General features: G+C 42.4%; 82 protein-coding genes, 6 long non-coding RNA genes, 1 other non-coding gene and 1 pseudogene across 180 annotated transcripts; 45 read left to right on the top strand and 45 right to left on the bottom strand.

Moving 5' to 3' along the window:
- Positions 1-50,896: 50,896 nt before the first annotated feature.
- Positions 50,897-52,644, bottom strand: LOC105283838 (seipin). The gene is made up of 5 exons (XM_011346920.2): positions 52,421-52,644; positions 51,967-52,112; positions 51,701-51,903; positions 51,307-51,595; positions 50,897-51,218 (listed from the first exon to the last, which is right to left on the bottom strand). The coding sequence occupies exons 1-5, from the start codon at positions 52,642-52,644 to the stop codon at positions 51,046-51,048; spliced, it is 1,035 nt and encodes a 344-aa protein (XP_011345222.1). The 3' UTR covers positions 50,897-51,045.
- A 758-nt stretch (positions 52,645-53,402) lies between these two features.
- On the top strand, positions 53,403-60,010 carry LOC105283837. The gene is made up of 2 exons (XR_894754.3): positions 53,403-53,490; positions 58,301-60,010. It is a non-coding gene; the product is annotated as an uncharacterized LOC105283837 (long non-coding RNA).
- LOC105283835 (alpha-tocopherol transfer protein-like) lies at positions 53,499-64,952 on the bottom strand. Of its 4 annotated transcripts, none has more exons than XM_011346919.3 (5): positions 61,481-64,952; positions 56,591-56,863; positions 55,471-55,834; positions 54,990-55,095; positions 53,499-53,752 (listed from the first exon to the last, which is right to left on the bottom strand). In XM_011346919.3, exons 2-5 carry the CDS (start codon positions 56,860-56,862, stop codon positions 53,607-53,609), a joined length of 888 nt encoding a protein of 295 aa, XP_011345221.1. In that variant the 5' UTR covers position 56,863; positions 61,481-64,952; the 3' UTR covers positions 53,499-53,606. The 4 variants fall into 4 exon arrangements, with proteins under 4 accessions (XP_011345221.1, XP_026824623.1, XP_011345219.1 ...); XM_026968822.1 differs by lacking the exon at positions 61,481-64,952 and adding an exon at positions 60,087-60,332; XM_011346917.3 differs by lacking the exon at positions 61,481-64,952 and adding an exon at positions 59,564-59,696.
- LOC105283834 (RIMS-binding protein 2) lies at positions 60,784-83,439 on the top strand. 11 transcript variants are annotated; one of them, XM_011346911.3, is made up of 17 exons: positions 60,784-60,931; positions 65,317-65,451; positions 67,247-67,575; positions 67,695-67,872; positions 68,002-68,460; positions 68,727-69,039; positions 69,199-69,782; positions 69,984-70,104; positions 70,751-70,959; positions 71,062-71,466; positions 71,590-72,127; positions 72,270-72,482; positions 72,588-72,793; positions 72,975-73,211; positions 73,360-73,618; positions 75,667-75,932; positions 77,286-83,428. In XM_011346911.3, the coding sequence occupies exons 2-17, from the start codon at positions 65,419-65,421 to the stop codon at positions 77,781-77,783; spliced, it is 4,848 nt and encodes a 1,615-aa protein (XP_011345213.1). In that variant the 5' UTR covers positions 60,784-60,931; positions 65,317-65,418; the 3' UTR covers positions 77,784-83,428. The 11 variants fall into 11 exon arrangements, with proteins under 11 accessions (XP_011345213.1, XP_011345209.1, XP_011345205.1 ...); XM_011346907.3 differs by having other exon boundaries at positions 65,299-65,451; XM_011346903.3 differs by having other exon boundaries at positions 65,243-65,451.
- A 496-nt stretch (positions 83,440-83,935) lies between these two features.
- On the bottom strand, positions 83,936-86,773 carry LOC105283840. Of its 3 annotated transcripts, none has more exons than XM_011346923.3 (5): positions 86,489-86,769; positions 85,852-86,155; positions 85,604-85,765; positions 84,971-85,376; positions 83,936-84,205 (listed from the first exon to the last, which is right to left on the bottom strand). In XM_011346923.3, exons 1-5 carry the CDS (start codon positions 86,602-86,604, stop codon positions 84,105-84,107), a joined length of 1,089 nt encoding a protein of 362 aa, XP_011345225.1. In that variant the 5' UTR covers positions 86,605-86,769; the 3' UTR covers positions 83,936-84,104. The 3 variants fall into 3 exon arrangements, with proteins under 3 accessions (XP_011345225.1, XP_011345226.1, XP_011345227.1); XM_011346924.3 differs by lacking the exon at positions 83,936-84,205 and adding an exon at positions 85,437-85,499 and having other exon boundaries at positions 84,977-85,376; positions 85,600-85,765; positions 86,489-86,773; XM_011346925.3 differs by lacking the exon at positions 83,936-84,205 and adding an exon at positions 85,437-85,496 and having other exon boundaries at positions 84,977-85,376; positions 85,600-85,765; positions 86,489-86,773.
- A 314-nt stretch (positions 86,774-87,087) lies between these two features.
- On the top strand, positions 87,088-89,779 carry LOC105283842 (short-chain specific acyl-CoA dehydrogenase, mitochondrial). Its single transcript, XM_011346926.3, has 5 exons — positions 87,088-87,560; positions 87,653-87,755; positions 87,882-88,549; positions 88,615-88,838; positions 89,381-89,779. Exons 1-5 carry the CDS (start codon positions 87,539-87,541, stop codon positions 89,591-89,593), a joined length of 1,230 nt encoding a protein of 409 aa, XP_011345228.1. The 5' UTR covers positions 87,088-87,538; the 3' UTR covers positions 89,594-89,779.
- A 719-nt stretch (positions 89,780-90,498) lies between these two features.
- Positions 90,499-95,233, bottom strand: LOC105283843 (phosphatidylinositol transfer protein alpha isoform). The gene is made up of 6 exons (XM_011346927.3): positions 94,924-95,233; positions 94,157-94,187; positions 92,943-93,206; positions 92,796-92,873; positions 92,340-92,720; positions 90,499-92,193 (listed from the first exon to the last, which is right to left on the bottom strand). The coding sequence occupies exons 1-6, from the start codon at positions 94,938-94,940 to the stop codon at positions 92,149-92,151; spliced, it is 816 nt and encodes a 271-aa protein (XP_011345229.1). The 5' UTR covers positions 94,941-95,233; the 3' UTR covers positions 90,499-92,148.
- A 355-nt stretch (positions 95,234-95,588) lies between these two features.
- Positions 95,589-98,442, top strand: LOC105283845 (7-methylguanosine phosphate-specific 5'-nucleotidase). The gene is made up of 5 exons (XM_011346935.3): positions 95,589-96,409; positions 96,485-96,583; positions 96,672-96,741; positions 97,045-97,628; positions 97,711-98,442. Exons 1-5 carry the CDS (start codon positions 96,296-96,298, stop codon positions 97,810-97,812), a joined length of 969 nt encoding a protein of 322 aa, XP_011345237.1. The 5' UTR covers positions 95,589-96,295; the 3' UTR covers positions 97,813-98,442.
- Positions 98,443-98,587: 145 nt separating this feature from the next.
- Positions 98,588-113,724, top strand: LOC105283844. Of its 7 annotated transcripts, XM_011346930.3 has the most exons (24): positions 98,588-99,327; positions 99,405-99,564; positions 99,870-100,005; positions 100,494-100,655; positions 102,299-102,481; positions 102,575-102,740; positions 102,967-103,161; positions 103,235-103,309; positions 103,400-103,510; positions 103,690-103,796; positions 103,881-104,010; positions 104,321-104,448; positions 106,518-106,739; positions 106,951-107,843; positions 108,161-108,495; positions 110,924-111,126; positions 111,197-111,224; positions 111,292-111,432; positions 111,590-111,819; positions 112,104-112,221; positions 112,461-112,526; positions 112,745-112,851; positions 112,945-113,169; positions 113,248-113,724. In XM_011346930.3, the coding sequence occupies exons 2-24, from the start codon at positions 99,516-99,518 to the stop codon at positions 113,438-113,440; spliced, it is 4,203 nt and encodes a 1,400-aa protein (XP_011345232.2). In that variant the 5' UTR covers positions 98,588-99,327; positions 99,405-99,515; the 3' UTR covers positions 113,441-113,724. The 7 variants fall into 7 exon arrangements, 6 of the variants coding, with proteins under 6 accessions (XP_011345232.2, XP_011345233.2, XP_011345235.2 ...); XM_011346931.3 differs by lacking the exon at positions 112,461-112,526 and having other exon boundaries at positions 98,588-99,564; XM_026968819.1 differs by lacking the exons at positions 98,588-99,327; positions 99,405-99,564 and having other exon boundaries at positions 99,993-100,132.
- On the bottom strand, positions 99,696-100,519 carry LOC113561734. Its single transcript, XR_003406409.1, has 2 exons — positions 100,428-100,519; positions 99,696-100,117 (listed from the first exon to the last, which is right to left on the bottom strand). It is a non-coding gene; the product is annotated as an uncharacterized LOC113561734 (long non-coding RNA).
- Positions 113,725-113,902: 178 nt separating the features above from the next.
- Positions 113,903-116,732, top strand: LOC105283846 (guanine deaminase). The gene is made up of 9 exons (XM_011346936.3): positions 113,903-114,200; positions 114,530-114,661; positions 114,774-115,052; positions 115,188-115,406; positions 115,473-115,580; positions 115,673-115,786; positions 115,918-116,083; positions 116,191-116,337; positions 116,432-116,732. The coding sequence occupies exons 1-9, from the start codon at positions 114,168-114,170 to the stop codon at positions 116,647-116,649; spliced, it is 1,416 nt and encodes a 471-aa protein (XP_011345238.1). The 5' UTR covers positions 113,903-114,167; the 3' UTR covers positions 116,650-116,732.
- Positions 116,733-116,877: 145 nt separating this feature from the next.
- Positions 116,878-118,467, top strand: LOC105283847 (40S ribosomal protein S2). Its single transcript, XM_011346937.2, has 3 exons — positions 116,878-116,977; positions 117,405-117,753; positions 117,941-118,467. Exons 2-3 carry the CDS (start codon positions 117,406-117,408, stop codon positions 118,427-118,429), a joined length of 837 nt encoding a protein of 278 aa, XP_011345239.1. The 5' UTR covers positions 116,878-116,977; position 117,405; the 3' UTR covers positions 118,430-118,467.
- A 144-nt stretch (positions 118,468-118,611) lies between these two features.
- Positions 118,612-119,360, bottom strand: LOC105283849 (probable DNA-directed RNA polymerases I and III subunit RPAC2). Its single transcript, XM_011346938.3, has 3 exons — positions 119,197-119,360; positions 119,033-119,127; positions 118,612-118,942 (listed from the first exon to the last, which is right to left on the bottom strand). The coding sequence occupies exons 1-3, from the start codon at positions 119,212-119,214 to the stop codon at positions 118,735-118,737; spliced, it is 321 nt and encodes a 106-aa protein (XP_011345240.1). The 5' UTR covers positions 119,215-119,360; the 3' UTR covers positions 118,612-118,734.
- Positions 119,361-119,936: 576 nt separating this feature from the next.
- LOC105283850 (host cell factor) lies at positions 119,937-130,918 on the bottom strand. Of its 6 annotated transcripts, none has more exons than XM_011346939.3 (9): positions 129,061-130,918; positions 127,352-128,059; positions 126,890-127,041; positions 125,305-126,816; positions 124,966-125,146; positions 123,562-124,883; positions 123,250-123,480; positions 122,698-123,076; positions 119,937-122,589 (listed from the first exon to the last, which is right to left on the bottom strand). In XM_011346939.3, the coding sequence occupies exons 1-9, from the start codon at positions 129,218-129,220 to the stop codon at positions 122,465-122,467; spliced, it is 4,770 nt and encodes a 1,589-aa protein (XP_011345241.1). In that variant the 5' UTR covers positions 129,221-130,918; the 3' UTR covers positions 119,937-122,464. The 6 variants fall into 6 exon arrangements, with proteins under 6 accessions (XP_011345241.1, XP_011345244.1, XP_011345242.1 ...); XM_011346942.3 differs by having other exon boundaries at positions 119,937-122,586; XM_011346940.3 differs by having other exon boundaries at positions 123,250-123,477.
- Positions 130,919-131,149: 231 nt separating this feature from the next.
- Positions 131,150-139,106, bottom strand: LOC105283852 (coatomer subunit alpha). Its single transcript, XM_026968820.1, has 6 exons — positions 138,913-139,106; positions 135,253-135,668; positions 134,351-135,159; positions 133,185-134,132; positions 131,931-133,085; positions 131,150-131,825 (listed from the first exon to the last, which is right to left on the bottom strand). The coding sequence occupies exons 1-6, from the start codon at positions 138,990-138,992 to the stop codon at positions 131,622-131,624; spliced, it is 3,612 nt and encodes a 1,203-aa protein (XP_026824621.1). The 5' UTR covers positions 138,993-139,106; the 3' UTR covers positions 131,150-131,621.
- Positions 136,783-138,668, top strand: LOC105283851. Its single transcript, XM_011346948.2, has 2 exons — positions 136,783-137,268; positions 137,474-138,668. Exons 1-2 carry the CDS (start codon positions 137,137-137,139, stop codon positions 138,488-138,490), a joined length of 1,149 nt encoding a protein of 382 aa, XP_011345250.2. The 5' UTR covers positions 136,783-137,136; the 3' UTR covers positions 138,491-138,668.
- Positions 139,107-139,314: 208 nt separating the features above from the next.
- On the top strand, positions 139,315-141,738 carry LOC113561733 (cysteine-rich with EGF-like domain protein 2). The gene is made up of 4 exons (XM_026968821.1): positions 139,315-139,720; positions 139,906-140,563; positions 140,657-140,752; positions 140,850-141,738. The coding sequence occupies exons 1-4, from the start codon at positions 139,556-139,558 to the stop codon at positions 141,068-141,070; spliced, it is 1,140 nt and encodes a 379-aa protein (XP_026824622.1). The 5' UTR covers positions 139,315-139,555; the 3' UTR covers positions 141,071-141,738.
- Positions 141,739-175,711: 33,973 nt separating this feature from the next.
- LOC105285608 lies at positions 175,712-181,599 on the bottom strand. Its single transcript, XR_895094.3, has 2 exons — positions 181,246-181,599; positions 175,712-178,188 (listed from the first exon to the last, which is right to left on the bottom strand). It is a non-coding gene; the product is annotated as an uncharacterized LOC105285608 (long non-coding RNA).
- Positions 181,600-190,697: 9,098 nt separating this feature from the next.
- Positions 190,698-193,062, top strand: LOC105285605 (THUMP domain-containing protein 3). The gene is made up of 7 exons (XM_011349894.3): positions 190,698-190,981; positions 191,054-191,166; positions 191,268-191,799; positions 191,950-192,128; positions 192,204-192,377; positions 192,471-192,608; positions 192,735-193,062. Exons 1-7 carry the CDS (start codon positions 190,882-190,884, stop codon positions 192,891-192,893), a joined length of 1,395 nt encoding a protein of 464 aa, XP_011348196.2. The 5' UTR covers positions 190,698-190,881; the 3' UTR covers positions 192,894-193,062.
- Positions 192,992-194,471, bottom strand: LOC105285607 (probable ribosome production factor 1). The gene is made up of 3 exons (XM_011349895.3): positions 193,710-194,471; positions 193,371-193,635; positions 192,992-193,298 (listed from the first exon to the last, which is right to left on the bottom strand). Exons 1-3 carry the CDS (start codon positions 194,287-194,289, stop codon positions 193,121-193,123), a joined length of 1,023 nt encoding a protein of 340 aa, XP_011348197.1. The 5' UTR covers positions 194,290-194,471; the 3' UTR covers positions 192,992-193,120.
- A 104-nt stretch (positions 194,472-194,575) lies between these two features.
- On the bottom strand, positions 194,576-195,951 carry LOC105285604 (BET1 homolog). Its single transcript, XM_011349893.3, has 4 exons — positions 195,531-195,951; positions 195,335-195,450; positions 195,068-195,234; positions 194,576-194,981 (listed from the first exon to the last, which is right to left on the bottom strand). The coding sequence occupies exons 2-4, from the start codon at positions 195,351-195,353 to the stop codon at positions 194,826-194,828; spliced, it is 342 nt and encodes a 113-aa protein (XP_011348195.1). The 5' UTR covers positions 195,354-195,450; positions 195,531-195,951; the 3' UTR covers positions 194,576-194,825.
- A 93-nt stretch (positions 195,952-196,044) lies between these two features.
- LOC105285603 (KN motif and ankyrin repeat domain-containing protein 2) lies at positions 196,045-231,610 on the bottom strand. Of its 3 annotated transcripts, none has more exons than XM_011349890.3 (10): positions 231,381-231,610; positions 214,925-215,019; positions 213,544-213,743; positions 212,734-212,983; positions 203,442-203,560; positions 202,899-202,979; positions 202,169-202,399; positions 200,075-201,315; positions 198,269-198,875; positions 196,045-198,109 (listed from the first exon to the last, which is right to left on the bottom strand). In XM_011349890.3, exons 2-10 carry the CDS (start codon positions 214,968-214,970, stop codon positions 197,663-197,665), a joined length of 3,222 nt encoding a protein of 1,073 aa, XP_011348192.1. In that variant the 5' UTR covers positions 214,971-215,019; positions 231,381-231,610; the 3' UTR covers positions 196,045-197,662. The 3 variants fall into 3 exon arrangements, with proteins under 3 accessions (XP_011348192.1, XP_011348193.1, XP_011348194.1); XM_011349891.3 differs by lacking the exon at positions 231,381-231,610 and adding an exon at positions 216,788-216,806; XM_011349892.3 differs by lacking the exons at positions 212,734-212,983; positions 213,544-213,743; positions 214,925-215,019; positions 231,381-231,610 and adding an exon at positions 205,787-206,986.
- A 2,912-nt stretch (positions 231,611-234,522) lies between these two features.
- LOC105285602 (ataxin-7) lies at positions 234,523-247,434 on the bottom strand. 2 transcript variants are annotated; one of them, XM_011349888.3, is made up of 6 exons: positions 246,868-247,434; positions 245,747-245,803; positions 245,490-245,594; positions 244,079-244,950; positions 243,045-243,095; positions 234,523-242,953 (listed from the first exon to the last, which is right to left on the bottom strand). In XM_011349888.3, the coding sequence occupies exons 1-6, from the start codon at positions 246,950-246,952 to the stop codon at positions 242,114-242,116; spliced, it is 2,010 nt and encodes a 669-aa protein (XP_011348190.1). In that variant the 5' UTR covers positions 246,953-247,434; the 3' UTR covers positions 234,523-242,113. The 2 variants fall into 2 exon arrangements, with proteins under 2 accessions (XP_011348190.1, XP_011348191.1); XM_011349889.3 differs by lacking the exon at positions 243,045-243,095 and having other exon boundaries at positions 246,868-247,433.
- Positions 247,435-247,982: 548 nt separating this feature from the next.
- On the bottom strand, positions 247,983-249,617 carry LOC105285601 (paraneoplastic antigen Ma6E). Its single transcript, XM_011349887.3, has 2 exons — positions 249,478-249,617; positions 247,983-249,046 (listed from the first exon to the last, which is right to left on the bottom strand). The coding sequence occupies exons 1-2, from the start codon at positions 249,478-249,480 to the stop codon at positions 248,387-248,389; spliced, it is 663 nt and encodes a 220-aa protein (XP_011348189.2). The 5' UTR covers positions 249,481-249,617; the 3' UTR covers positions 247,983-248,386.
- A 6,661-nt stretch (positions 249,618-256,278) lies between these two features.
- On the top strand, positions 256,279-259,383 carry LOC105285600. 3 transcript variants are annotated; one of them, XR_895093.3, is made up of 4 exons: positions 256,279-257,005; positions 257,404-258,083; positions 258,460-258,848; positions 259,188-259,383. XR_895093.3 is itself a non-coding variant. In XM_011349884.3 (4 exons), exons 2-4 carry the CDS (start codon positions 256,975-256,977, stop codon positions 258,715-258,717), a joined length of 969 nt encoding a protein of 322 aa, XP_011348186.1. In that variant the 5' UTR covers positions 256,279-256,638; positions 256,760-256,974; the 3' UTR covers positions 258,718-259,059. The 3 variants fall into 3 exon arrangements, 2 of the variants coding, with proteins under 2 accessions (XP_011348186.1, XP_011348187.1); XM_011349884.3 differs by lacking the exon at positions 259,188-259,383 and having other exon boundaries at positions 256,279-256,638; positions 256,760-257,005; positions 258,460-259,059; XM_011349885.3 differs by lacking the exon at positions 259,188-259,383 and having other exon boundaries at positions 256,286-257,005; positions 257,460-258,083; positions 258,460-259,059.
- A 237-nt stretch (positions 259,384-259,620) lies between these two features.
- On the top strand, positions 259,621-261,740 carry LOC105285599. Its single transcript, XM_011349882.3, has 3 exons — positions 259,621-259,772; positions 260,100-260,806; positions 260,962-261,740. The coding sequence occupies exons 1-3, from the start codon at positions 259,742-259,744 to the stop codon at positions 261,196-261,198; spliced, it is 975 nt and encodes a 324-aa protein (XP_011348184.1). The 5' UTR covers positions 259,621-259,741; the 3' UTR covers positions 261,199-261,740.
- Positions 261,741-261,917: 177 nt separating this feature from the next.
- On the top strand, positions 261,918-263,442 carry LOC105285598. The gene is made up of 3 exons (XM_011349880.3): positions 261,918-262,067; positions 262,191-262,822; positions 263,088-263,442. Exons 1-3 carry the CDS (start codon positions 262,037-262,039, stop codon positions 263,313-263,315), a joined length of 891 nt encoding a protein of 296 aa, XP_011348182.1. The 5' UTR covers positions 261,918-262,036; the 3' UTR covers positions 263,316-263,442.
- On the bottom strand, positions 263,383-264,145 carry LOC105285596. The gene is made up of 2 exons (XR_895092.2): positions 264,011-264,145; positions 263,383-263,905 (listed from the first exon to the last, which is right to left on the bottom strand). It is a non-coding gene; the product is annotated as an uncharacterized LOC105285596 (long non-coding RNA).
- On the top strand, positions 263,632-265,300 carry LOC105285597. Of its 3 annotated transcripts, none has more exons than XM_011349876.3 (3): positions 263,632-263,836; positions 264,039-264,661; positions 264,840-265,300. In XM_011349876.3, exons 1-3 carry the CDS (start codon positions 263,806-263,808, stop codon positions 265,086-265,088), a joined length of 903 nt encoding a protein of 300 aa, XP_011348178.1. In that variant the 5' UTR covers positions 263,632-263,805; the 3' UTR covers positions 265,089-265,300. The 3 variants fall into 3 exon arrangements, with proteins under 3 accessions (XP_011348178.1, XP_011348179.1, XP_011348181.1); XM_011349877.3 differs by having other exon boundaries at positions 263,632-263,840; positions 264,840-265,264; XM_011349879.3 differs by having other exon boundaries at positions 263,632-263,854; positions 264,840-265,264.
- Positions 265,301-265,432: 132 nt separating this feature from the next.
- Positions 265,433-267,431, top strand: LOC105285593. The gene is made up of 3 exons (XM_011349873.3): positions 265,433-265,662; positions 265,928-266,598; positions 267,018-267,431. The coding sequence occupies exons 1-3, from the start codon at positions 265,629-265,631 to the stop codon at positions 267,252-267,254; spliced, it is 942 nt and encodes a 313-aa protein (XP_011348175.1). The 5' UTR covers positions 265,433-265,628; the 3' UTR covers positions 267,255-267,431.
- On the bottom strand, positions 267,427-294,729 carry LOC105285594 (plastin-2). Of its 2 annotated transcripts, none has more exons than XM_011349875.3 (4): positions 294,234-294,729; positions 272,210-272,640; positions 270,732-271,950; positions 267,427-270,209 (listed from the first exon to the last, which is right to left on the bottom strand). In XM_011349875.3, the coding sequence occupies exons 1-4, from the start codon at positions 294,282-294,284 to the stop codon at positions 269,985-269,987; spliced, it is 1,926 nt and encodes a 641-aa protein (XP_011348177.1). In that variant the 5' UTR covers positions 294,285-294,729; the 3' UTR covers positions 267,427-269,984. The 2 variants fall into 2 exon arrangements, with proteins under 2 accessions (XP_011348177.1, XP_011348176.1); XM_011349874.3 differs by lacking the exon at positions 294,234-294,729 and adding an exon at positions 274,445-274,855.
- A 2,039-nt stretch (positions 294,730-296,768) lies between these two features.
- Positions 296,769-314,970, bottom strand: LOC105285592 (lysine-specific demethylase lid). Of its 2 annotated transcripts, none has more exons than XM_011349872.3 (18): positions 314,324-314,970; positions 308,837-309,053; positions 308,585-308,745; positions 308,132-308,500; positions 307,727-308,005; positions 307,142-307,634; positions 306,559-306,686; positions 306,207-306,401; positions 304,458-304,912; positions 304,103-304,364; positions 303,194-304,022; positions 302,803-303,011; positions 302,504-302,728; positions 302,306-302,387; positions 301,799-302,211; positions 301,468-301,591; positions 300,995-301,140; positions 296,769-300,632 (listed from the first exon to the last, which is right to left on the bottom strand). In XM_011349872.3, exons 1-18 carry the CDS (start codon positions 314,540-314,542, stop codon positions 300,624-300,626), a joined length of 4,815 nt encoding a protein of 1,604 aa, XP_011348174.1. In that variant the 5' UTR covers positions 314,543-314,970; the 3' UTR covers positions 296,769-300,623. The 2 variants fall into 2 exon arrangements, with proteins under 2 accessions (XP_011348174.1, XP_011348173.1); XM_011349871.3 differs by having other exon boundaries at positions 296,769-300,586.
- Positions 314,971-315,626: 656 nt separating this feature from the next.
- Positions 315,627-316,434, top strand: LOC105285587 (cytochrome b-c1 complex subunit 8). The gene is made up of 3 exons (XM_011349861.2): positions 315,627-315,737; positions 315,949-316,114; positions 316,239-316,434. The coding sequence occupies exons 2-3, from the start codon at positions 315,961-315,963 to the stop codon at positions 316,331-316,333; spliced, it is 249 nt and encodes an 82-aa protein (XP_011348163.1). The 5' UTR covers positions 315,627-315,737; positions 315,949-315,960; the 3' UTR covers positions 316,334-316,434.
- A 108-nt stretch (positions 316,435-316,542) lies between these two features.
- Positions 316,543-337,476, top strand: LOC105285589 (epidermal growth factor receptor kinase substrate 8). Of its 6 annotated transcripts, none has more exons than XM_026969097.1 (10): positions 316,543-316,956; positions 329,436-329,511; positions 329,805-330,040; positions 330,366-330,705; positions 330,856-332,072; positions 332,424-332,541; positions 335,538-336,107; positions 336,216-336,390; positions 336,480-336,615; positions 336,683-337,476. In XM_026969097.1, the coding sequence occupies exons 2-10, from the start codon at positions 329,469-329,471 to the stop codon at positions 336,776-336,778; spliced, it is 2,931 nt and encodes a 976-aa protein (XP_026824898.1). In that variant the 5' UTR covers positions 316,543-316,956; positions 329,436-329,468; the 3' UTR covers positions 336,779-337,476. The 6 variants fall into 6 exon arrangements, with proteins under 6 accessions (XP_026824898.1, XP_011348167.1, XP_011348166.1 ...); XM_011349865.3 differs by adding an exon at positions 324,586-324,719 and having other exon boundaries at positions 336,480-337,476; XM_011349864.3 differs by adding an exon at positions 324,586-324,724 and having other exon boundaries at positions 336,480-337,476.
- LOC105285588 lies at positions 325,846-329,428 on the bottom strand. Its single transcript, XR_895090.2, has 2 exons — positions 326,237-329,428; positions 325,846-326,133 (listed from the first exon to the last, which is right to left on the bottom strand). It is a non-coding gene; the product is annotated as an uncharacterized LOC105285588 (long non-coding RNA).
- Positions 337,477-337,656: 180 nt separating the features above from the next.
- On the bottom strand, positions 337,657-356,781 carry LOC105285591 (dihydropyrimidinase). Of its 2 annotated transcripts, none has more exons than XM_011349868.3 (10): positions 356,516-356,781; positions 348,449-348,543; positions 347,650-347,962; positions 346,051-346,230; positions 345,456-345,569; positions 344,628-344,860; positions 342,006-342,342; positions 341,691-341,846; positions 341,238-341,511; positions 337,657-341,061 (listed from the first exon to the last, which is right to left on the bottom strand). In XM_011349868.3, the coding sequence occupies exons 1-10, from the start codon at positions 356,552-356,554 to the stop codon at positions 340,982-340,984; spliced, it is 1,821 nt and encodes a 606-aa protein (XP_011348170.1). In that variant the 5' UTR covers positions 356,555-356,781; the 3' UTR covers positions 337,657-340,981. The 2 variants fall into 2 exon arrangements, with proteins under 2 accessions (XP_011348170.1, XP_011348169.1); XM_011349867.3 differs by lacking the exon at positions 344,628-344,860 and adding an exon at positions 343,012-343,244.
- Positions 356,782-356,976: 195 nt separating this feature from the next.
- LOC105285585 (ribonuclease H2 subunit C) lies at positions 356,977-358,119 on the top strand. Of its 2 annotated transcripts, XM_020033686.2 has the most exons (4): positions 356,979-357,225; positions 357,298-357,408; positions 357,668-357,900; positions 357,976-358,119. In XM_020033686.2, exons 2-4 carry the CDS (start codon positions 357,327-357,329, stop codon positions 357,994-357,996), a joined length of 336 nt encoding a protein of 111 aa, XP_019889245.1. In that variant the 5' UTR covers positions 356,979-357,225; positions 357,298-357,326; the 3' UTR covers positions 357,997-358,119. The 2 variants fall into 2 exon arrangements, with proteins under 2 accessions (XP_011348158.1, XP_019889245.1); XM_011349856.3 differs by having other exon boundaries at positions 356,977-357,408.
- Positions 358,119-363,255, bottom strand: LOC105285586 (transmembrane channel-like protein 7). Of its 3 annotated transcripts, none has more exons than XM_011349858.3 (4): positions 362,846-363,255; positions 362,348-362,767; positions 362,024-362,265; positions 358,119-361,897 (listed from the first exon to the last, which is right to left on the bottom strand). In XM_011349858.3, exons 2-4 carry the CDS (start codon positions 362,523-362,525, stop codon positions 359,990-359,992), a joined length of 2,328 nt encoding a protein of 775 aa, XP_011348160.1. In that variant the 5' UTR covers positions 362,526-362,767; positions 362,846-363,255; the 3' UTR covers positions 358,119-359,989. The 3 variants fall into 3 exon arrangements, with proteins under 3 accessions (XP_011348160.1, XP_011348162.1, XP_011348161.1); XM_011349860.3 differs by having other exon boundaries at positions 362,348-362,782; positions 362,868-363,255; XM_011349859.3 differs by having other exon boundaries at positions 362,868-363,255.
- A 305-nt stretch (positions 363,256-363,560) lies between these two features.
- Positions 363,561-366,758, bottom strand: LOC105285584 (protein FAM98A). Its single transcript, XM_011349855.2, has 5 exons — positions 366,426-366,758; positions 365,880-366,246; positions 365,206-365,496; positions 364,824-365,122; positions 363,561-364,719 (listed from the first exon to the last, which is right to left on the bottom strand). The coding sequence occupies exons 1-5, from the start codon at positions 366,461-366,463 to the stop codon at positions 364,173-364,175; spliced, it is 1,542 nt and encodes a 513-aa protein (XP_011348157.1). The 5' UTR covers positions 366,464-366,758; the 3' UTR covers positions 363,561-364,172.
- Positions 366,759-367,028: 270 nt separating this feature from the next.
- Positions 367,029-368,444, top strand: LOC105285610 (telomerase Cajal body protein 1-like). Of its 2 annotated transcripts, none has more exons than XM_026969098.1 (3): positions 367,029-367,132; positions 367,276-367,513; positions 367,595-368,443. In XM_026969098.1, the coding sequence occupies exons 2-3, from the start codon at positions 367,504-367,506 to the stop codon at positions 367,807-367,809; spliced, it is 225 nt and encodes a 74-aa protein (XP_026824899.1). In that variant the 5' UTR covers positions 367,029-367,132; positions 367,276-367,503; the 3' UTR covers positions 367,810-368,443. The 2 variants fall into 2 exon arrangements, 1 of the variants encoding a protein (XP_026824899.1); XR_003406464.1 differs by lacking the exon at positions 367,029-367,132 and adding an exon at positions 367,177-367,193 and having other exon boundaries at positions 367,595-368,444.
- LOC113561818 lies at positions 368,121-371,041 on the bottom strand (annotated as a pseudogene).
- Positions 371,042-371,818: 777 nt separating this feature from the next.
- LOC105285582 (leucine-rich repeats and immunoglobulin-like domains protein 3) lies at positions 371,819-379,882 on the top strand. Of its 2 annotated transcripts, none has more exons than XM_011349854.3 (14): positions 371,819-372,347; positions 373,672-373,743; positions 373,844-373,987; positions 374,112-374,249; positions 374,331-374,471; positions 374,586-374,873; positions 374,986-375,129; positions 375,217-375,455; positions 375,571-375,717; positions 375,844-376,158; positions 376,431-376,712; positions 376,801-377,076; positions 377,157-377,444; positions 377,577-379,882. In XM_011349854.3, exons 1-14 carry the CDS (start codon positions 372,085-372,087, stop codon positions 377,696-377,698), a joined length of 2,859 nt encoding a protein of 952 aa, XP_011348156.1. In that variant the 5' UTR covers positions 371,819-372,084; the 3' UTR covers positions 377,699-379,882. The 2 variants fall into 2 exon arrangements, with proteins under 2 accessions (XP_011348156.1, XP_011348155.1); XM_011349853.3 differs by having other exon boundaries at positions 371,820-372,347; positions 377,574-379,882.
- Positions 379,883-380,135: 253 nt separating this feature from the next.
- Positions 380,136-421,218, bottom strand: LOC105285581 (trehalase). 9 transcript variants are annotated; one of them, XM_011349845.3, is made up of 8 exons: positions 420,776-421,217; positions 418,495-418,639; positions 397,661-398,485; positions 390,735-391,517; positions 390,288-390,421; positions 388,966-389,519; positions 388,541-388,788; positions 380,136-384,195 (listed from the first exon to the last, which is right to left on the bottom strand). In XM_011349845.3, exons 3-8 carry the CDS (start codon positions 397,798-397,800, stop codon positions 384,054-384,056), a joined length of 2,001 nt encoding a protein of 666 aa, XP_011348147.2. In that variant the 5' UTR covers positions 397,801-398,485; positions 418,495-418,639; positions 420,776-421,217; the 3' UTR covers positions 380,136-384,053. The 9 variants fall into 9 exon arrangements, with proteins under 9 accessions (XP_011348147.2, XP_019889244.2, XP_011348150.2 ...); XM_020033685.2 differs by lacking the exon at positions 420,776-421,217 and adding an exon at positions 420,503-420,760; XM_011349851.3 differs by lacking the exon at positions 380,136-384,195 and adding an exon at positions 386,130-388,341 and having other exon boundaries at positions 388,536-388,788; positions 420,776-421,218.
- A 473-nt stretch (positions 421,219-421,691) lies between these two features.
- Positions 421,692-429,698, bottom strand: LOC105285579 (histone lysine demethylase PHF8). Of its 4 annotated transcripts, XR_895088.3 has the most exons (14): positions 429,517-429,698; positions 428,939-429,024; positions 428,575-428,853; positions 428,347-428,488; positions 427,811-428,260; positions 427,525-427,726; positions 426,673-427,433; positions 426,546-426,596; positions 425,974-426,167; positions 425,658-425,860; positions 425,292-425,339; positions 424,703-424,889; positions 424,254-424,551; positions 421,692-424,150 (listed from the first exon to the last, which is right to left on the bottom strand). XR_895088.3 is itself a non-coding variant. In XM_011349842.3 (13 exons), exons 1-13 carry the CDS (start codon positions 429,612-429,614, stop codon positions 424,472-424,474), a joined length of 2,781 nt encoding a protein of 926 aa, XP_011348144.2. In that variant the 5' UTR covers positions 429,615-429,698; the 3' UTR covers positions 421,692-424,471. The 4 variants fall into 4 exon arrangements, 3 of the variants coding, with proteins under 3 accessions (XP_011348144.2, XP_011348145.2, XP_011348146.2); XM_011349842.3 differs by having other exon boundaries at positions 421,692-424,551; XM_011349843.3 differs by having other exon boundaries at positions 421,692-424,551; positions 425,974-426,158; positions 429,517-429,697.
- Positions 429,699-429,900: 202 nt separating this feature from the next.
- Positions 429,901-433,796, top strand: LOC105285576 (polynucleotide 5'-hydroxyl-kinase NOL9). 2 transcript variants are annotated; one of them, XM_011349839.3, is made up of 7 exons: positions 429,901-430,280; positions 430,442-430,557; positions 430,809-432,451; positions 432,525-432,718; positions 432,791-432,841; positions 432,918-433,117; positions 433,273-433,796. In XM_011349839.3, exons 1-7 carry the CDS (start codon positions 430,213-430,215, stop codon positions 433,524-433,526), a joined length of 2,526 nt encoding a protein of 841 aa, XP_011348141.1. In that variant the 5' UTR covers positions 429,901-430,212; the 3' UTR covers positions 433,527-433,796. The 2 variants fall into 2 exon arrangements, with proteins under 2 accessions (XP_011348141.1, XP_011348140.1); XM_011349838.3 differs by having other exon boundaries at positions 429,906-430,280; positions 430,442-430,668.
- Positions 433,797-433,969: 173 nt separating this feature from the next.
- LOC105285577 lies at positions 433,970-551,327 on the bottom strand. Its single transcript, XM_011349840.3, is given in 20 exon segments — positions 433,970-434,208; positions 434,295-434,509; positions 434,591-434,732; positions 434,814-435,050; positions 435,191-435,459; positions 435,541-435,605; positions 435,689-435,736; positions 435,862-435,989; positions 436,080-436,305; positions 436,474-436,584; positions 436,687-436,778; positions 436,853-437,026; positions 437,114-437,221; positions 437,302-437,383; positions 437,478-437,582; positions 437,658-437,746; positions 437,993-438,209; positions 438,421-440,550; positions 514,596-514,639; positions 550,055-551,327. Coding segments are annotated over 20 exon segments (4,965 nt in total). The 5' UTR covers positions 550,299-551,327.
- Positions 435,752-559,393, top strand: LOC105285578 (atrophin-1). The gene is made up of 11 exons (XM_026969003.1): positions 435,752-435,762; positions 444,450-444,452; positions 452,473-454,859; positions 514,789-514,856; positions 517,953-518,170; positions 522,681-522,997; positions 524,361-524,502; positions 529,987-530,056; positions 547,957-548,106; positions 551,354-551,496; positions 551,932-559,393. Exons 3-11 carry the CDS (start codon positions 454,660-454,662, stop codon positions 553,939-553,941), a joined length of 3,318 nt encoding a protein of 1,105 aa, XP_026824804.1. The 5' UTR covers positions 435,752-435,762; positions 444,450-444,452; positions 452,473-454,659; the 3' UTR covers positions 553,942-559,393.
- Positions 559,394-565,832: 6,439 nt separating this feature from the next.
- LOC105285574 lies at positions 565,833-567,352 on the bottom strand. The gene is made up of 3 exons (XR_895087.3): positions 567,227-567,352; positions 566,810-567,082; positions 565,833-566,075 (listed from the first exon to the last, which is right to left on the bottom strand). It is a non-coding gene; the product is annotated as an uncharacterized LOC105285574 (transcript).
- Positions 567,353-568,545: 1,193 nt separating this feature from the next.
- Positions 568,546-569,614, top strand: LOC113561819 (forkhead box protein P2-like). The gene is made up of 2 exons (XM_026969099.1): positions 568,546-568,686; positions 568,793-569,614. Exons 1-2 carry the CDS (start codon positions 568,560-568,562, stop codon positions 568,885-568,887), a joined length of 222 nt encoding a protein of 73 aa, XP_026824900.1. The 5' UTR covers positions 568,546-568,559; the 3' UTR covers positions 568,888-569,614.
- Positions 569,615-576,299: 6,685 nt separating this feature from the next.
- Positions 576,300-578,217, top strand: LOC105283649 (26S proteasome non-ATPase regulatory subunit 6). Its single transcript, XM_011346581.3, has 5 exons — positions 576,300-576,444; positions 576,704-577,055; positions 577,150-577,478; positions 577,544-577,712; positions 577,807-578,217. Exons 1-5 carry the CDS (start codon positions 576,300-576,302, stop codon positions 577,979-577,981), a joined length of 1,170 nt encoding a protein of 389 aa, XP_011344883.1. The 3' UTR covers positions 577,982-578,217.
- Positions 578,218-578,722: 505 nt separating this feature from the next.
- On the top strand, positions 578,723-582,070 carry LOC105283646 (PRA1 family protein 3). Its single transcript, XM_011346577.3, has 4 exons — positions 578,723-579,283; positions 579,619-579,836; positions 579,955-580,068; positions 581,187-582,070. Exons 1-4 carry the CDS (start codon positions 579,084-579,086, stop codon positions 581,243-581,245), a joined length of 591 nt encoding a protein of 196 aa, XP_011344879.1. The 5' UTR covers positions 578,723-579,083; the 3' UTR covers positions 581,246-582,070.
- Positions 582,071-582,171: 101 nt separating this feature from the next.
- LOC105283647 (UBX domain-containing protein 7) lies at positions 582,172-585,803 on the bottom strand. The gene is made up of 8 exons (XM_011346578.3): positions 585,625-585,803; positions 585,008-585,250; positions 584,664-584,938; positions 584,307-584,576; positions 584,172-584,229; positions 583,924-584,079; positions 583,760-583,845; positions 582,172-583,687 (listed from the first exon to the last, which is right to left on the bottom strand). The coding sequence occupies exons 1-8, from the start codon at positions 585,662-585,664 to the stop codon at positions 583,529-583,531; spliced, it is 1,287 nt and encodes a 428-aa protein (XP_011344880.1). The 5' UTR covers positions 585,665-585,803; the 3' UTR covers positions 582,172-583,528.
- Positions 585,804-585,948: 145 nt separating this feature from the next.
- LOC105283648 (augmin complex subunit dgt3) lies at positions 585,949-589,225 on the top strand. The gene is made up of 9 exons (XM_011346579.2): positions 585,949-586,757; positions 586,829-587,044; positions 587,119-587,305; positions 587,397-587,614; positions 587,698-587,826; positions 587,952-588,288; positions 588,396-588,625; positions 588,692-588,860; positions 588,933-589,225. Exons 1-9 carry the CDS (start codon positions 586,576-586,578, stop codon positions 589,083-589,085), a joined length of 1,821 nt encoding a protein of 606 aa, XP_011344881.1. The 5' UTR covers positions 585,949-586,575; the 3' UTR covers positions 589,086-589,225.
- Positions 589,226-590,060: 835 nt separating this feature from the next.
- Positions 590,061-596,407, top strand: LOC105283645 (GSK-3-binding protein). Its single transcript, XM_011346576.3, has one exon. The coding sequence runs from the start codon at positions 591,913-591,915 to the stop codon at positions 592,513-592,515; it is 603 nt and encodes a 200-aa protein (XP_011344878.2). The 5' UTR covers positions 590,061-591,912; the 3' UTR covers positions 592,516-596,407.
- A 4,250-nt stretch (positions 596,408-600,657) lies between these two features.
- Positions 600,658-620,283, top strand: LOC105283644 (xaa-Pro dipeptidase). Of its 2 annotated transcripts, none has more exons than XM_026969424.1 (9): positions 600,658-600,950; positions 604,612-604,807; positions 609,175-609,414; positions 615,523-615,584; positions 615,688-615,732; positions 618,775-619,044; positions 619,192-619,636; positions 619,777-619,928; positions 620,021-620,283. In XM_026969424.1, exons 1-9 carry the CDS (start codon positions 600,919-600,921, stop codon positions 620,073-620,075), a joined length of 1,497 nt encoding a protein of 498 aa, XP_026825225.1. In that variant the 5' UTR covers positions 600,658-600,918; the 3' UTR covers positions 620,076-620,283. The 2 variants fall into 2 exon arrangements, with proteins under 2 accessions (XP_026825225.1, XP_011344876.1); XM_011346574.3 differs by lacking the exon at positions 600,658-600,950 and adding an exon at positions 603,681-604,068.
- Positions 616,152-618,707, top strand: LOC105283643. The gene has a single exon (XM_026969423.1). The coding sequence runs from the start codon at positions 616,350-616,352 to the stop codon at positions 618,471-618,473; it is 2,124 nt and encodes a 707-aa protein (XP_026825224.1). The 5' UTR covers positions 616,152-616,349; the 3' UTR covers positions 618,474-618,707.
- Positions 620,284-623,503: 3,220 nt separating the features above from the next.
- Positions 623,504-656,194, top strand: LOC105283642 (C-Maf-inducing protein). Its single transcript, XM_020033046.2, has 9 exons — positions 623,504-627,495; positions 647,835-648,020; positions 649,000-649,428; positions 649,678-649,826; positions 649,915-650,001; positions 650,459-650,711; positions 651,745-652,002; positions 652,285-652,585; positions 652,756-656,194. The coding sequence occupies exons 1-9, from the start codon at positions 626,182-626,184 to the stop codon at positions 652,878-652,880; spliced, it is 3,102 nt and encodes a 1,033-aa protein (XP_019888605.1). The 5' UTR covers positions 623,504-626,181; the 3' UTR covers positions 652,881-656,194.
- A 942-nt stretch (positions 656,195-657,136) lies between these two features.
- LOC105283641 (cartilage oligomeric matrix protein) lies at positions 657,137-665,807 on the bottom strand. Its single transcript, XM_011346570.3, has 15 exons — positions 665,334-665,807; positions 664,639-664,812; positions 664,324-664,547; positions 663,021-663,513; positions 662,856-662,941; positions 662,522-662,585; positions 661,476-661,686; positions 661,163-661,282; positions 660,573-660,849; positions 660,303-660,455; positions 659,813-660,185; positions 659,214-659,567; positions 658,698-658,925; positions 658,022-658,531; positions 657,137-657,745 (listed from the first exon to the last, which is right to left on the bottom strand). Exons 1-15 carry the CDS (start codon positions 665,428-665,430, stop codon positions 657,645-657,647), a joined length of 3,465 nt encoding a protein of 1,154 aa, XP_011344872.2. The 5' UTR covers positions 665,431-665,807; the 3' UTR covers positions 657,137-657,644.
- Positions 665,808-667,407: 1,600 nt separating this feature from the next.
- LOC105283635 (gonadotropin-releasing hormone II receptor) lies at positions 667,408-675,596 on the bottom strand. Of its 7 annotated transcripts, none has more exons than XM_011346558.3 (9): positions 674,047-675,596; positions 671,207-671,515; positions 670,885-671,033; positions 670,450-670,555; positions 670,146-670,353; positions 669,861-669,984; positions 669,401-669,536; positions 668,618-668,780; positions 668,254-668,369 (listed from the first exon to the last, which is right to left on the bottom strand). In XM_011346558.3, the coding sequence occupies exons 2-9, from the start codon at positions 671,477-671,479 to the stop codon at positions 668,254-668,256; spliced, it is 1,275 nt and encodes a 424-aa protein (XP_011344860.2). In that variant the 5' UTR covers positions 671,480-671,515; positions 674,047-675,596. The 7 variants fall into 7 exon arrangements, with proteins under 7 accessions (XP_019888608.1, XP_026825228.1, XP_011344860.2 ...); XM_011346563.3 differs by having other exon boundaries at positions 671,207-671,511; XM_011346559.3 differs by lacking the exon at positions 674,047-675,596 and adding an exon at positions 672,239-672,831.
- Positions 675,597-675,721: 125 nt separating this feature from the next.
- LOC105283636 (protein AATF) lies at positions 675,722-677,861 on the bottom strand. The gene is made up of 2 exons (XM_011346564.3): positions 677,496-677,861; positions 675,722-677,385 (listed from the first exon to the last, which is right to left on the bottom strand). Exons 1-2 carry the CDS (start codon positions 677,690-677,692, stop codon positions 676,038-676,040), a joined length of 1,545 nt encoding a protein of 514 aa, XP_011344866.1. The 5' UTR covers positions 677,693-677,861; the 3' UTR covers positions 675,722-676,037.
- A 227-nt stretch (positions 677,862-678,088) lies between these two features.
- LOC105283637 (WD repeat-containing protein 61) lies at positions 678,089-680,020 on the top strand. The gene is made up of 8 exons (XM_011346566.3): positions 678,089-678,454; positions 678,535-678,644; positions 678,719-678,888; positions 678,964-679,202; positions 679,272-679,365; positions 679,435-679,528; positions 679,622-679,793; positions 679,901-680,020. The coding sequence occupies exons 1-8, from the start codon at positions 678,452-678,454 to the stop codon at positions 680,000-680,002; spliced, it is 984 nt and encodes a 327-aa protein (XP_011344868.1). The 5' UTR covers positions 678,089-678,451; the 3' UTR covers positions 680,003-680,020.
- Positions 680,021-680,035: 15 nt separating this feature from the next.
- Positions 680,036-713,221, bottom strand: LOC105283639. Of its 2 annotated transcripts, XM_026969421.1 has the most exons (12): positions 713,024-713,221; positions 705,052-705,287; positions 702,947-703,031; positions 701,973-702,099; positions 691,709-692,125; positions 690,052-690,246; positions 686,977-689,747; positions 686,780-686,871; positions 686,599-686,700; positions 686,453-686,528; positions 686,110-686,362; positions 680,036-686,030 (listed from the first exon to the last, which is right to left on the bottom strand). In XM_026969421.1, the coding sequence occupies exons 2-12, from the start codon at positions 705,215-705,217 to the stop codon at positions 681,831-681,833; spliced, it is 8,484 nt and encodes a 2,827-aa protein (XP_026825222.1). In that variant the 5' UTR covers positions 705,218-705,287; positions 713,024-713,221; the 3' UTR covers positions 680,036-681,830. The 2 variants fall into 2 exon arrangements, with proteins under 2 accessions (XP_026825222.1, XP_011344869.1); XM_011346567.3 differs by lacking the exons at positions 701,973-702,099; positions 702,947-703,031; positions 705,052-705,287; positions 713,024-713,221 and adding an exon at positions 695,487-696,346.
- Positions 713,222-713,894: 673 nt separating this feature from the next.
- Positions 713,895-731,369, bottom strand: LOC105283655. The gene is made up of 29 exons (XM_026968860.1): positions 730,156-731,369; positions 729,540-729,992; positions 729,150-729,321; positions 728,899-729,067; positions 728,541-728,622; positions 727,922-728,295; positions 727,211-727,485; positions 726,738-726,928; positions 726,155-726,445; positions 725,964-726,045; positions 725,601-725,759; positions 724,906-725,315; positions 724,367-724,762; positions 723,931-724,114; positions 722,643-723,063; positions 722,172-722,446; positions 721,854-722,044; positions 721,272-721,359; positions 718,547-719,049; positions 717,948-718,394; positions 717,356-717,527; positions 717,039-717,174; positions 716,667-716,748; positions 716,204-716,571; positions 715,530-715,804; positions 715,180-715,367; positions 714,705-714,992; positions 714,525-714,612; positions 713,895-714,378 (listed from the first exon to the last, which is right to left on the bottom strand). The coding sequence occupies exons 1-29, from the start codon at positions 730,623-730,625 to the stop codon at positions 714,250-714,252; spliced, it is 7,359 nt and encodes a 2,452-aa protein (XP_026824661.1). The 5' UTR covers positions 730,626-731,369; the 3' UTR covers positions 713,895-714,249.
- LOC105283656 (aminopeptidase N-like) lies at positions 720,458-724,359 on the bottom strand. 2 transcript variants are annotated; one of them, XM_026969425.1, is made up of 9 exons: positions 723,931-724,359; positions 723,552-723,708; positions 723,231-723,318; positions 722,643-723,022; positions 722,172-722,446; positions 721,854-722,044; positions 721,451-721,741; positions 721,272-721,359; positions 720,458-721,067 (listed from the first exon to the last, which is right to left on the bottom strand). In XM_026969425.1, exons 2-9 carry the CDS (start codon positions 723,688-723,690, stop codon positions 720,933-720,935), a joined length of 1,587 nt encoding a protein of 528 aa, XP_026825226.1. In that variant the 5' UTR covers positions 723,691-723,708; positions 723,931-724,359; the 3' UTR covers positions 720,458-720,932. The 2 variants fall into 2 exon arrangements, with proteins under 2 accessions (XP_026825226.1, XP_026825227.1); XM_026969426.1 differs by lacking the exon at positions 723,552-723,708.
- Positions 731,370-731,512: 143 nt separating the features above from the next.
- Positions 731,513-733,530, top strand: LOC105283634 (transmembrane emp24 domain-containing protein 7). Its single transcript, XM_011346556.3, has 3 exons — positions 731,513-731,813; positions 732,295-732,540; positions 732,630-733,530. The coding sequence occupies exons 1-3, from the start codon at positions 731,658-731,660 to the stop codon at positions 732,855-732,857; spliced, it is 630 nt and encodes a 209-aa protein (XP_011344858.1). The 5' UTR covers positions 731,513-731,657; the 3' UTR covers positions 732,858-733,530.
- A 307-nt stretch (positions 733,531-733,837) lies between these two features.
- On the top strand, positions 733,838-737,048 carry LOC105283633 (CDK5RAP3-like protein). 2 transcript variants are annotated; one of them, XM_011346553.2, is made up of 9 exons: positions 733,838-734,601; positions 734,793-734,967; positions 735,050-735,288; positions 735,380-735,653; positions 735,761-735,882; positions 735,957-736,226; positions 736,310-736,521; positions 736,598-736,769; positions 736,845-737,048. In XM_011346553.2, exons 1-9 carry the CDS (start codon positions 734,596-734,598, stop codon positions 736,914-736,916), a joined length of 1,542 nt encoding a protein of 513 aa, XP_011344855.1. In that variant the 5' UTR covers positions 733,838-734,595; the 3' UTR covers positions 736,917-737,048. The 2 variants fall into 2 exon arrangements, with proteins under 2 accessions (XP_011344855.1, XP_011344856.1); XM_011346554.3 differs by lacking the exon at positions 733,838-734,601 and having other exon boundaries at positions 734,799-734,967; positions 735,076-735,288.
- Positions 737,028-747,991, bottom strand: LOC105283629. The gene is made up of 6 exons (XM_011346546.3): positions 747,847-747,991; positions 743,267-743,650; positions 738,736-738,976; positions 738,230-738,385; positions 738,042-738,151; positions 737,028-737,821 (listed from the first exon to the last, which is right to left on the bottom strand). Exons 1-6 carry the CDS (start codon positions 747,989-747,991, stop codon positions 737,655-737,657), a joined length of 1,203 nt encoding a protein of 400 aa, XP_011344848.2. The 3' UTR covers positions 737,028-737,654.
- Positions 747,992-754,202: 6,211 nt separating this feature from the next.
- LOC105283630 (death-associated inhibitor of apoptosis 1) lies at positions 754,203-756,540 on the top strand. The gene is made up of 5 exons (XM_026968859.1): positions 754,203-754,682; positions 754,743-755,063; positions 755,177-755,311; positions 755,404-755,532; positions 755,623-756,540. Exons 1-5 carry the CDS (start codon positions 754,395-754,397, stop codon positions 755,986-755,988), a joined length of 1,239 nt encoding a protein of 412 aa, XP_026824660.1. The 5' UTR covers positions 754,203-754,394; the 3' UTR covers positions 755,989-756,540.
- A 692-nt stretch (positions 756,541-757,232) lies between these two features.
- Positions 757,233-765,892, top strand: LOC105283631 (neuropeptide CCHamide-2). Of its 2 annotated transcripts, XM_011346551.3 has the most exons (4): positions 757,233-757,502; positions 764,229-764,291; positions 764,720-764,979; positions 765,093-765,892. In XM_011346551.3, exons 1-4 carry the CDS (start codon positions 757,409-757,411, stop codon positions 765,144-765,146), a joined length of 471 nt encoding a protein of 156 aa, XP_011344853.1. In that variant the 5' UTR covers positions 757,233-757,408; the 3' UTR covers positions 765,147-765,892. The 2 variants fall into 2 exon arrangements, with proteins under 2 accessions (XP_011344853.1, XP_011344854.1); XM_011346552.3 differs by lacking the exon at positions 764,229-764,291 and having other exon boundaries at positions 757,237-757,502.
- Positions 765,893-766,345: 453 nt separating this feature from the next.
- LOC105283628 lies at positions 766,346-772,458 on the bottom strand. Of its 5 annotated transcripts, XM_011346545.3 has the most exons (6): positions 772,292-772,456; positions 771,529-771,696; positions 768,120-768,155; positions 767,604-767,877; positions 766,884-767,052; positions 766,346-766,774 (listed from the first exon to the last, which is right to left on the bottom strand). In XM_011346545.3, exons 2-6 carry the CDS (start codon positions 771,617-771,619, stop codon positions 766,748-766,750), a joined length of 597 nt encoding a protein of 198 aa, XP_011344847.1. In that variant the 5' UTR covers positions 771,620-771,696; positions 772,292-772,456; the 3' UTR covers positions 766,346-766,747. The 5 variants fall into 5 exon arrangements, with proteins under 5 accessions (XP_011344847.1, XP_011344844.1, XP_011344846.1 ...); XM_011346542.3 differs by having other exon boundaries at positions 766,346-767,052; positions 772,275-772,458; XM_011346544.3 differs by having other exon boundaries at positions 766,346-767,052; positions 771,529-771,643; positions 772,275-772,458.
- Positions 772,459-780,943: 8,485 nt separating this feature from the next.
- On the top strand, positions 780,944-812,075 carry LOC105283627 (calexcitin-2). 2 transcript variants are annotated; one of them, XM_011346540.3, is made up of 8 exons: positions 780,944-781,215; positions 789,739-789,812; positions 804,397-804,463; positions 807,603-807,655; positions 807,857-807,976; positions 808,342-808,456; positions 809,033-809,130; positions 809,249-812,075. In XM_011346540.3, exons 3-8 carry the CDS (start codon positions 804,406-804,408, stop codon positions 809,354-809,356), a joined length of 552 nt encoding a protein of 183 aa, XP_011344842.1. In that variant the 5' UTR covers positions 780,944-781,215; positions 789,739-789,812; positions 804,397-804,405; the 3' UTR covers positions 809,357-812,075. The 2 variants fall into 2 exon arrangements, with proteins under 2 accessions (XP_011344842.1, XP_011344841.1); XM_011346539.3 differs by lacking the exon at positions 789,739-789,812.
- Positions 812,076-812,871: 796 nt separating this feature from the next.
- Positions 812,872-816,125, top strand: LOC105283626. Of its 4 annotated transcripts, none has more exons than XM_011346537.3 (4): positions 812,872-813,264; positions 814,649-814,900; positions 814,985-815,245; positions 815,418-816,125. In XM_011346537.3, the coding sequence occupies exons 2-4, from the start codon at positions 814,710-814,712 to the stop codon at positions 815,638-815,640; spliced, it is 675 nt and encodes a 224-aa protein (XP_011344839.1). In that variant the 5' UTR covers positions 812,872-813,264; positions 814,649-814,709; the 3' UTR covers positions 815,641-816,125. The 4 variants fall into 4 exon arrangements, with proteins under 4 accessions (XP_011344839.1, XP_011344836.1, XP_011344837.1 ...); XM_011346535.3 differs by lacking the exon at positions 812,872-813,264 and adding an exon at positions 813,301-814,025; XM_011346536.3 differs by lacking the exon at positions 812,872-813,264 and adding an exon at positions 813,302-814,404.
- A 1,172-nt stretch (positions 816,126-817,297) lies between these two features.
- Positions 817,298-824,769, bottom strand: LOC105283624 (peroxidase-like). Its single transcript, XM_026968858.1, has 13 exons — positions 824,664-824,769; positions 822,728-822,881; positions 822,415-822,602; positions 820,999-821,175; positions 820,690-820,886; positions 820,038-820,233; positions 819,685-819,882; positions 819,361-819,508; positions 818,846-819,008; positions 818,473-818,643; positions 818,204-818,402; positions 817,830-817,935; positions 817,298-817,739 (listed from the first exon to the last, which is right to left on the bottom strand). The coding sequence occupies exons 1-13, from the start codon at positions 824,767-824,769 to the stop codon at positions 817,619-817,621; spliced, it is 2,124 nt and encodes a 707-aa protein (XP_026824659.1). The 3' UTR covers positions 817,298-817,618.
- A 6,034-nt stretch (positions 824,770-830,803) lies between these two features.
- Positions 830,804-833,869, top strand: LOC105283622 (E3 ubiquitin-protein ligase XIAP). 2 transcript variants are annotated; one of them, XM_011346526.3, is made up of 3 exons: positions 830,804-831,714; positions 831,929-832,786; positions 832,899-833,869. In XM_011346526.3, exons 2-3 carry the CDS (start codon positions 831,971-831,973, stop codon positions 833,271-833,273), a joined length of 1,191 nt encoding a protein of 396 aa, XP_011344828.1. In that variant the 5' UTR covers positions 830,804-831,714; positions 831,929-831,970; the 3' UTR covers positions 833,274-833,869. The 2 variants fall into 2 exon arrangements, with proteins under 2 accessions (XP_011344828.1, XP_011344827.1); XM_011346525.3 differs by having other exon boundaries at positions 830,804-832,786.
- Positions 833,373-850,010, bottom strand: LOC105283623 (peroxidase-like). Of its 7 annotated transcripts, XM_026968793.1 has the most exons (14): positions 847,417-847,781; positions 844,785-845,063; positions 842,114-842,257; positions 841,233-841,548; positions 840,899-841,116; positions 837,030-837,206; positions 836,633-836,829; positions 836,268-836,451; positions 835,839-836,184; positions 835,607-835,763; positions 835,337-835,510; positions 835,021-835,219; positions 834,823-834,928; positions 833,373-834,710 (listed from the first exon to the last, which is right to left on the bottom strand). In XM_026968793.1, the coding sequence occupies exons 2-14, from the start codon at positions 844,864-844,866 to the stop codon at positions 834,623-834,625; spliced, it is 2,388 nt and encodes a 795-aa protein (XP_026824594.1). In that variant the 5' UTR covers positions 844,867-845,063; positions 847,417-847,781; the 3' UTR covers positions 833,373-834,622. The 7 variants fall into 7 exon arrangements, with proteins under 7 accessions (XP_026824594.1, XP_011344834.1, XP_011344832.1 ...); XM_011346532.3 differs by lacking the exons at positions 844,785-845,063; positions 847,417-847,781 and adding an exon at positions 849,813-850,010; XM_011346530.3 differs by lacking the exon at positions 844,785-845,063.
- A 5,065-nt stretch (positions 850,011-855,075) lies between these two features.
- Positions 855,076-862,281, top strand: LOC105283621 (synaptic vesicle glycoprotein 2C). Of its 3 annotated transcripts, none has more exons than XM_026968830.1 (12): positions 855,076-855,508; positions 857,253-857,315; positions 857,717-857,878; positions 858,991-859,153; positions 859,353-859,474; positions 859,758-860,002; positions 860,361-860,518; positions 860,626-860,821; positions 860,933-861,047; positions 861,189-861,348; positions 861,455-861,582; positions 861,730-862,281. In XM_026968830.1, the coding sequence occupies exons 1-12, from the start codon at positions 855,484-855,486 to the stop codon at positions 861,798-861,800; spliced, it is 1,608 nt and encodes a 535-aa protein (XP_026824631.1). In that variant the 5' UTR covers positions 855,076-855,483; the 3' UTR covers positions 861,801-862,281. The 3 variants fall into 3 exon arrangements, with proteins under 3 accessions (XP_026824631.1, XP_026824630.1, XP_026824632.1); XM_026968829.1 differs by lacking the exon at positions 855,076-855,508 and adding an exon at positions 856,274-857,168; XM_026968831.1 differs by lacking the exons at positions 855,076-855,508; positions 857,253-857,315; positions 857,717-857,878 and adding an exon at positions 857,959-858,063.
- A 605-nt stretch (positions 862,282-862,886) lies between these two features.
- On the top strand, positions 862,887-866,297 carry LOC105283620 (sorting nexin-4). 2 transcript variants are annotated; one of them, XM_026968832.1, is made up of 10 exons: positions 862,889-863,106; positions 863,620-863,726; positions 863,830-864,046; positions 864,125-864,230; positions 864,472-864,581; positions 864,734-864,871; positions 865,061-865,271; positions 865,382-865,514; positions 865,596-865,710; positions 865,800-866,297. In XM_026968832.1, the coding sequence occupies exons 1-10, from the start codon at positions 863,029-863,031 to the stop codon at positions 865,848-865,850; spliced, it is 1,266 nt and encodes a 421-aa protein (XP_026824633.1). In that variant the 5' UTR covers positions 862,889-863,028; the 3' UTR covers positions 865,851-866,297. The 2 variants fall into 2 exon arrangements, with proteins under 2 accessions (XP_026824635.1, XP_026824633.1); XM_026968834.1 differs by lacking the exon at positions 864,734-864,871 and having other exon boundaries at positions 862,887-863,106; positions 865,800-865,889.
- A 1,151-nt stretch (positions 866,298-867,448) lies between these two features.
- Positions 867,449-880,393, bottom strand: LOC105283619 (pyrokinin-1 receptor). Its single transcript, XM_011346520.3, has 3 exons — positions 878,754-880,393; positions 869,692-869,918; positions 867,449-869,538 (listed from the first exon to the last, which is right to left on the bottom strand). Exons 1-3 carry the CDS (start codon positions 879,613-879,615, stop codon positions 868,963-868,965), a joined length of 1,665 nt encoding a protein of 554 aa, XP_011344822.1. The 5' UTR covers positions 879,616-880,393; the 3' UTR covers positions 867,449-868,962.
- Positions 880,394-883,876: 3,483 nt separating this feature from the next.
- Positions 883,877-927,170, bottom strand: LOC105283617 (neutral ceramidase). 3 transcript variants are annotated; one of them, XM_011346517.3, is made up of 15 exons: positions 927,016-927,170; positions 922,140-922,316; positions 920,497-920,640; positions 919,845-920,021; positions 919,607-919,734; positions 918,762-918,960; positions 917,612-917,818; positions 893,696-893,818; positions 893,411-893,605; positions 892,792-893,022; positions 892,391-892,486; positions 891,897-892,067; positions 885,026-885,141; positions 884,692-884,860; positions 883,877-884,439 (listed from the first exon to the last, which is right to left on the bottom strand). In XM_011346517.3, exons 2-15 carry the CDS (start codon positions 922,284-922,286, stop codon positions 884,401-884,403), a joined length of 2,142 nt encoding a protein of 713 aa, XP_011344819.1. In that variant the 5' UTR covers positions 922,287-922,316; positions 927,016-927,170; the 3' UTR covers positions 883,877-884,400. The 3 variants fall into 3 exon arrangements, with proteins under 3 accessions (XP_011344819.1, XP_011344820.1, XP_011344821.1); XM_011346518.3 differs by lacking the exon at positions 927,016-927,170 and adding an exon at positions 926,437-926,984; XM_011346519.3 differs by lacking the exon at positions 927,016-927,170 and adding an exon at positions 923,016-923,110.
- Positions 912,543-915,795, top strand: LOC105283616. The gene is made up of 3 exons (XM_011346516.2): positions 912,543-912,640; positions 913,918-914,178; positions 915,164-915,795. Exons 1-3 carry the CDS (start codon positions 912,632-912,634, stop codon positions 915,449-915,451), a joined length of 558 nt encoding a protein of 185 aa, XP_011344818.1. The 5' UTR covers positions 912,543-912,631; the 3' UTR covers positions 915,452-915,795.
- A 6,790-nt stretch (positions 927,171-933,960) lies between the features above and the next one.
- On the top strand, positions 933,961-944,813 carry LOC105283615 (serine protease nudel). The gene is made up of 22 exons (XM_026968725.1): positions 933,961-934,478; positions 934,623-935,792; positions 936,269-936,967; positions 937,169-937,378; positions 938,064-938,218; positions 938,392-938,519; positions 938,693-939,157; positions 939,277-939,575; positions 939,749-939,893; positions 939,953-940,089; positions 940,205-940,465; positions 940,572-940,988; positions 941,059-941,169; positions 941,233-941,419; positions 941,636-941,971; positions 942,175-942,363; positions 942,447-942,594; positions 942,698-942,860; positions 942,985-943,161; positions 943,387-943,624; positions 943,743-943,859; positions 943,967-944,813. The coding sequence occupies exons 1-22, from the start codon at positions 934,289-934,291 to the stop codon at positions 944,262-944,264; spliced, it is 6,240 nt and encodes a 2,079-aa protein (XP_026824526.1). The 5' UTR covers positions 933,961-934,288; the 3' UTR covers positions 944,265-944,813.
- Positions 944,814-964,427: 19,614 nt separating this feature from the next.
- LOC105283614 (sushi, von Willebrand factor type A, EGF and pentraxin domain-containing protein 1) lies at positions 964,428-988,549 on the top strand. The gene is made up of 36 exons (XM_026968724.1): positions 964,428-964,503; positions 966,266-966,299; positions 970,556-970,637; positions 970,840-971,006; positions 971,978-972,118; positions 972,234-972,463; positions 972,574-972,927; positions 973,177-973,554; positions 973,648-973,816; positions 973,987-974,349; positions 974,473-974,655; positions 974,743-974,919; positions 974,995-975,197; positions 975,330-975,953; positions 976,093-976,216; positions 976,350-977,672; positions 977,783-978,235; positions 978,362-978,579; positions 978,735-978,987; positions 979,067-979,908; positions 980,002-980,885; positions 980,957-981,204; positions 981,314-981,445; positions 981,521-981,686; positions 981,806-982,057; positions 982,168-982,709; positions 982,791-983,003; positions 983,104-983,259; positions 983,349-983,472; positions 983,789-983,851; positions 984,762-984,952; positions 985,208-985,845; positions 986,036-986,385; positions 986,575-986,777; positions 986,860-986,976; positions 987,311-988,549. The coding sequence occupies exons 1-36, from the start codon at positions 964,432-964,434 to the stop codon at positions 987,340-987,342; spliced, it is 10,701 nt and encodes a 3,566-aa protein (XP_026824525.1). The 5' UTR covers positions 964,428-964,431; the 3' UTR covers positions 987,343-988,549.
- A 2,942-nt stretch (positions 988,550-991,491) lies between these two features.
- LOC105283612 (transcription factor VBP) lies at positions 991,492-995,428 on the top strand. The gene is made up of 5 exons (XM_020033072.2): positions 991,492-992,060; positions 992,820-992,894; positions 993,001-993,304; positions 993,400-993,866; positions 993,957-995,428. Exons 3-5 carry the CDS (start codon positions 993,127-993,129, stop codon positions 994,533-994,535), a joined length of 1,224 nt encoding a protein of 407 aa, XP_019888631.1. The 5' UTR covers positions 991,492-992,060; positions 992,820-992,894; positions 993,001-993,126; the 3' UTR covers positions 994,536-995,428.
- LOC109611262 lies at positions 995,400-997,267 on the bottom strand. Its single transcript, XR_002193599.1, has 2 exons — positions 997,054-997,267; positions 995,400-995,995 (listed from the first exon to the last, which is right to left on the bottom strand). It is a non-coding gene; the product is annotated as an uncharacterized LOC109611262 (long non-coding RNA).
- A 108-nt stretch (positions 997,268-997,375) lies between these two features.
- LOC105283613 (cyclic AMP response element-binding protein A) lies at positions 997,376-1,023,642 on the top strand. Of its 2 annotated transcripts, none has more exons than XM_011346513.3 (7): positions 997,376-997,884; positions 1,000,992-1,001,214; positions 1,017,592-1,017,910; positions 1,018,424-1,018,740; positions 1,019,152-1,019,424; positions 1,020,103-1,020,246; positions 1,020,382-1,023,642. In XM_011346513.3, the coding sequence occupies exons 2-7, from the start codon at positions 1,001,149-1,001,151 to the stop codon at positions 1,020,565-1,020,567; spliced, it is 1,305 nt and encodes a 434-aa protein (XP_011344815.2). In that variant the 5' UTR covers positions 997,376-997,884; positions 1,000,992-1,001,148; the 3' UTR covers positions 1,020,568-1,023,642. The 2 variants fall into 2 exon arrangements, with proteins under 2 accessions (XP_011344815.2, XP_026824527.1); XM_026968726.1 differs by having other exon boundaries at positions 1,018,409-1,018,740.
- Positions 1,023,073-1,029,173, bottom strand: LOC105283610. Its single transcript, XM_011346509.2, has 6 exons — positions 1,028,123-1,029,173; positions 1,027,404-1,027,705; positions 1,027,193-1,027,316; positions 1,026,845-1,027,082; positions 1,026,520-1,026,673; positions 1,023,073-1,024,369 (listed from the first exon to the last, which is right to left on the bottom strand). The coding sequence occupies exons 1-6, from the start codon at positions 1,028,399-1,028,401 to the stop codon at positions 1,024,039-1,024,041; spliced, it is 1,428 nt and encodes a 475-aa protein (XP_011344811.1). The 5' UTR covers positions 1,028,402-1,029,173; the 3' UTR covers positions 1,023,073-1,024,038.
- A 129-nt stretch (positions 1,029,174-1,029,302) lies between these two features.
- On the bottom strand, positions 1,029,303-1,043,421 carry LOC105283611 (allatostatin A). The gene is made up of 3 exons (XM_011346510.3): positions 1,043,165-1,043,421; positions 1,031,361-1,031,639; positions 1,029,303-1,031,095 (listed from the first exon to the last, which is right to left on the bottom strand). Exons 2-3 carry the CDS (start codon positions 1,031,622-1,031,624, stop codon positions 1,030,763-1,030,765), a joined length of 597 nt encoding a protein of 198 aa, XP_011344812.1. The 5' UTR covers positions 1,031,625-1,031,639; positions 1,043,165-1,043,421; the 3' UTR covers positions 1,029,303-1,030,762.
- Positions 1,043,422-1,047,221: 3,800 nt separating this feature from the next.
- Positions 1,047,222-1,052,090, bottom strand: LOC105283609. The gene is made up of 5 exons (XM_011346507.3): positions 1,051,849-1,052,090; positions 1,050,861-1,051,260; positions 1,048,115-1,050,753; positions 1,047,798-1,048,031; positions 1,047,222-1,047,667 (listed from the first exon to the last, which is right to left on the bottom strand). The coding sequence occupies exons 1-5, from the start codon at positions 1,051,903-1,051,905 to the stop codon at positions 1,047,317-1,047,319; spliced, it is 3,681 nt and encodes a 1,226-aa protein (XP_011344809.2). The 5' UTR covers positions 1,051,906-1,052,090; the 3' UTR covers positions 1,047,222-1,047,316.
- Positions 1,052,091-1,054,126: 2,036 nt separating this feature from the next.
- Positions 1,054,127-1,058,179, bottom strand: LOC105283608 (histidine-rich glycoprotein). The gene is made up of 5 exons (XM_011346506.3): positions 1,057,954-1,058,179; positions 1,056,738-1,056,820; positions 1,055,936-1,056,169; positions 1,055,520-1,055,663; positions 1,054,127-1,055,402 (listed from the first exon to the last, which is right to left on the bottom strand). Exons 1-5 carry the CDS (start codon positions 1,058,105-1,058,107, stop codon positions 1,055,235-1,055,237), a joined length of 783 nt encoding a protein of 260 aa, XP_011344808.2. The 5' UTR covers positions 1,058,108-1,058,179; the 3' UTR covers positions 1,054,127-1,055,234.
- A 3,726-nt stretch (positions 1,058,180-1,061,905) lies between these two features.
- Positions 1,061,906-1,066,333, bottom strand: LOC105283607 (coatomer subunit beta). 2 transcript variants are annotated; one of them, XM_011346504.3, is made up of 9 exons: positions 1,066,202-1,066,333; positions 1,065,507-1,065,933; positions 1,065,083-1,065,416; positions 1,064,712-1,065,000; positions 1,064,297-1,064,637; positions 1,063,954-1,064,215; positions 1,063,047-1,063,859; positions 1,062,724-1,062,959; positions 1,061,906-1,062,629 (listed from the first exon to the last, which is right to left on the bottom strand). In XM_011346504.3, the coding sequence occupies exons 2-9, from the start codon at positions 1,065,878-1,065,880 to the stop codon at positions 1,062,399-1,062,401; spliced, it is 2,880 nt and encodes a 959-aa protein (XP_011344806.1). In that variant the 5' UTR covers positions 1,065,881-1,065,933; positions 1,066,202-1,066,333; the 3' UTR covers positions 1,061,906-1,062,398. The 2 variants fall into 2 exon arrangements, with proteins under 2 accessions (XP_011344806.1, XP_011344807.1); XM_011346505.3 differs by having other exon boundaries at positions 1,065,507-1,065,906; positions 1,066,202-1,066,317.
- Between the last annotated feature and the right edge of the window lie 3,741 nt (positions 1,066,334-1,070,074).

Below are 1,070,074 nucleotides of genomic sequence, written 5' to 3'. Positions count from 1 at the left end.
CTGCATCGCTTCGCTCTGCTCCGTCGTGCCACCGCGACGAGATGAGGATGCTGGACTAAACGTAGCTACGTGACTTCTGTCGGAACGGCCAGCCGGAGGCAGCGGAACATTAAGGGGGCGAATTACACGGCGCATCGGAAAAGAATTCGCGCGACTCTCCGCCGAGTTTTACTGCAAGAAAGATTATGAGTTATCGTACGGTATAAAGTGTAATAATACCGTCGTCCCGGAATGCCATCGCGCGATACCATGAAACTGCGTGAATAAGGCGTCGTTCGCAGTTTCCTGCATGCGCTTTAGCAGCCCCACCGAGAATCCATATATCATTATCTTTTATACCTCGACCGGATAAATGTCATGGACACTTAAACCAACAACAAATCATTCTTTTTAACGTTCGAGTAACGTTCGGCTCGGAATAACGTTCGCTACAAATCTGTATATTTTTTGTTTTGATGCAATAACAATTATAAATTAGGTACGTGTGGTATTCAAATGTTTATTGATGTTGTTACATTGTTGTATAATTATTCGGAATATTATGATATCAAACTCTCGCTTAAATGTTTAACATTAGAAGTACAGTTAACTTGAATGGAATTTAACTCAATCCAGCTCCGTGCTAAAATGTTGTAAAAACATCGAATTGCCGGGATTTTGTAAACTCGTCGAAAAGAAAAACAAGATGAGAAACGCATCTATTTACGGAACGTCTGCTTATTTATCGCGCAGGAAATGTACGCTAGGGATAGCGGAAGCTGCGAAGAAGCAAATCCAGACAGAAGATATGGCGATACGAGCCTACGTGCTCTTCGAACGAGGCTCTTCTGCGGTTCTTTTTCTCAATTTTGATCTCAAAATTATGAAATTATATCCAACTGCGTACTTAGTGTTGCATAATTAACGTTTACATTTTGAGAAACATTTTTTAGCGGGTTTTGCAGCAAGCATTTAAACCAAAATTATTGCGCAGCTTTGCAATTAGATTCATATACGTTTACGTGGTATGACATTTGCGATTATGCTCATGCTAAAAAACAAAAATGTAGCCATGTTCCTTCTCCACGTTTTCCCACGTTTTAAAATACTCTTAATATCACTATGCATATAATGAGTCAGAAAAATTAAAATGTGCAGAACCGAAAAAAATGGCAAATTATGCAAATCTGTAATCAATCCTAAAATTCTTGCGTTGTTGTAAATTTAATTATTATATAACTCACCTGAAGATTCATGTTAAAAATGAACGTTAAGTTAATTTAATGGAATGACTGAAATAATTCAGAGTAAATCTTTTAAGCGTTCCAATATAAAATTTGAAGCACGAGAGGTAATATATAGAGCAAGAAGGTGGCGTGTCTTATGCTTAACGCCGCCGACAATAATAACGAAACAAGACAACGTCGTGCTATTACGTGCCTCCTTGGGAAAATATCGCATCGCGATCACGAAATCCTTCCACTGAAATTTTAATTCTGTCTATCATGCTTATAATGTATGTGCATTTTTCACGTCGCGGATATCTTGTCGAAAATTTTTTTCCATAAATATTCTCCTGCTCTACATACCTCAATTACTCATTAGGAAACACTCGGTCCTCGCAGATGATGAAGATTTTATTACGTTACCGCAGTTTCTTGCTTTTCGACGAAAATGAGCTACACGACAATCGCTCAAAATGTATTTTCAACCACCCGGTTGAATCACGAGGCGAAGGGGTGCACCGGCACCAGTTTCATAAGACCATCCCGTCGAAACGCGAGTGGTGGCGCGCAAATAATTAAATTACTCGGATGTGCCCTGCGAGAATAAATTACGAGCAATTCTCGCTTCTGACGTCACCGTCGTCGCGGGTCGCGGACCTTAGAGAAAGAATTATGAAAGGAAAGCGCGTATCTCCGACACGCGACGAACGCGCACCGCGTTCACCGGGAAGAACTTCACTAGAGAATTTGGAATATGGGCTGTAGCCTCGCGCGCGAGAGGCATCTCATTCGACGCCACAGACGGTAATAACGAGAGCCCGGCGGCGCGCGGGGTTACGTGCTTCCTCTAGAGAATATTAATCCGTAATGCTGAACTCGGTCTGCTGAATCTTCCAGCTTCCTATATCAGACACGGAGCCTCGGAAACGGCAGCCGAGCTCGAAACAGAAACTTTCACGGCTGCGCCGTAAATATCATTGGCTCTGTGTTCGAGTAACACGATCAATTTGATTCACTTTATTTACGATTTTAATCTTCTCCTTTCTGGTACCGCTATATTTTCCTTGCGTAGAAAAAAAAAAGAGAGAAAGAAATCGCGTAGGAATAAATTCATAGCGGAGGTCTCAGCCATCTCTGGCATTAATTATACGGTGTACTTGACTGCATCGACCGAACCGTTTGTTTGTTTGCTCGTTCATTCGTGCGGATTGCGCGGATGCGCCTTTTCATGTACCGACTTCAGTAAGCAGGTGCAGGACCGAACAGAAGGGCGAACGACCGAACGGATCCGGTTCGGGATACGCACTAGGCGCACCCCCTTCTTGCCTCGCTTGTTCGCTTGTTCGCATAATACGGAACTAGCTGAAGCTGGTCGTGGCGAAATAAGACGAGAATTCGCTCTTCGCCGTGTTGCCGATACGGCGAACACTTTTACTCTTGATTTGTTGAAGCAGCAGCTGCTTGAAGAAATGAAATCGTCAGTCGTTCTCAATCGGGCAAGCATCAGGTTGGCTGAGCAGATTGCGTAACGACAATAATTTAATTGTCTTGTTACCGACGCCGGAAGAGGAGACGAAAGAAAGGAAAGGTACAATCTATCGGAGGAATGCAACATAAGCGTGACAGGAGCCATTAAAAGCGCCACGAGCATCGAAAAAAAGTGATTTCTATTCTTAAAAATGATGAAACCGCGATTATTTGAAATAGCGAACCAATGAACCGTGTGAAATTCCAGGTAATTATCCGGAAGTAATGCCGTCGAGGAGCGTAACGCCTCTGCAGTCACTGTTACTTTAATCGAGGCAGCTTCCTTTTTTTAATCCCGCGTAATGTCTGCCTCTCGAGAACCACTCCTTCCCGAAGTCACAACCGGGAAACTCGCGTTACCAGAACGATAGGATGTAGACACGGTGTACGGTGCATCTTTTTGCAGAACAATTTGCTCTTGTAAAATACTAAAAAAGCAAAATTTACCGCGATTTTTCTTTCTGCAAACCGAACGCGAGTAATGAAGCGAAAGTGTACCTCAGTTCCAGCTAAACAATTTTAATAGAGATTAAAATTATTTTATATTTCGCTTTCACATAAAAAGGTACATATTTTACTCTTTTTTAATAAAAATAGTGATCTTCAAACAATTTTATCGTATCTCCTATGTATCTAGCGGCGAGATAAATAAACGTATCCAATAAAGCGCTTGTTTACGTAGCCTACTAATAGATTCAACTTCGTGATCATGATTCTGCACCATTTATTGGCATTACTTTTTTAAAATATAATTTCGTGTCAACTGCAGCGCTCGTGCACGCGCAACGTTCAATCGAGAAAGAAAGAAGTCTTGGACTTTCATTGGGAAACTTTAATCAGAATTCCTTGTCCTCCCCGTGCGCACTCGAGTTTTCTTTGAAAGCGTAATAAGCTCTATTGCTCTCAGGAAATTGATCTCCGCGAAAATTTGTCCGCGTAACCGATCGTTGAATCGAAACACAAATATCACGGTTGGATTAACCGCGCTATATTTTGAGCATTGATTGCCTGAATATTTTTCGACTAGTATTTATATTGTTTTGTAAATATTATTTGATTAATGGAAGGGACCACTCGTTCTTGTTGTTTTCTTTGCAAATAAAACATTTACAAAATCATAAACACACCGCGATATTCGCTGCTGCATCTCGCTGATATTCGTTCATTTGGAAGCTTTCGCAAACAGCCATTTCGCGAAATCAACCTGATATAACCTGACGTATTAGCGTAAAAATGTCACTGCGACATTACGTCTCTTTTGCGATCCTACATGCAAAAGCGTGAAGATAGAAATACGATTTCTCGTTTCCCCCATCGGCTCTATCCGATTTTAAAGCAGCTTTTTATAGAAGTTATCTAGTATCGGAAAGACATTGGCATGTCGTACAGCTTTCGTGGATATATGTGCTTTTGATGATGTATCTATAACTACACGGAGACGTTGTAGCTTGCTTGAAAACACGTGCAATTGAAAATGAAAAGATCTATCTCGATACGTCACGAGAAAGATTAGATTCCGCTAACCGGTCGGAAATGTCTTCGCGCGATGTTCTTACACGGTAATCCTCGTTCACTCGAGAGATTCATAATATAACAGCCATTAATTGATTATTTCCCTTTTATGATTCCAACGAAGGATCGTTTTCCGTAGAAATTGCTGCATAGAGAACATCTCGCATCAACCAAGATCGAATCAGCGAGGCGGGGAATCTTTCCAGAGATACTCGGTGCAATGAAAGTAAATTCGTCGCTTAAGATTTTGACAAATTTCTCCGGGTTACACCTCGGCGTGACTTTATCTGAAAGGAGGACGGAACACACAAACGGCGAGCGTGGACGGCTAGAAAGGGTGGATTTTTGCCGGCCGTGCGTCGAGATAGCATCGCGACATATTTGCCTAGCAAAAAAGCACCGGACGAAAGAGGGTAGGAGAGTCAAAAACAGAGTGGACATATGGCCACGGTGGCATTGCGCCAGCTCGGGTTCCTACAAGGTATCTGGGAGCGCAAATTGAATCGCGTGTACTGCCGGACGATAAATCTGGTGGGTGCGCGTGCGCCGTACCTCTTTCCGGGTGTATCGAGTCTGTCCTACGTTTTTCTTTAATTGCATCCCCCGCCGCGAAACAACGCGTCGCGGGATTATTTATTTGGCGGCGTTACGCTCACGCGCGCATTATCGACCGGATAGAAACGGAATGACAGCGACGGCTACTCTCGGCGACATAGATTGAACGCACAATAGCGGAGGAAGGAGAGGGAGATGTATCGCCCGATGCAGATCCAAATGCAGTGACCCAATCACACATCCAACATGGAACATTCATGAAATAATTTCCGTCTCTTTGACCGGGATATTAGTAGGCGGATATTCAATGGCGTATACTCATAACTCTATTTAGCGCGTTTCATTCACAATGCGTGTATCGGGAATAATAAAATCCACATGTAAAACTGGGTCGTGGCTTGATCAAGCTTGGCACAAACTTAACCGGACGAAACGCACCCTGTCGAACGTACCAAATACAGTTTCCGGAGGATCGATCGTATTATGCAAGGCGTGTTTAATTTTCCATTTGTCGGCAAGACCGAGATAAACGAGTTTTAGCGCGCGACCGATACAATTTATAACAGCTTTTACATGCTACTCGTTTCAGTACGGACTTTAATCACTCGCCTGGTCGATCCTCGTTTTGCTCCGTTATCAATCCACAAGATGAGACCGGTAATTTGATATGCTGATCATTGGAAAGACCAACCGGTCAGTATCGATGTCAGTTGCGAAGATGGATTTTACTGGAAACTTCGCTACGAACGTCGGTTTTATTTTTCGCGCGGGTGCAACGGTAGGGGGTAAGGCACTGCGAAAACAGAAATTATTCCCCAAAAAGAAGTGGAAATTTCTTCCTCTTGCTACGTGCGGATGATCTCTAAGATTCTGAATGTGGCTGTGCGGAGTGGCGCTATGGACGCATTAAGCTTTTCCGTATTCCCTTGATTCCACTCTGCTCCTCTTTCATTTTTCTTTGTTCCTTTATCCCCTTTCAACTAGATCTTTTTTCACCTCTTTCCTTTTCGTGCTGGCAATGTGCTCTCAAAGAAATATCAATTTGTTGAATTATTACGCTCAAAAGCGACGGCTTTGCCGCTTCTTGGATTTTATGCACGTACGATCGTCAGATGTATCTCTGTATAATCTATCTCGGCCACGATAGACTATACATATAAACTTCGTCGATTGTTCAGAAATACTTGAAATAATTAAAAGCTAATACATACAAAGCATTCGTATTGAAACGCGCAGCGAGTAAAATGCATGTTTTATTTTTCGCTTTATGCAATATGAACTTGTAACGACGAATGTGGCTTGATGAATATAAAGGTGGACGTCAACCGGTAGATCGGGTTATAATTGATAGAGGCGTATAAAAGAATTTGCCGTTTTACTCGATCACTCTATTAGTTCTGACGTTATCATAACGCGATCGATCTTGCCGGTGAGTTTCCCCGCGGCGTTTTTTAACCCGTGAATTAACAGCGGAGCGCCGATTATACGATCCATTTACGTCCCGTTTCAGCGCCGACAAAGGTGGCGGGGTGTTTCCGGGGCGCGACCCATTTCCACTCTTCCTTCTGCGAAACGCGCAACGTTGGCCCCCGGAATATTATCATTCGAGTATAGCAGCGTCGCTGCCATTATCTACCATGCTACGACCACTCGAAGCCGACCGTACCATTAAACTGCAGAGGTCAATTTGTCCCCGCGCGCCACTCGACCTTGCATTACGTTCGGCTTACAGTCGGAGAATTACGCCGTCCGAAATCTAATCTCTTCGTTCGTGCATGTGATTACGCTAGATCGTCGTTAATCTTGCGGTGTGTTACGCGATCGTTTCCAAACGTTTACTTAAAGCGTTTACGAGGATTATCCAATAGCTCGCGCAGTAATGAAGTCATAATGGAAACCGATCGAATATCGACTTTGCGTATCGCGTCAATTATCTCGTGACAAAAATTTAATTATCTATATGTATACCGGTATATAAAGTTTTACAATGAACGATCTTATCTATAATAATCGATGTGTTAATATAGAAATATTTCAAATATCAAGATTGAAGCTATATGAAATGTGAAGATGGAAGATATGAGAAGCAGAAGAGCGATCCACTTTTTCCTTTTACAAATAGATGGAATTCGACCTCTATTAATTTCATACAATAATGTGCATTTGCGCGAACGTGCAGTGAACTTGAGGGGAGGAAGAAGAGAGTAGTAAAGGCTGGCGGAAAAGCCGAAGGCGGAAAGGAGGTGGAAAACGACCCAACTCGTTCCTCTCTGTGGTCCGTTTTAATTTTCCGCGCTTTGCCTCTGAACCGTTCAACGCTTTACAACCTGCCCCACTGCCTATCCACTTTCTTGCCCCCCTTCCTCACTTCCGCAACGATCAAAGGGTCATGATGCCGTTCTCATATCTGCGAAGAGATCGAGCGCGCATCGATACGTTCGATATCTCAACTGACGATGATGTTGCGCGGGAGTTACCGAAAGCAAATGTCAGAAACACGCGTTGTTGCACAAAGCTGTACTAATTTAGCTAACGCGTACGGCTGTCTGGAAGAACGAAGGACGAACGCTAAACTACGTTATCGTCTCTTCCCATCCGCGGAGTTATAGCCGCGGAATGATTCATAATATGCGAAATAGCGATAATGGCTCTGCAATTTAACGTGTTCGCGGGAGCCTCGTAATCGTGCCGCGGCGCACTTGCGCGGTTTTATTAAACGATTATCATATCGTTATCAATCCCGAATTAAACTGCATTGATGCGTGCAATTGATGCACTTGAATTTGATTTATGCCATACCAAAACTGTTTAATGAGTTAATCCACTTATACACCGTAACCACCCGACTCGCACAAATAATTATCGTCCGCCTAAATATCACGTATACAAATATGATAAATAGAATGGAGCTAAGGCTGACACGTCAACGATTTCGACAGTACTTTTTGGTACTATACAATCGTACACTCTGATGCCACTCCATGCCAGTTGGCCGCGGAACCACTTCCCAGGCCGTAAAGTAAAGAAAAAGCCGAAAGCGTATCGAGGACTCGTTAGGAGAATCACCGCGGTGTCGTCGAGTACTCGTACGACTTACGACGACGATCAATCACAATTTTCCGCGTCCCCCTCCGCCCCGTGCCGCGCCGGGTGCATACGTACATCCCAAAGCTCGGGGAAACTAAAGGGGGTCGTTGAACCGTTTCCTCGGCGTCGCATCCAAAAATACATGAGAATTGGGGAGAAGCGGCCCGTGCGGTTTGTGCGCTTAGTAAAACGGACGGCGAGGAGAGATAAAGGGACAGCAGCAAGATCACAGACGGATGCAGCGAGGACTCCGAATAGGAGGAGGAGAGGCTAGAGGGAGCGAATAGAGAGAAACGCCAAGGGACACGCGCCTGGGGAGAAACGGAGATGGGACGGAGAACAGGGAAGCGCGACGGACGAGGTGGAGAAGCGCATTCCGATGTTGACAATGACGGGACCGAGGGGCAGGGGAGGGACCCGGCAAAATTTAGAAGTCGAAGAGCGAGGGAGGCAGGGGAGGTAGGAAGAGAAAGGTACGGGCGAGAGGAGACACGGAAGAGAAAGCACAATGCAGAAGCGAGAGGAGGCCCCCAGTGACAAACAGTGGACCATAGTCAGCCAGCAGCAGCAGCACGGAGCGACGCTGCGGATGAATATATATCGCGGTGCGACTCGCGCCGGAGCCAGGAATTACTCCTCTCTCGTCCATTCTTTCCACGCGGTTATTACGATAGCGCGCTGCTACTCTGGGGTGTAGAAAAAAAACTCTCCCGGAGTGGCACAAAGAGGGGTGGCTTAAAAGTTACGAACAAAAAGGCAGGACTGATCAAAAAACACGTGAATACTTCGCGCTCGGGCTTACTCCACTTTCGTTTACATTGAATCCCGCCACGGTTATCCTGAATAAGGCGGCAAGTTGGGTCGAAGTTGGGAACTTTGCCGCCCGAGAGCGAAATCTTTCTCGCTAATTGAGATCTGAATCGCGCGCAATGATTCAATGAAATATTTTTGGGGTTTTCCGTGCTTTATTTTCATCCACCATACTTCACCTCGCAAGAATGATTCCCAACTTGTATACCTGGAAGTTTTTTTTACCTCCTTATTCACGCGAGTGTAGCCTTTTTTGGAACGTCTATTTTATTGCACTAACATTGTATCGAATACAGTAAGAACGATATGATTGATATTATTAATTTCGTATTAACCAGAATTACATGCAGATTCGAGATTTTCTCAAAAGTAATATAAAATCTGTTTGCCATTCTCTTTCGCAATCGTATTACAGACTTGTAAAAATGCTGCGTAATGTCATTGTCGGGAAGCAATCTCGGGAGTGGTTCTTTAAACCTTTCCACAAAAGTAGAACAAGTTCTTCGAACCTATTGTCAAGAAAGTTGCTGAAGAACCAACGAAAACCCAGATGCTTTGCGAGTAAAGAAATTTAATGGGCAATTCCGTCGATTAGTTATCGTTTTAACTACCGCTATTACACTTTTACATATCGGGAATTAGAAACCAAATACCGACGAACGTCGAGAATGGGAAATACAGCATCCGTAATATACTGCGAACTAAATACGTTTGGATCTCGAGGATGTAACGCATCTCGAGACGCGTCTTGGGACACGTCGAATACGGCGATGGAGGGGGCGAAATTACACCCCAGTATGCCGCAGCGCGTAGCAATAACAATATTACGTGTGAAAATGGAGTGACAAGGTGGTGCGGGGAGGGCGGACACAGATCGTTATGCGCTTCATCGAAATGAACTTAAGGTTGACGCAAGTCTGACGCGAAACTCACGACGCAGATACGGTAGAACGGGATCGTTTGCATCTCAATCGAAACGATTCAATGCGTTCTTCCGAAGACCTAACAAATTAAATTTCGCAGTAAATTCTTCGAAATTTCTGGGAGAGAAAATAGCTTCCTTCTCGACTCGAGAAACCATTGATCTTGATTAATTAGATTCATATCATCTTCCTTTCCGGTTCCTCTTCATTCTGGTAGAGTAGAGTAGATCCTGAACAACTTCAGAAGCTTGCAATATGTATTGCGTGAATAAATTCAAACGCAGCGGCGCGAAACCATAGCGCGATACTCAAAGTAGATGGAACCATCGATGTCAGCACAAGTTTGGTCCACGGGAGTCGGGACGTTTGAAAATTTGCGTTTACACATCTTCGCCGAGTAGTCGCCGGGTAATTCTGCAGCTCAAAGGGGAAAGAGACTCCGGTAGACTAAGTCGAAACTTTGGTTCCTGTCGTTTCAACTTGGCCTCGGTGTCTCGAATGCATTTCGTCTCTCGATCTTCCTATCTCTCCCGCGGTAACGTTTGATACAGTGATCGTCAACTTTTTCGATTATCGTACTCTCGAATTCACTTTGAGCTTGCAGCTCCAAGTCCTCGAAGGTTCAAAGCTGCAGCTGCAAAATTCCAAGACTCCCACGACGTCTTTTTACATGCCGGTCATTTATCGCGAAGTGCGCATTTACTCGCACATGCACAATGTAAACGTTGACCTACCTGATGCGTGCACCGAACAAATACGAACGATGAATCAACTAAATTCATGTTTGCCGCTAAATTTCGCTGATGGCGTAGAGATTGTGTGCGTCTACCAATTTATTTATACGTTCCACGCTCGCGAGTTTATTGCGAAAACCGTCGCGTAGGGTAAATACTGACTGTTATTTCTTCTACGGAGATGGGAATTCCACGATCGGCTAACGATCGCTCGACGACTAATGCGGTTGGGCTATAATGTCGCCGTGAAATTAGATCGCTCGCAATAAATTAAATCGTAGCGCGGGCGTCGGAAGGTGCAAAATGGAGACGGAGGGCGGAAAGCGACGGAGAACGCGACTCCGCTAAAGTTCTTAACTGCGGCTCCGTAACTAAGTTGCCACCAGGCTCGTTTGGAACTTAACCGATGAATAACTGCAAAATAATCAGCTTAAATATTCATGCTGCGCGCTATAGTTCGGTCCCTTGATGCCAACAACCGATTGCGTCCCTTTTTCCAGCGGGCCCTTTTCGAGATATCACGGAGACATAGAAATACCCTATCTCGGTTTCCATATATTCCCTAATATTCCCAAATGGAATAACACTCATATTAATCTATAAATGAATACATTTCACAAGAGACATTGAGACATTTGAAAAACATATTAAGTTCAAACGAGGTCGCGAGAAATATTAAGCGATTACTACAGCGATTTCACGACAGATAATTACGGACTACTTTTTATAGATCGCCACAAGAATACAAGAAAAGTAGCAATAATGATGATTACCCCCGCTCCAAAAAAACCTAAAAGAGAATAAATATTTTTAAATAAAATTCACAGTATCTATCAGGAAGAAACCAAATCCAGCTATTTCCTGCAAAACGTCGCTGCAAAATGAAAAATCGCCAGGCGCGTCATGATTTTCACGTGGTGGTCTCTCACGTTGCGTAAACTGCACGGCGTTCCGTGATTTGACATCTCTTGCACGCCTTTCAATGTTAAGTGCCCCGTTCTGCCCCGTCTTTCCCGGTTGCTTCGCCGCGATGCGCTCGATTTGCCGCAGGATGTAATACTACCGGCGCCGCGGCCGAACCCCGGCGCACAACGTGCACTTCGAGGGAAGATTGCGGAGTTGGAAGCCTCGGTTCTCTCCAGTGGGATGCAACAAAGGATCCCGCCTGAATGTAGATACGCCCCCGCCATCGTTGATAATTACGATATCTCCTGACGTGTACAAATCATTTCGGTCCCGTTAAACTGTCACTTTAACGCCGCGCAATTCATCAAAGGGATATATTGTATATTACGTAATTACGTGTGCCCGCAAGAGCACGGGGAGCGCGAGAGAGCGAGAAAACGGGATGCAGCGGAAAATGTAATACTCTGTATACGGAATGGGGAAATAATTTACGTTTTGTCGGCAGATTGGAGATAGAGAGAGAGCCGAGACCTCCTCCAACTTTTCTGGAGTTAGCGTTTTACGGTTTACGATAAAACGAATCGAACTTAACGACACCGAGCACCGAGTTCGCCGTGTGCTTCGATTCCTCCAGGTTTTTGCGCCTCTCAGCTTCCTAGGAGGAGTCATTGACTGTGCCTCCGCCATTTAATATTGCCGCGGGAGCGTACAGACGGCCCGATGCATCAGTGGCTCTCACGTTTCTTCGATATATCGCTCGTGTCTTTCGACCAGCTATATATTCACAATTGTGAGCTTAAACCAATTGAAAATTTCCTTAACAATGCTCCTGGCGAGATTGGGTCAAATTATATTTTTATGTATTTTTTTCTTCTCTGAAAAATTTGACTGTCATGTTTGAGTCTTTTTCTATTTTTATTTTTTATTTATTTTAAACTTGGAGTTGCACTTGAGCAAAATTTTCGTCAGTTTTTAGTTTGAGAATTTATACGTTTGCGATGAAGGATGCAAGATACAAGGATATAGGAAAATGATACAATATGATTTGCAGTAGCAATGATTTGAAATTAATTATAAATTAACATTAATAAAAGATATCACCTCCTACGGAATATATATATAAGTGTGAATTGACGACGTCTTATCTGCGTTTGAAATTATTGCGACATATGTTACGTTTGAAAATTACTTCGGGATTAGAGTGATTAAATGATAATCGTAGTTGGCCGTCGTTATCGTTAGTAGCGATACCGCTGCCCTCACTTCAACATGCACGGTAAAACATCTATCCGCGTCCGAGTAAAGCCGCTCATATTGTTCTGTTTGGTTTACACGCTCATTAAACAGTCGCTATCGATCGCATTTGCGAAAAATCCGGACGGAGATAAAATCTGCAAAGTAAGTAGGGCGGAGCCACGATTTATCGTACATCAAAACCGATTAGCGATCGTAATCCGCTCCGTTTCTCCGTTTGAGATCACGGCGGTATCGCTGATGCAGCTGGATCGTTTATCACACGAGGAGCGGTCGAGCAGATCAGTGGTTCTCATCTATGGGGCCGCATGATCTCCCGGTTCATACGGAAAACAGAGGGGGACCGCGTCCGGTCGAGGTTGATCGTTTATCAAAGGACGATCTGGCGATCTAGTGGTGGTAGATTGCGGGACTTCACTCGAGAGAGAAATAGAGGAGAAAAAGAGAGAAGAGAGAGAGAGAAAGAAACGGAGCGATCTATCACCGAGTCAGCTCCGCGGTTGCAAAGAAGGAAAGCCGGACGCGTTGCGTATCGTAAATAATCGCGATTCTCTCCGCAATAATGGTCATGAGTCATTTTCGTTAATGAGGATCGCCTCCTTTATTTGGAAACCAACAACTCGCCGAACGAAGCTAAGTTCGGCGTGAGCGGCGTAGATTTATCCGCGTACGTGAGGTTTAATCAGCAAATGGATGTTACTCATGTCGTGTGACACGCTATTGGATGGTTCGAGGGATTGAATTTTTGCACGACCAAGTCGTGTAGTCACGGGACTCACGCGCTACGTGAGATCAATGTGAAAGTTTCGTGCATTCTATCGAGTCTTATTTAACTGATTAAAGCCTGCCAGCGACACTATCGTTTAAGACTAATGACATTTTTATTTATTTCCGCCACGTGCGAGATATTCTATTGTGTTATCTCATTTTGGCAAGCCCACTGTTCTACCCCTTTGTACTATTCTCTCGTAGGATTTAAAATGAGGAATAGAGCGACGCGCGCTCTCGACTGTGTAACTATTTCAACCAGAAAACGCTTCAAGAATCGTCGACAAGTGTCTGCAAACTTTAAATTGCGGGTCTATTTAAGAGCACTTTTGCGCCATTGGCTCGAGCGAACCATCCCTCTTGCCGCAACTGAAACTGCAGATCTAGATCTTATTCATTTCTTGTTACGTAACTCGATGCACTGCTGCACCCGCCCGAAACTTGCACATTTGTGTTGCATTATAATTTATACAGGACGTAAACGAATCGTTCCCTTTTGACAAAGGAGAATAAAAATGTTTTACATCGTTTAATTATCCAGTTTTTATCTTCTTATGATGGGCACTTTTCTCAACGTGCTGTAGTTTGTAAATAATGTAAGTGCAAAACTCGACTTTCATTGTAATATTTAAATTCTTTTATCGCAAAATGCAATCTCCAAGTTTCGCCGCACCGTTTGCTTTCTCTCTCTCTGTTTCGAAATTCTTTTTCGAATAATTTGTTGGAGACATTGGAGATATGTCACAATCGTGGAGATACGAATCGCAATGCGAAAAAGACATCTAAAGTGTACTTATCGATTTATTACACGTGGTGAGGCAATAATTATGCTCGTTTCCGCATCCCGTCGAGATATCGAGATAATGATCTCAAGCCACATCTTTTCCGGTATTACGACTGTATCTCCTGCCGCCGCTATTACACGCGTAATCATCGAATTCGTGCGGCAGAACCGGAACGCGGGAATTCCAAGAGACGAGTTAGATCGCCTGACGACGATCGGCGCGCGGAACCAACCCTGCTTGCTTTCCCCATCTCGTAAATATCCAGGTGGTGCGAACCCCTCGTTGCATGCCGGCGTTTGGTTGCGTGCCCTTCTTCTTTTACAGCTCCTCCTTGCCTTTTAGGGAGTTCATCACCGGCTGTTGGAATTTGTCTTTTGTCGCCGCGCCGGCACGTCCTCTCGATAACTAAGAATAGCTTCGTCGTCACCCGCTCGTAGGGCTCGCGGATGGAAGCCGTGTGAAATAAAAGCTCGGCGCGAAGGTTTCTCTCGAAGAAGTCTACCACACACGTACATACTTCCGCGTACGTGCACGCGCGTGTGCACGCACGTATCCGGATTTGCGCCGGATGTGGGGATTGGAAAAAGGAGTCTCAGACACACGGGGGCGCGTCGAAAGGAAGGGTGGCCTAAAATTACTTAGAGGCGACGATTCGGTGTACGCGCCGCGCCGGATTCCTCCGGCTAACGACATCTTCGTCGGCCGGCCGCGCCGACTAAGTGACTGTCGTTTTCCAAGCGATAAAATTCATCCTCCTCCTACTCTGCCTCTCTGTCGTTCCTGTAGACACCTAGCTGTCTCTCTGTAAAGACACTTTTACGAATGGATACACGGAATTTTATTCCTTCGACGGATTAGACTCCCTACTGATATCTTTTAACTGTTTGTCGAAAAGATTTTTCTTGGTGGAACCGGGGGACAGAGGGAGAGGGAGGGGAAATTTAACGGGTGACTGTTTCATCGAGTTACTCGAATTTAAAAGCTCGTGTCTGTCGCTTGGGAATTCCTCACGAGCGCGAGATTTATTTTAGCACGAATATCGGCGGACGTGCGTTCCCTTAGGAAGGAAGTAGACTTCTAATTAATTCAGGCGCGCTCTCTATAATTAGTACTGTGTCAAGTTCTCGCCTCAGATTCAACTTTAAATTCTGAATCACGTACTGGATATAGTTGCACAGAGAGAGAGAGACAGAAAGAGAGAGGGAGAAAGAGAGAGAGAGAGAGAGAGACGGTAATTACTAAATAATAATACATCTTCTTTCAAAGGTATCCAAGATTTAACAATATTATCTCTCGCAAACAGATACTGACAACATTTTGAACATTTTTTTCAAGTTTTTCTTTCCAACAAAGGATAAAATCGTATTCAATCGGAAAATATTCAATAATACGTGCAAAATTATTATTCGCACCTATTTTATTTATTCGCTCGTTTAAAAGCAGACGTATTCCATATACCGTTTTGCTTCGTTTAATGAAGAAAAGGAAAGCAGCTGTTATTTTATGCAGCTAACCATTTGCATCGTCTTATATGAAACATTAAGGTGACGGGGAATGGCGAAGACGTTATAAAGTAAATCCATGCGCGGAACAATAAATAAACCGGATAGGAGATGTCGAGAGGGGCGATGTGTGCGTATGCACGTGCACGTATACGTGTACGTTTACGTATGTGCGCGTGTGATGCGCGAGGTTGCGAGGCAGATCGAAGAGGCCGCAGAGTACGTCGTCGTTGAGGAGAGAATGGGGCCGACGAAAGTCATAGTCATAAAGAAATCGCAATTCATACCGCGTCGATACGACGCGCTGTCGCGCACGTACGCGCCCCGGAAAACGTACCGCGTGAATTTGAAAATGTGTCCAAAGTATCTACCCGCGTAATAGCGCCCATAAATAACGACCATAAATGTAGATCTGTGAGTTAATAAATTTGTGCGGCTGCAGCGAGGCCGCGACCTCTTCCTGTATGGGGTAGAGTAACCGAACGAGAGGACGAAAGGCTCCGAATCAGAAGGGAGAAGATTCAGTTCTCCGTCGCGGAAAGTTCCGGAACCGCCTCTGGAGAGTTATTGCCGGGGAACGAAGTTTTGCCGACCATATTTCTTGAATGCGCGTGTTGCGTTATTCCACCCGTAAAAACTTAGATGGGTATACCTGTCGGACCCGCCGGGATTGTCCAAGAGATCAAAAGTACGATCGCATTATGCGATTTCTGATCAAACTCATCTGAATATGCGGCGCGGCGAGGCGAGGCGAGCACAGGAAGCTCGAGTGTATCACTTTACATCATCGTCAATATCGCGGTCGATCTCGACGGTATCATTCGATGAAATCGCGGATCATTTTCGGCCGCGAGCCGCGAGAAGCTCGTTAATTATCGGCGACGAATTATCGGAATTATTTCTCCGACACTTTAGCGGTCGCAACAAATTTGCCGCGTTACGTGCTACGCAAATCGCCCGTTGCTGCTGATCGATGCACCGGCGATTAATAGTCATCGACGCCGGCCTACGGTGGTAGCCATTTAGATCGCGAGGCACTTGCTAATAGAATCGAAAGTGAGTCGTTCTGTCAATTCCATTATTAAGCCGCCATCGGCGGTGCTCGACGGCGCGACGCGGCGCAATTTCGATCCGAGCGTCCAGCAGATTGAACGTGAACTAATTGCACCGACGTGACAAGCAGTCGATCTTGCGAGGGCATTCGCCCTTGCTCGCTCGCTCGCTCGCTCATTCGTCTCATCTCTCGCACTCCGAACAGAAAATCGTGGACAACGGCATCGCGTGCTGCGCACACCTCGAAATTCCATGGTGCAGCCCGCCGTCACCATGGACTGAGAAAAATGCGCGGACTTCTCGTCCTCCTCGAGGCCAATTACGACTCACGTTCCACGTGTGCACGCACCGCGAACGAGAACGACCGTTATTGCTCTTGTCGATTGATCGGTTGCAAATGTGTCCGCAAAATGTACACGTAAAATGTATTAGGCGTGTGTAAAGGTTTTTTTAATTTTTTGATATCAGCGTTCAATCGTATTATTGTTATATATAATGATATTATTTAAACTTTAAATACATTCTCGCTTTTTTTATTTTGGAAGAGTTGGCAGCAAAATTTGTAAAACGTCATATGTCATGATTTAACGATAACTTCGGAAAACAATAGTGAACACGATGAATGAAAAGCTACATATGCTTTTCGTGTTCAGCAAATCATTTTCGATTTGGACTGGAGAGTTTTTCCGCACACGGTGTATTCATCCAACTTGGTGCCTTCGGATTACCACTTGTTCTAATCGATGCAGTACTTTTTAACTGACTAGTACTGCGAGATGCGAAAAAACTTTTTTCGCAAAGGAATTTGAAATTTACTCAAGGATGTCAGAAAATAAAAAAAATAAGGGAAAATATTTTAATAATTGAATTGTATTGCATATATTTTTATATTATTAGGTGCGTTATGCACCTAAAAACCAAAAACGTGCAAAAAATGACTAAAATTTACACATATACATAACTTGCGAAAGGTGAAACGTCTAGTTAGAAGGTTGATTACGTTGTACTCGAACTATGCTGAAGATTGCGGTGATACGCGATTGTAAAGTGGATGCTGCATGGAGCTCGAGCTCTTGCTTGATTTCCGTCTTCTCCGTAGACAGGCACGACTGAACTCCGACGAGTGACGAGGACGACTCGGTCGATTTGGGGTGGTGATCCCGCAAACAGCCACGTACGACTGAAAGGGTGCCCGCCCCTCCCGAGGTCGAGTTATCCAATTGTTTTTGCGGCCATTGTTCCGCCATTAGCATCGAATGGTTCCGCCGGAAAGTTTCGTTTTCAGGAATTGCCGGAGTTTCGAAATGGATGGCTCGCCGCTCGACTGCAGCATTCACCATTCAGCACTCATCGGTGTCCTGTGTCGAGTTGCGTGGTATACCACACACAGCTAGAGCTGGTCCCTTCAATTGATGTTTTTTATATATTTGATACGTCTCTTGCGCGCGGATGAAACAAGAATTTAGCACGATTGCCTAAATCGTTTGATTGCCCGCCAACGCTCGATTTTTGATGTTTGCCAGTGATGTATATGCTGCTTTATTAATTTAATGTGTCTTCCGGCTGTGTTCTTACTAGATGAAATTTGTTGGTTGATTTTTATCACGTCTGGTGGCTGCTGTTTGCCATCATTATTGCTCCCAATGACATGATAGTATGAATAAAATCGTTGAATATCTAGACGGACACTTTTGATCTTGTGATTTATGCTCAGTAAGTAGTCGTTCTGAACTTAATTTATTTTTTATCGCCGCCTGATGTATTAGTAACGAGATCAATACTTAAGTTTACGTGTTACAATGGATGATAATGCTGTCGGGACACCCTGTACCTTTCGGCAAACGTATACATTCCCTGTTCTATTTTCATGACACTATCACGGGGGCGTTACGTCGATATAAGACTGCGATTTTGTCGAAGCAGTCGACTTTCTCGGGATTGTATCAAGGTGCTGTAGCAGCTGGCGCCGAGAATGATTTGCGCCTTTGCGCGTAGCGAAGGAGAATAAAAATGAAAAAAAGGAAGAAAGGGAAAAGAAAGAAGCGAAGAAAGAGAAGGGAAAAGATTTGTACCGTTTGTACGTTGGAAAGTTTTGCGAATATTTCGCCGCCTTCCTTTCAGTATTTCTGCTACATGTCAAACCGCGGCCTGACGTATTTTCATTTTTCTCAAGCGCTCGTATAAGCGTGAGAGGAAATTTTTTTTGTTCCTCGCACTCAGAGACTTCGCTCAATCGGCGGTTAAGAATCGACATCCTCTCGCCTCGCCAGAGAATATACATAAAAGTGCGCCCTCGAAAAGAATAGCGTTGCTCGTCTCCTAAACGAAATTTTACATTGCGATTAATATCAGACAGACACTTCCTTCGAGGAAAATCCTAATTTGACAGCTTCTTCTCAGAATACACAACGTCGGAAATTGAAAAATAACATGTCACATTTTTCCACGGTTTTCCAGGGTGGTTTTCCGCAACATTTAATCATGGAAGGTGGTCTCAACTGTTAGAGTCAATAATAATAACTCGTTTATTTAATTCACGTTTATTAATAACGTGGATAAACGTATCAGTCAATTGAATATATTTAATACATACACCGAGCATACGTTGCAATCGGCGAAATGCGAATAGAGAGGGAGACGGAGAATGTACGATATATACGGCTATTATTGAATAGGTCCATATTCATGGTGCTAAATGTGGCTATTTGGATTTCAGTCCGCGATAATGTCAACGATAACGTTGCGGGCATACGATCTTCATAATAGATAAATAAAATTTCAGTGGATGGGGAACAGAGAGCTACGTCCCCCATTAAGCATGAAATGTGAGTACAGACTATTGAATCCATGCTCGTATTGCTTACCGATACGTGCAATAATGCATGCACGCCGGGCAGGTTGGGTAATAGCGGACGGCGGAAAACATCGAACAGTGTCAGTTCTTGACATGGAGCACCATGGTTCAGCGCCTTTCGGTCATCTGTTACCGGGCTCGCGGGAACGAAGCGAGAGCATGCCTATTTTGAAATTGCGTGCTACGCCGTTTCCAGGTGCTCCGAAATTACGCGTCGCTTTGATGCTGAGATTTATTGCGCGCGGATTCAAGATTCTGTCGATCGGTCTGTTGCGCGAGAATCAGCAACGTGTAATTTGAAACGCGCTTCAGCATCCGTTGATGTGAACGTAGTGAGTGAGCGGGGATAGCATGACGTTTCTCCATTCTTCTCACGCGATTATTAAAGTTTTCGCAGGAAACAACTGATCTCCAAGATTGCCCCAACAGATTTGCAGATGACGAGATCGTTGTGATCGTTGTGTACGTGTCATGCATGTATGTGAAGGCATCAGTGCACGTACCAATACAGTAGTTAAACTTACTGTTAGCTATATTTTCGTGGTGGTTAGATAACCAATCACCAAAACCGAATCCAATTCGCTACATCCGCACTTGGAATGGTTTCTGATTTACTGCCGGAACCTCTTCGATTAGCATGCATTCTGAATATTGATTATAACACATCGCATCGACAACCGGAATCGGAGGAATTCCACGCGCGCGAAGATGCTGCATTGTGCTGCGCTTGTCCGCGCAACTGCACGTGTAACAGCCGCGCAACGAATTGATAAATGATTTCCCCTGATGGAAAAAAGCCCGGTATTACGTACACAATTAAAAAATATCGGAACGACGTACGAAACAGGGCGCTGCGTGCGTGGAGAATTTTATTCCGGCAGTTTTCAATGTTTCCATACAAATTGACTATTACGGCTTTAATAAACATGAAACGTAATAGGAATAAATCGTTCCGATAACCGAAACGCACGCCGCGCGCAACGCGGTATTAACCGTGTGTGGAAAATAAGTACGATCCTCTGCATTACTCACGGTTGAATAACAAAAAATGCTAATGCCGAATAATCGATTCGACGCATCGTCGCGTCGCCGCGCGGTGGCGGATTATTAAACCGTCCGACGATGGCTAATGTATGAATGATATGGTGTTCGCTAATTACATTAGTCATGCGTGTCTCGACGAAACACACTCGCGTCGTTATCTCGCAGACGTCAAGAATAAAGAATGCAATTACTCGAGGACTCGTTACGTGAGATACGCGAGAGACTCTGCCTGAGAAACTTTCTCTCCTACTCGAGAAAATCTTGAGCAACGTTGAGCATAAAAGGCGCGCGATGACAAATGAACCTCCGACGAACATTTCAATGTTCAATATTAACGTGCGACAGCGTGAAAAGAGTATTCTCGCTCGGGGACAAAATTCCCATTTTCGAACAAGAAGCGATTATCCGGCGGCGACGTGGTCTTTTTGCGATGCCTCGGAGGAGAACCGAAGACGGATATATTATCCGGCTGAGCCGAAAACATCCGATCCGACCACAACGGCGCTCCGGAGGCAGGCCATTAACTTTCTCTCAAAAGACGCGATCCAGGTGCAATGAAACGATGAAACTCGTTATCGGCGAACTACTCCGTCGCTGCAGAAATCCGAAGGAAAATACTACCTAACGGTCGTTATTCATCCAGCGCAACGATCAAATATCGATTAAGCGGATCTCCCTTATTTTAGTCGAGATCTGCTCTCGTGTGGTGCACGTAATTGGCTGTGCGTGAGCCCGATCTAACGATGCGCAAAATGGGGTGTAACGAGAATTAAACAAGCTCACACCCATGTGTATCCTGTTACTATTTTAACATCTAGTAATTAATAGCAAACTCCGCACGTAACTTGCTGTTTACCGAACTGACTTTTCGCACTTGCAACAACAAATCAGTTACGGCGGAACAATCGTCATCGTATTGCGGAATATCACACGATGAGAGTATTTATTACTTTGACAAAATTATTTATTAATTTAACTCGTCTCATCGCTGTTATAAAAAAATTTCCCGAGTCTTCGTATTATATATTGGTGAAATATCGAAAATGTTGTTGACTCTCTTCCCTCTCGCTCTGTTCTCTTCTCGCCAATCTCGTTACGAATGCGATGAGCGATTCCGGTTCTTTGAAGCAAACGGAGAACCGTTATTATTTGTTAATTTACTAATGCCGGTTCTTCGTAACTGTATCGTGAATAATATTGATCCTTTCAGAGTGAGAGGAACGGCATTATTTGTTAATTTGCTGATTGTGCTATTCTCCACGCGCTACGCGTTATGAATAATATCGGTTTTTGGGGGATGTAACGACGCACACAGTCATCGAGAGCTACATTTCGGTCGCTCAACTCCGCTGCAATCTACATGAGCGATAACCCGGGCACGCGAAAACACGTTGCTCCACCGTGTATGACTTTAGGATGCATAGGTTTCGCTATGATAATTATGCGACAACATCGGCCGGCATGACAGTGCGAGCGACTGCCCTGAGTCACACCAACCATCCCCGCGCGCTACTTCACTTGTCGCGCTGCGCCACGCTCGGACAACCCTCCGCTTCATCGGACACGATACAGCCGCGGGCGATTACGTCTAGCCAACGTTGACTACCCAACACTACCCGCTCGGGCCGGGGCTCCTTCTGCCCTCGGATTAATGCACATACGTGACAGGGTAATGAGTCACAACGTGAGACTGGACGACGTTGCCCGTGCCGTCCACCCCGGAGGGGTGGAACTTCGTCAGACACGAATATCGAGGCTTTTCAGCAGGAAATGGTGATATCAGCCGAACCGACTGAGTCTCTCTCCTTTCCACTTCCGGCGCCGGTCTCGCGGACACACGACGATTTTTTTGGATTCAGCGAGCGGCTCAAACGGATAATTATGGTAATTAAGCGAATTAAAGTCATCTCATCTCGCGCCTCCCGTCCGTATCGCGAAAAGTCGAGGGTGAGAATAGCCCGTCTCGTCTGCGTTTCCTTCTTCCGTTTTATCTCTCCTCTCCCCTCTTTTTTTCTGTCTTTCTTTCTCTTTCTCTGGTTTCTTCCTGATGACTTTCCTCTTTTTACGTCTACCGGGCTTTTTACATTCAACGATTCGCGATATTATCTGGCTGTATTTTTTTCTAGACGCGACCATTCGGCTTTAAGAACTCGCGCTAAGATGCGAGATTGCATAATACACGCTATTTTACGTCTCGCACATCAACGATTTTACCGTTCACTTCTACATGTATCAAGATATATTTTATAATACATTTTGCGAATACGATGACGATAACGAAATGCGATAACGATGTAATCGAGACAATGGCGACAATAACGGCAAAATGTTTCACTGCCAAGGGCAAGGGAGTAATGGGTCTGGGTTTTTCCATCGTCGGGTGATTCATTCGTGAATGACAACAGCGTACCGCTCTATTGTTGCTGATCAATCGCGATGAATTATTTCGCATTGGTACCGAAGGTGAACGCGCGCACGTAGGTGCATCGAGTCGCACTCGTGGCTCGATTTAGTTACGAGGGACCTTATCAGATAGTCAAGTTTGCTGGAACTGACCAGTCGCAACGTGCTCTCAGTGGAAACCGAGTTATCGTTAGGACGTTATACCCGAGACGTAAGTTAGCTCGTAGCCTGGCGCACCGAGAGAGAATTAAGTAAATTATATTGCGGCGAGCAATGTCTCCCTTCCCTCTCTCTCTCCTCTTTCTACCGCCTCTCCCTGTCCCTTCCCGCGCTCCAAATCTCTTTCTCTCCTGTGTCTGCCTCATTCTCTTCATTTCCAGCCCCCTTTTTCCGCACTCCATCGCTGACGCGAATAATGAAGCGATGATTAAAGGCCAGACAATTGCATTCTTTTCTACAATTTCGTTCAAGAATACAAGAGTACGTGCACGCAGTCCTTGCGGTTAAACAAATAACGTGAAGCCGCAGCTCGTTGAAGAAAAATTTCGAGTATCCGTTTTGAGGATTGCGTTTCGCAGTAAAGGAACATGATTTTGAACAAATATACTCGTTGTCTTATTTAATTGGCTCTTCGTTGGCGGTACGTGTAATTTCGCAGTATTCGCAGTTGCCGGTAATTTACATCGAGATACGTCAATATCGTTTACGCTGGTTATCGGGGAATCATCATGATGGCCAGCGTGTCATTATCGTTATTCGGCTGAAACGAAAGGACGCGTCTTACCGTCCGCCCGACGACAACCGTCCAGCCAACCTCGCTCCAGAAACGGTCCGAAGGTCGAGACTAGTTAGCCTTCTCTCCCTTCTTCTCGTTCCCCGTTTTCGCTCAATCATTTCTTTTTAACTCTCCAATAACCTACCGTTCCCTCGTTCTTTGTTCCGGCCAATCTTCTCGTCGAAGAGTCCTTTGGAGAGTTGCGCGACGCCGTCAGACAGAATACGCGAAATCAAATTGCGAGCAAAAGGCACAACCGCCCTCTCAAAATTCGTCATCCTCGTCGTCGTCGGTCGTGCCGAGTCAAAGCGCCTTTCTTGCCCGCAACGCGATTCTGCATCGCGCGCTTCCATGCCTCTTTTGAGAAAACTCAATTAACGTAACAACTCTTTCCTATCACAAAGGGAAGTGTGTTTTTCCAGACGTCCTTTGTGTGCGCTTAGGGGGAGAAAGCTAACGTGAATTTGGAGGGCGGAAGAACACAATGTTTTTCGCAAATGTACTTAATCAGATGTATTACTACATTTCGACGATTTTTCCACGGACGGAGAAGAGAAACTGTTATTTCACAATTTTGATCAGTGCGATCCAGCTGTTACTGGACAATGTTCGCGGAGAGCAAAGAGGCGCCGCGTCGGGTGCTTCTACGAAATTTCCGAACACGAGAATTCGCTTCCTGCGGTTGTCGTTCGACGTTTCACAGAAACGACCGTAGATCCCTCCACCACAAAGAAAGGCCAACTCGGTTATTTTCGTGCTAAAGTGCAGCCTCCGAGCCGGCGAGCGAGAAAGAAACACGAGGAAGAGACCCGCCGCCGAGCCGAGCCAGGCAGATGGAAATAATTAGCTTTGCGAGCAAACTTTTGTGCGAGATTGTCGCTGGAAAATCCGGGATAATGACTTTATGCCGCGGTGTAAATAAAAATCGCTCGAAACGAGAAGGGTGTATATTTCCTCGTGCCTTGGGACCACACGCTCTTCGCGAGTACGTTCGGCGCTCGATTTGACACTCGCTTTAACATTCGAGTTCTCGAATTCAAAGAGAGAGGGTTGAAAAATCGAAAGAAGACGTCGACGGACCCATTTAACGGTCGACGAAACAGTTACCGCACGTGACAATAGCGAATAGCGTGATAGCGGACCGCTCGTACGTTCTCCGCTACGTACTACAAAGTAGCACGCATTCAGAGTTCGCAATAGCGGATTCTACTTGTAATTTAATAAAGGCACAAAGACAAACCGGGGGAAACGTAGTTGCGGCACACGCGAGTACAACGTGGTTGCACCACCGCCACGACAATTCGATAATAATCTCGGTCCTGCAGCGGCGTCACATCGGGTCTTGAACGAGAGGATGTCGCGCGGTGCACGTAAAAAGCGGGAGACTCCACGCTCTCCCGGTCGCCCGATCTCTTTACAGCGTGATGAGAATATCGAGATAATTGTGTACCTAACGAGAGAACGTGTACCGTACAACAACGCGTACTCGTCCAGATCTCGCTTGAAATGATAGTCACTTCATCCCACATTACTCTTATCACGGTATTGTTTTTTCTTTTTTAATTTGCAGCGTGTCTGTAGACTCCCTATTTAGCAGTTCGAGGTCTTTCGAGACGCGACTGTCATGAGATTCTGGCTGGCCTGTACGACGATGCGGTTTAAGATAGCGCAGCTGGGGTCGTAGAACGGGAGAAGGGCGTCATGTGGCGGCGAGCGGGCAGAGCAGAGATAGGGAGAGGCGCGGTGTCAAAGGGGAAGGGCTACGAAAAAAGCGAACGGTGATGCACAGATGCGACGGATGTGACGATGTCCTCGACGGCCCCCGGGATAGACTCGATGTATGTGGATGTCCATCCATGTGCGCGTTCACGCGCATATACCGGATACACGCGAGCGTACGTATGCACACGGGAAACCGCCTCCGGGAGTAGAGACGTAGAAGTTAAAAACGAGCTGATTGGCTGGGTAGGGGGAAAGTTTCCGTAGCTCTCTCCGGACAACCCGGTCGCATAGAGATAGGTCTGGGCTAGGTAGTGGCTTCGACCGTGAACTTATCGCGCCGCTATTTCAGCATACAAATGTGGAACTTCTCGGTCGAAGTGCATAGCCAGCGGGGCAACCGGCGCTGTATTTCAAGTAAATCTGTTTCCGTGGGAGAGTGTGGCTCAAAGAGCAGAGACACGGTTTCAGGTATATATCTATTCCTCGCCGCTCGACGAATCTTCGTCTTGATCGAGGGATGTGCACGCGTGTACCGCACGAAGTACACTTTGCTCTCGACGACTTTGGTTTCCTCGTGTCTCGTGGCTCTGCGTAGTGGCACAGCTTGATCGTATTTCGGTGGTCGAGGATCTGTTCTCGTCCTAAGTAATAATTTATTACAACACGCAGGGGTCATCGTTGGTCGCGCTACCAGCAACTGGGTTACACGTTCGTTGCACGAGCGAGCCACGTCGTGTTGAATATTTCAGCTGGCGATGCTCAATTATGATGTCATATTAATACAGTAATTAAACCATGCACACGCGTGCGACAGTTCGTGGAAAAAGTGGAGTATTAATTAACGTGCATAGCTGGCGCGCAGCATCTGCTGATGAAGTCAGGTCCATCTGTAATATTTCGTGCGACATTTAATTAATAATCATGCGGATTGTAGAAAGGGTTCATTAGAGATTGGGACAGGAAAAATCAGGTTCCAGGGAAATACATAAAAAGTGTCGTCACACGATACGGTGATTAATTGTCGGCTATCTTGAGGTCACACATGAAAGATACCCTTTATTTCGGACCCGTTATCAGGAATGTTAAGCTTAGTTACGTGAATGATAACGTCATCAAGTTGTTACAAACGCACATGTACCAAACGACCATACATAACGATGATATTATCAGGGGAAACTCCTATTTTGAATTTTAACTTGAATTTATTTGTAACAACTTTTATAATAATGTTTACAATGTTTTTATGTTTTAAATGACCATATGTAATGAAAATTATGAACTATAATATAAAAGCCATGAAATATACTGCAACACATGCAATAAGTCACCACAATCGCTAAAAACGATAATTTCTTTTGCTTCGTATGAGACACACAAAGTAAAATATAAACAAGGATTATGATAATTGAGGAAGATATTCGAAGGCAAAAAGATTTAAGAAATCTTATCAGAGCGGTTTTGAAGAAATCGGATTCTATTCCCATGCGTTTGCCAGATGTCTGGTCGTAATTTTATTCTTCGTGGAAAACCGTGGCGAAAGGTCCACAGTAATTAGCATTTAGAAAAGAACATCAAATGAACTGTGATAATCGTGGTAATACGTTTGTCATTGTATGTTATCCGCGCTGCAGCTCATTATTTCTCCCTTTTTTACCCGCTTAACTGAGATCTTGGCCCTTTGGAGGATCATTTCTTCAGTTCTCGAACTATAGCGTCGGTCTTACAGTTCCTGCTACCTATTTTGTAACGTTAACGGACTCTCACCGACAGGCAAGCAGGCAGACAGACAGCATGAGACCCTAAGATTTCGGTAATCCAACACCGTAACAGCTGTATCCTAACTTGAACGTTAGGAACAAAGCCTCTCGGCATACAACGGTGCGTCTCGTAAAATATTCATAAAGAACAATGGAGAACACATAGAAGCTCTGATATCAGAAGCATTAATTAAACTTTAAATAATAAAAGAGAGTCTAAAGATTTTCGATACCTAATTGACGGCGTCTGATTTCTTGAAAATCAATTTCACAGAATTTTCTCGATTTTAATCTTCGTCTTTCTCTACCTCCTCCTTTTCTGCTCTTTTTCATCTTACATGAAGAATATTTTGATCTTCTCCTTTCTGCACACAATAGATCTCATATTTACGAGAATTCATAGAATCGCGAGATGAAAGTATCTACTTTTACTTAATGAAAATTCATTATCTCCAAACTTGTCAAGAAATTTTTCCATCACATTTTCCTTTCAATTTAATATCCCGATATATTTACTCCCGATCAAAAGATATTAGAAAAGTGGTTCAAATTCTTCTTTAAATACAAAATCAAAATTAATAGAAGATCAGTGCTGAGCGCTAATTCAATCACTTGAGGAGAAAATAATACGTACAAGATACGTGACTCATTAAAAATTAGAGGCACGCTGTGACTACCATAAGGGATTAAAGCTGGAAAGCGAGCTGGAACCGCGTGCGTCGCTATTACCCGCCGCATTATCGTTATCACGCGTTGTTCTGTCGCGTAGGACAAGGTGTAAGAGCATGTCGAATGTTGCGCCCGAAATTAACACTCCACGTAGGAGAACACGCACTCACGGACATTTGCCATAGACACCGATTAGCACTACTCGGGTGCATTCCACGTGTAGAGTACACGTGTCCAGCTTTGAACGTCATTTCCATTCAATCGGGATCCCATTTCCCATCGGCCTAGCCGCCGTCCGATCGGCTTGTCGCTTGAGTCGATCGAGATTTCGAACAAATCTCCACATGTGCGCACAATGTGACGAAACTATCGTGGATTCGTGTCGCGAAGATGTCACGCCGCGCAGTTTTCATGCTAACGACTACGCCGGATATGATGTATCGTTTTGAATCATGCACACTGAGCGGGACGTTTACGTAGAGCTTGAGCACGCACCTCAAAATGATTCACAGACAGTCCTTCTTCATTGAGCATTCATGATATGTATATAATATGTGTGATTATATTGAGTTGACCGGAAGTCCATCCCCAAAATTCAAACGCAAAACTCTGCGTTAAAGATTAATAGTGTTGTTAAAGTATTGCATTGTTCATGCTGATTTTTCTGACAGTGTGCAAAACTTTGTATTAAGTTTTAATGCAGAGTTTTGCGTTTGAATTTTGCCAAAGGTCGACATTTTCCGGTCAATAAGCCTGTCTTAGGTGTTTTGGGCAGAGCGATAACGACTGCCCTAGTTATGCAATCATTTAATGAGACCCGTTGAGACTGAGGTGTTAATGAACATTTGCGCAATATCGCGCGGGGTAATTTGTAAAAGCACGTCTGGGTGGTCGCACGGAGCGTGCGAGCCGCGCTAGGTAAATGGGACAGTTTGGTCTCGTCAAAAACAATTCCATTCCAACTCGGCGCGAAAGTTTCCCCTTCCGGTTCGCATGTGCGTGACGCGTCCGAAATTCTCGCGCAAGTTCGATGTTTTATGTTAGTCGGACGAAAATCCCATTTTCAGCGCGGCGCGATCAATACCGCAGGTTGGTGCGGGTGTCTAGACAGGGTGCAAGGATCGAGTTCTCGCGGTGACTATGCACCCCCCACGCTTGACACCGTGAGTCAAAGGTCTTTCTCAGCGAATTTATTAGAGGCCCTCACACCCTCCTTTCGTGGTGGTAAAAACAGAGAAAAAAAGGGGAGCCTCGCGAAGCGGGAGCCGCTGCGACGGACGTGATTTCCGATATATCAGTGGTCGCCCTACGTCGGACGGTTCTCCGGAGTCGAACCGGCTGTACATGCACACCGGGATCGTCCGTTTTATTTCGGGATTGAGCAAACAAAATTAAATCTCTCGAAATTTGATAAAATTTCGAGCGCCGGCTTGAAATCACAGGCAAAACGAGAGAATGGTGTATGTGCGTTGGAAACGAAATAAAATGTGGGAGAAAAATTTTCCGCCGTCGAGGACGGCTCGAAACGGCCCGGTTTTATGTATGTGTGTATATATATATATATATATATATATGTATGTATATATAGATATATAATATATATACATGTATCCGTGTCCTAATGCAGGTTACGAGATTGGAACAGTCCCTTCTCGGCATGATACGTCCGGCGGATGTCGTATGTACGTTTATCATGTCCTACCGAAATCCGCCGGACTTGTGTTGGACGTCTGGTACGCCGTGTGCCTCGAAGCTAACTCGACGTATTTGATCCTGTGACTGAATATCGCTCGAGGGCGCACGGTGTATATCAAACACTGGGCCGTATGAATAAAATGAAGCGGATGCTTTTTGCTATTTATCAAAGCGGATGCTTTAGAAGATACAAACGGAGATATTAAAGCAGTTGCCTCTACGTGGAGCTACGAAGAATGAGAAATGAATGAGATTGCGAGGGAAATACATGGATAATGAAAAGCGCGATGCGGATATTACGATTATACTTCTGCGATTTGATCTTCGCAGAGATATCTATCGCGATGGACGATGCATAGAGCCGTTACCGCATCTATCATTGCTTCTGAACTGGAACGAAGTCATAACTTTCCATAACATTCCGGAGTGTATCTGCCGCTAACATTTTAATTAAACAGAGGGAGACGTAATTTTTTAAGTGGGCCTCGGGGCACCGAGACCATCGCAATCGCAAATCCGCGCTTTATTAAAATGTTTGATTTCAGTCTCGACGACGCAGACGAAATGAGGTCACCGTGTGATTTAGGATGTTGAGGCATTCTGAGTTTACGCGTTGCGGAAATTCACGTCACGAGTCCCCGATAGTTTCGCGTCTGACCAGGACGCAGCAATCGTGGCAACTAGTTACTTCAGAAAATGCAGTAATTCAGTTGAAGAAGTAACGCGGGGGAGAAACAAAAGGTTGCAATTTAAATGCAAATTACGGTTTCATCGATAGCTCTATTCCGCCGCTGGATTGCATAGACTCAGACACGGCAAGTGCGGTTGGCCCCGAAAATTTTTCCACCGTGCGATACCACTCCGATGTTGTTAAACCGGCTGCGCCACCCAGCAAAGTGTCGCAGAATGCAACAAAAATGTTGGAAAATGTAGAGTGGTCGGGGAAAGAGGAGAGATAGAAAGGAGAATGGGAGGAATGGTGAGAGAAGTTTATCCACCGCGCAATTTACCAACAAAGCGGAGTGAATGCAAGGAAAATTAGCACATTACCTGCGTACTTCGTGCATGTTTGAGTAATAATTTATACGTGCGCGTTGCTGATATCGCGCGGCTGACACTTGAACTGATTACATGTTAGATATCCGCTCTTTTTGAATTTTATATAAAATCAGGTTTCGCGTCTCTCGCTACAGCAATCGCGAGCGATCTTAACATTGCGTGAATAGTACGTAATACTCACAAACGAAAACAGGAAGCAAGGAAAATCTTACCCGACGAGAAAAAGCGGGGGAAGCCTGTCATTCATATCGCGTAAGGCCGACTTCGCCTTTCGCAAATTTCGCAACGACGTGGAAATGCATCGAGAAAAAGTAAATTACGCGAAGATTAATTTTATTTCTATCCTTTGCGTCCTAAACACGTTTTCCCCAAAGCCTCTCCTCTATTTCCAGCATATTCTAGCATGGCATAATGGATCGAAGAAAATGTCGGAATGACCGATTAATCGATCTTCAACGTGGATATCCGCTCAAGTAAATTCCCTGATTATCTTGGTGGCGTGCACGTTCACCTCGCGGCGTGTTCGTGTCTTCGCAATTTGGCGAACGTCGACGTGAAACGACGCGATGCAACGTTTTCAGACGCACGTCGATCTTGTTCGACGGCGAGCGGTCGTCCCTGAAATGACTAGTGGTGACTAGCACCGTGGGGGTGCGGGTAATGTCGGAGGTGAAGGGCCTCAAAGGTTGCTAGAGGGTGCTGAAGGACTCCAAAGAGTGGCGCGCGAGGGTGTCGAGTGCCGCGGCAGCGTTTCTGCTTGAGTATCGAGCGACGAGCGTAAGAAAGAGAAGGAAAAGAAGAGAAAAAAGATGTAGGAAAGAGAGAGAGCGCGAGAGAAAAAAGAGAGAGACAAAGAAAGAGGGGAGAAAAAAGGGAGTGCAAACTTCTGATGATTCCTTCGGAAAGCACGGGTTCCCGAGAAGATTAATGAAAAAAAGAACAATAACTTCGTGACGCGTTATGCGGTAATGGAATCGCGAGCTGATGTAATAAGAAATCTCGCCGATTCGATTGCCTTCATTTTTAATTGTGACCCCAGAGATTGCTGTGCGCCGCACGTCGATTGATATAAATTGATCGGAATATTGAATTTATTTGTGAATATATCTATTTTAGGACTTAAGTCTCATGCGCTTATTAAGTTTTCAGTTCAGGATGTATTACATTTTCAAACAAATAAAGCCGGTCCATACCTTTGCAATTTCGAGCTCTTCTACTATGACAAGCACGAAACAGCTGCAAACAAAAATTGGGAAAATGATGTTTATTAATGCACACACGCGCCAGACTTGCCTGCAGTATTCTGTGATGTAAAAATTCAGACTCGGAAAGTATACTGTATGTTGCGCTGTATCGTAAAGTTTGTTCTTCACCTTTCTCTTAAGCTTGTATCGAGTGATGTACGCAACTTGTGAACAAGATCTCTTCCGTTTATGTGGTTGCCTTTTTTTGCATATTTGTTGGAAACTCGTGATTTATTACCGTACCTGTTATTGTGATTCAGCGTTTATAGCCAGAATTGTCGCATCAGGCTTTCCCCATTCAATTGCGACATTATTTGACACGCATCAAATCTCACAGTTGCGAGATTTAGTTGCGTCGCGCTACTGCGAGATGAAAGAGAGCAACGCTATTATAATCCGTGTATTTTCCAACAGATTGTCAGTCTGATACGCGTTTAAGGTGACACTAGGCTAAATCAAAACCTTCGTGCCGCTCGCCACCAAAATATTGGTTTTGCGGTTGCAGCTTATCAACCGCGAAACCACATGTCACAACCGGAAGCCATCCGTGACTTCGCGAATTGTGGTCGACGTCGGTATGCATCGGACCTTGACGTATGTAAAGCCGCATTCGCATCGACCCATTTTCCATTTAAACGATGAATCTCATTTATTATGGCGTTTAAACCTCCGTCTACTGTGCCGGCGTCCAGCTCCATTAAACGCGCCTGTGTTCCCGAAAATGCGCGTTAAAGCAGCAGCTCAATACGAACTGATGAAATTCCGACCTGATCGAGCGATCGTCGCACTTGCACTCAGCCGTATCCGTTTCTCTAAGATAAAAAAAAAGAGAGAGAGAAAATTTGTCAAAAGGGATCGCAGCGTGGATCGACAACCATTGTCGCTCTTCAACGTCATTGTTCCCACAAGTGAACTAGGCAAATTAGAGGACTCCCCCCGCGTTGTAACGAGGATCATCCAGGAGGGCTGCGCGGAATGGGGATTATTTGTTATACATTTACATCCGTGTCACGTGGGATCCGCGGCGTAATCCCCGGAAATCTACGACCATTAATAACTCAAAAGCTACGGATAAGAGCAATATTTTAATCGCGGATTGTTTCCGCGTGCGCTCGCGCGTGTCGGCCGACACGTTGCGCGCGCGCGGGCGCGCGGTGTGTGTTTTAGATGAACATTTATGTCGCTCCTCTTGCCAACTGTCGTCGGCGTGATTTACTTGTGTTACGCATACCGTTACACCCCGGAACGGCAAACACGTCACGAACCAATTTTGCGCGTCGACGCCTGACGGCTGCTGCAACCCCCGCGCGCGCGCTTACGAGAGATCCGCCTATGTAAACACGTACGCTCCGATACTTTACGGGTGTAACCGCGTGATTGTTCAACCGAACAAGCGGCGTTACCTAGAGTACACTGATGTTCCCCGATGGTGTTATCGACGGTGAATGCAGAGAGCCATCATCGATTCGTGACGGAAGTCTCGCAGCATACTTGTGTATATGACGGTCATTGGCGAGCTCATCATCCCCTAACTTGCCGCGCAAGAATGCTCATATCCGGCACACTAGCTGAAGCTGCAGCTAATCATCTTCTTTATGTCCTTAAGGGCTCATTTGACGGTTCCGCTGTTTGCCCGCGCCCGCTTTGAGCGCGGCTATTTCCTGGACGCGCGACAGGAATCCCGAAGGTAAAAGGCGCTAACGTCTTTCGGAATCGGCCGCTTCCGCAAATCGCGACGCTTACGGCCTGCACGAGTGGCCTGAACAGTCACGAGTAGACGGCAGCTTCGTCCAATTAAGTCGACGTACATTTTACAAGGAAGGGAAAGTACTAAGACGTGCCTGCAGGGAGAAACAATGAGAAAAGAGAAGAGTTGAGAGAACGCTGAGAGTCCGTCGAGTTTTCCTCGGGACTGGAGAGGATAAGGTGACCGAGACGCGACGAGGAATCGTTACCTAACGAGACATTTAGCAACTGATCTTCACGCTCGTTACAGCTCGCAATTAACAAGTAACGTGATGTCATATTTATCTCATCAATTTCACGGAAAGCTCTCTTCTGCGGATAATGGCTGGAGTTTTTAGTGAAAATGCCGTTATCTTGTCGCAGTGAGAGCTGATATAAATTTTTCTAATTAAAGATGAATATCAAAGTACTCTGTTTTATTTTCAATGTAAACGGACTAGCTTGATTTTAATCTCAGTACGAGAAATGTGTCCGAGAGAAGCACGGATGAGGAAAATAAATATAACGTATAAACAATTTGTTCTTTAAACGGATCTACAAAGAATGCTTGTAATGAAGGTTCGAACGTATTTTAAGCAAACTACATGAATCGGACGGAAAGGCAAAGAGATAGAAATTGTCAGATGTAGATGTAAAAAAAGGAAAAAAAAAGATAGATGAGCGAAATTACCAAGGCGAGATGAAAAGTCGACGGCGAAGTATTACTTAATCAGGAGACACGATGTCGATGTGACGGGTCCCGCGTAATTTGCTTGTACGAGACATTGTAAAATCTTCGCTGAATCCAGGAAGCCGTGAGATGAATTATGAGGACGAGTACCCCATCTGCGAGCGCAGGAATATTATAGCATTCTAGAGAAACTAGAGCACAGGGCGCATAAGACGGCTCAAATTTTGGAGATAAATTAATCCGCCTTTGCATATTCCTGCGCGACGGCTAAAAGTAAGAAAAAAGTTCCTGCATTTCATAAGAGAAATGCGTTTGGCAGAAATTGAATTTCCGGAATTCGGTCGCTTTGTTAAGATAATATTCTGTACCGTCTCGAGAATCCTAGCAATTGTTAACTCTCTGTAAAATAATTTCCAGTGAATTTTTCTCTTTAATTTAATTGAACTTGAACTTTTGCATTATTGATAAAGCTAATTCAGCGTGTGCAATCGTTAAATAATGCGTAATCCGTAACAACATAATGAATAACTGCAAAAAACAGAATGTAGATATGAGAATAATAGAATGTAATAAGGTTCAGCACTGTTGTATTAATTAATACTACATTACGTTCGCGCGTACTGCAGAGGTGTCGTAGATAAAAATGACGTGGTAAAATTAAGTCGTACACGTCGCGATGCAGGAACCGCATTTAATTTTAACGCCACGGCATCGCGTTTCTAAATGAATAGCAGATCCGCGAATAGCGTTACGTCGAAACGTAACCGTAACGTTATTCCGGACATAAAATCATATATTCCGACTGAAAACAATTCCACTCTGAAAATCGAAACGTCTGGCTGGCAGTTTTAAAATCACCGCCATTTCATCATCGGATTGCTGGGAGGCTATTAATTCCCCGCGCTTGTTATTCACACTTGATTAGGCCGTTTGTCCAGAAATATCTGTCAATCGATACGCCATGAATTGACTATCCGCGAGTCTCATAAATCTCCCGCCGCGTATATCGATGCAGCTTAAATTATTTATCAAATATATACACATATGCAACATGCGGGATAATGCATATTGTGAGACATGAATTATGCAGTGCTCCATGAATAAACAGCTTATCTTAACGATAAAGAATTACCAAGAACGAGCTGAAATATATGCTCTTTTAAACAAAATTTTTTTATGAGAAAATGATATAATTTTAGGCATTTATATTTAGTCAGAGTATTTTGAATGTTGAGCTATCAATTTATATCGTGCGAGGATAAATTTGATTTAAAAAGAAATTCAGTTCAAATTTGCGTGTTGTTTGTAAGAAAAAATCGGAGAATTACAAAAGTTTATTTACTTCAGAAGAGAAGTAGGCGATTTCAAGTCGAGAATTTGTACCTTTCTTCCTGTATTTCCCGTGATTTAATCCTTTTCTCTAAACCGATTGTATTTGAAGGATTAACAAGTAACTCGGAGAATTCCGTGTTCGTTGATTTTTTAAATTTTCTATTGTGCGTTGCTTACAGTGTTTAAATTTGATTACTACCAGATTTTTCAACTGGAATTACGTGTAATAGAAATGAATTGTTCGTGACGTTTTCAATCAAGCGTCACACGTCTTCTCAAGCGCTAAACATTCCTCTTAATCACTTTCCGGTGAAACAGCACAAATTTCAGATGATGAACCGTCCGAGCCATTTGTCATTGCAAAGTATCCCCTTACCCGCGTTAAATAAAAGCGACTTAATTAGCAAGTAAGATTCTTTAATTAAACCTTTACATTAGCTCATTGCTCTCTTGGACGAAAAAGATCTACCCAGCCGCAAAATCGAGGCATGGAGTAAAATTGTTCAGCATTATATAAGATCCCCTTCCTCTCTCTCTCTCTTTCTCTTTAGGTACATAATTTAGCAGACGTTTCATATACTATTCATGATTTAATCTACATGAAGCAGTGCATCAAATTTTAGAACGTTTCTTCTAAGCGGAAGCAATAATACACCGCGGGAAGATGATGTTCGTCGAGTAATAGAGTAACAAACAATATTCGACAACGAGCTGTGCGAATATTAGTCGGTTTCAAAAGGGGCACGGTTATTGCGTTCTTCTTGCAGAACGTAAAAAGGAATTTCGTAAGAAGTAATCTGCGCTGCGCTACGCAGAGCGACGAGCTTTGAGAAACAAGCACAGTGTACTTTGTAACGAAGCGTATCGCGTGGCACACCATGGGCCACGGGACCAGAAAGGTACGTAAAACGTGTTACTGCAAAGTGCATTGTTTGTTTCACGGAGCTTGTCGTGCCTTGTGGACCGTACAGAACAGCGTAGGAAAGCTTTACACGCTGCAGAAAACACAATCGGATGAGATAACGAAGAATACTTCAAATTGTTCGCCCCTAAGCGCTTTGTCGAACGTTATTTTTCAGAAATCTCAGACAATCGCCGTGACACAACTCAACTCGTGTGTTTCTCTCTCTTTGTTAATATACAAATTTATATTTGATTTGATTTTTCGTCTCCACGTGTAAGTGAGCTCTTATTTCTGCGGCGGGAAATGCAAGAAACAAAAAGATTTTTAGATCTGCATCGCGTACATAAAATTCTTTTGCGATAAATATACATAATTGACCGCGATATTACATACGATGGCATCTAGCGACTTCCTCGTGTACTATTTGGGCAAAATGGCTTCGCTGTATAAGGGATGCAGGGGTTGTAATTTCCTTTGGAAAGGTACAGCCACCTCGACTAGAAAATGTGAGAAACAAGATCTACATAAAGACGAATAAATCAATGCGATTACAACGAATTCTACGCGTCAATCATTTCTCGTACTCACTGAAAGCTCGCAAACTCTAAACGTTAAACGTTTCATCTATAACACCGGAGAACAAAAAAAAACTTTTTTATGTTGCCAAAGGTTTAAGATCGGTTTATATAGTATTTGAGAGTCCTGATTTCGTAGTATATATCACTTTGGCTGAATTGACTCTAAGTTTTAAAATAATCGAAATCAGTCATTGACCTATTCTTAAATTGTAATTACTTCCCGAATGAATCAAACCTGCTTTACTTGACAAAACGACGTACATACATTCAATTCGTTATCAACTACCCTCCTCTAAAAAAATAACAAGAACTTGTTTTATTAGTGTTAGTTTAACTAGTGACCTCATTTGAGTACATATACGAGCATTTTACGGTTTTCGTAGCTTATTACACTGAATGTTGTAGGTGTATAGTATATTCTGTGTTTTGTACTAACATATTGTAAATGTATATCAATAAATAATGAATAAAAATTATATGGTTGTTTTCTTTATATTGACTTTATTTCTATTATGAATATTTAGGGCATAAGCATTGCTCGAAAACTAGAGTCAATCTAGAAAAAATAACTGCATATTCGAAATCAGGAGCCCCTAATTATTCAAAATCGACTCATAAATCTTTGGCAACAGATTGACTGTTCCCCGGTGTAATTTATCTAATTACATTAAATTTTATTATAAAGATAAAACTGTGTGTGTGTGTGTGTGTGTGTGTGTGTGTGTGTGTGTGTGTGTAAAAACATTTCTTACAATTAGTATATTTCATCAACCCATCTTCAACATTTCGCGTCGTTAACGTTCTCCGTGAAGAAGAAGCAACATCGTTAGTGGTAACTGGTGACGTAAAATCAACATCCGTGCAAAAATCATACTGCGGGGGCGGAAGGGGGAGGGGCGGGGGAGGGAAGCAGAGTGTTATTCCATACATCAAAAAGAAGTACAGAGAAAAATGGTGAGCCGCGCCACCGGATCAAGTTTGCCTCGGGAATGCATTACGGTCATTCTTATAGGGACGGTCACCATCAATTCGCCGGTGGGAGCTGGTCACGGCTGGGCACGGCACGGGAGAACGGATAGGATTTAAGTACGGAAAGATGAAGGGGTTGAAAATCTCGCCACCACGCGGCGTGGCACGGATAGATCATACATCATTCCTTTGCGCGAAACGAAGCTTCCGTATCCTTCTGCCTATCCTCCTGCCCTCCGCTCTCTCTTCTCTCTCTCTCTCTCTCTCTCTCTCTCTCTCTCTCTCACTCTCGCTCTCCCTCGCTTTCTCTCTCTTCACTGCCCTCCTTCGTTCTACCCGGCCACCCCTCACTGAGCTCACCTCCGTCGTCCATTTACCCTTTCCAGCATCTCCGGGCCGGTTCGCGCAACATGCCATTCTTCAAGCAACCCATCCGCCGCGCGCGGTGGTACGTGCGTGCCACCCCCGTCGGTTTGCGGGGCGGCCTGGAAACGTGGCGTTTACGAGATTCCCGTGAAAACTCTGTTAAGCGGCTTTAGCGGCGGACTCCGGCGTGTTCCGGGCGTGTTCCGGGCATGTTCCGGGCGTGCTCGCGAACGTGCAAACGTTTCCGTCCCGTTCGAGGGATGATGCCTATAGAGAGTGGCGGCTTTGCCCGAGGCGGGGAAAAATCGCTCGGCGGATCGCGCGAAAATCGCCGGAAATAAAAAAGGCGGATTCGTTGTTACCCCGTTATCTTCCCGGTGACGATTTTCCTTCATCGTTATGCGGTGAACTGATGAATCGCGTGACGATTCATGCCGCTGCCACCGATAGTCCCATCGAAAGAGAAGGCAGAATTGCCTTTCGAGGCTTTCACGCGGCTCATTTCACGCGTGACACGCATGGAAATTTCTTCCCCGTGTACCGGGGTGACACATCCCTCCGGTGACACGTGGTCACGTGTAATCGTTTGATCTCGCTACAGAGACGCGCTACACGACGCAACGCGATTAACGACGCAACGTACCGCATAAAGGAAGTGTCAAGACGGCCGATTACTGTTCCTACATAATTGTTGGTATTGCGCTTATGTACGTTCATCGCATAGCCGCCTCAAACAATGGAATTAATTATAAAGCCTGCTTCATATAACCGCATCGCAGCCGCTACTTGGAGTTCCCCCGTGGCTTTGGCCACGCTCTTTAAGCGGAAAGCTTTGAACGCCGGGAAGCTTGGCTCAGAAGGAAACCGGCGCGACATGAGAGAAAGTTGTACCATCGGTACCAAAGCAACCAGCTAATTACAGCGGCGCCAGGCAGTGGTTACATGTGTAATACGTGGGATACAATAGACACATGTTTATGTGAAAACTTGATTGAGAGTATGCCCCGTCATGTCATTTTTGTAGATTTTTTAAACACTTGTGACGCGCCACGATCTTTTCAAATTATAATTGCAATTGCTCGAAACGTCTCGAATATTTGATGATATTCTTGCTAACGGAACATGCAAAATGCATCTGTGTGTGATGAATATGCAGCGAATTAATTATAAAAATTAAAAACGGTATGATAGTTTGTGCGAAGTAGTCGCATAGACGGAACTGTGTTTTATTCATAAAAACATTATCTGCATCGTAGCCGAGTTCGCGAAATCTAATGTTAAAAGTACGCCAGCGTGGCGTCGCTTCACCGTACCGATATTATTTGCGAATGCTGCTTAATAACGATTATTCGATATTGTGATATTGTGATTAAAATTACGACGTGTCACTGGGAACCAGCCAAACGGATTTAATGATCTGCAATATCTATAATAATTGTGCTCGTATTATGTTTTGACGTTCAAATATTCAAAATAACGAACGATTGCGTCATATGATATTAGCCGCTTCGAGCGTTCACCAAATGCGAAACAATCGATGCGTTTTATACATATATACAATAGATATATAATAGCGTAGATATATATCTCGCCTGTGAAGATAATATCGGTTTGAATTTTACTTGAAATTTTAAAACTCCTGAACGTTTTAAAGATCGCTATAATCGCCGCTCCATTTAGCGTTCTCCATTTAATAATCGGGCGCTTTTTAAAAGTTTGAGGCTCTTTATCGTTTTAAGCATCACTATCGATATTGCGATAGAGGAAAGTAAGGACGAAGTATTTGCGAACGTAGTCATGACGCTAAATATGTGTGAGTAGCTGTTTGATCAAGAGAGCCACTAAAATATTTGATTTTGCTGATACTCTTGCGCCAGTAATTACATAATTAGTAAACTAGTTTTCCGTGCGCAAACACACTCGCGACAACTCGCTTTGCATCTCGTCCCATGCAGCTATCTTTCAACCCCCTGCAAGATTACTTGATAAGACTAACACAGACGCAAACATAAACAAAGAATTATTAATTTTAACGAGGGGCAAGTCTAAACTGCGCTCAAATTTTACGTGTAACAACCTCGGAAAAATACAGTTTCACATTATGAACGTACCATACAGCCGTGCAGAGCTGCACTCGCGCATTTGTTTACGCAATATGTTGCGCAACCTAATTCTTCCCGAATAATTTCCCCGGCTTCAAAGAGCGTACCGCACTACCGATCTCCCATGTATCTCCCGGCAGAAAGAGTGAGAGGGAGGGCAGGAGGTAGATCCTGCGTCTCTTCTCTGTGCTTGCGTAGATACAAAGGACAAAACTCGGCGGAGATCGAAACGCGCCGAAGTTAAATCGCCGGGGCTGGGGGCAGGAACGATAAATCCTCCAGCGAGTGAGTGCCGCGTGTGCGAGCGAAACTTTTGGAAAAGGGTGGCAAGGAAAAGGTACGCGATACCAATGGCGGTAAATTCCGTTATGGCGAACGTCGGCGACGTCGCCATCTCAAATCGACTGGTAATCCGTAGAAGTACGTGAGCCATCCCTCTTATAAGAGGGATCAAAATCGGGCGCGCGCACGATCCGGCTTGCCGCGATTACGGATCTTCAGAGGACAAAAATGCCTCAAAGATGGTCGGGCGTGCTGTGCGGGCTTCGGGAAAGTTATAATGTGAGGTCGCGAACAAGATTGGGCGAGCGTTGCACGAGCTGGGAGCCAAGGATTGGATACATCCCTCAGGGATCGCTCTCGCCCTAATCGCTCGCGTCTGCAACCACGATCCCGGTAACGCCTCGCCATCATTACCGCGCAGAGCGTTCTGCTTTAACTGCGCCGCGAACTTTTTGGTTCGCACGATGTTCCATAATGATCGATATTATTATGAAAGTAGCCGTGAAGCATGGCCAGAGCAGTGATGCCATTAAAAGCGAAAATCATATTAATTTATCCGTCCAAAGAACCGCCGACGAAAGATACCGGGTTCATGCGCTGCAATAAAGTAGACGCAGATGTTATTGCACGTTTTCCAATTAATATTATGGATTGGCGTAAAATACACGCGCTTTTTTATTCACGATCGAATAATCGGCGAGAATGATTGCTGTTAATTTCTGCTGAAAAATAAAAGTGGAACAGGGCTGGAAAAAAGTAGTCGGCCGAGTGGTACCGTGTTTGAGAAGAAGCCTGATCGGATAGTGGCGGCTGGCATAAGGAGCTAGAGGGCCATGAGTTACGAGGCTCAGCAGAGAGAAAGACCAGAGTGGAGGGATGAGGGGTGGCGTTGTTTACCCTTTATTTATGACAAAAGTTTGGCCAGATTTCACGAAAGCACAACCCCGAGGTCGGTTAAAGCAGCTTCGGTCACGAGGGTCGCGTGGGGGAGACCGGCGGAGAAATTGCAGGGTCGAGAGGATGGGACGGGAATAGCGCTGCGGCGAGAGAGACAGATTACCGTGAGGCCTCTCATGCGCGGTTATTCGTTAATGTCATTCCGCTTCGTGCCTTCCGTGTGCACGTGATAACAGGCCGTCTAATTCGAGGACACTAATTTCCACCGAAGACACACTCGGAAACGCGATTCCGTCGTCTTTTTTTCGTAATTTTCCGCATTTCGAGATGATCTTTTATTTCCCACGTTCTCGTTTCATTTTCATCTCGCGTGTTTAGCATCGTCTGCTGAACTATGTTCGTCACTCTGAAATAATAATGCACGTTAAGTATTCTCTCCATTACGAGAATTTCGATCCGAAAATTGTTCAAATTATTTCCCGCAAAAATGCTCAACTGTTATCACGTGGTGCGACAGTTTTTCGCTAAAACAGAGGGCAAAATCGAGTGAACGATGACGAATAGGTAGAGACCACGATACTCGAGGGTTAAATACGGGTGGGAGTTAACAGATCATTTGCCGAGTTGATCTACGTTTGAATTTATAGGGGTGAGAAATGTGTCGCGCTGACGTTCTTCATGGCGGTTACCGAACGCAGTATACCTTCGCATCTGCGTCTCTCTCTCTCTTTCTGCGGGTACCATGTTTTTTCACATGCAAAACCCCATTGCTACGCGTTACACAACGCATACGCAAACGTACGTCCAATTATCGAGAGAAAAACGTCCGGAGTATAACGTCGCCGTCGCCAATCGCGAGAATGATCCCTTAGCACCCGTATGTTTCGTAGGGCGGACGTTAATTGGTCGCGTGTTTCGTGTGGAATCCAATCGAAGGTGAAGTGGTCCTTGATCGAGCGCGTGTACTAATTGGGAGTGCAATTAAAACCGTCGGTACGTGTCGTCGCGGGGGTTGGCGGGATAACACGCGCTCCCCGTCGAAATGAAACCCAAAGCTTGCACACGTGCAATAGCGAAAAGAGGGAGAGAAAGAGTGAAAAAGGAGGAAGGAGGAAGAAAGACGGACGGATCGGTGCGTGCGACTGGAAAAGAAAGAGAACGAAAGGCATGGGACAAGGAGTGGTATCACTGCCGCAGCGTTGGTTAATTGAGTCGGCTGACACGAGAATCGAAAACAAAACGTGTCAGCGGGTCGGCAAGGGTGACGGAAGCTGTGTGACACCCCCGGTGTCTGTTGCACTCGAGTGCATCGCATGGAGAACGCAGATGCTAGTCAGTCGTCGTCCCCCTCTCTGCTCTCAATTATCCGTCTGTCTCGTGTCGAAGTGCGCTTTGATCTGTCTCTCATTTCTCATTCATCCGCTCATTCCCATAAAGATTTTAATTAATGAGACATTGACCGATCATTGTCCGATGTTCTTTGCGTTGCTTTGCTCGCTGAGTAAGAGGAAAGCCTGTTGCATTAGCGAAGAGAGATCCGATCTTGAGTAACGTCTGGAATAGGTCTTGTGTTGTTATTATTGCATTTAATATTATAATGAGTATATGTATATGTAGATTGATCGAGAAGAAATAAATAGCTGTATTATCGTTTAATGTTAAACGTCATCTCGACATTGAGTATGACACACAAATGTATCTCATATCATTTCTAGAATGATATTTCTGGAAGCTACAAGGATTTTCTTTGTGCTTATATCGAGAGACATACCGTCACCTCCCAAGCGACTCTTCCGTTAAAACTACTTCCGTAGAAATACTCCTGGCCAGAGGGAAAGGATAGGAAAGTTCACGGTGGAAATTGCGTTGTATTCTCGCTTCGGCACCGGGGCGGTTTCCGTGAACGAGGAAATTGCGGCGCATAGCGTGCATCCTAAATATTTACTTGCCTCTCGCCGTTACACCGCGCAAATATTCCATTTGCGACCGTGAAAACACGCGCGTCGGGTTTCTACGAGCCCGCCGTTGTGATACTCGAGACGGATTCAATGACGCCGTTGATGTTAAAATGTCATAAGCGGAAACCGCTTGCGCTACCGCGGCCTCGACGATGGACGAAAACGTTATTTGCCGTTCGTGCAAATTACTTTTATCCTTTCGCAAGTGCGGCAACCGCGGCACAAATAACACGGAAGGCGGATGTGCTCTACTGATGTATTGTGCTGTCTGACTTGTATCGTGATTACCGTTACTTGGTTCAGTTCGATCAAGTTCTCTATTAGAGCGTATACGAGCGAGCAAGTCGCGTGTGGTAAAACGCTTCAGGCGAAACTGCCGAGATGATGGTCTGCCTTTGGAAGAGAGTCGTCGAGTCATAGAAAAATGACTCCATGTTCGTATACGTCTCGCCGATTCCGCTGGTTTCGCTTACACCATGATGCAAAGCGCCCTGAGTCCCTAATGAAAGCCTCTCGGTCACAATAGTGCGACGCCAGCAAGTTTCCAAGCGGGATATTCGTACGGTTACTTTGAAGAATACCTCAAGTCGGGCAAAGTTTGGAGAGGCCCGGGCCAACGGTCAAATTAATGTGCAAACTTCCGCGTAATAGTTGTTTCTGCGAGGTCTTAACTATCGAGTGGATCGCCAAACTCCACCCGGGCAAGTTCATTAACCGGTATATGTTATGGCCTTCTTTGTACCGTGATCTCGCGATAGCGAATTCTAAGCAGGCGGATTTTGTCGAACGGCACATTTTGAGCGACTGAGGACGCGCTAATTTGCGCGCTAATTTCCCGGGCCGAAACTTTGGCCCACGTACGGGGTGACAGACGTGTGTGGAAAGGATAATGGCAGGGGATGGAGACAACAGCGAGGGAATCTCTCTCCGGTCCCGGATATATATGGAAATGCACAATACACCAGTGTAATCTGGGGAGTAGGTGTGCGCAACGTTGTTTCGATGTGAATAAACGAGCGGGCTGTAATTTACATCTTCCATAACGCACACATCTGGTGTACAATTTGCATTTGTATACTTATTAATTATTATCAGTGTAACTCTAGTACAGAGGAGTTACGCGAAAAAGCATGTTTCGAATATCTGGTGAAGTTAACGCACTGATGATTGCAATTGTACTGTAATTATATCTACTAGGATATCAAAAAATTGAAACTTGTTAACTTACTTATCGTAAATCATTTGTGCCTAACCGTTTGTCATCGACAAACGTTATTTGTCACGATTTGAAACGATGGAGGTATGAAACGCATGATTGTGTACAGGTGATGTTGTCCACAATACCTCCACACTTTGCACAGTTTGAGGTAACATTAATTAGTCACTATAATTAAATTTAATAAAGCCTTTATGTACCTATAATGCCGCGACAAGCTTGGTAAAGTAAAGTATCGCTCTTGCTACTGGGCTACATAATGTCCAGCGTAACCGGATCACGACGCAGGAGAGTGTGTGCTGTGTTCGTGATTGCCCGAGACAGAGATTCCCAACTGATACTTCGCAAGCAACATTTATAGGTTTATGATCGTATTTTGTTTGAAGGGATTTCAAAGTAACATTTGAGGCATCTTTAACAGTCAAATGACATGTATACAGGATACTTTGAATTTTGTTGAAATGTGTAACCAGATTGCTCGTAAACATTTCCACAGATGGAATAAAAAATATACAATTACTGAATATCTTTAGATTAATGGATAATCAAATCAAAGAGTGCAGTTTATGAGCATCGGAAATGAATATAAAATTTTTTAATACTCTTTTTTACTATGTTTAGAATTTTATTTTTACAATTTATATTCTTGCATCAAGATTGAGTCACATGTCGTACTTTTTAAGAAAAAATTTAATTACAGATCATATCTATAATTATTTCATATTTTCAAAATTATAGTAGGGAGAGAGAAACAGAGAGAGAAGAGGGAGATATAATTTAAATATTACATTAAAATATTTTGGTCCATACTGCTTTAAAAATGTTTCGCGTTATTCTATTTCCCTTTCTTGGAAATAAAACTGGTTTTAAAGCCTCTAACAGGGCGCGCAATAAAAATATCGTATTAAAGGTTGGAAACCGCTGATCTAAAGCAAGAGGAATAGATCAGAAAGAGGTGGGTATAGACAAGAAGCGAGCATTATGTTGCCTGGAGGCAAGCAGGTGCGCAGCATCCTATCGCTTCTCTTCAGCGACAGTGCTCGCTCAACTAGCGAATCTGTCCGCTTCGTGTGTGCACGCCGTCTTTGTAAGAAGATGTGTGCCCACAGCCGAGAGAAACATATTATAGAATGGAGCCTTTATAAGCAAAGACGTCCAAGTTTAGGGAAATCAAATTGCACTGAACGTAAAGAGCTATTTGCGCTGCGATAACTTCATCTCTTCATTATTTCACGAAGGCTAATTTATCTGAATAATAAATCGTAAATGATGAATCATATGAGTGTTTGAATTGTATATTAACACGGAAAACGCTCTAGTGGTTGAAATAATAAATAATATTTATTATTAATCTATACTCTATAGGAATCAATAAATTATGAGAATATATCTCCGAGGATTTAGTGGAGTGAAGATTGTTTCATGAAAGAGAAACCATCGATTATACAGAACGTAATTTTCGTGATAATAAAACTACATATGATATAAATGATCGTTTAGCTCGAATTTTAATGGCATCGTGAAGGCATTCGCGTAAACGAAATAACGTAATGTGTGAACTTACTGTGGTCAATCCAAACCTGTAAAACCGGCTAAGACGGCTTAGCGGGAGCAGTAATGGTGGCTCGTTGCCGAGAAACTCGTTCGTCCTGCGTCGAAAGGTTTCAATGGTAATATTGTACGATCATAGTCGTAAAAAGAAGACCGATCGTTCTCGCGAAATATAATTCGCGCCATAGATGCACCGTAGATGCACCATAAATGCGCCATAGATCGCGATTTATACCTGAAATTAAATAAGATAATTCCTCTCTCTTTCTCTCTTTCTCTTGATTTACGAAACATCTTTTGCTCATGATTAAGGAAAATATCGAAGGCTTTTTTCGCTGAAAGAGAATCGGAGCACTCAGCTCGAAGAAACCCGTCATTAAAACTAAAAACGCGAGTTGTTCGCCCTTGCACTCCATACAGGTGCTCACAGCATCAGTACAAAAGATATGAGACGATGACAAATATTTCGACGTGCGATTTTTCGTTTTGGCTCGCGGAGAGAAATGAATTCTCCTTCTCGTCCTCCTTTCCTCTGCCTACTGTCGTGAAGGAATCCGAGCGCACAACCGACAAACGGGCGATCGTCGATTGTACCTCAGAGAAGTCGGTGCAAGTCGGTCCAGGTGCATTCTCTTGCTGCTGCGGGAAACCGCAAACACCGATGCAGCAGCGGCTTTACCGCGCGCGCGAAAGAAAGAAAGAAAGAACGAAAGAGTGCAAGGGTGCGCAAGAAGCGACGAGAAACAACCAATGGGGAGTAGGGAGGACGAGGAAGAAAAGGGAGTCGACCTGCAGCGCAGAAACAAAAGCGTAATCGCGCCGTGCTCGGAGAGCTCCCGGATAAAAAAAAACCGTTGGGATAAATATCTAAAACGCATTATGCGCAAAGTTTTAATGAATCAGGGAGACAAGCTAATCCATAGCAGTCGCAGGCGGCTGTACGGTGCATTAAGAAAACGCTTGCTCAGCGCCACTGAAATCCCTAATACAGCAGAGCGTAACGATGTAGCGGCAGCGACCTTATTCTTTTCTTCTCGCCTATGTCCGCCCCCTTTGGACGATATCGATCGTAATAAACCAAACTGTGAACGCCCATATTAAATCCGTAGTCTCGCGGTGCCTTGATATCTTCATCGAGGCCAAATGGGACGCGAGCATCAACTGCGAGTACACATGCTAACAGAGCTCTCGGTAATTGCTGGTGAAAGCTGCAGAGAGCGTCGGGTACATGCTGAGTCGACGGATTAATAAATCCGAAAACGGCGGAGACTTGGAATACAATCCCAATTTATTAATCGGCCATGTATTTAGCGTCCATTATGCCAGACGGATTGTTTGCCTTAAAACCGCCTCTCGGACCTCGGCCGTATCTGCGCACTGATTTCGCTGCGCTAACAGGTTCCACGGTCAGTCGGAGATCGGAGACGGCAAATTAACCGCCTGGACAGAGCGGGGCTGAGAAGAGAGAACAGGCAGATGCGGGATTCTTGGCAGGGTCAAACCTCCCGGCTATCTTCTAGTGCCGCTCATACCTCGCTCTGGCCTCCTCTCCGCTTCTGTTGCCTGCTGCTCCTTACGGCTCTTATTGCTGTCCCTCACTTTCTACCTCCTATCTCTCTCTCCCCATGGCAAAAAACCACCGTATATGTGCACACAAAGAGACCTGAGGAGAATAAGAGGGCGAGGTAGATTGAGGAGGTTGAGATGGTGAGGTTTATACGCAGGTCGGCAGGTAGGGAAGAGAGATATGTGGCAACCGGTTCTCCCCTTGCGCCTGGCAGGCTGCGTACAGGTTCCCAAACCGGTCCAGGCGATCGCAACTCGACGATCGCGTGTTGTTCGCGTGGCCGGACGCAGCCGAGGATCGGCGGAAGCGCCCGAGTTCCGAACATTACACAAATTGCGCCATTACGTGTAATGGGCTAGAAAAAATGGCGGATAGATCGTGCCGGATGATGAGCAGGCGATCTGCGGTACACCGTGACAGAATGAGTGAACAAAATCACGCGCGGATAATTAGATCATGAACATTCTTCAGAATATCCAGACGTCAGTTTGAATTTACTATGTGAAAAGTACAGTGGAAGTTTGAGACAATTTTCTGCGTCATTTCAGATGCGTACTATTGCGCGCAGGAAGATATTGCAATATATCCTTCGATGAATAGCGGAATGCGCAGAAATTGTAAGATCGTCTCTGCCGGAGCGAAGAGCGTCGCAAACTCTCTGTTTACGACAGCACGAGATGTACTCTTACATTTCTCGTTTCCCATCAATTTTTCGAAATTGCTCAGATATTCAGTGCGATAATTCTTTAATACGTGCGATTTGATTTGTCGCAACACATTGAAGGTGCTTATTGATTTAGCCGCTTGCACAACTCCGCGCACACCTTACGTGCGCGGAATTCAAATGGATATTATTAGATAATCGAATTTTTTTCCAAGTATATATAACACGAGAAGCGCGCGGCAGCATCTTGCCAGCATCTTCCGCAGCGCTTCACCATAATTTTCTGCAATATAGCGCTATATCCTTACACTGATGTATTGTAACCGGTATCTTATCGAATCGAGCAGGTGGCTCGGCGGGCTCCCTTATATTTTGACGATTAGTTCTGGACCGAGCTTCTTCTCGAAGGACAGATCCCCGCTCTGCCACAACACCTTTCTCTTAGCCACAGGGCCGCAGCAGCCGGCTCTGTGAATATATTGCGCCCAGCTCTCGAGATAAACTGCATCACTACTTCGCATCAACATCCGCAAGGAATATACTTTACGACAGGAGCCATAAAGGAACGTTATGCTTGTTCCTCTTCGTTATATGCCAGATGAAGTTTCCACAATATCGGTTCCGTTAACGCCTTCTGTAGCTGGCACCGCTTCTATCTTCCTTACTGATCTCTTGCCTGTTCCACCTCGTTTCCACTGATAATGAAATACATTACTTATAGTATAGGAAATCACAGTATTGAATAGTTGTATGGCTTGATCAAACACGAAAGAATAAACCAGCTAGGATACTGCAGTTATATGCACCTGCAGTATATATAGCGTATCATAGGTACTCAACTCTATACTCTTCTCCAACACTATTTCATTAACTCCTTGCTTCTCTCCTTACATTAATCATACCCCAAACCTAGCGATTTGCAAAATTGCTGTTGACAGCATCAGCAATGCGAAATGTTCAATATCCCTAAGAACAGATTGAAACAGATGCAATTTGAACCAATACATTAAGATCAAATCTTTCAATAATTTCATCATAATTATTCCAAGACAATGGAGGTCCTTGAAGATCCTTAGAGTTGGAACAAGCTGAAGTAATTAATACAGATTCCTAGTGTTCTCGCAAATGACTCCAGAAACTCGAAGTTTCTTCATGGAGTCCTCCCATCAGCGACTGCGTCCCTGGAAATGGAAACAGCCGGTCATCCCGGTTGCAGCGTTGGCCGGCGGGTCGACCGGATCCTGGCGTCGACGTCGGTGTAGCCTGTGCGTGCACTTGCCGCGAGGGAAAGGTGGATGGCCGCGACCTTGATGCGCGTGGTTCTCGCGTGCCCGAACATTCACGAGGCACCACGGGAACGGCCGAAGCGGCCAGGACTGAGCACGACCAACGCCTGTACACGGTTGTTAAATTATCCCTCGCGCTCTCCCTCGCGTTCTCTCTCCTCCTTCGGACCTTTCCTTTAGCGTCCTCCTGTCTATCCTCTTCTTTACGCGTCGCGCGCCTCATCTTTTTCTTCGGCTCACCGCGGGCACGCACTCACACGCGCGCTGCTCGTGGATGAAATCTCACGGAAGCTGGAATGACTATCGCTACACTCCACTCTCGAGCTAGTTCTACGATGGGACCGGTATTTCGACTTAGCCAACCAGTCATCCGAGGCAACCAGTGCCTCTCAACTCGTTACCGATGCGCTGCAGATAATGTTGCTCGAGCGTTCCCTAACTCCGCACTTTATGAACGTTGCCATTACGAAAATTGTAATCGTCGGGAAAAATCTGGTGTTTTTTTGAGGTACCTTAATCGCCACATTAATGCAAATTCATTCTGAATGCTGTATAAATGTTTCCGACTAACTTCTGCATCTTTAATAAGGATAATGCGAAAATATTCTGTATATTAGATACAAAATATCAATGCGTTTGCATTATCAGATGATTTTACGAAAGGAAACATCCCGTTCGCGTGTCTAAAATCAAGGACATTTGTTTTAAAAAGCAAGATCAAGATCAAGTTTGCCGACATGCCGACGTTGCAAAGCACGGCGAGATCTGAAATTCGGGAATATTAAAGATACGATAAGATTCGATATTTTAGGTGCTCGTATTCATGCAATATCTTCGGATTCTATCAAGAAACGCATCCTCCGATTATTTTTACTCGATTTCGATACAGAATCGGATATCCATGAATATTATAACAGCTTATTAATATTAATGATTTCGAAGAATGTAATAAAAACCATACACAATTATATTGCACAAAAAAATAAAAAAATATATTTAATTCTTTCTCTGTTCCTCCGTACCGATAACAAATCTATTTGTAATATTTACTTTTATATCGTATAAAATAATGTACATGTTATATTGCACAAAACATGTCTCTAAGTATAATAACTTATTTAACCAGCTCGCCACTTGACGCTTCAGCAATCAATGTGGAAATTTCCTGAATGTAGCTCGGTTGTCCCTTAACGGGATCAGACTTTTCTTCCATACTTTTTTCCTCGCTTTGTAGATCCCCCATGATGGAGCTAGCTTCCACGAGAGACGAGGACGATGTATCTGACACTTTAAAAAATAATTCTCCTCTTTTTTATAATCCCAATGCAAAATCGTACAAAATACTTGAAATACTTCAATGTTACAAATAACGTACGTTCGCTAAGAGTCTTAAGATCTTTCTCATCCTCCTCCATCTCGCCCTTCTCGTAACTGAAATTTTCGTCCGTGTTTTCCTCCTCAGTTCCAAAGTGTAGATAGGACAGTGTACATAAGAGCGTTATGAAAAACAAATTTGTACCAATACCAACAATGGCTGATAGAATTGGCCAATGAAACATCAAGTAACGTAATCCTGATAAGTGAGCGTTTATCATTAGACTAGCGGAATAGAACTCGATGTGCCTTGACTGGATCTCGATAAAAATAATTGTCACTGGATGACTCTGGAATGTATCAACGTTAAATATAAAGCAAGACAATTAAGATGTCAAACAAACTTTTTATATTATAAATTTTTATGAAATTTTTATCTAATAGAATTGCAATACCTGATCCTCTTCAAAATTGCCAAACAATTCAAGAACTACTTCTTGCTTCTCTTCCACATTTCCAAAAATCATCATGGGCGAAAATGTAAGAGTTGTAAGCGTGTGTAACAATGTGCTGCGATAATGTAACATTGCCGATCGACATGCGTGGTCCACGAGGAACCCATCACGACTCCTCAAATGGGCACAGACCATAAACATACCTGGAAAAGAATTAGTAATTTGTAGAGTGTAACATAGTGAACCAGTACAATGAAAGCCCTTACCAAGCTCTTTGTTGGCTGGTGATTCTGGCATTTCTAAGTGCAAGTTTACTTTGTACGGTTGGCCCACCATCAAAAGCTGTTGCTTCTTGGTCAACTGTACATAAGCTTGTGGAAAGCTACAGATACCTTTCTCCTGCTCGCATGATCTGAAGGGCAGTGACAAGATTAAATCAGCCACGTGAATTTTATTCAGTCCAATTAAATGCATGGCGTCACACAAGCATTATATTTTAATGCATGCAATCCTTGTCAATATTCTATTATTATCCCGTTGAACATTACAAACAACCTTCGCTCTCCTCTCGAACTTTGATGTATTAAAAATAACATGATAATAATATAATATTAAATAATATTTCCATATATTCCAATAAATAATACAAGATTAATAATATCCCCATGGCTACTGTTATTTTTTAATTAACGCGTAAAGCAGGTCAGAAATTCAGCTTACTTGAACTGTAAATGTACTGGCCGCACGTACGACATGCTAGGCATGTAGGCATAATAAAAAGCCGTGTAAAGAAAAATGGACAACCAAATGATCAGAACGACGCTGGCAACAACGACACCGCCGCGGAAGAATGCGTCTCTCGCGGACTGCACGCTCTGCGTAGTCGTCTTCCGCACGTTGAACCACTTTTTATTCGCCTCGCGAAATAATTTCGAGATCAACATCCTGCGCAACTGGAGTACTTGCCGGACTACACCGGAGACAAATGAAAAGACGCCGTGTACAGATACGTATCGGTAACTGACGATTACATAACGAATTGAACACTTATCAACCCGCTAGATTTTCCTTTTCTATAATATCACTTTTATTTTAATTCCGCCGGTGTTATCTCGATGGTTGAGCGAATCGTTTCCAGGTAATGACGACGAGAGACTAACCAAGATCGTGCGACAAGAATGAGCAACGATTTATGTGTTTGGCATGCCGGCAAGGTTAACGAACAGTTACTCGTCCACTTGGGCATCAGCAAAATATTTTTGTGCCCTTATGCTCCTGCAACATCTGAAAATTCTGTTGTTACGAAGAAATGTAATCATAGTGTAAACACGAGTGCTGCCATATACGCCGCAGAGTCGTGAGATGTACAGTGACGTAACTGAATGTGTAACTCGAGTGGAGCGCGCATGCGTGAAATGGGGAAGCTGTCCAGCGCTCACAGTTCACAGTTGAGTAATGTAGCGATAAATATAAAGATGTTTCGAGTCAAGATTAAGAAACATATTATTTGGAAAGGAAAACTTTAATTGATATCCTGATAAAATTCTCGAAAAATAAACTGTAATTCGCCATTGAGTCGTACTACTACTTCACTCTTCAGGCGGAAACGGTGGAGGCTCGTAGCGGACTTTCTCGGGACTAATTGAGGTAGTCGCTTTCGCAAACCGAGCCGTGGCACCACCCAGTGAAGTTTCTTAGAACTGAAAGCGTAGACTTCCAGTTTGTGAATAATATCGGTACCTATAAAGAATGTAATTACCTGCAAGAACTTACGCGAAAATTAGGGAACAGTAAGTGAAACGTCACGATTGCATTTTTATTCACTTGTATATTATGCATTGAATAGCTTGTAGTATTCAACTATTATAACTATATAACTATATTAATTAGTATAGTATTCGTTATGTCAACTATTATTGCCATTCTGTTCCATCAGATTCTGGTTGTACACACTTCTTTGATCACTCGTTTTATTAGGCGAATAATTATGAAACCGAGCTTCTTCTTCTAGGAAATAATCCCGTAATTGATCCAACTTCTCACAGTGTGCTTCTGCAAGTTGAGGCAATGAATATGAGTTCTTTAGCTACTAACATAAGTTGATACCTTATTTTAGTTTTACATAATGTATTCTGCAAAGACATTTACAGCATTAATTTCTCGCAAGGAGATACACAATGCATTAGAAACATAATATTATCTGCACGCTAAAAGTTATATACAGGGTGTCCCGGGTTTTAACCGACAAACTGCGGGAGCATATTCTACTAGTGGAAATAAGAAAAAATTCTTATATCGAGTTTGCTTAGAAATGCTTTATTACAAAGTTATAAACCAATATTGAAAAGAAATATCAGATAAGTAACAACGGATTTTTTCACAAAAATAAAAATTATGTACGCAATGATTTAGTGACGCATTTCAAAATGTTGTTCTTGCACATCGATACAAGCTAGACATCGACGTAGTACAGAATTTGTTACAGTACGACATTCCTGAAAATTTTGTTGCATCTCAGTAACTGAATTAGTAATTCGTTGCTTTAAATCTTCAAGCGAGATTACTTCTGTACTGTAAACTTTATTTTTAAAGTTATAAAAAAATAAGAGCGTTAAATCGGCGATCTGAGCTAAAAACGTCCTCTGACAATCACTATGAGCATAATGTTCATCTAACAGTTTCTAACTTGTTAGCATAGTGCATGACAACGTCTAACTGTATCAGCTGTTTTGCGAGATTTAGATTTTTCGAGCGTCTTGTGTCTTAGAGCTAACGAAATCATCATATTCATTCATAGTGAAATGAACCAAATTACGTAATTGCAAATGGGTATTACTAAACACAGAACTATCTGGTACTCTCCTGTTAGGAAATCTACGTTGATACTCTCGTACGGCAGCTCGTGCATTTCCGTCACAAAATCCGTACACGAAATGAATATCAGTGTATTCCTCATTTGAAAACACTTTTGGCATTCTGATAGTAATTGCTAGTTCACACGACGATTGAAATCTAACAGCCACTGTTGTGAAAGTAACAATCATACTGAATCGTTTCAACATAGTGAACATGAATACATGTGAATACACATACATAAACATCTTCGACCTTCCAAATTCTACACTATGTTCCGTTGTTATTTATCTCATATTTCTTTTCAATATTGGTTTATAACTTTGTAATAAAGCATTTCTAAGCAAACTCGATATAAGAATTTTTTCTTATTTCCACTAGTAGAATATGCTCCCGCAGTTTGTCGGTTAAAACCCGGGACACCCTGTATACTTACCATGAAGACTCGCGACGCAATCTAGTTCTCCACCAAAGTCCTTCGGCAGGCACTCGGGCGGGATATAGGAATAGACGTCAGAAACGTCGCCGGTGTGAAGATGCAGCTGCAAAATGGCAAAAAATACCAAAATCAACTTGCAGATCACTGTGACGCGACACGCGATTCTGGCCATGCATATTATTAACGTTGCCCCAAGGCCAGAAATGTCAGTGCATCTTCCTATTGATATTGATGAACACATATTCATAAATACATATTCATTAAATGCACGCATGAATGAAAATGCAAATCCAACAGCATTTTCGATCCGCATAAACATAAGTGACCTGAATGTAATTACTTCAGGCTTACGCGCGATTCGTGCATTTGCATTTTAAGTAAGTCAAGGTGTTCGATGATCGTACATCATTCGATACATTTCTGATTAAAGATCGTTTATTGAGATTTATTCCAAGGAATTGAGGAAGGAACAGTTTACCAATTCGTAGAACTCTCGCTTCATGAAGGGTCTGAGGAGCGCGAGGATCTTGTCCATGAACCAGACGACGTTCAATATGTGTATGGCCTTCAGTCTGACCGGCAGACCGTCCTGAAGATACTCCAAGAATTTTCGAATACTACTTATCGACAATCTGGTTAAATGCCCGAGTCCCACGCCCTGCATGTCGAAAAGAAAGATGTACCCTGGCGAGCAACCATTCGTATTGAGGCTCCCATCGACGGACATCAGCAGCAGCTTGATACCATCGTTCAACATGTACTGGGACGGCCGTGTATCCGCAAGTCGATGAAAAATTATTTGGTTGCCGTTTCGATCTGGCTTCGGAAGCGCCACGAACTCCCTGCGATGTAACACGAAATTTTTAGAACAATTACAAGGGAGTTAGCGCATTATTTAAAAAAAATTGGCCTATAATATCTATGAAGTCTACATAAAATCACAAAGGAAGTTAAAGAAAGTGAAATATTTCTCTAAGAAAATATAGAATTTTAGGCAATAATTAAATAGAATAACTAGTTTTGCAAGGCACCATAAAATTCCGTAAAATTTCTTTGATTTTTACATGGAGTCAGGAAAAAATACAGGAATAAAAGGATCAGTGATCTGTCAGCGTACTGATCACGATACCGGGTGGAATGGCCAACGTGAGGAAATTGCAGCGATAAAGATATCTAACGCGGTCGTATGAGGTGCTATTGGCAGGCGCACAATTCATGCACACGACATGGGTTAAGGGGCAAGTTAGATTGAAGGAGAGAGATCGATCGGAGCAAAAGGTGCGTGATCGCATGCAATCGCGAATGCGCCGTTGCAAGTTTCCTCGAACAATGCAACGTCTTTCCATTTTAAGCGAGTCGCACGAATATATAAAAAAAGTATAAAAACATTAAGTATTTTTCTAAATTGTAATATCACTCTGACGACTTCTTTTATCGACAACACACATGGACCTGTACAACTCGCGCACATATGCATATATGCAAATGAAACATAAAGTGGAAAACATTGTCCCTGATTATACTTGCAACGAAATTTCGTGTTAACTTAAAAATCGTTAAATAAGCTAATAAAAAAATTAATTATGATAAAAACACACAGAGCTCTTAAGGAGTGCTGCATATATTGGAGCCTGGAATCCCTGTCGCGAAAGAATTCTGGTGTCGTGGCCCGCATCCTATAATAAACATCCATACATCGCTTGGTGGCTTCCAAGTCGAAGTAACAACTGTGCGCGAATAACGCCAACTGTTCCTCAGGGATTTTCGAGAGACTGTGATCTTTCGCCCACTCTTGCAGACTCTCCAAGAGCTCATCTGTGATTTCTGGATATCTTTTCCGCGAATCATCGATCGTGTAGCTGAACCTCATCCTGCGTGAAAAATTTTAATGTATTGTTCAATAATTCTGTCAACTATTTTTCTGTGTTAAATGAGAAGAGAATGTCGAATCCGATGTAAACACGTAAAGTAACAAAGCAAATAAAAGATGCGGGAACTGAGTACCACAGGTGGAATATGGCCCGTAAGTTCTCCGCGTAATGAAACTTTCACCGCAAACGTAAGAACTGTCGTTTACGAATAGCTGCTGCAATTTCACTTGAGAGAGTAATAATTATTTATACGTGTATGCGCGCGCGTGTGCTGCGCATTCGCAATATCCGGGTTATAATTAAAATTGCTCTTCTCTATATCTTACTGCTTTAATTGCAAAACCAGTGTCGTAATATATTAAATTTTACGTATTATTTGTTTATTTGCTTGCACGTTTGTGCTTATATTTATTACATTTTTCATATGAAACATCGTTTTATTATAATTACAGAAATGGAAATTCTATGACGGAAAATATAATTTAGATTAACATAAAATGTTTTTATAATAGCTTTAAATAGGATAATATTAATCTCCAACGTTCTAATGCGATAAATGTTGCAAATTACATAAAACAATTTTCAACTCCAAAAAATACCTGAGGAAAATCGAAGAAACACCGATACTTTCGTCAATTGCTTTTAAAACTACTTTTCTTTTCGAAATTGATTAATTGCGGTGTTCACGGAATCAGTTCACTGTTACACTTTTACACTTTTCAGTTAAAAAGAAAAAGATAAATTATTCATTTACACGCACTTCAACACAATCAGCTTTTTTATATTATGTAGGACTATTTTACAAATTGTATATAAAAATTATATTTTGTTTTTAAATAATGTGTTTCTTATCCGCAAAAATATTAAATGACTGATTGCACTAATTATATCAACACTTAACACTTCGCATCGCAGACTACAATCTCAAACGATTAAATGCACCGCATGCGACTGCCGTTCGCGAGGACTGCAAAATACGTTCTGTGACTCGCACCGATAGTCATCGGATATTGCAGCGGCTCGTGTAGTAAAAAAAATACTGACGTTTACATGTACCAAAACCGGTTGCCTCTTATGTAATGGAGAGGCAAATGGTGGGTGAGAGCAACGAGGTATGACGATCAAAGAAAGAGTTGGGTCAGACTCGTTTCATCATATTTTGAAATGCACAGATTGATTACTTGATTATGAAATTCTTTCAAGATACTAGAAACGGATCTGTTCATTCACATGTTTATCAAACACTTACAAAAGAAAGCTAGTAAAATTACTTTGGGCTTGGTGCGAATTAAAATTTTATGAATTTCTTCTTTATGCCTTTGTCTTTCAGGAACAATTTTACTTTTGCTAATGTGGTTTTTCCATAGCAGACAATTTCTTCACAGAAGATAGATATGTTGGAAATAAATAAATTTGGTCTTTCTTCTTATTTTCCAGATTGCGGTTCGAGAAAATTGATCGACTACAGCATGCCGAAAGTGCTCACATGCCGGCGTCTGCGGTTCTAACAAAACATGTCAACACGATCGTTTCCTTCAGGAGAAAAAAAAATGTGAAAGGGAAAGCGTGTGCGGACTGGCGGGTATCCTTGATCGGGCGAACTTTTTCTCCGCTGAAGTTGCACAGTCAACGCGATCGTCGAATATGATAAGTGTTTTTCTCATTCAGTAATTTGCATAAACAAACGTCATCATATTTGCAAAACTATTTAATATATTTATTAATTTTGTATAAAAAAAATAGTCTAGACAATAAAATATGTATGAAATAGGAGGAAAATAATTTCATATGTACATTAATTTTAAACTGATTAGAAATCTTACTATCCCACAAGGTTAGGGGGAAGCTTTAATTTACAACAATGATCAGATTTCATAATCAATTTTTATGAAAAAAATTGTATAAGAAAATTGAGCCAGACAGTCTTCTCCGCATTTACATTGGCTGGATTCCACGTTTGCGGAGGAGATGCGCAATGCTGTAGATGAACTTTTATTTTTCCGCTTGCACACCTGGCCGATGAACGGCGATCAGGTAGCGTGGCGAGAGAATGAGCACGTAGGGCACGCGGCTACAAGGGCGAAGTAAGGGAGGCTCGGTCGGGAGGGTGTGTTCGCCGGCGGGCTGGAGAACAGATACTCGCCGTAGGCGTCGTACGTTCATTGATAAGCGTATAACGCCCCTTAGACCCGATGACGTCACCAAACGCCTGCGCAGGGTCGCATCGAGTCCTGAATCGCAGTGACGTCCATTGGCGTCGCGACGCGACCGGTTTCTGCGTTTTGTGAGGGAGAAATATCCTTTCTCATATAAATTCCATGTATTTACTTGTAGGCTTGTATTTTATCGATATCTCCGATGATTAAAAGCAGAAGCTGATGAATTGGAGCTATTGTTTATTTAAATATATGATTTACTTAATGATATAACGATTTTGTAAGAACTAAAAAGTAAATTTCGTAGACTGTATGGCAATGCGATGAAACTCTCAGTTTATCATTAGCTTTATTAAAATTATCGTCATATATTCAATAGTGTATTTTTTAAATATATTTTTCGTGAATCTGATCAATTAAGCTGTTTCAGGCCATCAATTCATTACAGATTATTAAAGTGGATGGAGAATGATGCTTACATATTATTGAACAATGATCAGAATAATTATTCTGCACATTATCCATAAATAATCAGAAGACGCACCGTTTTAGGTAAAATTTCTGACTGACAGGAAGAATATTCAGAATCTTCGAGAAACGAAGTTGGCACGTTCCTGCTGATTCCACGACGTCGTTTTCGACCGCGAGAGAGACATTGCCACCCTCACTCGCGGGAGTTTTGGACAGACGTACGTGCGTGCGTGCGTGCGTACAATGTCGTGTTAAAATTAGACTACTTCCCCGAAACTTCGCGGATCCCCACCTCTTCCTGCCTTCGTGACTTTTCGCGATGGCCGATGGCTCGTTCGCGCGGAAAAGTTGCACGAGAGGAGAAAGCACGACGGGTCAGAATGAAACGAATGGGAGGGAGTCAAGGAACAGAGCTAGATAAATGAAATAAATGTGGGCGGTGGAAATGAGGAGGCGGAGGAGGAAGAGGCGAGAAGCAGTGGAGGGCTGATGGCGGGAGAAAACGGCGACAGGTAAAAAAGACCGGGAGGACCGGAGAAAGGAAAGATGAAGAAGGACAAAAGGGGAGAAGGAGAGTGGAGATATCGTAGGATCACCTCCTGCGTATTGATTGGCCTTTTGTGAAAGCTACACCCCCGTGTAGCCGCGCGAAGAACCATTTCGCCAAGTCACTAGACTTCCAGGGTATCGGCCGCCGGGGTGGTGGTGCCGCCATGTTTGGCGCGGTCGATCGCACACCCTTTAACGCCGCGCGCGCGGTTCCTCGCGGCCGACCGCCCCCGCACCCCCGAGATAATGTCACGAGCGGAGCGAACGGTGCGAGCAAACGTGCGATCGAACGATTGAACCGAGCGTGAAGCACGCATTCTCTTGAGAGCTGAGGACCACCACCACCACCGCCACCGCCACCCGTTCCTCTTGGTCAACGAGAGAACGAGCGAGCGAGTGAGCGAGCGCGCGAGAAGTGACGTAAGAGAGATCGTGCGCGACGCCGGCGATACAGCGACTCTATATCGGCATCGATCGCCAAGTGACCCATATCTGGTGGTGACGGGAGCTTCCTCTCCCCTCCCGCTGGGCGTCTCGCCAAGCAACCACCCCTTCGACGCTTCTCGCATCCTGGCGCGCGCGCCTGCCCTCTGCCTTCGACTACCCCCGTGCTCTCTTGCTCGTCATCCCCCGTACCCCGTACGGGGGTACACCTCCGTCCCACACGAGCCGCTTTACCCCTACCAACATCACTCGCCGACGGCGGCAGGCGACCACCACCATCGCCCCCTACCCCCGACTTTAGCAGCCCTGCCTGCCTTCCACGGCCGAGCCAGATCTTGGGGGTTGTACGGGATGATAGCCGAGTGAAAAAGCTTGGCGAGTCCCGAGGAGAGTTCGCTCATCAGCAGCAGCAGCCCTGGCCTGCCACAATCCCTTCGATTCGGTCATCGTAAGTGTCGCCCCAACTACGGAAAGAGCGAGAGGAGGTAGAGTGGAGAAACTGGTGCGAGTCGAGTGCGAGAATGAGGGTGAGCGCGAAAAAAGAGGGAAGGAAAGAGAGAAGAATGAGTGAGTGAGTGAGTCAGTGGGTGAGAGCGAAGAAACGAGTGATGGATGAGTGACCAGTGAACGAATCAAACGTTGTGTGGGAGAAATGAAGAGAGAAGCCTCATCGATCGTGACACCGGTGCGACGTTCGATGATCGAGGCACCGAACGCGAAATGAGCGAACGCTCATTCCTGCCACGAACGCGAGCGGAACGTCGCGAGAGGTACGTCCATCCGCGCGCGCGCGCTGGGGTGATGCTCTTCCTGTACCGCCACCGCGGCCGCTGTCGCCACCACCTCCGCCGCCTCCACCGCCGCCGCCGCCGCTACTGCCACCCCCGTCGTCGTCGTCGTGCCGTCATCATCGCCGCTGCTCGTGACAGTGGTTGCATTACGTGCCTGCCGTGCAGTAGTGTCCGGTGCGCACTAGGTGCACATGTACGCTACGTACCTTTCGCCCTTTAGTGAGATCAATAAGCAGTGCCGTGGCCACACGAGTCGTGCCCCCGCTGGGAAAATCGCAGAGTCTGGTGCTCCTCGTTCCCTATTCTGATCATCCTCGGCCGCGAGCTGCCCCTCTTCGACACCATCGCAACTTCCGGTTCGATTGTGCGAAGGATCCGATCTTAAGCTGAACGTCAAACAGCGGCGTCCGATTGTTCACGAGTTCGCAAAAGCGGCCGCTGAGGTCTTCCGTGTTATCCACCGAAGACTGACAATCCGGATGACCGGAAGTGCGGCGTCGACGGGATCTCCCTCTCGCACGAACGGCGATCGAACGTGACTTCCTCGAGCGCCTTCCCGTTTCGGACTCGACCAGAGTATCTTTCCGCCCGCTTATCTTCGCGTATCAGTCGCTATCTCGTCCGCCATCGTGGTATCTCTCGATATCGCCTCGATATCGTTCAACTCGTCCGTTCACGTTTATACTTCTCGTCCGCACTTTGAACGTAGTCCAGCTAGCCAGCCAGCACTCGGTAGGATTTCTTGCCGTCGTCTTACTTCTGTTTCCGTCTATGTCTCTGTCTCTCTCCTTCTCTCTCCCCTCGCTGTCTGTATTTTTGCCTTATCTTGTACTTGGTCCGTCCACCTTCGACTTTTTTCACTGACCGCAACTTCGCACATCTTTGCCCGCCTATATCGTGACTCCAACTACTCCCTCAGTTGCTTCGTTACGACGAAATCGGCTGTATTTGCTTCCGCACGCAATTTCGCACGACTTGTGTCGTTATCAGGCCCATGAAATTTGCGGTATTGATCCCCGCGACGACTTACTCTAAGCTCGTGTCTAAGCATCTGGAAGTATCAAGCCTCGTCTCGTCGAAGAAACTTTTAACGGGGAACATTCCAAAGTTGTTACTACGTACCTTATTTATAAACAGATATATCTCGTAAGCGCAAAAGAAGCAAACGTGCTTATTAGCGCAAGGGGTAGATATCTTGGAATATTAGAGCTCGTAAATGTGAGAGTCAATCGTAAGTTACGCATTCTTCTCGAATTCCAATGCTGAGAGATCTATCATAATTCTTCCTCCGAGAATGGATCTCTTTCTCTTTCACAATAATCCGTCATTTATCAACTTTTGCTGGTCGGGTTTTATCAAGCCTGCGACGCTGTTCAATCGAACGTGAATTTTAATCAATCGTCCACCTCCGACGAGTGGTCCGAGTATATATTGGTGGTCAAAGGGTTAATAAACTGAGCAGGCGGAGTGTGCCAGGCCGCGAAGAACAAAGTAACCACGAAGTAACGGCGCGATAAGATGTATTTACCTAAGCCGCAGGAGAGAGAACTGAACCGCGTGCGGTGGAATAAGATCGATAATTCGGCACTAACACAGGAATCCGGCATTAAGTCGCGACGCGTGAATGGAAGGGCGGGAACAGTTCTGTCAGGGGTTCGGCAATTTTTCTCACAGGACTGAGCACGCGATCGGTGATGAAATGTCGTAATAATGTGGCATAATGTCTACGAGCTTTCTCTTTCGTTCCATTTCGAATGTTAGCGTAGTTGGATTTCTCGCAATATCCCGTTATCACGGGTAACAGGCCTTCTGATTTATTAATTGATTCTTTAATTCATCGTTTGAGTCATCGCATTTTAATGGAGTCCTTTGTACGCGCGTAGTTATATACGTACATGTCAGCAGCGCTGATTGTTCACCGACGCAATGAATTTGCGTGTTAGAAAAGCGGATAATTTCCTGATCATCGGATTCGCTGTGTTTGTTAGTGTCAGAGGATGGATGAACAAAGAGTGAGGATGCGCAGCTATTAAATGTATCAGGGGATGAAAACGTGCCTGAGAGAGAAATAGAGAGAGAGAGTCATTATTATATCATGTTAATAGGAAAATGATATGAGAGGAGCGAAAAAATGAGAGGATGAAATAGCGAGGTTGCATCTGGTGAAATATTTTCCTTTCGCACTTCATTGTTTACTGTATCACGCGTGTAAAAGAGTGGTCTCTTACAAGCGCATTACCCGCTATTATGCCTGTTTCGTTTAATTCCGTCGAAAGTAACGATAGTGTCCGCGTTTAATCTCTTTTTCACTGTTTTCTCATAAATTAAATTATTCCACCGTCGGTCTCTCAAATATAAAAAATATGCCGCTTCACCATTTCAATCACGCGTAATATTAATTGGAAATATTTATACAATTTCTCTCTCTTCGACGAATTTTTCATTGAATGAATCATACGCGGATTACGCGTTTTTTTTTGTAGTGCTCACGCGAAGTGGAAGTGGAAGGACTGATAAATGCGATATCGCAGAGTTAAGTAACATTCAATCCCCGGCGATCGGAAATAAAAAGGTTCAATGTCGAAATAATCCGCGTGCGATTTTATTGAGGGGACCAGATTGACTGCGCTTTAATTTCATTACACGGGCGCAACATAATGAAATGAAGGAATGGGGGCGCGAAATCACGGTGCGCGTAAAATCGCTAACTGCAGCCTCGGATGAGACACATGTCACTCTCGTTAATGTGCGCGTTTAACAAGATTCTCTCTGCCGAGTGCGGCGTATACACTTGTCTACGTGTATTGCGTATGTATGGTGCATGTGCGTGTGTATGTGTATGTGTGTGTGTGTGTGTGTGTGTGGGTCTCAATCGCGGCAACTTTTCGCGTGAAAACCGCGATCGAGCACTTGGCCGCACGCGACGCGTTAACACGAAGCATACCATATATCGTACAGCTGATAATAACTCGCTGTAGTTAACAATTAGTCTCTGCGTCATCCATTGGTATAAAGTACGTATTCGCGGTCGGTCGGGCTCATTGCGGCGCCAGGGATGAGCGATCATCAGCCATAAAGTTACGGACCAAACTGAGGATTTCCGCAAACTGATTACAAGCTCGATCGGGTCTCACGCCCGAGTACCTGTTGCCGATGACCGTGTTGATGAAATTTTCGTAATAAATTTAAGAGTTTCCGATGAGTTGATAGTGGCTCGATATCTGCATCGTGAAGCGCTGCTTAATTTTTTGAAATTTTCTTCTAGATTGCTAAGCCACAACTAGTGTGGCGGCATTAGCGAGATAGTTTTTATTTTATAATAGTTTCCAATTGTCACCCAATTGTGCTATTTATTTCATCTAGTCGAGTTCTTTGTCAGATTTGTCACTTTCTTCTCAAAGAAAAGTTTCAGAAGTTTTAAAGGACTTGAAGAGCCTCCTATAAAAGATCTGACACAGACTTCACCATACCATTTAAAACAATAAAAAAAAAAACGAAGTTGCCAATTACGCGTAAACTAAATGTTTCACAACTTGTTGAAATTGTTGTGTCGTTGATGAGCACATAGTCGTTAACCACGTACTCGTTACATTCTCGGTGCCTTGAAGATGAGAAAACAGTGGCGAATTGGCCACTCGTTGACAGACAAATTAAGAACCCTTCTGCCATACGTTCGTTTTCTCCTAGGATGACCCCATACCTAACTGTGAATCAGCCGATTCGACGCGAAAGAGCGCTGGTACCCCTTAAGCGCGAGGGCTCCCCCTCGTTTCTGAGGGCTGCGAGAGCACGCAACTTCCGGCACGTTCGTGACGCGGGGGCTCGCACGCGCCGAGAGAAATAAGAATCCCCTTTCCCGCACTGCACTAGGGTCACACTGTTAGGCGTGTGCGGGATTGTCATGTGGTGCGCGACGCGGCTCGGCAAAGCCGCGCAAGGGCCACCCAATTAATTAAGATAGCTCCTAGACACACACACTAGATCGATAGGGACCGGCCGCGATAAAGACTGGCGAGGGTCTCAGACTTCAGGGATGTTGCAGTGCTGTGGTGTTGGAGGTGGCGCTTCCACGGCACCTCACGCTCCGCAGCTGCAGGGTACCGGATCCGCTCTCGGAGCTACCACCTCCACGAGAACCACCATCATGCAGGACGCAGTTCTCGAGTCCATCCTGGAGGTGAGTTCTCGTTTTATTTCAAAGTATCGTAATACAGTCACGGTTCATTACTCTGCAATGTAATGCAATATAAAATGAATAGATTGGAAATAATACAGAGTATATGTAGGTCATCTAAGAATAAAAGAAAGATGAAATGCACGATGGATATAAATTTGTAAAATACCACAGATTTCTTATATATTTTATTATAAATTACAGACATCATCTCTGTCCATTTAATTCTGTCAAATTTTTATAATTTACAATATTATGTTTGATCCTTACATCTATTTTAGAAATTATTGCTATTGATTGCTCGTTAATTTTATAACTCTTCTTCGCGTGCTATTTTTTGAATTAAGAAGAAAGATTTTAAATTAAAAATTCAGAACAGAACCGATGGAATCTTTAATCCTGAATTCTTGAAATGGAGATTGAGCAGCAAGATGATATTTCATGATTACCAAAAATTGAAGATCTTATGTCGCGGTATTAACAAATTTGCGATTGTAAAACGTGTGCGTGCGCTCGTCGCAAACCGAAAGTCCTTGAAATTAAAGCAGATTACGTGGAGAGGTAATATGCATGTAATCAATACACACACGTACATACACATAAAACACCCACGTACACGTGTGAAAGTTATGTGTAAACCATCGACAATGAACTACGGTCAGTGAAAAGCTCTCTTTCATTCTCGGCGCGGTACTCGCGGATACTCGATAAAGCTCGCATAATATGAAAAACAAAAGTTTTTATTAATGCGTTCCGGTCGTGATTGCTCACTCTCGTGGGAACTTTCATTCGCGGCCTCGCCGCGCGTAAAATACGCCACTTAAACTTTGTTAGAGGCTGAAATTTATGTCTCCTGTACGTACATCGCTTGAAAGTAGACCGCAGAAATCTGTGCGTTAAGAAATTAATACCGACCTGGGCGACAACAGTTTACCCTCGCAATTTATATAATTAGGCAATTAATCTCGTGAAGATGAGCGAAATTTTGCGGATTACGGAACGATCGGTGTCGCACCATAATTGCCAGCTAATTAAAAGCTATTAATGAGAGGAGACTATGTGTGTGTGTGACCTATTGGTATTTCATCCGCTTATTTTCTGATTCCGTTTTTTCGCAAAAGATTTTTGCTAGATTACATACGACCGGGAGATCGGTTCTGCACACCTTCGGGCAATCGGAGCACAAAAGCCCCCTCATTACAAACGTAACATTCTTGTCGCGACTCGCATATCCAACCAGGCGTAGCTCCGGGTTATTAAGAGCGGAGACTCGCGATTGCAAAAATCAAACCGATCAGATCAGATTTTTTTCATTCTCGTTAGTTCCGTCCTGGAACGTTTTGTTAGATGACAGCACAAAATTAATTTTAGAAACGTTGCATATTAAGCTTCAAAGTATTAAATAGCACTTTATTGGCTTACCATGTGGCTTTAAATCCATTGATGTTGAAATGCAATTAAAATGTTGTCGCGATACATTTAATTTTATTTAATTAATTTTATTTAATTTATGAAATTTTTAAAACGTAATTTAAATTATTCGTACATAAAAGTATATCTACGTGTAGGATTCACCATTAGGCATCTATCATTTAAGATTTATTATTACATGATCCGAGATAACGGATCGTCTGTACAAATAGTCTTCATTAATTGAGATACTGCCAATAAACCACTAACGTGTCTACGTACCCAGTTATTATCGTGAAACGTCAATTACGCGCTAAAGAGGATGCATCGATGGCACATTGAGAAATCCCTTTGCGCACCATGCCAATTATACGATCGATGTGTTTAGCAAATGCGGGAGACGGAAGCTCGGCGAGCGGAACTGGAGAGGCAGCATGCGGACGCACAGAACCAACTGCGGGAGAAGATAGCAGGACGCTATCAAGGCCCAGAGTCGATCGAAGCCTTGCAATCGAAGATCAGGGAGCTCGACAAAAAGACCGAGCTGCAGATGGTGAAGCATGAGGAACTGGCGCTGGAGCTGACCACTCTGAGACGTGCGCGCAGCAGAGGACCAGTCGCAGGGCACGTCACATCCGCCAATATCCCGACGTCCACTTGGCCACCGGCAGGCTCCGAAATCGATATAATCATCGCCAAGATCGAGCAAGACAATAGGTACGTGCTAATTGAGAGAACAAATTTTTTTTTAATAAAGAACATCGAAACAAAAGTGATGTTCGAGCAAAGTGTAAACTTCGCATTAACGATGATTAACAACGACGAAACAAATTCAGTGCCAGCAGAATGTTACACGACTTGGATCACACGCGGGACGCGATAACCACGCAACAACCGTCGGCTACTCAAGGCATCCTTCGGTCCAGCTCGGAAAATCTTCCCAACCTAGGCCAGCATCAACATCCACCTCATCCGCACGCTCTCAACCTCGGGATACCTACTCAAATGAGTCACGTATGTGATCTGCTTCTAATCACTCAGTGATTGCGTTTCATTAATAAAAGAGAATCGAAGAAATGTTAATTTCTTGAAATATAACAAATGACTCACTGAAGATTAATGAATTTAATCTACTTGATGCAGTATGCAGGCTCGCCGATGCCGTTAACGCCAATGATGCCTGGTTGCCCTCCGCTGACACCGAATGGACCACCCTATCATTACAGTGAACCGATACCGCCGGCGCCGTCACTCTCCACCAGCCAATCGCAGCCCGCTTTCCAACAGAAGATCCAGCAGTATCAATCGCAACCGCACGAGATGTCGAGTTCCCACCCCCAAAGTGCTCTGTCGTCCCAAAAGCAGCAGCAACAAACGCACACACACTTCACGAGCAATCAGTATCAGGAAAGTTATCCACATACGCAGACGTATCAGCAGCCGCTTCAGCAACCACAGCCGTCGCAGCAGCAACAGCAGCCTCAACAACCACCACATCCGGCCTCAACTACGTACCTGACATCGGCCAGCCAGAGCGTAATACCTCATTACACACAGCCTGCTCAGACCGCCCAGAATTATCAGTTGAACGGCAGTCAACAGGTACGTCCTCACTTATTTAAGCGTGATGATTTTTTTACGAGCGAAATAATTAAGTTTTAGAGAATTGGAGATATAAAATGGATTATACTTAGAAAACACTTGTCTATATAGTCTAACAATCATGGTTTAATGCTAATTATTGCACTTTGAAACTGCAACATTGAAAGACATTGAATTTTAATAGTGTCATAAAATTGCTGTTATCAAAAATTACGAAGAAGATTAAAAGACTCGTAATAATTGAGATTGATTTTCATCGCGTGCAGGCAACGACATATCCTAGTTTGTCCTTGGCGTCGCATCCGAACGGGACTTACAGCACGGGCGCGACCAGCTACAACACCCAATTGCCGCCTCACAATTACACCGTACCGCAAACGAACATCACACAGACCACACTGTCCTCGCTACCGTTGTATTCTACCACACCTTCCTTTCATTCTACCCTCGGGGGCCTTACGAGCGTACCCCAATCTGTTCTTCCTTTCTCCACTGGTCAAAGCACATTCGCCACGAGTGGATCGACCTACTCCACTACCGTCGGGACCAACGCTTTCGGGACGTCGGGCGTAAGCTCAGGTCAGAATCACAAAATCAGTTGAATCATTGCTGAACTGTTTAATTTACGATATTATTAATAAAACATTTTTAACATAAAAGAATACACACGTACTTCAAACAGAATAATTTGTAATTAGTTAATTAATTGTTCTCACATAATGTTTATCGTATCATCAGGTACCAGTTCGGGAAGTTTGTTACAAGCAATAGGCGATCCTCTGCACGCGATGCAGCAACTTTCCGCCCAGTCGCAGGCCAATCAGCTTCAGCAGCAGGCAATCATCCAGCAGATCCAGCAGAGCTTGCGCGCCAGCTCGCCGACCGCGCCCGGTACCGCGACCGGCCACCATTACATGGGTCCTAGACAAATGCCGAAAATACCCACGAGTATACTGACGAACCCGCTGGACCGACTGACCAACACGGAGGACATCATGTCTGAGGGGCAAGTGGACATGCTAGATGTGCCCGGCAAGGGCAGATGTTACGTTTACATAGCCCGCTTCAGCTACGAGCCGTTCCAACATTCCCCAAACGCGAATCCGGAAGCGGAGTTGCCTGTCCAGGGTGGTGATTACCTTCTGGTCTGGGGTCAACCCGATGAGGAAGGCTTTCTGGACGCGGAGACACTGGACGGTAGACGCGGCCTGGTGCCGGCCAATTTCGTGCAGAAATTGATCGGTGATGATTTGTTGGAGTTCCATCAAGCTGTCCTCGGCCTCCGGGATGTGGACGACTCCGTCTCAACGAATATTCCTCAAGTGAGCAATCTGAGAGCTAACGAGGTACCTAACGAGAAGACTTGTTTCTGCGTTCTATTTTTATACTTTCTCAACAACGTGATTAGTGTGATACCAGAATATACACAGAGATAATAAAAATTATTAGAGTTTAATAAAAGAATATTAAAATCAATTATATAAGAGGCAATAATAATTACTCTAATTCTTTACCTATTTTAGTGCTACCTACAGGATATCGATTTAGAATTAGCCGCGTTGGAAGAGGGTAACCGAAACCGCCAAGCGGAATTGTACGTGGAACTTGACAATATCGCAGAGGAGGATGAGCAAGAACCACCAGGTTAGTAAGCTTCACCATTTCGCTACGATACTTTGCAAGATACTGCATGACGCATGCTCCTAATGTTGAATTAAACGTATAATTATAATATAATAAATCCATGACAATCCAGTAAATAACCCGACATACTTGGTACTTGGATCGATTGATGATTTTAGAAAAAGTGGCGATCAGGTCTGCTTGTAGCTGTGTCTTGAATAAATTTGTTCAATGTAATGAGTGATCGTGATGCAGAAGCTGTATTACATTTAAAAAGAAACTTGTAGTTTGTCGATCCCGTTTAATGTGTATTTGCAATGTTGTGTCTTCTGTTTTTTAATACAACATTTAATATCCCTTAAATAATATGAAATTATTCTTCAAAATGTGCAGTGTTCCTCCGCTTCTTCTAGTCCCCTATTTGTTGCACGATGTTAATTCAGAACAGGAAAACTTGCATGTGTTACACGAGTATAAACATCCACGCCACAATCTCACGGAGTGAGTATTGTAGTCAGAGGGTAAGCGAGGGGAAAACGCGCAGAGAACCAAATCGAATTGCACTGTGTTAAGTGTTGACTGGACTTAGGCTGGCTTAGAGAGATAGACAATAGTTGAGATATCCTTAGCTACAGCTAGGCTTTGTCTTTGTCTTTTCCTCCTGAAGAAGTCTACATGTTTTCGGACCTAGTTCCGGCGCCGCAGCATCTCACCCTCGAGCGGCAACTTAACAAGAGCGTGCTGATCGGATGGACTGCGCCCGAGAACACGCACCAGCTGGAGTCCTATCACGTTTACGTGGACGGCGTGCTGAAGGTCACCGTGAAAGCCACCGAGAGGACCAGAGCTTTAGTGGAGGGAGTCGATTCCACTCGGGTTCGTATGAAAATGTTACTAGGATTATACCGAAGTAATCGAGCATATATCCATATCTTAATTTATCTTCACTATTAAACCTGTCTTTTCGTGTCGATACAGTCGCATAGAATAAGTGTGCGTTCAGTCACGCATTCGAGAAGAACGTCACGTGATGCCGCCTGCACGATGGTGATCGGTAAGGACGTCGCATTGGGCCCGACCGCCGTCAAGGCATCGAACGTCTCGGCGACTAGCGCTGTGATATCCTGGCTACCCAGCAACAGTAACCATCAGCACGTCGTATGTGTGAACAACGTGGAAGTGAGAACTGTAAAACCGGGTGTCTACAGGCACACTATCACCGGCCTAGCTCCGTCGACAATATATAGGGTGACCGTCAAGGCGAAGAACCTGCGTGCGACACACTTTGAGGACCAAAACGCCCAGGCGGCAAACAATCTGGCCTGCCACGTCCACTTTAAAACGTTATCTAAGGGATTGCCGGATCCTCCGGTCGATATCCAGGTCAATAACGTTATCTCTTCACATCCATATTTTTAAACCTGAAACTTTTGAAATTTTTGTTTTAATATGAATATGATTTTTAATGAGTATTATCAGTAATACACGATGTTATGTAATTTTCAGGTGGAGGCTGGACCGCAGGACGGCACTTTGCTAGTGACCTGGCAGCCTGTTGCCCTAAACGGTTCGGCCGTCACCGGTTACGCGGTATACGCCGATGGTAAGAAGGTCACCGACGTCGACAGCCCCACCGGCGACCACGCGCTTGTCGACATACATAAGCTTATGGGCCTCAATCCGAAACACATCACGGTCAGAACTAAGAGCAGGGAGAGTCAGTCGGGTGATAGTTGTGCCACGGCAATACCCTGCAGTGTGCTGCGCGGAGGTCCTACCGGCCATGTGCCGCCGCATGTTGGACCTCCACATATGATGGACCAACGGCAACAGCAACAGCCCCCTGGCATGGCACCCCAGGATGATCCGAATCGTCATCGCATGCCCGGCGGCGTGGGTCAGCGATATCCAAATGCACCCATGCCTTCGCACATGCGACGACATGTCGGCAACAGAGTGGATGCCCATGGTCAGGTCATCATCGAGACGGACGAGAATCTCTCCGACAAGGAGATCTATCCCGGACAGAGCCTTCCTCAGATGGGCAAGTATACAGAAGCGTACGATGGGATATACGGAGGAAACCTGGGTTTCTTCCGATCATAGATGTTTTCCTTTGCAAAACCCAAATTCCTCTGTTAGGATCATGTAGTTGTTGCCACTTAACTCCGTGATTATGACGATAGGTATTCCAGAAGTCATCAAGGATTCCGCAAGTGAGGCAAATTACAGCGAGGAGGATGATCCTACTCGAAGACGGGGGCTGCCACCGCAACATCAAGCCCCGCATCATCGATATGCTCCCCAAATGGATCCTCACGGCCCACCTGGAACACACAGGTCACTCGGTATGGGCGGACCCAGCGGAAGACCTCAAGATCCTTATTATGACCAAACGGGTATTGTCACATATACGATCATTGCTTTATAATAGGAAACTGTCTTCCTTGAAAAAAATCTGACAATTTTATTCTCCCGGAAATTTTTCTTTTGACGTTACTCAGGGTCTCAAAGGGGCAGGGGACCGATTTATCGCGCTGGACGAGCGCAAGCTCAAGGTGGCGCGGGCCACCCACCGGGCGGAGCTCAACAGATGAGCAAGAGACAACGATGGTTCGTGGCGCTATTCAACTACGATCCCACAACCATGTCGCCAAATCCAGATGCCTGCGAAGAGGAATTACCATTTTCGGAAGGCGATACCATCAAGGTACCGATTATCATTTCTCTTGTAGCATTTCTTTCTTCTCCTCTCTCTCTCTCTCTCTCTCTCTCTCTCTCTCTCTCTCTCTCTCTCTCTCTCTCTCTCTCTGTCTATTTATTATTAATTAAATTTTATTTTGATAATTTTCTCTTGTATGAAGGAAATCTTATAATGTCTCATTTTATAGGTGTTCGGCGAGAAAGATGCCGATGGTTTCTACTGGGGCGAGTGTCGCGGTAGACGAGGATATGTTCCTTACAACATGGTGGAGGAACTTAAAGATCCGCCAGGTCAAGCCCAGCCCGGTAGAAGAGGACCCACGCAGAGCGAAAGATGGGGGGATATTTATGCGAGCATGCCCGTGAAGAAGATGATAGCCCTCTACGATTACGATCCTCATGAATTGTCTCCTAATGTTGATGCTGTAAGATTTTCATCGTAATATTTCGAATCTTGAAACTTTAAGAACTATTAATTGTCATTGAGTACTTATACAATATAATTCATATATTATTAATTTTACTTATTAGTATAATTTAATCTACTATAAATCTTTTTTTCCAATTTTACAGCAAGTCGAATTAACGTTCCAAACTGGAAACGAGATTTACGTCTATGGCGACATGGACGATGATGGCTTTTATATGGGCGAGTTGAATGGTGTGCGAGGTTTGGTGCCAAGTAACTTCCTCACCGAAGCACCCGGGCAAAATCAAGGGCAACCGCCGCAAGGTAGCAGACGACCAGGCGGTCAGAGCCAGGGACCGGGTGCAAGAGGGCCGCCCCCGCCTCCACGGGAACCACCCCCAGCCGGTCATCGTCGTGGCAAAGGTAAATAAAATCAGTCATCGTGTACATCGAATCTCCCTTACAATGCTGATTGTCGGGGGACAGATAGCTCCTCAAGCCAAGACGACAATGTGTTCTGCACGGAGAAGAAAGTTTGCTGGCACAGCTCACCTCACGTCGCCTTAACAAATTTTGTTACGTTGAAACAATTGTTCAGAATACCTATTTCATTCTATGGGAAATAATTTTGCCGAATTTGCAAATAATTTCGCTTATTGATTTTTAAATAATTTTTAAATAATTTTCACTTACTGATTTAAATTAATTTGCCATCGATAGCAGTAATGATTTCGCTGCAACATATTGATTTTTCTACAAATTAATTTATTCGGCAAGATTTTTTTATTTTACTGACAAAAACAAAACCGATTCTCTTATAATGACGAACAATTGGTTTTGATAACAAAATTTGATTGTGTGCTTTCACGTCAAATATGTAGCAATGGTTACAAGACTATTACGACAGCAAAGTTCTTTTCCTCTGTGTGAATATCGATATCGTTCGACGTTCCCGAAATTTAAGAAGATTTGGCGAAATTTTTATTTCGTTTTTCATGTAGTTTTCAAGCGTATTACCAGATTACTAAAAGCTAGAAGCGATTGGTTGCCCGCTGTAAGATTACTGTGATACCATCGCATATCGATTTGTTCTTCTCACGTGATCCGAGGCGGAACACGGGACGTTGAAACTGGCTCGAGGGGTTGTTGACGTGCGCCTTTACACCGACGCGACGCGATTCCGTCGAAATGGTCAAATCGATCAAGCTAAAAGTGTATACTATCTAGTACATATAGTACAGCCGTATCTCGTTTAAATTCGCGAAATTTAAGCTCGAAGGACGGTAACGTTGCGTCGGTGTGGAGAACGGAAATGCAAACGGCAAGCAACACAAGACACGAAACCAGATGTGCCAGACGACAGGCAGAAGGGTCACACCAGAGATTTATTATCAGCGTTACGCAATCTGGCGAATCCGAATCGATATGCAATTCGAGCCGAGTGAGCATGCGGCGTATTAATTAGGCGAAAATCAAAATGCGTGTTCAACGATCGATACTTGCGCCTTGACAAAGGGCTCGTTGTGTCGCTTCAGATACGCACATGGTGTGGACACAGTTTTCCAATAAGACACAGTATACACGTCACTGTAGGCATTTAACAACGTTCAAAATTGCTGCCAAAACCGTCACGTTGCAAGTGTACACCAATAAAAGGTTTTCGTATCACATGTACATATAAGAGAATTGATGAATTGATGTCCAAGGGAACACGTGCTGTCATACACACGACGATATATAGATTATATATATATATATATATATATATATATATATATATTTATATATGCAATGAAACACCAAGCTGCTTTCAGTGTCTTCTATTAAGTATATCTAATATACATATACGTATATTTGTATATTTTTTTTCTCTCCGGGCACTATCTGCCTCTGTTACTATTACTCTACGTATCTGTCCTATTCTCTCTGTCTATATATTATACATACGTATTATATTTACACTATATATATTTTATCGACTGATTATATACACACGATCATGTTGCTGTGGTATATAACAGTTTACTTTATACCGACATGATCTGTTTCTGTGTGCCTGAACTGATCGATGGTCGTCGTGTCACATGATTGTCGTTCGTGTCGTGTTGTCATGCTGGCCATTTACGATTACATTGACTCTCTCTGTTTGCCCGCGATCGATCTGACGCAGAGATCGGCGACGCTCGCAACTTTCATCCAAAAACGATCTGGGGAAACGAATGGCAATGTCGTGCCCGATGAAATTTGCGTGACTTACGGGACCTCGCGAAATAGTAACGAAACTACTACGCGCGATTCGAATGACCTAACTGATTGATATCGGTGCGAGTGAAAAAAAAAGTACAACGCGGAATCATAAAGTATATACTCGGCATGCTTGATCGACTCGAAAAAGAAAAAGAAAAGAAAAAAAGTAAAAGATAAATGCGCCATAAATGACAACACGGTTCTGTTCTCTTCTCTGTTGCTAGATGCCTGCATTGTGCCTGTGTCTGTCCCTGTCTGTCACTTAGACTCTAGACAACTACAACAACAACCATCACCACTAATGAACAACCAACAACATCAACTACAACATCAAAACAATCCACCGCATCTAGCCTACCAACAAGCGAATCACCACAGCTACACGACCGTAACCACGTCCAATCAGCATGGGCCCAGTCACTTGCCATCCGGCGGCGGTGTCATGGGTGCCCATCAGCAAGGTCCCGTACCGCCCCACCTTCAACAACAGGTGAGCTCGCTCCTCTTCCAAGGATTTCTTCGTGCGCTTTCTGTCTGTTTCTATTTCTCTCTTTCTTTCTCTCTCATGTCTTCTTCAAATGCGCGTGCTTTTGTCTTCACACATCCACTTTATTCAGGTACATCGAGGTTTTCACAACTGACAAGTCGTGAATTTACGACCAGTTTTCTCTTTTGTAGAAAATTAAGAGAACGAAGTACTTTATTCAATTCAAAGTCTGGGATTTCAAGTCAAAAATAATGTTCTTTTATTGTTTCTTTTTTGAAATATATGATTGAATTGGACACATTTTTAAAAAATTTTTAACGTAACGTGTAAAAGGAGATATCAATTAATAGAGATTACATAAAATACATAAAATTTTGCAAGAAACTATGTAACCATGCATTCTTGCATGCGTACATCTCTCTTTGTGCTTTACCATCAGCTTGGACTCGCGACTCTAATTATTCTTGCTACAAATATTGAATTATCTTTGATTTTTGCATGAGTATAAAATATAGTTTAAAGCAAAAAAGAAATTAATGATTTAAAGCGATCTCTTAAACTTTCAAGTTTTTGAATATTACTGCGAGCTGAAAAGAATATGTAAAAGGCTATTTTGACTAGAAATATCTGACAACCGTCGACCTAGCGTTTTTGCATCGTGCTTATTATAGTTATGTGCTTAGTCCGTTTGCGATTTTGCAAGCGTGAATCGCGCTTTGTTGCAAAACACATGTGCCGGACGTGGCATATGAGTTTATGTGTGTTCGTGTTAATGTGCCGTGCAAGCGCTTTAAATAGTCTGGCATGCCGTGGCATCGTCTTACCTGGCTTTTCTTGTCGCATCGATAAAAATCGTCGCAGTTGAAAACATATATTTCTTGCTTCAACGGACTGTCTTTGCGTGAATGTCTCACACTGACACATATTCTACAAGATTGATGTCGCTACGTTTAAGACACTGAAAATCTTCATGAAGTTCCGTCTTATCTTTATTTCATCTTTTTCGGACCATCCATACGCATCATATATTGACGATTCTCATCATTTATTTTCCCTGCCAAGTTATTTTACGCCACGTAGACTGGTATAGAATAAAGATGACGCTCTCCTACGAGTTATCGACAATTTATTACTGTTAGCGAATCGTAGAATCTTTCGAATAATAGAATATAGTCTCGTCTCTCGCAGAAGCGACCCTAACAAAAGTAATAATATAGAACGTGATAGCGAGTTAGGCGAAAAGTAGGCACGGAGTTTATGGAGTTTATTAATTTTTTCGACAGCAGCGAGAAACGAAACAATTTTCACGATGCGAGAAGAAATCGCGTTTGACTCACCACATCTCTTTGTTCTTAGGGGAAGGGGAGGGGCGGCGTGGTCAATCGGGTCGCTGGTAGTAACATGCCAGGTATGCAGGGCCCCGGGCAGCATCTCCAGCAACAGCAGCAGGACTATCTGGGCCAGCAGCAGCTGAATCAGCCGTATCAGCAGCAACAGCCAAATCAGCCGTACCAGCAGCAACCGCAGGTTCCAGGTTATCAACAACAACCGCAGCAGCAGTTCCAGCAGCAACAGCAACCGGGCCTATTTTCGCAGCAGAATCCACAAGGTCCTGGGATGCAGCTTGGTGGTCCTCAGAGCACTAGCAAACCGATGAGGGGAATTCCGACGGTATTGCCGACGGCGCAGTCCAAGCCTAACACGGCGCAGGGACAGCAGCAGCAGCCGCAGCAACAGAGCACCGGCCCGAACCTGATGCAGAAGTTCACCGAGATGGCGGGCGCGAGCGCTGGTGGTGACATACTGTCCAAGGGCAAGGAGTTGATCTTCATGAAGTTCGGATTGGGCAAGTGAGAAGGACCGATCGTCGACAGCGTGACGACGATGACGACGATGCTGCTGCTGATGATGACGATAATAATGACGATAATGACGACGTTGAAGACAATGGTCATGATGATGATGGTAATGACGCGTTGTCGTTCCCGTTTCTTCCTTCTCGCGCTCGACGTTCGCGTTTGACGCGCGAGATAAATCTCAATGACGAATCGTGTAAATCAGTATTATGACTGAGCGTTGTTCCCCGCGGTGGAAGACACTGATATGATAAGAAGCACGATTTCGCCAGGATATTGCCGCTGGGCAGACGAAGCGAAGAACGAATGCCGGCATTGCTGCTGCTGCTGCTGTTTGCTATTATATATCGTTAATAATTGCTGCAAGAGAAGAGATAAATATGATCGCTGGATAAGTATCGATCGAAGGCAAGCTTCGCGACCGAGGACGGGAAGAAGGATGTTTAGTGGAGACTGTTCGAAGTCGGAAACGGGAGTTGAGAGATTCACGCTAAGAATCAAGACAATGACGACGATCCCATCGATTGAGAAGAGACAAGAGACGCGTACGAGATTTATCAGAACTTCTTGTTAATCTTCTTTTCCAAACTTTTCTTGTTCTTGTTCTTGTTCTTCTTCTTCTTCAACTTCGCCTATGTCTTCTACTTCGCGCGACGGTAGGATCCCCAATCGGATGATCCGCTAAAAAGATAGTCGGACGTTCGCCCACCGATACTGTTGCAGAATCTCCCGATGTGTATACACGAGATAATCAATATATGCCAGAATGGAACCACTGATTGCTAATCTACGAAACGTACTCGCGGACATCGCGTCTCACGAATCGCGTAACCGCGCGACTTGTTTCTTCCAGTCTCTCTTCGTCCTCTTCGAATCTCGCGGATTATTCGGAGCGCCGTTCGGTTTTTAGAGTAAACCTCTATCGCGACGCAGAATCGAGTCTCATAAGAGCAGTATCCAGCATTAATAACTAAGGTAACCCCAGAAAGGAAAGAGAGAGAGAGAGAGAGAGAGATAGAGAGATTGGGTGGAAGCCGACATTTAGGAAGAGGGAACTTTTAATCATATCGCCATGTAGGAGTGAGAACGCGACAACGGCATGGGTGTGCCTTGGAGAACCGTCTCACCCAGCAGCACACAAATGCAATGATCATATCTCTAATCGATAATTCTATAGCTGTTCTTTTTTTCCTCGTGAAAATGAAAGCGCGCGCGCGCACGCTATATCGAGAGAAAGAGAGCCGAGGCGGCGCATACACGAATAAACGATGACGATCTCTCGTCTTGACAATTTTCTCTTGTTCCCGTGTGTGTGTATGACTGGAAGCCTCCTTTTTCCTTCTTCGCGTATCCCCGATCCATCCCTCCCCCCCCCAGTATTCCTGCTTCTGCCCCCAGCATCTCTTTGGGTGGACCCGCGCGGGCGCGCGGGATTGTCGCGTCCGCGACCACGAGAGAGATCTTGATCCTCGCATCCTCGGCCGAGCTCGGACGAGCGCAATCAGAATCGGAACCGTTTTCCGGGGTCGATCGAAAGGATCGAGCAGATCGGTTCGAAGACGACGTCCGGGGGATGAACGACGGACGAGGCCGTTTATCGTCGGGCTGTTCCGAACGGTGCGACAAACGAATCGAAGGCGACACGGGACACCGTGTGATGGCAGACACCAATGAAACGCAGAAATGCGAAACACTACTCGATCTTTCGATCGGGGCGAGCAAGTCGGTCGCGTTGAACGACAACTATATATCATAATTGTGCGCAAGAGAGAGTGCGTGTTTCATGTGTGTGGGTGCGTGCGTACGAGAGAGAGAGAGAGAGAGAGAGAGAGAGAGAGAGAAAGGGAGAGAAAGAGAGACAGGCAAGATGGAGCGGGAGATCCGTAGCGTGTACGCGTATTAAAGGATAAACGGGATATACATATATACATATGCATATACAGATATACATATATATATATACATACATATATACATATATATATTTAACTATTGCAAAGTGTTGTTACATCGCTACTTGTATCGTATTTTGTACAAAATATCTTTACCTTCGATTGTTTTCTTTCGCCAAGGTATCTTTAGCGAGAACAAAAAAAAACAAAGACACGGCGGAGGAAGAGCGACAAATCCTTTCCGGATCCACCGGTCGAGTCGTTCGGCGTCATTTACACCGGGATCACCGTCATATCATTCTCTCTCAGAGCGCGATCTTGCATCTAATTGTTATCACTTGCGGCCTGTCCTTGCGCGTGTACTCGCTCCCCGTGTACCTCCCGGCGACACGGCGAGGATACACGGCGAGACGAGATCTCCTGAGAAGAGAAGAGCACCGCGCGGGGGGATGATCGTTTCTCCCTCTCGATGGCAAAGCGAGTCTTCAGCAAATTCGGGATCGCGGCTCAACTCTGTCACCTCCATCGCGCGTACGGCCTTTAATAATTATCAGAGAGAATATATCGCGCATAAAAACGTTGCAATTGCACGTGGGTAAAATTTGGGACGTCGACACTGTCCACAGATGGAAGTGACAGAGCCAACGTGGCGATGTCCAGAAGAGCAACGCGACGCAAACCTGACACTTCGACTCTTCGGCATCGAAGGAAGCGATGCTGCGACGCGTGACGGAAACTTTATGTATACGTCATCATGGACCAAAGTGAAATATCCTTAGCGCTAAAGTCGGGAAACATATTATTCAAGTAAAAATAGCTCACTTTTCGTTTTATCGCGCAATTATGCCTGCGTGCAGATCGCAGTAGCTGTTTTACGACTCGCACTCGGCTTGTCGCCTCATCGAAGCTTTTCATACGTAACTCTACTAAGACTGGAAAGCAAAGGCTACCGAGAAGCAATATTCTAATTAAATCGTAAGAAAAGTGATCGCAAACGCTGTAAATTAAGATACACATAGAGATTAATTATCGAGACAACGGACGTGTGCTCTCCCTGACGCGGTGCTCTCCTCGCCGAGCAAGCTTGTGCACGATCGACTACACCCGCATCGAATGAATCTGTCCGAATCAAAAGTATCACGACAGAATAGCGGCATTCGAGCGTTGAAATTTTTTTTTCATTTCTTTTCCCTCGTCGCTTTTTATTGGCCGCGAATGCCGTGTGATAAAACGAAGCAATAGAACTTGATTACGAATTTTATATGTGTCCCACGAATTCGATCGACTGATCGTATTTACTGACGTGACACCGAATGATCGATGAGTTGAGGGTTGATCGCGTCTTTTTTGCAATACGCGAAACGAGCCCCTCGACCTACCATACGTAATCACGTGCAACGAAGATTCCATTCGCCTCTCGCGAAATTAATTTCGCCGAGAATTCGTAATCAAGTTGATAGGATCAAACAGAGACCGAAGTGATCGTTCCTCTGAAGCACGTTTTCTACACGCATCGGTTTCGTTTATGCTTTTTCGGTCCCTTACACCCTCGCTCTCCTTTTCAACTTAGCACTGTATCTACGATTATATCCACGAATCCATATCCCCGATTTGCAATCTCGATTCAGGCAATGTGAAGAAAAAAGACTGATACCCAAAGTTACCCATGTTGCCACGGACGTTGATAACGGGCACCAAAACGTCGTAGCGAGTGTGTGTCTCTCGTGTGTCGCGATCGTTATGTGTTTCCTCGGTTGTCCCATGCGTTACGATCTCGATAATCTCTATAATATAGCCGTGTATAGTTCTTTCGCGCGAGCGAGAAAGTATACATATTTGTTACGGACTTATAATTGATTATAGGCATAAAAGAGAGAGAGAGAGAGAGAGAGAGAGAGAGAATTTATGGAAGCACCGATATAGAATGTCTTGCGGGTTCAAGAAAGCAAAGAGAGAAAATGAGAAAGAAAGAAAGAAGAAGAAAAAAAGATCCTCGAAGAAGAAAGATAAGTTATAAGAAGAAAAGTAGAAAGGAGGAAGAGAAGCTTGTCGACTTATAATTACGGTACAAAGTCAAAGAAAGAAAGAGAAAGAGAGGGAGAGAGAAGAAAAGGCAGAGAAGGAGGAGTAAGCATTTTTACTTATCATCGTTAGACGTTTAGATACAATCACTTAAAACGCATCTGTACTGACTTTCACGCGAACGGAAAAACTCATTGTGTATCTCGCGTTAGAACGTTCGAACGAGCCATCTGCGATCCTCGTCCCTTTCGCGCACGGTCCAGACCAAGAAGCGCTAGCGATCCAATCGATCGATTAATAGACACAATAAAATAGCGACGCGTCGATCGAACGCGGGCAGGATAGGATCACGCGATGCGGTATGCTCGTTTTTGAAGCTTCGGATTCGTCATTGCGATCAGTATTATTGAATCGAAGGCAATCTTGTCCAGTCTTATAGTGGTGCATTTTATTCGATCAAACGTAAAACTATACTAAACTATGTCTATAAAACTCTACACACAGTTTATTTATTTCATTTTGAAGAGAAATATTACGCGTGATCCTTCTTTGCTGGCATTGTGATGCAATTTACGATCGCGACGACGGATCACTGGCCTCTACCCAGCGATACCAATCGCGACAAGACTAGACGAGGAGCCGTGCTCCTCGTTCAAGACCCGCGCCTCTGTATATCTCACTGTACATTCTCATCGTCATCGATTTAGAATCCTCTGAGTGGACGATCTGTGTAGCTCTTTTGATATCACGGTTGGCGAGCGAGTGCGGTGTGCGAGCAAGCTCTCGAAATGCTGAAGAGAACGCAGGTACGCGCCCTGAACGAATTCTCCCTTTTCTGGGACGTTACTTTTTCGGTTGTCGTAGGTAACTTTTAGGATATAAGACGCTGAAATTGATTTCACCTACCTACCTACCTAGATATCAAGTAAAATAAATATAATGCCCCCTTTCACACACGAAAATACACACACAACAGAGAAACACTTCCAGGCCAATATGCGTTAGCAGCAATCTCGAGCTGGAGCGTCCGTTTGAGAATCTTCGACCGTTGCACAATTTGCGTAACAGCGTCATCATGTCACGCTCATGTCAACGTACTCGTCTCAAGCTGTCTCCTCCATATACATTTAATATATATGACAGTCCACTTCTGCGGCAGTCAGTGTACGTTGCTCCTTCTAAAACCAATATAAGAATATGTAGCGTTACGTTGACATAACAGTGACAAGACGACGACAACGTGATTTCTACTCTCGAGAATGGCTTTCTACGATAAACCGTTCTACAATTGACGATGATCTTTCGTTCTTGCGAATATTTGAAAGTTTATTATTGATGGTTCCATTGGAAAAATAATTCATTCTAGATTAAAAATGATACGTTAACCGAAACTAGAGAGATCGAAATTGATGACTGAATCTCCGAGAGTTTTTCAATAATCTTAAACGGACACCAGCTTCCTGAAACGTTTTGTCCTGGGATCCACGGAGTTTTATTTCACATGGAAGCTCCACTGAAAGAAAAGAGAAGAAGTAGAAGGGGAAAACACTATATAACAAATCAAAGTGATTGACAGAGGGTTAGTGTACAGGAGGCTGCAAAAAACTATCCAGACGGTGTCAGTTAATCGCCAATTATTGTCATTCCTTCTCTCGTATCAACATTAAGGATGTACGGAGAGGAGCAGGAGGGGTAGCGCACTTGACTATATACGTACGACGTTTTGACGGAAACAAAAAAGAAGAAATGAATATATCGCATCGGTCTCTTAAGAGAGACAGAGAGAGAATAATGAGGGAAAAACGCCAGCTACGTTCGTCATTCAGTAATCTTGCGCTTTGTTTTTTCTATGAATCGGTGCGTAATGATCTTACTCCTTGTTAGGCCGAGATGAAATAAGAAACGGCAAGAAAAAAAACTGCTATATATATATATATATATATATATATATATATATATACATAAAGAAAAAAGGGAAATTTAAAGAAACCCGCAAAAATACACACACAATGTTATTATAAACAATTAATTAATAAAAAACGAATCTTGTTTGTTGTTACTTCTGGTATACCTCGTTGCGAACTGCGCTCACCGATAATAATATTATCGCGGCGATTTTCCGCAGTATTAGTTGCTCCGCCTTTCAAAAAAACCTCCCTGAAATTACGTTTATTATTTTTCCGTCCGAGGAACAACAAGAATGTCAAGAAAAGCGAAGAATATGGAGACTGACTGATCAGGCCGAAAACCACAGAATGCTCAATCTTTATTTCGTGCATATCATAGTAGAAGGGATGAATATACAATATCAGTGGATAGCTGTCGCATCAGAGAGTATTGCAGACTAATAGAATCCCGGTGGCGCACCAACCGGAAGACGATAAGATCCATCGGGACGATGCGATCTATGTGTCTTCCTCCCAAACGGTTTCCGTGAGTATGGCGATGTTGTCCAGGCCGCGCATCGGCGCGTACTCCAGTGTCCACATCAAGTTCGTGAAAACGACTGCAGCAACGATCACGTAATAAATTAGCAACAAGAAAATTATCGCATCGGGAAGAGTGTCACCAGCATTCGCGTGAGCATGAACTTTTGTGGAACGTGACGAATGTGAGATCAAATTTTAAGACGAGATTCGCGAGGTTGTTCGCTAATCTAATTTTATTCTGAGTTCTAGATAATATTCTTAAATGAATATTTATCCGAGTTTTCAGGAAATATGTGCAATTAATGGTAATCTGCTTGCTGTAATTCAAACTGAATTTTTATCGAGAAGCAAGAATGGAATTATGTGGAGCGCACACCATCGATGAACAATATTACATTATTACGCAGACAATATTGCGAGGTTTTATGGGGATGCCTTAGACTAAGATCGAGACATATATCAATTCTCACTTTGGAAAATTAATTATCCAGCAATGGGATAATTAATATAACAGATGCGTTTAAAATCGAGATTTCGAATTCATTATGGCCCAATTTCCCAATTTCACTCATACCGTACAACTTTAATAAAAAAATAGGCAACATCTTTTAGTCAGCAACCAAAATCAAAAAAGGTATGTAACAATTCTTAATTATTCCATTACTACAAATTACATTCCAAAACGTTTATGTAATTTGCTAAAAGAATTCCAACGTGCCTTTCTGAGAACGTTCCAAATATCAAACATCACCTAAACATATTCCGCACTTCAAAATTCAACTTTATAGCGAAACACAACATATAATAAATAAAGAATAATATTTAATACATATTCCACTTACGCATCTCTCCTTGATGCAAGTCGGCGACCAACTCGGGACACGAACTGTTACAAGGATTGATGGGGGTGAGTCGCAGCTGGGTCGCACCCCGAAGCTGCGCGAGCGCGATCAGGCCGGAGTCGAGTTCGACCTTCTTGTAGCTCGGGCTGTTATAATCCGAGGACATGAGCACCCAGTTGAAGTGCGCCGGTGACACCGTGCTGGAGAGGAAGTACGGCCGCTGATAGTACTTCCTGAGCACTTTGACGGCGTTGATCTCGCAGTTTTGCCAGTGGACGAACCACTTGGCCACCTCGGGCGCGTGAACGCGTCGCAGGAACGCCGCAAGGTCGGAAGAGCCAGTTCGCAGGTTGGAGGTCAGGGCGCATGGTACCGTCTCCATCAAACGCTCGTTCTCCAAGTAGAGCTGTGGAAAAATAAAATAATAAAAATAATAAAGTAGTAAAAACAAAAAAATAATTCTTACTTTTCTCGCACGGTCGTTCATTCTCTCGATTGTCGATCACATCGGTAAGATAAATCCACCCTTCTTGACAGCGTTTTTCATAAAAATAATTTCTGTCGCTTAACAACTGCATTTTGTGCGAGAGTCGAGAAAGTTTTAGGTGACAAAGTTCTACGTCTGTTACCTACGTGGGTGATATTATCGAACCAGAAGTAGTCGGTGTTCATGACCGCCCAGGAATCCATCGCATCAGTGATGATGGCCGGTGCATCGCGGCTCAGATAATTCTCGACCAGAGTGCGATACCGCACGTCTGACAGACGATCGATCGTCTCCAGCGCCTCGCAAGTCTGTGGAAAAATTGTACACTGATTGTCTGAATAACTGTCAGATATGATCATCTTTTAAAAAATTCTAGAAATTCTACCCAACTTACCATGCAATCTTCCTCGGTGATAGTGTAATCGTTGTAGAAGGGGTTGTTGATCATGCAGTTCTCATAGTAGAGCGGCTGCCAGTTCCAAATCGGTAGCACTCTGATCAACAACAGCCGGCTAAGGGCGGTGAAGTGGGTGCCGACGAAATCGAGCTGCGCTGCGAGGCAAGCCAAAGTGCCAAGCGCGATTAGCACAAAAGTGCCACGAAAGACGAGCTGCAACCATGAGCGGCGCATCGCCGCTACAAGCGGCTGACAGATGATGTCCATTTCTTCTTCAGTGAAACCAGCCTGCTGGCAATACCTGAAAGAAAATTTTTAATATTACAATGAAGCTATTTATTTAAAAACAAAAGCAATAATAATTGTAAAAGTAATTATTATTCTTTATGAAAGAGAAATCCGCTTTCTAAAAGAACATCAGAAACCTATGTTGATCTAAAAGAGTGTCTTAAAATTATTATTGCCCTGACAAACTTGGAATTAAGATTTTTCCAACGCGAATAATTTTTTATTTTCTTATTAACGAAATAACGCAACAAAAGCACCACGATGATGTATACAGTACGAGAACACATTAACGACACGAATAAATAGCCCCATAAATAGCTTCGTATATCGGAAATGGCTCGTTTACTTGTAAAAGGAGTTCAACTCGTCGTCGATCAGTCTCAGCTTCTCGGAGTGCGTCATCTCGTGCTGCTCCTTGGGATACGCCTTGCGCGGCTGTTTCACCGACTTGCTGCTCGACATCGTGAACGAGTTTACGCAATTTTCTGCCGACAGTTCGAAGTAAAGCGACTGTCTCGATCCAACCGATTCGCCTTGCAGGACAAAGATTCAGGACCAGCTACAGGACCCGACGAGATAGCGGCCAACCCGTTGCTATTGAACGAGGACTGTGCATGCGCGTGCTTGTGCTACCTGACGCGATATATTGATCGGCGGCACCGGCGGCACACGCACGCGGCAAAAGCTAGATTGTTTTTGTAAATTTTTAATTGAATCTCCGGTCCACTTTTCCCTTTGAACAATTTTGCAGAAAATCTTTCTTTTCAGCCGGACGTTTGTCCGTGAAAAATCGGCATTTATTTTAAAAGAACTCTACATGGTATGTTAAAATACAATAAAAATTATTAATGTACCTTTGGTAATTATTTTTGTTTCATTTTTCTATATTGATATCACAAATTATATTATTATATAATAAAACAAAAGCTCAAACTCATCATCAATGAGAGAGGATTAATGTGACAGAATAAATAATATAGATAAGATATTTCTTATCTCGCACGATTTTTTCCTTATAATGATAGTGCAGTAGTTATCACAATGATAAAATTGTAGGAAAAATATCTAGAAAAGATAAACGTGTAAGAATTGTAGAAATAAAGTATCGCGGTACCAAGGCAACTTTCACGCCTGGAGACGGCTCCACATCCAATTCTCAATATCGATTTTACCGACCGACGATATAGACGTTTTCATAATAATCGATTTGCAACCAGTTGCAACCAGGAAGCAGACGGAAACACTGTGCTATCGGGTTTTGACGTCGGTTTGTACTTTAAATAGATACATGTGCACGTAGCCAAAGGCATCACGTCCCGAGCAAAGTTCAAATGTGATTATTCCGTTTATTTTGTAAGCCCCGCAAGTCGAACGTCAATTACAGATAACAATTACGATGCAGTGCTTGAGATTATTCGGTGAGTGCGCCATAAAAGTCACGGAGCTTTGAATATGTATTGTCACTATGTATTTTTGACGTAAAATATACTTGTTGCTCAATCGCCCGCAGCAAATGTCCACAATGCGTCCAGAGGGGCAGGCATTGTCAGCCGACACATCGCCTCGCTCTCTGTCTTGCCGGAGACCCACCAAATGCTGTACAAAACATGCAGGTATTTCCACTGCGTGCCAAATTATCCACCTTTATCTTTCACATAAATTATATAAATTATATTAATTCTATATATTAAGAGTGCAATAAAGCTTATTCGACCTCTTGAACCGTTTCATGACCTCAGAGACTTCGCCGAGCAGGAATTAAAGCCCGTCGCAGCGGAGATAGACAAGAAGCACCTCTTCCCCAAGGAACAAATCAAGAAGATGGGCGACCTGGGCCTCATGGGTCTGTACATGCCCGAGGCATTGGGTGGCACAGGACTGGATTACCTGGCTTACGCTATCGCCATGGAGGAGATCTCTAGAGGCTGCGCAAGTGCCGGAGTCGTGATGAGCGCTCACAATTCGCTGTTTCTGGGACCTGTCGAGAAATTTGGAAACAACAAGCAGAAAGAGAAGTACATCAAGCCGTTCATGAATGGCGAGAACATCGGTTGCTTCGCACTCAGTGAACCAGGCAACGGATCTGACGCTGGTGCCGCGTCCACGACGGCCAAGTTGGACGGCAGCGCCTACACAATCAACGGCACCAAGTCGTGGATAACGAACGGGTTCGAGGCGAAGGCGATAGTCCTGTTCGCGACGACGGACAAGTCCAAGAAGCACAAGGGTATCAGCGCCTTCATAGTGGACAGTCCAACGGCGGGTCTGAGTCTGGGCAAGAAGGAGGACAAGTTGGGTATACGAGGCAGCAGCACCTGCTCCCTCATCTTCGAGGACGCTAAAGTAACGAGCGAGAACCTCCTGGGCGAGCCCGGAATGGGTTTCAAGATCGCGATGATGGCCCTAGGTACGCGTAATACGATGATCGTAGGCACAGACTTGTCCTCGACGTAATATCCATCTTCTCCGTAGACGCCGGCAGGATCGGGATCGCTGGACAGGCGTTGGGCATCGCTCAAGCGTCCCTCGACTGCGCGATAGAGTACGCTGCGAAACGCCAGGCGTTCGGCAAGTCGATCCTTAAACTGCAGGCGATCCAGCAGAAGATCGCTGACATGGCACTGAAACTGGAGGCCTCGAGGCTGCTGACGTGGCGAGCGGCTCAGCTCAAGGATACCGGTAAACCGTTCACGAAGGTGCGTTACGAGCGATACTTGGAGCGATACGAATCTTAATTAATCCTGCAACAGTCGAGTATTATTTGCTTATCTCGTATGGAGGCCATATTTATTAATCTCACTGCATATAATCTCTGTTCTTTCCATTGGATACATCTGTTTAACTTATCGAGTATCGTAAGTCGTCGCCACTCTTGCGAGTCCGCGAAAGGCGTGCAGGTAACCACAACAATTTGAACAAATCGTAATTAAATTTCGACGTCGGTCTGAAACTACTGCAAGTATAATCGAGTGAGGAAAGTAGATAGATAGTCTTTGCAGAAAATGAAAAGGTTCCTCGATCTTAAATCTCAATGACAGAAGAAAGTCCAATAAGAGCCAGGTATCGACGCGATATTAATTTATGCTAGAAACATCGCTCCGTTCTGAATTTTCTTTAACGATAAGCCGGAGAGAATCCGAAGCGTGTGCGCGAATGACGTAAGTCTCAACGAGATTTGGCTCTTATTCGTGCGGTTTTTCTTCCACTTCGTCAGGATAATCTATATCTTTTGTCACAGGAAGCTGCTATGGCTAAGCTGTCCGCGTCCGAGACCGCGACGTTCTGCGCTCACCAGTGTATACAGATTCTGGGTGGGATGGGATACGTGTCGGACATGCCGGCAGAACGTTACTACAGGGACGCGCGTATTACAGAGATCTACGAAGGCACGTCGGAAATTCAAAGGCTCGTGATCGCCGGAAATCTCATCAAAGAATACGGTCTCAATTAGAGATCGCGCGACTCGTACACGTAAGATAATAATAATATCTCGATAACTCTTCCTTTATACCTAAAGCAAAATATATTTTATACGTAATACTGCATCTATGTAGACTGTATATATATATATATATATATCGATATATATATTTTTCTATGAAGAGAGAAGAATCGAAATAAATCTCATATACTATGCCTTCTGGTTTTATTATACTCTTCGATTGAATACTTGACTGAATCGAGAGACATACACACGTGCACACACACACATGCACATACACGCGTATGTATATACGTATGTATGCGAAACGAAAGGGAACGCATATACACGTGCATATATACATATATACACATACATATCTGATACTTTTTTGTTTTACTGCTTAGCCCTTTGGCAGCGATACGGAATTTTCTTTCTGTATCCACGACTGACTCCTCTGACTTACGTTATCAGGAATCTGCTATCTTGTCAGCTATCCGAGTCTATTTAAGTAATTATTATCGTAGGACAACGGGCGTAATGTGTAAATCCGCGCACAAGTGAAACGACACAGTCGTGAGACAAAGGCGAATTCGTTAGAGTTATGAAGCTCGCTTGAACGACACACAGCTTGATCTGCCCCATTTCAGTCGGTTTTTCCCTCGAGTCGAGGAAATAAATGCGCGCGCGCCTGATTTTCTCTTTCTCTTCTGCATCCCTCTCGCGTGTACATCTTCATACATTGAATACAAATACTATGTGCACTGTCGTGGTTACCATTGTTTCCGTACGTGAATAGGAAGATAAAGCTATATCTTAGACTATGCCTAACGTGTTCCAGCAGTAATACAGACAGTACGTTTACTTTGTGCAAATGACAGTCATATCATATGCTTTGTCTCTGTCTTCACAGTTTTTCTTTTTAATTCGTTACATTTAATTAGAGATTTCCTATCCCTAGATGAGAGAACGCTGCTGCTGCTGCGACCACACGTTGCTGAACCCATTAAAAGACATCGATTTCCACTTGTCTCGGAATTCGCGTTCACTCAAGCGCGGCGATAAATACAATATAAATAATCATTCTCTTAAAACAGGTTCCCGAAGATTGCATACAGCCATTCCGTATTCGTTCAGCCCGTTACACACATTTATCCTTCGTCGCGATATTCTTTTTCAATATATAGATAAAACGCATCTCTAGAAGAGAGAAAACTATAAATCGAGGAATAATCGTACGGTCCATAATGGGTTACGAGCAGCATCCCCCAGAATACTTCATTGGTTATGCTTAGAGATCTCCAGTGGAATGCAAAGAAACATCACAGTGTCGTATAATCTGAATTTAAATTTCATTGTGTATGTATATATATGCCTCATTTTTCCTTTTTTTTTTATATACAATAACGCACCCCTCCGCCGTTTACCCACTGTCACCAATATTGAAATAGCCTAAAGAGCTCTCTTTGCTTCTACAGTCGTGTTACGTGTTATGTATATCGGTGTGAGCACTTTACATAGAATACATCGCCTCTCCTATTCTCCACGAAACAATTTAGGGTATTTTATAATATATTAATTGCGTTACCGTTAGCGTCGCAGTATAATAAAAAAAAGATATCCAACAGCTTGGTCCTAATTTTGTTTCTACGGGATAAATACATGTCTCTTGTGTCTAGTGCTCGTCGAACGGAAAGAACAGAAGATCATTTCAAGCTGGGACCTTTTAACGTAGTACCTTGCTTCGTGATCGTAGGACGCCGGAGTAACTATATAGATTATACATTTGTAAGACTCTTGGAACATTTTTTCGGGTCGAGTTCCCCCTGATCGCACACATACACTTTCGCAGGAATTGAGAAAATACTCTCATTACTCTCTCGTTCGAAAACACGCGAACAATTACAGCGCGCACACCTGCGGCTGAAGTAATGGCTTGATAGTTTCGGACCGAAACACGGATCGTTAATATGGAACATTTAGAGATCTTCAATTGTACATTAATATATATTAAACTGTGGATTTTTCCTCTTCAACTACTTTCAACTACGATCAAACACTTGCAATGTTAAATCACATTATTTCCCTCGCGTATCGTTTTTTTTGTTTTTCTTTTAATATATACTTTGCAGCAAGCATTTTGTCGCCCGTTTAATGAACTCCAATACTATTATTATCGAACTACGAACTGCCCTTAAGTAATCATAACTCATCTATAATGGTTTTCTCGCGCGAAACCAGATTCTCTTTCTTCGTAATTATGCACCGGCGGAGAATCAGAGATCACTCTGATTCCCTCCGTTTCTCTCTTCTTTTTTTTTCTGTTTAATAATAGCTACATTATATAATCTTTGACTGTAGATACATTTATCTAAAACGCTTGTAAATGTAAAATAAATTAAAATCGTAAGTAATTTGTAATAGACACTGAATCTAGACACGTAAACTCCAAGAATCGTCCGAATCCAGTGGAATCGTCTATGACAGAGCTTAACAGGGTGTACATCTTTAGGTATGCGTATGTATTTGTATTGACATGTATAAGGAAATTGATTTAACCGTTCGTAATAGAAGCTATTGAAGCCTCAATCGTCAGCGCGCATACCCCGTACTTCTCCTTGATGTCTTTGCTGCAATTAAACATACAAACAACGTTTCAGAATAGTTGCAGTGCTGAGCTGCTCCGAACTCAATGAACTCGCGGAGAGCGAGGGACAAAGAAACACCTCGACTTCGAGAACGAAACCATCGATTGTGAGAAAGAAAATCTGCTCACCCTGTCTAGTTCCTCTTTCGTATTGTCTTCAATTGCTCTAATATCCTCCATGGTTAGACCATGCCAGCGATCTATCCAGCAGAACACTTGTCTATGAAAATTCGTGAACAGGCGCCGCTCCGCCTTCTGTATGAATCCCTCGACGCGGGTCTGCAGACCGAACCATTTGAATTCACAAGTGACTAGCTTGTAGCACGTCATCACAGGCTGAACGTGGTGCTTCCAGTCCTTCCCCACGAGCGGGCCCCGTCCCGTCTTCTGGGACTTGAATTTAGTCGGGTCCTCGTCCTCCTTGTAGTCGGCACTGGCAATCGAATCGTTCGCGATGTCTATGTGCACCACCTCCCTGATCTTGAGCTTGTCGGGCGGCAATTCGTGGACCTGCGTACGTGATAAGGTAATAATGCCAAGCGAGCGACTTGAGACACGCGCTTACCGAGCTTGTCGTGCACTTACGTTATGCTGATTGCCTTCGTCGCCGATATGAAAGGATTCTATCATGATCATAAAGTTATCCTTCATGTAGCCCGGATTCTGCGCAGATAACGAGAAATCATGTAACATTTAATACACTTTTTAAGCGTCATACGTGTCAACACTCACAGTTATAACTGTTTTGCAGTAAGGATAAGCGTTCCAAGCTTCCTCGTGGATCTCCAGCGAGTTCTTTGGCAGTAAAATGCGGATGAAAGCAGGCACTTTACTAGCTAAGTGATAAATCTTATATGTGTATTGGCCTGACGAATACTTTCCACCGAGCAGTGGGTAATCCGTGAACGGTTCATTCTTCAGTACTTCGATACCTTCGCCGCCACCTGTGTTATTCTTACTGGCCTCTGCTACCGAATACAGTTGAGCTACTTGATACTGCCGATAAAAATGAAAACAAGGTAGATAAAACGGTGGCGATTACATAATTCGTTCGTAGACACGTGAACTTTGAGCCGTTTTAGAAGAAATGTGCCCTACTTTTTGTTTCTTCCCTGCATGCTAATTTGTTGCTGCAATTATTTATTAATCTAAGGTAAAAACGGAAGAAATCGAGTTATGTAATCACGATATCAATCAACGATAATTATATTGAGACACATCTTGACATTATTTCATTATCTGAGAAGTGAACAGCGCGACGAACAAAAACAGATGCAAAAAGAGATGCATACTTCGCTGCATGCGATAATAGAACAAGTCGTTTAAATATTAATATCACAGATACATAAATTATACAATGAAATATTCTTTTCCGTACTTTCCTCGTAGTTGGCGTTATTTTCAAATATCATGATTTTAGGCCGGTATTCATAGTCGAATCTTATATTTAAGACCATCTTAAGTGTATCTTCAGATGCTCCATAGCCAATGAAATAATCCATACAGCATCTTCAGATAAACTTAAGACTGTCTTAAATATAAGATTCGACTATGAATACTGGCCTTAGAGATTTTTTGTACACACAGATAACAAAATAAAATATTATATTCTTTATCTACAAAACCGCCTAATTGACGCCTTTTTTAAAAAAAACAAAAGACAGTTTTTAGGGATATTAATATCAGAGAAAAAGAGTTAATCACGAAAGCAATGTCATGCTCATTTGCACGAGATAACTTTACGTATGAATTCGACTGAACAGATACTGTCATGCAAATGGTGATTAGATGATTGGCAATTTTCTTGATTGTATGCTGCCGTTCGGAAAGTAATTCCAGTCGTTTGTTCCTTTTTATTTTTCTTGCAATCTAATCATCCTGCGACCTGTCTTAAAACAGGTCATTAGGAGGGACGACAGGACCCGTGTGACAGATCAGGTACGTACCTCTTCCACTGTGAGGGGCAGAGTGACACGGCTGCAACAAACAAACGACAAATTATGTCAGCATTATGTCAAACTCAAGGTAAAGAAAGAAAAAGGAAGAAGAAGGCGAAGGGGAACGTGCATACGTCGGTGGCGGCGGCAACGAAATCACGGCCTTGAGTCACGTTACCCGCATCACAGGCCGGGGGGCACGCGTCGCTGCCGCAAAGTGCAGATATCGCTCAGCCGATCTTAATTAAATCAGAAATCGAAGGCGATCGATAAAATTGGAAATTCGTGACCGACCACGGCGGTCGGTCTGCACGCTCGACGGCCGATTACGACGAGAAAAGCCGAAAAAGCTGCATATCTACCGTGGCTGCACTTTTTTGCACTCCGAGAAAAAAAACCCGGGATTGCAGACGTTCGAGCTCCGAGAAAAAATGCAGGGATATAGAACGAGGTGCAGAGAGTGCAGCTGAAACGGACAAGCGGAATCTAGAATCAGGCGGTAAGGGATGAGAGAGCCATCGCATCATCCCTTCTGCGTCTCCCTCGCGATCATGCCGTCCCTCTTCCTCCGCTCCCCCCCCCTCCGGAGACCCCGAGGCGACCACCAGGCGCCGTTAAAGATTAGTAATCGCTGCGCCCCGAAGTCGGCTTTTGAATTTCGTCTGTGCATCGGCCAAGCACGACGACGGGCCAAACGAAATCGAAACGTTCACGCCGTGGCACGCACCTGACAGCCCCCGCACATTCCCCGCCCCCGGCCCCGCGTCATCACTTACAATTCCTTGATGAGCATTTTAGTCAGCAGAGCACATGGACCAGCAGTGCGCGATCAGGCTCGACCACCGCCGACGATGACGACGACGACGAGAAGCAGCAACAGCACACCACCACTGCCGCCACCACCACCACCACCACTCTACCGCACCCTCGTCGGCTACAGCGAATGCACTACGCGCGTTATCGTCGTCCGCTATCGGCCCACCGTCGTGAAGTCATGCACGCGCAACGCGACGGAGCAATGCCGCGAGACTTGCCAACCGACTGACACACTCTGGGCCGCCACTGGCCGCACCGCGGGTCCGCTCCACCAGTCACACACCAGCAACCGCACCGCCGCCGCCGCCGCCGCGCCGAACAGGCCACATACACTTGCGCGCGCGCCCGCGCACACGTGTACGTTTCCGCGAGTACGTCCCCCCGCCGCCGCCGTCCCCCCTACCCACGATGCGGCCACCAACGGCCGCCCGGCCCGCTGTCCGTCCCTTCCCTCCGTCACTCCGGCCGCCCGACGTGGTCGAAGTTTATCGAGGAATGACGTCATTCTATCGAGAGATTAGACGCGCATGCGCAGTGAGCCGCTGTGTCATTTCGTAGCGCGTGAGAACCGCGCTGCGAGAAAACGCAAGGTTTCAAATTGCACGTGAAATTGCCGTTGCGTGTGCTTGTCGAAGGGGAGGCACGGGCGGGAGCGATTTATTGTTGTCGCTGTTTGTTGATAACTAATTGCTGGAGTGCAGAAACTTTTGAATAATCGTGCAGGTTTTTTGGACGTGTTTCACGTCTTTCGAGAGTACGCTGGTGAATCGTACGTTGGGTGCACTGATGCGCATTAAGGGCGAATTCTCAGATCTGCTTTGACCGTGGATGCGTATGCATGACGAGTGACGCACATGATGTTATTATAATAATATAGGCCACTTTATCGATAATAACGCTCGTCAATTGTTATCGCCTGTCGTTTCTGCGTATTAACATTAAAGTTCCTTTCCGTTTATTTATACTGAACAAAAAAAATGTTTCTATCGCTTCTATTCTCGGACGCCATGGGAATAATGCTTTCGACCATCGCGAAAGTCAATATTGCGAGACAAATCAATCGCAGTAAAACGATGACATTGAACAACTTTAAAACTTCCAGTTTAATAAGATAAAATAAAAACTTTGCAAAATTATGTCAAATCCTCGCGAATATTTGCAAAATGATTATCGGTTGCTACGTTTTTGACTGTTCAATTTGGCTGTTCAACTGTCAGCGGAGAGTGAACTTGTGAGCATGCGTCCACCGTCGGCGTCGGCTCGCAGCAATTTGACGGTTGGCAAACGTGCAGATCGTGCAGTACTCGACACGCGCAGCAACGCGTTGGTCGGATGGTAGGAGAGTTCGGGAAGCTGGTTTTTCATCGTTCTGTCATCGGTACTTTCGCACTTTCCCGTGACTTTACATTGTCAGTTCCAATGAAGAACGAATACACGTTCGATAACGTGAGTAATTTGCACCGCTCTCGCCAGTGACGTAACGTTTCCCGGGCAACATTGCGAAATTCATTCTGCTTGCAGTTTCCCGCTTTGAAGCTAAAGCATGTGCATATGAAGGACGAGGTCGCAGTGCTGAAAACGATAAATGCTATTCTCCAAGGTGGCAGGAATAATTTGCAGGTACGTAATTTAATTTAGCTTTCGTTTTCTTTTTTATGAGAAACATACCACGCTTTCGATGCTTAGTTAACTTATGATTACCTTGTAGATAGTCACAGACTTTGACTTGACCCTTACGAAGCAACACATCGATGGTAAACATGTTCTTAGCAGTTTTGGTAAGCACGTTGTTGTTCTATTTACGTATAAAGAGTGAAATGTATTATGACATGTTCTCTTTATGATACAGTTAATTAACTTATATAATATACTTTATAACATAGTTAATTAACTGTTTTGAGCTACTAAAGATTGAGATTCAGTCATTTAAACATACCTAGAGTTTGGATAAACACAAATGAATGTTTCTATTTCATTATTTATTTTTTATTATGTTTTTTAATTTTATTAAGTTTTATAATGTTCTTTTAATTCCAACTCCAACTTCCAATATCCAAAATGACAGCAAGATTTAATTCTAGGTATGTTTAAGAAATCTAAGCAGTTACCGCCACGCTACACGGACGAATCCATACGCTTGTATCACAAGTACAGACCTATAGAAATCGATCCACACCTGTCACTGAATGAAAAATCAAACGCCATGTTCGACTGGATGATCGCTGCACACAATTTACTAAAGGGCATTGAGTTCAATTCTCTCGAACTAGAGGAGATAGCCCAAACGTTCGACAATATACTGCGTGATGGTACGGTAGACGTTTTTACGAAGCTTCACACTGTGGACGTACCGATTGTAGTGTTTAGTGCTGGTTTGGGAGACATGGTAGAGGCTATATTGAAATTTCACAATGTCCTCTTTGACAACGTGAAAGTAATCTCCAACTTTCTCAAGTATAACGGAAACAAACTGGAAGGATTTAAGAACGACGTGTTTATACACACGTTCAACAAGAATGAGTACGCACTGACGAAGGATTATCAAGAGATATCCGAAGAAAGGCACAACGTGTTGCTAATGGGCGACACGATCGGCGACGCCGACATGACACAGCGAATAGAGAACATCAAGACGATCCTAAAAATAGGATTTCTTTACGAGCGCGTAAGTATTCTCGTTGCTGCGTTACCGAACATGTTAATATTATACATGACGATTAATTTTTTTCTGATTAATTTCTCTCCAGGTGGAGGAAAGCTTAGACTCGTTTATGGAGAAGTTCGACATCGTCCTTGTTGACGACCAGACGATGCAAGTACCGATGGAGATACTGAAAAATATTTTATAATGACACATATCTGAGAGAACCGATTAATACTCCCTCTAATAATTGTGTGTACATATTTTAATATACAATTGACATAACTGCTCTATAACATGGAGTACAAGATAATATATTTTACAATTAACTGGTCTGAAAGGGGAATGTAATGCATTTCCTAATAGATTTTTAACAACGAGTATATAGGAAGCAATTAAGTTATGCTCATTCCGATGAAAAATATATTAATATGTGAGATTTTAAATAAATTAATGTTCGTTAGCTAAAAATGACAAAGATAATTAAATATACTTTCGGATTTTATAATTTATATATAAAAGAGTATCTCATCACACTATTATATATTCATTAAAGCATGTCAGATACAGGAAAACCAAATAATTTTGTAATATATATGAAATTTTATAATTGTTACATACACATACACACACGATCGATTATATACACGCACACGTATGGACTGTGATATATATTCTGCGATAGAGCTTGCAGCTAACAATAAGCACAGAATCAAATATCTATTTTGATACAAAATGTATACGTCTATCTATTAAGATATTTAGACCAAGGTTGCTCCATCGTAAATTTTATTTTTGTTTCAAGGGAAAGCCTAAGTAAATAGGAATAATAAAAGAATAAAAAATTGATATCTTTATGCAATTGATTTTAGCATATTTAATTTATATTTAATTTTAAATAGCCAGAAACAAAATAAGTCAAGTTCTTCCTAACTTATTGAAATCATGTTAATTGCAAATTAAAATTATTCATTGTCCATCATCAAGTACTACTTTTAAAAATTTATCTATTATTTTAAAAATAAAGAAAAAGCTGCACAGTAGTTTAATTATTTCACTTTTCACTCTAAAGCAGTAAGTGGAGGCTTCTAGCAGAATTTTCTGGAACTAATTGAGCATTCAATAAACTCTACGCCTGCAGCTATAGTGCTATCGTAATCTCTCGATGGACGGGTTGCCGTTCCACACATTTCAGCATTTGTAAAACGCGTTGCGGGGATCAGGCGAAAGGATATCTTCTCAATTAGTTCCACGAAATTCCGCTAGGAGCCTCCACTTACTCGGCCGAAGAATTTAAAGATTTCAGTACACTCCTACGGCGGGATAGGTGTAGTTTCATTTCAAATCGTGCGATTCGAAGGCGGGCGAAACGAAGTTTTCGTTTCGATAATACTCCCTGCAAATCGGAGGGACGGTTTCTTCGTAAATAAAACTCTCGAACGGTGAAGTAAACGAACCCTTATCTTCCACGGTGAATCGATGTTCGTATCTTCCGAAAGATCGATCTGCACGACCCGAGTGGAAAGTGCAGGCGGAAGTGTAGTCGGACGAACAAATGAATTCGCGGTGTTCGCCGCTGGATTGTTTGCACGTGCAAACCCTCCTCGCTGCCTCCTCGCGTTGCGGAGATAAATTCGCGTTCCGCGACACAATTCCACCGCCGCCGCCGACAGATACGAATCGCTGCGGTGAATGTAAACGGACGACTTCAAGAGCTGCGCGTGTATGTACTCGCTCGTGTCTGCCTCTCCCCCGTCGCGAGGTAATTTTTCCTTATCCCGGCTGATCCTGACTTTTTAGTGTCGATCGCGTTGGGATCTTTGCATCGCAACGTGGACAACCATCGGCGTGACAAGATCCAAGTCGCATCGCGTGTACTTCCAAGCGGCTTGAAATCAGCAGCCTCCAATCATGTCCGCGACTCGCGTCATGGGAGTGAACGAGGCTGAACTGGAGAACGGTGAGTTTCGTATCGCTAATCAATTCTCGAGTCGTAATTTATTCGCATTTAAAATCCCCAAGTCACGATTTCCCCCGAACGCCCCGCAATAAGTGACATCGTGGTGCAAGAGAGAAGTCAATGTTATCAAATTTCTGTTCACACTTTTTTTTCTCACTTGTGACAGGAAGTTTTTCTTCTGTTTACTATCTAAGAAACGATTAAACTGATGATACATTTTCTTAAATGAGGACTCAAATTCTCGTTTATCGAGATTGATTAATAGTGATCGCGAAGTGAACAATAATACGGTCTGCGATTTTCAGTCTTACAGCAGATATTTGTGGAGTGCGAGGCCTCTATGTCGGTGTCAACATCGCCGGACTCGACGGTATCGATAGGCGAGGATGTACCGGTCTCCAGAATCGTCGAGTATATCAAGAACCAATTGCGGAGCTGGTCGTAAGTAGGGTCTCGTCGGATGATCCTATTTCTCATACATTGCGGCTGTGCGAGAGAGACGCGTCGTTCGCCAATGTTGACATGCGATCGAACGTAACGCGACCGCAACCAACTAGAAACAAATTATGTGTGTATGTCCATCGATCGATACAAGGACGGGCGCGATCCACGGCTTAGCGCACAGCTTTAAGCTCTAACCGATAGCGCGGCGATATACACGAGAGTTGCACAGAGTGTAAAGAAAGCACACGTCGCGTTCTCAGACAGCGTGTTTTTTTTATGCGCGCCTGTGTGCGTGTGTATAATTGTGTACGTGTACAATTTAATACACGAATGTAGTAGTAAAAACCCGAAATCGTTGTGATATCGCGTGTGATCGTGCGGATTTCCGAGCAGTGTGTGCCTGCGCGAGTATCGCGTACCGTACGTATCGATCCTTGCAGAAAGATCACGACGAGTCCTAATGTTGCGCCAATCCTGATTAACAGAATCGATAATCTGGTGGAGCTGTGGAAGTGCCTGGTCGCAGCGTCGACGAATGGACGCGTGAGTCTGCAGCAGTTCAAGCAGGCGACGAAATGTTGGATCACGAAGGCGCAGCAAGTTCCGTCCTTGCAAGACGGCAATAATAATGCACAGGAAAGAGTCTAGTACGTAGAGTAGACGAAGCTTTCTTTATTACTATAAATCTGCAGAAAGCAACACGGCCGTGCGCATATATTATAACGCGTTTCAAGAAAAAAAAAAGAAATTGGCCACCTCGTAGTGGCACTTCGGGCGATTTTGCGAGGTTGCGCGAGCGTAAAGCAAATTGCAAACGGGGAAATTATTATCGTTATTATATCTCACGATTGACTCGAAGAAATTAAAAAAAAAAGAGACAAACTTCCGCATTTCGATGGCGGCAGATTAATTCTCGTCGAGCTTGAGATGCATGTTGTTTGCGTCACGCATCGAAGACCACCGCGCGATCGAGCACGATATAAATTGACTTCATTTTTTACTCCGGTTCCGTCGAATTTTTGCAGTCTGCTGGGACACACGCACACACGTCAGGTCGTCGCATTTACGGGTTTACCACGTACGCGATCGTTAACATTTACCTGTCCGCGTGTGTACGTACACGCCGGCGATCGGCTTACATGTCATTACTCGCTCGCGTGTTATCCGCCGCAGGTCGCGATAAGCGGTTGGACGGCGAGGCCCAATTGTCGCCGCAATTGTCGGTTGGAGAAATACATACATACGCGTGCCGAAATCTCGTTCTCTTCCTGGAGGATCGTCCGGCCTCTCGAACGTAGTCATGCAAGCGCGGGATGGACAACGATATCCTGTTGACAAGTTAATGAAAAGAGTGTTTCTCGCGCGTTCCTACCTTCTCTTTGCAGCGGACAGTCCGGTTGTCGGTCGCCGTAGAAGCCGATCTCTCGGTTGCGACGGAGATCGTGAGCACAGGTGTTACTCGCGCGACGCAACGCGCGCGTATGTGGCAGCTGGAAATCGCGATATCTCTTGTGCAATTCGCGTGCGGTGGGTTTGGAGCCGCGGTTTACCGTGGTGATCGTATCTGGTGCTCCTGTTAACGTACGCTGGGTTTTCGCGACTGTAAATAGACGAGAGGAGTCTCGGCCGATCTGCTTTTGAAATTCCTTCTGTTGCGTTCTGATCTGCTTGTGCGACTCTCACGCGTGCACGTTTGTTAATAAACACGGCGATTTAATTAATCGCGAGCAAACAAACGTAAATCCCCAGATATTAATGCGAACTCCGAAGTTCCGAGTTTATCGCGATGCTGGCACGTTTACGACGGTAATAGTGCATTCAATTCTACGCCGTGACGTTGACTTGACCGATTATGATTTGTGATCGTCACAAGAAGTAAGTGGGGAAACTTTGTGGCCTGTATTGCGTTGCGAGATTATTGCAATACGAATTTAAGATGTATTTGAATATTTTGATATTTATTTTTGAATATTTTTTTACTGAATATAATAAAAGTTATTTAATTTATCGAGCTTGGAGAGCCGAGTTGTTCGATTTATCGAGCTATTAATTACGTGAAGATGTATTTGCTCGTTTCGTGGCGGTTGAGTTAATCGGATTATAAACCCTTGAAAAAATATGTTGATCTTTAACATATGTATATTAAGTACGTATATAAAAACAAATTGTACGTGCGCGAGAATCGAGATGTCGTATGTCGCGTCATTTATAGTAATAACTGTTTTTTCTGCACGCACACAATGGCCGGCAATGACCACACGGATAACGTGACGTATGCAAATTGTCGTAGCATCATAGACGACGCAGACTCGTCGATGACAATGGACATGGACAAAGATGTCATCGAAGTGGAGCTTCGTATGAGGCTCCGAGAAGTCAACGATGAGAACATGCTCCTCCGCGACGAGCTCGAGCGGCACGAGGCGACGATAGAGACTCTCAAACTGCAGTGTAACATTAATGAGAAACAGTTGTACGTATGCCCCACTCGGCGCCGAAAGATTGTTTGCGAGTAAGAATCTTGTGGTATTTCTGTTTATGCTAATTGTGCGCTTTATCAATCCAGAGATCGTTACATTCAGAAGTGCCAGCAACTGGAAAAGGAGAACGACGAGCAGAGGGACAAACTGAATGAAGCGATGAGGAACGAGAAGACTTTAGCTTCGGCTCTCCGAAGGTCCACAAAGGAATATAAGGATTTGTTGAAACAATTGGAAGCCGCGGAAATTGAGGTATAATTGATAATTGCGATATTTTTTTATTTATTTATTACTTTATGAAATTTAGTTGTCAGATTTATTTAACATTTTTACTTTGAATTTATATATTTATATCTACCGAATGTATTTTTATGTATTTTTGCGTGTAATAATATCTGAATAACTTTACGATACTCAGTTGTGAGGAATTGTTTATGTTGAATTTTTTAACTTTTCGTTTGGTCTACAAATAAATAAGGTGCAAGCTATACCGTCTTTAAAAGATAAAGTGGAAAAGATCAGCAAGGAGAAGGTAATTTGCCTAAGACAAATCACTAAACTGCAAGAAGAGTTCAACGAGAGGGAAGACGAGTGTAAGCAGCTGAAAGTCACAGTGACCGAACTGAAGGATGCGAGTAGCAATATGAAGGACACCTACGAATTTACGATTCGTGTAAGTTTAAAAATTAAAATTCATTTTGCACGATCTTAAATCGCAATATTGTAAAAAAAAACGTGCATTGCAGAATTTACGCGAGAAAAATCGTCAGCTTGTGGACGAAAACGTGGAGCTACAATCGTCGCTTCTTAATGGAGAAGGGGTAAAGTATCAGTTATATATATACATGATGATAAAAATATAAATTACAAATGATCTTTCGTTTGATAATTATAATTGGATCTATTTACAGAATTCGACATCGCCAATCCCGGACACGGATGGATGCTGTACGCATAGCACACCTTATAAACCGGAGAAAGTGGAGCGGCAAGATTCATTGTATGCAGAATTGATAGCTTCGGTAAGCGGAAACGTTTATCTCGTTAGGCGTTTCCTTAACACGCGATACAATTAATTACAACTAATAGTATGATAAAATCAGTCGACTTATCGCTCGATCGGCTTAATGGAATGGATTTTTTAACGAATGATTGATTATAAATTTTTATATTATCATACAATTACATTTATACATTCCAGGGTTTTGCAGTCGAATGCAGCAAAAACGAATCGTGCAAACTGGAGCTCGAAGAGGAACTGGAACAGTATGACACTGCGATTTCTGCGATATCGGAGCAGCTAGAGAAGTCATTAATCTTTGCTAATGAATCTCTCCTCGTACGATTAGAAAATCAAATCTCGTTTACGCATTATCTGTGATTTACTTTTAGAGTTGTACAAGCGTTCGTTACCATGCGGGGCTCTTCTAACGCTGTACCTCGGTCGGACTCTCAGGATGCGGATGCTAAGACGCGTAGTATTGAAGCATTGGAGCACAAAATAGCTTTCCTGCTGCATATGGTTAGTTGCTGGGCGAAATAGCGCCTCTGTATTGAGATTCTTTCACCGCGCGCGAACGAATCGCCGACTTGAAAAAGGCGTACTCGGGTGATCACCTGACGCGATGACACGCATGTCATTTTACTTGCCGAATTTTATCATTTTATCAAATGACCACATTGTACGCGGTAAACGTCGATTTTCATGACAAAGCGCTGCACATGCTCGCCGATTCTACGTTCACGGTCTTTCTTTTCTTTTCTCCTCGGTTCTTTCATACGCCTCGCCGATCTTATCTGGACTTGAGCAAGTCGCAATCTTGTTTTCGCAGGCGACCGAAGAGATCACGAAGCGGAGCACCGAGGATGCGAGCACGCTGCTTCGAGCCGATGCGGCAAACCCAACCGAGAATCTGCACCAATTCGGTGTCTCTAATTTCCACGACGCACTGGCACGCGCGTAAGTGATACTTTTATCAGGCGGAACGTAATGACACGAACACTTGCGTGTCTGTGCGTGGAGTTACTCATTGGCGTATTGTGTAAACGGAGTTGAAGATATGATTATTACCCGGAAGATATATTAATACCCGGAAGAAAAATATTGCGAGTTTGTTACAACAAATTTCCTTTTTTTACATGTAAGCAAAAAACCTTGCGTGTAAGTCGTGCTGCTGGGTCTTTTGTGAAAGTCATTCAGCGATAATCGACGTAATAATCCCGGGCGTGATGCACACACATCGCATAAACGAAGAAATATCACCTCGATTTCCGCAGTTAATGACTGACTCGGATATCTGGATCAGGGTCTTAACGTAGCAGGCGGATTCTCAGGGTTTCCCATAAAAATAGCAGGATTCCGTCCCGTGTTTCTCGCGCGTGAATATATGACAACGCTCCCGAATGACACTCCATGCAAAAATAACCGGGCTGCCCCGGATCTCGCCTTACCGTCAATCATGATTTCCGATCTCCAGCTGCATCGCACAGCAATGAATTTCTCGTCAGCCGACTTAATTCGCTGAAAGAATTTTTCACTTTTTCAGTTTTATTTTTTCGTGATTTGCAAATTTGAGCATATTTAAAACTTGAATTTTTTTCCCGAATTTTTGGATAAAAAAATCAATTTAAAAAAACACAAAGTTTAGGAAAATTGAGCGTAAAACTCATAAATGCACTTAAGCAATGGCAACAGTTATCGTAAATAATGATTTATAGTTTAGAAAAATATGCGCGAGATATGGAGGACTGCTACCACGAGTGGACATATCGGCAGAATAACGTTCTTGAATATTTATCTCTCGGACTTTTTCAATCTTTCAGTCGAGCAAACACCAAGAATAACACAGTCTTTCAAATATATTGTTATGTCTTTTTTTATGGGCGATTATCGTTGATCGCCATCGAGATTTCTTAAGAAATGCATCCTGCAGATCACCTAGTGTGACTTACGTGCCGTGCGGAGAGACGACGGCACCGCCAGGGGCACCTTGATTCACCGGACGGGTGCAATCAGTTCACTCCGGACCTTCTCGCGGCGCGTGTCGATACCTTGGAAGCTAGTGCAGCGTTCCAAACGTCCTAAAAATAATATCTCACGTATCGCAATGGTTCGTTCCCTTAAACAAAAATTGAGAAATAATTTCCGTTAAATTGGTCGCGCGTGTAAAATTATTAACGTTATACCGCGGTCTTCAATCGGTCTACTAAAATTTCAGCGAGGTTGATTCAGTTTGTCGTTCTCTAAAGTAAATTCGCGAGGAGTCGAATTACGAAACGAAAATAATTGAGGAAAATAATTGGGAACGTAATGCGAGCTTAACGATAAGACGCAGACAGTAAGTAACATTGATGTAACGTTGACTTCAATCGCGCGTAGCAAGGACAGTTTGATCTGTCGCTTTAATGGCACGATCACCGCGTTCAATCAATGCGCACATGCGGCGGTTTTAATTAGCCATCCCCCGTAATCTGCACGAATTGTTTATGTCATCGAAATTGACCTCATTTGCAGGCATATATGTGGAGGAATCGTCGTAGTCCGCGGAACACGAGAAGGCGAATAAGAGACTATTTCACATTCAGTTTCTGCGCTCAGTCTTAATTATGTAGAAACTTTCTGACTATTGCCCGTTGATCATTACATCGATGACATTTTTTCCCAATTACATAAGCAGACTAAAAAACATTCTTATGATTCTACATGTTCTTCTCGCCTTCGAATTTGCTCGGCACGATTCGCTTCTACGAACCTCAAGGTTATTAAAATTTTAACAGACTCGCATTACGCAAGAATCTGCGTTTTCGACGTCGGCTTTTATTGAAATTGCTTGGCACCAGATTCTCGCCCGTTATCGCGTGGAAATGGATTGTCGCTAATGTGTACAAATTAAAGACGCAACTCCGTAAAAACTATACAATTAATTTAATATTGAGTGAGTTATTCAAGACATTAATAACGTGAAATGCAATTAGCTGTTACATTCTTATATTTTTTTTTCTAAGTTTTGTTATTAACCGTTATTCTAGCCAGCCGTCTGCAAAAGCAAAGACGGATCTGTGGCCGATAACTCCTCAATGCGTGGAAAGCAATAAGGACAACGACAGTGACCCATTTTTGAGAGTTATAAAAACATTCAGGAATAGTCGCATCATCGATCCGATTGTTGAAGAACTAAACGAGATCATCGAGGACACCCTTAACTCGCTTACGACTCGCAAGGATCAGTCGTCGGCGTACGGAAACTCAAGGTCGAGTTGTGTAAAATTGTTTCTGATGAAGTGTATAACGTTTCAACAGCTTTTGTTGAATTTGCTCTTATCACATATGACTTTATTTACTTACCACAAAATATGGAAAAGAATAAAACGAGATATAACAAGAGAGTATTAAAGTTTTCTTTTTTAAGTTTTTTATTAATAGCCAGATTGTCATCATTTGAACTGACTATTTTGTTAACAGGCATCGATCAGTACATACATTGCCGTCGCATTCTCAAGCCTTGCAGCCATCTTCGTTGAGCACGGAAGACTACTCCAGCTGTCAAAGTTCAGAAACAAACACTTCCGACGCTTTGTTCGCGCAAGGTGATGGCTTAAAACAGGAAGACAAAAAATTCGTTACGGAGCCAGGGGACGTTCCCGACCAAGAAAAATTGATTGATCTTGAAGAGAATCCACGCGAAATGCCGCGAATTTCGAGTATCTTGCAAGTGAATGCGGAGGCGTTCAAGATCGCATCGAGCGAGATGAACAGCAAGAGCTCCCAGATACCGGAAGTGAGCAGCGCGAGCAAGTCGACGAGTCCCCGCAGGAAGATCTCGGTCTATTGTCGATCGTTCGACGTGGTGGCGGTGCAGGACTCGCGCGAAAATCAGGGATCCGATTTCGCGGTGAGGCAATCCACGAGCAACTCTGCCGCGCAAACCAACGAGATCGACGAGAAGGATGAAAATAACTTGTTTAATTATCAGTTCAATCATGGTTACCGCAACGCGAAGAACGAGAGCGATTCCTCGAATGACTCCACGCCGCAGAAACAATTCCGGAATAGCCAGTTGGAGGATGAACCGCTGGCCGAACAAGCAGTACCCAGAAAAATTCACTTAGCCCCCACGCGCTTGATTCTTCCGCAAGAAGGTAAAAACGATGTAAATGGAACCATCGACTGCGCTTCTTCCGCTGGTGGACGCGAGGAAAACGACAATGCCTCTTCCGTGTGCTCGTCTTCGACATTCTTTGAAGTGGACAATTGCGATACGTTGGACAGCGTACCACTCGAGATCGAATCGCGTTCAGCGACTCTGACGCAGGAACAGTTAACACCGTCTTGCCTAATCCCGCATGATCGGTCAGGTAAATATCAATCTGACGGTAATGAGCTCTTTTTATCCGGCAGTAAAATGATCTCAATTAGATCAAGATACGCAGATTGTATAGCACGTCACGCTTATTAATTAATAACGAACATAATAACATAGATATCCAAGAATTGCGAGGATCAAGGTGCAATATTGATAACGTCTTTATTATCCTTACGTATACACGACTTTTTCGTCGCACATGTCTGAGTCAAGAGTCTTACGTTTATCTCGGGAGGAAACATCGCGAGAAAGATTCCTCTCTCGAGCCGCTCCTTTTTATTAATTCGACGATTTTACTTTCTTTTGCAGATTCAGCGAAATTCGCGGATTCAGAGGGTCCCCACTCTCAAGTGAGCGTGCTGAGAGCCAGCAGCGAGAGTCGGCCGCGAGTCGAGCGATCAGTCGACAACCAAATGTCGAGTCGCGAAGACAGTTCACTCGGTTCGGACAGCGAGTGCGAGGCGGCGGCGTCGGCAGCCGGTGATCGATTTATCGACGAGAAATCCGCAGATGAGGTCGATAAAGCTGCCAGTGCCGTGTCGTCCACGTTGTCGAGGGATTCGACCTTTACGAGGGTGGCACCGTACACGAACGCTCAGAAGGATGAAAAAACGCACGACAAGGACGTGAAGAAGAGACGGCAGGTTGGTAGAGAGCGTGTGGAATGACCAATTAGCGCACGTGCTGCGCGGAATCGTACTTTCAATCACAATTAAACACCGAACCGCTGTATTTTCTGGGAAAGCTTGTACGTAGGAACGCTGGGAAGGCTGAGGAGCGATTTAATTCGTGGCGCCATCGGATTGGATTGAATTGGATGGAATAGCGCGTTTGGCTGCGTGCAGCACGAGCGCCGACAAGTGTTCAATCGCAGTTGCATGGAAGCAATTGAGTTGATGCATTGAGCTCTGTAGGGACGTCTTAACACGCGGATGTCTGGAGCAATCGTGGCTAATCTAGCCGTGCAATTAAGATCCTCGATATCGATAATTATTGCTGCGCAGGCGAACAATCGGCGATCGATGATAAATCCGCGATGATAGATTGACGTTAATTAATCGTACAAATTGTCGTAATCATCTCCCTCTTGCTGACATGCGATCTATTAGCTTGCTAGGTCCGCTATCATTAGTCCAATATCCATAAACTGCAGCGAGCAGTTGACGAGTAAGCAGCCGCGATTTTTATGCGCTTAGTCGTAAACTCGCGCGGAAGAAAGAAGCTGTGGAACTCGTATATTTTATGATAATTTATTCATATGAAAAAAAATAGTACCTTTCTGTTTTCTTTGTGCTGCTCGTCAGTTCAGACGCTGAACGCGAATAGAAAATAAGTGGAAATAAGCAAGCAACGAATGTCGAATGTCTAAGCCAGGAAAAATTTATACTATCTTTATATATATGAATATATCTTTAAGTATTCAGTTGCTTTCAGCTTGCGTTAAACGACGCAATAATTAATTTGTCGTCGACTGGCCGCGGCTTTGCTTCTGCATTTATTGGGATTTATTAAAGCTTTGCCAATAAATTCTCCCGTCATAGACACATGATGGAACGCTCATATTTACTGTGAAAATATCTGGGAACGCTTCTTAGCGATCATTTGCATTTAATCGCATGTAACTCCACGTTTACCTGTCAATTGCTTCCATAAATATTTTACGGCGTCGATACGTTCTGTCGTTTTTTTTTTGCATGAGCAGCCACGTACGTGTGATCAGCGCTTTTTTTTGTTTACAGACTCGCTTATATTAACTTTTATCGGCATAGTTACGCCGTACAATCATATACATTTGTGACGAAAATATCCCAGCGGCAAGGTTGCTGACGAGTTTCTACCTTATACGTTCGTCTGCGACGATTTTCACGCCCTGATCACGCGGCTGACTAAAGCTTCGACTACCTTTCCATCGTTAACGCGCTAATTTAGTCGATCACCTTTCTGCGCACTTCACGTGTTTACGCGTTTTCGCACAAGCCAGTGCAGCAGAATCACATACGTTACGCATTTTTCCCCGATCATTTTTAACTTAATTAATTGCATTATGCAAATTGTATTGCACATTAAGTAACTATTGTTTTCCTTTATTCGCTCCGTTATTATTCATTATACGAAGAAATTTAATAATAAAACAAGAAATATAGACTGATTTGCATTTATGTCAATAAATTACATGTAATAATTTAAATGCTCAAACAGGCGTCATATATACACGTACATACACATACACACACAAAGTGCATCGTCAGCGCGATGAGGTCTCCGCGCACTTTTTACAGCCTACAGATCACTATACTCTAACGCGCGGGAGAGATTCCATCCGAATACCACGGAGTTATAAATATTATATCGAAGTGCGGCAACGTCAAACGCACGTGCCCCTTTTACATCCGGCGGTCTATCTCGTTTGATATGAGAAATAATATTTGCCTTAGGTGCCGCGTAAACGCCCGACAGATATTAGAGAAGCGAAGCGAGGAGAGAAGGCTGCCGAAATTCTCTCGCTGCGTTCGCCATTCTCCTCGCACGCCTGTTGATGTATTCACAGATGATAATTAATCATTTGCCAAGCAGACGTACGATAATAATCCTTCTTAATTGAGTCAGGTGGAAGAACCTCGCGAACTTGTCCGAGCCTGTAATTATTTATCCTGATCTTCCCAGTATTACAATTACGCCGCAGTGTGTGTTGCAGCACGTGCAGTTTTTACACGTTCGCGCTATTCCCTGATAGTATTTATCCAAACGTGATAACGCCTGTGCAAGAACGAAGGTCACATTACTACTGGAAGTGCGATCTGTGCCAAGTTAACTACTTTTATCGTTACGAACTCCCCTATTCGTGCATATGCAGTGATTGTTAATCGGCGGTGGTCAACAACTAAGGCAAATGAGCTCATACCTATTTTCTTCCATCGCACTTAAAAGTCATTAGATCCTGACGAGTTATTTATATGATGGACTTTCACCAATTTTGGTAAACGGTATCGTCAAACACAGATCGTGATTTCTTCACGCGTATCACTCTTGTACATTAGTATTGTAAAAAGAACGTTGTTCTTGTCGTTACAGCGGCTGCTAATTGCCAGGAGGTCGTTGTCGGAAGGTGAGCTCAAGTGCCCGCAAGAGTGCCATTGCGAACGGAATAATAGTGCTCAAGGTATAGCCCCGATTCAGCGAGAGAATAATCAACCAAGAGTCTTCCCAAGTCTCACGGATATTCGTCTGCAGGAATTCGGAATAGCCAACTTGTCAGACACGGAGTTAAGCAACAAGTGGGTAGAAATTGATTCAGCATTTACATGATTTTAAATTATTGTTGAATAATTCATGTGCTTTTTTCAGGGAGAATCTGAACGAGCTCGAACTGCAGGTAATTAAACGCGCTATAAAAATTTAAGACATTATTAGACGATTACTCCATGCTACTCTTATTGTAGAAGAGGTACATAGCGTTCTCGCTGTGCCTCTGCACAGATAGGGTGACCCTACCACGAAGGGTAGCGATGTCGCTTCGGCAACGCGACCAATCTGAAAAAAATCTCTCCAACGAGGTGCAAAAGATGCAGCAAGACATTCAGGCAAGCGAAATGAAAATATTTCGTCGCTTATCGACACTTGCTTCCGAGAGAGTCGTATAAAATCGAGAGATCGCGAAGTTTCCGTGTCAGATTTCGTAGTTGGTAGTCTAGTTCTCTCCAGGGTTCGTTGAAGGGATTGAATTTTGCGTAACATCAGGATCTTGCGCCACTATGCACGGACAGGGAATCCGTGGAGCGGGTGGAGCGGGTCAGGCATCAGTTGGACATGATCGCGCGCTGCGCGCACAGGGTATCTTGCGTGGCCGAGACTCTGGGTGCCGTACACCAGGAGCTTAGGGTCTCCCGGGCTGTTCTCCTAGCCGACAGGTACCTCCAGGTGTTGCAGTCCCGCTGCGAGAAGCTGGCTTCGAATATCGCTGAGACTAAGTGAGGGTCAGGTTTATCACTTCCCCTATTCGCAATGCGATTAATTCGTTTTGTAAATTCGATGTTGCGAGGAAAATTGTGCTTCTTTTCCACTATTCAACGATTAGCGATTAATTTATTTGAATACTTGAAAAGCGACTTTTTACTTTCCAACGGCAGTTAGTGATACTTTCAGATAGACGTTTCTTGCGGGAATACTTTAGTCGAGTCAGATTAAGCCTCCTTCCCCCGTTTTCTGGTCAACAATGTGATAATGTTTAGTGACAGTGCACGCTCATTTCTAGACGGATCCTGATAGAAAACAACATAGTGATAGAGGAGAACTCGGCCGAGTTGGGCGACGATCTGCCTCGGATTAAATACAGGAGCAGTACACCCGTCAATAATCGCTCGTCAATGATGGTTCGAAAACATTGAAAGATTCTTATGTCCACCGCTTATCCGCTGCTGTTTTTCCATTGCACATTTAAACTTTGTTACACTCCATCTCGTTATGTCGTTTCGTCGATGCACATTCGCACGTTTGTTCAGTTGCGCAGAAATTCGTTTGGCATTCACATTCACGGCTTGCACCCTCATTTCCATGAGTTTTTGCCACCCGACTAATCGGTATGTTTCTCCGTCAACTTCTCTTTTTCTAGATGGCTAGGAGACGAGCTAGCATAGCTACAATGTCTCGACCGATGGGCGCACAGGATGTGATAAAGGCAATCAATTTTGTTGTTTTATTGTTTTAACTTTGAATTCTTGTTTCCGTGGCTTGGTATCAACAGGGTATTTTATTATATTTTTGTGCTATTAACACAAGTGTGATGCACAGCTTTATCAATACCACTATTGGCTATTACATTGGCTACTATCGCGGCTGTTTCCACTTTTCTCTTCGCGTTATTTATATTTTTTATCGATGATGTGTTCGATGTAGGATACTGTGAGGCAACGAAACTCCGTTTCTGGACGTATGACTCTCAGAAGACCGTCCTTCACCTCCGAGTCTCCGAAGTGGGAAGTCGAAAAGTTGAATCGTACCGAGTTTGTATCATTATTCAAAAACAAAATTTAAATTAAAAAAAAACGTGACAAACATTTGTATATTCAATATTTTTCTGCATTAAATGAAAGCAGCAGTTCCAATAGCATCGGTGAACTTCGAGGTATCTTCGAGCAGGCGGAAGTTCGGCGCAGCTCGACGGAGGAGAATAACAATATGCTACGACTGAGCCACTGCAACAGCAAAAGTGTGATAAACTGTACTGTGGTCGACGAGATCTGGTCAAATGAGAAAGAGGAAACTTCTGCCGAGCATCTCGCACTCAACAAGAACGCCGATCCAGATTGTAGCAGACCACTGTAACGATCTTCGATTTCCTGTTTTTCTTACCATATTTGTCTCAACATCGCATCTCAGTTTCCCTTTCCCTTTTTCAGCGTTCGATCGTCACAAGTCTTCCGTTTGAGAAACATATCGTGGCGCATGATGCTGTGCGGTATCTTGATCTTCTTCCTCGGCTTCTTCGTGAACCAAACGATATCGAGCAACGTGTGCTCGTTGAATGGATGGTCGATCGAAGATATTCTCGGCGGATACATCCGGAGGACTGCAGCGCCTCATCCGATGTGAAGTCATTCACGCGCGGCCCATATGATTCGGTTAGCTGTATCGGTATAAAATAAGTAACCAAGCTAGATGTACACTTTGTAACACGTATGTCGGTGATGAAAAGGCTGAGTAAACTACTACTACTACTAGTGATCGCAGAGTGCGTTCACTTTCGAACGGGTCCGCACTATGATGCTGTGATTGCGTTTATAAATCTACTTAAGGCAATAAGTTGTAATAAATAATGCAACGAATTAGTACATGTATTTGTCGAAAAGTTTTAATGAAGCGTTTAAATTATGAAACTTGTTTTATTCGTGAAAGTATTATTATTCTGTTCGAGAAAATCTTTATTAATAAAGAAAATGTGTGAAGAGATCAAACATGTGACCGCATGCAAATCTTTCTGACGTTTTTCCTCTGCTCTTTTTGCGCGTGTTTGCTTCAATGATTCCAATGATAGTATTACAACCACCGATGGTCAAAGACCGGTCAAACGTACGGTCAAAGACCTACTGTAGATTGCGTGGATGCCTTCACCGGCTAAACGTTACTTGTTATACGATTCTAGGACGGCAGAAGGCGCCACATTGTATGCAGATAAAGTTACACGTTGAAGTTCCCGTTAATCATCACTTTTGCACGTTTGTATCGATTATAGCGATAAATGTCAATAATGATAAAATAAGTAGAAGAAATATACTGATTGCGGCTTGTGATAAAAGCACTGTCAAGTGATGTTACATTCATGAAAGTTGCAAAAATCTTTGCTAGTGTAAAGGTGAAAATAAAATTGTTTCTGAAGTTATATATCCTATCTATATTTGTATGTGTATATATATATATATATATTATATATATATATATATACATATATCGTATAACATAGACTTTTAAAACTTGTTTAATGATATTTAGTCAACTGTACATCAATCATGACATATAACACCAACTAACTTACGATAATGATATTATAATGAAAAGTTAATTCGACACCAATTGTAAATTATATAAAAATTATAGTAGAAAAGATTTTTATATTTAAAAAATTAATATAGCTTTTCCAACTCAAATAGTGACATGCATGAAATCTCTCTGTTGCTGTTTCAGAGTCAGTTGCACGTGTCCAAAAAATATCACACAATGTTTCGACAAGTTTTCGTTGGTCCCTTGATTCACACGGATGAAAATGAGAAATTGATTGCCAAAGAACGTATCGCTGTGTTTGTCGAGGATGGCAAGGTATTTAATATACTCTATACACGTTCTTCTACAATTTTGGCTTTACTAATAATTCTAAAATAATTTTGCTAAATTTAGGAATAAATAATATTTTGTTTCACGCAATTTCCAGATCGTCGACATCACCGAGAACTTACCAAAGAATCATATTTCCGAGTCTGAGTTGAAACATGTTTTCAAGCATTTTCAACCAAACGATGTTACCATTTTGAATGATGGAAGATTTATGATACCTGGACTCATCGATTGCCACACTCATGCGGTCCAGTTTCCGAATCTCGGAGTGGGTTACGATAAATACCTTTTGGATTGGCTGGAGAGCTATACATTCCCATTGGAGACGAAATATGCCGATGCGAAATTTGCAGAACAAGCATACGACTCGGTGGTGGTATGAAAAATAATTCTATCGGAAATAATTCCATCGGGAAATAATTCCATTTGCAAATATAATAATTATAATTACGTAGGATAATATTTTTATTATCACATTTATTTTTCATTATCACATTAAATGCTGTTGCAGAAACGTACTATCGGAATTGGCACAACAACAGCATGCTACTTTGCATCTTTGTACGGTGAGACGACTACGATTCTTGCGGAGAAAGCCGCGAAGCTGGGACAACGCGCTTTCGTTGGAAAAGTCAACATGAACATTCCACGTGACGATGGTTATTGGGAGAGCACTGAGAAATCCATTGAGGACACTATGGCTTTTATAGAATCCGTCGAACGAATAGGGGTAAATGCAAACTCATAATTCGTTTGCACATTACAATACAAACAAAAAATTTTGTATTTTTGATAGAGTCCACTTGTAAAACCAATTATTACACCAAGATTTGCACTGAGCTGCAACATGGAGCTAATGCAAAAGTTGGCAAAAATTGCTAAAGCAAAAGATTTGCATATACAGGTATCTTATGAATTATTTATGTAATGAATATCAAATACATCGTCCACGTTTCAATGCATTCGTCCGCGTTTCATACTTTACACTTTCTGTAGAGTCATGTCTCTGAGAATAAGGCCGAGATAACAGCAACAAAAGAGTATTTCCAAGAGTATTTCCAACCCTCGTATACAGCCATTTACAAAGCTGCTGGTCTTCTCACGAACAAGGTATATTTTCTTTAATTAATTAAGTAATAAATTGAAATAATCGACAGCCTTTTTGTATATGAAGATATATAATTACCTCAAATTATCTTATTCAAAGATATCTAACTTATTACAAATATATATTTTTCTAGACAATATTGGCACATGGCGTCCACCTCGAAGATAGCGAACTCGCTATTCTTAAAGAACATGGGACAGCTATAATTCACTGTCCATCCTCAAATATATATCTAAAAAGTGGTCTTTGCGATGTGCAGAGGCTGAGAGCTAACCATGTCAAAGTCGGTCTTGGAACAGGTGCTACAACTGTCTTTTTACCAAAATTTAGCGTTATTAATTATATATCGATGCAACACTCAATAGCTAATTGATAAAATATGCTAACGATAAATGTATTTCTCTAGATGTTTCAGGTGGAGCAAGCTATAGCATGCTGGATGCGATGAGATCGGCCTTACTAGTATCAAATTGTCTATCCATGATGAAGGATGATTATACACCACTCAGCTACGAGGATGTCTTCCATATGGCGACGTTAGGAAGTGCCAAAGGTAAACAATACCGCATATCAGATACATTTTATGTATCACTGCAGTACAGTTTCCTTTATAATTATATTTATTGATATATCTATTTTTTATTCAGCACTCTCAATTGACGATAAAGTCGGCAACCTGGTGCCAGGCAAAGAATTTGATGCCCTCGTCGTAGATTTGAACGCGTCAGGCACGTTTGTGGACAATTCCAAAGAGTACAAGGGTATTCAGGGAACGCTTCAGGAAAAACTTCAAAGATTTATATATTCTGGCGATGACCGTAATATAATATCAGTATATGTACAAGGTAGGAATGTTAAATGTTAATGAATGATAAATTGTTTAATAAGTTAAATAAAAGAATTCCTAATTTTGTGCAATAGCAAATAAATTACAATCTATAGATAACAAAGAAGCTGCCTAGAATTAAATTACACAGACCTTAATTCCTCATTTTCCTCTAAATACAAGTGAACAACTCAACTTTGACGAATTTACTTTAGTAGAACGTGTTAATCGAGGAAATACAGCGCGCCACTTTTTGAAATGCCGGACATGACGTCACAAGATGGTACGCATAGCAAGTGCCATCTCGAAATAATCGAGAGCTCATTCGTTCTTTCTTCCGTGAATTTACACGCAGGAAAGAAGTAGCGTGAGTATTTTCTCGATAATTTTCCAATTTTTTCTCATATCTATTGCAATAATAAAACAATTACTGAAGTCCCTCGTTCAGTTATATGAAATATCAAAAAATGTGCAATAATATATAACGTTTTCTTGAGTTTCAATATGTTTCGTCAAGTATCACGTGTTGGTGTCGCTTGTTAGGTTAGCTTCTACGTGTCAGCGTCGCAGATATACATACTCAAGATTTTTACTATTAAATATCTATTAACTATCAAACAAATCACTGCTTTTATCGTTTGAAGTTCTTAAAATAATTTCTACACCTACGTAATTAGTAGTAATTATAAAATTAATTTTACATATCCGGCAAGCTAAATTCTTGTTAAGATAAAGGATGTGTATATATTTTTAACAATTAAATGTATATATAACGTATTTACAAAATCATCCAGAATGGCGGACGCTGCTCCAGCCGCGCGTGGAGGTTTTCGTGGAGGTTTCGGCTCTCGCGGAGCTGGTGATCGTGGAGGCCTAAGGGGTCGAGGCCGCGGTGGCAGAGGCAGAGGACGTGGTCGCGGACGTGGCAAGGAAGACAGCAAGGAATGGGTGCCCGTCACCAAGCTCGGTCGCTTGGTCAGGGATGGCAAAATCCAGTCTCTCGAACACATCTATCTGTTTTCCTTGCCAATCAAGGAGTACGAGATCATCGACAAGTTCCTCGGGCCGGATCTAAAAGATGAGGTTCTGAAGATCATGCCTGTGCAGAAGCAGACCAGAGCCGGTCAGCGTACGCGTTTCAAGGTAAACTTAAAGTCTTATAATTAGTTAGAGATGTAAGATTGGAAGCATTTAATTGCAAAAAATGTAAGATTTTTAATATTTAATGTTCTATTATAATAGAAAATAATGCTACGAAAGAACTATATGTATTAAATATCAGGCTTTAATTAAAATTAAACATTTAGATTAAAAATGTAACATTTCGCAGGCTTTTGTCGCCATTGGAGATAGCAACGGCCACATTGGACTAGGAGTGAAGTGCTCCAAGGAAGTAGCTACCGCGATCCGCGGTGCCATCATCTTGGCCAAGCTGTCCGTTGTGCCGGTTCGACGTGGCTACTGGGGTAACAAGATCGGCAAGCCGCACACTGTGCCGTGCAAGGTGACCGGCAAGTGCGGCTCCGTGCAGGTGCGTCTGATACCGGCGCCGAGGGGTACCGGCATCGTGTCCGCTCCTGTACCTAAGAAGCTGCTGCAGATGGCCGGTATCGAGGATTGCTACACGTCGGCCAGAGGTTCCACCTGTACTCTCGGCAATTTCGCCAAAGCGACCTACGCTGCGATCGCGAAGACGTACGCCTACTTGACACCCGACTTGTGGAAGGAACAGGCTCTGGCCAAGGCGCCGTATCAGGAATTCGCTGACTATCTGTCAAAGACCCACAAGGGAGGCGTGAGAGCTGCTGAAGTGGTTTAAATAAATGACGAACTCCTGAAGGAGTTTTTGGAAAACTATTATGTGTTTCGTTGCTCTCCCGTCATTATCCTATTCCTTGGAAGCTGATGCGTACCACGTATCTCGATACGCACTACTCATTAATTTATTCACATGAGACGTTTAAGCCTCTCGGGTTAATTTTATGAAAAAGTCGGTTCGTCTATTTTCCTGCATACTATTATTAATGGTATTATATTGTAATTGTTATTTAAATACAAACAGTTTATTTACACACCTTGCAAGTCAACATATAATTTTAAACAGATATATCGTGCGCGAGAATATTATGTAGTATCCATAGAGGTATCTTTCACTTTAAAGTTCTCGTACGCTTTCTCGAATCTCTCAATCGTGATGTCGCATATCTTCTCCAGATCCTCCAGGCCCCGTCTCAACACTTCAGTCGCATTCTCGCCGGTTGTCTGAATGCGGAAGTTTATCTTGTTCTCTGCCGGATGCGGCACTGTGTAACCGCACAATTGCACGCTAGGACTGCAAGGAGAACAAAATATTTTGTATTAAGACTTCTTCCTTCATCGATTACTTTTAAATTATTACTCGCAATAATCAAACGATGCGTACTAGTCACGTATGACGGCGCTCAGTGCATTTCCCAGGGTATGCCCCTCCTCGAGGAAGACGAAAGTCTCGGTGGTTTCGGCATGCTTCTCCGGCAACTGCAATTACATTCGCACGTTCATAACCAATCTTCCGCATTTGATATTCTTGGCATTAATTAATCTTACCTTTAATAGACGACCCATTGCAATATATATTCTGTGCAAGTAAATACGCACAATCACACACGCTTGCCGGTTCTAACCTAACACAAAGAATGTGTTCAACTTGGCGAATTTCTCTCCTTCGCCGTTCCTCACGGATCTCCAGAGGTCACGTGATCTCTGTATCAGGTTCGTGTCTAGATTAGATACAAAAGCATCCATCCTTGGGATTCACACAAATTTTTCTGTTTTTTGTTATTATTTATAATTTGTGAAATGCATATTGTTCTGCTTTCTTTTAACTGTGATCGACTGAAAACAGGAAAATCAAACAATTATATAAATACGTACGCTTTTATTACTGCCGAGCGAATTTTATCTGTGGAAAAGGCAACACGAAATAATATTTCGAAACAAATGATAGCGTCAGTAAATTTCTGCTGTGGTTGTGGTCTCGTATTCTCTTTTATTATTTTGTTTTTTAATAAAATCACAATAATCGCACAGATTATATTTCAATCTGCAAAATAAAACAAAGTTTTGAGAGGAGAAAGAAATTAGAATCAGTCATTGCATAATCGCTCAATTTCAAAATACATGATAGATTCTGAGACGCTTCCGAGATAACATAATAAATAATAAACTGAAATATATAAGTTTCTCTAAAACATATATCTACGCGTTGATACCGCGACATCGTGTACACATATGCTCCAAGTGCGCCGACAGAAAGTACACACAATGAAGGTAAAGATCATCATATCGTATAAGAAATTTATCTATATTTATTTGCACGACATACTTCGGTATTGTTGCATGAGAAGAGTATAAATGCAGTGGTAGTAGGCGATTTACAAACGAAGGGATACCGGTGAGATATCGCGCAGCATGACAATTCCAAGACGATTACTCTTATGCACAAGGCTTGTACAGATACAGATTAGTCTCATTTCCTGTCAACAAAATATACAAACGAGAAATTAGACAGCTGATAACTCCCTTATTAATTAGCAGCGTATATAGAGACACACACTCGTGCTGTTTTTCTTCTCCTTTTTTTTCTTTAAATATAGAGGATCAGCCAAGAGAAACGAGATTAAAACAATACACTTGAAAGTATATACCATTTAGTTATCCCATTTACATTATACATCGTATATATCCATTCGTATTCCCAGGAAATGCTTCTAAGATCTCGGGCACGAACCCATTTAAACGGTAAACAATTGCGATTGTACATGTACTTAATGCAACGTCCATCAAGTACTCTCTCGAGAGTACACGTTGGTGATAGTCCTTTTCTATAACATATAGGCTTCCTATATATAGTGAAGTAAACTTTGTTAAACGCAAAACTCTTTCAATGTAACAGATTAAGCGTTCGGGAACGCTACGTTAGTAGATGGTGTTCTACTTCGCTTAAGCTACAAACTGATAACGGAGAGAAAGCATATGCATATACTATATATGTATATATAATATATATACATATATATATATGTATATATATATATGAAATATAATAAAATATACGCTTAAATTATTGCAGCTTCAACATAGCCCTAAAATCGACCGAGAGAAACGAGACCGCCGAGCAGAGCAGAGCAGAGCAGCAGCAGCAATGCGCAATTAACATCTCGGTGTTTTCTCAAAAGCTTACCCAGTATTTTGATTAAAATATAAGATTATGCTCTCAAAAAAAAGTTTAGAGGGATGTTACATTTTCCCCCTAATGCGATAACATACGTTTCTCTCTTTCTTTCTCTCTCTCTCTCTCTTCCTTACCTTTCTTTCGCGTATCAATCTTCCTGTTATTCGCTAGTTATTTGTCTTAGCACTATAAAAGATTAGAATTTATGTTAAGACATACAGTCTACCGTTATTCAGATACATCAGTATTCAAAACAATTGTTTCGTTGCCGTCTAAAAATATCCTTAACTTTCCTTGGAGTTTTCTTTATTCACTAAAATATCAATAACCATCTTAGAACCCGATTCTTAAAGACATTCATTATATAATTACATGTAGTAATTCATTTAATCTATATTTTATACAAAATATCTCTGCATCCTTGCAATTGTTTGACAAAAGCATGTGAGTAACTTAGTATTACACAATTTTAATTTTAATGGTCAATTTTAATCAATTTAATTTTTACTTGTGTTGCCTTTATCTTGTATCCTTCCGCATTTTTTTTTAGCAGTAACAAAAGTGTAATAATAATGTGCAGCACCGATTGTCGCTGTGTGTTGTGATACTGGATCGATGACACGGTAAAGAGCGTTGCCTGCGTGACAAACTAAGTCATGAACAACGAGCAGATTGACACAGGAGACTAATTAAGGTCAGACAACACACGTATCGCCCAATTATTTTCTACCTTATCAAAAGATTTATTTTTCACTGCTGCGGAATATGATAAAACATATTTTCAGTCAGTGCAAGAGATTTTATGTACACTAAATACCTACATCGCAAAAATCGAGCTTCCTTTGCATAGTTGGATAAATGTAAAAAGAATTGCAAATTTGCATTGGTACAATCGTCAATGATAAATATATTATAACGAATTTGGATGTTTAAAATATATCTTTATCGAGAATATATATATATCTTTTTTAAATGAATACGCGAAGGTATACAAGTCCTTTCAGACCATCCGTTCCCATAGCGTCTACATTGAAATAATCATATGAATATCAAATTAACGGAAAAATCATGAAATTGGATCTTACCATACGCAAGTACGAGTACGTGTATGTATGTGCGTGTGCGTGTGTGTATGTATGTGTTGTGTGCGTGTGTGTATGGTGTAAGCATTAACATCCGATATGTTGTACCGTTAGAAAACACTATAAACATGGAAAAACTTATTTAACTCCAAAAGAAAAGTAATCATCTCGCCAGTTTAACGACGGTACCTTATGCCATTCGCTGATGATATTCACGTTCACGCGAAACGAAAGAAGGATGAAACGCGATACAGAAAGATAGGTACGTTCATACAGAACACTAAAAATACTTTTCTTTTTCGATCCTTACGTTTAAAATCTACCTATGGACATTCCTCTCCTTTTTTTCCTTTCTGTTCTTTCTTTCTTTCTCTCTCTCTCTCTCTCTCTTTACTTCTTTCTCCGTTCTTTACGTGTTCATTTATTTCTTATCACGTCATTTAGTCGATAACACACTGTCTCATTATCGTTGTTAGGCGTATGGACCGACGGAAAATTAAATAATGAGTAACGTCGCCTGCGGGAGTCTCGGCTGAACGAGGCCAGGGATGGAACAGGCTCACGAGAAATTGTCACCAGCCGTGTCCAGTTTTACCTTCTTCTGCGGGGAAGCTTGCGAGCGTGGATCCGTGCCTCCGGGTCGCTTCACTTGCGGATTACTCTTCACGGCGGTGGTTGGATCTGCTAATAATAAAGCATTTGTTCAAGCGTGCGCTCCCCCTCTCGCAATGTAAAATAAAAAAGGAGAGAAACGCGAGGCCGCGAATCCCGTGCGGAAATCGAGTGACTAACCTTGCAACCACCTGACCTGAGTGGCCGGTCCGTATCCCTTGTCGTTTCGTGCTGCTATTCTAAAGATTATGGCCGGTTTCGTAGTGGTGTCCACGTGAGCGGCATTAAGGGCACTATTGTTCACCGAACAGGAATTACTCGAACCGCAATAAACTCTAATAAAGGCTAACTGATTCGGATTCGACACGACTGTTTTTGGTTCCCCGTCATTGTTCAACGCGGTGCTACGCACTGCAAGATAAACGGAATATTCGAGGATGGGCCCGACATTGCTGGGCGGCGGTTCCCATGAGATTTGTGCGCCGTCCGCGGACTTTGATATCTTTATAGCGCTCGGTGCACCCGGGAATCCCGGAAGACACGTCTTGAATGCCGATACCTGTAATGAGAACGGAAACGTTCGTCAAGTTACGTTAAGCAATCAAGATCTTGGACTTTAAGTTAATTTTAATTTAATATAATTTTAATTTAATATATTATAATTATAATTTTAATATTTGTCAAGAAAACATTCTCTCGTTAAATAACTTCGTACGAAATTGGACTTGTTACCTCGCTCCAGGCACTTCGTCCACAACTATTCACAGCAGCGACTCTGAACTTGTAGGCAGTTCCGGGTTCTAATGTCACTTTAGTTCTTCCTTTAAAGACATCCATCGTCAAAGATTGCGTAATATCTAACGGTTCGTCACCGGGAAGGTAATAATGCTGAACAGTAAAGCTGGTTCCCTTTATGACTCCCACATCGTACCACTCTGCTTCTTTCTTCTCTTCTTCGCTCTGCTGACATATCGAACAATGATAAAGTTTTCATTCATCTGGAGCAGCAATAAAAAGCACAAACTAGTGAAACTCGTTCCTTACCTGGTCGTTTTTAGCTTTTACTGGCTCTGCCGAGCCCAAAGCGGCGGTAGCTAACGTGGTTAAAGCCGTCGAGTCGTCTCCGGTCTCCGATCTGGCGTCGTTAACTTTCTCTTGCTTCAAGCTCTTTGGACTAACGAGTTCGTCCTTTATCTCTATTTTTACTGGCGTGAGACCCTTTTGCGGACTCTCAGTTTCCTTCTCGAGCGCAGTCGTGACTCCGTTGACTGACGAAACCGGTAAGTCGGATACCTTATCCTGTCCTACAGGTTCCTCGATCGGTTCCGATTTCAACGGCGTGGCAACGGGAGTCGTTACTGGCGTCGCATTCATCGAATCTACCGCAGATGACGTGCTATCATCGACGATCAGCGGTTCACCGATACTTTCCGATTTTACGAGAGAGGAGCTCTCGGTCGAGAGATCGGACTTGGATTCTGCGATTTCATTCTTGCTCTTTTCAGCTTCCGAAATTTCATCTCGGGCGAGATGCGATATACTGCTCGCACTGTCAGTAGGTAGCTCCTCTGGCACGGGCGATTTCTCGAGATGCGATTCGACCTTTATGTTTTTCGTTTGGTTGCTCTCGTTCTGGGCCTCGTCAGTCTCCACCGCTGAATCCGCGACGTCCGCCGCAAGCGGCTGCTCGGGTTGGGCCTCTGCTGATGATTGTACAAAAGGCAACTCCGAGGCCGCTTTCGCTTCCTCCGCGAGTGGATTGCCAAGATCCTCCATTTTTTCAGATTTCAACTCCGTGCTGTCAGCACTGACGTCCATAGGTGTTGGATCATCAGCCGACGGATTGCCAGCAGCGCCTTCCGTTTCCTCGGAAGTTCCGTCTGCACTTGCGACCGATCCGGCAAGATCAGCCGTTGCCGTTTCAGGCGCAGCAATTTCCTCCTTCACCGCCGATTCTTCCGCGTGAACGTTCTCCGCCGCGTTAACGTCCTGTTCTGCGGCCGTGACTCCGTCCGCAGTTGACTCGGTGTTCTCCGTAGCGGGCTCCTCGTCTACGTCCATCTTCTCCTCGTCTTCCGATAAGAGAAAGTCTATTGGCCCGTCGACTTGCGGTAGGACGAAGTTCCCATCGCCGTCGACTTGCATCGTCTCCGCCGCGCCCATCTGAGAGACCAAAGCGGCCGCCGTAGTTGCTTCGTTCCCGTTACAGCTGTCCTCTATCTTGTCGTCTCCACCGCCGCCATCATCCGTAGCTACCATGAAGGATAGACCACCTGATGGTTCCTGGACAGGATCTATCAGTCCCGCTTCAGCTGCTAATGCAGCCAATGCTGCGTCAGTAGTTGCTGGTCCATCAGACGTGGATGCTGAAATCGTGATCATTTTACATGTAACTTTATGTTATACTTTTTATCATTTTTATTTGTTGTACATTAAAATTCTACATACCTAAAGAAGCTGAAGGCTGTTTCTGTGATGGAACAAAGAGCATTTTACTAGTGTCTATTGAATCTGACGCGCTCGAAGTGGTTACTATGGAACTACTTGTCGGCATCAGCGTCACCGTCTTCGCGCCTATGCCTCCGGACATCTGCAGTGTTACCGGCTTACCAGACACCGTGACCGCTTCCTGCAAATTCAAATTTTCAATAAATTTATTTTTAATACTTATTAAATTTTTTCAGTTATTATAAATTCACATTTTAAAATAAAAAATTTGTTATTCTTGTAAATATACAAATTACTTATATTCTTAATTAATTAACAGAATATTTTTTTAATACTTACAGGAGTCTTTTGTATCTGCGGCATAGTAACAATCTGACTCTTGCCGGGGTTGAAGATAGCCTGCGGGCTGCCCTTGGTAGCGATAGTTACTGTCTTTGGTACACCGCCTTGGCCCGGTACCGTGATGGTTATGGGCTTGCCGGCAGTTCCACCGCCCATTGCGCCCGAGGAGACGACGATCATCTTGACGCCTTGTTGGTTCGTGACGTGATTAGTAGCCGACAAGGGTAAAACGTTAACGGGAGTGGTGATGTTACCGCCTTGTCCCGCACCAGCTTGCGAGGTCGTCACAGCCTGCACAGCTCGCAGACCCGAGCCAGTAGTGACGACGATGATCTGGTTGGTCCTACCAACCAAGCCACCATTACCTCCGGGCTTAGTAATCATTATGGTTTGCTTGCCTGTGATGTTCTGTCCCTTGCTCATCGCCACTATGCTGGACGTCTTCATGGTCGTGAGGATCTTCGAGCCGGCCACGGTGTTGGGATTCACCAGTCGCAATATTGTCGGTCCCTGATTGAGAGGTTTTGCGCCGGTCGCTTGGACAGTCTTGCCGGGAATGAGGCTCACTTTCGGCACGGTAGCTACCATGCCCTGCCCGGTCTTCAGGAGGTGCACGATCTGAGGCTGGCCGGATATGTTCTGGCCCGGTTTCTGCAATATGATTTGCTTGCTCTGCTGTGGCGAAGCTGTGCGCAACACCGTGGCGCCTGGCGCGGCGAAACGTATCTGCTGACCCGGCTGAACGTTCTTCATCCTGATGGTGTTGGTCGCGGTGGCGGTCGCGGCTTGTGGCAGAATAGGAACGTTGTTCATGGTGATTTTCGGAGTGGCAGCTGCCGCCGCGGCCAGGGCGGCAATTCCGGACATGGCAGCGGGTGTTTGACCGGACGCCACGGTTGTAGTCGTGGTCGCTACTGCGGTTTGCTGTTGCTCAGTAGTGACGGCCACTGCGGCAGTCACCGCCGCAGTTGCCGCCGTCGAGGTGACCAGAGGCGAACGAATCCGTATAACATTGCCGGTGGCGACTCTCGGAGTCATCGGGCTCGCCGGTTTCTGCACCGCTTGCGTCGGCAGGGTCTTTTGCACGGGACTTTGCACGGCCGACTGGACTCTTAACGGAGTCGCCGCTGCCGCCGGTGACGCTACTGTCGGTACGGATGATCTGGCGGCCGCAGCAGGCGGAGTACTCGAAGGAAGAGCAGCGACCGTAGTCACCGGCGGGGACGTGACCGGTATGGTTGCAGGAGTCGTCGCCATCACTGGACTCGTTACTGCAGCAGGCGTAGCGCTGACGGGCACGTTCGACGTCGGCGCGCTAACTGGTGGGAAAGTGCCGCTCGCTGCTGCCGGTGGCATATCGTATTTCTGTATTTGAAGGATGTAGTATTGCGCGGACGGGCTCGCTGTCCAGCTCACTTCCAACGTTTGCGTGGAAGCCCTAACTAGCTGAACTCTGGAAGGCGCCGCCGGTTTGCTGACCTCGAGATACCAGAGATCTTTGCAGCATACCTAAAGGACGCGACACCGTATCGTTAATGCAATGGCGTGGCGTCAAGTGGACAAACATATAATCAAAACTAACCCTAACCTGGTTGTTCCAAGCTTTACGATAACCGTCTCTACCGGACCATACATAGAGTCTGCTATGTACACCGACTGCACAATGACCAGCACGAGCACGAGGGACATTTTCCTCCAGCGAATCAACAGTCAATTGCTCCCAAGTAAGAGTTTCTAAAACAATAATTAATTTAAATAATGCAGATGTATCAAGCAAGGAAAATTCTCTTTTTCCCCAATTCCTAATAGAGTTCTGAATTGTTTTTTATTCATGATTATTAAATCGATTATTATTAGATGCCAACATTTATATGAAAATATTTCAATATACAAATTATTCCAGCTCAACAATTTTAGACTTGTATACTTTTCGACATTCAATACATTAATATTTCTGTTCTCGGTTAATGTTAACAATAAAATTCTTTTATCATAAATTATGATGTATAATTTCTAACTTTATGCAATATCAAACACAACTTACCCAGATTCAAACATGCTAGCGTGCTTGTGCACTTCCACTCTTTCTCGTGTGTCGCGACTTTCACGTCGTCGACGACCAATGGCACCCACCCCCCAAAGACGTACATTCGATGACCGATTAAAGTGGCAGTGTGGAGTGATCGTGGCAGAGGAGTAGGACCGTGAACTATTGGCTTGTTCCATGTCATGGTATCGACATCGAGAAACCACAAGTCGCCCAGACGACAGCCACTCATGCCGCCATAAATCACCAGACAGGATTTGCCGGTGGCACGATCGGTGTATGCCACCCCGGTATGGGATTCTCGCGGGGGTGGTGCGTGTCCATGCGTTTGCGGCACGTCCCAGGCTGTTTGGCCGTTAGGAAGAAGCTCGAGCGTGTACAGATCATTGAGATATCTCGGTATATTATTCTTCGGATCGTCGCTATCGTTTGCCAGACCCCCAAAAAGGAAGACCTTATTGCCGATCAGCGTGAAACTGTGGCCCAATCGCGGGCATGGCGGGGGCTCGTGTTTCGGAGGCTTCGGCTTCAAACGTTTCCACTCCCATCGACTTGCTTGAAGCTCGTACAATTCATTGGAATATTTACCATACTCGACCATGCCGCCGAAAACCAAAATACGTGTGCCATCAACAACGAAACCATATGCTGCACATCCCGGTGGTATATCTCCTTTAGTGGATGGTACAAACCATTGATTTGTTGCTGCAAAAGCATACCTTGTATAAATATTGCGATACAAGATTACACGTGCGCGTATTATCTCGAATACATTTATTTATTATAAATGATATACTTCAAACACGAAGTTTGTATTATTCATTTATAAATTAATTTTATTATTCATTTATAAATAACTTTATAAATTTTGGAAACAGATACATAAATTTCGCAGTTATAAATAAAGTATTTTCAATGAGGTATAATACCTCTTTCCTTTTTACATCAAATTCTATAATACGGACTGAACATGACAACGATGAAACTCAGCTACAGTAGAACAAAAGAAAGAAAGAAAAGGAAGAAACTGAGCGAAAATCGAAACACAAACAGGAAAAGGAACAGATCCATACGCACTCCCCGTTGTTACCATGGCGAACTCGCGCGCGAGGACAAACATTTCGAAATCAAGCTCGAAATGCGCGCAGCGGCGCACGCACGCGCACAATGGATAGCGACGTAAAGTTTGAGAGAGACGGCATGTGTGTGCATCCGTGTGACGCGGCAAAGGATATGCAGACGCTTTGCGGGAGGAACAAAGAGAGAGAGGGGGAGGAACGGGCATGAAAAGAAAAAAGGAGAAAGAAAGCCGAGAAGCGCGAACGTGGAACGACGGGAAACGCGGCGCGCCGCAACACTATACGCTCGGAAGCGCGGGAGGGGGCGTTGGAGACAGCAATGGCCGCTCCCGCGCATACAAACATGTAGACTGACAGATCGCGGCGATTTCGCGGATCCACCGGGGCCGAACGGCCGCCACGAACCCCCCGGAACGTTCGGGCGATCGCGCCCGACGGCGAACACGCGGGCCGACCGGCGTCCGTAACGTTCCGGACGCGGAATCGGCGTGTTCGACCGTGGATCCGGCCGGTGACCGTCTTGTCAACGTATGCCGCCATATTGGTTAGCGGGAATCGTCAGGAACGGCGCGCACCGAAAGGGACGCACGGCAGCTGAGCTGCTGAGCGCAGGCGAGCGCGACTCACCTGTGTTGTACACATGCAGTTCGTCGACGATGCCCTCGTTACCGCCGCCGAAAACGACCATAAGGTCCTTAATGGAGACCGCCCGGTGGCCATGCCTGGGTCTCGGCTGGGGTCCGGTCGGATTCGCGATCCGCTTCCACTTTAGCATGGGTGCCGCCATGATGACCGTCGATCACATCATTTTTTCATACTGCGCGATCGTACACCACCGCCACCGCCACCGCCACCGCACGAGTTACCTCCGCGGCGATAATGCGTCCGCGATATTCGGCCGATTATCCGGCGAGCGTCCTTACTCACGATCCTCTCACTTATCACAGAAACCGCGATTCGCGATCGTTCGAGTTGTTGCAACGGTCGTCGATACAGTCCGCAACGACCACGGTAAAATATAAATTCGAATTACGTCAAAACTGGCCGCTCGCTCGGGCGTTCCTCGGACGCTCCCGCTGCACTCGAGATCTCACGGCACGATTCTAACCTCTCTACGGTGCGCGAACCGAGCACCTCCCGCAAACATTCGAATTCACGAGAATATCGGCGTGTAACGTTCCACGGGTGCCGATCGACACGCTCGGACACAAGTTCCGCACGTACGTGTCACACCTTGCGATAAAAGCGGCGGACGAACGGAATTCGTCAGGCACCGAGAGTCGCCGCTGTGGGAATAGTGTATGTTCCCGCAGCGCGCAACACGTACACACAGAGGGAGAGACGCGCACTATGTGTGCTGCGCGCCTGCGCGTATGTATGCGTGTCTCCTGTATTTACGTGCGCACTGTTTACGGCACTGGCAACGCGGAGTGTAGAGCGGGCACTCAACCGCACGCCGGAGCCCGGGCGGATACGCGCTCGCTGCCGCGACGCGAATCGCTCATCTCGCGTTCATGCCCGTATCATCCTCCGCTATTTCGAGTCCCTCGAAGTCGACGGCGTCGAGATTAACGAGGCGCGCCGAGCAGCGCGCCAGCACTCTTTCTCTCTCGCTCGCTCGCTCTCTCCCCCCTCTTCCACCTCCTACCCTTCCGCTCCCGCCGACCGCTGTCCCGCGGTGAAACCTGTGTCAAAACGGACGAAAAACGGCGGGGCTACGAGATATCACTATGGCACTGCCGAGCGACGCCGGGCGAGACGAACGAATTCGCGGCACCGTGCTTGCCGTGGGCGAGACGCGACGACGAGCCACCGACGGCGAGCGATTCCGTCGTACTTATCGGAGAAACGGCCGGAACAGTCAGTAGCTTGACGGCGCGCACAAGCGGCCTCCGCGATCCTCGTCCACCATTGCACACAACTAGCGTCGGTAACAAGTGCGCTGCCAACCGACGCGCTCCTAGGGACAAGCGGTGTTCGATCGATTAATCGATTCGATCTACGTTTCTCCTTTTCGAGTTCGAGGAAAGATTCTTCTCCGGTTTTTCTTTAAATTTGATTCAGTTTTGTTTTTAAGCTTTTTTGTCCGATGTTTTTTATGTTCGAATTGATCTATTCGGGGAGAGTTTTTAATACTGATAGCTACTTGTCCACGAGAGGACCAATCAAATGTTCTCTTACTTTTATTATCATTTTCTTTCGAACGATGAGCGCGCTCGGGAGACGCGAACCGTTGTGCAACTGTTGAGTGAGCGCTCACTGAGCGAAAAGTGATTGTTAAGTATAGTTACGATATAAACTGCTCATAAATATAGCGTCGACTCACTGAACATGTTGCAAACGTACTTGATGAGCGGAAGGAAATACAATTTATATAACTCTTGTACAACGTTGTTTTGAGGTTGTGTTTCCTGTACGCAACCCGTTATTAAGTAAACATGGACATGACGTTAAGTAAATAAGAACAGCGGTATCGGAGATATTTAAATAAACAATCAATGAACGATTTTTGTATCTTTAATGTGATTGAAAACGAATATTTTGCAGATTTATATTAAACGAAAAAATGATTTTACGTGTTGTGCCTATGATGTATATATATGTGTGAAATTTTCATTATATATAAATCAATAAGATTTTATTTATAAACAGAATTACATAAATATTGTTTATATTTTCTTACAACTTATAGCTAGGATAGAAACCTTCTCATGTATTTGATGGACATCGAATTTTATATTACTTTGATTTTAACAATATGCAAAACTTATATTCAGATGTGATGAGCTCAATTAGACACCCAATAAAAGTATAAAATAAAATAAGCTTACATTGTAATAATGTCTTAGTTAACGGACAATATTTAATTCCGGGTTTGTTAAGTCATTTCTATTCACTTCTGGGAATGATCGAGTGTAAATAACTCTATCAGAGTTGAAAATAAATTCTATCGTTTTTAATTTTTAGCATTATATTATTCTCGACATGTTAATTTTATCTTTGATGTTCCAAGATCGAGTACAGCTCTAAATCGTTTGAAGCAAATCTTGTTTTATCATATCTTACTGGAGCAAGTTAAAATTCACAAGATAATCTATCTACTAATGTACATATGATCTTAATCAATTTGCACGTGAATAAATCTGTTACTTATAACACTAACAGAATACGATAACAATAAAAGACGTTTAATGTTCTTTGCCTATCATGGCAACTTCACATATCTTGCACACCGTATCTTTGAACTGCGGATTATAGCTCGCACCGCATAAGGGACACTTTACTTCCGGCTTGCCTTTGTAGATGGGCATGAACGTGCTTGCGCATAATGAGAACGGATTGTGCTCGTCGTACGCTAATTTATGCTCGTCGACGGGGTTCTTGTCGCAAGACTGAAACAAGAATCGCATTTTTTTATTAACATATAAATGCCAGCTATGCAAATGTTAAGTTAGAATAAAAATTGAGAATAAAAAAAAGAATAAAAATTAAGGTACCTGTAAGAGGACCCGAATCTTCTGTGCAAGCTCAGGATTTGGTCCGAGCTCGAGTAATCTTCTCGCGAACGAACCGGCGGTTTTGTAATTCTTCAACTTGTAGAACAAGTTCACAGCGACTTGAAGAGTGAGAATCTGATGTACGGGTTGCAGATTACAGTGCGTGAAGTACGCTGCCATCTCGCAGATCCTCTTCTGCTCGGCTAGCGTGCCTCTCGGCAGGCTCTTGCGTTCAGTCTCCATCTTCAGACCCAGGATGTACTCGCGACAGATCTGAATCAGCTGCTGCGCTTCCGCGATGTCTTGTCTGGTGTCCACAACGAGCAACGGTATGCTCAGCAGGATTTCCTGCAGCTTCTCTATCGCCTTGGTGAACTTGCCGTTGGTCGTCAACTGGTAGCACACTTGAAGACGCTGAACCAGATCGGAGAGGTGCAGTCCTATCGCGGGCACGCTGGTTTTCGGTGTGGCATCTTTCCAGTTTCTTTGAGGGTACCCGTACAACGATGGCACGTTGGGCAGACAGGCGTAAGACGTTCTCGAACGAGCGAACGTGTTCAAGAACAGGGACTGATAAGGTTCGAACTCGACCACGCCGACCTGGTTGTGCAACAATCTGAAGGCAGACTCGAACGAGCCGGCCAGTATGTGATCGACCACTAGCTTGGAATTGTTCATCCAATGCTGCGTCGGTGAAGTTCCCTTGGTAGGCGGGGAGTAGTAGCCCTCCTCATTGGTGGTCGTTGCAGCCTCGAGTTCTGGTGGCAGATCGACGTCCTCGACGTCCCATCCGGGATTCTCCTCGCCGTCCGGCGCGATCTCTGCGTCTACGCCTTCCTCGTCGTCGATGCCGAGTTCTTCGTCGTTGCCCCATCCCTCGGGTGTTGCTGTGCCATCATCTTCCAGAGCTAGAGCAGCGGCTACCTGAGTCCTGCTGCGGGACATCATCGCGCCCTCGAAGAAGCCCTTGGAGACGGTCAGCAGCGGCCAGTTGTTCTCGGCTTGCTGAATAGGCACGGGTGGACGGAGGTATATCGCGCCCTTCTCCAACGCGGAAAGTTCCTCGCTCATTGACTCATACTGAGCGTCGTCCTCTTCGTTCGATATCCCGTGGATCTTCTCGGTAACGTACGCCAATGATGCTTGCCCGCAGCTCTACACGATAAAAAAATTCAAGTAGAAAAATTATTATACAATATTGTCATAAAATATAAATTTGTTTATTATATAATTTTAATTGATAGCAATATTTACCCGCAAAATCTTGGCTCGCTCGTAAATGTCGCCAAGCAGTAAACTTCCTTGATACTGTCCAGACACATCCTTTCGAATTTCCGCAATCTTGATCATCTTACGCAGCTTCTCCAAGTTGCCGGTGATGAGATAGAGGAAGGACAGCTTCTCAAAGTTCTTGGTTCTTTGATAGCACATCTCCACCACTTGGTGATTGCCTTGCAGCAAGGCAGTTTGCGCTAAACTTTCCCAGCAAGATTTTTGGTCCAGCGACCTTGCGGCTTCTAGCGCGACCTCGATGTTACCGCATTCGAGCGCGAGACCGAACCTGGTTTTCTCATCTTTTACGAAGTGGAGCGCCACCTCCGGGTATCCCTTTTGCTGCAGGTATGCTATGATCGATTGCCCGACGAGATTCGCATTGCGAACCATGTGCAAAACTTCTTCGTACTTTCTGTTAATCAACGCAAGCTTGAATTTGTATTCGGTCGGGTCTATTCGGAGAATCCGCGGTCTGCATTCTCGGTCCAAGCAGTAAACCTGATTGCCTTTCACTCTCGTAACGTAGATCGGTAGATCGAGCGTGCGGATGATACCATGATCGCCATTGCTAATCGCGTACTTGATGTGATTGCTGGTCGTATAAATGAACACGCCAGAGTCGTCCCAAGCTCCAGACTTGACTCTGGTGTTCTCGTGCACGGAACAGAGAGACTCCAAACGCCGGTTACAGATGTTGACGGTATGCTTGGCCAGCAGAGCAACATGCGACATGTCGCTGGACCAGACGACGTATCTGCATTTAGAGATTTTCACTTCCGCCAAGGTTCTCTTCTGCTGCACGTCGAACAGCGTTACCTGTTCCGCGTCGCGGAGAAGCAGCATGCCTGTGCCAGCATAAAATATTTCGTCGCAGTTGGGAATCTGGACCTTCTTTGTGACCTCGTTCTTCAAGTTCTTGATAACTAACTGGAAAGAGAAATATCCATTAGTTATATTAACAAATAGTAAGAGAAATTTACGAAAATAATACAAGAATAAAATGCATGTAATTTTAAATTAATTTAAATTAACTAGTTTAGACAATTAAATTATTAAATATTAATAATTTAAATAAAAATATTAATTATTAAATATTTTTGAATATTTTTAAATTTATAAAATTATTATAAAATATATCGATTTACCGAATACGCTCTGTCCAATACAGCAAATCGATTTCTGGCGACCCAGGTGGCAGTATAGCCGGACGCTCGCTTGGCTTCAGCATCCGTGTTCGAATCCCCCTCACGAGGTATCATGTACAGATCATAAGTGCTGTTCTCGATATTCGAAGGCGACCTCGTGCAAATCAAAACGCTGTTTTCAGCCTGATTGTACGACATACTGTAAGGTCCCGTCTTCCCTGCACTTCGAATCTGCATCACCGACGTATCCTTGGACGTGGTAAAGTCCAGCTTACGAAGGAACCGGTCCTTTACGTAATACAAAAGATTACCGTAAACCGCGTACGCAGGACGCTCTCGTTCAAGTTTAAAAATAATCATGCCAGAGTCGTGACCGGCAGCGAAGAGATTGAGAGTCGGATGAGCGGCGAGCACCCAGAACCTTTCGTGCTCCCTGCGGAACGTGTGCAAACATGTGCGCTTCGTCATGTCCCACACTCTGATACTCTTATCCTCCGAGTTGGACAGGATAAGATCCTGCCTAGGGTGGAACAGCACACAGGATACGTTGTTGTAGTGACCGCGACAAGTGTCCACTTCCCAGGCCTTGGCATCATTCATTCGCCACATTTTGATCTGCCGGTCATCGGCTCCGGAGACGATTAGCGGCAACGTTCCGTGGAAGCACGCCCAATTAACGCCTCTGTCGTGACCTTCCAAGACGTACTTGACCACCGCGTCGGCCTGGCCAAACAAGTCGGTCGCCCCTGGGTTCTTCAGGTGGTCCTCAAGGCCGCCCGGGCCTGGCGCCACGTTCTTCTTGCGCAATCCTGCAATCACCATTTGTTTCAATTATTAATGTTGTGATTGTTGTACAAATGTGTAACAATGTGAATAATTTTGGCACGTAATTTTGCACGAACCAGAGATATCCCACACGCGGACTGTTTGATCCAGCGAAGCTGACACGATAATATCTTCCGTGGGATGGAATTGGGCGCACATTACATAATGATTATGCCCAGTTAACACGCAGATGCAGGTGCGACTCTGCCAGTTCCAGATCCGGATAGTCTGATCGTCCGAGGCGCTAAGTATCCAGGGATACTCCTGATGGAACATGGTAGTCCTGATGTAATCCAGGTGACCCAGCAGGGTGAAGATACATCTCCGTTGCTTGTAGTTCCAGACTTTAATCTTGTAATCGTCACCGCCGGACACGAACAGAGGTTGCTGATTGTGGAAGCATATACCTCGCACCGGCCCGTCGTGCTCGTCGAATTTGTCGAGCAGGGTACACATGCGGTAGTCCCATAATTGGATAACGCCATTGTGCAAACTGCAATTTTGTTAATAAATTATTAAGATTTAGAATAACATGTTTAGGAAAAATCGATTATATTAAAAGATTTTTGATATTTGTATAAAACACAACGCGAATGTGTGAAATATAAATCTGCTTTAAATGAATTTAGATTTATTTTTTATTCTTAATTATTTAATATGAGATTTAATTCTGCGTTTATATAATTTTCTGTTCCTTTATTGATATTTAACTTCTGTATAATTTTCTGTAAGTGAAAACTGAAAGTGTACTTTATTCCACGTACGGCGCCAATCATGAAATTACTTCACTTGTTTGCGTACCATAAGTATTATTTTCCCAACTGTCATAAACTGAATAAGGAACTTTACGAGTGCCCCAAATTGCGAAAGCCGGTGGTTTATACGATTATTTTTTGTATGGATTGCACTGGATTATAAAGTGAGGCATAAGTATAGAGGTCACACTGGATTGGAAAGGTCGGAAACTGGATTTCGAGCCTACGCCTTCATATAGGGTGTCTCACTACAAGGAAATCGAAACAATGCGAATTTACAGATAAAAATAATCCTGCACCTAAAGATTAATTTTATTATCTTTAGGAAAATATTCAATATCTTTAAATAAATTTCGTAATAGATTATCTGTTTAACTATGCGTATTTTTGATAAAAATTGATGAATCTTCGCAAACCATATGGACACCTCTTGTTTGCTTGTTTTCATTATCTGAGAAGACAGGGCGTGGTACACCCATTACTCGATTTGAATACTAAAATAACACACAATCGGTTTTGGTTCCTTCAATTCGGCCTCCTATTGGCAATCCTTTAATATATGCATGAATATTAAGTAACTGCTTGACAAACTTACCCATGCATACCGAACAAAAAAATCAGACTTGCTAAGTTCTTCATTAAATTGATTTTAAATCTTTTTTTAGAATGCATATTAAATTCCGATTAGAATATATTTCATGCTAATAGTAAATCTATGTATCGTATCAAGTGTTAAAAGTATAATAATTAAAGTGAAATATCAATTTTTTATTTTTTTAATTTTAATAATATAATTTCAATAAAATACAACATACAATTAAGTATTATATATTTAGCTTTTAATTATTCAGTTTAAAATAAATGTTTAGAGAAGAGATATAAGTCTAAAATAATATATATAGTTACATATATTTATATGTAACTTTACAACATACATACTGCTCACTCTTTTCAAGATTGCATTAATATTTATGAGGAAAGCAGTTAAATTATTCTTGGAAACTAGACGACGTTTTTGCTCACGATGCAGATCCATCAAGATGTATGATAAGACTATCCGAAATTCGATCTTATATGCGCCGCATAATTTCAACGCACACGATGACAATCAACAGAACAGAGATACCCCCTCGGGACATTATTCTACGGAATCAGGTCATCTGAAGCAGAGGTGTACGCGCGAGAAGTGGTGGGAGTGCTAAATACATGTTGAACGCTGTGTATATAGATCACACATCATTACAGCATCCTGGCAGTCCGCTCCTTAATTTCATTAAGTTCACATCCCTTTCTCCACACTCGAGAATGGTGCTCCTTCAGCTTTTTGCTATTATTATCGTAAGTATATATTTGCGTTTCAATAAAAAAAGTAAATTAAATGTCTCAAAATTATCAATAATTATTTTAATGACCAATTATTTTAATAAACTCGACTTTGGCATGTAATTTATCATAAAATGCAAATAAATTAGTCACTGCATTGGCAAAAGATTAATGATTTATGTGCTCAAGTTAATTATATATATATTTCTTATTTTTTCAGTTTTTGCTAGATGCATCAGTGAGAACGTACTCTGTTCCATATGAAAGCACCCTGGCTTTTTCTACAACCTCAAGATTGATATATACAGCATCTGAGTCTAATCCTACTTTTAGTGGATACTCCTATGCAACTCAAGATCTTAATGGCGATGGAAGTAATGTTGTTTTTACAACCGGCGTCGACTCCGTGAGCAGATTGAAAAATGAAATGAATCTGATTTATAAAGCCAGTGGCAAGACTATGCCTGACAGATATTTACAAAGAGATACGTTGAATAAAATCCCAGAGACATCAACGTCTTCAGAAATTACACTCAAAAAAGTTGAAACAAACATGACTAAACATGAAAATCTTGAATCAAGTGTTGAAATTCTCAGTGAAGAAAAAGAGCTGTCCAAAACTTCTGAAGTAAATGATAATTTTGTTGATTATCAAGTAGCTCCTCAGCATGTTTCCTTTGTACGTGTACCTTATTCAGCATTTAGACCAAATTTATTGAACCTGCTTCCAACAGTACATGCACAATATCCCATATCATCAAACAGAATAGAGGACCAATATTATTCTCACAATCCTTATGCTCGTCTAGAGCTGCCTCTTCACAATTTTGATTTCTACAATCCTGCAGTGCCACTATTTTATCAACCAGCAATCACAATTTCTGATAGTAGCTTCGGGCTTGCACCGACAACTTCTGAAGATATAAAAACATTTACGGATTCATTGGTTGCTAAAGATTCGCAAGCTAATGCTACTGAATCTAGTGCGTCAGAGTCCAACATAGTAGAATCAAGATCCAACTTGGAAACAACGACAGGTATAGCTGAAGAAATATTGTCAAATGAATCTCCTTCCACAAACAAACTTGAATCCACCACTACATCTGAAAGAGCTAAGGAAAAAATTGTGACTGAGTCTATAAGCTCAACAGAAGTATCTGAGACCTCTGTTGAACAAATTACAGAAAACAAAGCAAGTACTGAACCTGCAAGTACAGAAGCAAGCTCTTCAATGTAGAAATCATCTGAAAAATGTGATATATGCAAAGATTTGTAACTTGAATGTATAAATTCATTGCATTCTACGTATTGACAATTATGTTAATAATGATAGAATTTTGATATGTAAAATGTGCCTTACTGCAATTGTAAATACTATTGGAATTATACAAAAATAAATTTGGTATCATTTATTATATGTATCGTTCTCTTTTTAACATCGTCTACATTTAAATTGCTGAAAACACTGCGTTAAATCGTAGGTTATTTTATACCTCTCAACGTGTAATCATATAAAGTTCCTTATCAAATAATTTTCTAATATAATAAATAATTCAAGGAATTTTGATTTTGCAAATAGTTGAGCACTTTATAAGCACAAATGTTTAAAATCTTATCAAATTGTCAAGAAGCTAGGTTAAAATGATGTCTGTCACTCACCTTGCGAGCACCCAGGGACGTTTCGGATGAAAGGACAATCCCTTCACTCGAGCAGATTTCGTCTCGAACTTCGTCAACATCTTTTTCTCAAGTAATTAACATGAAACGATTAATTAAACATCACCCTCTCGAAAATCTTCAAACTTGACACGATGGGAGACACGTCACTATATCACGAACGATACGAAACATAGACGGTTCACACTTCACTCATCTGACATTTCCTATAGTGAATTTCTAGTTATAAAATTCTATTTTATAAAAATTACTAATGCAATATTCGTGTACATTTGATTGGTTGTTCATTCCGTGACTTGACCATTGACCAAGCAATACGAGACACGTTGCATGACTTGCACGCGGTACATTCTGACTGGCTGACAGCTCACACATGCGCAATGATTGAACAAACATTTGTCGTCTGGTACGTCTAACCTTGGTCGCCAATGTGGCTAAAGACATTTCAAATGAGATTATTTGTGAGGCAATCATGATATAAGATAGAATAATCGTTTGAGGGACTTTTGAGAGACATTTGTGTTCCTCGCACTTTGAGAGTAACGAAGTCATTCTGTTATCTACACTTTTAACAGTCATTTATTTATCCAGTTGTCTCGTCGATACGAATAGCCGGCGCGATATAATGCGAGTGCCGACTAGTATTGTTATTTTTACCTTTTCAATAATATTATCAATTTGCATGAACAGCATTCAGTGTAAGAAAGGGAAAGAAGACAAGGAAGAAGTGAAATCTCAAACGTTTCCACCTTGCGCAGCATGTAGGGTACTTACCAACAGTTTCAAAAAGGTAAATATTTTTTATATTATAATTTTAGAAGTATTTAATAATATTTATATGTTAAAGTCTTTCTACATTAAAGTTCCTAAAATAAAAATAAGTATTTTTTATTATTATAAATAATTACGTTTTACATTATATAATTTTAAATCACATGTGTTACAAAAATTTCATAGGTCATAATTCTTTTACAGGGTTTAGAAAAAACGAGTCGTGGAAAGTTCGAAGGTGGCGATAGCGCTTGGGAAGAAGATAAACTGGGTTCATACTCCAAAAGCGAGATACGCTTGATCGAGATACAGGAGAACTTGTGCAAAGAAGTTGAGCACGGTGAAACGCAATGTCATTCCTTAGCTGAAGAATTGGAGGCGCCAATAGAAGAATGGTGGTTTAAATATCAAGACATTTATCCAGATATATACGATTATATCTGCATAGAAAGAACGAAACACTGCTGTCCGAAGGAGCATTATGGCTCAGATTGCATGCCATGTCCAGGGTATCCGGATAATGTCTGCAGCAACAACGGCAAATGCAAAGGAGCTGGCACGAGAAAGGGCAACGGCAGTTGCCTCTGCGACAAAGGATACGTCGGCGATATCTGCTCGCAGTGTGCTCCGGGATACTATGAGTCTTACAAGAACGAGAATACCCTGCTGTGTTCTGCATGCCACATGGCCTGTGAGGGACCTTGCAAAGACGCCGGGCCAAGCAATTGCGAGAAGTGTGCGACTGGATGGTACATGGTTGAAGGCCAAGGTTGCTTCGACATCGATGAGTGTTTGAAGAGCGACAATGTCTGTGCTAGCAATCAGTTTTGTGTTAATAAAGAGGGAAGCTACACTTGTTTAGGTACATATATATTATATATTTTTAATAATTTAGGTAATTTTTGTAATAATAAATTTTAAGTGTACTGAAATAAAAAATTGGTGATTTTTTCAGCTTGTGATAAGGCTTGCGATGGTTGTAATGGTGATGGGCCGGACATGTGTACTAAATGTATTGAGGGATATACTGAAAAGGATAACTTATGCATAAGTTAGTGACATAAATAAAATAATATTAATAATATTAATAAATATTGGATATTATATAATTTAATTTAATTTATACACATAATTTATGTTTCTTGCAGATACAGATCTTTTTGGTCGCAAGAAACAGGAAAATTTGGCACGATATATGACGTACGTGGGACTCTGCGTGGCGACCTGTATCATTTTACAGCGCAATATTTACGCAGCAAGTGTTATTGGCTTATTAGTCGCGTTATATATATCCATTTCGGAGTATATGATCGCGAATAGCAACGTCCAGGATACTACAGCAAATATGGACATTTTAAAAGCAGTTTAAGTAAAAATCTACAACAATTTAGATAATTCGCCTCGAATTCATTACAGTTTTGTGTTGTGTTTATGAGGCATTAGTGCCAATTGTATAAAATAGGTCATATTGAAATTAATATGAAATTAATATCATGATATCATGAAATTCAAGAAAATGCAGAAATTTTATTTATTTTCGTGTTGATAATGTCGTTTATCAACATATAAGTAAAATTTATATAAATAAAAATTTTATTAATATATTAATATATTTATGTCTTCATATGTTTACGTGCAGTTTTTTTTATTTTTATGCTTGATATATTTGCACAATTATTTGATATTTATGTACTGAAATATTTAAAAAATGTAGGCAGTTTTTTCTAATATTTCTTATTTGCCGAATGTACTACAAAGTCAGTTTCACATATATTCCTATTATTTCTGTATGATACATGACAGTAAATATTAATCTAAAACATATGAATGAAATGATAAGAAAAATATATTATAAATTTGAAATAAGTGCATTTATTGAAATACATATAACATATATTACCTAAACATTTTTATATTTTTAGAAGCAACTTTCTAACAAGTATGTGTATAATGTTTTTATAAAAACACTATAATATGAGATTAGTTTCAACAAAAAATATGGAAATGTATGAATAATAAATATTCAACACAAATTTATATTTAATGTATTTTATATTATTTATATTATTCGATTATTAATAGAATATCATAGAATTTATATATGATTATGTTAAATAGAGAATTGTAGTATATAAATAATAGAAAATAAATAAGTATAGAGGAAATAAAAAGGAAATATAGTATTTAAAACAAATTAAAACAATTTAAAACTTATAAAACAAATTTAGAAGTTTTTTAAAAAAATTTAATGTGTACATATAAATATATACATATAATATACATGTAATGTATGCGCGTATCTCATTACATATATAATTATAATATACATTCCAATCTATGTAAAATAAAAATATTTGATAGTATTGCCAAATATATAAATATAAATAAAATTTATTTTTATTATACGTTAATATACGTTATTTTTATAATATATACTTTTTATTATTATTCAATAAAACTAAGTCAAAATAAATTAAGAAAATATATGTTACCAATTTGTGAAATAAACCTCTAAAAGTCTTATATGTATATATGATATGTAAGAAATACTGCATTTTTATTTTGATGTTTGCCAATACGTAAATGGTTGCAACAAAATCCTAATTGGAACATGAAAGCTATATAGACATAGAATCCTAGTAAAAGCCACTTTCTGACGCTAGATGGAGTATACTAGAAGTATTCTCTCGTAAGTAATTGTAGCATGTTGCTGCTATATCTTTGGTAAAATTTTCCTTAAGTTTTAGGTGTCACTTTTTTTTTAAGTTTCAGCGTTTAATTTTTTGAGCGTTTTAAAACGCAGGACCCCGGGAGGGAGGGGTAATTCTTGTAAAACACAAATTTGATTAAAATATAGGTTTAATCAGTGATGCCAGAAAATTGAATTCTTGAAAATTATATTCTTTAAATTGCACATTCTTGATGTTTACGTATAGTTATCCGTATATTCGTTAAAAACCTTTCAAAAACTGTTGCAAAAGCGATGTCAAGCACACACACTTGTTGTTGGTTTTATGGATAAAACATATATGTATAGTGTATGTTAATAACAAATTCCTGAGATTATGTGTAGTGAAAAATTATAATACTGCCTCCCTTCGTCAGAAAATTGAGAAAAATAATAACTTTTATAAGAAAAACGTTTGAAATTAATTAATTAGATATTCGTTTCACAATATATGAATATGTGAAAAATTTCTGTTCTCACCACTAGATGGCTAAACTTAAAAGTAGGCTCTTGTAGTTAAAATTGTATACAGTTTCTTTATATATGAGTGTCATTTTAAGTATTTATATCAAACATTTTATATCCATATTACTGTTTTTTGCAGTTGTAATTAATTGCCATAAAGTTAATGCCAAAAGTAAAATATTTTCTTTAGGAAAGTGGAAAAAGTTACGTTTTCTAATATCCTGTTTTTCTAAATTTTAATTATATTAAATATTATATTTTTTATTTAATATCTTAATTTGTTTAATGTTTTTATACGTATATATATAATCTTTATAGATATACACAAACCTTTGCTAATGCTTTGTTATATGATTCAATACACGAATATTAAAAAGCTTAGCACGAAGCTTAAAAATTTACACTTTTTATTTGTAATGTAATGTGTTAAATAAACTATGTATGTATTTCATACACGAAACTATTAAATACCAATAATATTAAAAGTTAATAGAAATAATTCATAATTTTAATCGTAATTTCCTCAGTAGAGGAAATAGACAAAATGAAAATTCTTCTTCATGTCAAATGGAGATGTACTCCACTATTTTCTCGTATACATTTATTTTTTGTTCAAAAGTTGACATCATAAAACACGTATAATTTTAATTTTCGTATAAGTATTAGAAGCGGTAAAAATATATTACATTAAATATTGCATACTTATTTTTATCCATCGCGATACAACAAATTTTGATATATCAAATTTTATAAGGTTGCATAATATCCTCATTTTAATTTAAAACATCTATTTATAAATATAAATTAATACATAAATATTTACAACAAAAACACTAATTGAAATATTAAAAACATCTATAACATATATAAGATATAAAATCCTACTAAAATTTATAATTACAATTTCTGACGCTAGATGGAAATATACTATAGCACTCTCTCGTAAGTAATTTTAGTATATCTTGCTATTTCTTCGGTGAAATTTCAACTTTTCAAGTATCAAACAGTTTTATATCCAACCAATTTTTGTAGGTTGAACGATTTTCTTTTGTTACTAATAAAAATCTAAAATAAAATCTCTCTATTATCATATATATACATACATGTATAATGTACTTAAAATAATTAATTGAGTACTAACATGTAACTATTCAATTGTTGTGTATCATTTTATCTAACCTCTGATATACATTAACATACATTGTTATATTGTGCTCCATTCTTGAACGACTTCACAAGTAAAACTCCAACAGACTTTTCGAGCAAACAATCAAGCCGGCTAACAGCACCTCCACACACTATCCACCCATCAGAAAAAAACCCGTCGTTCAAAATTCGTCTCGCTTTCGTCTAAAACACGGCAAACAGCCTGTACAAAACCACACGCCGCGCACGACGTCCGACGAAACTTCCTCCAACAGCGGATTCAACCACGTGCTTAGGAAACTCACACGAGCTTCTCCCGCCAACTCCCAGCGGGAAAATACACCCGATCAAATCGCCGCGCATTATTCCGCCACGTAAATCAGATAACAATTATTCCATCGTATTTATACGCACACGGCAATCGAGAGTCGTCGGCCAAGACTTTACAAGTAACGCGAGACCTCGCGTCATCGTCCATTCGTCAAATCGTTCACGCCGCGTGACGAACAAGCAGCAGCACCTCCTCGAGCCATCCGCTCACCATGAAGATCCCTCGCGCAGGAATCGCCTCGCCCTCGTGCGAAGCGGCGGGCAGCGTCGGGCGAAGGCCACGTGCGGCCACGACGTCCAACGAAACTTGCTCCAAGAGCGTTCAACCGCGTGCCCAGGAAGTTCAGGTAGGACTCTCCCGCCAATCCGCCAGCGAAAAATACCCCCGATCGAATCACGCGCACTATTCCCGCCGCACCTTCGCGCTGCAAGACCGTCGCCGGGTCTCGATTGAACACCCGCACGCGGGTGTCGTCAGCCCGATGATGATGATGATGCCGTGCGAGCTCATGACCGTCCCCGGCAGCTCCGGCTTCGTCGGTAGACCGTACGCAGGATGGAAGCTCCTGGGTCTCGGCTGCATCCGCAGAGACCGACTGCGAGGCGTACTCCGGGACAGGCGGCTTCAGCGAGTCCTGGTGCTCGCTGGTCGTACGAGCGATACCTGCGCTCGTGAAATTCTTCATGCAGGTATGCGAGGGTTCTCGGTGTCGTTGATCTTCAGGTGTCTTCTTGGTCTTCGGTTGCTCCGGTGCGGTTGCGGAGCTGCTTCTTGATGTAGACGGGGCTTCCGTTAGGTGCGGCGGTAGCTGAGATTCTTTGCCGGGTGAAGCAGCGTCTCGTGGATGTTTATCTAGCCTCTGAGGTGTCTGTTGCTTGGCGGATGTCTACTGGCAGCGGCTCTGCGTACAGATGCCTTGCGGCGATTGCATTGCAGGAGCAGGAGTGTATATTAGGTGCATGTTTGATTTTTTGATTGGAGTAAGTTTTTAGTGGCACTTTGAGTACGATGTATTCTGGAGATTTGATATCTAATGCTAGTGGCGAGGGAATGAGTTGAAATGACTTGTAGAATGTTTCAAGGTAGCAGTGCGGGTGGAAGATATTGAGCAGTACTTGTAGATGGACGGATGGAATTAATGAGGGAATTAAGAGAAGTGTTTTCTTTTGATTTTGATGAGCTTTAAGCGTGTTAAAATGTGGCTGCGAGTGAGGGATACGTATCGCTTTGTGCGTGCTCAATTTTATGTTAAGGGTTTGACGCAGATCTTTGTAAAAAAGTGGTTTATAAGTTAGGTTATAGAAGCTTGCAAGAATTTCATTATATTTAATGATATGCGTTTTTGGCTTAAATTTACAATTTCCTGCAAAATTTGCTATTCCAATAATAACAATGATTTACAATGATTATATTATGTATGTAATTGTTTAAGGTGCTATTGTATTATTTGGCAGCTATTTGAAATTATTTTCTAATTTTTAATTGTTTTGTTTAATTTAATTGTTACAATAGATTTTTATATTATATACAATATATTATATTAGATTAGATATTACGTATTCAAGCGATACTGAAGTGTTACACAGCCAGCTGAATAGATTCCTGTGATTCATCGCTAGATGGCCAAACATGAGGATAGTTTCTCATAGTTAAAATCTTATATACCTTTTTATATATTACATCTTTATATACAAATATTCATATAAGCAATACTCTGGTAAAAATATCCATTTTTACTACTATTTTTTGATGTAATGGATAATGTGGAAAGTATAATCTATTTCAAAAATTAATTTATATATTTAGTAAGTAACATTAGAATGCGAAAAAGGATGACACGCATAGACACGCCTTGCAATAATAGATTATAGACGAGCGGGGGAATTTGAATATCTCCAGTCTATATGATTATTTTATAAATATATACACAGTTTGCACACAATATTTCTCCACAGTGTTCATAATAGTTGACGACATATGAATAAACAATTTCCACTGTGTTAAAAATTTGCTTTGCTATTTATAATGCAATTTTGTTTATACATGTTATTTGCTGAATTAGTGTAGTTATTATAATAAAATCTTAGCACCAAATATAAAAAATTTAATAAACTTACATATACATTAATTTGTTAAATTGGTATCTGAATGTTATTTTTAAATGTATACATGTATTAATAAGAAATTAATGTTATATTTATGAAATTAATGCACAAATTAATGTACAACATTATTGCAATATACAGATAAGAAAAATAGATATCTTGGTTACGAGAGAAAAGTGTAAAAATTGTAACAAATCTGAGCTACAAAATATTCTGGTAATACTAAACTATCATACGGTTAACTGAATTGATTTCTTTGATTCATCGCTAGATGGCCAAACGTGGAAATGGTTTCTCTTAGTTAAAATCTTATATTCTTTTTATATATTTCATCTTTATACACACACATATATATATATATATATATATATATATTGTATATTGTATATTGTATATATAAGTAATACTCCCTATTTTTGGAGCTAATTTTTAGTTCGACGAATGTAATTTGTTTCAAAAGTTAATTTATTTATTATTTAAAAGTAACAGAATGACTCATTTTTAAAACTGATCGACATTATTTAGCCATAAAAATTAGAAATTTTTATTAAAAGCATGAAAGAAAATTCGGAAAAAGTATGTTTAATAATGTTTTTAGATTATTGATAATAGATGATTTCACAATTCCAGATTCCTATATATTAATATCTTCTTGCGATATTTTAGTGTAGCTTTCACCGAAAATGTTCAGGTGCATTAGATTTGCACAGTAGATTAATTTAATTCATAATATGTTAACAAGTACGATATGAATGAGTAACGAACTAGTTGTATATCCATTTAATTATATTTTGCCAATACTTTTCTAAAATCAATTGCACATCAATACAAACGTACATATTACTAATCAGAATGATACTAATAGCTTTGAAAAAGTTGCGACCTAATGCTCTAATACTAAATATTCCATGTTCATAAATACGCGTAAAGAATGCCGAAAATTTGTACTTAATGTGAGTCAGTATAATAGTCAACATGTCAATAAATAGTACATGTCAATAAATTTCTACGATAAGAAAAATCTGGCTGTTCAGCGAAAGTAAACTTTGAATGATCCTAAATGATTTTATATGTATGATCTTAGAAGATCCATATTTATAGATCAAAAATCAATCTCGGAATAAACATATCTAGCTAAAAAAGATAGATAGATTTTATTTAAGAAAATGAAAATTACTTTGAAATCTCAATGAATGCCTACATCTAGAAGAAAACTGTTCATTTTTACATATTATGACGAATTCTACATGTTTTTCTAACAGTTTCTATGAAATACAAAATATGTAAACTTATAAGAAAAGATAGACAAATTGTAAATTCTTGTTCACATCACTAGATGGAGATATCCTATACTATTTTCTCGTATTAGATTTGATGTCTGTTAACTATATCTTCGCGATATGTCCACTATAATCTCATCAAACAGGTTTATGTCCAATACACATTTTTTGAATATTTTTCACTTTGCTGGTTATGTATTGCAAATCTAAATACAAAAGTTTTCCTTTTTTCAGAAAAAACGATAGCGATGTAGTATCACATGTACTATCAAGCAAACAAAAGCTGTGATATTAAATAATTTGGATTAAATACAAACAAATAAAATGTGCGATGTAACTGTATTTTAGTATTGTGTGTGTGTGTGTGCGTGCACGCGCGCGTGTGTATATATATGTATATAACAAGTTTAGGTATAATTCTTTTAATTATCCGCACAAAAAGTATGTAAGAAACATGCATATAAAATATGTGAGAAATATTTTAAGTAATGTTTTACATTTTTTTTTGTATATTTTGACAAATTTTACATGTCTTTTCTGATGTTTTCTGAAGTAATATACGTAAGAGCTCATAAAAGAAGACAGACAAGATGATTGTTGTTCACGTCACTAGATGGAGATGTCCTATACTATTTTCTCGTACTAAATATAACGTATTTTTTCTATATCTTTGTGATATGTCCATTATAATTTTATCAAACAGGTTTATATCCGATATACAATTTTTAGAAGTTTTTCTGAAAATTAAATTGCTTATTGTAAAATCCAAAAATAACCAATTTTTTCACATAGGAAAAGTGACAATATAGTAGATATTTGCAAAAGTTTTAGTATTTTCTTCAGTGCACTGATATTATTATTTAAACTTCAAATAAATTCTTGCTTTTTTACATTGTCATGACAAAGTTTGCACAATGTTTCTCCACAGTGTTTCATACTAGTCGATGAATGTTCATAATTTCCTCTTTGTTAAAAAATTTTTTTGCTATTTAAAATGTAATTTTATATATGTAATTTTTTTATTATTATTTTAAATTAGTACAGTTATTATGATAAAATCTTTACCAAATAAAAAATTTAATAAACGTATAAAAATACACTACATTAATTTGTTAAATTGATATCTATTACATTTAAATATCATATTTATGAAATTAATGCACAAACATTATTGCAATATAGAAATAAAAAAATAGATATCTCGATTACAAGAGAAAAATGTAAATTGTAACAAATTCGAGTTACAACATATTCTGGCAACATTAAACTATACTGATTGAATAGATTTCTTTGATTCATCACTAGATGGCCAAATGTGGGACTGAATTCTCCTAGTTAAAATCTTATACTCTTTTCTATATATTGCATGATTATATGTATATATATTTATATAACATATAAGCATTACTCTGTATTTTTTGTAAGCAACTTTGTTTTAAAAAAACTAGAATCTATTTCAAAAATTAATTCATTTATTATTTGTGAGTAACGGAATAACTAATCTCTAAAGATGATCATTTTTTATTAATACAATAAAATTAAGAAATTTTTATTAAAATCATGAAAGGAAACTCGGAAAAAGTAAGTTTAATGATATTTTCGAATTATTATAATTATAGATAATTTCACAACTGCCGGTTCCTATACTTTGTCATATTAGGTAGTATCTTTTTGTTATTTTAATGTAGAACTTCGTCGGAAACGTTCAGCTCCTTCATAAGCAGTAGATTTACACCGTAGTGTAATTTAATTCATAATATGTTAACATGTACAAGATATAAAAATGTGAATGGCATGAATTACGAACTAGTTGTATATGTATTTCATTATATTTTCTTAATACTCTTCCAAAATTATAAGCGTATCAACAATTTCGCTACACACATATCTGTTATTACAAATTCGCTACAAGAATAAAACGCGAATAATATACTAATTAGGATGATATCAATAGCCTCGAACAAATTGTGATCTACTGCCTCAACAAATATTCCATCTTCTTAAATTTGTAACGGGTGTCAGAAATTCGCATTTATGTGAGTTTGCATTATGATCGTGCTGATAAATTTCTACGATAAGAAAAATCTGGCTTTAACGAAGATAAACTCTGAATGATCTTAAATGATTTTATATGATGTTGGGAGATTCACATTCATAAGTTAATGAAATTGTCTCGGAGTGCATTACTTACCTAGCGAAAACAATAGTTAAGTTTTACTTAAAAAAACGAAAATCACTTTGAAATCTTAGAGACCTATGTGTAGAAGAAAATTCCTCATTGTAAAATATCTTCAAACCAAAATAAGTTTCATCTAAAATATTTTTTCACATAGAGAATATACGTATATACTCAATTTAACAATTCAACATTTATATCCATTAAATATTTTAGAAGTAATTAGTCTTTCAAAATGTTAGTTAATTTTATAAATATGACTTATACATTTAAATATAACACATAAATATCGATTTAACAAATTAATATATTATATTATTTATAAAATTAATGCACAAACATTATTGCAATGTAGAGATAAGAAAAATAGATATCGTATTACAAGAGAAAAATAAAACTTGTAACAAATCTGAACTACAACATATTCTACCAACACTAAACTATTATACGGTTAACTGAATAGATTTCTTTGATTCATCGCTAGATGGCCAAACGTGGAAATGGTTTCTCTTAGTTAAAATCTTATATTCTTTTCTATATATTATATAATTATATGTATATATGTTTATGTACTATATAAGCAATACTATGTAAGCAATTTTTTGAATGCAATTTTTGTTTTAAAAGACATAATCTATTTCAAAAACTAATTGATTTATTACTTATAAATAACGGAATAACTAATATTTATAACATGTAGCGTAACGTAAATAACGTAACTCAATAACGTAAAATATGTATAAAAAATAATTGTTATAAGAAATGTTATTAAAAGTTTTATTACAAATGTTGTTTCATATGTAATATTTGATATTTGAGACAAATAAAAAATAATGAATTTAATAAGCGCACTTGTACAATTCGTATAATTTTTCGCATAAAAATTATATAAAAATGCGGTATTTTAAGAAATATTTTATATATTATATATATTATATACATTGTTTTCATATTTTAACAAATTTGATGTATTTCTCCTGGGATATTTTCTGATTTATAATATACGCAAGAGCTCATAAAGGAACAGGTAAAATGAAAATTCTTGTTCACGTCACTAGATGGAGATGTCCTGTACTATTTTCTCGTATTAAATATGACGTATTTTTATTATATCTTCCCAACATGTTGGTTACAATTTTATCAAACAGAGTTATATTCAATCTGCATTTTTTAAATGTTTTTTAAGTTCAAAACTTACTTATCGCAATATCCAAAAATAAAAATATCTTTTTTTTAAGGAAAAATAGTGATATATATATATATATATAGTATATATTATCAAACGAACAAAAGTTGTTATATTAGAAAATAAAATGTATCAAATATAGATGAGATGCACAATGTAATTTACTGAGCTATTTATAAAAAATATTTAAAAAAATATGAAAAGTACTAAAATTAATTTTAGTATGTATTTTACAACACAAAAATAGCACGTTTAAAAAGTGATGTCCCTGCGGCACAGCTCATTTCACCTCGTAGACTTATCTAAAACAAAAAATTCAACAAGATTCTTAATTAGTATGAGTGTTGCTATCACAGGAACTAGAAAAAATAATGTATGTTAAAAATTAACAAAACGGCGCGTATTGAAAGTATAAGTATTAAAATTTTACTCTTTTTTCGACAATTTTGCAACGCAAGAAGTATGACAAACTTAATATAAAAACATAATTCTAGTTCCCGCCAGAGTCACTGGCATATAAAATAACCTGTCAAAATTCCAGAGCGATCGGTTAGCTACATTTGTAGATTTTACCTGCGCCACGTGAAAAAATAACGTTTCGAAAAAAACGCGTTTAAAGTTTTACATATACAATTTTTTTAAAAAACACATACAATTAATCGACGATCCCAGCTGCATACCGGACACCTTCAGCTTCCTCGTATTCTTCATCTGCCACCGGTCTCTTGCATTCCTACTAGCTATCCTGGCTTCTTTGGAAGCATCGGAACTGCAGCGGTTGGCGGTGCGCATCCGCGCGTTATTCTTCGTCTCCGCGAATCTCATGGCTTCCGGACCAATTTTAACGCGCATAACGTCCATTATTTGTAAGACGGCCTCGAATCCTTCATTAAAGATGCATGCTGAATAAACGGCAATTACCAATACTCTTCTGTCGCAAAAGATACGTTTCGAGGGAAGATGCCACTCACGAGGTAAAGCTTTCGTTATTGTTTTGAGTATTAGAGCCGAAACATCTTTCCAACAAATATATCGATGTTAACTCATTATAAATAAGTTTAAGAATTATTTGGACTTCGTTCTCGAGAGGTGGTAGATGCTGCACTGATATTTGTTTAATAATCCTGCAGACTTATTCTTACGCCGTTCGCACCAAGATTCCGCCCCTGACGGGCTGTATAAATGTTGAGCTCCTCGTCGGTCGAGATTTTATGGCATATGTAGCCCATATTGTCTTTCTCATATCCTCGATCGAATCAGGGTGTTGGTGTACAGCTGAGCCGTAGAAATTTGAGGGATTCTTCATTAATTTATTAGTTAACTGTGTTTTCTGTGGAGTAATCGGTATTGTACTCTTTTTACTTCTTGTCTCCTTTCCTTTCTTGTCTTCAGCTTGCTTTCCTGCCTTCTTAATTGTGAAAGTACAAGGATTTCGAAAAGGGATACTACGAACAATTGAAACAGGTATAGAGGCGAGTCAGGTAATGTCGGGGACTCGGAACTGCTGGCTCGTAGTCCGCACTTCCGCGAAGCACGCTTTGTACTTTCTAAAAAGGATAGCTGTAAAAGCCGAATTACTTGGAATTTCTTTACCAAAATGTAAGAGTACATTCTTGAATATATATATACTTTCGATAAATGCAAAACAAATGGAAAAAATTGATGTTTTAAAAGTGGAATAACCTCTTAACTCACTGGAATAACCTCTTAAATTATCATTAGTTATAGATTATTTTAATTAGAAATTCTTATACTTTGTTACTTTAACACATCATTAATCAATAAATATATTTGAATGAATGTCTGAATTTGAATGAATAATAGTAAGCAATTACGTTGTACTATGCTATCTTGTGCGTGTAGTTGGGGCATATACATATAGTGGCGTTTTAAACTTATTGTTAAAAACTGATTTTTCGCGAAATAAGTTCGTATTATAATATATGATTAAATTCGTAATTAAATACTTTTTAAAATTTGTTTACTAAAATTTTAAAATTAGGAGGTTGTGTAAGGTATCTCAGAAAACATTAAATTTTTTACGAACCTGATTATATTATTATAAAGTACATTAAAACCAATAAAACCATTTTGTTTGAAAGGTTATTAGATATTAGAATTCCAAACAACATCGAAACTTATTTTTCAAATTTTTATGTTTATTTTAACTTATTTTTAGTTTTCATATTTTATTAAAATATACATATACACAATGAAATAAACTATAATTATGTTTCATTTTATCTGTAATTAACTTACGTTTTTGTCACCGCAACTTTTGTCTTTCCAACAAGCGTCTACACTTGGCATTTTTTATTTCTTTAAAAAAATAATTTTTCTTACTGCTAACTATATAAGCAAAGTTCCTTATTTCATCGCTAGATGGCTAAATGCGAAAAGACTTTCTTATAGTTAAATTTCTACAAATCTTCTTTATATATCTCATTAGAGGTTTACATTTTATAAGCAACACTCAATTTCTAATTATCTTATTTTTGGCGTAAAAGTTTCGGCTGATTGCCTTAATGTATTTAAAAAATAACTTATTTACAGTATTCCTGTTAATAATAACGAGTTGAATAGATATTACGAATATATTATAAATATTTTAGCTTTTAATAGTAAAGTTTCAGATTTGAAGTAAAAACCTACTACTAAACAAAAAATTTAGAGGATTATTTAATATTTTCAAATTATGTCATTAATTATATTATATAGCTAGATATTTAGATTACAATTTAGATATGTTAACAAAAAGATCCTATTAATGTATTAATTAATACAAAAATTGCGTGGCAAAAATTAAAAAATTGTATTTTAACTATTTACTTCCTTAATCTATATGGTTAGTTATATTAGAGCTAGAGTATAAGCACACACAAAAAAATCGTGGAAAAGAGATCAAACAAAAATTTTATTTTTCTCCGCTAGATGGATAAACACTACGACGTTTTCTCGTATTCAATATTATGTATTTTCAATATATCTTTGTTAGATATGTTAGGTTTACTTATCAAACAATTATTATATCCATAATATACCCATTTTTGATGTGCTAATAAAGAAACGTTTGCTTAATAAAATCTAAAATAAAATTTTCTCTTTTTAGGAAAAAAATAGATAATGATTCAATAAGACATACTCATTACTTTTTTCTTTAAAACCTAAATTCTAAATAATTGAAACAATGTTCTTATTATTTAACGTCTTGATTTGTAATTGTTTGCATTTATAATTTCAATACATTTTGACACAAAATGAATATATTTATTAATTTGCTCTTTGTTACAAATAATTAATGAATTATTTACTTATATATACTATGTGTATCATATGTGTATCATATATGAGTTTTTTACAAATATATATTTATAAAGTTTGAAATGCGCAGCTTCACTATCTAATGCTTAAAGAAATCTTTCGCTTTATAAAATCAATATTTTTTTACAATTATAATTATTAAACTAATTGATAAATATATATAAATCTATAAACGTTGATCGATTATATATATGCTTTCTATAAGCTTGATTAGAAAGTCTGTGTGGATTTTGTTAGCAAAATTTAAATGCAAAACTTAGTATTAAGAATTAATTTTGTTAAAAACTCCGTATGGGACTTTCCGGTCAACTCAATATTTAAAAACTATTATATCTTCATATTTTGGTATTAAAATTTTTGTCTCCACAAATATGTACGTATGTGTGTGTGCGTAACAATATTATGATTTAAAAGTTATGTTTGTAGATGCAACTTGATATACCGATATTTGAGCGTTTTATAGGAATGGTAATGCCAAAAATTTAATTTAAACATTTCATTGAAATAATAGTTTATGTAAAAGTTTAATAGTGTATGTAAAATATAGAAAATCCAGAAATCCCATAAAGAAATACCATTTTTGGACGCTAGGTGGACAAGTACTACAACACATTCTCGCAGTAGACATCGAATACTTCTGTTATATATTTCGTCTAGTGTAATCAATTGTATATCATAAACAACATTATATCCATAATAACTTTTTGATGCTTATAGTCTAGTATGTACTAAGGGCAACATCCAAAATAAAATGTTTTCTTAATTTAGGTAAACGTCACTTATATTGAAATCTAAATAGTAAATCGATTGTAAGTGGCAAACAGAAGTAAAAATATTTGAAAAATATTAAAAAATTATTTTATTTATACATGTATATATATATATATGCATACACACGCTGTTGGATACACGCATGTGAACATGTTTGTATGTGCACACACATATACAATTATATACATAATTATAAAATTGTGGGTGTTAAGTTCGACATATCAAAATTTATACTTTTTTAACAAGAAGCATAACTATAAAACAAATAAATATTATGTTAAATTTATATACACGAATAATATATTTGTAATTTTTTCATTATATTTGTGTATAATATTAGAATTTTTAATTTTCAAAGAGTTTATTCGCGTTTTTTAAATGAATTCCCTAAATTTCACGTGTCTTCACATCCCCGTAGATTTCCTTTTATCGTAGGGTAGAAGAATTAAAAAAATAGAGAGAAAGAAGGAGAAAAGAGGCCCCTTTCGCGTACCCCCTTTTTAACCCCCAATGACTGCTGCACCTGGACCCAAAACGTTCACCCTTCCAACTTTTTAGAGTTCCCCCTTTCTCCGATCTACACAACCCCTGATTCAAGTCTTCTACTCCCTGCACGATCGCTCGAAGGGTTGTTTTAAATAATAATAACTCAACCCCGATCACACATAGGATGACGAACTCGATGCTCGTCAGGCTCCAGTATGTTACTGGTGAAGCTACGTGCTCTTTCGCATCGCGTGATTTTATATTTGATCTCGTACAATGTGACTCAAATATTGCAAGTTATTTTAATAATTGTGTGTAAAGTGCATTTTGATCATAACTATGATATTGTGCAACATTTATTTCTATAACTTTATTGAAATATTCCAAAATTCTACCTTATGATAAAACATTCATAACTTCTCGCGAGTGTCAATTTTAAAGAATTTAAAATTTTATAATGATTTTTCATGTGTACAGTGATGAATAAATATGAAACATTTTTACTCCTTCAAAATTTGAATAAAGTATACATGTTGTGATGATATATATGCGCTTCTCAGTAATTTTTAATTTTTTTAAAATATTGTATGATCTCAGGTATATTCATATTCCTAATATTGTTACCAAAACTTAAAAGTTGATTGTGTAAGACGTTCATAAAGGTGTCCGATAAGACGTAGCCGAAGTGTGAAAGTGATGAAACCATAGTTTGTTTCGCATATCCTCCTGGTTTTTCTGGAATTCCTAACGATAGTTGATAGTGTTATCGATGTCATCATTATCATTATTACTATAACAAGGAACAAATGCAAGAACAGTCCAAGCAGAAGGGTAATTCTTTAATATATTCAATAACATCAATTATTTCATAATATTATAATTATACTGATTGGTATAAGATTTTATATGTATTGCAATCTAAATATGATCTTTATGCATATATGTAAGTCACTATCTTATTTTTTACATTCGTACGCATTTCTAAACAAATATATAAAATAATTAAAACGTGTGCAATAAAGAGATAAATAGATACACATATGTAACAGTAATGTCAATAGACAATTTTTAGCACTGTAAAATAAAATCGATTATTGATATGCACGTATAAATATATGGGAAGTTTTTTTGTTAAAAAAAGAAAAAATGGAAAAGGTACAGATTCCTGCATGAGAAACCTAATTCATGAATCGTGCAAGTCATACCCGTTTTGTAGTGGCAATTTCTGCTCGACTAATTACCTCGATCGGCGAAGTCGAGCGAGAGTCGCACATATGTCAGCAACGCGTTACAGAGAAACGGTATGTTAGGTTCAGAAGCGAGAAAAAAAGCGAGAAATAAAATGACGGGCATCCCGCGCACGCGGTTGCAAGGCAGAGGGTTAGTTGGATTTTTAGGGGTAGCCTACTATACCCCTAACTGTGTTATCCCCTTTCAGACGCGGTCCCTCGAAATTGCGCGAGCGTGAGTTTACGAAAAGACGGAAATAATGCCGATGCTGTAACGGCAAATCCGTTACTCGCTCGCTCATCACTTCTCGGTATCCTTATGTCGCACCCGGATGATTATCTTGTTCAATAAGTAATTAGACAGACGAGCGTAAATAAATAACAATCTTTTTATAGAAATAATCATCTTACATTTATCTTTCCTTTTAAAAAAATGCAGAAATAATTAATAAATACTGCATTAGATTTTTTATTTATTTTAAATATTGATGCTGTGAGTAAAATAGAATAAATATTTTTTAAGTTTGATATATACTCACGTGAGCACGACAAAATTTTTCGATTTTTCACGGAGAATTTTAATTGAGCCAATCGCTCATGGAGAGGTAGAGGATGTCAACATGGTCTATAGAAAACTCCATTGGCTATTAAGTCAATCTCCGTGCATCAGTATCAGCTTGCGAGGTATTGTGTTTCATTTTCCACGAGTATATTAGCTTCCTTTTTTCTTTTCCGTGTCGGACCGTATGGGTAACGTTAAAGCATAGATTTTTAGTGGGTCTCCGTCACTCGTATGCTGCCTCCACGTGTTGCGAAGAACGAGGAAAAAATGTGGATCAAATCCGCCTACTTGTACAATAGGACACAATGCTTGCGTCCCACAAAAGGTCGCTCATTGTGACAAGAAATTATTACGTTTGGAAAATGTTCGCTTTGATAACTCACGCTTTGAACGAAATACAAAAAATCATATAATTTATTTAAAACAACGTTATCTTTTAATTAAATATTATTTCTCATTAACAAACATGTTTTCATTCTTTTGTGAAATTGGTAATCATAATTAAAAAATCTTTTGCAATAATTTAATTTAGCTTGCGATTATTAACATTTTACGTAACATTTAACAAACGAAAAGAGATGATAAAATTAATTCGTGCGGTTTTTGTTTTCTTCAGACATGTTACTTCTTCTAAGTTAGTTTTCTGTTTCGCGATATTTGCACTTTATGTTTATGCAAAGAACCAAAGCAAACAAAGTTGTAACGTAGAAATCATCTGCGAAGAGTTATAAACTTTTTCATTCTTCTGTTAATTATTTTCTTTTAATTTCGCTATTTGGTAAGTGAAAATGTTTGTTCTTGGTGCCTCGCGAGTATAAAATTACGACTTGAGGAAAAGAAAAAAATTGGGTCCATTGTAAAATTGTAATCATCGAAAGCGTAGCCAGATGAAGATGAGAAGAAAGAGAAGTACAACAGTACAGCACATAGAACAGCAGAAGATGACAAGGAGGCGAAAAACGTCAATGGTTCATGCGCCTATAATAGCTCTTCTAAACTAGTCGAGCGTATAGAAAATAATTACGAATAACTGCGAGCGACCGGCGCTTTCGTTTTCTTTTTGTCCGGGCTGTGAATCTCGTAAAATCTTTTTCTCGCGGTTGCGAAATGGTTTCTGGAAAATCGGCCGATGCGATCGGATGCCTTCGAACAGTAGAGCAGGTTCAGCTTAGTTTCTCTGTTACGCGTGAAATCGTTTTGCTCCAATTATATTTTTCATGCCAGAAAAAGTACGCCAGAGTTACTAAAATCAAAGAAACAATTATTATTGAGCGAAATAGATAAATTTCAGTCTACAGTTTTGATATAAAGTATTTAAGTATATCAGAATTATTTATAAAAAAAATATTTTCATAGAAGTTTTAGAATTTAATCAGAAAACATTTCAACTTAAACTATTCTGCTTTAAATAAACTTAATGGTTGATTTAATTAACTTAATAATTATATTAATATAATATTCACGTTGATCATATTGTACAGAAATAATTTTTTAAATAATTATATGAATGATATAAGAATATCTCCGCACGCCATTTTACTAAGCGAACAGTCATTGGGCATCCTAACAATGGACCGAAAGTAATTCCGATCGAAGTAGCGTGTGCTCTGAAACTAGCGTGTGGACAACATACTGCTCCATTCTGACGAGGGATTCGATGGGGGTGTCATGCAAGGGATCGTCCTTTACCCTCCGATGGGCGAGCCCATTGGTCAGATCAGTGTGTGTCCCTGGACGGAACTCTATCGATTATTTGTTACCGATTTCCAGGCGCTACTTGCAACAGGACGGTTCCTACGTCCATCCAAGCGGGGGGTGTGGTCCGCCCTTCACCGCGGTACTTACGGGGTTCTTTAAAACCAGCTATGCAAATCGACCTACCTTCACAACTTCCCAGATGATCTCCATGCGCATCTCAGCTGATCGTAAACGGCAACGCATTTATTTTATCTTTTATTTCGTCGTTGTCGCCTTCCAGGCGACCGCGTCTTTTCATTAAATCAGTATTCCATGTCATCTTATTGCAATTAGCGTATCATTGCAATTAGCATATCGAAGGAACTCTAATACGCGAGAATTACTATTTTCTCGTAAGAATCAAATTGGGATAGGAATAGGTAGAAGTCTAACTTCAAAAATAGGAAAGATCAATATTAATATTTTATGTGAGAGCAATATTCGCGAACTCAAGCGAAAACGGTTATCCATCTGATGGATATATATATAATTTAAATACTTGTCACGATTCCTATTCGGTATTCACGATGTGCGTGACTTTTCTCACTCAACTCACTTTTCCTTTTTCGCTTTTACTTTTTTCTTTATTAATGCAAACATCATGAGTGGAATCTGAGCGGAGTGTGGTGTTAACGTGTTGCGATTAAAAATTGCGTGGTCCAGAGAAACGTGGCAGGCGGGTGACCAGTATTATCAGCTGGAAAGATGATAGCTCCCTTTGTCCTGTATACCTTTGGTTCTTCACCTTTACGCATCTTTTTATCTTGTTTCACCAATTAGTCCTAGAAAACTTTCTGATAAATTGCAAAGAGAGATTATTTTCATAGACATAGTTTCCATGAACACGCAAAATTGTAGTAAAAAATTTATCACTTAGAATTTGTAAGAAAAAAGGTATATCTTACTTATATTTCTCGTTATCACGCGCGATTTCCATTATTTTACTTTTTTCTTATATTCTTGCATTGTCGTATTAATTAACACTGAACAATAATTTTTTATTATGCAAATATAGAAATTTTACTTCTTACTTTTTACGATATTCATTATTTTTTCATTTTAGTGTTGAAAATTTTATTTCAGCCGTATGAAATATTTTTGTGGTTTAAATTAATATAGTCTATTTATATGTAGAATTGAAGAATTAAATAGTATTCGAGACATAGCCATCTAAAATTGAAACAGTTCTAAAATCGCGTTGTCAATACGCTAACGTCTCATTTGAATGAATCAAATTAATTCCGGAAATAACTAACGGTTTTCTATTTCTTGTTTTTAAGTTGCTGTGTATCAATAGTGCAGATTCAAAGATTAAAATAGATAAATGAAAAGGTTAATTTTGTAGTACTATAATATCATAAAACGATTTCTTTTCTTCCCGTTCCCATCTTAAAATAAACGTGATATTTAAGCATGGAATGACAAATCGTTAAATGTTGAAGCCATCTTGGAATCTAGATTTAACGATAGCGTGAAAATAAACCCAAAACTTTATGTTATAATGTAAAATATTTAATAAAATATTTAATAAGGTGTGATAATACAAATATGTGATGAAAAATTGAATCGTCTCATATTTTTAATATAAAATTCTTATAATGTGCTGTGTTTATGCAAAGAATTATGAGAAATCTGTTTCATTTCTGTCTACGAAAGAATAACTGTAAAAACAAATACAGAGATTCAACGTGCAAACATTGAAAATTCACGAATACATTACAAACGTGAAAAGTGACCAGTCTAGACAGCGGAAAATGAAGATGCAATTTGTACAGCACCGCCGCGGTGTTTGGCGTTAAAAATCAATCGCGCTCCACCGCGCGGTAATGGAAGCGCGCATATAATTTGTCGCGCGAATGACATTAATTTTCAGACGAGCTGACACCTCGCCGGCATCTCGCGCCGCGCCCGAAATAATCGCGCGAACACGAACGAACCTGGGGCATCCATATTCCGCAAGACGAGCAAGACGACCAGCCAGTTCTCGCCGCCGTCAGTGGTCATTGCTCCGCGTCGCGTCGCCATTTTGTGGCCCGCTCGCGCTCGCGCCACCGCGTCAGTGGACGTCCGTGGCACCGCGCGAGTGTGCGTGCATGTGACGAGTCGCGCGTTGCGTGCGGGGGCGAGGGGCAGCCACGTGACCCACGGAACCGCGCTTCCGGATTGGCCCGCCGGGGTGACGTAACAAAGCGACGACGCGCCGACTGCTTAGGCTAGCGATCGACGACAGCCGAACGAATGTATCCACCCACTAATCGTGCATGAGTGTGCGGCCACAGCATGCACGCGCGCATGTGCGTGCGCTCGCGCGCGGGAAAGAGAGCAGTTGAACGGACGCGCGGAGTGCGCGTCGCGAATTCGCGAATTTCGGCGGATCGCAATTTATTCAGTATCGCGAATCGAACGATGTACTCTCTCCGCCTCGCATTATCCACGTCTCGCTAGAAGGTATCGTATGATTCTCTGTTCGCTTTTGTTTAATTTACATGGCTTTCTGTTAGCGAAGTAGCGCTGAAGCTTTATAAAAGTTGGCTGAGAGGTTATTTCGCAAAATGCTTCGAGCAACGACGCGAAGTTGCGAAGTGAGATAATAATTCTGAAAAAATTCTGAGAGAATAAAGAAATTATTTCATGATTAATTACAACATAATTACAGCAATGTAATAATTATCCCAAACAGAACAAAAATCCAAAAACATGTCTTTTTTTATTCTGTGTTCTAATTTTTATTTCTGTTATTCTGTATGGGATAATGTGTAACACAGTTGATTGGTTGACTTTTAAAAGAAAAAATCGATATGCATACTGGAACATGTAATTTAATAATTATGTGCATACAATTACCGAGGTCGTGTATAAGTGTGCTTAATTATAATTATTTGTATCTATCCAAGATACTGATTGCGTGGTAAATTGATAAATACTTTTCCCTGCTACGGTATAACCGCGCTTACTGAGGCGATTATTCAGGATAATAACACGCACGGGGAAATTAAATGTAGAAATTACTTTACGCCACGCAACTGCACGAATCTGTTTGCGCAATTAATGATTTCTCAATGTATTCCCGAGAAAAGCATGGCAATAATCGCGGGTCATTATCGGTGAATCATCGCTTTCTTAGGTACGAAATATTTGCACGTCGATTTAACACCGTCTATCATTATCTGCCATCTACTTTCTACACTATTTTACATCCGCTCGATAGAAATTCCATAGAGGATCTAGATCACGCGAGACTTTCGATGAAAGATACCGATTGAAAAATAAAAACAGATGAAGACATGTTGTGCAACGTAAATTGAAGTTTAACATCATCGATTGGCTCTCTCTCATAAAACGTCTCGAACATCTCGAAATCGCGCACAACTGCAAAAAATCACGCCTTCATGCTTTCAATCGCAGTTGCCAGCGATTGTTTTTCGTTCATTGTATTAAATTATGATTTTGTTTACAATTTACACATTACACACTATCGCGAAACAATTAAACAAAATTACTGCACACTTAATTGTTTGCAACTGAGCCGACGCTCCTCGCTCGATTTCGATGAAATATTCATTATTCGGTAATGAATATTTGTTATCCACATTCGCCGATAAACTCAATCTCAATTAGCGCACACTGCAATTTCGGAGGAGATGATATTCGATTCCAAGTCTATTAAATTTTCGAATTTTCACGTGCCGCATCTTCTCTTCGCATTATCACATGGCCAAATTAAAAAAATGACTAAATTTACTCAACTGTATACCTCGATTGTCTCGGCGATCGATCGAGGCGTTTCGAGTACCCGCGACATCCGGATCTGCCCGGGGAGATCCATCTCGGTTTCGATCTCGCCGCAGACGTGCGTGACACACGTTCTACAACGGACGCTCCGATCTCGATTTACAGGTTAACCGGGCACGGAAAATCGATGATCGAGATGAAGAAGTACCATCGCGGGATTTGAAAAAGCATAAGGGTAACTCCGCACGTAGTGGGGGTAACGAACATAGGAGAGAGAGATCGAGCACGAGTACTCCACCAGCATTCCGTCACGGGCGCTCGTGACCGGCGGTTGTGTTGCGTCGCCGTTAGGCGTGTATTTCGCGGAGAAAATCGCGCTGCGTTTTTCGCGAGGACGTGTCCGCCAGCCAGTGACGTGGAAAACTCGAGGAAAATCGTTTCCGAGGATCTGCGACGTCTACGGGGAGCTGTGGACTGTGTCTGGCATCAGGTTGTTAACGTCCGCTTTGCCATCGACCGGATTTCCAGGTAAGAAATTATGTTATTGTTATTATGGCGAAACAGGGGGCCTTAATTATATTAATTATTCTGGGTAAAAAATGAGTAAGGGTAAAAACTTAATGTGAAAGATATGGATCTCATGACAGCTGATCGAAGGTTTGGTGCGATTTCATCGCAAAACGAGTAAAATTGAAGAAATATTTTATTTTAAAATGTAATTAATATTAAGTATACATTTAATTTGTTAACTGAAATTTTTGATTATAATTGTAACGAGTGGATTTTCACGTTGAATATTGATAATAATTAATTAAGTAGCTAAATTTGCAATGCGCATGGTTATTAATTAATAATTCACTTTGTGCAACCAGTCTCATTTCAAAATTTGAAATTATCAAAACGTGGAAATCTCGGCAACGTCATTAAAAAGGTTTCCCGCGTTTCTATTGTGCTTCCGCGAATTGTAAATATTTCCAATGACGAGTGCAGTAAAATACACGCGCGATGCGCGCAAGTAAAGTACCGATGTATATTTACGCAATCTTAGTGACGCAACGACTTAAACGACTTACGGATAAAACTAAAGGCGGAATTGTCCATAATTAATGTACTTAGTATCTACTTTTTTTTCGCGATTAGAAATTAAATTCTCTTTGAGATAATCTCCAGTTTGAATAAGTCTGAAGATAAGAGAGTTTCAAAATTCGCGAGTGAACTTAGAAAAATTAATTCCATTATACTTGATACTATAATTTTATGAAAACTTAGAGAGAGAATCATCAATGTTACAGGAAGAATCTCTTCTAAGTGTTCTAGACTGATATATTATTAGCATTTATAGAATTTCCATATTTTACTCGTCTGGTTTTTCGGCGCGACATGATGTCGACAATTTTTCGCATCAACAAAGGAAGTTTTTACTGTTGACGTTACTTTTTCGCACCGCGATGCGATTTTCGGGCCCCGTGCTCGTTTCGCGAAACTGTAACGGCGAGGCACACGTGGATCTCAAGAAGAAGACAAGTTTGTCACAAAAATTTATGGGGTTCAGTAAAAAGTTGGGGTGTGCACGGGTCATGCGCGCTGCGACCGTAATTTAAGCGTACTTCTAATTGACGTTAATGCGATTTTCTTTCTCCCCGGAGTTTCTCGGCGGCCTCGGCGAGAGTTTCGCGAATCGCACGACGATCAAACAATCTCGCCTTTTTAAATCGGCGCAGCGCAGGATGACGTCGCTCGTCGGCGGAGTTGAATGACCCCGTCACGGCCCATGTATTATCATGTTATTATAATCGAGCCGTGCTTTCGGGCCACTAATTGAGAACGCGATTAATTAGGGACGGGCTGGGCGCCGATTCGGGCGCTGGCTTCGTCGTTTTATTTTAGCGGGGCGGCGGGAGGAGCTGGAGATGAGCGAGAGGAAGCGCGTGCAAATCTCATCTGATAAAATCCGCGCGCGCGAGTACGTCGCTCTCTATTTGCCGAGATGCAATTAATTGAGATAGAAAAATCATGAGCGTTGATCTGAGGAAGTGACCAATAACGGCTACGATCTCGATCCTCTGAGCGATTCGCAAGTGCGAATGATAATTTTCGAGAGAATTACTGCAAATTGACGATAAGATTCTTAGAAAAAGCGTCACCATTAAAATGTTATTAAAGTTTTGATGTTCTGTATTTCAGGTCACTTGTAACTGTAAGAATAAACATTTACTTCTCAAAAAGAATTATTTTGTTGAATCTGTAGTGAACCAACAGCCTCAGGCTTTATCAGTTACTACACAGATCCGCCTCTGGTAATCTACGAGCGTTCGTTTAGCGTTCCTCTTGAAGATGTTTGTCGAGTATGAGAGACAGATAAATTTGCACAGCGCAAATTCGTGCGCAAGTACACGCGCTCCGCTTCCACTCTGAATTTCGCACAGCGCGATACGTGACGTTCGCAGCCCAGATTCGATGCCGAAGGGCGAGATACTTACTGAACGACTTACGTGCAACGAGCTCTTTGCAAAAAAAGCCAAGGCAAGGCTACTCAGACTGGCATTATTTGAGCGATTTTTTTTATTTCTGCTCTCGTTACGTGATTTTCATCTCTCGACATCGTTCGTTACGCTTCACCGTTCATTGTCTCGCTCGCGACGCAAATCCGTGGATTTCTTTATCGAAGTATCGAAAGGCCAGGCAAATATGTTTTGCGAAACAACTCGTTGAAACGGCTCGATGTTCCATTGAAAAGTTTTGCATTGAAAATATTTGCAGTTTGACGAATACAGTAAACACTGAATTGGAGAGATAAAGTTTAGAATACCAAAATAAACGTGCATACGAATAAATGTGTCAGCGAACGCAAATCCCCGGTATCAAATTGGCAGTTCTTTTCACATGTGGTTTACAATATTTCGGTACAGTACGCAATATAAAATTTCACTGTAAAACAATATTTCAGACATACATATTTTCATTTCAAACCTGCAACAATCCCGATATTTAGATTACAATATTCGTGTAAAAGATAATACGTAATTGATTAAAACTGAAAATATGTAACAAAAATATACGAGCACAAAAACTGAAAATTTTACATAAAATTACATACTGTTAGTCCACTTTAGCACTCGGAATTGATTGCCGAGGATTTTAATTTGATTTCATCAGAAATGCGATTCTCGTTTATTTAAAATGTATCTCCCCTTGTTTCACGCATTTTTGTTGACTGAAAAACAACGTAAAGTTTCCCTAAGACGTTCTCTCCGATTCCCGGGGGAAGGGTAAAAAGTGAGTAACTTTCTTATCGACCACCACCTCGAAAGAAAAAGAGCGAGAGCAGGGCGGAGCGAGCGAGAAGGAGCTAAGCCTTCAGTTAAGCCGATACTCGACTTCTTTGCGAACCTCCGGAGATTATGGCGGCCGATAGAATGCATTCCGGGTTTTCGCGATCTTCATGCACCGCCGTTAATTCCTGCTCGTTCGTCCCCCGTTTCGCTCGATCACCAATTTGTCGTGCCGGGTTTGCGCAGGCAGGCAATTCTATGGCGAGTCGCTGTATACTTTGGCCTCCCCCCTTTTTAAATTCGCTCGTCATATCGGATTTCCGCGTTTCCGATTTAATACGCCGAAAAAACGGCCTCGGCAGTTATCGACACCTGGATCGGCCTGCGTGTGGACCTTCCGGGGTGCGCTGCTCGGAGCGCGCGGCAAATTGCCTTCCGTCCATCCATCGTCTCTCGAACGAACATGCGTTGCGTGTACTGCGTGATAATTGACGCAAAAAAGTAGACGCCGTCTACTTGAACCCGCGGCTCGTGTTAACGGCGAGCCGATTGACGGCTAAAACGACGGTCTGGATAAATTGTTGCTAGTGATGGTTGCTGGTGTCATCGCGCGTTCGCTCCCGGCAAAGATGGTTCCTCTTCACGGGGAAAAAAAGGCGCATTACTATTGCTTATCCCTGTCCTGACCTACGGTTACCATGACGACGGTGGGACGCGCAGCCAATCCCACCCTTTACGTTAGGGGTGGACTCCGCGCTCCTCCAGGGCTGCTCCAGAAAATTTCCTTTTCGTTTGACTTACAGAAAATACGGTCAACCGCGTTTTCCCCTGCTATCGATCATCCCACGGGCGGTTTTCGGTTTATCAAAATTCTCTCTTTAATGTAAAATAAAAATTGCTACTCAATACTCAATCAAGTATCGCTTGATATTTTACAATCATTTTGTATCTGTTTAATATACTACTCACACTGATTGCTTTGAGTTATAATCTTTTTCTTCTTCTGTTGAACACATCTGAACACATCCTACATCATTCATCAGAATCTGCGATTATGACGCAATTTCTACGCTCGTAACTCTGCCGATCAATCGTGGTAGCGACACCCTAGCCGAAAATTCGATGTGCGGGAGCTGTCGCGCATCCGCACGCTGTTCGGGGCGTATAAACGCAACTTGTAGCGGTCTGTAGAGTTTCTAATTAAGGCGGCAAACATTATAACGTACCGTGCACGCTGGCACAAGTCACTCGAAACTTATTAACCTTCCTTCTGCACTCGTGGCGCGCGCTTGTAGTTGGTGTGCCACTTTACGGCTCGGCTGCCCGACCGGTCCGCGTTGACATTGACGTGCACGCACGTGCATACACGCGAGAGCACGTGTACTCCGATATTGGAGTATCGGAGTTCCGGGACTCGCCGCAGAATTGGCCTTCGCGCGTCAACCACGTCGAAATTTCCTGTCGAACCGATACCTCGCGGCGCCCGAATCGATACAGGAGGAATAGATTGCCATTTCGCCCGTTTTGTCCGACGACCCGGAATTTATCTCGGATAAATTTCATGGACTACCTCTCTCTCCTCCCTTTCTCGTCTCGTCTCGGTTTTAATCGTGGTTATTCTTCATTAACGTCCGGAATGTAACATGATACATCACTGCGTAATAATGTTTCGCGTCGGGTATTTTATTTACTATCAGCTGTAAGGATTTAATTATTAATATTGATCAATGTTTCTTGATTATGACATTTTCAAATTTGCTGATACAATTTTGATGCAATCACGAAACAGGTTTCATGACTGACGTAAATTAGATCTCTCGTTTGCCTTCGTTCTGTGTCAAAGTCGAGATATTGTTTGATTAATTAAACCAGTTTGTCAATGTAATTAATTACGTGAGCTTAGCGATATTTTGTATATACACGGCTGCCGAATATATTTCGGAATGAGGTAGATATTCAAACATCGTTCAGCACGAAGGGCGAAACAATGTGTCGGATATTTGGTGGCTGAGGGCGTAGGATTAATGTATAGGAATACATAGGACCGACGGATTGTTTTCTATCCACGGGATATAATTGAATTTTAAACTCTCCCAATCTCTCTCTCTCTCTCTCCTCTCTTCATTACATATGTGTATCCCTTCGTAGCCTCGTGTCGCAATTTCACCGCCTACACAACTAAGGGATCGATATCATCACATTTTTATCATTTCCCTATTAAATTAATTCGTTCTTGAGAATCGAGATATTATCGCGCCACGATTCTCCGGTGTTGCCATCGTGGATAATAACAATCGACATTTATCTCCATTTATCCCGATCACTTATCTGATCTGCATTAATATTCTTAAAAATGACGACGCCGACGTTACCGTTGCTACTAATTACAAATAGTGACGTATTGTATACGTTATAATCCATTTTATGCGTATGGAATTATGCGTGCGATCTGATCACGCGAGATGAGAATGCAAATTTATATTGCAGCATAGTACGTACACACTTACGTACAACTCTTGTTACGGCTCTGCACTGTTCTCCTCTCTTTCTTACGCTTCATGTCTCTCATCCTTATTCCCTCTCGGCGATGTTGAAAGAAGAGCAAGTAAACCATCCACCGGTATACAGGGTGGACCGAATGACATCGCTTTCGCTTGATCTTGAGATGACACCTTATCTGCGGAGATAAAGTATATGCAGCGCGTAGGAGTCGCCGATTGGGGAATCGCACGTGCTCTTTTTTCGATTAGCGCTTGCATCCGGCGAGCGCGGCTGGTTTTCCTTAAAAGCCCCGATGGGATCGTGAGATAGTAATTTTCCTCGGTCTATGTGTACATGCGTTTATTTTAAATGGCTCTAGTGATCTAAGACCGCAGCGGTTGCCAACCAGAAACGATGGGTACGACGTTTGACGACGGGCACCATCGATCGTCCTAATTTCTATTATAAATTCCAAACTTGCTCGGAAGATAGACGTCAGTTTGCGGCGAGCTGCACATTCCACTTGTATCTGCTCAAACGTTAAAGCCGTAGTCGTGTCTCGTGAAACTATCGAGCTGAAGCACGAAGAGAATGCGATTATTAAAACGAAATAATCTTGTTACATAATTTAGAGCCAAGTAGTAACAACGATTGTAATAATCACGATTGTAATTACACTCGTTTGAGATAATTATAGCGTTGCCTCAAACCGTCTAAGAAAACACACATTACTTCTCTCTCAGAAAACGTCATGATATAACATTGCAAATTTGTTCTCTCGACTGGATCTTCGATGAAAAATTCAGACTGGTCCGATCACAGAGGATCCTCGGGATCCTCCGCAAGGATGCGACTGGAGAACCTCTGCGAAGAATGCGCCCTTCGAGCATGACTCGTATTTACCCGGCGCGGTTTCTCTGCCACTGCCATAGATTCTTAACTCACTATGCCGGTCCTACGGGAGAGCCGTGAAGCCGCGTACGTACGTACAATGTTCTCTACGCTGGCGGCATAAAATTTCTATATTAACGCGACCCACCGCATCGCGAGTGGATCGCGCAGCGATGCGCGCCTGGTGCCTTCGACGTTCCCTGTGAACCGAGTTAATAATTACAAATTGGATTGCAATTAAAGCAGACCCCGTGCCGGCGTAATCGATGTGTGTATGCGCAACCGAGCACACTGGACACGGTTCGCTACGCCGTGGGCTAAATAAACTTCCCGTTTAACAACCGCACCACCACGACGTCAACGACGACGACGATGGCGCAGTCACGGGAACGTTGAATTTTACCCAAGAATGCAGCTTCCAGCTGCAAATTTACATAGCAAGTACGAGGGGAGGTTTCGAAAAAGCGCGGCGGAAAGTAGCACGCACTTGTGGCGGACTTATCTTCATGGTGGTTCTCGCCCTGAGGTTCTCCTTTCAAACAAAGGATCGTGCGACTTTGGTCATCATCTCGTGGATCTCTCTCGTTCTTTTTTAATTCCATTCGTATCGCGGGATTTAGACTTTGTTCAACTTTGAAGATGCCAATGAAAAAGGAAGAAAGAGCACTGCTATATGATTGTACAACGCGATCATATAAATTTCATACAGCCAACCAGTTATGGCTGAACATTATAACTTGTAAATGCAATGCTCCGCTCGCTGGAATTCGCACCTTACCGCGCTTCGCTCGTGAAACTTGTTCCTCTCCTAGAGCGATGAACTTTGTTGTATCGCTATAGGCCGCGATCGGCCGTCCCGTGTAACTATCTCTATTACTTAGTCATCACGATTCATCGTGATACGCTGTTATCCGCTGAAATCTCACCGATAAACCGCTGTCGCTTAATGAAATGCCTGTGCCTCGTCGAATTATCGCCGCGCTCGGAGCCGACATGCACCGATTTATGCGCGAATCAAGAATATTTGCGAGCAAACGCGATCTAAATCACGCGACTAAACGGTATGCAAATGCGACTACTGGTCTGCGGAGGAGTCGAGAGTGCTCTCAAATGCATATTAGCTTGAAATGAAGCTGATCAGCTGTTTCCCCTATCAAAGAATCTCATGAGATTCTTAATTACTGATATTCGATAAACTGATTCGCTCATAGATAACGATCGATTCCCACGCCTCATTATCCACGATGCAAATTTCTCTCGAGACTCGCCGAGCAGAAAGACTCGATCTCTTCGATGGATCTTCTTTATCCGTTCCTTCCGTCATCGGAGCACCGACAGCCGTCGCGGAAGAACGTCTGCGAAACAGGCTGAGCAGAAACTTCCCGTTTTCTTCTGGCCGGGAATTCTCGCGAGTGCCCCAGGAGGAAGCCAAACGTTCCTGCATCGCATCGCATCGCATCGCATCGCATCGCATCGCATCGCATCGCTGGATGATCCTTGCATTACGTTTATTGCTCGGCTGTCGGAGGCCGAGTTCCCGGTACCTGGCGTCGTTTGGCGCATTTGCAACCGGGCTCCACCGCGTTCCACCACGCACTCTTCGTCTCAACTTGAAACTCTCAAGGCTGACCAACAAACAGTGTGGCACCCGCGTGTTCCCTCGCTGAGAGATCAGGTAAAACCCTGCGTGTTCCTCTCGCTTTCTCTCTTTCTTTTTCTCTCTCTCTCTCTCTCTCTCTCTGATGGAGCGCTTTTTCGCAAATATCGCGCGCGGCGACGTAAAGTCAGCGCGTGACGGAAACTGGAGCACGCTTCTTGGAAAAGTTGCACTGGAGGCATTAACTCTGAGAGATGACGATCCGCCGCGGAGATTAACCCGTGTAATACGCCGTTTACGTTTTAACGAGAAACGGAGGCGGCGCGGAAAGAGAAGAAAAAGAGAGCGCAGTTTTCATTGCGATTCTCGTGAAGCGTGCAGCGAATTGTGTGCTGCGGATTCCGCCTCTCTGCTGATCTCTCTCTCATGGTCCACTGGCTCTCTGGAAAGAGTTGAACTTTAGAAAACATCAGTTTCATGAAACATCAACGGTATTATATAGATTCTTACAAAGATAATAATACAAAGATAATTTGCACTAATATATTCTCTTGATATCTATTAAAACGCTAAAATTCATGAAGGCTCATCAGGATTACATACTACATTCTTCTCGACGCTTTAAATCGCTGTTTTGCGGCGTTTTTTCTTTGGATCCTGATACACACATAATAAGGTGTGGACATGATTTATCCTTCCCTCATTTGCAATAAATTACGTTAACTAGCGTGCTCGCTCGATGATGATAGCCGTCGCGATTTCAGGCATGCAAATGCCAGCGCGCGACAGGTATCCCGCGCGACGGTTAATTGGCTGAAATACCTATTTCCCTGCGGGAAAATAAACATCGGGCCGCGTATCAAGCGTGCTACATCCGATGCATCATTCCCGAGGATTCTCACGAGACGGCTATCATGACACCGTATTATCTTTACAGTCGCCGACGATGACACGTGCTACGTGTTGCGGGATGGTTTCCGCGGAAAAACCATTACTCACCCCGGCTGGGCGGGATCATCAACATTGTATTGTGCACACCGGCAAATGACAGAAAATTATCCGCGAAAGGAAATCCTTTCCGGTAAGGACCGGCCATTCGGCCACGGCTACGTCGGAGTCGCCGTTCACCAGTTCAGCATTGAAAGGCGTCGTTAAATCTGCCTATTCATACCCGATGAGTTTAAATTCCCTTATCTAATCGCAAACGCCGACATCTGCCGTCGCTGTAAACTGATACCACGGTATAGCTACGTAATTCGCCACATAAAATTGCAAGATGTCCGAAATACATATTTTCGCATTCGACTGTCAAGCGTGGAAAAGGGTAATTGTTCATCTGAGAGAATATTGAATTACTTCCCCCTCGCAGAAATTGCCCTGGAATAATTAAACTGTTGATCAATGCCAGAATTAAAGCGGCTTCTCTCCTCGGCTCGCCATAAAGGCCGCAGGCCCTTGATCGAAAGTATTTCCTGGTACGTAGAAAAAGATGTTCGACAGGTTTCCCCCGGTGGTCTTCTGTATTTTTGTACGATTGAGAGCATTATAGCGTATCACGGGAACGGTATGAGGTCTATCAGCTATCGTGACTCGCCACACCACCGCGTCCGAGACTTTCCACCTGCACGCCACAATTACCTTGACTAACCAATTTTTCGTTCCCGTCTAGTACACAATCGCCTTCGATGTAATCTCGGGATATCGACTTTGTCATCAATGTGCTATTTTTGAAGACGCATCGAACGTATCGATATCTGTAATACAAAACTTTAAGTAAGTGGAAATATTCTTCAATTAACGTGATAAGAAAAGTAAAAGCAAAGGATTAACATGCAATTATTATAGCTTGGTATTCAGTTTAGATATATCCAAGCCTATCGCAGTGTTAACAGAATACAAAAAGCTTGCTCAACGAGAAAGTGCGACGGAATATTTTCTTTTTAATAAAAGTGACAGAATCGAATATCGAGAGTAAATACGATCAACGTCATGCCATTCAAGTTTAAATTCAATACACTTGTGCTAACAGAAATGTGATCATTTTTTTAAGGTCGCCCGCACAATCGCGTATTGACACGGACAAAATTCTCCCGTTAACATAGTTAGAGAGACGATCGCTGTTTGCACAATAAAAGTGAAATCTGGGCGCGTCAGGTCGCGGGGACCTTATTTTTCTCACGAGCTAGCGCGGCGCGCAATTATATTTCTCGTTTTTCGCTTATTGACGGAGAACGGCATTGCCAGTTAATTGTTTCATCACGGATCGCTGGAAACGCGTATAATCATCGAGGCGCGAATTTCTCAAGGCGCGCAGCGAAACAGGAACAAACGAGGCGATGAACTTCCGACGAACCAGACCTTGCTACAGTTATTGTTGCTACACGCGGATTTCAAGATCGTACGGTATTCCTGCATTGAGCAATGAAGCATTGAAGTCACGAAGATTCTTCTGTGTACTGAAGATAAAATTGGAGCATGCAGACTTGCGTAATTCCTTAATTAATCCCACGTAAATACTATAACAGAACTTTAATTTGGCTTAATTATCAGGGAATCATCTAGTGCCGAAAATTAAAGAGCGTTGGAAATAATTATAATCACGTGACACTCGTTATATAAAATCCATTCCCATATTTAGGCGAGTAGGCTTGGCTTACAAAGGAGAAACTCCGTTGTCAGTTAATGAATATCGCATGAAACCCGTGCAAGTACCTAATTACCCAATATCGGCGCAGTTTGTATTGTAGTATACATTTTATACTCGTAGGAGCGCGTAATTGTTTGGCAGGCTCCGCGATATCGACGAAATTGTTTCACTTCGCTTCCTGCGCCGCGAGTCCCACGATCGTGCCGTTCGATTTCTTGTGACGCTGCTCTTGCGGATCTTCTCTCCTCGAATCCAATTCACAACCATCTTCCTAGAGAGTGAGAGAGAGAGACAGAAAAACAGAGAAGAGGAGTATCCGCGCGTCGACGAAGATTTTTTCTCAAGGATAATAGAACCCGTCCTCTCTCGTTTTCTGCCGCATCACCGTGTATAAGCGTACCGCGTCTCTCTCTCTCTCTCTCTGCCTCTCCGTCTCGCGCTACCTCGTAATAGCGCACTAATGCTTCACGGTTCTGGCGGGCCCTATGGGGCCCCGTTTTTATTTCACCCTCGGTTTTCCTGCCTCCCATTAATGACGCAACTTTTCTCTCGGCCGAGCCGCGGAAGTGTGATCAAACCGGAAAGTTTTCAACTACTATGGGAAAATTACGCCGCGTGCCCAGCACCAATTTTCACATCCGAGCTTCCAATGTGAAGTCATCATCCATGTGGTTACCTCTCAATACGCCGAAAGTGGCTTTCAGAAAAAAAAACCAGACGAATATACTATTAATCTAAAATATTTTCAAAATCGTGTAAACACAAAGATAGAAAATGTTCCACTTATTATATCTGCATTTCTCTTAAAACGTTCGGAACATTAGTGATAATGCAACATCTCTCGCAAAATATATGGGGATTCGTGAATATCTCGACAGATACAAGCTTTCATCCATTTACATTATCGCGAACATTCTCGCCTCCGTTAACCATTTAGCTTCCTTTTTGCGAGTGCTGCTGCGCGATGCAAAATTAAATCAAAATGTCCAGTGTAAATTACCCAATTTGCTATAATCTCGCGATTGATATCGCGCAACGCAGTGCAACTAATTATCGGTTGGCGTTTACCATGGATTATGCAGCGAAGCTTTTCTTTTCTTCTCTCTTCTTCTCGAATTACGGATGTGCACACGAAATCCTTTTTACCGTACCGGTTACCTCTCCTACCTGCGTTAATGATCCAACTTCTCGCTGGCTCGAAGAAGTACGATGATGGCCAATTAAGAAAGTTAAATGAAGTTGTGCGAGGTATACCCAAGCTATATATAAATTTCACTACGAATATTTATTATAATAAAACATTAAAAAACGCACTGACGCACGAGTTACAACTTCTGTGTACCGCAAAACGTACGCTGAAAATATTCTCCTTATTTAATAACGTAATTGCGATAATTTTACGTCGCAGCACGTCATTGCATCAGTAGTAATTTTCTAAAATTTTTTAAGTTTATACTCAGAAACACGACGACGAAGCGTCAATTTATCGATTACGCAAATTGATGTCTACAATGCGTTGCACACGTCTATATCCGGTGCGTTTGATGTACGAGAATGGAAGAGAGAAAGAAAGAAAGAGAGAGAGAGAGAGAGAGAAAGAGAGAGAGAGAGTTACCGCGGCGCTTTTATTAATAGAAGGTCGGAGCTGTTTGAAGAGTTTCAAACGATGAAAGGTACTCGAAATGTTACAGCTGCACAAACAGCATCAGGTGAAGCAGCTCAGGGCGTACGTAGTTCTTTTTCCAGTTACGCATGTTCGTGCAGTTTTCTCGTCACGAGTGCATGTATTTTCAATGATTCGAAAACCTATTTTTCTTGTCGGACAAATCGCAGCGTTTTCCACACAAAACAGAACGACCTGTAGCTTGTATAGATGACTTTTATTTTTTTGTTTTGCATGATGGACGCAAATATTTGCTAGCTCACATTTTGGCTTCCGATTACAATCGATGGCATCGCTGAAATCGATAACATCGAAATTATCGAACTTCTTGAAAAATAACAGTCTATTTTCTTGATTTACTCTCGCGAATTTTGTAACAAGATACACATTCTCTATTTTGTTGTTTTTTTACGTCATTTTACAATTCATTTGCAATTATTTTTATTTTCATACCTGTTACTTCGTTCGATCGCGGTGAAACGATGTGGATGCAATCGCGCTATAGAACCACGACGTAACAGCTGCTTCGAGGCTCTTTCGAGCTGCCGAGCGTGATTTGCGTCTCAGGGCTGTACAATTTCAAGTTCATACGCGCTCATGCCACGCTACCGGCATGGGAACACCGGTGTTGGCAATTAAGGGTATTCGATAATGATGGAACTGTACGGAACCGGGAACCTGGTAAGCAGCTTAGAGAGCCGAGAGCGAATCTGTCACTGTCAGTCGTCGCCTATTCACCAACGAGGCCGTACTTATCGGTGGAATAAAACATTTAGCTGTAGTGCGATTAAAGTCACATTTCTCTCGGACGACGTTCATGATGAGAAAGACACGTCTCTCTGAATAATTCGAATATACCGGGAGAAGCTAGATAATGCCGACCCTGCTAATGATACGGTAACGAATTTGTTAACATGCAACGCGTTAAGCGTACGTTTATAAGGATATTCTGTGACTTGAATCGCTCTCGCAAAGATGTAAATGCCATAAAATATGATAACTAGTTAGATAGATCTTTGATTTCTGCAAATACTTAAATTTCTCATTAAAAATCTCATTGCGTTCTGCGAGTAATCTGTCAATATAAAGTGTGATATATAATAAAACACGTTCGAGAGATCAGATGATAAAATTTATTTTCAGTATGTAGAGTAGATTGTGTAGAATATTAAACGCTATCTTTTTTCGTGAGCTTTCGATGGATATTAAATTAATGTATCCAAGGAATGATACGAGAGAATTGCATGATTAAACTCATTTGTGTGACAAATTTGTCGGGAATTTCGGTGCTTCCCGCTTACGGAAAACGATTCGATCAGGTTCCCCAATCGGAGTCCTCGACAGAACAAATTCGCCCGCGGCACGTCGCAGAATCTTACCGTCTCGCTCTTTTTTCCCTTTTTTTCCCTCGCGCTTTCTCTCGTTCATCTCTCTCGAGGACTCTTCTCTTCGAGCGTGGAGAAGCACGTGCGAGATTCTCAGCAACCGTTGCCAGTCGATACGCCGGATTTTCGAGGGTAAAAAAACTCGTGTCTCATCGCGGGGACAGATCTGAAAGCAACTATATACACGGGATCGAGCGTCTAAAAAAAAACAGGGTAGTTTTTTTTCATTACATTCTCGGCTTTATCTCTCGCAGTGCAAATATTTCTTTTTCAGTGATTTGTATTTGCTTGCTTCTCGCTTACTCTTTCTAAATTTTTTCGGCCGATATAAAGTATATGCTGCGTAAAAGAGAGAACAATCTCTAAGTGCTTTAAATATATATCAAAATTTATCCCTTAAAAATAATACAAAAGAATTATGAATAAAACATTATTAAATTACATTATTAGATATCGAAGAGATAAACAATTCTGATAAGTCAGTACTTCAAGACTGTCTACCTCGCGTGTGCTAGTTGATAGCACTACGCATCTCCGGACAGCATCAAGAGCCTAGCGTTTTCGTGTAATGTTTCATGTTCCGCGGGGGCGAGCAGCATCCTTACGAGAAACAAGGAGTAGGACGAATCCGTCGAGCGGGCGGTTCGACATCGTGCGCACGTCATTACGGCCGCGGTTGCATAACGTGTCGTTGACCACCAATGCTAGCTGAGATTACTCACGGCTCCTTCTCATGTGACCTTGGATCATAATCGAGCCGTGAGCCGTGCGCCCTTTGTAGAACAGCCGACTGGTCGGCTGACGTTCCTGGACCCCGAGCTGTTGGGCAATCATCGACGACGATGAGGACGATGAGGCAGCCAGGGCAATGCACCTGGTTGCGGCGAGCGAGGCACGCCAGTTGCAAGCTGGCTTGCACTATTTGGAGAACAATGGCGCGCTAATGGTATCTCCTGCGACCTGGCAGGACTTTTACGTCTTCGCGGAAAGTGTACACGGGGATATGACGGCGCTTCGTCGAAGCCGAGAGATGAATCCTCGGGATTGTGGGTCCAATCGCGATGCGTCGCGGATGGCGACGTGTGGAATTCGACGCAGAACAATGCCGCTACGGCGAGCTGCTGGTATCCCATACGTCTCTGCGTTTCCTCCAATATTTTACCTCCACGCGAGATCCCTCGTCGAGCTGGTCAGTTTAGATTTATAATCCTCGGCGAAGATGCATACCGGCGCTGACGCAGGTGACTGCTGCTGCTCGGCGAGATGATTGCTCGGCTCGGTAGTCGCACACTGCAGCTGCAACGATAATATCTTATAGATTATCACACTGTGTTGGATAATGACTCATGCTCGATTTCAAGTTTCATCAATAAAACCCTATGGAATCGGGGAATAATAAGAAAGCTTCGATCAGGACGGGAAGTGCGAGGACGAAGAATTCGTACGGCGCAATTGTTTTCCGATTGTTGCGTTGGAGTCGGCAAACGTGTCTTGCAAGAGAGGCCGGTTACAGTAATGGTACCTTGTACTTCGGTATCTAATCTTGCGCGGTGGATAATAGGAATCCAAGGGAGAAAGAGAGAGAGAGAGAGAGAGAGATCGTTGAACTTTAGCCGCACATCACACGGGAGATTCTAAGCAACTGAATGCTTGCGCGGCGAGCGAACAAGAATGCAGTCTCGTGCGTGACATTTAATGCAGACGTAATATCTCGCGAGACAGGAAACCTAGGATAGAAGTCCTTATTAACGCCACATTCGAAACCTGTCGCGCTTGCGAGTCGCGAGTAATAACATGCTGGATTTTACACTTGTACGTATATTCGCGGCGCGTCCGTGTCCACGTGCGGATTCTCGACGAGCAAAAGAAATAATAAAATACTGTGCGATTAAATCTCGCGGCTATAAAATCGACGCAAAATATCGCGCGAAATTACAAGGTTGCGCCGATTTTTGTCGCCCGAGGATGTTTCTTCCAGACGAGGAGCCGAGGCGAGGCAATAAGGGTACATCATTCTCCGCGCAAAGTGGAACACGCTAAGCGGGAACGTTCTCTAATTAAATTCGCGGGATCGCGCGCGGCATTATATGCAGCGAGATATTCTTTCCTATTTATAATCTCACCGGGCTCCGCTCCGCCGTGCAGAGATCGATCAGGCAGACGTTGAATGTTTAACGCGCGTTTCGCGTAACTCGCTTAATCCGATTCGCGACACGATCGCGGATCCGAAGATGCTGCATAATGTAGCCACGTCTTCCGTTTTCGAGCGAGCGCTAATTAACGAAAGCGAATTAATATCCGGCGCCGTGGCGGTGGGAAGGATATCGCGCGAGAGGATGGATATCTTCCACCACACGTTTCCATCGTGTCGCTGAGCGACTGAGCAGTTTTTCCGACGTCGGGCTGCCGTGAAAATTTCATCCGATCGAGCGATGTTGCCTTCGGTCTATCTGAGCGCGAGTGCGCGACTTGAAAAATACATGGCATGATGTATGCGCGCTGCAAACGACGTCTCGGGGGCTAATTGAGAGCAGAGCAGAGCGAGCGATAAGATTCGATTGCTCATGTGGCATTTTGTCGTTGCTTAGGAGAGATATTCTCGTATCGTTACTGGCTGACAGTTACGCTTGTTTCAATTAGCACGCTCGACACTAATCGGATCATTTATACCTGCTTGAGTCGTTGTTGCTCGACAAGTTTCGATTTTCCGATACAACGTTCGCGTCATGCTGCCGTCATGCAACGAAAGCATTTCCAAAAAATTACTAATGGACATTTTCTGTTTCTCGATTTTCACTAAACGCTTATTCCATCTTTGAAATTGACAGAATTATGCTTGATCTCATCAGGAATTTTCGTCGTTATTAAACAAGGTAAAACTACCTTGTTAACAAGGTACGCTGAATTTGTGCAAATTTTTTTGTTTCAATCAGAATGTAAATGTAATTGCAACTCGTTTTATTTGCACGGGAAACTTGCTAGTCCTTGCGGTAATATTTGTCTCAGATGGTAGATATACTTGTGTGTACGTCTTATATTTGTATAGCGTAATTAGCAGCATTTCACGAACGCATAATGCTGTTAATACAGTGCAATTTAATAACATAAGTTGCAACAGGAAAGTAGATGCAGGCTTTATCGCGGCAAGAATCTGTTTTTACTCTTTCGTCGGAGTGAATGGCGGGAGAGAATAGCGTGTACACCGAGCTGTGTGATAAACGATGATACGCGCACGTATCGCATGAAGTACGAAATATACAGTTCCAAAATGCGGTGCGGCCGCGGTGCGCGTACATAAAGAAAATGCAAACGCAGAAGGACAGAAGGAAAAGTACCAAAGAGAGAGCACCATGAAAAAAATATTCTCGGCATCCGCATCGACAACTTGATCTCACCTTTCCAATCTACGATGCGTCTGTCGACGCGATCAATCTTCATCTGCGAGCAGCTGCGCTATTTGGTGCTCGCGGCGGGTTCAAGGAAGAGAAGAAAAAAAAGAATGGAAAATCATCGCGGTGTTTCATTAATATCGCCGCCGCTACCGTCGCGCACACCATACCGCGACATTTACGGAACAGGATGCGGAAAACCAGTCTGACAAAGTTAGCTCTCCCACAAACTCGTTCCGCGATCGTCCGCGATCTGCTCGCGTCGCGGCGAAATTAAATATCCTCGGAGATCGGGCTTATCGAGCATCAACATCGCATTAACGTCACACCATCCTCGATACAGTGCTCGCGGGCGAGCAACTATCATTCGTCAAAGTCAATTTCGCCTCAGAGCCAATGGCAGGAATTAAACTTCTGCGCGCGCGGCACTTCCGCAATAAACATCGCTCACGCAACTTGCTCACGCGCGCGCGATGTTGCAGATTTAGAAGCCACCGTGTGTATCTAAACGAGTTTCCTTTCAGGACGTCTCTCGAACGATTAACTGCGTCCGCTGGAAACTATAGATGTTAAGATATTATGTTTCCGATGTATCCAAATTATCAAGTTATCTTAGTTTTTCAATTGTAAACTAAAAATAAAATTTACAAATTTGCGATATGCTTCATAGTACTAATTTATAATCCGATAAAATGTCAGACGAGTTCCATATTCCACAAGCTATCAATTATTTAGCAGCTTTTCTGAATTTTTTTACCTCAATACTATATGAAGTAAAAAAACAAAATCTCTGTCTTTAGTTCTAAATCAAGATATGTCAAAATCTCACTCTTTTATACTGTATAAATCCAATTACCCTCGTCTCTGTCAATCCCCTCGCCGGACAATACAGAAAAATAGCTGCGGATGGAGTATTATTTTTGTAGCTATTACTGAAAAACCCGACGAAACGTCACTTACTTACATATCACAGCTTCCGGTGCCTCACGTCGCGGAATTGTCGCGCGATGGAAAGGAGAAAAAAGAAACCTGGAGCGAGAGAGAGGAAGAGAGCGAACGTACGCTCCGGCATCTGCCGTCTAATGAAATTAGTATCCTTCTCGCAGGATACGCGACGAGATCCTCCTGCCGGATCGCTACCACCGGCGTCGCCGTCGCGGTCGGTGTCGCCTAATTAATAAAATAAATCAGCCGAGAGCGCGCTCGCCCCGTATGCGTCGGCCTCTCTCTTTCTCTCTCTCGCCGATCTATCTCTCGCTCGGAGTGCGACGACCCCAGGCAAGTCAGAGCGCGCGCGAGCGGCACTGCTGACTAACTGGCTGACTGACGTGGCACCCGACGTCGGCCGATTGTCAAATTACAGGAGATCGGGAATACCTGCGAGACGCGAGCATGGGGTATACACGGACGGGACGTCGGGACGCCGGCGGGGAGGAAGGGGAGAGAGAGAACGCGGGAGAACCGAGAACGCTCGCGGCGTCGCGACGCCGGCGTCCAGGATCGCGCAGAATCCGGCGTCGCCCCCACCGCGCGACGGAGCGCCGTCGCGCGATCCCTACCCCTTTTCCTGCACCTGCAACCCTTCCGCGGCGGTCCGACGTTACGTCATTCGAGTCCCGGACTCCGGCGGCGATCGTGGTTCCACACTTCCGCTTCCGGCTCCCGCGGTCACGAGGCACTGCTGCTCTCCGCGCGGGAGAGATCCAGTTGTTCCGCTTCTGTCCAGGTAATGCGCAGCGGGGGCCGACGTCCCCTACGTCGCTCCTACCTACGTTGACCGCGCGTTCTCTTCCCTCGAGGAGCTCGGAGAACATCTTCGCTTCCGCTCCCGTCAAGCCGCGCGCGCTCACGCTTCAACCTTCGGGTTCGTATAGCCAACTGGCGTTCATCTGCGATTCCTGATTGTCTTTCCGGATTGCAGTCCTATCTGCGAACTTTGCTTCTCGTAGAGAGAATCATGATCCATTCGGATGATAGTCCAGTATATAACATTCCTCGTAGATGATAGTTTTAGCTACCTGTGTAATACAGAGATAAAGTTATTTCATCGTAGGTCCGTGTGTTCCTGGTACAATCGGGCTTTAGACTTGTTGCGGAATTCCAGTTTCCTCTTTGAACATTTTCTTATTTATTTTAATCGCATGCTTGCACGTTGCGCTGTTCCCCGCACTCCCTCCTCGGAAATGTATTTAAATCGTACAGTACTTTAGATACTGAACGACGCAACGTTGCTTTGGCGGAAATGTTAATACGTTGCGAATGCGCTTAAACGGAATGCTTATGTGTTAGCGATAAGGAATTGAACCCGAGACCGTTTTTCGGAGCGCTTTACGAGACGAGAGTAGAGACGTTGACAGTGGTAGATTGCAGAAAGCCGTAAGATACCTGTTGCATGTTGCGCATTGCCGCAGGGCAAACATGACCGGCACGCTCGCCCCACGGCAAGACGGCATTTCTCCTCGAATGACGGTCCCATTCAAATATAATGGCGTTCCTCGCTATCGCGTGAAATAGTATTCAGTCTATTAATGATTACATTATCAGCCGCGATGCCGGTAATTAAAGGACGAACATTTTTCGAGTTTCTAAATTCACCGAGCGTTACATAGTCGCACAAGGGGGATAAGGTAATGATATCGGGATACTCGATAACGGGAAGCCGCAAGTGAACTAACGTTGCGGTTTTCGCAGATTGCGCAGGCGTCCACGCAGTATCCGAAAGCTATAATTGAGATAGAGTTTCGTATTAGCGGGATACACCGTACTAGTGGGCATCCGATATATATCGCTTTTGTGGCAGCGTGCGGCAGTAACCCGCATAACGGTTCTCGCATCGCATAACGTTCGAATAATTCATTCTGCGATACACGAGAACGTACGCTCGCTCGCCCAGAAATGATGGAAATTCGATGATTGGATTACATGTGTATCGCGTGTACTGGCATTTGTACTTAAAATATTTGTTCTCTTACTCTCTAATTTCGCGGCGATAGTGCATATGCGGTAAGCTCTCGATAAGATAAACACAAAGAGATAAGATAAAGATCAAATCTCTCTGCTGTGTATATTCTACGCTTTTCCTCGCTTACGCTTGTATCTTTTACAGGATCACGGAACGGGTGTTTTTAGCTTTGAGAGGAAATCCGCGGAGTCCTCCTGACAAAGAAGAATCACAGGTAAATGGAAATCCGCGAGGAGGAAGCACAAAGTGGAAAAAGATTCGCTTTTCACTTGAAGCATCGATTTAAAATTGGACGTGAAACGCAGTTACTGATATTGCCTCCCGATCGGCTGAGAGATTGCGATAGCGAGAGTGAAGGAAGAGAGAAAAAAGGAGAGGAAATGAAAGGGGAAAAAATCACCGCCGGAGTTCCTCCTCATCGACGTCCGATACGTGCGATGTAATAAAATTATGATCGGCCAGCTCTCTTTTCCTCCCGTCCATTCGTCTCAATCATTTCCTCACGAAGATTGACGAGCGCGGTATTCCCGCCACTTCCGATTCTCTCCTCTTTATTCGAGCCTCGGTCTCGTCATCTGCTCTCTCTCTCTCTTCTCGTCGCTGAAACTTTTATTGCGATTGATTTTAAAGCCGCATTATAACCGATTCGCTCACCCGAACTCTGAAATTAATTTCGGTTTTGTCCGAGAATCGTATCACGTCTTGCCTCACCTGGCTGGCAACAAAGGCATGACGGAGTAAGTGCGATAAATAAAATGCGATCGGTGTAATCGTGATTGTTAATCAAGATGCATTTTTATTGCAGGGATGTGCGAGATTTTCATCAAATGACTTGCGAACGTCCCACTCGTCCCGAGCGTTCTAGAGCCACGACCACGAGGAAGCTCTTTATGCTTTTGATTGTTGCTCAGAAAGCCTTGTTTCGATACTGGCTTTCGGGCAATAATCATAATCACGGAAGAGCTCATTACCATCGCTACTTGCTGATTGTCATCGTGCTACCTGTGGAAATATGTTATATTATAAATTATATTATAAATTTATTGCAAGACTTCTCATGTATTTATATAGAAATGTGTTTGTACGATATATTTCTTCGCATTTAGCATTTATAAATAATATTAATTATAGATTTCTGTTATATCAACACTCACTTCCATTTGCAAAATAAAATAAAGAAACATTAGTACATTTATACAGTATTGCTATAAATATAAGCGTTGTTAAAATACATACAAAAATAAAATAGTATATATAAAAATAAAATATATATGTACTTACTTTCCTTTTTTGATCTTATTCACTTAACGAAAGTTCTTCGTGGCTCTTATATTATATTCATTTCTGCGCACAGTATATCATAGACTGGTATCTCCCGATCCTTCAAGCTCAGTCACGTGTATCAATCTCGTCGTATCAGGAGTCCCAGCGTGGGAATCCCTCCGCGAGCGTTGCATCGCGAGGAAGTACACCATTCTGAGCGATTACCATGCCTTTAATTACAATTATTATGGCGCGTTATAGAATATGACGTATGACTAATATTTCCATAAAGACATTGAAATTACAACTCGTGCTTACGACCGTCGAGCGAAACATGTAGCACGCTAAGCGGTGGAAAATGGATGGTGGAAATGCTGCCGATAATAAATGGCATCGGTGACAAGTAATCATACGCTATTAATTAATGCACGGGGATTTATCGCCACGGCGAGAACTGCTGCAAGCGAACGGATGTCTTTATAATACATGCATGCATTTTTTACTTTCATGTGCATTTAAGCACAGGATGTTTGATAAATCATGTTATAAAGCCGAAAAGAAAGCGTCATTTCCTGGAAGAATAAATCGAAAATGTAGAAGAATAATGTAGAAAATTTAAGTTTTTAGAAAATTATTTTTTAAGAATATTATCATGAAATAAAAACAATTTTAACTTGAATATTAATATAGAATATTATTATCAGGAATAAAACTTATAAAAGAAACTTGCTTTAGGAAAAACATAAAATATATTATTAATATGTGGTTATTTTGTGTTCTGTAAAATTGTTATTTCTTTCATAAAACGAGTTAAATATTTTGTATAGCAGAAATGGCATGATTTTTTATGCGAAAAATTAAATTATCAATTTATAATAAAATCCATACATAGTATTTTAAATATTGGTCTACTAGATGGAAAATATTGGCAATCAAAATGTCAAACTTATTTCAAAATTAAATCCAAGAAAGCATGAAATGGTTTGTTTTTGCATATTTAAATGGATTGAAACCTACGCGAATGTTTCGGTATATTTTAGGTCTTAAAATTAGATTCGTTATTTCAAAGATAAATATTTCAGTGGATTTGTTTTGTTTTTCTTGATTAATATGTAATATGAATAAAAATATTATAAAATGCATATGATATAGCAATGTGCTAGGTATTATTTGCATTAATATAAGATATAATATATTTTTTCTTATATTATTTTATAAGTTTTTCAAATTTGGTAAGTTGTTTTATTAAGGTTTTGACACAATTTGTAATATTGCGATACATTTACTTACAATATCTATATCATTAAACAGCTTACAATATAAATATGAGAATGTGCTTATTAAATCCAGGTTTTATCGCATATGTATACAGTTACGAATGGTATCAATAATTCTCTTTCCACATCCATTCAAAAATCCTTCAATAAATTCCTCCTAAAATTACGGACATATATAACATGAATTGCAAAATGTCTCTTTGCATCGGAATATTTGTTTTGGCTTCAACTCTTCCTCGATATACTCGATGTATTGTCATATGGAACGAAGATATGCAATACAAAAAAAGTATTTATAAAACACGAGAAAATGATCTTCAAATTGGCGTTACAGAGGTACAAAAATATATAGAGCAAATCTTTTATCACGCAATAAGTGTTTGAGAGAAAATTACATCTCAAATCTATATAAATTAATGCTCAGGATAGAAACACCGCGGCCACTATATCCAATTTATCTCGATGTCGGAGATCGCGGAGGATTAATTCCGAAGGATGCATCAGCTGCCAGTCAGGGCGGTCCGCCGCAAAGTTTCTTCTTCGTTTGTTTCGCATTTCCTCCGTGAAAATTACACGATTCCTGATGCGCGTCGATGTCGGTAGCGACGTTGCTTCGCCGGGAACTGCCAAAAAGTCGGCGCAACGAGGGTCGACAGCCAGCAACACGGTACGAGCATCGTCCGAGACGGAGTAACCGGCAGCGGGAGGAGGCGAACGGGGTCCGGCAACGATGCATTATTTAAATTTTAAAAGCCCCTCAAAGCATCGGCTTAATTCGCCGGTCTTTCACCCTATCTCCACCTGCGCGGCCGAAAACGCGGGAATCCTGCGAGCGGGATCTTCACACGTGCGTCGACACGTGCACGGATACGTGCGTAACGCATTCGCGATCGTGCGGCTCTGCACAGAGATTGAATTATCGTATATCAATATGTCGAGAGGTATAGCATATCCTTTTTCTGCATTTTAAAATTACTCGGATAATAATTGAAAGTGTTATTTTATAACATATATTATATTTTATACTATTTTTATTACCATTAAATAATAAGATTGAATAACGAAGTAATTTATGATGCATTTATAATGACATTTGACACAAGAGATGAGTAATTTTATCAGCTAGACTTGCATAATATCGCCATTTCCAAACCTTTGCTATAATATTCACGATATCCTCTTTACTTATTTTCCCAGCTAAAACTCAGTCGACATATTGAATCGTGAAGTGCATTTTATCGAGTTTTTCACAGGAGATTTTTCACAGGAGACAAATCATTCAAAAACTTCAAAAACTGTCGTATGCATTTTTAGCTAAAACAAATTTCCGATAATTTTGAATGAGAACTGACAAAAATTACGACCGCAAAATGTTTCTTTACGAAATAATAAATGGACTTTCATGAAAAGTAACATTTCAGATACGATATGTGTGACGTGAATGCAAATACATCAAGAGATTTTTGTTCCTATATAGATTTTCAATTTCGCACATTCGATATTCGCAAGTACCTACTATAATAAGTAAAATGTAATAATCCACGTGTCGTTACCTCGCGAATCGCGCTCAATGAAACTCAACGAAAACGTAAAAATATACATCTGGCTGCGCTGTCAAATACGCTCGCGAACGTGAGATCTGCATTCGTCGCTTCGAATCGATCTCATCTTTCCATATAATTGCCAATATAACCAGTGGCGAAGAGGCGCATGCCTGCATGTGTGTGTATACGTGTGTATATATACGGACTCGTGTGTATGCGTGTGTCAGTGTATGTGTCGCGAATGATCGAATATACACACGCATTCTCATACACATGCACACACATATATAGACGCACGGTTGCAGGATTCGCGGATACATACGCGGATACATAGCGAGCTGGAAGCAGGTTGACAGATTGACGTTTGGTCGCGCCTCGTTCAGCCCAGCGCCCGATGAATATTTCAGGTGCTGGCTTCACCTGTCAGCCCGCGGGATGCCACGCGGCGTGGGAGAAAGAGAGAGCGAGAACGAGCGAGAGAGAGAGAGAGAGAGAGAGATCGAAAGAGAAAGAGCAGCGGCAGCTCGGTCGCTTCTATGTATAGGAGGGCCGTGCCCTGGCGAACTTTCGACCCGAAATGACCCGAGAGAGGCGAAGAAGATGCAGACTCCGCCGTGGATTTCTACCGTTTCTATCCCTCGCTCTTTTTTCTTTCCTCCCGATGATGATTCTAATTCCAGGATACGGATCGATCGTCTATGAATATCTGAGAATTACGTATTTATTTGCACGTGTCCCAGTTCGCTCGCCCACCGACCGCCCGAGGGATGCTGTGGATGTAAGGGGCGAAGACGACGCAGTTAGAAGGACTCGTCGTCGATTCCTCGTCGTTATTCCGATGAAATCTTTAGCAGCTCTCCTTGTAACAATTAGCGCGGCCGATCTCATGCAGGTATAGTCACGCGCGTGTGCGTGTGCGTGTGTGTGTGATACGTAGTTGGATCTACATTCTTATCACTGATTGTCGGAAAATTATGTTATCAAGATGTGCAAGACGTCGTATCAAGCTCGGAAAACCTCATAATTGATTTTTCATCAAAATTTATATTTTCCAGGAGAGCTCTCGCGCCGCTTTTAGAACGAGCGAGGTTCATATTAAATTCAAGATCTACGTCGCGCTGAATATTAATCTCCCATCGATCGATGCAAAATATTCTATTATTAAAGTCCGCCGGAGAGATTCGCACGTGGATTCGCGGTCTTAACCGGGTCCACCGATTATTCTTACTTGAGCGTACAATCGCATTAGATACGACCGAAGAGGCGACGTATGTCGGATTGATGTAAATCGGCATGCAAAATGAATGATACGCCGCGAGGATGCCTCGTATACGTCTGACGGCGAGATATGATTCCACGTTGAATCCGTCGTGCTCCTCGCAGACGCGTGTCTTATTAACGATGTTAATCAGTGCGACAGCCGGTTCTAACGTATTAATCCTCACTAAAACGTTACCCGCTAAAACCATAAAACATTCATGCTAAAATCATATCGAACGAGATAGTGCATTAATTGTTTGATTCATTGTTTCGGATGATAAGTGAGATTAGATCGAGCGCATGAAGAAACCAAAGACGACCGAAGAAGAGGAGAGACTCCGATGAGAATCGAGCAGCGCTGATTTATCGTTTCGCCGTGTGCGATGTGTTTCGCGGATCTCCCCGTTGCGATCTGTCTGCGTTTGACATTTCGCGTCTTACGACGACCGACTGAAATATGAGCCTTCACGTCGCGTACGTCCAGCCGGTCTGGTCCGGTCTCTGCCCGAGCCGAGCTGGAGGAACTGGATTTCACTCATAGACGATACGCGCGCGTACAAAGTTGAAATTGGCACTTACGATGGACGCCCATTGCGCTTTCGCTGAATATTCATCTGCCATGGTAAAAGGGTTATTGAACCGCTCGTTGAACCGTCGCTTGAACCTTGAACGGGCCTGCATCGCTGCACAAAGATCACCAACGGTTGACTAACAGATGACTGAAAAACCTGTGATTCCCGTTCCAGATGTAATTGTTCGGTTGTAAACGTAAAAACGGCTCGTACACGAGCAACGCGACGCAGTCGTTGAAATTATTTTTACAAACGGTACAGTGTGTGTATGTAATTAACGAGAAATTATTCTTAACGGTTGATGGCATTCGGATATTATATATTGGCGATGTCAGAGAGAGAGAGAAAGAGAGAGAGAGAGAGGTTTAACTGAAGTTCTAATCTGTAAAATGTTCTGCGTTAATTGATTTCTTATTTTTTAATTTAAACAAAAAATTTTCCCCACTTTTATCATATGACCTATGCCTTTGGTCAACATTTTAGCGACAAACGACAGCCCCACCATCGGTTTTGGAGGCATCATAAAATAGCATTGATTTCGTTGTCTGTCGTCGTCGCAGAGGTGGAATATGTACCGGTCGCGAGTGTTTGCGTGATTTTCGTTAATTAATGAAATAGATTAAAACACGGGAAAGCGCTTTCGACGCTGCCCGGCGCGGTCACGTTAGTTGACAGCGCGAAAAGGTATAACGTCGTCTGCATATCCGATGCAGGTCCATTTATAACGTCTGTTGCATCGTGCGAGTTCGTGCAATTGGATTGTACATACACGCTCAAGATACCTATTGATGCAATATCGCGATCGTCGGAAAATGTCGGGAAAAAATGCGATCTATTTTTTATCACTCTATCATTACTCGCTACGTATCAGATTGTATCATTAACCTTATGATATTTAGGATAATGCAATATTGCAGAAATTACATAAAAGATCGAAATGCACTAATTGCATTTGTACTTCGTAATAGTTACGCTAATTGCGTTGAAATGTTATAAAAATTCTGGAAATGTAGCGTTCATAATTTTTAATTCGTTCGTCAATCGTATTACGTACATAAATATATCGTGCGTGCGTAAATATCGTGAATAAGATGATAATTGATAATTGATGCTTGCTAACATAAAATTATGCGTGAACTTATATTCATCGTGCCGCAAATGTGAATCCGAACAGATGCAGCCACGTGAAAAACTAAGATTCACTAGACTACTTCATCTGATTTAAAAATACTGAAAACTATGTTGAGTAATTAGAAACTTGATATTATGAATGCTTGAAATATGCATCTGAAAAACTGGAAAAATTATAGCCAATTAGACTTGAATGTACAGAATCTTCAAAAATTGCGCGAATCACTAGACGATAATAACGAAAATATACGAATACCTTGAATTTAAGTTGCGAAACTCATTTCTTTTCTTCGGCTTTCTTTTCTTAGCTTCGTTACATTTTTGACTAACAATAACAAGGAACAAATTAACACTTAATTTTTATATTGTCACTTTACAGATTTATTAACAGAAAACTGGCAGTAATCAACATTATTACTAAAAAACTGCGCGAATTAAAATCGCGAATAAAAATGCGAATCACGAGAATCGCACTTTGAATCCTTATCGCCGGTCGCAGAATCACGTGTGTATTGTATTATTGTATATGGCGGTAGCAGTAGCGTAGAACAGTTCTCAAGCATCGGTTGTGTCACAAAATAATCGTTCACCATGAGTGTTAGCGACTTGAACGAGTCAAGCATATCTGATCTCTTTGAAGAGCATATGAAGAATCCCAATATCCTCATGATCGGCACCACCGTGGCCACAGGTATGAGATAATTGGGCGAGACTTTGCCGTGTCCGGGCAACATAACCTACAATAAATGATTGATGCATGCAGGTTTCGAATGGGAGGCGATCGACGAGTGCAGGGAGAAACTGCAGAAGCATTTGCGGGTGGTCAAGGGGCGTGGAAAGGTTTACTTCAACATAGACTGGGACCAGTTCGCAAAAGTACACCCTTAACGCTCAGATATTTTTTTTAATGTTCAGCATGTCGAGGATCATGGTGCATTATTATTTCTTTTTTCTTTCGCGCTTTTGCGGCATTGTAGGTCCAAGAGATGCGATCTATAGACAACATATACATAGTAGCTGACACAGCACGGTACAGTTTTGGCCAAAGCAAAGAGAGCAAAAAAGCTGACTTGGAACTGTTCGTAGACTCGGTGAACAAAAGTACGAACTTGTCCAAGGGTCTTGACGCGTGGAAGCGTGCAACGAATTTCAAGGGGAAGCTCTACCCTACAATCGAAGAGTACAACGTAGCTAAGGAACAGGCTCTTGCTGCGAAAACAGAGGTGTCAGAGATAGACAATGAGAAGAAAGAGGAAGAAGAACCGAAATCCGAGTCTAAGGAAAAAGATGCACCAGACGCACGTAAGAAGAAAAAAAGGGGACAAGACCCTTCTGAATCTAAGGAAGATGACATACTTAAGTACAGAGTAACCTGCGAGAGGACTGGCGAGCATTCGTTCGAGTCAAACGACGTCGCCAAGGTTGTCGGAGGAGAATTGCAAGAGAAGTATCACTGGATCGTTGATTTGTGCACGTATCATCTGGAGATCGTCTGCAAATTGATGCAAAGTGAGGGGAACACACACGTTAAATTCTTTGACAATGATATCTTAACAATCATTGATTAAAATTAAATTAAATTAAAATTAAATAAAATAATAATAGATTACTAATTTAATTTCTCTTTTAATTTAAAAAACATTAAAAACTTTTGTTTAGATTTCATGCTAACGCACTTACGTGTCACGCACGAATCCAAGCATCGCAGGAACATTGAAAACTTTGGACCAACCACTCTCAGGTCAACTATATGTTATAACCTGCTAAGACTAGCGCATCCTAAGCCAGGAGATTTAATAGTCGATCCTATGTGCGGCGGAGGCTCGATTCCCATAGAGGTATTGTGCATATTCATCATGACCGATTCATTGATTTATTATTTCCAGATATTCGTAAATAGATGTAAATTTTAGGCGGCGCTAGCCTATCCGCAATCACACGTCTTGTGCGGAGACAATCATCCCAAAGCTGTGAACAGGGCACAATCCAATGCCTCGGTGGTTGGATGCGAAGTAGGTCTCGTGCAATGGAACGCTTCGAAACTGCCATTTAAAGACTCCTTCGTCGACATCATCGTTACCGATATGGTACAGGAATCAATATCAAACTACATCGTTGCGTTTCTATAGTTAAATAATTTTTTTGTGGTTAAAAAATAATATTCAACTTTCAATCTTCAGCCTTTCGGTAAGAGAAGCGGCACTAAATCGGACAACAGAGTGCTTTACAAGCAGTTCCTGCTGGAGCTCGGGCGAGTGGTGAAGTTATCGTCTGGACGAATAGTTCTCCTGACTTACGACAGAAATAGTTTCAAGCAAGTACGTTTTCGCACGTTACCATTATAGAAGCATTAATAAAAATAAAGTCGGAAAATTATTAATTTATTTGTGTAATAAAAATAAAGTCAGAAAATTATTAATTTATTTGTGTCTAAATTATTTCAGGCACTGCAGACAGCCGGTGACCTGTTCTGGGTGAAGAAAACGGTTGGCGCGAACATCGGAGGTCTGCAAGCGGTAGTTTACGTTCTCAGCCGCACTCACGTATCTCACCACGGCTTCAAACCGCGCGTCGTTAAGCAGTACAATCGTCCGAAAGCCTAGAAACGAGCTCAACGACCAATCGATTGAATCGATTAAAAGACTTGCTTGACCAATGAAACAACAGAATCCATAACGGAAGTTATTTTCATAAGTGTTGTGTTCATAATATTTATATTTTTCTACGAAAGAGTTAATATAAAGTTTCTTTATACAAGTTTATTATAACAGACAATTGCGTTCGATTTTTTTCAAGCATTTTCCTCTAGAATAATTTTAATATACAGGATTTATAGGAAGAATTTCCTTCGGCTCGTCTCCATCTCGTGCCTGCGGCCTTGTATGATCCACTCGTAGTCGCCGTATTTACTGTCGAACGTTCCGTGCTGCAGCGATTTTAATTTCAGGGTGAATCGTGGTCCCAGTTCCCGCAATCTCGGTTTTCCCGTCTTCGCATTAAATTCGTACCTGCAAGTATACGCGTTTTAGTTTTCAAGATTTGCATTGAAGTATTTTTACGAGTAATTCCCGCAAAGTTACCTGTGATGTCTGAAAAATATGTAATCTCTCTGGTTGTGAAACGTCACCGCTCTCCTGCCTTTAAATTCTGGCTGGTAGTGAAACAGTGCGCCCAGCATTCTACCGACGGTAAGACCTAATCGCGTGCTAAAGTTGTTCAGAATGACTTCCGGCCTGTGCTCCGTGATCTCTTTGTGACTACGTTTCAGTTCTGTAGTTATCTTGACGTTACTAAGCTTGAAGTGCGCGGTAGGACCGTCTGGCAGATGAATGACGAGCATTCCGTCTGAAAATTTAAAAAGGTAAACAATAAGAGGAAAATTCTCTAAATGAAGACAAATCTTAACATCTATAGCATACTTGGCTTGCACTGGTTTTCATTAACAATTATTATATCCGTGAAGTTCCTGGCGGTGGCGCTCTTTACCATCTTCTTGACGCCGGAACGATTTCTGTACAGCGAGAGAGAATTTGGTATTATCCTGGTGAGCTCCCTGCCGAAGATCCTTGTTTTCCTGTTCGGATTGTCTGCGTACGTGATCAGGACCTTGGGTTCATATTCCTGTCGATAGTACGCGGCGAATTCGTCGTTGTCGCACTCAAGTTTGATCTCCTGGTTCGCCTCGTCCTCCAAGTCGCCCACTATCATGGTCTCATCCTTCTCCCGTAGACTCTCTATGGTGTGTGGCGTCTGCTTCGGAGCGCCTTCCTGTATCCTCGCTTTCTTCGCCTGTTTCTTCGCTTTCGCTCGCTCCTTCATCAGCTGTTGACATTTTTCGTACCGCAGAGCCTTGCACTTGATGTGGTTAAAGTTGCTGTCCGAAGGCAGCAGGACCTGAGACGAAGTGCTCGGTTGATCCTCGACAATTGTGTCGTTCGCCTCATCGCCACTCTCCTTCGGTCGGCTGAAAGGATTTCTCCGCAAGGTTTTGACCTTCATCGTGCAGCACTGATGACTTTCTGATGATTTTCCTTCGATTAATCTATTTTTATTACTGATTTCTCAATTATAAATGAATTATCCTTACACTTCTAACCTATACGGAGCGTTTTAAAGGTACCACGTGTTTACATTACGCGAGGCGGCAGCGCGTACGCACGCAGTGTCGCCAACATTATCTTGGAGTCTCATCTGAAACAGGAAGTTGGATGATGCGTCACCTAGTGCCTCCTAGTGATATTACGTCACCAGCAGGATTCAATCGTTTCTTTATGAAGAAAATGTATTTATAAAAAAATACTTTTATTTCCAATACACCATCTTTACCTTACAACTAGAATAATTAATATGTCCTATAAATACATGTCACAAGCATATATGAAGATATCTTAACAATACGAGAGCGCGAGACCTCCTATTATGAAATAATACAAAAATTTACGCTAGCTAATTATACATAGTACCTTACTTAAAATGCCGGTTCATTGCAGTTTTATACACATTTCGTTTGAGCTATAAACCTTATGTACATACAATCATTTAAATTTCAACACTATCCAGAGTACAAAGAATACCGCTATCGAGAACAGGAACAAGTACAGGATGTAGTAATTGTGGCCTCCTTTCCCCAGCCGCAACACGCGCGCCACTGAGCCGGACAGAGTTCCACTCGTCCTCTCGAAATCGTCATCCTAGAATAAATTTGTTACCTCTCACGTCATCGCTACCATTCGGTGCTTTGTAAAAGGCATCGTAGAAACATTATTGACAGACTCACCATGTTTCTGAGCACCTTGTCCTGATATTTCACTTCGGTACCAATGTCGATGGACAGCGACTTCAGGGCATGAATCTTGTCCTTTAATTCCTCAGTCATTCTCTCGTTTTCATCCTCCAAGGCATTGTGAGTGGACGTGCTCGGTAATGGCTCGTAGCCATAACCTCCTAGAGGGAAAACATTTATCGGATGGTCAGATGGAATGAGTAATCATAATCCAATTTTCATTAATGAAAATTAATGAATAAAATATAGCTCGAAACCTACCTGAATGAGAGCGTCGCATTTTGTTAGCAATCTTGATGGCTTAGTCAGCAAGCGCAGGAAACAATTATTGTTCCGCCAAACAATACGACAATTGCAAGTTTCTCAATTTCCTCAATCTAGAAAAACATTATGCAATGATCTTGATTATTTACATCTTTCATAACGCGGATTCTCGTACGGTACAATGCCAACTTACTGTATTGAAGTAGCGATAACGTGTGCACAATGTGTAACAATTATTTCAATAAAAGTCTAATGTTCACACAAGCAGATTGTCGGATCAGGATCACCGAGACACTTATTTTTGCACAAACATAACCTTAATCGAGCGAAACTGCTGCACGATTCGGCCAGAAATTTGGAAATTTTATCACTTGACGCGCGTCTGTTATTTGGCAATAAAGTGTGCAGACGATTAAGAAATGGATAACAATGAGTAATGAGCGTGGGTATACGTCAACGTCACGCTCGTAATGACGTGTAATGAGCAGCAACTTGAAAGACAATCACGTTGTCAAGATAGGTTAGGTTAGGTGAATGTCAGGTATGTACGTGGTGAGATGACCTGGAGCTGGCCAGATAATCAGGTATCTAGATAACCAAGAGTGAACTATAAAATTGTATAGTTCGATTATTATTCATGCGATTTGGAAATTGGTATGCGTTAAAAATAAAAGGATGTATATAATATTATTGCACAACGGCAAATATCAATTTACCAACTCGAATATGTTTATTTCAAGATATATTTTCAACTTTCTTTAGTAACACGGATTATTAGTTAGATCGTGGATGCGAAGAGTGTTTAGAATCGTGTTCTCTCTCTCCAGTTTATTATCGATAGTATCGTACGTTAAATATAAAGGCACAAACAATAAAAAGTACTTTGCTACTTGTTCTCTAAATCCCTACAGTATGTTCACACGTACATACAACGTTGCCTACGTTACACAGATAATTGTCTCATGCCGACAATCATCGGGGACAATCTCCCGGAGACACTTTACATTAAGAGACAACGTTAATGTAGATCTTTGATCGCTCTGAAACTTAAATAATTTAATTATAGCTATATCTATATTCACAACCTTACAGGAAAAGAAAAAAGAAGGAAGAAAGAAACGCTTAATACACCTGTTTTTCTGTCTCTCACATAAACCGGACGCAATTCCTGATGTCGCGTCGACGACACGAGATTCGACCGAGTAAACCTATACATTAACATCGTGTTAACTATCACGTGTATACAATAAAATTCTCGATATGAAAACCGTTAACAAGTTCAAAAACATAATTTTCTCGATCATTTAAACCCTCTCGACACACGTGTCGCGTACACGCGTGTCTCGCACGAGTATTCGCCTCGCTATAATGTATATGACTCTATCTAACATCTCTATCTCTCAACACAGAACAATGATAAGTACGTTTGATGTTGCTCGCGCGCGGGGAACGCTAAGAACCGTCGTATCTCGCGCTGCTACGACATTATACACATTTATTACACGTGTCGCTACGTAAATGTCTCTCTACGCACATCGGTGTACGATACACATTGATCCCAAGGAGTAATTCGCGTGATTAGGCCTGAAGTCTACTACGTGTGCTACACCGTGTAAGTTTTACTTACTACATTTGTAAGTATTCGTAAAAAATAATCGGATCGTCGATCGCTTGAATTGTATTGGAATGTAGAAACGCCACGGAATTAAAAAAAAAGAAAAAAATCACAAAAAGTTCGACCGATTGTGGGTTCCATCTCGTGGGTTTTTTTTACGGGTAGTTTGAACGCTTTTTGTACTCTCACATCCTGCCTGAAAGGGAAAATCTTTCCCGAAGGGTGTGTGCTAAGCAATCAACGTTGTATATAAAAGTTACAAAGGTGTGATTCGTATGTCTGACAACGACGGACTGTTAGTAAGAACTGTTACTAAGAGGTACTACGAACTAAACTACCGAGATTTTCCGACGTTACCCTGAAGAAGTAGATATATACAACTTTGAGCATATCTCGTTCTTGTCTTCCTAAGTTGCGAACAGTCCCGTCGTGGCGAATCGGTTGTTAGGCAAGAGGACTACAACGTACGATCGCCGCGTGCGCTCGATGACGGACACGAGGAATACATTAACCATAATTTATAGAAGAGTATAAAAAGGAAAGATGGTAAAAAAGAACAAAAAGTCGCAGGTTTTAAATGCAGGTTTCCGGTTGCGCTGCTGCTCGCTTCACGATCTCGCGCTGTTACGTTCGAAACAGTGCGTGAAGAGAAAGCATCGCGATGAGAGGAGAAGGAGGAGGAGGAGGAGACCGTAAATCGGATTTGCGGATTATTTGGAGGAATATTTCGATGTGTTCAGAGATACGCTGGACGTGTGAACGCGTCGCGTCGGCGCCGGGCTGACCGGAGCCGATGGAGACGGCCCCGTAGGCGTCGTCGGCTTCGATCCTCTTCGGCTTCGCCTCAGGGTCGAGTACGGGCTGGTGCCGCGATTCACGTGCTCGTGTGCGTAGAGTAAGACGCCGATGTCGCGGTTACCCGCTTCCAGGGCGATCTTCAGGGCCGAACTGCCGTCCACGTCGACGATGGACGAGTCGCAGTCCGGATGCGCGAGCAGCAGCCTCACGATGTCGGTGTGACCGTGCTCCGCGGCGCACATGAGCGCGGTGCTACCGTCCTCGTCTTGGATATTCACCGCTGCTCCAGCATCCAGGAGCAGCTGCGTCATATCCTTGCGCCCGTGCGAGACCGCCAACATCAGCGCGGTTTGTCCGTGCTGCCGAGAAAAATGAAAGAGTTACAAATATATTCAATTGAAGCAAATATATTCAAAAGATTTTCATTCTAATAATAATATTCTAATTAATAATAAATTAATAAATTAATAAATCTAATAATAATTTTTGTCCTTTGTATTGAAGAAAAAAAATTTTACCAATTTCGCCCGGATGTTGACGTCGGCAAGCTGGAACAGTCTGTTGGCCACGGAGGCGTGAGTGGAATTCCTGATCTCCGCCAGAGCGGCTAACATCACAGCCGTGTAACCAGCCACATTCGCTTTGTTAATGTCGCAGACTTTCGAATCCAGCAGTATCGACACCACGTCGAAGTTGCCGTGAGACACCGCGTAGTGCATCGCCGTGTTACCGCTGGTGTCCGTCATATTGACAATGTATTCCAGCAGCGTGCCGGAGCACTCCTCGAAGCAGTCCAAGTAATCCTCGACATCTAATGGATTCGCACTAGACGTACTCGATATTTTGAACCACTCTTGCTGGATGATGTTAGCCGCGTTCTTCAGCTGATGCGAGATGTTCCTGCTGGGTGACTTCTTCAGGCTGTCATTCAGCACCTTCATCGCGGCTTGCATCTCCTTCGAGGGCTCGACCTTCTTCCTGGGCTTATCCTGAATCGGCTGGAACAGAGCTGACTCCGGTAGCTCGGACTTCTCCTCGTTGTTCTCCGCTCCCTTTTCCACGTTGCACATCTCTTCTGACACGGTCTTCTCATCCTTGCTCTTCTCGAACTGCAGTTGCTGAATGCTGGAACAGTCCGAGGAAATTATTGCTTTTCTCGCAGCCATTTTTTAAAAATAGATATAACGGACACATGTATTATATATACAATCTCTCTCTCTCTCTCTCAGCTAATCATAATTTTTTACAGAGAAAATTAATAGTCTGCGCAGGACTAACGGCTACTCGAGAAAGTTAATTTTGTAATGTATATATTTATCCCGTCAATATTGAATGATAACTCTCGCAGTGGTATTTTATCCCGACTTTCTACGTTGAGTCTCAGTAGATTGAGGAATTATGAAAGCACCGTTAACTGGTCAAGTTAATTGTATAAGCTAATTGTACAAGCTATTAATATCAGCGTCGAGGTGCCAGCGACTGGACGCAATACTGACGGGATTAACGGCGAGATCATTAAGCGCAGGACCGTGAATGGATACAGTGATTAGATTATGGCGGGGAAACATTATACCCTTCCGCGGCTGAGCAAGGCGAGACATCATCGGCTTCGAGATCGCTGAGTAAACGAGGAGCGGCGCGCTGTGGCTGCTGCTGTTGTTGCTGCTGCAGCATCGATCTGTCGTGAGATCGAAGACGCGCTCACTCGTTCACCATAGCAAAACTGCCAATACGATGCGAAACGCGCGCCGACATCCAACTTCCGTCGCGGGTATTATTTACGTTCGCCTCGTCGTGCCGAAGAGAGAGCCTCGATGATGCACTTGGCACGCGCGCAACCATGGACTCGAAAAAAGACAACAAACTGCCTGGCGTGCTCAGCCGGCACGAAACAGCCCGCACGTTTCTCTACAATTCGCTCGACACGCAACTCCCGGATTCTCACCCCCTTTATCGAGAAACATCCCCTACAGCGACCTTCGACCGCGGAAATAACAGATGGCGTAGAATGTAGTCGAGCGGGAAGGGTGAATTACGTGAATTTTCAGATAGCTTGAATATGTGTGTATATGTGTGTGTGTGTGATTGTGATATTTGAAAACTAAATTTAGTTAGCTTTTAAATTAATTTTAGAAAACTGTTTTAAGAATTTAAATTCCTTTAAGAATTAAAATTGATAAAGTGTTTGAAAAAATTATTTGAAATATTAATTCACAATTTTTCAAAATAGAAATTAACAATTATAATTATAATATACTATTTTTACTCATTTAAATATAGTTAACGATAAGCAGAAATAGCATGCGAAGCAACAAGTCACTCACCGATTACTGCTGTCGTACTGTTCCTTGTTGTCCGTGTCGTATCTTATCACCCCGGCGGCAGGTATCTTCGTGTACGTGTCCTGACGCTTGAATTGTCGCCTATGCTCGTTCAGAGGAATATGGGACGGCCTCGGAATCCTCGACACCATGTTAGTGTTCTGATGATTTAAGCTGTTTTCCGCATTGTTCGCGATTTGCTTCGCCAGGCTCTTGATCGTTTCCTTACAGTTATCGCAATAGTTCGCCGCGCAGGAAATTGATATGTGTGGCCTCACGGAATCGCCAACCGACACGTCGACGTACTTCTTCTTCATCGTCGAGGTGCCGAACTCTCGATACTTGGGCGCGAGACCGGAAGTGTCGGTGCCACGAGCAGCAGTCCTCACCAGGTCGTCCACCATCACTGCTACCGATTTGCTGGCTGGCGTCTTCAGCCTCGTGTCGCCGTAGTTGAACGAGCGACTCCTCGAGTTCATCAGGTTCAGAGATACCGGCGGTTGCATCGCCACCGGATCCGGTCCTACGCACATGTTCTTGGTGCTTGGTCCGAGTCTGACCTCGGTCCCGACGTCCGCCACGATCGGTTTGACAGTCACGCCTACGTGCGAGCGCATTCGAAACAGTTCGTTCACCTGCACCGTCTGATCTCGCTTCTCGACGATCCGCGGGGGTTCCGGGGTGCATTGGCTGCCCGTGGAAGTCGTGTCCTTCACCAGGGAGGATTTATAGCTCCTCAGAGCATTTGCAACGAGTGCCGAGGCGTCGTCCTTCGTCAGGATGGTCTCCATCGTCACACTCGTTGCAGTACCGCAGGAACGTTTTCTGACTTCCCTCTTCGCCTCCGGCGCGATGTCCTCGATCAGGAAGTGACTGTACTGAAGAATCTTGGATTTGTTTTTCGTATTTGTGCCAAAGTCCCGCATTTTTTTCATCGTTTTGCAAGTGCAATTTAAATTACTCTCGTCGGGCGCTATCGATTTCACTTGGATCGGAGCTCTCGTCAGGTGCCTCTTTTGCGCTCCCGGCGAGATCTCCTCCAGCATTAGCCCGCTACGGGTCAGGCTTGACTTCCAACGACGCTCGGAGTCGCAGAGTTTCGAGAGGCTCGACGGGGTTCCGTCCTCCAGCACGGTGCTCTGATCCTGGATCTCCGGCACAATCTCCTCGATTCGCAACCGGCTTTTCTGCAGCAACGGCTTGATCGGCGTGCTCGTTATCATGCCGACGTCCCTCGTTCGAACCTGTCCGATACCGTATAAGAAAATAATTATCATATTCTGCGAGATTATCAATAAAGATTTAACAACATTAATAAAACGTAATTAAAAAATTAATAAAAACTCATTTCTATCCGAGGTTAATTTACTTTGCGCAAATCTTTGATGTCGATTAATATCACCTGTCACACATCGTTACATAAAATAGTGAATATTAATTTGAAATTGCATATAAGAGAAATAACTAGCAATCATCTTGTTAAGTATTACGAACCGTTGCATACCGAACAGATTATATTGTCGATGATGTATCCGGGAAGTTTCAGGATGAAACGCAACATGCTACCCAGCATTACAAACATGTTGGGTGAGGCTCTTTAATCTTCACAATTTCCAATTTTCTATGTATGGCTACTAACGCGAATTAATATGTGTATGCGCGCGAAAGTCACTCGGCTTCGGCAGAAAGCCGACACGCGAAATAACGAGAGCACACAGCAGAGCTGCGTGTCGCCATTTGAGTACCGATTTTCACTTCTAATTGAACGTGATCGCCGCTCACTTCTGAACGTATGCAAATACGATGGACGATAGATGCAGGTCGAGGAGTTTCTTTGCAGCTGACTTTAGAAAAGACTACGTCGTAGTCGAGAAACCACGTCTGTGCCTCGCAACACAATGACACAGAAATCCAACACAAAGAAGCGTCAAAGGAACGTCGCAGAGCCAGTTTATCGATATTGATAGACGTAATCATAGTTAAACTCTAATTACTTATCGTTTTTTAAGTAAATGTAGTAATTTAGTATCCTTAAGGTAGATAATGCACGGGATTATCTGTTTGAACACAGGATGATTCATGGGAGTGTATTCAGACCTGTTGATGCGACACTCCGACGTCTCTCGTCATCACGCCGCACATAGTTCCCATGTCCCTGGTATTCGTGACATTGGGACACTTGGAGTTCTGTAGGGTGCCAACCCATGGTTCCGAGAACGACTGGCTGCGATGCCTGTGTAGGGTGTCGTTATGGGAATTCGTTTTGTTCAGCTCGTCCACTTGCCGCAGGAGATTGCGCTTCTCCTCTTTCAGCACCGAGACCTGCACCTGTGATAAAAAAAAGAGAAAAAAATTAGAGCGCGGTGCGCAAGATAAGTCGGCAATAAGAGCGAGCTCTTATCGAAGCTGATAAAATCAGCAGACGTGGGAAAAAAATAATGTTGTTTGTCATAGAACGGCTAGAAACGCTACGTCGTCTTTCGAGAAATTGCAGAAATGTAATTTCCCACGTTATTCATTAGCACGTGCTATCATATCGGGATCGATAAGAAACAATGTTGGAACTACGTCTACGATGTAGATGTAACTTCACGAATTATCGCGTTTTCTCGCGAACGTTAAATAAAGATCGCTTCACCGTTACGCACATTAACACGTTAAAGCGTCAAATTTCCTTGCAACGAGAATAACGAGATCGCAGATAAAGCACAACGAGAACACCCGAACCGTTTCGCTGGAACGGAAGTGCACGGCTAGGTGCAAATTACGTGGCGGACGATGCATGTTGCAAAAGTGTTGGTAGGATATGAAATTAGTGGGAGCTCACCTGCAGCATGGGAATCGCCTTGACCTGTTCCTCCAGCTCTTTCATCCTTTCCAGAGACGCTGCCATTTGTTCTCTAACATTCTGCAATGCATATCACCGATGATACATCCGCATATTTCAACAAATCATCTTACAAAAATAAAATCTAAATATAAAATATGAAAGTTACTGCTAAAATTAGGAATCCTTAGAAATAGAAAAGTTAATTGGAATAAAAAATAAAAATATCATGCAAAGATTTTCAACGAGACGATGGTAAAGATAATAAGATTATTATTTCCACTTTGCGCAGATTTTGTAGAGTTTCTTTTTATCAATCGATATATAATAAATAATACAAGTTTTATATTGGATCAGTCAAAAAATTCAGTTCAACTTTTGCTCAAATTTTACTTTATTGCATTCAGTAGAAAGAAATTATTCGTCAACCAATCATCACTATCATTGTTGTTGATTATACATTATCAACATTGTTGCCTGTATTACATGTGGAATCAACTATTGAAAATCAAACCGAGCTAAACAACAACACAAATTTTGTACCTGAAGTGCACCAGTGCTGAGATTCGAATTGCCACTTCCGACGCTGGCGTTGTCGGAATCTGCTGGGTGGTCCGTCTGGGCCGCATTTTGTACTGGCGCCGTCGTCCCGTTTGTGCCATCTAGCGAAAAGAAATCAGTCATGCTCAATTAGCTACCACATGCTCGCCAAACATGTTGAAAAATATAATTTATTAATCACGAGAACGTTACGTTGAGCTACGCTCAACATCAAAGCATCCGCTTTAATCGGCTTCCATCAACTTTGATCAACTTTGTCCCGCAGCTTCGTTAACTCCTTAATTAGGGGAGGTAATTTAAACTGATTCCATCCGAGGCAGAAATTTCAAAAAATATGAATTTAGAAAATAAATTGTGACTTGTTTTCGGAAATAAACGATGGAATATTAATATATTGCACTTTTGCAATATCAATTAAAATGTTATCGTACGTGTTCTTCTTTAGAACATTATTTAGCTACTGATAACGCCGTTACTTTTCGCAGTACAAATACGACCGCTTTTCCATGTTACATCACTCTTCTGGCTAATGGAATAATAGACACGGAAAAATAATTCAAGTGTTTTATTCACGTTGCTGCACGCGTCCCCTTATGCAACGTTCATGACGGACTACATTCACCTGTTTTTAATCGGCACTTGCGCAATCCGGTTACAAAGCGAAGCGTTATCTCGAGTAGCACGGGAAAATGAAGAAATGCGAACGACGACCGTCGCGGCAAATTCCTCTAACAATGTCGTGATATGCCTCGTGGAGCTCGACCGCCGCGACTGCAGGATCTTCAGCACGCGATTCGTGAGCGAATGTACGCGGTACATGCTTGCAATCTTAATTCCAACAATACATTCCCTGATCAAAATCTCGAAGGAATTTTCCTTTTGCGAAGATCGCGAGGCATCCGATTTCTTTCGGAGCCGCAAGCAAGATTGAGAGAGCTTTTTTCGGACTAAGAGGAGACAAGATTTCTCGCATAATTTCACGTGGATTTTATCGGAAGAGGATCTTTCTATTTCAATATTGAAGGATTCGAAAATTGCGATGAACAATGATCTCGCACGCGGAAGCAGGAGGATCAGCGCCAAATTGATCGTAGAAATCCGTCATTAAAATCGAGGTCGCGTGACATCTCGCATACATCTGCATTGTTATTAGCGTTAAAACGTGGGCTCGCGCCACGCGCGCTGCACATGTGGATTAGGCGAAATAAAAAATGCTAAACGCCGATCTCCAGCACCGTGAAAGTCCCGCGGCAGAAACGAACGTACTGCCGCGTGCCGATCACAAGATCGCGATAAATTCGTTGCGGAGGAAGAGCGAGAGAAATTAATAAGGCGACCGTCTGTACGTCCGTCTGTCTGTTGCGTGCCGGGAATTACGACGTGCTCGATTCGCTGTCGGACGAGGTTTCCGTCGTCGTGCTGATTTGCTTATATGAATTCTGGAAAAATTAGAAACGCTCTCCGATCATCTCTTGGCTGTGAAAATTTTATTTTGCCTCAAAATATTGTCCCATCAAATTCAATCTCGTGAACATGAATAAATGCGTGCACGAAGAATCGCTGGATAACACATGAGAAAAATAGAATACGTATAAGATGCACGCGCGCAGTGTGCGATCGCCAGTTACGATGCAATTCTTCTTTTGTGAAGGCTTCCAAGCTTTGACAAGCCTGGAACTATTCTGACGATAACGCGGCGGCGATGATGGCGATGCGCGAGAACGAGCGCTTCCGCGGAAACCGCTTTTCTCCGAATACTGACACTCCGAGTCCGCCGCGTCGTCGTTCCTGGCACCACTTCGGCTTTTCGTCCGTCCACGACCCAGGCAGATGCACTTGTCGAATACGGAAAACGGTGGCATCGCGCGACCTCGTTCCGCCGGATAAGCGACGAAAGTGATCGAACGCGGAGGCACAAAGAAAAAAAGTCTCCAGGGTCGCCCGAGATTTCTCGAGCGACCGGCGCGGATATCTGACTCGCTCGCTCGCTCGCACACTTGATAATGAATTCAACTTGTTTGGACTTAGATAAAGTATCTGTTAATTACTTACGTCGCCACCGGCGTCACGCTAATCGTAACGATAAACAACAATAGCAACGGGATCGCGCGATTCGATACGAGATCGAATCGCGCGAGAAGCATCGCGCGCCTGGTTTGAAAGGAAAATCTCGCCATTTTTGCCTCCTCTGCTCATTTGACTCGCGAATTCACGCGGAAATCCACGAGTGAAATGTCACGAGGCGAGGACGAATCTCGCAAGGTTCGCCAGGGGTATTTTCGTCTTCACGGACATTGGTAAGGACACACTCGAAGTGCAGAACTCACGATATTTCCGCTTCTTCATCTTGCAGAAGGGAATCCTTTTCATGATGAAATTCTTCACCCCCATCTTCGCTGTTTATCGATCTTTCCCTGTGACGAATCTTGGATTGCTCGTCCGCGACGCGAGATTTTTCCAGGAGAAAACGCGCTCTTTTCACTCACGCCGATGCACTTGTTTACTTCCGCGATCGAGTCGATGGATTGGTACTGCGCTGGTCGTTTGCCGTCGCGGATTCGTTTCGAATGAGAGATTCACTCTCTACATCAAATCAAAAGACGAGACAATTTTGCGTGTGAATTAATTAAAATTCATTACAATTAGCAATAAATATTCTATTTTATCATTTAGTGCCTTTATAACATCGCAGTTTTCACGTACAATCGCCTACTTCACTTCAGCTACTCGATTCGATTCGACTACTTGAAATCAGAAGATTCACTCCTCGGCGCATTCAACCAACGATTATCGATTATTTTTCGTACTTTCTCGTTCGCGAATTTTACATCCAGCAAATCTCAGATGTAAACATTCAAACATTCGTGATTTTTCGGAAAATGCAGCGCGATCCTTGCGCGGAGGCGCGCGCTCGTCCAGCGCACCGAATTCTAACCGTATCGGCGCGAGGCATCGCACTCACACTCGCCGCCAACTTCAAGGCGCGATAACTTCGCGGATCTAACGTTCGAAAACTGGAGCGCGATGTTATCGATTCGCGCGCGCGTCGCCGACGACACTCCGCGTACCGGATCGAAGATGATCGATCACTCGCCGCACTACCGGTCGCGAAACCACTCTCTCGCGACGATCGTCGTCGCAATTTCCCCTGATTTCCCGCGATGACGAGGCCGCCGAGGCGCCGGGATCTGTCCGTCACTGTTGTCGAAGCGTCATCATCGTCATCACCGTTACTCGCGGTAAGTGTTATACTCTCTTCTTCTTCCCCTCTTCTTCGTCTCGCGCGTATTCCCCGTCTCCGTGCGTTCTATAAATTTTAAAAGAGCTCGCCCGGAGAGCAACGGTCTTACAGATCGCTTTCTATCGGGACCGCCGATATAATTGGCACGCGAGACGAAACGACTACGCGAAGGCAAAGGCTGATCACGATGTGTCGCGCGAGTGACGGCCGGGCGAATTCGTTCGTTCGTTCGTTCGTTCGTTTATTCGTTTGTTCGTTTTTCGCGGCTCACGAGCGTCGTGAGCCACCGCGAGGTTTAAGCGCCGGTCGCCGCTCTGCTCGCTTCGCACCACGGCAGTTTGCGTTTGACTACTGTGTTGCCGTTCGGCGAGCGAGCGAGCGAGCGCGCTTAAGGTGAACGGCGGTGGGGAAAGAGAGCCCCGGCTCTTCCATCGCCTCGTCTTCATCCACCGGTGCCTCCGACGATTTGCTAATCGCGGGGAGGAAAAAGTGCCGGCATCTCGCGGTATCCGGTCCCCTCCCCCGCCCTCTCCCCCGCGTGCTCGCTCGCTCGATCGTGACGATAAAAAAACGTTTCACGCCGGGAGAGATCTTGGAGATCTTCATCGGGGAGTCCCCGGGGGAGCCGATTTCGAGTGAAATAATTGATTAACCGACGTCGACACTGATTCGTCGGGACACGATTGCTCGGTAGACCGTGAATGCGGACGAATTCGAAATGTCGCGGTCTTCGCCGCTTGCGAGAAGAAAGCGGCCATCCAAAAAAGAGAGGTTTTTGGCGGGGAATTTTTTCAGCCAACTTCAGGTCGGAAGGGAGGCCGGATGCAAATTTTTGTTCCTGTAATACAGTCGTGCCGCGATTGGATATTGCTACAGTCGCCGGTTTTATTCTCCATTGCATTATTCCGAGCAGGAATTTCGCGCTTTTTTATTTCAAGAGAACGAGAAACATCGGCGATTAATTATGCGCACTCGTGTTGCGCGCGAAAGAAAGTTTCAGTACGGGGGAAACGCGCGGGCGGAGCAATAGTTAATGATCTATAGAAAATTAATGATGCACCTCCTGCGGGATTCACATCCTGCGAAACCCTTATACTTTTCGCACACGCCATTAATTAATACCGCCGACGTGCGATTACGTAATAATAGATAATATCCAGCCCAGTGCTGCAGCAAATTAATTAATATTACCGTAGCTTTTTAACGGAGATAAATGCTCGTGTTAGGAAGAGGTATTTATATATCGAGCGGATAAATTTTTATATCTTTAGTACACATGATTATGCCACACTCAATACAATAATATTACTCTGCTGATATCCGCAAAATATTAAATAATTAACATGCTGACATGGTCGATTCTAAAAATTAAACACACCTGTGCCGGTTTTGATTAAGTGGCGATCGTATAATAATACAATACCGAGTCACCGGGACAGAGGCGAGTTAATCGGCACTAATAAATCGCCGCTCGCGGCCAATTAATTGGGCCGTTTGTCGCGATTATCGTAACTCGCGCGCGCAAGCACACACGCGAGCGCAAATCTTGAGCGTGATAAACGTTAATTACAAAATAAACGCAACTCGCGATTACGCGATATTTGTATGATACACACGCCGTGAAAACACACACCGGCGGAACCTGCTGCTTACATTATTTATACCACGGTAGGCGTCCTCGCTGGATTACGTCGTCGTCGGATTTATGTACGTTGCTCCTTTCGCGGATTCGCGGTCTTATTTTCGTTCGTTCCCGATACGCGCGCGCTTCGGAAATAGTTGAACCAGTTGCGCGCGTGTTTAGGCCGACAGGTGCACGAGGCGACCATATGTGACCACCTTGCCCGGGCAAGGTTGCACCGAAATGGCCGGGAACGGAATGAAGTCACGCTCTACGATCGATCACGCTGATCCAAACGAACCGTTCCACGTGATACTCGCGGAATTCCCGCAAGTTTAATCGTCGCCGGGTTTCAGTTTCAGGCACGGGCACCGGCTATTTTCAGAACGGCGAGGTAAAACTTTGGCGGTGTCCCGTAACTGTTTACGACACACCGGCTAACACCTCGTTATTATCGTAACTCGCCGTTCAACGTACTTTCTTAATCAGACGTGACGGCTGTTGGGAAATTTCGCGACGCGGAAAATCATTAATATCAAACGCGCTAATATGCACGCGATAGGTGTCTTAGCTTACGAGTGAAAAGTATAATCATACAATTTTTATACGTCAAACCTTTTATGTAGAAAAATATTCTATCTATTCTGTCCATTCTAGATGCTTGCAAAAGTAAAGTCATAAATGAATGAATTGCCTCGAAAGTCATTTTATCGAACTTTTTGCCCGAAAGATGACAAAAGGTTGTCAATAGTAACGGCCAATACTTTGATTAAAATATTATGTGTCATCTCGTTGTCATTACTAAATAAAAAACAGCTTTTATCATACGAACTTTTGCAAGCACCTATTTATATCCCCCTCGCGCTTAAATATAATACAGGCAAACTAGACATTCGTTCTCGAAATTAAAAATTGTACATTCGAGAAATTCCAAACTCTCTACATTTCCAAGAATGAATTCTGCAAACCGTTCCTACCATCCTTTCTCCTCGCGATCCGGTACCACATATTATCATCTAATAAATCTGCGAACAACCGATGTTCTTCACGCAGTTGCATGCACCTTACCCATGCACCGATATATCACCATAAATTCTCTAACTCGCAAATTCAAAGGACAGCGAGGGGAAAGGATGTTAGAAACGGTTTATGTGGAATCCGGAATTTCTCAAATGTGTAATTTTTAATTTCGAGAATGACTACATAGTTTGCATCGTCCGCACCGGCTGTCGGGCCGTATCCTCCCTCGATGCAACCGTGGGGTAACACGGTTGCGCGCCGTGGAAACGATGCAACCGCCGTCGGTACAACGACCGGAAGCAGGTGGTTCCAGCCACGCATCGGCGGCTTCCCCGTAGCGTTCCGCAGCGCGAGTCCCGCGTACGCGCACGTACGCCTCTCTTTGCGTGCTCGCGAGGAGAAACGATCGGCTGGATCGTCGGGCCGCGATTTAACGGCGAAGGGATATAAAAGAGAGAGAGACGTGGATATATAAGAAACCGCCGCGACGATTAAAGGTACATCGCCGCGTTTTTCACGCGGCTATCTAATCGGCGAACGGTATCGCGGAAGCTCGTTACGGTCCGATCTCCCGCGAGATCGATCGACGTGCTACTATGCTTTAAGAACTGTTAATTGGCGGTTCAGAATTTGCGTTTTCTTCTGCGAGTGTTAATCCTAAAGTTAGTGATGTATTTATCTTGTGAGAAGCATCTCTCTTCTCTTGTATCGCCCGGGCCTGTAATTCTTCTCGTTCGATCTTTGCTGATCTGTACAGCGGACGTTGATTGTCTTACTGCCGGGTTTTATATCGATTTCTCATTTATCGCTGCTGAGTGACTTGGGTTGATGTTTGGTTTATTGACTGCAACTGTTTTTTCTCTATGCTAATAATATTTGATTATTTAATAGTGAATCATAGAACTCGTTTCTCTCGTGTATATACATGTGTAAATCATTTTATCTGACGTGTAGTATCATGGAAAGAAAATAATAACGAAAGTAAAAGTGAAACTCTTAATATTAAAGACATTATCACATTAAGGAACTTTGATATCATTTCTCAGAAAAAGATGTAACAACGTAACGATAAAAAAGATTAACAACACACTATGCTTTTATAAACTTCTTATAAACCTCAGCAGAACGGAGATCTTATACATAAAAGATCAAATGACCCGTCTCTGTGTTCGCATTTCTCACATTTTCTGGGACACCTTCTTGCACTTGTGCGAGGATTGTGCAATGTTAATTAAGAACATAAAAGTTGATTGGCGAAAGAAGATACTGAGCTGTTTTCTCCTTTGCAACACGTTTCCGTTCTCGGTGATGTGCCGCCGGTCACACGATAAGTCGTGAAACGAGAGTAAGAATGAGTCCCGTCTCGTCGAGAGACGAGAGACGCGCTCTCTTTCTCGCGAACGACGGAGCTCTCTCGTAGCCGTGAGAAACTGACGTGATTGTCGCGAGCGAGACGCGAGCGCGGCGCGGAACACAATCGGCAATGCCGAGTAGCAAGCCGAGATTGCTTCCATTTTAATCGGTGAAAGAGTGAAATACGTGCGAAGCAGTCCACCGTTCTTGAGATATGGTACGAGAGTGTTGCCGAATAAAAAGTCGTGGCGATATCAGCTGCTGTCTCATTTCTTAATCATTCCCAAACGCAGCCGACTCAACTGTCGATAAACGATACTTCCGTTGAGTCAGTGGTTTCCAAATTGCATTTCCAAAGAAAAGACTTCTTTTGACTGCGACTGGAGACATGCAACGTTTGAGAAAAATAAAGTAAAGTATTGTTATAATCTGTATAATTGCTGCTATTTATAATTAGTAGATGAAATTTTATTATAATTCTAAATTAATATAGATATTCCCCGGGAATCTCTAATAATATCATTTGCGTCATATTAAACCGAGTTCATGTAAGTATAACCGAATCGCTTCGTAAATGCAAAATTTGGAGACCACTGGCGCGAGTCGCAACGGGACGGACGAGCGAGATAAGCCGTCTTTTTAAGGCATTTAACAGAAATAACGGTGATTGTAGCAGCACTTTTAAGAAGACGTCTGATAAAATGAAGAGCCTGCGAAATAAAACGTTCAATGGTGACAGCACGACTTGTGCCTAATTAAAGGCAGTGCGGTACATTCGCCGAGACGACTCGAAAAAGTTATAAAGTCCCAGATTTATCAGATTTGCGATGGGTGTTCTTCGTCACATGCCGACGCTAAAAGTCACTACTTAATCGCAAGCGCATTTTTACAGACGCAATAAAAAACAGGGGGAAAATGCGCGATGTGAGTTCGCGCGCATTTCTCGCTACGCCAATTTCCCTCGTTTTCAACCAGTTAATTGCCACCCAGGGGATTAATGAAATCTTAATTGTTTCGCGAATTCCGAGAATTTCACGAAGCAAATGAGAGAAACCGTCGGAATTAATCCTGGCGAAGTTTACGCAAGCCGCGATTTACGCACATAATGCGAGAAAACGACGCGCGGGAGTGATCCGTAATTTCCATAAAACGATATTACGTCGAAGAGAGAAAATATCAGACAGCGGGCACGTCGTTCGCATCGCGAAGGCTGACGGAAGAACAGCCGTAACCATCGCGGGGAAACGCGCACGTTTGCACGTTCATTAACCTTGCTTCCTCGCAACTAATTATAGCCGCGGGACCCGCACTTTCGATCGGCGAGGTGTCGCTCAATCATCACTTCAACCAGAGACAGAAGCATTTCTTTCGCCGTTAATTAACCAGTCCGGCAGACCCGGATCCATCCAAGTCTCCGTCGACGATTTCGACGAGAAGCACCGCGATCTCCATTTCGGCGACTCGCTTGCGAAATTACGCCACGCCGGTCTCGCTGTGGTAACGAGCCGACCGCGTAATGAAATAATTAATGCGTTCCGGTGCCGTGGCGACTTCGGTGCGGTCTCGCGAGGACGCGGAAGAGTTCCTCGCCCGCATTGCAGGTCATTGGGCCATGGAGAAGCCCAAGATGGCCACGAGCGGATTCAGCGCGAGGAAATCCAATGTGCGTGAAATTGTCGTGGCTCCTTTGCTTATTCCTTGTTCATTGCGGCCGCTAATTCGTCGCGCGACTGATCGCGCGAGCACTTTTTTACCCTTCCTTCTTGCCGGAGCAACGATCCGGTTTTTTTTCGTGAGAAAAAACCACAGACTCTGGATGAAAGTCTCACGTCTCACGACTCTCGATGATCTCGTGAGATTAAACGTCAAAACTCAGTCAAAAGTAGATTATTAGATAGACTGGAAAATAGTTTCAGTCAGGTGTAACAAGTTTCTCACGCCGTTCTTTATTTCTGTCAGAAAGAATACGATACTGCCGTGACGAGATTAACGTTCACAATGTTTTTCATTTTAATTGGCAACGAGAAAGGATGCCTTACCAGTTTCTATGACAGGACAACGTTCGGAGGTCTTCGATGGCCGGGTGGATCGCTTGAGGGTTGCCTCGAAATCACCCACCACGTCGCTGAGGTCCACGACCGGCGAGGGTTGCAAATTCGCCTGTCGGTGTCTCGGCGGTGGCGGCGGTGGATGACTCAATCTCGGCAGAGTAGTCACGCCGTTTGTGCTCGGGCATTCTGGTGGTATTTTCGACAATTCAGCTTCTATGCCCGCCAGTGCCGGACTCACCTAGGACCATCAAGAAATCAAGAAGATCATCTAGCGGAGTAACACGGGGACGCTTGGTCTCGCCGCGTCCGCGATGTGAATCGTACCGGCGCATCGCGTCGTGCTCCGTCGAGTGATTTATCTCGCATCTTCACGGCTCCGTCGCCCTACGGCGAGCACAGTTATCGTTGAAGTCAGTAAACTCTAACGGAAACCACCGTGCAAACTAGACGCGCGAGCACAATGTTCTTTTACAAAATCATCGCGTTGTTGTCAAAATCATTAGTGCTTGCGGGATTGAAATAGAATGCACACGGGCACGCCAGATGAATTCTAATTCGACTTCCTCGGTGCACGGTCGCATCAATTTTCTCTATCACGCTGAAGCGCTGAATTTTCTATTGCGTATTAATAGTACATCCAACGATGCACGTGGCTCCAAGTGTTATTTTCGCGCTTCGCTTGCAGGAAACGCTCGGTAAATTGCACGCGCCGCTTAACGCGTAACCGGTCTCGCTATTCGTTAATTCGCGCACAATGGCGCTCTGTATGCGTAATTAGAGGCACCGCTAATTAATTACCAGGCCCAGAAGAACCTCCATCGATTGGCATTGTCTGCGGCGTTCCCGCTTTTTGCGTCTCTCCGCGCTGGATCTGTCACCGGCGCTTCCGGCCGCGACGGCCTCGCAGTAGCGCACGAAATCCAAATCGATGTGATATCCGTAGGGGCAGCAGAGACATTTTGAGCCCCTCGAGCCGGAAACATACGCCTGCGTGCCCACTGTAAAAAAAATACCACGTTAGGAAAACTTCTCATTCTTAAATATCTATTTCCGACAACAGTGATAATGACAATGACAATGACAACGAATATTTAGTGGTCGAGGTTAATATCGAGATTGTACCGTTAAGATAACGCGAATATAGCTTCTACAAGGTCTGTTTCGTGCGCAAATATCTTCTTCGAGTTTGAGGAAATCCCTCCTCAGGGTCATTAACAATTTATCTTGACTGATTCATCGTGCACGCTCCAAAGATGTATTAACGACGCTACTTGGTTTAAATTAATTGGTAAAAATTAATTTTTGTACATTCGGGAGGCATTTATATCGGATTGATAGCTCTGAATAATGTTACCCGAAATTTTAACTGAGAGATAATGGCTGAACCAATTGACCGCTCGAATAATCGACAAGTTGGAACGATGCATCAGCCCGCGCGCTTCAATCAACGACGAGAGAGAAATTTTCGGCGGGCGGGATCTATTGTTGGAAGCGAATCAATCGGGCGTTGTTCATCCACGTTCATCGAACAGGCGTTTGTTCGAGGTTAATGGCCGCGGCGCAACGTAAACCGAAATATGTTGTAACCATTGGCGACCATCCAGAGAGACACGGTAATAATAATCCCGCAAAGTTCGTTAGCCGAGTTCGTGAGCACGGGGATTCCATTTATGTGTCGCACCGCCCGCACAATAGCATCGCAATGTACGTGGCAATGACTTAATGAACTCCGCTTCGCGCACGCCTCGGTGCATCACAGTGCATTCCGGATCGGATTCTGAATTATGTTGCTACGTGTCAGGTGCCTGTCGCCCTACTTGCATACAACCGGAAATAATTTCGTACGAGGGAATACTGAGAGCGCCAACGCTAACATTGTAGGATATAAAAGAATTATGATGTAACAAGTGGAAAAACGTAAAGTAAAGAATAATCAAATAACAATTATTTAATTAAATAATGATTATTTAATTTATAATGAAAGAATAATGTTAAGATTATTCTTTACAAATTTAGCTCTTATATTTCTGTTTTTTTCTTGTTTACTTCAACATCATGTCGCTTCAGCTTGAAGAAAGCGGCAATAAATCGCCGCATTTGCGCGTTTATGGCTGCCGACTCGAGCGCGGCCAACGATCTCCTATTATAGTCGCATGCACTTTTATTAAAAGTGACTCACCGTTTCCATTGAAAACGCGGGTCGAGGGAACGACAGTCAGGGCCATGATCTCGGTTGATCGTCAGACTCGCTCGCAGATCCGCATTTCCATAATCCTGCAAGCACAAATAAAATCGTCAATTAGTCGCGTAAACGTCACGCACGCAAAGAGACTCACGTGTCGCAACATCGCGAGGCAAGGCGCGCTCGCTCGCAGAAACGCCAACGAAAAGGAAAACGAAAAGGAAAATTCGCGCGAGGGCGAACAGATTTTTCGAGTGAAAGTTGGAACGAGCGTCTGCACGCCCTGATTGCAATAATTGCACAACCGCGCGGCCGCCGCGGTTTCTCGGAAACAATTGCGTAATCGCATTAAGGATCACAATGTGGCCTAATCTGGCCAGTCAGCCAGCCTCGTCTCCGTCTCTCGAACCGTTCATATCAGGCGAAAGCTCCTCCACGATCCTCCTCCAAGATCCCCCGCTAATATAATTAGCCGCGAGAGATGCGTGGCAATTAGCATTGAATTACAGGACGCGTAACGCGAACCTTTCCCTTTGCAAAACACACACATAACACACGCTCTGCTGTAACGGCGATTTATGAAGAAATTAATTAGGATCCCGCGTTTCGCGTCTCTCTCTCTCTCTCTCTTTCGATACTTTCTATGGCTCCACGAGTATATGATTTTCATAATTAATCCAATTATACCGCAGTTCATCTCGGCCGATCTCTCGCTGAATTATTCAGAGGCCCGACGCGCGGTCCCATTGTGTGTGCGGGGCCAACACGGATTGAACTCGGCGATACGCATTTCACCGCTAATTGGCACTTTTATTCGCGCCGCTCGAAAATTTGCGACGACGCGACGTCGCCATGTATCATCCGCGCGTTTGTACGCCGAAAGAATTATCGTACGCGGATGGTGCGGCGAGGGCACTTTTAAACGCCGCGCATTCGTCACACTTTAGACCGCAGAAAGGTATAAACCCTCCTTCGGAACACCCTCACGTCTTCGCAACCGCTGCGCACGCGAGCTAATTCCGTACCCCGGATTTCTGGTCTGACGACAGTGCGTCCTCCCGCGGTTTCTCGTCCAACTCCTTCTCGTCTCGTTTTCCGCGCACTTTTAATTGTTCGCCGCGATGCAAGGTGCTCCTCGCTGAAACCCGGATATTTTTACGAACGTTTCCGGCGAACCGGCGCCCGGGGGGTTGCGATTTTTCTCCCGGCTTCTCGGTAACGCGGGGGGAACGTCGGAACGCGCGAAACGCGGCACCACGGGCGATTAAAAATAATCGAGATGTTGCTTCTGCTAATGTTTCCCTTTTAGCTTGGACAAACAGTTGGACAAACAATATGCGTTTATCGTCGTTCTCGGCGCTCTATAATTGGAAACGTTATCTTTCGGGCGACGCGAGAAATACAGGATGACATACAGTATACACGTACACACTTGTTTATCGATAAAATAAGCGCATACTGGTTAGCTCTTATCGTGCATTTCGTAGCTAAACAGAATTCAAAACGGAGTTTTCGCTCAGCAGTTTCCTTTGATATCAAACAGCGGTATGCCGATTTGTTTCCCCGAATGGAAAGCATTGTCTTGTATCACACGAAATACCGATTACTCGCTGATAAAGGAAATTACTCGAAAATCTTTGTTGAGAGTCAGACCGTAGACCGTCTGTCGGGCAGTTTTCTTCGCCGGACCGGCTCCGGGGAGAAGAGTGAGCGACAAAGAAAGAGACAGAGAGAGCTAATAAACTCTCGAGCAAGCGGGAGATTCCTCAAGTCGGAGTCCGTGATGGGAACACGTTCTTCCTCGCGACAGAAAACCGCCTCGACGGGAACGAAGGGATCACTTGAAGGCGACTCACGTACCGCTGCAGGGAGACTCGACGTCGTCGTTGTGTCGTCGCTGAATGGAAAGTAAAGTCGGCGACTACACGCGCTCGGAAACCCTGGCCTAATTCCAGAAAAACGATGCACGCCGTTTGCAATTCCGCGCGCCGAAAACACCAAAGCGGAAGAAAGAAGCGCGAGACAAGATCGAGAGGATCACGAGAGCTCGACTCGCAATCCGGTGCACGTCTGGCCGACGATGTTAAGCCGGATCGATATCCAGTGTTTCTGTCGCACTGATAAGCCCCGACAAACGGCCTGATAACGATTCCATGTACGCCCATGTAATGCGCGTATCGCGAGAATTGGGACGCTGCAAAACGCGCGACGCGAAAATAAATTCCTTACTTCGAGCTCTGAACTTCGAACTCCAAGCTTCCACAGTTTTCCCCCCAGCAAGGACTCTGAATAATCTTTTGTTTCTCCCTTATAATAAAATTAAGCGGAATAATAAAATTAAATAGAAGAAATCTTAAATTACTCATACTTTCTTAGTCGCATCAAATTATGCGGTTCGAAAATGTTACATTGATAGATAGTTTAACATGATTACGCTCTCGCGTTATGGATTATTCAGGAGATAAAGTAATAAAGTATGAGGAGTCATGAAGCAGTCAACGAGTAGCAACGAGAGCATGGCAGTGAATAACGATCGCGTTCGTCCTTGCAAGGCTAATGCCCCTGCACGACCACTTTCATCCTCGATTATCTATTAATGTCGCCAGAAAATTATCTTACGACATCGCCATATAACACTGCGGATGTGGTAATGGGATACTCAATAATACCATGCACGTCATAATCGCAGGGAAAACATGTGTGTGTGCATTAGATGAAGTGACTTTCAATTTCGCGGCTGTAAGAAGGATATTATGTGGAACATCGTGAAACGGCAGCCGATTCGATCTCGATCGAGCCAAGAATTTCAGTCATAAAACGATTAGCTCGTGATACCATCTCGTTAACGTTTGGATGACGTAATTACGCACGCGATATACTCGATCGCATTTTAATATCGGCTAATTACGCGTTCCACGAATACTGAAGCAATACGAGTACCTACGAGCTTCTTGGGAAACCGATCTAATCTCAGTTTCCTTTTTAATTACAAAGAAATTATCAAGGCGGGCAGATAAAGACTCCGCGAACGGGATTTAAACCTGATCATCCAGATACGCCTCATCGCATCGCCATTGCATTCTCCGGCGAAAGCGAGCGCCACGCGACACTTCTATGTACAGTAAAACACCATAAGGAGATCCTCGTCACTTGTCACCCACGAGAAAGACCAGAAAGGACCGATCGGGCGAGCAAGGCACCGACTTTCGGTTCTCTGATCGAAAGGCACTCTGAAACGGAGGCAAGATCATTTCGTTCCACCTGGCGATTCCATTAGCGGAACACGTAATATACGTGCGGCGCGATAAAATGCTCGCCGCGATTTTCCGCGGGAAAATTCGCGTCGCGTTATCTCGCCGACAAAGGCGGAGGAGTTTGCTCGGCGACGAAACATTTCTTCCGGTGTCGGATCAGATAAGGTTTCCTCTTCCCGTGTGCATCGTGTGCATACACGGTGCAAACGCGGAAAGAAACGCGCGGCATGTCGCATCGCCTTCTCTCCTTGGCCTTTGGCCCGCGATTACGTGCACAATAGCTCGTAAACAATAGGGAAATCGCGCGCGTGAGGTCCTCCAGCCGCCTCCTCCACTGTGTTCCGCGAGAATACCATGATGCAGCCACGTTCTATGAATTATCATCCCGCGTGCTACCGCGCCCGCGACGGATGCAATCGTTTGCATGTGTCCAACGATGCAATGCGCTCGTCTTCCCTCTGATCTTCATAGGCAATATTGAACTTGCCGCCGGATATAATTAGATCTCTCGGAAGGAGCCGAGCAAAATATTTTCAGTGTAATCAACATCAAATTTTAAGCTTGAATTTCTCGAATTTTCATGAAACGTTGAACCAGAGATATTCTGAGAGAGAGACATATGTTACAAATATATATTGCAGAGTATATGTTACAAGAAATATTTAGCAATCATCTAATTCATTTGTTCATTAAGCTCCTTTGTAAAAATTTGATAATATGATGAAAAGATATGATGGAAGGAGATTTAAATTAAAAATCTCGGATTGTCAAATGCAATCTTCGAATATTCTTCCTCATTGAAAGAATGCATTCCTACGAGCTTCTGGAAGTGTGTAACTTCAGGAATCCTGGACGTGCGTTGAATAACCAATCCGGCTATTCTTCAGCCACCCTTCTTCCAAGTCAAGTGTCAGGTTCACGTCGGTTAATTGATCGCTACCGTCACCCTTGCATTACCAGTACGAGGATGTAACGCGATACGTCGCGGGATGCATAACAATCATTAGTAACGACCACGCGAGGTTGAGAGAGTCGCATTAATATCAATTTCCTGTTCCACCCTCGTGAGCCCGGACGCGCGTCATTTTTTCTCAAAGCGTGATATTAACCATGGTACTCGGAGATAGCAGGACAACTCTTCAGCGCATATAAATAGGAGGAAACCCTAAGAGAGGGTGCAAGATAAAAAGTCACGTGCGGCCAAGTGCAGGCGTCTGCGGCGGAAAAAGAGAACCGGAAGATAGGGTCTCACACGACGAACCTGCAGGATCGTTCCCCTCGCTCCCCTCGGGAATTATTCGGGAATCATCCCTCCGCGGCTCGTAATTCGTTTGCATCCACGAGAACTCGTGAGCTCGTAAAACCCCCTTTGCTATGCCATGCAAATTGTATCGTGAAACAACAAGCTGATGGCGGTCTCGTTGCACTCGCGTTGTGCTTTTACACCCTGCTATTTCACCCAACGTGGTTTTACGCGCCGATAAAGCACGCGTATAAGGCTCAATATATCACGCGCGCTTCTCAAACGACCCTAAACGCGCGTTTGTCGGCCCTTCTGAGAAACGGCACTCTCCTCGTGTTTTCGGTCATTTGTCACTCTCAGCGTGCGGAAACGGCAACGACAGCCGCGCGACGAATTTTTACAAATTTTTGCGCCGGCGTTTTGTCCCTCGTGGTAATCCATATTCGTCATTCATCGTAAGTTCACATTCATCATTTTCCTGGCTCGAGATAAGTGCATTAAAATGTCGCGTGCGTATAAGAATCTTTTCTGGAGAAAGGATTAAAGTCAAACATTCTAAATTAAGCTGCTCACACATATTCTACAAGATATTTTTAATAATCGAAGACACGTCATGTGTATTCAGGATAATTTTATTTCAATTCAAGATCCGAAGAATCTTAACGACATCAATGCATGATCAATCATCGGTTTCCGCTTTCTAGACAAATGGGAATGATCGATTAGAGATTAAAGTCAAGCATTCTAAATTAAGCTGCTCACACATACATGCTATAAAATATTTTTAATAATCTAGAGACACGTTCAAAATGAATTTTATTTCAATCCAAGATCCGGAGATATCTTAATGTAATGCATGATCAATCATCAGTTTCCGCTTTCTAGCCAGATGAGAATGACCGACTCGAGTCGGTCACGTTACAAAAAGACATCTTTCATCTTTTGCGGTAAAGAGACAAAAGTACACACGCGAAAGATCGACGGATTTGTGTGCCCTGGACACACACGAGTGCGCCCACACGCGGCTCGCCCATTACGGCTTTTCTCAATGAACGTGTGCACGCCGAAAATACCGCGGCACCGGATGACGGTCGAAGCTTGTAACGTATTTTTGTCATCTTCTTGCGACGAGGATGCGGTCGCTCCTTCGCGACACCACGCGATGCAGCAGCAGGAAGTAACGATACCGCCATGACGACAACGAGATCGCGTGAGAATTTCGCGCGTTGCCAATCGCGAATATTTTCTGAATAAACAAGCAGCTTCGGCAGTTTCGAGGAAACCAGAAAAATAGGAAACAGTATCATCGATGTAATAAATTTTCGCAAGTATTACTAACTACGAGAGCGCACGATCGGAGAGAGAAAAAAAAAGAGATAAACGACCTAACAGGAAGCAAACAAATTTATACCTCTGCTGCGCGCATTTGTTTAATCGTAAAAGGCGGCGCTTTGATATCGTTTTCGCCGGCAATTAGCGATTAAAGAGATGAAAGAGCCGCATCGCTGCAGGCGCGAAAGCGGCGCTTTTGTGCTCCGCGGCTCTAAATCCCGACTTGCGTTAATTAAGTTCGTACGGTTCATTGTGCGGCCGCATGCAATCGTTTTATTTGCCGTCGTTGTTGCCGGCGTCGTCGTCGTCGGGACAATGAACGGGACACTCTCACACGCCTCAAGGATTTCCCGATACATCGCGCCGATACAGCGCGATTTAGTTGAGCGTGAAATTGATCCCCGTTTCGCGTCCGCCCCCGACAATGGGACGCATAAATAGAAATTAGAGCCGCCTGTAGATCGCTATCGCCGGCGGAATTAGATCGAGACACACGGAACACCTACGAGACGTGCCTCTCTTTATCCGCGCGTGCTTTTCCGATCGATTAGACAACCAATCTGCACCCGAATAGTGCGCGATGTCTCCGACTTATCGATGCCAAATTCCCAATCAATCGCTTTGTAATTTAGAGTTCGCCAATATTTCTTTTTTCGGCACATAATTTTTTAATTTAGTATATTTTTTGAATTTCGTTTCCGCTGTTTTTTCTGCGTTTTGTCCTGGAAGAAGACAAATTTTTTTTATTGGGTGACGTTATTAGCGTCGTTTCTTGCTAGCTCTAAATGTAGATAATCGATCGTAGATTTAACTCTCACGTTCGGAAATTCGATGGTTTCCATAGCGGAAGAACAAGCAGGTGGGCGACGTCAATTTTGATCGAGGTGGAGGTAGATAAAAATTACCGGTTGTCTATTTGCCGTGGATCTAAAGATAGTGCGAGTCACTCGAAGGACAATCATGCTTCTCTTCACTCGTCGTATTTAATTTGCGATTATCGCCGCCCATTACGTCGCTAGGTGTGAATAGTTGCTGTTAAAGCGAGCGAAGGTCGCAAAAGTTTCGCGAAAACATTGCAGACATTTTCCATCGAACATTGATTGCATTTTTCTTTAGCTACACGTGGAACGTGCGTTACATATGCAAAGCTAATACATTTTAATCTAGAAACAACATGGAATTCGATACTCCATTATTTCTTCTACGTTTATGTAAAATACTATTTTCTATTAGCTTGCGTAATTGCTAAACTAGCAATATTATAAGTTAGCGATTAACGAGCGGCAAAACCATGCAGATAACGCCGCAGGAATTTCAGAGATCCGGAAGCACAGTAGGAACGTGCGAAACCGCTCGTAAAAATCGCTTTATCGCGCTTTATCTTTCTTTTACGGTGTCGATTTCTAGCGGACGTGGAAAACGCATAAACGCATAATTAGCGTAGGTAATGCAACATTATCGCCGTGCCATGTCAGGGAAAGGCACAATAAATCGACTTAGTTCATCGAGTTTTGCATTGCTAATATTGCAACGTTATTAAATTACCGTTATTGGAAGATCCGCTATCCGATATCCGGTAACTTCGGTGCCTACCGTTGTCCAGCCGACCGTCACGTTAATTCTCCATACGAGGAAACCACTTCCGGAGTATCCTTTTCAAACGCGCGAGTTCGCTCGTCAGAGTCAAGACTCTCTCGTCGCGCTTCTGCATTGTTAAAAATATTCATCGACGCTATACTAAAAAAGAGGCCATGCGCGTTAACGGGCCACGCATTATGTGTAAGCCAACGAAAGCGCGTTTATACGCGGCTATTGGTGATAAATTAGATACGCCCATTTGGTTCTAGGTATAAAAGGTAAAGGCACTTCAAGCAAGCTAGCACGGCCATAATCTCAGCTATTAGATCAATGCTAATAAAGCCGCATCCACGCAATTTCAATTTTTACACATTTTTAAGCTGAAAACTCTATACTATAATTAAAAAACATATCAAAACTGCAATATCGTTCAAAAATATCAAAAATATCGAAAATGTTTTAAAATTCTAGTTTAGATTCAATCGCACAAGATTACTTTGAAAAAAAATTCTGTACAATGTTGAGGGCGGAATGGGGAATTGTGCGTGGAGAGAGGAATGTAGAATGCGTGTGGAATGATCGAAGGCTACAAAGTGGAACTGCTTCTGACAGGCAACTGGTTGTCAAAGATTATTTAGATTAATTCAGCCGCATCCCACTTTTGTTTTCTCTGCCACAATATCTCGCGTCTCTCCGTCTCTCTCTCGTTTTCCGGAACGGTGTGAGTGCTCCTTTATTGGGCCTGATGCAACGGGGCCTCGCGCGGAGGCGTGCGATGCGTGGGCGTGCACGTAAGATTCTCTCGCGCGTATTTCTCCGCGTGTCGGCGTCGTAAACGAACATGTGCGTACGTACGGACAAATGTAAAGGGTGCTTGGAACATTCCGTCACCTGCGCCATTACTGGAAGGACCCTATTCATCGATTCGTCGTGTCGCATTAAAGGGAACCACAGCCGATGTATATCTGCATGAATTATGCAGCAAGCGTCGCATCGCCTCTCCTCGACGCCAGAAATCACGTCGGTCTTGTTGATGTTTCGTTCCCACCGTCGAAACGAGCTCCTGCCGGTCTCTCTTGTATCTCAGAAAACAAAATTAGTTTTTCAAAAGATATTATGAGCGTTAAACATATTTTTCTGTTGTTCAAGTGGATCCGTAAAGTAGCGCGACTACGAATTTAAAGTCTTTCAAGTTTTTCTTCAAGTCTTCTGTGCAAATAAATTCCTAATTTCTTCTACAAATATCAATCGTCCTTTGATACATGTTAGACTGAAAGTCCAGTCGGAAAATATCCGTGCATATTTTTTTAGCAAAATTTAACTGCAGAACTTTATATTAAGAATAGAGTTTTGTTTGGATTTTGCTAAAAAATTCGCACGGACTTTCTGGTCAATATTTAGATGTTTGGCCCAACTCGTTTCTCATAGAAATATAATTTTTCCAAAATAGGAAGTCTTGCGTGAGGATTACGTGATGTGCACACATGAAACAGTCGAGAGTTCGTGCTACCTGAATTCTCACGGGTATTACTTCGCCTCACCCGGTACATGGTGGTAACATAAACGTACACACAGGGCCCACTTATCGTTCGCCCATGCACATTACGCACACGCGTGTACATACAGCGCGGCTTGAATAATACAGCTCGAGCGGCGTGAGCATATAGGCCTCACTCCTTTAAGAGCGCTTAAAGCTGCGAGAGAGAAGCCGAGAACGCCAATAACCGTCGTCGCACTCGCGGAAAGCGTCGTTTATTCGTAAATTCTATCTAATATCCTGCGATTCCTGGCGAATATTATAATAGTTTAATGTCACATCCCGCGCATCGCTCCTCGCAGATTTTGCTTCAGAATTTCAGTTATTCGATGTGATCCACGAGAGAAAACCGCATTTCCACGAAAACTGGAATTTCGCGGAAAACGACGCCGATGATCGATATTAAATTCCAACTCGGCGACGCTCAAATATTTACAAAGCAATTTTTGCATTTGCGGCGCTACCACACGCGAGAGCCATTGAATCTCGCAGTTTCGCTTCGACGAACGAGTACTCCGGTTTGCAAGTTAAATTAATATTGCGCAATTAACTTTGACGAGCAAACTCCTTCTTTCTCTCTCGCTACCAGCCATAGTGCCACGATATTATTCGCTTCTTTGTTCAGTCAAGTTTATAATAACGTGCGGTTCATTAAAGTCCCGCAGCCAGCTGTATATTTTTCCCTGTGAAACGGCGAGGTTTAGTAAAATGAGATTCGCGCGGAGTTGCCCCTCAGATTTGGCTGCGATGAATGTGCAGTTCGCGTCAAAAATACTGATGATCACAAAGGTCATATGTCCACCTTGGTAGTCAGCTTGGGCGACATGAATTTGCGAAATTTGCAAGATTGTCCTACTCGAGTTTCACATTTGCAAGTGAAACAATGATTATCCTTGCGTTCAAGGATAACTTTTGGTATTTTCTGTAAAGAGATATCGGCAAAAAATTAAATTGCATTGGATTATTCATTAACACACGCTTTCACACGGTTAAAATAAAGAGCTCGAGGGGATACACCCTATATGTCGATCCGTAGTCACGCGGCACGTTTAGCAGCAAACGAAACTCTTTCTCTCTGATTGAGGCCTTTGATTATCGCTACGGTCGTATTCATCAATTAGCACTCCTTCTCATCAAAGCCGGATCGTTTCAATCAGAGGTAAACTGACACATTTACCATGTTTGGCCATTTACTAAACTGATCGAGAATTCGCTAATATCTCTGTATAATTGACCGTGACCATATAATCATGATGTCAACGAAAGCGTTGTCGTTATAATATTATGCAGTCAAAAATACTCAAAAGCAAACATCAATTTCACGCGTATATTATTTCCATCGCTTTTGTTGATAACAGACACAGGAAGGTCTTTTGTAATGACATAGATAATACAAAATATGACGAGTGCAATTGAAAACGTTTTACGACTACATCGCGATATACTTATATCGCAGTTACGAGTCGTAACTTTTGACTGGTCTTTTCTAACAAAACTCTCTATTAAACAAAATGACATATTACTAAATTAATCATTTTCGTGTCTCCACGAATAATTAACAATTAAATAAACGAGAGTAGGAGAATTAAATGTTTTATTTTCGCGAGTTTAACACATTTTCAAAAACTGCAATAAATTCTTTTCTCACTTTCAAGACAATGTTAAAAGAAGAGTCATTTATTCACGATACAAAGATGCGGCAAAAACTGCTCGGACATAATGAAATCGTCCGGCGATAGGAAAGGGGTTAATGGGTGCTTGCACGAGGTCACGCCGATAGTCACGCGAGTTTAATTCAGATGCACGTACGTACGTGAGTTCACGATACGCCGATTGAGAGTGCGATTGAGTAAGAGGCGAGTTCCCGGCGATCACGTATTATTTGCATCTAACGTCCGGCAACTGTCAGTTGCACGCGCACGCGTTTCGTTGCAAATGAACGTTTATGTTAATGAGCGTGGCTCATCATCGCAAAAAGTCGGCGTCATTCACCGTCTCTAAATAAACGTGCGCGCGTGATTCTAAATAAACCGCGTCGGCGATTCTCAAGCGAGGAAGGCGTCTTGTGCGGGAGGAAGATTTATCGATCGGATCGTGGACCTAGCGATAAGATAAATCGAGCTTGTGGATCACGTATGCATTGATTGCGGTGCATAAATATTTGCAACACGTCGCGAAGAGTTTGCAAAGTCAAAATCATTGTTGTTTCTTGACGCTCGATATCGTTTCTCTGAAATCTCCGTGATTGATCCGTCATTCAATAGTACCCGCTCGCGTATAAAAAATAAAATAGCTGTCATCAGTCTTAATAAAAATAATATTTTACTTATCCTTGCTTATCTTAATTATAATAATTGATTGTCATTACTGCAGAATCTCTCTCTCCGTGTAACAAATAAAATATCACTATTTTAATCTAAAAAAGAAGAAGACACAAACTCAAAGGACTTATTAACTCGATGACCTAGACGTCGTCAGCGTCTCATCGATCCATAATTATCGTCATACGTGTAATTATCGCGGGGGAGCAGGGGAAGGAGAGGCACGTGCAACACACCAGAACAAAAAGCCGGCCAAGAAAAGCTGGCTAAACGAGGAGCAATTTATTTCGCGTTCACCGGATTCGTCGGGGATACATTCCACCTCATTATTGCACGACCGGCACTTCACTCGGAATTTTTCGCAAAGTGGAACAATCGCGCGTCCGTGGTATTTGTTTATAGCCGGGTGCAACACAGCGAAGGAAAGTGGATCGCATAAGGCGAATTACGAGTGCACACCGCATTTCACCGGCGTGTCAAGAATATATCGACTCGCTTTGTTGAACGAGCGTTGCATTGCGCGAAGAAAGCCGAGCAGCAACAGCACAAACGAGATTTTGGAATCGTATCATCGCGCGGCACACTCCGAAAAATTCAAATATTCCGGCAGATACGCATACGAATACGCGAATACGTTGAGAATAACTCATCAACTCGCTAGGCACGCACACGCGCTGTTTTGTAATTGAATTTATAATAATGAAACGAGAAATATCGTTTTGCTCTCGAGCCGACAGAAGCGCGGCTCGATCACGCTGAAATCAAATTGCCAGCGACCCTTCCGCATTGCAATGTATTAATTGACTTTATTAATTGCATTTGTCTAGCTCGCGTTGCAGGAGAACGCAACGGCCTCCCGCGTCGATCCGAAAACATCCGCCTGGTGATTAATGGGGAACGAAACCTTGTCGATAAAACCGCGCAACCAAAGAGACGATTACGCATTCGAGGAGAGCGCGTGCGATTACGCTTTGCGCGATGACGTCGCTCGGACGTCGTGTAAGGAGAATAATTTCCACAGCTGTCAAAAGTGCATCCCGCGATTATTTACGCGGCTCAATCGCGCCGCGGAATAATGCCAAGGTCCTGGCATTGCTGCGAATAAAGTTGTTCGTTCTTACGCGCGTTCTACATTCATAAACGTGCTCGTCACGTACGTTAAAGGTAAGCCGGAGCGAAACGTGCGGCCCATGAATACGCCCGGACAGCCCGGGCAAAAGTCTGAGCCTCGCGATCTCAGAAACTCGATTTCCTTTTTTTTCTTTTTTCAAGACGAAACACGCCGACGAGTATCGCGATACCACGCGCACGGCGCGCGCATACATAACGCTGAAATAACGAATACGCGAGTGGAAAGCGGGAAATCGTGTTGCATTCTCTATTTTCACGAATTTCTTGGACACGCCTCGAGGACCACACTGCGTTCTCCAGCCAGATGGGAAAAATAGCCACTTAATGCTTCGATGAGGAATCTGTTACTCATGTTAAAACGCCGGCAGCTGCGTGCAACACGTGAACAGTCGATGCAGTCGTGGGAATGGCAGTCGCGCGTTCCTCTATCTTGCGCGGCCTTCTGTCAAAGAGAAGTAAAGTGTGCCGATCTTTCAAACAAAGCGACACGGTAAATATTTAACGAACGCGAATCCCGCCTCTGCCGATTGTGGGGGAAGTTTACAGTCTTGTGCATCGATCTCGCGAGCGTCTTCATTAATCTTCGCGAATCGGTTTCATTAACGTCGCGCATTAATAGCGCGAACATCACGAACAGCGCGTGAGTGTGCGCACGTTGTGTGCTAAATACTCGCTTTTGTCGCAAACTGAATAGACTTCGGATGTCGCAAGCCGATTATGTAACAGTGCACATGTGCATCGACGCACGTGTGACGTAGATATCTCTCTCTCTCTCTCTCTCTCTCTCTCTCTGTTTCTCTTTCTCAACATCATCCGGCGAAGAGCAGCCGGAGACGAAGATGAGATTCTGTTTGCACCTGCTACTGCATTCTCGAAGCGCACGCCGACGTTATATGGTAATGCCTCGTTACGCAGAGATAGAAAACGAGGGCCCGGATGACGGTCGCCGATAGCGAGAGCCAAGCCCACGCGAATTAGGATGATTGCGACTCGCCGGAATTGCCGGTTCAACGTAGACCCGCTCGCAGGCCCGGCGATTTTATTATACGCTCTCCGCGCGCGTTTTATCGATTTAAGTATAATTATATGTATATTTCCACATTTTTCTTTTTTGCTTGCTTGCTTGCTTTATTGGTATAATGGCGCGCTGCCCGTGTTATTATTAAATTATAATAATTCACGTTCACTTTCGATATTTACCACCACGTAATTAAACAGAATTATACGGTGTTGTTTGATCATCGATTTTCACTTTTCCACCGCAGTCGTCGTGTTTACGAATGCGGCATTACGTAAACCCTGACGATCCGTGCAAACGGATTCTCCGAGTGCAACAGCCCGTCACGTGCGCCGGGTGTTAATCGCCGATGTAAATGACGATGTGACAGGCAAACTATCTCCCCCTGTTTCGCGTTAATTTCACTATCATTTTCGGGATGTAGCGGACGGGAGGGATGCATGATCAGCCGGCATGCCAGCTTAAGCGAGCGCGGTTAAATCACGCGCTTTTATGCGCTTCGCGGAAATAGCGTTTACGCTGTCTTCGCTTAATGGTGCGAGCTAATCCCATACCGTAATTACACACCGCCCGTGCAGCCCAGCCCGCAAGAGGCACTAATTACGCGGCACGGAAAGAACGCGCGCGCGTGCTGGAGGCTGTGCTCCTGAAAAAGATATGAGCGCAACGCGGGGGCGGAGGAGCGGCGGGGGGAATGCGCAGCATCCGCGTGCTACTCCGCCGCGGTGCGTTTACAAAGCTGTCGACGTTTGTTAATTATATACGTAAATCCCTTGGACTCGTCGACGCTGCTCGCCACGATAATTTCTGTCATTCGTAGCTGAAATGAATATTAGATATATGCAAAAGTTTAAGTCACTTTTTGCACGTTTTCGCTTTTTAGATGCATAATATATGCAATATAATTTAGTCATGAAAATATTGTTTTTTACGATTTTTGCCACGTCTCGGGTAAATTTTGAATTTCTTTGCAGAAAAAGTGTTTTTGCATCTCAACTATATCTCGAAAGCATTAGCCAGTTTAAAAGTATTGCCTCAATTGGAACAAGTTGTAATCCGAAGGCACCATGTTGGGTGAATATTTATTCCGACCGGAAAAAATTTTCCAAATCCAAAATGGTTTGCTGAACACGAGAAGCATGTACAGCTTTTCATTGTTTATCGCGTTCACTATTATTTTCCGAAGTTACATGAAATCATGATACATGACGTTTTACAAATTTTAAAAACGTAAAAAAGTGAGAATTTATTTGAAATTTAAATAATAATAAATATTAGAACATTGAAAGAAAGACTAAATCTTTTGCATACACGTAATATACCATTCCAATGGAGTTGCAGCGAGATCGATGGAAATGATTTCCACGGCGCTGAATTCCTTGCGGATTGTAGAAGGCACGAGGATCAGAGGTCGATCGCGTCGACTTTTTGACATTTTGGTGTTACCTCGTCACCTCTCGCCTTCGTTCTCACACTGCGCCGTTTATCAGAAAGAGGGAAGGCATTCGATAAATACCAGTCACTCGCTGCCGTGCCGCGCCAACCGTTAATAATATTACCTACGTTACGCTCGCGGACACGAGCAAATCGCCGTCAATCGTAATGATCGCTGCTCGATGCTTAGCATACGCACGCTCTCAAATGAAACGGTACGCACGCGTTCGTGCACCGGAGATTTGTATGCACGTAGGATTAGCGTAGTTAACCGGCAACGTGCTCGAGGCACGAGTACTAATAGACTGCGTCGTTCTCAATTCTCGTGTCCGTTTGCTCCGAAAAGTTGTCTTCCCGCTGGACAAAAAATTCTCGGTGCGCAATCGAGTTGCATAATCGAGTCGGACAGTAAGAAACAAGCGCGCGCTTTCCGCGCGCGTATCAAAGTCTCCATCTAGAAGTAGAAGTAAAGTTGATCGATCACAGCGTGCCGATAAGATGGAAAGGATATCTTGCGCCTATCGCGGCGGATAACGTCCCCGATAACGCGACTGTTACATGTAAAGAGATAAGTCGCGATCGTGCGTATATACCTGGAACACAAGCAGCGAGATGCAATCGGTCACACACATAAATAGACGTTCCGTAACGTTCCGCGCCGCAATATGCAAATCGATAACTACCGTGGGTGTCCCTGTGCCTACGATTGAAATACGATGATCGTATCCTGTCCAACTGATTACGGCGGTATCGGTTCCCTTAGGCGAAAATAGTGCGATCAGCAGATGGTGAATTGATGATTAATGTGTTACTGAGAAAGGCGGAATACGATATTGCGAGTCGGTACGTAATTTTCTCGAGTAATAGAAGGACACGCTTAATGAAACATTGGTATTTTTTTAATCACCCAGAGATTGTATTGAACGTGACGGCGAGATGTCGGAAATTGTCTTGTTAATACGAATACGCGATAATGCGACGTAAATATGTCATTTATAATGCGACTAGCGCGATATCGTCGCCTATAACGGTGCGGCATTAGCGCGCCGTTCCTAATGAGGTTTTATCGTAAAACAATAACGCAATCGACCTCATCTAGCGCGGGTTATTGACTCTCGCTGGACTCGACGTCCAGCGAATCGGCCGATGTGCAACAAAGCACACACACAAGCACACACATACACTTAGAATGCGCGCGAAATAATTACTCAATTAAATCAATAAGTGCATTAACGAGACCCGCGGTCGCACGCAACCTTGCCTGCAAAACGGTACATAAGTGCAGCAGGCTATTAAAATCACCATTGTCGACCCGGATGCTCATTAACATACCGCAACAGATCTACCTTCGAACCGCATTGTATCGCCAGGTGATCAGTCCGCTGTGCGGAAATCGCGCGCGACGCGCGCGCTCAGGATCGGCTTTCGCGGCTAACGGCGTTCGCTGGCGGCCGAGGGACCAAAGATCCTCGGTCCATGCAGCATCCGTCGATCGCTGAGCCGTCCTTTCCCACGCTGAGGCGTCTTCCTTCATCCCGCTCGCTCCGTTCGAGCACGAGCGGACGAACCCACCTGTCTACGCAAATATAAAAATACTCCACCAACCTGTCAGTCCTCTCCATCGTCGTTCGGCTCCACCTGCGTCATCGCTGATCCGTAGATCGGCGCGATCTAGCGCGCACGGCTGCGACACGAGGACGACGACGACTACAATCACCAGCACGCGAGCACGTTACTCCGATCGAGCGATCGATCGATCCTTGCACCGGCGTAGATCTCGCGCGCGCGCGACAATTTCCACGCACACTGTGGTCCCCGCACAGACTCGTGGAGGTAACTGGGAGATTCTGAGGACCGAGACGGTTCTGGTTCACGACTGGTTCTTCTCCTTCTCCTTCGGCCTCTGGCCCCTTCCATCGTGCAACACCGTCCGCAGCAAGAGCACGGAAAAAGAGACGCGGGTAATGCGCGGCTACACGCTGCGGAGGACCGTGGAGAGAGAAAGAGAGAGACGGAAGAGGCGCGGCGCACCGGGCGGATGAGGATGCTGAGATTCTCGACAGGTTGCCTCGTGTACCAAGAGGAAAAGGGACTAGTTGGGGTGGAAACCCTCGGACCCTCGCTCGCCGCAGGGAAGTTGATCGTAGGATCAGGGACGGATATACGGATTTTCTTTCTGCTTCCGTTAGGATCTTGTTGCTGTCAGCACACTGTATGTGTATTTATTTCACTTCGGGGACATCTGGAATTGTCAAAAATATTATATTTGGTGTTAAAATATTTCCAATTTCTATTGTACTTTTTAATGTGAATTTGGTTTCCTGCTTCTTTGTTTGCTCGCAGCAGAATATTCTATAAATATTATTTATTTAATTTGAGAGTCATTCACTTTTATAAGACGTGAAGAGGAAGTCATTATTTTTCATGGGTTCTGCAAACTGTATATTTAATAAAATCGTCATATATTTGTTTTGTTAAACGTATCAAATATTCCACACGTGAGAATATAATTCTGCTTATTTAATCTTGTGCTCTGCTGTGTGAAAATATTTTATTAAAAATGGCAGAGCGTTGAAAAAATAAGACTAGATAACGTAAAAATACAAGACAAATGAAATGGGATTGAAAAAGATTTTTGCTAGCTCATAACAGCGAAGTTTTTACCGGGGAATTTTCATATTTCAACGAGGAAAACAGAGTTCCTGCTTTAAAAAAATAACTGACGCGGCGAACTGTAAACGTTGCATTTAAAATTCGCTGCGAGGATTAGCCGTATCAGTTGGCGCCGACACACGTGTGATTCGTTTAACGAGTAGCTTCCACAGCGTGATCCGAAGACGAAGGAACATGCCAAAGAAGGTACCGACGTCGTCGTGGTTCCGGCAGAAAAAAAGAACCATTCGAGCGGCAAATCTTCGGCCCTGAATAGGGCCCTTCAGGACTTTACACCCCACTACCCGGCACCGACGTGACCCGACGAGGTCTGTGAAGGTCCGCACCTTTGTTCCAGGTAGAATACCGATAATCTCGGAGAGGTAAAAGGCTGTGTTTTAGAGTAAAAAGATCTTGTATGGAAATTTGTCGTTGAAGCTCTTCCCAGGAATTATTCCTGAAATATTTTTACAAACGCTTCTGTCGATTATTAGCGAATTACTTTACTCATGAAATTGTTTTGCCTCGTTTCGTGAAACATCTTGCGCTTGCCGAGCGTTAATGATTATCGATATTAATTACACTTGCGATATTTTTCGATAATAAGACATTACGAGTACCGCTATTATTAAATCGCTATTAGATATGGATAGCGTAGCGATGTGTGGTACGATGACATAAAACTAGGTTCACCGCATGGTGGCTTGATGATGATTCGCTTGCCGGCAAGTGCCAAAGTCAACAAAGTTCAATAAAGCAACTGGACAACTACAGTGGCAATGACCTGGCCGTTGCGAGTGCGCGAATTCAACAAGTCGATCGCCTCCAGCTGGTGCACTTACATAGGCAACAAATAGATTTCGCCCTTATATCTCCCGAGTTACTACTTAAACGCTATCTTTATCCGCTCACAACGCATCCGAGCGAAACTTGTGTTACATTATATCACGCGTTGCAGGCACGTTAAATCTTAATTATTATTTCATCTGTCAATTAATCATGAGACACTGAAATTAATTTTAACAAATTTACATCAGTAATAAATAGATAGTTTTCCGGTAAGATATAATAATATTAATCCATGATAAAGCTTAGCACACATAATTATTGACAATGTGTGATCGATTTGAAGAAATCGCCATAAATCGGCATTCTTATGCAGTTTAGCACATAATTTATGTTTGTAATTAGTCACACATTGCTTATGATATTTAATGTTTGCAATTAAATATCTCAAGTATATGCAAAATTATACATTTTTTCCATTTTCTGTCGGTTGGGATGCGGCAAGTCGATTAGGTCCAGCTGGGCCACTCTATTCGCAGCCGTACAAATAGATCTTGCGCTCGTACCTCACGACGATGCTATCTTTGTGCGTTGAATCGTTGTTCCGTATTTAAAGAGCGCGGGTCAAGTACCCGGGCTCTGAGCATACAGACATCATATCCGCGTACGATGACATCGAGTAATCACGCATACGTAATTTAAGCTTCCGTAATCTCCTAGCACAATTTCTACGAATCAAACAGAAATTATGAATAACGCATATAATGGCATTTTTATGTATTAACGTATCTATTTGCGTATTATATAGTATTGGTTAATATCTTAATTTATTGTTCCATTAAGCAGCTGGTGCTGACCGACTTATTGAGTCGCTATTGAACGGTGATCGCGCTTTCGGCCGCGAAACTGTGCTTCACTCGATAGATGCTGAATGAAAAAGTCTGGAATTCCCAGTGGGTGGACCAGTTCTGCGTCCCCGAAGATCTGTGCATGACCGTCGTGTCCTTTCACGATGGACGCGCGACGTACGTATCGCTCTTTCTTGCGGCGAGTTTTACGAAGAACCGCCGCGCACAGATTCGATCATTCCTTTTATATCGAACTTTCGTTCTCGCCCATTACCTTCACTTTTCACGCTATATGCTGGGCTGCACTCTGAGTATGCCCACCATTTCTTAAAAATTGTCATGTACTTTTACTCTGTTTAATTCGTTTTAATAGGTTTCTTGAGGGAAAATAATGTATAAATTAATATAGATCATGCATGAATGAAAAAGAAAAAAGATCGTTGAGGGGATCAATGACAGAATTGTGATTCAGGTTGTTTTATTTCCAAAGCTTTTATGCACATGTAACGATCAACTGTGTAACAATACTGTTCCTGGTGATCGTAAAGGAGGTTCCCTCTCTCTCTTTTTCTCTCTCTCTCAATGCACACTGTCGCACGAGACACTCGATTCTCCGCTTCCACAGTCATAGTTTCTCTCGCTCTCCCTCTCTTACTTGTCGCGATATAAAGTAGTCAAGAATTAAATGGCTATCTGTCGTATATATATTATATAGAGAATATACCCTATGGTTTCGTTACATGTGGCTTTTTCTGTGTAATCGAACGGCGAGCCTCGCGAAAATCGCTCGTACAATAAATCGTCGCGTAATACTGCTCCAACTGTCTCGAGTAAACGTACCGGAAACGCGCATCTATGTTAACATCCACAGACATTCTCGACAAAAGTGAGGAAAAGGAAGTTTAAGTGACGTTCATACAAGATTAGTCCGACTCGGATCAGAGTGCATCCGACAAAATTCACACCACGACGTTCGGCTTATATTATTATAATATAATCGATTATCTCTTGGCGATATAGGATTAACTCATCGAGCATGATCGAGGTCAGGCGGTAGGAGTTTGCTTACCGACACTCTTCGGCATCCGCCTCGCGCCTCTTAACATTAAAATTTTACAGTAATACTTTTTTGAGTAGTGAATCGCGCGGAAAGCGTTATGGGATACGTGAATCTCCTTACGCGAATAGGAATTTCCACTCTTAGGAATATACGTAATGTCTGAAAAATTCGCTCGTTCCTCTCGCACTGGAATACTTTCAGATTCTGTCTGTCCTATCAACGCGAACGACACGTCAACCCTCGCGGTGAACGGAAAAACGCATGTCCATTCTGTTTTACTCTACGAAAATCGCAAGTACGCACTCGTCCCGCGATTCGCGTGTACCAGGGATCCCCCCGCGGGATAAAAATATTGCTCGTCGAAATAAATATACAGAATATATATATATTATAGAGATTCTTTGGAGAATTGACTTCGGTAATTTTCTGCACCCCCAGAAAATTCGGTTCTGTGAAGGATCCTCCGCGCGGAAACGCGAGACCCGTGCAGACTCCGGAGAGACGTATTGCTTGTTGAGACGTGAAGTAATAAAAAAGCGATCGTCTAGAAAACTTACAAAAGTGTATCGTGCAATAAACACGGACGTTCGAAGTACGTGTACTCGTCGACGTTTGTATCGCGGACATCTCGACTCGTGCTCGTGGGAGGAATCGATCATTTGGGGAGAAAAGGTGTTTATTGTACAAGCCCTTTCAATGGCGATCGGCTAGCAATAACAGCGATTATGGGAAGGAATTACGTGATTCACAAACACGCTAAATACCTGAGAAGAACGTGATCACGAGCGCTAGCGAGCCGAGTCGTGCTCCGCCCATTCGTATCATTCCAGTTTTCCTTACAGTGACATTACAGTGTGCTGCTTAATGATGGAAACGTCGATATTATCTACGTAAAAGTCGAAGACCTTCGCATGGGCCTACGGCGAAGACCTTACGGGACGAGAACACCGCACACGCGTTAAAAAAGTAAAAGTGTAAGCGGTCACATCGAACGCTTTCTCTCGCTACGAGCGTATTGCGCAATTTTCAAATTGATATTCGGTGTAATCGCTTAGCGTTTCAGAAACATCGCCTAAATGTGCATATGAAGAGGTGTCAAAGGTCGTGTATGACTGAGAAATCGCTTCGCTTTCCGTATACGAACCGTAGTAAACATTCAGTTGACTGTATGTCGTTTATCAGCCAAAGCTTAAAAAAGGTTGGATAAGCATGAGATTTAAGAGACTTTTATTAATTTTTACGCTTATTAATTTTTTTTCGCACGATAAATTAATAAGTAAAGTAGAAGACAGTTTCAATTTTGACGAAAGCTATCAGTAAATTAGCAACAATAGCATAAAATATTTTAAATGTGAACAGTTAAATTTAGGTTTCATGAATAATATATATTTTTCTTTTTACAAAAGATTCTTTTGATTCGATAATATGATGCTAATGATAGGATTAATTTTAATATCATATCAATCTTTAAAAGATACTGCACCACCAAGTATCTCATATATATTTCCGCGTCTAATTTGAATAATTTTTAATAATTATTTTCTACGCACACGCACGATTAAATCAGTTTATAAATACTGAAAAGATATTCTATAAACAAATTTTTGCGTAAAATGCACGCTGATCGATTCTCATACCACCAACGAATGCAGTACATATGTTATACACTGAAAAATCATCATTGAATAAGGATGATCCTTCGGGTATTACGTTCCCTTGGTCAATCTATGGTCTCTCTACGTATTTACGTAACTTCGACCACGAGGATAAAGGGAGCAATAAAAGTATGCATATATTTTAGTTGGTGGCAACGACCTAGACAGACTATCCCGAAAATAATGTATGTCAGCAGCAGCACTCTATTCTCGTAAGGATTTAGGATTAATCTTCAGTTAGGCGAGAAATATAATGTTGCTACTGAGTTTCTCTTCTCGTCTTTTAAATCGATTAAAAGATATGTATAAAACGCAACTTTTTTTTAAAGAATTTATATGATTAATTTCTTCAGAAACACGTAGAGAGAACATCCTCACAGATTAGATGAATCCCACTAATATCTTGAATCCGTTGCGCGAGTGACGTTTTAATAAAGTTTGTACATTAATAATAGATAGCGGGATTACGAAATCACATGGTACAATCTCAAATACTCGGTAATTATACACGTCGCACTAATCGAATAATCATTACAACACATCGATAATACGACATAATCGAAATATCGCACAATATTTACAGTGATTGATATGTGGTAACAAGCAACAGTATGCATGATGCCATGCAAACCTGTACCAGCCTCACGTCTCTAATCTCATCGCACGAAAGTTCATTTAGCTACACGCACGCGTGGAAGAAACAAGAAATAAATCTACGAATGGGTATGAGGTAAGCGGACAAATGAAAAGAGATCGGGATTTACAAATAAATATAAAACATATATTTAAATTAAATGCCACAAAATATCTTGCTTTGCGATAAATTCGGAGTAATTTTTCTCTTTCGTTTTTTCTTAAATTCACCACGTAAAATTACAGTGTCAAAGAAACAAACAGATCAATCATTCATCATTCTGACGGTAACGTGCACATGTTTTCAGCAACATGATAAAGCAATACACCACCGGTTGGAAATTAAGTGAACATTATACCTCGCTACTTTGAGAAGAAATCTGTACAAAAAGAATTCGCTAGAAATCATCGACATTCTAAATTCGACGGATGAGTCCCTTCCCCCTCATCAATATATCAGTCTTAATCAATTTGCCGTGTATCATCCGCCGCACCACAGTTTCACGCGCGGATTCGTTAGAATAATTAAAACATTATTCGCTTTCTGCAGTACGCACGCACACGCTAACGAAGTAAGCGGAAGTCGAGTCGAAGAAAAGATACAATTGTCAAGTCGCTTCTCTCTTTCTTTTCTCTCTTTCTTCGTTCTCTTTGTCTTAGAATAAAATGGAACTTTCTTAGGTAATGTCGAAGTGATTCGATCTGTGTTTCACTTTCACACAGAAAGCAAGTGAATTAAGAAAACTTTACGCACTTTTTTTTCGAATTTAGAAATGATTTAGAATTTTACTTTCTTCTAGTCCTTTCTCCAGTCAGTAATAATTAAAGAAAGAACATTTTTATTTATTGTATTTTAATTCTGACTAGGAAATTAATGTGCTTTGACGACAGAAATTTAAAAAATTCTTAAGAATCATGAAAACTGTTTACGATTTCGTAAATGCGAAAATTTCATAATTCTCAATTCTTCGCGTAAAATGTTTCTTCCGAACTACTTCCACGATTCATAATTCACTAATTTTTTAAAAGGACTGATTCAAAGTGATGCAGCCAGCACCGGTCGACGCTCTCTGATCTTCATTTCGACAACTATGAGAAACGCGAAAGCTCCCAGAACACGAATGCTCCTTCACACACATGTAGCTTACAATTAATAAAATTATTATTGTTAACTCGCTCAGTCGTGGAACATACTGTATTATTGCTCTGCGGGATAGTGAATGATGGAAAATCCGATCGTCGAGTCACTCTCGACTGGGAAGCAAGTTCTCTTTAACTTATCATATCTCGGAACCCCTCGGAACGCACTGGTATGATCCCGTCTCGTGCCGAGCAATGAACACAAATTCAGATGGTGGTACACATGCACAGAAATGGTTTTTAAGGAAAACTGCGAAACTGTAGCTGCCCGATTCTCATCATTTTTAATAGGCGAAGCTCGGCATCGATAGTGTCGCATTTAGCGTTAAATGTGGCTGCGCGATTATCATTTCGGATGACCACAGAGGACCACGATTAATGCTAAATACGCCAGCACAGAGCTTCATGCCTACGAGTTCCAGCGGGATCCTTTCCTTCCTTCCTTTATCGTTCGCACAGTTACATGTATGTTACATGTTATTACACACCCTTACACAACTAACTGCGGCTAATTGATGTCCGTAGGTACACGGGTAATTAATTAATTAATTAATTGCTCTTACACGATTTATGTACAAGTTATCACGGTATTCAGGTAGCCAAAAGAGGATCAGCGGCGACGGTGTGAAGCATCGCTTTGTGTGTACTGCGCAATAATCGAGGAAAATTCAAGGGCCTTCTGTTATCTGATATTAAACGTGACGCGTACGTGACGTATCCCACCCCTCTGCCTCCTCGTCCAAACAATGATTATCGCAAGCTGGCCTAATTTCTTTTTCTTCTCCTAATTTTCTCACTACGCTCGTTAATAAAGGAATTCGTTCGTCAACACGAGCACAATTAAGCGGAATAACGCAGATTAGATCTCCATTATTAGTGTTTCCTTTCTTCCTCTAATAAAGGATAAGGCGAAATCGACGAGAGACGGCACGAAAACGCTCTTACGCACAGACGCTTACACACACACACATACACATACGCACACGTACACGAGCGCATCTCTTGTCAGGAAAAGAAAGAAATCGCAACGCGTTACGCAGTTTTCTGCCGCCGAACACATAGAGACACATGTACAATTATTCTACTAGTCGTTAACAGTTAAATATCACAATCTATGATAAGAAGTTCGCGTATATGCGTCCTGCCGCAATCGCTACTAGCTTAGTCGCGCGCCCTTCTCCGCCCTCTTCTCCAAGGGAGGAAACTGTAGTGCGCGGAGATGCAAAAATCAACGAGTACGTATAAAAATAAATAATTGTCTTGGATTAAACATAGCGGGATCGCGTAGCTCAATAATCTGTTGGTTCGGAGCTGTGCGAAAACCCACGTGGTTACGCTTACGACCTGCTCGATTAACGATCGATCATCTGTATCAGAATGATAAAGAGGAACAAATTTACATCACAATTTTAGCAAAAAATCGAAATTTGAACAATTCTGTCAATTCACATATCACTCATTAGAATGCCATGTACTGATAGATACATTATGTTGAAATAATGTATAATTACATTGTTCATAATCAGCGTCAGGTTTAATTAGTATAATAATGATTGATCGCACCGTGCAGTCGCTCGCGCCGCGTAGATTCACGCGTATACAATTCTGTTAATAAATTCGCATCCGTGAGTGGAGACGAGTTCTGAATTGGCTATTATTGAGAGGACCAGTGGACAGGAGCAGATTTGTCACAATTTTGCGAAACGCTCAAAGACCATCCACTTTTGCTAGATTAAGATCGATAGAATTCAGCTTGTGTCCACTGGCTCTTTCAATTTATACACCGAGACGCAATTCACGCGAAAGAAACGATTCTTCTTGTCATCTGTATTTACGTCGCAAACCGGTCTCATCCCGTCACGAAATCCAGCGACGCAGGATGAAGCCACGTTCGAAAATAAATCACACGGAGCTATGTATGATTTCTGTTAGAACCTGCTGCGAAAACGGTAAAAAAAAAAGAAGAAAGAAGCGGATATAACGTTAAATAAATGGCGCTTCATGTCCGGAGTACACACACACACATACGTAAAAGGTTTAAGAGATCGTGATCGATAAAAAATATATATATATGTATATGTATATACACACCGTATGTACAATCGAGGCTCGCTGCACGCCGTTCACGTTACGGGGGAGAGAAGTCCTTTTTTTTTCTTCTTTTTTCCTATGCAAATACCGTGTATGTAGCCAACGTTAAATACTTTTCTATGTACAATATGAAACAAGTAGTGTGATAATCTGTGATCTATGTACAAAATTCAATGAATAAAAAGAAGATGCGGAATGCACGGCAGCATTCTGCACTTAGAACAATCACGTGCTCATCATAATTTTATCGCTCAAGAGGATTCCATGGGCAAACTCTTCATTCGATAAAGCTTTTGGAGTCTGGTAACGTGCAGCAATTTATAAAGAATATACTCAATCTGGATTCCAAAAGTATAAAAATTACAAGAGGGTATCCCCTCGAATCATGATGCAGCTTGTTGAAAGAGGATCTTAACTCCTCGAAACGTCTACACGGCAATACGAGTAACAAAAATAACTCACGATGCCGTGTCTAATAATTTCAAAAAATTTCGATAACCGAATAAAAATTATGAATGAATCTACTAGAACGTAGGCGTGCTGCAATCAAAAGGGAATTACATTCATCCGACAAGAACGTTCAATTTTTTCGAATTGCAACATAGCATGGATATAATACCCCCCTATGCCAAACGCAAAATTTCTATTTGAAAGAGCACCTTCCAGGAATTACTTAATAATGAGCTCCCAAGCCTTGTAATCACAAGCGAGGAAGCTGTGTGACGCGCGTCGCTAAAAAGAGAGAATAGGAATGTTCTGCAGCGTCACAAGCAGTACAATATAAGTCACACAAACGGCACACAATATACTGCGAAAATCCTGTGCAGAAATGTTAGAAACGGTACCGCGGTTACATTCATTCGTTCATGATTAAAATTGCACACTCATTCGCGCTCTCTTTTTCTCCTACGTTATAAATCCCGCGAGCAAACCAAAGTGGGATACACATCGACCCTTTCTTTCCTTTTCTTTGTCAAGTTCCTTGAGTTCAGGTACACGTCCAGACACGCGATCGTCATGGACCACCGGTCGGCTGGTCTGCCACGGCGATCGACATGCTCGTGAACTGAGGCTGAAAAAACTTTGGCGCTACGCTAGAGCGAATAGTCGCATTACGCTTAAACGCGATGTAAACGAACATCTTCCAAGATGCTGTTCAGGGCGTCCAGGTGGACAAACGTATGCCATTTACTCCATTTGCGCCGGCTTGGTCGCGCACGAGGATACTCGTCACTCGTACGCGCAGTACTCACATCGTGGCAATAGCAGAAAGAACAAGAACACCTTCCCTCCTCGACGGGCTGCGGACGCGACATCAGCGGCGACGGAGCCGACAACGACGACGATGATGACGACGACTAGGATGACGACGATGTGGGCGGCGATGACGAAGAAGATCTCGCGAGAGGAAGGAGGTAGACAAGTGACGCCCGCGGCGCACGGTCCTCAGCCCGGGGTGGGTGGGGTCTTGTGTCAGTGAATATTGAAGTTGTACTGCTTGCGGCTGGACGAGATACGAAGCCACCGGGTGACCGCCAGTGGCTCTGGGTGACAGTTCGACCAGGATATGTCGCCGAAATGCGGATACGGCGACGACGTAGTCGTCGCCTCCACTTGAATCGACGCTGACGTAGAGAAGTCCTGGGACGGCTGGCACGAGGACAGATCCATGTGCTGCGATTTGTACCTCTTATGCTGCCGTGACGACACCGGACTCGCGTGGTTCAGCCTCTTGCCGTTGATCTGACTGGCATGTTGCTGCTCCAACTGTTCCATCGGTTCGAACAGGCTCAGATTCGGCATGGAGGCTTGTATCTGCTGGTAATTCCTGGACGCAACGGACGATTGCGAGTGGCTGTTCGATCGTGGCTGCATCTGCATCACTAGCTGCGACTTGGCGTCCTTCGCAGCAGAATAGACGGGCGAGTACATGGACATGGCTTCGGCATCGATGTCCACGGGGGTCTCACCCTCAAGTACCGTAGCAACAACCGTAGGCGGTTGTACGCAAGCAGCTGGCAGTGGTGCCGGCACAACTGGCATCGCGGACGTCGTGGTGGTGTTCGGTATCAAGGTGGCCACCGGTGATTCCTCGCTGTTGACGCCGGGTAGCGGAGACAACGACGGTAACATCACAGATATCGGTGTCATCATCGAGCCCGACTGCTGCTGGTGTGGGTGCTGCTGCTGCTGCTGATGTTGCTGTGGTTGTTGCTGCGACACGCTGCCCCCGGCAATGGTAGAGTTGACCACCAGTGTGGACTCTAGATTCCGCAACTCCTCTGCGTTGGCGAAGTCCTCTTCGAGTTTTGTCTAAAAAAGAGAAGTGTTGGTGATTAGTAGACTAAGAACCATAGAGTATGAAGAGGTGGCGCTTAAGTGCCCAAAAGAAACCATGCCTTACAGGTTGGGTGGAGCCATGCGGGGCCAGACACCGATAAAGCATATCAACAGCCTGCAATAACAAAAACAAAAAACAAGTATCAACCGACACCCTCTGCCTTTGCTTTTGCGCGCGCTAGCTCATCGTCGCGTCAACGCTGACTTGACTGGGTCGATCGATCCATGTTTGTCAGCAGAATCGCACAATTCTTTAGCTTTAACTCTTTTAATCTCTACTTTGGCCTTTTTTTGTATATAAAATTAATCTAGAGAAAGTTTATTTTCATGTAACAAAAGTACTGAAAAATTGTGCTTTTTAGCAACAGAAAGTATTCAGAACTGTTTAGCTATTTAACTCTGTGACAGATATAATTCTATGGTGCACATCTACAAATTTTTTTCCTCTTAATTCTGATTTCCTAGAACTCACTAGAAGTTTTTGGATTCTTAAAACGCTAGTATGCAATAATATTACAATAATTTTTAAGTTCTTTGGCTCGACCAAGACAAAAATCTCTTTTAACGAATGATACTTTAACTTCATCTTCTTCAACTTAATTTCTCAATGTCTAACATTATAACGGTACACAGAAATGAAAGTTCTTCTCAAAGCGCAATGCAAAATAAGAAAGAGGATCATCATGCACACTGTCTCAAAACTCATCGTAAGGTAACACAATAATTTTGAACGGAAGTGAGGCAGTCATAAATCTCTCACACACATCTTCGTCGAATGCGGGAAAAATATAATAAATTAGCAAATTATGCACAGCTGTATCTTTTGATTCGAGTACTACTCGAACGAGATTCTCCGCCTCAACCACGATCAAACCGAAACTTTCATTTCGTCATTGCGCCAGCAACCTCGTCCTCCTGTCGGAGGTTGCTTGTGCAGTGGAGACTAATCGTAACATTAACACAATGTAATGGCAAATGGAGGAATCACACTGGTGGAATCACTACAGAGAGAGAGGACCATCAAGGAGAGGAACGTGTATGAAAAGATCCAAGATACAATATCGTGAGAACAAAAAAAAAGAACAATCGTTTGCTTACCTTTGGCAGTGGATACTCGTCTGGCAACGATAATACGGGTGGTGAACTTGGCGCTTCCGGCTCGACAATGGATACTGGGGTGTTGGGGGCGTGGGGATTGTTTAGGCTGGACGCGACCGAGGAGGACACGGTGACGGCGCCAGCAACCGTCACCTTCGTTGTCTGCCGGCTGCTGCTGCCGCTGTTCGGTTGCTCCTTCGCGGCGCGGTGTTCCGCGAGGAGCTTGTCGAAGGTTTTACTGCGGCCGCCAACTATTCGGCGCATCGAAACGGTGTGCGCCTTGCACGTGAGCGACCTGGTGCAGGGTTTGCCGGTCTCGTCGATCTGGACACCACAGTGCCGATCGGGATCGTACTCGCGGTCCTTGAGTAGCGAGCGATCCGTTTTAAGTCTCTTACGGCGCGGTTGGCCACTACTTCCGTTACCACTGATGACGGGACTTTTCCCCGCACTGCCGCCGCTCGTCGACGCGACGGTGATATTCGAGGGGCCGGCCACATTACAGGAGGTAGTACTGGTCTGCACCGGGATCGATTCGAGGGGCGATCGGGGTGACGAAGAGATCGACAAGGTGTTACCTACAGACAGGCTTGTCTGATCTGTAGTACGTTTCACACTTGCGTGATTCAATTTCGTGCCGATGACGGATATCGAAGAAGATGCAGTGGAAGTAGAAGTAGTGGTAGAAGAAGATGATGATGAAGACGATAACGATAATAATGATGATGCTGATGACGCTGTTGAAGGAGATGGGGACGATTGGGTAGTTTTCTTCAGCTTGGACACCTTACAGTAGGGAATTTTCACGGATGGTTTCGTGGTCGGGGTAGGAGGTGGCGGAAAATTCGCCGTGCCGGAAGAATGGCGACTCTCTGTGACAAAATAGAAGTTGTGTGTTCATAAATTACGTTTGCAAGTATGTATACATAATGTAAATAGCTATTAAATGAGTTGAGAATCTTTAGATAAATTTAATGCGTCTACCAGCATCAAATTACAAATGAAATTATGTTTTGTGTATTGTTTATAATAGCATTAAAACTGTTTTCTCACAAAAAAATGATAATCTAAATCTTAACTTTTAAATTGAGTTAATTAATATTAAATTGAGTTAATTACAATCTTGACGCATGCATAAATCAATAGATGTCTGTGGATACATTAATAGATTAAAATTCTCTGTCATTTTGCAGTTAAATTTTATCATAATTTTGGATGCTACCAACATAATAAAAGTATAATCAAGCTGATTCATATTTATATATCTGCATAGAATAATAATTGATATATTTTGGAATAATATTGTGCACAGTTAGTGGATCTATATTTTTGGTTTCCTCAAATATGAAACAGCTTAATTAAATTTTATTTAGAGCGACATAAATTAATGCATAAATGCATGAATACGTACCCATATGTTGAATAAGAGCTTGTGGTTTCACTATGGCATCGCATATTTCACATACCACTCCGTAAAAAGTGTCTCTCTCGGGACAGAAGCCATATAGGTCGATATCTGAAAAATATTTTATTACATTAATATAACAAATACATATAAATAATAATAAATACAGAGAAGAGACAAAAGATACTACAGGATTATCCATTATTGTTATTATTTTAGACTGATGCATATATATTGAGATAAATTAACACACAGACAATTACCTTCTACAGCAAGACGTGTGACTGAGCTTGATGGTTGAGTTTCTGTTTCCTCATCACCTGAAAGACACATTATAGTTTTAGCTTTACACCACATATACCATTATTTAATATGAAATAATTTATTTTAAAAGAATAAATGCTTTTGATTGATTTATATACTATTTATATACTAATATAAGGTTTCACATTCCACATAGATAGATATATACACACAGTACATTTATATAAAATACATTTATAATAAAGTTTTGTGTCATTTACTTATATTTTAATACTGTATGCTAATGCAAAGCATTATATGCATATACCACTAGTAGAGCATTATTTACATATAAAACATTTTTTTATTTAAAAAATGGACATATTTGACAAAACTGTTTTAATTATTCAAAATGAGTTCTGTTTGAGACAAGTAATCCAACCCCTAAACAGAAATGTGAAATAAAGAACACAACTTTATAGACAAGTGAGTTTTATTATTTTATTTACATCTTGTACAGGAAATGCAGCTAATTGCAGCTGCTACACAGAACTCCTGCGATAATGAAATTCGAGAGAAGGAAGCGCGCGCGCGCGTCTGAATTGTATATGTTACATGTATATATGTGTTTCTTTTCTTTTTCTCCCTCTCTCGTTTCTTTCAACATTTGCTGTGTCGGACTTATCAGATCAAAGAAAGATGCGACAAGAAAAGGGCGTTCTCTCTCTCTCTCTCTCTCTTTCTCGCGAAAAGTCAATCTGCCGATTGTTTTCTACTCCGTTCAAAGAGCGTGCGCGCTCGTTCGAATTACATAATTCTCAGTCCTGAAAATCATGTGGCGATGATCCACGCCAACGATACAACGGGGGCGCGGAGGGGGGGCACGCGGCGCGATTAATCACGGCACGTCTGTCGCTCCCCCGTGCCGCAGATGCACCGTACACAACAACACCCCCTTCGACGTTGCCCCCCGCGCGCCGCGCGCCGCGTATCGCGTGTCGCGCTGCCTGCCGACCGTCAGCCGGACAAAGGAGCGTCGAAGTGAGGTTAGGTACGCGCACCCCCGACGCCCGTGGCCCATCGTGGCCGCGGGCGTGCGGTGTTCGGTGGCGTCGCGATGGACAGATTAAAGCGCACTTACTCAGCGGCTTGTCACGTCCGATTCTTTCGATCCAGCTGGACCAGGGCTGGCCGTGAAAGAATGTTGGGCTGTCACTTCCCGACATTGCCAGTGGCGCTCGCGTTCCGAGTGAAACACGGCGCGGTCCTCGCGTGTGTATAGCGTGGCGAGAGTGTTTTTCGGGGACGGGACCGCGTGGACTGTCAGGCGCGGCGCGGCGGCACTACACCTCCCGGTATATCCACCACCACCACCACCACCAACCCCTCTCGTTCCCTCCCCCGCGATCTCCGTCGTACGAGTCGTGTCGTCCGTGTGTGCGTGCCGCGCCACAGCCAGACGCATTTGCTTCTCCTCCGCCTTGCTCCTCCTTGTTCGCGGTCTCCTCCCGTCTGTCCGTCCGTCCGTTCACAGGGTCCGTCGTGAATGCGGTCGCGAGCGCACGTTGCGTGAAACGCGTTCCTCAAACGCGAATCTCGGCTGCTGTTTCGCGACTTCTACGACGCGTCGTCGTCGCGCGCCCGAAATGCCGCTCCGTCGAGTTTCCGCGTGGCTCTCCCTCGGCCACAGAGTACACACATACACACTTCCGTGCATCGCGTGCGCGCATGTCAAGCGCTGCGGATCCGTGCGTCGGCATTGGCCGGCCGCGGCCGTGACGTCACGCGCGCCATCGTGCGTACGCCAACGTGCGCACGGCTAATTGCCGGCGAACGAATCGTGCACGGCGCTGCTGCGCGCGGCTCATTGGTGTGCCGACCGTCCCGCATGATGGGTGGTTTACTTTTTGCGTTACCAGCGCTACTCTTGGACGATGTCATTCACACGCATGACTTCATTGATAAAATTGCGTTGCTCACATGTCACGAAGGTTGCGGTCCGATTCGGACGTTTCAGCTTCGGAATAATTTCTCTTTTTTTTTTTCTTTCAAATAAAAAGAAGAATTGATAGTGTCTCGAAGCATTTGGAGCATCAACTGGACCGGAGCTAAAATATTATCATTTGACTCAATTTTTTTGTGGAGTAATTAAATATATTTATTTTCGAATTATTTTAAAAGAGAAGGTTTCAATATTAAATTTAATTTTAACTCTTTTGTTACGAAGAATATTACGATAGTAAAAAGATAATGCAGTTTTCTCAAAATAAATGTTTATATTTTTGCAAATGCTGAAATTAATTTTTCTAATCGAAATTATGTAATTCTAGCTGTTTTTCTGTTTTCACATATAACATTTTGACGACTAATTCTATTATACAAAGACACATTTTCGTCATAGAATAGCTCGTACAATCATATAATATTCACTTCTGAATGCGACCGAATTTCACATATAATCGAGTAATCGGATCGATATAATAATAATCTTGAGTGACAACTCTTTGTGGATTAATATAACTTTCTCAACGAGTCAAACTCTGACTAGGAATAACCGCTGTCGTCAGCGGTCGTGAATATCTTACGTTCTATCGTTAAAAAAATGCTTAAATTTACAGTCTTGTCGATTGCGTCAATTTTCAATCTGTTCATTTTTTATTTTAACCAGCGAAGAACGCTCTCGTGTTTGGTTGCGTCTCAGGAGGCTGGGCGGGGTTGCTCTGGTCACCGCGATGCGCCTGGATCGCCTGCCAGTTCAGGTACCAGAAGGGTTGCTTGTCCCTTGGCCAGGTCTTGATCCTGTTTATCAGGTTGATGTCGCCCTGAGCATCGATTGGTAGATCGAGTGGGTTTATCGTAGTCGTGGTGGTTGAAGCAGCTGCAAATGCGTCAGCATCGACTCGGCTGTTCAACGGAACTCCAGCAGCAACTGGCTGGATTCCTTGGCCTGCTTGGTCTACTTGGCCTGCTTGGCCTGCTTGTCCTGCTTGTCCCGCTTGGTTTGCTTGGTCTATTTGGCCTGCTTGGCCTGCTTGTCCCGCTTGGTTTGCTTGGTCTATTTGGCCTGCTTGGCCTGCTTGGTTTGCTTGGCCTGCTTGATCTATTTGGCCTGCTTGACCTGCTTGGTCTATTTGGCCTGCTTGGCCTGCTTCATTTGCTTGGCCTGTTTGGTTTGCTTGGGCTGCCTGCTCCGCCGCTGCTCGTTCATCGAGATATTGAGGTAGAACCATGGGCAATCGGTTACTAGTACCAGCATGCCACGGTCGTTGTTGCGACTGCACCAAGCAGAACACAGTGACGAAGAGTACAATGTATTTGAGCTGTAATGTAATATAATGTAATTTAAAATGATTATATTAGAATGTTAGGATTTTTCTATATATATATATTTTTATCTAACACGAATTAATTAGAGCACACAATTTAAAGTAATAATTAAAAATGTTCAAATATAGTTGTAGGAAGAGATTCATACTAGAATACTAGATTCATACTAGAATTACTTATCATGAAATTGTAAGATTAATATGGATCACTGAACGTAAATATTGGATTACATAAATGGTAAATACACGCTATCAAATATAGTGATAATTTCTCAATGTAACGTTGATAACTCACGCTAATAATATTTCAACCACCGGCAAAAAGTGCAAGTTTTTATTCACAAAAATACTTTAATAAAAAAATGCAATTGTTCTTTTAGTAAGAATATGTAATATAGTGAAGAAAGATTTTCCTGATTACTTACCATAATTGCCAAGTATCTTGAAATGTCTAGCGATTTTAATAAACACACGATAATGTCACCAACTGTATCCAACGGTTCAAGTTCAACGATCGTACAATTTCACGTCCGGATCTGAAGTGCTGGTGTGGCAACCGTTGCTCCTGCTATATAAATCGGCCGGCTGTACCAAGATCCCCACTACGAAGACGAAGACGAGTCACGCGTGGATGGGAAACTTGACTGCAACTTCCCCCGGTTGCGGATTCGCGATATCTCATAGGATACAAAAGTTCTCCCGCGACGACGTGTACAAACTATCGTCTAGATAAGAAAGTGTTCCCTGTAAAAAAAAGCTGTGACGAATTTCCGAGCCGAGTTCCTCTGGGAAAACGACCTCACAGTTTATCGTGGCGATAAAGTTGTGTCGTCAATCGTCCTTTCGATCTTTGTTCATCCGTGGCGTGAGTTCCGCGATCAATAATCGATTTGCTAATTTTAAATTTGCATTAAATAATGAATGCTTTCTGTTCTTAGTTCGTCATTTAAAGAGCATGGAAAACAAAATTACTTTTATTATAATAATTTATTCTGCATGAGAGACTAAATATGAATAACTCAAATTTAGATCGTAGTGTACTAAAGTTATACTTTGTAATCAAGAAGCAAAACACATGTGACATGTGGACACGTGTTTGGCATTCAATAGATGCGTGATTATTTCATTTCAACCCATCATATCCGCAGTCACATAATTCGGCGATTCTTCAAATATACACAGATGTACATATATAAATTAATTAAAATTTACAAGAATGGTGCAAACAAATGCAAAATGTGGTCAGTGTGTCATAAATTCTCAATTATACTGTTATGAGACGTACCAACACGCGTTCCAATAAAAACTTGGTACGAAAAAGAAGACGGTCATGTTACAATCATCATTTTTGCATTAAGGAAAAGTAATGTGGCTATCACGCGATATTAATCTTGGCGATCATGACTCGTACATGCCGGTAACTCTTAATTTGTCTATAATCGCCAAGCGCGAATAATGAGTGAATCATCCCTGAGAAATGTATCCGAAAGATCACGATGTCAATTTCCTAAATTTACGATGTGCAACTGCAAAATTGGTGTTACCATTGAATTTCATGTTTATCCAATTTATCACTACATTTCGCGCCTATATTTATCGTGATATTTCCTTGTGGTTTGTAAACGAATATTTCGTCTCCGAGACCTTCAATAAAATTGATAAACTCACATTCTTAAGCGTCATTATGAAACCGCGGGCATTGTTCGAGGCCAAAGAGAGAGACACGCAAATTGTTTATTTGATGTGATAGTTATATGTTTGTCACGAAATAAAAATGCTCAATAAAAGTTGACAATTTCAAATGAATTTCAATCGTTAATTAAAATGTAATAACTCGATATGATATCGTGACCCTATGGAGACCCTTAAAAATCAACGATTTTCCATGCTCATGCATTTCCACTATTACATCCATGTCATAATCTGGAAGATAAGCAATATACTCGCTACTGCGAGGAGCAGACAAAAATTGGATGCGTGCATAGCAAGGTCGTGGCATAACAATCTTTATCATAGCACAAGAAAGAAATCTTCTTGGAAAATTATCTCAATATTTACAATTTCCAATCAATTTTTACAGATAAAGCTAAAGAGTCTCGCTCACTTTATGACAAAATGAAGGCAACCGTAAATAAAATCTCAAGCATTCGATTTATGCGGTATCTCTCGTATTTGCACGTTATACATACATCTGTCCAGGATATCCAATAAACCAGCGATTTGGTTTATTGGAATATATCTATATCGGAAATTCAATAAACGAGATGATTTCTCGTGAAGACAAATAAATATGGAATACATTTTTTTCGGTTGACTGAATCACAGGATTTTTTGCAGACGCCGAAATCTTGTCAGAGGACAAATATCGTTCTATAGATATTATATTATTTTTTCCCCAAGTTCAAGCAAGGTATGCGTTTATATAAAAGAAATAATTTCGCTATTTTATTACGATGTGTGTACTCATGGTTCCTATCGAGCATTCGCATGATAGGCACTAATTACGGCTATAATTACGCTATAATTACGTTATAATAGCGCAGACAATTAACAACGCAGTGGACGGAACGATGTAAAATTAGTACATCTTCCTCCTGAGATTTTCTCGGAATTGATTTTTCCCGACTTATATCCGACTCGAAGAAGAGAGACTCGCATCTCTATCGTCTCCGAGCGAATTCCAAGTTAACCGGCGAGGGAAAAAGAAATTTCGCTTCTTTTTACGGCAGTGGAACGTACGCCGGTACTCCCGGTGAAAGGCTCATCGCTTACGCTAATTATTAGTTTGGCCGGAATTCCTGTTCTGCTGCTGACGTATCAACGGGAATATCGAAGATATCAGCAGGCCTTAAGCTGCCGTTACGTGCTGCGATATTTTGGCAAGAACTTGAACGACGTGATACTGTATCAGATCTTTAATTGTCACGATAAATTATTTTATAGTAATATATAATTATGCCTGTGAAATAATCTAATGAAATAAATAAGTTTTACGGGACAATTTGTTGAGATATGATCGTGATACGATGCGCAGCTCTGATTACAATATAATGACGTCGTGACTGAACCCGAAGGAAGCAAGCAATTATCTTCCAATTTAATTTAAAATGGTTGAAGAAATGCGAGGTTTCCTCGGAAGCGATTGAATGAGGTCCACAAGAAGTTTCCTGAAGCCCGTGCTTGTGCATATAATTACGAGTGCTTTTACGATTTTCTGTTCTCTCGAATCGCAGTTTTGCAAAACAGGGAACGTGCAGTTGAAATGAAATATTTGCGCGCTGCCTCTTCCGCACGTCTGGTCATGACTAGATCAGATTCTGCCGAGCTAGGTGGGGATTAAAGGCCTGGACTGTGTTGCTGGTGTATACTGCTGATGCAGGCTTATGGAGACGACGGCGAACTGGGTTTTTCCCAACTCGCTTTGGACCATCAGACGTGATCAATTTTTCCGCGGGTTGCCAGCCGTAATTCCCGTTAACGTGATGAAGCAAAATCTCGCCTGCAGCAGTATTCGCGGTCTGAAGTACGCGATTCATCGGTTTGTTGTCATCGAAATCATAAATGGCAAAATCACTCAATTACGACTTAACGATTAACGCGAGCTTTCCGGAAGAGCCTTTCTTGCGAAATACGTAAGTTGTAAAAGAATGCCTCGAGATTTCATTCATAGATTGCAGTCTACGTGGTTCTGAGAATCGCATGTGGGTCATTTAAGTTTTCTGAAGCTCGTGCTTGTGCATAATTACGAGTGCTTTTACGATTTTCTGTTTTCTCGTATATTCTCATACATGTTTGTGCGATTCTTTTATATTTAATAATTTCACGCATAATATATAAAAACAACACATCTAAAATTATTAGTTGCAATAAGATGAAGAATGGATTCATTAATTGCATATGTGTGTGATTGAGTTACATTAAGCCAGGATAAGACAAATGCGCTTCCGTAAATGATAGATATACGTCGAGCAAATAAATCATTTTTTTGTCTGCAATACACCTGCCGCGTTATTCTACGGTAATACACGAGTGAATCAACTTTTCGACACGCCTGCTTATAATAGCGTACCACGTGCGTTTATAATGCATGGTAGTAAACAGTCAGCACGAATCGCTTACGTCATGGGAATAAGTCCGCGTCAGATATTGAACTGACCGTTTATTTCAGCGAAAATCGATGATCTTTGATATGTAGATCAATGTGCAATAAATAACGGCGTGTTTCTTCTTGAGGATTCCCAGAGAATTCGAACGCTTCCACGACGAGAACATGAACTATAAATGATATAAATACAGCAATCTATTATTACATAATTTCTTACTTGTGTATCTATTATTGACACTGCACTTATGTAACTTGACGACAAATTAAGTTTAATTGTAAGGAACGAATGTCAGTGCTATATGTTGAAATTACGCATAAAAATAAGTAACATTGCTAAATCTTATGTAATTGTTTCGAAATCAGTTAGCAATATATTTATATACATATATAATTCATCGCGTTATCTCGTGACATGAACCGATTGAGGTATACGGGTATGTTGTAAAAATGTGCTGTACTTTACCACAATGCGCGTTTTTCTCCGGTCGTTGAATAAAAATTGCGGCGCAGTAATCGTCGATAAGGAAATATCTTGGAAACCAGTTTAGTCGCGGTGCGTTCAGCGTAGTTAAATATGATAATCTCTCTGTCGCCTCCAGTGATGCATTCATCGACTTTTTTTGGGATAGAATTAATATTCCATGCATGCGTCTATGTGTGCGTCCAATTATTCATAACAGAGAACGCCGAATATGAAGAAAAATCGTAGCGCACGATATTGTTCCCTTTCGATTGGACGATTTAAAAAGGTCTTTTAAGTCGCTGTCAGTTAGCTCGATCTCAGGATTTCTGACGCGCAAATTTATTCTGATTACATAAAGCTGATCGCTGATCGTTTATTGATAAAAACAATTTATCATGCAATTACAGCAGAGAGATGTGTGCTCCGTTCCTAAGTATTCTGACAGGACAGATAAGTTATTCTCGATCTGACAAATATACCCAGATAACATTTTTTGCTAAAGCAAAGTAGTGCAATCTATTTGCTGGCAATTATTGCTGTCATGTTGCTATAATAATGACAGAAATTAACTTTTGCCACATTTTTGTTAACATAATGCCATAATTATATATTTTTCACCGCAACTGTTGCCCCAAAGGTGCTGTAAAGTTACTGTTTCGTGTTTCTTTGCTACCAATATTGAAACAAATGAGGACTCACCTTGTTGCCATTTTGTTTGCAACATTTCTGAGCAAATTCTTAGCAAAATACTTGCAAAATGTTATGTGAGTATAAATCAGAAAGACGTATAGTAGACGTTCGATGATCTCCTGTGTCAGGATGGTACAAAACCAGCCACGACGACGTTACGCAAGAGTTGCAGATTCATTAATTCGTCACAATCTCGCATATTAAATATGCATTTACTGGATGAAAAATTTTAGATGTAATATTTTTAAGTGATGAGAGAGAGAAATAAAGGGAGTATCTGTTAAATATGTAAAAGTCGCCGGTTATACCCCTTGCATGGAATTATTTTTAGAATATAATCTATATTTCAATGATCCATTTCTGCATATCATGTTTATGTTATGTAAATAATTACAAAAATACATATTGCATTCCACGTTCACGAAAAATTTATTTATTTCATTTATTTCGTCTGCGTTTATAGATAATTCAAGCAATTAAATGTGCAGTTATTGTTGAAAGCATCAGGGAAAATAACGTTATTTATTTAGATTATGATTTCTTTTTCTTATACAATTTATATTATTTGATTAATTGTAATTATGATTTGTATTATATAGTATACTATATTATTATTATAATATGTAATTTTATATTCTTCCGTCTTTCTCTTTATCACGTGAGGATAAAGAGAACGTGAGAAGATAACGTGAGGAGCGGATTGAGCAAACCTGCATTTCAGTTTTAAAGTTATACCAGAAGATGGCTATAGGTACCTGAAAAATCGCGTGCAACTGGTGTATAACGGGATGCATATTAATAGGTGCATCGAAAAAGTTTTGTAATCACTAGCTGCAATATTTATTATTGTGAATAATACAAAATGAACATTGTTTTTAAAACTAACTATAGTGCGTTTTAAAATATACAAGATTCATATAGCGAGAAATGTCAGATACATTTTAAAAGATTTTTATTAATTTTATCAATAATTTGTATATTTTTAAAACAACAATAATAAAGAATCATAAATCGAAAGTAAAATAAATAGATTTATTTTAGCAGGCTTCAAGCTCCCTGAAGAAAGGCAACGTACGTCGCACACTCTTCTAATTACCTACTTCATCTAATTTAATGTCACCAACACGATCATTATATCTTATTCGTCGCGTTAATGGCAAAATTGCGTTACTCATGATAGGCTTCAGGAACGTTTTCTTGAAATTCTGTAGAAACATAAATTTTTTCTAAACTTCTTGAGATAATAATACCACAATTGGCCCGATTCATCGTTTCTCCTGCAGAATACACGATCTAGATCTAGATGCGTCTGTAACTCAAACCTCTGCGTGCAGAAGTACACGTTATATCCAGAGTCACGTACTAGTAGACGGGAATTGTCATATGAACGTTTCCCTTTGCGGACTCGTGGTCGTAGACCGCGTCATGATTGAGGCGTAAAATACCTGAACAGCCGATACGGAGTGCGTTTATTGACCCAAGGTCATTGTAATGATTTCATAAGCGGCGAAGTGCGCTTGACGATGCACGCGTAATCCGTTCTGCCGACGAGAGTTCATGATCCCGATTCCGAGGCCGTATTCACACATTGCGCACACATACGCGCATAGATTCTTGGAGACTCCTATTTTTTTATAAACATTATTATAAACATTATTCATCCTTTATTTATCTCGTCATGCATAGCGAATACGCGATATTGATACTGTAACAAAAACGACTTGAGGAAGAAGGCAGAGTCTCACCGCGCCGGTGATCGACGCGACAAATTTTCTAGCCGTTTCTCCTAGGTCAGTTAAGTCCATTCGATTACTCAATTAAGTTATCGCCGCTTATTGTCAGTGTCAGCAATCAGTCGCGAAGGACAGATTAAATCTAACGCGTGAAAATCTTTATATGAACAGTCTTTCCTACTTGCGTGCTCTCCCGTGCTCGCGTGACATCTCTCGAATCGCTTCATCAATCGCGCGCGAGATTACGTATGCATCGTACAAATTTTAATCGTGCTTGTATGTGTGTGGTAACATGAATCATTACAATGGAGTGTAAAACAGATATTAAAATATATTCGAGAAATCTTCAGTACAATACGCAACATTGCCCGATTAAGCATTGCCGTGACAAGCTCTTGATAAGATGCTGCTCGTATATTTCAAAAAGTCCGTTGCAAAATTGTTGCAAAATTGTTGCCTTTAGAAGAGACAGAGGAAATAAATTTTCTATCTTCTAGTTATCAAATTTTCAAGACCAAGTAAAAGATAATTGGATCTATGATCTCGAGTACACGTTTGACGTAGAAGTAGATGGGACATTCTACTCGCAGCGCAAGTGAGTGGCTTCATTCAAAAACCCACGGGACGAGCGGACGAGTACGCTGCTCGTACAGCTGCTTCAAGTATATCGTTTAAATAACGCAAGACAATTTAATTACTTTCGATCCGCTATTTAGATCATTGGTCTATCGATGCACTGCAAGTGCTCGATCCTTTTAGGGCGTTATCCTAAAATGCGACGCCCCGTGACAAAGAACGGAGAACGGGTCCGGTAAATTGGAACTCGCTAATCGTAAGAAGAGGTCAGTAGTGCAGTATAGCCGCTCGTATAAGAGCGCAGCTCGAACATCAGTAACTCCATTAAAGTAGATCAACGTTGCACGCTGTCACCATGAACGTGATAGTGATACCGTTCTTCATCGGTAAGAGATCCAGATTATCGTTACATCCGTAAAGAGCCATCGATCAGTGACTCGATGATCGAACCCGTATCGTTCATTCACCGTGCTCCCCATAATCCCATACATCTCGCAATCGATTCTCATTTTGCCGAAGGCCGTCTCTCTCGTAAGTACCGTTTCCGATGCACGAGAGCCATCATCAGATCAATCGCGCGTAATCATCCACCGGAAGCCCGAAAAAGTCATCCCGCATGGTACTGAAAGCAAAGCACTTTGAACATCGAGGTGATCGGCAGTACTTGGCCCCGTGTGTCGAACCTTTGCTTGCCTTTCTGATGACCTCGTTCGCGTGCTCGATCCCCCAAAAACGTCTGGACACTCATTGTCAGTACAATGACGCTTTTTCCCCCCCCCCCCAGCCGCGCACATCACCATGGACAAGCCATGGGAACACGGACCGGAGTATACGTTCCAGGTCCAGGTGAACTCGACGGCGGTCCCGGGGGAGGACGTCTACGGCAGCATGCGGTTGAACCTCGAGTCGAAGCTGATCTGCCAACCGAAGGGTCCGTACGCGCTGAGCTGTCACTTTGAGGACTCGCAGGCGAGTAGCTTCATCGCGGACAGTCTCGATCCATCAGAGCCCGCGGTCCCGACCGGCCAGGTCAGCCGGCAGGCGGCCTACGAGATCAACGAGGACCAGTTCGAGATCAGCTTCAACGAGCGCGGCGTGGACGGTTTGGTGGTGAATGAGAATATCCAGCCACGCGAGCTCGACATGATCAGAATGATCGTGGGCCAGATGAGCGTGGGCGCCGCCCTCGACGACGACATCGGCAACGACGGCATGACCTTCGGCGCGATGGAGAACTTCACGCAAGGTGAGTGCTACACGACCTTCAAGATCGACAAGAAACTCGTGGGCCGGTCGTTGTACGCGAAACGCGGCTTCGCGCTCAAGCCGATCTTCGGGCTGAAGGACGGCAAGCTGGTGCAGATACGGAAGACTAGGAACCTGGTCATGTGCACGCACAAGGTGCCGTACTTCTTCGGCAGCGTCGAGAGCTTCAGGGAGGAAAGTGACATCATGTCTGACATGGTGAGTCTGCGATGTGTTTTTCTTGATTCTACGCTGACCGCTCTAGATAATTCGTAGATCGATTAAACGTTTCTCCTTACTATGCGCGCATTAATCTACATGAAAATACAACTAACGTAGACAATTTCCAATCATTGTTAACATAACTGTACATCTGATCTGTTTACGCTCTAAAATCATTGAGATATATAAAGTGACTTTTAGCGAAATATTTCTCAAATAATCAAATCGGTTTTAATCGACAGTACAATTAGATTTGATCTTGGTCTAATTGAAATCATGAATAATAAGAGAGGATTGATTGCGCATCAATCATGGTGCACAACATGTTTGGCTGCCCCTACGACGATCTACGCTTGTTTCTTTTCTATTACAGAGCATGTCGGATGGTCACATCATCATAACGTCGACTGAATTCATATCCGGTACGTCGAACGTGATAACGACGAGCAAAATAAGCGAGGCGGTGGTGACGACTCTCTATGAGAACGTGCGGCTGAGACTCGAGTCGATTCGACCTGCGGAGAGCGAACCGCCGGCTGTGAAGGAAGCCGAGCCCGCGACTATCTTCATAGGCAGGTGGTTAATCGACGACTCGACATCCGAGGAGGATGATGACGACATGATAAGATGATTAGCCTATCAAAAACGATCGCGTTATCGGTGCTACGTTGTGCTCGAACGAGTGCGGTGTGAGGCACGAGATCGACAAATGGAGCGGTAACAAATTTGCAACGAGGAAAATTGCATTCTCGCTCCTCGCAAGTATGGAAATTCTCTTGTCCTTGAATACATCCGAAGTAATTATAAATTAAATTTCAATTAGTAATAATGTTAATATTTATTGACAAGAGAAAGGTCGATACGAAAGTGCTGTATTTCAGTGAGAGAGACAGCGAGGATAAAGAAATTTTATGATTTGTATATTATTGTAAAAACGATAGATTTTATGAGAAATAAAAAGTTATACATCATATTTCTATTGCTTGCCTTTGTACAGTTCGACAAAAATTACTTTTTAATGGGTTGTAATTGACAACTTTAACAAATAATCAGTCATAATGTCGTATAATCAAATCATGATTGTTTCATTTATTATTGTAGCCGCAATGAGCTGTTATTAATATCAATATCAAAGAAAGTTTTGTTCTTAAGAACGTGAAGAGATTACTGAAATACAAATTGAAGAATTGCACTGCGATTGTACATAATTACAATATTTTTAAAGGTATGTGTGCGCATAGTGTGTTGATTTTTATTGAAAATATATATGAATAAAAAGAAAGCTCTTACAGCAGAAGCGTAATGCAGTTTATTTTCAGAAAAAATATAAATATAAATGTACTTTGATAAAATTAATTACATTTTGCTTACTGCGTGCGAGAAATATTTGAGCGATGCTCACAACTGTGGATGAGGATATGGCGAATTTATCAATTACGTCTAAGTGCCTTGCTGACACTTACGAAGCTATTATTAAAGTAATTTTAAGTATAAACGCTACTGCAATGAATACGGAAGATATCTACATCTAGGTGGATGGCGGAAATGGTACTTCATGACATGATTTTCAAACCTCTATGAATCACATATGATCTGTCATATAAGAAGGCATCGGATGGCGGACAGTAATATCAGTCAAACAGAAGACGTCAGTCATGTTGGTGACACTCTTGCCCTTTTTTTTAGGTACGTTTAATACTTAAAATTAGTCTCATTGGCAAATCATTAACTAAAACGCTAAATGGCAATTTAGATTTGTAACTTATTACTTATTACAAGCTCAAATATTGTAAATATACAATTTATTTTTACTTTTGATATTTAACATGTTGCAATAAATAAATTATTATATTTTCTTACTTTCCTTTGAAAATTCTTGTTCTTTTTTAAATTTACGGATTTACATTCCCAGAGAACGTCAAAGCTGCAATTTTCATTTGGCACTAGATCGCCATCATCTTATATCAACCGTGATCTTGCATTTCCGCTAGTTACCGCTTTATTATTTTGCAGTCGCGAATGTCGTCGTCGATGACTCTCGCCGACAATCTGAATGGACGACGTACGGTGCGGAATGCACATACGACGTTTTCGTGAACATGTCCCTGGCCAATGTTGTCCATGAGGGTGACAATTACTGCTCCATGATCGTCTCTGAGCTCAAGTGCCGACCCAAAGGAGACGACAGCCTCAGCTGCTACTTCGGCAGTTTCAACATCAGGCGTCCTGATCCTAAAAAAAGCAGATGCACGAACACGTTAGATCTCTCGACACAACAGAAGTTCCTAGACGAGAAACCGTTCGAGATCAGGTTTAATCCGCACGGCATCGAGAACCTGGTGGTGCACAGAACGATTCCCAGATGGAGGCTGGCCCTGATCAAGAACATTGTCAGCCAGCTGAACATCGGCTTTAAGGTGCAGGAAAATCGCGATAGATTCAGCATGCAGGACAACTCGGCGATCGGTCAGTGCGAGGCCGATGTCCAGATCATTCGCGGAGATCCAGAATCCGCGGAGGACGATGACGACGATGACTCTTCTGCGGTGGGTGCGAACTTCATGATTGGATTCGCGTCATCGAATAACAACTTCACGCAACCCATCGAGAAGACATTCCGGGTGAAGAAGGTGCGAGACGCGAAGAGGTGCACGCGAACTACGAACATCGGGAACCAGCAGACTCTTAGTCGCAACAATCCATTTGTCCTCACGAACATGGTGTGTACTGAAAATGAAAACCTATAGAATATTTTTGTTAGCAGCGTAAATTATGAGGCATAACTGCTGGCAATTGTACAGCATTAATTATCGAAATGTTTCGCAATGATTAATTAGCGCAATTAATTATTGCTATTATCTTCTTTGCTTTCTAGACTGAATCCATCAGCCACATCGAGATCTCAAAAGACAGATTCATGACCTACACAATATCGGAGGGTATGAGAAAGGGGAACATGACGCAGATTATGCGATCTCGTGAGAATCTACGTTTGAAGTTGAAGCGGATAGATTTTGCTCGATCCCCGTTGCCGGAGATTCAAGATCCAAGCGCAACTGGCATACTCGCTTTCTCGGATATAGAATATGTCCGTGAATATCCCTCTCAATAGATGAGGAAGATCCAATTAATTCATCATAATGAATAAAACCGAAGAGAATATATATTATATAAACATATGTATTATATATGCATTATAAAAATTAGTGGCAACTAAACTTCTTTAATTCAACTACTAATGAATTGTATTTTGTAGAACTCTAATTATATAATAATAATAATTATAATAAAAAACTGTTTAACATGAGAATATGATGCACGATTAATACGACTTTTTTTATATCATTACAGTACTTGTTCTTAACTGAAGCTACTGCTTCAACAATTGTTTCTCTTACAATCCATGCAACAAAATAACTGTAAAGAAAACTCTAATAATTTAAAATTATCTTAAGTGGCACTTAACAAATCTCCGAGAAGTGTTCGTCATCGTACAATTTATTAAACATGTGCGTGCGCCCAAGTTTACCGGAAATAGATGCTTTACGCTTTGAAAAGTTTTCTCTTGCGACATTATAAGATATCATAATTATCCTATAACTATAATGTAGAGATAATTGTATAATTACACTTGAAGAAATATATAATACTATTAAAAAAGCATGAAAAATTATATTTCTCTCGTACAATTTCGAACAAAATTTTGTATTTATATACCAGCGTTAATATACAAGTTGTACACAAAAAAATATGAAATTTAAACCATTGTTGAGCTATTAAAATCTTTATTGTTCCTGTCATATATACAGGCATCAAATGTAGACAGTGATGTCATACAAACACACAATCTTCAAGATTACCGTTAAATTATCAGGCACATTATATAAAAGAGCTTGCAAGTCCGAGCGACGCTGCATTAAAGTACGTGTAGTGAGATCCATTACAGCAAGATGAACGTCGTCGTGGTCCCGTTCTTCCTAGGTTGGTAAGCCAATAAAACCTGTCGGAATCATCGTGTATCTTGCAATATCATTTTTATCAAAATATAATTTCTTAACAAACGAGAGTATTCTAAATAAATAAATTTCTTCTCTGTTTCTTCAGCGGCCAACCTGGCCGTCAATGATATGTCAAACTGGCAATTTGGACCAGAATACTCATACAACATGAGCATAATTTATGACATCAGACAGACTGTATCCACCGCCGAAACCATCATAGGTGCGAGTTTTAACTCTACAGTGCACTGTCGTCCTAAAGAGCCGGAAATGCTGGTTTGTCATTTGAGCAATATCTCGGGTATGGCGAACATTATGGGTTACAAGACGACGGAAGATATTGACTCGGAGAAGGTGTTTGGGATCAAGTTCAACGAGCGCGGCGTGGAGAGCCTGCTGATCGAACCATGCGATACAAGGATCCTGAATATCATCAGGCAGGTTGCCAATCAGTTCAGCATGAACGTCAATCTGATGCGCAAGAACAATGTTCAGCCGATACCGCAGTTCATGGACAAAGAGAACACATCGATGGGCAACTGCTTAACTACATACGCAATCACGCACGCAGAACATCAGCCAAGCACAAACCAAAAGAAAGATATCAATTTTGAACTCAAGGTGCTGCCGATATCCACCATGAGACCTGGAATCAATCTTTCGATCAGTAAGAATAGAAAGGCCTGCGTTAATGGACCAGAACGCGTCGATATCTTCGCAGAGGGAATCTTCAGAGCGGTATGTATGCGCATATAATTGAATTTCATTCTTCTAAAGGCGAATATATTTGTGCAAACCAGTCAACAATTTTAAAATGTGCAAATGTTTTATAGTAGTCTAATGACACTTGAATTTCATTACTAGAGAAATTAGAACATGTTTAGATTTGGTCGACGGTTTTAATCTTTTCGATTTCACTATGTTGTATATACATTATCTATATATACATATATATATATTTATGTTTATATAATTTATATTACATGTTTGGCATTTTTTGTAGGAGAGATTCAGCAGCACAATCTGGATCGATAACACATACAAAACATTTACCGAAATAAATGGGAATCTAATACCTGTGAAAAATCCTTCTTCAAACAAATTTTTCTTGTTTACGGAAACAATAGAACTGAATCTGGACACCATTGAACCCGCACGAGACAAACTGCCCTCTTTGAATAGTGAGTCGTTCGATGTGATCGATCTGAATACGAAAGTTGTACCAAAGTAGAACTTCATAATTAATACGATAAAAAACTTGCATACTATATGTCGCTTGAAGTTTATAACTGTAAAGCTTTCAAGTAATAAATGTATTTTATTAGACAAGTTAAATAAAGATAAACTTAATAAATGAATTCAAACTAAAATCCCACCTATTCACGTGTATTCTATTCGTGTTTGTGTAATAAAAGATGTAATACAAGACAAATTTAGCCTAATATATGTAATATATATACCTAATAATCTCATTAAATTGTTAGCATGAAGCGTTAAAATAATAAAATGAAATCTTTATCAATCATATTGTACATGTATCATATTATATATATGTATATGCACATGTATCAAATGCGTCCGTGAAAACGTCCTCTAAGATTGGTACGTAAGCGATATCAAACACTATGTCATTAAGCACGTTCTGATATAAAGGAGCTTGCGGGTGTTAGACGATTGGTATTAGTGTACGCGTAGCGTGTAGCGAAACACCTTGCTGTGGGATGAATGTCGTCCTGATTCCATTCTTCTTAGGTCGGTAAGAGTCACCAAGTACGACTGAATTTACGAATGTATACATGCACCATGTAATGTCGCATTCATCTATTTGAAATCAATTTTTATTGTTAATATTTTTATAATATTTTTAATTATATTTTTATATGTTAATATTTTTTACTAATAAACAAGAAGTTTTTAATTTTATACCTGTGCAAATCTTTTTCCCTTTGCTCAGCGGCCAATGTCGTCATTAACAACACTTCGGAATGGAGATTCGGGCCAGAATACACGTACGATTTAAACATGACCTACGACGTGAAACGTGAAGATGACGCGCCTACCAATATCGCACGAGTAAACTCTACGCTCAAGTGTCGCCCCAACGAGTCGAACAGTCTCTTTTGCCGTTTGCTAAACTTTACCGTCGTGGAGCTCATTGCGGATCGCTACAAGACGAAGCAGGTTCGCTGGGAACAAAGATTCGAGATCAGGTTTAATGAGATCGGCGTGGAGGGTCTGCTGGTGGAATCACCAATTCGTATGGAGATCGTGAACATTCTCAGGAGCCTTGCCAATCAGTTTAGCATGGGTGCCGATCTACGGAACAGGATCGATGTGTCACAATTCATGGTTCGGGAGACCACGCCGATGGGCAATTGCGCGACCATGTTGAAGATCACGCGTGAAGAACCAGAATCGGATTCTATCGAGGAAGAGAACGCCAGCTCTGCCTTCCGGTTCATGGTATTGCCGATGGCGAACGTGGAACCTGGAACGACTCTCTCGATTGTCAAGGCAAGGACGGGATGTCTTAGTTCACCGCGATATCTCAACGTCTTCTTCGGAATCATAAAGATGGCACGTACACTTTTCTATCCTAAATTCGTTCCTAAATTCGTCCTAAATTCGTAGGAAGCAAAGGAACACGAATCGTACATGTATTCTCGCAGGATAATTTTATTCACTGAAATTTACTAAAATCGTTATCATTCAATGGTTTCTATTTCTTCACTTGACTTTACGATAATTTTTGCAGGGGAGATACATCACCAAGATACGAATCGATGACAAGTTCGAGACCATCACCCAGTTAGATGGAAAACTATGGACATCTGTGCATGATGGTACCGAATTTCCACCGAATATAAGAATCTTCTTCAAGGAGGTGATACAGCTCAATCTAAACAGCATCGAACCCGCGCAAGACGAAATTCCGGTCATCTCCTACAGCAATTTGATCGGACTGAATATCAATACTGATATGAACAACGACTTTATTGATTAAAGAGAAAAGAAATATGCGCTCTTTTTCTCAAGTCGCGAGTTTTGCACTCAAAGTTTTAAACCGCACAATATTTGCATTAGATATTCAATCAAATTAAATGAAAGTGCATAGGAGGAGATTAATAAATGGCATTTAATAAAATACAAGTTTTCTAATGTTCGATTTCAGGCAATGTAGAAGATTCTTAAATTAATTAAATCAATCAATCCTTATCAAATAATGAAATTTTTTCCTACAAAGCAAGTGATGCATGCTTAAATTTCAGTCTTACAATTAGTCATTGCAGCGCAAACACAACATGTGTAATGCATATAATCTAGGAAATATGTAATTATGGCAATTCTGCTGAAAGTCAAAAACAAGAGTGTTACGTTTCTGTGAAGTAGTTTAGTAATCAGTAGTGCTGTACGCCGCGCCGAGTGAAATTAAGTAAATTACATAATACGTCCTAATTTAATGGTATAAAAGGCTGGTATAAGAGCAATTTCAAATTTAGAAGCAACGTTGAACCGCAGTTTGGATACAAGGTAGCTGTGCGACATGTTCGTCCAAGGATTAATACCGTTTTTCCTAAGTAAGAAGTTTCTCTCAGTTCAACATTGCTGCAATTTCATAAATCACATGTTATAATATTTTTTTACTTGTCACTCACAGAATTCGCTCATATTTTTCACAAAAAAATATATTTCCTAATATATATCTTTCTATAAAATGAAAAAGATTTAAAAATAAAATTTAAAAATTAAATAATTATGATATTAATTTAAAAAATACTTCCTTATACTAATGCTTTTATGATTTGCTTCGTACAAAGCTTGATGCCTTCTTTATGTTCTTAGTCGCCCATATTAACTTGGAGCACGGCCCAAAACTCAAAAATGCAAATAAGTACATATTTACCGTTAACATGAACATTATGTGGACGCGGGAGAGCATCAATCCGTTCGGCTTCCGTGTCCTCTCCCAGCTGCATTGCATTCCGAAGAGGAACCATTCCGAAGCGGAATCAAATATCTTGAGCTGCAGCCTCAAGCACAACGAGAGTATCAACTATGGAAAAAACGAATTAGACGATAACTTAATTAATTGGCGGAAGGACGTCACCAACGAGCCCATCGAATTAGTCTTCAAACAGGAGGAAGGCATCGAGAAGATGATCGTGAGGCAGCAAATAAAGACATATGATCTCAACGTATTGAGACTCATAGCTGAACAGTTGCATACTGGCAACGATTTCAGCGATGTAGGTAACGGTACGTTTGAAGATGTGGCGCGGTCCATCATAGGTAAATGCAGGGTGGTTTTCAAGATCACACGTCGTCCTGAGAACACAAAGAGAAACCGCCGTAATTTCAACCTATACTTGCTGCCGCCAAGTCTTAATTTGAAAGACAACGAGACCATTGTCATCGATAAGACGACAGATCTCAATCACTGTACTTGCTATGCCGAGAAATATTATTGCAAATATGGTAACACGGTGGTCTGCGAAAATCAGCAAGCGGACTTGGTAAGCGATTCCTGCTCAGACGTATACAATAATATCACGGATAATTTATTAAATATTTATTACGACATCTTAACAATCTAATTTCTATGTTCAATCTAACTTCAATATTTTACTCTTTTTGTTAAGCTTTCGATAATACAAGCTTAATATTTTTTTAATAAATCTATCTAGACATGAGATCTAGACATTATCTTTCAACATAGCAATCTTTGTGCAAACAATAATTATTATATAAAGTTTGATTTGATTGAATAAATTTTCGAAATTGCTTTTCGAATTTAAGGAAAATCTTACAAGTATTTAGATATGCAAATTTCACGTTTCTGGCAGATATAAATCAGTGCGAAAACTGTTCGTGGCACTCGTATAGAAGAAACGTGACTTTTTGACTCATTCATTCATACACATTTCTCTTTTAGGAGAGTATGACCAGCCGCATGGAAATCAGTAAGACGAGTTTTGTTTCGTCTACGACAAGGAAGGGTACGATAAAGCAGAATTCTCAGACGTATAATGTTGTGGAGACTATCACGTTAACTTTGGAAGATGTTCAAATAGCTACGAATGATCCACCCGCGATCGTGAATCCAGGCAAGACCAAGATACTCGCTAATTATGACGTGAAAAATATCTTGATCGATGATGAACAATTATAAAATACAATACGATATTTTGAATATGTTACAACATTACAGCAAATTATTAATAACAAGATGTAACATAAATAAAAATAGAAAATAATGTAATTCAACGCTCCTAAAATTATTTCCATGATAATCCAGTTGGCATGCTGTGTTTTGTAATTGATAATAAAGCGATGGCGTTGTACATAGTAAATTCTTGTATTTAAATTACGTATACATTAAATTATAACTAGAACGACGGACACATGTCCACATACACACACAATATGGGATGCACGAGTATGTGTATGTGTGTACGCGCGCGTGCGCTTGTGTCTGTATATGAAATACGTATACAATGATTATTCGGTGTTATTCAATGATCGCGACACTTATAATTAGCTTTAATTAATCGAATTGCAGATGGCCCTCGAGAATTTCTGAATCGCAAGTGTATACTCGATCGAAAATGCAGGATCAACATTCGGAATCTGCATTCGGATGCAAAATTTTATTGTTCAGTTTTTCGCTCTCGCTCATCTCGAACGCAGATTTCAGTCTGTATGTATTACACGAATGCGTTGCAATCACACGTCCACGCGCATACTACTTCGTTTCCTATTGAAATAATGATACGATACCTTAATCAATTAAGACAATGAACTCAATGATATCGACAAAGCGAATAAATTTGGAGATGTAATAGAAACATTTATACAAATCGATAACACGCATTGCACTTCATTACATTCATTGTAAATAATTCCATCGCGTCTTCTGATACGATCAGTCAGCGTCCGCTATATATATATCTATATATATACACAATTAATCAATGATCCAACTTAGTTCAAGTCAACGACAATTGCATGATTGCAGTTTCTTTAGGAGAGGCATGACTAATTTTTTTAATAATTCTTTTAATTTGCCATCTTCGTAACGATCTCTAAAATTCGACACACAAAAGTTTTAAATCATATGTAACAAGATTTACTCTAAAATATTCCTAAAAGAGTTTCGGACACTTTCTCGAGCTTGACCGAGCCTTTTTGTTCGGTCATATGGAACATTCGTTTTCTTAAAACAATCCAACATCTGCACACCTGATGCGCATGAAACAAATTGCGAGACGCATAAATCAAGAGGAATCCACGTTTCTTCGTAATCCCCTTGCTTTCAGAGAGCAATTTCGCAGATTTCGCTTTAGCATTTATTCGCCTCGATCCGAATTCAAATTATAAATATCGCGTAAATATCGAATCACGTTTTACAGTTCAATACTTATTAATGGCACGATTACAATGATTTTTGTGCGTCAACGTGGGGTTACTACATATCATCATTATCCATTGCCGTCCGTTTGTAGCGCACATAATCAATCCGTCATTGACACTTTTCTTTTTCGAATACACAGTATCTCGAGTACATTAACATGACATAGAAGCTATCGCCACGTGGAATGATGTGGGCAGACTCTTCAAGCGTGAAATATCAAAGGCCTTCTCTTCCCATTTCAGAAACGGATTTCTCTTTTTAGAGCCCGACAGGATATAGAAAAAGAGTTCTCTCATCGATATATATTCTCGAGTAAATATACGTAAAGAAATATAAAGGTATATGATCTGCATGTAGCCGTAAATTTACGCTCAATGTAACGTCCCTTCGTGCGACACTGATGCGCAAGAAACGAAGCCGACGAAGCCTTAGACCGTTATGACAAACCTGATGGACATTGTGAATCGCGCTGAGAGCACGCAAAACAACAGAGCTGAAATAGATCACAAGTCCTCTTACGTCTACGCTATCGGATACGTATATGTATCTCGTGTTAAGTTTGTCTCTTACTGTACTGCACGTAATTCGGGTGTCGAACTGTCGTTTTGACTCTACACGCCAGAAGACAGAATGGTCTGCTTGAAAAAGAACCTGCTTAATTGTACAGAACGTTCCAGGATCCTCTGATTCTTCGGCCTCGAACTTTTCTGCGGAAATATTTCGAGAGAGATCATCATTCACTACAATTTTTATCGATTCGATACTTAACGTCTTTAGACTCGACTGAAAACCGAAGTTTTTCTCAAAGTTTTTCTCTTCGTTAAATTAAGGTCATGGATTTTGAGGATACCGTGCGTGTGTTCTGAATGTTGCAATATGCGTTTTCAATGTTCCTAGCGATGATTCCTAATGTGCTCTCTTCATCTACTGCTTCAAGTTACATTTACGGTATAAAATCGATTTATACAAATCTGACGTGGTACAACAAGTAGTAAATGTGTGGAAACGAGTGTGATATGATTGCGAAAACAACGGAGAAGAGGAGTCCCGCATCGCGCACGCAACGACACACGGTGATCACGCTGCTACACGTAGCAGAAGAGTGTTTGGTGCTTAAACAGCGCCAATCCAAGTGCTACGATGATGATAGCCTGCGAATAGATACACTTTACGTCCCGTAAATCTCGAGTACTTGCATCAAGTCCGGAACATTGCGGTCGAATGGCGTTGTTGCGGTTTAACGAGGGATGCTCGAGGACTTCCCCTTCTCGTCTCGTGGATTCTTCCTAAGTAGTAGTATTCGCTCTCTCTCTCTCTCTCTTTTTCTCTCTTCAAGAAAACAAGCTATCCTAGCCTACGTATATACAGGTATTACGCTCGTGGAAGAGGCGCGTGGCGGCGCGGCCCGATATCGAAGGTTCTTGTGTATAAAAGACAGACGGCACGTAGGTGGGACGACGACACGGCGCGGCGGCGGTTGGCGCGACATTATTGGCCGTTGTTCACGCTGTTTACGTTGTTCACGTTATTCACGTTGTTCTGCTGATTCTTCACGGAATCCATGTTCGGGATGTAATCCATCGCCATCAGGCAGGCGAACACAGTCATCACCATCTTCGGCTTCACCTCGGTGATGTCCTCCGGCAAAGCGTAGACGCGCGCGCCGCACTTCCGCGCCAAGGATATCGCGTACTTGGCATTGTCCAGATTCTCCTGCAAGAACAAACGAAAACAATAGTAGTAGTAATAGTAGCGGTAGTCGCCCATTAGTCATGCCACCGACCAGGCGCCAAGCGGGATCGATTCGGCCTATGCCCGAGCGTTTCAATTTTCGCGGAACCGACTGGCTTCTGCGAATGATAGACGAAAATAATCTCGGATAGAAAATCGCTAAACGTTAATTATTAATTTGGACTGATACCTGCTGGTGCAGAGTATTGATAGCTGATAACTGAAAGAAGCAATTTGCGACTGCGAGCAATTTGAAAAAACATGCTAGGTCAAATTGCTTGAAGTAATTTTTCTATTTGTATTTTCACAAACTTCTATTGAGATAGCATGCAATGACTGAGATCCACGGAACTCGACGTCAGTGACATAAACGCAACGCGTGGCGTAATGCGATCGGTCATCTATGGAAATAGCCACAATCACAATAGAGCGAATTAATCTTGGTACGCAAACTCTACGAATATCGAGAGACTTGGTCGACAAAGCGACAAAGAGATTCCTCACCTGCTCAGTTCCACCCTCCTTGACGAGATCGTAGTTCACCGAACCGGGCTTGATGGCATCAATGAGGTCGATGACGACCTTGCCGTCTGATATCGCGTAATCCTGGAATCCCTTGATACTGCTGGTCTTACCGGCGGCCTGAAGTTTCGAGTTGACCCACTGGACGATCTCTTTTTCCACCAAGGTGCTTCCTTGTGTACCGGCCAAAGATGTCAGAATCGATAATGTGTATGACCTCATCAACTGCCATATCAGAGCCAATGTCAGGGTTGCGTTTCCATCGTTGAGGTCCTGCCCGGCGATGCCCACTAGCGAGAAATTCATCTGCTTGCCCAGCTCTACAGCGTAATTGCAGTTCTCCAGCTTCTCCATGAACTTTCGCAGCTTCGAGAATTTCTTGTGCACCTTATTCCAGTTTACGGTGCCCGGCTTGATGATGTCGTACAACTGGAAAATCACCAGACCGTCTGCCAGGTCCGAGTAGAGCCAGTTGACATGCGGTGTCACGCCCATCGAGTTCATCCAGTTCCTGTAAGTCTTCTCCTCGCGCGTCTCCTCCAGGGATTCGAGGCCTTCGATATTACTCTCAGGCTTGTCCAGCCCGGGATAATTGTTGAACATGTTCGCGACGAAGGCCAGATTCAGTTTGTAAATGCCGTTTACGACATCACTGGGCGTCACGAAGGTGCGGCAGCCGAGTTTCGCCGCCTGCTGAAGCATGATCTCCGCACGGGACATGTGGTTCGGCTCCATCAGGGCCTCCAAAGTGACGCCAGCGGAATTCGGTGCAATTTGCTTGATGAGATAGGTGTAGATCTCAGAGTCCGTTATGTCGGACTGGAAGTTGTTGCACCGTCTGGCGATACCGGCGTTCTCTAGGTGATGATTCACCCATCTGAGCAGAATAGACTCCGGTGAGAGCTTCAAAAGATCCTCAATTCGTTCACCGTCCTGCAGCAATGTAGCCAAACCGGGACAATTCTCGAGGGTGATTTGGTTGAACAAACCGATTCGGATAATTTGCCAGAGCAAGCCGAGTACTAGGTGAGGCGAACCCTTGGTTAAGTCGTGAGCGTCGATGTTTACGATATTGCAACCTATAGCTTGAGCCGAAGACAAAGCCAGCGTTAAATTCTCGTGCTTTTTGTACAGCGTCATATTCTTCTTATTGATTGTGCGTTCGTCAATGGTGTCCGGGCAGGAATGATTAATTATTTTACTGAAATGTAAGTGTGATATAATTAATTTTTATACAAATCAATCTATTTTATAATTATTTATCAAACAAATGAAACGATTCTTTCGTTAATTTAAATTTTAGAATAAAGTTATTCGATATAAAACATAAATCTAAAGATTTTAATAAATATATTAGATTTCCTCTATATTTAATTTTTTATTTTAAAAGATTAATAAATTACTGTGTGCACTGTATAAAAATCACGACGAGAAGGAATATTCCACTGTGTTATACTTACCAGAGCAATATTCCGTCTTTGACTTTATCGTAAAGTGTTTTCCCTTCGGGATCGATAGGCAACAGATGCTTCAAGTCGGGATCATGTGACAGATTAGTGTTGATCCAGTCGCTGAACGCTAGCTGCTCCTCGAGTCTGACGGAGTGCGTGGTGCCCTCGCTGGACGCCTCGGATATTCCACCCAGAGTCTCGAGGTTCTCCTTCTTCGAGACGACCTGCTTAAATGTGGAGCCCAGTTCGTTGGCCTTCAGCTCCTTGCAGAGCTTCTCGAATTCCTCAAACGAGAGACGACCCTTGTGCTCCAACCGCTGCTTATCGTCGTACTCCTCGATCATCTGACGTACCTTGTAACCAGGCATCTTGAAGCCGCAAACATCCAATGCACTCCGCAGCTCGGTGACATTGATGAAGCCATCTCCGTTTGCGTCGATCTGTCGGAGAAAGCAAATTTCATCAGTCGTTTCGTCAAAAGCTTGATATGTCGTTAGGATCTTAAGAATCACGAAAATTCTTCCGCTTTATTTATTGTATATTTAATTCATAAAGTTTTTCTCTGAAATTGAGAATAATTTACGTAAAACATGAGACATGAAGATTTCCTTCCGTTTTTGTACGGCCAATTTTGCGTGATAATTTATACATCTGAACATCAGTTAAAATTGAACTTGCGATATTATTCCTGATACTATTATATGATACGACACGGCAATAGCTTTTCCGCAGTCATTTCCGTCGTCTGAAAGAGGATACATCTATTAAGGAAGGGTGAGATACCACATACACACACAAGCGCGATAATAAAATACAATTAATTTAGTAATCAGATCCGCATAAAAAATATTATATTAATAAGTTTCGCGAGGCACCGTGATAATGACAAGATAATATTCCGTTTGGTGAGACCAAACGGATGTGAAAATCTGTAATTTAGAGATATTATTTTATGCGACATTATTTTTATATTTATATTATATTTATATTATACAACACATATATATGTTAAGAGATTAATTGATATAGCAGACATAACAATTTTTTTTTAATTTTCATTTTACAAAAATGAAACATTTTAAAATCGAATTTCGATTGTACGACACAAAATAACCGAGAGTCGAGAATATCATTTCAACTGACATTTCCGCGATCGGACATTTACCGTGGCGGAGACTTTTTTCCCCGCGGGAGAAATGCGTTGCACAAGGAATGCGCCTACGCATGATTCTCGCGTAAGAAGAGGCTCGCGAAAGAAATCCGGGTCGTGAAAAATTCCGCTAGCAGATCCGCGAGCGCATCTAGACATCGCTCGTAGACATCGCAATTTTCGCGCGGGAACAATGGGCATACGGTAACGACGGGAACGGTCATGTGTGCGGTTTCTCGGTAGGCTTGCATCGGGGTTAATCGGCAGTTCCTCATGCCCATTCTTGAGAAATGCTCCCGAGAGCGGTCCCGTGTGCACACCGGCTAATTAACATTTCATTCTCGCCGGTGAACCGTTCCGTCGAGGGAATCGCGCATGTAAAATCCGTCCTCGACGTGGAGAACGCGCGACGATCACGCTAGAGAGGCACGGCCTACTCGCGCGATTCACCGGGAAGATCAGTAAGCATGAATCAGTCGTTTATTCATGCGAGACTACGCAAATCCGCCATTTAGATTCCGCTTAATTAATAAATAACCGACCAGTCGCTGCGTATATTCACGTTCACAGAAAACAGCACTCGATTTGTTACCAGACATTTTCCTCGCTGCCATACGATCGTTCTAATCTCGATATGTGCAGTATCTAACAAATCAATAAGGCGACGTACATCAGTAGCTGATATTGAGCGATATTACAATTTTTTTATAGATTGTGTGGCACTCTATTATGGAGTTAAGTTGATAGTGGAACAATGTAACTGCATTTTGTATGGAATTTTGCATGAAATCGATTAATAACGCTTAATAAGTAAAGATCGCTAAATATTATAAAACAAGATTAGCCAGTGCAATTCTTCTTCAATGTAATTAACAAAGCGAATTTATATAACTTATATTTGCTTAGTTCCGTGATCGCGGAATAACAATAATCGTTGCACTTGAAAAATTCCGTAAGCATCTTCTTCGTTCTCTTTCGTTTTTCCTCATAATTTTCCCGACGAGGTAACGCCCACAGCAACGAGAACTTGAGGCAATATAATGAAGTGAAGAAACATCGGCAATAATGAAGTGAAGAAAACTGAGTGCACTCACTAACTTAAATAGCTGTCGGAAATCCCTAAAGTACTCGTCCATGACGTCCCATCTTCTCATCTTGAGAATTTCCATGTCGGAAGAAGGTAATAAGCTTCGCTCGGAAAAAGGGGTCAAACTGTCGCGGCGCACCGTAACATACTGAACCTGTCATTGATGGCTTATCATCCTTATCAAGCTGCACGATAAGATGGAAAGAGTGAAAAATCGAAGGCACATCTGCAGGAGCATCAGAAACAAGTGCAATTAGGTAACACTCCGTAACAAAAAACTTATCTCGCGGTTAATCAGCAACGCGAAAAATTATTTATATCTAAACAAACAAAAAATCTATTCTGGCAATATCTAGAAAACCATCGATAAGCCTCAGCAGTGAGTATCATGTTAACAATTTATTAATAAAAAATTTATTAATAAAATAATGTTGCAAAATTTTCAAAAAAATATAAAAAAAGATAAAATTTATCAGGTCATTAATTAAGTAATCCGTGTCGCGTCTAGATGAATCAAATTTGTCGTATATTAATTTTACAGCAGACTAAGCAATCTTAAAAAAAATATCGCTATAATACTTGTATTGCCATTCAGACGCGACTCAGATTACTTAGTTTATGATCTAATATCAAGGCACACGACAATATGTCTTTAACAAGTTTTCTCGTTACGTAGCAAGTCAAAGAAGATTCATAAAAGCACGTTTGCAGTAGAGTGACGTTATAAGAGGCGGATATCATGCGACATAATGTTCATCGTTCTTGGTATAATCAGATTAAACGTCATCGCTGTGCAAAGATGGTAAGTCTCTTCACTCACGACTCACGGTCTTCATCAAGGCAGGCGCGTATGGTAAACTCATCACCGCGTCATGTAAACGATAATTATAATTAAATAACCAAGCGTCTCCGTATCGCATCCCGATGTCTAGTCGCAGATACAATGACACGAGTTCGGGTAAATTCACGCGGTCGCATCCTTCAAGCAACTTGCGTAATAATCTCCTTTAATAGCAGCTATCTGATAACCCGCGAGTGGGATGCGAAATTCTGTCAATGGTGAAAAGATAGCGAAGAACACGAAAAGCACGAAAATCTAGCCGCGTGAAAAAATGTTTTTATTGCACGGCAGTAACTATTCCCGGCGATACTTTAAAACGACAGAATGCAAATATTAGATACGTTATCTGGTTTCACGGGTACTTATCGGGGTGAAGCTTCACGTTACACGCGTGACAACTATCTAATGCAACGATACGTACTATTTTATCTACTTGTGTTCCTATTATTAATTACGTAATTTCCATCTCGTGTGACACAGCAAAAATGTTATATGCAAATGAAATATACGACAAACGTGACGTACTGCGTTTTGCATCAATGCAATAACTTTACCGCCGACATATAATGATACCTCGCTTCTCATTTTCCTACAAAATCGTCTTTCACTTCGCCTGGCGAACACGCAAAATGTGAAATGCTCGAGGTAAGTTGTTCGAGGTCCTTCCGTATGCATAACGGGCGTGCCGCAGCTTCCCGGGCGAGTGACTTCACGACGACGGAAAAGGGCGTACGAGTCCAATAGCCGCAGGTTTACTCTGTCGACGAGACCGTAACGTTTTCCCTCCCGTGAAAACCATACGATTCCTGTCGTCGCGCATTTCCCCACCAGCGGAACCACGTTGAGTCCCGACGCAACGAAATCGGTCGTGCAATTTACGGGCGCATCGACGGGGAACGGAGAGCCGTCTTCCGCGCGCGTATCACGAGCGCGATGGAATCCGGAAAGCGAATAAAATAACGAACAAGGATCAATTGAGCGCGAATGCGCGCCGTTTCGCATCGGGTGATCTTTCCTTTTTTATGTATTCGCGACTGCATATCATTACGTTAGCAAATCAACGTAACATACTCGACTTTTTCCAGTTAATTGTACCTCTCCTTCGCTCGGCCGTACTTGAACGCCTCGCTTTTTCCCGAAAAGTAAAAAAGTGATAAGGAGGAAACGATTAGAGATGTTTTGCCGTCTGTATTCTATACAAATATGAGACAAGGAAGCTTATCACGTTATAAAAATAAAAGCGTTATAAACGTACGTTTTATGTTTGCGGGTTGACTCATCCGAGGGATTTAAATAATATATTTTGGCGCACGTGATCTTAGTCACCAACACATTATTATGCATCAGTGATATTACGTGATAACACGTCTTTCCTTGGCTTTTCCCGGTAATCTATACATACTGGCGGCCTTCGGGGCACGCGCGGCCACAGTTCCAAGCAGCTGCATGCCGCATTAAAGCGTACACCTGCCGTCGACGGAGCATCAAGGTGAAGAAGCTCTAGCTACATTTGTACAATGAGCATTTCGTAATGCACGGGATGATAGCTCTTCTAATTGTTTCTCAGCAAAGCAATACGCGCGACGCAAAAGTAAATATATCGCCGGCTGAAGAATTCTCTCGGGAAACATTTCGCAGCGGTACAGCTGAGTTAAAACAACAGAACGAAATTGCTGAATAATTCGAGAAAACTTCAGGCGCACGTCGAGACCGCTTCCGAAGTCGAGTCGATAAACAGACAGCAGCTCTTTTAGGAAGGGCGTTTATCTCGTATCCTGTCTCTGGAACATAAAAATAACCGCAGATACCGCGCGCACGAGGAAATTCTTCCTCCGGCATGAAAATTTCCTCTGGCGCATGAAAATCAATGCAGAATTTATTACATAAAATTCTGCTCGCTCGCGTTTCCCACGCAGAAATATTAATTGATCAAATGTCGTTTCGCGTGTAACATGTTTATCTGGATTTCTCTCTCAGCGTGTTCCCATTTAATTAATTAATCAATTAACTCTCGATTCGCAAAACGCGAGTATCGCCAACTGATTTACATTCGAAAGTATATCAACGCGACTCTTTTCTTCCTTGCACGACGGCCTGCTGAGCCGTTCATCGCGTAACCGATCTCACATTTCGCTCATTCTTAATTCGATCGAGTGTTCGGATAACATAAATATCTCGGACTAATCAGTATTCAAGACGTGATCTTCTTTCCTGCAATTTTCCTGACGAACGAAGAGGAAAATCGCGCGGGCATTTTTCTTCGCTCCAACTCGGCTGGCGGACTGCATCGGGACACCCTGTAGAACCGAGAGCGTATTCCCGGGGTCAGACTTCTCTCTCCCTCGCCTTTATCCTGAGAACTGGTTTCGCCCAGCATCGCGTTGCATGCCGTGTCCCCGTCCCGCATCCTTCCGCGGAAATCACGATTGGATTACCCGCCGGGGAGACAACGGTGAACCGGCCCCGATGATTGTTGGTGGCCGCGCAGCGTGTTAATAGACAGCCCCAAGATTGGGCCGAGTGCCCACGCTCATTACGCGAAATCCCACGGGTAAAACGGGTTACTACGCTGGCCCTAATGTGTCGTAATAACGGCGACGAACTCCTCCAGCGCGTTATCCGCTCGGTGACGACTTCATCAGCACGCGTGATTGCTGATAAAGACGAAGCTTGCCGAGGCATAATGGAAAACGCGAGACACCGATGAAAAGTACTTTGCCAAACGTGGGCTTTAACCGGCTGACGCAATTTTCGTCTCTTATTGCTCTTTGTGAACGTTACGGTATTTAAAATGCCAGCTGCGACTGCATATTTGATAGAATAATCAATGTGAATGTCTTTCCTCATGTCATTCTTGTGAAATCTACTTAAACATGAGAATTTCTCTTTATTATCTGCTTTATATTTTAATCTCGCTAATCATTGATGAAATTTATGTCAATGAAATATTGTCAGTTTGGTTCATCGAGGATTCCGCGCGCTATTAAGTGACTGTTTTGAGTGTTATTCATCTTTCTGTAAAAAGCAGGCAGCGTCTTGTCTCGTTAAAGACGGCGTCGCCGTCCATAAAGCGATAATTAGATACAGCAAAATGGATAAATTTACTTGCGTCTCTTAGGCTTCTAAAAATGAATCGAACGACCATGGGGAGTAAATGCAATTCTGCGAACGCCTCACAATCGTCTACTATTCGATTTCCTCGGTTCCAAGGCAATCTTATTGCTACGTCATCTCAAGATTCCTCCTACGTGTGCACATTGAATTCGAGGGGAACATTACTGCACCATACGGGACAAATCGATAGATGGAAAGATTGAAATCTCCCAAGGATTCCATTTGCAAATCAAATCAGATTCCATACAGAATCATGTTACAAAAGGTGTAAACCCGAAATTATTTTCATACTGTTATTATGATTGTAAAAGTAAACATAAATTGTATTCTGTGTAATATGAAACTGCTAAAATATAAAAAGTCATTTTTATTAAGCAGGAAAAGAAAATATTTGAGATCTTTTGTCCTGGACACACCTCGTGGAATTTACATGACAATTCGTTGATGGAATTCCAAATCGTTTCGGTTAGTCATAGAAATGCTATGTTGGCTAAACGAACGTCTATTGAGCAATAGTGGCAAATTCGTTTTTTAAATGGAATACTGTATTGCCATGGTCACTGAAGTCGCTATCATTACGCACGACATTCCGGCATTGCGGCACTATGCGCCGTACTATGCGTTATCTCGCACATGCAAAGATAACACATGATTAGATGTCATTAGAATACACGCTCGAAGGTGAACAATTAAATTTTGTTTTTTGCGTTAAATGATAAGCCGCAAGTTAAAATCAACGGGCAACATAAATTTTAGAGCATTATTAAATTATCAAAATGTTATTATTAAAGTCAATATCCTTCACAATTTCATGTAGAAATCGCGAAATGGAGAGTGTAAATTAAATTGTAATTAAATAAGACAGCGATGATTGTTTTGGCAAGAAATGAATAATTTCATTATCTTAAAATTCAGTACGAGTTCCTAATTACACTCTCCTCGACATCTGGCATTGAGGGAGAAGAGACTGTCCTGCTACGCAAGTTCGTGACATTGGCCTTGATCGCAATACTTTTTCGATAGCATCATCGTTGCTACGATTTCCACCATGCTACCCACGCTTGCCGTTTTCGCAACAAATTTACGAATACTATCTGTCCCTGCATGTACACGCCGGAGCATACGCTAATGTCGTCAATAAACTGCCAATATGTCGCATGTACGATGACACACAAGACAATTGTATGCAAATGATCAAGATATCAAAGAGAAAAGGTATCGAGATAAGGAGACTGGAACAATGTATAAAACAGCTACTGCAAAGATGCCAGCTTGCTCTTGACATGAAAAAATTAAAAGAAAACAACGAGATGAATGTATATCATTCATTAAAGCTACCAAATAATTCCTCTCTGATATACAAAATTTTCTAAAGGGATTACTGAAGAATATAATATGCCCTCATATGTCATAAAAAAGTTTTACATGATTCTCAGTAAGAAAAATTAATCCAAACACGAATTTTATTAAGATAAATTTATAATAATACTAATACAATCGATGATATAAAGTGCAGAGGACCAGGTGGACAAAAAATTATATATGGACAAATGTGGACAATCAAATGCCATATCAATTTTTTTAAATTCTCATTTCGGGGTAACTAACTTCACAGAACTCAGAGAACTGGAAACCAGACATCCTCCAAGTTTCGTAGTATAGAACAGTCTGAACGACAATCGTTATCAACAGCCTCGCGACAATGGTCGCGACATGTTTCTGGGTCAGGCCATTCCCTCTTAAGGATTTCGCAACTTTAAATCCGTGCTCGTCATTAAGATGTGTCGTCGGCTGGCGATGCGTCCTCGTCGGCACAGTTCGCCGAGTGAATAAATTACCGGGGTCGCTCCTACACAGGCGTTAAAAGCTTCATGGCGTTTGAGCGGTAAAAAGTTTCGCGCAAGTCGCTTCGGTGTTAGTTCAAGTGGCGATAATTGCGCCGGTCTCGCGCAGGGGAAACCGGCTCGAAGGATACGTTCTCGCAGAGGTTTTGACAGTCTGCCCGCGTTAGGTTTACATGATACACGGTTTTACACGCGATCGCTCCCACGCGACTTGAGCAACCCGTATACATTTACGTGCGAAACTTTTTAAGAGCGGTCGCTCTCTCTCTTTTTCTTCTTGCGGGATTCTTGCGATGAAGGTATCGTGTAACCGGATTTACGCGCGATGCGTAGGACTGTCTTAATTCTTTTTCCTTCTCTCTCTCCCTTATTGCCGCACGCGAACATGCCGATTAAGATACACCGAATCGCAATCGCGAGGAAAACTGTATCGTTCACTAACAAGCGTACAAAGACGCGTGTAGGCAATGTTTGACGCCGATGCGGAAAATCTTGCGAAACCGGATGCAGCGCAATAAAACGCATACAACTGCAAATTACATCGTTACAAGGGAAAAGACTGGGTACTGGGACGAGCGCTCCGTGATGTCCAGTAGCGGTTGTATTCCTAATTATTTAATGAGTCGAGAATGAGAAGCCAGAAGTGCGAAAGGAAAAGAACGTAAATAAATTTACGGCCGAGCTAAGTGTTCCGCTATCCCGAGCTCGTAAAAGCTACGCGTGCATTGTTAAACGGAAAGCGGTTCGTCTAAATCTAAATAGTATGAATGACTAGGCAGATTCTTATGGGGTCTAATTGCAAGTCTAAGTTAATTACCGGTAATACGGAAAAAAATAAAGGATGCAACATATTTTATAGCGCGCTGCCGGAATTCTCATAGAATGCCTCTTGTGTTCTTTCATTCTTTCTCAAGATCTCTCGACTTCCGTACAATTATACTTTATCACCAGGCAAATATCGAATTAGAGTGTGAATCTTTCGCATAATCATATCCAATATTCGACTGAACCTTGCAGATCAGTCTAATAACAAATTGATATCAAGAACAGCAATATTGAACCTATCGAGAATAATATGATGCAATTCTGTATTGCAATTTTATACTGCAGGCAAATCTAGCGAGCAGAATATTGCCTTGAATAGAGCAATGCATCAACAATAAATTACAGTCGCGATGCTCGTGAAAGCGAATCCGCAATATCGAATCTTACAGACTCTTTATACGCTTCTCCGGGTTTTCAAATCCCTGGCAAATTAATCCGACGAGTCGCTTTCGTCCATCCGTTCTTTCGCTTCTTTCGTAACGAAATCTCTTGTTATGAAACGGAATCCGCGGATAGTGTAGGCTCCATCGATAACGCGAGCTGGCCGCAAAATGCAACCGCAACGAACACGCTCCAGGAGCCGAGTAATCTACGCTGGCTATCGTTGGCATTGCGGTCAGGTCGGCTGTGTCGCACTGATGTTAATGTAGACTACTTGGTGTTCGCCGATGCACCTGTCGTCGTCCTTGTCGTTGTCCTCGTCGTCGTTGCGCTTCTCTCGTATAGATCGATGACCATCGTCGTTCTCTGTTACGACGACGCATCGTTCTCGCCTCTCCGCGCGTGATTTGATTAGCAACTCGCATGATCAAACGCGAAAGTGAGACCTAACGTGATATCAGGCTAATGACAGACGTAAATCACGTCGATGACCGATTTGTTCGTGCCGCCGATTAGATTGATTGACATGTGCCGTTGCGTTTATGGTTCCGCACTTACAGATCGTTTCTCGTTCTTTCTCTTTTTCTCCTTCTCTCTCTTGACGAGCAATTACATGAGTAAGTTGATACATGTTGCATGCTGCGTGCTGCAGAGATACATGACGTTGTTCTGCAGTCAGAAAAATATAATTACTTCTCAGGGTTAATGATTGATAGTTGCTTTGATAGGCGTTCAGATTGGAATGGAAAAAATATAACAAGCTTTATGAAAAATTCTTTCAGCGAGTATAATATTTTATGTATAAAATAAATCACTGTGTCAATTATAAAAAAGTTTTCCATTTTTAAATAATCGTGCAAGAGAGAGAGAGATCCGTGTCACGCGACTCATCGTATGATTGCAGCAAATATTCTGTTGCCCACGTAAGTTCACTCTCTGAAATCCGCGAATGATGACTTACGATGACCAGCTGATGACTCAGGATCACGTACGTGCCAATGCCATTGATTTTCCGTGGCAGATCATTATGAATACTCATATCAATAGTAGTATAACAATTTACAAATCGTGACTCACAAATCTCGGGCAAAAGCCCTGACAAAGCGCTTTTGTTCTTCGTGTGTTATTCATCCGTGATTTAAAAGCGAATAATTACTTCTCTGATACCGAAGGGGAGTTCTGTATTTAATTTGCTCGATGGCGTTTAATCACGCAGCCACGACGACGACGACAACGATGGCGACGAGAAGGACGATGGTCGGGTGAAAGGGGCAAGATGTAATTGTTTCGTCGAAACAAAACGATATTTCACGCCATTGCGAGCACCCGTTGCCAAGAGCAATTTAACACCCACTGAGTCGGCACCTTTGAGGCGTCCATTATAGAAGCGCTCCGTTATAGGAGGAGTGACAATCTTCAGTATCTCGCGAGGAAAAAGTCAAAGGAAGAAAGCACAGAGAGAACAGGAAACAGACGTAGCTTTTTCACGGCGTTCTTCGCTATGAAAATGAAAAGCGCACATTAATCAAGACACCTCGATTAAAGTCATTGCATGAGTACATTATGCATTGCATAACGGAGAAAACGACCGGCAGAGATCGGAGGAGTAACGGAACTTTAAAAACCTAGGCGGAGCGCTCGGTTGCGAAAGTCGCGGAAGTGAAATCGGTGCGATCGCTTAATGAATCATCGATTCCGAATGTAACGACCGGTGATGTCAAACCAAACATTCGTGAGTGAGTGAGTCACGTCGTTCAACGTACGTGCGGATCAGTAGCCGCGAGTGTTTTTTCCATAATTGTAAACTGCTTCCAACGCTATCAAAGTCCGACTTCCCGAATAGTCATCGCGTGGTCATCATCGACTCGGCGCTGCGATAATCACGAGGAACATTCACGAGTGCATAAAACATCTCGTTAACATTGGCGAGCCATGCGCGTGTTCCACGAGATGTTCCACGCGTACCATATAAGGTACCGTTTTGCCGTTCGTGCGTTAAGATAACGAGTTATCGCTTCCGAGCGATCAGAAGATGGACGCGATTAGGAAACTGCAAAGCGGATGCCGACATGATATATTGCGGCGATGTACTGAAATATATGACAAGATTAGATACAGCCTTTCCTTATGAAAAAAATTCATAAGACTTTTTTGAAACATGTGGATTATATGTTATTACACATATACCTAATAAATATGTCTGATATATTTTCTTTCACATTTTATATCTTTTTACCAAGTTTGATTAATTTACCAATTAAATGTCTCGTATATATAATTAACTAATAATAACATCACATGAAGATAAATCAAGCTTCATCATAATTATTAATATTGCACATGTAAAGAAATTGTACAACGTTACTCTACTTATCTTCATTAAATAAAATGTGCTACATAAGTATCGAAGCGAGCGTCAGTTGCACATATGTTACGCTTTATTTGCGAATGATGTTACTCGATGTTATCACTCGATAGTTTAGCCGGTTATCAATCCGCAGCATCCGAGCTGTCATCCCGTAACGACGTGTAATTTAATATACCGTGCTCCATCGTGTTGCTTTTTGTAAGTCGGCTTTGCGCAAAAGGGAAGATCGACAGTAGCTGCACTGTATTCCTGGTGGCATTTAAAGAATTTGTACCATGGTTAGATCGTCAACTTTCAGTTCTGGCATTGCTGGTATACTGATAATTACTCGTGAGGAAATGGCAATGTGACGATGACGATGACGGCTACGACAACGACGACGATGGACAAGGAACGAGTAAATTCTCGTATCCTGGAATTGCCCATATGAATCACACGAGTCAAATTGGATTCGCCAACGACCGGGAATTACGCGAATTACGGGAATTTCATCGTTGATGGTCTTTGTGCCACGGCATTAATTAAAAATCAAGCCGCACAGTGAACAATTAGCATACAGGTGCGTATGATCGCACGTATGATCAAATTAACGGTATCGCACGGGATAGCAAGTGGCGCAGTTAGAAAAGTGACGTGGGAAATTTTTTTATTTTCCGCCTGCTCTGTTTTTCCATCACGAGGAACGTTCCGCATTTACAGACATATGTATATTTATAATTCGCAATATTGTTTCACGGTGAAAAATAGACTGAGAATACCGTTTTATATTTTTAATAAAGTGTGTCGTGTATAACATGACTATTTCCATCACGCAAACAACGTAACGCAGTTTTCGCTCGAGCACGCGCGCCGTTTACCCCTTTCGCTGACGTGAACAATGATTGAGTTTCAATGACGTTGTATAAAGGCGGTGAACGGGCAAGACGCGATGCCCCCGCGATTGGTAGATTGAAATACGACGATACTTGACACTGTTACGCAGCCAGATCAGTAACTCGAGCGAGCTTATTAGTCGCTGGCGACCTAAGTCCCGTAAGAAGATATATCCGCTGCCTGACTCATCAATTCGACGTACGACACATTCACCCATAAGGGATAATCGCGCTGAAGCGCAGCCTCCATTAAAGAGTTACGCGGATGGACCCCGATTGCGATTACCTGATTATGTGTTATTTAAATTTCCTCTATGAAGACATTTAGAAACATTGTTATCGTCGACAGCATATATTGTTGCACCTATTACAACTTATTCCGTTTAAAATAATTTCGAGTTCACGATATCAAGTGTACGACTATTATTAACTAATTATAATATCAGCGCAATAATTTATACGATATCTTAAAAAATATTAAATATTTTTATGGCAAATATTCAAGGAGCACATTGAGATTTTTAGACAACCAACGCTCTTTTGATCAGGTTTATCAACAGTAACAAATAAAATGATCATTCTGCAGGTGCAGCTTACATTCAGCAAGACTCGAACCCGAGGACTTCTACACAGAATCCCGCGTGCAGCTAAAAATGGCTGGTTTCATCGCACTTCGTCTTATCTTAACCGCGGAACCTCGCCGTGCGCCGCGAAAGGATTAATTATAACTACACAGCGTAATTAAGGAGCTAAGCGTGGGAATCGAACCGACAAAGGACGCGGATATGCACGTGTGTACGTACGTGCCGCGGTCTACACACACACGTGCACGTACCGGGTGTGTTCTTACACGTGAGAATTAGCTCCGACGCGTGCATTGTCCGCAGCTGAGAAGGGAATCGGTCACGTTTTCGACATTTTCATGCCTTCTTCGGAGAAGCGATTTTCTAGATTCCTAGTTACGTCGGGGATAAACTGGTGCTTCACATTGCCGCGCGGTACCTTGAAACGCGCGAACGACATCAAGCAGCAACCGCTACTTAGCGCGATTAATGCTACGTTAAGGTGAAACAATGGCAGCAGCGTTTGCCGTGCAAATGTAATTGTCGCTTAAACCGTATTTGCCTGGTTAATTATAACAATAGGAACGATGAAGGTATAATGTTGCGCAGTTGTGTAGCCGTGCCCATAACGAAATCAGATAATTCCTGTGCTAGTACTGTGCATCTTGCGTAACTTTGTCATTGTCCTGCGTAAATTTATCTGACATCGTGACGTTTACGATCTGAAAAATAGCATCAGTATCAGAAATACTTTCCAGAAATACTTGCAAATACTCGTTCTGCTTAAGAATATTATAATTACCCTTCTTAACAAGTAGGAACATTCATTAATATTAAATTATTTAAATCGATCATGATTCACCGTAACTTGCGTCAGTATTCGTGACAGAAAAACGGCGACGTTGGAGGCACTTCTCAACTATCTCTCCAGATATCTAAACGTAAGACTTCCAATTAGGACAAGCACTTAAATCTCAAGTCTGAAGTGACACTCGTGCACTCCGCACGCTCACTTCATTGAAGGACTTTACGTTTGAACTCGCAGCAGCTTGCAGTAAATGACGGCGCATATAGCGGTGAGCGCCGCGCCGCTCGGGACACCGACAGAATTCAGAGATTAATTTTCTCTGGCAAGCAGAGCTCTGGCAAGAAGAGGTCCGAATGATAAGTTTTCCCATCATAAGGACTGCATTCATGGCACAGTGCTCTCGTTAGTAAAATTATTCCTCTCGTGGGTTGCATTTCCAATACGCGCGCGGAGCATCATCCGAACAAGGCAAACATTATGTGTTTTCCAGCATGAGCTGGAAAAGCGTGGCTGACTGTGCGAAAAATATTATGCGCCGATGAAAAATAGTGTGACAGACTCGATTGATCGAATCTCGCAGTGAAAGACAAACAGTCAACAAAATTCTGTCTTCTTCTTTCATTTTTGTCTCTTTTCTGAATAAATCGGTGTTTTCGGACAACTGTACCGTTTGGGATAGCAGAACATTTTATAGAGATTCTGTGATTACATTCTTCTATAATTGCGGCGATTATTGTAATTACGACCGCGATATTCACGATTGTTGCAGCCGGCAAGCTTGATACGTTATTTCTCTCAGAGATTTCGAGTTTCATGATAAAAGTAAGAAACGTTCGCCACGTAAGTGTGTCGCATGACAATAATCCAGTCACTACAGTGACTGCTCCTTGCATATGTTAACTTCAAGGTGACAACAAAATTACCATTTCTCTTCTAGAGATGTTTAACATTGGGAATGATTCACTACTAAACTTATCATACATTACTGCGCCGTTAAATCACTATGCTTTCGTGCTGCCAGAGTCTACAACGTATTGATTCTTCTATCAGTCATGCACTTGTGCCTTGTTCATAACATCTCATTAAATTTTATCTCTCCTTCGATAATTGCAATAAAAATGAATTTATATAAACGATGAATACGCAAAAGTGCATCGGTGTCACATTTAAAATGATCGATCACACATTATTGCGAGGCACTGATCGGGAAAATGCACGTTATACGAACATTATACGATCTAAGCGTGTAGTTGCGCAACGATCTTATACTTTTTAAGCGGTCGATCGCGGCCCATTTACTGTTCCAGCGGCGTGCAATTGCATAACAATCGTAGCGCAGTACCACGTTGCGGTAACGTAGTTGAGCAACAATTGGACTAGAAAACATTGTTAGACATAAATGATAAGGGCGGCTTTTACAGCAGCCGCGCCTATTTGCGTTCCTCGGGATCTTCCTGTACAAAACTTCTTGAGGTATGCTCTCAAAACATGCAAGTATGTAAATATTGCGAGATAACGTGTATTATTCTTTCGTAAACGAATTAATGCTTATATCTCTCTCTCTCTCTCTCTCTCTCTCTCTCTCTCTCTTTCTCTCTCTCTCTTTCTCCCGTCTCGTGTTATCACACAAACACACGATGCAATAACGTTCCGATACCGAATCGCTGGTGCGAAATTTGCATCGCGAAGGCTTCGAAGTTCTGTTCGTAGATAATTCGCAGGCACTGTAACGATCTTTCAATAATTTCTTAAATTTATAGATAATGTAATATGCGAAACTGGACTCTTAATCATTTTGAGAATTTGTGAATACAAAGTGGATACTAAAATATTTTAGTATCCACTTAGTAGCTATAATTGATATTTGGAAAAAGAGAGAGCATGAAATGACGAAACTTTAATGATGCTACATTCCAAGGTAAAAAAGGCGCATGTGACTGATGATTTATTTTAAAATTAATCGTCACGACGTGCGAAACGTGGTGAACCGTTAAGAATACGCGTGTACCGTTCTTGGTATACTTATATTCCCGTTGCCGCCTTGCCATCATTTTAATTTAATCGACAGCACGCAGAATATTTTCTCGCGCAGACGCGCGCGATTCTGCATTAATTTCATGCTTGCAAAGCTATGAAATAGTTTTGGCCTGACTATAACACAGCTCTCACGGTCTCAAGAATCTCCGGCGCATGAAATGTACCTGCTAACAGTCTGAAGCCGCTTCTGCACACTTACATAATTGCCGGCGAGCACGCTTTTATTTAATCGCTGCTTTAATTATCCCGGAGAAAGGGCGAGGCGTTATCGGAAAAGCGAGAAGTTGATCGACAAATTAAATTCCACGTCTCATCGTACCGCGTAATTTGCATTCAACGTTATCGCAACAAGATGATTCAAAACTAAAAGAACCGTGAGATTTCAACTAGAGGGACGATTAACCATTATACTATAAGTGGGCGAACGATTGACAGAAAAGCCGAAAGTCGGTGGCGATTGAAAGATCCGATTTGGCGCGCTCAGAAATGTGGATTTGGCCAGGTAAAATCCTGTCTAGTCGACATTTTCGTTTCCATCGCGCACACTTACAGTGAACCAGACAGACGTGAGCCCACAGCGGTTGGTCTCCCACCGTTTTTGTGGAGGACCAACATGACGTGGTTTCTGGATAAGAAAAGAACGGCACGTGCCAACGCGACGACGCGCTTCGGGTGGCCGCTCCGGGTGCACGTGCTCCAGTATTTATTCTGGAGTAATGTTTCGTGTGTACACACAATCCACTATAGATCCGTGGCAAGTGACACATCAGCGGAGGCATCGCGATATAACTGTCTGGTTGCTGAGAATTAAATTTACCTCGCGCAGGTGTTCATTTTCATAATAAGCTAATTAACGGTAACTAAATTCTGATGTTGGCATGATAGTGATGATCAGACGCCTCTCGTACTGCTTCCCGCACAAACATTCGGAATCCCACTTGACTGACTAGATTTCTCATTTCTTCTTCGCTTCCAGGCTCCCATAAGCCAATTCTATAATAATTTGTTGTGGAGCCGCAGGTCTAAGGCTAATACTTCGCGTATTTTATCGTGCTAATTGAATGCCGCGACGCGAAAAAATTCGTCGCGTCGACACGGTGAACTGCCTTCGCTGGCAAGTAAAGCAGGTAAAACACGAAATTCCTGAATCGAATGTCGGAGAGGAAATACGAGCGAAATACGAGTCCTGAGAGCTCGAATTCGCACGCATATTCTTGCTTATTCTGCATCTGACTCTTTCGCTGCGTGCAAAATATTTTTATTACATTACTTGATTTCCGTCAATCTTAAGAGAGAACAAAAATTCAAAAGTATTACAGAATACCTACTACAATTTTATTGTGTCACATGTTGATGATCATTTGATATTAATTTCAACAAGAAATTGTTGTCATCAATTTCACGTATATTATACTTTGCTAACAATTCTGTTTAATAAATTTGTCTCACAAGTTTGAGTAATGATTAATTATTATAATAAAATTGTCTTTTACATGTCACCGAGATAATCTGATATTAATACGAACATCAGTGCATCACGCCTGTCTGATTTCGAATCGTCAATTGAGCGCCACAAGCGTGCTCCCCTGTCCATTTGCAAAAATAACTTTTTAAATGCATGTACATCAATCCTCCCGTCCCGTTGCATGAATATGCATGTCTTGATAGCGCTTACGCCGATATAAATTATGCACGCTCGAATGCGTAAAGGGTTGAGAGTCATCCCGCATCAGGAGCGACGTTGCGGAAGGGTAGTAATCCCTTAGAAAAGCACTGATGCACGTCGCGCATAGAAATGTCGTTCTCTCACACTTTTGTCTTTGCAACTAGCCGAGCTTCCGGACAAAAAACGAAATCTAGGGAAGAATGAAGGGACTCGCTCTAATTAGCATATCACTCTAATTGCGCCCGCTCTTACGCTTCATCCCACCGCCATATTTTAATTATGGCCATTACCCTTTAATTCGCAAGATTACAGTGGACAGTTACTTTATCATTCGGAGAACTTAATATCGAGAATCAAATATTTACAATAGACACAATTTTTGCAGAGACGAGAAATGGTAAAATCGTTGAATCGATATAAAGGAAAACATTCATACCGAATGCGAAAGATATAATCACGTGTCGCGAATACAATGAACAATAATTTATTTAGACACTGTATTCGAATATAAATAAGACAGATATCGAATAAATCAGCTTGACAGACAGTGACGCGCAAGAGGCAGAAATAATGTTAATAGTTGTGAGAGCGATTTTGTGGGGCTCTTATCGAAGTGCTTCCCGCCGCAAAAAGAAGCGAATCGTATCTCGTCACCCCGCATGTGGCGCGTTTTATCGGGCCTTTAAAGTGCGGCGTGTCCGATGATTCAGCACGAACGCAGGGGTGGCCCTTCGAGAGCGGCCCTTACGCATCGTTCGCATGCAGTTTTGTCGTGCGGGAGAGGAAGGGGTTGCGCTTCTCTTGCGCACCGGTGTAACGCGATCAATAAGATAATTGAAGACTTTCTCGGCGGAACGCGCCGCCGGAAGGGAGCAATTTCGCTATCCCGTTGGTATTAGTGCAAGGTCGCCGTTTTCCGGGCAAACCTCGCGTCCACTTATTTCCGATACATTCGCATTGCCACGACTAAATAATCGGTATTTTATTATGCGAAAGTTACACGAACCGGAAAACGGACGATGTACGCGACATTGCGAAAGTGTCGTTAAACCAGTCTTGCGCTGATAAAGTTTCATTATCGCGCCAAATTGCGCAACGTGACAAATAAACCGCGAAAACTGATCAATGAGTCGTAAAAAATGATGACTCGGTGTTCGTCAATGGTGTTCGTCTTGCCTGATGATCCTTTGGATCGTAAACTGTCCGTCCGAAATTAAAAGCTCATCAAGCTGTTGATTCGCGCGTTAAATCGTGGTCTTGCTAGGAATTAAACTTTATATCTTGTATATATTACTCGATTTTTCTGATACGCGAAAAACTAGTATTTGGCGTTTCTCGTTTGCAAGTAAAAAAACACTACAGGAAAGGCTTCACAAAAATGTTCCCGATATGTCGGAAAACCGTCTCGTTTTCGGGCAAAAATAGCTTTATCGCCACGCAAGAGTGATGTCTAAAAACGGACGTGACTGTCGCAAATCGAATATCTATAATGGAGATCCGATAGAGAAGGATCAAAACACGCAAGAGAGCCACTTAATGTATTACTCATGAACTCATTTATCAATCCAAACTTTACTTTAGTGAAAATCAAAGGTAAAACGTATTGACACAACACAGAGAGATTCAAAGCAAACTTGCGTCAAAATAAAGTCAACTCATACAGCAAACAAAAGACACGATTTGAACGCGTGTAATCTGTTTGCGATCGTAAAACTTGATCTGCGCAAAAGTTGCTTGAAAAAACTGATATAGTTTCATCGTTGATTCGGCTACGTTCTGAATAAACGTGGGAGTGTGCACCGATATTCCGACCCTCGTTAAATGTTTCCGTGCCTGCAGCGAACCTGCTTGCCCGAGGTCACGCGGAATCCGATACAGCGGTACCGGGATATCGGTGGACGGCATGCTACCTTAAAAAGGGTCATCTAAAAATTCGCGTAAAATCCGCGGCACCGTTGCGCGGCGATCTAAACGCGCCGCCGCCGACTTCGAACGAACATTTTCTAGAACGGATAAAAATACTGTAACGATTAAATAAATTTACGCAGCTTGCTATTCTTCTGCGCCTGACACATTGCGTTTAATTATATAAAATCCAAAAACCAACGTTACAGAATTTTAATAAAATTTTAGCCATGAGAATAAAACGTAAAATCGATCGAGACTGCAAAGAGCAGCAATCGTTTATCACATCGCGCGAAAGTAATATCAAGGTAAAAAAAAGCACACCGTATTTAATATCGGCCTATTTCTCCCGATATCGCGTTGAACCGCAGAGGATTAACTGGTTTTATCGAGAGTCAGGTCGCCTTTCGAACGCTCGGAGCCGCGGAGGTGAGGGTGAAAAAAAAACGCTCTCGGAAACGAGCCGCAGTCGATCAACCATGAAAAGTCTGTCGTAGAGAGAACAGAGTGCAATCGCGCGATAACGGGCTGATTGCACTCGCAAAAGCCGAGGCAAACAGACCTGCGGTTTGTCTAATTTGTCGCCGCGCGAGATCAAGCGTAATTGGGGCAATCGCAAGATTCCCGCGGAAGATCAACGAAGAGGACGAGCGTGGATCGAAAAGATCGCAATCAACGTTTTCATAATACTCGTTTTCTATAATCCATCATTTTATCGTTGAATACAAATTTCAACTCATAAATGATGAGGTACCATACAATACAAGCTATTATTATTATTATTATATTGTATTATATTATATTAATTGTGATATAAATTCGATTCATGAATATTTCGCTACCTGAAATTGCAAACTAAATTACACCACTCGCGCTTCTCTTGAATCAAAAATTACTGCTCTCTAACGGATTTGGAGTTTAGCTATATCTAAATGTTTGTCGTGGAATTGTTAATCATTATGCAATTTTATTATCTCGACGTCGATAAGCAGTGCTGTTCCTTTTGCCGGTGCCGCTTTCTGAGTTTACAATTGCTAACTGCGCTTGAGGATAATATCATCGACAAATGTAGTGGCTGTATCTCGCAGGTCGTTATCAACGTTTGAAAACATCATCATCCGCACGGTATATTTAGTTTAAACGCATCGCCGAGAGATACGTCGGCGGGACGAGGGACGCATCGATCAAACTTCCTTCATGAATCGCACCGAGTGTAAACGGACGCGCAATGTGTTCATTCTGCGATTCCGTTGATTAAATTTCGATGATTAAATTTCATTTCAATCACATATGTGAAACCATTTCGATAGCGTGATTCTCCGAGATTGAAACGTCAAAGTGGTCATTTAAATGGCCAGGCTTTAATCCTCATTGAAGCGAATAAGGGGCAAGTTTCTCTTCTCAACAATAACGATTTTTGCGCGGCACAGGTGTCCGCAATAACAAGCGCCAGCGTCAAGTCCAGGTTCCGGACTAACGATCGTGGCAAGCAGCAGTCGGCAGCAGACGAATGCCGGGATACAGTATAAACACAAGGCGCGACGTATAACGAGTACCGTGGTGTGTAACGAGCGTGCTTAAACGCACCGTTGCTTACGTGTGTACACGTGCGCGAGCGTGCGGCGTGCTCCGGGACCAAAAGTGACCAGGTCACACCGGCCGTTCATGGCGATTGCGATTAAGAACCCACCCCCCTCGGGTTGGTCGGTCGGTCAGTTGGTTGACCGACCGGTTCGAAATGCTTAACATTAAACTTCCCATTGAACGGTTCTCACATACCACAATAACCGGGAGAATGAAAGGCGCGCTCGCGTGTTACTCGTTTTCCTGCTGACCGACAAACTTGTAAAAATCAGGAAGCTGAGAATGATCTAGATATGTTCGGAAATTGCGACGTGGAATTACATCATGATCTGAATAACGCTTCGTGGCTATATAATGTTTAATCTCGCGATCGATCAGTGCAATGAGTTCATAAATGTAATATGTTATACATATTATGCATATAATTATAAATAATTATAAAAAGTTTTAATCATTTGTGATTGAGTATTCAGGTATTTCATTTTGTAACATGATATAATTATGCAGAATATATAGATCAATTTTGTAGCCATTTCGTATCATTATTCTTGATACATTTTACTGTAAAAAATTTCAAATGCCACATTATTAGAAAAGAATATATGACAAATTGCTTTCGAAGTTTTGGGGTTGGCGAAGATGTTGAGCGATCGACGAGACGATGTACCCCTGAGGGATCCCCGAGCACGCAGGAATTGCGCAGGAGGCGCCGACTGACAGCCAAGCAGTCGGCAAGGCGGCAACACCCGGCGGCGTCGGGGTCGGACTCGCGCGACGCGGCTCCGGCGTACACGAGGGTGGGTTTTCGTGCTGATAAAACCGGCGATCGATAAGAAACCGCGCGGGTTTAGTCGGCGCCACGGCGGCCGGGGAGCAACGCCGGAAAAACGTGGAAAACCCGCCGCCAGCACCGTCTCCCCCCTCCATGTTTCCCTCGACGGGAAAAACGCAACGATTTCAACATGACGTTAAAGGGCAAAGGACTCACCGCTTGGAACTGCTCCAACAGCTCCTGCCGGTCGTCGATCGCAGTGGCCATGTTGCCCGAATAATGTAATCCTTCCGCTTTGCCTTTCTCCGCGGCGGCACCCGGTCGGTCGCTGCCTCTCCGTCACTCCTGCACGCCCTCCGGCCTCTTCCTCTCGCTTCCTCCTACGACTAACCGGCGTCTGTCCTTCTCGGTGCCGACGATGACGACGACGACGACCAACGCGTGTTGTACACGGTTACGCCGTGACACAATGCGGCGCGCAACGTGCGGCACTTTCAACGATCTCTCGATCGTCGTCGAGGACGAGTAAGGACGCGCGATAGTCGGGCACTCTGCAACTCGGGATGGGCGATTGCCTCGGAATTTCGGTGCGGTCTCGGCTTCGCGGAAAAAAGGTGCCGTTTCGGGGGCTCTACCGTCAGCCAGCTGGAGCCGATGTTTCGCACGTACCGCCCGCTCAGAGTCGCAGCTAACACTACGAGTACCGCGGGACACGACGGTGTGCCAAACACATCGCGCGCCAGTGGGCCGAACGTCCCCGGAAACCTCCGAGCCCGCACGAAGCGCCCGGCGGCGGTTTGACACACGCCGGGCCTCGGCTCCCTCGCTCGCCGAATTCCGCTTGATAAATGCAACGAAAAACAAGATTAATGTGTGTATTGTTGAACTGTCGAATCGATGCTTTAATAATTATTCAGTCATTATAATGCCAAGTAGGAGAAAGGTTCTAGAAAATTGTGATTTTGCGAATAAATACAATTATGTACTTGGCGTCGCGACGCTACCGCGTCACTTGATCAGACGATCAATTTGAATTTTTAACATTTAAAATCTATTCAAATAAGGATTCAGTGTGAACGTAGCTCCGAGTGCGCTTAATGCGCCTGACTTCTCTCTTTATCGCGTATTTACCGCATAAATATAAAAAAAAGTTAAAAATGATTCCGCAAAAGATTTTATCAATAATGCTTGAAGAATATTATTAGTTTTATGTCGCGTTCGTACAACATGCTTGATGTTATTCCCAATTCAAGATCCCGATGGAAATGGGCTAATGGAACGATATATGATGATACATGCGACGAGTATGACGAATGAAATCCTCCAAGCTAATCCTACCCTTTTTTCGGTGCGTTGCACTTTCATGGGACTCAGGAGCGGATATACATATATATGTATACATATACCGTCAAAATCATCTGCGCGATCGGTTCGAGGGCATCTCCTCGTAACGGACGCTCGCATTCAGGTCGTCGCGAGGCGCCTCGTTATCTCTGCCTTTCAGCCATCCTCAGGATCCAGCGACGATTTTATCAGCGACACTTCGATTTCCGCCGAACGGCGCAAAAGCTCGCTCTTTAAAACTTTACGCCAATAAAAAATCTTTCTACACGGATAAAACGTTATCCCGACGATAAAAGCGCCGTTCTCGGAGAACTTCTTGAAGAGTCCATTCCGCAGAATACGCGTTAATGAACGCGAAAATCCTCGAGTCGGATTTCACGAGTTGAAAATCACGGACGACAAGTCCCTCGAGTTCTTCTCGGCGTGTCGTGGTGTGGCCCGCGCGGACGCAGAACGTGATCGCGCGCGGCGATGATTCATTTTTCACACACCAAGTAGCTATAGCGGAGGCCGCCTGCTAGGTCGAAAAAATTTCTGGTTGAGTCACCCGGGTCGTCATTGAAGCCGGTCTGTCTACGCCACGATATTGAAACGCATCGCGATGTTTATGCGAACGGCAATTGGCGCACTGTTCGACGCAAGTGCTATTATTGACGGCACTTGCGCCGTGCCTCTTTGTCCCACAATTTGTGACAATAGAACGTTTATTTTCGCATTTATTAAGATCAAATAGAAAAGTATAAACAAGAGATCAATTTTTCGTTGCACTTTTGTATTCAATAAATAAGCAGACCGTCTGTGGTGAATGATTTTTGCGTGAAAAAAAAGAAAAGCATTTGATAACGTGCGAGCGTCTTTTGTAAACGCCGTCGTTACGTTAAACCAGAAATTCACGTCTCCCTTGACTTTCTTCATGCTCCTCGTCTCTTTATTGACATTCTATCTCTCCCACCCGTTACATGAATACGCTTCCACGGACGTCGACCCCTTTTAAATAATGTTACCTCACGGGACGCGGGGAGATAAACCGTCCCAAAATCCCCGCAAAGATTTCATCTCCTCCGAGATCATCAGTTCCCAAGAGTGTTTTCCAAGAACAGTTATAAACGTTAGTACGACAGTAATAATCTAGAGACATAAACAAAGAGAAAGTTTGCTAAAAGTACAAATCTGCGTTATGCAAAACCGATTTTGTTAAGATTTTGTTTCGAACTCAGATCACGATTGAAAATAATTCGACGAATGATAAATCTGAATTTTATGATGCTTAAATATAGAAAAGAGATAATAATCAGATAAAAGATAATAGGCAATATTGAGAACACGAATTACGAAATAACATCAAGAATCCGATCGGATAATAGTATCAGAAGTATGTAATAATCTTGAAAATTAGATAACGGCTTCTTTGACGTCAAATGGTTTTATTGGTAGATACATCTATGATAATATATGCAACAAGAAGTAAATCGCTTTCTTATCGAATGGAGCGGAGCCTCCAAATAAAGACCTATTGCGAAAAGTGACACATCCTTATCACTACGTCTATCACGTTAGCCGCTAGTCAGAAATTACAGAGACGTCTTTCTGTCTCGGTTGTCCTCGATAGCGAATACTGAGCCACGCATTTTCATCACGTCTCAAGTGAATTATACAATGCAGCGAGTTGCATACAGCAGAATTCTGTAAAGACGTACAAAACGCGTGTTCACATATTAAAATCGCAATGTACCGTAATGTTCGCCCAGCAGAGAGAAGATTACGATCCTGATGATGATAATCTGTATTTTAAAAAATGCATATACATCAAGTAAATAAGTAAGAAATGTTCCAATGATACAAATTAATTTGCAAAAATATTTTCTCCACTCTTCATGCAAAAGTTGTGCACTCGAGTCGTTCCCCGAAATATACAATGTCTACTGTTCGTTGTGCGTGTATGTAACATGCGTGTCAAAGTCGCAAAAGCATATGTACAAAATTAGCTGCATAAAAAATGTAACGATGCTCACGAATCGGTCGCGACTAATAATCTCGAGCGATTCACGTTGATTTAACACGTACATGTGCATGACTATCGTGTGTTACACTGAGAATGTGATGCTACCGAGAAGTTTCGACGCACGACGAAGAAATCGAGGCACGTGATAGTGTTTCGGAAACGTAGGCACTTGCCCTAGGTAACTCTAAACTGTAAGTGATTATAATAATCCGTCGACAGTCGAAGAGTCGATTAATGCTCGACGCGTTTTACGATAACATAGAAGAACTTTCCAGTGACTGGGACGAAGCTGGAATGTATCAGGCAATATCGATTTTTCATTTCGCAATTGTGCGATATAATATATCGTTAATGACAGTATCCTCAGCCAAAATGAGTAACTCTCCAACAGTAAACCATTTTGCCTTAAGCGTCGAAAAGAAATGCATTGAAAAAGCAACTGAAATAAAAATAGAGGAATTATTACATATATATAAGATATAATAGAAATAGAAAATATATTCGTATGTAATGCGATTTATGTTTTAGAAAATACCATCATTAAGAATACATTGCGTTACCTGCGTCGCGACCGACACGATGATCGAACGATGGTCGATCATCGGACCTCGCCGATCTGTAGAAAAATATATATGTCTCGTCGATTCTTTCTCTCACAGCCCGTTTTAAATGCAGATTTAGCATATACAGATCGCCCAGACGATTACAGATACAGATGCGAGCACGTGAGTTGACTCGCGTTTCTCAGAGTTGCATTCGCGCTGCAGTAAATCCTGTTAATCGTGTTTTCTTCCATGCTTTGTTTGTGTTACAATTAACAGCAAAGTGTAATCCTCCGCTTTCGTTAAGCCCGTTCATTGAGCGTCAAGACTCGTCCAGAAATGCTCGACAATGCTGTACAAACATTTAAAACAAACTGTGCACTCGCCGATTTACTTTTCCTGATATAAATCTACGCAGGAAAGTTGAGATTTTCTCGGGTTTGTTTAGCTGTACAAAATTCATCTCCTTAGACGCCGCTCGCGACTTAGCTTAGATAAAAGTTTCGTTCTGCTTTTGTATACAAAGCACTCTGCTTTCCACACATTCACAATCGGATGAATATAACTGCACGCGACACTTTTACGTAAACATCGATTGTTGCAATTTTTAAATTATATACTGTAAATATTTAGCGATACAATGATAAATTTCCAGATCAACGATTGTCTTTCTTTATCAATTAATAACGTGAAGTTTCTCTATAGAACATAAAAAAATTATAATTCTTAACAACGTAAATGTCTTGTCCATATCTTCTAATTGTATACTTCTCGATTAACAAACTAATAATCTTATCATAATGATAGTTTATATCGTAAGATATCAATCCACAAACTTGTCGTGCTTAATAGTGATCCGATATCTTAATTCTGACCCTCCAGATAGCACTGGAAGTGCTCAAGGAACGAATAAAACCCAGATTCGTATCTTTCACTTAATTTTTTTATTTAATGAACGATATGAGATAGGAAAAACAAAATGGGGGGAAACTAATTGCTACTTATGACGTGTCCGTTACTTATAATACGCATAGGTGTTCTGTGGACGATATTTACACAAAAAGATATTTACCATTCTTTGCCGCGGCTCGTAATAAAATAAAAGCTACTGTAAATTAATAAATGGATGATTACGCTATTAGGAAATCGGAAACTACAATTTTCTTTTCCAGAGTGAACGAAAGTGACGAGAAAGAAATGGAAGAAAAAGTGATATCGACGAACATGTAAAGATGTAACACAAACGCAAGACGCAGTACAATTGTATAGCCTCTGGTGCAAAATCGACAGCAAGAATACTGGTACATCGTCTACATTTTCGGGAAGGCAGAGTATAGATATGCTATTTTTTTTGTGTCTGTTCGTACGTTAATCGTTTCCTTTTATTTTATACAAACTATAGAGCTCGCTTAGTCTCTATGTATTTTCTGATATATATATATCTAATATAATTCTAACATATGTATAATCTATAATCATCATAATACATACACGCATGTCTCAGTCTAGTCTGTACATACCGCTCGGCGCAAAGGTGATGCACTCGCTCGTCGCCTTGTGCGCCTCAAGAGACACTTAAAAGCCGATACAAAAAGAAAAAGAAAAGGAAACTCGACAGCGCCTTTTCCCCGCCGTGACGTGACGGTATTTCGAAACAGCTCTGTGTTTCGGCCGTCGCTACGCTGAGAACGTCCTCGCGGCGTTCATCCGTATCGTCGTCCGGGTTACCTTGGCTCGCTCGATTCAATGTCAACGGTCAAGATAGACATACAGTTACGCACAAATCGTGCTGTTAACGTAGCTGCGAATAATTCGTGTTGATCGTTATACTCGCACAAGTCGGTCGATCTTCTACGATAAAGAGGCGCGGACATGCACGAGAAACTGCAAAACGGAAACGTAGCATCCTCCTATCCAGACAATCGCGAAATCATGAACATGGGCGTGTGGGTATCACGGTTCATCCGCGATTCGTCCGCCGTTCGGTGAGATGTAGAAATGAAAAATCTTGCTTGATTACTTTATGATTTCTGGTAAAAAGAAAAAGGAAGAACATTCCAAAGTAGATGAAATAAAAGAATGCTTTCGCAGATTCGTGCAGATTCAAATAAAAAAAAAAACGTTTTTCGTGCCTAATCGAATTTCGAAGATGCGCGCGTAAACGCATTCGTGGAAGCACAGAAATGATACTCGAACGCTACCAAGCATCGTGCAGCTACGTAAACGAAAATTTCGATATAAATGCAGATCGATTGACTAGCGGTGCTAATTAACATCTACGAGTAATGTAATTTCTCGCGAATCCTCACAGACGAAAGAAAGAACCATAGTTGGTATAGGAAACGCTGATTCACGTCACCAGTGCCGTGCGTCGTAACTCGTCTACGCTATAATACTTTGCACCTCTTAAGTTCGTCCGCCCAGAAACTGCAGTTGGACTGTTTCACGATGACAATCGTAGACAGTGTTTTGTAGACAACAATGAGAGAGAGACATAGTCGTAAAGTTTAACTTCTCGTGATCGCGTGTTCGTAGAGTCATGATTATCGCAAAAGCCCCGGAGTCCCGTGCGGAGCCTAACGGACGACACAAAGTGGGCTAAGCGGGTCCTAGGGACGAGGTACGTCGCTCTCCTAGACGCTTTCTTCTGTGTCGGTAGCACTGTCGTGGTACTCCTGGGGCTGAGAAAGGGAAAGAAGTGCATCCAGGCCTGATGATTCAGAGAATCTGGCGCGGATTTCGAATGCAATGTTTGACAAGAAAAAAAAAACAGAAAAAAACGATTCGCTCTAAAACTATTGTCTGACGTAATAATAATCGATAATACAAATAAATATAATCGGCGTAAGATATCGAAAACGATAATAAAACGAAATTTGATCGCGTGAGATACGATAAGGAACGAGCCGGCGCGCGCATGCGTTTACGTAATGGAATTCGTATTTATAAAGTAAGATGTAAAATAATATACATGGTCGATGACGGTATACACAACATAATGCACACAATGGCGGATATTACAAGAATCAAAATGATAAAAACCCGGTGAACAAGCGAAGTGTGACGCATTAAACTTTTCCGAGCCTTACCGATGCGTTCTGATCATTGGCCTCTTTACAGTTGCTACAAATATAATCGTCTTCCTCCGCGATTTCTGTACGATCCAATCCGACACAATGCATATGGAACCAACCCTCGCAGCCACCGTCACACTGAACCCAATCAACTTCCTTACCTAAATAACAAATAAAAAAACACGAATATGAAACAACACTGGCAGAAAAGAAAGAAATCGTAATTCAACAAGAAACAAATGCGTGGGTGTGGTAAGAAAAATATCGTCAAATCAAAATGCGTATGCAAAAATAACTCGTACGGTATACGCACTACGTGATCAAAAAATTTACGTACACGATCATGGGCAATACAATGTTTATTGCAGCAGACAACAATGTTATATGTTACGGTATATTATAATATTATTATGCATCGGAAACATTAGTAACGCCGAGAGAAGGTATCTCGTTAAAGTCACGTTGCGAATACGCAACGTCATCCTTACCACTAGGCCGCAGGCAGTTAACCGCCGCACAATCGTCTTCCTCGTCGGAGCTTTCTTGCTTCGTCTTCTTCATACGATTGCCACCTCGCTTCTTGGGTCCCTCCTCGCCCTCCTTACGCTTCATCTGCAATTCGTGCGTGATTGAAATCGCGTGCTTTTAACATTTAATCATAATAATATATTTGATAGACATATATTATCTCTCGAATTATTTTATGAAAATTTATTATTTTTTTATTTTATTAATTTTTAAAATTTTTATTATTATATTTGATAAACTCATCACGAAAGATTCAACTTGAAACACGATCGTCCCCAAGAACTCAAATACCTTTCGAGGCCCACGCTTCACGGGGACTGGCGAGCTGCTCTGTCTCTTCTCCTTGATGGCGGGAACGCCAACCTTGCGTTTAACCACGTTCTTCTCGTCGACTTTCGGCCGTACGATCTTCTTCAGCGTCTCGGACTCGTCCGATTTCCTTTTCCTTCCTCGTTTCTTCACATCCTTCATCTCCTGACTGATGTTTGCCTGAACTTCCTCGAGCGACTTGTACTTGCGCATGGTGTTGTGACTATTCATGTGACTCAGGATACGCCAGATGTGCTGCGTCTCGTCCAGTGCGACCTCCAGCAGGTCGCCTTCCATCATCAGTTCCTCCAAGCGCGATCTCGCGCTCGCTGATAACAGGCCAAGCGAGTCGTTGCCGTTGTCAGTCAACTGCGCTTTCCGCCGAATCTTTGAAACTGGAATAATAACGTGAAATGTAATTATTTTTTGATCGAATAACTCAGAATATTACAATTGTAAAAACAAAACGTTGTAACTTCGGAAACTTACTGTAAGAATACGCGTGCTCGTTGCTGTTGAATGTACTGCACGTCGGTTCATCGTCCATGGGTATGACATCGTCATCGTCATCCTGAAATGTATGAAATAAATTTATGTTTATATTTTAGAATTAAAAACTGTGATCATTCGTGATCATTTACTTACTATTTACTTTATTGATTTAAAATTCCAATGATTGATACTCACTGCAGTACTAGGAGTACTATCGTCCGAATGTACTCCGCTGAGAGGCGCGATAGCCTGCACTCTTTGATGTAATTCCGGATTGTTCGCTGCCTTCTTCAACTCACTGCTGATGATTTTTTCCGTCTTCTCCCTCGCCGCCGCCTCCACCAACTTTTGAGACATCACAGAAAGTTTCGTAAGTATCGAAGAGATCTCTTCAGTGGCCAGTGCTTGCCTCGCTCGATCCTGATTAACATATGCATTAGCTAAAAGTTTGCTCAGATAACATGAAAACATGATTGACGTTATACGACGCTTACCTGCCAATTCATCGCACGTTCCGTGAGGCACTGCAGGGCTTCACCTTCCGGCAAACGGATCGAAATTTTTTGGAGGCTCACTAGGAGGGCTAGTATCGTTTCTAGTCGAGGACGTCGAGATCGCAAGCAACACGGGCACAGGAACTTCATGTCCCTCGAGCCTGGTGGTTTACCCTTGTACGATGTCTTGGGTAAAGGCACGCAGTTTGCTGCGACAGATGAAATCGATAAATTATTAGACATAGAAACTTAGGTGACAAAATTAAAAAATTGAGATTATAAAAATTAAATTATTAGAAAAATGCTGGAATAACTTAAATATAATATTAAAATGAGACAACACGGAATTAGATACTGCCGACTATTATTTCTCTTATATTGTCGTACTTACAGTGAAACCAATCTTTGCAGAGCTCGCACTGAAACATGACGCCGAATTTTGGCCGCCGGCAGACGCAGTACTTGGAGTCTTCGACGTCCGCTTTCATCTTCATTAGATTACGTTCCCTCAGACTCCTCATCGCCTCCATCTCGCGCTGTTCCGCCAGCTTGAAGGCGGCCACCACGTTCGCGGAATCGCTCGAATCGTCCAGTTTCGTATCACAGACATACACGGCCCCCATAGACTCGTCGCCTTTATTCTTCTTGGTCTTCATCGCCTGCACGCCAACGCCGATCCGCGGCGAGAGTGCCTCCATTAGCGTATAGTGCGAGTTCTTTCTCAGGAATGTCCTTGCGGTCCTCTCTTTCCAAGCTTTCGCCTGCGAGAGGGTAGACTCTAGTATCGGGAGAGCGTCGAGATGCAGCGGGATGTTCCTTCCCTTCCTGATCAGGTCGTCCAGAGTGTCGTAATACGGGAAATTGTCCCTCGCCTGTATCTCGTCCACCAGTTTCGTCCAATTCTTCGCCTTGTTCAATATGTCTTGGAGCGTGTCCAAGCTCGGCAGGTACGCCTCGACCTCGTCCGCCTCGCGAATGAATTCCTCCACGGCCGCGATAGTCCGCCTATTTTTCGTGTTAAGGAACACCTTCGCCTTCTCCTCCCACTTGTCGATTGCCTTCGTCAACGCGTGAAGCTCCGACAACGTGTTCTCAATGCTGAAGTGGGGCGGTGTCGTCATACCTTTCTCGATCAGCTTCGCCACCTCATCACGGCTAACCGATTTTGGATCGTCCTGGAGAGACTTTACTTCCTCCAACCATTGTATCTGTGCCAATCTCTGCGAGGTGAAACGCTCGATTAATAATGTATCGAATTTAGAGGACGGATGTACGACTACGTCTTGTCACGATTACATACCTGTTTCAGTCGTACGAGTTGAGGCAGCTCGATGCAGATGGAGTCTCCGAAGTCGATGCACTTCTCCAACTTCTCGACGTCGCAGTCCTCCTCTTTGGACTCCAAGTCCTCTGCATCCTTCTGGAACTGTAACACTTGATCCAGTATGAACTTCACGCCATCCGATTCCTTTAGTTCACAGCACAAAGTGGTTATTTCCTTGTAGAAGAGGGTCAACTCCTCCACGGTAAGTTTATACTTGGTATCGACCGATTGTCTGGTTCTATGTGACAAAAAAATCACGCAAAAGTCAGCAAACACGTACCATTATCGTATGAGAGTAAATTTGAAACAAAATCTTATACAATTTACCAACCTCGTACGCTGCTTATTGTTCAATAGCTGTTGCGCGACACTCGCACACTTCTCAGCATCCTGCACTGCAGTGGTTAGTGCTGTCAGCAATTCACAGTCGGGGAATTTCTTGTTGACGGCTTCGTTCAGGAGTTCCCGCAGCTCGCTCAGCTCGATCTTGTCGCTTTTTGGGTCCATCGCCTCCTTCACCTTGGCCACCCACGAGTCAAAGGACTCGGCCTTGAGTTTTAATTTCTGCAGCATGATTGGCAGCTCGTCCAACGTGTAACGATAACGCAGCGTGTGCTTCTCTGGCAGGCAGTCGCACAGGTCGGTGAAGTGTCTCAAACAGACTAACTGCGAGCTGTGGCACGAGCACGTAACCGCGCTGAGGAAGCAGGTAGTCTTGCACGCCTCGCACTGCCTCTCATCGTCCGGTAGAAGCTCGAACGCCTCACGTTCCGCCTCCGTCACACCCTAGGAGGAAACGCAGTTCATCAAAATTTTTCGTCACGACAATCGCAATTTCTCCGCCGATGGCGTTCTCAACGTGAAACTTCTCTCTCGAATAACGAAAGAGGTTAGGTTAGATCGGATCCCTTTCTCAAAACGATATCGACTTGAGAAACGCGTGAATCACTGACGCACATGTATCCATCTGCGGCGGGCCGCAGCGAAACGCGTACGCACGAACACGCGAACACACACTTCGCGCGCTCAAGCAATTCCGCCCGGCGCAATTCCGCGTCAACGGTCCGCTCGGGATCGCGCGTTCCTCGGAGGATCCTGCTGCGCGGCCGCGATCGCGAGAAAATGGATCTGCGTGTTTAGCATCATGGACTTCGAAAACATAACCTCTCTCTCTTGTTCCTCATACTCACCTATGTGCAAAGCAAGTTACATAATCCGTGGAAACGCGACGAATAACCGACAAATCAGTCAAGACCCAACGCGCGCGGCGCGAACGCTATTTCGACGACGGATACGCGACAACACCGACAACAGGCACGACCGGATCGGAAACGGCGAAAATACGTGGCGGCATTAATTGGGTTTATAACGTGGACGGACAGTCCTGCCACAGTCCAACACCAACACGCACAACACGTTACGGCGGTATCGGCGACCGACGCACACGTACACGATTTTTTTTCCCGCGCGCGTCGTATAGCGCCACATATGCGTGCGCGCGCGCGTACGGTACGTGAGCGGGTGAGCGCGCGCTGTTGGCACGTCGTGTACTACTTGACCTGAATATGTTGATCCCTCGGCGCGTAGATGTACTGTCGGTGCACATGTCGGGCTCGTCTCTCTCTCTCTCTCGCGTTGGAAATAAGACCGTATTCCTATGACGCGTATCATCGATTCACGGCGCGTAATCGAGTTATGTGCAAATGCAGCTTGTGCGTCTACTTCACGAGATGGAAACACGAGAATGAACAATTATGACAAATTATGACAAATTATGACGAGCCGATTATGTAGCGTGTACACACATACACATTATACTTATCGCAATTGCGAGATTTCAAAATTGTATACGATTTCCCTTGAAATCTTGAAATTACACGATGAAATCAACCGTTTCATTATTTACCATTTATCATTATGAAATTGTCGATACGGTGTAATAATTATGAGGAAATAAATAATCACGATGCAGCAGCAATTGAAAATAAAATGGAAAAATGGGAAGACTAACGGAAAAGGTACCTCCTTGCTGTAACGAACGCGCGTGACACTTGAGAAAAACTTGAATCCATAAACTCACCCATTCCAGCAAGTTTTTTCGCAGTTTTTTCTCAGCCTCCACCATTTGCAGCATATCGTGATACGTCGCGGTCGCGACTCCGATATCCAGCGAGTCCGGGTCCAGGGACATCTTGCAAACCAACTCGTCGTGGGAAAACACGCAGAACCTCCTCAGGTTCGAGTAATGCGTGATGCAATCCCGTCCGATCCTCAGCTGTTTGAAAAAAAGAACAGTATTAAATTAATATTTTTGAATTTCAATTTTATTGAATTTGAACTATTGAATATTCCAACACTGTTATCGTGTTTATCGCGTTCACGCGAAGCTTGAATAAAATATTAAATTTGATTATTTGACCGGATGTACGTACCCAATCTGCGGGTGCGAAATTGACGGCCTCTGCGAAATTGTATCCCTGGTTAAAGCCGGCGTGATACGCTCTCGGGAACGTCACGACGAACTCACCTGCGTGTTGATCCGTTCTGAATACCGGTACACCTGTAAAACGACGATATTTCAAAATAGGCGTCTATTGAAATTCCAATTACCGAGCCAACTAATTTGCTCTTTGCAGACGCGTCTTCAGACGTTCTTGACAATGTGTCTTTTCATGCCCCGAATGCGCAAGAATTTCACAAGACAATCGTCTTTTGTTTACTGCAGACACTGAAGCACGATTGTTTATGCCGTGTATTATGATTGAAGTGTATGTTTGAAATTGCTATCTTTTCCGTTGTCTCTCGAGCGGTAAATAATGATAATTCTGCTCGGAAACAAAGAATTATAAAACTTGATATTTTACATTTGTAAACTACATTTAGAAAAAATTAATATTCTACAGCTACGAAAGTTAAACAAATAACTTCGATTGTAGTAACAAATTTTAGGGAATTTGTTAGTTTTCTTGTTCGTTTCGCTTGCTTGCCAAAACGAAATAATTATGCACGACGTACCCTCACTCGTCAATATATTCGGATTCATAATGGTGACAAGCTGATGCAACAAATCGGGCTGACTGTGAAAGAGTTCCGGCGCTGCGGACTTCATCGAATGCTCGAAGCGTTCCGCCTGCGAGCCGGGTACGCCGTACCAGGTTTTCGGTTCCCCCCAATGCAGGTAATTGATCGAGTAGCTCCAGTGATCCTCGTTGTGCCAGCAGAACGTGGCGAAGCACATACCGACGTACATCCACGGCACTTTCATGCCGCTAATGTCGGCGTTGATGTGGCCGAGCACACTGCCGCGCAAAACCGGCAGATTATTCAAATTCCACGAGGATTCGGCGTATTCCTGGTCGCACGTGAACAAGTTCACGCTGGTCTTCGTCGGGAATCCGGATCCGTGATCCATGGTGTGCAGGTCGGCGCCGTATTCCACCGTCACGTCCTCGTCGATGGACGAGACTATTCGCCAGAATTCTTTCTCCACCAGCGACGTTGGGACCATCTACAAATATTTTTATTTTTATTTTTTAATTTAATTTAATAAAATAATTTATTGAATATATCTTGCGATGACGGCTAATGACGCGGACTCACGTGCACGGGCATGTTGAAGTAGTCGCTCTTAAATTGATCGGCCATCTCGCCGAACTGCTGTAGCGTGTACTCCCTCTGCGCCTGTTCGAAGCCGAACGCCTCCATCGGCTTCGAGACCTCCTCGGCGACGCATTTAGGACACCGCCAGTCACCCTTCGGTATCTCGGTCAGCGGCGGCATGAGGCAAAAGGTGTGATAGCTATCGTCGCAGCCATCGCACAGCAACATGCTCTCTTCATTGTCACCCCTTCCACAGTTGTGACAAATGTATTTCGCCAGCTGAATAAGCAATCATTTAATTAATAATTAGTAAATTTATTACTCAACTTAGAACCTTAAATAGTGTCAATTATCAATAGGTACTATTAATAATTTATATTTATTGGCAATACATGTTGCACTTACAGGATCGAAATCATAAACGAGCTTCAAGCCCCGAGTCTTGTTAGATTTTTTTCCCTCTTTGGTATTAAAACCGGCCATTTTCGGGCCTGGTCCGTAAAATTGTAACTTCTTGAGCTCCTTGCTCTTGTCCGTGTCGGAGATGAAGTACCTGCTCTTAACCTTCTCCTTGCACTCGTTATCCGAGTCGCACTCCTCCTTGCAATCCTCCTGTTTAATCGATACATCTTGTTTCTCTTCTTGCCCGGAATATCGTTTCGACCGCCGCGAGAACTTCTCATTCGGCGGTTTAATTTGCTGTCGAGATATTATGCCGTGAGGTTTGTAGTCGCGGTCCCTCTTCTCGTTCACGTCCGAGTCTGGCTCGATTTTCTGCGTGCGAAATAAGCCGAACAATGAATTACGGATTGATCGAATTGCCTCACGAGTGTTTTCACGCAGATTGAAGTGACTTACAAGGTCTGACAACGTTTTTCCTTGCTTGAAGACGTCAAAGGGATATAAAATTCTCTCGTAGTGATTCTTCAGTATACTGCCTACGCTTCGTCCAGACGGGTAACCCAACTTGTTGGCAATTTTAGCCCACCTCCTCTCCTTTGTCACCGTTTCTATACCGCCTGTAAACAACGTGCGAAAATCAGAACTACAAATATCACTGTTACAGAGACACAGCTGACACGCCACGCAGGTAAAGATAAATAAACTGACCTTCATCCGTGACTATTTTGTGTAACGAATACAAGTCCAGTGCCTTACGTTCTACAAGCGGGATTTTCAGGGAGGAACCTTGGAGCTCCCAGAACTTCGCGATTTGATCTAAGAAGTTAAGCTTTATCCTTGTCTTGGCCTCCAGTTCATTTAACCTCTGTATTCTCGGAACAAATTTGAACTTGTCCACGTCCACGGCGAAGGGCGGCTGCCAATTCTGCAAGGCAAACAATATTTTTTGTAAATAGTTCCTCCGCATGGAAAGTGAAATTTTGCAAAATGTTGCTATTTTAAGATCGATTGGCGGTCGTGCATGATATCGACAATGGTTATTACTTATTCACGGGGGGCTGAACATCCGGTATTACTTCGGGTCGTAACTAGAGACGCGGCTCTGTGTACGTGGACCTTACCAACGCAACATGCAATGGTCTATAGCAGAAATAGAGGGATAATTTAGTTTTCAACGAAGTTCGCTTTCTTCGAAAGCATTTAACTTTAAAACAAAAATATTAGGATTTTATATCAGTATTCTGGCACTGTCAGAACCTATCAAACCCCATCCAAATATTTTGAATTAAATATATAATAACATAGCAAACATATACATTTTCTATTGCTAAAAAATCATCTGAAATAATTACTGTCTGCGCGTAATGCCTACAATAAAACAATGATACACATGATAGTGTATCCAATCCTCAATAATGTTTCAACAAATTTTTATAATTATGATGCGTTTAACTTGTTTTATTGCTACAAAATCGTAGAATCATCTGAAATAATTATTATCTGCGCGTAATGCCTACGATAAAACAATAATACACATAATAATGTGTATCCGATCTCAATTGTGCTTCTAAATATATACATCACGGCACATCGTAAGAATTATGCGATAAAACGATCAAACGAGAATCGATAAAGGTTTCGAAAGTACTTTATGTGATACTGCAGTATACACGAAGATTAATTGCATTTTCTAAAGAATAAAATTTCTCTGATTGTTATCAGTTAATTATACTAAATAAAATAACTCATCATCAATTTCGATTTTGATATTTTATTTCTATTATATTTAACAAAAAAATGAATGAAGCCAACGAATTGAAAGAAATTTAGCCTTCTTGTAAGATGAAACAGCATAAGAAAAGCAAAACGATCGTTTCTTGAAAGTTACTAAATTATTATAACAAACATATTTAAAGCGCTGAGGATACACGATCGTGAACACGCGACATTTTTGTAAGAAAAGTTCGACCCAGATTCACAAGATAGACCGATAATATATATCATCTACCGTCGTGCGATAGTTTCCTCGTACCTAGAATTTTAACAAGCTGCCGAAGAAGCATCGTCGGAACTCGAATTTTTATCTCGCTCTGCTCGCAATCGTAAAACGCGTTGATCAAAGTCGTCGCTTTACGAGCGTTGCAACGCTCGCGTGCGTAACGTTCTATGACGACTTCGTAATGGCGGCGTGCTCTTGGAAATATCAACTCCCGAGAAAGCGTTGGAGGAGGACAGCTCCTCGCCGAGCTATCCCGTTGTGCACGTATACCTGTGTAGTGCAGACTGCAGTGCAGTGCAGTGCAGTAGTGCACGGCGCGCAACAACGCTCGGCACGCTCGGCGAAATATGAGTAACGCAATGGCGTACCGCTCGTCCGCCAAACGAGAACGAGGGAAGAGCACCCGATTGCGTGCTCGGGAAATTTCCGCCGAGGTTCACGAAGCCCGTCGTGACGACTCATTTCGCATTCATCGATCCGAAACGTTCCGAAATTGGGCGGATTAACACGCCAGAAGAGAGCGAAGCGCACGACTCGACTCGACGAGCGATTCGGTGAAATTCGGGGAATGCCTCGCGTTAAGTAAAGCGATCGAGATAAACGAGCGCACGGTACGCGAAAGAATACGCGATAAATAAAACGAAGTGTGCACTTCGTCGCGGAGCAACTCGGGATTCAGCCGGGTCGGATTTTTTTTCTTCTCGACGCGCCGCACTGCACCGCGTCGTTTGTACTTTCACCTCTGAAATCGGTCACTTCCGCATCGGACGCGTCTAGGTACGAGTCGCATTATGACTCAGAGCGTATCTGGTAATTTAATGTTCAAGCATTAAACGCGCGCGCGCGCGAAAATTTAAACGTCACGTTGAGAAACGCGAATTAAAGAGTCGCGCGACACTGATCGAAAAACCTGCGGAGAGGCTCCTTGCACTATTTACACTTCTCGTATTTAAAATGAAATGAGAGTTACAGAGAGAAAAAGAGAAGATAGAACGAGCCAGCACGAAAAGTTTATGCGACACGACAAATCTAGGGTTTTTGATTTTTACAATATCGATAGCCAAGGTGCACAGACATATCGAGACAGAGTTCGATACGACTAATGTGCCTAACTTCACACGTGTGAAGCGGCACAAAGCGACGCAGTCTTATCACCTATTTGGGAGCGACACAAATGATAAAGCAGCCTCGATAACTCCAGTGATAACCATCGCCATGGTCCTCCCGCATTTCTAGCAATCGCACTTGAACGGTTTCGAGGTGCGGGCGTTTCGCCTCGTCGCTTCCGGATAGACTGTTCTCACGGGACACAGGACGTCCATCGATTCTTCGTGCATGCGCCGCCATTCTTTTTGCATTTTGTTCTCTCTCTCTCTTTCTCGTGTGAAACAATATTTCACCAGACTTTGTTTCGAGGTTAAATATTTATCTTAATTTGAATATTAGAGATGGTAACACAAGTATTCACTCAAAGAATTATTAAATTATTAAATATTTTATACGCAAAATGCACAAACGGAATTTCCTCATGCGCGAGTTTACTTCTTCTTCATGGAATATTGATTCCATGAAATTCTATATTGATGTCAGAAATGTTCCAACACTGCATTAAACATTAAATGTTTTCAAAAAAACTCGTATCACGTTACATTCGTCGACGCACATATATCACGATCAACAAAACCAGAACTTCAAGCGGTTCTTCAATATCATGCACGTCAGATGTTTAGATGAAGAAACAGTGCACTTGTGATCGTGTATTCCAGTGGCTCTCGCGAATTTATCCTGTCAAAATGAAATAAAGCCAGAAAAAAGATACATCAGTGACAAAACAATCAAGGCGCACGTTGAACAGAGAGCGAATCAAAACCTGCTGCGGCAGAAGAACCGCGAACGATCAGCCAAGATAATTATTAAGTATTGATTGGCCGGCGTAGCTAAAATCAATAATTACTTGAGAGGTCGCGGCGCTTTGACGCTTTTGATACACCTGTCGAAGAAACCGACGCGGACACAATCGCGTGCGGCGCGGACACGTTATCGTCATCGTCCTCTTCAAGTCCCACTTTCTGGTCTCACGAAAACACTATTATGTATAATCTTTACGGTGAATTATTAAGACTTATTATTATCATTATCTCTCGCCGAGATACGTCACGGTCGCGTAAAAATTGCCTCGACTCGAGTGCCGAATGCGAGGCTGGCAAGGCCAGTTTTGTAATAGAACGAAAACGTATAGTCATATTGGATAATCAAAATTCGAGCAAACAAACTTTCGGATTTTATAAGTTATTTCCTGACGAATTTTTGCTGCGCTCATAACAGTCAGATTAATAACTCGTCAGTGAATTATGAAATAATGTATTTACGTAACACCCACGTATTTTTCTAGAAGACCATTTCGAGCCATAAATACACGGCGCCATCGAAACGCGCAGTTTCCTCGACGAGGGATTAATTTCTCGAAAATATCGATATAAATCTCGCATTGGGTAATATATAGCTAGCAACAATATTTTCTCTTCGATCCGCGCAGATAGCCACCTGAGAACGAAAACCATGCGATTTCCGGCCGGAGGAGGTTTTTTTCCTCTTTGCGAGCGAAAACAAAATGGCGCAAATCGTTTCTAATGGTGGCGTAAATCAACGACGACGTGCGAGCGGTCGCGAGACCGACGGTCTCGTAAAGGACGAAGTCGCTTCCGCTGTCGAGAGGCAGGAGGAATCGCGCGAGACTTCGTTCGTTTGGCGAAAACCGCATGAAATATCGAACACGACCGAGAGACGTGCGACTCGACAGATCGAGAGAGCTCTCGGAGTGAAAGGTGACGACAGGCGCGGAAAGAATTATGTCACGCGGCGGACTGCAACGCGCTCGGGAATCATCGCGTCCCTCGCGATGCGATCCGGGATGCACCGATCTCCCAGGGAGATCGAGACGCTATTCCGGAGGGTCTCCCTGCGCGCGAGGGAGGACGAGGAAATGCCTCCTCGTCGCTTCAAGAAGCGCACACACGTTTGGTTTCCAGGCAGACAGCGCGCCGATAACGGGATCACGTTTGCCGTTTCGCGATCGATTTCCCCGGTGTCGTCGACGATAAATCCCCGAGCACGAGCGCTTCCCAAATTTTCCTCAGTTTCATAGACCCATTTCATGACGTATCCTCGCGGTGACATCGCATCACGCATTGTCTCGGCCATTTTACATGGCGGTTCGCGTGCTCTCTTTCTCCGTGGCGTGGTACCTCGTTATCAATCGTGAATCGACGCGAGAATCCTCGGGCTCGGCGATTTTTCTACGATTCGCATTGATGATGATGATTATTGTTATTATTGCTGCGGCGTTATTATTTCTATTGCTGCCATTGTCGTCGACGTCACCGACGTCGGTGCATCATCATCGGCTCGAAGGAGCCACCTCGGCGCATCCATTAATATCGTCGTAGCGTAACGCTGCTAAGAGAGAAAGAGCCTGTCGTTTCCTCGCGTCCCGTCTCGCATTCGTTGGTCGCACGACGAATCGTGCCTTTTTCTTTCTTCCCAGTTCTCCGTCCGTCCCTTCCCTTCCTGCCTTTCTGTTTTGGCAGACGTCCTCGGTAAACGACGCAGCGCGCTACGACGACGACGCCGACGACGACGACGCCGACGACGACGCCGACGACGACGACGACACGGCATGGCATGGCACGGTCGTTATGCCGCGGATGGAGAAACATGGAGACGCCGTTGAAAGAGCACAGAGCGCGTGCACGCGTATGCGTACGTGCGCGTGTACATTCGCATAAGCGTGCGTCGCATCGAACGCACGACGTAGGGAACCCACGCGGGATCCTTTCCTTGTCCGCCTCCCTTCCCCCAGTCTTTATCGTTGTTATCGTCGCTGTCTCGTAATCGTCGACGATTCTGTACTCAACTACCGCGGAACGAATCGTCGCTCGTAAAAATGAGGTCGCATGCTCGAAAATGTACGACTCTCTCGCCCAGGAATTCCCCCGCCTCTTGAACCTCCTACGAACCACGAGGCGATCAATTCAACGCAAACTCGTTTCAACGATGATAACAACGACGACGATGACGACGATGCTGTCGATGATAACTGGAGCATCGTCCGTAAAAAACGGACCGCAACGACGCGCCTTACGGAATACAGGGCTCCGATCATCTATCCCATATTCGACATTGCGCAGGCTACTCACGGGCGGCGGTTTGATCTTGCAGATGCCGGACTTCTCGGCGATCGGCCGTATCTTCGCGATGTACGCGAGCGGGTCGTGGAACTCGTCGTTGGTGGGCTCGAATACCGGCGCCTCTGGCGGCACCGCGAACTCGAAGTCGCTCTCGGTACGGTCGCAGGCCATGTCTTGGGCGCAACGGTGATTACAACTGTTACGGCTCTCGTTGTGCCTCGATCCCATGACAAGGACGGCAGGCACGCGTCCTCCGTCCCTACCTCCGACGCTGGCTTCGCTGGTTGGTTAGCTCCTGCTGCTGCTGCTGCTGGCTCGGCTGGTCAGCACGTACGCCACGCACTTTAAACTCGAACAAGGACTTCGGGGCGCCAGGCACCACCACCGCCACACCACCACCACCACCACCGGGCGACGTTACTGGACGACCCGGGGTGACCGCGTAACCATGTAACCGCGAGTTCCCGTGCCGATCATCTTTCTTGCCGTGTGTGCTGCTGGAACGCTGCCTGACAATGAACGACGCGCAACGGGTCACGTATCACACCGACGATGGCATCGACGATGCACGGATCCTCTCTCTCGCTGGCTCTCACCAACCGCACGTACACCACGACTGATCGTTCCACTCTGCGTTTCGGTAGCCCCTCCCCACCCCTCGCCAGGCTTCGAACGTCCGGAACACTGATTCGCCGCGAATAACGGTGCGACAGTAGCGTCATCGAATGCGGTGATGCACGGAGAGGCGGCTGCTCGCTTCCTTCACGACCCGGATCACGTGATGACGGACCAATACGAACGTAGTATTAGGGCTGCAGTCCTAAAAGAAGGATAGAAAGTGTTTTGTAGCATTCGTAGTGCTAACTGGTACGCAAAAATAAAAATTTGTAATGCGTTTTTCGCATTGCGTTAAGCCCGTATCAGACTACGTATTGGAGATTGGAGATTGCGAATTGGAGATTGCAATTTGACGAATCAAAACAAAGAAGACCCAGATTGCTTTGTTCTGATTGGTCAAATTTCAATCTCCAATTTGCAATCTTCAATCTCCAATACGTAGTCTGATACGGGCTTAATACGTAGTCTGATACGGGCTTTAGCCATTTGGCGTTGCATGGGGGGTGTGTATTGTTGGAGAATATTGAGGAGATCGAGAATATTGAGAAATATACTTTAATTCATTTAGAACAAATAACAACATTACGCATGCGTAATATGGACTTGCAGTGAAACGAAAAAGTTTTTGCTCGATATTATTAGCTAGAGTCTCTAGAAAACAAAGATTTTGATTGGACACAAACTACTACGTACAGCTCTAGTTACTTGTATCCTGTTAGCTGTCGGATGGTACATCTCGAAACAGTCGATGGAGAATTGACGGCAAAGATATCACGATACTTCGCACGTAGCTGAGTATGAAGAGGTTACATAATTATTTAATGCCTAAAATTACTGTTTCGTTTGAAATCTTTTAAGAGCAAATTTAAAATCGTAAACTTGAACATTACAGATGCATAAACAAATAAGAATTCCAATAGTCCATTTTTATTTCAATAGTTCATTTTGTCATGACTGTCATTTGAGACTGGTTATGTTTCTTTAGACATCATCAATTGTAAGACTGAATTTTTTAGGCTCGAGCCAACATGGGAAAGGAGTTTGGAAATTTAGCGAAAATCAATGGCATTGCCTACTTCCGGCTCAGTCCATACGAGCAGAAAGCCTTCAAGGGTATGATCACTGAAAGTATACCAAATCTGATACGCCGTTTCCAGGGTAGCGTATTTCGTGTCGCTCCTTGTAAGTAGTAATCCATATATTTAGTAATTACACATTTGATTATAAGATAATTACGTATTCGGTTATCTCTTAATGTTACAAGATGTACATTGATGCTCATGAACCGATTCTTTTTGTCTTGCAGTCTTCATGTTCTCCTACTTGCTGATAAACTGGTCGAAAGAACAAAATGAAGCAATTTCCCGGAAGAACCCCAAGGATTATGAAAATGACGTATAAAATATAGGTGAATAAATCTCTAGTTTGGCACTTAGTTTATCAATAAATTAATCTTACTTTCTTTTATGCGAAAGTAAAAATAATATAACTGATAAACATGACTAGAAATATGTTCGACCCTTGTATAAACCCACATTGCTTTCCCCTTATGAAGTATGCAAGTAACAAATGTAATTTCCAAATCATTCTGTCTGTCGCGCATGACATCCCTCGATCATCGCGCACCTTGCGAAAATCGAAGTAAAAACATCCTTGTCGAGCAGGACTACCCCCACGACCATCGTTGCTGGACCGGTACGTAAGACCGTGGCCGACTCGGGCGCCATCTTGGTCTCGCGGACGCCCGACCAATGGCGTGCCGCGTTACCTGCGTGTCGCGCACCTGAGGCAGGTACGACAAGCGGCGTAGATCGACGGCGGCGATCGGTGGATCACGGGTCTCGGATTAGTCGCCGGGGTATTCGCGGTCGAGCATGTTCGGCATGTAAGAGTGGTCGCCGCCGCCCGTCACTCTGTCGCCTCGAGACCGAGCGCCTCTCTCCCGCGCACGCCTTTACCCACGTCTCACGAGTGCGTGCGTGCGTGCAAAACGAGCGCGTCGTGGAAAAGAAATTTGTAAATAGGTAAGTAACCGTTTTTCGCCCGCTTGCTCGCGCGTGCGCGCGCATATTGTACGTGCCCGCGCGTATGTGTGCGAAACTGTTGTTTCTCGTGCAGTCCTCTACGAGCGAACGATCGATCGATCGATGCGACGCAACTCGGAGGGGTGTATCGCCTCGAGAGACGTCAAGGTACAGTCTAGATCGTCTAGATCCATCGGCGGAGGTATGTTATTTGGCGTAAGGAGAGAGAGAGAGAGGGCGAATATCGCCGTCGCGATGTCGGCGGCACCGAGGCGAATCGTTCTGTCGTGCGCGCACCTGTTGCCGTCGCCGTTCGTGCCGTCGCGTGCATGGCCGCGCTGCGCGTACCTGGCCCGCGACGACGCGGGGAGCCTCTCGTCGGCAGATAAAAATCCTGCTGACGAGAGGCGAGCGCGCGCGCGCATGTACCGTCGCTTGATCGACTTCGATCCAGCATCGCATTCCGATGCTGAATCACGTTGAATCGGCGTGAGATTCAACGTGCTGCACCGACATCGCGAAATCGCGTAAACGAGGCAGGGAGAACGGGAGATGGGAGTTCTAGCATTGCATATTGCTCGCGGAATCGCGGAGTCGTCAAGAAACTTGCAACGTAGAAACGAAACATAATTATATTAAACCAGTGGCAAATTGTCGAGACGTACATAAGTGTGAGTCACACAGCTTATTTATATACGGTATAATTTGTTTACGTCATTGGAAAATGTGTGTGCATATGCGTGTTTTTGTAAAGTTTTCGAGAATAATTTAATGCTTCGGAGAATAATTTATAATTTCAAGATATCGGAAATCACTGGGTTTTCTCCTGCAGAGCAAGCTTACATGCATTTAAGTCAAATATAAAGCTGCGCAACAATCAGGTGCGTTTTCGTTCAGGTGTGTGACATCGGAACGAGGTTGAGAACGATCGCCTGCGCGGAGCGCACTTAATTAATTAATTAATAATTAAGGATCGAAGTGCCAGGTTGAGATCGAGGGAAGCTCCGTAATTGGATGATACAGCGTTTTAATTGTCGGATAATTTATTGTATCTGGCTCACACACTGGTGGTACGTCTCGATTTCTCTCAAGTCTCTCTATCGCGTATTTTCTAAAGTATCAAAAAGAGAAGAACGTGCACTCGATAACTCGACTCGAAAGCCGTTATATCTTTTCTCAATAATTTTATTATCAACGGAAGGCTCGGAGATAAAATGGAAAATTAAAACGCGATAGCGCGTCGCATAATTTAAATTAATTATCGCCGAGTCCGAGGAAATTGCGTGACGTGCGAAGCGACTGCGCTTTCCAGATGAGTTCTGTTTCTTTTAGCAAATTCTTTTATTAGAAGATACTCTCCAATCACACACACACACACACACACACACACGACGTTGAAAGTGTGAGCCGTAAAAAACAATTACCTCCGCGTGGAATTACGTGGCAGGAGAGTTTGACAGGAGCAATAATAACTTACCGCTATCTATATCGGGCAAAACATCGATATTACCATAGCTGTTGCGATGACGATTCGTCAGTTCTTATCGGTCTATCATTATCGTGATCACTGATGAATCACTGATTGCCGACCTTTGATCATCCCCCGTACTGTCTATCTCACTATTGTACTACGCGCAATTTCTATTCCCTTATCCGCGCAATTTACCGCGAGATTCACTCCGATTTATTTTACGACAAGCACGCGTATCTGTTGAGCATCTGTAAATAGCAATCAACTGCGAAGAATGTCGCTCGATTATCCATATAGTGTAATCGCATTATCGAACTCGATCGTGATGATAAATAATATGCAAAATAATTAGATGTTTGCATACCCACCAGCTTGTTTTTACAAGCGAGTCCTCATTTTTTTGTCACGGTATTTCTCCGTTCGTTTTTATTTGCAGTGTCTGTTTTGTCGCGCGCGTCCTTCGGTAAAAGGCGGTCGGTCATCGCATTCGTCAAGGCTTAGAGGAGCAACGATTAGAGAGGGCAGCGTTTTAACGTCGGTGTGAAGGCGTCGGCAGCTTCGCTTTGTTGTAGTAGTGTAGGTACGTGAGCCGAGCCACGCGAGAATCGTAATCGTAACATCGTAACGCCTTTTCATTGAACAGGTACATAAATCCACAACGTACGTGCGGCGTCGTAAGGCGAGAAGAGTAGTAAATATTTCCAGGTCCCCCCCATTACGTCGCGTTCCCCTCGCTCGTGACATTTGCCAGCCGCATTCCTGCGTTCGCCGCCGCAGTCGGTGACTGCATTGTTCATTATTAATCGGTAATGGCCGGTCGCATAATCGCGACAAATGTCTACTCTCTCTCTCTCTCTCTCTCTCTCTCTCTCTCTCTCTCTCTCTCTCTAGCGCAAGATTCCTGTCTCGAGAATGTCATCATGCACGTTATCGTCGCGCGGATCGCGTTTCCGCGCGCTCCTATACACCGTGTTTACATCCGATCGAATATGCGCGACGTCGAAAAATTGGCCGAACGAACGGATGATAAATCTCATTCTTACACCTTGCCGGTGCGAGAAAACACCGATCGGCGCAATCTGCCTGACTTCAGCCTGAGCGACAGCCGCGTTTTCTGCCGCGTCCCGGTCCGGCGAATGACACCTGTAATGCACGCCCACGAAAATACCTACGCGATCACCCACGTGGGATCGCATCGTTGTGACACAGATTTGCGAACGTTTGTTATTGACCGCGTAGATGATTTTACACCGCCGAGGAGGATTCATCGGGTTCTTGCGACAGTCGCGACGCGCGTGAAATCGAAAAGAAATTTTACAATTCAGCGCACGTTTGCAGAAATCGCTAATTTTTCCAGGAAACAACTCGCATTGCGCAGGTATCAATATAATACTAAATGTCCTCTTGCTACACCCTCAGAAAGGATTTCTGATAACAAGACGAAAAATATTCTTGACTAATTTAATCGTATTACAAGTATAAAAAATATGAAAATAAAACAATTTTTAATTTAAATCAGTAATTTCTATTCTTCTCTCTCGAATTAAATAAGATTGTCTTACTGTCTTCAGACAAGAGTAACATATACAAATTTATGCTTACATATTCTTGTATGTAGACTAATTTGATATTAGCGCCACTTTATAGTAGGCTTTGTCGATGTCGACGCATCATTTTCTCACGGTCGCTCGTCAACTCGACGCTCCTGCGTCCTTTATTCGGATAAAACGGCCAATATTTATGTGTTGCAATCGAAAATCGGGAAAGTGTTTCTGTGTTTCTGTTATTTACAATGAATAAGTGCAATACTCTACAAGAAATATTAAAAGATATGGAAATGTCTTATCTCGAATCTTATTTCTCAAGTAAGTATATACAGGGTGTCCGGTAATGATCGCCCCAGCTTCCGTACACGAGTAGAGCGGATCGAGACGAAGAGAAAAGTCCTATACTGTTTTGCGATATTCGCAATAATAATCGAAATATTGAATATTAAAGTCAAGCGAATCCAGAGCGCGGAGGCGAGTGCCGAGCCGCTCGAGGTATAGGATTATTATTGCGAATATCGCAAAACAGTATAGGACTTTTCTCATCGTCTCGATCCGCTCTACTCGTGTACGGAAGCTGGGGCGATCATTACCAGACACCCTGTATATACTTACTTGAGAAATAAGATTCGAGATAAGACATTTCCATATCTTTTAATATTTCTTGTAGAGTATTGCACTTATTCATTGTAAATAACAGAAACACAGAAATACACAGAAACACTTTCCCGATTTTCGATTGCAACACATAAATATTGGCCGTTTTGTGCAGATTCTACAAATTCTCTTACAAGAATAGAATAAGATGTCTTTTAGATCTCACAATATTCTTAAATCAAGAATATTTTGAACTTGCTACAAATTTTTATCTAAATCCTTCTGAGAAAATTAATGAGATAGCACCAAGATTATTTTAATCTAGATTTTAGAATTTTCTATTCAAGATTAAAATATGCTTCTTTTCAATAATAAATATGATTGTCGATATAGCGATCTTATTTTATGATAGATTAAAGAGTAATAGCATTAAGTCCAGAAATCTTTTCTGTGGGTGTAAGGAAAAAAAATTGGCAATTTTATTGTGCAAGATGATTTCTTTTCTGTTATGCAAAATGATTTCGATATTTTGTAGAAAGAAAATAGAATGAGTAAATTTTCGAAGTTTGTAGGTTTCGAGCGCGGATTTTAATGAACTATCCCATATCGTGGAAATAATCCCGGAACGGTTGTTGTCTTCACTTCACATTCATTTGCCTTTAATAAACGTCCTGGTTTCTCACAATCCAACGTACATATGGAAAACGCTGCATAGCAGTACTTTGTTGACCTCCTAATACATCTGCGATTTCACGGCACACATCACGAATATTTATCGACTTTATCAGCGTAATCTTTCATGCACCTGACCAGGTATCGTCGGTTCTTAGTATCGTTTTTCGATTTTTCCGTCTAAGCACATTTTTATTTGCGATTACTCACAATCTGTCCGCAAGTTGATAGTTTCAATTCGCTTGTATTACATAATTCACTTAGCGCATTGCGCAAATCACTTATGTAGCTAATACGTTTGCTCGCCGGACGGCCTTGGAGAATCATTCCATCGCGAAAATTATCGACCCATATCCATTGTTTACATTTTATTATAATCGTTAGAGCGGCATCAAAGTGACATATGGTTTTTATTCTTATTTCTCTGGTAATCATCCATGTTTAGTGAAATAACGTGAACTTTCAGTCATGTTGCAGTTGATATTTTGCGATGCTGAAACTTCAAAGTACTTATTCGATGCCATCACGTGCATTCCTCGCCAAATTGTTCGCGAAATCGTAAACCGTGGAGTTTTTACTGTCGTTACATCGAGAAACAGAGAGAAAGAAGGACACGGGGAAAATACCGCAAGGGAAGCTATTGTGAAAATCGACTCTTCGCTAGTGATACTATTGTCGCTTTGTTCCCGCGTCTACTTTTCGCCTGCGGGCCAGTTATCTCGAAAATGTCGTTATATGCGCTCGGCATACGGGCATTGCATTCCACGTGTGCATATTTTTTCTGAAAGATTGTTTACTCGCTCGTAAGCGAGTCCTCTCGACGCTGACACGCGATGACCCTCCTCCTGCACATACGTACGTCTCTTAAATGTTCTCGCAAATAGCCACGCTGCATCGTAATAGTGAAACGTGAAAGGCAGGTTTTCTATTGTCTGCGAATTCCAATGACTTGGAAAATCGCTGCGTAATTTTAAAACGTATATCCGCATGATTATAGAATGCATATGCAAAAATCCATATTATATTATCAGAGTTGTGCGTAGTATATATTATTTAATATATATATATATTATTTTTGTATTATTGTTACTATCTGTTTATCAGGAATTCTAAGGCATCGAGTTTGTATTAGATGCCAGCTCGTGCAGCTCCGCGCGTTTAAGCACCGTGGAAATTAACACGGAGCGGGCGGCTAATGTTCCCTTGATCCACGGGGTGTAATGGGATGATGGGATTAAACGTACCGTGCCGTACAAATTGGATTCGTTCGGCAAACGGATGATCGATCGCGCGGACGGCGGATTAATCCTTAATGATTAATCAGCGAGTCGAGAGCGGATCGGAGTGAAAAGTTCATTCGCGCCGGCGTTCGGTCCATTCACTGCGGAACTCGTTCGCGGCTCGACGAACGGATCGCAAGCGGGTACGCGAGGTGCATTGGCACAACTTTCTTTCCACTTTTTCAGCGTTCATATAGGCCCACGTCCACTTTACGTGTATTTACTTTCAAACGTGCCTCGCCGGCGTTCCGATCTTACGGACGTATGAGAGTGGAACGGCCGGAGTTTCATTTAGTTCCGTGTGAAAATATCCTCTGCGCAAGGTTACTCCTCCCGTCCCGTCAATTCACGTGACTCTATTGAAACATTTTTTCGCGAGAGAAGAGAATTTCGCGTGTCCCCAAGCCTCAAGTAGCCCGCTGAAACGCGTACGAGTCGACATTGTCCATAATCAACCGCGTCTGAATGAATATTGGTGCAATGGCTCGAAGCGACTTTTGCAATTAATCGTATGCGGACTATTCTCATTGAGAATCTTCCACGCTTTCCGCGGCATTTGCATGTGGCGTCCCACGTGCATCCCGTATCTATAACGTTAACGTATTTGAACATCATTAAGTAAGAATTACGACACGTTCAAGGAGAATGGTGTAATATTCACACGCGATTAACCCGTATTTATACCGTAATAGTCGCGACATTAATACGAGAAAAATACACCTTCGTAACCGATAATAATGTTAATTGTACGCGAGAGCTATTGGTATCACGGCGTGTAACGGAATGTATGCATCTCGGCGAGTTATGCAATACAAAAATTTTGATAAATATTCATATCAGCGTCGCTGTCCGAGAAATGTCGCGGCTACATACGGTATTCGTCGTGCGAACAGTTACAATTGTAGCAACTAGATAACTGTGCCTGTCCATCGATATACCTTTTTCATGTTTTCTGCGATTTGCATACACGTCTACCGGTCTGTGAAATCGTTGCACGCGCGCGGGGCTGTGTCCTATACGTAACGTGTTCGGGAAAATTGCTGGTGCGATAATAATATTGCCCGATCGCGCGAAGCACGCAAGCTCGAAGCGTCCAAACGAATGAATAAACGAACAAACATGGGAAAAAGGTGAAAAAATACAGCAGATTTGTGCTCCGGTTATTTCGGCGAGTTTAATTTCCCATGCTGTTTGCCCGGAAAATATAGACGGATCGTTTCGCGATTCTATTATTACTAAACATAGAAATCTCGGTCGGCTTTGTTTACGAGCCCGACTCGATAAAATTGAAAATTGTCGGTCGATTGAATTGTTTTTAACTGTAAAAAAAAAACAGAGATTTGATTAGATACTAACGGCGCTCGATATTGATGGAATCGCATACTTCTGTGCAGCACACGGAAATCCAGGCACTTTCTAAAATTGTTTCAGGCTTCACTTTGCGCGCGATTAGACGCGACGGACGGACGGACGGACGGACTTGACGGACCACGTGGAGAGAAATAGAAAGAGTGCTCGAGAGATGAGATAGCCCGAGACATTCTCCCGGATTACGTTCTCGCGCGATGCAACGCGCGCACTCGCGGCACACATGCATGCTCATCCGGACTCGTAATTGCGTGCTCGTGCTGCATTCCCGGGACCGATTCTTCTCTTAAGGTGCGCCTTAAATTGCCTCGATAAAGCCCCGATTCCATAAAAGACACGCGAAACGCGAGGCAACGGCACCATCGATTTACCCACATCTGAAAAAACGGAAGCGTGTAAGTCCAAATTTCTTATCTCTCTCTTTCTCTCATTCTCGAGAGAACCACCAAATATGATGATAATGTAAAGATAACGCAGCTGCGCAAGAACTCACTTGATTTTACAACTTGCAGAACTCGTTTCTCTGTGACCACCGTGGGATAAGTGTCTCGAGAAACCGATAAATTCGGGTTTGCTCTCACGGATACAGTTATTTGTTACTGCGTGTCGTTAAATAAAGGCGGTCGGCGCGGCGGCGCGGCGAACGGAAACAGCGACACTTCACCGATTAATCGCCCTATCGTTTAATTTACAGACGACTGGGACGTCTTTGACGCGCGTCGCGACGCGCCGTCTCCCGTCTGTCGGGTTTTGCATCCAGGATCGTCCTGTCGCTCGACGCCACGCGGGAAAACACGGAATTTATACCTTCGTTAACGGAACGTCCATGTAAGGCGGGTATAAAGTGCATCGTAAAATGTGCATCTTCTCCATTTATCATCGCGCGCGCCTACATGAGCAACAAAATACTTGCTCGCATTCCCTTCCGTCGCCGGTGCGTGGAACATCTCGAGCATGTCCAAGGTTGTTAACCCTTTGGCACGCGCGAAAATTACGGTTCAGAGTTTTCCTCGCGTCCTACACGCGAGAAAAACTCGCGCGGTGTAAGGATGAACGAGGACACGAGATTGGAGAAAAGTTTCTAGCCGTTAGCCGAAACGTGTTGATCTTTAATTTTTTAATACTTGATTTTTAATATATTACGACTGAAAATTGTAGTAGATTGAAGGGAGACAAATTTGTTGAGAAAATGTCAAAAATTTAGAAAATTCTAATCAGGAAATTATTCATAAGAGAATATCAAGTAGGACTGTACTCCCAACCGGAAAGTTTAAGAAAAAATAAAGCTCTCCGGTGAATGTCTAGACGGATATCGTAAATCATCTCGATAGAATCTAAATATAAAATTTAATCTAGATGCTTGGAAGCGGCTTTACGCGACTGATAGTACAGTTAGCCGAGGAGAATTATCGGGTTCAAGGCTGAACGGATTCGTAGGTGTCAAGTACATTCAAGGCCACGAATGCACAGAGGCACCACGCATTCCGCGATTGAATTTTTCTTCACGCGAGGTGTGTCCGCATCCATAAGTAATTATGTTGAGACTTGTCGCGCGAAGACACGTTCACGCATACGTGTGCAGTCATAATGCGTGTCCCGCGTTCTCTCGACGTTTCCACGCTTCAGGCGCCTAGGCGCATCCCGTCGACGACTGTAAAATTCTGATTCCCGACGGGAATTTCGTTGCGCAGCGTACTTTTCGTATGTTGTTATCCCGCGCCGACGGAAAATTTGCATAATCCAGTCTTTACAAGCTGACGATATCTCGGAGATACGCAAAATTTCTATCACCATACATGTTCATTCCTGGACATTACGACATTTGCATACGTCGACTTACACACCTCCGTCTAGATTGGAGAAAGAATTATCAAATCTAACTTTCCTTGACGCGCGGAAATATCCCGCTTTTTACGGACCATCTCATAAGTTAAATCAAAAGTCGTGATATTGATAATAGCACTGGTTTTATAATTTCCTCATTTGTATTTGTATTACTGGATTATTTCTTATCGGCATTTGTTTTAAAATGTTTCAAAATAATTAACATATATGTTTTTAATTGTTCTCAGATGGGAAAGTACGCATAATTATTTTTTTTAGTTACTGTATAAATGAGAGGTTCGAGACTGGGAAGTTATTTTAGATAGCAGTTTCTAGTGATTCTCATTCCGTAGCTCCGATGTTATCTCATTCAGGAAATATTAATCCTCTAACTGAGGCCTCGTCTAGAGGTGGAAATCTGGAATTCAGAGCGTCAATGAGGAATTCCCGGCACGCAGGATCGAAACGCATTGGTAACTTCAGTCTCGAGGAGCGGTATACACACGCTGGAGCCCACTCACCTTCCTTCCTTTTCCCTTCCCTTTTTGCCGTGAGTGCTGCGCGTTTAGGTCGCTGTCGGGATCCTTAGGCCAGCGTTAGAACCGTCGTGAGCAGAAATTCTTTCACGTCGAGCCTTAGCTACCTGCGGTGCGTGAGAACTCGCCGGGTCGAAATAGTTACATTTAATATCGTATAATTCACGTACAATTTTGTTATGCGTTTTCTCACTTTCATAATCGGCGTACCACCAGATCGACGTTATCATTGCTTTAATCAGAAACTTGACAACGTTAAGAAAGTAAATCCAAAAGAGATTGCATTATAATAAACTTGTTTATAAATATCTATAAATGTACATGCAAGTAAAACAAAATTAATATGTAAACGAGATGTGATAGCGTAATGATTTCTCAAGAAAATTTCATTTTGGATTTCCACGTGTATATCTAATGTTGGAAAATTTAAGAATAACGCGACGTTCCATTAAACTTTCATTAAAATATAGTTGATTAGAATTGTGATTAATACAGAGAATCAATAAACAAGGAAGCACGAAGCCACCCAGTTTACAGATTTTACTCACGAGTTCTATCGGTCGACCGTGCTCGCCAATTCTTTTCTTTTTCTTCTCGTTAGTCGCAATCGCAGCCAACGTAGCGCCGTAATTTAAGAAAACTATAATGAGCCTTTCTGTTACGTGGAAACGTAAGTCGCATTCCCACCGGCGGCGATCACAAACGCCTTTATCGGTTCGCGTATCGTTAATTGCGCAATACTATCAACTTGTTGTTTGGTGCGCGCGCGCGATATAGTTCTCTACGACCCAAATTCGCTGGCACGTAAAATCGTACGTACTTGTAAATGAAATGACAGAGTAGGCCGGCCACTCAACTACTGAAAGCGGCACCCATTTCTCTCTATCTTGTGTGTCTCTCTCCTCATTAGAACGTGTACTATAAAAACACGTCACCGTAATAATGTATCTCCATTCATCGATAAATTGAGCGATATATAGAATAATCGTGAATCATTTCGAAATACAAGACACTTGCAATTAATCTGCGTTCCAAGAAATCATTCATAGGTTTTATTCGAATTGACTTAGAAACGCGTACCGTGCGTACCGTGAATTATTTATGTAATATGTTTACTGGCCATACATTAGAAACTTATTGAATTATAACCAGAGAGATTCTCATGTCACATTGAAAATTTATACCCAATGCTTACTGTAATTGAACGTTTCTCAATAATTGCAGATCTGAAATTTAGAGCTTGACAGCACTCGCAACGTCACTTGTCATCACGCGGAATGATCACTGACCATCATACCTGTCACATAACAATGTCTCCTTGGTGTTCCCACGACCGATCCTGTCGTAAATTGCAAAATTGCCTCCGAACAGCTTGTCGTCGTCGGTGAAAGCGAATTGGAAATACTTATCGTCTAACGAGTATCCCCTTACTACTAATTTCTATGTGCTGGACTGATTTACGTTCAGCGACCGATTTAGCCGCTCGTCGCTGCCGAATCATTACAAGAATCATTAGAAGATCGCGAGTGAGAACTTTGAGGCGAAACGCCCGACTGCCCGCGTGATTGGAAGCGTTGTTTGCACTTTCGAAACCATAAACGAGGTGCAGCCGACTGAATAATTAAGCCATAACTTAATGGGACTCGAGGAATACTTGGTACCATGTCTTAATAAGAACGGACGTTACAGAATAGCGGAGAAACTTGACAAAGAACTTTGAATCTCGTTAGCCTTCACTCATTATGCTTTAATAGCAAAAGGAAAACGACAGTGGAATTCGATAATTGTGTAATGCCGAATTTGTTTTCTTGACTGCAGTTTTTCTGATTGATTGATGTGTCGAAATCGGGATTTAAACTTTTTTTCTCCGATTTTTCAGATACGGAATAGTCGCGCGTTTGCTCGTGATTAACACGAGAGACGGCTATTCAAAGTGAGGAATTTCTCTTGGAACAAATTCAGAATTTCACATTCCTCGTGCATAGTTATGCAAAAGCGTCATCTCAGTTTCTCCTGCGTCTATCAGCAGCGATCATCGGGCGAGTAGATTTTACGACGGCATTAATTTGCATGCTACGCGATAAATCTTTCTCGGTACCAAGTGAGAAAAAGGAATTGCCGCTGTATGACAAGCGCTTCGCGGTTTTAAGATTGCTCGTAAGACCGCACGTAAGACTTCAATTAAGTATTCGTCCTCAATATCTTGAAGATCTATGGAAATCTCTTTATGGTTGCGGTATGAAAGTTGGGCTATTGTCATCTTATATAATCGTGAATTTAAACCGACTATAAGTAAGCTATAAACTTCATACATACGACGTAAAATCAGGAAGCTGTATACGACATTCTAATCTATTTTCTCACCTTTTTTTACGTTTGCAGGAATATTTCATGGGTAATTTAATTCTCAGGGAACGACTTAGAATATATATAGATTATTTTCGATAAACATTGATAAAAGTCGGACATTGCGCAAAAAGCTACGTTAAAAAAAAAAGAGATTTGAGATACTTAAAGGAACTTACGACACGTTAACTATGCATAAAACCTACGTTTAACGTAACTACGAAACAGGTATGGAAGGAAGTGAAAAGTGAACGAGACTGCGTGCGTGCGTGTAGAGCGAGCTGAGCGCGTAGAGCACCGAACAGAGCGTTCGGTGAGAACGATTAGTTCTATCGAGCATAAAGTTTCACCTTCGAAAATGAAGTTCAGTAAACCGGGCAGGCAGCCCGAGCGAGAGGCGCGGAAGAGGAATTCCAGACATGTCTGGCGAACAAATTAAGGTTCATTGGAATTTCACTTTGACTTTGTGGGGGAGCGGGAGAAGTGCAAGCCGAGAACTGGCTTTCTTGAGAGACCAAGTATGGCACTGCTGACCCGGTAGCCGGATACGCGTCGCGCGACGTGCAAGCATCGCCGTTGCTCGTTACCGCCGTCATTAAGCTGTTAAAGCCGTGCCTGGCAACAATATCTTTACGAGTGTGCGGACTGCGCGCGATCCGAAATGAAAAGGCCACGAAACCGGGCGCACATAAATTAAACGGGACCGGGGCGTGCGCGAACCCGAGAGCCAATTAGGATTTTCGTGCACCCTTAACTCGCCCGTGACGAATTATTACACGACGCATAAATCTCTTCAGCGATACAGTACGTGATGGAAATTATGGCTCTTCTGTTTCAGTTATAATCAGCTCGGCACATCATCCTGGTTACCATGCCGTACTACAACAGTGGTCACAGTCCGGCTTATAATAAAGGTAAGCAAGCGCCATTTACCATTTGGATTGTATCTCAGGTTTTAATTAGAATTGATTATAGTTTGAAGCAAATTATCGGTTGATCATGTTTCGTTTGTCTGAATAATTTCATCTGATTTATAATCGCAAATTGCAGGAGACGAGACTACTTCACGTAAAGTTCATGAAATCGAACAGAGTAACAAAGAAGAGCTTTAAATAACATTTTGCAGTATTTTAAGAGAGATGAGGACTATTAAGGGAGGCAAGCTTGAGATCGTCCGAGTTAATTAAAGGTGTGTTTCGTATTTTAGATGGCGGTTCCAGCGGACCGTCCAGCACTTCTGGCGGCCGCGCCAGCAGCTCCGAGTCGACGTACATGATGGAGCACCTTGCCACGTTCACCGTCACGAAAGAAACCGGTATTGTTTATCCAGCGGACGGCATGCGTCGACTCCTGCAGCTGGAGAAAAGCAATGGCATCTGGAGTCAGAAAATGCAGCTCCGTCTGGAGCGAAACTGGGTCCTTATCATGGACAACGAGACGGGGGTAATTTTTCTGCTTCACAGTATAGCTGTGTAGCCTTCACACCATAAATACGCGAGCACGAGACGTGTTTACGAGGCTTAACGTCGGCTTTAATTAAATCCTTACGTTTTATCGGGTTGCCCGATCCTCAGTGTAACTGTATTAAGAATCATCATGATCTTCGAGGTCATAACGATAAAACGATGAACGAAATTGATCGTGATTGCAGACTGTACGTATAATTTGTGTAATTTGTGTTTCGATTCGCTGTGTCACGCAAGAAAGTGAACCATCTACGAGATTGCTGCGTATCGACGACACCTAACGATGTAACTGAAAATTTCAGGCTGTTATGGAGCGATTCCCGGCTTCGTTAATACAAGAACCAACGGCGTTCACGTCAAGGGATCCCATGGAAATGTACAACAACATCCTGGTCTTCACTGTCGCTGACGACAGCGGTTCTGGTCAGCGAGCGGAGATGCATATATTCCAGTGTCAGAGCATATCGGCGCAGGACCTCGTTGAAGACCTGAAAATGCTGCAAATGGGGAAACTGGTCACGGGCGGCTCGCCCAGGGGTCCTAGAGGGCACATTCCACCTCCTCCCGCTCTACCGCCGCCAGAACCACCCCTGAACGGCGTCAATGTCAGGGAACAAGTGTCCGCGTTCAATGCAGCAAATGGTAAGCACGCGATTGTCTAAAATTGACAATTTTTGACAGAAAATAGCATATGAGGTACAACACTTTAATCGAAAAGTAATTGAAAAGCTGATATCCGAAAATTATACAATGGCATAATTGTTAGCACTAACTTCTGAATGTAAATTGCAGATGGTCAGAACGACATGTCCCGAGAGGAGAACAATGATGAGGTGTCGTCGACATCGTCAGAGAAGTACGAGCGCGACGTGACAATACTGAATCACTGCTTCGACGACATCGAAAAGTTCATCGCTCGTCTGCAGCACGCGGCCGCCGCGTCCCGGGAGCTCGAGCGCCGGCGACGTAATCGAAAATCGAAGAAGAGAAACCTGGGCGACGGTATGCTAACGATGAGGGCGAAGCCGCCACCCGAGATGGAATTTGTTGACATTTTCCAGAAGTTCAAGCTATCGTTCAACTTGCTGGCGAAGCTCAAGGCGCACATCCACGATCCGAACGCGCCGGAGCTCGTGCACTTCCTCTTTACGCCGCTGGCCCTCATCGTGGACGCCTCCCACGACACCAATTACGACCCGAACTTGCCTAGCAAGGTGGTGTCACCGCTCCTCACGCGGGAAGCGGTAAATCTGCTGATAAACTGCGTCACCAGCAAGGAAACCGAGCTCTGGCACTCGCTGGGTGATACATGGCTAATACCGCGCGATCAGTGGAAGGGTCACGTGCCGCCGTATCACCCTATCTTCATGGACGGCTGGTCGCCGGATTACCCCATCCCCGAGGACAGAGACCACGATCATCTGGCGTCTCTGTTGAACGCAGACAAGCAGAAGCGTGACGAGCTGCCAGAACAGCAGAATGATCCTTACTACAATCACCGCGACGTCGATGAGTCTCACTACAGCAGCGATTACTTGGAGTACGAGAGCCGAGAGGAGCGCGGCGGGAACGAGTACTTCGACAGGAACTACGGACCCAGCTCGGAATTGTACGGTCGGGAGGAGCGAGCGGACCAGACTAGGGCGCACAGCGACATTTCCGTGGACTCGATTGAGAGAGCACCCAGGGTCGCGGCCGGTATGGAGAGAGCGCAGGAAGCGTGGCTGGACGACCTGGTGTCGCGCCACGCCAAGATCGTACAAGTCACCTATCCGCGCACGGCGAACAACGACAAGGAGCTGACCGTGGTCAGGGGCGAGTACCTGGAGATCTTGGACGACAGCAGGAAGTGGTGGAAGGCGAGGAACTCGCGAGGACAGGTCGCTCACGTGCCGCACACCATCGTCGCGCAGCACAATCCCGCCGCTCACTCCGCCGACAATGATGTCTTCAATAATCCTCTGTACACCAGCAGATACCCGAGGCAGGGGCACGGCTATAATTACGAGGTGAGAGTCAATGGGGAGAGGCGAGCGAGCGAGCGCGCCTTTGAAATAACTCGTCGATGAATAATTACGGACTGCGGACGAAGGACGTGAATAAAGTTACGATAGTCGCGTACGTCAGACGTGCAACGTTGGCAAAGTTGGGATGCAATTACTACGTACGTTATTGTATAATGCGATTTATGCAATTGCAATTCAACGCGCGACTTGCAGTGATGGGTCGAAGACCTAAATGCATATCTAACTCGGAATTGTATTTCACTAGCGCTCTTACGTGATCGCCGGCTAATGATTTATTAAATTCGTTGTGCATGTTGGACTCTCTGTATTAAGACCGGATGCGTGTGATCGCAGGATTCGGAGATCGAGCGAACCAGCACTAGTCCAGGCCCGGAAGCTACTCATCGGACGCACGCGATTCCGCCACCAGCGCCTGCAGATTGGGTGAGAAAGGAAAGACTCGGGAAAAAAGGTGAATTTCGATACTTCTAAAGCCATTTGTCCAGCTCGCGATTGTAAGCGTCCTGCCTTTACTCGAGTTGCCGGCAATCTCTGAGAGAATCATCGCAACTGCTGATAAGTTGTGCCCAGGTGTAAAATGCAGAAATTCAGCTTTCATCATTACGTAAATGAGTTCTCGAGTCTAAGATAACAAACGTCTTCCAAAAACGAAAAAAAAACGCTCTCTTAACATGACGTAATTACGACAATAACGTCGATATCACCGATCTGATAAGGCCGATACCTACGAGATAAGAAAGAACGCGCATCACGTTAGCTTGTAAACGAACTGTAGCATAATTAACCGTTAGATCACCGTCCACGTAACGTTTCAATTAGCGCACTCATTAAAGAATGTTGTAATACCTGTCGTTTTTCCTCTCGAATGTGTACATATACATATATAGAGGTGTGAGCGAAATAATATGTAGACTGAGCCATTCATACGATCGTAACGGGGGCGTGGTTACTTAAGTTCTCCGCATTGCAATTATTCTGATGCTATCGTTCGGAGTGTGACGCGGATAAAAGTTCGCTTCTTTCTACTATAACGTATCCCTTTCTTTACGCATTCTTTATGCTGTTACGAGATCGCCGCATCCAGCTCTGTCGCACGCGATCCGCGCAAACACCTGTCGCGGTAAATTGCGCTAGATCGCTGTAGACGGTGTTAATAAGTACGAGGAAAATGTTTTTTAAAGCAGTTAAGCATGTTAAGAGTATCCATGATAATAATTTTTATTCTTGAAGACACAGATCGATTATGTCGTTGAATTCCCTTTATCACGTTATCACGAACGTATCGTTATCGCAGATAGAGGAATTGTGATTGGTGGCAATCAGAGAATATAAGCGCAATGGCGATATAACAAAGATACCGGAGGGGAATCACTTCCTGTCGCGACAATACAACATATTATCCTTGTACGAAAGTTGAGACATGGAATTCGGGACCACGTTTAGCGTGAGATTAATTAATTAATTATGTAAACCGTCCAAATAATGAAATCTGTTAGTCAAGTAGTGACTGTCAACCACAGATGTTTAACGCACTCAGCGAGTCATCAGTCTCACGCTTTAATAAAACTGAAGAAATGACAATCGTTAATCTGGCATTTAACGTGGTTGAGAGTTACCCTGGAACTCTACCCCGGAGTTCTAATACTGTACTATCGATTGTACCATCATACATGATATCCTCTGTATTTATCGACTAACCAAATTTAGTTATGTAGTTCACAACGGAAGAAAGAAGAGAAACGTTATATAGATATAAATATATATATATATACATGTTACGTACGTACTTTATGCAGAAATGTTACGATATGGAGCGATATACGATATTAACCCAATGAGACCGGGTATATTCTTCCGTTAGAAAGTACTTATTATATATATAAATAAAGCAATGCAACTTATACCGAGTGTGAAGTGATATATCACATCATGCCTGAATGGTGGAATCAGTCGGAATCGCAATGTCTGCATTGTATCTCCGTTAAAGCTACGGCAAAGTTACTGTGTTCTGTCTCTTGTCCTTACTGGGAGCTTCACTGCGAGAAAGAGTTCCAGGAACTCGATAAAGGCTTTTGATAAGCATCTTATGGGAGAATACGCGACAAAGGAATTGCTTCTGATATTACAACGATGTACACTTCCACATCTATCGTATGCTCTCTGTTTTATCAATAGCTTTTATTGACACAGCAAATCTTTTTCCTCTATCCCGCTTGTACGTGTCGTCGCATGCAGTTTATACGTATCAGTGTAAATAGACTTGAACAAACAACCAAGAAAATATTAGAGAAGAAAGAAATAAAATCTAAGTGTGTGTATCTCACACACATAATGTTTGAATATAAAAATTTTTATAACACTACAAATCTTTTGTAATCTCTAATAGCTGTAAAATTTATCTTAATATTTTTCCAACTACAAATCTTTTTTATTAGAAAAAAACTAGAGGAAAATTACAAACACGAAATATCAAGTTGATATCAGATCGGTACTATCATAATTTCTTGCGACTTGCATTACTTATCACGTATTTAAATTTTATCGCTTATTTAAGTTTTCTTGGAATCAGTCTTTGAAGCTCCGACTGTATCAAAGAGTTGGCTTAAACGAAGGAATAGTAACTAGTCGTTGAAGAAGTCAATAAGCAATATAATAACGTGGACAACCAGTACAAGGCTTTTGTTAATCCTTCTATCGCAAATCTTCTTTTCCTTCTTTATTTATTATTCAATTATATAAGTAACCTTGATAAACATTATTTGGGATACAGCAATATAGAGTACATCTTATTTTTCCACGAGAACGTGCAATGTATAGATATAAACGTTATCTTTTTTCCCTTTTTCTTCATGATCGACGTCTTAGTTCGATATTTGTGTGTGTGTCCACGGGCCGGGGATACGATCCGTTCAGTATTTCATTACACTGTAATTTATGTACATCATTTATGATTAATAAATATACGCAGTTACAGATTGTACTTGTGCGAGGAACCGTCGTCGTCTCCTTCACTCTTCCTGCCTCCTGCGAATTGTAATCGACTGTTAGACATATAATGTAGCATTTCGTCACGCAGACACCTTTTTTCAGCGCAGTGAATAAGAACGTGCATCACGAGCAGAGACATGGATATGTTAATTATTATTTGACTAGTAGAATCTGTGTGGAACATAATCTTTTTCAAAGCCATAGAATTTCTAGGTGTTACCGCGTGGCGCTTAAACTATGCTTAGTGTGTGTCCGTCCAATATATCTAAGACTGTTATGCGTGTTCTATTACGAAAGCTTTTGGGTAAGTTACACAATCTTTCTACGTTTTTTGATAGCTTTTCTCTATGCATTGGTATGCATTGGTGATTCGTTGACACGGACGGATCACATACTCGTGCAATTTCCAATCACTTGAAGCTTGACGCTAAGAATTAACGTCGCATAATCCCTTTGCAGATGACATCGGCACGCACAACGGAGTCGCAAATAACGGTAACGGGTCTAGTGATTCTTCCGTCGAGAGCAGTCCGTCCTCGCAGCCAAGCAAGAAGATCAACATGCAGCAAAGCATCGTGGAGGTACACTCGCCACCTCGGAATATAACAGCGGACGAAATAGAAAAGCCGGTTCCGCCGCCGTCACCTCCGTCAGCACTACCCGCACCCATATTACCGCCAGCATCACCCGCACCGGCATTACCACCAGCGTTACCTGCCTCGAAGCCAATACCAGCAGCACTTTCATCGAAATCGACACCAGCGTTGTCTACGCAGAAATCGGTACCACCACCATCCGTGCTGAAATCATCAGTATCGTCTGTACCGAAATCAGCACCGACAACGCCCGCACCAATGTCAGTACCAATACCACCACCTTTGCCAGCTTCCTTTACAATTCCGCCACCGCCACTGCCTTCATCGACACCCTCAACACCTGCACCGCCGCTTCAAACGCAAAAACCTCCACCGCTGACGACTTTCACGCCCAATAAAGTGGAAACTAGCAAAAATAGTAAATTCTCGAACGGTAAGTCGCGATAATCGTAGCTTTTTGATTTACTTGCGTATCAAAATTTTTTATATTAAATTTCAAGTCACTTTCATGATATCGATCTCGTCTGTTAAAATTTGAAAGATGCCGGCACGCTGGAGGAGATTCACAAGGAGCTCAAGTTCGTCCTGACAATGTTTCGAGAGAAGAAAACGCATGCTCCACCTCTCAGCAATAATGCAGACGAGATTTGGTTGAACGCACGCTCGACGCCTCGCGAAGTCCAGACCTGGTTGGCGGCCAAAGGTTTTTCAGAAAAGTATGTTAAATCTCTCGTGAGTAACGAGAGATTCAACAGGTTCTTAACTAATGATCGGACTGATTGCACGGTATATTTTTTATTCACAGAATTTGCAAGCAACTGGAAGGCATGACTGGCACGGAAGTATTCAACTTGTCGCGCCGACGATTGGAGCAACTGTGCGGACTGTCCGAAGGTAGCAGACTAAACGGCCAATTGACCTTAGCGAGAAACGATTGCGAGGTAAATGAGACGAGATATTTTACGAGAGAGAAAACTGCAACTTCTTGTACCTGGATTTTATTTTCAGTACAAAACGGCTCGATCGTCGGAGCTGAAGCAGATTTTAGAGAAAGCGCGTAGAAGAACGGAGTTAAACGACAACAAGGATGAAGCCAAACAATGAATTGTTCCTTCACATTCGGAATGGCAATGTATCGCATGTATGATAAAGATATCGAACAATATGTGCAAGCGTTTTGTGTCACTGTGAATTTAGTAAAGCGAAAGGTAAAATAAAATAATATGCTTCATCATGTAATTTTGTATAAAAGGATGCCAGGCGAGAAATACCATCGGAAGAAAAAAACATCGAATCATTTTATTTTACCTTAAATATTGTTATAATTCTCTATTACAAGTCGAAGCAATATTGCATGCCAAAGAGTTTTAGTGAGCCAGTACGAGCATGCACTGTATAAAAAGTTACCTGTGATGTTTTTCTTTGTTTTTTGGAAAATGTGCTAGCTAATATTATTCATCTATTGTATTTTAACGAACTTACTCATAGAGATAAGTTTCCCAGTGCGTTGTTTAGAACTCGATTAAAGCACTTAATTTGATACGAATTTATTGTACATATATAAAAATGGGATCACTTTAGTAGACGACAGCAACATGAAATACAAAGGAAGGACTCTAAGTACGCGTACTTCGAGCTAAATTCCAATGATGTGAAGAGAGTATGCTACAAGAAACTGATATTAGAAGGCAGTAATTAGAAAAATGTATAATCTACGTGTGTATAACATATAGCATCCTCGATTTCCTCGTAAGATAAATTGTTAATTAAATTGTTAATTATAATTAAAAGGATTGAAACGACCTGCTGGATGTTTTACTTTAATATATCTGCGGTTTATCTTACATTTGATAAGTCACATAATATAATAAAGCCACAGATGAAGGTGTACAAAATTGTAGATTTCAGAGAGAATTAATTTATAATATATATAATTAATTATTCCATAGAGATACATTCGTCAAGAAAAATCACGAATTGTGTTACTGACGTCACGTTATATTTATTTAAAGCGATCACATACACATTGTAACAGACATAAATAGAATATTCTCTAGCTGGATCATTTATATCGATAAACTATACATCCGTTTTTCCGAATATACTCGACACCAGGTCACATAACGTGAACACATTGATAATCATGGTACGCTATCTCAAGCCATATCGTACATATGCCGTTCGGATTGCAGACGTCCAACAATGATAACGTAAGAAATCTTTTATACTTGTCATAAAGTATTTAACGGCGTCACATGCAAACTATAATAACTCTCAGTGAGGTTCTATCGATAACAATACGTTAAAGTATCTGTGATGCACAAGATAATATATACTTTGTCAATCAATATTCACGTTTGTCTTGTAATTCGCTACTTTCGGCTGCTCGTAATACCTCAAGCAAAAATCTGGTTTTAACAATGCAATTTTCTAAAACTGTTTCCCCTCTCGAGTAAAACGATTTCGAATAAAGATCATAATGAAAATCGTATAAAAATCGCAATGAAAACGAGCAATTTGTGTTAAGTGTTATAACGTTTACAGAAATGAATCCATACAGATATACAAAAGATACAATCTCATGTCACGTTTCACACGTTCCGATTATTATAATATTAGTACAGAAATAACTAGAAAGTTTGCGTGATTTTAATAAAAAGTCTATTAAGAAACTTTTGATTTCCGACGTTGCGTTGGATAAATTCTCTCTCTCGAAAATCGATCGAACGGAAAGCTTTGGTCTTTCGCAGACTGTTCGTGTAAACCTCTATTCGTACGACTTGCGATTCTTACACATTAATGATTACACAATTAATACTCGTTATGTGTGATGATTATGCGATTACAATTTATTATCTTTGCTATTCCTTAATGTTATTGTGCTGTCAGATAAATGTCGGTAATATACGGTACTTTCAGTTACGAATATAAGTGTTAACGTCGTAAATAAAGTATGTTATCAGACAGGGATAAGACTGGTAAAGAGAAATATTCGATACACCCCCAATCAGGTCGTATCAAGAGGTCTGTTTTTTTATTCCTGCACTGCTGAACTGGGGCAATAAGTTAAGAGTGAGAAAAAAATATACTTATCTCACTTTAACGTATTGCACCAGTTCAGCAATAAAAAACAGACCTAAAGAAACAGATGTTGGAATGTTGGGAAAATTTGGATCGAGTAAAGTGTTCAACAACGATACATGAACCGTGAGAATACATGACTCGTCTGAATGTGCCCCTTAATTTGAAAGTTTTTTTATACAATTAGTGAATGTGCGATCCTTATAAAACGCGATCTTCTACTTTCACCGCGATGGTTTCTCTACGGCGAATATTATCAAAAATTTGTGCGTCGTTTTATGTCGTGCGCTCGTTCGCCGTGAATCGCGATAATAGCGTCACCGTGAACTTCTACCGATAAGACTTACAGTACATCTATTTATACGTTAAACGGAAATCCTTAAGTTCACTGGTAATCTCGCGGTCCTTCTGTTATTAGTTATCAAAGTATAAATCATCGTTCGACTTAGAACCATCTTGTCTCCTTGATATATTGCTCCTAAGATTCTACAGCAAGTACAAATTTCTGTCGAGAACGTGATCGTAAAATGGTAATCATCTCAGATATCAGGATTGCAGCTTTACACGATGCTTAATGCCGATGACATGTACGAATTCATCACAATCGATGTAAAAAAGCAACGTTCAATTTTAATCAACACCGTCAGCAAAACTATAAGACGCATGTAAACTTCTGCGACAATAACTAGTTACGTAACAGCGATTATATAAATTAAACGTAAACTAGGACCACTTCTCCGTATGTACACTTAACTGCACCTAACGAAACATTTTCCTATCAAACACCATAAGATAACGCAACATTAACATTTATGCTTCGTTGGAGAAATAAATGAGACAAGTGAGAGTTAAATCGACGAATAAATTAATTATATATATATATTTCTTTGTGTATAACTACGTGCAAAATATTTTTACGCTCAACCTGTAACATTTAATAATAATTATGCTGATGAAAAGCTTGTAACCCTTATTTAACAATGAAAATTTTGTATGTGCATAACAGACGATGATGTCGATCGCAAATGAAGAATTTAGAATAGAATTCCAATGGATCTTTGATTTACACAAGCGTACATATAATTGCCAGAGTGCAACTAGTCCATATACATATATATACGTAACGTTACGTCATAAATAAACATAACTTTTTATCGATGGCTCAATGCAGAGTTAACTTAACATATGTTAAGTTTTTTTACTGCCTCCTTTTGAGCCGCAACTCTTTTCCAATGCGAGTTCTCCTATCGTCGATAATATAAACAAGCAACTATCTTATTAATAATGATGATAATTGTGACATATCACAATTGCTTTTGCCTCGCGCGCGCGTATCGTAATAACATATTTATATCTGGTCATTATATATCTCTTTGAATTTCTCTTTTTTGAATTGAAGCAGTCGCGATGTAAGAGAAACGAGTTCTATTTGTGAAAATCCATGACAAATACAATCATCCATACAACAAATAAAACATCGGAAAAATAAACGAATCGTTCTTAAGCTTGAATTTTCAAGCTTGGAAGAACTTTCGTTCTAAAATTCATTCGGAATAATCAATAACCAATCACAGGAGAATCAATTTTATCGAATGCAATACATAAATGTATAGTTAACTTTTTAAAAAATTATCAACGTACGAATATTAAATGTACATCTTTTAAATCTGATGTGACACAAATCATATATATCTTTACGCGTGCACGACGATATAAATAAATCTTTGAACAAAATACATAACAAAAGTCATTGTGAAGAGAATCCGTCTGATGTAAACGTCGTCGAAGACCCGGGAGAACACGATTGCCCACGAATGTTGAAATCACGGAGGAACGGATTAAGATCAATGATTCAAGCACGCCAGTGAGATACGGTGCAGCGATGAAGCGATAATGAAGCGAAAGTGGAACGATTACATGAGTGTATGAACGTACAAAGCTCTCTACTGACCAGCGGCTCCCGCATCCTCCTTTGATGGGACAGACCTTGATCGATGAGAACACACAGTGTGAAAACGACTGAACTTAGCGTAATTATTTAATGAGTTAGCGAACCTGAAAGCGAGGCTGATGCTCTTCGAAACGAATGAAATGTGTGTGCACGTGCGTTGATGAACGGGAGGAATATGACGATGGGGAGAGGAAAGGAGGATTGAATTCCATTAATTTCTCGCGTTAATCCTCGTACGCAAAGCGAATCCTGATGCTCTCTTTTTTTTGTGCAAATTACCAAAAGCCTCCCGCGCTGCGACCGCCCGGTGGATTATTCACGCGAATGCATGCCCTTCGAGCTTCTTCGACGTCCTCTGCAAGAAGAACGAGCTTGTAACAACTCACATATGAAAAGGAACGAGCATGTAAGATCCGGTAAACGTGCTGCTCGCGATTGGGACATCAAGCATTGATCTATATGATTCCTTTATTAGTTTGAGACCACCAGAAAATATGTAAATTCAAAGTGGATCTATCGGATAACACTCACCGCTGATGGAGAAAGTGGTATCCTGCAAGTTCCTCTGCCCTTCGAGTCTTGGACCCTTCGTAGATGGTGTTACTACGGCGGACTCCGGCAAGGTGGGCGTACAGGTACCACTTTGCAATTTCATCTTCGGACCTTGATGAAACGTGCCGTTTTGATTGGCAAGTTGACGTGCCACGGCGGCTGCTTTCGCTTCATCTTTAGCCCTTGCGATTGCGGCGTCTTCCTCGGCGTATCTCTTCGCTTCCGCCTCGGTCCGTGCTACTCCACGTGGTCTCTGTGCGATTGAAGGTAACATTTTAGTGACAAAATTTAAATATTTCAAATTGATCTAGGTTTAATATTTTTTTACTAGTTGCTTTACTGTTATCTTTCTTGAAAATATGTAAGGTTTCTATAATAATTTGTGTCCTAGAAAGAAAAATAAAGAGAAATGAAAACCTGATTGCGTTATACCTTTTCCTTGTCAGTTATCATGTCATACACATAGGTGCCGAATGGTTCCGTGTTCACGTACTTGCCAAATCCGTGAACAGCTTTGACTTCGCAATCGTCCACGCACACGCGTCCATTGACAATCACATATTCAGGTACACCAGTTATTTCCATACCCTTTAATATTAATCATTGAATGTTAATTAAATAATCTATAATGCAAGTCTAAGCCGAGCTGTATAAATATATTTTCTATATTTTTATTTTATGCCACGTTATAATTTCACAGCTATCGTTTCCCGGTCTTCTGAAAGCGAATGACTTAATCAAATTCACCTCGAAGATGTTAAAGTCAACGGCCTGGACATGAGTCTGGGCGGAAATGGTGCGCTTCCTGTTGGGGTCCCAGACGACAATGTCGGCATCCGAGCCGATGGCTATGACTCCCTTTTGCGGGTATATATTGAAGATTCTGGCGGCGTTTGCACTAGTGACCGCGACGAAACGCGTGGGGTCCATTATGCCGGCATGCACACCCTTCTCCCAGAGCACCGACATCCTGTCCTCGACGCCGTTCACGCCGTTGGGAATCTTCGTGAAATCATCCTTACCCAAGGACTTCTGCTCGGTGCTGAACGTGCAATTGTCACTGCCGATAACTTGAAGATTGTCTCTTCAAGAAAAACGGATATATCAGTACGTGTATTTCGAATCCAGGATCTTGGAAAAAAATTGAACCTTTGACGTTACTCTGACATCGAGAAGGCTGAAGTAAATCGAAATTAATAAACGCAAAATTAAATCATCGCTAACAGAATGATCGAGTGTTGGGAGACAGTTGTTTAATAGCGATTGCTAAGAGAGTGTTTTTTTTATCATTCGTTTAATTAACATCAATGTGTTGTGCTGCATCTCTAATAGCGACTTCCCACGTCGCTATTAATATCAAGACCGAGAATTACGCTTATGTCACTCACGGGAATATATTATTATAATTTATCGTCGTGGAATGGATGTTTGTATGTGGAGAAACAGCGCGACGCAATTATCGAATCAGAGAGGAAGAGTCTGATAATCCGAACGACAAAAATGTACGATTTAGTAGAAGAATGTGCGAAAAAGCTACATAAGATATTCCCAACGGGTATCTTTCTTATTTTCGATTTTTCTCGATTGAAATCACACAATTATGTTACATGTATAACTATTAACATAAGAAGAACATAATATCCATACAGGACTGATCAGAAAACTGATCAGAAAATGATGAAACGATTTACCTCCGTAAACGTCAAGAAACTGATATGCAAATCTAAGTTCTATTATCAGATGATCTACTTACTGGGCCAGATGTTCAGTTAGATAGGCAGGTGTCGTTGGGTCGGGCCGCAAGGGCGGGTTAGTAATAAAACGCCTTGCTCTCTCCATGTTTCTCCCATATTGTTCGCTACCGTCGATACCGACACTGCAACCTAGAGTTTCCCCGAAAACGACGGCACCCTCCGACCGTTTCGCCGACACGACGTCGGCGGCGGACTTGCTCGAGATCGCCGTTACGTACAGCGGACTATTCACCTAAACGCGATATTTTTATCCTCTCACTGAAATAACTGCTTTGCTCTCTCTCTATCAGTCTGTTTACTTAGACAAAGCGAATCGTAGTTACGGCTGGAAGAAGTTTGTATCGAAAATCCATCAAAATTCCATCAAAATTCAATATTTCATGATTTAGGAATGTCTGATAATTCTTATATTAATATTCTTTAAACTGTACGTATTAATATCAGTAGCTAGAAAAAGATATCCAATTTACGTTGAAACAATTAATTAAAGTACGCAATGTGCGTATATCCCTGAACTTATTTACTATATTTACGTATGCTTAAAATTCTAAGCTTCAAATTGACAAATTATTGAATATTGCATTGATAATCATAGATCGGATTCAAATCAAAGTAATCAATTAAATCTTTCCCAGCCGTATTTGACAACTACTACTTCACAGATGCTTCTAAGGCAGTGCCTTTTACGTCTACACTAACGTCTATCACAACGCTACTTACGTATTTAAAAAGCTAAAAATAATGAAAATATAATCGTGGAAGGAAAATTGTGCTGATCACGCAGGCATAATTATCAAATAAAAATTAAAGAGAGCAAGGATAACATGGCAAGTACGTCTAGCATGCATGCGAGTGAGATCTCAACGGAACTGCTAAATATAAATTTCAGTGCGCGCAATAGCGGACAACGGGATAATTGCGTTTTATGCAGTTCGCGCGTACGTCACGCATCGCGGGAGCGATGTCTAGCTACGGATAATGCAGAAACTTAAATTGCTATTGCCGCAATTGCAACCTATTTTCTCTAATCAGCTACGTAGAAAGTGCGAGGGGAGCGCAAAACGATACGCAAAACGATACGGAACAACTCGGTACAATCGATGCTTCGCGCAACCGAACTATCGCGTGCAACGTTATTTGGGTAACGTCGTTCGATCAGTACAATAGGTATAATTTACAGTAAAATGGGATACGGTAAAATCTCTCTATGTCCGCGTTTTTTCAGCCCGCTTTCTGCGGAACGCGGTATTTTCCCTTGCTGCATGCCTAGTCGTTTAGGAAAAGACGGGTCGATCGGTCGAAGTTATTCTCCTTTCAAGGAGAAAGCACGGCCCTGCTGATATGTCGCGTCGATTTCGAATGAAAGTGTCTTCCGACAACATTCCTGCGGGTAAGATACTTACCGCAATTGGCAAGTAGTTGAAATGTCTAAAGATGGACTTGAACCACTGCAACAGCTCATATCGACTCTAATTGTTTGCTTATGTAAAAGTACTTGTAATGACTGTATCATTCTCTAAAATGCCTTGACCGTGGATAGCTTTATGTATGTTCGCGTTTTAGCCCGCTCCGATGTCAAAGTCATCTTGAATTCATCACTGCGGCATCAACTCACTTGACCAGCATGTTCACGAGCACTTGCGGCGTTTCTGGATCTAATCTTAGAGGTGGGCTTACAACGTGGCCGGCGGCGTGTCTCCAACATTTGTGGTAGCAGTTGGTACCGTCCGTGCCGACCGCGGCCGCCAAAGTCTCGCCGAAGACGCAGACACCGCGTTTACGCGCGGCTGTCACTTCCTCGCCGGCGCTACGACTCATCACATGCACTACGTACAGCGGACAATTGACCTAAGCATGCAGAATATTAAATAGTAAAGCGACAAATGCAACGGCGATGTCTGATGAATGCTTCATCGTTTTCAGTTGATCAAAGGCAAACTTAATCGCTAGAGAAAGATTCATGAAAATAAGATTTCGAAAGATAAAGAATTTTAAATAGAAAAATAGAAAAAATAGGTTGAATGATTTGGAATAATTGATAACTGGATAATTTAAAAAGACTTGGAAAGGACAAGTAAGACGATGATGCGATCATCCATAGGCATCGTTGTCGTGTTTTATCGCGTGATACATATATTCCTCGATTTATTCGGCGAGGTGATGAGAATTTTGGACGTTGGGCACATGCCACGAAAAGCGGCGTTCTGCACCGTCCTGGATTCTAATCTACGCGGTGATTTACGATCGTTCGTGAACTGAATACCGCTGCGGTAGCGTGCCAAGTGCACCTCGTAACCAAAACTTCGAAAACGTATAAATGTAAAAGGCTTGCGTGCTCGGGACGAGACATGAGAACGAAGATAACGAAAGCAAAGGAAGGAACTGCCTAAGAGATGTCGATGTTCCAACAACGACAGTGCGCATTGACATGCGTTCCGCTTACCTGACTCGCGATAACGCACGCTCTATTCACAGCCTCTGCTTCGACTTCTTCCGGCCGTGACATCTCGTGGCCTTCCGGGCCGGTTACCCCCGCGGCCAGCAGTTTCTTCGCATTCTAGAACAAGTTTACAACGTTAGAGAGAGCTCGTATATATTTTGCATTAAAATCCTTCTCAACAAACAACGCGGATGTCGCAGGCTTTCGCTGCCAAATGTAATTTTCAAGTCACGTACTCAATTTTATCGCTTACTACTTTCTCTTCATTTGTCGATTATTCGACCGTTGAGGATGCTACAACGGAGAAACTCATTTGTGGTACTACGTGAATACCACATAAGAAGGATAATTATCTCGTACTTTCAAATTCTTACTCATAGCTTCTCACAGTGACCATAAAACTAAGTTCCCTCGCTTATAGTCGATTACATTACGCTTGTTTAACAATCCAACGAAATCCGATGATGACGAAACCAAGTCTTGCGGCCTTTAGAAGATGCTAATAGTAAGAAAATATGAAACTACAGGCCTTAAACGCCGTGAAACCGATCTCTAAGAGTAAGCGTACATGTTGATATTATTACAGCATCGACTTTACCTCGGCGATAATGTCGCCGTTCTCCGCGTGCACCATGGCGACGGCACCGATCTCTTTACACGTCTTGAAAGATTCAATCAGCTCCGGATCTCTGAGCATAAACATATCGGCGTACGCCATGAACATCTTGAAACTACCGACACCGTGTTCTTTCGCCAACGTCGCCATGTCCTCTTTGACCTGTAACGAGAATAATGAATAATGAATCGGATGCGGCTTCCTTTCAATACGGACGCAACGATGGACAGAACAAATAAGGAGGCACGACGAAGGATCGCTAAGTTTTCCATCGCGCCCTCAGGCAGCACGTGCGGTTTCCTCATCCGTCGTCGCGCGGTATTCCAGCTGCGTGATCGACGATCAACCAGTTACAAGCCGGTTACGAGATCTGCACGACAGTCGCCAATTTGCGGAACGTGCCTAACGGTTTTCCACGATTGGTATCGCGATAGCACGATCGGAGATATCACACAGCTGAGTTATATTTAATAAAAAAGATGAATTGGAGTTAAATTTAGCTAGAGTAATTTTTTCTTGTTTGTAACATAAATAAGACTAGATTTATTTACAAAAAGGATATTGCTAATATTTGATTACTTGATTAGCTTGATTATTTGAAATTATAAGTGCAATTCGACTTTAATATCAAGAACTGTTAACAAAGCACGTTCATTGACTACTTCAGAGATTTTTAAATCGAAATGTACTACTATGCAATAATGACCGGAAATTGTAAAAGTCAGTGGAATCGGATTAACTTCATGCACTCCGTACATTTGCGCAATTTACATTGCGCCGGAATTACGTAAATTGTCATTATGCCAATTGACACCTAATCAACGTAACTAACGTAATTCTGACGTACTAAACGCGCCGCAGAGTGTAACGTGCCAACTTCGAGCGCGATCAGTGGAGGAAGAAAGGGGTCACGCTTAGACACGAAGCTTTCTTTCCTAAGAAAGTTTCGTGTTACCACAATTATCTCGTTCGGGATGGCTAAATAGATGGAATAGAGAGTACGTGCGAACCGCATCGCACATGGCACGATGACCTGGCACAAACGTTACGGCGCGGTCTAAGCGTTTAATTGACGCATCGTGCTGTAAAAGTGGGATACTGCGACGTCAAGTAGCGTTAGAATTATCTCGCGACAATCGGAGACAAGTCATCCCGGAATAATTAGAAAGCAAGGAACTGGTAGTTGAGAAAACCATCTATGCACACTGATAAGATTAGAGATAAGTGTCTTGTGTATTCTCTATCCATCTTGTTTGAATCGCAATTGTGATGCAAGAGAGAGAAGTAATCAACCAGATCGATATCATTTTGCAGCTCATTAATAATAAAAGTCTAGTATAATAATGACTGTTGTAAATTACGCAATGATCAAAGTTTGATGTCTGAAACGTGATTAGAGAATCTTATAAATATTACAGGAATTGCGACCGTCCATCGAAGCATTGTTTTTCATTTGTTACGAGAAGTTTTCTACGCCAGAATAAATTTCAATAAAACACCGCGAGTGTGACTGAAAAATGTCTTCAAATTTCATAATATTGCAATTAATACACATTGAGAATTGTAATATTGTAAATTTACCTTCGGACTCCAAGACGTGACGGCGACATGTAATGCATAATCGCAGCAAACTTTTTGATCCGCCGATTCCCGATACCTCTCGTATGCCTCCACAAGGCTCTCTTCTTTTCTTGGTATCACAAAGTCGATGATCATCGTGGTACCACCAGCGACAGCGGCCTTCGTGCCCTGATAAAAGTCGTCAACCGACTTGGCACCCATAAACTCGAACTCAAAATGGGTGTGCGGATCTATGCCACCGGGCATTACGTATTTTCCTCGCGCATCGATGACCCTCGTACCACCTGGTATAATGAGATTGCGTCCCATTTGCCTGCGAACAAAGGCGACAATTTTTCATTTAATTTCCTGACCTTCGTGCTTGACACGATCGATTTTTCCCGATCAAATGACCGCAGCTCAATTGACCAAAATCGAGAGTAGTCAACTTGAGTCAGTTAATAGTTAGTCACGCTTGTTTGATAAATCTCGGTGAGCGTAGACATGTTATCTGTCGCCGCCTCATTCAGTTCTAAGTGATAGACCTACCGCTGCGTGTGTATCGCTTGCGTAAAGTGGCGGTTAGACACGTGAGTTGAATAATAGCGTGACCGTCACACTACCAGACAAAACACAAGCCTCATTATTATCCGCGGTAAACGAACGTGCAAATCTACATTTGGTTACAGTTTACTCCTGTAAGAGCTAACAATCCTCGTGACGAATGTCCCGTGTTAGTTCGAGCAGATAACGCAATGTAACGCTATAAATTATCCAATCACTTTGCGGTTGTAAATTTCTTCTACTACGCTGCAGATACCTGATGATGCCATCCTCGATGTAGACGTCACTGTCGATCATTCCATCATCATTAACAACCTTGCCATTCTTGATCAGTAATCTGTTCTGCGCGCTCTGAAAACAGACAATATTTGAGTTAATTCAAAGTGCGAGATGCGGTGTGAAAAATAACGAGCTTCTACAATCGTTGAACAGTTTAACGATTTGCGACTCATTTCAATCGCCGACCGTGACTCGCCCAAGTACTGTCCTTGATGCGACATACGCAACGTGAGTGGACTTCAACATCCGGCATACGCAATTAATGTGCGCGCATTGCCGTGTTGTACGGTATTATCAATCAGCGCTGTAGCGAGTGACGGTTCACGCACTTCCGCTAATGCTGGATTTAGAGCATGAGCGCGCGCTTTAGAACATGAGTGTGCGTGATCCGATAATAAGCGTGAACAGTACCTTGCGTACCGTTAAAAATATAATAATATTTTTCCACCTTGTAAATGAGAAAACATCGAGAAAACGTCGAAAAAACATAAAACAGTAATCTTTCAATGTTTATTTATAAATTGTATAACGCAGATTGTATAACGCATAGATCATAAACATACACGTATATGTGTATATTTATATTTGATAGATAACATAAACTTAACGTATTCAGTTTACATTTGATGTCAACGCTCTCGGTGACTTGCGACCGCCGAGATCACAAAGTACAATGCAACGCAACTTCCATTTGCACCCTTCGTTTCATCACCGACGTGACGCATGCCACGTACGATCTTACCTCTCCAAACGAACAAATTGCAAAGAAGAGAGCCAAGCATTGCGTATGCACCACTGATTACCACATAGGCGAGCGACGCGGCGGCGCATCCTTTTAAAGGGGCTCTCGGCGTCCACGCTTTTCACCCTCGTGCGTGCGAGCAAAGCATAAAAGCTCACCCTCGGGGAAGCGAATGACGACCGGTGGCGTAAAAGAAAAAAAGAACAATTTCTGGCCGCCGTCACCCACGTTACGGAGACTCACCAGCGACAGTTCAGACCATTTCGCGCCCCACAAGACCAACCCCCTTGCGTTAGCAACAAGCCCTTCCGGACGAGCTCCACCCCTTGAGAGACCCCTCGGTCTTGCGTGAATTTAGTTGCCCTTCGCCCTTGAGTCTTCGCGTCATCGATCCTAATCCGTTTTTAAATTTCGTCGGAAAGTAATTCGGCGCAGACAAACTGATGAAATTCCTCGAAGAATCCAACGTTCTAAAGAATCTGATGACAAGAAAAAGAGGAATCCACGTTCCTTGAAAAACTCTAAAAATATCGATCGAAGGCGTTTAATAGAATCGGCGCGGTAGCGAGTGCATCTCGATCGAGGTTGATATTATAAAACTTGAATGTGGAACGTACATAATAGCGTGGGCGCGTGTAGGCGTTTTCATGGGAAAACGAGAAACGCGGATACTGGACCTTCGATCTTTCCTCTTTTTGTGTGTCGAGAGATCATCAAAACACCCGCAAGAACATAATTCACGTAGGCGGAGATCTTGTGTCATCCTCGGAGTGTAGTTATTTGCAATGGTCGACAACATGTGTGTCTCATGTGTTAGAGATCAGCACTCGGATATTTTTGGTGCGCGCGCTGTCTCGAAATACGCCACGTGTACAGCACACCGTGTGTGTGATTTTTAAGTGAAATCATCGCGAGAAGTGCCTCGAGAGCGATAGAATTCCATTAACCCTTCAACCTAAATACTGCTCTGTGGTACTCGACACTTGAAAGTCCATAAATTACATAATAAACACATTTCTCTTCAGCTTCTCTTATCTGTCTTCGAAAGCCAATTAATAAATTGATAAAATTATTTTTATATCGTTATCTTATATAGATTCCGATATCAATAGATGGAATAAAAACTCCTCGCAATTTTCCTTTTATAACGAATGTAAGCTATAATTGTTGTCAGTCCTACAAAATTAATAAATTATAGATTAACACGTTTATCGAATTAAATACGCGATATAAACGATATCTAATCGTTATAAAGCGCATTTATTTTTTGAATGCAGGGCCAAAATATGGCGCAAAATGCAGACTGCGTCGAGCCAGACGGACAGTCCGTATACGCTCCTGGTTAAAATCAATAGCCCCCCCCCGACACTTCCTGTCTATATGCCTCGAATTCGCCGACACGTACCAACGAAACGGTTTAAGCGAAAGTCATTTATCGCGAGTATCTCAGATTAGATCGCGGGTTGCAATTTGGCGTGTCAGAACGTACCACTCTCCTGCGAAGGTCTCTCGCAAAGTATGAAAATCAGATTCCACTTTTAGACTTGGACTTTTGGTACGAAGATCCGGACGAATCGGTCTCCCAGTGGGACTACGTTGCGTTCTCCGTTATTTCCGTTACTGCTGCAACATGCATGAGGCAGATCGCTTTTTTCTGATCGTTGAACAAAGACAACGGTTTTTAGTTAGCGATTTTCAGAAAATGCAATTCACAATTAATTGATGCTGCAATTAAAGCGTTAATTCTTTCATATATGCACGCGGTGTGATCATCTGGGTCACGATAAATCATAATTAAAGGCCCCGGCGCGGAAAGAGGAAAACGGGGCTCTTTACCTTTGCCTTCAAGCAGCAGGTTGTTTCTCGGCAAACATTAGCATGAGTTTGCTTCGCGTAGCGCGAGAGGCACGCGGCTAAACGACTTCAGGCGTTGCGTAACAGTCCGGTGCATTCGTTGTCTCGTATCTTGATCAAAGAAAAACATTATGAAACGAAGACGCGCCCAAGTAACAATTTTCCCTTAAATCATAGTGTTTATCTTTTTCCAGATGCATAAATTACGGATACGAACATGTTTGCACGTAGACTAATCTGCGTCTGGACGGTCAAGTTACGTAAGATAAAAACCTGACGATTATTGCACGATCGGCAGGTGTCAAGGAATTGCGTGTCGTTTCCTAATAAGACGCCATATGTAGGAATGTATGCGTACGTCTAACGATACGTGAAACATGAAGAGATATCTTTGAGAACAGATTATTGTCGCGCATTCGAGGCCTTGGACCATATCCCACGATCGCGTTTACGCGTCTACGCGAATGAGGATGCACACGAGTATGCAGAACTATCTTCGGATAGTGCTTGAGCCTCACGCGAAGCATCGTCCGAGATTTCTCACGTTCCACTTTAATAGAGAGATGAACAGTCAAATTCATTTGCATGTTATATATATAAATCTTCAAATTAAACAGTTAAGAAGAACACAAAGAAGAATAAAAAGAATAAAAACCGTCTTTTAAATCTGTTTCTGATTTACGTTTCAATATTACTTTTGCCTATCTTTACACTCTTTTTTCTCGTATATTACTTTTTTTTCTATTTTTAACCCGCATAGGCTTCGAATACTTATCTTACTTGTCCCTACAGTCCCTACGAACGGGATCGGGGCCGATTGGCGTGTCTAGACTATCACTTTGCATTCGTAAATGTAGTACGCTCCGGAAACGACGGACATAAGTCACACCTGGCTTCCCCTATCGCGGCCGTTTACGTTTCAAAGAAGTGACGCCGACAGCATGCGTTTCGATCGACCGACTTAGTAGTCGGGCCAAATTTAACGCTGCATCACCGTGAAAACGCGGCGGCAACGCGGAGAGTGCAGAATTACTATTATGTACCAACAATAAGTAAATAGAGGTCCAAGAATAGACTCTGTGCGGGAAGCAGAGCGAAGTAAATAGCTGAAAATTGTCGCAGATAACGATATTCGTGGCGAACACGCTTCAAAGACTATTCGTGCCGAATTTTCGATCCTCACACAGTCGGTTACACTAAGATGCGATGTCGTGATAAAAATAATAACAGCTATTTTACGGAACAAGCTACGCTTGATAATTAAGACAATGAGGATACATCGTCATATTGTGCAGCGATAAAGCCGCAATAAAAAGTAATGCATTCACAAAGTGAATTAATCACGTCGTGAAGCATGGCATGGCATGAGAAGCAAAACCGGGTCAATTCCCATTAATTACACAACTCTTCCGTGTGATTATGTGTCTTTCGCGGATACGCCATGTCGTCTCATGCATCGTCTGCAACTACACCTTTATTTATCCGCCGTACTCTTGCTGTCCGCTCGCGAAATCATAAAGATAAAGAAGTACGTCGGATGGTCCGGACAGTAACAACGTATTGCGTATGTGCCAACGACACTTATTTCGTCGCCAGGATTCTTCACGACTCTTCCTCGTTGCTGAAGATCCCAGGCGCGTGACGATCTCTGGTCTATCTTTGCTCTTGTGGAAAGCCACCGTCTGAGACGAATTAGCAGACTGAATGAGCGGATTGAGTACTCGACGTACAGCCGTCCATTTTTGTGATGTCGCAAATGTATGCTAAAGAGAATGCCGTCTATTTTCCCGGCATTAGGTCGACAGAGTCGAGTCGACGAACTATTGATTCGCGGAGCGTCGGCCCCGAGTTCTCGCTCGCTCATTCTCCTGGCCACGTCCCAGTGCCGTACGACTTTCCCTGCAGAGAATCACTGCTCCATTTTTAATTAACAATTCCATTCTGTTAATTTTATTTATTTTAATCCAGGAAAACATGAGGGACATTTGTGAGATTTTTTCAATATTCACATTTTTTCATGATGTTTCTAGTACCTTCGACCAAATTTTCTTCTTCTGATCAGTCTTCAGAAAGATTTCAGAAGGCTTTACTTTTCGCCAGTAACGTATCGAAGTCGTTTTTCTGCCCAACATTCGAGTTTTTAGAAACTTTAGACAGTCGAGAAAGTCACTGAGGCATATCCTATACTGATTTTCGATAAATAGTTTATCTTCAATCCGCTGGTAATCGCAAAAGTCTGAGAAAACCAATACTGTAAAAGCGTGATAGGCGCGAGAGGTGTTATGAACCTATAAATGAAATGAATACTCTCAATTTAAAAAAAGGGTACATATTTTATCTGGCAAACCACGTCACGATTGCTTAGATATAGATACAGTTAGTGCTTGAGGGATAAAACGCTTGGATCTAACGGTATGACGTTCGTTCCGTTTGCAGAATTGCTAAGAAAGAGGATGGGAGTGTTTCCATTTTCTGCTTTCAATCGGTGCTAACTAGAATGCATTAATTAAGAATTAACAAACTAAAATACTCGGGCCCAAGTCTCCTCGAGATAGTTTCATAGAAAAATCTAAACGACAAATTCTTTCAACAATACGCGTTCAAATTTTATAAAGTTTCAATCATTTCCGTCAGTATCACTATAATTCGAGTAAATCTTAGCTGTCTGCAAACGTTTAATTTTGAGTAACTCTGAGCGATCAAAAAGAATTAGGATGCTACTCAATTCTCAATATAAAGCTCAGTTTCGTCTAAGAAATGGGGCTACTATCGGCGCCAAAACATTCGGATCAATAAAACACCAACCTTGCCATGGTGCGAGATTACTTTCATTTTTTTTTCATGCTGAAAAACTGAAACGTTGCAGCAACCGCATTACCTCTCCACGAGTCACGTTTTGCGCCCATTTTGTGCCATGCCAATGTTGCACAACTGTTATTCAGAATCGGAATACAAAACTTCGCGTATTAATAGCACGTCAATAGAAATGTTACTTAATGATGAAGCTTTTTCGTTTTATTTATTCCTATTGACGTTCGTGCCAACACTGGAGACGCATACACACAGTGTATAGCTTCCGCAAAATGTTGTCCTACATTTTCCAGATCGCGGTGCCTTTGATGGTCAGCAAACTACCGCGCGTAAGCATTATTACTTATTGCTATACGCTCTTTATTTCTCTGATCGACATGCGCGTTTCTTATAACCGCGGAGTATATATTCTTCACAATCTGTAATTCCACAAGCAATATTAGTAGCTATCAAAAATTCAACGGCGTATCATCGATACCATGACGAGCTGGAAATACAAAAGAAAATACACAAAGATGTCTACACAATTTTTTATGGTTTCATGATTACAATTATTAGACATGGTTAATATTATTAAACTTTCGCACGTTTAATTTGAGTCGCCAAGTTGAATAACTATATATATATATATATATATATATATATACATGTAAACAACATGGAAAAATGTCGAATCGGCTTAGCAAACCGGTTACGCGAATTAGCTGCAGCTCTTCGTTCGCCTTGATTGAATGAGCGTGACTGATAATTTCACGCCTCATAGGATATTTATGCATTGGTACCAACTGAGATAACGATGTACGATGTAAAAGAAGACATCGGAGACTACCCAAACTTATAATTAATCTGTTTGCTCGAAAAACTGTGCATACAGATAAAAAGGAGATAATACAGTTTTTTCTGATCGACTGACTAAAGTTGAAGGTTGAAGGTGACAGTCTTGTCAATTCTCAACGCTCGCTAAGACAACAACTTGTTTTCGTGCGAACGCGTGATATTGTATCTGAAATTCGTTTTATCATTAGTTTATTGCACATCGAGGCTAAAATTATCTTTTTATAAATTAAATTTGACGCTAATTAAGCCACGAATTGGGAATAATTATACCGATATCGAGAGTCCACGTCAACGTCTCGTCAATTATCTGGAATGCATTAGAGCTCGAAAAATACGCAAGTAAATAAAACAATTTAATTCGAAATAGTCGTGATTTTCGATTATAGACATGCTATTACGATTGAATGCACCTCATATCGCATGAACGATAACGATGAGATAAGCGGCATCGCGAAGCTTCTCATGCAATCAGGATCGCAACCCTACGTCGATTAAATAGTTTGATTGATCGATTATCAAACGGTATCACGGAGAAAAGTGCACGAGTCACGAGGGTGGTGGCGAGCTTGTATCAATTTTATCAGCACAGATCTATTCCGCAGTGATAATTTTGTATTTCGTACTTCGTATTTGTATTTCGAATCCCAGCGTATGTGAATTTATCGATCAGCAGTTGCAACAAGTCCTCACTGTAGAGAGCAAAGAACGTGATAGTGCTCCTTATCACACAACGTACGTGCGCATGGGTCGATTTTACTCTAGCAATCACAACGACAGATGAATATAAAGCGTAAGTTTCCTGTTTGTTTTTTTTTTTAATTAACTGTATTGTTGACTAATCGAAACTTTATGCGTAACAAACGAAAATTACATTAAATTTTGTAAACATTTTATTTTTTAAGATTTTTATTAATATATTGAATTTTTGAAGGGATTTGCAATTAACTTAAATGTTTTACTCTCGAAAATATAATTTTTCGAGATGAATTTTAATAATTATTTTTAATATACTTATCACGAATCTGCGAGGAATAATTTTCTTGCATCGTTTTTGAAATAACAAATAACTGATTAATGATTTTATCAGGAATTGAATATAATTGATGATTTTTACGTGATGATCACTAAAGCGGAGAAGCGAAAGTCTTATTCAAAGGCAGTAAACTCTCGGGAGTGGCGAGGGCGGAACGTGAATTTCACGATCTTATCGAAGCACCCCCTTGCTTGTGAAAAGGGAAATTCTCACCAGACGCCATGTAATTCCGTATACGTTAAATTAGCGCGATACATACACGTTACGTATTCGTATGAAAAACACATTACATGTATAAACATGTACAAAATCTTGCTTTAAAATATTCAAACACACTTTTACAAGACAGTTATAAAAATATGTCACCAGTAAAAATAAAGTGTTTCCTAATCTCTGAAAAACAAGTAGCTGCATAGAAGCTTGAAAAAGCGTGTGCAAGAGGCAACAAGATTTCCCACGCGTAGTTTGACGCCTGTGTGTGTGCCTTAAATGAAACTGACTCACATCGACTTGGCGGCGTTAATAACGATCGGCGTGGCTATCAAATGTAACGTTCCCGCGACGCAAACGAGCCTGGTAACTCGTATTTATGACAGCACGAGAAGCCGCCTTTCAATTAATTCACCGCAGCTGATCACAACTTGTTTCTCGCTCGTCCGCTACTTCGTCGTCGCCGTGCAACGCGGATAAAAATAATCTCACGGTTACTCGCGGGAACCGGCGTGTCGCGCCGCAAAAACGCTAGAACGTGCTGATGCTGAACCCACCTGCAGATGAATGGGCACCTTCTTCACCGGAGTGCTCATCTCGCGGGCTCACGTTTCACAACACGCTCACCGTGATTATCTTCAAGAGGAGAAACACTTATCAGCGGAGAAACGCCGTGTTCGCTTTGCGCGCGCGATTCCTCCTCGCGATTTGTCCTCGCCTCTCGCTTCCAGGAAAGCAAAACCAACAAGCGACAACTGACACAACCGTTACCGCGCAATCGACTAATTGCGACTGATTGCGACCAACGCCGCAACGCTGCGAGCGCGCGCGACGGAATCGTTTCACCACTCGCGAGGGTGGGTACCCACTCACCGGCCTCCCCTGCTTCGCCCAATCGCAGCCGGTCATCGACAAGCGCGGGAAAATTGAAGCGCCAAACTAAAGAGGTCGAGAATAAGTAATAAAAATCAGTAATAAATAAGAAAATAAATAATAAATAATCAATAAAAATAAATAATAAGTAATAAAAATCAGTAATGATTAGAGTGAGCCGAGCTGACTGACGTGAGGCATATTTGACTTTTAATAATCGACGTTTAATTTTAATAAATTTAAATTCAGACTGGCAGGAATTGAAACAAATGTTTGTATTTTCAAGTCTGCCTTTTATGACAAAGAATAAAATGAGGTAACCTGCTATTGGTTAATTCAAATGAGGAGGTTATATCTGACATATGATGGCTCGTTAAATACTTTCCCGCTCGAAGTCAGTTCTTTTTGTATATGTATTATTAAATTAACATGGCTATACGTTTGCATATTAATCATAAAAATTTAGATAATCAAAAGGAATCTGAGTTGCACCTTATGCCATGTAAAATTCACGGGGATGAATGCGCGAAAGTTTCCTCTTTCTTCAAACCTTATATTCGCGAGATAAACGACGAATGTGAGTACAATGTAATACAAAAATTATGTTTCTAATATAGCTAAAAATGCAAGTGTCTGAAAACTAATTATAATTAAGTATATTCTTAAATATCATCAAATAAATCCGCTTATTTTATTTTTCTTTTTACTCTATTATTCTTAACGCAATAACATGAATCTTATTTGATAGGTTAAGTAGATTTAATAATGAAAATAAAACATTAAAACTAAAAAATCGGAAGAATAAAGAAAATATAATATAATTTTATTTTGTACAGATTATTATGGTTCGTTCCGTGGTTACCTGCTTCAAGGAAAGAAAGTAATTATACCTGCTGAATACAAAGGCATAACGTTTATAGAAAACAAGAAGGCAGATACTGAGAATAAGGACCGGCATTTGTACAATACGGGTACATTCTCACAATTCACGTACTGGAACTACGACAGGATACCATCTAAGAACGATGCCCTCGCAGCAGCATTAGATTGGATCGATATAGCTGAAGCAGTAAGCTATTATTTTATCAGCAATTACTACTTATTAGCTGTTAACATCCTAATAACTCTTCTGAATAATTTTCAGTTACATTCTCCAGAGATATAAGTGATATTTCGAAAAGGACAATTGTTTTAATGAAAACATTTTTCCGATAAAACATTTGATTGTATTTGTATACTTTGATAGAAAAGGAAGACCGATAGATATAATAAAAGATATATTTTTCATACAACAGATTTATTTTTACATTCTTCATAATTCGATGATTATGCCACAAATAATGAGCATACAATATATGCTGCGCGTGAGAATCTATAACTGTAAGATGTGTAAAGAGACATAGTGGTGATGTTGGTACGATCTAGTTAGCAGTAATATTCCAAGAAATAAAGACAGTGTTTTATTTAGACAGTACCTGTGTGTATGGGCTTCATTGTCTCGTTTAATGTAACGGTATAGAGCTACAAATATATCATGTGGCGCAGATTCTTCCAGAGACACAAATCTGTTCCTTTATGTAAGATTACCATGTTTTATTCAATCTCGCATTCGATTGTATATTAAATGCATTTAGTGCCATTGATAGCTTACGATATTTATTATAAATTAATAAGAGATTATGGTAGGAGTGCTTAGCGTCTGTGAGCATTCGTACATGCTATCTTAATTATGCTGATGCAAATGTGAGAATTTTACAAAATACACTTTTTCAGAATACAGAATGTATATTGAGCTGTTTAGGCCAGAGAAATAATCAATTTTTGCAACAGCATGTATTATAAAAGTGTGCACAATGTCTGCTACAAGTTTTTCGTCTCCGTGATACGTAGGATCATTGGCATTGAGAGGAGATGAGCGCACCTTAAACAAAATACGACTGTTACGTTAATTTCGCCTTATTATTACAATACAACAGAAACGGAAAACGGAATTAAATTAAATTATCGCAGTCTTAGAATTTCCTTCGGCGCTATTATTAAAAATACTGAGGTATTACACACTTTTGTAGAACTAATCAAGAAAAGACCCTGAATATCGCGCATCGAATCACGTAAGTTTTTACGTTCGTCCTTACTTCCTAAATTATTAAGTCTCGATATAACAGAATAATAAATATAATAAAATACTTTTGTTCGTGGTACTCTTTCTTGAATGCTTAACGATAGATATTGCTAATAAAATAACTTCTTGTTCTAAGGGACCTATTTACAGTAATGTTATAGATTTCTAAAAAGCTACCCTAAAAATAGGTCCGCTGCACTTATATCACTTTATCTCACACATGCAGAAGCTCACTAACGTTTACTCGTTGCGTAGAGTTTCGGAAGTAAATGCTTGTCGTATGGAGCCATTAGAATTTCGTTACCATTATTCATATGCTAAGCTAAACATATATAATGATCACATTAGCTTATAATATATTATTTTCACGAGGATTACGTTCTAGATCAGATTATCGCGATTTTGGCAATATATGGCGTTCTATAAAATTTATAAATATCTTTGAAATTATACCGAGAAATAATGGATAAATAATTCACGACTTTCTCTACTACTGCGTGATACCTGTAACATTTTCTTTCTTTTTTTGTACCCTGATTTCAGATGTGTACATGAGACGATTGAATTTCTTAGAACGTGAGATATGTCACCGTTTAAGTGTGAATTCGAAACTCATTTCTATAAGATACTCGCGAAAAACTAACACTTTTGGCAGTGGTTGTGATATATGTATACATAGATTCATAATCATCTCAAAAGGTCGGTTCGTATAAAGTACGAGACTTATGGCAACAGGCAGCATATAAGTAGAATATGAAATCTTTGGTATTGTCCACCCAGCTTCGCCTGGGTAGTTTTCATTCACAAATTCAATAGAATATCAAAAAACTATTGTATAAATGCCACTCGTGTGCGTAATGCTGAAGAAATAGAATCGACACAACCGTATGTTTCGTAACTAAAATCTACAAAATTTCGAGCCAGATTGGCAAATAATACGCTCGATCCCGGTAGAACGGACGTTACATTACTGATCCGTGTTACCGTAATTCTATCAAATTTGTACATTCAATAATTCAATATCAAATCAAGCTATTTATACGTGCTGAAAAGTGCCCAACTCATTGGTTTGCTCCTGATGAAACTTGTTCTGATCCTGCTGCTGCTTGATGAAAGCGCTAAGCCGATTCAGCAGAAATTGTTTGTCGTGGCCTTCCAACACCAGCTGATTCTTCAGTACCGTCACCATGTGCTTATTCGCTATCGATACCGCGTAGTAGTAGTAGAGCAGTAGAGCGAGAACGACGAATGCTGGTATACCGAAGCCAGCCGTGCCCAGGAAAAACAGGCTTGACTGCAGCCAATCGGGGAACTGCGAGAACGTCATGATCAGCAACGTCCACACGGATTCCAGTCCGCGGAACGGGCCGCACGACTTCGAAGGCATGATCTCGGCGATGGAGTAGCCGACTGGTATCATCGCCAGAATGAAGGAGACCAGCAGGATGAACATGAAGAAGGAGTTCGATCTGCTCGCGCGGTAAATCTTGCTTGACGGCGTGCTGTTCACCAGACAGGTGAATCTCTTTACGTAAAACAGCAGAAGCGTGCCAGCGACCGCGACAATCGGCAGCAGCGGAACGAAGAAGCAGCCGAGCCAGCAGATCGTCTGCGAGTAGACGATGTCCAGCACGTGCTTGGGCAGATCGAACTCCTGCTCGCCGATGAAGCGCAGCACCTTGTTCTCGGTGTGCCGCGCGATTAACGAGCGCGGCAGGTTGACGAAGAACGTCATGAAGAACTGGATGAAGAGATCGGTGGTGTACAATTTAAAGAACTGCTGGCCAATGAACGTCTCCCAGCACAGCGGCTGCTTCTTTTCGTTGTTAGCGCACTCGTTCTCCGGGATCTTATCCGCGACCAGCCTGTACAAGGATGTCAAGAGGACGACGAGGGAAGCCAGTCGGAGAAACACGGTTCTGAACAGCGTCATTCGCACAACGTATGGCGGACTGTACTTCTCTAGGGCGACCAAGTAGCGAAACAGAAACGGTACTGCCAAGTTAAGTCCGACGATGCAAATATACGGCAAGAATTCGAAGAACAGATGAGTGATCTCGGATATCTTGTGGTCTTGCGCGACGTACGCCTCGCCCAGCTGCTCGAACGAGAACTCGATTATGTGATAAATGAACGCGCCGCAACTGCCCAGCACCGTCAGGACCAAGAGATTGACGAACAGCCGTATGAAGAACAGCTTTGTCTTCTCCTCCCTCGTGCGGTTCTGTCGCTCCTCCTCCATCCGCTCCGCTTCCAAGAATGCTTTCATCTCGTTGTACAGCGCCTTGTGCTTCACCCCTGCGGACTTCTCATTGTGAATGCAGTAATCCCACCCGCCGAATATTAGATTGCAGTATTGATAAAACTGGCCCTCGCCCTCCACGACCCTCTCCTTGAAACCTTTCGCGGCGGATCGCACGATCGCTACCAGACTGACGATGAAGACGCTGATGATGGCGCACATGTAGGACAACGGCGAGTTGTAGAAGAAACCTGCGTCTGCGCTCTCATAGATCCTGTGCGTGTACGAGCCATAGAACAGCAGGGTGTATTCCAGGATACCACCGCCTTGCACGATGTCAGTTATGCTGTTACTCTTGCCGGTTGTCATGTTCCTGTACAGTTCGGAGCAGCAGGCCACGCTGGCGGTGTTGTTGTTAGACGAGCACGTCTCGTCATTCGGTGTCTCCAGTAAAATCGCCGGCAGCATTATCAGCAAAAATATGATCGCGAACAGGAATAGATTCAGATACACCAGCCACTTGATGAACAAAAAGTACGCCACTATGCCCATCCCGAAGTTTCCGCCGATCTTCTTAAGGCTGTTGCTCCATGGCTCCATCTTGGAGTAGGCTTCCTTCATCCTGATGCGGAATTGCTGCCAGGCTTTCCTGCGTTGCCACTTCAGCTGCTCGAAGCCTTGAAGTCTCAATTTTGTCGCGCTCTGAAGTGGACGAGTGAATCATTTTTAGCAAGCTACATTGATTAATTATAAATACATGTAATTTTAGCAAGCTACATTGATTTATCTGTGCCGAAATTAGAAAGAGATAAGAGTCTGCTGAAATACCTGTAATTGATTCTTCAACTGTATTTTCTGGGACATGCACACGGGCATAGCCTTGATCTGCATGATCTCCTCCCAAGTGCGCTCCTCGTTTGACAGGTTCTCCGACAAGTCTGGTAGCATAGACACCGCCGTGTCGTGTATAGTGGTCGACATGCGCCGTGACGTGGTTGTGCCACGGGATCTGGTGCTCGTGCGCCTCCTCAGCGTCGTCTTCGGATCATTTCGGATACGTTTTGCCGTGGCTGTGTCCAAACAGAAAAGTGTATGTGCAGCAAAATGTCACGAGCCACTGTTTCTTTCGAGTGGTTCTCGGATTGAACTTACCGACACGAGATTTCTTGCTGGGCAGCAACGTCGCTATGTGTGAAGGATCCCTCTGCAAAGCCTGCTGGAGATCCGCCTCTATAGCCGCTGGATAGCTCTCCTGATAGAATTCAGCACCAGCCTCCTCCCATCCTTGTCCCCTGTCGCAGCCCCTCTTCTTTCTCTCTCCGCCCGACATTTTCGGTATCTAGGATGCACAATAACTATCCAATCTCGCTTTGACAATACGGGTGCACGTGAAACGATCGCGATCCCCAAACGTTGATTTTGTACAAACGATCCGTGTGGCTCGTCACATCGTTTCAATCATTCCAGCTGTTTCTCCAATCCTAGATCTCACGTTGAATTCCTACATGTAGCTCGAGGCAGCCGCAGATAAATAGATATTGCTCGACGACGACGACGATGAGAGCGCATTAACTGCAAAAAGATGAACTATTGTTATGACTAATTGTCTTGGAACTACAATGAGATAAAGCAATATCAAAGTATATGTACACATGTACACATGAGCAGTCACCGCGAGATCTTCCGTAATCGTCCAGGCGGAATGTCAACATATAGATACTGATGATCCTGAATAAAAATTTATCTCCAGCTGTAGCGGATATTATGATCACCAGCTCGTTAATACTGGATGCACCGCTTCGATAGCGTGTGCATTGTCACGCGTGAAAGCTTCATGGAACTCGTACTGTCTAGAAATCAGATCAACGTAATTCACAACACCGAGTCCGGCACTTCGGTTTCTCCGAGATCACGACGAACGAGAGCTCCGCGACAGCTCATCGGAGTAGCTTCGCGCGGCGGCATCTTGTTTGTCTCAAACGTCAAACTCGCAGCAGACGGCTAAATATTAAAAAGCTGCCGAACGCGAACCGCGAGAGCCTAGATGGCGTCTGGCATACTCGGTCGTTGGAAACAGAAGGAAAAATATGTGTCCTGAAATATTTTTATCTAAATTCAGTTCTATCGTACAAAAGTCTGATTTATTATAATACATGATTTGTTGTTTCTAAAAATAAATTTTTAAAAATATTGAATTATGGAAATAGAAAGAAATATGCTCTATATTCTTTAAATTGCTCACGTCTCTGAAGCGTATTGCAAAAATACATTCATGACCTCTGCGTGTTCTAAAACTCATCAGAAGAATGTTGTAGCTTTTTGTTTCTATAAAGAAAATTAGTAGATGTTGACGTCAATAGAATGATAACTTATATTTTTTATTTCCTTTTTTTAATCACAATATTAATATATGACAAATCTTATTCTGACATACACAATAAAGTGTGATTGTTAAAATAAAAATCTTCGAAGCTATTATGATTTATTTTCATATATTATAAATCAATTTCGGGCATTCTTCGAATGTTCAAATAATAAAGAACATGTTTACACAATAACTGCACTTTTATTCATTTTCAGTTTATATAGATTTATATAACGTAATTAAATGTTTCAATTCACTAGTAGCGAAATTAAAATTATCAAACTAATTGCAGATAATAACACTTTTCAGTTTATTGTTTCAATGCAATAGTACAATAAAAGATAACTATAGATTGTTAAATAAATACGATTTAGAAATAATTTAGGAAAAATACGTATTTCAAGATCATCATTTCACTAGACGTATTCAAAACTGAGTTTCGAGCAAGACCAAACTCATATTCGTCTTACACACGAATAATAATGTAAGCGTAAGTAATAGTGATTACTAATTAAGATATCACTGAGATTATTATGCATTAATCTTACATATTAATATCATGACAATTTCCCGCGTGATAAATCTTACACCCATCATTGAAAACAAACAGCTTCAGTATTGTCCTCGTCCTCTACCTCTGTTATAGCCGCCGCGCTGGTAGCTGTTCATGCCGCTATTATTGCTACCTTGGTTCCATCCACCCTGAACTCTGCCACCTCTTCCTCCGCCGCTCTCTCTCCTGTCCTGATAATAGTTACCCCCGCTGCGATTATCACCCCCGTAAGAGTCTCTTTGGCCAGAGTGCTGCGACTGCTGATAATCGTAATTCTGGCCGTAACTTTGACCGTAATTTTGACCATAATTCTGACTATAATTTCCGCCAGAGTCTCCCCTGTATCCTCCGTCTCCTCTACTCCCACCGCCAGTGCTCCTTTGATAACCTCCTGCGTCCCTATGATCCGGATAACACTCTCTATGTCCATGTCCGGAATATTGCGATTGCTGATAATCCGTATTTTGGCCGAAATTGCTGCTGGCGTCTTTATGGTCACGATAACCGCCGCCGCCGCCACCTCCTCTTCCTCCTCCTCTGCCTCCTCTATCTCCACTGCTTCCTCCTCGTCCACCTCCTCCTCTTCCACCCCCTCCTCTTCCACCCCTACATGATATAATTGCATGATTTTAATGTAATGTACATTAATATAATATTTTACCTCTTTAATGTAGTTATCGTTACTTTATATAATTATTTTATCGACTTACCGGAACGATGGCGGTCCCTGGACTCTGTCTTTTTGCCACGGAGGCATTTCTGGTGGAGGTGGTTCCTGCTCGTACGGTCTTCCACCTCTGTCCGGTACCGCTCCGATGATCACACTGTTAATCTTACTCCGCGTATTCTTGCGAACGCTGGCGTTGCTCGTTTTCTCGATTACTGCCAGATCATCCCTTGCTGCAAGCAGATCGGCCATGCTCACCTTCGGTTCGCTTTTCATTGTCTTCCTCTTCTCCTCGTATTTACTATTCACTTTAGCTTCCTGCGACTTTATTCTGTCGGACCACTAGCAAATAAAATTGAGTAATTATATTTTAAGAACATGATCCTAATTTGCAAAAAAGCATTCTTTATGGTATAGATTCTTACCAGGAATGATTGAACTGTGACATCGAGGCGTTTCAGCAACATTTCACGACGAATTGTATATTCTTCGTGCATTTCCTTCTGCAAGTCAGCCAATTGCTCCCATTGTTTAGCGGAGAGCTCAACATCTATGAGCGGCTTACCCAGGTGATCTGGTGGTACAGTCTTCAGCTCCTCTGACAATTTAGTTTGTAGTCGGGAGAACAGTAACGCGGGCGTGATGTTGTCTGGTGGCTTTTGGAATTTCAATGTTACCAGCATATTTTTCAAGTTCCTTGCCGTATCACTTTCATCCTGCAAGTTGCATTTTGTGATAATCTATGATACGCTACTATAAAAATAGTTGACTATTATAATAATTAATAATTTATTAAAAGAAATATATTTAACACGTTTTGTGTGATATGCTAGTTTTAACTTTTATAACTTTTTATTCAAGCTAAATTTATTAGTCATCCATATTGTCATATTTTTCATACATATGTTAATGACCTATGTTTTATAATATTCACAAGATTATAAAAATTATCACATTAAGAAGAAACTTTAAATAAACAAGAACAAAAATGATTGTCTAGAGTTAAACAATTTATGATTGGAGAGACATATAACGTTTTTTTGTGTCAAAACACATTAAAAATAGGTGAGTTTTGTCAATTATAATATTAAATACTCACTATTGTAACTTCCATCTGTTTTTCCTCTTTAGGACATTTTACCTCTAACAATTTAGCAGCCATAAGTTCAGTCACTAAAAATTCTATAAGAATAGCTCTTTCAGACTCATTAGCCAGTCTTTGATTTACATGTCCAGTCATCAATTTTTCATTTACACATCCTATCTCCTTGAGAAAGAAACTTAATTCTAAGAGAAAAGAACTGGCATCATCCCCGCTTGTTGTGGCATGAACAGTCTCATCTATATCAATAAACGTTGCTAGTTGTTCGGTGAACCAAGCTACAAGACCAGTGAAGTCAGGTGACTTGGCACCACCTTGTAATGCCTGCGATAGCTTGTCAGAGTCGAGCACTGGCCCTGTATACCTGTAAAATTATGAAACATGTAAATTTTCATGAATCTTCAAGAAAATTTTATAAAGAACAAGTCTGACATTCTAATGAAAGATGGATTGCCAATTGGTTGCTCCAAGAATCTAAATTCGCAATCTTTCTGCAGAATTTAAATGTCCCAACTGCGAATTTTGCGATTCAAGCCAACTTACCCGACATCCTGCAACATGTGCAACAGTTTTTCCTCCATATCGACCGCGTCAGTCCGGCAATTGTTGTTTATTGAACAAGTACGTAGAATCAAGTGAATGAATATTACTTCTTCGAATATTATTTAAAGGTTAATCGCGCTGCAACAGCAAAATATTTGATCACCGCGATTAATTGGAATCTTCAAAATTGCTCCAATATGTTGACAACGTCGGACGATTGCACAAAACCGGCACCGGTTGCTTAATATATATTTATATATATTCTGACACGGATCAAATTGTACTCGTAAGGAAGAACCCCATAGACATAGTAAGATCAGAGAGGAACCTGAGAGCGGCCATGCCCCTGTATTTTGTGTAAGGGTGAATTCACACCTTGGCAGAATAGCAGAAAACAGAAAAGCAGAAGCCAATCAGAACTCGCGCTGGTAGTCGACAGTACATTCTGCTTTTCTGCTTCTATCTTTCCGCCAACTGTCGACTATCCGCGCGAGTTCTGATTGGCTTCTGCTTTTCTGCTTTCTGCTATTCTGCCAAGGTGTGAATTCACCCTAACGCTGTTCGGCCGTAGAGATCCTCTATATGGAGGGTCTCTATTCGGCCGCTGATTCGAGCGCCATCGCATCCACTTTTTGTGGTATTCCTGAAAATCCAATCATGCCAGGCCTGGACCCTGGTTGCCGTGGGCACGTATTCCAAGTGTATCGGTATGTGTCTCCGTTCATTATATTTATTGTCCGTTAAAATTTAACGGTCCACGGACATCACGTACACTTTTAATTATAAAATAATAATAGGTGTATTTTGATTACAACTGCTAGTGAAATAACGTTTCCTCGTTTGTCCATAGATTTGTACAAGGACGCACCATCGTGCACTTTCAAGACCGTGAGCGGCGTCACGCAAGTCGAATTTAGCTCCTGCGAGACCAAACTGTTTTCCGCGTGTCAAAAGAGCCGCGAATTGCTGTGCTGGGACCTCCGTAATCCTGGTGACGTACGTTCTTCATTCGTTCGAGGGGAGACAATCGGATACTAATCAAAGGATACAGTTTGACGTTACGTGCAACGGCAAACAGATGATCTCTGGTTAGTTAATTGGTAACTATGTAACCGAACAAGCGCATTCTACGATGCTTCATTAATCTATCGACGTTATATGTTCCATAGGTGGTACTGATGGAAATATTACTGTATGGGAACTGCCAGACGTCACGGAATATGGTGAAAATTTGAACCCAAAGTACAAGATAAAATTATCTGAGGATTGTATAAATGGAACGAGCTTGCACAAAACTTTACCGATAGCAGCAACCAGTTCCGGACAACGTGGTATTGAGACCGAGCACAGAGACGACAGCGTAAAATTATGGGGGGCCCTTTGACAAGACATCACACGACTGTAAACAGACCTGTAAATACTTGATTTTATGGCTCCGTTATCATTGACAGTACTCGTGCTGACTTTATCCAAGAATTTGTGGATAAAAAGGACAGGACAATTTTGCCAACACTGACAATAAGCAACAGAACAGTCTGTATGTATCATATGTATTTATATAGAGTTATTGTTGTTAGTATTCATACATCTGTAAATATATATTAGGATATTAGTAATTTATATTTTTATATTCCATAGTTTTATTTCTTTTTACAATGGAGAAATGGTATAATTATTAATAATAAACTTCTTTTAACGACCCTTCTCACTGGCACATTTATTCCATTAAAAAATTATATAATTATTATTTCTAAATCCATCAATTGCTAAAATGTTACATTAATAGTAAAAATTTCGTTCGCATATATAAAATTGGAAAACACTTATGAAAGTTTTATGTCGAGAATTTTCAATTACGTTAAAAAAGTGCGTCGATATGTTATTAACTATGTCCTGATTTCTCGTGCTCTCCCGCACATGCGTATCACTATACAAAGGCTCAATATAACGTACGGTCTCTTATAAATACACTATGTAACAAATATCTATGTGAACAATAAAGGTGTTAGTTATTTTTCATATGAGATCTCATGATCCTTGGCATTGAAAGAAAAAGTGTTTAATTAATACGATATATATCTCTCCTCTTTGATTGTTATGCCTCTTTGTACATTTGTATTTTTATATTCCATAGTTTTATTTCTTTTTACAACGGAGAAATGGTATAATTATTAATAATAAATAACTTCTCACTGGCACATTTATAGAACTTACGAGGTTCTAGTGTATCCAATGAGATAAGATCGCCATCAAATGTACGTTTGCCTCGACTTAGTCTTGAAGGACTCTTGCTTCGACGTTTGGCATGCGGAGTCATAGGTAGCACGGGTTTGTTTTCGGAACACACTAAGCATGTTTCAGCTGTAAGAAACTAAATAAACGTACAAGATGGTAAATCAATACAAGTTTAATTATGTAAAACAATAAGTTCCGCCGACATTTTACCATTAAATTGAGTTAAATGTGACGCTTTCGAGATGATCTTCTCCTTGAAGCAAGAGTCCTTCAAGAGGCAAACGTACATTTGATGACTCGGAGACAATCTCAAATGAACTGGAACGAGATGACGAGGAAATAATAAGAGTACTTAGATGTTGACATCAACTGACTCCGAACAAAATGAGGAAATAATAAGAGTACTTAGAGATAGAATCATCACGACAAAGGGTAGCGTGAAGATTAAAAGGACGAACAAATTGGTAAAGCTGTAATATTTTGTTATTATTAGCAATAATAACAAAATAACACAGCTTTACTAATTTGTTCGTCCTTTTAATCTTCACGCTACCCTTTGTCGTGATGATTCTATCTCTAAGTACTCTTATTATTTCCTCATCTCGTTCTGAGTCAGTTGATGTCAACAAAGGCAACAATACTTTTCTTTGTAAAAAGCAAACGAGCTGACTTAAATTTATTTGACACAAATAACAAGAGTGAGTGGAAAGTCGAACCGTCAGAAGAATTAAATACAAGTATCTCTGGTAATAGGGAACAACCAGCGTTAATACTCTCTTCCACGCTTAATTCGTTCAACTCAAATAAATTGAAGTCAGTTCGTTTGCCTTTTACAAAGAAAAGAGTATTGTTGCCTTTGTTGACATCAACTGACTCGGAACAAAATGATGAACAAATAATAATACTTCGAGATAGAATCATCACGACAAAGGGTAGCATGAAGATTAAAAGGACGAACAAATTGGTAAAGCTGCTTTATAACCATGTTTTAATCAGTCTAAGAAAGTTTTATTTCAAAATCGATCAACACTATCACGATGTTCCCTTGTTAGGTCCTCCGATTTCTTTAATATACTTTTACCCGGCGTTTGGCCGGAATTAACGTACGTTATCGTATCATCCAATTGGACCTCGGATGTCTTACACATTTGACTTATCTTCATAGCTGCAAATGGACTCCTTAGCTTTTTGGTCGGAATGTCGTCGGACGGTGAACGGCTGATGCCAAGTCGCTGCTGTTGCTCCTTCCTAGCGTTTTTCTTGCTACGACTCAGCGTGAAGTATAGGAAGCAGGAAGAGAGATTCTCTGTATCGTTGCCTTTGTTGACATCAACTGACTCAGCTGAATCAGCCTCGCGCAGTGGCGTCTTCGTGTTATTATCGTCCAATGAAGGTTGTCCCTCTTGCTGGGCATCTCTCTCTACATTCACATGTTTACTTGACGCTGTTATTGTTTCTTTGATTACAAACGTGCCATTTAGATCGGAAACTGGTTGTTCCCTATTACCAGAGATGCTTGTATTTAATTCTTCTGACGGTTTGACTTTCCGCTCACTCTTGTTATTTGTGTCAAATAAATTGAAGTCAGTTCGTTTGCCTTTTACAAAGAAATCTCCTTTCTCCTGCGGGGTTTCTTCAACTGGTACACGACCAAGGAGAGGCAGTTGTTGCAGTCCAGATGGAGGTCTGAACTCATGATTAGCGGGAGCAAACGATTTTGCTTTCTTCTTATTGGATCTTCTTATCTCTGTTGAAAAAATAATTTCTTTTTCAATACAACATTGCTAAGAGAAATAGCTTTCTTAAGATAAATAATCATAAAAACAAGAGCGAGTAATAAGAAAACTGTATGTATTTTATTATATGAACACATTATGTAGTTCTTTTTTTATTTATTGATAAAAAGAATTTCTTTTATAAAAAAAAATGTATAGTTCATAAAATAGCGGCAAATGAAGAAGAATGAGAAGATTCTAAAGCGCTCAAATAACAAAAATATGGAATAATTTTGAACGGGATTGATGAGTAAGATTATCTCGAGAAAAATTGGCAGAATCGGTTATCTCAAATTTTATCGCGATAATACGTGCCGTGCCATTAAATAATTGAATATTTTGCTGAAGGCTCACCGGATTCCAAACTCGGAGGCACCGAGACGTCCTGCAGCTCACGAGTTTGATCAAAGGCGTGCGTTCGGCTCTCCCTGCGCGTTTATCTTGCTTGTAGGCGCGTACATTTCTATTGTGATCAACGTCGCCGAAACTTAGTCGCAGATTCCTGTATTGTTGTTTAAAATTCGACATCTCGCGATCGCCAGCCCGATAAACTATCACGTACATGTAACCACGTGTAACGGCACAACTGGAAATGACTTCAAATTTTGTTATGGCGCTGAACGTTATAGGCGGACGTGCGCCATGCCTCTCATTGGCCAGTTCAAACTAGGGAAAAAAGTTCCACCAATCCAAATTAAGGCAGAAGCGCAGACTTTGGGTGCGTTCCACTTAACGCTCGCAACGACCGCGAACATCATTCTATCTTTATTCAATGTTCAGTGAGCAATAAAGACAGAATGATGTTCGCGGTCGTTGGGAGTGTTAAGTGGAACGCACCCTTTGGGCTCCCGCACGGGCGTATCCCGTTTTCGACACATAACGATTGGACACCAGATGACGGGCGAAGCCCGTCTCCTCTAGAGTCCCTATAATAAGAGTCTTGCCATAAGGCGATCTAGGCAAAATCCTGCGAGAGAGAGGGATACATTTTTCCAATTGCTTACACATCTTAACATAAAAGCATTTTATTGGCTATATATTATCTTGTAAGGTTTTTTAAATAATATATAGCTAATAAAATGCTTTTGTGTTAAGATGTGTAAGCAATTGGAAAGCACCCATTGTCGTAGCGTCTTATCATCGGTTGTAAATTGGGCTGTGCAGACTGCTAGGCCGGCTTTTAGAACTAACCAATCAACATCGAGTGCCAGCGGAAAATCTAGTAATGTTGTCCAACTGTTGAGTCTGCTGAATGCGGCCAATGGTAGGCAACAGGCAACAGGAACAGGAAATAACCAATCGCGTTGCTCGATTTGGTCATCCGTACTCAAATCGTGTAACGCGATTGGTTATTTCCTGTTCCTGTTGCCTGTTGCCTACCAATCTACCATTGTGTCTCCGGCCTTATAGGCGTCATCACGATGCGTGTACTGTAGCGTTTTTTTTTCCGAACGAGAGAAGCGAGAGTTTGTTTTGAGTCGATAACGACGTCGGGCATCGCTTTTCGTTATTATGGCAATGCGCTCGGTTTGCGAGAGCGGCGTCGTTCCGCGTCGCCACGGTGATGGAATCGCGCAGCGGCGGTGAGCGTCGTGCGACGGGATTTAATTGAGCGGGACTCTGTGCGTGGCGTTTGTGCGTGTGCGACGATGTCGCGATGCACCGAGAGGCCTCGTCGCCTCGCAGAGCAACTCTGCTGTCGAGGAAGAGGCGCGTCTCTGTTCACCGTTTGCTTCCTCGCGTTGTGTACGCTGCCGTCGTTGTTTGGTCTCGCGAATACCGCCGCCTTGGAGGTGAACGACAGGATGGATCATTGTCCGGTCGAGTGTGCCTGCCTCGGCAATTTGGTCGCCTGTACCGATCTGCAATTGATCGAGGCACCCAGTGGTCTGCCACCGTGGACGGAGATTCTGTGAGTAAACATTGTCGATGTCAATCGTTGTTGCATCATCGTCTGCTGAAGAAATTGATGTTGTTTATGTATCACAATTTTTATTTTTTTATTACAAAAGGAAAGCATTAGATTGAGAGTATTTTGGTATATTTGTACGTCATCTCGGGGAAGAGGAATACTTTGTTGCGCTTCTAAAAGTCTAAGGATGATTTATGATGGGTTAGGGATAGGATTCTAAGAGTTGAGCTGTATACTTTCTGTGTAATGTGAGCCAACACAAGATAAGATAGGGGAGGAATTTATAATGGGAATAAAAATAATTGAAGATAGAAATACATTTAGTTTGCAACGGGCAATTTTTATCATTTATTTACCATTCACATAGATTCCAAGTAATTAATGATAAAAAGGCAATATCAGATTAAATATGGTAGGCTGTATTTGTTGTAACAAATAGGTGATTGCTAGTTTAATAATAATAATTAAGCGATATTTCAACAAATATTATGGAGCTATAAATAATATTAAAGTTATATTAAGTATAGTTAAACATGTGCAAATTTTATTTTTATTTTACAATAATAATTTATAACAATTTTTTTAAATATCTTTTTTGACAATGAAACATTGTAGAGCAGGATATTGAAAATGCAAATTGTAAATTTGCATTTAATTTTGAATGAAAGCTGATAAGCAGTCATTATGCAGTAATTTATTATTTATTGGATGATTACTGTTATTACTCAATATTGTTCGGAACCGCCGAATCAAAAGGAAGTAATATTGCTTGTTATGGCTGCATGTGGGTCACTTGTTTCTCCACTGCACTAAATGGTCAGATTGATGAAACTGTCTCCACAGATACATGGTCAGGTTTCTATAGCCATATAGGGTGCTGTGTGTGATGATGGCTGATCATTGTATGTCTCCCAGAGTCAAGGATAGCAAGATCTAAGTAGGGAAGATTTATGTCTATGCTCTTTAAGGCATTAAAGAGTATAGTTAGTTGAGAGAAATGGATGTTTGTCTTGTACATGTATCCAAGTAAAAAAAAACAAAAATATGTCCTCAAAATAATTTACAAACTACAAAATATAATTAATTTCTAATGTGTTTGTATTTTTGTCATACTATCTGTTATTCATTAGTGGAGCGTTTAAAGTCGATTTGTTAATGTATGCACTAATGTTCATCAATTAACATCATTTTATTATAAGATAAAAACCTAAGATAGATTTTATTTTTAATTATTTATTTGTACAAAAATATTAAGAGAGGACAAATGGATTCATTATATAATTAATTATAGAATAAACGAAATATATAATTTATTATTTTTCAGAGAATTAAAGGGCAACAATATTGCTAACTTGGAGTTCGATTCACTACTTCACTTAACAAAACTCAGAAAATTGTAAGCACATCTGTTCCTTAACGTTGACACATAAAAATAATCAGTTCAATAACTCCTATATAACTTAGATAATATTATGTGTGATCATTGATAATTTCAGAGATCTAAGTGCTAACAAACTCGGAGATAATTTTACCATTGCCTTGTCAGATATTGCACAATTACGCGAACTTAAAGTGAATAAAAATCACTTGACGCAAGTGCCAGATCTTGTATTCGTTAAGAATATTACTCACCTTACGCTGTAAGTATTTAGCATATGGACAATAAACATAGTTTTGACGTGATCTGATGCAAAACAATTAATACTATTTATGTAGTGAATCGATGGAGACGCAATTGTTCATTGTCGTAATTGTCTTTTATAGATCTCATAACTTAATTACTAGTATAAATGGAAATGCATTGCTCAGTTTGCAACAGCTTCAGTATCTGGATCTCAGTGGGAATAAAATAAGTGTCCTTCAAGAAGGATCTTTCCTTGCTCCTAATCGCCTTACGCATCTGTACGTATCTCAATCTTTTTAGAAGTCTATTATCTACAGTAAATACTAAAATTCTTATCTGACCAATTTTAAAATTTATAGAAACCTAAATGCGAATCACATAACGGCCATTGAAAATGGGACTTTCGATAATTTGACTTCACTGGAAGAACTTCGTTTGAACAAGAATAATCTGACGCAGTTGAAGGATCTGTTTACAAACTTGGGAAAACTACGGATACTGTGAGTATATATCTTATTATATTTTTCTATAACATTTTTATGCATAAAATTGTACATTAGATTTATTATTTGGTGTGTAGGATCGTTTGTAATATGCATGCACTAAAATTACAGGGAAGTAAATAGGAACAATCTTCAACGAATCCATACATTGAGCTTCAAGAGTTTGACGAGCCTGCAGGAATTACAACTGAAAAGAAACAAGATTGACACGCTGGAGGATGGCGCTTTCTGGCCACTTAAAAATTTGATTCTACTACAGCTGGACTTCAATATGCTGACTACCATAAAGCACGGGGGCTTGTTCGGATTAAATAATCTGCAGAAACTCACTTTGTCGCACAATCGGATCGCAGAGATTGAATCTCAGGCGTGGAATATATGCAGAGAATTAATAGAGATGTTAGTATCGTTTTTACACTTGCAACGAATAATTTATTATTCGACTAATGAGACGTTATAACGACTCGTGCGCCTGCAAATTAGTAATTTTGAATATTTATCGTTATTTCAGAGACTTGTCGCATAACGAATTAGTTTCTATAAACCGGACGTCGTTTGAATTTCTCATGAAACTGGAGAAGCTGAAGCTGAATCACAATCAAATTACATACATCTCAGAAGGCGCGTTCAATTTTACGAGCAGCCTTCGTATTCTGTACGTATCTTTTATACATTTTGTAAATATGTGCTTCACGTATCACCACCGTTATGTACATATTACAATTACTACTTTCGCTTGAAGGGAACTTCATTTCAACAAAATATCCTACATAGTAGAGGATATCGGTGGCGCATTTTCGTCACTCGGTCAGCTATTCAAGCTGAATTTGGCGCACAATGGAATAAAATCTATAAATCAAAACGCTTTTACCGGGCTCACGCGCGTCACCGACCTCGACCTAATGGGAAATAACGTCACGTCCATCCAAGAGAACGCGTTTCTCCCAATGTCTAGTCTGAACAAACTCAAGATGAATACCCGTAAGTTCCAGTTTTATATCATAAATAAGAGACATAAAATCAAATGTAATATATTTATTCTTTATTATTCTATTATTATTTTTTTTTATCGATTATTTCTTTCATCTCCACACAGGAGCACTGGTTTGTAACTGTGGACTTCAGTGGCTGAGCATATGGTTACAAGAGCATCGTAACAACGAGGCAGAACTGCACTGTGGTTATCCACACTGGCTGCAGGGCATGTCGTTAACTCAGTTACACCAAGGGAATTTCACTTGTGGTTAGTAATCTATTGCATTAACATCTATTTTTACATGCTTATAATATCCGAATTATCTGTTAAACACTTTTGCTTTTTTTCATTTTTATCTTTACGTTTTATTAAAATTTTTTCTAAAACTCGCAGACGAGTATCCAAAGCCACGGATCATCGAGGAGCCCGGGAATCAAATGAGCATTAAAGGGGATAACGTGACGCTGGTTTGTCGCGCCACCAGTACCGCCGACGCGCCGCTTCAGTTCACGTGGAAGCACGACAACGTGCAATTGGACAGCTCGTATCTGCAGACCAACATCGGTTCTTCCGAGAGCGGGGTGACCGAGGCATCATCCATTTTACATCTTATCAACGTTACTCATGCTAACGCGGGGCGATATCAGTGCATGGTGACGAACAATTATGGAACTACGTACTCCGCCAAGGCCAAGCTAAGTGTATTAGGTAATTATTTCACATAATTGTTAACTATTAATCATATACAGTATTTAACCAAGATTTTAGTTTTAATTTTCATTGAAGTTGTAGAAACATTTTTATTTTACACTTTATCACATTATTTATACGTATTTATGCTACATTAATAATATATATTATTATAAAAAAATATCGCTGAGGCTCTTTAAAAAGAGCCTATTTTAATTGTGATTTGTCTCATATTCTTTGCAATGATTCCCTCTTAATTTTCCAAATAACATTACACATTTTCCGCGCAGTTTTCCCGACGTTCTCTAAAATTCCGCACGACATACGAGTGACGGCCGGAAGCACAGCTCGCCTGGAGTGCTCCGCCGAGGGACAGCCACCGCCGCAGATTGCCTGGCAGAAGGATGGAGGGAACGATTTTCCAGCTGCGCGGGAGAGACGGATGCACATGATGCCAACGGACGACGTGCTCTTCATCGTGGATGTGAAGATGGCTGACACTGGGATCTACTCCTGCACCGCACAGAATACGGCTGGCCTTATCGTCGCAAACGCTAGTCTTACCATATTAGGTAAAGCTTCACTTTCCTCTATCCGCGCACCGCCAATACCTGAAAATATAAAATATACTCTGTATTTAAATGATCTCTTGACTCCTAGAAACGCCGTCCTTCGTGAAGCCAATGGAGAACAAGGAAATAATGGTCGGCGATTCGATCGTGCTGGAGTGCATGGCCAGCGGCTCGCCGCGTCCGAAATTGTCGTGGCGGAAAGACGGCTGCGCGCTGCAAGCGACGGAACGTCATTTCTTCACTGCCGAGGATCAGTTGTTGATCATCGTCAACACGATAGCCAGCGACGCCGGCAAGTACGAGTGCCAGATGAACAATTCGCTGGGTAGTGTCGTCGGTGCGTCGTACCTCACGGTCAAACCAGGTAATTGAATTGTAATTAACAGGGGATTGTGCCGCATCTGTCTGCCTGATATCGTATTTATTTATTCTTACGATTTACAGCGCCGACTTCCATTGAATTAGACGAGGGTGACATCCTCGGGCTGATAATAATCACCGTCGTATGTTGCGCGGTCGCTACGTCCGTGATCTGGGTGGTCGTGATCTACAAGACCAGACTACGGCTGAATTCCGCACAAGACGCTGACGCACAGCAACCGGCGAACGCACTCGCCGCACCGGACGCGCAAACGCAATTGTATCTGGACACGAGCTCGCAGCATAGCAAGGACAGCGGGACCGGAGACAGCACTAACCCCAGCAACGATCAACTGCAGTTGTGTCTACCCGGTAAGCGAGCCTCAATCGACAGAATCTGTAGGAGTATCTTAGTATTATCAAAATCTGAGATAGAATTTTTTAATAATGATTAAATGTGTCTATAAAATGTTATAACGTGTATCCTTATCTTTGTTCCAGAAGAAACCGCAACTAGCGCGGCCAATAACGAAGAAGAGATGGGAACCATAAACGTCGACGATCCGCTTTTACATTACACGAATCACGAACGACATGCAAACGAAATCGCCGATAGCGTGGTGTAAAGCAGGGAAACACAAGCTGGGACACGCTGGTAGATGAGGTAATGCGCGTGACGTTTCCGCAGCCGGGACGGCAGCGAGATTTCCCGCGCAGAGAAAGTAAAAGTATTCGGGAACGCGACTTGTTCGATCGGAGATAAATGTTCTGCGAGTCGTTCGAATTGTAGCGAGCTGTAGTATTATAAGAAGCGAGGATGCAACGCGCCAGTTCCACTGGATCAGCGAATCACGGCATAAGTACAAGAGAAACGATAGCGGTACACTCATAACGTCATCGTCATCGTATTTATTTCTGACTCTCGCGACGCAGTGAATCGGACGATACGAATTGTAAATAGCTAAAGTAAGACTCTATTGTAACTAGTATTACCGTAGTGCCGGGCGTAGTGTGTGGCACAAAACGCAACGCTCGTACAATCGTCGAGCGACGACGTCCCAGGGAAAGCTGGCGAATCGTACAAGAAGAAGAGCTTGAGAAAGAAAACTCGTACGTTCAAGAGACCTTGATTATTGTACGACCGTTGCACGTTTTCACGTGGTCGTTACGATGCGAGGACATTACTATAAATGCCACATACATTAAACCTGCCTTTTGTGATAGATATTTATTCTAGAATTATTATTACGTAAAATTAGGCGGCTATTTATGCGAATATACAGGAAGTCATTTTCATCGCGCGGTTACAAGCGGGTGGACGCACATCTGTACACCAAAGCGTTGACTTTATATACCTTGCCTCCTTTCATTTCTTACTCATCCGATCGGGCGTGACAGGCATCAAGCGGATATTCTGGATTAATTTAATTCATCTATTGATCAAAATGTTGCTCACTAATAGATATATTGTGTTTCTAATGGTCTTAAGCTTCCGTAGGCATTTTCGTTAGTATTAATATTTAATAAGTTGAATTGCATATGAGACTTTACGAATAATCTTCCATGTACTATTATGTACAGTTGCTTTCAGTGTTTGAGTAGTGTTTATCGGCATATCCCAGTCTCTTGTTATTAGGAAAGATGTAAAAATTTATTTGTTTTCCCTTGTGATTTTATGTTTGCATTACCTTTTATCGCGGTTTATATAACTGATAGAAAAGAATTAGACTGATACCTCCATTCTATGATGACGATGTGTAGCGAATTTTGTAAAACAAATATTTCGCAATCACACGTCTTCTTCCGCCTAAAGAGAAATAATTTTTTTAAATTTATTCGACGTAACTTAAATTTGTAAGTGCATTTTATTTCATTGTTCGATTCAGGTATCGTATACACTGGGAGATCGATGAAATAAAATTAGGAAGTGACATTTTTAGAGATTAGACTCTAATAGGCTTTTTCGTAGTATATTTATAGCATATTTGTAGCAGAGTTTTTACTTATACAAATTTATATGAATCTTCGATTAATTCGATATACATGTTCTGACTTTATAAAGAGACAAATTTTAATGGCGCTCTTCTTCAAAGAAAGGAGAGAAAAAATGTTGTTTACTATGAAAGTTCGAACAATAATGTGCAAGTGATTATTATGAGAATATAAATTTGAATGAAAGTCTTTACTGCACCAAGCGGATATTATCGGGAATATAAACTTTGCGATATATAATCTATATATTTTTCTATGACTTATATTGCAAAAATTGAATCGCATAAAATTCGCACAAGACGAAGAGCCAGTACTACTACTTAATTAACCGCAGTTGCGGAATTCCTTCCACGAGTTATGATTATATATATATACATATATATGCATGTATATATATAATGATGATTCTAATCTATACAAGTGTCTGATATGCGCAGATTATAAAGTGCTCATTATGAGTAAAAATCAAGTATTGTAAAATAAAAATAGTCCATAATATTCCACTTATTTGTGTAACTCATACGTACTCATAATGATATGTATTTAATGGACGCGAGAGAGAACAATTATATGTGAATGGGCCGTGAAAATCGAGAATACGTTTCGTTTCAATAAAGTCTGTGTAGAATTTTCTCCTTGCTAACGAGTAACGAGTATTACATTGTATAGTCAACGAATAGATGCTCTATTGCGACATGGTTTCTTGGCTTGCGCCCGTGTGATACACCAAATAAGGCATCTGTTTTTCATTCAGTATTTTCCTTGTTGTTAATATAGTATTGTGTACAAATACAAATAATAACCTATAACATACTTTTGATGCGTCGTTATTTATTTTCCCACCAGCGGAGCATCACTTACCTATGATAAATTATTCCTCAATATGTTTGTAAGGATATAGAAGAATACACCTGTAAAACACTAAAAATTGATCTCACAGAAATGGAAACGGGTTTTATAATTTACCGAAAAAACTGAAGCATTGATAAAGGCACGAGAGAACGCGGATGTGTATAATATACATAAATATATTATGTATTTTATATACATGACTGTTATGTATATGTACAGTTTTTCTTTCTCTATTAGAATGAGCGCAAAACATCGCGCATAGAAGATGATCTTTGTACAGAATGCTCAGTAAATTATTTTTTAACTATCGCTGATTTCTAGCTACATCTGGATCAAGAGATTCATCCTTATAATATGGTACTGAACTGAGGAAAACTGAATATAACATAGACAATAGTGACAAGGTATCTACTTATTTTCAAGTATCACAATTATTTAAATGTACATGTATATGTATTCTACAATCTGCATTCAATTTCAGGATCGTTTATTTGCGGCTGAAATTCGCATTCTCTTTACGCAACGTACATACATGCGTAATAATTAAGATTCTCCATTTATAGAAAATGTGAGCGAACCGATTACTTGATGATGGAAAATTTGAAAAGAATTTAAAAGAAAAAGTATGTTTCATATCGCATCTGGAAAGTTGATTTCTCACATTGCGGGAACACAAGAAGTTAATGCAATATCTTCAAATAAGTTTCCTGAAAGCTAATATTTATTATAATGCTTTCGTTAATAAATATAAAATTAGTTGCTAACTAAAATAGATAATTTTGTTTAATTTCAAGCATAAATAAGGATATATCTTTAAAACAGTTTCCACATCATTACAATTAAAAGAGAATCGCTTGCTTCGACCGCACGATGCAAATTCCGCCGCACACTTATGCACATAAAATATAGGAACGCTTCCTTTGAGGTAGCGTATCTCTAAGATACCAGAGATAACGTTCGATCTAGTTATACGAACGCCGATTAACGCGCATCACAATTACCGTTGTATAAAATTTAACAAGTTCATCTCATTCCACACATGTCTGATCGAAATTTGTATAACATTATTATATATAACTGTAACCTTTGTTTTTAGCTTTTATATATAAATGATCGCAAAGACAATAGTTTCATAAAGTGTCCCCTTTAATATTTTTAACTATATGCTTTGTTGAAGCTGACGAATAAAACTTCAAGAGAGTCGCTCGCTTCAAGAAAAAGCAAAAGTGTATCTCAAATCTCAAATTATCAATATAGAATAATATGATAAATATAAATCGCGCTTTTTAGGTAACAATAAATTTTTCGTTATATATAATTGATTATAATCTATTAACCTAATTACATTAATATAATTTTTTAAAATAATCATCTACATAGAGATACAAATAATTTGATCAAAATCAAGTTGTAAAATAATTTAATGCAAAAAAGTTGCATAACTAGGGTATACTTTAAGGAAGCCTAATTATAATAATTGAAAAGATATCGACTAAAACTATTTACAGGGTACAACATTTCCTTGTGACCAAAAGCAATACTAATTACTTCTTGATGTATTTCATTCTTTTCCATTTCTCGTTTCTTAGTTTAAACGAAGATTCAATCGAGATATTCGAGCTACTTAGCAATTTAATAAACTATCTGGCGAAAGATATACTAATGAAACTAAATTAATTTAAATTTTTCTATACTCGGCATTAGCAATCGAACAATCTAAAACGGTTTTTAATCAACTGGGCAATTATTGCGTAAGGTTTAATCATCCCAGGTTCGCGTACTCATCATATCTCTTGGCACTAGTACGTACTACGATCTGCGTACATGAAATCGCAATAGTCTAAAAATAAGCAGACAGCAGCAAGAGCAAGCATGGCGCCAGATACTCTATTTATAGTAAATTCAACGATTGTATAAAATGTTCGAGAGATTGCCGCTCTAGTAGTATCGATTAAGTCGACTGCACCTTCGTTTAATTTGCCTGTTCTCTTTCTTTCCCCGGGCGTCCAATTGAATGCGTCGTGTACGGCAATTTGTAATACGTATCTAACACAGACTTTACATCGATATTTATATTAGTTCAGATATTTATTGGCGTTTTATATACAACGTAAAGAGAGAAAGGATACACACAATAAAAATGGTAGGAAAGAGAGGTTCGTTGTATTACTTTCATCACACGTGACACTCCCATGTATAACTCTTTATAAATAATTCTTCTAATAATTGCTGTCACAATTAATTTCGCAATCTGTTCACAATGACAATTAAGAAGTTGCCATATAATTTCTTGAGTACGTCGCTGATTAAATACCAGGTACTTTTGTATCACACTGGCCAGAAATAAGATTTGTATACGAAAGTTTTTAACATTCATTTATATATTCGACCGATATATGACGTTATCGAGAAACGCATTCTTATCGTACAAAAATTACTTCCCTTATTTTCCAATTTGTCGCGTGTTTATTCAAAGTACATAACAAGAGAGCAAAAATTCGTACAGATACAACTGAATATATATATATATATATTCAGTTGTTCTTTATCGTCATTCTAGCTCTAGAATAATACTACAAAGCCTTACTTTTTATGCTAAATAAGATATAAATATCATGAAATCATAGTGAATGAGTAAAACTAATTGAGCACGCGAGGGCTCTTACGAGAGACTGGCAAAGGAACTTGTAACCTTTCTTGTCCACAAAGTCGCGTTTAACGCGGACGATTAAAAAGATATGAAAATTGTCGTACACGGCATATATCGTTTTTTTTTTAGCCTACGGACGCTCGCGGCTCGGGTGTTTCGGTAATGCGGGATGAACGTGCGCTCGCTCGCTTATAAAAATATCAGCAAAAATACAACATTCTCATCAATAATTTATCTGTAGCATCGCGTCAATTATTCACTATCTACAATTACCTAAATTACATTACATTATATATTTATAATTACAATTCTGCGCTGAGATATCCTGCCACACGCGCGATAGATATATCCTTTTATAAATCGCACGCACATAACACGCGTGCTTCCACGCATTTTCGCACGTACATATACACACACACATTTAGACATTCGCATCCGTAAATAGCAGAGTCCATCGGTCTCTTTTTTACCGGTTTTTTTTTATTAGTCGTTCCGTGTCTCTCATTATAAAATCACGTCTCAGGAACAACCACAGCGTTCATGTTCTCACATCGCGAAAAGCAGTCGCTAAACATACACGTAACATTATGCAAAATTGATTTTCACACACACATTTGGATGGCACCATGGAGCTTACTTTTAATGGTCGTTCGATATATGTTTTGATCATCTTTCCGTCGTAAAAGAGTTATCTAAAAATTAGCAATGTATGAAAGCTGATCGCGTATTTACGAGTTTATTTTCTTTATAAGTTTTCTTTTCTTTCTTGAACAACGTTTAAATAAAATCTGCTTAGAAGCCCCTACACAATTGCATCCTCGTCAGGAAACGCAATAAATAACTCACTCGGGAACTCTATTATTATTTCTATTACAATATCTCACTAGATTAAAACTAAATCCTGCTACGTCGCCGGGAGAAATCATCTCATACGTACGTGCACCGATGCAGCACGTGCGTGCATATGCACGCATATACGCGTGCTCTCTTTTATACATATATAGCTACTCCTGCTTCTTCCTTATCTTGCTTCCTCTCACTTCTCTTCGTTTTTGCTCTGTTTTCGACCAGATAAAAACGGCAATCAGAATCAGGCAGACTTTGAACTTCAGTCGTGCCTCCAGAATCCTGCAGGGTCGTCGACTCCCTCGACGAATCACCTTGTGACGCGATGTGGTAGGATAGAAGACTTTGCAAAAGCGCGTCGCGATTTCATGGTCGCGAACTTACATTCCTCCTGTATTCTCCCACGTCGATTTGCATCAACCAGTCTCGTCCTCCTCCACCTTCTCCAAACTCCTCCTGCTGTGTCCGATTTCTGTACCGGCATTTTCATCGGTATTTCCACTTCATCCTGGCTCCATTCTGGCGCTTCTGCGTCCGTATCGGCCGTTCTTCTTCTTCTTTTTCCTTTTTCTATACGTGTGCGCGTATTTCCCTTCACTAGTCATGTAAGAAATCCACTCGGTCTAGATGATGAGCGGTCATCAATCGTTGTTCATATCCTTGAGTTCGGTATATGCAATTCGCTTTCGATACAAGTTGCTACCGCTCGACAGTACTCTTCTCTTATTTGGCATCGTCGATGGTCCAGGCATGTGATACTGCCGCCTTTTGTACACGACCATCCTGCGAGAAAAGAATCCAATTAGCTACACGACACGATAATTACATTCCTAAATAGAAAAAAATTAATTAAAAATAAAATCGATGGGAATACAGCTAAAATTTATAATTTTCGAAATAGATATTAATTTACGGAATTATTATAAAATCGTCATCTGCGTGCACTGTTACGATAATTCTACAATTAGATTACAACTATAATTTTCTTTCAAAGTAAATATATATTCGAAGAACATATATTTAAATATTTAACGCAAGAAAATATATTTAACTTACAAGATTCTACTTTGTTTTCAAAATACAAAAATATTATCTTATACTCAAAATCTTGTATACCTAATTATCGCTAAATTTCTATAAAGATAATTCAATGTTTATTGCAATTAGTAAGAATTGTACTAAAAACTTTATCTTTTTAAAGTCTAAGATAATATTTTGCATTATTGTATTTTCTCCTTAATATTAATTAGTTTCGGACAATTACATTTTTCATTCAAGAAATATTTCTTTCTTTTTTCACTCGGTTTCTCGCGAGCCGTTTATTTTGTGTCTTTATCACTGTTATAATTAACTCGGCATATACAGAATTGCCACGTTATATCAATACACACGATCACAGGCCGGGCCTTGAGCACGATCTAATGTCGGTAGGAATTTGCGTAAAAAGCCTGAATGGCAAATGCAGTCACGCCTACATCACGTGTATGTTCACCGTGGCGGCCATTCGTTTCCTCCTCTTTCTCTGCACCACCACGTGTGCTGGTAATTGTATCGGTACCTTCACGAGAATACTGATGGATAGCTAGTAGCTTCATCACATCTATCGCGATAAAGACGTAATATAGTGCAGCAGTGATGGTATACTTCAAGTGTCTAAAACGTGCGTTACTAAAGGCAAAAAAATATTCTGTGAGTTCATCCAATGTTCTTGTTCTCCATGAAAAAGTGAAATATAAAAATACATTTTATTTTACCTAACATCCATCTAGCTCTGGACAAGTGTTTGAATTGAATCTTGCATATATTTTCTCTCTCTGTAATTATTTACAGATAGTAGACAAAGACGTCGACAACTTGGATACATATATTTAAGTCTTTAGATTATCACATTTTAGAGTATTTACATTTGCAAATTGTTGGACAAGATTTCCTTTTATCTTTATTGACCTCCATTTCACGACTCTCGTTGCGCGTCTTGTTAAAACTGTTTTGTTTTAATGTTAATTTTCTGCTTTGAGTGAGATATCTTTAAGATCTCACAGAATAATCCTCTGCCTACTGGTAAGCATCTTTTGAGTCACCCTGTATAATCATCACGAGCTTGACTGTTATTTGCGTAATTACTATTGACGGTAGACTAAGCACCATCGAAGACGGTATTCGTTATATACGAAAACTTCCATTTGCAAAGTGTTGGAATGATAATTATTACAACACGATTTAGATGCCACGTGTTGAAAGACACATCCGTGCACATTAATAATACATTTTGATGTAAATATTTAAAAATATAGCTATTGCGGATGCGTTATTACCAGCTGCTTTTAGTTATTTATCATCACGCCTCATTCCTGCTATATTTTAACCATTTTCTAAAGCCATTTTTGTAATTAGAGTCAAACGCATTGAAAAGAAATTGTTTCGTTTCGAAGATCTGTATAAATTATCGTTAATTTTTAATGTCGCATCAACTGAAAAATACATGTCTAACAAACGGATCTTGCAGATTGCATTCTCTTACAATTGATCCGCGATCGTCTATCAGACTTGGACTTACTTACCAAACCTTCCACAGGGAAGATGTGTCTATTCGATCTATCCAACGAATGATCTGAAATGTCTTTCTCTGCTTTAAATATATAAATGTTACAGCTATATCACAAAAAGTAATCTACATACATGCAACGCTGGAGCAGCGGGGTTTGTTGTAGGATGGGTTACATAGACATTTGATTTATTTATTTCATTGATTAATTTCTGATCGTATAAGGAGGTAGACTTGGATGCAGGGAGCATGCATAACACACTCGCTCTCGCACAAACTGATTTTAATGAAAAAAGATAATACTTGTTAATCAAAATAATCACCTTCAAATACTATTAAATAGCTAAAGCTAAATAAAAAAAATCGTGCAATACTTCATATGGCAAGACAAACGCCATGTGTACCTACGCATGCCTAATCATCCTGACTGACTTGACGAAAAAGAGTGATACATCTGTCTGAGATATGAAAGGGCGGGCTCGGTAATACTGCTACGTACAAGATTCGGTAATTTTACACACGAGTAAGTTGTAAAATCCTTTTAACGTTTAAGCATATATAAATATATATAAATACAAGCGGGTAAATATAAATTATAGAGGAGCTTAAAATGTAATTATGTATAATATTTATCTTAAATCCTCATATATTCGAAAATAAACCGTTTTTTAAATAAATATATAATAACGAGTCCTCTTCCTTAAAAATGCATCCTTTTAGTGTTTTATATTTTTATTAACAACCTCTAGTCAATAAGTTCATAAATATGGACATGAAAGATTCGCGAGATTATAGCTCGTCTCGCTCCGAGTATATTATGTCGAACTCATTGATTTATCGGACAAGAGAGGATCATAAAATGTAAAAAGCGATGGTTCGCGAATTGAAAGCAAACTATCTATCATTATTACGGACTATCAATTGTGTTGCAAATGGACTGTGTCTGCCCGCTGCTACCTCGTGTTTTCTCCTCTAACTCGTTTAACGCTCCGCGTTATTCGCCCGCTCTAGATCCAAGTTATATTTTAAGGCACCTTTCAAGTAATGACGAGGATTGAAGGAATAATTCTTGGGCGAGTTGCCCAACCCTCAATGTCGTCAATTCGTAAAAATAAGGTAGCTAGGCGCCGTCGTACGCATAACTGACTAGATGAGAGTCCACTCTTCCTCTGAGAAGAGAGAGAGCGGAATCTTTCTCGTTATATTTTTTATTCATAACTGTCCTGCTGAAACCGTTCCTTCAATTTCCTTATCTATTCTTCTTGTACCATCCTCTTCCCCTTCGAGGAACCTTGATCCGACTATCTCCGGAATATCTTGGAGACGTCGACTGTTTCTTTTGTTACATGTATACGTGTGGCATAATAAAATAATTTATCTAATATCTAATAATACTAGTATAGTAGTTAATGGTTAATCTCAAGAGAAAGTAATACGCATCGGCTTATCATAAAGGCTAAAAGTTCGAAAAATCGCTCGCGATATTTCTAAGTTTCAGATCTGTCCTTTTTATTCAGTAAGAATAAAAAGGACAGATTCCTGCAAAGGAAGGATACTCGAACATAATTCGACCAGCGAAATAGTTCGTTAAATGATCACAGAATATCCCCCTCGTAACAATGCACGTCTGATGGAACGATTAAGTAATAGACAATTGTTTAGCGATAGATCCTGCCTATGTTATCCGCCATCGAGAAGGGCCACGATATTCCTATAAATATAATATAATTCTCTATAATTGGAAAGGCACGTTGCAAATATAGTTCGGGCGCATACTGGCGATATATAGTCCTGGACATGTAATAATCTCAGAAAGAATCGATATCATTAGTGTGATGTTCTCCGATAAAGATCGCATATCACGGAAAATGTTAAGTGCGATTGAGAGATATTTATCGTGTAACCATTTTAAACAAAATCAATAAGTACGATATCGACAATATATCGCGAGTAAGCACGCGATAGACTCGTGTCTCTTCTGAATTGAATACTTATATGCGAAGTAATACCGTTAAAAAAATACATGTATCCTGCGGCTTATAGAATACTCTTTGGAAGCACGTGTAGCAAGAGAATAAAAATTACGTTCCGCCTACGTGCAAGGCCCCCTCACATATTCGGAGTGTCTTACATTAATATACATAAGAAGACCAGTGCCCGCACTTGCTTCTATTTGGTCCCTTTACCCGTTAATGATCTTCCTTCATCGATCGTTAGGTTATGAAGTCATACAAACCGAATGAGCGAGGAAGAAGGGCAAGAATATTACTTGAAGTTAATTTAATTTTCTTCGCAACTGAAAGTGTCTGCTACCACTTATGCATATCGATCTGTTTAACTGTCTTTTCGCGAATTTTATCCTAGGTGACTTAGAGCACGGATATCTGAAACAAAAAGCAGAGAGACATTTTTCAATGTATATACGTATTATTAGTTAATCGATGGATGTGATCATATGTGCATTCATAATTTTATTAAAAAATAAAAGAATTGCGAAGTTAATAAACTTAATTATAACAAGAAATTCCTAAGTCTTTTCAATTTTCCTAAATGTCTTGTTCCTCAATCTGATACTCACCTCACCCTATAAATCCTGCTGCTACCGATATGACGAGAGCTAGAAGCCCGGTCAGCATCTGACCAGCAGTCGAGACCGTTTGCGGTGGAGCTGCGTTCTCAACCACGCTGCCGGGCAAGAAATAATCCTCTGCAGTCAACTTGTCACCATACTTATCCAGCAAATCCATAACGATCCCATTCGACCAGCCGAAACCAAGCTGTACTTCGTATTCACCTCCACCACCGTGACCCCCCGAGACGGTCGCGTCGTACTGTAAACAGAAAATTTAATTTCCCTCCATCTTAGAAATTACCTGCCTGAAAAAATTATAAAAATAATATGGATTAATTAAAAAAAAGAAATAACTTTTATGAATACATCCTTAATATGATTATTCCATATTTTTCAACTTGGCAAAAATTTCTTTTTCATTCTTCGGGAAAATTACCTTTTCGTACATGCTGTGTGTCTCATTGAAAGCTTTGTAATTACTACGGACCCATCTCTCGCCGACTTCGTAGGCCAGTCGTTGCGCCCACGCGTCGCCCGTGTTGTTCAACGACATGATGAAGAAGTACTGGAGAGGCGGCCATGCATTGGGGTAGTCCCATTGCTCACCGGAGTGTTCCAGTGTGGTGGGTATGCCACCCTGGTTCAGCATGATCTGATTCTTCTCGAGGTACTTGAGCACCTTCGACACGTAATCCGTCTTCTTTGACGTGTCGTAGCAGTTCGTCCAAAGTGGAAGGATATTAGTTGGATAAAAGTAATCCCTCTTGATATCGTTTGAGATGTCGTAGTCCAACCAGGCGCCCACCTCCTCATGCCACAATACCATCTCGACCCCTACTTTCCACTTCTCGGCTATGCCGTCGTAATACGCGCTTTTCGTCTGATTACCCATCTGGCGATTGTACTTGGCCAGCAGCACGGCGTTTCGGTATATTATGGTATTTAAATCGACCGGAATGATCGATCTGGTCTTGAGATTCGTCAGATTACCTAGAATTTGTCTCATCGTCAACCAAGTTCCTTTCCTTCAATAAATGGTATTAATGAGTTGAATCGCGAGTTCTTAATTTAAGGTGGAGTTGAGCAAGGTAGGGCAGCTTGAATGTTGTACGGCACGATCTACAATTCCGGCTGCAATACTCGGTTGTGCAAAAAATGGATTTTAAAGTACCGATGCCTCGAGCAGCAAGGCTTTCACTTAGGAAACGAGACGGAGGGCCTTGAGGCGCGCGCAGATCTCATTGAAGATACGATGTTTATTGTGGAATACGTAAGCACAATAATTGTGGGTATACCACATGTAAGAATGTGAGTATGTGCGTTGTCAGAGTGTATCATTATGCCTGCGGATTGATCCATAAAAAAATTGTGACGAGCAAACTAAATAGCATTTTAATATCCCTCGGTGTTGTTAAACGTCGATTTTAGGTAATCATTTTGAAGAATCAAGGAAACCGCGTCTAAAAATTGGTCAGCTTAATGTGGGAGACAAATTACGTGTTGAAAAATTCATTTTACACACAATATTATTCTTTTTTTTTCTTTTCGAATAAAAGATAATTCTTATAAGTGGCTACCATTATGTGATACGTCATTTTCTGTCACCTCTGTTGACAATACGCTTTACACAGCCGTTTATCAAAGCCGTTTTAGTTAGGTATATACACGCGTACATAATGTATTGTGCCCAACGTCGCTCACCCAGAAAGACTTCTATTTTTAGAAACGCGCGGGAAACAATTAAAGAATGATAATTACCCTTGTTGGTACCCTCGTGTACAAACCATCGACTGGAAAAATCCCATCCGGACTCGGCCGCCGTTTTTAATTCCGAATAATAATTGTCCTTCTCTTCGGCGGTTCGAAAACTTTGACTCGTCAAATAGTCCTCCCTGGATTATCAAGTCGCGAGATTACAAAATTGCAAAGCGAAATTGAAGCTAATCGTAAAAGATTGAGGATACTGATCCACTTCCAGAGTTTTTAAAAGTATTAGCAATTTTGCGCCTCTTACAAAATCAGATTGCATACTTAGAAAAATTAGTTTTCCACGAACAATAGAAATATGGCATAACATGTAAAAATCTATTGTTGCGAACCAACATAAAGATAACTTCCAATTTGCTTCAATTCGTGGATCATCAACTTCTCCCGAAATCTACCTCATCATTCTTATCATCATCGAGTATAGTAGTCGATACTTACTTGTAGGATTCTGGTCGAGGACCCGACGACTCTTCATAGTACCTGGCAAGCGTGTAGTTGATCCCATCTTTCTCGATTTCCACCGTTCTGTTCGTCATCCAAAAGTCGAACTCCTTCTCCAGCAGCCAGAGGTTATTCTTCAACCAGGTGTCATCGTGAGTGATCTTCAGGTACTCCTCCACCATCGGTATCAAAAGTGGCGGATGCGAGCGCATCGTGTAGTAAATTCTGCCACCGTTTGGGATGAAGCCGAGCTTGTCGACGATCGACACAAAATTGTCCAGCATACCCTTGACGGTAGAATGCATCTCGGACAGCAGCAGGCCCTTGATGATCCAGTACGAGTCCCAGTAGTAGAACTCGCGGAACCGTCCGCCGGGTACGATCACCGGATTCGGCACGTAGATGATGGAGTAGAGTTCCTCGTTGATTCTCACATCGTCCTTCATCTTTCTGCCCAGCAACTTCCAGATCTGGTTGAGGTCGGAGCCGAACTTCCGCAGCTCGTCGTCCTCGATCTTCTCCAGGAACTTGGGGCTGGCCGTCCAATCAGCCGGATCCCAGTCCTCAAATTCGTAGCCAGCCGGCTCGAAGGTGTCGTTGACGAACTTCTCCACTTGGTGCTTGCTCGGCGAGTTGTTGACGCTCTTCATAAACGTCCTGAATGTGTCCAGCGTCTCGTTCGATGGCCGCTTCATCTTCATATCGACGAAGTACTTGGAGTCCTTGTATATGCCGGCCATCTGTATCGTGTGCAGCAGCTCGCCGTGGCAGTATATCTCACTGGAAAGGCACGGTATATGGACTATTGGCACGGATCGACGAGATCGGGCTCTCAAGAGTTGCGCGCGACTGGTCGCAACGATGTCTCGTCTCGTTGGCTGAACCGGTCGCGGGATGGTAATGCGAATGAGAGAAACGGGGTAATATCACGTTAGTCCGATCAAACGAACCTTGCACATGAGAATAAAAGAAGGTCTCTTACGCAAAAGGAAGGAGGGGGGGGGTAGAGTCTTAATAAATTAATTACCAGGATCATTAATTAATGAGAATGATGATAATAAGAAGGATTCTCGCGACTCATGGAATTCCCATGATTTATTGCTTTCCTAAGTGTAATACCGACTGACCTTTAAGAATTTTTTTCACTGTGACGTAAAGTTAATCCTGAAGAAACTCTTGAAGAGTTATATTGAGTTAATGTTGTGACGTTGTATTGTTGAAGTTTATGAGGTACTTTTCAATTATTCGCAGTTGACTCGACATCTAGATCAATGTCGACCTCAAACAAAGTTGATGGTATTTTACAATGTGTGTGATCGAACAATTTTCTCAATAGACATAGAGGATCTGTAATTATAGAACTATAGAATATCACAAAGAAGAAAAAAGATGCAAATTTTAAATTGTAAAGTGAAACTATCAATTAATCGATTGTTTAGCCTCATAAATAATGATGATACATTAAAACTGGTTACGCGTATCCTTAACGGTAGCAGAATTACGATCTTGCAATTACGCCGTTTTATACTTTTCTATGAATCGTAAGGAATTATAAGTATCCTGATTCATTTCAGGATGTGCCTTCAGCCAAGCTAAAGACGGAAAGTTTAAAACTCATGAAAAATCCCAGGCAATCTAAACTTCTATGATACTTCACAACAAAAACTTAACTTCCTTCTTTGGACTTTCTTCAACGCGAGCAGTACACTAACGCAACGTACGTAATTTCAACACGCGAGTTTCTTTTCGAAATTTCCCGTGAAAATTGTTTTTCGCAAATCCCGCACACGACGGCTCAAGAAATAGCGATTTCGCGCGCGAATCGGCGCACGTGCTCGATTCCGGTACGTGCAAAATTCTGAGACGCTTTGCGACCTTGACACAGGAAATTACTGTGTGTCTCGCGTTCCGAGACTAGTGAAATTGAGATCGAGTAGCGACTCTGCAAGATAGAAGATTCTGCCTTCGCGTGCTGGAATGTGCGAAGCGATGATGAGCTATGCGAAATGTGCCGTCTCATTATCATTACTAATACGCACGCTAGTCATCTCATTCGCCGCACACGAGCGATAATGATTTTCCTGCCCGCTGGAAACCGATTCGATCTCTCTCGCGTCTCTTCCGTCACACGTGAACAAGATTGCACGAATCCACGGCAAAAATATGTAAAGCGTGTATCTCCGTGGAAACCTCCGACAATACCCAATCGCTGATCCACAATTACGTGCGTATAATGATATTTTTAATGTAAACTCGTGACTGCACGCGTGAGATAGCCGCACCTTGCCAACACCGCCGGCTAATTAAAGCGTGTAATCAAGAAGACATTTAGATGAGAAGATATCTATGTTATCATCAACGCTTGAAAACTGCCATGAGTTATTATTTCCACAATGAGTTGCTATTTCCGGAAATTGAACGCTCAAGTATATCTTCCGCTTTTACTTGTCGTTAATACTCAAACGCACGTTCAAATGATAATGCCTCAAATGATAATGCCGTTTCAGCGTTTGCGTCATTTGCCGAGTGGTATCATTCCGTTATTGTATAGATATGAGACTGCGTGGATCCTCGATAAGAATGCGCGAAGTTCTCGCAAAAAATATTTTTGATTATCCGTGACACTTCTCATTATCGATCGTGCCATATTTTTGGCATCGCACGGTAGCTGTGATAATTCGATTTAATCACACTGTGCTAAATCGTGCCGATTCCGCTGTGTTTGTCAGCGAGCTCGTTATCAGCGAACGCGATTATAATGAAAAATGCGAAACCTCATTATCCCGTTCTCCAGCGCGATTCATCTTACGCGATTACGTTTAATACGCTACTAATTATCGTTGTTTAATTTCACGTGATAATCTACTTCAAATACATTGGCCAAAAACATCGACTTCAAGGTTTGCTTATCAGGCGCACGAGTAATATAATCCTCTCATCTCGATACAGAATGATATATTTTTAGTGTTATGTTAAACATACGTATGGAAAAGTATCGTGGAAAATAACTGCGATTCCGACAGGAAAGTAATCGCAAACAGGTTCAGGGAGTGCTGTCAAATGCAACAGACTGCGCGATGCCGGTATGCGGACCGTTTCAATCACGTGTTGACTTAATTAATCGGCTAAACGTGATTTCTGGTATTGCATCACACATCAGCGGAATTGTACCTCGATTTATTCAGCAATGCACGTCGTTGTTTCTCGTGGTACGAAATTTGCAATTAATATCACGTTCACTTAGCATTCACGCATGTGCCGCGCGAAATTAGAGATTATCCGATATTATCACAGATTGGTGTGCATTTGAGAATGGAAGCGTCACTGCGATCTTAATCGAGCAGCTTAATAGCGCTACTTTATTAAAACGTCATTCGGAACATCTCCGGAAGATTCAATTCACCTTGCGAAATATCTTAAGCGTCTGCTTGCTATGTAAAGTTACGTTTGCATTCCTTTATATTCTTGTACGTCTTTTTCATTTTAAATATTTCAATTATTGCATAATCGGAAAACTTCGATCTTCACCGGATAATCATTACTGTCTGCATAAAATGCACTTATTACTGGATATATCCAGAGTATTACGTTATCTCGCAATGCAATTCGAATCTTCTGGATCAGCCTATGTCGCGACACGTTTAAATTCGATAAACATGTTTGCATCATGCGTTCGTGAGACGAGAGGAATCTTTCTTTCTTGGAAGGCGTCATCAAATCTTACAAGATTGGGAATTTTTAGGCGACGCTTTCGGATAATCTCGGGGAATTATTATTCACAGGATTGCGACACAGCGTGAATTTTGGGCAATTTAGGAAGAGAGTTATTATGCTTTTTTAGCGGTATCATGATTTATCACGAAATAAATACCGGATGTATTTCTTCATTCAGTGACCGTTCTCTGTACCGAGGAAACTTCCGTCAAAATCGAGTGGCGCAACGCCAAAAATCGCAAGGTATAACATACATATGTATATCAAAACATTCCTTCTCTCTAAAGATTCTGGTATGAGAAAAATACATTTTGCCTTAATTAAGTTTTTGGCTCAAGACACTGCTTTTTCATCGCGTCATTCGTGACACGAATGCTATGCAAATTTTGATTTAATATTTTTACCAATACTAATGTTTGCTATTTGTATTGACTATAAAAATCAGAAGAATAAATTCGATTCAATGAATCTTTGAGGAACTGCGCAAAATTATATACATCACGGTATGATATCTGCTCGAGTCCGCTTTATCTCGATTATTACATATCGTTAATCTCTGCTTTTATTGCACTCCTTGAGCGAGGATTATATGTTCAACACAAAATTTGCAATACGCTAACTCAGTTCTACGCCGAGAGACCGGTAATTTAGATAAGGATACACGTTAAGTACATTATACGAGATATTATTAGATCGACATATTATATTTTCCTTATTACTGCATTCCTCTTTTCTAAATAAAAAAAACGATTAAGCAAAAAACGCGAGCTTGTGAAACATAATTCATAAATGTCTGCCGCGCAATCATTACGTCTCTAGAAATAAAAAAAAGCTTCATCTTGACATGTTAAAAAAAAACGCAAATGCCAAATTTTAAATAGCAATACCGAGGCGCGAGTCTTCGGAGACACGTGGGTAAAAAAATTTCTGCCACACACGCATTCACCATTAGCATGCATGTGCAGGAGCAACCGCACATGCATGTGCAGACGCGTAAAGGTCACGTTCATTGGACTTGCGGAACACGCTAATTTAGAGCCCAACTTGCCACGTGCCTGATATCAAGACAAAGTTCATTGTTAAGGCCATTTCCCTAAACCGCTGACGCTCGAGTCACGCACATTCCTCTTTTCTCTGCAAATGCAATACGATATGATAATTATACGATATGATAATGATGCGCACGCAATGTTGTTTATTTAGGCTGTTAGGTATTCCTTACGTCAAAGACATGATTATTGTAAGATTATTTTACGAGGAACAAAATGCTGATTCTAGAGGCGGCCTTCAAGTGTACCTAAACTCGAAGGAAAAGATATCCCTTTCCTTGCTTGCTGCGAAATTTCTTAATTTCTTGTCAACTTCTCTGAAATGAATTTCTTACAGCAATGTTTATTCTGGAAAGTGCAAACGACGTGAACGACGAATATACGTGGGAGAAACGGCACATTAGTGATCTATTTTCGCGAATGGACTATTTGTTGACTTGTATTTCAGCAGCACGTCGCCTACGTCAGATTGAAATAAAAACCACGTAGGTGTTATTTGAACCAAATCCCAAAACTGAAATGATGTTGACGAAAAACAATATAATGTGTCTATTGTAAAACATACTACTTGGAAAAGCACGTGTTTCTAGTAAATTAATGACATTGTGTGCAGAAGTACATTTTAAATAAAAAGATGTAAAATTAGAATAAATATTTCGTAAAGATTTAAATGTAAATTTAATTTGACATAGATTCTGGAGAGGGAAAAAACGAGGACACGGTTTTATCGCAAATGCAAATTGTTTTCCCGAGAAAATTTGCGCACGACTTATGTTACGTATGTGGCGTAACTATTTTCGCTGTCATATAGCGAACGACATGTCTCTTTGTCGACCAAACATTTGAAGTCTCGTGACACTTCCTCTCGAAGCGTATAATACCAAAAACCAGTAAACTGTCGAAATTTATATCCGTCTAATATCATAAATATGCGATTTTTTCGATTTATGGCTAATAATATCTTTAAATATTTAAATTAATTGAGTCCGAAATTTTATGTCCCATATTTGATATAGAAGAAAATCTTACCATTAAAAAAATATATAAATTATATATACTGCACAGTTTTATGTAGTATTAAGAAAATTTATTTTCGAGTTTTCTTTGATGAAATGAACATACATGAGCGGTGGCAATCATACTCACGTCAAAATGTTAATAATTTGCCACGCAGGATTAATTTTTGACAACTACGAGAATTTTCATTATATCATCTAGTTTTACTAAAAATGAGGATAATCTTAAACGAAATACCTTAGCACCTTATCGTTTTCTTGCGCAACAAATTGTAGTTTCATGCGATAATGCAGAGTCAAGTTCTAAATGAGTAACTCTATGTAATTTTGCAATCTACTTCCGGATACAATGGGTAGTGAGACACGTAGGATAATCAAGATATGGCATTTTAGACAATTATGTGTTTAACGTAATCGCTTACGTATAAATTAATGACGTGAAACTTGATTCGCTAATTGTGATAAGATCTACATAAATTATGATATATATAAACTTCGCTTCGGAAAATTCTTAATCGTTTTGTTCAAATTTTCAGGTACTTCAAAATTAACTATCTAGTTATTTGTATTTAATAAATTTTAAATAATTAAATAAATTAAAATAATATATTTATGAAGACGAAAACGATTGATCATAATTAATCATTGACAAAATTATCACTCGCCTTTAAACTACAAGAATCAATGTTGGAAATTTCCAACCGTCAATGTTCGTATCGCACACGATTTTACGACATAGATAGCCGTATATAATACATTACTTACATAGTACGTCACATATTTTCGCTGATAAACATGAATAATTTTGTATCGATTTGAACGTCCAGAAAATTGTTTTGGGAAATAGAACTACATGCGTATTGTAAATTGCAATTAGTTCGTTGTACCACCCTAAAAATACAATTACGTTTCTCGGTACAATAAAGGAAATTGTGAATTGCCAATTCAAAACATCCGCGGTTAAATGTAACCAACAGACATCGGTTTCTGAACTTCAACTTTAAATTATCTGTTAATAAAGATTTGTATCATTTATCGATAAAGAAAACGACCGAAGGATAACGCAAACAAGAGAGGGTGATTTAATGCATCGAGAGGAGCAGATAGAGTGATAGCTGAGTTTGGCTGGTTCTCTGACACTTACCTTGAGCACGGGTCCGGTTTCGTCGTGCCCGGGTTATCCGCGTTAGCAGAGCTTTGAAGAACGTGGACGAGGAACGTGAGGAGCGCAGCGTTCAGCAGAAGACGATACATCAAAGTGGAGCATGTCGAGACCATGGCCATTTTTTTCGTTCTCGCTAACGATCTCGGTGTCTCTTTCTGTCTCTCTCTCGTTTCGTACTACTATATATGCGTGCGTATAGGATTTATTCGTCCCTTTTATCTTTTTTTCGTATTTTCGATCAAATACCGCGGTCGGATTTACTTTACACGAACACGAGCGAAAAGGCGCGCATCACTTTCGTTCTTGAACTTTTTACTCGCTGCGGAATAAAACGGAAAAAGAAAAATTCCAATAACTACGCGTACGCACGACGGAAGTTTCTTTATCGAGAAAAGTCAGACTTTGAACGGCGTCTTACGATTCTCTTTCGAACGGAAGAACTCTGGTCTTTCTATGACATTACGTTTATGAACGCGTACGTGTGCGTGTTTTTGTTAAATATTTCGTTTTCGCTTTTCTTCTCTCTCTTTCTCTCTCCTCCTCTTTCACTCTTGATCTAGCAATCTCTGCTTCCTTCGTTTCTCACGATCTTTTTTCTCTCTGTCTTTCGATTTTGCTTTAGGCCCGGCTCGGACAGTTTCTCTTGTTTCGCTTTTTTTTAGCGAGGGATACGAGGATGATGACGCGTGGGATGATCCTTACGCGAGTGATCCTTACTTTTTCGTGATCAATTTCGGATGCGGGCCCACGGACTTTCGCAGCCGGCGTGGCGGTCTCAGCTCCAGCAACGAGGCCGCATCTCCCCTGCAACGCAAAATGCAGAAGAACGACATTAGGCATGACGACATTATAAACTTATAAATTTCATATCACATAAATCATCAATGTGTTGTCATTTTTCTTTGAATAATCGACAGAAAATGAAATTATTGCTTGAAAACTGCGAGCATATCGATAGATATTTATTCAGATAAAGAAAGCATCTGTTATATATCGACATCTGCGGTTTTCCTTTTCATTGAAAAACCGAAAATCGATAAGAGCTTTTAGCAGTCAGTTTCGATGAGTTTCGGGAAAACAGCAGTCGTATCTATTTCTCACGATAAATATGCCTGCGTCATAGAAACAAGTTGCTGAATGTTATCACTTTTAAGAGCATTACTATATCAGTAAATGGAAATGCGTATATGTTAAAAACACTATTACGTCTTCAATGCGCATGGAGACATTCGATCCTTCCTGCTTCAAGGAAACGATACAATCATACAATATCCGCATCGAATAAATCAATCGTCAGTGCTCTCATTAGCTAATTACGTTCAATACGTTTGAGTTATACGACGAGTAGCGTTTGTAATTTGTGAGTCACATTAAAATTGGGTACGTTACCCACGGTTTTCGCATCGATTGTTAAGGCAATAAACATGTCGCGCGTGCTGTGACGAACGACCCTCGCGGATCTATCGCGACGCATTATTCGCAGGGAATGATAATTCGACAAGTCCATGATAAAGACAATGACGAAAATGAACAAAATATATAAATATGTAAAATATGTGAGGAATTTAACGTCTCTCCGTAACTGTTCCGCAAATTTCGACGTAAAGTTACATTAAGGCTTTGTGTCTTTTTTTCGCAAGCAAACAACGACCTCGACAAGCGGTGTTATGTAATTTCGAAACATTTCGTGGTACAACAGAGTATCAATTGAAAATATTTGGACGAATTAATATCCGTCACGTGTCAAAATTAATTAATTTTGACGCCGAGACTTGTACATGAGTAAACGTAGCGTTGAATAGCGAGTTCCATAGAACAAATCGAATTTTATCGCGATCGATTCATTAATGCAAACATGTCAAAAAGGAAAGAATATAAGTGTCAATATATTACAACGAATTGTCTGAGGAAATAAGAAGATTAAAAACTTTGTAATTTGAAAAAGAAATATTAGATTATTTAACTATATTAAAAATACTTTATGATTATGTAAGTTCCTCGAGATATTAAAAACTGTTCCCTGTTACACGTCTTCAGCAAAAAATTCACGGAGCACATATCTGTAACAGAATATTGTATGCTTTAATGACTGCAACTGAGATCACAAGATATTTTGGATCACAAGCGCGAAATTCCGATTAGACAGAGATAAATTTATAGATTTTATGACGTGTTTTCTCACATGACCACTCGCCATTGAAACGTGTTCGTATCAGCGACACGCTCGTTAAGTTTGTCAATACCAGTCACTAAATTGATATCACTCGCGCCTATTTCCGTCCCTAATGACACCTACATTTAGCCACGAGTGTGATACATACCACCTGCTGCATCTCCGCGCATCGCAGATTGAAAAAGCGGACCAAGAAATTCAATGACCATCAGATATCATCAGAAGATTTAATTTTGCATTGTTGCTGTTAGTAAGACTCCATTTTTTACTTGACTTTTTAATATTTAATTTTGTTAGGACATTAATGTTTAATATGTTTAGAAAAATAATATATGCGAGCCAGAGCCATTATTCTTTTATAAAAATTTAGCTTCTAATACGTGTAATTTACAGTATATTTATTACGAAAGAGCAGTCGTACCTGTATATCTTCCCATAATGTGTGTGTACTTAATGATAAAAAAGAAGGCCAATTACGAATACGAAGTGTGAAACGACGCGGCGCCCATGACCGTTTCGATCGTTTATTTAATGCTGCGGTTTGGTGAAACGGAAAGACGATTGAACAAGGATAAATTGAATAAGGATTTTACGAAAATCTTCCGATATTATACGTGATTCATAATCAGGAAATTGAAAGTTTTGCAAGATTAGATTAAATGGCAGCACGATATTTACAAGTGGAATAACCGTGCATCCACTCCAAGACTAATCTTATCTATTGTCAAGGATCTTAGAGGAGCGATAGCTTAGAAGTACAGCGAGTCGAGATTTACGCAATTACGGACAATTGCACATACATGTAAAATATCTCCCGGTTTCTCGACGCGCGATGCACTCAACTACTTACGAGAAATACACTCGAGCCAACCTTCGTGTTTCTTTCCGATGCTCCGGTAAGAAAACTCGCAGGTGCACCGCGCGTTGGAGAATCTCCTTCGAATCGCGTGCACCGTGACGTTCCTCTCCCGATCGCCGCACGTAAATCCCTCAAGAGCGTAATGAATCAGCAACGAGTGTCTTGCGCTCTCAACGCTCGATGTCCAATTGCGATCTGATGCGGATGGTTCTAGGATATATTTGACGGAATCGCAGAATGAGAAGGGACAATCGAAAAGAGAAAAAAGATGAGAGAGGAGGAACGAAAGACTAGGAGGAAGAGCGAAAGAGGAAGGGAGGGAAAGGATTTACCAGCGCGCACACTAAATTCTTGTCAGGAAGATCCAACTACTCCTCTACTGCAACAATGCACGCTGTAACGCGCGTTGTGCGACTGATCGCGCGTTCCACGCGACTCGCCTTTTAAACGTCGTTGCGTCACGCCGCGGCCGAGCCTCCGACGATGTGCTCGTCCATTGGACGAGCGCGACGCGTCAAGTGAGTCTATTGGTCGACCTGCGGTACACACCCCTGGATGCATTTAAACACGTCATTATGCATTGACGCGGCACGAGAGAGATCCGGATCCAGGAGAGACTCCGCTGCGGCTACTGCCGATCTCGCGAGTGCGTTTGACCTCGTGTATGGCACGTTTAGGGGAACGAATGTGGATCTGTTGCATGTCGGATGGTCAGACGACAACAACCGAAGGGTTGAAATGCGTCGCGCGATATTCTCGGCGGCCGCGAAAGATGACAATTCGAGAAAACACACTGATGAGATAAACGCATCCGTTGATTGAATGAATGTAAGAATGTCAAATAATACTTTTGATGTAAACATGTTTTGCGATGAAATAAACTCTCCAAGCCCTATACTACCTAAATTTAAAGAGATAATCAGTTGACAATAACTTTGATAAACAAATTTCTGCGATGTATCTACAAATGTATTATAAATAAGTAATCCCCATTTTTTTAAATAATCAAAATTATGCTAACGATATTGTTAGAATTTCCTTACAGATAGGAAAATGTCAAGATACAAAAAAAACATAAAGCGTGAAGCGGACTTTGACGTCGCTGATTGACGTGCTTAACTCGCAATTTCTCTAGACCTATGGTGTCTATGACGTCGATTGCTGGCGCAAACGGTGAAAGTATCGTGAGAGAGGGTACGAAATTGTCGGGAACCTTGTACAATTGGCAAATGCCGGGTAACCGACGTACCTGTAAAATTGTTCTAACTTTCCTGCTGCACGAGTATCAGATCATTTGCTCGCGGAGCAGAGCGGTGTATTGCTAAATTCATGAGAAGCCGTAATCAAAAAAACGTTTCGTGCGAAAAGTAAAAAGTAGGTCGTTTGCCATGGTTCATTGACAGCAAGCGAAAATATGCCTCAAGGTTACATGAACTAGGCACTGAAGAGGAAGCTTAATTGCCCAGCAGAACAGAACATCTGGTGTAAAATGAGCAAGTGTACTATTACGATCATCATCAAATTTCATTTCTTTGGTCATATTCGATAACATCACCCAACGGATCTTCTTTGCCTTGTTATATTATTTCTCTACGTGAGAGAATAAGATTTCTTGGCAGTAGGAATCATGGCAATCTCTAATGGAAGAAATATATAACTTTGCTCCTGTGCTCTTTATGTAATCGATGTTACATAATCCTTCTTATGATACTCGAATCATCACGTGACTCACGTTCTTAACAAATGAATAGTTATCATAGGTTGTATTGTTATAATAGTTATAATAGGTTGTATTGTTCCGAATGGTGCACATGTACATATGCTCGTATCGTTTGTTTAATTGCTCGCTGTTCAGCAGAAATTGTTCGGAGACAAAGGATAAGCGTATGCACAGTTTTCACTTGAGGAATATAAAATACATCCTTGAAAAAAGAACATAATTAGTCTCAATAGTTTCAATGATTAGATCATATTTCACTCATTTCGCACTCGCCTGCGCGTATATGATTTTATTTCGATAATCACACATGTTATATGTAGCAGATATTAGATTAGAATGATCTTATCGTCCGTATCTCACACGTAAGTAATCACTTCAGAATTGGCACATCACAATCGCTTCTCTGTTACCAAGTATCGCGAGTCCGAGATGTCGAAACGGTTTTGGACCAAGAAACACCAGTTTGCGTAATCGCGTTCTTTCTTCTTCGACAACCGCGAGATGACCGAAAATACGCGACGTGCAAAATCGAAAGCAACTTTGTGTTCGTGCTTCATTGTGGTCATTTGTGATTAAATATATGTAGATTATTACGCACCGCAATAACTTGATTTCAACGATATTGCAACATGTAATATTACTGTTTGTTGCATCATGCGTTCGAACCCACGAGCTAATATAATAGTAAACCCGAGCGCAGTCATTTACCCCCAACGTATAGCAATTAATTACTTAACGTACCCAATTAATTACTTAATCGTACGTAATCGGCACTATCTTTGCATGCATCGTCACTGCGATTCAATTGTCAGTATTTGCATTTTCCACAATTTTCCGCAGTGACTCGCTAAATCGCGTATGATGAAAAATCCGCTCGGACATAAATGTAAACGAAGATAATGCGATTAACACGATACAATTATTTTATCAAGTTACTGGATGCACTTCTTACGCGGGATCACGATAACACCAGCAATTAATTCGTACGTTGTACGTATAATTTTCCTTATCGTTAAGAGACATGCTTTTATCTACGATGATTTTACAAATTCGGTCATCTTGGCGAGTTTAGATGGAGACAGATAATTGTTGTGCTTGTATTCCGCAAAGAATTCGCGCTCGTCAAAAAACCTCATTTTAAAAGCTTAAACTCATTCAGTCAGCGATCAGAATCTGCTTTTCGCGGAAAAATCGACACATGATGTTTTTAACTAATGTTTTAATTTAAACAACTTAAGTTCAGCTATTCCTTCGTCAAAGTCTGGAAGAAATTAATTATCGTGGATAGTCTTTCCTTTTGATACCTTTCCTTGACGTTTTGCTATACTAACAAGATACTATATTTTAATCAATTTGCGCGACTATCGAGATAATTACGGAAATATTAAAGAATTTTTCATTTACCTAAATAAACAAATATTTAGATCCATCTTTATAATATAATAATGATTATCATCGATTATCAACATTATGACGTGAAGACACATAGATATTATGATTGTTTGACGTATATAAGAGTGTCAAAATCATTCTGTACTTGTATTGTAGATTAGTATTGTAAAATCGTTATATAATCTTGATTAATTTAAATATGAATGCTTATAATTGTCCTTGAACCAATCATTAAATCGGTTTTCTTTTATTTAAGGAGAATTTACGCAGATGAGAAGCAAGATTCAAGAGCGAGAAGGTGGCCGAAGGAGGTACGAAAGATTGCGTTACGGCGCCCTCGCACTTACAATTAATCGCAACACGCCGCGGTCGAGTGGACATCGTTTTAGCGACAATCATTCTATTGGCTATTTTTAGCCGGAAATAGGTCGGTGTGCAGAGGGTTGGTGGCAATAAGAGGCCATGCTGAATAGTTTCTGCCGGCGGGTGTCGAGCCACGAGGCTAGGATCAATTATCCTCGTCTTTTCATCGTCTCGTCGTTGAATCCCGCGATTAGAATTCAAATTGTCAAGACGATGCATCGCGCTGCTCTGACGACACATTTGTATCTCGCTTTATTCAGGAACATTATTTGGAGTAAATGTGATGACAGATTAATCGGACGCTACCAATTACTACGAAACGTACAAAATCGTCATCAATCTGCTGTCGCAATTACTGCCGGACGGTGTTTTTTAGTGATTTAAGATAAACCGACAAAAAGCACCTCACGTCGGCAAGGAAGAATTCAGGGAGAATAATTTCTTATCAGATCTCTTATACACGATAAGATTCATTAATACACAATAGAGTTCTTCACATCTAGGGTTATTATAGACAGATTAAGGCTCGTACGATTGATCGTATACGGTCGATTACGATAATTTCAATTTCAATTTCGTTCGACAAAACATTTAAACGTATTGCAAGCATGACATTTCAGAGAACACAATATGGATCCTACCTATTACCTGAATACGCCTATTAGAACGCGGACTGATTAGCAGCGAGGGACAATAATTTCTGATAATGAATGCTCTCGTACATGAATATTGGAGCACGATGAGCCAGAATCACCGATGTTTAAGCCTGCGATAACAACCATGCATCCCGTATTTATCTCTTTCCGGGAAGTCCTCTCTCCTTTCATCTAAACTGTTGTTCATTCACTGGTTTCTGAATCTTTCGGTAATAAATTTCTTTTTTAAACTTAATGATTTAGATATAGAAAAAATTTTCGCCTCGTGATTAAAAATTTTAAATTTATAAATTGCAAAACTTCATTAAATTCATTGGGAAAATTATAGTAATAATTAATTCAATACGTTATATACGCTGTACTCAATCTTCATCGACTCTCAAATATACCTGATATTAATGGTTTAAATTACACATATTCCTATTTTGCAAAACCGAGAGAAAATTGCAGATGCGCGATGTCATATGTCAGTCCCATGTCATCATGTGGATGAATAGCATCTATCACGCTCATCAATCTACACATATACGTACACACATGAGCTTATCCTGTTTTTTTTTCTCAAATCACACTTTTAAAGGATGTTTTTGCGCGAAGGTACACGAAGTAACTAGCAGAATATATTAGCGTTTTTTTTTATTAAGGAAGCGAGTTTGGATCTCCCCAAGAGCAATTACTGACAGCATTGCTTCGGATTATTATAAGATGATACAAGAACAAAACATTCCAAACATGTGACATGTGTTCGAGATTCGTGCCTGTTCTATGAGTTTAGCTTATAAATACCTGGAAACATGAAAGATAAGAAGAATTATTTCTGAATATGATATATTAATAAGAATATAAGATAAAACTTTGATACACCTTTAATTAATATGACTTTATAAAAATCATATACTATGTTGTCGAAAATTTGACATAAACTCCTTCCGATCGAAAAGACTAATAGATGAATTTAATTTACAGTGAGGTAGGTTGGGTTAATTGGATGCGGCAACGAACGAATCATTATTATCAAAAGCAGCAGGCGGCAACTAAGAGGCGTCAAATTAATTACTACGACGTAATGACACTGTCATTAGGCAGTTCAAGAATGTGCTATATATATTATTCAATACTAGTACGCACTTGCGCAACTTGTATAGACGTGTCTGCGTGCACGAAGAATACGTCTAGTTTTACGTGATGTCACACATTTTACACCCTTTTAGAAAATCGAAATAAGGAAATTATGCGGCTAGGAACTAACCGGAAAATCTATTTTGACATCTCAGATAAAAATGTAGCGCGCGCGTACCTTACATAAGTTTCTATGCAGCAACACGCGATAAGATACATACAGATTATAAATTTCTGAAAACCAACACGTCGATTTATAAAACTATTAATCGCAATATTCTACATGTAGAAAACGTCATTACGAGCAAATATGTGCATTATCGATACAAATCTATGTGCATTTTCACACACATGTATATTCACGAGCGATCCAGCGTGCAGGATTAAGGATGCATAATTAAGGATCGTTAATCCACATAAATCACACAGAAATGCAAAGGTGTATGATTATTCATCGGTTTCGATTCCATGGAAAATACGGCGGGAGTTACAAACATCCGCCTTCGATGAAGGGGGGAGGCTCGAAAGATCTCGTCAGCAGTAGCGATTTTAATCGCCGTCAAGAACACGGGAATCCATTCGTACGACGCGACGTGTCATCGAGTCGTCGGACTGTCATCCGACAAAATGTTGGGGAAGAGCGGGGAACATGAGAGCAAGCGCAACTGCGTCCGATTATGCAATACGCGCAACGCGCGTTCAATTATGCGAATCGTTTTACCGAGACTGACGAAATGCGTGCCAAAGCAAATGAGATGAATGCCTGGAAAAACGAATGCGAGTCCGGTTCAAAATTGATCCCTTAAGGCGATCCTGGAGTCGTCTGTATTATCGGCGGAATCGGTGATTTTCCTGCATTTTTCAAGAAATGGATCTTTTTATTGAATTCACAGAATGAAAAATCCTTTTCCACGATGAAAGTACACACAATAATGTAGTGTGGAAAACAGGACTTAACTTTCCAAATGGAAAAAAATCACAATTTTTGATTTTTTTTTCCGTTTGGAAAGTTAAGTCCTGTTTCCCACACTACATTATTGTGTGTACTTTCATCGTGGAAAAGGATTTTTCATTCTGTGAATTCAATAAAAAGATCCATTTCTTGAAAAATGCAGGAAAATCACCGATTCCGCCGGTAACACAGACGCCGCGACGGAGTTCACTAGCCACTCCAGGATCCCCTTAATGGGTATGCCTGTATGAATCACCGACGATTTTATGTCCATCGATGTAGCGATTGTCTTTGAAACGATTGATTGCAGAATTGGTTTCGCATTGTTCTTATCTCGCAACCTGTGACGAATCTGTCATGTTCGGGTTGTACCGAGATGTCTTATTATGTAATATGTGGTGTATTGTTTTTATGAGTCCTGGTAACAGCACCGGTCTGACATCATTTCGAGACGAATAATGACATTGCGTCTCAATATCGAGAACAACGAAAATATACTGTCGAAGGTATTAAATGAAGATATATTGCATTTAGTTTTTCTACAAAATTAGTGATAAATAAAATTATTAAAATATTATAAGTATAAATATATGTTACAAAATATAATACAAATTCGAAAATAAAATTAGTGCAATATTATTCATGAACAATTTACGAATATGTATCTGTATTAAAAAGAAGATTAAAAAATTTATGTCATATTAAATATGTTGAAAAATTTCTTACATTTTGACTTACATTTATGGTTCAATGGAATAAAAATCATGAAAGCAGGCAGTACTGCCATCTTCTGATACGAATGTGTAACAAAAGAGTCTGTACATCGATGGATAAGAAACTGTTATATAATATTGTCGATAAAGTAGACAGTTTGTCAGTCGATAAAAAAAATTAATTATTGCAATCATCATTATTTCTAGTCTCATTTAATTATGCAAATGAAGAAAAAAACATTTTAAAAGATTTATATTATACAAACTTATATCATCTAAAAGAAAATCATCAAAAAAAGTAAGAAAAGAAAGCATTAAAGAAGTATAGTTTTATTATAAGTTTTTAATATCCGTTTAGTTTATAAAATCCAAAAGTAAACCGTGGCCTATGTACGTGTGGGATCATGTGTAGACTCTGTCCCTGTCATCCGTCACAGTTTCGATGATCTCAAACTAGAGCGAAGACGAAAATATATCCTCGTTCTATTAAAACAGGTGAATCCGCGCGATGAATAACGCACGACCATAATGTGTGTTTCTGCACTTCAAGACGGCAATGAAAGTGCAAACCATTGAACAAAACAATTGTGTAAACTTTCATCTTATCGTGTAATTGTTTAACGTCATCAAGACCGAAAGCGTACATAACGCAAAACATGACGTGAAGCAGAAGTAACGTGCAAGTTAAACAAAAAAAGAAGAAGAACATGCGGGATCATATATGCAAATTAACAATTCAGTTATTTTAATATTTCAATTATATTTATGTTATAATGTCATTTTATATCATATAACAGTGAGATTTATATACGTGACTAATTGCACGACGATTTCTTTCAGATTACGAGCAAAGTGCTCAACGTGCAGCAATGAAATAAGGTTCAAGATTTCGCCATGGAAAATTTTGATCGCCATCCGCAAGCGCGACAATCCGATCAATCCCGACCGATTCGTAGGGGAGAGACATAATAATAAGGAGCAATAGAGAACGCGAGTCTGCAATTATTTCATTGTTACTATATGACGTCAACGGAACGCGCTCGCCAATCGTGAGATACAAATTGAACCCCACGGCGAAATCGGCGTCCACCAGTCAGCAAATGTTAGTTCAAGCTCAATTAAAATTGATTTTGCGATTAGTGGGAGAAGACGAAGAGATCGAAGAGATCTTTAACCTGCAGCAATGACGATTAATTTCGATCATTAATGTTCTGCGATGTCAGCGATCAATTCTGATCGCAATGCTTGATGACGCTTTAAAGGCTCTAAGAGTGTAAATCATTATTTTATATGACTGACATATCGACGATATTTGTTGATTCCAAGTTTTTATTAGCACGTGATTTAAACGGTATCAAGAAGCTCAATGATCTTCCGGATTTCCGGAAGAATGCCGACAATGATGAAGCAGTGACGGGTGCACGTGTCCGCCGTATGTACAATGTCATGAAATCGTCAATGATACTAATCGCGAATGCCTTAATTCATGATACCGCGGAGTCTCCTCGTGTCCCCGGGTTGGCGGAACACGTAATAGCTCTGCAACGATAGGTTGTCAAAGCGACGTGTTGATATATAGTCTGCTAACAAAGGTAAAAGAATAGAACTACTTTCTGCCCGATCATCTTTGATCGATTGTTCCTCGTGCAAGCCGCAACTCCGCAGAGCGATTTTCAAGTCCCAGTACTGTTTCATCGTTTTCTGTAATGTTTATGTTGCACATGATAAGACTTTTTATACATTTGTGCTTGTAATTAATTCAGATCATTACGAATTAGTCAATTTAATCAATTAATTCTTGATTGGTATGAGATGAGATTGTAATTTTTCAAGACAGATTAACACTTGTTGCAGGAAACCTTGAACTTATTAATTCACCATCGGCAGCTTATCTACTTATTAAATTTCAATTCCAATTGCCTAACGCGTGAAAGTTCGCGCACAATTGCGAGAACGTTCTTTTTTGACGTTGATACAATCCGTTTCGTTAACGGTACATGATTTCGTGGAAAGTAAGCTGGCAAAGACTAAAGTAAAATAAATTTGCACAGGTAGGTGATAAAGAATAATGCGACGTATAAGCTTCACGCTTATCTCACGTCAATACGAGGAGCAAAGTCCAAGCAAACGGAATATTACATCATCGATGTCGAACGTAGTGCAAAGTATGCAACAGACGAACGATGACGCGGCATCAAATCGATCACTCGATCGAGATAGTATCATGATTATTTTTAGCCATATCAAGTTTCGAAGAAAGAGAACAGACATCGTCCGAATCTGTTACGTTTATTTGTCGTACATGAGTTGATAACCAACTTCTAGTGACGACTAAGTTGAGAACCGTGCTTGGTCGAGCCCCTCGGCTGATACTCAATCTAGCCAATCAGCGATTTTTTTGTTGTGACGTCGTGGCTCATCAAATCATCAAGTACAAGCGGATTGATTCGGTTCGCGTGTTACTCATTACGGAGCACTTTATTGGCAAATCGGTCAGTCACGTGTACTGCTCCAATTGTTGCGCTAATCGAGCTCATCGGCTCTGCTAAACAATGTCAGACAAAATAAGCATCAAAATAAGACAATGTGAGCGTTAAATTAACTGTCAATCCCTTTCTACAATTGCTTCATCTTAATCGAGCGTCAAGTTGTTGTCGAGAAAATAATTGGCATGAGGAAATACGAAATTACAAAGTGACCTGCACTAAACGGAACCGCGTATTTTCCGCACACGAATCCGTAAACAATTGGATAATCATATATTGCAATCGCGGTTGTAATGGGAATCCTCTTTCCACGTGATGATCGCAGTGGGAGAATATCATTGTCTCTAATGACACAGGATGATTGAACGATTTGACGCCAGCAGCGCGATTTCTGATAGAATTAAATTGAACGCACCAGTGCCATCCACACGCAAGTTTAATACGCAAGCGTGACGCACAAACCTTATCATCCTTAATGACTATTCTCAATGCATTAACAATTGCGTTGCATTCCTATCTTTCTACACACTGTTTCTACTTCTTTAACTCTATCTAGTTTAGAATTTTAGTATAAAAATTTATTATACTTCTGTAATATATACATGTAATATGTAACATGTATATGTAACAAGTATTTAAACATAAATTCGTGTTTCACAACCCTTTTAGTACACAGCAGTCTAATCGAAATCGCCAAAGACTCTCCCGAATGAGCACCACTTCAGCCGAGCCTCTTGTTCGACCGGTTGCGTAGCCAATCACCGATCGCTACGCTAACAACGCCTACTCGCGCCGACCAACCGCGTACCAGCCAGGCGAGGGCTCGTCTTGCACCATGCACCTCTTCTGCTTTCTCTCCGCTGTTGTTGTATAGCGCAGAGGGAGATACGACGCTAAATGTTAAACAATTACGCCATCCGTTCGTAGATTTCAAGCAGGACGTCATATCAGAGATGTATTATACGAGAGCGACGAGATTCTCATTCGTCACGGCTCGCAACTGTGACGACGCGCGAATGCGTACATCGATAAGCAAATACATCTCATTTCTGTTGATGGAAACGCTCAAGATCGAAGATTGGGGAATAATAAAATCTTTTTCGGAAATTACGTCGCTCACGTCTTGGGATTCTCGTCGATTCATAGGCGGAGTTTTGTTTCCCTATCATCGTAAATACACATCTGCATAAATGTTGCTTGGTCATTCCATCATGATCGTTCTGAGAATGTGTGGGTGGTAGGAGACTGCAGAGCCGATTTGCAAAGACTAAATTTCGATGAAATATGATTTACGGGAAATTCGAAAGAAGACAAATCGATGTCGCGTACAATTGATATTCCGAGAATTCATTTACTTTCCACTCGCCGAGAGAAAACCGCGTTTCACGGGGAATACAAGAATACTCTTGCAGAGCGAGATCTGTTTGTAGTTAACACCAAGAGTGGTGGTTCTCTGTTCAGGAATCGTCTAACTGAGATTTTGCGAACGCGCTCTTGCGCTTAGCTCCGCTGATGCAGCGCTACTTCGTGACCTGAACACTATCTAAAAATAAAAATCGCGCGTTGACAGTCACGTGGCGCTGAGGAAAGCTCGTAACACGTCGTACTCGTGTGGGTATTTAAAACTCTTTTAGGACTTTCACGACGAGCTCAACGAGAGGAACAAACTCAAAATTTCCGACGAAATGAGAGATCAGTTACGCGGTTCAGCATGCAATGATATATTAGGAAACATGTCGGCGCACTAACCGTCTAATAATATCGCCCGTTCGGCCCTGTAACTTACTTAAGTCGACATCAATTCTGGCACCGTATCAATTGTGACACACGAAAAGTATACTTCGCGAGGGACCGTTAATTTCGGCTGCATATCGGTTTCTCATTCACGCCGCGTGATCCATGATCCAATCACATCGTCTGTTCGCAGCACCGATGTGTTTTTCATTTAAGAAAACGATTATTTCCCAATGGAAAGATGAAGTAACGAAAATAAATGAAGAAAGTAACATGTACGAAATACATCCAAGTGGTACATTTGAGGTACTTGAAATATTATTAAAAATAATTATCAAAGTGATACTGCTACATTCTTATTTTGTTACACATGGAGTAGATTCACGAAGGATAAATTTGAATTGAAAACAGAAAGTTGATGGAAACATGCAAAATAATGCACGAAAATAATGTTCGAGAACCATTTATTTGATTTGATTTATTTGATACTACGCAACTATTCATTCGCGTTGCATTTCGCATTTATCCAGCGGTATTATTAACATCATTTGCACGTATTGAATTGGTTCACACCTAACTCGGATTAGTTCCGCTGAATTTACGCCGCAAAGCGTGGTAATATTCCACTCATGCTATAATCAAACGACTTAATTGTATACTTCTTAATATATTCAGATTAACTAGTTATAGAAAATTCCAATGGAAGTTAGTCTCCCGAAGAAAAGATCGGATCTCGCGACACTAAATAGAAAATTCAGTTTTATTAAAATAATTCACATTTTTCTAGTCGTGGCGAATGCAAATCAAAGCCTTCGCACATCACTTCCTTGCTAATGGCATTCGAATGTTAAAGAACACGAGGTGACGATGTCAAATTGTCCTTCGACATGGACGCTGACGCAGAATGCATATTATCAAATTGGACTTGTACTTAACCGTGATATTTGAAAATACGAATCCTATTTTTGGCATATTTCGCTTTGTGCTCCTCATTCTAACAACAGAATGCACTAAATAGTAAACTGAAGAACGGACATTGCAGCTAAAAATATACGCGTCCATTGCTATTCTTGCAGCGATGCAACCTCATTGTCATCTTTGAAAAAGCTCAAATAGTCTCTATAAAATATTCCTTTACTTTTATACCAGTGATCTCTGTAAAAACATATAAATCCTGGTGTGCTGTATTCAGAACCATGACTTAGACCTTAATTTCACAATTAGATCACCCAATATATATTCGCAAGAGACTAATTGTAAGTATTATTTTTAAAATATAAGAATTAAAACTTTTTTTACAAGAGAATTTTTTATTCCTAGTTTGCCATTTAGTGATTATTACTTCCATTATTTTATGGATCTATTTTAGCAATTCGATTACTACCTATTATACATTCTGCTGTTCGATTATTCAATACAACTCCAATATAAAGTCCAGTACACTGCAGCATAAAAAAATCCCTATTCTTATTGTAATTCAAATTGTTATAATTCAAAACGTTCCTTATCTTATTATGACTTTTTACTCCTAATTACCACACACTTCATTTAGCACGATATTATATAATGCGCAGAGGAATAAACCTCAGCTGGCATACGTATATGCACATCTATACATCTATGAAGCGGGCATGTCGAGAAGTGCTCCGGAAGACTTTGCAACGCGGGCAAAATCCTCTCGGCCACGTGCTGAGAGACACGCCGGGATGAAAACGCAGCTTCTCTATCAAGTATGAGAAGTATCAATCAACGTACCTTTCGCACCCTTTCGCTGTACGCTGTAAGCCGTATAGAATAAGAATGAGAAATTTGCACTGATGCGGTCGCACTATCGGTACACTATTTATAGCTTTATCACGAAGAGACTCGCGCGCAAATCGCGCGGCAAGATTGAAGACTGACCAATCACTGATTGATCGTGAAACGCGGCGCGCGGCGTGAAGGCGCGTATCAGGTATCGGCTGCTGACGAAACCGAGTCGTCCCGTTGCAGAGAAAATGTCAAACCCTACTTCACGATAGTGGTGCTCGACACCGCGTTACGTACGTGACTGCCCGCGAGTATCCGAGAGAGCCTCCGCGCGAGTCGAGCCGAGTCTGTCTCCCTCTCTCGCTGACCGAATCAGGGTCGGTTTGCGCGCGAGTTTCAGCGAGTTTCAGTTAGTTGCAGCTCGAGAGCTTCGCTACTGAAGATCCTCGTGTGCTCAATCTCAACAAAAAAAATAATTACACATGAATTAGATCCAATTACAGTATGTGATTTGTCGTTAATTGCATGAAGAGAGAGAGAAGCCTCACTCCTCCGCCTCTTGGATCCGAAACGAGTTTAACTTCAACACTGCACCTGATTCCGCTCACCGTCCACCTCGTCCTATCTCTCTCATCCTCGACCGACATGGTTCACCCTCTCTTTCTCTCTCTTTCTAGACTAGATATATACCCTGTGTAGCTCTGTGACGCTCTGCATGAAAGCGCGCCAACTGCATTCGAGTTTGAGACTGGACGAGAGCTTGAGTGAAGGAGAGGCGGCACTCTTTCAAGATCGAATGGTGAATGCGAGGTCGAGCTCTTTTGTGTCTCGGATTTTAGTCAATTTATCGTCAGTTTCGTGAGAATGGATGAATTCTTGACCTACAATATGGATTTGCGTCGAATACTATTCATAAATGCTTATCTCTAACTTAAGTATCACCGTTCATGTTGGTGATATCATGACTATAAAATGTAGAAATATATTAAATATAGAATATATATTAAAAGATAACGAAAAGAGGAGAAAAAAAGAGAAAAATGTGTCTTTTTACAATGAAAATGTGTTATATAAAGGAGGAAATTAGTACTCATCATAAGCTAGGCGTAATTATAATAATTTAATGTCAAACTTTTAAGCAAACTAGAAAGAATTTCTTGCATTATTAATAATCAAATTTGCTAATAACAATAATATTTCCTCGAAATAGTCATAAAATAATGAACTAATCTATCAAGATAGAAAGAGCTTTCCAATTAATCGAAAGTCATCTATGAGCAGTAAAGAAGAACAGAATTAAGCGAGTTTTTCGCAGAATTCTGACGGCGAGCAAGAGAACAAAGGAAATTTCTCAACTCTAATTCGGTCTTTGAGCAAACCTCGCGGTGCTCGCGCTCATGATCTATACTCAACGGCGACCCGGAATGAACTGGTTTGTTCTTCAAGGTGTATGTGTGCATCACGGCCGACTGCTGTCCGAGCGAAGTCGAACGAAGTACGACGAAGAAACGCGAGGACCGTAAGCACGTGTTCCTGGATCATTCACACTCGACGTGCGTCGAGGAAACGCGGAGGTTTTCAACCTTTGCTCGCAGATATCTTTCACGATTGATTCGCATTATTCGAATAACGGATGTAGCGAGTGGCTCCCGCGCACGTTTATATTGCCTTATCAAATAAAACGAGATCATGAGGATTATTTCAAAAGGATGCACCGTAGACACGCTGACCGGAATCGAAGTCTCTATCGAAATCGCCAATTTGCATCGGAAAACAAATATCACTAAAAATAATACTTAATGATTCAGTAAATTAGCTTCGCAAGAAAAACTTGTCATATCGTGCGGTTAACCGCGGAGATACGCTACACTTCCTGCAATCTGCGCCTTGGCGTTTTGCAAAAGAGCGTGATTGTAAATATGAATTAATTAAAATAAAATAAATTAAATTCTTCTAAGTGCAAGCTACTTTAAATCAGATTTACAGATTTGAGTAAACGGATTGTCTATGTGTCTTGATGACGTTACATGGTAATTCCAAACTGATCATTGCATCATACTTTTTTGACAGAAATCACAGTTGCTTATCAAAGCAACAGCGAACTCACATTTCCGGTTAAACAAAACGAAGGTCAGGATGGAACAACATGAGTACCATGCTATCCATTCTTTTACTACCTATAAAGCTGTGTCATGAGTGAATGTGCCAACCACATTCCTATGGTAAATGTTTTAAAAATAGCGCTCGCTGCGAGAATAGTAGTGGATTATGTCCTTATATAGATCCAAATCGTTTTATGCAAAGTGCAAATTTAAAAGCGTTAAACGCAATAATATTTTATGCCTAAACAATCGATCAAATCCTCGCGTAGGAAGTATCGGGTAAAGGACAAGAATAACTAAATCGCTAAAGGCACTTCCGGAGATAGATAAAATGCGATATTCGCTACCTAGCAGTCAATCGAGAACATTGTACGTACCGTGCGAGAAACCTTCGATTTCTTCCGTTGCGTCCTTAGCCTTGACTCGATACACACATACACACACGCCCGCACGCAATTAGGATGCGTGAGTGCAATGGAAATGAACTCTCTTCTCGTAGCACAGTTCGATTAAATTCTAATTGAATTAAGTGGAAATAAAGTCCACGCTTCTGATCACGATCATTTACGCACAACTCGTTGCGGTTCCGGAATTATTTGTTATCTTGCATCGAACACAAGAAGCTCCCAAAACTTCACTTGCAGCCTCTGCGACTCGAGGTTAAATGCACTTTGTTGCAAAAAGTCTTTTAGCCACGAAATCCGACACACAATATTATTTTAACAAGAGATTTTATGATTTAGCGAAAATTTGTTGCAGTTTCGGATATTCGTGCACGATAACGGCGGTGTCAGCGAGAGCACGATGAAACGCGTATGAAATTCAACTCGATGATACCGCGCTATATTGCAACGACGCGGACGTACACGTATTGCGAGGGGGATGTCGACAATTCGACGTTCGGTTGCAGACTGACGCTCTGGAACGTCAATCGACTGCCTTATAATCGTCGGCGACACTCATCGTCAACGGCAATTACCATGCGATCGCGAATGATTCTCGCCGTTTCGATTACCGCCTACCGCCGACGAAGCCGATCTTTGACGCGCAGCTTCACCACGAAACCTGTCTGTTAATACGTTAATTATGTGTAGTATATACCTGGTTTGCCTAATGAGAGAAGAAATAGATTAGCCACGAGGCTCTATTGGCGATCGAACTGTAATCGCGCTGCTATAATTAACGCGTGAGTTCAGACGACTTTATGTCGCAGCAATTGTCGACCTTCATATTCAATCGAGCTGCTATCGCGACTAGGAAAACCCTATATCGCGAAGTTAGACGAGATATCTAATCGTTTATACGCGATAAGGAGCTACTGTTTAAGAGAGAGAGAGAGAGTAACTTATAAAAGTAGATTAGTTTATTCCCATTGTAATTAATCGCTCATTTTGTTTTTCATTTATAATTTCACTCACAGAATGAGCCTGCCATGGACTATGGTGTCATTCGTTATCCATTAAATGATGTTCGTACAATGACAAAGAAAGGTTGAGAGCATACGCGTGGCTGTCGAACGTTAAATGAACGAATCTGATATTTATATCTATAATTATACAATACACATATTTAAGAAAAAAATGCATATAATCAAGAAGAAATCTGTTCATCGACAGATTTCTACGATATGCATGTCGCACAACACGTGACCGCGTCATGAATGCCTTGTATACACGCACGTGATATAACTATACATATCACGGATTCATTATATGTTCGTCGATTGTAAAAACAAAAACAGCTGTAATAGATTAAAATCGATCTGATAATAAGCGTAAGCTTTTTCATGAATACAAAAAAGTAACATTTAAAGTAGTAATTTTAATAAATTAAGAGTAACCGTGCAGTTGTGTGTAACAACTTTTAATATTTTATATCTGTAAGAAATTACTTGAAAAGTTTTTGATAACGATGAAAACGAGTAATCAATTTCCAATAATTAACATCAGATTCCTAGATAACCAACTTTTATAAATGTTGTACTTCCCAGATATTAATAAAATTATCAATAGTTCACTTTTATAAATATTGTACTTCCCAGATATTAATAAAATTGTCAATAATTCATCGTTTGCGATTATTCATTTCAATGTGCTTTCCCGCCGATTATCTGCTTCGACGTATTTTTTTTAACGTATTCTTGATGACTCAAAAAGTTTACCGGTGGAAACAACATCATCTAACGAGTTCCGAGAAACGTGCAATGTATTAGATATAAAATATCATGGGTGTGTTTCGAATTGCCATTCGGATTGCCATCGGAAACTTTTCCTCTCGCAAATGCCTCGCGATTAAACGGTCGGGTCAACAAGAATGGAGAATTACTCGCCTCTCCTTCGAGTGCGTTGACATAAGACGCTCTATCAGCGCTCGACGAGTGCACGCGTGTACACGCGTGTGTTCCCCCTCGTACATGAACTCGCTAATTGTGATTAGCTCGAGACGATCAATTACACGTCTCAATCGCAGACTATAAGAGAGCCGATATCTCAATTTTTTCACGTATAATCTCTTGAACGACTGTTTGAAAACATACACATGTATAATTTCATGTTAATAATAATCTTTTAATCTTTTAATCTATCTTAATTATGTTTTATGTAACAGTTTTTCATAGAACGAGTTATGTGTTCAATTTACCTAATGAAATTTTCTATCGACTATTCGAAATCTTATCACGTGCCTTTATGTCATCGAGAAAAAAAAACTTGCGAGAATGGCTAATGCATAACTACGCAGAAACGACGACAAATGATGCAGCAAAAATAGCGCTTGATAAAAATCGATCCATTTACCTGGATCTAACGAGGTGATACCGATCGAGCTTCTCGCTGATGAGCTCGCGACGATGACGTTTCTGGTGGAACTGATGACCCTGATTGGTGCGCTGCCCGCTGCAACTCAGGCAACGGCGAGCTCCTTGCCAAACAACCAGCATCACTGCAAAAAAACAGGTGTCGATTAATTAATTGGTGCCAAATTTGCGGGAAGCAGGCTCTGAGCCTTAAATCAAGCATGAGCACTGCATGTCGCGTGACTCACATCTGACGATCTGACAATGCGCAACTGTATACCGCTGATAAGAAACGTTTCGCTCGAAGATACACGTGCGAGTACGAATACGAGACGAGAGAAGAAAAACAACTGCGCTCTGTTTCGACACGTTCTATTTTTTCCCTCGTTATTGCTGACAGTTTACGTTACCTGCGAGAAAACTCGAAGCCAACGGTAATGTGTCCACTCGATCTTACAGCGTCGATCGGGTGGATTATGCAGTGGTCAGTATATTCCGAACGCGACGGATTGACGTTACGGCACGCACGTATACGAACTTGACCTTTGGCCCAAGTATTTACGCCACGCACGCGATTTGCAAATCCGCATCGAGAAGTGATCTCCGATACACGTGAGTCAACGTCTCGTCACGAGACGTCTTATCTGCGAAACTTGGCGTTATAGGATCAACAGTCATTATCAATCGAGTGTCAACGAACGTAATCTTGCTGAATATGTATGTGTAATTTGCACGCGCGCGATCTCAAAGAAAATACAAAATTATAAAACGAGAAAAATATAGGATGCTTAGATATAGAAATAAAACAAACTGCAATTATGTTTTATTTTCCCATTTTCTTCTAATTTTACTTCAAAAATTAATTAAAATCTCGCTCTCATTTTCTCATTATTTGTATCAAATATCATTATTTTTAGTTAATAGAATAAACAATATACATAATTAATAAAGAGGAGCACTTAATATCTAACCTCTAAAATATTCCTAGACGTATTATATCGAATTTGTTAGCTCTGAGATTGATTTGACCATGACGATTATTATGAGAAGTTTGGTTCTACCTCCGGCCGTACTCGAGGGTCGTTAAAAAAGCCTTGTGTTGGTCTGCTTCTATCAAGATTGACATTGAGATTTGCTGTCAAGTCACAAGAATCAATTTTGTATTGTCCCTCGCGAGTTAGCTACTCCGCGAGAAGTGAGCCGCGAGAGTGTCTTCCGCGACAAATTTCACACCGTTATAATTGCCTCTTTAACCTATTCTTTCAAATTCGCACCACTTTTTAAAATTACAAATACAATATAAAATACATTTTATGTTAAACATTATATTTATAATAATAGACTCACTCAAATATGTCACGCACGTGCGGTATTTTTTCCTTTGTTGGGAAATCATAGAACTGAATATTTGCATCTTCCGAATATGACATTTATTTATTTCGGACATGATATCGATTTATTTCGATGTTTAAAAAATGCAACGTTAACCTAGAAGCGCGTGCGCGAATCGCGGTTTCTTGGCGATCTTACGTCCCGCGAAAATTCAGGAACGCGACAGGATTCTTTCATGTTAATGTGACATCGTTGACACGAATATATATACATGTATATCATAATGCGGCTGCCGCTGCGCTCTATCGATCACCCAGTGAAGATTGGTCAGTGCAAGCTAGATTAGCGACGTTTCACGTTTCGTATTACCGGCTCGTGTTCTCATAACAGCATCAAAAGCCGTTTCAATCTCTATATATCATGATCTCTTTTCCCTTTTTCTCGCGTTTTACATGGAAGCAAGTGCAAGAGAGCGCGATTAAAACTCGAGGAACTTGCTCTAGAGGCTCGACATGAAACTCTAATGGACGCCATTTATAATCACTTTCTTCTCGAACAACATTCATCTTGAAAATTTCGTGTGTCGATCTCATGTCACAAAGAAGCCTCCAATTATTGATAGAGCGCAGAATCGGCTTTGTCACTTAAAACTTATATGAAATAGAACCTACACTTACGTTTATCGCAATTATTATAAAAAGACTTGAGAAAGTGCGGAAAATGTGCAGAGTGAGCTCTGCGGTACTTGCAAAGGATCCGCTGCAACTTCAGACCGACGATCTCGAGCGTACGATAATTCAAACCTGTACACGTGCCCGCGCGCTTCGATTAGTCAGGCGATCGCGCACGTGCATGCATCAATCTCGCATCGTCGCTCACTCTCTTTCTCCCTCTTTGGCTCTCCTTTTTACTTAAAACCGCGCTGTTCTTACGTGTTCACGAATACGTACCTCGAAAACGTCGAGCTCACGCTATGGCGTCCCGAATGTGCCTCACGTATCGTTCCCTCTTTGCAGAGGGATCGCGATCGAAGAGACGAGCACACAGATTCCGCGGAACGCTATCGTACTCGCGTTATCGATTCGCCGTAGCGACCCGTTTCGTGCGAACGACAGGCACGCGCGAGCAACCAAGACGACGCGACCCGACGGCCGAAAGACTGATGATCGGAGACAAATCGACGAACGCGGGCACGGGCAAAGTTGCGTATCTCTTGTGCGCTTCTACCGGATACGCGGGTATCGCGAAAATGGACGCGGCGGCGGAATGCACGATGACGGGTGCCACGCACTCGGGTCGCACGCTCGGAGCGAGATGCAGCGGCGAACAATCTACCTCACACAGTAGACGGTTGCACACTGCCGGCGCCGCGGCGCCGCGATGCCGCGCAAATACGAAGTCGCGTCCGCTGCGGTGAGAAGCCACTCGCAGCGAAGCCTCCGCGGTGCAGGGAACGTCGGAGTATTCTTCGATTCCCGGAGTCGAATTTTCGATTTTGTAAAAAATACTTACTTATTCTTGTATTGTGCAGCGAGGAATGATACTGAGTCTTTGTCACACAACTTGATCGATCCTTGTTTTCTTGATTCTATACTGAGAATGCATTGTGCGCATGTAAATGCGTGGCTCTCGTTGGATGATTTGAAAGCATGCTTCAAAACGATTTCAAACGTAATTGGCTAGTCGCGAATATGGAATTTACCTCCTCAGAAGATTCGTCGCGGTGTGAACAATGATGTTTTGAAGAAAATGTTGGAGAGCGTAATAATCGATAAATAAAATCATTACAAGATATTATTATGATTTTTCACCTATGTATTATCTATTACATAAGAGAGAAGGAATAAAAATGCAAGAACACACATGAATGAATCCAACATTTTATTCAGTGATAATGCGAATACGATGAAAAATTGTTCGGCTGTTTTACGATGTAACGTACATTATGAGAGAGGAAGAGAAAGAGAGGGAGAGAGAGAGATTGGTTTAATGCACCTCAAATATCTCTTTAAATGCTTTTTTCAACAATATTCTTTGCGTAAATTACTAAGGACACGAGTTTGCATAATTCTAAGAGGCTGTATGTATATATATATATATATTGTGAGAAATTCTGCATTGAATAATAAGTGCTGGTCTTGTGCGGACTGCAGTTGCATTCTCGTTGACAAAAATTCCTTCAAAAAAATATATTTATTTTACTATTCACAAACGTAAGTATATTCTCGTCAACATGAAAATAGATCAATGATGAAAAAGTTGGGCGTGCATTAAAAAAACCATTCAAAAATCTCTCGTAGAACTACTTACACTTCGTTAAATCGAGGAGCTATCTTACAGTACGTGTGTTTGTACACGGACATACTATTGTACATGTAAAAATTCTTATACATCCCCGAGCGATGAGTAAGGAGCGTGTATCATGAAAATAAACGTCATCTTCATCCCTGATATTCAATCTTGTCAGTTTAGAGTTTAATAATCGTATTCGCGGCATCGAACATTAAAAAGTCTACGATCGTTTATCGTCTCTAATTTTAATGAACACATTCGAAATATACTGATTATTCGCGACAGGAGTCTTATTAATTTATCACGCACGCAAATTACGCACTAATTTCGTCGTATTGGAAATTCCGTTTTTTACAATCCAGCGTACAATGTATCGTGGAAGTCTACAATGCCATCGTATCGCGCCAAATGTCGTCGTTAGGTCTGATGAAGGCGTACAATGGGGAAAGAAATGAAATAAATATGCGGACGAATAGTGACGCACGATTCGAATCAACAAGATGAATGCTCTGTAAAAAAATATATATATATGTATATATGATGTAACTATATATATGTATACGTGTATGTCACTTTGTATAATCTTGCAAGACATGTGTACTGTACATACAATACAATCATTAACTTGACTAAGAAATTGCACTAATGTATATAAGTATATAAATTTCTTACAAAACTTTATATAAGACGAAGTAATGTTACTTTTAAAATAACAAAAATAAATGGTACTTAAACAGCGGGTAGTCAAAGCACGTAACTTGTGAATAATATTTAGAAATACTTATGGGCAAGCATTTCTAAGCATTTTGTAAGTTCTTACATCGAAAAGTAGAGAAATATAGCATATGTACTATTTATCAGTGCTGTCATTAAAATGTAAATTGTTGCGTCAAAATTTAAACGATGCATTAACATTGAATGCTGCAAGCTTCTTGACATAATGGTTTGTCTTATCTCAGTAACTTATAAATTGTACAGTGCCATTAACAATAAATATACTATATTCATAATACATTATGTGTGTGTGTGTGTGTGTCTGTGTGCAACTTATACTAATAATAAACTGCGCAACTAAAAATTCTAATAATTAAGATTATTGGAATTTGAAGTGAATTTTTATCTTCCGACATAAATTAGACACCAAGACGCTCGCAATTTCAACTCATAAACTTATATACTAAAGAATTATCTGTAAAACGAAACCTTGTAAAATCGACTTTAACAAAGACATACATGATTATCTTCACAAAATTTTTGGTAAGCGTAAGCAATTTAATTTCAGGGTCTAATCTTAACGTACACGTACAAGTTATTAAGTAGAAAACACCTTCTCCCACAAGATCTTCTATTTCTTTGTACAAAGTTGTCCTTCCCTCGAAAAAGTCAACAACTTTGAAAGTCTAAGTTACGAAATCGAAGCAATTTGTAACCGCAAATTCTCTTTAACTACCGGGCTACAATCTTCCAAATGTCTCATGCTTTTATGTATCTCGCACTTTGTATCATTTAGGAAACAGGTACAATGTATTAGGTAACTGAATTTCCTGTGCGATACAACAATCGATAAGAGATTTTTTTACACTATCACGCTTGTTACCTCCGCAATAACGATCAGAAAGTACGCCTCATCGTATTTATAAATTACATACAAAATGTTTCTCGGCTGGCAGATATATTTATTATTATTATTATTATTTTAACTCTCTTATAACAGTTATATAGAAAACTAAATCAGTAGCCTACAGCCTCTCTGTGATGTGTAAACTAAGCGAGTTGCTACAAGAAAGTTATAAGAATAAATGAAGTGCTACACGTGACATCGAACAAACGCACAGAGAATGGACGGTGGAGTATTTCTTTCTATTCATCCGAAGGAATATCTACTTCCTTCTCAGTAAATTATCTAAATTTGTTCAATCAACTACTAGTGATAAGTTAAATCGCAATCTTATATTGAGATATAAGAAAGAGTTGTGTATCTCTATATAAACTGTAGGTTGATATAGTTTTCCCTTCGCCCAGATCGTTGTTAACTGAAATATTACATCGAGTCGTCACATAAAGCATCGGTAAGCCATTATTACAATATAAATATCACCTTAAATATCGAGATATCAAAAGTCGTTAAATATTCACCTAAAATTAGACGATGTAGTAATAAATATAAGTATCTCTTAGAAAACGATCGCCGATCTTTACAAATAGCTTCTCCTCTTGAGATAAATACGTCACCTTAGTGAAGAATTTGTTGTATTTACATAGCAATGTACAACTATTACACGTGTTTTTTTTTACACACGAGTCAAAAATGACACGGTGTTTTCTCTCCTTTTCTATCTCCTATCAATCGTTATCTAGTGCATCATCTTATGAAGTTTCAGAATTTTTCCTAATCGTTGCTTTGCCGTTTTCATCCCCTTCTTCGGTTTGCGTTCTGCAAATGTATGAATGTTCGGACTTTCATTTTCTCCATAAATGTCAATTTACAGATTATATCATTTCTATTCATCACTGTATTATAAATGTAAAAAAGAAAATATGTATACAAATGTATACAAATGTAGACAAAAAGACTGATACTCTACCAACGGGAACTGGTGCTGCAAGTTTCGCTTTGACATCCCTAAGTCTGTTAGGGCTTGTCAGTATCGATCCAAATCCAGGGGATGATTTTATGACATTTTCAGCAACTGCAGTGGACGATGCAGTACCAGCTGCAGTGACTGCAGATTCCTTCTGCTTCTTTTTGTTATACGTCCGTTTATTGGTACCCTATTGCACGTATGAGACGTAATCATTAGCTTTCCTGATTTTTAATAACTTCATAAAAGTGGAAGTGATCGATAAGTACGGGAAGAAAGACATACAAAATGAGTCGCTAAGGACAGAACAGAACAGAAACACATTTCGGTGTTCTGCTTCTGATAATCTATCTCACAGATTAATAGTGACAACAAGCTGCAACTGATGGTCGCTACATGTGTGCAATAAAAAGAAGTAAAAAAGATCCATATTACAGTAGTAACAATAGTAAAGGAAAAGAGAACACATTCACAAGTTACACATTGCGAACTACGGCCAAGGACACAACTCGTTACAAGATATGTACAGAAGCTGCAGAATAATAATACAGCACTACAGAACTTTATGCTGTAAGGATCGAAATATGCCTACCAATTTCTTCTTGGTAATCTTGTCCATGTCGTTATCCAGGTATTCATCCTGTATAAAATGTATGCAAGAAACACGGAATTTAAGGAAAGCTATGAATGACGAGTTCATTTATTAAATAAGAAAAACAAAATGATGGAAAAGACAAATGATAGAGAACCTGTATCTGAGATCTATAACTTTGCATAGATAACTCTGGGAATACGCTAATTATTTATACATCGATTAGTTTCGATATATTTAGCGATTCCACAGCCTAACATATCGTTTATACGTACATATACAAGATATACATATGTGACTATATGCACAAGAAACCAGAACAATAACAAACAATAAAACTGAATAATAAAATAATATTCTACTTACCGATTGTTTCGCTCGTTTCGCCGCAGCCGCTTCCAGACCCTTTTCCACGGACGTTTTCTTCACGCCTTCCCGCGCCGGTCGATTTGTCTTTGGTAAAAGAGGGCCTACTCTGGCTTTCGGGTTCCACGCTTCGTCGATCTGACTCTTTGCTTTAGGTTTGAAGATATAATCTTCGTCGTCAGAGGCGTCCAAGGCAGGGTAAACTGCACACGGGAATAGCGTATAAAGTTCAAGAAAATGCAAATGTGTAAAACTTTTAATAAATCAGTATCGCAATGAAAGCTATTGATATTGAATATCTTTTTATTATACGTACTAAAGTCATCATCTTGATGAACCTTGTCGATATTTTCTATCAACTGATCATCGTCATCATCATTGTTGTTACCCTGCTGACTCTTAGTAGACTTTGACGATTTCGAAGGATTACTCGTTGTCGAGTAACATTGCTCGCTGAACGAGAGCATCCCGGCGATCGCCTCCCGCGTGGACGGTGACGCCCTGTCAGAACTGATCGTTTTCAATTTATAAATACTAAGACACCAAGAAATTAAATTCATTCCTTCGTACGACTAAAAGCTAGGGAGCTTTTAATGGACATTCCATTATGAATGAATCGAGATCTTCCGCATGCTCGAAAGAAGAAGACACATGTTAGATCTACGTTCACAATATATAAACTCTCTAGGCATTAAACTTAATTATACAAAATAATAATAAGTTTACTCAAGTTGTATTCAGACATTTACCAAAGTTGTTTAATAATCTGTGCTAGAACTAATTAATTCTAGCACAGATTAAGAATGCTTCTTTGAAATGTGACAACGTTACAGAATCTTAAGAAACATGTACAGCAACCACAATTTTACTGAGTATCTATCAACTTACCCAGTGGGAGGCGGCATGGGTTGACTGTACTGCGGAATCGTAGTCGACGACCTGGAATCAACGTTTATGCTGCAATCTGTGCGGTGCAATAATGACAAATAATTTTCTATATAAATTTATTACATACGTGACGTCTATCCTTTGCGTGCCGTTGCCGAGCGTGTACGCCGATGCCTTCAACAATTCCTCGATGCCGTTTTTAGGTGCATTGTTTGACACATTGACGTTACCGTCGTAATCCCGCTTGAAACGCTTCTGCGCGTTCGATCTCGGTGTCCGTTTCCGCTTCTGCGACTCGTCTATCACGAGACCGTACTCGCTCTCGTTACTGCCGTCGTGAAAATCGTACACGGACGACGTCTGATTCCACGACAGTGATTCCTTCGTCGTCCCGTGGGTATGACCGGTCGTGACGTTACTACCGTAGACGCTTATATTATCGTTTGTACTTCTGACAACTTCGTTGTTACCAAGCTTAAATCTAATCACAGTCGGGCTCTGTTTCCCCGGTTTGGATAATTGTCGTTTATTGCTATTGGCGGGTTTCTCCGTCGCGGTCGTCTTAACGTCGGGATACGTGACAGGTTTCGGCAACGTGAGCTTCAACGGCGGTCTCGGCAACGGCTTCTCGATCGCAGAGGGTTCCACTTTATTCGTTTCCTTCAAAGTCGCTTTGAAGGCGTTATCAGCTAGTTTATCGGCGTAATCGAAATCGACAAAGTCCTTGTTCAGCGGCTTCTTTCGCTTTCGTTTACTCTCGCGTTCCGGTTTCGGTGGGTTTAGGGATATTAAGTACCGTTCCGCGTGTCGTATTTCTTTACTCACATCCTTTAATAATTTTTGGCTGTTTATCGTGTTCGGTATCTGGCCACGGCTAACCATGCTATACTGAAATTATGTATCGGTTTTTAGTCAGTCTCTTGTGAGACTTTGTCTTCTAATAAAAATTGAATATACGAAATGATGATTTTTAACTTACGTCCTTGTCTGTATTCCATTGCTTGAGAATTCCGAGCAATGCCTTTACGCCTTGTAAAAAATACGGCGGGCACTTTTTCCCTTCATTGTTCAGTTCTTTCAGTTCCTTGAGCAGTTTCTTCGCGGCGAACCAATTAATTGTCTCGAATCCAGGATATTGAAACTTTGCTGGTGTCTTCATCTTCCTCTCCAATTCGTATATTCTGCAAAACAACGCGATTTCCGTGCAAAACGAATAATCAATATTTTAAATCGATCGGCGTCTAAATAAAATTCCCTCTACTCACTGTATCTGCATCGGAATGTTAAGACTGTGCACAAAGTTTCCACCAAAAACTAAGGAATCCGTCGGCGTGAGCACAGCGTGTATCCATCCCGTGGGGATCATCATTGTCTGGCCTTGCTTGAGCACGCACTTGTAACACGCGTCAGCTTGATCCCCGAAGAACGTTTCGCTCTGCGTCGAGCTGCACATCCAATGCTGGTACAGCTGCAGATTCGCCGGCGTTGGCTTGATGAGATAGAACACTTTTTCGCCGCGCAACACGTGGTACCACACCGACGTGCCGCCGAAGTCGATGTGAAAATCCGTGAAACTGTCCTTGACCCCAATCAGGCAATACTTTTGCACTTCGGGTCGCTTTATATCACTGTCCTCGGGCCAGTCGCGTGGCCACACCGAATTAACCCAATCAAGTTTGCGCGCAATATGCGGTGCCTCGACCATTGGTGAAAGACTGCAATTGTTTCATTCATCAATTTAAACGCTTTAGGGAAAATATCTAGAGAGCCATATAAGGCAACGCAAGGAATATCGGTATACCCAGTGTTAGTAAATTCGAGACTTATGACATTAAGTACCCTTGTTCGGGAGGGACAGTTGTAATATTCTATAAAGTCTCTTAATTTCATACGTATGTTACTCTGTCTGGTAACATCGATTACATCCATGTCCCGATCACCACCTGAAGGTAGCAATAATCAATTATGTGAATTTGAAACGACATGACATTATCCATTCAGTCGCAAGACCTTTACGCTGTTCATTTACCTATATGAGTCTCAACATCATAGACGCTAAAGCTTGACGGTGGCACGGTCATGTCAAGTCCTTCTTTCCCATCAATAATGATGGGGTTTTCAAAACCATTTGTCTGTAAATACTGAAGAGTTAACTGTTGCCCCCTTACATGCTTCACAATTTCGTCGGCTTTGGGAAAGTGTCTAGACTTTAGCTCTCTTATAAATACTGGGGTTCCAGTTTGAACAGGCTTTGTGTCGGCATCACGCTCGGTATAATCATGCCTGTGCCAATTCATCCTAACTTTCACTATAAAAAAACAAATATTATTAATTATTGATAATCTTATTCATCAAAACTGTATCTAAAATGTTTTACGACATAATAAGCTTACTGAGTGAAGGGCCACACATGGCTTCACATTGTGGACAGTGATACTTGTCAAGATCCACAGTCATGTATTCTTTCAAATTTACACATCTAAAAAGACAGGTTAATGACATAAAACATTGTTACGTTTACAACACAGCTGTCATGATTGTAACACGATTGTAATACACAGAATCCACAATACGTAAGTTTACAATAAAAATTATAGTATATATGTATATAAACATAAGCACTCTAAACACAGTAATTCAACAATTGCTTCAAATACTCTCGTTAGAGCATACACTTGCACTAAATAACGTGAAAAAACCGCGACGAATGGACGACGAGTAACGCTTGATGCAGGTTAGGTCACTATCAACAAAACATTGTTTGCGACATGATATCGGCGAATTCATGCCACACTTTGCGTTCATATGGAACACAAATGCGCGAACGTCCTTTCGAATATAATTTGATGAGAAAAATCGTCAAAATTCCGACAAAATCGCGAAAAATCAGTGTCGCAATCGTCGAAGCTTGTTGCGTCGCCAACACCGAGTTTCACGTGCCTCGCGTTTTAATGAATTCGCAAACGCTTACCCGCCATGGTACCACTCCTTGCACACGTCACATTGTATCATAAATTGTTCGGGATCGTATGAGCGACCACACAAGCAGTACGTAACTGGCAACTCCATTTTTAGTGGTTATTAATATTGAATATACAACTCCCGTAGCACGGTTCGTCAACAATGAATGGGTGGTATCATGACGGAAGCAAAGTGTTACCACAATATAACTGCAGTGCAGCCAACAGACTCAAAACTTCGAAAAATGTCCCACACTAGATTGGTCTGCGCAGGTCATTTTGTTAGACGCCGCAATCAGATTCGATAATTCAATATTGTTTATTTATGCAGCTAATTTTTGATATTTTTTAATAATTTCAGATTTAATTTTTGGTGTGTATTTAAATTATTTTAAAAACACTGGGCCTGCATTTATTATTAAAAATGGGTCCCTAAAGGAACTTGTAAAGTCCCAGAATGCAACCTTGAAGATGATTTCCTGTCTTCACACCGTGTGACGGTAAAGCGCATATTATAAAGTTTACTATCTAATGAAAAATCACTAATGCCAAATATACTGTACGAAATTTTCCATTGAAATCACAACGAAAGCATATATTCCGCACTTCTGCTGAGCACGAGGTTAAATTATTAACACATGTTACAAATCTGTAGACAATAACAAGTAAATAAAAGTAGATAAAAACTTTTATTCTTGTATTAATCAATGAAAACTAAACACACGGAACGATTAAAGGAAAAGAGGACTAAATTAAAATCAGGGAAAATTAAAAAGTAAGTGAAAGAATTTATCGAATTAATAAATAGTATTTTATTTAAAATTATTTTAAAATAATTATTGAAAGCTCACGCATAGTTCTTGATGTACAAATTGCCGTGTGCAGTGCAACCTGTTAAAATTTACTGTTGGATATTGTTCTTTATTTAAATTTCAGAAAATTAAAAATGGAGCAACATTCGATCTCCAAGGATAAAAATAAATTCACTTATGGAAATAGTACTATTAAGTCAGTTGATAATATGGATATTGAGGATGCAGGGAGTATTCCAAGTGAGTCATTGTGTTTTCCCAAGGAAAAGCCAGTTACAGGATCTAATTCTAAATGCAAAAAGAAACAGTTAGGCAATGAGAAAGGTGTTCATGACTCATCTGATCATCATCGTAAGGAATACCAAGTTTTTATTCATTTCACTTATCACATTAATTTATTTATATGCAGATAAATTACTTGCTTGTGTTATCAGATCTAAGCAATGTCTTCCCTATACGTGCAATTAAAGTTACGATTATTTGTCTTTTAGATATTACGAATAATTCCATGGAATGCAATTCTAAGCAATGTACAGATAGAATCGTAGATGACGATTGGAAGTTGATCAACTCTGAGAAACTCGGAGAAACGGAAATTGACACAGATGATTGGCTTCAGCTGGGCCCAAAGGAAAAGACAAATGTAGGTGCACCAGTGGTCATTGATGTGATCTCAGACGGTGTCACTTCTCTAAACCTCCCGGAAACGTTTGAACAAACACAAAGCACGAGATCGAGTAAGAATACTTTTTATACTAATGACACTTTTGCATTAAATGCATTATCCAAAGAGAGCAGTGCGTGCATTACTGTTGCCAAGTCGATAAAACCCAACCAAAGCACTTCGCAAATCAGACATCGAAAGCAAGCATTATCCGTGTCAGCGAGTACTGCCAAGTCGATAGAACCTGAACAAAGCAGGCAAATCAGGCATCAAAAGCAGCCGTCACATGTGTCACGGAGTGCTGAAATGTCACCAAATAGATCAGTAAATCGTAGTCACGTGACAAAACTGCGCAACAGTCCTCAGTGGGAAAACGTTGATCAGGCCAATGCACAGCAGCACATAGCTACTCGCAAACCGCAGGTCTATTGCATAAGAAACATAGTCATCGTTATAATGGAGAGCAAGAGCAGGCTCTGCTTCACCGGCAAGCTATTGGTGAAGGTATTATTCGGCGCTGTGGAGATTTATGGGACCATGCTGGACAGATCGACGGGCGCGAGAGAAGTGTACTCTCCGAGAGGATACAGCAATGTCAGCATCGAGACCGGCCAGACGTCTGCAGAGGATAGCATTGAAGCCGTGTGGGCGGCGCTCGCTCCGAAAGGCATCACTCGGGATTCCGAGAGCAAACTGCAGATGGATATCGACAACGTCCAACCAGGCACGGCTGTCCTGGTGCTGCAGAATTTCGAGAACGGTTTGACGCGCTTCTTGAATGCGTACGTCCCGAGCTTCCGACTGTTCCCGAACGTAAATAATCCTTGCTATTACTCCTGGATGGATCCCAAGCGAGCGGAAATAGTGTTACAGGCCAACCTGCACCTCGGGCAACATGACGATCCTAACTATAGGAGACTGATCGCCGATCCGTGCATCACTGTGGATATTGCGGAGAAAATGATAAGTGACTGGCGTGCGAACAAGTGGTCCTGCACGCTGATCGCCGGCGGCAAGGGCGTCGGCAAGTCGACCAGTGTGCGGTATTTAGTCAATAGCCTGTTACGCACATCCGGGAAGGTAGTGCTGGTAGACGTGGACCCAGGTCAGGCGGAGTGCACGCCGGCAGGCTGCCTCTCGTGCAGCTTGATCGAGGAGCCGTTGTTGGGACCAAATTTCACGCACCTGAGGACGCCGGCTTACCAGCTGTTCCTCGACGACGTTAATGTCGCCCGATGCGTCACGCGATACCTGGAGGGCGTGAAGATGCTGGTTGAGAGGTTGCAGAACTGTCCCAGCCTGTCTTGTTTCCCTGTCGTGGTGAACACGATGGGCTTCACAGCGAACCTCGGTTGGGACATCGCAATGTTCACGATCAAGCTAATCAGGCCGACGATCATCCTGCAGATTATGTCGAGTAGATCGAAAAATTATCAAGACTACCTTAGCGCGGAAGTTGTAAATAAGCAGGTAACGTGCAACTTCTTTCTTTCATAGTAGATGTCCTTGTTTAATCATCATTACTAAAAGGATAATTTAATAGAAGTGCACTTGGATGTGCTGCGACGAGACTTTCATCGACTGGGACAAGCCATGCGAGCACGAATTGTGCATATTTAGGTCTCATGTGAGATCGCACAAGGACGAATGGAACATGGAACCGTATCAGCAGCGAGAACTCGTCATGATCTCGTATCTCAGCGGCATAGTATGCAATAATGATAACGATGATTCCCTGTAAGTTTCTGTCACTTTTCGCAATTTTGCTAGCTTTTATGGTAGTTGATCTTTAACGTTCGTTGTTTTTAGACAATACAACGCGCAGCTGCCGTTCAATATTAACAAGGCGGTCCCGTACACGTTAGTATTTCATATATTAGTACACAAGTGTGAAGTAATGATGGACATCTGAATATTTATCCTGGTATATCCGTAGGGCGCCTTTTTCTTCTCTCTGCATTATTCCTCAACGATTATTTGGAGTGCCGGCGTCACACGTTCTGAACGTCGTAAACGGCAATATTGTCGCGCTGTGCGGTGTAGATTTAACGGAAGAGTCTTCGCAGGAGTCTGAGAATACCTGCGGTCTCCGAGTGCTGACGCAGAGATCGCCCTTGTGTACGTGCTACGGATTTGGTAAGAATATTGTTTTACAAATATTTTTAACAGGCGTGGTTATTTTTATTAGACGTGTCTACTAAATATTTCTTCTTCTTCAATGAATCTAACTGGATAAAATTTTTTAGCGAGCATTTCACGTGCATTTTATACCATTTATGTAATTTGTGCAGGAATTATTCGGGGCATCGATACAGAACGGCAGGAAGTGTTCATAAATACCCCGTTGCCGATATCGATCATGCAGCATATTAACTGCTTAGCGGGCTGCATTCCCATCCCTTCAGTCCTGTTACAACTAAACCAAGGTGCGCCTTACGTCGGTGAAAACGCAAGCTTACCAACGAGCCGCGAGGTCCGCAGAGGAGGTTTCCGAATGAAATATCACAGGAAACCGAATAATAATCCCAATAAAACTACCATGTAAATATACTTTGCAAACTGCGCACTTGTACATGTCTTATAAACTTTGTCAACTTTCTCTTACACGGAACGAAAACATGTATGAATATGTACCATACTCGCAAATATATTTTGTATCTGAATCATGTGTAAAATAAATAAGCCAACATCGATGTATCGAGTAACGGATTACACCATTTAATGTAAAAATATACAAGTATGTTATTATGTATAATGAGGCAGGAACATCGAACAGGGATGTACATATAAAGAATAAATTTCTTTAATAGATATATATAAATGCCAAAATATGTAAATCTTTGTCAGAGGTAAATAGGGAACAAAACTTATTTCTACTTATATTTATAAGTAACGTTTCACAAAGTTTATTTCTTTAGAATCGGAATTTCGCTAGAAAGATAAAATGTCGCTAAAACTGTTTACCACGAGATTTACGGGGATAGTGTGTCAATCGGATCAGCTCGTCTCGTTCTCATTGCACTTAAAATAGGAGCATAAAGGTTGCAATATGGCAGTAAGTGTCTGTACACTCCAAGACCTGCCGATCAACTTTTGTCGGTTTGTGGCCGACAAATTTCTCACATCCGTGTAATGTCGCGGAAAACCAAAGACCTCCTCAAGCTCTGTGATCCATAACGTGTCGCATTCACCCCTCATCATAATTGGCTTCAGTTCTGCTCTGCTTCCTGGAATAAAACCCAAACAAAATTCTTGCGAGCTTTTTCCACGAGATAAAAAAAATAACTAATAAAGGAATTTTTGTGAAACGTACCTTGTCTTAGGGAATTCGTTCTGGTTGTGACCGTGCGTATTTTCTTCACTAAAGCGTAACGATTACAGTGCGGCGTCAGTATATCCTGAACGTCTTGTTGCTTTTGGAATAATGGCATGTATGGATTGAGAGGAAGATTGTGCCAGTAGAGCCTCAGTCTGTGCTGCGGTGAGAAGTCTGCCGAGTCTATAACATCAGGTTCTTGCCCCAGATGCCTGCAATTATAACGCAACAAGTTGATTTCGCGTGATCGTGAACACCACTGCCGCGAATTGCGAAGATAAGATTCCGCTTACTTGTTTATTTCTAATCGGTACTCGGTGGGCATGGAAGCGACGTTCTCGAACAGCCAGAACAAATGACGACCTTTGTTCGCCTTGTTCAACAGTTTCTTGATTCGACAATAATCGAAGAACAAAATACCCGTTCCTTTAGGATCTATGAGCGCAAATGTAAAAATTACAATCATTCGGTATCAAGTTTTGGACAAAAAAACATACATTGATCATCGATACGTACTGTGGAGACCCATTCGTGCCGGATTGACCAAACTCAGATCATTGCAGGGTGACCCACCGATTAGCAAGTCGATCGGTGCAATTTCTTGGATCTTTTCCTTCGTTATGCCTCTTACGTCTCCCAGATACGTGATACGATCGCCAAAATGAGCGGAGCTGACCATTAGAGCATCATCGTCGATCTCGCTCGCGTAATAAACTTCCACGTCGAGTCCTAATTTCAGAAGCACCAGCAAACCTGAAACCAGTATAATATGTAAACTGAGAAGCGCGTTGAAGCTTACAAAATTGATTATAGCGTTAGATGAAAAAAAGTATAATATAGTTAAAGCATGTAGAGAAAAGGATTGCAAAATCTCGTCTAAATTTTCATCTTACCGGTACTCAAACCATCGAAAAGCGACAGCACGCGTATGGGTCGCTTTTTCTTTTGGTAACTTTTGAGATCCACATTATCCGATGTGGAGTTACAGGTGCGAAACATGATGGTGACTTTGCTCTTCCAATCCGGTCGTGGCTGCAACAACATGTTCGCAGGTTGCCTAGACTCATCTCTACAGAGAAAGCATTCCCACGGGTCTTCCAATAACATGTCGTCATACGTTTTGGGACATATCAAATATTTCAAACAAGCTGTGCAGTAAACACTGGAACGAACAACACATTAGACAAATACTACATCCTGATGCAATCCAAATTGTATTTTTATTAAGCGCAAATGGACCAACCGAGGGCAATCTTCCCTGTCGCAAATAATGACCGTTCCCATGCTAGCACAAATGGTACAATAAAACTGAAAATTAAATGTGAAAAAAGCATCATCAATATGTAGACTTTTAGGTACGGTTGGATTTATCGCACTTACTAAATACTTACGCACTTGCCATCGTTCCCAAACACGAACATGCATGGCTTAAACTCGTTCTGAAATAACACAAGCAAGAGTACATGTTATAGTAGTAATGCGTAATATACGTGGCTGTGTAATACACTTGACCGCTGCTAGAAATTATATGAAATTGCGTGCGTTCTCTTATATAACGTCATACCGAGCATTCTTTACACAAAGATCCAACAAAGAACGGATGTTGCTCCATTTTACTTTTAGAAAACTTCAAACATTTCAAACATAATTTCTCCATGGTGGATTCTCCTGATATTACACTCCGCAGTGCATCTGAAATCAACATCATGCCAGGAAAAAATCGTTAAAAGGTTTTATTACGAGTTATTCATTCATAATTTACACTTGTACAATTTGACTCACCACTCTCTTTTATGTCACTCTTTCGTTCATCATCTACAGTTGGCTTCGATCTAAATTCGTTGATCTTTTTTATTATCTCGTCGGAATACTTATCATATATCTTGTTAGACTCTGAAACTTGCAATTGGTTATATGGTACGTGAATATTATTCATATTCGAAAAATATTCAATGACATTAGTTAAAGTCCAGTTATCCGTCTTGCATCCTAAACGCGAACAATAATCCTAAAAAGTCAGATTCAAATGTCGTGGAAGTTATTTGGAAATGTTTGGAAGAGAACATTCATCATACACATATACATACACATATGTATTAATAAATAAATTAATTATTTGTCAAATTACTTATTATTTTCGATTAAATAGTTTCACAATAAAAGCAATATTTTTTACCTTTGATGCTTGGAGCACACCCTCAAGGAACGATTGTTTCGATGTATTTTGTATATAGTCCTTCATTTTGTCTATTCCTTTGTGAAATTTTAAAAATTCTAGGTGACGTACCTACACAAAATATGAAAAATATTAATATATAAATATTGTACATAAACAAGGAAGTAAGAATTTCTCTTCAATTCGCGAGTGTTTAATATCAAAATGCATTACCTCTGAAACTTTATAATCCCCATACCACATGATCCATTGACAACCAAAACTTGGTTCCTTCAAGCAGCAATCGCGGTAATCAATAATCATTGCTGCAAAAATAGAAAAAAAATTCTTCATACTTGTGGGAAAGAGATTAATTTTTGCAAACAAAGAGTGCGTTTACCAGGCCACCAAGAATGTCCAGCAATTTTCGCCCACGCAATTACGCCAGGTTTTTGATGTTGCAACGGTAAACGCTCATCCTCGATCTGTTTCCAACTCGTATTTATATTTTTTAATTTATCAGCAATCTGCTTCTTCGCTGCGCTTTGCCTTGGCGGTGTTGTTTCCGGTGAACCTGGAAATTACACCACATTAACATTTCAAATACTCCGCATAAAGGTAAATGGAGACAAATATATTAAAGAATAGAAAAGAAACGTACTTCTCTGGCTTGATATAAATTTTTCCGTAACTTTGGCGTTCTTTTCCTTTAAGACATCTAGTCTTTCTTGTATATTTTTCGGATATGGGTAAAACGTCAGGTCGTCCACTGTTCTCGATTATTTCATTATTATTAAATATTCAATAACAATAATAAATGATAATTTTTTAACTTTCGTGTTGACTTACGTGTCTCCATATCAGAAATATTCCGTTGTATCCAAAAATAATAAGGCTTTGTCAGAGTACAGTCGAAATATTGGCGAAGTATCTAAAATAATTGTAACGACACATCGCACACTTTTTCGAAATAAATTTTTACGTAATTCTCATTTTCTTTAAAATTCTCGAAAATAGCAAAGAACCTGTATAGTCGCGTCAATGGCGCGTGATTGAATATTTTTACGAGGTTGGGCCAACCGATGTTCCAGGTTCCTCGAGAATGGTTGTATTTGTGTCTTTTCGTTGAGCTGAAAAAATGTCGATTACGTTTCACTGCCTTTCCAAGAAGAGGTTTCTGTTCTTGAAATGTTCTGCTAATTTACCAATGATATTTGCGATTCTCCGATCCAGTATACCCATAACTTGCCGGAAGTCGGAACCATTCCTACATGCGCTGCATCGACAATGAGAGCTACAACATCACATTTTCAATTTTGAAAATGCTTCTTAAAAAGACTTATTCGGAAGGTTACATTATTTAATACTTAAAAGAATAAATAACAAAATCGACGTTTTTATTCAAACAAAAATGTGGATTGTACAATCATATTTTTAATCGATAATTTATTAATTAACAGTACATAGAAAGACTGATAGTCACGATGTGCGAATTGTATCATTCCACATGTAAGACAACAATTATTTTTAATATACTTACCTGGCCACCATCCAGAGCAGTATCCCCACACTAACTTGCCAACATGATTCCCCTTATCCTTTTTCTGCTTTATCAAAGCCCTTGTTATTCTTTGTGGAACATATTCTTTTTTATCACTGTCATCTTCCAAGTTGTTATCTTTGCCACTTGCGTTTCTGTGGACTAGATGTGTTCTGCTACGAATTTCTGTTTTTCTCATACCTTTTTCCGTTCGGACCTAAGTTATTTCATATTATTTATTTAAATTTATTTATTTATTTATTCTGACCATGTCTGTTACTTATTTTTTATTATTATTGATTACATCAAGAAAAATATTTATAGAGTACTTTATACTTAAAATACTTGATATTATATAATATAAACAATCACGATCAATAACTTAATTTATTTAAATATTGGACAAATTCGATAAGAATATCGCTTACCTTGGTATCATCCCTTTCATCCTTGACGAGATTCTGATCGACCGATGATCTTCGGGTAACTTTATTCTTATTTCTATACGTAACTATGTCTTTCATTAAATGATTGTCATATTGATTTTCAAATTCCGTATCCTCCTTCGTGTCTTCATCTTCCGAAGACGAATTGTAAATAAAATTATCCCTGCTACGTCCCTGTTCCGTCTGCTGACTATTCAATGTTTCGTCACATTTATCCTCATATTTGTAACATGAGCTTCCCATCGTCTTGTTTTCATCGTCGGTCTTTTCGTCCTTCGACAAATCGTCGCTAATAATCTTTCGAGCCAATAACAACGCGCTATCATGCTCGTCGCTGCATCCTTCGGATAAGGAAGACCGGAATGACGAATGGATCATTCCGGCGTTGTCACCGTCTTCCGGTTTCCAGTTCTCCGTCATATTTATCTTCAGCGACGACGTTGTTGAAGACTCGAGATCGCACTCGTGGAAAGTGCTGTGGTAAGTTGTCTGCGTTCTGTCGACTAAATCACAATTGATAGATGACATCCATCTATTTAATCTCTTTTTCCTACGTTTACCGCTGTTCACTGTGAAATTTGGCGATTGAATCTTTGGCTCGACGTTTTTAGAGGATGGTCTCGACTCTTGGAATAACAGGTCCTCCACGTTATCCCGTCGATTATCGTTGTCTTCCTCATCACCGCGCATCACGGAAACATCGTCTCGATCGAGCTTCTCTTTTGAATGTTCCTGGCTTGGATCATCGACGGAGATGTCAGGAATCGCGTTGCCAGCATTTTCGGCATCCCGCGTGACTTCCGTGTCACGTATCTGCTCCTGAATGTCCCGCATGATCGCGCTGGCTGTGTTCCGCAGATTCCTCTTGCACGTGCAGGCGTTATTCGTAAGATTGCCGGAGTGTCGTCGCGTGTTACACAAGTCGCAAGGTTTACGTCCGTTTCTCGCGGTTCCGCGCGCATCCCCTTTCCTGCCGTCGGATCTGCATGCCGAGGAGTCATCCTGCGAATTTGAGTTGTAATTACTATCCGTCGCGGAGTCTTCCTTCTTCCATTCGTTGGCCCGTCTTCTTCTTCTTCTTCTTCTTCTAATGCTCCTATTCTGCAAGTTCCTGGCAGGTTTCTTGTCCATTGAAGAATGACGATTCCTCCTCTTCGATAGCACCCTATTGTCCACGGCCAAAGTTCTTTCGTTCCTACGCACATTAATCGCGCGCGGAGCGCGTTCCGAGAGTTTCGCGGACCTTCTGCCACGAGCATCGTCCACGGAAGTATCACAATCTGGCTTCGTGTCCTTCGAAGTGTCGGAATCATCCTCCCCGGTATTGTTATCTATACGCAGGACGTTCATAAAGTATTCGGGGTATTCCGACAACTCCCTCGACTCCTCTTTCTGCCGACTCGACGTGTAGGATCTGGAATATTCGGACTCGGAGTAATCGGGCTGCGTGATCTCTCTCGTCGCGTTTCTCGTCGACGTCGCGCGACGAACTTTCTCTCTGCCGGCCAATCCGTAATCCTTGGACAGCTCGCGATCCTCGTCGTCATCCTCATCATGATCGCGTGACCGAGCGTGAAGTTGCGTCGACGAAAAGTTGTCGTCTGATAATCTCTCCCAAGCATCAGTCGACACGCCGAGATTCCCCCGTTTCGGCTTACGTCGAAGCGGCGACGACGCGGATCTCTTGATCGTCGAGTCCGCCGTCGCGTCGTTGAGTTCCTCATCTACGCTGTTCCTCGGTTTCCTACGTCGTGTTATCGTCCATCTCTTTTTCCGCCTGCTTCGCTTGCGAATCGGCCTCGACGAGGGATCGGACACCGGGATGATCAAGGGCCACGTGGCATTCAACCTGTTCGTGAACTTGGACAGTCTCGTCTCGAGCACGGTCTCGTGATCGCTCGTCTCGAGATCGACAAAGCTCTCTGCGCTCCTGTCGTTACGCATAGAATCGAAGTCCAAGGTATTCACGATGGTGATGTTTTTCAGGGATGATTCTGGGAGCAGACCCAATTGCATGGCACATTCTACGGACCACACGCTCGCTATCTTTTTTGGATCTTTTGTGGATTTTTTCCTGGGCCCGCTTTTGTGTCGGTCCAAATTTTGATGTTTCTGGAACATACAAGAATGTAATGTGAAAGGAGACGCGATATTCATATGTTATGTATCAATTTATAATTGTAAAATAAAGTGATTTTAAAAATCCTCTAATTCACTTTGGCAGTTACTATACAATTGTAAAGTTATGATACTATAGTAATAATAAATATTACAGATATAATAACATATAAACGAAATTCAATAATGTTTAAATAATATTTTTATATATGCGCGTATACGCATGTGTGTGCTTACATAACACCTATTTATTATTCAAAACCATTTAATATTCGTAATTTTAATTCGTAACGATCGCGCATCGCCATTAAAATAACTTATTTGTCGAAGAGATGAATCTCATTATTAAAATTACAAATTGCGGCTCGTGATATAAATAAGAATAATTGAACGCGTGTCACGTACGAAATTCGCAAATTCATCGGCGAGCAAGGGAGGCACGGACCGTCCTCCATGTAATCCGGGGAGAGTGTTTGCTTATTTCGTAATTACGAGAGTAAAGTGTGTAAAGAAACCGTATTGGATCGCGTCGCATCTGTGAGGAGATTTCCCACGGGTAAACGTAACTCGCAACATTGACAGAGTCGTCGTCGTCGACGTCGACGTCGGCCGCGGGGATGAGCACCTCGCGGAACTTTCGCAGCTCTCGCGTCGTGTACATGAATATGTCTACGTGTATGTGTATGCAAAAATCTTGCCTCAAAGAGAAACAAATTGGGATCGTCGGGCGCTTGATTAAAATTAAACCTAAATTAATATCTCCGCCTCTTCCTCCTCCTGCCGCTACTGCCATGGACTGCGCGTTGTCGCCGCGGTAAACACGCACTTTTCATATTACCGTACCGCGTCGAAGAGTAGTCTCTCGAAAAGAGTAGCACTCCCGCTCGACGAGTACGCTCTTGATCGCAGAGTAATATCGCGCGCGGTACAAGCGTCGCGTTTACATCCCCTGCGCCCGTCCTCTTGCACGCACTCCTCGTAGCCGGAGAGTGCGTGCGCTCTCCTCTCCGTGTCTCGTAATACCCGCCGGAAGTCTACAGGGATTTGAATTAAGTATGAACTCGTAAGAAATGTAGAAGCGTCGCGAAATGAATGTCTGTCGCGAAGTCGCCGCGCTCCTTATTTGTCGACAATGCATTTTAGCGCATTAATCGCGACGACACGATAGCACGGAATAGCGCACGAGCAATTCCGTATAATCCCTCGCTGCCCTTTATTACACGGTGTTTTTATCCTTACGCGAAAACTCAAGCAACTAATTACTTGATCGTATCTTCCAATCGTAAAACAATTCTCACCTTTAAGTATTTCTTTGAAATGACGAATTGGACACGAAATTGCGAGGAAAAATTGTAAAGAGGGACGTTAATTCTGCAAGAAATCTGGGATAAAAGTTTGACGTGGAAGGTATCGAAGGTGGAAGGTAAATGCACGTGACGCATGTAATACCACGGGTATATGTCATCGAAGTCAAAATAAAAGAAGTCTTTCACGTCTTTTACGTCGATACGGACAGGAAAAGAAAAACCGAACGCTCTGCGTAAGGTATACATATAAATATTTCACTATCGGCGATGATGTGGCGTTCCCCTTGAAACCGCCTTTTACTCCACCCTACCATTCTACGGTAATTGCAGCGTGTCCGCGCGCGCTCCAACATCTTATTTCAAACAACAAATCGATAAAATAAAATATAAACGTGCCTGAGAAAAATGCTGCTGGCGTGCAGGTGCTGCTGAATCACACGATAATCGTCCCGCTACCGATAAAAGCTGTAATTTCGCATACGCTATAAATAAAACTCGCAGGTCGACGATACGCGAATGGCACTATTTTCGGCGAACGCGTCGTTCGATCAAGACATCGAACGATATGCAAGTTTTGTGAGCCATGACCGGCGTTTGAATCGCCTTTTAAGCAGTGATCCATTCGCTCGGAGAGACGGCAGGAAGAAAGAATGAAAGAGAAGAAAGAAAAAGAGAGAGGAGGGAAAGGACACGTGCCACACACGTGGTGCCTCTAAAACGTGCTTTTAGAGGCCGGCTCGTGCCGCGACATGGACGACCTGTTGAATGGAAGCCTCGTCTCATTAGTCGCTTTGCGCAAACAAAATTAGTAGCCGCGTTCGTTGTTCGGATTACGCTTTATTTAACGGTAACATCAATTTCGCGCGTCCTGTCGCGCTTTTGCGTGCTCGGATATCACATCGCGCGTGATTTATTCTTTAACGGATTCGGTGTGGAGACCGTGAGAAACAGCACGCACGAGATGCGCTACGTATGTACGCACGGAACAGAAGTTCCCCGGTCACGCTTATTTTTTATTCGCAATTATTTCGCAGCGTGTTACTCGCGATCGTTTTTCAAACACGCGCGTAACTAAAAAAAAAAAATAAAAATGAAAAATAAAATAAAACTCGCTCTCAACACACGCAGCATCATTTTACAGAAGCGGTCGAGAGTTAATCTCATCATTCTCTGCATTCGCGCCGCGTTTCCCTATTATTTGGTATATTTACGGAAAACACGACACGCTCGCAGTGTAAACCTCATATCCGGATGTTATCGCATTATTCCCTTTCGCGGGATCTTTTATTGTTTGGTGATCAAACGTTTTTGCGCGGAAGTAAAATTAGCGCGGGCGACCTTTTTGTTACGCGTTTACCAGCACGTCTCCATACATACGTACGCTCCTTCGCGTTAATTGGCAAATTGCTTACGACGTCTCAGAGAAACGAAAAGAGATTTCAAGAACCGGCCGACTCAATCTGGACTTCCGGATGCGGAAACAGCCACGGGGACGATAAATGAATCGAGGCTGGCCAGCGGCGGCGCGGCCGAGATTCGAATCGCCCTTTAAATAGCCTCGCGGAGGGTTGGCGAGCGGGCGCGGAAAAAAAGAGATAATAGGGTTGGGAGGGCGATGCGCGCACACACATATGTCGGCGCACAGTCCGCATGGCGCCTCCAAAGGCATTTCTCGAGGTCGCTCCGCTCCGCCGGGGTCGACCTGATGAATGGAAACGTCGGTATTATTGTGTTTACACGCGGGACACACGGGTGCCTCTCTCGCCACACTTGGCGTGGAAACATTCCATTCATAAAGCGTTCCGCGCGTTCCTCTTACCGCCACATGCACACACATATACACACACACGTATACCATGCAGTCGGAGAAGGGTACACGACCTTCTGCCTACCGCGCGGGGGTTGACACCAGTAACGTATTCAGAATTTCGTTGCCGCGCCGAGGGGTGGTCTCGGCCCGCGCCCGAGATAACGCGCCACGACGGAGATTTTCCCCGGCTCGTAATAACACCCCATCCCCCGTGAAAATAACTCCTCGCTCCATTGCGCGAGGAAACGGGGATTCCCCCGCGCATACCAGAAATCCATCTCGCCCGCGTCATCCGCGTTAAGCGACGAGGGCGGGTTGGATCGTCGAGAGTGAACTCGCAAGTTTCGGTTGCAACTTCCGTCTGTTTGCGTGAATTTTTCATTGTACACGCGATAAGGCCCTTGCGGATTAGGTGGAATTATTTCTTAACGAGGAGTAACAGGGGAACGCGCGGCGCGCGGAGAGGCGTGAAATTCTCGCGAGGGATGAGAAAAACGGGCGCGACGCCCCCATGTTACTCGTAACACATCGCGGTAATTTATAACGACAGGTGTTCCCTGCCTGCCTGCCTGCTTACTTCTCTCTGCCCTCCTCATTTACTTCTACCGAGAAAGGGCGTCAACCGTAACGCCGCCAGCCCTCGCGCTGTCGGTAGCAGCAAAGGAATGCTCTTTTTGCCCCTCTCAAGGTCTTTAAACTGAACGGTCACGTGCGAGCCCGTCAGCTTTTTCACTTTTTTGCACCGTGTCAGCGTGTGTCGATGTGCGATGTCAAAGGGGGTCACGATGCGATTCGCGTTTCCAACCAATCGGTCGTCCCTTGGGTGCGCCTGGAACAAGGACCAGAGTTGGTCCTCCGAATTTTCATAGATTTGAATATTTGTAGAGTATATCTGATATCTAGTGAACATCCATGATACAGATGTTGGAAGGCTCCAAAATATCCCTCGGTATTCATGGATCACAATTTGAACATTTGGAGAACCCAATATTTTCCATTCACCGAATGCAATTTGGATCTGCATAATCTGAAAAGTTGTCGGATAACGAAACGGAAACTTTCCACCTGAGAGACTCGAAGACATGTTGCAAAATATCTGAGAACCCTTATCCGAGTGTCAATTAAAATCTGCGACGAGGACACGCGTCGTTACGATTTGTCAGCTCGAGATAATTTACAATGGATAGCCGGATGTCGGATAGTACCACCGATTCTCTCGTGTTTACATCGCACCAGCTGATATGAATGGACTAGCAAAGCGCGGTGCCGTATACGTATTTGTGCATTCGGTCATGACGACTTTCCGTATAAATTGAAACTTCTCGAGGGTGTCTCGCCGTCGACTGGGGAGAACGTCGGGAAGGGGAAAACGAGACGGGGATCGCGACGCGGGACGAAGCGGAGTGAGCGAACGAGAGAAGGACAAAGCACGAGAGACGAAAGAGGAGAGACAGGACGACGCGGATCGGAGGAGGGTAGAGAGCCGCGAAGCTGGGTCAGTTCCACTTAGTAGGAGCCAAGCTCCAATTCCGCTTGGATCCATCCTCGTGCCCCTCGCATCCTCTTCGGAATTGTTTGAAGGGACACTCGAGAAAAAGAATGGCCGAAACGGAACCCAAATGAGCGGCCATCATGCGAGAAGGGGTGGTTGAATGTACATTCTGACGAGACGAACGCGGATCTTGATTTTCTGGAGTAAAGCAGAGGAGATTCTTGCGGAATATCAAAATCAAGCAATACACGCGCGCCCTAGAATGACGTTTTATCATCATAAGTTTAATTATTTCGTGACACTTCTTCATTAAGGGGCGACTCTAATGAAAGCACACAAGCCCGCGGTAGAACGCATTTGTTTCAATTAATGATGCATTTCGGCGGCAGCTACGCACACGAATACTTTTTCCACCCACGAGTGTCAAATATATCATCCTGATACTCTTTGTATTATATAATTAAGAGAATATCATGCCGTAATTATTACGCGCGTCTGGAAACTCTACTCTTATTCAAACATGTGGCATCTTTTATGTAGAAACATCCGCACATACCGTATTCAGTAAATTAACGTTAAGGCATCTTAGCTTTCCACATTGTATTTAATTCATCCGCATAATCCAATTCCACACGCTTCTTTATTAAAATCCCATTTCACGTGTATCATACGTTGACTTTATTTATTTAAAAATGTATGAAAAGTTATGAGCCTCATTGCTCTCATAGTTCGGCAATGATTGAATTCGGAAATCTCTGTTGTCTCAGAGTCTTTCTTCTACGCACACCGTTTGGTTCCTATTCGTAACGGAAAATTGCATATCGCTGGTGTTTGCCTTTAAATCGAATCATCGCGCGGACCACGAATGAGCCACACGAACCGGAAGGAACGAATCACGGACGATCCGGTGCAGGTTTTTTCCTCTCTTTCGCTATCGAGGAAAATCCTACGGCCAAGAGAAAAATGCGGGCGAAGAGGAACGTGGCCGGGAACGTGGCGTGTAGGTGACTGGCAGGCGATGCACACGAGAGCAATCTGCACTACCACGATCGCGAGGGCCTGACCGCGTCGTCTCCGTTCTCGTTTCCACCGGGGGAGAAAACGCACGTTCGCGGTCCGCGCTCTTGGTCAGTGGTGTGCTGCTCGGAAGAGACGGCTCGCATTCCGCCTCCTTTCTCGCCGCTGAATTAAGGTGGCCGGGTTTTTAAGTTGGAAAAACGCCGGGCCGCCGACGTTACCGGGGAGATGCGGCGAAAAGCGGAAAAGGTCCTTTCCGTAAGTCGTGGAAAGACGGCGAGTTTCAAATAGCCTGGACGAGGATAAATAGACAATCTCTTTCAGCTACGTAGGAATAATCGTTAGGGGAAATTATTAAATTAAAAATTTGATTCGCTAAATTAAACTATGAATATATAAATATATCAGCTCTCGGCGTCTTCTCGTGTGTTACAAGACGGTGCTGATGGATATCGGCGAAACAAACGTTGCACTGAGACTTTAAAGATTTAGCAAACGTTATCCGTTTTAACGAAACCTCATTACGATTCTTCGGCGCGTATTTTTGTTCCTGACCCGTTCAACTTTTCATTTCGCAGTTTCTTTCATTTCCGTGCTCGGGCCGTTACTCCTCACTTGTCACACGTACGAAACTACGTCAGGAGCGATCAGGATAAAAATAGACATATCTTTTTAACGTCAGAAATCTTCTTCGTTCATTTCAATCCATCAGACACGATATGCAGCCCTTGAGCGACTATTCTGAAAAGATACGTATCGAAAAAAAGCATGTACCGATGCAGCAGTGCTTTAAATAGAAGATAATCCACACTATACGTTGAAAGATTTCGACGATGTAAATACGTTCACGGCAACGTGCAAAATAATACGCGATTATTGCGAATCGCCGATACGGTGATTAATTTTTAATTAACTCGCAACCTGCAAATTTTCGCCGAACGCGACCCTTTTTACCCACTCGCATAATCCATCGCTAAAAGGAGCTGCGATTGGTCAGAAACATACCCTCGTACATAACGGCAGAGTATCCATATACACACACACACACACACACACACACACACACACACACATACATATATATATATATGTACATATGCGCGCGCGCGCGCGCGCGCGCGTGTGTGTGTATACGCGCGCACACACGGAGACGCGTATCCTGTTCCGCGAGTTCTATGTACACGTGCGATTTACCCCAGGAGATTCATACATAGTTTTGCACGTATACATAAGCGAGAGGCGTTTGTTGAACCGTGCAAATCTTCTGCTCGGTGCACCAATACGGGCGCAAGGAGCACGTTCGCGCGCACAGCATCCCTCTCTTCTCGCCCGTATCGCACCGTCCCTTTCCCTCTTCCCGTGCATCTCGCCTGCATGCAGCTCTCCGTCCCTCCTGCCCATTAGCGAACGCTCCTACGTAGCCTCTCGCGAGCTATTCGCGCTAGCTTGGGCGAGCGCCGTGTATTTTCTTGTCTTTCTCGCGCACACCCACATACGGACAAACCGCCCTGTCTCTCTTCCACCCTCTCTTTCTTCCTCCTAACGGTGGGACTTTTACGCGTCTTAGGTACGCATGGAGTCGCACATGCTTGCGAGTGGTCTCTCTCTTTCTCTTTCGGCTTTTCCCTCTCCGACCAACTTGTCTATTAGCGAGAGCGTACACGGATACGCTTTTCACCCTCTTCGTTTCTCCGATGTTCGCCATCCTCGTTCAATCGAAACGCATCCACGGCGCATTTCGCGCTTTCCATCTCGCTTTTTCAACCTCTCTTTTCTTTCTCTCTCTCTCTTTTTCTCCCTCTCCTTCTCATCTTTCCATCTCGCTCTTTATTGTTCGCTCGTCTCGCTCGCGCACTGTCGGATATGCTCGGAGTCCCTCGCACACATAGTTCTGCACCTCCCATCCGTCCCTCTCCTCCCTCCACCCGCGTACTTATCTCCGTCCTTGGCCGTCGTGCGTGCACGCATACCTCCTATCTCCGTCGATCGCCAGTGTACACACGCGAGAGCTCTCCCTCTTTGTCGCGCGAGCAAACACGGATACAGCGCGCGCACAAGCGTACGTAGAGGCACGGAGGGTGGTGGACGAGAGGGAGGCACACAAGGAGGGACAGAGAGAACGAGAGAGGCAGAAAGATGCGGGAGAAGGATAAGAGAGGGCTTCGACTCGCCTGGCGCACCATGGGGCTTTTCTTGTATTCTATTGATTTTTCCAAAAGTTCGTGGTGGGAGTCTGGTGGTCTGTGGTGGTGCGCGGCTCGATGTGTGCGCACGTTGTGCGTGTACGTGTGTGTATGTTAGAGCGATGAGGACGGCGATATCGTCGAACCTCGACGATATCACCGTCCTCATCGCTCCAACAAAAACCCTCTCCCTCTCGCGCTAGTCTTATCCCCCCTTCGGGCATTTTTCTTCTCTCTTTCTCGCTCTCGCACACGCGAGAGGGACGATCCTCTCGACGTTCGTCTTGCGTTATCCCTCTCTGACGCGTGCGCTCACGCTCCCCGACCGATGATTCCCTCTCTCTCCTTCTCGATCCCTTTCTCTTCCTCCCACGCGCGAACATCTCTCCTCCTCCTCCGTAACCGTTACATCCCTCTCGCTCGTTGTTCCCCTTTCTTCCCTCCTCGTTGCTTCTCTCCACACGTTACCCTCCCCGTCCCCTCTTGACGCGCGCGGCAACCTGGCTGCGTGCACACGACACGCACACACGGCCGCGTCGCTCCCGGCAGGAGCGTGTCAAGAGGTTTTGGCTTTGACACCTTTGAGAGAGAGAGGAGCGCAGTGCGATTTGCCGGAATCTCGCCGTAGCTTCCTGAAGACCGTTTCCCCGGAAATCTGTCGACGAAATTCAGCGCGAAACACCGTAGGATCTGTCATGCGAACTCTCACGTCGTGCGTTGCAGTCCGGCGTTTGTACGTTTAAGATAACGTAACGCGAAGGTTGGAGAAGGTTGAGTAGCATAGGTGCTCGTGAAACACTCAGCATCCAACAATTTAAGTAAAAAAAAGAAAGAAAGAAAGGTAATCTTTTGGCAAATAAGATAATGTGAATGTTACAGCGTGAAAATGTACTGTATATCGAAAAAAATCAACTTTAAAGGTGAATACGATGGATGGTATCCATTAACTTGACGAAATCGGGTAAAGTTCGAGAGAATCAACAACAAAGCGCAGCATTTTGTTCCGTTTCGTTTAGCCGCGCGCTTTTCGTACTCTCCGTGCCCCGAACAAAATGGCAATACGCGCGCGCACGCGGAAGAAGCACCGGTGGAAAGCGAGAACGAGCACGAAAAGCTTTGCGGCCGCAAAGAACAGACTTGTGCAATGTTTGTTTTCACGAGGAGCACGAATCCGCGGGCATCGCATCGGATACCGTGTAACGAAAATACCGCGTCAAACATCGAAAGAGATGCGAGCGCTCGGAGCACGCGTATTCCGCGTCTCTCGATACGCTCCTGATTTTCCACCCACCCAACCCACAACGGCAGGGTCACCGCATGCACCCACACTCTCCCTCGCACACTCACACGAACGCGCGGAAACCGACACACACACACAACGCGTTCTCACTCCTCTCTTTCCCGCGCTTGCTCCATCGCAATACATCCTCGCGCGAATTGCACACGCACGCAGCGTACGTGCAGCACCAACACGCAGACAGACATTGACGCACACACATACACATACATATTCACATGCACGCTCGCGCGCACGTGCGCGCAACGGTGGGCACGCTATGGCCGCGGCGGTGGCGGCGGTGGCGGCGGTCGTGCATCCAGGCGGAGCGGAATATAGGCGTGCAGCGGTGTCGGGCCACAGGGCGAAGAGCAGCGGCATCGACGGTGCGATGACGGCGATCGATAATTCGAATCGATTAATAATAAGACCGCCGGCGGACGCGCGAAACGGCGGCCGCTGTACACGTGAGCTCGCTCGCTCGCTCGCGCGAGATCGATCGCGACCGCGAGCCGGACCGCCCGATATTTTCGTGGTCGCTCATTTTTTTTCCTTCTTTCTCTTTTTTTTCTCTCGTCCGCTAACCGCGCGCACACCGGGCACACGGGGTTTATTTTGGTTACACGAGGTACCGCGGCAGCGCGTCGTGTGTCCCGCGGAACGGAATCGGGAATCAACCTTCAGGGGAGAGAGAGGAATAATAATTCGGGCGTTCCGTGCGAGATCGATCGTGCACGCCGCCGATCCACGGCGAGGTTGTGTCGCGACGCGGTCGAAATGGCCCTCCTGGCTTCATCCCTCCGTTCCTCCCTGCCTCCCTCTCCGTTCGTCGATTAATACCACGGCTATTAATTGTTTATCGGCGTCGCCGGGATTACGTCGCGCGCGGAGAGAGGAGGGTGCAGCGGAGAAACGCGTAATTTTATCAAGGACGCATCCGGTAACCTACTGATAGGACTAGGTCCCGCCCGTTTCGGTCGCAGTTTCCGTCTCGGTTTTCCTTCTCCCTCTCGTCTCCCTCGAAGGAGCTTAAATATACACGCTCATCTGATTCCCGAGTAAGCCTCGCGTTCCTGAGAATCGCTTCCGCATAAATTGGCCCTGCGAAAGGTATCGTGCCGGCTTCCACGTTCCTGCTGCTACACGCTGCTGAGACGCGACATTGCCGATCACGTAATTTCGGGGACCTTGGAATACGTTGACCTCGCAGTATTTTCAATGCTAGTCCAAGCTCTGCGAACGCATCACCCGAGCTCGAACTCGTTCAACTACCTGACAACATTTGCGACCTTCTTTTACAGTAAATACCGCTGCGAGACGCGTACAACTCCTCCCGCGAACTTTCCAAGCGTTTTCAACTTGTCTGCGTTACGCGAATAGCCGAAGCTGAGCTGCGTCGAGCCGAATCGAATCAACCGGGTCCAGACCAAGTGTCGCTTTGTTATACAGCGCAGACAGTGGTAATGTATTTCGGAAGGCGATCAACAGCCGTATTTACGGCTGCGCTACTGTCAGCGCCGTCAGTAGATCACGGAGCATGACGCAAGACGTATCGGCGGCGTTACTGGACAACCAAGACGACGACGACCAAGACGAAGCTGATGATGAGGACAACGGGATTGCTCGAAGAGCTTCACTCGTTCGCGCGCACGTACGGCTCACACGCGGCTCTAGTCGAATCTAAAAAAAGATCATCTACGCAAATACGCGAGCGCGAAGTCCGTCCCCTTGTCACGTCTTCAAGAATCCGTTGCGCCGTTGCGAAATCCTCCCGCAAATACGATCTCCGCCGCTCGTGCTCATTTGCATAATGTCCTCGGCCCATAGGTGGAAAGGACACACGACCCGCTGTAAATTCGGCCGGCGGTCGGTCGTGTCCTGCGAGAGAGAGGGAGAGCGCGGAGGTGAGTGCGACCGTTATACCGCGTCTCTCGCGCGGTGGTGTGCCTGCCTTATCGCCGATGCGGCCGACGTAGCCGCACGTCGGCGGCCGCGGCGCGGGTAACGATCGCGCGCGTGAGCCGCGCGGCTACGATCGATCCGTCTCAATCGATCGTCGGGGGCGCGTGCCTCGATTTACCATCGATTGCCGACGCGATCGATTAATTCCGCCGAGCTCCTCGTCGAGGCTATCCTTGGACGCAGGCGGGACAAGGACAGCCGCAGGGGAGGACGCCGACGGACGGAGAGAACGAGAACGGAGCGAGGCGGACGGAGAAAGAAGAGGAAAGAGGTGGCGGGTGTGGGAGGAGGGCGAGCGTGACGGGCGAAGGGCGAGCGCCGGCGGGAGAAGCGAGGGAGCGGGAGGAACACGAGCGGGACGGGACGATCGTGGTGGAAAAGGAGGGAGGACGAGACGCGAGAAGAGTGGAGAGCGCGTGTGTGCGGCAGAGCGAGAGGGAGAGGCAGAGGAGCACGTTTACTTGCGGAGCAAAGGAGAAAGATAGCGAGCAGAAGAGGAAAAGAGACGAATATCGTAAGAACATGCTCTCTCTTTTTCTTCGCGATGGAGCGAGATGATCGAACGCTGGTGGCTGCTAACAGAGCGAGAAAGACGAGCGAGGCAGCGGAATAAGAGGGACTGAGATAAAAGAGGCGAGAACGCGCAATAGTAAAGGACGGATACAGCCGGACCAGCCACAGCCGCTGCCGCCACCGTCATCGTCGTCGTCGTCCTCGTCGCCGTCGTCGTCGTCGTCGCCGCCGCCGCCTCCACCGCCGGCTGCCGCCGCCGTGAGGCTTCAAAGCCGAGCAAGACCGAGAGCGGGCGAGCAACGGCGGAAACGTACGAGCGGTGCGGTTCGAGCGGCCGAGCGAACGACACGGCCGAGCAGTGCGGTGCCGACTCTTGCTGCCGCGGTTACAGATTCCGCGCTGTGTGTGTGTGCGCGCGTGTTTACACGACGAGAAAGAGAGAGAGAGGAGAAAGAGAAGGAGAGTTTGCGCCGCGGAGGCGAGGGCAGGAGAGATTTCCGAAAGAAAGAGAGAGGACAGAATTCGGAACAACGGAAAGGACGAGAAAGAGAAACGCAAAAAGCAGCGAGCAGGTTGTGCGAGTCATCCGCGAAACACGGTACGTGTCACGCGTGGTCGTGCCGAGTACGTCTCCTCCTCGACGAGAGGTTCGTGCGCGCAGCACCGCAAATACATGCTCTCTATTCGACTCGCTCGTGACTCTCGAGGAATACCGCGAGTCATCCGGAACGCGGTAGCGGCTGTCAGAGCGACGGAGAAGGCGTGCGAGCGAACGTCGCGCGTCGACGCGACCGGCACGCACACACCGCGAGGGAAGCGCGAGCGATAACGCGCGCCTGCCACCCTCGCGCGGCTGCCTTTAACGGGGCGTGGGTGCATCATACCGCGTCGCAACACACCACACCGCACCGTACCGCATCGTATCGCATCATATCGTATTGGCAGTGGTGCGGCGAGACGGCGGGCAGTGCGCGTAATTCAAAAGGTGCGCGCGGCGGCTGTGGCGAGAACATGACAGACGACACGGAGTGCGCGAATTCGAGGCGGCACCGCGTCGTGGTCGAAGGGACGATAATATAAACAGTGGCGATACAAGAACAGCAAAAAGGGAAGGAGAACGAGAGGAGGCGTGCGGGGGCGAAGAGATCGTAGATAGAAAAGAAGGAGGACCGTTTCGAAAAAAAAGAAAGTTCCCAAACAGAGGTATATCCGCGCGGCCAGTGATCCCGTGAGTGCGGCTCGGCTCGCGTGTTGCGCGCGCGAGAGTGCGTCCGCGCCTCCAGTAGTGAGTGTGTGTGAGTGCGAGGGCCAGGCCGCGCGCGAGTGGACCCCGAAGAGGAGAGGAGAGGAAAGGAGAGAAGAAGAGAGGAGAGGAGAGAGAGAGAGAGAGAGAGAGAGAACAGAGCAGACTTTCGCGGCTTCCGGCCTGTCGGCGCGGAGGCGGCTCGGCTTGGCGGACGCGATTCAACGAAGAGAGAATGCTGGTAACGTCGCCGACGGTCGTTACGACGAGAGCAACGATGACGACCTCGCGGGGCCTCGACTAAATCGAGTCCTCGGTAAACCGAGAAAGTGAGAGAGAGACTTCTCCTCGCGTGGCGCGCCGCATCTTCGGCGACGTCGATTCCATCGCCGCGACGGCGGCAACGACGATCGTCGTCGTGCTGCTGGCCGCGGCGTGCAACGCACACGGCGGTGGCGCGGATTGTTAATCAGGTGTTGCACCAGTCGGGTTGTTGGCGAAACGCGCGACTTCGGCGGATCCGTGCGTTCGAGTGCCGACGGCACGTTTCCAGTTCGTCGCCGTCGGTGAGCTGCGAGAGCGCACTGCCCGGAAGGCACGCAATTTCTCGGTGAAAAAGGGTTTGATCCGAGTACTCGAGCGAAGGGTCTCGCCAGATTGGAGCTCCCAGGGTTCGACAACAACGACAACGACGACGACGGTGCCTTGTCAGTTCGGACGCGAATGACGGCGTATCTGGACAACTGATGACTGTACTCTAGCGACCGTCGTCACTAAAGACTGGATATCGCGTCCCGTGACTGTATTCGCTATCCCAGCAATTGTCTACGCGAGGCAGAGGAAGGATATCATTTGCGTCCGCTCTCGCAGTCGCTAATCGGGAGGAGGCACGCGGGGAGGAAGTCGCCGTGGAGTCGCCAGTCGCGCCGGTTCGTGACTATTCGCGATCGTCGTAATCACGCGTCCGGGCGACTTCGCTCGGGTGCCAGGCCCGTGATCCTGATAATCGTCCACGAAGGATCTCGAAGCCGTGGGTGTATCGATCCTGGGGTTGTAACGTGGGACGCGCCGAAGGCTCCTTCGCCATCTCGTATTCCACAGGAGGATTATTACCCGGACCCGTCTCTATCCCTCGTGAACGACCAGCCGACGGGCGAGAAGGAGCGAGCGTCCTGGGTGATCGCCGGTGGACCCGAGCGAGAGTAGAGGAACGACGTCGAGCGTGCGACGTCGCGACGGCCGACGGCCGACGGCGGGTGCAATTCTCTAGTCTGACAACACGGACGACAACAGCCCCGGAATGCAGGTGGCAACGCTGTTCAGGGAGAGCGCTACCCTGCTGGGCGCCTCCAGCCTGGACCCCCCGCAGACTCACCATCACCAGGGTATGCATCAGCCCCAGCCACAACAGCAACAACAGCAGCAGCACCAGCAGATGCAGCAACAGCACGCCACCGACATGCACCTCGTCGGTCACCATATGCAGCACCACTACAAGATGTGAGTATCCTCTTGCCTGCCGTTCTTTTCGAGCACTGATCGCCGCCGCCGGGGCCGGGTCCCCCCCCCGCGCTCGACGCTCGAAAGTGTTCGACCTTCGAGCTCGGGCGAGCGCGGTTACGCGCGCGCGACGACCGGTCGTTTAGGCACGGTACAATCGCGTCGGAGTCGCCGGCTTGGCGAAGACCGAGAGACCGTTGGGACGATCTTGGAGCATAAAGAGCGAAGGAGAAGCCAGAGGAGGAGAAGATGCGTTGTTGCTATGTAAAATGCAGCTCGGTCGCCGCTGCGCGAAGCTGCGCTCTTGAGGCTTTCGGTTCCACCGCTGCGATTGTCGATTCTAGGAATCGTTTGGGATTCCAGGTGACTGTAGATTCTGCCTCGCGGACATTGAGGAAAACGCCATTGCTCAGAATTTTAAATCCCACGAATTTATGGAGGAACTTTTGGGAGAGAGATTACGAACGTGAATTACACGTGACTCGTAGGACGTCCCGTCGATTAGGAATGCCCTGGCGCGCTTAATTAATCTTGATTGATGGTCGTATCGACGTTACGCCGCTTGGACGTAACTCGAGTTGAAAAAAAAATTGTCGAGCTCGCGCGCGTTTACCTTGGCGACGATGATCGTGAATTTGGAGATCGGGAAGATCAAAGTCGCCGAAGAGACATCCAATATTATGCTTTCGACTTGGGGAATTGTATAATGAAGACGATTTTGCAGTCGGTTGCTTCAATTGTTGTACAAGCCAGGTGGGTTTCGCGGTCGAAATAGCGCATGAACCGGTGAATCCATTTCGCTTTTTCCACCGTATAGGTGCTATCTAAACACACCTCTTTCCTCTCTCTCTCTCTCTCTCTCTCTCTCTGTCTTTCTGGCTTTGCATCAATACTGCCGACCACTAAACGGCAAACCGTATTCATACACTGTACCAAAGCGGCAAATGTTATTTGCCGAACACTAAAATCCATTCGTAATCCCGTACCGTTCGAAGAAGCGGCCTTCGCGGGCTCTTACGCGCAAAACCTTCGAGCTAAATCCACCTGACAGTGCGCGTTAAATCGCGCACATCTTGCACATTGCATTCCCCGATGAAGACCCTTGTCCGCGAAACGATTAAACGAGAAGATAATGAGGTCACGAAGGGCGATGTTATCTCGCGGCACGAATGTCGTTCCTTGCGTCGCCATCGAACTCTGCTGGGATACCGCTCGGCGGAACCAGAGTGCTCTTTTAATTAAACAGTGATTTTAATTAAATATTGCAAGCAAAACGAGAGAGAGGGAGAGTGCGTTTGCGAGTTAAGCGGGAAGGCGGAAAAGTGGCACAAGAATGCGTGAGTGATGACGCGATCACGGTCCCGGTACCGGCGCCTTTTTCTCTCATAGCCCCTTATTTCCCCCTTTGATTCGCTCCGGATGATCGGCCGTCGGAGTGTCGTCGCACACCGTTGAGAGCGTTTATTTATGATCGTTCGGTATCGACATTAACCTTTTAAACGGCGCGGTCGAGCGGCATTATATCGCGCTACCGCGCCAGTATCGCTGCCATTCATATTTGTTTTTATCCGTGCACGCGAGCACGGAAATATCTTCGAATGGAAAACGGCTGGGCGCGATGCAATTTTATGAGCCACATGTTCTCGCAATATACGCGAGCGATACAAATGGCGACTTAGATCAGCAGGTGAATTCGCCCGCCGGGAGAATCTCTCGTTCCCGCGCGCCCCGCACGATGGCGAAATTGTTCTTGCCATTTCTTTTTCAATATCTCCCTGTTTTATGAATGAGATAAGGAGGGCAGAGGAGAAGGAGGAGGACGAGGAGGAGGAGGAGAAGGAGAGCACGCGCGGTGGATTCTCGCGATGCACCGCGGCAGGAATTCGCCAGACTCTCATATAAATGGCTGATCGGTCCACGAGTGCCATCGCGAAAGCGGAAATCACGCGAGCGGTTTACGACGAAGAAAAGCGGGAGGATCGCCGGGATCGAATGTCATCCGCGCCGGTTGCAGTTTCTCGTCGGTTTCATCGCGCGTTATTGTCCTCATTGCGACGCGGAGCGTCGACTCTTCTCCGGTAACCGATCGAGAGAAATCCCGCCGTGATTCCCGATCGGGCTTATCCATATTGCTTTAAATTGCCGGATCGACTATCCCGGCGTATCTCTCAACGTCTTATGCGATTTTTGTTCTCTTTTCTGGGACACCTCGACACGCAGTCGTCCAATTCGAAAGCGGCCAGGCCGCCTAAATCCTCGCCGAGAGCATCGTGTCTCCCGCGTGCGCGCAAACTATGCAAATTCGATAAGTTTCCAAATCTGACTTACGACACGCTCGGGAAACGTACGGCTCGCACACGAGCGAGACCGCGAGCGTCCGGAACGTTCCTTTCGATGGCGTCGTACGCCGCTGTGTGCCATGCGAACGGATTGATAAGCATGCAAAGCCGTCGCGGTATCGCGAGCAAGGTTCGTTTCTTTCCGAGACACGGATGAGTCAGTTGCAAAGACAGAAATAACGCTCGACGTAGATCGGAAAGAGAGAGAAAGAGAGAGAAGAGAGAGAGCAAGAGAACGCGATAACCGAACGAGCCGAGAGCGGTACACGTTCGTTCGGTTCCAATTTTGAAATACGTGCGACGATCTATCATTCTTGAAAATTGGAGTAAAAGCTCCGCCTTTTTTTTAGTCCGTCGGTATTTGCAGCGTTTCTGTCGGTGTGATGCATTAAAACAAGCCATCGAACGCATGATAAATCGGACGTTTTACATCGCCGTCGCTGCTGGTGTCTACGGTACAGAAAAAAAGGCGAATTTCGGTAATGTGCGGGCCGACAGCGAGGATATGCTACCGCGAGGACACTTTCTGAATGAATAAAGCTTCGATCGAACGATAAAAATCACTGCTCCGTCGCGGGGGTTTGCATCTTCGAGCGAAGATAAATTTACGACGATGAAATTACGCTGATGGCAATTGGCGCATCGCGCGACTGGTCACCGTTAACAAATTCGTCTGCAAACAGCGCTTGAGAGCTTTTCATGTTTTAATCCCTCCTCGGGGGACAGCTCTTGGCTGGCTGAAAGTTAAAGCCGGTTATCGCTCCTGTTTCAACTCTTTTGAATACGTAAACGCGTCGTGCCCACCTCTTACTTGTCCTTATCCCGAAGATTGTCGTCCGAAAGAGATATCACCATCGATTACGTCAGGCATCTTATGTCACGTCGCTGAAAATTTGATTGAATCTGCTTGTCCTCATCCGAATCTACCTACGTTCACCGCCGCGTACTCGAGAGCCAGTACAGGAGAAGCACCGTGTATGCGGATCCTGCCGAGATTCTCCTCGTTCTGTACGCGAGTGTCGGAAGATCGACTCGATCGAGAGATCGCTGGCGCGTCGCGATGCGTCGTGCGTCGCGGCGGGTCCAATGAAATTTTACGTAACATGTAAATGCGCTCGTCGTGAATGCGGTCGCGTTGCGTGCCTCTCCCTGTCTGTCTGTCTGTCTGTCTTTCTCTCTCTCTCTCTCTCTCTCTCTCTCTCTTTTCTCTCTCTTTTCATCTCCTGCCGAGGCCTCCTCGGCTCTCCCTTTATTGCCGAAGCGGCGCTTACGAAACCAGTTTCGGCGTAGGCCGGCGGCTCTCGGTCTGCCTCGATTCGGTCGACGAAACTTCTCCGCGAGGAGAGTGCGGAGAAGTTCCTCCCCCTGAAATTCAGAAATATTGCCGTTGCCGCCGTGCGTTGTCGCCAAAACTCTCGTTGTTGCTCTCTTGCGTCTGCAAAATTTCCCCGCGAGTTCCACGCGAGCACCATCTTTATTCGTCTCCTCCTCGGGGAGGACATCTTCGAGGGAGAAAGAGAGAGGAAAAAGAGAGAGAGAGAGAGAGAGAGAGAGAGGTTTCTTCTTCGCGAATTTCGTCACGCGCGTCGAAGGGACGCGCCGCCGCCGGCTTCGTGCATTTGTATTCGTTGCGCAAGGTCCGGTCGCGCCCTCGTTCCTTAAACAGTATAATTTGCGGAATCTCGTCGGCGCGACGAACACTCTTTTCCCTCTACTCTAGTGGTATCTCTCTCTTTTTCTCTCTTTTCTTCTCTCCTCTGCCACCCGTCGCGACGTAATCGTCCCGGCGTGGCGGATTAATCCGCCGTGATCGGCGAGTTCGACGAGTCGTCGTCGCCGTTGCGGAAACTACGCTCCGCGCTTCGATCCTTTCCACGGAAATGCAATCTCGGCCCGTTCGTTGTAGGTATTTAATTTTCCACGTCGAGTTTCAACGCGCGGGGCAAAATCAAGTCGAGATTAACGGTCAACGAGCGCGACTTCCGACGCGCCACTGCGTAAGACTCGCGCGGTTGATTGATGCGCCAATTCGCGCGGATTAATCGCGCCCGCGGTTTTTCAATTACCGCGGAACAGTATCGCGACGCGGCATGAAGACGTATTATAACTCGATTAACGGCATTATACCGTCTCGATAAAATAGCCTTAATATGGTTCCCGTGTAGGACACGCCGAGTAGATCTGACAGTACGATAATTAAAGCGCAACACGCGCGCTGCTTTATATCGCGCTATCGGAAAATGCTCTCTCCCTTAACTCCCGGTCTCGGCTACTGAAAACTAGTCTCTGGCTAAACTCGATTATCGCTCGATCGGAAATATCGATAGATTTGTTAAACGGTCGCTCCGGTGAAAAGCATAATTTGATCGGTGCACACGTACACGAGCAAGTGTGTAGTAAGGATGAACAGACATGATCGATAAAGAGCGATCTCTCGAGAGCGTATTATGGCTTTCTGCGAAAAATGAGCCACTTTAGTACGATATCTGAAATCAGTGTACATATGGTCCACTATTGTAGGATAACGGAAAGAGAAGTATAAATATTATTGGTATTTGATTTTTTTCACGTATGCGAACTTGATCCTGATTATTTGAGGGAGCGCAAGATTGACGGATCGACCTTTGATATGAATGAAAGCTGACAGAGTAGTTATATCGATGTATTTAGCATGGCAGCTTGGAAGCTCACGCTATCGGATGATGATGAAACGGCTATTGCGTATCTCTTTTCGATCTTTCCGCGCCGCGAAATTAGTCCTGTGCCGCGCTGATTAGTATTTAATTGCAAAGTTCTGGTGTGAGCGACGCTTGCAAATTTTATCACGTTTCGCCGAGGAACGCGGGACTGCATTTGCATTCGTCGCGCCACCCCGTCGGTCCCGCGCGCTCGCGCTCGCAATCCTTAAATTGCGGAATGTAATCAATGGATAGAATCTGGTGTAGACCCCTGACGTTTCAACCGACATTTACTCGACAAGTATTTCCACGAGTGCGCGTTCCGCAAGTATCACGATAACGAAACAATAGCGAGACACAAGTGCTGGCTCTTTGTGGATTCTGGATGCTACAGATTTCATTCTCTGTCGATCTTAATCGTAGCTTAATTCGCGCGCTCGAGAGTGCGATGTGTTTTCTTCTCACCACTTTTCGCGTTATCACGAAAACGTCGTATTATGCTTTTTCGTGTAGCATAAGATTTAGCTATCTCTTTCTCGTTTTCTTTCTTTTTCTCTTTCTCTCCCTTTCTCCGTTTCACTCTGCCCGGCAATTAAATTATGTGGACCTCGCTAAAAATAGCCGGGGGCCGCGTCGCGAGTCGCCGATAAATCGTCCGCGTTAACGCAATTCTCCACGCCGCTTCATCTTCCGATGGTGCTTTCTCGGTCGCTTCGTGAAAGCGCGGCTTGTGCATATCATTCCATAGGCGATCATTTCACGCGTCATTATGCAACGTTTCGGGATCTAAGGGGGTTATCGTCGCGCGGACGCTCCATTTCTCACAGGCGCGGCAAAATCGACGCGAATTCGACACGCCGCGCGCCGTGACAGCGCGAATGGTGCAACGGGGTGACACGATTCCTCATCTTCCACCTTTCTTTTTTGTTTCTTTTTCTTCCTCTCTCTTCTCTCTCGTTGAAATACCGATCGCGAACAGTCTACAAAAGTTCCCGTCCGGCTGCGTCCCGAAAACCACCGTGCGGGAAGGTCGTGATCCTGGGGAATCAAGTTTCAGTCGACCTCGCGGCGGACTCTTCCTCTCGCGTACTTTCCTCCTCGTTGAAAGTCGACGTGCTTTCTCGGGGAACGAGTTCGCCACGTGTCGTTACAATGTGGCGCACATTTTTCATCGGGACGTCGTCGTCCGGTTACTCCAGTTTCCCGAGACGACGGAGTCTTGGCACGGGATATGTGTAGGATTCTACTTACAATCTACCCGCACGAGAATGACGACAATTGAAACACAAAACAAGGCAAGTGGCGAAGAGACGGCGCCGAATAAAGCGGGAAACAGGATCCCGCGTGCTCGCGAGAATATATCGCAATTATCAAAGGAAAGAACAAAAGCACCGCGCTTATCAGCGCTGGATATAAATGGGATAAAGCTTGTTTCTACGCGGAGACGGGCCAAAGTATGAAAGATGTTCTTTGCACCTTGCAATCCATATTTCTCGCGATATATAGTGCCAATAACAGCACTTATAAATCACTATACGTGATCATTAACGCGAAAAAAAATCTGGTAGTAATTTTTTTCTCCCGATGACGGAGAGCTGAATTTTATTCTCTGATTATGTAGATTAACAACGCCACACTCGAAAGGGAAGAATGCAAACGTATCCTCCTGTAACTTATAAATTTTAAAATAGACAACTAAAGTCGGGAATCTAAAGTGCTGTTTTATTTTCATGCTTAAGACCATTCAAGTCTCGAGTTCGAAATCTTATCTAAAGTGATGAAAACCGTTTCTCTTCTCTACGTTTGCGCAGTGAAGAAACGTAATAATTATACAGACGCTTCTTTTTCAATGTTTAAATTGTAACGTGGCACGCATACAGAAGTCAATTGGAAAAAATAAAAACATTTTTGTTGGTCCGGTGAAAACGATTCGATATGTTTTTGACTCCGTTGGTATCAATTTCTATCAATGCCAACGTAATAGCGCTCTGCAGTCGAGACGCGGAGGCGACGGGTGGGAACTGTTTGATGTATAGAAGAGTCTCCAGAGAATTGAAGCCAAACCCGCAAGAAGTTTGGACCAGACTCGGAGGCGCCAATAGGTCAAGGCTATCTGACGCTCCGACGTGTATATACACGCGCACACACCTACACCGGCGGTCTACCCGTTTTCCAGCAAATTCATTACGGCAGTTCCTTGGGAATACTTGAAGATTAACGATGAAGATAGTTTGCAGCTCAATGGAACGCGCGACCGCCGTGCATTCGTCACCGTTCTTTCGGGCTCTCTCGTCGCTTGTTCGCTCGCGCTTCTTCTCTGAAGAGAAGACTGGCGCACGCGAAAAGTTTCATTTTTTGGAGTTACCGAGAGGAAAAAAGAAAAAGACAGATGATAAAGAAGAAGAAGAAGAAGAAGAAGAAATAATACGTGTGCATAGTGAGCTAGCACCATCCTCGTCGTCGTCGTCGTCGTCATCGTCACCACATCGTCGTCCTCGTCGTCGTCGTCGACATCGTCGTCGATGCGGTTACGAGGTTGAAAGTAGGCGGGGAGAGCGAGTGCGGCAAGGACGAATCCTTTACCGCGATGACAGGCTTCGCTCTCCGCCTCCTTTCGATCCCACTACCACCACGTTGGTTGGCAGGATCATGCTCTCCTCTCGCGTAGCGCTGCTCCCCGTTGCCAACCCAGGCCGGGTCCCTCCACCGGGTTTCGCAAAATTCTAGAACCCGTAACGCGGCAACGCGAAATAAAATTCGCCGGTGGTAATTACCTGACGCGTTTAACGCGATTTCACGCCTTCTCATACGTAGCTGATCAAACGCGCGAGGCCCGTGAAGCCTGTAATTTACGCAAGGCAGAGGCTCCACGGACTTTTTCTCCGGTCCACCGCCTTATGTAATTTGACGTGTACAACCTATCATCATTGTTAATCATTGCTACGTCGAATATGACCGGCGTCTTCGCAGTTAAATAACAAGACATGCTTATGGCACAGACTAATTATCGCTTTTTTCCTTGATAAGTCGGCGGCGTGCAACGTTGATACCACGCTACACTCTGCTCCGAAGGATGTTGCAGTTGCTTGACGCACCGACTCGCTGATAAATGATTAGCAACAGTGGTAGCGAAAGCATTATCACGCTGTGCACAGCGCGTAATTATTATTGCATGATTTTTCGAGAAATGCCATTCGACTGACGTTCGCCAATGTTTGGGACAACAATTCGATGTATGCTGAAATATTGCGTGATCGACGTTTTAATATTTAAATCCATTAACGAGGACCCGATTACGCTGTGACTTTGAAAGCGCAAATTTCTTCGTGATACATCGGTCAATAACGTAACGATAAATTTGCCGGTGATGCGACAACGGTGTTATTGCAAATCTAGCTGCGAAAACAGAGGGTAGCGCCGAGTAGCTTGACTGTCAACGGTTTTACGTACGGTCTGACATATTTGAGTTGCCGTAATGTAGGTAGCGGAACGAAATTGTCGTTTCTGGGGAATTCGATCGATATGTAATTGGCGATGTGCGCGGCGATCGCGTGGTATTTCCTTGGCAAGACAAAAGCAAACGCGCAACAATAGCACAAGGCTGACGGCGACAACACCGAGTATCGACCGGTGATTGCTTCGTAAAGAATGCTCGAGGAATATAAAGCTTCGCGGGGGAAAACTCGGGAGACGTTAAACTCGTCGTAAGAAAAACGTGCGTGCAATTCAAAACGGTGCAGTCGGAGGTAAAACGACGCAAGTGAGTAGAAATAAGCGAAACGAGTCGAGATAAACAATTTCGCGTGATAATTGACCACAATGAAATCTAATTTCCCATTATATGCCAACACGCACGGAAAATTGTAATTTAAACAATCACATATGACATTGTCGTGGAGTTTCATCCGAATCACTCGAACGCTTCACGATTTAACGTGTTAGCGTTCAAAGATGACCACTCCAAAAATTATTTGAGTTTCTTTATTAATATATTAGCGTCATAGTGATCAATAAGAAAACGATTATGCACAAATAACGCAAAAAACCTCAACGAATCTATATTCCATCTGCGGTACCCCAATCACGTCGTACAGGAAGAAAGGCAAAATCGCTCGAAGAAAAGGTAACGCGAGGACGAGCGAGGTGGTGAAATATGTAAACGAAAGCACGTGGTGCACGCGACGGACGTTTCGTCGCGGATAATGTCGCAGCTCGTGCAGGAAACGAATGGTCCCGGGGCACGAGGACCGCGGCTGGAGGACACGGACGGAAAAACGAGCGAGGTGAACGTAAACGCGGCCACGTGTCGCGGATAAATCGTGGCGGGCCAATAAATCGACCTTATCAATAAGATCGAGTCCTCTGCGCGCACTTTCTCTCTCTGTCTCTCTTTCTCTTTCTTCTTCTGCCCCTTTTACTCTCTTTTATTCCCGTGCCGTGCCTCCTGTTCCTCGTCACCTCGCCGCCGTTTGGCACCGGCGTACTTATTCATGTATTCCGTAAGTTTGGAATACATGAATAACCTACGAGTTCCAGGTACTCGTGCGAATCGTCTTCGATGAAGCTCCAGGTAAGAGCGGCCGCCGTCGTCGCGGCGACGGCAACGGCGTTTAGCGCATCTTGAAGAAAGCGACAGGTGACATGCATCCCATTACATATCTGCCCCCTTTTCTCCTTCTCCACCTCCTTCACCTCCTCCTGTGAGTTATCCCGGATGTTTCAACGTAGATGGAAAATCATTTCCTCTTGACGCGCGCGAATTTTTCCGGATGTTAACGCACGGAGTGTTAAGAGGCTTGATGGTTGACGGCTCTTCGATCGTGAGAAAACGTACGCCGAGATTATTAAATTGTTCTTTTATCTTTTGTAAAGCAAGTTGGTAGGGTTAGTATTGATTGTGGTGAGTCTTTAGTTTCTCTGGATGTCACTTTTTTATAAAGAAAAATTTAAGATCGATTAATCTAAAGTGTATGGACGTATTGTCGCCTTTGTTCACCTTCACTCGGTCATGTTCTGGTAGTAAGTTTAATTTTTATTATCTTTTGTTTAATTAAAACTTATGTTGCGTTTTGTTTGCAGAAAAGACTTGTTAATTTTGTAATACACTTGAAGAGGGCCTGAAGTTAGGCCGAAACGTTGCCACAGTGGGGTATTTGTCCGATTTAGCTGGCCAAAAGTCTTTTGTTTTTCAACAAATTCCAATTTCTCATTAATACTTGATTTTTCGCATTGTTGTATGATGTTAAATATTTTTGTTCGAGTTAATATTTTGACCCCGGATGGTCCTGCAATTTAATTGGAAAATGTCATCTGTAGTGTTTTATTCTATAATATATAAAACACAATCAATTATAATATCGTATAATGATCTTATGTTTATAACAATAAAAAGAATAACCGCGAGATTCCGCGACTATTCTTTCTATTATTATAAACATAAGACCTTTCTCTTTATATTAATATAAATATAAATGCCAGGACGTACCCTGAAGTATAATAAATTCCTTCTAGTTATATTAAAATTGACTTTATAATTAACCTAAACATGATATTTTTCAATCTGTTTTAAGATTATCCATAATTAATCACTTTCAACTGTAAAGATACAACTTTTGAAAATTGGTTATCTCAAGACGCCGAAGAAACATACGTTTTACTGTTACAGATGCTCCAATTCTGATTGATAGAATCGTTGCATAGCAACGTTGCAAGAAGCAAAAATGTCATATTATTAACTCTCTAACTATTTATCTTTACCAGATAGCAATTTGTTTATGTCTAGAACAGATTTAACGAAAGTGACTTTTGGCCAGCTAAATCGGACAAATACCCCACTGCGCGGATCTGCTGTTAAATATATTATATTGAGCCAGTGTTGGAAAAAGAAAATTATTATTAAATTGTTCATGAATGTCATGATGGAATGCCGCGATAAGACTCGAACTCGCATGATCGTTCAGTTGTTCCACGCGAATGTTTCTTTCGTTTTTCGTTTCGGCATCGATTCTGTCTTTCTTTTCGTGTACAATAATCACATTTCAATATGACTGAATTATCGGCTCAATTATATACTATTTTTACAATACGTCCGTCGTAAATTATTCATTGCGAAAAGAAGATACGCGATATGTCACGGAAAAGATTTTTCTTAATTTTTTAATGTCGCATGTCATACGTGCGTTATTTGACAGGCGCAAACTTTAGCGTTACAGTTCGGTAATTTGATAAGTACGATCGTATTATGTGTGGTGGTGATATTCGTTTCCATAGAACCGAAAGAGAAAGAGACCGAGATTTATAATACGAGAAAATGAAATAAGATTATGACGTTCCATCTTCATTATCTAAACTCACCGTGACATAAGTTTGATCGCGAAAATAGAACGAAAATTCGTTATCCGTTATTCTGCTGTTATTCGTCGAAATAATGTCCCCGCAATCTTCCATATCCCGTCGCCTCGCCAAAATGGGTCACAGATGCATAATTTCGCGCTCTTCACTTTTTCGCGGTATTACAATATCGCCGGACCAATCCGGACGGATCTCCGTCGAGAACACGTAAAATCAACGAATCGACGTGCTCTTGCTCGCTCGCTCGCTCGTTAGCGATTCGCATACATTGACGTAAAATCGTTTTTATCGGCTCCGTAAATGACGTGTCGCAGCGACTAGGATCACATTATCGTTAATTGTTCCACGGGCAAAAAAACTAAATCGATTCGATAATTGCCAGGTGATACAACGCAGTTCGTTTTTAAATGCAAGTTTGCCTAATTATATCATCTTCGCAAATGAAATCTGAAACTCGCACGGTAGATTCCTCTCTCCTTTTTTGGATTTATCGCGCTGACTTCATCGTGCGGACGAATGAACGATTATCATATCGGTTAATGTTATCGAACGTTGCGGAACGTCAGAAGCGAGACTAAGGATCACCAGGGCTCCGATATGCGCAGCGCATCCGACGCATTTTTCCAACGAATGACCGAAATTACCGATGTTCCACATTTCCACCCATTTTCCCAACCATCTTGCACGTGGCGCATTACGCGAAGCTCCCAGCATATCGCAAGTACTAAGCAGCTTTCGATGTTGAAAGGCGCTTTCCGCACGGCGTACAAAACGCACAAACGCAATCTGCATCGCACGGAACTCCGCGGGACGATCAAAGCGATGCTGCCGATCCCTATTGATTCCGGACAGTAGGAAGTGGAGGGCCGCGGGTTGTTATGAGTCTGTCGATGTGTGCCCGGTTAATTTGTCCCATCTGTGAGGGAGATAATTTCACGTTCTGCCGCGAAGCAACGCGTTACCACGATGCATCGCGCGGGGGCGGGTATTAAACCGTTATATTAAGGTCCCGGCAAATCACGGCAATTATTCTTCCGCGTAGTGCTCGTGGTTTTAATTGTCCTGGACGCGCGAACGGACCCGCGAGGGGGGACCGAAGTATTTATCTCGACGCATTATTATTCCCCGCCGAACGTGACCGTAACCCGCAATTGTTGCGTCAACTTAACACACACGCCGCCAACCAGGCGCTCGGACGCGTACGCGTACGCATCATATCGTACGATCCTATTTTACGATCCTCGCGCCGACCGCGAATTCGACCGATGCGCAATTACTGAATTGCCCTCGTGTATCATCGACCAGTCCGTTTCCGTGTGAGAGAATCCGCCTCTCCTCCACCGTGCTCGTCGTTTAACGCCACGCGCGAACGGGCAAGTTTTTCCAGCACCCGCCGAAACACGGTGATTCGACGTGTTCGCGCGGGTAGCATCCCTCACCAGATTCAATTTTGTGAAGTAGCTCGCTGTGCAGTTGTCTGCACGCACACGCCTCGGAAGCCCTGGAAAAGTTGCGTGAACGAAAATAAAATAATTTCGAGCGATATTATAATATCAATGCTATAATTGCGATAATACGAGGATATTAGCTTCATCAAACTTTCACTATTTAATTAGTTGAAAAATAAGTCAAATACGTTTCGCCTCTTTAGACTCGGAGAGAAACTTCGGTCACAAATTTGTATGAAATTTCAGCCAGTGAGTTATTAACGGCCTCTTGACTGAATGACGGAAAATGATCTCTGTAATACATATGGCTTGCCGAATAACGCCGTAATTATCGCGAAAAGCTGTGACGCGATCCTGAGCGCAAGTTGCGCCCACGTGATCTCTTCTCTCTCTGGTACCTGCAACACGCACAACTGCAGCACAGATCCTAAAAATATCTCCGCGCTAGCTCCGCGCACCCACGCCGGGGTTCGTTCAAGCTACACGTCGTTATTTATAACTTGGTGTCGAAAAAAAAGTGACAGTGCGACGAGCATTTCGGCGCACGACGACGACGCCGTCGTCTCTGTCGCACGGGCGTCACGGAAAAGAAAAAAGAACGCATGTGTGCGTGCGTTATGAAAGTCAGTCTTAAATCTCCGCGTAAATCGCAACTCGAAATTCGGAATTCGCATTCGCATTGTCCCGCCTTCTCTTTGTCTCTCTCTTTCCTTCTTTCTCTCTCTCTCTTCGCTTCTTTCTTTATCATCTTGTTTCTTGCCCTGCTGTTCTCTCCGTTACCATTCCTTCATGTTCCCTGACCCCTCTTTTCTTCTGCGTCGATGCCCTTTTTCCTCCCGCAGTCCCGCCCCGTCCCTCCAATTTTTCTCGTTCGTACCCTTTATCCCTTTTTCTCCCTTCGCGTTCTTTGCCTCTTTCCTCTTCTTTATTATTCTCTCCCTTCCGTCGCTCTCTTCTCTTTATTTTAGCCCGAGGCGAGCGCCGAGATGATAACGGAAAGTCGAAGGGGTTCGAGGGAAAGGGCAGAAGAGAGGAAAGGCGAAAAGACCAGGGAAGAGAGAGAGAAGAGTCAGGGAGAAGCGGTGAAATATGCGAGAAAGAAAGAGAGAGAGAGAGGATGAGAAGAATGGAAAGAGACAGAGAAAGACAGAGCGAGAAAGAAAGGCGGAGATGGTGAACAGGGGGTGGGAGGAAGCGAGATAGAAAATGAACGCCCGCTCGCACAGAGAGCTCGTCCAACGGGCTATCCTCTCTTCTCCTCTCCTCTGCTCTCTTCTCCGGTCTCTCACGAGCCGTGGTTTCGTAACACGCGTCTCTCCCTCGTCCAGCATCTCTCTTCCTCTCTCTCTTTCTCTCTCTCTTTCGTTCCATCTCGCTCGAAGAGCACGATACATCGCACGCTACGTATAGATCGCTTCAGAAATTCCGTATCTTGGCAAAGACATGCGATGGAAACGTAGAATAAAACCTGACGTTAATAGAGATAATAGAGTTTTCTCGTTCTCGTCCTCGTCCTCGTGCCGGCGACGGGAGGATGCCTTAAATAAAAGTAATCCTCGAGCGCGTGAACGTGCATTCTATAAGCGGCGACTGGTAATTGTACACTCGGTGCATAGCTTACCGTAGAAAAACAAATAGCTTTTACATAAATACGCGCGATGCAACGAATAAGCGTATCAGCGACGTTACGTTATCGCTGTGGATGATTGCAGATCGTAATTACCGATCGCTATTATGCTCACCCTCTGTTTTACGAATTCTCGAAACAGGGACGCGTGAATTTTAATCTTAAGACATTTGGACGACACGACGAATAATTTATGTTTCAGTCGGAGCTGAAGCAGCAGCAGTGAATGTGGAATATGATATGAATGTGAGGGGATCTGGACGTCTGAAAATTCCAGTCTTTATAAATCGAATTTAACATCCGCTTGCACATATGTATCTCGATTTCAAGCGTAATGAAATCTTTCGTCGAGAATAGGGAAGGCGAAGCTTCATATTGCCGAAATATTTCAATTCGGGATTGATTAATAACGTGACGTCGCATCGGTTGACACAGTGCGTTTACCAGTCAAACGATATTCTTTTGTTTCTTTTTCTCCTTGTGTCGAGTATTACGCGATGTTATATTACCGGTGATTTATAAAGCTATAAAGCAACATCGGATTTCTGAGGCTTCCCCAAACATGGAATTCATATCGCGGGAAATCGGAGATACGAGCTCGAAAAATGGAAAGAAGCCCCGGATGCAATCGCGCGAGCGCGCACGAATTAATATTTCCACTGTTTATTAAATAGATATAAAATTCGCGAGACACACGACCGCGCGATCGGCTCCGGAGCGACAACCCTTTGGACGCAAAAATTCCGCCGCTTATTTACCCCATGTTGCATCTTTCAAATGTCAACATTGCCCGGCAATCGAGATTAAAATTAATGAAACAAAGCAGCACGCTGGCAATTTACAAATCCTCTGAATCGCAGCGTAAATATCTGATTTAAACAGCTCGCGACGCGAGGATATCAAGGAGCGAATTTTTGATTAAAAAGGGAAACGTGACCGTTAATGTCACAGTTGCGCCGATGCAGATTTTGCCGGAGCAGAAACCGAGCGATCTGTATTTTTCCATGGCAAGACTCATTAAAAGTTCCTTGCGGACTCAATCCTAGGTCGCTCGGCGCGACGCAAAGTTTGGAAACCACTGATGTAGTTACGCGCGCTCGCTTTCTGTGTCTGTTACCCGATATAGATTATAACGCGATTAAATTGATGAACATATCATTTGGTCTAGAATTATAACGTAATTAGTTATCCGTAAAACGGATCACACACAATATACGTTTCGATGAGCACATAAATTGTGCGCGTCGCATTTCGTGGATATCTATTTGTTACGGATTACCTTCTCTGGCTCGGTACGTGATTACTTTACTTGATCAATTAACGCCCGGATGCCAACAAAAACGCAATCGTGCATTATACATACAGACAGACACACACACACACATTCGCACGCGCGTGCGAAGCTACGCGACTAAAGACGGATTTAATCGCGTATTGTCGAACGGCGACAGATCGATGAAGCAAAGTTTAATAACCGAGGGGAATCGTGCATTCTTTACCCTCGATAAACAATCTAATAACTGCCGCGCTAACTTGTTGATGCGCGATTTATGGCAACTTTATTCGCGATTCGTGTAACGTGGCGCAATAAATATGTTCGTGATGCGAATACTGAAGGCAGCCTCGCCGTTTGGGGCTTCGAACGATCAAGAGAATTCAACGAGAATTTTCAAACGTTTTCACGCGTTTAACATATTTCAGCATATTCAGAAAGAAGTACGTAAGGTACCGCGAAAAGCTGCAGTTGCAACGAGCAAAGTTTTGTCGGACGAGCTCGCGGTAAAACCAAGCGTGATTACGTCGCCTAATAATATCGTGATTATCGATTCAATTTCGTTCGAAGCATGACTTGCGTGACGTCGCGAGAGCCCGATAATCATCGCATTTAAAGATCGATAACGGTGCGGCCGGTAATGATTGCCATTAGCCATGATGATGACCGACGACGACGACGACAACGACGAATGTGCCGACTCTCGATTCTCAAGCCCATTTGGATCGATAGCACGGAACCGGTTCCGAGTTTCCGATGGCTAATTGATCTTGTAAAGCGCAAGCGATGTTCGACAAATATTAGCATCGGAAGTAATTATCGACGAACGGGCGCACGCATATCCCGCATCGTGTGGCACGCAACAAAGGATTAAAAAATAATATTTGTCTTCCATGAGCGATCGTGAAATTTGAAAATTCTTTATTAGGTATACCCTCTTCACACCGAGCTCTCTTGCAGTTCGATAATGATTTATTTCCGTTCTGCGCCAAGCATTTTTGCGGTGTACCTAATTTAGATTCCAAAACGCGGAATCAATCTTAAAAGGACTTTGACCTTTACAACCGTGTAAAACTTATCACGTCCTATTGAACAGCGCTCGTGAGAACTTAGCAACATCGCGCCTAAACACTGTCGGCCGTCCATGCCGAATCTCTAGGGAGCTCTGCGATTATTCCGGGCGCAAATTTATTTTTATCAGTCAGTAGCAGCTTGTTGCCGCCGCGCGGAGCGCCGGCGTTGCCGGATTAGAAGTTTTTCGCGTCGATATTCACGAGAGACGTCCTCTTTCCTCCCGAAAGCCGGGACGAGTCGCTCGGCTGATTGATTCAGGTAGTATCGCGATCGATGCCCATCGCGAAAAATGTCGACCTCGATAGAAATCGAAAATTGAAGGTACTATTCTGTGAAGTTAAGACTTCGATATACGTATATAGCTAGATCGTTCAACTACCATTAAAGTGTAGTTAACCGAAGCCTCGGTCGATTTTCCATCTCTCTTTACAGGTCAGTTAAAGTACAGTTAACTTTGATTAATATTTGCGGGGAGATCGTAATTTCGGACGTCATCGGATCATTCCCACAATTGGCGGTTAGAGTTTAACTGCTTCAAGTTTAAACCGACTTTCCAGCTCATCTTTGTAGCTACAGTTGATTTTAATTAATGCTCACGATGGACACGCGGGACCGAGTGTGAGCTACACGTTTAATCGCGGTGACACGCGGTGTTCTTCACCGGTATCGAAAATTGAACCCGCCAGGATCGCAGCTCTCGGTCGGTTTCAATTCCCGCCCGCGCGCGCGGAGGAACGTTGTCGTCGTCCCGACGGAAACTGCCGTCTCCTCGGCACCTCCGCGGTAATATCCGTAAGGAGAATTTACGCCGCACATGGGAGAAGCTCCGCGCGGCACGAAAAAAGAAGAGGACAGAAAAGGAAAAAAGGAAAGAGAAGGAGTGAAGAGAAGCTCGCTCGCTTGCTCGCTCGGTGTGCGCGCTCCGAAATAGCGTTTCGTTGCGCCGTGCCGCTCGTAAAATCGGGACAACGGGGAAAACCGTGGAGAATCTAGCAGCCGTGCTGGTGCTCGGTAGCGTCACGTGCGCTCCACGTCTCGTCCAGGTTTCTCCAGAGCGCGTATATGCGGAAGGCCGGGCCGGCCGCACACCGTCGGCCGGCCCGGGGCAAACGAGCAAACCAGCTGCCTGCATTCGGGTCTGCGTACGATCGGACGGGATCGACGATGACGACGGATAAATATTTCGGCGCAGCATGCGAACTCGGTTGCGGGTGTTGCCGGTGATGTGGGTCATGTGCGTTGCGAAATCGGCATACCCGCGGCCAACATTGTTGCGCGTGCTTTTTATTTCGGCGACCTGACGGAGAAGAGAAGTCGCCCTGTTTCTCTCGGATTCGCACAGATCGCGCGCGGAAAGAGGTGCGAGTGACGCGCAACCACCGCCATCATCGCGACGACGACGACGACAACAACGACGATGACGACGACGACGACGACATTGCTATTAATCTCGCGCGGCTAATTTTGGAATACTGCCTTATTACGCTTTAAGTGTGTCGCGAAGTTGGTGATTTCTGGCGTGTCCCGAGTATAATTAAGTTTAATGCGAACGCGGGCCTTTCCCGGCGGCGACGCGACAGTCGGCGGTTAAATCGGATTAAGATCCCTACGGAGAGACCGCGCGGAAGCGCGCGGGCGCTCGTGATTGAATTAGTAGTTAATAATACGTACGATGATGCGACGACGATTCGATCCGGGAGTTTTGTTGGTGTCGTGATGTGTCACATCATGCCGATTGAACGTCCGAAAATCCGACGGCAATCGTCGCCCGCGCAGCCACGTGGATGACACCGCGAAAGTCGTAACCGCGCTCGTGACTAGGTGCGACGAATAAATACGCCGTAAAAGCGCGGAATCGTAAAAAAAAAAGAGAGGAAAAACGCTGGAGTAATTACACCTCGATCGCTTCACGAGAGAAGGTCGGGATAACGAAACAGGTTTCCAGTCTCTTGATTACTTAATGCAGCGCGGAGCGTCTCTCTCTCTCTCTCTCTCTCCCTCTCCCTCTCCCTCTCTCGTGCGTTTACGTAATTCCATTAACGCCGTTCATTAGCGCGGTCGGGCGATCTACAATCGCAGAAGAAATTACTCGAATCTCCCCCCGAATCACGATCGACGGCTGCAACAACAATCACCAACGAGACGGGACCGATCTCTGCGCGAACTCCGCGATCGCAAACTTATCTCGGCGCGATCGGCACCTCGCGAATTGCGACACCGCCTTCAGAAGTTGCGTCAACGTCAAAACGCGTATCCACATTCGTGGAACTAGTTGTCGATTATCTAAAACTTACGCAACGCATCGAACAATCGTTCCACAGCTTTGATCGCTGTTCGCCTCGCGCGGATCAAACGCGAGGCGAACTTTCACGAGATTCTCGCTGATTACTGAAAAATTTCGGTTAATTAATTCCCACGAGGCTCGCCGTAAATATCATCATCCCAATTATGCCAGTATGATTTCATAACAAACGTAACGAAATCATTCACGGGCGGCCAGTCGAGCAATCCTTATTGCACTCGGCCTCGTTTGCTCATAATTACAATCAGCTGAACAATGAAGAGTACGGGAAAAATCCCTCCCCCCTGCCCGCCGAAATGTTGAAAATGTCAGTTGTTCAGATATTTTCGCGTTGTTCGGAAAGGAAGTTACATCGCCTCTTTTGAATCCTTCGTTCGCGATTAGCAACAATGCAGTTGCCAGCCAGCGTCGGAATCCTGTGCCCGCTAGTTAACCGTATCCCCCCTTCCTCCCTCACCGCCACTGCGATCCGGCTCCGTGAACCGGAAACCCCGGGATCGCCCCGGCGCGAAAAAGGGAGGAAATTCTTCTCGGGGTGAAATTTTCGGATCGCTCCTCCGCGCTCCACCTCCGGGCCTCCATCGCCGAATCCTCCTTTCCTTTCCGTTCTTCCATCTCACTAGCAACACCGCTCATAAATAGTCGCACCGGAGGCGGTCGTAAGGGTTTCCCTTATCTGCGTCAGCGTTTCTGCTCGCACGATTACCTACGGGTTTCCTTCACGTATGTACGTACACCGCTTCTCTCTTCTTCTCCCCCCCCCCCCATCCTTTTTTCTCCTCTTTTTCTCTTTCGATAACTGTGAGCGCATACACTCTGACGAACCCCGCACGCGCGCGCGCGTGTTTAAGCCCGATTTACACGGCTCGCTCCCGAGGTGGAGTGACCAGATGTCAGGATTTATGAGAACACTCCTCTCTTTGTTATTCATAAACATCAAATATATCCCGCTCAAAAATACATGCCCATTTGTTTCCCGGTTGCATCGTGCCGTGCATCTTCTTCGCTAGCAAGAGATTACAAATACCCCCTCTTAAAAAATTTCGTAGCTCGTGCAGCATTTATTCCCCGGTACTCTCCGGTCGCATCAAAAAATACATTTACATTAAAACGAGCAATTTTTCATCACCTCCCTCTTTTTTTCGCTACTCCAACAGGACTCGCTCGTGTAAACTCGCCTTTACCCCTGCGCAGCCCTGCAATCGTGTGCGCCAGGAGCGCCGCGGATGTGTCCTGCACACGACACTGAGTGTCCCGGCATTCGGCGAGTTTCGGCGGCTGTCGACTCGCCTCGTCGGCAGTACTCGCTCTTTCGACCTTCTCACCCGAACAAGAGATGTAAAAGTAACGTGCGCCGCAACGTCTACGGCGTCGATGGAATGTACGCAAACACTGAGCTCGCTTGCTCGTTCCTGAAGTGTTCCCCGATGCTGAAAAATTTCCTCCGTCGTGGAGAACGACGCGTCCGATCCGGCCGTTACCAAGGATGCACGCGTTCTACAAGGACGCTGAACTTATCGATCCTCGGAGGAGAAGGAGCCGGAGGAGCCTCGTCGCCGAAATCGTCGAATATAACGAGATCGTTTCCCCTTGCGAATCGCGACTGACTTGGGTGTAATCAGCAAAACTATCGATATTGATATGGGATGCTATAGGGAGACGCGAGATAACGAGCGGGATGCATGCGTCGGGACAGAAGTATCAGCAGTAGCATGGACGGGAGGAAACCATGAGAATTATTTTTCGCTCTCTTGTTCTGTACAGAAGATACAGAAAGCCTGCGGCGTGTAATGAAACTTTCACTGTGCCTGGATGATCTTTTTTTATCTTGACGCGGATACCGTTTCGGTACTTTGTGGTTTTAATAAAGCAACAAAGCACACAGCCAGCGCACGTTGTCATGTATGTTTTACATGAATTTTTCTCGTCTTTTTATAAATTGGACTGCTATCATTTGTGAGCATCTCGAAGGCGAGCTCGTACGCAAGTGTAATTAAAAATACATTTGTGCAATTTTTGAATTGTTTTTCTTTTTGCGCAATTATTCCATTACTACAGGACGAAGGTCGTGCTAATTGTACTTCCTTGAATAATTCAGCTGAATTACGGATTTTCTTTTGAAATATATATTACTATCAATTTTACAATGAGGAATTATCACTGAATTATTACAGTGATTATTCTGATAAACATTGTAATTAAGTCCAAAGTAGGTTTGAAACTGGAAAAGTGCATTTAACGTCAAGCAAGATGCGCGAAACAAGCTTCTTTTCATAAAGACGTCAAATCTTAAATACTTCATATTGTTTATGTGTAAACTCCCTTTCTTTTTCTCTTTATCGTAAATATTTCCTGTTGGAAAATGTATTTCACCTTTATAATCGTACAACCATTTGCTGCCGTGTACAAAAAAAAAGAATGCGCCCGCAATCTAAATGGGCCATTGAGAACAGTTAGTTCAGCTCTCCAACATTCACGGATTTTTCCCTGGAGTATCCTTCTTTCAAAAGCACGTATAAACGGAACGTGAAAACATTTCCGTCGCATTCTTTTCGCCTTCAATTCGCGAGAGGACGTTTAATTGCGATAAAATATCCACTCTGCGATCCACAACTCTCGAGGAGCGCCGTTGACATCTCCGAAAGAACATCTTCGAGTATTCTCTTCTACAATTACTCATGTAATAAGATCCATTTGTAGCGTTACTTCAATCTTATAAATCTAATCGTGACTCTTATCTCATCGCGTTTGTGGACCAGAACTTAACGCGATTTTTTCACAGGCTGTAATTGCTTATTTTCACTTTGGCTGAAGTACTCTTCGCGAACGCCAGGATTAATAATAATTAAACTATTTGACCCGTGTATAACGCGCCGTCCGTTGCGAATAACGGTGCGAGAACGCGTTTCCGCTGGGAAACCGGGGAAATCAAGACGTTTTCTCGTCGGAGATGAAGACGACCGGAGAATAGCCGGCATTGTACATCCACAAGAAAACAACAGGCTTGTCGTCGAGGAGCGAAGACTTCGACGGATCAAGATATTCCGTTTGCTTTTCGGCCGCTGCTACGCTCGGTAATTAAAATGACTTCGACGTTGATGCGCCCACTTGCTCGAGACAACGACGACGGGGGTGCAGCAACGCGGAAAAGCGACCGCGTGTCCAAGATGAGAGGCGCAACGATTTCGCCAGCCGTAATGCCGCCACGATTCTCACCGTCCTAATTGGCTGCTGCCGTCGCCGTTCTTGAATCTCGCTCCTCCGGCATGACTTTCGTTAATTGGTACGCGCGCGAAAGGCAATTCGAGGTAAATCATCAGGACGGATAATTTCTCGACAGCGTCCGCGCCGCGAGCGATGCCGCGATCCGAATCGCTTCGATACCGTCGCCACCCTGTGTCCCTTGTTTGATGCTCGCCGACTGACTGCACATAGGCAGCAACGAGGCGACGCGAATCGAGCACAGACTCGATTGCGAGAAAACGCGACGCGAAATGTCAATTTCGCGCTAAGGATCTCCGAGAGAACGGAGTGACGAGAAAATCACGAGCGGGATAATATTGTACAAATAGAATGACATTTATTATCATGCATACCATTCCGCGATTAGTGTGAGGGGGTGCGAGGGGAGGGGGAGAAAGGGGTACGGGCAGTTGGAAACCAATTTGCGTAATGATATCAGTGTACGAGCTGGTCAATGAAATGGTACGAGTAACGTTTCGCGTCACAAACGACTGAATTAATCATTAGGTGGAGTTCGATTACAGTTATTAGTTAATCGAATTGTGTCCAATAAAAGACATTACACCATCGCTAATGAATGAACTCCATAATCGTCCACTTGTCGTCTACGTTTGTGATCCGTCGTGCCGCGGATTAAAACAAGAAACCGATCGGCAAAGCGACAAGTTCTAATTATCGTCGGCGTCATCGACGAGCGCCGGATGAGTTTGCGGATACAGAATGGCGGTCCGGCTTTTTCGCGTCCGGCATGCGTGGATCTCATCGTATCGGTTTACAATCGGATCGCGCGATCATGCATTAGCGATCGCACGTCCTTTTTTTTCATGCGAGCGAGAGAAATCGGCGGAAAACGCCGCGCGCGGCCGGCTCGCAGCGCGGCGGTGGAGGCGTACGCGGCCTTATTAGCGTTGCAATTATATCGCGCACGTATCACCGTATTACACAATGGGAGTAACGAGCGCGCGTGCAGTAATAAATTACGACGGCTCCCGTAATCATTACCGCGGAGTTTCGTGTAACAGCGGCGTCCTATCAGTTTACATTCGACTTTAATTGCAGCGCGCGGCGGCGGCGGCGGCGGCGAATTGCAGCTTTTTGGAACGAACGAGCGCGAATTTGCCTCTCTTTCCCCCCCGTTTCCTCCCTGTCCCCTTCCCGCCCCCGCGGTCAGGTACAGCTAGAACGGGCACGGAATAATTAAAAGCACTTTTAATAAATTAATATAATATTACCACTCATTTTCCGGGCATTATCCGCGCGAAACATTTAATAATGCTCCGAAGTAGACGGGGATCTTTCTCCCTCATTTTTTTTGCTCCCCCGATCGACGGGTTCATTAATTCATCGCGCTGCGCAAAATTATTCCGCCCTCTCCACCCCCTCTGCCGCCCTTCGCCGTGGTATGTACGTGCAATGCGAAACGCGCGTTATATATCGGCCATCGAACATTTTTTTCCTCCCTCTTTTTTCCTTTTTGCGTCGACATGATAATTATACCGAAATTAAAAACATATGTATAGTTAACAATTACTCGTCGCGCGTCGCGTCGTCAGTATCGACGATAACATCTGTACAAGCGACGAAGGGTTAATTAAGCATGTGCAAGAATTAAAAATGCCGTCGCTGTGATTATTGCAGAAGGAAAGTATGCTAATTTAAAAGGTTGCACCTTTTCTCACTATAGGATATCGCATCGCCGCGATCTCTGGCTGTTAAATATATTATATTTATAAATTAAATGTTTAATATGAAGTTATATATAGAGCGAGATCTCGGCGTATCTGCTCGTTAACTTGGAAAGATCAATGAAACCTGATACGGTAATTCTTATGTCGCAAAGGCGGGGCGCAGTGCGTGCTGCGGAGACTTTATTTACATGCTAATTGAAATTTTCGATAAATGGTGCCTACGAGCCGCGATACGCGAGATTTAATTCTTCGATTTCCCTCGCGTTTCTGCGCCTCATATTTTTCTGATATTGCAACCTCCCGCGCTATCGGCCGCGCTATCTGCGCCTGAATAACTAAATTCGACGACCGCGTTTTCCATGCGTCACGTGAAAAACGAGCAGACACGTGTCTTATCTTACCGACTTACGCGAGTGCGCACAGAATCGATAAACTTTCCCCTGCACTAAATCACTCGTTCGGAAAGAAAAGATCAACTTTCTCAAGTTAAACAGTTTTTTTTTCTATCGGATTTGAACGCACACTCTCGGACGCTTTGTACCGTCGAAACGGTTTATAAAAGCGGTTTAAACGAAAGATCTGAACTTTGGTGTAATAGAGAGAACGAAAAAGAGCAACGAAACAGCGAGGGATACTAAAGAGGCAAGATAAAAAGAAGCGTCGGCGTTCATTGTCCGTATGACACTTTAATGTATCGTATGTACACTCCATACGCGATATTATGCAACGCAAAACAGTTCGCAAAGCGCCGCGCAAGAACCCGCTGAGATTTTCGCGTCATTTTAAAGGGAAGTGCATTTTTTCCCCGGGCGACGGACGGGGGAAGTTTTACAAATGTTGGGACACGTTTAATGGGCGACGCAAAAAAAAAGCGGGAAAACAACAAACAGTGTAACGAAAAATTCGCGAGTCGACGCAGCATCCGAGACACTCGCTGCTTCAGGATCGCAGGATTATTGCGCGATGCACGACAGATGCAGCTGAAAGACCCCTGCACACATACACACACGTGAAATGTGCACCGACGTGCATCATCGGAGACATCTAGATACACGCGAAGAGGGTGTATTCAGATACACTTGCGGAGACGCGCGTGCATAGAGCGTCTTATCAATTGATGGGCACATTTCACGCATCATGCACAACACACACCTGCCCGCTCACACGCGCGCACGAGACGGTTTCCCGATTGCAAGCGTGCGATTTGAGCGGGGGCCAAGTCGGCGGATTTTTGCTATTTTTGTAAGAACGCGGATCAACAAAGCCAAGTTACACGAATATCTAAGTCGGCGCGTGTGTTTTTTCCCGTAGAACGTGAAACGCGGCGCCATGTTATTTTTCGCCAGCGTTATTTTTCCATCATTTTTCTCTTATTTCGCATTTCCGCGCAAAAACATCGTGACCAACGTCCGCGCCCAGATGCATGCGTGCTAATTCGTCCTAATTCAAATCAGTCGCGCTGTCGGTTCGAGCGATTCTCCCTTGGTCTAAAAAACAATCCAGTAAGAACGAAAGCGAGCTGACTTCTCAATAGTCCATCTTGGTGCGCCATTTATCAATTATCACGCGGCGATGAAATTCCGCATCAACGATCCGCGCTCGCCTCGATAGTTAAGTATCGCGGTAAAGCCGGCCGTGGCTCTCGTCGCGCGTAAAAAAATCGTTGCGAAGTACCGGCGCGGCGGGTGGTGGCGAAAGCGCACTCGACGGATCGGTAGCCTCGAATTATCGGGAGTGGAGCGAGCGAGCGGGCCTCTAAAAACGCAATTTGGCGCGCCGAATTTTCGCAATGCGTCCAACGGAGCGGTGCTATTGTCGCGCGATACTGACGGATATCGCATCCTATCGTATCGCGTGGCATCGTCGGGAGAGCGACGGTACGGCAAATAAAAGCTCGAAAATCGCGAATGGGACGGCACCCTTCCTGCTGATGCTGATTTTTCCATTCCGATGGTGAAATCGCTGGAGGCGGTGCGCGACTGATTGCGGATCGCGCACGATTCAATTAACTCGACGAAGGAGACGAGCATGGTCGTCATCGTCGTTGCCGTCGTCGTCGTCATCGTGCGCCCCAAGTTATACACGGAACCGTCATGGAACGACGTCGCCATCGGCGGCGGTCACGTATCGCTTGGTATCTCTCAATCGACGTCGGCATGCCCGGTGCAATTTACCGCACCGTCGACAGTAAAGTGCGTACAGTCGATAAGACGTAATAGCTGGTATTTACTGTTTGCGCCCGTACCATTTTACGGTTGCGTCGATCCGTCGTTCTGTCGTTTACGTGCAGCAGCAGTAGTGCCATAGCCTGAATCCCATAGAGTCCGGATCCAGGAAGACGACGGCGACGAGGACGAGCAAAGACAGCGAGATCGATCCAGCGAGTCGGCATCAAGCGTGTCGCAAGCGCATGGATCGTTGGCGTTCCGGCAACTCGTAATAAGAGTGTTTTTACGATTTATGGCGTTTTCACGGATAGTAATCGTAAAAAGCGAAGGTCCCTGAATTACGAGCGGGAACTCAAAGCTGAGTCGTGATTTTCGCTCATGTTGCGAAACGTCACAGGATATCGAAATTTCGCTAGATTGTGTCATAATAATTGCAATGCGATAAGCAGACACCACGCTAGGTACATTATACTGATATTTAACATTATTCAGATTGTCAACAAAGTATCATGTACATTTCCTTCCAAAATATGAAAAAGCAAATGTCGTTTGTCCGCATCGACGGTGTATAAAGCTTCTAATGTCGTGTAAAAGCTTATTATCACGCAAATCTCTTAATCCTTTAATACGTTCGCAGCGCAGAACGTTTCATTCAATAGACATCGAACGTGGGTGATAATTGGCGCGCACGTGCTAAGCAGGATTTCAAAGTATAGCGCACGCGGATGATGCTTCGGATGGCGAGTTATGTATCCGATTGTCTGTATTATCCGAATTAGCCGACAGCACGCAGTGTCCTGCTGTAAGGGAGAATGCTATTAAACTATCACTCGTTCTTTCTCTCACTGATCATTGCTTCCTCGCATAATAATGCGCATAATAAGTAATCGCGAGAGCAACGAGTCATTGATTCCACTTTACTCCAGATAAATTCCACTTATACTCCAGATTAATTATTTACTTGTTCCAAATGTCAGGATTTCTTCCCCAATATTAGTGCTAAATTCGAATGGTAAACATTTTATTTTCAGCAAAGTATTATACGGATCCAGAAAAAAAATACTATAGTGATGTATCTCTTCTTCAAAAGTGATAATATTCTCATTAGATGAAATTTGAAACTCATATTTCCTCCGAATATTATTCCTGCGTTCGAGAGAGCTATATCTAAAGCTGTTAATTTATCATTAATTTATCATTACTTCGACAAGCCCTAACTTCAAATAGCCAGGTTACAGATATGTCGCGACATCTATTATTCAGTTCACAAATTTACGTGTCATATTTCCGATCAAGTATCCGATTCGCGATTCCATCGATGACATAATAAAGAGAGAGAGAGAGAAACAGTGATATCTTCGTATATTATCCAACAAGATAACTCTCAAAATTACAAAGTTTCGTCACGATGTATTCGCGTAAAGCGAGCCTCGATCATTCTCGGCGCAAGGTACGTCTGCTCGCGGTCGTATAACGAAATTAAAGTGAGATAAACGACGTAGTTTAATTTACTGCCGAATCGGCGGCAGGAACCTCTCCACCGGGCCTAATAATAGGTGATGCCCCGACAACCGTCTAGCTACGGGCCTGCTTGGGCGTTACGAGCTTTCGCTGTAAATCTAACGGGTGTTCTGCAGCCGAGACCGGAATCCCGGAGCTTCGCGCACCGGCGTATGTAATTTTGATGTTAGCCACGAGTTACTGTCGCGGTAACCGCGCGCGTCCGCCGTTATGGCGACGTTTTTACTGGCGCGATTTCTCTCTTTACACCCCCTTGAATCTCGAGGAACGCGCCTGCCGCGCTGCGGTACGCGCGGGGATGGCTCAAATCGCGCGAGTAAAATGAGGAAACAATCCTACATGCTGATGGACGTGGTGCTCAGTGAGTATAACTCGTGATTCACACGAGTTGCCAAGTGCAGCAAATTATATCGGATATTATTGTTCTTCCGCGATGAATCGCGCGAAGCTTCAATATTTTATGTGTGCTCAATTGCCTACCACTCGCAGGTTTTCGTATTAAAAAAAATTTCGTAATATTAACTCATTACTATTTTACAAAAGGATCGCGTTTATTACTATTCCATACAAGAGTTCATGTAGTTTTTTTAATATGAATATTCGATGGAAATCCATAATACCCACTTTCGTCGATAATTTCCAATTGCAGCGATTTCGCGCACGATTACCGATTGCATTTGATAGTGATTGAGCCGTATCGAGGTCGCCGCAAAGTTCGGTCAAAGTTGGCGCACTCACGTCTTTCAATGATGCATATCTCAAGTTCACGCGGATTTGCGGTGATTTCTCGGCTACTCGTATTCGAGATGGTTGAAATTTGACGAGGGTTCCAAGATACCGGCGCGACACACAACCTGCATACACAGCACCCTGCGATGAACGCGGCAGTTTCGTTTCTTCCGGTAAAACGAGACCGTTCGCGGGATGACAGTAATTTTCACGGGCGAATTTAAAAGACAAAAGCATCCGCTCTCGCGTCTCGAAAGGGAAACACCGCCGCACCGTCATCACCAGTAAGAGAGATAGAGAGAGAGAGACACTTAAACTGCGGGTTTAATTTTCAAGATAAGATCTCTCCCTTTGTCGCCAAAGCACCGCGTCACGTAAGTTCGCGGCCGGCGCCCGAAAGGTTCAAACGTCCGCTTTGAGACGTCCGCTCTGGACGTCCCCGGACTGTCACGGATTTTGCGCTCATCTTGTTAGAACGAATTAGCGCCCGCGACTTCAAAAACCGAAGAGATGGACAGGGAACGGTACTTTGTACCTCAAAGAAGCGCTTCCACTTCGTTGGCGCGGTGGCGCATTTTTTATGGGTTTCCCGGTTTTTTGCATCCTCCGTTATCTTCTCTGACACACATACACACACGTACAGACCGAGATTTTTCGATATACGGCACGAGACATGTGCAAATAAGTACAGTAGGTTGCCAGTACTCAGTTACTCTCCTCATCTACAGATTCTTTGACTAATTAAAGATACATTTTTTCTTCGACGAAACAATTATCGATGGAATGCTGCTGTAACGAGAATTCCACTCTCTGGCGCATGTAGCTGCGAGAAACGCAGCATCTATAATCCGAGGACGATGCGGTGAAAGAAGCACCAATCGGAGATGAATTATCGCACGCACAACGTCGAGCCCTATTAAACGCGCGGTTGCAGCGTGCTATAACATTATCCTGTATTGCGGTTGCAATAATCGTAGAATTAATTGTGTAATTAACCCACGGAGAATTGGTTGAATCGTGTGCATCGCGACTCAAGTGAATAAACGGATCACCTTGAGCTCGCGTGTTGTTCCATATTCGAGCATTTGAAAAGCGCGCGGTCGTCGAATTCTCGAACTCGGAGTAAAGGGTTTTCCTGCGATTTTCATGCAATAAGTAAGATCCCGCGGTGCAATAATGCGACGTGGATCAAAAGGATGAAGGATGATGATAACCGTTGTCTCTCGCCGAGGCGAGCTTTTCGCGCGCGCACGCGCGCGCGAACCAAATTGAGTCTGCCTTTTTTTTCCCCACTGCCATCGAGTTGCGTAACTTTCGCCGCCATCTAATTTTCATGGTGACGTTAAGCGCGCTTACGCTTTTAGCGACTTATCGTTTCGCTCGCCGGCTAACTTTTGCTTTCGGCTATCCTTCGTTCGGCGCCGCGTCGGAGAACGGGAAAACTTTTTCGCGCACACGCATCAAGATAAGTAGATACATCCTTCTATTTTATCTCCAGCCCGCGTTATTTTTGTATCTCGTTACACTGCGTGTCAGCTCTAATTTCGCTTCTTCCGTTATACCGAAAGCGAGTTTCGCTATTGATCGGCTACCGAATTTCCTCAGAGAGTTGGAGACGAAACTTCGTGGAGCGTCGCGTCGAGAGAGCGCGAACTTTGTTTCTCCAAAAATGATCGATTCACTTGATATAAACAAGAGGAAAACAAGTCGCAGTCGAGTTATTTCCGATTAACGAGCCCGTTAAACCTCATCAAATCACAGGCGCCGGGAATGAGGTAATAACATAAAACGCAGAACGTGGTGGAACCTTTGGGATGCGTCCTCGACGACGAGACGCATGAACGGCAAGAACGGCGGTGATCAACGATATACAAAAGGAAAATCGCGCCATTCAGCAAAATGCAAGCAATTAGCGCGACGTTTACTCTGCGGCAGCCGAGTATTTGCAAGAGAAAGAGTTGCCTTGGGAGCTGCTCAAAGGTGTCCTTAATTGCGTTTGTACATGTGGCATCGGGATGCTTATTAACCGCCGTGGAATTTTTACAGAGCCGGGCGAGATAGCGGTTCTTACTTTGCGACGTTTTCATAGATCCCGTGTGAAAAACAGCGAGACAATTGTCGAAATTATGCGCCTACTTTTAATGCTTTTAGCAGTTGTACGAACCTACTTTTAGGAAAATAGAACCTAGAACTCTTATATTGAAATTCAAACTCCTACAAACAGATGTTAAGATGCTATTTTGACCCTGCAACATTCGGCTATAATCTTGATCGTAACCTGCTTTGACGCTCTAGCGATAAAAAAGGAAATTTCGGACATATTTTAGTGTTAAAGTAGTAGCTAAATAGACGCTGAATAACGCCTCGGATGAAGAATTCGAGGTTCAATGTAGAACTAAAATTTCGACTCGGGACGCCTCGGATGAAGAATTCGAGGTTCAATGTAGAACTAAAATTTCGACTCGGGAACGCATCTCACTCCTCGTTATCGCAACTCTGCGTCACGAACACTTTATCAATATTGATGTCTGCTTCCTCTCTTTGACACTGATTTCTTTCAATACTAATTGGAAAAATAATTTGACGAATATGCGGTTTATAGTTGCTTTCGATTCAAGTGTCCGCTTTGCTCCTCCCTCTCTTTCCCCGGATACCGATAAAATATCGAACGTGACATCCCTGTCGGCGTCAGATCGCGGATGTGGACGGAACGAAGCGTTCGTTCCGCGTGTAACAACTTTTCTTCTCGCCAATGAGAGCGACAAGAGTGCAGGACAGGTCTCGAGCAAATGTTCCAAACTCTCCAGCTATCTCTTTGTAAGTTTGTAAATGGGCGAAGATTCGCCCGAGTCGGTGGGCTCGATTGCAGGACCGCGTGCGAGCAGCGCGAGACGCGAAACTTTGCGGAATTCGGCGCGAAACGCCTAGCCGCGCGGCAAGAGAGAGTTGCAGAGAGAGAGAGGAAGAGGGAAGAGGGAAAGAAGAGGAGTTTGGAACACGTGGCGTCGCGTAACCGAAGGTGTAGCACACGCACCTGCCTGTGTGAACATTAGCCGGAACAGGAAACATTTTTCTACATTTCTATTCCGACTTCTATTTAAAGTAAAATGAATTAATGATATAACCGCTCATACCTTCAGCATGTTAAATTTAATATCGTGAGCGCGGTATTTAATTATAAATGTTTTACGATAAATACGTTCCAAACACGTGAAATGTATGATTTCATCATGCGTACGTATATATTAATATGGCACAAAATAAATTGTATCTCGTTTCATTCAAGTAAAAGGGATTCAGACGAATGCCTGGGAAGGCTGCGATAGATTAATAATGATTAATAATTCATCGAGTGCGTGGCTGCGGGCTGGATCGAGGCGCAAATGCATTGTATTGCTCCCGGGGAGGACGGCCATGTACCTCGTTACGCCTCTGCGCGTAAACCGCCTGAAGAATTTCGCGAACGGGACGGAGCGCGAGGGGTAGTGTGCGGCTCCTGACAAGTTTGCGAAAGTCGCCCATGAATATCCGTTCGCGAGAGAGTAGACAATACTCTCTTCCCCTCTCTTTCTCTCTTTCTCCAATCTCTCTCGTGCTGCATGCCGATCTCGTGTGCGGATATTCACGCGCGGGAACTCCAAGTTTGATGGGTTGATGCTCTCAAGTGTGCTATTCTCTCCTCTCTCCTCCCGCTCCGCCTCTCTCTATGCATCCGCGCTGAATCTAATTACTCGCCGATCCACTTCGCCCTCGGTTACTTAATTTGTCCCCGTTTGCACGAGCGCGTCGCGCAAACGGGAACGTTTATTTTCTCGTCGAACGTCTTTTGCACGTCTTCACACGAAATTCTTCTCCGTGCCGGATCCTCCTTCAGGAACGAAGACGCAGATCTTTCGATCTACGGAGGTCGAACCTACCCGCCCGAAAAAATTCAATTTCCCTTAACGAAGCAGCGGCAGCATTCTTCGGGGTTCCGGGATAACTGTTTGGCCGAAGGGTAAATTCGCGATTCGCTGGGTGGATCTTGGTGGAACGGTGGAGAACGTGAAATCCTGGTATCGGCGATACCGATCGCATTCATGTCTGGGCAAAACCTCATAGCGGAGACACAGCGATACCATACGAACGAGTGGCTGCGAACGGGAGAGGAGAGGCAGGTCGCGAAGTTTGATAGGTGGCTGCGTCTCGTGGCATTCCCGGCGTGCATTCATCTGGGATTTCAAATGTTGGAATTTCCCGTCATTTACGCGACCGATATATTTCTCTTAATTCCACGATCCGGCTGCGCGTTATGTACTGCGGATTAAAGCCACGGTCGGGATTAAAGGCATTAATTTGATGTATCTAACGTTACGTTATCGCGAGATATGTAAAATCTAATTTTAAACAGCAGAGATAACGGAGCGAGCTGACGCCTACCAGTAAGCTCTCAAAGGAAGATTTCATTGACTCGAGTTTACGTGGGTTGGCAATTGATTAAACGTCGAATTAATGCTACGTCCCGTGCGATTTTCTATTCGCACCCTTGAAATTTCGCGCATACATCCGTACACCGATTGTCGTTCTCAGTATCCATTCTCCGCGCTGGCTTCCTTAGCAGCATCCTTGGGAAAATCATAGACGGAGATTACCGTTATTGTTATGTCGCGATGCTGGCATTATCCCGGCGCGCCCAATTTTCCTCACCGCAAATATGCGCAAATGAGTCTTACGTGTAGTCGCACGTGACTTCTGACGTAAGTCTTACGTAAAGCCTCGCTTCTGCGTATCCACGCCGCCTGTAAATTGCCCCCGCGAATTATGCCGTTATCATATCCAGGATATGACGTGATTCGCGATGATGCAAAATAGATCCATTCGTAAATTATTTTTTTCGAAAAATTAAATATTACTCACAGATAATTAGGTTATTCCGAGATTTTCATATTTGGCGCAGTCCCCCTCGTGTCGAATCACACGAGTCGAAGAAAAAGGCTGAAAATACGCGCGATCAAATCGATATCCCAAGACTGTTCGTATTCCTCGGGTCTCTGGAAATTTCTCTCCGAACGTCGCGAGTGAAAGTGCACTCTCGCGACGTTCTTATCGCGAATTGAGAAATAATCGTCTCCGCCTTACCGCAGCCTTGTCCTTCGACCCCCGCGTGCCATTTTCAGCGAGCGGCCGCGGCCCTTTCGCAAGCGCGCGACCTGTTAATTCACTCCTGGCGTTCTCGCCGTCGCAACCGCGAGACGCGTGAAATAAATCTCTCCGTCGTTCAAACGACATTAAACGTACGTGGCGACGTTGCGATAAACGATCACGCGTACTCGCTGCACGGCGTTTCCATTAACGAGGCGGATTTTGCAAGATTTCATTCAGATTCCGACGCGCCTTCCTCGGGAGTCGTGATTAATCTTGTATAAGATCTTCAAAAAAATGAATAAAATTATTTCGATTATTACTCAATGTTTTTCTCTGGGTTAGACGGCTGATTTTTTCAACAAGAATCTACAGCTAAATTAATTAAAAATATATGTCACCTAAATCACGCATCCAATTTGTTGTTTTTCGGCAACGTGTGAATTATGACGCTTCGGGAATAAACGGTTGAGATAAAGATTGAATTCTAGTTTCAATTTGATTCACGTATCGCATTCTTACGGTCACCGGAAGAGTTATACGCATCCGTTAGCCGGTTAATAAAATCGAAACTCGTTTGGAAATGATCGGGTGTGAATGGGCCGATATTAAAGGCGCGCTTCGTTACGCAGCGTCTCAATTAACGTGACGCGGGTTTCCGAAGCAGCGATATATTCGTATTAAAATTCCTCGTATTCCTCGCGTCACGCCTTGTCGCGTGCGTGAATAATCTGGCATTAATTACCTTAGCGACTGGACTCGCTGTGAAAACGGCGTTAAGTGCGGTGACACCGGAGATGCTGCGCTCTCACCTAATTCCGCTAAGGATATGTTTATTATGTTTATGCTTCAAGCGACCGATGTGATCTCATTACCTGTAATTAAGTCGCGATCGTACGAGATCTCGCGGATTTCCTGATTCAGCTTGGCGCCTCGTACAACTTCACACGACTGCATTAAATACGTATCCGGGTATGCACATACGTATAATAAATAATTTGTAGAGCAAGAGACAAGCGTATTTTGCTAAAGTTATGAACTTCGGAATTATTTTCCGGGAATATCCGTCGCGACGAGACATCAAAAGCAAGTTTAACGATGTCAGGAAATATTTCGTGTATCACGAATATATATAAAAGATTATTATATATACGAAAATCTTGTTATTTACGTACACTCTCATATGCGCGATTATTAACTGCACGAGGTGACGAAACGTTGAAATCTCAGCAAGGATCAACACGTCGAGATAAACGCGACTCCGAGTACGTCTTTCGGCCACGGTCTTCGCGTATCCGAGCTAAAAATCTCACGCGCTCCCTCTCGAATGGCTCGGCATTAGCGCACCAAGCCTTTCAATTATACGTTACATGTGTAAACTTTTAATCAAGCCTTTTTCATATCCGCGAGATTTTCAAGGGACTTCAGATTACGTGACACGTGCGTATACGCGAGGCGTCTCAAAAGGCGCGACTCGCTCGCACGCGCTGCTCGTTTTTCCCCTTCGGATACGCCACGTCGGCCGTGTGAATAACTCGACATTAATTTCTACGCCGGTCGGTTCGGCTATGCGGGCAACGTGCGTTACATTATACACGATCGCGCGCGCATCCTTAATTCAGTTCCTCATAAATAAGTAGACTTTTTGTGACTTTGTCGTATAAATAAGGCCGGCAGCGCGTCCCTGGCACTAGACCGCTCCGGCTAAACTGTACTTCCTGCCAAGTCGGGATTTATGGATTACGCGGCGTTTCGGCTTAAGTTATCACGCGCTGTAAAGTCGGAGAAATATTAGTCGTTGACGGCGGATATATAGCGCGCGCGTTCGCGACACTCAGCTCGAGACACTTCGCGAACGGTATCAAAGTTCTCGCCTTATGACTCGTTAAACCGATATCTCTGATACGGTGGTCAGCCCGCGGTCGGTTTCGATTTCGCGAGTGCGACTTTACGCGCGAACGTTGACGCGCGAGTCGGACTGCTCAACAGTTTCGTCTCAGTTTTACGTTTCCAACGATTTTCTCCGGGATTCAACTCGCGAGTCTAGAGATCTAGCCATCTTTCAGCGGCCGAATCAGCCGCGCTCAAAGAGCCGGAACGCAGCGAGTTGCGGTACGCGGCCACCATAATAACGCGATCGATTGTCTTCCCCGTGGCCTCTCTGTACCCTCTCAAGACCCTCTTCGTCATTCTTTTTCCGCTCGTGACCGTGTAACGCGAGCCGAAGCGCGCGCGAGTCGCGCATCGACGAGCGTGACTGTCGGACTTTTGGCACGGGGCATCGTAAATGGTTTACAGTCGGCGATGCGAGTCGAGGCGAGGCGGAACGAGGCGATACGAAGAGCGGCGAGGTCGTCTGTGCTGCGGGGGTGGTGTGCGCTCGATTCCCTCCAGCTTCGTTCCCTCCCTCGCTCTCTTGCTCTAGAGCTCTTCCCTCCCGCGACCCATCTATCCTTCTCTGTCTTTCTCTCTCTCCCTCTCTCTTTCTCTCTCTCTCCCTCTCTCTTTCTCTGTCTCTCTCTCTCTCTCTTTCTCTGTTTCTCTGTTTCTCTCTCTCTCAGTTTCTCTCCGCGCCGCAGGAGTCGCTTGAAAACTCGGTCAAAGTCTCGTCGTCGCGTCGCGTCGTCTCGCTTTGGGGATTCGAAGGAAGGGTCGTTTCTCTTTCCATCCCCTGCCGTTGCCTGCCTCCCCTTGCTCACGATTTGCGCGCTCCAACTCTATTTCGCGTCCCTCCCTTCTCTTCTCACCCCTCAGCTCCTTATTCCCCCTCGTGAAGACGTTGTCGGAGCCACCGCTCGCCGTAATCAGACGCGAAACGCCCGGTCCGATTTCGAGAACGCGCTCATGCTCTTCTCTCCTTTCGGAGGAGACTTTTTGGGTCGCGCGCGCATCCGCGTCGCCTTTTCTTGGCGCCTGGTTTATCTCGTTTCTTTCTTTTTCTCTCTTTCCCTTTCTTTCTCTCGCTCGTTCGACCGATCGCGATGGCGATCGCCCGCTTCGCTCGCGTATTCTCGCCGCTTGTGGCTCACAAAGGGCTAAAAGCGGGTTTCCCAATTCGTTCGTCCTTCCCCTGCATTCATTCGGTTTTCCCTCGAATCATACGAAAGAATCGTATCGCTGCGTTTGACTTTTGGGAACTCGAAGTTTCCGCGCGCTCCACAATGAGAATTGCTGGCAGTGATAATAATAATTTCGGTTTCTGCTGACGCCACGCGGAAATATCTTTCAAAAGAATTGAAATGTGCCCGGGATTTACGTTTTGTCGAAAGAAGACGGTTTTCTCAACGATGAAATTACACGTTAATCATCAACCGACTGGAAACGCGTGTGTCTGTATAAATCCTAACAGTAACTGATAATATTATAAAATATATATGTCAGTTAACGATAATGCCGCAGGGTTGGCAGCGAGAGCCGCACTTGGTGTAAATCGAAGGGCGCGTCGAGCTCGCGTGTCGACTTTTGTGTCGGTGACGATCAATGTGGAGTAAACGTCGGGACAATGAGGGAATTAAAAACACTTGGCACGCTCGAATACTGGTTATTGACTTTCGAAGTCACTCTCCCTTTTTTCGATAAAGCTGGCGCACCGGCAAAAGCGGAGGGGTGGGCTGGTAAAAAAAGCGAAAAAAAAAACAGCGGAAAGAGCACTATCACTGGAACGACTAGCGGTAGGTCAGGAGCGCGAGATGCGAGATGGATACAAATCATAAAATTTGATTGGACCGACCTAGGCCGGGGCTGGGGAGGAGGGGAAAGAGGGTACACCGGGCTGTGTATATCCGATATATCGACTCCAACTCGCGTATCCTCCGCGTATTTCCTGCCGAACGACGAAGAGGGTGGGCGCGAGTGTACGTGTGCCTGTGTGTGCGCGCGCGCGCATGTGTATGTGTGTGAAACATGCCGGATTCATTCATCCGTTTTCTCTCCTCTATTAAAAGTCACCGTGAATCGCTCTTAATATACAGCGGACAACATTGTATCGCAGTTCAGCCTCATCCCTCCGACGTAATCGACGCGATTCAGCGTAACCCGACGAGGGTGGCGAAATTCGTGAGGCTTTTTTCGCGTTTACAAGTGTTGCGTACCAGGCATTAACATATTATCAACAATCGAGTAGATGCAATTTCCTCGGAACAATAATGTCGATCCCGACGCGCATCGCGTCGCCACGAAACAACACCAGCGAAAATTGTCGTCGACACACGCATGTACATCGTTGTGTGCACACATCGGCATTGAGAATACCGCTCACGGCGAACGCGCTGTAGTATCGCACTTCCAGCCGACGGGCACCACTTTTCAACGCCGGGAATCGTTCGCCCGGAGAAATCCGGATTCGGTTTCAGTCCGAGACGGACACGACGGCTCGGCGCACGCTTCATTTGAATTACATGAAAATCGAGTGGGCTCCTTGAGGGCCGGTACGAGAGAGAGTCGTTGGCTGCTCTTGATCGGCCGATCGATCGACGTCACGGATCCGAGGTGAGATTATCGGCGCCTCGACCGCGAGTTGTCGGTGTTCGAGCGATTAAGGGAATGGTGCTAAGAGAAAGAAAGACAGACAGAGAAAGAGAAAGGGGAGAGAAAAAGGAACAAAGATAGAAGACAAGTTGAGATAGGGTGTTCTTTGTCCGCTTTAAAACGACAAGGCGAAGCCGAGGGTGGAAGCTCGCGAAGATTCACCAGAGAGAAAGAGAGAGAAAGAGAAGAATCTGAAGAGCTAAACGACGGAGATTATTCTCGACTTCTCGACAGTCGCGATGCGACAGTGGATTAGCTACCTGCTCGGCTTAACAAGGCTGAAGCGAAAATCGATTTCATCGATAAGATCCCGGTCGCTTTAGCAGTCCCTCTTTTTGTCGCGGGAGAAACACCGATAAATAGACGAAGGTGTTCCCGGTGCTTAACTAATGACGTGACGTCGCTGGATAGTGTAATGGGCCACTTCCGTGTCCGACCGGAGGAACTCGCGATGATTGCGGCAGCTTCCGCAACCTTTTTTCTTTCGTTCTGAACGTCATGCTCGATATTTCGGTGTCGCGGAGACGAGATCCGTGTCAACGATCACCGTGGAGATCAATCGGCTTTGCACTTCAGCGGAATTCGTGCAGCAATATTAAAGAGCACGATCGGTGGGCGGTTCATTTCGTTAAGCCGCGACACGAGAAGGACGCGAGATTCGTTATTGCGAATTTATGACTCGCCCAACGAAGGGGCCCTTATGTGGAACGTCAGGAGACGTTGCGTAACGGCCTTGCAGCTATTACGAATTAATTCGAATATGAGCTATCCTAGGTAGGCGTCCTGGGTTGACTGTGGGGAAGCAGGGGGAGAGGGAAGGTGGGGCGACGTTAGGCAGATATGGGTTAAAGGTTTAATTAAACTCCCGTGATGTAGCGGAGATCTTCAAAGTGCAATTACACAAAGTGGAATTACCGTATACGTAATTATCCGCGGATCTCGCGGTATTATCACACACATAGCGGGTTATAAATTATCGATCGGATAAACCGCCGTGCCGCGAAAATAATTGATTACGCCGAGATAGAGCGCACTCGGCTCGAGCCATTTATTTATGGCGTCGTCGATACGTCGTTGTGCACGTCGCCACTAAATCGGAGTGAAAGTATCGCCGCTTCTGGAAATCCGGCGCCCCGAAGTTCGGATGCCGGAACTTTTTTCAAGAGAGCCCCGTAATTAACGACGTATTGACTCGAGCATTACGTCAGATATCGCGTCGTCCCGATAAAAGTATATAAAGTTGCATGCACGATGTGTAATGATACGCGGTATTACGTAACATCGCGCGAGTAACCCGCATTTTCTGTAAAACTATAGAGATATGTCGGGATCCAGGACTACAATATCTCCCATAATCGCGCGGCGGTTTCTTGCGCAACGAGATCTATTCCGACGTCAGATGAAGGAAGATCCGGCGCGCGCGATACCGGATGCTGGCGCGGATGCTGGGTGTGCATCTGCATAGGACGTCTTTCGGCCATTAGCCAATTCGCAGCTCTCGCCGTGCACCAGTTCGCCGGCGAGCGTCGGGAACCACGTCGTCATCGCGCGGCCGAATTACAAAGTGACGAACAGATAATGCAATGCCGCCGCGCGCGTAGTTGCGCGCGAGCGCGCGGGCGGTGAGCGGACGAGCGCGTCTTGGGCGTCGCATGCAACGCAAGGACCGGGCGCGCGCGGGATCAAGCCTGTTACTATGCTAACAAAGCAATGTACATATCGATGAGGTTATCGATGTGTTCCCTCCTCGAGAGAAATTGCCGGGGCCGCCGCCGACTGCGTTTGCCGGTGTGCACTATGCCACGAATAGAGCCGCGCGCATAGCACGCCCATCAATATGATTAGGCCGGAGATTCTGATTGCCTTCTAGCTGTCGCCGGCGCGTCTCGGAATCGCCCAACGCCGCTCAAAGCAGCTCCGGGTTCACCCCGGAGAGATGCGTGAGCGTGCGAGCGTGAGCGATGCCACGCTAGAGTTGAAGCCGAGCTGCTGCTACGCTGTCAGGGTCTCTCGAATTGCCTTCTCGCGAAAATGACGTCATCTCATTTCACGTAATCACGAGGAGGCCGGGTCGGGGCCGCCGTCACGACGTTTCGTCCGACACGAACTGTCTTTTAGATTATATTATGCTTGATACGGTCAAATGGGTTTTATTTGAGAGCGATTCCACGGTAATTTCGACGCGAAAGGAATTTGTAGAAACAGGATTCTTAATTTTCAGTCTTTCAGTTTCGTTCGCAAGGAACGGGACGCCAAGGGCGCCTGCATTCCTGCTCGTTCTTCGCTCGCATTCCTGTATCATCCCCCGTGCCGTGCATACCCGTGCCAGGAATAGATAAATTTAATCTGGCACGTGCACGCTTTTCCTTAAAGTACTTGGGTGCACGTGCGGTGGGCCTACAGAATCGTAAGTGAGAATTGCGCAACGCTCAGCTTTTGAGGGATGCTCTTGCTTTTATTGTGCTTTATCTTACAACGTATGTTCGCGTAGTTCTTCAAATTATTATCGAATGTTGGTTTTCATGGTGTTTTATTTAATTTCGTACAATGTTGAAAAATTTTATAGGAACGGGCACATGACAATTACACGAACGCAAGATAAATACGATAAATATTATTATACAAGCTTTCCAAGCGTAAGAAAAACTTTACAATTGGAGTGACACAGTGGATTCCCTTCATTCGAATCCATTTATATGCACAATTTCGTCGTTGATGAAATTTAACGTATATATAACGCCTCGAATATATTTCGATAAAAAAGTGACACGCGAATAAATAATATTCACTAATAACGTAGTTTACGAATGCAATCACGAATGAATACGTAAAATAGTATTTTGCGTTTCGCGAGATGTCAATGTTTTTTTTCATTTTCTTAAAATTTTATGAGCCCATCGTCTTCACGTTGAATTAATATTTTTCTTAGTATTGAAATCGCGAATAAAATCGTATAGATTCAAACGACAGATTCTGCAGACTCTCCTGTATCACTGATTATACGTATACAAAACCATGCACGAGAAGCTTTCAGTGTTATAGTACAAGTAATTTGTATATTCTGCGTCTTAGTGGTTTTCGACCTTATTTACACGCACGCACAGCCTCTTATTCATTTTTATTCGGCACGGTTCTGCATTTTCATTTTAATTAATGTACCGCAAGAGAAAAAAGAAAAAGTCATAAGCGGTAACGTAAATGTATAATTGCGCTTGTAGCATGCATTTAATAGGGTAATTAAAATCACTGCTGGCATTTATTCAACGACTTAATTAAAGCTACCGCAACTTACTTCGTCGCTGTGCGTTATCACTTGTGCGTAATCAGCAGAGTTCAAAATTACGGTTAAGCATTTATTTGCGCAAACAGATTCGTATCGGAGCATTTTTACATCACTCCTCTCTTGTAGTGCAAATCTTATTTAATACATAATTTTCAACTTAATTCCACTGACGAATTAAGACAGCTTAAACATGACAAAACGCCATGGTTCCGCCATCGAAAATCATAATTTTCATTTTGATTAATTTTGTCCGGATCAAATAATTTTATTAGAAAGAAAAATAGTTTCGGCTCCAAAGAATATCTCATTCTTTTACCTCAAAATAGAAAATTAAGAAATTTGAACATGAATCAAGAAAGGTAAGGGGTGCGGAAAAAATGTGTGCACGTTCTCCATCTGAAAGGTTGAAAAAATGGAGTTTTCCCCTATTTTACACGATCGCGCGCCTCGTTTGAGCGTCAGCAGCGCTCCTTTAAATCGGATTCCAGTTTAGGGTCAGAGCTCGAAATCGGCCGGTGAAATAGTCGGGGCGACGCGTGCCCGCTCGTTCCGCGCGAGGGTTCCGAGGCGGGCGCGGGCGGTGCACGTGTCGGGGATCGACAGTTTTATGAATGGGGACCACACGTGGTTCGAACGCTGCCCCGATACGCAGTATACCGCTTCCGCGAGGCAGTTAGGTTGAATAAAGAAAAAAGAACGGGAAAGAAGCGGAGAGAGTCCCATGCGCGCAGGCGGGAGGAGAGAAAGGAGAGGAGCCGCGGCTTTGATGGGGAAAGAGTAGGCGGACGGGACGAACCGGGACGAAGAAGGAGGTGGAGGAGGCGAATAAGACGAAAAAGATGAACGGAAGAGGAGGTGGAGGAGAAAGAAGAAAAAGCGATGGAACTCGGTCGTCTACCCCGTAATTTATAACTGGAAACTCGGAACTGCGGCGCGACCTAAGGCGATATGTCGATTTCACCCAGGGGAATCTCCCCCGCGCCTCCTGGCTCGCGCAGTTTGCCGAAGGTCATTCGACCTTCGACCGGAATCGATGCTCGCTTTGGCGATTCGTTTCTCCGTCTCCGCGTCCTCTTTCTTCTCGCGCCGCCTTACTCTCGCGCACCAACAGCTTCCGGCTTTCTCGGCCAGCTTTTTCCTCTCTTTTTGCCTCCCGCGAAATTTATAGATTCCAAAAATCGGTCTCTCCGATGTCTTTTGTCTCTGGCCTGACTGGGCGTTTCAAGTTCGGCGTTACGGCGATCACAAGAGCGACCACCTTTTATTTCAGTTCGAAAGCTCTATTCATTAAACTGAAATGTCTGAATTTTTCATGAGACGGTACCGGGACCGTAGTCACTTGCGGAATTTCCGGCAAATTTTTTGATGGGCCGCGATCAATTTCGTGTCCCTCGACGCACGTGTGTTTTATTTCGAAACGGCAGGCGTACACACGTCAGTTATCGTTTTAATTCGGTTGCGGCACGAACTAGGGCGATATGCTGATTCTGCCTCGATTGTGGAAGGTCATCTGACATTTTGTTACTTGTACATGTCAAACAGCCCGATTCTTCTCTCTCTCTCTCTCTTTCTGTTTTCGGTTTTCTTAATTTTTCAATGAACCTTGTCGGACAATGGTAAAGTAATGTTATCTCACACATCAGACGCGAGTTATATACGTCGCAAGATCTCAATTGTATGATATCAAGATAATTAGTTCTTATATTCGCTAAATGAGACGCCGTTCGAATTACGGGGAATTCTGGATACGTTTTTAATTCGCGGAATCGATTTAAATAATATCGCCAGTAATCATGCGACTTGTATAGTGCGGTGCCGTCCTTCCCCGACTATAGAATATTTTCCACATTAAGTTACATGGCGCTTTTACTTTCTCGCATATGCGTCGACGGTAACTTCCGCGATACTCCGGTGTAACTACATAATGACGCATAATTTTGAAAGTTTAACGGCGCAACGTATATTCCTATTTTGCCCCGTGAATTTCCTTGGAACGTCGGTGTAGCATTAATCTTACTTGAAAATAGTTCTGCATTCCAGGTTTCGCACTACAATGCGTAACTCGAAACTCGTGCGGCACGTGCATTAATGTTTCGGTGGAATACGGCGAAATTAAGTGCTTGTCTAATGTCATCGATCTCTTTAATGCACTTATTACGTTACGCTTCGGTGACATTATCTGGAACGTTTAACGTTCAGGCGCGATCGATTGGTACAAAATAACTAAATAAAGACGTTTTCGTAGCACCCATCAATCAAATCTGAAATATTCACAAACAGATCTCGCAAAAATCATAAAATCAAATTAATGGAATCTGCATTAACCAAATCTGAAATGCATAATTTTGCGAGAAGTATCGTATATTTTTCCTACCTGAATAAGCGTCCCAGCGTGCAATCTATAGCAACCCCTTAACGAAATAAAATTTCACGTTGACATCACTAGCGTAGAATTGCAGTGGAATGACGTAAAGAAGATCGAAAATGTCGGCAGCCGCGCGGCGCTAACGCGATCATCAAGCGTTTGCCCTTGCATTTCGGTTTGCCCCGTTGTCATGTTAATGGAACGTCGGGAGATTAATGCGCCGTCCTCGTCATCATCGATCAACTCGCGGACTTTCGTGCGCGCGAATAAACGTTCATAAACGAATTATTCGATTGCCCGAGAGAAAAAGGGAAAAGCCCGAGCGTGGACCCCGTAAATTAACGTAATGCAGTCGACGGCGGACACTACCGAGAACGGGCGCGCGCGGGGGGATGGACGGGGGACGGATGCACATTGTGAGCGCGAAAGGCATTACTTCGGTACATACCGCGCGCTATTAGTTCGGGTATACTTTGGTACATACCTCCCGGAAACACGGCGAAAGAATTCTTCGGTATGCCGCGGTACGTGCCGAAGCATACCGGTCTAATAGTTTGTGTTACATATACCGGGACGGGGCGGACCGACGGCGGCCGCCGTGTGCTCCATACTTGAAGCACGCGCCCCCCAAGAAACTCGTTTCGTCGAATAACACAAAATTCTGCCGGGGCGAGCGAGAATTAATATTGACATAAATTAAATTCTCCCGGCGCCTGATCGCGGGAGCCATGCTCCTCCTCCGCCGGTGCAGCCCGCATTCCCGAATCCATTTTTCAAATTCACGTGCCGCGCCGGGGCCACGGCGATTTAAAACCGAGACCACCCTGCGCCCACCCTTCCTCCTTCCCGCCCGTGGCTTACGGCCAATTGATCCGTCATTTCGAAGGTAAATTTTGCCTTCATTCTCCGTTCGGCACGACGTAATGTGATTCGAGTAATTTCACGTTCACGAGAAGCGCGACAACTACATGGATTCGGGTCAAAGATTAGTTACCGGTTCCTGATGCAAGAATTTCGGTACACGCGAAAGCCGGATCACTTGTGTGTGACAGCGACTCTCAGAAGCACTGATGGCTTCTTATTCGAATCCATCTTCGTACGTTTAATCGTGTAATTTTCGGATCACGCTATTGATCAAATCTCTATCAAAGGTAACCAATTTCATCCCTATGATCTTTTCTGGTGGCCGACTGCTCGCGCACGAATGTGTTATGCAAATTACGTAATCGTGGCCGCGGAAGAACCGTGTCACATTAATGTTACAGGAAAATTGTTCAGTCGTCGACGTCGTTGTCGCCGACGCAGAGGAGCTTTCCCGACTTCCGAAACGCCGAATGGTCGATCCTACGCGGCGCGGACTTTCGCGGGGTTATTATTTGGCTCGTAAATTTTTATTGCGCACGCAGGGCTCGTTTTTTACGAGCGCCATTACGTCGTTGCCACGTAAGGCCGTGCCAGCCACTCCTCAGAGCGACCCTTGCTTCTCCTTTTTCCTCCTTTCTCGGTCACTCTCTCGCCTCCCCCCTCTCTCTCTCTCTGTTCGTTCTCCTGGCCTTTCTTTCTCTTTCTGTGGCACAGATTTACGTACAGAGACGAAGACCCACCGGGCACACTCTTCGCGAGAGACGCGGGGCTCGAGTTTCTGGTGCCCTTTCCCTGCTGCCTTTGTCAAAGGCCAGCCTTTTGTGCACGGTTTTCCACGGAAAATCGAGTTAAACGCTAGCCAAAGCAATATATCCCGATATCATTCCTCCGCGGGATTATGATGCCTGTAGAACATCCGTTTACGAGTTTTTCCGACGACGCGTAGGGAATTACGGTGGAAGCCCAAGCGTTTCCCCTTACAGAGCTCTTGTTAAATAACACCACAAAAAATTATGCTTCGTTAATCTGTGAGAAACCCTCTCGCGATACGCCTATTGCATAATGAGACCTTACTCTAGACATTTATTCGACGATATTTTCGTGTTACTAACGCACGCAATGAATCTGCAATAAAATGCAGATCTGCGAGCTTTCTTTTAGGCATGGTTTCGTCTCCGATCAATTTGAATTCTCGAAGATTCCCTCGGCAAGAGTCGCGACGCTACAGCTTAAGGTCAGAGCTTCCTACTGTGATATAGTACTAATTGCGAGAAGAACCCTTATACATCACACACAATCCACTCTTATGAGACAGGGACACGCGATACCGTGCACTTTTCTGTCGTATCCCCCGTCTCGAATGAATGAACGAACGAACATCGAGACGTCCACTCTCTCGTCCATTAACGGGCACGCGGCTCGTTTCTCTTGAAACCTCGCGACTCGATCCTCCTTGTTGGAGGATGCCATCGCGGTTTTCCCAGCGACCGGATTGTCCTCGAAAGAGCCGTCTTTACCGCCAGGATTGTCCGCAACGTACACCCCCGCGTGATCGACGATTGCGGGAAGAAGGGGGAGGAATCTCTCGCGTAGGCGGAGAACGAAATCGTCCGTGAAACGAGCCTTCTCGTAGTCGGGCGGACAGGATGAGCGGGCGAGCGGGAGAAGAGAGTACGCCAACCGGGCGAGAAAGGATTTTCGATAATCCCAGGACTGGAGGCGACGGACGAGCCAGAAGGGCGCGGATCGCGCGCGGATAGGGGCGGAATCGGTGGACGGTCGCCGCGGTCTGCCTGACCTAAGCTAACCTAATGCCAGGATCTCTAAGGTCCCTCCGTCGAGGCTTCTCTCTTCTCTCTTCCTTCTCCTTTTTTTTATCCGCCGAAAATAGTCGAGACTTTTGGTGCAACAATGAAATATCTTGGCCGGGTGCTGGCCGCAATGGAGAGGCGGAGGAGTGACGAGGAGGTGCGCGTACATAGGGGCGAACGGGGGGGAAAATCGGTGGAGAGACAGAGGGATGGGAGGACAGGAGGTAATAGAGAGAGAGAAAGAGAGAAAGGAGAGAAGGTGAGCGAGAGAGAGATAGGAAGAGAGAGCAAGAGAGAGAGAGACCGGCGGTGGTTTTTCGTTATCGACATTTTCCACGGCGCGCCAGGGTGTGCGTGAGAGTACGTGCGTGAGCTTCTCTCGTTGCCCCTTTCGCTTGTGTACGTGCATGCGAGTGTACATATGTATGAGTACACTGTGCTGTGCATGTGCGCGGCCGCGCGCGCGTGCTCGCGTAGGTGTCCGCGGCACGGTGTGGGTGGGAATTTTGTGTGTGCGTGTACACGTCGATGGATGTACGGGTCGACCGGCTCGCCTGCACGCGCGTACGTACGTGTACAGCGTGCGTGCGCGCGCGTATGTATGTATGTGTGTGTGTAGAGTTTTCTGGAGGTTTCCCCTAGCAACGAGCAGCAGCACCAGCACCAGCCACAGCCCGGCTTAGGGGTAGCTACGAACCCCACGCGAAACGCGCACACTGCCGCCATCGGATCGGTTGGTTCCCCGACATTCTGATCGAGGATCGGGGACAACATCTGCGTGTCTCATGGCCCGGTCGCTCGTTGGTTTCCCGTTCCTTCCGTTTCCGTTCCGCGGAAAAGTTTCCGGACAAACGTTAGCCGCGATGAAATATTCACACGACTAAGAATGCGATCGACTCCGAAAGTCGGCATTGCATATCGTCTCTTTTATTAGACGCCGTCAATCACGTTGATGTGTGAAGAATCGATCTAGAGATTTCCGAGGAGATATACCTAATTTAATTAGAAGAGGGAAAGAAACGAGTCATTAAACTAAAATGAAACGAGGAAATGACATTTGAAACAGAAATAGCGATTGACACGATAAGTACGATCCTGATAATGACGCGCAATGACACGAATCGAAAAGAGAGTCATGTAATAAAGGGATCATGCAAGAAAATTGAGAAACGTAAGGTCGTCTTCGCGTCACGGAAGAGACAGCTTGAAAATCGATATCTGCACTAAAAGACCGAGTGCGCTGATTATTTCATTCAGCGCCGTTTCCCGAAACGTAGATATCCGTCGACACTCGTAAAGAAAGCTGCACGGAGGGAAGCCTCCTAATACGATTGGAAATTCTAAATAAGCTGAGGTTCCGTTAGATAAGCAAGAGAGAAGCGAGGAGAATGGGATTTGTGAGCTTTCTTTTTTAACCCCCTTTCATCAAGTCGCGGGTTTAATCTTTTCACGCGCGCGCGAGCGCAAGCGCACGCTCCTCTAGCAAGGATTAAGATCGACGTGAATTAGATTGCACACTGTCCTTCGTCGTTCTCGCGGACAATGCCGCTCCCGCGTAATGTACTTATGGCAGCAGGGCAGGGCGCGAGAGCGTGTAACGGCATTTTGTAGTAATATCGTTGTTACGATTGACGTGCCCGGCAAGTACTTCATTGAAATCGCGCGGTCGTTAACGAGTCGGACTATCGCGGGGCCGTTGACGTTGATTCAAGAGAATCGCGCATTGACGCGCGGGATTTATATTTGCGCCGCGATTTTAATCGTTCGCGTCAACGCGACGATATTGTCCGCGGAAGAATCCCGGATAACGATTGACGATGACAGCGGAGGTAGGCTCCCCCTCGCGCGCATTGAAAAACACGCGACTGTCTCTTTCGACGACTAATGTTGCGATAAATAAACGCGCGCGCGGTGAATTCCAACGCCGGCCGCGCGGGAATGCGGCTGTCGAGTCTGAAAAAGTTGCAAAACGCACCACCAGGAAATGTCGGCCGTCCCTGATTTTTATTACAGCGATCTGTCCGAACGGCGTTATACGGCGAGTAAAAGACGTTTTCGCTAGCGGTGTCCATTACCCTCATTTAACCCTATATCGCCCTCATCGCTTTTAACAGCGGTGCTTCGCTTGATTGTAACGCGGACTCGTGTATGTACCTATGTATAAAATATAAAAAAGAAGGAAATCCTATAAAGTTTCAGTCCGGTAAAACTTTGCTTCCAACGGGAGACGCAAAGTTATTATCCTAAACGTCTCCTTTCGCGGATTACATGACACCGTACACAGAAACGTGAGTCGACGTGCGCGTGCCTAAGCTAACCGAAAGCGAGCTGTGCGTCAACCGTTTCCCCACGCGAAAATGCAAGCGCGCGTTTCAGCAGTCGCGAGAAAGAAAAAAAAAGGGGCAAAGAGAATCGCGAAAGTAGAATTTCGTCGGCCGAAAGCCTGGCAGAAATCAAGTTTCCCGTAGGCGGGACTTTGTTTTCAAACATATTCCGTTCCTGTGCCGGGGTAAAAAGCACTGGGGGCTCCGATTTCACGAGGAAACCCCGCCGTTGAATCCGATGGCGCGCGCGCGAGCGCGCGCCGAGTGGCCGCGCGCGCACACGGCCAGAGCGCATCGCGCCCGGGCTGGTAACTCAATCCGAGGAGTTTCGGCGAAAAGTGTTGTATTACTGGTGTGCTATTTCTCTGATCCCAGATCATCTTCATTCGCGCGGAATTTCGAAACGGCGCAAAATTCGCAGGCACCTGGCCCCCGGCACCATCGATCCACCCTGCCGCGCGCGCGGCTCGGACGCTCGATAGTTCGCGCGAGGAACGCGAGTGGCTCCTCTTTAACCCTCTGCTCCCTCGAATTCCTCGTCGACGAGGAAAGATGAGTTTCTTTTTTTCAACCTATCGCATTTGCCTGGGTCCATCTCTCGCCTTAGTATATCTCACATTTTATGCCTTTTATAGAACCGGAAGGGTACATTTCAGGGGATGAAAAGATTTTCTCTCGTATTTAGCATTTGGCGCGACTTCTCGAAGTTTGATGTCCAAGATTGCAAAATAACTGTGACTTTTCTGTCATACGATTTAATTTCTAATATTACACTTATATTTTAAAATATATGAAATATCCAGCTCGGAATTTTTAGCGTGAATCATCACGCTGTATCGATCGGTCGTAAGGATTCTCCTTAAGCTGCGATTCGGGCGAGCGATTCACGGTGCGGATGCATGGAAACGTCTCGAAACGTGGCTCGAAGCCTTCGCTACGTGCGAGCGTTGGAAAGAGCAAGATGGAACGAGAAAGAGACAGCTTCGCAGAGGGAGGAGAGAGAAAGAGAGAGAGAACGTACTCTCTCTCCATTCCTCCTCTTGCCCTTCTCTCCCCGCGCTCCACCCCCGCCAATATAGCCCTAGTCGTTTCCAGCAAGTACTTCTATGTACCAACCATCTCCTACACGCTACCCTTATATACGTTGTATATTTACCTCCGTGGCATGTACGTGCGCGCGCGCTCACCGTTGCCCATGTGCATGTACGTGTATGTACGCGTATGTACCATCCGGGCCCCGCGCGCGCTCGGTACATAGGTCCGTGCGGCACATAAAAAGTACATGGGGCAGGTATAGCTCCGGCTGAAAATTATTCCGAGTATTTTCGAATTAGCGCGTCGGAAGCGGAGAGGAAACGCGTCGGGCGGACGAACGAGCGAGCGAGCGAGCGAGCGAACGCGCGGATGCACGCGCACGAAATGCAGTTTTCCGCGTTGCGATGAGGCGCCGCGACGCGCCCGCACGCTTTCTTGATCTCGCTCGCTTCGTTTCTCCTCGTCTCTCTCTCATCGAGCATCGAAATTCCGCAGCGACGCGTTGTTGGCGACTGTACCCGGCTTTCTCGCTCTATCTCTCTCGCTCACTCGCTCGGTACATGTCTCTCTCCTTCTCTTTCTCTCTCACGCTTTCGTGGCACCTCACATACACTCGCACACGTACAGCATTTTCGAGCAGCTCGGAGAATTTTCGGAGTCGCCATTGTTGCCGGGAGTGGTGGGTGGACCGCGAGGCGGAATTATTCGCGGCGAGCGCGTTCGAGCGAGTTCACGAGCGAGCGGATAACTAAGGTGACGCGATTTTTAAATTGCAAAAGCGCCCCGCTGACGTGTTTTTAGGTGCCGCTCGCGGGAAAGAGAAGACGATTTGCGAATGTACCGATTTAAAAAGTGCTTTGTAACAATGCAGCACGTGGGATGCGATATTTAAATTATTATACATGATTTGATTAAAAAAACGAAAGAAAGAAGCGAGAAGAATGACTCCCGCCTCTCGCGTGGCAACATCGCCGCGAACGAAATCAGATCTGATCGGTTTTTTAATTAAATTATAAGAGTCGTAAGTACGTGTACACAGATGGCATGGAACCGTTCGCGTAACGACTTTTGCGTTAATCCCGATATTCATCGCTGCCATCAGTTTCCTGCGTCATTGAGTTATTCGATTTGACCGCGAATATTGAATCTCCGACCTATCGATCGTAATCGAATGATGAATAATGCCGATGACGCGCCTGATGGATTTAATTTCGCAGTCCGATTTATCAAACACCTCTAATATTCCTAATAGTCTTAAAAGAAATATACATACGACACGTAATTATGCGACGTGAAATCGAAATAAAAACCGTTATTAAAATAATTTGAGTAAACCGAATTTTTCACGTTCACTGTTCACCATAGATTCGTGCATTACTCGATTAACGTTGCGCGAACCCTCGATGCGGTTTTACGTTGCGTCTTGCATCAGGTGGGGACCGACCTGCAGCCATAAAATTCCACAGCTACAGCTTCGTGGTAGTTGCCGGCGACTGTACGTCGAGAGGTCGGCGATATCTTTTATCTCCTTTCAGCCTGCGCGACCTTAGGAACCGCCGCCATGGTTGCAGGAACAGTCCGAGAAGCAAACTTGACAAATTACGATTATCGGAACGAGCGTCCCTCGAGGCGCATCGCAGCTAGATTTTTTCACCAATGGCGATCGACACGATCGAGCATTCCCAATTCGCGCAACCGTTCAACTCGGATCTCTCCGCATTCCGCGCGTTTCACCGAAAAAAAAACGAAAAAGAAAAGAAAAATTTTTGCACAGAGCGCATCATTTCTCGCGCGTTACGTCGTCACTTCTCGAACACATTTGGGCGAACACGTCGCTCTCCTCCGAGGATTTTTGAGTGACGTGTGGTACGCACGCCATTCTGGCGATGACGCACGCCAGGATGCAAGTCGCGCAAAGTTCCGCGGAAATCTCTCGTCGTAACCACCGTCTTCGTTTCGCTCTGGAACGTTCCGTGCAGAAGAAGAAGAAGAAACCCGTTGAAGAAGAAACGCGCTGCGAGGCTGCACGGTGATATCACGCGACGCCAGGTATTCCGGAACGGGCAAAATTTCGCGGATATTACGTATATAGAAAGTATTCCCGGCGCGCAGTTGCGCGAAAGGACTCAAAAGTGCTCCCGTCAAATTCGCATATCTGTTAACGCACTTACATACGCGCGCAAGATTCGCAGGTGGTACGTAACGTTAAACGCACTCCGATATCTCGGAGCTGCCGTAAAGCGGCAAAACCGGCTAGAAGACGCAAACGCGGCCCGGCGATAAGTATCTAAAAAAATGTTTCATTGCGCGTGGCGATTCACGGATACCGCTTCCCGCAAGCGAAAATTACACGGGATACACCTACCGGCGTGCGTGAAAGCGCGCGGGATTGCAGGATGATGCAAAAATGCGCCGGGCCCAGGCTTCCTCGAGCGATAATGTCCGCTAAAACGTGCCGTTTGACGCGTTGTCGCGCCAGGAACTCCGTTCGCGAAAGTGCGCACTTACTGAGGCTTAACACTGGTGCCCTTGCGAACGTTTCCGCGAATGTACCGTTTTCTTACTTTTTTCCGATCGGTTGTGTGTGTGCCATTTTTTCGCGGGAGGCGCGAGAAACGCGCGCGCCACAATTATGTGTGTGAGAATTAGCGGTATGCTTTAAGGGCGTAATTTTCTCGCGCGATACAAGATCTCGCGGAAATATAGCTTACTGTGGAGGAAACTGGTGATCTGTCTAACGTCGATCCCTTCGCGGGGTAAGCGTACCGGAAAGACTTGGGTATGCTTCCACGAATTTTCATCAATCGTTGCTGATCCGAATTTTTGAGAGTGTTTTTCCCGGGAACGTGTCTGAAATTGAAATTCCGATTCCACTGGATGCGAGGTATACCTACCTATTGCCACGCGGACTAACTCGTGTTTCTTCCTCTGTTTTTTTCTTCTTCATATGGGAAATCTTTTTTGATAGCGATATGATTCCGTGGTGTTTGCGGAACGTCTGCAGATGTTGCAAAAGAGAATGCAGAGCAGAAAGTAAACCGCGATGACGTCTGTAACGTTGTATCGCGAATGCAATACTGGTCGAACCAGAAGAGAAAGAAACGGAAATTTATATTAGGTCTGATTGCATTACACATATGGAACTGTAATATGTTGAAACACTGTGCAATAATATTGACTGCGTAATACACTTTTCTAGGTTCTCGGTTTTTTCTCAAGAAATTCATTTGCGACCGGTACGGAATAGTACAATATGTATGGAACATAAATTGTAGAATATTGCTACATGCAGCATTACTGCAACGCCGAGATATTCTTTTTTCATAAGATGCACACGACAACACAGTAGCTTAATACAATTTATAAATCGAAAGCCTGATTCTTATAATACCTGGCAGAAAAAAGAAAGTAGGAGCTTCTGCCCCGTCTTTTCTTCTTTTTTACCATCGACGAGTAAATGTTCGTTGTGGAAGTGGATGCAGCGAATGATTCTGACTCGCGAAAGGAAATAAATCTAACTTAGTCCACTTCGGTCGTTTTATCGAATCGTAAGCATCGCCGGACTGCAACATTTTACGTAACTGTTTCGTCGTCGCTTGCCTCGTTTTTTTCTCTGCCACGTCGCCCTGTCTTTTGCAGTTGTGAGACACGTTTGTCTGCTTGTTGATCACGGGAATACCTGGCAAAAAATTGTATCGCGTGTCGGGGCTTACATGTAGTTAGAGCCCCCCTCGGGTGTCGTCGCGAAATATAATGAATCCAGTTTGTGTATAAAACAAGGACGATTCGTACAGTACGCTAAACGCGGGACATGTGCGCACATTACGTTATAACTTTCAAATGCATAAACGCAAATGTAAGACACGCATGATTCCTTCGACAAAAACTCAAACGCAATGATTTTATTATGCAACGCAAGCATTGTCACACGATTATAAAAATCTTTCTTTCTCTCACTCTTTCGCGCGTAGCTCATTTGAGATTTATATACAATTGATGCAATCATTACGTTGATTTTTAATCAAGGTATCATTAACAAAAAGATAATCCCGGGAACAAATCGTTATTGATCATCGCGTCTCACCTAAAAATTACAATTTCGAAATCATGTCCGATTCGACCCGCATGCGATTTCGTGTTCTCCAGTTCGGACTCGTTAATTTCTACTTTAGTTACCTTGTGCGAAGACACGCGTATCAACATGTACACTCCGCACGCGTCGCGCGAAGGTCCCTTTGACACAGATAGATAACGCGGTTGATAAACCAGTTAATTTACAGATATGCCTTTCAGACGAGAGAAACTGTACGCATGAATCACTACATGAAACAGATCTTACCACGCAGTCTGGCGCGGCCGCGCGTGCTCCACTCTGCATGCAAAAGAGAAATGACAATGACTGAACGGTCCGCATCATCAACGTTCATTTTGAAATCCGTCATTATTTCCGTTTCGCGTGTGTCCCGCAAATTGCTTTAATGCACTCCACGCGACGATACTCCATACGTCGTGCTATAGTCGTCCGATCGTGCTCGCAAAAAGAAAATAAAAAGATCGCTCGGGCGGCCTTGAGTCGCGTAACCTTGACGTAAAACTCTTTAAAAATACATACGGCGAGAGGGAGAGAGAAAGAGAAAGAGAGACAGAGTTACAGACAGAAAGAGAGAGAAGAGAGAGCAGAGAGAGAAAGAAAGAGAGCAAGAATTCTTGCGCGTCATCGACAGCCGGGCGACTTGTGCGCTCCGCGCGGTTTTCAGCAATGTTATACGCGAGACCACGATTCGCCGTTAAAGATGGGTAAAATGCGAGGCGAGGAAGGCATGCGGGAAACTTTTCTTTTTTTCTCCTCATCCAGACGCGGTCGTGCAATATTGATAGACTCGTCTCTAGATAATGATGGACTATTGCGCCGACTGTAATTGCACGGTGGAACGGTTTAGAAGCCTCCCCTCTCACCCCTCGCAACCCCCGCTGCACAGCGAGTAAACCCACGTAAAGAAATACAGCGATGGATTGTCTCTCTCTTTCTCCCCCTCTTTCTCTCTCTTTCTCCCGATCTACGATAATTATGATATTTAGGGCCCCGACTCTCTTGGTGTTATTACGCAAGTCGACGGCGGCCGCTGGTTGGTTTCTGTCTTCCTTCCTTCTTCCCTTTCTTCTTCTTTCTTCCTTTCCTTCCTTCCTTCCTGCGAACGGTCGTGGTCGCGCAATTTCGCAGTCGTGGATGCGTGTCGTTGTCGCAGTGCGTCACGCATCGCGATTCGAGACGAGGCAGTCGTATGATTAAACGGGTTGAAATCGTTTGTGCTACCCAGTGTTTTACCAATTACGTCGCGCGGCCCGGCCGGCTATTACCCACGAGTGTGATATTAATTCCGTCTGTCGGAATAAGGAACGGATAACAAGATTATGAATTACGCATTGATGAATGACGTGCACGCGCGCGCGCGCGCGCGTTTCGAGAATGACGAGGATTAATAGATACAAATTTATTCTGCTCTGATTTTGCAGAGTGACGGTTTAGTTTATACTTTGCGATGGATACGTATATCTGCATGCTGTTGATATTGATATTAATATTCTTCTTGTTATCTTTCGTCACGAAAATAGAAATGTAATGTAATTATACCAAGCCGTCGTTCGAAAATACGATCGCGCAATGGATACCGCGCGTACCTTCGTCGGCATTCGAGGGAGAGGCAAAAAAACAGCCGAAAGGACGAATATTCCCGAGTGACGGCGTTTTAAAACTAATATCACCGATAAACGCCACGCGTTCCCGTATTAATGCACCGACAACAAAAACATTTTTTCGCCTATTAGCTCCGGTTTGGCGGCTCGCGGCGTTAAAATGATATTGAATGCGCGGCTATGAAATTAAAATGGCTCGCGCGCGCGATACGTGCACGGCCGACGGCACGCTATTCGGGCCCCCGTTTTTGTGTCCGCGATTTCGAAAATGCACATCTGGATTTTAATATATATCCTTTATGTATATACACACACGCATGTACATACATATATATATATATATATCTAAAGAGAGAGAAAGATGGGAATAATGGAAAAGAGCTGACGCGCGAGCGCAATATTAAATATCGTGGCGCGTGCCGCAATATTTGCGTTTAGTCTCGCGCAAAATATTTGTGCCGCCGTTGTATCCGCACGGCAGTATTACACGTATCGCGTGTATTTCTACCGAAAACGGCAGCAACAACTCTACGTGCAGCGAGAGAGGAGAGAGAGACAGAGAGAGAGAGAGACAGAGAGAGACAGAGAGAGGACAGCACTACCGTGTTGTTGGAGCCTACACCGACGTCAATGGTTCATCGAATGACTTTCCCCAGTGTCGGGTGACAGAGCTTTTAGACTCCATCCATGAGTAAACCAATCCGATGACTGCGAACGTATTAGTATTATATCCGCGTCCTTGTCCCCTCGCACGCGTTGCCTTCAGTTCGTCGTTTTGGTCTCGGAGGGGTAACGGAAATGATTTACTCCATTTTACTGTGATATATACATATATTCATACATATATATATATATATATATATATCATACATCATCAGATTCATTGTTACTTGACACAATATGTTTATACACGATTCAACATTAAACATAGACATAAATAGACATGGATTCCGTTCATCGTTTCGTTACGCGATAAAATGGACATTTCGCTTGTCATTAAGGGAAGAGATAGATTTCGGAGGTTTCTCCCTGCTTCCACAGTTAGAATATTTCAACGCCCTCTCGAGCGATAAGAATATCACGAAAGAAGAAAAACAGGAGACGCGAGCAGGGACGACAAGTCTTGGTCCAAGAGAGTAATCGTTTGTTACGTTTCTGAGCGCAACCCTCGCGACGCGCCACGTGCCCTCTCGCAGACATGACGCCCGATCGTGTCTGATTGTATTCGGAGACGAATTAAGCCGTTAATTGCGACTTCCCGCGAGGAGATAATCTCGCCTCATTAGATAATCCCGACGTCGCTGCGCGCTTCGGTTCCGCGAGGCTTAGCAACGTCAAAGATCGTAATTGGCCGATTCCGCAACCGACTGAAATGGAGTTTGCGTCGTCCCGTGCAAGCGCGAACGGGAAACGCCAGATATCGAACGTTCCTCCGATAATCTTCCCCGTGTTCCGTGCCAGACTTTCATCCCCCGACCGCCGTCGATCCTCGACGATCTCGAGCTAACCGCGAGCAAACTCCGTGCAATTATTTTACGCGCTGGAAATTAGGAATCCTCCGCACCGTGATGACGAGTCGCATGACGACTAGCATCGCGAGGAAGAAATTTTTCTGGCGGCCTGTTGTTCTAGATGATGAATCTCGGCAAAGTACCTCCTGTTCTTCTTTGCGACATGGAAAACAGAGTGATTAGTTACTTTCATGGTATAATTATGCCGCGTGCGTTACGTCGACACCGCCGATCCTCGCTATTTATAACTTCAATGGCGTCGCTTCGCGAACACACCGCGACCACAAATGATCTTTTGCTACCGGGTTCTTTTTTCGCGAGTGGCATAATTGTCATCATTAAACCATTCAAGCGACATTTTTTTCGCCTTCTAACCGGCAATGCCAGACGGTGACGGCACTACACGATAGTGGATGACGACAGTGGACTGCAAAAACCGCGCGTTAACTACCTTGCACATCAAGCGGACGTGAAGTAAAACGCGCGTAAAAAGGTACTTTGCATAATTCGCAGCTGGACGTACAGATAACGCTCGCTTCATAATCCTTACGGTAAAAATGCGCGTACGTTCGCGTTTCACTATACAGATAATGTGCGCCTCGCGCCGAGGGGAAACTTTTAAGGAACGATCAATCAAAGCGTCGTTATTTCACGCCTGATCCACGTGGAGATGATAAACGCGGCCGATTCGCCCGTAAATCGCGGCGGCACATTTCTGCCTTGTTTGCCGACGATTTAACGGACAGTTTAGCGGCGGAAAGGTCGATAGCAGTTAAAGTTCAACTTGGCGGCTCCTGACGAGTTCTTCGGCATGTCTCATTCACTCTTGTTCTCCCGACACTTTGCAGCATCGTATGTGCGGCCGTCCGCTCGGCCAGGCGCGATAATTAAGCGTCGTTCGACGACGTTGGCCTGTAATAGTGCGCGCGCGTGCGAGCGCGGTAAATCTGTAATCCGTGCGAAACGATTTCGACGCATGCGATGGCAACAGGCGCATCGAGAGCGCGCACCGTGCTTCATAATTAGTCAGAAGACAGAGGGACCTCGCGAAATGGAGAGAGGACGCGATTATAATTGCCGTCCGCGTCCACACGGCCGACACAATCAATTAAATGGCCGCATCTCGCATCGCGAGGGACATCGCGGTCTCCTCCTCCTCCTGCTTCTCGTTGTACTCCCCTCCCCCCTATTATGAGAAAACTGACGTTATTTTTTTCTTTGCGAGTAATCCCTAATTGAGCGAATCACGGCGGCACCGTTTAGCCAGGAATGCGTAGTCACACGAAATTGCGTCATGCCTCCGTTTTCGTGCGTCGTGACTGTTGATTATTCGAGGAAGTGGCAAGCGAACTTCGCCGGGCCTTTCCTGACCTCGCCTGAACTTGCTGGACTTTGTCGAATCTCGCTAGACTTCGCTTGACCTCGTCTGAACTTATCGGACCGCTTCGGATCAAGTGTTTTTATATTTGGTCGTATAATGTAACATTGTAGGAACGCTATCATGTATTTTGTTGAGTTTTAAGCGTAATACAACCGATGGCGTAAAATCATGTCTTTTTATAAATTTCTCATTGATGTCGAAAATACTGGTCGTTGAAAAATCGTGCGCGAAATTTGGGAAACGAACATGAAAAGCGATATCGTGCAGCCGATTAACAAAGGCGCGCGGCGGCTCGCGTTATCGTTGCATCGGCATCATATTTAAATTTTTAATGCATATCTTTATAACCTGTTCGTGACGTAATCGGGATCGGTACGTCGTGCACTTGAACGTAAATTAGACGCTATTACGCCGTACGTCTTATCGCGCTTCCTGCGGGTTTTTTAGCGTACACGACAATAATTACTCTTCGATAACTACCGTCGTGGCAACGCATCTTAACCAACTTGCGCGGGCGCGTCTCTCGCCAAGTTTTAATGAAATGAAAGGAAAAACTTGGGGCAAAGTTGGGGCGTCGTGTTACGTCACACGAACTGAAACTTATAAAACTCACGGGGTCTTCATTCACTTGTCTCGTCTGTGCAGTAACTTTGAGAAACCAGGAGAATATGGCAACGGAATATTTGCGTGATAACCGTAAAAAAAGTTTAACGTATAAGGAATATAACGTGGCGTAATCCGAGATATCCTGGTGCAGAAATAAAAGCGAATTAAGACAGTACAGATTTAAAAAAAAGGGAAGCGAATTTCCCTCCTTCCCCCGTTTCGCTTTGAGCGCAAATGAAAACACACGCAAGAAACTATCCCGATAAAAGACAATGACATTACGGAAATTATAATTAGAGAAAAACCGTTTTCCCCGGTCCTCCCTTTTAAACGTGACAGGGAAGAGCTAACTAAAAGAACATTACAGCCAATTTGAAAATTAATTAAATTAAGTGCCGCGCTTTCGTAACAGGTTTGTCAAATGTAATATTCGATATTTTCGATATCAAAGGAAAATTCGATAAAACGTTAAATTATGTTGGAAAAACGCTGACAAAAGGATATTGAAATAATGCATAATTAGCTCCTAGATTATTGATCGGTCGCTTTAATGCAAAGCTAAATTCACAAAATTATATATGCACATTCCTACATTTAAGAATGATTAAATAAATATATTGTGCGTTCGCGCGCGCGGAGATTACGCTGATCGTGTTACCGTGTGCCCGTACCGAGTTCAATTGTTCGCCATGATACACACCCACATTCAATCAAATTGCATTAAATCTTAACAGATAACTTATTATTAAATAGACAATTGGATAGAGTATTACCTGTTGCTGCGCTGTAGCCGGCCGCTGTTCCGGAAAGTTCGCTTCTGAAAATCAAAGAGAGTTCACAGTCAGTGAAACGGCGAAGCTTGACAGGTCTGATTCTAATTAATAGATAATGGCGACGATTAATTATGTTTCAGACAGCTAACGTTGAGCCACTGCGTAACGAATGTTCCGTCGTTTCTGCTTTCAGGTATCCGTCACCGGTGCAGAATGGAGGACCAAACGGCACGACGACGATGAGCTGCGCAAGTTCTCAAGGTGAGGACGAACTTACGTCTCGCGGACTTCTCTTCCGTATCACAGCCCTTGCGCGGGACACTTCGACAAACAATCCTGCTAATTCAACGCTAAGTCGCAACGCACGTTGCATTTAATTACCGGGACCACTGGGCGAAATAAAACTGCCGCAACTCGCAATAAAAGTTCGCGCGCGCAACGTGAGGGGCGCAGCATGCTGGCACTCATTAATTAGGGCCCGAAAAAAAATTACCTAGCGAAATTTTCTTCCGATTAAATTAGCGTTGCATTAAATTTATTGGCCGAACTCCCTTTTATAAACTAGCGCGCGCGCGCGCGCGATTGCACGTAACCCGCGCTTCAGCTGCGAGAGCGCGCGCGAACGGCCATTCTTGTACGTATATAATTTGCAAATATCAAACGTCCGATATTTGAAAATATTGACTCTGGTATTTTAGCGTACCGCGCGTGGCAGCGGCAGCCTCTCGGCGAAACGGGCACGGGAAAAAAATTACCCGCCTCATGACGATTCAATATCGCGCGATTATCACGGCAAAAGGCACCCCAGAGGTAGATGGGTGCCCCGCGGACCAGATACAATATTAATTTTATATTTTTCGCTGCTGCGCGACAAACGTGCGGCGAGAGCGAGAAGCACGCGCGTGCGACGAACATGCGGTCGCCATGACCCACACATACGTATGTATGTGCGTGCGTGCATGCGTGCGTACCTGCATGCATGCATGCGTGCACTACCGCTCTGCAAAAAGCCCGTGCCTGCGTTTATTCGCGATTGCGAGCGAGCCATTAAACAGATTCGCGTGGAATTTTACAACGAAAAGGAGCGCGCGCGCGGGCGCGCTCTTCCTCGCCCTCTCGCAAATTGCGCGTCGCGCGCAATCGATGAAAAAGCTTCATTTCAAACGTGAGCTTATTGCGAAATTAATTTTCGTTATAATGCGACTCCAGCTTGGAGCGTCATTGCCTTCACGGCGATAAATTGCCGACTCCCTTGCGACGCGCGTGTTCGCCGTGCCTGTCGTCGCGAGAAACGAAGGCCAGGAAAATCGCGAGGCTCTTCGAGGCACGGCTCACATCGCCAGCTGTTGCCGATGTTGTATCGCTGCACTTTTCGTCGCGAACTCCGTCGTAAAACGGCAAAAAGTCGCGCCGCAATAATCGTTCCACGCGCGCGATTCTGCGATCGTCTGTTTTTCGAAAAGAAATTCGGCAGATCCGGGCGAGAGAGGAACGCAAAATGCGAGAGGATGCGAGAAAACGTGAGAAAAGGCGCGACATACGGCACGCTACGACGTTCGCTGGATCGATATTGCGACGATCCATGTGCGAAATTGTAAAAAAATATCGTGCGTGAACGGGACCGCCACGGTGGCATCGACGCGATGCGTGGTCGGCGCGCGACAATCGTGCCGAAATATACGCGCCGGGCAAAATCCGGGGCCAATTACAAACACCCGTCGTCTCACCGAGCCGTCAGTCATCAATCCCGCGGAATATTTTTCTCTGGGTCAATTGAACAATATTCTACGCGTCGCCGGACCGCGAGCGGGGACGGGTTGGACGGGCGGGCCGGTTTCAACGTATTTGCCCGTAACCCGGTGCTTTCAACAGTTAACCGGTAAATCTTCTGACGAGCGATTAACTCGTTTCTCTCGGTACTCCTCAGCTATTAAATTACCATCGACGATACCGCCGGCAATAAAACTTGTGTTCGGGGTGATACCGAACCGAACGAAAGGTTGCAGTCCGGCCCGTGGATCATACAATAATCTCTTAAATCACTTAAATGCCTCGTTTATTTATTCTCCATCAAATTATCGGCACTACTTTGAGCTTTACGGCCGCGGTGTATTATTGAATCGGTTGACGATGGCTTTGAAACATGGCGCGTTGTGTTCTTTCGTGCTGACCGCTCGATATTCGATGGGAAAACAAAACGCGGATGATTTCATATTGCTTTTTATGCGTAATAACCATTAGCATATTTTTGCATCGGCAAAAAATAAGCGAAAGCTTTCGTTAACGAGTGGTGAAATCAGATTAGATGCAGTGGCGAAAGTTTCGACGACCGATAAAAATTATTCCCGTTGCTTCCCGAACTTTATTTGGACGAAAGTTTAAGCGATCGTTTATTTTATATACTGCGCACGAGAATTATTTTGTTATCGGCGAGAAATAACGGTAAATTTCACCTCTCGCGAGCCTCCGGGGAAAGTTATAACTTAGCGAGCTCTTTCTCTTTTTCCTCTATCTGATCTGAAAGCCGTGGAAAAGATAAATTCAATCACCTAAAAAACTTCGGCGAACAAATATCAAAAGTTCAGCGCGCAGTTTGATTGCTGACGAATCGCGCTCGGCAACCACGTCTAAACCGGTCGGAAAATTCAACTGGTGCCCGTTTACCTGTAGCTGCCGGGATTAGAGTTAGACGGCACTCGATGAGCCACTCGGCCGCTCTCCCAGTTACGCACCGGAAGTATTTCGCGATACAACGAGACGAGATGAGTGACAGGAGTTCCTGCGCGAATTAATAGCGCGATAACTCGTGCTAGCTTAATTCTAGTTAGCGTGTACGTACACGGCAGCAAAATAGAAGAAACTTGGGAAATGATTAACGAGCCGTTACACGAGGGCTTGACGTCCTGCCGTTGTCCCGAGGAGCTGAAATAAAACGGGACGAGTCACGAGTCTTATCGATCTAGCTGTCTCGCTCACGACGCAAATGTAACATTCATATAAATATTACGTCACTTTATTCGTTATTATTATTGTTGCATCGTTTCTATTTTTACAAACGTTAGGTTTCGTGCAAATTTTAACCCTCGTTTCACCTTTCTTTCTCACTCTAGACCCTTCGCGAGGCAGAACTGGAACGTGGACGGGCATGTTATTATCGCGCGCAACTATAAAGGGTTAATTCCTGCGATAACGCGACTATGTCGCGCGGGAGAATTTTTCCGCTTTACGACGCCCGGGGAAGCTCCGTCTCTCGAGAAGCTTCGCCACGGGTGGACGGACGAGCGAGCGTGCGAGCGACGAGGAATGAGCGTACCGAAAATCTAAAGGGCGTCGCCCTGTCCTTGTCTCTGTGCGCAGGGGTGATGGTGAAGCAGGAGGCGAGGGACGACGGTTACGAGACGAGTCCGGACCTCGAGATGAGGAGCACCGGCGGTGACAGCAGTCAGCAGTATCACACGCCGCTGACACCACACACGCCGCACACACCGCACACGCCGCACACGCCCCTGACGCCGATATCGGCGACAGCGCATCAACCCCAGCAACCGGGCTCGACCGCCTCCGCCCTCGGACAGGTGAGTTTTTCATATTCGCCTGCATCCCCGCCCGCCCCCCGTCGACCATCCCCTTGTCACCCCCGAGACTCCGCTCAGCCCGGCTTCTCTCCCTCGAGCGATTTGACGTCGCCGCAGCGACGTTCGAAGCTCAGGTGATTCGACCGACTCGCGCGATTGCATTATCCCGCGTTTGATCGCCTCTATCTTGAAAATAAATCGCGATCACGGGGAAGTTACGGGGCAAAACAAGGCGGCAAGAATGCGCCTTCTCTCCTTTTTGCGTCGAGGCATAACGTGCGGGGAAGAATATAATTGAGATGCTGCGGCTGGTTCACGAGGTTTAAATGTCGGGATTAATGCTACGCCTGCGGAATTGTCGGTGATACATGCGCGTGATAGCTACAATTATGCCGCGAGGTTGCGCGTAACGGCCGTACGGTTGTATACTCGATCGATCTTACGTCAGAATTTTGGGTTGAACGCGGAGTTTCGTCTAATTTGCGCAACCTAATATGATAATCCGGAATTCCGTGTTCCGACATCTCGTTTCCTAGATGCACTTTAAAAGCGAATCTGCGAAATAATCAAATACGCTGTTTTATGACAAGATGACGTTTGCTTAATACGGTAGTGATAAGAATTCATTGTCCGCGCGATACGATCTTTATCGTGGGATTATCGTGATTTTAGATCCGCGAATCGCAGAGTTTATGAGTGGCAATGAAATTATGAATAATTGCTGATCGCGGCTGTAACACGTCGGAGAAAATGCACTTTTGTTATGCACATCAAAAGGAACGTGGAAAATCGCGCACATAAAAGCACTGAAATTATTGGCCAATAAAGGACACAGACGGTTCTCATTAGGATCCGCCGTATCGGCATGTCTAGCACCTCGAAATCAAAATTACGAGCAATAAATTGCACTAAAGACGCGCGCAATCGCCACTCCAGAGAGTTTTCGCAATCGCCGCGTGCGACGATTTGCATTTTCATGTTACTTTTACGATCTATTTACGCAACGTTGCTTCTATCACGCGGTAGAATGAAAGCCGCGGATGTGCGGTGTTGTTTATTTTTCACTTTCTTCATGGACGGAAGATATCTCTAAATGCCGTTTCATTTATGTCTTGCATAATTCCTTCAGCCAGATCGAGAAATTTGATGTCAAATATGGAGCAACGGACCTATGTGATGCAAATTGAAATAACTGTGTAATATTTCACTGTTTGGAATTTTTTCAACGAAAAATGTTTTATTGGTTTAATTATCACATCGATAACCGGAGAGAAAAATTGATCAACTTGTATCAAACAGATCTATAGACGGGAAATAATGTATAAATTAATCAATGCGACTTTGTGATAAATCGAATTTTATAATATCGACTTTGTGATTTATACGCAAGAAGCAGAATGAGCGAGATATGATGAAAACAAAATAACATGAAAGAGAAACAAAAAAAACCTGTTACATCTTTCAAATGACGTTTGCTTTTTTTTCACTTTGTCAGTCGGCCAAATGAAACGCGAGCGCGATGCCGATGAATATTTTGACGGCGCTAATTTTCAGCGACTTCAATCAGTACGCGCATTTTCCGCTCATGAATTAATTGCAGGTTGCGCAGCTCACCAATCTGGCTATCGGCGCTATCGCGTGCGAATTACAGAAATTTCATCCGATATTAAATTGCCATTATCCGCAAAGTTGTTAGCCGCTGTCAGGATCAATAGTCTTTTTCTCGAAAAATTATCTCGTGACGTGACGACCGGTCGATCTCGATTTTGCCAGGTGCTCATTTCAACGAATGAACGACCGACGAGCGGAGCGAATTTCCGTTGATCGAATTGTTAACCGTGAACACGTTCCAGATTTATCGGGACGTACGCGTATCCCGTCTCCCCGTCCACATTATCGCGCTCCTCCTTTCTGGATCCCGCATCACATTATTTTGCTTAACCCTTTTCCAGATCCCGACGTCCGATTGCTTCTGCGTAAACGAGCCGGCCATTTAAGTTTACGGACGATTTTTTTTTTCTCGGGATAATTGAAAGGATGCGAACTTGAAGGAGAGGTATGCCACTCTCTCGCACGATGGGAAATTGTGTTATCTTCATGCAGATCAATTATATTAAATTAAATAATTATATATTCTGCATGAGAGAGAGAGAGAGAGGGAGAGAGAGAATATCTCTCGGGAATCAAATTGTAATTGACTTTTCTCTTCGCAGCATGATTCGATTCTTATTTTTACATATTATGCAGCGGAATCGTACGGAAAAAACATACTTTATTATCATAACGACAGATATCTTCCCGAAAAACATGACGCACTAATGGCTTTTCGCATCAATGGAGAAACGAGTTGCGCGCAACAAACGGTTCGCAAAACAAGATTTCTCTATTTGTCTTCCAATGCAAACATTATACTGCAATATCGTCGGATAAAACAAACACGTCGGGCTGCATTTCCGACACTCGCGGACGATCTTCTTGTTTGCAAATAATAATACGATACGGTGTGCGGGCGGGCGCACGTTCTTATCGCTCGCGCAATATTGTCGGCGACCTTCGTGTGAGCCCCGTGAAAAAGGACAAGAGCGAGTAGGGATAACGCGTTATCGGTAACTACCAGTCAGTGCGGCCCTTATCTCCGCGGGATTTCGACCTCGATTTCACGGGGTTATCACGGGGTCAAGAGCGCGGGAGTACCGGCTGGGCTGGGAGAGACCATAGTCCGGGGGACCAGGTCTCGAAAACTGCAAACGAGGGGATGTTTATGTCGCGATAAAAAATCCTCGGCAACCTCATCCCCCTTCCCGCGCCACGTTATCTCTCATACTTCCATTTTCGGGCGAGCGCCGAAAAAGGGCGACGAGGGCTCTTCCGCGATTGTACGTTAATCTGTTGTCGCGAAAATCGCTGTTCCCCTTACGCAGATTTCTCTAGGCGGAGAAATGAAACGTTGCGCAAGGCAAAACGGATGTTGCTCCTCCTCGCGAGATATTTCACATCTGCATTGCTGAAATAGACGGTAACGCGCGCGCGAGAGCGTATTAAAATTACAGGTGCTGAATATGCGAATATCGGTATGCTAAATTATCGTATTATTGACAGCCTTCAGAATACAATAACGGCTTGTTGAATAATTTCTGATTTCATCGGGACAGTGTGGCGCTCCAAGCATTTATTTTAGTCCGCGGTATCGGATTTTTGCGATAACGTTGAGAAGAATCAGCGAGCGAAACGTCACTCAGATATCTGTCTCGATAATCATCTCATACTATCTCATTAATATCGTCACAACGGTACTCAATCGGGAAAAGGATAATTTGGGTCTCCTTCACGTTGAAACCGATGATGTAACCTGTAATTAAATATCTAAGTCCTTTCGAGCTTGTCATTTATGAAAATTAACCTACAGATCTTGTACATCAATTTCTGTAGCTTTCCAAAACATTAATCAGAATTTTAATTAATTTCTCATCGTTTTCCGCCACGATACTCGAAAACTGACAAAGACGACCGTTCAAACTTGGTTCAGTTTGGTTTTAATTAATGTAAAAGGCAGATATGGGAAGTGCGATGAGAGATGAACAGCGGCCGCGTCTACCGTTCGTGTAATTTGTCAAAAAAAGAAAAAAAAACAGAAAAAGAGAGAGAAAGAGGAAAAAAGACACAGCTGCGCAGTTTTACCACCGCGAACTGCTGATACGTTGTACGCGGCCCGCGTATTTTCGGTCCACGAGGCAATTGCGCGCTATTACTATTTCCCCCAAGGCATCGAGACACATACATACCGTGCCGGCTGGGATACATACGTTTTATGATCGCCGCGGTACGTGTCCGCGATCGTCGGTACATGTTTTACGCCGGTGCGCTACGTGCTGCAGAAAAATTTCATTTTTCCGGAAGCCGGTCGCCGTCACCGTCGTCGAAGCTTGCGGACGCGACGAAAAATTCTGCGGCGTAATTCCGCGCGGTGGAATTAAATTGGGCCGGGATCGCGCATCAGCCGTCAGAATCGCGCGCGGTCCGGAATATGCGCGGGGTTGATATCGCGCGACAGCCCGCCGACGTTTTCCTTCCCTCCGCCCGTATGTATTATTCAGGGGAAACGCGCGGGAAACTCGGTCAGTAAATTCGGCGATGCGTCTGTCTGCCCTTAATACTGTAACGAGGGAGCGACGCGTCGGAATTCATCGTGGAACGGTCGCAGGGCGCGTCAGCGCATACGACACGCTCTCACCGCGGATCGCATCTTGCGGATTTTTCATTTTCGGTCGACCATAGAATGTGTCTCGTTTTGAATAACATTAATGTACCAGGATCCACACAAGTTCTCCATTCTCTTCCTCTCCCTCCCAGCAGTTCGTCGCTTCTAAAACGGCACTGTCCAAGCGCGAGAAAGCATTTCCTATGCAAAACGATGTTCCAAGCTCCTGCATTATTTCGGCATTGCGACAGCGCACCAAAAATGATGGCTACTCGACAGGTATCTCTCAAATGTCTGCGTGTTCTTTTCCAGGTCGCGATAAAATGCGAGACACCGGTGGACCCATACTCGTTCGTGGAAGAGGAGATGTCGATGAGCGGCATGAGGACGGCGAGCAGTCCAGGCGGTGGCGGCGGCGGTGGCAATCCCGAGAACATGACGTGTCCGGGCGGTGCCCAACCTGGGCTGGGTACACCCACGTCGACGCCGCCCGGGGCGCTGCCCGGGCCGCAACATCATCAGATGAATCTCGTGATGAATGGCGCCGCCAGCGTCAATCCCCAGCTGGCGCATCAGCCGAAGAAGCGCGGCCGCAAAAAAAAGTCAGAGATGATACTCACCCCTGAGGAGTAAGAGTCGCATTTGTAATCAATTATGTGACGCGGTGCACGCGATGCGACGGAATCGTGAAACCAAAGCTCGTGATTCGTCCGATATGTCTCACGTCTTTTTATGTAATTTATGAATGCGTTACAGAAATTTTGTCTCACGGTACAACATATATTTCTCGCGAAATATAATCACGGCAAGTTTCAGATACAATAAACATTTTATGGAGTGTAATTTTTCTCGTCATTTCGCTCACAGACTCGCTATTTTTGAAGGTTTAAGTTTACTCAGACTTTAGAGCCTATTACCGAGAGATATCGCTCACGAATGCAGAGCTAATGCATTAATCTGTTTATAAGTTTGGAAATCAATTTTGTATTTAGAATAACGTTGCATCCTGTCAAGATTGCCGATAATTTACAACGACGGGTATCGTTACACCGTTATTTAGCGTTAATGATTCCGGCGAGAAACGAAGCTGAAAGAGATTATGAGCCGGCCACACGAAGCCGCGACTCGATATAACCGGAGTTAGTTATATATTTGCATGCAGCTATGGTTAAAAATATCCGCTCTGCTAACAATGTCCGTCTGACCGGGTACCGTGCTGTTGATCCGATAGGATCTTCAGTTACGCTTATTTTTGTGAAACCGGCCGAAAACTTAAAAATAGTCTCGCGCTTATTAGGAATATAATCAGATTCGCGCCGCTGTAACCAGATACGTAACGAGATTAAGCGCTCATTAAGATGTTAATTGAAGATTTTAAGAAACATTATCCGTGCTTTCGTTCTATGTTATAGGTCAGTGTGTCTATTTAACAAAGTTTCGTTATGCTAACATGCACGGATTCGATTCCTATCAGCATTTTTTTACGAAACTGCGCATGGCTATTGCGTAACACTTGAGAAAAGAGCAGCGCGCGCACACGCGCGTGAGTTAATTAACGTTAAATGGCCATTCGCGCCACGTGGATCGTTTTAATTCGCATTAAAATGTGCACTCGTTAATATTTATATCCAGCGTGTTGAAAAATTCGCCTTGTGCCGTTTCAATCGAATTCACTTCTTATTTAGAATGGTAGAAACCATGAGTTGCGCTCGCAACTCCTTTCTTCTCGCGCGATCCGAGCGCATTCATCCGTGCGTTATTCGCGCGTATTCGCGACGGCTTACAACTTCCCTACACGATACAAAACGCAACATTGTGTCGCAGTGTCAGCGCGTGGAAGACGTCTTGGCCGAACTCGACAAAAAGCGAACACGGAAGGTCTCCTGCCAATCAGGGAGATACAGTCGTGCGCGCCTTTCGCTGAATTGTATGACGCGGCATGAAGACGCGGAATCCAGCCCTTTATTATCCCGCGTGTCCCTTCTTTTCCAGAGCGGAGCTCGCGGAGGCCAAGAAGCGCGCGAAGACGTACAAAGAGAGGAAGAAGCACGACAGGTTCGACGGCATGCCGGAAGAGGAAGTCAGCAAGCGCGTCCTACCGGATCATCTCACCAACAACCTTGACATTATCATAGTAAGTCCTCGTGATACACCCATAATTATTCCTCGCTCGTGTTAGCGCCTGGCAAATACCAACTCAGCTGATCGCAGCTGCGTTTCCTCGGTTTTATTTATTGCATACCAATATTGCGTCATGGCGACGAGTCGCGCAAACTTCCGGGATACGCTCGGCGTGTGCCACGCGTGCACAACTGGGCGCCTTGAAGTTGCTTTGGATGAGCCAGCAACGTGAAAGATCACATACGAAAGTCAGTTAAGCTGAAGCGCCCGTGAGACCGATTGTCTCTGATATCGATAGATTTGTATTACCCAAAGTCGTTAACCAGGGCGCGACGCCGTAATAATAAACTCGGGATTTACTCGCGCGCTGATCGACTGCGCGCGTAGGCGACATTTCAATTCCCGGTCGAACGGGGCACGCGATAATTCATTAATCGCTGGCGTAACGCTAACAATAAAAACATCAATTTCGCCGGCAAACGCTCGCGCACGTTCCGTCGCCGGGCGGCGGAGTGTGCAGACGCGACGCGTATATATGCGCGCTGCGTAATTTATAGCGGCGGTGTATCGTGGCGTTGTGCGTGTCATTTGTAATGCCGCATTACCAATGCGTCGCGATGTCGTTCTTGATCGAATGACGGCAATTAATCGGACACGCGTGCGACGCGATGCCGCGCGGCCCGGCTCCGCTCGGCTCGGCGTGGCGTCGGTTTTAGCTCGTCGAGCGAGAATCCGATGTATCTTGGGGCCAGCGCTGCGCGAAAACGCCAGGATTCTCTGCACGCGGCAACGACAAATGGCAATCGCCGCCTCCGCAACAGCCGGCCTAATCGCTTTAATGATCCGTGCGCGATCCGGTTATCACGCGGAATGCCGATTGTTGCGTGGCTCTGCGAACAGACCGAGAGAGGGAAAGCGAGAGGGACAGAGAGAGGGAGGAATTAGCTGACCACACGTGGACCAGCTTCACCAATATGTCGGTTAGCTTGGACCTTAATTGACTCCTCGTCTTTTTGCCGTGGAAATAGAACTGAAAGAAACACTGAAATTCAACGGAACGGCAGTGCTCTGTTAAATTGCGGTTCAATCTCGAAAAACAAAAGGACAGTTTCACTTTCATCAAATTTCTTTTCGGTAAATAAATAATCGGGAATTGTTCTATGCAACGACACGAACAAACTGTGACTCAATCATCTAACACAGTAATTTCAGGATGCGTTGTCAAGGATAAAACTGTCAACGGTCACGAAACGAAAGATATTAGCAAAACGATGAGTCAAGTTGGGCGATGGTCAACTGGAGTATGAAAAAGAAGAAAGTCGACATTGCAAGCGAAATCGATTGGAATCCGAAAACAATTTCGGGCGATTCTGTCGTACGTACGTGTCATTTTCGTCACCGCGCGTTAGCATGATCTTTATTGAATGCAAGCGAGAGAATGGGAATTACGTTCCCGTTACAAACGCGTTGGGCCGCCCGCGCGTTGATCGATCACCCGATACCGGGTGTAAACGGGTATAAACAGTTTAACGGGTGAGCATCACACGGTCATTACGAGTGATTGTTATAATCCGATATGCGGCCGTCGTTATCAAAATTGGGGTGACTTAAATGACGGTGCCGAGAGGCTGCGCGACGATTTCGGTGTTTTAATCTCGTCTCCCCGTTTGCCGCAACTTGATTTACATTCCGCCTCCGTTCCCTTTGAAGCAATGACATTATCTTTATCTCGGTGACGCGCACCATTTTACGTCGACTAAAAGCGCATTATTAAGACAATTTGTCGAATGATTTAAAGCGCACAAACGAATTAAAAATCCCGCGTGGTACAACAGCTCGAACAGGGAGCGAACAAATTTCAAACTCCATTGCGAGTCTCTCTAATTAATCCGCCTTTCACGCCGAATCACGATTTAGGCTCGTTCTCCAGTTAACCCTTCTATAAACATCACCCCGACGAGTGAGACGAGAAAGAGCAACACGCAGGGATCATTATCGCGATTTCTTGTCGAGGAAATGCGCGTGGGGGTCGCGCGCCGTATATCGTTTATCGCAAAATAAGACACGAATGCCGTCGGCCATTTTCGTCGGGGGAGTCTGTTAACGCGCGCCACGGTCCATATTCATATATTACCCGAAACGAGTTGTCACCGTGGTCGATCATCCGTCAAGCGGTGTAAACGCTTTAACGGGCCGTGGGCAATTCGGTTATTACGCCCGACGTTGTAATCGAACGCAGCGGGACACTGTTCGCTGCGTTCCCCATAGAATGCACCCCCTGGTGCACCCCCAGCGCGACCAACCCCCCGCGGCCTCTCCTGCTTTACGTCGCCCTGCCGTTCGTTCGTCCGTCCGTCCGCCCGCCCTCCCCGCAATTCTATCCGATCCGCTCCCGCGCCCACCCTGGCTGGTTCCTACGTGAGCGACGCGCGTTGTTTTCAATCGGTGACAATTCCACACCCTTCCTCACGTCCGACCACCACCTCGTGGCGGCCGCCACCCCCGCCGCCCGTCATTTTATCCTCGTTTATCCCGGCCGCCATTCGGCGCCGGCCGAGCGGCTAACGCATTGGCGTTAACGCGCTAATGCGATACGTACTTTATGTCGACGGCGGGTTGCGAGGGGATGGAAAACGCACGCGCGGGGGGTGAGGGCATCGAGCGGAGGTTTCGCTCGTACGCGACTAACAATATAACACGATTGTCGGTGCAACACACACACGCCATCCTGGAGTTGCCTTTCCTTCCTTTTTCACCCTCTCATTGGCCGATTGCCGGAGGTGCGGTCGAGAAACCGTTATCAAAATCGTTTATCAGATCAGACGTAAGATTTTTTCGTGTATTTAACACCCTGTCTTTCCATGAAGCTTCAGCTTCACGCAAAAGAGTTACGGGAGCAGTTTATGAATATATCTTTATGCATAAAATTTGTACGAATCATCGCTCTCCTTCATCTTTCTGCATTTTCTTATATTTTTCCCGATTTCGTTTTTGTAGACAAATTTCTATCAAGAGAATTCCAATTTTCAAATTACTAACATAGCGCTCCGGTATCCGTTCAACTATCTCAACAAGTGTTACTTTGCAAGGCACGATTCATAGCGACATGTCCGGAGGGAGCCGCGCACTTGTGAGCACCGCTGAACAGAAGCGCTGAACAGCGCGACGAGGTAAAGAATTCAAACTGATCAGTCGGCGATCGTTTCTCTTCCTCTTTGTCCCTCTCGTTGCTCGCGGACGCGTCGCGGTTCTTAATGGTACGCATACACGCGCCACGCTCGCGCACTCATACGCGCCTTCCACAGACGTGCACTTTGTCATGTAATTATCGCGAGGAGTGTACGGCTGTTCCGTCACACGCGGTGAATGTTAATCTCTATCTACCGGCGACGGCGACGACGACGACGTCGACGTCGACGACGATGCGGACGTCGCGTCGCCACGGCCAGACGCGAGATAAACGTCGATAAGTTACGACACGATGCACCTCCACTCTCTCCTCCTCCCACGGTGGCGGCGCATCCTCCTCTGCGCGCACCTTGCACTTGCGAAAAGGTCAGTTGCAAGTCGAGAGTGCGCGGGAGTGCACGAGGCAGGGGGAAAGGGGTGACGCGGGTGGATGAGGGAGAAGGAGGAGGTAACGGATTTAATAGCGCGCGAGATGCGCGCCTAATGGCGCTCGCGCCGCGCGCACATCACGTATCCTTGGACTTTGTCGTTATTAATTATCTAACCGGCGGAGCGAGGAGCGAAGATAATGCGGTTGTGCAACAGGTACCAACGCCGCACCTGCGCCTCCTCCTCCTCCTCCTTCTCCTGCTGCTTCTCTCTCTCTCTCTCTCTCTCTCTCGCCGCCGTTGCATAATCGCGAGTAAGAAGCGCGCACGTGAAATCATACGCGAAACGGAGAAAGAAATCGATCCTCTCTCTCTCTCTCTCTGTTTCTCTTTCCTTTCTCTCTCTGTATCTCGATATAGCAGATACCATGCGATACGCACGGAAGGGCAGCGATGATATCGTCGAATAAGCGATACGACGCTATAATATTTTAATGGCAACGTTACGGTGCCTGTAAAATCATTTAAGATGTCATGAGTATTCATTTAGTATTCAGGATACCGTTGAAACCGCCAAACGATATTAATTGCGGAATTTATACTCTGTCTAGTCACGGTCCATAGGTTTCAATTGGTCTATTTTTGGTTCGGGATAAAAAAAATTTATTGTCCTCGGGAAGTCACGTGAAGTCGGGGAAAACATTGAAAATAAGTGACGCGCGGTGGACGAGTTCTTAAAACAAGAGTGGCGCGAAATGCGAAAATATTTGTGTGCTAAATTCCCATTACCATTTATCGATGAATAAAGCGCGTATTGGGAATATTAGTTCGATTACGTTTAATTACGTGTAATCAATATTTTTGCATAACTCAACGAGGAAACCGCCGGCAGTGCATTAGACAGTCGACAGTGAACGGTGGACGTGGAGATTTTCCGCAGGAATCGGAGTCGGACAGTTTGGAATTTTACATTTTGCGGATTAAAAATACTTCATTGAAATATATATAGTCTTTATAATAACGGAATTAATTCCATACATAATATAGATATATATTATATATGTATATGATTCCTGTTCCAGCGTATCTTTTCCGCAAGTTTTAACAACTAAATTATATATCATGCACATGGCGAATATTTAAGTACTTCCATAATGTGTACGCTTTATTTTATATTTTTTGTTTTATTTTTATTTACATTCGAGCGCATGTTTGCCAAGTTGGCGATATTTCTTTCTGAGAGAGACGCGATTATTCCACAATAAACTTTTCTTGCAATCAAACTTCCTACATCAGATTCACGTGATTAGCATGATTTTGCCAATAGCGTCAACATCTACAGTCGATCGCGATACGGTAGCATTTTAATTAACGGCATACGGGTTTAAAATAGATTCAAATTTCCCGTCCCTGTGTGCCCTTTTTATCGCGTGTCAGACAAGAAGAACATCAATAAAAGCGAACGTTTTTCTTCCAGGTCTCAACTTAGCTTTGACAATCGGTAGAAAGCGAAACTAATTACGTCGACAACGACGCGTGACGCAAACGGTTCACCTCTCCGAGACGTTCCTCTTTAGAAAAACTCGATGGAAGCTCGAAGATGCGGAGAGACAATAATTTCGCCGTTCCGAAGCGCGGAAATAAGTTGGAAATAAACCTGAGTAATAATTTCTAAGAGATTAACATGGGCCCCGCGGAGCTTAAAAGGGGACAAATGCAGCGACGCCGACGAAAGTGACTTGAGAACATCCGTTCGTTTTTCTATTGCCGTCGCGGCTAATTAAAATAACGGTGAAATAGTCCGCGTCCGCAATTTACGTAAATGCACTTCACGATTTACCGTGACGTGTTTATCGCGTAAATGTTGTAAGCTAAAACAGCAAGTTAAGGATGTGTTCTTTCAAGATGTTAATTAATCATGTGTTTCACTCTCTTTGCAGATTGGTATCAATCCCGGATTGTTTGCGGCTTATAAGGGGCATCACTACGCTGGACCCGGGAATCATTTCTGTGAGTTATATATATCCACACTTTGCTGTTTGTATTAAAAGCTATTTTACGATAAAAGATCGATCGTTTATACGATTTGTATGATTCACTTTTTCCAATCTCTCATACTCATGTCTTACAATCGAACAATAAAACCACGATGGTACGTGGAAAAAGTGTTTCGTGATGACAGCGATAAGCTATGAGATCGTAATAACAAGTGCGAGGAGCGAGCAAAGGAAGAGTCTCGTAGCCACTGGCGGTACTGCCTCTCGGACGTGAATTCGTAATTCGAATTCCGAACATCCGTATAAACGAGCCGCCGATGTGTCCGACAATCGGGACGCTAACGAACCCACACCACCATCGTCATAGTCTCGCGAGCGAACCTCCTCCGCCTTTGCGTCTCGAAGTTTCCGCATAAAATTGCATAACGTTATACCTGCCCCGGGAAAATCGAGTGCGCTTTACGCGCGCCTCGTCTTAGGCGCGCTTGGAGGAGGAGTAATTATCAAGTCAAAGAGAAAATCTCAGAGTCGGCGAGAAAAAAAAGCGGGACAGCCGGTGGATGCCGGGAGCGATTATCGTTTAGGGCCTGAACTTATAAGGACCCGAACTCCGAGAAAACCCGACGATTCATCCTTCCCGTCCGCAAAGAAACGAACGCGAAATACGGACGCTCTCTTCTTGGCTGAGTTGACTCTCGCGTTGATTAATGTGTAATCAGGATTAACCCGCTAAGCGTGTAACGTGGGATTAGCGAGTAGACTGGCGCGTCCGCGATGAGCACGGCAAAATTCGCAAATCTGGAAAAAGCCGATCGCGAGTCCCGCGACCCCCATGACCCGAACGAGCCCTCATCTCGCGCTTTTTTCCGCACCGGGGAACCCGGGATCTCTGAAATCGCGAAGCCTGCATCGATGAGCACACAGCGAGGGCCGCTGCAAACGTGCGCATAAATCACCCGCGACGCGCACGTAAAACCTACAGCATTATACAGTTACAACGCGCGATACCCGGTTTTACACATGACATACGCCGTGTGCCTATTTTTGCGTCGCTCGTAACATCGATTAATATATTTTAATGTGATTTATATGCAGCGCAACGGATACTACATAAAAATCTTTGTCCATGTCGCACAAAAGCTCGTTCTCGCGGGGAGCGGGGAAAACATGCCGAAATAATTGGATCCTTTGTACCGTGTCCCCGCGTGGCACAGCAATTTGTCTATTAAAAAAAGAGACGGGGGAGCGTTAATCAGCGGAAGAGTGATCTAAACGGCATAAAAAATTGAATACGTATAATCTTGGTATAAATGATGCACTTTGATGGAGAACCGTGTCGGCGCCACCGCTGGAAGATGAACCCCCGATGGAAAATGTCCGGACGGTTGACTCGTTAATCAAACGGCGAGTAATGAGAACGATGACTAATTACCCTGGCGCAGGGTATCGTTTTCCTTGGATTCGCGCGCGCGGTACGACGGATAACGTTTATCCCCGGCTATCTTCGATGCAACAACTGCCGAAGCGCACGCACCGCAAGCACGTGCGTATTAATGCGACCCCATGCACCACGACGTATAGCTACCGGGGAGCTCTCCGATTTACGTGTACCTGCACGAGCCCGCGCGCTTATCAGCAGTAGGCGCGTTGTACGCGTATACAACATGCCTAATGTAACGTAGCGTAATATATAATATAAACGCCGGGGCTACCTGCAGGTTTACGCGCCCGATTATTGCACTGCCATAATAGCCGGAGGCGTTTGCCTTCGTCCGAGTGTACCGCGATCAAATATTTGTCCATGCCGACGTAATGACAATATAAGATATTGGAGGAGGAGGAGGAGGAGGAGGACGGGGGTGTGCTGGCGCCGCTGCTGGTGAATGCAGGCGCTGCGCACTGCGAGCGCACTGTTGATAACGAGCGTAATAAGAATAATCGTTAATAATTCTATTTGTGCGAGCGATCCCGGAAGAACGCTGTTCAAATAGAGGCAATGCTACATTATGTAATTATAGCCAGGCAACGCGCAACACCCCCCCCGTAATCCGGATGTTCGGAAAACCGAATGGTATCCCGATTACAGGCACTTTGTCGACTTTGTCGCTTTTTGCCGCTTGATAATATTAAACGATCTAAAAATTGATATGTGTTGAGTAAGCGTCGCGTCGCATTTCCGTTCATCGCGGCAGGAAACTCGAGAGAGATTTCCGGTGACTTAGTCGACTTTTCTTCAATTATTCCGACTTTCCTGGTCTTTCGTCGGATTTTTTTCACATATTTCTCGGCTTTTCTCTCGGACTTTTAACAACCCCCGATAATCTCAGCGACGCGGTGAAGCTGCACGCGACCGAGCTTCGATTACGCGCGGAGACGCACGGTGCACTCGTGCGCGTTCACGTTCGCCGTTCTTGTGCACGCAACTCCCGGTGCGTGCATCGACGCGACTATCCCTGGTGCGCGCGTGCATCCGCTCGTGCTTTAAATAAACAATTTTCGCGCTAACGGCCTGGCCGATGCCTATTACCTACGCATGCCTCCCGCGGTGCCTGTGTACGCGCCCGTACGCAATATCGTATATAGGGTGTCCTAAGACTAATTCTTTTATCTAAGAAGCCTTGAAAGATCAATTAAAAGGATAGATTATTCCATAAAGACTCTAGATAATTTCTTCGTGAATCTGAAACTTTTCGCATTCGCATGCGAAAAATAATCTCCGTTTGAAATTAAATAGATAGGTTTTGTGACTTTTGCGCGATTGCAAGAGAAAGAACGTGAATGGCACATTCGTGAATACATTAAAAGAAAATCAAATTCCGCATTAATCAGGAATCCCTTAAATGAACAGAGCTGCGGCGGTTCCGGGACACCCGGTATCTCCACGCAACCCCGCTTGCGTGTGCCACGGACACACGCGCGGACGGCGTACATGCATACATACATATATACGCGTACATACATACGCCACGGTGAAGTTAGGTGCACGCCGCTGGATTTTCCAGGGTTTTCCCAGGGTTGCGGTAGAGCGTTGAACCGGGTGGAGGGTGGGCGACGGATGGGTAAGGGTGGAAGGGAGAGCAGCAGCAGCGAGCGAGTGGATGGTGGTGGCTGAGGCGGGAGACGGCGAGGAGGACGAAGAGGAGGATGAGGAGGTGGTGGCAGCATGGGGTAGGGGGACAGAGAGAGGGACAGATGGATCGAGGGAGAGAGAGAGGGCGCGCGCACAGCGAGGGAGGGAGAAACTATAATGAGTGGTGCGCGTGAGGGAGAGCGGGATAAAAAGGAGGATAGGGAGGGCGACGTAGTGGCAATGGCGAGGAGGGCGGCTGGGCGGAACGGGGGAAAAAGCAGGGTTGGTACAGGGGTAAAAAGGTTGGAAGCTGTGGCAACTGCCACGGCGGTGGCGGCGGTAGAGGCGGCGGCGGCGGCGGTGGTGGCAGAGGGGGAGGAGGGAACTCTGCTCGCTGCGGACGGTGGCGGCGGCGGCGTTGGTGGCGGAAGAGGGGTAGGCGGAGGTGGATCGAGCACGACGGGTCAATTTGAGTATCCGGGGGAGCATGGGGATGAAAGGGAGGAAGGGTGTGTGTCGGCGGAGGGCGAACGGCCAACGCGGACGCATGGTCCAGGGGCCTAAAGGCAGTAAACGTCGAAAAATCCGACCGCGTTCGGGCCGTTCGATGGCACGGAAGAGGGTCGAAGCCGCGATCGACCATTACAACGCGCGAGTCGAGTATCGCGCGTCGTGCACCGGTGATGCGCGCGGTGTAACGGCGAGAGACCGCACCGGGGGATAGGGGCAAAACGCACGCGGCGAAAGAGAGAGAGAGAGAGAGGAAGCGAGAAGAGAGAAAGAGAAAGGGCGAGAGAGAAAGAGAGAGACGCACACAGAGGGCGAGGGAGAAAGAGAGAGATAGACGCGGCTCTTTTCCGTAATTTCGGGGTGAGCCGGTAGGGTCGATTAACGGGGCCGTGATTCACCCGCTAGATCGGTAAGGAGGAGGTACGCTCGCTCGCTCACTCGCTCGTTCGTCCGGTCGCTCGCGCGCCGCAGATCTGCGCGGCTCCACTTCGATCTGCTTTTCTTAATCCTCGCGGCCGACAGTGAGAGTTCGCGGAAGAAGTGTTTCATCCTGTTGATCTTAGTGGTGATTTATCATCGTAAACTGGGACTGCCTCATTCCAGTGATAACGTCGCATCGCGATCATCTTTGTGACACTCTGTTCGACAAATCGCGCGCACGCACGACGCGCAGTGCATAATGCAACGATTCGTCACGGATGTGTAGCACCCGCAAGAAGTTCTCTTGAGAAGTTACGATCATGTAAGAGAGAAGTATATTTATATATCTGTCATGTTCGCGATCCCTTTAAAATCCCGTATTTGACGTAAATCCATTTAACGATACAGAAATTGAGTTCCATATCTGAGCAGCTTGAACGGCGCGGCGGTGCGCGATAGTTGAATTATAATTAGGGCTTAAAGTTCAAGCCAAGTTCGCGGATTGTAATTGCGCTTGTTCGTTAATTCATTCCACGCTTGACCAGCTCATTCATGTTTCCATTCCCATGTGTCTGTGAGTTTTATCGCGTTCTTAGCACGTTATTGTGATACGTTAAGCGTAAACTAGTTCCGCGGCTATTCAAATTCAAATGCACTCGGCTCGTTCCATGTTAGCGAATCTACACGCATTCGTCCGGTTCAGCAACAATGTGCTTTGTATTTTACAACGTGTTATAATCATATTATCGTAATGTTACTGCAGATAACGTACACATCGTGAAACGCCCATCCACAGATTTATAATATTATCTACTTGTGATACACGGCACGTCTCAAAAATACATCACATTTCCGTTGAATTATATTTCGCCCAACGAAACCGGAGCAGCTTTGACACTTTGACCAGTCAGAGCAAACGCACGGTTCCTCATTGGCATGTTGAATTACATGTCTATTAATTAAAAGAGCTCGCGCTCGCAGAGTTAAATAAAAAAAAATAAATGCGTCAAACTTTCTAAATTTTCGCCGAGGAAATATTTATTCCTGATTCTAACACTTGAGCGAACCGCAGCTGAAGTCGCGATCCGCGCACACAAAATACGCTCCGTCTGAATTTTACGCAGGAGAACTTCTCTCTCCGGCGATCTGCGATATCTTGTGATCCGCGTAAAGCTTCTAATTAGATTAAGAATCCCGATGTACTTGGGACGCGCAATCGTGAATCCTGAAATTTTTGTCCCCGCGCGGAATCGTGCATATTTGATTGAATGTGACCCGCGAAAGGCGTCCCGGCAAAGTTTCGAACTTTCCTCCCGCGAACTCGAGAACATCTGAAAACGGGTTAAGGCTCGGAAGTTTCGCGCCGCCGCCTCACCGCGCGCGCAGTTTATATCTCCCGGAATGTTGAGGGAAAAAGTTTCTCCGTTACGGACGCAACTGGTTCGCAGAAGATTTCACCGTCGGCGACTCGACCTCGCGGAATTGCCGAACGCGTCGCGACGCCAAAGCTTGGAGCGATTATCATCTCGAGGAGCTTTCCGCTGATTGCGACACCGTAATTCCGAAAGAGTCTCGCCCAAATTGCCTAAATGGCGAGACGTTAAATTAAAAGGACTCGTGCACGATCCTCCCGTGACTGCGAATAAATAGTCGAAGCAATTTTGGTTTCTGAAAATAAATTTCTATTTAAATGTGAAAAATTATTGAATATAATCACCGAACAATCTAATAAAATATAATCTCGATAAAAATAATTTATCATCGTGTGAAATGATTTGATTCGTTTCTTCTGGAAAAGCTCGCAACGTCTTGTTACACGCGCGTTACTTTGATTGTAATATCAAGATACAAGCGTATTCTAAGATGCATATTCCAAACACCGTGCTCTCCTAGTCCAGCTCGCAGTGCTGAATCATGACACGACACTTCCGGGATAGCATCTAAGATTGTGCCCGAAGGCGCGTCGAGGGAGGAAACACTTTTCCCCTCGCAATCGATTCCGCAGACAGAGATTTTTTCGCAACAATGCAAAATGCGCGCGACTGGTAGTTTCATGGATATTTCATCTTTGCGAATATTCCCGCTGCATCGTTGATTTTTCTGCGGGCTATGTTTCATTATTCCCGCACAATTGACGGAGAAAAAAAGAAGAGAGAGAGAGAGAACATGCCCAGATGGGAAACCGAACGCAGACGTGGTCGCGGGAAGATTTCGTTTTTATCGCGCGCAAATATTTCTTCGCCGGTGACGGACGTCGAACGCACACGCGACGTACTCTCGTAGGGCGGTATATATTCGGTCGATGACCCACTTTGCGCGCGAAGTTACTCGGACGGTGCCAAAATTGAACTTGATTGATCGACTTTATTATTTAGCCCTGTCAACCGCATTCTGCAGCTCGAATTTAAATCAGAGATCGCACTCATCATCCGTGCTGTTATTATAAATATCTTAATTTATAATCCAGAGTTCAAACGAGTAAAAGGATTAGTTATTAAAAATCTGTTTAATGATCTCTCGAGGGTGCTGATCTCGTCATAAAAATAACGTTATTCGAGAGTCTCGATAATAAAGTAACTTGTCAATTTGGATTATATATATTGCGTTAACGTCAGTTCCAATTAAATAAGCAAAAGTTTAGCATATCTAGATCTAGGATGATTCATATCTCGAAAGACGAGATATAAATAATCTTCCTCCAAATTAACAATTTCCTTCGAGTGTCATGTGTGCGAATCTCTCTGAAAACCTACATTTACCCCTATGGTGGCATTTCACGCTTAAATCCCTCTTTCATTTACTTAACGTCTCGCGACTCCGTCATCATCCTCCCACTGTTCTCACGAAACACGAAAGGCGTCGTAATAAAGCTCCGTTATACGATTGTTCGACTCTAACTTTGCAAATTCCCATCGAACTCTTCGAGAAGTCGCTGCCGAGCAGTTTGGAAAAGCGAACGGCACGATACACTGCGAAGCGGTTTCGACGCCTCTTGAAAAGTCCGCGCTGCGAAAACTTTTTCTCGGGCAAAGGCGCTCGTCGTCGATCAGAGGCGCCTGCTCGCGACACGACACGATACTCGGGGCCACTCGGTCGTCGACCTAATTCACCGTCGGTGGTCGAACGAGAGAGACAGGGACGCGAGAAAGAGAAAAGGTGCTTTTTCGAACGGCGTGCGAAAGTTGAACGTGACCGGCGAAACTTTTCGTGGCCGTGCCAGGCCGAGAGTCTCCGCGGCGTGATACGGCGTACACAAACGCGCCCGCCAACCCAGCCGGCTCTCGGGACCGACGACCACCCTCACCCTCGACGGCGACCTCGACCCCCGCAGGTCCAACTTGTTGTAAGAGACCCTCGCAGAGTTGGCCGTGCGCCGCGCCGCGACCGATCTAGCGAGGGTGACTGGCCGGCGTTGTCGAGGGTAGTATCGGCCGGATGGCGTGAATCGTTCGCGACAGCTGCGCGAAATCGCGGGACCACTTCAGATGCAGGGTTCGAGCCGTGTTTTATTGCCGCAGAAGGCCCAAGTTGACGAGATTACACCGGCCCGGCGTACTTAACTACGTTAACCGGAAAGTTGCAGACGAATGAAATAAAACTAGTTTCTCCGGCGAATATCCAACGCGTTTCACGTGATACGGATTTGAAAATGTTGAACAAGTGATCCCGGCGATACCGCTCAGTCTTATTACGGATTACTTAATTTTACAGTGAAATCGCGTTCCTCAACTTTTTTCGAGACGCGATGCGACGAGTTCATTATTGTGAGGAACGGCTCGCACGATGCATCGCGATTGATTAAATCGAATACGTATTCAATAAAACGCTGGAGCGAATGTAATAAATAATGGCTGATTGTAATTCGCGAGTTTTAACATGGTATTAAATGCAGTGTAATCTGTACATCACGAACGTAATAATTTATGGAGATCTCGCTGGCAGGGAAAGGGGACGAATTTACTTGTGCGGCACGTATGCACCATAAATTTAAGGAAAATTGTGCGCGTTTAAACGCAAGATACGCAGAGTTACGTCCACCCCTTTCCCCGGACAACGTTATCAATGTTTTCGCGAGGTCATACGCATCATAGCGTAGAGCAGCGCGGTGCATGTACACCCTCTCAAATCGTGTTTTTATTTCCTTTTTTTTCCACCGCGATGTTTCGAAATAAAAGTTTCCGAATCGAATTCGCTCCCCGTGCCGATTCGCGGGGCGGAGAGCCAGTCGCCAGGAGAGAGAGGAGAGTGTTTTCACACAAATATAAAACATTTTACTTTTTTATTGCTCTCGACCGATCCAGATTGTCGTGTGGTTATTTTATAACCGCCGTGTACGTATCGCCGCGGCAATCCTTTACCCGCGCCAGCCGGCGTGCGCCCTCCGCGTGCTGGCTCGATAGTTCACGGCACTCGGTCGAAGTTTTCTATCGGAGAAACTTTTTTCCCCCTCCCCACCGGTGAGAAGAGAGCGTTCTTAAGGGGTCATGACATCGCTCGGAGCTTTCGCACCGAGATTATCTCCCCACCGTTCATCGATAATCGATTATGCGAGCCGATGGTCGCACGTGAGAACCTCAAGGCTGATGTTACATGCGAAGTACAACGGGAAACACAAACTGCCCTTCCCCACGCTCTGTTACCGTTGTTGTTGCTGCTGTTTCGGCGCGACGTTACACAATAACGGATTGCACGTAACGGACGAATAGCGTCTGCGATTTTTTATTCGAGTTGTCCCGCTTTCGGAATTTGTCGCGTCTTATTTCATTAATGAAGATGACGAAGACATACAGAGCACCGGGAAAGTCGATTCGATCGAGTCTCGTGCTTCTTTATGAGATGGCTGGACGCCATGCAAGATTTCAGGATTGGAGAATGGGGTTCGAAGAAACTCCTCGCGGCGCGCTCCAATTGCGGCGCGATTCTCGAATCTTTGAATATTTCACACGTATCGCGGCATCTGCAAGATTATTACGCGAATGATCCCACCGCGCGGATAATTCCTTCGTGCCTTATCGCAGTCCTAACGAAATCTTGCGCGCAATCTGATTCCGTATCACGCGAAGCGTTTGTGCGGCGGTTTGATCGGGTTAAGCCACATAATGCCTAACTTCGTGGAAGATAAATATAACTTTCGAGCGCGCGGATCGATTTTTATTAATTTCGTCGCACGAGCGACAGGGATTTGCGTAACGCCACGTCGCTTGCTAGCCTAGCTTGCTTGCTTGCTTGCGAGATTCTGCGCGAATTAATTAAACGAATTCGTCAGGGAGAGCAAGGAAAGGCGTGCCTTAATCGCGGCGGGCAACGTATCGATAAGCCGTAGTTTCTAATCGATAAGTCACGTTCCACTTGCACGAGCGTGTCGAGCTGCTTCAGGTGGGTAATTTCAATTCTCTCAGGCGCGATGATGAATCCCGGCCGCGAGCTACGCGACACGCGCGATTTGCCGGCCGGCATAAAACGATACGCCGCCGGTAAATTAAATCGTAAGTGGAAAGTAGTTAAGCTCGGCCATTCGTCGCGCGCGCGCGCGCGCGTGCGACTCAGACGGTGGATGAAGTGATTATTGCCGGAATGCGGTCAGGCGGGTACGGAGAACGAGCACTCGAACGAGTACACTTCGTTCTTACTCCTCCACGCAAGTCCCATGTTTTCTTTCTCTGTGATTCGGGTAATTTATCGTCGTAAAGAATGTGCGAAGAAGAGCGAAGCGTGAACCATGTCGCACGCGCGCACATCGTTTGCATACGCGCGTAATCGCGTCAAACGAAAGGGAACGTAAGCAGACCGTCGTGCAACGATCCATCGAGAATTTATAGGCGGATTTATTGCTCATTATCGCGAGACCACCCGAACCGGTCGGACACGACTATCGGCACAGATATGCGAGAGATAATAATTAACCGAGACACTGAAATTAATAGCGATGGAGTTAAACGCCGCTTAGAAGAACGATTGACGCATAATCATGTCAGTGTGTTATCATACTTTTTCTTATTTCTTTACTAGAATATAGTATGTGTCTAATCAGTAATTTATGATTTTGTCATTGTCGTGTCAGACAAGGAATTTCATGACACATCAAATACGAAAATCGTTTATATTACACGAAGTGTATAATACAGAATGAGCTAGAACACCACAAGTCTGTCAACTTAATAAAACTTATACGAAAAATAGAGAAAGAGAGAGAGAGAGAGAGAGAGAGAGAAAGAGAGAGAGAGAGAGAGAGAGAGAGAAAGAGAGAGAGAGAGAGAGAGAGAGAGAGAGAGATTATTCCATATTTTCGGTGCAAGATAATTTTCATAGCGCGACGGGCATAATAGTGATTGCATGAAAATCGATCAACCAAACATGCGAAGAAAGGCGCAAATAATAATGGCATTGACATCCTCGCGTGAAGTACCAAGTACTCGTGACGCAGACGAGATGATTTTTCACGTGTCACGGCTAACATCGTGAATAATTTGAGATAATAGATCCATTCATCTCCGGTCTTTGGCAACTACCGCAATCAACGATTCTCGTCGAAAGTTCCGAGAAACGAGCGGTATTCTCAACGGACCACGTTTAAAACCTCCCCTGTATTGGGGCCCAGATACGTCCGAGGGGTTAATACGATGCCTGAAGCGCGACGTCGCGACGTTCCACCCAAGGCACTCGCACTTCGCTCGAGGAGTGCGAGTGGATATCGCTTCGAGGGCCATCGCTAGACGCAAGACCGTCCTTTGGCGGTCGGTTGCCGTAGGTGGCAACGAAGGAGGTAGCGAAGAAGGAAGGTGGTGTAGGTTGAAGCTACGTGGCTGTGTGGTATAATGAGTGGCGGCTGTGTGAGTGAAGCGAGGGATGAAAGAGGGAGAGAGAAAGGAAGAGAAAGAGGGAACGAGAATGCAAGAGAGAGAGAAAGAGAGATAGAACTAGAGAGAGGGTGAGGGACGAAGGCGAGGGGTTACGAGAACGAGGGGTTGGGTCGAGCAAGGGCGAGATGGGCGAAGGGTGCCGTGCTGGGCGGCGTGGAAGAGGGTCGGCGGGTGCGGGAAGGGCGAGTGTGGGAAAACGTGTAGCCTCAGCCTCCACCCTTTTCCACCCGCCGACCACCCTGCCGCTGCTGCTCGGTCCAAGAGGGGCGGAGGAGGAGGAAGAGGAGGTGGATGAGGAGGAAGAGGAGAAGGGCGGACGGGGAGGACAGGGGGTGGATAGGGGGTGGCGAGCAGGAGGAAAAAGGGAACTGGCGGGACGGACGAGGGAAGAGGGGTTGTCGCACGCCTATCCGCTCGATAGCAGCTTACAGTCCGTGCACGTTCGCTACCTCCCTAGAATTTCGTTGCCCCTCCGTCTCTCTCCCTCTTTCTCTTTTCCCCTCTCTCCTTTCAAAATTTCGCTCCGAAAAAGGGCAACCTCGTGACTACGCGAATGCATACAACGCCAGGATTTCGCCCGGTCGTCGCCCGAACCTCATTTCCCGACTCGCGTAGCGTCTTCCTCTCTCGAGCATGATTGAAGACGATCCAGTCAGGATGTCGGTTAAAGATAGGAGACTGTTTTCACCCTCATCGCAGAACTCTGGTCGGACGAATTTTATTTCCTTGCAATTTTGCTGTGTAGCTGAGCTAAATTGCATTATTTAAAGAGAGGATATACGAATCGCACGAAGTTACGCTTACTTAACTCGCTTGGTTGAACCTTCCTTCTCAAGAAAAATAGACAATAGCCACAAAGGATACTCGAGAACACTCGAGGATGCTGGACAATGAGTTAGGGTCATCCGAAGGGCCAGATCGTCCAAGAGGAAAGTACTATGTTGGCTATCGAATGACGATTATGCGCGGCGAGCGATGTTTCTTACCTATGGCCTTTACCTTTGTGAAACCGTATCTCATTGTGTCTCGGATAACAGAGACATCGGTGGAATTACTGCGAGGACGCGGGCCTCCGAGTAGCGCGAAAACATCGCCGTCGCGCTGCGCCTGAGGATCTTCCGTTCCTGAATCGTCGCGGAAGGACGTTTCTCCCCATTATCTCGTTTTAACAGTCGGACGCGACGCGAAGGTGACGGCGTATCGGACGAGGAAAGTCCGCCTCAAAGTCGCGCGAGCGACCGAATTTGCTTCGTCGCGCGCCGCGGGCTCTCTCTCTTCTCTCGGTGCGTTTTAATTAAAAAAATACATCCCCAACTCTGCGAGCGCGCGAGCACAGAGACTGGAATTATACTCGGGAGCGACGGCGACGACGACCACGGCAACGGCAACGACGACGACAACGACGAGGACGAAGAAGAAGAAGAAGAAGAAGAAGAAGAAGAAGAAGAAGAAGAAGAAGAAGAAGAAGAAGAAGACTACGACGACACCGAGCGAAAAAGCCTGGCGTCTTGAGACTTTCGCGCGGGGATATCATTAAGCACACCTGGATGTAATACGTGCTCGTTCGCAAATTGTGGCACTGAGATATACCCGCCGCCTCTGCTCCTTTCGACTTACTCCCTGCATCCCGTCATCGCCGACGCAAGGCGAAAAGAGAGCAACGTTAGAACGCTCGACCATTTCCTAGGTCGCCGCCGACGGGTCTTCGTCCTGGAAAACCCTGAAAATTGATTTTCCAGGCGCGGTCTCCCGCGTTACCCACGCACAGGTCTCTCTCGGTTGCATCGATTTTCACCTGGCTTCCCCCTGCCCGCCACCCTCTTCTCTCTCGCCACCCATCGTATATCCCTCGTCTCTCTCTCCTCTCTCTTTCTCTCTCACTCTTTCTCTCCTGTCTCTCTCTCCTGCCGCCACCTCGTTGCTCGCCGCTGACTCAAACCGGGCGTTCATTCAGAATCCAAGAGGAAAAAAAGAAGCGAAATCTAGGTCAATGGAGGTTTGAGAAATTTGCGATAGTCGCCGTCGACGTTCGCTCGTTACGGCTTGCCGTTCGTCCGAACGAATATCGTCCGTGTCGATTTCACGCCGTTTCGCGCGCGGATATATTCGTCGATCGAGGAATTTGCGCGTTTGATTAAAGCGCGAGGCTCAGCGACAATGCATATCGAAGCTTCCACCGGCGAACGATTAAGATGCCCGAAGCGAAAGAGATTTGCGCGAGAACACTCTGTATGCTCGTAAATCCGTAGCATAACAAGGAAAAGGGGCAGCAACTTTGCAGACCAAGATTGTTTTTGTTATTCGCGTCGTGGATGGAAGAGAAAAATCGTTTCTTTGTCAATCGAAAGTCTCAGGGCAACAATTATCATTGTTGTTCAAATATTATTGTTGCCGAACAAGAGAATTGCTGAATTGCGAAACGTCCACGCGTGAGATTCGTAACGAGCGGCTGTTAAAATTACAAACTATACATCTCACGCTGAACAATAACCCGGGATACCCACAAGCACTCTCGCGTGCCTTCACCGTCTGTCTTTACACCCGCTGCCTGGAGATGAAGGAGGAGGGGTCGAGTGCTCGTGCATTAGAAAAATATCAAGGGCTATATTTCTTCCCGAGCACGAGCGTTGTCCGCCGCGCCTCTCGCACCGAGAACGAGAGGCGCGGCTGGAAACGGGCGAGAAGAAAAATGCGATACGGAAGGTCCTGTTGCGCTCTCTGATGCCCGGAACTCCATAAAGCGAGTTAAGTCGGACGGGAGCTTTCAAGTCCGAAAGTTCGGAAAGTTGCCGCGTCGCGGAGGATCCCGGAGTTTTGACTGTTGTGTCGTAACATGACGGACTTTCCGAGTCATGTTGGGATACTAAGAGAATACTTGTTGCGGATATCCTCGGGGACGCATTTAACACCGTTACGCGAATCGCGTAACCTCTTTTTTTAAGGAAACTGCTTAAAAACGTTGAATTATTCTTGCAAATGAAATTATTTTCAACTATTCGGTCAGATGCATCCGGCGAGATAATTATCACGCGAGGGAGAAAGACATGCGGAAGAGATGGGAGTATAAATAGAGAAAACTGCAGTTGGAATTAATATTTCTTACGTCGGTTGATGGATATACGCGTTGATGGTGATACACGGTATTGAACGCGAGATCACACTGAAATTAATTATTCGGTATATTTTTACGGCTTTCAGATTGGAAATATTATCTTCAGATTTCGCATATTGTGTGTATATATCGATTATGTATCGTGTTGCATGTAGTGTTGCAAAGAGACCCATTAATAAAAACATCGGATGGTAAAAATATATACGTAAATTATTTGTGGAAACTGATGGTTCCATTACAGAAAAATATTTTTGCTGATATTAATATTTATGTCGTTTTATACCCTCGTTTTCAATTTTTATTTGTATAATAGCATGTTTCAGCAAATTATATTTTTCGTATCTCTTTTCTCGTATTGATAATTAAATGTGTCTTGAGCATACTTATATTACTAGTCGTCACGAAACGTCACGTTGACTTCTAGTCACAACTTGACTAGAAGTCACAAAAATTTTCAAAAACGGCGACATTATGATACAACGTATGTAACAACGTTACTTGAGTCAAATTATTATGTAATTCAGATGTAATTCAAAAAGGAACATTCGCCACAGAAATTCCACGTTCTTAGTTATTTTTTCCATCCATAGCATTCTTAAATTCGCTATAAATAATTTTCATAATTTTCCCCAGTTCCCAGAAAAAAGGAACGTGTAGGATTCCAAGTTCCACCCCGATTATGGTCATATCAGAGACGAATTGCAATTTACGGACGACCCGAGCAACGGCGCGACGCGCGAACAAGCACATTTGCTTTCCATCGGCGTACGGGGGAGCATACTTTTCACACCCTCGCTCGAAACACCATAAAGCACCCGGTGAAGCGGGAAGGTCGAGCGAAGTCAAGTTGGGTTAGGTTAGCGTCGTGAATGACGGAGGAGGGTCGCATTTCGCTCCGATAAAGTTTGTTCGATCGGCCGTTAGTCTCCTTCTTATGGTCCCGCGCGCCCCTTTGCTGTGTCAAGCTTTAAACCGCGTTCATTCGTGAAGTTCGCGAGTGCTCGTCAATGGTATATCATGTAGCCTCCTGAAAAATTCGCCAAGATCTCGATAAAGGAAGATAACGAATGTCTACATAAGCAAACATAATAAAATTGATGTTGCAAATTTTCTGTCGAAAAAATAGATTTTCCAAAGTTGCGTTCAAGCTTGTCAGCTCTTCCGATCCTCCTTGCCAATTCTAGATTTCTCATTCAGAATTTCTATCAATTACGCATAAATCCAGTATTACTCGGTGGAAAAAGAAATATCGCGCGCTTTACAATTCGGGGTAACCGTCTCCTCGATATTGCATATAGAGCTGATGTTACATACACGCGCGATATCTGCCTTTTCCCGCGGACTCGGAGGTCGGGCACGTTTGCGCCGGAAAGCGTGCAACGGCCGCGGACGAGCGTTTAACTTTGTTCCGAAGTTCTCCAAGGTCGTGCCGGCACGGCGCGCCCGTTGTAGGTCGGTGCCACTGGAGTAAAGCGCGAGAGAGAATTTCCCGAGGCCGCGTCATAAATCTCTATCTGCTGCCGGGGGTAAACGTTCGCGGGATAGACTTTGGCGACGACTGTAATTTCGCGTCACCGGAGTGTTGTCTCTCCCCACGTGCACGCGAACACGTGTATATGTGTGTTTGTATCGTACCGAGAAAGAAAAGAAGAGAGAGAGAAAAAGAACGGTAAAAGATTTATCTGGCTCGTTTTCTTTTACGTCTTCTTGCACGCAAGCCAAGGGGTGCTTATTGCTTCAGTCCTGGTGTTTCGCGACAATAAATTTCTTATCAGCGCGGTGCAAACTCGCGCGCGTGGAAGATTTTTAAATTTGTAAATTCCTTTGTTAACTCGTGTTAACTTTTAAAAAGTCTCAAAGTACTCATCTGTGGCCATTTCAGTATTAAAATTTTTAAACCCACATTTCCTTTCTTATAAATGTCTCCATTATAAGTAAGATCTCTATGGATTCTCTATCAATTTTAATTAAACTTAAATCTTGAAACGCGATTGAAACATATTACCGTAAGGTGTCTTTCTTCTTTCTTTCTTCCTTCTATGGCTCAAAGGGCGGATGATAACGTAAGGTGTAATTCTGGGACACGTGTAACACATAAAAGAGATTGCGAAGTAACTTGAACACGTAAATAACTTATTTGTAGTAACTGGATCAACTCCAAAAGCGACGAGTAATTATTTCTAGCTGCAGACGGAACAAGACGGACTCATAATCCAACTTTATGTGGTGAAGTAGAAAGAATCGACCGACCGATCACGCTTGATCCAAACTGTTTAATCCTTTCCCAACAGTTCCGCCTTTATAACACTTGCTACACGCCGGCAAAGCGACGGCGCAGCATATTTAGTCGTCAAATTGTTGCGATAATGCGGCGTGCAGTTTCGCGGAAACGTCGAAAATAAAACCTGCTCGCCCTCCCCTTTCTTCCCCCGGGATTACTTAACAACGAGCGGTTACTTGCTCATCCCGAGCGGCCGTAAAAACGATCGTTTGGATCTCTCCCTTCGCGCGCGATTTCGCGCATCGTGCCGATCCGCGTAATCGCGGGGAAAACCGATGCGAGTGCCTTTTAAACGTCGCGTTAAGCGCCGTGTTTGCTCTCGCGATACGAAATAAACGATCGCAGCCCCGTTTGCCGAGCATTTATACGTCAATATTTAGAACGAATTGTCGTCCGTACGATTTACCGCTGTTTGTACGCTATTTATGCGCGCTATTTATTATTTATATAATGGAAATTTGCGATTCGCGACGCTAATTGACGCTCGTCGTTGTTGCAATATTCAAGCGGTTAACCGCTGATCGTTTGTGCATCTTGCGCGGGATTAATTTATATCTTTGTGAAATGAAAACTCTCTCTCTCTCTCTCTCTCTCTCCATTTGCGCACATGAATTCGGCATAAGAATACGTGGTCTTATATCATTTTAAGTTGATGTCAGTATGCCTTACCGCAGAAATATTAAATAATAATAAATTAATAACTTCATCAATAATTAGAAAGAACCTTGTTCTGAACTGACAGTAACTAAATGGTGGCTATTTGAGAACTTGATTAACGAAATTAAGGCTTCGTGTCCTTATTTCAATTAACAGATTTCCATTTAAACTTTAGCGATTAACACGAGTTATTTTCTAATTAAAAAGCATGTCTTGACTATAAAATGGTATAACAATTCGAGCAATTCGAACGAAACGATAACAGAACAGAATCATCGACAAATTGAAATAATACACATAATTTTTATTACAATAGAAATCACGCTGCACTTCTGTTCTAACAATTCCATTATCTCCGCGCGAGAGCCTCGAACCTTTATCATGCCGATCAGAAAATTTAGACCGTTTGTTTAATGGTATATAAATAGTCGAGCGCGGCCTATTAACAAAATACGGAGTATTTCGCGCGGAACAATAGCTTTGCGAAGTCATTTGGCCGTTCACGCGACGGCTGCAATTATACGTTTCGCTATAATGGCGCCGCAAGTAAGCAATTTAACATGCTTAACATTATGCAATTAAAAATGGATCGCGTAATATCGGGGACGTCGATTTCATTAAAATTTTTAAAAGCCACCCTCGCTGCCTCGTTGATGTATACGTAATATGTGCAGCCATACGTGATAATAATTTCATTCTTCGATTCTTTTTTATGATTAAAATCACTGTAAGACGCGAGAAATACGAAGAAAGTGTTTCATTTTTCTAACATAATTTTCATAATTTTCATAATTTTCATAACAACGTATTTCATTAAAAGACAATTTTGCGCACAAATTAAAAATTAGCAGATCGAGATTGATCTGAAAATTCATATTTCACTGCTTGGAGTGGACAAAGTTCGTGGCAAAGTATGATAAAAAGGATCGCAATCGCAGAGATGCTGTTTTATTGTTCTAAGCTGGTGCAATTAAGTAATTTCTCTGATTATTTCTCTTTTCAGGGAAATGCCTACACCTAAGCGGTCTCACGCCCGAACCACTGACAGCGGACGACGATTACAAGCTCCTGCGTCTCGGCATCGGCTTCACAAATATGGTAGCACGTGCGACGAAAGGCAGCGCGGATCTCACGAGAAAAGAGATTAAAGAAGGTCGGTATGTCGCGCTCTACCTCATTCTGTTCTCCTCCGATGGGCGATGAGACGAAATCCCGATTGGAAATGAATATTCTATAGTCCGATATCGCCACGATGAAACCCACGAAATATTAATCCAAATGTTCCCCGTCTCCGTGTGTATTTCGCGTTACGCAATATTTCATCGCGCTTTACGGCTTATTACATAAGACCGGAATACCTTATCGCGATTAATATTTACGGATGCGGTTTCGTTGCCCTCGTTCAGCGGTATTACCGCGATCGTATCACCGCGTATTAGACGTGTTCCAGTTAAAAATGTTCGGAATCAGTGAAATCACTTTGCAGCGAGATTAACTTATCGCAACGTTCCGGGGGCGTCCCGGGGCCCTTCTCTTCCGCCTTTTCCCCTCCTTCCTCATCACTAGCGACGGAAACATGGTCTCCTACAAATCTGAGCGTTTTATCAGGAACTGTACGCATCGTTTGCCGTTTCTACATGATAAGGATTGATAAGATTTTGTCCAGCAACGCACGCTATCGCCGTGCACGTAAACAATAGAACTCCAGCGGACGACCAATCGCATTCGCGAGCGACCTCGACCGATTGGTCGGTCGGTTCTTGCAGCTCAAGTTTTATCGTTTAGTTCTTTGTGCGTTTTTTTTTGTACGCTACGGCCTTTGGAATCATGGAACATATAAGATGACTCAGCCGCGCCATCCAGTGGCGTAATATCACACCCGGCACTCTCATCCTCGTGTATTTCTATGGGAAGTTTAGTATACTCGATGCACGGTCTATTTCCGGGTTGGTTCACATGAGAATTCAGATTCCTCAGTTTATTGGCATTTATATCTTTTGTACTAGATTTTTAAATTTTGAATTTTTCACTTAAGAGTCAGTCGGTGAACAAATGACAGTAATTGTAAAAATTCACAAAAGTAAAAGTGCACATTATGTGTGTGTGTTTGTATCCGCTGATCTTGTACATTCTACGATCGTGTTCACATGATTCAACTGAAGTAGGACTACAGTGTCTGTAGTCGTGCGCGAGGTGGCGCGACAAAGCAAACATCTGATAAAAACAAACAAACGAGCACAGGCCGCTTCGAAATTCCTGCGGCCGAAACCGCGTAACGGAATTCGCCGGAATAAAAGGAAGGATTGTCGGCAGCAAGTGGTGTTCCTCGCTTGTCTTTCCCGCTCGAGCGGCCGACACACTTCTGTCTCATGGTTATGCACGCCACATGGGCGACGCAATGTTGCGCGCGGCTCGAGAGACGCAACCGGCGAAACGTCGGCGATTCGCTCGTCTTGTCGATATGCAAATCGCGTCGCGAGGCCATTACCCATGAATAGTATCTCGAAATGAGCGAGCGCCGTTGATGACATCGGCGCCGATTCTTTCCTCGACGAAAGCACACCTCACTGTGATTTTATTAATCGACCGATCGGTAGTTGTTTTTCGCTCCGACACGAGTAGTTTTACATACGTACAAATCTCTCTCTCCAACATATTAGGACGAGAACAAGCGACGGACAGAGTCGCCTCTCGCGTTTCGTTTTGAAACACTCTGTAACCTCTTTTCGGAACGAGGTTCCGAGATCACGTGGGACGAGTGTCCCGCGACCGGCACTGCATCTTCTACCGGCTCTGCGAGAATTCGCCGATCGACGTCAGCCGGCGCTCGCGTCTTTTGAAAATGCACCATCGGAGACACCGGCCCCCTCTTTTTCAACCATTAGGACGCCCGCACTTTCGGCGAAGAGAGATAGCTCGAGGTAGGCTTCGGCATCGCGTTCGCCCGCGAGAAGACTTTCGCGGCGCCATTTTTCATGTTTCGTCGCTTGTATACACGCGATGTGTGTACAATGTATATACGCGCCAATGTATATCAGAGCGCACGTCGTTCATCAAAACCGAGACAGAGTCTATGGATCGTGATCGAGAGGGGTGCTCACCGTTTGGAGGATCGCTGTTTTGGAGCCACGCGTCGCTCATCTCGGTAGGTGCCGACGTCCAGGCCATCGGATTCCCGTAATCGTCTTCGTAGGATTTGTTAATCGCCATTCTTTCCATCGCGACACTACTCCGAAACGATTTTTTTAACGGCCGATCACTCACGCATCGCGGCCATGCGTACACTCGACGCGGGAAGCGCCAGTACTGCCAACTTGATTCGACCGCACTCGTTCCTAAAGGCATATCGCAACACCGCAACACCGCCCTGCCGAAAGCTATGTGGACCCCTTCGTGCCGAAAATGCGTCGCCCTACGGCGAGTGTCCACTCGCGTCTTGGAGCTGCGTTGCGACGCGTCGCTCCTTCAATTTTTTTATCATCGAAAATTCCCGGCGAAACGCCGCACGGCGAATTAATAACGGTTATTGGCAGCGTGATTGAGCCCAAGCACTTTATGAGATAAAATATAATAAAAGCTTCAAGTGCATTATCTTTAAAATGTTATTACAAGCGCATCACTTTTCCCGTTTCTTTTTTCCATTAGCACCATCGATCAGCTTCGAAATAATGATCTTCCATCTAAAATAAGCCACGCTCGCAGTTACGTGTCGTATTAGAATTTATTAAAAGGCGAAAGTAGTTTAATGAATGATAAACCGCTCGCGTCGGTTTTTCAACACGGTCTCCGCGTTATAATTGCAATTTCCCCCTTTCCTCTCGTGGGAAATTCATCGATTAATATGATATCCGGAGCATTTTGAGCACCGAATATTGATCCCCAAAATGCCTTCCCACCGAAATAAAATATTCGATAAATTAATACGAAACCGGAAGCTTAAAAGCGGACACGCAATAAAGTAGTGGCATCGAACGCTTTACTCGTCGCTCGAAATGAAATTAGTGCACCGGTCGCGGCATTTAAGGTTTTCGCCGATACGCTTATTGCATTAACAGGCGCACGTACAACAGCTCGGAAAATGCGAAAAGGGACGTGAACGGACGCAGAAATTGAAGCGCTGAGAATGATGCGGATACGGAGAAAACTTTTTCTTCGAAAAAGAATCGAATAATATTATAATTTTGTTAAGTTACTCCTCAATTTAACAATCATTTTAAAAATTATATTCACATCAATACTTTCGTCATATAAATTGTAATTGTAATTATGTAGAAGTAATATCAAAGAGATTACATGAATCTTGAATCTTTCTAGTTATTTGTCTTTCTCGTTCTGGTTCTTGTTCGTCTCGTAAATCTCGACAATAGAGACATCATAATAATCGCTGTTCTTATTTTCAGGTAGCCACGTTCTGCTTGAGAAATTACGAAAGTATAAGCCAAAAATCGCGGTGTTCAACGGCAAACTTATATACGAGGTGTTTTCGGGCAAAAAAGAGTTCGGATTCGGGAGACAGCCAAGCCTGGTCGACGGCACAAATACGGTAAAGCAATTTCTATGTAATTTCCTGATCTTTTTCATCACTATCTTATCCATCAATATCAAATATATCTGCAACATAAAAATTCAAAAACCGCTCGAAAAACGTTCGGAAAAATTTATAAAAGCTGAAAGCTTTTATACGATACGTTCTTTCGTGTTTTCCGAAATGTCACTAATCAGATATTAGAATCAATGTGATTTCAGAGAGTTCGATGCACAGCTCTCCCTCTGCATCTGGCACTAATTGTAGCGATTCCATTATCGCACGAATAGATATAACAGATATAATTGTGATGTAATAGATATACCTAATAAATATGATGGATATAATTTTCACGCGGTTGACACGTCGAGATCCGAATTGATGAAAATTGTATCCGATACCTGCTGACAAATCGTTCATGCGGAATTCTCACCTTTCGATGTTATGTTACAGTACATGTGGGTGATGCCTTCGAGCAGCGCGAGGTGTGCTCAATTACCTCGGGCTGCCGACAAGGTGCCATACTACGCGGCATTGAAAAAGTTCCGCGATTACCTGAACGGTACAATCTCTCATCTGGACGAGTCGGACATTGTCTTCGCCGACTCCAAGCTCAAGAAGAAGGAGCACGAGCCGATAGAGGACAAGAAGCCGGTGTTTACCGACGATCTGCCCGACGGCGAAAATCGAATCACGGAGATCAACGGGGTAAAACAGGAGTCGGGTTTAATACCCGGCAAGAAGAAGCGGGGGAGACCGAAGAAGATCAAGAATCCGGAGGATCAACCAGTGCCGGATCCCGAAAAGCTGGACGCGAATGGCGAGGTAATCAAGAAGCGTCGAGGTCGCCCGAAGAAGATTCACCAGCAGCAGAAGCAGCTAGAGAGGGAAAATCGCGAGCGGGAGCAGCAGCAACAACAGCAACATCAGCATCAGATGGGTCACTTGAACGACGGTTATGGGAACGCGGTAACGAATTGCTTCTCGTCGCCGCTTATGTCACCACCGAAACCGTTCCCGCATATGGCACCATATCCGCAGCCGATGAACGACGCCGGCTTCTACGGCCAGGGCATGAATGACAACAGTCCGTATAACATGAGCGCAAAACAGAGCCCGGTGCATCTACAGTCCCAGCATTACACAGTCCCAAGTCACAGTCCCAAGTCCATATCGCTGTCGTTTACGCATTCAGACCTCTCGTCGGAGATTAATACTGCGATTTCGTCGGAGAACAACTTGGAACCATCGCCGCTCACGTCGCCTAGCGTCGAGCATCCGGACTTTGAACCACCCACCAGCATGTCGCAACAGAACCTGGGTAACGACCATCGCCAGTACAATCCGGCTGGCGGGCCTGATCCTGCTGGCCACCATGGCAGTCCCGGCACGCCGTCACATAATAGTTACGTGGGTGGTTACATGGGCTATCACGAGCAGGCACCAGATGCGCACAATCCACATCCGCATCAGGCGACGTCCACTCCCCTCAGCCAGAGCGCCGAGGATCATTCGCATCACTCGCACCCGACGCCACCGCATCCGCATACGCCCACCCACACGGCCATGTCTCCGCATCACCCGCACGAACAGTATGGTATCAAGAGGAACAGCCAAGATGTGGCGTCCAAGAGTTTGAGCGACCTTGAATCACTGGTGGACCAGATCCCGAGCATAGCTGACGGCGGCTCGCAGCGCCTACAACACGCGCATCCAGGAATGCCCGGCGACGATAGTCTCGCGGAGAAAATGGACGCCCACCATCAGTCCTACATGTCCGGTTTCGGCGGCATGCCAGCCGGTCCAACCGGCATGACCAACTATAGCCCTCCATTGCCACCAGGCGGTGGTATCTACCCTGGCGCTTTGCATCACTCACCCAGTGACACAGGCTACGGCAGCTTGTACGTCATGAACGGTCGTCATCATCAAGACTCTCAACAGCAGCAGCAACAACAACAGCAGCAGCAACATCAACAGCAGCAGCAACAGCAGCAGCAGCAACAGCACAGCAAATCTTATACCGTGGAGAACCTTGCGTCCAGCAACTACACACCCAGCATGAACCACGGCCATCCCGGTAACTCGTACCCGAACATCATACCCGGGCCGCACTATCCGGTGCCGATGGGCTCGACCAACGGTTATTTGTTCGGCGGCCTCGAGTCCAGCCTGATGCAGCGTACCTACGGAATCAGCGGCATGAGCGGCATGGGCGGCATGCACCCGTCCGCTGCACTGGGTCACCCGATGGCGGCGAACCCGTACCCGTACAACGGCTCGTACTCGAGCTCGTTTGACGCTTACCCGGCGCCACCGGCAGGTATACACGCGCCCAGCGCCAATTACCCCGGCTATGTCGGCACGGCTGGCGCGGCGCCCAGCACCACCACCTCGCCGCCGTCCTACCTCGCACCGTCGCACCATAGACCGCCGGTCGACCTCTCTTACGACGGCGTATGATAATCGATGTGAAGCGCCGTCGTTCTTCTCTATTTTCGTTTCTCTCTTGTGTTTTCTTTCTCTTTCTCTCTTTATCTTTCATCATCGCCCGCTCATCATCACCATCCGATCCCCAAGAACAGGAACAGTCCCCGATTCGCGCCGCCTGCCGATCGCCTCCTGCGCGCGCGAGCGACGCGCGCCGCCGCGTTTATCTTTTCTACGTATTTTTACATACACGTCTCTCACACACGCAAGGCTCTCGACGTCGGGGGCACCGTAGCGCGTCGTCTCCTCGTCGTACCCTCGTCTTCACCCTTGCTCGATCGCTCGTGTATTCTACCCCCCGCGACGAGTTACTTCCGCGAGCGCTTTGCGCGCGCGTTCTCATTCTCACCCTTCGCTGATGATCTGTCTCCGTCTCGCGTGCTCTTTTCTCTCTCTCCTCCGTCTGGCTCTACACATGTAGGGTGTCCCAGAATCCGTGAAACAGATGAACGGACAGACTTATTTCTCGCGAAAATCGAAATCAAATTTTCCTTGCTCAAAATATTGGAACGACAAGCAATTGAATAACAAGAATTACTTGTTTGTTATTCAGTCTAGACACGAAATCTGAAGCTTAATTCTCAAAATTTTAGACTCTGAAATTTGAGAAATTGTTCCGCACAATCTTTGTTACATAAAAATTTCGTGATACAATATTGTCCATTTAGATGCATATGCATTTTGGGGCATCGTTAGCAGCTATTGTGTCTCTTGTTTCGACACTCTTCTCGCTTGTTCTCTCTCTCCTTTCTCTGCTTCTACTTCGTCACGCCGTTTCTCTCATGCATTCTCCTTTTTTTTATCTTGCTCTCGATATGCGATTACGCCGTGAGTAATTACGGGCGCGCGGCTCGGGAAACGGGAAACTGCTCGTGAAACGCGACCATGGCGCACGCAACGAATGAGAAACATAAGTCCTTTGCTAGATTAGCTTCGTCGATCGCGTTCTGCACCGATCCGACCGTTAAAATACACACACACACACACACACACACACAATCACATGGATGTACGCGCGTGGGCACGCACACTGATAACGGTGACGATAAATGACCTTAACGCCCAGCAGAGCCAATTACTAATTCGGCCAACGTAGCTGAGGTCAGCCGGGCGTGTAATTGCCCTGTTCCCCTTTTTCCTCCATTGATCAGGTGACATCAATCATCGCCGATTATCACAAACATACCTGCAAACTTCACCCCGGAAACTATGTCACATTTTGAGCGGCACTCGCGATCGCGATCGAGATGGTACAGAGAGCGAAGATAACATGCTGGATATCTTGCTGAATATCTGGACGAATTTGCGATTGCAAAGCTGCCCTCGAAAATCGATAGCAAATAAACCGATAGTAAACCACAATTTACGTCGGATTTACGTCGCCAATGCATCTGTGGAGTGAAGCGCGAAGCCCGAGAAAGATCACCAGATGTTAAAACGGACGTAATCTCGATGGGTTCAGATGTCGATGCTATATGAACACCAAACGATCTCTACGTTTGTTGAGCGATTGGTTGATTGATGCACGTGTGTGACGGGACGTGAACGCGCGATACGTGCACCAATCAAGTCCATTAATCGATGATGATGAAACAGTAATAATGGTATAGACAGATAATGATGATGAGATTAATGTAAGATGCACTTTTCCGTATCTATCGCACCCCAAGACGGAGCTCACCGAAATTATGCCGGTTTTGTCTCTGCGAGGAATCTCTCGATCGTAACGATTGGAACGACGATACCGTTTATTTAAGTATGCGTTTGTATACCGCACTGCGATTGTATTAACTGTTGCCTTGTTATCGTTGTTATTATACTGTATCGCGCGCGTTTGATTGATGCGCTCTCTCTTTAAGCGAATCGTTTTTATCTTAATCTTAATGTCCGAGAGACTATCGATTTTATTTTACGTGATGTATGTATAGTATTATATTTGGAACGAAAGAGATGTTCGCACGATTTTTCAGATTCACTCGTTATTGATCGCGTGCGTCTTAAGTGATCCTCTTGGTGCCAGTTATGATTTTTTTATTGTCGACTAACTAATCTATCTAGTACATGACTGCTTTCTTAGCCACTAAGATGTCTATTTTATTACACACAAAACATTATGACCAAATTGTAATGATGAAAATTTATAATGATATGAGAAACGATACATATGCGGTGCGTGCGTGCGTGTGTGTGTGTGTGTGTGTGTGTGTGTGTGTGTGTGTGTGTGTGTGTGTGTGTGTGCGCGCAACGTATTTTACTAATAGTAAAGTAACTGGAAACACTCGGAAGAAAAGATTACAAAACAATCACCTGTTACGATCAACCGTTGTCGACATAGTGCAATACAATATCAACGATAAATGACTCGTTCTCTTTTCGAATGTGTGCTTAGACCGAGCTTAAGCAAATTCCGAAAACTTTGCGTTCACGAGAAATTTTATGTAATTAGAATTCGTTAAGTCGTGCCGTAATGACACACTGTATCGTCGATGTACAGCAAATTATTTTACACAGAATATATATATATATATATATATATACATATATATATATACATACACACACACACACACACACACACAAGTAATAAGTACGCGAAAAATTGTGAACTGCGCAATTAAAATCACGAAACCCGAATTGTAAAATCGTCGCATCTTTACATAAATCGCCTACTAATCCGCGTTTGTCATCGCAGCGGCGACACAGGTCAAGAACGCGATCATCGATCAATCGCCCGTATATTTTTGCGCACGGAGCACCGTCGGTTATTTTTAATCCGAATCGTTCTGACCCGAACCGGATGTTTATATTCCTATGAATAATAGACACGTCATTATTTATTTCAGTTGTATGTCACTCTCAGTGCGACACACTGATCTATCGATCTGAATATTCAAATTTTCGATTTTGTCCGAGGACACCCGTCGAGTAATTATTCCGATGGACATCGCATTTTCCCGTTGTCGGCGAAAAGAAGAAACGGACGTAGGAAATATTACCGAACTGCGAAGCCGCGCACCGCAATCGCGCCCGCCGCTTTATGAGTTTCGTGAGCTTTTTTAACAGAGTAAATATTAATCGTTATCGTCATTGTATCGTTAAGATTATTGCACATAGTAAGGAGAAGCTTGAGCCCGATTGCGCCGGTGCTAATCTGCCTCAATCGTGGCACGGCTGCTTCCATCAACATTGGTTGCAGCACTTAACCGTGGTTTAATCCACATCCGATCAAACTATTTTTCGATCACATTTAAACTAACGAGGAACGAAGAACATATGAGAAAAAAAACGTATCGTACGATGAAAAGTTGCGTCGACATTTCGCTTTCGGACATTTGTACATCAAAATTTCTACATACGTACGTTTGCATTGCCTGCGGATCAGAGATTAACGTTCTCATCTCTCTCGGAAGGAGATGGACACTCGATTAAACTAAGGTTGACGTGAATCGACGTTGATTGAACCGGCCTCGACGCGTGCGGGACGGAATTCGCGGATGATTGACCGAATTATAACTCGAATCTAGAAATACGGGAGACCCAAGTGAGATACCGCCCGCGCAACCGGATGCTGAGCTCGCGTAATGTAAGATGTAAGTCCTAACGAGAGGCAGAAGAAGGAAGAGACTACTACTCGTTTGACTGCTACTTCGTTTTATCACACACCGCCATCCATTTTCGTACCTCGCGCCCGCAACAGCCGTCGCCGTTCTCGTTGCAACTCTGATTATTATTTATCGTTAGAACTCGATATCGCTGTGGAGTTATATACGTTACTGTCGTTATTAACATAGTCGCGTTACGTTGTCTCGTTAATTATATTCTGTTATGCGTTTCGCATTGCCGAAAGTCACTATATATATTAATACACGAATTACAGAAGCAAACAGGCATGTACACACATACACAGAGCACACACACGCACACACACATACACGCTCACGTACACATGTACAAGAAACGTACATACTTACATGTACACGCAGTCGTATAGGTATTATAGCTGGCATTAATCGACATCCTCCTTTGTCGCTGACCGATCTTGTAAAGTGACGCATCTGGCATGATTATAAATATATATACAGATATAAATATATAAATATATATATAAATATATATAGATATATATTATAAATAAACTATAAATATATTATATATTGACTATATGTAAGGATAAGCGAGCAACATTTATCTCTCGGGATAAAAACCACCTATAGAATGTGTCGAGACATTTAAGATGATGCACAGGGTATAGATGAGAAAAAAATCGTTGATATATATAACTGATGTCTATATTATTATATATAGATGTTTCTTTCGTTCCATCATCGGCCTCAAACACACTCTACAAACACATACACACGTGCGTGCGCGTACACACACACACACACACACACACACACGAGCCATGAGTAGACACGCGATCGAAATATTGTAGTAGATGTTTCTCAAAGATCCACAATCCGATTTCGGGCGACGGCCGAAAATAATAGGTGTCATCGGTGCGTTAGTCATGCAATTGCAACGTTCATCGACATGCTCGCGATGATGAAAGAATGAGGATTGTATACACGTACACACATAATACATACACACATACATACATGCATACACTCACCCCGCCGTCGCGGCTACCGCGCGGCCCGCCATCACACTACTAATTAATTGACTCTTCGATTAATCAAATCAACTATATATAAACTGATTGTAAATTGATCGCTCTAAGGAGACTCTACTATTAAGTATAAATATATATTATACAGATATAAAAGGTGGATTCGCTGTTGAACGTGTCGAATAAACAGAGCAAAAAGAAAAAAAGAAAAAAGAGATTAAACAAAGGTCCCAGGAGTTAAGAGTAAGCGAGTAAGAGAGCTTGGGTCGGATCGCCGGCCTCCGACATATTTTTTAATCGCTTCGAACCTCTATTATTCTACCTACTTAATTAATTAAACGTAAACGGTGTATCTACGTGTGCGCCTGGGCGATCGCGGCCGATCCCCGCTCGTCCTTCCTCCTTCTTCTCCTTCCCCCGCACCCCGTTGAGGGGCGGATCGGCCGGATCGCCCGGACCGTCGAGATGTGTTCTGTATCGAATTAACGAAATGTACTTCTCGAATATTCATCGCTCCTACGAATATCGCGGGACGAGGAAGGGTGACGGATGCACGACGATACTTTGGAAAAACGAGCGAAACGAGAGGAGAAGGACGTGTTCCGCTCCTCGCGGGAAAACCCTGACCGAAACCCTGACGAAGGCCCACGCAGATTCCCCAACGGACCGTTGTGTATCGGGTGCTCAGTGTGTGGATACCCGAGTATCCCGCAATATGTAAATCTGTATGTCTCTCTCTGCCCGTATTACCGCTACGATATTTTATGTGAAGATAAATTGTTACGCAAATACATTACTGATATAACACCGAAATGCAATGGTATTCTTTACCCGAAAAGATTCTGCGATATACAAAACGACACCAATACATGCGGCGCAGTAATCGAGAAACAATATATACATAATTATATACATCCGTGTGATCTCTGTCCCTTGATATAATAATAACATAATAAACGTGTGATCCCGTTTTTTATAATAACTCGCCGAGATATTCAAATAATTCTATAGATACCGAATGAACGCTGATCTGCGTGTAAATTGATTATTTTTCGAAGAAAAAAAGAGAAAATGAAGGTAGACGCGAAGAAAACATTCTATAAGCATTCGCTTGTTGTTTCAAAAATTTCAAATTCGAACAATTGCATGATAAAATGCAACATTCTCATTTTCCCACTAACCAGGCTAAAGTTTTAACGAGGTAACTCACTAGGCTATTTTATCGAGTCGGCTAAGTGAGGGGATGTAACGTCATTGTGCGTTTAACCAATTATTAAAGGACTGCTAAGCGCAACTGCCCATACAGCACAGAAGCTTGCACCAATATTGCAGCGACGTTGCAACGTTGCAAATTGCAATGCAACAGTACAAAGACATTGCAGAGATATATATCCGCAAAATACCAGCACACTTGTAGCAACATGACATTAATATTTCGGAAACATTGCACAATCAAAATTTATAATTAATTAATATTAATAATTCATTTTATTAAAACATTGGAGTCTTCCTATCCTAACGAGATTCGTCCAAATCTATTCGACCAATGATGTGTGTGATGACCAGAATCTAAGCTCGGTAATATGCGCATGCGGTGTTTGTCTCTTTCGACTATCTAAAGAACATGGTGGTTGTACGACGCGAGCATCATTCTAAAAGAAAGTAGTTATGTAAAAGAAAAAGGTAAGTACTTTTTTATAATATTATGTCTAATTATAGCACTTGTGTGCTGTTAAAATCTTGTATCTATTAATTATAATAGAGAATCACTCTATTTGCCTATCTCACGGTTTATATCACTATAACCTCAAAATTATGGAAATTCATTAGAAAACTGCATATTAATAGTTGTAATATTTTTAATAACTTTTTCTGTTATAGAAGCTGTTCGTGAAATACACAATCATGCCACTGATGCAGAAATTGCTGAATGCATTTCCAAGTGGCTTGCTCAAGCTCTGGTTAGGATTGAGAGATCAAAGTATGTCATTTTACATATAATTCTATACATACTTGCAGTATGTATATTTTTATGTAATTTTATGCTAATATATGAATTTTAATTCCTATTTTATTTTTACAGGCAACATACAAACAAAAACGAAGAAAATTCAATTATTTAATTAAAGGAAAAATATTTTAACATAATTAAAGGAAAAATAATATCTCAAGAAGAGGATTTTTAAGTTTTTTTTATAAAGAACAGTTACTTTTTTATAACAAAAATAGAGAAAATGTTTATTTCATTTTTTATTACTATTGTTATATTACATATAATTGTCTATTTATGGTAATAAATAAAAATATTGAAGTTATATAAATAAAAATATTTAAAGTATATAATAATGAATAATTATAATTATTGCAAATTCATTACATTGCAATATTATTATGACGTTTCGTTGCAATGTTCCGAAAAGCGGACATTTTCACATTCCTGCAACCCCATAGCAATGCTGCAGAAACATTTCGCAGTGAATTTGCAATGTTGCTACGTTGCGGTGGAAGATTCCTGCAATATATATGCAATCTTTGCGTGCTGTATGGGTGAAGACTAATCTGCGAGATATACAATGTGAGTCATGTTTTAAGGGAATATAATAAAGAACAATTACTGAAGAACAATTACTTTGCGTACAAGGCCGGCGTAATCATGACGATCGCGTGTTAGTGAAAGAAACGGTCAACCGGAAGCGCGTCGGCATTGATGAATTTTTATGGCCGAAATTGCGGAAGTTAATCAACTTTAAAGTATCGTGTGTGAGAAATTTAATTTTCGATTTTATGCGATTTCTTTTATTATTATTAATAAATTGCGAGATTCGCGAATATTAAAATATGATTATTATGGCGGAATGTTTAAATAAGAAAACAAAAAAAGTTATATAAATTATTGAAAAATTCGTGTGAAATTTGATTTTTCATCGTAGGAACGCTCTCCCGTTGCGCCATCGTGAACACGAAGAGAAAAATTGATAACAAGATAACGAACCATCGAATCGCGAAAAGTCGAAAGTCCATGCATTTTTTTCATGAGCTAACTTTCGCTGTTGTTCCTTCATCGCTATAATTATTCCCATATAATTATTTACCATTAAATTACAATTAACTTACCATTACCGAGAAAAGAAGAAGGAAAACGAAAAGAAGCGATCGCAAAGCGATGAATTATAAGAGAAGATTCACACGTATTAATGCGGAAAAGGAGAGCATTCAAATTACGAAAGGCAGTATTATAAATAAATAGAAACATTTTTAATTAATATAATTATTGATGTATATATAATATTAAAACTATTTGTTACAAACATACAAAATTGTAAAAAACGTAATGCTGAAATTTTTAAACTCATATTCTTCGAAAAAATTTAATAGAAATTAATACTAAAAAAGAAACTCTTAGTAATAATAAAAGTAAAATTGAAGTATTAGTAAACAGATTTTGGCAATCTACTATTTTAAATAAATATAATAAATAAATTTCGCAAGATCAATTTCATTTCAACGATTCTTTAACAACACAAAGTATAGATGGGGAAATAAAACAATATAAAATATGAAACAATTTTGTTTATTGCAAATACATCGCATCGGGATAAATACAGCTCTCTATATGCTTATTACGAAAGCTTTGTCACTAAACATTACCGTGACTACTGCTAGTATCACTACCCTCTTTATTAACTGTAAATTTGTTCGTTCTAATTGCACTTTCTACATCTTATTCCTTGTCTCTTTTCTCTCTCCAAAGCTCAAATATACACCTATTTCATCTTAAGCGTAAGAAACATGCAGTTAGTTCCTGAAAATTAAATAACTGCATATTACGCTTGATAAAGACCTGAACTAAGGTCGAAACATCGTGTATCTAATAAAGAACTGGCTAGTTCCCATGTAGGGTTGATCAACTTGGCCAAACATCGGGCCAATCTCGTACATCAGTATTCCGATATCAGTAAAGATGTTCGGCCAAAAAATGGCCGAACTTCGGAGCATTATTCTGTCGCGAAGTTGGCAACCGATATAAGCCCAATGATTGGCTTCTTTGCTAGGCCCAATGATTGGCTTCTTTGCTAGATCCAATGATTGGCTTCTTTCCCATACAGCACAAGATCGTTCTATGATCATTCATAGAATAATATCGGAGAATGTTTAGAATATTCTCATATAATGCTTCAGAGTTTCTGTGAACCTTCCATGGAACATTTGAAGTAGACAAAAACTCACATTCTCTAAATGTTCTATAAATATTCTGTAGCATATTGTATGAACATTTTGCGTATGTTTATGGACTGTTTCTATATATATTTCTAAATAATAAGTGTTTGAAATTTCAAACACTTTCGTTGTCGCCGTTTTCAAGATGTTTATTAATGTTTGACATTTCAAACATTTATAAGTGTTGGGTTTGTGGTTGGTGTTTAATTATATTACACGCGTAAGGTGTTTGATTTTCTACTTAATTGAAATTTCCTGCAAATCAAATGTTTATATGTTTTCAGTCCAACGAATTTGTTGGCGCGTAGTGGATGAATTGGTTCCTAGAGCGAGAGATTACTGCATCTTATTCCGACCATCAGATTATCAGATATTCCCAGTGTATCGCGACTTAATAAATACCTTGTTAGGCAACTCTTGCTCGCGAGAAACTGCGCCGCGAGCGCCATCTGGTTTGTTGAAATTTTGTAAGAATTCAGTGCTAAAATATTATAAGAATATTCATTGAAATATCATTAGAATATTCTGAGTACTTACCAAATAACATACCAATAACATTTAGAACATTCGTGGAACTGTTTATGAATATTCTTTTCGAATATTCTCAGAATATATGGAAATCATGTTAGAATATTCTCCGAATATTTTGTTCTGTATGGGTTGCTAGGCCCAATGATATATCTGAATCTAAGCCCAAATGTTGAATGCATTTGGATTAATGCATTTGATTGTTATTTTCAGACCTATGTCGAACACCAGTGTGGATACTTTCCAATTGTTTAACATATCTTAACACAAATGTACACAACGGCATTTTAATGGCTACATGTTATCTTGAAAGATGTTTTAGATATGTAGTCAATAAAATGCCGTTGTGTACGATTGTATCAAAATGTGTTAAACAATTGGAAAGTACCCACACTGGTGTCCAACATAGGCCTGAAAATAACAAAATAGACTTAATGATGATTTTCGATATAAGTTGATAATTTAAAGAGCCCAAAAACATTTCGAGATGACTATTTATTAGTTTTATAATATAATATATTTGATATTTTTTTCAATAATATAATATTAATTTTCGACTTATAAAACTAATAAATAGTCATCTCGAAATGTTTTTGGGCTCTTTAAATTATCAACTTATATCGAAAATCATCATTAAGTCTATTTTGTTATTTTCAGGCCTATGTTGGACACCAGTGTGGGTACTTTCCAATTGTTTAACACATTTTGATACAATCGTACACAACGGCATTTTATTTAATTATTTAATATGTTATATATTATATATATTATATATTATAGCGCTATACGCGCGCTATTTTATTTTATTTTTCACGATGAAATAAATAACACAAATTTATTAATATAACCGCACTGACAGCCACTATGACATTCTGACATTCGCAACACGAAGTTCAAGCCACACGAAGTTCGAGCCAAGCGAGAGAATTAATCAGCATCGCGTAAAGGCGGCCTCAACTCTTCGATAAAAAAGAACTTCAAGAAGTTAACACGCATAGGTTCATCTATGTTGGCCCAAATATCGGCTTTGAGTGGAATTACCAATGTTGGTGACAAGATATTTCGCCGAATATTGGCTGAATTTAGTCACCTGAACTTCGGATATGCGATATTGCACTAAACAATGGCCACGTTGTCTATCTCGGCAAACCCTACATGGGTTTCCGTGCAGAAAATTGTTAGGGCCTAATAAGATAGTGAAGGCCCCTATAAGGAATAAATAGGGATGTCCTAAAAAGGGATGCCCTATCATTGCCACATCGTGGCCCGATTAGATATTATAATGACTATAAGGACAGATGATTAAAACAATATTTTTTATTATTTCCTTATAAAGTTCCGAAAAAATATTTGTCCCTTATAAGGTCCCAAAAAAATATTTGTTAAAAACCATTATAGGGCAGTATTAATATTGAGGAAAATTAATCGGGACTTTTTATGACCCTATTAATTTTTCTGCATGGGTTGTGTCGATTGACAAGAGATTTTTATTTAGTACTGTTCCTGGCGAATCTAACGATTTATTTAGAATAAAAATTAATGATATCAACAGCTCAGAACTACCCGGATAAAGAAAAAATTTCTACGGGCTAGAACTTTTTCATTTCCGAGTTTACGGTTTTTCAATAACAGAGAACTCTAGGCAATGTAAAAAATAATGATATCATCAACTCAGAACTCCACTGAGAAGAAAAAATTTTAAACTCGTGAACTTTTTCATTTCTGAATTTACGGTATTTTCAATAGCAGAGAACTCTAGGCAATATAAAAAATAATGATATCACCAACTCAGAACTGCTCGGAAAAAGAAAAAATTTCTAACAGCTAGAACTTTTTCATTTCTGAGTTTACGGTATTTTCAATAGCAGAGAACTCTAGGCAATATAAAAAATAATGTTATAAACATCTCAGAACTGCTCGGAAAAAGAAAAAATTTCTAAGGGCTAGAACTTTTTCATTTCTGAGTTTACGGTATTTTCAATAGCAGAGAACTCTAGGCAATATAAAATACTAGCATCCCCCGTCCCGGCTTCGCCCGCGATATTTATGTGTAGAATTAAATAAAAACACATTTTACACCTTCTTACCCGTTAGGGGTAGAATTTCGGAAAACCCTCCCTTAGTGAGCACCTACGTGATAGTAGGAATATACCCTTAAAATTTCAAGTCGATAGGTGCAGTGGTTCGGGCTGCACGTTGATGAGTGAGTGAGTGAGTGAGTGGTATTTGGCTTATATATATATATAGATAATGATATCACCAACTCAGAACTGCTCGGAAAAAGAAACAATTTCTAACGGCTAGAAATTTTTTCATTTCTGAGTTTACGGTATTTTCAATAGCAGAGAACTCTAGGCAATATAAAAAATAATGTTATAAACATCTCAGAACTGCTCGGAAAAAGAAAAAATTTCTAAAGGCTAGAACTTTTTCATTTCTGTGTTTACGGTATTTTCAATAGCAGAGAACTCTAGGCAATACAAAAAATAATGTTATAATATGAAACTAATGCATGAAAAACATTACATACTATTGATGCTGTGAAAGTGTCGTGATGCATGTATTGCAAGATAGGTATGAGTTGCAATTTCATCGAAGCGGGTTTAGCTTGACCTCTGATCATGTCGGATATCTTGCTACACACAGCAAATAACTTGGACTGTGCAGCAAACGTTTGTGCAGCGTATATCGCAGCTTCTACTTCGACTGAATCATGAGAGTCCAAGGATCTTCTTATACTGTAATGTACCTGTAAAATTAACAATTTCAATTTTAGAAAGTTGCAAAACTCTGTATAACATTTATTACAACATTTACTACATAATTCAATACATTTCCATACAGCACATAAGCTTCCAGTTTTATTGCAGGAATGTTGCAACATTACAAGTTGCAATGTAATTTTGCAGAGATATAACAGAGATATACAATTGCAATATTGCACCGAAATGATCCTGCAAAGTTGTATGCGTTTTCGCTTCGCACCACTAGGTGGTGCATATGTCGAGTTCTTACTCGACGTTAAGATTTAGCTTCACAGTTATATAAGTACGTGCCTTGGCATGATAATAATTTTTCTGAGACTTTTTACACTTGCGGCAGAGGTTCCCATGGACAACGTCCACGCACGCCGCAAGCATCTAAAGTCATTAAATTTGCCCATTTAATCATAATTAAGTATTAGCTAAAAAATAGATTACTTTATAATATTGGACCAATATAAATTACTCTCTTTTACTATACTATTATATTTTTTGCAATGTTTCTGGGAGCACACATTTCAATGTTGTTGCAATGTTTCCTAGGGCGGACATTTCAACGTTACTGCAATGTTGCAGCAACATTGCACAGACATTTCGCAACTTCCATGCAATATTGCAATCTTTCAATGTAAGATTTCTGCAACGTTTCTGCAATCTTTCGGTGCTGTATGGGTTATTTGTTGCCGTTCAGGGATGATACCAGCTACGCTGCCTAACGTACGCAAAGAGCTCTCGCAACTGGATCATTTGAATGTATAACGCTATAAATGCGCCTTATAAATTCGTCCACATTCAGGATTTTGTCCAGATGTTTCTCGCTCTGCTAACATACTCCTAGAACCCAAACTCGTAAAAAATTACTTCCTGTGCGAAATACCTCAGCCAATTTCAACGGAGACGAATTTATCAATATAAAGAAAGGGATTTTTTTCGAATAATCGAGGAAAACGTACTATAGTTTCGCACTGTTCTCCAGTTTTGGCAAAATGTAAACCTGCAAAAATCATATACACATACATTACTATTTTCTTTCTATATTATTACATTCCATATTATTATATTACATTTGAATTTTATTTTATGAAATAACACATATTTTTATATGTTAAGAAATTAAAAATTAACAGTGTAAACGTACCTTTATTGAGTTCCATAAGTGCCGTGTTCGCATCTTGTTCGGGTTCGCCGAGACCAGTGTCGTTAAACGCATTCATTCTCATTCCTATCATATTGTTCATCAGTGACTGTCGCAATTAATCCAAATTAGCGAAAACAGATTTATTAAAATATTTAATCAAATGCGCGCGCGTGCATACGTACAACGCACGCACGCACGCACGCACGCACGCACGCACGCACGCACACACACACACGTAAAACGTATTTAAAAATGCGTATTATATGTATTCAACATACATTTCATTCATACAGCTGTGCTATGACTCGACTCCACTTTGATCCAGAGATGCCCAGTTTGCAGCAGTGGTGTCAGTTTCGAAGCCCGCGCGGCAGCATGTGGGGAGGATGGAATAGGGATGGTTTCGCGACGGCTCGCGACGGCAAAATTAAGTATGTCGTGTCCGTGTGCGCTCGGCAACTTCGGTAAAAGGAGACAATCATACTGTCTGTCCTTTTCTATCTATGTATCCCTACCATGGTACCGCATGTTTGGAATTTAGCATCGCTCGCCGGTCGTACCTCGCCAGAAAAAGAGGAAACAAGAGCAATATGTTATTGACTGTCGAGGTGTCAAAGCTCGTCATCAGCATGTCACGTAAGTAAAGTATTATATATCAAATATTAATAATTTATTATATGTTACTATTTTATAAATACTGTTAATTTTCGAAGCTTCGAAACACACGTACGTGTTGTAACGAAATTGGTTGCATATGTAGTCGATTACCACATAATTTTAAGTTATCGACCTTCAAAATTAACAGGTCTAGTACAAACAAGACACTCTGTCGAAAAGGAATTCGTGTGTACCTTCGAAGACTCCTTCGTTTCTTCGAAGTCTTTCGAAGCTTCGATCCTTCGAAATTTCGTACCTTCGAAGATTCCTTCGTTCCTTCGAAGTCTTTGAAGTTATCAATATTACCAGGCCTAATAAATACATATATAATAATATAAATATAATTTATTTTTCAGAGCAAGATAACGAATTATCGCGCGAGGCGGGGAGAGCCGATGCGCCGGGCCCGGAACAGCATCAGCGGACGCAGCAACCGCAGCAACAGGAGCCGCAGCGCAACAGCAGGAGCCGCAGCCGCAGCAGCAGGAGCAGGAGCAGCCGCAGCAGCAGGAGCAGCTGCAGCCGCAGCGAAAAATAGTAAGTATTTACTTTCATATTATTTTAATTATTCATTAATTTTTTTAGCTTTATTTATGAAGGTCGCTTCATTTTCATATGTTTACTTATTCATTTTTTAAAATTTATTTTCCATAAGAAGATAACGATCGAGGACCGAATGGAATTGTCAAAACAGCAGCGATTGCATCAGCTGGAGCAGCAAGTCCAGCAGCTGAAGCAGCAACTGCTGCTGCGGCAGCAGCAATTACAACAGCAGCAGCCGCAGCCGCAGCCGCAGCGAAGAAGTAAGTATTTACTTTCATATTATTTCATTCATTAATTTTTTTAGCTTTATTTATGAAGGTTCATTTTCATATGTTTACTTATTCTTTTTTTTTATTTATTTTGCAGATTTTAGAAGAGGAGCTGGGCGGTCGCGTGGCCGGTGGTACGCCAGGCGGGCGAACTACCGCGGACAAGGAGTAAATAAATACTGTTTTCTTTAAATAAATAAATAAAATAAAATACTTTATCAAATGTGTATTGATTGTTTAACAAGTCCTTTTTTCAGGTTCTAAGTTACTTTATAAAAGTATTTATGGCGAATTCGATTGGATGCACTAGTGCGCACTGAGTGCATACTAAGGCTTGGTTACAATCACTTTTTATAAGAAGAAACATAAGAATATAAATATAAAAATTGACCGTACACAAGCCTTGGTGTGCACTCAGTGCGCACTAGTGCATCCAATCGAATTCGCCATTAGTTAGTATTTAGTTTCCGTTTTAGGCATCGTGGCACCAGAGAGGAACCTGAGAGCGGCCATGCCCCTGTATTTTGTGTAACGCTGTTCGGTCGCTGATTCGAGCGCCATCGCATCCACTTTTTGTGGATGTCGAGAACTACGAAGCCACATCCACTTTCGCGCGGTGTACATCCACTTTACTGTCGATAAGTAGTTACTCGAATTGGTGCGAATGTGCCAACACATTAACAAACTGCTGAAAAGCGACGAAAATGACATATGTTAATAACAATACGCGCATAGAGAAGTGTTCACATCTATTAAGATATGTGCATTCGTATAAAAATTACAAAAATACGCAAAAATACACAATTCTAAGAAGAATTTATATAAAATATTATTAGGGTAAGAGGTACAGTTATTGATAGGGATATAGTTATTGATAGGGATACAGTTATTGACACATTAACTCTTTTAACTTAAATTTCTCGTCACATGCACGACGCTCGTACGCAAAGTTTATATGCTCGTACAAAGTACCTTTTCGTCAACAGATTTACGGAGTTATCTTAGATTTCTGTCATTGCGTTTCGAAGCGGCCAGCAAAAACATGCACTGATCTATTCGGAGCATCGCCAGGAGTGGGTCAGTGATTGTCTTTGCTACCGCTTCGAAACGCAATGACAGAAATCTAAGACAACGCAGTAAATTTATTGGTGAAGGAGTACTTTGTACGAGCATATGAACGTTTCACACAAGAGCCATGCATGTGTCGAGAAATTTCAATTAAACACATTAATGTGTCAATAACTATATCCGTGTCAATGATTGTATCGCTTACCCTATGTTCATTTGGTTTCAATAAAGCGCAATATCTGACAATTTGTGTTCCTCTGTCTTATTACTTATTTCTTACTAGCTCTTTTTGTTGCTATACTGTTATTGTTTTTATACGAATGTGTTTTAATGTTATATGTCGTTCCTCAAACGTTTGTTTGAAATGTCATTTCACATATGGAGTGTATCAAAACTGACGGACGAAATACACTCCTTTATAGAAATTTATTATTGATGCGTGTCATTGCCACTCACAACAAATCCTCTTAAAACTCATTAAAATAGTTAGTTGCTCGCATGTATTTGGTACCAAAATAATCTAGAGGCAACGTACTATCGAAATATATCAATATCCGAATTTGTTGCTAACTCTAACATGTGGAAAAACATTAGTTTATCACGGACGCTCGAGCCGCGCTGCAAGTTTCTTCAACCGACGTTTACAGAATTAGTTGCTCGCACTCTTTTGGTCTCAAATTGTTCCTTGCATCACGGGCTATCGAAAAATACCAAAAACTGAATTTGTTGCTAACTCCAAAGTCACAAAATAACCAGGTACGTGATTGCGCGACCATATACGACAGGTAAAGGCAGTTATTGACAGAGTGTTTAAACAATTTGTTACTAATTCGATACGAGGTATAAAATATTTCTTACTATCAGTAATATATATTTTTATATATTACTGACTACACATGCGGTATTAGAGAGATGTAAAGGGAAAAGGTAGGCGGTCCTTAAAGATCGCGTGATCGAAGCGTGCTCGATAGCGGCGAGCAATTAGAAGCGTCGCGGCAAGAATCAAAGGCTGGCGGTAATATCTAAAGTAATATATTTTTCACTGCGGCAAGCGCGAGCGGTCGCTCCAAATTTTCCCGCAGCGAAACATGTCACTTTAGGTATTACCGCCAGCCTTTGATTCTTGCCGCGACGCTTCTAATTGCTCGCCGCTATCGAGCACGCTTCGATCACGCGATCTTTAAGGACCGCCTACCTTTTCCCTTTACATCTCTCTAATACCGCATGTGTAGTCAGTAATATATAAAAATATATATTACTGATAGTAAGAAATATTTTATACCTCGTATCGAATTAGTAACAAATTGTTTAAACACTCTGTCAATAACTGCCTTTACCTGTCGTATATGGTCGCGCAATCACGTACCTGGTTATTTTGTGACTTTGGAGTTAGCAACAAATTCAGTTTTTGGTATTTTTCGATAGCCCGTGATGCAAGGAACAATTTGAGACCAAAATCTTGCGAGCAACTAATTCTTTAAACAATTCGTCTTGACTTTAACTGTGGCGGATGGCCAGGCGCTACAGTTAAAGTCCGCGACCACTTAGGCGAGTATTTTTTCACTTTGGAGGTAGCAACAAATTCAGGTATTGATATATTTCGATAGCCTGTGATGCAAGGAACAATTTGAGACCAAAAGAGTGCGAGCAACTAATTCTGTAAACGTCGGTTGAAGAAACTTGCAGCGCGGCTCGAGCGTCCGTGATAAACTAATGTTTTTCCACATGTTAGAGTTAGCAACAAATTCGGATATTGATATATTTCGATAGTACGTTGCCTCTAGATTATTTTGGTACCAAATACATGCGAGCAACTAACTATTTTAATGAGTTTTAAGAGGATTTGTTGTGAGTGGCAATGACACGCATCAATAATAAATTTCTATAAAGGAGTGTATTTCGTCCGTCAGTTTTGATACACTCCATATGTGAAATGACATTTCAAACAAACGTTTGAGGAACGACATATAACATTAAAACACATTCGTATAAAAACAATAACAGTATAGCAACAAAAAGAGCTAGTAAGAAATAAGTAATAAGACAGAGGAACACAAATTGTCAGATATTGCGCTTTATTGAAACCAAATGAACATAGGGTAAGCGATACAATCATTGACACGGATATAGTTATTGACACATTAATGTGTTTAATTGAAATTTCTCGACACATGCATGGCTCTTGTGTGAAACGTTCATATGCTCGTACAAAGTACTCCTTCACCAATAAATTTACTGCGTTGTCTTAGATTTCTGTCATTGCGTTTCGAAGCGGTAGCAAAGACAATCACTGACCCACTCCTGGCGATGCTCCGAATAGATCAGTGCATGTTTTTGCTGGCCGCTTCGAAACGCAATGACAGAAATCTAAGATAACTCCGTAAATCTGTTGACGAAAAGGTACTTTGTACGAGCATATAAACTTTGCGTACGAGCGTCGTGCATGTGACGAGAAATTTAAGTTAAAAGAGTTAATGTGTCAATAACTGTATCCCTATCAATAACTATATCCCTATCAATAACTGTACCTCTTACCCTAATAATATTTTATATAAATTCTTCTTAGAATTGTGTATTTTTGCGTATTTTTGTAATTTTTATACGAATGCACATATCTTAATAGATGTGAACACTTCTCTATGCGCGTATTGTTATTAACATATGTCATTTTCGTCGCTTTTCAGCAGTTTGTTAAGGTGATCCTGGAGTTGCTAGTGAACTATTTTTTCACTATAGCGATGGTAATTGCAGTTTCGAAAATTCTCTTTATTGCTTGTGCAGAATAAAAAATCCTTTTCCACAAATGAAGTATAGATAGAAAGAAAGCCCGCTCTACAGGACTTTATATTAAAAATGGAAAAAAGTTAGAAAAGACAAATGCAAGTTTTTAACTTTTTTCCATTTTGAATATAAAGTCCTGTAGAGTGGGCTTTCTTTCTATCTATACTTCATTTGTGGAAAAGGATTTTTTATTCTGCACAAGCAATAAAGAGAATTTTCGAAACTGCAATTACCATCGCTATAGTGAAAAAATAGTTCACTAGCAACTCCAGCTTCCCCTTAATGTGTTGGCACATTCGCACCGATTCGAGTAACTACTTATCGACAGTAAAGTGGATGTACAAGCAACGGCATAAATGCCTTCCTTCGGTTATGAGTAACGGTCGGTAACGGCAGATGGCACGACTGTGATGTGGACGGAGGCGGCGCGGCGCACACAGGCGAATTCTTACAAATTCAAAACCTAAAATATAAAATTAAGGTGTTTTCGAAATCTAGTTTAATAAATAATGTATTGACTATCAAAGAATCATTTGCAGTTATGAACAAAAATTAACCATTGTTTTTAAAAAATGCCATTTTTAATCTGACGAGTTCGTAATTTTTGCAAAAATTAAAAACTAAGTTATTGTTTGTATTTTAATAACATTAAGAACTTATCGATTAAAATGATAAGAACGTGCTAATAACATAAGCATCGCCAGCGCAAACATAGTATGTATACATACTAATATATTTTTTTGTATATATATACTATATATTGTTAAAGCTAAATAATAAATAATAATAATATAAAATTTATTAAGAATATTTTTCAATATATCTATTTAATATATATAAGATATATATATATATATATATTTAATATATGATATATGGAAAGTTATTCAAGAAATATGTTTGAGACTGTTTCGACGTTATTAAATCTTTGGTGGCCCTGAAAAGGACCGATTTTTTCCGGTAAAGAGGTCGATAGTGAATAGTCCGTCAGTAATCAGTCCAGTATCCGTCACGATCGATAACTTGATTGAGTTGATTAGGAATCGAATCAATCAAATTTGCGAGGAAGTCGGGTTGAAAGTTTCACTTGAAACCGAAATTCTTCCCAGACTTCTCTCGCATGGGCGGCTAACGCTGCTGTCGTCCTCTCCCTTCTTGGTTCCCATCGTTGAACCATTTGTGCCCAAACATTTTCGATCAAATTTAAATCTGGCGAACGAGCAGGCCATTGGATCAAATGAATCTCCGGATGATTCCGAAACCATGCTTGTGTTTCTCGTGATGAATGGACACTAGAATTATCCTGCACTAATCGAATAACTGGCATGTCCTCTGCGGGGTAGATTTCACGTACTGACGGAAGAAATACTTCTTCCAGTATGCGAATGTACTGCGCAGAATTCATGCGTGTGGGAATGTCCACCAGCTCTCCGATTGTAGTGCCAGAAATCCAGCCCCACATTGCACAGGAAATCCTTCCACTTCTGTGGATAGGCACAACATGATTAGGATTCAACTGTTGATCACGTAATCGCCATACGTGAGGTTGACGGTCGGTACACGATACAAAGACCTTTACATCGGTCCAGATCGTGGCCTCCCATTTCTCACGGCTTGTCGCCAAGCTGTCCAAAGCAAACGCGACACGTTGCTCCCGATGTTCAGGAGTCAACGGAATTTTGTGAGCTGGACGATAGCAGTGAAGTCTGGCTTCGTTTAGTCGTCGTCTTGCAGTCCTGTCCGATATGTCGACGTCCGCAGTCTGGATGGCTTCCGCAACTGTGCCAAAAGGCCGTTGTTGCATTGAAGCGACGAGATTTTCGTCTTCGTCCCGTGTCGTCCGTCGTGGTCGGCGATTATGCTTGCGATGATCATGCAATGCATGATCACCGCCTTCAGCATACCGCTGTATCCACGTGCGTACTGTCTTTGTGGAGCATGGAATATCAGCAGCAATATCTGCTACTGATCTTCCAGCTTGCCACTGTCCCACTATGCGACCTCTCACCTCGGGGCACAAATTTTTAAACATGACTTAACGCGCACCTGCAATAAGTCACTAGATAAAATGCATCGCCTCCCGCGAGTTGTATTTATACGATTTGCGGGAAGCGCTGCGGCTCATTTTCATATTGTGCATTGTTTTTCCGTGAAATCGTAACATTGGACTCGCTAATTAATCACCAATAGGAATTGAAGAATTTGTTATATGCATTTCATTGGTTCGCATCGACACACCCGGTTGGGTATATAAACGATACACGAGTCCAGTGATGTTATAAACAAAACGTCTTCATCGAGAGAAGACGGAACTCTCCCTGCTTATTTCTTCTTTTCGAGGCTGCGTAAAGGTTGTTCTACATTAGTCGCAAGCGATTGACCACATGCACGTTAATCGCAAGTCGCACGAGTCTTATCCCAGCAAACACAAAGTAACAGGTAATATACATGTTAGTTATAATTTCCCACTCATTAATATAAATACAACATAACATACGTGTTATGTAACAATTACATTGTTGAGTGGGAAATTATAACTAACATGTATATTACCTGTTACTTTGTGTTTGCTGGGATTATATCATATAGTTGCCATGATAACAAAGTTCGACGCTCAGGTTATTGCAAATCGCAGAGACGCAAATGTCAAATTTGACCAAACTTTGCGACTGCTGCTTGCGAGCAGTTTACGATCGGAAGTAGTGCAGCTTACGTTCATGCGATTGCTTGCTTGCGTCTAATGTAGAACGACCTTTACTCGCAAACAATGAGGCTGTCATCACTGTATGCGACTAACTCGCATTATCTGCAGTAATATATATTATTTTTCAGGGCTAAAAATCGGTCCTTTTCAGGGCCACCAAAGATTTAATAACGTCGAAACAGTCTCAAACATATTTCTTGAATAACTTTCCATATATCATATATTAAATATATATATATATATATATCTTATATATATTAAATAGATATATTGAAAAATATTCTTAATAAATTTTATATTATTATTATTTATTATTTAGCTTTAACAATATATAGTATATATATACAAAAAAATATATTAGTATGTATACATACTATGTTTGCGCTGGCGATGCTTATGTTATTAGCACGTTCTTATCATTTTAATCGATAAGTTCTTAATGTTATTAAAATACAAACAATAACTTAGTTTTTAATTTTTGCAAAAATTACGAACTCGTCAGATTAAAAATGGCATTTTTTAAAAACAATGGTTAATTTTTGTTCATAACTGCAAATGATTCTTTGATAGTCAATACATTATTTATTAAACTAGATTTCGAAAACACCTTAATTTTATATTTTAGGTTTTGAATTTGTAAGAATTCGCCTGTGTGCGCCGCGCCGCCTCCGTCCACATCACAGTCGTGCCATCTGCCGTTACCGACCGTTACTCATAACCGAAGGAAGGCATTTATGCCGTTGCTTGTACACCGCGCGAAAGTAGATGTGGCTTCGTAGTTCTCGACATCCACAAAAAGTGGATGCGATGGCGCTCGAATCAGCGACCGAACAGCGTTACACAAAATACAGGGGCATGGCCGCTCTCAGGTTCCTCTCTGGTGGCACCATCTCTTGTTCGAAACTGGAATGAAATGTGACGATCCCGAAGAGATGCGAAGTACGTCGCATCAAGACGTTTCTTAACCTATGTTTAAGGGCGCATGGAAAAGTGTCGGTTCATTATAGACAATTATAGACGTCAGATTTGTCTGATCAACTAAAAGTTCACGATGCCGTTAGAAAATTTGGAAGAGGAGGGCTTGGAGAAGAATCCGAATTTGGAATTGGCGCAGACTAAATTTCTCTTGAGTCTCCCTGAACACAAAGATGATCCCCAGCTGAAAGCGAAACTCTTGGATGCCATCAAAACCGACAGTGAGCTTGCATTTTTTGTTTAACTATTCATTATATTATTTCCCAAAAATTTAATGCAATTTGAGAATGTACTTTTTTTAAAACGTAAATGTTACTGCTTTACATCTTCATCGTTGGATATGTCATCTGTCAACAATGACAGGTTACATGAAATATAACCTCCTGTATTACTGATAGTCATTATTTAAAAATTAATTACTTTCAATATATTTTCCCTCATTTGGAGTAATTAAAATGAGTATACTGATGCTTCCAACAGACATGGCTCCATTTTATGAAGATGTGTGTAAAGACCTGGAATGGTCAGTGGATGAAGCGCTTCTGTCAACAATGAAGGCACACAACACGGAGCAGTTAAAGAAACTCGATGATGCTATCGAGGACGCTGAGAAAAATTTGGGCGAGATGGAGGTTCGAGAGGCGAACCTGAAGAAATCTGAATATCTGTGTCGAATAGGTGACAAGGAAGGTGCAATTTCGTCGTTCAGGAAAACTTACGACAAGACAGTATCACTAGGGCACAGACTGGACATCGTGTTTCACAATATCAGAATCGGTTTGTTCTATCTAGATCATGATCATATCACGAGAAATATCGAGAAAGCTAAGAGGCAAGTAAAACTAGGAAAACAAATATTTGTGTCGTCTATTTAATTTTATGTCGATTAACGTCGATTAACGTTGCATCGTCTGCTTTGTCTGTAGTTTGATAGAAGAAGGTGGCGACTGGGACAGGCGGAATCGTTTAAAAGTTTATCAAGGAACGTACTGCATAGCGGTTCGCAATTTCAAAGAAGCCGCAAACTTCTTCTTGGACACGATCAGCACGTTTACGAGTTACGAGCTCATGGATTATAATACGTTCGTGAGGTACACGGTATACTTGAGCATGATTAGCCTCCCACGCAATGAACTGAGGGACAAAATCATTAAGGGATCTGAGATTTTGGAGGTTCTCCACAGTAATCTGGACGTCAAGGATTATCTGTTCTCACTGTATAACTGTCATTATGCGGATTTCTTCAAGAATCTTGGTAAATTGACTAACGAAACTTGAATTTTACTCTTTATTCGAGCAATTATCGAAATGTCATTTCAGCACACGTTGAGGGATTGCTGCGCCGAGATTACTTAGTGTTTCCGCATTATCGATATTACGTACGGGAGATGCGGATCCTCGCGTACACACAATTACTGGAATCCTACCGATCGTTGACCCTTCAATACATGGCTGAAGCGTTTGGCGTTACAGTAGAATACATTGATCAGTGAGTGATTTATTATTATTATTATTTAAAAAAATAACTAGTTTTATATTATAACCGTGCAAAACTTTGCCATTGAAAATTATTATTTTTGCAGAGAATTATCGCGCTTTATAGCAGCGGGTCGGTTACATTGCAAGGTCGATCGAGTGGGAGGCGTGGTCGAAACAAACCGGCCGGACAGCAAGAATTGGCAGTATCAAGCGATGGTGAAGCAAGGAGATCTTCTACTCAACAGAGTGCAGAAATTATCGCGTGTTATTAATATTTAATTGCGTATTAATCCGATTTCATCCCAGTACAGATAATATATGCTCGACTGCTCAAGTTCTGCTGTCCATCTATTTCAAAGTGCTCGTACATCCCATTTTGCAAATTTTATAACACAGAGCTTCATATTGTGTAAAAAAATATATATATTAGTCTTACTGTAATACATGAATAAAAGTTTTGTCTGATTATCATTCAGAGTCATAATACTGAAAAATAAAATTGCATTTGATCCGTCGTTGAGTTTTACCACCTCACTTTTGGGCCAAATTCAGCGGAGGCTAAAAGTTTTTTGGAAACCTAATTTTCTGCAGCTCTCGCACTAAAGTCACTAGATAGATAAAGTACCGCAATCGTCCGCCATTTTAATTCCAACTACACGGTGTTTTCATCACAATTATGTTCTCTTCACATCTATCACAATATGTAATCTTTCTCAATGGAGATACAACGCAACGCTGCTTCGTACAATTGCACTTAGTATGTTGATAAGTTTCATGTTTGCACTAAATACACTTTCAACGCTATTTTTATTCCACGTATTTTACCACGGATTGCGGTACTTTATCAATCTAGTGACTTTATCTCGCACGGAGCCGTCGCGTCACCTGCCAGCGCTAGTCGGAACTATTTTCTCTTAGAACACTTATATCACCGCGATAAACGCCTACCGAATGGCAACTTGGCAACCCGTCGTTCGATGGATACATTTACCTTTGTCCCCGTTGTTGCCACCTGCCGGAATTGTCACCTCTTCGACGAGCACAGTATCTCGATCTGATTCAACCTGAGTCGGCGGTGTTTCACGCGAATACGCAATAGTTGCGAACGTGGACATACATTACACAAGGCATTGGCATTTAGCAATCGCTGTTTCTTCTCGCTACTCTTCAGTTCTTCAATTAAGGGGGCACGCGAGACAAACGGGTCAATCGTCGTCGACCAACGACGATTCGCGCTTGCATGACATTCACGCCGGACTCGTCATCGTCCAAAAATACCGGCTGACGGCAGGAGATCCCGGCTGATCTACCAGGAGCGAGAGATCGCGCATCGATCTGATTGAGAGCTAAGCGATAACTCGTCACGTCCACTTCGGCCACGATGGACAAGACGAAGCTGGTCAGCAACGACCTGGAGCTGCCGCCGTTGCGCAGCCTGGACGACTTCTTGCTGGAATCCGCGCGCTTCCAGATCCCCAACATCAAGGACCTGGAGAAATGGGGCAACCGTGTGGTCAACAATCTTCTGTACTACCAGACCAACTACCTGTTCATGTCTGTCGTCATCTTCCTTATTGTCGGGTAAGTTGACCATTTCGATATGTTATTCTTATCACTAGCAGGAAATGATTAATCGCGTCAACATTCTTCTTCTATATCAGTTGGTGCAATAATTCTCAAACTTATCAAACCATATTTGTTAATTGTAAAGCTCTTAATCTTGTTGGAGCAAACTCGCAATACGCGATTTCATTACGGGCCCTCAAAATCTTACAAGACATAATTTGTGAGCTCTGATGTCATGTCTTTTTTTGTCTGTCAAAAATCCTTGCTTGAATTTCATCTAATGTATTATATTATTGTTTTACATGAACTTATTTGTACCATATTTATCGTAGAAATGTTTCTATGTGTAGATTGCTTCATCCAGTTAAAATGCTAGTTGGTATGTTGGCAATGATGGCGATCTTGGGTGTGTTTGCGTACGTGTCCATGGAGGGAAGCATGGTACACAACTTTAAGAAGCAATATCCAGTGGTTGGAGTATTATTCATAGTATTTGCTGGATGCTTCATAACGTACACTCTGGGATCTCTCGTGGTTTTCTTGCTGGGTATCTTGTTACCCTTTTGTGGTAAGTCTGGATATTAACTCTGCTGTACATTATCATGAACTGATAACTAATTACTGTTTAAGCAACAAATTGATAAGACAAGTTTGTTTACTGTGTCCCGTGTATTATAAATTTTCAGCGATATTCATACACGCCTCGCTGAGATTAAGGAACATAAAAAATAAGATCGCCAACAAGATCGAAGGTATTGGCCTGAAACGTACGCCGATGGGCGTGTTTTTGGGACATCTCGGTATGGAGGAAGAATTCCTTTCATAAATTTCTCTAGCTCAATATTTCTCAAGCCATTAAGATATAAGCCGAGTGGAAATGCTTTGCAGTCTAACAATCTTACAACGCTGCATACACAATAGAATACCATGTAGATTTTCATAACAATCCATATACTCGTACAAAAGTTACAATATCTATTTTTAAATATGTTTTAGACAAGCTTGAGGAAAGTCTAGAGATATATATTTATCATAAATATTACCGTGCATTTTCCCTTATGGATTTATTAGGCAATAGAATAATCAATCAAGAGAAGCACATCTCGATGCTTGTGAGAAATTATTTCAAAAGTAAGATCATACGTAGTTAACTGTAAAATTATATTTTCTTAACCAATCGCGAGAGAATAGTTAACGTGTACGTGTTAAGTTTTGAGATATAATGTTAACATTTAATGAAATCTCTATATATACCTGCTGGCATTGTGAACGAAAGTAAGAAACTCATTATTTAGCAATATCAACAGTATTTAATATTTTTGGACAGCATTTTCTGTAATTGATATAACTTTTATTCACTATATGTGTATATATATGTATAACGTGCAATACTCAAAGCATTGTCTTCGACAATAGGTTGTATTATTAAAAACACACACATCAAGAAGACTTTTCTCTAGTGTAGACAATATTGAGATTAAATATTGTTGCGTTGATTCATTGCAAAATTTTATTTGATGGAGATTAATATTATTATATAATGTATCGAGAAGTGTATATGAATAATAAAAGTACTTGAATTATCTTTCTTACTTGTTAAAAGAATACTAGCATGTGTCTCCAGAGCACAACGTCACATCATTCAACATTTTTCACAAGAGCTCAAAACTCAGCAGTTACTAACAATATGTAATATTTTTCGACATTTAATTTAATTTTTTCATTTAAGTTCAACATTTGTTGATTAACAGTAAATTTTGCGAATGTATCACGCACAATTAATCATTGTCCCTCACAGTATTTATTTAGCAAAGCACCACTGTTTATTTAATTTTATCACGTAGAATTCCGTCAGATTATGAATTATATGTATTGCCATACCTAATATTTTATTATTTTTTTTCATTCCACCATACAGAAGACGTTACTGGTATGACCTTGCGCGCACAGACATCTCTCATGCAACCGCCTCACTAATATCCTGCTTTGCGCATCGAGTTGCACAGTGAACTGACAAAGATTAATGTTGATAATGATTACTGTTTGTCGGCATCGCTATTCTAATCGGACCGCAGTCTCTCGCGCAGTACATCGTGGTGAGAGTGTTTCTTCTTAACAGACTACAAAATGAGAAACATTGAGGTTTGCAAGGTTCTCCGACTGAATAAATTGAATACTTATCTGTGATTTGGTATTGAAACCTGCGTTAATGCGATTTCTAATCGCCGCATAATATTGTTCGATGAAGTTGATAAGCCAACAGATTATTCAGCAATACCAAATATCGAACTTATACCAAAAGTTGTTTAAACCAAAAGATTGTTTATTATTTTACCTCGAGATAATTATTTTAGGGCTGTCTTAATCGAGGATGTGCATATTTTTGAATGCCATACACAGCTCTAAGTGTGCTGAATATATATATGTGATATTTAAAATCAGGATTATTGACTCTACATCTATAATATATGAAATACGATATTTTGAATTGATTTGTATATATGTATGTATATATTGGAGACAAGAGTAATATATAATTAAGACGCATAGCATGTTGTTTTTACAAGAATGTTGAGTTACCTCGTTTTTACTAATTTGATGTATTTTAATGTATACACGTTGCGTCACCTAATCCTGTAAAAATATTGATTATATACATATATAGAATAAACGATACATCTATAATTTTAGAGAACCCTCTATGTAACGCATGGATATGTATATTCACGTACTTATAAATATTCAATATCCCTGTTATCATTATATAAGCATTACAATAAACTATGCACCCTATTGACAGTTTGAATGACATGTTTTTTTTAATGAAGACACAATTATATCAGATTTACGAAAGCGAGAGATAATGCGCAGCGAAACGGGATGTACGAAATGTTAAAAGTTTTGATTAAGTGATATATTTAAGTTCTCAATAATGGAGATACATGTATTATAAATCCGGAAGAAATGTTTTACCAGCTATATTACAGAATTACGATTATCGTACACTGAGAAATAAGTATAAATACAGTTGCCTGACGTACATGAAATACTTTTATAGTCGATGGATAGTGTCGGTACATTGTTAATGTTATAATCAATGCTTGTAAAATATCTCGATTACCTATCTTCTATCTTAATTGCGTAGCGGCAGTTATAACTTGAATCGAGCATTTATCTCGATGATAATCATGCATTGACACGTCTTGTACTATCAGCAATACGTATATTATGAATTGTCTTCGTTATCGAAGCTTTCCGCGCTTAGCTATATGATATATCGCAATGTAAAGTCTTACTTGGTTGTTGCGTCTTAAATCACATTGACGGAAGTTCCCTTTCGTGCAAGATATCCGGAGATCTCGCCACGCTGTAATACACTGCAAAATGTGTCTGCCGAGACGTATGCAGGTTTGTTGCACGTGCCATCTTAAAGTACCTCGTGGGAAATACGTTTCGTGACGACTGTACACATGTATGGACGGCACTTGTGAGACTTGCAGAACAGTAATAATAAGACTACTAGCGTTTTCTGCTGGAAAGTGCCGTTGCGACACCGGTGCGCACTTGATGCAATTTTTTTGCACCACTTTTGACAGTAGACACTGAGATATGTAAACTGACTTTTCATTTTCACAGTGGAACGCTAAACTTCCATTCAATGCGCACCAATATTGCCCTAGTTTTCCGGTGGAAAACGCTGTGACTCATATTCGGAACACGTTTACAACGATAAAAGCGCCTGCAAAAGTGACTGAAAACGCATCTTGGTTGAGAAGCGACATCGAGGATATAGCGCTTTTACCGTTGTAAAGCGCGTTCTGAATGTGAGTTTGTACGTAATAACGATAATAGTTATACTATACTATAGTTATAGTATACGCACAGTACATGCAACCGATAATTTCTCCTGTAAATCGCAATCATCACATCTGTCTTTCTTTCGGATCCCAAAGATAAAACCTTAAGATAAAATGATTTACACAGAGTATTTCATACGAAATGAACACTGAATGGCAGTGCTTTATCGTATTGATAATCTACCTTAAAAATACCGATATCGCTTTAATTAAAAAAGTATCTATAAATATACGAGAGACATACAAAATGGATCGATTCTTCAATTTTGAGAAATAGAGTGATAATTCTTTGAAACTGTACACAGATTACGAACTTTCGCCCGAGTAATTTCGAAAAACCTTCAGATGGATATCTTAAATTTTTCTAATTCGAAAAATAAAATGGAAGCGTTTCTTTCACTCACTATATCTTCGTTATAAATACTGTGTTAGTTGGAAACAAAATTGTATCTAACAGGCGAGTATCTGCAGACAGTGCACCGATATTTGTTTTCGGGAACGGTACTAAAAACGTATATTCCTCTGATGAAAATCCCATGTCTTCCATTTTAATCAAGAAATCCTAAAACGGAATTGTACAATTACGTTAAGATACGTCGGACGATTTTAAAGAGCTATCATCTTAAATACGTACCTCTATAGTATCTGCTCCGCACATTGATATCGTTTCTTTTGTACCGTTTGGCAGTCGTAGACACAGCCGTAGGATAGGTTCGTCGCCTAGATTGAAAAACAACAGTGCAGGTAAAGTGAAAAGTACGTCGAAAGGGTCGCGATCGTCACGGATATCGCGCTTACTCGTTTCGGCTTTAGCTGTGTCAGATTTTGACTTTTCATTCTTCTGCTGTTTAGCAGCCTCGCGTTCGTTCAGCTTTCTCTTCTTGTTGAAGGCAGTGCAACTGCTACTTGGAACACTTGAACTAGTGATGTTATCCGATGCTACGTCTCCGGTTTCTGCGTACGCGAAATAAAAAGGATTCAAGTAAAATGAGTATATAACGAATGTATATTTCGCAATACTTCGCTTAAATTTCAAAAATACTAACCCGGATCCGTGATCTTTTCCGACAAAAGTCTAGAAGTTTTGCTACTGGGACCGCAATCCTGTTTAAAAAAAAGAAGAAAATGAGACGAACAGTGTAAAATTACGATCACCAGAGGTATAAAATTTAAATACTGACGTTCTTTGCTTGTTCCGCCAGAGTATTCCGTTTTGGTGGCGTCGTAGGGAAGTTGTTCCAGTCTTTGGAGTTGGATGTAACTGAGGCGCTCTCTGGGGAAGCATGTGTGCTTAGCATATCGTTCAAGTCCGACATCAGATTGTCCACGGTGATGTTACTGTAAGTTTTCATGCATTCTCCCGTTCTCGGATCTACGATCGCCAGATACGGATACTCCACCACGTTGTAAAAGTCTATGTAACGTCTCCCATCCGATGTATTAGACAAAACCTGATTGAGAACAGTGACAATGCGGCTGATATGAATAAGAGTCACAAGCGAAAGACAAAGCAGCATCGTATTCCAGACGTGACATACTTGCCACAAGACAAAGTGATCCTTGACGATCTCCTGGATCTGCTCGTTGGGCCACACGTCCCTGTTGAGAACCTGACAGCAAAACTCCTGTGGATTTTGAACATTGACGAGCAGCCAGCGATTCAGATTCTTGGCATGATCGCGAGCCTCCATGAAGGAGCCCAGAAAGAGAATATCGCACGGTGGTCGGAACAGGTCTTCCAGACGCTTGGATTTCTTTTGGGAGATCTGCTTCGTGCCGGTTACTCTGCGTGTCATTTCTTCCTCTTGTCGCTCTGCATGAAGTCATGTCATTCGATATAACAATGACTTATATTGACGCATGTTGACGTAACAATACGTACGAGTCTCTACGGCGAAGTCTCTGAATCTGTCAAACACGTTGTTCGACAGACGAGGAAATGAGCACACCGGCTCTGGCGGCACCAGGATCTCCTGCGTCGGTAGTATCGGAGCCCTCACCGGTGGCTCCGGATTCGCGTTCTCAGCCTCCGGTGCCCTGCCGCCCTCGAACATCAGGCTGATCGCCATCTCCACGTTCCCGTCAGCCAACGTGAGATACTGATGAGCCGTCGCTTCGCTCTCGCCTGAAACGGAAACCCGAGATAAAGACGACACCATGGATCCATACGCATCACGACGAACGTTGTTGCTCTGACGCGCTTTCGATGTTGCTGCGTCTACGTTACTTCGAGGGAAGCGCGTGTTTACGTCTCTCGGCGGAGGCTCGTCACTCGCAGTTTGGCACTAGATTTACGGACACTGCTTGTATACCCAGTTTTACTGAAACCCGTCATGTTGACATTAAATTTTGATTTCTCATTGATAAAAAGTAATACTTTTGATTTCTATATCTTTAAGCATGAATTCTCACTCAATTCTCACTCAACTTGACGGGTTCCGTAAATCTACGTGTTAACCTGAAAGTGATCAGCATCGATAAGCCGACGGCGGTACTCACCCGTCACCTCGATGAACTTGTCGACTAGTTCACGATCCATCGCGCTCGCACCGCGTTTAGAAGGATTTTTCTCGCCACGCGAGGACGCACGATCAACGTGGAAGAAAAATGCTTCTAAATCACACTCGTCTCACTACTACACGCCGAGTGACATCTCGATCTTGAGCTCGAGCATCCCGTCACGCTGCACCACCAGTGCTGCACGCGCTACCTGCGCTTCCCGCGTCGCTTCCACCATGGTACGCGGGAGATTCTGAGAACTCGTTGAGACCATGATTTTTCTAGTTTTAGATCATTGTAATTATATAGTTGACGTTAATTTGGTGAATAATAACGCTTTGCTCTAATAACCGAATTTTTCGACAATATAAAAGTTTTCCTGGAAATTATATTTTGGCTGCGCATATCTGGAATACATTTCTTGGCAAGACTCGTTATTTCTAAGGTTTCCGTGTAAAATTAGCGATGGCATTTGTATCTCATTAATTAAGCATGTAGTTTTTTGTGCGCCAAGAAATTTAATTTTTTCTTGAAGGGGATTATGTAATTATCGACAGATATATGTAGATAAGTATCTTTTATGCGTAACATGTATTTCTGCGTAGCAATTAAACATGTACATGCACACAATATACAGACAACTATCCATTCCATACAAAAGTAACTCGGGAATTAAAAAAAAGGCATTTAAAAACGCGGCGTGGTTCGAGCATTCCAGCCGCAACAACGCCGCGTGCGAGTTGCTGTACCGACGGAAGCTGCTGTACCGTCGGTTTTTAAACGGTTTTCGAATTTCTAACGAGAAGCACGCCGAAAAGTGCGAAATCAGCTGTTTAGCCACGATGAACCTTACGTTGCGCTAAGAGTTTTTACTTTGACTGACTGAGACAAAGTATCAGAACAAGTGAGTAAGAAAGAGAAAACGCCAGATTGACGTCTACGAAAGAAAACATGAGCATTACCGGCAAGCAGCTTTACGACAAGGTTCGCGGGCTGCGACCGGACCTGTCATCGGGGATCACGTCGGAGATCTTGAGCAAGGCTTGCGACGACCCGAGCGTGCAACCTTTCCTGAAATGGTTCTGCAAGAACGTCAGCGACGCCAACATCCTCTCTGACGAAGAGATTAAATTGTAAGACGATTCTTGTACAATGATTGATTAATGTGGATGGAGTTCTTATGATTTCTTATTTTTCCTCGTAGAAAGAATGCAGCACATGAGGCGGGCGAGTGGTTGGAAGGTGAAGCGCTGGATGCTGCGTTGGAGGAAGCCACCAAAGACTGCCCGGATCTGCTGCGACTTGTTGACAGCTTGGACGACAAAGAAGATTTACTCGCCGAGTACGAAGAGCTACAGGAAAGCTGCAGGGAAGATGAGGAGTATCTTCACTTGTTGAAGCACAGTATGAAGAATCTAAAGTGAGATAAGATCCCCGTAATATTGTATTCTTGACATACGCCTATGTTGATGCTATAAACAACCATGGTTGTAGGGAAGTTGAGAATAAACTGGACGATGATATCGAGGAAGCGGAAACCATGCTGGACAGGGAACGTATCGAGACAGAGAAAGCCTACGACGACTGCAGCATGATTCTGAAAGAATTTGACAGGGACAACTGTCAGTTCTCTAAGGATGTCGAGATTCTTCTGAACGTATATGCGAACGCTTTCAAAAATGTAACTATTTTTAATTCTGAATGGATGATATACTGTCAGTATGTGTATATATATATATATATATATCTAATTCTTTTTCTTTTTTCTCCAGCAAGGCAATGCAATTTTGTGGTCACAGATGCCCACGGATTTGTTTGTCAAGCAAGTAGAGCTTTATAATCATTACCTGGAAATTCACGTGAGGAAACAGTTCGGGAATGCCAACAAGGAGGAGCAGAACGAAGATTCAGACTACACGTCTCTGATGAACGACAGTAGGGAGAAACAAGTTCACGAGAAGATGCACGAGTTAGCTCTATGCAAGGCAAAGTGTGTAGCTATTTCTCTTAGAAACTAAAATTAAACAATGTCACTATAGATATTATAATCGTATTTTGTCTTTCATTTTGCAGTTTAACGGATTCCAAAGTACAAGAAATCAGCGCTGCTAGTCGAGAGGAATCTCTGGTGGTGATGTTGCAGTGCGTGCAGGATATTTATAACGACGGAAGCTTGAAGGTACCGAAGGACATTCAATTGCAGTAAGTATAAAAGTATTCGCGCTGAATTGTCTCTCACGGAGATTCAGAGCAACTAGAATCATTCGAAAGTTTTTACATGAAGGAAAGGAAAGGAAAAATTTGAACGTAATACTTTTCCGACTTAGAGATGAGATGCGCGCGTTGCGCATGAAGAGGGACTTCTTGGAGCAGAGCGTCGAGGTCCTGCGGGACCAACAGATCCCGGAGGTAACGCACTTCGCGGAGATGGAGATACTGAGGATCCTGAAGAACGACGCGCTCGCCCGGCTCGAACGGAGGAAGGCTCGGCTCGAGAAACTCAAGACCTTGTTCTCGCTCGCGGGGAAACACGGACACGTGCACGTGGATCTGCTGTGCGTGTTGATGGAGATGCAACGCCGCTGCCTGCACGAGATTGTCGAATTCGTCGCCGACGCTCGACATTACATCGCCACAGAGTACAAGCTCTCCTCCACGAGATGCGTTAGTAATTAATACATCTATTTTTATTATTCCTTTGTTTGCGTTTCTCTTTATCCTCGCGTCTACCGACGAGAAATCTATGGGAATCAGAAATGTGAAATGTGCAGCAAATCATGCAGCAACTGCAGGACGAGTATGCGACCCTCGTAACGCGATCTCCGGACACTCACGTGTTTAATCAAATATTCGTCGCCATGATGCTCGGCAGCGATCCCTTGGATGGGTCGCTCTCTTCCGCATTGAAAAAATACGACGACCTGCTGGCCGATAATGCAGAAAAGAAGAAATCAATACTGGAAACGTATCTGAATAACAAAGTCGGCGAATTAAAGAGACTGTAAGCACTATTCTGTTAGCAATATTATTTATCGACGATTTAACATTTTCACGCGATTTTTATTAGGGAGAATGAAGCCGACAAGGATTACTTGGCCGAGATACAAACTGGACCAACGATTAGCCTCAAGCCAATCTCGTATGAGATAAGCAGCAAGTGCGAGGAGATATCCGCCCTCGTTCGTGAGTTACAAGACGATATAACGAGGATCAGGAGTCAGTTCAAGGAACGAATGGTACAGCGATACGCGTTTAACATATCATGAACGCAGATTATATAACGCATGCTAATGATCCTCATGTCGCAGAGGATGGATGCCAATCTGGAACGTGAGAAGGACATACTGTGGCAGAGATTCTTGGCAGATCCGGACACGTTACGAACAAAATACGAGGAAGCGAAACAGAAAGCGAATGAGTCTCACTTCGGAGATTCGTCGGAAGGTAAGCCGAGCTCGTGAGCCTGGGACAAAATATCAAATATAAAAATATTATATCTAACGTATCGCTATTGTTGTACAAACGTTGCGTAGATTTCAGCGGAGGCTTCGACTTTCGCGTTTTTTGTATTTTTGATAATTAAAATGATAGACCAATCTAATGTGCATAATATATAATTTTCCAAGTACGAAGTCGTACGTTCGTCCTACGTTCTCGTCCCGCCACCGATCCTTTTAAGACCCTCCCGAGGAGTCGTTGAGGAAAGCTCGCTATCGTCGCTAGAACATTTTTGCGGTAACTCGCGGCGCGTTACGTGGACATGATAATGAATGATCCGTCCCAAGGACTCGCGCGTGTGTGCGCGCACGCGCGTGTAAACTCGACGGGTGACGTAGAGGAGATGCCCGAGTGTAACCTTGATCCGTGCACATCGATGTTTTCCCCCCCTCTTCTCTCCCCTTCGCTCACCGTTCTTCTCTCCGCAACCCCTTTCCGTACCACCAAAATACATTTCGTTCAAACACGCTTCTCCGACGTGTGCGAGTACACAGAATAAAAGTTTCTAAGCGAATATTCTCCGCATGAAAAACGCACGCGTTTCAAAAGCGTATCTGTCGCGCCGATCGGCGCACTTGCGTATCTTGCGTAAACATGATGCGACGAGCGAGAGAGAGAGAGAAACACACGCAGGTGTTTTCCGATCGGCATGATGTGCGTTCGTCCTCTCGGCGAAAATGCTCGCCACCTGAGCGGTCGAGGGTAGCAGCGGAGGGAGGGGAAGTCGGAGAAGAAAGGAAGCAGGGTTAGTCGAGGAAGAAAGAAGAACACGGAACGGGGAAGTGGCGAGGTGAGGAGTATTATCGATTCGCCGGGGCTCGTGAGTTAACGGTTTGTTTACACGAGCGCGCGCGGCCGCGGGGACGGACGGCGGGCGCCGGCCTGTGTGTGACAGGAGGTCCGGGGAGGAGGAGGAACAGGCCAGCGCGCGCATGCGCCGCCCGATCAAAACAATAATAACAGAGTAAAAGGTTCATGGCTGGCGGACGCGGCCGCTCGCTCTGCTCTTCGCTCGACGAACTCGTTGAGGCCTGAGGCCCGTTGTTGCCGCCGCCGCTGCTGCCGCCGCCGCCGCCGTTGTCGCCCGCTCGATCGCAGACTCCGCTCCGCGCGAAGTGCCACACGGCGACGAGTCGGCCCGAGTCGCGTACTGTAAACAAAAGAGAGCGCGCGCGGGACAAGTATAGCACGCACGCAGGCAGCACGGCATTTAACGCGCGCGCGTACATATACACGATTTGACACATATCGTCGCATACAGTCGCGCGGCCGACAGTTCGATACGCTCGTCACGAGGGGAAACGAGAATTGGTGCGCGCGTCTTTCGTCGACGAAACGTCAGTGTCAGTGATTACCTGCAACGCGGTCTCGGGGAAAGTTCCAGTTGGATTTCCAAATTCGATTTCCATCTCCAAATCGAAACGTGTGAATACACTCGCGTCCCGACGCGAGCGAGAGCCATCCGTGAGTGAGTGTGAGAATCGTGAGAGTTACTCTGAAACTGGAATTTCGAGAATAAAGTGAAAGAGAAAGAGATAGAGAGACGGAACTTGAAACATTAGATTGACGTTTGATTCGAAAGTGCGGGAGTGCGCGACGACACTGTCAGTCCGACGGCGAATCTATCCGTCGCTCGCTCTCTCCGTACATATTTCCATTCTCATCTCTCTCTTCTGACGAGTGCGTGATCTCATCGAAGCGAAGTTAGTCGCTACGCGTGTAACGAGAGCTGTGCATGCCAGTTGTGTAACCCATCGCACTGATCTTTCCGCCGCGGAAGAGAAAGAGGCGGAGCAAGATTCGGACGACACACCGCGCGTTCGATCCTCCGCTCGGAAGCAAAACAATGCGGCGCTGGGGTAACGCTTAGCAGAGAGAACGTTCTCTGTGCCCGCGTGTACGTATTCATGTACCTGCAGCTGCCGCGCGGCGCGCTGGTGTGCGTTTGTTTATGCGCGTAGATTAGCCGCGCGCGAGTACGAGCGCGGCGTTCATTCAACAGCCAGCCGCGTTTCGACGCCGACTCTCGTCGTGTTGTCACTCGCTCGTTTCGAAAGCGAGCGAACGAGCAGGAGAGAGAAAGGGAGAGGGGAGACTCCAAAACGCGAGGATATCACCGCGCGCGTATTTATCCAGTGAATCACGTCCCGTCCGATTACGCACGGACGTGGCCGGATACGAGCGTATATATACGCGTACCACTGTGCCGTATTATTGTTGACGTGTCCGTGCGACGACGCCGTGAACAGTCGCGCTGACGCAATTATATCGGAGAACGACCGCTCCTCCGCCGTGGGAAAAAGAAAGGATACGTCGACCGAGTTATCCTCATTGAGTGAAACGGTTTCCCGGATCCGTGCTGACAACGACGGTTTTCCCGGAAGGAAACGTTACGTTTTCTCCCCCGTGTCTGCATCCATTCGTTTGTTGTGCGTCGTCGGCGAACGAGCGAGCGTCGACCCAGGTAAACACCGAGGAAAAGAGACGGCACCAGCCAGCGAAGAAGTGACGGAGAGATCAGACGGAGAGTGGTAGAAACGGTAATAACATCAAGGATCGGAGAGTCGTTGGAGGAAACACAGACGCAGATCGCCGGAGAGGGAGAGAGAGGGAGAAACAACACAAGACGGAGCTCGCTCGAGAAACGTCGGGGATCCTTCCTCTCGTACGTGTCTCTTCACTCGTTACTAGTGAACGCTTGATCCTACTACGGACACGAGCGTAGAGCGTGGCGTGCGGTGGCACATCATTGTACCTGAGTGCTGTGAAGTGCTGCAGACTGAAGCGAGGATGCCGAGCGCCGAGGAGACGACGTACCTGATCGGCGTGATGCCGGACGGCGCGGCGCAGGCGGACGCGACGTTCCTGGCGCGCGACGTCGACCTCCTGGTGTCGCAGATCAAGGAGAACCTGCGGCTGTCGGGGCTGAAGGCCAAGTCCAGCGTCAGCCACAAGAACAGCCGGCCGTCGCCGTACCGGGTGCCGGCGCGTTCCTGGGCCGATCCGGCTGCGGCGGCGACCGGCTGCGAGGTCTGCGGCTTGCGAGCCAGCAGTCAGCAACAGCAGCAGCATCACATGACCGCCGGTCACCACCATCATCATCATCACTACCACAGTCACCTGAGAAGGAACGAGAAAAGTCGGGTGGACGATGACCCATACGAGTTGCTGCAGGAGCTGCTGCGCGAAGGTGGTCTCATCAAGGAGGCAGTGAAGAGGCTGCAGGCGAATCTCGACGAGCTCTCAGGCTCGGAGGTGGACGAGGACGACGTGGTGGTGGACGACGAGGACGACGAGGACCGAAGATCCAGCGGCTGTTACCGCAGGAAGCCGTACTTTTACGATTCCGAGGACGAGCCGTTACCGCCAATGTACAAGCCTCTGGAACTGTGAGGTACTACAGAAACGTGCGCTTCGGGCTGAGCGACAATTCTTTTCCCGGACGTTCCTCGTTATGAATGACAGCGATTGTTTTCACAGCGAGTTTCTCGAAGGACGGTTTTCTCCCGGAAAGTTTTGAAAACTTTACTGGACCTTGCTCTTTGTTTCTTTGTGACCTGAGGTATGCAGAACTAAGATCCTCTAGAAAGTAAATGGGATTTTCTTTTTGAAAACGATTGAGGTTTTGTTTGAGGAAAAAAAAAGAAAAAGATGAATGAACATTCTGTAAGAGAGGGGACGTTTTCTCCATTTTTCCCGAGAAAACGCATGAGAACAGGAAATATGCGCGGATGACTGTATCGTATGTGTATCCATGTGTGTGGGTGTGCGCATGTGTGGTAAGAAACTTGTACTCGCGCGCGTATCCGTAGACACAATTAGGCAAGAACTCGCCTTACATGGCCGTGTTTGTAAATACGCTGCGTTGTCGGCGTTGCGCGCTGGCGACTCGCTTCGTGATGCCTCGGCCGAGATCGTCGTCGTCGTCGTCGTCCACGTATCGACGCTTCACGACGGGCCTACGTGGAAGACTTATGGCCGCCGTCGCCGACCCGCTCCATCGCGCCGCTCAAGATACGTTCGAGATGTTCCTTTCCCTCCCCGTAGCGCACCTTTCTCCGTGCACCACTTCTGCGTCAGCGATACGTTCGTCGTTATCTCCTTAAATTATTCAGCGAGTTCACTCCGAATATCGTTCGACATGCAAAACGTTCCTTTCCCCGCTGCGCCGGTGCTCTGTTTTGTGTTGACGATATTCTCACCGGTATCTAAAATCGAGCGGTATCGCTGGTGATAATCGTGATACTCTGTATACATTTTGGAGTATCGGACGGCGTATCGAGTAACGGATCAGTTTGTAACCGTTTGTTGTTCCACGGGAAATTTCAATAATTATTAAGATACCGATAGATATCGCGTTATCGCAGCGCGGAGCACCGCTACAGCTGATTTTCGCGTGCGAAGCTAGTAGCGTTTCAAATACCGAGCGACTTTTTGTCACGTGCGTACATAAAAGGGGGATGTCAGAGACGCGTATGCAACGATATTATTCCATACAGATGCATTTTATTTACTCGACGGCACTATCGGTTAGATATGTTATTTCTTTATTTGTTAAAAAAAGGCGTAACGTCATTGATACCTTGAGAGTTATCGTCAATTACATGTTTGCGCGTCTCGAGCAATAATTCCAGGGATCGGTTGATCACCCTTTTCGGTATTTGAAGAGTTAATCTAGCTCGTCGTTCTCGCGCGGGCTGTTTAGATCGGAATCCTGTGTCAACCAGCTCTGAGTCAGCGGAATACTGTCGTCGATCTCGGCATCGAACGAATGAAAGGAGGAACGTTCTAATTAACGGACGAGTTCAAATATTACAACTGTGTTTGTTCTGTGACCGGAGCTTGTTTGCGACTTACATCGTGGTTTAATCTCTCCGCGAGAGATAACGGTCGTAGAGATTGGTACACCTGCAATAAAGAAGGTACTGTACTTGTTGCAGTGCCATACCGTTGAATTCAAGTACCATAAAATAATAATTGTTAATATGCCGTCGTTACCCGTGTCTCGCTGTAACAGTTCCTGTCCTCGTATCATCGTCGTTAAACGTACTCGACGTTTATCATCGAAAAAGGAAAAAAATGGTGCAATAAGAGCTCGCTAATCCAGGAAGCACGGAACGTAACGCGTTCCGCGACGTTCCTGTTTCGCTTCGTCGCAAGCCTCGGTCGCGATTACGTCGATTTACATTGCGTCGAGGATTCACGTGAGCACTCTATAAATAGAGGCTTTCCGTTACAGACGAGATGCCACCCGCAAAGAAGCTCCGAGTCGCACAGCGCAACGACGGCGAGTCGTCGTCGTTGTCGCAGCTTCCCGAAGAAAAAGAAAAGTTGCAGCAAGATAGAAATAGATAGAGGCAACATTTTTGTCGCGAGTTTATTTCAACGGACAGTACAGGGTCTCCCAATTTTGAAACAGGAATATTTTTGAAACGTGTCTTGGATCAAAATCACATAGACAATACTCCCAGGACGAGGAAGCGGTTTCGGCACAATGCTGAATATAATTCGCCAATATCGACGACAGTATCATGCGGGTTGTCGAAGGGTTGAAGAGGGCGTCGGGTCCTCGGAGGATTACGGTTCAATTTATGACCGAGCAAGCCGCGATGTGAATGCAAACGCGCCCGCGATATTGATCATCCGTCGATGCCTCGGCATCGCGGTGGAAGTATTAGGGCCGCGATCGTTGCGATACGCGTATGCGATGATGATCTCATTTATTTTTTCATAATGCACGCAACGAGCGGGCCAACCGATCGACGCGGGAGCGAGACCATTGACAGCTCGGCTGGAAGCTCAAAGCTGAAAACTTCCGACAGCTGCGCGCCCTTAGCTTTCACCACGAGATTCCGCAAGACGCACTGTTGTCTGGTGAAAGCAGCGAGAATGACAAAGAGGATGAAAAAGAATCCGAGATGGAGACTTTATGCTCACATCTGCGTATGTGAACGGACGTATCGTGAGAATTGAACCGAGCGTTTCGTTGTGTAACGCGAACGAAAGTATCAAAGTCGACAGTCATCCAGCTGGAAATGCAACTTCGCTTATTTAAGAGACTCTATCCTGAGAAGATAACGGTTAAAGTTCGTAAATGGGACTTTATAGATCGTTACGGCTCCGAGGTAACGCAAAAGAAAAAAATAAAAAAGAATCTACGAGGTTTCAATCGTCGTGTGACGTTTATTAGGGTAATCTCGACGCAGTGGAGTATTAACGAAGAGACGTAAAACGTCGAGAATGCAGATGATGCTGTTGTCCGGGAAATCAGTGAGGCAGAAAGAAAACGAAAAGAAGAAAATAAATAACGGTCAGGAGGGAAGAAGATTACGTAGACGTAATTACGTGGACCTGTATAGTATAAATATAGTATAGCTTTATATTTCTCTGTGCATGTTTTAGTGCATAGTTACTTATCGCTATCGATCGCCAGGAGGAGACATGCGGTTGATGTCACACAGGCTGATGGTACTCACACGTGTAAGATCTGCGAGATACGCGGTGACCGTTCTCCGTGCGATGGAGACGGAGGGAAGGATCCGCCCGTAATAAAAGTCCGCATGACGCAGCCGTGTCGTGACGTCACGAGACAATTCTCGATCATCGAAGGAGCCCATTATGCGTCGTTAATACGCCAGTCCCTAGAAATCGCGGGGGCCCCGAGGTAGTTCGATTTCGAAATCTCGCACAAGCATCGCCCCGAGGAAGCCCTCGATTATTCCGGGCGCACGTGACGTCACGACTGCAGCGTCCGGGGTTTTATAATAGATGGTGGTTGGCGAATGCGGTCGCGACACGGTGACGTAATGAAGCTCCCGCATGTAGCGATACGATGAAGCGAGGAGGTGGAGGAAGAAATGATCGTTTCGCGGCTTCGTGTCGCTCTCGGCGGCGTTGGCCGCCTTTATCCGAATAATTAGATAAGTTAGCAATTAGTACACATTGCGCGTACCTACTGCGAGCGGAGCGAACGAATTGCGTCAGGAGTTCCACGGTTTCGACGAAGATGCTTGTGTACATGGATGTGTATGTACGTATGTGTGTGCGCGAGCGTGCGAGAATGTTGGGAGCGTGGGAGAGTTGCGCGTTAGTCTCTTTCATTTTTTTCCTCTCTTTTTTTTTTCTTTCTTTTCTACGAATGAGCGCAATCTTCCGTTCTTTTCTAAGTTTCGTCGTTAAAAAAAATCGTGCGTTACGAAAACTATATCTCGTTGTGATCGTCGGGCCTGTGAAGGCCCGGCAAGTCTTAATTATAAAATAAAGAAGTTCAAAGTTTCGATGCAGACATGTGTGTATGTATTTATATGCGTACGTTGTTCTTGGCCGCGCGAAACTTTCCACACCGACCATCCACTTCTCCCCCCCCCTGCCCCCTCTCTCTCTTTCTTCCTATGTTTCGTTCCCTCTTACTTCACCATCATCAAACGTCGGCATCAAACAGCTTGATATCTGATGACGGAGCACGCCACAAATACATCGTGAATACATGTTACGCCGATATCATGCAGGATGTCTTTTCATCATCGTTCTTCCATCGCAGCGAATTAGCAAATCTTTCAGGAGTAATTGCGAAATTATTTAACATAATTTTCTCACATTCAAGTACGATCATTATGTGCATAAAAAAGACAAGATTGAGCGAGAATTCTAGACAGTTCATTCCAAATAATCAATTTCACAGATAGTTCGAGCGCTTGACACTCGCAGCTTAGAAAATTACGAGCTTTCACGAAATTTGCTTTAAAATAACATTGACTCGTCTTTCGTCAAATAGACGTTAGTCGGCCGTTACTAGGAACGGCGGTACAGTAACGGGACACCCTGTATAAGCCGGCAGTTCACTGGCCTTCTGATCGTTGGCGCGCGTTGCGGCTGTTCTCTGTGCCAGCTTCTAGAAATTTGCTTTCAGCCGTGCGTTTGCTGATCAAGCTCGCGTTGATAGCAAACCGCGAAACGTCGCGCGATAAATGCATATCGCCGGTGCTGCGCGGTACCGCGACATATAGTCTGGATTTTTCGCGGTGGTTTTCAGTATTTTGCAAGCCCTACATTCGATGTCCACGTCGAGAATCCTGTCGATCGTCCAGTGTGACACTGGTAACATCCAAAAACTGACTCTCGGCGATGGAGTTGCAGGCGACCAGGTTGAGCGGGTGTCGTTTCACAGCAATTTTCGCAAATGCGTTGACTGCGCAATAATGACTGTAATAAGCAGCCGTAAATTACGGTTCTTAAAGGTCCTCGCCGGGCGTAGAACGAAACCGGCGCGATTTTACGAGCCACTTTGTTCGACGCCTCTGACCTGAAACTGCCGGCTCGAGGCGGAAAGGAAAGGGTGGCCGGTGGTCGATTATTTTTCAGGCAGCCGGGTCACTTAATAATTTGCCGCTTTCAGAAATTAACGCTTGCTCGCGGGCGCGCGGTAACGCCGTGATTGTTATATGTATATCCCGTTGCGCAATAAATGACGATTTACAATTTACAGCTGTGGGACCTTTAAATTCGCCAGCGGACCGTGATGGAGCTTGCCCAATCTCCGCTTCCTACAGCTTCTTACGTGATGTTGCATCGTTAACGGCATTTTATATTACATGCGCTACATTACCTCTTAACGTTTTCATTTTTCTAATGAAACATTACCGCACAGAATGGTCCGGTACATTGGGCGGATTAACAAGGACGCTCTTTTTCCTTGATAACTTCAAGTGTAATTTATAGCGATAACAACTGCTACCCGACTACGAATCGTAGATAACGCTTGTTTTTTTCGCGCGCCGAGAGAAACAATTATTTCGGGCGACCGGGCGGGTTAACGAGTGCGCCTCCGATTTCTGCAGAGAAAGTCAAATGTTATCGTGAGACAGCTCCAAGAACGGCGATTGTTGTGGGCCAGGCGGTTGTTTTCATGGGCCGGGCCGCAGTCAATCCGATCGGATGACTGATGACATTTTTTTGTATTTGCAGAAGCGCACGAAATTGCACGAGCGCACGAGTGCGATAAACAACACATCAAACTCCCGATTGCGAGTTTACGCGCCCGGCGCGATTAAATTACGAAGTCTTAGCTAACGAGGCGACCCGTTTTCGTCAGCGAGAGAGCAAATTGTCGCAATTGGTCGATACAGAGCCGTGCAGTGCACGACGCATGCACATGCGACGTTTCTTGCCTCGTGCAAGTAGACTTTCCCGAGTAATCCCATTTGCTGGTGTCTGCTTATCGCGTAACTGCGGCAATCAATGGGGCACGTGTGTTACGCGCGGCGCGAAAATAAACGGCGGAAAACTTGGCGCGGCCTGACCTAATTCAAGAACGTCCATTTATACGACGTTTGTCTGGCGTGGACTGAAACCGCGACTCGTGACACGGATGTGAATTTTGTATTAATAGAGACGTTCGCGAGGTATGTGAATCTATGAATAATGGCGCGGAATATGTCGGAGGGCATATCGATACGTGGATTTTATCGCGTGCACGGTATTTTTAGAAGCTCGCGTTTATTTCTCGCTTTACCGAATCGCATTCACAAGATCTTGCGCGCGGTATCTTGCGGGCTCGCCGATAAAGTTTCACTCGATTTTGCGAAAGTGCGCGAAAGTATACGTACGTATCACGTACGTACGTGGTCCCTTGTCGCGTAACCGATACATAATTTCAACGGGCGAGATAAAACGTGGACGCCCCTGAGAGATTCTGATGAGCCAGATTGGCAGGAAGAATCGAGCTCTCGTTTGTATCGTGGGTTTCGAGCGGCTGATAGCTGGAATGGATAGGCGAGATACGACGTAAAACGCCAGCGACAACAGAATTTTATTTTCTTCCCTTTTCCTCTCGCCGCGAAAGTAAAATGGCAAGAAACGCCTCCGGTCTATCAATTTGTATAATTAATTTCGTTGGCGGCGGCGCTCCTTATCGCGCGCTTCACATTAACAAATAGCGCCTTATGTAACGCCTGTAATGTTCGCGCGACCTTGCCACGCAAGGTCTACGAGCCTCTATCGTCTCCGTAAACTGAGAATAGGATTCTCACTTTACGGACGACGAAGGCTCGAAGACTAAAGTTCGAAAGAAAACCTTGCGCTATTATTGTACGCGGGACAGCGTCGCGTTTCGCGCGGCAATGCTCGCGCTCGGCGTTATCTGCTCTTTGAAATACCTTATCCCCCCGAGGAAAGCGGCGAAATGAAGGTGCGTGCGAATTAAATCTATCGAATTTCGGAACGTCTTTGAATCTCGAAACGGGAGAGCGGCAAGTCGGCAACGGGAAACGCCCGCGGAAGATCAGATGCTTTCAGATCGGTTCAGCTCAGAGAATCTGATTCGGCCGATGAATCACCGGTGAGTTTCGATGCCTCGCGTCCGTTTATCGTTCGAGAAGCGTCGGATTTACTGCGCTCGTTAAATTATATCGCGTTGCGTCATCGCCGAATTGCAGATAGCGCGGATTGATCGCCGCGCTTATCACCGCACACACAATATTAATAATGCGTAATATCTCGTGGTATCGCGAAGAAGCGCACATGAGGCGCCCCTTATCGCCGAGTCTCGCGGGTATTTTCTTTTTTCTTTTCTTTTTATTGACCCGCAATTACGAAGCGATGGATTCGACGCTGATCTCCTTCTCTCGGATCGGCACAGTTAAAGACAACGGTTATAAGTCAACAATTCGAGCGCCTAATGACAGATATCGACCTTGCCGCGATGTGTTGACACAGATTTCGGCGCAAGATAGCGAATGCGATGCGACCTAGTTGCACGTTGGAGAAGAACGGCGACGCGTACGTGTGCGTATAAGTGGTCGTAGCACGCACTCGTTAAAATGTTCATTGGCAGTAACATTACGGCGCTCACGTGAGTGAACGTCTACGAGAATCGATTACATCGAGAAACATCATGAAAGTACATATTTCTCTATCAATCGAGTTGCCGGTACTCAACTTGAAAAAAAACTTCGTAGGTGTATGATATGCAATAATTATTATTTTATTTTATTTCGCATCTCTTCAGGGCAGCGATCACGTAACTTTTTCCCTAGGATGAAAAGTGAAAAGTTTCACGTATTTTCGCATCAAAATATTCAATATTGCATAATTTTTTAAGAAAACGGTGAGAAAGACACTCTCTTTAGGGATTGTACTTTTCTACGAACAGAGTTACGTAATCGCGTGAATACTGAAACAGTTCACACGAAATGGATAAAGTGAAAAGTGAAAAGTTTCACTCGAAATTACATGATCGATCCCCTGAGCGAAAACATGGTATTTGAACGTTGATCTATATCCGGTAGGGAGATAAAAATTCCTCGCCTTGTATCATTCATTTATTTACTCGTCGCACGAATGCATCGAGCCTTTTCGAACGAACAAGCTTATCTGGAAACAACGCTTGTGCAGGCCAGAGCTGCGAATTCGATAAACAACACAGCGGTGGCGGCGGCGGCGATGTGTTGGCAAACATTGCGTCAGATCGCGTCACGTGGAGCCGCCGCGCGCGTTCGGCGAGCCTCGGCCGCCGTCGGGTAGCACGCCGGCCGACCACGTGACTGATCACTTGACTGAGCTGTCAGATGAGCACGTCGTCGTTGTCGTCGGGCGCGATAACGGACGGAGTGGTCGATTCGCGGGCGATACGCGTACGTATAAAGAAACGTGATTTCCGGTGGCCTCCCGTAGTGCTGTCACCTGCATCGCTCTTGTCTCTTGTCGACTCTGGCCACCGCCGGCTTACGACGAATCCGAGAACGGGAGCCTGAGAACGCCGCACCGCACCGTGAGGGCATTCCACGCGCGTTGAGCAACATGGCGGCGGACTCTAGTGTTCCCCCGAAGTCGTACGTATATCATCGATCTATATACGTTTCGCTGTGTCGCTGCCCTTCGTGGAGGCAAATTCGCGCGCGAGTGTTGCATCGGGCACACATCCCGAGACTGACCGGCGTGTTCCTGGCGAGTTGCATGCACCTCCGCGCCGACTCGCGCGAAAGAATCCCGCGGATCGAAATAGATTGCATCTGTGTTTTGCGCACGACGTGAAAGGATGAATCGCGCGTCGAGATCGTTACATGATACGGCCGGATTGATTTCTGTTAGGGACAAAAGCGCGTGAAGTCGGTCAATGAATCGACGATTGCGGTCGCGATTCAGCGTACGTTTTCGAACGCCGGATTGCGAAATCATCACTCGTGCTCGGAGAAGCGGCTTGAATCGTGCATTTCCCGGCGAATCGCGAGTCACGGAATCGCGCATTTTCCCGCGAATCGCGCGTCCCGGAATCGCGCTTTCTCCTGACCGGATTTTGAGGTTATACGCGCTGGGCGATGTCCGCTCCGTTGGAGTCATGTTGATCTTTGGACCGTCAGATAAGCGTGAGATGTAATAATGGGTTGGGCCGAGAATCACGACGAAAGACTTTGTAGTTTTTAGTGTAACAGACCGAATAATTTAAAGTTTCTTTACGCTCATTACTTCATTCTTCTGATAACAATGTTGTAAATAATTTACAACATTATAGATGAAATCGCAAAGATTAGAAAGTAAAATAGATTGAAGCAAAGATTCGAAATTAGTCTGTTCTGGCCTAGTGCGTGTCGAATCGTTAACAAAAAAAAATACAATTCGCTGCATGTAAACGTTTGACAGCTTGTTTATAACGCGTCTTTGTTCCGCGCGCTTTTGCAGTGAATGAACTTCTTCAGAGCAACATGATTCGCTTAACAAGGTTTCTAGGCCGTTCGACTTGTGCGTAGAATTAACGACGTGTTGTTTACGTTTGCATTATTCTTAATTATACCAAGCATGCAGTCGCCCGTGTCTTCCTCGAGATACAGATATCCTCTTCGTTTCAGTTCGCAAAACACTTGCGGCGAAATTAATATTTAATTCTCTCTGTACATTCTACTAAGCATAGAATATACTTTAAACAATACTTTATTAGTGTTCGTTTGAAATTAAAATTATATATAATATTAAATGGCAGTAACGACAATTTTATCAAATTGCTAGAAAATTTTGTTCTTGTTACATGAAATTTTGTTTCAATGATTCCTTTATTGTTATCTTTCTTTCATTGTTGGAAACATTGTCTGGTTTTTTTTTAGTGGAAAACCAAATTGTGTTGGCTGCGGTCTTATTCTCTATAACATAACGGCTAGAATGAGGGTTCAAGGTACGGTTTCTCTTCTCTTGCAGTTGTCGCGTGGTCACTATATTACGTCTATTATGTATTTAATCGTATTATTAAAACGACGTAGACGGTAAACAGGAGACGGCGGATCTTTATCGGCATATTGTTTGTAGGCCTCTAAATTTTCGAGCCGCGCAAGTAGCGCGTCTGTCTGTTCCAATGTCAATGTTTTATATAACGATGAGTCAATGCGTATACGCCGATGCATGCGTACATTCTGTTCTTATTGCCAATAAATAGTGCATAATTACCTGTACCTACACATATTGTGATAAGAAACATCATAATAACGTGACCAAAGGTTGCTAAGTAATTGTAACGTAAAGTCGGTAAGGCGAACAGCGTAATCTCTTGCAGCTTGATTAGATTGTCACACTTCAACTTTTTCGTTTTCTAATCGGAAAAACAAGATATTCAGCTCCGTACTCGCGATCCCGTATTTACACAGAATAATATTTGCGAAATATTTAATTCCACTGATAATTCAGCTGGGGTGTGCTTTCCTTTTGCACGCTAATTATTATCGGCGTATGAAGATATTAGTGTATTCCCTTTCATTCGATATTAAATCGCGTCTGTCTGATATCGAGTTTTATTTGTATAATATGGCCAGACGGAAATTAATAATCAGCGTAGAATTACTGGCGTTTGTTGTTGTGTCTAGAATGTATCAGGGAACACTTGTAACGCAGTAGCATTCGGAGGACTTTCATATCGTATGTTTCGAGGAAAGCTGGCGGAAGTGCTTATGCGAAAAGTTAGCAGAGGATGTACCCCGTCGTAGCTGACCCGTGATGCTTTCACTTCTTTGATGACTGTTTTGTTTAGCATCAACTGATGGTACCCTCGTTCACTTTTTTCTTCTTGTGCAACGTATATCCCACTTCGCTTGGATTCACAATAGAATGAAAAATTTTAGTCAGAGTTAAATATAATTTCCCGACGGATGTGTTAAAAATGCCGCAGCCACTCCGTGCAGCTGAATGCACGAGTTTAGAGGGATGCTCTTACGCCGGGGGATTCGGCAGACGTAGAGGGTTGAGCGTAACGAGCGTGTACACATTACGTGCGTGTATCTCGTTAGCGTTCTCGCGAGGTTTCCTGTGTGCCGTCACGCGTTTCGTCTCGGGGAATATAGCAGAACAAGAATTGTGTCAGTCAAGAGACGCGAACCGTCCAACATGAAAGAGACACGGCTTAAATATAAACCGAATACACACGCAAGGCCACACGAGCCTATCTCTCTTTCCCTCTTCCTTTCTCTCTCTCTCTCTCTCTCTCTCTCTCTCTCTCTCTCTTCCTTTTGGAATAGACATTGCGAGTTCTATTTATATCCGTGTAATTGTTAGCCGCCGAATGTCGAGCAAGCCGTCGTCTTTTACAATGCTCGATTATTATTTGTTATGATGTGTACACATGCGTGATTTTTTATTTATTCGATATTAGTACATACGTCGTGCTCGGTCCTGATGAGATTAATCGTTATTTTAACGTTTTATGTTGATAAATTCTTTCAGAGTTGTCATAGCGACAGATGTTTTAGACTGAGTCTGTCGAAATTGTATTATTGCCATACGTTGTCCGATGGCTCTAAGTCACACGAACATGCTGATTAAAAATAGTATGATCGCCGGCCGTCTTTTACTACGTGCCTTTTCGCCTCCTCGCGTCTCTCGTCTCGGTTTGCGATACGTTCTGACGAAATCCGCGACGAATCTGCTCAAGAAAGATCTCGAGAACTGCACGAAGTCAAGAATACGTCCATTGTACGTAGATTAGTTTATGTATGAATTATTCTTTTTTATAAATTTTCGATCAAAGTATCGAAAGAAACTTCGCACTTTGATGCTTCATCGTTTTCATAATGCAACTCGCGAGTCTCGCCTAAATATGTGCACTGCAGGCGCTGCAAAAGTACAGACATCGATGAGTAAGCGGGTAGACAGCGATAAATGTGGCGGATCTACTTTCTTTTTAGAAAGTTTTAGCGATATTATCGGAAACGAAGTAATTATTTGCGAGCAACGTATCGTAACGTAAGATGCCATGTAGTTGTTGTGTTTTGGTGTCAGTGTTGCCCCAAAAGTTTTTAATAATTAATACAAAGTTTAGAATGATATCGATGCTTTAATAAAAAATTTATTAAAATTCTGTCGTTAGTAGACGTAAGCTATAAGTTTGGAAAAGATAATTGAAGTAATAAAGTTAATTTTCTTTCATTTTGTTTTATAAATACGAACAAATTGTATACAAAATTGTTTTCCGTTTTTATATTATTCTTTACTAATGTAAAAATATATGAAATTTAGGTGTGGACAGCCTCACTTCTGGCGGTTTCATGAGACGTTAGCGGTACCTATGTCGCTTTTCTGCCATAATCGCGCGCGACTTGTCTCACGTCTTCAAGCGAAGGGCGAAGTTACAGCCGCAGGCACTTTTGTCGTCCTTCAAGGTGGTGTGGATGTTCCTTTCAACGACACGGACACAAACTGGCCCTTCAGACAGGTACGTATCTTTATTCTGCTATGCCCTTCAACATTTGCTAGATCAGTGAAAGTGCAATTAAATTATTTGAAGAAGATATCATGTACAAGATTGAGATTTCACAGAAGAAAAATTACACAAAAAAGTTTCTTTATTCTTTATTTTAAACATTTCTAGTTTTAACTTTTATTTCTGGAATTTTAATGTAAAACCCCTTTCGCAAATTTGTCACTTATTATTACTTAAATGTTAAAATAATCTGTCACATTACGAAACTTTATTAACGACATAGTAGTAGACATAGTAGGTAGTATTCGTGTAAAATTGAAAGATCAAGAGAGAACGTTTTCCTCTCTTGCGGGACTCTCAGAAGCACCGTGTAAAAAGTAAAGTCCACGATCACGATCGATGAGAGAAGGGAATTCCGAAGATTCAGTCGCAATTACGTGGTTTGACTTTTACGGCCACTTTTGTCGCGTACTCTCGATCGGAGTAACGACCATAAAGACAATTGAGCTCGCGGCGAGAAGTGCCCGAAATCCGCAACCATCGATGTAAGAAAATTCATTTGTTACAACGTAGAGAGATTAATGCGAAGGAACACAATTGCAGATTGAATTTGTCAAACGGAAATTGTTTATCGCAACAGATAGCTGCGATCAGTATAAAATATATATTGGCAAATTAGTCATCGATAAGAATGACATTATTGCTATGCTCGTGGCAGTTTACGACATTGCAGCTGATAAAGCTATGTGAAGAAAAAAACACATTAATATTTACAAAACCGATCAGTAAACAAAAAAGTATTATATTAAATATTTCCTTGTTCGTCAGGTTTTGTTTGTCAGAAACTGGAATATAATGCGGAACTAATGTTTCAAAAAACAGAAAGAACTGGTATGCTAATCGAATTTGTCAAATCAAATACGTTAAACGAGAAGCGGCCACGTCACCTTGCATTGCGAGTTAATTGCGATAGACATTTATTTCTCGCTCGTAAACATCCTGATATCAGATAATTAGTGAAATGTAGGAACCAAATATATCATTATCTATCTGTGTTTTTATCAGACGCGATAAACATCGCAGATTTCTTTACAAAATAAGACTGCGCACGAAAGACACTTTGGTTTTTTAACGCTAGATATTATTAACTTTCTTGAATTTATCGCGTGATGACAAAGTAAACTATTTTTCCTACAATGTTATGCTTCGAGATTAATTTAACTTTTACGTAACTAATAAGTGTAGTAATGCCGTAACAATAATAATACGATACGTAACAACAGTACGGAAACTTGTCGTGTCGAAGTGGTTCTGCTCAAAAGTTTCATGAACTCGCGCTTTTATATAAAGTAGCCGTTCCAGTCCGGACTGTTCTTGTGTGGTACCGTCACACTCGCATTGTCGAGAACATGTTTTCGTCGAAGCAGCACGAAGCACCGAAAATCGAAGCGACGACTTGATGATCCGGATCGACACGCTCCTGACCGTGGACGGTCGCTCTGGTAGATTGCCTTTAAAACTCGCTTTGCTAGAACTAAGGTACCGTTCGGATGGTTCTCCATCTCTTTCTCTCTCCCTCTCCCTTTCTTTCTGTCTGTCTGTCTCTCTCTCTCTCTCTCTCTCTCTCTTTCTCTCTCTCTAGAAAAACACACGGCCATTCCGCTTGTTCATCCGTATTCTAGCCGTTCATGCTCGGACGCTTTGTTTAGCGCTCACTCGCGAGCGTATCTGGGGAAAACGAATGTTCGAATTGAATTTCGATGAACGTTTCATTAATTCCACTTGAGACAACGTAAACTCACGACAGGGATTCTTGTTGGTCATCTTGTGGAATGAGCCGGTTTTGTTGTACGTTGGAGTGTATGTACTCCGGCCGTTTCCACGCGTGAAATCGCGCGGTTGGAGGAACATCCGGTGCTTCTGGGACATGCTGCATGCATGTAATCAAGGTGGCGTTCCAGTTTCTAATTTGGCGAATAGCGGACCGCGTTTCTTTGTGCGCAGCTCGCGCCCGCTCGCTCGCTCGTTCGACGGTTAAAACGACTCGTACTCGTGCTGAATTCGATATCGCGGTTGCTATTGTTGCGCGATGTTGCGATCAATACGCGACCCTTCCGTCGCCGAATCCGCTCTTAATGCAGCTGTGCATTAATCCGTCGTTGTTGCCGCCATCGTCATCTTCCATTCTTATTTCGTATTCGAGATGCGTGCCCGTTCGTCCCCGGTGTTCGGACTCGGCTTCTCGAGTCCAGCAGCAGCGACAATAAGTCATTCTTAAGTAAATCGATAAATTAGCAAAACAGTAACGGTTGTTAGAAACGCGCTGCTAGCTCGTCCGGAGAAGATCCTGAATACCAAGCGTAAAAATTCCATAATCGATGTTTGCAGAAACCTTCTTCTGTTAATTTGTTTCTCTCGGGATGTATCAACTCAACGATAATAAAATAGATGTTTTTTTTCTAAAATGTACGCATACACTTAACATACATACATACTAATGCACTGTACACGCACCACCGCGTACGATGTATAATATGTATCTATATACATATATGTGCAGCTCCTTTAAGATAATACCTGCTGGCTGCGCCGAGAGCGCGTTGACCTGATGGCCGATCGTTCTCCCAAGACGCTTCCCTCTTTCTCTCTGCTTCTGCGGCTCTCGGCCTGCTGTCTCTCTCTTTTTCCAGCATCGGGCGGAAACGAGAGCCCGAGAACCGCCAGGAAACAGAGAGAGTGAGAAGGTCCAAGCTCTTGAACCCAAACACAAGAGGCGCAACGCGCTACGACTCGTACGAACTTGCTCGGCTCATTTCTCATCGCTTCGCTCTTGGAATTCCTGCCGACCTGCCGGATTTTTCGGAACCGACGAAGACGAAAGCTACGATGATGATGAGGGCGACGATGACTACAGTGACAAGAGCCTGCCGTTACTTCTTGGCCGACGTTGTTGAAGACGCGACGATTGCGTCGCCTCTTGCACAGCAGATCCGTTCTCTTCGTAGCTGCGCACCTGCCACATCTGTTTTCTTTATTTTCCTCTCCGTCTCTTCATGCGAGCATTTGATATTCGTTTGCTTGAAGCAAGACAGAGTTTACATAGTATTACTTAAACGAGCGGATCTGTTGGCTGTACAAACGCAGAGCATTTTTATCGGTCTCGTCGAGACTCGAAAACAAAACAGATCGCACATTTTTTTTAGTTTTTTTTTTAAGAGGATGTTTTACGAGAGATACGATGCCGAGACAACAAGTTTTGGCTGCGCGATCTGGAGAGATGTGGAATTTGCCGGCATCAAGAAGATATAATGCGTCTTTGCTCTTGAAGACCTCGACGGCGCGATTCGATAAAAACAGCCGAACGATGGAAACCAGGAACAGCATTTCCGCTTTACTCATCTCGGGCAGGACGGGAAACACGGCGGAGAGGTAGCCGTGCGAATACACTCGCGTGATCCTGTTTCCTGCACAGGCTTTTTCGAAGCCTCGCCACCGCTGAGGGAATTCAAGGTCCGACCGGGCGTGAGATCGCCGCGGAGAATCCGCTGCAGTATTTTTATCTCACTTAAAAAGAGAGAGAAAGGGGGGAAAAAGAAGAAAAAAAATAAAAATAGCAGAGGAGAGACGGCTATTGATTGTGTGCGAGAGACGAGAGAGAAACAAGGAGAGTCGATACGGTGCGTCCGTATCCTTCGCTCGTGAAGGAGACTGACGTGATCAGGACTTCGCTTCGCGCGATTGCGAAACGTCGCCTATTAACCGAGCCGAGAAGAATCGGCGACTGGGGTCGACTGTACCTGGCATCGGGCTTGATGACGTGGCCTGGCAATAACAACGTGTCTTCTCAAATGCAGCCGGAGCACGGTCGGTCGACCGACTGCATCGTCGAGACGGTACCGTGGCAGCATCGATTTCTCGTGTAATATCGCGCGATGACCTATTTGTTTGAGGAAGCCGAGGAACAAATACCACGGCATTTGACTCTGTGAAAGAAACTCGCCTCCGAGAGAATAGAAACATGCGGGAATAACGTCGCCGTAAATATCGTTACGATCATTCCGCCTCGTCGAACAGCGCTCTTCGCTCTCAAGTGTATGAACGCTTGCGAGACTTTGATGAAAAAATGTTTGCTCGATCTATCATCTTCAGACTTGTTTGGACTTTAATAATTAATAATATTACAAATATACAAATTTCTGCGTGATTAGAAATATTAATATCTTATCTATTATATTTCAGAAATATTAGACAATATTCTGCTGCAATTATTGCTCTGCAACGCGATATCTTCTTTCATTTTTCGGTATTGTTCGCCGCGCCGACCACCTTGCAGCTTGTATCTCGCTTTATACTTAAAGCTTGTTCTTTTTTTGTACCAGGAGTCGTTCTTCCAATGGTGTTTCGGGGTGGAGGAGCCAGGATGTTACGGTGCTCTTGACGTGGGCACGGGTGCGTCGATCCTCTTCGTACCGAGGTTACCGCCCGAATACGCGATTTGGGAGGGCAAGCTGCATACCCTGGACGACTTCAAGGAGCGATACAGTGTGAACGAAGCCCACTACACCGACGAGATCGCGCGCGTGCTGAAGGAGAAGCGAGCGCGCCTTTTGCTCACGCTGGTAAGTCTCGCTTGGGAACAGACGGACGCTCGCTCGCTGCTTTCCTGCCTGTCCTCTCCTCAAGTAGGGGAAAGTGCTCAACTTAGGGATTGCCAGAATACGGTGGGATCATATCCACACTTCGAATCTTGCAGCATTAAACATTTTTTTGATCTAGCGTTTGCGGTCTTGCGTGAAGATGCTGCACCAAAATTTTAACATCGCTTCAGATCGAAAGGCAGATGATTGATGTAGCTTCAGCTAAATGCTAAACGCTGAATCGTGAATACGAGAATACACTGGCTACAATATTTTTTCTAACATAGTCAAGTATCATAGTCGGGGAAGTTGATTTCTTACTACCGGTAGGATGGCTTTCAATAAACCGTAAGGACAGAGGTAAATCGAATTGCGAGGGGGTTTCGAGGTTGAGCACCTTCCATCATGCACAAGTATGCGTGTGTGTGTGTCTCGCAATAAGCGATCCGCCACGGCATACCTCGTGACGTTTACCTTCGCCTCCTTCGCGACTGTCTGCCTCTACAATGTGTTGAGAAAGTTGCATGCTGGTCGGCCGGTCGCGAGCCGACTTGCATTAAAGCGGCTTCAGTCGCTCTCCTTTGCCAAACATTCGACGAATGCAAAACGCCCCACGTGCATGAGTACGTGTACGTGTGCGTGTGTAAACGCTACTTTCGCGCTGTCATCGCCAATTAGAGCATTGTCGTGCGTGCCTCATTTGCGATGCATTCGTCGCGGCTTGCCAGGGTGTTTGCCGAGCGAGGGCATCGTCTGGTGTCGCCTTTATCGGATGGCTTACCAATCCTGTTCCCTTTGCAGTAACGCGCGCAAGCAGGCGAGCGAGCGCTCATGTTAAATGGGTGTTGCAAAAATTCCGCATATGATATTCCGCGCACTAGCGCGTTTAAATTTTACCCCTGTTGCTACGCGGCTTAGAATTATGATGGTATTAGCAGAGAATCCCAGAATGCGCCTCTCTGCACTGCACAGTTTCACGTGGATACTCGGCTTTACCATGCTATCAATATCATGAGCGATACAACAATTCCGATCGTAAATTTCTCGAAGAAACACGCTCTCCGCGGAGGAACAGAAATATTGGCGAGGAATCAGGAAACGGACGGACTTATTATTTCGCTCTCGGACTCGCATATTTACTCTCCCGTCTCTCGCATTTCTCCGTATTATATTTTCCGCCTTGCGGCTCTGATTTAAATCGATGCTGCTGTCGGTCCAATCTCCAGTCCTCGCTTATGGAAAATACAAATAGCAATACCACAATCGAAGCGGCGCGGTTTACGGAGAGAGAGATACGAGGTAAGATTCCGGCAAATTGCATGTGACATTTTTATTTAAAATCCAACCAGCGTGTATCACAAGACCCCGAGACGAACGGCACCAACGATAAAGCATGAGAACATCGAGTGCCCGTTCCATCTGCGACCTCGTGGCTGCAACCTGATGGTGGAAGCGATTACGCGCGCGATTTACTCGCCCGCTCGCGGCTTCGGCTCTGACACAGATATCGCCGCGGGCTCTGGTAGCTTGCGCGCGCGTTGAAAAATAGCCAATGAATTTTTCAGCCGGTCGTTATCTAACGAGCGACAATTCGCTCCCGACCACGGTGTGCATCAATGACGACGTAACTGGGTGACTGCGGCCGTAATACGGCGACCTGAGCGTGAGTGCGCTACGTGGAATGCTTATCTGATAGCGCGGCAACGCAAATAGATCCCGCGTCATTCGTGTACCAAGTAATTCGAGAGATACGGTCGGCCCCGCGTACCGATCATAATGATGATGCCGAGGGATGATCTTCCTCCGATAATTGGATACGGGGATATTCGGGGTGAGGTATCTCTAGGTGTCTTATATGGGCAAGTCGTTCGACCTGCAAAGGCTTTATTCCGAAAATGTCAGAAGTGACTTCCTTCTGCCAAGTACTGCGCGAAGTTATGCTATTCTTATACATTTCAAGTCTTGAATGCAAAATTCTTGGTGCAGCGAGTACTTTGAAGTAGATCTTCACTTTTGAGAAGCTGTTTTAAAAGAGATGTTCTGTGAGCGAGTATTCTTTTCAGTTAATAATGTATTGGAGAGTGGAATATGGAACATTGGGATCAAGCGGGACAGTAAGACGGAGTTTTGAGTAATTTAACGGGAGTTAAACGCACTGAGTAACTGTAACTTGAATCAGAGAATTTTGATATATCTGTGATTCTTCCGGTTAAACATGTAGTTTGAAGTCTTGGTTTCTTTACGTACGTTGCGTGTATATTTCATTCAAATTGCATGTGGTAGTTTTAAGATGATCCTACGAGCGTTGCGTAAGCTTGCGCGATAACATTGCGATACAACAGTTTACCAGTAGCTATACCAGCTACCGTTATCGCGACTTGGAACGTCCGTTATCTCGCAAAACTACAAAGTTTAGAGAGATGTATTATCTATTATCAAGCATGTTATACCGTTGCAGCAACTTTGTAATTTTCGTTTTACGTATCTTGTATCTTCCCGCGTTATACAATACGATCTTTGTGGCGTGATGGTCGAAGAGTATTATAACGAATTTTCGCGGAACTAGTTTTGCTAATGTGTACCGGTCGCACGACCGGGAACACGTAATTTAGGGCAATTTCAGGCAATTTAAAGCGTTTCGATCCTCGCAGTGCTCATTGAGACGATTCCACGGAGACGCTCGCATGATTTATGCGAAATCGGGAAATTCGCGAGAGGCTCATGCGTGCCAGAGCAGGAATTATCTATCGAATCGTATGGCGCAGTATTGACCGACTTGTGCTCATTGACTTGCATGTTCCGTCATGCACTTACTGTTTTTCATTCTGTCAAACGAGTCAACAGAAAGCTATCGTCTAGTGATTTAAAATTGATCGGGAACGTGGACTCGTATGGATGTCATTGACGCACCAATTGGCGCTGGAAAGATCTGTTTAAATAATTTTTCACATTGAAAAGCCTCTTGGCGATTCTGCAGGCATTCCGCTAAATTTCTCGAGGCTTCTTGCAATTGGCACGTACGACGGAAGTCGTTTGTTACGTCAGACAATAAGACCGACGACGGTGGACGACGAGAACGAAATATTTAATGTTTCAGGGCGCGAAGTCATCTTCAGCGGGGCGATCGCGAAGTCAAGCAAAGGCGGATTGTGTTATTTCTACTATTTGCCGCTAGCCTGAGAGCCTCGTCTCCCCAAGCTGGTTTTGTGTGTTAGCACAAAGACGCTGAGTGACTCTAGCTCGTGCGCCACGTAGATTCCGGCCTTGAATCCTCTCCCTATTTTCAGTGCCGTTCAATAAATCGAATCACCGCGAAACCCACTAGGAAAATCAATATTTAATGGTTTCACTGACGGTGTCATTTCGCAGAAACGCGCGGAGATGAGTGCCATGAATAAGGAATAGAACGTATGCAGGGCAACTGGTGCCGCCAGCGCTCGTAACTGTATTGCGCTGTTCTAAAACGCGTAAAGATCAAGTGAGCATTCTCGTAAGATAAGGATTGATTTTCAGATTTCCGTTATCCACTTTATACGGCTGCTGCAAAAGTTGCTTGCTTACGCATACATAAACATCGAGTTTACTGGACACTTGTATTCATTGTTGTATGATTTTTCGACATGAAATTTTTTTAACATTTCACTTGTTTGAAAAACAGTTTAATTTATCGATTCGTTCAAGCATTGGCTTTCTAGCCAATACGCATTTCGTTAAATATAAGTATTACGCAACGCCTCGTGTCTGTGTAATCGAGATCTTTTTTTCATGTAGTATATTTCAAAGAAACGGCACGGGTGGTTCAATTCTTGATCGGTTTATTTTTACGGGCTAACGTAATGATTATACAACGTGAGATAAGCAAAATCCAACACGGTTTTACTTATTGATTGAATTATCTCGCTCCAAGTATAAATTCCATGCATAATTTATCTATTGTTGTATTAACGATTAGGTGAGAACGCGCGATTACCGTGAATTTCATAAAATTATTATGAAATCGATGGGGAATTTTATTTTGTCTTCGATTCATTAATTATGTCGTGGAACGTGGTTGTTTGCAAACAACGCTTTCGAAACTGATTACTATATTCATGCATGATAAAGCCAATTTATTCACTGATAAATACGGATGGCAACAAATGATTCATATCGGTCGGCAAACATTACCAAACAAGCCTACATGTGCACGTGCTCGTATCATCGTACGCAGCTGTGACCAGAATTTTCGTTATCCATAATGAAGCGCCGGATATCTCTCCGATGAGTTCTAAAATTTCGTTGAGTTTTTGATTCAGATTCAAGATTCAATTGATTCAAGACGACTCGACGGATTTCAAAAAACATTTAGGATTTTCGGCGATTTAATTGCAGAGAATCGACTTTACATTTATCAAACAAGACCCGTCATTGAAATCGAGGTCGATATTTCCGGCGCTGCTCATGCACGACCTGTAGCATTCGAAATTCGCTGGGCAGAATTTTTAATTTCCGTCAGGATCGTGTCGTTATGCGCGTGAGCGTGAACGAGTCATTTAGTCAATATTGACCGAAACACACGATTACTGCGAACGTATAGAGTGCGTCGTATCTGCGTATGGCGGGCGAGATAAGTTCGAGGGATCTGTATGATCGCAGAAAGTTACATCACGACCCCGGCCCAAGATTGCCGAGCTTCAAGCTTGGCAGGAATAGGCGCGAGTATAAAATCAACGACTACCACGATCGTGCACAATGCGATCTTTCATGCTCGGCGATTGTGTATCATACGCGCGCGGATGCGCGTGTACACACATGAGACACACGACATTAAACCATGTGTACAGAGGTACAGTTACACGTGTGTCGGAGAATAAAATATCTAATTATAGAGAAGATGGAGGATGTCTACTTATAGAAAACCTGTCAGATTTGACCTTTGCTAAATGCATTATGCAATAAATATGATTCAAAATATATTAATATTAATAATTATCGAAAATATTCAGTCGACAGACACGTGGAATAGCATAAATAAATTTAGATTGCTCGTAAACAAGTGCCGTACCGCCAAATAATAATTTAGAGAAAAAAGATTGAAAAGTAAGTATGATACTTTATCAGGTGAATTACTTATAAATAAATATAACGTATTTTTATGTCTGCGTTGTGACGTGATTGCATCATCGCGAATGTCGCGAGTCTTGCGGTCTTATACACGTAATGACATGTTCATAAGTAAGGAGTAGTTTACTGCCGCATCGGTCTTATGACAGTTTTAGCATTGTTGTCATATCGACGATAACTACTTGTCTTTTATAGACAAGCTATACAACGCGATTCCATCCACGACTCTAATTGTGATCGCATTGCGGACACATATTGCTACCGCATATTTTTATGCGACACGTGCTCGTATTGCGCGACCTTTTGCAATATATCTGACACAACAAACGCTGACGTGGTCGCATTCACTGCCGTTCCCGCTATTTAGCCGACAAAACATTTTTGTCCATTATTCAGCAAAAAGTGATTAATGCGCTTTAATACCGTAAGCATCTGCACAAAATCGCGCACTAACGTCATTAGATAGACGTGTGTTTTATGAGACAATAAACTTTGCAGCTGTTTACGTGAGAGATCATTAAACACAAAAAATAGGTTGAAAAATATTTAAGAGAAAGATTGCGTCCGTTTATTATTAAAAAAGAGATAATGAAGATCGTCAAAATAACCAATTTAAAATTCAAGAAAATTAGTCTTCTTCGTGTCGTGAAGTAACGCAAGATGATGCAAAATTTAAGCTAACATTTAACGTGCTCGATCACTTAATTGTTGCGTGACACATCAAGAATTTGCACTGACGTTATCATCATCCATTAAAACACGTCATCGCCACGCGCATCCTGTGCTGCGATAGAAATCGATGGCAGGCACAGAAACGCTCTTCCGTTTCGCTTCCGACCGGATGAAAGATGCTTTCTCCATTCTGATTTGAATCGGATTACGTAAGGCTGCTTTTACTTTGACCCACGGTATACCCGAACTGAATGCGCGGCCCGGTCCGCTATTACGAACACGAATAATCGTTACTTCTTTCTTTGTGTTTTACAGAACGGCAGAAACAGCGATAGCGGATTGCTGTCACGCGAGGCGATCTTCGACGGCATCAGCGAGTGAGTATGATGAATGAATCATTAACGTTAACGGGAATGTATAGCCTGCCTGAGCTAATACCTGAGGATGGATGATCTAATTCTCGATTTTTTTAAATCATAGGTTCAAGGTGGACAATAGCATCTTGTATCCGGAAATATGCGAGTGGTGAGTGTACAGATCAGTCTTATTCATTTTGTTAAATCAATTTAAAATCTTACGCAAAAGAGAGAAAAAAAAGAGTTTCATAGTCTGGCGTGGATAAATAGTTACCGGATATCGAATGATACAATTAAAGTGCAATATATTAATATAATAGTTGTGAAGGGAGAGAGAAAGCCACGTTTATTACTATAATTGAGGAAAGAAAACACGAGGCGTGCGCTCTGGTTTTGTTATTCATCGCGCGTCGTTTGCTCGAAGGAATCGGTGTCGCCATCGGCTGGACGCTTCGTGCAATCGTACCGCGTCACCGCATCGGTATCCCGCTGACAACTTTCTATTGGGTTATGACTCAAATCATTCTACGTTCGACATCGACATGTTACATGCTGCTTTTTAGCTTACTCGAAAATAATAAAAAATAAAAATTTCTTCACTCCCGATATCGCAAATGTGATATATGTTTTAATTCTTCGCGATGCAGGCAGATTGTTGGACTCGGATCTTTCCTGAGAAAATCAGATTGGGTATTCGATATTCGATTAAAACAACATAGGAAGGTAAAAGGAGAAGAATGAATTATGGCACACACAGTTTGATCATATTCGTGATCGCTCTTGTAGATGAAGCTCTCGAGCCTGATATCTTGGGGAAAATATTCCACGAGATCGTTTACGCGATCATGTCCGATCGCCAAATTTGGAAAGAGATGGTTCGAGTCAAGCGCGTACGATCACAACGGAATCCAGTTGACCCAGACAGTTATCTTTGTTCAAGAAGGACCACGCATACAGGAAGTTCCCTTGATAGTAAAAAAGATCACCGATGTCAAGGCTCTCTTCGGCAATAAGAGCAAAGGAACCGTCAAACCATTGGCGGTGAATAAAAGTACAAATTCCTCGTTGACTCATAAGGAGAATATGCCCAGTTTCATCAGCACGGTGATGAAGAACGAACCCGAAAAGCAAAGTATCAGTATAGAAACTGACGATGGTACAGCGGTACTCCTTTGCGCCGACATGGACCGTCTGAAAAACACAGATATGGAGCAGATTGTAAACGCGATAAACGCGGGCAACGCGAGCGACGGAATCTACTCTTTGCTGGAGAGCAAGATGGCTGACGAGATGAATTGCCGGATAGCACTCCAAAGTCTGAGGAAGATGATTGAGCTGGAGAACGGTTGGTACAGATATCGAGGAGGATCGTGGAACAGTCAACTATCCGTGGAAACTATCAATAGAGACATCGTGTTGCATCAACTCGTGAATTTGATTGTCAAAAGTCGAGACAATGAGATGATAATACAGGGACTGAAGGCGCTAAAGAGGGACAAGTCTAGCTCTTCGAAAAATATCTACAAGGACCGGATGTGCAACGAAGCGATGATTAGAGCCACTGATGGGCATTTCACGCTGCCGCAATTAATGAGAGTGATGAAGATCTTAGCTTCCTACAAGGATCCCAAGTACAGGAGCTGCGTCGACGCATTATGGGTAGGCTTGGCGTGCAGAGAACGGGACATCAAGCCGGATCTGTTAGTGCCGCTGTTCAGGTCGCTCAAGTATTTCCATCGTAGCAGGAACATGGTGCAGATCATCCTGGAGAAGAAATTCTGTGAGCAGTGGTTGCAGATGACCGGCTCGCAAGTGGCCAGCATATTGAACTGCCTTTACGGGAAGGAGTCCGCGAAGGGATGCCTGTCGAGCGCCAGCAAGTGGGCGAATGTGAGCATGACTATTTCCACCGCTGAGAAGGACCTCGTCAATCTTATCAGCAGTCTGCACACAAAGAATTACGTTGACGAGAATATCGAACAAGCACTAGCGAGATACGTAACAGCCAAAAGCACCGAGATGAAGGATTCCAACTTGATCGCGTGCATTATGGATTATTGCAAGGATCTAAAAGTTCGGAATCCATATATTCTCGCCGAGTGTGGGAAATTTTTCATGAGGCACGGCATGGAGATTTCGCCCTCCTTATTGTCATCCATTCTCACACCGTTCGGTCTGTTGAACGTGCAACCGCCGGACCCGACCGAATTCTGGAAAGTGTTCGACGAGGTGATGTCTGCGAGATTCTCGGACCTGAAGTTGAACGATGCATTGGATATTCTTCTCTCTTGCACGTACCTTGAGAAATATCCCCTTAAGTTTTTGGACAAAGTTTTCAGTTCGTATCTTTTGGATCGGCTGCAAAATCACAGAGACGCGCCTGTCGTCAGTCGCCTGAAGACCAAGTTGAAACTGTTTGACGCAACCATGTCACTGGAGTGTAAGGATTATCAGGGCAGTCCAGTGAATTTAGGCAGAAATACGAAATCATTAAATTTGGACATGAGAATCAGGGGAATTATCAACAAGATATACAAACCATTGGCGCATCTGGTCGGCGGGGAGCACAAGCTGAGCAGAAGCGTGATTTTAAGCAGACTGCCTCTGATAAATTTCTACATCTTAGATATCATGATACATCCTCTCCTAAAGTCAACGTCGGTCTTCAACTTAAATTTACACAAAAAGCGAAACGTCAATACCGCAATTCTGATCCATTTGCCCGAGTATTATTGCTGGAATACGCGGTTATTGATGGGACCGCAGGTAATGAGGAACAGGCAAATCAGAAAAATGGGTTTTCGAGTTGCATGCTTAGATTACGCGAAACTGACGGAACTCGTAGAGCAGGATGATAAATTGTCATCTTATCTATCACAACGTCTCAATGCTGCTGAGGATGCTTTATAAGCCGTTTTTACGATATGACATTTATGTACATAATATTTATGTACATGTCCGCGGAGGAAACCGCAATTAAAACCACGCTATAATTACTTGCATGTTGCGTCAATAACGAAACTAAGGTATCAATAAATCTTACATTGTAATTACGTTTTTTTTTTCGTATGAATAATGAAGCTATAAAATCAAAAGAGCTAACTACTGTATCGTAAATGGAATAAACGTTTTTGTGTAAAAAAATCTTTTTCTGTCTTTTATAAATAGTGCAATTTTAATCTTTATCGATCTTTTATTTTGGTGTATTTAGCCGGGTGATAAAGTCTCGCGAGGAGATCGAGGTGCTGCGGTACGTGTGCATGATAAGCTCGGAGGCGCACAAGGCCGTGATGCGCTCGGTGCGACCCGAGATGGCGGAGTACAAGGCGGAAGCCTGCTTCCAGAACTACGTATACAACATGGGAGGATGCAGGCACGTGTCCTATACGTGCATCTGCGGGTCCGGGCATAATTCCTCCATATTGCACTACGGTCACGCCGGTGCTCCGAATGACAAGGTCATAATGGATGGAGACATGTGGTAAGACATTTCCGTTGGCAATGATTCTTTGCCAGTTCTTATCGCATCACGTTCTTTATATCGCAACTGACGCATTTATTAGGATTATTTTATGCCGCTTGCGTGTCACTCGCACGTTGCGTAACTTGCATCCTTTCTGTCATGCAGTCTCTTTGACATGGGCGGTAACTATTGCGGATACGCGGCCGATATCACGTGCAGCTTTCCGGCGAACGGCAAATTCACTGAGGATCAGAAGTTTATCTACAACGCGGTGCTGAAGGCGCGGGACGCGGTACTCGCGGCTGCAAAGCCGGGAGTCACCTGGACGGACATGCACCTGCTGGCAAACCGGGTCATGTTGACGTCATTGAAGGAAGGTGGACTGTTGGTGGGCGATGTCGAGGGCATGATAAGAGCAGGCTTGAACGAGGTATTCCAGCCTCACGGACTGGGCCATTTGCTGGGATTGGACGTGCATGACGTCGGCGGGTACTTGCCAGGTCATCCTGAACGCTCGAAAGAGGCGGGGTTGAGGAAGCTGAGGACCGCGCGAACTTTGCTCGCCGGAATGGCGCTCACGGTGGAACCGGGCTGTTACTTTATCGATTGCGTGAGTGTAGTAATTTATTATTTTTATTTTATATTATATATTAATTAAAAGCTATAAGAATTATAATTTTTATATGAATAAGTCTTGTAATTGTTTATAGCCAAATCTCAGATATTTATGCGATGCAATTTTTGTTGTAGTTATTGGACGCAGCGCTGGTCAGTCCTAAGCAGTCGAAATTCATCGTGCGCGAACAGTTGCAGAGGTTCCGCGGCTTTGGCGGCGTCAGGATTGAAGACGATGTTCTCATAACGGAGGACGGAGTTGAAAATCTGACGAACGTTCCACGCACGTAAGGACTCACTTTGCACACGTATTATTTGTACATGTTTTTATTGCAAATACTGTTTGCAAAGTAAAATTGATCTTACGTTCGTATTTCAGGGTCGAGGAAATAGAGAAGTTTATGGCGGGAGCAAAGAATGCAAAAGTAAATTGAATTACATATTCACTTATTAATATTAACGTATACATATTAATACGTGATAAACTTTATGATCAAAGGCTGCACAAGTTCAATTGTGATATTAAGTACTACATATATATATTCATACTATTTCTTACTAAAAAGATAAAAAAGTAAACATATATTTCTACTGATTGCTACTTGTATATAAATATATCGAATAAAATAAAACATGAAGAAATCATAACATAATAATCCGAGCGCCATCGTAATGTTACATCTACAGCTGCGGTACGAGAATGGTTGTCGAACGTCCACGTCTGCATTTGTACAAAGATTTAACGACCGGATTTAAAGCGGATTTAAGAGATCGACCAATAAAATTCATTCTTGACGAGGTCTATTTCGGAGCAGCCTTGGCGCACTTCTAACTTCACCGCGGAATTGAAAATAGCTTTGGACTTTGCGAACGTCAACGTCACGATTCAGCGGATCGCAAAACGGATCTGAGGCACGTGAGTACGTGAGGAATTGTGACACGAAGCTGCGAAACCGAGACTTCGTCACGGATGGAGGTTGACGTGCGTAGCTTCGATTGCAGCCACGAAATATCACACGAGCGAAATCTGAACGGTTGTTGTCGCACGCGACTGCGAGTTCGCTGACGTGTGTTTTGCAGTTGCATGACCGGCTTGTGCACGCGCGAAGGTGCAAGTCGCGAGCAACACGCGATCGGAACGTCAACCAGCGACGTTCGCGCGTTGCAGCATGCATGTATAATATCTTATATTCCACAAAAAGGAAGAAGAAGAAATACGAAATAATATTAACGATTTCGGGATAATTCCGACGTTTGCAAAGCTATTGCGATATGCTGAGGCGAACACGCGCTCGCGGTATCGCGCGAAAAGTGATAGACCCCGTTTCGCAGACGAACGGTCAACGATAAAGCGTTTATGACGTTAAAGCGCGTTATCGCCAGCCGCTGCTAAAGGTTCGGTAAAAAGGTCGTAGAAAGCCGAGGAGAAAGCGGGGCGCGAAAAGTGTCGCGCTGTTCTCGCGGTCGCGGTTGCGGAAATGGGGCATCGTCGAGAGGTGGACGTCGTGCCGTGCATTAGATCTAAAAATAAGCTGTCAGGCGGACCTTTACGGGAAAAGAAGCTGCTTGCAATTGATTTCAATTTGCCATTTTTCCTGAAATTTTGTACGCGTGATGTCACATAATGCAGATCCATGACTCAACGATATCGTTGAGCTCGTGCTCGTGTTTCGCGACAAGATCCGCTTGCGATGGTTTCCATTCCGATGATCCCGAGGAGGATCGTTTGCCGTTGATTGCGTCGACTGTTTGCTCTCGATTATCGTCCGGCCGCGTTTTCATGCGAATCGAAGCGGCGCTGATTCGCGCTCGCTCATAAATGCAGAATATATAGCACGGACCGACCGTTTGACGTACTATCGTTATGCCGCGGGCAGGTGCGTTCCGCTCGGGGGAGGGCAAAGAGAAAAAGCTCGCGGTGCACGCGTGTAAACCGCCGCGATGTCGCAATGTCAACAGCGCGTGTTGCGGTGCGCGTTCCGACTGAGCGATCGAAGCGGAAGCGCGCAGACGCGTTCGCTCGCGAAACCCGTTTTCCCTTTTTTCCACAATGTGAGCTCAATTTCTTTGCTGCGGTTGCTTTTCATAAACTTCCGTTCTCACCATGGAGTTTTCTTAAAGGACGTTGCCATCTTTGCGGCGGTACTGAGAAAGCGGTAGTGATGGCAAAATTTTGAAAGCTTTTTGAATAAAATCAGGAAGCAAATTACGCGCAGCAGAAGCTTAGATACACTGAAAGTAGGTTTTAAGTTTAGAAGAGGCTCAGCGATGAAATTTATTCGCGAGACTCGGAATAATCATTCGAGTCATCAGGCAGACTTTCTGCTGCTCGCGCGAAGAAAGAGCTGAAGACCTCTGCTATCGACATGCATAACGTTCTCCTTGAATGAATCGGATCAGCGGAGTCACGTACATTCGCGCGAGATAATGAGGATCCTTCGTCTTCCCCGCGCGGACAATACAAAGGCTCAATGAGACACCTGAAAAAATTCCGAAGAGCATTTTATACACGTCTTTACGGCGTCTCTCGAGCGCCTTATCGCCCAGGTTTGATCAGCTTGAACTCGTTACATTAGCGGTGTCATCGCAGCCATCGGGGGTCTGGTGTACCCCCCGCGAATCAACTCGTGGCTTCCCATCTCTGACTTGTGCCTAGAGAGAGAACAAGAAAATGAGAGAGATAAAAGGGGCATCTAAATAAGAAGAGCGCTAGGCAATGCGAGCTTGAAACTCGGCGGTTCCTCCAACACGCATGCCTGACGGACGCTGACGCCGCTGCGGTCGTCATCGTCGTCGTCGACATTGCTCCTTCATATCGACGAGTCACCTGCAATCGAGACAGCCACCAGTGGCCCACGACCGTCGAAACACGAGCCCCTCCGCGTCGTCCGGTCCGACGACGAGGATGCGCATGGAAGGTGGTGGAAGAGACGGAAGAGAAGGAGGAGGAGCAGGTCGACGAGGAGGGATACCAGCGACCGCGAAACCGGAGGCGCGGCCGAGGCACGTCGGATCACCTCGGCGTCATTCGCCAGGAAAGCGGTCTGCGTGACTGCGAGAGTCGCCACCACGTGTCTCTCGCTCTCTCATTCTCTTTTTCTCTCTGTCTCTGTCTCTGTCTCTCTCTCTCATTCTCTCGTTCTCTCCGACGCCACCTTCGCCGTTGTGCTTGGCGACGCGCCCGTGCGTCCGCGACCACCTGCCTGCCTGATGCTCGGCGTCGATCGGCGTCGCGACGCGATCCGGTAGCAGTTGAAGGCGCGGAACGAGAGAGGAGAACATTCTCGCGACGTGGACTTAGTGCGCTCGTCGCGCGTCGGCTAGCAGCGACGAGGTGAGGCTTCGAGTGGAGGAACACTCGACGGACGTCACTTCGGGAGGACGATTTCGCTGGAGGAAACGATAAGAAGGAAGAACGCTCTCCGCGAAGACGAGCGACGTCGTTCGCGCTGCTTCGTCGGTGCGGTCGCACGACGTCAGCGGAAAGACGCGGGGAGGTTCCGCCGGAGGAAACGAAGTGCAATCGGCGGACGTCGATCGCTGCTCGCTCGGTCGCGGGAAGCGTTCTGCGGCGCGTGCGGTTTCGCCGCGCGCACACGACGCGGTGACGTTCCGCGTCATCTTCCGTCTTCTTGGCGATAACGCGCAGGGGAAAAAGTGCGCGACACGCGGTTGCGGTAAAAGAGGAGCGGCAAGAAGAGGGGAGCGGAGAAGAGAAAAAAAAAAGAAAGAGAGAGAGAGGGAGGGAGCACGGGCGCGTTTCCGCGATCGGGCGCACGCGGTGCGAACGCCGCGCGGAAGGCGGGCACGATTTATTTCGGCGCGCGTTAATTTCGGAGGCTGAAAGAGCGCGTGAGGCAGAACCGGTAGGAGGAGGGGATGGACGGTTCTCGCGTTGCGAGAAAAAGAGAGGCCGCGGGATAGAGCGAGAGTAAAGCCCGCGCCGCTTGCGTCAGTGGTGCACGCCGCGAGGAAACGGTCGCGTTGCCGAGCTGCGGTTGCCGCGGATCGCTCGTAAACGGCGACCGCCACAGCGACGGGCTCGACGGGATTATCGTGGCATAAGGATAAGTAACCGCGGATCGAGTTCCGGTACGTGCGGCTTGTAGGAGGGACGTATGCGTGCACTTGTACGTGTTCTGGTGCGTTGGGTGTGTGCTTTAATCGGACGGCAATAGAGAATCGAGAGTGTCGCTCCGATTTCGACAGCGCGATACTACGATCGTGACGTTTACGAGCACATTCGCGGCGATCGAAGAAATCGAGAGGAGACTCCGCGTTTCCGCGAGACGTTTTGCTCCGTGCTTTATCCACGTTGTTGCGTATATGAAGAGCAAGATACCAAGTAGATAAGTATGAATAACGAGAGACTTTATCCTGCTATTTGAACCAGCATGTCGCACACGTCCACGGAGTTACCGAAGAAGACTTCCGGCCAGACGCGGTGACAGGTCCCGTGGAAAAATTTGCCAAGGAGACACCCACGATAGCCTCGAATTTACGTTGCGACACGCACAGTGGAATAATCCACGCGGCGCAGCTGTAAAGACGAAGAAATCGGCAGTGATAAGCCGGTACTATCTAATCACGGAATCGCTTGCTGTTCGTGTACACAACGTGATCCGTTTTAATCGGCGTAGTCGGACGTCACGGGTTTGACTCCGTAATCTGCTGACGCCGATCGGCTGATCGGTGTTTCTACATGCGCGGAGAAACGCCGGATTATTCGATCAGTTCGATCCAACCGAGCCGAGATTACAGTCCACTCCCGTCTCGTTCATCTGGACGAATCTGGGAACGATACGACTGCCATGTAACTTTGAATGTATACAATACATGACGTGGGAAATAGAAGACAATATGCGCTGCTGATTGTAATCCTTAATGCTGCATCGTTCCCGCCGACCCGGAAACCGGTCAACAATCACACTGACATCAAGTGATCAAGGCGTTAATTCCGTGCGACTTTCCGCGTCGCAGTGATTCCAATCAGAGTCGATGACATACAATCGGCGACAGGAAGCGGAGAGAGAGACAAAGAGAACAACAGAACGATCCGCATCGCGTCTTGAATTTTCTGAACAAACGAAAAGGATCCGTTCTCGCCGATTCAACTCTCGGTCGAGAAAAATCGACAAGCTCGAGGGTGCTGGAGGCTCAAGGTCTAAAAGGACCGATACATCCGGTACACGCCTAGAAACGCGGCGAGCAGGAACCCGAAGCGGAGAGAGCAAGCGGGCGTGCGATAATCCCGCGCGAACTCGCGACTAGTCATCGATCGACCGCTAGACGCCGTGCGCCGCGACGCCCTCTCCTCATCCTGACTCGGTGTGTGTTTACATGAGTGTATGTGGCCACACCGTCCCCACCTGTACGACGCTCTCCGTGTCAGATATCTACGTGTCACGTTGAAGACACACGCCTGCAGCGTTCTCTCCTCGTCCTTTTCTTCGCTCGCTCATCCCCTTCTCTTTGTAGTCCCATCTATCTGTCTCTTTTTCCGCATCTTTCTCTTTTCCTCGTCTTTTCCTCTCTCTCTCTTTCTCTCTCTTCCTCTTTCCGTTGATCATCCGCCTCCTCCGCGGATTCTATTCCTCCAGCGTGCAAGTTGCCTCCGCGACGTCGTAGTCCACGGATAGTCCCATTGGAAGGGTCGTTTCTCCTGCGCCGCGTCCAGGTGGCATCGACTCCCAGCCACTCGGCATCTCAACGTCCCAGCACGAGGTGTCGTCGTCGGTGATGGTGATGGTGGTGGTGGTTGGTGGTGGGTGGTGGTAGGCGAGCAGCACGTCGGCGTTCACTGCGGCGCGCGGCTCCCGAAGATGTGCCGCGGCGCGTTCCAACGTGTGCGCAAAAAATGAGTGGCTGAGTTCCCGAGCGCGAGTGAGCGAGTGAGGCGCGGTTCGCCGAAAGTGCTCGACCCGAGAGTGCCGTCTCGCGATTGATCCGCCTTCCTCCTTCGCGATGCCCGCGATCGCCGATTGCATTGCGGCGCATGAGTGATCCCCTCCTTAATCACGATCGTGGTGGACTTTACGCCAATAGGACTAGCGAAGGAGAGAGAAAGGAGAGAGAGAAAGTGGTACGAGAACGAGGGGTGAATTCGTCGATGGTGAACGAAGCTTCGTTCCCAGACACGTGGGATTAGCCCGGACCAATAGGTGACACGGGGGAAATACGTCGTGACGCGCGCACGAGGGAAACAAAGAGTCTGTGTTTCCTCGGCAGACGTGGGGGATTATCGGGGGTACGAGGGCGTCGGAAAGTGCAGGCAGAAAAAGCAGGTAGCGCGTGAATATCTTGTTAGACGCGTTGGACACATCGCGCGCGTGCCTGATGCCGATACGTAGTCGATACGACCGCGGCGAGGTGCAAGCGCGAGACTCTACGGCAACGCGGACGCTTCCACGTAGGCTTCTGTTCGAGCGTGTCTTCGCCGTCTCCTGATCCTGCTCTAGGAACTTGGAGAGTCCTCTAGAGAATCACGTTTCACGTTAAATAAACAATAAATCATCAAAAAGATCAGTAAAGGATCTCACGATGTTTTGCTTTCAAAGACCCTTCGCGCGATCGTCACGCAACGTCGTGCCCACCGCGCCGTTGTCGGCGAGCAAGAGCAAATCCTCGTTGACCACCGCGATCCTGTCACCCACCAGCAAGACCACAACTGAGTGCAATCGGCGGGGTTCCGAGGCGACCAGCGACGGCTCCAACTCGTCCATCAAGTACATCGATCAGGCCTCGATGTCCGGTGGCAGTAGCACGGACACCCTTCCGGGTATCCGCGCCGATTATCTGGATCCTGAACCGTTGTCACCCGGGGCGGATGCCCTGACGTCGCCCAGCGGCATAACAGTGGTTCTGAGCGGCACCAATGGTTCCAACGAGCGACAGATCTTGTTGCAGAACGAGAGTAATCAGGCGAACGCGCGTTCGCCGACGAAGAAACCCAACAACAACGGCACCGGTAGCAGCTGGCGCCGCAAGTTCATGCTGCGTCTCCGTTCCAGCGAGTCCTCCAACTCGAACAACGACGAGGTGTGCTCCACTTCGAGCACGTCTCCGTCACCGGCGAGCGATTCCACGGCGGAGTCCACGTCCTCCTCAAAGAATCCGCGCACCGACGAGGGTAGCAGACGAGACAACAACGCCACGACAACCACCATCTCGTCGCCATCGGTGCAGATCGACGTGACCGTCGACGACCGGCCCCAGAAGACCGCCGCGTCCGTCGGCGACATACCGTCCCTGGCGAACGGCTTCAGCGAACCGGAAGAGGAGAACGACGAGGAGGAGGAAGAGGAGGAGGCCTGCAACCCCGAAACTGAGACGGAAGACGGCTCGTCTTTGCCATCCAGCCCGGCTGCCGCTTCCACCGTCGGCCTGGCGTCCACGGTGGTGCCCTATTACGACTTCCTGTCGGTGAACGGCGGCGCGATGCGCCAGGAGACCACCAGCACCAGCTCTCCGCAGTTGTCGTCCGGCACGAGTATGCGTTCCAGCGCGGAATCGCCACCCGCCGACACGTGCAGCTCGTATGGCGAGGACAGCAGCCCGGGGATGGACTCGCTGAAACCGGAAAGCTTGGACGCCGGTTGTCTACCGGCCGCCAGGTCCTGCCCGAATCTGGAGCGACAGAGCGCGGGCTGCTCATCGGCGAGCGGTTCGTCCAGCCCGAGCCCCAGTCCGGGCCCGGCCGGGCCCAGATTCAAGCCCCTCGAGGAGGGTGACATACAAGTGTGCTACCTGAATCACACCCGCACCCTCGTACGCAAGATCCTGTCCAGCAAGTTCCTGAGACGCTGGGAGACGCATCATCTCTATCTCAACGACGCCTGTCTCTCCTCCAAGACGGTGAGTGTAATGCACCTGCCATGGATGCAAATGTCCTTCGTATATATTTTTTTGGCACTTTTGGGGTGCCCTAAGAAAACGACTCGGAGTCGTTAAGCTTCGCGAAACCAGGGAGAAAAGACGTCCCGTATTTCCTCGTCGAGGAAACGTTGATTTAAGATATTGAGAGGCAATGTGTAGATCCCATTTGTAGCCACGGAGAAACAGAAGAGAGCCGGCCGCGGCGAGAATTCTGATTTACGATGTCTTTATCCGCGAATCTTGCGATCTATTTGCGGCGGTATCCTCGCAACGTAACGACGGATAATCTTATTCCGCGATTAGAATTCTGCTCGAGGACTCTATTCTCGGCTCAGGCTGTCTCCGAGCTTGTTACGTTACCGCGCGTAGGTGTAACACGGCGAGTCCCCATCTGTGCATTGTATCATTATACGGATTACCGGTTACTATGGCGATCCACGAACGAATAACACGATTGCGGATACCCGGGAGGAAAGGACCTTGTCAACTTGGCCTCTCTTGGCAAGATCAGTAGCTGCGCGTGAAATGATGAGGTGAAAGAGAATGGAATGGAAGGTGAAGATCAAATGGAGATTCATGTGGCAGAAAAATATAAAGTATCCATCCATCTTGGTTGCGCAAATATACACAGCAACTACGAGTCCGATAGATCCAAGGCCGGCTTAAGCGCAGTTTTTAGCTGTTTATTTTGAAAGTGACGGGCGAATTGGTGAATTTATACCGGGGATATAGGATCTCTCGTGTCGCGTCTACTTTGACGTTTCTCTTTCGTAACTCGATCGTATTCGTTCCACGCGCAAAGGACTCATTTATCGCGGCTCGCTGTGCAAATCCGCGTACTGCGATGCCTTCATATAGTTTATTATCGCGATTCAAGGTTTCCTCCACGTCGTACAGTGCCTTCTTTGACGAGGAATTTCTGTAATCGTACAGCTGAACTCCGGCGAAAATAATTTCACGATAAGCGCCTTTCACTTCTGTCTTCAAGTTGAACGAGTCGTACTCTGTTCCCAACGTGTTACGTTACGATTTGTCGACCGCATGAATTTTCAGGTACTTATCGAGAATTGTCAAGTACCTATTGTACAATATCCCGAATTAATTTATCTCGTAAAGAAATGCTATGTCTTGAAACGCGAGACGACTCCTTCCACAGACAAACGACAAGCGTCAGCGAGAAGATTCGCAATCACGGGAAAACAAAAGGATCACTGAACTGTGTATCTCTGTCCCAGACTTCGACCCTGACCGCTGTTCTACCTCGTTCGTTCTTCATCGTTGCGCACTCCAATCCCTCGTTATCGCGAATGTATAACGACGAAACGATACTCGCCCGAGATCGGTCATTTCTCAGCGCAACAACGATCACGCGATATCCGTCCACCCCGGCTCTTTCTCCGCCTCGCTCCTCGGCGATTCGCATTGTGTCGGGATGCAATCCGCGCCGATGCAGACCTGGGCGACAATTTATGACCGCGATATATGGCGAAAGTGCAACTGCGGCAGTTGCGGGGACACGGTCGCGGTCGCAGCTGCATCGAAGTGCAATGATCAGCGAGGTGGTTCTTCCCCCCTCCTCTCTCTCTCTCTTTGTTTCTCTTTCTCTACGTTTCTCCTTCGACGTAAGCGATGTTACATAATTACGATCGAGCGTTCCATACGAGGGTGAGAAAGGAGAGAGCTGAGGGAGAGACATCAGTTGCGGGAGAACCGGCTAAATTCGTTACCTTCACCTTTCAGCGTGCAGTCACGACGCACGATATTGATGCTTGCGGTTGCGGAACCGCCCGGCGCTCCGCGAGATGCAATTTGTCGTCTCGCTTTCGCGGGAGAACGCTACGCGCTTCTGCATGCACCTCGCCGATACGATAGATTCCATTTTCCCGGCGATGCGTTCATACATATATGTATACGTGGCTGCGCGCCCGGCGGGATCCCATCTCGGCTACGCTTCTCCTCTCGCGCGAGCGTAATAGCAATTAGAGATACGTGCATCGTCAATCTCGCAGCGAAATCGAGAATTGCCTGGCGAAAGCGCGAAATTGAGTGTCAACTTCGGAAACGCGGTGAATCCGAGGCTCGGCTTTGTATGGAGAACGCGATCGAGTGTCGTAACGATCATCTCCCATATGCGGCGCGTTTAATTCGCGCTTCTCATTTCGCACCCATGACCAGCGCGGCGGCATGACGAAGCGTGCACGTTATCGGGTATCCGCGCCGGTGAAACGATGCGACTGTTGATCCGCATTTTACCGGGTCGCGTTACAAACGAGCCCGGGCTCGCCTTGCGCCGCCGCAATTATCCACGTTGACACGCGAGGCATTATTGTCACAAGATCTCTGTGTAACTTCGCTCGCAACTGTCTCCGCTACTCCTCCGTGTTTGAGCAGCGCGATAACAGCATCATTCATGTAACGATGCGCGTCGCTTCTGTAAGACGGATCTGTAAGCGGCTCTGCCGCCGTGTGGACCACGCGCTCATTCCTCGTGACGACATTACTCATTTAAACGTTCTCGTGCGATTGCGTGTTTCCTCTGGAAAACCGCTGAATCTCCTGGTGTTCCGGCTGGGCTGTGCGTGCGCTGCGGGAGGGAGAGACTACTTGCACGTCACGTGGAGATAATACCCCGTATTCCAGGCACGCGACTTATCGCTGCGATCTGAGATAACGAGCGTAATAGTCGTAAATAATAATAGCGATAATAGTATATCGTCGGTATGACATAACGAAGCACGTAACGTCTCGACGCGGTGGACTGTAACGTAACGCGAGCGCCGATCGCGAGCCGGAATGTAACGATGTGCTGACTTTTACTTTGATCGACGCGATGAAGTGGTGAGAATCGAGTCGTCCAGCTGTAACGAGATCTCCATCTGTTTGATCGAGCCGCACGATGCACGTCATGCGGCGAAAAACTGCCAAGAAATGCGGGGCAAAAACGCACGATGTATCAGTAATGAAGAATTGTGCTGTTTTGCAGATCGTCTCGTTGATCGCGCGGTGACGCGCGTCATCGATGCGCCGGTCGGAATATTTGATCGGCTCGAGACTTGCGTCAGTTTGGCATACGTGAAGTTTCCGGTGAAACGCACGCACGACGGCGAAAGCACGCTGTTGATCATTTCATTTCTATCGTTTAATCGAGCGAACAACCGATAAGAGTCGCGACGAGGCTGACGCAATTAAGCCGCGAGAAGATCGGCTTCTCGGTATCGCGGGACCGTTAATAGGCTGGCCGCGAGTGTGATGCGATATCCAAATACTTGGTTTGCTTGTTCGGCATCGATTGATAGTATTACGTCAGTATATTAGTATTAATATCGGTTGACGTATTCCTGCGATACTGATACTCGGACAATATTATGGAGGCGAAGACCTTGTTGATACCAAAAATATTCGGCGGAGATACACGTCGACGCGTACTCGCGTTTGTTCCGCACGTTTATTTATGACAGCCGCGTCGAAATCGATACGCGGGTCGAGATGAAGGCGGCGATCTATATATAGAATCCGCATAGTGATGGCGGATATGTTTAAAGCTAATTGCCGGCGCTATTTCAGTAAATAAAGTGCTTTTATTAGCGGCGGACCCGCATTCACGCAAATGACGGATTACCGTCCGCTATCGCGCGTAGTTCCCGATAATCCGCGTCTCGATGGAAATAAAGCAGACGTTGCCACGCTATTACGCATCGATTCGCAGCAAGCCCCACCACCATCCGCGAACGTACGTGAATATTTTTGGGAATTTCCTCGTTTTTCCAGTTTCGTCGAGTTAAATAGCCGGCAAATCACGTCTGCGGTTCTCTTTTCGCGTTGTCATCCATGGAACCAGCACAGCCGATTTATAGCGTGCGATGTAACATTTATTACGAGATGCGCACAGTTAGCGTTAACGGGCGCCCGGTTCGCGGTTCATTAATGAGGTATCGGTAAACTGAATCGCGTTAATTCGACTGACCGGAATTTAGTGACCGTTTGGCGGAGCAAAGGGAGGCCGAAGGTACTTGGACGAGATAAAAGCGCTCGGGTCACAGCTTCAGCGTTGTCCACAGTTAAAGATTTAGGGGATTCGACCGTGCTGAATGAGCCGTGTACGTGCGGAGCCGCTCATTCATTCAACGATAAAAAGAAAGAGGAGATTTATTTTTGAACTTTTCCTCCGTACCTGCTCCGGCACGTTCCGATAAAACCATCGCGATCACGTGGGAAGGATCGATACTGCAAAATCGTGCATAATTCATTTCTAACGCGCGGTCCTCTGATATGCAATTAAATAAGAATTATCTATATTTTAGTTTTTATTGCTTTGTATGTCTTTTGCATAGTTTGTTGCTCGTCTCTTTCATTTATCTCGAAAATTTTCCAAGCTTCTTTTATTTGTCCCTATTTGCATTTTTATATGCGCACGTATACGAATGCATATGCACGTTCAAAGCCGCCCAATGGAACAGCTTTCGTTTCAGCCGATGAATATAATGAAGATTGCACTTGTGCGCCGAAATGTATAATATAACGGAAATTTTATTTCACTGCCCCGCCAAATGGGGGTAATTGAAAAACGCCGCAGAGAATTGTGTGCGCTGTTGCGTTGAATATTATTCTTATTTAAATGCATATCACATATTATTATATAGCGCGTTTCGCGCGCCGGACGGGGTGTGGCGTCGCGATTCGATAAATTTAATTCCGCGATATTTCATATAAAGACAATGACGCGGTTTATTATATACCGCATCCGCATCCGCCATGGAGATGGGACGGAATTTCACGGTATAATCTATGCGCGGGTACGCGTCGCGTACGTGCGCGCGTGTGCACGATATTTCTGTACTAATGCGGCTTTTGCTCGGCAACAAAACGTTCGTTAAACCGGACGTTCAACGATAAACCATATGACGGGAAATATATTTTTAGGGGCGCGACCGCTATTTAGGTCGACCGCGCGTCCCATAATTTGGCGTGAAATATCTCACTTTTGTCCCGCGATTTCCTGTGCGAAAGGAACACATCGCACGGCGAGTGCACGCGACGTAAACATACACGCATCTCCGTTTTCTATTTCTTTTTGTTTTTTTTAAATCTAATTTTATTCTTCTTTTATGATTTATTATCGGGCTCGCGTTTTATCCGACTTTTTGCATTACGGAGAACTCACGAGGTCTATATTAATGATACCGTTATCGTATCGGGTAATGCAAACATGACTTCGCGCCCTTGTACACTTCATTTCACTCATTACTTCAATTCACTAACTCGACGACTCGGTCAGTTCCAGTAATCGTCGTTCCAATTAGCGTATTTTGCGACGGGATGCGACGTTTCTCGGTAAAATTCCGCGACGGTAGATTATACCGATGCAACGCGCTCACTTCAATCTTCCGCATTCCGAAATAGAAGAAAATGTTATGCTGGCAACGTCGAGATGAATTTCAATTTGCGGAGTAACTCCGCTCGATTTCGGGCGGGGAAACACGCGATAAGGCGAGAGAGTGCCACTTTATCGGATCGACTCGGAATTACGAGGGATTAGTCATACCGTTCTAATACCGATAGACTGCCGTTTTATTTATGACAGATAAATGCACCGTCGTACGATCATCGGAGGAATAATGCGCCGCTCGAGAATTACCTGCGACACGCGGGCGACACGACGAGGGCTGCCGCGAAGGACGCTCGTAACCGCTCGCTGACGCAATTATTCTCCTGCCGAGTTATCGCTCACGGGGAGGAAATTATCATCGTGACTTTTAACGACCGCGTCGCGTTTGCTCCGCGCGGAGGATCGCCGTAATAACCGGCGACGACTTTTTATCGTGTCCACCGGCCGTGTGCCGGACTCGACTCGTAAATTCCGCGCGGAACTCGGCTTATCGGACGAAATCGCGAGTTGTAGCGTGCACTCCCCCGCGATGCGACCTCGCGACCCTCACGGAGGGATGCAGGGATCTTCTTCGGAAAATGGCACCCAGCATAAGCACGCTGATTTGGCCACGTTGCGGGACGCAGGGATAAAGCGTGTAAGAAATACGCGGCGCGGAGCCGATCGCTTGATCGTCAACCACTATTCATCACGAGTAGCGAATCATTCGTTAATCGCTATCGTGATCAGTCGACGAGCAGAATACCGGGATCTGATAAAACCTGTCGCTTCCTAGAAAGATGCGTTTGCGCAAATTTGCGAAACTGTTTTGGATTTTCGAAACGTGCGAAACGACAACTGTATCAATAATGCAGAGTGTGATGATAAACGGCACTCAGTTTAAACGTACGTACGCACGTGCATATACGTATGTATGTATGTACGTGTCCCGCGTCACGTTGGAAAATTGGAAATTCTACACGTTGTGGCAGAATCCTCATCGGCGGAATAAACAATGCGGTGAAATTAGACGCGCGCGCAGCGATGTTAATGCAAACACCGCGAGTTGGTCGGAAAATTCTGCCGTTGGACGTCACCGTATTTTGCCACGTATTTCACCGCTCGACTTCCGTTATCCTTTTTGTGCGCGTATACACGTAATGACGAATTCACGTTGGAATAGTTACACGAAATTACTTTTTCATGACGCACTCGCGTCTGTGCCCACGTGAGGCTCTGACGCACCTGAGTTCGCAAATTGTACGGCACAATTGGAACGCGTTGCGATATCCAGGAAGACAACTCGAGAAAGCAGAAACGAGCCTGGCGCATCTGAGTGTGATCTGATGATTCACCCCGGAATGCGTGCTTTGACAATTACGATTCATCCGTCCGGATGAACGAGAAACGATAAGGCGGAGCAAGGAGGAGTGACTTTGTGAGACTATGAATCTGAATTTGTACACGTGAATCTGTGCGTCAGAGTACGCATTCAGACACGAAGATCGTCGCCGCACTTGCTCGTGATAATGCTCGGAAAATTATCCAGTTGATTAATCTCAGAGTGGTCTCTCACGAGGGATGTGGAAAAGAGGCGAGGAGTAACTCGCGAGACAGGTGGGTGTGTGTTTATCGGGTGCGTGCGGGACGCGTGTTGGACGTGCACTTTGCGGATTATCGATTCGAATAAATAGTATCGTGGCGTGCGAGAAATTCATCGCCGCATTGCAATCGAATCGCGCCGGATCGTCGGATTAAGTCGAGGATACCAGCCGAGGCCGTAAACGGGGTTGCGAGAGGCTCTTTCAGCGCCGCGGCGCGCGCGGCTTTTGGCATTTACGCGCCCCATTTATTACCGAAGCATAAACTGAGGATGGGCAGGAAGAGCCCGTCTTGGGTAACACGCGATGCCATTAGATTATTACGTGACGCAAGTGAAGTATTTCTCGCGACGCAAATACTGCTAATGGCAGGCTCGCCATCGCCGCTGCCGCCGCCGCCGTCATCGTCGTCATCTTCGTCGTATGCTGATGAACGCGAAGTGCACTTAACACAATTTCGATTGCGGCCGCGGAAGAACGTAAGTACGTAGGAATACGCACGTTGAGCATGCTCGTTGTTATTTATACGGATAATTTTCGCGTTTCTCGCGGTATTTCGCGCGGTGCGAAAAAGTCGCTCACTCGCACGAGTAATGTGTGCCTTTGCCGCGCGAGTGAAGCGGAAATCGAATGGTTTCGCCAGGAGGAAACGCGCGCTCCGACAGCCGCGCGTGGCAGACCGACCGGCGATGATTTTCCTTTCCGCTGAATGTCGCACGTGTAACACCACCCTCACGTCAATGGAATTCGATGAACGATGAGGCGAGGTCGCGTTACGGTCAGTTCTTTCTCCTCGTGTGTCCGGCAACTGCTGGTGGAATTGAGTTTCCTGGTACTGCACTTACGTTGGATCGGTATCGATTTGCAGTCACGACGTTCGAGTTTCGCGTCCGAGATATCAATGGACCGATGGTGTGATACAATGAGTAAAATTATAGGGCGCGTATTTATTTTCTAAAATGATGTATAATGCAAATGTACAAATCGACAATGCTGATGTAATTTTCAAGAATGGTCACGTACAGAAAATATTCATCTTACGCGGTCCTCGGATTATGCAAGTCAGTCACTTTAGAGTTTCGTCCTACGTAGGATTGCATCCACTCCATCGTGAATTCTGATTGATCGGACGGACTTTATTCAGTTTAGCCTGAAGATCACTTGAAGGCTTGATGGTGTAATTCAATGAACGGACGGATCAGGATCAGACGGTTGGATTTAGCCGGCGGATTATTTCGAGTTCCGCCGGTGTAATATGAAGGACCGGGGTCAGAGCGGCATGGCACGCTAAGTAGATTAAGATCGACGGGACATGAATTGGAAATGGCTATAAATTATTTACGAGTGCCGCAGCTAACGGTGTTCCCGCATGGTCCGCATTTAGCGCGGAACGAAATCACCCGAATTCGAGTCTTACTTCTCTCGTGGCGTTATTTACGATCGATTATCCCGTTGCACTTATAAATAGCGCGATAAATCGGGAACGCAATACGATTCCGCGCGCGGATGTGATTTAGCGTGTCAAGCTTCCTTCGCTTTGCGCGTATCTCTTCTCGGCACAAATGACGGATTACGATTCCGAAGCTTCCACATGGAATACGCGCAGCGTGGTGTCGGCGAACACACGAGGCTCACGCGAGAATATTTCAAACGCGGCCAGAAACTTGCGTTTGCAGAAGGCGGTGCTATCTGCCGCATTGTGTAACGTTGTGGCGATGATAATATCAGCGGGTTTCGTTCCAGAAATAAAACAGCAATTACTGTAATCGGCCGAAAGCTTGAATCGGCATTTAAAAATGGTCAAGGTGACGCGCGAAGCGCGTCGCGTTATCGTTTCGTTAAGGCCTGTCTACATAGGCCGCAACGCCAGACGCGGCGCGGTTCGGTGCGAACGAGGCGGCTCGAGGATCAGAAACGAGACTTTGCAGTTGCGTTTCCTCTTCTCGCGCCGACAAAAGCGAAAAATTCCGGCATGCGTTTGTACGTTTGCGACATCGGCCTCTCGATGACGTTGATTAGCGTATTTGCTGCGGAGCCGTGGTAAATAAACGCGATGGACGTACGCGCGTTCGTCGATGCCCGGCGCTCGCATAGATCGTGACATTTTTTAACAAGAGGTGACGAGGATAACAAAAAAAAGAGGGAAGAGAAAAAAAGATGAAAGACAAAAAACCCGCGGCTGCTCACGCGTTCGCGTGTTTGCTCGCCCGTAAATCAACGTTGTTATTAACACGCAGTTATTTCAGCTTTCTGCTCGTTTACGCGTTATTAAGTGGCATTGGCGTGGCTGCGCGGCGCGACAAACCGAGAGATCTACCGATATGTCATTCGATATTCATAAATGAATTCATTAGCCGTGGCACGGCCATTACACGCGTCGCGTAATCGGCCCGTAATTGATCGAATTTATTTCGCCGTATTTATATCGTGTAATTAAGTAATTTCGCGGACAATCGCGGGTCGTCGCGATTCCGCGCACGCGTGCCGGTCACAGCACCGGTACAGCTCTCGAGCAGCACCTCGAGATTTACGATCGTTGTTTGCGCGAGCAGTTTGGGATCGTGGATTTCCTGTTTGCGCGAAGCCGCAAGGAAAGAACTAATGACGTAAACGCGTTAACATCTGCTATTTACCGGGTCTTCATTAAATAAAACTTAGGCGAATTAGCGGCACTGTAAATCATGCGCGTCGTCGCGAGATGCGACATCGGAGCCGGAGCAAAAAAAGGTGGACGTTTCCCTTGCTTCGAGAGCGTCGCGAGAGTTCTTCTGGACACTCGAGGAAGACGCGATGATCGCAAGGAACGACGTCTCACAATTAGACGTTTCCTCGTTCCTTGATGAGGATTCCGAACAATCGGCCAACTCCGTCGAGTGTTTTGTCGTCGCGCGACGAAGAAAATGTTGTGCATGCTTACAATGTTCGCAAGTGATTATTTCATCTGTTTCCTGTTTTTGCGCTACGTGAACATATTATAATATCGCCATGAATATTAATCGTACATGAAGATACGATAAGGAGTCACGCTTCTTCTCTCGATGTCGCGTCGCATGTAAGACGGCTAAATCTCGGTTTGATCGAATATACGAATATGCATGTTAATTACGCGCTCGCTTTCGTGCAGCGACTGATCAACAGGAACACACGTGTCGCAAGAGGATTCGCGTGAATTCGTAAAATTTCCTCAAGAAATGAAGGATAAAAAGTACGGAATGATCATAAATGTCAAAGATTTGTTTTGCAGTTAAACATTTCTGTGGAAGGTGAGGACGAGTGAGGAAAGAGCGGGCGTTATGACATCGTTGCTCCAAATGTCAGAATCCCGCACGGAAATCACGTCGCGCGGCGCGGATTGTGAAAACCGCGCGGTAATGCGTCGCGCGACGTATTTCTTGTTCACGCACGAGGCACGCGATGACGCGAGTCTCCGAAATTCCCGTCGAGGCGAGTTCGCCTTTGACCTCCTCGCACAATCGCCGATACGTCAATCATGGCGAAGTGCGAAATCTCGTTCCCGAGACCGAGGACGTTCGTCTATCTCGTGGCACGACGGAAGAAGGCCGACAATCAGACAAATCTCATGACAAACTTGATGACATTGGTAACTCTCTCGCTGATGTAGACGTGATTTCGAAATCGTCACGCGTAATTCGAAATCGCAAAAATCACTTGTTTGACCGAAGGACGGTTCTTCTCAGCAGAAGCGGTCGAGATAATGTCACGGCAATTCCCGCGTGTATTTGTATGTATTTTGCAATGAAATATCAATGTGAAACTCCATCCAAGCCTGCTGTTAGAGATTAGCTGAACAGGCTGCGAGAGTTCGCGACGAGGAGGAAGGTGGTTTAAGGACATCCTGCATGCGTGATAACGTTATCGCGAGCATGAAGCCGTACAAGCGGGTCGGGCTCGAACGCGCGGCCGTACGCGCGTGTGATCGCGCGAGCATGCGAGCGTGCGAGCAACCGCGCGAGCAAGCGAACGAACGAGCGAGCGAACGAATGAACGAGCGTGCGTGCGTGTGTAAGAGAGCGTGTGCTCCACTGACGTCAAAGCTGACCCTGGGCTACGTGCTGAACAGCGGCCGCTTCGCTCCTCGCACGCGCTAACGCCGGTGTAAAATACCGGTCGACTCGTTTTTCGTGGCCTTCGCGAACGTCGTCAAACGCCGTCGGCGAGAATCCCTCGGCAGAAGGAGTCTCCTGCGCGAAGACGCCACTGCGGAAAGACGCAGGGAGAACGATGGAAGTCGTCGCAGGAGTCACGTGCGAAGGCAGCCTCGAGGAATTCCAATTAATCGGCGACTTTGGTCTCCGTTTGAAAAATACGTGCGGATGCGATGACGCGAGAGGAAACTCCGCAATCGTGAGAGAGCGAGGGGGATTTATTTATTTTTAATAAAATATAGTTAATTTTCAACGTCTCCTGCGGCAACAACGATGCAGCGGAAACTTTTGGGCGAGTTCAACTCTTGCAGGACTTTCTCTCTGGACCGAGCTCGTAATCGAATAACTTAGAAAAAGAATCTTCGACAATGAGAAAAGTAATCATGGGAAATAAGAGAAACGGAGAAAGAGATCGGAGAAAAGCGGTACGTGGAAGGAGATCATGTTGGAGAAAACGAACAAGAGAGACTCAAGAGAAAGGGAAGCCATCGTGGCACAAATACGCGCTGCGAGGCAATCGACCCGGAGGATGTTCGTTGCTGAAATCTCCCCGCAGTCGCGAACGATAGAATTGTTAGGATACGAGTCACTCCGAGGTATGAACGGCACGCCAGAACTGTCGTTGATGGAAACGGGGAATTTCCAAGCCAAGAAAGAAGGAAAGAGAGAAAGAGAGCGCGAGGGAGAGCGGAGTACCGGGTTCTCGGAACATCTTGATTGCGCGCCTTTCAGCCGGTGCGGCGTACGAGAGAGCTTCTTCTTTTGCTCGAAATCACGAACAAAGCGCGCGAGGCGAGCGCACGAGACGTGGACAAAGAGCGGCGACGCGTCGGAAATGATTATGCCGCGCACACGCAACGGAACATCCTATAATTAGATGCCACGCACATGTCCGCGCCGAGGCAGCGAGCTGCGAAATCCGCGAAGCGAGATGAGCGCGCAAAGTAGCTTAGAGCTTAGAGCCTGCAGCGGAAGTGTATCATAGACGGGACCAATGATTTTTCACGTTGAAGCATTTTGATGGCTTTTTAAAGATGATCCCAAAGAGAGAGTGCTTAGTTGATTGCGGGTAAAACGCAGGGGCTCCGAAGAGCTTTCAAGCACCGCAAAGTGATGCGGAACAACGAGGAACGCGGGCGCGGATCACGCGATTATTAGACAATTAGTGGTAAAATGAATAACAGAGTGCACGAATGCACTGGTGCCCAGGAGCACTCGAGGACTCATCCCTCTCATCCGCGGCGAGGAGAGCGAAGAGAGCCTTCATCGCTATTCACCGAGGAAACGCATGAATTCCAGGAGCACAGTTCTGAAACTCGTTAAACTCCGAGACTGAAAAAGGGGCAGGTTGGAGCTTTCGAAGTTATCCCATGGGATATTTGGCATATTCCATGGGAGAGACCGCCATTCCGAGGCCCGGTTGGTCCAACTAAACACAACTCCGTATCGCATAATTTCCCATTTTTCCTGCTTTTTCATCTGTTTTTTTCTTTTCGCTGAAGCTGCGAGTTATTGTGCCGTTAAAATCGCCGCGAATTTATAATTGTACGCTATTACGTAAGACGTATATCTCTTACGCCTCGAATATTTTCCAGAGAGTGACGTACACGAGAGAGCCTCGTGACTCGTGACTCGTTTTCCATCACGTACGCGAACTTTCCGCGACGATCGATCCTCGCGAATTTGCTATTCCGCGATTTTTAACGCGCTGGAACACGCGCGCTCGCGTGGAAATCCGCAGCCGTACCCGGCCGTGTCCATGGACGGAGCGCGTAAAACAATCACTTCGAGACGCTCAGCGTTTCTAGCCTTTACGACCGTAAAGCAGCCGTAAAAATATAAGCTCGTTTCCCGTGTTTGCCGGCGCACGAAAGCGCTCGTAAAGTGCCTGGCGTCACGTCCAACGCGGCGCGTTTTGGCAGCCGAGCACAAACATTTGGCGCGACTCGGAGCGGAGAAATGGAGCGCGCTGAAAAATTTCGGTCGACGATATCACGAGCGTGATCGTAAAGCCCCTTTACGTCTTCCTCAACCCTCAGAAGCCGTTAAGACGTAATTCCGCGTGGCACGAGATTGTGTTTCTCCGGTTGAACGCGCGCGACGAATCTTCGTTCATTCGGGCGGCAAGTTTATGTAGTACGTGTACCGTAAGTCGCATGTTTAGAGCGATACATCAGACTGATGTGCACGTAATTGACTTTGCGTTTCGAATTTCGATTACCGCTCCTACGGGGTGCGTTTGTTGCGCTAAGGCAGCTCTGCCGAGTGTGTCAAGCGATATACGCATGTACGACAAAGGTTAATGAAAAAACTTGATCTGTTATCTAACACTATGCAGATTGCAAAGTGGAACGAGCGTCACTCGGAGATTTGTCATGAAAATTTACACAAAAAGCTTGACAAATGTCGGCGTTTGACGCGACTCTCGTTGTTGCGAGTTAATTAATACAGTTTGTCGATTACGAGCCGGTTCGATCGCATCGCTTTGAATTAAAATAAATCAATCGCTAGTCTGACGTTGATTGACAGCGGCGATCGCGTTGCACAATTACTTGTCAATGAGCATGATGATCGAGGAAAATGCTCGATCTATCGCCAGCGCAATTTAGCGTTTCCCGCGCGGAAGTACGTCAGGTTGAATGGATTTTCTTTCATTGGGATTTCCGGTGAGCGAACGAAATCTTGTAGCCGAGAAGGAAGACGAGATTCACCGCCGGCGCTGAATAAGTCGATGAATAATTCGCGCCGACGGCAGCGAGCGAAATGTCAATCAAATTCCGTCAGCGACGGCGGGATTCTCGTCACGGCGTCGTTTCAGTTTCCATTCACAAGGGTTGCAAGCTAGAGAGTAACTGCACCACACGCTCCGGAATGAATCGAGAATATTCGTGGAGGCCGCGTGTATGCGCGCACGTATCCGCGTACACCGGATACAAGAGACTTTATCCTTCGGTTTAATCCTGTTAAGGGGTTAATCCTGAACACGTATCGAATTCTCACGGCAGGCCGGATCGTCGCGTATGTCCGTCGCGTTTAGTCCATTTCCACTGATAGAAACGGATAGTGCGCGTAGCTCGCTTTTGCTGCGCTTTTATTCGCGACGCTGGATGCTGCAATGCCGGAAATCCGGGAATCCGTATTTTGACGGTGAATCGGGGAAGTAAAATGTCACCGGTGCGGCTAAGCCCTCCGGCTGCCAATAGGCGCAATGGCTCGCACTTGTGGCTTTTACGTAGAATCGAGGATGTCACCGTTCGAGCGATCAGCGTGTTTCAGCGTTGATATAACTGGCTATCTACCTGCTGACCGCCGCATGTCACGCCACGTAGATTTAACGAAATTGCTGGCCGAGAATACCTGGCGGATCTTTCTTCCTCGTGTAAATGTTTTCCACGAGTTTCCGCAAGTGTCTGTTCTCAGCAGACGACGCAGATGCTTCGTCAAATAGAGGATACAAGTGTGTACATATTGATTAATTAGTAAGTGGAAAGATATCTTTTCTTGAATTTCAGATAACTTTCTTGAGGCTTGGAATTTTTTGTATATTATCTTTAAATAAGAAATCTTCTCTCTCTGTCTCTTTTTTTCCCTCCCTCTTCTCTCGAATTGGAAGAAATTCCGTCGAAAACGCTGCGGACGCACGTCGCGGTCGCGTCGCGGTGCCACGATTGAACTCGTTCCAAAAACACCTGGCACCACTTTGATAAGAATCAAATTGCCCGATTGACTCATGTCGAAGGTATGTCTATGACCTGTGCGCGATACGCCGTGGCAACTTGAATTTTACGTTTAGTCTGCGTGGCCTTCGCGACATCGTTCGTACTCCTCGATACGTTTATCTTGCGACAAGAATTTCGATTACCGATGAAATTAATTGGCCGACATATTTCTTTTACACATTTTTGAGAGTTTTCTTGTCGCAAGTATTTCATATCGCGGATGTAAGAGTATGTATCACGTTTCACACGCGATTGAATGAACGCCTGGCTATATATCGTGCTTGCGATGAATATACAATTTTCATCTCGTAAAAATCTCGCGATATTCGCCGTACACACACATCATTCCGTTTGGGAAAAACTGTTCGTGTGTTACCAATCTCCCGGAGATATTTCGAATCGCAATCTGCTATCGCTCGCCAACAATCGATTCATTTCGCAGCGTCTCGTTTATCTCGCATTGTTTTCGTCAGTGTGATTGGGTCGACGACGATGCTTTTACGGGCGCGGATTATTTTTAGATCCGCGCCGATGTATTACGGCTGGTTCGCGTTCCCGCCGCGGCGATTTCACCGATTTTCCCAGCAATGTTGAAGAAAGCGATTTGCGAACGGATTCTTTCTTTCTTTCTGTCACGTCTCGCAAATCAAATATGAAACGTTGACGAGAAAAGTTGTCCATTAAATGCCACTGCTAACTTCAAATTCTGAATTCCACGGATGGATGCTGAGACTATTTTCACAAATCGCTTTTTATAGCACGGAAAAGTCATATCTAATTTTAGAAACGCGAGAATATTTGGTACATTTATACAAGGCAAGTCCCATAAAATAGCCGAAGACGTTAAAACGGTCCCGTTTGCATCCACGTCGCGCTCGTGACTTCGTTAAAGATAGGATGCGTATCGAACCAATGTACGCACGTAGTCACGTGCGCCCAGAGATTCTGAAAGGACAAGGGAGGATCGGTAAATACGTGAATCAATAAATTTGCCACGATACCGAGGCGAGTGGTGCATCGTTTGCTTTCGTGCTATAAATGAGTTGTTTGTCAAACGCGAGACCCACGCGCATTCAACACGAAATTAAAGGCGCTGACTCGGATCAACGACCTCGATCGTGAACATCAAAAATAATCGACGAATGAAAATATCGATTAATCATTCTTCTGCTTTCGATTACTTTCATCGGCATCAAAGCGGAAAAATAGAATTTTTGGGATTCACTCCCTATTAATATAAAGAAACATAATCTTCTTCTCTTGTGTAATTAAACACAAAAGGAAACAATATTTTTAGAAATTTCATTTTATGATATCTCATTGCAGATAGTAGTGGAAGTGAGATAATCGCATCGCTTTGTTCATCAGGAACGTAACTTAAGTTGCAATTTTGCTTATCAAAAAATTATTCTCAGCTTCGTTTCGGCGTTTGTTTTACTTTTTATGGTGTGGACATTTGTTCGACGTTTGCATAACATTGCATAACATTTTATAATTGATAGGTGACAAGGAGCGATAGCGAGGTGACCCGATATCGAGTACCTCGCTCGTGTGTATTACGCAACAAATTGGCCACGTGCGATTTTACGGCACGTGCAGACATCTGCAGCTTCCTTTATAATTGGACTCTTATTGATCGGAATCGAGAACCTCCCCACACAAAAATGTATTGCGCGGAGAAGCATTACAGAACGGATATTCTGAGAGAGTATACGCGGGCTGCAACCCCCGTCGTCAACGGGCGGATGCAGTTTATTCTGATTTCTTGCAAATTGACTGCTTTACGATCTGGAAAGAATAAAAATCATAATAATAAAAATGTTTCGAGATAATGTTTGGAATAAATAATATCTAAATAATAATCGCATAAGTAGAGTTCTTCAAGATTTTTACAAGATTCCTACTGTCATTGGACTTTCAAAGAATGTCATGCTTCTCGTCGCGATTCCGCTTTTCGCATTTCCCACGGTGCTTCTCTGGATTCCGGCATCTCATTTTCCAACACGGGGGATGAGAGTTGAACGTTCTGCTGCGGGCGCCGTTTGCACGCGCGACGCGCTTAAGATATTGTAATGCTATTCATGAACGGCAGGATACGTAAAGCCGACAAAGAGTACCGGCGGTACCTCGTGTCCGCCTGCCTTTTTCTCCCTTTTTCTTTTTTTGTTTTTTGCACGTGGACGCGACACGCGATCGTTTGATACGACGTCGCTCATTAATTCCTCGCAGTTGCAATCGCGACACGTACGGAAAAGCGTCGTGTCCCGTGGAGTCCCGAATCGCGAATAATGAATCGTGTATCTTGTGACGAACGATGCCTCGCCAGTGTTTAGACAATCGCGTTTTAAATGCAGTCGCGAATTATTCCGCAACGTCACTGTTCCGGTATCGCGCGATAATGAGTACGCGCGTCTCGATCGAGCGACAATTGCATCGATCGCGCATCATGTGCCAAATCGAGGCGCAAAGGGGAAATTGTAGATTTCTGGAGCTACCAATGGGGCAGGGGAGGATCAGTTCGGTTTGGAAGAGCTCGATGACAAATTAGTCGCGAGAGGCAAGAGCATTTGAGACGATTGACAGGTGTTGTGCTGAGCTGCGGAATCGGGTTCACACGTATCGCCGTTTGTGGCCGTCTCGTATGTGCGATATGTGTGACGCGCCGATAGTGCAGCGAAAATAGAATTACAACAGCGGACCGCACGCGTGTCATTCACTCACTCGTGTTTTTACGCATTATCGTGACGGCTTTCGACACCCTTCGATGATGGCTTGCGCATTGCGCGATAACGTTATCCATCTGCTTCAATTATAGAAGCACGTACGCGCGCAAGAAAGTGCGCACGGCTATGCACGAGATATCGATTTACATGCGAGCCAGGGGAAGATTAATGTTACGAATAACGCCTGGTCGTGAATATTAAGTTATTACGGAATTCAGCTACTTTCAGTTAAGTAATGGGCGGAGTCGTTTCGTTATCGTTTACGTCACGCATGAATATGCATGGCGCATGCATATGTATGCCAGTCTTCGTGGCACAAATGCATAAAAAGAGCGTGAAGTCATTTACAAAAGATGGCCTTGAATCGGAAGACACGGCAAAAAAGTCGCATATTATTCGCGTCGTGCGCCCTTTGTAACGCTCGCAAACGCTCGCAGCGCTCGGCCGTTTTTTAGCGTATCGCGCAAATGTCATCTTCTCCGTAAACAACGAAATTTATTTAATCGCCGGTCTGTGCGTAAAGTCTCGATAAATACCGCCTGCAGACGAAATGGAAACCTCGTTTGCGGAACTCGCTGGCTCGCTCTCATGCGCACGAGTTCTGTTTCTTTCGCTCGATCACTGCGAATTTAATTATTCAGCCGTAATAAATACGTAACGATCCGAATTACATTTTGGACTCTCGCCAAACGGATTGGCGAGTGAACTTATTTTTTCATCGTGCGCCTTAAATGTACACGAGATCTGCGATCTCCCGTCGCAAGATTTTTTTTCTTCCATGTTTTAAAACATTTGTCTGCAATATTTTGCGATGTCTCACGTATCGGTGCGCGAGGGAAGGATCGCGCTGCTTCTCAGCGAACGACCACCTTTCTTCCGCCTCACGTGCGCCTCCCTTTCCCCGATCATTCTCCAGTCGGTCGCCGGGGATGTTAGGAATTAAAATGCGACGACACAACGGGGTTGATTGGGCGAGATGAGAGATAGTCCGCGCGCAGATACCGCGCGGATTCCGTCGCGATCGGCACCCCTCCCGCGTGCACGTAGCGTCGCTTTTGGCCGCCTTTAGCGAGGGGGATGCGATGTCCTAGATTCGGCCGTGCCTGCTCCAACAGTCGTTCAACCCTCGGCCTAGATTCAACGGCACCCCGTGCTGACGTCACTCACTATTCCACACGCAGGTGCTCTCCCTCGCGTCTCCGTATTGGTCGCCGATATTACGTGTACACACGGACACAGGACCACACGTGCAACCCCCTTACCTCCCTCGGTGCATTCACATAGACGCGCACTCCGGGGTTCGTCATCCTCCGTGCAGTCTCTTAGAACTCGAGACACCTCGGCGAGTGATGCGCGAACCAGGGCGCATTGTCCTCATCAGGTTGCATTATGCAACTTCTCTCTCGACTCAACGTTCCTTTTTCTTCCACTACCCTTCCTCCCTTGCACGCGTATCTTTCGCTCCTTCGTCAAGTCGGCGGTTTTTTGTTACCATCGTCAGATTCGTCTTCCGGCTTTGTATGTACATTCATACGCTTCGTGCTGTGACAAGCATGATTGCGTCATTTACAGACCGGTTGCGGCGAAGGTCTACGTTAATTGAATCAAACTCTCCTATTATTGGCTCGAACCCTCCTATTATTGGCGTTAAATTATGCGATAGATTTGTTTTATTTGTAAAGTAATGATAAAAGTGTAATTACACAATTCTGGATTGGATTCCATCGATCAAGATTGACCGCCGTCCAGCTTCGATATGTTTTTCGCATCAGTATCGCCTTGTCCGAATTGTAGCAAATAAAAAAAATTTTTCTCGAAAATTATAATTATAATAAATAATTATAATCAAAATTTTGCATTTTGATTGATAAACTCCTGTCGATGTATGCCAACTCGACTCTATTAACCGCGAGAATGCTACAAAGAAGCTTGTCTTAGCATTTTTCCGCATGATTGTCGACGCGGTGATTTTCGATTTAGTACTGGTATTACGTATAAACGTTCTTATCATCCGCGAAACGTAGATAATTTTATATAATCAACGATGATGTAGCTATGTCTTTTATACGTCAAACGGCACGGGCAACTCGCGATTACAAGTGGCATGACGTGGAAAATGATTGATGACCAAGATGCAAGCAATAGATTCCTCTCTCGAGAAGAGCGTATTTTCCGCAATGAAATGCGAAGTATTCCCGGTCGATTTACGAGCTGGTTAGAGATGTCATGAGATCATACCTTTGGAAACGGAATATCATTATTACAGCGGACTTTTTAGCTGTCCGTGAAATGACGCCTTATTTTATCAAGGTGATAAATACGGAATAACAATTACCGCTCACTCGTAAAATTGCGATGCTATTTTATTATTTTTACCCAGCAGCTTAATTACACAATAAGCGACATCGCCACCTGAACCGCGCTTTGTGCGATTGCAGCGCGTAGTTAATTATTGCTATTGTTGGCTTATTAACAGTGCATCGACGTTTCATTAGCTGCTCCTGCCTGTATTTCGTGGAAATTGAGTTATCTCTACGAATTAGAGAGATTTTACGCAACGTATAACGCACGCGCGATTTTATCATCGTTTGGCTGATAAAGTGCCTTCTAATGGCCGCAGCTCGTAAACGATCTTAATCCAATCATGTCAGTTAAAAGAATCAATTGAGTTGTGAACATTTTTATTGCAAACTCGGAAAGTATCTCTCGCGCTATCCAGTCTGATTAATGTATTTTTCTTTCAGCTGACGGGTTTCCTTCAGCAACCTGTTCCGTACAGCAGTATGTCCGAGGTTCGCAAGTACGTCGTCGCTAGATGGGATCCTGCGTACAAGAATTGCCTCAGTATCGTTCTACCGGACGGCTCACTCCTTCTGCAAGCCAGCAATGCCTATACGAGGGACCAGTGGTATCACTCGATATTATGGAAGGTACGTTAAACAAGTCATTATCATTACGCTGTATATAAACGTTACCTAACGTTAAGCAACGTTAGCTGCGCGCATTCTAATCGCTTGGTGTGGTTCGTGTCACACCATTAATCACATTTAATTAATTCCAGTAACAGGATTACCGAAGAGGTGAGATTTATGAGACAAATCGTACTTATATGAATACAAGGCGTCATACGAATCACTAAAGTCCATTTTAGCTCCGGCGCTTTGCATCATCGCGCCTCACGCTCTGACGTTTTCCGCGCTGATAAACTCAACGAAAAACGATAAAGCTCGCTCGCATCTCTCATTTTTTATTATATATTTATGATATTTCAAGCGCGCGTTTGGATAGCACGCTGTGTTTGCGCGCGTTTGGAGAAACGTTTTCCGAGATTGCGGGGTAGCCGACGTGATTCGCGCGAACGCTGCCAAATAACGTCAATGCCAAATATTTTTTTTAATATCGGCCATTCGTCAGAGCTGACGTGGAGATCGGCAGCGAGCGCGAGCAAACACAGCATGCTATTTACGCCCGACAATACGGGGCTGAAGCAGGAGGAAGTGATAACGGACGCTCGAGAGAGACGAACATTCTCGGTCGTTCTCGGCCGGATCAAATCTCCGGATACGTCGGTATTTTATGGCGGCCGCGCCGCGAGCGGTATAATATCCGGCCTGGAAATTAATCGGCAGCCTCTCTGCCGGCGGCTGCAGCGGCTAAATCGCGCCGCGTCGTCGCCGTAACGATTGATTGAATTTTATTGTTCGGGGCATTTATAACGCCGATGAAAACATCGTGCATTGACGGCCGGGTGTCGATGACTTCTGCGAGGTCGACCTCGTCAAAGAAGAATGAGATCCCCTGCTCGTACCATCAAGCCTTCGGGCTCTTAATGATAAGCTCGCGAATGAGACGCAAGTCGAACAAAAAATCGCCCTTGTCGTCATCCAGAGCTGATTCGTTTGTCCGCAGAAGAGCATCTTCAAGTACCAACATCTGGTGTCCATGAGCACGCGGGAGGAGGTGATCCTGCGCGAGCTGCGCACCATGGTGGACTTCGCCCTGTGGACGCCGCTGCAAGATGAAAGGGTGGCGGGTGCTCCTCTAGAGGCGGTCGCTAAATTGCTGGACGAGCCCAGCGCGGAAGTGGACGGAGCGGATGCGAAGACCGAGGAGGTGGTGGTGTGCGATCGCAGGAGCTGGGCCGAGGCGGTGCTGTCCGTGGTGGCTCCACTCCTGGAGAAAGCGGCGCCGCCGGCCGCGCTCGCCCGGGCCCTCGCTCGTCTGACGCAGCAGCATCCGCGATCGCAGCTGGTCCCCATGCTCAGCCCGGCGATCACGAGGTGCCTCAAGCACACCGTTGACTTTGGCAAGTCGCCGGACATGAGGAAGCTGCTGCAGGTGGGCGTCCGACGCGTCCGATGCACGTGTCTGCCATTTACGTTTCCGCTTTTGGTTCTTAATTATAAACGAACTCGGGATAGACGTGAAAATACGATGGCGCATACATCGCCATCGTATTTTCGTACGCGGTGTTTATAGTTATTCGATGAGTGAAGCGAATCTCTTGAACCGGTCTAATATTAGTTGATGCAGATCTTTGACGTAACTGGTCTTTAAATGACGTTGCATCGTGTTTCACTGTTTCAGGTCTTCGTGGCTGCACTGTACGAGAACAATGACGGCGAGCAGGCGATCAGGGACTACATCTCGTCGGTTCACGGGCCCGGCAGCGATTGTCCGCATCCGCGGGTACTCCCGAATCTGGTGTCCATCTGCGTCGCGGCCATATTCCACAGGTAAGTTCGGTCCAGAGAATTGACTCGATGAACTCGCGGACTACTTAGGCATGAAACTTTCAGCGACGCTGCGTTCTGATCTTTGCAGGTTCGAGGTATCGAGTCACGCGTCCAACGAGGACAAGTCGTCGTCGCTGCCGCCATTGCAGTGCTACTTGCTCGTCTTGGATATCGCGTGAGTGTTGCGCTCACTGACGAAACGTCAGAGCTGATTATCAAGTTTATTTCGCATTAATTTCATTATCATAATTTATTCGTTATTCTAAATTTAACTCACGCGTTAAGAATGAAATGAATGAATAAAAATAAATAAATAAATAAGTTCCCACTATATAGCTCACGAGAGATTCTGGGGATAGGTAAGGAACTTGATTCGCGATCTTACACAGGAGAGACAATGTTGTAGTCAGCACTGTACTCCGATTGTCAGATTTATTTCTCTGGCCGGTGAAAATCAGGTACTCATTTTTTTGGCTGAGTGAGTCTAAGGAGTCTGAATTTTTGACAGAAAGAGTACAGATAATTCAATATGTCCCTGTCCCAGGTTGACTAGGTTGCTAGACTAGTGCTTTACCCTTACCGGGCCATCTTTTTTATCTAATGAATAAGTTGAGTGAATTTTCCGTTTTCAGATCGGAATACGCCGACTGGCGTCCAGGTCTCGGAGCGCTCCTGCAGCCGGTCCCGTTCCCCGAGAAGGCTCTGATTCTGAAAGAGGTGCAGGAATCCGTGTTGCTATGCGTGATGCAACGATTGGCGAAAGATCCAAGGTGCATAGTGCACCGCGTGCTGTTGCCCGTCAGAGAACCGCGTTCAGGTTGGATCCACATCGTCGCGCCGTCCAGCCCAGCTTGCCCTGATCGCGGGGAACTCTTCGGCGAGATGGTGAGATTCCATTTACTCCTTTTTGCCGAAATCGCGTCAGTTCTCACATATCTTTTATTAATCCTATGTAATATTTAATCGCGCGGGGCGAGAGAGGCAGGCAGAGACCAAAGTGCTTCAAGATATAAATATTTTAATTCTCTTATTTAAAATCTTTTTCCTCCCTTGACGTCATAAATCTTTAATGAGACTGCAAGACGCGAAAAACCCAGTGTATAAATATAAATAAACGCGACATTCATGCGTTTTGAAGATTTGAAGTTTTTACGAGTCGTCTCGCGTTTTACTTTTTGCGTCACGCATACTGCAAGTGGTATTTACGTGTATTTAGTAAGGCAAATGAAGAAGAAAAGCCACCACGCCAGCGAATTTATCTGCATGTGAAAAGATCAGCGATGCATTCAGCGCCCGCAATCTTGCGAGCCAGACGCCTGGAATCGCGCCCTTCTGGTCGCTGAATGATAATTCCGGCATAAGATTTGTTGTGCGGGGACAATCGCGAACCAGGCGAGCGCGGAACGACGATCATTCTCGCGCGGTTCGATCGGTTGGTCCATCTGAATATTCATGAGTCGCTCTTTCCAGGCGACACGCGCGCGGCTTCAATGAACTCATATTGACAGCATCCATTCCAATCACGAATATAATCGCGGGACTGAATCATCACAACCACGCGGAATTAATGAGGTCTGTTGGGGTGATTGCGGGAAAGTGAATGGAGCCGGAAGCGTTCCCGTTCGTCGCGATGATCTCCCTGTCGAATAAATTCTGCACTCAATCACAGCTGGACAATAACTATTCGCCGAGTCAAACGAGTAATTTTAATAAACGCCCGATCCCATCGGGCAGTTTTAATCGAGCAGATCGCGCATTGTCTCGTCTGTCACTACAGTTTCAGAATTTATTTGAGTTTAGAGAGATGTGAAAGTGTGAAAAGTTCTGTCGTTCACAATGGACGTTCTCGAGAAGACCATTTGCGCGGCATACAGAATGCTGAGACGTTTCCAACTTTCCCGACTTCCTTTTTCAACAGCTCACAACTTTGCTGGCGTGTTGCTACCGGCGAAAGAAATTCATCGCGTCCTTGCTGAAGCAAGTGGGCAATGATTGCATACTGCTGGCGGTGCGGGGCTGCGACGCGGCGCAGGAGGCGCTCTGCCTGATGCTCGAGTGGTGTTTACTGCCGAACGAGGAGGCAAGGCTGCAGATAGTGAACGCACTCGAGTCCACGGAGTCCGGAAAGGAGCGTTACACTGCTCTCTGCCAGCGGCAGAAGAATCTACAGGAGCTGGTAAGCGAGTTCGAAATTCTCTCGCGGGGAGACGGCGTGGAAAATTGACCGCTTTGTATTATATCTCGCCCTTTGTGCGAGAGCATCGATAAAGCGAATTCAAGAGGTCGAGGAATCCACAAATTGGATAAAGCATGCGCCTCACTTCGCGCGAGAGAAGTCTGTAGTCTGAGAATACTATTATGTCAAAATACAATTGCGACGTATAACACGATGTTTTATCCGCTAAATAAATATTGTCGCCATAGGATTCTAATCTAGTTAATTCGGATTTTGATGCAGCAACAGAAGGGTGGGCCCCGGAAATTGACGTTACCAGTGCGAGCGACCGACGCTGATGTCGCTCTTCTGCTTGGCGGCCGTGCGCTCGGTAATCTTGAGTGCCTCAGCCTGGCCTTCACCTCGGTGACGTCCGCGTGCGCGGAACAGCTGATAAAGCTGCCGGCGCTAAGATATCTGAACTTGTGGGCTACGCAATTCGGCGACACCGGCCTACAGATGATCAGCGAGCACCTGCAGAAGCTGCAGGTATTGAACCTCTGCGAGACGCCCGTGTCTGACAAAGGCATCTCCACGTTGGCCTGTGAGTATCTTATTTCGAAGCAACGACAACGACTTATTTTTCCAAGTGAAGAGAAGATAAAATTAATTTTATATTGGAACAAATTTATTATATAGAAACAAAAATATTACAGAGCTGCAGTGGAAGACTTCATTCTTTTGTATTAACTATGATCTACTAACTTGTCGCAGCATTAACCAGCCTAAGGAAACTGAATCTAAACAGCACGAAGCTGTCGGCCCAGACGTTCGAGTCTCTGAAGAAGCGACTGCCGGCTCTGCAGGAGTTCGACGTTCGATACACGGAGGCCTGGTGACCCGAGGTCACGTCCAGCACTTCACCCGTCAGCGAGAGTGATCATCGTGACGTGAAAGCAAAGAAACCACGCTAAGCTATGCTTGATCGCTTGAAGGAAAATTCAGAAATGATACCGCTGAGATACAGAGTGACGTTATCAATCGTATTTCCAGTGCAATCAGTTCGATCGAATGAAGTTCGGGCTTCGTGTGCGATAAATTGGTTCGTTTTCCTCCGACGGAACTTTCTAACAGGACGAACCAAGTCTCCGCGCTGGACAGGATAAGCGGAAGAACTCTTTGTCTTCGATGTGTTGCTTGTACTTCTTCCGATTTAATCGATCCTAATCGAAAGATCGTTCTTTCCAGAGGGCCATAAGTACGCGCGGTGGATTCAACAGTGCTGGGCGCTTCATGCATCCATCGACGCATCTTCCGTTTCCGCTAGGTATCATTTGCGTCGAACATATTCTTCCAAAAGTTCGAGTCAATGGGCGAGGCCCGATGATGCTCCCACGAGGAACATTAATTTAGACGCATCTCTTCCACGACGTCGCTGATGGGAGACCGTGCTCTTTAAGGACATTCCAGTATCGTAACTCACACGTTTTCCTGGAGAGAATATGCGTCCGTTCGAATGAAAGATCGAAACGATCTTAATCTTGCGTAGAACGCGAATCCGATCCTGGCGGATTCAAAGCGCGATGAAGGGAGTCGTCATCGCGCCTTTCACGCACAACAAATTGTACAAGTTGCCGTTTAAAAACGGCGAGGGGAACATTTTCGTGCGAACGGGCGGTATATTGCGCGATGAAGCAACGCGCGCACCTTCCTCGACGATTTGAGCGGTGAGAGCGATCCGCGGCCGTCCAAGATCGTTCGCGTTTTACGCAGTCGAGGATCGGTTTCGGCTTCGAGCAATCGACGAGCAATTCGACCAGTAGCCTCGGCGTATCCCTCCTCCATATACTTCTAGCTTTAGGTATGCGAGTTGTTTTTATCCGTTTTTACGGCGCGGAACGTTAAGAGAACGTCTTCATCGTTTTATCCGATCCTCGTATTGTCTTCGTATCTTTTTTATACTCGTGCACGTCACTTTTCAACGATGTTACTTTTTGATGGAGATTAAAGATTACTCGTATACGGCCGTTCCGTTTCTCAAACGCGCGCGCGCGTCACCAGCGAGCACGGGCATCGTGTTCGTCGTTCGCGCTGATGAAGTAGGTAGTCGTGTAGGCGCGTCGCGCCACGAAAAGATTCTCCATCGATGGAACGCGACGTCGACGAACTAAGCTATCACCGGCGAATAGTCTCATCTGACGAACGAACAGTCCCGGAACCTTTCCTGCCTGCGAACTGACCTCTTCAGCTCTTCGGTAGGCACCAGAAGCTGCTGGAGGATTTAATAGATCGCCATCCAGTCGAGATTGCTTGCAAGATTCCTGCCAGCGATGACCAGCGATCATGATGACGAAGATCATGATGATGGTGATCATGATGATCGTGACGATCTTCCTCGCGATCCTCGACACGAGACAAAGACTGTTCCCAATCGTGTGTCAGCGTGTTGCCGGGCTGCAGCCGCCAGTTGATCCACGCGGAGTTGTCCTCGCGAGGGATGCTCCCCGACTTTACTCCTTTCCGTTCGAGGCGTGCCCAACTGCCTTAATCAGCGAGTTCTGAGCGACCACTGCCACAACGCGCGCGTCGCGTCGCGTCAGCGAGCGCATTTTACTCTAAAAAAGAATAAAAAGTAAAAAAAGAATGGAAGAAAGCAGGAGAGCGAGAGGATTCGTGCTCTGTCACCGCGAAAGACGAGAGACTTCGAGTCGCGGGTGACGCGGAGTCGCGTTTCCCTCGTGCATCTCGTTCCCTAGTGTAAATAGTTAAGTAGGTATGTACGAATCGTCTCCTTCACCTCTTCCCTCGATTTCTTCCCTCAATTACTATATAGATTTTAATAATTTATTCTAGCTAAAGAAAAGGAAAAGAAACCATTCATATTTATATATATACACGTAACGTCACATGTATGTTTCGCACGATCCAATTCTCGTACTAGCGCGTACAGCGCGTTTTTAGGGGATTAGTCGATTTATCTCGAGCTTCGAGCGCGGATAAGAGAGAGAGAGGAGAGGCCCCAACACCCTCTTCTCAAAGGGTTGGCCAGGATTCCGACCGTCGCGGTGCCGCGACGATGGCGATCGGCGGTTTCGCAATCTCGTCTCGGGCAATTGGTAAAAGCCGCATGGGAACAAGCATTGTAAGAAGACTGTTTACGTCAATTTCGATAAGAATCATTCATCTAGCGAATTAATTCTTCGGCGACGTCCGAGCGAAGCGAATAAAATTCGAGTTTAATTCCATGCGACGCGGCCTCCGTCGTCGCGCCGTTTCTCATCCCCCGTGAGATCTGCGATTCTTGCGCCTTGCTCTTGGCTTCTCGCGACTCGCCAAAAGCTCTAGCTCTTTAAGTTTTATCCTTAAATTATTCCCTCGCATGTAACCGTAGCCGTTTTGCCGTCTCGGCGATGAAATCTATAAAACATACTCTCTGCTGTTAGACGTGTTACGAGAAAACGATCGGAGAGTTTCAGCATTAAATTATTGATATCTTTCTTTACCATTTTCGTACAAATAAAGTGTTTAAGGGTCGGCTATCTCGGCTATCTTTCCCCTGCGGCGTCAAACTCGAATGTCAGCATTGTCGGTAATCTTCGCTACAGCTTTATTCCTTCCGGTAACGGTGAGGAATGCAACTGTTCTTACGATAAGTGAGTCTGTAGCCAATATTATCTCGCATAGCTCGGCGCAGTTGCCAGATGTTTGACAATCGGTGTGGCGAAATGTTAGATGTCAGATTGAACTGTGCGATTCTCTCCCGAGCTCCTTGCCGAATCTCCTTCGCTGACCGCTTTTCTGCATTTATCACGCGATCGCGCTCAGCTCCCACTTTTTTTTATATATATGTGTTTTCATGAAATATGCAAACAAATAAATAAATAATTACAACATCTTTATTGAGGCAAAAGTTATAATTATTATATAATTATATTATAAATTTATCAGTATTTGTAAAGTACGGATTGATGCCGATATTAATTCGTTAATATTTTTTCATGCAAATAGTATGTGATAATGTGAACCTTTTATATCCTATTCGCGATAAAAGAAAATGCGACATAAGATCTTTTTTCGCGTATCTATAGGCAGCGGAAATGGAGCTCACCGAAATCCGACCATTTCCAAGTAAAACTTGTTACCAAATGGTAAACATCGTTTAAACATTCTATAAGAATTCATAATAAATATATAATAATAAAAATAATAAAAACAAATTATCTTGCGCTCTTTTATTTGAACCTGAAATCCATTTTCGCATTTATATGTAGAACAAAACGATTGTCTTCAAATAATAACAAAATAACTTGAAACAATTCTGTCATCTAAAAATTTCTAATTATTATATGTATCCATTAAGCAGTGCTGGTGAAGGTTTTGCACTTTCACCAGCACTTTTGCAGGTTTTAGGGCACTGTCTTTTCATCGTCCACTCTTACCATCATCTCGCCACTCCTTTCTCTTCATGACAACAATGCACAATTTTACAATACTCTATTTTCTTGCTCATATACCGTTCCTCTCTCATTATCACGTTCTCCTTTCCACGTCACCTAGTTTAATATATTGTAGTACTACTTTTTCATTAATTAATTAATTGCACAATGACTTGACACAACTCTTAAGCTTTTGCGTGAAAAATGAGTTCAAAGTTTTCTGTGCCCGTTATCCATTCTGTAGCACAGAGAACTATTTTGAATTATTTAGAATGAGAGAGGAAAAGAAACTTAATAATCCAGTAACAATTTAATACGGAAGTTGATTCTAATAATATACTCAGTATATGATACAGTATATTATACTGTATCATGTCGCAAGTTCTCGTGCGGATGTTGCGGCAACTATTGTATATTATGCATGATCATGATCATGATCATGAAGTTTGCCATATCCTGATCGGTTGCGGTTGGCACAAACCAAGTGTGTAGACGTTTGATGGCTTGTCCACGGAAGCACGGCTATCCTGTATCGAGCATGAGGAAAACGAGGGAGATGGTGGTCTTTTGGTATGGTGTATAAGAAACAAATATTTAATATCATTATTATATAATAATAATTAAGGGTGGTATAATAATAAATAATGATGTCACGTTGTGATGATTTTTAGAAAAATAATCTTTGTCATTCAGAGAAGCAATAAAATCGATCATCAAAATCATTATTGAGAATTATATTTCAGATTACAGTTCAATATACATATTAATCAATATATATATACCACACACAACTCTTATATTCATCTTAACATCTGCATAAAATAAGTACGTTTAGTTTATAGTAATTATAAACTTAATACTACGATAATAATTCGAATAATTGTTTTCTCGATGCAATAAAAACGGATTAATGAGCTAAATGCATTTGTCATTTTCTGGAATATTAAATATCTTCGTTCCGAGATACTTATATATTTATTAAACGCACAAAATCTCTCGTAAGAAATTCCGAGGTTATGCAAATTAAGTTTATTTAACTGAGGTAACATATGCACTATTTTGGCGACTGATTACAGCTTGTAGATTTGTAGCTTTGCATGGATCATTTCTTTATTGCTCTAAAATCACGGACAGAGATTTGAGTCCTCTCGTTGATCCCCGTACACTACATTCGCTCGTCGTTACGCTGTAATAAATCACCGAACATATCCTGAGCCATACCCTGTTTTAGGCTACGCGCTTCGTTTGGAGAAAACCGCTATCCTTCACCTCAATTTGGTTCCTCAGATGAGTAGGCAACTCGTTCCATACATTTTGTGGTACTGTTTCTAAAAATAAAAATAAACACGATATAAATTTCTTATCCCATAAATACCAGAGTCGCAATTATTTTAAGTCGTTGCAACTTCTTTTTAAAGTTATTTTTTAAAGTTATTATAGTTATTTTAAAGTTATTATTTTTTAGCAATCGTTATATTACACTGCATTTTTTTTATTCTTCGCAAAAAGTCATGATAAATAAGAATTGTTCAAGTTGCTGAGAAGCTGATATATTTTAGACTGTATTGTATAGAAATTGCTATCGAGCATCGTTTCTGTATTACCTCTGCAGCTGTACAATAGATCAGACCAGGTGATGTTCTCCTGCGAGAAGCAGTAGACACCCAGTCGGCCACCGTTTAGGGTTGAGTCGAAAATGTTCTTAGAATCGGTTATCAGTGTCGTGCCCTGATATAGCCAGAATCGGATCAGTCCTATTTTCGGTCTGTGCAACAAATGCCACCTGTATGATTTGCGCTGCTTCCAACCGATCTTCTTTGGATCCGTCCAGAGGATTTTCACTTCATTGGCTCTGCCATCCTTATGCCATAGGCTATTCCTGAGTATCGGACCCGGTCCTGACTGGGACTGAACAAGTCTCAATACGATTCCAGGATCGGCTTTGGCGAGGAACGGCTCATGTTTCCAATAGTCCTGCACATATTTCTTCCAGGTGACGACATAAAAATGTCGATTGTCCTGATAGGAAAAGACAAAGCCCACAAAATCATCGTCCCAGTCATCGTCAATGTAGAAAGTTCCTTCGAAGTCGACGCCGGCAATTACATCCGGTCCTGCGTAAATAAAGAAGAAAAGAAGAAAACTTGAAAACGTGATGGTTGGCCCAGTCAACAATTAATTCGAATTTGTATATTTATTAATTAAATAATTACTTTTAATTAATTCCGAAATACACTCGAAGTACTTTTCTTGTTATTACTATCAAATCACAACACTCACCTATAGCCAATCCAGGATCGCTATTAACAAGCTGTTTGATTTCGGCCCCTTGATGATGAATCTTCCATACGGGATCAGGCTGCACGTTATCTACCGGATCGAGATCGATCATTGTGTATTGGCGGAAATCCGTCGCCCATATTAAACTGTTGTTCGGACAATTATCATACGGATTAATAACCTTATCGTTATCATTGTCATTCCAGCACGCATCCCCAATACCGTCATCTACGCAAGATATAAATGGTATACATTATGACAATTCCTAAGTTGTAATTGCTTTTTGTATCTTTCTCTCTTTTCTCCGCGTTAATAATTATTATTTAAAATTGTCTGTCCGTAACTCTTTAATATAACAGTTTTATATAATAATAACAATTGGTCTTTTACATATAAAACGTTGTAATGGCGTGATTAATTGCAGTAAAAAAAAAGAGAAAATTGATCTCAATCTAAAAGAATCACATTACTATTAAGAGTCATCAAATTAAGTCATCAGGGAAAACTTAGACTTACGATCGAGGTCGAGTTGATCCTTGTTGGACACGTAAGGACAGTTATCGATCATATTGGGGATACCGTCGCCGTCCATATCGTCATCGCACTCGTTACCCTTGCCATCGTGGTCGATGTCATTCTGCCCTGGATTCGGCACGTTCGGGCAATTGTCTATGTTGTCCTGGACACCGTCTCTGTCGCGATCGGCATCGGTGTCGCAGACATCTCCGACGCCGTCACCATCTCTATCCGCTTGATCCTTGTTGGGAATGTTTATACAGTTGTCGCAGGCATCGCCGACGGTGTCCCTGTCTATGTCGCTCTGGTTAATATTCTTCACCCTTGGGCAATTGTCCGCTTCATTCCTGTGACCTGAACGTAATAGCTTGATTAATACAGGATAGCATATCATACGCACGCAAGATGATTAGATGTTCTTATAATAATCGTATCGTCTTATAGAAAATTTTATATAAAAGAAACATGACTTTTATATAATGAGCAGGCACATAATTTTTTGTTTCCGCGCACTTAATTAGTTATATCTTTTACTTTAATATCTGCATTGAAACATGAGATTAAATATAAAAACTATTAAATATAAAAGATTATTTTACCGTCGTTATCCATATCCGGGTCACACTCATCGCCCTTGCCATCCTTGTCCGTGTCAGTCTGTCGCACGTTCGCGACCTTCGGGCAATTGTCACACTTATCGCCGATCTTGTCGGAATCCGCGTCCTCTTGTTTCGGATTATAAATTAACGGGCAATTATCGGCAGAATTCAGCACACCATCGTTGTCGGCGTCGGTATCGCAAGCATCACCAATCCCATCCCTGTCGGAGTCTTCTTGTCCACTATTTGGCACATTTGGACAATTATCAGTGCGACAACGAAGCTGCTGACAATTGATACTCTTATCGGGAACACCATCATTGTCACTGTCGCGACCGCATGCGTGGCCATCGCCGGCCCAACCGACGTGACACTGTAAACGATATAAATATAAATAAATCCTTTTGTTGAAACAATAAGATTGGATCGATAATTCGATTTTTCATATCTTCTGTTGTGTAAGATTATGTCATTTTCCCCCGACACTTACCCTGCACGAATACTCTTGGCTGTATACGGATATGCAATCAGCATTTATGTCACAAGATATTAAGAAACCCGGACAGATATTTTGTTGAGTATGACATCCCGCCGTCTGATTGCCGTAATACCCAGTTTTACATGCACCGCACTCATAGGACCCCTTCGAAAACAAAGAGCAATGATTCACCGCTCAAATAATTAATGTAAAATAAATAAATTCTCACGCATTCGTATCTCCATCGAAAATTGAAGTTTAAGACCTTTACGAATCTTTTACCTGGGTGTTAATGCATTCCGCATGGAGATCGCATCCACCGTTCTTGAAGAGACACTCGTTTACGTCCTCACAGACCTGTTTCTGCGTTTTGATCATCTCGATACCGATACCTTCTATTTTCGAGCCGGTGTATCCTGCCGGACATGAATCGCATCTGTATCCTGGTACGAGATTTATGCATCGCACTCCGGTATAACAGGGTTGCGCCAGTTCGCATTCGTTTATATCGTAACACGTCATGCCGTCGCCCTTGTATCCCGACGGGCATGGTCCGCATCTGTAACACGTCCGGAATGAAAAAAATTGTGAGATGCAGATGGGACATGAAGCAACGCATCTTATCTTATTTGACCAGTTAATTTCTGAAAATTACATGAGATTACAAGTTAAACGATATAAAATTAAGGAAGGATTGCAAAACCTTGGGGAGAAATTTAATTATGCTATCTTCATAATACATTCAGTGTCGATTAAAACTTTGCTAATTGGATCTCGAGAACGAGCTCCTTCGAGCGAGTACTTCTTGAGGGAGTTCTTTTTAGTTAAAATTTAATGTGTGATTTTCATAGTAAATGTACTCTTACATTTACCTGTAATATGGTGAATAATCAATCAAATGGCACTCAACGCCCGAGAAACAAGGTCGTCTGGAGCAAGGGCGCTCGCATCGTTCGCCATCGCCGGCGTATCCGCTTGGACATGGACCGCATCTGCGAAAATTACATTATATTACAGCAGAACATTACACTCGAATGTAACGATAGTTTCTTCGTAAAATAAAATGAATTTTCCTGTCTGATTCAATTTACTTCTGTAAATTCTTGACTCGTCTCGTTTTTGCATTTTTATCTGTCATGAACATTGACAACATGATGAATTTTAAAATCACGAGGGTGAGTTTACCTGTAACCGTCCTGTGTGTCGTAGCATTGCACATTCGTGAAGCACGGTTGGTCGGCACAGGTGACGAAGATTTTCACGCAGTTCCGTCCACTTCCGGTGTAGCCATAGGGGCACGGGCCGCACTCGGGTCCGCTCGGCGTGTCGCGACACTGAACCCCGGGGTAGCACGGGGAATTAGAGGCGCACGTGGGCGGCGGTGGCAGTGTTGGCACTACGGAATTACCGGGATCACGGCTCGAGTGACGAGTGAATTTCCATTTTTGTTTTTTGGGATATTTTCGATTTCTCCGGTGACGCGCTCGTCTTCCATGCGTATCGTCGAGCGGGCCCGGTGCGGGCCCAGAAAATTACGTAACGGTCCAGCGTGTCGTACGTCGCACGTGCAAGCGATGCATTTTACGCGTGTCGCATGTTTGCATGCGTGTTCGTAAGAACTCGATTTAAAGTCGATATCATAAGTTTCGTGTTCTTTCTCGATTTCTCAAAGTATGGACGGGGCTAACGACCGCAAAGCTGCTCAACTTCCATTTTCATCGGAATACAAAGCTTTCTTTATGATTATATTACAATGAAATCTCCGTCGGAATTGCAAGTCTATGAAAAGCGATTAGTTCGAGAAAAAAGACGTTATCTATGAATACGAGTATTACGTTTCAAATCTCTCGCTAATTGCCCACGTGTCGAAAGAGATATTTGAATGCAAGTCGTATACTGCGCAACGCAAGAGTGCAAGAGTCACACAACAAAGATGAATTTTTTCTAATAACAGGCATTTATTAGTTGCAAGACTGTTTAGTACAAGCTTATTGCATATAAATGCGTATATGTATATGTATATATATTCTCGCTAATAACTGCCATGTACAGTTTAAAAGGACGATACGCGAGAGATAGCTAACTAAAATCACTCGACTGACATTACGATGTGGTCGTGCTATTTTTTTCTTTTTTTTTATCTATTTGACTATTTTAATTAAGAGAACTTTCGACTATTTTAATTAAACTTTCGTGCACGTGTCCTTTCAATACGACGGAACGTCACTCACCCATGGGTGTACGACACGCCCAACACTTTTCGATCAAATGACGAAGATGTTGTGTTTCCAGTTTCTGTAAAAGAGTGAAAAAAGTGAATCGTAAATATCTTGTAAATATCTATGTACATTTTTTTGTGTAATACTAAAATGTTTTTTTTTATATTCATGAAAACTCAAATTTTATTTGATCCAGAAAGACCATATAGGATGTTTGATTAATTGTAATATCTTTTTTGAATTTTTCAAAATATTGTCAAAACATTATGTAGTAAAGGTACTAATTTGAAATTTGAAGGCATTTACTTAAATATAAAAGACAGATTTTACTTTAAGCTGTACTCACGTTTAGTTCCAATTCCGTCCAGATTCTCTTGGTCACGTTGATCAATTCATTCAAGGTCTTCGCGATTTGGCTATCAGTCAGACAAGCTGAAAGAAACATTTGCGTGAATAAATTTTCCAAACTGAATCCCGAACAAGTTAATTTCAATGTACTCTTATTTTCTACCTTTCTCATCCAGACTCTGGATTCCGATGTCGCCTCTCCTGGGCACTCTCGTATGAGGCGAGTGTCCTGACATGTCCGTCTGCTTTAGATAATCGTGTCGACGACGATCTGGACGTCCATGCAAAGAATTCGGTTGAGCAGGATTCCAAGGATTAGGACTTCCATGTGGATCCAACTTGTCTAGTGTTCGAATAGGATCGTTTTTCAAGTTGTATGGATTGAGTGCATCAAGCGGATTTGAATAGTCAGATCTATCATCGTCTGGATTAGATGCATCGCCTCGTCCGTTGGAGTCTTGTCCATTTGAGTCATCAGTTTCTCGATGGTGACCATGTGGATGTAACTTGTCAGGCCGTCCATGAGCTGGCAAGTGTCCATGGTGGTCGGGTGTGCGCGGCGTGTGCTTTAGATGGGAAGGACACTTTTCTTTCTTCAATGCCTCGTTGATGCCTAACGTCTTGTAAATTTTCGCCAGGCATGATCGGTCTCTATGCTAGAAGAATGTCGAAAAGTTAATCACTGAATTCTATTATAAATTGTTAATAATCTAATTCTATAAATTATTATCTAACTTAGTAACAATTTGATAAAAATAATATTTGTCTTAACACATAAATTTTACTCTAATGCGTTAAAAAAAATGTAATATCTCAGGAAATTAATTGAACGAAAAATAAAAGTATTCCTAGAATGACTAATGCACGAAAAAATTGTAATGCTATCATAAATACCGGTGACGGAAAAAAGAAGAAAATATTTCATTGAAACGGATTCAATTCGTCTGATAGCTCTGGAAGCGTTGTGTTGCAGTTGGGCAAGCTAACCAGGTGCACGTAATAGGAGCAACTAGCTCAAGTCTCGTCAACCATATTTGGACAGACGTCGTCCCACGATCGTTACAGGCAACACATAAATGAGAAACTGCTGTACGATGGCACGCGGGGAATGAAAACAACACAGCACAACACAATGATGATATAAAATAATAACACATAATAATATAAAACAATAATATAAAAAAGAAAATAATCAAGTAAAGTGCAGTATTTCACGTGATGAGTTAAAAAGAAATTAAAAATATTTCTTTTAAAAAACGACAAATTTGAGAAAGAAATACCTCCCAAGGAGTACTTTTAAACAATTTTCGCATTCCTAATTTAATTTACGAAATGTTAAACTTATAGTAAATAAAACAAAAAATTCAATTAAAATAACGCAGAGTAACATATCATATTACTTAAGATTCGTTTTAACACGTTATCAGTGAGGTGGATGTTTCATCATTATCTGATAAAAGACTTACCACTTCCACGTTCAGATTCTCCATGTCAGGCATCTCACGGAAGTTCTTCTTGAACGGTATGGAGCCTTGAAAACCGCAGTCAACATACACGTCCATGCGAGAGACCTGCGGTCCCTGGTGCACCAGGATAACCAGGCTTTTCAGGGGGGTGTCCACTGCGAGGGTGTCCACATTGACGTGGCCGGCGCTGCGTCGACCAGATTCGTCGATGTGCTCGAGTATAACTGTAACAACGAGTATAACAAACGTCAATCTTTATATAATGCGACACGTTGCAATCTCGGGATATCCAAGGAAGACATCTATTTGACTCACCGCGCTTCGTCCATCGATCGAGCAGCAGTATCATCTTGGTGTTCAATCCTGCGTACTTCACGGCTAGGAGAGTCTGGAATGAGTCGCCGGACATTATCTTTTTCGCTTTGATGTTGGACAAGGAGATAATGAATTCGTCTGCGTACCACACATCCTTCAGGCTTGTCGTTAAGTCTGTCAAGAATGGAGGAAATTTAAAGACTTAGTAATATAAAATATTGTAAAACAACATGTGTATTAAATAGTTCTTCAATATAGCATTAATTAATACACAAGGGTTGTCGACTATGCGTGTCTATTTACTTCAACGCGATTTAATGCTCGTTTTGGAAAATATAAGAGGAGCGATAGGATACGGAGTTGAATGACCGCGGAAACGTCCTACGTATTGGTCACCGATCTCACGTCACTACCGGGTTTCTTGTTACGTTGCACCTGAAATGGTTCTCGAATCGGTGCAACGCGTTTAAATTAAACGAGTGTGTGAAAACGAGTTAAGTTCTTTAGTTACTTATATATTTAAAAGTCAGAGAATATAATCTCAGAAAAAATAGTTTTACTACCGCAATCAACAAGAAAAGATGAAAAGATTGTTGTCAATATCCTTCAACATTAACAAATGGTTATTCCAATAACGAATTAGCGCTCGATCGACATGTCGTTTTCTTCATATTTTTATTAATTTAAATCTTTACCTTCATCAGGTATGACGGTACCGTCGACAGTGCAAATAACGAGTACCCCGAGGATCAGCCCCGCCAGGATTCGCATCCTGACGCGTTCCCGATACATGCCGTGCGAAGATATTCAACTTCCGTTGCTGTACTCGCGAATAAATAGACGAGAAATCGATTCAACAGGAACTGCAAAGGGTATTGCTTTCGATTTTTGACTGCGGCTTTGTCCGCGCTTTCTCTTCGACGCGATGCTTCCGTCTCGGAGTCGTATCGCGGGAAACTCTGACGGATGCGACAGCACGCGCGGATACTGAAGGCGCGTCCGTCGACTGGAGCGCGAATACGGACCGTCCGCGACTTTATATGTCGCCCACTTTATGTGTCGCACGATCTTATAAACGAGATTTCGTGCTACCTGCCGATGCATAATGAGCGGAAAAAATATTGATCAATTGAGATTACTAGAATTTCTCCGCCATGACAGCGTATCAGTATACCGTATGATTATGTATTGCATATCGTTATGCCGCTGAAGAAAATAGTTGATTTATGTTTGAAGACTTCTAATCAAACTATACGTTTAATAACGTATTTATATATAAAACATATTTCAACAGATTAACAGGGTATTTTTCTAAACTTAAATCAGGTTTAAAAATATGACAGATCAATGAAGTCGAGAATATAAGTAAATTCAGAATGTAGATAATGGGATAAGCAATATTATTGCCGTATGATCTGGCGGAAAGTGTGAAGATCTGTCCTGATGTCACTAACAGTTAGTCAGTATCTTGTGTTATAATTGTGTGCACACGCCCACGAGCTGCTCTCAACGATATGAAATAATCACAGCCGGAAAGGCGCGTCGCAACTGGCGCCAATATAAATTAACCGCTTCCTTTTACAGTGACACGAGAATCTCTTTAGCGGAATTGATTAACGCGAAACACGCTCATTTGAATATCGGTACTCTTATGCTCCTCCGGTCTTACCCTGTAAAACTGTCACCACATTGTGATAATAATGTCTTTGCAGACAATACAAATAAGGATAATCCTATAAATAGTAGTCTGCTACGCTCAGATTTTCAGTTAATCCGATTATTTCTCCGATTCATGTGTTCAATTTTCCAATCTCAAGAATTTTGCGATAGCAGCCTCAGCTTGTCTACTTGATGCAGCGGACCTTGCAACAGATATGTAACAATGTCGCTCGCGTGCTAGTTACAGATGTGTGGGAAGCAATCCCACCTACATACCCACATCAGTATCCGTAACACACGTTGCACAAAGTCCAGTTTCCTATGATAACGGCATAGAGTGCCTTCAAAAATTTGTTTTCATCTAAAACGCCATTATTGAATTTTATCAGACGTTGAATTAGAAATTGAATGCTTAGACAGGACAGTCGGGAAGTGAAGACACGGATTTTGCGGGTCTAGACATCGAGTCTTTGTAGAATAAACCTCCGTGAATTTTTACTAATTTATACATATTTTTTGGCGTCTGATCGGTAACATTTCCGATGCAGATAAATTAAATTCGCGATAGCATCATGCGTTTGTTGCATCGATCTCAATCCGAAAGATAAGCACCGGTCTGTCGGTTGTAACGTGGCGAAACGCTTTGTTCTTGCATTTCGATACGTTATGCCGTGTTCTTCGTTCATGCTTCGTTCATACGTGCCGTTGCGAACACGCGAGACGAAAGGGTCCGCTTCGACCTCTACTGTCAATTCGTCTTCGTCATTAACCGCGTTCTGACCGTGTCGGATGCTGACCGAGACTCCACGCGGCCGCTCCGGAGCATGTGACCCTTTTTTCATCCTAATTAAGCAGCATCGCGGATGTGGCCCAGTCTGATATACAATACAAATGACATAGTCTTCAGTTGCCACATATCGGACTTGCTGCGGAATCACGCAGATTTGACTCAATTGCCACTGAGTTGGCGCGTGTGATCGATTCAGGGAGCGACATTCTGGGAAAAATGACTCCTGCACCTGCTGCGGACCAAAAATACATCGTTACGTTATCCTGCGATATTATACCGCTTGATCACACGCGGAGAAAATGCAATATATGCACATTACGTGTATCACATAAATTAACGTATTTTATTTCTTTATTTACAGAGGATATACAGAGATAGAGAGACAGTAAATCGACTTTTACGAACTTACCCTTTAATTACGTATAAAGAGATTCTTAAATGACGAGAATTATACGTAACGCACAGAGAAGAAGACGCGAACACGCATTTACTCGTTTTTATCTTCATCTCCGTCGTGAGATTACGAAATCTAAGCGGTAGATAAATAACTTGCACAACTTATTTGTACAACCTCGTATCACAAACGTTACGGGAAAAAGAAGAGGACGCATCCTTCCCTGCGTATTCGCATTTGCAACTGTTTTACATAGACGCAGTATAGATTTCAGCGCTCCTGCTTGAAGAAGGCTCAGTCGCGCCTCGTCGATTGACGTCGTTCGTTGTGAGAATGTAAGAAGTATGTATTATACGTATAAAAGATTTGTTAGCCTAGATCTTAATTAATCTCAAAATAAATATAGACAGAGAGAGAGAGATAAAAAAATTTTATGAAGAAAAATCCCTCTTTTTTCGCATCGCGCGTACAAATTGAGATCTCGTCGGCATTCTCTTCATCGATCACGATGGATCAACTTGCTCGATCACAGCCAATCTCGATCGTCATCTTCAAGATCAGACTTCGTGCATTCGACATGAGACGAGGAACTTTCTTTTCAATGGCCTTCATAGATTTGCATTGTGTTTGGACGGTATTTCTGCAAGGATGCGATGTGTCTTAAGCCACGATTGATACTCTAATTTAATTACACTCCGTTGTAAACAATTATTTTTGTAAGAAAACGCAGATATCACATCGGCATCGTCGGAATGGTATCACGTCGGTTCGCCTAAACGCATCCGTTCGATCTGGCGAACATCGTCGCGCTCATCGTCAATCGAGAAGCTTGATCGATAGGGAGAGCGGCGTGACTCGGGTCTCGATGGTGGGTGCACGTATCGGTGCCTGGAATGAGAAAGCTCTAGAGATTTCGTGAAGAAGAGAGACCGGAGAAATCCTGTAGGGGAGTGAACAAACGTTCTAGTCATTGTTTTTTTGTTTTTGCAACCGCGACATCTGTGAATTCGCGCTTTTTGCGAAAAAAGCAGGATGAAAAGATGATTATTTTTACGTTAATTGTGGAGATATTAATGAGAAGCAGCGGGAGAGGTGCTTAATCAACACTCAGGATAATGAAGAACGCGCATAGTTACCACGGCTGTGCGACGAGCGTCTGTTACATGAAGTGGATGGATTAAAGAGGATCGGCAGAGCTATTATGAAAACGGTGAATATGGAATCTCTAGCGTATGCGACGACCGGAAGTTCCACAGTTGTGTTGATGAGCCTCAGAAGAGGATGGGATTGGAGCTTCGTCTGGAAGTTTAGGTGACAAACAACTATTAGCTTGGACAGTTAGCGTCAAAGAGAAGTGCACACGTTAGTATGTCGATCAGTTCTTAAAATTCTTAACAGAAAGAGTAATCATTTATGAAGTGAATTGCTATACTAAAAATCGTTTTCTCTCGAATGTATAAGAGGTACAGATTCGCTTTTGTTATCTCGCAAGCGTAAGATAAATCTGTTATAATCCGAAGGTGGAACGCATGAACAATGCGCGGAGCGCGAATAATCGCTTTAACAGGAAGATCAGATGGATTCGTCCTGAATCGTTCTATTTCACGCTAAAATTCAATTATAGATTTTACTGGCGTCAACTGTGAGATCGTTACGCGCTTGCTCGTATATCCAATAATTATATCGAAGATTTGATTAATATCTCGCATCGAATTTTGTCGACCGTACGATTCGTGATTTTACAAAGTGATATCCATCCCTTACGGTGTTCTGTGCTACATACTTATAAGAAGAGACAAGAGAGTGGAATGATAAAATCGCAATATTTTCTGCAAAAAGCTTCGCTAAAAATTAAAAGCAAGTTCATAATTAATTTCTAAATTTGTTGAACATCTGTAACATGTTTCCGGAACACCTACCTTGTTCCTTTGCTTCCGTATGTTGAAAATACCATAGATGATGGGATTCATGCTGGAGTTGGTGCACGCGAAGAAGAAGAGAGCCCTCTGAATGCGTAGGTCGACCTTGTTGGCTGACGACCGATCGAACCAATACCTGTTTGCATAGGTTCGACAATAATGACCGTAAGATTCAATCTCTGCTTTCCCGTCTAAGAAAGTTCACTTCAGTCTGAGATATTATTTCCGTTTTTTCCTTACAGTGAGACAGAATACACGTGCGTTCATCTGTGACCATGAACGTTGGTCGCGATCGTATCGGCGGTGTTTGTCTTCGCGTCTGCATAATCGGCGATATTGCCGATTTTGCAATGCTTTAAATACGTTAGAGGAATTTGCGTAATTTTTACAGTCTATCGCGAGTAGCTGCGATTGTTGGGAAAAACTTTTAAGGAAGAATCAGGGATAATGGTAAACTCACCACAGGCTCATCACGTAATAAGGACTCCAGCAGATAAAGAAGACGGTGATGATGGTCACCGTCATTTTCAATGTGCGTACTCGCGCTCGAGTCAGAAAGTCAATCGAGGAACGACGTATCTTGTCTGAAAATATATCGCAAAAGACTTAGTGTCATGCTTCGAAGCATGACATCAGAAAAGTTTTCATGAAACAAAAATGCATATTATCATAACGCATATTAAAAATAACGTTAAATGAAATCTCTGATGAATTTGTAATGCATGATGCATTACGTTGATCATACCTTCGTTCTTCTCTTTGGATCTACGGCAGATCTCGACGAAAATACTGGTATACGTGTAGCATATCACGGTTAAAGGGAACCAGTACATGGTCACCATGCCGAAGAACGAGTACGAAAGTTCGTGCATATACGTCGGGAACGTGTTGAATGTTATACACTGGGTATAGCAAGTGTGGTTCGGATGCGTCTCGAGATGGAACACCAACATCTGCGGACGTTAACATTGGTTGCAGAAGAGGAACATAGGAAGAGAGAAGCGGAATAATTTTCAGATATCATGCAAATGACGAACAAGGTACTGCACCTGTGGCAAGGAGCAAAGTACAGAGCCGATCCACGCGAGTATCAACATTATCTTCCCTCTCCTGTGAACGTCCAGGATCTGAAGCGGCTGCATCACTGCGAAATACCTGCGGAACATCGTTTTACGTGAACGATCGATTTTTTAAAAATTTTAAACACCGCAAAATGAGAATGCTACTTAAGATAGTAAGAGCAGTTTCGCGACAGGGCTTCTTTAACTGCATAGCATACAACGTAAGTTGTAGCAACATCTGGAACATTTGAGAACATCTTTTGCTAATGGGAGCGGGGAAAATGAGATATCCTTGGTTAGTAAAAAAAGTAAAAGAGGAGCATAAACATCGTCAGTAATGCAAGTAATCCAGAAATTCATTAGTAATGCAAGTATGCCACAAGACGATCCCGAGTTATGATCCTGATCTATGACGTTTCTGACCTGTCTACGCTTATGCAGATTATTACGAAGGACGAGAGGTACAGGCCGAATATCCTGAAGAACGCCATAATGCGGCACATCGCGTCTCCCGCCTCCCAAGACACTGTAATTGCCCATCCGATTTCAAGCGGCATCATCAGAAACGTCACCTACATGATAATTAGACTTGATGTATCCTTGCACTTTTGTAAATCACAACAGTTGCAATAGAGTTTTAGGAATTAGTCGAAAACTTATAATATAAAAGTAGAATTTTATAAGTTACGAAACAATTTTTTTAATTGAATCTACAATCAGATCACACACGTTCATATATTCTTACAAAGAGATCGGCGATTGATAAATGCATCACCAGGGTGTGGATCCGGGACTTGGACTTTCGCCTTCGTATTATGGTCGTTATCAGCACCGTGATATTTCCAGCGGCTGATATCATCATCAGGATACCATAAGTGACTATTGTCACTATATGACCATCATTGAAACGCATTTCGTCCGGCAACTCCGCGTAAGTCGTGTTGTTGCATTTGGTGTTTTCCAGAAAATGCATCACGCTTTCGTCCTCCACTTCCGGCAAGAGCAAAGCGTTCTCCATATCGCTCGTCGGATAATCGTTGTTACCTGAAACTGTCTGATCGATATGTTCTATATTAGCAAAAGCGACTCATTTCTTCATGAGATTTAATAAATTTTCTTAATAAATTTGTTTTACTTGGATTGAAAAAATTTGCAGAAAGTTTTTATTACACCCTCGTTTGAAGTTTTGGTATGCCGGGAATGTTTTGGAGGATGAGGGATTTGTATATCTTTGTAACGTAACGCGAATTCATTGAAGACATCTCATGCTCGCACTTTTAGCTCAGTAAGTTTGGGAAACAATAGATCGGGACAATGCGGCTATTCTTTTCGCGAGGCACTTCAACGGAAAACGGGAACAATTCCCGGACAGAATACGTCATCTTGACAAATGTTTGCCAAGCCATGGTTTGTTTGTGACTAACTTGATCTTTAAGCATGATCAGTTAAAATTACGTCACAAAGGGTTGTGCTACGTTAAAGTTTATTCGAGTCAATCAATGCGTGAAATCAGGAAGATATTAAAATATAAATATGTAACTTTTTATAAAGACTATTATTAATAAAATAAATTAATAATATAAGGATGTTTTTATTTTTTGGTTATTAAATTCACAATTTAAACTAACTTTATCACGAAGATTCTTTAGCCTATGTCTAGTTTTTCTATTTTACTTATCCGAAAGCTAGATTTAATCTGAAGAAATAATATTTTGAAAACACATATAAACGAATGTAGGTATAAAAATAAATTTTTAACAAAAATGCTGTATCTTACGCGGTAAGTGGGGTGGAATCGCCTTCGTGGTATAGTTTTGCGTTTAAGATAATCGCTAATGCACCAGATGCAAAATATTAGATTTCGAAGCGACAATCGTGAGCCACTCTCAAATTGCTTCGTTCCTGCGCACTATTGGCAACAAACCCTCGACGCGTGTGGGGTGCGTTATGATACTGATTCGATTTACTTCTCGCCGACCCGCTCAAGCTTGTTCAGCGCAGGTCCGAGTGTGTCGTAGTACCGAAGCTCAAATTAGTCCAAGCTTTTGCGACTGTTACTGAATTGCTCGAAACGACTTGTAGCGGTTGCTCCGCAGGAAAAACACGGAGAAAACCGCGATGAGAGATCGCGGGATTACGAGAGCACCCTATCTCCGCGCACAAGTTTCGCACTGCTGCGCGAATCTTAATAATTAAAATTCCAGTGTGGATCGCGTTCAAAGTACCAAATCCGCCTGACATCATGCGCTAAACATGCGCAGAAAATATAGAGGAAACTAAACTTCGGCCCCGAAGCGCAAAGTGCATCGAGGGAACATGTTGAGATATAGTACTTTAATGAGGCTGTTTTCTTCCAATTAACCGTCTCGATGATATAATTTCGCAGCTCTAGACAATTTTTCGGGATCTGCGCGATATAAGTAAACTTGTTTTGGTAGCATCAACTTGCTAATGCTGTGTGTTACAGATAAATGCATAGAAAAAAATAGATAAAAAATGACGTTAAGTGTTTATGCTGTTATGATTTATGCGTCCGAGGGCGAAGGGGAGAAGGCCGTCGCGTCTGGAAATGATGTTCGGGCACTTTTCTTGTGATTCACAGTAAATAAGACTCTCTGGAATTTTGTAACACAGACAAATGCAGAAAAACTGATTCTTCAAGAACCGAGCGATTCGTAACGACGTAGGACGTGCTCTATATGTGTGCCACGAAACGAATTCGATAAGAGATCTGAGTGCGTACGCCACGAAGAAAATGATTTCTTCCCAAGCTGCCACTGATAATCGCCACGATCCCTTATCTGGCGTCTCGTTATTTTTGCAATATATCGTCGAATGCGCAAGTCGAACGCCGCCGCTGGTTCGCTTCGACCTCGTTCGAATAATCGATTGCGCAATTATTTCGTGAAAAAAAGAAATAACAGGCAGACATGTTTTTGTCTCAACGTATCGTGATTAGATCCGGAACTGGGAGGTTCATTCAAGTCAAACGTTGTTCGTGAAACTAATTAACGACCAGATAAGTGATTACTTATATGTATAAGCATAAGGAAAGGATGTTTGATAATTTTTATAAGATTCCGTGTGATCTAACACGTTCCTAGAAAGTCCTATTGAATCGAGTTACGGTTCAATTAAGGATCGTTCACCCTCGCATCGATATAACGATATAATGTAATTTGGACAATAGAATCCGATTAATCTTCCGCGTACATAAGACGTATCAACAACAAAGAAATACATTTGTAAATTGCGGATACTTCGAATTTAAATGTTTCTGTCTTCTGTAAAAAGCAGCTCAATTAAATGCATTATTTATTTTGGGATTAAAAGTTATGATCACTCAGGAACTAAAATTTGTATCCAAATAAATAACTCGCCGTCATTTACGTGAGCAATCAATAGGATAAGACGTTGACGAGCAACGTATAACAAATTAACAATTTCGAATGTTTCCCGTAGAATCTATTCTGACAGGAATGATGTTAGACAGATATGTTTACGAAATAATAATAATTTAATTTACGGTTCTTTTTCTTATTCTTCTTTACTTCAGTTTTCTAAAAATTTAATAAAAATTCTTACGTATTCTCGTATCAACCTCGATGTTTCAGGAATTTTTGATATTTATTAATTCCTGATTTGCTCCAATTTTTCTAAATCCAGGATTCGTCTCCGATGTTGAAGGGAAGAAATCTAGAATCGAACTTCTGTTGACGAAATCTCGAATTTTCGTCACGAGTATGCCAAGATAAGAATCTTGCGATGGTTACACTAAAACGTTTACGTCTTCAAGCATATGTGCTCTTAATTAGCGAGAAATCACCACGCATGTCACATCCTGGGACGAAAGGACCTCAAGGAAAATTATCGCGTGTCGGCGAGATAGGTAGACAGAAAAGAAAGAATATTGCTCGCCTTCGGAATTGTTCGAGACGTCGGCGGATCTTGCGAAATGCGAAACGCGGACGCGATCCTCTGCGGATGCACCTGGTTCACCACCAACAGGAGAATCGAATTGTTGTAATTTAAGCGCGCAATGATCGAGGAGAGACTGGATTCCGCGGCACGCTTGCGATTTACCCGCCGACGCGGACGCTTGGGCCAGCGTCAAGGGTCAAGTGTCAAATCGCCGCTGATAGGACTAACGTGTCGGGGACAGTGCCGTCAATCGAGCACATGGTCAGAGTGTGACCGAGACAAAGATACGTAACGAAGATCAAACTGGATCAACGTGAGCGGATCTCACGTGTATCGGCCACTTGGACATTTATCCGATATAATAGTATGCGTGCGCGAGATGTTGATCATCTCGATGGATCCTCAAGATCAATGATTGTGAGAAGAGGTGAATGGATCGACGAAACTTTGAATGAATAAGATGAATAAAACTGAATGAACAAAAACCTTCTGATCCGACATTGGACACATCGGACAGATATAATTGCTCTAATAAATTGTTCATTGGTTCGGAAGTTGCGATTAGTTACGCAGAGATGTGTGGCATACTTTTCCGAGAAATCTTATCTCAATTATCTCACAACTATTTCCGATTATTTTGTCATCCTGTCGTCGCATAGGCACATACTTATGTATAACAAAATGAGATGAGGTCATAGGCTTAAGTGATGGAATTGAGCTGGGTGAATGACAGAGATACAGAAATTCATTGCAGTCTCTCACAATTTATAACTCTTTGTCAGTATTATTAGTTCAATAAAAGAGCATAAAAGACGTACATATCGTTATTACGTTACTAAAAATAAATCTGCGTTACAAGACATGAAACTCATATCAGAATTTCATGTCCTAAACTTAATTTATGAACATTCACCATTCTCTGAAATAATATAATCTTCTCTGAATGTGAAGAAAAGCTCGATTAATAAATTTTCCAGAATTGTTCAATCCGTATACTGCGTCACTTAAGACATGCTGCGAGAAAGTTATCGATAAAACCCATCAGTGTTTTCGTCCCTGCCAAATCCCAACGATGTGACACAATCATGAAACAAACGAGTTATCAGAAATATTTTTGAGGAGAGTAATGTACGCTATAATAATAAATGTTATCGTCGACAATGTATGCTTCTACAATTACTATGCTACTATGTGTCCATCATAATCAGGAATATTATTGACGATTATGCATATATTGGCGATTAAATTTATAGACGACTGCGTGCGCAAAAGGTTTCCGAGTTTATCGCGGATAGCTCGGATTTTCGAGGACTTATCTTAATAATCATACTACTTATACATCATCTACATACTTTTATTAAAAAAAAGATCTTTAAATATCGTGTATATACATCGCTAATGTACAATTATATCTCATGTTTATTAAATAGACACAGACATAGAGGTAAAAAATATTTTCCTGTCGCTATATGAAATTTATCTCCATAATCATAATGCATAACAAAATGCATTTGTGTATCTGCCGGAGTAATGTTAGATTATATCAATTATACCGATTATTGAGGAGGAATAGAGAAACATCGCGAAGTGTGTATCGATATATACATGATAAACTCTCGTGTGCCATATAGATAAGTTTATACCGTCCATTATCATTACACCATCTGCTCCTCTGTTGATTTTATTTTACCGAACAGCGAATTGTACAGCTCGTTTTTCGCGTTATCTGTCCATGTATCGTACACCGTAATGGGTGCCATAAAATTGACTAGCTTATTATGGACGCTGTACCGCACCTTTCTGCCCTTTGTCGCGCGAGTGTCGACTTTCTTCTTCAATTTCCTACGCATGTTCTGCAATTGGATCCATTGTCTGCTAAGCTGTACCGGATCCGTCATGTTTGACGATTTGTACTCTATCAGATCCCGCAACAGCTGATGATAGAAGTCATCATCGTCGAAAATTTCAGGATCGTACTCTTCGACCGCGTCCTTACCGTCCTTGTCGCCGGCCGGCGTGGATTTGCCAACAATATTGTACTCGGAGCGTTTCAGTTGAGTTTTCTTCCGTAACCTGCTCATGTTACTCATGGCAAATTCGACTTGCTTCAGCGTGGTGAGACCCGAGTTCTTATTCAAGCTGCCTGTTGCAATGCGCGTTTTGTCGTTCCATTTTTTTATAACCGAATCTCTGTACTGCGTGTAGGAAGTGTGACCTTCTCTCAATATCTTCTCGTAGTCGTTGTATCTCGGCCGCTTTCGCGGTACTGATTCTTCAGCCTCTTCCGCGTCTTCGTTGGTGGACGATTCTTTTTCACTCCCTAATTCTTCATCTTCGGTGTCGGAGGGTATTTCCTCATCCATCGAATCGTCCCCGTTCTCATCATCGTTCTCTTCACTTTTCCTCTTTTTGGAGCCAGTGCATAGATTTTCTGTCTCAGGATACTGTTTCAATAAGAGGTCTTTTAGTTGCAGCATGTTATTCAGGACCTGTGCCAATTTGCCTTTAGTTTCATCGACCTTCTTCACAAAGTTGGTGTCTGATCTGAGCTTTTTGTGCGTGTCACATTGTGGCATCCCGTTGCTGGTTATAATGCATTTCTGCAACTTTATCCGCATCTCCAGTAAATTCTCCCAAAGTTTCAGCTGGTTTCTAACGCAAACACCTTTTTCTACCTCTGCCTTAGCATTCGTCTCGGACATTGTCTTGATAGTAAACCTTTCTCGTTTATGAAGTGAGTCGTTCATGTTGTTATCATCTTGGTCTTGCATATCAGACGCATTTTCGGCATCTTCATCGTCCTCGAATCCATCAGATCTCTCTGACTGTTGCGAGTCTGCTTCTTCGCTGCCATCCATGTCATCCAATTCGTCGTCGCTTTGCTCCAGTGCACTTTCCACTTCTTCGTCTTCCTCATCTTCTTCGGAGCCTTCACTTTCCATAGTTTCACTCGCGTCGTCTTCGCTGTATACATCTTTCCTCGAGACCTTCTTGCCAGCATACCTGAATAAAATAATAATAATAAAATAATAATGTTTATAAACTGTAATAAAACAATTTACTGTGTGTCACATCAGTTCGAAATTATTTATTGTGTATTAAATATATATTACCTATTGTCCAACTGATCCAAAGTATCAATGTTCTGCTTGCGGATTTTGGATTGCCGAAATTCGTCGTCCGAGGTATCGCTCTCATCGTGACGTTCCACTACTTTCGCCTTCGTCTCCTCTGGCTCCTCATCCGAGCCAAAATCTGGCCTTGCAGTTATCAAAGAATTTATTTTATCCGCTAAACTCTTCCCTGCCATTTTTTCCTATCTGCGATACACTCGGCGATTGGCACGTGTACAAGTAAACATAACCTCTTGCGTCTCTCGCTCGTAAAAACCACGTTCGACTCAATATTGAATTGAACACCCACTACCGCCTCATTTTTCCATTGTAACGTAGACTTTTTATGTTTTTACCGACAGTACTTGATTCACTACATTAATTCCGATAACCGCCGCAAGCGCTAACGACACTACGAAAGTCATATTCCTATTTTTTTGTTATAATTTATATAGTTTTCATTTATTAAAAATTAGCTTGTAATTTTGAGTGGCAATAAAATACGAATAATAATATATTGTAACAATACACACATATGTGTACCACATAAAACATGAAAGTATTTATACACAAATGCGTTCCAATCGTAAACAATTGTGTACAAAATAGCAACTCGCTCATCACAGACTAGCGTCTAAAAATACCAATCTGTTCATATCGGCTTTAAATAACACGTTATTTCACTTTTTGAACGGATTTTGAAGGCATTCTTTTGACATTGGTTTTAAAAGTAGATGTCGCCCGTGCAACAAGGCACACGTGAGCAAACGGTGGTCGTTGATTTTTACCGGTTGGTCAGATACAAATAGCAGTGTAGAATGGTGTAGGACCTAACCTGAACTGTTGAGTTGTCATTCTGTATTTACAAATATTTGACAAGTTGTGAGCGTGCACTGATGCTCAGATGTATTTGACGAGTCTATGCGATACGCGCGATTCCATTTACTCGCTCTAATATGGTAAGAAAATTGATCCGTTTCTCTCTCTTTCTCTGTTTTGGTTTATTGTCTGCTGTGCTTCTACTCGAATCTTGTTTCAGTATTCCTTAATTTACAAAACGGAAAATGCTCACGAGGACAGTATCTGGACCTGTGCTTGGGGATGTCCAAAGAGGAAGAAGGATTCTCAGCCGGATAATGAAGATTCACGGTAATCACAGGAAATTGTCTCAATTCTATGTCCATGAGAGAATTATATTTTGATTATGCGATCACTTATGACAGAGATTCCATGCGGTCCAATGAAGATGAAACGGCAGAGTATCTGGTGACTGGCTCCGTTGATGATGCCGTGAAAGTATGGGAGCTGAAGGATGGCAGTTTAAAAATGAAACACAAACTGACTGGACATTCCCTGGGGGTAGTGTCTGTGGCTGTTAGCTCGGATGGCTCTAGTAAGTGGATATAAATCGCAAATCGCAGTTTTCAGGTCCATCGTTTATCGTTATGTACGTTCTTCACGTTCGCAGAATGTGCATCTAGCTCTCTCGACTCGAGCTTAAAACTGTGGGACCTGCAATCTGGCGACAAATTGGCGAGCATCGACGTTGGTCCAGTCGACATTTGGACCGTGGTCTTCTCGCCGGACGATAAATTTATCGTGTCCGGCAGCCACGCTGGTAAAATACATCTGTATGGCACCGAGAGTAGCAAACAAGAACAAACCTTGGACACCAGGGGAGGAAAGTTCACGTTGAGTGTTGCCTATGTATGTGGATTTGGTAAAAGCCTCGTGTGTGGATTGTGCGGCTTGTGTACTTAAGAAAGTGCATTTCAGAGTCCAGACGGTAAATATATCGCGAGCGGTGCGATTGACGGGATCATTAATATCTTTGACGTTGCCTATGGGAAGGTTCTGCGTACGCTAGAAGGCAAGTTTAAACGTGGAGTGAATCCGTAGATGTTTTAGACCTCTTTTCTATCAAATTTGTGCTGTTCAGGTCATGCGATGCCCATCAGGTCTCTATGTTTCTCGCCGGACTCGCAGTTGCTTCTTACGGCATCTGATGACGGACATATGAAGTTGTACGACGTGTGAGTAATTTATGGATTCGTCGATGCATGAATCAAGTTTCTCGAAATCGGCTCGAAATAAATATTAATCAATCGTTATTTTCTTTCATTTAGCAAAGATGCAAATCTGGCAGGAACAATGTCAGGTCACGCCTCTTGGGTACTTGGTGTCGCTTTCTCTCCGGACGGTCAGCAATTTGCATCGAGCAGTTCCGATCACACGGTGAAGATCTGGGAATTGGCGCAAAGGCAGTGTCTCCACACGTTCAATGAACATAATGATCAGGTATGTACGTTAAACTTGAAATAATTAAAATAATTGAAATAATAGTTAAGCGTTTAACGCCCAGTTTTAAAAGATTTTAATACAAACAATTCTCTTATATGTTATAGGTATGGGCAGTAAAGTATAATCCACAGCGAAATAACGTAATCGCGTCAGTAGCAGAGGATAAGTCTATCAACTTGTATGAATGTCCAATAAACGATAAATAACTTTGCATTAAGGGTGAATAAATAGTTTTCATCTGCTATATCATTTATTCTGTTAATAATAATAATAATAATAGGTTGCGGACAATCCATGACACACCTCCTTCGAGATTTTTAGATTACGATTAAAAAAGGGAGGGACGTTCTTAGCTATAAATTTTATTGTACTGCAAGTATAATAATGTACAAACTATAAGGATATCTGGCGAATTAAGAACGCGAGAAACGTAACAAAAATCATTCTTAAAACCTAGAGTGAGCTGTGAAGATGACGTAGAAAAATAATCGCGAGAGTGATTGCGTGGTGTACAGATCAATCAACTGCATGTAACATTTTAAGGAACAACGCAAGGGTACCCCGATATGGTTCCAAGTTAGCAGGGTTAAATCTAATTAACGCTGGAACTGGAACGGGGTATATAAAATTGTTTCCGATGAAACATTTGTCGACTAAACTGAACATAATAAATCTGGACTCGTGCCAAGCGATCTCCTCCCGATAAGAGTTCGTCAACGAAACGATTCTCACCGAAGGAAAATTGACACGCCAGAGGCAAACTAAACAAACAGCTTTCGCGATTACGCGTTTGCATCGCACTGTCCTGATAAAAAAAAAGACGAAGTAACGTTAAATTACAACTAATTAAAACAAGTAGCGTTTTGATTTCAGATCTGCTAGAGTAATCTCGTTCGATCTGTACACCCCTTTCATAAAGCACATTTAATCACCCAGAGGACGAGGGGGATCGATCAATCTGGTAGCAATCAATTTGGTAGACACCACTTACCAGCACAAAAGGGATCTCCAACGCATACGTACGTGAGAAAAAATAGAATGATGTATTGTCTGATAGAGACTAGAAACTTAGGGGATAATGCTTATAAAATTCTCGTCCGTTTATCGTGTAATGCAATTTTTTGTTTTATAGCGAACTACTTAGACCGCTCTACGTTCTCACAGTCTCGATACAAACGATACTAGCTCGTGTTTTACGAATTAGCTTCGACGTCGAAGGTGCCCGAGTTTATGCCAGATCCTCTCATCGCCTTACTCTTATCAGTCTTCAAAAAGTAATTAGATTCTTTGCATCCATTTGGGAGATGGTATACGAATTAGCGATTAAAATTACGACGGAAACAAAATAGAGATCGCCGCGTTCTTCTTCGATTTTCTCGCTTGTGCACGAGGGTGTACAGCGGCGCGTCCACCGCAACGGCGATGCGCGTTATACGGTCGTACGCGGATTTAAACACGTACTACTAAAATTCTCTACATTCCTCACTCACGTTCTCGACATGTATATATACAAAATTGAATAAATAACCGATCAGAATCATTACGCTACGCACTATGGATTTTCGACTGGTTTCTCTCGCGCTCTCTCTCTCTTTCTTTCTCTCTTTCTCTCGATCTTGGAATTACTCTATACCATCATATGTGTATATGTACAACAGACAAAAATGGACAGGAATGGTCTCGAGGGATCTCCCTAGTACTCCGCACGGTTTTTCTGCCGTTACTAAGAAGAGAAATTGGCCGTCGCGTACGATACCATGGATATTACCGTATTGCATGACTATTTCGTAATCCCGGATAAAATGTCGAAAGATCCGTGTGCGCGCGTTAACGCGCGACACCGTACAACGAGAGACATAAGGGGAAATGATTAAATTATCTACTCGTAAATGCATATCACATGTGAGACGAATGTTTTTGTGGGCGAACATACACGTGTATATATATGTTCGGATGCAAGCGAATGTACAATGACTAGCTTGGAACGAGGAGGAGGCGATTATTATGGAACTTATACGCTTCGGTAGCGTCTCCCTAAACGGTCGTCACCCGGGCGGAACCTGTGACTATCTCCCCCTGGTAATCCGTCGCCCCGAATTTATCTTGGTCGTCTTCCGGTCGGGCCCTCATCGTTTGCGATGGAATGTCCGGCCTCGGATTGTAGTTGAAGGGCGGCACGATTGCCGAGGCTGGTGCACGCAGGCCGCCGTTCTCCGCGCTCGGGTCCACCCGGATGAACGAGCCGAGCCTGGATATCCTCTTGGTCGGATCCGAGTCCGCGGCGGCGAACTCGGCGCTCGGTTGCTTCCTCATGGTCACCAGCGCGTCACTCAGCTGCGTCGTCTCCCGCTTGTACGAGTCCGCGGACTTCACCGGGATCCTGCAGGGTGCCTCGCTCGCGTTCACGCCCGTCAGGTCGCACGAGTTCCTGTACTTGGGTCCGCCTGCGGCCTGCACGCCTAGGATCGGCGGTCGTCCTGATTTAGACTTGTGCGGCGACACCACGCAGTCATCATCCTCCTGCGAGATACCCTCGAACGTGGAACTGCGGAACAGCCTGTACGCAGGTGGCTCGCTGAACGCGGCGACGGGAGCGGCGTCTACCTCGCTGGCACTGTTGGCCGGTCTGATCCACTGTCTGGTGTCCGACTGCTTCTCGAAGCGTTGCTTGTTCTTGCTCTCCTCCACCTTTTTCCAGAGGCTTGCGATCTTGCTTGTTGCCCCCTTCGTCAGCTTGTTGCGACTCGGCGCACCCGTGCACGATGAGTTGGAGACGATACTGCAGTTGCTGTTGGATCGTTGCCCGAGAGGACTGATCTTTCGAAGGGCCTTGTCGCTCTGGGCCGTCGCGTTGCCACTGAGTACTTTTGCTGGACTTGGCATAGCTATTTTCCCGGACGGTATTTTCTTCGGTGCCATTAACAGTCCCTTGGGTGGCTGCGTCTTCTCGGAGCTGTTGGCCTTCGGCGGACACGTTTTCTCCTGGTGCGCCTTCACGGAGATTTTGGACTTTGTCGCTGCTGGATATATTTTTGACGTTGCACCCCTGATCGGCTTGGCGATCTTTGTCTTCACCGGCGAGGCAGACGCGGAATGCACCGTTGGCGCGTTCTCTACTTCTGGCTCGTCCTTCGTGAAGGTTCCTTGACGTTCGAGCGGCTTGATCGGGAATTCCGGCTTGCCATCACTTTGATAATTCGACGAGCAGGCTGGAGGTGTACTATGGCGCTTAGTGGACTTTGTGAAAGTCAACGAGGATCCCTTTTGCGGAACGGACGCTCTCTTGGATATAGCCGCTAGATTCCGCGCCTTTTTCTCTGCGTCCATGGAAGGAGGAGTTCTCTTCGGGCTCGTGTTCGATTTCGGAGAATCCTTCGTAGCGACCGTCGCACTGCTATTCGTATTCTGCCTCAACGTGGTGGCCCTGGTAGCTCGAACGATTGGCGACGTATTACTGCGACCTATGGGTATCCCGCTAATGGGGTTTGCTTGCTTTAATGGTGATGATTGCGGGGTCGGCTTTCGTGTGATAGGATTTGAGTAGAGCGCTTTTCTGCGACCCCGGATGGCTTTGGGGCTCTCTGGTTCGGATCTGTCTGTCGCGTTGGAATCCGCGCTCGGATCTCGCCCGGGCATTCCCGGTTTAATTATCCGCGGTCTCTTCGTTTCCCTAGGTTCTTGTTCCTCGTCGCAGTTGGATTCGTCGTCGCTGCCCGAGTCAATCGGATCCGCGCAAGCCGGATCTTCGTAGTCAAGTTCGCCACGTTCAATTTGCGTTTCCTCATTGTCTATGTTTGTTGAGGAAGTTTGTGCGTTTTCGGCGCGTTGAGCGCTCATCAGCTTCTTCGAGAGACCGTTCATAAAGCGCATCCTTAAATCCGCTTCACGGTCATTCGACACTAAAGTGACGGTAACATCATCCGCGAGGGAGGTATTAAGCTTGCTCGATTCGTTTAGCGTGTTCAGCACGATGGTGGCATTCTGCTCTAGCATGTTTTGAATCTCTTTCCGCGCGTATCCCTCTTCCATCGCGGCGCTATTTGTATCCAGATTATGCTCGTTCTCTTTGAACACGGTTTCCGAGTCATTCAGCGTCCTCGTGCGATACCGTTCCTTTTCCTGGGGATCCGCGCGTTTCCGTCTCAGCACTCTGCACACGGGAAGTTTTGTGAGCGTGGGAATCGAAGACTTGATGGGAGATGCGGACTCCTGTTTTCCGACGGAATCATCGACGCTGGCCTGTTCCGTACCCTCTTTGCCTTGGACAGCGCTCAAGTCCGGAAAGGGATTCCCCAACACCTGCGTCTGGAATCTCGCTCTGTTCTCTTGCCTGCGTTGCTTCGGCGTCAGTCTCGAGAATGGAGATTTGCGCGGGATTCCGTCGCCCTCGCCATTCGCGCCACTCGCGTCTTGCCTGCGGCGCTCCTCTTCTTCTTTCTTCACGATTTCCGCAGCGATCGTGTACGTTCTGTAACGTTCCTTTGTTAGATTACGCTTTTGCTTCGGAGTTAAGTGACCCCGCGGATGTGGCCGTCTCTTTGGCGTCGATTCCGCCGAGCTGCTAACGCAGTACTCGGACGAGATTGGTGTGGCTGCCTCGTCCGTGTCGTTCTCCATCTCATCAATCACATCCGCCACGATTGAGTGTATCGCTTCATCCGTATGCAGCTCCATGTCTGTACAGAGAGTGTCACTGCACAAGGTCTCGTTCGCTTCCATTGTGGACTCATCCATCTCGCTCACCTCGTTGAACAAGGACGGCGGATTGATGTTCTCTAGACATTCGCTCAGGCTGTTGCTCGCGCTGTTCTGCATACCCTCGTAGCGCATGCACGTCATAGACAGCACGTTGGCGACCGGCTTCAGCATCTCGTATACTGCCGGGTCACTGCCGGTCAGACTGTGCGAGTCCTGCTCTTTCGAGTCCGCGATCTCCGACGTGATGCTGGCTACGCTCAGCATACTGTTCTCCATATCGCCCACATCCGGTAATTCATCCATCATTGACGGCGGCTTGACGTTCTCCAAGTGTGAAGTCGTACACTCGTTCAGCAGGTTCTCCAAACTGGTCGTGTGACTTTGACCTTGACCCAGCGCACGTTTGGCCACCACACCGAGCGGCAGCGATTTCTTGCGTACGTTGCGCGCGTCAGCGGTGTTACTTTTGACAGGCACTGGTGGTAGTGATGTTGAGTAGCACCTGTCACGAACCGTGTTGATGAAGATTTCGGTAGTGTCGGCTGAGCCAGCGTAGCTCGCCGTCAACGAGAGCAGACTGCCCATCGAGGACGGTGGCTTGATCGCCTCAAGATCGAGGGACGTCAGGCTCGTGGTTTCGAGCTCATTCTGGTTGCCCGCCTCGGCGTCCACCGCCTCCGCCAGCTTGATGGCTTCGCGCTGGATGATCTTCGATTCTGTCATGCTGGCAGCCTGTTCGTTGCTCTCGGCGACCTGCGCGTGCTCCTCCGACACGTTGCGGTGATCTTCTTGCGCGTCGCTGTTGAACGACGCGACCAGCGGCGCGCTTATACTGATGCTCGGAAAAGAAACGTCATTAGGCGAGTCTTCGTTCCACGTGTCGCACGTTTGACTCTGCTTCATCGCACCGGAGTCCCGTTCGCGTATGGCCTCCGTCTGCTGGACCAATGTCGCCGTCAGTCGGTCCAACGAGGCGATCATGGCGTCGGGATCACGTTGCCGTCTGTACGTCTCTTCCTTTGTGTGCTTCTCTGCACTGTCACGATGCAGGACGTCCGATGTCCTCACGATTTCATAAGTCAGCTCTGGTTTTCCGCCTATGTTGCCGTCAACCTCACAAGCTTCGTCAGAAACATTTCTTTCTTTAATTAAATCTATCTGCTTGTTGTATGACTCCAACTGCGACTTTAGGTAATCCGCGTTGCTTTTCTCGATGTCGACGTTGCCCTCGGACTTGATGCCAGGTTGGATACACAGTTCCAGAAGAGCATGTTCGGATTGCTCGACGGAGTCGATCGATTCGCTGCTCTCGGAATCTTTCGTGAATGATTGCTTCATGGACGCTCCATCTGCGATCAGATAATCAGTTGCTTCCTCTGTGTCTCGTGATTCTTTTTTATTTGTGCCGTGTTCGTTCATGATAACGTTATCAGAGGCATTTTTATTAAGAGGACCGTCGTTTATTGCTGTTCCGATAGGAGCTTTATTTATTTCTCTAGCATTACGCGCGTATTCGTCATTCATATTTGTTGTCACCTGAAAGCATTTACAGTATAATTAAATTAAAAACCGTGATATAAAATATAAAAATCTTAAAAAATTAAAGTAATCTTACCGCTGTTCCCTGCTGAATGTTCTTTACGGACAGTTTCTCGATATTGTCTTTCTGGTCTTTTCTGTTCTCTGATAAAATACTGTCATCTGTAGTTTCACGAGATTCTACATATTTTATATTAAACGATGAATTATCGGATTCAGTTCCATTATACTCCACTTGATCCAAAGCGAGACTGGTTTGATATCGCGTCAAGTTACTATCTGATCGAGGAAGATTCTCAAGATTATTTCCTATGAAGGAATGCCTGTGCCTATGTGAAATCAAATTATTTCGTTAAAACGATTGTAAAACTTTATGAATTATACAATTTTTTATAATAGTCATAATATTGCAAGTTTACCTATTATTTTGCATTCCAATATTAATACAAGCGGCTAATAAATCCTCATCATCTTCATCTCCATCACTCACTTGATCTGAAGATATTTCAAAGTTTTATTTTAAATTGTAGATTATCCTTGAAATTTGTTAGATTATGTTACTTACATCCTGAATCGTTATTGGAAGTTTTTAAAACTGTATCAGATGAAAACTCGACGTCACTTGACGGTAAATCTTTATTAACTTTGCAGTTACTTGATTTGGAATCTGTAAATTAATACGTAAAGAATAAATAATTTAAATTATTCAGAAGATGTTCGGATTATCTGCGCGTGTTTTCATTTACCTAGATTAATAATTCTAGAACTGGATTCGCCATCATGATCGTCATTGTATTCCGGATTTCCTAATACCATTGCAATTGGCGTCGTCCTCACGCTACGCAAATACATATTTTGTATAAAAATAGAGATAAAGATTTAAGTTGAGATTTAAATCTCTCAAATACAAAATATAGCAAATTAATATGAAAAACATAAATACCTGGAGTAGTTTTGGACGTTTCTATCTTCCCGAGTGCCCTTAAGCTGTTTGTCTAGATCCTCCTCGAGGTATGGTAATGAGTGATTCGTGCCCTCATCGTCTGTAAGATGCGTTGCGCCCTGCAAATTTAGCTCCGTCTCCGATTCAGCAAAGTCGGCCTGCTTCGGCACGGCCGTTAAGGATGACGCCTCACATTCACCATGATCTTCCGCGTGTCTCGCCTTGTACCGTTCTGACAACTTTCTCGACGTATTCTTCACGCGACTGTCCTCCTGCAGATCGGAAGCGGAGGTTGCTCTGGATGAGTTCAAGGAGGCTCCGCGCGGCGTACCCTCCGTGTAATAAGTCCGGACCGTATCCTCGTGTAAGAGTCCTTGGTCATTAGCCGAGAAGAAACCGGATGAATGTTGTTTCTCGTCGTCTATAGTCTGCTCGCCATAACGCAAACTGTAGTCGGTCGGTTGGTCCAGATCCGTCTCGGCATAATCACTAAACAGGACTGTACCATCTGGATCACGGCTAATCGTGGGCGAAATCGCCTTCTGAATGCTGTTCAGTGCGTCATGTTGACACAACAGGGCCTTCTCCGCGTTACCGAACACGGTGCTGAAGCCGGCGTTTTCTTTCATGGGAGATACATCGGGTAGATAGGACTTCGTGCCATTAACAGTTCCTTTCAAAGTCGTACGCCGATAATCCGTCTTCGCACAAACGGTCGCTTCAGCATCTTCAGAGACACTGGACTGGCTACCAGTTTTGGATGAGGATGATACGCTCTGCTCGATCAGGGACACGTTGTTCTCGATGGAGGAGTGCAGTGAAGTTTGTGAGGGTTCCTGATTGGGTACCGCAGCCCACGATATCGTGGAATTTGTGCACCGCAGTTCGTCGAAACCATCGGACGGCCTGAGTCGTTCGGGTATCGCGTTCTTATAGCGTAATGTGTACTTTCTCTCGGACGAGGTGGCCTTAGCGTGACCATCACCGCACATACCGCTGTCAAAGCCGACCGCGGAATGCAGTGATGACGACTGCTGCTTGATCTGTGCATCCGTAGGCGACATCCCATTCAGAACATGACGGTTCACCCTTTCGAACATAGTGTCCGAGTGCGTGCTAGTAACGGAGCGCATGGAGTCTCGGCTCTCGCTTCTGGCAACTCCAGTGCACTTACTCGTACCGGCAGTGGATGTGCTGGGCTGTTGCTGATTGTGCGACTGATAAGCGCGCAGACTATGCGCCGCAACACCGAGAAAACTGTGATCGAGCTTGAACGTGAACCGGTGATCGTCTTTACTATTAGTTGGCGATGTGCTCGGCTCGATATTGTCGCACGTCTCGGCCAGGTTCTGATCGATCTCCTGCTCAAGCGCTCGCTGTCTGCGGGCAACCAGGCTTGGCAAGGTTGACAGTCCGAGACCGCGCGCGGTTGAGTCCAAGTGGACAAGATTGTTGCAACCAGGTCTGGCGCTCAATAGATTCTTCAGGGCCGCGCTCGAACCCATCGAGATCATCTTGTGTTTCGAGTGGACAAGGCTGCGCAGCATTGGCACGGCACCCAGGTCCCAGAGGAGGCGTTGATCCTGTGGACAACGTGCTGATAGATTCCAAAGGGCTCCGCAGGCGTTGCTGACTACTGTGAGACTGGGTGATCGTAGTTGCTGCAGGAGAACTTGTAGACAACCCCGTTCCCTTACGATGGTGCGATAGTCTTCGCGCACTGCTACATGGCTCGACACGTTCCGCAATATTCCGCCGGCGTTTTCGACGATCGCGAGAGTCTTGGATGGTGCTTTGTAACTCAGCATGTCCACGAGAAAGGCCAGCGCGCCGTCCACCGCGCAGATGTCCACTTTGTTCGTGCTACAGTGAGCCGACAAGTTCCACAGTGCGGACAATATTGATTTAAGAGTGGACTCCTTGCGGCCCTCCATGGCTGCCCTCATCAGACCGGTGACTGCGCCGACTTCTCTTAGGGTCTGCTTGCTACTGCTGTCAGCGCGCCAGGACAGGTTTCTCAGGACGCTCGCTGTCACCTGTCGGAGGTCATCGCTCGGACTCTGCAGCTGCGACACTAGGGCCTTCATGAACTCCCTGAACGAGCAGAGTAAAGCCTTGTTATTGCCGTCGCCGAAAGTCAGGTTGGTTAACGCCATGCCTGCATATCTACGCAGCGTGATACAGTTCTGATCGTCGCTCTCGCTGCCATGAGCCAGGTGGTCCATCTCGATAAGCTCCGCAACTGCGTGAAGGCCGCCCAGCTGGCACATGGCATGGCGGTGCGCCTCATCGAAGGACAGCTTCATGAGGGCGGCTATCGTCGCCGCGGGATGACCTCTCTCGAGATCGTCCGCGACCTGGCCTGCCACCAGGGACATTCTTAGAGACTGGCAATAGTCCCGTAACTGCTCAAGGAATCGGAGCACCCGTGCTTCCCGACGACCGGCTCTCTCGTCGCTCTTGGCGTGCACCACGTTGTGCAACGCCTGCATGGCCCTGTGCCGGGTATCGGGGTTCTGGCCGGGTGCGTGGATCAGCTGCACCAGCAGTGGCAGACAGCCGGACTGCCTCATCACTAGGCAGCTGTCTAGAGAGGCGCTCATCGACAACAGAGTGGTGCTCATGTCCTCCCGGCCGTTTTTCTCCAGCATGCCCAACAGATTGTACACGACGTCCACCTTGGCGCCTAGCCGACGATGACCTTGCAACTCCACGGAGCTACCCTCGAGACCCGCGGAGTTCGACGAGAAGCTCATCACGCTGGCCACATCCTGTGTGCAAAAATACATGTGTAGATGTGAATCAACGTGATATATCTTCGTACAGATTTCCCAAACGGCGCAGAAGTAACATCAAAAAATATTGCGGATCTTTAGACTCTTCTTTTGCGCCATCCGGGATCTGATACGGGAGTGGCTTTCTCCAGCGGTTTTCCGAAACCACCGGACATCCTCTTGACCGCATCGGGACGTCACGAAAGGTACATACATCGCGGTGGTTTTCGCGAGGCTTGAGATATCCGCGCGCGAAACATGGCACGCAAACACGATACACCGTTATAATCGTTCGACTTACATTGTGTGCGGCGAGCGATGTGCTCTGCTGGGCCGGAAAGCCAATCTGCTGATTAGCCCATACGTCTCTCCTGATGGGCCACGTTCCGCGATACGAAGACGGTAGCCTGTGACCGGACAGGGAGATGCTGTCCTGCTTAGATTCCTCCTCGCTACTGCCATCCTCGTTATAACGTTTACCCCTCCTCAAGTAGAACTGTAACACAGAAGATTTTTTCTGAATTTGAATATCCGGTTTTATGCGAAAGGAAATCCACGGCTTTGCCAACAAATTATTTTCCTTATAACAATTCATATTTTCGATATATAAATCGATGAATGATATTGTTTTTATGGTACTATTGCTATTACGGTATCGTGCTAATATATTTATAAATGTACTAATATTTTAATATACATATTTTAATATTCGAGCATGTTGAAACATTTTCTCTTTCTTCCTTTTTAAAAATATTTAATGACGTGTATATAAAAGAATATAAATATCTCTTGTCTGTTTTGAGCGTAAAATAAAATTTGTGATCTCTTATTTATCGAGTCAGCTTCGTTCGAGCGCTCAAGGCTTGTACAAGGTCGGGACGGTTTTACATCTGCAAATCATCAATTCTATCTGTGTCGAGTAATGTATACAAGAGATACGTGCCGCATCGTGCGGAGCTTGAAATTTTCAACACGTGCACAAGTGTAGATGAATAAGGGATCCTGGAAGAGAGTAATGCCGCACAGTCCGCTTCACGGAGGGTGACGGCTTAAAGGGCAGACCTAGCGAAAGAGAAAGGACAGAGTAAGAGGCCGGGGGGAAAGAGGAAATGCATGTACATGTGCGCGCAGGGGAGAACGAGAACCAGAGAGAGAGAGAAAGAGAAGAAAATGGCTGAGAGACTGAGGGAGCGACAAGGACGGAAGGCCAGGGCTCCGTAAAATCAATACGAGGTACGATAGTGAAGGTGTATATACTCGTGCGCCACGAGCACAAGGCAATTCGTATACGGCAGTGGTTTTCATTCTTCGTCCCTTTTACAGATTTGTAAAAAGCTGAGCGATCTCGAGGAGATTTACACGTTGCGATTCTTAGTGATCATAATTTGTATATTGTGCGAAGACGGCGAAGATGTATATTTAAAAATGGTAGCATTTTTGTGCGAAACGTGTGCAAGGAAAATTTTTTATCACTAAAACTGTGAAAACTGTTTCATGTATAAACATAATAAATGAAAGAATAAGATTTAATCTTCATTAGATCGAAGAGAATTTTGTTGCGCTTGAACATTGACGTTCATGTACTCGACAATCGAAGCAGAATTGAGAATTGATTGAACTTTGAAATTCCGTAATGATATGATGTTACGTTAGCAAATCAAATGAAACATTTTAGCGAATTGTGAAACAATGATGCTCCATTTTACGCGCATTATTTCACATTCCTGTCACTCAACGATGACACTCATATCGACACAACAAACAATATGCCGCATATTCCAACTGCGCGGCTCGAATTGAACCACCACATCGTAGACATCAGCATCGAGTCGCGCCGCGCCAACAAACTTTCCCACAAAGAACACGTAATCTGTCATACGTATCGAAGTTCAAAATCGACTGGTGCCTCTCAAGAACAATATATAAATTTCCATAACAGTCGCAGTAAAGGATGATACCTCAGGACTCGGCGTCGACGAGCGTCGCTCGTCCTCCTCCTTGGCTTCCGGCTCCATAGCATCCTCCTTCCTGGTCTCAGCGACGAGAGCAGGACCCGGAAAAATCCGCGACGGTCTCGGCGCGGCAGCATCGGCAGCGGCGCCCTTCGCAGCGGCGCATCTTTGCGAAGCGATGGGGTTGTACAACGTTGCTGTTGCTGCTGCTGCTGCTGCGGCGTCAGCGGCCGACTCCAGCCTGCGCGATGTCAGGGGTGGCGGCGACGCCGACTCGGCCGCGCGCGGCTGCCGTCTCTGGTCGCCCCACGCGCTGCCGACGCCTTCCACCCCGACGCCTGTCGCCGCCGCCGCCGCTGTCGAGCCGCACGGCACACGGCTCTCCGACCCGCGCGATCTGTCTCGGCGGATTTCCGCGTTGTCCTGAAAAAAAGAGAGAAATAAAGATTACGAGGGTTGTCGTCGCTCATGGGGGTGATTATCGAGCGGAATAACGAGCTCGTGAGGAAAATACGAAGGCAACCTTGGAAAGATTCGAGGAGATTTAGGATTCTGTAAGATCGTGGATCTAGTGTTCTTGCTGGAGAAAGTAGAGATCCTATGAGAGATAGAAATGGATGGAAATGTAATGTTTAAAATGTAGCTGGAAATAGAAACAGATTGGCGTTATCGTTTTCGCATGACAGAATTAAGCATGTTCGTTATTATGAGTGGCTTGATCTCGACCCGTTTACTCGCGAACAAATCGCTTGATTCAAATGTCGTTGTGATTCTCATCAGCTCGTATCGATACCAGAGACATATCCTCCTTGTTGGTGAAAGCGCGCGGCTGCAATAATGATTAAAATCATTATACACAACTACAGTCTTAAGCATGTGGAAGCGCGTGCGTTCTAGCGGGTATGTTTAAAATACACCGCTCGTGCCACTTTTCGACTTCAGGGTCAAGGTGTGCGTATCGAGAATATTTTTGCGCCAATATTATAGGGCAAGATAACGACGAATCATCTGTGATGACTTATTCTTGCGGCATAATCTTTGTAATAGTTAATAAATCATGGAACGCGATGATGACATGCATTGCACACACCAATCACACCGCGTGTTCTGCACCGTTAATTAGCGTGCTGCCTGCGATATGATTACTTGCGTAATTATGTGAGGGGAGAAGGGAGGCATTTTATCGCTCCGCAGCCATGCCAACTGCCAGGCCTCACTGCATACGAGAACCTTGAGTCCACGAAGAGGCATTAATTAAGAAAACGCGAGAAATTAACAATAGAGATGTGAGACTACAATTAACGAATGCATATACCAAGACATGCTAATATTATTGAAAACATTGTTAAAGTTATTACGTTATTAAAACGAGATTTCAAGTTGTAGAGATTCCAATCACACCACTGGCACGTGAGTGTAGTTTACACTAAAAGATAAATACTAGACGAAGTCACATAATATCGAAACAAGATCACTAATAACATATCACGTGCTATCGTATTTATTCCTTATCTAAGCTTATTAATTTGGAGCAATGACTCCAGGTTACTATCTAGACCCAGTCTAGACGGATATCACTGATAATACCTCTAACACAGATTGAAATTTCTCACAAGAAAGTTCAGCAGTAAGCACGAACGGTACAACCTTAGGAATCCGCATCTCCGTTTGCCTGTGTTAATTAAAGTTTAACCCTGCGTTCAAGCAGAAGTGCGCACATCGACACTTTCACTGTTTTCACCGGCATTCATCTACATATTCCACGAAACATTCGATAAAATCGCGCGTGCAATTTCCCGGAGTGGCTCTAACGCTTAAGACTTAACTAACACCAGACTAACGAGGCTGTCAATGGCAATCGCAGGAATGTGAGATCGCTGAATGAACGAGCGCTCGTCGCTCAAACTCGGCGAGACGTACGTTGCTGATCTTCAGCAATCATATAAAGGATGATCCTCGCTCGGCAATGAGACGATCAGATGTAGCGTGAGATCGAACGATCCGCTAAATCACAAGGACGGTAACTTGTAATGGCACGGCGAGGACTTATTTAGCTTTCACTCCAGCACACTCTTTTTCCCTTTCTCCGGCGAGCTCATTATCCGGCGACCGTAAACTTGCGATCCGCGATCGGGAAAGATACGCTCTTCTATGGGAATAAAAGTTCACGAGGCGTGTCCGAATGATAACGAAATCGGACCGGTTATCGTCGCGATATCCGCCGTGCGTAAGCGCGCCGTATACGCGTCAGATTGAGCGAAATTCTCGACTTGCGCGAATCGTTACGATCACGATGATGCGGATGATGCATCGAGATAAGGGATTCGTTTAAGGGGCTCGGTTCCGACAGTTTAATGACTACGTAATTGGAGAAATGACTCACTCAATTGTGTGATCGCGACGGATAGACTGCCGCTGCTGTGATGACGTCGAGCGCTTATTTTATCCGATTGATATTATATCGTTATCTTTATTATCGTGTTAATCGTCGCGACACGCATCATCATTAAATACCTGGCAAAGGGTAGTGTATCAGTTAGTAATCAGACACGATAACAATCACATTGACGGATACCGATAAGCTCGATAAGAAGAAGAGATGATTTAGTGAAAGACATTGAAGTAATAATGTCCAATTTTTTGGAAACAGTGATAATGATCACTCGTATTACGCGATGCTACAGTACGGGAAGCGCTTCCGTGGGCCAAGAATTTTATTTCTGACACGGCCAACCGAGGAAGTATATTTTAGTCACGAACAGTTTGCGTACGCACATAAACTCCGCGCGCGGGTTCGTGGGCATCCTTTTGTCATTTTACATGTTATCTAAGACCGCGTTAAATAACCGCTTCCGTTCGAGAAATGTAGACTGCGGAGAGTTATGTGCTTCCTGCAAGCGCAGTCGCGTCACATTGTTTTTCCCTGCCTCGTGAGAAGTCGAGCAACATCGAACAACGGAAGTGGACCGATACCACTTTCGTAGCACAAATTCTACATGTTAAAAACGCTACAAAAATACTTTCATTATCGACAGAAAACGAATCATCAAAATTTATAATAAAATGGAGTATTAAGACTGAGATTGTTAATAATGCTAAAAGTGTTGGCGATTACAATTAATCACGTATGTATAATGTGATAGTCTGATGATAATGTACACTTGAGAATTGGAGAAAATTCCGAATTGATGAGCAAACGTTTTCGTAAGGCGATCTAGAAAGCTCAATATCGAAAGACAGACGTAGAAACAGAGCGTGCCAATTAGTGATGCGAGAACGACGAAAGTAAATTTCCGGTTAGCGCGAAAGGTGTCATGATGCGCCCTGTTTGTAAGGAGATTTGTGTTCGTTCGAATTATCCTAATTGCTCGAATGTTCGGAGCACTTGAAACAAGCACGCATGCTGTGTGGATTTCATGCATTGCACCGGAGAAAGGCATCGCTATCCATTTAAAACCGAAAACATTAATTCAGAACGAGGATATTTTCTACATATATCATTAGCCTATAAAAGTTTCACAATGTATACATTATTACCAATCTTTCTTTATAACATTTAACGTTTCGATAACTTCCTTGAAATATAGAATTAATAAATTAATTGAATAATGACCCTCGAACGTTTATGAATTATTTCCAGACGTTTAAAATGAAACACAATATGTATCGACATGCGCGATGTAAAGCACGTAGCCAGGTCATCACATGCAGGTCTATTAAAAGCTATAACATTTCGCTATGACCCAGATAACGTTCATCGGAACGCTTCGCTTAATTTAATCACCTTATCGTCGCGCTGCGAGACAGCGAGTTCCTCGCGGAATCGCGGAATGGCCGAGCGATCGGCAGTCGCGATTCGCTGATTGTTATCCCGCGACGTATCATCCCGCATGCCGATCCTGCGTTCCTTGTCGAGGACGTCGGCGGTGCTGGCGGCGGTGCCGCGGTTTTCCATGATCAGCCTCAGCCGATTCTTCTCCGTCTTGGCGATCTTCTGATTCTGCGAGGCGGACGCGAACTGGCCGGTGCGCGGAAGCGGGATCATCGTAGCAGTTGGTCCTCGGTTACGAGGATCCGGTTCGCCGCTCCTCGAGAATTCCCTGCGTCCTCCTGGGACGTCGCAGCCTCCACCACCACCACCTCCACCGCCGGCTCCTCCTCTCGCCAGCTGGTCGCGATTTTCGCCCGGCATCTCTCGTTGCGTCTCGAGCTCAATCTCATGGAACATTCACTAGCTCAGGGATTGTCCACGTCCGCCGAGCATGGTGTCCGCATAAATCGCGCATCGAATATCGTCGCACCTCGTTTAGAATTCACTTCAGAACGCTCTCCGACGAGTGGCGCTTCTCGTTCCGGAGAAATCTCTTTCTCTCGTTTCTGCTATCGATCGTAGTCGGAACGAGAGCAGATGACGGCTCTTCTCGTGAGAGAAACGTTGCGACGCGTTGCGGTAAAGCACACTGATAATCGCGATTTACTTGTCGATCCGATCGACAGCGATTCGCGGATCTGCGACGGTTGGGGTCGCCGGAAATATCAGGATGGCTCGTTTCAGACGCGACGGGTGGTTGCTTCTACCAGCGGCAGCTCAGAGACGACGACGGCTCCATCGCGCTCCATCGGACGTCGGGACGAGTCGAACGCATGCGTCGAACCAAAGATTTTCAAAATGTCCCTCTGGCATTTCAGCCGCCATCGCTGCCGCCGCCGTCGCGACCCACGAGTATCCTTGACACGCTCTTTTCTCACCCCAAGTCTGTGTATCGCGTCTGAGCCTCTGCGAGAGATGCAATTTACCTCGGGAGACTAATTGCTTTATTAGGCGTTTCACCCCTCGTGGCAGGTGCGCTGCTCCCGAGTTCTCTTCGATTTCGACTGGAAGGACGATAATCAATAGCCCGCGAGGTCGAGGATCACGTGGTGCCTGGTGAACGGAAGCTGCCGCTTTTGGGATGTTCTTATAGAAACGGCTTGATTCCGTGGAAGAAGCAGGGAAATGTCCACCTTCGTCGCGATTCTCGATCAGGGATGCGATGATCGGGAGCTCGCCAACTTGAAGGTCACGTGGCTCGCGGGGAACTAGCGCTGCATCGCGTTTGAAAGCGGATTTTTCTTATGGAAGCGCAGCTGTGAGATCCACGAAGAAAGAGCACAAAACAATCCGATTTCCTGCACAACTTTTAACCCAGGTGTTCTCCGATTCTCGTGCAACGCGACAGCTGCACTCGCGATAACTATCACCTTCGATTAAATCCGGAAACCCGAGTGAAAACTTGTCGCACACCATACACGCACACACACGTACCAGGAGACGATAAACAGCCAGAGAAACTCGGCGCGTGTAATATTCAATTTCGGCGTTATCAGCGACGCATTCAGCCGAGCCTCGAGGAACATTCGAGCTTCGAGATGAAGAGATCTTAATCTGATTTCTCTCCGCTGCGCCGACGAAGTTGCCGCATGGCCCGTCAGGATCTCAATGGCTGTGCTCTCATCGCCGATGGCACTCGTCACCCCGCCGCTCCATCGTGGTGAACGCGGGCACCGATGAAGTGCGAAACAGCGTTCGATCTGCAAGATCCCCCCGGGTGATATGCGTGTCAATGCCTCGCGTCGTTGCGCGTTCCATTTATAGTTACGTGCAGCCACCCATTCGCGGCCCACGCGTTTCGCGCATTGTGCGTTTCGCAAACCCGCCGCGCCGTGTAGCAATGTGCGTAAGACGCACGCACGTGCGTGTTTCGTACGCGTGTGCGTACGACCCGATTCTTAACGCGCGGTTTCCTCCAAAAACGCGTTGCGTTATCGCTCGGTCTCCTCGCGCGGATAACACGCCGATAATTATTAGATCGATCGATAATCGAGTCGGATTTGATACACATGCGATATTGTGTGTTGTGCGCGCGCGTTGGGTTTCTTTGACACGGGACACTTCGCTCCTTAACCGGAAGCGTGCTCAATCGATCCTCTGTCTCGATCACCCTCCGCTGCCTATGAATGGCATTCCTTATTGATTCATCGTCTCTCCCACGGAGGAAGCGCCGACAGGAAGATGGGAACGCGACAGGAAAGATGTATAAGTCAATAAATTCCGCGCGCTTGTATTTCGATTATGTGTTTTTCAGACAGAATATTAATTCAGCTGGAAATCGCTGATTGCGACTCGGGATTAATTAACAACAAATAACAGCAAACCGAATTTGAATTTCGTAAGTAACTCTTATAACAGATAAATTCTATCCTGATTTCAAATTTCAATCTGAAAATCGAAGCAAAGACAGGAGCGTTTCACGTGCAATTAAAAATCCATCTGTAAACGATTTCTCTCCATCCGCCTTTCAGCGGATGAGTCGGCAGTCGACAGATGACAAACGATCATCGAACAAAGCTGCACAACCGGAAAACTGAAGCACGCGATCGGCGATTGAAGAAACATGCATGAGTATTCACATTCACCACGTGGCAGATGATCGCAATTGAAGGGAAATCGACGACACTGTAAAATTTTCGATATCTCGATGAAAAGGGAAACCCACAAAGGAAACTGGCGGCTTCGAAAACCGGCCGATCGAGCAACCCAGAGGAACGTCAGCTCTTAATCATCGGTCCGACTGGACGCGCGCGCGCACAGACAATCGGCTGCATATCGCGTCTCCATAGATTGTCAGCGACGATGACGCCGTCGGAAATCATTAGCGAAGATCGATCGACTCGAAACGAGGCGTTTCGACGTCTTTTTTTACGCGATCGGCGTGCCGGAAACGCGCGCAGGAGACCGCCGGAAACCGCGGGTGTTCAACGCGGCGGCCACCAACGGGAAGGCTCACGGATGCAGGCGAGCGCTGCAACGGCGCACGGAATGAGAGAGACCGCGTAGTGTTAGTGGCTGAAATAAACTGACGTAGGTTAGGGGATCGGAGGAACAGCTGGGCTCGGCCTGGGCTGCTGCACGCCATCACTGACTCATTCGATCTAGCCCTCCCCCCTTTTCTTGCCGGTTCGTCCGCTCTCTCGCTCCTGCTTCCGTCTCCTCGTCGCTCCAGCGAGGTCGACTGCGTCGCTCGACGTTTGCTTCTGCGCTCTCTCTTTCTCTTTCTTTCTCTCTTTCTTTCCCTCCCTCCTCTGATCTACGACGGGCTTTTCTTTTCTCCGTTTTTAATTAGGAGATGCCTTGCTCCGACAGTCTTTCCCTCATGGGGAATGCATTTCCAGGCTTCTGACGTCTACAAGATCGGTTCAGATTACATGACAAATTGTTTATTAGCGATGGCGTCTAGAGATGCAGCGCGCGAGACGCTCGCTGTGGTACGAGTTATCTGTTCGATAACTTGTGCGCTTCTTATTGTGCGTTCTGTGCAAGAAATATCGCACTCATTGCGAAGCAAACCCCACTGCGATTCAATGAAAAGTTATGAGAAGTTCGTAATGGTTCAGAGCGATATTCTTGGAGCGATAGCGTCGTGTGTCGTGAATAAAACAATGCGGCGCTGGATATATTTCAATACGTCTCGCGTTCAAGCGATCGACACTGTCTGAAAGTTTTCTGATGAAGAAAGGAAGCATGCTTCAAAGTATTTTTCACTTCGTTCTTTACTTCATGCTTTGTTTCGCTTTCTGTTTGCAGAATGGCTTTTCTCGTTCTGGTCTCAAACTATTGATCAGTCCAATCAATAGCCGCGCAAACATCCAATTTTCTCGCATAGTGTCCCTGTTGTTCCGAGTATCATCGAGCTGATTGTGAGTGTCGCCGATAATCGATCGCAGCTTCACGTATTTCGTGTCGCTTGCCAGCGAATCGTTGTTCTCCATGGGAGATTATCAAGTTTTCTTCGGTCTATCTAATCGTGGCGTAGTTCTTCCTTTCACTGTTTCTTGCAGCTCTATCTCCCGCCGTGACGACCGTTCAGGGCCTCTTCTTCGTGTCTATCTAATCAGGGAACCGTGGCGTCTCCCTCCCCATTCTGGTCTCCTTCAGCGATCACGCATTTCATTAACCGAATGGGTGTTTGTTACTATTAGGCGGATAACAATCTCGCTCGACGACGAAGTTCCTAATTGATGTGGAGGAGGGTCAGGCGCGGGAATGACTCCGAAGGCGCATAATAATTAATAACATCCATAATTTGTGGGACTGGCGTGTTTCACATTACCACGAGCGGAAATGACGAGACGAGCTGATGAAACGTCAATAAGCAACTTTGTACGTCGCGCGATTGCAAAAACTGCTGCAGTATCGCGTGCAAGGGAGCATGAAGGATAAGTGGCATTTAAGCCGCGGTACAGGACTTTTTATAATTGTGAAATGGAAGCAAGCTCTGCCGGAGATCGAACAAACACAATGAATATTTCATAAGGTGGATGTAAAAATATTCGGATTGTTCGATACGACTCGATATTATTTACCATCTTTCTCTATTCTTGGATAAGCTAAGGCAATTTCTGCTATTTCGTTATCTGGATATCTTCGCTCCGCAATGACCCCGAGTTCTTATTTCTGCCTCGATCGTTATCGCGCATGCAACGTTATTAACATCACAAAAGTTACCACGTGTTAATTCTATAATAAATCCATCTCTCGCGATTGATAATCGCGTAATTTGTTTCTCTCCTCCTCTCCGCAACCGTAAAATATCTCCGCGGGGGTGCCGAGAGCGTAATTGGTTACGCACTGCGGAATGCGAATTTTTGCGTGCGAAAGAGGGGAAAATAAGGGGAGGGGGAGCGTGATGTCCGCGTGTTCCACGGTGTGATATATTTTAGCCATTTCGCGGGAACGAAGAGGACCTTGATCAATAACATCGGGCAGCGGCAGAGTGGTGGCAACCCTACACCGATGATCCCCCCATAGACGTGGCGCATGCTCACGAATTAAATTCCGCCCCCTCTGGCAATTTCACCGTGCTCCGGTTTCTCCTGTGCAGGGCGGCCAGCAGGGGAGAGAAAGAGAGAAAAAGATAGAAAAAAAAGGGAAGAGGAGATGCGTATGCGCGCGGAGCCACGTGTACATGCGTGCTGCATATAATCCTGCGACCTTGAACGCGCGAGCCTGAATACGCCGAGACTTTACGCGGCGGATGTTGGGCACGACGCGTTTAAAACGCCTGACGGGCGTTCGTCGAATGAAGCGACGAATTTAAGCGCCGATACACCGTGACGCGTGATGTAGCGGAAAAATAGTCACATAAAGAAAAATCAAATTGTAAAAACGCAACGAGACACCAATAACATTTTACGGACCGATCGTAAAGACTATTGCGGTTTTTACGATTGGCGAATTTTTTCTTCATGAAATCTCTTGAGATGCGTCATCTGATTATTTTTAATGTTGCTTCATAAATTGGATTACAGTCTGATTTCTTCCGAGCGAGTAGCAATGGTTCTCATTTCATGGCTTTCGTCAAAGTTGACGAAGAAGATTGCGCATTTTTCTCCTACCCCCTTGCGTCCGAGGAATGCTCGCTTCGGTTCAAAGAATATTCCTTAATGCAAGCTAGATACGTGTACGTCTCTCTGTCGCGTGTAACTTTGAGCTGCGAGATGCAGCTTGACGGCAACCGCATTGCAGGTTGAACCGAGACAAATTAATACGGATGCTACACATTACCTTGTTCGCCACTTTAGCGTATTATGGTCATTAATGCTGGCGCATTTACGACGCGCATGCACTATCTCGCGCTTAAGTGTAAATACAGCACTGTGTAATTACGTAAATAAATGATTTGCGAAGAAAGCGCGCACCACTTTGCAAGATATAGGTGCTTACAAAAGTTCGTAAGGTCACAAATAGATAAATTGCCTCAAAAGATAAATTATTTTATCACGGAATCAAACTATTGCTCAAAAAATGGCAAAAATTTATCGATAGCAACGGCCAGTACTTTGATTAAAATATTATATGTCATCTCATTGTTATTAATAAATAAATAGCTTTAATATCGAAGTTTTGCAACCATCACACGTTACTAAAGATAAACTAAAGATAAAAGATAGACGTCAGAAATATAGAGACTTTATTGCAGATCATCAATATACCTCTTGTTCCATCGCGGAGCTATTTTTATCAATTTGCAATTAAAGTCATTAATATGCGACGTCACGATATGAGCGGGAAGGAAAGCGAAGGTAAAGGAAACAAATCCAGTCGCATGCACGAGCGGAATTCTCAGCCAGGTGCGGCAGGAACACCGGACGTCGCCACCTGCCGAACAGGTCGGTCCGTGTTGCGGAGAGATTCGCGTCGGCTGATCGGCCAGGTGCGGCATTGCCTTACCTGCAACACCGTCGGGTGGTGGCGGTCGCGACTTCGCCAAGCTAGAAGTCGACTGGTGAGTTCACCTGATCGGGCGGTCTCGGTGGCTTCCAAATCGTGGTGGTATCGCGGCGGGCACCTCAGATTACTGCAACAGTGCGATAATATCGTCGGTGCGTTAGTCATCGCGTTTCGTGATAAATGCTACTGGCGAAACAAGCCTAATATTAAGACGCCGGTCGTGAAAGGTATATTGCATTGCTAAATCAGACTACTGGGTTACTAAATCGGCGATATATGATCGCAACGCGAAATGATATCACGTAGTCATGAATGGGGGATAAAGTAAGATCCAATAGCGAGGATGGTGAGGGAGAACGTTATGTGAAATAAATGACGAGGTTTTAATTACAAGACATGTAATTCTCTCTCTCTCTTTTGATCATATCGGTGAAGCATTAAGGTTGCCTGCGAAACCGATTATGAATCGTCGACTTCGTTTTCTCATGTAATATATTCCGCAGATGGGGAACCTAACTTAACCGTAGATAGGGAAGCACGCGCGTTAAGATCTACTCGCGAAATGCAAGAGGACCGGCGTGATTCTGTGCGGTCGCGCAAAGATAAAAGGGGACGGCGAGGTCACGTGCAAATTCCGCAAATGGAATTTCTCTTACGGGCGCAGCGCACTCTCCGCAGTTTCCGTCCAATGCGATAGTTTTTGCCGCTTTTGAGGCCGCGGACCTCTTTGAGGGGACGATGGGAACTAGTGAGAGAAAGAGAGAGAGAATCTCGCCGCCGAAAAAGAATTCCGGCGGAATGCGCGCGGAATTTCGCGTGCAATTCATTTTCATGCATTAAGACTAATGCTTTCTCTCGTGCAGACTGCTAAAAAACAGACGCCGGCGCCGTCCTTTCAGAAAAGATTCAGAATTTACGCCACGCAGAATTACGTGCAAAGATAAGACAAGTGTCTGACTTGAGATGGTACTCACTTGTACTCGACGAGAGGATTCTGCCCTGTCTCGATCTCCCGGGTCTTATCGCAATGCCGTGTCACGTTATCTGTCAGGAGTTTCCCTGCAACACGAGATCGTACATCAAGCTGAGTTTACTCTTGCGCTTGGTTTAATCCGCCAAGAGAAAGATCGCATTTTATTTAGGTTTTTAAAATTTTTCTCCATGAAGACAATGATTTGCTCGGATATTTGCATACTATTTTTTAAAGTAATGAAGTTGTAAAAGCTGAAAGGAAAAGGTTAACGGCCAAATTGAGGAATTCCAATTTCCAGGTCGCCGTCTTTTGCTTCCGCGTCTCCGCCTTGATGACTCTCTCAAAAATAGCTACACGCCCGAGAAAAGTAAACCGTGAAGGAACGATGTGCAGGGTTGGCAAGAAGAAAAGATCCGACAAAGCAGCGGGTACAAGAAAACGGTCGCTGTATTTCCTTCCTCGGTCTCGTAAACCGGAATTTTATTTCCACGATAACGAAGTGTGCTTCTGTGCTGTCGCGACAAATATATGAATCATTAAGGACTTCCAAAGCTCTGTATGCAAAGGCGAGACTCTACGATGAATATAAAAATATATATGTGGAGCACATTCGGCATTTTGAGAAGAGGATAAATCAGTCCACGATAACGTCACCCGAAAGAGTCGCAACTGGTCCCCTCAGTGATTGACACTTACTCAAGAAATCCATCGTGCGCTCTCTCGAAGGCGGTTGACGCAATTAATACCATAAAACGATAAGAACCTTTCCCTTATACATGTCGTGTACGGCGACAGAGATGCCTAGCTACATGAAGTTGAATCAACGTGCTCGAACCATGCGCGTTATGACGTTGTATACATATTGTATCATGACAGATGATTAATCAAGAAAGCTGCAATGTTGATACAGGTTTTCATTAATATCCACAAGAAATTGAAAAAATATGTGGTACACAAACTCTCCACAACAGAATTTTACAAAACAGAATTTTCGCTGACAATCCTTTTAACGTTGAAGCTCGACGAATAAACAAGACAACAAGACTGGAACTGGCAGTGACAGTTGAGACAGTCGGTGAACTTCGTTCGCGGGGTGTCACAGTGCTCTTGCTCATGTTTCTCGACGGCTCTTCCCTGTCGTATTTCTCCATCGGTCTGCCTCGTTCCCTGTTCTCGTGAAGTGCTTTGGCATCTAGATGGCATCGGTCCAACCGCTGCACATCTCACGGATCTCCAGATGCCACTTGCCAGACGCATAGCACCGGCATCGTCCAGGCTCCTCCATGGAAGCTTAAGTCGGATCTCGTTGACGGTCCGTTCGTCCAGCACCGGTAATATCGTCGGACAAGCGAGAGCAAACACGGCTGTTATCAGGGATTTTCGAAGACGTAAACTTACCTCGGTAGGACACGTGGATGTTTGGGAAGATGCAACCCTTCGTGGTCGGCGATATGCGTGTGTACAGAATTGTCGAATTATCGAAATATAAATACCTCACACGGATAAGTTTCTGTGTAGTTGTATCGATAGTCCTGATTTCTTGCTATTTCGTGCCACCCGGTGATAACGGGAATAATGTTTCACGACGGAAATAAGATATGAATAATGCAGCGGGCACGAGTTCGCATTATCGCTCAACGTAGCTTTTGCATCCATGAGCTCATTTGCATCCTCGCAGTTAAGGCTATTGCCACAGACACGAGGTTCAACGAGAGTTTAATGCACCAGTTGTATGATGTCACACGTTGGTGTAGTCATACCTTGAGGCCGGACTAAGAAATACGATCCTACGTATATGATCGATGCATCGTCAGCGTGCTATCGACCACACGATTAATCGGTACAGTTTTCCCATTTCGCATACTTGTTGTTCAAAGACAACAATTCGAAGACGTAGTTTTTTTTATGATTTATCATATTTATTCGAACGCATTTTTTTATTTAATAATTTATTATATAATTTACGTTACCATCTCCCCTTTTAATTCAAATTTAATTTAATATTAATTTAATCAAATTAAATTTATTTAATGAATTACTCAGTTGCAGATCAAGATTGAAGAACTGATATTCAGGTAACGGGTAACGGGAGATGTGTTCGCTCACCTTTCTCATAGTTCTTCTGCACGCAGGAGAAATTGTGATTCACGTCCGGCGGATCGGCGTTGTCGAAGAGGTCGGAGGACAATTGGCGTTGCAGGAGGATCGTCTCGTGAGTGAGCTCACGAACCTGGATGAGAAGCTCCTCGTAGCTCGAAACTGGTAGCGTCATCGCTGTATTTTCCGTGCTTCACCGCGCCCCTGCGCACGGGCCTTGCCCGTACAGCCATCCGACTTTAATCCTGGAACACAAGTGAAATATTCACGTGTGGGTGGTGTTATATACTCCACCAGGATGCAAGATTGATTGAACAGTGCGGCTGCTCGTACGCGTATATCTCGCGTGGATGAGGAATTATTCCAGGCGTGCTGGAATAGGAGAAATATATTTCAATTATCCTAGCGGTGCCGAAAGTACCTAATTGACTGATACAATTCCAACTGACTTACAACCGGCTTGTTAATCAAGATTAATTACACGACGTGCGGATTTAAGACGGATGAAGAGTTACCGTCCGCGCTGCTGGGAATCGTATCAGACAATACGCGGATGTCTGCCAGGAGCTGGAATAAAAAACAGCAGTATGTATTTTAATCTCGCGCGGTTCCTGGTGTGCTGTGCCATGTTGCACATGGAGAAAGAGAAACGTTTCATTATGTCAGGGAACGAACGCACTCGCTGGGGATACCCGGAGCGTGCTTAAAATTATTTTCACACATGGAAACCCTTGCGAGACGAAAATTCTTGAGACGCAGACTCGCAAACTCGATGCAAACGCTTTTCGAAAAGCCACGCTCTCATAAAATATGTACGACGTCGAACTTATTTTCGACTGTGTTTCCTATTTAATATAATAGCAAATAATTCGAAGGACAAAGTGAAGTACATAAAAGCAACGAAGGACCAAGGACTTTTATAAATAATCGTAGTCAGGGTTTACAGCACGACGTAACGCTGCCAAACAAATTTACTGCTGACTTCTACCGAAAATACAACGGCAGAGATAAGAATTCGGGCTTTTTAAGCGCAAGTTGCTTCCCTCGGCGCGCTTGTGAATTTTTGCATGTGGAATCCAAAGGGCGTTACTCCCCCGGCGTCCAAAGGAGCTTTTGTGTCGGATGCAGCATTGCATGTTTCTCCCCCGGGCACTCGCGCCCCTTTCATCTGATACCCGCGCTCCTACGACAGCCCGAAAGTGCATATGAGTACATGCAGCCAAGAGCCGTGGCATCGTCTAGCTCGAGAGTGCATACTGCACGATACCGTGCGCGCGCGACACGCAGCGTGCGAGCGGTGCGCTCGATCGATTGTGGGAGAGCCACCGGAGTGTTCACATACACGCGCACTTTTGACGTGTGTGTATGCGAGCACCACGTGTATACCGGGTGTCTCGAGACCCGGAGGAGCTTAGCAAGCGTTCTAAGAAATATTAGTATACCACATGAGAAATATTAATGTACATATTTCTACGTTTGTTAAAATTGAAAATAAAAATTCGTTTGAGGAGGTAACAAAGTGGTAACACTTGAAAATTCTTCAGCTAGCGAATAACTCTTTGTCGAAAATTTTCGTTGGCACACATGAAACTTACTTAGCAGAAATTTCCAATTTTCTCGTTAAAATTCATGGTTTTAATAGGATGGGGAACTCTCGTAAACTTTGGTATAAGAACATAAGGGAGCGTACACGTACGTGTAGACAAATATAGTGTTCATGTAGTGATCGTGTAAGGAAAAATACAGAGACGAGGGTGAAGCTAAGGTCGTCAGTGGAGGGACATGGGGGCGACAAGGGGATTTTCGCCTCTACCGTGTTTCATGGCCAGCGTAATCCGGTTCCGTCATTGCACCGTTGCTACGTGAGTCATGAACGCAAACATCGTGTTCCTTCATGGCCGAAATTGAGTAGGTAATCCGTGGATGTTGGCAATCTTCGACGCACCAATCTTCTCGTTGGAAACATGGACAACAGCGTAACGAATAAATCGCCTAATACTTTGTATTAGACTCGATTTCTCTATAAATATATAATATATAAATCAGTCATTATTATTGCACTGTTTTTAATTTGGTTCTCAAATTATTTGTAGGATCGTTCAGTCATGAGTCAGCATCTGGGTTAGATTATGATCTTAATCGAGCATTTGACGTGGCGATAAAATCTAATTAAATTTCTTTTAAAAGCAGCGCGTAACGCTACGTGGCAGAACTGAATAACACGCTAATGAGTAACAGTGTACCTTGATTCGACTTGTTTCCTCGTTTACCGCGTTATTTTACCCGCGTTCTTAATGAGCACAATTTCGCAATCTCTGCTTAGACTTCTCGAGATCTGGCATGCATTTCCCCCGTGTAATGTCCTGCCGGAAAGTTATGACAAATTATGTAACGGTATTGTGGCGAGGTTTTAATCGTCGCCCGTGATCACCAACGTGCCGATTATCATCACGCGAGAATGTAAATTTAAATGAAACTACTTATTCGCAGAGGCGAGACAACACGTCGCACGTTTTAAATAAAGCAGCGGGTGCTAATATATTTTTAGAAGGCAGGAAGGGATTGTCCTTTATTCTCCGGGCGAGGTACTTCGATTGTGTTTCGGCTTAATGGCGCACGTTCCCTCGGGGGAACCATAAATAGGAAATGGCAGTTTGGCACTGGGCCGCGTGGTTAAGCTAATTATAGCCACGAAGGTTTCGGCCGAAGATGGAAAAGCCTTGGCGAGAATGCCGACTGGTTTGTCCAGAACGCCATAAAAGTGCGATGTCTGATGTGCGACCTGCATCTGATCGGGTGTGAAGGGAAATTCTGCGTTTGCGGTCTACGTCCGTCAGCGATTGCGGAGATGATGATGACAATGCACTTTTGCAGCACAAAGCAATAATTTTGTAGCTATGAATTATAAATATATTGCTAATAACACATATTTTTAATACTATATAATATTAAAATAAAATTACAAATATTAATAATAATAAAATAAAATACTACGATTTTCATGATATTAAATTAGCGTGTGTGCGGATTTTCGCTCATAAGAGCTTTAGTTGTCTGCTCGGTGTTTCCCGTTAGAGAAGAACTCAGGGAAAACTCTTGCTTTACAATTTCCGACCAGATGGAAACAATGAAAAAACGCTCGTAGGGCTTAGCGATGTTTACGATCTCGCCTTTCCTCGTGTCGTTCGCGCGTCTTCATTCGTTCTTCCGCTTCTTCCGTGAAACGCGGAAGTGCTCTGACCGCGCGTGCGTGCAGGTCGTGTTTCGCTCACATGAAACAGAGAAATCCAATATCGCGGTAATTTCAGCCGAGAGTGCCCGGATAAGTGCTTCACCTCATCCCGAGAGATGTACGACGACTCAAGTACTCAAAGTGAGAGAAAGAAAAAGAGACGTCTAGCTCGCACGAGGTATCTCGATGCACGAACGCACTCAATGTCGAACAGGAAATGCATAACGAACGAATGACACGGAATTAACCCCCGCGACCTAGATTTCTTTTCTTTCTCTGCGTCCTCGCGCTATCTGTCATTCCTCCCAGGGGTCCTTTCTCCTTTGCAAGGCGTGCCCGCATGTTCCCTTTGTTCCGGTAATGTTCTACTTGTTGGTATCACAACCGACGTGATGATCTGACATTCATCCTGATATCATACGATCGTGTGGCTTTCCTTTCGGCATACATTCGAAATTCAAGCGCTCATGAATGCAACGACTTGTTGTTCTTGATATGTTCTGGTGTTTCTTCAAGAAAAAGTTCTCTTGTCTCTCTTTCAATTGGTTTCTTATGATTTCGTAGAATCTTGTGTTCCTTTTTGGCGAATTTTGCTTTATTTTGTCGATCAGCAGTCGGCTAAAAATCTGATACGAGAAACGCTAGAGAATTTATTCTATGTGAAGAAAACAGTAGAAAATTGGAGCAATTATTTAAAAATGCGATTTCAAGCGCGTAGTTTTCGCGCATTCATTTGTCGCTCGCCCGTTTTACAGATTTCACCGTCTCAGATAACTCGTAATCATTATTGTTCCGATTCCGAAAGCCACCTACTTTCGCGAAATTCTACAGTCGTTAGTGCGCAAACGGTACGGGATAATTCGCATCCGCTGGAAAATAATTGACATTATGCGTTTATTATTGAGAAACGAAACTTGCACATGTGCATCTGACGATGCGAAATGTCATGGTAATATATTTCACTGTTAATTTCCACAGCTTTCCCAGCATATCTGCACACGCAGTCCTGTATTATACATTATTAATATTACACAGAGCGCGCGCGCGCACGAAGAGAATAAATCATTAATTGTACGAGTAAAACACAAATATCTGCGAGCATCGCGCGGCCATCATGTGCGAACGATGAACGCCATGATGAATAATAACGGCTGTGATGATTTTACGATATGAAGCTGGATCTGTGCCATCTCACGCGCGGCGAATGAGTTCATTAACATTTTACACGACAAATTATCCGGATAATGAACAAAATGAATAAATGATCCTTCTCGCAAAGTACACGTGTCTTGCTTTCACCCTTTTGTTTCAGCTAAAGAATAACGGAAATTGGGAGAACGATGAGAATCCCAATTACTGCGACCTCGCGATGATCTCACTCTCCGCACTCAAGAGGTCAACTCGATCCAAAGACGCATCCGCGAAGAAGGCACCGTGGATTTCTCTTCAATCAGGACGTCGTTCGCCACCCGGAGACTCAGAGATCGTATCCGTCGCTTTTCGCCTTTCCTGGACTGCAATTTCGCCGTTCACAATGTATTCCGGTGGTGTGCATCAAACGACCGGGATCGTTAATCGTCGTGGCTTTAATTGCCAGGGCGCTTTCACGGCCGGCGCGGATTGCGGCTCGCGCCGCCCGTAAATCGCGCAATAAAATCTCCCGCCGGAGAGGCGCTCTTCTCCTATGATAATACGTGCTGGTACACAGAGGCGTGGAAGAGCTCCGATGCGTACTTGCATTGCTCCATTGGTCCATGATCGGAACCAGTCCAGACTGCGAAGAAGAAACAGGTGGGAGCGGGCGAACGAGCGCGCGCGCGAGCGAGCTTCTGGACGCGCCTTTCTCGAAAGGAGTCTGAGAGATTCTGCTTATTTCCGCTGTCAGAGAAACCACTGGGAAAAAAGAGAACGCGGACACGCGGACTCTCGCTGTCTACGATTCCCGATTGCGGCTGATGCTTGAACGTTGCTCGCGCGAACTGTTTCTTCACATTCAAGAAGCTGATGCGAGCAAAGTACGCCCTTACAGTCTCATGATGAGATAATGTTGTCCGTCTCTTGTCGGGTCTTACTCGATTAGTAGATTGTTCTGTCATGTTTGTCTTGTCGCAGTTGGTCATTACGTTGATTTTGCTGCCAATCATGTACCGCACCTTTCAATCATCTACGATTGGTGCTCACATGACCTTCTAGCTAGTTCCCAAAAATGCGGCGGCTGACCACTTCCAACGTGACTACGTCCAGTTAGTCGGTAACGCGAGTTAGCGTGACGTTGGGGGGACGGGTCGCAGGGTGCACTTTTAAGAGCGGCTCGAAAGGGCGAAGTGGCCGACAATTATGCGCCGGGCCATTGACCCGTTCGACGACGATGCCGTATCCCCTGGCTGGAAGCTAAATCGTTTGTCGGACGTCAAGAGATCGATCACTGTAACGTACGTACGATACATACATATGTGTCGGCTCACGTGTGCGGGGCGAAGCCAGACAGCAAAAGAGTCAGTGGCGACGGTCGGCGTGGAGACGCCTTCGCTGCTTTATGCCAGAAACGTGCGCCAAGAATATACCTGCCGTCCGCCTGCCGGTGTTGTCCTCCCTTTGGCGTGTGCGTTATGTAAAATTTATCGATGCGCGAAGCCAGGAATTTACTTATTTACGAGGCGCCGTAAAGCGGACTACTGGTAACAGTCTGCCCAGAATCGACTGCGGATCTCCTCGCGGATTTTCTCCGATTACAGTTTTCCATCCGATGGCGTCCCTTCTTGGCGTCTCTTCTCCGTCACCGGTCGCTTAATACGATATTACTTCAGCTCGAGGCTGCGTTCCGGAAGAAATGGGTAACTTCGTGCCTGCAAGAGCTCGCGAATCGAAAGAGGAGCTTCACGCTTCGAACGAGCGCGGTATTTTCTTTCAAGTAAATTCCCAGCTATACCTTTTATTCGATCTATCTCATCTCCCGGTCAGTGACTCGTTCGCGCTCTCTCGATATAACTCCCCGCTCCGCGTCGGCGCCGAATTAATTAATTCAGCGAGAATACATGCGCGGCCGGGAATATTCTTGTGGTCTATTTACATTTACTATCTTGGTGATCTATTTTTGTATTTCTCACCCAAGGCCTTAAGTTTTGGTTCACGCTTCAAACGCGCGGGATGCTCCGAATAGTGCTCAATGACTCAGCCCGCACCTGCGGAAGCCTGCACCAAATGCATACCCGCGTCTCAATGACACCGTTTCGCAAATTCTTCCCCGCAACACGCCAAGCGGATTGCTCGTGCTCGGGTAACGATCGGCGAACTCGATCCTACGGTGCTCGTTGCGTTTTGCCGCGTCGTTTGCTCGCGCCGTGCGCATACCGTTACGTTTCGTTTGAGGGAAAAGTGCATTGCCCGGCGGATTCGAGGAGCATTATTCCAGCCGAAGTGGGTACATGCGTGCGGAAACGTTGTTACTCCGTGGCGCCGAGTTTCCTTCAAAAGCTTCATCGACATTGACATCGAAATCACGCCGGTGAGTACCGCGCGAAACAGTTAACAAGCACGCTGGTTTCAGTGCTATCGCTTTATCCCGCCTCCTGGTTACCTCTCTCTCGTCAAAACTATAAATATGCGTCCACTTGAATTTATATGCAAGGAGAGAGTGCGAGGAGGAGCTAAAACGGGCCGGTCTAGGTTGCGAGGCTGCGGTTCTCGGTAGACAAAATGCAACTGTTACGGTGCACAACGGTGCACTCGTCGACGAAGCGTTATACATAAAACGGATTTACCGAGACAATCTCATATGAGCTTCTTTCTCTCTTCTTTTTTCTCTCTTTCGGCCACTTCACTGCGAATGCTCTTATACATCTACATCTCTTATACATCTTTATTCATTTGATTAGAGTAGATTCGCAAGCGATTATTGCGCAAACTTCTGGATTCCGTACCAATTTCATCACGAAAGTGGACGAAGCTATATCATATATCGATGATTATAAAATGATTATAACACGACAAATACGTATAAATCTAAGTAATTTATATGAGTAACTTTATATCTTTCTAAGCAAGCGACAAAAAATTTAATATGTCAATTAGTGCGAGAATGGATGTGCTTTCGATCCGCGAGAAGCCTACAGAAGGCGATTTAAGCGAGACCTTTGAGAGACGATCCAATAATAACAATGAAGTTCAGGGAAGGTTTGAATTAGGCCAATAGTTCCATCGATGCGGAATGAACGAGGAAAGCCTATAATTTAATTCGACCAGTTTTAATGTTTCCCTCAATCTCTCAATGATCTCTCTATTATTTTATTCAGAAATTTGCAATAAAAAATAATTTATCGAGATAGTAAGTAACACTTATTTACTTGTCATCCTTGTGTCCTTATTTATCAAGAGCGGTTTTATTGTTATGTTTTAAATGTTACGTTATTCTCAAAATTGTTCTTCCTCATTGCATTTTCCACGTTTTCTCTGACAATTTCTCCTTCCGTTTGAATGTACACTTATCTCGTACAACGTAGAAAGTCGAAGAAAGCGCAGCCGGGTCAGACCTATCATTTGCGAAACAGATATCTAGTCTCCCCGACCGAAAAAGTACGCCATTAGAAAATTTCTAGAAAAATGCCTTGAAGGGACAGTGTTATTTAGGTCATTAGAGAATCCGAACCCTCAATTTTGGAGTATCGACCAGACTTTCGGCGAGTCCCGCCGTGTCACGCGCGCAGGCACACGAGCACATGAGGCTCGCTTCTCGCTGGTGGAAACAGTTACCTTACAGGTGTCGGCGGTGACCATGGGGATCACGGAGGAGAGGATCGTCCCGACGGTGTTACGGTGTCCTCGACAGCATAAGGAAATCCGGAGCACTCCGATGGTGTCTCGCACACTCGCGGTGGACGCACAGCGGTACGAGCGGCAACGCGAGATGTCTCTCGAAATCCGCACGAGAGACGCGGATGACGTTCCTCAAACGATAAAGGAAAAGAAAGAAAAGAAAAAAAAGAACGGGCCACGAGGAAACGTGACGACGAGGTAAGCGCCGAGAGCAAACGCGGAGAGACCCGTCTCGCTGCGCTGCCGTCCGAAAACTCGTGATGCGCGCTTGATGCAGCCGTCACGATCTACGCTCCCCCCCACCGCCTCCACTGCCGCCGCCGCCGCCGTCGCCGTCGCCGTCGTCGTGGCTGCCTGCACCACCTCCACGACGGAAGTTAATCACTGCGGAGGAGAAACCCTCCGTGGCGCGTTTTACCACTGTAGTCGGAGTATCGTCGGGGAACTGTGCTCGGAAAGGGAACGGATCACGTCGAAGAGGAGATTCTCGAATTCGGGAAGCGAGTTTCCCTTAAACACTTCCGAAATAGTTGATTCGCTTTTCCTCGTGAGCGTTCCGACTTTGGCTTGATGCGATGTATTTTACAACAGCTATAGATTACACAGCTACACAGAGTTTCGTATTTCTTGCTTCTATATCGCTTCTATATCGATAGTATACTGATTCTATACTGATAGATTATATCAGTCGTCAAATTTGTCTGTTAGCCTGCAAGCTTTACGAAGGTATTGTACATGTAGAATTTATGAGATGAAATCGCATTTAGCAGATAGATTTCATGTTAGAAGTAATATGAGAAGACTTGGATAGATGGTATTATAAAATTTATTACAAGCGCGAAAATGTCTTACATATTTAATATGATTTAACGATTTACCATTGTTATGATTGCATGATACATAATAAGTATATACTAAGATAATAGAATTCAAAAATAACAGCAACAGATTTAAAATGATGTACAATTATAAACAAGCAACAGAAATACATAATTAAACAATAAATAATTAAAATTAGATAGTAAAAATAAAATATAATAAATAATAAATCTGATTTAACTAAAACAAGTAAATAATAATAATATATCGAATTACTTGTAACGTAGTTATACACATGCAAGTATTGCAGTTTTTATTTTTCAATGATCAAACTAGTTCTTAACTCAAATGTGTCCTTTGGATAACACTAAAAACGTTGTTCTGTAATGTTTGACATAATTCTGGCGTACTTTTATTGCATGTTGAATAGTCGCAGAAATTGCATTTATATTATTTTTCACAAATTCCTTTACCTAAAACAGATTTTAACATTGTCCCAATAATGAGTAACGTAAAATTTCAGGTTTAATACAATTATAAGACGAATTATTATATTGCTATATAACTATATATAAATTAAAAAGATATTAATATAAAAAAAAGAATCAGTATTACATACCTTCGAAAACTGAAACTCGAGGTACGAACGATTAATGATAACAGTTAAAACTTTTATCATATCGTGAGGAGTAAACGTGCAGTAAAGTCTGTAACAATAAAATAACGATTACATTATTAGGAGATATTAATAGTTTTATATTTTTCAGTAATGCATATCAATGAAGAAAAATGAGATTACATGTGATCTTTAAGATTTGCTAAAGTAGTGTCTAAACCATTTTGTTCATATGTTGCAACAACGTAATATAGAATATTGATACATTCTTCTCGCGTTGTTAGGTTGTTTGATAGTTGCATATTGTACTGAAAATTGGAGCTTGTAACACCTCCTGAACAGGAAAGTATGCGCAACACGTTATCAACTGATTTCAGTGATTGTGCGTGTATATTAAAAAATTTGAGCCAAGTAATTCTGCTCGCTGTTTTTAATCCATTGCAGTATATCCATTCCTTCCAACCTGGTATACTACAATATATAAAAATAATAAAAATAAGATTATAATATTGTAGAAATTTAATTTTATTTGCTTATTTGCATGCTTATTTAATTTGTATTGTCCAAATCTTGATCACATAATTCATAAAATATCGTGCCCATAAATAGTTAGCCAAGAAAAGTGTGATTCCAAAAAGACTAAATATAATATACTTACATGGAGTTGGAATCTGTGAGATATTCTACCAATTTAATGTTAGCTATTTTCTTGCAATCGAAGTCATCAAGAATACATGCCCACTTTGCAAGTTCTTGCCGTAAAAATATAGTATATATATCATCGGAATCAGATTCTTCGTATGTTATTCTTTCAAGAACGCTATTTATAATCGCCAACATGTGATTCTAATAATCATTGAATATTACACAATAAATACATAAATTTTACATAAATACTATATAGATTTAAACCTTTATTTATAAAAAGTATGTTCATAGTATGCAGTTACTTATATTTGATATCTGAAAATACGATATCATTCATTTATGAGACTTTTGACTATTTACCTGTAGAGAAGCACTTTCTGGAAACGATAAGTAAGGCGAGATGTATTCAAAAATTTTTAACATAGGATACCATGCTTTGAAATTCAGCTCTTGTGATAAATACTTCGTGATGAAGAAGAACATATCACAATCGAGTTCCTCTGTCATCATAAAATAATACGCGTCGTCGATTATTTGAGCACGATTAAGAACATGTATATTCTCATATTTTTTAGAGTTTAGATACTTCGCAAGTAGTTGCCAATTCCATTGTTCGTATTTGACACGATAATATCCTATTACAAAATAAATTTATTTATTCAATGTCTTTTAGTTATGGATTTGTTGAAGAGTGTATTAAATTTCATCACAATTTAAATTATAAGAAATAAATGTCAATTGCGCAAAATATTATTAATAAACTGTTATATTTTAATTTGTGGATGTTTCAGAAAATGTATAACTTGTAACAAATTTTGTAATTTTAAGTAAATAAATGTTAATTAAAGTTGTAAACGTCATCAAAATATTACGATTATATGTATGTACTTATCTATGCAAAATGTAAGATATATTTTCCGATTAACATGAAGAAGAAATATAAACAGATATAATTTGAATTATAATGTGAATCTGTAAAGTTATGTAAAATTAAGAATAAAGAGAATAATGGAATATTAATCAATTTTACTTACCAGTTTGTTGTAGATTGACTATAATCCAATTGTTTTTACGAATTGGTTCTAATGGAATGCATGATTTTTCTGGTGTTAACCAGGCATAAGGTACAGTATTATGAAAATCAAATTTATTTTGTATGGTAAAGGTGATAGGTATCCACCAACTTCTTTGTAGGGAAAAACTTTTTGACTTGACATAGTACAGACAGATATTAATTTCAGCATTATTATTTCGTTCTACTGTAACTATGGGATAATTTTGTTGTTTTGTCCACGAATCCATCACAGTCTTTAATATAATATTAGTATTTTCATATTCGGAATCCTGTAGTGCAATTTGCATTTGACTCCACAAGTGATCGGGCGTGGCAACACGCAAGTAACTGAAAATTTAAAGTTGGAATATGTCTTTGATAACTAAAGCACTACAAGCACTAATGTGTAACTGTGTATGTAATTGTATTATCGTGTTACTTACTATTCACTTAAATATCTTATGATACCGACTCTAAATACGTCATAAGTAACTATGTTTTCCAACATGTACAGTATAACGGGTGCTGCAATGATTCACATTATAAATGATTTAATAGGTATGCTTATTTAATGTATATAATTATTGTAGCGGTTATAAGTTAATATGAATATAATGCACAGATAGACACAGTTAGTTTTTTTTATAAGAAGCAGAATTAATATTAACTTTTACATATGCTTTCTCTCTTTTGTAAGAAATAAATATTGAAATAAATGGCATCTTAGAAGTTGTCCTAAACTTGTTCATTTTTTCATCATTTTGTACATTTCGACATATAACAATGATGACATCATACTATTGATTCAGTATTACCTTTGACATAAAGAGGAAAGGGAGAAAAAAATACATTTTTAAGTGATGTACTTTCTAAAGCCATCATATTCCACTCGATATCCATATGAAGAGATTCATGTCGAGTTTGAACAATAAACAACTGTTTTGACATAATCTATAGACAAAAGTATTGACATGGTTAATTGAACATTAAATTATTATTTTATTAAACATAACAAAAAAAGTAAAAAATATTAGACAAGTATTTCTTTGTCTATCAAAATACCAATTACATTAGGCAACAAAGTGAATTTAAATATATGAGAACAGAGTTCAGTTAATTAATATAAAACAACCTTAGTTACGAAGTAAGTAGAAAATCCTTCATGTAACCATAATTGTGACCACCAAGATGGTTTGATCGCATAACTAAGCCATGCGTTTGCGAATGTACGTGCTATTAAGCGCTTTATCTCTATTTTGTGTGTTATAGGATCTATATCTTTATCATATATAACTGCGGCTTCTCTAAAAGACGACAAAATATTTATCTAAACCTTTTGCTAGAAAAAAAGTTCTATATATTCATTTATTAACTATATCACGTATATTGTGCAAATGTTATTTCGAAAGCATGTGCGTGAATAAATCAGCGGTTTTGCTTCTGATCGGCTTATACCTTTGTTATAATCAGGAGTATAGAAAAATTATATTCGATTATTAAGACTGTTCTGCATAATAATTGTATGATTGAACGAACTTACCAAGTGAAGTTCGATCCTAATTATGCCCTGGGTCTCGTCCAGATGGAATGACTGTGTAGTCGTGCAGGAGCACGATTCCATCCGGACGAGACCCTAAGGAGCATAATCCAATATAAAAATTACTCATAACATAAATTTTTTATATCTGAAAAATGGATTAATTTATTAAAATTGTGTAAGTTACCGGTAAACTATGAGTCCCCAATTTTCAATGCTTTCCTTTGGAATATTTGGTATTATGATAAAATCCGTCTTGAGATTATTCAAATTTGTGTACGAAGAATATATTCGTATTACAGATTTAATAATTCGACGCATGTATTTTAGCTGTTGCTTTACTACTCTTCTGTGCCGTAGGTCACCTACATCTGATATAATGTGGAAGGATATGTCTTTCGGAATAATTGCTATTGCTAAGTGATGAACGAACATTCCGTTAGTTGGTTGAAAGCATGTCAAACTGTTTTCGTTTCTCGCTACTATTCTTAAGATCCCCGTATTTGAGTAAACCGTGTAATTTCTATTAAACTGTACGCATATATTGAAAAAGGTTGCTATTCCAAACACGTCCCAACATGGGAAAACAAATCGGGCTCCAATCGGTGGAAAAGCTGTTGTCATGAACCAGTCACTAAATTTTAAAAGGAAGATAAAATTTAGATAAAAATAAATAATATAGAATTATACAGAATAATAAACAACGTATAACGATAGTGATTTATAAGATATTGGTACATGTGGAAGTAAAACATGAGAACTTAGTTTTAATCAACGCTTACTCACGTGCCATGATCTTCGTCTATGAAGCTTGAAACTTCAAATCTGCTTATTTCTTCTGGCAGAGAACTTTTAAATTTTAAATAAAGAGAATAGAACCCAGGTTCTAACATTTTTTCGAGCGACAGATCAATCGTATGTGCAATTTCATCGATACAAGAAATGTTCGATACAATGTTTCGCTCAGAATCAGCTTTATTTCCGAACAGTTGCAGACTTGCCTTTGTTATATTTCCAAAATAGTGGAAACGTAAGAAGTTTATGGGAATATAAATACGAAATGAAATAATAGATTGACCCTTGATGCTAAGTCCATCTGGCGTTCTATTTAGCGTTAAATTCATGTTATAAACTTGTGGTTCTGCATTTCTAGGTAAAGTATCTTCAACAAGTTCGAGTACTTCATAATCCGAATATTTCACGAAAGGATTTTCCTCTGCGGCAATGAATATGACATTGCTGCTTAATAACAGGGCAAAGAGAATCTTGCCTATTATTGTTTCACACGTCTGTAAATAATATTCTTCTGTGTTACGTCTTTCTTACAAATAAGGCATTTACAATTAAAGTAGAGTTTTCTTTCTGCCTTTCGCATTTTCTCTATTTTAGTTTTATAAATAGGTTATATATACTTAATAATATTATAAATATTATAGTAAGATTTTATATTTTGCACGTTCTAACAGTTAACGACATGTCATGCTAAGAAATCTAACTATTTCTTTCTCGTAAGGTGATAATATTATATAATGGAACAACTAAATGAGTGAATAATGCATAAAATGTTCACTTAATTTAATAGAGAAGTTTTAATTTTAAGCTTTGATACAATATCGTGATGTGTGTCACGAAACACGTCTTTGTATTAATTGAAATGTATAAGGTATAAAAATATGTTGTTCTACTAAAAAGGGTTATACAGTTGTTTTAAAAAGAAAGATATTACATTTCGAGTATAAGATTGTATTCCTTAAAATCACTTAAATTGTATTTTATAAATATTTTTATTTCTTCAAAAATATATTTTAGTGTATTCTATTATATATATATATATATATATTTTTTATTACTTACTTGCATACTGGATATATATGGTTAGGACACTGCAGGTTGTGTTATTAGTACAATTATTATTATATATAGCGCATTATTAGTGGAAACTCTTAACAGCAGAAGACTATAATATTATATCGCACTCTCTCTACCTCGACAGACTTATGAAAACTGAAGAAATATGAGTATCGAACATTGTACTATAATAGGAAGGCAGTTATGTTATGTAAACAGGTTCTATTGTCAAACAAACGTATTTTGCTCGTCAGATAAAAGTAAATAGAAACGTTACGTATCTCATCGCAATTTAGATTATAATTTATAAGTATTTATTAAGGCGTCCAGGAATGAAGATGCCAACGCTCGTGAAATAATATAGCGGTTTGAGTTAAATAAAAATGTCCTGTATCATTTTCTAAACAACTACGCAAAATTTTAAGATATTAAAAAAGATTGCTGTAGAGATAAGAGTGTGTTGAAGCGTAGTATTCTAGGCACAATACTGATCTATTCGAAAATGTTAAAAAAGGATGTTAACAATGCATTGTTCTTACCTCCTTGTCGCATCGCAAAAATTTTACGTGATGTATGGAAACTGACTTTCTTACTTATCTCAATTCGCTCTATCAATAAATATTACGAGCGTTGGTACTTTCATTACCGAACATCTTCTATTTAGCAAAGATATTAGAATATTCGATACAAAAGACTTTTCATCTTCCATACTCTTTCATTGATGTAGATTTAGTTAACGATATTACGTAGAGAAATCTTGTCTTTTCTTGTAATTCGAGCAGGAAGTAAGTTAAAAAATAAAGGATATTCGGAACGGTTTTAAAAGCTAAATAGTAAATGAGAATATAAGGTTTTACAAATTTATAGTAGAATTATTTAGTAGAATTCAATAGAATGTTGCTAGCTAATAACTTTAATATTGAATATTATAAGTTCAACATTTTTGATTTTCATAATGTTTAAAAATTATTATAATGCATTAAGTAACGCTTAATAAAGTTTATTATAAAACAAAGATTGGAGAAATAATTTACGTAATATTACGATCGTGCAATAGTTTATCTTGCTATTATATAAAACATTATGTAATAACATAATAAAAACATGTAACAGAAATGTAACAGAATTTAAATAAAACTATTTTATAGGTACATGTAAAACAACTTTAAAATTAATGAAAACAAGAATAAGAAACGATATAACTATAACAAAATTCATAACAAATAATTAAAAATTAATATTAATATAAAAAGTTATTCGTAATGCAGTTGTATGCACATAAATATGGCAGATTAATTTTCCATTGACTGAATTAATTTTTAATTCAAATCCAGTTCTTAATAATCTTCAAAAACGTCATCTTGTGAATCTTGATATAATATTCACGTGTAAGTATTGTGTGCTTTATATGTGCAATATGTCGCTTTGCATTTACATTGCAGTTCACAAAATTCAGTACCTAAAACAAATTATTTTAACATTTCTTGAATAATTTATAATTTCTTGCAACGTAAGCTTTTCTTATGAAATAATTTTCAATTTTAATACAAATATGATAGATTACCGCATTGTTATATAATATATAATAATTTACAATAATATACAAACAATTTTAATAATGGAAATTGTATAATGTAAAATAGAATCCAGGAAAGAAACGTACCTTCAAAAGTTGATACTCGAAGTATAAATGATTGATGATAACAGTTATGACTTTAATTATATCGTCAGACGTATTTTTGCAATAAACTCTGTAAAAATAAAACGACGATTTCATTATAATGAGATATTAAAGTTTCATGTTTTTAAATAATGTATATTAATGAAGAAAAATGCCATTACATGTGATTCCCAAGATTTGCTAAGGTACTGTCCAAATCTTTTTCATTCATCGTAATAACGAAATAAAAAAGATTAATACATTCATGTAGTCGGAATGACTTTGTTACATGTTTTAATGCTTTTGTATTTAATTGTAAATTGGGATTTGCAAAGCCTCCTGAACATGAAATTATATGTAACATTCTATTATTAGACAATTTCGTGTATGCGTTCCAAAATTTCAGCCAAGTAATTTTGCTCGCTATGTTTAGTCCATTGCAGTATGTCCATTCCTTCCAACCAGATAATAATCTGTAATATATGGAAAATAACAGAAATAAGATTAGTTCCTGATTAAATAATTCATAGAATATCATATCAAGAAGAAAGTAGATTATAAAAAAAGATTGAATATAACACTCACTTGTTCTGCACAGGATCTTCGAGATGTTGTGTTAATCTAGTGTTAGCTAATTGTTTATAATAAGGATCATCAAGAATACATGCCCATTTTGCAAGTTCTTGCCTTAAACATATGGTAAAATAGTCTTCATCCTCAAGTTCTTCATATTTTATGTTCGCAAGAATCTTGTTTAGAATCTTCAACATGTGATCCTAAATATTTTCAATATTACATAGATTTTATGTAAATTTAGCTGTTATTTATGAAGAGAGTGTAATGACTCTTATGAAATACTGATATATTTAGTCACATTATTTGTATCGATTTTTGATTGCTTACCTTTAAAGGTGTACTTTCTTCAAGTGGTAAGAAAGGCGATAGATATTCAAGAATTTTCAACATAGGATACCATGCTACATAATCCATCTCTTGTGATAAGTAATTCGTGAGATTTAAGAATATGTCATAATCAAGTTGCTGTATCGTCATAAGGTGATATGCATTATCAATGATTTGAGCACGATTAAGGACATCTATTTTCCAATAATCCTCATGATTTAGATAATCGATGATTAATCGCCAATTTGTGGGATCGTAATTGACGCGATAGTATCCTGCATAATATATAGCCAAGTAAGAATTTATTACGTTTGTGAATGTGTATGTGCGATCTTATCAAGAAATATTTTCTAGCATTTGTATTCTTTATGTTTTTTTAATAATATATCGAAAATTAAGTAAGATATATAATACTTTAATTATTAAGATAAGTATAAAAACATTATTATAAATTTGGCGTTCAATATTCACCAGCTTGTTGTAAATTGGCTATAATCCATTCATTCTTTTGTACAGTTTCCTCAATGATTAAATTTTGAACACCTGGTTGTAGCCATAGTTTCGGCAAAATATCAGTAAACTCAAGTTCTGTTTGCGTGGTATAAGTTACGGGTATCCACCATTGATTTCTGTCTAGTATGTTGTGGTTTTCTTGCAACATCATCACCATGTTATTATGATAATTTCGTATCACTTTTAGTACAGGATAATGCATCTCTTTTATCCAGGTATGCATTAGTTTTTTTAAGTTGGGGATGTTATATGTAGGATTAGTGTGATCACGAAGTTTACTAGAATTATCTTTATCTATAATTGCCCATAAATCGTTGGCTGTCACTGTCTGAAGCTGACTAAAATCGTAAAATTTATTATCATTGATGGTTTGAATATACTTAATTAATATATATAATTGTAGTATTAGTAAATATTTTATTACGATTCATATTGTCTTTTTATGCGGTTTTCGCAAAAACTAAAAAAGCCTTTTTAATTGTGTAATACTTTGTAGTATTATATCTTATATAATGCATAGTTATTTTATTATAATATTTTACTTACTGCACTTTAAAGTATTCCCGGATTATTTTTATAAATTGATATATATCTTTGCTACTAATGTATTGCAACATGCGTATTATGGCAGGCGCTGCAAAAATTTTAATATTTGGGTTACTAAATGTCAATGTTTAGTTAAGACAAAATTATTATGTACATTTGGGAATGTCAATGAATTTATAAAGAGATACTTATTTTAAAAATAAAACGTATTTTTAGAATTAATAATAATCATTTACAAGTAATATTGTTCATTCTCTTTTAAAAATTAATGTTTGGAAATTTATTAATTTTATAATGATAATTTTATATGTTTAATTTTACCTTTGACGTAAATAGGAAAAGACATAAAAGATTTAACTTCATATTCCTGTTTAGTGTGTATTGCAAGATGTTGCATACAGCCATTAGTATCTAAATGGAGAGATTCATGCTGAATCAACATTGCAAATAATTTGTTCATCTTCCCTTTTGGAGAAAACTACAAATAAAATCCCTTTGATGAATAAACAATATTACATGATAAGAGACATTCTCATTGGCAATACACGTGTTATTGCTACTGCTGACAATAGTAAAAGAGAAAATTTTGCAGACAGTTTGTTTAGAAAATTCATATATCAACATATGTTAGAGTCAGAACATCAATAAACTAAATAATTAATTTCTTGCCTTAAACAAATTTAGTATTAAATATATTAACCTCAGTGATGGCTTGAATTGCGAAGAATCCTGCTAGACCATCATTCACCCATAAATGAGACCACGAAGATGGACTGATCACATCACCGAACCACTGACGTGCCACTGCACGTGCTATTAAAGGAATTAACTGTATTTTACGCCCAACAGTATGAAATTCTTTATCATAGATAATAGCTGCTTCACTAAATAACAAAAAATTTAATTAACATCTCTTTAAAAAATAATTTAATAGTTATTTTTGTGATTTATATTATATAATTAAATAGAACGCGAACTTATATTAAATCGACTTATGTTAACTACGGTAAAACTATGCGTTAAATATATGCGGATCTTTAATAACATAATAGTTGTGTTCCAAGTATATTACTTATAAATAATGAGTCCGAAAGTTCCAATAACGTCCTCTTGAATACCCCTGACTATGACGTGATCAATTTTTGGAATATGTTTCTGTTAAATATTCGAAATATGTGTTTACTCTATTAGCAACATCATTTATGTATTCTGCATATGGTACTAAATGCGATTTACACCATATATTCTTTCTTTCAATGTTATTTCGACGATAATCAGACTTGTGCACTATAACCATCACGAGAGAATTGACAGAAATTGGAGGAGTTGGCAAAAAGTGTGATACGACTACGTGATGATCATGTGAATCTTTATGTGACTCCACAATTCTTTGTCTACGCATATTCGATAAAACCGTATACGTTCGATGGTGATGGAAAGAAATGGTGAACGTAGTCCTAAATGCTGGGTCGTTCCAACATGGAAATATATGTGAAGCACCGATCGGCTTGAAACGTGTTGCACTCAACCATCTATCAATTTCAAAAGCATTATTTTAGATAAAGATTGTGATTATAAAAATTTATCATGTGACAATTCTACACGTTGTTAATAATGAAGAGCATAAAATGTTATGTACTTAATAATAGTTTAAAACCTTTTAAGAATCACTTACACCATGTGTCCGTGTTTATCGTGGTACAATCTTTTGAAGAAACTTCCTTCGGTTTCGCTTACAACCTTTCTAAGTTTTGTAATGTGCAAAGTATAATTTCCAGGAGATAATACAGTTGTAAATTGTACAACTAAGAAACCATTGTAAAGAAGAGCGTATGAAAAAACATATTCGATTGATTTATTAGTCTCACAAATTAACGATATCCCATGTGTCGTTATTGTAACCTTATAATTCGACAAGTGCATTATTATCTTTTCTGTTTCACGGTGAATCATAATCTTAATTGTATAGTTGCCTATGATAGTAATAGTATCTTCAGAAGAATGATTCAGTATCTTCACTTCGATGTCATAGTGTAATGGTGTTACATCGTTGGACATCGTTTTTGGACTTTCGTATTTGGATACCTGCATGCAAGTATTTTTTTTACATGATGAAGATAAACACAATTAAAATACAACTTAATGTATTTTCATTATGCTTTAATGATGATATTGATATGAATATAGCAGACTAAATTAAAAATGCTGTGCTTTCTTTAAAGTAAGAAGGCAATGTACCTATAGCCTTTTTAAAGAAAAATAATAAATATTTTATTTTTGTACATATACGCCCATTATCCTAGTACTATTAATCCAGTTTAATTAACTGTAATATTTATATGTAGGTACGAATAGCTATGTTTTAATTACCTGCATGTCGATTTTATCCGAAAATGTCGGTTTAATATGGAACAGTTGTGAAATTGTTTTTACATGTTTATTAATAATGTTTTTGCGTACTTCTAGTATATGAAAAATATCTCGTTTTATATTATCTACATGAAATTTCGTTACTACATACATTGCTATCTAAAACAGTTATATTAACATTTTTACAATATATTCTTGTAACATATTTGGAAAATTCATTTTTTAGGCTACGTAGAATAAGAATAATAATAAATAATATGTCGATAATGATATAGAATTATTAAATATGTGAGATATAAAAATACATAAATTAATAATAAAGTGAGTAATAACACATTAGAAAATTGAGATTATGAAACGTACCTTACGAAGTTTACGCCCTGCATACACGTGATTAATAATGATATTTAAAGTTTTAGCCTTGTCCTTCTCAGTCTTATGAATGCTATTAAAAAGAGAATTACATGTTAATTTTAATTAAAAAATTAAATAAAAATTTTTATTCTTTTGCTTTTAATATCTGATGAAAACATTTATAAAGATAAATTTATTACTTGTAGCGCTCAAAATCTTTTAATATAATGCGCATGTAGTCGTGTGCATATCTTGCTATAGCTGAATAAAAAGCATTAATACGTTCATTATATTTCATTGTATAATCGTTCAATATGAATTTTAAAAACATATGAATATTATCGAATTTTGTATTGCAAGTAAGATATTTATATATGATTCTATGTGAATTTGTTGTCTGTATCAAATGTGTCCACATTTTCATTTGTGTTACTGAATCTTCTACAGGTAAACCGTTGCAGTATGTCCATTCTTTCAAACTCGGCGAAAGTCTATGAAAAATGCAAAATTTAAATTTATTATATTATATAAACTTAGCTTATTGCTCTGACTAGAGAGAAAGCAAAATTTATCGCGATTTTACCAAACATCGACAATAAGAATCGTCGTCGGATATATAATAGATTTTATCAAAAATTGGATTCAATCTAAAATTACAATGCCACGATATTGTCACAAGATTGTTGATTTCTTTAGTATGTTTTTGCTACCGGTAAATTTTATTAAATAGTTTATCAAATATTTTGCATGCAAGATAAAAAATATATAAAAGATGATTATTACTTATGCTTTTCGGGATTCTCGAGATGCAATTGCAATTTAATATGTGCTGCTCTTTTACAGTATGCGTTATCTAACACACATGCCCATTTTGAAGCCTCGTGTCTTAAAATGTTAATAGAATTGCTACCGTAAGGATGTTCAAGAAGTTTAATCTTTAAAAAGAGACTGTCCAAGATTGTTCTCATGTGTGTCTATATAAAATCATTAATGTATATATATAGTATATCTTTACTACATATTTTTTTATCTGATTAGCAATATTACCTCACACAATATTTTTTATTCTTATTTGCGACGTACAACATTAAAAATATACAGCTATATAGAACATTTTTACTCTTTATTTTTTATCACTAATTCATCTGCAGTAATAAACTGCAGTATGTTGTTAACTACACTTACATATGTACTTTATTTTCTTTGCTATCATATGTACTGACATGATAATTTTAGTAATATAATTGATTATTTACCTTGAAACGATGATTTTCTGAAAATGGTAAGAATTTCGACAAATATTCAAAAATCTTGAACATTGGGTACCATGCTGTATAATCTGTCTCCTGTGATAAATAACTCGTGAGTTTTATGAAAATATGATAATCAAGCTGATGCGTCATCATAAAGTAGTATGCGTCATCAATGAGTTTAGCACGATTGAGGACATGTATGAATATGTATTTTTCAGAATTTAGATAATTTGCAATTAAATTCCAATTCCATCTTTCATATTTGACGCGATAATAACCTGTTACGCAAGACATAAATTTAATCAATTACATCTTTTGGGGTGGATTGATTAAAGATTGCACTAATATTTGTCACGGAATATTAAAAAAATATATATTTAAGACTATTAATTTTCGGTTATTAATGACTCTTAAGTTTTGATTTGACAAAACTCTTTATGAATTTTCAATGATATGAGTAAATAATGTAAAAATAACTCTTAATTGGAGTCATAAGCGGTAGATTCTTTTTCTACAGTCGCAACAATATGATATTTCATGTATCATTGTATTTAACATTACAATTTGTCATTAGCTTTATATAAAGTATTTAATATATCTTCTAATTAATGAATAACAAATATATGTAAATATGCAGTATAACGTGTACAATTGTACAGTTAGCCAGACAAGGGAATAAAGTATTTAACAAAGTATTAAATAGACTATGCTTACCTGTTTGTTGTATATTAACTACAATCCAATCGCTTTTCCGAATTGGATTTAATGTTATACTTGATCGTCTTGGATGTAGCCAAGCAAGAGGTTTAGTATTATTAAAATTATAATCTTTTAGTATGGTAAAAGTGATAGGTATCCACCATTTCTGAAAGGTGAAGGTTGTACTATCTAGTCTATCAGGTTCTCTCGATATAACAATCTCATGATCATGATTTCGTTTTACGTTTACGATGGGATAATGTTTTTGCCTTATCCAGGTACGCATCACATGTTTTAATTTGAAATGAGGATGTAGCTGGATGTGTTCACCGTTTAGCACAAGTTGCATTGCATCCCATAAGTTGTCGGATGTGGCATGTGTAGACATACTGAGAATATAAAATTGCAAAATTGATATCTTTAACAATTAACAAACAACAGCACAGTGCTCCAAAAAATAAAAATTTCTCATTTATTTTTCTAGACTATCAATACGCGCATATATGTACGTGTGTGTAAAATTCAAACAAAATCAAAAGATATGTTACTTCTTTTATCATGTTTCATCGCAAATGTAACTCTAGTATGTTTTGTATTTTATATTCATTGCGTGTTATATTCGTATATTACTCACTGTATCACAAAATATGACGCAAGACCTTCGCGAAACACGTGAGGATTAATCATATGCTCCAACATGTAGAATATAGCAGGTGCTGCAATAATTTACATTATGAGAGATGTAATACTGCATGTTTATTTAATATAAAATTATTACGGCAATCATAAGACAACGAGAAGATAATGCACAGATAGACAGCGATATTTTATGCGAAGAAAAGTGTCTTAATATACTATAATAAATTTTTCATTCATTTTGGAAGAAATATGTATCAGAGAATAGAATTTTAAAGTTAGTTTTAAACTTTTTAGTGCTTTTTTTTATTTAGATATGCAAAGATAATGATAGTATGATATTTATTGAATATTACCTTTGAGAGAAATAGTAAAAGAAAAACGTAATGTATCTTCAAGCGACATGTAGTTTTCTAAAGGTATCATTTCAAAGTTATCATTTATCTCTCCATCATTGGTATCCAAATAAAGAGACTCATGTAGAGTTTGAACTAGGAATAATTCTAACATATCATCTTTTAGAACCTAGAGACAAAAGTACTGGTATGATAAACTGAACATTGAATTAGAAAAAATAGTTTGCTTAGTTATGTAAAGTAACGTAAACCTTGGTTTGGAAGAAAGCAGCGAGTGCCTCATTTAACCAAAAATGTTTCCATCTAAATGGACTGACCATGCTGTGAAACCATAAGTTCGCTATTGTACGTGTTATTAAGCGCGTTATCTCCATTTGTTGCGCTATGGGATCTAAGTCTTTATCGTAGCTAATAGCACCTTCCCTAAAAGATAATAGCTTACGTGGTTATTTGTGCAAAATCAAATCAATCCGCTCCATCTCTCTACACGAGAAGTGGTATCTTTATTACCGTGCACTCTGTACGTGTTATAACGATGTGTATAATAACGATGTATTGTTACGCGACAAGATTATGTTTTTTATAATTATAAAAAAGATATTGAATAAACACAGTAACTTTTTTGTGATTATATGCGCTACCTATAAATGAGGATTTTCCAGTTTCCAATGCTGTCTTTTCGGATGCCCGGGATTACCTTATAATCCAAATTTAATTGTTTTTGGGACATCGTGTACTCAGATAAAGACTTCATTACAGATCTAGTAGTGTTGTAAGCAACCTGAAACAGTGGATTCATGTGTTCTCTACACCATATAACGCTCTTTATTTTTGGCACGTAGCGCAAGTCTAAGCATATCTCTGACGGATATAGTGTTATTTCCACGTGATAAATGTGTAGTTTGGAAGTTTCTAAGGAATGGAAAGAAGATAATTGATGCTTTGATTCATCCCAATCTTCTGCTTCAGGATCAGTCGTGTCATCTGTTTGATATCTTGCTTTTACAGCAAAAGCGGCTTCTATTGCCGGTTCGTCCCAACACGGAAATACATATCGGGCTCCATATGGTTGAAAGACTGTATAAATGAACCATCTATCGAATTGTAAGGACAATTTTAAATAAAAAAAATGTTCAGTACAGTATTGTAAGCATAGAATAATTGATTAACGGAATATAATATATAAATAAATAACGACTGCAACTTGTGCCTGAAAAAAACATACGATTTATACTTAGTAAATTAATATTTACTCACGATTCTGTTGTGTTTGTGAAATATGGAATTTTAAAGAGGCTTTTCAGCGATTTACTAATGTATTGTATAACCAGCTTGTACCGCCCAGGCGAAATCACATTTTCAAAATGGAGATCAACTGTTTCCGTTTCTTTAATATAAGATTTAGACGGTACGGAGACCGGAGTACCAATTTCACTGATTATCATTACATTTCTTATATATCCAACATAATGCAGAGATATAACTTTTGTTTCATTATAAACTTCAATTTTAATAGTGGAGTCGCCACGGACAATAAGGTTCTCATTATGCAAGCTTACAATTAAATCGATTTCGTAGAAAAGTGGCACTACGTCATTTGGTAAATGGTAAGTAAATCTGTTGTACGGCGCGTGTCCCGATTCTGATTCAAGTTGCGATTTTGAAGAAAGTCCTACGATGAATGTTAAACTGCTACTTAACAACAGTACAACAAGATATTTGCTCATCTTTCTTCTCTTTCTCTATTCCGCACACATTACGTTCTTCATGTAACTCGAATTAAATGCTATATCGTAATAGTTTAGCGAACTAGCTCAAACTGAAGAGAAATGAGTATCTAGCATTGTATTATAGTAAGAAGACAGTATTATGTAAACAGCTTTTTATGATATTTCACTGGCTAATTCAAATTCGAACACATTATACAAGGTGTGTCGAAAATCATGACACAATCGTAAAGGAGATAACTTCTTGTACAAAAGTAAATCGAAAATGATCGAGAATAAAATCAACAATCATTTTTTACAGAAATATGTTTCATATAATGATAACCGACAGAGCAATGGATCTTAAACCAAATAAAGAAAAAGTCAATTTTTTGAAGGATTACATCGTATGATTTAATCTAAGCAGACTTTAATAGAATCTTAACAAGTAATTAATCTTATTAAGATTAGAAATAATGTAACAGACTTTCTGATTTTTTTTAATGTATAGGAAAGAATAATAGTTTAACATAAGATAATATCATTTAACAATTGTTTTACATCATAAATGATATAACATGTAACATATATGTTACATCTATTATGCAACTGTAAATAACAAAAGTGATAATAATAAAAATATTAAACGGAATATCAAGCAGCAGAAGTGTGCGCAGAAATAAGTGCAAAACATTCCTCATGGTCACAAGGATCAACGCGCGCTCTTCGAATTTACCCGGCACGGCGTGAACATAGCCGCTTCCGCAGCTGCGCGGCGCGCATTTATCTCGCGCGGCCGATATCCGGCCACGTTAAAATAGATCGTTTCATGGGTAGAGAGGGGGCTGGTGCGGGGGGGAGCAGGGGGATGTTCTACCGGACGGGAGTCGAAAATCGCGGAAGGCCGCCGCGGCTGTGTGGTGAGAAGCGCGCTCTGGTCCAAAGTTACTCGTGGCTTTTTCATCGCTTAGGCCCTTAGGGGAACGTAAATGCGCGCGGATCAGTGACGCGACAGCCGCGGAAGCGTCGTCGACGAACTGACAACCGGAGAGGATGGACCGCCGGTCGGCCTGGCTGCTGCTAGTCTCGCTTCTCGGCACGCTCCTGGTCGCGGGCGGCGTCGAGCTAACCTTTGAACTGGCCGACAATGCCAAGGAGTGCTTCTACCAAGAGATCGAGAAGAACGTCTCGTCCACGTTGGAATTTCAGGTACGCGTGTCACTGCCAGTGTCAGGTACTGCCTTCCCGCATACCGTACGCCGGTCTCGTGGCCGACAACTGCATCGTAATCGCGGCGCAATACGCGGCACAGTCCGCCTGCGTGGCCTCGAGCCGAGCGTGCAAACGTATAACGCTCGGAGTAATCAGTAGCGAAGTATAACGAGTAGCGTCTCATTCACGCGACGAGCGTAATGGGATTTTATGTGCACGCACTCGCGCGCGGTTTCAATGTAGAACCTTGAACAGAAGCCTCCTTAGTATTCCTGTTCATGTTGAGTTTGGAAGAGAAGAAGAGAGGTGTAATTTGGAAATGTAAATGCTCCCAGCAAGTTAGAAACAACGGTTTTAACGTTGTATTGTGTTGCATGATGGAAAGCAGTGACGCTTTCGTAGCACGACTTCAGTAATTTGGATAATTAGGTGCTAAAAGCGCTCGATAAAGTTTCCTAAGCAACTTTGTGCTTTCCAGGTGGTTACTGGTGGCCAGTATGATGTAGATGTGACGTTAGAGGCGCCGAACAAGGAGATCATCTACAGCCAAGTGAAGACGCAGTTCGACTCGCATTCTTTCATACCGACCATGTCGGGCGTCTACAAGGCTTGCTTCAGCAACGAATTCTCCACGTACTCGCACAAGCTAGTATACATGGATTTCCAGGTCGGTGACGAGCTGCCGCTTCCTGGTCTCGGAGAGCACGTCACTGTCATGACTCAGGTATAAACTTATCTCGAATACGAATTCTCCCTGCGATGAACGTAGGAACAAGGCTGAACTACAACGCAACTGTCCTCTTCCTCTTACAGATGGAGTCCTCCGCGCAGGAAGTCCACAAGAAGCTAATCAGCATCCTGGATTACCAGACGCATCACCGTCTGCGCGAGGCGCAGGGGCGGAAGCGCGCGGAGGAGCTCAACGAGCGGGTGCTCTGGTGGTCGGTGATGGAGACGGCCTGCATCCTGATTATCGCCGTGGGACAGGTGTTCATCCTGAAGAACTTCTTCACCGATCGGAGCCCCTCTCAAAGTTATTAGTTTCTAGTGATCGCGAAGTAACCGAAATGACAAATGGGGAGGGGACGAGATGGAGGATAACTCACGCTCGCCGTCGCGGTAGGTCGCGTCGAAGTCCTCGCGACGTCTCGTCGTAATTGTCGTTTCCTCGATCACCGGTCAAAGTGCCATCGTCAAGGAACCACCCGCCGGTAATCAATGTTCTCGTGTAGCTCTCAGCGGCTCTCGGCCGAGGATCGTCTCTCTCGTGAGACGATTTCTCACTAAAGGCGAAGCTTCGCGATCAGGATCCAAAGAGCCGGGGGGTGGGAGGTAAGGGGGCAAGAGAGAGAGAGAGAGAGAGTGAGGCGCGAGGCGAGAACAGCGTCCTCGCGTCCACCGTGTGGACACACGTGTACCGTTTTCTTGGGTATTTAACTTGCGATACTTGCCGAGGCTGAAAGGGACGTTTTGAACAAACACGGGGTGACTGATACAACTCGGAACGCCGAAAGGAAAGGACAAGTGCAAAGCAATAGGATTCTGCCTTACACATCCCCGCGCCTACCGATGGACACTCACTCTCAAGTTGTACTTATACTGGCACACAGGGGCAGTATAATGGACACCGATGAAAACAAGAGACATGGACATCATGTTTTTTCTTACTGTGAATGTGTAACATAATAAATTAAAGGATACATGCGTGTACTTCTTACGCCCAATTTCGTTTGTCGCATCGCCGAGCGATCTGTTTTTCTCGTTTTTTTTTTGTTATGTTACGTTGCGTTACATACATATACCGAGCCTTCCGTTGCTATTATTTAATCTTAGGCGAACTGAGTTGAGGGAGTTTTAAAAAAAAGAATAAATGAGTTGGCAGTTTACTCGTCTCCTTCGACTCGTCATATCTTATAGCGATATCTCCCCCAGTTATTCGGAACGTTGTCGGTTCCGCGCGGCGAAGACGAATGCCACGCAGACTACAAACGCTGCAAGTTCCTTTTTTCGCATGTGTATAGGCAGGTGCGCGCGTTTTTCGCTGCGTGTACGTTATTTGATAAGCGCGTGCACTGGCGCGGAAAACAGGACGAATGAGGCCACCAACGTATGACAGGCGCGCTTTTAAGATTATTACATAAACTTGCCTGAACGCCACGTATACTACACCTGCGTGACACTCCTATCGCGGATTCGGAAATTGCGATAACTGGCGAATAACTTTGCACGGTACTTTTGCTTTATTAGCACGCGGAATTTTAAGGAAAATCAATAAAGATTGCAGTATAATAACACGCGAAACGTGCTTGGATGCGTCACAGGATCTCAACAGGCTGTTTAAATATATTAAATAATAATAAATAATATTAAATAATGAAAATTAATTAACAATAATAAAACTTTACGGCTAATAGTAAAATCCATTCTCGCTGCGAGGTAGAAGCGTACAAGAGAACATTATCTTCCGTTACATTCTCGCTCTGCTTTCCTCCAAGAGAAAAATAATAATTTACTCTAATTTTTATCGGCTCGATTGTTGGTCTCTCGTTGTCCCCGGTACTCCACGTTATGTCAGAATTTTCATAACTACGTGTCACTCTCGTCAAGGGGACAGCCGGTGCTGCAGGCAATCGGGAATTGTCACTGTCCTCACGTTGACACTCCGCTCGCTGGGGCGATAACAGTCAACAGCTGTTATAACCTGCTGTAGGATTGTGGAGACACGTAGCTCTCGTTCTAGCCTCAAGAGAGTTTCTCTGGAGTTTGGATATCTGGCAACATGCAGGCAAGTGGTCGCGCGTTTCTCGTAATTGTCAAATTACGTCGTTTCCAAGAGAAATAAAATCTTATGTGTAATAAATTTTTTTGGAGTTTGCAAACACTGCCTGGACGTTTTAGCTATGTTTTTCTGACGTTTTTACGTGCCATTTATTTATTCATTAGCGAATGGAATTTATATTAGACTAATGGTCTTAGGAACAAGATATTCCAATCGACATCAACACTGGCAAGTTGCTGGACTGGATGACCAATCGTCGGCACTGCAAGAAGGACTGGCACACGAGTGTCCTAGCTATCAGGGAGAAAATTAATAACGCCATAAGGGATATGCCGGCTCATGATGGCATCGCTTCGCTGTTATCCGGCACTTGTAAGCAACGTCAACTTGTCACTTCGAGATTCTCACAAGCGCTACGTGCAGCTACGATTCCTGAGAATGATCCTTCTTACAGACATAAATTATTTTTATTGCGTCAAGATTGTGGAAATCTTGAAGGAGACAGAGGCGGACACGAGGAATCTGTTCGGCCGTTACGGCTCGCAGAGAATGAAGGACTGGCAAGAGGTTTTGCGGCTGTACGAGAAGGATAATGTGTACCTGGCAGAAGCTGCGCAGATGCTGATGAGGAATGTCAACTACGAGGTCCCCAATATCAAGAAACAGATACAGAAGCTGGAGCAATCGTTAACTGCAAGTATACACATCAAATATTATCGTAACATTATTAGTACAACGATAGTATCAATTTATTTTTATTCCGTGTATGATATTGTACCTGCAGGACTTGGAGAAGAAGGAAACCGAGTACAAAAAATCGGAAAACATCGCGCATACAGAGTATAACGCGCTGTGCAAACAGCTAGGTATAACCGGTTACAGCACGGTCAGGCGCGAGTTAATGGAGAAGATCAAAGAGTTGGCCAAGATCTACCAGAGGATCGCGGAGAAAACGAGGAGCCTGGATAAAATCGTCGAGTTTTACTGCGCATTCGTGGAGTTCACTTTCGGCCAGCAGTACGACGGTAATACCGTGCCCGTAGTCAAGCACGTGATCGGTACGTAGCCGAGTGTTGTCTCAAAGAAAGTTGCATCAGGCTGGAATCTGAGTGAAAAGAAGACGTATCTTGTACATATCTTAAATCGTTAAATGTCATTTTTACAGAGAAAGGAAATACGACAACGTTCGAGTACACTTACGGCGAGGCGCCGGCGTCGATAATCGAACCACCGCTGAACATTAAAGCCGACGAGGATGAGAGCGTCAAGTCCAACACAGACGCTGATGTACGAATATCTTTTAAATGCGTTTCAGTATGTGTCGTTTCCATTGCGTTGTTAATTCGAGTATTTTCCGACAGGCCATCGACTTTGGCAGCTTGGATTTGAACGGGGAGATCGACTTCGGCGAGGAAGTTGACTTAAACGCAGGCGGCGACATTGACTGGGGTGACACGGGTGATGCGGAACAACCCGCTGCTGCGCAGATAGATTACGATGTCTCGCTGGAGGAGTCGGGGATAGTCGTGGAGTCGGCGGGTTACGAGGGCGGGACGGCCACGGGACCCGAGGCGTACACCGTGCTAGATAATCCGGCGACGAGATCCGAATTTATTAATCAGCTGTTTGAGGTGAGAATAGCTATAAGCGTACAAATGTAAGATCGATCATCATGTTTATACTGCAATCGAGCAAAGCGAATGTCTGTTCGCAGTTGGAGGCGTTCATGAAGCTACGCCTGTACGAGTTCAAGGGCGACGACAAGAATAATCTTCTGAGCTTCAGCCAGATGCAGGATGCCGCCCCTATCTTACAGCTCTCCACCACGGAGAGCACTCAAAATATGCTGGACAACGTCCAAGTGGTCCTCTCCGAAATGTTGCACAGCAATGTTCAGCATTTGCACAACATCAAACATTACTCGAGGTATGGGCTGATCGATTTCTGCTTCTGCTTTTTACTGGATTTTTTTATTGCTCGCGTGACGTTCCTTCAATTGCAGGTACGTGGACGTGGTCGCAGCCACCTTGAAGCAGAAATTAAATCTGATCGACAGGATGGTAGCTGAGCAAAAATGCGTGCGGCAGAAGCAGGAAGAGGCGCAAGATAAAATCGAGGAATTGCGTCCGCTGTTGAAGCTCGTTATACAAAGAACCAAGGAATTGCAGGCGGAAGTATGTTATCATCCATGTGCTGTTGCATTTTTCGTTTTATGTCTGTCTTTTTCATCGGTTTACCTCTGATTGCAGATAGAGCGAGATATTTCCAAGAGGTACAAGAACAGAACGGTACACTTGACTGGAGGCGTAAATACATTGTAGTCGAGACGAAGTAACTGTTGAGTAATAAATGCGATGTAAATAATTTTTAGATTAAGGCAAGGCAGGTTGTTACTGGTGAAATATTTGCTATAAAATATTTGCTACAAAATAAACGATATGATTTTTTACTTATACACACACGCACACGCTTATTTTCCTCGTTAGCAATGACCGGAAAATTGAAAATGAAGCATGTTAATAATAATAAATAATCACTTAATCATTGTCAGAGTTTTGATTACAACGTAATGTTTCTGATTTTTAGAGCGTTAAGCGCCGGCTACCTCTAAGCTGTTAATCTTACCGGTGTAAAATTCTTGCGTCTTGCAGTTTTATTTTTTAATTTTTTACAGCTTTATTTTTCTTTTTCTCACGATAAATAAAACAAGATTACAAAAATATTGTTTTGGTGGGAAATAATTGAAAAAATAAAGCTAAAGAATGCAAGAATTTTGCACCGTATCATTCCTCGTCTCTGACGTCAAGCAAGATGACAGTTTCGAGATAGCAGATTGTTAAAATGTCGCACAGCTCGTAAAAATAATCAGTGTCTTCTTTGGCATTCAAGTACTGTATCGTGTCTGTGAGAATCAGTTCAAATTTCTTGATGCGCACGAGTAGGAATTACATAAAGCGCTTTATCTCCAAAAAATATATATATAATATGTAAAATCTATGACGACATAAAACAAATTTTATCGCCTCTTGACCTATGCCATTTTATCAAAATAACGCAACTTATATAATCATAAAGAGATTTTGTACGAGTCTCCAGGGTGACGAGGTACAGACTGCTTTGGTGGTAGGACAAGGGTATCTCCTCAGACATTCCGCTAATGAGCGGTCGCATTCGCACAAACGTTGAGAGCACGATCCCGATCCTCCCCATTCGCCGTGCTCAACCGCTATACAACAAAAATATTGGAAACTGCTTTATCTTATCATTATTATATTATTCTTTAAAATGTAAAAAAACACTCGATGAAAAAAATGCCATGTCGAAATCTCAAGACTTTTTCGCCTTCAAGACGAAAAACAAGCTTTTGAAAACATTGAAAGATAGCTTCTTCTTTAAAACATTTTCACATGGGAAATGATAAAGTAACAACAACTGAATAGACTAACCGCAAACGGGTTTGTAACCGTGATAACATCTCCAGTAATATGGTACGAAGTACTCTGAGAACATGGGACACTCCGTAGCGTCATAGCACCAGTCGTGCATCTTGCAGCACCTGAAAAATGCATCAATGCTCAATCAATGCTCATCTGCTGCTTGATATCCGGTTGTACGACGTAACTGAATAACGTACTGGTCGATACCGTCGATGACATAGCCGGATCCTAAGAATCCGCAGTAGCAACCGTACCCCTTGTAAACCAGAGGATTACATCCTGTGGCGCACACTACCATATTGTAGAGATGTATGACTCCTCTCTTGAATCTCGCATGACTCGTCGTCTCTTTGCTGAAACAGCAACAACCTTATCAGATCGATGTAAGAAAAAAGGTTGTCTTATTTTTTAGAGCACAGAAGCTTGCAATGTTGCAATGTTGTAAAGTACGGACTTGTTCTTTCTGAGTTAATCAATTTCTATTTCAAATAAAAAATCACTGATTCGTTTAATACAATCTAGAAACTGATTGAATAGTGTGATTAGAAATATTTCGAGAAATAGGCAATATTTAATTAAATTTGATCCATAATATTTTATATTTCGCACTCCAAGGTTTGCAAAACATTTACTGGATCCATCGCGGGTGCATTTTATTTGTTAATCGTCCCGCGACGAAAGTTTCCATCGCTGTTCGACTTACACGGCAGATTGAGCTTTCGTGCTGTTAATCGCCACGTTCGCCGGCGACGATACGGGCACGTAGATATCCTTCTGGTAATCATGCTCTGAGGACGCGCTCCACGGATCACCACTGTGACCAATATAGAGATCTCCCTGGTCACCCGCATCTTTTATGTCATTATTCATATGTGAATAAGCGTGATCTGCTTGGCGTGTTCCGGCACCTCCGGGTATCCTATGGACATCTGGCGTACCGTTACCTGCAAGCACCGTAAGACTCGATAGAGACGAAATCAATGGTGCTCGAGCAGCGATCGTGCGACACTTATCTATATACTCGTATAAAAACTACACAACCGAGATGATACACAGCTGTAACAGTAATCCGTCACACTTTCTCGTCTCTCTTGAAGCGTGATTTTCAATTAAATCCCGTTTAACACTTATGTACTTATATAATATTATTATATGTACTTATATCGCAATACTTGTATACTATAGTCCATCTAATTTCGAGCATGAGCCTGTTACTTTTGTTTCTTACATTAATACATACGCCATGCAAATAATATTTTATTTTATGTATTATTCAATATATATATAGTTCATAAAATTATTCTTGTTAAATTAAAACCGTTAAAAATTAAGTTGAAACCGTTATCCATACATGATAGGACCCATGTGAAAATTGCGCGCATCAGCTATATGGGAGTTACATGACGGGACAGTTTAGTTTAAAGGTAGTGCTAAACTGGATGCGATGCCTCGAGGATTGGCGAACTTTTAATTACCGTTTTCACGTGCGATTACACACGGTGGAAGAGCACGCGGTACACTTTCCACGCGCAAAACAACTGAGAGTGGAGAGCGCATGCTATTAATATCGCGAATAGTAATCTTTTTCCAGCGCTTACGCGAGCCCGAGAGTGCGTGTGTTTCCCGTGTGCCGTCGCGTGCCCAGAGCGTAATACGCGCATGTACGATGCTTTTCCCCCTAACTGTCAGAAATCGTGCTTCACCCTGATCTAGACCCGCTTAGCGTGAAACTACTCTCATTTATTCCACTTCTCTCGGGTCGCCTTAACGGTTTCTCAACGATATTCCATAAATGCTGCACGCTGCGAATTATGGTGCACACACTCCGCTGCCGTACGATCAACGAGAAAACCGCCAGCTACATTTTCCAATTTCACTTTTCGAATTATCCTCTCCACCGACTCAGTGAAATGTAACGTAACGTACACCTCGTGCGCTGTATGCCGAGATTATTTTAACGAGTCGCTTATACATATATGTATGTACATGCGCAGAGAAAGGATTACGAATATGTTAACTTTTGGCCGATAACTCTCGCGTCTGATAATTCAATGCTCCTGAATCATTTTATTAAAACAAAAGATACTTTATATCTTATCATAAGGTATTCAATCGCTATTTTATCGTGCATGGCTTCGCCGTGCTTGTGCAATAATCATTACTTTTGGGGTGTGCACTCCCAATAGATGAGCCCGTTATCGCGAAAATAGTAAATCACGCAGGAGTCAAGTGGATTTCCACAGTGGAATGGTATTAAGGCGGCGGAGAAATTTCAGCGTATTTCTTTTTCTTCAGAGTTGGATGTTATACATCTCTTTTTCATACTTTCCTCCCTCTCTCTCACTCTTGGCATACGTCGACGTTACCATTTGAATGCAACGAGAACGGGAGCAGCGGGTGCTCTCTATTGCAAAAGCGCCTCGTTCGCGCTTCTTCCTCATCGTAAAGCAGCAGCCGATTCCATACGAGCGATTTTTATTTTTCACGAGACCGTTTCTCCCGGTTCTGTCGCTGGTCTGTAAGCGCATAAACTCGCTGAAAAACTCGCGTTTCGGTTCGCGGTGCACGACCGACGCGCGCCACGAGAATAAGGTACGCCTCCGCGTTCTCCGTTTCAGCTCCGTAAACTCGCCGATATTGAGAGAAAATTTTCGCTGAAAAGTCGCTCACAAATCACGGTTGCCTTTTGCAAGAATTTCATGGGGGAAAAAACCCATGCGCCTCTTGATTGATGAAATATCATGCGTGTGCCTGCATGATATTTCGTAGTATATTTTTTTGCGATTACACGCGAATTATTGCAGTAGCCATCAGTTGTGCGAGTATGCGCAGCTTATGTGTCTCTAGTAAATTGTTAATTTCGATGCAATGTTAATGTCGATACAAAGTTCCATTAATATTACACAAATGTATAAATGTATAAATGTATAAATAATGTATTAATGTATAAATCCGAGTTTATAGCTTATATAGCAACAGTTTTCTTTTGTCAATGCAGCCTCGTTGTTTCCCACATCTCTCTTGAGCGAACAACTCAGTCATCACGAAAGAGAAAGGTAAGGGCAACAGATGAACAGCAATTATCCCAGAAATTGTATAACGTTGCAATTGCGGGATGTTCAAGAGATGACGGAAGAAGCAATGAATCGTCAATCAGGCTATTAACAAGCCAATGTGGTATTGGTACCTTGCACTGTATGAAGTAAATGACACGTGTATTCTCTGCCAATGACAATGCAGAACATTTTAATGAGAATTTTACGAAATTGTGATGGTATCGTTGAGACGTGGCGACAGATCGTCAGATTGAGCTAATTAACGCGCGGCGCGCGCGGTTCCACAAATTACAGTAACGAATTACTGTAACTGTACACACGCTCGTTAAACGTGTGTCGCGGCGGTGAATTGAGAGTTTATACGCCGTTTTATCGACGTCATTTTCATCGCGGCAGGGTATCACCCAACAACAAGAACCGAGCCCGCGAAATGAAACGGCACGATCGAATCTCTGCTTTTAACGGCTCCACGGTAATAATCAAGGACTTCCCATCATTACGAGACCGGCAACGTTGATTAGTTTAGCACGGTAGTCCCTGTAATCCGCGAAACGCAATTCCTTTTCGCCCGCAGTTTCCATGGCGCGGCCACATAAAAATTTAATACGCTGATTTTTCCACGTTGGAGCAACGCGACGTGGGCGGGCGAAGTCTGCTTCAATCGTCCATCAAACAAGATTTAATCATAAATTCGATTCCCGAAAAAGAGATTTAATTAATATGAAATACGATATGAAAACGTCCGACGCTCGGCAACGCAAAAAAACTTAAAAATTCAGAATAAACAATAGCTTGCGAATCCTGTGAAGGGCGAGACCGAAAAATTCGCGCGCGCAGTACAAGCGAGGGTGGTCCTCGTGCTCTTAATTATTCATTCCTCTGTGTACAATAATTTCGGGGTCTCACTAAGTGGATTAAGTGTGTCTACGTTATTTCCCTTCGTACATTAGCTATTTCGTCTCGGCTCGGCTGACCTGAATGGGCGTCTCGGTGATGTCGTGTGAACTGAGTTAATTGGATGCTACTCCTCAAACGTGATATTCAATTGTGTGCACGTGACTTTCTTAGGAGATTTATTCGAGGCACGGTACGCGTTTGTCGCTACTGACATTGTGACGAAATAATTTCACGAGTGCGTGATTAAAGCAACCAGAGCCATCGTTATTTGCAAGTGCGGAGACAATAATGCAGATAGAAACTTTTCACACGAAAAGGCGAAGCTAATTATATACACCGCATGCCGTATATAATATACATTAACACAGAAGTGAGTTTGGAAATCGGGAAAACTGAGAAAGCGGAGAATATTAATAAGCTTACGTTAATATTCTCGTTTTCGTACATACTACGAACGCGCGACGCAGAGACTTGCGAGTTCGTTGCAAAATCTGTTGCAATATATTCTGCTTTTACATAGGAAATTTTTCATTTACAGCTTTGACATTTCGCAAATGTACAAACAGTAAATTTTGAATGTTATTAATGAGACATGGAGATGAAAAGAGATAACGAACATTACGGAACAAAGAAGCAATGCATTCGGTTCGCATAAATGTTATTATTTGCCTTTTACGCGATATATGTAAATTATATTCACGTTTAATATAATATTAATATTGGATATGGTTTTAGATACTTATATTACGTTACACACAATTATATTACACGTTGCAAGCGGAATATTGTAGAATTATTGATTTAACGCAATAAATTACTGATCCTTTGATTATTCATTTCGGGCGTTAATACGTATTTAATGTATTTTATATTTACTGAATTGCGACAGATATATATATATATATATATATATATATATATATATATATATATAGGTACATATGACACGAATTTGTTAATTTCTTGTTCATTTCTCTGTAACACCGATCACTGTATCCTCTCACGCTCTAAGACTATCAAGCAGAACAACAAATTCTGTTTGCCAGTTTTTTCGCAGTTCATAAATCTTGATAATTTCAACGTTTTCACTTTAATTTCGCTTTCGTTTACAGATCGAATCAACTCGATCTGTCATAAATCAAGTCGTCATTTTCGGCGGTCGTATTAACGTTTCATTGCAGGATCGCATTTCGATACTGAAAGATCAAATATTAAAAGTTCTCGCAAAATAGTTTAGACCCGCCGAGAGATAATAGAGAGCAAAGTTCCTCGGTCGCTTACTTCTAGCATCGCAGCCGAGGAACGTCCCGAACAGCAGGAAGATGCACAGAATGCTTTCGCACCGACCGGATGATCGATCCAGCCGTGGCGGATCGCGGTCACGTGCAAGATCGAACCTTCCGCCGTACATGGAGCACGTTTTCACCGCGGCGAAAGCAGATTGGGCACGAACCGGCCACCCTTCCGGTGTCACCTCGACTTGTCCGGCCTGACGAGTCCGCTCCTCACGTGTCGCCGCATCGGAGAACTCGCAGCGGCGACGGCGTCTTGTTACGCGGTTTCTTCGTTTTCGCCGGCACCGCGTTGACGGTTCATTACAGCGGCCGTTGATTAACACGCGCAATGATGTAACACCCCGTGCAACTCGAGAAAGAATCACCGATCACACGATCGCCGATGGATCAAGTGATTATGTTGTTCTTCTGCTTTCCGCCTGACTTCTATCGATGACCTTTTCTCGTTGCAGATCCGCGGAAACTGAAAATTGGCGAACCGATCATTGTCACGCGGACAAAGCGCGTCTCCGGCATACAAATCCGAAACACAAAGGATGTTTTCCTGTCCGCGTCCGGTCGTGTCCCGCTGAAAAAATCCGCCAGGATTTAATAACGTTTGCCGCGGCTTTGTGTCTCCGCGCGTCGTTCTTCCGTGGCTTAATGCACCAACAAGGTGCCCTGGATAAAATCGCGCACCAACGTGCCAACGGGCTCTCCCATCGCGATCCACACGTTACTACGCGATGTTGTTCCGTGAACAAACTGCACTCGATAATCCCACGCTATCGTCCTGGAATTTGTTCTAGTTTGTTAGCCCGCGCACTACATCGATCAATCGCACTTCCTCTCTCGCGCGGACGTCCTTCCGTCCTTCGGAAAGGGATGTGACGAGGAGGTCCTTCTCGTTGTCTTTGAGCTTGTCTGCAGTCACTGTGCGTCGCGCGGTTTACTTTAAAGTTCCCCATACAACGCGGGGATCCGCTCCGGCGATGAGAGCTCGACAAAGTACTGACTGTTCTTATCAGACCGCACCGGTCCATCGTTTCCCTCCACGCGACGTCTCCTTCCACCTTTCGCCGACATCCTTTAGGTATCCACCGCGATCTTAGATACAACGCTCGGCACGACTTGGTGACCTCAAGAGCGTCCCATTGGGAGCGTGGCCGAGTGAGTGCTCGACGACTCTCAAGGAGCGCCTCCACCGATTCCCGTGGTCACACTACGTCGTTTGACCGCCTCGGAAATCCGTCGTGTTACACTTTCGTCGGCCGCAACGAACGAGAAGAAGGAGGAGATCGTTGAGGTCTTCCCGTTGGCCGCGCGCTCTATCCACCTTTAATTCTCGCCTTCTGCCGCGCTCCAAACGCGTTAACCGTGACTGCTCCTCGAGAGACTCGAAATCAAAGGATACTTAGGGCGATGGTCTAACACCAAGGAAGATGTGTCTTTCTTCTAGGTTTCTATCTTTCCGTTCCTAATTCTTCCTTCAAGCTTGAAAACATCGCGTGGAATTGGCGCTGAAATATTTACACGCGATCATGTATCTAAATCGAGATGGATCTCGATTGTGATTCGTCGAATGTTTCGATTATTATTTCATTATTTCATCGTCCAAGCGAGAACGTGGTGCTTTAAATGTGAGCCAAAATCAATTCTCCGTTTAATAAATTCTTGATGATCCTTGATGATTTAATGTTCCGTGCTGAAGATAGATTTCTTCACGGAATCGTGAGATCTATATTCGCGGCACGCTGCGTTTAATTTACGATGGAATCTGGAAGTAAGCAGACATCAGGTCAAGGCGAGGTGCAACAGGTTACGCCAGAAGTTGTTCTTGACTTTAACTGGGAGCGCATAGACCACAGCCGAGAGTAACACTATTTACAAAATTCATGGTTGTGCATTTGATCGTGTTGCAATTACGAGCGCGGTATCGGCTCGCTACGAATTGCGGTTGCACTTGCTCGTATCCTCGCAAAGTATAAGGTCGATGCGAAGGATAAAGATCGAAGGTTAATCCGTTGCAACGATAAACCTGCAATGGTGAAACTGCAAAAAGCCAAGGAATAGAGATTGCGCAAGATGATATTTAAACTTGAGAAACGCATATTCACGTGCGTTCACGAACACGCACACGGATACGCGTTACACCTGCTTTTGCAAGCGAGCTACTTCATAATTAAGTGGAATGCGCTTAGGACAATATTTGCAGTTTCATCACAAGCAGCAATTAAACGGATTTTTCCCAACCGCGTGCTCGTTTGTTTTTACTTTTGACATCTTTATCATACACGTTAGTGGTCTGAAAGCCGAGCGTACTCCGTCGTTAAATCCCGCCCGGTGTCTCTCTCCAGAAACGAATTCCCTTTATCACGGCACGTTTCACCGAATGCCACATGAAAAAGAAAGGAAAGCGAAAAGGAAAGAAAAATAGATCACGACCATTCTTGCCCGAGATGGACGCTCGTAATTTTCACGAGCAAGCATTTCTCCTTGCGTGCAAGAAATTCCGCGGCCAAGGGCGTTTGCTAGTTTTCATGATGAAGCTGTGCGGTAATTCGCCGATAATCTCGCCGATCGTCGGCCTGCTGATGATCGAGACGCAAAACGGACTACTTTCTACATTCAGCGCGGGCAAGATTCCGCGGGAACCGTCCGAGAAATCCGCGTACAGCATGCTGTATCAGGGACTCTCATACGAGTGATCGTTCGCCGGAGGATCGAGCATCATGAATCGATAGTCGGCCTCAAATTATGCGGACGGTGTATTCACCGTGTGACCGACTGACTAGTCGCTGCCGAGGAAGAGGAAGAGAAGAGGAAGAGAACTCAGGAGAATGGTCCTTGCTAAGTTGGCGTTGCGCTTGTGGTGAATGCGGGTTAGCGGTACTAGCTCGCCGACACGCGCGACGACGATGCAGCGGCGATCGTCTGCATGGAACGAAGCGGAATTCCGCGAGATCAGCGAGACTGAATTGGATAGATCACAAAAATGTCACATAACGAGGAGATGAAAGAAGAAAAGAGGAAGAGAGAGAGAGAGAGAGATGGAGTGGGCGAGCGTGTTGCACAAAATGCAACGTTAATTGTTACGGTGGTAATTGTTGGCCACGATTTAATTGGCGCCGAGAACAAAAGCGTCGTGCAAACCGATTGTACGCATTGCCGGCAATCGGGATTACTTGATTATGCACTATCGTTGTTCAAAGAACAATAACGGTGGCTGCTGTAGCGGCTCGCACTTTATAATGAGCATCATTAACGTATTATGCGATCTACTCAGATGCGTTCCGCGCGCGTTAATACGTTCCACGAATGGAACGGGGAATCCTTTTAATCCGCGCAGTTTTATTAATCCCGACTTATTAAAGCTAAGTTTCTTTCTCTCTCTCTTTTCCTCTCTCTCTCTCTTTGTGACGGAGGTGTACTACTTCTCATAGATGTTCCCCATGCGTACCGCGCATCACTAACTTACATAACAGTTTTACACTGCACTTTTCTGCACTGAGCGAAAATAAAAAAAGTGACATTAACAGAGGGAGAGAGTGATGTAACTGTGACTAAAGAGATGACATGCTTTTGCACTTAAAGTTACGCAACTCGAGGAAGACATCTCGCGCATTGGGTACAATTATGCGCTCAAGAAACAAGTCATTGTTCCTGTCAGGATAAGAGGCTGAACATCGACAAGGAGGAATTGAATGACAGCTCATCGCGCTATGGCGCTTTCGCTAAACGAGTTACTAGAAGAGAATTGAGACTTAAAATTTGCAGTAATAGCCGCGGTTGGTTTCTGCATAGTTATCTAAATACCAGCGAACAGCGTTTCGATAAGATGGACAATAGTTGTCGCCCAGAGCGCTCCCATAATCGTCGAATGACGAGCACACTTTTTCTTTTTCGTTATCCTTCTTGCTTCACGTAGGCGTTATTACCTGGAAATCCCTTGCTGCATTGTTAACTTTCCGTTATCTCCGTTATTTTCCATGATAAGGCAAGATATAAACTTGCACTCTACGGTTTCATTAAAAATAGCATTTTGTGCTGATCACGTTTAAAGCGCGAACTCTAAATATAATTTACCAACTAGAATTGACCGTAATTTTCAAATGAGTCAAAATATATCTCACGATTTACCGTAAGACCCACATTTAATTCTGGCAACCTCGGATCACTCGATCGTTTCACTTGCGCTTTCCTCACGCACGCGTTTCACCGAAATTTCACTCGGCCGCGATTGCCGTGTGGAGGGACCATTCTCTGTGTGGTCTTTCTTTCTCTCTTTCCCTTATCCACGCCGATATGCAAACAGAAGCAGCGGTTAAACGCAAAAGTAACCCATCTGCGCAACCGGGTGCATCCTACCGTGATAATCGCGCGCGTGGCACGCCAGGATTCTCCGACGAGGAGGGGACGGACCCCTTGGCGTGACCCGAGGCGCGCGAAAACGGCAGAGAAGCATCCCAGGATCTTCGAGATCCTCGATCTCGATCAAAGGTGCAACGGCAACATGTCGAGTAACACTCGAATCGAAGCGGTGCGCAAGAAATTGCGCTCGACTGTTTGCGTCACACTATTTAATACCAGCTCCCGACGTGGCGGAATTAACGTCGTTAATCGGTAATTCCATTACCAGTTCCGTCGTCTTCGAGTGACTGGAGGAATTTCTCGCCATTGGAAAAACACGGCCGACGACATCAGCAAACCGCGTGATCTGATTATGGGTCATTTGTAGCTCTGGCTGCAGCTAAGACAGCCGACCGGTATTACGCGTGGCTGATCGTACCGAGTTTCTAGCGCGCACGATGGAGAGAACTGTCCGCTCCGAGTGGGCCATCGACGAACGGCGTTCTTTTATTAATCGATTTTTCAATCGGCGTTTGAAACCGACCGATTAAACGCAGAGCAGATCTCGCTAATGGCAGGCACGCGTGTTCGGATGTCGAAGGCTACGCGTTGATACGGCGATATTAATTCATTTCGCTTGGCGCGCCTGTTAGGAGACGATTAACGAAGAACAAGGGGAGGTAAAGGGAATAGAGAGCAAGAGAGAGGATGAGAGAGACTAAACTCGACGCTCCGGCTCGTCCACTTTAATTAAACGGTCGAACCTCATTTTTTTTCTTTCGCCAACTGAATCTGATATCTGACCATCACAGGTGCCGCTCGATACAGCGTGGGAGGACGCCGCGTGTTACAAAAGTCGCCGCGAGTAGATACGCGACGCACGCACTCACTCGCGCACTCGCACGTGTACACGTTCCTTCTGGTATCCTATCGATCCAGAACGTGTACGTGTACACACGCGAGATTTCGAAGTCATTCGTTTACACACAATACAAGCGTAATTTAAATAATTGTGCAAGCATCTGCATACAATGTTCGTTAAACTAACTGAATAAATAACGGGCGTTCAGTGAAATAAAACGAGTTTGATTTGCCGTCGAATAAACGTAACGACGTTACTTTTTAAAAAGGTATTCATGCGTGCATTTTGTTCCAGTTTTCCTCAAAGGAGCTCCTCAAGAAATTGCGCAAAGAAAGCGGCGTCTGAATAACAAATTGCGGTCGTGTCGCAAGATGATGCTCGCGGAATGGCAAACTGAGAACAACGTCATAATTAATCCCGCATACATCGCGCAATCGCAATAAAATAAACCGAAATGCGCCGGCATCGCGCATTTTTTTACATATGTAACTCGCTTTTAAGGACAACCTTGCGCGTTTATTAACCCTTCAACGTCATGAGTTCCGTTCTCCATATAAATTAATCGCGCTCCTCGAGAAACTCGCGTATTCTCGTGCGTTTCTTTTCAACGGATCATTACATAAATTAAGTTATTTTTACGTCTTGTGTCGCGGCGCAAAAATATGGGAAATGAGATGGTTAATCGTAGCAAAGTTATCGCGCGCGTAAAATATCAGTCTCAATTAATCTAGATTTCGTTCGATAGTATAATACAATTACAATCTCATGCTTTGCGGAAGGTGTGTCACGTATGATAATCCAGTGCATATCTTAACGGGCGTTACGTTAATCGTTACTAATCTTAATATTAATTATAGAACCTATCAAGAAATGCAAATTCTTGCCATAATGTTGATCCCCTTTTCTTAATTCTACATACCACGTATACTAATTTCAGATTAAACTCAGAAATGTTTCGTTATCCCTGTATGCTTTTTGTTACTTCTTTTTGCGTTTTCGCAGAAATTCCAGTTGCAATGTCATACTTATTGTAGTACCACTAGATTATGCGTGGGTGGAAGCTTTCCGCCAGGAGCTTTCTTGCAACGTGTAAGAATTTCCAGATGTAAACTGATAAAGAAAGAAGAGAGCGAAAGAAGGAGAGAAAAGGAGAACGCGTGCGCGTGCGCGCGAGAGAGAGAGTATTATAAATTAGTAAAATTATTTTAAAACGTAGAATTACGTTGAAATTATTGCGACACTCGTGAAAGAAACATTATGAAAACATTGTACAATTTAGAAAAGCTTAATTGTCTGTCTGGAATAAGACGGAGTGTAACAAGTATTTTGATGTTAAATTTTTTCTTCGTGTGAAGATCTGCTAATTGCGGTGATAAAATTCGCATGATCAGTTACGAGTAATGTTACGTTGGAAACGGCCGGATTCAATTGTGCCACTGAATGACTGATGTATCCATTTTTGATTGACTGACTGTGCAATTAGAAGATTGTAATTATCGTGCGCGAGTGTTGCAGATGACGTTTTCATTAAAGCTACTCGTCACATCACAATAATCGACGGCGATCAATAAAAATGTGAAAAGTACTGCCTTTCCGAGTTACGCGTCCCATGCATCATGATTTGTTCGCCGAGTTGAATCAAAATTATTTCAGGAAGTTGCGTTTTTTTCGCACACTGGCGGACCGGAATAGCGTAGCGCTAAGATGTTTCTTTAATGCTTGAAACATGTATTTAAATCGCGCTGCTCGCGCGGAAAGCAATCAATGCTTACTGCCGACGTCACGTACGGTGCACTTTTACGATTGAAAAAAACGACGATGAAAAGCCAAAACGCTCGCGTTGTTCCATTTTAATGGGAATAATCGTCGCAATAACGTTACGCACATTCCAAAACTGATACCGTTGATGTCATCATAACGGCATAAGTAGAAAATTTCGATATGATTAAACGCTTTACCGTCACTGTCCTTTCATCCGATCGGTATGCGGCTCTTGTTTCACAACCACGCAATCATTCATTATAAATAAATACTATTACTGTTATTATTATCGTTATTATTATTATTATTAATATGGCGCGTTTGTTGACTGCGTATCTTGTTGCGGAATTGCGCTCTACCGCGTCGCGTTAAGATTATGCGCGTGTAGGTGTCCTATTTTGGATATTTAGGACGGAACCGACTCGAGAAAGACGCACGAATTTAGCGAAAGTATGCGGCGACAGTAAATCCACATTAAATTAACGTGCGAATGTGAGAAAGATTCATTTCTGGCGAGATAACGAAAGTGGGTCCCACGGGATCGCACTTTCGTGAATACGACCGTCTTTCGTGAACGTTCATTTCTCTGTTCGCTGTATCATTCCTATTTCTCACTCGGTTTAAAATCCAGCTCATTTGTTGTTAGCGTATTTACCACGACAACCGAAAATGAGCCGCAAAATGAGGTCCCGTGCTACGGATCCCACCGAAGATAACTTAAGGCCACGCGTAACGAGTTTCAGCGTCGAATAAGCGCTTGTTCGTGATAATAAAACTTGGATAAATTTCCAAACTAAGATGATTCTCGCGATCGTGCTGTCAAGCTCGTTTTAAATCGACGATTAATGCGAGTGGAAATTTTAATTACAACTATGGTCTTTCGCAAATCAATAGTCTCAATTTCTGAGATAAAGTATATTTTAAATTAAATTGTTGAATTGAATTAAATCAGTAAGATACACACAAGATGCGACAAATGCAGATTCTAGTAAAATTCTTTCTATTTACTCTTCATCTAACACTATCGTTGTTCGAAACGAAGAGTGGGATTTATATTTCTTTCACTGCTAGCCGGAAGAAGTAACTTCCGGCTCGTGGAAACTTGGAAGTGCGTCTCCGTTTGTAAGTCCCGATGCTGTTACAGTGTCCGCGTAACAATGCGCGAACTTTACTCAATATTATCTCACTATTAGTACTTTCAATCTTTCAGTCACGAAGCAGCGGATGGTGTATTGAGTTCATCCGTCTGGATCGACGAGGCTATTCCGCGAACACGACGGCCGCCCTATTTTCCGTTCGAAATATTCTCTTATCTCGCGTTGCTTCCCGTTGAAAAATATCCCATTAACTTCTCTCGAGATGAAATTTGTTGCAAATATATAACGCAAGCCCGCGGTTTCGTCGTCATCATATTTTAGACACACATGACTTATAACTGATTGTGAGAGAAAAATTGAGTTTTCAAATAAATTTTACTTGAAACTAACTAAAGAACATGTCTAAAGGGAAAGTGAATTTTTGATGCTTCTGTCGTACCCGACTAAGAGAAACATGATTAGCCCTTAAGGTACGCCATCAACTCGGGATTCTTACGTTAACGTACCAAAAAAAGCGGAAAAAAGACGATTAGGAAAAAAGACAATTTCTTTTGCCGCTGTGACAAAGAAGTCGCAATTTCATTTAAACATGACCGCGGAATGCAATTTAGTTCAAAATGTACTTATAGGACATTTCCCCGCTTAACTACTCTTCTTTTGCTCGGCAACGAGGAAACGAGGTCGGCGCTGACGGATTTATCCCTATGTATACACAGAAATTACTCCGGAAGAAATAATTTCAAAGGTCATCGCGACTCGGAACTCTTAATTTCTCTGGATGCCTAATGCAGAGAGAAAGGTGCAGGCGACTCCAGCTCTGAGAAAATTTCGCCGCCACCGTGGAACGAGAGCGATCGTACGACGCGTCCTCTCCTCTGACAGTCGCGCGATTTTCTCCAGTTTTATGCAAACTAAGCTGCCTTCCAATCGGCGGGCTGTGAATATCAGCGGTGCGTATCACATGTTATATATAATATCGCAATTGCACGTCGTTACGCATTCGCTATGGCCGTGACAAGTAACAAATTTTTGTGACTTAGATCAATCGCGCGGGATGTATCAGTTTGGGACGTCAAATTGATTATCATTATTGCGTGACGACCGCAGCACAAGACGTTGAAATTTATGACAGCGACGATACATTTGTCATTCCGTGATACAGGAGAGAAATTTAACTCGGAAAAAAAAGAAAGAAAACTGGGAGCCACACGAGTTACGAATAGTAACTCGAGGAATGTCATTCTGTCTACGATCATGCATTCTGTAACGCTGAAAAATGTTTCGGATTATTTCGCGGGATTCGTCATCAATCTTGATCCGTTTTGTGGAAACGTACAAAGTGCGTGACATCTATATGCTTTTTACGATCATAATGCCACTTTTAATTTATGCAGCACAATCATTATTTTACAATCGCGCAACGGGCCGTGTGTTAAACGGCTTGAAAAATGTCACGGTATTTTAAAAGTATCATTTGCACTTTATTTGCGTTCAGTTATTTTTGTTCTGTATGTAAACTGCTGCAAACAAAGTACAAGCATTTTTGAAATCATTTGTTGTTTGATATCCTACGAGAACTTCACTGAATTGGCCATTAATCAATCGTTATTAACGTAATGTCCGCTTTGTTGTGATAATTATCGTGTTTTTAATTAAAACGAATTTCGCGGAACTCAAAACGAGATGCGAGAAGATCGCATTGAAACCTTAAAGCACCTATCGTATTTCAGCAAACAAAAATTAAAAGTAGGAAAAGTAGCATGAAGAAGGGCTTTGTAGGTCGCTAGTAAACGGCAAATTAGAAGTCGCATGCAAGTTACATGCAAAAGAAAGAGATAATGATAATCGCGGCGTATAATATCAATAGAATTAGAGCGATTGCTAATTGATGCAGCATTTCTAGTATTCGTGCGCATTACGCGGTCCTTCAGCTAAATCCGGATTTGATGGTCAGCATGAGATGACAGGTACGACCACGATTTGACACAGAATTATTGAATATCATTAATTACATATTTGTCAAGGTCCTTTTCCGTTTTGCGAACGTTATTGTACACACGTCCGGCATAATTGAATGCCATGTAATTAAACGCGGTTTGAAAGCATTGCACACAATTTTCCGATTAAAGTATGCCGTTGGAGAGCGCATTTGAAGCGACAAGTACTTCAGTCTGCACAAAGCAGATTAAGATCGAGAGTATTTTTCCCCTACCTCAGTCATTGATTCTTGCCACGCGTAATCCCCAGAAAGTTTCGCAGACTAATCGGTAATGAAACAGACTTTGCAAGAAGCTTTATCTCCGCGTGAAACCGAAGCGGATCAGTTGTACTTTTTCACTATATGAAAGCGAATTTGGCGTCTTAGTAGGCGTTATTAACCTGTCTTACGTTATTGTCTCAGCAATGTCGAAGAGCCGATTTTCATTATTTTTTAATGTTCATACGCATAATAATGTATAGTATAATGTATAGTATAAATCAACGTAGATGTGGCCCCTTTACACATTGATACGTTCAATATGTAATGCTAAATCGTACCTTCCACAAAATTCGCAACTTTTGTAAATTTTCGACATTATAAAGAGAACAGTACGTGATCCTGTAAGTGAAACATTTCTTCCACGCTAAGGACCGATTGTTCCAACTTCTTGATAAGCTTTACCCGACAGATACTATATCTTTATCTCTTTTTTAGAACTTATCTGAACAGAGACAAAGATATGCTACCTGTCGGGTAAAACTTACCAAGAAGTTGGACTAATCGGCCCTAAGTCGCGCATAGCTTTGCTACGTATCCTTTTATGCGAATTATTATACGCGAATCTCGATCCTCGTGCTGAAACTGATTTCTCTTTGTTATTACAGGCTTTAAAAATTGATTTTCAATTGTTACAGAAACTTTACATCATATACGTGATACTATGTGATACATCAGGTCAGAATAATTATCACAATATTTTCGAAATCCTACCGAGTCTGCGTAGTTATTATACGAACGTCAAGCCATACGATGTATTTAGTTACGAAGTGGATCAAATTATATTGACGACAGTCGTACAGTTCAAATGTGTTATCGATATGAATTTGTCAGGCTCGATAGTTTCAAAGATTGGCCTGTGCCTCACATTCAGCCCGAAAAACTTGCAGCGGCTGGGTTTTACTTTCTCAGGAAAAATGATACAGTGAAGTGTTTCGAATGTGAACTGGAAGTGAACCAATGGCGGGCAGGCGGCGATCCGGTGATGAAACACATAATATTATATCCGACATGCAAACTCGTAAACAACGTTCCTTGTGGAAATATACCGATAAGGCAAAATTACCCCTTTTCGTCATCATCAGCGGACCAGAATGTCGGTCATGATGTCCGTGGATCCGTGGATAACAAGAAGGTCGACATATTAAAGGACTAGCACAGAACCTTCAAGAACAATATGGTATATCCCGAGTACTCTTCTTACGATACTCGCCTTGATAGTTTCAAGAGCTGTAGTAACGAGCATCGGCAGTTTCTAGAGCAATTAGCAGATGCGGGATTTTTTTACACTGGAAATGCCAATGAAACCCGCTGCTTCTATTGCAGCTTACAAGTGCGCGACTGGTATGCTAACAATGATCCCTGGAAGATGCATGCCTCTCAGATGTCCACCTGCCCATATTTACTCTTGATAAAGGACCTGTGCTACACAGAACGAGATGAGAAGTTGTGGCAGCGTTCACTTGCCGACTCAACTGTGAGTTTTGCTTTCGCCTTTATGTTGTGTATTTCTTTAAGATAATCTTATATGACAAAATAAGTAAGGTAATCTAAGCTAATCTAATCTAAGCTAAATATTTCTATGTTAAGATGAGTCAGGCATTGCTGAGCAAGAAACCGTTGGCGGCCACAGAAACGCAAAATCAACCTGGACCATATAGAACGGATCAGAATCAGAGTCCACAGAAGTCTATTTTGCGGCAGCGTTCACTTGCCGCCTCAGCTGTGAGTTTTGCTTTCGTGTTTATGTTGATATTTCTCTAAGATAATCCTATATGGCAAGATAAGTATCTAAAACTAAATATTTCTATGTTAAGGAAAGTCAGGCATTGCCGAGCAAGAAACCGTTGGCAGAAACGCAAAATCAACCTATACCATCTAGAACGGATCAGAATCAGAGTCCACAGGGAGACATTACGCGGCAGCGTTCACTTGCCGCCTCAACTGTGAGTTTTGCTTTCGTGTTTATGTTGATATTTCTCTAAGATATTTCTGTATAACAAAATAAGTATCTAAGCTAAATATTTTTATGTTAGCGGAGTCAAGAATTGCCGATCAGGAGACCGTGGGAGGAAACGCGAAACGAACATATACCTGTACTGTCTAGAACGCATCGGAATCAAAGTTCACAGAGAGATATCGAAAATATGTCGAATAACGTCGCAGATTTATCGAGCAGAGATGAGAACTCGAAGAAAGGCGCAGCTTATGCATCTGTCACCAGATCTTTCCGATCGGATGAGCAAAGCTTGCAGTGTAGATTTTGTATCACTGGTGTGCGAGATTACGTATTTATGAACTGTAGGCACATAGTAGCTTGTGAGAAATGTGCATATGAGGTGACAATATGTCAGATATGCGGTCAGAAAATAAGCAGCAGATTGAAAGTACGTTACTCATAACACACGAAATTCACTAATTCGTATAAGAATAAATTCGTATAAGATATCGCGTTTACAAATAGCTTGATTCAGCTTCGAACGTTACTTGTCTTCCCTGCAAAAGCCGAATTATAAAAATTGGTATTCACGCTTGTCATTTTGACTTGGAGATTGTTAATCTTGTAATTTTTGTAAATCAATCACATTTGTCCTGCAAAAGCCGAATTATAAAAATTGGTATTCACGCTTGTTATTTTGACTTGAAGATTGTTAATCTCGTAATTTTTGTAAATCAATCACATTTTAATAAATATGTTTTTGCCGAGGGGTTGGTCACTAGCGGTTATAGTGTACAAAAATTACCCTTGATACGGATTATCTTTAAATTACCTCAGATTCCTTAAGATTACCTAATACTACAACAGTTCGATCAAATAACTTGGCAAAAGTTTCAATTTACTGTCAAAATTCATCAATGCCGTATTTTCCGTATTGATTTCAGCCGGTAGTTCCCTCGATGATTGTTCAGAATTTTCCATTTTGATCGATTTCGATAATAAAACCAGAAAAAAATAATAAACTAGCACAGAGCAAAAGAATCAAGCACAGAGTAGGCAGCTCGGCGGACATATAGACCCGAAAACATATGAAAGGTTGCGTTTCCGATATTTGGTTGTCTCTCGGCGGTTAGATATACTGAATATATATCGCGCATGGTATCACGATTACCTTAGATTACCTCAGATTATCTGAGACTACCCTAAGAATTACCTAGCCCTTGTAAAAGATTACCTCAGTGACCAACCCCTCGGTTTTTGCAAACATTGTGCAAAAGAGTTTTTAAGGGAAAAAATACATTCTTCATCGCAGAGCTTCGGTAGCACGATAAGAGGCGCGTCTTTTTCCTTTTCAGATGCGATAGGAATCGACGGGAGATCGGAGACCGATTTCGGGTCATTACGTTATTGCAATATCGTGCGCAAAAAATGATAAAATGGGTCACCGTGTCACATGCGGCGTCCGAAATTGACATTGGGAGGGCCACTTCAGGCACATGCGGTCTTTTTCTCAGTCGGCGCGAGTTCCTCGTCGATTTCCATATTCGAACATCAAGTTCACGAGTGATAACGACGTCGCGATCACCGCCACCACCACCTGGAAGATATCAACGCCACCCACGATACCCCGCCGGGGCGGTACGGCCTGCCGTACCCGGCATACACCACGACGATATCCGACTGCGCCACTCCGGCTTCCGCTCCTGTAAAAGAGGGAACGCGCGCCGCCACCATCGTTCATTCACAACCACCTGCTCGACGGGGTAGCATCGTTTCGCTGTCATTCGTCATCCGTGACCGCAAAGACAGAGGCGTTCTCGGACAAGTTCCGTTGCCAGCTACCTTCCAAAGCAGCGAAACACGTCGGTGACCACCGCGACAGGATGAAGATCGTGACTTCCAGTCTCACTTTCTCATTTTATATTGCGATCGCTCTCATAATCTTGGTTTCCGTTAGCGACAAGGCGCATGCCAAACGTGAGTATCCCGTCGCCGTTTATTTATTTAATGTGTTGAATCTTAGTGTAGTTTTTAGCTATTTTAGTGTAGTTAAATTTTAATTTATATGTGCTCGAGAGATATCTATTCCTCCTAGAGAAAGCAAGTAATCGTTTCATTAAATAATGTAGAAATAACTCTGTAGAAGTTTGCATAAGCGGCCATTAGGGGAATTCAATTACTTTCATCTGAAATTGTGTATGTGAGGGTAGAAATATTTAACGTATAAATATTTAACGCGTGCAAATATATTTTATGTCATATGCTGTTTTTGTACTATGCTACTGTTGCATACAGATAGGGAGAGGGAGAGAGAGAGAGAGAGAGAGAGAGAGAGGGAGGTAAAAGAGAAAAAAGAATTTATTTGTGGAATAACAATTACATTTTTATTTTTTATGGACTCTTCAATATGCAAAAAAGTAATTCAACTTTTTAGTTTTTTTTTTTAAGAAATATCAGTAAGATAATTCCTTAGATACATAAAATTTTTCATTTTTGCTATTTCTGTTGTATCTCTTTCTCAGTTTTTTAAACAATCTGAAATTAATTTGGAAATTTAAAGTTTAGAAATCTTATACAGTTTAATTTTTTATTTAATAATGAATAAAATATAAAAAGCTTTTTATACGTATTCTTCGTTTTCTTGTAAACACTGATTTACCTATTTAAAATCGTTAAAACTATTTGATTTTATTTCTTATTTAATTAACGTTTTACAAGTTAACCCATAAACTCAATTCCCACTTCCGCGCACATAAAGTTTACCCCATGTTTGTAGAATGAAAACATCTTAATGTAATAGCTTGAAGGAATGACGATCCATAATAAAAACTGTTCCATAAACTGTCCCGATTATTAGTTTCGCCGCTTTAATTATGCCATAATGGTCTAATTACCTAGTTGTTTTATGATTGTTAACTTTATACATTCTTTCAATTACGCGCCGAATCGGGACGGTAAACGTCGTGAAACTTTCCTGGTATTATCAATCAAAATGAAATGCTTTCGCTTTGCAGGAAGTGACGGCAAGTGCAAGTTTTTACGAAGATCCGGTGAAGTATCTTGCACACGAGCACTAATTAAACATTCGCTCATTTGTCTATCGCTTAAGTGCCACCGATTGAAATAAATTTACCACAAACGTTCCGTACGAAAAGAAAGAAAATTGGAAAAAGTTTTGAATTTGAACAACTCTCGATTGGGAAAGTTCAATCAACCAAGCTTGTGTACAAACTTATTCTCAGAATTTACGTAACGAAAAATCTATATTGCAATTCCGTAACGTTTGTTCGTTAGGTGACATATGGACAACCTATAATAGTTGTAGGATGAAACATTCTGCCGCCAATGTCGTAAAGCAACGTCGTATATATCATCGTACAATTAAATTCTCATAGTGCACGCACGATATTGACGCTTGTATACGAAAATTTGGACCTGTTCCTACAAATTTGTTTCCTACGTTGAAAAGTCAATGCAAATACGTCAAATCTGTCAGGAAAGGACGATGTTTGTTATGCGTGTTTACGGTCAGCTCTATTTTTCAGTTTTGCGCTTTCGTAAAAGCTATAATTTAAACAACGCTTTCATATTTCACATATTTCGTCACATCGAATTGTTTCGTCGGTCTGACATCCCACCGGCGGGACGTTTCCGGAGAGTCGAAACATTGAAATGGATTTGCGCACGGAAGGACTTACGAGCATCGAAAATGTAATTTTCTCAGGCAATACGCGACACATCGGCTTTTTTCTTCGTCGCAATCACGCGTTAATACCACTCACATCAGGTGCAAAGCATATATCATGTGCGATTAATGGGAATTGTTTCATCAATTCACGCATTTAAGGTGGCGACATGACATATCAGCGAGAACGACTCGCAAGATCGAGGGTCATAAATTGTTTAATTTTTGTTCAGTTTGACGTATTCGCGATAAGCAGATTCGTTTTTAATCGTGCAGCAATGGGTTGCAAAAGCACTTTATATTTGAATAATAACAATTTTTACAACGTGAACGTTTGCGATGTCTGACAGCTCGTTTATATCTTAATTGCCTCATGTCATTTATCTTAAAACAAAAATTCGGCGCAATCGCGGCTAGGTCTAATTAATTCTATAACTATTTCAATTTTAATTTCTACGTGATTCGTATCTCAATAAAGGATCATTGCTTTGTATGTGAGACCAAATAATTCAGCTGTGACGCGAAACATATATATAATTACAGATATAATTCAGTTAGTAACATCAATCGTGTGGTAGCCGCTTCTGAAAGCGCAAGTTATTACAATGCATGAGTAGTATGTAGTATTCGGATAGTTTCATTGTAGATTTGACGACAACGAGCAGTTGCATACGTCTACTCAGCTTCTATTTATTTGCCTCTCAGACAAAGCAAATGATAAATTATTTCTGCGATGCTTTGCGAAGTTTTGCTGTTCTACGCAAAACTGGCGTAGAAGCGGATTATTGCCGAGCCATTGTAATGTCAAATCCGTTAACTCCCGTCGATACGAGATGTTATAACAGTATTCAATGGTTTGCGCACGTTTCCGTGACACGGTTATCGGTTCTTACGTGTGAACAGGGAGTACTGTAAGCGCGCTATTAATCCAAAGATAGAAATTATTGAGGACGAAATTGTGCATAATAATGAGCAGAAATCAAATAATTGATTGCTTCTCTGACGTAGTCTGGCGTACATTGTACGCCTCTTTAAATTATAATTCCGTTCAATAACAATGCATTTTTTTCATAGATCTTTCATTCTGATTTTGGATAATAATACTACTGATTTTGTAGCTTTCTGTTGTAGTTTTCTATCATAACTTTTCTAACGTACGCGTATATGTATTCAAAGAATTTTTCCAGTAAATAAATTCATTTTCTATTAAATTTAAATATAAACTTTCGTGTTGAAAGAGAAATAACATCACAAATTTTATTAAATTGAATTATAGATAAAATCGTTAATTTCAAGCTGTGCAAGAAGATTATTACATGATCGTTGATCCCTAAAGCTTTAATTTGATAAACTCTTGTTACAGATATCGAAAATTAGTAACTTAATTGACCCGCATTGCGTAATATTAAAAGCCATATCGGCCGAGGAAATTGCAGTGTGTTTAGCACCTAATGAAAGAGCTTAATTAAGCGTGTAGTATAATGTGATAGGCAAATACCGTGTATATTATTAACAATAATGCAGCTCTTAACATAACTAGTGCTTTCAATTTGTTTCATACCAATCATTTATCTGTTCGTGTTTATTATATAAATCATTTTTGATTTCGGAACATTTGTACGTGATTTCACACACTGATGCTAAAATGCATAGATATACTTCAATGAATTTAAGCATTTCCTGTGATGGCAAACATTTAAATGAAACTGATAAGTACATTTTCTGCTTTTGGATAGCTAATTGGTAACGGACACAAGAAAGAAGAATTTAACTTAACGACTCTTATTAGATTATTTATATCTGCAACATGTTTTAATCTATATCGAGCAGCAACGAATCTCGTTTTAGCGGAGGGAAAGCAGAACTTTATCAGCATCAAATCTCAGTTTCGATAAAGTTGCAGCGTTTTTTTTTCCTGACACTGTCATTGTTATTTCGTTCCTCTCTTCCGTCTATTTCTCTTTCATTATTTATTTTAATCTTTTTCATTTAATTTTATTTCTCGTATAATAAATGTTAAAGCTCCACTGAAATATTTGTCAAAATTTTGAAATGGATAAACCGCATTTCGAGGACATTTGCTTTTTTCAGGCAAGTTTTATGCGTCACTCTTCCTTTGATCATGCTTTATGAGGTTTGGAATCCGCGTTAATTAACGTCTATGCCTGAAACAAAATACATGTGTGTGGATTATGTACATGGCGTTGAACGCATAAGCGTCGGCGCGTGTGCGGAATTAAATCATGTCGCGTTTATCTTCAGAATCCTGTTTCTCTTAATGATCATAACGCGGGGAGAGTTACTGACCTGGAAGATTGCGGATGTTCATTCGAAATTCTCGTGACTTTCGTGAGATTGAAAATGCAATGTCATGCAAATACTCAGCATATATATATAGAGTCTTTAAGAGCTCCGAAGTCTTCCAAAAAGTCCTCCTCGATTTTCACAAAAATTTTTCTTACATTATTATTCAAAAGGCACAAAAAAGCACAAGAAAACACAAAAAGGAGCAGCGAGTGTCAACTTTGATTAATTTTGACTCACGGAGCAGATGTGATTTTCAGTAAAGCCTTGATGTATTAAACCGATAAATTACGCGATACGTTGTCCGGTTCGCGACAGTGCACAAGACTGTCGCAGAGTTAAAATTCATCCAAATATTTGTACGGTGCTGATTTATATCATGAACGGAAAAAGATTAGAAGTTAATAACATGAAAATTCGCTGCAAGTCGAAAAGTGATCGGAAATGACGAACTCATAGATTCCACATCGGAGTCCTTACCCGTTCGCCGCTCGGTGTCACGGTGACCTGCACTTTGATACCTGATTGATTCATACCGGATAGACAGAATGGAATTACGCAATATGCCAGTCCATTTCATTGTAAATGTAGTGAGATTGAAAATGTGCTGAGATTGAAGCTCGAATTGTCCAGCCGTGACACGCGCATTTTCGTGAGCGATGATGAAATGATGAAATCTGCAGCTGTGGCAGAAGTGCAAAAAGGAGCGTTTGTAGAAAACACGCCAGCATTCGGATATGTATTCTCTTTGACACGCGCAAATTTATTATCTTGGGATAAATTTGTTTTAGCGAAGTGGCATGTTTGTAATCATCTCATTTGAGATGATTACAAACATACGATACCGCGTCGTAGGGTCAGGATGATTACACGTGATTAATATTTTGTCGGAGATCCGTGACAAATGAATCGATATTCGACAATAGCTTTATCGCGCATTTATTTAACGTGAGATATGTTCGATGAATTGTGCAGGCATGTTGCATTCAGCACGTTGCAACTGCATTATTGGGGACGATCTAATGAGCGTAACACGTTTATGTTGAGAAATAGGAAAGGACTGTGGGCGCTTAATGAGTTCTTCCCGTTCCTCTCTCTTTCTTTCTCTCTTTGGCTCTGTGAAAGTCTTAAAAATGTAGCACACGTAGTAGCAATGGGTTTGCTCGATTGTTAGAGACAAAAGGGTTGAAGCTGATCAGTTAATCAGCTTCGTTTCAGGTGATAATTGAACGAACGGCTTGACGGAGCAAGTTCATTTCGCTGTTCGCGAGTAATTCTGGCTTCGCGGATTGTATATTTATCGGTTTTGTTCATTGGTCTTCGATCGCGCATTGTTGTCGTGACACTTGTCGGCCGATCTTTCAATGAAATATTCACGCGTGGGAATGTAATGGATTCACTGAAAGTTATTTAAACACATATGGCCGCACGCGTAAATAGGCCACACGTGAATACCGATACGAAATTAAGACATTGTACCTCCATCGATCGATACTTTTTTTGTATACTGATTTTTATGTATTTATTTTTTTTATATGGCTGCTGGTTTTAAATTTCCGATATGAATAATGATTATTATATGGCGAAACATGTAAAAATCTTTGGACTTTGCAATCGCATATTAACGTACATGTTTGAATGAATTTTTTTCATATTTACATTTATGGAACATTTCGAAATTAAATACATTGTGCAGCTTGTATAAATTATGCAGTTCGTTTTACAATGAGGATTTCAATAAAAATGTTCCCAAAACAAAAATCGCACAAAAAAGTAGAATTAATTTTCCCTCGGAGGAAGAATAAAATTCACGAGTATTCTCTTAAGAGAAAAAGGGAGGAAAAGGCATTTATTTTACATTAAAGCATAAAAAATTAATTGTGGGATCTATATTATAAAAGACATAACATTTATACGTGACCTCGTTATCGGAATGAAGGAAATCCTGTCCGGAAATCAACTTTGCGCGATTATATATACACACTCGTACTTTTACTTTTATAATTGGAAAGAGCCTGAATATGTGGAATATAAATCATTATTTTCGGATTATCCATCCGATATTCTGTATGGATTTAAATAAATGAGTAATGGAGTTGCATATTCAATGTTTTTTTCGATTAATCAATATGCGCCAAACATGCAGCCAATTTCAATTGATTAAACTTTAAACTAAACGTCAGAAATGTCTTAACGCGAATGCATTGTGTTTCAATGCAGATATGTCGAGATTGTTCATAATAAGAAAAAAAGAAATGACTAAGATAGATAAGAATGGTAGTAGCACTTTCCACATCTTGCATGGTTACAAGATAAATTCAATTATAAAAATAAGATTGGTATTAAACTATTAATTAAAAGAGATACAGTTAATTTACTTTCAGAATGTAATCTCCCTACAGATACATTGTAATAATTTGAGTATATTTGGTACGAGGCACAACCGCGTCTTTTAATAAAGCATGATATTTTTATCGTGCAGAATAATTTTGTTGCAGCATGAATTTATTGTTATCTATGTTTTAAATAAAGTTATTTTTATCTTTCTCTCTCTCCTTCTTTTCCTTAATTAACTCAATCATCATATATTGTAAATCATTAAAGTTAAGTTTTGTAACATTATTTCATAAGAGGATATATAAGGGCCCAGAAACGTTTTGAGATATTCAAGAAATTATTTATTTATTTTTTTTTAATATCACTTCCTTTCACAGCATGGGCAGAAGAGCATATTGACCGCAAGAGTGACAAGCAAATACGCGGATACGTTCGCAAAGGTATGATGTTGAAGAGATCACGATCATATCAAGAATGCTAGAGAATTTTTAGGGAGAGACTCAAAACATTTTTAGGTCCCTACATGTAACTCTCTTCATTCTTCATCTTGATGTCACAATATTTTCTACTGCTAGAAAATTTTCCTGAAGACCTTTCCGTTTATTCGATTCAGAACACGTGGAGAGATATATTCTGGCATTATGTTTTTAAGCACCGCATCGCACAGATTAAGAGAATCGTGACTTGCAAACAATTAAGCAATCACTCGAACTTGATTGCTTAATGAAAATGCAAAATGCTATATCTCTTTCCACTTTTAATTAATGTGTTCTCTCTCTCTCTCTCTCTCTCTCTCTCGTTGCAATCAAATTATTTCATTCGCTATTATGAAAATAACTAATCAACATCAATCACCAATGTCCTATAGGCGGCTGTGCCTCGTTCGGGCACTCGTGTTTCGGCGGTCATGGAAAGAGATTTGATTCGGCCATGCAACAGAACATGTTGCAAGCTAGCAACAGGCGAAATTTTCAAGAATCCGAAGTGTCATCACCGAATGATGAATTATTCTACGTTCTTCCGAGCGACGGATTTCGGGAACGATCAGAACAGGCTTTCATGCGAGCTCGCAAAGACACTCAACAGCAGTTTGATCTGAATCCTCTATCTTCTTTGGTCAATCAGTGGGTATGTATGTGTGTCTCGAAGTTATAAAACCATGTGATTCAAAGACCTGTTGTCTAAGCGGTAATTGACAGGTAAAAATATTAATAATAAAATGCGAACATTATATTTTTCAGATTGCATCCCATCGGCGTTCGCATCGCACGGATTCGGACGTCACCAATAAATAAAGGGAGCTTATAGGCAAGATCTGTGTAACATCTGCATAATGTCAAGACATAAAGCAGTTTCATATATATTCGCGCGTAAATACTTAATTGTACATACATGTTACTAAGTTATTTAAGTTCGCTTCCGATTACATCATTTTGTATTACGTCCGTTGTACATCTTTCAGCATTAATAACGCGACAATCACGTTTTCCGTGAACGTTATTAATTTACGTAATTCACTTAAGAGAGGTCGAGTAAATAGATGTAAAACTGTCGTCGGTGTACGTTTAAGTGCATGCTATTCCTGTATTTAAGTTATCAAGATGTAATTTGTGAATATCCTGCTCCCTTTTCCTCCTCTCTTATATGTAGACTGTTCGGATCTCAATATTGCTTCTACAGTTGGATCATCGCCTCTCACGAACTCGATTTGATCAAACGTGGATAATGCGTGCGCGCGTGCGGTCGGGACGCATCTCCCGGATGCTGTATTTTGCGGTGACGTTATTCTCGATAGATAAACGCGCATTCGCCATGTGGTGAACCGTGTCGGTAATATTTGTCGTCGTCATCGTCGCACGATAGTAGCACTGTTACCTTCAGTTTTATTCTCCGCGCTCGGAAAATAATCAATAAAGCACTAGCAGTAAGAAGATGTTGAACTGTGAGGATTTGTCGCACGTAAAACACTTACAAACACCTGTCGCACGATTAGTTACATTATGGCTTATTTCTGCGAAATAAATGTCCATGTCAAAACTGATCAGCTTGTTCAATTGCAGTAACAGCTGTCGTTTATTATCTTTCACAATCCCTGGTATCATACAATTGGCCAGCATCAGGATTACGAAACTGCAAATCAGTAATGCATGTTTGGCATATGTCGTGTCTTATTTTATTCACTTCATGCGAAATGTGATAATAATTTACTTGATTAACTTTTCAATGACTCGATGCTAGTCATTTTATGTGAGGATTGTTTGAATTTATGTTGTTGTAGATGACTGCGCGCATAAACTTTGATTTATTATATGTAAAGGAATAAATGAAGAATAAATATGTTGACGGACGCTGAGGCGTTCAAGACTGAATTGAAGTTCTGATACTGTTATGCTTCGAATTATGCTTCTTTATATAGCGATACATTGATTGAGTTGGATTTTACTGAAACATACCTTTATATTCCGGTAATTGACATCCATATAAATTAATATAAAATCAGGGTTTAAAATTTATTCGATAAGCTTTACAGAGTAAGAAGAGGACAGAAAGCTTCCATAGTTTCAGTATAGAGATAATTACTCTGCAGTAGTAGATATACACATACAATCTCATTGTTTGAAATCAAGTGCAGTCAATAAAATTGCTATTATCTATTAGCTTAGATAATATAAATAATATAAATGTTAATAAAATATCTATTATCGAAAATTTCTTTAGAGAGAAGAGTACAGAGTCTCCTATAAGTAAGATTTAATCCAGATAGAACACAAAATCAGATCATAATTTAATACGAAAGACATATACGTCTTCTTTAATGGAGAATTATTATCACTTCGATAAGACTTGTTTTTGGAAAATTCTTTCTCGTCGCGATGTTGTGTATTCTTTTGTCCATTTATTTCGCATTTCCATTCCTCTCATTCTGAAATCAAACGCATTGTAATACCTGTAAGGTAATTCTTGACACGAAAATTTATTAAGAAAATTATTAATAAATCGAATGAATATGAACATAAGATCACAAGACGTACCAACAACTCGAGCACGTCTAATTTCCGAAAACCATTAATTGGCTTATCATATCCATTAGACGAAACTAAAACAATTTCTGGAACGTTTCCAAGTTTCTCGTTTACAGTCCGCATTATACCTTGCGCGTCGTTGATTTTCTTCTCATTGCTTTCGTTGTTAATTGGGATTCTACAAATGAGCATTATGTTAGTGCAATAGCTAGTAAAATCAACATGTTTCTCTTACTTAGTATTATTTAAAGTAGAAGCGTTTACCGAATTACTTTCAAGTAATCTACTAACTTGTACAGAGGAAGATAATGTTCTTGATTAAAATAATGAAGATGCAGGGAGCGTAACGTAATCATAAAGGTGATGATGTTACGAGTTCGCGCTATCGGGCTATTATCTGTTGCATGATTATCACGATATAAGATTGTTTAATCAAAGCAGGCAAGTTCTAATAGTTCCAAAGAAGAGTGTAAGACAAAGTATAAAACTTTTAACGAGAATTATCGAAGAGAAAGTGCGCTTCAAAACTTCGCTGACTGTAAAACGTGTCTTCACTCCGTGTTGTTCTACATAACTTTGTCATTTGCATCTTTGTTATCTTCTATCCGGAATATTCCTAAAATTCCTCAAATTCCTCAAATACCCGATTCAGCGGTTGTTGCGAATTTGCGAAGAATTTTTTTATGGAAATGCTGTTTTATCTTTTTGTATTTCCCGCGAAAAATTCACCTCATCGGTTCGATGCTCTCGTCGTTTATCGGTGCTACGTTGTATTCCCATTTTGGGGATGCGTATACATCCTTATCTTTAGTGAAATCGCTCCATCTGACACGATATTTATCCGATGATGGTAGCACGGGTTGTCCAGCGATCAAACGAGATAGAATCCATTGCGTTTTGGACGAAGGTACGACGTCGTTATGGGGGGATCCGTTTGATGAAGTCTTGGCTGCCAGAATGCGCATGGTGGCCCCGACTTGGTCCTCGCTACGCTTTCCGTGCGCTACAATTGTAGTTTTAGACCATAAAACTATGTTGTGTGCACAAACTACACGCTAATTAACGGATTAATAAATATTTCTGTTGATTACCTAGGTACTTAATTAATTATGACAAAGATATTTATTTGCAAAGGTATATTATTGCTATTTGTATTAAAACAAAAATTAAAGATTGTATTAATGTAGTATTCATCATAGTATGTTAATAATATAGCATTAAGGCAATATTAATAAAGATACATACCTCCCCAACAAGAATGCCCATAGCTTAAACAGGACCCTGGATTAAAACAATAGTTATATGTTATAATAATGAATAGTATGCAATGCGTAGATCCGCAACTATATTTCGTTATTGACATTTCTACATGTTATGATATACAACAGGTAAGTACGGTATAAGTAAGAGAATACTCAACAGAGAATATTATTCAACAGATATTTATTCGCGTATTGATGTTGAGCTGATATTGAGGTAGTAGAACTTTCTAAGCTGCAAGTAGCTGCACCAGAGTGGAAAATTGAATATAAAACTCGACTGAAATTGTAGAAATAATGTTATGGCACGCCAATGTCTCGGTAAGTAAAACTGGGGCCGTACTCAATGCACTGCACAAGGAGAAACGTAATAAAAATTTATTTGAGGACACTTATTACTGTTATATTTCCCAGATGATGTCGACCGCGTTAAGAACGATCTTGCGAACCGTCTGCAAACAAAATAGAAAAGCTCCTCTCAACATTCCTTGCATGCAATAAATGCTACGGCAGATATTTTGCAAAATTGGCTTCCCATTATCTCTTCATTATGGTTTGTATTCTTTACTATATTCGCGTGCTTTGTGAAAATCAAATTTTTTTCTTATCATAAAAATCCGTTTATTTTTAGAAACAATATACAATAAAAGAATTAAGAGAATACAGGAACTATAAGGAAATTCTTTTCAGTCGTGTCAACAATTAAACAAAATCGACGGAATCATAAAAAAGTTTAGCAATTATTTTTGGGAAAGTTCGACGTGGATGGACGTCGACAATCCTATTCGTGACACAGGAGAGAACAATCCGCTCTGTGGAGGTTCGTGCGGAATCTCGGTAAGCTCTCTGCCGGGTAAGTAAGAAATAATTGAAACTACACTAGGAGGATTAAAAGAATGCTAATCGAAAAGAATTGAAAGCGCAATTGATGGGATAGGAAGGAGGAGTATTTATCTGCGCCATTCTCGTGCGGAGTAGAGATGAGAACAACATTCTGTAAGAATGTTCTTGCGGTCGCTTCGCCGTATGCATCTGATGCCTCGATCGTAAAACGTAAACGAGAGAAATTTCTTTTTGCCATCCGGACCACGCTCGGACCATTACTGAATTCACCGTGTCTTTGTACGAGACGAGCGCGTAATACGTTAAGGGATTCCGCGTGAGTTCATTCACAAAGGTAACGCTACTTTTTACAGGGATCGATGATTTGGATGCTACATTTGCCTCTTCCGAGCCGACGTTCCTCGAGGTATCCCACGTGTGATCTTATTCACACACAAAGGATCGCCATGATCATTACAGAGGCGGCTGGAGAGAGGAGATATATATGTATATTATATAGTGGTGTAACAGACGCAAGGGCTTTGACTCTCGCATGGGATAGTGTGGATCTGATTTCAATAGTCTTCGGAGATGGATCCCTGGGGCAACCTGTCCGGGGTTTCGTCTAATTTCGAATTTCTGTTCCAGCTGAACTTCGATCCGTGAGACGATCAGTGCAATTCGAGCTGTTCTCATATTTCTCATATCAGGAAATATACAGGAAATATAAGGATGCTGATAGAATAAAATGTAAAATAAAATTGCTCAAAGAAATTACCTCCCCATTCGTAATTTTGCTGGTTTTAAATTGCACAATTGGAGAGAATAGACGCGAAAAAGTAGAGTTGTTAGTACAGATTGTGACAGTCCGTGTCAATTAAACTTTTTCAATTTGCCGAATTAATTTACGGTGATTCGGAGAAACAAAGATACGCATAATAGTGTCATGATAACCAACTTAATACTCCAGGAATTATAATAAGCTTGTACCGCAAATTATCTGTCCGATATTTGCGGAACCGATTAATCATGTATCCGGCAGCAGTTATTATATTGTCGTGAATAATTACTTCTTGTCCGATGCGCAGAAATTGCAATAAACATTTTTCTATTTATAAATGTATTTCCGTCGACGTTGGCGCGCCATTAACCCTTAGAGAGCCGGGATTTGTCCATTGAAATTTGAAATTTTTTAACGTAAAATTTATGCATATATGCAACCTATAAGTTCCGTAAAGTTCCCAAGTTCGTACCTGGCCCATATATAGGCCAGTCCGGCCTCGAACGGTTTGGCAAATATTCAAAATTTTCAAATTTTAAATCTTAGTGTTTCTAAGGGTTTTTGATATCGCTAATCACGATTTTAAGATCAGATTATCGAAATTTTACATAGGAACAGTGTTGCCAACTTAAATAAGCCTAAATGAATAATAACAGTTACATGCATGTATAAAACTTTCTTTGGCGTTATCCAAAGCTAATTGCATGGACATAGAAAGTTTTGTAGCTCCTTTTTTATTTTTTTATTTTATAGTTTTATATATACCTATATATGCACATTAAACAGTTATTTATCTTGTAGCCACTATAGTGGCTCATATAGGGGCCACCCCGGCCCTCTAAGGGTTAAGTAAGAGTTCAAATGTCCATATTAGTCTTTATCAAGCTATGATAATTTTGATATTAAGATTGAAGGATAATAATAAAGATAATAATAATGTGCAAACCTCATAAGAATCATGTCTTGTCTTACATTTCTGTTTTGATCGTAATTTCGCAAATTTACTCGTAATGATATGATATGAGGGAGTTAACGTTGTTGTTGAATTAATTGATTTCGAGAATACGCGTCAGCCGATGTTTCGAAATAGAATATCGATTGCACTCACGCCAAAAACAAAATATGCAATTACGGTTCTTTTGAGTTTCGACTAGCGCGAAATTATGAGTAGAGCCAGTTATTTGGAATACACATGAATTTTAAATTCTATTTATCTTGACTGTGTATTTATACTGCTACGATAATGATTTATCAACGATTTATCAATGTAAAAAGCAACCACATAATTAACAACCAAATAATATGATAAATATATCAGTAGTCCAGTTAAAATTAAACACATGCATACCTAAAAATATACACGCTATTTCGATTACTTAATTTCCAAATAATTTTATTCCCAAAGCTGCTTTCAAACATTGGTTTATCGACTATTCGTTAATCTCGAAAAAGTTTTAATATTGCACATTACAAAAGTAGAAGTATGCTCGAGATTGTTCAAGAGTGCCCGCGTTATAAAATAATTTTTAACAATAAACAGTCTTCTAGTGTCATTTCTGCTTGATAATAATAAAATTGCAAACAGACAATAACATTCCTGCATTGAATATATTACTTTACTTCGCGCAATGTTACTTTTTAACTGAAAAGTTAAAGTTAAAGAAATATCACCGCGCCGTAATATCATTGCGCCATAAATATTCTTACGCGCAAAATCAAAAAAAGGGATTAAGAAAAGGACGAAGAGAGAGTGGAAGAATACAATGTGAAACGGAAACTGCATTGTACCTACCGGCCGCGCATCCGGCGAAGCAGAAGATTAACATGATGATGCAGGTCTGGACGATTGTCAGAGTACGGGGATTTCTCAAAGCCAACGCCATCTGATAGTCTCAGCTGATGCTTTGCTGTATAAACGATCGATTAGATATCGGAAACAAAACCTGTGGTTGTTTGCCGTCTGTAAACCGATTTTAGCGAAATTTACTTTTCAAGTGGGAAATCGTTACAAAATATTTTCTGATCGTCTAATGGAAAAATTTTGTGTTAAACTTATATCATTGATTCTAATAAAATATATTTTTCTAAACCTATTAATGGCAGTATTCATTTTCGCAGGAAAGCCAATGGAATTCTTTTTGTGATTAATATTATATAATTCGTGCTACTTTTGTAAATTCTTTCTGTGCAACTCTCAACAACTTATAACGTACAATTTCATATCCGTAAAACATTTATAAAAAAATAGTTGAATTCTAATGATAAAAATGATGTTTGAATTGTAAGTTAATTATTAAAAAACTACTAAAAAGATTTAAATAAACAAATTATTAACTTGCAAACCTCTTCATTATATTTTTTAACTCTTTATTAACTCTTTATTAAACCTTTGTTGCTTTCAGATTTTATGAAATCTTCAAATAAAATTAGAGTTAATGACACAAAGAAATGTCCAATATTTCGAACTATCGCAGAATGTGGAGTTGGTCGCGTTGAAAAATTTTCCATCAGGAACCTGTTCTTTCTCTCCTTACGCACTCGGAAAATCAACGTACGTATATCACTTCCGTTCACCCTCGCAGAAACAACGAGCGGGACACCAGCGGACGCGTCTTGCGCGTGTTCACCAAATCGGGGTTTTCTCGCTGCTTTCACAAAAGAGATAGGTCGATCTCGATCGAAGGGGTCGGCAACTGAACTCGAAGCCGGAGAGCGATGCGACCAGAGCTTTTATAGACGTGTAGCGGTACACGGTGGAGTACGGTGGTACATGGTGGGGTTGGCTGATCAACGCGCCCTCAGGATGCGCACCTGCGTCGGTGACGGCGAACTTTGTGTGAGGTAGGGCGATGACGATGGTATGAAAACAATCGTCGTGGGTGGGATTTAATTGGAAATTTACTATAACGCAAGGATTTTGTCGCGCTAGTCCCGGTTACCTATCGAAAGCGCGTTTAATCCGGAGACATCGAATGATAGTTAAAAATGGGCTATCAGTGCGCATCGCATACTTGGTAATGAAATTAATTGAAGAAGTTTATTCATAGATCCACTTTGCCACTATGATTTAAAGCAACTTTTTTTTTGTACGTAGTTTTATCCGCAGTTTAATTGGTATGCGTCCTCTTACATTTAGAAAAAGCTTCATTAATATATCTGATTTAATATCCTGCATATTTAACATCCTGCATTTTTAATTTCAGTTCAAATGAATATTGTACAACGCTCATATTCTTTTATCTGTGAATCCTTTGACCAATTTCTGTTAAATATTTCTTCTACAAGCAGGTATGACATAAGTTCCGAGAAAATACGTTGTATCGATTAAGGTTTTAATTGCATTTTGTGCAGTAGAAATTAGGAAAGAGTTCATTTTTCCTGATCTCTTTCGTTTTCAATTTATATGTTTAAGATTTCATTTTCATCTTTTTCATCTTTCGACATATATATATTAGTTTTTGCGACATAATTGCATCTTTAGGGCTTGATGTTACATCAACGCTTTACAACATACGTAATATAATAATGCACTCGATGTAATATCGAATTGGGACATCGCAATAATCCGACAACGTAGAAAAGTACAATATGTTCTAAAAACATTACAGCCAGTTAGTTTATTGTTCACGTATTGCTAGTGTAAATGCCTGTAACTTGTCCAGATATCGCGCTCACGGGCCATGTGGCTGCAGATAATGATTGCTCTCAAGACACGTAATTAGATATCATCGAGCGATACGACGTAGTGTCTCGCGCCAAGTGCAACAAATTCGCTATAAATAAAATTTGTCCACGGAAATTATTGTATTTTATACCAACGCGAGAATGCATTTCAGAAAATAATTGATTGTAATTTCTAAATTGCACAAGCGATGTAATAGTAGAGAACATTTCACACCTCGTAGTTGTGCGATAAATAATATGCGTTAAACAAAATTCTCTGTATGAGAAATATTGTAGGCAGGCAAGAGCGCATTTTGATGAGTAATTGATCGTAATTTCGGAATTGTAGGGAAGGGGGTTTTTCGCGCCAGGCACGCCGGAAACGCGCAACAAGTTTCCAGGGATAACTGTAGATTACATTGAGGGAGGAGGGTGAGCCTTGGCGCGAACCGGCATGCCTGCAAGTGATATAGGTATCGCGTGGCGCGGGCATGTGGCTGTAAGTAGTTACGCACATTCGCAGTCAGACCGCACGGCACATAAAGACAAGTGCCAGCGCATCTGGCACCTGTGGATCGAATGAAGAAGGGTGCGATGTCATAATGAGCATTTCCGTAATAGTCGCGTAATTATATTCGCAATTTGCAGCTAGCTGCGCCAATCGTGAGACACGTAAAAGGGGCAAGTGAATGGAGTGTTGATTCTGTCGGAGATGTAACATTTTTCACTCCAGTTAACTTTGGCAAATTTTCTGCGGATCATTTTATATAATTATCTGTTAATATATTTTATTATATAGTTACCGAAAATTATTTTTGGTTCTCGCACCGAGTGAACTGCCGTTCAGCCAATTCTCATTTCTTAGAACGTGAATTGAGAACATTGAATTCCGAATTTTTTGAAGTATTAAAACGTGTCGTAAGTGTATATCGAAAAGTTCAATATCTCTCCACGGAAGAATGATGTTGAGGAACAACAACGTCGTATCATCCATTCGATGGGTGTTTCATCATGGAGGCGAGTGGGTTCGCTCGCACCAGTCGTAAAACCTGAGTCATCAGGAGGAGAAAGAGTGGCAAGTTGCTTTCGCTGTCAATTACTTTAACGGTCCTTTACATAGGAAGGCAATAAACGGGTGATACTCCGATGATTTGATTTAATTTAACGCGCACGGAGAAGCGTTACCGAAATACTGTGACATTTAAATTCGTTCCGTTGTGCCGCTTTCGTCACTTCGCGTTCACGTTTAATATAATTTTATGGCATGAAGTTCATGGCGCGAAATTCGTGGGGTTCGTACGCTGTAACGCTCTCGTCTCTGTAAGCGATACAGGAATTAGTCGAGTCGAATGTTTCTACTGTAACATTTAAAATCCCCAGCGAACAACGGCATTATGCATGATTATGTCTCGATTACACATCACTTGGAGCCGCATTTCTTCGAGAGATATGGGAAATGTGAGCGACATCTCAATCTGTTGATACAAAACGTCTAAATTCTTAATGAAATTCTCGAGAGTAAAAAATGCGAAGATCGAGGATGTAATAATAACTGGACGAAATTCTTTGTGCTTATGAGCTCGTCGTGCTTCTTATAATATGCTTATAATCTCAGACGAGTAAAATTCTCCGCTACTCTGATATTAAATGGCTCGACGAGTCTCGGAAAAAATTTCCTTGGAATCAAAAGCAATATGCCGAGTCGTTAGGCTCGCAGGAAGCGCTCCATTTAACAGAAATATGCCAGCCTCTCGGGCACGTCTCCAGATTTCCGTGATAATGAGTACGATTTCTTCAAACCGGAGATGGAAACATAATTCGACCGAATGTAATAAGGCCTGCAACCAAGGTTGCAACCTGCACACGAAGATACACGCGCACTTATATGTTTATCCGTGCTATATACTTGACGTTAAGCAATTCTTTGTCGCGTTGATGAGAACAGCGGCTTTAACTCGAAAAGTTTGGGTGCGCGGAAGTAATTCCGGATTATTATTATTCTCTCGCCCGGGTGATCAGAATATTCATGAGATTAATTAGACAGTTCATTATCGACACGTAACTCATCACCATTCTGTAGTTTCATGTAACTTGTAACAACCGAAGAGATCGTGATGAAACATTTGCACAGTTAATACGCGCGTTCTCCATAATTCATTTCTGTTGGTATATCGCGTGTACTTAAGAAACTTCACTTAATTAACTATTAAATAATTAGCTTCAATTATCACCCTGTATAATAGCAAAAACTGCTATTACATTTATGGATCATTGCTAAATACATACATGTCACCAAATATAATTATGATATGTAAATTATTAATACTACCGACACTTTTGTCGCAAATAGCACGATCCAATTATAGTTTTGACATCTGTTTTTCTGTAGGACGAGAGTAAGACACAATCCAATAATTAATACAGTTTACAATAACGTGCAATACCGGACACTTTTCCGATATTTTCTACACGATGAATACATGACAATGCAGAATGATCCTCATTGAGCGAGGATTGTCGGATGTCGCGTAGATCATGGAATGATCCGCACAAATACGGATAATTGTCGTTGAATCAGGATTTCGAAAACGAAAATGACGCGGGAAAATACGCACGTCGTGTACACGCCGTATACGCAAGGCACAGGCCATTTCACTGCAACGTTCGATATGCGCTTGCAATAAAAAAGGGGAACAAACGGGCCGCGTAAAATGTACAGCGTGCCGATTCCGTGGGTGGCGCGTTTCGCCGCCGTTAATATTCTATTTTCGCAATCGTGCGGATTTAAGCTCCTTCACGCGCGCATGTCGCGGTGCGGTAAATTCGGCCTCGTGACGTCGCGCGCATTACGAGAGCTCATCCCTTGGCAAATGTGCTGTCAAAAGGCCTCGGACGAGGCGATTTTACGGAGCTTAACGAATTGCAAAAACGCTCTGATCTGTGTAGAATCTGCGCGTCGAACCGCCGGAAGGGATCTCGCACTTCCGTGGAGCATCGTGTTTGCGCGTTTCTCTGAGGCAGGATATTAAGCGCAAATTGGCTCTTTTATTCCTGCCCACGCAGTTAATAGGATCTTAAAGTTGCGGATGTTTTGAAAAATTCTCGGGATGCACACTGTCGGAGAGTCTGTAATAAGCGAAATGTAATATCGTAGATATTATAGACCTTATAACCCAATTATAGCTCACGCAGAATAATGCAATATTGTCACGATGCTGCAGTAAAGTGGAGCTGTTGTAAAAGGTAAACAAAAAATACAAAATAATAAATAACATACTTTTGTCGAATACGAAGCGAAAATACGTAAAATACTACTCCAAGCAAACATTTTTCAATTTAATAGGAGTCTGTATTAGTCATACGATATAGTGAGGTACAATAGGAGACAGTTTATTGAAGTTTTATTCGTGGGATTTTAATTAACTGTGAAACGTGAACCATCTATCGCATACCTAAAATCCACTTTTAATCGTTGAAATTTGAGAATAAACGTTTCACATGACTATGTTTGAACGTTTCATAAATGCGCGATCTTTAGAAAGTTTTTTCTATTTTCTTTCCAAATATAAAAAAACAGAACGAGCAATCCAGAAAATTTATGTAATTTCTTATCTAAATATCTAAATCTCTCGTGCTTTTATTTCGTATTGTTTCTTTCGTATTGATAATGATTTTCATTTTTCAACAATGAAGGAAAGAAATAACGGCAATGCTTATCATGTAAATATACACACTACACCAATCCCACACATTTAGCAAAAGCATATATACGCGTACTTTCCAAAGAGTCCATTCATTAAAGAACTAAACAAACTTTCGATTTTAATAATCAGCAGTCGCTTGCGTCACGCTGAACTAATTAACAGCAAAGTCCAAGATATGCAATAGCTCGTATAGCATTGATACTGAATAAATTGTGATCGATTGACAAATCAGTCAGATACGATCAGCCGCAGGAAGGCCGATATCCATCACTCGCGAATTCTGATTACTATCGTTATTTATCACCTCCGATGTAATCTGACATCGGCGTATTCAAGGCTTAATTAAGCGCGATATTACATATCAGTGACGTGCGGAGCCGCTTTCTTCATTTATACCTTGCGCTCATCGCTTTCTCTCCGTGATTTTTTCACAGATCTGTATGATATTAACTGACTGACTGTGTCAGTCTACTTCTTCTTATTTCCATTATACGATAATACGAACGTGAGATCAGATATGCAGAGTGAAAAACGATGTCTCGAGCTTTCGGCAGCTTCTGTATTACCCCTGTGAATGTATCGCACGGGTCGCGCTGGAACATGTGGTGAATGCAAATGACGGAAATGAGAAGTCCGAGAATGTTCTATGACAATGACGTGTAAGGGCAAAGCATTAAAAAACGCGCCTTGCGAGTCAGAAAATCAATAATTTGAAACATGAAATGTACAAAGTGTGATTCGCGTATCCAGAATCTTTATCGTATCATGGCTATTCCATATATAATTTTTTTTCTTATGAAACTATATTGACCATGACAACATATTTTCGCTATGAAAGTATCGTTATCCAAAATGTTTTTATCACGAAAAGAATTCTCAAAAACTAACATTTTGTTTATCCTAACGTAGCTGTGTGGATGCGCTTGCTTCCGGCCGTTTTCAATCTGCGTCCAGTTTCGAGTTTCGCCGATATTTCGCGGAAGTCAAAGTCGACAATTAAAGCGCGCTGTGTAAGTAAAAACATTGCAATGTATGAAACCTAGTTGCAAGTTATATCCTCTGCACGTTTATAACTACTATCTAGACACCGTGGGTGGTTTTTTACGTTCGGATTCATTTTTACTGCGTGCAAAACAGTGTGAAAAATTAGCAGACTTTATGCTACCCTGAATGTCACCTTGTAGTTGCAGCATTTAATGTATTTAACTGTATTTAACTGTAGCTGATTATACATTTTCCAATACTTTCTTTTCATTCGCAAAATTATCAGACAAAAATTATTGCAATGATTGTAAATAACAATTAAACTAACAAGACTGACTAATTAACGTACAAAGAAGTGCAAATTTAAAACTGCGCAAATTTAAAAAAAGGTTTCTGCGTTAGACATAATATTCTTAGCCAACTCGGTCTATAAATAACAATGAGTCTCACATTGCATTTAGTTTTTACATTTCCTTTCTTTCTTATTTGTTTCATTCGCTTTCTCCGAGACGTTATATTCATATTATCTTAAATATGCAAAACGTAAAAAATGTAATGCGTAACAGAAAAATATTGCGTCATTATAAATTGTATTAATTATCAGATTGTGCATTATTCTTGTACTACAGAAAAAAGATATCAAAATTACAGATACAGATATCAAAATTATTATGAAAAACATTAAAAGATAGAAAAAATATATAGGAGATTATTTTTTATATATATTACATATATTGTGGGATATGGTAAAAAAGTTAATTGATCAAATATCATTTTTTTCATTGTATTTTAAATAATTTATATTTTAAATTATTGTATTATTACTGTAGTATCGAGATAAAACGATAATAATCCAAGCCCTCTCCTAAATCTTGTCGAAAGTTTTGCAGTCCTAAGCTACAGTAAATTCCTGCGATAACTGCAATAATGTTACAGCCACTGATAAGTCTTCTCTCTGGAGCTCTCTGGACTCTGATAACGTGAAACGTTACCATAGGATGGTGGAATATGGCTAGTATGATAGAATGGTTACGCGCGTATCCACGAGAATCTCAGTCGATTGCGGGTTACTGTTATCGGGTTACGGTAAAATTGTGCGCTCAACATCCTTAATATTTTCACACATAACTAAAAGATATTATTTTATTTAGAACTAAATAACTTAAAAACGTAATTATTACCGTCACTTTTGAATATTTTGAATATTTATGCACTATATTAAATTGTCCAAATACATTGAATAATTTAAATTTATTTAAAGAGGCAAATAATTATCCTCAATATTTCTTTTTTTAAATATTTAAATTCATTAAATATTTTTAATTCGCATGCAATATTTTAAACAGATTCATCATCGAGAGGATACGTTATTTACCGTAGATAGTGTATCAATTAAGGCAAAAATAATAAGCGTCCATTTCCGTAAAAAGCTGGTAGCATTAGAACCATGATACATCATGAGATTTAGTAAAAGCTAGTAGTAGCGTCATCAGCAATCGAGAGTATGAAAGACGTGACGTTATGAAGGAAGGTTGTGGCTCCAGCAATTTTGCTGTCAAAAGCGATATCACGAGGAGAGATAAACCTCTAGGCAGGTACTTCCTCTATCCATCCTGCCTCATGAACTCATCAAGATGATTATCGTCTATTATACGTGAGAAAGCACAACACACACTTTTTCTCACCTTTTCATTAGAGACTAAAATCCGAAAATCTTTCTTTTACAAAATAAAAATCGTTCAGAAAACTGTATTGGCACATTAAAAAAATCTCTTTTACAATGTAAATTCAAACACGTGGCAATTTATCGTATTTTATCATTTTAAAAGAATCGTTTAATCATATTTCATGTCGTCTAAGAGTACAACGATGTAATATATAAATCATATTTCATGTCGTCTAAGAGTGCAACGATATAATATATAAATTTATTATACTTGTAAAAGTTATATTGACACGAGGTAAGTTATCTAGCTGGATTGAAGGATTTGTCGTATCAGCATTGAGAAGCGAAGAGGCGAGAAATCGACGAGTCACACATCGGGAAAAGCTTACAAGTACCTGATACGGTCAATTTCTTTACATTCGGTTGCTCTCAAGATGCCGAGTCAGCAATAGTATCGGCAATTTTCTGAAACTCGCGAATTCGGCTTGGCTCGGATTTTATCTCGTCAATCTATCACCGTTCATCAATTCGTGTTCCACGACAGCGGTCGAGTATCATCCACATTATAACGAAAATCCTGCATAACAGACACTTTTTCAGTGAATCAGTGCAAGTAACGGATTGCTGTTTTACATATGTTTTTACAAATATCATTTTACTTGTATAAATAATTTTTACGTAGTCCGATTTCAATAATCGTTTTCATCGGTTTTGCATTTTATCAATTTCAATATATTGAATTATCTACAATTTTCCGAGTCATTTAACAAAGATATTTTTGGCAACATTATTTCGACAATTCCAAACAAATCCATCTGTGCTCCAATTTTTGGTAGCCCCGCCACGATAAAATAATTTACCAACGTTATTGATTCAGAGTTGGCACAGAGAACGGGAAATATTAAAAAAACCTCGTTACCTTCCAACTCGATTTTACGAAGAGCCCGGCAAACTCGCGTCACATGGACAGGAATTAAAAAATACATCGTTAATGTGCGCACGTTTTCTTAATTATTTTACACAAATGCGACGCAATCAGCAGGACCTAACAGCACGGGACAGCCTCCAGGTGGATGTGACATTGGCGCACGTGGAGTTGGCACCGCGAGTCCAGCTGACGAAGGAAATGAGCGGATGGAGCTTAAGGGGCCGGTCTGCGCAAGCACAGGTGCAAGTTCGAGGGTATAAAGAGGAGAAGCCCGAGCCCGCGGTGCGCACTTTGTGCTTCATCTGTCCGTCATACAGATCGCACGATCGGTCCCCGATACGCATACGCTCCTCCTCTTTCTCTCCGTCTTCCGCACTTTCCCTCTCGTTATTGTCCGCATCCGGTGGCTGCATTTGTTGCGACCGCATCCACTGCTTCGGTTCGTACTCGTGCGTCGCACTCTCTTCGCATAACCCCGGCCGAACTTTTCGACAAGTTGGACTCTTCACCTACGCGACAGCGCACAGTTCGCAGGTGAGTCGTAATCTCAACGTTCGCACTTCCCGTTTCCGTGTGTTCTCGCTCGATTCTCTTGTGAAACCCCGTGAGAAGCGGATTGTTGAGCATCCGTACGTTACAATTTCAAGTGGAACCGCTTCGCCTTCGTTACGCGTTCGCGTTCGTCGTATTTTGCGGGCGTGAAGAGTGCTCAGCTATTTCATGTTGCACACAAGTGGATAAGGAAACAAATTTATTGGAAGCTTTCGTTCATGTTTTGTGTGAATAAATATCAGTTGATTAATTCAGTAGTCGTTGATTTAAGCAGGACAGCGGATTGAAAAGGCTTGTCTCGCGCGAGATTTTGTCAAATGGCTCCCGGTGATCGGATCTGTCATACGGAATAATTGCTTGTCAATGCGGCAACAACTTTGTGGAAAAACGCATGACACGGCTCATATGTTGATAGCCGAAGTGTAAAGGGTTAAAGCAGATCGAGTGCGGATCGAGGTTTATCGAGGCTCGGTGCAATCGTCGTTAATTGCCCGTTAATGTAAACGGGGTTGCGTTAAATTCGTTCGATTGGGCTAAGCAAATTTGCGTCGGCATGTGCGCGTAGCGATCGCTGGATTTAATGAAATACTGTCGCAGTTTAACGGAAAATTGTCCCTCGATTAATTTTGGATTCATTGTCTGTGACATGGATATGTCAGCCTATCGTAAATTATTCAAAACTTTTGCGAATAATAAGGCAAATGTACTATATACCCTTTTAAATTTTTCAATGTAATTAAGACATGTTATAAATGAATACATTATACGTTATGCATGTTATATCATGATTGAAGCAAACGAAGAAATAATTTAAATAAAACGTAAAAAGTGAAATAATTACAATTAACAAGTAGAACATAAAAGATTCTTTTCTACCTACTAATTCATACGCAATTTGTTACATTCGATGCGATCAATAAAAGCAAGATAATGATTGTATGGTCTTGCAATATTACAACGCAGAGACTGAACTATCACGCGCGTGTGAGTTGTACAATTAAAAAAATATTCGATAAATGATTATATCTTTTGAAGAATTACTTTCACAGAAATGTAACGTCGACAGATTAAGCTGTTAACTCAATATTTGATTTTAACATAACGGTTTGCCCTTTCACACGAATTAAGTAACGAGAGTCTAAATACTCTAACGAAGTTTGATACCTCAGGCGACCCGCGCGGGATGACTCTCTCAGAACGAGAAACAGAGTGTGAGAGAGTGGAGAGTACAAAGGTGCAGCAGTGTTATTTGAAGCTTCAATTACGCCAAATGCGTGGTTCCCGCGAGTTTATTTTGCGTACACTGCCTCTTACTTTCCCCGCCACCTTTTTACGACACGTAATAACGTTGTGGAAGCGGAAAAATAAACGCGTACGGAGAAAAATAGAGATGAAACGGGAATACCTAATGTTGTTTGGACCACCTAAAGTTGTAGCGTCATAAAGCCGCACAATTATTAGAACTGGAACTCTGCCGGTCGAGAAGACAGTTATTTTCCACAATCACCAAATTTTCGTGAGAAATATGCGACACATTTACAATCGATCGCGTGAACGCTCAATAACGCGTGAAAGGAGGGACAGAAATTTTTCATACTTTTGCTGAAGCATCTGCTTTCTTCAGTTGCGATATCTTAGGTCAGTTCGCGGGGCAAATCGTTATATTATCTTGGATATCCTTCGAGTTCTACATGTCATTTGATACATGGCGTTGTCTGTATTAGTATGGGTCGATAGAAAAAGACATTCATTTTTTATGCTGCCATTACGACGCACATGTGCGTTTATTACCACGAAATCGCTATTTGATTATCGATAGGGTGCCGTGATATTTTATTCGTTGCTAACTATAGACGGGGCGAGCAGCGATGCGTATAGCATTGAAATTTGCGGGCTATTAATTGCATAAATTAATGGCGTCATTAATAAGTTTCGTGACACATATCATTCGCAGTGGTAAGAGCGACAAAGACCGCACGATTATTATTAAATACAGATACGCGCATTAATTTAAGACGACATAAAATACGGGAAATACGTTCGGCGAGAGATGCGATAGCAACATTGTGTAATATTTGATGCGGTAATATCAAGATATGAATCGTGCACTGTCTTAGATTAACTTAGTTCTCCATTTCCCCCGCGCAGTAAAAGTTATCACCTCCGTCTGGGCGCTATAAAATTTTCACGAGGTGTTCATGGCGCCGATTTCATGTACCGTAAAGTGAAATCTGATTTCTATAAGTGGCATCATCTGCATTCTCGCATGTTGCATTATTCTCCGCTTAGAGATTCAATTAGCTTTCGCGATAATGTATCTCGAAATCAAGAAAATCATGTTAAATCACATATTCTATGTGAATACGGACGTATGTCGTATACATTTAAATTGTGAATAAAAATGTTTCGCAATTAAAGGAAATAATTGATATTTAAGACATTTATCGTTACTATTTCCAAAAGTGATAATGCAAGTGGAAAAATTATATTATCTGTATGCGCGTTCATAAATGTACGATCGTGATCGATCAATCTGTACTCCATCTCGTTACGTATCCTGCTCGTTAAATATTATTGCTCCATGATCGTTTGGGTGCCGTTAAATTTTTATGAAACTATATCGGGGCACATTACTCCGCTACAAAACATAATATCGCTTTTTGTCTGCGCGAGTAACTTTTGTTTAATGCGCACACGTATGTGTGCACGTATGTGTATGTATGTATCCATTAATGCAGTATAACATGTTTCGCCTTTTCGCATGCGAAACGACAGGAGCTTCGCCGGAAAGGTCCTATTAACAGTCTCTAACGTCGACAATTCAAGTGACCGTGCATCATCCGCGTGCGGCGAATGTAAATTTCATTATCCACAGTTAATGTGATAAATGCGATAGAGCCGCACTATTCTTCGAAATTTCACGTTTGCTAATGAAATTACTGCGCAATTAATTTTCGTTTCTGCTCCGTTGCACTCAAGCTCATTGGCCAACCCACAGCCATTGCGGGTAGCTTTTTAACTGATCTTGTCTATTACACGTCGCGATCTCTCTCTTTCTCTTTCCCTTTCTCTATCGTAAGTTAATAAGTAGTATTAATTCTTGACGATACCGAAAACCTGCGATGCGAAAGTATATGTTGTTCGTTGTCATTAAATCGGGAAATTTTTGTCGTCATTGTGTTTGGCCAGCCAGCAAATAAAGCTTATTTACCCGTCCATGAAACGCGAAACGTTGGATCTTGTTAGGAGACAAAATCATCCCGAATGATGCTCATAATCTTTATTATAGTAATTTCTGTTGATTCAGCGTACGGTTTCATCCGTTTGAAATCCCGAGCGCGTTATGCATTGCAACGAAAACAAGTGAATAAAAAATATTTGTCTCCACGGGCGGTATCGCGTTTTCGATGCGATCGCATCGCGCTCTCGGCTTTATCCGCGACGTTCGGTGCGTAATATATTATCGCGATGGCATGTGATTAATGCGCGATAATGATTTCACGAGAATCGTTTGACGCGACAGTAAAGAACAACGATGGTCTAACTAATCATATCGTGCAACGGCACAAGTAAACAGAGTTTTTTCCGATCCTTTGACCCGGTTCACGGAATCACGTTACACAATCAGCATCGAAAAATTAATTTGATTGTGCTGAGAAGTTCTCTTTCTCTCTTGATGTCCCTTCATTATTACCGTTATTATCGCGCGCATTCAGGTAATGATTTTGGAGTCGCGTTTAATAGCGCGGCCCCGATGTTTTCCTCCCGTGTAGGAAAATGCGCTCGCATCCTCGACGGAATACTAAAGAAACATTTTGACGAGAAACAATCCTCTTTGCTGGGATAGTCAGGCGTGCTTCTCTTTTTCCCTCGTTAGAGGACCGTTTCGTGATCGCCCTCCAAAATTTATGACACTTCCTGCTACTTCGACTGCACGGAGCTTCAGTGTCGTGGGAATAATTCCCCGTAATCACAGACCTCCATATAATCCTTTCGTCGCGGCGTCGCGGAGACTTTTTTACTTTTGAAATTAAATCTAATGTCGCCAGATTAATCTCTTAGAAGCACAAGTTTTCCTGTAAATTTCTTTCATATATGTTTTCTCTTTCCTTTTTTATCTACTTTAGATGATCGTATATCATATTTCAAATATTGCAGTTTTAAGTTTGTCTAGCGGAAAAATTATTACGTACAGCTTGTGCGTGTATCTCCCCTGATACGAATTTCTATTTAATGATTATGATCATCTAAAGATCAAAGATAGAGCACATCTCGTACGATTATCTGTTTTGTTTCATCGAGAATGGATCGGTATCTAATACGATCTCATCCTTTACGAAAAATACCAAGCCAACTTTTCCCCTCGCTTCTTATCGTCGTTACATCGTCGCCTTGGGAATAATTTGCCCGAAGGAAACCAGTGAGCTTCGAAAAATCACCAAGATAAGAGGCGCGTTTTATCGAATATCCATAAATGCAGCCACAGTATCGTTTATTACGCAATGCTAGGCGTCCTTCTGCTTCATTATTGTTCCGTTCGACCAAATTGATACATTTCCTCGGGCAAATAAAATTTTCTTTTTACCCACTTATTATCTATATTATAAATTCTCTTTCTCCCTCTCTCTGTCTTTAAATGAGATTTTGAGTATATTATCATAATAATGATGATTATCGAATGCGAGCATTGTGAAGTCCGCGAGATTAAAGGCAAAATGTATATATACATCTTTATTGTAATCTTTTCACGCGGCTATCTTCGAAATTAGTGATTGTTGAGAGAAATGTATTAACAGAGCAACTTTAATCTGCAACATTTTTTTTCGATAATCGTCGCTTTCAGAAATAATCGCATGAGAGGATCAAAACAGCATAGCTTGTAGCTGCGGATTCGCAACGAATAAACTGAAACTGTGGAAACATGAAATGTAACAATTTACACGCTTTGTTATCTTGTTTCCGTGTGTAATCGAGCTTGTAATATAATTTTCCACTTGTTTGCGATTTGCACAGATAATAATTTTACGATAATAATTATAGTCGTGATGCATTACGAATAGTCGAGAAAAAGGCATGATAAAAATTAATAATTTAAAATATCATATATAATATTTTCTTTAGATATTTTCTATCTGTGACCGTCTGCAATGTATAATTTCTGAAAATATCCAATACGCTTTGATGGCAAGATCAGACTCTATTGAATAATTTGCAATTTTTTTCATCCGAGAGAGGTTCATCCTCATCGATTCGCAGAGTGCAGTGATGGTGCAGGAACAAGACAATGTGCACGTACGGTAAAAACTTTCTGGAATACTCCGCGCTCGATTATTTCGTTATACCCGCGAACTTTCGGATCGGAACTTATTGACGTGGAAAATTGGCAAAAATTTGCCGGACCAGAGCGAACAGCGCGTGCACAACGCTTTGGGCGATAATTTTTGTTTCCGACATATCACTTCGAAATCTGCTCTCGGCGTCGTTTCGACACATATACCGTCGAACTTTTCTTATTATTACATCGTATCACACATCGGGGAACAACGAGTGAAACGACGTGTCGCTCTAACGATTTTCACGGCGTCGATCGGCTGTAAAAAAATGCACGTCGTTCGTCACGGCGCGTGTTTCCTCCGCGCGCGTTCGCGCTGATAAATCGTTCGGCTAAGGAAGGTATCGAACACGCCGTATCAGTCCTTATAGCCATAAATTTCGTCGTCGCACAGACCTAGACCACTGTGTAACTTTAGAAACTGTTGTTCGGACCGACGTTACTGCCCGCGCAGCGCGGCGAGGATCGCATTCATTTACATTTTCATGAACAGCGAGACACACTCTAAACGCGCATATAGAAACGAGCGAACTGCGCTTTATAGTCGAGACCCTAAAAAAAAACTGCCCCCATATATTATAAGACTCATAAAATTATATAGATAAAACTCGGTCCCATATTCCGGATTATATAAATTGCTTAAAATGGATTTCATGATATAAATTTTTTTATACAATCCGTGATTTCTTAATCGATCTGTTTTATAATTGCTTTTTATAATTAATGGATTTTTTATTACTACATCGTTTGGATAAAAATTTGGATAAAAAAGCTATTGACAGCATGTATTAACTTTGACTTCAGCACTTGACTGAAAACTCTTCTTTTTGAAACTAGAGAAAAAGCCCAAGAGCCTATGATCAAAAGTTTAACGATATTGGTCATAGATCAATTTTTTAAACACTTTGGCCGATTATAGAGCAGCTAATAATCGAAGCTTTATGCAGTTTTACGCGATGCAGGTTTTGTCGCGAATCGATCGTGTAATGAAAAGTTGTATTTTAAGAGCAAGAGGGATAAAAGTAAAGCCAATGTTTAACTCGCAACGTAAAATTGGGGTTGATCTCATCAGTGATGCTGGATAAAATTTCTTTTAAGTAATTAGCATAAATTTTTTAAGTGATTATTATAAATTATACTGATTTTCCCCATAATAATAATATTCTTCTTGAAACAGAGAAATACGACATCAATCAGTACATGAAGACCCATGATAGACCATTAGTGTATCTTGTGTGTTAAACCCTTCGTAAACACGTCAGTTCGAGCGCATAAACCGACTTTGCATGCCAATCAAGAACAGGAACGTGAATTATTTGCGCAAATACAATTTGCCAATACAATTACACACTAAATTCGTCGGGTTTCTCGAATCCCTTTCTGTGAATGTTGTTTGAAAACGAAAGAGTACCCTCAGTATCTTAATTTGGTTGCAATTGTTTGCTTTATGCATTTAATTCTTTTAAATCATATAAAAGAGAGAGGAAAAGAGATAAAAGTTAAAAAAACTGTTAGTAAGTTTTTCATATATTATATCACACGTTCGATAATTTATGAGTAGCGGTACGGCAGCGCGTATGATACCATCAGTGAACCGGCTTTAATAATATTATGTATTGGTATAAAGGAATTTGTATATTTATGCGAATAGAATTAAATTAAATCGAACATTACTTTTATTACTTAGAATATCATTACAATCGCAAAATGAAGTCATTGAAAACACGTCAGAAAAAAATAAAAAATTTTTCAAATTGTTATAAATTCACAATACGATTAAACGAGTAGTATTGTTTTTCCTTCATCTCTTCTATTTTCATATAAAAATTTTTACTGCCAATATTCTTGCCAAGATAGTAAATGTGTACGTACACATTTTCAATATTTTAAATCAACTTCCTTTCCTTTCTGCGAGAGGCAACTAATTAATATCAACTTCATTAGTGCATTATTTGGGATGTTCTGCAAAAAAATTTTATATTTTCCATCTGCTAATGGTTAATATTAATAATATACACATTCTTGCTTAAATCCAAAAAAAAACCGATCTGAATCACATGTATCTCTTTTTCATGAAATTAAATTAATGAACAGAAATTTCTCGAAAGCTACGACGTTCGGGTCCTGAAGTCGAGAGGCAAGTATATTTGAAATTATCTGAACGACGACTGTAATGCGATATTACAATGTTAACTACACTTTCGCGATGGAATTCAAAGTACGTTTGCTACATACCGTTCGACTGATATTGCCGCTGCCATACGTTCCAATAACGATATTTTTACGTTTGTGTTTAACTTGTGACCGCCGCGCCGTTCATCGGCCATTCTAGCCTCCGGATATTCCCGAACTTTAATATAGTACACTCAAATTTTACAGTTGGCGCTTCTTTTCTATATAATGTTACCCTTTTTAAATAGAGCTTTAAATAATAATAAACTGACAGCCTTTTGAAGCCGACTTGTCCGGTTTTTCCCAGAAGATTTGATCAAAACAGAAACTCAGTTGACTGACGTAAGAAAATAGCATCCGTTTCGGCAATGTAAATACACACATTTCGCGTTCGAAGTAAATTAAAACCGTGAGACGAATGTGAATACATTCCGTCGTCGGATTTTCCAGGCCGGGCTGCCGCATTCCGCATGCAGAAACCGGAAAAGATATAACTCGATCGCAATCGCGACAATGCCTTTTAATCTTCTTCCCGCGGCACGGGCGGCGATAAATGCGAGACGATATTATCGCGATCACCCCTCAAGTCCCAGGGAACACGACGACCGTCGGATGCGATGCCACAGCAATTTAACGCGCCCTCTCCTACAAGTGCTCGCCACAATATGCATTCAGCACTGTCTACGACCACCGCTAAACGACGCCTTAAGTGTGGCCCGAAATGTCGGTCGCAGGAAAATCTCGGAAATTGACTGAAACGGAAAGTCGCGCAGCAGCGCGACGGAAATTGGCGGTCGGGAGTTCGAGTTGCTTTAATGGCAAAAGCGACTGTAAAACAAAAGGAACGCCGCAGTGTTAACCTGGAAGCCTTTAATTGTTCCGAGTCTCATGATTCAATATGAATAATACATAATAATAGTAAGAAATAATTAAAAGATTGATCTTTAGGATTTAACGTTGATTCCGGTAAAAAAATTCGATTTATGAATTCTGCCTTGCAGATCGTGAGGAGCCTTGGCACGTACGAAAGAACGTAGGACGATTCTGAAGACATTAAAAGAGTATTTGCCAAAAGGTGTTTGCAAGTATACTCGCTACAAATGCCGCTCGCGACGATTGCGGCCGCTTTTGATTCGCCACGTGTGTTCACATAGTCTCCCTTTGTGCCCTCCGCACGCAACTTTCAGCTTTCAGCAGCAACTCTCAACTTTCAACCTTTCTTTATATCTATAATTACGTAGCGTCAAGCCGAGCGTTACTCTGCTGTGCGGAAAGCGCAGGAAGTGCCTTTTTTTCCACGATGTGAGTTATTTTGTAACTTGAGGGAAAAAACCATTTGACGACATCCTAATAGCGTCGCTCTTTATCTCGTGCCAGCAAACTGCGATTGTCAAATAACACATCGCTCTATCTGTTCTAAAAAAGCGCGCAAATTTAATCAGAACTTGTTACAAACGTCGTAATTACAGAATTCTCATTTGCATTCAAGAACGAGAGGATCGGCTGAAGAGAAAAATTTTATTACCGCAATCGTACGTTGAAATAAAGGTCCGCAAATGCGCAATTTACTATATACGCGGTTTTTCAAGAATGAGATTATCTTTTACGTCTCGTACGACGGACGTAATCACACAAGAGTATGCTCGTACACACGCGCGACGAGTTATTGTTTTAATCATCTACGTAATTCACTCGTTGAGTATTTCGTGACGACGCGGCGACGATTTCTGCCTCAGACGCCGCTACAAAAAGGAGCGCGCTTTAATGTTTAATAAAGATTTCTGAATTTAAGATTTTAATTAAGATCCCTAAGAAAAACGTTGCTAGCAACGAGAATTGGAATGCAGTCGCGCATTGTCATTTATTTCCTTATTCTTACTCTCTCCGTCTCTCTCACTTTGCCTCTTGCGTATTTTATCTACAATTTATAATAAAAAGATTCGATTAGCTTTTAGGATCTATTCACACTTCGTTCACACATTGTCCAGGCCGATAAGATAAATTTATCGATTGGCAGCGTGTGTTCCGTTGCGTCACTTTATCTGCCGCATGCATGCGGGACGTCAACGTGGTAAATGCAAGTAAGATTGAATTCGAGTACGTGGGAAATCAATGGCCAGATGTGACTCGATGCGAGGCGAGGCCCAAATGAATGCAGCCAGCTGCGTGACGAGAGTCACAATCGATGATTAATAAATTTACGTTTGATTCATTAAACGCGTACCGCTTCGTCCAGGCGTACATACACGCCATATGACGCTGTTATTTATTTAAGACATCTCCTTTGCGAGATTGCTTGCGAAAAACTGCACGCTTCTCTGGAGACACGTTTGAACGAGTTTGAAGATCATTCTCTGCGCGGTTTGTTCGCATTAGCCGTCTATCTCGCGACAGACATCTCAGTTGGGTGTAATTTCCGGCGATACGCGTTAATTAATACTGCAAAGAGAATTGCAAAGGATACTTAATAGCATTAAGTTCGGAGAGGCTGTCGAGCGACCGGTACTTTGCAAACTCCCGTACATGTTGCAACGGCTTAGTTCGCGAAACGGTTTAGTTGACAAATACAAGGTTGCTTCTATCATAAGACGCGATCTTGTCAAAAGAAAGGCGATTAAAATGTATTCGTAAAGTTCGATTTGTTCGTGCTCCGCAACCTAATGGATTGTCACTATTTCCAAGGCATCGAGGTATCATGAGGATCGTGTAGGATTATGCGATCGCCTATCACGAGCCTAATTTTCCCCTTACTTGTGCCTCACATAGACGCATCAAAGGGCTCCATCGTGTGTCGGGAAACACGTGATTGCGCGGCTAAATTTTATCTGTAAACTTTGCGTAATTACTTTTACGTCTTTATGCAACGCACGATGTTGCTAGTGACATCGCGGCATTTTCGTAGCATCTTCGAAACGAATTGTAACACATCCATGAATGTACATGTGCATGAAATTTCACGTATAAGAAATTTTACCTTTTTTTTACGCTTCGTTTACTCTTCGTATGTCTTTCGAGAGCGCGAATTGTATTTGGACGGACCGAGGTTTCGTTTATCATCTGGAGAATAGCCAAGAACCGTAATTAATCGATCGATAGGAGCGCGACGGTAATCGGCGTCCTAATTATGCGAATTCGACAATTTCCGAAGCGGACGCGCGTAAATGCGTGGGATATGAAACTTTAGCCGCATTAGGCCCGCTACACACTAGCGGTCCGCTCACGGTCCGATCAAATTTTTCTATTGTTATAATGGAGCGGAGCGGGACTTGAGCGTTACCCGTAATGTGAATACGTCCATTATAACCAATGGAAGAATATTTGATCGAACCGTGAGCGGACCGTGAGCGGACCACTAGTGTGTATCGGGCCTTAGACTACACTGGCGCTCGATTAAATTTGGAGAGATCCGCTTACAGTCAGCGCTCCATAATTACTGGACTGACTGCACAGATTTACAAGATACGCCGTGTCTGTCGCTCAATGAACGTAACGCCGTGATCATGAATGCGATACGATACAATTACGTGGGTTGAAAGGGAAGTTTGTTATTTTTGCGGTATATTACAGCTGGTGAAAAGAGGCTGTTGAAGGAAAATGTCAATATCGATGGGAAAGCCTTTTTGCAGTTGGAAGCTTATATTTAATTTGTCGTAGAAGAGAAAACCCGTTTCTGATAGAACTTACAGAGCTTCCACGAGGGAAAAGTATGATAACTTTAGTAATGACTTCATGCTAAATTTCATGTCTGACAGAGTTTATCATTATTTTTCCATTTCGCCATTCGAAATATCCCGTCTTACTCTGCTGTCTGTTCTCTGAGCAGAACGTATCATTTTCATAAAATATTCGGGAAAAATTAAAGATAACTGAACAAGTGCGGAACAAGTTCCGTCATTGTACCGATCTGGCTTCATTATGTCGACGATTATAAGCTCGATGATCCTACGGAAAGCCGATGTTGCAGTAACGTCTGCAATATGGGATTAACTTCGTAGTCGTTATATCACGTACACGGGTCTAATCCAATCTATTTAAGCCTTGTGTCGGACGATCACGAACGCTGAATTGATAATAAGCCGCTCGCGAGTCCGCCTCTAAGTCTAATATTAGATTAACTCTAATCGAGCAATCGTGCCACGGGGCATCCGGACTGTCCGTTCGAATCATGCGATCCGAGGCGTGCGCTTGACTTCGTTCTTCGTAGTTTGACACGTCGGATGCTAATCGAAGATGCTAATCGGATATTAACGGCGGATAACGGCGGACGTACGATCAAGCGGACCCCGGTCAATTAGACGAAGCCACGACATGCGCCTGTCGTTATGCACATGCATTCGTCTTCGCGAGATTCGGCTCCGCTGAAACCGCTAGGCGCGGTGGCGACGGCTCCGCACGGGATGTCGAGCGGCAAAATGTCAGTGTCGCGCGGGCACGTAACGAAGAACACGCTTCAAAGAGAGTGTAAAGGACAGGGGGCGGTTGGGACTTTGAAGGCGGCTAATTTAATGGTTGCGCAGGCCGCGCCGACGGCGACGATGCCTCGATCGATCATCGGGGGAGCAGGGACCCGGCTCGTGCTGCTGCGTGGCAGAACCGGTGCCTCCGGGTCCTCTGCCTCTGCGTCGTCCAATTCGTGGCAACGTTCGTTCCTGTGCCAAGCCTGTGTACCTCTGATCATCAGCATCCTCTGAGCATCAGCAGGCCGCGGGCGGCACGCGACAGTTTTAATCGGAAATTCTAGACGGAGTTCCGCACGCGCGTCGCGAAAAACGTATTGGCGTGTACATGCGTCTACGCTTTGCCGCACAAAAGCGCCTAATTAATTTCGAGCGACTTTTCCGCGCCGTAGGCAGATCTTGATGCTACAACCCGCGAGTCGACCTCGCCCGCTCCACCTTAGACTCGTACCTGCGCTCGCGTCGACGATACGTAAGAGGAATTCGAGCCGCATCCACCTCGAGAATTACGAGCGGGATGGGATTTATGATAACACTCGCACAATCTCGCGGAAACTCGTGCGTCTCTCCGCCTGAATGCGTTGAGAAATTGGATTATTTCGACTGAAATTCCATGCTCTTAAAAGATGGATATTGTCTGCTGCAAAATAATCATATGTTGTTCTCAGGTAAAGGTTTGTTGTAGGGCTCGCTATTATACGTTTAAACGGAAACACGTTTACACGTATAATTAGCATATCCGTTCAGTAGAAACGTTTTCCCGAATATACGTGTTTTAAGGTATTATACGTATAAACGGAAAACGTTTACACGTATATTAAACGTTTATTTGTTTATAATCGCGCCTTACGTATAAACATTTTTCTACAAGTAAACATTTTTCTCCACCTCTTATTTTTAATTTCATTGGCTCGTCATTGGCTTGTCATTGACGTTACACCATGTCGACGACGACGACGACGACGACGTTGCACCACGTCGACGACGACGACGACGACGTTACACCACGAGGATAACACAAGCTGAAATTGGTTGCATGTAGTCGATTACCGCATAATTTCAAGTTATTGACCTTCGAAGACTACTTCACATCTTCGAAGCTTCGATCCTTAATTCGTATAATAAACGTATAATAATCGTATAATAAACGTTTAAACGTTTACCCACAAGTAAACGTTTTTCTGGAAATAAGTGTAAACGGATAAACGTTTAACGTTTACACGTATATTCGATAAACAAAATAAAATCAGAGCCCTAGTTTGTTATAATTGAGATGTGAAGGAACATCGTTCCATGCAAATTCGCAAAATAATTCAATATCGTTGCAACTGCAGCTTCAATTCAATCCCTGTCAGAAACAACAGCTTGGCCGGTCCGGTATAGCGGCCGGTTTGTTGATATGGTTTACTAAAGGACAGAATTCGGGTGCGCGAACGTGTTGTATTCCAGCGACGTGAAGACCGGCATAATACGGTCGCCGTAATTACTCGGTTAATAAGCGGGGCAAGGTAAACAGTTTCACGCCGGGAGACTCGTATAGGTAGATAACACAGTCAGGTAAACGTTTAATCGACTTAATACAGCGATCAAATTTGCCGTGAACCTCGACGTACCAATTTTCCGCCGCGCGTGGCAATTGCCCCTGATTGTTACGCGTCAATGAAAATAACGGGGTATGAAATAATCAATGTAGATCGTCGAATGCACCGCATAAGGAAAGCAACGCATATCCGCCGATGTATTCGTAGCGTTGTTTGAACAGACACGCGATATTTTCGTAAAATCTTCACGTACAGAGGCGCATTTGTACTCGTGTTTTACCGGCAGGTATGCATCATGAGAGTCATCGATTCGATATCTGATACCTCGGAGCCACAAACGCGAAACCGCGCGTTTTATTTGCATTAAAGTCGTAGGATTCAATATTTTTCAGCGTACTGAATAAACTGCGCGAGAATTTAATATCGGTCGGAGCAGGCGTCGATTATACGCGATCGTGGATATTACCCTCCCTCTATCGTTGAATGCGCTTTATTCTGCCGAGTTTGTTTAATCAGGTATACGACGGCACACATTAAATGGAGGATTAGCAGCTCACCGCGAAGCGCACTTTTATTGACTCTTTTGTCCAACGCACATTTTGAAAAGCGCGTTTAAGCTAGCGTGCACGGTTCAAAAGTTTCCTCGTATCATCAATGTAAGCACCAAAATGAGCGAGTATCGTGCAAATTCGAGCGAGGTCGAGTGAAAAAAAATACCACGATGAAGCAGCTCATGTTTTAAACGCGCACCGGGCTCGATCTGCGCGATGATATATTGCTCACAAAAAACTACTGCAATTTAAATGAAAATTTATACAAACATCAGATATTACAATTCAGGACGCGAATCGGAGCGAAGTACGAATTGTCCCATCGAGAAAACGATTCACCCGTTTCGCGCAAATATGATAGATTGATCACTTTTCTTATTGCGAATATTACATTAATCATACGAATTCGGATTCGCAAGAGATTATTCCGATCGAGTGTCGAAGCACGAATTTGATTGTCTTACCTCGTCAGTTTCCGCGAACTTTCCTGGAAGTTAGATTGCCGGCAGTAGATTGGAAGTGTATCGAGTGTTTCCTTAAACGAGGCGAAGCAATCGGGTGAAATAATTAAATAAGACGCAGTTGGCACTCGACTTCGCGCGCGATATCTCACCCCACCATCCAGCTTAACGGGGAGTTAATTTCTTCTGTACCGCAGGGAACGGGCGAAATCCCCATTTTAAAATCTTCCCCGCGATCCTACGGCGATATTCGCCGCGCAGGACATACTTATTCCGCTACAAGGACGTACCACACATGTATATTTTACGTTGCCGTAATTTCACTGCTGCAAGTACAGTCATAACGAGACAAAGTATGAGCCCGAGGAGCTCCACGAGCGATGATCGGATAGAATGATGATCAGATCAAATATGCACTCTTCAATCTTCTTTTGGCTTCTTCCGCTCCGTGTACGCGCACGAGCGGATTGTATCAAAGTGGGTTAATTAATTCGATGTGACATTCGTAATGTGAATCGGTTACGGTTATATTTGAGGTAGTGGTTTGTGTTTGCAATATGAGCAGTTGTGACTGAAACGACTTGCGGCTTTATCCGCGGAGAATCACATTTTGCGAGCGGCATCAATTTCCGATCTTTCGTGTAAAACTTTTTACGTCTAAGCACGTTAAAGCTGATGAATTCCGTTCTGCAGTCTTATGCATGCACTCATACTGCACTCACCTTTCGATCTTTTAATTCCATCTTTATGTTGGGTGAGGCATGTTAGTTGGTGAGAGAGAAATATTGAAAATGTAATGCTACTCGAGAAGTTAAAACTATTGGGTTATAACATATATTCGTCCTATTTGTTCAGTGTTTTTAATAATGAATATATGTTACGATGCATATTATTAAAAACATTGAAAAACGGGATGAATATACGTTACGGCCCAATAGAATTGTAAAATTAGTATCGAATTTGACTGGATCAGCAATTATTGAGAGTTCTTCAGGCAAATACAAAAATTACCAATTAATAGATCGAAATATCAAGAAAATAGAAGACAGTAGACACAGAAAAATTATGTACTCGCTCTGTTTTGCACATCATAAGACTGTAACGTGATGAGGAATCATCAAGACGGATAACGAGAACGATCAATGGTGTGTAATTTAGTGAGCTACTTATATAGATGTAGCGGGTGGTGCACGTGTATCTTATTCAAGTGTTAGCGAAGTCTCGGCCGGGAGCCGAATAAATGCGACCGAATTCAAACGAAACTTCCGGCTTCGTTTGTGCGACACGAGGATGATTTGTCACTGTTCAGTACGTTACAACTGTACCATTTAAGACCAATTGGCATCACAACGAGACCATAATGTCGTCAATGGGATCTAATATTTTTCCGCGAAATGAGAAACGTGGACGTTTCAGCAAATGGCTTTTCCTCTTACGATCGTAATTAGAACTTGTGGCGACGTTTCTAATCTTGATAGGGTCATTGTTATTGCGATTAACAACTGTCGGTTGTGTTTCCCTTCAGGCACATTTATATTTTTATACACTTTTATAAATTCACTCATTTTTATAAACTCACGAGCTATTTTGCTTTTTTTTTTAACGGCGAATCAATGTAAACACAAGTGTCAGACTTCGATAGTAAAAAGGATATATAAAAATTTGCAATTGGCATGTGAGCGTCAGGCAATTTCAGCTCAATTTGTTTTTAACCGCATGAAAAGTTATAAAGCTTTGCGATAGTAGTTTTCCTATCATTTGCTTTTTTTCGTTTGATTCCTTGCAACATGCGTGTGTGTTCTTTCCTATATTCCATAAACGAGAAAACATTCTATCCTCCAAAACTATTTGATCGACGGATTTTACATATTTTTATTTGCATGACGTCTCCCGCGTGTGTTATTGCACGCGCGCGCTCTCTTGGAACTTTAAGCTCAGCGCAGTTGACATTGTTGCTCCCGGTGGCCGAAAGTCATAATAGCAAACGTTGCAAGAACATCCACCCATCGTGTTGCTGTCATGAGTGCAACTGTCTTCATCGTTATCGTGCACGTCCCTCCACCTAAACTTGCCTCTTTCTGACATGTACCTTCACTTTACTTAAGTTTTACATTACTGCGAGACACCGCTTTGGAAAAAGCGGTCACGCTCATCCAAAAAGTTAATACGCCTGCATCGTACGATAACGCTCCTTCCAGAGACTTGCTCTCGTATCACGCGCAGGATACGACATGTCGAAACCTCGAGGGAAGATCCGCCCCGAAATATTACCCTTATGAGAGTCTCAGGGACTTAACTTATCCCTGGAGAACAGGCATTTTTCTTTGTGACATGAAAATGATGTTTCAGAAATTATGTGACGTGGCGTCAGGCTGCATCTATCCTCGCTCGTCTATATACCAAAGTGTTACGTCTCCGTTTCGCATACACAAAATTGATAAAAATTTCAACGTTAATTTAATAAAAAAAAAGAAAACAATGTTCAGTAACAAAATGCACGGTATCGATTCATATTTTGCGTGATGTGTTTCATTCTAAAATTACGGCGAGTTCGGAACGTGGTGAAAAAGTTTCACTGTGATTCTCTTTTGTTGCTTGATGTTTAATCAGGATTGTATTTCCTATTTGCAAATTGTTTTAGTTGCGATACGTCCACATACTCGCAAACTGACACAAGCTGTAGCACGTGACGTCGACGTTGGTTCTCTCACTGAGAGATGGTTGTTTCTTTTTAAACTCGCGCCGAGCGTTTGAGTAATGTAAAAGAGGACTTTTGTCACTTTTATCGTTGTCAGCGGGCACGACGTTTAATTTACACGCTCGTTTCTCTTTGCTTAATTAGATACCGTTGCGAAGAGTGCGCGGAGTTGCACGATTCAAATCGATTTTTGAAAGCCCTTTCTGACAACGCAATAAATTTCCATCATGCTCGTAATTGCCACCGATTTCCAGCACAACGAGCGTACTTAACGGATTTCGCGTTTGGCGTTTTATTCTATCCTTTTTTCTTTTCATTCCTGCCTAACAGGCCTATAAAAATGTTACAGTCCACCGCGCTCTTGACCAAATTTTCTCGTAAAGTTTTCTCATTAATCGCCATGTGTGGCACACATACGAGCCATTAGCACCCCGATTAAAATATGAAGTGAACGTGATCGCTATTCGCGCGATTCGCCTGACAGGACATTTCTCGCTCTTCTGTCCGCTCGTTATATCGAGATAGAGCCAGCACAAGCGAATAATTGACGGGTCATTTCGATTTCATTGCACGTTGCACGTAATGCCATCGATGCGTGTCAGACCGGAGGGGGGGTTCACGCGCAACCGTCCAAATTTAGTCACGGTGGTACCGCTCCCGTTCGAACGACAATTATTGAATTTTCATTACTTATTATTGGCTGCGCACTAACATTTACGAAAGCTGACGCGAGCTTTATGAGCTCCTCTTCTCCGGTAAATTAAATATTGCAAGACCACGTGGAATTTAATCTGATTAAATCGTTTGTCGACGCACTGGAAAATTATTATTGCCAAACGGAGAGTGAATATTGCGAAAAAAGAGAGAGGGAGAGAGAAAGAGAAATCTTTCGAACATCGCGCAGATTTTTGTCCTGATAATCCAGCACACACTTTAGCGCGGCACTTAGGATTAAACAAACAGCTCTAGTTAGCGCGTCTGTTATCGTGATCTGAGAATGACAAGAATGATATACGTGGCTGGATGCGGACAGTGTGATTTAATTAAACATTAAAAGCCGCCCGCGGTACAAGTAGGCCACTCGCGTTGCTGACGGACTCTCCGATTCAATGCTGGAACTGCTCGTCACTCGTCACTGTGTCACGTAGATATCTTTAGCCTGCCTCGCGTCATTAATATCATACTTTTCGAAGAATTCAGGATGCGTGTGAGCTCTGTACGTTAAATATTAATTGAACGATTACCACATGTGAATTTGAATTTATTTTGTGTCATGATGCGCTACCATTCTTGACGACTTGAGTGGCGTCACGTAAAATGCCTGTGTTGCGTGTATCATTATACCGATTGTCTCCGTCAAGCCTGCGGTATCGGAAAAAGCGCAGTATTTTACAAACTCGTCAGCGGCTTTATATCCCGTTACCGTTTTGGGTCATCTCGCGTATTTGCCTTCCCAAAATTTGCGAAACAAATCCGCACGCGGTGAAACCGAGGTTGGGCTTTCGTGAATATTTTTCCCCGCTGAGTACGCATATCTCGCGCGCATTTACCACGTATAATCCGCATGATAACATCGCAGAAAGATTGAACATCTGCGTGCTTCTCTTGGGAAGACCCGCAACGAAAGAAGGAACGGCGGCTGGAGGTACGACGTTATTTACGACGAAATTAATGCGACCAGCATGCACCTCAAAGCACATCTAACGCTTTCAGGAAAGTGAAGTACAGTGATAGCGACAAAGGAAGACGGAATCTTACAAATTCTGTATTATTAATGTACGAACGACGTGGCGGTAACTTTAATGGATTCCACTTAGAAGGAGATGTAAACGAAATGAGAGCAATCTGAGGAACGTAGATTGACTCGTTGCACAAGTTTCGTGAGAATTTGCGTCGAGGAGAAGAAAAAGTACGGAATAACGCGGAAGAATAATTATTCCTGAAAAATTAACACTTGCCAGAGAAGACAATTTATATAATCCCATTAAAAGGTTTGAGTAGTCAATTTTCGTTATCATTTCATTTCATTCATTTTATTACCTACATTTTCTTCTTATGGAATCGAATACAATTCTTCGTCAGTCGTCGTGTGCATATTAACGGTAAACATCAGACAATTTGGTGACTTTGCTCATGAATTGTAAATTGCACGCAACGGACGTGGAAAATTATTTAAAAGCGACGAGTTCTCGCCAGCAAATGCTGCGTTTTACGTACCGTCCGTGCTGCTCGCGTACTTAAATGTGACGACAACGGGAAAGTCATAACCGCTTTTCCGCGTGGACGTGAGGTCCGTTGAAATATTATCAGGTTGAAAGTGCCGAGTGAGTACGTCAACATTCCGCGAGAGGTTTCAAAAGGAGCGCGATTCCTCGTTATAGAGCTCAAACAAAGGCACGAGCAAGAGCGGAGACAGAGAGGGAACGGCAAAATCATAAATAGAGAAAATTGCGATTTGCAACTAACATCGCGCGTGCGGGTAATCTGCTGCAAGCTGGACGAAATATTAATCGTAGAGATAGTTTGCACGATACACATTCGTAAATAGATTTTCACGCAGAGATTTGAGATATTATGCTCAATAAGTACCAAGGAATAAATCTGGCATAAATTTTCCAGAAGCGATCTATTTCCAGCAGACATCAGGGAATACGATTTCCATTACGCAGTATTTTGCAGATTAACGAAGCGATTCACGCGGTTTCTCCGTTCCGCGAAAGGATAAACGGAGTTTTCCTCGATCTCGTGAGGTGCACCCGACAAATGGCGGAAACATCGGTATGACCATCATGGCAAAGTTTTCGTGGAGTGCAGCTCGTATAAGGGCGCCGACTTTCCTTACACTTTCCTCCTCAAAGTTCACCAGGCGATAACTGAAGCGGTCTTACCAAAGTCCTGCGTTTTAGTGTATAGTCCTTCAAGTTGGAACGTTCCGGTAAAACGACACGTCGTGTCAAGGACTCAGCTTTAATCGTCGCATCAATAATGCAGTTACGATACTCCTTTGTAAAAGTCTATTGAAAAAATTAGAGCTAGAAATCAGATAACTCCTCCGATTCTAAATTGATTGAATCTCTCTTCATAAAAAACATATCTTTGCAGTTGAGCTTTTTATATGAACTATGTATATGACAAATAACGTTATCTATATATTCAATTGATCAATATAGTTTTAATGTAACTGATTAGATAATGTAACGTTACGTTATATTATCCAGATAGTCTGGCGTAGTGCTTCGCACAGATAACAGGAAACCACAGTGATATAGCGATAGTATTTCGTCCCTATCCTGTACGCATATGCTTATGGCGCACAATGATTTCTGCATCATGACACTGTGATCTTTGTACGCTGGTACATCATCGCGTGGATACAATGGGTGTTGCGGAAAATGTTAATATATCGCAAATACATAAATCGTAATCGAAGACGAGTAACGGAACAAGAATAAAAATTAACAGGAGAGTTTCGCGAAAGCTGCCGACCAAATCACATTACTTTTAATTAAACTGCACCATGAGATCGGAAGTTCGCGAAAGTCTGCGAATTTCCTATATCGAATTTTAATTACCTAACGATGAACGTACACAGCATTGCGCACGCACACGCACGTGGCGCGTGACTGTCCAGACTCATATTGTTACATGGAACTCGCGCGCCAAATTGTTCATTTAATTAACTAGTAGAATTAACTATTAAGCTGCGGACAATGCGGACCACATCGATACTCCGTAGCCGCTTCTGCCACGTCAGTGTCATTAACTAGGAAGCCCGATCGCAAGATAAATGTACACGCTAGCGTCTCGGTGTATGAATTGACGTCAAAATCGACCTTGGTGCACATTGCAATGGTGATTTAAAAATGTGAAATTAATCATTCCACAATGATGACGATTATTAGACGTTATTGTCTCAGTCGCAGTCACTCAAGAATATTACACAGTGTCACAGTGTGACGGAGTCAATTGTATCGGTCCTTTCATGATGAAAGTTTAACGTTATATTTTTTGTTCGGAGGGATTCTCATAATCGTCTTTAATGCGACGTAACAGGAATTTAATTTGCATTAATTACCTACCCGCAGCGTTGCACCAAAACTGTTTGAAATCGTTTTTACGCGAGTTCTTGTATCGACGCGTCCCCGCGTTGCTGGAGGCGTTCCGCGAGCGTGAATGAGATTTTAAGGATTCAATTATTCAGGGAGATACTTAAAAACGGGAGACAAATTTTGTCCGCTGAAAGCTGCATAAAATTGCTTTCGGTGCCGCGAACGTTCATTCTTGCTATCCACGTGAAAATCCAGATAAAATCCGACAGACGACTCTGCTGAAAAGCCGACGTTAAATCAATTATTTCGATTGATGTATTGAGCAAATTGCAATATTGTGTGATTGATTCATATAATAAAATCAATATAATCCCGGAAATATTAAAAGGATAAGAACAAAGCATAAAATGTCCTGTAAAATTCGCAATCACTAGTCAATCATTTTTACCAATTATTCGGAATTAATTACATCGTGCACGAATTAGATCACTAATGCAAAATTCATGTGACATCAACCATAACAAATGGCAAGAAAACATTGCCAATGCTCAATGTAAATGAATTAAATAAGCATTCGTTAATTAGTCGAATGAGTGCGAATTCGTGTTATATTATACTTATTCGTGATTGCATGTTTATCGCGGAAAATTGTCGAATAGGTTTACAAGAGGAATATGCATCCGAGCTCTAAAATCTATCGTCGGCGTTTGCTTCATTATTAATCTCAATTTCACTTAGTTCAAGCAATCTTTGCTGTATTGCACATAATCTTATATTATGCATTTTTAATACATAGGACATTACGTAGAAGTCGCGCGTTAACCGAATTAGCGGCGCTACTCGCGTTATTAGATTTCACATTAAATTACGAAGCCGCTTATCGGAGGGACGCATCTCCTTTAAAAGAAAATCGGGGTCGTTTATCGCGATATAATCGACAATTATCGACTGTTTTTATATAGACCGATCCAAAAATAAAAAAAAGGAGGAACTGCGTGAAGGAAATACGATATACGCCACGATTACGTCCCTGTATACTTACGGTATCGTTGGATGACTCGAGTTACCGGTACATCGGTGTGCGGCGTGAAAAATTATGACGAAACGTGCGTCAGTAGGTGCTAGGATTGCACGGTTTTATCGCTTTACTTAGAAAAGTCTTTTTTGAACTCGAGAGATTATTATATAAAGGCTGATGCCGCGCTGGGAAACACCGCAGTCGTGCCAGACGGAAGAGAGTGCAGGAAAGCTCTCTAAAACCTATTAATCGTTCCTCGCAATCTCAGTCGTAAACGTTGCTGTTTTTTTATCGAACCAGTTGACTCGTGTAATTAATTATAGCTGAGATTACCATGCGTTTCTCTACGACTCGCCGCCATTGTAAACGATTCCGTTTGATTTTATTCCAATCATTACGTTAATTGTGAGATTATATCGGCGACAATAACGTCGGGATGAATGTCTTACCGTAGTACTTTAAATTCAATCATATTCTCGTATTTGAAAATATCTCGAAATTAATAAATATATTGTATAATAGATAAATGAAAAATGTACCCACCACTATACTCACAAGAGAACGCATTTATTTAATAAACATTATTGATCGAATCTCTGCAAGACAAGCAACGAAGATCAACATTTTCGTTAAAAAAATTATAAATCACATTATAAACCGTCTTCATGTTTTCACAATGACCTCGCGGATATCAGACCGAATTGCACGTACAAAGTAACTTGATGTGCACACACACACACAGAAGCGAGACATGATTACTTTTTACTCTCGAGATAAAAGAGGGGTCGGTCGCTCGAGACAATCGACCCTGATCGTCACTCGATCGCGAACGAATATTAACACCGCGCATACATCTAACGTACCCTTCTTTCTTAATTTCGCAGGGTCCAAAGATGCCGCTATCGGAATTTCGCAAGAAAAAATTACTCTTCGTCTTCAACGCTTTCTTTGGTAAGTACGTCATCGTGCTAGCTTAAATTAATTTTGACAGACAATTATTAACTTGTATTAATATCCTGTTATTAAGAACGGCGGCGAAAATAAAAATGCCATCATTCCCACCGGTATCGTATTAATATTGCTAAAGATAAATAAAATTCTCAATATTTATAATGCAATATTTATAATGGAAAATACGAAGCCATCGATCGCTCGGAAAGCTGGATATTAAATGAAGGCAAATAATGGCAACGAAGCTGTCTCAACCGTAATATGAGCGATATTTTTAGCTCCTTCAACCCGACTTTACGCCATTCACTCTGACGAGATCTCAGTCACCCCTTTCTTGCGATTGTTTATACTTCACATAATGATCAAGCACACAAAAGTTTCCGCGATCTAAATTGTTTCGTTCGCTTCGTCCATGATAGGGAAAACCATATTGCGACGGTGTAATTTATCTCTCGTTTTCATCGTTCCTCTTTTCACAGAAGAATAATATTATACATTTCGCGCCCAAAGGCAAGTAAATCATTTGTATTAATTACGCGAGTGATGTGATTAACTGGTTGGCGCTGAGCAGTCGCTGTTCGAGCAATGATCAAGAGAGAGAAAGAAAAGTAATTGAAAGCACCTCAGATAGAATTATCGCGTCAAGCAAGTTTCGTCAGTCAGTCTTCCAACTCTTGCGGGCACTTGAGCGCTGCAATTTCTCTTTGGCGTACAGTTTAGCCCGTGTTACTGTCCGGACGTGGAGAACGACGACAACACAACGAGCGAACAGTTTTCCCCGACATTTCAAGATAACATTTACCATCCCCGCAGCGCTCGTTTGGACGAAAATCTCTTCCGTCGTTCCGTACATCTCGACGAAACAAATCCTCATCGAGCGCTAACGTAACGAACGAGGTGTCGCTCCCTTTCCTGATGGCGAATATCCTCCGCCGCCCCTCGGCGTCCTTGTGTCGGGATTCTCTTGATTCTCTCCTAACGGCCCTATTTCACTCGACTTCCTCTGGCTTCTCCGCCTCTCTCTCTGGTCCAAGGAAAGCTGTGCAAGCCGTATCGTTTCGACACGAATGAAATACGGAGTCCGCCCGAAGGGTCGCCCTCGTGGCCTCTCACGCGGCTCTTTTCGAGGGGATGAAAACGAGAATCGGAGGCTTGCGCTCGCGAGCGTTTTATACGGTCTCCATGTGGTACCTATGCGTTCGGCCATTTGGCCAAGAGTGCGGCGGGGTGTGTATACGTGTATTTATGGTACGCTGGGAACTGCGGGGAAGATAAACAATAGACGCCGTCGGGGCTGGTTCTAAGCATTCCAGGGGTTCCTCCGCCGCGTTATGACGTGTGCGCGTGTTCTAATTCTCCGTGCGTGCCCGCGTGATACGTTTCGTGGACAGGATCGTTTCAAAGGCTCTCGCAGACCCTTAAATGCGATTTTTTCTTCTTCTAGGGGACCCGACCGCTCATCATATCGCACCGTATCAGATGTAATAAGACAGCATCACGTCTCGCGTTAACAGTAGAATCTCCATTTATTTCGCGATAAAGCTGCAGAAAATAATTGCCTGGCCACCGGAGGGAGAGGAGGACGTGGCGTTTCTGGGCTCGCACTTCGCTTTGAATTGGAAATGAGGCCGCGTGTGAAATTAGATCTGGAAAAGTTGAGACTCCGTCAGAACTTTCGCGATCGTTGGATTTTGCGGGCACGTTAAAAATTTGTGTCTGGCATCTCGTCGGGTCTTCGTTAATCTCGATCTTGCAATTTTCAACGATATTTCGAGAAATGTATCTACTATTTTCCGTGTCTTTTTCCCGCGGGTCCCGGACGTTTCTTTCGGCAGACACGCGGGCTCCATCGCATTCCGCTTGCGGTGTCTAATGGATGAAACGATCCCGCCACGTAGAAGCCGTTTCAGTCTGCGCGCGTGCTCGCGTTTTTGCGGCGACACTTCATTTTTTTTTAATGTAAAAATGCATGTGCATCGCGTACAAAGCGGTGTGAACCGCGCGTAGAGGTGGCACTCAGCGAGCGTACATCTACGTACGTACATGTGTGTACGAACGCGCGAATATGAGCATGCACGAGCGAGATAGCGCGCTATACCGCGCGGACTATGGAGGTCGCAGGCGTGCACACGCCTGACGGCCCTCATTAACCCCTCGTTTTCTTCTCCTCTTTGAGGCCGATTGGCCGCTAAACATATCCCACGCGGACGCTTCTGCCGGTCTGACACATTATTTCACCGTGACCTAGGTGTGAACGCAGCCGGTACCGCGATGTATTCTCGGCTCGTTCTGTTCTCCAAATTTCATTTCTCGAGTCATGGGAGGTTACAAATTCCATCATTCCTAAATCCTGTTATTAATTTTTATCGCGACGTTATCTTACGGCCTCTTCGGGTTTGATAGCAGCATTTGACTAGTGATACTCCGAGGTGTTTATTTTGCATGAAAAAGTGAACACGTTATCCATTATCTGTGTCGCCACGGCAGGTAGCTATACTGTACGAGGATACGACCAATCGATTTTTAATCTGTGTCGTGAGTTCAGAGTTTTTGCAACAAGTTGCACTGTTAAAGATACACCGGCTGCACGGCCGGATACATCGGTATTAATTATTCCGCCATGACCTCGGGCTTGTCAACCGTCCGCAGACAAATTCTACCTCGTTGAATCGTAATCGGCGCTTAACGGGATTCTAGCCGCAGGAAGGAGTCGCGAAAGGCGGGACGGGGGGAAAGGGGTAGCTTCCTTCTTTACGAAACGGAATTAATAAACGACAGGTCCGCGAGCAGAAGAGCCGCGCGAAAACGAATAAACTACTCGCGGTGCAAGTGGGTCATCTTCAGAAAACTAACGGTATCCAATCTTGGCCAAGTATGGCCAAAATCGAGTGGCATGATCGTTCATCTTGTCCTTTAAGCGAGAAATGCACGATGCATCTCGGGGCATGTCGACGACAGTTGGAATAACCGCGTTTTATGTGAGAAATAACAAATAACCGCGCAAGAAAGTTCGTTGAACACGAAATACCGCGCGCGCTGGACAATATCGAGCTTTTAATCGCAACATAAATCTAGCTGAGAGCACGCATTAATATGAGATAATAACGGCGACACCTTGCTGCTTATTTTTTTCCCCCAGATGTCAATCAGAGCGGCACCATCGACATAAAGGATTTCGATCTCGCCGTGCAAGTAAGTACGCCGCAGTAGATCAACCGAATCGTCTTCTTTCTACTACTACAGGGTTTTTATCGCAAAAAAAGATCTGACTTGCGATATGTAAAAGAGACTCGGATGCATGATCGATTACTTCTTTTTCGCTCGTGTCGATCGCGTTCATCAATCAGAAGTATTCAGGGAATTTAGCTGACTCCCGATTATTTCGTATTTTAGCGAATCTGCAACTCCAGGCATTGGAAACTGGAAGACCCAACGTCGCAGCACATTAGAGACACTTTGAATAAAGTTTGGGAAGGATTGAGACAACGGGCCGATGCTGATCAGGATGGACAGGTATGAATTATTGTCCTTTAGTTTAACAATAAAGCCAGGTTGTGATTTATCACGCTTTAAAACGCGCCCTTCTTTATTTTATAATACACTCTCTAAAATAGCTTCCTAAATTGTCGATATATTTCTGTTCCACTTTCACAGTCGGCGTTTATCGATTTTTAAAATGTTTTTGCGTTTGCGGCAATTTTAAGATAGCTTCTCGAATGTCTGTATATTTGCGTTTTGCTCCGCGATCCAAAAGGAACATCCCGCGATATTTCGCATCACGCGATTAATATCCAAAAAGCCACGCTGGAAACGCAGGCACGGCTCGCCGATCAGAGACGAATACGTGTACGCGATATTAACAGTCGCTGATCTTTCAGATCAGTCGAGACGAGTGGTACTCGATGTGGGAGGAGTACGCGAAAGATCCGGCGCACGCACTCGAATGGCAACAAACATACATGAACTTCATGTTCGATCTCGAGGATTCTTCCGGTGAGTATTCGCGTGCTTATTTCTCGGCAGACGAATACGTTTGCGTTTGGCGCGCCAGTTATGCGCGCGGCTCTGATTTATTACGCATTTGCGCGGGAATTCCAGAAATACTAATATAATCGTAATTACTTATGCTGAGTGTCTCTGGGGAAAGCATGTATCATTAGTTCCGGTCCCCTCTCACGAAGTTTCGCGAATTACAGTAAATTCAAAGCGGCTTACTCTAAACCACCATAAACCCTTTTTCGCTCTGCCCTTCCAATGAATAGTGTAGCAACAGGAAAAGAGCTGCCCCATGATATACAGTATAATTTGTGCTTCTTTTCAGTCCTAACATAAATTATATATATCACACAATACCTTTTTAGATGCAGAATTATAAATAAGCCCGGTCCCTACGACACCTGCTCGCTTATTAATTTTCCCTTTTTTCTTCACACTAATTTCTAATAATGCACATAATATTCATCTCTGTACATAAAAATTTTTCGCAATTTGTTTTCGCATAAGCTCCTCGACTATATATACATATATCGTAAAATACGGTCTTAAATTTGTCTTGTTCTGCGTCGTCAGGTGACGGATCGATCGACGAGACCGAGTTCAGCAAGGTGTGCAGCAGTCACGGCGTCGCGGAGGCAGAGGCACGCGAGGCGTTTAAGAAATTGGGGGTGGTGAGTATCAATCAAGCGGAAGGAGATAATAAAGGAAGGAAGAGCAGGGTAAACCACGTCGTACGAGTGGTGTAACGGAGTGCATCGAGTCTCACGGAAACTGTTTACTTCTCCGCAGGGCACGGAAGTGACTCGCGAGAAATTCGCCGACCTGTGGAAGCAATACTTCTGCTCCGACGACCCGAACGTACCTGGAAACTTTATATTCGGGAAGACTTCTTTCTAACTCCGCCACTCCGCGAAATCGAATACGCGCATATACATATATACATATATTTTCGTCCTTACAGACAGATTATTTTGTGTAATCGCGTGACTTGCTAAAGAAAGAGAGAGCCGCGGTCCTCGTAACCCGCTAGACAAAATTCTATTTCGTTCACCGCTCATCCATGTATTCGTATCGAAACAATGTGAATGTAATTATAACCGAACGAGAGAAGTTTGCATATTATCTGCTCTCTATTTTGATTTTATTTTCTGTCGCGGCGTGATTCCGACCGAATAACGTGCAACCGCGTAAAACGACGGCTTGTACATGCAGTTTTATTCACCGTGTACTGAATATTTTTATTGCACCTGCGCTCGATTGCGACAGAATATAGAGCCGACAGAATTGAAACTGCATTGCAACGCTTTCCTTCATTGCTGATATAATCCATTTGTCCCTTTGACGGCATTTGCAACGTTCGCCAGTCCGAAAATTAGCCGGCTTTGCGTTTATAAACATCCGAGAGCATTCGACGAAGTGTTTCCGATCGATCTGCCGATAGCGTTGATTAATGTCTTCGACTGCGGAATCTTCCCCCGCAATAATGTCACAGCAAACACGTGCTGAACGTTCAGATTGAGTACTCATCTTTACGGCGCATATCGATCCGTCATCGTCGGCGAGCTAATTACGCCACGTAGCGTGTAAATAAACGCCTTTGCGAATTATAAAAGCGGTTACGCTGTTTCGATACGACGAGAGCGAGAGGTGAGAGGCGATTCAAGTGCTTTTCCTCGCGTGCAGTTACATTCACCAGGGGGAGGGAAGGGACGAAGGGTAGCCGATCGTAAATCCGTGCGAGGGAAAGCATCCCTTTCTCGTTTCCGCCTATCCCGTTTCCACGTTTGACGATCCCGGACGGATTATGAACGACACTCGGTCGTACAATTCGCCGAAACTGATTGGCATTTCGCGGCAGGGGAAAGAGAGGAAGAGAAATAGCGAGATTTCCCTCCGGCCTGCGAAAGATATTTTGAGAAGCGAAAACAAACGGTGCCCGCGCCAAACGCGCGCACCTCTTCGTGCAGTCCTGGTATTCTTTTCCCGAACAACCACGGCCTTCGCTTTATGTTTCACGGTAAAGACCCACTTTGATTCTTCCTGTATGGTTGTGCTTCGAGGAATAAAAGCCCTTTTTTTGCAAGTTTATTTCGCCCGTACCGGCAGAATTCGTATTCGTTTCGGCAAAAATCACGGCGTTTTTGTATTCCCGAAGAGAGGGATTTAATTGCTACGGAAAGAGAGAGAGAGAGAGAGAGAGAGAGAGGACTGTATGCGATGTGTATGATGTTCCGGCAACAAAAAAAAAGGGAAGCTATGCACGAAGGAGATCGATAAACGCGCGCTACTCGATTAATGACCATTCAACAACATTGCGATGATGCGCGGGATTGTTGTTACATTCTGCGCTGTATCACAAAACCTGTGTGCATTTGTTAGTACTCGTTGGAACGAAAATTGAATTTTATATGGTCACGCGATCAACTGGTGATTAATTTCACCATATTGATATTTCAGCGTTAATTGCTGTCGCATTATGTTACGGATTTGCGGCGAAAATGTCGCCGTATAACCGATGTCATTGTTTGTATCATCGTAAATTATACAGCCAGAAGTGCATTCGTCAAACGTTGTATTAAATTAACGATAGGTGTTCCGCGGGAATTAATGATTGTTGTAATAAATAATGGATGTGCATCGTGTTATATAGGGGCAACCGAATTATTATTTCCAGAAAATGATATGTGTGAATATGATTTGCGTGTTCCGCTGATGATTTCTACAATCGACAATGGGCATTTCGCGCAGTTAACACATCGCTACACTAGATAAATTGTATTCTTTAGATTCGCTTTGATTATCGATCACTGCCCGTAAAGAGACAAACACGATATATATCGAAGCAGTGTATGTATTCAGTCTACCAAATGTGTAAATAATGACGAATCACGACGAGGTGTATTTTCCGTACTTGTTAGAAAGTGGATGTACTGATAATCGTTGAACTCTCGTCCGCCACTGAGTCACTGAACAAACGCGGCTATAAACTAGAGAGAAATATGCATGTAATGAAACATTGCTGTCAATTGCGAATATTCAGGCACGGGTTTAAGCGATACGTTTAATTTCAGAGGAACGATCAATCAGCGCGCGGATCTATGTCCGTAATTATATAATAAAGTGTCCCGTGCATTGTCCCTACATGACGGTTTCGATTAACTGTCACATGCGATATTGAGATAATCACATTAGCAAATTTACGAATTACAATTCACTTTTGTCGCGACGCTAAAGAGTTGTATGATTTATTTGACGCGTTGGAGCTACTTTCGCGATTCTTCTCCATCGAAAATTAAATTGCATCCTTCTTTTTATATCGCAGAGTTTTTTATTTTTTATAATGATTTCGTTTTATTATTTGTTTCATTACAAAAATACTTTAGTACAAACGTGTGTCAATCTTAAAGAAGAAGAATCAAAACGTCTTAACCTGTGCCTGCAATAATGTATATGGTTCTCATGTTGGGGGAAACACAACATGCTTACTTGTTGTAATAGACATGTACGTACTATTTCCGTTCCTAAAAGATGCATATAAAATATTATATAAATATCACAGTATGTCCCTGTACGTGAAAGATTGACGAGAAATATAAAATATATACTGTACACAAAAGTTGGAACATCTCGTTTATCAAACATGTCCACTTCCTGCTCCTCTTCTGTTATGTAACAACTATATGTAGCAAGTTACAACGTGTTACATTAATAATAACATGTACAACAAATTTGCATAATTCACGACGATTCCAACAACTGTCGCGAAGTAACTGTTGACATCTAACACGCGATACATCAAATGCTGTAGCGGATCATTAAAAGTTCATGCTTTTTGTTTTATATTTTTATGTACAAAATTGTACCATAAAAAAGTTCAAAAAAAAGCGAAGCTGGTCATTGCATGCCGTTGTTAATAGAGACCGGTTTCATCCTGCACCCTTCATCTATGTTTGCTATTTATTCCGTCATTTTATCCGAGCTAAGTAGTCGAAATCAGATATTCAAAGACTCGAGAATCGCTCGTTGCCAGCAATAGATGACAAAAACGGAAGGATATATTTGCTTTACCATGTTCAACATCTTTAAGATAATATCTTTAAGATAAATATTTATGATATAGCGTATAATCTTAAAGTTACACTGTAATAGTTTCGCAGTGCCATATTGCAACATCACATTGTAGAGATATGAGAATACAAGATTTAACAAAATGGCGAGACAAAACTATAAGCCTTTCAAAATATTGCATTGGGATATAAAAGCGTCGCAATAAATTTTTATAATCTTGAAATTAAATATTTCAATAAAATTCGTGTTCATCTTTATAAATGTGTATATAATATAAATTTATATTTCATTTATATCTTTCGAATCTTTTAAAATATCTTTTAAAATTTTATTGTTTTTTTATCGACTGACATTTATCAGCTTATGCAACTTCGCATCTATATTTTTCGTTGCAAGCGTGAGTAATGAATTACAATATTTTTACTTTGAAAAAAGTGCATGAAGCTTCCAAGTGTCCAAATGGAAAATGACAATATGATACTCGTGCAAGTTTTTCGCGTGAAAGTATGGATGAATATATAGACATATATAGACATTCGAGAGACATGCGGCTGATGCAGCTTCGCATATATCTATCTCAGCTTAATTGCACACGTGCTGGCTCCATCTCGCCCGCGCAAACCGAACTGTGCGAGCTCTTCTCCTTATCCCGGCGGGGAAGATTCGAAAACAAGATAAATGTTGGAAAATTCAGCGAATCGTCGCACCACTATTCGACGTGCGGAGTGTTGAGCATAGTAAGTTGATCGCGCGACAAATTATCGAACAAGGATTAGAATCGAGGTTAAAAAAGACTCGCCCGGGTGACGAGTCGAGGGAAGAAAAATCGTGATCAGACACCGATCATCCGTCATGGGCAAGCTCCCTTGAGCAACCTCCCGTTTTCGGCATATGTCACCGTCGCTTACGTCACTCGTTACGTCGCTTACGTCGGTTCCTCGAATCTCGCATCACGTGCTACCCAACAAACACGTGGCGCTCGCATAACCTCTAAGGCCGGTGTTCATGTAGTCCGTTCTTGATATCGAGATTGTCTTAAACATGATCTTCAGATATTTGTTGGCCAATCCGACAGCTGTATCAGTGTCGAAAAAGTGTACTTTAGACTACCTCGTTTTAGGAGAATGGATTATGAATATCGGTCCAAGTCTAACGTCAAACCTTGCTTCGCGGTATTCCCGTGTCACTCTCGCGTACAGTTTCATCCTGACCGTATCTTATCGCGTTCGACTTTGGTATGCGATAACTTGGCCGGGTGAGATCGATCCTCAGTGCTAGCTATCAGTGCTGCGCGACGAGTCGCTATGAGTATTGTGACGATCGTTTCACGCAAAAACCGATTTTTCTGCACGGACGTACTACCATCCGCGCGATACTGTCCGCCAATGTCAGGTTCACGCGTCTGGTACAGGCTGATCGATAAGTCCTGGGAGTGAGAAGTTTATCGAATAGCTTGTATAATAAGGTGTAATAAGGTGACGTTAAACGTAAGAGCAATGTGAGTAGAACGACTGCCTGCACAGATTACGCCCGTTATTTCTCTGTCTCATTATCTGTGCCAAAGCGAGAGTTCTCGTGCACCTGATTATTAATTATACTCGCTGAGATACCTATGAAGGCGTTACTCCTTAATAATGCTTCTGCTTACGTGTTAGATGTGGAATAACGTTTACATAACGCCTAACATTATGCTTATTCATGGATCCGTAAGAGATGATGACACCTTTGTAGCTAGACGTAATAAAAAATATGATTTTATCAGACACTTGATGTGCACTCGGTATTATTTTATACCGTTACGCAATTTGATGACTGTGCAGTATTTGTTATGCTTCAATTTTTTAAGATTATATATGGATATATAAAGTGCATGTAAGGTACTGTACAAAGTAAAATACAGTAAAGTATAATTTGTAAGATATTCTCCACATTGTATGCCAAAGTGCTTATTAGGAATATGTTTAAATAAAATACAGTTATTTAATATAATGCATCTAAGTGGCATGTAACTTAAAGAAATTTTCAAGCTTAGTATTTCTTACTTAGCATTTCTACGTTGCATCCATACTCGATGTGTAAAGTATTTGTCTTTTCTAATTTGTTGCATTATGATTGTCACAGGTTGGATGCTGATAATGAGGTAGAATATTCCCTGGAGGAGGAAGAAGAAGAAGAGTATACCATGACTTATGTAGGAAACTTAATATTTGTGGATAAGCACTGCAGACAGTCAACAAGCATGGAAGAATCTAAGAAACGTGTCGATTCCCTATCGCTTGCGTATGAAGATATCTCCAACATGCCTTACGATATCATAGAGGATTTTAGTTGCACCTTGTATCACTTGGATATCAGTCACAACTTTTTCAGCAGGTAAATTCTCTTTTGGACAATTACAAAGATGTCACTTGGAACATGTGTGAGACGAGGATAAAACAAATTTCACGGGAATTTCAGGAATTTACACTTTCTGACAAACTTCGACAATCTGAGGTCTCTCAATCTGGATCACAATAGAATTGACGAGAATACCATGTTCCCATACATTCCCACTCTTGAGCTACTCTGGCTGAACAACAATCACATACAGAACCTGTATCCCTTTATGAAGAATCTCCAGAAAAGCATGCCAAACCTCAAGTACTTGTCCATCATGGGAAACGACGCGGCACCCAGTTATCTTAACGGTGGATCATTCTATGATTATCTTCAGTACAGGTATGTGCTCATAGAAGACATTTCCTTTACATTTAGTTTTACAGTGCAATGACAACGTACAAGTGATTGAAATTGTCAAATCTTGTAAAATATTTTTGCAGTATAAAATATCTATATATATATAAGCCAAATTTAATATATATTGAAAGTGCATTGAACATTTATTGAATAGGTTGTACGTGCTATCCTGGTTCCCAACATTGGTGCACCTAGATGACAGGAAAGTCACTGAGGACCAACGGAGGGAGGCTGTCAGATTGTTCAAACGACCGTTGTACAGAAGCATTACACTGCCAGAATACATTAGCGATCTACGTAAAAAGTTGTTCCCGTTGAAACCAACACTGGCTAGTCAACTAGTATGGCCATCGAAAGAATCCAACTTGATTATTTGAGCAGTATTAAAGCGCGGCTTGCAATTTGCGATCGCGACGATATAAAATATTTACGCCGGAAACAGATGAGCTTATAACACTTTGTATCCTATTATCATTGAAAAAGACGTGCCAATCGTATACATATATGGAGCAATACATGGAGCTGTGCGTTTTATAGTCGTAAGATAATGTGTAAGGAAACATTGTTTTTTAATGGTCACATTTTATATGAATTATACTCGAAGTGCAGCTATGCGAACAAATGATTCACATATTAGATACAAATATAAGACAGCTATATATTTATATGTAGAATTTCCGTTACATTTACTTAAATACATATCACGGTTGTACCACATTTACGTAATTTAAACAAATGTTTCTAAAGCGATTGAGAGATTGCGCCGCAAATACCGTTTTACACTTTGTACACTTTACACGTACATATGCCCTGAGATATTTATGTCACATTTTAAGAAAATAAAGTTATTTTATTCACAGTCTATCTTTCTTTTTTTTCTAACCTCAGTGAATTATTGCGTAATAAAATGTTCGTGTACCAATCGAATAATAATTGTAGTAATTGCGATAAAAATGTACTCACTTTATGATGATCCTGCTTCTTCGCTACTACTTTCGCCGTACTTTAGGCAGAAGATAAAACAACATGGAGGCGGTGTCGATCAATTCACTGATACCGATGAGATGAAATCATGATGTTGACTCGCGATTTGGCGATGGCGATCACACATGTTTTATAGGTCACAAGAAGCACATTATTAGGCACTTTCGATAATTCGCGCACGCAATTCATTTTTCAGACAGCACCGAGCTTAAAAATACAAAACAATTCTATGATGCTCTAAGAACCGCCGCGGCGCGTTTCGTTTATCGGTTTGAAAACTGTCACATCGCAATATGGCGGTTCTCGAAAAATCGCAGCGCAGGTTAAATGGCAATCGGATCGTTAATTGCTGGTTTCATTATGCATAAAATGATAATTATTTGTGTTTACGTGGAAAATCAGCTTCTAATCAATAAAATTAATAAGATAAAATATTAAAGACTGCTAAAGATATTGTTTGGTTAGTTTACCAACGTTTTTGCAAGAAATATCACGATTGGAAATAAGGAAACTTATTTTAATCAAAGCAACTAGGTCCTAGTAACCTAATAGTAATTGCGATGTAACAGTTTTCAAATCGGTAGTCACGAAACGCGCCGCGGCGGTTCTTCGAACATTTTAGAATTGTTCCGTATTTTTAAGCTCGGTGCCGTCCGAAAAGTGAATTGCATGCGCGAATTATCGGAAGTGCTTCATAATGTGCTTCTTGTGATCTATAAAACATGTGTGATCGCCATCGCCAAATCGCGAGTCAACGTCATGATTTCATCTCATCGGTATCCGTGAATCCGTGAATCGATCGACACCGCCTCCATGTTGCTTTATCTTCTGCCTAAAGTACGGCGAAAGTAGTAGCGAAGAAGCAGGATCATCATGAAGTGAGTACATTTTTATCGTAATTATTGCAATTATTATTCGATTAGTACATGCATGAACATTTATTATGCAATAATTACCTAGTTACTAGGTGATAGGTGAAAATGAGAAGCGCAGTTATCTATTTTATAAAATATTGCGTAAAGTGTTGATTATGAAATTAATGATAAGCACTTTTACGAAAATGGTAATTTAATTTTTTTCTTCCTTTGTCTCACATGTGTTATGATTTGTACAATATACAAAATTAGCTAATACTAGCGTGCACGTTGCATACACATTACAATTGGCGCTGTTAATTGCGCTAAAAATATAAAATATAAAATAGTAAAATATAAAATAGTAAAATATAAATTAGTAAAATTTTCGATTTTTTTACTTCATTTTAGTACTTTTTCTATTTCTTAGATTAATTATTGTTGATTAGTTTTAAATAACGATAATACTTGAGTTCTGTTTCTATTAATAGAAACAAACTCGTTTGCATGAATTTGTTCATTTTTTAAATTGGAATCCATTAATATGGTAATTTGTAAAGCCGTGAGTCTCTGAACCAAAATCCTTCCACAAAGAAAGATTTACTTGCGGCAGCTCGTCGCATGCCCTCATCGGATTCCTGAAAATAACATTACAGGTATAATCATCGCGCAAATTCCAATTTCAATAAAACGACCAAAATGAGAGAAAAAAAATCAATTGAACTTACATTTCAGATACTTGTAGGAATCCTAATTTTTGCATATATTGAATACGGTCTCCATTGTCGCAAAGCAGTCGCGATATAGACGACTTTCGTAATTCGTTTAATTGTTCTGTAACATGATATTTTTGTAGAAAATTATTGATAACTAGCTGTATAAAATACAATTTAATTTTTAATATATTTAATCTGACTTAATCAAGTATTCAATATTTGATTTAATCCTTGCTTAATAATTGATATTCCAATAGCATTTAAACATGATAGGTAATTTTAATTTTATCGACGCTACTTACTAAAATATTCATTATTATGCTCTATTTACATTATTTACATTATTAACATCTATTACCTATTTAAACTAATAGGTATTAACATACCTAACGTAAATGCTATTTCCGGATTTCCGGTCTCGAACCAGTAACGATCGCCGACTCGCGTTAGTTGAAATTGTTTTATCAAGATACACTGGAACGTCGGGCCAGCTAAAGTACCAGCCACGAGCCTCTCCAAAGATCCGCCGACGGTCAACTCGACATCATCCGGGCTGGCATACAACGTGGACAGTTTCTGTATATCCTAAGAATCAAATCCACTTTCAGTTTAGTGAATATCCGTTTTCACTCACCAGCAAATCCGTTTTACTCACTGGGAGAGATATATGGTCAGCAAAGTCCTCGAAAGTGCGTGCTCGCCGTAATCCGCAGTATTCGCGATAGTCGTTGTATGATGCGATTCCGTGATCGCGATCTCTCTGTATGTCCGTCGCTCGCAGATCAGAACCAAGAACTCTTCCTCTCCTGAACAAGTACTGCGTAATCTGCAAATAATTGTCAGCATTAATAAAATCTGCATTTTATTATTGCACACGTTATTCAAAACATTTGCACTGCTTTTTTATTATATTGGTAATCTCTCTCATTTAATTTTACTTTCAGTGTGAGATACTTTAGTTTCAATTTTAATTAAATTCGTTTTCCACTATTCATTTTATCTTCGATTTATATTTCTATGATACATACCTCTTCGTCGAAATATGTATCGGCATTTTTCTGCGGTTGAGAGGATAAACCCCGTGTCAGATCGTCTAGATTGTTGCCCTTCTCTATAATACCGGGTCTATTGAAGTGATCGCTCAGTCTCAATGAATTGAAAGGAGAGTAGTATCGTTCTTTCATCACCAAGCTATTAAATAGAATTGTTATCAATTATATAGATTTATTATATCAATTTGAGAAATTTATATAATAATTATTATATCGTTCATATTTTATGTAATAATCTCAATATAAAAGTTTTTAAACTTAAGATAAGTAAAAAATAAAATAAAGTTAGACTATATATAAGTCGAGGTAAATATGCAATGATAACAGTAAACGATATCTTGGAATAGAAGTGCTTGACTTGCAAATGTATACGGAACTAAATGAACCGTATTATATTAATTTACATATGGCCGACACAATTTAAATAGTTAACTATATTGAAGATAATCTTGAAACGTTTTGAGCTTTAAGAAGAGTTGCTAGATGCTTACTTCAGATGACCGGCGATTAGCGAATGGAAATATCTATTGGCTGCGTTTGCGTGCTCGTTCAACACGTTACCTTTAACTGTCTTGTCATAATCATCCACATAATTGGTAGTGTCATAATTGATTTTGTTCTCATAAACTTGCATAAGACCTACAATGTTAAGAATTGCTAATGTTACAATCTGAATGTACGATAAGCAAGAAAAATAACTGCAAAGAATATTAAAATCTATAATACATTCTAAGTCATTGCTAAAAACGTTTTTAATTCTGAAAGTACTTTAAAAAACATATTGAAAGCTGGATATAATTGATATTCATGCACACCTAAGAAAATCGGCAGCCATTCGTAGTACGCAATATTCTGATGTTCAGCGATCACGATGCGACGTGTTTCTTGAAATATCGTTTCGTCGGTCCAGTGAGGATTTAATTCCGCCAAGTAATCGGCAACACGATTGTGCTCTCTGAGCAATACGATTTGTAGGATCGTCAATTGCGGATTCTGATTGGCTCGAGTATCACCTGAAAAGTTAAATATTTTTGTAATATTTTCACTTTGCATGAAATTTTCTTTAAAAACTGTGTGTTTTTCTCTAAAAAATTACGGATGTTCAAAAAATACGAAAGACAATATTAAATCTTGCAAAATTTACGCACGTAAATGTCTATGTTCTCACCAGTAGCGTAGCACGGCTCGGATTCATACACCAAATCGCACATGGCAGTTTTATTTTGCGACTGTGGTGGAAACTGTCTGTTCTTCCTCACTTCCACGTTCAAACGTCCGCCAAAACCAGCACGCAAACTAGCCGCAACGTCGTTGCTCGATCCGTAGACGATCGAAAGGTCCAAATAATGAGTGACAGTGTTTAACTAGAAAAATATTGCTTACATCAATGGTGAATAAAATAATTTTCTTATAACTAGAATTAATTATGAGAATTTTAGAAAAAAAATTAGAAGACTATTTTTACACTTACTTATAATGTATCATTTATCATTCAAGTGTATCATTGATTGCAATCTTGAAAATTGACATAATTGATCGCTCATTATTTATGGAAACGGTATGATTAAATACTTCGCGATATCGAGATTAGAAAACAGCTTGGAAATCGATCGTGATTAAAATGGCTAAAAACAAATGAATGGAATGGCTAAAAATGGCTAGAAACGCGGCTAAGAATAACCGCGATGCCAAGTTCGCGGCTCTCTTCACGATTACGTAACGACGTAAGGACGTTCAATCGACACGGTCATGTTCTTTCTCGCCTCGTTACCACGTGCGTAACCGTAAATGAATGAATGAGCGAGATGCAAGTGCGAAACCTGTTCTGCTGGCTTGTGCGGAGACGAACAGCCACGATCAAGGTCGGTCATACTACGGACAAAGTTCAAGCATTGCACGGAGGATCTGCTGTACACTGGATCGTCACGCGGTATCAGTATTGGGAAGCACAGGGGTGACGTCGTCGCTTCCGGTGTTATCTGGCCATTGAATGTGCAGCATCGTGTCTGGTGGGATTCTGCGATCATGAGATCAAGAGAACTGGAGTGACACTGTCATCATTCGTCGTTACCAAAGGGACGTACGATTTTTGTAGATCTTGTAGATGTAACGAAGGGCAGGATACGTACTTGACTGAGTTGTGCCATCGATCAAACCCATATCGTGCGCCATGATTTGTCCGTATTGCATCGAAGCTAGGGTCCAGAGTCTATCATCGATGTCAATGTTCTGGAACATCGTGTAGCTGACGGCTCGAGCTAGAGGCAGGTCTTGACCGGTGACTGACTTCGTTGGTGCTCGAATGCCTGCGTTAAATAAATTTGATTAGATATTAGACAGAGTTTTTAAGATATTTGGACACATTGTTTATGTTTGCAAATCCTTCTACAAATATTGCTTCTTAAGTAAATCTTCTATGTCCAAAGAAATTAATTGTTTTAATTGGTGCGATTATCGAACTAGCAAAGGGTACATATAATTTTCGCGTGTTTTTACGGAAACTATAGAAAGTGTGCTCGTTGTTGTGCATAGGTTCGAAAGCGAACCGGTGGCGGGAATTAGGAAAAACCAGTTTCGGTTACGTAGAGTGTTATGGTTCGATGCGCAAAATCTACTAAGTGCGTTTCATATTCACGTCAAATTTTATCTCGACAAAATCGACTAGTTCATTCCGCTAGCCGGACAAATTTATTGCAGAAAGTGACGACCGGTGATTGTCAGACTTGTTGCCAACAAGTCGTCGGCACGGAAAAATATAATAGTGCGCGGTAATGCAATGATAAAAAATTTCTTCGAACAGAAATGCTGTAACTAAAATTTCTAAAATTTAATATTGATAAACAATATACATTAAGTTTCAAAATTTCAAAATAATTCCTAGTTTCTGCAACACATTAATTTCTTGTATGTATCTTTTTATACGTAATACATTACAACTTTATTACACAAGGTATTATTACAAGTTAATGTTGTGTTTTCCCGATTAAATAACACTGCTATCTTAATTATCACATTCATCATGCTCTGGTTACGGTATTCTGATTAAATACATCGTACAAAAACCGCGTACGAATAAACGTCGTAATCTTTTTACGCAGTTGGGGGCCACTTACGTTTCGCGTTTGCACCCAGTCAACCGTAACAACATTTAAAACGAAGCACCGAGAAAGAATCGACATTATGTAGTGTCACTAGGTCTGAGTTTTTTCTTGTGGAAATTCCACGAATTGTCAAGTATGGCATAATGCAGTTCTTTTTCCATGTAATTATTATCATTACTTTCGACTAAGACACAGAATAATTCTTTTTCATGCGATTATTACGATTACTTTCGATAAAATAGTTAACCGGAAATTTCCTTGTTATAAACTTTTTACGATAATTTCATTTGTTTTGTGATTGTACACGGTAAATTTAGAAAAAAAGTCTGGTGAATATATCTCGAATGTAAAGAATAACGTTTGCTTGGAAAGTAAATGTTATGAAGAAATGAAAAAATCAAATTAGTTATGCTATGTAATTAATTATGTGATTAATTTACTTACCATCACTGTAACGTGGACGCAAGAGTCTTCCGTATCTTGTATTGGCTAGACCCCACGATGGGTTTTGAAGATTATTGCAGGAACCATCGTAACTTCGATATCGTAAACGCTGACAAGCTTGGGGATAGGTATCGCCGCATTTGATTTGTTGATGGATGGAAGTAGTCTTGTCTTGATTGAAAGAAAAACTTAAACAAAAGAAGAAAATAAAAATTAATGTTCAGAATCAGTATTCTAAAATTTGAGTAAAGTAAAAAATATAAAATATTAATACTTTATAATTTTCTTTACACAATATTTTTCTTTGACTTACATGGAATTTGGAAAATTCGACGAAGATGAAAGATACGGATTTGACGTAAAGTAGGTGGCAGGATTATAAGTGCTGATGATAGGGTTCTTATTAATCGAAAACGGCAGATACGCACTGTCCGCAGCTTCTAAGTCAGCGGGCTTCTTGTCTTGTTCTTCTTATGAAATTATAAAATTATGAATTAGTACGCAAGTTTCACAAATATATCAATAATAATCACAATCATAGTTGCGAAGCAATTGCTCAGCAATGTTAACAAGGCCGTTTACTTCCAAAGAACTCGCGAAACAATTGTTCTGAAGTTTTTGCTATTAGCAACTGCTTCGCCGAAGGAAAGAGAGCAATCGCTACTTTCCCACGTAGGAACGTTTCATTCGCGACAGAAGATATTTATCTCTTAGCGATTCTTTTGCATCGATTCTCGGCGAAGCAAGATTTCCTTTCGTTTATCGTGTTGGCTATCGGATCCGGCAACGACCGCCGTGACGAGCAGCGTAGATTCTTCGATACATAAATCTCAGTAGACTCGTGCGTTGAAGAGATCCGTGTGCGTGGGAGACTTTCCCTGTTTAAAGGGCCAAACGCAAGAAATGTTTCGTCATCGATAAGTATAACCGTGGTTCCCTTCGGTATATATTTATCGTTGCGAACGTTACATTTATTGTATAATGACGTCGTTTTTCTCGAAATCACTTAGCTTGAAGTAACGCGCTGCCATGGGAATGATCGAAACACGTTCGCGCTATTTTACGTTCGCGAATTTGTGCATGCAGTTCACACGTACATAAATTTCACGGCTAAATAGTTCGACGAAAATGGAAAATCCTTGATTGCCCGAGCGACCGTTCGTTCGCTCGACGATTCTGTATCGCCGTAGACCTCTCGAAAACGTAAAGTGCATTCCAGCGGTGCATACACGACTCGTGCCCGCGTTTTCCATCTCGCGAACCATTTCTTGCCATTAACTCCCACCTGTTGCACAAGGAACGTGCCGCATATACGTGCGACCGTACAGTTTCTCCTTCTCGACGCCGTGTCTCCCGCCCTGATTATTAATACTGTTATTGCCGTCAGAGAAAGCAGGAATATTCGAGCTAGATCATTTTGACATTGCCTCTAAGTTTACGTAAAGAATAACGAAGGCGGATGTATTGGTAATATACTAAATATCTCTTCAATCGGCTATACGAGAAACGTGTGTGTCAAGACCCGTTGCAACTCATGCAACTCATTAATGCATATGCGATGTGGCAAATAATGTGATTTCTCAATTCCCATCTAATAACTCGTTTTAATGATATGCTAATTTCAGATTTAATGCCGATTTAAGGATTATTACTAAGATTGGTATAAAACGATATGTAAGTAGCTTTCATTAAAATATATATATATGATGGGAGCGTTCTATATGATTACTATTCTGTTTTGCAATATACAGATCGTAACGTGCGTTAAAATAGATGAAATCATCGAACGGAAAGAACGAACATGTTCTTTCACGTGTTTTTAAAGACTCGAGAATGGTGCATGCTGCCAAGTAAATGTCGAGGTTTTACGTCAGATGGTGGTTCACATGGCTTTTTATCGCGCTGCCCGGAATACTGAATAGCTTTAAGTTAATACAAGCAATTTATGTTGTTTCATATTGTTATTAATGAGTTTTTGAAAGTTGTAATGGAATGGTTGAGCTTGCCAGGTTGTAAAACGGGTAGAACCGCGTTTTATAACTGGCCGAATTTTTGTAAAAGTGGATATCACACAAGAAAATAGGTATAGGAATACCTTCGAAAAATAGATGTCATACAGAGATAAATTTAGTAGATTATAATTCTAATGCACCGTAGAAAATTTATTAAAAATGGGTTTTCTTAAATCGTCATGAAAATCCGATGTGACTTTCATCGATTTCATTGTTCGAGACGGAAGTAAGAATTACCTATTTGTGATGAAGTAGTCTGCTTTTTCGTCGTGACATCTTCGGCGATTGCCGTCGTCTGTAAAAGTGCTGCAAGGAGGAAGCTTGCAGCCCAGAACCGCCGCATGTTCCTGCATTTAGAAAGAACGAAGTATAAAATTGCATTTAAGTAATTGCAATAAGTTAATATTATACCGTTTCGCAAATATCGCAGTTGCTGATCTTTCACACTTTAATCTATTGCGAACATGAATGTTCTCGTCAGCGATGTCCATGAATGTGAAAGATGATACGATTTCAGAATGGCGAAGTTACGAAATGTTTTTCGCGCCAACTACCGATTCACTTATCTAAACCTACGGTTGCTTTGAGATGTAGAAACACAAAAATGTTAGAAACTTATGTTATACGAACATTACTATGGTCTTGTAAGATTCGCGGCAACCTCGACTCGAGACTATTTAGCGAAGCTTAGCAGGTGCTTTTATATAGTGTTCGGTTTTCCTGCTTAAACAGGTCTTAATGCATATTAATTTCCGTATACATCGAAAAAGGAAGTGGAATTTGCGACACAAAGAGGCAGATGGTGCGTGCAGCATTGCGTTACCTTGGTACTATTTTCATCTCCTTGCGGTTTCCTAAGGTCGAACGTGCAATTCGCGTCCATGTGGAACGAGATATATGTATTTATGTAACATATCACACGATATGCATCGCGGGCATAAATTTCACCCTCTCACATTATCGTCAGAAATTCGAATAGAGAATTTAATTTGACGAGCGCGGAGAATTGGATTTCCGCGGAAGAGAAACCTTCTAGCTTGTCGTATGTACGTTTGTCCGCTCGGATGTTCATCTTACTAACATTGCGGGATGGTAATTCAATTTCCCGTTGACGCATGGAAATCCAGCCACAATTGCGTTCACTTTCAGCAGATGCAATTTGCATGACTTCCTCACCCGATTGCCGAGACGTGTGCGCGATGTTAACAAAATTGCTGAACTAATCCTCGGCGTTGTCTCCTCCGCACGTGACTACGTAGATAAGAAAATAGTGATATTTTTGCATCAAATCAATCTGAAATTGAGTCATTACAATCGTGCACGTGCTTAATCAGGATTGCTATCTTGATTTAATTTTAAAATTCGCAGTCGTAATCTTTAATAATTATCAGTTTCATTTTAATCAATCAATTGCAGTTTACCGTCGCAAAATACATCAAACAAGAAGAACGACTCGTTACTTGATTTGTACACGAATTCATACAATTTACACGCGAATAGAAACTCGATTGCATCGTTTTATCGCGCCGCCTGCTATGCGTAATAGCACGTTCTAATGCGCGTGGCGCGTTTCGACATGTATATAATTAAAGCATGATTCCGTAAGTAAAGAAAAGAAGTACTGATCAATTGATATCGACGTCATTGAAGGTTAGAATAGAATCAATTTGTAGCTGCTGCGGCGCCTGCTCAGCAATCATTTGAGTTGCGCTTGTACAAAGGAGACACATTCGAGATGCTATTTTACGTATTCTATCACTTTGCAATGCTGCTGCAATTCGCTCGTAAAGATTTTCAGTGACGCTTGGTTAAGATTTAGTGACGTGGTATCAGAAATTGGTGGCGCAACAATGACAAAAGGCGACAACGTGATCACGCGTCTTTTATGTAGTTCTTGCGACAACAAGTCGAGGAAATTTTCAAATCAAATTCAAGATAAGGTTGATGTTTATTATTTTTTTCTAACGACAATATGAAAGTGTCGATTAAATTGTGTAAGGACTTGTCTTAATTTTTAGACTAGAAATTTAGAATGTGTTTTCGGAATTAGCGATGATTCGAGTTACCTCTAATCTCGTACATCGGAGAAGAGATTTTGACAACAATTATTTGCATAATCGTTGGTGTACGATGCAAAATGTTACAAGCGGATTCCCCGAACTGGGAGGAGAATTTTAATAGACCGGGAGAGCGAATTTGGAATTGATTTTCCATCAGCGCGGAATTTACATATGTTTTTTTTATAAGCCGCCGCATCTTTTCGATATCGGACACATTTCCAATTAAGCTGCTGATTAAATTTCTGTTAACATAATGCTGTAATCCCGGGGCAGCGTCAGCATATTCCGCCTTACACAAGATTTATCTCGGATCAGCGACGAGTTACCCGATATTAGTCTCATGCATAAAACATCCACCCCCGGCGGGACGAGAGTTGCATTCTCACGCCAATGTTGCATCCCTCGTGCGTCGCTGGTTCGATGTCGCGCGAAAATCTGCTTAATCGCTCGGCGCGGCTCGGCGGGCGCGATTGCCTTCCGGTTGCGAGTGATAACCTTCACGCGCGAAGGCGTGAAAAGGCACATGTAAAGGATCTGCGTCGTTGCTTGACTTTCCCCTTTATTTGTAACGACTTGCACAATTCATGGCGGAACCCCCCGTGCCCTGCCGTTGAAGGTCGCACGATTTTACTGCGCGTAACAACGGCGCCGATTTGACCGGATCATTCTCATGGCGCAACCCTTGTCCACGAGAGAGAAAAAGATACCGTTCTCTTTTTTTTCAATCGAATCCCTTGAATTTTATGGGCAGGACGCGCGTATCCGCAATATGCGAGTTGCTGTCCGCAATAAAATTAAAAAAAATTTTACCGCTGAGCCATTGGTCACAGCAAAAGTGCACGTTTCACGCATAACGAGTTACCTGCTGATTCTAGAGTGTTTTCTTTTTTTAAGATAATGTCTAGATGGTATCTCTGTTATGCGAATTATTTCACAATTGTTTTCAACTCGCACCTTTAGATGAGAACTGTGTCAAAGCTACGTAACGCACATGTTTTATCATGCGTAAAACTCATTGAAATTCTTTCATTAAATCAACAAAGTCATCGATATGTAGATTACGCCGGCAGGTTTTGCAAACTGCAGTAATCTTGTGATTAATAGCACGAAGTTCCAGCAAGTGATTCGGTCATGCTTTACACGCACAAGGGAACTTGCGAATATATATACTTAACGAGCAAGAAACTGCGAGGGAACTTGGACGTGCATAACAATTAGAGTTAAATCTGATGTTAACGAGACGTCTGTTTGTGCTACTGCCATTCAGGATTTATTTCGGAAAATTTATTGCATACATTTGCATTAAAGCTCATAATGGAGGAATCGTATGAAATCACTTTAATAAACGGATGAACGTATGCAGTATTAAAATATGCATATTGATCAATCCAGTATTAATCAGCTTGCTTTCTCCATTTCAGTTTGCACCATTAATTGTCCTAATTTACTTAATTAAGAGAAATTTTACACATTATTTGTATAATTTATACTCTTATGACTTGCACAATGTGTACGATTATGTTAAATGAATTATTTTTGTTAAGATACAGATTTCACTGACATCACTTTTGAAGAACTGATTTTTAATAATTTTATAATTATTATTATTGTTATAGATTATTAATTAATTAGATGTACGTATTTAAAATTTCTTTTCTGAATTTTAAATATCCGTGTTATCTTTAAAGATTTGCTCTATTTTTTGATGAACCATGGCGTTGCAATTCGGAATTAAAGTACATAGTTTATACAGCGATCAGATAAAGCTGATATTTGTAATTACGTGCTTTTATATTTATTTTAAAACACGATGATTAAATTGACTATACAAGATTCACCTTCCACGTGTGTATGTAAATTAAAGCACGGTTTCACAGGCTTAGCTAATAATCGATTCAATATTTCGATTTAAACAGTTATAATAAAAAAGCGAGTACTGACAATTACTACATCGTACTTTAATTTATATATTGTAATTCATGAATAATATGCATTTTTTTCGTGTGTCTAATGTCCATTTAAGAAAGAATCAACTATCAAAGAACGTGACCAAGAATTCTTGCCGTAGGATTTCAATAATCTGGGAGAGAATATTTTTCTGGAAAGAATAAAGAGATTTTCTTTCAATTCAATAAATGTAACCGATATTCAAGAATATAAGATTGACGTACATGAGAATTATCTTAAACAATATGTCAAACTTATAAAACTAAGGTGCAGGCTTTACTAAAATTTATTGAATAATCAATAAAAGTAAATAAAATAGATCAATATGAGAAACTCTATATACATATATTTGTTATGATTATCTTGCTTATTAAAAAGATGACTCACCGAGATTACACTGGTTTCAACTTCTGAGTAATGCAATAAATCGAGCTTTGCACACTTTATTCGAAGTGATCCCAACAGGCAATAAATATGATCGTGTAAATCCGATCCTCACGAGAAATAGAAAATAACAGATTCTAATCAGGATAATTAGCAAGTAAGGTTTCGGTATGTACTGACGTGGACAACTGAACGAGTAGCAGATACGAACCGAACTTTATAAATGGCGGGAGAAAGTACAGAGACATTGCTTCGACAACCCCACGCGGCTAAAAGCTCAATTTAACATCGAAACGTGTAACCGTGATTTGCAAAATAAAATTTATTGTTATTATACTTTGTAGGTAGATTTTGTTCTTGATTATTTATTGAGTTGAAAGGCTTTCTTTGAGAAAATTCAAAGTGTTTTCATGATACTTAGGTTTTAGAAAATTTCAGAAAATTCTTTGAGATAATATTTTATAATTTTCCACCCTGGTCACTGATAAGTTGCTATTAATTTTTATAGGAAGATAATATAATAATGTGTACATAATACATGAATTTATAAAATAGAATTAGTATAAATTATAAGTTATTCAATAATTATTTTATGTCGAACCAACTTATTTAAAGTGACTTGATTAATCGATACAGCAAGATATTATATTAATCCTATTTATCTATTAGGTTGTTGCATAATTTCTGTCGTATTTTGTCGGTTTTTGACGCGCAGTTTAAATTTTATAATATACACATGTTATTTTCTTAATGTATAAGCTTATATATGTATCATATTTGACGTCATCGTTGTCAAACGTGCTGTTTTAATTACAATAGCAAGCAACTTTTAAAGTTATCATTAAAGTAACTTTTAAAGTTATTTACTACCATTTACTACTGATATTACATATATGATATTCAAATTATTGACAAGTAAATAGTTAACATATTTTTCATTGACCATGACATAAATAGAAAGGAATAATATTCTCTTTTTCTTTGACTAGGCATTGCCGATATCTCAAAATTGTTATTATAAATAATAAAAACTAAATTAGGCATTGTATAAATGTAAAATAAAATGAGATAAAATTTAATACAAATAAAGTGTATTAATATTAAGAATTGTTACTTCATGCACGCACGATATGGAAAGAAACGTTGAAAAATTAAATATTTGCATTACTTTTTTATCTTTAAGAATCTATTTATAAAAAAACATCCTCATAATCTTTAAATAATGAAAAAGAAGATGACATTATATAATTATATTAATTATAATTATAAATTTTTTAATGTTTATTTCGTAAAAAATTTCGTAAAAATAATCGAAAATTCTGTAATGAAACTGGATGCACATGACATCTTGCGGATTAGTATAATCGGTTCAGTCTGTCGATAATGTATCCCATGTGAACGTTAAAAAACGTCAAAAGATCCATGGATCCGCACGTTACCGATAGCGATAAAACTTACACTCTTTAGCTAACATAAGTTAAATAAAAAAATATCTCTGCTACAATATTAACTCGTCAAAAGACATGGTTTATAAGTGTGGGAACAATCGCATACTAAAGTCAATCATGTGTACCTAATAATAACGACAAAGAACGCGATAGTTAGTTTTGGAAAATAATTTCTTAGCTTTCAACTTTTATTTTCATTTAAATTATGTTTTTATATATAATAATCATAGCTTGAGCAAAGCGCTGATTGTAAGACGGTATTTTGACTGAATTGTCTAATACAATCTCAAGATCTATCCATTACGAAATCTAAGCACATCTTGCTTCTTTATGACAAAGACGCTTCGCTCCAGCTTATTCTTATAAAACTGTCCCTGGAAAAGGGAGGTAAGGAATTTACTATAGTGCAGCAAGCCTCAACATCGTAACAAGATGCATCGTTGCCCCATAAGTAATTTAGTTTAGAAATTATTGATATTTTAAATATCAAGTTGCAAATAAAATAATGATAATGAGGCACGAGTCATCAGTCTTCATATTTTCATATATATTTATTCATTTATATATCATATATTTTCATTTATATATTCAGCTACATATATCGCTATCTGTACCCCCCAATTTTACTTAATTTTCTTATATGTAACTCAAACAACATATTCTACAATTTAATCGATCATATTTGCTCAGAATATTCCGATAAAATTTTTTAATATGAAGAAGAGAATATAAATTCTTCAAAATGTAAGTACACAAATTATGGAAATATTTATTCCACAATATATCAATCACGTGCACTTTCAATCAAATCTATCTTTTTCAAGAGAACATCTTCAGAAATAAAATCTTTGATGATACAGATTAGCCACAAAACAATCTTTTCTAATCTTAATTTGTCACATAAATCTTTCCTCCAAGCTCTCGTCGATGGTATCTCAAAACATTCAAGATTACATGCATTATAGCAAAACATGCTCTTATTGCATTCTGCATAACATATTGCATTCTGAGAGATCACTGTTTTACAATTTACATAAGATAAATAAAATATTTGAATTTTTAAACTGTGTTTTTATTTCGAAGCATCAGGCAGAGGAACAGAATTGCATAAGATTAACGAGCGAAATAAATAAATCGCTTGGTAGCGCTGCAGGCTTTCCCATTAATGAATCACAAAGAACGTTGTGAAAGTACTCGTAGTCTTGGGGTCTTAGTGGGCCTTACTACCTGCCTTACGTTACTGTCCCTGCAGCAGTCTCGAAGGGCAGACCTGACTTTTATTCACTCATTTTTCGATGTTCATACAATCATACGCGTAATAATGTACAGTATAAATTAACGTAGATGTGGCTCTTTTATGCATTTCATGCATTAACACGTTCAACATACAGTGCTATTTAAAATTCATTCCGGCAACTTTTGTAAATTTACGACATTACGGAGAGAACAGTACGTATTTTGCAAGTGCAACATTTCTTCCACGCTAAGTTACACGTATATTTTGCTACATATTTTTTATGCTTTTTATGCGTATAATATGCATAAAAATAATATAAAAATTAATATAAAAATTAATATAAAAAGTATAATAATACGCATAAAAAGCATAAAAAATAAAAGTTTCGATCCTCGTGTTGAAATTGGTTTCTCTCTATTTTTATAGGCTTTGAAAATTTATTTCCAACTATTATTGTAACTTTATATCATGTACGTGATACGTCAGGACAAGATGATCATCATCTTCGAAATCCTCCCAAGCGTACGACCGCATCTGTTGTTATCATCAAACAATGTCAAGCCAAACGATGTATTTATTGACGAAGTGGATCACAGTATTGATGACAGTCGTACAGTACAAATGGATTATCGATATGAATCTGTCAGGTTCGAAAGTTTCAAGGATTGGCCTGTGCCTTACATTCGGGCCGATAGGCTTGCAGAAGCTGGGTTTTACTATCTCGGGAGAGATAGTGCAGTTAAGTGTTTCGAATGTGAACTGAAAATACTCAATTGGCTAGAAGACCAAGATCCGATAATACAACACAAGTTGTTCTCTGCGACATGCAAATTCGTCAACAACGTTCCTTGCGGGAATGTACCAATAAAAGAAAATTACAACCCTTTTTCGTCATCATCAACGGACCAAGACGTCGGACAGGATGTCTGTGGGATATTAGACGACTCGCACGGAACCTTCACGAGCAATGTGAAAAATGCCAAGTATCCCGAGTACTGTGCTTACCGTGATCGCCTTAACAGTTTTTACTCCTGGCATGATAGACAGTGGCCACACACTAGGGAGCAGCTAGCAGAAGCGGGATTCTTTTACAAGGGAAATGATGATCAAACTCCCTGCTTCCATTGCGGCGTACGATTGCGCAACTGGCGCCCTAATGAGGATCCTTGGCAGAGGCATGCCTTGGTGCAGCCCTGCTGCCATTATTTACTCACGATAAAAGGTCAAAAATTCGCGGAACAGGGTCGTAAGGTGACATGGGATTATTTAGTCTTCAAACCAATTGTGAGTTTTGTTTTCATATTTATGTTATATAGATATTTCTCGAAGATAATCTTATATGACAAAATAAGTAATCTAAGCTAATCTAATCTAAGCTAAATATTTCTATGTTAAGGAAAGTCAGGCTTTGCCGAGCAGGAAACCATTGGCGGCCATAGAAACGCAAAATCAACCTGGACCATCTAGAGCGCATCAAAATCAAAGTTCACAGAGAGATATAGAAAATATATCGAGTAACGTCGCAGCTTTATCGATTATAGAAGAGGAATCGGAGGAAGGCGCGGCTTGTGCGTCTAACACCGGACCTCCCAAACCAGATAAGGAAGACTTGCCGTGCTCATGTTGCTACAGTAATAGGCGAAATATTCTATTTATGACCTGCCATCACGTAGTAGCCTGTGAAACGTGTGCAAATAAGCTGGACATGTGTCCGATATGCCGTGAGAAAATACAGTTCAGGTATAAAATATGTATTCCACGTAGCTTATGAAATTCATGACTCGATTCACTGACTGTTGCTCTGTCGGATCCATCGCGTAACTGGAATTTCGGGCGCGGAATATTAGATGAACAAAGCACTTTTCAATTGTACAATTGATAAAACATTGTTTATTCGTATAAGATTTCGCGTTTATAAATAGCTTGATTCAGCTTCGGATACGTTTGCTTATCTACCTGCAAAAGAATTATAAAAATTATAAGAATTATAAAATTGTATTTACACTTGACATGGACGTCGTTTGTGACTTGAACGTCATAAATCTTGTATTTTTTTAAATCGATCACATTACAATAAATAAATTTTGCAGACATTGTATATACAACAGAGTTTTTAAAATAAAAAATATGAGTTTGATTTTACATGCATGTGGACGTCGCACACACGCTTAAAAATGCTCGCGCAGTACATCGATTTATAGACATGTAAAATCTGACGCCGTTTTTTTTATATCCCTTCTACATTTTGCGTTTAAGATCTGCTATGATACCGATTATGTCTGTCTAATAAATTATATGGTTTCCAGTTAGAGCGTAATTCCGCCCACCTTGCGAATTATATTTTAAAATAAAAAATGTATTCTTTTTTTTGCTTCCATAATTGTAATACTTTGTGTCTTTCCCTTCGTCTACATTTCCGCTTTTATATTCATATGTGTATAATATATTTATTGCTCATTCGCTTACACGATATTGCAATATTACTACCGCTTGAATGAGAATCGTATCTCATTTTAATCTAAATCATCACAAACTGATCAGTCGCTAAGTACGTCCAAGACTCGATACAGATCTTCTACATAAGCATACACGTAACGCGCTCGTACTTTTCTTCACCATTCTCATACGTATGTCTCCAGATTGATTACAGGACTATTTCTACTATAGATACGTTTATATCAGACTATATAGTTATCAGACTGTCGTGAAATGCAGTCCTGCAAGTGAAACCGGTCACCGAGTGATGAAAACTAGCACGATTCTCCTGATGATCGACTCGACCGTTTCGTTCAGGCTTGCAATCCTCAATTCGCTTTTGCGTCGCTCAGTCTGCAGTTCTGGCTGCCGGATATCTTTAATCGACTAGTCACGTGGCTTCACTGTTGGCTTATTTTGTATCTTGTGCCTCGGTCATCGTGGAAGGAAGATCATGACATCGCCGTCGCGACGCCTCGTACGATTCTGATGAGACTGTATCACGTAGTCTCACACAATCGCTCCTCCTAGCGCGTTCGCTTCCGCATTTTCTACGACTTGTAAATTCTCTCCGTCAAGCCCGCACTACGTCCACGGGCGATCGGATGCGATTATAGCATGTGACCAGCCAATTAACCAGCAACTTCAACGATACGCCTTCGCTCTCTCCGCCCAGGCGAATAGATCCACGCTCGGTATCGCCTCGAAGTCTGTGCAATGCCTCAACTCGTTTCTGAAATGTCAAGACACAATTAATACAAGGGCAACGAGTTTTGGGTTTATATACGTTTAAGTGTATATTTTAAGTTGCATTAACGTGTGATAACTGTAAAAAGTTGACTTACCCGGCTTGCGGTTTGAGGAACACGTTCCGCTGCATGTGCGTGATGTTGTCACCGTTGTCGCAGAATATGCGTGCTAGGCTGACGTTGTGCATCTGTAGCAGTTGCTCTGTAACGGTGTGATAATCAATTAGATTTAAATTTCACAACAATACTTAAATATGCGGGGAATATAAGATACGCAGGTAAAATTCAGCTTACCAGGCGTGAGGGGATGCGGTTGCGTCGCGGAATCGTAAAAGAATCTATCAGTGCGGCGAGATCTGGAGAATTGCTCGTAGATGAGGCAACGGAAAGTCGGACCGACCATGCTGTCGTCTGCAGACCTCTCAGCCATGCCACCCACGATAAGATCAACGTCGTTGGGATGGGAATATGTTGTACGCAGTTTTCTCACCATCTGAAAGCCGAGCGGCGATTATATTAATATTATTATATTTATATTAAATTATATACTGATTCGCTTGTCTTAAGAATTTATGAAAGAAATGAAAGAAGATTCGTTTCCTGAGCTTACCTCTGTGGGAATGTAATCTAAGAAATCGTCGAAGCTCTTGGCAGCAGGAAGTCCGCAGTACTTGCGGTAGTAATTGTACCCTGGAAGACCATGATCACGGCCACGCTGGATATCTAAGCTGATGGCATCCAAGCCTAAATCATTGCCGTTACGGGTGTACAATTTGCTTGTCATCTGTAACGCAGAAATGGCGAAGATTACATTTAGTACGAAAAATTCTTTCCATCGGCATTCGTATGAGATCGAGGAAACGTTTATCATTGCACTCACGTCTGGAATGAGACTGATGTCCATTTTCTGACTGGTTTGCGTAGCGAGACCACGGAGAAGTCCGTCGAACACCTCCTCGGACTCAATGACGCGCGGATTGAAGAAGTGCTCCGCCAGCTGGAGCGTTCTGTTCTGCTGACGGGAATTATCTGGCAAGCTGCAATGAGATAATCGTATATATCATTTCTGTTATCTCACTATATCTCAAGATTTACCTTTTCACAATTCTTACCTCAACTTCCCTTGCATCAGTGAATTCAGGAAACGCAGCGCAGCGGTGGCGGCTTCGTTGCTCACCGCCGGTTCATCATCAGAATTATAGTTGCGGCTATAACTGTTGCCTGTAACGGTGAAGCCAGTGGCGTGCATATATCTTCTGCCTAGCAAAATGGGCAACCACTCTTTATAAGTGATATGCTGAATCTCGGCGATCACGATGCGCCTGGCTTCCTGGTACAGGATCTCGTCTGTCCAGTCCGGATTCAAACTGGCAAGCTTGTCGGCGATGCGATTGTGCTCGCGATGCCAGATCGTGTAGATCACAGCCAGTTGGGGTTCGATGTTCACACGATCGTCACCTGGCAAATACATACATATTTATTAGAATGTTATAAAGCGATTTGCAAGAAATGCAAATGATAGAAATGTAATTGATAATTACCGGAATTATAGCAGTTCTCCCCGCATTGAGACGCGAGTTCCGCAGCTGCTCTTGGCAAGTACGCGTGATTGTTCCGCATGTCGACGTGAAGACGTCCGCCTTCGAATGTGCGAAGCTCGCGTGATTTCTTCAAAGTAGACCCATAAATCGTGGAACCATCCAGGAAGTGGCTCACCTGATTCATCTGAAAATTATACATATTATTTAATTATACAAAATTATAAATTATGTGAATTATTGTTAAAAATTTATTATTTAATTAATTATAATAATTATAATAGATATCCTCAAAATTTTATGACTAAATTTTTTTAACTAAAAAAGTGTTGCAATTTAATAATTCCAAATGCGTAATAATCACGTACTTGTTCCACAGGTCCGAAAGTGCACTCCGATCTCAAAACGGGTAATGACCGAACGTAATTCATACATCGAACGTAATGTTCGCCATAAACGGGATCACGATCCGGCACGCTAATGGGAGAACAATCTGGGTGAATGTGACGTGGTGACAGAGTGTCTCCATCCGGTTGGCAGCAAGAAATCGGTTTTCCAGTCGAGACTGCAAACGAAGGTGAGTTTTTAATAATCATAACAAGAGAATAAATTTTAATTTTAGATATGTGTGTGTCTAATTATAAGACTATATACACGCAATCGATTGAGACGTTCGCACAAGCTTTACGCAACAAATGAAGAATCAATCGAGCCACATCGGCTAAATTTAGTCGCTTAAATTTATTTTTATATAAGTCTGCTTACCCATCTTCCGAACTGGGGTGTGGGCCATGTCATGAGCGATGAATTGGCTCCATTCCATCATAGCAAGTGTCCTGCTAGCATCCGACTGATCGTTCGCAGTGGACAAAGCGGCGCTCACGAACCTCGGGCTTGGTAGTGGTTTCTTTGTTTGTCCGACGTGCCTCGGTTCTTGGATGCCTGCTTCCCAAAACGAATATTAGACCTCTGCCGCGTTGACAACTCGCAGTCTCGCAAAATCGGAGTAAATCGGTGCTACTTTTGATACGACGTGTGCTTTGGCCGAACAGCCGCAGGAGCGAGAGTTAATCAAAGTAATCGCAAAGTTGAGTCAAGCCAAAATCAAGTGAAAATCATAATGGAAAATGATACGACAGGAATTCCACGACAAAGATACCGATCAATCTTAAATAGTCGCACGATACAAGAGGTGAACACAATTGTGATTACTCCGACTTTGGCGAGCTCAAACGCGCGCGCGCGCGCGCTCACTCAAAATGATACGTGTGGCAGTGCAGCACGAGAGGAGATAATGATAGTAGCTAAATGATGGCCGCCTAAATATTCTTGTTCTAGCTATAAATAGGCGAGTGTACCGCCGGTTGTGCTAATCTTGAGATCCTAACTGCTCCTGACCTGCCCTGTTCGCGCGAATAAATTTATCGGGGAACGATCAGAGAGGTGCAATCTCGTCCACATCATGAACTCGCGTATTCCGTGAATCGTGGAACGAATCGCGAAAAATATCATTGTTTATTGTTTAATGCTAACGCTTTAATTAACGTTTAATGTTAATCACTAACGCGTTTGTGAAGAAAAGGCGCTCATCACGTTCCTGGCGAGCTGATCGATCCCCGAGGAATCCCTAGATCTCGTGCTGCAAAGCGAGAGTACGATTAAATACTTCGACTACATCGACTTCAACGTTCTGATGCGTTGTCGAACGACGAGCCGTTTGCTGCTTGTTAAGCGTGGCAGAGAGAGACGTAAGCACCGTATAGACTGTATGCACCTCGTAATAACGGCTGCGGATATAACCGACGCCCCGGCATCGTAGTTACGGCCACTCGGATCGAGAACGCTCGCAGAAACGTCCCGTGAAACTTAATCTACACGATGATCGATCAAGGCGTACGAACGAGTGAACCGAGTTGGGAGAAGGTTCTAAATGCGATCAGCAACTCCGAATGTATCGAGGATGCATGTCGCGAATGTGGTAAAGCCGTTGGATCTCTACACGCTTCGATGAGAGAGCTTTGTTATGTCGACAAAAAGTCTAAGCGTTCGTGTAGAGAAAAGTTCTGTTTAGTCGGAAACAAGGCTCTGGATTGTTACTACTTTGCTCGCTGACATGTATCGCAATACATCGTGTTGCACAATGCGCGTTAAAAAGCTAAGTGCAAGTAAGACAAACGTGGGTGAATGCAGATCAGCGCACTCCCAAGTCGAGTTCCCTCGCTCGGGTGCCTTCGCGAAAGCCGCGTAATTGCATTGCCGCAGAAATTGAACAGAAAAGAGAACTCGAGAACTAGTGTTACATATAATAAATATGATACATTATTAGGTATATCCGAATTAGTTTACATACACATTCTACTGCTGGATAGAATCTCCCGACCGGGGCACCCTATTGTAGGCAGTATTATTCACTGCTACACTCAGGCATTTTATGCTCTATGTGCCTTATCGCACAACAACTGTAATGCAAATCACAGAATATAATTTGTTAAGCCAATCGACGAACGTTTATCCATTAGCGCCCAAGGATCAGTGTATGCGTGTAGGTCTTCTGCATGTATATATGTACATGTATGTATGCACGTATGTTATGTGGGTGTATATTTCGCACACAGGCGTACACACACGCACACACATGTGTTAATGTGTCTTACGGAGGTTGTTGAGTGAGGCAGGTGGGTTAGTAGGTCGAGGATGATGGTTCGTGATGGCACTGGACACTCAAGACGCAGTTCCGGTTAGATTTAAGAAAGCGAAGACAGGAACCGGCGATTTTCGACTATCAAAGCTATCAGGCTTAAAAAATGAGAAAATAAAAGTGCAATCTGTTCGCAAAATTATCTATCTTCCACGCAACGCGAATTTCAATATCCTTCTGATATCATCACGTTGTCTCTGCACAATTTGGGACTCACCGCGCAATGTTACAACAAAATTAGCTTGGTTATCTGCTTCCTATGAGCGCAATGACTGAAACAGACTTCACATGTAACTAAGTTTCTACAGATTACATTCTCGCAAAACGTCGAATTCGTTGGCGTGTTCTTTGTATTCTCGATTAATTATGTTTTCGTTTCGGGAAAGTTTTCGAAAGCACGAATTCGACATTTTATCCTGATTTTAGTGCTACACTAAGAGGCGGAACAGAGATAAGTAATGGTGAGTCTCCTAAAATTAGCAACGATCGATCTTTGATTCTAGAATATAAATTAATTACAATTTAATAGCATTTTGTTACAATTTAACATAGCATTTACTTTTTCTTGGCTATTTGTCTTTAATATAAAATTTTTAGTTTAGTAGCATATTCTAGAATTAAAGTCTGTAAATTCTAGGTGTCCTAAGATGCGTATTAAATGAATAAATGTCGAGAAGCGCGCACAACGCAGAAATTAATCTGATACACCAACCATGAATGATGTTGACGTAACGCGGGGAATGCTAAAACTGCTACGTGTTATCCGGCGATTTTTTGATCCGGGTAATAAGAAGCTAAAGAGACCTGCAATTCTGCAGAAAAAGGAAACATTAATACCGGAATCTTCCTCATCTGGCTAAGAAGGCTCGAGATTCAAAGCAAACCATGCATCTGTTTTTATGCACGTTATCGTAATCGCAGTATGACACATGTGCTATCGTTTCGCGGTGACTGTGCGAGAAGATAATGTGCAGTTGTTGTTGCCGTTGTTGTCAGTCACTATCGTTATTTCTGATTGTCGTTCCCGAACAAACGTGCGTTCGAGTGTGACTAAACCACATGAATGTTTATCAACACGTACGTTTCCATGATGACGCATTCCCATCGCTACGTCTTCTCGAAACGCACACGTGACGTGACATTTAACAAATATTTAATTGCAAACGATAACAATGATAATTTACAATTGCATATGTGATGGATGGCGCGCGTGACGTGCCATAAAACATAAAATAACACTTACCTAACACCGATTATTATCGCGACATTCGCGGTAAATCTTATTAGCGCGCGCGATATAAAGATTAGAGCCGCGTTAACTTTTGATCTCTCGTAATTGTCGCAATCTTACAATCCAGTACAATTTTCTGCATTATAACATTCTGCCGTTGCCGTTCCCTAACGTATCTATCTCGAAGAACTCGCGTGTGCCGCGAGTTCACTTTACCCGAAAAATCTCGCTTCGTTAGCAAACCGATCCTATTCACGAGAAGAACCGCAATGCGGAGAAAAAGATGGGGCATTGAATGGTAATTGTGGAGAGGAAAGGAAAGCGCTAAAAACGTTCAGAGGCTGCAAATAATTGTACGATTATTATTCCACACAAGAATGAACGACAAAGGCTTTAACGACAAAGCGCGCGTTCCACACGTTTCTCGCTTTACTAACGGAACTTGTTCCCGTGCAAAATCTCGGAAAAGGGGTTGGTTTTGCGCGCGGGAGCTGCTTACGGTCCGCGACGGGGTCGAAAGTACGGCGCGATTAGCAATTATTTCTCCCTATGGCTAATGATATGGTCGATATACATGTATGCAATTCAAGCCTGGACGAGAGTGATGAGAACGATGCCATATCGCGAGCTAATGTCGTTGATAAATGCCAAGGAGGTAGGCTAGAGAAAATGGGAGCGCGGGTCACGATAGGAGACAACTCTTACCGTCGAAGTATTGGGAGAAGAGGACTCTGGTATACGCGGTCATCGCGCTGCCCCAGCTCGGATTGTCGATGTTATTGCAAGTGCCATCGATGCTGCGATACTTGGACATTTCGTCGCACTCTACGTTGTGCACCGCGGCACAGGATTGACCGAGCGGGGTGCCCTGCAGGCCCAACGTCGATATGTAACGGGCGCAATCATTCTTATCTAACCCGAATCTGCAACAAAGTAAAATAAAATAAAATATTGTAAAGAAACAAAGGAAAGACATTGTTCTGAACATTAATAAGATTAATTAATTTTTGCTAATTAATTACTGGATTGTTAAACGTACCTTCGGCAATTTTGATGAACGAGATATGACGATGCCTTTACTGCTACGATGGCATCGATACTCCTGTCAAACGCATCCGCGGAAGGATACGAATCCCAGTATTGCTTTTGGGCTGGACTCTGCGCTTCCAGTTCGATGCCGGCGTTTGCAATGTTCCTCTCAAGAGTACTCATGCGATCGACCAGTGTCTGCGCGAACGTGATTGAATTGTTCAAAGTCGCCTCGTCGATTCTAGGGAACCTCCGATTTTGAAAACGACCCGTGTCCACGATGGCCTCGGAGCCGTAATTAGAGGCTGGCAATCCTGCAAGCACTTCTTTAAAATATCGTGGGACAATAAGATAACTGTAATAATTAGTGTGTGGTGTAATAAAACAAGAATAACATGATATATCTATAAAAAAATAAAATTATGTAACTGCACAAGCACTATTTTCTAAATAAAGCTTTCAACTCAATTTAGGTCTTTATTTCAAAGCAAGTAGACAAATCGAGAATGTTACATTTGGACCGCATCCAATCACTGCTAGAACGTCCGAGTTCGATGATAGACAATCGGCGAAGTAACATTAAAATTAAAAAACTAAATTAAAATTTAAAAAACCCAATTAAATGTTCGGAAATGTGCGATTTTACAAGGTGAACAATATTACATTTACGCATTTAAACCGAGATCGCAGAAAAACGCAGCTACGCGGTTTCGTAAGCGGCTCCATTAAATTTAATTATAGCTAATTTCAACCCAGATTTTTACCGAGGTGTGTTTATGGAAGTATTTGCGGAACTAAATTGTCAGTGAAATTGATCTCTCGACCTTCTTGTGTTTTGCGGTATTTGATCCACATTTCGCTCCATAAATCGGATCAGGATGAGACACTTACCGGTGTAACTGGCAAGGTAATTCTGCAGGGAAGAAGGCAGCTTGTTCGCGTCGATCGAATGGGAATGTCCCAGAAGTCCCATCGTCTGCAGGGACACCCAGAGGATCGCCAAAGTTGCGACGGAACCCGCCATGACACTGCCGGCTGCACAAAACGAAATGACTGACTAATAAGATTGCCGAGACGTGCTCTTCTGCATCCCCGACACATGTGACTCACACACTAGCTACGTTAAACTTGTATACGCGCGGAGCAAAGAGAGCGGGGTGGCCGCGAATGAAAATGTTATATTAATATTGCGCAGCTCGCCCGAAAGGATGTCATCGCGCTTGGCTCGCGTCCCGTTAACGAATACTGCTTTTATGTACAGATACATGTACAGAATTGGTCACTAATAAATATTAAATTAATAAAAATCTTCCCCTTCTGCCTGAATGAAGGATTTCTTATCGTAGGGCAATGTACTCATGTTTTTATCGCACGTTTATTGTTTACTCTGCTTGATAATTACACCTTGATCTTTATCTTGGATTGGCATTGAACGTGATTTTGATATCTCTTCAAAAAATTACGAGTAAAGAATTGATCAAACAATGTAATTGTCACTAGAGAAAAATGTCATCAGTACAATTTAACATATATTACAATAATAAATTTTTATTTTTCTGATTGGACTATTAATTGTGCATGAAAATGTGTGATGTAATAATGTGGCTGCGTCTAGGAAATCTAGATATTTATTTACACTCATGCGAATATTTAGAACAGATATCTATTTTCTTGTTTGCAGTAAGGTGAAAATACACTTTATATAATTCAGTTTGCTAAATTGAAGTGCCAAATGCTCGAAGTGTGAAGTTCTTGCCAAGGTTATTATCAAGGCAATAAAATGATGTCAGTAAATTGTAATAAATTGACCGCTTCGATTTAACATATTATTGTATAATATATAATTCGATATGCATAGTGCAAGATAGAATTATGCATTATATCGTTAAATTATGATTGATATAATATGGAAGTAAATGAGTAGTTTGATCTCGGTGAACTTTCGAAGAGTATGCATTTGCATCTCAATAATATCAAGGATGAGACTTCCAGGCATAATGCAATCGTTTTAAAAGTAATATGTAAATTGAGGCGTTATCAAAGGTTCAAAATACTAAAAATGAAAAGGGCTTTGAGATTTCTCAAAATTGTACAATTCTCTTTAAGATAATTATAATTTCATATAAACCTGATTTGAGTTTTTTATAAAATAATCATATTCATAAAATAATTGAGAAATTATAATAATAGTAATTTTCGTGTGGAAAATATTTATGAAGATTTTAATGGTTCATAAAAATATATCATATATAATTTATAAAAAATTTTAAAAATAGATATACTTCATGTAGGATGAATGCCAAGTTTAGGGTCAACCGTATTATCGAGAAACATGTCATTCACATTCATACATCGCGAGAGCCACATAAATGCAAGTCGCGCACGCATACTTTTTTACGTTTATTCACGACCTTCGCGTTTATTCTTGCAGCTATTTATAGCCCGCGTTTTAGCGAGACTATCAACAAAATGGTCTATACGTCTGTGTGCAGTTCCTACTCGTATCTCGTTAATGTGGTAAATACGCGCTCTACGTAGCTGTTCACGTGAGATCCTCGTGGTCAGCCTAACTCTATTCGTTATCACGCAGACTCCTACTAATGACAGAGTACAGCGAATGTTTTGACGGCGACAGGATAATAAAAATCTCAAACTTCCGTCTCTCCGAGATATCGAATTAACTAGAAATCAAATGGAATGGGAACTGGTTGTTGACTGCTTGACCGGATACGTCAAGCTGGATTCGCTGTGATGTTCCGTGATTCATTGAGCGTGATGAAATGGATTTGAATCTTGAGATATCTTGAATCTTGAATCTTTGATACAATAGCACTCTAGAAACGGTGCAACATGACGAAAAAAATAATCTAGGCGCCACACAGATGATGGTTGGCACGGAAGCTGGCCGGTTAAGCGATTATCTAAACGATATTTCTCGCTCAAAATATGCAATATCAATTTGTAGCAAGTACTCAATGAAAGTGTAGTATTACATTATATTTAAATCCAAAATTGCACGATTTTAATGAATAATATAGCTCATACTCTTCAGAGTTGTGCGTGATCAAGCGATTTAATTAGATCTCTAGTGTCAAGCTTCTATACAGTAACAAGTTGCACCAAGAGAGAAATATCTTTATTAATGATAGTATTGACATGCGACGCATATGCAAATTACAACTAAACCGGCGCGTAATATTCTCTTCTCTACACGCGTGCTCCATCACAAGCAACAGATCAGTGTGATTGAGAATGCAGACGCGCATTTGCGTGACACGTGAACAGTGTGAATCGCGACATGACGGCGTCGCTAATATTAGCATATTCTCGTAAATAGGTTTAGCTTGCAGCAAGAAACGAGCGACGTGAAAATCTTTCTGCGGTTTTTCCTGACGCGTTTGATGTGCATATGATCGACTAGGAACCCTAAGAGTACATAAAATTGACGTTAATGATGAATTTCATCTGAGTTCTCACTGAAAAGACATTCGGATGCATCCTATCATGCACGTTCCCAAACGGTAGCTCAAACATTTCAAGCACGCTTGACAATTTCGTTTACCGGACACATGATCCATGGGCTTCTCCAATCCGTGCATCGCGTAGATCCAACGATTGTTGTCGGCCGGTGCAACGAGAAACATTTTCTAGCAATGCAGTAATCGTTCGTTTCAGTCACTACGGACTGCGTTCGCCAGCACGATTCACACTCGTCCCTTAGGGAGTTCCGTTTCCTCTATCAGGGCAATGTGCACGATCCCGAGGAGGTAAACGTGAAACTCGCAGGTATCTTGCAACGATGTCTCGTACCGTAACACCGTCCCCGGGTTCGTTAACACACCTGTGTCAGGTGTACGCGAAAAGGTGGACGCGTGGCGACGCGCACTTCGTCAGTAGTGATGTACAATGACGAAGTTCCGTGCCGCGAATACAAGGATTCCCCTCTCTATCATCTACCTTCTCTGTCTTTCTCGCCAGGCCTTCTCCACTCGTCCATTCATTTACTCATACAAGTACTCTCTGTCTCCCTCCTTCCTTCATCTCAGGAACGACGTGGGCGTCCACGAGACTGGAGCATCAATCGATAGCAAGCTTATAGCACAGCTGATAGTCGGGATACCTGGGTACTCGAGTATGTGCTCGTTTCTTCAGAACTTTGACAGTATTTGGATACTAAAAATATCCCCATTACTAAAATTATTCAAGTATTAGATCTAATAGTCAAAAATTTAGGTAATTTGATTCAGATACAAGGTCTTAATTACTTGAGTAATTAAGCTCGGATATTTAAGTAGCTCCACTACACGAGTTTAACAGCCGATCCAAATTATCAGTTCTGATGGTGATTCATGGATTAATCATCAGGTTTATCGTGACAGAATTCGTCATATTGGTTTCTAATACGTTCGAGCTACGTTACTGAGTACTGCGATAGACTTCGTATCACCTATCTCTCTCTCTCCTTTGTGCTTTCATGTACACTTCATACTCGATACCTCATACACTCAAAGCCTCTCTGGTGTCTCGCTTCATTCATGTTTCTCTCCATTCGTGCTATCTCTTTCGATCACGTGCACACCCTACGCACACCAGTCCCTCAAAAGTTGTCTAGCTCACTCTTGCTCGCGCTCTTCCCGTTCGTCTCGCTTCGCACGCCGACTCGCACGCGTTCCCATTCGCTCGTTATTTCCCCACCACGAACGCGTCACCTTATTTAACATGGATAAAAAGTTGTATCACTCGGTGAGCACGTGCTCGTCCACCTCCATCCCTCCACCACGCCCCGTAGTTGCCGGCGTTCGGAGCATCGACCAATTTTTTTCTCTCGATAACGCTTAAAATCCGCCAATTAATGTTTTTGTCAATGCCGAACGTGAGATACGCAAATAGTGGAAGAACTCGTAAAAATTACTTAAACATTTAATCCCAATGCTTCTCGCATGTACCCCTTCGCGCGTCAAACTAACACATTTGCACGTGACTAAACAATTTTCACGATAAAATACTTTATTATCTCCAACAAACAGAACGTCGCTTTAGATAAGATTTATAAATGCACTTTCCAGGTATATGTAATGGCAATTCCATATAGATAATCTGTCTGCTCTTGTTGGAGGTGGTGAAGTATTTCACCCTTTGAACTTTCACAAAGAGTGAAATTTGGAAAGGCTCTTTTAGAGTCGCTGTCTACCTTAGATCTTCCTACGGAACGATATTCCTGTTACTTTCGTGCAGTCCTCTACGAATCTGCCAGTACTTTTCCACTGCTTTCGCCGTAGGAATATACAGGGTGTACCAGAAAAAGCGTGCGCGCATGATACGTCTGATTAGCCTTCACATTCTTTATCTAATCTTGAAGAAGACTTTTCTCGACACAAGTGAAACGAGTAACACGTGTATGCGTTACTCTCGATGTTGACAAATAAATTTTAAAAATAGTTACGGCATCCTTAAGAGGATTAATAGGTTCAATGACGCCTCTAAATTTGGCATCAGGAAGAGATGCTTCGCTCATGCATAATATTCAGCATGATTGGCGCAATCAGGCTTTGATTAAGTCGCACATGTACTTTATTAAGTTACCCGTCGAATGATTTGTGCGCAAAATGGTACCGCGCCTCCAACTTGCCACCTACGTTGATGCGCAGGCAGACACTATACAAAGAGATAAAGGCTTAATCGAAACGTATTCTTGCCAATGACGGATAGCATGAGTGACAGTACACGTAATAAACTTCTGGCACTTATTCGATTAAGCGAGACCTCGGTGATAAAATTATTTAGGGTCAACCAGAGGGTGGTTTATAAAAAGCCAATTGTTCGATACCGTTATAGAAGAATATAACAAGCAAGCAGCAGCATTTTTATCTTTAAAGAGTAATGATAAATCAAGATAAGAAATTTTCCGTTCGAGTGATTTTTAGTTATTTCTAGTAGGTTTTAGTCATCAACCAGTCATAGGTTGATGACTGACATCAGCGTCCTATGTTGATTTTTCAAAATTACACGATAATTTACCTCTCGGAAGAACCATTTGGTTTCGGTTAACGGTAATCCAGGTTGGTACAATGATTCCTACTGCAAGTTAGCTAATCGATGGGAGGCTCCCGTGACAGCGCACGCGGAACTTTCTCGTTGCTCTCGTGCACTCGCGACGATGCGACGTCGCCTCAACGTCGCGAGCGTGGCCTTACCTAAGTAAGACTTCTTGCAGCGTTCTACTCCCAGATAATTGTTCAGACAGTTGAACACCTCAACGCCCATCTTTTTCCACCCTCGGATAAACGTCGAGCGGGCTGCGGGGGAGCCCTGCTTGCTCGCAGAAGTTAAAACCGGCGGCGATGACGATGGTTTCCCTCGTCGCCGGCACGCTTTGTTACTGGCGCGCGCGCACTGATGCTACGTGTATATGTGTCGAAGATTCACCCTGAATCGATATACCAGATATCTCGACGACTTTCCCCCTCCGCGCCTTTCGCAGCTCCTGCGATCTGAAGCTGCGAAACGTGCAATTTCGGCCGAGTACACCGTCGAGTATTTCCTCCGCGTGACAAATTAATGTAAACGGACTGTCGGGAGCAGTTGATCCTGCTGCATCGACCACCCGATTTCGACTCTCCTACCCCGCTTGCTTGACCGAGCGGTTTTCTTACCCCTTCTGTAACGCATGCGCCTCTCGAGTTGCAGAAGTCGGTGCGCTTAAGTGCGCAATACGATTGCTACCTCCATTCGACTGCATCTGGGATCCATTCAATCTGTCATCTGGTGATGACAAGATGTGCGAATTGGATTGATTATTAAATCTTATAATCGGATTGCCTGGTGACTGCGAGTGAGCATTCGCTGATATAACATAACGTAATTTGCATTTGGGACTGCATTTGGAAAAATGTAATTAATTTTCTTATATAATGGAAAGATAATTACGAAACTGTAAGGTCCTTATGCAAAATATGTGTGCGAGATATATTCCATGGTTGTTTATATTAATTTTGATAACTTTTAATAATCTAAAATTAATTTATTCTGTTTTAATGAAAATATCAAAATATTAATGACTTTTGAATCATAAACAATTATAAAATTAAAATATTTTTCAAGAATAAAACTTATAAGATGCAATTATTCATATTTCTCTTAAACCGAAAAGAACTTTCTTCAAATGTGAAAGTTTAATGCGACAGACTTTTTAGATCTTTTTAAATAAAATGATTATAACGATACAAAGTGGTATTAAGTATTTTTGTGAAATAAATCAGACTTTTCAAGTCATTGTTGTGTTAAAAACAATGTTTAGAATGAGGATGAAGCGATTTCAAAGGTAGATCAGCCTGAGCGGATTAACCGGCGTACTGACAAGAAGCGGTAAAGACTCAGGCCGGTTATACGAGCACGTGATGCAAGCGTGATGGTTAACCATTTCGTACGATGTTCCTATGGGTTGCCCCGTCTCTTCCTTCATCACTCTCGTCGTCTTGCTCACTCGAAGAAATCGGTTGCACCAACTATGCAATTCTGCTCTCTTCCTCCTTTATTCGCGTTCTCTTATACATTCGCAGGTGGGAATTCTTTCATTGGATTTTTACACTCAGGATATACCAATAAAATTATAAATCAATACTGATTAATATCTCAATTTTTATAATTTTTTAATTAATAATAAAGAAATGTTTATGTAAAAACATGTGATTATGTTTCTATGCACATAAACCCTTTATGTACTTAAACAATTTAACATTTTATTAAATCTTAATTTCTTTATTTAAAAAGTATAGCTGAATAGTATGTTAAATAGTATGTTTAACAATAATTAATTTTAGCAACTATAACGTGTAACAAATACATACAGAGTCATCTGCTAGGTACAAGCATGAACTCTCCTTGCATTCAACAGTTATCAGATAATGATAAACTGGAATGCATCTTGAATTCTGCATATTACCCACCGCATAATAATGTATGATAATAAGATTAAAATCGAATTTCATATTTTAAAAAACACCAAAATTATAAAATTTAATATAAACTTTCAATCATGAGAACAAATTTGAATGCAATATGATTATAAAGACAAATTTTGTATACAAAATTCTTTACCTCTGACAAAACATATCTTGTCAGGTAAAAAATAGTAAAAAATTATTTCTGACTTGGCTCGTTTAAGAACTTTGTTTATGCGCATACATTATTGATATTAGTTATAAATATATACGGATTTTGGTGCAATCTCTGGCACAAAGAGAAAAACCGGTTTTACCGTATATTAATACACAGTATCACGATATTCACTGAATTCTACTATCCATACATTATTACTTCTGTCGCAGACTCTGTTTACCATGTATTTTCAGAACTATATCAAATATTCTCGCAGATTGCTGCATATACAGCTTCGCTGGATACAAAGCCAGAATGTAATCACTCAATTCATTGTTACGTTACCTGACATCATTAACATATGCAGGATGATCATCGTGAAGATTGCTACCCCTATTCGCACGCGATTTCGACCACTGAGCTCCTCAGAACACGTATTGCAAGGTTTTGAAACGCTTTCCCGATTAATATAGTAGCGAGCAAGAATACTCACGAGTGATGACTCTTTGGCTGATATTTTCACAAGGCGATACCAATATTGTTGACGAGGCAGACTGGTCAGTTCGTCGGGCAATACGGTCACTTTATATCAGACAACTGCCAACAATATCCAAGCTCTCTGGCAACGTCGCTTCTTTACTTTCTTCCCCTTTTCACTCCGGCTATTATCTCGAGCAGATATTCTAGAATAACGCGCGTGGAGTTAGCTCCTCGAACGGGGTCGTTCCGGGTCGAGCTTCACCCCGATCGGGAAGTTTATCGCGGCTTATGACGTTGGTCAAGAGACTTATATAGGGTCTCGAGAAATCGTGGGGCAATCACGATGACGCTACGACGAATTGGAGGAAAAGATGCACAGGGAGAGGGAGAAACGATTCGTCGAAGCAACTGTGCAAATAAATGGTCTGATCATGGATGCGGATTGTGGATGCATAATTGAACCAACTAGCCGTAACCACATTTCTTTCCGTGGAAAACGAGCTGACTCGGTTCGAAATTAACGAATGGCTCTTGTTAATTTCCAATTAAAAATATTAAATATTTTTGAATTATAAATAATTGTAGAATTCAAAACTTTTTCAAGAATAAAGCTTGTAAAACGCGATTATTCATTTTTCTCTTAAACCGAAAAGAATTTTCTTCAAATTTTAGTAGAAGTTTAATGCAACAGACTTTTTAGACAAAATAATTATAACGAGACAAAAATGACACCCAACATTTTTGTGAAGTAAATAAGTGAATAAGACAAGCAACAGTTCCGCGAAGCGTGAATTATAAATATACTAGAGAAAAGAGTATCTTTTGTTTGATATGACATTTAAACAATCAAAGTATATAATAAGTCTATGTCTGTGATTGTTATTGACGCTATAAAATAGATACAAGCCGCTCCCAATATCCGTTGATCGAAATAACATCGATCATTATTAGATAGAGCTATCTTGAGAAAAGTTTATACTTTATTTTTACTTATATATTTATTCTGCGGTATCTCAATATCAGAAGAAGCAATCGACGTCGGTTTATAGAAGCTATAAATCTACAGCAGCTTGCTTAATAGCGTTACGCGATGGGAATTGGGCCAATCGAGGAAAATACAGTTGCGGAACATCCTGCTTACCTTGATGGAAAACGCGTAATCGTAAAATCCCAGGTTCGACCGATACTTCCTATTTTACAGAGCAACCGTGTGTCAGCCAAGAAAGTATCGCTCATCTATATATACCAAGAAGTTTTCTCGCGATAATGCGAGTACAATTATTCGAGATGATCTATATTGAAAAACGTGTCATACGATACGTGTCGTACGATGCGCGTACGACTGCGTGACCAATCAACCAATGACACATATCAACGATGGGGCTAACGATCCTATTGACACACGATCTTAGTACTGTTTTTATTTGTGGTACAAAGTCCCTTTATACGGGAAAATACGCACTCTTTCGTCATATTTAGCGTAGAATAAAGCGGATGGTACCAGTAAAAACTGCTGTTCGTTTTTTAATTTCTAACTTTACTCTGCAACCGACAACTTTTAATACGTCTATTATAAAATTTGATATATTTCTTGAAAAGATGAGTCATTCTTGAGACTGTGTTTTATAGATGCATATTTTATATTCATCGTTCTCAGAGGAGACACGCAGGAGACATTATCTGATTACTTTATCATAATTTACGCGTGTCGTTCGAAATATCGTATTTCTACTCTTATATGCAATCGGATACAATTTTCTGTAGAGATTTAGATATAAAATTACCACCGTATAATTCACCGACAATGGGAAAGCAAACTAAACTTTATCAAAGTGTGAAGCTTATTATACTTGATCACTTCGCGCAGCGTTTATTTTAATAAACGCTATCATATGAATTGGTTAAAAAACTCGTTTGAGTTACGATAAAACGTTTCCAGTTGATAACAATTTCCACAAACTGAAATAGACATAATATTATGCGATCGTAATAAATTATAAGAGGAAATACGATTAGCGTAGAAGTGGCGTTTCACTTTTAATTTTGCGGTACCAAATTTTTCCGTAAATGAGTTGGAAAATATTTGCCGAGGCATTCAATCTTACCGTTACATCGCGCTGAGCTCGGGTAAGATATATTTATGATTTTTTAAATTATGCATTCGAAATATAAATACGACATAATAAATATGCATTCCTGAAAAAGGCCGGAAGTCTTCAATAATTAATTTTTCTTCAGTAAAAATCCGCACCGCCTCTGCACGCACGCGCTCGTAGTTTCTTGCGAGATAAGAGGTAGCCCGTCAATGTTCGCAAACAACTATGCAAATAGCGAGACGCGTGCAGGGTTAATGTCAGAAATATTACATTGCGCGAGGTACCGAGGTCCTCCGGATCAATTGTGAATTATACATTACCACGCTGCGCGTGCGATATCAATTGATTTATTCACAATGCCGCGGAAATCGCTAGTCGCTAATCACGTTTCTGTTGCATCTTTGTAGAGAAAAAACTTCTCGTGCTGAATTGACTGATCGAGCAGACCCCGCTCAATCAGAAATGGTGCCTTCGTTTACATTATATGGTTTTATTTCATGATTTATGTCGTGCGATATATAATCGCGTGCGCTCTTCCTATGAACCGTATTGATAAATGAATGTTTATGTTCGATTACTGCGTCAGAGAGAGAGAGAGAGAGAGAGAGCCATAATGCGCTGCCATAATGATGTAAATGGATTGTTAGACAATGTTGACTGTTAAATTTCTAGACAGGATTGATTCCTTTTTTAATTTTTCTTGAGCACCTTTTTGATTATTAGAAAATGGTGTTAATTTGCAAGATCCGTCTCATCGAAGATAATTTTAAATAATAATGAATCAGACATCAATTAAACATGCCAATACACGTGCAACTGGTACAAAGCTAACGAGTTCAATCTTTCTGCAAAAAAAGTGACAAAAAAGACACTGCATACGTTATCATAAGTTAACATAAGGAAATATACAATATACGTTTCCTACCTTATAAGTGCTTTACATAATATATGAGCTAATTCGTCTTAACAGTTTCATCAGAACTAAATGTAATTTTGAACAATCCTGTATAGAGAACAGAGTGCATAATGCTCTTATTACGACGCAATTATATCTTTATCGTTATTTCGTAACGTGATCGTCAGTTAATCGGCTTAAAAATGGCAGGCTATATGTAATTTCACATCGTAGTTATAGCCATAAAAGCCGCTTATTCTCTTTTAATTTCTCTGCAAATTGCTATATATTTTTAGTACTAACTAATAATTTATGTCAACTAATTCCCATAAATATTTCCGTTATCATCTACTTATATTATTATCATCTACTTATATAATTATCTTTACCTACGTTTTTTATACATACGTTATGTTGTACAAATTTTTTAACTTTTTATGTTTTCTTGAAATTTACCATAACTCGAAGCACCTTGAACGCATTTCTCTCGTACATTATATTAAACATTATTTTTGTAAAAACCCAATGATTATCAGAGGACTTTCACTTTTTATAAAAAAGTATCATAAAATTTAAATTTTCGAGATATTAATTTGCAGATGATGAATTATTAAGATGAATTATTACGTTGATATACGAAAACGGATAATTACCTGTTTACATTCATATATTGACAATGAATGTGGAAAATTTGTTCACGCTTCGGTACTAATACAATGTAACGCTATCTCTCTTGAAGAGCCCACTCTCGAATTCTCTCGCACGTCGTAAATTTTGTGACATTTAATTTACATTTTATTTACGATGATTCATTACGCCTCTATTCAGTCATTTTGGTAGTCTTCCGAAAGACGCATGTTGCTAATTAAGCTGATTACGATATGTCTACATAAAGATAAGATAGAATGGGACCTGCCGCACAACACACAAACAATAAGTAACAGCTGTAGGTGTGCATAAGTCTTTGGAATTTCACGTCAAATCGCACTATCGACCGAAAAGGATTCACCGCCGCGTGTACATATTGTTTTGTTTGTTTGCTAATGACACGCAACTGACTTTTTCAACCAGCCGTGCGATGGTCATTTCGTCAGTTTTACGGCGATTGATGCAGATATGAGTGCGCGCGTGTACACGAGAATAATTACGGAAATTCACGCGTCCCGACACGATAAAATTCGCGTGAATTTCCACCTGCGATCCACATCGCAAATGAGCTCGCGGAGAATATACGGCCGCGCGAAAAGACGTCAACATTTCGATGGGAATCGCGCAATTATCATTGTTTTTATTTGCCTTGCCGTGATAATACAGGACACCAATGAAGTACAAAATCTATTGCGCGATGCCGGTTTTGACATTGTTCCTGCGAGTGGCACTCGAGGAAGGTGGGAATCATGAGGAAAGAAAGATTCGACGATGTGACATTTGCGAACGGAAACATTGCCGTAATATCGACGAAAATCGAACGTACGTAGGTCAATATGCATCACATCATATTTCATTTCGTTACACATCTGACATCGTTACGATTTTTCTTGATCACCGATTTAACGTTTTGCAATGTTAGCCATTTGCTGTTTGCAAAAAAAATATCGCATACTTTGCGTCATGAGAATCGCAATCGGTTGTACTGTGGCCGACACGACATCATACGAAATCGCGTATCGCTGTTTGACGCGACGCAAAACTTCAAAATTTTTTGCATTGCTGTTCGATAAGAACATCGGAATGCACGATAATGTAAAATTGCTACGAGAACTGTGCTGGCATCCGGTCCTCCATGATATTTCACTCGCGAAATCTGGCGATTCTAATAGGCAGAGCCTTGGCGAACCGGTACGGCAGTCAAATCAGTATGCACCGAGCATTAATTCCCCGGCAGAATTCCAATTTTAAATTTTCTTGCAGCGCTCGCTGCGAGAATTCGGACAACGGGCAACGCGAGTGCGCGACGTCCTAATTTTTCAGGCACCCTTTTTCTATCATTCAGGGTCGTCCGCACCAGATATCGGTCGATGTAGAAAACGGTTTTAGCTACTCGCTCGTGTTCTGAAAAACTCCGCCATTTCTTTCGCTGATTCCCGACATTTATCTTCTCCCGTCGTCTTTTTAGAGACAACATTTTATATACATTTTGCGTAAATGTGTGTTAGAAGACGACGCGGGTTTCGTGGACCGTTCGATCGAACTAATGTTCGGTCCACGTTGTCTGTCAGCCGATGTTGTTCTTCCTCGGACAAATCGCGAGCAACAAAAAGAAACAGGCGTCTTCTCTCTGCCTGGCGAATCTCCGCGTCTTTTCGCGCGGATGTGGGTGCGGATGATGATCTTTTCTCGCCTGTTGCGCTTAGATTGTACAGGTTCTTTCAGGAACCTGTTCCTCCCCACCGTACGGACAGGTGCCGTCGTCTTTGTCATCGTATTATTCGCACTTCTTTCGTGTCGGTGCGCTTTTATCGTGAATCGGCCAGTTTAACAGCTATTGCGCGACACTGTGCACAGGCGATACCACTGTGCGCCCCAACGAACGTCTTCAAGGTGGTGCAGCAAGGCATTGCAGCGCGGTGGTGTATCGCTCGTAAAAATCGCACGACGTTCTCCAACGATACTTCTCCCGAATCCGTTCCTCTTATTTGACGAACATCTCGACAAAAGAAGCAACACCCGCGCGATACAGACAAGAATATTTAATGCATTCGTCGATGAAATTCAAAGGCAAGTGGCCAACAAACTTCTTCATTGATTGTAGATATTCGCGGATTCCCTGATCTATTTCGGGAGTCTTTCCGTGGGTGACGGAATTGTTTTATATTACTGTAGCAATGCTGATAAAGTATATTACATGTTTGTTCTTTTACGTGGTTTAAACCTAATACATATTGCTCTGTGTATTTATAACAGCATATTTTTCCATTAATTTATATTTTACTGATGTTTTTATATTTTTCTGATTTTTTTCTCTGATAAAAACATATGCAGAAAGATTTCAATTTATGTGTGAATTGCGTGTTTAGTCTTATCTTATGTAACTGCTTGTTGTTTGTAAAAAGTATAGTTTACAAATGTTAGGTTGCAATTATGTATAAGTGATAATAATACATAATGACTCCCTTATAAACATATTAATATTTTCCCAATCACGCGCAAATATGGAACGCTTGCGGTATACCGCCTTGATCAAACGTAATTCATTAATCACGATTAATTATATGATAATGTATAATAATAATGTCAAAGCGGATTTTTATAACTACTCATTTCTGTATCTGCGCAAAACCAGGTTTATATCAATATTTCTACACGAATACAAATTTCATGTTTTCTTCTAAATGAATTAATTGTGCGGTTGGAATGACATAAAAGTTTATTATACATTTATAATCAGTACATTTTAATATACGCAGAGAATGATGCGAGAGAAATATATTTAATATATTAATTTAAACTCATATTTAACTCATATTTATATAACAAAGCATCAAATATATATTGCTAGAAAAATTAATAACTCTAGCTTCACATTCCGTTTTCTTCTGTTCTGATTAAAGAAATGAAAGATAAAAATAAGTATTTTTTTAAATCGCATCTAATACTAATAAATATTAATTGCAAAATTTAACGTCATAGGTGTGGTTATTTTTTTCTTCTTTAAGAAATTATCATACATACAAAACAGGTTACAGGAAACATTTTATCACCGTTAACTTGCTAGTGATAATTAGTAATTTATATTCCTGTTTCTTCTTTCTCGTTTTTTTAATACTTGAAATTATTTGCAAGTCAAAGTTATTAGTCAATTGCCACCGAAAAATCAGATCATAAGATAATAACGCCGATTTAGATACGCTTTAAACGATTTAGAACGCTTGTAAACACACGAACTTGGTATGAGAATATTTTGACGGAATTAGCAAGGACGTCGACAAATCCTCAATCCAGTCCGATTCGCAATGTACACATTATCACTATATTATTCTTCCGATCGTGCGTGATTTTCAGAACTGGATTGAAAGTGAATCTAATACAGAAACCGCTTTAGTAATGGTGCGCTTTTTAGCGTTTCGGAACAAGATCCACAAGACGAGTGAATGAAGTGTATAGTGATATACACCTCTTGTACAATTCCGAATAAATAAAATCGATATAACAAGGCATTGCGTAGATTCTAATTCGGAAATAAGAGAAACAGTGACAGCTCCAAACATCGTGAAGATATTGACAGTTTCTCGCGATATTTATCGCAATTATACTGAAATACTCCTGCCTAACTACGAGAGTGGTTGTGTTCGGCGATACGCGACAATAAAAATGATTTTTGGACGTCTCCTCGATATAATCACAATGTATAGATACAGACGTATGCGTCGTATGTCAGGTGTTGATCTCGATTTTCAGGCAAATCTAAAGCGCTGTGATATATACGATATGTGATATAACTCAATATTGGTCTCGTTCACAGGTGAAGACGCAAAGCCTGAGGATTCAGGTCCGGCCGACTTCGAACGGGCGATCGTAGCAGCGGGTGAGTCTAACAATAAGTTAATGCTTTAAGTAAAACTAAGTTGTCATTTATAAGAAAGAGAATATAGGTTTTATAACTCATGCAGTCGTGATCATCGCGTAATATCGCTCGCTTCAGCAGCAACAATGTTGCATTCACCACTGCTGCTGATTTTAACCTCGCAGAACACGGTGATGTATCGACATTTAATTTCGCGATAAACAAAAGCAATTTTCAGCAAGTAAAGTATTCTTTCAACTGCAACCCACGTATAGTGGCGAACGTCATATTATTTCATTCAATATACGCACGATCTTTGAATGTCTAACATCTGATCTATAAAGAAGAGATAAAGAATTTATTAATCTATTGATCTGATTCTGAATACTGATCTGGAAACCTGCATTTATCTGTGTTACCAGGCTATGGGAAATTCAACTACCTGCTGCTACTGGCGGTACTGCCAGCCAGCTTCTCCAGCATCTTCTCGTCTTCGACGATGTCCTACGTGCTACCATCCGCCGAATGCGATCTCAAGCTGACGATGTTCGACAAAGGGCTGCTGAACTCGATGGCGTTTGCAGGTAGTATTCCAATCCATTTAATCGATTGCATAACAGCATTGTATTACAGGTGCGAGAGGGAACTCGATGAGAGCCCTAGAGCGCTAACAGTTCGGCACACTTAGAGTGTATGATTATCGCGTGATGCGGCACACTGCCGGTTCGTTGTAGGCAATAGCGAGGCCGAATGCGAATTTACCCTCACGGTAAATACCGTACCATCTTATTTCTTATCGCATGCGAATTTCGGCCGGCTCGGAAACAATTCGAGCCTGCCGTTTTCGTCCGCGATCGCTTTCGACCCACGAGAAACTTGTCCAGTGACGGATTATAAGGCCCTTCAAGGGTCCTAAAGAGTACAGCCACCTTGGGACTCTTCTCGCAGCGTTAATAAGAAATTTTTGATCTAATAAACAGTTTTTTATTAAATTTAATAGTAGAGAGAATAATGAAAAGTTAATAGCAACTTAAAGTTAATAGAATAATATGCAAAATGCAATATAATGATAAAGCTTGTAAATGCAATTGATTATCAATTATTTCTAATAGAGAGATAATTATACTACATTAAAAGTGTTACAGTATAAAAAGTATCACAAATTAAAAATCTTGTCTAAAAATCTGTAGAAAAACATAGGATGAATTATTAAAAAAAAAACATTTATTTCGAGTTTTATTTCAAGTTTAAGATAAAAAAATATAATAGAATACAGATATTAATTAATCAAACAGTATGCAGAAAACGTAAGAAATTATCAAGAACGGTAGTCGCTATATTTACATATGTAAATATAAATTTGCATCTCGCTATTCCAGTTAGATCGAGTTTTGAAGAAACAAAGAAAAATAATAAGTATATTTCTCTATTTTCTCTTGAAATTATAACGTAGTTTTTAGTATAATTTTCAACTCTCAGCTTGGAGGTCCTTAGGCTGTGCCTATTGAATAATCCGACACTGATCTTGCCAAAAATTCGTGGTACGTCGCAAGCACTGAAACAACATTGCTTCATAAAAGCGCAATGCGTTCCACTTTGCATGTTGTTTTATATTTCTCCTTTTGTTTTCTAATGTCCAATTTCTGCCAGGAAACGAAACAAGAACGGAATTAACTGATCTGCCGATTTGTTTCAGGGATGATCAGCACAGCGTTTTTCTGGGGTTTTATGGCCGACACGTTCGGCCGTAGGAAATTAATGTTCTACGGTTACTTTGTGACCGGTCTGCTGAGTCTGGCGACGTCGTTTTCTCACACTTCTTGGCTATTAATAATATTCAAATTTCTCGACGGCGTGATGTAAGTGAAAATTATCGATCGCATGGTGCGATCTGGCATTAAAACGGCATTACTCTGCCAAAAGTAGTTACGATTGATATATTTGTTAATCATGATTATACTAAAACTGATTTTATTATGTTAAGTAATACTAATTATTGGTTACATCTTTTTACGTACGCGTATACTACAATACATAAAAATGATCGATAAATTGCAGTATATCTGGCCCATATGCAGCACTGATGTCGTACTTGGCGGAAATACACGACGAAGTACATCGATCGCGGTCTTACATGTGGCTTGGCGTGTTCTTCTCGCTTGGAAACATTTCTCTACCCTGTAAGTACAGCCTTGACACACTATATCTGAAAATCAACGGTGAATAAATTGTAAAACGTCGATTTTTAAATAGGCTATGCATGGAATGCTATAATATGAGCACCATTAATGATGTAAAACTTAGTAAAAGTAAGAAAATTGAAATTGAGACTAAGAAGCTTAACAAAAATTTTTAAAAGTATTGTGAAACAGACATCTAATCTTAATTTGAGCAAACAATATTTTATATGTTAAATGAACTCGTGTATTGGGTACAATATAATTTTTATTCTTTGATTCATAGGTATAGCATGGCTCATAATACCTAAAAAATGGGACATTACATTCTTGAGCGATACGATGGAAATCAATTCCTGGAGGGTATTCTTAGCAATCTGCTCGCTACCCGAATTTCTCGCGTGTGCCGCTCTTTTCGCTTTTCCAGAGAGTCCACGTTTTCTTATATTGAAGGGTCGACATGACGAAGCGTTAAATGTCTTCAAGAGAATCTACTCTCTTAATACTGGAAAGGATCCTGACACATATCCAGTAATTTGCACATTTTATTTAACAACATCAAGCAATATCAATACATTAACAGTACATTGTACTTATATACTTGAAAGATTTCGGATGTTTTATTTAATTTAATTACTGCTCAAATTAACGGTAATATTTAAGTTTCTCGATTGAGATAACCGTTTATATATACCGATGCGAATAATTTTATGACGGAGAAATCGTGTTGTACAGATAAAATCCGATTGTAAAAAACACGAAACTTCAGTTAAGCTAGTCACTTTAATAGCGGTATAGAATATTCATGATAGCTATACGCATCAATTCTATCGTGTTAATGGTAATGCGACTGTTGACGAGTTCGCTAACTATACATACTTAATTGCAGATAAAATCTCTCCAGGACGAGTATTCCATCAAGTCTTCCGGGGAAACTCTGCGAGACAAGCTGCACACTTCCTGCAAGCAGATAAAGCCTCTCTTCCTGCCGCCGAATGTCTTCAAATTGATACTTATATCGATGATACAGCTCGGAGCAACGATAGGGTCAGTCTAGCTAGAAAGAAATTCTCCTCTCGCTAAATTTAGTTTGAATTCTGAAAAGTGAAGGATTGGTAAGATGGATCCAACTAACGCTGCAACTGTTCGCGCAGGTCAAATTCGCTCCGACTTTGGATGCCGCAGCTGTTTGCGATGATCGAGAGCTACAAGAGCAATCTCATGAAGGGCGACAATCGCGTGTCGGGCTTGCAATCTTCGTTCTGTTACATGCTGGGCCAGGAAAAAGCATACGTTAATCGCACGCATTACAATGAGACAATAAACAACGTCACAGCTACCTGCGTACCAGTAAGTCGATCACGTTCTCATTATTCACTTTGATGAATTTTGATCATAACATAAAGAGAAAAAACGCAAATTCTGGGGATACGTCGAAAAAAAATCGCATATTGATTTCAGGCAGAGTTGAATTCCCGGGTCTTCATCAACTCCATCGTCATCGCTGTCACGGGCGTCATCGGTTACACTCTGGCTGGCACTTTGATCACGGTGGTTGGGAAGAAGAAGCTGATGGGTAAAGTATCAATGTAGCAATTTGATGACGGGAATGCCAACTCGTGAAGTAGCTCGAAGGAAGAATAACCTCGTGACCTCGTAACTTTATTATAATTCATGTAATCATCTACAATTGCTACGACCATTAACGTTCTTGCAGCAATTTGCTTCCTCGTCGCTGCCGCGTGCTGTGGTTCTCTCTACTGGGCCGAGGATACCAACGGTATCCTGGGATTGTCTTCAGTGTTTGTCGCCATGTCGAGTATAGGCGGTGCAACTGTTATCAATCTTATCGTCGACAATTTCCCTACATGTCTGAGGTATCTCAACGATTTGCCTTAAATGATGAGAGAAATGAAAAAGTTCTTATATACCTATTTTACAATTAAAGTAACAGTATATAACATTATTTCCTTGCTATTCCAGGACTATGGCGGTTAGTACAACCATGATGATGGGAAGAATCGGCGCCGTGATAGGCAATTTACTATTTCCCATTTTGTTCGATCTGTCATGCTTAGGACCCTTCATCATGATTGGCTCAGCTTCTTTAGGTGAGAAATGTGTATTATTTAGGAAGATTATTTGTTAAGTTGCATCTGTACATTGAATGATTATATAAAAGAATCTTTTAAAGTCTTAAATTTTAATAATTAGATTTGATATCAGTAACAAATATGTTTTCCTTGTTTTTCTTGCAGTGTCTGCATTACTAGTCGTCGTAGTACCTCGTAAGAAACCGGAGGATGAAAAACCGAAGGATATCGTTTAACTCCTTCATTTACCGATGTTTTGTTCTTCATCAAAAAGTCGACACGTAAATACGTTTGCAGATTTTAATGATGATAACGATCATCATTAGTGTTCTACACATCTGCGCGACTTTTTCCATTATGTAAATACATGCGCTCATAATAGCAAATAAGGTTCGCTCGCTTCCCACCTTACATATTTTGTATACGCGTACAAAGTACGCAGCAATGGAAATTGTACATTCGTGCAGTGTACAGTGCAATGTATACGTACGTATACATTGTGCGTGTATATTACATATTGTATATACATATACATCTATAGTTTTTTTAAGAGAAAAAGTATTTTTAGTAAATCCCGCGACTGCGTTAAGCGTATCATAATGCACTCTCTTCTCGTTTTCTCGTATTAATTAATTGTATTAATTATTGTCACAATCTCTCTCTACAAGCCTAACAACAAGAGGAATATGTAATACAATAAAATTATTTTATTATTGATTGGTTTTCAATATATTTTTTATTTCATTTTTGTCAGCGCAAAATAAAAGAAAGTCTCTCAGGAACCAAATCGATTACAGTTCTAGTTTCTATAAATTTTCAATTGTATTCTAAAATCAATTTTACTATCTAAACAATATACGACTTCAATTTCGATATAAAAATTGAGAAATTTGCGAGAAATGGAGTTGACTAGCCGGTTTCTGAGAGGTTCAATAGCGCGCGTGAGTTGCCGCACTCTCTTTCGAAGATTCTTGGAGAGAGAAGCAAGAAGCGACGCCGTTAGCGTAGCCAACTTTTCCGCTTCATTCAGCTCCATACATCTTCGCACATACATATACGCACACAATATACCATACACAAAGAAACGTCGTTGATGCGTCCGTATAACAGGCATGGTAAATGCCTTTGCCTTCACTGGACGGTCGGTCTCTGCGTCAACGTATCGGTGCCTTTGATCCTCAGGCGTTCCTCGTACTTCCATCAAAATTTTAATTTTAATTAAATTTCCTGGCGGTACTTAATGAAATTTGTATCCCAGCGTCACGCTCTCGTGCTTGGGACCAGGCTTCGATTGGACTTCCACGATTGCGCGCGGCGTTACAGCTCGCCTCTACCTGCTGCGCGACGCGTCAGTGTCGATTCGACCGTGCTGCTGGTCACTGGGCTCCGAGACTGGCCTGACGTGATGTGAGAAAGCAGATCAGGTTCTGCAAGTCCGCAGGTGCGTGCATCGTCGGGACAATCATGGAAGAGGTCCTCCAGAACGGCAATTACCAGAGGGAAGCCAACGCCAACATGAGCGTCGTGGAGACGCGGAAAGAGGTAAAGAACCCCTGGTTAACCGTCTACCATCAGCCTGGCGAATCGATACATCGCTCTCTCGACGGCAGTACGCCTTCTCGGAGACCTCGTCCCTTCGCTTCCTCTTCGCCCTTTCGCCCTTCGATGGTTGATCTGGAAATTTCGGAGGGAGAGTTCTCCCGGACTGGCCGGAGCGCTCGCTGGATCAAGGGGCGGGAGAGGCGTCGATCGATCGATCCAGTTTTAATTAAGTCACGAGCAAGCGAATGTGTGCCGTGCGGCGATCATCAGAGCACCACGCAGCGTTTCTCAATCGGCGTCGTCGGCTTTCCCGCCCTCTCCTACCCTGCTACCCCCGAACGTTCCCTCGCGTAATCGGAGTGTGAATTTTGCGAGCACAGCTATCGCGTGTTGGTGTTCGGGCATGTGCCGCCAAAGCCGCGATATCCCCAGTGATAGCGAAAGGCGGAATAATGAAGCAGTGTCTCTCAAACGCGCACGAGATCGCCTGACAGTCGGCACAATGTGTTTCAGGACTGCCTGCTCGACCACATGGAGATCTCAATAGTCGAGGCCGAGAAACGGGCAAATCGGGCGCTCAATCTGAGAGAATTCTACACGGTATACCTCATCGAAACTAAGTGAGTGAGAGGATGAATAATTTTAATTGCAAAAACAGTAATTTTAACTGTTATGAACTAGTGGAGATGAATTATGTGCGTGCATGCGCTTCTCTTGTTGCAGAGTCACAGACCCAGACTTCAAAAACGCGCTGACCAGGATAAGTTCGTTGTGGCGACGGTACACCGAGTTCGAGTTGCTCCGTGCTTATCTGGAGATCTCATATCCCTACATCGTGTTACCGCCGTTACCGGAGAAGAAGGTACTGTATGCCTGGCAGAAAGTGACAACCGACACGTTCGACCCAGACTTCGTGGATCGGAGGAGAGCTGGCCTCGAGGTAGATCTGTGACTTGTGTTTGCAAAAATATGCGTTATTGCACGGTAAATTGGAGCTCATACCAGCATTTCTGCACAGAATTTTCTCATAAGAGTGGCATCGCATCCCATACTCTCGCGCGATGAGCACTTCATGGGATTTCTCCAGCAAAAGGATGGATGGAGGGAGAGCGTTAAGGAAACAGGTACGTTTCCATACAGCATAGAAGTTTGTAGCGATATTGCAACGTTGTAAATTGCAATGAAACATTATTGATGACTTTTCCAAGCTAAATGAGCAAGTTAGAACCTTGATGCGGACTGCTAAGAATTGCACTGTTAAGAATTCGAATAAACACTTATTAGACCGAGAAAATTACATAAATGAATTAAAAATTAGTAAATTGAAGAATACATCGCCATATTTATTATCATATTTTTGTGCAGGGTATCTACAAATCGCAGAATCGAAGCTGAAAGCGCTCAGTGTAGCAGTACGACTCAGGAAACCGGACAAACGTTTTGAGACCATAAAGAATTATGGAATCGAATTGCAGGTACGTTACAGGTTGGTGTGACAATCTCGTTCGTGATAACACATAAGTTCGAGCATCTGTTAACGATGACAACATGACATTCCTGATAAGAAGTGTCTACAGGATAATACCGCGATTATCACACAAGTGTTATCAGTCGTTCAATATTGCAGAATAATTTGTGCAATCTGCTGCGAGTGCGCGCACGCCTGGTCGAAAAGCAACACAGCCTGTACAAGTTGCACGCAAATTATGGGCGCGTCTTCAGCGAATGGAGTGCAATAGAGCGAGAAATGGGCGATGGATTGCAAGTACGATTGCTATAAAAATAAAAAAAATTTCGAAATCACAGCATTGACAAACGAGAATATCAATGAAATTAAAGTTACGAAAGTCGTTGATAATAACAAGATTCGATAAACGATAAAGAAACGATAAAGAAATTAACGCAACGTAAGTATAAAGATTGCACAACACCGCATTACAGCCTGTTTTCTTAGAAATCCGGCCATTACCTGGACTCGTTAGCGGCAACGATAGACACTACTCTCGAGGAGGAAGAGCTTATAGCCGATCAGCTGAAGGAGTGGCTATTCGGCGCGTCCGCGTTGCAGGCTGTGGTTAGACGTAGGGAGGCCCTACAATTGGCCAAGGACGAGGCTCACGATGCATTAACTGCCGCGTTCGAACAGAAAGAAAAAGTTATGCAAGGTACTGGAATACCGTACTTTAATTAAGTTGCATCTGACACGATAAATAAGAAAAGTAAATCGAAAGATGTAAATGCAAATTCTTGGAGCATAATTAATTTCGTTCTCCAGGCAAGGCCGGTCTGATGTCACGTTTGTTCGGCTCCGTGGACACCGAGGAAGTCCGCGAGCTGAAGATCCTCCAGCTGGAGCAGCGAATCGCGCAACACGACGAAGCTGTGAAACAGGTGGATGAGGACTTAAAGTAAGATATATCACGTTCTAGGCCGTCTTAATTAATATTTCTCGGCAAATTTGTAATTTTTCGCAACAAATTGTTGCACAGGTCCTTCTCCATTAAAGCCATGATGGACATTGAGAGATTCCAACACCAAAAAGTCGTCGATCTCAAGGAGACTCTGGCAGCTTACTGCGTTCTGCAGTTTAAACTAGCTAGAAAGGTGGATGTTACATTCAATGTTTTTTATGAGATTTGTATCGCAGATGGTTTTCGACGTCCGATAATTACGTTGTTTCTCATCGCTTGCAGGGTCTCCAAGCTTGGCAGCACATCAAAGGTTGTCTCGAGAGTATACCATGAAGAGGTCCACGCTTCGCAGAGCAGACTGTCACAGAACAATAATCCCGCGTTTCCTCGTGCGATATACATTCCTGCATTTGTAAGTTCACTCACACATGCCGTACGCTTATTATCCTATAATATATCGATGTATATGATTGTTATTATTTAAAAAATATCAGATTTAAGGAATATTATATATGTACGTAATTTATGTATGTCGGAGGTGTATGAGTATAAAGAAGGAAAGAGAGAAAGATAGAGAGAGAGAGGTCCAAGGCATATTATATTTAAATATTTATATGTATTTAAGTGCACCGCGCTTACGCGTGTGCACAAACAATTGCAATTGATGATACGTGAAAGATCGTACTTAATCGTATGTCCAAGCAAAATGCAATATGCAAATTGTATCTGATATGATTTGTAAACTCCGTTGTATGCAGATAAGGATAGGTGTAATCGTTGTTGATGTAATTTTTTATACACCACCTTTCCGTCATCGACGAGATACTTTAATGCATTTCATTTCCGCGGCTAAATTAGATCTGTCCTCGAGTAAAATATCAGGTTTGTTTGTTACATAGTCGAGTCAGTGCGCGCGATAAGATTGTATAATTCATTATTATAGCTATTATTTATGGCAAGCGTTTGCATCGAACGGTTATCTTCAATATTATTGTATTACATCACAAACGTTGTTAGTGTTTAGCATACGAATCTTTAATTATTTGCAATTTTTCCAAGGCAAGGTATACGTCTTTGTTTGATAGTATATCTTAAATGTGATCTAAAATCATCAATAATTTAATTTGATTGATCTTGTAATTGAATCTCTATGTGTTATTACTATGCAAAGATAATCATTCAATCATAATAATAATTCTCCTTGCATTTAAACACTGCGAAATGTATTATATATTATTCGTATTTAATTTCTGTATAGACACGATTTTTATTATCATACATTTTTATATCTATCTCGCTTATGTTATAAGCTGATAATTAAATATATACAACTTAATCTGTATCCGCGTGTGTTTATTTAACGATAAAACCCATCGATATTGTTCCTTTAAAGAAGAATATGTTATAAATATGAATGTTTTCTACTTTTTTCTGTTTTTGTATTACGTGCGAAATAAAAACAGCAAATTTGCATTATACAAACAGTAATCAGTTTGTGAAGATTATAAATTGTTATGAGTTGTTTTGTGAAGAGAAAAAATAAGAAAAGTTTATTGAACAGAACGTATTTCTTTTAAAATGCTATTAGAAATAAAAAAGCATTTTTTGTATGGAAATCGACTTTCCATACAAAAACATAAAATCTATTTCTCATTTATTTGTGCACGTGCAGTTCTGGAAAATCGTTTCCTGCCAACAGAAATATGTTCTCGCTCACCTGTCTAAATATTGAAGATAATTTTATCCTGATTCCTGAAATCCCTAGAATAATCTTCAGGGCCGTGACTACAAAAATAATATTTTATCGCATTATTTACGTTAATTATAGATAGTGCATGCGATGCATAAAATAGAAATCCAGCAAGATTATTTTTACCGAGCGGGGAATTTTGTGGACGATCTTGAGTGGAGAAAAAAAAAGAAGAACAAGATGAATTTTTATGACGCTAGCAGCGTCTCGTGTAATTATCAAAAATATCGATAGTGTACATACACTTACGAACAACATCCAATACGAGACGTGGATGAAAATAAATGATATAGAGAGATTTTATAATTAATTATTTATAGCTTCTTACGTCGTTTTTATATAACAAATATTATCACATTATCAAAATCCAATCGATGTAGAGAGAGCTAGTATCTTACGTTAAAACTATACAGTGTAGCAACTGCGCTTTACGATAAATCTGTTTCTCTGCTCGCGGATCTAAGTCTGCGATCAGCTCAATCGTCTTTATACAATCAGATAAACTGTGAGATTAATTTCGTATAATATTCCCATAAAAATTAACTTTACAGGTACGAGAGTACTTACGATTCAGAAACGAGTCTCGCGCTACAGCTTGAGTGCAATTTGTCACACGCGATGTCAGAAATGTTACACACAATATATTCTTACAACGAGCGTTTGTATTTGTTGTTGATGCTCGCGAAACTTTATTATCCAAAGTTATCGCTTTTACTTGACTTCATAGCTTATTTTAAGCGCTCATTAACACTCTACGCAAGCATTCGGGCTTCTTAAATAATTATCTTAATGGTCGAAACGCAGTTATATACAACGATTAGCTATCGCATGATACATATCCATTATGGCATTTGCTCACTTGGCGAAGAACTTGGCACTTTGTCACTCCTTTTTTTGCATAAGCGATAGGTAACGAGGAAAATAAAATGTCATCGCAACGCTGAAATGACATTCGTTTCATATCTCGTTTTGATTCTGATATCGATAAATATTCCATGTCTGGTCTACTGCTTAAAAACTGTCGCTTGAAAACTGCTTTGACATTAGAAATATCAGGACTCGCAAAAAATCTGAATTTATGACTCGTGCAATACACAAGTGTGCATCATTCAAGCGTTCCGATAGATTGGTTTAATGCATGAGAAACCACCGATGATCAATGACCGTGTACTTGACGACGATGCAAATTCCGAAGATTTATGAGTCAGATCGCGACATCCTATTTGATTTATTGACTTACTATGACGTACCAGTGCAATGCATTCTGACTTGTTTATGCCATCTCGATCTGAATTTATTCGTAGATTTCGCGGACACGAGCGTCCAGCAATCATACAAAAGTGTACAGCACTCGTGTGGCAAATGCGAGTGATATCTTCTCCTATAAATTTCATGGATGTCTTCCATAAAATCTAACAGAATACTCCTTCCTACGTTGGACACACATTACAAGCTTTCCGAATTAATCATGAGTGGCAGTTACTAACGCCACTTATCTTAGTCTTTGTCGTTCGTAAGAAAATTCACAATCACAACCTCGACCTTCCGAATCCTGGATCGTCACCTCAGTCGTCATTATTCGTCAGGTAATGATTGTAAGCGATCGTAAATGTAATCGCTCACGCCGCGCGAAAACGCAGGTCAAAGTAGTCAGTCTTCTCGATGATCTCTGAAAGGCTCAGAGACAACCGCAACTCACATGGGTCGCTGCTCGCCGTCATCGCGGATGTTCCACATCGTCATGGACAGCTCCTCGCGGGGATTTCCGGCTTCGTCGAGCGCGCGGACTTCCGGCACGGTCGACCTCCTTGGAAACTTGAAACTCTGCAGGCCCGGCAGCCACTTGAGCAGTCGCCACCACTTCTTCTCAGTATTGTCGATCTTGGGCACGCTTTGGTACCTGGTTCTCCTCATCCACATGGCATCTTGGTTCCTGCGGATCGATCGATTCTTACCGCGATCCTGCCACCTGCGATGCTCGCTGTCTGGCAGCCGCAGGTTGCTCTTCGTCTGCTGGAGATTGTTGTTGTTTCTCGTCTCCCTGGCGGGTTCCTCGCGCGCACCCTCCGGATTACTTGTCGGTTGCTTCTGGTTCTCCTCCGTAGAATTGCCCGAACCCTCCACGCTGTCCGCTATCATACCGGATCCTCCTACCGTCCTTGAACCGTAGGCGCCGATGGTCCTCTGCTGGGACCGAGACAGACTGGAGTACGAGCGCTGCTCGTGGTGTGTAGGCAGTCCCGGAAGTCTGCAGCTCCTCGAGAGGGTATCCTGAAACAAGTCAGACTGGATCCGTCTCCTGATTTAGAACAAGACGTGATTCGTCTTGTTTGCAAACATCTGCGTATATGGAAAGCAGTAATTTAGAGACTTAAGTATCTAGTTTAATCATGCGTTGTTGCGTAATGGTGTTGTTTCGCTTACCATAAACGCCATCCGAAACTTATTCGACATGATGTTGTAAAGGATCGGGTTGATCGTCGTAGATGCGTAGTAGAAAATACCTGACACGTAGGTCATCAGGAGATAGATGAATTCCATCCATGGGCCGTTCGACGTGATATGATCCTCTTTGTTGGTGCCGTATATCGCGATCAATCGTTGTATGTGGAACGGTAACCAGCAGATGAAGAATGCTATGACGACTGCCACTGCAACAATGAACGTTTTTTTCATGCGACAGGTGAAAAAACATAACGACTGAACAAATTATTATTGTCTATCTTAAGATTTAAATAACCATTTCGATATTTAAAAGTGTAATTTAATTAATCTAGCGTATAATTTATTCTCACTTATCACGCATTTATCATTTCCAGCTTATTTTCAAAGTGAATTATTATCCGCAGATTGATGTTGCCTATAATAGTCAGTAGTAGAGACACTTATAATTCTAAATGATTTCAGAAACGTGTGTCTCGAAGTGACGTCAATCAGGAAAGATTAATAGAGTACTGAATCAAGTGTCATGGTCGGAAGGCAACAACGCGAAAGTATCCGATGCGTAAATCGAAAAGTTCCATTGATTTCGTATACGTTGTAAACACAATCAGAAATCAACGAATACCGTCGTAATGAATTGTAAAATCAACGTCGCATGATAAAGAGTATATGTTCCACTTTATTGAATTGTATTGAATAACATTAATTCGGATTAATTTAATATCGTCCTTGTATGCAAGATCAAATATTTTTTTAATAGCAACACACAAATGAGGAATTCACACATTTGAAATATTCGAGCAGGATCATGGATTTTTAATAAAGCAAGTTAATTGAATTAATGTGATCACGAAACTGCATTACATGGAATTCGATTTGATTTATAGCTGTAACGCTTTTTGTATTGAAGCAAATCGCTTAAGTATGTAGCATTAAGCCGCGGCACTTTGAACTTTTGCTTAACTACGCCGTTATTAAAACGTGTTACGTAGTGATCGATGCATTTACCATCGCATTAATGGTCCGCGCATTTTTATGAAACCTAGAAATGTTTGTGTCCCTTTCTGCAAGTGCGACGCAGCGCGTAGAATTGTTCTTTAATTGAATTTTCCGACGAGCGAGCGTTCGTGAATCTACTAATTAAAACTTTTTTTATAGTGCAGTATCGTAATATTATACTCATCATTCGTTTATTTACGTGTCAGATCTCGCTCGTTATTTCATTTACTGGATTGTTTAACGCGGTTGTTTTCATATGCGCCCATGCCGAAGTAATTTAAGAACAAAGATATACGTATATACGTATATACGTATATACAAAAGAATGAATACAAATTTTATATTTAAATGATGCTAAAAAAATCCGCATGGACTTTCCAGTATAATACATTCCCAATATAACCAATATATCAACCCAATATAATACATTTGTACACGAAAAATGTTATTGCTTTTTCACTGACAATTATTGTGTATTTCTGTAAAGAATTTTGTTATTGAATTGTTCTGTGTAAACTGGGTTGATGTATTTTTTTCGAACATGTATAAAAATGATCAGATTGCTTGCATTCATCCGAAAATAACTAAACACAGAATATTTTTTTTTATGTGACGTAATCTGCGGTTGCATTACTTTGTAGTATCTTTTAACATTACATTCTACGATGTCATTTACTGTAATTCGTAGTAATCGTATATTATAGTATAAGAATATTATAAAATCTCGTTATTTTAAATAAAACTCACATATATATTTGTGCACGCGTGTGTGTGTTTTACGAGAAATATCGAATAACACGTTGTATGAATACTTTTGTGGAATTTTCCGATCTGCATAGATTTTTTGCGAATTATATATGAGACTTTGAACTTCATTATTACCATGCGAAAAAAAATCTTTAAACAATAAGTGATTCTTATATGTAATTAATTCTATCAGATATGTAATTATATTCTATTATATCTATTGTTATTATGTTTCATTATATACATATTGTTACAAGTAATTATGCATAATTACAGTATTAAGCTATTTAGCGATACAAAGAATTGTCATTTCTTTTTGCATGACCTTTTTAAAAATTATTATCAGCAAAAATAATAAATATATATGAGATGCGTAAGACAATCAAGTGTGTTATCTAGTTATCAAGTGTGTTATATAAAATTAATATTTATAGGAAAAAAAATACATATATATTCCATATAGAAAAGAATATCTATTTTATCTTAAACTTTTTAAATTATATTTCTAAAGAAAGAAAAAATAATAAAACGAGAGAAAAATATCTGTGAAGTCATCTGAGTAACCTGCGTGACCTAGTTATTTTGGTTACACTATTTAACTTCTTCCAAATTTTTTGTATACATCAGATTACTCAGATGACTTCAGATATCTTCTCTTTCCTGTTTCTCATATATGTTAAATAAATATTTTTCTAAAGTTATTTTAAAAGTTCATATCGTTATTGTATCGTGTATCTATTTTGCTTAAGTTTCATCATTTCTTATACTTACATCTTTTTAAAGTTTAGATGCTATTAATTCTACATTAATTGATATAATTCATATCTTTCTCAATTTGAGAAACATTCAAAAACGATGAAAATATTCCTACGAAGAATATTATAAAGATATTTTACCGGTGTGATTATTTAATCATTTGTTTACATGTCGTGCACTTCACATTTTATTGATCGTTTTCCAACTATGTTTCACAGTGCAGTGAATATGTACGGTACCGAATCAAATAGACTTCAAATATTTTAGTACGATTACATACCGGACGACAAGAAGTTGTGCCACGATGCAATCACTTTTCGATCAGTTTTATTTGCTCGCGGATATCACGTTTTCGTTGGGAGAGAAGAGGAGGAATCGTGAGGATTTGACAAATACTCGGTGTCGGTTTACGCAATATTTTACTTTTATGATTAATGCATGCTTTTGTTTTTGGTTAAAGCGATCCAACGTGGAATTTGATGTGGATTCTTATCGCAACAAAGCTCGAAGGACCTTTGGTACTTCTAACCAAGAGTCGTGCCAGTTTCGCCACGAAGAAGCGTGTGTATTGAACGACTGGGCTTATTAAACTTCTGCGAACAGAACTTACATTGTCAACACACATACAAGTGCAATTGAATCGTACTGCTGATGGCAATGGTCTTCGAGAAGCTCACTTTGAACTTCGTTCCCAAAGATAATCGGCTGAAACCTTTTAAAGGCAAGCAATTATTTTGTCTCGAATGATATTCTACAAAGTTTTGGGCAGTAGAGACTGTATACTGCAAATAGTAACTTGCGAGGAACAATGTAATTTTATTTCAAACAATGAACTTGCATATCTTATTTTTTCTCTTTTTTGCACGAACGCAAAATCGAGTAAACAACAACACAATGAAAAAAGCACATACACGATGATTGTCGCGTGCGTGCATGATATTGAATTAATCGAAGCAGGGAAAAGAGTTTTTCTGTTTTTCTTGCATTGTGCGTTACATTGTACCAGTCTTTGGCGCTTATTTATTCGGTAGTATTACAGTTAGTTAAATTGACGTTATATCATCTTAACGTGATAATATATACAGTCGTACGTGCGAATAAATGATTCGCGAAAGAAAAGTCTATTTCGTATACGTAGGTAAGAACTACTGTGGGAAATTTCCTGACAGACTCTTAATAGATGTAAATTAAATATATAATCTATACTTGAAGATTGATTCCACAGAATTTCTGCGAAGCGTATGTAATGTTATTTAATAACTAATACAATGAACTGCTGTTGATCGGGTCGGAAACGTGGCTTGTGCGAACATTATGCAAAAATATGTAGCTTGTGACGAATCATGAAATAGAAAAACTGTAATTTTCCAACGCAAGACTCATTAAATGATTATTATTCAGCAGTAATGACGAAGCGAGCTATTTGATTTGATGAAGTGATTCAAAATGTCTTTTCACGTGATCCAGTAATGCCGTACTTCCCCTATTAATATTAATGTGCGGCTAATTATATCATCGAGATTTCGATAATTATCGAAATTAATCGCATTTATCGCGCATCAAGCCTTTTACATTCGAGAAGACGTTATTAATTCCCGGCACGTATTTATGCTAGGAAAACAATAATAACATTTCATGGCGAAAGAATCGATATCGATATCATGGAAAAAAACATTTTTTATTACTACCTGCAACCCACACATTACGGCGGATAATAAAAAATACTGCGGAGAAAATCCATACTCGAGCGAAGAGTCCGTCCGTAATACTTACTCCTGAGCGAGAGATGGAGTAAGATTCGTCAAAATATAATCCATCTGCCCCCGTGTCTTTCTTTTCTGCTTTCCTGCTCAACTAATTCGGGGCTGTCATCATATATCGTTTTTGGATGTTTTACGTGGATCCATCGTGGAAAGATGGATCGGGAATAAAGCGCGGCATTCTCTTATTCTCACGTTCGAGATTTCGTTTACCGATTGTTCTTCCCACCATCCGTGACATGCAATTTATATAATTCGTGCATCCAAATCCGAATTCGTACGATCCCTCAAGGATAACTCCAAGAAACACCATTGTGGATAAAAGTTAAAAATATATATTTCTTTCAAATCAATATTCTTTCTTAACACCAAACACATATTCTTTCTTAATATTTCTTTCCTTCGTTATATATGCCTATACAGTAAATGCCATAAAACTGCATATTTTTTCAAAGTTGACAATATTCTTTCAAAGCGGCAACTTTGATAGTGTGTAATTGACACCGATCGCTCGAATCACCAAAAGTGAAGTTCTTCATGTTATCACGTGAGAGATATCTGAGAAAAGCAATCGTACGTTTTCGAGTTCATCCTTCCGCTTTTACAGTTGATTGTAATCCTTCTTTTTCGTGACATTTTTCCACGAGCCTTTTCGCTACTGCTGGAGAAGATGACGATTTATTTGAACGATAACTCCTTCGTCTGACGACATCTCGATATTTTCCAGCATTGGCAGTATAAAGAGCATAAGAATATACGCTGAATATTCAGATGTGCGCGAAAGATATTCGGCGACGCTTAAAATATCCCGTAGTTTGCATCCGCGATACTGCGACGATAGTGAGGTGTATTCCTCTAACGTATACCCTGATATAATGTATACCCTGATTTGATAGAATCGATCTATCGTATGACAACGAAAATGTTGAAGTATTGACAACGTATTATCGATACGAAGTATATCAAAGCTATTTTGATTTAGATGCGCATTAGAAGAAATCTTTTTTTCTTTTCGTATTAAATCGCAATCAATTTTTCTAGCCATTGAAAAAACAAGATGGCACTTACTGAGAATTTATGAGTAGCTAGAAAAACGATTAATCTATTATATATAACCTATCATAGGGATTAGGATTCAATTAATCAGTCAACAGTACATATCCGTGTAGCAAAGTAAATTTGTCATTATATCGTGAAGTCTAATGTCTGTATTATGTCTGATTAGAATACTTGGCCTCTGTACTCGGCGACAAATGAGTCTACTGCCAAAGAAATGCTATTATCGTCATTTATTCTTGATGGATTGCTAAATGTAATGGACACACGTGGAGCGATCTCATCCTTTTCCAACGTTGTAAACGCATAAATGTCACTCACGTGCGCCCTTTCATTACGGATCGCTCATTAAAGTTGCAATTGTCACATGAACACGCGACAACGTGACTTTTCCACGAAAGTTTAGTATATCTGTAACATCGATTCCGACATCCCGTCAATTTCATTAAAAGTTTAATTAAAAGTCCGTCAATGATGGTGCGAAAATTTCTCGCACTCGTTACGATCATCGAGTGACGTTGCATGAAAGCAACGCACGAGGATCTCGTTGGCGAACCATAATTGCAGGACAACTCGTGAATACTTCCGAGATACTTGAAAAACAATTCCGACCACCGAAGGTCGATATTTTATTATTCTGATCGGTTATGTTTGCTGGCTGCAAAACGTTAGAGGTGAAAAAGACATTAAAAAAGCCAATGCATTCTCTCTCTCTCTCTCTCTCAAACGCATGGATAATACCATTAATCCGTAACGTAGTGCACAAAGCGTGACAGTTTAACGTAATGCACATGTTACATGTGTTTGCGTCTTCATCGATCACTCTTGACTGTTCTTCAGAAGTGCTGTCTGATAATTGTCTCGTTCTTTTGATATTCTTCGAAGAACTTTGATAGATTTTCATCAGAGAGAAACTTGAGGACAAAATGAACAAAAAAGATCGAAAGAACATTGAACTTTGAACGCTTTTATTATATTTTATATGTACTCTTTCTATCCCGACATTTTCACTTTGAGAGATCGATTAATATTAATTAGATTTTATTTTTGTGTTACCAAGTAAATTAGTTTAACACGATGGTTAACCCTTTATCCCTCAGGAGAGATCCCTTTTCTTATCGAAAATGGGATAGTAGAGTTTATTAGATACGTGAAATTTTCGATATCTCGATGAAACGTAATTGCTTTCTTCTCAGCGTGTGTCTTTATCCGATAAGTACAAATTAATCGCGTTTGCCAGACGACGTCTCATCATTATATTATGATGGGATGATAAACGCGGTTATACGATGACAGTTCTGTTACGTTATTCCTGCGTTTAATGAGGAAGCGTTGTGCGCTGTCAAGAATATCGAGTACGATTGTGGTCACATCATTTAACATGTGCATAAATTGCTGAAGATAAAAGATACATTGAAAAAAATTGGAAGATTATAATTGCTATACGGAAATTAATAATTAGAGTTAAAAAGGGGAATTAACGTTGCACAATGTCTTTTAGATTATTTCTTTTTCTCTCATTGAGTGATACAAAGTTTTTAATTGTTATAGTTTAATTCGTTAAAATATATCTCGCGCATTTTATCTCGATTGTGTACTCTTTTTTCACGTTGTATCTTGTTTCGTAACCAACGCTTTAGTGATTATTTCAATTTTTTTCAATTTTAATCCCTATATGATAGGAATGACGTAGTCCTCCAGAGAATTGTTGACTTAATGCGCTACGTGACAGGGAAAAAGGAATTAAATCCGTCCGCAGCTGTCAATCGTTACGCGCGTACGACATACTATTTCATGTTATTCACGTGTGATTACAGTGCATCCGTCACGTTGATTGCTTTATTTATTCGGATTTGACCAAGTTGAGATGATTAAGGTATACTCATGCGAGATCAAAGCATAGCAGTCGTACAGCGCGTGTGTTAACACTCGGAATTTTCCAGTCGAGCATCCAAACTCTCAGAAGCAATCGGAAACTGATCAGAAGAACTTGCTCGAACAACTTGCGGGGGCAATGATATTTGAAACGTGAACAGGTTGCGAAGTTTGATCGCGTCTAATTAATATCAATTGGCCGGCACGGCGCAATCGATACTGAACGAACTTAATACGAGCCGTTAAAATACGCGTCGAGGTTTTTTTCTCTGTGTATTAAAACAATGTAAGTTACCGTTTGCTTTATTATGCAAATTATTTCGATGAAAATTAAAGCAACCGACTATCGTTCAATAACGCACTATCGATCGTGAGAAAATTGCGCACACAACGCAAGTGTGTTATTCCCGTTTTGTACTACTTCGTACGTTCGATATAAAATGCACTTTGTGCAGTCTGTTGCGTAGGATGCAACGAAACACAAACACTTAAATATGTGTAGACGAATATGTGTATCACACTATGTAGGTTTTTCCCGATGTTTATCCAATGTATTTGGATAGCTAACACATATAGCAGAATAGTTTGCAATCATAAGTCTTATTTTTATCTTTTTTAAATGCGCATAATTTGCGTCAATCGATATTATATCAAATATGTTGAATTTGCCATTAATTTACATTAGATTAAGCGAAGTTAATGAAAAGTGATTTCTAAGGTTGTCGCGGTCTCTGGTTTAAATTTACATAAAAATTTGGGAGAAGAAATTAGATCTATACAATATTTGGTCATGCTGCTCGCGTGTACTGCACGTTAAAATATTTTTTGACAAAGATCGCTCGCACGCGTATCATTGTAACATAAAACTGGCATGAATGATATTATATTATATTTTATTTTAGTTTAGTATACTTTGATTTAGTATACTGTGGTAAAAATTGAATACAAGTATGTTACGTTCTCGGGCCTTTAATATGTTAATTGACCGAGATTTTATTAATCTCGACTAGTTTACTGAATAATGATAAATAATGGAAGTGTAGTTTGATGGGTCAGAAATTTTCAGTGGAAATTTTATCAGCTGTTAAAATGTTGTCAGTACGTACATATGTAAAACATATTTAAAATATTGAATAAAGCATACATAAGTAAGCAGTTTCCTTTGTCTAGTTTTTCTCTGTCCTATGTTGCATAAAATTAAAGCTTCTGATATTCCAATAATTTATTTCAGGCGCATTTTCTTATTAAAGTTTTAGGCGTTCTCTTTTGTATGTTTAATATTATATAACGTTGCCTTTCTTAGAAATATGCTTTTACTATGTTGCAAGCATTCCTCAATTTCTTATATGAATTCTTATTTTATGTTGTAAATTCTTCAATGCAAATGGTAACGTTTCGTTTTGCAGGATATTGAGCAATTGACGTTTTATTACGACATTTTATTATTGTAATTTATCGTGAGATAGTAACGCGCATTTACGAGAGAAACAGAATTTCAATGCAATGGCGCGATAGCTATTTGCGGTTTGTTGAATCGTTAAGAGTATTTGCATTTAAAGACCAAATGATTCATAAAGCGATCTTAACACCTTGATTGCATCGTTTTTCTTTTAGTGTAAACTGTATCAATAAACCAATTATCATGATTTTATTTTCCGTGATTTATTAAGGATTATTCCATGCTGCTAATCGGTCTCAATCGATTATTCATGGAAATCTCTCTTAATAACATTAATTTCCTAAAAACAAGCAAATAATAAATGAATAATAATCGAACCACACGCATTCAAATTCAAAGTTGTCGTTACAGCAAAAACCGAAGGAACCTCCGCAAGGAGCATTTCAACTTACTCAGCATCTTCAACACTCTTCTAGATGATCTTCCGGGATGACGTCTGCAGTTCCTCATCGATTCGGTTCTGCCCGGGTTCATCATATTGGACCTGCGGAGCTTGAGACCGATCAGTACGTAGAGAAACGTAATCAGGAACATCGGTATCACGAAGAACAGGAACGTGGACAGTTCAAAGGAGTGGTTGACGATGACCCTCTTGACCGTGCACATCACCATGTCGGGATGCCCGCTGTGCCTGACCACGCCGAACTGCAAGGCCTGCGGTAGTGCGAATAGCAGGGCCACTAGCCAGATCACGAGGATTAGCTTGATCGCGCGAGACAGGTTTGACAGCGTCTGTGAGAGGAACAGATGGCAGATCGCCACGTATCTCTCGACGGTGAATGCGACGATCGTCAGCACCGACGCATTTGTCGATGTCTCCGAGGCGAGGCCACGCAGCACGCAGAAACCTTCGCCGAATATGTATGGGTACTTGCACCAGACCAGGTACATCTCTGGCGGCAGACCCGATACCAGCAACAACAGGTCGGACACGGCCAGACTGAAGAGATAATAATTCGTGGCGGTGTGCATGGACTTGTTGCGCGTGATCACGATGCACGTGCTGATATTGCCGACGATGCCGGTGATGAAGATCGACGCGTACATCACGGTCACCGGTATCACCACGTAAAGGGGGTCCCGGTACGAGCCGGGTGACATAGCCGCCTCATGCTCTATCTCGTCCGCGTAGGTATCATTCAAGTGATGCTCGAAGGGTAACAGCGACGAGTCATCGTGGCCGATGATTGTGGGATAAGTGCTGTTCGACAAGATCAACGCCACCATCGTGATCACCATTCGATCACTCTGCATACACGGTCAGTCTCCTTGTCATTCTGGATATCGTTACCTTGAACGCGAATATAATGCGAGTTCTGATACTTTTCCGGTAGTTTCACACGGAAATTAAAAAGATCTTTTCCGTCTCTTCGACGCCCGGCTGATCTCACACAAGTCAGTCTAATAGAGTTTTCATTTATCGCGTACACTGTTCGATTGTTTTTCTTTTCCTGGAACTTCTTTCTCTTTGAAAGAAGACAAATTGCTTCCGCGTGGAAAATACGAGAAATTTTCAACTTCTACTTCATTCAATTCCGAAATTGAATTTTCAAAGGTTTCTCGTAAAAGGACATTTACATGCGCATTATTATCCTCGTACGTCGGAGTCATATGACTCCTGGCACCTTTCTCTCCCGGAACTCCGCTTGAACTTCGTTCTTGTCTCGTCACTTATTTTATTACTGAAACGTATATGGACAACAGGTTCGAAATCTCGCGAATTGTCTCACACAACAGGTGAAAAACGAAACAAAGGTCGCGGCAGCGCAGCTTTTCGCTGGATGCCAAGTGGAGTCTGTATTCTCTGACTTTCGTATCGATGGGGCGCTCTTTATTTAAACTCCTCATGAATATGAGCGGTCGGGAACACGTGGGGTTCCTGCTCGGGCAAGTCTGCAAGATGGTCCACGTCTCGCAGTCTGTTTCTCTAGAGCAGGCGTCCTCCTCGTTCACGACAACGTGCGATACTCCTCACGAACCACTACGGGCGCCGACCGAATCACGACTGCCGACGCTACGACGCGTCGAAGGACGCCGGGCGCTCGCCCATCCGGCAGGTTCAGCGCTAGCGCGCACGCCGATACCTCGCGATGCCTCGAGTTCGCGAATCTTGGCAGGGTTCTCCGGTTTTTCGCGGCCTTTCTCCCTTGCGCCACCTGAACGAGCTCCCGTCTTTCCCTTTTTATTATAGCCGGTTCTTCGAGACAGATCTACGACTTGAACCAACACGTTCGTTCTTTACGTTGACGTTTATTCGCAACCGAAATATTCCATGAGTTTGCTACCGCGCTCCCCCTTCGCCCCGTAGATTGGATTATGCTTGTACATTTATTTATTCAGATGTTTTCCTTTCGTCTCTGAAAATGTCATTCTTAACTTTTTATCATGTTATGCATTTATATCTCTATGATTTTTCAAAGAGGACAGTGTCATGTTAAATATGTAAATGCGGCCGGATTTTTTAGTACAAACAAGAGGATATCGCCTCTGCGATTTATTCTCACGTATCTCGTAAAGATTCTTATGTTGTTGCAGTGAATCTCCCGGGTTACGTAATTAATCGATTATCCACATACATTAATCAGCAAAATCGTAGACCCGAAATACCAGAATAGTATTTTCCGGACGAGACTCGCGTTTGCCTCAGTAAAACATGTTGCCATTCGAAGTCCTGTTTCCGCAAATTAAATGCAAATAACGTTATTTATTTTGTGCAACTTATTAATGTTGTTTCTTCCGCGTTTTATTTACTGCATCTCTTTCTTACAATTTTTGCAACTCATTAAAAATTTTCCAAGTTTTCCAACTTACTTCCCTGTTTCTTCTCAAATATTGCAGGTTGCACAACGTCAAATCTAATATCGAAACATTGGAGCGTTTTACGTTTATTTTAACATATTTCTAGAAATACGAGATAAAAATACGACAGGCAATTATTTAACACGTTCTCTGCTAAGCCGTTTTTGAATACTTGTCATTTTCAGGCTATGTGCACTAAAAACGATACACGTTGTGAAGGTTGATAAATGTGTAAAAATTATCTACCAATACTTTACATTTATCTACCAATGATAAAAATAGTACTTGGCCTGAAAATGAGTTTCAGTGTGTACCGAAAATGATACACACGGCAGGGAACGTGATTATTACGGCAAGAACGTTAATTAAAAAACTGCTACGTTAGTGAAGCTTTTCGCAATCACGTGCACTTCCGTGCCATACGTACGCCTCATTGTACATTATAAATAAATGTAAAATTGCGTACGTTTCCGCGAAAATTCAAATCACGTTCAAATATACGTTCGGCTTCGCAATGTTCGTTTTGCAGTGTGAAATTTAATTATCCACTTTATCGAGTTACTCTGGAGGCGCCTCGAGAGCAGGCTCATATCTAAAAGATTGCCTTATCGAGAGCGTTTACACGAAAGTGCTAATTAAACGAAGCGCACTTGTTGCGATTAAATGTGGGATTTATTGCTTATATCTTAAAAGAATGCGCGGACGACATGAGATTATCGAAACGCCATAACGACACGTCGGAGTGGATTACCTATTATCTTTCGCACTCTCATCCCGATAATAATGTCATGATGTCTGGAGCGACCTGTACGCGCGGGAACGATAACGTTATCGGGCCAGGGTGAAGAGCCATATCACTCGATATGTTTTCACGGCAAGATTCGATGGTGACCTTAAAGACCAAACCGGTCGAAGAGACATCAGGGGCCGTAATGCAACACGACGGCCTCTCTTAACTAAATGGCACTTGCTTCACTTTTGACATCGCTCAGCCGACCCCTCGTCGATCCACTCCACTTTGCGTCTCTTTCCGGCTCGTCTTTTTATTTCCGCCGTAATCCTTCGAGCAGTCAATTACCCTTGTCATTTAGTAGTTTGTAGAAGTTCCTGTTCTGAAGTGTCAGCTGTTTAGCAGGGTTTCAGTACATCCGCGAACATACTGGAACAGTTATTCTCGTCCGAGATTGTTTGTCGGGCCGGTGCACTCGAATACAAAATCGGCCGTGCTTAATAGCGCATGGTATCATGCGCAGAAATGAACAACTCTCTAGCTTCGGTGCATTTGGATGCATTGCGTGATATTTAATTGTTTCGCTAAACTGAAGAACTGATTTAATATATATTAATATAATTTTGCCTGTAATTAATATCTTGTATAGATACGAATTTATAAAAATATCGGTCAATATTAATTAAATTGAGTGAAAAGTTAATTAAATTAAGAAGAGGAGATCGAATTTGTATAATCGAATTATGAAATATTGTAAGTAATGATTTTCATATTAAATAATATGTATTAAGCGCTCTTGAAGCGAGAAATTAATCGTTTTTGATGTACAGAAATTCGAAATGAAGCTACGGATGGAATGTCTCTCCTCGCGATGTGACCTTTTCTTCACACAAGGAAATGCTATTTTCTCTCAAGAAGATCTTGATATTTAAGAAAAATCTCGGAAGAGAAGAAAATGTGATGATTATGCAATCCGAACTGCTGAAAGCGCAAATTGAGATCTTAGTTGTAGCATTGTTAATGTACCGAAGGATCTTACGAGTCTCCTCGGAAATACATTTATGATGGGATTTTCTTGATTCATACTGTATTCTGTGACACACAATTGAAATGATAAATGTATTTATTATCCAAGTAAATGGCGAAGCGTTAAATTAATTGTATCTGTTTATCTTATTTACTTCTCACGACATGCAACGTGTCCAAATTATGATCGGTATAAGAAAATATATATTATGATATTATGTATCCGATATATGTATACGATATTATGATATTCACGAAATGTAAGGAACTAGATAAAGAGAGATCACACGACAAAATTATTTGTCAACGATATCGCATTTCATACTTCCAAATATTTGCATGCAGAATTACGGTATCTAAGAAAGTGTGATTGTTATTTTAACATTCTTGTAACGCAAAACATTTTGGCACAAGAATTTCTCACAAAGTAGGAATTATTAAATACTATTATAATAACATTTCCTTGACATTCACTTGCTCTTAGCGGATGTAGTTTGAAAGTTAGACATCCAAATCGGGAAATACTTGTAATTAAATTAGATTCAACGTTAGTGTTGCTTTGTAGATTAGAACTTTCTTAAGTTAGTATCTCGCTCGTAAACGTGATTGCAATTAGAAATAGTATAATACTAAAACATAGCGATGTCATCTGAAATGTTTAATTAATTAATGTATTTGCAATATTGCAACTTGGGTATAATTGCGGATACTTCATTATGTTTGACGAACAGAATGTTCGGTGGAATTTATAAATAAGAGAAATTGTATAAGTATAGAAAAATAATTATGTAAAATAAAATTATCCCATTTTATTTTTATTTTCAAAATATGTTTTAATGAAGTATATATCTCTACAATTCTTTTCTTATATTTCTTTTTATTTACCTTTCTTTATTCCTTTTAAATTTTCAATTCTCTGCAAATGATTATGACGAAAAGAAAAATTTTGTCGACACAAGATAACGGTAATATCGATTTATTGCTAAGTAGGTAGTTAGTTTTATAATAGCACTTTCTTGGCTAAGCTCGAAAATAATCTTACGTTCTATACGCGCCGTTTTGTTCCACTACGATTTGGCAACTTTGTGGCAGCTTCATGATTCTTTCCGAAATTTTTCATCTACTTCATAAAAAGAATTAAGTGCTATGAGCTTTTATTACAACCCAATAAGTCACACGAGTATTCTATAAATCATTATAGACAAATATTGCAAAATCGCTAACTCTGAGGAATTACATTTATTTTGGATAATAAATGGAACGAAACGGAACAGAATTTACTTTATGTGTAAAGATTTGTACAGTAAAGTCACGCGATAATCTCCCAACCAGAAAAATTTGGTTCGTATTTTATGCAATTTTTAAATTTCATCGTTTGACCAAAGGAAACATTTATTTACACTTGAATCGAGATTAATTCGATTCTAAATTAAGCGTAATAATTTTCCTATTGACTATGAAGGCACGTGCGAAGCACCAAGCGATTATCCATATCTGCGTAGTTTTGAATCAGGAACTTTTACCTGCAACAGTAATAACTCATTTAATGCACCACAATTATATGCAATTAACACACAATTACTGTATAATATTATACACTATACATTATATATTACACATTATACATAATATACATAATTATTTCATAAATTCTTATTAATAATAACTGTAACAATGTACACTAAATGCACTTGGAGTTCTGTAATTTATATTTTATTATTTAATGACTGCACAACAATGAACAGACGTATGTTTGATACGCAGCATTAACTCACTTGAAAATGATTTGTGACGCCGTAATAAGGATACACGCCACCGAGGATATAGCGATAATAACCATTATGTCTGATGCGATATTCGCCCTGTTTAACGTTCTGCGGGATTTCCCACGTAATGGTCACCTGACTCGATCCCAATATCACGGAAGTCCTCGTCCATACAAATCTAGAAACGCACATGTATCCAATTTTATCCGACTATGCTTCAGATAACAATATTTGAAAAAAAGAGAAAAAAATTGCAATTTTTGTTCGAAATTGAAACGTCACTGTCAGCGAGTATATCAAGTCAAAATAAATGCGCAACGTGTGATTTCAGAGGTGTACGTACTTGGTCTCCCAATTGGCGTCTGTGGCCTCTGGTATCCAAACTTCGTCATCACCTAATCGCTCCACAGTCAAGAATGAGCCATCCGTCATCAGATTGTTTCGAGGATGTCCTGAAACCTGTAATGCATAACAGAACGTAAACAATCGTGCCATTTCTTTATAATCGTTATCTTAACTTTAATCGTAATTAAACACGCAAACGTTAAATTGGAAATCAGTGTGAGCGGAGATCTCGCCAGTTTTATCGTCGCAAGGTACGTGCATCGTTTCAAGTGAAAAAAAGGCGAAGTGACCATATTTTACATATCGCAGCTGCTATCGGAAGCGACTGTCGTAAACGGAATCGTTTGCTGGGACGATCAATAGAAGGTAAGGCTGGAAAAAGTTTGAAACTGGTCTCGCGCGAATCGCGATTCTCGCGTGACTTACGGACTGCGATTCATTTGCGTCAACTTTCTCGATGCATCTCGCGTATCGCGCTACCGGAAATTATTGCCAGAAAGCAATTTACGATTACTCAATCCGTTCGCGCCGCGCGACACCTGAGAGCAACTATTTTCCAAGCATTATGAGAGTAAGCGTGCGCGGGAAAATATCCTGCTGCCTTTTATCGCGTAATTTAATCAAGACAGAAACGCAGATTCGCCACGATTAATACTAAGTGATTTCCATTCCCGATGTATAATAATAACTGGGCGCCGTTTCATGCATTTAACAAAACCATGAACATAATACATAAAATTAAACTTCGCAGCATTTCTACTCCCAGACAGCACAAGGATGTCCTAAGGACATCCGAAGAACATCCAGGACGTACATGTGTGATATCCTGAGGATATCCCATTTTAATCCTCGGATCTCCTCTGGATGTCCCGAGGAAAAGGAAATGATAGCCGTATATGATCCTCTGGAATATCGAGGGAAATCCTATGAAATATCCTAAGGATTTCTATAGGATATATTTGGGATATTATTCGTACGTTTCAAGGACGAAACCCATACAGCACAGAAGCTCCAGGGGACGTTGCAGGGACGTCCACAGGATATATGTCCTAATTGATTTCTGTGCTGTATGGGTATTTATCAATTCTATATACCAGTGCCTCAAAGATAGACAGAGTTAAGTCACATTTTTGTAAAAAAATAGATTTTTATATTTTATGAATTACTCTCTAAATTTCGTGTAGTGGAATCTCACTCTTTTGGAATGAGATATCACTTCAAGCAATAATGATTTCAAAAGAAAAGAAGAAGAAAAGAGTACTGGATCGGTTTTCTGGATGGTTATTTATAAGGCGATAACGCAAATGTTTCTTGCGAGAACGTCACGCCTGGCCTGGCCATCTATCGGTCGCTTGGTGAATTAGAGGTGGGAATCTCAAGATATCCTGGATGTGTTTAGGATAATTTTAGAACGTTATAAGCTATCTGACATAATATAGACAGGCCATATATTTTACAAACATCCTGTGGTTATCCAATGGATATTTATGGGATATTTATATTTTATTACAATATTCAAAATTTCTAATTATGTTAAATATTCTACATAATTGAAAATAATTATAAATGCATACTAAATTTTCATAAAACAAATTTAGAATCATATCTTAAAACAGTGATGTTCGAAATGGGATATTGCAACAGGAGTAGAGGGGATGGCTGGTCACGTACACAGACAACGTCCGTCCGTCCGTGAGCGTCGGGCAACTTCGGGCTTCGGGCAGTGCCGCTCAATTCTGAATACGGCGTAACCAGCTGATTCTCATACTATATATATATATATATATATAACGTAGGTAACTTAACTTTCATTTAAATTAATACAGTTAAAAATTAAATGTATGTGTGTGTGTGTGCGCGCGCGCGCGCACACACACACACATTTAAGTTAACTGTAGTAATTTAAATAAAATTTCTATAAATTAATTGAAGTGAAATTATTTATTTTATTATATATAATATATATTTTTATTATATGTATATTGCAATATTATTATATATCATTTTATTCTTATTATACATAATATAATTTTATTATATAAAATTAATTTTATTTATATAAAAGTAAATAGAATTAATTGTATATATAATACAATTATATTATATATAATAATAATATAATTTTATTCTTATTATATATAATATAATTTTATTAAGAATAAAATTATATATACCCAGCAAATACAGTCATATAACAATGATATTGCCATAATATAACAGAATGTAACACGCAATATAACATGTTCGTTACATGTAACGTATATGTTAGTTGTAATTTCCCACTCAAACGAAATTGCAGTAATATAACAATAATATAACGTGTTACTAAAATGTTATTTAAATGTTATATAAATGGAATATATATTATTTATTCTTTCTTCCTCTTTCTCTCTACAACTACAGGTGCATGTTTAATTTATTTTCCTAAACGTTATGTACAAGTTCGTACTTTCCTCTTATTTATTATTCGTTCAAAAATGTACCACTTTATCGTAGAAATGGACTTACGATACAAGTTGTGCCCTGCCGTGATCACCGTTCCTATATATATTTTGTATTATATTTTGCATGCGAGAAACGAAGCCATCTACCGGACAACTCGACATCTGAATGTTAAAAATGATATATAACATAGGCATAATATGCAAATATTACAGTTATATAATATCGCATATTTCGGTTATATTATTATAACCAATGTATAACAGAGCAATATAACAGTTTTATAACGCAGTTATATTGCAGCTACAAAGTAAATTATGCAACCTCAACATTAATAACATATAACAGTTGTTATATTACGTGTTACTTCTGTGTTATATAATAGTTATATTTTGTATTTGCTGGGTATATACATATCAAAATAAATAGAAATAAAGGTGAATCAGCTGGTCACGCCGTATTCAGAATTGAGCGGCACTGCCCGAAGCCCGAAGTTGCCCGACGCTCACGGACGGATGGACGTTGTCTGTGTACGTGACCAGCCATCCCCTCTACTCCTGTTGCAATATCCCATTTCGAACATCACTGTCTTAAAACATCCTCGAAATATCCTGAATCGTCCTGGACATATTCAGGATGATCCTGAGGACATTTTGTGCTGTCTGGGCTGTATCTCCAGCATGATATCAAATGTTAATTACAATGAACGAGAGACTGTAGATTTTGCATATATTATTATGTTTTGCTTAAAAACCAAACATCAATTAAATAAACATCAATTATGATGAATATGGTTGACAAGCAATATACATACGTGATGCATATTTGTCATTTGACCAAATAATATGTAGGATGAATGCACCGTTTGTGGCCATTGCGCCTATTTTGGCCATCTTCGTCATTTATTAAGATTTTCTAAGTTAGGGTTGGCTGTAGTGCGCAGCAATTTATATAAAATTGTGTAAGATATATTTATATATTCATTTCGCAATTGCTGCGCACTACAGCCAACCCTATAACTTAGAAAATCTTAATAAATGACGAAGATGGCCAAAATAGGCGCAATGGCCACAAACGGTGCATTCACCCTATTGTTATAATCTTTGATTTAACTTACCCTCTTCCCCTCACCTGGCAATTAATCGAGTAATTGTATCTAAGCATTACGTGCAACTTGATTTCTAATGGATTGAAGTCACCTGACGCGTGTTTATTTACTCGTATTACAGGCTGTAGTGCTGAAATAAAGGATGCAGAAGGTAAAACGATGAAACGAAACTCGGGAAAGGCCATCAACAGGACGTGGTCTTCTTTTATCCGCGTTTCTGATAGTACGTCTTGTATTATGTTCATGACATTGTATCGACAAGCCGTGAAACGCGCACGAAAGCCAGTAGTTAAATTCCCGCCTTTTCACTATTCACATTTGATAAGGATTATGAGGATTATGTGAAAGAAGTAACTCAAGTACAAGAAAGAACAATGAACTTCAATGTGGATTACGAAACACGTCTTTATCGATCGACTACTGAAATGCGAGTGCCCAACTTTGGGTAGAAACGATTGTGATCCACATGTTTGCGCATGAGTAATAATGTGGTTCGACGTTTCTCGAATGATCCTGAGAGATCGCTATATCCGGACTAATTGAGCTTACATTGATTAGCGTTGTCTCTCGCATTCACTCGTATACATTATTTGACTCATTTTAAATGAAGCACAACTAAACTATCAATATTCAACAACATCAAATCACATTATCAAGCGACGCGGTAGCGTCGCGACGCCAAGTACATAAAGAACAAGGTTCCAAGCAATGAGAGCCACTGCATAGACGTCGCGCGCTACCAAGTAGTTTATCCGGAATTTTACGTTAAATTCATGTCAAATAAACTTTTGATTACAATATCTCAGGAACTAAAGACGTACCGAAAAATCTAACGATACTTTTATAACATAATGTGGATGCAAGCTTTCGATTGCGACCACTTCGAAAAAAATTGGTGCACTCCATCCTCAGATACCGTAATCGTATGCAACACTTGTGACGTTTCATTCTTCTCCAGATTCAGGTTCAGACTCACGTACGTACGCTCGCACGCACACAAGCAAAGCGAGTTTGTCCCTAAAAGCGCGTTCACATACGTACGATAGGTTCACGTCGCCGGACGGCGACAGCGACGGCGACGGCGTAAGAGACGCCAGCGCAACAGAGGCGCCAGCGTAGCTGCGCCAGCGTTTTAGACGCGCGGCGCAGCAGAGGCACCGGCGTTTCAGAGTCGCCAGCTTTTCAGAGGCGCCAGCTTTTCAGAGGCGCCAGCGTTTCAGAGGCGCCAGCGTTTTAGACGCGCGGCGCAACAGAGGCGCCGGCATTTCAGAGGCACCAGCTTTCAAAGGCGCCAGCGTTTCAGAGGCGCCAGCGCAGCAGAGGCGCCTGCGTTTCAGAGGCGCCAACGTTTTAGAGGCGTCAGCGTAGCTGCGCCAGCGTTTCAGAGGCGCCAGCGTAGCTGCGCCAGCGTTTCAGAGGCACCAGCTTTTCAGAGGCGCCAGCTTTTCAAAGGCGTCAGCGTTTCAGAGGCGCCAGCGTTTCAGAGGCGCCAGCTTTTCAGAGGCGCCAGCGTTTTAGAGGCGCCAGCGTTTCAGAGGCGCCAGCGCAGAGACGCTGGGCGCCAGCGCAGCACGAAGGCGGTGGCGCAGAGACGCGCTGCGTCAGCGTCGCCGGACGGCGACGGGGACGACAATATCCAATCCAATAAGTTCATTCAAGCGACGCGGTAGCGAACAAAACAAAAGTATCGGTATACAACACTTGTATCCGCAATATCCATAGAAAATAAAAAACTCTTTCAGAGATAACTAACACACTGATATCTCTCTTCCTTTATCATTCTCCACTTATGCTCGGTTTCTTCATACCTCTCAATAGCTATCTTCCAGATAACTAAAAATTTATTTCTTCATTGAAACCTCTGATTACGTATTTAACGGATAGCTATTCTTCATACTACTCACTTTTGACACAAAGTGTCTAGAATGTTATTATAAATTACCATATTCTGTCAGATTACAAAGGTGAAGAAAACTGATTCTACGAGATATCTTTTGGATAAAGTTATCGAGAGGTGAAAAAATTGGGCCTTAGTACATTATGTATCGGATACAGTATTGCAGCATTAATGCAAACCGGTAAGATAGTATAAGATAAAAATACATCAATAATACTACTGCATTTTGGTAAAAGATAATCCCTAAAAAACCTTTTTAAAAAAAGAAAAAATATATACGCCAAGTACATAAAAACTCCCAACTTGTCAAAACTCAAAACTAAATATGAAATCAATAATTAACTAGCCAAGTATCTAGAAGCAGTTTGAGTATTTTACCCAAACGTTTTTCATGCATACTCTCTTATCGCATGACGACATTGAAGTACTTGGCGTGCCCGGATCGCAGTGGTCATGTATTCTTGTAAATATTGTAAATCTTGTAAATTTGTACAATATCTTGATTTGTATTGTATCTTGTATCTTCATGATTTTCAATAATGACTCGCAAATGATTTTGTGTCTCTTATAGGTAGGACAGGACGTTTTAATGTGATTCGGGCACGCCAAGTACTTCAATGTCGTCATGCGATAAGAGAGTATGCATGGAAAACGTTTGGGTAAAATACTCAAACTGCTTCTAGATACTTGGCTAGTTAATTATTGATTTCATATTTAGTTTTGAGTTTTGACAAGTTGGGAGTTTTTATGTACTTGGCGTATATATTTTTTCTTTTTTTAAAAAGGTTTTTTAGGGATAAAAATATATGCGATGAATAATTAACTTCACACCTTTTTTTCTGCGTGAGAATAATGTAAAATTACATAATATTTGAGCAGTTTAATTATCTCGATAACGGCGGTAACAACGCAATATGCGAGATGTAACAATAAGCGTATAATTTCCAGGAACTCAGACGGCTATCGCGAATTCGCGAATTCGCAAATTGTGCTATTGTTGCAATGCACGGCCTTGGCTAACGGCTTTAGTTATCCGAAAGCAATTCGCCACACGTTCCGTCGTATTAGAGCTGCATTATTGCGATGTTTACAGACAATCGATGTGCGTCGGGCTGCATAGTAATTGGTCCATTTCGCACTTTCGCTAAATGACTCGAAATGAAAAGCAATTTGCTCGTTGTTATTCTCAAAAATAAAATCACGCGCGGTTTATGTAATCTGCTGAACTACCCCTGACCCTATTCTCTCCCCTTCTCCAAATCCAATTACTTCTTATACTAATCTTCTTATACTAATATGGACTCGATGCAACTCGCCAATCAATGATCGTTTAATTAAAAAGGCCGAGCGACGATTTTCACGTGGGAAGTCACCGAGAATTAATTTCCCGAGATAATGGGAGAACGCGAGGAGAATACTTACGAAGATTGCCGCGACGGTGTCACCCGGCGATGCGACTTTCTGCGGCTGCTGAATAACGTCCCCAAAGTTGCGTCGCCATCTCGGAGTGTCATATAAGACGGGAGGCACAAGGCTGATCAAATTGCTTTTTAGCAACTCCGGCGGCGATGGCCCTGGCGGAATCGTTTTTTTCTGCGACACATGTAATATGATTAAATGTAGAGGACAATTATAAATTTTATCCGATATATTGAAATCTATATATATATATAAGCCAAATACCACTCACTGACTCATCAACGTGCAGCCCGAACCACTGCACCCATCGACTTGAAATTTTAAGGGTATATTCCTACTATTACGTAGGTGCTTACTAAGGGTGGGTTTTCCGAAATTCCACCCCTAACGGGTGAGAAGGAGTAAAATGTGTTTTTATTGAATTCTACACATAATATCGCGGGCGAAGCCTGCGTGACGGGGGATGCTAGTATAAGATATGTATGACATTTACTCACGTTGATGGCTGCTTGTACTAACTCCTGGTATTGCCTCAAGTAAATCGTAAGCGTATGCGGGCCGTATATTGTCGACGCACCTTCGTACCTCTGTATCTGAAAGTTAATAATTCAACAGCCATTATTATATGTATTATGCATCAGGATGCATTTCACATAGAAATGAAGTTGCAACTTGGAGTGCCATATTAGCACCATTGAGTTTGCCCCTAATGGCTCTTTACGAGCTATTTACATTTCCATTTCGTTGGGAGGGTGTTCTCCTCAAGATTGAAAATTGTACGGACGTTATATGGAAATCGCACGTGCCAGACCGACACGTTCCATGCGAGAACTTCTTTCCCTCCCCCTTAATTCCCATATAAGTGTATGTGTCTTAGTAATAACAATGAACAGCTCACCTGATACTCCTCGGGAGTGGTTACGTAACTGCTGTAAGTATTGCAGAGCCCCGCGACTATTACGGACGTTTCGTCGTCGGACGCATCGTTCATGACTTTCTTGATAGCCTCTCGCAATCTTCTTCCGGACATTGTTGTAAATTCACCGGGCACTCCGGCGAGGACAACGTTCCCGATTACGGCCACTTGGGTCGAAATGATTTTCGGCTGCCATTGATACGGCAGCCTCATCTAAAGGGAGGAAACATCGCGCGATGAAGCCTCAGGAACTCCGATTCGCGGCAGTCTTTTCCGTAGCGTCGGAACGTCGCAATTATACGCGCCACGATACGCTCACGTAATACGAACATTTCCGCTTCTCCATACAAATCGCGACTCGTTACTTATCGAGACATGATAATTCACGTCGGATCTTATTGTCGGTTTTTCTCCGTTGTTACGCAGTATCTGTGAGAAGGATCTGACACCTATCTACGTGCGGTGCGATCTCGCTAATCGCACGTATAATTGCGATAATTCCATATTCCGACACGCGTAACATGATGGTTCACCCTCGTGGCGCCGCGATGAATTTTCCATCGCATGATTCCAAAGAAAAAAAAGGAAAAAATAGACTTACCCGTCCGGTGGCGAGCAGGATGGGTTTCGCGCCGTGGCAACGAATATCATCGGCCGTTGGGGCGGCCAGGAAATTTCGTACCGCATTCCAGAGTGGATTGGGCGTCGTTGTTCCCTGTTCAAAAGCGAACGAGCCGGGTCCATCAGTGGTACCGGCCGCGAAGCTGTAGCCCATTGCAGATATGCAGCCACGTACCTGTTGATAAAACGAGATAAGTCGTCTTCATCAGGTTTCCTCTCAAGTTTACGGCGGTCTCATGATAAGACTAATAAGACTGCTAGTCACCTCCTCGAGCTTGCCTGTGGTCTCGTTAAAGAACTCGGCGGTCTGCTCCGGCATGTTGACATATTGATGTACTACTCGCACCGGTCCAACCACTTCCATGGCTTCACCACTTTGCCATAATTTCTGCAAAGTGACAAGAAAGATCGACATAAAGATGAGGAAAGGCACGTTAAAAGAACGAGAATTATTGCACGCCTGTGTCTCCCAAAGGAATTCTAGCTAATTCTACCTACAGCGCTTGCATCTACAGTGCATGCGAGTGCGTCAAGGGAACAATCTATCTTTCTTTCGTTACTTGCACGTTTCTACGACTAGAATGAAAACACGAAAGCAAAATTTAATTACGATCGCGATGAAAACTGCCCATTTAATAAATGAGCGTAAAACGCGTTCAGCCGCGTTGATTGTAAAAATTCTCGGCGATGGCGGTCCTCGATTATCTTATACAGGAAAGCTACTGACGCGTAAATATACGAAAGTTTCACGTACGAATCAATAACGTATGCTTCAATCAATAGATATTTCTGTTGGAGAGACCGAAAGCAATATTTGTGGTATTTATCGAAATAAGGAGCGAATTTCATATCCGGATGTGGTCAGCTTCACCGCAAAATTAAACTGACTTCGTGCGACTGTTATTAATGGATTTCTATAGGAAATTTCGTGGGAAATATGAAAACGAACCGTTGCATAATTTACGAGAGGAGCTGCAAATCATCATTACATTCATATAATCGCGTTAATACGGTTTCCATATATTTTTCTGCAACTCGTATAATTAATTGATATACATATATGCGTCATGCTGAACATAAGTTAAAATATATGAAATTACAGGTTGAAATTATTAATTATAGAATCTTAAATCTACTTTGGCACCTTGTTAATTGATTAGTAATGACATAATTCAATTTTTTATCATAATCCTTTTTTAATTATTATTTAATTATTAATATATGTGAATACGGAAAACGTAAAATTGGGGCTTCATTTTAGATGCAATGATTAAACATAAAAATTGCATATAATACCCACATGTATTTCATCAATGCATCCGCGTATAAGTTTTTATTACAATATTTCACACATAATATATTTTCAATCTTGCAACAAATATCATACAATTCGTAATAACACTTTGTAATAATAATTTCATCATATTTATTAAAAGATTGAAAACATATTATGTGCGAAATATTGTAATAAAGAATTATACGCACGTGCATCCTGTAGAATTGCATAAGTATAAAAGAGAAGTCATTTCTCTTTATAATTATATGTAAAATACACAGCATAATGTATGGAGCACGTGGGGCATATGGTTTAATCTCTTTTCTCTATTATTTTAAAACATTTGAGTCCTTTGCATTGAAAACAATACGAGATAATACATTCAGAATAACAATGCAGTCATATATGACTGACAATAGAATATATGTATAATCGATTTCATAATTATTGTTACATTAAAATTGTATAATATAATATCAGAATAATAAAATTAAAAGTGTATAATATAATATCAATATAATATCAGAATACTATTTGATCACACTACAATGAGATCTCATTACAATGTTGATATATTATACGATCTGTTCTTGACAACAAACAAAAACGGAAATTCAAGAACAGCAAGGAAATAAAACGCTCCGACGCGCGATGCGTATGCCCGCTCCGGTGCGGAAGCGTGCGGGTGTTTCGACAAAAAGCGAGAAAAAAAAGGAGGCGGTGGTAAAGGAGGTAAAACACGGCGCGTATCCGCGTAATGCCGCGTTGCAACGCGCGCGGAATCCACGCGAGCGTGCGAGCAAGCACGCGTGAAACGCATCCGTGCGTATGCACGTACGTACACGTATACGAGGGTCTCTTCCTCGGACGGCGGTGTGGAAACCGTTCCTCTCTTCTCTTTATGATGCTAATCCGTCTTCACGAAACTGACGATGGCTTCGCCAGTCGTGCCCCCGTCATGCTCAAAGAGCATGCGAATATGTTGATTATTACGGTAGAGCTTGCATTATCCCGGCTTTTGCATTACGATGCCTGATACGCATAAGCTGCCCTGCTCGTTCGTATCAGCACTGGACGCGACAAGGTGAATATAATATCTGAATACGCTTTATCCCTCTGATTACCCGCTTTCGCCCCTAACTAACTAATGGTTATTAATAATTCGTTCGCTTGCATTCGGTCACCGCCGTGATCCAGACTTTCCGTGCTATATTTTGATGGTATTTTTTGTATTATAATGCATCAGTATCAGGGTCCCACGTAGTTCCAGTTGCTCTTTGATCTTAACGGTGTTCTTGTTACTGCGCGATTTATTCAAGGTTCAAATACTCCCGTTGCTACCTCGCTATACTTTTCTTTCATGAACGTTCGTGTAATGTCAGCTCTTTCGAAGCGCGCATTCAAGCACGTTAACAATGTTACACAACTAGAGACAGATTTAATCTTCACTTTTCTACAAATCACTTTAGGACTCTTTTGCGTTGATTGAATGCAAAGTTACATAAAGTCGAACGTTCAAGTTACGAATATGCTTCATCGAACGAGCTTTCCATTTGTTTTCTCCATTCTCGGTTTGGTCCACGTTGATTTCTGGAATGCGTGGTTCGGATATCATTTGTATCCGGCCGAGGCCGGACTCCATCCAATGGAGTATAATACCTCCGACGGACATCTTTACTACGCTCGCGTTGTCGGAGGGAAAGTAAGTGGCGGAAGGTGCCGTTGCGTCGTACGCGGAGATGAGACGCGAGATATTCCGGCGGGCGTGAGTGCGAGAGAGGAAACGATGACGAATGATGTCCGAGTGGGCTAAGTACACACTGCTCAGACTAATACATTCACACGTGAAGGTAACGCGCGGCGCAAGTAGCTTTCCCATCGCCGGACATCGTATCTTCGTTTCTACCTCATCATGGCATGGTGTCACGAGCAGCAGATTAATGTGAAACGATGATACGCGAGTTCGGCGAGACATTCGGCGGATAGCGTTTCTAGCCGCCGCATTTATTTATCATTATCGCGGCCGCGACGTCGCTTTTCGAGATAATCTAAATTCGCAGGTGTAAATAAAAATAAAAATAAATAAAAAATAAATAATATATAAAAATAAAAATACAAAATCCCTACGATACAGAAATGATCGCACGCGCGATACACCGGATGCGACATGGCACGTGGAGCTCGTCAAATTTGCCGAATTCATCGGGGGTGGATCGACCAATCAATCACTCCCTCGGTCTCTTGGTGATGGTAATGGTGGTTTCTTCGCCTACTCCCGCGCACAGATTGCCGACCATTATCTTTTCGAACTTCTTGGCGCGCGAGCTGGAATATCGATTACATCTCGAGATTCAATATTAACGAGCTGAGAGCTTTCCACATGGGCGGGTAGCCTTGCTCCGCGACTCGTGACAATGAGAACTCGCGGCATGGGAACACCACGACCCGGAAGACTCCACACATTGATCTTAATCAAAGGTTTTTCCTATTAACACGAATACTCGATTGTGGATCGAACGAACTCGTATCGATCGCGACATTTATATCGCCTTGAATGTCACTGCTCGTTAAATGTTACTGCTGGTTACTGAAGCTTGCAGTAATTTTCTGTTCCTAATTACGAATTATTACGTAACAATATTAAGAAATTATTAAGAAAAAGAGTAAAAGAAAAGCAAGAGAATCCGAAAAACTGTTGCGTACTGCTTGCGCAATCGGACCGGTATTTATAATGCTTGACGAAACATCAAACGGTACGATGAAAACTTTCTATGGATGCGTAGCGCTTGGCGAATCCATGAAAGTTTAATTGCGACGTTTCATTTCCATAATTTAAATTCCATTTTAGCAATAAGCGGATTTGCGTTACTTGGAAAATTTCGTGAACCTTGGGGAGATAAACGTAACAGCGCACAATGAGATTGATGTCTGAGAGAAAGGAGGGTTACGTCAGATGTGCCGAATCGCTGGGAATTTTATTTTGCATAGGTATTACAGAAATTAGGCTTCATCTGCTGCGCATTAATCTAGGCAGCCACCCAACACAGGATTTGGCAGGAAGTATCGTTTTGATAAATATTAATTTTACTGTATTAACGGCCGCGGCATAATATTCAAATCTTACACTAGAGACAAGTATGAATATTTAAATCGAAATTTCGTAATGAGATGCGCGGAGCCAACAATATCGCCATAATTTAGCTCGAAAAGACCGAAAACTTTCCCGGAGACGATAACTTATTAAACGATTAAATGCCAGTCACGATCACGCGACATGTTTAATTCATTTTGTTTGTTGTCAATAAACGATAATTGCTGATATTTATTTACATTGATAATTACTGGTACGTTCGCAATTAAGCGTGCGTTTCGTTACGTGCGGAGTCTAAAGATAAAATTGGATCCCGCTGAGCGCGTCCGCTTTCAAAACACGCGGCGGACGGAATCGCGCGCGCATAAATCGATATGCCAAGTTATTAATGGCAGCACAACGGAAAGACGACGCATATCTCTCTCAACGCTTGTCGCGTGGATGATCACTGCATTACGGACGCTATTAAGAATACACGGGACGGTGATCCTGCAATTAATCGAACGATATCTCGAAGAGCGAGTTTGAACGGATGCGGCGCCATGTAATTACTTGCATTGTTGCGCGACCGCATAACGAACCTTTCAGGACGGATTTCAGGGATAGTTTCCGATAGACAGGAGAGAGAAAAAGACAGGAGAAAAGACAAATATAATAGCTTTGTCGCTTGTCGCGCAAGCAAACTCGATCGCGTGTGAAGATAATTGTGATATCACTGAAATCGCTGTTTGCCATAAATAGCGAGACGATCTGCGTCTCGAACGGAACAAACTCGGAGGTATTTAAATGCACTTTGACAAACAGTTACAAACGGAAATGTTTCGCGAAAATAGCATCGTATCTTTCATCGCGGAAATATCATGCTAACGTTCTTCTGCTTGAGCTAAGATGCTTCTAGGATACTTTGTCAAGATAAGCAATACAATGCTTTGATGGCAGACACTTTAATTAACCAGCTGATCCGCTTAAATTGCAATCTTACAACAAATTTAAAAGAAGCATACTGTGAGCCCCCGAGGATTAATATTTTTACATAAAATGTCTCAGAACTTTTCGTTCGTTGTAATGATCCTGAGCGGGAAGATACACATAAAATACATTTTTGCATCCAGGTTTTAACTAATAGCGATTGCATTCTCTCGTGACGTACTGTCTTTTCAAGTACAATGAAAAATTCATGGCCTTCCATTCGGAAAGCCTTTTTCTTGCAAAGCCACCGTTGTACGGATAGCTTCTTTCGATGTCGTGCATTGACAAAAGCTTCTTAAAAAATTTTGAAAAATGTAAACTCTAATGCGAAGAAAGCGATATGAATATTATATCGCAGTCTGGTCAATATTTCTTGAAGACTTGGTCGGATACTTATAACGAAATGGTTAAAAAAGTGGGAAATTAATTAAGAAACAATTGCGAGTAGTAACAGTAGAGCAGTGAACTGAATTAATCATAAATCGTCATTCTAGATATTTATGGTACTCGTTCATCCCTCTCGAGATTGATCATCGTGTTGGTCAGACAAACACAATGCCACGCAATTTATTATTCGTCTCCGCGATCTCGATCTGGAGCGCGTGCGGCTTTAAACTTTTAATGAAGTTTCTCGTTCGTTTAATGTGACCGCAGATCGCAGTTTAAGCATCCAATCGCAGATACTTCGAACGTGATCTCGTTATCAAAGAAAACGAGTGAGTTTCCGCGAATAGTACTACTTCGGTAACTTTGTGGAAACGCAGTCAGTCGACAGAAACAGAAACATACACGCGGATCAATCGAGCAAGTCAACTTTCATCAGAAGACGACGGAACGACGCAACGATAAAATGCAACCCTCGCGAGCGTAACGAAAGCAAGATTGAGCGAGCGAGCGAGCGAGCGCTCGCGATACATGCAGCAGAAATGCACGAGAAACTCATCGCGTCTTATAGAAAGCAGCGGTGACGACATCCATGACGTAATTGCAAATGAGGAGGTAAACGCATTTCCAAATTACTGCGCAACATTTAGGAATATTGATAATTAATATATCGACTTTGATCCATGATAATTGAAATGCGATAACTTTGAGTTTCTTCACCCTCAGAAAGGATTTCTAATAACAAGACGAAAAATATTCTTGACTAATTTAATCGTATTACAAGTATAAAAAATATATAAATAAAACAATTTTTAATTAAAATCAGTAATTTCTATTCTTCTCTCTCGAATTAAATAAGATTGTCTTACTGTCTTGAGACAAGAGTAACATATACAAATTTATGCTTATATATTCTTGTATGTAGAATAATTTGATATTAGCACCACTTTATAGTAGGCGCGAAACTATGTGCTACCGTCTTTTGTCGATGTCGACGCATCATTTTCTCACAGTCGCTCGTCGGCTCGGCGCTCCTGCGTCCTTTATTCGGATAAAACGGCAAATATTTATGTGTTGCAATCGAAAATCGGGAAAGTGTTTCTGTGTATTTCTGTGTTTCTGTTATTTACAATGAATAAGTGCAATACTCTACAAGAAATATTAAAAGATATTTTATTTTAAGTATATATGTATACTTACTTGAGAAATAAGATTCGAGATAAGACATTTCCATATCTTTTAATATTTCTTGTAAAATATTGCACTTATTCATTGTAAATAACAGAAACACAGAAATACACAGAAACACTTTCCCGATTTTCGATTGCAACACATAAATATTGGCCGTTTTGTGCAGATTCTACAAATTCTCTTATTACAAGTTACAAGAATAGAATAAGATGTCTTTTAGATCTCACAATATTCTTAAATCAAGAATATTTTGAAATTGCTACAAATTTTTATCTAAATCCTTCTGAGAAAATTAATGAGATAGCACCAAGATTATTTTAATCTAGATTTTAGAATTTTCTATTCAAGATTAAAATATTCTTCTTTTCAATAATAAATATGATTGTCGCTATAGCGATCTTATTTTATGATAGATTAAAGAGTAATAGCATTAAGTCCAGAAATCTTTTCTGTGGGTGTTATATTGAATGTTCCGTGTAATCCATGGTCTTGGATGATGTTTAGCGCGCGTATCCGATTATTTGCGCGATCGATTTGACACCAACGTGCTCGTATTATTAATACGGTTGTGATGTTTGATATAGGCTGAAAATTCTAAAGCAAGCGGTTCATCACCATTCGAATTGCGAAACGCATGGTAACGTGCGAAAATGTCAGGTATCCGAGCAGCTGTGACTCTTGGCAAATCGCGTCCTCACGTTACGTGATCGCGTTTCCACATAGACGGCTATCGCTATCGCGGAGGAAGACAATCGACAAGCCCTGCGGTGATCAAACGGGGGCTTCCGTTTACAACGAATGCATGGCTTCTGTTCCTCGGGAGACGCGCGCGTGCATCATTTACATGTCATAAACGAATGCTGGAAGATCAAAGGAACGCACGATTGCTGGATGCGCAGGATGTCTAGTGAATCGTGATAAAACCGTCGAGATAGTAATTCCTTCGTAGCAAGATAAGTATAAGGAACGTAGAATACGTCGTTTCGCTCGATTACCCAATTTCCGTGTGCGGAAATCTCCCGTTTGATCGCGCTACGATCGATTTAACAGATGATAAAATATATAAAAAATTATTAAAATAATACAAGGTAAATTTTGCTCTATCATCCAATCAACTAAACGATCTCTTGATCTGTCGAGATACAAGAGACGGGAACTTCCGAATTTTAATTGAGATCCTATTACGTCTAAGAATATTTAAATTGCTACCGGTAGCGTTTAACATTACTTGACACATCGATTTCCGCCAGTCCGGTTTCCTTCCGAAGGATGGTAGCGTTACAAACTAATAAAGTGAGTTAACGACGAAAGAGAATTAATTTTCAATATTAACGTCAATGTCTGACGTGCGGCATCAATATCATTTAATTATCGCTCGCCGATATTTCCTCCGTCGTTTTGCGTTATTGGAAACTTCCGATGGATCATTGTTAATTAATGGTCACGGAAGATCGCATAAATGAACAGATTATTCGCGATAAGAAACGGCTTTTAATTGCCGTTAATTACTGTGAATTTCTGGGTTTTATCACAGCATTGAATTGCGAATCGTGCGACATACTGCGTGCTTATAACTGCTCGTATATATACAGCGCCTTGAATGACGGTAATGCACGTATTGGCCATTGGACATGTTCTCCATCAAATTGCATGTCCAATCATCTCGTCCAATCACGTTCCGTATGTGATTTTCCCTTGATAATTGATATCCTACGAACGTTAATAAACGTACGGTAATATCGATTCCTAAATTAATTAATATCGAGCGATGGTGTCCGGCGCCAATGACTGTCTTTGCATCAATTAAAATCGCTGACAGCAACATGCAGAGTATAAGGTAGCTATTAATTTAGAATGCGAATGTTTGTATCGCGGTACGCTTCCGCGCGAAGAGGAAAATTATACGTCGTGCTTCGTCGGAAAGAAGTGCTTCGTGCTTATCTCCCGGAAAAGATTCTTTACTAGTAAAACTGATTTTTCCGGAAGAGACTCTCTACTAGCAAAATTAATTTTTTTATAATATAGAAGAAATCGAAAAATTGATTGGCAACGCTTGGTCAATCTCGTATCAAATATTGCAGCAGCAGCAGCAACAGCAGCGACGACGACGGTTTCGCTGCGAAGGCGAAATTCTTTCTTCCCTTTTTTTTCCATTGTCATTAAATTCCGGTAAAAGTGCGTGCGATCCCGACATTTTTCGCGATAAAGTTTCGTCATGTTAATTGCATCACTCGCGCGCTGCGAACGCAGCACACTTTCCATGCAAATGCGGCGATTACGCGTACAATATGGACTTATTTTCGGTGCAATAACGAGCAATTATCGAAACTTACGAGCACTGCCCACCAGCGACATGAAATTTCGCCGCGAGAAGAAATGTTAATTACCATAACGTTTTCTCTCATTAGGCGCGTAACTGAAAACGTTACAATTCATCGTTGGATTAAACGTGACGATTAAAGGTCAGTGGGTCGTGACTGGTCATGTTACGAACACTTGCGAACCGTTTCCGTCTTCACGCATGAATTTTCCGTAAACAGCGTGCAGAGATCGTACGTATTCACGAGGAAGGTTCTTAGAACGTTGCGTCAATGTCGGTGTAAATGTTGGCCGCGTTTCATTAATTAGCATTGCAACGCGGACGCGTTTGTAATAAACTGCGGGAGAAGTAGTTCGCCCATATTCGCACACGTGGTTATTATCATTTTACGATCAAATTTTCCGAGATAGAAACAGTTTGACGAGCAAGCCTCTTCATTGCCTCTCGCACCACAAAATGCAAGATTCTGGAGCAACGTTGTCGCGATTAGTCGCGGCTGATAATCGCAGAACGGAGCCGCGCACAGATCGGAAGCGAAGTCGTCCTTGCGAGGAGCGCAAAAACGCCTCGCGACATTCGCGTAATTTGCGAGTAGCTCGAGGCGTGGCGGCGACGCGTTTGCAGAAAATCGCTCGAAATGAACTCGCTCTTCAAGGTGGTCCGCGACAACCTCGCACGTCTGCGCTTTCCCAGCCGACATCATCACCACCGTCGTCATCGCGCCGTCTTCGCTCTCGCCTTCGCTCGTAAACGAGCGACGCAAGTAAGTAAGACACCTGTCGTCATCCGGCCTACCTTGGATGCCAATTCGCGCCGCGATGGATCGCGTGACGTCGATCTTAATCGCGAGGGGCGCAATCAACGCGCACCCACGCATCGCCGCACCGATCGCCGATTCATTGAAACCGCAATGTGAGTCAGATCATCCAAGATATCGATACAAAGGTAGCCTGGAGTCATAGGAATCATCCCGTTGCGCTTCGCGCATTGCGGAGCTTGATTTGAAACCTTCAGACAACGTGGTACTGATTATCGTTTGATCGGAATTTCTCATTGTTACTAAATTTTTCTTTGATGGACTTTGATGGCGATGCCGACTTGATCGTGAGATTTTATTGATTCTTCATTTTTACTATCGATTCAGTTAACAATTAGCCCGAACGAAATTGGCCGCGCCGTTCTTTGTTGATCAAAGGAGTGATGGATGTGTGCATATATTATCCATCGATCCTCAGCTCGCCAGTAGCGTGCGCAGCGAGGACTTTCAGCCGCGGAAGCGGAGTCTGTCTCCGTCGATGTGAGATAAGCATAATGAGGCTGAGATGCTGTGCGATTGCGGAGCCCTGTTTTCAGACGTGGGAACAAGAACGTGTAAACACGTGGATCACCATAGTGACTCGTTCCATTTTTTTCTGCCTCTCTCTCTCTCTCTTTCTTCTTCTCCCGTCAAGAGTTTCCTCCTTTGTCTTGCTCACGATGACGACGAGTCCGCCTGCTAATCGACCCTTGCACAAGCGGTAATACCAGGGTGTGTGGAGCTGTTCCGGCGTGGGATAAAATTGGCCGCGCCAATTAAAACCGGCACGGCCATTCGCGGCGGAATTACCGCGCGGATACTGCTGACTAATGCGTTCTCGATATATCTTGCGATCCTTGCGATTAATAAATAATGATGCGCTGCGAGCACGTAGCCGAGGAATTATGATGATGTTTCTCCGTAATGACAGTACCACGCCTCTGGGTCCGTTTGCCTAAAGCTCATACATTTTTGTTGTTTATATAATGACATACATAGTACTGCATAGTATATCATTTTATTCAATTAAATTGTTAGTATTAACTTGTTAATATTAACTTATTAATATAAAATTATTACTATTAACATGACAAATAATATCAATACATAATATCAATATTGTTATGTTATCATACATATTACTAGTAATTTTAATTATATTTGTGATTGATCAATCGATTCTCTCTAAAAGCAGGACTTTCCGCTCGCGGACGATGCTCGTCGACGCGCAATCAATCGCAAATTGATTTCGCCAACGGACGTGCGTCGCTCCAATTCGATCGACGCGGAATAATAAAGATGCATATCAGGAAGAGTGGTCCTAAGAAGAAAAAAAAGAGTAGCACCGGGCTTCCTGACGTTACGACACGTTACGACGTTATTCAACCGGACCAAAGAGTTTCACTCTCGTTCTGCCGCTGAATGGCCGTGTGCGCGAAATCCGAATGCAGGAACGCCAGCTATTTCTCTCCCTCCGTGCTCGCCGTTCGCCCTCTTACACGTTTCTACTGCTCCGGAATAGCAAACGCATCCGTACGTCGGCGACAACGTACATATTTTCTAACGCGCATCCCGGGAAACTTTGCGCCGGAACACTTTTACTCTCCAGTAGCGTTCGCTCTAGCTCATGCGGTAACGTATGACACTCGCCTTTCTTTCGCGGACGAAACGCGCTGCGTAACGACGATAAGTATTCCGCTGGCAGCATGCTATTGAGCGACAGGAATGATCGTCGTAGAAGGAGCCTACCGTAGAAACCTGCCGCAACTGAATCACTTTGTTATTTAAATAAACTTTTAGCTACACCGCCGCGTTCCAGCATCGGTCGCGGTTGCGGCGCGCCACCGCTAATTTGCCCGTCGAGAGTTACACGAGACCGTAATTAGCGGGATATCACGTGGGAATTAAAGCACGCGGGTCGAATTTTGATGCACGACCGTTGAAAGGCGAATTTTGGTGCAATCTAGGCAAGCGCCTAGAAATTGTTCGCATTTCTACATTTTTCTGCGTTCGCACAGGATTTCGCACCTCCGCGCGCGACGCGTCCCATTCAAGCTGAAACGACTCCATTCAAGCCACACCATTGTCTGCAAATTCCGGAGCGCGGCCGACGCTGTGTACTTACGGCGAGTAATTAGCGCGATATCGCCATCTCACATTAGACTTATCATTTTATACTATTAGCGGCTCCCATTGTACCACCTCGTGCTTAACCGCGCGGAAAATATACCGATGCGCCAATGTCACACGCTATTATCGGATACATGGTAAATTATTGCGCTGCATCACGCACCGACGTCGCGTTGCAAGGTGAATTCATTGATTCCAAGGAAAAGTATTATAAAACGTTTACCGCAGCTTTACTTCCAGGCCTTCGCGATCGAATCTTTCGTGCCTCGTCGACGTCGCTTTGTCGGTTTGCGACAAGCACAATGTTGGACAGGCACGATTTTGTCACGCCTAGAATCTCTCAAGGAGAGGAGTGTCGTTTTGGAGCTACGTGCTCTGAGAAGACCACAAAGACCGAGCAAGAACGAGGAGGATTATTACGTGGAAATCCGTGTAAATGCAAGGATATAAGGACCATAAAGTCTCTCTCGCAGCGGACGGACACATAAATTAATATATATGCAAGGAGAAGAAACCACCTTATCCTTGGACCGCGGGACAAAAACGCCGAATTAGGTTGCGCTGCGACCGAAAGCGACCTCAGGAGCGCAGCTAGTGGCGCGCGAGCACCGGTGCTCCGGGGTGTGCCAAGGATACGCCGAGACATTTCTTTTACCCACGTTCCGCGCGCGCACGTTTCCCACACGATTGTATTGAAATGCGGCTACGGTAAACAATGCATTACGTAACATCGCGGGGCCACGCCAAGCTCTATCCACAGATAGAGCCCGGAGAGGATTGACACAGACGTGACACGAGGAGAGCAAGGGAAAAGGACGACGGAATAGCGGCAGCAGCGAGTCAGAGTTTCGATACAGCTGAAACGAGAACCATGCGCAAATTAATCTCCGTCGAGTGCAACAGAGAAAGAGGCAACAGAATTAACACCTCGCTGTTTGAATAACAACTAGGTGTCGAGAGTTGGTGACTCGGATTGCGCAATGGCCTGGCAGTTTGACCCCTGGTTCAGTTAACGAGATACCTGCACCAACGAGACTTGAGATTTAATTCTAATTCCAGTCTTGTCTCTCCATGTGTCTCTATCCTCGCTTTATCTGAAAGCTGTAGTACGTCTTCGACGTTTTAAAAAACAGGGTTGATCCTGTGTCAATAGGCGATGCAAATGTCATTCAGTACTCCAATACATTTATCATTTCTCTCATTCGTTTCTTCGTCTTAAAGTTTACATATTGTGTATCTAGGAGTGTACTTTTCATTGCGTTTTACAATGCGCATCACGTGCATTAGTTCGCGTATTTATTAAGCGTATCCGTAGACCCTTCTCGGCATTATGGTCACGCAGTACACCTCTCTCACGACTTCACGGTTATTAGAATCGTAACGGAGACAGATTGTAACTCTCTGCCCCCCAGGCTGCAGAGTGGAACGTTATAGAGGCTCCTTCGACGACAAAATAGACTCGTTGAATAGAGAAAGATTCTTTCTCAAAACGACGCAAAAGAAAGTGACGTATTTGCTGTCGCATGGTATCGCATGACAAACATGATTTTATTCTTTTCAGGCTAAAGAATTAGGCGAGAGCGATGGATAATCGAGTGCTGAAACATTTTTGCGGTGGACCACTTTTGATGCATGGGATATCGATGTAATATTGGAAATAATAATAAAATAACTTTTACCAGATTTTCTTTTTTATGGTGAAGCAAAAACCTAATATATTTAACATGCACTAAATTTAAAAAACTTATAAAACAGCTCGGGTAATAAATAAATTAACTATTGGTAAAATATATACATATATATAAAATGTACATATAAAATGTTCAAAACATATAAAATGCAACAAAGTTGAAAATACGAAAAATATCATTGTCTAATTTTTATTCGAAAAATATCAGTTATTTTTTTCGGTTTAATAGAAATAAACATTTTTTTATTTTCGCGGATATATTCGTGCGTTTTCGCGATATTTTGCCACGTGCAAAAGGGACTGCTGGCGAAAGAGACATTACAATGAAAATAGTAACGAGAAAAGAAAAAGTCAATGAGAAAAATTTCGTCCATCGAAAATTTCATGTATGCATAGCTGAGTTAATACTCGCAAATCCACAGCAGTGTATTGGAAAAACTCATAGCAGTGCTTATCCGCAAAACTTTAACTGGTATTTATAATTTTCAAACAAAATGCTTTAAACATTACTGTGAGAAACTATATATGGATCACGCTAATCCTTTAACATCACGTCTTTTGCATTATAAAAAAATTCACCTACACAATATATAATGACTTGTTTATTGCAGAAAGAAATCTGCTGTCATATAGACAGTGAATCGAAAATAGAATTATTCGCGTTTTGGAAATAAACCTGGTCGAACATAAGTACGTTTTACGACAAGATAGCATAGATAAAATGACACATAAGTACGGTGAGAAAGATGTCGTTATAGTGACATACCTGTTATTCTTTCCTTTATGACCCTTAGACGAGAGTATTGTTACATGTCAGCGGTGACACTCTATTTGTCATCTAAATTGAAGTCTACGAAGGACATACAATTGCATAATTCTTCACCTGCAATCAACTAGCGGATACTGACACATATTACACGACCGGGAGCGTAAGCGGATTGATCTCATCGACTTCGTCATCGTTTCTTCCACGGCATTTTTTGCCACATTAGCGTAAATCTAAAGTGGTGATGTGTAGAGTGCGAAATTAAGAGCGTTACAATCCATTTCCCGACACTGGAACACTGTGGAACATGATGAAAAATTGTCTAGCAAATTTATAAAACACGTAGGTATCTTACACATAAAAATATATACAGTGCTGGCAAAAAGTTCCGGAACGGTTAAAAATCTTGGAAAATAATGATTTAGTGGAAAAAGGTTTCAAACAACAAGCATAGGGCTTAAAAAAATCTATTAGATGATGATATCTATTTGACCTTGGTATGACCTTGGAAAGCCCGGCATGGTCAACATAAAAATCTCAAATGGAAACCCCTATTTTTTATTACATATTCTTGTAGCTTAGCTCGAGAGCTTTTCGAAACGCTATAATAAATTTTTTTCTCTTACGTACTTTTTGACTTATAAGGCTTGAAGGTTACACAGTACCGCCGGCATTAGAATTACTCAAGGTGTACCGCATGGAGGTTGCACGGTCGGATTTATACCTCTTTTGTGTGTGTGTGCGTGTGTGCGTGTGTGTGTAATGTCGTTGTTCGTACATACGAGTATAAACTATTTTTGTGAAGTTAGTTTTATGAAGAACACACACACACACACACACACACACACACACACACACTCATACACTCACGCGCACACATTCATACACGCACGCGCGCGCGCGCACACACTCATACACGCGCACACACTCGTACACGCACTCATACACGCACGCACGCGCACACACGCACACTCATACACGCGCGCGCGCGCGCATACACACACACACAAAAGAGGTGTAAATCCGACCGTGCAACCTCCACACGGTACACCTTGGGTAATTCTATCGGCGGTACTGTGTAACCTTCAAGCCTTATAAGTCAAAAAGTACGTAAGAGAAAAAAAATTTATTATAGCGTTTCGAAAAGCTCTCGAGCTAAGCTATAAGAATATGTAATAAAAAATAGGGGTTTCCATTTGAGATTTTTATGTTGACCATGCCGGGCTTTCCAAGGTCATACCAAGGTCAAATAGATATCATCATCTAATAGATTTTTTTTAAGCCCTATGTTTGTTGTTTGAAACCTTTTTCCACTAAATCATTATTTTCCAAGATTTTTAACCGTTCCGGAACTTTTTGCCAGCACTGTATGAAGAAATTTTTCAAGATATATATTTTTACATACGTATATTTTAGTCTTCCTTCTCCCATTTCTCTCTTTCTCTCTACGCGGAGTTTACAGAATTTTCACCGCTTAAGATATTCGAAAGGACCGGTGCTCTGAGAAGAGTGCTTCACCAATGGATCACTCAGGCATGATTTCACTCGCTTCTCAAGCAGATCCATAGACCACTTATATATTGTCTACCAAAACCCTAGGAGGCGCGCCTCGTTATGATAGTCATCGTCGTCGTCGTCGTCGTCGTCTCAAAGCACGCTCAAATAAACGACCAAACTTAATTCAGCGTGGCACCAGGTTTCCTCACAGAATTGTTATTGCCAAAGTCGTCGCCGAGTAATAAGCGACTGCGTAAGAAACGGACTGGCCGAGTAATAAGAAAGCCAGCAATATCTCGGCGGTTAACGAAATCGTCCACGCAAACGGACAAACCGCCAATTATGCCTCCTCCGAGACAATGTCATTGGTAAGAGAGACCGAGGCGAGGGAACGCCACGGAGTCCACGTCGTTTATTAGAGCACGGGATTCCGAACGAGAATCTGAATTTGGAGCGCGATTCTATGCGCTGTGCGAATGACAAAACGTTTGTCGTGATGGTAACAAAGCGAGCCTACTCGAATCGCGTAATGTTACATATATTTTATCTATATGATAAACGGAAAGCAAATTGAACAACGAGACTTGTTTTGCCGCCGGCCTTTATAATTCGACCAATTGTGAGTTAAATGCGTATTGCCTGATTAGTTAATACGATTATGCTAAATGAACTTAATCGCCTAAAGGGTATGAATAATTATGGTGAATTAATTTACTTGCTATAAATGGAGTTAATTGTGCTACAAGGATATGTCAATGCAGAATCATATCGCTCGCTAAAATGGAGCTTTAAACGATCAATCAATTCTATCGTTTAAATATGATTAATTCGATAAGGTTCGACACGCAGTCAATGCGTATTCACTTACAATCGCCGGAGTAATAAATTGCAACATAACACACCGAAAAAAGGAGAGACTCACGCAATGCCAGAACATTGAACAATAAGTCCGGCTTGGCTGTTACGTAAACGCACGACACAAAGAATTTGGGCTGGGATCGAAAGGTTTTGTCGCTTATGATCTTGATCTAGATAGATCGCACTGGTAATCACTCGGGCGGGACTGTTGCTTTTTTAACGTGCACTCCGGATCGCGTTCACGGAACGTCGGTGATGTGTACTTTACGTGCGAGCAAGGAAATAACGTTGCTCGTTCTTGAAGACAAACGGGCTTTGTTGAGAATTGCGTAAGCGAAAAATAGAACAGAAGCTACCACGCCTTTGTCAGACCGAAGCCTATATCCGAGAATTAAATTCCTTTCCTTTATAAGGATTCTGTTTTTTATTACAGGCTGCAATTATTCAGTGTTGTAATCATGAAACAAAAAATTTCGTGAGATGAAATTCAAGCGAAGAATGTAAATTCGTTTCCCTTTAAAATTATACAAAAGTATTATGTTAAGTTTTTAGTAACACCTGTCTTCTGTTTCTGTATGTTCATTTGTCGTGCGCAGGAAGGATAACGAGAGAGAAATTGCGACAAATGAAATCTGTGAAATCTTTATTTAAACGCGATATTTCAAAATTAGATTTCTATTCTTTACATTTTTCAAAAATAATTACCGTGCCCGTGAAATTCTTTGAAGTTTTCGTAATCAAGAGTTACATTCCGCGTATGAGTCAAATGGCGAGTTTTTCGTAACCGAGAAATATATCGCTCTTCAGGATGTTCTGCAACTCGTGTAGTCCGGTTTTATGCCGTGGCCGACGGAATTCGGCGTAAATTTCGCGTATTAATTACGTGCTCGGCACAAAGAAAAATGCGTGAACGATTTCACGAAAAAAAGAATGCTATTAACTCGGCTATGAATATACAGTGAGAGCGTTCGCGTCTGTTACGCTAAAATGTGGCGTAATGCTTATGCGCGCAGAAACAATGATCCATAAGAAAAATCGAGCGTTCTTCCTTCTTAGCCCTTATATTGTATTCGTGATCAACATTTCAATTGGATATGAAATTTTATCTCTATAAAATTTATCTATTTTAACTTTTCTCCCGTGCGCTGCAGATTTTATTACAAAACTTTTAATAGCATAAAAGCTAAAAATCTGATTCATTCTAAAACTTTTTACGGTAAAAATGATAGATACTATTATACATCCATTTTACTTTTTATTTTTTGTATTAGAGAAAAGTATCGAATCTGCTTTTAGCTGGATAGTAAACGATACGAGCATGAAACGAGTTTGCGTAACGTTTCTAGTTAACTTTTCTAGTTAACCTAACTAGAGTCTGCCTTTAATTATTTAAAAAATTTAATAAATTGAGAAATTTCGCAGTAAGGTAAAAATTCCGCCGTCGAACTAAAACAATAAAATGCAAATTTTTAGAAATTTTCCCATTGGAATGTTTCATCCTTGCATTTACTTCCAATTAAATCCTTATTCAATTTCACGTATAGTTGACTATCTTCCGCCGTTTTTGAAACCGCAATTACTCTCCCGACGCTCCCCAATGCGTACTTAGGTAGCAGCGCGAACGGCTCGAGAAATAAGGTTTATCCGCCGGCGATTACCTCTTATCCTTTCAACATAATCGACTCTGGCGGCCGAATCAATTCGCTGCATCTCAACGTCTAGCTGCAGGATCCGCACGAGTGATGTCCGTGAGGAGAACGCAACAGGTAGCTCTATCCCGTGCGTCGATTCAATTAACCGATATCCAGGACTTATCCGTAATCTTCGTCGATCCACCCATCTATCGACCACGACCGAATCGAGCGTGACGACCGAATCGAACGGCGAACGACCGGATCCTTTTCAGGGTTTTCGCACAAGTAGCCACCCGACGTAGCGGCGACGTCCTCGCGGCGTCGCGACGTGCCCGGAGGCGAGCACGTGGTGCGTGCTATGTGTTTTCTCACACGCAAAAAGATTCGACCGGGGGGGGGGGGGGACAGGCAGGGAACACCATCGCGGCGATGAGACGGAGAGTGGTGGCACACGAGGCCGAGAGCTTTTGCCCGGAACGGAACCACCGTGAGGTGGGAGATGGATATAAGCCCATGGTCCCGGCGAATAACGCTATCAGTGACTTCGCGTTCAGTCTTGAATACGGTGAACGGTGGTGAGCGGAAAACGTGGAAACATCATGCTGAAGGTACGGAGGAGAGAAAGAGCGAGGACTCCGCGATCCGAGTGTGGTATGGACGAGAGCGGGTGGCTTTGGATGGTTGGGTGGTTGCGCGAGTGTGCATCGTTGTTCTTGTCGGTCACGTTCGAGAATCACTTTTGCCATCGCGTCTATCGTTCAATGGATTCTCTTTGCTTTTCTGGGTTTCCTTCTTTTTTTTCCTTCTTTCTTCTGTTCTTTTTTCTGTTTTCCTGGCTTGTTGCAGTATTTCTGCAAACGGAATATTGTAATATTGTTGTTCGGTACACCGAGTGGCTCATCCGCTCGAGCCACCCCCGGACACAACAATATTATTGCTAGGTGGATAAGAATTTGAATATATTTTTCTGTCAAAGGTGCAGGAAAGATGTCTTCGGAATTATTTACTGTCAAACTCTTGGATAGATGTACATTTTACAGAATTACCTTTTCAAGCTGTAATTGAAAAGATACTTAAGGTGATGTGAAGAATATCAAAAGAGTTGATTAAAAAATTCACTAACATAATAATTGGATAGAAAAGACGGTAACTCTGAATCATCCTGTTATCGATTATAATCACTCATTAAAACTTTTGCTTTCAAAAAAATTTCAAAGAAAAATTAAATTTTCAGTTTCGCTTATGCCAGACCCTGAGTTCTCTTTAATTCTCTGTTTTCTCTTTTCGATCCTTTCGTTCGAAGTCCGGGACGTCCGCGCTAACGCTTTCTAAGACACGGATAATTTTGTCGAGGGTGTAATAAATCTTTTCTGCGCGGTGTATCATTTTCATCACGAAGGATAAGGAAGCGGGATTCTTAACCGCTTCCGCACTGTTGTATTGATTCACGATCTATCGGCCTGCGGTAACAAGGTTGACGTGAAAGTGAAAAGGACGGTCTTCCCGCCGGCAGGACTTCCGACCCAAGGCGTAACGAAACTTCGAAACACGAGAAGCGCGTCTCTCCGGAAACTTTCCCAATACATCAGCCACGATGACTTTCCAAACTCGACTTCCATCGGGATTCCGCTTCAAAACACGGTGACTAATGAAAATTCGTGGTGCACAGAGAATCGATTGTACACGTCTCGGCTGTTTTTAAATATATACCTTGAAGCACGGCGCGCTGCCTGGAAGTACCTAGAAAATGTTTAGGAAACAGAGGGAGAGAAAGAGAAAAGAATTTACGGAAGAAATCGTAGGATTCTTGATCATCTTGCGCGTTCGTCGATCCCGTTTTCAGCAATCTCGATTACGATCGAGATTCACGAACTGTGCTTTTCAGACGGTGGCTCTCCTCTGCGCCGCGTTGGCGTACGGCAACGCGGTTGTTCTCAGCGGCTACAACGGCGGGCATGCCCTGTCCTACAGCGATTACAGCGATATCGATGGATACTTAGCATCCAACGAGTACAAAGTCCTGCCAACAGTCGCGGTGCCGGTGCACTCGGTGTCCGCCTCACCGTTGCACCTCGACGCATCCCTGGATCATGGTCTGCATGGCTACAAACATGGTTACAAAAGCAGCGAGGAACACGACTACTACGTGAGTACTTCTTCCGCGCGTTCGTTCTTGTGAGTGATACATACTTTTCTATTTTAGCATCACGCAATGTGGAATTACAGTGATTTTCACGTTAATCTCACATATTCTTCCAAACTCGTTCCTGAAAATCTGGATAGAATCTTGAATAGGCATTAAGAAAAGATCTCGGTGCGTTTCTCTCGCAATTTCGCCTCCCAGGGTTCCTTCCCGTTGTAGCTTGTTAACTAGCTAAATTGAATTTTAATTCGCACACGGTTTAGATTCTGAAAGATGTTGGGATGCATCAAGTCTCGTGAGTCCGGAATTCGTGCTTTGTGAGCGGAAAGAGTTTCCAAACTCGCCTTAGGAGGGGCATGTATGTTAATTTAGATTCCTGTCTCTCAGAAAAACGACGTCTGGCGAAGGTACTTCCTGCGTCCTCGTCGTATCTTAGTGCCGGGCTCTCTTTCCGCGACGTTCATTGTCGTCGCTTTCTCGCGATGTTAATTGTCACTGGAAGCGGCGCTGCGCGAGTTACACACGAGAAAACGCTGCCTATAAAGATAATTGCGTATAAACACGAGTCGCGTGAGAGGTGCGTAAAATCAACCGCGTCGGACAAACATCAATTATAGGCAGATTGTTCACGTGAAACGGTTCGAAAAGCTGAATTCCAACGCCCACCGAACAACAAATCAATTTAATTTTTCGCCATAAATCGCCTTTCTGTTGTTACCCTTTGAAAATCATGAAATTTTATCTTTTAAATATTTATTTTATATTACTTTAATAATTAATATTCATAATATTCATAATAGTGGAAAGTGGGATTTTTGTATGTCAGAGAATGTGCGATACGAGTCTCGCAAATTCTCATCAAATGACGCAAATTCGCCATCGCGCATGTGATCAAAGCTGCAATGTTGCGCGGCACGCGAATACTCGTTCCATAACGCGTTCGCATTATTACAACAACGTTATTATAATACCGCCCTTGTTGTTGCAGTCCCACCCGAGGTATACTTTCAATTATGGCGTGCATGATCCTCATACCGGCGACGTGAAGACGCAGCACGAGGTGCGAGACGGCGACGTCGTTCACGGTTCTTACAGCGTGAACGAGCCTGACGGAAGCGTACGCATCGTCGAGTACACGGCGGACGATCACAACGGATTCAACGCCGTTGTGAAGAAAGTGGGACCAGCGTTGCACCCGGTGTCGAAACCGGTACCAATTGTCAAGTACATCTCGCCGGCGCACTACAACAGCTACGACTACGAGAAGCACTACTAGCGATCGGCCATCGTGTAAATACAGAATCGTCTCGTAAGGCGTTTCGCTACTTAATTTTGCTCGATCTAATCAGACGCGCAGTCGACGCGACAGCGCGACCACCCTGGATCTCGTTTCGCAGCGACTGCGTCTTGGGGAGGAAAGTTTTGAGCTATTTTTGTACGTATGTAAGTAGACTTAAGGAAGATCTAGGATTTCGTTCTTGATAAATCGCGATGAATATCAGTGTCATAATAATTGATCGAGAATAGCACGCGAGATATCGTTGACTCTCTTTTTTGGCGCAATATTCGATTTTGTCTCCATAATAAGCGAAATAAAAGTATGTTTGTTCTAGTTCCTCAGTCCTCATTGTCTCATTTCTCACATGTCCCGTTTCGAAGCGTCCGATTGTAAAAGCAGCAACAGAGATTTCAGATAAGAGAAGCAGCTCTATTTATTTTACACTTCACTCGTGAGACGACCGCTTCACACAACCCTCTTTAAAAAAAGAGGGCAACCACTTGACGGAATTGGAATTGAGTTGTAATCGCGTATGTTTGAACTATCAGTTTATATTTGCAGTGCGGCGTAATAACATAAATTTTTCCGTGCCTCGAGCACCTCTCGCGCATTTAGTTTTAGGTGCACTTGAAATACATGTAGCGTGAATAATTTAGAAACGGTTAAAAGAAAATATGCAAATGATTTTTACATTGTAAAAGTGTTATGCTTATGTGAAAAGTTGACAACCTTTTATGAAAAATCTGCGTGTGTGCAAAACAATTAAACTTTGAATTTTTTATACAAAATTGAAAAGTTCACTAACAGGAAAAAGCGAAAATAAATTAGATCCAGAATTAAGCTAAAATCATCGAGTGGAAAACAAGTTTTCTATTAAATAAGTTAAATAAGAGAAATGGAAATGTTTAATTACATTTTTCACGTTTGCATTTTTTATCTGTAAAGTATAACAAAATTTATTTGTGTCGAAATAAAAGCAAAAATAAAATTTTCTTATAATGAAATACGAGGATAGTATAATTTAAAAATTTATTCGTTCTGCTCCTATCTTATTTTATTCCGTTTGATGTGTGAACGCAGAATGTCAATATCGATTTGATTCTTCAGAGAATATTGATTTTCCAATTCGCTTAATGTTAATGTCTGTCTTCAGTGAAGAGAAATTTTTAAATATCACAGTAACAAGCATATCTTAAAGTTTTAACGAAGTACAAATAGAGTTCTGTAATAATACAACAATACTTCATTACAATTCCGAAGAAAACGAATGGTCATGCTATTGATATTAATGTCAAGGAAACGAGAAAAACAATCCTTATCGCTATTAATTGCGCTGTTCAATTAAGTCGAAGAGAAAAATGCCACTCTTTAATGATTATGATCTTTCATCATCAGATCTCTTCATTAGTCATAATCGATCAATTAAACTCCGAACTATCTCATAATTTTATCATCAATTTCAGTGTTTCAGAAAATATGTGACTCTCAATCAAAATTGTTTACTATTATTACATGTAATTGTTAATCAGGTAATTAATACTAATGTAGACTTTCAACTCCAAATCACAGTGATTGATGTTTTGCGATGCGGTATGAACATCACACTCGTTTTAAATTAAAGTCGCTCTTAATGAATTGATATGTTCGCGTAGGTATTTAATTTCGCCTGATAGCCATCTAGACTAGTTCGTGATTTCACTCGCACCGTTAATAAGTTTCGCCTTTGGAACTGTAATTAATGCACACACAAGGAAGCGCACGGATTGCCCCGTTTTGAAGGGTATCCGCATTCAGTTTTTGCTGTAACTCTGCCGCTTTTGCCAGAGCACTTGAACTTGCGCTTACCATCAAGACCGTGAATTATCCGAGCGTGCTTTCCAGATATCTCACTCTTTCGCTATAATGGCGTGCAATCTGATTGTTACGTTCAATTAACGCCCACTTTCGGCGCTAGCACAGCGCATGTGAACGGCATCCGGTGAAATCGATAAATTGTTTCCGGTAATCCTTTTAAAGCGAATGTGACGAGTCATCCGAGGAAGTATCCGACGCCGAATCATCGTCAGGTTGTTTGGTCAATCAGATTGCTGCGAGTATCTCGCGAATGCGAAAGCGAGCGAAAAGGAGGAAACATAAGGATTAAAATAGCGCACTCACCAGGGCCTCCTTGTATATCTTGTTGGCAATGATGCTCGTGCTGTCGAACATATCCTCGCCGGGACCGGATGCGAAGCATTTCTCCTTCTTTCCAGGACATGTGTATTGGTCGGAGCACTCATTCCCGGAGAACTCGCATTTCGGGCCACGTGTGTTTGGTGAGACGTCGCCGAGATTAGTCGAGGCGAAGGCTGCCACGAACGAGCTCTAAACCGAAGCCCAAGAAGATATAATAAATTATTAATATATAATGTAAAACCTACGATTACTTTTCTCGACGGAGACGTTCCTTAAATCAGTCAAATCTTTTCGCAATTTCCTAAATGTATTCTCGCGTAAAAGATGGGACGAATTTTTAGGCACGTCACGAGTACGAAAAATGGAGCAGTACTATAACCATTGTCTCGCCGTAACGTCGTAAATAAATTTAGGACTTAATCAGGCCATGCGCCGTACGTAGATAGCGTTTGCGCCGAGCGAAAATAAAATTGCGTTAGTCCTTAATTGTTCTGGCACAGTTAAACATGGCGAGAAATTAGCCGTTTTTTTGGTGGAAACGTAATATCCGTGTACGCAGCATACGATCTTGCATTACACCAGCTTTTCCTTTTATTCGCCACACGTACATCCCATAATTTTTATTGGAGCCTTTTGCCTCATGTGTCGGTTGGTGCGCATGTTACTATCGCAACGCAACAATCATGGTCTAATTACATCGAGAGAAAAAGAAGGAACAAAAAGAAGCGGCTTGTTGCATTGCGAGCTACACAACAGGAAGATCAAATGAATTGAGTTTGCAACGGGGAAAGGGATAATGAGAGTGGACACACGCGATCTTTTGTGCACACAGAGACGGAGAAGGACAGAGAAGTTTTCAGGAAACTGACGTCCGCACGCGATGCGCGCGATATTTGCAATTTCGCGCCAGAATTAGTAATTTAAGCAATTTGGACACTCAAATGTCGAAACCGGTTTATGTGTGCTTAATTCCACAATTGTGCGTGTTACACAGCTGTTCTGGCTTAAATTCACACGATCTTCATTAGATGCGTAATAACGTGACAGCGAGGTCAACTCTCTCAAAAACACTGTCTCCTGATCTATGCATTGCAAATTAATTTAGCGCTGCGTATCGCTAATCACGTCTTACCTTGCCGATCAGGGCATCGCTGTCCATCATTTTCTCAAAGAGGATCGAAGCGTAGCCCACATTGTCACTGGAGACTAAGCGATTGGTATTGTTCATGCTGGTTGGGTGCACAGCGAACCAATTTATGGCACCCAGGGGCTTATTGTCGGCGTCAACAAATTGCATTTGTGTTAGTGTCTTGTCTACATTATGCTCATATCTAGAAATAGAAAAGAAAACGTTTCTTTCATGCGAATCCTCTCCGAGAGTGAAAGGAAATTATTGATGGAAGATACGAAGAATCGCATTTCATGTATCGCGATATCATAAATGCGATCAATGTAACTTCTATTAGTATATAGATACGCGCGCGTATCATAAATTTCCGCGAATGCAGGTGCTTACATAGGGAAAACACCTACTCGCGAACTGTCGACATCGTGTCTTACATCGTGTAATGTGCAATGAACACGATGGCTTTGCGTATTCAGAGAATTAATTGAACCAGCCACGAATATCGAATCCCTAATGTATGCAACAATTCCCTTACTAAGCATTAATTATCACGCGAACTGATCGTATGTTATTTGAGACTGTCGCGTTTGTACTTCGAATGCGACGCGGTATATTCGCAATAAATACTGCATTTAGTATTAACGCTCTAACATATTATAATCGCCTACTTTGTTTTACACAAAATTAATTAAAAGATTTAAAAAAAGATTTCTGTGTTCGTATCTTTATGGCAATATTCTGATTTGGAATGAATCCTGAAATGCGAGTGATATAATTTCAACCATTATCGTTTATGAATTCAAGATTCTATTAATTTTTTAATAGAATTATAGCCGCCGTGTGTCACTTACTTATCCTTTTCTGACTGCGGATTATTTCGATACGCTTGAGGACTCCTGTTAATATTGGCGTCCAAAACCTGGCCATTGGTAATGAAGATTCTTCCAGGAACAACAGCACAGTGTGCACGTTCGATGCTCTAAAACGTTAAAACAAAAGAGATTTAATGTTATCGGATGTTATCTTTTTAATCAGAGGTGCTATAATCATGCAATGTCGTAATCAGTGCACTCGCGTATTGAAACTCACCTTCATTATTCCGTTAACGATAGCGTCAAATGACTCCCTGACGAAGCCAAATGTGGTCAGGTCGTAGAGTATGTCGAGCATGAAACCACCAGGACTCGAGTGCGTGTGAGTGCCGCTAATCATCACGTTCTTCTCTGTGTACATATTACCAAATTGGTCCCGTAATTTGCGCAGTACCTGTGGCAAAATGGATTATTGCGATTAGTATCGCGCGATAACGATCGTACTATTTCTAAGAATTAATCAATTTATTTGTGCCGAGATACGTGTAAGCGCATGAGTAAATTCATCATGCTTGATTTGAACATTAAGAGGATTATTGAAATCTGTATAAATTTGACCTATACAGGGTGTCCCGTAATAATCGCCTAACCTCTCGTATGCCAATAGAGCAGATCGAGATGAATAGAAAATATCGCAAAATGGTATGGGACTCTTCTGTTCATCTCGATCTGCTCTATTGGCATACGAGAGGTTAAGCGATTATCACGGGACACCCTGTATAAATTGAAGTTTTTCCTGAATTTATATGCCATCGTAAATCGCAGGCATTGTGGAAGGATTCTACGTAGCTTCTTCCACTTATATCTAAAGTCAACATTTATAATCTAATTTCTATGTAATCATATGCGTAAGGATAAATATGCGTTACCTCTTGCCGGATATCGTTGCCTATCATCGCGCTATCTACGCTGACAAACACAAATCGTTCCACACCATCGTCGATTATGAAAGCTCTGGAGAACGTGCGAAGATGAAGACCGGTTCCCTTCTGATCCATTTTTGCATATCCCATCTGAAAGGCAATGTTTAAATTATTTTTTACTTTTTTTTTGTTCAAATCGGTTTTATTATTCACTGCTGCTATTTCATCAATCAATTTTTAATGATTGTAAATATATTGTGTAATTTTTTATTTTCTAATAAAATAAAATATAAATGCATATTACAATCTTTTTTCCGATATTTGTTCAACTTCTCTCAAACAAGGTGGATGTAACCCAGCAAACACAGGTATATAACGATTAAATATATATAGATTAATAAAGCGATGTGCAGCACAGTATTCCTGAATATGTTAATCCCTGCAAAATAAATGTTAATCTTATATAATCTGCTTACAAATTTCACAAGGATACAGTTAAATAAAATACAATGAATATAAGAGACAGTCATATATGTAAGCAGAAATCTATTCAAACCTGTTTCCGATTAGTTATTTTATATACTTATATATGCAAATGTATATGAATAAACATGTAAAATATGTACATATGTATATGCATATGATTGATTTACATAACCCAATTACAATATATTATTCATGTATTATATATATTTACATTTTACTTTATTCAACTTTATTATTCAGATTGTCAAGTCTCTCTTCGGATTATATCAGATTATATTATTGTAATTTAATATTTACCTATTTTATGCGTGGATCTCTTCTTCGTCGTCAAATACCAAAATAAACAATAATTCTGGAAATCACACGTAACATGGCTGCTCTTTTGTTATATAACATAAATGTAATATTTGCATAATACTACTAATATAACATGTTATATTTACATTATACAGGGTGTCTGGTAATCTCCGTGCAACCGATTAATGGCATATAGTTCAGGCCTAACTGAGTCAAAAAGTCCTCTACCATTTTGCAATTTGCGCAATAGTTAACGAGTTATTAATTGTTAAAAATCGCTGTATTAGTCCGGCCTACCGCCGAATGCAAGCGCGCGGTGAGATGCGACCGCCTAGCGATCGAAGTTGCTAGGCGCGAGAATTGTTTATTACAAATGGCATGCCTAGCCATTGCCACTGCGATCGTTAGGCACTCGATCGCTAGGCGGTCGCATCTCGCCGCGCGCTTGCATTTGGCGGTAGGCCGGACTGATACAACGATTTTTAACAATTAATAACTCGTTAACTATTGCGCAAATTGCAAAATGGTAGAGGACTTTTCGACTCAGTTAGGCCTGAACTATATGCCATTAATCGGTTGCACGGAGATTACCAGACACCCTGTATAACTGTAATTTTATTATAACCAATAAATAACGACGCAAAGTAATAGTTTCAAAACACAATTATGTAGTATTTATAACAAATGTTATATAACCGCAATATAAATAAGGTGTAACATTCGTTATATTACATGTTACTTCCATGTTATATAACTGCTATAGTCTGTGTTTGCTGGGAAAACTGCTTTTTATGTTACACGAAATATTAACTTTTATATGAGACTACTTAAGATCTACTTGAAAATATAAACTACATAATACTGACAAAGACGATTTCAGCAATCGGCCCCGTGCTGTCAGCTCTTCCGACGCCGATACTGTAGGAGGCAAGTGCGGCGGGTGATAGTAACAGGAGAAGCCATAGCGCCGATAATCCACGAGTTGGCAAGAGCAACGGCACCGTCGTATCCATTCAGCTTCGTGAACCCTTTGGCCAATCGAACTGAAAGCAAAGCACGGAATGATAGTTCCTGCAAAATGCGCGCGTATATCTCTTGAGCACACAGCTGCATTTCGCGATAGCTTTATTTATATCATCGGAAAGATAAATAATTGTCGATATCCAATTGTGACTTCTTCCTTGGAAAAGCATTCCTATCGTACGTGCGATAACACGGTACAATGCGTATCATCAAATTAAAGATAAGAATCATCGAGCGCGTGTTGTGCCGTGACGATTTCTTGAAGGAATGTTACCAGAAGAAATTCGTACACTTTTTGCTGTTAAACAGTCGAACTGTTACGTCAGGGTCAGCTCGAGAAGGACGCAAGTGTAAGCCAGACGCGTGTTGAAAATTTCGATGGTTTTTATCTTTTTATTAACAGGTATCTATTTTTAAGACACGCTAAAGATAACCCGGAGCGTTAACATTCGACTCTTCAAGCATGAATCATACAATTAACGCCTATTGTTCTCGGCTGATTCCACGTATTTACCGATATCCACCAGTGGTCAGACGAAAGAGCGATCTCATTAATTGCCAATTAAAACAGTAAGGGGAAGGTTACTGATCGCTGAAGCGGATCAAGGACGACCGGTTGTCGATGCGAGAAGACTTTCACTGATCTACAGTTATTCGGCAATGAAAAAGACGATGCAAAAATAAGACTTTCACGAGCGCCTTGCATTACGTGATTTCACCTTTATGAAAGCTGGCTACGGACGACCTATGGACGAGGGATGCAATCTGCAAGACGATCCGAGTCCACTAAGAGAATACCAAAAACGTCTATCTTCGTCAAGTATACCACGCCAACGACTGTTGTTTGTCGTTTGATATAAGCTGAAGAAATTCTCGAAGCAACCTTGTGGAACTGATGCATGCTAACGAATAGAACGCGCGTCGGCTAGAAATCATTATAAATATCTGCAATACCGTCATAAAATCTGTTAAGCCGATAAAATGAGGTTGATGGCTGTTGAGAAACAAGAGAAACAAGTTACGCAGAACTATGATAAGTTGCGAAAATATTTCCTTGAAAGAGAGGAGATCATTTCAGGGGCTTTACGTAAGAAGACTCAGTGAGAAATTGCAGCGATGAGAGCGAAGCTGCGTCTCTGCCCGATGTAAAGCCATCGACAAAAATGCAGAAACAAGAGTAGCTACTCGAATATAGCGCGAGCTACGGCTGAATTTATTCCATTTTTATCACCTTTCCTGTTTCTCCCTTGTAAAAAAAGCTACTATTTAGTCATGTCCATTAAACAGTGGAGACTCACAATGCGCGAATAGCACGTGCGGCACGTCAGCGTGCACGAGTCAGCCGCAGATGAAAAGCTTTATGTGCGATTGACGAATGACTCGTATAAAAGTTATTCGATATTCCATGCATCTTGTACAAATGCATCGAACAATACGCATGTGTATGCATATATGTTTGTCTTCGAATATGATTGGACTTACGAGGAAAGCTGGTTGGTGCTCGTAAAGCTCGCTCGTACACACACACCGTGGTCGTTGATTGCTGATGGTGCATGCTTTGGACCGCAATATTAGTCCGTTGGGGTTTCTATTGTTCTCTTTCTCTCTTTTTCTGCGTTATCGAATACGCATTATTTATAAGCACCAGATGATATTGATAATCGTACAGCAATAATAATCGAAATTGTCAGCTACAAATTCCTCGTTTCGCTTTGCAGTTTTACGCTTTGCGTTGAGATAAATTTTGAATTTCATTTTACAGTTGCATTCAAATCTTTTGTATGAAACGCATTCCGCACGCTGAGGATCCTCCTTCCGGGAATTCCACGGGAGGAATTTCGAGGAGGAAATTGAGCTGACATAAATCGCTCGTAGTATCTTCGCAGGCATCTCGTACTTGTTCTATGTTCCGTTGTCGGTTGATATTGTGTCGAGAACGATGGTGAGTCAGCGCAATTTATCTACTTGCAGAACTACAGAACAATATCTAAGCGAGCACGATAACTTGTACATATGCATTATGCAGTATTTAGCTACTATACTACAGGAACTACAGTAATACAACGTTAAAGTGATACCGGTGTGATATCGCGACTAATGCACGTCTAGTGTTTCCATTATCTGTTTCCATGACTCAGTATTTCAGCAATATTTGCGGAAAAGCGAATTTTCTAACGTTAATTAAGAAAAGTAATTAACTTTATACTTTATACTGCACTTTTACGTTACATACTGTCTACGCAAGATTATTAAATTGTTCCGTGTAAAATGTTAATTCAGTGATATCGTTTTACATTGTGAGGCCAGATTTATCTCATTTTAATGTAATATTTCGAAAATATTTAGTCAGAAAATTCAGAGTTAAAAAGTATTAAAAATTGGAGAATTTAATCTCCGTTTCCCATATTCGCATTCAAATATTATCTAAAACAATAAATCCGCAGAGGAAGAAACTGAAAACTGAAAATCAGAGTGAATCATAAATTAAACATTAAGCGCGAATATTACGTAAGAGATGAATCTTTCTCGTCTCTTATGTACGTAACGATAAATTATTCAGTGGCCAAATCTCGTTTAAGCTACCGGCAAAATCTTTGAAAATAGCGAACTAAAATGAGTGAGAAATAAAAATAAAAATCGGTCTTAAATGCAGCGATAATATTTCACGACCTGTGACATCTGTGTCTTCGAAATTTGTGCTCGATAGAATCTCCGGCGCTTCCAATTCGGCTACGTAGTCCCGGATTCATCGCGTATTCGTACACGATTGTTCTTGCAGTTTGCATTTACGTAGTCCTCTATATAAATTTCATGCATGGCAGGTCGCACATGAATCATGAAAACGGCCTAAGCTTCTGCGTAAGATCGACTGAAGGCTCCGAGATAAAATATCACTTGGCGGAACTGATGGTCCCAGTTCACGCCTCCATTTCCTTATTACTCGCGTTTCTGACTGTTGTCCCTGGTGCTTCGTTCAATATATTGCTGGCCATTTGTTCGGTTTAATCTTAACAGATTTATTTCACGTGCACTTTGCACGCGTTGCTCAGACGATTTACGGTTTCACGTTCGGCCGTAATGCAACTTGAAAATTATTGCAACTCTTGGCCGTGTTAACATTCATTCATTCGCAGAATCCGTTAAGCGCTTTTCCATCGCCTATTATTCGTCGTGATAAATTTTGAGCTTCCCGCTGAATCTTATAGCTTTAATACGCGCTTCTCTCTAATTGCCACCGATTAATTTAACGGTCAATGATAATCGGGAGCGTGGTAATTGAAAGGATTATCAGTACGAACGAGCGAGCCTTGGGATAAATCGCATTTATTGTTCAGAGAACGTTGATCTTCAGAATCGCGACCCACTAACATTTTACGACTGAAAAACGATCGCGAGGATTATTACGTACGTTTCTAAGGGTTATGCATCTCCTGACCGTATCTTGTCATTTGAGAATCAATTACAAAACTACTGTATTTGATTATGAGAATCGTCTTACTTTAAACCGAGTTATGTTCGAGAGAAGAGATCAGGCAAAGGAAGAGCCGGATGCTGCTAAATTTTGTCGAGGCGGGCGATTATGTCAGTTATGCCGACGCCAATCGTACGCAACGCTTTCACTTTCCACAAAACCATTTAACATTACTCGTGACATTACTTTGCATTTTGTGCCGAAAAAACCATGTTTTAAATAATTTAGTTGTGTCTTTCAATTCACTTTAATCTTAATCCACTTCAACTTCCACTCACAATTAGAATTTAAAATTTATGTAATATGCATGTTCCTCAAGAATTAACAAATATGTATTTATTTGTACTACTAAACAACTAATAAACAACTTCCTAATAAAACAAAATAGTTATGTATTTACTGCAAGAAAAATGCGTACTTAAATTCGAAATATTTTACATGATAATTTTATCGTTTATCCAACTGAAAAATCAACTTGTAAATTTAATTAAATGACACATTTATAAAAATAAATGTATAATATTTTTAATGGATCGTGTATCTGCAACATTGATATTTATATCGTACTGCATTAATTTCGTGATAAAATTGATACGGATTAAATGAAAATTTTGAAAACAAGTGTTATATGATATTTAAAAAATAAAATTGACGCAAACAGCACATACCTATCTCGGAGAGAGTATTTGTTTCACTTGTTATCTGCACTCGGAACTCAAAGTGAACAAGAGGTGATTACGAAAAGAATGTTAATGGCACAATAACAAATCTCTTCAAAAGTTAATTTTCGCTAATTAACAATAACTTCTTAATTTACAATATTATTAAAAATAACTTATTAACGATAATAATGCATGGTAAGAATCACATTTAGAATCACATTTACACTGATTCAAACGGAACGTAATAGATCCAGCTGCCATTAAACGTCGGTTTGCCCTTTTCGAGCCCTCTTTAAGAACACCACGATTAACGAATGTCGTCGTTACGACGTCGCACGAAAGTGACACACGTAATTTCACAGGAACGTCGCCACTTCCGCTCACATGGTTGCCATTGCCGATCTGGCGAACAAAGAGAGCTATCATGCACTGCCGGCGTTTGATATAGATAGAGTTTACACGAAACTCCCGTGTAAGTGGAGTGTCGATTACGAGCCGGATTACAACTATGAAACTGTCCAGGTGTCCGCAGTTGAAACATCAGCGCGTGCTCCTATGGTGAACGATCTCGATCGAGTGATTCACCTGATGTTGATGCAGGCCTCGTTGGTGGATGCAGAATTCTGGATCACCTCCGTGAACCTTCGAGAAAAGGGAGCATGCGATGCTCCATGCCACAAGACTTGGGACCGTCACAGGCAGACCACCGGCCCGTCACCACAAAGACTCCGTTCGGATGCCAAGCCTAACGTTGGGACCCACATGGTCGTCCGCGCGCGAAGAAGGGGAAACGGAAACGATCTACGGCTATTCTCATCGCACACGCATTCACGCACATACATACCCACATCTATCGGCACGTACACACACACATACATATACATGTAACATAGACTGTTTGCTTCCCTCTTTGTTGCCGACTCAGTCGGCTTGTGTCTTTTCTTCTTTCTCTCTCTCTTTCTGTCTCTGTGATTTACCGTTTCTCTTTTTTTCTTCCTCTTCCTCTTGCTCTCTCGCCCTTGTTTGATATACATAAATGCACATAGACACACGTATACATGAATGGCCACAAGTGTTCTATGATAGCGAAGCAACTGTCACAGAATCACGTCACGGTCAAAATATTGTTGCGAGAAGTGTTGCGTGTAATTTGAGCGTTCTGTAAGTGTGATGGATTAATATTGATCAATATTAATCGAACAAAAGGCTGGAACGTTACGTATCACAGTATATGCTATTTTTCATTAAACTTTTATTTCTTTATTATCGTTTGAGCGCGCGAATAAACTGAATCAGAAAAAGAGTCAAATCCGATTTTAGAATTAAATGTTTCCGATAAAGTAATCGAGATTAATTCAGGAGCTTTAGAACTGAATCTTTTATATTTTCAATTTAAATACATACGCACGTACTGAAGTTAATGTGTCATGTTAATAGCTGGATTTACCATTGGTTTTATCTTTTTAAAAACGTTTACTGGTTTAACTGACGATAGTTTAATGATGAAAAGATTTTTATAAATATCTGCGTAGAGAAAATGTAGGTCCGCAATTATAACTAGCGTAAAAACAATCTTTATGTATCAGATTTGGCACGCAAAGATACAGAGCCCTATATTACGTGCTTGTATAACGGGTTTATGAATTTCTAGAACAGCTCGAATAATCTCTTAACGTTAATGTGACTTATTATTTAATTGCCTTACCTAAGTATGCTATTAGTATCAACGTGAGTTAAAGTTTCTTCATTAAAGACTATTAAATGTCAATTTATTGATCTTTGCTATTAGGAATATATAAGAATCTTTTTATATATAAAAACACTTGCGAATGACTTTGCTCTCCACAAAAGAATGAATTAAAAAAATTAATACTTGTTCTCTCGTTTTAGTATATACTAGTACAACACAGGCGCGCGCTATGCGCGCACTATTTTATTTTTCAATGTTAATAATGTTTTCGAATAATAATATTCATCTATTGTTTATTAAAAAATTTAATAAGACTTCCGAATAGCCCCCCCTCCGATTTTCATGAAAGTTTTAGGATATATAGAGGTAGAGGTGAGGAAGGTGTGGGTGGAAGGATTTTGTGCGAAAACGCCTCCTAGCGAAGAAATTAATTAAAAAAGGTTTAATGATTTTGCACGTTCCAGCTGTCTACGCAAATCAAGACCTTGACCCTGATATATGTTGTCAAAATCAATGTCCTGAGTGACCTTCAGAAGGTATTAGCCGTCGCTCGTTGTTTATTAAAAAGTTAATAACAAAAGAAGTTTGATGATTTCGCACGAATTTTCCGAAACTGGAGCCCCGAACGTACACGCTCGGTTTTCAGCCCGCTTCGCGGGGGGGCGGGGGGAGGGCAAAGCCCCTCCCCCCCGCCGGGATACCTGCCGTGTACCAGGTGATCACAATCTGTACGGTGAAATCTGTTACATCGGCTCCAGCGAAGTCCCGTTCCCCCGCGAAGCGGGCTGAAAACCGAGTGTGATACTTCGTTGGTTAATAACTTTTTAATAAAGGTCAAGACCTGACCTGACCTGACCTGACCTGACCTGACCTAACCTAACCTAACCTAACCTAACTAACCTGGTTAGTCTCTACACATATCAGTATATTATGTTTTGACCACTAATGTTAAGTAATATAGTTTTCAAACTTCTTTTGTTAATAACTTTTTAACAAACAACGAGCGACGGCTAAAACCTTCTGAAGGTCACTCAGGAGGGTGACCTTGACAACATATGTCAAGGTCAAAGTCATCGGAGGTGGGTCCCCTAAACGGCAGTATTACCAATATTTGTTAACACAAACGCGAGCAGAGATAACATACTAAGGTCCGTTAAGATTACATATGCGTGCAAAATCCTTAAACTTCTTTTGTTAATAACTTTTTAATTAATAACGAAGGAGAACTAAAACCTTCTACAGGTTACTGAGGGAGGTGACCTCTATAATATATATCAAAGTCAAGTTCTTGATTCGCGTAGGCAGCTGGAAATTCGTGCAAAATCATTAAACCTTTTTTTGTTAATTTCTTCGCTAGGAGGCGTTTCCGCAAAAAATCTTTCCATCCACACCTTCCTCATCTCTACCTCTACATATCCTAAATATTTCATGAAAATCGGAGGGGGGGGCTATTCGGAAGTTGAGCCAAAATTTTTTTTCTTTTTCCGAGGAGTTCTGAGATGTTTATATTATTAATTGGCATATTGCCTAGAGTTCTCTGCTATTGAAAATACCGTAAATTCAGAAATGAAAAAATTCTCGAGTTTAAATTTTTTTCTTCTCAGAGGAGTTCTGAGTTGATGATATCATTATTTTTTATATTGCCTACAGTTCTCTGCTATTAAAAATACCGTAAATTCGGAAATGAAAAAGTTCTAGCCCGTAGAAATTATTTTTTTTCCAAGAAGTTCTGAGTTGATGATATCATTATTTATTATATTGCCTAGAGTTCTCTGCTATTGAAAATACCGTAAACTCAGAAATGACAAAGTTCTACCTTTAGAAATTTGTTCTTTTTCCGAGCAGTTCTGAGTTGTTGAAATCATTATTTTTTATATTGCCTAGAGTTCTCTTCTATTGAAAATACCGTAAACTCGGAAATGAAAAAGTTCTAGCCCGTAGCCCTATTCTAAAAAAGGCGTTAAAGATGTTATTTATTTCATTATGTTTCATCAACAAATTTGACAGAATTGACAGCTGCCGTTTTCACGTTCCTAAGAAATAATAAATTAATATAACCGCACTGACAGCCACTCTATGACATTCTGACATTCGCAACACGAAGTTCAAGTCACACGAAGTTCGAGCCAAGCGAGAGAACCAATCAGCGTCGCGGAAAAGAGGCCTCAATAATCGATAAAAAAGAACTTCACGATGTTAACACGCTTTTTTTAGAATAGGAGGATTTTATATTAAGTATTTTCATTGCTTTTTATCATTAAATTATATGATATGAAGTTATAATGCGACAGTTTCGGGCCGTTGCATAAACTCCATAACAATTCTGAGATATAATATAAAACTATGGCATTTTAGCCGATTTTATGATTTATATAGAAAAAATTTTCTCGACAATAAAGACGCGCTTGTACAAATTCCGCGGTTTTATAAACCAAGTTATTATTGGTTATATTTAACCAATTCTTATTTTCTCTTTCTCTTTCTCTCTATCTTATCTTTCATATTCTCGATGAATATTCAAGTATAAAAGGATAAAGAAGAGATATCGCCAGAGACATTTTAAATAGTTGACGGTATGAATACGAATGACTACATGTTGCGTGATAAAAAACGAATGCTCCAATTTCCCTTGACTCCGATACGAGCGTGTGAATTGGAACTTTAATCTCCATCAAGTTTCCATGATTTCTCATAGGACACAAAAGCAATTACTGATCAGCAGAAATTTTTCGAATCGCAAATACACAGATACTGTTAATTAATTACATGTAATTACAATGCATGTAAATTTTGTCTTCTTACGCAAAACATTTTGTGTATGTTGAATATAATGTAATCAGGAAAATACACAACTACATTCTTGAAAATCTGTTGACTTTAATAAAAAACACAAAATGCAAAAAGATACAACAAAATTAACATATTTTGTTTAGATTATTAAATTATAGATTTAATACATTTTATTTAAATTTAGATTATTATAAATGAATTCCATTTGACAAGTACTTACAAATTTTATTAGAAATGTTCTCTTCTGGTATTCCCATTGGTGATCATCTCATAAAATTTTTCTTCTATTGTTCAATCTGCAAGATATTCTCTCCGTATTTTTTTTTTAACGAGAACCGAATTTCTTGCAAAACAAATACGCGACATATCAAATTACAAATACGCACAGTACGCAGACATAAAGGATGCTCAGGCATCATTATATATGCAAGACTACACCGCACATAATTTCAACGTCCGAAAGTCAACATCGCGACGGTCGCAAAATTATCTTATATTTATACAACCAACCACCCAACATTTTTAATCAATAAATTAAATATAAAGATTATTATTTCTAGAATCAGTTTCTTATAGCAGGATGCAGTTTAGCACATTTGACAGAGAAACGAGGTTTTAGAAACGAGTTCGCACCAATGTTTCTCCATTTAATCACACTGTTTTGATTAACGCCGCGCAATGAATCCTCTTCAAAGTGTTTCTTTCTTTTCGACGATGTAATTGACAGGCTGAGCATCGAGCGACACATCGATATCACGATTAAACCGTTGTAACTTATTCAGGCACACTTAATTCATAACACAAATAAATCAGCGACGATTGTAGGAGCTTTTACGGTTCTTTACTTAACGTTTAGTTATGAAGTTACATCGCGATTAAATGGATGCGAGTCGATCGTGATCGTAGGACAAATAAATCCAATACATCCCGTGCACTTGCTGTAACGTTGGAGCGCAGACTGTCACTTTCATCGATCGGCAACGGCTTGCTTGCGAGTAGCATTTACAAGAGAAAGTAAAACGAGGTGGATTGTGCAATTATCGTCGCTACAATAACTTTAGCGATCTCGGCGTAATGAAACGCTGGCTCGGTGCAACCTAATCAAATCAATCTAATCGGATCAACATCGCATCTCGCGAACTAACTAAATTAATGTGCTAAATACCTAGTGGAAGAACTGCGATAATGAAACTAGCACGATTAAGTTTTACATTGATAGCTACGCTATGTGAATCAGATGTTTCGTGCGTAACGAATCGTAAATCGACAACAAATTCATATAGATGAATAAAAGATGGCTAAAGATAAGTCGTAAATCAAGTAAAGTAAGGACGAGCATAAAATATCATGTATCCGCATGGAGAAAATCAGTTTTCAGTCAATTTACAACAATCTGTACAGCTTTCAGGAAGTATTGTGTTTCCTCGTTGTCGCAGCGGAAAAGCATCGCTCGAACTTTCCATCGCCTCGAGGATATGACTGGCTTGCACATTTTACGTGCTGATGCGTGTACGCAACACTCGGAAGGTACGACGACACGAAATATCGCATTACATCGGAAACATCATTTTCATTTCTGAATGAACCGTTTCGATTCATGTATTAAACAACGTTAGATGCCAATTTTCTCGATTCACATCATATAGAAAGCTCTCCATCGGTCGTTGCCGCGCGCGCGGTTTACCTTCTTCCGTATTTTTAAAATATGAATATTCTACGTTGAAGCTAAGGCATTCTAATTATTACGATTACAGAAAATATGCTTGATGTCAAGCTGCACAATCCACTCGCATTTTGTTTGCAAATTACTGAATAAGAAGCGAAAACGTATTACTATTACTTCGAGGAAATTGTGAAGACCTCTGACTTTTACGAAATTTAAGCTTCAAAAGCTTCATGTTAAAGTTCCGTGTTGTCAGCTTCACCGTTTTTGCAACGGTCGGTCTGTAGTTAATTTGTGTCGCAATATGGACAAAATACGACCTCATCTGATGGAAACTTAGTCCATTAATACTTCAGTAAAGCGTATTATTAGTTTGTAGTTGCGATACTGTTGCCATTTATATTATCGTGTCGTATTTTATAGAATGGTACTCAGAATATTGTATTTTGCATATCATTAATTCTCTCATTGACAGAAAATCCCGTGATTGATCGCTTTTAAAGGGATATCGTTTTATCACTTTTACAACAAAACTGTGTTTATTGAACTTTTATACTTTATCACTCGTATTTCATGTTCATTTTTATCGCATAAAAGATGGGTATGCATTTTTATTCATTTGAAAAGAGAATGCATATCAGCTCTAAATTCTTCATTATTTTAAGGATAAATATTTCCTACGGACGCTTTGTTTCAAATTAATCTTTGTGTAAAGAAGACTATCATCCAGCTTTACATCTTTTTTTCTTTTCAGATAGAAATAACTTGGCGAACTACGCCACTTTTTCCACAATGAAGAGTAATAGTCTCTCATTGAGGTCGGGACTTTCCCGGGGAAAAAGTCCGTTTCGAAAATGAGAGCCATTAGTTGCGCGCGTTATTTGCAAGTTTCTTTTGAACGTGTGAAAAATCACAATGAGAGATCAAGTCTTCGAGCCTGCGCAGGGTGTAGTCAATCATTCACCGAGCATTTAGTTTGCCCGTAAAATGCTCGAATCTGATTTTTGCGGTGAAATCCAGGAATTCCATTCACTTTTTTTTGCAAGCTCCGCGCAACGACACTTGTCAAAGTGCGTGTAAGCAGGTTCATTCACACGGGTGCAACAGGAGACGAAATGGGCCGTCAGCAATTCTTCCTGACGCCGTTCGCGAAGCACGACTCGATTTATCAAATCCTGAGTTAGTCGTTGTCGATGTAATCCAGTGTGAACATCGAAGCCCAGTATTCGTGGGACATAGTTTGAACATCTCACGACAGTAAGTGGCTCGAAAATATAACTCCCGTGTCGCACATTCGAAATTAAGATAAACTTTAACTAAGTACGAATTTATTTATAATTTTATTTTTTATTTTATTAGTGCGTCTCTTGGGTAAGTCAGAAAAGCTACATGTCGATAAAAGTCCGTCTCCACAGATGGTTGACGTTCCGATTAGCCCACAATGTTGCGTTGTATTGACAGATTCGAAAAATACAGGTAAATTTGCAATTTAATCTATATACCTGATAATATTTATAAACGAAGTTTTTTAAAATAAAGATCGTTGATGTCTTGTTTGGTACTTTTATATTGATAATAAAAATAATAAAAACTAATGAGAGAGAGATACATGATTACATCCGCTTTAAAACTTAATGAGTTCTCATTACTGTTCTCATATGCTACATTATCGTAAATATTATTTTATTACGTATCCATAATATTCCGAAATATTAATGTTGATCACAATTTTAGGTAAAATTACCGAAAAATGTAAATCGGACAGCCAAAGCCATCCGAACTGTTTCAAGCGGTACAACTCTACTCTTCTGATCGGAACAATTACCATCCTATTGTTTCTCAGCCTGCTGAGAGTTTTGTTATATTTTATAATGATCAAGCACGATTGTAATTCAAATATAACAGGTTGGTACGCACACGTCACATACTGCAAAAAATTGCGCATTTTCATCATCGAAAAATCTGCATTTGACGCGATATAGCCGTCGCAATCGCCAACTTCCAGTCGATATCCTCGAAGAATCATCTCTTCCGCCTTGATTCTTTCAGTCGACATCCAACCGGAATCACATGAGGAACGGGTCATCAGGCTGAGCTATCCTCTCGGCGAAAGATCATTGTCGGGGCTAGAAACGGAGGGAATGATCGATGAAGACTCATCTTTTAACGATCAGCTGCTGCGCGCGAGTCAGATAACGCGATCTGCGAACGACGATGCGTTTCCGACAATAAATGAGCCAGGCGTCGCGACGCGTTCCAAGCGCACGATACCTCGCAAGAGGAGAGAATGCAAATTAAACGAGGAACACTGTAAGACGCTATTAAAATCGATGAAGAGCTATTTCGAGGCGCTCAGCGAAACGCGTTCCGGCAAAGGCACGTACACGTACGAAGATATCGTGAAATGTATTCAGTGCAAGAATCTGGTGGCGGACGTCACGAACGAGATCAGCAAGGAGACCATGTCACGACCACACGATCGATACTACCCGTATGGGTACGTCAAACAAAATCACTCGAGCGATTTAGACATGCCTATCGTGAAATTGCTGGACGACGAGAAGCTCGATAGCAGTACCAAGTGCACGGATGATCAGACGGAAACATCAAAGATGCAACCGATGAAAACGGGCTTTACTAAGGATATATCGCAGAGTACGGTAGAAATATCATTGAGCAGCATCAGCAGTGAAACTACTACTATATCAATTACCACACCAGATCGTGTGAGTCCCTGGGCAAGTCCGCAAGTTAACATAAACGTCACTGGAATTGCTAACGTTTCGAGAACCAACATCAGCGATACACAGTCGACCAACAATTCAATCGCGTCCAAGTACTCGCAGAAGGTGAAAATTCAAAAGACTCCTTCGATCGAGAGCGTTTTTACCAAGTCGAACGTCGATGTAACAGCTGAAAGTAAAAGTGCCACGGACAGTGCTCAGTTGCAGTTCATCACGACGGAGTCCAGCTCTAGCACGCAGAATAGCATTATTAGGAAAGACAATGCAATATCCGAGAATACCATGGTCGTGACAGAATTAAGTGAAACGAAGACACGGAACCACGACGTTGCGAATCAGATCGCGATTACGGAAAACGTGACGAGTGTGTCGGAAGGATACGACGTGACTGGAATCACCGGCGACACGGTGCATCCTTCGACGCATCCTTCGCTCGAGGGACACCCGGAAGTTCAGCTGGCCGCTCCGGCGAATGGTACGTGGTCAGAAAGAACGCAGGCAGCAATAAAAATAATTAAATCTCGACATGGTAGCGCGAACATGTTTTTCTATGTACATTGTCATATCTGCAAGGGTGCTTGTGTAAATTGAGCAACTTTCTCTCACATTTTTAGTCATTTTATTTTCGTTACTTTTTATTATGAAGCTTGTAGAAAAATATTTTTACTGTAATATAATTTATTACCGCTTGCACAATTTTGAAAATTAATAATCTCAAATATCTATAGCTCTCTGACAATGCAAAATATTTTGTATGACTTTAAATAAAATGTGAGAGGAAGTGTATTTAATGTAGTTTGTAATTTAGCTAGAATTATTATTTTAGAGGATTATTCAATAACAGCTCTCGCAGTACCTTTTCGTAAATTATAAAATTTAAATAAATTTTCTAAAATAAATGGCAAAAACAATGATCATATAAAATGCTTTTAAAAAGTAAAAAATTTACAGGCGCAAGATCGATGGATGGCTATTATCCTATCAATAATGCCATATTGCTCAATCATCTTCAGACGACAAAGAAGAATAAAAATAATCAGCAAGCAATCGCGGAGAACACGAAATCCTTTCAGGAGCTGCAGCTGACCCCCACGTGGACGACACATCCCGTTTGCTTCTTCGGTTATCCCGGTCAGCTTTCTAACAAACCATTGCCTGCAGGATTTACGCCTTATATGCCACCGTTTGTACCTTCCGCTCAAGATCAAGGATTTCCGTCACAAACTTCGTTCCGTCATACCGCTCCACAACCGAATTACATGCAAGTACAGGCACAAACGGTGCAGTTTTTGCCAAGGAACGATGCTAGAAATCGGATGCAAACGCAGCCGATAGCACAAGGCGTTGGTCCCACGGGTCCTGCTATGTTGAACGCACCGATTTTTCCAATGAATCAACAGCCAATTTCTACGCCTCAGCACTCGCCGGAAATGTTCCAGCAATCAGGCACAGACGTACCGTACTTCTGCACTAACATGCCGATACCGACTTACAACTTTCCACTGATTCCTAGCACGTCGCATTCTAGTCGCTCCTCCAATGTCGACGAAGCTGAACCTGCCGATTCAAGAAATAATTCACGAAAACACATTACGCCGACATTGACGCCGAAGGACAATTCTTCCCCACAGCATAATTATTATCCTTGGAGTAAGCGAAACTTTATGAATTTTATAGATTTTCGAGATTTTTCTCTGTTATTGTAAAATAATATTCTAATTTATCATTTTCTGTTTTTTTTGCGTATACCATCAATAACTGATGAATTTTGTTTGAAATTTGGCCTATCTTTTAAGATCGAGGCGTGTAAACTAAAATAAGTATTTTTAACAAATTATTATTGCGTTTCAGAGTATTTTATGCCCACCGGCTGCCCTGAGGATTATCGACAATGTAACGATCAGTTCTGCATCCCACAATTAAAATGGTGCGACGGTCATGTCGATTGCGCCGATGCCAGTGATGAAACACAATGCTCATGCAATGATCGAATATGGCAAAATCGACTTTGCGATGGCTATCCTGATTGTCCCGATGGAGAGGATGAGCTCAACTGTTTTGGTAAATTACGTTTTCACCTTTTAACTGTTACATCAATTGCGTATTTTGCATAAATAAATGAGAATGAGGTTCAGTCTGCTCAATTATTGGAATTTATTTAGAAACGTATTTATAACATATTAATTTATAATCGTAAAATATTATTAATTAATAATAATATATTGATTAATAATATTTTATATATTAATAATGAAAATATTTGGTTAATGTTATGATACGTAATTTAATTTTTAATAAAGCATATAATTTAATAAGAAAAAGTTATAGTAGTATGCTAGAACAGAAATCTAATTGACCAACTGAGCATTATAATTCCTTTCACTTAAACGTGGTTTCGATTACAGTTGGAAAAGAAAATTAAAAATTAATGAAAAGATATAATATTTAGCACAAACATGTTATTACAATTGTTACAAGTTATAAATATAACATTTTTTGTTTTAAATACTCCATTAATATCCACCAGATGACGCTAAATACTGGTTACATTTATATAAAAGCTGTTTTACCCACAAGATTTTCTCCACAGAAGTGCTTTATATGAGATACAATCACTACCACATACACACTTACCACCACAAGTTTCTTCTTATAGCAAAAGTCTTAGACTGAATAAAAATGATCAATCAAATTTTAGATGCGGAAATTAATTAATGGAAATTACATGCAATTATTTAATTTTTAGATTGTCCGGCAGATTTCTTTAATTGTGACGACTGGAGAAGACCCGATAATTGCGTGCCGCTAAAGCAACGTTGTGACGGGATTGAACAATGTTTGAACGGAAAGGACGAGCATGATTGCAATATACTCTCGTCCATCAAAATATCCGAAAATGATGTACTCATTAAATCATATTGTATTTTTATGTAATATCTATCACTTTAAAGCGAATATAATCTCCAATTGTAATAATAAAACATTAATCTTTGCTGTTCGTTTTCAGCACAGTTATTTCATTTGTATTAGTTATTATATATAAATTATTATAATATTGTTCTCTTTTTTTGTAGATTTTCGCAGTTGGTTATGCAGAAGGATTCCTACATAAAAATATAGAAGGACGATGGTACCCAGTTTGCTCGAACACATCTTACTGGGCGGTCGATGCTTGCATGTCGGAAATCGGCCAACCGTTAACGTGCGTTATTAGTACTCACAATATTTCTTAAATTAAAAAAAAATTATATTAGTTTTTAAATATATCTGCTTCAGCGTACATCAATTATACATTTACCAAACTGAAAAAGATCTGCTGGCGCTACGATCAAATTTCCACAAATGATCATCACGTTAACATAATTATTTTCTCAGGATGCCGCCGCAAATGAGTTTTGTTCAGGTGCCCACGGATGTATTCCAAGATTCCTACGTAGCGGAATTTAACGGTCAGATAAAGATAGTGTCATGTTCAGGAATGGCGGTGTTTGTTAAGTGTCCGCAGTTATCTTGCGGTACTAGAAGTCAAGATATCTCCATCGCTTCCAACGAGAATGGAAACCCTTATACATATAGGAAACGCTCGGGAAGACAAAACACGCAGTTCCATAAAGTCTATCAGGAAACGTTGGACCTATTGAAACAGAGTCGCGCGATGTCCGACGAGGATCAAGACAACGACGATGCTTTGATCGGATCACCGCGAGTAGTCGGCGGCCGCATGAGTCAGCCCAAATCTTGGCCCTTCCTGGTCGCGATCTACAAGGATGGGTTGTTCCATTGCGGTGGTGTGATTCTTAATGAGTTATACATACTCACTGCGGGTCACTGCATGACTGAGTAAGAAATCGCTTTTGAAGAAAACTCGAGCTTTACAACATGTGATAAAAATATTATAAGATATTTTACGCATGGATAAATCGCTTCTGATTAAAAATTTGTTTGCTAATAACTTTCAGATACGAGAAACATTATTACGAAGTAGAAGCTGGCGTGCTCAGGCGATACTCATTTTCACCGATGGTTCAGTTGAGGAAGGCGATGTTTGTGATTGTTCATCCTAATTACGATATCACGTTATTCCATAACGATGTCGCACTGATCGTGTTGGATAAACCTCTCTTATTTAATCGATGGGTCCGTCCAATTTGCTTGCCGACAGTTAACACGGCGGGTCCTGAATGGGAACAAGGTCCAACACCGCAGTCCATATGCGTTGCTGTCGGATGGGGAGCCGTAAGAGAATTCGGACCAGATCGTAAGATAAACGATATTAAAATATTTTATGAATAATTAAAATGATGAGTTTATTTAAAGCGCAGTCAATTGTATTCTTTATTGAATTTGATGTACTTTAAAAAATTACATTTCTTGTATTCTATATAAAATTTTTAAAGAAGATACAAAATATAAAATAAAATTTTACTTCAGCGGATCATTTGCAAGAAGTGGCAGTACCGATCTTATCGTCGTGCAAGCATTTGGCCGATCAGATTAACAGTACGATTTGCGCGGGATACGTTGAAGGTGGCCACGATGCTTGTCAGGGTGATAGCGGCGGTCCTCTATTGTGCAGGTAACAACCGGCAGACAAATGCATAAAAAACTACATTTCTAAACATTTTTCCTGCACAGAAATCCGCAATTGGAATCGCAGTGGTACGTGGCAGGTATAATCAGCCATGGAGACGGATGCGGACGTCCAAACGAACCCGGAGTTTACACAAAAGTGAGCTACTTTGTGAATTGGATCCAGGAAGTATTTGAATTAAGTGAGTTTTAAAAAAATATATGAATATATAATTTTATGACATAAAAAGTGGCCGTAAAATTGACATAGAATTTCGTACTTATTGATTTCACTATCAAAACTATTGTATTTTGCAGGAAAATCGGCATCTTTGTACTCCTACGCGCATCTGCAATCTTTGAACAAATGTACAGGATTCAGTTGTCTGTCAGGTTCACAAAGATGCTTATCGATAACTAAACATTGCGACGGAATCGTCGACTGCATGCACGGGGAAGACGAAATTAATTGCCTACAAATAAGTGGATACTATAGATCGAATACCAATAACGAGACTGCAGTATTAAACTTTAAAACAAAAGTGACGGACGAAACACCTAACAATTATATGAAAAATCGTAAGTTTTGCACAATATTCTAATAATTCTTCAAATTCTTGTTATTTTATAGTAAATAAGATGCACTATTTGTAATATACATCTAACGAAAAATCTTATATTATAGATTTGAGGAATTTTAAAGAAACGTCCACTATGACTACGTTGTACGATATGATAGAAATGCTGGACGACGACGAGAACTCAAGTATCACGACCAGCGACGTGACGTTTAAATCGACAACCGACAGCATTAGATTAACGTTCACGTGCAAGAGGCGAGTTGTTAGAAATGTCGCAATTCGCTGTACTGTCTGCGTTATCAGCGATGAGCTGAATCTTGATGAGGAAGTCAATGCTGGTCTCATTTACAGGTTAATTCAGACTATAACGATTGATAAGAGATGTGACCGGCACTTGGACTGCGAGGATGGTAGCGACGAAGAGGACTGTACGTGCAGAGACTACCTATTAAACACGCTACCATCAGCGATCTGTGACGGATATTTGGACTGCAAGGACGAAACTGATGAGAAGGATTGCGGTATTCTAACGAACGTAATTCTGCCGTCTGACTTCCATTCATGGTGACAAGGCAATCTATTTTATTTTAGGTACGTGCAAAGGTAAATTCCACTGCAAGAGCAGCAGAAAATGCATCCCGATGGCGAAGAGATGCGACGCTAACTACGATTGCTTTCTAAAGGAGGACGAGACCGATTGCCGTAAGTAATCTAACGACAGTTGCTTAAAAGGGTGACGGTGATTGACGTCATTTTCTATTTCAGTTGCATTGACTGACGGAGAATATGTGGATCTAGACAGCGATAATCGGACATTTTTACGCCAGGAAGGTTTCCTCAGTAGACGTTACGGCGAAGGTTGGCGTATACAGTGTCTTCAACCGGAGATATTGGAGAACGATACCATCAAGTCGACAGTCGGGGAAAACGTTTGCGTGTACCTTGGATTCGCGTATGTATTTTATTTTTAAATGTTCAATGAATCGAGACGAGACTTATCATTAAAATGCACATGATGTTCCAGATGTTTGCGATTTAATTATGCTATCTGATAATACTCCTATTTATTATATAATATTTTTGATATTAATAGAATTTTTAATCCGGTTTTATTATCAGATATCTAAATAAAATGTCACAATTGTAAAATATGTAACATTACATATAGAAATCTACAGTCGGTGGAGAAGGTTGTTTTGACCAATGCAATGCTGGAAACGAGGTCCTGGCAGTGGAGGAACAACACGATAGGCTACAGACCATCGCCGAGTCACGTCGCAGGGAACGAAGAAGTCGAGACGTGCGGGACGCTATGGATACGTTGCAGACCGGTTTTGAGCAGCAGCGCCGACACGCACCTGGTCGTCGATCCGAGAACCGGAAGTTACAACTACCTGTGGCCGTGGATGGCCGCCATCTTCGTCGACGGTCGTTACCACTGCTCGGCCGTGCTCCTGGAACCAGACTGGCTTCTGTCAAGCGCGAGTTGCACGGATGACATAAAGTGAGTGAAGCCTGCCTTATCTGTTTTATCTTAAAAAAAAGTGTTCTTTAGATTCGTTAACGATTCATTAATTCATAGTATTAATTAATTCATAAATCTTAACGGATCATGAAAATAAAATTCAATAAATTGTTTCACGGTTCTCGAGTCTGTTTCTAATCGCATATCGGTGAGGAGATGTAAATACGAAATATAAATTTCAGATTATCAGTGAATTACACGACTGCTCTGCTTGGCCGAAGCCGCTCGTATCTCTACGTCGATGGACCTCATCAACAGATATCAGTCATCAATGAGATCAGGAATGTGAGCAAATCAAATCTCTCATTGTTCCACTTGAAGACCGCAGTGAACTTCACTCGTTACATACAGCCGTTGTTTTTAGAAAAGAAGTTTGTATTTAAATCACTTGCTTCTTATCACATAATTATAAAAATTTTCTTCTTTTACATGGAGATTTGTTGAATTTTTGCAGAATTTATCCGCCAGCGGAAAGCAATTTCTGCGTGGCTGTCGCTACGAACAAGCAACACGTGACGCACTCGATCATCCTACAACCGGTTCTTGCAAATTGTGACAAGTGTTCTCGCTGTTTTACTGAATCTAGACATTTCACATGTCCGGTGAGTAAATTCATAACATCCAATTATAATGAAATTCTTTATATTGCTTTGCGTGAAACGTTCTTTACATTCAGACTTTAACTTTATTCCGAATTTTGTTTAGATCAATGGAACTTCGTCGGATTGGAGTGGAACAGTGTTCTGCCACAACGAGCATGGATGGTACCCGGCAGCTGCGTTCCAGGAGGAAGCCCTGTGCAGCTCTGGAAAACCGCGAAACTGGACGAGCATCGATTACATCCATGCTTATCTCACGCAAGCTTTAGGTGAACTCTTTTACAGATATCTTAAGATGGTATTAAAACCAAACGCTAGTTTACGTCAGTTGTATATTTTGTCCGATTTCCGTTCATAAATGATTCAATCTTCCGAATAATGGAATCATTACAGAGGAGAAACTGTATCCGACACCTGAGCCAACGTGTAACGGTGTCCGATGCAACATCGGACAATGCATCCCTTGGAGTCGAGTTTGCGACGGGATGACGGAGTGCCGAGACGGTGCGGATGAAGCGATCGAAACATGTAGCAATAAACACAAAATGCGTAGCAAGAAAATCGCTGATGGTAAATAATTTTGCAATTTTCTATTGTATTGTTGCAACACCTACGCTTCTCTTCCTAAATAAGATATATTGTATTCAACTGTGCCAATTGAAATTCTCTGAGAATATTGATTAGTTAAGAGTTAGTAATTATTGATTAATTAAGTATTCTTCTTTATTCACTACCGATGTGAATTAATTTTCCATTTTGCTTGGATACAAGAATAATATGCATCTTTATCCATAGAATGTACGGTATCGCAGTTGAGATGCGAGAGCGGCGAATGCGTCTCGAAAAGCAGCTTTTGTGATGGTAAAGTGGATTGTTCAGACGGAACGGACGAACCTGTAATGTGTACTTGTGCGGAATATCTAAGACTAACTGCACCAAAACGCTTGTGCGACGGTGTATGGCATTGTCTCGACAAAAGCGATGAGTCACCGGAAGAATGTAACTGCACGGAGACCAGTTTCAAATGCAACGCGTAAGAATATTGATTGATTTCTGATATTCCTTCCTTACGCTTTTACTTTAATATTTTAAGAAATATTGCAAGAAACATTATATTGAAATAATTTATAATTATTTAATTGTATATGCAGGAAAGAGAACAATTCTACCTGCTTACCGCAAGATTTCGTGTGCGATGGCAACAACGACTGTCCAGATGGCGAAGACGAGAAGGAATGCATAAAAGTGAAGGAGTCTGCGAATGACAAGTGAGATTTATCAGAATATGCCGCGTCTTCTTCTTACTGATAACATGAAATCCTCTAAACTCCTTAGAAAATAAAGATGATTACACGATTATGATTTTGCTTTTCAGCCCTGGTACTGGAGAAGTAATGCAGCGATCTTATGGTGTATGGCATTCCCATTGTTTCTCAGCACCGGTGACAAAAACGGAGGAAGCGAGAACTATATGCCAAACAATTGGTTACACAGACGGAAGCATTCTTCATGATAATCGAACTGTGAGTGAGCCGCTTATTCCATTCCGCGATGATTTCTACATGGTTCGAATAAATCGGGCTTTGTGGGTAACCATGCGCACCGATAAGCCGCTTATAAATTTGATTCGACCAAAGGAAGTCTGTCATCGTCTCTTTGTTAGTTGCTCTTAAATCGCATTGTATTAAAGTAATCTCATTAAAATAATCTCATTTCTGCATTTCTGTTCACGATACGATAGATAGATTTACAAAAATATTTTTATATCGAATACTAACGAAACGTCATTAAATTTTGATTTTATTATTAAGGGATTAATTTATTTGGTTTATAATGCACGAGCAAAATAAATTAATCGTATTACAATTGATTATTTTTTTAAATCGATTGAACAGATTCATTGTACTTGTTCATTTGTACGTTTGTAAAATATCGAATAAATTTAACATATCTATGTAAAGTTTTCTCTGTAGATTATAATATTTCTTCGCAGATTATATAATAATTTAATTATAATCATTTACTTATCTCAATTATCAGATAATGATAAAAATTATAATAAAAAATTAGGAAAATATCAATGTCTTTGCATTTTAACCCTTTTCTCTTAAAACTTATATTTTTATTTAAGACTATTTTTCCCAGAATAGGAAATGATATTCTTGAAATGCAAAGATATAATATATCTGTATTAAGAAATAAAATAAAATAAAATATTTGAGATAAAAATATATACTCTTACAATATATGTTGTTTGGTAGGAGAGAACCAGACAGAAAGTGGAATTTGCACTTTCGAGGAATGCAATTGCGGTCATTGAATTTTCTAACCTGGCTATATGATCAGTATACGCGTATACGTGTGTCACGTACGAGATAGCGCGAATTAGTCACTCTGGGAATGTGAATGGGCACCGTTTTCCGTCGTTCCAAGGCATTCGTAGGCAACTTGCCAGGAGGAGCCAGGGGCGCAGTCGTTTGCCTTCAACGGCAGCCGACCCCATTCGCTACATTCCATCTGCCCCTTCTTCTTCGTCCCTCTTTTGAGCCGATTCCACGTCCGTCCGCCTTCCGTCGTTCCGGCGATTTTGCATATTCACCTCGCTCGATGAAATTCCAAGTGAATTCAAGTCCAATTAACGATTTCAATTTAATTGGCTTGAGTATTATTAAAGCTAATGAGAATCACTTGCCACGAAATTAATATGAACTATTAAGCAACACTATAAGGTCAGTCAACACTAAAATTAAAATACTGAAAAACCTTGTTTGAAAAATTGAGAATTGTGCAAAAACATTTCTCGCAGGCTTTTAACAATATTACAAGGCAATATGACTACAAAAACTTTTGCTGTCAATAAAAGATTTAACGTATTTGTTTCCACGGCATATTTCTCGATTACAGTACTTTGCATGGCGGTTTATTTCAGACGCTGCCGGCTGCAGTCGCGAGTACATTGCTCGCCATCGGTGAATTCCCTGACAACAACCACGCGGAAACTCCTCTGTCGGTTCTTTCGAGCGAGAACGAGGGAGGCAACGAAACATGAATATTTTCCCTGCGAGTGCGTCCGTCTAACATCGCATAAAATCGCGCAACTCCGGCATCGCATTAATGCATTTTTCTTTCGCGCATTTCTCTTATAATTCTCCATCAGAATTGCAATTTTACGTTCACTTTGCAAACTGCAACATCGAGCGATGCATTTTCGATACCACCGCAGTTATGCACGACAGACGATTCGTTCGCATTGATACACGCGTACTTTCGATGCACTTTCCATGTACTTTCCGACAAGCAGATTCACGCTCTGATTAAGGTCCTCGACATGTATGAGAGCGAGTCAATAAACAAGATAGATGTGTATCTATCCTGCCGGGCGTATCTGGATCAAGAGAAGAAGTAAATTTGATCCCAAAATCCCAAAAGATCTGTTCCAAGACGCGTTGCATCTCCAAGCAATTAGTTCGCCATCGGATCTCAGGGAATATTCAAGAATGAAACTGGTTGCGGCTGGCAAGTAAACCGAGTCCGAGGCGTACTTGCGCGAGCATTGTTTAGCGCGGTTAAATACCTTTCAGTCATTCACATCGCTTATTAACTCACGCAACCGAGCACGCGAGCCGCATACGTACCTTTACGCGCCGGATGCTGTGCCTTATCGATTGCTCCATACTAATACCGGTCAGCTCGCGGCGGAATGTTGGCGATCACGTCGGTGTACAACCTTCCGGTGATCGGGATGGATTTATTCCGCTACCATAACGTAACCGCGAGGTTTGCGTGAGAAGGCGAGATAAAAGTGGGTTTCTCAGGCTGCTGAATCGTACGTCAATAATAACAAGCAAATTAATTCGCAACAAGGCTGTCGTTTTCTACGATATTTTCCAGTTTCTTTTCTCGAGACGCTTATTACTTAATTATGTAAATCTTTCTTTCTTACTTACTTTGTATATAATATTCATTTATTTTTAATAGACGGTTGCAAGCATGGCTGACAATGGGCGATCGGAGTTTTTCCCCGGCGATCCGTGCGAGGCATTGATTATGTAATCAACACGGGGTTACACTACGTGTAATTTCATTCCGAGAAGTACCGTTGATCCCGCCGGTTGCTTCCACTGCCTAAGGTTCTTCATTCCGCTTCATTCTATGTGTGCGTGTGCACGTTCACGCGCGCGTTGCCCGCGTGAGCGAGTGTGCCAGCGCGCTATAATGCAGCGTAAAAGGCAAAGCCGGATTCAGGCTAGATTGCGGCCGATTTTTCACGCTCAATGGCGAATTTTCCGCCGTTCTTCTTCCCACAAAAATCATTTAATCATCATATGAAACACAATGTAGCGGAATCCTTCGTAAGCAGAAACAGATAAAACATGCAGAATAAATCATTTCCGCTCGCGTAGCTTACAGGAAAGACAATATTAAATCGCGTGAGAACGTCAGATTTCTAATCTTATTATCACATCGTTTATTCCGCAACAAGAGGCCGCTGCACGATGCGTATAGATCAGGAATACTCAAATCGAGGATTATTATTTTAACGTGAATTACTCGCTTCGTGGCAAACTGGTCTGAACCGGGCTTAATGCGGGCAGGACGGGGCGGGGATGGAGAAAGGATCGAAGCGAGACACGAGCGGAGAAATCCTTCAAGCCGGCGTGCGAGAGAGACGGGCAGAGAAAGCGGGCAGCGCTTCAGGAATGTGTAAAGTCCTCATTACGGATTACCCACATTACGTTGTGGCTATCCTTTATGAGACCGCGGTATCCCGCTTGCATCGCTGCGCCGTCCATTGTATCCGCGTCACATGGAATATGAATCATCCTCGGGATCAAGGAAGCTCTTCGTCCGGGCTCGTTCTATGATCCTCGAGGATTTTACAGGCGATGACGACGTAATGCCTGTCGCCGCGTGACGCTGCGAGAGAAATATTCTCTCTCTCTCTCTCTCTCTCGTGTAATTATGCATTGTTGCTGAAAGCACGACGTCGATGTTGGTTCAATGATTCATCGCGCGGGATGCTGCAACGGATGATGCAATTTGAGCTAGAAATAAATTGCGCTTACGAGGCTGGGCGTCGTGAATAATTGTGCAGGATTAGTTCAGATTAAATAACGGCAGGCAATGCTCGTCGTTTATTAAAAAATGGAATAACTACGAGTCATTCGTTTGCTCTTTTATTTTATTTCTAAGTGCTTGAAGAGGTTTAGGTGTTAATAGAGGTACTCACGGGACATGCAGATCAAGGCGTGAGAAATGAAACGCTTCAATCGCGTCATTGTCTTAAATGCTGTAACTGTAATTCCTGTGGAAACAATTGATAAGATGGTCGTTAATGACGGGAAACTAGAGATTGTTAATTAACTGCGCGAGTCTTATCATGCAACCGTTAATCGTTGTCAACAATGGTTAACGGAACAGATATCGCTTCGCAGATCCGTTTCGATAAACGTCGCATATTGAAACGCGACACACGTCTAACTGATGAACGATTCTTTCGTAGACATCTGCTAATTCTGTTTGAATGATGGCGCTGTAACATCAGAATAAGCGATAATCAAGTATATTAAAATCAAATTTAATCAAGTAAGTATAATCAAATTTATTGCAAATGTTAAGAATGCCATCAGACGAAGATAAATCTTAATAATCTAATCCTTTATCCAATTTTCAGAGGCAGGTACAATTAATAAGTTTCTTCCGGATTGAATGAAGCAAATAGACCACCTCTCTCTCTCTCTCTCTCTCTCTCTCCCCCAGAACTTTCATCCTACATGACTGAAGTATTTAACTTGAAGCCTTTCGCCGGCCATTCATCTATACGAATTTCGGCAAATGCGTTAATGTGTTAATATTGACCCCGGAGAAACCCCGGCGATAATTAACCGTGCTTACAGACCCGAACGCAGATGTAATGAGGCCATCGTAAATTGGATTCCGTGATGCTCCAGTGACACAACTTCCAAAATCGAGGGTCGATACAAAAATCTTCTCACGATCTTCGCGCAGTTCGTGTTTCCAACTTGATGTCCTGGAAGACGCATCATTTGGCAATCATCAGGACGGGTCCACATAGATGGACCCAGACCCGTGTCTATATTTATCGACGAGGACGATGTCGACGACGATGCGATTCGTCCGCGCGCGTGGAGTAGCCGCGCGCTTCGGTACCGTTACACCTGGCAGCTTCCTGCCGCTCGCGGACTGCGGCCTCCATCGGCCGCTGCCATCATCGTGTCGGCCTCTCCTCCGCATACTTATGGCGTCTTTTCGGCATCGTCATTGTCACCTACTCCCATGGACGTGCGGGCGCGCGAGCCGCTGTACCGTAAACTCTCCGCCGATCGGGAATTCAGAATGCATCCGCCGCGAGCGACAGACTGGAATTCACGTCGCTCGTGTTTCGGGGCCGCATTCGTGGTAAACAAGAAATCTGGGTGGAAATTTACTCGCGATATCATCGGAATTTTATTCGTCGCCCGCGGTTGATTGCATCATTCGATTTCCCTCGAGGATGATAGGGGTACTTTTATTAAATCGATGCGCGTGAAATTTTCAAAGCTGTTGAATCGATCTATTAATTGGAAGCATTGGATTAATTAAAGGGAAATATTTTCAGGTTTTAAATAAATAAAATGTAGTGCTTTGTGACAAGCAGGCTAACATACAATTTCAGTGACGCTCCACGATGCTTTCAATTAACCGTTGAATTACAATTTTGCGAACTACGTTTTTCTCGGGTTTCATGGTTTTTGATGGACGTACTCGTTAATTAACAGCATTTAGTTTTGTGGAGTAACGATTCAGTCCAGAGAAGTGAACCGCTTAAAGCTGACGGTACGACTGACTGCGCGGACTCACGAATCGCGTCTGCCGAATGAATATTCATCGGGTGCAATAGTGCGTTATTCAAGTGCTAATTAACGTTTGCGAATACATGCTTACTAAGATGCCGGCGTTTTCCAGGCATACAGCTGCAAAACTGTTTCGCGCGTTAAAAATAACCGCGGCGATAAAATGGCAATTATCGGCGGCACGGTTTTTAACTGCACTCCGAGCGCTCTGCCGCACTTGTAAAATCGTGTCAGCGTGATCGTGCCTTTAATGGACGTAAAACGCGATTTCGTAACGAATACCCGCGGTGAACGAGGAAGTGTACGATTTCCGCGACCGTTCGTGTAACGTTCAAGTTCAAAGCGGGAAGGATGCATATAATTCATGTATTACAAGCTCGCCCGTTTACTGTAACCATCGGTTTAGCACGTTTCCATTTTCCTGCGCTTCGCTGAATTTTTCGTTGTTGCCAGTTGGACTTCCCCCTGCGCTGAATTGCGGTCAGCCTTGCATGTGTTCAGTGACACGTGGGAATATTTCTGAGCCTTTGTTTTTTAACAAATCCGTTTTCTCCATCAAATAAAATAAATATAAAATTACAAAAGGAAACGCACAAATCTGAAAGAATTCCTTTGAATAATTTTAAGTCTATCAAGATTTAAAGTTTTAGTCAGATGATCTTTCTCCAAAATGGAATATTTTAAACTTCTGCGTACGACTGTGAGAGCCACTCTCTTCGAGGGAAGAGAGTGATACACTTCTCAATGCTTGTAATACATGATAATCGCTTCGGTTGGCACGAATCGACCGTAACCGCGCGCGGAATGCAACTTTTGCATCTCGTCGATCGGTGAAACCGGCGCGGCGTACACCGCATACAAGGTGCGCGGTGCGATTTGCGCGCGAGCGCGTGCTAGCGGATAAAGAGGTCGTCGTAAATGCCCCGACGTTAATTCGTCATGAGTTTTGTAGGACAGGCCGCGCACACGGGCGAGGCGAGGCGAGGCGAGGTGAGCCCAGCCATGAGGAGAATCACGCTTGAACCGGCCGAGGAGTGTACAGCCGTTTACACGAATACACACCTGTGCGTCAACCTGGACACACGTCGAACGGTTCCTTGCATGGCCAGGGTCGACGCCCTGCCAAACTTCTTTCTAATCGTCCTGCATCGCGTCGCATCCGAAACCGTCTGCGCGAACACATGGATGCGACCTAAATCTCACTGAGCCGAACAATCAACCAAAGTCAAAGACGAGTTCAAAACATCTGGCCTACGTACAATCAATTTCAATGTAGTCGAAGGATGCTAAGAAAAGGTAGTTGAATGAAGTTTTTCTTGAATTAACTAAGTTTCACGGTAACTAATACCACTAAGCCCAATTTTGAATTTACGTTAATTAGTTTAAACTAATTTAACGAAGTATAAGCAAGCCAGAGAGAAGTGCTGTTCGTTGATATCGAGAGATTACATTAGAATGCATGCCTGTAAGGCATGTCTGCTAGAGAGGATTGCGCTGTTCCAAGAGGACCGACTGTAATAGAAAAAGATACGATGAAGTCAAGTTTATCTGGACAGTCGAACGTAATCAAACGGTTCTTCGTGCGCGGGTCAACGTCTTGCCGCGAGTACTTGATAGTACCTTGGTGTAGCGCGATACGCCTAATGCCACATACCTAATGACGTATACCGGCGGTTTAAACGCACGTCGCGTCGTGAACTTCCGCTGGTGTAACGTTACGAAACAGACGATCAGAATTATGTCGCGAGGCGCGACATTGTGCCGACACTGAAACACTTTAAAACCGCTGCTTCTGCGTTCCCGCGAGTTGGATCCGCGGCTTAGCGATCGGCGCAAATCCTCCATGGAAGAAAGTTGCGAAAGTGCGTAATTGAATGGTAGCGCATATTGAAAGTCCGATGATAACTGAACGAAAGCGGTGACAAGCGGATCGATCGAGATCGGGTGGGCCGATCTCTTGAACGACCGGACGATCGATATTAGCAAACGACCGGATTTTAACGAACAACTCTGCGATTCAGCTTCGCTCGCGGTGCTCGCGAGTTACATCCGTATCCGTTACAGCTACCGGGTGTTTCTGCTGAAAGTGAAACTACGCGATAACGATTTCCTTGGATTCAGAGGCGCATCGTGTCCGTGATGCAAGAGTGACGTTAGCTGCGAGTCAGCTCACCATAAAATTGTCAATCATCCTATTGGTCGTCACATTTCAGTCTGCACATGTATCGCAGCTGTAACTTGATTGCTTGCAACTGATCCGATCCGATTTGACTGGGCGCGTTCGGCATTGATCAGACACGTACGTTTTCTCATGTTTATGAATACGTTTGTAAGTTAACTATGCACGAGCAAAATTGAAAAGGCGCGAGCGATGATCGAGTTGGCTGAAACCGAAGCAGCGGCCTGTGCCGCGAGACAGAATTGCCGCTCCCCCGGATTGCGTTTTCTGGCTTGGTAAGCAACTTAAGGATGATGGTTCCGTTTTATTTATAAACAGCCGCGCGAAGATTCGCTCGCGTGCGCGCAGCGAGTTGCCGGGTTGAACGCCTCGAAGTGCAGCAGACCCGATAAAACGCTAACGGAATGCGCTTATTTCTTTGTCGCAAATTGTCTCGCTAACCGTCCGACTTTCCGTCCACGATCCTTGCGTCGCACTCGTCCTCGATGTGTGTTCCTTGGATTGGGTTGGCCGCTAATTAAGAGATAATGATAATTGTGACGGATCGCGTTGGCCGCGCCGGCGATGCGCTCGCTCTTGCGCTCTTGCATAACCGCAGTCACGCTTGGTAAAAAGTGTTACGCCCGCTGCAATTAGAACGAGTGGAAAAAAGGTGACACCTGAACCTCGACGGAGACAATTAGACGATCGCGCATTGGGAGAGAGAGATGTAAACGTCGCGCTTAATTCTTATTCGCGCAGCTGCGTCGTCAGGGATAAAAAGAAAACGTGATGAGCGAAAGAGGCGTTTTACTCGATTAAAATTCGCCAGGAATGTTAATCATCTTCTAGATGACCTGGAGATAATATACAAATGAGCAAGCTAGATGGAAGGCATCTCTCTTTATTTTAAACAAAAACACCTGGAATTCGCATAGTTGAGCATAAATAACGTCGATATCGCCGTTGCGGTCGGGTTTCTTCCTGCATTTGCGGTTTACCTGCCGGGATAAATGACGCGGATCGTGTCCTCCAATGATTTCTAATTGCCAACATGATGAGCGGATCTCTCTCCGAATTAGCGGCGCGAAATTCCTCGCGTCGATGTTGGGGCGCGTAAACGCGGAGCATTGAACGTGATATCACGGTAAGCATCGCGTATCGTGCCGGTGCACGTAGATACATCCATCGCGTACGTCTCGCTCAATTACTACTTTCATTCAAGTGCGCAAGAAAAAGAAATCCGCGTTAGCCCGGTCGTCGTACCGGCGCGAGTGGCGTGACTCGGCGTCGATCTGGCTCGACGACCTCTCCTGTGCGAGCATCGATGTCTCTTTTCGCGAAACACCTACTTGCCGCAATCGCACGCCTACTTAACCCGCTAGTGTGCCCAGATACGTTGGTATTCTCTGTGGCAACATTATCAATACAACGAACTGCAAAACTTTCAAGTGATTATTCAATGTAAATAATTGGATATTGTGACAAGTAATAATAATAAGCGGATAAAGTACTTGGTCGCTCTTTGTCCTAGAAACTATCGAAGGAAATATTGCTAAGTAAATCGTTGGAGCGAAAAGCAGTTAGGATCTGAGGTATTATTAATTTTTTATATGCATAGTACTTTGCTGAAAAGTGTGAAAATTTTCTAACGAGGCAATACAAAGTCGGAGAGCACGGTAAGACTAATTAAGTCGAGTGCAGCGAGGAATTTCTACGAGCAAATAATTTGTACATTGCAAAAGAATGTCTTGCAACTCGTGACTTTTTCCACGCTGCTTCTTTCGTCGTTCGTGATAGCTTCGAAGGCATATCTACTCTCGGTAATACCGCGGAGCTCTCTCGGCTCGGCTGACTCGGCTCGGCGCGATCAAATCCGAGTTCTACCGGCTGTTCCGCCTTCGTGCTACGTTCACGGCCGTTTTCTCGAATAGAAAGGCTATTTCTTCGATTCCCTACCTTCCTATGAATATGGGATTAGAATCGGCACGGAGAGAGAACATTCACTCGAAGGTATCGTCCCTCGGTGAGCATCTATGCACTCGTACGAACCGGTTTGACACTGAAATACTACCTACAAACACAGTGGCGAAGTATTTAGCAATATTCTGCAAATGTGGAAAGTAATTCTTACAAATTTCGAATTTAAGTTAATTTCAACAAAAATTAAGATGCTATAGAATTGTACCCATTTATATTTATGTAAAATTTATTTTTAAATTCAATATTAACCCATATTACTGATCCAACAGTGGTTTGGATTGTTTAAAACCTCGAGATCAATTCGATGCACGGAATCTCGGCTCCGCCGAAACGCGTGCTCCAAAACTCCTCGGTCTTTCGCTTGTTCTTCGCGGCAAAGACCGCCATCGGTCTTACCTGAGACACGCGCGTTTTCCTCTCTGTCACGAGTCGCGCTCGCGCGTCCTGACGTCATTTTGCAACAATCCGAATCGCCACGTGACAGGTATTTAAATGTACCGTACAGCTACCCCCGCAACGCGGCAAACAACAGGAGCCGTGCCTCGCCTCGGCCTTCTCCGGCGTCGCGACGACGCTCGAGTGTCTCCTCCACCTTTCCCGCGCCTACGTTCACGGCTGTCTGCTTTTCTTTCTCTCTCGCGTGAGCCGCTACGGGGTAGAGAAGAAGGCACTCTTTCTCAGGTAATGCGCGCCGTTCACCTGGGCAGAGAGAGAGAGAGTCCGGTTCTTCAGTCTCGTAACGGCGGGCCGGAGGAAAGGAGCTCCGTGACCCTGACGGACACTTCGCCGATTTTTACTCGGATTCGCGACGTTCTCGCCCTTCTCGACGCGTCTCGCAACGTTTATTTCTTACTTTCCGCCGCGAATTCGTCCGATGCGAGACGGCGGTTCCCTCTTATCGTCCTCTTCCGGCCTCGCTCGTATCGTTATCCGCGCGCGTGAGTTCCGCACCGTTCTGTGAGAGTGAACCCTCGTCGGCGGATTGTAGACGGACCTTCAGTGGTGTACATGTACCCTGGGACTAGAATCGCACCGTAGAACGTAGGCGAAACAAACGTAAGTCTGTGGGAAATGTCGCGTATGCGTATCCGGGGCCGTCCTCGGCGCGTGAGTGCGCCTTTCTTCCAGCAGGAGCACTCGCAGGGTCACTCGCGCTGCCGAGGGAATTTGGTCTTGGACGGTTACGAGGTCGGATTCGACTGGTCTCGCACCGTGTAACCTTCCTAGAGCCAATTTTGCGAAGGTTTCATCTTTTTCAAAAACTTTATTGACGTTTAAATTTCATAACTTTAAATCACAGAAAATTATAGATTTTCTTTCTCTAATCCTTAATTGCCGTAATAAGACAAAATCTGATTGAAATTCGGCTACTTAATAAAAAATTCTTTGTATAAAACTTTCGTCTTTCGCATGGAGAGACGAATGATCCCTAAAGATTCGAATATGCACTGGAAGTATCTCGGCGTGCGGATATGGCGAGACACGCGTCCGTGACGAATGCGTTGTGCAAAAGGCATGGACGCGCGATTACATACGTGTAGAAATCTTTTACGAGCGCACGGAAGGTGTTGAAATTTACGAAGCGCGATCATATGCCCGTAATCTGAGGATCTCAGAAACGTATCATTGCCGGTCGATGACTTGCGTTCAACTGAAAGCGATGCACCGAGGGAAACGATATTTTTCACGCGAAATCTCAAGGGAATCTTAAGGAAACTCCGGAACTGTTCGGAAAAGTGAAATGAAATGAATGACCAATGATGCTCTATAGAAACGACGAAAAAAACGAAAGGGAAGGTTATTAATCACTGCATTTCGTTAAACGCATCCTTCACTGCATTCTTCACGTGGCTCCTTTGTGCGCATTATTAATGGCGTAAGTTTCATGGGGAACACCCGCCGGTTGAGGCATCTCTCTTCAAAGAAACACATAGATCGAAATGAATAGCATAAAAGTACGCTAATTTAATTAGCGTCGGTCTCCCGCTAAGAAATTTGCTCGCATAGAGATAACGCATAACTCCTCTCCGCGAGAATTCGCCTGCTATAAAGATAGGTAGAAGATGAGATTTACCTCGCCTATCGCGCGGTTTGTTGCTACACAAACCGCGTAATTAATTTCTCACGCTGGCGCAACATCGCGATGCACCGGCATGATCTGTTTTGGCAATCTCAGATGCCTGTTTGCGCATTCCAGATACAATCTGAGCTTTAAATTTCATGTTCGCGCTCGCGTTAGCCACAGCGTGACGGCGTTGAAATGCTATGACTACTCCGAAATTTGCTCCTGACGGAAACGCGATTCTTCCGCATTCCCTTCTGCACCTTTTCCGACACTTCAGCTGTCTCCCTCGGCGGTTATCGAATTCCTGCGTCGCGCTTCGCGAGTTTTCCTTTCCGCGTGCGGCGGTTCGCTACGATTGCCGCGCAAATTTGCATCGTAAAACGTCATAGGAACGCGCGTAAATGCAGGGAGAGAAAGTTTCTTATACGATGAGTTTTACGTACCATCACGCGTTCCTCGCTTCGTAAAATGCTAATGGGGTATCGGGACGAACGGAATTATGAGTTACGTCTGCACTTCTCGAAGCCCAGGCGCGGCGCGAGTGATTTAAGCGCGCGCGTAGTTGCGCGCTTGGCATCGACGCGATAATTTCGCAGCATCGCGGTTGCAAACTTCATCCAGACGAGCACTGCTTCGTCTGGCCGGCAAGAGGAGAAAAGCGATCGCCGGATTCCTTCGCTCTCTTTACCTCATAATTTCTTCGCGAGTTGTCGGATTAGAGTAAACAGGTTCTACCTACGGGAATAAGAGTTTTTTCTTTACTCCGTTAAGTAGTAAATATGATATTGCAGAGAAAACTAAATAATATATCGCGTCGTAAATGTTTCGGACGCGAAATCGCTGTTTGCTTTTGAGTGCAACTTGTTCCGCGCGAGCTAACGCTGAATAATGTACGATGCGTGTTTATCGGGAATTATAAATAATTCTATTTTTCATTAAGTCTGTTATAACCCTCTGAGCTCCTCGATGTTAAAAAGTTCCGTGTATATTTTTTAGCCTGTTGCACCTAGTTACCTATAATTTCGAGAGAATCATCGTACTTGGATTATATGATACGATCAAAAAGAATCTTTTATGATATTACAATGACCTATAAAATTCTTCCGTCGAAGGTTAATATCTCCGGCATTATGACGGCGGAGAAAACATAGGCCAGCCTTGTGGCTTTTAAGTTGGATAGGTGGATAGGTAGGTAGGTAGGTAGCTAGGTACGTAAGTAGATAGATAGGCAGGTACACGACTCTGGATACTGGCATGTACCTAGATAAGTACTCACACGTGGCGCACCAGGGATCCTGATTCAGTATCCTACGTATTAAGGGCGCTGTTCGATATCTTGTTCTGTCCGCGCATGATTTCGAGTGTAACGAAGTACGCACTTTGCAAGCTGGAATTTATCTTGCGATTAATTCTCTCGAGTCTTATTTTATTTCATGTAATTATTGTGTTAATTGCAAAGTAAAGTACACTTATCCTTTCTGGATGCTGTTAAGCGCATCGATCGAAATTTCTGTAGAAAGAATCACGATGAATTCTGAGATCAAGAATGTGATGCAGCAGATACTAAAAGAATAACATGTTTTTGTAAATTTCTACGGTTTTAATTAATATTTTAATTTAGATGTAGCGACGATCGTCACGATTAAATTGTCCCTGCATCTCGCTCGGCTCTCCGTGACTTAACGACAAATTCGCCGAAGCTATGACGCTGCTTGGCTGGGATGTACCGTTACTCGCCGACGGCTAGAGCATATCATCGCCGTGCGAGAAATTTCAATCACGTAACTCCGATGGCCGAATAAAGATCCCGAGAAATCGTGCCGACTAAAGCATTATTCTCTCAGGATCGTCATCTGCCTTGGCTGCGGCATTATACATGTCCTTTGCAATCCATCGAAGTAACATGATTGCTCAAGAATTGATCAACATATCTCGGATTTATCGATAACTGTTCGCATATCCGGAAGCTGCCTCAAACTCGCTCGATCTCGCGATGGACATCCAGCGCGAGTACGCCTTGAGTGTTTTTTCAGCGCAGTTGCGCCTTCAAGAAGCTTACGGCCAAGCCGGCCGTGATTGCGGCGGCTTCCTCGTTGCGATAATAATTGCGCGCAGCCGGGCGGCATTTTTCGCGCTGCCAGAATGCGGCCGCAGTCGGTTTACCGCGCCGTGCCACGCCGATGAAACCGTGCACGGCCACGCCCTGAACGCTACTACGGCGCTGCAACGCGAGCGTGGTAGAGTGGCGGCTTGATGTCCTGGCTTGGCATCTGCAGCTTCGCCAAGCCTTCGGACCGCGCCTCACGTTTCCACCGCTCCGCGCAAGATGCATTTCGATGTCGGAGCGACACGCGCGCGTGCATTACGCCGCGCCGCGCCCCACGTGGCCGCGACGCCGACCGCGCGCTTTAATCACTCGACTGCGAGACATGCGAAATTGCGGGTCATGCCGTTAGGTTTGCAAGATACAAAACTATTCCTGAGTCTCACTTTTTGTCAAATGTCTCCGTAAAGCCGATCTCTTCGACGAGAATTACGTTCTGAAGAATCTCTCTCTCTTGAGCGCGCGCCAAGCTAATGAATAAGAGTCCTTGGATCTTGCCGAGCATTCTGTTTTATTGATTTTGTGATTTATCTTATGAGATTGAGAAATAATAGATTAATTAAGATTTTTGAAGCTTGATAAACTGACATTGATTTCTTCGGACAAGAGAACGATAATGATGCTATTTAAATGGAAGGTATCTCGCGAGTGAAGGAGCATGATATGAATACTCTCATGATTATCATCTTGAATCAGATATATTAACGTACCACTTCTGATTGCTGTAGTGAACCGACGAGGCGGTTAAACGGTGAATTAAACGATGTCCGTTCATGAAAACGGCTGTCATGTCATGCCTCCGTGATGTACGCTCGTCGCGTGATACCATCGTTCGCCAACAACGAGTGGCTTTATCGGTCAGCGAACCGTGAGAACCGTGCGGATAACGAACGTTGGATGATTCCGCGCCAATACGCCGTGCACAACGTCGTGTGCCAAACCTCGACCCTGAATTTCCATCGGTCGCCACGTGCATCCCGCATTCCGGAAACAAACGGTAAACCCGCGCTGGTCTTAATGAGGGCGATACGACAAAAGTCACGCTCGCGAGAACGTGGATGACGGCCGTACTTAATGGCACTCGTGCGACCTTCGTAGGAAGGAAATGGAACATGCGACACGAGAACTCAAATTTCAGCGGCGCCAGATGACGTCTGCATTGCTCAATTACTGAAAACTAATTATTTCAGGTCTTATTCTCAACATTTAGATGTCTGTAAGAAAATGTATTATAAAAATATATAATTAAGCAAGGATCGATCCAAGAGGTAGATTTAATTAGCAACATTATACGTATGTTGCGCGTATCGATTAGCAGTACAGGAGATAGTAGCTCGGTCACTCAGCATTGCGGACCCAACTCGTCTGAATAACTTAACGGTAGCCGTCGCTAATTGGTCTTCGTATACGAAGCGAAGAGCAAACGAATAGCCCATGAACATGTTGGAACTCGCTGAAATTACTCGCTGTATCGGACCGCAGTTGCCCAAATTGCATTGCTGGCGCAGAAATAAGGACAAGTTATCCTTCCGTTCTCGATCTGATCTCGATGATCGCGCGTACAATTTTCTCCAGTTGTAACGCGACAACATGACAACACGCTGTGCACACCGCGTTACACCATCGGCTGACGGACTCTTAAACCGCAGGTGGCTGGAAGGAGTTCAGAACGCGGAATGCACTTGCACAATCGTCGGCCAGGCCGCATGAAAGAAACGTCGACTGACTGGTCGCTTTACGGACTGGTAGCGGATACCACTTTCAACTATTGTATGCTCGGCCAGACCGGGGTAATCCGCAGGAACATTTCTGCGATCAGCCGTGCGATATCAAGCGATCTCAGAGTGCTCGTCGCTCCTTCAGTAAACGAGATCCGCGTTCTGATTCGTGCTTGAAGAGGACAACAATTGAACAGGAAGGAAATCGAGTCCGGAGCAAGCTAGAGAACATCGCTGTATGCTAACGATTACGATGGCAGTGACGAAGGAGTAGGAGGTCCACGTTCCGACCCTTCGCACAAAGGCGAGCCCGCTCACACTTCTCTCGAGATTCCCACACACGAGTACTTGAAAAGTACACCACGCACGAAAATACGTGCCCTTAGGTTCCCACGAGTACCTCGTTACGGTCATGAAGTTTCTCGCTGCAATAAATTTGAGTTGTCAGTAGTCCTTTGCGAGCGCGCGTAGAAGTTCCCTCGGTAATCAGTCAAACGGCGAAATAGAACCGGAAATGTGTATGAGGACCCTCGATTTCGCACCTTGCGCGTACCGTTACGCGAAAAGAGCGACGTAGAGAAGCGTTTGTTTCGGGACTGTCGATAGCGAGCGAAAATTAGATCGTTCCCTGTGCAAACATCAAGCCCGTCAGTTCGAGCGGGACGCTCGTGTATGTTACGGTAACACCAAAGTAATCAGGCCATGTTGTTCCATTCACTAAGAAGCGCGACGGCGCGCGAAATTCTCACGGGGCCATAGTCAGCCGCGTTATTAGGCTTTTACGTAAAGAGTAACGCGACGCAGTCGTCTTTCCGCAATTCTTTAATCCAATTCCCGCCGTGTTACTCAACGATCGGTTTCGAAACCGCATTAGACTTCCCAATTTCCTCGCGACGATATGTATCGCGTTCTCGCGTGACTGAAAAATTTCATGCAATTAAGAGTAAGAACATGAGGAATTGTGCAAGTTATAAATGTATGTCAGTATTATCTGACGAAACGTCTCTAGCACGTTGCTTGGTGTATACGTGATCACGATGTCACAATATTAGATAATCCCTTCGTATGTACACAGTGTGGGATAATGCGATATTGGCTGACTCGAAGGGCTTCTTGGATATCACGTGAATTGAATTCATCAACAAATCCGGTATCGTCGTGTATCGATTACCAATTTTGTCGTCGAACGGATGCGCCGCCGCTCGAGTGCCATTAAGGCAACCGGAAGTGGTCGGCGGACAATACGAAGCGGTACTTTGCTCGCGCGATAGCCGTATTTGAGTACTGCCTGTACATTGTCTATACGGTTGTCTTTTCGAGTCGATGAACTCCGTCGAAGAAGAGAGCGATGTCTAGAATAAATTATATCTCTCCGGTATTGAAAAAAACGCGTGAGAATCGAAACGGTAAACGAGAAAACAAATACGCGTCGATTGCGGTAGACGTGCGTTAATTGCACACGTCGTAAATTGGCGTATGAACGTACGGAAAGCGCAGCGTGGCATTAAGTTCGATTGAAAAATTGAAAAAACGCACATTTCCCTGGGAACTCCATCGCCGTGATTTCACGAACGGAAAAAGCAGCGCGTTTTTGCGAGATCCGGCCGGAGGAAGTGAACGGGAATGGCATAAAAAGCACAATCAAACGCGACGTTAATGCCGTCGTTGCATGAACTTGTGCCGCGGACGCACGATGCTATTTCACGCGCGAGAATCAGCGAAATATCACAGTTATTACCGTAATTAAAGATACGCCCGTACAGGCTCCCACCGGCGGAGAATCCCCTTTATTACGGTTTATAGATATAATTGATCGCGATGCGAAGATTGCGATAACCAGACCCGGGATCCAGTTAGAAAGTATGTTTGCAGTGCTATCGTAATTATGGCGAGCGTTTCCTGGTAACACGGGGAAGACCGTTATTCGGCACACTGTGCGAGAAGATTCATAAATTTGTCCACAGCTGATACTCCGCCGCTTTGAGCGGCATGGAGAATTGCAGATCTCGTTACGCTTTGATGTACCGAGACTCGCGCACAATCGCGATCGTCTCGCGATCGATTATCAGGCATGATTCGCCACTTTATCACGAGATCCGCTAAAGGGTGATCTTTCTCGATACCGAGACGTGTTCAGAGAGAATGCGATTTCGCAATCACGAAAATCTTTAATTACAGACTGGTATCTCGAATCGGATGGCGCAATCAGCGCGGCCGTTCCCACCACCGAATTATCCCTCGCGTTCTTTCACGCTCGCAAAAGCCGCGCTCGAACGCGGCTCTAGGAGTCATTGCTCGCTTTTTACACGCACCGTTTCGTGCTGCTTAACAGGAAACCCGAATACTTTCTAGCACTGACCTACAGTACGGGCCTGGGATCCCCAACTTCCCCCGACTTTACTTCAGTTATCAGAAAAAGTAACTCATGCGTGGATTATCTTTTCCTCATTTTCACCGCATTAATTGCAAGCTGTTAGCTGAATGATACCCGACTCGTCGCCTAATGATAATCCGTGATGGTTAGTATCGTGCAGTTGATAGGTATATCTTCACTTTTCATAAACGACTGTGAACTTGTATTTCCTGCTTAATATGTATTTATTCTAGAAAATATAGTGATACGAGTAGTATATGTATAGCCATTCTTTCATTTCGAATTAATCATGCAATTGACATTTAGACCTAAACCATAAATTGACATTTAGACCCCGAGCGGTCGCATGAAGAATATTCGACTCCAACATCGCGTTACCACTACAAAGACGTTTGACCGTGTGGTGAAACAGCCTCTGTATATGTTAACAGCATAACATCTCACGACGTGCATCTCTGACATGTGCCCTGCACGTAAAAGAATCCCTTCGGTCGAAGGGGCCGAAACGCCGAAGGGAGAACATGCATGTTCGTCATGGAGATAAATATAAGCCACGGGAAGCGAACAGGTTTAACTTCTCTGATTACTATCAACCACGAATGTTTTCAGAGCAACTCGAAGGACGCCGGTGTCGGCTCGATTCCATTTTACCGGTTTTACGTCACGACTGTTAAGACAGCAGGCAGGACGTGGCACCTACATACACAGGTGCAAACGTCGTCCTCCTCGAGGAAACGACGCAACTCGCGTACATGCACACACACACTACGTTTCGTGACGCGCCCATCTGGATTCCCTGATAAACCGTTATAATCGCCGCGGATCGGTTATCGAACGCGGGGCGACGCGGGGCACGACGAAGCGTTTAGCTCGTCGCGGGAAGATTTTCCGTCTACAAAAATGACGACGACAGCAACAACGACGACGATGGTGTAATCGCGAGTAATCGTAATCTCGTCGCGGTCGGTCCCGATAGGTGACTTCCTGCAGATCGCACGTGTCTAACGGGGCTCGTATTTAGCCGAGCGATTGACTCCAACGTGGCAACGAAGACGCGCGCTTACGCAAGAACGCTCGAGCGGGACCGCAGTTATTTTACGCGTATCGACTTTTTCTGTCCGACACGGCAGAAATGCAACAGGGACTCGCAGGGCGCGGGGGAGCAACGGTGATCTCGACTGGACATAATCTGGACCGATCAGGACGCATCTCGCTTGATCTTTGCAAATGAAGACTCTAGGAATTTATTAAAAGACTAGGAATTTATTATTTATACCTATACGAACGATAATTGAAAGATTCATAATCTTTCTTGAAAATTTGCCGAAATTCCATATCGTTCCCCAAATGTCATCCACCAAAAAATGCGACAGAATTCCGAAGCGCAACATGCGAGCGCGTGGTGCGATTAAAGAAGAATTCCCGCGCGAGTTCTCACGGTACAGTCGGAAGCGTCTCCGAATCCGAGGAGGTCTAATTACCCGGCGCGATTGCGCCGCTAATTGAACACGAAGCCCGTCAGTCACACGGCCGCTTGCTCCAGTTAAGCGCGAGGCGCGCGATTGCGCGTCTCGGGCGCGGACAATGGCACGTCGATTGCATAAAGGCGACTGTATAACAACACGCAGTGCGAGCTGTAAAATATAATAAACTTTCGCGGTCTGTCGCGGTGCACCGTTTCCTCTCTCTTTTCGCGAGGTGCATCGCCGGTGCGTCCTCGCGTAGACCGCGTGCGATCGCTTTCCAGCGCTTCCCACGAGTTCGCTCATCCGATGCACCGCGTGCTCGTTGCATCACGCGTCTACTCCCGTTTACGATCGCCTTCGGCTTGGAAAACGACACGGTGTAACGCGATGACGTTATATAGGAGATGTTCCACGTTGGGCTACATTGGAGTTTCGTTAAAAATCGAAATTCCAGAGAATCTGATTTATTCTTTCATGCATTTCAGCGTTACGAATCCGCGTAGAGATGTAGCTAGACGTATCACTCGGACGTCTCGCATTTCGCGAGCGCGGCAGGGCAGCGTGATATCCAGCGCTGATGTCCGACCTCTCACAACCGAGGCAGGTGTGAAGGAAAAGATATGCGGTACGGCGCGGGGTTAATAGATACTATTGCGCGGTGCAGCGTAACGTCATCAATATTAATCCCGCGGCTGGGCGAAGTTTATCGCGGCACTCGGTTTCGCGACGGTGGTATGCCGCTTGCTCGGTGCCACAATTCAGCCGCAGAAACCGTAAGGAATTTTATGGGAACCGGCTGCGTATTCGACGGTGGGCAGAGACGGCGATACCTTCCGCGTTCCTGCGCGATTATGACGTACGCCCGATGAATGCGAAAAAATATCGCGAATGACTGCGCGTTACGGTATCCCACTGCTCGCGACCCTTCCTACGTATAATGATAAGCATGCTAATTTCGATTAGACGTACGTCGTTGAACGAATTAGCGTTAGCGGAAGCCATCATTAGGTCCTGGAAAATTGCGTTTCGCGTTTGCGATACGCGCGAGCGTTTTCAATTACGATGCCTCGCAATGTCTCAGATCAACTCATGCAGAACTTATTGTCTGTTACAGGAATATGCTGATAAGAGAATTGGCGGCCATTTGGGTCGCCGTCCTCTTGTGCCATCTTCAGCTAACGGAGTCTCAGGTGAGCATCTAAGTACACGTTATCCAGCCGAAGTCTAAGCGACATCAAAGCGTACCGCAGCACATTAAACTGTTACAAGTCAACTATTGATAGCCAATCAACTCTTCATGATCTTTTCGCCATGCGTTTATATCGGATCACGATTAACCGCCTGCCCTTTATCGTTATCCCCGCTACACACGGTCCAAGACTAGCTATCGTTCTCTCTCTCATTTATCGAGATTTGATAAAAATACCTCGACTGGTTTTTAACTTAATCACGTGGCCTGGCAAGAACTTAAGTGACGGTAATTCTGTTTGCGAGGTGGAAAAAGTTGCGGCCCCGCCGCGAAACGGACAGACGGTTAGGAGGAAAACGTACATGCGAGGGCGAGTGAGATAAGCCCTTCGTCGAGATTCTCGGGAGTTCAACCGCGGGCTTATGAAGTAATTGGTATGTCAGCGGCGGTTCTGCAGCGAAGTTATACCGGAGTGCCGGAGCTCGTTTCCACGAGATGTGGCATATGTGAGGTGAAAGTGAATTTCAGTACAAGCGCGCCCGCGCGCGTACTCAAGCCGAGAGTGTCGTGCGCTCGTGCACGGTCACGCACAGTTACAACATTTTAACTACAGGACGTGGTAGCCCGATACGAACGAGAGAGAAGAGAACGTTATGCTGGAACGCGAGTCCAGGACAAGCATTCACGCTCGACGCACTGACAAACGTTTCCCCGCGGAGCGAGAGCTTTGCGCGCGAGCTGACGATTTGTCTAGTCGATTTACAGCAGCAGAAAATTACGATTTCGACAAAATCGCTGCGGAAATGTCGAAAAACAGGATAAAGCTGATTCTGATCTCCGGTCTGACCATGCACGCGCGCGATACGTTGGCCACTTCGCTTATACGTTGGCGCCTTTGCTTTCAATACTCTTTTTAGAATTAGAATTTAACGGGCGTCACTTTCCTCGCGCGGATTCCTATCGCCTTCGTTGTATATTAATGCAATAAACGTACAATCTCGCGTGATGATGTAATGTCGATCTTATCGTAATCTGTTACGAGCGAATGAGCCTAATCGGATCGTAACTGTGCGCAACTGCGGCAATTCGTTGCGGGTGACTCGAGCTTTTCGAACGGACTCGCGCGAGGAACGCGCAGCCTACGTTCAACTTGCACCTCTCTCTGGAATGTAGCCACCGTTATGTCACTGAACACACGCGGTATCGAAGCGACGTCGAAATACAGATGCAAGTACGTCCAAGTAGCTCTCTCGAAGTAGCGGATACTTTCCTACTCCTGGAAGAGAAGACGCGAGAAACGAAGATCGTTGGACAGATTGCATCTTCACTTTCTCCTGCCGGGTAACAATGCGTCTAACACGTCTGAGTCTAGTCCGCGCCATTCCGAAGGCTCCGAGTCTTTAAAACTACACGAAACATTTTCTCAGGCGTGAAAACAAAATCCATGATTTATGACCAATAATTATACTCGGCGAAATGTCATTATCCTCAACTTGCTGTCACAACATGACAATCAATCAACATGGCTATCAATTTTTATTTGGATAGATTTTTATATATATTTCGGTCATTCTTCGTGAGAATGTGATTATAACAACAGTTTGTCACAGTTAAATTAATCGATATCATTTTATTTTACTTTCTCGCATTTAATGTCCGTGTTTTCAATATTGTAGCAATTTAAAGTTGAACTGCCAAAGTCTGCTTGCCTATGACGACGTCAGCAACCACCGTTATCTGAAAGCACTTTGTTTCTGTTGCAGGTTCCTACTACAAATGTCTTCACCTGTCCAAACGGTGAGTAACAATATTTGCTGGTGCACTGGTGGCGCGTGAGCAGGTACATCGTACCGCTTGAACCGAACCCTCCGTTACCTTGAAAAGGCCGCATCCGGTATTTGCGTACTTGTATACATGTCTCTATAGAGACAGGTTCGGGTATCGTCGTTCGTGACGGTTCGTGGCTTCGCAGCAGAGGGATCGAGAGTCGCATTTACATAAATGCGTGTTCTCGCAAAACTTCGGGCGAGTTGAATCTCTGAAGATTCAGATTCAACGTGAGGCAGAGGATGACTCGAACACGTACGATTTGCGCGATTTACACGACTTAATCTCGCAGAGTGGACAGCGAGATGAGATGTGAAAGTTGCACTATGATTAGTTTTGCAAACAAGTTTGAAGACCTAGTAGAAATCGTTGAGGTAGTTTAGATATTGGGCGACTTTTACTCTCGAAATCGGCCTCCGGTGATACCAGAGATCTTGCGAAAGAGCGACCGGATAATAAAATTGGTACAGCAACTTCCGAGATTTCGGTAAAAAAAATGTTAAACGGATATCTTTGAGTTAATGCTGCGCGGAGAGGAAAGATAAATCTCGGTTGGAAGAAGGAAGTTAAATCTCACCTGAGGGACCGACATAATTTTATTAGATGATGAAATTAGTCACGAGAGAGATGTTCGTTTGTGGGAACCTACAGTGCGCTTTTCCCCTGTAAATTAATTATTTATACCGTGAAGTTCTACCGTGAGCGAGTGTCAAAGTTCCATCGTTACTTCCGTGAATAGGTACCCGGAAAATTAACTTTGCGGGCACACGACGCAAACATTTGCGCTTGCAAATGAGGGAAATAGACGGATGCTCTTTTGCTTACTGGGCCACGTCTCCACGCACATTCAAATCACACGGAGGTGCTTTGAATCGCAAATGCACCGGCAATTATACACCGCGCTGGTGGCACGAGAGTTTCGAAAACGAGGCACACATGTCCGATAAATAAATCCCGCGAGAGAAAGAGAGACAATGAGGATAAGAGTTCGGCCATTCGTAACGCTGCTCCACTTTTCCTCGTTACTCGCCGATGCAATTAAGTAGGTTGCGCGTGCCATATGGGGCTCGGCTTGGATCGGTACTTAGCCATAAGTCATCGCGTGTGCCCGCAAAAATTGCAAGTGCCATTTTCCTCCGTATGTCTTTTCTATTATCTCGTTCCTTCCTTCACACTTCGGTTAATCCGCCTTTTTGAACGGTCACGCCTTCATCTTTATGGAAACTGCGACTGGAAATAGGAGAACGGCTCGAAACGGTCGAGAAATCGTTTCGAATGATTATGTTAATACGTTATGCGTTAATATGATAATACGTTACGTGGAATCGATAATTGAAAATTTATTCCATGAGAATGTAACTCGTATATATTATATAAATATTCGTTCATTAACATATATGCCGATGGCGCAATTCATTGCGATTTACAATACTTATACACCGTCGATGTCACAAATATTATACATAGATATGATAATTAATGATAATACACTTTAACGTAATACTGCATGTTATACAGAGCTTCGAAAAATATTCGATTTTAGAGAAAAGTTTTCAAAGAATTTTTCCGTATTAAATACGCTTGAGATTAAATGATCCGTAGCTGGCCAGCTAGGTTTTTCGATCCAGGTTCAGGATCCGTGTCTAACGCGATTGGATCGTATCTGCCCGAAATTCTTGTTGTACAATAATAGCCTCGTTGATGGCGGGGAGATCAGGTAGATCCAGAGGCCGCAAGAAAGACAGGACCAAGACTGCATTCCTAAACCGTGAATCCTTCGCCGCATCTGCTTTCTTCTCCGCCTTCTGTCCGCCTCATCTCCTCCTCAGGTCGAACGCCCGTTGCTCGCTTCGTCTTGTCGTTCGCCGTGGTACAGATAGCGACCCTAAAAATACACGGAGGCTTCGCGCGCCACGGTTATCTACCTTCCACTCGGAGGAAACTCGACCGAGCACAGAACCGTCGAACGGGATTCCAAAAAGTAGAACATCCGGCAACACACGCTCGCTCATCTGTTCTTACGCGATCATCCGTCGTACGCTCCATACGCGCGCGCGCGTACTCGCTCGTTCGGAGGTTTTTTGCGGAAGAGCGGAGAAACGATCGGGAAGGAGAGAAGAGACGGTCTTTCCACGTGCCTACATCGACCGTTTAAGGGATTATATCATCCTTCCGCTGATTCATCAGCGAATAACGATCGAATCTTTCTCGATGCCTTGGTCGTTTCTCTAATTCCTATTTTATTGTTCTACTTATTTAAGTTTTTCCATTTTCTGAATTATAAATGAGATCTTAATCATTTTTTTAGATATTTGCCTTCTGCAATCTTCTCAGTTTGATTTGACGATAACGATATTGCGTTCTTCCGCTACTTTCCGAAATTGATGCAATCGCGATAAGATGATATCTCGCCGTTACGAGATTGTTGCTTGAAATACCGTACGTCTGCTTGCTGAGGGAAAATAATATTTCACATACGTTTCTTGAACGAGAAATGCTAATGGATGCCAGGAGAACTGCGTGCGTGATGCGAACATGGCCGTTTGACCTTTTGAAAGAAAGGAAGGTCGTCATCGAGGTTCTCCCAGCGAGTCCAGCGCCAACTGCATCAGCAACATGACTGAGTAATGCCGCGGTTCGTTTCTCTTCTGCGACTCACGCGTTCCAATGAAGCGCAAAACTTCTTTAATTACGATCCTTTCTTCGTTTTGCAATCGCATAATAAAAGAACAAATCGTCATTCGTCAAGAACGCAAAATAAAATACACGAACTTACTTTCTCAAGAATTAGTTCAAATGACTTTGAAAAGTAACATACGAAATTGGAAAGTGTCCAGTTAATGGAATGTTATTCATTCTTCAGTGAATAGACGTCGGTCTCGGAAAGTGGCATTAATAATAAAATGCTCAGGATGATTGACAGAATGATTTACTTTAATCGAACGCTGACACCAATTGCTTCCGTGATAATAGAAACTAGTCCGTAATACACATGAATGATCGGCAGATCGATGCTGAGGTATAAACGTGATTACTTTTCAAATTATGTATGTAAAAACTTCGATCTCGTCGTTACTCAGTAAGTTCACACCGTCGAAGAAAATGCGCTTGTTGTTATTCCTTCGAGATTACCGCGAGATATCCTACTTACCAGGATTAAAACTTTGGTACTACCCAATTTACATGTTTCGTCGATCAGAAGCGAATCTCAATATCGCTGAAGATATTACTACGAGCCCAGGTCTCCGGTTGCGGCAAAATGGCTTACTTTGATCGAATCACTGACACGAATAGACTACGCGGAAACTCGAGAGCAGCATCAGACGATGAGCAACATATTATAAAATAAAAGCTCTCGCTCGCAGCAATGCGGATAGAAAATTTCATGCACGTCTCCGTCTCGATCAATACAGAAAATTATCTCCTTTGTAATCTCTTTTATTAAATGTGTAAGCGCCTACATTAAAATACTTTTCGACTAACCGGAATACAAGATTACAAAGAAATTTGTAAATCCCGTGTATATGAAATTACCAAATTTTTAAACCACGTATATATTAAATTACAAGGAAACCTGCGAGATGAGCATAAATTGAGAACATTATGATGCGAAAAACGCCATTTAAAGGATAGACTCGACTGTTAGACGCCTCTTTATATAAAAGATAAGCTATAGTGCTAAGGTAATCGAGTGAATGTAGGTGAACCGATAATACGAGCCGTCAGACGTGAGACAGATTTTCACTGTTTCACAAAGTCCCTCTCGAGCGGCCGTCAACCCCCGAAGGCACACCGTGCGCACTAAAAACGATCGAGGTCGTTGTGTCCGTCACTGTCAACTGTGGTAGGTCACCGATTAACCGCCTTTCCTGTCTTCTGTATGCTTCACCAGTAGGAGAAGATGATCAAAGTATCCGGTTACGCGGAAGCTCTCGTGGACCTTAAAGTAAGGTTTCCTTTAAGTAACGTGCCCCTGTTGGAGATTCATAATTTCCAACGATAAATTTATCACTTTATAAGCTAAAATACGTGGAAACTCGTGACAGAAAATTTACATATTCAAAAAGTTAAGCGCTTAGATGTCGGTGCCGCGAGGAACTTTCTGAGCGTGTACCGATTGTGAGATGCGAGAATTGCGTACTTGCGCAACGTTATTACGTCTCCGCGCTCACAGACGATTTCTGCAGACGATTTAACGCGACGTTCCCTCTCTCTGTCTTGCGCAGGATGGGAGCTGCGGGGCATACACTGTTACAAGTTCTTCAACATCAGGCATTCCTGGGAAAAAGCGGCGGAATTATGCAGGAGGTAAGTCACGCACGATCGATCTTCCCTCTTATCAACTCCGCTGCCTAAAGTTTCACTTTAACGACGTGCGTACGGCATTTCTCTCCATGAGAACACGAGGAGCCTTTTATGTATGATCGTCTCAATTCTGCAAAATAAAACATACATACGACCACGCAACGTCACGCGACAGAATTAATCGATCATCTTGGTACCATTGCAGGTACGGGAGCGAGCTGATGGTGGTGGAGTCGTACAGCGAGAACAACATGTCGGCGAGCATGATCGGCCGGCACTTGGATCGTTACTGGCTCGGTCTCGCCTCCCTCGACGATTTACGGACCAACACGCTCGAGTCCGCTGCGGGAATGCTCGTCTCCCAATATGCCGGTTCGTAACGCAACGAATTCCGTTTCGCATGATTTCCTGCATTCTGCGCGAGCAGTGTCCCGTAATCGAGTGTAGTTCCTGTACGCTTGCCTCCGCTCCTTTTTCATCTTCATTGAACGCGCCGTTTTACTCGTATCGTTCGCCATTAACGATCGATTGCTGCTTAGGGACCTTGACCGATATAGCTCGCGTAACGCGATTCTGCTGACTCGCAAGTGAGAAAAGACGATTCCGGAGGATCGAATGTTGAACGCTTCTCTTCTTACGTCCTGTGTTTCCTCCGCGTCATTCGTTATTTCTGGCTAACTGCATTAGAGTCATTAGATACTTGGGATTTCACTTGTCCGAGACACGAACGGTTACTTACGCGACGAAGATAAAGCTTGTTCGAAAGATAAACGTTTCGAGACGCAGCGCGAACGTGTTACGAAATTAAGTAGCTGATTATCGCGACGCGGACGTTGCGCTCGTAGCTCCGGTCTCCGGCGCGTAGTACGTGCGGGGCCAGTTTCTATCAGGGTCACGGAAACACGGAACTCGCGTACACGGCACGAAGACACACTTTTCCCACAACAATGCTCAGACATCGTCGCTTTGTGCCTGCGAGCTGCAATTTCCTCGTCTAGCACATTTGCACATGGTCCCCGCGCCACTGAACCGCATTATTAATTATGCCCCCTTCGTACTTAACGGCGTATCGTTAACAACGGACCTGATCATTAACGTAACAGCATGCAAAACGGACTCGATAGAATTCGTTCCCGCATGTGCATTGTCGGAGGCATTGTCGGAGGCATTCATGCAGTTATAATAATTATATACCGTTTGTCATAATTATGTCATCATTCATGACTTGTCTAACTGTGACACGGAAACGGCGAAGTACCCGCAGTATTTTCGACGTTTCCGATCTGAAGAGAAACGACATCTGATATTGCCGTTCTCACACTGCTTGCTGTGGAAAAATGTAGGTTTCTGGGCGCCGCGGCAGCCGAATCCGCATTCGGGCGAGTGCGTGGACGTCGCTCTGACGGACGACCGACAAACGTGGGAACTGACCACGTGCGAGTCGCTTCTCCCTTTCATGTGTCGTGCCAACGCCTGTCCATCCGGTAAGTTCGTTGCACACGACGAATCGCAAAGCAATCTCCTGTGGTCCCGTAACCACCGGGTTATTCATGTTTCACGATGGACGTGATGATGATCCTGATGCGGCTGACTCCGCAGGTTCGTTCCACTGCTCGAATGGCAAATGCATCAATGCGGCATTCAAGTGCGACAAGCAGGATGACTGCGGCGATTATTCCGATGAGTTGGACTGTCCGGCTAACTGCCAGTATTACATGGCGAGCAGCGGCGACGTCGTGGAAAGCCCGAATTACCCGCACAAGTATGGACCCCTCAGCAATTGCAAGTGGACGCTGGAAGGGCCTCAAGGGCACAACATCCTGTTGCAGGTGGGTCCTCCAACTCCCTCTCGCTCGATGAATGTGACGCTTAACGTTATGGCATGAGGGAGAAATGAATTGAATTGCACAAAAATTCTTATAATTATTGTGCATTTCAGTTTCAAGAATTCGAGACCGAGAAGAGCTTCGACATAGTGCAGATCCTCGCAGGCGGTAGAACCGAGGAGAAATCTATGAACGTTGCGACTCTCTCCGGCAAGCAGGAACTTAGCAATCAGCTGTTCGTCTCAGGTTCGAATTTCATGATCATAAAATTCAGCACCGATGCATCAGTGGAGCGAAAGGGTTTTCGAGCTTCCTGGAAGACGGAGCCGCAAAACTGCAGCGGAACTCTTAGAGCGACGCCACAAGGACAGGTGCTCACGTCACCAGGATATCCGCAAAATTATCCGGGAGGACTCGAATGTCTGTACACCCTGCAGGCCCAGCCGGGACGCATACTGTCTCTGGAGGTGCATTAAAATTTTATAGCTGCCTATATACAATAATTATAACATACTACGCACAAAAGAAATTAATATTAAATTAAACTTGTATACAAGTATTTATCAAATTTAATTAAATTTAATATTAATTTCTTTTGTGCGTAATATATTTTAATTTTAATATCTCGAATATTTTTTATTAAGGAAAGTATGTTAAATCTAAGTTAAAACAATATAATAAAATCTAAAGGTTCATTTAATTCTCCGAATTTGTAGATCGAGGATTTGGATCTTGAAATGAATCGGGACTACATTCTTATAAGGGATGGAGACTCGCCCATGAGCCGACCGATCGCGCGTCTTACGGGAAAATCGGAGGATAATCCAAATAAAGTGATCATGTCTACCGGAAATAATTTGTATCTGTACTTCAAGACGAGTCTCGGTGATTCCAGGCGAGGTTTCAGTATCCGCTTCACACAGGGTTGTAAGGCAACGATCATCGCGAGAAACGGGACGGTTCAGTCGCCTTCTTACGGCCTTAATGATTATCCTAACAATCAGGAATGCTTATATAAAATCAGAAATCTGGACAGAGGACCATTGTCTCTGAAATTCACCGATTTCAATGTTCATCAGACTGATTATGTGCAGGTAAATTTAATTATAACAATATAAACTATGAAGATGAAGATGTTCAACCTATGTTTATTATATAATTAACTTGCATTTTCGCGATATTAATAGATATACGACGGCTCGAATACAAACGGCCTCCGCTTGCATCCCGAAGGCGGTTTTACCTCTAATACTCGACCCAAAATCACGCTCACTGCTGAAAGCGGAGAAATGCTTGTCAGGTTCGCCTCCGACGCTTTGCACAGTAGTTCCGGCTGGCAAGCTGAATTTTCTGCTGGTAAATCTTATCATGCTCCATTTTTTAAATTTTATCTATTACAATAACGTGTGACAATTATATGAATGCATCAACATAATTTTTCCGTAAAATAAATTATAATTGTTTCACATTTTTTGTCTCATTTCTAACACTTGAGTTTAAGGTTCTAAAGAAAAAATCTATTTTAGACTGTCCGCCGTTACAACCCGGCGACGGTGCCTTAGCGTCGAGTCGGGACACCGCTTTCGGTACGGTAGTTACATTCTCATGTCCGCTGGGACAAGAGTTCGCCACGGGAAAATCGAGAATTTCCACGGAATGCCTACCCGGAGGAAACTGGTCTATTACGTATATTCCCAAATGTCAGGAAGTATATTGTGGTCCTGTACCTCAGATCGATAACGGATTTTCCATTGGCTCTACCAATGTTACTTATCGAGGACTAGCAACTTATCAGTGCTATGCGGGATTCGCATTTCCCTCTGGACGACCGACTGAAAAAATCTCGTGCTTGGCTGATGGAAGATGGGAAAAGAAACCATCCTGTTTAGGTTCGTCGAAAGTTTTCATTCAATAGTCAGTCGAAAAATTAAAAAACCGTTTGACGCATAATATAATAATTGTAAATTTAAGAATAATGCTTCATAATAAATAATTTATGTATGTTTTTGCAGCATCGCAGTGTGCTCCGCTGCCAGAGGCTCCTCACTCCAACATAACTATTCTGAACGGAGGTGGTCGAAGTTATGGCACAATTGTCAGGTTCGAGTGCGAGCCCGGCTACGTGCGAAGCGGACACCCCGTAATTCTATGCATGAGTAACGGCACCTGGTCCGACGAAGTACCCACGTGCTCTCGTAAGTGCAACAAATCTCATTTTAACATGTTAATAATAATTTTACTACCTATCCAGAATTAAAATACATGATATTTATTTTGGGCAGGTGCCACATGTCCAATATTACCCACGATTAAAAATGGTTTCGTCGTCGATATCGGTAGAGATTACTTCTTTGGCGATGAAGCTAGGGTACAGTGTAACAGAGGCTATAAGCTAACGGGATCGAACATTATACAATGCGGGCCTTATCAACGATTCGATAACGTGCCGACCTGCGAAGGTAGATTTTTTTAAAGACCAATATAATTATTTATTACGACGGGCAATTGCCTTAAATTCTCTCATTTTCTTGCAGATATAAACGAGTGTGCATCGAGCCAATGCGACCTAGCGTCTACCGAGTGCATAAACAATCCCGGTGCATTTACCTGCAAGTGCAAGTCAGGTTTTGCGCCAACGATGGAGTGCCGGCCTATCGGTGATCTCGGTCTTATCAATGGTGGCATTCCTGACGAATCGATCACGGTTTCGAGCTCGGAAAATGGCTACACGAAGACCGTAAGATGCTTTGCACTCGTTTAACACGAATAAATCCTTTTTTCTCTACTCTTATATATTTTCTCACAATTTATTAAATTATTTATATTTTCGTGTCATATAATATTAATCTGCATTTTCTTTTAATTAAAGGGAATTCGTTTGAACAATGGCGACGGCTGGTGCGGTAACAATATCGAACCGGGTGCGAACTGGGTGATAATCGATATGAAAGCACCAACGATTATCCGCGGTTTCCGCACGCAGGTAGTCGCCAGGATCGACGGGAACATCGCTTACACATCGGCTGTGCGAATTCAGTACACAGATGATATAACAGACGCCTTTAAGGACTACACGAATCCGGATGGCACACCAGTAGAATTCAGAATTCTGGAACCGATACTGTCCGTGCTGAATCTGCCTGTGCCGATCGAGGCACGCTACGTGAGATTCAGGATACAGGACTATGCGGGCGCGCCGTGCATGAAGTTGGAGATAATGGGCTGCACCAGGCTGGAGTGTACCGATATAAACGAATGCGTGATTAGAAATGGTGGCTGTCATCAGAAATGTATCAATAGCCCTGGCAGTTATTCTTGCATGTGCAACACGGGCTTCGAACTGTACAAAGGCAACGGCACGGCTGGGTTCAATCTGGCAAAGTCGGAGTTCGGCGAGAGAGACGGTGATCTGTACCAGAGAAATAAAACGTGCGTGCCATTGATGTGCCCGCCCTTAACAGCACCGGAAAATGGAAAATTGTTGTCAACTAAGGCAAGTTAAAGATGAAAAGATATAATTTTTCTCATATTTGAGTAAATATTAATTAAACGAGGGAATAAGATTGTTTGTTATGTTTCGTCGCAAATTATTAAAACACGGTTTTGAAATGTAAAATTCATTTGTTTTATAGGAGCAGCATCATTTTGGTGATCTCGTAAGATTCCAGTGTAACTTCGGTTACGTACTATCCGGATCTTCAGCTGTGATCTGTACTTCCTCCGGTGTCTGGAACGGAACTATCCCCGAATGTCAATGTAAATAATGTAGAATATTATACTTTGACAATATAGCGAAAAAATATAATATAAAATAAGGAATATGCATTATACATTTATATTCCTTATGTTACAATATTTTATAATTCAAAAATATATTTTCTTTTTACAGATGCAAAGTGCGTGTCGCTACCAGATGACAAGAACGAGGGCCTTTCCGTGATTCGAAGCGACGAAGCCAGCGTGTTGGTGCCCTTCAAGCAGAACGTCACCCTGAAATGTGGCAGTAATGGTCGCTACTTGCGCAACACCGCGACGTCCGGTTTCCGGCAGTGCGTATACGATCCCAAGCACGGCTTGCCTGATTACTGGTTGTCCGGCTTACCGGCGGCTTGCCCTCGCGTGGATTGCGGCAAGCCTCTTCCCACGCCTGGCGCCGAGTATGGCACATATCTAGACACCAAGTATCAATCCTCCTTCTTCTTCGGCTGTCAAGACACCTTCAAGCTCGCCGGTCAGACCAACCGCAACGACAACGTCGTGCGATGCCAGGCGAACGGTGTTTGGGACTTTGGCAATCTGCGATGCGAGGGACCAGTTTGCGAAGACCCCGGCCGACCGAGCGATGGTTATCAGGTGGCGCGCAGCTATGAGCAAAGCTCGGAGGTGCAGTTCGGCTGCAGCAGACCCGGCTATATCCTCATCAATCCGCGACCGATCGTCTGCATCCGCGAGCCCGAGTGCAAAGTCATAAAACCACTCGGCCTGACATCCGGCCGGATACCGGACTCGTCGATAAACGCCACTTCTGAGAGGCCGAACTACGAGGCGAGAAACGTCCGACTGAACTCCGTGACCGGTTGGTGCGGCAAACAGGAGGCCTTCACTTACGTGAGCGTCGATCTCGGTCGCGTCTATCGTGTGAAAGCGATCCTGGTGAAGGGTGTAATTACCAACGATATCGTCGGCAGGCCTACGGAAATCCGGTTCTTCTACAAGAGGACGGAGAAAGATAACTACGTGGTCTATTTCCCGAACTTCAATCTAACCATGCGCGATCCCGGAAACTACGGTGAACTCGCGATGATCACTCTGCCCAAGTTTGTTGATGCGCGTTTCGTTATCCTCGGCATCGTCAGCTACATGGACAACGCTTGTCTGAAATTCGAGCTAATGGGATGTGAGGATCCGGTGACCGAGCCGCTGTTGGGCTACGATTATGGATTCTCGCCCTGTGTGGACAACGAGCCGCCGGTTTTCCAAAATTGCCCGCAGCAACCGATAATCGTGCAAAAAGGAGCGGACGGCGAATTGTTACCGGTGAACTTTACCGTGCCAATAGCCATCGACAACAGTGGCAGTATCGCGCGGTTGGAAGTAAAACCGCAAAATTTCAAAACTCCCATCCGGATCTTCGAGGACACGGTCGTGAAATACGTGGCCTTCGATTACGACGGCAACGTCGCCATTTGCGAGATCAACATCACCGTGCCAGGTTAATAATTATTATAATTTTATTATCTTGATTAATGCTAATTGATATCAATATTTTTTATTTCAATAATTTTCTTTAATTTCATTAATACTAATTTTGATGTATCGCAGACGTGACTCCACCGAAATTAAGTTGCCCTCAGAGCTACGTCATCGAATTGATCGATCGACAGGAGAGTTATTCCATCAATTTCAATGAAACGCGAAGGCGTATTAACGCCACGGACGCGTCCGGCCCCGTGAAAATCAATTTCGTACCGGAACGCGCGGTGATCCGAATCGGCGGCTTTGAGAACGTTACGGTATATGCAACGGACACGAGCGGTAACAGAGCGACTTGCCATTTCCAAGTATCGGTCCAGGCGACACCATGCGTCGATTGGGAGCTGAAACCACCGGCTAACGGTGATTTAAAATGCGTCCCCGGAGACAAGGGCATGCAGTGCATAGCTACTTGCAAGGCTGGATACAGATTTACGGATGGTGTACCTGTAAAATCATACGCATGTGACGTTAACAAACGATGGGTGCCCACGTCGATGGTCCCTGACTGCGTTTCCGAGAGTAAGTTTTCCATTCCAACGTAAAATGTGTAAATATATTAAGTAATTAGTGAGCTTAAATTAAGTTTTCCGTGTAAAATTAATGATATAATTAAAACTCATAATTTATTAAATTATATATCTGCAGACACGCAACAGGCTGATTATCACGTAACTGCCTCGGTAAGTTATCGCGCAAACGGCGCAGTCTCACGATCCTGCTTGCCAATGTATCAGGATCTCATGTCTCAGTATTACATAAACTTGAACACTATCTTGACGCAACGCTGTTCCGCTATCAGTGTGAACGTGAACGTTTCCTTCGTGAAATCGATGCCTTTCTTAATCGAAGAAAATCTTCTCAAGGTAAGAAATACAATTACATATAATATACATTTTAAATATAAACTTTATTTGATTTAAATATTTCATACAAATTTTTAATTATTGATCTAACTAAAATATAATAGTTATACATTGATGAACAATTAAAACTAATATAAATTTCCGCCGAATTTCAGATGGACTTCGTCTTAGTGATCGTACCAGCGGTACGTCAACCAAAGTTGTACGATCTGTGCGGCTCCACGCTAAATCTGATCTTCGATCTGTCAGTCCCGTATGCAAGTGCAGTGATCGAGCCTCTATTGAACGTCTCCGCGATTGGCAATCAATGTCCACCTCTTCGTGCTCTCAAATCGTCCATCAGCAGAGGTTTTACTTGCAGCGTTGGTGAAGTACTGAACATGGACACCAACGACGTTCCTCGTTGCCGTAAGTATTCATAAATAGAACTATTTTATTTCCAAACTTTTTGTAAGATACTTCATTAACATGTCTCTGTATATTTCAGTGCACTGCCCCGCCGGAACCTTCGCCGGTGAGAAACAGAAGCAGTGCACATCCTGCCCGAAGGGCTTCTACCAAAATAGTGATCGTCAGGGAGCTTGTCTGCGTTGTCCATTTGGAACATACACGAAAGAAGACGGGTCAAAGAGCATAGACGACTGCATACCGGTTTGCGGTTACGGCACATATTCGCCCACTGGCCTCGTGCCCTGTCTAGAGTGCCCGAGGAACAGTTATACTGGCGAGCCACCGATAGGAGGCTACAAGGACTGCCAGACCTGTCCAGCTGGAACGTTCACCTATCAACCGGCCGCTCCTGGTCGCGATCGCTGTCGTGCCAAGTGCTCCCCCGGCATGTACTCAGACACAGGACTTGCCCCATGCGCTCAGTGTCCCAAGCATTTCTTCCAACCGCAACATGGCGCAATTACCTGCGTCGAGTGCCCCACGAACATGTACACGGACAGCTCAGGCGCGGTGGGCCGCGAGGAATGCAAGCCTGTTCAATGTACTGACAGCGTATGCCAGCATGGTGGCCTCTGCGTGCCTATGGGACACGGCGTGCACTGCTACTGTCCGGCCGGATTTTCTGGGAGACGCTGCGAGGTCGACATCGACGAGTGCGCGTCCCAACCGTGTTACAACGGTGCCACTTGCATAGATCTGCCGCAGGGATACAGGTGCCAATGCGCCAACGCCTATTCCGGTATCAACTGCCAGGAGGAGAAGACTGATTGCGCGAACGACACGTGCCCGGAAAGAGCTATGTGCAAGGATGAGCCTGGGTTTAACAATTACACTTGTCTCTGCAGATCTGGCTATACCGGAGTCGATTGCGATATCACTGTAAGCATTTTCTCATTTCTTAAAAATTCTATTTAAAAAAAAGCATATAACAAGCATAATAATCTGATTTAATTTTGTCTCGTGGCTTTGTAGATAAATCCTTGCACTGCCAGTGGAAATCCTTGTCACAATGGCGCGAACTGCGTAGCACTTCAGCAGGGTCGCTACAAGTGCGAATGCCTGCCGGGATGGGAAGGTCAGAGCTGTGAGAACAACACCGATGATTGTGCCGAACGACCCTGTCTACTCGGCGCCAATTGTACCGACCTGATCGCCGACTTCTCGTGCGACTGTCCACCCGGCTTCACTGGCAAGCGCTGCCACGAGAAAATTGATTTATGCTCAGGCAATCCTTGCTTGAACGGGATCTGCGTGGACAAGCTGTTCCACCACGAGTGTATCTGCCACCCAGGATGGACCGGCGCGGCCTGTGAAACCAACATCAATGAGTGCGCGTTGAAACCCTGCCGAAACAATGGCCAGTGTATCGATCAGATTGATGACTACACATGCACTTGCGAGCCTGGTTACACGGGCAAGCAGTGCCAACACACCATCGACGATTGCGCCTCCGATCCCTGCCAGAACGGTGCCACGTGCATAGATCAGCTGGAAGGATTCGTCTGCAAATGCAGGCCTGGCTTCGTTGGGCTGCAGTGCGAAGCAGAGATTGATGAGTGCTTAAGCGATCCTTGCAACCCGGTTGGCACAGATCGCTGCGTCGACTTGGACAACACCTTTGTTTGCCACTGTCGTGAGGGCTATACCGGTGCCTCCTGCGAGATCAACATCGACGACTGCGCGTCTGATCCATGCTTGAATGGCGCAACGTGCAGAGACGAAGTTGGAGGCTTCAAGTGTATTTGCCCAGAAGGATGGGCCGGTTTGTTCTGTCAAACGGATGTTGGCATGTGTCAAAATCGACCGTGCCAGAACGACGCCACTTGCGTGGACCTGTTCCTGGATTACTTCTGCGTGTGAGTATTTCTACAATGGTTTACGTATGAGCAATGAGTCTGTGGATTTACGTGAATTCTTTATCTTTCAGCTGTCCATCTGGTACCGATGGCAAACAATGCGAAACGGCACCAGAACGCTGCATTGGAAACCCGTGTATGCATAATGGTCGCTGTCAGGACTTCGGCTCGGGCCTGAACTGCACTTGTCCCGATGATTACACGGGTATCGGTTGCCAATATGAATACGACGCCTGTCAGGCTGGAGCTTGCAAGAACGGTGCCACTTGCATCGACGAAGGTCCAGGATTCACTTGCATATGCCCTCCAGGATACACAGGTATTTTTTATATTTAAATAGGCATTCGTCCTGTATATTTTCCGATACAGATCAATTATCAAATATCCAGAATTAAATTAATTTTTTCATTTTTTATGAAACTTTCCAGGACCTACCTGCGAGGACGATATAATCGACTGTAAAGAGAATTCTTGTCCACCGTCGGCAACTTGCATTGATCTCACTGGTAAATTCTACTGTCAGTGTCCGTTCAACTTAACTGGCGATGATTGCAGAAAATGTAAGTTGCTTAGACTTTTTTAGATTAGGAATAATATTAGCAATAATTATTTTTTTAATATCTCAAATTTTGCAGCCATCCAAGTGGACTACGATTTGTACTTCAGTGATCCCGGACGCAGCAGCGCCTCGCAAATCATTCCATTCTTTACTGGTTCGACAAAGAGCTTGACTGTTGCCATGTGGGTGCAATTTACGCAGAGAGACGAGGCTGGAATTTTCTTTTCTCTTTATGGTGTCAGGTACATCTATTTACTCATCATTTGTTCATAGTTTGTCAGTTATTTACAATTTGTTAATTTATTTTTATTTCCCTTTTAACTTTCCTTTTAATAACGATGCATTGACAATTTTTCTTTAGCTCGCCGCACGTCCCGACAAATCGCAGACTTATGATCCAGGCACATAGCAACGGAGTCCAAGTATCTCTCTTCCACGACCTGCAAGACGTCTATCTGCCATTCAGAGAGTACGCAACCATAAACGACGGACAATGGCATCACGTTGCGGTTGTATGGAATGGTGAAAACGGTGGAGAACTCATTCTCATCACGGAAGGCCTCATTGCCAGCAAGACCGAGGGTTACGGCAGCGGCCGATCACTACCAGCATAGTGAGTGATTCTCTGAAAATTATTAAAAATTTTGAGACATTTTTTTGTCTCATATTTTTGAACTATTGTTCACGAAAGATCAGCATTTATTAATGAGATAATTTTTGCAGCGCATGGGCAGTGTTAGGAAAGCCGCAGAGCGAGAACATGAAGGGTTACACGGAATCAGGTTTCCAGGGTCACCTGACGAAGGTGCAAGTTTGGGGCCGTGCATTACACGTGACAAACGAGATCCAGAAACAAGTACGCGACTGCCGAACGGAACCGGTTCTCTATCAGGGTCTGGTGCTGACGTGGGCAGGATACGACGAGACCGTAGGCGGAGTCGAGAGAGTCGTACCATCACACTGCGGACAGAGAGTGTGCCCGCCCGGTTACGGCGGTAACAAGTGTCAACAGCTCGAGGCTGACAAGATACCACCCAAGATGGAACATTGTCCTGGCGATCTCTGGGTAATTGCGAAGAACGGATCATCCATCGTCACCTGGGACGAGCCGCGCTTCAGTGACAACGTTGGAATCGTCAAGATTCAGGAGAAGAACGGACATAGATCCGGCCAGACTCTACTCTGGGGCACTTACGACATCAGTTACGTGGCTTACGATCAGGCCGGAAACTCGGCTAGCTGCAGTTTCAAAGTTTACGTGCTGTGTAAGTAAAATTTTATCACTTCATCAATACTTGATATTGCCATTGCGCGTGAAATGCTTGAACAAGTTCTCTCCATTGCAGCGGACTTCTGTCCGGTGTTGGATGACCCCATCGGTGGCACGCAACAGTGCAAAGATTGGGGCTCGGGTGGTCAGTTCAAGGTCTGCGAGATTTTCTGTAACGACGGACTTCGGTTCTCGCAGGAAGTACCTAAGTTCTATACGTGCGGTGCCGAAGGCTTCTGGAGACCAACCAACGATCCCAGCCTACCTCTGGTCTATCCTGCTTGCACGAGTAAGCATAATGTTTGCATATTCTGAATTAATCAATTAATTGATGGATATTAATATACATGTTTTCTGAATTATACTTTAATTGACGTATCTTTCGTCAGGCGCTACATCAGCCCAGAGAGTCTTCAGAATTAAAATGAACTTCCCCACATCGGTTCTCTGCAACGAGGCTGGTCAGGGCGTACTCAAACAGAAGGTTCGAAATGCCGTGAATTCTCTGAATAGAGACTGGAACTTCTGCTCGTATTCCTACGAAGGTAATGCGCTGTTTGTGAATGAAAAATTCTCTATATCTCATCGTATATTTTGTACGGTAATCTAATTCGTTCGCTTCCAAATGCTTCAGGAACTCGCGAGTGTAAGGATCTTAATATCGATGTACAGTGCGATCATCGCATACGCACGACGAGAGAAACGAGCGAGGAAGACGGTGGGACGTATGTCGTTTCCGCCGTTGTGCCGGCAGAGCCGTAAGTACAAATTCACATTATTAATTTTAAGAATCGCCTCAAAAAGATATTTTGCCGTTTAGACATTTGCAGGTGCAATTCGCAATTTTTAAAGTCCATCAATTCGCCGATTGTTCCAAGCGCGTTCTAAATGTTCAAAGCGATTACAGCCTTGAAAATCATGGCTTGCTCTTGTGTCTCAATGTCTCAATCATGTCGATCATTTACGACTGCTTAGACATGTCAGTGTTTGTACTGTCTACCCCGCGCGTTTCGCTTACAGTAAATCTCACAATCACTACTGAGCCCATTTCTTGTTACTTGTGTTGCCTCATAGAACGAGACAGGGTCGCCAAGGCAGTGATACCTACGAAGTGGAGATATCGTTCCCGGCGATAAAGTAAGAATAGCTCTCTCGATTAATGCCACGCGCAATTCCGCTCATTTACATGCCATTCGATGTCATCTCTAATACGTTATCATGCTAAACAGTCATACACCAACCAATCAGTGTAATCAGTAACCATTCCCCGCGCGTCCTGTGCAATAATTGTGTATAACTCTTGGATTTGTAATGAGCATCGAACGAGCGACGAGTCACACTAACGACTAATCCTGACGTGGCCGATAGGCCGTGTCAGATCAAGCTCCACACTTGTGCGGAAAGTAAGAGGGTGTGCACGTTGTTACTAACTGATCGCGCACGACCACACACCACACGTACAGGTGGAACGTCATCATTTACACCAAATGCAAGAAATATTACATTTTCTGATAGTAATAACAGCAACAATGTAACAAAATCCGCGTAACCGAGCTGGGAGATCGCTTATCATTTATTCACTGAAAAATCACTCGCATTCGACCATTGCCATTGGATAACGGACAGAAAAATCAGGCACGTAAAATTGTAGATTTTACAAAAATTACAGCATTTGTCAATGATGAAATTCGAAGATCAAACTGTGGATGGTTGGATAAGTAAAACTTATTTAAGCACTCAGCAGCTCCGGTTTGCGGTTACGATAATTTTAACATACGACTTCGATGCCACCAAGATTATTTATGACTAAATGCAATTAATATGTATCGATTGCAATTATATATATATATTGATGGTATGAGTGCGGTTTAACCTACGGCACACGAGTTCGCTGACGAGGATCCTGGTCTAAAGACAAGACTGCCTTAATTACACTCGCCTCAAGATAATAACGGCTGTACATATTTGCGCAAATCCTGTCACGCCTGTTGCTACCGCAAAAACTCCACCGATTTACAGATTAATAATACCCGTTTGTGTTTCGCAGCGATCCAATCCTGAACGCTAACTCGAACGAGCGCTCCACCGTGCAAAAGTTGCTCGAAAGATTGATTCTCGAAGAGGACCAATTCGACGTCCACGACATCCTGCCTAACACTGTTCCAGACCCCGCATCTCTCGTTTTGGAGTCCGACTATGCTTGTCCGATCGGCCAAGTTGTCATGGCACCAGATTGCGGTGAGTTAATGTCTAAAATAAGAATTTATTATTTCAGAATGAAAGAAATACAAGAAGCTTAAGCAAAAGATTATCGTACAAATTTCCAATGCGCGTTTTCAAATAAACTTTTGCAAAATATTAAAATCCTCTAACAAAAACGCAAAAGATATATTTCAAGTACCTTCAGCGACGTCTGAATACACAGCGAATAAATTTACTAGAGTTCCATCCACTTTTCAAAATAATATATTCGATGCCTCCTTATTCTTCCAGTGCCTTGCGCAGTGGGCACTTATTACGACGAGGAGACGCAGCAGTGCGTGTCCTGCCCCGTGGGTAGCTACCAGAGCGAGTCCGGTCAACTGAGATGCAGTTCCTGTCCGGTGATCGCCGGTCGTCCCAGCGTGACTGTGGGTCCTGGGGCGCGTAGCGCGGCGGACTGCAAGGAACGTTGTCCTGCTGGCAAATACTACGATGACGTGGCCGGTCTCTGTCGCAGCTGCGGCCATGGATTCTACCAGCCCAGCGAGGGCAGCTTCTCTTGCTTGCTGTGCGGTCTTGGAAAAACTACCAGGACAGCCGAGGCGGTGTCCCGCGAGGAGTGCCGAGACGAGTGCGGTTCCGGACAACAATTGGCCGTCGAGGGAAAATGCGAACCTTGTCCTCGCGGCACTTACCGCACTCAAGGAGTCCAGGCGTCCTGCCAAGCCTGTCCTCTCGGCAGAACAACCCCGAACATGGGATCCGCCGCCATCGAGGAGTGCTCGCTCCCGGTCTGCGAGCCGGGAACTCACCTGAACGGCACTCTCAACGAGTGCGTCGAGTGCAAGAAGGGAACGTACCAATCGGAACCGCAACAAACCTTCTGTATCCCGTGTCCGCCAAATACTAGCACTAAAGGACCTGCCGCTGTGAGTTTCACTAATAATAAATACAATAAACAATATATTTTATAATATATTTTTTACTAACAAAGATGAAAACATTTAAGAAGAGTAATTTTGGGAATATGGTAATGTTCAATAAACAAATAAAAAATTTATATGGATGTATAAGGGTTGAAACAGCAATGTAATAAACGATCTTTGCGTCCGTTGACAGACAAGCAAGGCAGACTGCACGAATCCGTGCGAGACGAGCGGCGAGGAAATGCACTGCGATGCAAACGCGTACTGTCTACTCATACCAGAAACGAGCGACTTTAAGTGCGAGTGCAAGCCCGGATACAACGGCACCGGAACCGTATGCACGGACGTGTGTCTCGGCTTCTGCGATAACGAGGGTGTCTGCCTGAAGGACTCGCGCGGCCAGCCATCCTGCAGATGCAGCGGTAGCTTCACCGGCAAGCATTGCACGGAGAAGTCCGAATTCTTCTACATCACCGGCGGCATAGCGGGAGGTGTTATCTTGATAATCATCGTGGTGCTGCTTGTCTGGATGATTTGCGTCAGGTTAGTGGAGGAAACCGATCGAAGATAATTTATAAGCACGCGATAACGACGCGTCTGTGACGTGAAGACCTCGAAAATAATCTCTTTTTTTAATCGCGAAAAAAGATTAGCATCATTTGAACATTGAGAATTGATATTTTGATCGAAATAGAATTTAGATATCAATGATAATTTAATCTCTTTCAACAGAGCCTCCAGGAAAAAGGAACCGAAAAAGATGCTCACTCCAGCAACTGATCAGAATGGCTCTCAAGTGAACTTCTATTACGGGGCACCAACGCCATATGCCGAGTCGATAGCACCATCACATCACAGCACGTACGCTCACTATTATGACGATGAGGAGGATGGTTGGGAAATGCCGAATTTCTATAATGAGACTTACATGAAGGGTAAGCATTGAAATCGTAATTTAAATTCTAATGACATAAAATTATGAGAAAGTTGCAAATTAATTTTTGTCTCCCCGTACAGAGAGCCTGCACAACGGCGGCAAAATGAACAGTCTTGCTCGGTCAAACGCCAGTATTTACGGCACGAAAGACGATCTTTACGACAGACTGAAGCGTCACGCGTATACCGGTAAAAAAGGTACAATCCAGCAACTACCCTCGTAATCATACTAATCAACGCCGGCTCATCATACGCTTGCGTGCGCCGTCCGAAAATTACTGCCAACAGGATCGGATGCAACGCGCCCCGCGCACGACCGGCTGCTTATTTATTGATTAATTGATAAGTCTACTACGTATATCATATATGCTACGTCTTTTTGCGGTCGTAGAACACGTAACAAATTTTCGCTACACTCGATTAACGTAACGAGGAAAGCGGAGTGACCAGCGCGCTAACTCAGAAACGTTCCTGACGTGTGTATTGCGCCGTGCAGCATGACAAATAACATTACAAAATATCCATTTTGCAGATAAGAGCGACAGCGACAGCGAAGGCCAGTGACCGGGTAGAACAATGACTTTCATGCCAACGTAGGGTACGAAAAAGCGAGAGATATCGGTGTAATCAGACGGGACGACGACGGTATCTCATCCTTCGTGCGACGTCGTCGTCGTTGCTTCTCCCGATCGACGGATCGTGATTATTTATTACACACCTTGTGACTCATCTTGTGACGTCCGCGCGAGATCCGCGGCCGTCCTGATCGAGCGATCGGAACTAGGTGAGAAGGCGGAGAAGGAGGGAGAGAGAACGAAAAGGAAGACGGCCCGATCGGAGCCGTGGGATCTCGCGTCGATGCGGAGAGACACGCTTAAATCGACGATCAGCGAGCGACGCAAGGGTCCTGGAACGACGATCGGCCTGCCGATCGCCGCTTCGGCACGCGTCCGCGCGCGAGAACGGCTCTCCCCCCCCCCGGGAACTCGCGGCCGGGAGATGCTGCCAGAGCCACAAAACCTGATGAAAATGGGACTCCGTCTGTCCTTCGAAGCGAAATTCGATGCGTGTTCAATAATTAAAGAGACTTACGCGCGTGTGCGCACGCGCGCGCGAGGTTGTAATTTTTTGTAATTTAATACCGCGTAGACGTTAAGGATCACCCCCTCAAACCTCCAATCAATCAACCAACTGCCCCAAACCTCCTCCCATACTCCCTCCTTCTTATTAACTCATATAAGATTAATACGGTGCGTACGTGAGAGGAACTCTGTGTGCTTGTATGTTAATAGTAACTTTACGTACGATGGATTTATATTTTGTTACTCGGATGGTATACGCGTTCACGTTGTAATATAATAGTGTGCGGGTGCGCGACACGAGCACGACCGGGAAAGTCCCACGAGTTCTCCGAGTTCAATCTCAACCAGCGAGAATGAAAGTAGATCGGAGCAGGAAGAAGGCGGAGTCTCGTGAAGAACCCTCGTGTGAGAGGATCGTTTTGTGTCGCGGTGACCGAAAGACATGTACTCTGAAAATTTTATTACTCGGAGCCTCTCACTGGACACGGTGGTTTCTCTCCATCTCTCTCTGTAAAGACAGGAATGTGGAGCCACCGGATGTGACAAACGATGAACTCTGTGTCCGCGCGGCGGACGTGCACCGAACGATGCCTACCACGCTGTTTTTCATTTATGTTGTAAAAACTTTAACAAATAGTTGTTTTTTTATTAATAAAATGTATTTCAATAAAATGACTCGATGTATTTAACTCGCACTGTATATTGAAATCCTAGTGTGTAAATTGAATTTTTAATAATTCTCTCGGAATGCCATTTATAAGATCCGCTTATTTAATTCTATCGGTATTACTCTGTGCATTTTATCTCTAAAATCGGAGTTTTCAATATTATCGTTATTCGACTGAGAGGCGTTATCCGGAGCAGTTTTATCGCTCGTTTTTTTCGGATCGACGCAAATATCCATTTGTTTGTCTGCGAAATCGCTATCGTCGCCATCAGTGGCGTCACTTGCTTCACCATCAGATTCAAATTCCATTGGGGTGTTAACGGGACACGACCTCGCACATTCTTTTGTGTTAAGAAGATGTAGTATAACGTACAGTACAATGGAATAGAATATACAATGCAAAACATACCACGCTGACTGTTGTGCTTCAGCATATTGAGAGCCCTGATAAAATCTGTGTCGCAGCGACCGCGCTTCAATACTGTCCGTGATGAGAATCGGATTTTAGTGTTTTAATGCATCATCGTACTAATTCATTTTTAATTGCGCAATATTTATTGCGCGTATATGTAATTACGATACTTAATCGTTTAATCCATACATCGGTTTCCAACATCGCGAGCCTCTGCGTAATCTCTCGTCATTAAAGCAAGTACAAACTAGAATAAGAGGCGCCTAATTAACATTTATTTTACAGAAATGATCTGCAAAATTATCCTCAAAGTTTCACTTTTTCGTACTTCAATGCGATCCTCATAACTCGCGCTGTGTTCTTCATTCATCGTGGACGCTGCGTTCAAGAGAGCTTTTTATATCTGTACTTCACTGATAACCATTTTTGGCCAGAGATAAGAATTCACGGTATCGCTTATCAACTTATTTGCAACCTGATTATGAAGTGAAAATATCAATGCTTCGTCATTTCGAAATATGAGATCAGTTATCTTACTTATTTTTGCAGATGTTTCTCTATTCCATGGTAAAGTGAAGGAGAAGCAATTTTAGTTTATTAATACGTGCAATTTAAAATGCAGAGACAGTCCTGAATTTATCAATATAACAATCGCCACGACGTTCGTGTGTTATCGATACATATTTATTATTAATATGACACCAACTTCAAATAAATTTTGTCGAAGTACAAATTTGTACAGATTTGTTCTCAGTTGTTTGATTATTTTATACGTTGAATTCTGTAGGAATAAAACGTAGCAACTGATTATTACAGAACTGTTTGGTGTCATGTAGAAAAAGAAACGCCCGTTTCGGAGTTGGGAGGCTGCGACGATCTGCGAAACATTATGATAATCACGCATGTGGGCGAAAAAAAGAAGTCGTTGGAATGCGGAGTGACGCACTCCAAAGACCCTTCGATTTATACATTTTCCTTGTACGGATTCGTGGAAGAAACACTATTATAATATCAATAATGCACTGTCATTAATGCATTATTCCTAAAGGAATTCCGTCAAACTATTTTTAAATAAGCTTAGTTTTTTATAAATTTAATTATACGTAAAACTCTTATATAATATATCGTGAGAAAATAAACACCGAAACGTATATAAGGTGGCAATATGGCTCAAGATATTCCTGAAACAGCGTTTTGCAGTCTTCTAATAAAGTTATTCTCCGTAAAGTTTTACAGGTATCTGTAATAAATAAATATAACTGCAACTCCAGGGTTTGCACTTGCAACTCCATCTAGCTACCAGCGTACAGTGCTACCAGCGATGAGTAATTGGCTGCATCGAGCCACGATAACGCGGAACGATGCACTTATTGGAGCAGCAACTTCGCAGCTGCAATACCGTATCTGCATTTTGCATCAACTGCATTTTACCTCAACAACGATTTTTTATTTTTGCAATGTTTTGTCCTTTCTTCTAACAATTTAACATTTTTTATAAAATATTTTTTATGTTTCTCACGTTTCTCTCATATATTTATGCATACACGAGGAAATATATTTTACAGTTAAAAGAGACGAGGTAGCAGAATGACTCACGAATATAAAAGTATAATTAAAAGCCTTTCGTTCGCTGAAAATCCGCTTTCACCCGCGCGACGACACACACGAACGCACGTTTGCGTTGCTAGCTCTGCTATTCGACAGGAAACGATCATTCTTGCATCCAATCGTCGTACTTTCTCCGGCCGAAAATTTTCGCAGTTAGTTTCGCACGTTCCGATTCCATCGCTGGAATCTAAACTGGCAGCAACTACTTTTCCTACAACTTATGCAACGGTATATTTTTGTCAAATAAAGCTGTGTGCATAAACAAGCCGGCAAAACCTGGGATATCGAACAAAAAATTTTAGGAGTGATTTGCTAGACCGCAGCTGCAGCAACTGTAGCAGTTGCAGTAACTGCAGCGACTGTAGCGACTGCAGCAACTCGCTGCGACTCGCTCCGGTGCGGTGTAATGACCGGCAAGGCGTCGCATGCAAAAATAAAAACTGAAAAAACGAAAAAAGACGCGCGTCTCGAAGTAACTGTAGTGGAAAATAAATTATCGACTCCCGGAGATTATCGTCTCGAATTCCACACATGACGTGTTCGAGGACGACGCGCCGCGACGGCGCCGCGTCTCGACCGGATTCGCCGGGCGTGAGCACACGGTCGCTCGGATTCGCCGATGGTGTCGACATCCAAGGCGGTATTCGCGGATCGCGCTCCCGTATGCCGTCCCGATGACGCGCTTTAACCCGGTAGTGCCGCCACTCCGGCCGCATTTCTTGGGCGACAATCGAACCGACCGCACGAAGTAATACGCGCAGCGCGCACACACGTCCACCTGAGTTTGACACATCGATCGCGCGAGAGCAGCGAGTGACGGATCAGTTTGTTTTCTCGGTGCCACCGTGACACGGAAATCTGATCGAGTTCCTGATCGTTTCCAATCCTTCAACCCAGCCCCAGTGGAAGGTACATCGACGCTGATCGTTTCAGGGAGGGTGAGTAATCATTCTAGGAGCGCGCGATTTCGCGCTTCGTGCAGCTGCGAGTGCGGGCGTGTACGATTCGCGCGCTCGTTACGTAATCGGTCGGATCGAGGAGGCGGATGCGCGCATAACAGGTGCGAATATCCGCGAATCGCCGCCGGGAAGAACGCACGTCGTCGTCCGCGCCGTCGCTCGACAAAAGCTGCTGCGTAGTCGCGGGGAATCGATTGGAGCGCGCGACGTCGTGTTGACGTCGTCGTCGTCGTCGGCGCGCCGCCCGTCGCTCTATATATTTTCGGGTCGCGCGGATATAGTCGTCTCCCCCACGTTCAAGAGCGTTCCCGGCGAGGCTTTTGCGTCGCGACGCACATACGCGACGTGCTCGGGCTCGCGTCGGATCCCGAATTTCCGCGGAGATGCCGCGGAATGATGTAACGTCGCACCGGTACGCGAAAATCGGAGTCACATGCGCTCGGACGTCCTGGCGTTACGTAACCGGTCTACCAGTCTACCAGCTCGGCTGACTATCGCTTTTCCCGCAGTGCGCCTTATCCGGCCGCCCGATAAGCCGCGGAAAAACCGCGTGCGTAAGTTGCATTTTTGCAAAGCGATGTATATGTATATATAACGCTGCGACAAGATAAGAACTGCGCCTTAGTTTACGCACCGCAAGCGCGCGCCGGATCGGGAGGGCTCGCGCGGAATTTTTCGCGATGACGATAAAACGTTTCGCGCGACAACATATTTGCGGATGACATGCAATTGTTAATAAAAAAAAGATGATGCGGGGAGAGATAAGATAAGTCGCGTGGTAGGAAGTCGTGATGTAAGATTTCGAGACGGCTTAGAGATGACTAAGTGCAATTGCGCGCGAGATACATCGCGGATCACGCTTCGGTGCGGTGCTTCACTGAGCGGCAATCAACTCCGACTTTAGTGGAGGACTTATAAGGAAGAGTGCCAAATTCCTGGAATATCTTGAGCACGCGATTGATAACGATCTCTTAATGCGTAAAGTGGGATTAATCCTTTCATAACACGATGTTATCATGACAAATTACTATTTTGTTTATTGCTCGTCGATCTATATGTAGAGAGGATGAAAAGGAACGTGATTTGATACCGTTTATCAGATTACGTGTATATGATCAAATCGTAATGGCTTTCTGAATTTCTCGGTATTGTTATCGATACGATCCTTGAGAAGCAACAATGCAGATAAATGGAAATATCACAGAAATTTGCACAAAATGATACTATTGATACAGCAAAAAAATTTTATATTTATTAAAATTATTTAATAAACCTTGACGCTTGAACTGATTGCGATTATATATATATTTCAGGCTTCCAAAATCCCTCCCATCTACGGACGTCTAACAACCAGCAACATTTCAGTTGAGGAAGGAGGTGTTCCTAACGTAAGTACTGTCCGAGATGGATCCCGAGGCAAGACCTGGAGACAATAGGATGCCACATCATGGACAAGATAGACGAATCGATTCTGAGGAAAAAATGCGATTTCAGGTATCAAAATCATGCAACCGACAGCAGCATCCGTTATCTGTTACTCGTGGCGTGAGATCGCGGCCACTGGACGAAGGGGCTGCTACCTCGACGAAGGTGGAGACTCTACCTCTGCTAAGCCCGACGATGGAGTCCGAGCTTTTAAAGGAGCCCTGGGTATTCCCACGCACAAAGGCAACCTCGACAAAAGAAGAGGACACATTCTGCACTTGGGAGGAGGACTTTCAGGATCTGAGCGGTTGGTGCATGGACACGTTCCAGGGTCATTTTCATATAGGTGAATCGACTCCGTTTAAACTATCAGGTAAGTATAAAAAAAATAATAAATTTAATTGGAATATAAAAAGGTATACCGTATTGTATAATCAACGGTATTCAACACGGTTCGTCATGTTCCAGGTACGAAATACGAGGGTAACGAGGGCATTTCGACTGTAGAAGAGAAAAAGGTATTGAAGGATTTGAAGAGTACGGTTGACGATGAGAAGTGGGATCTAAGGATGGATAACGTTAAGACGATTGAAGAATCAGGTGACAATCACCTGCTGCTATCTCCGTCGGAACTGGCCAACGAACAAAACGGAAAAGGATATAATACTTATAACGAAGAGAATAACGCGACCAGCTCGTGGTTGATGTCGCCCGAGTCTACAGCTTCTACGAGCACCTCATCGAGCAAGCAACATAATAACGCGGATGTTGGTGCATCGATCCAATCTGAGTATCGTGCAAGAAAGAGCAGCGATTACGCTTGCCCGACACCTTCGCTCGACGCCATTGTGAACCAGCAGGAGATGTGGGACGAGCTTCGTACGATCGAAACCACCGGATCGGACTCGTTTGATTTGTTGTCGTACCTTTGGGAAGTAAGTCGATCGACTACAGACGTTTTATCGTCAGTGAGATCCGTCAGTGATCGGTTTTTCATTTCGGTAAAATTGACTCCCATATTGCAGGACGAGATACGTTCACCGGAGGGCAGCGTTTCCACCGATTCGTCGGCGATACTGAAAGTCAGGCAGCACACGACGACGGCACCGTCATCATCGTCGTCGTCTGCATTCCCGCCTGTGTCCACGAAGGTGAAGACGGAGATCAACGAACCGATGCCGCCGACCCGACGAAGAATGGAAACCCGCGCGTCGTCGACGGTGACCTCGTCCTCGCTGGAAACTCCTATAATATCATCGCGCAGGTCGGAGAGAATCAAAACGATGCCCAGCAGCAATAAAGAAAAGGAGAGGATCATGATCACTAGGACAAAGAGGGAGAAAAGCGGGAGGAAGAGGTATTACGAGAGCGAATCCGAGGAAGACGTCGCTCTGTCGCAGTACAGAGAGGGTCGGGAGAAGAACAACGAGGCCTCACGGAGATCACGGATGAACAAGAAAGCGAAGGAGTCGGAGATGACTGTGAGGGCGATCAAGCTGGAGAGGGACAACAGGATACTGAAGATGAAGGTCGAGGAGCTGGAGAAGCTGGTAACGTCGATGCGCAGCGCATTACTACGATCCGCTTTAAAGAAGGAGTTCTAATACGCGTTACTCAAGATCTAGACGTCCTTCTCGAGCTGCTGCGCGTAATCTATTTATAACTATTTTACACTTTTTCGTTGTTTGCATGCGCCATCCGCGCGCGATGTCCTTTTAACATGCGAGCGTTACGCGGACTTTTAAATTGCTGATTTATTTATCTTGATTGATCTTTACGCGGGATCAACGGCATCCCTAAAAGCTTGATACTTTTTAATATTGTTTTATCGAGAGATATCAATTTGCGATTGCGTCTCCCGCACAAGTATCTAATATCTTTATGCAGATTTAATTGTCCTGAACTAAGGTACTCGCGGACAAGCAATAAACTAATTGTACGCCGCTGCAATGCATAATAAGAATGCAACGTTTGTGGCTTGCTGTATGTTGGTACACGGAGATACTATATATTAAGCAAGAGTTTATTTTGCTATAATGAGAGACACCGGATATAGAATATATCTTAAACACATATACAAATACACATACACAGATATACGCATATACACATATATAAATATATATATATATATATGTATATATATATGTATATATACATTATAAGTTATTTTGTATACATTGGAAAGAGGATACTATATGAGCGACGAGCAGACATACGATTCCAAATGATAATCCAAATGATATCGTTATCGAGAAGATTTTCATTCGAACAAAATCGTATGGTGTATATTTTGTTCAGCCTTGTATTGTACCTGATACGAAAAAAGAGGAAATGATTAAAAAATAAAATACAAAAGCATGCATGTAGAATTCAGTCGCGGTGAGGCGATAATAATGTAATTGGTGATACACAGTTTTCTACTATTACTGGTGTGGACTCGATGATACTGATACGAAATGTAAAAATCAGATCTAATAAAAGCTTTATTTTGAAAGACCAAGCCGTTTTATGCTTCGTTCCACATTGTCACTAAAATGAGGGCCGCAAAAATAGTAAAAAATAGTAAGCAACGATGGTGTCCCATATGATGGTGTCCGCGAATGCGATACAGGTTCCATGCGAAAGTCGCGTCGAAAGTCATGACACGCGAGACATTCACGATAGATCGTTCGTTCGGATATTATTAGACTAGGAACTATTACGGGGGACACAAGCACACCGATACATGAACACGACTAGACTGTACTGTAAGATAATTGCAAAATCGATAGTGACATGACATTGGTGAGACATCGGTGGCAAACAGACCGGGCTAAATATCGTTCTGCCGTGCACGCAACGGCCGTAATTTTATTCGAAGCGTAGACGGGTCAGCGGGACAATTTCTGTCGCTGGCTGCGACACGGGAACACATCTGCAAAAACATCATCGAAGTGTTCTTCCAATGAGGGCGGCTACAGACAGCGGCTGGCGGGCAGAGAAGCTGAGGCCTCTTTCCGCTAATTGAATATCCGGCGTTGCGGAGATCTCAGCGTTGCGTCTCTTTCTTCTCCGTCGCGTACTTCTCTTACAATTAGATGCGCAAATTGTATTCATCGTGATGTGCGTGATGAATCGGCGTAATTAACGACACGTCAGGGATATACAAATTCGACGACGACGCGAGTCCGTGAATCATCCGGCTACACATTCTCATTGGGTATTTGTCGAAGTGATAGAATGACGATGCAACTTCGATTCTCTGTCTTTGATGCAACAAATGTAAACATGTTGCATCAGGTAATCATGTAGAACTAGGGGGCACGTTCTGGCACGTTCAGTTGCCAAGCGCGCAAATAATAATTCTATATCGGATCTTTCAACAAAGCTGTACAAAGCACACAGTCAGCGCGCATATGTATAACAAACTTGGCCTTTCTCCATCAGTCAACTTCGTCTTTAGGAAAGACGCCGAGACATTGATATATTTCAGTTAGTAGAAATCTTAAAATAAAAAATCCTTTATATCGCATTTCCAAATTATTGACATAAAACAAAATATAATTCTTTAAACAAGAAAGAATCAAAATAAACTTTAATTATAACAAATTCAAGATTGAGCTTGAAATACTTGACACAAAAATTTGAAGAATTTTGAGAAAGATAATATTACAGTTCGAATTTCCAAAAAGAAAAAAATCGATTCGCAAGATCAAAGAATCCGCGGTTGAAAGGAAGTATAGTTGACCCTCAGTAGTGTTGCATATCCAATAAAGAGAGGACGCGAACAAAGTGTACAAAGTGTAAAGTGCCAAATGAATATTGTAAGCGATACTTGAGCGTTCTCATCGGGGTCGGAATATCGCCTCAACAGAATCAACTGGTGCATATTTCAATGCGACCGGCCGTGTGTGCGTGCATCGATTGCCCGCATTGCTTTCTGCACCCGCATACCGTTAGGCCTATTAGTCCCTAGCACGCTATTATTATCCAGAACCGCCATCATGCTGCAGTATTCGACTCTGCTTTACGAATCGGAGCACAAATGAATCACGTCTTCGTGCCGAGAGTTAGAAAAATGAAGAGAAGCGGCTTTAAGCTTCACCGTTGAATCACGACTTCGCTCCCACTTTTCCTCACCTTATTTATCATTCCCCATTATGTTCCCCATCGTATTTATCAGTTCACACCGTCTGGAAAACTTCCCGATTTTTCTCACGAACCGTGAGCTCTTCCGCGCGGCTTTCATGGACCGCGCATTTTGAAAACCCGTCCCGGCAGCGCGCGAAGCGACTGATAAGACTGCGCGCGCAGAGCGGCCGTTCCCCGTCGACTGATAGCTCAGTACGATGGTAACAGGTGGTTCGCCGCGATTGGTCGAGCGGCGGCGATTGAAGTGCCTCGCGGCGCCAGCACGTGCAGCCGCCCGGTCGCACATTCACGCGGAGGACGTCGTAGCGCGTGCATCCGCTTGACGGTACCCTGTGAACGTCGCTTCTCCGTTCGCCAGATCCGGTTCGGCGCTGACGACGAGTTCGCGCCATTCGAAAAGATCGATAACACGCACGCGTGCGTGCGTGCGTGCGTGCGTGAGTGCGTGCGTGCATGCGTGCGTGCGAGCGTGCATACATGCGTGCGTGCATGCGTGCGCGTTTGCGAAATACCAGTCGCGATTGGTGCGGCTTCGGCTCGTAGCTCGTAGGTGCGCGGGTGTTGGCTATCGATCCCGCTTGTCCCGCTTTCCTCGCGCGTTCATTGGCGCCTACGGTCGCCGCCACTGCCGCCCGGTGCATCGTACGGTACGGGCCGCGAGTACGACTACTTGACTCCGCTCGCGATCGGTGTAGTGTGCTGTGCCTTATTACAACGAACGAACGAACCAGTTGCACCACCCTGTGATTTTCCATCGGGTGGCGAGTCCGTCGGCGAGCGAGAGAGATTTTCTTTTTTGATCTACTCTGATCTGATCTGGTGAGTAACCGCACGCGCGCGATCTTTTCCTGCTCCCCCTCCTTTTCCTGTTCCTTTTTTTATTTTTCTTAATATCCCCGTTCTGCGCGGTACCAAGCTGGTACCGCTACTCGACGGCCGCGGCGGCGCGCGGCAACCGACGACGACAACGACGACGATGACGATGATGGCAGTGCGGCTACGGTGCACGTGCACGCGCCGTGCCGGCACTCCGTTCCATCTGGTGCGCTCCAATTGCATCGACCGGATTTATCGTCGCGCGCGTGGGTCACTGCGATGAGCGAATGCTGCAGCCACTCGAGAAATTGCGCGACGTGCTCCCGGGAGATTTTCAGACGCCGATCCATCTGGCGAGTGATGTAGCGCGCATGGAATGTGGAACCTACTCAGCGATTGATGGAGCTCACCGGATGAGTCTCTTTCTCTCTGTGGGATCTTGAGAACTGTTTTACTCGCGATCGAAGGGGGATTGCGATTTTCTCGACGGTAGAATTGGGTAAAAGTGCCCGTTACTTTCAACGTTCGGAGGATCTTCAGACTCGCGCGGTTCTCCATCCGCGATGCGCCGAGTTCCAGTCGCGCATACTGACGGTGAAACGGAGCTCTCTTTCACCGTGCCCTTAGTCTTTTTTTTCGTAGTCTCGATAAAACTCATTAAACTAAGTGAAACCGGTATCTACGCTCTTTTCGGCTTTTACGGTGTACGCGATAAGCCCACTTCACGTGCTCGTCGTTATTACGCAAATTGCGCGTATGATAACACGCGAAGTAGCATCCTTGTTCACCAATTCACGCGGGTATCTTTTCTTCTTTTCTTGAATTAACAGTTCTGATTAATATCGATTGCGCGGAACTGGTCGCGAGTCGAAAGGTCGCTCGAGTCACAATATCGTGGAAATGGCATTCGCACGAAACAGTATTTTATCAAAAACAAGCAAAAAAACAAAGAAAGGAAATGATAAGAAAATATGGAAAATATATCGCGAGATAAAACGCATGCAAAAATTGTGCAGACTAAAAAAGGAGACTGGAAAAATCGCGCTCGAATGCGAATATCGAGAGCCGCTTATCAGCGGATCTTCCGGTTTATTCATGAAAGTGATATTGTATTGATACGTTCGGAAATGAATATTTTTTAAGAATAACTTCGATAGCAATAACGTAACGCGACATGCGATATACACGGTGACACGAATATTAAGTATAGAATTGTTACGTTATTATTATGAATGGTGCGATACCATATTGTGCAGAAGTAAGCTCACTATTTTATCATTGCGATATAAAAGTACGAGATAACGATGATTTCTATCGTTTCATTGATAAATGTAATTTATTTGACAATAATTCTCCGAATAACTTTCGAATAATTCGCGCATTCGAAGGAAGAGTAGAATAACTGTATTTACGTCGTTTAGCATCGTAGAATAATTAGCAATTTGGTATATATAACTGTTTGGTGTATATAACTGTTTCGTCTCTGATATTTCATTTACGCACGTTAACGATGCTGGATCAATAACTGTATTCTGCAATTATCCTTGCGATCATATTCCGCAGCACGATCGCGGCGCATTTGCAACGTGCGTCTAATCCTTGCGGCAATAATGCAATTTCCAATACATAAGTTTTTCTATAATAAAGTTACTTGAGTTTTTGTTTCTCTCATGTGTGAAGCTTTTTATAAAAGAAAGTTGAGGAAAAATTGAGGAAAAATTTTATGAAGAGAAAACTATGGCGGAGATAAAAGAGATCAGATTTGAGAAAAAGAAATTTATGTCGCATATATGTATATATGGCAGTCAATTCTTTTTTCTGACGATGAATGAGATTGTTCAGAATTTTCAGCATATTCGAAATAGTTTTCTCTGCTGCGATTTTTAAACATTTGTATTTATACATGTGGAAAGCAATTCAATTGAACTTTATTTGTTGTGCTCTTGGACACTTTTCAATTAATATATCCGGTTATTACCTACAAATTATTAGTAATACCTGACATTAATATAAGATCTCAGAAATATTAATTGTAGCCATTCATACATGCTTGAAAAATTCTACGTCATTTTTAGTTTTTACGTTTTATATAAAAAGATATAAGTTTTATATAAGATTATATAGAATATTATCTATAGACGCAAAAAAAACGAGGAATCATAATTTAATCATAATTTAATATCTTTAGTATTGCACTCTTTTCCGCCATTCAACTGCAGATATAAAATTTAGATATAAAAAGTTTTAACGTCCTCCCTTTTCTCGCGTTTCAGTCGTCTGCAATCGTCTGCGTTATCGCGCAGCAATCGTAACATCCTCCGCCTCTCTCCCGTGGATGGTACACTTAGCCCGTAAAGACAGGTCCATTGAACTCGTTAGAAGCTCGCGCCGCGACCTGTGATGCAGTCGTGCATCATCTCGTAATATAGGACAAAAGGCATTAAACGCAAAACCGGCCGCGGCAGATAATGCCGCGCATGATACCGCACGCGGCACTCAGGTCACGGATGTGCACGTGCATATATTACTAATATACATATATATATATATATATATATATAAGTCGCGCTTGTTTCTATCAATATCCCTACGTACTGATCAGCATCCAACGTCCGGCTAGATCTTTTAATGATGCTTACATAAACCTAGCGTGCGTGTATTATCGCACGTGCGGCTTATACGTTCTTTGCATTCTGGCTAGATATTTTCTTTCCTCTCCTTGTCCTATTTATATATTCCAAAAAACACGACATTGCTCTTATCTCTTACGTCTCCTCATCTGATGCTGGCTGAATCACTGGCTGAATTTATTTTTCTCCATTTTTCCACAAATGGAAAGATTGTATTTTAATCCCGGGAGACACCGAAAGTGAAAGAGAGTGTATAATAAAATTGAATAATGCGCTTGTATCCGTAACAACGGTATAATCGAGGAGAGAGATTGTGGTGCTAAATATAAAGTGATAGATGGAAAATGTAAAACGATAGATTTGCGGATTTCTTTCTCCGTGCATCTATTTTTCCACGTTCAGGTGATAAATACGAACAATGTTCGTAATAGCGAATAATATCAATTTACCCGTTATTTCTGAAACGTTTTTCGCTTTTAGATGCCAACGGTTCTGTGAAATCATCGAAGGATGCTGGACGCTCGTGGCGACAGCATGTCGGCGCTTTAATTTTCTTCGTCCTTCATGGGCAAGTGTACCATGTTCTTCTGACCGACGACGTCTTATCCTACCGGAAAGCTAAGGGAAACGAAATATCATGGCATTCTACGACGTGGGAACGGGCGACCTCAGGGAACTGTGGGAGTCCTATTTGTCTGAGCCGGTGAGTGCACCATCTTCATGCAAATCCTTTTCTATTCTACGAAAAAATAAAAAAAGACATACGATTAAGTAAAAAATTTGGTACAAACGTCGAATAAATTTTGTTGCAACGAGGAACATGCGGTCCATCGAAATTTGACTTTACGAGCGTCACCCGGTATATGTATGCCTCCGCTACATCTCACTGACAATCGCGAACCTCTTACTCCTGTAACACGTATAGAAAGTGCTTGTCTGCGATCGCAAACGAAAGGAAGCTTGTACTGCGTCGTAGGGACGCCTACGTCCTTTCGAGGACCGCACGTCCGCAATCCTCCGCACTGTTCTAGCATTCAAATATGCGTGTCAGATCCAGACGGATAACCAACGGCCCGTAATACCGCCACCATATTACTAGCGCATTAAAATGTGTCTCTGGACTATGAATATCGTCATCTGTCATGTGTCATCTAAGCGAGTAACATCCGGTAGAAATAGAGGAATAAGGTTGCAGTTTGCAAAAGGTATCTATTTTACGACGCCATTCCCGGGATGGCTATTCCACAAGTTTTATAATCCTCTTTTTATGTCGAACACGACAAATACTTGCACACGCGTGCATTTATCAAATTTATCGACTAAGTGTCATTGAAAAATGCATTCCCGCTTCTTGCACGTTTCTTGATAACAAGTGTGACGTTCGATATTGAAACGCCATATATTCGCCACTTTTTAATATTCAATATATGGTAAACAGTTGAAATACTATTAAAATTGTAACCGGACAACGAAATTAAAATGGATTAAAATAAATTTCAATTCGACATCAAAATTAACTTTTGTCATTTCTGGTTAGAACTGCTGTCTTTTTAATTTACTTGACATATTTGGTTCAGGTAGCAAACGCACGACAGTCTCTGAACATTGAATAATAATTATCATGTGCCCGCATATGCATCTAACGCGTTACCATTTGTCATCGCACTCGTAACCACATCGACCGACTTTTTTGCAATTTGCGCTAATTAAGCTCGAAATAACGAGGAAACAACCGACGAATTTACATGATAGCATAGTAGCACAAACGTCAAGATGTTTCGTAACATTCATAATTCTTCCATCGGTATCGGGCCGCGTCTGTTCCACGTGGCCCTCGCCTATCCATCCACCGTCCTGCAAAACGCGACGGAAACCATTTTTCAGCGGCCGTTGCGTGATCGTGACGGTAACAATGCTTTCGCATATGCGCTTTTCATTAGCCGCAACGTGCGTCCTTACCTTCGATTATTAGCGCGCAAAATGGGACGTCGTGCCTTCGACCCCTTCGCGCCGGGGTCTCTCTCTTAATTTTCTCTCGTTGCACACGGTGCAATACGGATTGTCGACAATTCAATTCCTCGTTCGCGAGATTACACCACGATTATCATCCGAGAAAGAGAGAGAGAGGAACGACATTTCTCGCTTAATAAATATCAATTCGCGTAATGCGTTTCGCGCGGGCGCCAAGTCATATGCAGTCGTTGCATTTTACGCTCCGCGCCGGACGTGTGCTTATTATTAGTTATTGTTCCTCTTATCGCCCGCCCGTCGTTTCACGTGTTCGCCAAGTAATTCCGCGGGTCCCCGCGGTGGTGACGGAACTAACCGGTATTTTTATCATTCGCCGCAAGAAGGTCGCCGGTGTCCAATCGATCATGTCGATTAAATAGATTCAATCGCCGATCGTGGTAAATACAATCGTCCCGGAGGCGCGAGTTAATTTCGCAGGCTCGCTGATCGCGTCGCGCGTGATGGATTCCTTTTTTTGCGAAGGACTTCCTTGCGCAACAGCGCCGGCAATTATTATTTTGCAGTTTGCGTTCTTCGATATTACGTGTATGCGAGTACACGTGTGCGTATCGTCACAGTTCGGTTACTCTCCACAAACACCAACCGAAGAATCATCGGTGCTCGAAAACAATTTTTTTATGTATAATGAATATGAATTTTTCACGAGGATACACTTTCGAAGCATCAAGTAACATTTTTTTTCTCACATTTTGAGCTGAATGACATTTCATTTTTTAATGGAATTATCATTCAAGAAGTCCCCAAGGTCGCTATCTTTCAAAAGCCGATTGTGATATTTCACACTCGGTATTAATGCGTCTTTAAGATAAAATTGTTTTGCTCAACAGATTCGTGAAATAGACGAGTGACGATGACGATAAACTCCGGATGGAAATGACGTTGGATTTCATAGCATTTTTGGCTCGCGTGTTAATTCCTGAATGTGCAATTCATATACAAGCGAAATAATTTCTCGTTTTTATGTATAGTCTCGTTAAGTAGATAATCAGACTTCTGCTTACTAATTACTACTTATCGATTCGCGACTAATCTTATCGCATATGCATCGCGGACCTGCTTTCTATGCGACCTACAGGTTGGCCCAACAACCCAGGCGGGATATTGCCAAGCATGTTTGTTATTTAGTTCATTGAGTAATAATGCCGCTTCGTTACATTCTTATTATCTACAAGAAACACTCTGCTTATGTAATCGGAGACTTGTTTGAAAATAAGAGATTCGAGTTGTAATCGAGTATGTAATCGAACGTATGCATTATTATGTCAGACCAATTAATATAACAGAGTATCATATGCTTGATATTCTGAATTTATTACGTGTGTCTAGATTTTCCGACGAGATTCAATGTCAATTTAAATTACTCATGTTTGAGCAATTAAAATCGATTTTGTTGAAATTTTCAACCACGCGTCTGTTATATTTTCATAATAATAAGTCATTAATATGCATCGAGATTCGGCAGTCCGATTATGGAGCCTGAATGCTCTGTGATAGATATTGAAAAAGCGAATCGATGTGTGTATGACAATGCTGTCCCATCATATTTGGGAGTCAGTACCCTTCATCGAGAACTACATCACGGTGGACAATTCATCGGGCACGCAAATAATAAAATATAATACGTCTAACTAATAAAACTTATTCGTTGTTGCTTAACGCCAACGTTCGAAGTTTGCGGAGGAAAATCAACGGCGCTATGAAAATATCGTGAGATTAATCAGATATCATTACGTGGAAACGAGCGATAATTGAACAGTCGCGATGCGCCAAACGCGGATTCTGGAAACAGCTGGTGAACAGGAGAATCGAACGTGACGCAAAATTTTCCTTTACAGAATGAACGGACGTACATAAAATACTTCGCTTTTTCGCTGGGTACGAGGAAACACAGCTGCAATTAATTCGCTATGTTTCGTTACGTTGTAGAACCACTTGTCCCGATAAGCATTATTATCAATTATTGGCATCGTGTGTCGTTGCAGTTTTTCAAAGGCTCATTAATTTTAATTCCTTTTATTTACGAAAGTCTTGAATCCTCGTCGTCCAACATTTATTAATCGCTTGTTATGACCGTTCTATTTACGTTTATTCTATTATAAAATTTATATGCTCAACGCGTTGATAATAATTGCTCAAGGAAATCGAGTTTTAGTTGAGGGAATCTAATCCGAGTCGACTTTGATATTGTCGAATATGTAGGGCAAGCAAGGGAACCTCGTGATTCGCAGCGCCCGTAATTGTGTCTAGGCGCGACCGTGTCGCGTTCTTTTTTTTTATCGTGGGCGATATAAAGCAATTTTCCTCGCTCGTTCGTCGTGCTTGCGCAGGTGCCACTGACGCAAGCGTTGATAGCAAGTCCTCGCGTTACACACTCGAGTATTGTGTCGAATTGAGGTAATACCTTTCGGCCGTTCGCGCGAATGCGCAGGCTTAAAAAAAAGAAGACGCTGTCGTTCATTTGAAATTATTAATAAATACATATTGACAGTGACGATGAAAGCGAGTGCGTCCTGCGAGAATGTAATATCGCAAATGGATCGGCAAATATTGCGAAAGCGTGTATTTTGGAATGCTCAGAGACGATCGTCACGCTCTGATAAGAAAGTTTTTCCTCGAAATCGCTAATGTTCCAAATAAATAAAGGTGAAATCTCGGGTGTTCCCGCTTTTCATTCGTAAATCACATGGCATTAGCGTTTTATCATCAGGTCGATTATTTTCCTAACACATCATTAGCGCAAAGATTGAATACACGAGTCCGCCCCGGTAAAAAAGCTTTTATTCCAATCTACCGCCTCCGAAGGTAGGAGAAGCACGATGAGCGCGTTAGGAAAATGCCGCGGAAGTAATTTTCCCGGTGTAGCGTAAGTATCGATTGTCTCTGACACGTGCGCCGCGCGAGGAAACTTCGCTGGCGACATATTGTTACCATAAACAAATAGTATTATATTTCGTACCGAAACAGGAAGTATCCCGATACCGTAATTACATCCCTCCGTCATTTTCATCGACCCACGCCGTTATTTTATCAAACCGCTGATTCGACCTCAATTGGGGCATGGAATGACAAGTCATCAAAAGCATATCCAAGACAAACACGAAACGTGATCTTCAAATTTTGGTCGAATAAACAATAGCTAATGCAATCTCGCGAAGGAATAGAGATTATTACTTTGAGCATAACGATGAATTATTGTGTGACCGTTGCCTTGAGAGGAGTCTCCTGCAACCACACCGTTCATTTATCAAAATGACGTGGAATAGCCGTCGATTACGTATCTAATCTAATTAGAGTGAGAAGATAAATACAATCATGGAATTACGGCAGAACACCCACAATAACCACTGTGGCTCATGTCTCTATGAAAAACGTTGTGGCTGGCTGGCTTCGGGCTCAAAACCGGAAATACAAATGTGTCGAGCTCACAAGCGGAAACATAGGCGAAAACAGTGACACACGGTACAATAGTGATAATGATGATAAAGCTCTACATAACACCGCATGCTGTTGTATTAGAATGAATAAACCTGAAAATATGAGCGTTCCAACGTGAGAATTATTTAAGGACGAATTTGAATCCGCTCCTTGAATACCAATGGATTCCTTGTTCAACTGGAGATACAAATATCTTATGTTTCATGTACATTTATTGCTCGTGCATCTCAACAGTCGCACATGGAATTTCCTTTTGTGCCGAGGAACATTCTTGACCTGTGCTCTCAAGGATCTTTCATGAATCATGTGGAAAGCAGGAAATAACAGAAAGCGATACAGATGACTCACGCGCGTTCTGTACAACTAACTGACAACTAGCTGATGCTGATGCGGTACACGCGAGTATCTTTCCTCTCGGAAATAGCAAGCGCGTCATTAGAGCCGGCAGCCTCCCGTTCGCCATTCGTCGAGATTCGCCGCCGTTCGCCATCCCGACTTTCTATCTCAAACAAACACGCCGAAATAGAATTCCGCTAGACGAGCTTTCCGCGCGGGCGAGCGGAACTCGCCCGGGCTCTCTTCCTCGGTTCGTGACATCGTCACCGGGAGTTCTCGAGGAAAAAAAAGAAGAGGGGTAAAAAAAGACGCCAATTACCGGCGATCGTTCATTTTCTAGCGGCGCATTTCCTTATCGTTCGCGGCACGGCGATTCCGAACGGCCGTGGCACGAAAATAATTATTGTTTTTCCCGGCTTCCCGGTTTTACTTGCACGCTTCGCTTCCCCGTTCTTCGTTACGCCGCTTGCTGCTTGACCCGCCGACGGAGGAAGCGACGAGGGAATCCGCGACGAGTTCATCGTAGCGTAACCCTTCGACGTCCATGTCAAATCCTCCGGCAGGCTCGGCGCTCGAGACGTGAAAGTACCCGGTTGCAAAAGCTCATTTTTCCGAAGGCTCCTTCGTGCTCCGTCACGCCGCTGCAACGGGACGGAGATCGCTTTTTCCCCGGCTCGATCCCTGAAAACGTTGATCGAATCAGGCGGCCGGATCTGACGATCGAATCGCCGATCTCCGACACCTCAGATCCGTGTCGCGCGATTGTGAGTAACGAGCATCCTCCTGACGAAGCCTTGGCCGTAATATTTTCACCGGTCTTACCGGAATAACGAAGGAAGAACTTTATCGACTTTGCAGTGAGCTGCAAAAGTGATTATCATACTTGGCATCAAGTAATAACTCGACGGTGCACGGCGGTAATTCAATAAACGTAGATGAATGGTCGATGCGTTCGATCGCTCGGCTGAATTCCTCGCGCGGATCGATCGACTGCGGCTGCGATTATTCCACTGAGGATAAATAAAAATTGAGCGATCCGCACAGGATGCGATCGTTGCGCATTCTTACCGTTTCTGGCGTATAGCCTGTTCGCATAACACCGTTAGGTGCGGGATTCCACCTTTGTACATGCGTAACCGTAAACTTTTCTTCCGCGCACGCTTGCACGCGCGAAACCATTCTCTCTGTATGAGCATGCATTAGAAGCATGCACATAATACACGTGGTGTGCGCTGCACCGCAAGCGCACGACGAGATTTCCTGTTGAAAAAAACACATCTTATATATAAAATTACAGGTTTCAATTAATTAAGGAAATATTTCCGAAAGAGGACCACTTAACGTATCTTGTTTGTAACAACGCGATAAGCAAAATTAATGGTAAACTGAATATTTAAGAAAGCAAGAAGTTGAGGAAGTAAAAGGAAAAGAATCTCATCATTCTAATTTCGCCGAAATGGTCATTTTTTCATCATTTACAAATGTAGAGATAATTATTACAAAATTAAATAGATAAAAAACATAAACGCATAGCTGATGAGAATATATAAAAACATAATTTGACATGGCTGCTATTACAACGTTCGCACAACTTCGATAAGTGATTGCGTCATGCGATTCGGAGATGAGAAATGCAGTTTGGCAAGTTCGCCGCTTTCGATCAAATGCTTCGTCCTTCAGGAATAGGAATGCGAACCGGTATCGCGGTTTTGCATTAAGCTGTCAGTAGAATCAGAATATCCGCGAGAAAGTTGTATGTATGATACCACCTCATGCACCTGCAAATATAATAATTTTGCAATTATCGCACCCAACGTTCATCCACTGTATTACAGTTGTCAAAAGCGGCCGCGAGTCAGCCAGTTGTACACGGCATGTCAATCTCGCGGTGGCTACCGACCGGGAGGAAACCGTTATTGTCATTATCGTGGCGACTGGAGGCTCGTGGACAAACACAAAAATTTGCACGTGCCACTCGTCGCGGTTATCTGTTAAGTGCGATAGTCAGAAGAGAACGTTTCGCAGAAGAGATGAAGGATCGATCTTTCTGCAAGTATCTTTCCGCCGATGGTTGTACAATCGGTGATATAATAAGGAAGAAATTCCCCCGACCTTAAATAATTCATCGTGATTACGATCGCGTGTTCATCGCAGTCGCTTTCGTCTGGAACGATGGACAGATGCTCGTTTATCCGCTTCATTATCAGCGATTGGTCGGCGAGATTTCAACGGGAGATCGCAGATAACGTTCGCACCAAGATCGAATAATATTGACTCAAGGAGGGGTGCTGCTGATTACACGCGTGAATTTAAGAGCCTTCTCAGGAACTGCCTCATCGAAGCCTCGAAACGTCCCTATTGTTGCGCAATACAAAAGCGGAATTATTTGCGTAATGATTATCAGTTGGCTAATCGATTATTCCATTGTCTTGCTAACACGACTGAACACAGTATTCGCATAAAGTCGTAGGACAACCGTATCGATCCGATCGCGTCTAGTATCTCGTCCATTTCCGATTAGCGATTCGCTGAGGCCACGCAGCGGCAGGCGGACTCTGTTCCAAGCCGCTTGTCTTGAAAATTTAATATCGAGAGACTTCAGAAATCCATTTAGTCCCGCCGTCCGTTATCGGCCATCGTCAGCAGCTACTATCGGAGGAAGAGATAAAAGCGCCGTGATTACTCGCAGGCCCTCGGCTGATTGGAAGCTCAGTCCGTACATATGCTTCTCCCCGTGGAATCTCTGAACACTCGCGCTGCTCAAACGCGGTTTTACAAAGACGAGAATCTACGTAAATTACTGTCGACGATGAGAGAAGGTATTTCTCGAATCTTGTTATTTTATTTGAATTAATCGATCGCGAGTAGTACGCCAGACTTTTATAACGGTCTACACTCTTTCCTGAATTCTGACGTTCTCTTTACGAAGACTGATGAACTCGAGCTGTTCACTTTGGGTGCAGTTATATTCCGGCACAGTTGTCGATTTCATCTATGTAGGTCTGCTCGATGCCGTCGTCGTTATTTAAGGCGGTGACACTCCATCGGCTTTCCGCTACTTCAAGCGGACTCACATCTGCATGCATTGAATTGGACCCGCGACTGGTAACACGACTGGCGTTATCAGAGACTATCCTTGAAGACGTACAGGTTTCGGTATAGGCTCTACAAAAGATACGCGCTAATGAATGTTAATGCGCGAGATTCTCGGAGCCACCTCAAACATCGTGAACTTCTGAAGAAGAGGTCGGGACTCTTAAAGCGAAACTATTTACAGTCTTTTTACATGGAAAGTAACGAGTTTTTCATCCTATTTAAGCAAGAGGAATAAAAGAGAACCGCCGGAAGCGCTTGATATTTAATTCGAGGTAATTTAATTAACACTTGGTGTTGGTCTCCTCGTGTGGGTTCATCATTAGGTTCGCTAGCGGGTCTCAACTGGTCTTAGGAGGCTTAGCGAACCCACTCTTACCTAAATCCGGCGCTCATCTCAACGAGTTTCTCATATAACCGGTGACGCAAGTGGTCGCCAGGCGCGGTCTTTTTCCTCGTCTCGGCGCGTGTTTTATCGGGTGTGTTAAACAGACACGAACGGTTCGCCCGCAGGTACACGACGGTGATAAACGCGAAAACGGTGGCCCGGGCGAGTCGGCCGCACTTAATAAGTTGCGCGCACGTAACCGGTTTTCTCGATGATAAGCCATGCTCTTATCAGCTACTGCGTCCGCCATCGCGCACCGTGCCCGGCTTCTCCCGTCTTCTTGCGTCGCCTTCCCATGTCGCCGCTTTTTTTTCGAAATCCCCCGCGGACCCGACCTCCTCGTCTGACTTCGTTTGACCTAATTGATAACGGCGTGGCCTTTCACGACGCCGATTACCTCAACTTTATCTTGGCATTGTCTACACACGCGCGGCTGCAACGTGTATACGACTTGACTTCGACATGCTGCTGCGTGTCGTTTCGATCAAAATAATCTTAATCACTCTGCGAGTACAACGTGAATGATCCAGTCGGCAGGTGTTTTCGATCCTTTTGGTGAAATTCGATAAAATTCCAGTTTTCACGCGGAAGTGGGATATCCCGCAAGATTACCAGTTACATTATCGACACGATGCATAGCCGTTGCAGCCGGATTTCGTAGCGCTTTACCAACGTATCTCCGCGCCTTCTTCCGCGTCTTATTTATCGGAAAGCGTAGATTTATTACACTGTAACTTCCAATTATCCCAGTAATTAATCGAAATTGCCCCACGTTAATTTTAGCGTCATAGAGTACAATTACCGATACGTTTGTTTGGCAGGACGAGAGGGAAGCAATGATTTCTAAATTACTGTATTCTTTCCTCCCGTTTTCTTTTGTCTGAGAATTACGATAATCCGTTCGCGCTTATCGAACGACAGTGCAATAAATATTGAATGAAAGGCTAAGGAAAAAATCGAGAACTTCTGACTCAGATGACTCATAACTCGGCCAAAGTTCCTCGCTTGCGTCGAAAGTGCGCAAGAAGATTCTGATGTGAACAGAGAATGAAAAGAGAGAAAGAGAGAGAGAGATTTGATTCGAACATGGAATACTATGTTAAGTACTACATTGCAATTATGAACGATTATGAGCCGATTAATTTGCATCCTTGACATAAATATGCAATAATGAACTATTGATCTGAGTGTTTTACGCGATTAATCGCTGATTATGTTAACACGAAAGCGCTTCAACTCCGAGACTGTAAACTCACGAGCAATTGCACGGATCTACAAAAAGTTTCGCTGAAATGACGAGCGTTTCAAAACGTTTCATGAGTCACTGTGTGCTCGGAATCGCAAATGTATTCCAAATTACTTTACGTAATGTGTATTCAACGATTGCTTTCAGGAATCATGGTCGGTTAAAAAAGATTGTCAGGCATCGCACGAGTTCACGAGGATACCAATCGGTTTCAGAGCTCATTCACCACAAGATACGATTGATTCAAGCATTATCAAAAATTGCTAATTTCATTTTGCCTCGTACGTGTCCGCCTTGTCGTACTTCTGTTAGGACTCACAACAGCGGTAATCGAAATTGGCTTGCGATTAGGCCTTTTGACTCTATCAGGAGTATTGTATCGTTCAATAGCCATTCGTTGCATTTATTGGCCTCTCGGATTTGAATATTAATCGATGGAGTGATATATCTCGAGGCCACAGAGGTACCGAGGGAACAAGCACTCGATTCGTTATCGTCGGGTTATCATCGTTGATTGCTCCATTCCTGGACACGGTAGCAGAATGCAATAAATTTACCGATATTTTATCATCTTTTTTGTAGTTATAACTTGTAGTTCTTAACACGGTTAATGAAATTTCCTTTATCACGTAATATTACTTGTAACTGACGGTTTCAACTGCAAAAGGATTTCTTGATATCGCGAGATATTGACAATCTGATATTCCAGGAGAAAGTGTATCATATTGTATAACATAAACAAATTTATATTAATTAACGTCAAGGTTTACATCCTTCCTGTCTTGAGAATATACCATATGCTCGCTCTGGTAAGCATCGCGTTTCTTCGCAAGTCGAACAAGCAGAGCAACCTTGATGTCGACGTAATGAGCAAGCAGCTAAATATTTTTTTTTGTACTACTCACATGAGAATATCTTTCATCTCGGCTGCGTATAAAGTTTTTTAGTCCCTATCGTGTGTAACCCACCGGGTGGAACTACCTGTTGATCCCGGATCATGGACGGCACGATCTGACGGGCAAATTATTGTCCGTATTCGTCGAGTACGAAAGGAGGACGGCGCGTAAATAATTTCGAGACGTACATGAGAACTCGTCCGAATTCCTGAGAACGGCCGTAAATACGGCTTACTTAAGCGCCAAATATTGCTTCACGAAGGAAAGCACTCGGCTTATTCATCGACTTCAGGCGCGTCAATAATTACGCGCGCGCGCTCGATTCCCTGTATCCTTCAACAACCATCAATCAGGAGAACAATACGAAGTAGACTCGAGTACGTTTCGAATTGGAAGTCACATCATAATTTCAGTTTTTGCTACTCGGGATTAATTAAATTGAAATGCCGATGACTGTATGTAGATACATTCACCGACGAATTTGCATAGGCGACAGTGGTTTGTGCTTACTACATGTTAGAATTTAATTAAAGAACATTTCTCAGAACGAGATATCAACTGACGCATCATCGAGATCGTTGGAATTCGATTGACGTAAATTATTTGTTCGTCGGAGTGCGGAGCTTTTCAAAAATAAACGGCTCAGCGTTGCTCGAGTCCCGCTTCGAGATCGTTCGCGCAGCCGAGCGTTCCGACGAGGTTTTCTCGAGTTTCTCGACTTTCCTGAGAAGGTTCACGGCTACGGTAATGCCTGTTAAGAAGGGATCTGGTTTTGAAACGGGTTGTATGGCCGTAAGCTCCGGTCGAGGAGAAAGAGAGAGACCTGTCGTCGTCGTCGCTCGTCCTCGTGCCACGGTGGGGAGTAGACGAAGTGACGGGATGGAACTCGAGGACGTTCACCTTTTTTCGTGACTTCGACGAGATCGGTACGCCGCCGCTGAAATAGTGGAAGGTTGACCTATTCATCTGTGAAGACGTTCGCAACTTCGTTTGGCTATTATCGCGAATAAGATGAGCAGATTTTTTTACACGTAGAACGAAAGAAATTACGCCGTGATGTATCAGAAAGTAAAATTAACCGATTTAAAAGCACGTTATTAATTCAATATAAGTCCCTCATTAATTATGTAATAACAATTAACCGTACGTAACAATCGCCTGATTGAATGGAATACCTTATTAGTCGATATGTAAAACAACTACATAAATATAACGTAAGGCGCTACGCGTGATAATAATCGCAGCTTTAATAAATAAACATTTCTAGAATAACATAATAATGAGGAGCCAACGTTCACTTTGCAAAGCGGAAGATAAATACCCCCGTGATGATCTCCAGACGGCGTTTATCGACTGACCGTCACCTGAAACAATCTCTTTCACGGAACAATCAACGCAAGTTCGCTCGTGATAATTAATAATTCGCGCGACAATGAGATCGATCAACGCTGGACGTCTGAATCGAGAATCTCGAGAACGATCGTATCGTCGGGAATTTCCATCGTCACGAGATGGAAGGGTGTAATCTTGTCACATATAACGGATGATTTCCCTCGATACGCACCGGAGAAATATTTGCGCTCGCCCCGCCACGAACCTATTGATATTCCGCACCGGCCAGCATTCGGACGATCGCATTAGCGTAATTAGATATTCGGCCCGAACGTTGACCCTCCACGGTGGCTTTGTGCTGGAGGCATGAATTTCAGCCTGTCCGGACTCCCTGGCGTAAGCGATTTTTATTTTACGATTGCGAGGCAAATCGAGTTATGCGATGCGGAGTCGCGCACGAACGCCGTACGAATATTCACGTCACGTTTTTTACGGTCGTGTTTTCAGCCTTGGAGACTTTGACTTATTGCGGACCGTTTTGTCACGATTTATTAGAAATTCACAATTTTTTTCTTTTTTTTATGAACATGTACACGCTGATATCAATCGTGATGGGCATCGTTGGTTTGACTTCCTCTTTATTACGTAATTTTACAACTCCGGCGTAATCGTAAAGTTATCGCGTTTAACGTTGGCTTGCGCTTGGCGTTATCAGCTATATAATAAAAAATCGTGCGAGGATTATCACCCGAGGACAATTCGGGAAGAGGCAATTAAACGTGCGCTCACAAGCACGATTCTCCTACTGTTTCCCGTCGGAGTTCGTGCGGATCAGAAGCCGCATGTGCTTAAGCGACCTGGAAGCGATCCGGGATTTTATTTCGCGGCGTTATGTGCGCGCGACCCGCTCTTTTACGATCCCAGTATCTTCTCATTCATATGTATCGCAGCTTTTGAAACACCGCGCAAACATGCCACTGCAATTCTCTCCGGTGCATTAACCACGAATGCATCTCCGTCCGTATGCATCCTCGACGCACAATTGCTTTTCGACCCGTGCATCAGAGCGAGCTTAACGTTGAATCGACAAGTGGAAAGGTCAGTGCTGTTAATACTCGACTATGACTTGTCGGTCGCGCGGCCTTATCATTGATCTCTTCGCGCATTTGAGAATCGCTCGATCGCGAGTAACATATATAACGGAATTCGGGAAGATCGCGTTCACGGTTACCAGTTAACGTGCACGTGCAATTCCGAACTGATCAAAAGACGTTTCGCTTCTCCCTAGAGACGCCTATTCAATTCTCGTCCCCGTAAAAAACGCAGGAAAGCGCAGTCAAAGTCACGCCTCCCATTGTTGCGATTATTTATTAGATTTCGCAGCATTAACGACGGCTGTAATTGCGCGCGTGAGAGGGCGAGGAAGAGAGAGGAAAGAGATGATAAAAGGGCGCGTAACGATGGTCATGCTTGAGAAAATGAGCAATCGCATCGAGACAGCCGCGAGTCGGCCGCAGAAATGGCGGAATAATGCCGCGATAGCGAAATAACTCGCTGCGAAAATTGCTGAGCCTGACGAAGCCCCGGCACTCCCGTGCACTTCACTTCCCGTCGTCGTCGCGGCGCGGTAGCATTAGTTAATAGCAATCGCTACGTCGCAATCTTGCGGCGGGCGAATTCAATCGGAATTCCTATCCCGGAGGGACACTCAGGAGCCCTCCGGAGGCTGATTTCCAGCGGAAATACCGTACGGGGAGGAAATACCGGATGGAGGGAAAATAGCACGGGCGGACTGGTCAATCACGTGGTTACATTTAATTTATCAATACCGACGTCACTGTGAACAAATTCCCCCAAGCTAATCAATCGTCAATCTATTGAATCGCCAAATTGCTATTTTTATTTCGGAAAAATTGATAAGAGCGCAACCAGTCATGATTATCTCTAAGTGTTTTATTTCTTATCATCTGTGCTCCAATAATAAATCAACCGAGAGAGATTAACACGTCTGCGAGTTTATTTTGGGAGTTGATTATCCGAGGACCAAGGAGAATCATCTCGAGAAGAGTAATAAAACATTGGAAATGTCGATAGTGATGTGATCCCGAGAGCGAGAGAATATAATCGATAAATCTGCAATTGCGAGGACGTTGGATGCGGCATAATATTTTTATCGTATAGAGAAGGTCGTGCAGACCGTGTTATAAGAAACCAGTCGTCGATATAAGAAAAAGTATTAGTATCTGCTACTTTATCATTAAGCGAAACCATTTATCACTGTGATTCACGCAAGCGATAACGAGCGCATAACTTTAACGTTCGAAAACACCACAGAAAATCCAAGAACGATACATGCACGAGATAATTCCTGATAAGACGTGGAAACCAAATTCTAAACTTGTGATTAAACGAGTAGCAATCAAGAAAGGACCCACATCAGTGTCCTCCGTTTTATCTCGAAGAGACAACGAAAAGAATTGCCCGTTACCATCGCACTCACTTCCGCCGGAAGTGAGTCGTGGAAGGATGGGAGATAAGTCGGCTGCACGACCAGACTGTAATGGAGGACAAAATGATGAAAAGAAGATGGAAGGAGCAGGAAAGGAAGAGTGACCTTGCAAATCGAGTTACTTTACTGTATATCTTTATGAAGCTATTTAATATGAGATATTTCAGAATCAAGAATGAGCCAATTTGCAAGCATTTTTAAATAATTTAATATATCAAATAAGAGCAAGAGAGAGAGAGAGATTTTATTATAAGATAAGTTTGAAAAAAATGTTTTATGACGATTACTGATTCTTTGAACTTTTTGAATCACTATATATCAGTATGCGAAGAATTATTATGTCAAATATTATAATCGGAAAAGACAAATCTTCCCAAAAAATGTTGAGCAATAGGATATAGATATAGTACTGAGGTAGAAAGCAGAGATGATATATCATAACTGCGCTCCGGGTTGTTGGCTACTAATAGTTCTATCGTAACTAATTACCTACTTGCAAAAAATTGCTACATTCCCGTTCAAATTAGGAAGGCCGTAGTGTGTAACGAAGAGGAAGGACGGAGAAGTCGAAACGGAACTAAGCTGGAGGAACTGAATGAAAACGAGTCAGAAATGAAATATTTAATCTGAGAGACATCGATGAGAAATTATCAAAATTAATCTTAAAAGAAGAAAGTATAACTAAAATGAAAACTAAACAAGAAGCAACATTTTAATATAATGCCAGGATTATCTTCTCCAATCATGCTTTTTAAATCAGTAAGCCGTCTTAATTAAGATAAATTTACAAGTAACGAGCAGCAAAAAAATCGCAGTCGAGTCATCGGTCAAGCGGCGTTCTACAGGTTTGTTTATGCAGAGCAAACCGTGCATAACGGGGAAATAAGCATCTAAAAGAGACTGTCTGTGTACCAACCGCGATGCGCGCGGAGAAGCTCATGGCAGCGAAGCGGAGAAGCGACGAAGAAGCTTGGCGAGCGGTTAGTAGCGAGCGTCATCGTTAGCGGAAGACGGGGAGACGCTTTTTGACCTTGGGACCGGGTTCCGCATTGCTGGGTCGCCGGCAGAGTCCCCGAAGAACGCAGAAGGGCGTGAAGTCGTTGCTACCAGCCACCTCCGGACTCGGGTAACGGCCGGCCTTCAACTTGACCGCTCAACTTGAGTGCCCTTCTCCTTCGCTTACGTGCGACGGTGCTCGCGGAACGCTCGCGGTATAATTTTAGAAGCGCACGATCGCGGGGTCCTTGACACCTCTCCACGAGACGACGAGCGGCGACCATTGACAACGGCGGACAGTGTGCGGACACTGCCCCTCTGCTTGTTCATTGACTCGCATCGTACGTCCCGATGAGATTTCATGTAATTGGCTAGCTGCGTAGGATTGATTCCTGCTCGCCTCGTTTCTCTCCTCTCGCTTCAGTCGCACCGATCGATCGCGCGAAGCGATATCAGATTTCTAGAGAACCGAACGAGTCTATATAACGCGAAATCAGAATGTCCAAGGTAACTGTAAGATAGAGAAAACTAAACTTTTGGAGCTTTTAATTGACTTTTGGAATAAAAAGAAGACATATTCGAATGATTCTATGATTGCTTTCCGAATTATAAAACATCTTGCATAATTTTTTTATTTTTTTATTTTTTTATTCCTAAAACAGATAAAAGTCTCCAAAATTCGGCGATCTATTTTCTGCGTAAAATATTTATCTTTCAAAAATGAGTCATAACAGTTTTCATAATCACGTTTCACTCATAAATTCTAATTAGAGAGATTATTTTATCTAAACTTTAATAAATGTTTCTTCAAATTGCAGATGCTCTGTCAAGATGTCCTAATGGGTACCAAAGAGGAGGAATGGGGCAACGTTCTGTGCCTGAGGGATAGCGTAGTCCTCAGAGACCGACTAATGACGGACGCAGCTCTTGGTGGACCACGGCCGATAAAATCCGAGCACAGTTACAGCCTCTTGGCTCCCAGCCCTCCTCCAAGCCCGGCGACGCCAGGGGTTAATCCTCACACGCCCAATTCAGATTCGTCCTCCGGCGCGGTTGGTTCCACCGCAGCAAACACTAATTCCTCCATGGATTTCGCCAATTTGGACCACAAGTCTCTCGATATTCGCAGGATCGATGGTAAGGCTTTACTGCCAAATAGAAATTTTTATTCTTCTTATATGTGTGGTATTTCTTGTTAGTTTTTCCCTAAAATTTAGTTCGAAATAAAAGAATCAGTTATTTTCACATAAATTATGTATGCGGTACGTATTTATATGCATAATCGATATGTATATGCATAAATCGATGGATTAAGTAATCGAAGATGAAAAATGCAAATTTTTTCACTCACATTGTAGACATCGAAGCAAGCGAATTCAGAGAGAGAAACATGTGAGAATGAGATGAAGATTCGTTACGAATTACGAGCGTGCGTGATTTTTTTTCGTGTACCAAATAAATAATACTCTTCTTTAAAAAAATCTACAAACTACGAAATGATTGTTGAAATATAAAATTTCCATGTTATAAAGTGCAATGTTGAAACTTTTCGGAATACTCTTCTTTGGATTTTCGTTTACAAAATTCAACAGCGATTTGCGATGAATAAAGCGACGTTTCTTTTCTGATTCACAGCTTCTTTTATTTCAGACATGGAGGCAGAATGTTTTCCGACTATTTCGATGAATAGCACCTCGAGTCGTGCCGAATCGTCATCGTCGCCTCTTACATCATCATCTACCTCGACTGTAATCCTCAAAAGGGACAACCTAGTACCTGAAGACAACGAATATCCCGAAATCAAAGGGGAACCTATCAGCGCGCCGGCCAGTCCTTGCCAATCAAGCTGCAACATGGTCGACGATAAGAGCACAATAACAATGGTGTCACCACAGAGTCTTCAGTTTCCCAAAACTCAATTGTCTCACACGAGTGATAGCGAGGAGGATGACGAAGAGTACTATCAGGTATCTCGACCTGATTCACTATCACGTGTCCATCAATATGAAAATCGTAAATAAAATACTACGACATAAAATTCATTTTTACTCAACCGCGTTATCTTGCTCTCCGCGTTATCGCCTCATTGAAAAAACTGTTCACGGTTCACAATTGTTTTACGTTCAGTTGCGTGAGATGCTCGAAAAAAATAAGACGCAGATAAAATATAATCGTGAATTTTTTCAAATTATTATTAAATATAGAGTAAACGAAATTCGAATATATATAGATATAATTGTGATTTCTTTTTAATTAACGATTGAACGAGAAAAGTAGACGATATTTAATGACATACGTTCAAATAACATGTCATTTGAGCCGACCTGAGTTTGCCTTATCATCGTCCATCATCGCTCATTACTGTCACACATTTTCAGAGCATCGAGGTCGAAGAGTACGATATGATTTGTGAAGGGAAAGAGGCAACCTTGCGTTCCTCGAGACAGGGGTTGCCGCCGACGCCGCCCAGCAGTGCAAGCTCCGACAGCGAGGGTACCGCTTCCGCTTCCTGCTCGCCGGAACGCCGAGATTCCCAGACCTCTACGCACGTGCAAAATCTCAGGGGCTTACTGGCGCCGCGGCTTTACGTCACCAATGGCACTCACACCACCAGGCAGCCCATTCATACACCCCTGATCTCCTGTCAGCCGGTAAGAGTTTCGCATCCCTGTCACTTCGGGTGGATTATTATTAAGCGGATGAATTAATCGAGGCGCAACCCACGGTTTATATTAAGAAGCTAACGAGAGAAGATAGAGATCTCGGAAGAAGTTTGCGTTGTCGATTACATAGGAGACTTAAAAATGAGTCATATACATATGTATTTTCGTCTTTACTATCACGTTCTTTTACTATGCGAATATTTTGTGCGGAAATTACGTATATTTTGCACTCGCGGTTTATAAGAAATTTGTATTGAATTAGTAGGTGGTTTCGTGAATTTAATGTTATTCACACATATGTTATTTTTATCTGTCAAGTAATTTCCTTAAATATTTTCGTGAAAAAAAAACATATTTATTGGAAGTTTCATTTGATAAATTGTCTGCTAACGGCATGTTACGCGTGAATTTAGTGTTGCAATGTTTATGAGAATTGTATTCTCTGACCCAAAGCTAAGTCGCTGTTTGTTTGCGTAATACGTATTTGCGCAATATTAGTGTTCACCGTTATATCAGCAAGGCTACTGGGTCGCCTAAGCAAACTTGAAGCTTCTTTTATGGATGAGTTCTGCATTCTTGCTGCCTTGAGTGATAATCCATTCTTTCCGTCAAATTTATCGATCTAGCGTATTAGCATGATGTACTTATGTGGGATTGGCGTTACAGAAGGGATCGACGGGCGTGTTGACTTTGACGGAGGAAGAAAAGAGAACCCTGATAGCCGAAGGATATCCCGTGCCCACAAAGCTACCTCTGACGAAACAAGAGGAGAAATCCTTGAAGAAAGTACGAAGGAAAATCAAGAACAAGGCATGTATAAAATTTTTTATAACATGCTTTAAGATATTTTAATTTTTAGATAATTTAACTCAATAAAGAATATTGTTCAAACTGTAAAATTGTTGGTATGACATAAAAGATACTAAATGTCGATTCTCTTTACAGATATCTGCGCAAGAATCGCGGAGAAAGAAGAAGGAATACATGGACGGCCTAGAGAGGCGAGTCACCATGTTGATAAACGAGAACTCCTCGTACAGGGAAAGGCTAAGTTCCCTGGAAGACACGAATCGCGAGTTATTAAAGGAGTTGCAACGTCTTCAGGCCTTGCTGCAACTGCAGCAGACTTAGATTCATTTATCTCTATCTGGGAACGGTCTAATTCTGCTTAGCATCTCGTCAGATCAGATTTCGGATTGCACTTACATTAATTAATCTTTTCAAGAATTTATATCATGCCCGACGAACATAGCGAAACGTGCAAAATCATCGACAAACATTAATTATCTAAGCTAATTTTGCGCTATTCTGAAAATTTTGGATATCGAAATCTTTCACGAACCGCTGACGCGGATTCGTCCGTTCCCGTCGAGTCGCTCTTCCAAATGTTTATCCGTGCAAATGTTTATTCGTTAGTAACGAGAGTCTTCTTTACGAGAGATAAAGAGAATTAGAGAGTCGATGCGTTCTTATTGCTAAGTCACACAGATCAGATTTAAAGGAAATATATTTTTAAGGGTTAGTGCAATTTCTTTACATTCCTAGAATGTCTTCCTCGTATGCGTGACGCAGCGTGACGAAGCGACTTCTTACGGCGTGATCCACGTGACTGAAGATGTACCACGAGCGCCGAGTGCCGCAAATTGCTTCAATTCTTCCTGGCGACCGTTTATGGTCCGACATCAATGTAGTACATGCGTCATTACATTATTTAGATTAATTTTCGCCAGGAGTGCCTTCGTGAGTTCATTTCCATGTTCCGTTCAAGCTGCATTGCAAGCGAATCGGGAAATGCATAAACAGCTAATTTATTTCTCGAGTTTGTATCTTTACTCGTGCATTTCGGCGCATGAATTTTCCAATTCCAGAGCGAGAGAAATGACGAAGGATTCTCGCTCTATTCCCGCTCCTTTGCGAAAAGACGTGCGCTTATGAATTGACCTCTTTCGATTACTCGCTGTGCTTACACCACGAAGACGGCGTGACGACGTCTTAAACCGCTCGGGATCCGAAGAAGCATTTTCGAGATCCAGCGTACAGCGATATATAAGTCCAGTTTCGCCAATGGATTTGCATCAGTGAAACTTGTGCGCGCGTGTAGATATACACGCGGTATATGTAAGAAATATAATATATATTTTATAATTAAGAAGAGTAATGAAAGTTACGATTATATTATTGCTACGCAGAAATCTCTCAGAGTGAAAGTACTCGATCCGATCGGCGGGGTAGTTTTGCATTTACGTTTTACCGACGAGGAGCTGTTTAGTTGTATGGATTTAAATTATCATCGCGGATCGATTGGAAAGAATCGAAGACGACGAAGCGGTATTTCGCCTAGGGCAATTGTTCATTTGCACGAGGACGCTTACGGTTGTTAACCGGCCGCAAAATGATCGATCATGTACAACGACGATGATTCGTTAACACGTTATATTTGAAGCGCGCGATACGAAGTTACGTTTGTAAGATGTAAGTTTATGAGTGTAAGTTTAGGGTACGCTTTGCTCGTCCACGATGTGTCGCCTAGTGTCGGCATTGCATTTGCAAGTCTATTCGGAAGTCGATTGAGCGAGCGGCAGCCGGATCCTTATCGTCATTACATAATATAAGCATAAACGTCGTTTTTGTAATTGTTCTCAATCTGTACCGTAATTGGGAAATAATTTCGATCGAGCCGACTGATAGCGAAACATCATCGTACACGAGGAGCCATTCAATTCGCGTTATCATCGTTATCCAACACATTCGATCTCGCGATTCCGTTTCGAAGTGATCGTTCCCATCGTGATTTCCGTCGCTCGATTAGCACAGGATCTACGATAGCGAAGCGCTATCGCGCGTTGATTACTTACCGGAATACCGCATGAAAGCCGTGGAAAGGGACCAATGTGCGCGAGATAGAGTGCGCGGGCTTTTCCTTCCTTTTTCTCTCTCTTTCTTTCACTTTTCACATAATTGCCAAATAAGTAGAATTTAGTTTCACGTAGCGCGTCCAAGAGATGGTACTTGTATTAAATCATCGTAAATACCTCGCACGAGTGTCTGCAGAGCGAATCGTGATTCATCATCGTATTAATATTGTATCATTTAAACGCGATCTAACATCTTAACATGATTTTTCTATCGTACAATAAACCTCAAAATATGCGCAAAATATGCGCGTGTGTGTGTAGGATTACCGTAAAAAGATCCATTCATATTTTCAAAATAGAGTTATTGTATCGAATATTTTTTAATAATTTTTAAATTATAATACTTCGAAGTAAATTATTTCACTGTTAGAGCTTCTAGTCAAAGCCTCGAATGATTGAAATCGACTTGAAAATTGTGCAGCCACAGCGCCAATTCCTCTATTGGATCATACTCTATGCACATGCGAGAAGATCGACTTTCAGGATAACTTTGAATGAGTGCCGGATCTTTAGAAAAATTTATAGAGAAATCTGCTAAACGTACATTGTCGGAAGTCAATGAGTAAGTCAATAAACGTAACGAGTGATGTGTAGCAATCGATTATATGTTAACGCGTGCATTAAATGTGGATGCGAGGAAGCACTTTCGATGTACAATATTTCAAAGGCTTTGCAAGCACCGATCGGCCAAAAACTTCTAACTCTTTTCGTCTATGTGTATACAAATATTTCGATTTTAGTCGTCACGTGCACGCGTGCGGCACGTGTGCATATATACGATACAGAAAATTATATTACCTGTACAAAGCAACAGAGAAACAATTTTTACCGAAAACAGAGTTTAATATATTCTATGAATAAAGCTTTATAAATATGATATATATTAATATTATATATATATATATATATATATATACAAATTATATATACATATATATTTTATGAACGAATCCAATGTTCAACGATGAAAGAAATCGCGTCGTTATCTGTTACGATACATTTATCGCTATCACGATTCTCATTATCACGATCTATTCATTTACTTCCCATGCGAGAGTTATATGCGTCTGAATATCGTGTACTTGGCGTCTATATTTATCCAGAGAGTCCATATATATATTAACAAAGATATATATATATATATATATACACAAATATATATTCTATTAGCTATGCGATGTCGAATTTACGTGTGCGCATAACATGTACAACGCCACGTAGTTGATGTAACACGCAATGCTATAGTTTCGAATGGATGTTGTCCGACAATAAGAAATAAATACTTGTGAACTAACATTGTGCACTTTATGTGATCTGCTTGTATGTATCGTATATATTGTGCAAGCGAAACTCTACGTGTGTTATCTTTCCTCTCGAAGAAATATTTCTTTCTTCTCGGTATAATAATATTTTATTATATATAAAGGATTTATCATTTTACAGGATTTAATAATTGCAAGCAGTCATTTTGATCAATTATAAGAAGTTATTATCGACTTTAATTTATATTTCGTATTTAAAGAAAAATTCTTTACTTGAAATGAAATTATTATAGAGAAATGATAAATCTTATGCAGTAATCAGAAAGTTTCAAAAATTTATATAATGTGTTACAATTGCAAATTGATTATTTTTACAATTAGGATAAAAATTGATTAATATAACATGACATGTTACAACTGCACATTTATTCTTCGGTGTCCATTTCCTCTGATTCCAGTTGGTCATCTATCTTGCCCTTAAGAGTGGCGAGACTGAGGGGCGCATCGATGTCAAGAATCTTATGTTCCTCCGCCTTATCCCTCTTGGACCTGTACAGGGGATTTTCGAACCTGCCACCCGTGGTCTGCGTTATTTCCTCAACATCATTATCGGCCTCCCGTCTGCTGATTCCCGGAACGTCAGCAATCTGAACGTTGCCTTCGGGAACGTTCTCGAAACGAGCGAAACCATACTTCTTGTCCGTTCGAATTCCATCTCGCACGGATGAAACAGCTTCCATACATCCCGAGAGGACTCTACAAAAGTTACATTTTGTCGAGGAAATTGATAAATACACAATACACCACTCAAATCCAAACGACAAAAAGTCTGTGAGTAAGAAAAGAATGATCAAATAACCGAAGCTAATTCGTTAATGTTAACGTTATAAATCTAGAAATCTAGCGAAGCAATTTTGCCCCCTCAAATTTATTATAATAGCTCTTTCTTACACGCGCTCTTCGTATTATTCTTAAAATATTTAGTTATATATAGAAGAGAAAAATAAATATCACGTGAATATAAAAAATCGTATCGTCGCGAGACGTGCCGAACGATAACGGTGAGAGCTTATGGAAGAATTTCGACTCTATATCGTACACCGCTGGAACATGACCGAGAAAATTATACAATGGCCAATTCTATTCGTTTTAAGCCTGGCAAGAGTAATAATAAAGCAGCCCGAATGGCCCGCCAAGGGTGCGAAACTAATTAAACGTCATATGAACGCTCGAATAACGGCTTAAGAAGGGCTGAAAGCGCGGCTGAAGAAATTAAGTAAAACCGTAAACGAGAGAATGGAGGCAAGTTCACTGGCTGCTGAACGGCTGGCATTACTGTAGCTATTTCGCAAATTAAAATACTCCGTTTCGCCAACTCCGGCAACTGCGTCCGTCCATCCCTATCTGCCCATCTCTTCTTCATCCTCGCACGCGCTACTCTTTTCTCGTTTTTCCTTCCATCCGTTTTCCAGCCGTATCGGATGAAAGCCTGGGAAATGAAACTCCCCGAGTTCGGCGCTTTCCATCTCCCCGCGTATTTAATAGTCGTGACTCCGGGGTGGAATTTTGTTAGCTGCAAATTTGCGACCGGCCTGATGGAGTTGCAGGCAATCTCGTTATCTCTCGTTGACCGCCCATCGCGCCGTCTTCTCGTTTTACCCCTTAGCGCAGCTCGACTCGTGTTCCGGGCTTCTTGTGTCTCGTCATGCCTCTTGTTATCTGCTATTCTATTGTTACTCGACCGTACGTTTTATCCTCGTGCACTTTGGAGGTTGTTCCCGCCAGAGCCAAACCCACGAATCTCCTCGCATCCGGGGATTTCCGTAAAGAAGAAGAGAGTCGGCAATCGATTTGTCACGCACTGCACGTGATCGTCCTTTCGAGCGTCTCACTGATTTATCCTTATTAATTATAAAGTTATCCTTCTGGACTCGCCATCCGTGATATTTATTCTCGCGAAAGTGCAAATTTGTAAAAATATTGCAAGGGACTTTTTGCGCGCTAATCCCCTTTGTGAGAGCGTCCTCGAACGAATTAATATCGTGCTCTCGAGGCGCTCTCGTGCAGCGGAAATGAGAGCAGTTGGAACGCGCACGCGCACGTCTATGCATGTGTTATGCACGTGTACACATCGACTGTTAATCCGCATAATCGCTCTCTTCCGTTTCTTTTTACGAACGTGCAAAATTGTCGCTAGAAGATTCACTGAGGGAGGCGGCTGAGAGTCTTCATCGGACTTGTTCCGCCTGCTTCCGCGTCGCCGCTAATTATCCAGGCACACAGACGCACACAGCGCGCCCCAGTATTACCCACGAAACTTTATTTTTCTTCCTTATTCCTGTCACGTTTCCGAGTGCGAGGGATTGTTATTACTGTCCGTGACCATGCGCAGCAACGTTTGCACGGATGTTGAAGATATACCACGCACGAACGTGGAAGATGATCATAAAGTCGAGTTTCTGTTTTCAATTCCGCTAATTTTAATAACAACCTCAGTATGACTGATAACTAGTTCGATTCCTCCATCCGAGCCGCCTCTTTTGCTCGCTGATCACTCGCGGACTTTGGTTTCTAAAAAAGCGTACTTTTTTCTCGTTTTGATACTATTAAATTCATACGTGCTTCGTTAATTTGCTAAAATTGGCGCAGTCAACAATTTTATCGGTGCATTTATTATTTATTATTATATCAAAGTGCTGAGCAACTGGCCGCGACTTTTCACATTTCGAAATCGGTTGCGTCGCCATATGGCGGTACAGAATAATCGACAAGTTAAATATTCGCGTTAAATGTGAAACAGTGCGCGAAACATCTTTCAATTCTGTTCCGATCTGTATCGATACCTTCATGATGACTTATAATGGGGCGACATAAAAGAGAAATAAAAACATCATGATGATACTTACTGCCCCAAAGAATAACCGAAGTATAGGAAGGCCAGCAAGAGAAGGGCGATTATAACGAGGGGCGTCCCGAAGAGCGGTCCGAGTGTAACGGCCAATCGAGAATCCTTCATAGCTGCACCCGCGGTTTCCGTGCTCGTCACGTCAATTCCTGTCCCTAATGAAAAAACATCCTTAATTGCTTACCGTTTTCTCATTTTCTCTTTTTTTCATCATAGAAGCGTGAATGACCGTCATGCTTGATCATTCGATCAACAACATTTGCGACGTCATGTCGATGTCCCTGCATAAAAATTGATCAAGAGTTAAAAAAGGTAAGCGTATTAACTCTGCAACGTCTCCTTCAAGTTCTCCACCGCTTCGTCTATCGTTATCCCGGAGTAGTCTCCTTTTTCTTTCACGAGGACCTCTACACCTCCGTTCCAAGTGCGTCTGACGTACCAGGCGAGCTTCTTCGCATACGATTCCAAGGCTTCGTCCGCCGCGGCCTGCACTATCACTAAGGAGATCGCTTTCTTCGATATGAAAACGCGTCCCCCGCAGTACGGGCAGCAGTGACCTTCGACCTAAGGAGTAACAAGTCTCATGATGAAATGTAAAAGTCAGTCGCATCAATAAATAGCTTCAATAAATGAAAATCTATAATAAATTAATGTTCTTAGGTGTAATGCTCAACCGTAAGAGGATACTGGCAGCCGGTGAATCCGCATCGTGGCCTCTGAATGGCGCAAATTTCCTCGAGGTAGTCGCTCTGGGAATCCGCCTGGCAGAAACAGTTTGTGCAACTGTACTCGGTGTACCTGGAAGATGATTTTTCGTCAGACACACTCGAGACTCCTACGAGCAGCGGGGATTAGCAAGAATCGCGGACGTCATCGCGAGCGTACTTGACGGTGAATCTGCCTCTGGAGAACTCCCTGCGATCCCGGAAACTCTCCCATTCCCACTTGGGAAACGGCTCCTCCTCATTCGACAGCCGAATCGATCTGACCTCTATCTGCCTCACGGGCAGGAGGACGCTCAAAGTGCGGCTCGCGCTCGGCAGGACCACGTCGTTCCGGCGGCACGGAACACGTTCGAGATGCGGCGCCGCAACTGAACTGCCATTCCAATTTGCCGGATCGGCCCAGAAGAAGTTGCCCTCTTTCGACCACCTCTTGACCTTTGCGCTCGCCCTCGAATTGCTCAACTTGCGGACACAGAGATCGCGTCGTTTTACGTGAAAGCGTGATACGTTTAAGTGTTAAACAGGATTTGACATTTTCATTTCAGCAAATTCGTTTCAGCAAATCCTTACACTTTTTCTTTATGACGTTTACCTATTACAGATAGACATTTTCATAAGCCGGGAGTTCCAATTAACCGGAGCAAACCATGAACGCCCACACGATGAAACATTAATGTCGTAATTATCGCGTGAGCGTATCTGCGAAGCGGTCACTACGATATTCCGTAAGCGAGCGATATTTTCCGAGGGCGGACGCGCGCATTACGCGCGGCGAAATATCGGCCCGATACGTTACGGATTATTCCGTTCTCCGCATGCTCGATTTATTCCCGCAACGATTTCTATACCTTTCCAGCTGGGTTTATAAATCGTCCTCACCTGCAATTTACCGTTTCGGGGTAGGACCAACGATCCTTGCCGGGGCAAATCTATTCCTGATAGCATGAGATCGTTGGCTGCGGCGATACCCACCGCGTGTCGAGTCTGCTGAGGAAAAATGACGCGATTATCGATTTCCGGAACGCGGCCGTCCGCCCAGTTGCTCGCGGTTTGCCATTCCAGATCCGGAAGCCAGTGTTTCTCAAAAGCGGCGGAACATCCGGATGACAGGATAACGTATAACACGATTTTGCGACGCAACACCGAAAGACCGAGCATGGCTTCGCCGTCTCGCAAATGGTCGATCAAATGGAGAACACGTTTGTTTTATAATGATCAATTGTCACTTGCTTGAAAGCGAAGAGACGCGAAACGTGGATGTAAATCTGGTTTACATATTTTCGAAAATTTGTGATATTCAAACTTGGAAAATAACGCGAGAGAAAAAGAAGAGTTAACGCGATTGCGAAGTCCGACGACTGAAAGCTACGTCGGATAATCGAAGCCGAATGGGGGCGTGCCTGATTCATGGTGGTCTGGCGTGGACTTGTGCGTTATTTATCGCGATCACGTCGCCATGAGTCTCGTGATTCGTTGAAATAAAAGCCTTTATCGTGCAACTATGTAGCGCGCCCAAGTATCGGAGCGCTGCGTAAAGTAGAAATCCGCTATTGAGCACGCGCATCGATTAGCGCCATATATGTGATACTACTATATTGCTGTTCACATATCTTCTCAATAAGTGGTAGGAACATTGAAAAAGTGAGACAGAAACCGTATATGTAGGTAACTTTTAACGTTACACGTATGTGCTGGCATACGCAGAACTATTCTATGTATGTCGTAAAAAGTGTTTAATAATTATACTGAATTATCTGAATTAATGATATGATAAAATGAGCAACAACGTATGTATTAAAAATAAATGTTACATACAAGCTCTTAAACTTTTTTACTTAAACCACTTTTATAAGTTTTTTACATGGTATACATATTTATTAATTATAATAAATACAATTATAATCAACTTTAAAAATTTATAAATAGTAATATTGAAAACAGTGTATAGTATATACAAAATAACAGTCCTACACAATCTTTAAGCATGTGTGTTTGCACAACATCAAATGCATTTAATCGTAAAAAGTCCATCTGTCAGGAGAAAGAAAAACAAAATGGTACTCTTAAAAATGTTTATTTTTAATTCTTTGGTATCAATGCTCATGCGCATTTGCATTAAAATACAGGAATTGTGGAAGTGAGAGATTGATATACGTCTGCACTGTGATGTTTTGTCATCACGAGATGACGAACGAGCGGGAGACATTATGGAGACATACACGGTAAAAGATAACTGGCAGCAGAGCACTGCTGATCAGTAGATCAAGTGAGCGAGGCTTGAGGATTGTGAGATTTGAGGAAGTGTTAAATAAAGAATATTATACGGGACGTCCTGTACATTCAATGTCTAGATTGTGGTGAATGTGCTACAGATAATAGCAAGCGTGTTATTATTAATTCGCGTTGCAACCCTCTCGCTGAGAGGGCTCAACAGGACTCAGCGAGTTTGCGATTATCATTATTGTAATTGAAGAATCATTAATGCATGTCTCAAATACATTTACAAAATGAAAATTTTATGTCAATGTGTCTAAAGTACATCCATAAGAATTAAAAATTAAAGATGAAAATTCGAGATCTTTAAATTTTGTTAACAATTATTTATTTCAGATTCAAAGTATGCATGGGAAGCTAAATTGATGTTTGTTGTTCGACAATTTAATTATTGTAAGAAAAAGAAAAAAATTATACTATGCGTAGAATAATTTCTGCTTCTTCTTTTTACAAGGATTAAATTGTCGAGCAATAAGAATGAGTATAGTACCGCCGCGGTTACGCAGGTAAATATGATTCTTTAGCACATCGAGATATTGTTTTGTAACGATTCGTTAAATTACGATTTAACACTCTGATCAAAATAATTATTAATTTACAGGAATTGAGAACAAACAAATCGGACAGAGCATCGGACAAGTGTGATTCGAGGAATTTCTCTACTACTACATCAGATACCTCTTCGCTAAAGTGCCCTCATCGGTTTCCAGACATGTGCAAGAGGAGCGCGGATTGCCGATGACACATGAATTTTACAGGAAATTTTCGAAAAAAGAGATTCTCGGAATCGCTGTTAACGATGCCACGAACGATACGGTTCGCTCTCTCTCTCTCTCTCTCTCTCTCTCTCTCTGAAGGGCGTTCGCTGATATCATACATGTGCTGTTAACACAGATACTTATCACAGAAATTGCGTTCCGCAATTTCAATGAATTTAACCCCGAGTTCGCCAGAAAGAGAAGAGTAATTTATCATAGAGTGATTCTATCAAGGAACGAATCGGATTAATCAATAATTAATTTGTTTCTGCACGACATAGAGATCATAAGATACTTATTAAAGACGAACGACGGAATGTCAAGAAAGTAATGAAATTTTATACATTCTCCTTAGTTCGAGTTCAGTCGGAGTTTTCGGAAGTAGTGTTACACATATAAGTGATGCGTTTCCTGTGATCGTCCGAGGGGTTGAAGGGAACGAGGGGTAAAAGGATAGTGTCCGTGCTGTGGCCGACGGGGAGGAATTCTATTCGGCCAGCTCTTCATCCTCGATCATTCCCTTGCCCAGGCTGAGCAAGTATTTCGGGCCAACGACGTCGTTCGCTTCTTTTCCAGACGCTGGCGATTCTCCCGTCGCCAACTTCCAGGCTCGTTTCCCGAGGCCGAAGCTGAATGGTTTGATGCCGCGTTTGTCCTCCATAAAATCGTCCGAGCCGTCCTCACGAGAATGGTAACTCTCCAGATTGTCGGCCGAAAAGTAGTCCAGGTTCAGAGGGTGGTATCCGTTATTGCGTTTTCCTAGGCCGAAATTGTAATCCCGCAGGCGCTTGCCGATGCCGAACGAGAACGGCCACGTTCTCTGCAAATGGAAATTCACTGCGTAAAATACGAATCGAAAAGAGCTAATCTCGGTTTCATCTGACGTATCCGACGTATCCGATGTACGTGTTTATCGATCGAATACACTAAGTGATACAACAAGCATTTACGATTACTCATGAAAGTTTTCGATATTATTAGAATGAAATATTGGATATTATTAGAAATCAGTTCGCTAATCAGATTCTTTTCAACAGCGAGGGTATTACTTGGCAAAAGAACATTTTATTCTGTCTGGAACTCACTTTATCCTCGCTATTGTCGACCCATCGTTTTCCGAGACCAAAGTTGTACAGAGGTAGCCTTTTGTACCCGGAAACGGTGTAAGTATACGGAGCCCTTTTTTCAGAAGGTTCCTCGAATTTCAGATTGTTCAATAATGGATTCAATCGCGGACTGTGTAAAGGAGAAGACGGTGCCTCTTCCATCGCCGCTATTGATTTCCCGACGACGCACAGCAGACAGAATATAATGATGCTGTTAACAGTCAGACTTGTTCTTGAATTCATGATGCCGGTTAGAATCTGGAAAGCACAAAAATCGCGCGGAATTGTAATCTGTAATCGCTTACCAGTGCGAATAATATTATAGCAAGCGTGCCACAACTATTAATTCGCGTTGCAACCCTCTCACTGAGAGGGCTCAACAGGTACAAACTCAGCGAGTTTGCGATTATCGTTATCGTAATTGAAGAACTATTAATGCATGTCGCAAACATTACATTTAAAAAACGAAAATTTTATGTTAACATGTCAAAATTTTAATTAAAAAAAATTGGTAATATCATATAAACTTTTCCAATCGTCCGAGATTGAGTTTTCAGAATCACGTGCACGGAAAATTCGCGATCCTCGTCACAATTTTCGAGAGGAAATACGTCGAACCTCCACGGAATCGTGCATTTTGATTGTGTAACAAGTGCTTATGTGATATTAAATCACGTGATATCACGTGATCTAATATCACATCACGTGATATAATAGTTTCTTAACTGGCGATATCATGTTCACAAAAATTACATGCTGGATTTCAACCTCACTATATAATTGATATCATTGATGACGTTGATCCAGAAAGATTACATTAACAATGTCTATATAAATAACGACAATTGTTTTATTTATATTGGTAACTGAGCTTTTATATCATCTCTATTTTATATCATCTCTAGCGGTCTGATATTTCAATGAGATTTAGTTTCAGTGGATCATAAAAGCGTATTAATGCGTAGACTTTCGTAAAAGATTTTATAGATCCCTTCGGGGCACAGATGCACGCAAATGGAATTCTATCATGTAAAAATAAAATGAATTGTTATTTACGACTGGCTGGGGATAAATGCCGTTGCAATGGAGGCGAAAAGTAGCTTCAGCTCGTTCTGGTCGAGATGTCGCACCGATTTTACGACGCGGATTCTAGAAGTAGTACTCTACTTCTTTACGAAGTATTTTCGTTGTCACCGAATCGGAATCCCAGTATTAAATCTGGATAAAATTATGTGTACTTTCTGTTTTATATTCCTGCCGCGAACACTTCGTGATCCGTGAAATTTAATTGTCAATTGAGAATTTATTAAAATGTGGAAAAAATAGATTTTATATTATAATAAAAACGACTTTATTCTACTAAAGAATTAGTTGCATATTAATGTACATGTAAAATAGCAGGTCGATTAAAATACATATTCTACTAACATTAGCAATTAAAAAATAAATGTTACTTTATGGCTGCGTAACTTTAATACGTAAATTTAACACGCAAAACTAATACGTGTTCGAATAAATATTTAATAGAGACTACGGGATCAAGAGAAAGAGGCAGAGGATGTGGCGAGATTGGATGTCACGACATCGCTATAGACCGCTAAAATCCTCTAGATACAGTTCGTTCAATATCTGATGTGAAATCCGATGGATTACGAGTCCCTCTTTGTTCCATTTTCTCATGTTGCTTGTGGAAAGACTTGTAAGACGAAAGATTCACCAACGGGGACCAATAAACAGTAGACAAAAGTTGCGAAGATCAGTTGGATAGCCGTCAAGTTGTCAAGCAAGAAGTTAAAGTAATGCATACTAAAAAGCGGCATTGCATGCGATTCTTTCTCTTTCTTTTTCTCTTTTTTTTTCCTGAGTCTCCTTTTCATGACGAGAATAGCAACAAAAAACTTGCGTTATTTGTGTTACGCTCATATTAATGCTGAACAGGTTCGCGAGCTGAGTTTACAGTAAAGACTATTAAACGGCGTTCATTTAGCAAATAAAAATTGCAGTCGTGGTTCGTAACGTTTAATTTCCGGTGGATCGTTCGTTCGAATTTAAAGTAATCGCATAAAATTAAAATGGCAATTCCATTAGAAAAAGGCACTACTCGAACGGTGAGTAGTAAACGTTTTCGTAACTCGATCCGATTTCTCGCCTACTTGTAATTACTACTGAACAGGATCGACTGAAGTTTTTAGTAGCAGTTGGGGTGTACAGTAACATTATAGAAGAATATTTGTTAATTTGAAACTTCTTTCTCAATCGCGGTAACGCAGCAGATTGCTAATACCAATCAAAAACTTGTTTCGTTATTTCGATTTCTTTAATTTTTGATAAAATGATTCGATGAAACTATCAATTTCGTTTATTACTTCATACGTTGTACGTAGGACTTGTGAGAGCGATGTTATCACATGTATGAAAAACAATCGAAAGTTTCCTAATAACTACTTAAAGCTGAGGACCCGTTTGATGGTCGCAACAGGTGCTACCCTCGCTTATTGTCTTCTTTTGCTGTAAAGCGGCTTTATTCGTCTTAATTCGTTTCGCAACCTTCAGATTTAACTGTGAATAAAATAAACATTATTAAATATCCTTTTTATATTTTTGTTCATGTATTTTAGTAAAAAGTTTGTGTAAAAATTAACGCTAAAATATAATAGCAATAAAAAAATTAGAGTAAATAGAAAAATTTTCAAATCAAATTACTATTTTGTTAAAAGCTGTTTTCTTACAAAAGATGTGATAGGAAAGCTCTATTCTACATACACGTGTAGTATACGATCTCGTTACTCGTACGTTGCTTTGCGCGTGCATTTGCGCGAGACACTACCGTGTCTCTTGATTTGCTAGTATTAAATTAATATTACAAGCTATCAAATCCAAAATTCTTCATATTCTTATATTGAAAATCTTGTTTGCAAAGCTCCCTGCCTCGTAAATTTTATATATTGTTATATTATTTCTTTTGGCAAATCCAATAAAGTATAATCTCGCATCATTTGACTTTTTTTAGTTGTTTTCCTCGAAAGACGAGAGCTTACAGTGTCTTACCTGTCACTCAAGACGTTGAGGGCTTCGAGGATTATTGAACATTCCATCCCAAAAAGGAAATTCCTTTTTACTTGGTCGGCGAAATTTTAGGCACGCAAATAAGGAATACATGAGTATCGACTTTTCATTGTGTATATATAATAAAGAGAAAATGGTATAATGTAGGCAAGAGTGATAAAAAGGAAATGAAGTTACAACTTCTTTAGTTTCAACAAATCCTGAACATTCTTTAATTTTATGCGCTTTCTCTATTTGCTGTTACGCTAAGATGAGCAAGCGAACTCTCTCGCAACGCTCCAAAAAGTGACAAAAAAAGTGGCGGAGAAATGTAAATAACAAAAGCGCGTAGCACTGTTAGTTCTCACTACAAATCAAAATATCAGGAAATCTGTTCTTTACTACCCGCACATTTGTCAAAAAACCTAACAATAAATGTCTGATTGACTGTCGGTAGACCACTGCATATTCAATGCACAAGAAAGGACAGAATTGTCCCTATCTTTTGCCTCTCTCACCGTTTTGCTGAGGACAAATATATAGCTATACTCAGTTTATTTTATATGTTTATATGTCTATATATGGTTTAAACATTGACATGTAATACATACATAAAATTTTCATAAAGATTAAACATATTATCGAAGCAAGCATTGGAGCAAAACATTGGATGCTAGTACGTACACATAGATATATAACGTAATATTTAATATAATAATTAAGTTATATAAAAAAACATTAATCTTATAGAAATAAATATATTAGTGTAAAGAGTTAAAAATCTTAGCTTTTTAATTTTAAATGTTCTTTAATAACAAGTTTTTCGGTATCTCTATTTGCGTAAATTTAATTTACGCAAATGTCTCGAATGTGGATGCAGCTTATGATTAAGTAGTTTGCTGTAAATATCTGATACAAAGAACATAGCGACGCACATAACTCATGGTTGGACTTTACCGTAATAACAATACAATGAAGTATGGACTTGCAATATGTAATTGGATTCGACATCGGTGAAACCGCGTCGCGTCCACGTTTCAAAATGAAAGCCACTTAATGCCACTGTATCAAGCAAACAACTTTATCTCCTGCAAAAATAATTACATGTGCTGACTACACACGTAAACACCCGACATTTCAAATGAGTGAACGCGTGCTAATAAGTAAGCTAATAACAGAAAACGCGAAACATGATTAATACATTGTTACAATATTTCACCATATGAGATCAATATTTCCCTGTAACTAAAATATAATTTGCAATTCTATTTGAAATATAAATCGAAACATTATATGCTTTCACGTCTTTAGGAAAGACCAACGCCAACTTTTCACGTTCTCCTGCTTTTATAGTCTTCGCGACTCATCATTAAATTTCTTCCAACAGTTTACGAATTCATACCGTGTCAGGACATAATACATATTCCCTTTTGGAATTCTGATGAGACAACGCGCGCACAATGGACCGCCTTCAAATTCACGTTGAATGAAGCAGAAGACTTTTGGCCGATCCACCGATGAACGTTGTGTCAGCACGATCAACGATCTCCCAGAATCTTTCATGGTCCAGTGAACATGCCGTCTAGGCTAGTATCAATCTTCGGCATGAATCTTCATTCGAAAATTATGTCGCACAAGCGTCAAGCGTCTCAATTAAATTACACACTATCAGTCAGCGAGATGATTTTATAAGATGGCTATAAAGATTATTATCGGCCCTTGAAATCCAAAATTTTTGCTTGATCCTGTTATCCTTGTGGTAATCTCAATCAATATTTACGGAACGCTTCTAGTGGTCGTTCACATAATAACGCTTTTGCTTCTCAATAAAAATCTAGATTACACCGCGTTCTATACGGAGCTTTATTTGCACGACGTTATAATGTATATTCACGGCTTCTCGCCGGATCTCCTTTATTATCGGCGCGTGCCGAAGACTTTTATAGCTCCATGGTGAATTCGGATAACAAAGGGACGAAATAATAATAGACCATGAAATAACGCCGCGAGAAATTCCTTTTTTCTCTTTACAGTGATTTACCTTTCCATAATTTCGTGCGCACTTTAGATAGAACTCGAAGAGTTTGATGTATTACAACCATAACAAATTTCAATATTGCACAAATGTGTATAGGTAAGTTTATCTTGACTATTTGAAAACCAACAACAAAGCTCCAATTAAATGTTCCGCTAAACGTCTGATTCAATTATAAATCTCCACATGTGACAATAAGTTTGATATTTTTTTAGCTGGATGGCTGTTGTACTTGTTTCTAAAACCGTGGTGTGTCAGAAATCATATTAAAAAGAGACTGCGTAGTACGGAAAACAAACGTCGAAGCGAATGTTTCGTTTTAGCTCCAAACAAAATATTTTTACAAGCGTTTGTGAATAGCGTTTTCATGAATAACGTTTTGCCTCTTCACGAGAAGTTAAGAGACTACAGAAAAGATCTCATGTTTATTTTAATCGGCTGCGAACGAAGAAACTCACGCAAATCATCCTTTTGCTTCAATTACCATACAAAAGCGAAAAGAAAAGTGATATTCGAAGAGAAATTTATTCTCTTTAGACGATATCGTTATTCCGCCTTTTGTTCTGCTTCTTCTTCCTCACTTGTGGCTTAATCATAGTTTAAATATTTACTAAAATAGATATAGACATTTTCATGAGGCATGCCGTCTCATCAAATTACTTCTACTACTTTACAAATGCAATGTAACTTCCGTGTGTTCTCATAAATATGCAAATAGATACTTCAAGAATGTACTTTAACAATATACTTTAACATATTTGCATCTGCGTCCCAAATAAAGAGAGAAAAAGAGAACTATTCATCAAATCTTTATATTTTTCTGACGATAATCTCGTTTATTGTTTTCTAATTAATGACATAGGTAATTAATCAATATTGCTTTTACCACCTTATTAATTTGCATCAAGTTCCTTCGCTTAATATATTGCCTCATTTCTTCTGTTATCGCACTGTGTGATAAAACGAAAATTTAATGTCGGCTCGAATCTTTAAATATCATACTCTTTAATATTATTTTCAAAATATCTTGAAAAGACCCCTTATTTAATATTATTTAACATAATAACTAAACCAGCAGCGAAACCACTCGCTTGTCGCAACATTCAATCATTTTTGTTCGTCCTTAGACAAATTTCAATCATCAAATCAGTTCTTAAACGATTTAATTATCTTCCACTTAAGTCACGAACAATGTCCCTCTGAGACATTGGTTGAATTGCTGGAATTACAACGTGTATTACACACACACACATATATTTACTCGCGTGTACGGTATTGTGTACAGTATACATCGTGGCGAAAGTGGAGGATATTGCCACCTGATCATATCGGAAGACCGCCCTTTTCTCGGCAGGATATCAGATTTGTCGTGTGGCAGGATATCAGACTTGGATATCCACTCTAATATGGCAGTATCTATTCTTGTCCGTCGTTCAGAACTATCGTGCATACGCAAGATTTACGCCAGCCCTTCTTGCGTCGGAAGTGAACCCGAGATGCTGTGTTTCTCGTAAAATTGAAATTCGGGACAAATACGCGTGTTTCCCCGCTCGTCACGTAGATGCTGACATTTGTCGCCTCTCTGGCGCCAATTGAATAATATAAGGCCAGAGACAAACTTATCAGCCTAAAAGGCACACCTAAATTAGGACGCACAAGTCACGTGACTACATTGCAAATAGCTAAGAAAATTATTAATTTTTGAATTTTATGTGTGATCTTTGCGAAGCACAATTTACGTTTTATACGCACGTTATCATATTTTTTCTTCTTACGAATTATTAATTTTTTCTTAGAAGAAAACATTAATAATTGTTCTTAGAAGAAAAAATTAATAATTCGCTGCTTCGGTTATTAGTTTCAGTATGTTTTCCGATATCGCGATACTTCTTTATTCACATTAATTTAAAAGAGTTTGTAAGAATTTATATTAACGTTCTTCCCTTTGCAATGTACGAGAGTATTGTAGCGAGAGTAAAAGTTGTTGAAGAAACTTTTCTATCCGTTTGCTAGTACGGATCAAGTCGGACTTATTCGGACGTAAAGCGCATTCAATGTAGCCTGAAGAACATTGTTCTTTACAAAGTAGCATCTTCTGTCACCATTCACACCTTTGAATACCGGAGATTGCAGATACATCCGAGTAAACTGCGCTAAGCTTCGCATCATTCATAATGGCTTATGAGCGAGGACGCTAGAAATACCGTCTTTACTTTGATCAAAGTATACTTTGACCATTTCATAAGTGTACGTGAATTCTTCCTGATAAAGATATTGCGATAAGACGACACTGAGATCTTTTGAATTTCAAGTCTTTTGAGGTCTTCTACAAACTCAATTAAAAGCCTTTAATAAGTAGCGGAAATCATCATTCTCGATTAATTTCAGGCGTACTTTATATTATTAAAGTTCTCATTGAAAACTTCGATTATCAGAATGTGCAAGATTAAAGATCAAATTACACCTTCCAGTGTTTCGCAGCGTTGATCGTCGCGCTGTCGCAACCTCGTCGATGAAACTTGCCGTCTCTTCCACGAGGAACGTCAGCGACCCGAATGCATTCATAGTCATTATCGAAAGTGCCGACGTTATCACCATTTCCATCGATACCGATCTTCGCGCGCGGCGAACAGCACGCATTTGCATCCTCGCAGACTCGCAGCATCCGGTGTGATAAACGATTCGCAACCCCTTTCTGCTCTTCGACATAACGCGGTGTCCTGTCTGTGTTTACTTTATGCACGTGTACATTATGCACGTCATGTACAACAATAGTGAGGAGAGATGCTGACGTGACATACGAGTGTCTGCAGCCTGCAGAGGAGAAGACATTCTCCTCTAATAACTACAAGACGATGATATTATCGCCGATCTCATCGAACAACCACGAGAGCAGCTTCTCACTTTAGTACCAAAAATGAGATTAATGTCACTCAGGCGTTTCATCTGTGACAAGAACGAGGGATGAGAAGGCGGGACGGAATTAAGCATTCCTCTTCGATTTCATTAGAATATTTTTGATCCTTCTCTCTCTTTCTCGTCTCGCGGGAATTGATTATTTGTGATCTAGCGATCGAAAAGGGTTAATGAAATTCTGCCGGTCGCGTGACACCTGCATATTTTTCATGGTAATTACCATGTCGTAATTTATCATGTCACAATCTACGTGAAAATATTACAATAATATTCTCGTATCCCATTCGATGAAGCATGTATGTGTACATGGATTTCCATTTTTATCTGTCTGCATTACACGTGTGCCGGAAGGTCCCTCAGGATGCGACCGGTGATTACGATTCTCGATGTAACCCGCCATGGCATTTCTACTTATTTGTCTCAGACGCGATTTCCCTCGTCTTTTTGCAAAACGGGCTGCGATAGCATCGACATCAGCGAAACGACAAATGTTGACGTGCCATTTTATTATGTGAAAAAATACTGTTTCTCTTTGTTGAAGAACCAATTGTACTTGCACGGAGACACGTATTGCGACGAAACGCATGATGAAACGAAAACATAAACTTTTATATTACATTTACATGTTTCGAGTTTATTTAACACGGTCTGTACGGATAAAGCAAAGTAACGTTAAACGTGTCGCCTTGTAAACGCGTAAAAAGCGCGCGCGCGAGTTATCTATCGCCGGAAATCCGATCAGATACACGTGACTGTCCGCCGCAATAAAGGCCCGTGAATTTTGTTCCGGTAGACCGCTAATTAACGTAGCACAAAGAAACACGAACGGGCTGCAGCATAATACGGGACAATGAGGCATTTAATATCCCATTGGGAAGCCGTCAAAGGCCATAATTAAAGACGTAACGCTAACGACAGCGCAAATGAAATTAATAATGAAGCTGTTGGCGGTGTGCGCAGCGATGCGGCAGAAGACTTTACGAAGTTTTGCGCAGATCCCACGTTAAGGAAAATAAATGCGAGATAACGTACGTTACTTTGTTCTTTCGCGCGCGATATTGTGTCCTATATACCTCGTACATCCGAAACTGTCCTAAGGGTCTTCTTGACTATCCATTTTGCAGCCTTATTGCTTGCAAAGAAATCCACGAGTAAAATATGCGCGTATATTGCGAGGAAAATATGCGCGCAATATATTGCGGCAAAATTCTAAACATTTTTTACAAGTACACATGTTTTTGATTCTTGAAATTTTGCATACGTAAATGATAAACGGAAGTACGGCGTGATGCAACGGACATGACGAGAAATTCAACACGCTTAATTACCTTCTTTTCATCGTCCTCTTCTCGCGTCTTCTTTTTCGCCACGAGCTCCTACGTAGCGGATTTTAAATTCTTAACGCGTAAACTCTCAGTTAATTCGATTCGCCCTAACGATACGTGCATCTTTTCGAGAGCAGGTGCAGTGAAGTGTCGCGCTTTAAAACACCATGACAACTTTACGGGAAGGCATACTTCGTCGCAGCTGTTGCTACGGCGAGCTACCCCGACGTTTCTCGTGTGATGACCTCAGCTCGGTTTCGGATTTCATTTGCACGAAATAATGTGTCAGCCCGTTAAAGCGGGTTAATAAGCGGCACGGAACAACCGAGGCAAGTAGCGGCTTACGAGCGGCAAACAAATCAGGTAGTAATAGCCATCCAATAACTGGCATCTAACGACGCTTTTTTCTCCTTTTTTTTCTCCTTTTTTTTCTCTTCTTCACCCGCATCTTGCTCATCTTTACCGCCTTTATTATACACACATGCAGCAATTCACTGAGATTATTCCCTTCGCCTACATCCGCTTATCCTCTCCCTCTCCTCCTCCTTTTCTCACGGTGTTAATCCCTTAGTCAATCTACGATGTGTTTCCTTTCTGCTTGGATAGAGGATTGTTCTCCGATTTCCATCTTGTTAAAGTTGCAATTTGCATATTACCTGTTACGTATATTCGGAATTTTAATATTCAATATAATCATGAGAATTCTTCGCCTTTTTCATTCTTTTGAGTGTACATTTGTAGCATCGTCGTGTTACATGATGAACGCGTATCGTTCAGTTCCCGACACATCCCCTGACACTAGAGAAACACGATGATCATTCATTGCCACGCGTTAGTGACGATAACGGTATAGCTTAATCTTCGATTCTGTTAGGTAAGCTCTCCATTGCTTGTCTGTCAGCATTCAGTCAGGACTTTGTTCTGTGGGAGCATCGGCATTGAAGTGTCGCGGTGCCGCGAAGAAAGATCGACGTCGAAAGAAGCATCGAATCCTAAGATAACGATAAGGTTGTGGAGTTTCATCAGGAAAAAGGAAAAGAAATAAGCTAGACCAGACGCCCCCGCGAAATCTTGAAAATTGTAGCAAACGGGAATGGTTTCCGTAAGCCGAGCATAGTGTAGGAAATTTATACACGGCTTATACAACATGCTTTGTGTGCATGATCTCGTGATTTCAATTTCATGAAATAAACGCTGGGATCTGATTTCAATCGTCGCGTCGATGAGAATGTCCGCTTTTGAGTCATTATCATTGCGCGCCGGAATACATCGCGTGATTTCACTCGAAATTGCCGAGAACCTTTCACTTCTCGATTTTTTCATCTGCCGGAAATGAATTACATGTTAGCGGCTGAACAGGTGGTATTCTCGCATTCTGCCCCTCTTTTCGCAGGAATGTAATAAAAGGCAATAATACTTTCTAATGAAATCACAAAAGATACAGATTAAATGCGGATGTATCAAAAGAGCGCTTTTCTGATACTTTTTAGACGATTTTGTCTTTTATGCCGCTCACAATAAGTGACTACGTAATTGCTTACGCGAATTCGAAACTTAGTAAAAATTGTGCATATGTAAAAATGTAACAAAAATCAACAATGTGAACGTTTAATTAGTTTTGCAAATTAAACTATAACAAATATTTTGATTAAATTAAATAGCAACTATTTATCCAATGCTTTTCCAATATGAATTTCAATTTGCAATTATATTATACAATTATTATATTATACAAATCAAAATTTTATTATACATTACGTTATTCTATACACAGCTGAAGGAGTGCACAATTAATGACCTAACTAATGAAGAAGATAGAAATACGTACAATTCTTTAAAAATGCTCACCTATTTTGCTACTTTTTCAAAGAAATAATAAATTAAAAAAGAGAAAGAAAAAACCACCAGCGTGAATTACTTGATAAAATTTTTTAAAAATATATAATAAAACAGATCGAATTATGTACTAACTAGGTATATTCATCACTGTCTAAAAGTAGCCGCACAGTTGTATAACTGGAAAAAAACTTGGCAAATATGATGTCACATGCATTTATAATAACTTCATCGCTCTCAATCACCTCTCAACCTTCGCGCTTACACCACTCGTACCATTAACGTACACATCTAACGTCGATAACGCATTACCGTTCAACGAGTCGAAAGTTTTATCAGTTTTATTAATAATTCAATTCCGACAGTGATCCAACAGAGCGAGCCGAGAAAAATTGAAATAACAGTTAAAATTAAAACGCACGACAAATAAAACCTGAGATCGACCGTCCCGCAACATTAAATGGGCGAAGAGCGAAGCGAGAGGATAAATTTATATCTCTTTCATGTGGCGTGAAAAAGTATGATTTTATGGCGAGCTTAATTAACGAGGCGAGAAAGAAGATAAAAATTGAAGGAAGAAAGGGCGAAAGCACGGAAGAGACGAGTCTGGGGGATGAATTACTCACCTGTTGCTGAACAACTACCGGCACAATCCTGCAGGTGAGGTGAGGGTACGCGACGTCTTCACGGTCTGCCAAAAGACGGAAGGGAACTCCCCGCCGCGTTACTTTTCTTTCTTCCGAGGGATGAAACTTCCGTTCGCACAAGCGAGACCGTCACTTCCGTTCTGGTTCTCACGTGAGGATGCGACGTTCAACGCCGGGTACCGCGACTTCGGTGTCTGCTGGCGGGAATGACGACGAGGGCGTCGCGACGCCGGCCTTTATACGTGTGTGCCCTCGACGGAGAACCCCTCGCGCATCTTTCTCTCGCCCGGAGGGGGCCGCGTGCTGCGTCGCTTTCTCGCGCTCGCTCGTTCGCCGTCTCTGTCTCCTTTTCTCTCTGCTCGGGGCGTCGCGACGCCCATCGCGTGCGTGTGCGTGAGACAGGTTTCAGCCGGACGACGCATGACGCCACACGCGGTCCTCAGATCGGTCAATTGCAACGACAGAATCCGTTTGGCTATTTTGCGAGAGAAAAAGAGAGAACGAGAGAGAGCCGTGAATGATTTTTTGAACTTTTCGCATCTGAATTAATGAACTTCCGTTCGCCGCAAGTGTTACATCCGTTATTTCGCGATTGAGCTACTTCACTTTAATGCTCGAACGCTGGCGGACACGTGGAATTAGTTACATAAAATTTTCATAAAATTTGGATAGTTCTATTATCACGAAAGTCGTTACGAGATACATCAAGCACTGACGTAAGAATGACTCATTTCTGTAAATGCGACTACGTTGAACTACTCCATTGAAACGTTAAAAGCGTTTATTACAAAAATGTCAACGCGAATAAGCGAGTGTCCGTATGCACTTTTTATTGTATTACACTCCCCCTTCTCCCTCTGTCTCTGCTATCAAATGCGAGATGTAGATTGCTTTCTTATCAAATTACGTTGGTTTTGAATGTTTCCATTTTCTGTTTCTCGGAAATTCGCTTTCTTCATTTTCGCAATCTCTCCTTACAATCAGATCCTTTTAATTGCAGCATCATTTTGCGTTTCCTGTAAACTAGCAGCTTACATGTGCGCAATGGATCTCGCGGAGAGATCGGACGCGAAAGTTCTCCCATAAGCTCGTGCGAAGCGAGAGGATGCACCTATCCAGAGCTCTAAATCCGCGTGCAATGCGGTTAAGCGTTTATGGGTACACCACTGATACGTTACGCATCAACCACATACGGCTGTACCGTAGGGTTTCCGCGGAGTTTCCACGGGATTTCCAGCTAAATCGCTCGTAAACGAGCGGACTCGTTGCCGCCAGACTCTCCGCCGCACTCGTCGTCGTAAAAGTCTCGCCAGCGAAAATCCGTCGAACTCCCGGACGCGGAGACCGTGCAGAAGACCGTGCGGCGCCGACCGTGCGGAGGTCACGAATTTGCATGATTTACGTCAGCAACGAGGAGAAGCGAGCAATCGTCTGATAATGAAAGTTTCGGTCACGAAATTGCTGGAAAACGAAAAAAATCAATACCAGCGTCGAGTTTGCTGGCAAAAAGTTGCAGATTTCCCGCTAAATGTCGAAGGGAGTGCATCCCCTATTAGCGTGCTGCACTCTCTAATTTGCTCCTGCACTCTCGTTCGTTCGTGAACTAATGGAGGACCGTGTAGCATTGCATTAAGGCGCGAATTAAATTTAACGTCTAATTTAATATAATTCATCTGTAATTACTCGTAGATTCGCACGTTCCATAAATGTTTACAAATGTTTATGACCGCCAGACGGGAATTCTCTGAGCTTTTGTCCGAGTATGAATCGATTCTCATCGTTAGTCGTTAGCAAACAGAGGGAAAAAAACGAAAGATCGTTTTTGCATCGTATTTGTGACATTTGCAATGTTAGAATCGTACTGACATTAGTTTAAAATAGCAACTCTAATAAGATTGCAAAATATTTATTGCAAGAGTGCTAAAAGAGTATTAAAGAACATGTTATGTATGTCTCCATCGAAAAGTGATAAAAACTAGATTTAACCGCCGACCTGTTCTACAAAACGGAGAGAACACGTTTCTTCGATTCCTATATGCAAGAAGCGAGAACAAAATTGAAACATACAAATTAACAGCATTTTTACTTCCAACTACTATTTTACTTCTTTTTGTAAAAGTCCTTGATATCAGTATCACTTGCCCCTTACGTCAGAAGCGACGAGAGAGCGAATAATCCTTTCACAAGCAATGTCAGGAATGCGATGCCAAGAATGCAGTACAATTTCAGGAACGTCCTTTTTCTCGTACTACCCTCCGTGAAATTTTTCCCCTGGAAAATTCAAACTGCGAATTAGGCGTCTGCATCTGGTTCACCTTTTATCCGGATTCATCTGATGATGTGACGCATATCGTCCCACACGTACGCGCGCGCTGAATGCGCTCGCAATGCAATAAAAAGAAACGAGTTCGCTGTACTTTGTGTAGCGTAATAGTTCCAATGTCACCATTCATTCTGGCACCGTGAAAAAGAATTGCATTTCGTCGCTCTGATTACGTGCGACACGTGGCGATGACGCCAGAACGGACAAGTCGAAGCCGCTGGTCAGTTCTCACGTGGCTTAAACGCCGGGCGGCGATCATATACTAATGTGAGCCGAACGTCCCGACGTCCGTCTCGGCAACCTTGATGATTAGCGACGCCCCGATATTAACCCGATTCATCCCCGAGAGATCTTCCGTCGCTGCCCACCAGGAACTGATAGCGTCTCTCTAATAAAACGCGAGTCGTAAATCGTCTGTCATTTGCATCCGCGGCTCTCCCGCGCTGAGAATCCTCTTCGCGATCCCACGAGCTTGAATGCTACGCGACTGATCGATACTTCCGCCCGGAGACAGGGAAGACGGAAGAGCGTGTTATCGTGATTGGATGACGAAGAAAGAAGAATAATAGAGAATAGCGAATAGAGAGATGAAAGACGGGACATTCCGTGCATCTGTTCTTATGATCACACTCGCCGAGAACCTCGTTTGGAAAATTTTTAAAAATAACTTAGTCGACGGAGAGAGGAAAGTGGAAGGGAAGAATTTTTTTAACGTCTCCTCTCATCGGGGGCGTAAGGAGACACAAATGACACTGTTCCGCTGCTCGTCCCAGATGTATCCCCATGTGGATATCAAATACTTTAACGCGACATAAAATGGCGGACTTACTCCCCCGTTTATGACAGAAACGTAAGTGACGTACGTAGCGAGGTGTTAGCAGAAGTAACGAAGAAATTGCAGTTTCAGCGGAATTGATCATCGGTACCTCCAATTGCGTACAATAACAAAGTATTGCTCCCTAATTAATTGTATTACTTCCTATTCGAAGGTGATCGGTGATGAGCGCGACTGTTGGGTGTCTCATAGTCGTTCCAATGACCAAACGAGAAAGAAATATATCTGTAAACGACATTCGTATAATTAGGAATTTAATTTTAACAAGTTTGACCTTCTTTCGCAGAGTATTACAAACTGCAACGCTTAATGAGACGTATGCTACGTCTCGTTATCGGTGGCCTTTTAATGAGACATAACACGAGAATGTTCGTACAAGTAATATATCGAGAAACTCGGTGACAATAGATTGACAAAAGCGATAGATGTACGTAAGATTATAATTAGCGACTATGTTATACAACAATTCTTAGATTGCAATTTTTGTATTCTTATCGCTTTTTGTAACTATGCACCACGGGATAATCGAGCGACAGACAAGTGACTTTCTCTTGAATTGACAAAAACAAAAATTTATCTACGATAGCTCGTATACGAATTTCCGGATAATCAGGAAATTGAAATTGATCTCGCGGAGGTCAGTTACTTCCACTTCGGTTGCAACTCTCTATGACGTTTCTATCATATTTTCGATCCTTCCGGTCGCTCTTGCTTAATTGGAACTAGATAACATCGTAATCTACAACGCCACGTACTATGTACGTCATATACGATATACCGTATCTCAATTGTGGATGATCAATACAGATAACAACACGTAACGTCTCCCTAAAATAATGTTTCACGCGGTCGATAGCGATAATACGCTCGCACAACATCAATTTGCTTCAGAAGCGACGCAGAATCGAAAATCATGAATATCGTGACGATCGTTATAAAATTATCGTCTCCATTATTTTTAACGTCTTCCAGCTCAGCGATCGTGCTTGTGACCGCCGCCTGCGCTTCCACCGTCGTCGCCCTTTTTGAAGCTCCACTTCTTCCCGTGTTCGTGCCCCTCCTTCTTGCCGTACTTCTCATCATGATCGTGATGATGATCGTGGCCCTCCTCGACTTTGTGGCCTTTGTGCTCGTGATGGTGATCGCCCTTCTCGTGCTTCTCCTTCTTGCCGTATTTCTCCTCGTGGTTGGCGGCGTCGTGGTGGCCCTTCTTCTCGTGGCCTCCCTTCTTCGACTCGTGCTCGTGATGATGTTCGCCGTGCTTCTCCATGTCGCCATCCTCGTGGAACTCATCGAAGAACTCGGTCTTCTTCTCGTACTCGTCCTGCAATTGTAATAGTAATAGCAAACGATAAAATAAAACTGTAATTAAAACCGTTTAATTTTTATAAATTGATCGCTTATGTTAATTTCAATTCCGTTGAAAATCCTATTTTTGCTTTCCGTCATGTTACCTTCTTATGCACTGAATGTTCGCCGTGCGTACTGTGACCCTTCTTGTGTTCGCCCTTTTCATCAAATTCTGCCGTCTTTTCACCCTTTCCGCCATGATGATGTTCCTCGTGATATCCACCTTCTTCCTCGTGCTTTTTCTCTTCGCCGTCTTTCTCATCGTACTCTTTGGTAGCGTGTTCCTTGTCGTGGTGACCCTTTTCGGTCTTATCGTGTTCGTGCCAGACCTTGTAACCCTTCAATAAAAATAATTATTAGTTATGAAAAGTTAAATGTAGTATATCCGAACTAATAATTTTCGAAATCCAAAATAATTTACCTTGTGTCCTTTTTCTCCCTCATGTCCGTGATGTTCCGCTTCAAGTTCTGAACCTTCGCCCTTCTCGAAATTATGATCCTCTTCATCTTTCTTTTTCTCATGGTGTTCCTTATGTTTGTGTGCATGTTCTTGAGTCTCGCCGTGAATGTGATCATAGACTTCCTGATCGTCATGATGTTTATCATGATTTTCATCATCGTGTCTATGATGATCATGATGATCATCTTTAGCAGGTTGATGATGATGATGATGATACTCTTTACGAACGTGTTTAGGATTAGTTTCACTGTATTCCTCACGTCTGTGTTCTTCATGGCGTGAATCTTTTTGTGGTGTTTCATAATGACGATACTTGTGCGCCGTATAACTGTCATCAATTCGTTTCTTTTCGTATTCTTTGCGTGGTCCATCTTGATTTTTGGAATGTTGAGCGACTAGTTTATCTTCGGTAATGCTTTCATCTTCAGGATCCTCGCGTCTGTGATCTTGCCGATTTTTCTTGCGTCGATCATTGCGCGCTGACTTCTTTCGATCGTAGCGATTGCGATATTCTTTATCCTGTTTATAATTTTCGTCATCATCATATCGCAAGTCAGGATATTTTTCCTTGTTCACAATTTTCTGCTTGACATCGGTTCGACGATCGCTTTTATTGCGATGATTCTTTCGATTTTCATGCTCTTTATCATCATCACGATCATCACGTTGCTGCTCTTCTTCAGAATCTTCTTGATCGTATTTGTGTCTGCCATATTGATGATAATAATTGCGATTTTGTCCATTTTCCCTCTCTCCGATACCGACGTATTCATCTCCTTGCGTCTCATCAGACTCTTCTTCATCTCCGTCATTCTCGAGATGAATGCTTTCATGCTCATTACGCTCGTCATTTTCATCACGCTGTTGCTTATTCTGATGTCCATAATCGCGTATCTGCTGCTGATCTTCTTCACTATCGTCTTTCTCATGTTGCTGGTTCGGCGTTTTGTCAACTTTGTAAACTTCGTGATTAATTCGAGTTTGATAATTTCCAAGATTGTTCCTATTATCGACAGTTCCATTTTCAGTCTCATCCTTGTCTTCGACACGAGATTGCTCGTTCGTTTCGGCGCTCTCTTTATTACTATTAGATTCTTTTTCGCTCACGTCTTGCAAAGCGAGCAGTTTACTGTCGAAATACGGCGCGAGCGCAGGTTTAACGGAAACATTCGGCCGGATTTTCGGCAACGGAGGAGATTTGGGTTTCAGAGTTACGTAATAAGAAAACGCAGGTACTTGTTGCGAGACTGTTGCCGTGTGCGAGGGCGAAGTCGGTTGCTGAAAGTTTTGATAATCTTGCGTCACTGCTTTCGGTGCATTAGCCGAGTACAAGTTCGCAAATTTATTGTACAGCGCGAGTCCAATATTGAAGTTCGGGTCCGACTTTCCGACATCAGGACTACCGTGAGTATCGATCCTGGGCAGAAAACCGTTCTTGCGAATGACCTGCGGGTCCTTCAGTCGCTGCAGATCGTACAAAGCCGATGTTTGACCAGGTACGTAAGTCGTCGCAGTCTTCGTCGTTTCCGCGACGGTCCGTTCTGCTGGATTTCCCATAATTGGATAATAATCCAACCTGCGGGAGCTTTGGTGACCATTAGCAGCGACCGGGGGATTCCTCGCAGTGCCAATTACGTTCGCGTAAGGTGCACCATAATCTGCACTTGACTTCTCAAAGGTAATTCCTCCTCCCAAGGGACTCGTCGACGGACTCGCTTCGGTGATGATCATGGAGTTTCCATTAGGATTGACGCGATTCGCGCGCTTTATCGGCACGTAACGACGCGTTGCAGCTGGATTGAAGAGATCTGTTGGCAGAACCAGCGGAAGAACGTTTCCGGACGAACGGGTGATCGATTGGGGGTCAAGATTGACCGATGAAGAACTCGGCTTCGGATGTGACACCTCGAGATTATTGGTAACGGGTGAGTTGGGCAGTTGCGAGATGGAGAACGGCCTTGGCATCGCCTTATATCTCGGTAAATAAAGGTTGTTTGCACCGTTCGGAACGTTCAAATTGTATATGCTGAGAACGTTGTAAGCGTTACTATTATTAGGGGAAATAAATGAAGGTATCGTAGTCGAGGACTCTTGAAGGTTCCACTGACGAAGGTTCCTAGGTTTTTCCGTTGGATTGGAATAAGCGTTCGATGGTGATTGAGTAGATAAAGATACATTCTTCGGCTTCCTGCTGGGTACACTGACTTCGGTCGATCCATTATTACCAGCTTCTTCGTCAGGCTTTGATCCGCCGATCGATGAAAGCCCAGAAGCCGTAGCAGTGCGATTTGGTTGCAAATATTTTTTGAGTAACTTCTTCGTTTTCTTACTCTTCAAGGTGGCGAGCGGCGTGTAAGAAGAATTAATGTCAAGACTTGATGATTTCTCGGCGTCATCGGTGGACGCTGTCACTTCTGGTACACGGGTTTGCTTCAAACTCTTCGTCGCCTGGGATAAGTAAGGGTTGAACGTCGCCGCGCCGGCGTTGGTCGCGATTATTGTGGGCATTCCTTGCGAAATGTTACGCAACACTTCGTGGTAGGTTCTCTGGAGATCTTCATTTGCTGATCCCGCGGATTCTCCGCTTATCCCGCGTACATCTAAAGAACAAACAAATTTCAGAGAACAGCAATTTTGCCGGATACGATACGATATGAAATATCTCGTTTGTATTACATCGAAGGAAAAATAATCTTGCTTTATTTACCGTGAGTAGCGTTTAGACCGTCGACGATTTTCCTCTTCGTTTTTCTCGAGACGATTCTCCGCGGCTCGTATTCCGCGATGGCGTGCTTCAGCCTCTCCAGATCGACCTCATCGTTCCTTACATCGACGATCACGGTGCTCGATTGATTTGCATCCTGATCTGATTTCGACGAAGGCCGCCTTGCATGTCGCTTACGTATCTCACGTTTCGATAGAAGCGAGAGTATTTCATCCTCGATCTGCGTAGAATTCTTCGCCACCGCGTCCGCGGTCATTCGAGTGTCGTCTCCGCTTCCGGTGATGATCATCTCCTCCAGGATGACTTTTCCGGGAGGCTTCTCGACGCTCGAGATGCTCGTGTCGTCGCGCTCTGCGGCTGCATCACCGATCTGAGACGTAAACTGCGAACACGCCAACATTAATTACGTCGGTACTAATAAAGATTTATTATGTAAATTAGTTACATCGCGCAGGCATTATTTCACGAATTGCGAAACACTAATGATGTCTCGTTTATTTGAGAAGCAATTCGAGGAACGTCAATTTGATGGATTTTCATATTTCACGCAGTTACTCGCGGGTACAATAATTATTTATAAATACGCTAAAATTTGTTATCGTTGAATATGTCACGCATATTAGTTAAATTATTGTGAGGTCAGACAAGATCACATGTAATATTTCACAGTATTCGGCACTGCATCACTTCATCCTCCCTCGCTGCGTCCCTTTAATTAAAAGTTGACGTATACACGCCACGGACCTTTTGTTGCTGGCAGCCCTCGCATTTGAACATTTACCGCGAATTATTTATTTCGACATTTATGGCAACGCGTTCGTGCATTATTGCATTAATACAAAACGTCACAACGTGACGGAAATTAATTAAATTCTCATTGTAACATCAGCCGTCATTTTGCTCATCACGCATCACACTGCCGCGGTTTCGTTATCGAAGGATCGCGCAAGGACTTCGTCCGAAATATTACCAAATGCACCAGCAGCAGTAGCACTGTAGCCACCGGTGGTTTCCGGTAGGTTTTCATCGTTCGTGGAGACCGCGACAAAGACTGAGCCGCGGTCCTTACGCGGCCGGGCAATTATATCGATTTCCTCTATCAGAAAACCGCTCGCGAATGATACGACAGTTTTACAGCAATTAGGCGCCTCAAAGTGCTCAAGGAACCACCGACGAAGCTGCTCCTACGATTTGGCTTCCTCCTTTCTCTGTTTCGATTGCACAAGATCGTCGCTCGGCCGAGAAACCGAGATCTGAAAGCATCCCGATCTCTTATTATTGAGTCTATTATTAACGGCCCTTACGCAACACTTTTTATCGATTATTGAGGTATCGTAACACGCGGAAAGCGAGCACGTTGCGCTCGCGTGGTATGCAAAATGTGCCAGATCTTATGTCGCGAGACAATTCCTATTTATGCATGTAGTGTTTCTCCTTTCGGCGATTGCCGCGTATCAACATATACATTAAAAAAGGCAAAATCACTTGCATTGGCCAATCTATCATACGAAAAAGACGTAACGCTTGACGCTCGCGTGGAACGCAGCTGTCGCAAATGATTTGCAATATTGATCAGCGGTGGCTAAACAATGGCACTGACAAATGAGAACGAATTTTGCGTAGTCGTTAGATTAATGCTACAGAATTCAATACGTAGAACATCATGACGATGCGCATCGCGTAAAGTCACACACGATCTCCTGCGGTTGTCGCCATCACGTAGATTATTACTTCAAAGAGAATAGAACGGAGCGAATTGCAGTCCCGCTACACGTGACGATGGAACTTGATCAAAAGAATTAACCACAAGCCAACTTACTTTGGACCACCATAATGACGGAATGGATTTATCCTCTTATTTTCCGCGCAATGCTCTGATACGTTTCAAGAATTTCCTTAGTTGATATTATATGTTGTGCATATATCCAGTCCACTTTCCATTATTTGCAATTTCTTATGTCTTTTACCATTGTCTTACGATTTTCTTATTTTATATTTTACGATTTTATGATTCTTACATTTTATGTTAACTCAATATAATTTTTTTACAAAACAATTTTAAAATTATTTTGCTAGTTTTAAGAGAATAACTGCGATTCTAGTATAAATACACAGGAGTTTCATTCGACTAGGCAATTGATTGATTATGTCAGCTGAAGTGAAAAGGAGTTTCGTGGCGTGACTTTTCACGCGATCATTACGTCGAATTCTGCGTGCATTCAAGCTTAAATGGAACAATTACGACGCTCGTAACACTGTTCATGTTCGGCAACACTAGATTGAGTCTTAATTAGAAGAGGTAATTGAAAAGAATTTGTTATGCAATTATATCTGTTGCCAATCTAGATGCGTTTCGAAACTTTCGGTCAATGAGATTCGCATAAAAAGTTTGCATGATATTTCGAGATCGAGATAGATCTAAAATAGTAAAACGATTATCATTTTGATAAACGTACTTTAGTTTAAAACAAAATGATTTATAGAATTATTTATAAATTTAAAGTTTATAAAACGATAGAACACTCATGATATCACATTGTAAAATAAAATAAAAATTACTTGATTAAAATTACTTAATTAGATTGATATGAGCAGAGTCGCAATAATTTCTTCAATTGACATCGAGGAATGAAGGGCAGGATTCATCGACTTATGTCACGGACACTAAATGATTCTGACATTGTTTTCCACCCACAAAACGAATATTACGTGAGCAAAGAGTCGTTAACAAGTTAAGAGTCTTTAACAATCTTCCACTACAATCTTCACGGACTCCTCGTCCTGGCGGTATTCGTCTCGACGAACGCGTACTGACCTTATTACACGCAACGGTCCTTTACGTATGTTTTTATTTCTGCGAAATTCAATATCGTGATATCACAAAGATCGAATTTTGAAGACTTAGAAATGCAAAATAGATAAAACGCTATTCTTCTTTCTTGATCTTGTGCAAACTAAAATTTTATCGAAAATTTCTCGCTAATATAATATAAAACAAAAAACTTGACAAGTTTATTCTTTTTGTTTATATATTTTTTACTCGTTTTTCCTTATTCGTTTAAAGAGGGAGGAAAATGGAGAATATTAACATTAAGATAAACTTTATTATTCAAAATTTTTATAACATAAATACCACATTGATATCACATTAATATGATATTTATATTTGCACGTGCTCATAGAAAGGTATTATTATATATGTTATTAAAGATATATTATATTCTTGAGAATGCGCGCGCGCGATAAGATTCGTTGTTTATTGTGTAATCACTAAATCAATTAACTTAAGGAGTAATTGTGCCAACACATCTAAATAAATATACTTAACTGTTATGGATAGGTGTCAAACCAATCATAGTATAATACCAGCAGATCAATTGCACACACTATAATTGATTACTAAAGTTTGATCGTTGAGTAAATTTACCAGAAAATAGATACATTGGACAATCGCGGTTTGATCGATTTTCGGAGTAACATATCTGCATTACGATGGGATTACATGCTGTATATTTTCAATGACTGTATCAACATTATTCATACATTAATTATGGAAATATCAGTTCATGTACAATAGCAGCACTATTCAAGATAATGATCCATAATGGAACATGTAATAAAATTGATTTCATTCTATAACACGTGGAATAATTATCTTAATTATTTCATAAAAATATTATACAATTATGCAATACTTACAACAGCAAAATATCCATCTATAATTTCTATAATCTCTATAATCTCTATAATCCAAGAAAACAAGCATGAAATTCGTGACATGAATAGTTTTTAATTCCGACTTTTATTTAATAAAATAATTACGTGCGTGTCAAACATAAAATCGATATAGAAATTCTTTCTATTGCTTTCTAGGAAAAACAAGGACTCGTAAGGTCGTCTCGATGCCATGCATTTGGCTTAAAGTGTACAAATTTCGCTAGCTCTCGCACACAATGCAACATGCATTGAAGCACGACCGATTTACGCCACGGTTTTCACTTTTCTTTTTTCGCAGCGATCGGCATCACCGCGTTGATTCAAATCAAGCAAGTGACAATTGACAAGTATAATGCAGACTTGTTCGAGAAACTGCACCATGTGTCTCGACGTAGATAAATTATATTTGTTCAAGATACTCGCACTTACATCAAAATATTTGTCTAGCGTTTCGATATTACGTTATCGTCTTTAAAAACTTATTGAGATTAAAACTGTTATTATTTTTCTTGATAAGATCACTACCGCGCTATTTAATGCTATTCCAACGTACTTTCGATATGTCCATGAAATTCTCAACAAAGACGATATACAAACAAAGCGCGTATTATGTAGTTATACAAAGAAAAATAAGTTTCGTTAATGATGATTTGATTTCGACCATTTGTGGCTCGAAGCGTGACCGCCTTTATGGCCATGTTTCTCGTCATGCTCGTGATGACTGTCGTGCCCTTCGGCCGATTTGTGACCTTTCTTCTCGTCATGATGGTGACCACCCTCGTGCTTCTTCCCCGCACCGTGATGACCCTGGAATTAAGAGCGAAGTGTCATACAAATGCGCTTGCGAAGCAAAGCAGAATTGATGCGCAACATACAGACATGCAAACATTACGAAGAAAATATGCAATTTTAATAAATAACAACCTCATGATGCCCGGCGTGCAGGTAACCCTTCTTCTCATGGCCGCCCTTCTTGCCCTCGTGTTCTTCGTGCCATCCACCGTGCTTTTCGCTTCCTCCATCCTCGTGGTACTCGTCGTAAAAATCGTGCTTCTTTTCGTACTCATCCTTTAAGCAAGGATCATGTATTCATTCAAAAGCATAAAAATCTTGCTAATAAAATCATAAATTGTCACGTTCATCTATATGACTTAAATCGAGATATATACAACGCAAATGTATAAGTGTTTAATTGTATTTTCAGTGTGATCAGAAAACCGCAATCAACGCGTTCTTTAAATTATCGCGATTTTATTGCATTGATACGCGATTCGAGCCAATGTATTACATTATCCGGAACGAATTAATTTCGCCAAGCAAAACACTGACATGCATTATACCTTCTTGAAAACGCTGTGCTCCCCTTTCGTACTGTACCCTTTCTGATGCTTGCCGTCTTCGCCGAATTTCGCACTTTTCTCGCCGTCCTCGCCATGATGCTCCTCGCCATAGTGACCGGCTTCATCGTGGTTTTTTTTCTCTTCGCCATCTTCTTCGTCATACTCATGTTTGTGTTTCTCTTTGTCAAGATGGCCCTTGTCAATCTTGTCGAACTCGTGGAACGCCTTGTAACCCTTCGCAATCAAGATACGTCTTATTGAGCAGTTAAGGAAAAATATTACAGATTGTTATTAAGGGTTGATGTGGCGATAACGCGAGGCCTTGTCGACAGACGATGAAAAACGGACGATGGATCTTCATGGAGGATACACAACGTCGTAATATCGAGGAGTCGAGAGAACTCTGTTCTATTAAAAAGCGAATTTCGATTGACGAAATCATGGTATTATTAGAATGTCAATAAAGTACGAGATCCTCAGCCAGTTTTGAAGCTGCCTCTTGCGAATATGGGGATTTGCAGAAATCTAAAGCGGTATCGGGAACGTTCAGCGCGGCACAAAAGGGTGAGAAACTTTATAGTCGCGTACGAAACCTGGCCCCGAACGAGCCTCCGTTTCGTCCCCGAGAACGATGCTCCTACAGGAACGACCGTGTAATAAATATCTCCGGGTTAGCGGTGGAAGAGAAAGGGGTAGCACCGGGATGCTTATATTAGGGTGATAAAAAAAGGGAAGGAATCACCGATGACGTCGGCCTGGATATCGCAGGAACGCGGGAGAGACGCCGGAGAGGACGTCATACCTTGTCGCCTTTGTGGCCATGCGTGTCGCGATGATCCTCCTCATGTTTCGAACCGGTGGCCTCCTCGCGATGACTGTCTTTCCCTATTCAAATAAAATCTAAATAAAGTATCGATTTGCAACGTCGTTGAGGGACTGCTCTTCTCCCGTTTAACGAGTCCCGTTTCGCGGCTTAAAAAGGCGATCATTTACTTTGTCGGAGTTTCTCTATTGTGACCTTTTTTGTCAGAGACAATTCTTTACAGATTCACAGATATTGTTCGTTTTATTGATAAAACGGAGATGAAATATTGAAGACGAAATTAGCCGCTTGCTTGTCGACGGAAAAGTCGTAGCATTGAGTATGTTAAGCCTGAGGATTCTGTCATCAATGTTCTTACTTCTTGAAAGACACTCTTTCAAGGAAAATCTTTAATGGAAGATGACATTTCAGTTTCTATTTCTCAGATATCAAAACAAATGTCAGTTTGTATCCTTCAATGAATATGTCAACCAATGTGTACCGTGCACGTCACACAGATTTCTGAAATTGCGTGAGGATCAAGTGACGCATCGTGAAAAATTGCTTAAAATTTAGTATAAGAAGAGAGAAAGGAATTAAAACATGAAATAGGAAGCATAGTTGTTACAGATTAAAACGCAACGAATATATGTTGCATTTATATGTGCGTACGACACATGTGCTATATTATAACTTTTAAAACAATTCGCGAATACACTTTTAATTCTCCAACACAGGCGAATTAGCACGATCTGCAGTGAATCCGCATAATCTACCGAGAGCTCTGTTCTCGCGAATATATTTGCAGTCGTCAACGCCAAAATCGGTTAGATCTTTTATTCGCATTGCATAAAAGCGAACGCGGCGCGTGTGAAGATATTAACAAAACACAATCGCAGTTTTACAACGTCGAAATTTTCTCCCTGCATATTTATATCCGATTTGCTGCTTTATAAATAAATATTATTTTACGCATATTAATTTAACGTATGGATGATTGATTATCAATCAATGCGTTAACAAATCAGCACGCTTAAAAATACAATCGAAACTGAAATATTATAGAACGATCAATGCGCGCAATGTTTTTGGAATTTTTGGAATTAACGACATTCGCTTAATATGACATTTGTTAAATATGAAACATATCGTAGGTCGTCGATTTTAATCAGTCACAACGCTTCATAATTTCGCGAGCGAAACAACGATTACGTACCACCGTGATCCGTAGCTGCCGCCACTAGATCTTTGGAATAACGGAAATTGGCTGGAGCCTTCCTGACCTTTCTGACTGCCGGCGAGCCCTCGTGAAGGGCCACCAAGATCAAGAGCAACCACAGTATCCTCAATGTGCCGACCCATGACGGCATCTCGGTATTATTTCGCGCACGCGTGCGTGCAGGAAGCGCGTTGAAGATATTGCAGAAAGATGTTAAGGATGACACGAGGTACTGAGATGCGTCTGCGACCGTGGCTGAGATTTATTGGTGCGAGCACTTCCTCTCGCCGCCGCCAGCCAGGCGATCAGGTGTTTTTCCTGTCGGCCTATTCAGAAGACTTTCCTCTTCCGGATGGACACAGGATGACGGCGCGGAAGAGCGAAAAAGCCTGCGTCTGCTCGCTTGAGATTCTTTGTCCGCTCCGTATCACTTTCACCCGCTCCTTTCCACTTGTCTCTCGCGCTGCCAGTAAGAACGAATCTTCGAGCGAGATATCCGATTATCAACGTTCTTTGCTGATTAATCCATAGCACAGTTTTTGTCTTACAATTTGTTAAGCGGAATTTTAGTTGTAAAGTGTTAGAGCGCTTTTGATAACTAATAGTTTAGTTTCTAGCAATTTTTGTAGCAACCTACTCTGTCTCCTAATTTATGCACTTTGAGTTCGCAGCCGAACGAAACAATTTTGACTTGCAAATTGCTGATACAGCTTTGACTCGAAATTTATTAGCTTTTGATCGTTTTGAGGCATGCATTTGTGAACTATAAGTACTCATTTGTACGGCAATTTACCTTTGCAGAGTATTAACTGACTAGCATACGTGTTTAGATTTTGATAACAGATTTCAACATCTGCGAAACTTAACTCGCCAGAACCCTCTCTTTATTCTTCATTAAGTTTTTTGCTCAAGTAATGTCGTTTTGTCTATTTCACCCTGTCCCACGTGCCCGCGTCAAACGAGCAGATGGACGATATACATAACTTGCGTGTGCGTGCTGTAGGTATACCTAGCAGAAACGGTAGAAAACTTCGGCGACAAGGGGATGATCGGATGAGTAAGAAGCGGACAGAAGCGGCGTGGATAGCTCTTATGATCGCTCGATCCTTCGGATTGAGCTACTGAGCAAACATCGCGTGCAACCATGGCCGGAAAGACAGGAGCCACCGTGCAAACAATTACCTCCTCTTCCGCTCTTTCCTCACGAGTCGTTCGTTCCGGCGTAACGCAACCCCCGAGCTCTTCACCCCTGTCGTCTTGCTCTCTGGCTGCCGCGGAAAGTCCGTAAATCACATAAAAAATGCTTTTTAATGCGGATTGCGCGTAATGAAGTATTCTTCTTTCTTCTTCTTTGTTGTATAATTAAAATTATTAATCCGCGTCGTATCACGGTGGATATTGTTAAGTCAGCTTGCATTAATGGACCGCGATTGTTCCTGGGCAAAGTCGTGGTTTGTCGCGAACATTTCCCCGGAGTGACTATTGACCGCGCAGCGTTCTAATAGCGGATCAAATATTTGCGCAATCTCTTGCGTCGGTACCGTGGCGTATGGTGCGATTTTATTTTCAATGTCGACGGTTGATTTTAATAACTGTATCCGATTTCTGGCTTTAATATCACGTTGAAAGATTTAAGAGAATAGACAGAAACAAATTTTAATTTTAATTTCAAAATATAAACAGAAGAGAAATAGAAAGTAGAACGATTTTATAAATTCGTATCGAATTGTATCGTGAAACAATAAAAGCACCGTTACTTAATTAACGATTCGCACTACGAACATGTTTGTAGTTGTGCTCATGCTGGTGTCGCAGCGTGCGAAAGTGGAAATTGTTAGGCTCCTGGGCACTCAGGAAATGAAGAGAAACCTCGAGACTTATTTAGCTCGTCAAAGAGGCGCTGCTTCTACCCCCTTGGAAGGTATCGTCATGCTATACATCTTCGGTTTTATATGGAAGAGATAAGAAAGGTATAATAACTAACAGATAAGATAATATAATCTCTTTTTACGTTGCATTTGTGTTTCATATCTATCTAAGCCTACCTCAGTTAACAGACTCGAAAATTTCAAGATATACATCGACGATCTGAAGACTTATTTGCAAGACATGTGGAATTTTATCGATTTCACTAGAAATATGCTTTATCTATGGTGACCAGTGTTTTTAGACCGCGACTTATCCTCAACAATGCACCGAGATACGAAAGGATCCATCCGGTGCTGATACCAAGGGAAAATTAAGATAATTTCGATCCATACCTGATTGCGGAGGATCTATTTGCAGTGACGAACGTGTTTAATGTCTTGAAATTTGTCCATTTTATCAATCCTGAGACGAGACCTCTTCAGATATCTCCTCGCCAAATATGCCAAAGGCATTATTTACGAATTTAGAAGATATTCCCTTGTATTTAATCAATATTAAATTCTTTAATTTTTCTAAATTCTAATTTTTAATGTTTCTAAAATATTGAATTCTAAATGATATTATATTAATGCGTGAGAGCAAAAAATATCACAATATTAATATTTTTCAATCATGGTATTCTATATTAAAGCGGAGCTACGATTTCCGTTTAAATATCATTGGATAAATGACGATCGACATCTTCTTGAAGTGAAGTTCTTTTCCATATATACTTTGGTGTTATTCGCCTTTGCCTGCAGCTTGAATCAGCTGCTGTAGTATTTTGCTGAGTGAGTTGAAGCGGTAGAAATATTACAGCGATATGTTGGATCCCTTGTGAGACGTCGGTAGTGACGCCTGCTTCAGATGGAGAAGTTGAATGGAATAATCGAATTGCCACATGTGGATGAGAGACGTGTCGTCGTTCCCCTCTTTTTCAAGCCACATTTCCGACACGCTGCGTGTGCCTACTAATAATCATAAAAAATAACAAGTCGCGCATTCCTCTCTATATGCCTATAATATCGACTAATGATTTGTTTACGAACACAAGAATTTTCATGACATAACAAATCGATAACTCGGTCAGAAATCTAGATCTAGTTTCTTAAAGAATGTTTCTCTAAACACGCAATTTCTTCGGATATTTTCTTATACATGCAAGAATGGTATTTATGTATGTTATATAATAATTATATCATATTACAAATATTATAAATAGTTTATTATATACTTCCCCTTCTTAGCACTAATCTCTTATTATTTCTTTAGAACAATCCTCGATTTCTGCTCAATATCCGTGATTACTCAATTCTCAATTTAATTTATGAGTACTATTGCTCCAGCTATTTCTACTATTTCTACTATTGCTGCGTCCAATGCAACGAGTACTTCTACCGTCATGAAACGTACTATTTCTACTGCTACCAAGACCACTACTACTACTCATCTTACCACTGTTACTACTTTAGTTTACTACCGCGAAGTGTATTACTACTACAACTCCTAATATTACGAAAACTCCAGTACAACCGCAGAGTCAAAGGAAGCTCGCTTTTGCAGTTACGAGCGCATCTTCAATCAAAGACGGAAGCAGTTCATTCAGGGCACGACCGGAAACTTCATACAGCCCTAAACTTCTCACTACTTCAATATTGACGACTAAATCAAACTCAAAGGCAAAGAAACTGATCGGAAAAAAACTCGTCGACATCACGCCACGAACTAAACTTCCGAAAGGAGACGGACTTTAAATTTAAGGAAATGAAAAAGGAAATTATATGTATCATTTTTATGATCAATTAAAAAATCTTTAATTAAAATTCTAATGAAACTTTCGCATCTTGACGTAAAATTTCGAGTAATTTCTTAGTTTACTATTATCAATAAAGATTTATAAGTGATTTTTAAATTTTATTATGTGTATAAATTTTATAAATGTTTTAACACTATTATTCAGAAAAATTCGAATATAAGATTTATTGCAGAGTACCTATCTATCTTAAAGATCTGAAAACTTTTGGCAATAAGAAATCAAGGCTTTTCCATTTTCTTAGTTATTTTATTTAAAAAAGACATACATTATTCTCTATATAATTGCATCTGAAAAAAATTAAGGAAAACGAAATATTTATGTAGGTAAAGTGTTTCATATGTATATATTTATTCTCTTATTTATGAATACATCCTACCTTCGCGTTGCGCACTATTGCATGCTTATGTGACAATAGCATCGGTAGGAAATATAATCAAATGTGATATAAATTAACATGGACGTACGTTGCATAATACGTTTTAATGTAACTGCGATATCAACGACAGTCCAATATATTTAGATTGCCAAATAATCCACTAATCCAAAAGAAATCCCAGCGATGTCAGTAAAATGTCGGGATGCTCGTGTTGTCTCGATGATTGAAATGCCAGAAATACGCGAAAATCATTTAGTAACATCGTTAGTCTTGCCGATTTCGTAAAAGTTTCCATCCTCGCTTGGAAAGCCTGAGAAATGATTTTAATCGTAACGATGCGACTTAAGAAGCCTGCACAACCTTTGTTTGCGGGCCCTTCTGCGCTGAATTAATCTTGTCGCCCAGTGACAGAGCCATGCCCTGGCTTTTTGCTCTGATACGGATATGACCGACCACTGGCGCCTCCGCTTTGTTCAACGGTTTCTCGATGGACAAATTCGCCAGTGCGTCCTCACCGAATATCGATTTTGCATACATATTTGCCGCCATAAATCCACATTGTCCCGAAAGGGCCTGCAAGGAGAATGAGTCACGATTCAATTTACGATTTTTTTCTAGCAGCAATATTATTCTGATAGTACGAATGCACGAAGTAGAAAGACCTTACTTTCTCAGGCGTGAGACAACGCATATTTGTAGACTTCAACAAATGAGCAAGATATTCTCGCAAATCGGATAGAGCTGTGTTGACCGAGACCTTGTTCTCCCACTCGAACTCGGCCCACATCTGACGGAATTCCGCGTCAGTACACGTCGCAGGCACTATGTAATCCATGATGTCGATGTGTATATCGTTCAGAACTACTACGCTTCTGTCGGATCCCGCTCCCGATACATCGTAAACTGCAAAACAGAAGTAGCAAGATGGTCTCAAATAAACATTCCCCAAAAATGCTGCGCATTCAAATGCTGCGCATCTAAAATACTCACCGATATTGCCGAATATGATTCCATTCTCCGTAGACGCGACCTTCACGTTCGCCTTGATAGTGGCGAAGTCTCTCGGCGCAAGTACGATCGGCTGCGGTCTCTCCACGAGTTTCAGATCACCCATCGTGGCCAATTCCAAAGTGCAATTCTGCAGGGTGTCCTCCGTCTGATTGACAATCAGGACATCGAGCACGATGTCGTATTGATTGACGTGAACCAGCGCTTCCGCGTAGACCGGGTCCGAGAAGCCAGTGAGTTGGGTGACCTTGCTTAGGGCGCTCGGAGCCGGGGCATCTCCGCTGGCACCGGGACGACCCACTACAGCCGCACTCAAGCTCTGCTCAAAGACGTCGCCGGCGCCACCGGCTAAGTCGGATCCCCGACTCAGCTGCAGGAATTGAATCGCGTCGTCGACTTGAACCACGCTGCCCGGCTTCTCCTTGGCCTTTTGATTCTGCGAGTCCTCCTCCGCCTTCGCTGTCAACATGCGACCGAGAGCGTCGCGACATCCCTCGGTGAAGACCTTTTGCACGACGGGCGTTGGGCAAGCGAGGGATCTCAGGCATAGAGAGATCCTTTCCGCGTCGTCGTGAGTCATAGCTTTTATCGGAAGACCCGAACGGCCGAGCTGCAATACGCTCGACATCACGAACATCGCTTCGGCTTGCAACCGGTTGCTCTTCTGGAGACTGCTCTCGAGCATCTTGTAACGGAGGGCTAGTTTCGCCAACGTCGTGGCCAAGGACGCACCGATGAAGAAGTCGCCCTCCATCATGTACTGCGTCAATGCTGGTCGCTTCTCCTCCTTCTTTCCTGTAAATTAATTCGATACAAATTTATGAACGATTAACATAACGAAATATATTTCATCGGAACAATGTACATCGTAGAGGTAACAATTACTCACTCGCAGACGTCGCACTGAAAGCACTCTGCGTCGCATACGTTCCATCGGACGTGACGAGCTGCGCGGGTGCGGCTTGCGAGTTACCGTCCTCGGACTTTTCGCCAGCTTGACGCTTATTTTCTGCCTCGAGCAACGGCAGCTCGCCCAACGCTGCACGCACACGGCCCATCACAGCTTCTATGTCCTCCTTCGACGTGGCGTATTCACCAAGAATCCAGAGTGCAGCTCTGTGCACTTTTACCGACCGTATATGAGGGAATACCTAATAATTCATCGAACTGGAGATCAGTATCTGCCAATATTGTCAGCGGCAAAAGTATATTCACAGCGGTATATAACGCACCTCTAAAAGTTTCTCGATAATCAGCGGTCTGAGATTTTCAAATCTCTGAATGGCTTCGCGAACGAACACGAGAACATCCGTAGCGGCTGCTTCGTTGTTCTCCGACAGAAAATCTGTCAACACCGGGATGACGGTGACAGCGACGTCCGCGAACTTCATGGAGCAAGCGTGAAGAGTCCGTACCAAGAGTTGGCGGTACCTGCCAGCGTCCTCGTGTTCCCCGCCGGCTGTCCGGAGGACTTCCTTCTTCAACAGCTGGACCATCTCTTCGATTGTACGAGTCGTTACCAAATCCATAGCCAGAGCCAGAGTCTTCGTCCTGACTTCCAGTGCTGGTGATCCTGTTCAAACCAGAAAAGCAGCGTATAGAAGTTCGAGCACGGTTTCTCGTTGTGCTTGCTCATAAATGCGATACCTAGAACACGGAGCACATCCATCACCAGATCTTGCAGCACCCTTTCATACACGGGACTGTCCTTCATAGCGATCAGCCGATCCAGCACGATGAGCTTGACGTTGTTATCGCTCTCCTTGACGACCAGTTCAATGTAGCAGGAAGCCGCGGCTTTGATGGCGGTTGGCGCACTGGAGAGCGTCACCAACGTGCCCGCTGCTTCGTAACGCACCGCCGCGCTCGGCGAATTTAGCAGACTGTAGATGCATCTGATGAAACGTGCCCTTTCCGATGGATTCGCGAGACAAACCTGAAGAAATTATCACGATCAGCGATCACTGCGCAATACCTTTGTGATTAGGAGAAAAAATACATAACGCATCCGCTCGTACTTTGTATATCAACTCAACGATGACCAACTGCAGTATATCGCCGAAACTGGGCACTTGATCGAGGCATGCGGCGAGGTAGGCGAGCGCTCTGCTCTGATCGGCGTGCAGCAACATGAGAAACGCGTTTCTCCTGCACGACATGTCCTGCTCGCCCTCGAGGTACTTCGCTATCAATTCCGGAGCATCCGGAATAAGGAACTCGAAGTTTCTGTAGATGGTGAAGATGGCGAGTACCGCGTTACGCCTGACGTAGGAGTGCCTGTGCTCCAAGCAACCAATGATCGCTGGCATCAGTGGCTCCAGAAGTTCTGGCTCTTTCAATTTACACAAGAATCTGTAAGCAATAATGTAACATATTTAATTTCATATAATTCTGCTCAGTTCGCACTGCCTGGTCTATATTCGCGTCTGCGTTTATCCGCACCTGAGAGTGGATCCCCTGACGAATTCATTTGGGTGCTGCAGGTCCTTCCTATACGCATCACACACTAAAATCATTTCCTGCAGAAGCTTGCCGTCGGCGGAGGTCTTCGGTACGATCTCCCAGTATATCAGTAGCAGCTTCTTGACAGTGTGATTCTGCAGGGGCAGGGCGAATCTGATAATCGACATCAGCAATCCGGGCAACCTCTCGCCGCTCAGCAACAGCAGGATTATCTTCTTAATAGCATCGATCTTTGCCTTCAAGGTGCCCTTCTCCAGGTCAAGCTTCAGCTGCAGCTCGTTTGGCTGGAGCGGCTCGGTGTCCATTGGTACGTTTACCAGGGTGTAGCACGGTTGCTCGGTTGTCGTACTCATTTTGTCGGCTTTCCGTGAAACGCCGCCTCGAGAAAGAAGTTTTCACTTATAACCTACGCGAGAAAACGGAATCTTGATAACGTTATCAGCGACGACAGTGTGTCTCGCGAGTTTAGGGAGCAACGTAGGTGCGAAATTAACGAGAAGCTCGTGTGAGATACGAGATACGCGAGAGAAGAAGAAATAAAAAGAGAAAAGAAAAAGATCAGCGAGGTTATGTGTCTTGACACATTGTATGTGATTGTAATACCGTAGACTGATATCACACGGTCGATATTACACGTAGGAGGCACAATTATGGATCACGACGTGGGCACGTACCTAATATTAAGAAACACACGCAGAAATAACTGGCCTGTCAAAGTTTACTGACATTTAGACGCATCTAGGTGTAGGGGGAAACGGATACGTGTCTTACGTGTCAAATCTCGGTATCAGGAAGCTCAGGAGGTAGCTCTACGTGAGAACGATGTCGCTAGTTTCCGTAGCTGTACAGTGCTTGTCAGATTTGACGTTCCCTGCATTACTACAGTCGGTAAGCTTGCGATAGCAATAGGCGAAATTCGGAAATTTTGTCGTTATTGCCTGTTCCGTTTTCCATTCTTCATTGGCATGTACATTCTTTAGTGTTGGAATTCTTTGTTTATATTGCTGTGCTATCGCTACCCTAATAGCACAAAATATTTTAAAAGATTTAATATATTTCAAAATATTTTTGAAGTATTTTAGAAAGATTTTTAAAATACGTTTTTTCCAAACTTTGTTAACATAAATTTATAACATATTTTTAAAATAGTTTAGAAATATATTTGGACGAAATATTTTATTATAATATTTTGAAATATTAATGAAACATTTATATTTAATATTTTTTGTAATAATTTCAAAAAATATTAAAAAAATATATATTAAAATATTTTCAAAAAATGTTGGCATAATAGGTTTCAAAACATTTCACAAAATGGATTTAAAAATATTTTTAGAATATTTCTTGCAAATATTTGAATAACACGTTTCAAAACGTTTAAGAAACATATTTTTTAAATAAGTAAATAAGATTTTGGGAGCTTTCAAAACTATATTTCGTAATACTCCATATTAGGAGGAAAAGGATAAACTCTGAACTAGTGCAGCCCAGTGCAGGGAGTTCAGCAATAAAGAACAAACTTCATCTGTCGAATGCTTGCTAGTTACGATCGATTTGAAACGTTAAAAATTCTTACTTAGTTTAAAAATACTCATGTTTTAAAACTTAAGTGAGAACCCAGACAGCACACAGATATCCTAAAGATATCCATCAGATGTCCTTCAAGGATATTGAGGATATCCATAGACCATCCGTTTTACGTCCTTTGGACATGTTATGGATGTCCATAGTATATCTGTTTATGAAATTGGTGTACATGTTTTACGTCCTAAATACGTCCATAGGACATCCACTGGACATCCTGGGACGTGATAAAGGCCCAGGTAGCAAGCACAGAAGACGACATTCTGAGACGTTAAAAAGACGTAACTTCGTAACCTGTTTTTACCTTTTAGTAACGTCTTAATAACGTTTTAATAATATCATAACGCGAAATAAAAGATAAAATCGAAATTATTATATACCAAATTATTATTTTATTTTAAACAAGATTTATTTTGCAATGTGTACATATAAATTGTTATACAGTTATAATGTACCATTGAAAATGTACCATTTGAAAGAGTATTCAATTTTTGTTAATTAAAATTTCCACTTACCTCACACGGGATTTGAACCTGCGTCGTTGAGCTTCACAGTTCTCGTTCTAGTCCACTACGTTATCGAGTATATTTAATAAGCACCTTTTAAATTCTGCTCTTAATATGTTAAAGAACACTTATGTACGAACTTAAAAATTCAAAAATATACATACAAATAAAATATTCTTAAACTTCATTTTATGTCTAATAAAATATTATAAAGAAAAGAACTAAAGATTACCTCTAAATTCGTCGATAATTCTTAGAGAACCAATCAAAAACCATAAAGCGTTTTACCATCAATAATAATTGTGAATAAATATTTGCTGCGCGTTTTACTGATTATAAAAATGGAAGTTGAATTTCTTCATCTCAAAGTTTGATTTATCAAATAATCCTCGCGCGCGCGCGTGTGTGTGTGTGTGTGTGTGTGTCTGAATAATTTATTTGCATATAGCATGCACAGAAAAAGATCGGAATTACATGCAGATGGCGTTGACATAGCGCATACAGGGAGCAAGTACAAATAAGAATAGCATATGGATATACAAACATGTCCATTTTAGGATAGTCCTGCAATGTTCACAAATGTATATCCTATGGATATCTGTATAAGGTTCACACATATCCCGACAAGAAATGGACACAAAACGGATGTCCATAAGATATCCTGTGCTGTCTGGGAATTAAGCGAATCTCCGGGTCATAGATCTTAAACATTCTTATTGCATTGTTCCAAAGTTATGAGTGAGTGAAAAATCATCAAAAAACGCATCTTAAAATGAAAAGAAAATTATACAAAATTTAAAAAAAGTTATTAATGAAAGAAATATATTTGTAAGATTTTAAAATATTTTTATTTAATCCCGCCTCTGATTCTCCAAGCGACCGATAAATGGCCAGGCCAGGCATGACGTTCTCGCAAGAAACATTTGCGTTATCACCTTATAAATAACCATCCGGAAAACCGATCCAGTACTCTTTTCTTCTTCTTTTCTATTGAAACTGTTGAAATCATTATTGCTTGAAGTTATATCTCATTTCAAAAGAGTGAGATTCCACTACACGAAATTTAGAGTAATTCATAAAATATAAAAATCTAGTTTTCAATAAAATGGTTATGAAACGTTACGTTAAAACGTTTATGAAACGGCTTTGAAACCAATGTGTGCTGCCTGGGTCTGTTTCGCGAAAAGGTTCGAAAAATAATTTCGCGGTATGACAAAACATTTAGATATATTAACAAAATCTTTTAAAATATCTTACAAATCTTTCACAAATATTGTAAAATCTTTCAATAAAATATTTTATTGAAATCTTTTTTGTGATCGAGTTACATTCGGACTTTTAAAAATATTTTAAAAATATTTTTCATATAATTTCAAAAATAGTTTATCTTTTAAAAAAATATTTGTGCAACATTAAAAACATGTTTGAATGCTATTAAGGTATCGCTATATAGCTTTCGTAGATACTATCGCCTTTGCTATTTGTCTATCGCTATTGTGTAAGGCCTTAAATGATGATTAATAATTGTATTTATATTTCAAAATATATATTATAATCAATGATTATGTACTCGACATACCGAAAATAGAAATAAAATTCGTAGATTTTTCACGATAAAGCCGATTTTTCTCGAAGCACATAAGCTTTCTAATAAGAATATCTTTGTAATACATGCTTTAAATTTTTTACGCATTACTTAAGTAGAATGCTTAAAATTCCAGATGCGTGACGTTAAACAGGACGCACGGAATCAGATTAGTCTGTTTGAAAATTATGAATATCATGTTAATTATTTCTCTCACGTACCGCTGATGAGTCTTATTCGCGCAAGTTCGTTTCATATCCATATTAAATATTAACATTATGAATCATCTTATTTCGATTTAGATAACATTATTCATTGAATCTGCTTTAATCGTAATATGATCATTTAATATACATTAATATATTATGTTTCTATCAACCCAGATAGCACAAGGACGTCCAATGTATATCCAGCGGATATGCGTTTCTGGACATTGGGACGTCCATATGAAGTCCAAATATAGTCCGTCGGATGATCAATGGACATCCATGGGATGTACATTTGTCACAACTTTGTACATCCACAGAACGTCCAAGATATATCCAATTTTGGACGTGATTTGGATCACTTATGGACTGATTTTGGACATCATTTTTAATTGTACATTTTAATTAAAAATACTTAAGGAACAACAATTGATTTGTTTAAAGTCATTTATTTTTATGTCATCATCTTTCTTTTCTTTTTAGATCTGTTCTTTTTAGCTAAACTAACTGCACACACACACACACTAATTCGGCTAAAAAGAACACAGATCCCTTTATGAAATGTTAAAAATGCTGATAAATTATTTCTAATTTTTTTGTTACACTTTATGCTGATTGTTGAAGAAAGAACATTTTTTCAGATAATTTTTTAATAATAATAAAATA

Source organism: Ooceraea biroi, chromosome 4 (genome assembly GCF_003672135.1).
Source record: "Ooceraea biroi isolate clonal line C1 chromosome 4, Obir_v5.4, whole genome shotgun sequence".
NCBI lineage: Eukaryota > Metazoa > Arthropoda > Insecta > Hymenoptera > Formicidae > Ooceraea > Ooceraea biroi.
This window is presented reverse-complemented; position numbering and strand designations above follow the sequence as displayed.

Coding starts and splice junctions, on each gene's coding strand:
- LOC105285603 (XM_011349890.3), bottom strand. CDS start 214,970: ATGGCCCTGACTGTCGTTCCCTCGACCCGCGTTTTCAATGGAAACG. Junction 202,400..202,898: donor AGGCGATTCCCATGCTGCAG/GTGAGCTCCCAC, acceptor TTTTTATCACAG/GTGCAGGTCTCGGTGCTGAA. Junction 201,316..202,168: donor TCGGAGTGTCGCATCAACAG/GTCTGAATACAC, acceptor GGTATCGGACAG/GTTCGAACGAGGGACGTCGG.
- LOC105285585 (XM_011349856.3), top strand. CDS start 357,261: ATGGCTATACGTTTGCATATTAATCATAAAAATTTAGATAATCAAAAG. Junction 357,409..357,667: donor TCGCGAGATAAACGACGAAT/GTGAGTACAATG, acceptor TATTTTGTACAG/ATTATTATGGTTCGTTCCGT. Junction 357,901..357,975: donor GGATCGATATAGCTGAAGCA/GTAAGCTATTAT, acceptor AATAATTTTCAG/TTACATTCTCCAGAGATATA.
- LOC105283629 (XM_011346546.3), bottom strand. CDS start 747,991: ATGACCCATAATCAGATCACGCGGTTTGCTGATGTCGTCGGCCGTGTT. Junction 738,152..738,229: donor GTCATCGACGGTATCGACCA/GTACGTTATTCA, acceptor TGCATTTTTCAG/GTGCTGCAAGATGCACGACT. Junction 737,822..738,041: donor CGGTTACAAACCCGTTTGCG/GTTAGTCTATTC, acceptor TTTGTTGTATAG/CGGTTGAGCACGGCGAATGG.
- LOC105283639 (XM_011346567.3), bottom strand. CDS start 695,930: ATGTTCCATGAGATTGAGCTCGAGACGCAACGAGAGATGCCGGGCGAA. Junction 686,529..686,598: donor TTCCAATAACGATTCAGGAT/GTAAGTAACATA, acceptor AAATATCTTCAG/ATCAAGTGAGTGATGGAGAT. Junction 686,031..686,109: donor ACATTCAGCAGGGAACAGCG/GTAAGATTACTT, acceptor AAATGCTTTCAG/GTGACAACAAATATGAATGA.
- LOC113561733 (XM_026968821.1), top strand. CDS start 139,556: ATGCGAGTGCCGACTAGTATTGTTATTTTTACCTTTTCAATAATATTA. Junction 140,564..140,656: donor GGGAAGCTACACTTGTTTAG/GTACATATATAT, acceptor TGATTTTTTCAG/CTTGTGATAAGGCTTGCGAT. Junction 140,753..140,849: donor AAAGGATAACTTATGCATAA/GTTAGTGACATA, acceptor TGTTTCTTGCAG/ATACAGATCTTTTTGGTCGC.
- LOC105283842 (XM_011346926.3), top strand. CDS start 87,539: ATGCAGTGCTTGAGATTATTCG. Junction 87,561..87,652: donor GCAGTGCTTGAGATTATTCG/GTGAGTGCGCCA, acceptor AATCGCCCGCAG/CAAATGTCCACAATGCGTCC. Junction 88,839..89,380: donor CCGGTAAACCGTTCACGAAG/GTGCGTTACGAG, acceptor CTTTTGTCACAG/GAAGCTGCTATGGCTAAGCT.
- LOC105283622 (XM_011346526.3), top strand. CDS start 831,971: ATGTACGTGATACGTCAGGACAAGATGATCATCATCTTCGAAATCCTC. Junction 832,787..832,898: donor ATTTAGTCTTCAAACCAATT/GTGAGTTTTGTT, acceptor TTCTATGTTAAG/GAAAGTCAGGCTTTGCCGAG.
- LOC105283614 (XM_026968724.1), top strand. CDS start 964,432: ATGCTGATAAGAGAATTGGCGGCCATTTGGGTCGCCGTCCTCTTGTGC. Junction 979,909..980,001: donor GAGTCGATTGCGATATCACT/GTAAGCATTTTC, acceptor GTGGCTTTGTAG/ATAAATCCTTGCACTGCCAG. Junction 981,446..981,520: donor TGGCGATGATTGCAGAAAAT/GTAAGTTGCTTA, acceptor CAAATTTTGCAG/CCATCCAAGTGGACTACGAT.
- LOC105285579 (XM_011349842.3), bottom strand. CDS start 429,614: ATGGAGTTGCCAGTTACGTACTGCTTGTGTGGTCGCTCATACGATCCC. Junction 429,025..429,516: donor AAGGAGTGGTACCATGGCGG/GTAAGCGTTTGC, acceptor CTGTCTTTTTAG/ATGTGTAAATTTGAAAGAAT. Junction 426,168..426,545: donor CCCATGCCGCCTCCCACTGG/GTAAGTTGATAG, acceptor GAAAACGATCAG/TTCTGACAGGGCGTCACCGT.
- LOC105283627 (XM_011346539.3), top strand. CDS start 804,406: ATGCCGCTATCGGAATTTCGCAAGAAAAAATTACTCTTCGTCTTCAAC. Junction 804,464..807,602: donor CGTCTTCAACGCTTTCTTTG/GTAAGTACGTCA, acceptor TTTTTCCCCCAG/ATGTCAATCAGAGCGGCACC. Junction 807,656..807,856: donor ATTTCGATCTCGCCGTGCAA/GTAAGTACGCCG, acceptor TTCGTATTTTAG/CGAATCTGCAACTCCAGGCA.
- LOC105283642 (XM_020033046.2), top strand. CDS start 626,182: ATGTTTTGCTTTCAAAGACCCTTCGCGCGATCGTCACGCAACGTCGTG. Junction 650,712..651,744: donor GGGAACTCTTCGGCGAGATG/GTGAGATTCCAT, acceptor CTTTTTCAACAG/CTCACAACTTTGCTGGCGTG. Junction 652,586..652,755: donor AGGCATCTCCACGTTGGCCT/GTGAGTATCTTA, acceptor AACTTGTCGCAG/CATTAACCAGCCTAAGGAAA.
- LOC105285602 (XM_011349888.3), bottom strand. CDS start 246,952: ATGTCGGGAAGTGACAGCCCAACATTCTTTCACGGCCAGCCCTGGTCC. Junction 245,595..245,746: donor CACACGTCTTGCTGTAGAAG/GTAATTGTCTGT, acceptor AATATTTTTCAG/ATATCGACCTATATGGCTTC. Junction 244,951..245,489: donor AGCTCTTATTCAACATATGG/GTACGTATTCAT, acceptor ATTTTGTCACAG/AGAGTCGCCATTCTTCCGGC.
- LOC105283649 (XM_011346581.3), top strand. CDS start 576,300: ATGCCGTTAGAAAATTTGGAAGAGGAGGGCTTGGAGAAGAATCCGAAT. Junction 576,445..576,703: donor GGATGCCATCAAAACCGACA/GTGAGCTTGCAT, acceptor TGCTTCCAACAG/ACATGGCTCCATTTTATGAA. Junction 577,056..577,149: donor AATATCGAGAAAGCTAAGAG/GCAAGTAAAACT, acceptor CTTTGTCTGTAG/TTTGATAGAAGAAGGTGGCG.
- LOC105283607 (XM_011346504.3), bottom strand. CDS start 1,065,880: ATGAGTACGACAACCGAGCAACCGTGCTACACCCTGGTAAACGTACCA. Junction 1,065,417..1,065,506: donor GTCAGGGGATCCACTCTCAG/GTGCGGATAAAC, acceptor TATTGCTTACAG/ATTCTTGTGTAAATTGAAAG. Junction 1,064,216..1,064,296: donor TTATCGAGAAACTTTTAGAG/GTGCGTTATATA, acceptor ATGAATTATTAG/GTATTCCCTCATATACGGTC.
- LOC105283613 (XM_026968726.1), top strand. CDS start 1,001,149: ATGGCATTCTACGACGTGGGAACGGGCGACCTCAGGGAACTGTGGGAG. Junction 1,001,215..1,017,591: donor AGTCCTATTTGTCTGAGCCG/GTGAGTGCACCA, acceptor TTCAAATTGCAG/ATGCTCTGTCAAGATGTCCT. Junction 1,020,247..1,020,381: donor GAAGGAAAATCAAGAACAAG/GCATGTATAAAA, acceptor TTCTCTTTACAG/ATATCTGCGCAAGAATCGCG.
- LOC105283637 (XM_011346566.3), top strand. Junction 678,889..678,963: donor TGTTAGCTCGGATGGCTCTA/GTAAGTGGATAT, acceptor TCACGTTCGCAG/AATGTGCATCTAGCTCTCTC. Junction 679,794..679,900: donor TCAATGAACATAATGATCAG/GTATGTACGTTA, acceptor TATATGTTATAG/GTATGGGCAGTAAAGTATAA.
- LOC105283612 (XM_020033072.2), top strand. CDS start 993,127: ATGGAGTCCGAGCTTTTAAAGGAGCCCTGGGTATTCCCACGCACAAAG. Junction 993,305..993,399: donor GACTCCGTTTAAACTATCAG/GTAAGTATAAAA, acceptor GTCATGTTCCAG/GTACGAAATACGAGGGTAAC. Junction 993,867..993,956: donor TGTTGTCGTACCTTTGGGAA/GTAAGTCGATCG, acceptor CCCATATTGCAG/GACGAGATACGTTCACCGGA.
- LOC105285605 (XM_011349894.3), top strand. CDS start 190,882: ATGAGTGTTAGCGACTTGAACGAGTCAAGCATATCTGATCTCTTTGAA. Junction 190,982..191,053: donor CGGCACCACCGTGGCCACAG/GTATGAGATAAT, acceptor TGATGCATGCAG/GTTTCGAATGGGAGGCGATC. Junction 192,609..192,734: donor ACAGAAATAGTTTCAAGCAA/GTACGTTTTCGC, acceptor AAATTATTTCAG/GCACTGCAGACAGCCGGTGA.
- LOC105285591 (XM_011349868.3), bottom strand. CDS start 356,554: ATGAGCACTCCGGTGAAGAAGGTGCCCATTCATCTGCAG. Junction 342,343..344,627: donor CTCGTGAACATGCTGGTCAA/GTGAGTTGATGC, acceptor TTTTTCTTGAAG/AGACAATCTTCAAGTTATCG. Junction 341,062..341,237: donor TACCACTTTCTCCATCAGCG/GTGAGTGTTATC, acceptor TTCTTCTTGCAG/AGGACGTCGAAGAAGCTCGA.
- LOC105283647 (XM_011346578.3), bottom strand. CDS start 585,664: ATGGATCGTGAACTAGTCGACAAGTTCATCGAGGTGACGG. Junction 584,080..584,171: donor GGAAAAGATCACGGATCCGG/GTTAGTATTTTT, acceptor TCGCGTACGCAG/AAACCGGAGACGTAGCATCG. Junction 583,846..583,923: donor CACAGCTAAAGCCGAAACGA/GTAAGCGCGATA, acceptor TTTTCAATCTAG/GCGACGAACCTATCCTACGG.
- LOC105283643 (XM_026969423.1), top strand. CDS start 616,350: ATGAAGCTCTCGAGCCTGATATCTTGGGGAAAATATTCCACGAGATCG.
- LOC105283646 (XM_011346577.3), top strand. CDS start 579,084: ATGGACAAGACGAAGCTGGTCAGCAACGACCTGGAGCTGCCGCCGTTG. Junction 579,284..579,618: donor GTCATCTTCCTTATTGTCGG/GTAAGTTGACCA, acceptor TTCTATGTGTAG/ATTGCTTCATCCAGTTAAAA. Junction 580,069..581,186: donor CGTGTTTTTGGGACATCTCG/GTATGGAGGAAG, acceptor TCCACCATACAG/AAGACGTTACTGGTATGACC.
- LOC105283840 (XM_011346923.3), bottom strand. CDS start 86,604: ATGTCGAGCAGCAAGTCGGTGAAACAGCCGCGCAAGGCGTATCCCAAG. Junction 85,766..85,851: donor TCACCGAGGAAGATTGCATG/GTAAGTTGGGTA, acceptor ATTTTTCCACAG/ACTTGCGAGGCGCTGGAGAC. Junction 85,377..85,603: donor GGTTCGATAATATCACCCAC/GTAGGTAACAGA, acceptor ATTTTTCCACAG/CTCTACTTGGAGAACGAGCG.
- LOC105283620 (XM_026968832.1), top strand. CDS start 863,029: ATGGAAGAGGTCCTCCAGAACGGCAATTACCAGAGGGAAGCCAACGCC. Junction 863,107..863,619: donor TCGTGGAGACGCGGAAAGAG/GTAAAGAACCCC, acceptor AATGTGTTTCAG/GACTGCCTGCTCGACCACAT. Junction 864,582..864,733: donor ATTATGGAATCGAATTGCAG/GTACGTTACAGG, acceptor TCAATATTGCAG/AATAATTTGTGCAATCTGCT.
- LOC105283635 (XM_011346558.3), bottom strand. CDS start 671,479: ATGGAGAACGCTTTGCTCTTGCCGGAAGTGGAGGACGAAAGCGTGATG. Junction 671,034..671,206: donor TATCAATCGCCGATCTCTTT/GTAAGAATATAT, acceptor ATTATCATGTAG/GTGACGTTTCTGATGATGCC. Junction 669,537..669,860: donor TATTACGTGATGAGCCTGTG/GTGAGTTTACCA, acceptor CTATGCAAACAG/GTATTGGTTCGATCGGTCGT.
- LOC105283845 (XM_011346935.3), top strand. CDS start 96,296: ATGGTAGGAGAGTTCGGGAAGCTGGTTTTTCATCGTTCTGTCATCGGT. Junction 96,742..97,044: donor ACATGTTCTTAGCAGTTTTG/GTAAGCACGTTG, acceptor ATTTAATTCTAG/GTATGTTTAAGAAATCTAAG. Junction 97,629..97,710: donor TAGGATTTCTTTACGAGCGC/GTAAGTATTCTC, acceptor ATTTCTCTCCAG/GTGGAGGAAAGCTTAGACTC.
- LOC105283844 (XM_011346930.3), top strand. CDS start 99,516: ATGTCCGCGACTCGCGTCATGGGAGTGAACGAGGCTGAACTGGAGAAC. Junction 111,127..111,196: donor GACACGGAGTTAAGCAACAA/GTGGGTAGAAAT, acceptor TGCTTTTTTCAG/GGAGAATCTGAACGAGCTCG. Junction 111,820..112,103: donor TCGAATATCGCTGAGACTAA/GTGAGGGTCAGG, acceptor GCTCATTTCTAG/ACGGATCCTGATAGAAAACA.
- LOC105283834 (XM_011346904.3), top strand. CDS start 65,308: ATGTTGCAGTGCTGTGGTGTTGGAGGTGGCGCTTCCACGGCACCTCAC. Junction 72,483..72,587: donor TCCTTATTATGACCAAACGG/GTATTGTCACAT, acceptor GACGTTACTCAG/GGTCTCAAAGGGGCAGGGGA. Junction 72,794..72,974: donor CGGAAGGCGATACCATCAAG/GTACCGATTATC, acceptor CTCATTTTATAG/GTGTTCGGCGAGAAAGATGC.
- LOC105283847 (XM_011346937.2), top strand. CDS start 117,406: ATGGCGGACGCTGCTCCAGCCGCGCGTGGAGGTTTTCGTGGAGGTTTC. Junction 117,754..117,940: donor GTCAGCGTACGCGTTTCAAG/GTAAACTTAAAG, acceptor AACATTTCGCAG/GCTTTTGTCGCCATTGGAGA.
- LOC105283648 (XM_011346579.2), top strand. CDS start 586,576: ATGAGCATTACCGGCAAGCAGCTTTACGACAAGGTTCGCGGGCTGCGA. Junction 587,045..587,118: donor CACAGTATGAAGAATCTAAA/GTGAGATAAGAT, acceptor CCATGGTTGTAG/GGAAGTTGAGAATAAACTGG. Junction 588,626..588,691: donor GTCGGCGAATTAAAGAGACT/GTAAGCACTATT, acceptor GATTTTTATTAG/GGAGAATGAAGCCGACAAGG.
- LOC105283631 (XM_011346551.3), top strand. CDS start 757,409: ATGAAGATCGTGACTTCCAGTCTCACTTTCTCATTTTATATTGCGATC. Junction 757,503..764,228: donor CGACAAGGCGCATGCCAAAC/GTGAGTATCCCG, acceptor TTCCTTTCACAG/CATGGGCAGAAGAGCATATT. Junction 764,292..764,719: donor ACGCGGATACGTTCGCAAAG/GTATGATGTTGA, acceptor AATGTCCTATAG/GCGGCTGTGCCTCGTTCGGG.
- LOC105285594 (XM_011349874.3), bottom strand. CDS start 274,519: ATGGAAATTCTCAAGATGAGAAGATGGGACGTCATGGACGAGTACTTT. Junction 272,641..274,444: donor TCCGACAGCTATTTAAGTTA/GTGAGTGCACTC, acceptor TTTCTCCGACAG/ATCGACGCAAACGGAGATGG. Junction 270,210..270,731: donor AGGAGGGTGGAACTGAGCAG/GTGAGGAATCTC, acceptor TTGTTCTTGCAG/GAGAATCTGGACAATGCCAA.
- LOC105283634 (XM_011346556.3), top strand. CDS start 731,658: ATGGACCGCCGGTCGGCCTGGCTGCTGCTAGTCTCGCTTCTCGGCACG. Junction 731,814..732,294: donor CGTCCACGTTGGAATTTCAG/GTACGCGTGTCA, acceptor TGTGCTTTCCAG/GTGGTTACTGGTGGCCAGTA. Junction 732,541..732,629: donor ACGTCACTGTCATGACTCAG/GTATAAACTTAT, acceptor TTCCTCTTACAG/ATGGAGTCCTCCGCGCAGGA.
- LOC105283619 (XM_011346520.3), bottom strand. CDS start 879,615: ATGCAGAGTGATCGAATGGTGATCACGATGGTGGCGTTGATCTTGTCG. Junction 869,919..878,753: donor AAGAGTGTTGAAGATGCTGA/GTAAGTTGAAAT, acceptor TCATTGTTGCAG/TGGCAGTCGTCATAGCATTC. Junction 869,539..869,691: donor AGTTTCGGATGGCGTTTATG/GTAAGCGAAACA, acceptor GACTTGTTTCAG/GATACCCTCTCGAGGAGCTG.
- LOC105285587 (XM_011349861.2), top strand. CDS start 315,961: ATGGGAAAGGAGTTTGGAAATTTAGCGAAAATCAATGGCATTGCCTAC. Junction 316,115..316,238: donor CGTATTTCGTGTCGCTCCTT/GTAAGTAGTAAT, acceptor TTTGTCTTGCAG/TCTTCATGTTCTCCTACTTG.
- LOC105283851 (XM_011346948.2), top strand. CDS start 137,137: ATGTTGAACGCTGTGTATATAGATCACACATCATTACAGCATCCTGGC. Junction 137,269..137,473: donor AGCTTTTTGCTATTATTATC/GTAAGTATATAT, acceptor TTATTTTTTCAG/TTTTTGCTAGATGCATCAGT.
- LOC105283610 (XM_011346509.2), bottom strand. CDS start 1,028,401: ATGCTCGGTCTTTCGGTGTTGCGTCGCAAAATCGTGTTATACGTTATC. Junction 1,027,083..1,027,192: donor GCTGCCAGTATCCTCTTACG/GTTGAGCATTAC, acceptor GTTACTCCTTAG/GTCGAAGGTCACTGCTGCCC. Junction 1,024,370..1,026,519: donor TTCGGTTATTCTTTGGGGCA/GTAAGTATCATC, acceptor TAACTTTTGTAG/AGTCCTCTCGGGATGTATGG.
- LOC105283645 (XM_011346576.3), top strand. CDS start 591,913: ATGCCGAGCGCCGAGGAGACGACGTACCTGATCGGCGTGATGCCGGAC.
- LOC105283835 (XM_026968822.1), bottom strand. CDS start 60,205: ATGGCGGCACCACCACCCCGGCGGCCGATACCCTGGAAGTCTAGTGAC. Junction 56,864..60,086: donor GGCCAATCAATACGCAGGAG/GTGATCCTACGA, acceptor TTTTTCACGCAG/GATGAGGTTCAGCTACACGA. Junction 53,753..54,989: donor TTGCGTCGCGAGTCTTCATG/GTAAGTATACAG, acceptor CTCAACTTGCAG/AAGCACACTGTGAGAAGTTG.
- LOC105285586 (XM_011349858.3), bottom strand. CDS start 362,525: ATGTCGGGCGGAGAGAGAAAGAAGAGGGGCTGCGACAGGGGACAAGGA. Junction 362,266..362,347: donor CAGCAAGAAATCTCGTGTCG/GTAAGTTCAATC, acceptor GTTTGGACACAG/CCACGGCAAAACGTATCCGA. Junction 361,898..362,023: donor AGTTGAAGAATCAATTACAG/GTATTTCAGCAG, acceptor CGTCCACTTCAG/AGCGCGACAAAATTGAGACT.
- LOC105283628 (XM_011346542.3), bottom strand. CDS start 771,619: ATGGCGTTGGCTTTGAGAAATCCCCGTACTCTGACAATCGTCCAGACC. Junction 768,156..771,528: donor CTTCGCCGGATGCGCGGCCG/GTAGGTACAATG, acceptor GTTTTAATCCAG/GGTCCTGTTTAAGCTATGGG. Junction 767,053..767,603: donor GAGAGCATCGAACCGATGAG/GTGAATTTTTCG, acceptor GCTCATTTGTAG/AATCCCAATTAACAACGAAA.
- LOC105285578 (XM_026969003.1), top strand. CDS start 454,660: ATGCAGGTGGCAACGCTGTTCAGGGAGAGCGCTACCCTGCTGGGCGCC. Junction 454,860..514,788: donor ATGCAGCACCACTACAAGAT/GTGAGTATCCTC, acceptor TTCTGCTTTCAG/GTATCCGTCACCGGTGCAGA. Junction 522,998..524,360: donor ATGATACTCACCCCTGAGGA/GTAAGAGTCGCA, acceptor CTTCTTTTCCAG/AGCGGAGCTCGCGGAGGCCA.
- LOC105283849 (XM_011346938.3), bottom strand. Junction 118,943..119,032: donor AGCGCCGTCATACGTGACTA/GTACGCATCGTT, acceptor TTCTCCTTGCAG/TCCTAGCGTGCAATTGTGCG.
- LOC105283633 (XM_011346553.2), top strand. Junction 734,968..735,049: donor TTCGCTGTTATCCGGCACTT/GTAAGCAACGTC, acceptor TCCTTCTTACAG/ACATAAATTATTTTTATTGC. Junction 735,883..735,956: donor AGTCCAACACAGACGCTGAT/GTACGAATATCT, acceptor ATTTTCCGACAG/GCCATCGACTTTGGCAGCTT.
- LOC105283624 (XM_026968858.1), bottom strand. CDS start 824,769: ATGCGGCGGTTCTGGGCTGCAAGCTTCCTCCTTGCAGCACTTTTACAG. Junction 821,176..822,414: donor GCGTCCACGTTACAGTGATG/GTAAGTAAATTA, acceptor TATTTAACGCAG/GCATTCGAGCACCAACGAAG. Junction 817,936..818,203: donor GGAAATAGCATTTACGTTAG/GTATGTTAATAC, acceptor ATCATGTTACAG/AACAATTAAACGAATTACGA.
- LOC105285600 (XM_011349884.3), top strand. CDS start 256,975: ATGAACGTGATAGTGATACCGTTCTTCATCG. Junction 257,006..257,403: donor AGTGATACCGTTCTTCATCG/GTAAGAGATCCA, acceptor CCCCCCCCCCAG/CCGCGCACATCACCATGGAC. Junction 258,084..258,459: donor GTGACATCATGTCTGACATG/GTGAGTCTGCGA, acceptor TTTCTATTACAG/AGCATGTCGGATGGTCACAT.
- LOC105285582 (XM_011349853.3), top strand. CDS start 372,085: ATGTCGCGATGCACCGAGAGGCCTCGTCGCCTCGCAGAGCAACTCTGC. Junction 373,988..374,111: donor AATATTACTCACCTTACGCT/GTAAGTATTTAG, acceptor TGTCTTTTATAG/ATCTCATAACTTAATTACTA. Junction 375,718..375,843: donor CCAAGGGAATTTCACTTGTG/GTTAGTAATCTA, acceptor TAAAACTCGCAG/ACGAGTATCCAAAGCCACGG.
- LOC105285607 (XM_011349895.3), bottom strand. CDS start 194,289: ATGAAGGTCAAAACCTTGCGGAGAAATCCTTTCAGCCGACCGAAGGAG. Junction 193,636..193,709: donor TGAAAACCAGTGCAAGCCAA/GTATGCTATAGA, acceptor TTAAATTTTCAG/ACGGAATGCTCGTCATTCAT. Junction 193,299..193,370: donor ATATTTTTCAGACATCACAG/GTAACTTTGCGG, acceptor GTATACTTGCAG/GTACGAATTTAATGCGAAGA.
- LOC105285576 (XM_011349838.3), top strand. CDS start 430,213: ATGAAAACTAAACACACGGAACGATTAAAGGAAAAGAGGACTAAATTA. Junction 430,281..430,441: donor AAATCAGGGAAAATTAAAAA/GTAAGTGAAAGA, acceptor TTTAAATTTCAG/AAAATTAAAAATGGAGCAAC. Junction 432,452..432,524: donor CGGAAGTTGTAAATAAGCAG/GTAACGTGCAAC, acceptor ATAATTTAATAG/AAGTGCACTTGGATGTGCTG.
- LOC105285598 (XM_011349880.3), top strand. CDS start 262,037: ATGAACGTCGTCGTGGTCCCGTTCTTCCTAG. Junction 262,068..262,190: donor CGTGGTCCCGTTCTTCCTAG/GTTGGTAAGCCA, acceptor CTGTTTCTTCAG/CGGCCAACCTGGCCGTCAAT. Junction 262,823..263,087: donor CAGAGGGAATCTTCAGAGCG/GTATGTATGCGC, acceptor CATTTTTTGTAG/GAGAGATTCAGCAGCACAAT.
- LOC105283626 (XM_011346534.3), top strand. CDS start 814,599: ATGTGTAAAGTATTTGTCTTTTCTAATTTGTTGCATTATGATTGTCAC. Junction 814,901..814,984: donor AGTCACAACTTTTTCAGCAG/GTAAATTCTCTT, acceptor CGGGAATTTCAG/GAATTTACACTTTCTGACAA. Junction 815,246..815,417: donor TATGATTATCTTCAGTACAG/GTATGTGCTCAT, acceptor TTTATTGAATAG/GTTGTACGTGCTATCCTGGT.
- LOC105285589 (XM_011349862.3), top strand. CDS start 329,469: ATGCCGTACTACAACAGTGGTCACAGTCCGGCTTATAATAAAG. Junction 332,073..332,423: donor GGCACGGCTATAATTACGAG/GTGAGAGTCAAT, acceptor GTGTGATCGCAG/GATTCGGAGATCGAGCGAAC. Junction 336,108..336,215: donor AAATAGTAAATTCTCGAACG/GTAAGTCGCGAT, acceptor AAAATTTGAAAG/ATGCCGGCACGCTGGAGGAG.
- LOC105283617 (XM_011346517.3), bottom strand. CDS start 922,286: ATGGATACGACGGTGCCGTTGCTCTTGCCAACTCGTGGATTATCGGCG. Junction 918,961..919,606: donor CCGCAGTCAGAAAAGGATAA/GTAAGTGACACA, acceptor TTCTATTTCTAG/ATATGAGCATAATGTAGACA. Junction 885,142..891,896: donor ACACCGTCGCGGCAATCTTC/GTAAGTATTCTC, acceptor TATGCATTACAG/GTTTCAGGACATCCTCGAAA.
- LOC105283852 (XM_026968820.1), bottom strand. CDS start 138,992: ATGTTGACGAAGTTCGAGACGAAATCTGCTCGAGTGAAGGGATTGTCC. Junction 134,133..134,350: donor TATTGGACAGAGCGTATTCG/GTAAATCGATAT, acceptor TTCTCTTTCCAG/TTAGTTATCAAGAACTTGAA. Junction 133,086..133,184: donor AGCGAGCCAAGATTTTGCGG/GTAAATATTGCT, acceptor TTTATCGTGTAG/AGCTGCGGGCAAGCATCATT.
- LOC105283615 (XM_026968725.1), top strand. CDS start 934,289: ATGTTGATCACAATTTTAGGTAAAATTACCGAAAAATGTAAATCGGAC. Junction 934,479..934,622: donor TTGTAATTCAAATATAACAG/GTTGGTACGCAC, acceptor TGATTCTTTCAG/TCGACATCCAACCGGAATCA. Junction 942,364..942,446: donor CCGTTGTTTTTAGAAAAGAA/GTTTGTATTTAA, acceptor GAATTTTTGCAG/AATTTATCCGCCAGCGGAAA.
- LOC105285593 (XM_011349873.3), top strand. CDS start 265,629: ATGTTCGTCCAAGGATTAATACCGTTTTTCCTAA. Junction 265,663..265,927: donor ATTAATACCGTTTTTCCTAA/GTAAGAAGTTTC, acceptor TTATGTTCTTAG/TCGCCCATATTAACTTGGAG. Junction 266,599..267,017: donor AAAATCAGCAAGCGGACTTG/GTAAGCGATTCC, acceptor TTTCTCTTTTAG/GAGAGTATGACCAGCCGCAT.
- LOC105283843 (XM_011346927.3), bottom strand. Junction 93,207..94,156: donor TGCCCCTCACAGTGGAAGAG/GTACGTACCTGA, acceptor TTTTATCGGCAG/TATCAAGTAGCTCAACTGTA. Junction 92,874..92,942: donor ACTGCAAAACAGTTATAACT/GTGAGTGTTGAC, acceptor TTATCTGCGCAG/AATCCGGGCTACATGAAGGA.
- LOC105283838 (XM_011346920.2), bottom strand. CDS start 52,644: ATGTTGATCTCGAAATTATTTCGCGAGGCGAATAAAAAGTGGTTCAAC. Junction 51,904..51,966: donor ACCAGCCAACAAAGAGCTTG/GTAAGGGCTTTC, acceptor ATTCTTTTCCAG/GTATGTTTATGGTCTGTGCC. Junction 51,219..51,306: donor TCTTAAGACTCTTAGCGAAC/GTACGTTATTTG, acceptor TATTTTTTAAAG/TGTCAGATACATCGTCCTCG.
- LOC105283641 (XM_011346570.3), bottom strand. CDS start 665,430: ATGTATCGGGAACGCGTCAGGATGCGAATCCTGGCGGGGCTGATCCTC. Junction 661,283..661,475: donor GACACACAGGACGGTTACAG/GTAAACTCACCC, acceptor TAATTTTCGCAG/ATGCGGTCCATGTCCAAGCG. Junction 658,532..658,697: donor CGATCCTGGATTGGCTATAG/GTGAGTGTTGTG, acceptor TTATTTACGCAG/GACCGGATGTAATTGCCGGC.
- LOC105283608 (XM_011346506.3), bottom strand. CDS start 1,058,107: ATGCCGTCATGGGTCGGCACATTGAGGATACTGTGGTTGCTCTTGATC. Junction 1,056,821..1,057,953: donor GGCAGCTACGGATCACGGTG/GTACGTAATCGT, acceptor TTATTTGAATAG/GGAAAGACAGTCATCGCGAG. Junction 1,055,403..1,055,519: donor TGCACGCCGGGCATCATGAG/GTTGTTATTTAT, acceptor TCTTAATTCCAG/GGTCATCACGGTGCGGGGAA.
- LOC105283636 (XM_011346564.3), bottom strand. CDS start 677,692: ATGGCAGGGAAGAGTTTAGCGGATAAAATAAATTCTTTGATAACTGCA. Junction 677,386..677,495: donor TTGGATCAGTTGGACAATAG/GTAATATATATT, acceptor TATTTTATTCAG/GTATGCTGGCAAGAAGGTCT.
- LOC105283616 (XM_011346516.2), top strand. Junction 914,179..915,163: donor GCGAGGAACACGACTACTAC/GTGAGTACTTCT, acceptor TTGTTGTTGCAG/TCCCACCCGAGGTATACTTT.
- LOC105283655 (XM_026968860.1), bottom strand. CDS start 730,625: ATGAGCAAATATCTTGTTGTACTGTTGTTAAGTAGCAGTTTAACATTC. Junction 726,929..727,210: donor CAGAAAATCATCGTTTCAAG/GTAAATAATCAA, acceptor GATTTTATATAG/ACACACATGAGAACAATCTT. Junction 715,368..715,529: donor CAGAAAGTGCTTCTCTACAG/GTAAATAGTCAA, acceptor AATGATTATTAG/AATCACATGTTGGCGATTAT.
- LOC113561819 (XM_026969099.1), top strand. CDS start 568,560: ATGGAATTGTCAAAACAGCAGCGATTGCATCAGCTGGAGCAGCAAGTC. Junction 568,687..568,792: donor GCCGCAGCCGCAGCGAAGAA/GTAAGTATTTAC, acceptor TTTATTTTGCAG/ATTTTAGAAGAGGAGCTGGG.
- LOC105283623 (XM_026968793.1), bottom strand. CDS start 844,866: ATGTTTCTCGTTGCACCGGCCGACAACAATCGTTGGATCTACGCGATG. Junction 841,117..841,232: donor GTTCATCAAAATTGCCGAAG/GTACGTTTAACA, acceptor ACTTTGTTGCAG/ATTCGGGTTAGATAAGAATG. Junction 836,830..837,029: donor CACCCCAGTTCGGAAGATGG/GTAAGCAGACTT, acceptor CTTCGTTTGCAG/TCTCGACTGGAAAACCGATT.
- LOC105283630 (XM_026968859.1), top strand. CDS start 754,395: ATGTGTTATCGATATGAATTTGTCAGGCTCGATAGTTTCAAAGATTGG. Junction 755,064..755,176: donor GTTCACTTGCCGACTCAACT/GTGAGTTTTGCT, acceptor TTCTATGTTAAG/ATGAGTCAGGCATTGCTGAG. Junction 755,533..755,622: donor GTTCACTTGCCGCCTCAACT/GTGAGTTTTGCT, acceptor TTTTTATGTTAG/CGGAGTCAAGAATTGCCGAT.
- LOC105283644 (XM_011346574.3), top strand. CDS start 603,887: ATGGCTCTAAGTCACACGAACATGCTGATTAAAAATAGTATGATCGCC. Junction 619,045..619,191: donor ATAATGGATGGAGACATGTG/GTAAGACATTTC, acceptor TCTGTCATGCAG/TCTCTTTGACATGGGCGGTA. Junction 619,637..619,776: donor GCTGTTACTTTATCGATTGC/GTGAGTGTAGTA, acceptor TTTTTGTTGTAG/TTATTGGACGCAGCGCTGGT.
- LOC105283850 (XM_011346939.3), bottom strand. CDS start 129,220: ATGGCGGCACCCATGCTAAAGTGGAAGCGGATCGCGAATCCGACCGGA. Junction 128,060..129,060: donor ACTGCATGTGTACAACACAG/GTGAGTCGCGCT, acceptor ATGCTTTTGCAG/CAACAAATCAATGGTTTGTA. Junction 125,147..125,304: donor CGCAGATACAAAAGACTCCT/GTAAGTATTAAA, acceptor TTGAATTTGCAG/GAAGCGGTCACGGTGTCTGG.
- LOC105283609 (XM_011346507.3), bottom strand. CDS start 1,051,905: ATGAAAACCTACCGGAAACCACCGGTGGCTACAGTGCTACTGCTGCTG. Junction 1,051,261..1,051,848: donor TACTGCTGCTGGTGCATTTG/GTAATATTTCGG, acceptor GCGTGTTCGCAG/TTTACGTCTCAGATCGGTGA. Junction 1,047,668..1,047,797: donor AACATTCAGTGCATAAGAAG/GTAACATGACGG, acceptor TTACAATTGCAG/GACGAGTACGAGAAGAAGAC.
- LOC105285584 (XM_011349855.2), bottom strand. CDS start 366,463: ATGGAGGAAAAACTGTTGCACATGTTGCAGGATGTCGG. Junction 365,123..365,205: donor TCACAGTTCAATCATTCCTG/GTAAGAATCTAT, acceptor TTTATTTGCTAG/TGGTCCGACAGAATAAAGTC. Junction 364,720..364,823: donor CAGGGACCGCCATCGTTCCG/GTAAGTCGATAA, acceptor TATATCATGTAG/GGGTGGAAGAGGAGGGGGTG.
- LOC105283846 (XM_011346936.3), top strand. CDS start 114,168: ATGAAAGTTGCAAAAATCTTTGCTAGTGTAAAG. Junction 115,053..115,187: donor AAGCATACGACTCGGTGGTG/GTATGAAAAATA, acceptor ATGCTGTTGCAG/AAACGTACTATCGGAATTGG. Junction 115,787..115,917: donor CTGGTCTTCTCACGAACAAG/GTATATTTTCTT, acceptor ATATTTTTCTAG/ACAATATTGGCACATGGCGT.
- LOC105285597 (XM_011349876.3), top strand. CDS start 263,806: ATGAATGTCGTCCTGATTCCATTCTTCTTAG. Junction 263,837..264,038: donor CCTGATTCCATTCTTCTTAG/GTCGGTAAGAGT, acceptor CCCTTTGCTCAG/CGGCCAATGTCGTCATTAAC. Junction 264,662..264,839: donor TCTTCGGAATCATAAAGATG/GCACGTACACTT, acceptor TAATTTTTGCAG/GGGAGATACATCACCAAGAT.
- LOC105283621 (XM_026968829.1), top strand. CDS start 857,102: ATGATTTTTGGACGTCTCCTCGATATAATCACAATGTATAGATACAGA. Junction 857,169..857,252: donor ACGTATGCGTCGTATGTCAG/GTGTTGATCTCG, acceptor TCTCGTTCACAG/GTGAAGACGCAAAGCCTGAG. Junction 857,316..857,716: donor ACGGGCGATCGTAGCAGCGG/GTGAGTCTAACA, acceptor CTGTGTTACCAG/GCTATGGGAAATTCAACTAC.
- LOC105283611 (XM_011346510.3), bottom strand. CDS start 1,031,624: ATGAATTCAAGAACAAGTCTGACTGTTAACAGCATCATTATATTCTGT. Junction 1,031,096..1,031,360: donor TCGACAATAGCGAGGATAAA/GTGAGTTCCAGA, acceptor TTCCATTTGCAG/AGAACGTGGCCGTTCTCGTT.
- LOC105285604 (XM_011349893.3), bottom strand. Junction 194,982..195,067: donor ACAAGGTGCTCAGAAACATG/GTGAGTCTGTCA, acceptor AATTTATTCTAG/GATGACGATTTCGAGAGGAC.
- LOC105283656 (XM_026969425.1), bottom strand. CDS start 723,690: ATGAACAAATTATTTGCAATGTTGATTCAGCATGAATCTCTCCATTTA. Junction 723,319..723,551: donor TTTTCCTATTTACGTCAAAG/GTAAAATTAAAC, acceptor AAATTTTTGCAG/CGCCTGCCATAATACGCATG. Junction 721,742..721,853: donor GAAGATCCTGTGCAGAACAA/GTGAGTGTTATA, acceptor CATATATTACAG/ATTATTATCTGGTTGGAAGG.
- LOC105285581 (XM_011349845.3), bottom strand. CDS start 397,800: ATGGCCATGGTCTCGACATGCTCCACTTTGATGTATCGTCTTCTGCTG. Junction 390,422..390,734: donor CCTCGACCAGAATCCTACAA/GTAAGTATCGAC, acceptor TTGATAATCCAG/GGAGGACTATTTGACGAGTC. Junction 388,789..388,965: donor CACACAGCATGTACGAAAAG/GTAATTTTCCCG, acceptor TTCTGTTTACAG/TACGACGCGACCGTCTCGGG.
- LOC105285592 (XM_011349871.3), bottom strand. CDS start 314,542: ATGGGATCGAGGCACAACGAGAGCCGTAACAGTTGTAATCACCGTTGC. Junction 308,501..308,584: donor GAAAAACGTTGTCAGACCTT/GTAAGTCACTTC, acceptor TTTCGCACGCAG/AAAATCGAGCCAGACTCGGA. Junction 304,023..304,102: donor AACTCGTACGACTGAAACAG/GTATGTAATCGT, acceptor TTCACCTCGCAG/AGATTGGCACAGATACAATG.
- LOC105285599 (XM_011349882.3), top strand. CDS start 259,742: ATGTTGGTGACACTCTTGCCCTTTTTTTTAG. Junction 259,773..260,099: donor ACTCTTGCCCTTTTTTTTAG/GTACGTTTAATA, acceptor ATTATTTTGCAG/TCGCGAATGTCGTCGTCGAT. Junction 260,807..260,961: donor CATTTGTCCTCACGAACATG/GTGTGTACTGAA, acceptor TTTGCTTTCTAG/ACTGAATCCATCAGCCACAT.